This window comes from Bombina bombina, chromosome 6 (assembly GCF_027579735.1).
Source record: "Bombina bombina isolate aBomBom1 chromosome 6, aBomBom1.pri, whole genome shotgun sequence".
Classification (NCBI taxonomy): Eukaryota; Metazoa; Chordata; class Amphibia; order Anura; family Bombinatoridae; genus Bombina; species Bombina bombina.
This window is the reverse complement of record NC_069504.1, coordinates 991,776,034-992,929,466: the sequence shown is the minus strand read 5'-3', so window position 1 is coordinate 992,929,466 and position 1,153,433 is coordinate 991,776,034. Positions and strand designations below refer to the sequence as shown.

At 39.3% G+C, this 1,153,433-nt stretch overlaps 3 protein-coding genes across 3 annotated transcripts; 2 read left to right on the top strand and 1 right to left on the bottom strand.

Annotated features, from left to right (window-relative positions):
* Window positions 1–286,143: 286,143 nt before the first annotated feature.
* Window positions 286,144–452,333, top strand: FAT2 (FAT atypical cadherin 2). Its single transcript, XM_053718687.1, has 24 exons — window positions 286,144–286,303; window positions 334,929–338,194; window positions 338,554–338,868; window positions 370,147–370,208; window positions 372,783–373,094; window positions 373,219–373,429; window positions 379,473–379,612; window positions 382,393–382,668; window positions 387,538–387,748; window positions 394,734–398,780; window positions 399,390–399,586; window positions 403,542–403,695; window positions 405,583–405,816; window positions 406,306–406,695; window positions 415,433–415,647; window positions 416,541–416,678; window positions 418,175–418,318; window positions 419,473–419,670; window positions 420,816–421,623; window positions 421,882–422,027; window positions 440,344–440,764; window positions 440,873–441,026; window positions 442,081–442,640; window positions 451,045–452,333. Exons 2-24 carry the CDS (start codon window positions 334,942–334,944, stop codon window positions 451,521–451,523), a joined length of 13,065 nt encoding a protein of 4,354 aa, XP_053574662.1. The 5' UTR covers window positions 286,144–286,303; window positions 334,929–334,941; the 3' UTR covers window positions 451,524–452,333.
* A 44,483-nt stretch (window positions 452,334–496,816) lies between these two features.
* LOC128662408 (melatonin receptor type 1A-like) lies at window positions 496,817–537,120 on the top strand. Its single transcript, XM_053716197.1, has 2 exons — window positions 496,817–497,087; window positions 536,282–537,120. Exons 1-2 carry the CDS (start codon window positions 496,907–496,909, stop codon window positions 537,052–537,054), a joined length of 954 nt encoding a protein of 317 aa, XP_053572172.1. The 5' UTR covers window positions 496,817–496,906; the 3' UTR covers window positions 537,055–537,120.
* Window positions 537,121–626,935: 89,815 nt separating this feature from the next.
* Window positions 626,936–1,122,648, bottom strand: LOC128664034 (proton-coupled amino acid transporter 1). The gene is made up of 11 exons (XM_053718686.1): window positions 1,122,566–1,122,648; window positions 1,037,878–1,038,037; window positions 1,009,518–1,009,608; window positions 1,005,431–1,005,519; window positions 976,583–976,678; window positions 924,677–924,761; window positions 861,011–861,229; window positions 806,489–806,587; window positions 757,138–757,304; window positions 756,794–756,963; window positions 626,936–632,142 (listed from the first exon to the last, which is right to left on the bottom strand). Exons 2-11 carry the CDS (start codon window positions 1,038,033–1,038,035, stop codon window positions 631,874–631,876), a joined length of 1,443 nt encoding a protein of 480 aa, XP_053574661.1. The 5' UTR covers window positions 1,038,036–1,038,037; window positions 1,122,566–1,122,648; the 3' UTR covers window positions 626,936–631,873.
* Between the last annotated feature and the right edge of the window lie 30,785 nt (window positions 1,122,649–1,153,433).

The following is a 1,153,433-nucleotide window of genomic DNA, read 5'->3' as shown; positions in this document are numbered from 1 at the left end:
AAATCCAAGCAGAAAAGTTTAAAAGTCTATAATCACACCACCAATGTTAAAAACAAAGATCAGAACAACTGTGTAGGTTAAGCTTACACGTTTCAGCTAAAGAGCTGTAGTCATAGCTTAAATTGGATGTGAGAACACTCACTACTTATTTCCTACCCTAGACAGCTATTGGATAAAACACTAAACAATCACAGCTGAATAATAATTGTTAAATTAGCCCGAATATGCAACCCCCCAAATCAGAATACAAAGCAAATATTTCAAACCAATGTACAGATACATATATATATAAAGAGAGTAATTCCTGTTCTGTATGCCTCGTAATGTTAACAAAAGGACTCATGACAAATTAGAGATACCAAGAAGAGGAATATTCAATACGTGTAATCCATATAATATAACAGTGATTTACCAAGAAATACTGTATATACATATTGCCATCCCATAAATACCTCAAAAACATAGGAAAATATATTGGCATTAAAAATGTACCTTATGTTATCGGTACTAGAGCAGAATACCTGGATAACTATTATAGACTCTCAGAGGAATAAACTATCTACAAACCCCAGCAAGATGACATAAGGTCCATCCCCTAAACTCTTGAATGGAACACACTTAGATAAGGGACACCCGTTGGTTGTAAAACTGTAATACTTAAATAGTCAAAAAGTGTACATCAAAGACCATCAAATATACATGAAAAAATCACCAAAAAAGATGATTTGGGGCCTGAGGGGTATCACCCAAGTCTCCTGTGTGTATCCTCAGCAGAGAGGTCCCGCTCTGACTGCACTACAGTACTTGAATTCCCGGTATCACTGGCACGCCCATGACTTGGCAAACAACATAAGGATTACCGGGTCACCACGGGGTAAGCACTTTTCTACAGCAGCTCTGTCAAGCAAAGCTTGTATATCATCTTGTATCGTAGGTACGCCTACGCTTATGCACTTGAAACAGTTGTCGGAAGGGGTATAAATACTGACTGGAGTAACAGCAATATTATCGTTCAGTGGAGAAGACTAATCAGGTGAGACATGACCCAGTGAGATAAATGGGGGTTCTGAAGCAAGCCTAGATACATTTTTGGATGTGCTCTTCAGCTTAACACATACATACGCCTATACATATATGCACCTTATCTGAGGTCTAGATCTCAATTAAGACTTTATCTATGTTTTTATATATGTTTTTCAACCATTAAGCACAAGTATATGTGGGTTCTCCTCTTGAACCTTATGTGTGTATCATAACTAGTGTTGAATTAATTATCCTTCAGTTTAAGCTACACTAGAAGGATTACCCTGACTCAAAACTTTCTCTGAACTGCTATATATTAATGTGCAAGCTGGCAGCATCATTTGAATCTAGGGATACCATGCAAGTTTTTCCACTTGCCCAGCTTCAACCCACAGGGGGGGGGGGGGTCCTACACAGGATACCCAGAACAGATATAGACTCAGGGGCAACAGGCCACAGACAAAGTACAAACCCATAATGTAATAAATTTATCTAACAAGGTTTTATCTCCTATCCAAATCAAAGTATTAGGTTACGGTTTAAATTTTGTACAATAATAAAAATAATAATCATAATAATAATAATTTAATAATTTCAATATGTTTCAAACCATTTTGGATGTAAATAGGTTAATTAGGAACATCAACTTGCGTAGACATTTTTGTGATAATGAAACACCTCCTGCCCCTGCTCCGACTCGTTCCAACATGGATAAACCTGATTGTTCTTTTGAATAGGCATGTGACGTTGTCACACTTGAAAGCATCCTGTGGGATGATAGCGGAGCAGTTAGGGAGGAGGGTGTTTCAAAACCCCCTCTAATTTTTACCCCATACATAGTAGGGGTACTATTTTGGAAACCTTCTATAAGAGGGTTGAAAGTGACTTGAAATCCTTGCACTCACGCATTTCAAGTGAGGTTAATTTACTCAATTTGAATTTTGTGGAGATAAAAACAATAAATTAACTGAAACAATGTAAGGATATTGTGATAAAATCTTCGGATAAGGGAGGATCAGTTGTAATCCTGAATAAGGACACCTATATTCAGGAAGCTAGACGTCAACTGCAGGACGTACATAACTATGGAATCTTGCCCTCCTACCCCACCAAGATTTTCCAAAGACAATTATCTAAACTCTTTAATGATGCCAGAGAAAAAGGTTTTATTGACAAAGAGACAGCAGATTTTTTGAATGTGCCCAACCCAGTAGTGCCCATCTTTCATCACCTCCCTAAGGTGCACAAATCCTTAAGGGTCAACCGATAGTGAGTGGCATCGGCTAACTATTGGAGCACCTGTCCCAGTGGCTGGATGCAAATTTCCACCCTTTGGTGGTCTCATTAAACAGCTACTTAAGAGACACAAAACACATCCTGAAATTGGTGAGTGAAATTGATTGGGTTCCTGCAGTACATTCCTGACTCTCTATCGATGTAATTGCTTTATATTCATCTATTCCTCATCATAGAGGTTTGGAAGCTATACGTTTCATCCTGAAGGAATATTCAGACTACACCTCAGAGTTTCAGGAATTTATCATTGAGGTTACTAACTTTTTGCTCATACATAATTTTTTCAAGTTTGATATGTGGGACAGCTATGGGGGAGAAATTCGCCCCCTCCTACACCAACCCACATATTTGGCGATAGTAAACCCTATAGAGATTGTATATTATTTTATAAGAGATACATTGATGATCTCATCTTTATCTTCAAGGGGGATCATCAAATGGCTAACTCCTTTGAAAATTGGCTTAATATGAAAGATCTTAATCTGAAATTTACCTTTGACTTTCAAAGGGAATCCATCAATTACCTTGATGTGACACTTAGGGCAGGAGAGGATGGCAAGGTAATTACAGATGTATACAGGAAGCCTATAGCAGGTAATACCCTGCTGCAAGTGAAATCTTGCCACCCAGACTTTGTACCCTATGAGGTTGCAAAGGGACAGTATGTCCATCTTAAAAGAAACTGTAGTAGCATGAACCTTTACCAGAATAGGCGGATGAACTCAGTTCACGCCTGAGGCAAAGAGGGTATTCAAACAGAGCTATCAATCGAGCCTGCAATGAAGTGGCTGGGATTGAGCGTGATCACCTCTTACAAGACAATACTGAGGGAGGGTCCCTCCAAAGAGACCACTAGTCAATTCAGAGGTGTGACTTTTGTGACAGGACAAAGTAGTCAATTTAGACAAATATATGGGATAGTGAAGAAACACTTTAAACTTCTCGTTGCCGATGATAAATTGACAACTTGTGTAGACAGAGGTATTAGCTGTTCTTTTAGATGAGGGAAGACCATTGGCAATATGATCTCTCCATCTGACCTACCACCATTACAAACAAATAAAGGCTCATGGCTGACACATATTGGTATGTTCAGGTGTGGTAGGAACAAATGCAAACCTTGTGATTATGCCATATTGTCAAAAACATTTAAATCTGAGGTAACACAATCATTCTTTAATATCAAACATTGCCTTAACTGTAATACCACTTATGTCACTTATGCCATTACTTGTATTTTGTGCAGGCGACATTATGCTGGTCAAACGACACGTGACGTGGGGTCTAGAATTAGAGAGCATTTGTCTACTATTTCAATTGGTAAATCTACTACACCCCTTGTCCAGCACTTTGCCCTCTGTCACAATAAAAGCCTAGATTTTTTTCAGTTGGCAAGTAATAGATAAAACTGTACTTCGCAAAAGAGGGAGTGATAAGACTAAAATCTTAAGTAAAAATGAAATGTATTGGATCTTTAGGCTTGAGACCCGAGTTCCGTTAGGAATTAATTCACAATATGATCTGATTAATCACTGGCAGACCTGATGTTAAGATGTATCTTATTGAGTTAAAAGTTTGTCACTGTAAAGGGATGGTAAGCAAACAAGGAAGTGAGCGGTGCGCTCTTCCTTACCCTCAGCGTGTCTGTGTCTGTGTATCCGGTTACGGCACATGGGAGTGTGGGGATGACATCTACATCACGTGGTCCTGTGTAGGAAAAACGGCATATTCATCCTCAATGCCAGAATACGAGATTCAAGTACAAAAAGAGTCCCATCACAGGCAAAAAATGAAAATGAATTGGATCTTTAGGCTTGAGACCCGAGTTCCGTTAGGAATTAATTCACAATATCATATGATTAATCACTGGCAGACCTGATGTTAAGATGTATCTTATTGAGTTAAAAGTTTGTCACTGTAAAGGGATTGTAAGCAAACAAGGAAGTTAGCGGTGCGCTCTTCCTTACCCTCAGCGTGTCTGTGTCTGTGTCTGTGTATCCGGTTACGGCACATGGGAGTGTGGGGATGACATCTACATCACGTGGTCCTGTGTAGGAAAAACGGCATATTCATCCTCAATGCCAGAATACGAGATTCAAGTACAAAAAGAGTCCCATCACAGGCAAATGTAGTTAAAAGTTCCAGGCTTTAATCCAACGCTTGCTAAAAACATATATAAGTAAAGTACAGTCAACTACTGCATAGCAATGACTGACAATGACTGTCATATAAAAGCATTCATGTCAAGAAGGGAAAACTGAGCTCCTCACACAGTAAAGGAATGGTAGTTCTGTTTAGCCCCTGTGCACCGACACTTGCCATAGTATTACAGAACTATTTCCCTATTTATACTGTTTTTCTACCAGCACTGCTGTAGCACAGTGGTAAAGAGTTCTGTCTATGATGGAGGAGACCTGGGTTTCATACTCCTCAGGCACTAAACTAACTTTTACGGTGGAATTTCTGTATATAAATATTAATGGTCTCTAGTGTATATTTTGACTATTTTATCATCATGAGCTTTACATCTTATGGGCTGCTCACTCTGTAGCTTACTAGTCAAAAGTTCTGCCTACGACGGAGGAGACTTGGGTGATACCCCTCTTGCACCAAATCATCTTTTTTGGTGATTTTTTTCATGTATATTTGATGGTCTTTGATGCACACTTTTTGACTATTTAAGTATTACAGTTTTACAACCTACAGGTGTCCCTTATCTAAGTGTGTTCCATTCAAGAGTTTAGGGGACGGATCTTATGTCATCTTGCTGGGGTTTATAGATAGTTTATTCCCCTGAGAGTCTATAATAGTTATCCAGGTATTCAGCTCTATTACCGATAACATAAGGTACATTTTTTAATGTCAATATGTTTTTCCTAGGTTTTTGAGGTGTTTATTGGATTGCGATATATATATATTTCTTGGTAAATCACTGTTATATTATATGGATTACACATATTGAATATTACGCTTCTTGGTATCTCTAATTTGTCATGAGTCCTTTTGTTAACATTGCTAGCCATACAGAGTAGAAATTACTGTATCTGTACTCTGTACATATATATATATATATATATATATATATATATATATATATATATATATATATATATATATATATATATATATATATATATGTATTCTAACAATTATCATTCAGCTGTGATTGTTTAGTGTTTTATCCAATATCTGTCTAGGTTAGGAAATTAGTAGTGAGTGTTCTCACTTCCAAGTTAAGCTATGACTATGGCTCTTTAGCTGAAACGCGTAAGCTTAACCTACACAGCTGTTCTGATCTTTGTTTTTAACACTGGTGGTGTGATTATGGACTTTAAACTTTTCTGCTTGGATTTAATAAAAGCTACGTTTTATACATACGGATATTGCTCTGCTTTTCCTTTTCCATTATGTGTATATACACATACTAACACATAAAAATATATGTATATAAGCATATACATACATATATTTATTTATTGGGAACACACAGTTCCCATAGACCGCAATGTAAAGGCACTTTTCAGGACCTTTTTTTTTTCTAACACCCCACAATTGGCAACTTTAAAGCCCTAAAACTGCCTAGTGCAGTTTTTGTTTATTAAAAAAAATGCTGCATTTTAATACCAACTATTTTAAGGGCATTTGGTGCACTTTTAGAAAATGAACCAGAAATCTAACCACTTGTTAATTTTCGGAGTGCAAATTACTACGGTGAACTTGCGGTAGCAATAACCAGCAACTTGTAATGGCTGGTTATTTATCAAGTGGCCGCAAACGTGCACATTTGCCCTTTTGCCGGCACGCGATAATTTAGCACTTCACTTGTAATCTAGCCCTAAAAGTTTAAGAAACATCATTGATCAAACATGCGGATCATGTCCGCCCGACATCATGTGAAATGCTTGTGCAATACCGCCCCTCTGCACATTCGCTAGCAGGGGGTGCCAATCCTCCTGATCGCATCCGATCGGGAAGATTGCTGTCCGCCACCTCAGACGTCTTAAGACCGCTGTTTCTTAATTTATGTTTCCGGCAAGCCTGAAGGCTTGCATGGAAACTGCTGCATTCGCAGCATCATAAATCGGCCCCATGGACTCCATTAACCACTTAAACCCATTTGATATTTCAGAGATTTATCTGCAGTTCTTAAATCTGTTGAGGGAAAATAGAGATCAAATCTCATGTAAATTAACAATGTTGGTTGTTTTTGACTCAGAAGAAAAAAAGATTAGAATAGACCCGATGTGTTTTATATCCCTTTATGTGACATGTTAAGGATTTATATGTTCATGTACCTATAGCTCAACTATATACTTTTACAATACAGTAATTAATTATAGCTTGGTTTAAGTTATACTGTTTATTTCCAAATAAGAGCAGGCCCATTTAAGAAGATAACTAATCACAAATAATAAACAATTTGTGTTTATCCTTCCAATTTTCACTGCTTTTCTCTTCAGCTGCTTGTCACCAGAAGACAAACATCTGGATTCAAGGAACGCGCCCTTACAGATATTCTATGTATTCAAATCTGCCTTTGGGGAGAGAAAACATGCATTCAAAAGAAGTACCATCCTATCCAACTCTGATTAATGAATCCCACAAAACACACACGATTAAGGGTTATTTAATTGGTATCCTCTATCACACAAAAACAATATCAAAATCACTTAAACAATAGTAATGCCAGGGAAAGCCCATTTTTAATCTATTATAGTTAAAGTCTGCCCCAAAACATCCTCCTAACAGGCCATAACTTTTTGGAATTTCCTTGCTAAGCACAGGGAGGTCCCAATTACTGTCCAGCTGGACAAGACAAGCAAGGAAATCACTAATATCAGGATATTTATATGAATATTAGCGCTGCGGAATCTGTTGGCGCTCTACAAATAACCGATAATAATAATATGAAAGTTAAAATTAAATTGTCCATATATGTTTAATTATATATAAAAATAATATTTAGTAAGCAATAAATAGTATTAAGATTTGTGCAATGCTCTTAGCAGAATTTAACCTACAGTCTATGGGGCCGAATGATCAAGCACCATAACCTATCCGCCTGCTCTGAGGTGGCAGACCGACATTGCGGGAAATCAATCCGATCGAATGATTGACACCCCCTGTTAGCGGCCGCGAATCTGCAGGGGGCAGCATTGTACCAGTAGTCCACAAGAGCTGCTGGTGCAATGATAATTGCCGACAGCATACGCTGTCTGCATTTATCGATGTGCGGCAGACATGATCCGCAATATCGGATCAAGTCCATCCGCACAATGCTAAATGGGCCCCTATGTGACGATCATAAAACAAGCACAGTTTGCAGTCATATTTTACAGGAAAAGCAGCCAAAATTAATAATTTTTTTACTTCAAAGGGACAGTAAAACAGTAATTTTAATTCATTGACACCTTGTATGCTGCAACTGTTTTCAGTGGTCAAACTCCACTCACCAGCTGCCTTATATGGAGGAGTCAATCACGACTTATTATTACAGAAGACAAGGTTTGACACTGTCATTTTGTTAGCAAAATATCAATTGTTTTGCAGTTCATTATCTCTACTCAGGGCAATTAGGGACAGATAAGAAGGAGGAATAGGCTTGTGAAATCTGCAGTGTGCACTTTCAATTCTCAGAATTGGAAAACCCACAGTCTTCAGAGTTAAAGGGACACTCAACATTAGAATTTTTGTTGTTGTAAAAGATAGATAATCCCTTTATTACCCATTCCCCAGTTTTGCACAGCCAACACAGTTATATTAAGTTACTTTTTAGCTCTGTGATTACCTTGTATCTAAGCATCTACTGACAGCCCCCTGATCCCATGACTTTTTATTTATTATCTATTGCCTTTTATTTTAGCCAATTAGTGCAGTGTCTTCCACAATCCAAGGGCGTGATCACAACGTTATCTATATGGTTTACCTGAACTAGCTCTCCCCTGTTGTGAAAAGCAAACACAAAAGCATGTGATTAGAGGGCTTAGAAATTATCATATGAGCCTTCCTAGGTTTAGCTTTCAACTAAGAATACCAAGAGAACAAAGAAAAATTGAAGAAAAAATTAAATTGGAAAGTTGCTTAAAATAGCATGCCCTATTTGAAACATAAAAGTTGACTGTCCCTTTAAGTACAAGACAACTGGACAAAAGTAATAAAAACTTATTGCAAAGTTGTTTTACTGCACATATTTAAACATTTTTACAATCTCAAAGTGTTTGATGTCCATTTAATGTTCCTAAACCTAATCTAAAGTTAAAAGCAGAGTTTTGGCAGTGAACGGGGTTAAAGGGACAATGTACTATAAAATAGTTTTCACATTAATCTGTTTCCAATGACTTCTTATACCAGCTGCAGAATATAAAATGTATGATACATTGGCACTTTATGTTTATTTCTGTATTTGAAATAGCTGTTTTTATTCTTTGATACCACAGCCCATCAAAATATTAAGATATCCTTAGTTTATCACTTTCCATACGCACATATGCTTCTTTATATTATCTCTGTGAACTAAAGTCCAATAATTTTGAACAATTGAAAATGAACATGTTATTGCTAATTTCTTCTACCTCCTAATGGGGGTGTCAATTGTTTTGCTGGCTATATTTACACAGGTTTTCTTTAACCTATACTTAAAGGGACAGTCAACAACAAAATTCTTATTGTTTAAAAAGATAGACAACGCCTTTACTACCCATTCCCCAGCTTTGCACAGCCAATATTGTTATAATAATATACTTTATAACATTTAAACCTTTTAAATTTCTGCCTGTTTGTAAGCCACTACGGACAGCCTCTTATCACATGTTTTTTTTATTAGCTTTTCACAACAGGAGACTGCTATTTCAGGTGGACCATATAGATAACATTGTGCTCTCTTCTGTTGAGTTGTGGCTGACACTGCACTAATCGGCTAAAATGCAAGTCAATCGATAATAAATAAATAGCAATGTAATCAGGGGACTGTTAAAAGAGGCTTAGATACATGGTTATCACAGAGATTAAACGTATATTAATATAACCATGTTGGCTGGGGAATGGGTAATAAAGGGATTATCTATCTTTTTAAACAATAAAAAATTTGGAGTTGACTGTCCCTTTAAGTATAGAACTTTTAGAATAGCTAGGGATACCACAGGAAAAAAATCAACTATTTCAAATACCAAAATATAGTAAAATTAGCTATTTGTAAAAATGTATTACACTCCAGCAGGTAAAATGGATAATTGGAAACAAATTAAAGTGGATAAAAATTTAGGGTAAACCATCCCTTTAAGATGATCAGTAAGTTTCAGTATGCAATGCCGATGTCCTGTAAGACTGTGCATGTGCTGAGATGCTATTGTGCATGAGCTAAATATGTTTGAAGAACAATTTTAAGCTTCTACAGCCCCTTAATTCATTTTACTGTGACTCACGCATGCCTTGTTCTTCCAAAGAATTAGTTAAGGGCTGCCTCTTCTGTGTCAAATATTTATCAAAAGACAGAACTAAGCCTCACACTTCAGTGAGTTTGCTTTGTGTAGTTTCACCTGTGTTTGTGCATGTGACAGTCATTTCGGAACATGGTGTGTGTGTCTTTTAAGTGCTCTCCTGCAGAGAGAGCCTGAACACCTGGAGTTATATTCACTGAGTAGTTTCAGCATTTTCAAGTCATTTTTCAGTAGGAAAAAAATCTTTCTGTGATAATGTTGCGCAATATTCAGCTTAAACAAGTTTGACAAATCCTGATGGACATATTCCCTCTGTTTCTTTTCTACATGACTTGCACACACTTCTGCAATGAAGCACCTGAGATTCTACCCTACACTTCATAACCTCACCACCTACATATTCCATCTCAGGGTTTTTTCATCTTCCTTTGTTCCTAGATTTTTTTGTAACATGCCCAAGCAATTTTTTGTATCCAGGGCAGGCAATATGTAAAGAATATTAGGAATATTTATCAACTTACTCAAGCTGTCATAGATCATATTAGGGGAAGAATGAAAGCATTGTAGAAAGTATATAAACACGTGTTACTAATTTAGTATCCCATTATACTTAGTTGCCATACAAAGTATAAAAGACTGTATCTTCTATGATTCTTTTGAAGTACATTTTGTTAACGAACTTTAAAGGGACTAGTTATACACTGCAACCTATTCATTGAACGGGATGGTATTTTTGCATTAAAACAAATGTGCAAAAACATGTTGCCAGATTAATTAAATACCGTAGCTCTAACCTGTTAAAACCCTGGGGAAATCACACTGAAAGCAAGATTTTATTCTTTCTTTTGCAAACCAACACATTTTAAAGCAAATGTATCATTCTTTGGGAAATATGATATACCATGTTTACAGGCAGGGAGAGACATTTTTTTCAAGCACTAAAAAATTCTATATTCTTCTAGAATTGCTTAATATAACAGATGAAACATGTACAGCTAGCCTGGGGGATGTGATAAAGATGTTGCTTTAAACAGAATGTATGTGATGAATGCATATTAAGTGGATGTTATTATAACAGTATTGCTGTGTAGCAGAAATAGAATCAATTAAAGGGATACTAATCCCAATTTTTAATTTTTCTTTCAGAAAGAGCAGGCCATTTTAAACAACTTTCTAATGTACTCCTATTATAAAGTTTTCTTCGTTCTCTTGCTATCTTTATTTAAAAAGCAGGAATGTCAAGCTTAGGAGCCGGCAAATTTTAGGTTCAGCACCCTGGCTACATTTAGCCACCAATAAGCAAGCGTAACGCATGCCAACATTTGTCTTATCAGAATATATGGTTAAGAAATTTGTTCTTGATTAAATTTGTTCAATGCTATTTCCTTTGGGACACTAATAGAAAACTAATTTTACTGAAAATGTACATTATGTAATGCTAGTCATCTTTCAATGCTAACAGAGACTGGAGAACATAGAATAATTTCTATAAAAAGAATTCAAAGAATACATTTAAAGCATGTGATATGTACATTAATATTAACTGATCATTCACAATCACTACTACCTTTTTCAACCTCTTCTAATCTTTTACTTCCCACCCATACAACCTTTCCATATGATCTTATTCTGTACTCCGTCATTCATCCTTTCACACTCTGTACTGTCATATTCTTTATTTGCACACCATGAGGCCAATTTATTAAAGGTCTTGCGGACCTGATCCGACAGTGTGGATCAGGTCCGCAAGACCTCGCTGAATGTGGAGAGCAATATGCTCTCTCTGTATTCAGCATTGCACCAGCAGCTCACAAGAGCTGCTGGTGCAACGCCACCCCCTGCAGACTCGCAGCCAATGGGCTGCCAGCAGGGAGGTGTCAATGAACCCGATCATACTTGATCGGGTTGAATTGTGGTGATTCCTGTCTGCCTCATCAGAACAGGCGGACAGGGTTATGGAGCAGCAGTCTTTACACCGCTGCTTCATAACTGCTGTTTCTGGCGAGTCTGAAGACTCGCCAGAAACATGGCTCTTCAAGCTCCATTCGGAGCTTGATAGATAGGCCTCCATATGTCAGCAGGGAGGTAGCTGCCAAGGCACTACATTAGAGTGTGTAGCTGAGCAAAGCAAGGTATAGACGTGGAATGAAAATAATATGAGTAAAAGGAAATAAAGTTCCCACCATTCCTCACCTTCCCACACACCTGTTCCATAACAAGTTTAAAGTTATCCTTTGAGACTCAATTCAGACATCATTTTGCAAAGACCTTGTGAAATTCCTTCAATGTGAGCAAGAGTAGTATTTCTCAAAATAACAACCTAAATGGAAGGGAGAGATCTCATTTGAAAATGATGCTTTGGTGGATGGGCGGAACTTCAAAAAGATTTACAACAGTGTGGAATGTGCATCTATACCCCATCACTAACTACTGATTCTCGGACATCAATAGGTATAGCCTGAAACAAATGGAAGAATACAAGACCAAGTGAATAAAGAGATGTGCCAAAGCTCTGCTAGATACTGCTGGTAGCATTGATTTTGCATTGACTGATGAACACCAGAGAAGAGGATGGGCAGGAGCAGCAGCAGGCAGAAGCATTACTGAAATAGGCCTGGTATTGTAGTACATGAAACCTCAACAATACACCTTCAAGGAAGGCAAGCAAAGACAAACCAAGACAACCTTGGACATAGCACCTAGTCGTTACCTAAGGATTCGGCACTGACTGATGACCACCACAAAGGAGGAAGGGTAAGAGCAGGAGCAGCAGCAGTATGGAAGCCGAGTTACTGAAGTAGGCCTCTGATTATAGCACAAACTTAAAAAACACCTCAAAGGAAGGTGCACAAAGACGTGCCTAGACTCTTTTTGACACAGCGGCTAACTTATCCCTAAAGATTTGACATTAACTGATGACAACCATAGAGCAGGAAGGGCAGGAGTGGCAGCAGCAGACAACAGCATTAATGAAGTAGGACTCTAAATGATAGTACAGAAACCCCAAAAATCTAGTAAATTTAAAGGAAGAGAACAGACATGTGCCAAAACTCTGCTGGACACAGCAGTTAGCTGTTTCCTAAAGATTTGTCATTGACTGATGATTACCACAGAGCAAGAAAATGTTGAAGCACTAAAAAAGTGATGCAGCATAGCTGTAAAAAGCTGACTAGAAAATATCACCTGAACATCTCTATGTAAAAAAGGAAGATATTTTCCTCAAACTTTCCTAAGTATTCACACCCCATTGTAAAGAGACTTTAGTCCCAGGACTTCCAAGGGAGTGTGCATCTAGCATGTGCAGGCATAGTCATGTTATTTTCCTATTCAGTTTAAGGAAGTTTACTGTGAAATCTCATGAGATTAAAGTGAAATCTCATGAGATCAAAGCAAAGCAATGCAACACCTCCTCACTGCTGATGCTAAATGGCTATTGTGTTTGTTTGTTTTTTCAAATTGCAGCTTTACATCAGCTCTAACTGTTCACAGAGCACTTACTTTGTTGAGCTGAAGAAATTTTGAGGTAAAATATCTTCCCTTTTTACATACAGATTGTTCAGTTGATATTTTCATGTCAGCTTTTTACAGTTATGCTGCATAACTTTCAAGTGATTTAGCATATGAGTATTATGTCCCTTTAATATTATTGTGTAAGGAATAAACTTGGTTTTAAACAGACTAACAGTAAAGCCCTTGTCGAGTACAACCCACAATCCTGTGCCTTGGGAAAAACAGAGTGTCTTTGAATGTGGAGTCCCGAGTTTGATTCTCAGTGGGATGTACCCGATGGGCATTCATTTATTAACCAATGATTGATTATTTACTGTTTTATATATTTTATATTGTGTTTCCTTGAATTTATGATTATTGTGTTTCTCTACTTATTTATACTGTGCTGCACTTTATGATTTCACACTTACACTAAATGTGTACTGATGAGTTTTCTGTTCAGGCATTACTATTGCTTTTGCATGAATTTTTTGGAACTTTAAATAAACAGCTTTGTTATTGTTATTAACCAATGGAAAATCAGTAGGTGTTTTAAAAAGATCTGCACATCTATTTGTGATAAGCTATGATTAAGGCTCTCCAGCTGAAACGCATACATTTGATACAATAAATGTTATGTTTTATCCATATTTTTGTACAGTTCATTGTATTATTTTAAACATAAATATATAATTTAAAATATATATTTATGTTTAAAATAATAAAATGAAAAAGCAAAAATAACTACATTTTAAATAATATACAATACTTAAAATAATATGCATTATACATAACAAGGCATATCGTTTTAACTTTGTATATAAATGTAATGCTACACTAAAATATTAACCCCTTATGAGCCCTAACCCCCAGCACATCCTACACTATTAAAAGGGATACTAAACCCAATATTTTTATTTCATGAATCAGATAAAGCAAGCAATTTTTCCCAACTTGCTAATTTACTCCTTAGGAGCCGGACCATTTTTGGTTCAGAACCTGGGTTACACGTGCTTATTGGTTAGCCAAATGTAGCCACAAATAAGCAAGCGCTATCCAGGGTGCTGAACCTAAAATGGGCCTGCTCCTACTCTTTACATTCCTGCTTTTTAAATAAAGATAACAAGAGAATGAAGAAAATTTGATAATAGGAGTAAATTAGAAAGTTGCTTAAAATTGCATGCTCTATATGAATCATGAAAGAAAAATATGGGGTTTAGTATCCCTTTAACCCCTAATCTGCCATAACCTAAAGACCTAACCACCCCTGTTGTTTAGGGGAGATAAAGTTTAAAGCACTAAACCATGGTTTACACATATAAACACATAAATATATATTTGCATATTCATATACATATATATTTAAACTTTGCTGCCCATCGCTGTGTAACTTATCCTCTTTGCTGCACTAGGTTCTCTGCCGTGACTATCAACACGCGAACGGTGCTTCCATTGATGCCTATAGAAGTGCGCTCTTGTGAGCGCAAAGCTTCCATGCAATGTGAACGTGAGGTCTCGTTCGCATTGCACTCAACTACTAATACCAGCAGACATTTGCATGTGTTTGTATTACGAGTGGAGCGCAAATATCACTCTTGGGAAAACACAATTTTGCGTTCCCCTCTTAATCTGATTCATAATGGGTACCTTTTCTTTATTTCAAAGATATGTTTAACTCATTGAAATTTAGACATTTTTTTAATTTTGAACCATACCAGTATTTTATTTAACTCACACATTAGCATTTTGAAACATAGATACCATCATCAAAAACCTGTCAACATGGAGAGATATGAAGGAAAATCTTTGGGGGCTTTTTTGGGCATTATATGGCAATGTATGTGTCTCCCCGTCACACCCAGAACCTGTGTAGCAAGATAAACTGCTCTCAAGCTAAAAAAAGGACCTCAAAGAACTGATAAGATTTCTTTGAGAACTTTAGCTCATTTGGCCCATATACTTTTTTCTTCATTTTCCAGATTGTGTGATTTATACTCAAATGGGACATAATCAAAATAGTAATGAATAATCTAATTTCTTCAAAGACTTGCTTGCATGCTCAATACCGATTTGGTTTGAGGTCTAATCACCACTGTCAATGTTTATGAAATGCACTCTAACTTAAAAGTCACATGGCAGCCACTGTTTCTTTTAACTTAATTCATACAAAATACAGTAATTTCAACTTTAAACAGTCATACAAAACTATTGTGCAGCGATGACACAATCCAATTATCCATGTTTGATCTTTTAAAAATAAACTTTAAAGCAAAATTATCACACTGCTTTTAAGGCTATCTCTGAAGTTTTAAAAGTAAAGAAAACTGGAAACTATGTGTATGACACTGTTGCAAATTCTTCTTACTACGGGGTTTCTTTGATATTAGGGTTTTTTGCTTATAATTGTATGAGTATATAATAGGGGACAAGTTAGTCATAAAACCACATGGGTACTTGTAGGTCATTTACAAAAGGTAAAGGATGATTATTACTTAATTGTGATTACTTAGATTTCCAAGAAAGCAGGATACATGTAGTACTGGAAACCAGACAGAAGCAATTCTAAGGCAGATGCAAGAGTATCAGTCATCAGACTCTTAGAAGGTTATGTCCCTAGTTGCTAGTAATAGAAAAAGGTCAGCAGATTTGGGACAACAATAGCTAATAGCCAACAGGTATGGGGACCATTTGTTGCCTTGTATGTACAAATACAGTAATAGAAAGAACACAAAGCAGTAATGGTCAACAGTTACACAGGATAAAACTGGCCAGGAGGTAGAGAGGATATTAGTGACAGGAATACAGCATCAGCATGTTGATATGTCAGCAATAGTCATCAGGACCACATGGCAGTAATGGTTCTCTAGAACACAAGCCAGTAATGGTCAGCAGGTACACAAAACAGTAATGCTCAACAGGAACAGAGACCAGCAAGAGTCAGCAGGAACACAGAGCAGTCTGGTGCACAGGTAATGATGATCAACATCAGTGTTCCCTCTAAAGCCAAATTTGTGAGCACCCCAGCAGTAGAACAGTTAATAAGTGAACTGCATCTTAGAGCCTACATTGTGTAGTGTTTGCTAATTGCTCTTATTAACTGTTTCACTTCTGGGCAGCTCAAAACTGGACTTAGAGGGAACAGTGGTCAACATGTATACATATGAGTAATGGCCATCAGGAACAGAGATAAGCAAGAGTCAGCAGGAACACAGAGCAGTCAGGGCCAGCTGATACACAGGTAATGATAGTCAACATGTATACATAGGAGTAATGGCCATCAGGAAAAGTTACCAGCAAAAGTCAGCAGGAACACAGAGAAGTCAGGGCCAGCTGATACATAGGTAATGATGGTCAACATGTATACATAGGAGTAATGGCCATCAGAAACAGAGACCAACAAGAGTCAGCAGGAACACAGAGCAGTCAGGGCCAGCTGATACACAGGTAATGATGTTCATCGTGTATACATAGGAGTAATGGCCATCAGGAACAGAGGATAGCATTGGTCAGCAGGAAAACAGACAGTAATATTAAGTAGGTACACAGGCTGGCCAGCAGAAACACAGAGTAGTAATGGCCAGCAGCTACCTAGGGTCAGCAGGTATGCTGGGCAGTATGGGTCACAGGAACAGACTTTGTCAGCAGGAAACGGAATGGTCAATGGACACACAGGATGAAAATATTGGAATGCACAAATGGAAGAAGTAGCCATTAGAACACAGACCACTAATAGTTAGAAGGAATTATTTTTTGTTTTTGGTTTTTTAGTCATATAATTTATAATCTCATGATTAAAGCAAATAAAATATCTCAGCCTGCAATAGCATGTACTTTTTAATGTAAACTTGCTAATTCATAGAGGTGTGTACAGGGGAAAAATTCAGTTTGTCAGAATCTTTTAAAACTAATATTTGGATAATATAGTATTATGCATATTTATTTACCATGCTATTCGGTATTCTTTTGTTTTAAACTAAACGAATACTGAATATTAGGTTGAACATTTAAATCAATTTTTGTTAAACAAATGTAAATGTTCCTTTGCTGCCGGTGAAAAATATCACCTCTAGTGCTATATACTTCGATCTAGCATGCTGGAGAGCCACTTTAATCCCGACCCTTCTTCACAGAGCCCCAACGCACACTAACAGGAGGCTTAGCACAGCAGATCCAAGGGCCTGCCTTAAAGGATCTTCCAATATTTCTGATATTTGCTCCCGATAACTGGGTTTTTGTTTTGACTGACATGAGAAGTATGTTTTTCGAGTGATTAAAATCCAAAATAGATGTAGCAGCTAAAAACCTATAGCCACAAACAAGATTTCACTAGAAAAATTCCCTAAAAAGGGCTAGATTACAAGTGGAGCGCCAAATTATTGCACGCCCGCAAATGGGCAAATTTGCCATTGCAAGTGGCTGGTTATTGCTACCACGAGCTTGCAGTAGCAATTAGCGCTTAAAAAATTAACCAGATCTCTAGTTAATTTTTTAAATGTGCCCCAAATACCCCCAAAATACTCATCTTCTAAAATGAGATTTTAATAGTTCTCACACAGTAAACTGTGAAACTGCTATGTGACAAGGTTTCCTCCATTGCAATAATATAGTCACCAAATCTAGAAAAGGTTTGGTCTTCGTGCATTTCTATAACTGTAACTTGATTGTAACACGCGGTTCTGGATATTGTACGTTTTATTAAGAAAAGCCTTTGCTGTGTTTTTGGGGTTTTTTTGTTTGTTTTTTAAAAATAAATTGTCAACTCAGATGCAAACAAGCAAGACTGAATAGCAAAAAGGGGAATCCTGGTAACAAAGATGAGATCCCATTTGAAATACCGACCATGAAGATGCAGTTCTGTTTAAATCCCAGTAATCAAGATGCCCCCCATCATTTGAAAATCTATTTATGAAGATGACTGCACTGAAACTGACAATCAAGACAATATAAGCATGAATTAGAATCAATTAAACAACGTGATTCATACACACAATTTTTAGCTGTTGTGGTTGTTTTGATTTCTGTTTTCTCACTTTTGTTGCTGATCCAGTTAGCTGTACGGAAAAACACATATTAAATACAAGTACATATGTAAATTTATAAAATGTCATCTGTGCCCATTTCAGTGTCTTGCCCATGTACAACATAATGTAGTTATTCTAAATTGTCTTGGAATATTTGCAAATATGTAAAAAAAAAAATAGAGCCATTCTGGATTTCATCAACTGCCTTTTGCTATTAAGTTTGATAAGTGTAAAATGGTCTCAAAACCTGTTAAAAAGTAACAAGAAAATGAATTGTAATAACCAAGAAGTTTTTGGCTCCATGTAAAAAATAGGTCTTTTTTTGTGAGTCGAAAATTCGTTATTGTCTCTGACAAACAGCTGAAAACCTGTGATTGTATTGAAATTAAAAGCTCACTTTTTTTTCTGAAAAACCACCAAAAACAAATTAGCCAATAGAATGGAATTGACCACTTGATTTCTAACATATTGCTTAGAGCTTTCTTTCAACTACTTGCAACTCTTCCTATGATTAGATGCCATTAAAACGCTTTTCTACTCACTTATTGCATCCTCACTTATGACAACCATCTCTAACTGACCCCCCAATTTCTCCATGAGTCCATTTTAAACAATTCTGCCAGACTTGCCTATTATATATTGACTACTCAGCTTTGCAAATCCTTCCATGGATTCACATAGATCTGCCAGATGTATCCTCCTTATCTAACATGTATTGGCTACTCTGCTTGGCCTATTCCTTCATAAATTTCAATACAAGAAAAAAAATTTTTAAATCCAAAATAAAAGCTTTCACTTTTCCCCCTATTATACAGTATCTCTGCTCTAGCTTTAAAATGATGTCACCCATTATGCTGGTAGCTTGCTGGCTAAAAGAAACTTTACAATACAAAATATCACTTCTGTTGAACTTTCAGAAAAAAATAATAACAAAATAACAAATAACCAATGTTAGTGCTTGACAATTTGAATAATAGGAATAAATAATAAAGTTTATTAAAATGTCATGCTCTATCTGAATCATAAAAGAAAATGTTTGGGCTCAGTGTCCCTTTAAGTGTGCACCACCTATGTGCTAAAATGATGTAAAAGGATATAGTCCCAAAAATTGTGTAAGATCATCCAATTTTCAATGCAACTTGATATAGTAAAGTTGCATTAAAATAAAACACAAACAGGGAGAAGATGGATTTTGCTCATGTATTCTAGAGCTAAAGGGGCATATTTATCAAAGATCTGGCGGACCTGATACGACAGTGCAGATCAGGTCCGCCAGACCTCGCTGAATGCGGAGAGCAATACGCTCTCCGTATTCAGCATTGCACCAGCAGCTCACAAGAGCTGCTGGTGCAACGCCGCCCCCTGCAGATTTGTGGCCAGCAGAGAAGTGTCAATCATCCCGATCGTACTCGATCGGGTTGAATTGCAGCGATGTCTGTCCGCCTGCTAAGAGCAGGCAGACAGTTTATGGAGCAGTGGTCTTTAGACCGCTGCTTCATAACTGCTGTTTCTGGCGAGTCTGCAGGCTCGCCAGAAGCACAGCCCTTAAAGGACCAGTCAACACAGTTGATTTGCATAATCAACAAATGCAAGATAACAAGACAATGCAATAGCACTTAGTCTGAACTTCAAATGAGTAGTAGATTTTTTTCTGACAATTTTAAAAGTTATGTCTTTTTCCACTCCCCCTGTACCATGTGACAGCCATCAGCCAATCAGAAATGCATACACGTACCATGTGACAGCCATCAGCCATTCACAAATGCATACACACTTATTCTTGCACATGCTCAGTAGGAGCTGGTGACTCAAAAATTTAAATATAAAAAGACTGCGCACATTTAGTTAATGGAAGTAAATTGGAATGTTGTTTAAAATAGCATGCTCTATCTGAATAATGAAAGTTTAATTTTGATTGAGTATCCCTTTAAGCTCCATTCGGAGCTTGATAAATGGGCCCCAAAATGAGCTCTCAGGTTAAGTAGTGTGTGGTTAAAACCAACCCCCAAAGGCAAACAGCATAAATTGCAGTAAATAAAACAGTGTAACAGGACATATAGCACAAAGGCAATGTATGACCAGTCCCTTTTTAGCCAGTTTTTCATAGAAGAAATGCCAGTAACAACTTAGGGCCAGTTTACAAGTGGAGAGCTAATTAAAAATCCCATTTGAGCATTAATTGCGCTAGAAGTAAACTTTTTGTGTGCGTTGGTTACGCTCGTTTAAGGATTTGAAAGAAAATAGTTATCGCTCTTGCGCTAACCTGACGCATGCAAAAAGCCAAACTTATAATATTGTGCCTATTCCCCTATAGGAGTCAATAGAGAGAAAAAAAAGGAAAAAACCTAACAACCAACTCGCTTGCAAACCTAATCACATGTTCTCATGTGCGCTAACCTGACATGAAAATTTGAATATTTTACATTCCAATGTTGTGCACATAACAGAATATGTTTTATTTATTAAAAAATACTTATTTCTATATATATTCCTATATTATCTATACGTATAGATATATACAGATATATATAGAAATATCTATTTATAAATACATAGAACATATTATGCTATGTGCAGAACATTGGAATGAGAAATATTTACAGTAAAAATGCACTATAACAATTTATTAAATATGAATATTGCATAAATATGCTTTTACATGTTTTCATCTACTTAACTGATAAAATCTCCTATGCTCTTATATATATATATATGTGTATATATGTGTACATAGGTATTTATGTGTTTATATGTGTATATATCTCTGTAAATACATAAATACATATGTAAACACATATAAACACACACATATACATACACATACATATACATCTTTAGACATGTATATGTATGTAGCTTAATTTTAAAGCTCTTTGCCTGCATTTTTTCTAACACCTGAGACCTTGGGGTAGATTTATTAACTGTCAGACAGACATGATCCTCTGTAGTGGATCATGTCCGCTCAACATCGCTAAATGCAGACAGCATATGCTGTCGGCATTTTACATTGCACAAGCATTTCTGGTGAAATGCATGTGCAATGCTGCCCCCTGCACATTCACAGCCAATCGGACGCTAGCTGGGGATGTCAATCATCCCGATCGTATCTGATCGGGATGATTGCAGTCCGCCACCTCAGAGGTGGTGGACGAGTTAAGGAGCAGCGGTCTTAACTTAAATTTCCAGCCCTTGCGTGGAAACAGCTGCATTCGCAGCATGTTAAATCGGCTCCCTTGTATCTTTGAGCCCTTATAACTTTTATGTGCAATACTTTTTAATAATTTTTATTAGATAGTGTTATTATGAGTGTAACTGTTCTTTGAAATGTATTTTTGATGTGTTTTGTGCAACTTTTTTATTTCATGAAACAGTTAACCGCAGCTCTGAGAACACGCTAACCCGACAAGCGTTAACTTGAATTGCACTCAAATTATCGCGTTTACTTGCAATTTAGCCTGCACACAAACTAATGCGAAAACCCGATATCACAATAGCACTAATATTTTTTTGCTCCAATTTAGTCCTAACTTTTTTATTCTGCTCATTCATTATGGAATGACTTACATGGAAAATAGCTTTCAATAAATGAATGCAAAATGAATTATGTATTGTATATTATAGTGACTGTTGTACTCATACTATATGTTTCCAAACCACTTGTCTCAACACATTATAATTGAGTTACAAACTGAGAATGCCAACATTATTAACCAGATAAGCTTTTAAATCCCCTGAGTTTTTGGAAGTTTGTACTAATTCATAGAAGAGATGTATGATTTAAAGAGGTTATTTATAGGGTAAACATTTTTCAAATGCAACCACAAGAATGAAGTGTTTGTACAGCGTAATTAACTCTATTGGTACTGCTTTTAGCTAATACACTATTGTAGAAACTGCTGAATATTATTATAGAAGTCTTGGATATGGTTTAAATTTAAAGGGATATTAAACCCAAAAAAATTATTTTGTGATTCAGACAGAGCAATTTAAAAAAAGTTTCCAACATAACAAATCTGCTTTGTTCCCATTGTATTCTTTGTTAAAGAGATACCTAGGTAGGTGTCTGAAGCACTACATGGCGATAAATAGTGATGCCATCTGCTCATGTAATTGGGTAAAATTCTTGCAAAACTGCTGCAATATAGTGCTACAAACACATGCACACTCCTGAACTTACGTCCATGATTTTCAACAAAAGATACCAAAGGAAATTTAAAAATAGAAGTAAATTAGAAAGTTCTTTAAAATTGCATGCTCTACCTTAATCATGAAATAAAAAATTTGGTTTTCATTTCTCTTGATACAGATATTCATCTTGAATTGGAACAGGAAATGTATACGGGCCTTAAGGACTGATCACTTGCTGGCTGATAACCAAACCTCCTATTGCTATATTAGTGGACAGTGACACACTCTACAAGTGTAAAAACAAAACATTTCTCAGTACAGGAACATCCCTTTTTACAAAAACAAAAACTATTTTACATTTGTAAAAACCCTCTTTTAGATGCAACAAAGTAAAACATGATTGTTTGTGCTTTTAAGATCAAAACTTAGATTACAGGCAAGTACACTGTAACATTCAAACACTAAAAACATTCTTTATGTGTGTCACTGTTTTGTTTTGTTTTCTTAAACATATTGTTCATTATTTTAAAAATCTATAATTGTGCATTGAGACAAAAGAATACACAATCTGCAGCCTGATTATAATTCAGAGTAAAATTGAAAAGGTTGGCCTGTCGTTATCCAAGCTCTCATGTGGTTAAATGCCCTGGTGTCTTTATGCATGTTGTATCCTGCTGACATGAGTCTATGATTATTATTAATCAGAACTATTTATATGAAGGGGATTTGATAAATGCATGAGGATAAAAATGTCTGTGATAATCCATTATTAAAGATTCTCCACAGAGGATGATGTTTGATATTGTAAACCCATTTGGTTTATCCCTCCATCACTAATTTTCTCCTGTGCGCTTTCTTTATCTTGTATTGCACTTTATCAAGCTCTTTTTATAATTGTTTTTATATCTTCTGGTGCATTCTGTACTGAACCTTACCCTTAAATATGCCTTTCTTTATCCATAAAATGTAACCCTTTGGCTGCAAGAGAGTTAGAATGCTCTACAATTCAATGAGTTGTCAAACTTGCTGGACGACAAGAGGTTAATAATATATTTTATTACCAGTGCACTTATTGTTTACTTATTCTACTCTCTGCATTTTTCTTAATACATTTTTAAATACAACCCGCATTTATATCATTATTTTCCCTCCCTCAACATGCAGACTTTGTTCTTTTATGTTCCCTCCAGTTGTGCAGAAATACAATCTTTATCATTCTCTCAGACGAGTTCTGCTTTGTTAGAAAAGTTTGGGGGTTAGCTGACATGAATGATCCTTTTTTAATAGGGTAAAGTAAATTCTGCACAGACATGTTGGGTTCAATTAACTAATGCGGCACACAGCCATGCTTAGCCAAACAGATTAACACTGCCAACTTTCCTCAGTAACTATATTTTAAATTGTCTAGAGGACAACAGGTTGACAAGCCTGTTCAATTTTTTTTTTTTTTAATACAAAAACTTATTATTTATCTTTCTTACTCACTACTCCTGTAACATGTCCCACAGGTGATCTCAAAGTACAATTTGCTACAAACTAGTTTTCTTTCCAATGGCATGGAGAGTCCAGAAATCCATTCAATTACTAGTGGGAATTCAACTCCTAGCCACCAGGTGGAGGCAAAGAACACCCCAGCAAAGTTTCAAGTATCCTCCCACTACCCACAATCCCCAGTCATTCTTTGCATGCTTTACATTGTAGGTGATGTTGCGAAGAAGGTGTCTGAAGAAATTAAGTTGTTAATCCGTTATTGGGTACTTTTCCCTGCAAGCAAGGATTAGGGTTAGGCTGTGTCCATGTAATTCTCTTTAGTAAGAGTAATGGTGGCTTTTAGCAGTTGGAAGATGGCGAGGTGGTCTTTGCTTGTCTTTCAACATTTTTGCTACTCCTATATAGAAAACCAGGGTTGGTTACTCTATTTATTTCTTTATCTACAGGTCTATGTCAGTGAGGATTCTGTCACACCTGTTTGCTGTACCTGCCCTACAGCGGATACACAGGTAAGTGTTTTTATCTTTTAGGTGAGAAGGATTCAGCACTTTTTTTTAAATAAATAAAAAAGAGCATACTAAGAGAACAAGATTGATCCTTATGGGACTGAATATCCCTTTTAAAGGTTGGGGATTTATTGGGCAGCAGTTCAGGGCACTGTTCTGTCATGTGAAGGCTTTTTTGATTTTGGCTATGGGGATCTGTTTGCACAAGTTTATTTTTTATTTAGTTTGGGTAATAGCTCTTTAAGAAAGTTGTTGGACCACACCTTACTTTTGAATTTGCAATCATGTGACCGCTCAGTTACTTCCTGAGTGCTGAACAGTTTGTTTCTAGCCGGCTGTTTGGAAGCCGGATTTTCAAGGAGACAGACCACTTCTCTCTAAAGTTTGCTGCTTTCTAGGATCTACAGTTTGAACAGGATTTATCTGCTGGTGTGGATTGGATTTCTGGTTACCGGTCGGATGAGTCTCTCCAGCATGGCTGGGGTGTAGAGGTGCCGGTTTTAATAATTATTTATCTATGCTTAGAATTTTATTCAAATTTTTTATATTTAAATTAGAGTATAAGGGAAGTAAAGGGCTATTTTATTTACTATAGAAGCCGATCCCAAGCTTTCTCTGTCATTTGATAAATGTTTTTATTGTGCAGATGCCCAGGTTATACCTCCTGTGCAATTTGTGTTCCCCTTGCCTTAATAAGGTTTTATTATCTAAGGATAAGGATTTCTTATCTGAGCCTTCTTTTTCTCTGGATAATGCTGTTCAGGGGTTTTCTCAGCATGCTAACATGTTCCAGTCTTTGATAGATTCACATGCAGTGCCCTGCGGTTCCTGTCAGTCAGTCATAAGTGTTTGTCTAAAGATTTTGCTGCACAGTTGAGTTCTGAAGTTTCTGCAGCCCTTAGTGCTTTACCTAGTTCTGGTAAAAGGAAGAGGAAATCTAAGAACATTTCTATGGGTTCTAATTCCGCCAAGACTGATTTGGTTTGGATCATTCCTCTGCAACTTCTGAGGGCGAGATCTCTGATTCAGAATCTGCAGTTCCTAGTACAGTAGATTCTGAGTAGGTTAATTTTAGATTTAAACTGGATCATCTCCATTCACTTTTGAAGGAAGTTTTAGCTACTTTGGATGACTCTGAAACAGTTGCAGAGGCTCCTAAAAAGGCTAAAAAACTTAATAGAGTTTTTGATTTCAAACCTAAATCTGTGGAGGTTTTTCCTGTTCCAGATCGCATGTGTGACATTATATCTCAGGAATGGGAGAAGCTGGGTTTTCCTTTTAACCCATCTCCTGTGTTTAAAAGGATGTTTCCTGTGGCTGATTCAGTGCGAGATCTCTGGAGCATTGTTCCTAGAGTAGAGGGCACTATATCTACCTTAGCCAAGAGAACTATCTTGATGATAGTTACTCTTTTAGAGTCCCCATGGATAAGAAACTGGGGGGTTATTTAAGAAGGATGTTTCTTCATCAGGGTTTGCAGTGGCAACCAGTTGCTAGTATTGAGACAGTTGCTAGTGCAGCCTCTTATTGGTGTGACTCATTGTCTGATCTAATTTCAGAGGAGACTACTATAGAGGATATCCAGGATAGGATCAAGGCTCTAAAGATGGCTAATACTTTTATCTGTGATGCCAGTATGCAAGTTGTTATGCTGGGAGCCAAGATTTCTAGTTTGCGATACTAGCCTGCAGAACCCTTTGGTTAAAGTCTTGGTTTACGGATGTGACTTCTAAATTCATTTAGCCCTGTCTTTCGGCCTTGCCACTGCTCCTTCAATCTTTACTAAGGTTCTAGGGGCTCTTTTGGCTGTGGCCAGATCTTTAGGGATTGCGGAATTGGTCTCATGGTTGCATCCATGGACATTATTCAGTTGGCTTGCTTCCATCTGAGACCTCTACAGTTATGTATGCTCAATCAATGGAACATAGATCACTCGGATCTCTCTCAGAGTATAGTTTTAAACTCTCAGACAAGGATTTCTCTGTCTTGATGGATCTCCCAGGACCATTTGTCTCAGGGCACTTGTTTCCAGAGACCTTCTTGGGAGATTGTGACCACAGATACCAGCCTGTTAGGCTGGAGAGCAGTTTGGGGGTCCCTAAGAGCTCAGGGACTTTGGATTCAGGAGGTGTCTGCCTTCCCTATAAATATTCTAGAATTGAGAGCATTTCTCAATGCTCTAACAGCTTGGCCCCAACTGAGTTCAGTCCGGTTTATCAGATTTCAATCGGACAACAACACTTTGGTGGCGTATATCAACCACCAAGGAGGAACTCAGAGCTTGTTAGCTATGAAGGAGGTGACTCGCATTCTAAGCAGGCAGACGTTTCCTTCAAGGGAATGGGCTCCTCATCCGGAAGTTTTCTCGATGTTAACCCTCAAATGGGGGGTTCCAGAGCTGGATCTGATGGCATCTCATCTAAACACCAAGCTTCCAAGATACGGTGAAAGATCAAGAGATCCTCAAGCAGTTCTGGTAGACGCCCTGTCAGTGCCATGGGATTTCGGTCTAATTTATCTGTTTCCTCGAGTGATAGCTCGTATCAAACAGGAGCAGGCTTCGGTGATTCTAATAGCTCCAGTGTGGCTTAGCAGAACTTGGTTTGTGGACCTAGTGAGGATGTTGTCATTGCCCCCATGGAAATTGCCTCTGAGGAAGGATCTTCTACTTCAGGGTCCCTTCCTCCATCCAAACTTAGTCTCTCTGAAGCTGACTGCTTAGTCTTGACCAGATGAGGTTTTTCTGTGAAGGTTATTGAGACTATGATTCAGACTCTTAAGCCTGTTACTCACAAGATTTATTATAAGGTATAGCATAAAGACCTTCATTGGTGCGGATCTAGAGGTTTTTCTTGGAGTCAGGTGAGAATTCCCCGTATTCTATCCTTTCTTCAGGAGGGCCTGGAGAAGGGTTTATCAGTCAGTACCCTAAAGGGTCAGATTTCGGCTCTGTCGATTCTTCTGCAGAAGAGTCTGGCAATTTTGCCAGCTGTTCAATCTTTTGTCCAGGCTTTGGTTAGAATCAGGCCTGTGTTTAGGTCCATGGCTCCTCTTGGAATCTTAATCTGGTTCTTAAAGTTCTGCAGCAGGCTCAATTTGAGCTTATGCATTCTGTTGATTTCAAGTTATTGTCCTGGAAGGTTTTATATCTGCTGGCAATTTCCTCTGCCCTTAGAGTTTCAGAGCTTTCAGCTCTACAGTGTGATTCTCTTTATCTTATTTTTCATGTGGATAAGGCAGTTCTCCGTACTAAATGGGGTTTTCTATCTAAGGTGGTTTCTGAACGCAATATTAACAAAGAAATTGTTGTTCCTTCATTTTGTCCAAAACCATCCTCTGGATGTTGTGCATGCTTTAAAGTTCTATTTACTGACTACAAAAGATTTTCGTCAATCTTCTGCTCTTTTTGTTTTCTTTTCTGGTAAATGGAGGGGTCAGAAGGCCTCTTCTTCTAATCTCTCCTTCTGGTTGGGAAGTTTTATTCAATTGGCTTATGAGACAGCTGGACAGCAGCCTCCAGAGAAAATGATGGCTCACTCCACTAGGGCTGTTGCTTTCTTTTGGGCCTTAAAAAATTATGTATCTATGGAACAGATTTGCAAGGCATCCACCAGGTCATCATTGCATACTTTATCCAAATTTTCCAAATTTGATGTTTTTGCCTCAGCTGAGGCTTCTTTTGGGAGGAAAGTTCTTCAAGCCATGGTACCATCTGTTTAGGTTTGCCTGTCTTGTGTATCCCTCCCTTCCATTCTGTTGACTCTAGCTTTGGTATTGGTTCTCCATGCCATTGGACTCCATGCCATTGGAAAGAAAACATAATTTATACTTACCTGATAAATTATCTTCTTTCCTGGCATGGAGAGTCCACAACCCGCCCTTATTTTTAAAACGGCTTTTTGTATACCCTTTGTGTCTTCTTCTCTTTCTAAAATTCCTCGGCTGAATGACTGGGGATTGTGGGTAGTGGGAGGATACTTGAAGCTTTGCTGGAGTGTTCTATGCCTCCACCTGGTGGCCAGGAGTTGAATTCCCACCAGTAATTGAATGGATTCTTGGACTCTCCATGCCAGGAAAGAAAATAATTTATCAGGTAAGTATAAACTATGTTATTTAAATTCATCCTGACTCTTCTTTGATTTACACAAATATGTTAGCGTTCTTGCAGGAATAATGAGCAGGGAGAGAAGAGGTATATAGTATAAAACTTCGATTTATTTCTTCATTTTAAAAGCATATTATAGAACACAGCGGATCAAGGATTACAGCTGACGCGTTTCCCGCCTCTACGGCAGTTCATCAGAGCTCTGATGAACTGCCGTAGAGGCGGGAAACGCGTCAGCTGTAATCCTTGATCCGCTGTGTTCTATAATATGCTTTTAAAATGAAGAAATAAATCGAAGTTTTATACTATATACCTCTTCTCTCCCTGCTCATTATTCCTGCAAGAACGCTAACATATTTGTGGAAGTCTGTATTTGCCTTGTTCTTGGGGGTGTGGAGGATCCCCGCGTTCTTACAGGCTCAGCTGTGCTGGATGACGTATACCGGCTTTTGGGAACGAGGCTGCCCACTTCATTGAGGAATCTGGCGATACACGCCACTACAGAGGAGCTCACAAAATTCGTACCAACAGAGGGGGATTTCATTGCGGTACAGTCCGTACTCCCAGAGATGAGCTAAGGAAAGGGTAAGCCTCTAGTACCTATTTATCTACTAATGAACTTGGGACTATTATTACTTCAATTTCTGCTTTCACCCTGTATATGTGAACCCGCGATTGTGGGGCTCTAATGAGAGTGATATTTTCAAAAGGAAAAGGTGCAAGTAGAAAACTGTGTGTTACCGCGTATGTGGAGCTCTAAATAGAGTGATACACACTGGATAATCTTACTTTATACATATAACGCTATGAATGTATAACATATCTGAAAATTCTTCTTTGATTTAGCCCAAAGGCTTAGATTCACTAAGAGCCCAATAATCTAAAGCTCTCTGGTGAAATTATCTTCAAACTATTGTCAGTACTGTGAGGGCCTCAAAGGATTTTAGAAAGGCAAATTTGACCTAAAAACGATATGAAACCCCAATTTTTTCTTTCATGTTTCAGATAGAACATTGAATTTTAAAAACCAAACAATGTTGCTGCGCCAAGCATAGGTGATTAATCTGGGCTAAAGTGAACGGGGACTGGATACCCAATGCTGAGAAGTGCTGAGCTGCATAATGACTAAAACCATCCGGAAAAAAAGTGAAGGAATAGCAGCGGCACAAAGTCCCTATCCTAAAAATAAATCCCACCCAATAAACCCTTAAAAAAAAAATAACACTAACCCCCTGAAGATCAACTTACCGGGAGATGTTTTCATTCAAGCTGGGCAAAGTGGTCCTCCAGACGGGCAGAAGTCTTCATCCAGAAGGTATATTCTATCTTCATCCATCCGGCACGGAGCGAGTCCATCTTCAAGACATCCGACGTGGAGCATCCTCTTCATCCAACGACTGAAGCTGAATGAAGGTACCTTGAAGTGACATCATCCAAGATGGCATCCCTTAGATTCCAATTGGCTGATAGAATTCTGTCAGCCAATCAGAATTAAGGTATAAAAAATCCTATTGGCTGATGCAATCAGCCAATAGGATTGAACTTCAATAATATTGGCTGATCCAATCAGCCAATAGGATTGAGCTTGCATTCTATTGGCTGATTGGAACAGTCAATAGAATGCAAGCTCAATCCTATTGGCTGATTGGATCAGCCAATAGGATTGAAGTTTATTTTTAGGTTAGGGACTTTGGGCCTGCAAAAGAGCTAACTGCCCTTTTAAGGGCAATGCCCATCCAAATGCCCTTTTCAGGGCAATGGGGAGCTTAGGTTTTTTTAAATAGTATTTTATTTGGGGGGTTGGTTGTGTGGGTGGTGGGTTTTACTGTTGAGGGGTTGTTTGTATTTTGTTTTGCAGGTAAAAGAGCTGATTACTTTGGGGCAATGCCCTGCAAAAGGCTCTTTTAAGGGTTATTGGTAGTTTAGGCTAGGGTTTTTTTTATTTTGGGGGGGGGCTTTTTTATTTTAATAGGGCTATTAGATTAGGTTTAATTAGTTTAAATATCTGTAATGTGTTTATTATTTTCTGTAATTTAGTGTTTGTTTGTTTTTGTACTTTAGCTAATTTAATTTAGGTAATTGTATTTAATTTAGTTAATTTATTTAATTATAGTGTAGTGTTAGGTGTTAGCGTAATTTAGGTTAGGTTTTATTTTACAGGTAAATTTGTATTTATTTTAGCTAGGTAGTTATTAAATAGTTGATAACTATTTAATAACTATTCTACCTAGATAAAATAAATACAAACTTTCCTATAAAATAAAAATAAACCCTAAGCTAGCTACATTGTAACTATTAGTTATTTTGTAGCCACCTTACGGTTTATTTTATAGGTAAGTATTTAGTTTTAAATAGGAATAATTTAGTTAATGATAGTAATATTTATTTCGATTTATAGTAATTATATTTAAGTTAAGGGGTGTTAGGGTTAGGGTTAGACTTAGGTTTAGGGGTTAATAACTTTAATATAGTGGCGGCGACGTTGGGGGCAGCAGATTAGGGGTTAATAAATGTAGGTAGGTTGCGGCGACATTGGGGGCAGCAGATTAGGGGTTAATAAATAGTATGTAGGTGTCAGTGATGTTGGGGGCAGCAGATTAGGGGTTCATAAATATAATGTAGGTGTCGGCGGTGTCCTGAGCGGCAGATTAGGGGTTAATTTTTTTATTTTAGTATTTGCGATGCGGGAGGGCCTCGGTTTAGGGGTTAATAGGTAGTTTATTGGTGTTAGTGTACTTTTTAGCACTTTAGTTATGAGTTTTATGCTAGGGCGTTGTACCATAAAACTCATAACTACTGACTTTTAAATGCGTTAGGACTCTTGACAGGGTAGGGTGTACCGCTCACTTTTTGGCCTCCCAGGACAGACTCGTAATACCGGCGCTATGGAAGTCCCATAGAAAAAGACTTTACGAAGTTTACGTAAGTTGTTTTGCGGTAAGGCCAAACAAGTGTGCGGTCACCCTAAACCTTCAAGACTCGTAATAGCAGCGGGCGTAAAAAATAGCGTTAGGACCTCTTAACGCTGCTTTTTTACCCTAACGCACAACTCATAATCTAGCCATATATTAGAATAATTGGAAACATATATGTATGAATATTCATTTAAATTCATATTAAAAAAAGCAAAAAAGGTTTCATAGAGACATTACTGTGAAAAATCGCCTAGCGCTGCATAGCATATTATTTTGAGAAACATTGCAATGCACATTGTATTAAAAATGGCACCTTATGCATGCAAATTTTGCTGATACTGACACATAGGAAGCTTCTGATTGTTGCACATCCACTGTGCATGCATGTATGAGGTGTATGCCCCAACCAGAGGGTGATTCCAACATCTGCATTGCAACATTCGAACATTGACAACCTCAGAGTTTAAAAAGGCAAAATTTGACTTTTTAACTTAGAATGTCTATTACAATTTCCCTTTAATTCATTACTATACACAAGTCTATAATTGGTTCTATTCATGACAATCTGCAGAGTTGTACACAAGGTTTGTCCACTGGGCTACAGCAATGATGCTGCCATCCAATGCTTTTCTGACCCTCTGCTTCCCTGCAATTCTATTCTGCCTCAACCAATTTTCTCTACACAGTGCTCAACTCATGTGACTTTTCCATGAAACTGAAGCTGACTCTGTGAATAGTTTTCTCTCCTTTTGTGTAATTCAGAGCTCCTAACTGGCCTCCGTTTTGCAGTATGGACAACGTTTGTGCTCTGTCTCTCTTCCCTACAAATGTCACTTTCTATGAATGTCACTGTCTATTCTCTATAAATGTCCCAGTTTCACAAATTAAAAATATGCATCCCCTTAAATCCACACAGAGTCATAGCCCTAAACTGTCAGCCATGCCTCCTAGATTATTTTGACTCTGCCACAGCATGCCATGACTCCATCTATTAACCGTCTTAAAGGGACATTCCGGTCAAAATTTAAATGCACTTAGATGAATTACATCTTTGAATAGAAACAAATTTGCAATATAGATGTATTGGCAAAAATTATTCTAGTAAAAGTTATCACTGTTTTAGTGTTAACATTTTTCTCTGCATGTGCACGTGAAGTATAAATAGATATTCTCACAGCTCCGGCAATTTAAAATACTGCAGCTGTTTAGATCATCAGTGGGGCTTGTATCATGTCAGCACTTAACAAATTGAGTCATTACCAGATGTTAAAAGCACCGTAGGCTCTCTCAGCAAGTGCTGTGTTTAAAATGCTGGTGCACGGTGCATACTTAAATACACTTTTGAAACAGCTATAGCTTTTATTAGAAGCATTTTTGCTAATGCATGTATATTAAAAAAATGCTTCTATTCAAAACTACAATAAATCCATGTAAAGTAAATTTTTGGCTGGAATGTCCCTTTAACTCTGTCTTGTGCACCTCAACATTCCACTCTCAACTTGCAGACCCCATGTACTAGACAAAAAATGTTGGAAGATACAATATGTGTTTTACTCACAACCACTCGGGTAAGATTTAATGTGAGGGGTAGGTGACTTTATGTAAAGGGTCTATGAGAGTATGTCAATCTGTAGACCTTGCAAGCATTGTAGTCATTTTGATACAGCATCAGGTTATGAAGTTTGCTTTTATTTGAGTATATATTTTGTTTCAGTTAGTAGCATTTCCAAAATGTGTTCATTGGCCTAATGTTACTCTTGGGAATCATGATGGCTTGAAATAGCAGTCTATATTTTCTTATAGTATACTGTTTAGGTTAAAAGGTAATCATGAAATACAGCTCAGTTTAGTAACGACTATAATTTCCCAAGATAACTTTTCTCATAGTATAAAAGAACATTTATTATTTTGAATGACATCATACAATGCGTAATATGTATACTCAAGATATACTAGTAACATTGTTTACAAAATCACACCTGTGCACTCAACAGGGGGCTTTACGGTTGTCTTGTGCATTAATGTGACATTTGGAGGTATTTTAATTTAAAATCATACTACTATTTGCTTGTAAAACCTCAGAAAGATTTCTTTTATTTATAAAAAAATATTGCAAAGTAATCAGGTGAAATATAGTTTAGATAATAAAAATTACAAGATACTCAGCCACTCCTGCATGATTCATGCAGAACAATCTCAGCCACAGCGTGTTCAAGTCTTTGGCAGAGGATATCTATGTTGGCTAAGCCAAGAGTTGAGAATTGATATCAGAGCTTTCTCAGCAATATTCAAAGTTTTCATGTACGGACACAGCATAAAATAAGGTCACTAGCAGGTTACGCCCACACTCAGGACATTCTGCATCACCACTAGGTATTATAGTTTGTCATAATGTTTCTCAAGACAACTCTTAACAATTACAATTTTTAAATTAAACAATTATTTCCATTCTTAAAGTCAATAAGGTGGGAAAAAAACATTAAATCAAACTCTTCTCATCTTATATAGCTTTCAGAAAGCTTAGTCATTTGACACAACAAAACAGCAAGAAAGTTGTACATTTTGTGATTAGAGTACTAATCTCTTACCCAAGTGACGTTAGATTCAGTGTCAGACACAACATGACCAAAGTAATTATTGAGTAATAATTACCTGAGGTTCAACAACGCAGGAGGCTGCTACTTTGAATCTTCACTTTAATTATTGGACCAGCTTGATATCTACCCATTAGTTATCAAAGTAAGTTGATCACCTTCTTACAAATGGTACAACCCCTTTCATTAATATACAATATTATTAACAGTCTACGACTCAACAATGCAAAGTAAGGTCACAATTTCTGGAATGGCATCTCATAGTACTACTATTGCTAGACAAATTGTGGACTCAGCAATGTAGTGTATCCAGATATTCATCTGTATACCCAGATATTCATTATAGTACACAAGCGTAGAGGACATTGTACTTGAAAATTGCTATCATGTGTAAAGTGCAGCCTTTGCAGATTTTTTTTTTTATTTTTTTTTACTTAAAGGATTACTTTCTGTTATAATTTGTAAGCTAAACAACTAACATATTAAAGATAATAAACATTAATTAAAACCTACTGACCTATATTTTCTCCAAAACGAAGTTTCATAACGTTCTAAAAGTTATATCTTTTATTTGCCGATGATGTCACGTTATCCTGCCCACTTTTTTCAGCACTGAGTGTTCAAAATACTTAAACCAATAACTTTGTGTTTAAAGCGCCATTTTGAAACCTAGGTATTGTAAACGGATTGGTACAGAGCAAAGGATACCCACGGAGTGGGTTTGGAAAACAATTAAATTTGCAGACAAGATTTCTGATATACGGTAGAGATATGTTAATGAAATGCTATTGATAAAAAGCGTATTTGGGGTAGTTAGTTAGTAACAAGCATAGAAAATATTTACTTACAGTGGCCCTTTAAAAATGTTAAATAACATCTATTTAAATTATTGTTTTTAAACATGTTAGTAATCCTGACTGGCAAATAAAGAAAACTGCCCCTGATATACTGGCGGAGAGGGACAAGAAACAGTGTTCAGCTCAGGAACAAATTATTATTCATGACAAGAAATTTGAAGAAAGTGTTTTAGATGAAACAAAGAAAATAATTGTCTTTAAAGTGTGGAGAGAAACAGATAATGAGAGCACCTTCTCTTGTGCATGTAAATAGTTCCACATCACACTCAAACATATTCTTCCACTTACAAGCCCATCTCACACACAGATATACTTTACATAAATCATTCATACACGTTCACAATTACGCTTACACACACACTCACAAACCAACTCACATGCACACCAGCATACAGGCTCACACACATGCTAGCATTCACATACACAAACACAGTCGCATGCACACACAAACATGATCACAGACACTCTCACACACACAAACACGCTCGACTGCAAACACATAAACATGCTTGCATGCACAAACATGCACACACAAACAAGTTTACACTCACACAGACATTTGCGCACACACAGAAACACACTCAAATGCAAACACATAAACCCGCTTGCGTGCACAAACATGCACACACAAACAAGCTCATACACACAAACATGCACACACAAACAAGTTTACACTCACACAGACATTCGCACACAAACACGCTTGAATGCAAACACATAAACATGCTTGCATGCACAAACATGCACGCACAAACAAGCTCATACACACAAACATGCTAGCGCCCCCAAATATTTACATTATTCCAAACAAAGAGTAATATTTTAACCTTTAATACATTCTACCATAGTTTATGCTAAGTTAAAATGTTTGTCTACCTCTCACACTCTTTCATTGTACAGTCACTATTTATTGACTCAATAAATATGATATTTATAGTTTTTTAAACATATGTATTGTACAACATTGTCTAACATATTGTAAAGAGTCAGTGGCACAAAGCAATGTTTTATTTAACAAAATAAAACTTTATACTTTCATGGAAAATCCCATTTTAACTCCTTGCTGCCTTTACACTGTACATGAAATTACTGAACAGTGTTAAAAATCAGTTAGACGTTCTACAGACCAGAGAGTATTCATTGAACCACTGACATCTGACATCAGTATAGTGTATTAAGAGTTAACAATTTTTTTCCTGCTGTAAAACAATAAGACTTTAGTTTAAGAGTATTAAAAAAACGCTGCTATAATTCCTTCCCTACCTGGAGCTATCAGAGCCTGTCCTAGCCCGTTTTCATGGAAAAGCTTTTCTGGATTTGTATCTGGGACATATCTTCCCTGGGGTTGCAATTGTGGGTATTTATGTGTGCGTACAGGGGATATGTAATGACGATCTGTCTTCTATCAAACCCTGCATCTAGACGCTATACCCATCTTACATACATGTAGCTCTCTTCAGTAATACAACTATTTAATAAGCAGATGCACTCTGATATGCACATTAATTTAATGAGAACAAATTTAATGAAAACATACTGTATATTAGTGATTTATTATGTATACAAAATGAGGTTTTGTAGTGACTGCTTGTTTCTTTGTCAAAATAAATAGTTCTACAATAGAAGAAATGCAATACTGATAATGTTGTAACTCAATAGTGAACTAAAATAACTTGGCACTAGAGATGTCCCGAATAGTTCGCTGGCGAATAGTTCCCGGCGAACATAGTTTGTTCGCGTTTGCCGCGGCGGGGGCGAACATATGCGATGTTCGGTCCGCCCCCTATGCGTCATCATTGAGTAAAATTTGACCCTGTACCTCACAGTCAGCAGACACATTCCCACCAATCAGCAGCAGACCCTCCCTCCCAGACCCTCCCACCTCCTGGACAGCATCCATTTTAGATTCATTCGGAAGCTGCATTCTTAGTGAGAGGAGGGACAGTGTAGCTGCTGCTGATTTAATAGGGAAATCGATAGCTAGGCTAGTGTATTCAGTGTCCACTACAGTCCTGAAGGACTCATCTGATCTCTGCTGTAAGGATATCACCCCAAAAAGCCCTTTTTTGGGCTAGAACATCAGTCTGCTTTTTTTTTTTCCTGTGTAATCTAATTGCAGTTGCTTGCCTGCCTGCCTGCCTGTGTGTGTGTCAGGCTCACAGCGTTTACTGAGCCCACTTGCCCAACTCATATCTGGTTTAACAGTAGTGTACATTAAAAAAAAAAAACTAGAAATTTGACTGTGAAATAATAGCAGTCAGTTTCCTTCACACGTGTGCGTTTCAGGGCCTGCCAGGGCACAGTGTCACACCAGTGCAACTCATATCTGGTGTAACAGTAGTGTACATTTAAAAAAAAACAACACTTTTTTGACTGTGAAATAATAGCAGTCAGTTTCCTTCACACGTGTGTGTTTCAGGTCCTGCCAGGACACAGTGTCACACCAGTGCAACTCATATCTGGTGTAACAGTAGTGTACATTAAAAAAAAAAACTAGAAATTTGACTGTGAAATAATAGCAGTCAGTTTCCTTCACACGTGTGCGTTTCAGGGCCTGCCAGGGCACAGTGTCACACCAGTGCAACTCATATCTGGTGTAACAGTAGTGTACATTTAAAAAAAAAAAAAACTTTTTTGACTGTGAAATAATAGCAGTCAGTTTCCTTCACACGTGTGCGTTTCAGGGCCTGCCAGGGCACAGTGTCACACCAGTGCAACTCATACCTGGTGTAACAGTAGTGTACATTTAAAAAAACAACAACACTTTTTTGACTGTGAAATAATAGCAGTCAGTTTCCTTCACACGTGCGCGTTTCAGGGCCTGCCAGGGCACAGTGGCACACCAGTGCTACTCATATCTGGTGTAACAGTAGTGTACATAAAAAAAAAAAAACTAGAAATTTGACTGTGAAATAATAGGAGTCAGTTTCCTTTACACGTGTGCATTTCAGGGCCTGTGAGGGCACAGTGTCACACCAGTGCAACTCATATCTGGTGTAACAGTAGTGTACATCTAAAAAAACAACACTTTTTTGACTGTGAAATAGTCAGTTTCCTTCATGCGTGTGCGTTTCAGGGCCTGCCAGGGCACAGTGTCACACCAGTGCAACTCATATCAGGTGTAACAGTAGTGACCATTTAAAAAAAAAATACAATTTTGACTGTAATAGATTGAATAGCAGTTAGTTGTCTGCAAGCATGTGTCAGGCCTACAGCGTCTACTCTGCCAACTTCTGCCAGTGCACAGTGCCACTCATATCTGTTGTCATAGTAGCTTGCAAGCATAGTACCACTAATCAAAAAGTGAAGTGGTTGATGATGACGATGCGTCCGTGGATGTCACGTGGGTGCCCGCTAGAAGAGAAGAAGAACAGGGGGAAAGGTCAGATGGGGAGACAGAGAGGAGGAGGAGACGAGTTGGAAGCAGGGGGAGGTTGTCGCAAGGAGCTAGTGGCACAGTCAGACAGCATGCATCGGCACCTGGGGTCAGCGAGACAGCACGCCAATCAACGCATGCTGTTGCCACCACCAGAATGCCGTCATTGCAGAGCTCAGCAGTGTGTCATTTTTTGTGTGTGTCTGCCTCTGACAACAGAGATGCCATTTGCAACCTGTGCCAAAAGAAACTGAGTCGTGGGAAGTCCAACACCCACCTAGGTACAACTGCTTTGCGAAGGCACATGATCACACATCACAAACGCCTATGGGATCAACACATAAGTAAAAGCAGCACACAAACTCAAAGCCGCCATCCTCCTCCTGGTCCAGCATCTTCAGCCACGTCAACCACTGCTGTCCTCCTTGCCCCCTCTCAACCATCCGTCTCTCGCCTTGAGCAGTTCCTGCTCATCTGCCCACAGTCAGGTGTCTGTCAAGGACATGTTTGAGCGTAAGAAGCCAATGTCACAAAGTCACCCCCTTGCCCGGCATCTGACAGCTGGCTTGTCTGATCTCTTAGCCCGCCAGCTTTTACCATACAAGCTGGTGGAGTCTGAGGCGTTCCAAAAATTTGTAGCTATTGGGACACCACAGTGGAAGGCACCCGGACGAAATTTCTTTGCACAAAAGGCAATCCCCAACCTGTACTCGATTGTGCAAAAGGAAGCAATGGCATGTCTGGCACACAGTGTTGGGGCAAGGGTCCATCTTACCACCGATACCTGGTCTGCAAAGTATGGTCAGTGCAGGTATATCCCCTACACTGCACATTAGGTAAACCTGCTGATGGCTGCCAAGCATGGAATGTGTGGCTCTGCAGAGGATTTAGTGACACCGCCACGACTTGCAGGAAGGCCTGCTGCCACCTCCTCTACTCCTCCTACTCCATCCTCTTCCATAACCTCCTCGGCTGAGTACTCTTCTGCTGCTGCATCTTGCTCCACATCAACGGCACCCCCCAGCTCCCCAGGTACTATTCGACATCCCGGATACGGCAGTGTAACGCCGTCTTGGGGTTGACTTGCCTGAAAGCAGAGAGTCACACCGGACCAGCACTCCTGTACGCCCTGAATGCACAGGTGGATCAGTGGCTGACTCCACACCAACTGGAGATCGGCAAAGTGGTTTGTGACAACGGAAGAAATTTGTTGGCGGCATTGAATTTGGGCAAGTTGACACATGTGCATGGCACATGTGTGTAATCTATTCGTACAACGCTTTGTGCATAAGTACCCAGGCTTACAGGACGTCCTGAAGCAGGCCAGGAAGGTGTGTGTCCATTTCAGGCATTCCTACATGGCCATGGCGCACTTTTCAGATATCCAGTGGCGAAACAACATGCCAGTGAGGCGCTTGATTTGCGACAGCCCGACACATTGGAATTCAACACTCCTAATGTTTGACCACCTGCTCCAACAAGAAAAAGCCTTTAACGACTATTTGTATGACTGGGGTGCTAGGACAGCCTCTGCGGAGCTGGGAATTTTTTTGCCACGTTACTGGACGCTCATGCGCAATGCCTGCAGGCTCATGCGTCCTTTTGAGGAGGTGACAAACCTAGTCAGTCGCACCGAAGGCACCATCAGCGGCATCATACCATTTGTTTTCTTCCTGGAACGTGCCCTGCGAAGAGTGCTGGATCAGGCCATAGATGAGCGTGAAGAGGAAGAGTTGTGGTCACCATCACCACCAGAAATAGACTTATTAGCATCGCTTGCTGGACCTGTGGCAACGCTGGAAGAGGATTATGAGGAAGAGGAGTCAGAGGAGGAATGTGGCTTTGAGGAGGAGGAGGAGGAAGACCAACCACAACAGGCATCCCAGGGTGCTCCTTGTCACTTATCTGGTACCCGTGGTGTTGTACGTGGCTGGGGGGAAGAACATACCTTCAGTGAGATCACTGAGGACGAGGAACGGGACATGAGTAGCTCGGCATCCAACCTTGTGCAAATGGGGTCTTTCATGCTGTCGTGCCTGTTGAGGGACCCTCGTATAAGAAGGCTGAAGGAGAATGACCTGTACTGGGTGTCCATGCTACTAGACCCCCGGTATAAGCAGAAAGTGCCTGAAATGTTACCGAATTACCGCAAGTCAGAAAGGATGCAGCAGTTCCAAAATAAATTAAAAAGTATGCTTTACACAGCATATAAGGGTGATGTCACAGCACAATGGGAATCTAACAGGGGAAGAGGTGAAAGTAATCCTCCTCCTCCCACGACCACGCCGGCAAGACAGGACGCTTTACAGACGTGTTGTTGATGGAGGACATGCGGAGCTTTTTAAGTCCTACGCATCGCCACAGCCCTTCGGGGTCCACCCTCAGAGAACGACTCGACCGACAGGTAGCAGACTACCTCGCCTTCACTGCAGATATCGACACTCTGAGGAGCGATGAACCCCTTGACTACTGGGTGTGCAGGCTTGACCTGTGGCCTGAGCTATCCCAATTTGCGATAGAACTTCTGGCCTGCCCCGCTTCAAGTGTCCTGTCAGAAAGGACCTTCAGTGCAGCAGGAGGTATTGTCACTGAGAAGAGAAGTCGCAGTCGCCTAGGTCAAAAAAGTCTAGATTACCTCACCTTTATTAAGATGAATGAGGGATGGATCCTGAAGGGACTGACAGTGGGCGAAGACCAACCACAACAGGCATCCCAGGGTGCTCCTTGTCACCTATCTGGTACCCGTGGTGTTGTACGTGGCTGGGGGGAAGAACATACCTTCAGTGAGATCACTGAGGACGAGGAACGGGACATGAATAGCTCGGCATCCAACCTTGTGCAAATGGGGTCTTTCATGCTGTCGTGCCTGTTGAGGGACCCTCGTATAAAAAGGCTGAAGGAGAATGATCTGTACTGGGTGTCCATGCTACTAGACCCCCGCTATAAGCAGAAAGTGCCTGAAATGTTACCGAATTACCGCAAGTCAGAAAGGATGCAGCAGTTCCAAAATAAATTAAAAAGTATGCTTTACACAGCATATAAGGGTGATGTCACAGCACAATGGGAATCTAACAGGGGAAGAGGTGAAAGTAATCCTCCTCCTCCCATGACCACGCCGGCAAGGACAGGACGCTTTATAGACGTGTTGTTGATGGAGGACATGCAGAGCTTTTTAGTCCTACGCATCGCCACAGCCCTTCGGGGTCCCCCCTCAGAGAATTACTCGACCGACAGGTAGCAGACTACCTTGCCTTCACTGCAGATATCGACACTCTGAGGAGCGATGAACCCCTTGACTACTGGGTGTGCAGGCTTGACCTGTGGCCTGAGCTATCCCAATTTGCGATAGAACTTCTGGCCTGCCCCGCTTCAAGTGTCCTGTCAGAAAGGACCTTCAGTGCAGCAGAAGGTATTGTCACTGAGAAGAGAAGTCGCAGTCGCCTAGGTCAAAAAAGTCTAGATTACCTCACCTTTATTAAGATGAATGAGGGATGGATCCTGAAGGGACTGACAGTGGGCGATACATTCGACTAAAAAAGGCCTGAAGATGAGCTGCCTTGGGCTAAAAATGGTCCACACGCTGCTGTATTTTATCTCTGAATGCCGGATGACTTGCGTGACTTATCCGCCACCAACTAGGGTTCAAGCCACAATGTTTTAGGGCACTTTCTGCCTGGGAAACAAACATCTATTTTTCTGGCCGCTGCTACAGCAGCAGCTGCAACAATACCTAATTTTTCAGGCATGTGTACATGCCTAATTTTTCTGGCCTCTGGTGCTGCACTGTGGCTTCAAAAACCAAACCAAAAAAAAGGCACATAACATGGATTAAACTGATAGGAATAGTACCACTTAACACACCACTCCTATCTGGTGGCACATTAGATTGCACGCGCAGTGCCCCAAATTTGAAGTAGGAGGTCCGACCAAGCATCTTTTTCCATCTCCCGGTTCCTAAAATCGATGCCATATACATGTCCCCTGATAGGGGACGTAACAGGGATTAACTGAGAAGAATAGTACTACTTAACATACCTTATAATAATGCAGAGAGAGGAGTCTGAAGAAGAGGAGTCAGAGGAGGAAGGTGGCTTTGAGGAGGTGGAAGACCAAACACAGCAGGCATCCCAGGGGGCTTGTTGTCACCTTTCGGGGACCCTTGGTGTTGTACATGGCTGGGTGGAGGAAGAGACCTTCAATGACATCAGTGAGGACAAGGAAAGGGACATAGCTAGCTTGGTATCCAACCTTGTGCAAATGGGGAGTTTGCGGTTGTGCAAATGGACTGTTTGCGGTTGTTTGCGGTGCGTTAAACTGGGAGTTTGGTCTATCACTGTGAAGCGGGCTTAACCCTTACACTACCTGATTGATACAACATCATACCTGATGTTTTAAAGCACGTTATGCCAAACAGTTTAGGAATGTTAGGTGATTTACGCCCTTTATAGATTAAAACCAGACTCTGCATCAACTATGTAATTTTCCTTGGGAGTTTTGCCATGGATCCCCCTCCGGCATGCCACAGTCCAGGTGTTAGTACCCTTGAAACAACTTTTCCATCACTATTGTGGCCAGAAAGAGTCCCTGTGGGTTTTAAAATCCACCTGCCTATTGAAGTCTATGGCGGTTCGCCCCCGGTTAGCCCGTTCGCAAACATTTGTGGAAATTTGCGTTCGCCGTTCGTGAACAGAAGATTTTATGTTCGCGACATCTCTACTTGGCACATAAAAATAGGGGCTATGACAAAAACATGGATACTAATGTTAAATCATACTCACTTTCTCTTAATTACTATTTAAGAAAATAAAACTGATATATCGTAAAACCAAACATGATCACAATTTACAGAGTGCAATAAATGTACTGGTTCTAAAAACAAATATTAGCTTTAGATCCAAAATCATCTTTAGAAGTTACACAATGTTAGAAATTTGCAATCTTGCATGTATTTCTCAAGAAAAAAACACAGATATATGTCATTTTGATGAGATGTTCAGTAAAACTAATAAAATCTTCAGACATAGGGGAAGAATTATCAAAGCGTCAATTTTGTCGCATTCGCTGGCATCAATATGTCAATGCCAGACATCGCTGCCACAAGTCTAAATTCAAGAACCTTATTTATCAAAAAGTCTGTCAAAAACATGCGTGTCAAGTCTGAAGCGATGAGCATCAGACTGCTGATAAATAAGAGTCATCGATGTGGCGAATATCCTTATGTATCAAATTATTTTCCCGTAATGTCTATCAAATGAAGACATTTTAGTCTTCTTATTGCAACTTTATTCATACCATTGTACATATATCTTCTAATATATTTAATCGTACAGTAATGGTACATTACTGACTGTAACTAAAGAAGAAAGGAACTTGGGAATTATTATTTCAGATGATTTAAAATTTGGTACACAATGTAGCAGTGCAGCCAGTAAGGCAAGTTGAATATTTGGTTGCATTGGAAGAGGTATTAGTAGAAGAAATAGCAAGGTTCTTATGCCACTTTACAGATCATTAGTTAGACCAAATCTGGAATACTGTGCACAGTTCTGGAGACCATATCTTCAGAAAGATATAAATAAACTAGAAGCTGTCCAAAGGAGGGCTGCTAAAATGGTACATGGTATAAAATATAAAATTTACTAAGAAAGAATCTATGATCTAAATATGTATAGTTTAGAGACTAGAATGGAAAGAGGTGACATGATAGAAACCTTCAAATATAAAAAGGGACTTAATAAAATAGAAGCTGAATGCATTTTTCACAAAAAAATAAATGCCAAAACAAGAGGTCACAATTTAAAGTTAGATGGTAGCAGATTCAGGAGAAATTTGAGGACGCATTTTTTTAAAGAAAGGGTTGTGGATTCATGGAATAAACTTCCATTTGAGGTGGTAAACACAAAGACTGTAAAGGAATTCAAAAATGCAAGGGACATGCATTAGGCTATACTATGGAAAAAGTAACATGTAATATGGGTAGACTTGATGGGCCTTTTTGGTTCTTATCTACTAATGAAATTCTATGGCCTAGATTTGGAGTTTGGCGTTAGCCGTGAAAACCAGCGTTAGAGGCTCCTAACGCTGGTTTTAGGCTAACTCCGGTATTTGGAGTCACTCAAAAAAGGTCTAACGCTCACTTTTCAGCCGCGACTTTTCCATATCGCAGATCCCCTTACGTCATTTGCGTATCCTATCTTTTCAATGGGATTTTTCTAACTCCGGTATTTAGAGTCGTGTCTGAAGTGAGCGTTAGAAATCTAACGACAAAACTCCAGTCGCAGAAAAAAGTCAGTAGTTAAGAGCTTTCTGGGCTAACGCCGGTTTATAAAGCTCCTAACTACTGTACTCTAAAGTACACTAACACCCATAAACTACCTATGTACCCCTAAACCAAGGTCCCCCCACATCGCCGCCACTCAATTAAAAATTTTTAACCCCTAATCTGCCGACCGCCACCTACGTTATACTTATGTACCCCTAATCTGCTGCCCCTAACACCAACGACCCCTGTATTATATTTATTAACCCCTAATCTGCCCCCCACAACGTCGCCGCCAGCTACCTACAATAATTAACCCCTAATCTGCCGACCGCAAAGCGCCGCCACCTACATTATAGCTATGTACCCCTAATCTGCTGCCCCTAACACCGCCGACCCCTATATTATATTTATTAACCCCTAATCTGCCCCCCTCAACGTCGCCTCCCCCTGCCTACACTTATTAACCCCTAATCTGCCAAGCGGACCTGAGCGCTACTATAATAAAGTTATTAACCCCTAATCCGCCTCACTAACCCTATAATAAATAGTATTAACCCCTAATCTGCCCTCCCTAACATCGCCGACACCTAACTTCAATTATTAACCCTTAATCTGCCGACCGGAGCTCACCACTATTCTAATAAATGTATTAACCCCTAAAGCTAAGTCTAACCCTAACACTAACACCCCCCTAAGTTAAATATAATTTTAATCTAACGAAATTAATTAACTCTTATTAAATAAATGATTCCTATTTAAAGCTAAATACTTACCTGTAAAATAAACCCTAATATAGCTACAATATAAATTATAATTACATTGTAGCTATTTTAGGATTAATATTTATTTTACAGGCAACTTTGTAATTATTTTAACCAGGTACAATAGCTATTAAATAGTTAAGAACTATTTAATAGTTACCTAGTTAAAATAATTACAAAATTACCTGTAAAATAAATCCTAACCTAAGTTACAATTAAACCTAACACTGCACTATCATTAAATTAATTAAATAAAATACCTACAATTACCTACAATTAAACCTAATACTACACTATCAACACATTAATTAAATACAATATCTACAAACAACTACAATGAAATAAACTAACTAAAGTACAAAAAATAAAAAAGAACTAAGTTACAAAAAATAAAAAAATATTTACAAACATAAGAAAAATATTACAACAATTTTAAACTAATTACACCTACTCTAAGCCCCCTAATAAAATAACAAAGCCCCCCAAAATAAAAAATGCCCTACCCTATTCTAAATTACTAAAGTTAAAAGCTCTTTTACCTTACCAGCCCCGAACAGGGCCCTTTGCGGGGCATGCCCCAAGAAGTTCAGCTCTTTTGCCTGTAAAAAAAAAACATACAATACCCCCCCAAACATTACAACCCACCACCCACATACCCCTAATCTAACCCAAACCCCCCTTAAATAAACCTAATACTAAGCCCCTGAAGATCTTCCTACCTTGTCTTCACCATACCAGGTTCACCGATCGGTCCAGAAGAGCTCCTCCGATGTCCTGATCCAAGCCCAAGCGGGGGGCTGAAGATGTCCATGATCCGGTAGAAGTCTTCATCCAAGCGGGGCAGAAGAGGTCTTCCATCCGATTGAAGTCTTCATCCAAGCGGGGCAGAAGAGGTCTTCCATCCGATTGAAGTCTTCATCCAGGCGGCATCTTCTATCGACATCCATCTGGAGCGGAGCGGCAGCATCCTGAAGACCTCCGACGCGAAACATCCATCCTGGCCGACGACTGAACGACGAATGACAGTTCCTTTAAATAACGTAATACAAGATGGCTTCTAGGATTAGGATTCTATCAGCCACTTGGAATTTTATTTTGTTTTACAATTGATTCATCAATGAAAATCCCATTGGCTCCTGAATCAAGTATGGCTTTGCTCTGGACCTGGTAACGATCCCACTGTAAAGATAATTGTAGTGAAATGTGAGTGTCTTTTTTGATTGATGTTGGCAGTGGCACACTTGTTTTAACTTACCCTTTCTTTGACGTGTAAGTATAGGACAGTTTGCAACATCATGCTCTTTATTAGCGTAGTATAAACATAAATTAGCTTGACGCCTCCTCAATTTTTCTTCTTGGCTCAAGGGTCCTCGTATAGTACCAATTTCCATTGGGACAGGATGGGAGGATCCTTTTTCCTGTGAAGTATGGTACTATTTCCGGGTAGGAACTTCGTATTATTGTCTTTCATTTTTTCTCTCTCTATAACGTCTGTCCATTGAAATGCATAACTTTATTAGGGCATCCAATGAATCCGGGAATTCGACTCGAGAGAGCTTGTCTTTCAAATGTTCAGAGAGTCGTAGGTGGAACTGATTATTCAGACTTATAGTATTCCATTGGGAATCAGTAGCCCAGAGCTGGAAGTCCGCAATATACAGGGAGTGCAGAATTATTAGGCAAATGAGTATTTTGACCACATCATCCTCTTTATGCATGTTGTCTTACTCCAAGCTGTATAGGCTCGAAAGCCTACTACCAATTAAGCATATTAGGTGATGTGCATCTCTGTAATGAGAAGGGGTGTGGTCTAATGACATCAACACCCTATATCAGGTGTGCATAATTATTAGGCAACTTCCTTTCCTTTGGCAAAATGGGTCAAAAGAAGGACTTGACAGGCTCAGAAAAGTAAAAAATAGTGAGATATCTTGCAGAGGGATGCAGCACTCTTAAAATTGCAAAGCTTCTGAAGCGTGATCATCGAACAATCAAGCGTTTCATTAAAAATAGTCAACAGGGTCACAAGAAGCGTGTGGAAAAACCAAGGCGCAAAATAACTGCCCATGAACTGAGAAAAGTCAAGCGTGCAGCTGCCAAGATGCCACTTGCCACCAGTTTGGCCATATTTCAGAGCTGCAACATCACTGGAGTGCCCAAAAGCATAAGGTGTGCAATACTCAGAGACATGGCCAAGGTAAGAAAGGCTGAAAGACGACCACCAATGAACAAGACACACAAGCTGAAACGTCAAGACTGGGCCAAGAAATATCTCAAGACTGATTTTTCTAAGGTTTTATGGACTGATGAAATGAGAGTGAGTCTTGATGGGCCAGATGGATGGGCCCGTGGCTGGATTGGTAAAGGGCAGAGAGCTCCAGTCCGACTCCGACGCCAGCAAGGTGGAGGTGGAGTACTGGTTTGGGCTGGTATCATCAAAGATGAGCTTGTGGGGCCTTTTCGGGTTGAGGATGGAGTCAAGCTCAACTCCCAGTCCTACTGCCAGTTTCTGGAAGACACCTTCTTCAAGCAGTGGTACAGGAAGAAGTCTGCATCCTTCAAGAAAAACATGATTTTCATGCAGGACAATGCTCCATCACACGCGTCCAAGTACTCCACAGCGTGGCTGGCAAGAAAGGGTATAAAAGAAGAAAATCTAATGACATGGCCTCCTTGTTCACCTGATCTGAACCCCATTGAGAACCTGTGGTCCATCATCAAATGTGAGATTTACAAGGAGGGAAAACAGTACACCTCTCTGAACAGTGTCTGGGAGGCTGTGGTTGCTGCTGCACGCAATGTTGATGGTGAACAGATAAAAACACTGACAGAATCCATGGATGGCAGGCTTTTGAGTGTCCTTGCAAAGAAAGGTGGCTATATTGGTCACTGATTTGTTTTTGTTTTGTTTTTGAATGTCAGAAATGTATATTTGTGAATGTTGAGATGTTATATTGGTTTCACTGGTAAAAATAAATAATTGAAATGGGTATATATTTGTTTTTTGTTAAGTTGCCTAATAATTATGCACAGTAATAGTCACCTGCACACACAGATATCCCCCTAAAATAGCTATAACTAAAAACAAACTAAAAACTACTTCCAAAACTATTCAGCTTTGATATTAATGAGTTTTTTGGGTTCATTGAGAACATGGTTGTTGTTCAATAATAAAATTAATCCTCAAAAATACAACTTGCCTAATAATTCTGCACTCCCTGTAGTCCTCGACAGTCCTCTTACCCTGTTTTAGGGATCTTAATTTTTGTTCAGCAGTGTATTGCTTATTTATGTCCTCATATAGTATAGACATAGTATGGAAAAAGTTTTCAACAGAATTTAAGATGGGGTCATCTGTCTCGAAGAACCTGTTTGCCCATGCCCTGGGTTCTCCTGAAAGAAATTATATAGCTGTACATACTTTTATTTTGTCAGTGTGGTAAGTTCTAGGTTTTAATGAGAACATCAACAACATACAAGCATTTTTATATTCTCGGAATTTGGTGCGATCTCCACTAAATGAGGTAGGAGGATTTACTTGTGGTTCTGGGAACTCACTAGTCTTTTGTGTGACAAAATCATTAAGTAATCTTTTTTAGAGTGGTATTCTCATTTGTCAGTTCTGTAAAACCTTGTGCCAGGATATCCACTTTCTGATTCAGAGATGTTATCTGATTGGACATTTCTAGTGGGTCCATGCTGAACAAAAAGTAATATTTTACTGGCTTGATTATTCTGTGACAATCTCACGTTAATGTTAAGGATGTTCTGTAGTTAATAGAAGAAAAACCAAGAGCGCATCCGGATTCAAGTGAGTTTTATTCACAAATACATGTATGACACACAAACAGTATTGCACTTACTAGAAGTCAAAGATAAAAGAGCATGTAGTTGGTGAGGAGTACAGTTCACTGCTGACCGGAACAATCACCACAAACCCACCAGATGATGTCAGGAACCCAACAGCAGATGTACAGTACAAATACACTCAAAATTCACCAGTGAGGTGTATCAGATACCCCAACGCATTTCCCCCGTTTAATGAACGGGCTTTATCAAGAGGACAGTTGGGGTATCTGCTACACCTCACTGGTGAATTTTGAGTGTATTTGTACTGTACATCTGCTGTTGGGTTCCTGACATCACCTGGTGGGTTTGTGGTGATTGTTCCGGTCAGCAGTGAACTGTACTCCTCACCAACTACATGCTCTTTTATCTTTGACTTCTAGTAAGTGCAATACTGTTTGTGTGTCATACATGTATTTGTGAATAAAACTCACTTGAATCCGGATGCGCTCTTTGTTTTTCTTCTATTTTCATATTTCCGTGGGTGGAGTGCCTAAGATCTCCACATCTATAGAGCTGCATTGGAGCATCTCGCTTACAGCGTGGCCATGACGTCATCATCAGGCGTCCTAGAGGAATACACCGGGTGACAACGCCAACACTGTGCAGGACTATCATGGTGGCTTTGAGCTAGGACAGATCGTGCTGTATAACGGTTATCTGTTACACACTCACTTGAGATCAACGGTCATCATTTCAGGGACCTGTGGCTGTGTATGGAGGTATTTATAACCACATAACGATACATGTACCGGCCGACCCTGAGACTACTCTGAGACGTTTATTGCAACTTGAGACTATTTTCCTTTTGTTTAGGAACACATGAGGAGTGTTTGGGGTGTAATACCTTTTTAGCGCGGACTGTTTCTCTGGTTTGGTTCTGTAGTTAGGTTAGTTTTGTATGCTTTTAACTTTGCCTAACATAAATGTTTGAATGATGAGGCACCTCTGTTAAAGGCAAGTACTTCAATATGAAAAGAAGAAATATATATGCACAATGTTAACAAACAGTTAATTTGAGCTATCCTTATCAGCCTGGGTCTTATGAAGCTGGAAAAGAGAAGACAACTATATATACTTGAACAGTCCCTCCAGTTATTGCTGTTTAGAAAGCTTTGGTTTTCCTTAGTTCCCTTTAACAACTTTGAAACTCACTGACTGGTAATACTTAGCAGTATTGCAATTCGAACTCCAATTTAATAATACACAACAGATACTTGATATAATAGTATCACAATAAGTTCAGTCTTGGATTGTAATAAAGAATACTTGCTGTTTTTCCAGCACAGGTTTGGAGCGGTATTGTAACAAATTAACAACTGTATGTTACTCTACATCCGGTTCTTTCAATTAGTTGCGGGTCTTCCGATAGAGGATTCTGTTTAGGAATAATTGTCACCCGGTGTCCGTGAGGCTGAGCGTCTCAGTGTATTGTGACATCACTCGGCAGCAATTCAGATCTGTGAAGCGTCTCACAGTGTATCAAGCAGCTGGCTGTGTCTTGGGTGAATAATTAGAATCAACAGAGAGAATTTTACTAGGATTTAGTTTCCAATAACTTTAAATCAATAATAAAGGTTAGCATACAAGTGTATATGCTTAATGCATTAAATAAGGCTTTTAGAACTGTAAAGTTTAGAGAACCAGTTAACAGGGGATTCCCTAACATACTACAATAATCAAGCAATGAAGCTTGAGAAAGGGTGTGCCTTTATAGAGGTGCATAGGGGTGGAGTTTTCAGATTAAAGTGACAGATTCATGGCAGGACATGACACTTGCCTACAGTCAAGCATGGTGGTGGGAGTGTCATGGTCTGGGCCTACATGAGTGCTGCCGGCACTGGGGAGCTTCAGTTCATTGAGGGAACCATGAATGACAACATGTATTGTGACATACTGAAGCAGAGCATGATCCCCTCCCTTCGGAAGACTGGGCCGCATGGCAGTATTCCAACATGATAACAACCCCAAACATACCTCCAAGATGACCACTGCCTTGCTAAAGAAGCTGAGGGTAAAGGTGATGGACTGGTCAAGCATATCTCCAGTCCTAAACCCTATTGAGCATCTGTGGGGCATCTTCAAACAGAATGTGGTGGAGCGCAAGGTCTCTAACATACACCAGCTCCATGATGTCATCATGGAGGAGTGGAAGAGGACTCAAGCGGCAACCTGTGAAGCTCTGGTGAACTCCATGCCCAAGAGGGTTAAGGCAGTGCTGGAAAATAATGGTGGCCACACAAAATATTGACACTTTGGGCCCAATTTGCACATTTCCACTTATGGGGTGTACTCACTTTTGTTGCCAATGGTTTAGACATTAATGGCTGTGTGTTTGTGTGTTGAGTTATTTTGAGGGGGCAGCACTTTTGCTCAGTTATACAGGCTGTTCACTCACTACTTTACATTGAGGCAAAGTGTTATTTCTTTAGTGTTGTCACATGAAAAATGTGAGGGGTGTACTCACTTTTGTGAGATACTGTATATATATATATATATATATATATATATATATATATATATATATATATATACATATATATATATATATATATATATATATATATATATATATATATATATATATATATATATAAAAAGTTCATAGGTACATGCACTCTCACCAACCGTTCAACTGCCAGGGTGCTCTCAGGGAATCAATAGAAATATGCAATAAAGTAATAAAGCACTCTCTGGACTTCAGACTTCAAAGGTGATGAAATTTAATACATATATGTGACGTTTCAGGACACACACGTCCCTTCCTCTGACAATTGAAAACTATAACCAAACAGACTTATAAAGGCATACAAAACCCTCCCCAATTGAACCTCCAATCACTGGAGAACGTGTGCAAAATCTAGGTCAAAACCAATACGTGTAAATGTATATTCAAAATATTCTTATGTGTGCATTCTTAAAAGAGTGATAATAAACTGTTTATCAAACAGCAAAATCCTAAGTGAAATATCAATGTGTAAATTTAAAATTAAAACGCTTAAAAACATTTAATGCTAACTTGCAAACTGCATGACACCCCTATTAGGAGAAATGGACAGTCCCACACAAAACAACCAAAACGTCACAAAGGGTAACTCCCCTATACAGTACCAGTTTAATAACCATAGTGAGAAGATCGAGTCAATGAATTCCATAAAACAAAAAACATACAGCCAGTCACTAAACACACTGTTCACATATCTAAACACCAAGGGATAAAAATCATCGGCCGCAAAAGCTGGTGACACCAATATTTGCGCTGGTTTGGTATCACATATACGGCGTAACCTAGAAGTTACGCGCGTATATTTCTGCCGTCGCCCGTAGTTTTTTGGGCCATAGGCAGGTATACCAAACTAGCGCAGTTTGGCATCCAATATACAGCGTAAGGACGTGGCGAAAATGGAGAAATCTTACTCCATTTTCACCTCGCCACAAAAAGCAGCCGTAAGAAGCCTTACGCTGACTATTGGAGCCCCGTAACTCCCTAAACTAGCTACAAAATAAACCTAACACCTAACGCATGCGCAATGTCTATCTACCTGTCAACCGCGATCTGCTAAATAAAACCTAACACCTTACGCATGCGCAATGTCTATCTACCTGTCAACCGCGATCACCTGCCGCAATCCCTAATAAAGTATTTAACCCCTAAACCGCCGCCATCTACATAAACTAACCCCCTACTGTGAGCCCCTAAAACCGCCACCATCTAACTGATCTATCCCCTAATGTGAGCCCCTAAAACCGCCGCCATCTACCTGATCTATCCCCTAATCTGACCCCTTACACTGCCGCCAGCTATATTAATATTATTAACCCCTAATCTAATATCCATAAAGTAATAAGCTCTATTACCAGCCCTTAAAAGGGCCTTTTGCGGGGCTTTGCCCCAAAGTTAACAGCTCTTTTGCCCTATAACCTGCCCTCCCTACACCGCCGCCACCTATATTAATGGTATTAACCCCTAATGTAAGCCCCTTACACCGCCGCCATCTATATTAAAATTATTAACCCCTAATTTAATCTACCTACCCCGCCGCCAGCTATATTATCTATATTAACCCTAAGTATATTATAGTTAATATAGTTATTACATTATATATATTAACTATATTAACCCTAATTATATTAGGGTTAATATAGTTAATATAGTTACTATAGTATTTATATTAACTATATTAACCCTATCTAACCCTAACACCCCTAACTAAATTCTTATTAAATAAATATAATTCATATTATAAACTAAAATATTCCTATTTAAATCTAAATACTTACCTATAAAATAAACCCTAAGATAGCTACAATATAATTAATAATTACATTGTAGCTATGTTAGGGTTTATATTTATTTTACAGGTAAATTGTTAATTATTTTAACTAGGTATAATAGCTATTAAATTAAATAAACTACAAATATCTATCTAAAAATACAATTAAATAAACTAAACTAAATTGCAAAAACACCTATTCTAAGCCCCCTATTTTTTTGTAATTTAGTGTTTGTTTTTTTGTAATTTAGTTTAGTTTATTTAATTGTATTTTTAGATAGATATTTGTAGTTTATTTAATTTATTGATAGTGTAGGTGTATTTGTAACTTAGGTTAGGATTTATTTTACAGGTAATTGGGTAATTATTTTAACTAGGTAGCTATTAAATAGTTAATAACTATTTAATAGCTATTACACCTAGTTAAAATAATTAACAATTTACCTGTAAAATAAATATAAACCCTAACATAGCTACAATGTAATTATTAATTATACTGTAGCTATCTTAGGGTTTATTTTATAGGTAAGTATTTAGATTTAAATAGGAATATTTTAATTAATAATATTAATATTAGCTTTATCTTAATAAGAGTTTAGTTAGGGATGTTAGAGTTAGATAGGGTTATTATACTTAATATATATATATATATATATATATATATATATATATATATATATATATATATATATATATATATATATATAATAACGATATTAACTATATTAACCCTAATATAATTAGGGTTAATATAGTTAATATAGCTGGCGGCGGTGTAGGGGGATTAGATTAGGGGTTAATACATTTATTATAGGTGGCCGCGGTGTAGGGGATGTAGATTGTAGGCAAAAGAGCTGTTTACTTTGTGCCAAAAGCCCTTTTAAGGGCTGGTAAAAGAGCTGAATTCTTTGGGGCATGCCCCGCAAAAAGCCCTTTTAAGAGCTGGCAAAAGAGCTGTTACTTTGGGGCAATGCCACGCAAAAAGCCCTTTTCAGGGCTATTTGTAGGGTTAGACTTAGGTTTAGTGGTAGGGATAGTTTAGTATTTTAGGGGTTAAATAATTTAATATAGATGGCGGCGGGGTAGGGGGATTAAATTAGGGGTTAATAATTTTAAAATAGATGGCGGCGGGGTAGAGGCTCACTTTAGGGGGTAGGTAAGGTAGATGTCGGCAGGGTAGGGGCTCACTTTAGGGGGTTATAGATTTAATATAGCTGGCGGGGGTCCGGGAGCGGCGGTTTAGGGGTTAATAACTTTATTAGGTTGCGGCGGGGTTTGGGAGCTGCAGTTTAGGGGTTAATAACTTTTTTTATTGTTAGGATAGTGAGGGGGGATAGCGGATAGAGGGTTAGAAGTGTCGGGCTATGTTAGGGAGGCGTGTTAGACGTGTCGGGCTATGTTAGGGAGGCGTGTTAGACAGTGCGGGTGATTTCATACTTTAGTCAGGTTTTGTAGGCGCCGGCAGTTTCTAACGTGCCGTAAGTCACTGGCGACGCCAGAAATTTGTACTTGCGCAGATTTCTGGACATCGCTGGTTTATCCGACTTACGGCACGTTAGCATCTGACGGCGCCGTATATTGGATAGCTCGAGATTCAAGCTGAAACTGCGGGCGACGCGGGTTCCCTCGATTGCGCCGCAAAATACGCCGTATATCGGATCGCGCCCCATATCTTATGCCTGGATATTGGCACGTATAATAAGCTATATCTCAATAAATGCTTATATCGCTCATATCGCTCATACCCGCCTCCTAAGGTTAAAAGCTCATCTATTGGATAATCCTTGTTTTGTTTCCCCTGTCACCTTGGCTACGGGAAGGATTATCTAATAGATGAGCTTTTAACCTTAGGAGGCGGGTATGAGCGATATGAGCGATATAAGCATTTATTGAGATATAGCTTATTATACGTACCAATATCCAGGCATAAGATTTGGTGTTTAGATATGTGAACAGTGTGTTTAGTGACTGGCTGTATGTTTTTTGTTTTATGGGATTCAGTGACTCGATCTTCTCACTATGGTTATTAAACTTGTATAGGGGAGTTACCCTTTGTGACGTTTTGGTTGTTTTGTGTGGGACTGTCCATTTCTCCTAATAGGGGTGTGATGCAGTTTGCAAGTTAGCATTATATGTTATCATTGGGGCAATTTTTAAGCGTTTTAATTTTAAATTTACACATTGATATTTCACTTAGGATTTTGCTGTTTGATAAACAGTTTATTATCACTCTTTTAAGAATGCACACATAAGAATATTTTGAATATACATTTACACGTATTGGTTTTGACCTAGATTTTGCACACGTTCTCCAGTGATTGGAGGTTCAATTGGGGAGGGTTTTGTATGCCTTTATAAGTCTGTTTGGTTATAGTTTTCAATTGTCAGAGGAAGGGACGCGTGTGTCCCGAAACGTCACATATATTTATTAAATTTCATCACCTTTGAAGTCTGAAGTCCAGAGAGTGCTTTATTACTTTTTTTGCATATATATATATATATATATATATATATATAGATAGATAGATAGATAGATAGATAGATAGATAGATAGATAAAACAAGGTAGTATAGTGTATGCACTCCCACCATCAAACAATATCTGCCAGGGTGCTGTAATAGTAGTAAATATAAATAGTAGAATAAAGCACTAGCTGGTCTTCAGACATTAGTGACAATAAATTTATTTAGTGACATTTCGGGATCAAATGGTCAGAGGAAGGGACATCAATTGGTCCCGAAACGTCACTAAATAAATATATTGTCACTGATGTCTGAGGACCTGCGAGTGCTATATTCTACTATATATATATATATATATATATATACAGTGGGGCAAAAAAGTATTTAGTTAGCCACCAATTGTGCAAGTTCTCCCACTTAAGAAGATGAGAAGGGCCTGTAATTTTCATCATAGGTATACCTCAACTATCGGAGACAAAATCTGGAAACAAATCCAGACAATCACATTGTCTGATTTTGAAAGAATTTATTTGCAAATTATAGTGGAAAATAAGTATTTGGTCAATATCAAAAGTTAATCTCAATACTTTGTTTATATCCTTTGTTGGCAATGACAGAGGTCAAACGTTTTCTGTAAGTCTTCACAAGGTTGTCACACACTGTTGCATGTATGTTGGCCCATTCTTGCATGCAGATCTCCTCTAGAGCAGTGATGTTTTGGGGCTGTCACTGGGCAACACAGACTTTCAACTCCCTCCAAAGGTTTTCTATGGGGTTGAGATCTGGAGACTGGCTAGGCCCCTCCAGGACCTTGAAATGCTTCTTACGAAGCCACTCCTTTGTTGCCCGGGCGGTGTGTTTGGGATCATTGTCATGCTGAAAGACCCAGCCTCATTTCATCTTCAATGCCCTTGCTGATGGAATGAGGTTTGCACTCAAAATCTCACGATACATGGCCCCATTCATTCTTTCATGTTCACGGATTAGTCGTCCTGTTCCCTTTGCAGAGAAACAGCCCCAAAGCATGATGTTTCCTCCCCCATGCTTCATAGTAGGTATGGTGTTCTTTGGTTGCAACTAAGCATTCTCTCTCCTCCAAACACGACGAGTTGTGTTTCTACCAAACTGTTCTACTTTGGTTTCATCTGACCATATGACATTCTCCAAATCCGCTTCTGGATCATCCAAATGCTCTCAAACATACTTCAGATGGGCCGGACATATACTGGTTTAAGCAGGGGGACACGTCTGGCACTGAAGAATCTGAGTCCCTGGTGGTAGTGTGTTACTGATGGTAGCCTTTGTTAGGTTGGTCCCAGCTCTCTGCAGGTCATTCACTGATCCCCCCTGGGATGTTTGCTCACCATCTTGTGATCATTTTGACCCCACAAGGTGAGATCTTGCGTGGAGCCCCAGATTAAGGGAGATTATCAGTGGTCTTGTATGTCTTCCATTTTCTAATTATTGCTCCCACAGTTGATTTCTTCACACTAAGCTGCTTTCCTATTGCAGATTCAGTCTTCCCAGCCTGGTGCAGGTCTACAATTTTGTTTCTGGTGTCCTTCAACAGCTCTTTGGTCTTCACCATAGTGGAGTTTGGAGTTTTACTGTTTGAGGTTGTGGACAGGTGTCTTTTATACTGATAACAAGTTCAAACAGGTGCCATTAATACAGGTAATGAGTGAAGGACAGAAGAGCCTCTTAAAGAAGAAGATACAGGTCTGTGAGAGCCAGAAATCTTGCTTGTTTGTAGGTGACCAAATACTTATTTTCCACCATAATATGCAAATATATTCATTCCAAATCAGACAATGTGATTGTCTGGATTTGTTTCCACATTTTGTCTCTAATAGTTGAGGTATACCTATGATGAAAATTACAGGCCTCTCTCATCTTCTTAAGTGGGAGAACCTGCACAATTGGTGGCTGACTAAATACTTTTTTGCCCCACTGTATATATATAAATATATATATATAAAAAAAAAAATCTATATATATATATATATATATATATATATAAAAAGATATATATATATATTTATAATATATGTATATATATATATATATATATATATATATATATAAATATATGTATATATATATATATATATATATTTCAAAATATATATATATATTTATGTAAATTTTTTAAAAATGTTTACATGTCCCTCAATATTGTAATGTATAAATAAAGCAATGTTGTCTTTCATATCTCTGTATTTATTCATACGACTATTTGTAGATATTGTAAATATATTATTATTCAGATCAATAATAATTGAAAATATAACATGTAATGTGACGCATTAGTCAATTAATTGTTAAATTAAAGACAATCTCAAGCAACATTAATCCTTTTCACTTCTACAGGGAGTGCAGAATTATTAGGCAAGTTGTATTTTTGAGGATTAATTTTATTATTGAACAACAACCATGTTCTCAATGAACCCAAAAAACTCATTAATATCAAAGCTGAATAGTTTTGGAAGTAGTTTTTAGTTTGTTTTTAGTTATAGCTATTTTAGGGGGATATCTGTGTGTGCAGGTGACTATTACTGTGCATAATTATTAGGCAACTTAACAAAAAACAAATATATACCCATTTCAATTATTTATTTTTACCAGTGAAACCAATATAACATCTCAACATTCACAAATATACATTTCTGACATTCAAAAACAAAACAAAAACAAATCAGTGACCAATATAGCCACCTTTCTTTGCAAGGACACTCAAAAGCCTGCCATCCATGGATTCTGTCAGTGTTTTGATCTGTTCACCATCAACATTGCGTGCAGCAGCAACCACAGCCTCCCAGACACTGTTCAGAGAGGTGTACTGTTTTCCCTCCTTGTAAATCTCACATTTGATGATGGATCACAGGTTCTCAATGGGGTTGAGATCAGGTGAACAAGGAGGCCATGTCATTAGATTTTCTTCTTTTATACCCTTTCTTGCCAGCCACGCTGTGGAGTACTTGGACGCGTGTGATGGAGCATTGTCCTGCATGAAAATCATGTTTTTCTTGAAGGATGCAGACTTCTTCCTGTACCACTGCTTGAAGAAGGTGTCTTCCAGAAACTGGCAGTAGGACTGGGAGTTGAGCTTGACTCCATCCTCAACCCGAAAAGGCCCCACAAGCTCATCTTTGATGATACCAGCCCAAACCAGTACTCCACCTCCACCTTGCTGGCGTCTGAGTCGGACTGGAGCTCTCTGCCCTTTACCAATCCAGCCACGGGCCCATCCATCTGGCCCATCAAGACTCACTCTCATTTCATCAGTCCATAAAACCTTAGAAAAATCAGTCTTGAGATATTTCTTGGCCCAGTCTTGACGTTTCAGCTTGTGTGTCTTGTTCAGTGGTGGTCGTCTTTCAGCCTTTCTTACCTTGGCCATGTCTCTGAGTATTGCACACCTTGTGCTTTTGGGCACTCCAATGATGTTGCAGCTCTGAAATATGGCCAAACTGGTGGCAAGTGGCATCTTGGCAGCTGCACGCTTGACTTTTCTCAGTTCATGGGCAGTTATTTTGCGCCTTGGTTTTTCCACACGCTTCTTGCGACCCTGTTGACTATTTTTAATGAAACGCTTGATTGTTCGATGATCACGCTTCAGAAGCTTTGAAATTTTAAGAGTGCTGCATCCCTCTGCAAGATATCTCACTATTTTTTACTTTTCTGAGCCTGTCAAGTCCTTCTTTTGACCCATTTTGCCAAAGGAAAGGAAGTTACCTAATAATTATGCACACCTGATATAGGGTGTTGATGTCATTAGACCACACCCCTTCTCATTACAGAGATGCACATCACCTAATATGCTTAATTGGTAGTAGGCTTTCGAGCCTATACAGCTTGGAGTAAGACAACATGCATAAAGAGGATGATGTGGTCAAAATACTCATTTGCCTAATAATTCTGCACTCCCTGTATTACTCCTCAGATATTCCATTTATTATAAATAGCAATGCATATATGCAAGCCAATCACATGAGTCATCTATGTGCAGCCATCAATCAGCAGCTACATAGTTTATTTACATATGCTCTTCATCAAATGATAGCAAAATAATGAATAGCAATCAAATATATATCAACCAATTCAACATATATATTGCTTTTCATGTCGCTTCAAGAGAATACTTAAAGGAATACTGCAACATTATTATTTAGATAAAAAAAATTTTTAAATAGAAACATCAATTATAATAATGATTTAAAATATTTCAACAAAAAAGGTATAAAATAAAATAACACAAATCAAAAAAAGACCCGTAGTGCCGCCTGTATCTCATTTATGCTGGCAACAATATTTTGCAGGCTCTCAGCCAGTCAGGCAAATAAGTGTGGCATAATAGGCTCTGTTTGTGTCCTTCGATCTTCATCTATAAAAATGTTTAAAAAAAGATATGTTGTACCAATTCATTATCCAGATAGACGCGTTATTTATGTAGATATATATATATAAATTTGCATACGAAAATGGTAGAGAGAAAAGATAAGACGTCTATAATATGCATATATATCTCATTAATAAGAATCATATCAATACCAATATAGAACCTATGTAAAACATAATTCCTCTGTTACAAAACAGACATAGGTCATTACAGTAGATAGATCTTATAAAATTAGATTCATGGTTCCAAATAGCAAACATGCATGTCAAAAGCAGGCGTCAGAATTTAGGGCAGTCCTGCAATGTTCAGCAGTTAGTACACATACATATTTCAGATGGAGCGACAAAAAGCTCTTATGATTAGCCGTGAACTGCAGGTTAATGAAGTTATATAGTGAGCATTTTATGCAAGTTAGTCACAGTCATATATAGCAGTATAGAAAAGCGGAATTACAGTCCAATGGTATAATCATGAGTAAAGGGAAGGCAATACGTCTAGCACCAATCTGTGCAAATTGTGTCATTAATTCAGGGAAACTCCTACTGAGAGCTATACTCTCGCCTAAGGGTCCCTTGTTAGGTCTCACCACTTCCCAAATATGCTGTAATCCAACGTCTAATGCCAATGTGCTGTTTGTAATCTCAATCCTGCAAATGTTGTCTTCATGCAACCTGAAATGCGGGCTGTCCTTGCCTTCTCTCTAGGCAGTTTGTAACACAGCAGATTCCATTCTTACTCGGGTGGTCCACCCCGAGTCATGTTAAACACGCAACACGTGTTTTGTCGCTAGGAACTTTTGGTGTGGCTTCTTCACGACGTATCAGTGCTGATTATATATATATACTGTAATTCTGAGCCGGCTATCTTCCTGGAACAGTTAGACATCATGTGCCTGAAATTATAGGCTAGAGGATATGCCACGATGGACATTGACACAGCAAGAACCCGGGTGGATGGTCACTATCAAGCTACGTTGCTGGAACGAACCAAGGTTCATACACAGGCCCTGACTCCAACTCTGAACTTTGTAACGACTTTCACACCTGAGCACAGCCGCATCACTGGAGCAGTCCGTAAATGATGGGACATTGTACAGACCGATAAGAGTCTATCAAATTGGAGACTGAATCCACCTCATATGGCTTATAGACGAGCTAGGAACTTGCGGGATATATTGGTCAAAACCGACCCAAAGGAATCCTATCAAAAGGACACATGGCTCAAGTCTGCGAAGAAGGGATGTTTCAGGTGTGGGGACTGCATCACATGTAATGGCATGCAGATGGGCCCTACATTCCAGCACCCACACTCCAACAAACGCTACAAAATACAACACATGTTGACATTTAGCAGCACCTATGTTGTTTGCATCTTGCTTTGTCTGTGTTCTCTCTTTTACGTGGGGAAAACCATCACAATCTTTCGTGAAAGGATGGCCAACCATAGACATGCTATTAGGGAGGCAATCAAAAAGGGGCATTCAGACCAGCCAGTGAAACACGTCACTTTGCTCAGCAGAAACATAGTGTATCCAGTCTAAGAACTATGATCATAGATCATATACCACTTCTGGCTAGGGGAGGTGACCGCGGTAGAATTCTGCTACAATGCTAGATTAAGTGAATATACACCCTAGACATGGTGGAACTGAAAGGTCTCAATATACAATTGGATTATGGCCCCTTCATTGGATGAACATCACTGTCATCTGTCTGCAGCTTACTGATTGACATGTGAGTGTTTGAAACCATTGTGCTTATCTATTGCCATTTACCTCTTGATGTATCATCCTTTTAATTGAACTGGCCTAGGTGATCGAATCCCCTCACAACTTTCTCCTGTGCTGATTTACACCGGTCACGGCTCACTAACATCTGACTGCACATTTTTTGATCCAATTGGATCGTGCCCATTGCATACAGTGGTTTTTAACATCATGAGTATTATAACATTGCAGTCCGCTACATAGACACTTTTGCTACCTCCTATATGTCACACACAGCATCAGATATGCAAATTAGCCATGTGCTAAGTCTTAGTTCGGATGTGGATGTTTACATTCATTATGGTTCCGGTTGCACCAATGACAGATCACAACATGTAGCGGAAGGGGCGTGTCTTATGTGACGCGTGCACGGACTTGCAAACAGGCATTTCCTTCAACAGGCATTTAAAACTTATGGAGGGTATTTAAGGCTGCAGCATTTTCATGTTTCTAACCATTTTTTCCGGATGTCGGACTATGCCATCTGCCTGATAAACTACTGATCCATTTGATAAAGGTGCCAGTCAGGCACCGAAACGTCATGGGACCTTTTTTCTACTGAATTTCTACAATAAAAGCTGTTTTAATATAACTCCAGTAAGTGGTGTCTCATTGTGGCACTATATATATATATATATATATATATATATATATATATATATATATATTTATACAGTATATATATATATATATATATATATATATATATATTACTGGGGTGATTACATAAGCACCCTTCCCTTGTTCCCAGTTTGTTTGGATTTCCATTTTTGCTTTTAAATCTTAGCTGGGACAACCTCCGACCTCTTTAATCTCCTCCACAGGTAACAAAAACAATTAAAAACATTAATGTTATAAGTGTGCTCACTTGAAAGGGACAGTTTATTCCATAATGTTTAAACATCACTGTTAAATTATATTGATCTGTGATATGATTTGTGATTGAATAGTAGCTTAAAGAATAGTCTTGTCAAAAAAACATTCAGGATTTTTTATAAAAAATCATAATCTTTCTCTTGTTTTTTGAAATATCAAGAATGTAAGCTTCGAAGGAAGTACATGTTTGGATCATCACCTGTGTAGTGCTTGATGATTGTTTGGCGACATTTAAACACTAATCAGCAAGTGCTACGACTCTTAAGCATACATTTAAAATAATATACCAAGAGAAAAAAGCAATATAGATAATACACAATTTTTTCAAAAGTGTATCAAGACACTTTCACCTAGATTACGAGTTTTGCGTTAGAGGCTGTGCTGTGCTAACGAGCAGTTTATGCTCACCGCTCACAGCGATGGTATTACGCGTTTTTACAGACCTGACATTAGCCGCAAAAAAGTGAGCGTAGAGCAAAATTTTGCTCCACATCTCACCTCAATACCAGCGCTGCTTACGTTAGCGGTGAACTGGTAAAACGTGCTTGTGCGTGATTTCCCCATAGGAATCAATGGGGGAGAGCCGGCTGAAAAAAAACCTAACACCTGAAAAAAAGCAGCGTAAAGCTCCTAACGCAGCCCCATTGATTCCTATGGGGAAAATATATTTATGTCTACACCTAACACCCTAACATGAACCCAGAGTCTAAACAAGCCCTAATCTTACACTTATTAACCCCTAATCTGCCGCACCCGACATCACAGACACCTGCATTATATTATTAATCCCTAATCTGCTGCTCCGGACACCGCCGCCAACTACATTTTATTTATTAACCCCTACTCTGCCGCCCCCAACGTCGCCGCCACTATATTAAAGTTATTAACCCTTAAACCTAAGCCTAACCCTAACCCCCCTAACTTAAATATAATTAAAATAAATCTAAATAAAATTACTGCAATTAACTAAATAATTCCTATTTAAAACCTATAAAATAAACCCTAAGCTAGCTACAATATAACTAATAGTTACATTGTATCTAGCTTAGGGTTTATTTTTTATTTCACAGGCAACTTTGTATTTATTTTAACTAGGTAGAATAGTTATTAAATAGTTATTAACTATTTAATAACTACCTAGTTAAAAGAAAGACAAATTTACCTGTAAAATAAAACCTAACCCAAGTTACAATTACACCTAACACTACAATACAATTAAATTAATTACCTACATTAAATACAATTAATTACAATTAAATAAAATTATCTAAAGTACAAAAAACAAACACAAAATTACAGAAAATAATAAAGAAATTACAAGATTTTTAAACTAATTACACCGAATCTAATCCCCCTAACAAAATAAAAAAGCCCCCCCCCAAAGTAATCAGCTCTTTTACCTGTAAAAAAAAATTACAAATCCCCCCCAACATTAAAACCCACCACCCACACAACCAACCCTACTCTAAAACCCACCCAATCCCCCCTAAAAAAAAAACCTAACACTAACCCCCTGAAGATCACCCTACTGTGAGACGTCTTTACCCAACTGGGCCGAAGTCCTAAACGAAGCTGGGAGAAGTCTTCATCCAACCGGGCAGAAGTGGTCCTCCAGATGGGCAGAAGTCTTCATCCAGATGGCACTTTCTATCTTTATCCATCCGGGGCTGAGCGGGTCCATCTTTAAGACATCTGACGTGGAGCATCCTCTTCTGTCCACGGCTGATGAATGAATGAAGGTTCCTTTAAATGACGTCAGCCAATCAGATTCAAGTTCAATCCAATTGGCTGATCCAATCAGCCAATCAGATTGAGCTTGCATTCTATTGGCTGATCGGAACAGCCAATAGAATGCAAGCTCAATCTGATTGGCTGATTGGATCAGCCAATCGGATTGAACTTGAATCTGATTGGCTAATTCAATCAGCCAATCAGATTTTTCCTACCTTAATTGCCAATCGGAATTCGAGGGACGCCATCTTGGATGACGTCACTTAAAGGAACCTTCATTCGTCGGTAGTCGTCGGAAGGCAGAGGATGTTCCGCGCCGGAGGTCTTGAAGATGGAGCCGCTCCTCGTCGGATGGATGAAGATAGAAGATGACGCTTCGATGAAGATGTCTGCCGGTCCGGATGTCCTCTTCTGCCCGGATAGGATGAAGACTTCTGCCGCTACGGATGTCCTCTTTTGGTCCATCTGTGCCTGGTTACGTGAAGACGACTCAAGGTAGGGAGATCTTCAGGAGGGTAGTATTAGGTTTATTTAAGGGGGGTTTGGGTTAGAGTAGGGGTATGTGGGTGGTGGGTTGTAATGTTGGGGGGTTGTATTGTGTCTTTTTTTACAGGCAAAAGAGCTGATTACTTTGGGGCATGCCTCCAAAAAGCCCTTTTAAGGGCTGGTAAGGTAATAGAGCTGTTAACTTTTGTAATTTAGATTAGGGTAGGGAATTTTTTTTATTTTGGGGGGCTTTGTTATTTTATTAGGGGGCTTAGAGTAGGTGTAATTAGTTTAAAAATCTTGTAATCTTTTTCTGTTAGGTTTAATTGTAACTTAGGTTAGGATTTATTTTGCAGGTAATTTTGTAATTATTTTATTTAGGTAGCTATTAAATAGTAAATAACTATTTAATAGCTATTGTACCTAGTTAAAATAGATACAAAGTTGCCTGTAAAATAAATATAAATCCTAAAATAGCTACAATATAATTATTCGTTATATTGTAGCTATATTCGGGTTTATTTTACAGGTAAGTATTTAGTTTTAAATAGGAAGACTTTAGTTAATAATATTTAATTTATTTTGTTAGATTAAAATTATATTTAATTTAGGGGTTGTTAGAGTTAGGGTTAGACTTAGCTTTAAGGGTTAATACATTTATTAGAGTAGCGGCGAGGTCTGGTCGGCAGATTAGGGGTTAATACTTGAAGTTAGGTGGCGGCGATGTTAGGGAGGGCAGATTAGGGGTTAATACTATTTATTATAGGGTTTGTGAGGCGGGAGTGCGGTGGTTTAGGGGTTAATAACTTTATTAGAGTAACGGCAAGGTCCGGTCTGCAGATTAAGGGTTAATAAGTGTAGGTAGGTAGCAGTGACGTTGGGGGGGCAGATTAGGGGTTAATAAATATTATGTAGGGGTTGGCGATGTTAGGGGCAGCAGATTAGCGGTACATAGGTATAATGTAGGTTGCGGTGGTGTACGGAGCGGAAGATTAGGGGTTAATTGTGTAATGCAGGGGTCAGCGATAGCGGGGGCGGCAGATTAGGGGTTGATAAGTGTAAGGTTATCGGTGTTTAGACTCGGGGTACATGTTAGGGTGTTAGGTGCAGACTTAGAAAATGTTTCCCCATAGGAAACAATGGGGCTGCGCTGGGAGCTTAACGCTGCTTTTTTGCAGGTGTTAGGTTTTTTTTCAGCCCAAACTGCCCCATTGTTTACTATGGGGGAATCGTGCACGAGCACGTTTTTCCTGCTAGCCGCTACCATAAGCAATGCTGGTATTGAGGGTTGAAGTGGCGGTAAATATGCCTTTACGCTCCCTTTTTGGAGCCTAACTCTAATTCTAGGCGTTTGTGTTTTTTTTAGATCTTTTTTGTCCTCATCAATATTTGTTTTTTGTTTTTTGTTATATTGCATTAAAAAATGCTTGTATTTATTTATTCTTATTATTTTAAGAATTTCATAGAATAAATGATTTTCTAAATTTCTTTCTTTGTTTTTATCTGATTTACATAATACTTTTTAAACCTTGTTGATAAAAATCAATGCATGGGCAAGATATACTTGGCTCAGTTTAGTATATGGATAGTCTAGTCAAAAATAAAATTTCATGATTTAAATAGGGCCTGTAATTTTTAAAAAATAATTACATTTTAGCAACTATTCTTCTTTGTTTTCTTGGTATTCTTAGTTGAAAGCTAAACCTAGGAGGTTCATAGGCTAATTTCTATGCCCTTGAAAGCTGCCACCTCTCTCAGGGCAATTTGACAGTTTTTCAGCACTAGAGGTTGTTAGTTAATGTGTGTCATATAGATAATACTGCGCTCACACACGTGGAGTTACTTAGGAGCCAGCACTGATTGGCTAAAATGCAAGTCTGTCAAAATAACTGAAATAAGGGGGCAGTTTGCAGAGGCCTACATACAAGATAATCACATATGTAAAAAGTGTTTTTATCTAACTGTTTGGGTTAAGCAAAACTAGGGAATGGGTAATAAAGGGATAACATATATTTTAAAACAATAAATAATTGGGTTTACACTGTCCCTTTAAAGGGTCAATCTACACCTGAGGTTTTATTGTTAAACAGAATAGATAATCCCTTTCTTAGCCATTCACCAGTTTTGCATAAAAAACACACTTCGATTTAAGGGACATGAATCACTAATATTTTCTTTCAGGCTTCATAAATAGCATATGATTGTAAAGAACTTTCTAATTTACTTCTAGTTTTAAATTTCCTTCTCTTGTTATCCTTTGATGAAGAAGATATGTAAGTAATCTCTGGAGCAGAAAAGAATATAGGTTTCATCTGCTGATTGTTATCTGCATATATATATATACACCGATTGTCATTTTCTTACACATATGTTCAGTTATAAACCAGTAGTGCATTGCTGCTCCTTCAACAAATGCTAACAAGATAATGAAACAAACTTTATAGTAGAAGTTAACTGAAAACTTATTTCTTAAATATTTTATGTTCTACCTAAATCATGAAAGAAAACTTTCAGACAGATTACGAGTTTTGCGTTATGGCTGGCTCGCTAATAACTTGCAAGTTATTTTCACTGCTCACCTTTAATAGAACTGCTATTACAGGTTTGCAAAAAAACGGCTTGTGCGGGCAATATGGTTGCGTTGAGCTCCATACTGCACCCAAATACAAGCGGTGTTTTGACGTGCTCGTGCACGATTTCCTCATAGACATCAATGGGGAGAGCCGGCTAAAAAAAAGCCTAACACCTGCAATCGCGGATCGTAAAGCTCTGTAACGCAGCCCCATTAATGTCTATGGGGGAAAAAAATGTATGTTTAAACCTAACACCCTAACATAAACCCCGAGTCTAAACACCCCTAATCTGCCGCCCGACATCGCCGACACCTACATTACACTTATCAACCCCTAATCTGCCGCCCCCAATGTTGCCGCCACCTACCTACACTTATTAACCCCTAATCTGCCGCCCCCAATGTTGCTGCCACCTACATAAATTTATTCACCCCTAATCTGCCTTCCCCAATGTCTCCGCCACCTACATAAATGTATTAACTCCTAATCTGCCGCCCCCAATGTCACCGCTGCCACTATACTAAAGTTATTAACCACTAAACCTCTCGCCTCCCACATCACTAACACTAAATAAATATATTAACCCCTAACATAACCCTAAATCTGACCCTAACCCTAACGTAACCCTAACTTTAATATAATTAAAATAATTGGCTGTTTGGAATAGCCAATAGAATGCGGGCTCAAACCTATTGGCTGATTGGATCAGTCAATAGGATGAAAGCTCAATCCTATTGGCTGATTGCAACAGCCTATAGGATTTTTTCCCCCTTAATTATTATTGGCTGATAGAATTCTATCAGCCAATCGGAATGTAAGGGACGCCATCTTGGATGACGTCATTTAAAGGGTTTATTGGGTGGGTTTTAGTTTTAGCTTAGGGTTTTGGGCAATGTAAAAGAGCTAAAAGAGCTTTTTTTTACAGGTAAAAGAGCTGATTTCTTTGGGGCTATGCCCCGCAAAAGGTCCTTTTAAGGGCTATTGGCAGTTTAGTGTAGGCTAGGGTTTTTTTATTTTGGGGGACTTTTTTTATTTTGATAGGGCTATTAGATTAGGAGTAATTCATTTTTATTTTTGATAATTTCTTTTTTTATTTTGTTTAATTTAGTGTTTATTTTTTTTTTTGTACTTTAGATAAATGAATTTTGGTAATTTTATTTATTTAATTTTATTGTAATGTTAGGTCTTAGTGTAAGGCAGGTTAGGTTTTATTTTACAGGTAAATTTGTATTTTTTTAACTAGGTAGCTAGTAAATAGTTAATAACTATTTACTAACTAGTCTACCTAGTTAAAATAAATACACACTTAGCTGTGAAATTAAAATAAAACCTAAGATAGCTACAATGTAACTATTAGTTATATTGTAGCTAGCTTAGGTTTTATTTATAGGTGGGTATTAAGTTTTAAATATGAATTATTTAGTTATTAATAGTAGGTTTTATTTAGATTTATTTTAATTATATTTAAGTTAGGGGGTGTTAGGGTTACGTTAGGGTTAGGTGGGCGGACGGCAGATTTGGGGTTAATTATATTTAAATAGTGTTTTTTATGTGGGAGGGTGGCGGTTTAGGGCTTAATAATTTTATTATAGTGGCGACGATGTCGGGGAGTGGAGGAATAGGAGTTAATACATTTTTTAAGTGGCGGCGATGTCCGGAGCGGCAGATTATCGGTTAATCATTTTATTTTAGTGTTGCAATGCGGGAGGGCCTTGGTTTAGGGGTTAATAGGTAGTTTATGGGTGTTAGTGCACTTTTTAACACTTTAGTTATGAGTTTTATGCTACAGCTTTGTAACGTAAAACTCATAACTACTGACTTTAGATGGTGGTACCAATCTTGTCGGCATTGGCTGTACTGCTCAGTTTTTGGCCTCCCAGGCAAAACTTGTAATACCGGCACTATGGGAGTCCCATTGAAAAAGGACTTTTCTTAAGGTGCGGTACTGACGTTGCGTGACGGCCAAAAAAGTGTGCGGTACACCTATACCTACAAGCAGCAGTAAGGAAAAAGCAGCGTTATACTCATAACGCAAAACTCATAATCTAGTTGTTAGTGTTTCATGTCCCGTTACTATACTTTATACCTCTTATTACATTCTATCTAAGCATCTCATGACAGCCCTCTGAGTGCAGGATATATAATTATCAATTGACTTGCATATTAGCCAATTAGTGCATTGTCTGCTAAAAGCAGCGTGCGTGATTACAATATTATCTATAAGCCTCACATGAAATAGCACTCCCTGTTGTAGCTAAGAGGCACCCTTCAAGTACTTAGATATTAGCATATGAGGCTACCTAGGTGTATCTTTCAAATAATAATCCAGAAAGAACAAAACACATTTGAAGAAAAAGCCAAATAGTTGTTTTTTTTATTACATGCCCTATCTGAATCATGAAGGTGTAATTTTGACTTTGCTGCCACCTTAACATTCACAAAGATGAGAGATGAAAACCATGTTACTAATACATCTTGGAGATTTATGTCTGCACAAATATATTTAGACAATCCAGGAAACTATCTTGAATGAAAAACAGAGTCAAGTGTACTATAAATATTTTCAAGATATTTATTGACAAACTTTCAAAGTCAATTATTGCAAGATAACCAAAATTAACATCTTTTGGAAATAAAAGCAATATTGAAAAATAATATAACAAAAATAAAACTACTGTATGTTACACAGTCAATCCTGACAACATTATTGGCCAAAAACGGCCTGAATATAGTCTGATCAAGCTTGGACTCCCTTTGCATCATTAAGCTGTAATGGAGCTAAATGATTATCATACTCGGGGACATCCAAGCTCTCCAGATCTATATCAGCCACGTTAATGGCAATGTTGTGTAACATACAGCAGATAAGGAAAATAAAAGATACTTTGGAGGGGGGGGTACTGAAGAACCCCGCCGGAGGTGTCCAAGCATCAGAAATGGCTCTTCAGTAAGCCAAAGGTGCGCTCAATAACCGATCGTGTAGTAATGTGGGCCTCATTGTAGCTCACCTCTTCCACTCTGTTGGGGTTTTTAACGGGTGTGAACAGCCACGGTAGACAAGAATATCCAGAATCACCTGTGTAAAAGAAATAGAGCATTTATATTAGCAATCTGAATGAATAAAATCTATAATATGCATATGTGAACATTTATAAGAGATATTATCCTATTAGGATTCCCTCTGGCATGTGTCCCTCCTGGAAACGATCATAGATGGCAGAATTCCGGAGGACAAAGGAATCGTGACTAGAACCAGGCATTCCAGAGCGGACGCTCATAATTCTTAACCTAGCATCACAGATGACCTGGATATTCAGCGAGTGGTTGTGCTTCCTGTCCTGGTATGGCTCCTCCTTTTCCCTGGGAGGCTGCACCAATACATGAGTGCAGTCTATGGCCCCCAATACTCTTGGCAACCCAGATAGATTATAGAACTGGAGCTTGACATCATGCTACTCCTCCAGTGTTTTTAGGAAGTTGACATGAAGGACTAGGCATTGGTGCAAGGCATTCAGGATAGCCTTCAGACGACGGGAGAAGGTTGCCTGGCTCATAGCTATGCCTAGACTTGTCACAGCCTGGAAAGATACAGTTGCCAAAAATAGAGGACCAATAGTAACTTTATCATCCCAGGGATAGTTAGTGGTTCCAGAGAATCCTTGATTTTGACATAGAGCCTCTTAATAGAAGACCTCTTGATCACTGAGGGCATGGAGACCAATCCTAGGCAGGAAAACATTCGACACCCTCTGGCGTCTTCTTTGACGCTCCGCAGCTATCATCACCCATCTTGCTCTGCGTCTCTGTAATAGTAAAGCAATTCCTAACATGCTCATCAACTCCATTTTAAATAAATCAGCATATGAAGTGTGTGTCGATTGAAACACCTTTTTATAATGCCAAGTTCTCCAGCTGTAAATGATTGCAGTAATTGATTGAATAATTTATCTGGCACACATTACATCACAGACAAATTAATGACGGGTTTTCTGAATTTTTGCATCATTTCCGAGCACAAAGTGGTTTTTAAAAAGGTAAGATGTATGGAAGCACCTCCCAGATGACAAGTTCACCAGCTAAAAATGTATGGAAGCACCTCCCACATGACAAGTTAAATTGCTGAAAACCAGCTGTGGACTTGATATTGATTGATGAAATTAGCTAAATTCCTTCTGCGACACACACTACATAACATGGCAGGTTTCTGTTTTTTTCATGGATGCTTCATTATACAAGCATAAAGTTGTTGTTTTAAAGGTAATATGTATGGAAGCACCTCCCAGATGACAAGTTCACCAGCTGTAAATGCAGGTGTATGCTTGATATTGATTGTGCAATTAACTGAATTACTTATGCCCCACACATGATTATTTAAATATAGCTAAATTCATGACTCTGGTTTTCTGTTTTTAGATGGCAGTGTCGTGGAGGGTTAAAAGGTTAGTCATTGATTATGTTGTTTTTAGACTCCAATATTAAAGAACTATCAGCTAGATTACGAGATATGCGTGCTATAGGGATATTAACGAACGCAACAAAAGTTGAGTTATTTAACCCCCTATAGTGCAGCCATTACAAGTTTTCAAACAGCCGTCTTGTGCGTGCGATATGGTTGCGTTGAGCTCCATACCGCACAAAATACAAGTGCTGTTTTTTTTACATGCTCGTGCACGCTTTCCCCCTAGGCATCAATAGGGAGAGCGGGTCAGAAAAAAGCCTAACACCTGCAATCGTGGAATGAAAAGCTTCATAATGAAGCCCTATTGATGTCTATGGGAAAAATAAAAGTTATGTTTAAACCTAACACCCTAACATAAATCCTGAGTCTAAACACCCCTAATCTGCGCCTTGACATTGCCGCCACCTACCTACAGTTATTAACCCCTAATCTGCCACTCCCGATATCGCAGCCACCTAAATAAAGATATTAACCCCTAATCTGCTTCTGCCAATATCGCTGCCACTATATTAAAGTTATTAACCCCTATTTTGCTGCTCCGCCAACATCGCCGCCAAGGTGTTAACCCCTAAACCTCTGGCCTCCCACATCACTACCACTAAATAAACCCATTAACCCCTAAACCGCCAGCCCCCCACATCGCAACAACATAAATTAAACTATATTAATCCCTAAACCTAACCCTAACCCTAAAGTAACCCTAACCCTAAACCTAACACCCCCTAACTTAAACATAATTAAAATAGAGCTAAGTTACAGTTATTAACTAAATAATACCTATTTAAAACTAAAAACATACTTACCTCTGAAAAAAAAACTAAGCTAGCTAAAATATAACTAATAGTTATATTGTAGCTAGCTTAGGTTTTATTTTTATTTCACAGGTAAGTTTGTAATTATTTTAACTAGGTAGACTAGTTAATAAATAGTTATTAACTATTTACTAACTACCTAGTTAAAATAAATACAAACTTACCTGTTAAATAAAACCTAAGATACCTTACACTAAATATATACACAGAAAGTCCCCCTTAACAGACCAAACAAGTACACGTATAATCCGGAAATGTCAGTATACTGAGATGCAGGAAATTACTCACCCAGCACTATGTCTCCAAGTGACTATGGGCTTCAAAGTGCGGCTATCGAATCGTTCACCACGATAATTTGTAGCGGTTCTCCACTACAATGTGGGTCCTCGTGCCAGCAAATCACTTAGCGCCACACTGTCAAGTGCTCCTAACAGGGTTGAGCTTTCATCCATTGGTTGTTACAGCTCCAGCTGAGTGGAGGATTGTCGGGTCTTGCAGAGGCGTGTACTGTGACGTGAGTGCCTGTAGTGACCTTTATGAGGTCTGTGGGTCCGGGAGATGCCGAGGTTTTAAGCTGGAGCAATAATGGATTAACAAACGGCAGAAGAAACTAGCAAACCTTCCAGGCGTTTTACATAAAAGTAGATTTATTATTAGGAGAAATCGGATAAACAATTTAAAAGAACAAAAGTCCTACGCGTTTCGGCATTATGCTGCCGTAGTCATGGACACAACTAGTAATGGATACAACAGCTCCTTAAATACACCTGGGTCCTCAGGTGCAGCTAATCCTAGGTGGTGAACTTAAAGGGACAGACCGTAGTTATTAAATACTCACTGATAAACATACACTGAGGTATAATACAAAAAACATAATACAAAAAACATAAAAATAAAGTTGAAAGGGTATTACATTAATAATAGTAATCTCGCCATCAGAAAATGAGAAAGGTATTAAACTAGATGGTCAGTGCATATCCTCAGCATGTTAACTGTACATGTTAAATAATATATAAATCATATTTAGAGCAGAGGATACAGAAAGATGATGGATATGCATATCAAGAGTAAGGTAGGTATACAATCTAGCATAATAGGGTAACAGTGAAAAAAACAACATCTAGATTAGGTGGAGATGTAACCATTAAACAATAAAATAGAACAATACTCATATCACCATAATATTTAATAAGGATATGTAAATACTATATGGGGGAACATGTCATCTAAAGAAAAACTTTTACCTAACTAGATGTATATATAAATACAGTATATTAAAGTAACCTATATAGCTATTATAAGTATTGATGTGTATAAACCTAACATAGAATTATAATCCATAGAGACTGTCTCGATCTAGCAGTGGAAGCAGATCATGCTATACCTAACTGTGAATAGACTAGGATATGTAAGGACATGCAAAAAAAATCACAGTTGGCGACTCCAAAAGTTAATAATGTCGCCATCAATATTGAATCCTTTGGGTGTCCTAGTCTGCATATTAAAAATACAGAAGGCTTCTTAATAGAAAAGTTTAGCTAATCTGTCACCTTCACGTATAGAGAGTCTAATGTGGTTGATCACTTGCCATTTAAAAGTGGTCACTACCTTATCATGGACATAAATAAAATGTCTAGCAAGTTCGGAGCACTCAATACCATTTTCTATATTTTTAAGGTGCTCCCTGATCCTGCTTCTACCTTCGCAAGTCGTACATCCAATATATTGTTTTTTGCATTGGGTGCAATCTACTAGGTAGATTACAAAGGTAGAGCGACAATTGGTGTAAGAATCGATAAATAGACTTTTTGGGTGACATATGATTGAAAATTACGTGAAATACGGGTAAACCCACACGAGATACAATTGCTAAAGTGGCATTTAAAGTGCCCTTTAACTTCAAGCCAAATGCTTCTGGTGGGGGGATTTTGACGTAAGAGACTGGGAGACAGTGTATTGCCTAATGTACATCCTCTCCTTGAGACAAAATTGCAACCATTAGCTACAAAGTCTTTGAGGCTGTCCTCAGCTGTCAAAATAGGGAGCTGTTTATTCACAATATCACAAATGTTGTTGAATGGTGCACAACAAGATAGTGGTGAATCATGCACTCTTTGAGGTGAGTCGATTGGATAGAAAGTGTTTGCTTATGGAACAAGAACTTTGATGCATCCAAGCCCACTTTTTTAACCACCTACAGTGCACAATTCCATTACTAGCTGTGTCCATGACTAAGGCAGCATAATGCCGAAACGCATAGGACGTATTTTTTCTCAATCCTAGGTTGCTGGAACTTCTGTTCTTTTAAATTGTTTATCCGATTTCTCCTAATAATAAATCTACTTTGATGTAAAACGCCTGGAAGGTTTGCTGGTTTCTTCTGCTGTTTGTTAATGCTTTACACTAAAACCTAACATTACAAAAAATAACAAACACTAAAATTACAAAAAATAAAAAAACCTACCATTACAAAAAAATAACAAACGAAATTATACAAAAAAAATAAAAATTATTACTATTCTAATACCATTAAAAAAGTTAAAAAAAACACCCCAAAATAAAAAAAAACTAATTTATAATAAACTACCAAGGGCCCTTAAAAAGGCCTTTTGGGGTCCCTAAAGGGGACCTTTTGTAGAGCATTGCCCTAAAGTTAACAGCTCTTTTGCTACAAAACAAAACAAACACACCCTAACAGTATACAAACCCCCACCCCTCAAACCCACAAAATAAAAATAAAGTAAAACCTAATCTACCCATTGCGCTGAAAAGGCCATTTGTATGGGCATTGCCCTTAAAAGGGCATTTAGCTCTTTTGCTGCCCAAGCCCTAATCTAAAAATAAAAACCCACCCCAAAACGAAAAAAATACATTACACAAAAGAACAAACAAATTATCAATAATAATAAAAATTATTCCTATTATAATACCCATTTAAAAAAACAAACCACCCTAACCCTAACCCTAAGTTAAACAGCTCTTTTACCTGAAAGGGCATTTAGCTTGTTTAGGAAAAGCCTAAACCCTAATCTAAAAAAAAAAAAACACCCAAAAAACCCCCCAAAAAACCCTAAAAAACCTAACACTAACCCCCGATGATCCACTTACAGTTTTTGAAGTCCCGCTTGAACGATCTTCATCCAGGCGGTGAGAAGTCTTCATCCAGGTGCCCTCTTCTATCTTCATCCAGGCGGCGAAGTCCTCATCCAGACGGCGAGAAATCTTCATACAGGCAGCATCTTCTATCTTGATTCCGGTGGCACGGAGCGCGTCCATCCTGAAGACATCCGGCGTGGAACATCCTCTTCATACGGTCGCCGCCGTACACTTAATCTTCAATGCAAGGGAGCCGTTTCAAAATGGCGTCCCTTGCATTCCTATTGGCTGAAAAATTTGAATAAGAGACCAGAGCGCAGACAGAAGGGGGCCGCCTCATAGGATTTAAGCAGCTCTCATTCTATTGGATGATTGGATGTGGGGGGCTTTTGGTTTAGGGGTTAATAGTTTACTGTAGTATATTTTGTTGTGGGGGGCTTTAGGGTTTAATAGGTGTATTTTAGGGGGGGCGGTGTAGGGCTTAATAACTTTAGTACAGTGGGGGCGATCTGGGCGGACAGCAGATTAGGGGTTAATAATATTTAAATAGTGTTTGTGATGCGGGAGGGCGGCGGTTTAGGGGTTAATAACTTTATTATAGTTGTGACGATGTCGGGGAGCGGCGGAATAGGGGTTAATAATTATTTTTAGAGGTGGTGATGTCAGGAGCAGCAGATTAGGGGTTAATAAATTTAATATAGTATTTGGAATGCAGGAGGGCCTCGGTTTAGGGGTTAATAGGTAGTTTATGGGTGTTTAGCGTACTTTGTAGCAGTTTAGTTATGAGTTTTATGTAAAAATTTTGTAGCGTAAAACTCATAACTACTGCTTTTAGATTGTGGAATGGATCTTGACGGTATAGGCTGCAATGCTAGCTTTTTATCCTGACCGCAAAACTCATAATGGCAGTGCCAGGGACGAAACTACAGGGGGTGCAGAGGTCGCAATTGCGACTGGGCCCCCATGGATTGGGGCCCAGCTTAAAAAAAAATAAAAAATGTTTTAATAAAAAAACGTTGATCTGCCACTGCCTGCACTGATATCATTTGAGTGTGACATGATGCTTCACTAGTGTCTCTGACTACAGACCCATTGGCTTTTATGTGTGTGTGTGTATGTATGTATGTATGTATGTGGCTGTGTGTGTATTTATGCATGTATGTGTGTGTGTGTGTGTGTATGTATGTGGCTGTGTGTGTATTTATGCATGTATGTGTGTGTGTGTATGTATGTATGTGTCTGTGTGAGTATTTATGCATGTATATGTGTGTGTGTATGTTTGTGGAACCAGCAAATTACAGACCTTGTTACTACAGCATGGGGGGAGGGGGTAAACAGTGTCATTATACAGTACCACTATATACAGTACGGGGGGGGCTGGACTATGTCACAGATTACTGTGGTCACTTTATAAAGTACCGGGGCGGGTAGGGACAGGCCAGCCATCTCACCGGCAGATTACAAACTGTGTCACTGACTCACCATATACAGTACTGGTGGGTTAAGCAGTGTCACTATATACAGTAATAGGGGGTCAGACAATCTCACAGACTGTGGGCACAGGGTACCTCCTTTTGCAGACATGTAATCTGATTCACATTTTTTTTTCTGGGTTAAATGTTTAAAAAAAAAAAGATATGTATCAAATTCACTTTTTTTTTTGTGGGGTGGGGGGGGGGCCTTCTTAGATTCTTGCACCTGGGCCCTGTGGTTTCTAGTTACGCCTCTGGGCAGCGCTATGGAAGTCCCATGAAAAAAACGTAATTTTTACGTGTGCGGGACTGACGTTGCGGTACAGGCTAAAAGGCTTGCGGTACAGCTATACTGACAAGACTTGTAATGGCTGTGGTGCTGTTTTAACGCTGAAATGGCCATTTTTTCATCGTTAAAACACGAATGCACTACTCGTAATCTAGATGAATGTGGTGTATTAACATTGCCAAACAGGGCTTATAACAAAATGCAATTTTAAACACATTTGCATGTATTTTTGTATGGAATGGTTTTCATTCTCTTGTTATCCTTTTTGTGAAGTAAGATGCAATTTTAAAAACATTTGCATGTATTTTTGTTTGGAATAGTTGTCATTCTCTTGCTATCCTTTGTGGGAAAATATTTGCTGAGTGTATTGAAGATTAATGTGGTGTATTAACATTATCAAACATGACTTAGAAAGAGAATGCGATTTAAAACATTTGTATCGGTTTTATTTGTATCAACGTCTACAAAGTATCACAAACGTTTCTGTGTTTTCGGAATCCTGTTGATTTCTATGGCAGAAGTGGCAGTTTGAACAATAGGTAAACTGCATCGGAATAAACACAAGCGTGCCTGTTTAATATTTGATAACTTGGTAATAGGTTCAAATAGAGTCGAGTATGACGGCGAATGATCAGTATTCCGCTTGAATAACTCAAGCATCGATCTGCGCCGGATTAATCTCGCAGGAGAGTATATTACGTCACATATTTCAACATTTGACGATGTTGGTGCTTTGATAATTACGGCGGATTCAATTTGCATCGAATTTGATGCGGACATCCAGCACATTATCAGTTGAAGCTTTGATAAATCTGCCCCATAATGCCTTCCCTGTAGAAGATTATCATACTAAAAGGATACTTTGCTTGCTGATTCCTTTCAGTTAAATTTTATAGAGGAAAAAGCTGCCACAGAAGATTGAAGATGAAAATAATTAAAACAAGTATCCCAACTATAAGTTATCACTTTGCTGTTTGTCAATCATAGCCCATTTCAGGATCAGGTGGGATTTAGTTGCAAATAGTAAGACATCAATAAGAATTATGATTTAAAAAGTATGTTATTGAAACACTTTGGGGTCGATTTATTATGCTGTGAATGCAGCAGTTTCCGCGCGAGCCTTCAGGCTCACCGGAAACATAACTTAAGAAGCAGCGGTCTTAAGACCACTGTTCCTTAACTCGTCCACTACCTCTGAGGCAGCGGACCGCAATCATCCCGATCGGATACGATCAGGATGATTGACACGCCCTGCTAGCAGCCGATTGGCCATGAATATGCAGGGGGCAGCATTGCACAAGCATTTCACTAGAAATGCTTGTGCAATGATAAATGCTGACAGCATATGCTGTTGGCATTTATCGATGTACGGCGGGCATGATCTGCTACAGCGGATCATATCTGCCCGCACAATGTTAAATCAGCCCCTAAATGTCATCTTTGTTGCTTTCTATCCACATCACAAAATAAATATGCAGTAAGAGCTAAATTATGCTATTTATCGCTCCCACTCGCTTGCTAACTGCGCACGACTTCAGTTTTTTGCACACTTTGTGTACCTCTTGTATTACAAATTAAAAATATAAAGTTTTGCTCGCGCACTAAAAGCCAAAGTTACAATATCGAGACTGCATTAACATATTTTCTCATAAACTTAAAAGGAGCGTGAAAGACCATACAAGTTGCGCAAACACGATCATATTTTCTCAAGTGTTCTAACCTAACATGAAATATTAATAGTTTACATTCCAATGTTCTTCACATGTAAGAATATGTTCTATTTATTAATCTATACATATTAATATTATAGGTGACACGTTGTGGTCTATGAGTCCTGGCAGACGCAGCTTGGATTATCATTTATCTATTGGCATTTTTTATTTGTTAGTATATATCTTGTATTATCTTCACTTGTTGCTAAGTGCTGTGTGTATCTGTTTATACCTTGACTTACCTCATATTGATTGAGGTTTAAAATTGTAAAGCCTTTTATTTTGTTCGTGGTAGGTCACTGTAATAAACGTTTTTACACTATCTGGGGCTCTTTTCTTGTTTTATCCCTTGTATATGTGATGAGCTGCCAGTGACATGTGACGTGGAACGTGACGATATCAATGAACGTATTCGTGTCCTGACAATCACCATCCTCGATACCTCTCCCAGGACCAAACGGTTTACTTACCTCATATGATTGAGGGGAAGTTCGGTGAGTACCCCCTTCACCCATACAGACGGGAACTGAATGTGGAACCCATAGCCGGTGTGAACTGTCTCCTGCTATTAACCGGCAAATTTATTTAACTCATTAAATGGGACTTTTTCTACTTAATTTTACTTGAACTATATACATATATTTTTGACATAATAAATTTTTGTCCCTGTGCGCTAAAACATATGTTTTTTTCCTTGGTAATGATTCACTTTCCATTGATAGCGTTTTAGAGATTCCGCTTTCTGTTAAACATAAGCTGCACGGTTAAACTGTATATCTATACTTACAATGCTATATATTTCGGCTCTTATTTTGTTCCATGTGTACATGATTTTCTCTGCCTGTCCTGATATACACATGAACGTGGTACAGCACCAGACAAAGGCTAACATTTTGAGTGCTTTACACTAGTTATGGCTTTTCCATAACACCCTCTTTTTTATTTTATATATATATATATTTATTTTTATATATATATATATATATATATATATATATATATATATATATATATATATATATATATATATATATATATATATATATATATATATGATTTTTTTGGGCACAATATATGTCTATATATTTATACACTGTGTGCAGAATTATTAGGCAAATGAGTATTTTGACCACATCATCCTCTTTATGCATGTTGTCTTACTCCAAGCTGTATAGTCTCGAAAGCCTACTACCAATTAAGCATATTAGGTGATGTGCATCTCTGTAATGAGAAGGGGTGTGGTCTAATGACATCAACACCCTATATCAGGTGTGCATAATTATTAGGCAACTTCCTTTCCTTTGGCAAAATGGGTCAAAAGAAGGACTTGACAGGCTCAGAAAAGTAAAAAATAGTGAGATATCTTGCAGAGGGATGCAGCACTCTTAAAATTGCAAAGCTTCTGAAGCGTGATCATCGAACAATCAAGCGTTTCATTCAAAATAGTCAACAGGGTCGCAAGAAGCGTGTGGAAAAACCAAGGCGCAAAATAACTGCCCATGAACTGAGAAAAGTCAAGCGTGCAGCTGCCAAGATGCCACTTGCCACCAGTTTGGCCATATTTCAGAGCTGCAACATCACTGGAGTGCCCAAAAGCACAAGGTGTGCAATACTCAGAGACATGGCCAAGGTAAGAAAGGCTGAAAGACGACCACCACTGAACAAGACACACAAGCTGAAACGTCAAGACTGGGCCAAGAAATATCTCAAGACTGATTTTTCTAAGGTTTTATGGACTGATGAAATGAGAGTGAGTCTTGATGGGCCAGATGGATGGGCCCGTGGCTGGATTGGTAAAGGGCAGAGAGCTCCAGTCCGACTCAGATGCCAGCAAGGTGGAGGTGGAGTACTGGTTTGGGCTGGTATCATCAAAGATAAGCTTGTGGGGCTTTTTCGGGTTGAGGGTGGAGTCAAGCTCAACTCCCAGTCCTACTGCCAGTTTCTGGAAGACACCTTCTTCAAGCAGTGGTACAGGAAGAAGTCTGCATCCTTCAAGAAAAACATGATTTTCATGCAGGACAATGCTCCATCACACACGTCCAAGTACTCCACAGTGTGGCTGGCAAGAAAGGGTATAAAAGAAGAAAATCTAATGACATGGCCTCCTTGTTCACCTGATCTGAACCCCATTGAGAACCTGTGGTCCATCATCAAATGTGAGATTTACAAGGAGGGAAAACAGTACACCTCTCTGAACAGTGTCTGGGAGGCTGTGGTTGCTGCTGCATGCAATGTTGATGGAGAACAGATCAAAACACTGACAGAATCCATGGATGGCAGGCTTTTGAGTGTCCTTGCAAAGAAAGGTGGCTATATTGGTCACTGATTTGTTTTTGTTTTGTTTTTGAATGTCAGAAATGTATATTTGTGAATGTTGAGATGTTATATTGGTTTCACTGGTAAAAATAAATAATTGAAATGGGTATATATTTGTTTTTTGTTAAGTTGCCTAATAATTATGCACAGTAATAGTCACCTGCACACACAGATATCCCCCTAAAATAGCTATAACTAAAAACAAACTAAAAACTACTTCCAAAACTATTCAGCTTTGATATTAATGAGTTTTTTGAGTTCATTGAGAACATGGTTGTTGTTCAATAATAAAAATGAATCCTCAAAAATACAACTTGCCTAATAATTCTGCACTCCCTGTACATATGTATAGTGCTCAGCATAAATGAGTACACCCCAACAGATTTATCAGAAAACCTGTACTTATCTTTCAGAAACAACATATTCTATGGGACACTATACTACAAAATACTCCCACAAATGCGGGCTATTGATTGCAACCAAGATTTGTTAATTTGCACCTACAACAAAGTATTTTTCCTAACAAATTCATTCAAGACCATGTTGCAAAAATGAATACACCCCAATGAAAGTCATAGGAGCAAATGTCTGACAACAAATTCCTAATAAACAAGAATTCAACTACAGGTGAGTCTAATTATTCATTAAACAGGTTACTTACCAAAGAAAACCCTTTCCTATGTCATGCTGTTAGCAATGGCACCACATGGAAGAGAAATGTCACAAGGCCTGAGAAAGAAAATAATTTTCAGGTGAAGGCTACAAGAAAATCTGCAAAGTTTTACTTATCAGTCAGAATACTGTTGCAAAGGTGACGCAAAAATGGAACTGTAACCATCGCACAGACATGTCCAGGCCATCCACGGAAGTTAACACCTCGACAGGTGCATCTTCTGATGAGAAGGGTTGAAGAAAATTGCCAAAAAAGCCTGTCTAGAATTTGCCAGGACCCATGCTGAAAAAGAAGACTACTGGTACTCTGTACTCTGGAGTGATGAGACCAAGATAAATGTTTTTGGAACTTATGGCTTCAAAACTGTATGGCGTCGCAAAAGTGAGGAGTACAATGAAAAATGCATGGTGCCTACAATGAAACATGGTGGTGGCAGTGTACTTCTGTGGGGCTACATGAGTGCTGCTGGTGTCAGGGAGCTGCATTTCATTGATAGTATCATGAATTCACAGATGTACTGCTCCATATTACAGGAGAAGATGCTACCATCACTCCGTGCTCTTAGTCGTCGAACAATTTTCCAACGTCACAATGATCCAAAACACAGATCTAAGGCCACTGTTGCATTTCTAAAGAAGAACATGGTGAAACTGATGCAGTGGCCAAGTATGTCTCCTGATCTGAGCCCAATCGAACACCTTTGGGGAATTGAGAAGAGACAAGATGAGCATCACTCTCCATTCAGCATCCAGTCTCTAAAAGAGGTTGTTCTTGAAGAATGGAAAAAGATAGATGTTTTAATATGTCGCCAACTTGTTCCAATTCCATGCCTAGAAGACTTGGTGCTGTTCTTACAAATCATGGAGGTCTCATAAAATACTAGATGTAGTAGTTTTTGTTGTGGGGTGTATTCATTTGTGCATCACCTACTGTGAGTAAACCTGAAGATTTTGTAATCTTAGTTATGTTATTAAACTTACTTTCATGTACATAAATGTCCTATAAAACTCTATTTTGTCAAAATTCTGGAAATTGTTCTTCTGTTCATTGAGATATTGATTAAAATCTTACTTTTTAAAAGGGGTGTACTCATTTATGCTGAGCACTGTATTTATGTGATTACATGTACAGTATATACAGGTATAGGTCTGTATACATATATACACATATAAATTCATATGTGCAATTTGTTTCAATAATTTTTATTAGATGGTGTTATTATGAGTGTAACTGTACTTTTTAATGTGTTTTGTGTAACAGTTCCATCAATCTATTTTATTACATTTTATTAGATCACCGTATTCTTTTATCACACAAACCACTACTGATGTATTATTATTATATTTACTGAATTATACCTAACTAAATTCTGACTAACAACCTCCTCTCTAATTTTCTATACTACCCACAAGTCCAATCTGGATTTAATTAAAAATAGGGAATTCACATGAGAGAGATAGTGGGTTTCTCAGAAAAAAAGGTATTCATTAAATATATAATACCATACTAGTTTTGTGTAATAATTAACAAATTTGAAGGTGTATAATGGCCGCCCATAGCACTTCCTATACCTTTAACCTATTCCTCTCCATATTCTAATAACGTTATATGCAATTTACATACTCTCTATACACAGAAAAATGTATAATATATGAATAACAATAGCCTAATATTCCATAAAACTAATATGTGTTTTCACACTAAGAAAGTATGGTGTTATTACAGGCTATGTAATGTTAGAAAGACTGTACACTCTATGTGTTTTGCTATATTCAATATTAGAAGTTTCTCATATAGATATACACTCCTATATTTACATCTGAGACACCTCTCATAACTGTGATACTAAATTCAATAACAAGCATTTGAAGAGCATACAGATCAGCATTATTTGTGGAGAATTAAGTTGGAACCCACATAGATTGTCACCCTATGGTAGTAATCCAACCATCATTATCAGAGGAAGACAACACATAAAAATAGTGGAACATGTCACTTTAATATGGACCACTCACTGCAGTAAGGGATTTTGGATTTCTAGGACCACTTTTTTGACTAAACTAACACACGTCTTAAAACGTCCTCTATATATATTATTATTATTTTTTAATCAAGAAATAACATCAGAATATAAAACGAATACATGTAACACATGAATTGGAAGGCAACTTACTTCCTATATGTATAACAAACACAGTACTCTGAGTGTGGGGTATTTAGGACGGAAGTGGAAATCGAATCAATGAAAATTCCCTAACCACGAGTTACACTAGGATAGATCTGTACTGCCCCTGACATTAGCGTTACTTGCACAGGGGTTGGACTAGCATCAATGTCCCTGATGTTTGGTAACATGGTGGTTAATGACGGAAAAGGGGTTTGTCTGCTCTATTACACAGTAATGTTCCAATGCGATACTGCTTTGTTTTCACACGGAGAAACGGTTGTCTGATTGGATGACGCCAAATAAGGGTATGTCCTTGTGGACCAATGAAAATGGCTCTTTTACGTGCTGTTCTTAATTACATAGTCACATTGAGAAAAACAAGAGAAAATACTGCCGCCTTATCCTAATTGTATTGTACGGAGGGGACTAGACGCACACTTTACAAGTTTGCATATGCTTTAATTGTTATAAGTGATCCAAACCACATGTGGACAAATACACAAACACGTATCCCAAGTGCAACGATCGATAACATATAACGGGGAAAACGCAAAACAAAATAAAATAAAATCGAATTACATATAGCATATTGGATTGCATTTGCAACTATTCTAACATATGAATATTTGTTGGGCTATTGTTTGTACACGTCACAATACCGCAATACACAGGGATTGGATTAAAAGTAGGAGTATCCACACAGGAAACATTGATTGGTTGATAGGTTAAAATTAGTGCTATATAAAGGGGTGGCACCCGGACCTCGGTTTGTCCATAGCATTGAGAAAGGCTGATAGCACAGCCGAAAATAGTTTGCTGCTAAATATTTTGTGCATTCATTTGCACGTTGGTGATTGTTGCTTTTAAATTTATAGTCCATTTGTCCCTGTCACCTGAAGCCGAGGGAGCTGCTATCGGCCAGGAAACAGGGGGACATTTGTGACTTAGTTTTAAATATTTGGTACACTAGGTATTTAGGCCGGTATTAATTATACTTATTAAAAGTTATTTTTTAATTTTAATTATGTTAGACAGGAATGAGTGCTAGTTTAAACCACCTGCTTTCCTTGAGGTTCTCTCACCTCTGTCTCTCTTTACTGTTATATTTTAGGTGGGTAAGCACCGGAACATTCACTAGTTCCATATATTCCTGTGTACACTAAACTAGTGCCAGTACTCTAAACTTTCTCTTATTGTGTAACAGTTCACCAGCGCTCTGAGGTTGCGCTATCCCGACGTGCATTAAAATTTAATTGCGCTTGAGCAAATGTGTTTAGTTTTAACTTGTGATACGTGCGCTATTTCTGACGCACGCAAATAGCAGTGATAAACCAACATTACGGGGGCTACTTATCAAGCCGTCTACTTTTCTGGCTTCGCCGGCCCAATACGTCCGCCTAAGCTCGCCTACCTTCGCCGCCGCGGACCTTGAATACGTTCGCCTAAGTTATCAAATAAAGCTGTCAAAAAGCCGCGGGGCGATGAGCAGCGGACTGTGACAGTTATCACTCATCCGATCTCGCTGCCCTTCGGCTTTTTCCCAGCTTTATTGCTAGCCTGTCACTAAGCACTCACACTAAACTACACTGTTCTACCCCCTATACCGGCGCCCCCGGAGGCCCCCGCAACTAAATAAAGTTACTAACCCCTAAACCGCCGCTCCTAGACCCCGCCGCAAGTCTTATAAATGTATTAACCCCTAAACCGCCGCTCCTAGACCCCGCCGCAAGTCTTATAAATGTATTAACCCCTAAACCGCCGCTCCCGGACACCGCTGCCACCTACATTATACCTAGTAACCCCTATCCTGCCCCCCTATACCGTCGCCCTCTATTATAAAATTATTAACCCCTATCCTGCTGATCCCGCACCTCTCCGCAACTAAATAAATAGTTTAACCCCTAAACCGCCGCTCCATGAACCCGCCGCAACCTATAATAAATTTATTAACCCCTATCCTGCCCCCCACTACGCCGCCGCCACTGTAATAAAATGATTAACCCCTAAACCTAAGTCTAACCCTAACCATAACGCCCCCCTAACTTAAATATTAATTAAATAAATCTAAATAAATTAACTCTTATTAACTAAATGAATCATATTTAAAACTAAATACTTACCTTTAAAATAAACCCTAATATAGCTACAATATAAATAATAATTATATTCTAGCTATCTTAGGATTTCTTTTTATTTTACAGGTACCTTTCAATTTATTTTAACCATGTACAATAACTATTAAATAGTTATTAACTATTTAATAGCTTACCTAGCTAAAATAAAGAGAAATGTACCTGTGAAATAAATCCTAACCTAAGTTACAATTACACCTAACACTACACTATACTTTAATAAATTATTCCTATTTAAAAATAAATACTTACCTGTAAAATAAACCCTAAGATAGCTACAATGTAATTAATAATTATATTATAGCTATCTTAGGATTTATATTTATTTTACAGGTAACTTTGTATTTATTTTAGCTAGTTAGAATAGTTATTAAATAGTTATTAACTATTTAATAACTACCTAGCTAAAAGAAATACAAAATTACCTGTAAAATAAATCCTAACTTAAGTTACAATTAAACCTAATACTACACTATCATTAAATTAACTAAATAAACTACCTACAAAGAACTACAATGAAATACAATTACATAAACTAACTAAAGTACAAAAAATAAAAAAAGCTAAGTTACAAAAAATAAAAAATTAAGTTACAAACATGTTAAAAATATTACAACAATTTTAAGCTACTTACACCTAATCTAAGCCCCCTAATAAAATAACAAACCCCCCCAAAATAAAAAAATCCCTACCCTATTCTAAATTACATAAATTTCAAAGCTCTTTTACCTTACCAGCCCTTAAAAGGGCCATTTGTGGGGGCATGCCCCAAAAAGTTCAGCTCTTTTGCCTGTAAAAGAAAAATACAACCCCCCCCCCCAACATTAAAACCCACCACCCACATACCCCTAATCTAACCCAAACCCCCCTTACAAAAACCTAACACTAATCCCCTGAAGATCATCCTACCTTGAGTCGTCTTCACTCAGCCGAGCCACCGATGGAACTGAAGAGGACATCCGGAGCAGAAGAAGTTAATCCTCCAAGCGGCGCTGAAGAAGTCTTCGATCCGGCCGATGTCATCTTCAAAGAGGCGCTGAAGAGGTCTTCTATCCGGGCGAAGTCATCTTCCAAGCCGGGTCTTCAATCTTCCTTCCGCCGACGCGGAACCACCTTCTTCACCGACGGACTACGACGAATGACGGCTCCTTTAAGGGACGTCATCCAAGATGGCGTCCCCTCAATTCCGATTGGCTGATAGGATTCTATCAGCCAATCGGAATTAAGGTAGGAAAATCTGATTGGCTGATGGAATCAGCCAATCAGATTGAGCTCGCATTCTATTGGCTGTTCCGATCAGCCAATAGAATGCGAGCTCAATCTGATTGGCTGATTGGATCAGCCAATCGGATTGAACTTGAATCTGATTGGCTGATTCCATCAGCCAATCAGATTTTCCTACCTTAATTCCGATTGGCTGATAGAATCCTATCAGCCAATCGGAATTGAGGGGACGCCATCTTGGATGACGTCCCTTAAAGGAGCCGTCATTCGTCGTAGTCCGTCGGTGAAGAAGGTGGTTCCGCGTCGGCGGAAGGAAGATTGAAGACCCGGCTTGGAAGATGACTTCGCCCGGATAGAAGACCTCTTCAGCGCCTCTTTGAAGATGACATCGGCCGGATCGAAGACTTCTTCAGCGCCGCTTGGAGGATTAACTTCTTCCGCTCCGGATGTCCTCTTCAGTTCCATCGGTGGCTCGGCTGAGTGAAGACGACTCAAGGTAGGATGATCTTCAGGGGATTAGTGTTAGGTTTTTGTAAGGGGGGTTTGGGTTAGATTAGGGGTATGTGGGTGGTGGGTTTTAATGTTGGGGGGGGGGTTGTATTTTTCTTTTACAGGCAAAAGAGCTGAACTTTTTGGGGCATGCCCCCACAAATGGCCCTTTTAAGGGCTGGTAAGGTAAAAGAGCTTTGAAATTTATGTAATTTAGAATAGGGTAGGGATTTTTTTTATTTTGGGGGGGTTTGTTATTTTATTAGGGGGCTTAGATTAGGTGTAAGTAGCTTAAAATTGTTGTAATATTTTTAACATGTTTGTAACTTAATTTTTTATTTTTTGTAACTTAGCTTTTTTTATTTTTTGTACTTTAGTTAGTTTATGTAATTGTATTTCATTGTAGTTCTTTGTAGGTAGTTTATTTAGTTAATTTAATGATAGTGTAGTATTAGGTTTAATTGTAACTTAAGTTAGGATTTATTTTACAGGTAATTTTGTATTTCTTTTAGCTAGGTAGTTATTAAATAGTTAATAACTATTTAATAACTATTCTAACTAGCTAAAATAAATACAAAGTTACCTGTAAAATAAATATAAATCCTAAGATAGCTACAATGTAATTATTAATTACATTGTAGCTATCTTAGGGTTTATTTTACAGGTAAGTATTTATTTTTAAATAGGAATAATTTATTAAAGTATAGTGTAGTGTTAGGTGTAATTGTAACTTAGGTTAGGATTTATTTCACAGGTACATTTCTCTTTATTTTAGCTAGGTAAGCTATTAAATAGTTAATAACTATTTAATAGCTATTGTACCTAGTTAAAATAAATTGAAAGGTACCTGTAAAATAAAAAGAAATCCTAAGATAGCTAGAATATAATTATTATTTATATTGTAGCTATATTAGGGTTTATTTTAAAGGTAAGTATTTAGTTTTAAATAGGATTCATTTAGTTAATAAGAGTTAATTTATTTAGATTTATTTAATTAATATTTAAGTTAGGGGGCGTTAGGGTTAGACTTAGGTTTAGGGGTTAATCATTTTATTACAGTGGCGGCGGCGTAGTGGGGGGCAGGATAGGGGTTAATAAATTTATTATAGGTGGCGACGGTGTAGGGGGGGCAGGATAGGGGTTAATAAATTTATTATAGGTGGCGACGGTGTAGGGGGGGCAGGATAGGGGTTAATACATTTAATATAGGTTGCGGCGGGTTCAGGGAGCGGCGGGTTAGGGGTTAATACATTTATTATAGTTGCGGTGGGCTCCGGGAGCGGCGGTTTAGGGGGTAATAACTTTATTTAGTTGCGGCGGTGTAGGGGGGGTCAGATTAGTGGTGTTTAGACTCGGGGTACATGTTAGGGTGTTAGGTGTAGACAGCTCCCATAGGAATCAATGGGATGTCTGTCAGCAGCGAACTTGTACTTTCGCTATGGTCAGACTCCCATTGATTCCTATGGGATCCGCCGCCTCCAGGCTGGCGCTTTGAAAACCAGGTACGCTGGGCCGTAAAAGTGCCGAGCGTACCTGCTAGTTTTTTGATAGCTAGCAAAAGTAGTGAGAATGTGCCGCACTTGTGTGCGGAACATCTGGAGTGACGTAAGAATCGATCTGTGTCGGACTGAGTCCGGCGGATCGAAGCTGACGTCACAAAATTCTACTTTTGCCGGTCTCGAGCCTTTGATAACTAAGGCGTATCAGCCTCGCCACAAATACGCTGCGGAATACGCAGCGTATTTGAGGTTGACGGCTTGATAACTACCCCCCATAGTGATCCAATCGTTATCTAGCCCTTAGTGGGAGCTCTTAAACTATGTTCATAATATGTAAATATGACTGTCCTATCATAAATGGCTTACAATATAGTTGTCACATTGTAGTTAAACCTCTGTGTGTTCCTTTACATTATGAAATTATGGATATTCCTGATATTATATAAAATAATAATTGTATTTGTGAAAAAAAAAAAGCTAACTCTGCTTCTATTCCATGCATCTGTGCCCCTGCTCTTGCGCAACCAATAGCACAAAAGCAGGGTTTGTTAAAGGGAACGTCTACACCAAAATTGGTATTGTTTAAAAAGATAGGCAATCCCTTTATTACCTATTCCCTAGTTTTGCATAACCAACACTTTTATATTAATACACTTTTTACCTCTGTGATTACCTTGTATCTAAGCCTCTGCAGACTGCCCCCTTAACTTAGTTCTTTTGACAGATATGGATTTTAGCCAATCAGTGCTGACTCATAAATAACTCCATGGGAGTGAGCACACTAATACCTATATGACACATGAACTAACAATGTCTAACTGGAAAAAAACTGTCAAAATTATTCAGATAGAGCTTGTAGTTTTAAGAGACTTTTCAATTTACTTCCATTATCAAACTGTGCACAGTCTTTTTAAAAGTATATTTTATGAGGCACCAGCTCCTACTGAGCATGTGCAAGAGTTCACAAATCACAATGTATAAATATATAAGTTTGTGATTGGCTGATGGCTGTTACATTATATAGAGACCAGCTAATCAAAGGACATTTTTTTTTTAAATTTGTTAGACAAAATATCTACAGCTCATTTAAAATTCATAGAAAGTGGTATTGCATTGTGTTTTTATTATGCACTCACTGGTTATGCAATTCTACTGTCTTTAAAGGTCCTTTCATATGGTGGTCAGATATCAGGTAGTCATATCTAATGTCATTGCTAAGTTAAAATTGAGAGTTATTCCACCGTACATTCCGGCTCACTGAAAATTTAAGTTAAAGGGACTTGAAACCCAACATTTTTCTTTCATGATTCAGATATAGAATACAATTTTAAACAACTTTCCAATTTACTAGTAATATCTAATTTGCTTCATTCTTTAGCTAGCCTTTGTTTAAGAAATAGCAATGCACATGGGTGAGCCAATCACACGAGGCATCTATGTGCAGCAACCAATCAGCAGCTACTGAGCATATTTAGATATGCTTTAAAACAAAGGATATCAAGAAAATAAAGCAAATTAGATAAACTAACTAAATTGGAAAGTTGTTTAAAATTGCATGCTCTTTATAAATCATGAAAGAAAAAATGTGGGTTTCATGTCCCTTTAAGAAGCAGCGGTCATAAGACAACAGCTCCTTAACTCGTCCTCCACCTCTGAGGTGGTGGACAGCAATCAGCTCAATCAGATACGATTGGGTTGATTGACACCCCTTGATAGCGGCCAACTGGCAGCGAATGTGCAGGGGGCAGCATTGCACAAGCATTTCACTAGAAATGCTTGTGCAATGATAAATGCCAACAGCATATGCTGTCTGCATTTATCGATGTGCGGCGGACATGATCCACCACAGCGTATCATGTCGGCCCGAACATTGATAAATATTCCCCATTGTTTTAAAGAGGGCTTCTTACAGTGTTGGAAAAAAGGTTAACCCACAACTTTGTGCACAGACCTATGTGGGTTGATAATTACTCATGATAGCATTACAACCAACAAGACAGAGTTGTATTACCCTATTGTGGTCTTTTGAACGTATGGATCAAGGACTTTTTTTTATTAAGGCATTAGTTTTAAAACTATAAATTGCTGTTTTGTGTTTGTTTTGTGTCGTTGGCAGAAGCAAAAGTTTACCCTTATGAAATAATATTTTTATATTTTTTTATTATTTTGTTGGTTAGTCACTGCTCATCAAACAGACAGAGAGTTGCCAGGCTGATTGAACGGTGAGAGGGGGATGTATTGTGTATATTCATTCAGAAAATAATGATTAGGAAAGTTTAAAGTGATTGTAAAGTATAGCAAATTAAAGCCCAGTATTAAAAAATACCCTTAAAGGGACAGTATACACCAATTTTCATATAACTACATGTACTAGACACTACTATATATAATAATATGCACAAATACTGATATAAAAATCCAGTATAAAACCATTTAATAACTTACTTAGAAGCTCCAAGTTTAGCTCTGTTCAAAAGGTTAGCTGTAAAACCCACTAAAAGTGGGTGTATAGAAAAAAAAAAGATACTCCCCCGCTCCCCCTTCCTTTGCATATGAAAATACTCTTTGCACAAACAGAAGCCAGCTGAAGTAGGTATACATCAGTATACTTTAAAACTTTGGGGCTTGGTTAGGAGTCTTAAAATCAGCACAATGTTATTTAAAAATAAGCAAAACAATACATATTTTTTTTAAAAAACTGTATAGGCTATATAAATGGATCATCTACAAAACATTTATGCAAAGAAAAATCAAGTGTATAATGTCCCTTTAAAACATTGGCACTTTAATTCATTAAACTTCACAAACACGCTTTTAAAAAAAAAAAATACCTTTTTGTTACGGTAAACAGACCGCTGTTCCTCCACCCGCTTCTTCTTCTGTATTTTGCATAGCGATGACGAATCCGGCTTGCTCCAATTGTTGCGTGCCCCACAAGCTGGACGCCAATTAATTCTGGTCAGAATTGTGATAAATAAACCACCAAGAGCTGTGCTTCCTAATCCCATGATGACCCCAGGGACTCTGCGACCAGGATAAGAAAGTGACAGTTTTAGAAGAAAGTGATTATAGCCAGTTACCGCAAGCATCAGACAAGACCAATGCTGGAGTAAAACAAGAACTGCTTTATTGAAACAATGTGATGCCTTTTCTACACAATATAATCAGATAGCAAGTATAATCCCATTAACACACAATACCCTGTCCAGAAAGCCCGGCGTCACAATCTTGTCACCATAGTCAGTGGTAGCCACATATCATAATGTCTCTGATTTGGGGATATCCCAAGTAAGCGGCAGCAATCCCTGGGTACCATTGAATAGCTCTGGGTCCCCTGATGATACAGTCCAAAAAGTGCTCTTATCCATAGTCAGGGGCCCGAGCAACAGGGAGGTAAAGGTCCCAGTTGCAGTGCATCATGGAGCTGGTGAGGAGATCCATAGCAGTGATTACTAAACCCCTGATTAGATGGTTTGGGAATAGTGGGTTCCCCGCGGGGCTTCATCACAATAACTGCCCCAGTCCATAGCCCAGCAAGGGTTTAACATAATTCCAAAACAGCACTACTAAAGATCAATGGATTTCCACAGCGGCAGAGCTTCAGGGAAGCGGTTCGTCCCGCTGGTCTCAGCCACCACCCAGTTCCAGGGAACTGCGGGTAAGACCCAGGTTGGGCATAAGGATCACAGGGAAGGGTAACTTGGGTAATCCGAGTAAGCGGTGGCTCTTTTAGGGACAAAATATATATAATAACCAAAGGAATCCAATGTCAGTCTCTGCAGTCCTATTTCCATAACCCCATTTCCATTAAACTTTATAAACACCCTTTTCTTTAAAAATACTTACCTTTATGTTACGGTAAACAGACCACTGATCCTCCACCCGCTTCTCCTTCTGTATTTTGCATATAGATGATGAATCCGGCTTCCTCCAATTGTTGCTTGCCCCACAACACAAGCTGGACGCCAATAGGGGCACGCAACAATTGGAGGTAGCCGGATTTGTCATTGATCTTCAAAATACAGAAGAAGATGAGGGCGGAGGATTGGCAGTATGTTTACCGTAACAAAAAGGTAAGTATTTAAAAAACAAAAGTGTGTTTGTAAAGTTTAATTAATTAAAGTGCCCCTGTTTTAAGAGTATTTTTAATGCTGGGCTTTAATTAGTTATACTTTACAATCACTTTATTGCCTTGTGTCTGAAACAATGTTACACACAGAATTTAAGACACATGCATATTTTTGAGGCAATCTAAATTCTTTCTCTGAGAAAAAAGTTAATTCAACATAGGATAGTATAGGATACCAAGATAATGAACTAAATTTGATAAAAGGGTTAAATTGGATATTTTTTTGTTTTGTACATTTCATTTGAATAATTAAAGTTTAATTTTCACTTCCATTATCCTTTATTGTGAAAATCTTGAAATTATTTAAAAACCACAAGTAGAGTTGGAGAAATCGCAATTAGAAAATTAATCTAGTTGAGGATAATAATTCTTACACTTTACTAAAATAATACTTTTAACAATATGGCATCTTATAACCTAATTGATTTGTAATAGAGCCAATGATAGCTGACTCTGGATTTCCTCCATTTATTCTTAAGCAAGTGTAATTGGAAGCATCTTTATTTTTTTTTCTGGTTATTCAATTAAAAAAAATTGGGTACATTGCTTTACAGCTAAAAATGTGAGAACTTATAGTATCAAAACCTTCATAATGGATATTTTTGCTGTAACTACTGGTTACAATTGTAGTCTAATTAAAATATAAGTGGGCATGTCACTGATGAGCATCAATTTGTCAATAGGATCTAGATTGTGGATATAACGATTGAAAGGTTAACTAATAATGCTCAGTGATATATTAGGACTTAAGCCCCTTAAGTCATAAATATGTAGCACAGATAAGCAATTATAGTGATAAAGCAACATGTTAAATGTTTTAACAAGAAAGCTTTTTTTTTTTTTTCTTGACTTCTTTCTTTTTATTTATTGCTGTAATTAGTAATGCTGTTCATTGGATTAATAATGCAGCTTTTGTGGGAAATTTTCTAGAATTTCTTCTGGTCAGAATCAATATATAAACCTAAAAAGTCCAAAATCGTGCTTTATTATTATTAAAGTAGCATAAATGGGAAATATTATGCTTACCTATGGTGTCGATTTATCAAACCCCCTCGCCAGGCTTCGCCTGCAATGCTGAATTCCGGCAGCGGAATTCAGCCCACCAGAGGCAAGCTACGATGGACAGGGGTGCGTATGTGCGCTCCTGTCCCAACAGCTTCATAAATCAACCCCTATATAGCTACAGCATATCAGTTTAACATTTTTTGCAAGCTAAAAATAAAAAAATGTAAAAAATGAAAGAAAAAATAAAAGATTTGAAAGAGCATGAGATTTTCCAGTTAACTTCTGTTTTAAAATTTGCTTAGTTCTCTGAATATTCTTAATACCATAACTTCTAACTCATGGAGTCCTGTGCACCATGGGATATGTTATTAGGCCTCCCTATGTGGTTGATGACAACTGGGCCAACAACTTTAAAGAGTACATGTCCATTTTTTGCTTTAAATCTTAGATGAGAGCTTATAAGTGAGTGCTGGACTTTCTCTGTGTGTTGTATTAATTTGTTTTGTAATTTCCCCTATGGTTCTTGCACCCAGACCTGTTTGGGGTTAACTGCCTGTGACTCTGGGGACAGCACAGTGCCAGTGAGCACCCAGGGCTGAGCTGCATGTTGCAGGGTCATAGGATGTGTACCCAGTCCAGTCTGAGAGTGCAGTCCCCTTCTGTGTTTTTATATATATATATATATATATATATATATATATATATATATATATACAGGTGGCCCTCGTTTTACAACGGTTCAATTTACACCATTTCAGAATAACAACCTTTTTTTCCAGTCATGTGACTGCTATTGAAAAGCATTGAGAAGCAGTGCATTTATTAAAGTAGCCAGTAGGTGGAGCTGTCCGCTTGTGTTGCAGCAAAGCCAAGCAAGCTAAATTAATCAGTTTAACCAGACCTGAGCTATCGAGCAGATTTCAAAGGGACAAGATCTTCCTGTCCATAAATCAGTCCAGATGGGAATGCATATAAAGAACTATTTGCAGAAAAATGCAAGTGAAGTCTGTGTTGTGTGATTATTTTATTAGGTTTATAATGCAGTTTAGCAAATGTTTTTGTTCATTTAACTTAGTTTAATTATATATTCTGTGTTGTGTGATTATTTTATTAGGTTTATAATGCTGTTTATCATTTAAAGTCTTCATTTCAAAGCTTTAAAAATAATGTATTAGGTGTTACTTATGACAATTTTGAGAGGGGCCTGGAACCTAACTCCCTCACTTCCCATTGACTTACATTATAAACTGGGTTTCAATTTACAACGGTTTCGATTTACAACCATTCCTTCTGGAACCTAACCCCGGCGTAAACTAAGGGCTACCTATATATATATATATATATATATATATATATATATATATATATATATATACTGTGTATATAGATAGATAGATAGATAGATAGATAGATAGATAGATAGATAGATAGATAGATACTGTGTATATATATATATATATATATATATATATATATATATAATCATTTACTGTAAACAATTGTCGTTTCGGGGACAAAGTATCTCTTTCCTCAGACACAGTGTGTATACATTGCAAACAATATATACAGCACTAACGTCAAAACGTCACTTTTCACAGTAAATTATTGTTTCTAAAAGACCAGAGAGTGCAAGTTTTTTGTTCTGCTGTATTCATACCCTGGAGTGTTCTCCTTAGCTACTATATATATATATATATATATATATATATATATATATATATATATATATATATATATATATAAAAATATATATATATATATATATATATATATGTATATATAAATATAGGTATATATATATATATATATATATATATATATAGTAGCTAAGGAGAACACTCCAGGGTATGAATACAGCAGAACAAAAAACTTGCACTCTCTGGTCTTTTAGAAACAATAATTTACTGTGAAAAGTGACGTTTTGACGGGCCAGCTTACAATTTGCACGCTATTTAGTGCTTTTGCTCGACCGTTGACACCAGCAGAAGTAAAGATTTTGCGTGCACGGGTTAGCACACGTATTACAAGTTGAAAGTAAAAGTTTTGCACAGGAGCGAAACCTGGCGCACACTAACTACAGGACTTCGGATATCATAACAGTACTAACTTATTCTCCCCTAATGCTTTAATGGAGAGCAAGGAAGAAAAAGACCTAACACTTATCACTCTATTATTTATTATACATTAACATTATCAGATATATGTAGAAATATATTTTTAAAAATAAAAATAAACAAAAAAGAACATTGGAATGTAAAATATGCGTAACTTGCTTCAGATTTTGCGCTTTAGGTATAATACGGTGTCGCATTAGCGCACATTAAACATTTGTTATCTTAAGGCTCATTATATAAAAATTATAAATAATAAATTGAAATAAATATTAATAATAATTATTAATAATAATTATTATAGATACTGTAAAATATACATATACAGTATATTCTATGTATTTTTTTAGAATATATTAGTACATTTATAATAATTATTTAAATGTATTATTAATTGTGACAGAGACCCCGGATAACCCGACTGGGTATCTCCGCCAAAAGATCCTGCTTCCTCCCCGGAACCTGTAGCTGTATAGCGCGAAAAGTGATTATAGCAAGTACCCCACCTTAATAACCAGACAAGACCAGTATTAAGGTGAAACACAAACAGCCTTTATTGGGACAAACATACAGCATATATACACATCTGCCATCTGATAAGAGCCATATCTGATCAAGAGATCACCGCCCCTCCAGACAGGCTGGCGCCTCCATAGAAGCCCTAGTCACACAGAGATCCCACATTAGCTAGGTTGCATTATCTTGTTGATCCAGAGTAAGCAGCAGATATTCCTGGGTGCCATTGGAGAGCTCCGGCCCCCTAGATGTCCCAGTCCAAAAAGTGACATGGTCCATCGCTGGGGTCCAAAGCAGCAGCCGGGCAAAGGGTCCAAACTCCAGGTTCCAGAGGGAGCTCCCTCTTAGCAATCACCCAAACCCAGGCTCATCAAAGGAATAACAAGTCCCCAAGAGAGCGGAGATCTGGGACAAAGGGCCTTTGGAGTGACCTAGGTTAAAGTTCAGAGGAGATTTCTAGTGAGCCCAGCTGGCAATAGTTCTACAAGATTCTAGTTGGGCCTCGGCAAGACAGGAAGGGGCCAGCGGGGTAGCAATCAGCTCTTTCAGGGCAAAGTTCAATCATTGTAACAAACATAAGGGGAACTGGTTGGAAACAAGTTCCAAATTGGAGAGGGGGTGGCCTTGGCACAGGGATATACACATAAAGCCAAGTCCAAATATCCCACAGGGTGTCTGGTATATAAAACTCCATAGGTCTCTCGGTGTCCCTCTGCCCCTGTAGTCCCAGAGCAGGATAGGTTCTGTCACATTACTACCCCTACTAACGGAGACTAACGGGTTGACTCCGGAGTTAGTCCAGTCACTCAGTTCCCACGAAATAGGTTTCCGAATCAGGTCCCAGAACATGTGCCCACCCACAAACAACACTCACATAGTGGACTCCTGACTCTCCCATGAAAGGTATCTTCCACTGGCAGGGCCGCCATCAAGGGGTGACAGGGGTGACTCCTGTCAGGGGCCCGATGGGCCAGGGGGGGCCCATGAGGCAAGAACTAAAAAAAATTTTTTTTTTATTTTTTTTTAACATTTTATCAGCCACCAGTGTGTACTAAAGCATAAAGCAGAGTGCTAATTGAGCATGGGAAATGTTATTACAAGGGGTAAAGTATTAGAATTTGAGAGGATTTCTGAGTGTGCACTAAACCACTATGCACAGTGTGAGACAGACTTGGCACTTTGTTTGTACAGTGTGTGCCTGAGTCAGACAGCAGATCACTTTCATTTGCAGAGGAGATAGGACTTACTTAGCTAATGTTTTTTTATTTCTTTGTGCAATTTCAGATTGTAATTTAAGTGTTGTAGTAGTTGTATGGTGGGGCCAGGGGTCCATAAAAACACTTTTTTTTTAGCAGCAGTGTATTTATGTCTCTATGAGTGTGTATGTATTTTTTATGTGGGTCTCTCTGTGAGGGTGGGTGTGTATGTCTTTGTGCATTTTCTGTGAGGGTGTGTGCATATGTTTTTGCGCTTTTTCTATGGGTGTCTCTGTGAGGGTGTGTGTATGTTTGTCTTTGTGTATTTTCTATGGATGCCTCTGTGAGGGTGGGTGTGTATGTCTGTGTTTTCTGTGGATGTCTCTGTGAGGGTGTGTGTATGTATGTATGTATGTCTGTGTTTTCTGTGGTTGTCTCTGTGAGGGTGTGTGTTTTCTGTGGGTGTCTCTGTGAGGGTGTGTGTATGTCTGTGTGTTTTCTGTGGTTGTCTCTGTGAGGGTGTGTGTATGTATGTGTTTCTGTGTTTTGTGGTTGTCTCTCTGTGTGTGTATGTCTTTGTGTGTTTTCTGTGGGTGTCTCTGTGTGTATGTCTTTGTGTGTTTACTGAGGCAGTCTCTGTCTGTGTTTCCTTGGGTGTATATGCAAGTTTGAGTTTGTGTGTGTCCATTGTCTGTTCCTTTTTAGGACATTTTGACATTACTACTGATTTTTCACATCTTTCTACAGACTTTGAAACTAACGAGACCTTTCCGGAAGTCACCAATCCACCATTTAACCTTTAAATTATTGTTTAGGCAGTTCAGGGCCCTTCCTTTCAGCCACTGCATGCTGCTGTCATCATTTAGTTGGCATCTTCCTTTACAAAAAGATAATCAGAACTCCATATTTTGTTTTCTAAATCTCCTTTGTTTTACAAAACTGTAGTTTACCTCATTACTTGTTAGGTCAATGTAAACAAGTACTGAGTGTCTGTTTGGTTGTCTGAGTCTGAGTGTGTTTGTGTGTTTTTTTGCATGTCTGCTAGAGTGTCTATATGTGAATCCTTATGTGTGAGTGTCTGTGTTTGTTTCAGTGTGTGAGTGTGTCTGTGTATGTAACTACATATACAACATTTCCAAGTTTAAATAGACACTTAAGAATAAAGTGCATATATGTTTTAGTCACTTGGTCAAAAGTTGCACATGTCAAGAGGGGGGGGGGGGGGCCTGATCAATGGTTCAGTCAGGGGCCCCAAAATTTCTAGTGGCGGCCCTGCCCACTGGAGAGAGTGGCCGATTGCCCCTTTTCTCTGCAATCCGGTCAGCCACTGGGGAGGAGGCAGGGTAGCTGGGGCTGCTGTAGCACAAGGTTAGGGACTTGGGCCCACTGCCCAGCATTCCCAGGATTCACAGGTGGAGGCTGTAGTCTCAATCACCACCACTGGAAAATCCATCAGGACAGGGAAAGGGCAGTGATCAACATCCACCTGCCTGGTTGCCAGCTCCACTGCTGGATGGACCACAGCTGCTATTCCAGGGTTGTCCCTCTCTGGCTGTGAGATGCATAATAGGGGTGGGGAGAGGCCAGCGGCGCTCTGACCTGCTGCAAGCTCTTCTGCTGGGAGGATATAGGGGACCATCTCAGCCTCCTCCAGGACCATAGGAGCATACTCCAGCTTGTTTTGAGGGCAAATATCCGCCTGGCTCTGCCCTGTGAACATCCCCTCGGATGGACCCTCACTCAGCTTTACAGTTTCCACCTACTCTGCAGTAGAATCCACTGGGGTGGGTGGAGGGCAGCGACCAATCTCCCTTTCAGGGCTCAGCTCCTGCTCCTCTGCTGTGGTGATGTCAGGGACACCATCGATCGCCTCCATAGCCACAGGAACCCCAACTCTGCACCAGGGTCCTCCATCTCCCAGAGTCCCTGGGAACTCGGGGAAATGTGGCAAACCTTAATCCAGGGCAAAAGCCCTCCACATGTCCCCTGGGCACCCACCTCCCAAAACACAGATTCCTCTCAAGTTCCAGGGTCCATATTCGGTGGGGAGGAGCATGACGTCCTCTCCAAGTGCAAAAGTAATGGAGGCTCCAACTGGCATAGACCTGAGTTAGTCGAACGGTCCAACCCCAAACTTTCCTCCATTTTTGTTGTTGGCCACTGCCACGGGGGGTGAGGATGCTGACATCCTCTCCCTGGAACAAGCTAAGCTGCTGGGGCGAGAGGTTGGCTACCTCCTCTCCCTGGAAATGGCTCTGCCACTGTGGAGAGAGGTTGGCTACCTCCTCTCCCTGGAAACGTATCTGCCGCTGGGGAGAGAGGTCGGCTACCTCCTCTCCCTGGAAACCGATCTGCCACTGGGGAGAGAGGTTGGCTACCTCCTCTCCCTGGGGACCTCTCTGCCACTGGGGAGAGAGGTTGGCTACCTCCTCTCCCTGGGACTGGCTCTGTCACTGCAGAGACAGATCAGTTATCTCCTCGATGTGGAGAGAGGTCGGCTACCTCCTCTCCCTGGGGACTGATCTGTCACTGGGGAGAGAGGTTGTCTAGCCTCCTCTCCCTGGGACTGCAGAGATATTGCAGGTGCTGGGCAGAGGCCAGAGGCGCTCTGCACTGATGCCAGCAATTCCGCTGGTACTGTGACAGAGTTCCAATCCAAAAGCTTTAAAGCAGCTTTTTGTAGGCTACTTCCAGCTCCCATTCCTGGACACTTATAAAATATAGATCGGCTTGAAGCCAGTGTACCCTGAGAGATTCAGCAGTCCCCCTCGGTACTCTTTAATTTCCTCCGGTCTCCACTCCGCTTCGCTCCCAAAGTCTGGGTCCTCTGTCAGCTTCTTAAATAGCAATCCAGGGCTGCTGAAGCCAAAGCCCTCTGTGGGGATGCCATCCTCCAGCCATGGTTGCACTTGTATAGCATACCATTGGAGGACCCTGTAGACATCATCCAGCATCATCTCAGTCTGGACCAGTCCATCTAATTCAGATAGCCATTTCTCCCTGGGCTGCTCTCTCCCAGGAAAAGCACTCGTAATTGCAGTTAGAGCCAGTACCTTTCCTCAGCAGTGGGGAGGACCTTTCCACAATAGTCCTGCTCCTGTTGAAGAGCCTCCCTCCAGAGTTCCTGGTGAATAAAGTCCCTTCATCCCAGCTCACCCTGTCTAGAACCAGGACCGTCCAGCTGGGCCAGCGCCTCTTGCATTCTCCATTGGAACTTGGCTTCCATGGTTGCAGGCCACTGTGGCGCTTCTCCTCTGTCAGCAGGAAACTTGGTCCCTGTGGTGGTTTCAACTATCCGTGTGAAGGAAGCAGTCCCACCGCTGCCAGTCAATGTGATGGACCCCAGATACCCCAACTGGGTATCTCCGCCAAAAGATCCTGCTTCCTCCCCGGAACCTGTAGCTGTATAGCGGGAAAAGTGATTATAGCAAGTACCCCACCCTAATAACCAGACAAGACCAGTATAAAGGGGAAAGATGAACAGCCTTTATTGGAACAAACACACAGCTTATATACACATCTGCCATCTGATAAGAACCTTATCTAATCAAGAGATCACTGCCCCTCCAGACAGGCTGTACTGTATGCAAGCCACAGGAGCACCACAAAAACTCCCAAAATAACATACAAAGAGTCCAAAAGTGGCAGCAAAGAGGAGTTTAATTTTAACCCACACAGAAAACAGCAGAGAAACGTTTCGGGAGGGATCACTCCCGAAACGTTGCTCTGCTGTTCCCTGTGTGTGTTTAAATTAAACTCCTTTTTGCTGCCACTTTTGGACTCTTTGACTCCATAGAAGCCCTATTCACATAGAGATCCCACAATAGCTAGGTCGCATTTTCGGAATGATCCCAAACAAGTGGCAGCTATTCCTCGGTACCATTAGAGAGCTCTGGGCCCCTAGATGTCCCAGTCCAAAAAGCAAAATGATCATTTGCTGGGTCCCGGAGCGGCATCCGGGCAAAGGGTCCTCCTGACCAGCTTGAGGTAGAGAGGTGTCCAAACCCCAGGTTCCTGAGGGAGCTCCCTCTTAGCAATCACCCAAACCGAGGCCCATCAAAGGTATAACAAGTCCCCAAGAGAGCAGAGGTCTGGGGCAAAGGGCGTCTGGTGTGACCTAGTTTAAAGTTCAGCGGAGATCTCTAGCAAGCCCAGCCAAAGAGTAGTTCCATAAGATTCCGGCTGGGCCTCGGCAAGGCAGGAAGTGGCCAGCAGGGTAGCGATCAGCTCTTTCAGGGTAAAGTTCAATCATTGTAACAAACATAAGGGGAACTGGTGGGAAACACAATAGTCCAAATAGGAGAGGGGGTGGCCTTGGCAGCCTGGTGTCAGTAACATTATTATTTTTCAATATTTTATATTTAATAAATTAGTGTACTCCTGTAAGGTTTGTGCTCTCCAATGAAGTCTATGGGGAGAAGAAGTTAGCACATGTCGACTTTCGTTTGTGCTCAAACATTTTACTTTCAAGCTTACATTTGGCATTGTTTGCACACTTACGAAAGCGCTAAATAGCATGCCACTCATTATACTATTATTTAGTAGAAAGTCCAGTGTGTTCTAGCACCAAAGTAACCCCTAATGTGGGGCTGCAAATATGCAGGTGTGCAAGCTATTCAAGACTGGCACCACAGTCCCAGATGCAATGTAGATCCAAAAAAAGGAGGATAGCAGCACCACCAAAAGTTGTAGTAAAATTATTTATTCACCAACATAATAAAAAAGACAATGTTTCGGATTCACATCCTTAGTCATGTCTATTGTACAAACAATTAAAATCAGCCTTAAATTGGCTCAAGGCCCCATCCACCCACCCACCCACACACACCTGGGTTAACCATTCCTTTACAAATTAACATTATTACATTTTTGTATAGGAATAGCTCCAGCTAGTAGTCATATCGTATAATGTCCTAGCTCAATCAATCAATTTTATGGAAATAAATTGGCACAAATGTTGATACAAATGTTGATAGAGTAACAGCACCTCCTAGCAGTTTAATAACAGCATTCACTATATACAATAAAAAAAAACTAATTTAAAGGCATACACCCCAATCCATTTCCCTATTCATCCCACCAGGGGCCATAGTCCCTAACTCATGGATCCAATATAATTCTCTGCCCAATAGGATTTTTGCCCTGTCACCACCCCTCCTTGGCATTTTTACTTGTTCCAAAATCTGAAACCTAAGTTGGTTCATTTGGTGGCCAGCAGAAACAAAATGGTTGGAGACCGGTGCTTCTAAATTTCCTGTCTTAATATTGCTTTTGTGTTGGGTGATACACCCGCGGACCTAACGGGTGGTCTCGCCAATGTACCCCAACCCACAGGGACATTTAATCAGATACACAGCATAGCTTGTATTACATGTATAGTAATCCCTTAGTCTATACTGTGCGTGGATGAGTACAGATTGGGCCTTTAATGATACTGTTACAATTCTGGCACCCTAAACAGGGAAAACATTCAAAATTCTTACCATCAATAAACCTCTGACTAATAACTTTCTTAGGGCCAACATCTGCCTTCACCAATGTGTCTTTCAAATTTCTCCCCCTCCTGAAAACAGCCATAAGTAAATTTTTGAACTCTTTTACATCAGGGTTGGAGATTGGCAAAATATGCCAGTGCTTGCGTAATATCTTTTGTATTTGGCTGCTCCAAGGAGAATACTCATTTATAAAAATTATTCTAGGAATTTTCTTCACCTTTATTTTTTCTTTTAACAAGGAGGCCCTGGGAATTTGTAATATAGCTGCTTTTTCCTTATCAATCAAATCAACAGGGTATCCCCTCTGTTTGAAGCGTTCATCAATTTCAGTTAGCCTTTCTCCAATTAAATTTTCATCTGAGACAAAATGTCTCACCCGCATAAACTAACTTATGGGTAAACTCCTCACCAGAGCAGGAGTATGTGCAGTTTTAAAATGTAGCAAATTGTTACAGTCTGTTTCTTTCTTAAATAGATCCACAGCATATATGTCATCTTTCTTATATACTGTGGTGTCAAGGAAATCAATCCTTTCCTCATTCACATTAATTTTAAATTGTATATGTTGTGTGGCACCATTTAGATTTTTAACAAACTCCTCCAGTGTTCCAATGTCGCCCAACCATATACCAAAAATATTGTCTATATAGCGCCACCAAGTGGTGCCATATGGAAGAAATAAAGGGTGATCATCAATAAAATATTCTTCAAAGGTATTCATAAAGATATTGGCATAGGTTGGGGTGACATTGGAATCCATAGAAGTGCTCTGGAGCTGTAAATAGAACTGGTCCTGGAACAGAAAATAAGAGATCCAAAATAAATTCCCTTTGTTCATTACAGTATACAGGCTTGTGACGTCTAGGCTATACAAAATGCTCTTGTTGTTTTCCAATGTTACATTCTGAACTTTGTTCACAAAATCCCCTGTGTCTTTGATAAAGGAGGTAGAGCTGACAAATGGTCTTAATATTTTATCAAGGTATATAGATATTTTGGATAATATGGAACCAATCCCTGCCACAATCGGACGGCCCGGGGGCCTTATTATGTCTTTGTGGACCTTAGGGAGTGTATATAAAACATGTATAATGTCCTCTGTTTCTAAAATAAATTTAACCACTTTGCTATCAATCAACCCATTTTTTTGGGCTTTCTTAACACAAGCCTCAGAGGCTGAATTATCAAATGTCTGTCGGACCTGATCTGACAGCATGGATCAGGTCTGAAAGACATCGCTGAATGCGGAGAGCAATATGCTCTCCGTATTCAGCATTGCACCAGCAGCTCACAAGAGCTGCTGGTGCAACGCCGCCCCCTGCAGACTCACGGCCAATGGGCCTACAGCAGGGAGGTTTTAATCAACCTGATTGTACTCGATCGTTTTGAATTGTGGCGATTCCTGTCCGCCTGCTCAGAGCAGGCGGACAGGGTTATGGAGCAGCTGTCTTTATAACTGCTGTTTCTGGCAAGTCTGAAGACTCGCTAAAAACACGGGCCCACAAGCTCCATATGGAGCTTGATAAATGGGCCTCTCAATCTCTTTTTTAATCTTATGTGTTGGGTTGTTTGGTAGCAATTTATACACATCCTTATCAGCAAGTTGGCTCTCTATTTCCTTGACATAATACTCTTTTTCCAAAACCACCAAAGCCCCACCCTTATCAGCTTCTTTAAAGATGAGATTATTTTTCTCCTTTAAGTTTTTTAATGCAGGCCTATTCTATCTATTAAAGTTGTTAATGTTTGGGGTAGCCTTTTTCCATTTTTTTAAACAACTATTAACATCATGTTCCACTAGCTGAATACATGTACAGTACTGACCCCGGGGTTCATCTGTTGCAGTGTAAAATTACTTTTATTATTTAAACCCAGTGCTTTCAATTTTAACTTTTCCTGCACACTCAAATTATGCATAGATTCTTTCTCAATACCGCATTCAAAACCAAAAAAGTGACTTTTTTAACTTTAATGTTCTGTAGAACTGGTGTAAGTCCCTTCGTAAGTCAAAGGTTTTAACCTTTTGCTATATTGGGCAGTCCCTTTGAGAGAACCCGTTGTTCTTCTGATGTTAACGGTTCAGTACTCAAATTCAAGACTACTGACCGTGTTTGATGCAGGTCATTACCCAATAGGCATCTCTGCCCCTGCCCCTCTGATGGTTCCTGCCTCTGCCACCTCTTCCGGTGCCTTTTGCCACCCTGCCGGTGCTGCTGCCTCCTTCTTGGTTGGAGTCCCTGGACCCTGATTCCAATGTTTGAATGGAGGTTCCGTACTCCATGCCGTCTGTAACCGGAAGTGGAAAACTCCGTACTTCCGGTCCGGTCATTCAACCACCGGTAAACAGTTCCGGATGCATAGTCGTTTTCATGTCTACTGAATTTGTTTTTCTTACGCTCTTGGATCTCACTTCTCAACTCCAGAATTTGTTTATCCACTGTATCCATATACTGTTGCAAGACATCCGGTGATAGATTAGACTGCAATTCCTGCTTGAACACTTCCAGCTGGAGCTTCTGTTTATCAAGCTCTTGTTGTAGGCAGTCAACTGTGAGTACAATTAAATCGAAGGAACATTTGTTCAAAATTCTTTCAAATGTACTATTATTTAGTATTTAGTATTTACTTAAAATGGCTCAAATACCTTCAACTTCAAGATTTCTTAGACCATCACCCACAAAAAGTTAATTTTCTCAGGCCCCTAACATTATTTGAAAATATGTATTGGTCTGATATTGCTACCAAGAGCTACATATTGCTTGTTATAAACTCCTCTCCACATTATATGACACCAACCGCCTAGCTTATCTTAATTGTTGGTAAAAAGAGTCTAGCTCCCACTTGGAGAGCTTTAATTGGGTCTGTATCTTTCACTCTACATCTTTATCAAGGGCCTGATGATCTCTGGCAAGATTATCAACACAGTCTTGTCAGTACTGCAGACTCCCTCAAACACAATAGACCAAATCTTGTCAGTACTGCAGACTCCCTCAAATTTCAGCTTGAAAACTGATATTCTAGCTTTGCAGAGTTCTGGATATAAAGTATAGACATATATGCTGCAATATAATACTCATATAAAGCCCCCAAATATTTTGTGTGTTTTCTCTCCATATCAGCTATTTAGATGATATTGTCGTGACTGCGGAGGAATAGTCACATTGTTTCATATTTTGTGGGATAGCTCTAGAATGAAAATCTGGGGTTTTACAAGTATTAAAATAATACATGAGTGATTTTCTGCTTGATGTTTATACAGTGCTCATTAACAAACTAATAAAGCACCCTTGCAAATGTCCCCATTGATAGAAATTATGCTTAATAGCACAATATCCTTTATAGTGAAATATCGAAAAAAACATAGACGTTCCCACAGAGAAAATTGACCAGAAACTCTAACTTATTGACCCTAGACGAATTTTGCTTCTCTTGAGATCAAAAACTATTCTCAGATTACATATGGTCGAATTCTATTGGCATGAGTTCATAAACCGAGCTAAACATTAAACGGCTCAATTATCATAACAAAGATGAAGCTTTACTCCCCCCCCCCCCCCTTTTCGTGGAGAGGGACAGGAGAGGAGGATTTTTTATAATTTATTTTATTTTATTTAATTTTCCTCTACTTCAATTCAAGGAACAGTATACACCAATTTTCATATAACTGCATGTAATAGACACTACTATAAAGAAGAATATGCACAGATACTGATATTAAAATCCAGTATAAAACCTTTTAAAAGCTTACTTAGAAGCTCTCAGTTTAGCACTGTTGATGGAGTTAGGCTTTGACACCCACTGAAAGGGGCTGGGAAAGCAGAAACAGGCAGACACCCCCCTTCCCTTGCATATGAAAAGACCCATTACACAACCAGGGGTCTGTACATCAGTATACATCTAAAACTTTGGGGCTTGTTAAGGAGTCTGAAAATAAGCATAATGTTGATAAAAATACATTTTTACAAAACCACTCCCAGATGGGCTATATAAATTATTATGTACAAAACATTTATGCAAAGAACAATCTAGTGTACAATGTCCATTTAAGATCAATGTTTCTCACTCTTGGTTTAGTTATTTGTTTACATTAAAGAGTAGTACTTTCTAAATATTGTAAATGGACAACCTGTAAATCAGGGGGTTTTCAAACCTGACCTCAATCCTCCCTAAAAGGCCAGATTTTTAGGATATCGGAACTGGACAGGTGAAATAATCAGATGATTAATAATACATATTGTTATAAACCTGTTCTTACCCAAGGTTATTCTGAAAATTTTGCCTATTAGGAAGGCCTGAGGGCATGTTTGAAAACCCCTGCTATATAAACCATAGTATTATCTTTTTCTATTTAATTACTTTTTATTCAAAAAATAAAGAAGTGATCTAATTTATCAATAAATTAGGAGCAGCAGTTGCATATAGCCCCCAATTAACAGCTGTTTAAACAAAGGACAATAGAGTCAGTAAGGCAAAAAAATATATGCTCTAGCAAATTAGTCATTTTTGCATTAAAATGTTCATTTAAAATTGTTTCCCATTTTTTTTTTATGTGTCCCATTTTGAGGAAATCAAACAGAGAAACCCAACAACAGAACTCAGCCACACCGGGCTGAAGTAAATATAAGGACCAATGCAGAGTCTCCGGTAATGAGTGAAATTTCTTATAGCACTTGCAAAGTTAGATAACTCACCCCACTCAGGCCTGTCCGGTTAACCACTTGACAGCGTCGCTGCCTAATGTGCAGCCGCCTCTGTGCCGCTTCCGAAGATCCAGGCTTCAATTGAGCGGCTCACAGGGCCTCCGCTGTGTTCCGTGTACTCGTCGGCTTGTGTGTGGGTGTTGGCTATACGTCATTAGTGTTCCTCCAATAGCGGGAGTTCTTTTCCGGAGGTACTGCAAACTTGGATCCGCTCCAGACTAAGGTATCAGCTGATGGGTCGGCAAGGACTGGAATAATCAAATTCAAAAGGAAACACCGACATCCATCTTTATAGGTAAAATCTTGAAACTTTATTCGGCAATGTTTAAAAGTAAAGACAGCACAGCAAAATGGACTTAGAGTCAGACGTGGGCGCAGCACACAGGCATACGCGTTTTGGAAAAGATTCCGTAGTCACAGAGGCTGTGACTACGGAATCTTTTCCGAAACGCGTATGCCTGTGTGCTGCGCCCACGTCTGACTCTAAGTCCATTTTGCTGTGCTGTCTTTACTTTTAAACATTGCCGAATAAAGTTTCAAGATTTTACCTCGAAAGATGGATGTCGGTTTTTCCTTTTGAATCCCATTTTGAGGATCTTATGGTATGGAATAATAATCCTTATCGACCCAATATAATTAAATATCTGAGATACATTGATGATATTATTATAATATGGCGAGGAGACATAAAGATGGCAGATGAGTTTATTAAACACATGAACAACAACCAATTCAATTTGACATTTACCAGCAAAATGTCCAAAGAAAAAATTGAATTCCTAGATGTTGAGTTCTTTGTTGAACATGAGTTAAATACAGTAAAAGTACAGGAACTATAGGAAACCAATGGATAGCAATGGATTCTTAAATGCTAGGAATGGTCATATGAGTAGCTGGAAGCAAAACATACTGTATGGGCAGTTCCGTAGAATACGTAGAAACTGCACCAATTTAGAGGATTATAATAGGGAAGCAAACATCTTGGAGAAGAAATTTATGGAGAAAGAATATGATAGGGAAATTAAAAAATCAATCATAATGAAGGAGACAATAAAGGGAGGTTTATTACAACATTTAATGAAGGGGCAGGATTCATTAAAAAAGTACTACACAGACATTGGGGTATTTTAAAGTCAGACCCTTTCCTAACAGACAATTTGGACAATAAACCAAATGTAGTGTTCAAAAAGAACAGGAACCTTAAGAACCTTCTTGCACCATCAAAGCTTATAGATACAAAAGAAAAGACTGATACTAGAACAGGCACCTTAGATAGATGGGTCTCAGGGAAACCAGGAACATATAAATGCGGGAGAAAAAATTGCTGTATGTGTCCTATTATTTGGAACAAAGATTCAATTGCAAATTGGAACAATACCAAAACAGTACCCATTAAGTCTAGGGGTACTTGCCAGTCTACATATAGCTTAACTTAAGTATATAGCTTAACATGCAAATGTGGGAGTACATAGGAAGGATGAAAAGGAAAGTAAAACGAAGGTGTTATGAACACATTAACAATATCGAGTTAGGTTTGAAGACACACAGTGTGTCAGAACATTTTAGAATTCATCACAAAAAAGACCCCAGTAGTTTACGTATTAGTACCTTTGAGACTGTACCAGCAGGCTCAAATCCTCAGGCTTATCTCTCTAAGAAAAAAAGAAACTAAATGGATTCAGCAGTTGGAAAGTCTGACCCCTAAAGGGTTAAATATAGACATTGACCTCCAAGCATTTATGCTCTAGAACACCATATGTGTAAGGTATCTAGGGTATTTAATTGCGTATAGGGAAATACAAATATAGGTAATTAAATAAAATTATATCGAATATTTTGGTTAAGGGCTATGATTTTAAATTAGAGGTTGAGAATAGGGATATTATTATTATTATTATTATTTTTAAAATAGAGATGTACCTAAAGAATATGTATTTATATATTTAATAATATATTAGCTTTTATATTGTCAACCCATTTTCAATTGATTTTAAACATGTTAATAGTTTGTTTAAGCAATAAATGTTTAATGTATATTAAAGTATTGTGTATTAAAGTTTTAGGAATTATTTTGAAAGTTGCTGTAAGCATAGAAATAATTTTTAACTAATGTATATCAATTATAATACTAATTCCTGTAATACGAAATGTTTTATTATGCATATTATTTTGATCAGAGAACTGCACTTGAGAATACAAAGTTTCAAATAGACGAAATAACTTAGTACTTTGCTTTTTTCCTCTAACTAATGTAACATACGGTGGAAGAGGGCGTGAAAACTGCCCAGTAGTTGATTGGAGTGTGACAGAGAAAGAGGAGGAGTAAGCAAGTTTTTAAACAGAGGATCCCCGCGAAAAGTAAACACTGTTCAGAAGTCTTGAAAAAGTCTGCAGAAGCCGGACGAAAAGCGTAGACGTCAACTGATCCAGTCTAATAACAGTATTGGGATAGGAAGGCTTGAACTAATTCCTGCACTGTGAAAAGGAACAACAACTAAGTCCACACGCCGGAAATAGAGAGGAGCGAGGAAACAGCTACAGCTGACGGAGACCGGAAAGCCGGGGACTGTGTGAGATTTTAGAGACGCTTGTGATTATTGAATTCTTGTAAGTGCAGTATGTACATATGCGCAAAGTGGAATTAAATACTTTTACCGTGAGTCGTGGTTGCGCTCTCTCTTCTTTTTGTCTTATAGTACTCTCGTTGTCTGAAATACTCTGCAAGGTTCAGTGAACTGTGAAGCGGCACCACACTCACAAGGAAGTCGGGGAGATTCCGATATAAAGAAAGAAAAAACTAGAGAATACTAGCTTTCTACCATACTCCCTGAGACATTAAGGTGAGCATAAAATCAGTACATTTATAAGAGATTATTTTTTTCATTTATATTGAAGATAGCATATAACATTTAATATTTAAGTAGTATTTTTAAGAAATCTCAAGGCTGTGTATAAAGCAAACTGGTGATAACAGATCAAATACCAGATCAAATACCAAACAAATTTATATACAACGATTGTATTGGTAAAGATTACTAAAAGGATAAATCACTGAATAAAATAAAAAAGCACTGAAGATCGATAATATTTGTTTTAATTACATTGTTGTTATATATACTGTATTTTTAGTGCTTTTAGAAGCCTATCATTGAATCATTAAGTTAGCGCAGTTTTTAGGAGTAAGTGTTTAAAATTGTTTCATAATTCACTTTTTTCCCCTTTCAATAAGCCAAGAAATTTAGAACACAAAAAGATTTAAGCGCCTAGTTATAATGAACGCTGGTAAGGTTGGATAATTGGTCTGACAAGCAATTTACATGTTTGACATTCCTTGTATGATGTCTGTCAATCTTATAAGTAGAAAATAATCTAAAGACAAAGGTCAAGTATCTGCTTTTTGTACAACTATCAAGTTGTTTGCTAAAGTAATATTTTAATGTTTTTGTAATCCATTAAAAATATTGTGTTCAAATTAGTTAAAGGAGTATGATGCTCAAAAAAAAATTCTGTTTTGTACTTTATTTGAAAGAGCAACAGTGTTACAATAGTTTGCATGGGATAATGTTAAACTAAAAGCTGTTTAAATTTAAAGGGACAGTCAAGTAAAAATTAAATTTTCATGATTCAGATAGGGCATGTCATTTTAAACAACTTTCCAATTTACTTTTAGCATGACATTTGCTTTGTTTTCTTGATATTCTTTGTTGAAAGTTAAGCCTAGGAAGGCCACCTCTTATCTCAGTGCATGTCTACAGTTTTTTCATAGCTAAACAGTGCTACTTCATCTGTGCCATAAAAATAACACTGTGCTCACTCCCGTGGAGTTGTTTATGAGTCAGGACTGATTGGCTATAATGCATGTCTGTCAAAAGAACTGAAATAAGGGCCTACAGAGGCTTAGATACAAGGTAATCACAGGGGTAAAAAGGTATATTAATATAACAGTGTTGTTTATACCACTAATCTAACCACTAATCTAACTGAAATAAATTGTGTACAACTTGGTTTCGTGACTTTACTGCTTATAGGCTGAAGAAATAAAAAACAAATATTTTATATAGCACAGGCTCATTTTTTTGAATCGCACGTCTCTTAAAAACTTACATATTGAAAATCAGAAAGCATTGACTACCTACCTGATAAGTATTACATGTAGGCAGCAAAACGTTAGCACAGTCTTCTTTCTAGAACATTTAACGTAGAAGTCAGAAGGTACTTCAAGATAAATTTAAGTTGAAATGATGTCCCTATTCAGATAGATCTCTAAATGTAGTTTCTGTATTTAATTATATTTTAAAGGGGAAGGAAAATCAAAATTAAATATGCATGATTCAGCTAGAACCAGGGGCGTATTTAGGTTTGTGCTGCCCTAGGCACTCAAAATTCTGCTGCCCCCCCCACCCCAGGTTTAAGGCCTTTTTTTTAGACATAATATTTTTGGGGCAGGGTGTAATAAATAAATAAAATAATGTCTTTTTAAGTAGATGTTCACCAGGACTTGCATTCACACACACACACACACACACACACACACACACACACATATATATATATATATATATACACACACATATTAAGACATTATTTTGCAAGTCAGATGATTAAAGTGTTTATATCAGAAAAATATATCCTTCACTATATGATAGTTTGTCAGTAGGTAGTTGTTTAACCTTAAACATCTTCTTTGGTGATTGACAGTTATTTAAGCAAAATATCTGCTTGGATAAATATGTAATGAATATACAAATTGGCCTTTAGAAGTACTTAAAAAATACAACAGTAGTTATGATAGGTTTAGGAATTGTATCCTAGGGGATAAAGTCACATGATACAATCATAATAAAGTATATACTTGTATTGTTTCTGAATGTATTAAATGCATACAACATATTTTCAGTTGTGTTTTAAGTCACATAGTTGTATAGATTCAACAATAAATACTTATTCTTTGCATGTATGACAGATAGACAAACAGTAAATGTACAAGTATTTAGTGACTAATCCGTTTAAGTATTTTAATGCCTAATGAAGATGTATTGAAGGGAGAAAGGCATATGCTGTTTCACAGTGGTCACAGTGTAGTGCACACTGCACTGTGTAGTCTGTGTGAGTCTCAATCACGCGGTGGAGCCAGGAAGAACCGCATTCCCCCTCAATCCAGGCCAGGCTGTGCAAGTGAGCTCCGCCTCCACTGTCACCACGTCATGCGCACCCACATACAATACCATAGGATAGCAATAGCCTGGCCAGCCATTTAAGTCATTAGTAATTGGTTTATTTAGCCACCCGGTCCTGAGTTCAGTAGAGTGGCCCTAGGGACTCAAAATTCTGCTGCCCCTTAAAAATCTGCTGCCCTAGGCACTGGCCTCGTTGGCCTATGCCTTAATACGCCCCTGGCTAGAACGTGTCATTTTAAGACACTTTTAAATTAACTTCTGTTTTCAAATGTACTGTGTTCTTTTGGTATCCTTTGCTAAAAATAATATAATCTGCCAGTAGTGCATTTAAAGGGACAGTAAAGTAAAAATTAAACTTTCATGATTCGAATAGATCATGCCATTTTAAACAACTTTCTAATTTACTTATTTTATCAATTTGCTTTGTTCTCTTGGTATCTTTTATTGAAGAATAAAACTAGGTAGGCTCGTAAGAGCTCATGAGTGTGCACTTGTCTTTAGTATTCTATGGCAGCAGCAACTTCCAATGTTGTACAACAAAGCTACAAATAATGTTGCAAAACACTGCTGCCATAGAATACTAAAGACAAGTGCACACTCCTGAGCTCTTATAAACCTACCTAGTTTTACTCTTCAATAAAAGATACCAAGAGTACAAAGCAAATTTGATAACTGAAGTAAATTGGAAAGTTGTTTAAAAATGCATGCTGTAGGTTCCGGTGGAGGAGGAGCTAGGCAGGTGTTGCTGAGCTCGCAGCTCCAGTCCCACAGCTCCTGGCGGAGAAACCCCTTGCGCCTTGCCTCAGCAGTGAGGCTGCTTTTTCTGGACAGTCAGCCAAATCTGTCTCTGGAACCCATACTAGTGGTTTGCCATCCCACTGGTTTATGGTTGCTGTTTATTGCCCGGACTCACTGTAATTTTCTTTCACACGCTAAACTCACCTGTACAAATTGTGGGTTTAGATATATGCTTTGTGCCTACACTGAACACCTCTCTACCCCATTTTTGAAAGGACCCGCCAGTTGGTCTGACTCCCCCTGCCTGTCACTGCCACCCGCAGTCCTAGCTTTTCTTTCAAAATTCAACGTTGGAGAGACCTTCAACAGCCTTGCCTCCCTCATTACCTAGGAGCGCTGCTCCTCCGGTCCGTTGAATCGGCTGCTTGGCAGCTGCCCCGCCCCCTCCCCCACCGGTGCTGCGTGGGAGGGAGCCGGGTTTGACTACAGACCGCAGACCGGCTTCTGTGAATTTCCTCTGTGTACCTGTGAACCTGCATTGCAGCGCCCTCCTCTCCCACCGGTGCTGCGTGAGGGGAGTTGAGCTTGGGTCTGCATCCAGCATCGTGGAACAGTAGCTTCAGAGGACGCTGTCCCTGAGATTCTTCCCCCGGCGGGGATTCGGATACAGACAAGGAGAGATGCGGGTGGTCTGATGACGGGAGGAGGGGTGAGTTGAGATAATTCAGCAAATATCACAGCTGTTTTTCGGCAGGGGTGTAAAACATATATCCGTATCATTGAGAGACAGTATAGAAAGTCCAGGGCATAAATGCTGCTATTGAACGTTTTTGGGCTCCAACGTTAAAGTGTTATAAAAAAACCTGCACTTAACAAGCCGCTTTTTGCTGGGAGACTTTTTAAGCAAAATAAACATTTGTTTCTTTTTTGACATATCTATATTCTACGACTGAAAAAAGTGTCAATTAGGCCTGGAGAAGTGTTCAAAAGTATCCTGTATAAATACAAAATATCTTTCAGAGACCTGGGGCCTTTGATTCAACTAATTAAGAGACTCTTACTTAACGAAAAGAGAAGGGGATCAAGCTATAGGAAAGAAATATAACAGAAGGAAGGGAAATAAGAGAAACATTATTTGCACTTGATTACAAAGTATTTATTGATGTTATACCTTATGTCGAAACCTTGAGATCTCCATTTTCTCTTTGTTTCCTTTTCTTTTTTTTTTTTCCTCTGTTGTTTGTTTTTTCTCCCTCCTCTATCCAACTGGTGAGAGGGTCTGGTATTTATCCCTGATATTTAAAAACGTTACTGAGTGCTGTAGCTTTATTGTCACAGATACGGAGAAAAAAAATACTCTTGGCCTACACTTTACTGTTGTATGTTTGTTGACTTTCACCTTAATGTGGTGTCTGAAGGAGGGGTATAAATTGTTCTTGCAAAGTTTGCTACAACCTGAGTGTCTGCAAAAAAAAATATATATATATATATATTTATATATCTGCTTTAAACTGAAATACATAGGTGATTCACCCCTTTTCGTGTGCCCTGACAATGAATCTAGGGTTTTGTTGAAGTCTCTTTAAAGTTACTCTTGGGGGGTTCCTTCTTTTTCCTTTTTCTATCTTAAAATAGGGAAAAAGGGTAAATTATAACTTATCTTCTTTACCCCCCCCCCCCAACGGGGAAACGAAAAAAAAGAAAAAATAATAATTTTATGGTAAAGGCTGCTCAGCGGCCGGTCTGAGCAGACGTACATTTTTAGAGCTCCTGACCAAATTCATATATTATCCTGATTAAAACTTACATTCTGGATGCAAATCTTATTCCTCTCAAACAAGCTAGTCACCCTGCAGTCGAGAATTCTAAAGTTTTTGAACTGGTCGCCAGCACCAGGACACCGGAGCTCATACAGAGGCTGCGGCCTCCTATCTACCCCCCGGCAGAGTGCTCTGCTACCTCTGTCGTAACACAACGCCAAGGGTGTGTTGAACCACTTACCAGAAATGGAGGATATATATTTGACTCTACAGACCCTTTTGAAGGCACAGGAGCTCAAGGTTGTCGCCAGATTTGACCGTCTTCAACACATGGTGGAAATTGCGAGGAGAGTGAGGGACGCTCCCGTAGCCTCATCGGCGGAGGAGGCAGATATTACAGACCCGCGAAAGCCCAACTTAGTAATAGCTGAGCAGCCTTACATAGCAGATCAGGAGTGCCCACCACAAAAATCCACAAGAGCTAGCGGGGCGATAATGCAGAGCCTACCTAATGATGATCCCTTCCTTCAGACCTTACCGCGAAAGCCCAACTTAGTAACAGCTGAGCAGCCTTGCATAGCAGATCAGGAGTGCCCGCCACAAAAATCCGCAAGAGCGAGCGGGGCGATAATGCAGAGCCTACCTAATGATGATCCCTTCCTCCAGGCCTTGGATGTTCACAGCCCAGAGTTTCTGGAACACACCCGGACTGATCGCAGTCCCGCCAAGGCCCCCTGACAGCGTGCAGATGTGTGCTGCATACGAGATTCTTCACCAGATGGGCGATCACAACACATTGCTCTGCTGGGGGCTCAGTCGACCGCTACAGCTGGCTTTCCTTGGTGGAAGATGAGGTCCGTTCACACAGGTACCTTTGGGGGACTTGGACTCAAAAACCGGGACGCTCACAGCCAACATGACGGTATGAGCTGGTCAGGGGGAAACCCCATCTTTGCTCTTGGCTGCCCTTTCTCTTCAGGGACATTGGATCTCTTTGACAATGGCACTTATGCTAGTGCTGTGAGTATGGATGCCCGTTCTGGCATTGGTTAACTTTAGACACCCTGCTTGACCCTAAACAAGAGCTACAGCTCCGTGTTTACTGTGACTCTCTTCTTGGGGCTAACTAAGGACGACCTTTTGGTCTGATGTGCTCCCTACAACTTTGTTGTAATATTTATCAGAGACTGTTCACCAGTGCACCCTATGATATTATATTTGTATGATAGATTATTTAATTGCGAGGATATGTGTGTAGGAATACATGTAGTTGCATGTTTATACCACAAGCAATATTCATAAGGTACGTTATACTAGACATGATGTTTAACGCAATATGCAGAGCCCTATAGAGTATCCTGTTAACATAATTTTAATATAAGAGTTAAATGTATACTGTGTGTTATTTAATGGTTGTAGTGGTTTTTCAGGTTATCTGTCGCGAAAATGCTGTACTGGACTTGTTGTTCCACACATTATGCAAAGCCCTACAGAGAAACCTGTTAACATAATCTCAATATAAGAATTTAAAATGTATTATATGTTATTTAATGGTAGTAGGGGTTTTTCCAGGAGTTCTATCACGAAACAACATTGCAGATCCCATAAGATTTTTTTTCTATTACTTTTTTATTTTTTTATGATAAAACCTGTTTTTAAAGATGTAGTAACTAGTTGAAGCAGCTTTCAGCGTATCAGCCCTATGCCACCTACCCAAATCTTTCTTAGGCCTAGATTTGGAGTTCGGCGGTAGCCGTCAAAACCAGCGTTAGAGGCTCCTAACGCTGGTTTTAGGCTACCGCCGGTATTTGGAGTCAGTGATTAAAGGGTCTAACGCTCACTTTTCAGCCGCGACTTTTCCATACCGCAGATCCCCCTACGCCATTTGCGTATCCTATCTTTTCAATGGGATCTTTCTAACGCTGGTATTTAGAGTCGTTTCTGAAGTGAGCGTTAGAGCTCTAACGACAAAACTCCAGCCGCCTGAAAATAGCAGGAGTTAAGAGCTTTCTGGCTAACGCCGGTTTATAAAGCTCTTAACTACTGTACCCTAAAGTACACTAACACCCATAAACTACCTATGTACCCCTAAACCGAGCTCCCCCCACATCGCCGCCACTCGATTAAAATTTTTAACCCCTAATCTGCCGACCGCCACCTACGTTATACTTATGTACCCCTAATCTGCTGCCCCTAACCCCGCCGACCCCTATATTATATTTATTAACCCCTAACTTGCCCCCCACAATGTCGCCGCCAGCTACTTAAAATAATTAACCCCTAATCTTCCGACCGCAAATCGCCGCCACCTACGTTATCCCTATGTACCCCTAATCTGCTGCCCTAACATCGCCGACCCCTATATTATATTTATTAACCCCTAATCTGCCCCCCTCAACGTCGCCGACACCTGCCTACATTTATTAACCCCTAATCTGCCGAGCGGACCTGAGCGCTACTATAATAAAGTTATGAACCCCTAATCCGCCTCACTAACCCTATCATAAATAGTATTAACCCCTAATCTGCCCTCCCTAACATCGCCGACACCTACCTTCAATTATTAACCCCTAATCTGCCGAGCGGAGCTCACCGCTATTCTAATAAATTGATTAACCCCTAAAGCTAAGTCTAACCCTAACACTAACACCCCCCTAAGTTAAATATAATTTTTATCTAACGAAATAAATTAACTCTTATTAAATAAATGATTCCTATTTAAAGCTAAATACTTACCTGTAAAATAAATCCTAATATAGCTACAATATAAATTATAATTATATTATAGCTATTTTAGGATTTATATTTATTTTACAGGCAACTTTGTAATTATTTTAACCAGGTACAATAGCTATTAAATAGTTAAGAACTATTTAATAGTTACCTAGTTAAAATAATAACAAATTTACCTGTAAAATAAATCCTAACCTAAGATATAATTAAACCTAACACTACCCTATCAATAAAATAATTAAATAAACTACCTACAATTACCTACAATTAACCTAACACTACACTATCAATAAATTAATTAAACACAATTCCTACAAATAAATACAATTAAATAAACTAGCTAAAGTACAAAAAATAAAAAAGAACTAAGTTACAGAAAATAAAAAAATATTTACAAACATAAGAAAAATATTACAACAATTTTAAACTAATTACACCTACTCTAAGCCCCCTAATAAAATAACAAAGCCCCCCAAAATAAAAAATTCCCTACCCTATTCTAAATTAAAAAAATTACAAGCTCTTTTACCTTACCAGCCCTGAACAGGGCCCTTTGCGGGGCATGCCCCAAGAATTTCAGCTCTTTTGCCTGTAAAAGAATAAATACAATACCCCCCCCCCAACATTACAACCCACCACCCACATACCCCTAATCTAACCCAAACCCCCCTTAAATAAACCTAACACTAAGCCCCTGAAGATCTTCCTACCTTGTCTTCACCATCCAGGTTCACCGATCCGTCCTGAAGAGCTCCTCCGATGTCCTGATCCAAGCCCAAGCGGGGGCTGAAGAGGTCCATGATCCGGTCAAAGTCTTCATCCAAGCGGGGCAGAAGAGGATCTTCCATCCGATTGAAGTCATCATCCAGGCAGCATCTTCTATGGTCTTCCATCCGGAGCGAAGCGGCAGGATCCAGAAGACCTCCAGCGCGGAACATCCATCCGGACCGACGACTGAACGACGAATGACTGTTCCTTTAAGGGACGTCATCCAAGATGGCGTCCCTCGAATTCCGATTGGCTGATAGGATTCTATCAGCCAATCGGAATTAAGGTAGGAATTTTCTGATTGGCTGATGGAACAGCCAATAGAATGCGAGCTCAATCTGATTGGCTGATTGGATCAGCCAATCGGATTGAACTTGATTCTGATTGGCTGATTCCATCAGCCAATCAGAAAATTCCTACCTTAATTCCGATTGGCTGATAGAATCCTATCAGCCAATCGGAATTCGAGGGACGCCATCTTGGATGACGTCCCTTAAAGGAACAGTCATTCGTCGTTCAGTCGTCGGTCCGGATGGATGTTCCGCGCTGGAGGTCTTCTGGATCCTGCCGCTTCGCTCCGGATGGAAGACCATAGAAGATGCCGCCTGGATGATGACTTCAATCGGATGGAAGATCCTCTTCTGCCCCGCTTGGATGAAGACTTTGACCGGATCATGGACCTCTTCAGCCCCCGCTTGGGCTTGGATCAGGACATCGGAGGAGCTCTTCAGGACGGATCGGTGAACCTGGTATGGTGAAGACAAGGTAGGAAGATCTTCAGGGGCTTAGTGTTAGGTTTATTTAAGGGGGGTTTGGGTTAGATTAGGGGTATGTGGGTGGTGGGTTGTAATGTTGGGGGGGGGGGGGTATTGTATTTATTCTTTTACAGGCAAAAGAGCTGAAATTCTTGGGGCATGCCCCGCAAAGGGCCCTGTTCAGGGCTGGTAAGGTAAAAGAGCTTGTAACTTTTTTAATTTAGAATAGGGTAGGGAATTTTTTATTTTGGGGGGCTTTGTTATTTTATTAGGGGGCTTAGAGTAGGTGTAATTAGTTTAAAATTGTTGTAATATTTTTCTTATGTTTGTAAATATTTTTTTATTTTCTGTAACTTAGTTCTTTTTTATTTTTTTGTACTTTAGCTAGTTTATTTAATTGTATTTATTTGTAGGAATTGTGTTTAATTAATTTATTGATAGTGTAGTGTTAGGTTAATTGTAGGTAATTGTAGGTAGTTTATTTAATTATTTTATTGATAGGGTAGTGTTAGGTTTAATTATATCTTAGGTTAGGATTTATTTTACAGGTAAATTTGTTATTATTTTAACTAGGTAACTATTAAATAGTTCTTAACTATTTAATAGCTATTGTACCTGGTTAAAATAATTACAAAGTTGCCTGTAAAATAAATATTAATCCTAAAATAGCTATAATATAATTATAATTTATATTGTAGCTATATTAGGATTTATTTTACAGGTAAGTATTTAGCTTTAAATAGGAATCATTTATTTAATAAGAGTTAATTTATTTCGTTAGATAAAAATTATATTTAACTTAGGGGGGTGTTAGTGTTAGGGTTAGACTTAGCTTTAGGGGTTAATCAATTTATTAGAATAGCGGTGAGCTCCGGTCGGCAGATTAGGGGTTAATAATTGAAGTTAGGTGTCGGCGATGTTAGGGAGGGCAGATTAGGGGTTAATACTATTTATTATAGGGTTAGTGAGGCAGATTAGGGGTTAATAACTTTATTATAGTAGCGCTCAGGTCCGCTCGGCAGATTAGGGGTTAATAAGTGTAGGCAGGTGTCGGCGACGTTGAGGGGGCAGATTAGGGGTTAATAAATATAATATAGGGGTCGGCGGGGTTAGGGCAGCAGATTAGGGGTACATAGGGATAACGTAGGTGGCGGCGGTTTACGGAGCGGCAGATTAGGGGTTAAAAAAAATATGCAGGGGTCAGCGATAGCGGGGACAGCAGAATAGGGGTTAATAAGTGTAAGGTTAGGGGTGTTTAGACTCGGGGTACATGTTAGAGTGTTAGGTGCAGACGTAGGAAGTGTTTCCCCATAGGAAACAATGGGGCTGCGTTAGGAGCTGAACGCTGCTTTTTTGCAGGTGTTAGGTTTTTTTCCAGCTCAAACAGTCCCATTGTTTCCTATGGGAGAATCGTGCACGAGCACGTTTTTGAGGCCGGCCGCGTCCGTAAGCAACTCTGGTATCGAGAGTTGCATTTGCGGTAAAAATGCTCTACGCTCCTTTTTTGGAGCCTAACACAGCATTTGTTTGAACTCTCGATACCAGAGTTAATTTTATGGTGCGGCCAGAAAAAAGCCCGCGGAGCGTTAACAGCCCTTTTACCGCCAAACTCCAAATCTAGGCCTTAGAGTTTGCTAACGCCTGCAGTTCCAGTCCTAGCCTGATAATGTTTCAAATTGTGACTGAACTGTTCAAATACATGCAACTTATAGTATTCCAAAAGTAGAGTATGTCATGTTAGTATACTACTCTGTTAGATACTTTTGCTAGGGTTGTAGCACAAATAAAGTAAGATTACCCCTATTAAGGAAGGGGATGACATCACCAGCTTTGGTGCCGCCCGCCCCCCTCCCCCCCCGTATGTAAGGGGGGTAAAGGATGAATAATCCTTCTATATGCCCTTTTGGCAGAGTTTGGTAGCCTCTGCCCTGTCCGTAGAACCTTTGTCAAAAGCTTGTACTTATAATACGGTAAAAATGGTTCTCCGGATCCTAACAACGTCCTGTCTTCATGTAGTGATTTCTTTTTGTTTTTCTTTCTCTGTTTCTATTATCTATATGAGTGTGCTTTCAGAGTGTTATGGTTATTATTACATTCCCTTTCAATGTTTATTTTAGTCTAAATAAATGTCTTCAACTGTGTGCTAGTTTTCAGATCCCCTAAGGGGATCTCCGTAATGGCGAAGACACTGGAGAATATAAATATTAAATACGAGGTATTGGTGAGGGGTGATGGACTGTCCGAGTGAAGACTTTACTAAGTGTTATGGTGATGTTCATGACTGTAAAACGGTATTATTCCTTGTGAGATATTGCCCTTCATAGTGCATATGCTGTAACTGTTTTTCTTGCCTCAATAAAAATATTAAAAAAAAAAACTTTTACATACCTGCATACGCAGGGCGTTCTGCACGAGTTCATATATACCCTAGTCCTAAAAAAGGATCAGATTCAAAAGCTTGTTGCCTATTTTTTTAGGACACTACAATTAATAATAAAACTAACTTAGAGCTGTTATTGGGCTGTTTGTGGGGACTGGGATTATTACTCCTTCCCTAGTAAAGGTTTAACTAAGTTCCTTATGGCATGTGGTTGCAACTATTTAATAATTGTCGCAACTTAGACGCGGGCTTGTATAGCTTATTGCATCTCAAAACCTTTGGGTAAACTAATAATTTCTGGCTGAAGTAGCTCAGTAAAATCCTTAATTTTCCCTGATATAAGCTAAATATAGCTGTTGGTTTGTTTTTTTGTTGTTGTTTTTTTACACTTGCACACTCCTTACTGAGCAGTATACACACCACTCACTTTTTTTTTTTTCTTAGAATTCAGCACCAGAGTGACAATTTTCCACACAATTAAATGCCAATGGGCACCACATCACAAAGCCCATCCTTTTAGTGTAGGTAATTGTTAGATTTCGCACGTTTACCCTATAACCCCACAAATTCCTTCCCTTGGCACCACTGCTAAAGCAACCTCTCCAGCTATGACAGCAAGACAAAGAGATAGGAAGCCCAAAGGTTCACAAGAGCCAGGTGCTGACTCCCAATCAGCTTCAGGAATTACAGCTATGCTGAGGTACTAAATATCCAGAGCTTGGTAGTCAGCATCTCTGAAGCCCTTTCACCTAAGTTTGAGGCTTTGAGGATGGAAATCAAACAAGACATAACCTCTTTAACACATGAATTCAGACAATTCTCCTCTAGGCTTCAGGAAGCCGAGCAGAGAGTGTCTGATTTGGAAGACCTCACAGTTTCACACAGCTCTAAGCTGGAAACCATCAGTAGTAGTATTCAAAAGACTCTCTTCCGACTGGAGGATTTAGAAAACCGTAGCAGAAGGAATAATATTAGAATAATTGGTCTCCCTGAGGAGAAACAATATGAAAACCTGTCTCTCTTTATTTCAGATACTCTAACAGCAGCTCTTAACTTTCCATCCTCGAACTCTCGCATAGTGGTAGAAAGGGCACACAGAATGGGGGCACTGCGCACACTGAATAAAACTGTTACTAGACCTAGGCCGGTTATTGCAAAGCTACTTAACTACCAGGATAAAGTTGCCCTCCTACAACAATTTCGTAAATCCCAACCACTCATCATTAATGGTGCCAAGATCCTTATCTTTCAGGATTTCTCGGCTGAGACGGCCTCCAAGAGGAGAGATCTAGCACCCATTTGTACCAAATTTATAAATAACGGAGTTGACGCCACTATAATGTATCCTGCTAAACTTAAAGTTACAGTTAATGAAACAATACACTTCTTCTCGGAGGCCGTCGCAGCTGAGAAACTTTTTGTATCTTTGAATCTTTCAACTTTGGAAAGGTTAAGTCCTTCTTAGCTAGAAGTGTATCAGCAACTGAAGTTATCCCCAGGGTAGGGGGTTATGGGAATACTGGGCTGCCCACAACTGAGATCTTTTTTTTTTGTTTTTGTTTTGTGTGTTTGGGGTTTTTTTTCTTTTTTTTCTCGTTGTTGTTGTTGTTGCTGTTGTTGCTGTTTTGTTTTGTTTTAGTCCCTCCCCTCCTCCCCCCTGTCCTTCTCTCGCTCCTACTCTCTATATCTGCCTATTGGTCAACTGAGATTAATTGAAGATGGAAAAACTTAAGATTATCTCATGGAACATGGGAGGGATTTCTACCCCTATTAAATGAAAAGCTATACTAACTCAACTGAGAAAATCTCAAGCAGACATAGGATTTATTCAAGAAACACACCTTAGCGCAGAAGAATCTTGTAAACTTAGAGCGTCTTGGGTTAAAGAGGTATTCTATTCACCTAGTCTGGGGAAAAAAAGAGGTGTAGCGATCTTAATAGGGAAAAGGACCCAGCTAGAAGTTGTGCACTGTGAGCCTGATCCGGGAGGAAGGTATGTGTTATTAAAAGTAAGAATTGCCAAAGTAATCTATACTTTATGTAATATATACGGGCCAAACACCTTTGATTCAGATTTTTGGAACAAAATACAATCTAAATTACTTCTCTATACCGAAGGACACTTGATTGTAGGAGGGGACTTCAACATGGCGCCGCAATGCCCGCTGGACAGACTCTGAGAAAACAAAAAGCAGAAAAGACAGAAGAAGGATAATTTAGAAAGTAAAATGTTTCATAAACTTAAACAAAATTTAGTACTTCGTGACATCTGGAGAAGTCAGAATCCAGATGTTCCCGAATTTACTTGTCTCTCGAAAGCGCATAAGACGCTTTCTCGTATTGATCTATTCATGATAGACGAGCGTCTAGGCACAACAATGGTCCAGGCAGGGATTGCTCCTATCCTACTATCAGACCATGCCCCCATCACTCTGACTATCCAGCTCAAACAACCGAATTGTAAATATCTTCGCTTTCACTTTCCATATTTCTTAGCCCTTGACATGAAGTTCAAATCATGTCTTAAAACTAAATATGAGGAATTTTTGCACTTTAACTCTGATTATGTAGATCACCCTGCTACGTTCTGGGAGACCGCGAAAGCAGTCCTCAGAGGTGAAATTCTTTCTTATAATATAAACTTAACTAAGAAACTGAGATCAAGGGAAAAAGAAATGCAAAAAACACTCTCCAACTCGTACAATAAATTTCTGTTGCAGAGGAATACTTTAAATTGGGCTAAATATATTCAGGCTAAGGAAGCTAGAGATACGTTCATTTTGACACAACAAACACAAAAAGATCTTAAAACTCAAGCCAAACTATATAGATTTGGTAACAAATCTGGGAAAATGCTGGCCAGACTAGTCAAGAGTGATAAAAAGCAAATATATATTGAGGAAATTGTAAATAGGGATAGGCGAATCTCGAATCCTGACGAAATTGCATCTGCTTTTTCGGAGTATTATAAGGGCATTTATTCATGCAAAGGTTATGATAATGATAAAGCCGCAGAATTTTGGAAAAAAATTGTGACTCCCTCACTAACAGAGGAGTGCATTAGCGGGCTTAATTCCCCTATCTCTATTCAGGAAGTAGTCAATGTAATCTCTAAACTTCCTAATAATAAAGCGGCTGGCCCAGACGGGTTACCAAATGAACTTTACAAGATCTTATCAGCAGAAATCTCCCCCTATTTAACAAACTTATATAACGATATATATATCAATGGCAATTCGGTTACACCCTCTTTTTCTTCCTCTTTTACCACGCTAATACTTAAAGGAGGGAAAGACCCATCAAAAATGGAATCATACAGGCCAATCGCCTTACTTAATTCTGACTATAAGATTTTAACTTCTATCTTAGCCAGATTACAGCTTATCCTTCCAAAAATTATTCACTTGGATCAAGCTGGCTTCCTCAATAATCGAAATTCTTCGGCTAAAATCAGAGAAGTGTTAACCACTTTGGAATATTTCGAAAAAGTCTTGCAGTTTAAAAAGGATAGAGAGAATCCACAGGATAAGGCTATTCTTTCCATCGACGCAGAAAAAGCGTTTGACTCTGTCACTTTTAAACATCTGATTACTTCTCTCCTTAAGTTTGGGATTAAAGGCAAATTTCCAGAATTTATTCAGAACCTATATAAGCAGTCAGCCACAAGTCTGATAGTCAATGGATCGGTCTCTTCCCCAATATTATTGGAAAGAGGAACACGTCAGGGCTGTCCTCTTTCCCCACTTCTTTTTGATGTTGCTATCGAGCCCTTGGCAATATCAATAAGACAAAACCTAGAAGGCATAAAAATCTCGAAATATGAGATCAAAATTGGCCTTTATGCTGATGATATACTGCTGTACATATCTAATACTAATACCAACATTCCCAAGCTCATGCAGATAATCGAGCAGTATGGTACATTCTCGGGATATAAGATAAACGCATCCAAATCGGAAATCTTATGGATTCAGAAAAATAATGATTAATATTTAGACAACCCATTTAAAGAAGTAATAGATGCCTTTAAATATCTAGGGATAAATATTCCGGTAAAATCCGGGGACCTTTATGAATATAATATACCCCCAATTATAAAACAAATTAGAGAGAAACTTAGAATGTGGCAAAGTTTACCATTGTCACTTTCAGGGCGAATCGCAATATGGAAAATGGTTCTTCTCCCGAAACTGCTATATGTACTCCAGAATGTCCCGGTAATTCTCTATGAAAAAGATGTACGGTTGTTGAACAGCATAATAGGTCAATTTCTTTGGCAGAGGAAAAGAGCACGGATTTCACATACTAAACTCTCTCTTCCACGTGAATATGGAGGTTTGGCACTCCCAGATATTAGAGCTTACAATCTCAGTTTCTTGGCTCGGATAGTAACAGGTTGGATCCTATCTAAGGACTATGTCCTAAATAATGGCCTTGAATCAAGTATATGTGACCCATATCTTCCTTTAGCCCTTCTCCACTCTTCACCCAAAGAGTTACCATCAGAGATAAAGGGATTTAAAACAATTATAAATCCAATCAAGGCGTGGTGGAAGATATCAAAACTTCTTTCAGTTAACCCTAGGATATCTAATTATTTACCTCTGATAGGTAATCCAAGATTCCAACCTGGGCTGCACTCCGAGGTCTTTTCCCGTTGGCATAAGAACGGTCTAAACAAAATATCCATCCTGATCGATGGAGGTAGTAAACAGATCAAAACCTTTCAAGAGTTGAAATTGGCATTTAACTTGTCTAACAAAGATTTCTTTGCCTACCTACAGCTAAGACATTTTTCTTCTGAAATAACTAGAGAGGTAGGATGGTCTTGGACACTAGGCCAATTAGAAAAATGGCTTACACTTATTAGAGCTGGTCTGATGTCCATATCCATATGTTACCATCTCCTGGCTATCAATAGGGGAACCCAATATTGGCAAAGCTTGCTCTAAAATGGACGGTAATCTTAGATCAGAATTTAGTGGACTCAAAAGTTATACAGCTCTCCATAAGCAAAGTAGCAAAGACAACTTTATCTGCTACATGGCGGGAAGCACACATCAAACTACTACATGGAGCATACTTCACCCCGGAGAAGGGTCACAGGTTGCACAATCTGGAATTCAACAGATGTCCAAAATGTTCATTTCCAGCAGCTGATCTTGAACACATGTTCTGGAGGTGTCCAAAAATTAGAAAAGTATGGTCTAAACTAGAATATTGGCTTAACAACGTGTTGAAAATACCCTCAGTGACCTTTTCCTTATATCAGATAATACTTTGCCTGGACAATTTAAACAGGTTTCATCCACAGGATAAGCTGATCTCCACTTCTATCTTAGCCACTAGGTATCTGATAAGTAAAAAATGGAAAATGTGTTCTGTACCTAGTATTTCTGAAATTCAGAACTGCTTAAAAAAACAATGTGTCTTAGAACAAAAGGACACAGAGATAGATAATGAAGAGGTCATAAAGAATTTCTTTAATAAATGTGCAGCTTATATTAAATCACTTTCCGTAAATGAAATTGACTATCTGATTTTCCCTTTTCAAAACTCAGAATTAGTTCTGTTAGGAGTGTGGTAGGGGGGGAGGAGCGGGAGAGAGATGGACAACTTATTTTTTTTTTATTTTTTTTTTCTTTCTGGATATATGAGTTGTGTGATGGCTCCCAGGTCTTTCATGACTTCATTTTTTCTTAGTTTTTATTTCAACCAAGAAAGATTCGGTTTAGGGGAGTTAGAACTTAAGGGTTAGGTTGTCTAATACTGCTTTAATTTATAAGTAAGTCAACCCGCTACGAACTAGAAAGAGTCTTATTTTACTCTTTATTTGTTTTTTTTATTTTATTATTAATTCTTTTTTAATATGATACCCTGTGAGGTGAACTGGAAATGTTTAATTTGTATATTTTCAAATGTATATACTGTTGGAAAAAATAAAAAATAGAAATTGAAAAAAAAAATGCATGCTGTAGAGATCCGGGGGAGGAGCCAGAGTGCAAGTCATGCAGTTCCTGTCTCGTGGACATCCAGCAATGTTCCATAGGCGGAGGACTTGGTTCTTCATGCCAGGAAGCCTGAGCGTTTCAGACTAACAGAAGATAGAGCAATAGTTGCCACCTGGACCTCCGACAAGCGCAACTCAACCACGCTGCACGCTGCAGGGAACAGACCTGGCAGCGGTTTTAGGGACCGAACAAAGCACAACCCAGCCGCGCTGCAAGTTGTAGGGACCAGACCGGCAGCAGTTCAAGAAACTAAATAAAGCACAACCCAACCCAGACCGGAGACAGTTGATTTCCCATTCCCACCGGTGATGCGCAAGGGGGCTCTACATAGCCTGTTCTTGTCTGAAGCTGTCTACTGGGAAGGTACAGCACAATCCGGACCGACTACAATCTATTCTCACCTCACGGTGCTGCGTGAGGGGGATTCAAACTTCTGTTCCATACCTGAAATCATACTTGGAGGAAGGATAAGCTAACTAGCATACTGGTTGTCTTGGGTCATCAGCAACTTTTTCACCGAGCTGGAACTCTTTATTAGGTGCCAAGAGCCCTAGTTTTATAATTGTGGTGGATGTCCTCTCTATAATGTCACCCCCTGACTGAGTACAAAGGTTTGCTTGCTGAGCCCAGTACACACAGAGCATGTATTCTTAACAGAACTGCATGCCATTACTAGGCTAAAACTCACCCAATAGCAGAAGGGCTAAAATACTTCAGGTATAAAGTTTTAGATTGAAGCTTTCTTCCACCTGTCTGCAACCAGCCATGTTGTCCACCTAGGCCTAGCTGTCTCTTCATCAAGGGGTTAACAGTTAGATCTAAGCTCTGACTTTGGCCTATAAATTGTTTACCTGCTCTCCCATTTGTGTTTAAAAAGCTATTATTTTTGTTATATTGCCCTGAGAGAGCTTGTAAGGCTTTATTTGATTGGGCTATATTATACTACACTGATAAACGTCAAGTAATTCAGAGCACAACACTTTAAAGTTATCAGAAATTATATACAATCGTGCCTGCTTTTTGCTAGTTAGGCAAATGAGTATGAACACTTTGTCAGATCATTAACCTGTCTTCAAGCTAACAGAAGATATCTCTCATAACTTATATATGTACACACCAGGCGTTTCAAGACCTATTTTTTTTATTCAAGCTTATTGGACTCTTTGTTTAGATAACTTTTCAGAGAAGTGTATTAATGTGTATGTACTAAAATAACGCTGTTTGTTATATATAGACGCTAAATTTGTCTTTTGTAGTAGCAAAGAACAGGTTGTTTTGCTGGTAACATTATTGTGATATAAAATTTGTAGCAGTTATGTATTGGGCCGGTTAATCTTAGGTTACCCAAGTTCTAAAAAAGTCTGTTTTGTGGCTTGTATATATACACAAATGGTTAATAAGAGCAACTGATGGTTATCTACGCAAAGAAGCTTTTAGTGGATACCGTTAAGTTTATTTATCTCAAGGGGAACAAAAATTACATTCTCTACACCTGTAGATAAAGCCTATATTCCTAAACATTTATTAAAGTGATATACCTTTATATTCTATTTGCCCTTAAAGGGCTAGTAGTTGGTTTTAAACAAGATACACTGCACATTGAGCCCACTTAAAGTAATAAAGGAGTTTTGTACTGTGCATAAGGGGTTTAGTTTATATATACAAATTACCGAATGGTATGACTCACTAGGTGGATCAGAATATAACTCTGGTTAAACCGGCCCCTACCAAAGTACAAGGCTCACAGAGTTTAAAGTGTGATCAGCTACTAAAGGGTAAATACACTTGAGAGGGGAGGAGGAGGAGCAGGTTAGGCAGCAGGTGGGCAAGGTGAAAAAAGAAGGGCAGTCTGTTTGTAGACAAATGAGCTCAATGAGGGATAGCAAAGTACATATACTACCAGCTAGGTCTTACTAAAAAGGTAAAAAAAAGGAAGGGGAGGAAGAAAAAAAAAAAAGTAAAGTGACGAAGAAGATAGATATTGTCAAGTGAGAATAACTATTATAAAAAAAACATTGTATAAGAGTAATACAGCTCATTGAAAACATAAATCTTATCACAGTATACAGAAATCCTCACCAAACAACAATTTTTCAGTTTAAGCATTAAGTAAAAGTAAATTTTAAGCTAAAGGGTAGTTAGATGCAAAGAGGCTATTTAGAACATAACAACTTGCTTAAAGGGACAATTTATACACTCATTTTTTCTTTGCGTAAATGTTTTGTAGATGATCTATTTATATAGCCCATAAAGTTTTTTTTTTTTAAATGTATAGTTTTGCTTATTTTTAACTAACATTGCTCTGATTTTCAGACTCCTAACTAAGCCCCAAAGTTTTATGAGAATACCGTCAGCTACCGTCTCCAGCTTGCTCCTGTTTGTGTAAAGGGTCTTTTCAAATGCAAAAGAAGGGGGAGGGGTGTCTTATTTCCCTCTTGCAGTGGGCTTTACTGCTACATTTTCAACAGAGCTAAACTGAGAGCTTCTAAGTAAGTTTTTAAACAGTTTTATACTGGATTTTTATATCAGTATCTGTGCATCTTTTTCTTTATAGTAGTGTCTATTACATGCAGTTATATGAAAATGAGTGTATACTGTCCCTTTAAATGCCATAACTGGGGGGCGGAGCCTGGATGAGCATGGTGGCAGACATGTAAAGTGTGAGCTCCTGCTGCAGTTTCAAGAGAAAGTGGGATTATAATTCTCAAAAGCTTGCAGGTCTGTTATAGCACATTACAATAGCAGACAGCAACCAAAAATGTGATCACAAAACTGCAGATAAAGGAATTCAAGCTGGAAAAAGATTTTGCAAGCTGCAGGGAAACAAGAAAAAGGAGCTACTCAGAAATGGAGACAGAAAAATCATCTCAGCATCAACAATAACCTGATACATCTCCACTAGAAGTCTGGTAAGCCTATAAACAATATACGTGCTTAAGGATTATAAGAATATAAGAGTTATAAAACTTTATATAGCCATGTGGGAATAAACAAAGATGGCCGCCAGACAGGACTCCTAGCTAGCTGCTGAATATAACACAATGCCTAACAATCTATTTTAAACAGTGCAAAGGGAAATCGATACACAAATAAACCAGGGAGGTTTTAGCACTACATATAGTGATACTTAAGACTGAGGGAAATAAATATTAAGATAAAGCAAGTTTGGAGAAGTCAGTTCATAATCTTAACACAGCAGAGAAATGAAACAGTGACAGTTTGCACTTCTCCCTCATAACTTTTCCCAAGCTACAATATAAGCTAAAGGCAACAGAGATTACAACAGGTCTATGTATAAACTTTTTTTTAAAAAAGGAGGGAAAAAAAAAGCTGCAGCATTTAAATTTTAATGAAGATACAGTTTGTGATAACAGCTGCATTTGCCCTCATTAACTAAAGACTTTAAAGTCTGCTTTCTGCATTGTTTGAACTCTGATGACTCTGCATTAACATACAAAAGCAAAGGCAGCACAGTTTCTCTAGCACTAGCAATATTTATTGCAACATGGCAACTAAAACACAAAATAAATTAACTACACCAGGTAAATCTGCTGCAGCAAATCTTTTCTTCAAATCATCTAAAAGTGATAAAATAAAGGAAATGGAACCTAACACACAAGATGAGGAGTTAGAACATGAATTGGAACCTCAGCAACATGATGGTGACATTCCTGCTACCAAAGGGGACTTAAGGAACCTAGTCTTCAAAAAAGATATCAATGGAAACTATAATAAGATGTGGGAAAAAATTGATTCATTTCAAAATACAATAATAAGCAGTCTTGCAGAAATTAAACAAGATATATTGGAGCTTGGAACAAGAGTGGAACACTAGAAGAAAATGATGAATCCATAGAAGAAGATATCACTAACATTACACATCAACTGACAGATCAACAACAGGATATAGAAGATATTCTTGAAAAGATGGAAGACTTAGAAAATAGAAGCAGGAGGTGCAACATACACCTAAAGGGTATTCCAGAATCAATAACTGCAACAGAACTAAATGAGTATTTAAAACATCTATTTCAAGCCATCACAGGGACATCTGAAGACGGAAAATTTCAAATGGAAAGAGCTCATAGAGCTCTTAGAGCGAAACCAAAGGAGGGGGAACCTCCAAGAGATATAATATATAAATTATCCCGCTTTCAAGAAAAGGAGAAGATAATGGCGGCAGCTAGGAAGAATCCGACTTTTAAATTCAAAGGATCTGTAATACAATTCTACCAAGACTTATGTCTCAGAACTTTACAGAAATGCTCAGCACTACGTCCCCTAACACAATTGCTACGGAAGAATCAAATAGCGTATCGATGGGGATTCCCCTTCGAGCTTCATATATTCCAGGATGGTAAAACAACCACAGTGAAAGTTAAAGAGGATATCTCAGAGGCCTGCCAATTTCTCAAATTAGAATGTCCAGAAATGTGGGAAAGTCAGCCAGACACCAGAAGAAGACCATGTGGACAACAACAAAGCATCTCTCAAACAGAGAAGTGGTCTAAAGTTCCAAAGAAGAAACAAAGACCCTGAATCATGGAGTAGACAGTGACCGAGGCTGGGATTTTTTTTATTTGCCTTCTTTTGGCGCATCCTTAGAAGAGCGCTACTCCCTGATCTCTTGGACTATACCCTACATGTGTCCCTCATAATATTGGCAGAGGATACTGGATACAGATGAGTATATAAATGTCAATCTACAAAACTAACTTTGCTTGGTATATATTGATGGACATAAAGATGTAAAATGTATGTTATATATAGTCATTGGTTACTTGTGATGGAGGATAAGCAGACTAAGTCCAACATTCACATAAGATCTGGGCAATATCTTTGCCGTACGCCACTACAACCCGCTCCTTAGACCATATATATAATTCCCACTTTCAATAAATTTAAGTTGTTAGTAACTCTATATATTAAGAAACTACTATCCCGACATTATGGTTAGAACTATGCAAATATGCTACAGGGAAAAACAATGTTATAAGATTTAAATGTTTATTGTTGTTTGTTTTTTGTTTATTTCAATTTATTTTATGTACCGTCGAGCAGGTGAGACGAAAGTTTCTCCATCAGGAAAAGTTATACAGGAGAGCAGAGGATTTCATAACATTGCAAGTGGAGATATTTGTCAGCTACAGGTAGAGAAGGGGAGGGGAACTGACTCATGACTCCCAAGATAAGAATAATCTCACATAATGTAAGGGGGTTAAATACGGATAATAAAAGAAAAACAGCAATTACACAGTATCACAACCTAAATGCTAATATTATATTCTTGCAAGAAACCCATTTTACAAATAATCAAATTCCCAAATATTGGAGTAGATATTTCACGCAACAATACCACTCCATGACTGACAAAAAAAAGAGAGGAGTGTCAATACTTATACATGATGCACTTAACTTTATCAAAGAAGAAGTGCTGACAGATAAAGGGGGCAGGTATCTTATAGTGAGAGGACATATGCTAGACACCTTGCTTACACTTTGCAATATATACGCACCCAATGAACAACAGCATGACTTTTTTCACCACTTGTCACACCTACTGACACAATGGTCACAATCAAAAATCATATTAGCCGGACTTCAATATTAATCTGAAAACACACAAAGTAGATATGCCCCACAAACTCACTAATAAACAAACCAGACATAATTCCATCTCTAAAAATATTAAGAATATCTTAGAATCTCATAATGTGATAGATACCTGGGTAACGTTATATGGGCAGACGAATGACCATACTTACTACTCCCCAGCACACAAAATTTATACCAAATTAGATTATGTATTTATAAGTCAGATTCTACTCCCCAGTTTACACAGCTCCACAATTCATGCATGTGTCTGGTCAGACCATTCTATTATCCAGATACAATTAGAGGGACTGTTCAATGTGGACAGACAAAGGTCATGGACTTATGATCCAAATTTATTGAAAAAACTCGAATTATATGACAAAATTATGCATAACTTGACAGAATACTGGAAGATAAACACAACCCCAGAAACCACCCCAACGATCACGTGGGCTGCTCACAAACCATTCATAAGAGGTTTATTGATAAAGGAAAAAGCTCTATACACAAAAAAAGTTAAGGCTCACATAGAGATACTCCAACAGGAAATAGAAATGCTTGAAATCCAACATAGAAGCACACTAACCTCAGATATTTTCAATAAACTAACACATAAGCGACAAACACTAGCTAAGATTTTAAATGAGAACTCCCTCAGAGCTATGCATAAGTTGAAGGCACATTACTTTATATATGCTAATAAGCCAGGTAGATTTCTAGCTCACAAACTAAGGAAAAGGATGAAAAATCTAACTATATAACAACTACAAAAAGAAGACGGGATGCTAATATCTCACCCTCAACGGACTGCTTTGCACAATATTATGAATCTCTTTATGACGGGAAAAAAGTTCAACTTAGACACCATTTTCTGCAAAAGGCTAAATTCCCGAAACTTAAAGGGCCATTATACACTCATTTTTTCTTTGCATAAATGTTTTGTAGATGATCTATTTATAAAGCCCAAAAAGTTTTTTTTTTTTTTTTAAATGTATAATTTTGCTTATTTTTAAATAACATTGCTCTGATTTTCAGACTCCTAACCAAGCCCCAAAGTTGTATTTGAATACCGTCAGCTACCTTCTCCAGCTTGCTCCTGTTTGTGTAAAGGGTCTTTTCATATGCAAAAGAAGGGGGAGGGGGGAGTGTCTTATTTCCCACTTGCAGTGGGCTTTCCAACTGTCTTTTCAACAGAACTAAACTGAAAGCTTCTAAGTACATTTTTAAACAGTTTTATACTGGTTTTTTATATCAGTATCTGTGCATCTTATTCTTTATAGTAGTGTCTATTACATGCAGTTATATGAAAATGAGTGTATATTGTCCCTTTAAGCTTATGGCTCAAAGGGATAGCCCACCTAACATTAAACTGTCATGATTCAGATACATCAGAAATTAAAATCACCTCTTTACTGTCATGATATTTTAAGTGTTTTTCTTCCTTCTCTTGATTTTCTTTTTCAGTAAGAAATGTCATCTTATATGCCAGCCCATTTTATAACACCTGTGTAGGGGTGGTTTTTAAAACTAGATTGCAATCAGGAGGGGTTATACAGGTACAGAGAAAAAAAACTGACCCAGCTCTTAAAATATACATTGATTGCAAATAAATACATATGATACCCTGATGACATGTTATATTCGCAATTATTCCTGCTCAGAATAATAATAAATTTACAATATATACATATAGTGGTATAAATAAACACAGAGATATGACAGACAGCATTGTTTAGAACAAAAAAAAGGAATTTAGGGACATGTAAATAAGTTTGCAAAAGATTTCTGACATAACACACACACATATATGTATATATATATATATATATATATATATATATATATATATATATATATATATATATATACACACACACAAGTATGTGCAAAATATATATGTACAAATTCTAGCATTAATAATCATTTTTTTTTAAAAAAACATGAGATAAAAGCATATTATGACTTCTAGAAATACAAATACACATTCATTTATGTGAAAGTATCATATAACAGATTTTTTTGGCATAACAAATAAATATAAAAATTACTTTTTATGAGATATTGTTTGTTCAGGTATAAATCTAGCTATTTATTGGACATTAACAGATGAAAAATAAAAAATTAGCTTTAGAGAAATGTGCTTGTTCATGGACAGTAATGAAATGGTATAAATAAAGTTGGGGAAAACCCAAATAACTGAGATATCGATGACTGTTAGTTAACAACAGTCCGATGCTCATCGCACCGTAATTGACGCGTGTGTTTTTGACATTTTTTTTATAAATAAGGGCATCGTATGTGGATCTGCGTTGTCTGGCGAGCGTTTTGACGCGACGGCGAATGCACCAAAATTGACGCTTTGATAAATATCCCCCTATGGCTCTTTTTTAGTACCAGGATTTCACTGAAATATTTAGCGCAGTGCCTGCAGTCAGTCTTTTTGTGTAGGTGTAAGATAATGTGTTAACACTTCCATCTGACGTCGGACTTCTTGAAAATTGCACCTTAACAAGTTCATTGCTATGATAACCAGACCTAACACTATAAAAGTTACATTTAATGCCTGCGCTCATGTGATTGCTTTCAGAGAGAAAGACACAGGATTTATGTAGGTCACAAAACAAAGATGATTTTAAATGTGATTATTTAACTTTGAACGCAGCTAAAGCCCCCATTATGAAAGGGTGTGCAGCCTTGTGCAATCAGTGTGTTGTAGATTTATTTAAAATGTTCCAAATAATTAATTATTTGTTTTTTTTCTATGGATTTTTGTGTTTTTTGGGAAGATCTCATTAAAGATGATAAAAGTCTGACATTAACATCATTGTTCTTTCTGTCTTTACATTTAAAAAACTTGCAATTTCATAAGGGTGTGTAGACGTTTTTATATCTACTGTAAACTATACTTAAATACACCACTAATGACAGTCTCATTCATTCAGAATGTTAAAATGCTGTGATAGTGGTTTTATTTACAACAGGTTCTTCATTACACCTTTAAGGATCATTGTAATCCGCTAAAGGGCACTGATGGTTAATAGCCTCAGGAGATATGATTTGCCTTGTGCAATCAAACAATATGCCCAGTATAGCTGTGAACTGAGCCTGCAATAGCCCTGAAGAGATGTATTGTCTTCTAGTTCAATTTATATTGTAATTCTGGGTTGATATGAAGTCCGTCTGATAAGACCACGAGCAACAGATGTGTAGCAGACGGACACGAATAGAAGATACAGTAGAGCTACAGAGACAACATCAAAACCATTTATTCGTAGCAGTTTACAATCATTGGTTGTAGAGTTAAAGTTTAAAATGTCCAGATCTGAAAATGTTTATTGTGTGTGGATTGAATTAAAGAAGATAATATGTAGCATTGTCTCTGGCTACACAATATACAGAAGGTTTAAGTAATTTTAAGTTCTTTGAATAGTCGAATGTATGCAAAACCATTGATTAACTGATTGTATACTCTGTCAGAAATGTTTTCAAGCCAATGCGGCTCACACATTTTGCATAATGTCTATAACCCTGTTGTGCTCACAGTAAATACCGTAGATTTGCATAGTCAACAAAAGCACGATAGCAAGAAAATGCAATAGCACTAAGTCTGACCTTCAAATGAGTAGTAGATTTTTTCTGACTAATTTCAGTTATGTCTATTTCCATTCCTCATGTACCATGTGATAGCAATCAGCCAATCACAAATGCATATTAGTATAGTCTGTGAATTCTTGCACATGCTCAGTAGGAGCTGGTGACTCAAAAAGTGTAAATATAAAATGACTGGACATTTTGTTAAAGGAAGTAAATTGGAAAGATGTTTAAACTTTCCTGATTCATATAGAGCATGCAATTTTAAGTTTGACTTGAGTGTCCCTTTAATGACATGGCGGTAAAGTTGTTCTAGTCAACATATTCTTCTTCTTTTTATTATTGACTGGTTCAGCAACTTTCAAATCGCTTGTTTCTTTTCTTTAAAAAAGAAAAAAGAAAACTACAACACTGAATTCTACATGTTATTGTTGATTGTGAGTTTAAATTTTTTAATGTACCACTTAAATTGACAAATTACATTAACTACTGATAGGCCACATTAATGTGCATTTGTTTTCCGTGTACGCTGATGGCGATGTGTCATGTGTCATTACCAGTGTGTGATGCAATTGCCTTCCATATAAACTATTGCAGATTTCTTATGTGACATTACCAGTAACTAGAGCATGTGCAGTAAGCAAATACATACGTACTATGTGGCATACTGCAGTGTCAGCAGAACATTGTGTATGTATTTAAACAGATTTAAAAAAAAAACCTTTTTCACTCTTAATTATATTATAAAAAATATGTCCAATAGTATTTCAATTCAAATATTGTTTTTATTCATTTTACTTTTTTTTACTTGAGCAATTGTTCTTTCTTTGGAGGTTTTTTCATATTACTCATCTGATCCCTTGCAATTAAAATCCCTTTCCACTGCATACCCCCCACCACTAAGTTAATTTGCTGTTATTTTACATAAACCTCAGTTCTAATCCCTTAATTGGGGTATTTGAGTTTGTAGTACAGAGATGAGTCGTTGCAGAGAAAACTATATTATCATTTCAGGCATCTTAGCACTTATTTGCTGGGGATGGGGGAGGAGCAGGAAAACAATTGACTCCAAAATAAAATGTGTACATTAAAATACTGAAGTGTATCAACAGGTATTTGATTTAAAACAATGACTATGTATGTTTATTTATTTATAACTGAGATGTACTACAATCATAAACTTACAAAAAAAATATTATTAGTCCCAAGTGGCGCGCTGTTTAAATTACCACAAATTAATTGGCGTTGAGCAGCAATGTCCGCTCGTATTACAAGTTGAAAGTAAATGCAATCACTCAAACACAATCGCATTTAATGCTCAAACTTTTTATGCAACCTGAAATTGCCCTGAATTGAATGGTACTCACCAAGTTAAATCTGGGCGATGGCGCTCCATCTTTATCCCAGCATTTTGCTTTTTTTTAGTGTTTTTTGTTTTATTTTGGGCAAAAGAAGAGCTAAATGCCCTAATTTTTTTTTAGATAGCCTTGTGTGTGTGTGTGGGGGGGGGTTACTTTTAGATTGGTGTTCAGGGTTTTTTGTATTGAAAAAGAGCTAAGTCACTTAGTTTAGGGCAATGATCTACAAATCAATTTTATTGTGTTTTTCTTTTCTTTTTTAAGTTTTTAGAAAGGGCATAACTGTTTTTTTTGTATTTTTGGAAATTTGTTTGTTCTGTAATGGTAGGTTTTTTTTCTGATGAGGGGGTTTAGTTGTTAGTGGGTATTTTTTGGTGGGGTTTTCGGGGGTTCATAGAGCAGGTGTGTATTTTGTTATGTGGTGGTGTGGCGTCTAGGGGTTAATAGAGTTGAGGGGTATTTTGCGATGCGGGGGTGTAGCCTTTTAGGGTTTAATAGAATAGAGAGGACTTTGTGGTGGGCTATGCGATGGGTCCGGGGTCAATTGAGTTCAAGGGACTTTGTGGTGGGCTATGTGGTGGATTAGGGGTTAACAGTGTAGTGGGGACTGTATAGTTATAGCAAACTTATAATGTAACAACATTTGTATGAACATAAACTACCAGCCAATAATAATATTATCATACATACACATATATTAATATACTGTATATATATATATATATATATATATATATATATATATATATATATACTGTATATATATGTATGTATACATATTAATACATATTTCAAAACTGTACTACAAATCCAAATGACTACTTTTGCATAATTTGGCAACCTGAATCTACAATCAAGCTGCTATCAAGAAACTGAACAGTAAAGTGGCACAGATTCACAACAAATGAGTCTTAGTCAAGGAAACACAAGCAAAAAAGGGACATAAAACCCAGCATTTTTGCTTCTGTGTGAGTGCGTCTCAGTGTGTGGGGGATATTTAACAAGCCGTCAACCGATGGAATTCCGCAGCGTAATTGTGGCAAGCTTGATGCGACCTAGTTATCAAAGCCTACAGACCGGCAAAAGTTTAAATCTGTGACGTAACATACGATTCGCCGGTCTCAATCAGACACAGATCAATGCTTACGTCATTACAAATGTTCCGAATACACATTCGTCACTATTTGACACTTTTTCAAAGTTATCAAATAGTTAACCAGTACGCTCGCGGCTATTCTGGCCCAGCGTACCTGGGTTTCAATCCGCCACCCTGGAGGCCACGGATGTCATAGGAATCAATGGGAGTCTGAAAGCAGCGAAAGCTCATGTTCGATGCTGCCAGATATCCCATTGATTTCTATGGTAGAAAACCAGTTACATTTACACCTAACACCCTAACAAAAGCCAAGAGTCTAAACACCCCTAATCTGCTGCCCCGACACCGCCGCCACCAAATAAAGTTATTAACCCCTATTCCGCCGCTCCCGGACCCCGCCGCAACTAAACACATCACTACCACTAACTAAACCTATTAACCACTAAACCGCCAGCCCCCCACATCGCCATAAGCTAAATTAAGCTATTAACCCCTAAACCTAACAACCTGCTAACTTTACCTTAAAATTACAACATTCATATCGTATAATAAATTAAAACTTTCCTGTAGAATTAAATTAAACTATATTAAACTATTAATTAACCTACCATAACTAGTATACTAAAATTACATTAATTAAATTAACTATATTACATATTAAAAAAAAACTAACCCTATTCAAATTATTTAAATCTTCTATTAAAAATTACTTAATTACAAAAAACAAACACTAAGTTACAAAAAAAACCACTAAGTTACAAAAACAAACAAACCACAGTATCAAAAATAATAACAAATTACACCTAATCTAATAGTCCTATCAAAATAAAAATGCCCCCCAAAATCAAAAAACCTAGCCTACATTAAACTACCAATGGCCCTTAAAAGGGCCTTTTGCAGGGCATTGCCCCAAAGAAATCAGCTCTTTTACCTGTAAAAAAAAATACAAACACCCCCCAACAGTAAAACCCACCACCTAACCAACCAACCCCCCAAATAAAAAGCCTATCTAAAAAAACTAAGTTCCCCACTGCCCTGAAAAGGGCATTTGTATGGGCATTTAGCTCTTTTACATGCCCAGACCCTACTCTAAAAATAAAACCCACCCAAAGAACCCTTAAATAAACCTAACACTAACCCCCGACGATCCACGTACAGTTTTTGAAGTTCTGCTTGAAGGATCCATCTAGCCGGCAAGAAGTCTTCATCTAGACAGCCTCTTCCATCTTCATCCAGCCAGCGAAGTCTTCATCCATGCGGCCTCTTCTATCTGAAGGATGGTAGCTGCTCTAATCCTATTGGCTGATTGGAGCCTTTCAGCCAATAGGAATGCAAGGGACGCCATCTTGGATGACATCACTTGCATTCAAGATCCAGTTGACGGCGGAGACCGTATTGAAGAAGAGGAGCTCCTTGCCATATTTCTTCAGGATGGACCCTTTCATTGCACTGTTTTTTTAGTCAAAAAGGTCACTATGATGTACAGAAAGGAAGAGTAGTAGGGGGGAAGGAACAAGATGTGAATAGCAGGCTAAACAGGGCGCACTGTATAAGCGCCCAGCTATATTACCTTTTTAATTGAAAAAATGTGTGCAGAATGTGTAGTAGCAGAATAAAACTTTCTTGAGACGGGCTTATCATTAGACCCGCCCGGTGGCATTCTGTTTCCTTTTTAGTTTCCGCCATGTGTAGCAAACCACGTTGCTCCTAATCCCACAAGCAACTGAAGCCAGCAATTTGCACTATGTTACCTATCTTTAATAGAATGTGATTTTTGGAAAGGCAGTAATAGCTAAAGCTAAAATACTAGTTAAATATTTTAACAACTGCTTGTTACAGGTTTGAAAAAAATATTTAGGGACTCAAACAGCTATTGGCTCGGCATATTTTTCCTTGAGCACCACATTTGTCATCATTTATATTTATATACTGTATCTTTTTATCGTTTTATATTATTCCATTGTATGTTTTAAAATTCATCAAAATTGTAGGTGGTCAGACCACCATTAAAAAATAAAACTACTATCTTTCCTTTCTATTATTTTGACAGCTGTTTTCGTGATTTCAATCCTCTTGTATAGATGAATAGATGCAGATCAAACTTATCTTTATCAATAGAAATTGTGTACAACCACGACATACAATTGTACATAATGTAATGTACTGTTTGCTTTCAACAATAGTACAACTTCCTACATCTGGCAATGTTAACATATCCTTCATCAGACTGTATAGTTTAGATTATCATAGTTTCATATTTCACTGTTTCTTTCTTGGCACCTCATACTGTCATTTTTCAGAAGCTTAGATAATTTATTAAGATGCATCTATTATAACTATATGATGAAAGATTCTACAAAAAGGAACTGATCAAAAATAAATATCAATCTTCTTAAATCTAGTCTTTCTACTAAACTATTAACATGAGTAATTACCAGAGTGAATACATAAATTTGTATTCATACAGAATATGCATGTTACAAATAAATTATAAGAAATTATGAGAAATGTATTAATAAATGGCTATAATATCTAACTGCGGCAGAACAAAACTTTTTGCATGCATCAGGTTGCGCTGGTATTACAAGTTGCAAGTTAAAATTTATCACTCCAGCACTAACCCAATGTGTGCAAAAAGCCAAACTTACAATATCACATGCACGATAACCTATTCCCCAATAGAAGTCAATGGATAAAAAAAAGTTGGACAAAACCCTATCACCCTTCTCGAGCCTTAACCAGAATTGCCATAAGACCCCCTACTCTAATAAGATAGAGCGCCGCAGCCCAGATTCATCTTTGGTAAGTACAATTTTCTGGGTTTAGTTTTATTTATTTTTTCTGGGCGTTTTTTTTTTTTTTTTTAGATTAGTTTTTTTTGTTATGGGCAGCAAAAGAGGGCAATGCTCAGCCAAATGCCCTTTTCTGGGTACTTTTTAGTGTAGTTTTTTTAAGATAGATTTTTTTGTTTGGGGGGTAGGGGTTAATGTTAGAAGGTTACATGGGGGGTTTTCAATGAAAAAGAGCTGATTAACTTTAGGGCAATGCCCTACAAAAGGCCCTTTTAAGGGCTATATTTGTACTTTAGTGTTAGAATAGTTATTTTATTTTGGGGTGGTTTTGGGGGGTTTAGATTAGGCATAACTTGTTATTTTTGCTAATTTGTTTGTTATTTTTTGTAATGTTAGGTTGTTTTCTTTTTTTTTTGTAATGTTAGGTTGTTTTCTTTTTTTTTAGTAATGTTAGGTTGATTTTTTTTGGTAATGTTAGGTTTGTTTGTTTGTTTTTTAAAGGTAAGGTTAGATTTTTTTAAATTTTTCAGGTAAGTTTTTATTTTTTTAAAGGTAGTTAGTTGTTTTTTTTAGTAAAGGTAGGGATAGTCTATTTTGGGTTAACTTAGGGGGTTTTAGTTTAGGGGGTTTAGGATGATAGTGGGTTACTTTGCTTTGGGGGTCTGGCAGTTTAGGGGTTAATAGTGCAGATTACTTTGCAATGTGGGGAGCTGGCGGTTTAGGGGTTAATAGTGTAGAAAGGTAGTTTGCAAAGTGGGGGGCTGGCCATTAAGGGGTTAAGAGTGTAGTGTGGACTTTGGGGTGGGCTATGTAGCGGTTTAGGGGTTATTAGAGTAGGGGTCTTACGTTGATTTGGGATAGCACATGAGTAGGGTGTTAGGTTTTTTCCAACTTTTTTCTACTTGACTTCTATACAGGAATAGGTTATGGCTTGCACAATATTGTAAGCTCAGCTTTTTGCACGCGTCGGGTTTGCACTGGAGCTATAACTTTTTACTTTCAACTCGTAAAATACCAGCGCAACTCAATGTGCGGAATTAGTTTACTTCTAGCGCAGTTAGTGCTCTAGCGACTAGCCTTGTGAGTTTGACTTCAGTAGATGGAAAAAAATAATAAAGTATACTCTTTATAATTAAAAGAATTGCATACCTCCTAACTGTCCGGAATACTGTCACAGGTTGAGAGATCTGCCCACTGTCCCTCCCCCAACTTCCATCTTCAATGAAAATGGCATGGCTCAATCCATGACACTCCCAGTTCTGGCAATCCAAAACACAACCCATCCCTCCTTGACACTCCCACATCCATGTCACCTCATGCCATGGCTCTGCCCACTAAACACTGATGTTCCACTGCCTACAAGTCTCTCTTACCTCCTTATCCCGGAAAGCCTCCAGCTAATGTTGGCAGATTGCAATTGTGTATCTTACATAAAGGCATCTACTTATCAAGCCGTCAACTTACTTGCATTCGACAGCACCAATACGCTCGCCTAAGATCGCCTAACATCACTGCCGCAGACCTGAATACTTTCTCCAAAATGATCAAAAAAGCTGTCAAAAAACACGCGCACCAAGTACGGGGCGATGAGCAGCGGACTGTTGTTAGCTAACAGTCATCGATCTCACTGCTCTTCAGTTTTTTCACAGCTTTATTGGTACCCTGTCACTAAACACCCACACTATACTATACTGTTTTACCCCCTATAACGCCGCTCCTAGAGCCCACCGCAACTCTAATAAATGTATTGACCCCTAAACTGCCACTCACGGACCCCACCGCAACTAAATAAAGTTTTTAACCACTAAACCGCCGCTCCCGGAGCCCACCGCCACCTACATTATATTTATTAACCCCTAATCTTCCGCCCCCCTACACCGCCGCTACCTACATTATACTTATTAACCCCTAATCTGCCGCCCCCTACACCGCCACCACCTACATTATACTTATTAACCCCTAATCTGCCCCCTACATCGCCACCATCTACCTACATTTATTAACCCCTAATCTGCCGCCCCCAACGTCGCAGATACTATATTAAATTTATTAAACCCCTAAACCTAAGTCTAACCCTAACCCTAGCACCCCCTAACTTAAATATAATTTAAATAAATCTAAATAAATATTCTTAGCATTAAATAAATTATTCATATTTAAAACTAAATACTTACCTGTAAAATAAACCATAAACTAGCTACAATATAACAAATAGCTAAATTGTATCTAGCTTAGGGTTTATTTTTATTTTACAGGCAAGTTTGCATTTATTTTAACTAGGTAGAAAAGTTATTAAATAGTTATTAACTATTTAATAACTACCTAGTTAAAATAAATACAAATTGGCCTGTAAAATAAAACCTAACCTAAGTTACAATTACACCTAACACTATAATTAAATGAATTCCCTAAATTAAATACAATTAAATACAATTAAATAAAATGATCTAAAATACAAAAAAACAAACACTAAATTACAGAAAATAATAAACAAATTACAAGATTTTTAAACTAATTACACCTAATCTAATCCCCCTAACAAAATAAAAAAGCCCCCCCAAAATAAAAAAAGCCCTACCCTACACTAAATTACAAATAGCCCTTAAAAGGGCATTTTGCGGGGCATTGCCCCAAAGTAATCAGCTCTTTTACCTGTAAAAAAAAGTACAAATGCCCCCCCCAACATTAAAACCCACCACCCACACAACCAACCCTACTCTAAAACCCACACAATCCCCCCTTAAAAAACCTAACACTAACCCCTTAAAGATCACCTTACCGTGAGAAGTCTTCACCCAACCGGGCCGAAGTCCTCAACGAAGCCGGCAGAAGTGATCCTCCAGATGGGCAGAAGTGGTCCTCCAGATGGGCAGAAGTCTTCATCCAGACGGCATCTTCTATCTTTATCCATCCGGTGCAGAGCGGCTCCATCTTCTAGACATCCGACGCGGAGCATTCTCTTCATCCAATGTCTTCTTGAACAATGACGGTTCCTTTAAGTGACGTCATCCAAGATGGCGTCCCTTCAATTCCGATTGGCTGATAGAATTCTATCAGCCAATCGGAATTAAGGCAGGAAAAATCCTATTGGCTGATGCAATCAGCCAATAGGATTGAGCTCACATGCTATTGGCTGATTGGAACAGCCAATAGAATGCAAGCTCAATCCTATTGGCTGATTGGATCAGCCAATAGGATTGAACTTCAATCCTATTGGCTGATTGCATCAGCCAATAGGATTTTTCCTACCTTAATTCTGATTGGCTGATAGAATTCTATCAGCCAATCGGAATTGAAGGGACACCATCTTGGATGACGTCACTTAAAGGAACCGTCATTGTTCAAAAAGACGTCGGATGAAGAGGATGCTCTGCGTCGGATGTCTTGAAGATGGACCCGCTCTGCAACGGATGGATGAAGATAGAAGATGCTGTCTGGATGAAGACTTCTGCCTGTCTGGAGGACCACGTCTGCTGGATTAGTTGAGGACTTCGGCCCGGTTGGGTTAGTGTTTATTTAAGGGAGGATTGGGTGTAATTAGGTGTAATTGTAACTTAGGTTAAGTTTTATTTTACAGGTATATTTGTATTTATTTTAACTAGGAAGTTATTAAATAGTTAATAACTATTTAATAACTATTGTACCTATTTAAAATAAATACAAACTTGCCTGTAAAATAAAAACAAACCCTAAGCTAGCTACAATGTAACTAATAGTTATATTGTAGCTATTTTAGGGTTTATTTTATATGTAAGTATTTAGTTTTAAATAGGAATAATTTATTTAATGCTAGGAATATTTATTTAGATTTATGTAAATTATATTTAAGTTAGGGGGTGTTAGGGTTAGGGTTAGACTTAGGTTTAGGGGTTAATAAATTTAATATAGTGGCAGCGGTGTAGGGGGTGGCAGATTAGGGGTTAATAAGTATAATGTAGGTGGCGGCGGTGTAGCGGGGCAGATTAGGGGTTAATAAGTATAATGTAGGTGGCGGTGGTGTCGGGGCAGCAGATTACGGGTTAATACGTATAATGTAGGTGGCGGCGGTGTATGGGGGGGCAGATTAGGGGTTAATAAGTATAATTTAGGTGGCGGCGGTGTAGGGGGGACAGATTAGAGGTTAATAAGTATAATGTAGGTGGCGGCAGTGTCGGGGCAGCAGATTAGGGGTTAATAAGTATAATGTAGGTGGCGGCAGTGTAGGGGGGGCAGATTAGGGGTGTTTAGACTCGTGGTACATGTTCGGGTGTTAGGTGTAAACGTTACCATAGGAATCAATGGGATATCGGGCAGCAGCGAAAATGAGCTTTCGCTGCTTTCAGACTCCCATTGATTCCTATGGCATCCGTGGCCTCCAGGGCGGCGGATTGAAAACCAGGTACGCTGGGCTGGAATAGTGGCGAGCGTACCTGGTAAAAATTTGATAACTAGCAAAAGTAGTCAGATTGTGCCGAATTTGCATTCGGAACATCTGTAATGACGTAAGCATCGATCTGTGTCGGACTGAGACCGGCGGATCGTATGTTACGTCACAAAATTCTACTTTTTACGGTTTGTAGGGTTTGATAACTAAGGGGAATCAGGCTCGTCACAAATACGCTGTGGAATTCCAGCATATTTGCGGTTGACAGCTTGATAAGTAGATGCCAATGTCTTAACTTTGTTTCCGGCGAGCCGGTAGTTACGGGGGTAGATAGCAGCATCCGCTGCTTATTAAAGCTACCTATAGAATCAGCTTTACTAGTAAAGTATTTACACCACATGAATTATTATATTGCCTTGGACTAGACTTAAAGGGACATTGTACACAATTTTTTTTTCTTTACATAAAAGTTTTGTAGATTATCCTTTTATATAGCCCATACATTTTTTGGGGGGGGGAAAATGTATAGTTTTCCTTATTTCTAAATAACATTCACCTAGATTATGAGTTTTGCGCTAAACAGGGTGCAAAACGAATGCAACAAAAGTTGCGTTATTTCACCCCCATAGCGCTACCATTACAAGTTTCAGAAAAGCCTCCTTGTGTGTGCGATATGGTGATGTTAAGCTCCATACCGCACAAAAGCCAAGGGCTGCTTTGACATGCTCGTGCACTCTTTCCCCCATAGACATCAATGGGGAGAGAGTGTTAGAAAGAAACCTAACACCTGAAGTGCGTAATGGCGAACGCTGTGACGCAACCCCATTGATGTCTATGGGGAAAAAAAGTTACGTTTAAACACCCTAACATAAACCCTAAGTCTAAACACCCCTAATCCACTGCCCCCGACATTGGAACAGCCAATAGAATGCAAGTTCAATCCGATTGGCTGATTGGATCAGTCAATAGGATTGAGCTTCAATCCTATTGGCTGATTGCATCAGCCAATAGGATTTTTCCTACCTTAATTCCGATTGGCTGATAGAATTCTATCAGCCAATTGGAATTGAAGGGACGCCATCTTGGATGACATCACTTAAAGGAACCGTCATTGTTCAAGAAGACGTCGGATGAAGAGGATGCTCCGCATCGGATGTCTTGAAGATGGACCCGCTCCGCGCCGGATGGATGAAGATAGCAGATGCCGTCTGGATGAAGACTTCTGTCCGTCTGCGATATGGGGAGAGAGTGTTAGAAAGAAACCTAACATCTGAAGTGCGGAATGACGATCACCCTAACGCAACCACATTGATGTCTATGGGGAAAAAAAGTTAAGTTTAAACACCCTAACATAAACCCTAAGTCTAAACACCCCTAATCCGCTGTCCTCTACATCGCCGACTCCTAAATAAAGTTATTAACCCCTAATCTGCCACTCCCGACATCGCCGCCACTATAATAAAGTAATCAACCCCTATACCGCTGCTCCCCAACATCGCCGCCACTATAATAAAGTTATTAACCCCTAATTTGCCGCCCCCGATATAATCACCACTAATAAAAGCTATTAACCCCTATTCTGCTGCTCCCTGACATCGCCGCCACTAAATAAAGTTATTAACACCTAAACCTCCGGCCACCCACATCTCCACCATTAAATAAATCTATTAACCCCTAATCCATCAAATCAGCCAATAGGATTTCAGTAGCTCTCATCCTATTGGCTGTTTTAAAAAGCCAATGGGATTTCAGTAGTTTTCATCCTATTGGCTGATTTGAATTTGAAGAATCAAATCAGCCAATAGGAATGCAAGGGACGCCAATTTGAAATGGCTACCTTGCATGGCTACCCAACATCGCCGCCACTATAATAAAGTTATTAACCCCTAATTTGCCGCCCCCGATATAATCACCACTAATAAAAGCTATTAACCCCTATTCTGCTGCTCCCTGACATCGCTGCCACTAAATAAAGTTATTAACACCTAAACCTCCGGCCACCCACATCTCCACCATTAAATAAATCTATTAACCCCTAATCCATCAAATCAGCCAATAGGATTTCAGTAGCTCTCATCCTATTGGCTGTTTTAAAAAGCCAATGGGATTTCAGTAGTTTTCATCCTATTGGCTGATTTGAATTTGAAGAATCAAATCAGCCAATAGGAATGCAAGGGACGCCAATTTGAAATGGCTACCTTGCATTCAACTTCAGTGTACTGCGGCGACCGTATGAAGAGGATGCTCCGTGCAGGATGGGATCAGCTTCCAGGATGGCTCTGCGCCGTCAGGATGAAGATAGAACACGCCCCCGGGATGGGTGAAGACCACACCGCCTGGATGAAGAGTTCTCGCCGCCTGTATGTCCGGACTTCAGAAACCGTGAGTAGATATTCTGGGGTTAGTATTAGTTTTTTTTGTTTTTTTGGGGTGGGTTTTTTTTTAGATTAGGTATGGGCAATTTGAAAAAGAGCTAAATGCCCTTTTAATGGCAATGCAAAAGAGCTGAATGCCCTGTTAAGGGCAATGTCCATACAAATGCCCCTTTAGGAGCAATGGGTAACTTAGATTTTTTTAGAGTTAGGTTTTTTATTTTGTTGGGTGGTGGGTTTTATTGTTGGGGGGACTTTGTATTTTTTACAGGTAAAAGAGCTGATTTCTTTAGGGCAATGCCCTACAAAAGGCACTTTTAAGGGCTATTGGTAGTTTATTGTAGGCTAGGGGGTGTTTTTATTTTTAGGGGGGCTTTTTTATTTTTATAGGGCTATTAAATTAGGTATAATTGTTTTTATTTTTGATAATTTTGTTTATTTTTTGTAATCTTAGTGTTTTTTATTTTTCGTGATTTTAGTGTTTATTATTTTTGGTAAACTTAGATTTTTTAAATTTTTCGTAGACTTTTTTTTAGTTGTAATTTAGATTTTTTTCGTAGTGTTAGGTTGCTTGTAATTTAGTATTTTTAATTGGTAGTTTTTAAAATTTATTATAATAGTAAGGTTAGGTTAATTTATAGCTTAATGTTAGGTTTATATTTATTTCACAGGTAAGTTTTTATTTATTTAAATAGAGTTATATTGTAATTTTAATTTAAAGTTAGGGGCCCAGGGGGTGTTAGGTTTAGGGGTTAATAGTTTAATTTAGTGTTTTGCGGTGTGGGGGGCTGGCAGTTTAGGGGTTAATAGGTTTATTTAGTGGCGGAGATGTGGGAGGCCAGAGGTTTAGGGGTTAATAACTTTATTTAGTGGGTCCGATGTTGGGGAGCGGCGCAATAGGGGTTAATAGCTTTTATTAGTGGTGGCGATGTCAGGGGCAGCAGATTAGGGGTTAAAGGGACAGTACACTGTAAAATAGTTTTTTCATTAATGTATTTTAAATGACTTGTTATACCACCTGCAGAGTATAAAATATGTGAGAAATTGCATTTTCGGGTTTATTTGTGTATATGAAGTAGCTGGTTTTGTGCTTTGAAACCACAGCCTATTACAATGGGTTGAACTTAAAGGTGATATCAGATCTCATTATGTTATAACTTTGTGTACACAGACTTGCTTCCTTATCTTATAATTGTCTGGAACACCATAGCTCAATACAAAGAGAGAACAATGGAAAATTATCATTTTATTACTTAACTATCCTGCATCCCACTGAGAGTGTAACTTCTTCTGCTGACTTTGTTTACTTAGGCTTGTTAATAGCATATACTCCAGTATTAAAACTTTCAGTATAGGTTGGGAAACCACAAGCTAAATCAGCTATTTCAAATGCTGAAATAGGAGTAAAGGAGCTACTTTCAACCAATCTAATACACTCTAGCAGGTAAAAAGGATCATTGGGAATAATTTAAAGGGGAGAAAGTTTTTGGGTGAACTGTCCCTTTAATAACTTTATTATAGTGGCGACGATGTCGGGGGCGGCGGAATAGGGTTAATAATTTTATTATAGTGTCGGGGATGTTGGGAGCGGCAGATTAGGGGTTAATAGGTTTAATATAGTGTTTGCGATGCAGGAGGGGTTTGTAGGGGTGTTTCTGTAATTTGTAACAGTTTAGTTGTTAGTTTTGGGAAACATTTTTGTTACGCAATATCCATAACTACTGCTCTTAGATGGCAGTATGGATCATATCAGTATAGGCTATAACGCAAGCATTTTAGCTTCACCGCACAACCTGTAATACCGGTGCTATGGAAATTCCCCACAAAAACGTCATTTTTTTTGAGTGCGGGATTGACATTGCATTAAAGGCTACAATGCTTGCGGTATAGCTATGCCGACATGACTCCCAATAGTGCGTTCCTGCCCCAAAGTGTCTGCTTTTTTTGCTTTTCAGCCCATTTCAGTGGGTGTCCTAGCCTAACCTTTTCAACAGTGCTAAACTGGGATCTTCTACGAAAGTTTTTAAAAGGTTTTATACTGGATTTTTAGATCAGTTTCTCTGCATATTATTCTTTATAGTAGTGTCTTTTACATGCAGTTATATTGGTGTATACTGTCCTTTTAAGGATGTCTATTCGAAATCATTAGTAGTCATGAAGTGGGAATTTCATTTTTATGCTATTCCTTTCCATTAAAAACCACAGTTGTTGCCTAATCTTGACTACACCTTTACTTGCATGCTCTATCTGAATTATGAAAGTTTAATTTTGACTTTAAAGAAGCATCATATTGGACTGATTTTAGATGCTGAATATAAATGTGTATTATAAACAAATTAGATTTTGTTAAAATATTTTTGGCCTACGTTGGATCATTTGCATTTAATTTTCCCATGGCCATTGTTTCCATTGTACTCTTACTTGAGGTATAAATGGTAGTTTGCCACATTGCCAATTTATTTCTTGATGTAACAATTATGGAAAACTGTGGTAAAGTTTCCCCGACTTATAATTCACTCATTGCTTTGTGAGGTTTGAAAAGGTAATACAATTGTGCAAAGAAAAATGTTACATTGCTTACTGTATTAAAACAATGTTCATTCTTTATTTTTATTAACAAAATTTAGACAGCTTGTTCTTTTAAATCACCATGTATTCAGCTGCCCTTATTTCATTAATAGTTCAAATGTTCAAATAGTTCAAATACAAACAAACAAACAAAATCCTGCAGTGAATGAAGCAATAAAATACATTTTGCCCATGCCGTCATCTAACACCAGACTGACTCTGCTATCGCTGGCTGTCCTCCTGCTGCCATATCCACAGGAAATGAGCAGTGATTGGCTGAGAGTGAGGTCATACTCTTGCTATGCCAGCATTTGCTTTACAAGCTGCCAGCACATATATCTTAACATCTTCTCTACCACTGAGCTGCACAATATGTAGCAAATCACAAATGTAAGATCTTCCAAGGCTAGAGGTGTAGATAGATTTATTTTTTTTATTAAAGGTGAAATCCCTGTACATTTTTATATTTTGATTTGTTTAATAATTAGAAATATAGGGGTACATTTATCATGGTGCGGGCAGACATGATCCACTATAGCGAATCATGTCCGTCGCACATCGATAAATATCGACAGCATACACTGTCGGCATTTATCATTGCACCAGCAGTTCTTGTGAACTGCTGGTGCAATACCGCCCCCTGTAGATTCACGGCCAATCGGCCGCTAGCAGGAGGTGTCAATCAACCCGATTGTATTCGATCAGGCTGACTGCTGTCCCCCACTGCAAAGGCAGAACTGAAGCGGAGTGTGTCGGAAGCAGCATCCGCTGCTACATAAATCGACCCCATAATGTAAGATCCTCAGGTACAGAATATTGTCTTTTATTTCTATGTATATTTGAATAAAGATCACGCAAGATTTTTATTCCAGTGTTGACAAATGAATGTTTTAAAATATGGGCTCAATATATCAATCTGTGGCGGATACGGTCTGACATATTCGTCCCTGTCCACCCAACCTCTCCTCTGTCGGGCAGCCTTCATTTAACATTGCACACAAGTGCTCCTTTGCACTCTGGTGCAACCCCACCCCCTGCCCACGCACAGTCAATCACGCGTGGGCAGGAGCTGTCAATCTCCCCAGTCGGAAGAGACCTGGGAGATTGAAATTCTACACCTAAGAGGTGGAGATCAGGGAAGTGAAGCAGTGGTCTGATGACCACTGCGTGATAAAAGGACCCAAGTAGAATACAAAGTGTTCAGTCAGCAAACAGTAATGGATTAGAATATGAAGTATTATAGATGAGAGCCTGATTGCCTTGGTTCAAGTGATGTGTTGAAGAACAGGATGCATGCCTAAACTTTCAGTATCTATAGATGAGCTGAAGTAGTGAGGTTGGAATAAAATAAGAGTGGTTCATGAGATACATGTTAATAAACAAGTGTAATGTGTGCATTTCTATAACAAAAAGAGAAACTGCCAATGATAAGAGAAGGGTGGACAAAATATGTTAGAATCAGTTTTAGGTTAATAGAAAGAGAAGGACTAAGCAGCAAAGTGAATAGGGACAAGGAAATGAGTTGTAAGATATAAAGGCCAGAGGAGTTCAGAACATCCTTCACCTGTGTAACAAGGGGAAGGGGGATATTTATCAAAGGTCTGGCGGACCTGATCCAACAGTGCGGATCAGGTCCGCCAAACCTCGCTGAATGCCGAGAGCAATACGCTTTCCATATTCAGCATTACACCAGCAGCTCTTGTGAGCTGCTGGTGCAACGCCGACCCCCTTCAGATTCGCAGTCAATCGGCCGCCAGCAGGGAAGTGTCAATCAACCTGATCGTACTCGAGCAGGCGGACAGGGTTGTGGAGCAGCGGTCTTTAGATGCTGCTTCATAATTGCTGTTTCTGGCGAGCCTGCAGGCTCGCCAGAAACACGGTCCCTCAAGCTCCATTCGGAGCTTGATAAATGGGCCCCTAAATATTTATGTGTGGTACATTTAAATAAACTATAGGATAGGCTATTATGGCATTCATGACTGATTTTAAATACTATACACTTATAAAAGTGACATATCAAATAAAGACATGGTTATTAATATGTGTTACCTAGACAAAGTGTGATACATGAACTAATATGTAGACTAGACCTTTGTCAATCCAAAGGCTCCTGTCAATAAAAACACAATCTCACCAGAGAATAGCTAATATCAATAATAATTAACAATGCTCAAACCACTCTTATTTATTGAATGTGCAATAGACGTGCCATTAAATAACAGAAGCTCCTAATGCTCAAACCACTATTATTTAATGAATGTGCAATACACGTGCCACTAAATAACAGTAGCTCTTTTTTACTACATGCAAAGGCCAGCACTAATTACAATCTGATCCTGTTTACTACTATAGCACTATATATAACCTTAACTACAACCTTTCCCTACCGCAATTAACCATAACTACACCCTGTTCCAAATTATTATGCCAATGATATCTTTCTCATTTACCTAAATACTTGATGTAAACAACAGTCAGCATAATTCTCATTCTTCAAATTTTATTGAACAAACATCCAAATGATAACAGTATTTTTTTTTCAAAATAAAAAACAACAATGCACTGTTCCAAATTATTACGCACAGTAAGTTTCAAAACACTTTATAGGTTGTAAAGAACTGAAAATTGTCATTTGTTGTGTCTGAAATCAAAAGCTATTTCAATCAAACTTTTAACAACATTTTAACTTTTTAAACATTTTAACAGGTCACGTTACATTTTAACATAGGACCCCTTATTTGATAGCAGCTTCACAAGTCTTGCATCCATTGAACTTGTGAGTTTTTGGACAGTTTCTGCTTGAATTTGTTTGCAAGATGTCAGAATAGCCTCCCAGAGCTGCTGTTTGGATGTAAACTGCCTCCCACCCTCATAGATCCTTTGCTTGAGGATGCTCCAAAAGTTCTCATTAGGATTGAGGTTAGGGGAGGATGGAGGCCACACCATGACTTTCTCTCCTTTTATCCCTATAGCAGCCATTGATGCAGAGGTATTCTTTACAGCATGAGATGGTGCATTGTCATGCATGAAGATTATTTTATTACGGAAAGCATAGTTCTTCCTTCTGTACCAGGGAAGGAAGTGGTCAGTCAGGAACTCCACATACTTTGCAGAGGTCATCTTTACACCTTCGGGGACCCTAAAGGGGCCGACCAGCTCTCATCTCATGATTCTGGCCCAAAACATGACTCCACCACCGCTTTGCTGATGTCGCAACCTTGTCCACCAACCATCCACTACTCCATCCATCTGGACTATCCAGGGTTGCACAGCACTTATCAGTGAACAGGACTGTTTGAAAATTAGTCTTCATGTATTTTTCTGCCCAATGTAGCCGTTTCTGCTTGTGAGCATTGGTTAGTGGTGGCCGAATGGAAGGTTTATGCACAGTTGCAAGACTCTGGAGGACTCTACACCTTGATGTCCGTAGGACTCCAGAGGCACCAGCAGCTTCAATTATCTGTTTGCTGCTATGTAATGGTATTTTAGCAGCTGCTCTCTTGATCCGATGCATGGATCTGGCAGAAATCTTGCTCAATGTGCCTTTATCTGCACAAACCCATCTGTGCTCTGAATCAGCCACAAATCTCTTAATAGTGCAATGATCACGCTTAAGTTTTCGTGAAATATCTAATGTTTTCATACCTCGTCCAAGGCATTGAACTATTTCACTCTTTTCAGCAGCAGAGAGATCCTTTTTCTTCCCCATATTGCTTGAAAATAGTGCTCTGCTTAATAATGTTAAACACCCACCTTTAGTAGTTTTTCCTTTAATTGGGCTCACCTGGCAATCTCAGGTGTCCAAGATTGTTTTCAGTGATCAAATGAGCCCTGAGACACAATGCCATCCATGAGTTAAACTGAAAAAAAATAAAATATTTGTGACACTGAAATAGAATTTGCATAATAATTTGGAACAGCGTGTATAACAATCCACCACCAGAATAGAAATGAATTACTTATCCAGCCTGCAAATGCTTCTATTCCTAATCTCCTTATTGCCTCACCTCAACTGTTCTACACAATCCAGTCTCTCATTTAACTCCCAAAACCTACCAATTAAACTGACAGACCAATATCTTTAAGATCTGGCAGAAGAGTCTTCAACTTCTTCTGACTATACTGAAACTATATTGCAACTGGTTCCCTTGCATCTTCACCCTGACAAGCACCTTACAAGTAGCAAGTCAAAGGTAGGATGAAGCTGCACAGGGATTTGCTGCCGGATAGCTGGAAGAGCCTGAAGACTCTTTTACCAGACTTTAAAGGGACATCAAATTAAAATAAAAAACATTATTCATTGAGATAGAGCATGCTATTTAAAAAAACAATCGGCTAGAGTTTTTGTCGGTAATGGTGTGCGGTGCTAACGAGCCTTTTTTTCTCACCGCTCACTTAAGACAACTTTGGTATTACGAGTTTTCTGCAAGCCGGCGTTAGCCTCAGAAAAGTGAGCTTAGAGCAGAATTTATCTCCACATCTCACCTTAATACCAGCGTTACTTAAGTCAGCGGTAAGTTGGCTGAACTTGCTCGTGCACGATTTCCCCATAGGAAACAATGGGGCAGAATCGGCTTGAAAAAAACCTAACACCTGCAAAAAAGCAGCGTTCAGCTCCTAACGCAGCCCCATTGTTTCCTATGGGGAAAGGAATTTTATGTCTACACCTAACATGAACCCCGAGTCTAAACACCCCTAATCTTACACTTATTAACCCCTAATCTGCCGCCCCCGACATCGCCAACACCTGCATTACATTATTAACCCCTAATCTGCCGCTCCGGATACCGCCGCCACTTACATTATACTTATGAACCCCTAATCTGATGCCCCAAACATCGCCGAACCCTACATTTTATTTATTAAGCCCTAATCTGCCCCCCCAACATCGCCGCAACTATATTAAATATATTAACCCCTAATCTGCCACCGCCAACGTCGCCGCCACTATAAACCAAAGTCTAACCCTAACCCTAACACCCCCATAACTTAAATATAATTTAAATACATCTAAATAAATTTACTATAATTAACTAAATTATTCCTATTTCAACTAAATACTTACCTGTAAAATAAACCCTAAGCTAGCTACAATATAACTAATAGTTACATTGTAGCCATTTTAGGATTTATTTTTATTTTACAGGCAACTTTGTATTTATTTTAACTAGGTAGAATAGTTATTAAATAGTTATTAACTATTTAATAGCTACCTAGTTAAAATAAGTACAAATTTACATGTAAAATAAATCCTAACCTAAATTACAATTACACCTAACACTACACTATCATTAAATTAATTACATAAATTACCTACAATTAAATACAATTAAATTAAATAAACTAAAGTACGAAAAACAACAAACACTAAATTACAGAAAATAAAAAAATAATTACAAGAATTTTAAACTAATTACACCTACTCTAATCCCCCTAATAAAATAAAAAAGCCCCCCAAAATAATAAAATTCCCTACCCTATACTAAATTACATATAGCCCTTAAAAGGGCCTTTTGCGGGGCATTGCCCCAAAGTAATCAGCTCTTTTACCTGTAAAAAAAAACAATACCCCACCCAACATTAAAACCCACCACTCGCAAACCCAACCCTACTGTAAAACCCACCTAATCCCCCCTTAATAAAACCTAACACTACCCCCTTGAAGATCTCCCTACCTTGAGCCGTCTTCACCGAGCCGGGCACAAGTGGACCTCCAGAGGGGCAGAAGTCTTCATCCGATCCAGCCAGAAGAGGACATCCAGACTGGCAGAAGTCTTCATCCAGACGGCATCTTCTATCTTCTTCCATCCGGAGCGGGTCCATCTTGAAGACATCCGACGCGGAGCATCCTCTTCCATCCGACGGCGACTGAAGAATGAAGGTTCCTTTAAGTGACGTCATCCAAGATAGCGTCCCTTCAATTCCGATTGGCTGATAGAATCCTATCAGCCAATCGGAATTAAAGTAGGAAAAATCCTATTGGCTGATTTAATCAGCCAATAGAATTGAAGTTCAATCCTATTGGCTGATCCAATCAGCCAATAGGATTGAGCTCACATTCTATTGGCTGTTCCAATCAGCCAATAGAATGCGAGCTCAATTCTATTGGCTTATTGCATCATCCAATAGGATTTTTCCTACCTTAATTCCGATTGGCTGATAGGATTCTATCAGCAAATCGGAATTGAAGGGACACCATCTTGGATGACGTCACTTAAAGGAACCTTCATTCTTCAGTCGCCGTCGGATCGAAGATGATGCTCCGCGTCGGATGTCTTCAAGATGGACCTGCTCCGCTCCGGATGGAAGAAGATAGAAGATGCCGCCTGGATGAAGACTTCTGCCAGTCTGGATGTCCTCTTCTGGCCGGATCGGATGAAGACTTCTGCCCCTCTGGAGGTCCACTTGTGCCCGGCTGGGTGAAGACGTCTCAAGGTAGGGAGATCTTCAAGGGGGTAGTGTTAGGTTTTATTAAGGGGGGATTGGGTGGGTTTTAGAGTAGGGTTGGGTGTGTGAGTGGTGGGTTTTGATGTTAGGTGGGGTATTTTTTTTTTTTTACAGGTAAAAGAGCGGATTGCTTTGGGGCAATGCCCCGCAAAAGGCCCTTTTAAGGGCTATTTGTAATTTAGTATAGGGTAGGGAATTTTATTATTTTGGGGGGCTTTTTTATTTTATTAGGAGGATTAGAGTAGGTGTAATTAGCTTAAAAAACTTGTAATTTTCTGTAATTTAGTGTTTGCTGTTTTTTGTACTTTAGTTTATTTATTTTAATTGTATTTAATTGTAGGTAGTTTAGGTAATTAATTTAATGATAGTGTAGTGTTAGGTATAATTTTAATTTAGGTTAGGATTTATTGTACAGGTAAATTTGTTTTTATTTTAACTAGGTAGCTATTAAATAGTTAATAACTATTTAATAACTATTGTACCTAGTTAAAATAAAAACAAAGTTGCCTGTAAAATAAAAATAAATCCTAAGATGGCTACAATGTAACTATTATATTATTATATTGTAACTAGCTTAGGGTTTATTTTACAGGTAAGTATTTAGTTTTAAATAGGAATAATTTAATTAATTATAGTAAATTTATTTAGATGTATTTAAATTAAATTTAAGTTAGGGGGGTGTTAGACTTAGGGTTAGATTTAGGGGTTAATAAATTTAATATAGTAGCGGCGACGTTGGGGACGGCAGATTAGGGGTTAATAAATGTAGGTAGGTGGCGGCGATGTTAGGGCCGGCAGATTAGGGGTTAATAAAATTTAACTAGCGTTTGCGAAGTGGGAGTGCGGTGGTTTAGGGGTTAATATATTTATTAAAGTGGCGGCGATCTCCGGTCAGCAGATTAGGGGTTAAAACATTTATTTAAGTGTTTGAGATGTGCGGGGGGCCTCGGTTCAGGGGTTAATAGGGAGTTTATGGGTATTAGTGTACTTTTAGCACTTTAGTTAAGAGTTTTATGTTACGGCGTTAGCCCATAAAACTCTTAACTACTGAATTTTAAATGCGGTAGGAATCTGGACAGGAGAGGCTGTACCGCTCACTTTTTCCTGCAATCGTAATACCGGCGTTAGGCAAATCCCATTAAAAAGATAGGATACGCAATTGACATAAGGGGATTTGGGGTATGCGAAAATCATGGAAAAAAAGTGAGTGGTACACCTGTACCTGCCAGACTCGTAATACCAGCGGGCGTTAAAAAGCAGCGTTGGGACCCCACAACACTGCTTTTTAAGGCTAACGCAAGACTCGTAATCTAGGCGAATACCTTTTCAATTTACATCTATTATCAAATGTACTTTGATAATACAAGCCTCCCAACATTAGTGACCCGGAGGAAACTCAACTACTTATCCAAATAGGTAAGGCTGCTAATAACAGTGCTGCAATTATGGGAGATTTTAACTACCCTGATATAAACTGGGCCAATGAAACTAGTAATTCAGCTAAGGGGGATAGATTTTTAAATGTTCTCAGGGATAACTTCTTGTCACAATTAATAGAGGAGCCAACTAGGAGTAAAGCTATATTGGATTTAGTGCTATCAAACAATACAGATATAATATCAAACATAGAAGTTAAAGAACATTTGGGTAACAGTGATCATAACATGGTCACATTTGAAATCTATTTTCAAATGCAGTGTTTTAAAGGCTTAACTAAGACTTTTAATTTCAAGAAAGCAAAATTCAACGATTTAAGGAAATCATTAAATAATATAAATTGGGACAATGTATTTTCTAATAAAAATACAGAGAATAAATGGATAATATTTAAAAATGTGTTAAATAAATATACATATCAACACATACCATATGGTTATAAAAGTAAAAATAAAAAAACAAAGCCATTATGGCTAAATAAAAATGTGTTAAGAGAAATTAGGAAAAAACGTAGGGCATTTAAATTATTAAAAGAAAATAGTACAGACTCAGCATACAATATTTATAAGGAATGTAACAAAGCATGCAAAAAAGCAATCAAATTAGCCAAAATTGAAAATGAAAAATTAATTGCTAAGGATTCTAAGTCTAACCCTAAAAGGTTCTTTAAGTACATAAATAGCAAAAAATCTAAGAAGGATAATATAGGTACATTAAAATGTGTGGAGGGTAGCATGATAAATAATGACAGGGAGAAGGCTGAGGTACTAAACCAGTTTTTTTCTTCAGTATACACAAGAGAAGAACCATTGAATGATACTTTTGAACATAATAGAACATGCCAGTCCATACCACTAACTGGGTTTTGTTTAGAGGATATCAGGAAAAAACTGGAAAATATTAAGGTAAATAAAACTCCAGGCCCAGATGGAATACACCCAAGGGTGTTGAGGGAACTTAGCACTGTTATAGACAAACCTTTACTCTTAATTTTTCAAGACTCATTATCCTCAGGCATGGTACCCCAGGATTGGCGTAAAGCTGATGTGGTGCCACTCTTCAAAAAGGGAAGCAGGGATGATCCAGGAAGCTATAGACCAGTTAGTCTGACATCAATAGTGGGGAAGATATTTGAAGGGATTATAAGGGATTATATTGATGAGCATATTCGTGTAAACAAGATTATGAGTTCTAATCAGCATGGCTTTAGGAGAAATAGATCATGTCAAACTAATCTGATTAGATTCTACGAGGAAGTAAGTCAAAATATAGATAAAGGGGAATCAGTGGATGTGATATACTTAGATTTTGCAAAGGCATTTGATACAGTGCCACATGAGAGATTAATGCACAAAATTAAGGGACTGGGAATAGCTGAAAATGTTAGCTCATGGATAAATAACTGGATAAAAGATAGGGAGCAACGAGTAGTAGTAAATGGATCATACTCAGATTGGACAAAGGTAATCAGTGGCGTCCCCCAGGGATCAGTACTGGGCCCTGTTCTTTTTAATATTTTTATAAATGACTTGGAGCAAGGATTAAATAGCGACATCTCTATTTTTGCAGATGATACTAAGTTAAGTAAGGTCATAAGGTCAGAGCAGGACGAACTGTCTTTACAAAGGGATTTGCTAAAATTAGAACTATGGGCAAGTGAATGGAAAATGAGATTTAATACGGAAAAATGCAAGGTTCTACATTTTGGAAGTAAAAATAAGCAGGCTACGTATTTTTTAAATGGGACAAGACTTAGCCAAACACAGGAGGAAAGGGATTTGGGAGTAGTAATAGATAACAAGCTAAAGATGGGTGCACAATGCAGGGCAGCGGCTTCAAAGGCTAATAAGATACTAGCATGTATTAAAAGAGGTATTGATTCAAGGGAGGAAAGCATAATTCTGTCATTATATAAAGCCCTGGTAAGACCTCACCTTGAGTTTGGAGTGCAGTTCTGGGGACCAATTGCTAAAAAAGATATTGCAGAACTAGAAAAAGTTCAGAGAAGGGCCACAAAGCTAATAAGGGGATTGGAGAAATTAACCTATGAGGAGAGGCTAGCCAAACTGGGTCTGTTTTCTTTAGAAAAAAGGCGCTTGAGAGGTGACATGATTACTTTATATAAATATATTCAAGGCCCATATACAGAGATGGCAGAAGCTCTGTTTATTCCAAGAAAATTGTTTCTGACAAGAGGTCATAATTTAAGGTTGGAGGAAAGGAGATTTAATCTCCTGCAACGGAAACGTTTTTTCACTGTGAGAGCAATAAAATTGTGGAACTCATTACCAAAGGAGGTAGTGAATGCCAATACCATAGATACATTTAAAAATAGTCTGGATAAGTTTCTGTATACTAACAAAATTCATGGATATGATTGCTAGTATTAAATGGGTCACATTTTAATGGGGTTATTTAAGCTTAACTGGAGCTTTTTGTAAGTATTTTAGATTTGTATAGGTTGAACTCGATGGACTTCAGTCTTTTTTTCAACCTTATCTACTATGTTACTATGTTATGTTACTTAATTATTTGAATATCCTTTGTTGAAAAGCAAACAGCTTTCAACTCATATATGTATATGAGTCTGTAATTGGCTGAGCTTGTCATGTGATACAGGAGATAAGGAAATAAAAAAATTAGACAATACAAAACACCTACTTCTTATTTAAAATTCAGAGTAATTATTGCACCATCTTTATATTATGGATTTGTTGATTATTCAAATCTGTTGTATTTAATGGCCCTCATGCCTTCTTGACTCCTGATTATCATAATTTACTGAGGAGATTAAGGAAACTATACAAATATTGCAACATGATATAAATCCAGATTAGTCAGTTATTTATTATAAAAAATTGCTCATATCTTTGATTTATATCCACAGATTATTTATAAGAGGTTTATTTAATGGTGATGTTCCTTCTAAAATATTTTTACAGGGAATCAGGCATTTGTGGGTTGTTTTCTCTGTCCTCTGTACATATGAAGCATTACCCGCTAAAGCCGGTGACGCCGGTGTTTAGTCCAGGTTTGCAATCACATATAGGGTGCTGCATATAAATGCGGCGCGTATATTTCACCTGTCAACAGCTAATTTTACTCCCATAAGCTAAAATAGAACCTGCGTCACAAGTTGGTATCACATATTCAGCGCAAAGACTTACGCGGCGAAAATTGAGAAATTTTACTTCATTTTCATCTCGCCACACATAGGCAGGCACAGCAAGCCTTGCGCTGAAAATGTGAGCACCGTAACTCCCATAATTCCCTGAAAATTTAAACTATCACCTAACGCATGCGCAATATTTAGCTACCTGTCAACCGCAAACCTCCATTGCAATAACTAATAAAATATATTAACCCCTAATCCGCCGGACTCCCACATCGCAATATGCCTAATTAAACTATTAACCCCTAATCCACCATTCACCCACATCGCAATTAACCTAAAAAATATATTAACCCCTAAACCGTCAAACCCCCACAACGCAATTAACCTAATTAAATTACTAAGCCCCCTAATCAAACACCCCCTAAATTAACCCCAATTACCTAAATTAAAAAATATTAAGTTCTTCAAATTGAACAGCCAATAGGATTTCAGTAGCTCTCATCCTATTGGCTGATTTGAATTTGCAGCTTCAAATCAGCTAATAGAAATGCAAGGTACGCCATATTTAAACAAGTAACTTGCATTCAATATTCAGTGTACGGCGGTGATTGTACAAAGAGGTTCCTCAGTTCCGCGGGTCATCAGTTCTGCGGTCCTGAGTCAAGATAGAAGAGGTCACCGCGATGAAAGAAAATGTCGCCGCTTGGAAGAAGACTTCACCGCCGGACTTCAGGAACCGTGAGTACCTATCTGGGGGTTAGACTTAGGCTTTTTTTTTTTTTTTTTTTAGATTAGGGATTTAATGTGCGGTAAAAGAGCTGAATGTGTCACGCCGCATCCTGCGCCACCCTGGCTGTTGCGTGGCGGTTGCTGCTCTGGCTGTTGCCAGGGATACAGCAGTTCCTGTGAGCGTGTGGCGATGACGTCATCGCTGCACGTCTGTTCCTCTGAAGCCGGATCCTTTGAGCTGTTTGGCGCGAATCAGCGCCTATGTAAGTACCTGCAGTGCTTACATACACTGCCCAAGTATAGGTGTTGCTTTGTGTGCTCCTGGGTGCTGTGTTACTGAATTGCTGGATTACCATACTGTTACTGAACTCTGCTGTGTGACCACTCTGCTTGCTTAACCCCTGAATTGCTGGATTGCTATACTGTTATTGAACTCTGCCTGTCTGACCACTCTGCTTGCTTAACCCCTGAACTGCTGGATTGCCATACTGATATTGAACTCTGCCTGTCTGACCATTCTGCTTGCTTAACCCTGAAAAACTGGATTGCCATATTGTTGCCGAACTCTGCCTGTCTGATCATTCTGTTGGTTTACCCCTGAACTGTTACACTGCTGGATTTCCTTTGATGCTGATATCCGCCTGTTCCTGATCTTTCTATTGGTTCAACCCTGAACTGCTTTACTGCTGTATTACCTTCCTCTTGCTGGACTCAGCCTGACTTGACCATTCTCTATCTTCTCCTTATTGCCCTGAAGGACTACCCTGTCTACCGTGAGTACTGCTTACCTCATTTCACTAACTTACTCTACTCTAGGATATTTCCTATCATTCCACTTGATGCCGGTATAAGAAGACTACTGGCCAAGTTTGGTCTGATATAGAGATATCCCATGAGCATTACATTATACTTGGGCCATGGACCCAAATGAGGTAGCAAGAGCAGTCACTCTTCAGGGACATATGCTGGGAACCCATACCATACACTTGCAGAGTGTGGATTCTAAACTAGAGGCTATAACCACTATACTCTCCTCACTGGTTGCAGAGAAGAACGCTGCTCCTGTTGTTACACAGTCGGTCCCTGCTGCTAGTGCTGCTGCTTCTTACCCTGCTTCTGGAAGTATACCCCGGATACCATTACCTGACAAGTAGGATGGTACTACTGACTGTGGGGGGTTTCTCAACCAGTGTAGGCTGCACTTTCGCAATGATCCTCACACCTTCCAGTCTCATCAGTCAAAGGTCACTTTTATCATTTCTTTATTGAAAGACAAGGCCCTAGCCTGGGTCTCTCCCCTTTTGGAACAGAGCGCTCAACTCCTGAACGATGCTGATGGCTTCATTTCTGCTTTATCTTCTGTGCTTTGGACCTCTGGCCGCGCTTCTGTTTCAGAGTACTCTCTCTTGGATCTCCGCCAGAGCAATAGATCTGTGGCACAATACGCCATCGAGTTTCGCACCTTGGCACTTGAGACCAGTTGGGATGGCAGTGCTCTCAAGGTGGCCTTTAAGAGAAGTTTGCATGAGCGCATCAAGGACAAGCTTACTTATCGTGATGTTTCTTCTTCCCTGGATGAATTCATAACACTTTGTATCAGTCTAGATTCTCAATTTTAGAAGTGACAAGCAGAGAGAGACAGAACTTGTAGAACCCTTCCCTCTCGTCCTCCTACTCATCCGGTCTCTAGACTATCTTCTTCCCCTTCAGCACCTCCAGTTACCTCTATAGAGGAACCCACAGAGAAGAAGGAGATTGAGACTGTGTTTCTACTGTGTTTTCTAACTCACACCAACTAAAGAACTGTGATATTCTGCCGGGAAAAGCCAGTGCTTAGAGGATAAAACTGGGGTACCTTTAAGCATGGTCTTTACTAAATCCCCTCACTCCTCTCGGGTCCTGGTACCTGTTACCCTTACCTTCCTTCAGAATTCTGTGCACACTCAAGCCTTCATTGATTCAGGGGCAGCTGGAAATTTTTCTTGATCACCGTTTTATGATTCAGGCAGGGTTGCCTCTTCTGCAGAAAAAACTATGTCTCAAAATAACTACTCTGGATGGCACTCCCCTTGGATCAGGGTTAATCCATTATTCGAATCAGCACCCCTAACCCTGACTGTGGGAGTCCTTCATACCGAACTGTTGCAGTTAGATGTAATTCATTCCCCAGCACAGCCTGTCATCCTTGGTATTCCTTGGCTTCGTATACACAACCCCCAATTCAACTGGACTGAGGGACAGTTGGCCTCTTGGGGTACATCCTGCTACCACTCCTGCCTGGCTAAGGTTAATCCTCTGTACCACATCCCCATAGCCAGTCTACTGACCCCCTCAAGTCTTCCCTCAGTATATGCAGATTTTACAGATGTGTTTGAAAAGAAAGCAGCTGATGTGCTACCACCCCACCGTCCTTACGACTGCAAAATTGACCTCTTTCCTGGAGCCCCACTTCCTAAAGGGAGGACTTATCCTCTCTCCAAAGCTGAAACCAAGGCCATGGAGGATTATATACAAGAGAACGAAGCTAAAGGTTTTATTCGCCCTTCCTCTTCTCCTGTCGGGGCTGGCTTCTTTTTCGTCAGTAAGAAGGATGGTGGACTCAGACCCTCTATTGACTACAGAGCCCTAAACAACATTACTATCAAGAATCAATATCCTATTCCTTTAATTACTGACCTCTATGATTCGCTACAAAATGCTTGCTACTTCACTAAGTTGGCTCTACGTGGGGCGTAAAATTATTATTATTATATACTTTATTTATGAAGCACCAACATATTCCGCAGGCAATTCTCCTCTGAACAAGGAACATGAAAACCCCAGATGATCGTTACGGCCTCCTATGGGCCTTGTCAGTGAGGTGCAGCCACATTCCTCTAAGCACACTGGGCAAGGAGTCTGTGTCTGGTTTCCCCCATCACCCATAGGGAGACTTCCCCAGGGTCATATTAATTTGCATACGAAGAGAGAAGCGCTCTACCAGGAACGAACAACAGCTCATCAGCTAGTTCTATGGCGATTTACCACCAAGAAGCAGCCTCTTTTAGACCAGTGTGCTTTTCACAGAGGAAAACTTTCCTGAAGTATATCAGTCTGATCCCGCCAAGTAAGGTCAGTCAAGCCCCGAAATACCAGGCAATTCTCCTCTGAACAAGGAACATGACAACCTCAGATGATCATTTCGGCCTACTATGGGCCTCGTCAGTGAGGTGCAGTCACATTCCTCTAAGCACACTGGGTAAGGAGTCAACGTCTGGTTTCCCCCATCACCCATAGGGAGACTTCCCCAGGGTCTAACCATTTTCCATTCCAAAACGACCTTGGACACACATAACAATGGATTTCATTGTAGACCTCCCTCCTTCTGAATATCATACAGCCATCTGGGTTGTGGTGGATCGATTCTCCAGACTTGCTCATTTTATACCCTTAAAGAAACTACCATCTGCCCAAGAATTATCAACTCTTTTTCTGTTACATGTGGTATGACTTCATGGCATTCCCGTGAATATTGTTTTCAACAGAGGTCCTCAATTTATCTCTACCGCCGCCACTATAACAAACATATTAACCCCTAAACCGCCGCACTCCCACCTCGCAAACACTAGTTAAATATTATTAACCCCTAATCTGCTGTCCCTAACATCGCTGCCACCTACATTATACCTATTAACCCCTAATATTCCGCTCCAGACATCGCCGCCACATACATTATATTTATTAACCCCTAATCTGCTGCCCCCAACATCGCCGACACCTACCTACATTTATTAACCCCTAATCTGCCTTCCCCAACGTCGATGCCACTATATGAAATGTATTAACCCCTAAATCTAACCCTAACACCCCCTAACTTAAATATAATTGAAATAAATCTAAATAAAATTCCTATCATTACCTAAATTATTCCTATTTAAAACTAAATACTTACCTATAAAATAAACCCTAAGCTAGCTACAATATAACTAATAGTTACATTGTAGCTAGCTTAGGGTTTATTTTTATTTTACAGGTAAGTTTGTATTTATTTTAACTAGGTAGAATAGTTATTAAATAGTTATTAACTATTTAATAACTACCTAGCTAAAGTAAATACAAATTTACCTGTAAAATAAAACCTAACCTAAGTTACACTAACACCTAACACTACAATTAAATAAATTCCCTACATTAAATACAATTAAATAAATTTAATAAAATTAGCTAAATTACAAAAAAACAACAACACTAAATTACAGAAAATAAAAAACAAATTACAGATCTTTAAACTAATTACACCTAATCTAATAGACCTATCAAAATAAAAAGCCCCCCCCCCCCCAAAATAAAAAAAAACCCTAGCCTAAACTAAACTACCTATAGCCCTTAAAAGGGCCTTTTGCGGGGCATTGCCCCAAATAAATCAGCTCTTTTACCTGTAAAAAAAAATACAATACAATAGCTTTTTATTTGGGGGGTTGGTTGTGTGGGTGGTGGGTTTTACTGTTGGGGGGGTGTTTGTATTTTTTTTTACAGGTAAAAGAGCTGATTTCTTTGGGGCAATGTCCCGCAAAAGGCCCTTTTAAGGGCTATTGGTAGTTTAGTTTAGGCTAGGGATTTTTTTATTTTGGGGGGCCTTTTTTCATTTTGATAGGGCTATTAAATTAGGTGTAATTAGTTTAAAGATCTGTAATTAGTTTTTTTATTTTTTGTAATTTAGTGGGGGGGGGTTTTGCCGGCTCTCCCCATTGATGTTTATGGGGAAATCGTGCACGAGCATGTACAACCAGCTCACCGCTGACTTAAGCAGCGCTGGTATTGGAGTGAGGTATGGAGCTCAATTTTGCTCTACGCTCACTTCTTGCATTTTAACCGGGTTTAAACTGCACAGTAGCAACGCACAGCTCATAACGCAAAACTCGTAATGTAGCCGAAAGATAGCAAGAGAACGAAAAAAAAAATATAATAGGAGTAAATTAGAAAGTTGCTTTAAATCGCATGCTCTGCCTGAATCATGAAAGAAAAAAATTGGGTTCAGTGTCTCTTTAAGGGCTATTGGTAGTTTAGTATTAGATTAGGGGGTGTTTTTATTTGGTGGTGGGGCTTTTTTATTTTCATAGGGATTAGGTTTAATTTTTTTATTTTTGATAATTTGGTTTATTATTTTATGTTAGACTTTTTCATTTTTTGTCATTTTAGATTCATTTAAACTTAGGTTATTTATTTTAATTGTAATTTAGTATTTTTTAATATAGGTAATTGGGGTTAATTTAGGGGGTGTTAGGTTAGGGGGCTTAGTAATTTAATTAGGTTTATTGTGATGTGGGTGAATGGCGGGTTAGGGGTTAATAGTTTTATTAGGTAGATTACAATGTGGGGGTTTGGCGGTTTAGGGTTTTAATACATTTATCAATGGCGGCGATTGTACGGGCGGAGGAACATTGGTAATATTGAACGATATAAAGATTAAATATTTCACAATAATTACAGATTTCAGTGGGTTCATGAATGAAAGTCTATTTATTTTTTTCATTTCTATCGGATCGCATGTTTCACTTTATCATAGTTTACCATCACTTTAAGTACATAAAAATAAATCTACAAATGTTATCTACCAATTTAGATGAAATTTAAAATATGTCTCTTCCTGTTTAATTCAATGGTGGCAGGGAACTGGGTACAGCTGGCATATGGTTCCTTCAAAAGTTCAGCTTTCTTGGAAATTAAAGTATATCTATGATTGGTTCTTATTCATTACACTCAGTGATTCATGAATTATCTTGTAGAAGTATGAATTCTCTTCAGAAGAACCATATATTTATATACAAATAAATATACAGGCATATATACAAATGTATTCTTTACTTTTTAAATGTCAGTTGTAGTTTTTGTGTACAGTAAGCTTTTTTAATCCACAATAGCCATTTGTAAATGATGTAATACACAGTAAAATTATGCAACACACAGTAAAAGTGTGTGTAGGCTATGCCATACTTCAGTTCAGAAATCATTATTTGAAGCAAACAAGTCTAGAAATCTGTAACAATATGAAGATTATTGATATCTTCATTTGGAAACCTTTGCACAAATATAAAAGCTTGATCCAAAAATGTTTTAATCCTATATTTTAAGGCCTAACATTTATGGAATTCATTTTCAATTGACAATGGGTATATAAAGATTGTATGAGCTTTCTACGATATGCCAGCAAACACCTGGTGGTCTATTTATATATGTGCGGACAGACATGATCCGCTATAGCGAACCATGTCCGCCGCCCATCGATAAATGCCGACAGCATACGCTGTCGGCATCTATCATTGCACCAGCAGTTCTTGTGAAAATCATCAAAATCAACACTTTTTTATCCTTGTTCTTTCATTAGCGGTTGTTGAAAGATATAACTGCTCATCCTCGCAAAAGGATTGTTTGGGCTCCTGGTCTATTAAGGTACTGTTTATGGTTATTTAACCACCGTTCTAAGAGACATTATTTTAGACTTGCATTGTACTCCTATCAAGAAATGCACTTCTAATTTTATAGATTTTTTAGATATTGTTGTTGTTTTAATTGTTTGCACATATTGTTCTTAAAATATTGTTCCTGACATATTGCATCTCACTCAATGCCATTTTAGTTGTTAGCTAATACCTTGCAAGGTTTAGTGTTTTTAATGTTTATTTGACTTTATTCACCTGCATTTTAAAGTGTTTACATTTTTAAACAGAGCTTTAGGTCTCTTTTAGTCCTTTATATAGTATAACAGTTATTACATTTTATACTATCTAATTTAGTGCTCACCTTATATATTACGTATCATAAACATTTTTATACATTATTACATATTTTATTTTCTCTAACGGCTAGATTTAGAGTTTTGTCGGTAACGACCCGCGTAGCTAACGCTGGCTTTTTTCTGGCCGCACCTTTAAAATAACTCTGGTATTGAGAGTCCACAGAATGTCTGTGTTAGGCTCCAAAAAGGGAGCGTAGAGGCATATTAAACGCCACTCCAACTCTCGATACCAGAGTTGCTTACGTACGCGGCCAGCCTCAAAAACGTGCTCGTGCATGATTCCCCCATAGGAAACAATGGGGCTGTTTGAGCTGAAAAAAAACCTAACACCTGCAAAAAAGCCGCGTTCAGCTCCTAACGCAGCCCCATTGTTGTCTATGGGGAAACACTTCCTACGTCTGCACCTAACACTCTAACATGTACCCCGAGTCTAAACACCCCTAACCTTACACTTATTAACCCCTATTCTGCCGCCCCCGCTATCGCTGACCCCTGCATATTATTATTAACCCCTAATCTGCCACTCCGTAAACCGCCGCTACTTACATTATCCCTATGTACCCCTAATCTGCTGCCCCAAACACCGCCAACCCCTATGTTATATTTATTAACCCCTAATCTGCCCCCCACAACGTCGCCTCCACCTGCCTACACTTATTAACCCCTAATCTGCCGAGCGAACCGCACCGCTGCTATAATAAAGTTATTAACCCCTAATCCGCCTCACTAACCCTATAATAAATAGTATTAACCCCTAATCTGCCCTCCCTAACATCGCCGACACCTAACTTCAAACATTAACCCCTAATCTGCCGACTGGAGCTCACCGCTATTCTAATAAATGTATTAACCCCTAAAGCTAAGTCTAACACTAACACCCCCCTAAATTAAATATAATTTAAATCTAACGAAATTAATTAACTCTTATTAAATAACTTATTCCTATTTAAAGCTAAATACTTACCTGTAAAATAAACCCTAATATAGCTACAATATAAATTATAATTACATTGTAGCTATTTTAGGATTAATATTTATTTTACAGGCAACTTTGTAATTATTTTAACCAGGTACAATAGCTATTAAATAGTTAAGAACTATTTAATAGCTAAAATAGTTAAAATAATTACAAATTTACCTGTAAAATAAATCCTAACCTAAGTTACAATTAAACCTAACACTACACTATCAATAAATAAATAAAATAAAATACCTATAATTATCTACAATTAAACCTAACACTACACTATCAATAAATAAATTAAATACAATTCCTACAAATAAATACAATGAAATAAACTAACTAAAGTACAAAAAATAAAAAAGAACTAAGTTACAAAAAATTAAAAAATATTTACAAACATTAGAAATATATTACAACAATTTTAAACTAATTACACCTACTCTAAGCCCCCTAATAAAATAACAAAGCCCCCCAAAATAAAAAAATGCCCTACCCTATTCTAAATTACTAAAGTTCAAAGCTCTTTTACCTTACCAGCCCTGAAAAGGGCCCTTTGCGGGGCATGCCCCAAGAAGTTCAGCTCTTTTGCCTGTAAAAAAAAACATACAATACCCCCCCCAACATTATAACCCACCACCCACAAACCCCTAATCTAACCCAAACCCCCCTTAAATAAACCTAACACTAAGCCCCTGAAGATCTCCCTACCTTGAGTCGTCTTCACCCAGCCAAGCCAAATTCTTCATCCAAGCGGAGCAAGAAGAGGTCCTCCATCCGGTAGAAGTCTTCATCCAAGCGGTGCAGAAGAGGTCTTCCATCCGATTGAAGTCTTCATCCAAGCGGCATCTTCTATCGTCATCCATCCTGAGCGGAGCGGCAGCATCCTGAAGACCTCCGACGCGGAACAGCCAATAGAATGCGAGCTCAATCTGATTGGCTGATTGGATCAGCCAATCGGATTGAACTTGATTCTGATTGGCTGATTCCATCAGCCAATCAGAATATTCCTACCTTAATTCCGATTGGCTGATAGAATCCTATCAGCCAATCGGAATTCGAGGGACGCCATCTTGGATGACGTCATTTAAAGGAACCGTCATTCGTCGTTCAGTCGTCGGCCAGGATGGATGTTCCGCGTCGGAGGTCTTCAGGATGCTGCCGCTCCGCTCCGGATGGATGACGATAGAAGATGCCGCTTGGATGAACACTTCAATCGGATGGAAGACCTCTTCTGCACCGCTTGGATGAAGACTTCTACCGGATGGAGGACCTCTTCTTGCTCTGCTTGGATGAAGAATTTGGCTCGGCTGGGTGAAGACGACTCAAGGTAGGGAGATCTTCAGGGGCTTAGTGTTAGGTTTATTTAAGGGGGGTTTGGGTTAGATTAGGGGTATGTGGGTGGTGGGTTGTAATGTTGGGGGGGGGTATTGTATGTTTTTTTTTACAGGCAAAAGAGCTGAACTTCTTGGGGCATGCCCCGCAAAGGGCCCTTTTCAGGGCTGGTAAGGTAAAAGAGCTTTGAACTTTAGTAATTTAGAATAGGGTAGGGCATTTTTTTATTTTGGGGGGCTTTGTTATTTTATTAGGGGGCTTAGAGTAGGTGTAATTAGTTTAAAATTGTTGTAATATATTTCTAATGTTTGTAAATATTTTTTAATTTTTTGTAACTTAGTTCTTTTTTATTTTTTGTACTTTAGTTAGTTTATTTCATTGTATTTATTTGTAGGAATTGTATTTAATTTATTTATTGATAGTGTAGTGTTAGGTTTAATTGTAGATAATTATAGGTATTTTATTTAATTTATTTATTGATAGTGTAGTGTTAGGTTTAATTGTAACTTAGGTTAGGATTTATTTTACAGGTAAATTTGTAATTATTTTAACTATTTTAGCTATTAAATAGTTCTTAACTATTTAATAGCTATTGTACCTGGTTAAAATAATTACAAAGTTGCCTGTAAAATAAATATTAATCCTAAAATAGCTACAATGTAATTATAATTTATATTGTAGCTATATTAGGGTTTATTTTACAGGTAAGTATTTAGCTTTAAATAGGAATAAGTTATTTAATAAGAGTTAATTAATTTCGTTAGATTTAAATTATATTTAATTTAGGGGGGTGTTAGTGTTAGGGTTAGACTTAGCTTTAGAGGTTAATACATTTATTAGAATAGCGGTGAGCTCCTGTCGGCAGATTAGGGGTTAATGTTTGAAGTTAGGTGTCGGCGATGTTAGGGGGGGCAGATTAGGGGTTAATACTATTTATTATAAGGTTAGTGAGGCGGATTAGGGGTTAATAACTTTATTATAGTAGCGGTGCGGTCCGCTCGGCAGATTAGGGGTTAATAAGTGTAGGCAGGTGGAGGCGACGTTGAGGGGGGCAGATTAGGGGTTAATAAATATAATATAGGGGTCGGCGGTGTTAGGGGCAGCAGATTAGGGGTACATAGCTATAATGTAGGTGGCGGCTCTTTGCGGTCGGCAGATTAGGGGTTAATTATTGTAGGTAGCTGGCGGCGACGTTGTGGGGGGCAGGTTAGGGGTTAATAAATATAATATAGGGGTCGGCGGTGTTAGGGGCAGCAGATTAGGGGTACATAAGTATAACGTAGGTGGCGGTCGGCAGATTAGGGGTTAAAAAAAATTTAATCGAGTGTCGGCGATGTGGGGGGGCCTCGGTTTAGGGGTACATAGGTAGTTTATGGGTGTTAGTGTACTTTAGGGCACAGTAGTTAAGAGCTTTATGAACCGGCGTTAGCCCAGAAAGCTCTTAACTACTGACTTTTTTCTGCGGCTGGAGTTTTGTCGTTAGATTTCTAACGCTCACTTCAGACACGACTCTAAATACCGGAGTTAGAAAGATCCCATTGAAAAGATAGGATACGCAATTGACGTAAGGGGATCTGCGGTATGGAAAAGTCGCGGCTGAAAAGTGAGCGTTAGTCCCTTTTTTGACTGACTCCAAATACCGGCGGTAGCCTAAAACCAGCGTTAGGAGCCTCTAACCCTGGTTTTCACGGCTACCGCCAAACTCCAAATCTAGGCCTCAATTTGCTATTAATTTAGCGCTCAACTTATTGTCTGTTTTCATTATTATTATTTACATCTTGAGGAAGGTTGTAATTTTTAGGTGTAGCTTATATTGAGTCTTAAAAGTGTATCCCTCATATTGTTGTTTTCTCTGCTGGTGCAATACCGCCTCCTGCAGATTCGCAGCCAATCAGCCGCTAGCAGGGGGTGTCAATCAGCCCGATCGTACATGATCGGGCGGACTGCTATACGCCGCCTCAGGTGTGGCATATGAGTTTAGGAGCAGCGGTCTTAAGACCGCTACTTCTTATCTCCTGTTTCTGGCGATCCTGAGGGCTGGCGCGGAAATAAAGGGAACAGGGGCCATTCGGCCCTTGTTAAATAGACCCCCTGAACTGCATCATATTTCTTGAGCTTTTAATAAATTGACATCACTTTTGTAAAGAGTGGGGTTTTTTTTTTACAAAGAACGAAAACATTTTTGCGCTGCCATATGTATTTTTTTAAGTGCATGTTTATAGATTTTTTTGCGGAGATTCAGGAATATCAAGTTAAAATTAAAGAATACTTTTTGGGTATGGTTAATTAACAGTGACCTAGATTACAAGTTGTGTGGTATGGCTATACTGCTGAAAAATTGGCCTTTGCGCGCAGAATAGTCAGCTCACCTGTATTACAAGTCACAGCGGTACGGCTATACCACTAGCGTTTTAGCCTATACCGCAGCGGTCCACTCCTTACTCAAAAAATGGCCTTTGAGTGTGGAATATTCAGATCACCTGTATAACAGGTGTGCAGTCCGGCTATTCCGCTAGTGTTATATCTTATACGGTAACAATCCACTCCGCAATTAAAGACCAGTAGTTATGGATTTTGCACAACTTGAAATCTCGGTCAGTGTGAGATATTAAATAACTAGCATATAAGAAATAAAAATCTAGAACTAAATATATACTGGATCCTTAACACCTATAGACCAGAATCTGGCTGGTTGCACACTAAGATTTAATGGTTTTATTTTTTTAAAAGAAAATAGCAACAAAAAAACAAATATTTAACAATGTACAACAATGCTGTAGCACTTAGTCTGAACTTCAAATTAATAGTAGATTTTTTTCTGCTCCTCCTGCATCATGTGACAGCCATGAGCCAATCACAAATGCATATATGTATATTCAGTGACTGTGCACATGCTCAGGGGCTGGTGACTCAAAAACTGTAAATATAAAAAGACAGTGCACATTTTGTTAATGGAAGTAAATTGAAAATTGTTTAAAATTGTATGCTCTATCTGTATCATGAAAGTTTAATTTTGACTTAAGTTTCTCCTTAAAGAGACATACAAATCTCAATAGTTTTGGAGCACAAAATTATAATTGCATACATGCCGCCTATTAGCATCACTACACACTATTAAAAGGTATCAATTGACATACAGGCCCTTCAACATATTATTTAGTCACTAGATTTTGTTTTTCGCTAATCATCATGCACATTTGTTGCACATTTGTTTTTACGATTACGAAATCAGGACATTTCCAATTCATTTGCAAAATTTCCTATAGTTTTTAGGAGGTAACAATTTCGAGCAAACCTATTTTGGTATTGTAATCTCTGGAGAAACGCGCTGACAAAGTAAGGTGCTAATGCTAGCATGGAGCCTGAGATGAATTTCACTGGACCACATCAATAGCCCACATATTTATATTACAAGTGCATGTTAAAACAGATTTACCAGAGGTTTAGCATGGCTAGCATCGCTTTAGCACACCCTATACTTTCAATTAATATAATGTCCACGCTACATATTGTTAATTTTACAAGTTGAAAGGGTTGTGCTCTAGCTAAAGCCAAAATAGTACTAGAAGAATTAGCGCAACCTGAGACCTGAAGTAAAGTGTAAAGGTTGAAATAAAAGTTATGTAGGGATGTTCTGCTCACGGCTGTGTGATATGACATTAAAGAAACTGTGTTAACAGACATGTAAAATGACACAGGTAAAACTATACTTACATGTGTGTGACATAATACAGAGGAAACTATATTCAAAGGTGCACTACATGATACACAAGAAACTGTATATACATGTGTGTATCATGACACAGTGGAAACATTAGGTACAGGTGTGTGACATGATACATGTGAGGCTGTATGTACAGAGGTTTGACAAGATACATGCAAGACTGTATGTACAGGTGTTTGACAAGATACACACAAGGCTGTATGTACAGGTATGTGACAAGATGCATGTGAGGCTGTATGTTCATGTATGTAACAAGATGCATGTGAGGCTGTATGTACGGTATGTGACATGATGCATGTGAGGCTGTATGTTCATGTATGTGACAAGATGCATGTGAGGCTGTATGTACAGGTGTGTGACATGATGCATGTGAGGCTGTATGTACAGGTATGTGACATGATGCATGTGAGGCTGTATGTTCATGTATGTGACAAGATGCATGTGAAGCTGTATGTACAGGTATGTGACATGATGCATGTGAGGCTGATACAGTTGTATGACATGCTACAATTTGTAATAGTTTAGTGTTTCACTAGCTGAGAATCTCTACAGTCCACATACACAATTATTTCCTTTTTTCTGCATCTTCAGAGTTTCCATATACATCTCCCCTATCTTTCCATTATATAGTAAATAGTCATATATTCTCATGTAGAGAAAATCATACTTACTACTCATGAATGAAACTGATTAAAATATAGTCTGGACATTAAAATCAATCTTCTGCTCATTCATGTGCATGACTTGTGTTTCACTTTGAAAAATAATATACCTAAATACTTTCTCTTTACACCAACTTTTCAAATATTGTATAATATACCCAAACTGAGTAGAAGATAGGGGCGCTATCACAAAAAAAGATACACTATATAGATAACCCACTAAGGTATCACAAGATAAGTGTATAAATTTAAGTGTATATGTATACAAGAATGATTCGCCACCAATTTGTATATGGGCTATATCGATATCAATTATATAAATCACCTGTAAACATAAACAAAAATATTTTATATATATATATATATATATATATATATATATATATATATATATATATATATATATATATATAGGTACAAAAGTCCCAATGAACCAAATTGTCCAAAGAATATCCAGGGTACAGTTTAAAGCGATGTCAGGCAGCTCTCCTCGAGGTATAAGGCCATCCACATCAAGAAAATTCTATAAAGAAGCAGAGTGGCGCCTTCTCTGCTTCTTTATAGAATTTTCAAATATTGTGATGTTTTATGCGCTGAGTTATGTTTCTACAATAAAATTATTTATTTTTCTATTTAAAAGTTCCAGAAGTGTCAACAATGGATACATTTTTAAACAAATGCATTATTTTGATAACCATATATTAAAACTGGAAATTGCTTACCGCTTTATAAGTGAAGGTATTTTATTAAATATACTTTTTGTTAAGTAAAGGTATTTATGATATATAATTTGGAATTTGAATTATCTGCCAAGTTGCAGCTCCTGGGCACCTAGCTGGTCAGCCTAAATTATTTATTGTAAGATAAGTCCATTTCTATATATTTTATAAAGAGCTTTGCTATAAGATCATAGACCTTCAGAATGAATTATTGTTTTCATTTGATCAAATAAAGCCCTTGGGGGCTTGTTTAGGTGTCAAAGCCTTGAATCAGAATACTTTACATACCATTGCCCTTAGCTTTTTATCTGGAGGCCAGTATTATCAAATATCTCTAATTGGAAAGGGATACAACCAACACTACTCATGTACTTTGTCTCACATTGTGAACGGAACTGGTGATTACTTGATGTAAATTTAGCCAAGTGTTTGATATGTTCAGTTGCTCCTACCCTTATCAGATTTAATTTATCTGGTCTAGACATGTGAAGGTATAAGTCTTTGGGAGAAAAACTTGATAGTGAGGCATTGTAAAGTAATGTTGGGTCAAGATAGAAAAATGACTTCTACTGTTCTTGGAGGTTTCCAAGTGTTTGCTACATTAAAATGCCACAATGCATAATATAGCTGGAAGGAATATGTACGGGGAGAACATATGTATGTGCTCCTACCTTTGAACCTAAGGACCATTAAAAACAGAATAATTAAATAATCAACAAGTGCATAATAAAAACAATGCAAAAGTACTTAATCTGAATTGTAAAAAAAAAATTTCTGAAAATTTTCAAAATGTACTTACATTTTCCAGCCCAATGTGTCATGTGATAGCCGTCAGCCAATCAAAGACTCATACATGTATACATTGTGCAGTTTTGCACATGCTCAGTAGCAGTAGTGGCACAGAAAATAAGCATATAAAAAGACTGTGCCGAATTTGATAATGTAAATAAATTGGAAAGTCTCTTAAAATTGGATATTCTAGCTGAATCATAAAATGTTTACTTTTGACTTTAGTGTCCTTTTAAATCCTTCAGTGCAAAATGATATACTCTAAGGGAAGTATGATACTTACAATGCATTTCTAATGTATAATATATAATGTAATGCCTTATAGAATTATTAGGAACGTTTCGACACTCCAGTGGCAACAAGCTAAAAACTGTTTTCCTGTTTTTTTTAAATAGTAAGTATGGGCCAGAACCATATCTTTTTAATGGAGAATTTAGGACAAAGTATGCCCCTTTGTTCTCTAATGCTATGCACATGGCTTAATTGTTCTTGTTTTTGGGGTATGGAAAATTATGAAAAAATAAATGTTTGACATGTACAATCCCTAGCTGACTAAATATCTGTTTTAGGATTCTTAATAATTTATGTTGCATATTATAGATGTTAATACTCCATGTGCTCTTTCAAACAAGATAGGTACTAAGAAGAATATATTGCATGTCTGTGGTCCATTCTGCTTTACAATTTATACTTTCTCTTTTTATGAATATTCAGATTGGAAAAAAAAATTTGGATCATGAGATATCAAAATAATTTCTAATTTCTTTTAGTCAATAGTAGAAATGCAATTGTTTCTCTAGACTGTGAAGTGGCACAGTAGTGCTTAACTAACAATGATTTCATAGGAAAAATTATGTTTTGTTGTAGGCAGAGGTTGGTTCTCAGTATTCTGCCATATGTACGATGATATCACTTCTAAAACCTGCCTAGCATTTAATAGACAATAGATGTCCAATGCCAGAAGTGAGACTGGTCAACACTGTGTGCCCATCTGTCCCTATGGCTCTCTCACATCCCATGCTGTGCCTGCTCTGTGCCAGATAATGACAGAATGCAAACACGTACGATTATGAGAAAAAACTCAACCAGTATAATTTAAAAGATACTATTCTGCCCATTAACTTCAACTTTTAAGGTATGACTGTGTGCAATAATGTAATTTATTAATCTGGCAGATATATAAGGTACTATGTTAACTAAATATTATTTTTGCATGGACAATACATGTTATATGCATAATATATATCAACAACTAATCAATCATTTAAAATTCCTTTGTCACAACAATGTGTCTGATGGCTGGAATAAAACAACTGAAAACCCTGACAGTAGGTTTGCTTTATCTCTCTTGGACCTTGATAACATAAATAAGTTTGTGCACTGCTGCAATCAGCTGCTGTATAGTATGTAGCCAGGTCATGTAAATTGCAGCATCTGAACCTTTCTGTAAAGAAGTGGAACAAACACAAAACTATGTTTATGACAAAAGCAAAATTGATGGATATACAATGCAAAGTTGTTATATTAGTATTACATTTTTAGTTTAATGTCCTTTTAGATACAAGATATTACTATTAAAAGGATAGGAAGGTCAACATTGAAATGTACATGGGTGCATTTAAATTTTAAATGGAAACATCTTTGTAATATCCTTCTATTAGCAAATATGCTTCTAGTAAATTATATTAGTGTTTTTCAGTGGCATACACACATAGGCTGTGACCTTTTATGTAAATTAATGTCCTGCAGTGTTCTTTTTGATTTTCAATGAAAATTTCACCAAATCATAACATGAGGTTTGGGTTTCCCAATGATTAAAAAAAAAAGTAAAAAAAAAAAAAAAAAATATATATATATATATATATATATATATATATATATATATATATATATATATATATATATATATATATATATATATATATATATATATATACAATATCTCACAAAAGTGAGTACACCCCTCACATTTTTGTAAATATTTTATCATTTATTTTCGTGTGATAACACTGAAGAAATGACACTTTGCTATAATGTAAAGTAGTAAGTGTACAGCCTGTATAACAGTGTAAATTTGCTGTCCCCTCAAAATAACTCAACACACAGCCATTAATGTCTAAACCATTGGCAACAGAAGTGAGTACACCCCTAAGTGAAAATGTCCACATTGGGCCCAAAGTGTCAATATTTTGTGTGGCCACCATTATTTTCCAGCACTGCCTTAACCCTCTTGGGCATGGAGTTCACCAGAGCTTCATAGGTTGCCACTGGAGTCCTCTTCCACTCCTCCATGACAACATCACGGAGCTGGTGGATGTTAGAGACCTTGCACTCCCCCACCTTCTGTTTGAGGATGCCCCACAGATGCTTAATAGGGTGTAGGTCTGGAGACATGCTTGGAAATTCCATCACCTTTACCCTCAGCTTCTTTAGCAAGCCAGTGGTCGCCTTGGAGGTGTGTTTGGGGTCATTATCATGTTGGAATACTGCTCTGCGGGCCCAGTCTCCAAAGGGAGGGGATCATGCTCTGCTTCAGTATGTTGCAGTACATGGTGGCATTCATGGTTCCCTCAATGAACTGTAGATCACCATTGCTGACAGCACTCATGAAGGCCTAGACCATGACACTCCCACCGCCATGCTTGACTGTAGGCAAGACACATTTGTCTTTGTACTCCTCACCTGGTTGCCGCCACATACGCTTGACACCATCTTAACCAAATAAGTTTATCTTGGTCTCATCGAACCACAGGACATGGTTCCAGTAATCCATGTCCTTAGTCTGCTTGTCTTCAGCAAACTGTTTGTGGGCTTTCTTGTGCATCATCTATAGAAGAGGATTCCTTCTAGGACAACAGCCATGCAGACCAATTTGATGCAGTGTGCGGCATATGGTCTGAACACTGACAGGAAGACCCCCCACCCCTTCAACCTCTGCAGCAATGCTGGCAGCACTCATACGTCTGTTTCTCAAAGAAAACCTCTGGATATGACGCTGAGCACGTGCACTCAACTTCTTTGGTCGACCATGGCGAGGCCTGTTCTGAGTGGAACCTGTTCTATGAAACCGCTGTATGGTCTTGCCCACCGTGCTGCAGCTCAGTTTCAGGGTCTTGGCAATCTTCTTATAGCCTAGGCCATCTTTATGTAGAGTAACAATTCTTTTTTTCAGATCCTCAGAGAGTTATTTGCCATGAGGTGCCATGTTGAACTACAAGTGACCAGTATGAGAGAGTGTGAGAGCGATAACACCAAATTTAACCAACTGTACCTGCTCCCCATTCACACCTGAGACCTTGTTACACTGAGTCACATGACACCGGGGAGGGAAAATTGCTAAATTGGCCCAATTTGGACATTTCCACTTAGGGGTATACTCACTTTTGTTGCCAACGGTTTAAACATTAATGGCTGTGTGTTGAGTTATTTTGAGGGGACAGCAAGTTTACACTGTTATACAGGCTGTACACTCACTACTATACATTGTAGCAAAGTGTAATTTCTTCAATGTTGTCACAAGAAAATATATAATAAAATATTTACAAAAATGTGAGGGGTGTACTCACTTTTGTGAGATACTGTATATATATATATATATATATATATATATATATACCATAGACCCATAATGCCCATATACAAATGTCTTTAATATTAAATAGAAATAGAACCATTTGCAACAAACACTCCATTAATCCCATTAAAGGGATATTAAACTCCAAAATTGTAATTTGTGATTCAAATAGAGCATACAATTTACAAAAGTTTCCAATTCATTACTATTGTAAAATTTGCCATGTTCCAATGTTATTTTTTTGCTGGCGATACCTAGGTAGGTGTTTGGAGCATTACATGGCAGGAAAACAGTGCTTCAATCTAGTGCTCTTGCATATGGATAACATTCTTGCAAAATGGCACATAGTGCTCCAGACATGCACACTCATTGGCTAGCATCCTTGCTTTTCATCAAAAGATACCAAGAGAATGAAGAACTTTGATCATGTCCCTTTAACCTATTCCGGTTTGCGACTGTCATCGACAACCATTATCGGTTGTTAACATTGCCATTATGGGAAAATAGAGATTGAATGTTGTGGAAAATATCAACCTCAAAGATTGTGATTGCCCTGATAAAAAAAATAATAACCAATCCTGTTTTTCCAATATGAAACAAAAAAATTCACAAATATTGGAAATGATCCAATAGTTATTAAAAACTATTTGAAGTCTGTTATAAAAGATAAAATAAAAAGGTAAATTGAAACAATAATTCATTAGTAACTCAATGCATTGTATGCAACAGCTTGCTAGTTCTCTTGAACCTCTCCTCTCATCCATCTTCTCCTTGTCTTGCCCTGACCAATCTATCTGCCACTATAATTCCACCCTTACATCGGTCCTTGACAATATAGCCCCTCCTACCATAGCTCAGAAATCACACACTCACCCTGGCATACTCCTCTGACACGGTACCTACACAGATTTTCCCGTCTTGCTGAGCGTCACTGGCGAACATCTTTGGAGTTCGGCTGACTTTCTTCACTACAAGTTCATCTTCAACACCTACTACTCTGCCCTTTATCTTTATAAGCAATATTACTTCTCTACTCTTATCTCCACACTTTCTTCAAACCCGAAACATCTGTTCTCCGCTTTCAACACTCTTCTCTGCACACCCCCACCTCATACAACTTCTCTGTCAGCTCACGATTTTGTCAGCCACTTCAATAACAAAATCGATTCCATCAGAAACTAAATCAGCTCTCAACACACTTCCATTCTCTCACCCCCTCAAAAGCTTGCAATAAACCAAAACCCATATAGCCATATATTTAGCTCTTTTGCCCGTTACTGAGGAAGAAGTTTCTGCACTTACACTAGCTCTCACCTCACTATATGTCCCCTTGACCCCATCCATTTACAGCTTCTCCCCTCCCTCTATTCTACCCTTACCCCTATACTCACACACATTTTCAACCTCTCCCTCAGCCCTGGTATATTTCCCTCATCTTTTAAACATGTACTGGTCACACCTATCCTCAAAAAACCTTCTCTCGACCCATTCTGCCCATCCAACTACTGCCCTATTTCCCTACTATTCTTGCCTCAAAGCTTCTTGAAAAGATAGTACATGCACACCTATCAAATTTCTTTACATTACACTCCCTTCTTTACCCACTGCAATCTGGATTTCGCCCCATCACTCCACAGAGTCACCAATCGTTAAGGTTACCAACGACCTACTTACAGCAAAATCCAAAGGCCACTTCTCTCTGCTTATCCTCCTTGATCTATCTGTAGCCTTTGATACTGTTGACCACCCTCTTTTGCTCCAAACCATCCAATCCTTTGGCATTTGTGACACAGCCTTCTTGTGGTTCTCTTCCTACCTGTGTAACCGTACCGTTGGTGTAGCCTTCTCTGGGGCTTCCTCTGCCCCGTTACCACTTTCTGTTGGGGTACCACAAGGCTCTGTCCTCGGCCCCCTTCTCTTCTTAATCTACATGTCATCATTAGGTTCCCTAATAAAGTCCCACGGGTTTCAATATAATTTGTATGCCGGTGACACCAAAATCTACATCTCTGCTCCAGACCTATCTCCTTCCTTGCTAACCCGTGTCACTAACTGTCTTCACATATCTTCATGAATGTCCTCTCACTACCTAAAGCTAAATCTCTCCAAAACTGAGCTTCTTATTTTTTCCCCTTCTTCTAAAATCTTCACCCCCATCTCTCTATAACTGTCAAGAACTCCATCATTACCGCTACCCCACATGCCCGATGTCTTGGAGTCACACTTGACTCAGATCTTTCTTTCACTTCTCACATTCAGGCCTTGGCTAAATCCTGCCGCTTCCACCATAAAAACGTCTCTAAAATTCAACATTTCCTTAAACAAGACACAACTAAGATTTTAATCCACTCTCTCATCCTTTCCCGCCTTGACTACTGCAACTCCTTCCTCTCTGGTCTCCTTAGCTGCCACCTAGCTCCTTTACAATCCAAAAATGAATGCCTCTGCCAGGCTCATCTTCCTTATACATCACAGGCTCATCTTCCTTACACATCACTCTTCATCTGCTGCACTTTTCTGCCAATTCCTTCACTGGCTTCATCTTGCCTCCAGGATTAAACACAAAATTCTGACTCTGACATAAAAAGCCCTCAACTGCACTGCTCCCCCCTATATCTCAGACCTTGTCTCCAGATACTCTTCCTCCCGCCCCCTTTGCTCTGCTCACGACCTCCTACTTTACGCCTCTTTTGTTACCTCCTCGCATTCTGGTTTACAGGACTTCTCCAGACTGGTTCCCATCTTGTGGAACTCTCTGCCTCGCTCCACAAGACTCTCCCCTAGTTTTGAAAGCATCAAGCGCTCCCAAAAGACTCTACTGTTCAGAGCCCAACTGTTTGCAGATCACCTTCATAAGAACTGACTACAACTGTGTGACTCTCGGCAGGGCCCTCTACCCATTTGATCCCTATAAATGCTACCTTGTATACCGCCTATGTTTATAGCGCTGCAGAATCTGTTGGCGCTCTACAATTAACCGATAATAATAATAATAATAATATACTAATAAAAATACCTAAAAATTCAATTATGAATAACATTTTGGATTAGATTACAAGTAGATCACTACTTTGTCGCTTGCCCGCAAATGGGCAAATGAGCACGATAAATAATTAGCTATTACAAGTGGCTGGTTATTGCTACTGTGAGCTTGCGGTAGCAATTAGCGTTTATAAAATTAAACAAAGATCAGATCTCTGGCTAATTTTATAAATGTGCCCCAATTGCCCCCAAAATCAAGTGTAGAATTTAAAAAAAGAAAAGAAAACTGCACTTAGCAGTTTTTGGGGGTATATATATATGTATCTATATATATATATATATATATATATATATATATATATATATATATATATATATATATATATATATATATGTATGTATTAATGTGTGTATATACACATATTAACACATAGATATATATATATATTATATATATATATAATCATATACATATATATATTTACACTTTACTGCCATCGCTACGCTACTTACCCCCCCCTTCGCTGCATGTGGTTCTCATACCATGTCTCACGGCATGAGAACGAGGCTCCCATAGGAGCCTATGGAAGCTCACTCTCATGAGCACAATTCTTCCCTGCAATGCGAATGTAAGCTCGCATTTGCATTGCTATCAACTTGTAATACCAGCGCACATCAGTAGCTCCACTTGTAATCTTGCCCTTTGTGTTTAATTATTTTGAAGGGTATGAGCTGTAATGTTGGACTTTTACCCTAGTGAAATAGAGCAACATGTTAGAATAAATATTGTTAAAAGTATTCATCTTTCTGTGACAACACTAACAAGGATGAATATCCAAATTAGAGCGCACTGTGAAATATCTTTGGAGATGGAAGATCTGATACAGGTAGAAAATTTGGATTTTAGAATTGTTTAGATTATGGAATATTTTCATCTGTAAAATGGGCAGTTTTGAGAGGGGTTGAAACAAGTGTAAACTACAATTTCTTATGTCCTTTAAGCAGTATTTACATGTCACAATACAGCTTATACATGCAACGTAAAGGTAGTTTTATAGCATGTTTAATAGCTTTGTATACATAAAGATAATACTGAACTGTAATCAGAAAGGTAATATTTGTTGTTTTAAATAAATAAATAAAGACTATTATTTACCTGTTAGAACACAAAGATCCCACAAAAGACACAGGCAGAGAAGATTGGGAATTACAGGTAGGGGGAAAAAAAATATTTTGATAATTTTATTTAAAAAAAATATTGATTAAAAGTCTGGATTTCAGAATAAATTTAGCATTTTGGGTTTTCGGATTTGGGCATTTGCACCTGTAATTACATTTGAATGTCTTGGAATATTAACTCTTAAATTATTGACATTTAAACATACATTTCATTAAAGGGATAGTAAACACCAAAAATGTTATTGTTTAAAAAGATAGATAATCCCTTTATTTACCATTCCCCAGTTTTGCATAACCAACATTGTTATAGAAATATACTTTTTACCTCTGTAATTACCTTGTATCTAAGCTTCTGCTGTCTGCCTCCTTATCTCAGATCTTTTGACAGACTTGCATTTCAGGCAATCAGTGCTCTTTTAAATAACTCCACGTGCATGAGCACAATGTTATTTATATGAAACACAATAACTAATGCCCTCTAGCTGTGAAAAACTGTCAAATACATTCAGATAGGAGGCTGCCTTCAAGGGCTTAGAAATTAGCATATGAGCCTTCCTAGGTTTAGCTATCAACTAAGAATACCAAAAGAATAAAGCAAAATTGATGATAAAAGTAAATTAGAACATTGTTTAAAATCGCATGCCCTATCTGAATCATGAAAGTTTAATTTGGATTTACTATACCTTTAAAGGGGCACACAATCAAAATTAAACTTTCATTATTCAGATAGAGCATGCCATTTTAAACAACTTTCCAATTTACTTCCATTAACAAAATGTGCATAGTCATTTTATATTTAAACTTTTTGGGTCACCAGCTCCTACTGAGCATGTGCAAGAATTAGTGTGTATGCATTTGTGAATGGCTGATGGATGTCACATGGTACGTGTATGCATTTGTAATTGGCTGATGGCTGTCACATGGTACAGGGAGAGTGGAAAAAAGACATAACTTTGTCAGAAAAAAAATCTACTACTCATTTGAAGTTCAGACTAAGTGCTTTTGCATTGTCTTGTTATCTTGCATTTGTTGATTATGCAAATCTACTGTGTTGACTGGTCCTTTAAAGGGACAGTATACTGTAAAATAGTTTTCCCTTAATGTGTTTACAATTGCTTTTTTTACCAACTGCAGAGTAAAAAAATGTATGAAAATTAGCTTTTTAAGGTTTATTTGTGAATATTAAAGCTCTGATTTTGTGTTTTGAAGCCACAACCTTATAAAATGGGTTGATCTTGTAGGTATAATCCGATCTAATTACTGTATCACATTGTGCAAATATACCTGCTTCTTTATCTTACATCTGTCCTTAAAACAATCACCAGTACTTGGAGAGAACAATGGAAAATCAACATTTTATTACCTTATCTCTGCTATATCCTACTGGGAGTATAATTTCTTCTGCTGGCTGTGTTTACAAAGCTTATCTATAGCTGGGACCTGTGGCCACAAACTTTCAGAATAGGTGGGGATACCACATGCTAAATCAACTATTTCAAATGACAATATAAGGGTAAAGGATCTACTTGTAAACAATTTAATACACTCCAGCAGGTAAAGTGGATCATTGGGAACAAATTAAAGGGGAGAAAAATTTTGAGTAAACTGTCCCTTTAAGTCCTAAAAGCAATAAAAAGAACCTAGGAGAAGCCTTAATCATACAAACAGTATATACATTATCTAATAAAAAGTATTCATATATATTTAAAAAATAGATTTATAACGGTTAAAAGGTATATGGCATATGACAAGGTATTTGAATGAAAAGGGCTATAATGGATATATACATACATATACATGTGTATGTATAAATGTGTATACATGTGTATTTATGTTTATATGTGTACATACATATATACACATGTATACACATATACATATGCATATATACTTTAGAGCCTTTTCCACTCAAATACCTGAAAATAAGAAAAATATTTTTTTATATTTAATAATGTGTTTTAGTGTGTAAGTACTGTAGATATTTTACATCAGTGCCTGCTCCCAAATAACTTCACATGCACGAGCACAGTGCTATCTATATAAAATACGTGAACTAACACCCTCTAGTGGTGAAGAACTGTTAAAATGCATTCTGAAAAGAGGTGGCCTTCAAGGTCTAAGAAATTAGCATATGAACCTCCTAGGTTAAGCTTTTAACTAAGAATACCAAGAGAGCAAAGCAAAATTGGTGATAAAAGTAAATTGGAAAATTGTTTAAAATGACATGCTCTATCTGAATCATGAAAGTTTATTTTGGCCTAGACTGTCCCTTTAATGTGTGTTTGGAATTTTCTGAGATCTACAGTGTGAGAGTAGATTTAGATCAAAAAGTAGTTGTTGTCCGTAGAGGTGTTTTATCTGGATTAACACCAATCAGGCGTTTACCTAGATATAATGCCTTGGTGCACAGATTGTAGTGTTTACCCAGATAAAACACGTTGGGGCAAAGATTGTAGTGTTTCTCATGCACTAGTATTAAAATAAAGCACAAGTATTTATAAACTGCCAACTGGTTTAATCTATATTAAAGGGACACTGAACCCAAATTTTTTCTTTCGTGATTCAGATAGAAGATGAAATTTTAAGCAACTTTCTAATTTACTCCTATTATCAAATTTTCTTCATTCTCTTGGTATCTTTATTTATTTGAAATGCAAGAATGTAAGTTTAGATGCCGGCCCATTTTTGGTGAACAACCTGGGTTGTTCTTGCTGATTGGTGGATAAATTAATCCACCAATAAAAAAGTGCTATCCAGACTTCTGAGCCAAAAAAAGAAGCTTAGATGCCTTCTTTTTCAAATAAAGATAGGAAGAGAATGAAGAAAAATTGATAATAGGAGTAAATTAGAAAGTTGCTTAAAATTGCACGCTCTATCTGAATCACAAAATAGAAATTTTGGGTTCAGTGTCCCTTTAATACCTTTTATAGACAAATGCGTTTTCACCATACAGCTGGTTCTGAGATTAGGCTTTAATGGAAACTTACATTTGTGCTGTCAGAGGTAAGTCACACTCTGGACTACATTGCTTAGGGCCAGAAGAATAATGGTATTACATAGAGTAGTAATTTTTTTTCAAGGTTAGAAAATTGGTTTAGCTCATCCATCTAGTATATCTGTATATCTTGCATTCGGGTTAAATGATGACCTTTACAATGATCCAGAATGACTTTGTGAAACAAAAGCACGAGACCCATTAGTCACTATCAACTGCATTAATGTCTGTATGTCTCCTTGAGCCTTAAAGGGATACTAAACCCATTTTTTTTCTTTCATAATTCAGATAGAGCATGCAATTTTAAGCAACTTTCTAATTTACTCCTACTATCAATTTTTCTTCATTCTCTTGCTATCTTTATTTTAAAAGCAGGAATGTAAAGCTTAGGAGCCAGCCCATTTTAGGTTCAACACCCTGGATAGCGCTTGCTTATTGGAAGCTACATTTAGCAAACCAATAAGCAAGAATAACCCAGGTTCTGCACAAAAAAACGGGCCGGCTCTTAATCTTTACATTCCTGCTTTTTAAATAAAGATAGCAAGAGAATGAAGAACAATTAATAATAGGAGTAAATTAGAAAGTTTCTTAAAATTGTATGCTCTATCTGAATCATTAAAGAAACAACTTGGGTTCAGTGTCCCTTTAAAACAGTTGAATAAGTCTAGTGGTTAGTTTGTGTGCTTGTGTCTATTTCACAGGTATGTATGTGTGTCTTTGTATCATGTTTTCCTCTTTCATAGTATGTATGTGTGTCTTTGTATCATGTTTTCCTTTTTCATAGTATGTATATGTGTCTTTGTATCACGTGTGTACATGTATTTAGAAAATGTTTCCAGGCCCACATTGAGGTCTGATGTAAGGTTTGAACACATACCTCTTCCCCCAATCATCTGCTCATTCTCCAGTGTCCAGTATTATTGGGATTATCAGCTTGCAACCTTATGGGTTAGAATGGTGTTTAATGAAACATCCATGAATCTCCTACACAGGTTTATATAATTTTAGATCAACATAGAAATTAAGAGAAATTGTGTGCTGGGATTACTAAACGCTTGTTTCAAATTCACATATATTCAGGTTTCTATACAATATTGGGAAGATTAGTATGAGGTAAGAACAACAGGCTTTAACAACGTATTTTTTGTTTACTCTAGCCAAGTAAATTACTTACATACAAAGATGTAGGAATTAATCCAGTGCACCCATTTGCAAGTTTAATTACATCACCAAAAATTTCCTTATCTATAAATTACTGAAAAAAGAAGACACTATTTCCAGTTTTTATACTGACAGTATGCTAGATTACAAGTGGTGCGGTAATTACCCCTCCCACTTGAGCATTAACCTCGGGTAGCGCTTGCATGAAATCCGATGCCTGCAAAAGTTAACCAGAGGATATTGCGTTTGTGATATCACAGTAACCCCAATAAATTCAATGGAGCACTAAAACTTAACACCTACACTTGCACGTTAACCCCCATTGCAATAAGCTCCAAACTCTAATAACTACTAAACCAGCACAACCACCCCTGCTAAAAACCTAGTCTTTTTTTTGGTTACTAGCATAGGGAGTTTATAGCACTGGGCTATGTGGCTGTTTAGGGGTTACTAGTGTAGAGAGATTATAGTGGTGGGCTATGTGGCAGTTTAGGTGTTAATAGTGTAAGTGGAAACCCTTTTGCTTTCTTTATTTATTGCAACATTTTTCTCAGCCTAAACTCTTTCTACTAAATTTTAAGTTGCGTATAAAGTTTGAAAATGAAATGCAATTGAGTTTGAGTGATTGCATTTACTTTCGACCTGAAATATGAGTGCACTTTTGTGCTTGACTACGCCCATTAAAAGTACATGGGGCGCAAATGATCGTGAATTTGTGAGAACAAACTTGCGATAATTTAAACTCCACTCCATTAGTAATACGAAGTGGAGCGCAAAAAATACCTAGATCTCGCAATTGCAATTGTGTTTCTCACTCAAACAATTGTTCTCCATACCTAATCTAGCCCAGTAGAGTGCCCTATTTCTCAACTATGTCAACAACCATAATAGGGAGGAAAATAGGCATTTAAATGAAGAAGTGCAGAAACAAGTATTGGATAGCCATATTAGAAACTGACTACATTCTGCAGACAAACATGCCTCTAGTAGCACCATGTAGTAACTTTAGTCAACTTTTGTTAACATCCCCCAAATTATCAAGGTTTAGAACCACTCCTGGAATACTGTGCGCATAACTCTTCACATTTCCTGTTTTTATCTTGGTTTAAATAACCAAGATAAATGTTAGTATTAATGATAGCCATTGTGCACATTTTAAATTGAAATAGAAAGTTTAATCTTATAATAAGTTGTGTTGATCATAGAGATCAAATAAAGTTTATTTAAGAGCTAATTTCCTTAGGGCAGCTTTGAGCATCTTTATTCACAAATCACAGAAGCACAAATGGTCATAAATCACTAAGAAGTGCCTAGGTGGAGTCTAAGAATCTTCACTCTAAGACAGTTAAGACAATTACTACTCTAGAGGCAGAGATTACAAATTATATGTTCCCATGATGTTCTTGTGTTTAATGTAAGCTGTCATTTAAATTGCCTTGTAAGCTTTACTGTCAATAGTCTGAAAATAATTTCCTGATTTGATCCACTACTGTCTAAAAACTTCACTGTAACATATATTTTGTGTATTTGAAACATTTGCAATAATCAAAATCTTTCAGCAATACAGAATATGCTGAATTGGATAAAGACCATAATAATATGTCTGAAATATTTAGGGAGTCCTCAAAAGCAGGCCTGAGAGAAGAGATAAAAACATAATTTATGCTTAACTGATAAGTTAAGTTCTTTCATGGAGGTAAGAGTCCACAGGCCATTACTCCTGGGATTCAACTCCTTGGGGTCAATTTATTAATGGCCGAATTGGGCCAATTCACACTGTTTCCGCGCGAGCCTTTAGGCTCACCAGAAACAGGAGTTAAGAAGCAGCGGTCTATAGACTGCTGCTCCTTAACTTGTACGCCACCTAGAGGCTGCGTACATCAATCTGCCCGATCCTATATGATCGGGCTGATTGATTCACTAGAATTGCTTGTGCAATGCTGAATATGGACAGTGTTTGCTGCCCACATTCAGTGATGTCTGGCGGACATGATACGCTACAGCGTATTATGTCCGCTAGACTTTAATAAATTGACCCCCTTGCCACTAGAAGGAGCCAAGGTTTCCAAAAACTCTAACAGTACTTAAAGGGGCAGTCAACTGTTATTGTATAAAAAGATAGATAATGCCTTTACTACCCATTCCCCAGCTTTGCACAATCAACATTGGGCTTGTTTCCATTGAGCCGTAATTAGGTTTGTATGTACTCGCAAAACGATAAATATGTTGTCAGAAGCAATATCGTTCACCGACTGCTTCTAGCAGCCCGTTATACCTAGGGTGACGATATTGCCGCTTTAAAAAGGGAAACATATGAAAAATACATATGTCAGGGTTCTGGTACAAAACATTTATTTAACCCTTTGAGTGCTAAGCACTTTCCCACCTGGGTGCTAAGCTGAATTGAGGGTTTTAAATATTTTTTTTAACTCTTTATTTTTTTCAGATCCCCAAGACTTATACCATTGAAATGGTTAGGTGATTGCCTTTTCAACGGTGGGTCTTGGGGGTCTGTAGCTGCTTAAATGCCTGAGATACAGGCTTCTAAGCAGCATGTTCCCTTTCCCTATACTGTCCATTGTTTTTTTTAATAAAGTTGCGCTGTGACATCATTACATCATTGTGCGTGATGTCATCACACAAAACGTGAAGCCCCGGCGATACCTGTCACTATACAGGCCCGATCACCGGGGTAGGAGCGGGTGGGAGCCCCCAGATCTCCCTCAAGGTGGGAGAGTGCTAGCGATGGATCTGAGCCATCGTTAGCACCTGAGTGGGAAACTCTGCGACGGCTCACGGGGTTAAACAGCCATGACATATGTATTTTTTATATGTGTCCCTTTTTAAAGCGGCAATATGGTCACCCTAGTTAGACCTCAATTTCAGCAACTGGACTCCAGCTGCCGAAAACATTTTTGTGTCCATTGAAAGTATTAGAAGCTGCTAATCTATAAATAGTACCAGGTTTCCAATGACAGCGCAAACTGTTAATACACTGTCGGAGGCTGTTGATACATTATCAAAAATTACACTCAGCTCAACTAGGTGTAAAACAGGAAAAAGGAGCTTTTTGAGACCTATTTCTCACTAAAATGTTAAAACCTGTCTCCCAAAAATAAACCCGACATGTCAAAACCCCTCTATCTGCCATCATCCACATCCCAACTAATAATAAATGTATTAACCACTAAACCGCCATCCCCCACATCACAACAAACAATAAAATGTATTAACCACTAAACCCCCACCCCCCACATCGCAACTAATAATAAATGTATTAACCACTAAACCACCATCCCCCACATCGCAACAAATAATAAATGTATTAACCACTAAACCGCCATCCCCCACATCCCAACTAATAATAAATGTATTAACCACTAAACCGCCAACCCCCACATCGCAACAAATAATAAATGTATTAACCACTAAACCACCACCCCCCACATCGCAACAAATAATAAATGTATTAACCACTAAACCGCCATCCCCCACATCCCAACTAATAATAAATGTACTAACCACTAAACCGCCAACCCCCACATTGCAACAAAAAATAAATGTATTAACCACTAAACCGCCACCCCCCACATCGCAACTAACAATAAAATGTATTAAACCCCTCTATCTGCCATCCTCCACATCCCAACTAATAATAAATGTACTAACCACTAAACCGCCATTCCCCACATCGCAACAGATAATAAATGTATTAACCACTAAACCGCCATCCCCCACATCACAACAAACAATAAAATGTATTAACCACTAAACCCCCACCCCCCACATCGCAACTAATGATAAATGTATTAACCACTAAACCACCATCCCCCACATCGCAACAAATAATAAATGTATTAACCACTAAACCGCCATCCCCCACATCCCAACTAATAATAAATGTACTAACCACTAAACCGCCAACCCCCACATTGCAACAAATAATAAATGTATTAACCACTAAACCGCCACCCCCCACATCGCAACTAACAATACAATGTATTAACCACTAAACCGTCATCCCCCCACATCGCAACTATAAAATGTATTAACCACTAAACCGCCATCCCCCACATCAAACTAACGATAAAATGTATTAAACACTAAACCGCCATACCCCACATCGCAACTAACAATAAAATGTATTAACTATTAAACCACCAACCCCCACATCACAACTAACAATAAAATGTATTAACCACTAAACCGCCATCCCCCCACATCATAAAGTACATATTTAAACTATTAACCCCTAATCCGCCATCCCCCCACAACACAATCTACTTATTTAAATGAATAAATCCTAATCTGCCATCCCCCCACAATGCAATCTACCTATTTAAACTATTAACAAATAAACCGCCATCCCCTAACAACACATCCGCCTAGATTTAGAGTTTGGCGTTAGCCGTCAAAAGCAGCATTAAGGGGTCCAAACGCTGCTTTTTACCGCCCACTGGTATTTAGAGTCAGACAGGAAAGGGTCTACCGCTCACTTTCTTTCCGCGACTCGAGGCTACCGCAGATCCCCTTACGTCAATTGCGTATCCTATCTTTTCTATGGGATTTGCCTAACTCTGGTATTACGAGTCTTGGAAGAAGTGAGCGGTAGAGCCTCTACCGACAAGACTCCTACCGTCAAAAAAAGTCTGTAGTTAAGAGCTTTATGGGCTAACGCGGGAACATAAAGCTCTTAACTACTGTGCTATAAAGTACACTAACACCCATAAACTACCTATGAACCCCTAAACCGAGGCCCCCCCACATCACCAACCCTATAATACATTTTTTTAACCCCTAATCTGCCGCTCCGGACACCGCCACAACCTACATTATCCCTATGAACCACTAATCTGCTGCCCCTAACATCGCCGACACCTATATTATATTTATTAAGCCCTAATCTGCCCCCCCAACGTCGCCGCCACCTACCTACACTTATTAACCCCTAATCTGCCGACCGACCTCGCCGCCACTATAATAAATGTATTAACCCCTAAACCGCCGTACTCCTGCCTTGCAAACACTATAATACATTTTATTAACCCCTAATCTGCCCTCCTTAACATCGCCGCCACCTACCTACAAATATTAACCCCTAATCTGCCGCCCCCACCATCGCCGCAACTATAATAAAGTTATTAACCCCTAAGTCTAACCCTAACACCCCCCTAAGTTAAATATAATTTAAATTAATCTAAATAAATTTACTATCATTAAATAAATTATTCCTATTTAAAACTAAATACTTACCTATAAAATAAACCCTAATATAGCTACAATATAACTAATAGTTACATTGTAGCTATTTTAGGAATTATATTTCTTTTGCAGGCAACTTTGTATTTATTTTAACTAGGTACAATAGCTATTAAATAGTTAATAACTATTTAATAGCTACCTAGTTAAAATAATTACAAAATTACCTGTAAAATAAATCCTAACCTAAGTTACAAATACACCTAACACTACACTATCAATAATTAATTAAATAAATTACCTACAATTGCTAAACTAAAATACAATTAAATAAACTAATCTATAATACAAAAAAAACAATAAATTACAGAAAATAAAAAAAATTACAAGAAGTTTAAACTAATTACACCTAATCTAAGCTCCCTAAAAAAATAAAAAGCCCCCCAAAATAATAAAATGCCCTACCCTATTCTAAATTACAAAGTAATCAGCTCTTTTACCAGCCCTTGAAAGGGCCTTTTGCGGGGCATTACCCCAAAGTAATCAGCTCTTTTACCTGTAAAAAAAAATACAACCCCCCCAACATTAAAACCCACCACCCACCTACCCCTACTCTAACCCACCCAAACCCCCCTTAAATAAACCTAACACTAACCCCCTGAAGATCTCCCTACCTTGAGTTGTCTTCACCCAGTCAAGCCGAATTCTTCATCCAAGAGGAGCAACAAGAGGTCCTCCATCCAGTAGAAGTCTTCATCCAAGCAGGGTCTTCTATCTTCATCCATCCGGAGCGGAGCGGAGCCATCTTCCATACAGCCGACGCGGAGCCATCCTCTTCAACCGACGGACTAACTACGAATGACGGTTCCTTTAAGGGACGTCATCCAAGATGGCGTCCCTCGATTTCCGATTGGCTGATAGGATTCTATCAGCCAATCGGAATAAAGGTAAGAAAAATCTGATTGGCTGATTCAATCAGCCAATCAGATTGAAGTTCAATCCGATTGGCTGATCCAATCAGCCAATCGGATTGACCTTGCATTCTATTGGCTGTTCAGATCAGCCAATAAAATGCAAGGTCAATCTGATTCACTGATTGGATCAGCCGATCAGATTGAACTTCAATCTGATTGGCTGATTGAATCAGCCAATCAGATTTTTCTTACCTGTATGGAAGATGGCTCCGCTACGCTACGGATGGATGAAGATAGAAGATAAGGGCTGGTAAAAGAGCTGATTACTTTGTAATTTAGAATAGGGTAGGGCATTTTATTATTTTGGGGGGCTTTTTTATTTTATTAGGGGGCTTAGATTAGGTGTAATTAGTTTAAACTTCTTATAAAAAAATTTATTTTCTGTAATTTAGTGTTTGTTTTTGTATTATAGATTAGTTTATTTAATTGTATTTTAGTTGAGCTAATTGTAGGTAATTTATTTAATTAATTTATTGATAGTGTAGTGTTAGGTGTATTTGTAACTTAGGTTAGGATTTATTTTACAGGTAATTTTGTAATTATTTTAACTAGGTAGCTATTAAATGAGGGTTGAAGTGGAGCTAAATTATGTTTAACGCTCCCTTTTCTGAGGCTAACGCAGCCATTCAGACTACTCTAAATACCAGCGTTGTCTTAAGGGTGCGCTGGAAAAAAAAGCAGCATTAGCACCGCTGGTCTTTACCGACAAAACTCTAAATCTAGGCGATCGTATCTATTTAACCTATTAACCCCTAAACCGCCATCCCCCCACAACACAAATTATTAATCTAATCACTAAGACCCTAACCTAACACCCGCTAAATTAACCCCATTACATAAAATAAAAAAGACTATTAAATTAATAAATTAATTAAAATACCAAAATTAAAAATCCTAACCTAAAATTAAAATTGAAAATCCTAAAATTACATAAAATAAAAATATCTAAGATCACAATAAATAAAAAATATATGAAATTATCCAAATAACAAAATTTAAACCTAATCTAATACCCCTATAAAAAACAAAAAAGCCACCACAAAATAAAAACACCCCCTAATCTAAGACTAAAATACTAATAGCCCTTAAAAGGGCCTTTTGTAGGGCATTGTCCTGAAGCAATCAGCTCTTTTACCGAAAAAAAAAAATACAAATTAACCCCTAACAGTAAAAACCCTCACCCACCCCCCAAAATAATAAATGCCTAACTCTATAAAAATCTATCCATTGCCCTAAAGGGGCATTTGTAAAAAAAAAACTAAAAACAAACTAACACTAACGCCAAAAAATTTACTCACTGTTCCTGAAGTTTGGACATCCATCTTCATCCAGACGGCGACAAGTCTTCATCCAGGTGGCAGAATCTTCATTTAGTGCGGGGACATCTTATTCCTAGAGGTGAGGAGTGGTCTTCAGATGTGTGGAGCGGTCTTCGGCGGCGGAGCGGTCATCCAATGATGAGAACTGCTTAAATCCTATTGGCTGATTTGAACAGGTATGCATCATTTTTCTTTTCATAAGGTGATGAGAGTCCACGGGCCATTACTCCTGGGAACTAATACCCAAGCTGTGGAGTCCACAAGTATTTTGGTAGGCAAGCACCTACATTTTCGAAAAGCTTCAGAAGAAGCAAAAAGATCAAGGTGGCTGAATTTAGTAATGGTATGTATGTATAACAATGTCCCTGCCTTGCAAATTTAATCAACCCAGAAAATGGAAACTGATTTAGTTGAATAGACTGTAATTCATTTTGAGTGAGATATTCCCGCCTCCAAGTAAGCCTTGAGAATCAAGAGTTTTAGCTAAAAAAATAATGTAGCAGAAATGGCTATTCGGCATTTATATGGATCTGAGTAAAGAATAAAGAAAATAGAGGATTGTCTAAGATCCCTAATAGCTTGTAAGCAGTAATTCATGGATTGGGACAAAGAAAAAGAACTACAATTACAACTACAAGAGACCACCCTTGAAAAGAAAGTGAAAATTGTGTCTTTACACCTGCGTTAACCTGATGAAAAACAAGAAAGAAGAGACTATGTAGAAAACTCTTCTGGCAGAAGAAATTGGGAAAAAGAAAGAATCTTCCAAGACAGAAGGAAAATGTCCAAACTGTGCTTAGGCTCAAAAGGAGAGACCTGCAAAACTCTAAAACAAAATTAAGGTTCCAAAAAGAGGAGAGATTGGATCATCACTGGCCTTATCCTGACTAAAACCCGAACCAAGCTGTAAATGATAGGATGCTTAGCAATTTTCTTGAAAATAACACTGACAGACTGTAAATCCTTATATAAGCCCTCTTGTAAAAATTGCAGAATTCTAGGAACTCTAAAGAAATGCCAGCTAAAACCTTCTTTTTCACAACAGAAAAGAAAAACTTTCCAAAACTTGTGATAGATTTTTCTTGTGACAGGATTTCTGGCCTGAAATAAGGTTACAACTACAGCATTAGAAAACTGTCTTTGTTTTAAACATAGGCTTTCAATTTCCAAGCCTTTCATTTGAGAGACTGGAGAACTCGAAGATAGAAGGAATCTTGAATCTTTGTGGAAGACACCATAGAGGACAACTGGAAATCTGAGCCAAACTGGCAAAGCAAGTTCTGCGTGGTCAGGTTAGAGCTATGGTGAAAGCCCTAGTAACAAATTTGAACAATCTAATGACTGACAAATTCAACCAACTTTTAACTGGCATACGATCCCCAGATGCAAGTAAGGATAACACTGTTGTGCCTTTAACACAAAAAGTTAGACCAGCTGTACAGACGCAAGAACCACTGCTGGCAACTGTTCCACTAGTCTTGCTGAGCGCTGCTTACAGTGGCATAACAGAAATATGTGAAATTGAGGGCCCTTTAAGCTCTTCACCTTCTCGAGTTCCAGAGGGTACGGCCGGCCCACTCGACTAGAGGGTGATTTGCTTGCTATCCCAGACAGAGGACCCAGACGGATATGCTAATATGTGTCGGCGGCTCCTCGCTCTCACAAGTGCAGAAGTCTGCTAGCAGCGGTGATGGCAAAATCCACCATATCATACCTCAAAGTAAGAGTCTCAGCCCATCTAATTATAGCTCTGTTGCTCCTGATTGAATATACCACCATGATGGAGAGCTCAATTTACCCAGTAGTGGACACGCAACATATTTCCAGCTGGATGAAGGCGCCTTCACAACAGAACAAACCCGATAAAAGCGACGTGGGTTAGTAGAAGACTTCCTCTCTATACCATGGAGGATGGATTAATATTACTCCCAAAGACACTGAATGATTGCAGCTTATTACATTAGAGAGTTGGCCCTTTAGTTTTGCGGTTACTTATTTTCAGTTAATGACAGGAAATGAAGTTTTTCTCCATATTTATGTTACCTAGTTCTTATATCACACTGTGCTCCCTAAACTTAAGCCATTGCTCATATTACGATACTTCAGAGGGCAGAAGGTAACATTTATAGACTTGGTTCACTACTGTAATAATATGCTCCCTACCTAGATGCCTAATATCCTGACTACGGAGATTGCTCCATTAATCTGCCTTCCTCCCACAGAATAGTATTACTTTAATGCGTAGTGATTTATGTGTAATTCAGTAGGCGTGTATAATAATCCACTTCTCTCAATGATACATGCTCTTGCAAACATACAAGGGGGCTCTATAACTTTAAACCTATGCAGTTGTCCTGGAGTAAGAGGACCTATATAAAATTTGTTGTAGCTTATCACTACAATTCACTTTGTCTAGTTATCCTTTAGACGTATGTATACTAATAACAGTAGGGTTTAGCTCTCATACTCACCTGTTTATATTTTCTCTTGTTTATAGGACTGTTAATAATTCTTATAATGTTGTCATACTGGGAATAGATAGTTCACCACTTAGACTTTAGATCCATCTAGCACACCCTAGCTATCAGCAAGAAGAAAACATATGAGTAGGGGGGTTAATCTCTCCCTTATGTACTATTTTTACTTCATACAAATAGAACTATTCCTGGCAACACACTCAGATTGGGCGATATGTAATTGCTCCATACATGACCAGCCACCTTTAGCCCAGAGGTTACCTTATAAATTTCTTGTAGAACAGGACTGTTACCCTATAGCCTCCTTGTTCTCTTTATTTCTTTACCTTATAACATCTACAAACATTAAATCACTTAGCTGATATGCTAACTATATCATGCTAGTATCATATTGAAGTATTTATTTGCTTTACCAAATAAATTCTAGGTCCTTGATTACTTTTACATAATCCACACATGTTGTATTATATCACGCTATTGAGTAATATGTCAGATCATGGTTCAAAAGAGACCATCAAGTGGTTAACAAAAGAGATGTGTTACACACAACCAAATGGCCCATACATGGTCAGTATAGTAGCCACTCATAAGATATCAATATATATATAAAACTGAGGTTTCTGATGTTTGTCACATCACAAGTTGCATAATTTACTTATCCCAGTGTATCTTGTATTGTTGTAATGTAACTTGATATTCTGTTATATGACTCCCATTGCTTGTTGGAATTTTTGAAAAATATTAATAAAAGAAATAAAAAACATGACTAAGGAGCTGCTAGAGCATCTGCAAACTATGTCTGTGGGTCCATGGATCTTACAAAATATCATGGAAGTTTGATGATTAAACAAGAAGCCATTGGGTCTCTCTCTGATAGACCCCGCAGATCTACAGTCTAATTGAAAACTTCCAGATGTAGAAACTGATCCCCAGGATGAAGGGAATGATGACTGAGAAAATCTGCTTTCCAGTTATACACACCTGGGATATAAATTGCAGAAATAGCACAGATATTGTTCTCTGTCCAAGATAAAATTTGAGAAACTTTCATTGCTAAAGAACTGTGAGTTTCCCCTTGATGATTGATATAAGCCACTGCTGTGACATTGTCTTTGTCAGGTTGAAAATGCAGATAAATCTCTTCTTTTAGAAGAAGCCAGCTATGAAGACTCCTGAAGACAGAACAGAGTTCTAAAAACTTTATGGATAATCTCGACCCTTGAGGAGACCCAGCATGTGCTGTTCTGGACCCTTATACTGCACTCCTACTTTAGAGACTTGCGTCTGTCAAGATTATTGTGCAAGTGGGACTGACAAAGATGCCTCCAGAGAAAAGGAATAGTGATCTAGCTACCAGGATAGAGGCTTCTTTATTGTTAAATTGAAAAGGATCTTTTGTGTGCAGTCCTTGCACTATTGACTTGTTGAAGAGATCTCATTTTAAACCGAGCAAATAAAATATCATCTGATGTTGCAATCATCAGACCTTACCCTTCCATACATTGGGCTGCTGTAAGGCTAGAAAATGACTAAAGTCTAGCACATGTCTGTACCTTTGTTCTCCTTTGTACTGTTGAAGAATGTATCATAGATATTGAGCTTACTATGACTCAATAGAACTCTTTGGAACATTGAATCTCTGAACAACAAAAAACTATTGGTATGAAATTCTGATAAAAGCAAAGATGGAGCTTGTACCAAGAAGTTGCTTTGGTATGGCACCTCTGAAATACCTTGAACTCATATTACACACAAGAAAGTTTTAAGAAAACCTTGTAAAGATTCTGGGAGCAGTAGCCAGGCTAAGATTTAGAACAACAAATGGAGAATGTGTGTCCTGGATATCAAATCTCAGGAACTGGAGATGGATTCTGAGGATAAGCTTTCTTCAATTCTATGCAGAATTATATTATCCCTCCTAAACTAGTTGCAGACTAGTTCTAATTGTTTTAATATGAAATGAAGGATCCCTGGGAAACTGACCTGAAAGGTCCCTTTTAGGAACAATGCAACCAGTTGGAATAAAAACCCTGGCCTTGAGCTGAGAAAAGACACACCCATAAGCTCTAGATCTTGAACTTGGAGCTTGTAAAATAGGACCCCTTGGGAGGCCTTTATCTAAAAACCCATCGGGTATCCTTGAAAAAACATGATTAGATATCAAGGGTTAATCCAACAGACTGAGACCAGGCCTTCCAAAAAGAGGGCAATCTGCGCCAACCAGATAAGAATTTGAAATTGGGGGCCACATCTTCATGCTGACTCTGTTTGGCCTTGTTCCAGTTCTGAATGGACTTCCAGAAAGACTTGGAAGAATCCTGTTTCTGCTAAGAGGAGGACAACATTTGGTTCCTAGATTGACAAAATGAAAAAGCAAATAGTAGCTCTGATCTTTCCCATAGACATTTTGCCCAGAGGGAGAAAAGCTCCTTTACCTCCAGTCACAGTAGAGATTATGGTGTCTAGACCAATTCCAAAGAAAATGTTTCCTTGAAAGTAAATAAAGACTAGACTTTTAAATCAAGTCAGCTGAGCATTATTTGAGCCGTCAAGCTCTTCTGGTAAAAAATAAAAAGGCTATATTGTTTACATTAAATAATTATGTCCACTATAGCATTAACAATAAAATAATTTCCTGACCTTAGATGCTTCAAATGCCTTTGAAAATCTTCCTCTAAAGAATCTTCTGAAACCTAATTAGAAAGATTGTCACGTCCAACAGTAGAAGCCACTTCAACACAAGCTATACTAATAGCTGGTTCAAAAATAAAAACATGATTGTAAAAATGCTATTAAGAGAAAAGACTCAAAACTATCCATAGGGTCTTTAAAAGATGTACTGTCAGGTACTTATCCACTCCAGCCTCCCCAGCACCCAATCTTGGTAAACATTGAGGGTTAAGATGTCAGTCTCAGCGAACCCACGTGGAGGGACGCTGAGACAAAACAATAACAGCTGCTGCTGCAGCTCTTGATTTAAATGGACCAAGTTCTAAATACAGGAACTCCCACCTGGAGCCAGTAGGGCAGGAGTTCCTGTAAAAGATTACTCAGCCCATCTCTCTGGGCTGAGTTATTGTTGCTTACCTTGATCCTGAAGCCGGTGCTTCTAATTTATACCTGCATATGCTCTTCTGATTTCTGAAAGCCAAAACATACTTACCTGTTAACTGTGTATGCTCACCTTGTTCCAGAGACAAAGCATACCTACTGTGTACTTTCAAATGCTCTCCTGGTTCCTGAAAATCAAGCATACTTACCCGATAACTGTGTATGCTCACTTTGTTCCAGAGACCAAGCATATGGACCTTGGACCTGCATATGATCTCCAGGTTCCTGAAAGCCAAGCATATTTACCTGATACCTGTGTATGCTCAACTTGTTCTAGAAACCAAGCATACCTATCTTGTACCTGCATATGCTCAACTTGTTCCTAAAGTTGTACCTATCTGGTATCCTGTGACAGTCTTACCAACAGCACCCACTTGGTATCCTGTTCCTGCTGAGTATCCTGTGTCTACTATACCAGGGACAGCTTTCCTCAAAACAGTATCCACTGGACTTTGTTACTGCAATCTACTAAAGTATTCTGAAACTTGAATAGCACTTTACAGGGAGTGCAGAATTATTAGGCAAGTTGTATTTTTGAGGATTAATTTTATTATTGAACAACAACCATGTTCTCAATTAACCCAAAAAACTAATTAATATCAAAGCTGAATAGTTTTGGAAGTAGTTTTTAGTTTGTTTTTAGTTATAGCTATTTTAGGGGGATATCTGTGTGTGCAGGTGACTATTACCGTGCATAATTATTAGGCAACTTAACAAAAAGCAAATATATACCCATTTCAATTATTTATTTTTACCAGTGAAACCAATATAACATCTCAACATTCACAAATATACATTTCTGACATTCAAAAACAAAACAAAAACAAATCAGTGACCAATATAGCCACCTTTCTTTGCAAGGACACTCAAAAGCCTGCCATCCATGGATTCTGTCAGTGTTTTGATCTGTTCACCATCAACATTGCGTGCAGCAGCAACCACAGCCTCCCAGACACTGTTCAGAGAGGTGTACTGTTTTCCCTCCTTGTAAATCTCACATTTGATGATGGACCACAGGTTCTCAATGGGGTTCAGATCAGGTGAACAAGGAGGCCATGTCATTAGATTTTCTTCTTTTATACCCTTTCTTGCCAGCCACGCTGTGGAGTACTTGGACGCGTGTGATGGAGCATTGTCCTGCATGAAAATCATGTTTTTCTTGAAGGATGCAGACTTCTTCCTGTACCACTGCTTGAAGAAGGTGTCTTCCAGAAACTGGCAGTAGGACTGGGAGTTGAGCTTGACTCCATCCTCAACCCGAAAAGGCCCAACAAGCTCATCTTTGATGATACCAGCCCAAACCAGTACTCCACCTCCACCTTGCTGGCGTCTGAGTCGGACTGGAGCTCTCTGCCCTTTACCAATCCAGCCACGGGCCCATCCATCTGGCCCATCAAGACTCACTCTCATTTCATCAGTCCATAAAACCTTAGAAAAATCAGTCTTGAGATATTTCTTGGCCCAGTCTTGACGTTTCAGCTTGTGTGTCTTATTCAGTGGTGGTCGTCTTTCAGCCTTTCTTACCTTGGCCATGTCTCTGAGTATTGCACACCTTGTGCTTTTGGGCACTCCAGTGATGTTCCAGCTCTGAAATATGGCCAAACTGGTGGCAAGTGGCATCTTGGCAGCTGCACGCTTGATTTTTCTCAGTTCATGGGCAGTTATTTTGCGCCTTGGTTTTTCCACACGCTTCTTGCGACCCTGTTGACTATTTTGAATGAAACGCTTGATTGTTCGATGATGACGCTTCAGAAGCTTTGCAATTTTAAGAGTGCTGCATCCCTCTGCAAGATATCTCACTATTTTTTACTTTTCTGAGCCTGTCAAGTCCTTCTTTTGACCCATTTTGCCAAAGGAAAGGAAGTTGCCTAATAATTATGCACACCTGATATAGGGTGTTGATGTCATTAGACCACACCCCTTCTAACTACAGAGATGCACATCACCTAATATGCTTAATTGGTAGTAGGCTTTCGAGGCTATACAGCTTGGAGTAAGACAACATGCATAAAGAGGATGATGTGGTCAAAATACTCATTTGCCTAATAATTCTGCACTCCCTGTAGTGTTCTGCCTTGGGCCTATGTTCAAACCTACTGTTTCTGTGATCTTCAATTAACACTGCCAATTATTCTGTTTCTGTAATCTTCAATATACACTGCCAACTAATCTTTTACATTCAGTAAAGCTTTCAAAAGACTTTTGATGTTCAGTGTATCTGTTCTTGCATTCTGAGTTCCACACACCTTAACCCCCTCACATGTGCTATCTTTTGAAGTTATAGTAGTGCACCATCTACCCTTGGAATAGTTTCCCAAAACTCTATACTAAAAGCCGGTAAGGGAAACCTCTTTTTAAACACTGAAGATTTATTAAAAGGATGACCAGGCTTAGACCACTCTTTGGTAATTATCTCAGTAATAGTCTCTGGAACAGGAAAAACTGGAGCTTTTACAGAAGGTTTAAAAATTAAATCCACTTGTCAGAAGGCTTTGAGTTTTGTACTCCTAAAGTACATAAAAACACCTTAAGTAGAGTGCAAAGATGTTCCAGGAGAAAAAGGTGTTTTTTGTAGGAGCGCCTCATGGGGGGCTACAGTACTCTAAAAGATTTAGATGGACAATTCCAATATATATATCTAAAAAGACAAATTTTATATGAGATAACTATCATCCAGTTATACTGGTTATCGAATATTAATGACAAAGCAAAATAGAGCTGTATAATATTATGATGACCTGTGTACAGTTGTTTGTTTGGTCAATATCAGCAATGATTGGTAATAGGTCACAGTATTTTGTATGAATATAGGCCACCAAGAGATCTTTTAGTTCAATAAATAAAAACTATTTAAAATTACATACAATTTTATAGCTATTTAAGATTAAAAAGAAGCTATCGGCTAGATTTAGAGTTTTGTCGGTAACGACCCGCGTAGCTAACGCTGGCTTTTTTCTGGCCGCACCTTTTAAATAACTCTGGTATTGAGAGTTCACAGAATGGCTGCGTTAGGCTCCAAAAAAGGAGTGTAGAGCATATTTAACGCAACTTCAACTCTCGATACCAGAGTTGCTTACGGACGCGGCCAGCTTCAAAAACGTGCTCGTGCACGATTCCCCCATAGAAAACAATGGGGCTGTTTGAGCTGAAAAAAAACCTAACACCTGCAAAAACGCAGCCCCATTGTTTATTATGGGGAAACACTTCCTACGTCTGCACCTAACACTCTAACATGTACCCCGAGTCTAAACACCCCTAACCTTACACTTATTAACCCCTAATCTGCCGCCCCCGCTATCGCTGACACCTGCATATTTTTTTAACCCCTAATATGCCGCTCCGTAAACCGCCGCTACTTACATTATCCCTATGTACCCCTAATCTGCTGCCCCTAACACCGCCGACCCCTATATTATATTTATTAACCCCTAATCTGCCCCCCACAACGTTGCCTCCACCTGCCTACACTTATTAACCCCTAATCTGCCGACCGGACCGCACCGCTATTATAATAAAGTTATTAACCCCTAATCCGCCTCACTCCCGCCTCAATAACCCTATAATAAATAGTTTTAACCCCTAATCTGCCCTCCCTAACATCGCCGACACCTAACTTCAAACATTAACCCCTAATCTGCCGACTGGAGCTCACCGCTATTCTAATAAATGTATTAACCCCTAAAGCTAAGTCTAACCCTAACACTAACACCCCCCTAAGTTAAATATAATTTAAATCTAACGAAATAAATTAACTCTTATTAAATAAATTATTCCTATTTAAAGCTAAATACTTACCTGTAAAATAAATCCTAATATAGCTACAATATAAATTATAATTATATTATAGCTATTTTAGGATTTATATTTATTTTACAGGTAACTTTGTATTTATTTTAACCAGGTACAATAGCTATTAAATAGTTAAGAACTATTTAATAGCTAAAATAGTTAAAATAATTACAAAATTACCTGTAAAATAAATCCTAACCTAAGTTACAATTAAACCTAACACTACACTATCAATAAATTAATTAAATTAAATACCAACAATTATCTACAATTAAACCTAACACTACACTATCAATAAATTAATTAAATACAATATCTACAAATAAATACAATGAAATAAACTAACTAAAGTACAAAAAATAAAAAAGAACTAAGTTACAAAAAATAAAAAAATATTTACAAACATTAGAAAAATATTACAACAATTTTAAACTAATTACACCTACTCTAAGCCCCCTAATAAAATAACAAAGACCTCCAAAATGCCCTACCCTATTCTAAATTAAAAAAGTTCAAAGCTCTTTTACCTTACCAGCCCTGAACAGGGCCCTTTGCGGGGCATGCCCCAAAGAATTCAGCTCTTTTGCCTGTAAAAAAAAACATACAATACCCCCCCCCAACATTACAACCCACCACCCACATACCCCTAATCTAACCCAAACCCCCCTTAAATAAACCTAACACTAAGCCCCTGAAGATCTTCCTACCTTATCTTCACCCTGCCAGGTTCACCGATCCGTCCTCGGAAGTCTTGATCCAAGCCTCGGAAGTGTTGATCCAAGCCCAAGCGGGGGGCTGAAGAGTGATGTCCATCCTCGGGCTGAAGTCTGGATCCAAGCGGCGACTGAAGAAATCCATCATCGGGCTGAAGTCGGAAGTCCATCATCGGGATGAAGTCTTCTATCAAGCCGCATCTTCAATCTTCTTTCTTCTGGAGCGGAGCGGAACCATCTTCTTCCAAGCTGACGCGGAACATCCTCTTCATCCGACGACTAGACGACGAATGACGGTTCCTTTAAATGACGTCATCCAAGATGGCGTCCCTCGAATTCTGATTGGCTGATAGGATTCTATCAGCCAATCGGAATTAAGGTAGGAATATTCTGATTGGCTGATGGAATCAGCCAATCAGAATCAAGTTCAATCCGATTGGCTGATCCAATCAGCCAATCAGATTGAGCTCGCATTCTATTGGCTGTTTTTCGGATCAGCCAATAGAATGCGAGCTCAATCTGATTGGCTGATTGGATCAGCCAATCGGATTGAACTTGATTCTGATTGGCTGATTCCATCAGCCAATCAGAATATTCCTACCTTAATTCCGATTGGCTGATAGAATCCTATCAGCCAATCGGAATTCGAGGGACGCCATCTTGGATGACGTCGTTTAAAGGAACCGTCATTCGTCGTCTAGTCGTCGGTTGAAGAGGATGTTCCGCGTCGGCTTGGAAAAAGATGGTTCCGCTCCGCTCCAGAAGAAAGAAGATTGAAGATGCGGCTTGATAGAAGACTTCATCCCGATGATGGACTTCCGACTTCAGCCCGATGATGGATTTCTTCAGTCACCTTGGATCCAGACTTCAGCCCGAGGATGGACGTCACTCTTCAGCCCCCCGCTTGGGCTTGGATCAACACTTCCGAGGACCGATCCGTGAACCTGGTATGGTGAAGATAAGGTAGGAAGATCTTCAGGGGCTTAGTGTTAGGTTTATTTAAGGGGGGTTTGGGTTAGATTAGGGGTATGTGGGTGGTGGGTTGTAATGTCGGGGGGGGGGTATTGTATGTTTTTTTTTACAGGCAAAAGAGCTGAATTTCTTGGGACATGCCCCGCAAAGGGCCCTGTTCAGGGCTGGTAAGGTAAAAGAGCTTTGAACTTTTTTAATTTAGAATAGGGTAGGGCATTTTTTATTTTGGGGGGCTTTGTTATTTTATTAGGGGGCTTAGAGTAGGTGTAATTAGTTTAAAATTGTTGTAATATTTTTCTTATGTTTGTAAATATTTTTTTATTTTTTGTAACTTAGTTCTTTTTTATTTTTTGTACTTTAGTTAGTTTATTTCATTGTAGTTATTTGTAGATATTTTATTTAAATAATTTATTGATAGTGTAGTGTTAGGTTTAATTGTAGATAATTGTAGGTATTGTATTTAATTAATGTATTGATAGTGTAGTGTTAGGTTTAATTGTAGATAATTGTAGGTAGTTTACTTAATTAATTTATTGATAGTGTAGTGTTAGGTTTAATTGTAACTTAGGTTAGGATTTATTTTACAGGTAATTTTGTAATTATTTTAACTATTTTAGCTATTAAATAGTTCTTAACTATTTAATAGCTATTGTACCTGGTTAAAATAAATACAAAGTTACCTGTAAAATAAATATAAATCCTAAAATAGCTATAATATAATTATAATTTATATTGTAGCTATATTAGGATTTATTTTACAGGTAAGTATTTAGCTTTAAATAGGAATAATTTATTTAATAAGAGTTAATTAATTTCGTTAGAATAAAATTATATTTAACTTAGGGGGGTGTTAGGGTTAGGGTTAAAATTAGCTTTAGGGGTTAAAAAATTTATTAGAGTAGCGGTGAGTTTCGATCGGCAGATTAGGGGTTAATACTTGACGTTAGGTGTCGGCGATGTTAGGGAGGGCAGATTAGGGGTTAATACTATTTATTATAGGGTTATTGAGGCGGGAGTGAGGCGGATTAGGGGTTAATAACTTTATTATAGTAGCGGTGAGATCCGCTCGGCAGATTAGGGGTTAATAAGTGTAGGCAGGTGGAGGCGACGTTGAGGGGGGCAGGTTAGGGGTTAATAAATATAATATAGGGGTCGGCGATGTTAGGGGCAGCAGATTAGGGGTACATAAGGATAACGTAAGTAGCGGCGCTTTGCGTTCGGCAGATTAGGGGTTAATAAGTGTAGGCAGGTGGAGGCGACGTTGTGGGGGGCAGGTTAGGGGTTAATAAATATAATATAGGGGTCGGCGGTGTTAGGGGCAGCAGATTAGGGGTACATAAGTATAACGTAGGTGGCGTTCGGCAGATTAGGGGTTAAAAAAATTTAATCGAGTGGCGGCGATGTGGGGGGACCTCGGTTTAGGGGTACATAGGTAGTTTATGGGTGTTAGTGTACTTTAGAGCACAGTAGTTAAGAGCTTTATGAACCGGCGTTAGCCCAGAAAGCTCTTAACTACTGACTTTTTTCTGCGGCTGGAGTTTTGTCGTTAGATTTCTAAAGCTCACTTCAGCCACGACTCTAAATACCGGAGTTAGAAAGATCCCATTGAAAATATAGGATACGCAATTGACGTAAGGGGATCTGCGGTATGGAAAAGTCGCAGCTGAAAAGTGAGGGTTAGACCCTTTCCTGACTGACTCCAAATACCGGCGGTAGCCTAAAACCAGCGTTAGGAGCCTCTAACGCTGGTTTTCACGGCTACCGCCAAACTCTAAATCTAGGCCTATATGTTTTATATAGCTCAAATAAATGAATCTAAGATTATTTTGATACCAGTTATATTTCAATATGTTTTTCCGGAAGGTATATATATACCGGAATGAGAAAAAACTGAAAGACTATAGTCTTGAGAAAGGCCGCATTTGAAGGCTGAAACGCGTAGACGTGCTTCCAACATACCAGCCCGAGTTCTCTGCTTCGAAAGGTGAACATGTTTTCTATATTTGCTCAGATCAGTTACACAGTTTGCTATAGGTTTGTTCTGTTTTCTATTTTCACAGGTTTTTCACATATATCTGTTTGTTTATCCAAATAAATTTGGATAAAGAACACACATTTTTTAACTCTTGTATGTACCAGATATTTCACTCATCTTCAAACATCAAAGTGAGATTTCACTCTTTCATCCAAGGACACTTTTTTAAGGACACATTTTTGAAGGACTTACATACTCCAACCGGGTATCATCCTTGTACCCTCATTAGAATTATTTTCATTTTTTATTCTCGGTATATTATTGTATAATGCATCTCATATATTTTTTTCACTGTATGTAAACATGGATTGGTGAATTTGTCTCTACTATTAGGACACTTTGTAGCATATTCAACACCACAATTAGGTTCTTTATCATAACTGAAACAGTGTTTTTTTTCTATAGAAATACAAGAATTCCACTTAGTAACATTTGTATCTACTCTAAAGTATCCACTTTAATTCCACAGAGCTTCATTTAGCATCTACTGTCCGATCGTTAGTTAGCTTTCATTGCTAGACAGATATTATCTTTCTCACTAGATGCAGAGTATAACTGTTCTGTTTTCGCTCTAGCCTTGAGATAACTATTGCAAATCTCACGTTAACATTTTGGTTTTATATCTTGTGTTTTATAAAATTGTGTATATTCTTTTTTAACTAGATGCTATTCTAATATTCCCTATACACCATTTTTTCATTTTTTTCTCATTCCGGTATATATACCTTCCGTAAAACATATTGAAATATAACTGGCATCAAAATAATGTTTTAAATGAATTAATGGGGGAAGGTGATACATCCAATAGTGATATTTCTAAAGAATTAGAGGTCAGATGTGATCATGCAAAGAAGAAAAGCTCTTTCTACCCTGTACATGCCCGTCCAAAAGCTTTGGACATCTTTCAAAAAACAATTGAGGAGAAACTCACTATACTTAGTGAGAAAAATTTAAAGAAATCAAATAACTCCTCTAATTTAACAGCCAGTGAAAAAAATGCATTAAAAAGTTTGTCCGATAATGAAACAATCCTCATTAGACCATCTGACAAAGGGGGTAATGTCGTTGTTTTGAACAAAAAAGACTATATAGTGGAGGCTAGGAGGCAACTGGATGATAAAGAGGTATATAGCAAACTACAGAACAATCCCACAAAAGTTATACAAACATGAATTGGTGGGTATTGTTTTGTTTGCAAAACTTAACAATATAATAAGTGCTGCTACTAAAGATGCACTTATACCCTCTCATCCAGTTGCCCCTATCTTCCATTATTTTCCCAAAATACATAAGGACCCTGTATGTCCTCCAGGGCGTCCCATCATCGCAGGGATTGGTTCCCTCAATGAACCTCTTAGTGATCTGATAGACACCTTTTTACAACCCCTAGTCAAAGGACTTTTAACCCATATACAAGACACAACTGCTATCTTGACAAAATTAGATAAAGTAAGATGGGAATCCAGTTTCAGATTTTTAGTGGTGGATGTCACCTCTCTTTATACCTGTATTCAGAACAATAAAGGCATGGTTGCAATAGAATTTTTTCTTGACTCATACAGTGAATATGACTCAGCCACTAAGACTTTTATTTTAAGAGCTATTGAGTATCTCCTAACGCATAATTTTTTTATGTTTGGTACTGAATTCTTTCTCCAGAGACGTGGTACAGCTATGGGGGCAAAGTTTGCCCCCTCCTATGCCAACCTCTTTATGGGGTGGTGGGAGCTGCGCCACGTCTTTGGAGAAAGAAATCCATTCAGGAATAAAATAAAGCACTTTTATAGGTATATTGATGACCTGTTTTTTATATTTGAGGGCAGTAAATCTGAAGCAGATTCCTTTTGTGAATTCATGAATCACAATGACGATGGAATCAGATTTGTAGGAGAAAACAATGCAGAAACTATTAATTTCCTAGACTTAAAAATCTCTGCCAATATGACAGAGAATAAAATTGAAACCAGTCTTTACAGAAAGCCCACTGCAGGCAACACACTGCTGTCATTTAAATCTTGCCATCCCAAACATGTACTTAAGGGCATCCCTAAGGGGGAGTACATTAGGGCTAGAAGAAATTGTACCAATGAAGAACAATATGAGGAAAACAGTAATTTAATCACCAATAGATTAAGACAAAGAGGCTACACTGATGATATTCTAGATGAAGCAAAAGAGAGTATAAAAGACATCCCTAGAGAACATTTTCTCAAATATAAAAAGAGAGAAAAGCAAGTCATGACTACTGCACCTAAATTTATAACCACCTACAGTACAGATTACTACAAAATCTGTGATATAATAAGGGAAAGTGTTCCCATTCTGTACACAGATCCCATTCTGAAGGAGATAGTGCAGCATGGAATAAACTTTATACCTAGGAGAGGTAAAACCTTAGCCAATCATCTATCACCATCTGATGTAATGAATAAAAATAAAACTAACACTAATTGGCTCCAAGGAAAGAAAGGCTTTTATAAATGCAGAAGAAAGGATTGCACAACCTGTGAACATACTTTAGAGGGTAATACTTTTCACTCTAGTACAACAAAAAATGATCACAAGATAAATTTTTTTATCAACTGTAACACCACACATGTGGTTTATCTTTTGACATGCACAATTTGCAATTGTCAGTATGTTGGTAAAACGAAGCGCCCCATCAAAGACAGGTTCCTAGAACACTTACGTTCTGGGAAAGATGAGAAATCTGACACTCCAATTTCAAGACACTTTAAGAGTCTTCATGATTCAGACATGTCTAGTTTAATTTTACAGGGAATTGATCATGTACCCCATTGGAGAAGAGGAGGCAACAGGGAGGATAAACTAAATAAACGAGAGGTCTATTGGATTTTTTCCCTTAAGACAAGTAACCCCTTAGGTTTAAATATGAGGAGGGACCTTGATTTATTCACTTAATAATTGCATCTCTTCTTATGCATGTAATCACAGACCTTTATAAAATATCCCCTTATAGGATTTATATATTCCTCTTATTGACAATAAATTCCAAAGGTTTAAAGTAGGACTAATTTTCTTTTTGATATGTGTTAAAACTATTCATACAGAGGGAGAGGTATACATAAATTTTATAATTGCAGACAGAAATAAACATCCTCTCTAGAAACATTTAACAGAAGTATTTAACTATCATGAATAACAGGTTTACATTTTTGCTTGATTTACATCTGTTTGATTTATAGTATTTATAAACTCTTGTATACTGTTTAGGGTCCTTAGTTAATTATACCATGACATAAATTACTCTAAATCATACTGTGTCTTTAAAATCGTGGTATAAGTAAAGGTGTGTCAGACTAGCCTAACATGCAGTGAACAAGTGAGCATGCTCACGAAACATGTCTGCTTGACTATCTGACACACCTGTGTTATGTTTTTACCTGTGAGCCTGCTGGGCCTGTGTGCCTAACTTTATGCTTTTACACTTGTGCCGAAATAAAGATAAGTAACTTTTAAATTGGACTAAGTGTCTCTGTGGTGCGCCCTTACACTGGATATCTTTATATTTGCTTTGTAAGTTGGCAGACTTACTTTTTGGGCTGCATAACAGGACAAACTGAAATTACACCCACTCTCCATTGAGCCGTTTGGAGGATTGATTACTCCACCCCCTGCAGTCATCGCGTAGGGAGCGGTGAGTTGTGCGCTACTCACACAGAACAACTGTGTACATCAAAATAATGTTAGATTCATTTATTTGAGCTATATAAAACATATAGCTTCTTTTTAATCTTGTTAACACAATCTGTATTTTTATTCTCTATGTATCTTTTATAGTAAAACATATTTGAGCTATATATAGCCTTTTCAGTCTTTATTATATCCAGCTGCGGCGTGCCTCAACAGCCTCACAGCTAACCAGCTTCCTGCAGCTTTCCAGCTTACTCAGTATCCTACGGAGGTTCCGTTCTACAACATACTCACTACCAGTTTACAGCTCAGCCTATATGTTCCGGCCTGACAAGTGGAGTTGTACCTGAACCGCAAGAGGATAGCAATCTGGGCAGCTATTAAGAGTCCAGTATGCTTTTTTGACACTTCTCAAGTGCCTTACATCTAGTAAGTACAATTTGTATATGTGCGTGTTTGATCTAACACCATGGATTTTGCACTATTGTGGCGCCTTCTTCATCATTTCGTCCATACTACTACAGAGCCTTGCTTATTGCCAATAAGCCTTGGGAGGAGTACAGCAGCCTCACAACACCCAATGTTTGGGACCTTGAATATCCAAATCTGGAACGAACAGTTTCTGGGACTCTTTGGGCATCACTTATCAAGTTTATATCACTAATATCATTTAGTGATCACGTTTGTTTTGATTTGTTTATACATTATTATTACACTGATTTTTACACTGCATGTTGATTAATATTATTTGTTGCATTTGTATTGCTCACATCCCCATTATTTCTTATGGGATGTGATTTTATTGCTATATTTATTCTTTATTAGCAACACTGTTGTATGGTGAATACACAATCACTACTTAGAAGCACTTTTTAGATTTATCAGCTAGTTTTATCGGCTGATTGTTTGTGATTACCACACACATTGCACTATTACTTATTATTCTAAATTATATCTAAGAGCAGGCGCCTCTAACAATTTTTAAATATTATATATCACACTGCTTAACCCCTTAACTGCCATTTCCCCCACCGCAATAACCCCTACACTGCTTAACTTAAGTAGTGAAGGGGTTATTTCGGTTAAGGGGTTAATAGTGTAGCCGGGTAGTTTGCAATGGGGATGTGGCAGATTAGGGTTTTATAGTGTTGCGAGGTAAAAAGAGTAGGGGAGGGGGGTGTAGCAGTTTAGGGGTTATTTGAGTAGGGCATTATTGTGATGGTGGTTAATGCGCAAGTACAGATGTTAGTTTTCTTAACTGCTTCATTGAAGTCAAAAGGGGTTATTGTGATATCGCAAACGTGATATCCTGTGGTTAACATTTTGCATGCAGTGTGTTTCGCTCAAGTTAAACATTTTTACCTTCAACTTGTAATAGCAGTGCTTTCAGACGCGCAAAATGTTTACGTCTAACGATATTAATGTTCAAACCGGATTGGTAATTACCGCTCTACTTGTAATCTAGCCCAAATGTATAAAATATAGACGCTTATATAAAATTTCTGTAAGAAATTATGCGTAATGGAGCTGCAGCAAAGATGCCTCAGAAGCTTTGAGCTAAGAGGCAGGCATGTTATAGCATGGCGGGAAATCTTTAACTACCATACTGCCATATCAAAAGCTGTCAACTGAGAAGCGTATTAAAGAATCACACTATCCCAAGTCATGAGCGTGGTTTGGTAGTGCAAATGAGAATAAATGCTATGCAATTAAAACAGGAGCGCGCTAATTCAGACACTGCTGTCCCCGGGGAACGCTAACTTACAGAAAGGCCCCTATTGTAATAGCATAATGTAAACAGTGCCATGCTGATTTATATGCTGCTGCCTCCAGGAGCATGCTAACTGATAGAAAACTATGGACAGTTATAGTACCCAATAGTGATAAAAAATAAATATATTTGGTGTACTTAAAAAAGTATAATAATAATAAAAAACTAAATTAAACTAAAAAGGGACCCTATAGCCCCAGGTATTAATCATACCAGACATCTGAACAGTGCAGGGGCCTATTATGGCCTAGGCCAACAAGGCCGGTGCCTAGAGCGTCAGATTTGGGAGGGGCAGCACATCTGTCCTATCCTCTCTCTAAAAGCCAGCACACAGTACAGTGAGTGATAAAGTGCAGGCTTTTAAAGAGAAGACAAGGCACATGGTCGCTCTTCACCGGCAGAGCTCCTTTAAACCGTTGCTTCATTTAGAGCTGCAGGCATTTTTGCAGTGGAAGCGTTCTTGGTCAGAAACTTGCCCGGGGTTATGCGTTCAAGGTGAGGCTGGAGGAGAAGACCTTGTGCCGATATGCTGCCTCCTCTTATCAGCTGTGGTGGGTCTGTGAGCGCAGTGCTTATTGCAGGTCTTAGTAACTAACAGACTGGATGCGTGTGTGCACGGCTTAGATCAGCTTGGTATGTCTAATCATAAAACTATCAGCGCTAATGTATGTTAGCTAATAATAGATAGCTTTCTCTGCATTCATGGAGTAAATAGTAAACGGACACTAAAAAAGTTGTTGTTGCATGTGAATGGGAGTGATTATTTCAAAGTGTATTCTTTTTTCCCTCCCTTCCCCTCTCCTTTCTTTCCCTTTCTCCCTCACTTCTTTCCTCAACTCCATCCCTCCCTCCCTTATTTCTTTCCCTCCCTTTCTCTCAACTCCCTCCCTTGCTCCCTTCTTTCACTCCTTTCTTTCCTTCCCTTCTTTCCCTCCCACTTTTTTTCTCTCCCTTCCCACTTTTCTCTCTCTCTCTCTCTCTCTCTCTCTCTCTCTCTCTCTCTCCCTTCTTTCTTTCCTTTCCCTCCCATTTCTCCCCTCCCCTTCTTTTCTCTCCCTTCTCTCAGGGAGAAAATGGTATGAGATGCATGCAGTACAACTCACCTGTATGCAAGTGTTTTGTTATTAAAATAAAAGGGGGAAAAAGGCCTAAAACCTTTTTTTTTTTGGGGGGGGTCAGCAGGATTTTGAGTGCCTAGGGCAGCACAAAACCTAAATATACCACTGGAACAGTGGGTATATTAAGTCTAGTATGAAGTGGTTATGTCTGTAACATTAAATGTCCCCTGGCAATGATGTAACAGGACAAATATACCTGCTAATAGCCTGTGAGCTATGTGAGTGTCAATATTGATTAGACTTACCTGACCAGCACCCACTCCACTGTGCTTATCAGCCAAAGAAATTACTACTTCCAGTAGATAGCCCATACAGTGCTAAGCACATTACAGCAGATGATTTAAGTATATTAGCAACAAAACAGGAAGAGGCTGTCTCTGCAACACTTGTGGCAGGTTTGTGACTAACTCCTTCACCGGGATTAATTGTGTCACTGCCCCATTCTGTAATCTCCCATCTGTCTCTAGGTAGCAGCTCTCTGAGGGGAAAAATTGGCCTCAAATCAGTCTGAGGACCCCTCTCGATGAAGAATCTGGAGCACCTCAATTACTCACCTACCTCCTGAGAGGCAAATATTAGACTGGCATACCAGAGAGGTGGAAGGGATTAAGTGTTCTTAGAGTTTTGAGAATTTTTTACTCCTCCTAGTGGCCAGGAGTTGGGTTGGATCCCAGGAGGAGCAATGGCTTGTGGATCTTCACCACCTTATGAAAGAAAGCTTACTTGTGTAAAATTAAGAAAAACAAAATTGGAATTCATTGTTTAGTTAAGACTTGGAATTTATGCCTAGGTGATCCATCTAGAAGGAATTGGTAGAAATATGAGGGTGCAAAAAAAGAAAGATAGATATTAATGGGACAGTACACCCAACATTTTTCTCATACATTTTACACTCTGCAGCTGGTATAACAAGTCATTGAAAATATATTCATATAAAAACAATTTTACAGTGTACTGTCTCTTTAAGTGTACAGCTAAATTCTATAGATAATGAAACAAGACAGGTAAATTATTTGGTAGATTAGTGAAGGAGTATACTAAAATCTTATTAGATAACATCACTCCATTTCTGAAGAGTCTATTTAATTTATATTTTACTAAAGGGAAAGAAATGTATTTGAACTTTACAGATTAAACACTTAGAGACCCATCTTCGTACTCAGTGTAGATTATAATTTATTGACAAGTATATTTGCTGGGATATATACTAAGAAGAAGAAAAGGATCTCTATTTTTAAGTATCCTATATAAAGACAGAGATTACAGCACACTTTTATTTATTCAAAACAACATTCAATTTATTCTTAAACAGAATGTAAGATTTAGGATCACATGTGCCGCAATAACTAACACCCGTTCATACATGATACAATATTCAAAACAGTTTGATCAAATTGCTAGGATAATACAACTATTTCTTGCCTAATTAATCCATACAGACGAGACAGCTTTCATTAAAAGGAAGGAACTGAAGAAACAGTTTTACGGCTAGATTTAGAGTTTTGTCGGTAACGACCAGCGTATCTAACGCTGGCTTTTTTCTGGCCGCACCTTTAAAATAACTCTGGTATTGAAAGTCCACAGAATGGCTGCGTTAGGCTCCAAAAAAGGAGCGTAGAGCATATTTAACGCAACTTCAACTCTCGATACCAGAGTTGCTTACGGACGCGGCCAGCCTCAAAAACGTGCTCGTGCACGATTCCCCCATAGGAAACAATGGGGCTGTTTGAGCTGAAAAAAAGCCTAACACCTGCAAAAAAGCCGCGTTCAGCTCCAAACGCAGCCCCATTGTTTGCTATGGGGAAACACTTCCTACGTCTGCACCTAACACTCTAACATGTACCCCGAGTCTAAACACCCCTAACCTTACACTTATTAACCCCTATTCTGCCGCCCCCGCTATCGCTGACCCCTGCATATTTTTTTTAACCCCTAATCTGCCGCTCCGTAAACCGCCACTACTTACATTATCCCTATGTACCCCTAATCTGCTGCCCCTAACACCGCCGACCCCTATATTATATTTATTAACCCCTAATCTGCCCCCCACAACGTCGCCTCCACCTGCCTACACTTATTAACCCCTAATCTGCCGAGCGGACCGCACCGCATTATAAAGTTATTAACCCCTAATCCGCCTCACTAACCCTATAATAAATAGTATTAACCCCTAATCTGCCCTCCCTAACATTGCCGACACCTAACTTCAATTATTAACCCCTAATCTGCCGACTGGAGCTCACCGCTATTCTAATAAATGTATTAACCCCTAAAGCTAAGTCTAACCCTAACACTAACACCCCCCTAAATTAAATATAATTTTAATCTAACGAAATTAATTAACTCTTATTAAATAAATTATTCCTATTTAAAGCTAAATACTTACCTGTAAAATAAATCCTAATATAGCTACAATATAAATTATATTTATATTATAGCTATTTTAGGATTAATTTTTATTTTACAGGTAACTTTGTATTTATTTTAACCAGGTACAATAGCTATTAAATAGTTAAGAACTATTTAATAGCTAAATTAGTTAAAATAATTACAAATTTACCTGTAAAATAAATCCTAACCTAAATTACAATTAAACCTAACACTACACTATCAATAAATAAATTAAATAAAATACCTATAATTATCTACAATGAAACCTAACACTACACTATCAATAAATAAATTAAATACAATTCCTACAAATAAATACAATGAAATAAACTAACTAAAGTACAAAAAATAAAAAAGAACTAAGTTACAAAAAATAAAAAAATATTTACAAACATTAGAAATATATTACAACAATTTTAAACTAATTACACCTACTCTAAGCCCCCTAATAAAATAACAAAGCCCCCAAAATAAAAAAATGCCCTACCCTATTCTAAATTACTAAAGTTCAAAGCTCTTTTACCTTACCAGCCATGAACAGGGCCCTTTGCGGGGCATGCCCCAAGAAGTTCAGCTCTTTTGCCTGTAAAATAAAACATACAATACCCCCCCAACATTACAACCCACCACCCACATACCCCTAATCTAACCCAAACCCCCCTTAAATAAACCTAACACTAAGCCCCTGAAGATCTCCCTACCTTGAGTCGTCTTCACCCAGCCGAGCCAAATTCTTCATCCAAGCGGAGCAAGAAGAGGTCCTCCATCATGATACAATCAGCCAATCAGATTGAGCTCGCATTCTATTGGCTGATCGGAACAGCCAATAGAATGCGAGCTCAATCTGATTGGCTGATTGGATCAGCCAATCGGATTGAACTTGATTCTGATTGGCTGATTCCATCAGCCAATCAGAATATTCCTACCTTAATTCCGATTGGCTGATAGAATCCTATCAGCCAATCGGAATTCGAGGGACGCCATCTTGGATGATGTCATTTAAAGGAACCGTCATTCGTCGTTCAGTCGTCGGCCAGGATGGATGTTCCGCGTCGGAGGTCTTCAGGATGCTGCCGCTCCACTCCGGATGGATGACGATAGAAGATGCCGCTTGGATGAACACTTCAATCGGATGGAAGACCTCTTCTGCCCCGCTTGGATGAAGACTTCTACCGGATGGAGGACCTCTTCTTGCTCCGCTTGGATGAAGAATTTGGCTCGGCTGGGTGAAGACGACTCAAGGTAGGGAGATCTTCAGGGGCTTAGTGTTAGGTTTATTTAAGGGGGGTTTGGGTTAGATTAGGGGTATGTGGGTGGTGGGTTGTAATGTTGGGGGGGGGGTATTGTATGGTTTTTTTTTACAGGCAAAAGAGCTGAACTTCTTGGGGCATGCCCCGCAAAGGGCCCTGTTCAGGGCTGGTAAGGTAAAAGAGCTTTGAACTTTAGTAATTTAGAATAGGGTAGGGCATTTTTTTATTTTGGGGGGCTTTGTTATTTTATTAGGGGGCTTAGAGTAGGTGCAATTAGTTTAAAATTGTTGTAATATATTTCTAATGTTTGTAAATATTTTTTTATTTTTGTAACTTAGTTCTTTTTTATTTTTTGTACTTTAGTTAGTTTATTTCATTGTATTTATTTGTAGGAATTGTATTTAATTTATTTATTGATAGTGTAGTGTTAGGTTTCATTGTAGATACTTATAGGTATTTTATTTAATTTATTGATTGATAGTGTAGTGTTAGGTTTAATTGTAACTTAGTGTAGGATTTATTTTACAGGTAAATTTGTAATTATTTTAACTATTTTAGCTATTAAATAGTTCTTAACTATTTAATAGCTATTGTACCTGGTTAAAATAAATACAAAGTTACCTGTAAAATAAATATTAATCCTAAAATAGCTATAATATAAATATAATTTATATTGTAGCTATATTAGGATTTATTTTACAGGTAAGTATTTAGCTTTAAATAGGAATAATTTATTTAATAAGAGTTAATTAATTTCGTTAGATTAAAATTAAATTTAATTTAGGGGGGTGTTAGTGTTAGGGTTAGACTTAGCTTTAGGGGTTAATACATTTATTAGAATAGCGGTGAGCTCCAGTCGGCAGATTAGGGGTTAATGTTTGAAGTTAGGTGTCGGCGATGTTAGGGATGGCAGATTAGGGGTTAATACTATTTATTATAGGGTTAGTGAGGCGGATTAGGGGTTAATACTATTTATTATAGGGTTAGTGAGGCGGATTAGGGGTTAATAACTTTATTATAGTAGCGGTGTGGTCCGCTCGGCAGATTAGGGGTTAATAAGTGTAGGCAGGTGGAGGCGACGTTGAGGGGGGCAGATTAGGGGTTAATAAATATAATATAGGGGTGGGCGGTGTTAGGGGCAGCAGATTAGGGGTACATAAGGATAACGTAGGTGGCGGCCCTTTGCGGTCGGCAGATTAGGGGTTAATTATTGTAGGTAGCTGGCTGCGACGTTGTGGGGGGCAGGTTAGGGGTTAATAAATATAATATAGGGGTTGGCGGTGTTAGGGGCAGCAGATTAGGGGTACATAAGTATAACGTAGGTGGCGGTCGGCAGATTAGGGGTTAAAAAATTTAATCGAGTGGCGACGATGTGGGGGGGGGGGCTCGGTTTAGGGGTACATAGGTAGTTTATGGGTGTTAGTGTACTTTAGAGCACAGTAGTTAAGAGCTTTATGATCCGGCGTTAGCCCAGAAAGCTCTTAACTACTGACTTTTTTCTGCGGCTGGAGATTTGTTGTTAGAATTCTAACGCTCACTTCAGCCACGACTCTAAATACCGGAGTTAGAAAGATCCCATTGAAAAGATAGGATACGCAATTGACGTAAGGGGATCTGCGGTATGGAAAAGTCGCGGCTGAAAAGTGAGCGTTAGACCCTTTTTTGACTGACTCCAAATACCGGCGGTAGCCTAAAACCAGCGTTAGGAGCCTCTAACGCTGGTTTTCACGGCTGCCGCCAAACTCCAAATCTAGGCCTTAGAAAGATTTTTCTGCTGATTGAATACTATTGGAATAAAAAAAAACAGGATTAACAATTTAGATCTGATGTAGATATTGGGGTTAGCTAAAAAGGAAGTCATTTCGGTTCTCTGGGTCCATCTGTTTGATTCCCTAAATCATTTTGATTTGCAAAGTAATGATCTTTATAAAACAGACATATAAGAACATTACTACTTCTCTTATATCAAATGGACAGCTTTCAAAAGGCAGTCAATTAGAAAGAGGCACACATCAGGGATGTCCCCTTTCCCAATCATTGTAGCTATTGAACCGCTAGCAAGTTTACTTGAGAGAGAAAGGACAAGCCATTGTTTTAGGTAATAAAGAGCTTATAATATCACTCTATGGGGATGATTTATTAATATATGTAAGGCACACAAGAGAAAATATCCATCTTATGTTAGATATATTTACCAAATGTGATATAAAGTAAACCCCTTCTAAATCCAAAATTCTCTTGATTAATATAGCCGATGGTTCTGCTTTAAAGCAACAATCAAGTAAGTCCCAATTTAGATATTAATATATCTAGCCAGAAACAAATTACAGAATAATCAATAAATGGTCTAAGCTTCCTATTTGGTAGGATTAATCAGGTGAATATGATATTTCCCTTATTGTTATTATTTTTTTATTATTATTGCAAAATATTTCAATTCTTATGATGACATTTTAATTATTTACTGTTGCACTTTTTGTGGTCAAAGAGAAAAGCAAGAATAGCTTTAAGAAAATTGTTCACAGATATAATTCATCTTAATTGGGAATGTGTCAAAATTAAACAGCTATGGAGTTACATAAATTATTGGCTAAGTAATATTTTGCGAAAACACTCCAACTTAAATCAGATATTGTATTCTTCTTATTGGTAGGAAGGAAGATGGAACAAATTTGAAATGTGTAAACAGAACAATACTAGTGGCTAGAAATGTGATATTTAAAAACTGGAAGAATATGCATGAACCTACACTGGGAGAATAGATCAATAACATGTTATGAATAGATCATAACAAGTCACAGATGATTATAGAGCAATTTGATATCAAAGAACAAATGAAGGACACCAGGCAGTTGTAGTGGAAAGATAAAACTTAGCTTTTATTCCGCTCCAAGCAGTTTGCAACAAGTTTGCAATAAAACATATAAATCTGATATTAGCATAGCATTGTATATCAGAGGTAGTGTTCCAGCTTACGCTTTTCGGCAATAGCCGTAATCATAGCTTGTAGGAACTCTGCTTGTGATCCATATTTAAAATGTGTACAAATTTTCAATTGAATTCAGAATATGACATAATAAATTTCTGGCAATAAAGGGTTAATTCTAGTAATTCTATTAAATAGAATAAAAAATGGACATGTTCCGAGAAATAAATACACATAGGGGGGTAGTTATCAAGCCGTCAACCTCAAATACGCTGGAATTCCGCAGCGTATTTGTGGCGAGGCTGATTCGCCTTAGTTATCAAAGGCTAGAGACTGGCAAAAGTAGAATTTTGTGACGTAAGCTTCGATCCGCCGGACTCAGTCCAACACAGATCGATTCTTACATCACTCCAGATGTTCCGCACACAAGTGCGGCACAATCTGACTACTTTTGGGAGTTATCAAATGACTACCAGGTACGCTCGGCACTTTTCCGGCCCAGCGTACCTGGTTTTCAATCCGCCGCCCTGGAGGCGGCGGATCCCATAGGAATCAATGGGAGTCTGACCATAGCGAAAGTACAAGTTCGCTGCTGCCAGACATCCCATTGATTCCTATGGGAGCTGTCTGCACCTAACACCATAACATGTACCCCGAGTCTAAACACCACTAATCTGTCCCCCCCTACACCGCCGCAACTAAATAAAGTGTTTTCCCCCTAAACCGCCGCTCCCGGAGCCCCTCGCAAGCTACTCTATACATATTAACCCCTAAACCGCCGCTCCCGGAGCCCACCGCAAGCTACTCTATACATATTAACCCCTAAACCGCCGCTCCCGGAGCCCGCCGCAACTATAATAAATGTATTAACCCCTAAACCGCCGCTCCCAGACACCGCCGCAACCTACATTATACCTAGTAACCCCTATCCTGCCCCCCCTATACCGCCACCCTCTATAATAAAGTTATTAACCCCTATCCTGCCGATCCCGCACCTCGCCGCAACTTATATTAAAGTTATTAACCCCTAATCTGCCCCCCTACACCGTCGCCACCTATAATAAATTTATTAACCCCTATCCTGCCCCCCACTACACCGCCGCCACTGTAATAAATTTATTAACCCCTAAACCTAAGTCTAACACTAACCCTAACACCCCCCTAACAAATATTAATTAAATAAATCTAAATAATATTTCTATTATTAACTAAATTAATCCTATTTAAAAATAAATACTTACCTTTAAAATAAACCCTTAGATAGCTACAATGTAATTAATAATTACATTGTAGCTATTTTAGGATTTATATTTATTTTACAGGTAACTTTGTATTTATTTTAGCTAGTTAGAATAGTTATTAAATAGTTATTAACAAAAAAATAAAAAAATAAGTTACAAACATTTAAAAAATATTACAACAATTTTAAGCTACTTACACCTAATCTAAGCCCCCTAATAAAATAACAACCCCCCCCAAAATAAAAAAATTCCCTACCCTATTCTAAATTAAAAAGTTCAAAGCTCTTTTACCTTACCAGCCCTTAAAAGGGCCTTTTGCTGGGCATGCCCCAAAGAAAACAGCTCTTTTGCCTGTAAAAGAAAAATACAACCCCCCCAACATTAAAACCCACCACCCACATACCCCTAATCTAACCCAAACCCCCCTTAAAAAAACCTAACACTACCCCCCTGAAGATCATCCTACCTTGAGTCGTCTTCACTCAGCCGAGCCACCGATGGAACTGAAGAGGAGATCCGGAGTGGCAGAAGTGATCCTCCAAGGGGCGCTGAAGAAATCTTCCATCCGATGAAGTGATCCTCCAGGCGGCACTGAAGAAGTGTTCCATCCGGGCGATGTCATCTTCCAAGCGGTGCTGAAGAAGTCTTCTATCCGGGCGATGTCATCTTCCAAGCTGGGTCTTCAATCTTCTTTCTTTAGGATCCATCTTCATCCAGCCGACGCGGAACATCCTTCTTTCCCGACGGACTACCGACGAATGAAGGCTCCTTTAAGGGACGTCATCCAAGATGGCGTCCCTTCAATTCCGATTGGCTGATAGGATTCTATCAGCCAATCGGAATTAAGGTAGGAAAAATCTGATTGGCTGATTGAATCAGCCAATCAGATTGAAGTTCAATCCGATTGGCTGATCCAATCAGCCAATCAGATTGAGCTCGCATTCTGATTGGCTGATTGGATCAGCCAATCGGATTGAACTTCAATCTGATTGGCTGATTCAATCAGCCAATCAGATTTTTCCTACCTTAATTCCGATTGGCTGATAGAATCCTATCAGCCAATCGGAATTGAAGGGACACCATATAGGATGACGTCCCTTAAAGGAGCCTTCATTCGTCGGTAGTCCGTCGGGAAAGAAGGATGTTCCGCGTCGGCGGGATGAAGATGGATCCTGAAGAAAGAAGATTGAAGACCCCGCTTGGAAGATGACATCGCCCGGATAGAAGACTTCTTCAGCGCCGCTTGGAAGATGACATCGCCCGGATGGAAGACTTCTTCAGCGCCGCCTGGGGGATCACTTCATCGGATGGAAGACTTCTTCAGCGCCCCTTGGAGGATCACTTCTGCCGCTCCGGATCTCCTCTTCAGTTCCATCGGTGGCTCGGCTGAGTGAAGACGACTCAAGGTAGCATGATCTTCAGGGGATTAGTGTTAGGTTATTTTAAGAGGGGTTTGGGTTAGATTAGGGGTATGTGGGTGGTGGGTTTTAATGTTGGGGGGGTTGTATTTTTCTTTGAGCAGTTTTCTTTGGGGCATGCCCCACAAAAGGCCTTTTAAGGGCTGGTAAGGTAAAAGAGCTTTGAACTTTTTTAATGTAGAATAGGGTAGGGATTTTTTTTATTTTGGGGGGCTTTGTTATTTTATTAGGGGGCTTAGATTAGGTGTAATTATCTTAAAATTGTTGTAATATTTTTTTAAATGTTTGTAACTTATTTTATTTATTTTTTGTAACTTAGCTTTTTTTTGTACTTTAGTTAGTTTATGTAATTGTATTTAATTGTAGTTATTTGTATTTAATTTATTTAATTAATTTAATGATAGTGTAGTGTTAGGTTTAATTGTAACTTAGGTTAGGATTTATTTTACAGGTAATTTTGTATTTCTTTTAGCTAGGTAGTTATTAAATAGTTAATAACTATTTAATAACTATTCTAACTAGCTAAAATAAATACAAAGTTACCTGTAAAATAAATATAAATCCTAAAATAGCTACAATGTAATTATTAATTACATTGTAGCTATCTTAGGGTTTATTTTACAGGTAAGTATTTAGTTTTAAATAGGAATAATTTATTAAAGTATAGTGTAGTGTTAGGTGTAATTGTAACTTAGGTTAGTTTTTATTTTACAGGTAAATTTCTCTTTATTTTAGCTAGGTAGCTATTACATAGTTAATAACTATTTAATAGCTATTGTACCTAGTTAAAATAAATTGAAAGTTACCTATAAAATAAAAATAAATCCTAAGATAGCTACAATATAATTATTATTTATATTGTAGCTATATTAGGGTTTATTTTAAAGGTAAGTATTTAGTTTTAAATAGGTTTCATTTAGTTAATAAGAGAAATATTATTTAGATTTATTTAATTAATATTTAAGTTAGGGGGGTGTTAGGGTTAGTGTTAGACTTAGGTTTAGGGGTTAATAAATTTATTATAGGTGGCGACGGTGTAGGGGGGGCAGATTATGGGTTAATAAGTTTAATATAGGTTGCGGCAGGGTCCGGGAGCGGCGGTTTAGGGGTTAAACTATGTATTTAGTTGCGGCGAGGTGCGGGATCAGCAGGATAGGGGTTAATAACTTTATTATAGAGGGCGGCGGTATAGGGGGGGCAGGATAGGGGTTAATAGGTATCATGTAGGTGGCGGCGGGGTCTGGGAGCGGCGGTTTAGGGGTTAATACATTTATTATAGTTGCGGCGTGCACCGGGAGCGGCGGTTTAGGGGTTAATACATTTATAAGAGTTGCGGCGGGGTCTAGGAGCGGCGGTTTAGGGGTTAGTAACTTTATTGAGTTGCGGAGGGCTCCGGGGGCGCCGGGATAGGGGGTAGAACAGTGTAGTTTAGTGTGGGTGCTTAGTGACAGGCTAGCAATAAAGCTGTCAAAAAGTCGAAGAGCAGCGAGATCGGATGAGTGATAACTCTCACAGTCCGCTGCTCAGCGCCCCATACTTGTTGCGCGGCTTTTTGACAGATTTATTGATAACTTAGGCGAATTTTTTCAGGTCCGCTGCGGCGATGGTAGGCGAGCTTAGGCGGGCGTACTGGGCCGGCGAAGGCAGGAAAGTTGACACGTTGATAACTACCCCCCATAATCTTGACAGGGATTATATGAGAAAAAGATAACGCAGAAGTGTTTTAAAACCCACACCATCAAAGGTGAATAAAGAATTGATAATATATATAAAAAAATAATAAAAATGAAAAAGTCACTATGCAAAAAGATTGATAGAGCAATTATGAAGGAAGATTAAAACAACAACAAATATAAATTCAAATAGTAAAATCATATTATAGGTAAATTAATACTATCAGCAGCAAGACAACAATATCTAAGATAGCTCATATTCTAGAAAAGGAAATAAAACGTTTAAGGATATACCAAACCTTAGAAATAATACAATTATGTGAAATGAACAGAATACAATATTGAAACATATTAATTATAAGAATTATGTCAATATGATAGAATATGGGGTATCAAACTCAACAGCATGAAAAGCTAGAGATCCTTTATTTTTTAGTAAAAAACAGAACCGCTACTGAGTGATTACAACAGAATATTTAAATATATTGGCATTAGTGAAGATACACATTAGTCAGAGTAGGTTGTAAGGGGTGTGAGCAAGCAAGCATTTAGCAAGGTATTGATAGGGTAGTCTAAGAGGTGTGTGATATCGCAATTAACCAATTTAAAATTGGATCACAGGTAGAGTTCCTACAAGCTATGATTACGGCTATTTCCGAAACGCGTAAGCTGGAACACTACCTCTGATATACAATGCTATGCTAATATCAGAGTTATATGTTTTATTGCAAACTTGTTGCAAACTGCTTGGAGCGGAATAAAAGCTAAGTTTTATCTTTCCACTACAACTGCCTGGTGCTCCTTCATTTGTTCTTTGATATACATTGATTGGGGACAGTGAGCACAGACATCGGAAGTGGAGCCAGACCTAAGCAAAGAACTACGTTATAGCCTTTTGCCTAAGTGACAGTCAAGTGTATTGCGAGAGAGAGAGAGGGAGACAAAAACGTACGGACCGAGTGTGACATCATCAGCTGCAGCCCGTGGTCGAAGCGAGGGAGCGGATAGAGGTCGGAAGAGGCTGGTATCCGGTAACACAGAAGTGTCAGTAAGTGGATCGCCTTCCAGACGGCTCCTGAGGACCGACCAAGAGGGATAAAGGTATCGTACCGCATTTTCAGTCAGCTGACCGGTAAGACCGGGTACTCTGTCAAACATTTCATACAAAGAACTTTGTCTCCGTATAGTGACTTTACACACTGTCTAAAAAGTTAAAAGTGCTTATGAATTAAATGAGAGGTATACCAAACCGGAAGAAAAAGGCGGTTTGTGTAACTAGTAGTCTAAATATCTGCAGTTTTTTTAAACGAAGATTCATTGCTTTTCTTGTTAAGAAGCTATACAAATATTCGTGTTTAAAGCTGGTTCATTTGGTGCTGAGACTCTTTTTGTGTATATGAAGAGCAATTTGATACCCCAATTAATAATGAACATGAACTATAAAAATTGATACATTTTATTAAATCATATCCAGAGAATGTGCAAAACCATATCTCTAATATGTATATGTCACTATATAGCTTGTGTATAATTTGTACTGAAAAGTGTAAATGAAGACGTTTCTAACTTTTCTTTTTTCTTGTTCGCTTGTAAAGATTTTTGTTTTCAAACCTCAATCAAGAAAAGAATGTTTTCAAAAGAAGGTCAATCGTATGTTTTAATAACAAGTGACATTAGAGGGAATATAATTAAAGTGGAATACATGAGTGGGGGAGCTGAGCCGAGCCTTGCGTGTAGATTCCTGCACATTAGTGTAGCTCCGAGATCTCTAGTCACCAGCCGCATTAATCATGGAGACCATAACCAAAATCAGAGATGTGCAGTCACTAGAGGCAGGTGAGGCAGGGCTTCACCTCTCATATGGGCAAAAATATATATTGTTTTATTGGCTTTAAAAAAAAATTGCAATTTTAGTCCCCCCAGTATTTTTTTCACAGCTACATGTTGTGCAATGGAGAGGCACAAGCAGGTCTGCCCACGATTACACAACATGCTGCGCCACCTACTGGATGAAAGTGGTTGTGATCATTGCATGGCCCATAACTGCTTATTTGAGGCAGTCCTATTTGGGCTGACCCAATCCAGTGAGAGGCATTAGTAAGTTGTACTTAGGGTTGCGGCTGGATGTTTAATCATATTAACCTCTTAAGGACATATGACGAAATTTTTCCGTCGTGAAACAATTGAGCAAACTGAAAGCTGTGTCCTTAAAGGGTTAAACAAAACAAAAACAGAAAAAAACTACTTTCATTTATTTTGCTGATGTCCTGTGAAGCTTCCAGCTTTGATAAAGTGAAAAAGAGAGTTCAGTACTTCCCCTCCAAGTACTAACCCTCTGTGTGTTATTGTGTCTCTCTCTCTCTCTCTTTCTCTCTCTCTCTCTCTCTAACCCTCTGTGTATAATTGTGTCTCTCTCTCTCTCTAACCCTCTGTGTGTGATTGTCTCTCTCTCTCTCTCTCTCTCTCTCTCTAACCCTCTGTGTGTGATTGTGTCTCTCTTGCTCTAACCCTCTGTGTGTGATTGTGTCTCTCTCTCTTTCTCTCTCTCTCTAACCCTCTGTGTGTGATTGTGTATCTCTCTCTCTCTCTCTAACCCTCTGTGTGTGATTGTGTCTCTCTTTCTCTCTCTCTCTCTCTCTCTCTCTCTCTCTCTCTAACCCTCTGTGTGTGATTGTGTCTCTCTCTCTCTTTCTCTCTCTAACCCTCTGTGTGTGATTGTGTCTCTCTTTCTCTCTCTCTCTAACCCTCTGTGTGTGATTGTGTCTCTCTCTCTAACCCTCTGTGTGTGATTGTGTCTCTCTATTTCTCTCCAACCCTCTGTGTCTCTCTCCCTCTCCCCCGTCTCTCTCTCCCTTTCCCCCTGAGTGCTTTTCTGTGTTTCTGTCTACCTTTTATTTATTTAATTAATGAATTGGTAGTGCCATCTGATGGTGTGACTTTATTTAAAGGGGTGGGGTCAAGCGCCCCACCATCTTAAAATTTCACCAGCCACCACTGGATCAATACATTTTTATATTTACTGAATTTCTCTCTCTCTAACCCTCTGTGTATGATTGTGTCTCTCTCTCTAACCCTCTGTGTGTGATTGTGTCTCTCTCTCTCTCTCTCTCTCTCTTTCTCTCTCTCTCTCTCTAACCCTCTGTGTATGATTGTGTGTGTGTCTCTCTCTCTCTAACCCTCTGTGTGTGATTGTCTCTCTTTCTCTCTCTCTCTCTCTCTCTCTCTCTAACCCTCTGTGTGTGATTGTGTCTCTCTTTCTCTAACCCTCTGTGTGTGATTGTGTGTGTCTCTCTCTCTAACCCTCTGTGTGTGTTTGTGGCTCTCTCTCTTTCTCTCTCTCTCTAACCCTCTGTGTATGATTGTGTTTCTCTTACTCTCTTTCTATCCCTCTGTGTGTGGTTGTGTCTCTCTCTCTTTCTCTCTCTCTCTAACCATCTGTATGTGATTGTTTCTCTCTCTCTCTCTCTTTCTCTCTAACCATCTGTGTGTGATTGTCTCTCTCTCTCTCTCTAACCCTCTGTGTGTGATTGTGTCTCTCTCTCTCTCTCTCTAACCCTCTGTGTGTGATTGTGTCTCTCTTTCTCTAACCCTCTGTGTGTGATTGTGTCTCTCTCTCTTTCTCTCTCTCTAACCCTCTGTGTGTGATTGTGTATCTCTCTCTTTCTCTCTCTCTAACCCTCTGTGTGTAATTGTGTCTCCCTTTCTCTCTCTCTCTCTCTCTCTCTCTCTCTCTCACCCTCTGTGTGTGATTGCGTCTCTCTTTCTCTCTCTCTAACCCCCTGTGTGTGATTGTGTCTCTCTCTCTAACCCTCTGTGTGTGATTGTGTCTCTCTCTATTTCTCTCCAACCCTCTGTGTCTCTCTCCCTCTCCCCCGTCTCTCTCTCCCTTTCCCCCTGAGTGCTTTTCTGTGTTTCTGTCTACCTTTTATTTATTTAATTAATGAATTGGTAGTGCCATCTGATGGTGTGGCTTTATTTAAAGGGGTGGGGTCAAGTGCCCCACCATCTTTAAATTTCACCAGCCGCCACTGGATCAGTACATTTTTATATTTACTGAATTTCTCTCTCTCTAACCCTCTGTGTATGATTGTGTGTGTGTCTCTCTCTCTCTCTCTCTCTCTCTCTCTCTCTCTCTAACCCTCTGTGTGTGATTGTGTCTCTCTCTCTTTCTCTCTCTCTCTCTCTAACCCTCTGTGTATGATTGTGTCTTTCTCTCTCTCTAACCCTCTGTGTGTGATTGTCTCTCTCTCTCTCTCTCTCACCCTCTGTGTGTGATTGTCTCTCTCTCTCTAACCATCTGTGTGTGATTGTGTCTCTCTCTCTTTCTCTCTCTAACCCTCTGTGTGTGTTTGTGTCTCTCTCTCTTTCTCTCTCTCTAACCCTCTGTGTGTGATTGTGTCTCTCTTTCTCTAACCATCTGTGTGTGATTGTGTCTCTCTCTCTTTCTTTCTCTCTAACCCTCTGTGTGTGATTGTGTCTCTCTTTCTCTCTCTCTAACCCTCTGTGTGTGATTGTGTCTCTCTTTCTCTCTCTCTAACCCTCTGTGTGTGATTGTGTCCCTCTCTCTCTCTTTCTCTCTCTCTAACCCTCTGTGTGTGATTGTGTCTCTCTCTCTTTCTCTCTCTTTCTAACCCTCTGTGTATGATTGTGCCTCTCTCTCTCGCTACCCCTCTGTGTGTGATTGTGTCTCTCTCTCTCTCTTACCCTCTGTGTGTGATTGTGTCTCTCTCTCTCTCTAACCCTCTGTGTGTGATTGTGTCTCTCTCTCTCTAACCCTCTGTGTGTGATTGTGTCTCTCTTTCTCTAACCCTCTGTGTGTGATTGTGTGTCTCTCTCTTTCTCTCTCTCTAACCCTCTGTGTGTGTTTGTGTCTCTCTCTCTCTGTCTCTAACCCTCTGTGTGTGATTGTGTCTCTCTTTCTCTAACCCTCTGTGTGTGATTGTGTCTCTCTCTCTTTCTTTCTCTCTAACCCTCTGTGTGTGATTGTGTCTCTCTCTCTCTCTCTCTCTCTAACCCTCTGTGTGTGATTGTGTCTCTCTTTCTCTCTCTCTAACCCTCTGTGTGTGATTGTGTCCCTCTCTCTCTCTTTCTCTCTCTCTAACCCTCTGTGTGTGATTGTATCTCTCTCTCTTTCTCTCTTTTTCTAACCCTCTGTGTATGATTGTGTCTCTCTCTCTCTCGCTACCCCTCTGTGTGTGATTGTGTCTCTCTCTCTCTCTCTTACCCTCTGTGTGTGATTTTGTGTGTCTCTCTCTCTCTAACCCTCTGTGTGTGATTGTGTCTCTCTTTCTCTAACCCTCTGTGTGTGATTGTGTCTCTCTCTCTCTCTCTAACCCTCTGTGTGTGATTGTGTCTCTCTCTCTTTCTCTCTCTCTAACCCTCTGTGTGTGATTGTGTCTTTCTTTCTCTCTCTCTCTCTCTCTCTCTCTCTCTCTCTCTCTATCCCTCTGTGTGTGGTTGTGTCTCTCTCTCTTTCTCTCTCTCTCTAACCCTCTGTGTGTGATTGTGTATCTCTCTCTCTCTCTTACCCTCTGTGTGTGATTTTGTGTGTCTCTCTCTCTCTAACCCTCTGTGTGTGATTGTGTCTCTCTTTCTCTAACCCTCTGTGTGTGATTGTGTCTCTCTCTCTCTCTCTAACCCTCTGTGTGTGATTGTGTCTCTCTCTCTTTCTCTCTCTCTAACCCTCTGTGTGTGATTGTGTCTTTCTTTCTCTCTCTCTCTCTCTCTCTCTCTCTATCCCTCTGTGTGTGGTTGTGTCTCTCTCTCTTTCTCTCTCTCTCTAACCCTCTGTGTGTGATTGTGTCTCTCTTTCTCTAACCCTCTGTATGTGATTGTGTGTCTCTCTCTCTCTCTAACCCTCTGTGTGTGTTTGTGGCTCTCTCTCTCTTTCTCTCTCTCTAACCCTCTGTGTGTGATTGTGTCTCTCTTACTCTCTTTCTATCCCTCTGTGTGTGCTTGTGTCTCTCTCTCTTTCTCTCTCTCTCTAACCATCTGTATGTGATTGTTTCTCTCTCTCTCTTTTTCTCTCTCTCTAACCATCTGTGTGTGATTGTATCTCTCTCTCTCTCTCTAACCCTCTGTGTGTGATTATGTGTGTCTCTCTCTCTCTCTAACCCTCTGTGTGTGATTGTGTCTCTCTTTCTCTAACCCTCTGTGTGTGATTGTGTCTCTCTCTCTTTCTCTCTCTCTAACCCTCTGTGTGTGATTGTGTATCTCTCTCTTTCTCTCTCTCTAACCCTCTGTGTGTAATTGTGTCTCCCTTTCTCTCTCTCTCTCTCTCTCTCTAACCCTCTGTGTGTGATTGTGTCTCTCTTTCTCTCTCTCTAACCCTCTGTGTGTGATTGTGTCTCTCTCTCTAACCCTCTGTGTGTGATTGTGTCTCTCTCTATTTCTCTCCAACCCTCTGTGTCTCTCTCCCTCTCCCCCGTCTCTCTCTCCCTTTCCCCCTGAGTGCTTTTCTGTGTTTCTGTCTACCTTTTATTTATTTAATTAATGAATTGGTAGTGCCATCTGATGGTGTGGCTTTATTTAAAGGGGTGGGGTCAAGCGCCCCACCATCTTTAAATTTCACCAGCCGCCACTGGATCAGTACATTTTTATATTTACTGAATTTCTCTCTCTCTAACCCTCTGCGTATGATTGTGTCTCTCTCTCTCTCTCTCTCTCTCTAACCCTCTGTGTGTGATTGTGTCTCTCTCTCTTTCTCTCTCTCTCTAACCATCTGTATGTGATTGTTTCTCTCTCTCTCTTTTTCTCTCTCTCTAACCATCTGTGTGTGATTGTATCTCTCTCTCTCTCTCTAACCCTCTGTGTGTGATTATGTGTGTCTCTCTCTCTAACCCTCTGTGTGTGATTGTGTCTCTCTTTCTCTAACCCTCTGTGTGTGATTGTGTCTCTCTCTCTTTCTCTCTCTCTAACCCTCTGTGTGTGATTGTGTATCTCTCTCTTTCTCTCTCTCTAACCCTCTGTGTGTAATTGTGTCTCCCTTTCTCTCTCTCTCTCTCTCTCTCTCTCTCTCTCTCTAACCCTCTGTGTGTGATTGTGTCTCTCTTTCTCTCTCTCTAACCCTCTGTGTGTGATTGTGTCTCTCTCTCTAACCCTCTGTGTGTGATTGTGTCTCTCTCTATTTCTCTCCAACCCTCTGTGTCTCTCTCCCTCTCCCCCGTCTCTCTCTCCCTTTCCCCCTGAGTGCTTTTCTGTGTTTCTGTCTACCTTTTATTTATTTAATTAATGAATTGGTAGTGCCATCTGATGGTGTGGCTTTATTTAAAGGGGTGGGGTCAAGCGCCCCACCATCTTTAAATTTCACCAGCCGCCACTGGATCAGTACATTTTTATATTTACTGAATTTCTCTCTCTCTAACCCTCTGCGTATGATTGTGTCTCTCTCTCTCTCTCTCTCTAACCCTCTGTGTGTGATTGTGTCTCTCTCTCTTTCTCTCTCTCTCTCTAACCCTCTGTGTATGATTGTGTCTCTCTCTCTCTAACCCTCTGTGCGTGATTGTCTCTCTCTCTCTCTCTCTCTCTCTCTCTCTAACCCTCTGTGTGTGATTGTGTCTCTCTTTCTCTAACCCTCTGTGTGTGATTGTGTCTCTCTCTATTTCTCTCTCTCTAACCCTCTGTGTGTGTTTGTGTCTCTCTCTCTCTTTCTCTCTCTCTAACCCTCTTTGTGTGATTGTGTCTCTCTTTCTCTAACCCTCTGTGTGTGATTGTGTCTCTCTCTCTTTCTTTCTTTCTTTCTTTCTTTCTCTCTAACCCTCTGTGTGTGATTGTGTCTCTCTCTCTTTCTCTCTCTCTAACCCTCTGTGTGTGATTGTGTTTCTCTTTCTCTCTCTCTAACCCTCTGTGTGTGATTGTGTCCCTCTCTCTCTCTTTCTCTTTCTCTCTCTCTAACCCTCTGTGTGTGATTGTGTCTCTCTCTCTTTCTCTCTCTCTCTAACCCTCTGTGTATGATTGTGTCTCTCTCTCTCGCTACCCCTCTGTGTGTGATTGTGTCTCTCTCTCTCTCTTACCCTCTGTGTGTGATTGTGTGTCTCTCTCTCTCTAACCCTCTGTGTGTGATTGTGTCTCTCTTTCTCTAACCTTCTGTGTGTGATTGTGTCTCTCTCTCTTTCTCTCTCTCTAACCCTCTGTGTGTGATTGTGTCTCTCTTTCTCTCTCTCTCTAACCCTCTGTGTGTGATTGTGTCTCTCTTTCTCTCTCTCTCTAACCCTCTGTGTGTGATTGTGTGTCTCTCTCTCTCTCTCTCTAACCCTCTGTGTATGATTGTGTCTCTCTCTCTCGCTACCCCTCTGTGTGTGATTGTGTCTCTCTCTCTCTCTTACCCTCTGTGTGTGATTGTGTGTCTCTCTCTCTCTAACCCTCTGTGTGTGATTGTGTCTCTCTTTCTCTAACCTTCTGTGTGTGATTGTGTCTCTCTCTCTTTCTCTCTCTCTAACCCTCTGTGTGTGATTGTGTCTCTCTTTCTCTCTCTCTCTCTATCCCTCTGTGTGTGGTTGTGTCTCTCTTTCTCTCTCTCTCTAACCCTCTGTGTGTGATTGTGTCTCTCTTTCTCTCTCTCTCTAACCCTCTGTGTGTGATTGTGTGTCTCTCTCTCTCTCTCTAACCCTCTGTGTGTGATTGTGTCTCTCTCTCTTTCTCTCCAAACCTCTGTGTCTCTCTCCCTCTCCCCCGTCTCTCTCTCCCTCTCCCCCAAGTGCTTTCTGTGTTTCTGTCTACCTTTTATTTATTTAATTAATGAAGTGGTAGTGCCATCTGATGGTGTGGCTTTATTTAAAGGGGTGGGGTCAAGTGCCCCACCATCTTTAAATTTCACCAGCCGCCACTGCATCAAGACATTTTTATATTTACTGAATAATGAAGGAATCTATAAGCATAATTTGCAGCATTAAAGTAAAAAGTATGTTTTAAACATATGTTTTAATGGGCCTTGATTTCTAGATCTCATAATCAGAGCAAGCATTTTGTTATCTGGCAACAGTTTCTGTTACAATCCTTTAGACTAAAATCAGATGTTTACTAAGTTGACCAGTTTTCCAAGACACCATTTAAAGGGACATGAAACCCATATGTTTTATTTCATTATTTAGAAAGAGCATGCAATTTTAAATAACTTTCCAGTTTACATCTATTATCTAATTTTCTTCATTCTTTTTATATCCTTTGTTGGAAATCATATCTAAATATGCTCAATAGCTGCTGATTGGTGGCTGCACATAGATACCTCATGTGAGTGGCTCACCCATGTGCATTGATATTTCTTTAACAAAGGATATCTAAAGAATGAAGGTGTATCCTAGCCACTGCCTCACCAGCCTCTGACGTCACCACACATCACTGACCAAAATGAAGGGGAAGGATACCCTCAGTGTGGAGGGCAGCCTGTCCATGACATCATATTAGCAGCACTGTGTGGCATGTGGTGAGAAAGACTCACAGAGTGGCGCTCCATATCTAGCCAAGGATGCTTCTGTGACCCCATCCTTCTCACCATCAGAGACTGGGAGAAATTGCTAACCTCCTTCAAAGATTTCCAGCAGTGACGGACATCGCCACAGAAGGCCTGCAATAAAAACCGCAGGTTATGTTTTTAACAAAGCTAAGCCAAATGGCTTCTTCATATTCCTGCATTATTGTTACTGGATGGCATAGTTTTTCAGATAAGGGATATGATGTAATAGTCACCTTTTATATGTTCATACTTAACATTTATATAAATTCCTAGCTACACTCCATCAGTCTGTAACTTTTATTTATTCTTGCTTTTTGTGGTCCAAGTGATGTATGTACTCTGGTGTGTTTTGGCAAGAGGGATTCTACAATTACATACTGATCAAACTTCCCACAATTCTAGAATCACATACAGACCAAACAGTCCTCAAAGAATCAAATATATGAGTACTAACCTGCCTGTGACCCCTTTTCCATTTAAAATTGTCTGCCTCCAAATATCTAAGAGATTGAATCCCCTAATATCTAAGCAAGTTGCAGAGGTTATCTGGTTTACTTTCCTATATGCTGTTTTGACAGTTGTACTATAGGCCAGCATTATTAGTTCATATTCCAAGGTAATCCTTGCCTACTAGCACATCAAAGGGAACTTTTCCTTATAATATTCTATATGTGACTTAGTTTGCATTATTGCACCATTATATAGAAGCCTGGTTCTCAGACTGATGGAATACTGAGTAGAAAGATTAGAGAGGCCCTCATGGTATCTAAGAAACATCCTAAATCTGATAAAAACAACCAAGGCCACCCCAGTTAGCTATTTCTCTCAGATCCTAGGATCCTCTCAGACGCCTGTTAAGAGTTACCCATAGACACTGACACCATGTCTTCTGAAACATCATGTACAGAAGCGGAAGCTTGCCAGCCCAACTTTCAATCATTCAACCTCATATTGCCAACCTTCTGTCTAAATCCAATATAGAATCGCTAAAACTCTTTATTAAATGCAAACTCCCTGAACTTGAAAAGGACCTAAATGAGTTAGACTCTAGAATAGAGAACCTGGAGGAAGAGCAAGAATCATTAAACTCTATTGTTAGCTTATCTTCACAACTACTCCACAACACTCAGATCACATCACTACAAGACAAAATTGAGGATCTTGACAGCAGAGGAAGACAAAATGATTTACGAGGAATTCCTGAAACAGTAACTCAAGAACAACTGAGGCCTTATCTTATCACCTGCCATTCAGGAATATCAATTAACGTAGGATCAAAGAGGGAATTTGGATAATCCCATTCCATAGAAGAATTGATAGAGGCTATAAAACAATTACCCAATGGTAAATCACCTGGACCAGATGGGTTTGGAAACTTATATCATTCTAAATTCAAAGAAATCCTGGCCCCTCAATTACTATCATATTTCCAAAGACAAGATGAGATTACAACCTTCTCCCCATTGGCACTTCAGGCCAGTGATGTGCAGTCACTAGAGGCAGGTGAGGCAGTGCTTCACCTCTCATATATTTTCCCCAGCATTTTTTTTTTCACAGCTACATGTTGTGCAATGGAGAGGCACAAGCAAGTCTGCCCACTATTACACAACATGCTGCGCCATCTACTGGATTAAAGTGGTTAAGCTCATTGCATGGCCCATTATCTGCTTATTTGAGGCAGTCCCATTTGGGCTGACCCAATCCAGTGAGAGGCATTAGTAAGTGGAATTTAGGGTTGGGGCTGGATGTTAAATCATATAAAACAAAACAAAAACGGAAAAAAAACAACTTTCATTTATTTTGTTGCTGTCCTGTGAAGCTGACAGCTTTGCTAAAGTGAAAAAGAGAGTTCTGTTCTTCCCCTCTAAGTGCAGTGGAATGTTCCACTGTCACTTCCTGAATCCTTACAGAGCAGGAAAGGGAGAGAGGCAGAGAGATCAGTGTTTCACCCCCATTTTATTGTAGTAAGTGCTGCAGCTGTAGATTTTACTGAAATTGATTCTGTTAGTGAAAATGATAATTTAATGAATGTGGTTTAGTGTTTTTGTTGAATTGTGTTCAGATACAGCTCATTAACAGGGGGACAGTAAGTGAGCATAACACAATACTTACAGGAAGTCAAAGGGTCAATTCAGATTTAAATCCATCATTTAAAACCCAGAGTTTGAAGTTAAGTGTGCAGTGTCCACATTATTTAAATTAAAGTTTTTGACATTGAATATTGCTAAGCCTCCCTTTTTCATGGTTATTTTATTTAATTAGGTACAAACTCCATATATGTTATGTCTGTTCAGTCAGATGATGCAGTATCTATTTTTATTTTTCTCTGTGTCTCCATTTATTTAAAGACTGCTGTTAACTTGTAATTCACAAATCAATTGAAAGCTGTTGCATTGTGTTTTTAATATGTGCTGCTTTTATACAAGTTTATATTAATAAAAAGGAGATAATGAGTCATTTATAAAATATATGTAATTATTGCAGTTAAATGTTTTTAGAAATAATGCCACTGTAAAGTAACTGGTTAAACACATAGTCAAAGGGAGACATTTAAAATTAAACTTTCATGATTGAGGTAGAGCATGCTATTTTAATAGACTTTTCTAGTTATTTATATTTTGGGAATTAGCATCAACTGTTACTGGCCCCATTTCAGCAAATCAAATTAGTTTTTGAAAGGAACATGAAAGTCATAATTACATTTCCATCATTCAGATATAAATATATAAATAAACTTTCTATTTTACTTTTATTATGTACTTCATTCTTTTGGTATCCTTTGGTGTCCTTTGTTGAAGAGCATACATAAGTGGGATGTGCACGTGCATATGAACACCATATTGCAGCAGCTGTGTTGGCAGTATTGATAACTTTGTGTAAAACTTGTATGGTAAATTATTTCTATTTTTACAATACAGTAGTGAGTACAGAAAAGATTGTGTATCATTCTAATTGCTTAGTAACTGGCACTGTGCCACAGAATTGTGTGAGTGTGTGTGTGAGCAGAGTGTGTGTGGGTGTCAGTGAGCAGAGTATGTGTGCTTTATTCTCCAGCTAATCAATACATTTCCGATGAGCTGGTGCTTTAGTGCAGTGTTTCTCAACAATGGTCCTCAAGTACCCCCAACAGGCCAGGTTTTCATTATAGCCAAATCAGTGCACAGGTGAAGTAATCAGCTGATCAGTAACTCAGTGGTTACTAACTTGCTCTCACCCATCGCCTGATTATGTCACCTGTGCACTGGTTCAGCTATCATTTAAACCTGCCCTGTTGGGGGTACTTGCGGCCCTCTGTACATGTGTTTCTCCGGCGTATCATATCTAGTGCCTCACCAGCCTCTGACCTCACTGCACATCACTGCTTCAGGCCCATGTGGTGGTTCTGCCAAAGCCCAATAAGTGCTAGATTACAAGTGAAGCGCTAATTTATTGGGCACCTGCAAATGGGAAAATTTTCCCATTTGCGGTCGCACAATAAATAACCAGCCAAGTGGCTGGTTACTGCTACCACAAGCTCGCAGTGGCAAGTAGCACTCCAAAAATTTAGAGATCAGATCTATGGATAATTTTCTAAAAGTGCCCCAAATTCCCTCAAAATATTGGGTATTATAGTTTTTTATTTAATTTTAGCTTTTTAATAAAAAACAACTTCACTAGGCAGTTTTTAGGGCTAAAAGTTGGCAGGTGTGGGGTGTTAGAATAAAAGTGCTTTTACATTGTGATCTATAGGAACTGTGTGTTCTCTTTAAATATATTATATACACATATTAGCGCATAAACATATATGTATATAGCATGAGGTTCTCATACTGTGTCTGACGGCATGAGAACGAGGCTCCTATTGGAGCTTATGGAAGCACACTCTCTAGAATGCAATGCTTCCCAGCAATGCGAACGCAAGCTCGCATTCACATTGTGATCAACTTGTAATACTAACGCACATTAGCGCGCGCTTGTATTATTCAGTGGAACGCATTTGTAATCTGGCCCTAAATTGGCTGAATCTAATTACAATTAGCGTCCAATATCATTTCTGAATTTGGATATAAAAAACTTTGCTAAAATTATAGGCAATCGTTTAAGCAAACTTCTCCCAATTCTCATCCATAACGACTAGACAGGCTTTGTTTACCCATTGCAAAGCCAGAGACAATACCATTAAGGCTCAACATCTAATATCATTTGCACAAGATAATCATATACCAATGCTACTTTTAACGGATGCTGAAAAAGCCTTTGATATGGTTAGCTGGCAATTGTTGCAGGAAACCCTTCAGCGCACGGGCTTTGGCAAAGCGACCATTAAAGGGACACTGAACCCAATTTTTTTCTTTTGTAATTCAGAAAGAGCATGCAATTTTAAGCAACTTTTTGGACAGCACTTTTTTTATTGGTGATGAATTTATCCACCAATCAGCAAGGACAACCCAGGTTGTTCACCAAAAATGGGCCGGCATCTAAATTTACATTCTTGCATTTCAAATAAAGATACCAAGAGAATGAAGACAATTTGATAATAGGAGTAAATTAGAAAGTTGCTTAACATTTCATGCTCAATCTGAATCACGAAAGTAAAATTTTGGGTACAGTGTCCCTTTAATATAATATTTGTTTTATACTCCTCACCAAGTGCTTGATTGACGTACTATCGAACCCTTTCACAATCACCAATTGAACCAGACAAGGGAGTCCCCTACCCCCCTTCTATTTGTCTCCTTGATTGAGACCTTAGCAATTAAAATAAAACAAACCCCATATATATCAAGATAAAAAATTGGGAACTCAAAAATAAAGCTTGCGCTATTTGTGTATCATATACTCTTTCCATAATTAATCTATCAGAATAAATTCATTTTCTGTTAACTGAACTAATAGAATTTCATGAGCTAACAAATTTTCTTATCAATGACAATAAATCAGAGATATTAAATACAGGGAGTGCAGAATTATTAGGCAAATGAGTATTTTGACCACATCATCCTCTTTATGCATGTTGTCTTACTCCAAGCTGTATAGGCTCGAAAGCCTACTACCAATTAAGCATATTAGGTGATGTGCATCTCTGTAATGAGAAGGGGTGTGGTCTAATGACATCAACACCCTATATCAGGTGTGCATAATTATTAGGCAACTTCCTTTCCTTTGGCAAAATGGGTCAAAAGAAGGACTTGACAGGCTCAGAAAAGTCAAAAATAGTGAGATATCTTGCAGAGGGATGCAGCACTCTTAAAATTGCAAAGCTTCTGAAGCGTGATCATCGAACAATCAAGCGTTTCATTGAAAATAGTCAACAGGGTCGCAAGAAGCATGTGGAAAAACCAAGGCGCAAAATAACTGCCCATGAACTGAGAAAAGTCAAGCGTGCAGCTGCCAAGATGCCACTTGCCACCAGTTTGGCCATATTTCAGAGCTGCAACATCACTGGAGTGCCCAAAAGCACAAGGTGTGCAATACTCAGAGACATGGCCAAGGTAAGAAAGGCTGAAAGACGACCACCACTGAACAAGACACACAAGCTGAAACATCAAGACTGGGCCAAGAAATATCTCAAGACTGATTTTTCTAAGGTTTTATGGACTGATGAAATGAGAGTGAGTCTTGATGGGCCAGATGGATGGGCCCGTGGCTGGATTGGTAAAGGGCAGAGAGCTCCAGTCCGACTCAGACGCCAGCAAGGTGGAGGTGGAGTACTGGTTTGGGCTGGTATCATCAAAGATGAGCTTGTGGGGCCTTTTCGGGTTGAGGATGGAGTCAAGCTCAACTCCCAGTCCTACTGCCAGTTTCTGGAAGACACCTTCTTCAAGCAGTGGTACAGGAAGAGGTCTGCATCCTTCAAGAAAAACATGATTTTCATGCAGGACAATGCTCCATCACACACGTCCAAGTACTCCACAGCGTGGCTGGCAAGAAAGGGTATAAAAGAAGAAAATCTAATGACATGGCCTCCTTGTTCATCTGATCTGAACCCCATTGAGAACCTGTGGTCCATCATCAAATGTGAGATTTACAAGGAGGGAAAACAGTACACCTCTCTGAACAGTGTCTGGGAGGCAGTGGTTGCTGCTGCACGCAATGTTGATGGTGAACAGATCAAAACACTGACAGAATCCATGGATGGCAGGCTTTTGAGTGTCCTTGCAAAGAAATATTGGTCACTGATTTGTTTTTGTTTTGTTTTTGAATGTCAGAAATGTATATTTGTGAATGTTGAGATGTTATATTGGTTTCACTGGTAAAAATAAATAATTGAAATGGGTATATATTTGTTTTTTGTTAAGTTGCCTAATAATTATGCACAGTAATAGTCACCTGCACATACAGATATCCCCCTAAAATAGCTATAACTAAAAACAAACTAAAAACTACTTCCAAAACTATTCAGCTTTGATATTAATGAGTTTTTTGGCTTCATTGAGAACATGGATGTTGTTCAATAATAAAATTAATCCTCAAAAATACAACTTGCCTAATTATTCTGCACTCCCTGTATAACTATACCCATACAAGAGATATCTTCAATTTAAATCTATATGCCCCTACCGCTGCTGCACTGATTCATTGAGGTACCTGAGAATTTACTTTTCAGCTTCCCTGAAAAGTAAGGGGAAAAATAATTATCTTTCCTTCAAAGATACAATCATCTGTGATCTTTCCTCTTGGCGCGCCAAAACATTATCAGGGATGGGTTGCATAAATGTCCTTAAAATTTATATTTTTTCTTGGCTACTATATATCATTCAGTCCCTTCCTTTTGCAATACCCAACAATTATATACCTAACTTTCAAAAAGATTTCAGGGACTTCATCTGAGATAAAAAAAAAAAAAAACAACAAGAATAAATAAACGGATAATGTTACTTCCTAAATCTCAAGGGGGTTTAGGAGTCCCTGATATAGCTCTATACAGAACCACAATTTTTCTTTGCAGGATAGTGAATTGAAGAATTCACCAATATGTTAAAGTGTGGGTCCAAATGGAACAAAAACTCAATAACTGTCCCTCCCTAGGTAGAATATGCTGGACCCCTCATTTAAATTCAACTCTTTCAAATATTCCTAATCATATAACTAGAGAAACTTAGAAAATATGGGTGAAAATTAACAAAGCTAATCCAAATCTATCTTCTATGCCTTCCCCATTAACTTCCCTTAATGATAATGTTGAATTCCCATAGGTAAATTTAATGTTCCCTTTAGAAAGCTCGCAATTGCCTGATGTGGGCATCTACTAATTAGTTGACAGCGTTACCCCAGATGGAGCTGGTAAATAGAGGTTTCCTCAAGCTTCATAACTGGTTTAACTACCGTCAAGTTTATAATTATACCTATACTCGGAAGTCAGCTCAGAATATGCTAAGATCCCTTACTAAATTTGAAATAGTTTGTGTGTCTGCCCCTTCTGTTATCAGAGACCATTTCAATAATTTATATGATCGTGACCAAGGCCCCTACTAGATATCTACCAGATTGCATGGAAAGATAGAAAAATTACCTAGGGTTAGTAATACTGCCTCAACAAGGTAACCACACCATCCTTTCCATAATATCTTCTTCGGTATCCTTAGATTTAGTCGAGATTAATTATAAAATATTACATAGGTGATATTACACTCCAAGCAAACTACATCGACTTTTCAATCACAGAAGAAAACAAATGTTGGAGGTGCGATCATGTTAACAGCAACCAGGGGCATATATGGTGGTGGTGTTTAACCATTAATACTTACTGGAGACAAATTATTGCAGCAATAGAAACAGTTTCCCCTTGACCCTCTAGTGTGGCTATTAAACAAAGTACCAACTACCTTCCCACTCTCACTAGAAATTATTTCAAATAATGGTAAATGGTGCAAGGTTCCTTATAGCTAAAAATTGATTGGAAGAGTAAAGAATTCCCTTCATTACTAATGTGGAGACAAGGTTTCAGAAATTTTAGACAGAGGAGTTTCACTTTCACCAGCTGCATAATATAGAAACGTGTAGCTCAATGCAAATTGTCTGGGAAATTGTTTAGGGAACTGATTAACAAACTATATTTACATTTTGAATGGTCTATGTGGAGTAGACACATAGAAGTTAATGTATTCCACCTGTATTACTTGCAAATATAGCATCTTACATGGTTGCACACTAGCTGTGTTTATTTTGATTGTTAAAATGATTCAGCGTTTCTTGTCGCATTGCATACAATGTACAATGATAACTTTCAATAAGGATGAATAACTTAAAAAAAGTGAAACAGAGGAATAGTTTACTTCCTTGCTCTAGCATATACTGTAACTCAGACAGTGCAGGAAGTACAATGAACACATTACACATAAAAGCCAAACATGCCATTAGTATACAAGTCGGTACAGAAAAATGTGATGGATCTAGACTTGTCAAATCTTATAATCTAACTTCTTCTGTTTTGTTATATGTGAGTTTGCACAGTCAGTTAACTGGCAGAACCTGACTGAACATCAGGGTTGCAGGTCCTAATCTGGCTAGGACTGGTTCAGACTGTCATCCTTTTGAGGTTTATGTGTAACAAGAGCAGTTATATATCAGCTATTGCTAACAGAGGCCATATACTTAAGATCTATATAATTATTATTAATTAATTAATTAATTAATTAATTAATTAGAAAACATATTGCTGTAAGTTATGTCATCAGGTCACTGCTAGGTTTCAAATATTTCTGTGTCTGGAAAACATGACAAAAATTTATATATTTAAGCAAAAATCAGCCATATATCAAGTAATCCAATGTAAAAAGGGTAGTTAGATAGCACAAATGTTATATACTTTATTACAGTATTACACTCTGATGTTACATAAGGGCAAAAACATTCAGAGTTTAGTGAGTCCCCAAAAATAAGAGTGGCTGTATGAATAAATTAAATTGTTTTTTAAACTTCAAACTCCTCCCACAGCTTGATCTATTTGGAGGATTGTGAAAGCAGCCATGTTGTGCACTACCATTACTCAGAATTGGAAAACTATTTTTTCCGGATAACCAGAAAGGGGTGGGGTTGGGGCAAACAAAAAAGTAATAATTAAAGTATAATACAAAGTTATTTGCTACAGATCATTAAACATTTTATTTTACAATGCAAAACTGTTTACTGTCCCTTTCACTATAAATAAACATCGCCATCTCAGAATTACTTGCTTTACTATGATCTGTAGCTCCGACAACATCGGGCTTGTTTCCATTGACCTGTAAATGTGTTTTTGTGAAGGGGCAAAACTAAAAAAATGCTGTTGGAAGACATTACACTTTTTGACAGTTTCCAATGTTGCGTTTTCCACCATTACTGGCTGCCGAAAATAATTATGTGTCCTATAGAAAAAAATAGAATCCTAAATTTACACCCAGTTTCTATTAAATGCGCAAACTGATAAAACACTGTCAGAAGCTGTTGGTAAGGTCTCAAACATTACAGCATACTGAACTAGGTGTAAAATAGGAAAAATAAGCTTTTAAGGCCTCTTTTCCCTTGAGATCTTAAAGTTTGCAAACAATGCAAACTTTGCTCTTTTAAAATAATTTTTTATATGTAATATTTAGTGCTGCCCCAGGCAGGTTGGAGATATGTTCTTAAAGGGACAGCCTACTTAAGAATTGTTTTTGTTTAAAAAGATAGCTAAACCCTTTAATACTCATTCCCCAGTTTTGCATAACCAACACGGTTATATTAATACACTTTTTACCTCTGTGATTACCGTATATTTTGACAGATTTCCATTTTAGCCCATCAATGCTGACTCATAAATAACTCCACGAGAGTGAGCACAATGTTATCTATATGGAACACATGAACTAGCTCTGTCTAGATGTGAAAAGCTAATAAAATGCACTAAGATAAGAGGTGGCCTTCAAGGGCTTAGAAATTAGAATATGATCCTACCTAGGTTTAGCCTCTAACAAAGAATACCAAGAGAAAAAAGCAAATGTGATGATAAAATAACTACTGTGCCTTTCCCTCTCCAGCCGATCACAGATAAGGAGTGCAGGCGCTAAACATAATTTTTATAATCTATGGTTGTGTTACCATAGCAACAAACTTGTTATGGTGCAATTTTCAAGAATTCCGATGCTGGATGGAATCGTTAACACAAAGTTAACATACACATATAAGAAAAGACTGACTGCACGCATTGCACAAAATATTTCAATGGAAACTTGGCACTAAAATAGAGCAGTAAACTACTTCACTTTCAGCAACTTCGGTAGCTTACGACTCCATTTTTAGCAACTCAATAAAAACGAGCCCATAATATGAGACTCAAATCATGATCTTCCCAAAGAAATTGTTAGGCTGTTCCGTAAACCACCCATACCCCTCTCTGATGTGATGCTTAATCAATTCAGGGATCAGAATGTATAGACACTGCATTTACAATTTGTAATGTTATTAAAGAGCATTATGGCTCAATGTGTCTGTTATTTTCACAATCACACAGTTACAAGGTGCAATATTTAACCCTTTGAGTCCTAACGACGGCTCTGAGCCGTCTCAAATTGTCCCAGTCAGGTGCTGACGACGGTTCAGAGCCATCACTAGCACTCACCCACCTTGAGGGCAATCTGGGGGTTCCCACCTACTCCCACCCTGGGCTTCACGATTTGCACGGTGACGTCACGTGCAATGATGTGATGATGTCAACGCTCAACTTTATTTTAAATTAACAATGGACAATATAGGGAAATGGGGGTATGCTGCTTAGAAGCCTGTATCGCCTTACCTTTCCAACGGTATATGTCTTGGGGATCTGGAAAAAAAGTAAAAAAATAAATATATTTAAAAAAGAAAAAAAGCTCAAATCCAGCTCAGCACCCAGTTGGGAAATGGCTTAGCAGCCAAGGAACACTAAAGTCAAAATTTAAATTTCATGGTTCAGAAAGAGCACACAATTTTTTATTTATTTTTAAATACATTTTTATTGATTTCCAACAGATTTATACATGCAAGAAAAACAGGAATGAGCAATTACAAGACATAAAAAGTCAATACAAAATCAGAAAAACGTTATATATCTAGTTTGCTCCTAGACAAATTTAAATAGAGACAGAAAAGAAATCTTTCTCAACTAATATTTCGTATTCTTTGGAATTTTCTGTTGAAAACATTTTTTTCTCTTTTTTTTCTTCTCCCTTTCCCCTCTCTGCTTCTACTTTTCTTCTGTGTGTCTTTTTCCCCTCTCTCCGAAGAGCACACAATTTTAAACAACTTTCCATTTCACTTTGAGAAGTCGCAAACGCAAAATCACATTCCCCCATCGATTTCAAAAAGTCACGCAAACGTTATCGCAGTTATTTAAAAGTGCAACATAAGAAGATAATATTGCATATGTCATAATCTATTATTCTGCACATAGCAGAATATGTTCTTTTTATTCTTAAATATATATTTAGATATATATCTGATGAATTTTTGCACAAATAAATATTTATACCAATATATATACATTATTATATATAGTTATAGATATATACAAATCATAAATAGGAATATCTATTTAAAAATACTTATATATTCTGCTATGTGCAGAACATTGGAATATATAATATTTACAGTAAATACATAGTATAACACTTTATTAAATATGAATATTGCAGAAATATGATTTTTCATCTACTTGACTGCAAAGGGCTCCAATACACTTAAATATATATATATATATATATATATATATATATATATATATATATATATATATATATATATATATATATATATATATATATATATATATATATACAGGGAGTGCAGAATTATTAGGCAAGTTGTATTTTTGAGGATTAATTTTATTATTGAACAACAACCATGTTCTCAATGAACCCAAAAAACTCATTAATATCAAAGCTGAATATTTTTGGAAGTAGTTTTTAGTTTGTTTTTAGTTTTAGCTATTTTAGGGGGGTATCTGTGTGTGCAGGTGACTATTACTGTGCATAATTATTAGGCAACTTAACAAAAAACAAATATATACCCATTTCAATTATTTATTTTTACCAGTGAAACCAATATAACATCTCAACATTCACAAATATACATTTCTGACATTCAAAAACTAAACAAAAACAAATCAGTGACCAATATAGCTACCTTTCTTTGCAAGGACACTCAAAAGCCTGCCATTCATGGATTCTGTCAGTGTTTTGATCTGTTCACCATCAACATTGCGTGCAGCAGCAACCACGGCCTCCCAGACACTGTTCAGAGAGGTGTACTGTTTTCCCTCCTTGTAAATCTCACATTTGATGATGGACCACAGGTTCTCAATGGGGTTCAGATCAGGTGAACAAGGAGGCCATGTCATTAAATTTTCTTCTTTTATACCCTTTCTTGCCAGCCACGCTGTGGAGTACTTGGACGCGTGTGATGGAGCATTGTCCTGCATGAAAATCTTGTTTTTCTTGAAGGATGCAGACTTCTTCCTGTACCACTGCTTGAAGAAGGTGTCTTCCAGAAACTGGCAGTAGGACTGGGAGTTGAGCTTGACTCCATCCTCAACCCGAAAAGGCCCCACAAGCTCATCTTTGATGATACCAGCCCAAACCAGTACTCCATCTCCACCTTGCTGGCGTCTGAGTCGGACTGGAGCTCTCTGCCCTTTACCAATCCAGCCACGGGCCCATCCATCTGGCCCATCAAGACTCACTCTCATTTCATCAGTCCAAAAAACCTTAGAAAAATCAGTCTTGAGATATTTCTTGGCCCAGTCTTGACGTTTCAGCTTGTGTGTCTTGTTCAGTGGTGGTCGTCTTTCAGCCTTTCTTACCTTGGCCATGTCTCTGAGTATTGCACACCTTGTGCTTTTGGGCACTCCAGTGATGTTGCAGCTCTGAAATATGGCCAAACTGGTGGCAAGTGGCATCTTGGCAGCTGCACGCTTGACTTTTCTCAGTTCATGGGCAGTTATTTTGCGCCTTGGTTTTTCCACACGCTTCTTGCGACCCTGTTGACTATTTTGAATGAAACGCTTGATTGTTTGATGATCACACTTCAGAAGCTTTGCAATTTTAAGAGTGCTAAATCCCTCTGCAAGATATCTCACTATTTTTGACTTTTCTGAGCCTGTCAAGTCCTTCTTTTGACCCATTTTGCCAAAGGAAAGGAAGTTGCCTAATAATTATGCACACCTGATATAGGGTGTTGATATCATTAGACCACACCCCTTCTCATTACAGAGATGCACATCACCTAATATGCTTAATTGGTAGTAGGCTTTCGAGCCTATACAGCTTGGAGTAAGACAACATGCATAAAGAGGATGATGTGGTCAAAATACTAATTTGCCTAATAATTCTGCACTCCCTGTATATATATATATATATATATATATATATATATATATATATATATATATATATATATATATATATATATATATATAGTCATGGCAAAAAAAATTGACACCACTGTATTTCTGTCAGATAATGCACCCTTTCACCCAGAAAATTGTTGCAATTACCAATGTTTAGGCATTCTTATGTTTATTTCTTTTGCTTGTATTGGTATAACACAAAAAAGTGGAGGAAAAAAAGCCAAATATTGCACATTCCACGCAAAACTCCAAAAATGGACTGGACAAAATTATTGGCACCGTCTCAAAATTGTAAGAAATAATTGCATTCCACGTTTGTGATGCTCCTGTAGTTTGTAATTAAACTCACCTGTATCAATTAACAGGTGCTGACAATATAGAAATCACACTGGCAACCAATTAAAATGGTGAAACATTGACTCAACCTTTCTGTTGTGTGTCTATGTGCTACACTGGGCATGGAGAAATGAAAGAGCAGCAAAGATTTGTGTTAGGATTTGAGATAAAAAAAATTGTTGAAAAGCAGGCACAATCTCAAGGTTACTACTCCATCTCTAGAGATCTTAATGTTCCTGTGTCCACTGTGCGCAACATTGTCAAGACATATACAGCCCATGGCACTGTAGCTAATCACTCTGGACGTGGACGAAAGAGAAAAGTTGATCAAAGATTGCAATGAAGGTTTGTTCGAATGGTGGACCTTGATCAACTTCCAGACAAATTCAAGCTGAATGTAACCTGGGAAGAGGAGCATCCCCAAAAGCAGGTCTGAAACCCAATGGCAGGAGATAAAAGAAAAGATAATAAATAAAAGTTCCAAGACGTCAAACCATAATATAAGAGACTTGGTCAGTATATCAGTGGTCAGGGCAGGCAGCAAAGAAGCAAGGTCAATTGAGTAGCCAAAGGTCAAAAGCCAGGAAGTCGGTAGCTGGAAAAGGACTCAGGAACAAGTAAAAGGAAAAAGATTGGTCTCTGAAAAAACAAGCAGAATAACCTAGCCCTGAGCTAGAGGACTGGCCAGGCTTTATAGGCCCATAAGAACCAGGAACGCCCTGCTGCCATGAAAACATGGAAGCTAAAACCCTAGGAGCTAATAGGAGATTTAGATGACAGGGAAGTAACCTCTGATCTCTTTCCATGATGCCGTGACATCAGAGGAGTGTGTGCGCGCCCCCGGTGCATGCACATGACCCGGCACCCACGCCAATGCCTCTACGAATACCGAGTTCCGCAACGACAGCCGTGCGGGGAAGCTGCGAGGACACCGGCTGCTGGATTCAATGACCCCCATGTAAGGAAACACCTCCCGGTTCCGTGACAGTGCCCCCTACCATGGCGCGATCTCCAGGCACGAACAGGGGAAGGCCTGTCAGGATGTCTCAGATGAAAAGCTTGTACTTTGGCATTAGCGTGGAGATTACCAACAGGCTCCCAAGAACGCTCCTCAGGACCGTAACCTTTCCAGTGCACTAGATACTCTAGTCTGCCATGTCTCCTCCTGGAATCCAGGATCTCCTGTACTTCATATTCATCATTGTCCTGGACTTGGATAGGTGGAGGAGGAGAGGGGTCACAATTAGGGAAGTGATTCTCATGCCATGGTTTGAGTAAAGAGACGTGAAAGACTGGATGTATCTTATATTGAGGAGGCAGTGGAAGCCAGACAGCAACAGGACTAATTATTTTGGATATAATATATGGACCAATAAAACGAGGACCAAATTTCTTTGTGGGACAGGAAAGACGAAGGTGTGCCGTAGAAAGCCAAACTTTCAACCCCAATATGGTATGTAGGAGCAGGAGTCCTCCGTTTATCAGCTTTTGTTGCGTGTTGGGATGGTATCCATAATTGGTAAAGAAGGGAGAGAAACCACTGGAAGCACTTTGGTTGTTGTTATAAGCATATTCTGCCAAAGGCAGACGATCCATCCAATCATCTTGTAGGTATGAAGAAAGACAGCATAGATACTGTTCAAGAGTTTGGTATGTCCTCTCTGTTTGCCCATTAGATTGGGGATGATAAGCTGAAGATAGTCTTCAGGTTATGTGCAAGCAGCGACAGAAATGAGTCCAGAATCGTGAGGTGAATTGAGATCCTCGATCAAAGACTATGGAACGAGGTATCCCGTGAAGACGAAAAACATGTTGTAGAAATAGGACAGATGTTTGTGCTGTAGGTAAATCAGGAACAGGAACAAAGTGTGCTACCTTGGTATATCTGTCAACAACTACCATTATAGTAGTATAACCTTGAGGAGGTAAGTCCACAATGAAATCCATAGATAAGTCTCTTCATGGTTGAGTGGACACAGAAATAGGTTGTATTTCTCTCTCCTTCAGCTTGATTTGAAACATATCCTCTCCCAGAACTCACAGAAAATACAAAGATTTTTACACTCAGCTGTTTCAACTGCCCTCTGCTAACTTACAACAGCTTGATTTGAAACATATCCTCTCCCAGAACTCACAGAAAATACAAAGATTTTTACACTCAGCTGTTTCAACTGCCCTCTGCTAACTTACAACAGCTTGATTTGAAACATATCCTCTCCCAGAACTCACAGAAAATACAAAGGTTTTTACACTCAGCTGTTTCAACTGCCCTCTGCTAACTTACAACAGCTTGATTTGAAACATATCCTCTCCCAGAACTCACAGAAAATACAAAGATTTTTACACTCAGCTGTTTCAACTGCCCTCTGCTAACTTACAACAGGTAGCCTTCTGGAAAACAGTTTCTTCATTATATTTTACCTACCAAGTTGTTTTTTATTGTATGTGTTTGCATATTTAGTGATAATTCCTTTTGTTTTGTTTTTATTTTAAATGTATATATTACCATGACTTTGTAATTACAGGCTGTGCTAGTCATAATTTGCATACCTCTAGCTCATTGCATATTTTATCAACTTTATGTCTGCCATTATGTTAAGTTAGTTGAAGCAGCTCTGGCCCATATATCTGTCTATTTGTTTAATGGTTTTATTTCACCCCTTGTATACCTCAGTCTCAATCTTATCTCTGTAATATTTTGATGTTTTGTTTCTGCATGAATGACCCTTAGCTCAAATGTCCATAAATGCACCCTTCCACTCCTTTAAAACACTTTTGCTGGCCCATCATTAACCTAATATATCTCTCTCCTTCAGCTAGATTTGAATCATATCCTCTCCCAGAACTCACAGAAAATACAAAGATTTTTACACTCAGCTGTTTCAACTGCCCTCTGCAAACTTACAACAGGTAGCCTTCTGGAAAACAGCTTCCCTCCCACCCTACCCATCACACTACCCACCCCAAGCCCATTTCCTCATTTATAAATAGTCTCCCACACAACTTTCACTCTCCTGAAATGACAAGTGCAAACACTAATCAGCACATCCTTCCATTCCCTTAACCCTATAGAATACACATTACTTTTGTAATATTATGTTTCATATACCTTTTGTTCCCTTATGCAATTGTTACAGTAATTCTGTGTCTTATGTTTTTAACTGGTTCCCAATTTTGTAAAAATGCTCAATATATTCATATTCCTTTTTGCTACCCTTTGTCTCCATAACAAACTACACTATTCAATTACTCCTTCTCCCTCTCCACCTGCACTGTTCATTAGCCCATCTCTCTTAAACTCACCTTACTTTTGTACTCATGAACTTTACCTATTCCTAAACACCCTCTTTTCCCCCCTGCAGCTCATCTCAAAAGCAGTCTCACTACTGCAAATCTGTATCTCATCTCATGTCACTCTCCCTCTTGCTTTTACTTACTGCTGGTGACATCTCCCCTAATCCTGGTCCCCAACCACTGACAAGCCGTGCACATCCATGTGTACCATCCCATAGACTTCGAAAACAAAACTCTGCACACCTTACTCACATTCCTCTTGCATCAAAAGCCAATACCCCTTTCACTTGTGCACTCTGGAACTCTCGCTCTGTTTGCAACAAGCTCACTTCTATACATGACCTCTTCATTTCCTGCTCCCTCAACCTTCTGACCCTAACAGAAACCTGGCTCTCTCCCCTAGACACAGCATCCACTGCTGCTCTGTCACACGGGGGTCTCCACTTCAGCCACACTCCAAGGTCTGGTAATAGACAAGGAGGTGGTGTAGGTATTTTACTTTCCTCTCGTTGCACCTTTCAACAAATACATCCCATCTCTTCCCTCACTTTTCCCTCATTCGAAACCCACATGATTCGCTTATTCTCCCCTCTCTCTGTACGTGTTGCAGTCATATACCGACCCCCTGGCTCCTCAACTCAATTTCTAGATCACTTGGCTGCCTAGCTACCCTATTTCCTTTCCTCGGACACCCCTGCCCTCATTCTTGGCGACTTCAACATTCCCCTTAACAATCCCACTGCCTCATCTGCTAAACAACTTCTGCAACTCACTTCCTCTTTCGGTCTGTCCCAATGGATTGATTCTCCCACTCACAAAGACGGTCACTCTCTTGACCTGATCTTTAGCTATCAATGCACTCTCTCAAACTTCTCAAGCTCCCCTTTTCCTCTTTCTGACCACCATCTCCTTACTTGCAACATATCATCCCTTCCTACAACTCTCCCTCCTTCTACTCCTCACACCAAACTTCACAGAAGCATTATGTCTTTAGATCAGCAACAACTTGCTAATTCCCTTAAACCACTCCTCTCATCCTTCTCCTCCTTTTCCTGCCCTGAACAATCTATCTGCCACTATAATTCCACCCTTATATCCGTCCTTGACAATCTCGCCCCTCTTACCATTGCTCGGAATTCACACACTCATCCTCAGCCCTGGCATACTCCTCTGACACAGTACCTACGCAGATGTTCCCGTACTGCTGAACGGCACTGGAGAAAATCACAGAGTTCAGCTGATTTTCTTCATTACAAATTCATCTTGAACTCCTACTATTCTGCCCTTAATCTCCACAAGCAACACTACTTCTCTACTCTTATCTCTAATCTTTCTTCAAACCCAAAACATCTGTTCTCCACTTTCAATACTCTCCTCCGCCCTCCCCCACTTCCTAATACAACTTCTCTGTCAGCTTAAGACTTTGCCAGTCACTTCATTAACAAAATTGACTCCATCAGAAATGAAATCAGCTCTCAACATAATTCCATTCTCTCCCCCCCTCAAATGCTCATACTCAACCACAGCCCTCATAACCTGAAACTTAGTTAATTCTCCCCTGTTACTGAGGAAGAAGTTTCAGAACTTATACTGCGCTCTCACCTCACTACCTGTCCCCTTGACCCTATCCCCTCACAGCTACTCCCCTCCCTCTCTGATACCCTTACCCCTATACTAACACACATTTTCAACCTCTCCCTCAGCACTGGTACATTTCCCTCATTGATGAAATATGCACTGGTCACACCTATCCTCAAAAAACCTTCCCTTGATCCTACCTCCCCATCCAACTACTGCCCTATTTCCCTCCTCCCTCTTGCTTCAATGCTTCTTGAAAAACTAGTATATGCATGCCTATCCCATTTCCTTACGTTAAACTCCCTTCTTGACCCGCTGCAATCTGGATTTCATCCCTATCACTCCACAGAGACAGCTATTGTTAAGGTCACCAACGACCTACTTACAGCAAAATCAAAAGGCCACTTCTCTCTGCTTATCCTCCTTGATCTGTCCACAGCCTTTTACACTGTCGACCACCCTCTTTTGCTCCAAACCATCCAATCCTTCGGCATCTGTGACACAGCCCTTTTATTGCTCTCTTTCTACCTGTCAAATAGTACCTTTAGTGTAGCCTTCTCTGGGGCCTCCTCTGCCCCGTCACAACTTTCTGTCGAAGTACCACAAGGCTCTGTCCTTGGTCCCCTTCTCTTCTCAATCTACACGTCACCACTAGGTTCCCTAATTAAGTCCCATGGTTTCCAATATCATTTGTATGCCGATGACACCCAAATCTGCAACTCTGTCCTCTCTGGTCTCCCCACCTGCCGCCTAGCTCCTTTACAATCCGTAATGAATGCCTCTGCCAGACTCATCTTCCTTACACGTCGCTCTTCATCTGCTGCTCCTCTCTGCCAATCCCTTCACTGGCTTCCTCTTGCCTCTAGGATCAAACACAAAATTCTCACTCTGACATACAAAGCCCTCAACTGCACTGCTCCCCCCTATATCTCAGACCTTGTCTCCAGATACTCTCCCTCCCGTCCCCTTCGCTCTGCTCATTACCTCCTACTCTCCTCCTCTCTGGTTACCTCATCGCACTCCCGTTTACAGGACTTCTCCAGACTGGCTCCCATCTTGTGGAACTCTCTGCCTCGCCCCACAAGACTCTCCCCTAGTTTTGAAAGCTTCAAACGCTCCCTAAAGACTCTACTGTTCAGGGATGCATACAACCTATGCTAACCTTACTTTATACCAGTTCCACTCCTCCATTGCTATCCCCTGAACCCCCTTAAGTCCAGCTGTTTGTAGATCACCTTCTTAAGAGCTGATTACAACAGTGCAACTCTTGGCAGGGCCCTCTACCCATTTGATCCCTTTAATTGTTTTGTTGTACTACCCTCTGTTTATAGTGCTGCGGAATATGTTGGCACTCTACAAATAACCGATAATAATAATAATAATAGTAAACCAACAGGCTTCTTAGTAGGGTGTTTATTGCGTGCACATGTTTGACAAAAGAGCGGACATCGGTAGAAATTATGTTGTATTACTTCTGACGTATTTTGAACTCCACTATGTCCAGTCATGGGGTTGTTGTGATGGTGTTGCATCACTTTTAGACGCTGAGCAGGAGGAACATATATCTGTTGTTGATGGTATCGCAGACCCTGAATAACTGGGAGATGTATTGCTTCCCTCTGAACATTTCTACTAGCTCCCTTGATAACATCTATGAAAAAACTTTGAGTAGCCAGGAAATAGGAAGGTTTTAGGATTGTTTCAGTGGTCTGTAACTCAGTAGGCCCTTCTACAACATACATACAAGATAAGGCATCAGCTTTGCCATTCTTGGAACCAGGATGGTAGGTGAATTGTAGACCGAAGCGGGCAAAAAATAATGCCCAAGAAGCTTGACGTGGTCATAGTCGTCTTGCGGAATGGAGATATTCCCGGTTGCGATGATCTGTATTAACTATTATGGGATGTACAGCTTTTTCGAGCCAGTGTCTCCACTCCTCCAGGGCGGATTTGATAGCCAGTAGTTCTTTTTTACCAACATCATAATTCTCTGCATTAGATCGTTTACGTGAATAGAAGGCTACCAGGTGAAGAAGGTCCTTATCTCCTTTTTCTGGAATAGGATAGCACCCAAGGCATACTCAGAAGCTTCAGTTACTAAATAGAAAGGGCATTGTGTGTCAGGTTGTATCAATACTGGAGCTTGAGTAAAAAGATGTTTAAGAGTAAGGAAAGCCTGCGAGCAGATGACGTCCATGTAAAGGATGTTATATTTCTTGTTAGAGCTGTTATGGGTGCATAAATAACGGAGAAGTTCTGTATAAACCGTCGATAGAAATTGATAAATCCCATAAATTGTTGAACCATCTTTATAATCTTAGGAGTAGGCCAGTCAATGATGGTTTGAATCTTCTTACGGCCCATCTCAATATGACCTGGAGATAGAACATAACCAAGAAACTCAATACTGTCATCCTCAAATATGCTTTTTTCCAGTTTCCCATAAAGTTGATGTTGTCTCAGACATGTTAACACAATCTTGACATGTTGTTCATGTTCAGGAAGTGACTAAGAAAAAATGAGGATGTCATCCAAATAATAAGAAATGTATCCAGTAGATCACGAAAAATATCATTAATAAAAATGTTGGAAGGTAGCAGGAGCATTACACAACCCATAGGCATAACCGTGTACTCATAATGACCAAAGCAGGAGAGGAAGGCGATCTTACACTCTTGTCCTTTTCTTACTCTGATGAGATTATTGGCTCCCCTGAGATAATTTTTTGTGAAAACCTTGGCATCTTTGACTCTTTCAAGGAGTTCAGGAATTAAAGGTAAAGGGTATTTATTTTTGATAGTGATAGCATTAAAGTGAATGTCAATTTTGAAGCTAAAGTGCCCGTTTTTAAAAATTTGATTAAAAACAGGGGCACTTTAATTCATCAAAATTTACATTTCACTCCTGTTGAGAAAAAAACTTACCTTTTAAACTTGACAGCCGTTCCAGCTTCCTCCACCTGTCGCAAAGCCTCGCCTTGGTCTAAAATGAGGAATCCGGCTGCCTCCAATCATGGCGTTGAATCAGACACTGATTCCCCCGGGGGGGAGCTGTGATTGGAGGATGACCTATCCATCATTTCTGACATCAGAAATGGCTTGCAACGACCAGAGGAAGCTGGAGCTGCTGTCAAGATTAAAAGGTAAGTTTTTTTTCACAACAGGAGTGAAATGTAAATTTTGATGAATTAAAGTGCCCCTGTTTTTAATAGAATTTAAAAAAAACGGGCACTTTAGCATCAAAATTGACATTCACTTTAAGGGCTCGATAATCCACACAGGGTCGTAACCCTCCATCCTTTTTACATACAAAGAAAATTCAGGCACCGACTGGTGAAGTGGATGGTCTTATGAATCCCTTAGCAAGATTTTCTTCAATATATTCTTTTAAATATTTTGATTCAGGTTCAGATAGAGAAAAAATGTGTCCATGGCAATAGATCGATTGGATAGTCATAAGACTTTTGAGGTGGTACATCTCAATATTTCAGGGGTAATAAGGATGGTTCTGTAGTGGTTACCATGAGATTGGAAGCAGAAGATGTTTGTAGACAAGTGACGGTACAAAAAAGATGAAGTAAAGAATAAGCTGCCCATTACCCAATCAATGGTAGGATTGTGGGTTTTTAACCATTTAATTCCTAGAAAGACAGGAAACAGCGGGGAAGAAACTAGATCCCAGATGATTTCTTCTTGATGTTTATCCCCTATCCAGAGGACTGTTGAATGTGACTCCATGGAAACAGGACCCATCTTAAGAGTGCTACCATCAACCATATGGAGCAATGAGGGATGATCTTTCATGCGAGTTGGTACTTGTAGTTGAGTAGCGAGTTTGGCATTGAAAAAAAACTACTAGCTCCAGAATGGCAGTAAAGTTGATGAAATTATTTCTCAGCTGCAGGGTGATAGGAGTATGGGTGGGTCTAGGATACAAAAGAAGATTAAGACAAACATTATAAAAACATACCAGACTGGGGTCTCGATGGACAATCATTTAGGATATGATCAGATTTGGCACAATAAAGACATAAACGAAGGGTCCTTCTTCTGGTCTTTTCTGTAGCAGACAATGGCCCATGAACCAGACCAATCTGCATGGGCTCACCTTGATCTGTGGAAGCAACTGAGGGAGAAGCATTAAAGATAGGGGCTCTAGAGGAGTCAGTGTATCTAGGCATTGGTGCAATAGTATTTTGTTTTTCTTGCCTTCTCTCATGATAGCGTCTACCTAATTGGGTAACTGAAAGAATGAATCCTTCGAGAGTGTCCTATTCATGCTAGTTCATCTTTTAAATAATCAGTAATACCGATACGGAACTGATCGATTAAGGCCACATCATTTAGAGCAATATCGGGAGCCAATTCACGAAATTCAGCAATATAGTCCACTACTGGATGCATTCCCTGGTGTAAAGAACAAAGGGCATTGATGAACGGAGAGGGTCATCATACAAGGGGTTCATGGCAGCCATGAATGACTCCCATGTAGACAGCACTGGGCTTTTTTATGGAGCAACCTGCTGGGACCATGTTTGTAGAGGTCCAGTGAGCAAGGATATTGCAGTGCGTACTTTAATTAATTCAGATGGGTAAGTATGGGGTTTTAAAGAAAATAGTAACTCACAGGAGGTAATAATGGTACGGTATTCCTCCATTGTACTGGAAAATTTCTCAGGCATAGCAATAGAAGGTTCAGAGGCAGCAGCTTCATGAAAATGTGGGGTCTGTGTTGGTGGAGATGGAGGCAATGCTGGGTAAGCGCAGTTATAGGGTCACTAGCTCCTGCGGCTTCCATGATCATGGCTAAGTTCATATGTAACCTGGGAAGAGGGTCTTCCCCAAAAGCAGGGCTGAAACCCAATGGCAGGAGATAAAAGAAAACATAATAAATAAAAGTTCCAAGACAACAGGGAGAATATAAGAGACTTGGTCAGTATATCCGTGGTCAGGGCAGGCAGCAAAGAAGCAAGGTCAATTGAGTAGCCAAAGGTCAAAAGCCGGGAAGTCAGTAGCTGGAAAAGGACTCAGGAACAAGTAAAAGGAAAAAGCTTGGTCACTGGAAAAACAGGCAGAATAACCTAGCACTGAGCTAGAGGACTGTCCAGGGCTTATAGGCCCATAAGAATCAGGAACGCCCCTGCTGCCATGGAAACATGGAAGCTAAAACCCTAGGAGCCAATAGGAGATTCAGCTGACAGGGAAGTAATCTCTGAACTATTCCCACGCTGCCATGATGTCAGGAGAGTGTGTGCGCACCCCTGGTGCTCGCGCTCGTGCACAACCGGCACCCGCACCAACGCCTGCATGAATACCGAGCCGTGCATGCGCACACATGTAGGCGCGCACGCATCCACCACCACGGCCATGTGGGGAAGCCGCAAGGACACCCACCACTGGATTCAGTGATCCCTGGGTAAAGGAACCCCTCCCGGTTCTGTGACACTGATCTTCAGGCATAGGGTACAAATGTGTCAGCTCGCACTATACGTCGCCATCTGAATGAAAATGGACGCTATGGCAGGAGACCCAGGAGGACCCCGCTACTGACACAGAAGCATAAAAAAGCCAGATTGGAGTTTGCCAAAACTTACCTGAGGAAGCCAAAATCCTTTTGGGAGAATGTGCTGTGGACAGACAACACAAAATTATAGCTTTCTGGTGAAGCCCATCATTCTACTGTTTTCAGAAAAAGAAATTATGCTTTTGAAGAAAGAATACAGTCCCTACAGTCAAACATGTTGGAGGTTCACTGATGTTTTGAGGTTGCTTTGCTGCTTCAGGCACTGCATGTCTTGACTGTGTGCATGGCATTATGATATCTGAAGACTACCAAAGAATACTGTGGTGCAATGTAGGACCCAGTGTCAGAAAGTTGGGTCTCTGTCAGAGGTCATGGGTCTTACAGCAGGACAATGACCCAAAGCACACGTCAAAAAGTACCCAGAAATAATTTAAGACAAAGTGCTGTAAAGTACTGTACTAGCCAGCAATGAGTCCAGATCTCAATCCCATAGAGCACCTGTGGAGAAATCAGCAGTTGGAAAAAGCAACCCTTCCAATCTGAGAGACCTGAAACAGTTGGCGAAAGAAGAGTGATCCATTCAAGTAGAGAGCTGTAAGAAACTCATTTCTATGGTTACAGGACACGATTGATTTCAGTTATTTTTTCCCAGGGGTGTGCTACCAAATATTAAATTGAGGCTGCCAATAATTTTGTCCAGTCTATTTTTGGAGTTTTGCGTGGAATGTGTCAGATTTGGCTTTTTTTTCTCCACTTTTTTGTGTCATAACAATACAAACAAAAGAAACAAACATGAGAATGTCTAAACATTTGTAAAATTGCAACAATTTTTCTGGTCGAAATGGTGTATTATCTGACAGAAATGAAGAGGTGCCATTATTTTTTACTATGACTGTATGTATGTATGTATGCATGCATGCATGCATGCATGCATGCATGTATGTATGTATGTATGTATGTATATGTATATATATAATACTGTATATACAGTGGGGCAAAAAAGTATTTAGTCAGCCACCAATTATGCAAGTTCTCCCACTTAAGAAGATAAGAGAGGCCTGTCATTTTCATCATAGGTATAACTCAACTATGAGAGACAAAATGTGGAAACAAATCCAGACAATCACATTGTCTGATTTGGAAAGAATTTATTTGCAAATTATGGTGGAAAATAAGTATTTGGTCAATATCAAAAGTTCATCTCAATACTTTGTTGTATATCCTTTGTTGGCAATGACAGAGGTCAAAAGTTTCCTGTAAGTCTTCACAAGGTTGTCACACACTGTTGCTGGTATGTTGGCCCATTCCTGCTTGCCGATCTTCTCTAGAGCAGTGATGTTTTAGGGCTGTCGCTGGGCAACATGGACTTTCAACTCCCTCCAAAGGTTTTCTTTGGGGTTGAGATCTGGAGACTGGCTAGGCCACTCCAGGACCTTGAAATGCTTCTTACAAAGCCAATCCTTCGTTGCCCGGGCGGTGTGTTTGGGATCATTGCCATTCTGAAAGACCCAGCCACATTTCATCTTCAATGCCCTTGCTGATGGAAGGAGGTTTGCACTCAAAATCTCACGATACAAACATGGCCCCATTCATTCTTTCATGTACATGGATCAGTCGTCCTGTTCCCTTTGCAGAGAAACAGCCCCAAAGCATTATGTTGCCACCCCCATGCTTCACAGTAGGTATGGTGTTCTTTGGTTGCAATTCAACATTCTCTCTCCTCCAAACACGACGAGTTGTGTTTCTACCAAACATTTCTTCTTTGGTTTCATCTGACCATATGACATTCTCCCAATCCACTTCTGGATCAACCAAATGCTCTCTAGCATACTTCAGATGGGCCTGGACATGTACTGGCTTAAGCAGGGGGACACGTCTGGCACTGCAGGATCTGAGTCCCTGGTGGCGTAGTGTGTTACTGATGGTAGCCTTTGTTACATTGGTCCCAGCTCTCTGCAGGTCATTCACTAGGTCCCCCCATGTGGTTCTGGTAAGTTTGCTCACCGTTCTTGAGATCATTTTGAACCCACGGGGTGAGACTTTGCGTGGAGCCCCAGATCGAGGGAGATTATCAGTGGTCTTGTATGTCTTCCATTTTCTAATTATTGCTGCCACAGTTGATTTCTTCACACCAAGCTGCTTGCCTATTGCAGATTCAGTCTTCCCAGCCTGGTGCAGGTCTGCAATTTCGACAGCTCTTTGGTCTTCACCATAGTGGAGTTTGGAGTGTGACTGTTTGAGGTTGTGGACAGGTGTCTTTTATACTGATAACAAGTTCAAACAGGTGCCATTAATACAGGTAATGAGTGGAGGACAGAGTAGCCTCTTAAAGAAGAAGATACAGGTCTGTGAGAGCCAGAAATCTTGCTTGTTTGTAGGTGACCAAATACTTATTTTCCACCATAATATGCAAATAAATTATTTCCAAATCAGACAATGTGATTGTCTGGATTTGTTTCCACATTTTGTCTCTCATAGTTGAGGTATAGCTATGATGAAAATTACAGGCCTCTCTCATCTTCTTAAGTGGGAGAACTTGCACAATTGGTGGCTGACTAAATACTTTTTTGCCCCACTGTATATATATATATATATATATATATATATATATACTGTATATATATATATATATATATATATATGTATATATATGTGTGTGTGTTTATATGTGTACATATGTATTATGTGTATATATGTCTATAAATACATATATACACATATAAATACATGTCAACACAAATATAAGCACACATACATATACTGTACATATATATATATAAGCAAAAACCAGGAAGGCACTCGCAGTTATATCAAAATTACTTTAATAACATGATAAACGTTTTCGGGGTCTCCCCAGAAGTTGGCTTTGAGTGCTGGATCTCTACTATTTGTGTATATATATATATATATATATATATATATATATATATATATATATATATATATATATATATATATATATATATATATATATATATATATATTATATATATATATATATATATATATATATATATATATATATATATATATATATATATATATATATATATATATATAGCAGAAGGAAAAAACGGCACTCTCTGGATTTATCACATATTGGCATTTGACAAATGGATTGTAAGAATCCCAAAACGTTATGCCGTCTTTTAATTTGGCTTATGAAAGGTTACATTTTTATGCAAGTCCAGAGAGTGCCGTTTTTTCCTTCTGCTACATTTCTGGGGGGGGGGGGGGTTATGTGCACCCTGGCAGCTATTTTGATATGAGGACAGTGCTTATCCTGCTGGGACTTTGATGTTTATATATATATATATATATATATATATATTGTGATGGATACCCAGGCTACCCCGACTGGGTAGCTCCGCCAAACGGGTCCTGCTTCCTCCCTGCCGACTGCAGCTATGTAGCTGGCAAGTGACCACAGCCTGTAGCCACCCCTGATGCCCCACAGCACCAGTACTCAGGGTCCCACCCTGTGGCAGACTCCAGCTACCCAGACTAGGTAGCTCTGCCAGAGGGTCCTTCCTCTGCCTGGAACAGGCTGCTATGTAGCCCAGGAAAGTGATTTTAGCAGGAGCCCACCCAAATAACTAGACATACTAGTATTCATGTGAAACAGGAACTGATTTTATTGAAAACACACACTTCTTTTATACACCATCTCATCTTGATAAGACAAAGGACAATCCCACAATTTTCCTGCCATTCCCGCCCCTCCAGACACCCCGGCACCTCCATAGGAGCAACAGTCCAACATAATCCCAGTAGCTAGGGGTGGCGGTTTCGGGGTGATCCCGGTGGAGCAACGGCACTTCCAGGGAGTCATTTTAAAGCTCTTAGTCCCCAGCGTGATTCGTTACTGGGGACCGGAGTTATAGTCCATTGAAGTTATGGAGGGTAGGGGTGTCCAAAACCCCTGGTTTCAAAAGGAGCTCCCCTCCAATAATTCCCCCAGCTCTTGCCCTCCCTAGGGGCTACCAATCCCCAAAGAGCGGAGCTCTGGGGCAAAGGGCTGCTGGAGCGACCAGGTGTAAATTTAGCTGGTGTCCTGCTGTCATGTAGCCGACTGGGAGTTCCAGGAGCCCGGCCAGCCTGAGAGGAGTTTGGCAGGTGTCCGTTGTGAAGCGGTTTTGCCGGTGGTGTTGTGTGCGGCTGCTAGTCGCCGTTGTGAGTTGTTCATCTGTCTTGATGAAGGCTTCTATGTAAGCCGAAACGTCGACCTATCCTTATGACTTTCTAACGTTGTTGTTATAAACAATAAACTAACTTTGATGTATATAAATCCTGAGAGTGCCCTCCCTTTTCTAGCTCTTATATATATATATATATATATATATATATATATACTGTATATACATACATATTTAAAAAATGATATGTTTGTCTGTATATGTTAAAGTCCTTTGTAGTCCTTTTTTTCTAATACCTGCGACCTCATATCTTTGACCACTTATAACTTTTGCAATTTTTAAAAAATATTTTTTAAGATAGTGTTAATGTGAGCGTAACTGTACTTTTAAATGTATTTTCAATGTGTTTCGTGATAAGCGGAATTTAACTTGTGCACAAGCTGCAGCGAAAACCCGATAACGTTTGCGAAAAACAATAGTGCGTCACTCGTAATCTAGCCAAATATGTTTTCTGCCATTTTTTGCCAAAAGACCCTTTGGGATAAATAGTGTTTTAGAAGTATATGCATACATATATACATATAAATAATATGTATATATATACAGGACTTGACATTTCTATAGACTAGTAAGAAATTGGAGTGAACGAGTAAGCTATTTTTTAGTAATTTCCTTTTATATTGAGTATGGCCACACACATGTATGCACGTACGTACGCACACACAAACACATATAAACACACACACATATAAACACACACAGACAAACACATATAAACACACACACATATGCACGTACACACACAAACACATATAAACACACACATGTATGCACGTACACAAACACATAAAAAAAAAACACACATATATATATATATATATAAACTAGGGTGGAAGCAAGGCCACAATATGTATTCAACAGCTGAATCATCAGGTTGTATACTTTATTTCACAATTCCCACAGCTGGCATGGTCACCTCTGCAGAAAACTTTATATGACAGCAAACACAGAAGTGGCAGTGGGGGATCGTGTCCAGACAGGTATAGTAGCTGCAGGCTAGGTTACTGCCTGTCCCAATCTCAGCACAAAACACCTCCTCTCCCAAGCCTAACATTCCAGTACTTCTGTGGCTTATAGCTGCTCGCAGACATTCAGACACCAGCCTGCTATATCTTTAGAGATATCAGCTGTTAACAATGTATTGTCCTATAAAACTGTGATTTGTTGAAACATACTGATAAGAGACATCTCTAGTTTTACAACATGGATGTTCCTATATAAATCTAATTTATTTTGGAGGGGAAATTGTTGCAAAAATATGTTTTTGTCCTGTGATCATAAACTTTGCGTGTTATTTATCAAGATTCTAAAACTGGGTTTAAAACTAGAGTTAAATAACATTTACATTTATCCCATGGAGCATTTCATTTACTGAGGGACGGTAAACACCCTGTAATTACAATACTGCAGTCTTGCAATAAATTAACATAGTGGGTTAGTTAGTTTGAAAATGTTTTGAATGCATTTTGCTGCAGTTGATTTCTAAAAGCCAAACTTCACCCACCTAATAATGAGGTGCCAATCCGGACTTGTTACTGGAAGAGATGCAGCTAGCCAGGATCATTATGTTAGCAAACACTTTTGTTTGGCAGTGCCTTATTTGTTAAATTGCCACTAAAGTCAAAATGAATGTTTCAGAATTCAGATAAAGCAGGCAAATTAAAAAACAAACAAACGGCTTTCCAATATACTTCTTTTACCAATGTGTGCACATTCTTTTTAAATGCACACTTTCTGAGGCTCCAATTACTACTGAGCATGTGCAAAAGTGAATAGTATATACATACACGCATTTTGTGATTGGCTGATGGCTGTCACATGATACAAGGGGAGGAAAAATCTGACTAACTTTGAAATTTGACAGAAAATATTATTTCAAATTCAAACTAAGTGCTATCTCATTTGTCAATTATTCAATTCTATTGTATTTAGTGGTCACTAAATCTCTGCTGAAGCCAATTAGGGACATATGTGTCAGGGTTAGTCTTGTGATGTGTGTGCTCTCAGTTCTCAGAAATAGAACATTTTTACTTTTCAGATTTAAATTACAGGAAACATATATTGCAATATTGTTTTACTACACATATTTAAAGATTTTAAATTAAAATCTCAAATGTTTACTGTCCCTTTAACTGACATTACAAATCAGCCAATAGGATGAGAGCTACTGAAATCCTATTGGCTGTCCAAATCAGCCAATAGGATGAGAGCTACTGCAATTATATTGGCTATTCAAATCAGCCAATAGAATTTCAGTAGCTCTCATCCTATTGGCTGATTTGAATTTCAAAAATCAAATCAGCCAATAGGAATGCAATGGACGCCATTTTGAAAAGGCTCCCTTGCATGGAAAAATCATTGTACGGTGGCGACCGTATGAAGAGGACGCTCCACGCCGGATGTCTTGAAGGATGGACCCGCTCCATCCCACCGGGATGAAGATAGAAGACGACGCCTGGATGGATGAAGACCTCGCCGACTGGATGAAGACTTCTCGCCGCCTGGATGTCCGCCGGACTTCAGAAACTGTAAGTGGATCGTCGGGGGTTAGTGTTAGGTTTTGTTTAACTTTTTTTTGGGTGGGTTTTTTTTAGATTAGGGTTTGGGCTTTTTTAAAAGAGCTAAATGCCCTTTTAATGGCAATGCAAAAGAGCTGAATGCCCTTTTAAGGGCAATGCCCATACAAATGCCCCTTTCAGGGCAATGGGTAGCTTAGGTTTTTGTTAGAGTTAGGATTTATATTTTGGGGGGTTGGTTGGGTGGTGGGTTTTACTGTTGGGGGGTCTTTGTATTTTTTTCAGGTAAAAGAGCTGATTTCTTGTAGGCTAGGGTTTTTTTTATTTTGGGGGCTTTTTTATTTTTATAGGGCTATTAGATTAGGTGTAATTGTTTTTATTTTGGATAATTTCGTTTGTTATTTTTTGTAATTTAGTGTTTGTTTGTTTTTGTAATTTAGTGTTTGCTATTTTTTGTAATTTAATTTTTTTTTTGTAATTTTAGATTTGTTAGTTTTAACTTAGGTTTTTTAATTTCACAGGTAAGTTTTTATTTATTTTAAGATAGGAATAATGTCATTTTAATTGAAAGTTAGGGGGTTGTTAGGTTTAGGGGTTAATAGTTTCATTTAGTTTTTTATGATGTGGGGGGCAGGCGGTTTAGGGGTTAATAGGTTTATTTAGTGGCGGTGATGTGGGAGGCCAGAGGTTTAGGGGTTAATAACTTTATTTAGTGGTGGCGATGTCAGGGAGCAGCAGAATAGTGGTTAATAGCTTTTTTTAGTGGGGGCAATTTCGGGAGCGGCAGATTAGGGGTTAATATCTTTATTATAATGTTTGCGATGCGGGAGGGCCTCTGTTTAGGGGTTAATAGGTAGTTTATGGGTGTTAGTGTACTTTGTAACACTTTAGTTATGAGTTTTGTGTAACAGTTTTGTTGCGCAAAACTCATAACTACTGGTCTCGGATAGCGGAACGGATCGTGTCAGTATAGGCTGGAATGCAAGCATTTTAGCCTCACCGCACAACTTGTAATACCGGCGCTATGGAAATCCCTTTTTTTAGTGCGGGATTGATGTTGCGTTACAGGCTAAAATGCTTGCAGTGTAGCTATACCGACAAGACTCGTAATGGCTGTGTTACGGTTTTTACACTAAAGTGGCCATTTTTTCAGTGTTAAAACCGTAACGCAGGGTAGTCAGTTCTTGTAGCCCTGCAGGTCTGACAATGTCTAGCTTTTATATATATGTTTTCAATAAAACTATTTGTTTTTAAATCGTCTCACCTTCAGAGTGTCAGGACTGTTTCTTCTATGTTGGCTATATATCGGATTGTTTCATTCTATTACCTGATGCATCAGCTGCCCTTGGGAGTTGTAGCCAAGTTCTCCTGTTTTCAAATAAAATCATGGGTCTAGTAGCGGTGATTATCGATGACATCACAAAGTTGGAAGCACCCAGTTGTCGAAAAGGTCTTTGTATTCTGTGTCACTTTTTAGTCCAGTGGCAGCATGCTTTACACCACTGCAGACAATGGCATTTCACATGTTGATGTGAGGATTGTGTACAGTTGCTCAACCATTTCATTAAGCTTCCGACATACAATTATTGTGCTGATGTTGCTTCTAGAGGAAGTTTGGAACTCTATAGTGAGTGTTGTGCTTCAGCGGTCAGCAGCCCTGCTCTGTGAGTTTGCATTGTCTACCACTTTGTAGCTGGGTTCTTGTTGCTCCTAGATGCACGCATTTTACAGTAGTAGCAGACAAGATTTACCCCAGTCTGCTACTACTGTCAGATGGAAATTTTACAAACTGACTTGTGGCAGAGGTGACATCCAATGACAGTGCCACGTTTAAAGTCACTAAGCTCTTTTTTACACCCTATTGTACTGCCAGTTTTCTGTTGACCGCAGTGGAATTTCTTTTAACACATAATTATTTTCTTTTTGAGGGAAGTTGCTATCTGCAGAGACGTGGGACGGCCATGGGGCAAAATTTGCCCCCTCCTACACTAACCTCTATATGGGGTGGTGGGAGGCCGCCCACGTCTATGGAGAAGGCAACCCTCACAAGGAACATATAATTTACTATGGCAGATATATTGACGACCTGCTGGTGGTGTGGGATGGAGATATGGAACTTGCAAAAGATTTTGTCAGTAATATTAACAACAATAATATGAATCTCAAATTCACATCACAGCTCAGCCTTGATCATATAGAGTTCCTAGATGTAGACATTACAGTGAATACAGTACAAAAAACTATTAATACCTCTGTGTATAGAAAACCTACAGGGGGTAATACTATACTAAACTATAAATCTAGTCACCCACAACATGTTAAGAAAGCTATCCCTAAGGGACAGTATATCATAACTAAGAGACTCTGTTCATATAAACAAACCTTTGAAACACAGTGTCAAATATTGGAAGATAGGCTCCTACAAAGAGACTATCCCTTACCATTGCTGAGAAAAACAAAAGAAGATGTGGAAAAAAATTCCCAGGGAGAATCTGTTGGTGTACAAACACAAAACCAATAAACAAAGTTTTACTAGACAAAACAAACAAAAGGAGAGTAAAATTGTGTTTAGTACACCATACAGTTTGGAATATCACAAAATCTGTGATATTATCAAACAATCCCTACCAATACTTGCAACAGACACAAATTTAGAACACATAGCAGCAGAAGGTTGCAGGTGTGTAGCAAGAAAAAGTAAGACTATTGGCAACATAATAGCACCCTCTGATTTAGCTAATGTAAGTACCCGTACCTGGCTCCCACAAAGATTTGGCTTTTTTAAATGCACGGCACAAAGATGTAAAACCTGCAGCCATGTAGTGGAAGGAGTGAATTTTACCTCCACAGCAACAAATCATACATATAATATTAGATACAATTTAAATTGCAAATCTAATCATGTGATTTACTTATTGACCTGTAGGGGGTGTAACATCCAATATATCGGGAAGACTAAACGACTTGTCAGGGATAGGGCTCAGGAACATGTCAGGGACATTGAAGACCCAGACACATTTACACCGGTAGCAAGACATTTTAAATCAGAACATTCAGGTAATGCTGCCCTAATGTCTATACAGGCAATTGATCATGTACCACCACACAAAAGCGGTGGTGACAGAATTCAAAGGCTGGACTATAAGGAAGCCCAATGGATTTTTCTACTTAACACAAGACATCCACAAGGCATTAATAAAGAGAGTGATGTTAATCTTTTTATTTAATATCAACTAATCCAGACTCACACTTTCTGTATGTAATGCCAACCATAGTGTCTATATCATATAAAAGCAGGATAGCCAAGTAATAGGGAGGTATATATACACTAAACAATAAACAAATTAACAACAGAGTACATTACACCAATTCAGGATAGCCTAGTAAAGGGGATAACACATCCAGCAATTTAAGAATAAGTGTACTTGTATATGTATGAGTAATAACTAATATAACCATTCCTTTTTTCTAATCTCTATATGGTAAATTTCCAGGAAAGGGTGAACTGGGGAAAATATATATATATTTTTTAAGTATATCCCAACTTAGAATAAAGTTTAGGTTTTTATTGAACATTACTGACACTTTTCATATCAATATTCCTAAAACATAGCTATTTGTGTCCCCTTAATTGTGCCCTCTTTTTCTGTCATCGTCTCAGTATAACACTCAACTCAATATGTCAACAAGGGGTTAACTTTTGTTTTTACTTTTAATTAGAGTGTATTGTTCATTTAAATAGGAGTAACAGTGGCGGCAAGAACATAGCAGTGAACAAGTGTGCTGGAGACACACGAAACATGTCTGCTGTGCTGCACTGTTACCCCTTTTTGCCAGTGTATGCTTTTGTGTACAGCTACGGCTCTTTCTGTTTTTAAGTGCACACAATAAAGCCTTTTTTTACTTTTACCTACTTGTACTGTCCCCTGCTTTGTTACTTGGGAACTAGTAGGTTCGTAGCCCTGTAGCCGCAACAAACCTTCGCATCTTTTTACTGCCAGTAATTGTCTACAGAGATTGCATGGCTACGTAATTGCCAATGATTGTCTAGGGAGATTTCATTACTAAATACTAAATTTTGTGCAACTGTTAGCAATGGGTGTGGTAGAAACACCCGAACTCAATAATTAGTAGGGATGTTCATATACTTTTGGATATTTTGTGCTACATTACAAGTGGTGTGCGATATTTGATTTTTACATCTTTTTGCTAATGACAGAAATAAGCGTGCCTATTACCAGTTGAAAGTAAACGCGTTTGCTTGAGCGCCATCAAATCTAACGCGTGTCAAGTTACCGTGACTTCATAGCTCTGGTTAACTGTTACAAAAGACAAAAAAGTTGCAGAAAACATATCAAAATTACATTTACAGTACAGTTACACTCATAATTACACTGTCTGATAAAAATTATTTTTCTTTAAAATTGCATTAAAAATCTATAAGGGCTCAAAGATTTAGGGGCCGATTTATCAAAGTCTGGTGGACATGATACACTGTAGCGTATCATGTCCGCCAGACATCGCTGAATGCCGACAGCATACGATGTCAGCATTTAAAATTGCACAAGCAGTAATGCCGCCCCCTGCAGATTCCGCTAGCAGGGGGTGTCAATCAACCCAATTGTATAGGATCGGGCGGATTGATGTCCGCAGCCTCAGAGGGAGCAGACCAGTTAAGGAGCAGCGGACTTAAGACCGCTGCTTCATAACTGCTATTTCCGGCGAGCCTGAAGGCTCCTGCGGAAACAGGGGCATCAGGGGCCTTTAGGGCCTTGATAAATCAGCCCCATAGTCTCAGGTGTATGAAATAAAAAGTAAGCAAAGGGTTTTAACATATATACATAGAACATATTCTGATATGTGCAAAACATTGGAATGTGAAATATTTACAGTAAATACATAGTATAACACTTTATTAAAAATGAATATTTTATAAATATGCTTTTACACGTTTGCATCTACTTAAAGGAACAGTCAAGTCCAAAATAAACTTTCATGATTTAAATAGGGCATGTAATTTGAAACAACTTTCCAATTTAATTTAATCACCAATTTTGCTTTGTTCTTTTGGTATTCTTAGTTGAAAGCTAATTTCTTAGACCTTGAAGGCCGCCTCTTATGTAAATGCAATTTGACAGTTTTTTTACCAGGGTGGTGTTAGTTCATGTGTGTCATATAGCTAACATTAAGCTCACGCACGTGAAGCTACCTAGGAGTAAGCACTGATTGGCTAAACTGCAAGTCTGTCAAAATAACTGAAATAAGGGGGCAGTCTGCAAAATGTAATTACAGAGGTAAAACGTATTATTATAACTGTGTAGGTTATGCGAAACTGGAGAATAGGTAATAAAGGGATTATCTATCTTTTAAAACAACAAACATTCTGGTGTTGATTTTCCCTTTAACTGCAACACCTGAGATTTTATATCTTTGAACCCTTATATTCAACTTGTAATACGAAAAATTTGATGCGCATAAACACCCGCCATAAACCCCTTATTGCTTGCGTGTAACTGTTTGCGCTCCAATAGTAATCTGGCCCTAAATTAGTAAAGCCTATGGAATTTGTGATTACATAACAGCAAAGTATAATTAAAAGAATGAATTAAATTAAGAATTAAAAGAATGAAAATAAAAAAATAAAACATTTAAAAAAAAAAAAAAAAAAAAAACGGCTCTGCAAGTCTCATAGGCTATGCAAATGTATGCAAGTGAAAGTAAACCATGTCAGCTAATACATGCAGTATTAATGATGACTAATATGTCTGAATGCAAATTTCTCTCTTAACCATTAATATCAACTGATGACATATGCAGTTAATCATTTCAGGATTTTTTTAATTAACATATTTTACTTCCAGAATTATCATTACAATCGGGAATTAAGGAACATTTATCAATCCTGGGCCAAGTGAAGGGACATTTGGGTATTAAGACATAGGGGTAGATTTAGGGGTAGATTTATTATGCAGCGGATGCCATCGTTTCAGACTCGCCTCGTAAGACCGCTGCTCAACTTCACTACCTTTTAGGTGGCGGATTGAAATCATACCGGGATGATTGACACCCCCTGCTAGTGGCCAATTGGCCACGAGTGTGCAGGGGGAAGCACTGCACAAGCATTTCACTAGAAATGCTTGTGCAATGTTAAATTTAGGGAGGTCAAGCGGACATGAATCGATAAAGCGAATCATGTCCACTCGACCCGTGATAAATCTACCCCATATTGGTTTTGTCCTCAAAGTATTTTTGGGGATTGTGACACAATATACAGTATGTACCATTTGTTACCTGATATGTCTGTAATGGAATTGCTGTTATTTTAACAAAATAAATATATTTGAAGATACACCGAAGATGTGGCTGGTTTTGCGCCTAACATAACATGGCCCCAATACGATACCGCTCGGTAAAAGCTCAGAACCACGTTAGTAATGAAAAACTGAATTTTGCAGCTGTTTCTTCTTTCTGAGGTATTTTGTAGGAAACATAAGAAGAACTGGGGGAGAAATCTGGGACAGTGTATCCATTTACTGTACATATAAATATTTTCACTAAATTCACTTTTTATTTTATTTTTATCACGTTTTTAATGTTTTGTATTGAATTGTGATTTATTATTTTTTTATTTATTACACTGATATCACAATCAGAAATTAACAGTACCATAATTGTCTTTAACTTTTCTTAATTTAAAAGTGTGATATGAGCAACATTTTGCATTTTTATACCACAACACAATACTATTCATGAAAAGGACAACTTACTCATTTTTCTATAATTTACATGAAAGAGCATCAGTTTAACAATTTAAAAAAATAACTAAAATCTACCAATTTGCTTCATTCTGTTAGTAGCCTTAGTTGAAAAGCATTCCTTGGTAGGCTCAGGGGCAACAATGCATTACTGGGAGCTAGCTGTTGATTGGTGGCTGCCCATAAATGCCTCTTTTCATTGGTTTACCAGATGTGTTCAGCTAGCTACTAATTGGTGCCTGCACACATTTGTTTCTTGTGATTGGATAACTAGATGTGTCCAGTTAGCTGCCAGTAGTGCAATGCTGTCCCTTCAGCAATGGATAAAAAGAGAATGAAGCAAATATGATAATAAAAGTAATTTGCAAATTTGTTTAAAATTGTATGTTCTATCTGAATCATAAAAGAAAATTATTGTGGTTTACTATCCTTTTAAGATCCCCAGTACAAGATATTTTGCACAGCAAACAATAACTGCTGACAATGCAAATAAGCTATAATTATACAACAAAGCTCTTGCAAAATAGGTTTGTAAAATATCACGCTGTACTTTTGCTGGAACCATCTCCGAAACCTCATACACTCAAGAAATGTATGCAGGTTACTACTACCCTGAGCCAATACAAAAATAAAATAAGTAGGTACTCCGAAACTAAAATAAATTCCCTTTATTAGACAAATTGGGAATCCATCAAAAAAGTATGGTCAACATAATCAGTGAGATTGTCCCCAATAATGATTATTTTTTCATGGATCCCCAGCATGCCTAATAATGGGAATTGATTTTAATATTGGAGCAGCTACTTATTTTATTTTCATATCAAAAACCTTGGAGAAGTGAATAAGGATCTGGCATTGTTTGTTCTGGGATGTTCTGGAGGTGTGGTCGCGATTCTTTATTCAAGCATGCAGAATTCATAAGGACTCTATTGCCCATGTGAGTTTCGCTACTTTAAAGCTGACAAGGTTGTATGTATATTTTTTTACATTTAATCTTATATTTTTTTCTTTAGGCTGTATTACATGGTGTTCTCGCTTATGCCTCAAGGTAAACTTAGATTATATCACATTTACCTTTTTAATTACATTGAATTAGAAATTACTATTAATGATTTTTTTAACAGTATATAATACTCAAATTTACATAATTTTGTACAATACACTTATTTCATTACCTAATAATAATTATTATTATTATTTTTCAATAACAGATTACTGTTGTCTGTTTGTTGCTTAGTAGTGCAGAGGGCACCCAAAAAAATCTTTGCTGACTGAATATGGCCTGTGGGAGCTAGCTGCTGAGGCTTGTACATACATGCCTCTTGTTATTGGCTCACCCGATGTGTTTAGTTGCTTCTTTAACAAAGGATACCAAGTGAATGAAGATAATTTGATAATAGAAGGACATTGGAAAGTTGTTTAAAATTGTATGCTATATATGAATTGTGAAAGAAAACATTTGTGCTTCATGTCCCTTTAGCTTGGGAACAACCTAGGCAGTTTCTTACATTACCTAAAGAGAAATGTATCCCTGTTTGCTAATCATGTAATGTTCTCGCTGGTATCAAACTCAATGACTTAGATTCAATAAAACCCATTTATGAAACTAATATATTGTGGGGGGGGGGGGGGCAACAAAATTGCAAATCTAAAATTGAACAAACATTTGTGCCCACATCACAGTCACAGGTTGTGAGTTAAGCTAAATTATAATCAATAGAACCACATCTATTCTGAAACCGTTCACTTCTTAGTGCATAAAACAAATTGACATATGAAGGAAACCAGCAAAAATGCCTTCAATATATTACAGAACTAACTGATTTAAATGAAAACAATTTCCCTCTATAAAACTGTCCACTCCAACATAAGCAAAAAAAGAAACGCTAAAAACCAGACTTCATTGCCAGCTTTGAAATAGTGAGACATGACCATCAGATGGATCTGGTGTGCTGCCCCGAGATGTAAGTGAAAATCCCAACCATAGCTTTATTATTCTCAAGAATAACGACGGCTAAGAGACACCTTTTTTTTTTAATGCAACTAATTTACTATGAAAAAAACATAAATTATTCTTACCTGATAATTTCATTTCCATCTGTGGGAGGAAAGTCCACTGCTTCATTCATTACTTGTGGGTATTAAGAACCTGGCTACCAGGAGGAAGCAAAAGACACCCCAGCCAAAGGCTTAAACACCTCCCCCATTCCCCTCATCCCCCAGTCATTCTGCCAAGGGAACAACGAACAGTAGGAGAAATATCAGGGTATAAATGCTGCCAGAAGAATAAAATTAAATTTAGGTCTGCACACCAGAGAAATGGGTGGGGGCAGTGGACTCTCCTCCCACAAATGGAAATGAAATTATCAGGTAAGCATAATTTATGTTTTCCATCTTAATGGGAGGAGAGTCCAATGCTTCATTCATTACTTGTGGGAACAAATACCCAAGTTTTAGAGGACACTGAATGAAAAAAGCGGGAGGGCAAAAAGATGCGGACCCTAAACTGAGGTTCACCACAGCCTGCAGAACCTTTCTCCCAAAAGCTGCTTCCGCTGAAGCAAAAACATCAAATTTATAACATTTTGCAAAAGTATGTAAGGAAGACCAAGTAGCCACCTTACAAATCTGCTCCATAGAAGCCTCATTCTTAAAGGCCCAAGAAGAGGCCACAGCTCTAGTTGAGTGAGCCATAATCCTCTGAGGAGGCTTGTGTCCCACTGTCTCATATGCCAGACGGATTATACTCCTCAACCAAAATGATAAGAGAAGAGGCAGAGGCCCTTTGCCCCCTGTGCTAACCTGAGTACACAGCAAATAAGGATGAGGTCTGTCTGAACTCCTTTGTGGCCTGAAGATAAAACTTCAAAGCCCGAACCACGTCCAAATTATGAAGTAATCTCTCCTTCGAAGAAGGGTTAGGACACAAAGAAGGAACTACTATTTCCTAATTGATGTTACAACTCAACACCACCTTGGGAAGGAATTCCAATCCAGTGCGTAGAACAGCCTTATCAGCATGAAAAAATAAGTAGGGTGGCTCGCATTGCAAGGCCGCCAACTCAGAGACTCTGCGTGCCAATTCAATAGCCAGTAGTAACAGGACTTTCCATGAAAGAACCTTAATGTGAAGAACATGCATAGGCTCAAATGGAGCCCTCTGCAAAACTTTAAAGGGACACGGTACCCAAATTTTGTCTTTCATGATTCAGATAGAGCATGCAATTTTAAGCAACTGGCGGCAAGACCTTTATCCAGACCGTCCTGGAGAAAAGCCAAAATCCTGGATACCCTAACCTTATGCCAGGGATATCCTTGTACCTCACACCAGGACAAGTAGGTCCTCCACACCTTGTGGTAGATGCGTCGAGTGACCAGCTTCCTGGCCTGAACGAGAGTGTCAATCACTCTTTCTGAAAATCCTCTCTTGGCTAACACTAGCCGTTCAATCTCCACACAGTCAGCCTCAGAGAATCGATATTTTGATGTAGAAAAGGACCTTGAACCAGCAGATCCCTGCGACAAGGTAACCTCCATGGTGGAGATGATGACATCCCCACCAGATCCGCAAACCACATCCTCCTCGGCCACGACGGAGCAATCAGAATAGCCGAAGCTTGCTCCTGCTTGATGCGGGCCACTACACGAGGTGGAAGAGGCAACAGTGGAAATATGTAAATTAGATTGAAGTCCCAGGGAACCATCAAGATATCTATCAGTTCCGCATGGGGATCCCTGGATCGCGATCCATATCTGAATAGCTTACAATTGAGTCTGGACGATATGAGGTCTATCTCCGGCGTCCCCCATCTGCTGCAGATCTCTGCGAACATCTTGGGATGGAGAGACCATTCCCCTGGATGAAACGTCTGTCTGCTCAGAAAATCCGCTTCCCATTTGTCCACACCCAGAATGTGGATCACTGAGAGTGAACAATTGTGAGTCTCTGCCCATTCCAGAATCCAAAATACTTCACTCATGGCTAGAGAGCTACTCGTCCCCCCTGGTGGTTTATGTAAGCCACCGAGTTAATGTTGTCCGATTGGAATCTGATGAATCTGGATGCCCCCAGAAGGGGCCAAGCCCTCAGAGCATTGAATATCGCCCAAAGTTCCAAAATATTTATAGGTAGACTCGACTCCTCTCAAGTCCATCTGCCCTGTGCCCTTCTGGCACCCCAAACAGCTCCCCATCCTGATAGACTTGCATCTGTGGTCACAATCTCCTAGGATGGTCTCAAAAATTATGTCCCCTGTGACAACTGCCCCGGTTGGGTCCACCAAGATAGGGACTCCCTCACCGGTCTGTCCAGAGATATCTGTTGGGACAGATCTGAATGATCGCCATTCCATTGTCTCAACATGCATAGCTGAAGAGGTCTGAGATGGAACCTGGTGAATGGAATGACATCTATGCTGGATACCATGAGCCCGATCATCTCCATACGCCTGGCCATAGATGTCCTGGAAGATGTCTGAAGAGCTAGACAGGTGGACTCAAGCTTGCAATGTCTCTGATCTGTCAAGAATATCTTCATGGCTGAATAATCTATTATCGTACCCAGGAATTCCCATGGGACCGAAGGAGAAGGAAAAGAGCTCTCGAGTGATCCTACGCAAGACTGTAGGACGGAGCCTGGACCAGGATATCATCCAGATAAGGTGCCACTGCAATCCCTCTGGCTCTCACTACTGCGAGAAGAGCTCCCAGAACCTTTGTAAAGACTCTTGAGGCAGTCGCCAGACCAAACGGAAGGGCCACAAACTGGAAATGATGGTCTAGGATGGCGAATCCTAGAAACCTGAAGTGATCCTTGTGGATTGGAACATGAAGGTAAGCATCCTTCAGTTCTATAGTCATCATGAATTGCCCCTCTTGAACCAGGGGCAAAATTGACCTGATTGTCTCCATCTTGAACGATGGAACTGACAAAAAATAGTTTAGGGCCTTTAGGTCCAGAATTGGACGAAACATGCCCTTCTTCTTTGGGACCATGAAAAGTAGACACCCTAGGATTAGCCTTCTTATCCTGACCGTAGATATGATAGAATCCAGGCCCGGGCCAAACAAAACTTTCCCTTTGAATGGGAGGGAAAGCAAGCAAGACTTGGAAGTCATGTCAGTAGACCACGACTTTAGCGGGCTAAAACCGAAAAACCTGATGTCTTAGCATTCAGGCGAATAATCTGCATGTTAACATCACAAATGAACAAATGCGCTACTCTTAAGGCCTTGATTCGTTCTAGAATCTCATTGAGGGGAGTTTCCACCTCAACCATTGCTGATAAAGCGTCACACCAGTAGGTAGCCGCACCAGCCACCGCAGGTTGGAAAATGAACCCTGTGAGTTGCAACATCTTTCGCAACATGGACTCCATCTTTTTATCCATGGGTTCCTTGAAAGAGGAGTTATACTCTAGCGGAATCGTCGTTCTCTTAGCGACTGTGGAGATAGCACCATCCACCTTAGGGACGGTTCTCCACAGTTCAAGCTGCGCATCCGGAACGGGGAAAAGCTTTTTAAAAGAAGAAGAGGGGGAAAAGGACGAACCCAGTTTCTCCCATTCATTCTTAATAATGTTAGCCATCTTGACTGGAACCGGGAAGGCCTGGGGCACTACCCTGTCCTCGTAAACCCTATCCAGTTTAGGGATTGAAGGTTCCACTTGTAGCTTTGGTTCCTGAAACCTCCAATGTAGCAAGCACCTCCTTCAGCAGAAAGCACAAATGCTCCATCTTAAATTTAAAATCTGGTTCCTCCGTGGATGGAGGCCTAGAAGTAGCCGATTCCAAGCCAGAAGCGACATCCCCCGAAAATGCGGAGTTATACTCCTCAGTGGATAATCTGTCTGAGACATCCAGCGGAGTCGAAGACCCCTGAGACAGATAGCAGTGCAGTACCTTCCGCTTGCGCTTAGTAGTGCGAGGCATTGCATTAATGGCCGCAGAAACCGCCATCTGTAACTGATCGGTGAAGTCTGGAGGCCAAAGGGCCCCTCCCGCAGGAGGATTAGTAGTGCCCTGGGAACTGCTTGTGTAAACGGAGATGATTGTAGGGAACGCACCTTGCGGGCGGAGAACCCTTAGAGGTGGACGGCTCAGTCATACTTAATACTTCACTCTTTTTGGATATAGCAATACTGTCAAAGCATGTGGAACAGAGTTGCGCAGACGGCTCGACTGGAACCTCCCCACAATATACACAGTTAATAGGTTTAGAAAAAGAAGGATTATCCTCTAACATATCAGAGTCCTCCATTGCTTGTGCCTTTATTACGGACTTGATCAAAAAAATAAATGGCTCCTTTATATCCCAATGGCCTGGTCACTCACCACCTCCTATGACCCGGACTACAAGAAACAGCTTTCGTCTCCTCCGAACGCAGCTCGAGAAAGAGGAAGTTAAAGAGGCCACACCCGGTCACATGGAGTGCCATGCAGGACCGCCCCTGCACTCGAGAGAGAGACACGCCAAAAAAACCTGCCTCATCTCTCACTAATGAACTGACTGTTCCACACTGACAGAGCCTCATCTCACACAAATGCAGTAGAACATAATAAACAATATTATGCATAATAAAATCCCCTTTGTTCAATAACCCTGTGACCCTGTCTTCTTGCGTTATCAAATATATGTAAATGAAACAATCTTACCAGAATCAATGCCGTGGAACAGGAACACGGCCCTTCAAGTGTGACAGGGTAGTAGCATTGCTCCTGACATGGACTTGAGAGAAGAAAAGCAGGCATCGAAATTCATCAATGCTGATTGCTAATGGAGCTGTTAAACTGAGTCAGGATGGGTTCACAGAAAGACTCTCCCTGCATCTCCGGACTCTAACATTCACCCATGCTCTCACTGAGAGGCTGACAGGACTACTTAAAACTCCAGTCCCATTTTGAAGAGTACTACCATCCCTAAGAGACTACTCTGAATCTTCCAACACTTCTCTGCCAACCTTCTGTGACAAAAGGCAAAGAATGACTGGGGGATGAGGGGAGTGGGGGAGGTATTTAAGCCTTTGGCTGGGGTTTATTTGCCTCCTCCTGGTGGCCAGGTTCTTAATTCCCACAAGTAATGAATGAAGCAGTGGACTCTCCTCCCATTAAGATGAAAAGTGTAATTATTCTACTATAACAAACATTTCCATAAACCATTTTACAAGCGTGTTTTGTAAGTGTTCTGGTTGTAATTAATGATCTTTTTTTCTATGTCGTTAGCCATTCTCGTTTGATTTGCAAGATATCACTTATTGGGCATCCACAGTGGCAGCTCCAGAAACCTTATTACGGGGGGAAAACACTCCTTGGTGGAGTCACAGGTTTTCAACAGGTGGGGACAGGGTGGGTGGAGGCGTAGTTACGGATGTTCCATGTAGAGGGTTAGGGCAATCAAGTGAACGCGTTTACTACTCCATTGCATTGTGTGCAAAAAGAGAAATACCTTACATTACTCACATGCTACAGTTAGCGCGCCACTCCTAATCTACAAGATATTTTGCACAGCAAAATGATCTCGCAAATTATCTCGCCATTACCCCAAGCTTTGCTTTTTTTTATCGAATTCATTTAAACAAGATTTTTTATTTTTTTTTAAATCCTCAAATCATGCTTTCATAACAAATGTTTTTATCCAATGAATAAATTAACTTCTGCATATTATTATCATATTTTGTGTAAATACAGAATCAACAACCTTTACCATGCACAATATGCACACAGTTGTTGCATACATTGGGCTAGATAAGGAGTTGCACGCTTACTGTAGCATGCGAGTGATGTTTCTCTTTTTGCACACAAAGGGAGTAGCAAGCATATTATGTATTAGTAAACGCGTTCACTTGAGCTCAATCAAATTTAATACACGTTGGTTTAGCGAAACTTCAGAGCTCTGGTTAACTGTTATGCGAGACAAAAAAGTTGCACAAAACACATCAAAAATGCATTTAACATCTATTACATGAAAAAAATATTGCATAAAAAATAGAAATAAATTGAAACGTTATTTAAAATTGCATGCTCTCTCTGAATCATTAAAGAAAAATATTGTGTTTAATGTCCCTTTAATAAAGTGTTTAACTGAATGTACTGTGAATATTTCACATTCCAATGTTCTTCACATAGGGGAATATGTTCTAAATATTTATATATCTATATAATGAAAGAGTAGTGTTTAAACATGCTAAATTATTTTTGCATAAAAAGTTAGACATAAAACCCTGCTATTTAATATTGAAGCCATCAGAAAGTGCATGTTTGTTCACAACTCCGTCCATCAGGGGCAAATTGCTCACTGGCTGATAAAGACAATTCACACCATACTTCTACTGATGGGCAAGGACAACCCCCACAAGCATAAAAATTAAACATATATTTTTAGTACTTACAAATCTATGATACATTTTAAAATGGCATCTTTGATTACAACAAATACTTTAAATTCCTTTGAAAGTGCAAAAAACACAATTGATTTCTGAGACTATTTAGTCCCAGCATAATGTATCTTTTCACTTAACTTTTTAACTACTGATGAAAGACCTTTTCACACTGCAGCTTAAATAGACATGAAAGAAAATTAAACTTTCATGGTTCAGATAGAACATGCATTTTTCAATTTTCTTCTGTTATCAAATGTATTTTGTTCTTTTAATATCCTTTGATGAAAAGCAGACATAGGTACATTAATGCACTACAGTGGGCTAGCTGGTGATTGGTGGCTGCACACATATGCCTCTAGTCATTGGTTCACCTGATGTGTTCAGCTAGGTCCCAGTAGTGAATGGCTGCTCTGGAGCTGAGTTTAACTATGTGTTTATACCCTTGTATATGCAAGCAATAGTGCAATAATATAATTATAACATTTTCTTTTCGCCATTTGAAGTCCCTTTAAACAAGAAGCTGATTGGACTGTATCTCAGCTGTGAAAGGTGCCAGGGGAATTGCAGGTGGCTTCGCATTCAAGAATAAAATTATTTATCAAAACAGTAACATTTTTAATGCAAGAATACAATTGATTTTTTTATATCTGGTGCTGCTACCAAAAAGCTCCAGAAGTGCACATCCCTTTAATGAATTGCTAGATTTGGGATGATTAAGAAAGCAGGACATAATGCAAAAAATATATTCTATTTTACCAGAGGTAGCAGTTCTCGTGCATGTAATTACAGCAGTGAATATGACTATCAGCACACAAATCTAGGATTTGGCTCTGTCACAATTGCTCACCTTGGGGAGGGGGAGCACTCCCTCCTTCCTCCTCTACCCTAGCCTGTCTGACAGGAGCTGTGCTCACAAGACACACCTCTCTGTTTCTGCACGCCTCTTGCTTTTACCTGTGCAGTTACCACTGTGGAAAGTTCACTCGTGCCATCAAATCTAACTCCAGTCAGCAGAGATATGGAGCACAGGACTTTCCTACGACTTAGGGGCGTCAAGAACCCCCAACCACAAAGGTTTAACTAAGCTAAGGATCTCAATAGAACCAGTACCCCTTTAGAAAGGTAGGTTGTGTTCCTTATTTACTTGTACAGAAAAATAATTTGTAGAAGTCAATGTGGAGTATAGGATGAAAAAGTTACAGGTTAAGTATAGAAGTTTAAAAAGGAACACTTAAGAGATGTTATAGTGTGAAAATATGGAATAGCAAAAGATACAAAAGAACAAAGCGAAAACAAAACAAAAAAAAAGTAAAAAAACAAAAGAACAATGCCACAAGGCATTAGTGGGGGAAGGAAGTTAAAATACATTGAATGGCATTCAAATGAGGTATGTGGTCTTCTAATGCTAATTAAGTGCAAGGAAATTCAGTTTGATATGAACCCAGCCTTTGAATGAATTTGTTTTGAGTGTTTTGTTTTTTGTTTTTTAATGAAAATTGTCCCAAAATGTTTCTGCCGTGGAAACTGATGCACAGGATGTGAGAAGGAGGGAACTATAGTTTTTAAGTTTTGGGGGGTAGCAGTTATGGGGGGTTTAGTTTTGGAAAGAAGTATACTTCTAACTGTGATGGGCGCATTTCCAGGTTTTGGCAAAGAGTTATGTTTTCATTTTGGAGGTCCTGTGTTTTCTTAAAGCTTTACATAAGAGTTATATGTGTTAATACATTTGGGGAAAATACTTTAATCATTATAATCATTTATTTGTAGAGTTCCAATTGATTCTGCAGCAATCAGGACAATTTTATTTGTTGATTCTTTAGTTTCTCACTTTATGGATATAAATTTGACTGGGGTTACTGAGCAGTTTCTTCTAGTGTACCAGTTAATATTAAGGGAGGGGTGTGAGTATCCACACTGAGTGACAAAAAGATGTGGTTTAGAAAACAAGCTGTGAAGCCTGTTGGGTCACATAAAGAGAGATCATTTCGATGATTTAGAGGAAGCAGAACTGAGTTTGACAGCTGGAACCAAATACCATCTGGTCTCACATTTCCAAGGACAGTCACTGATAAGCCTTGGGTTGTATTTTTATGTTTATTCTTACTATGATGAACTTTAGGAAATGATAATTAAGAAACATAAACTGGTTGGAATGTTAGGTTGAAGTAGTCATTTGGATAATTACATCTATGTGTTGTGCATTTTGTGTAAAGCAATATCTGTTGGAATTTCTGAGACAGCCCTTGAATATTTTAAGCAGTTTGGAGGAACGAGTCAATAATATAAAAAATACGTCTCACATTTTTTTATGTACTACTATGTAAAGAGACGTGTATAGCAACAATACTCATTAAAAATACAACTAGGATTTAAATCCCTTTTTTAAGGGATATGGAGCTCAATAGGTGCTGGGTCTGTACTATAGCTAAAAAAACAAAAGAAAAATAAAATGTATTAGCATCTTTCATCCAGTAAGCACAGTGAGGTGCTAATTGGTAGGTATGCTCTGTGCCAAGTCAAAAAAGCATATTTACTTAACAACTAATGCCTTTCTAAGTTATTCTGTAGCACCTCATACACATGAGTGTATATCTTGAGTGACAGTAGCGATAGTGCATCACATGGCAAAATGTAATATTGCACAAGAGTTATCTTGTGCAATACCATTCCCTGCACTCAAGCAACCAATTGCTTGTGTCAATCACCCCAAACAAGTGAATGTTAGGGTTATTTTATGTGCATTTTAAGAAAAGAAAAATCAGAAACTCTTGAGTGACAGATGGGGCATAATGTTAATACAATCTATGTATACAATAAGATATAGATGAAGCTAAAATACATATTTAGAAAAAGGAATTGCAAGATTATAAATAATAATTAAAAAGATAGGTAGAGATTTTATGGATATATTTTCCATGCTGCTGTGTTTTGACATAGCTTGACCGTGTCTTTCATTTACTAGGTCTACAGCTAATTTCTGTCATTACCTCATATTAATTTAGAGCTGAGTAATGGTTATTCATAAAGCAAAATTTATCGTGATGCAAGCAGAGAGGTTTGCAAGTAGTAAACCTGTCAGCCTGCAATCGCCACTTGCGATACTGCATCACATGGCAAAATGTAATATCGCACATGAGTTGTCTTGTGCAATGCTATTCCCTGCTCTCAAGCAACCACTTGTGCAAGACCAGGGTATGTCAATCACCACAAACAAGCGAATGTTGGGCTGATTGATCTTGCCACCTTTAAGATAGCAGAGAGGCAAAAGAAACAGTTTCTCTGTAGCTCAATAAATGTATCCCATAATGCTCCCAAAACAAACCAGGCTAATATAAGGTGCCATGGTAAACAGAAATACCACTATATGGGGACAGATAGATGTTCCGGAAAACACACTGAGAAATTAACAGTAAGCTACAAGCAAACTTGTTTCTTGGCCAGAATGTGCATTATTTCTAATCCCCAGATTTAGCAGACAGTAATGGTACTGAGAAAAATGCCATAGGACTGATTAGACAATAAGTAATTATTCTCATATTGTTAAAAAAAAAAAAAAAAAAGATATCAATTGTAATATTTGTGTTCTGTGTGTTTAGTAAATGAATGTGTGTTGAAATGATGAATATTTAGTAAAATGTTTATAACTGAGGTAAAATAACAAGTAAAATGTAGGCCTGAGAATAATTGTGGCATTGATGATGCGCACAGATGTTATTAAAAAGAAAAGAGAAAAAAAATACAAAATCCCAGAAACATATTCACTTAATGAAAGACAGAGAAATTAGGGGACACGTCATGGCCTAACTTGTCTCGGAAAAGATTTGGTTTAGGTGATATTTTTTGTCTCTCCTTTTATTTGCTCTAAAAGAGTTGAACCTTGACTACAAGAAGTAAAGGGGGTGGTGTGAATATATAGTCAATGAAAAACCAATATATATTCAAAGAGAAAAAATCCTTGAGTTTTGGGGGTGGAGCTTAACGGACAAGATAAAAAGACATCATGATCAGCTTTCTGCTGTTTGCCATGTGCAAGGATCTGACTGAACTACAACCCCTTGGACTGTGTCAATACAGCACTACAGATAATCCCCTCATTAGCAATTGTATTGTCTCATAGTTTAGCCATCAAGAACACACTTATCTGTAGGTAACTCAGCTAGTAGGGTGCCTGATTTGAAATGCATAGAAATAGAAGTCTTTTTCCTCCTCAATAGTCACTACATAAAAGAATTGAATATTTTACTTTTTGATGTAAGAATTACCCAACTTGATTCATGATGCATTGTTGCCCTGCTGAAAGCACTATCCCATCTTATTAGTCCAAATACGCAACATATCATGATATAGCTAAGTATTTGTTTCTTCAATAGACTCTATTTATCACAAGGCAAAAATATACAAACAGATTAGTAAAATAATAAATCACAACAAATTATATTACATTCTGCTGAAAAATGTTCCAACCTACCACTATACCTGCTGCTTACTGTATGTGGTTACCTGTATATATTATATTTTGTGACATAGATAATTATAATAGCAAACATTTTACTGTCTAGTCTGTGGATATTATTGGTGTTGCAAGTCATTTGTTCCTCTAAATTTAGTTTCCTATAAAAATAAGCACTGATTTTTGCATTTTGAAGAAGTGTTTCAATGTAATTGTATTTATGGTACTGTATACTTCTTTAAAAATAATATTCAAGCTCTTCAAAATTGCAGAAATTTGTGGTGCTGTATGGTCTATTATATAGGAAATAGAAGTTAAGGTTTTTATATATATATATATATATATATATATATATATATATATATATATATATATAAATATATATATATATATATATACACACACACACATATATATATATATATATATATATATATATATATATATATATATATATATATATATATATATATATATATATATATATATATATATAAAACAGTATTTTGCATTAGTGGTGCTTTATTGCTAAAAGTATTTAAATATGATTAAATATTTCCCTTAAATTCCATAGGTATTTAGAAAAGAGGATGAATGTAAACCCAAAGGCTATGCAGTAATCTGATTCCCTCTTAAATCCCTATATTGGTATTTTTTGTTGAATACCCCAACACTCAGTGTCATTTTATGTGCCCCAAGGCCACTGGCTGTTTGTATGTTGCAGTGAAGTTAATTCCAGTGTTGTTCTACATAAGTATGGCATCCAAATAAGGAAAACATTTTCAAAAGAGTAGTAGATCAAAGCAAACCAACAAAACAGTGCAAGAAGATATGGTGAGGTTAGGAAATGCACAGGACAATACAGTTGGGTTTAAGAGTAATGCCGTTTTGCATTTGCGTGGGGTGTAGGAGTACAAACAGATGCTGCAGGACAGAGAAGCGTCCATGGAGAAATGTTGAGTGAAACAGAAAAGACAGGAATGACAGGTAACATATATGAATGACATGGAGGCAACTGAAGCATTCAGGAATGATGCGTGCTACTTGATACTATATGGTAGGGAATGACAAGGTGATTGCTTAAATAGCAGAGGGTATGTAAGATTAGCACAAGCCAAACCTAATGATATATACGGTGTACAACAAAAACAAAGCTCACTCATTTGGGCTCCACTCATAACACCAGTGCACGCAATTAACACATAAATATATAAGTATTTAAGCATATACATATATATATTTATAGAGACCACACAGTTCCTTATAGACCATAATATAAAGGCACTTTTTAGTGGCGTTTTTTTTTTTTTTTTCAAACACCCCACACCTGCACACTTTAACCCCTAAAAACAGCTTCATGCAGTGTTTAAAAAATAAATAAAAAATAATGCTACACTAACCAGTCACGTGTAATCTCTGGTTATTTATCACGCACCCGTAAACAGGCAAATTTGAGAGTTTACGGGAGCGCAATAAATTAGCGCTCCTCATGTAAAGTGGACAAAGAAATGGCAACATAAATCAATAATAGAAGAATAAAGGTGTTGGAAAAACTAGGACCATGCAGGTGTCACTGGGTATATACGGAAATGTTAGTAGAAATGGCATGTGTTCAAATGGAAGTGGCATTTTTGGGAAAGAACTGTACACCTGTGATAAAGAATTGCATGAATATCATGGTTACACATAGATTACTGTGCATACAATACAGGAATGAGAAGAGAGGGTGCAAGGTGAGTAGTAAATGTATAGTACTCCCTAGGCATATAGAAATGACCTGGGATCCTAATGTGAATGTTATAATTAGCGCCAATGGGAGAAAGGTACACAAGTATGTGAGGGAAAAGTTATGTGCATGTGCCATGCAGGAACTAAAGAAGAATGATCTGATGGTGCACACAGAAATAACATGCAGGGAGTAAATGGTGCAAAAACAAACTGAGTTGTTTCCACTGGAAGAAATAAATAAAGTTACAAAATAAATTAACATGTTTCAGCCCTGTATTATAAGGAGACACCCAAACATGTTGATCTAGGGGAAGCTTTACTTTTGTAAATGCTTAAAGGGTCATTTAAAGGGGCAGTCTAAACCAGAATTGTTATTGTTTTAAAATATAGATAATCCCTTTATTACCCATTCTCCAGTTTTGCACAGCCAACACAGTTATATTAATATACTTTTTTCCTTTGTGATTACCTTGTATCTAAGCATCTTCTGACAGCCCCCTGATCACATGACTTTTTATTTATTAACTATTGACTTGCATTTTAGCCAATTAGTGCTGTGTTGTGCTGACTCTCAAAGCATGAGCACAATGTTATCTATATGGCCAACATGAAAAGCAAATAAAAAAGCATGTGATAAGAGGCTGTCTGTAGTGGCTTTGAAACAGACAGAAATTCAGAGGTTTAAATGTTATAAAGTATATTAATATAACAATGTTGGTTGTGCAAAGCTGGGGAATGGGTACTAAAGGCGTTGTCTATCTTTTTAAACAATAACAGTTTTAGTGTTGACTAAAAAAGTTAAAAAAGAACAGCATTTGATATTGAAACACGTTTGTGCCTAACTGATTCTACTGGACAGCTCCATTGCGGATAAGCTGATAAATGCAGCTCCTGCAACTTGGAGACACACCCCACAAGCATGAAAAAATAGCTCTTATTTCAGCAGCGGAACATTCTTTAGGGAAAAAAAGAAACACAAATTTAATATATTTCAATTTACCTTTTCAACTGCAAGAAAGAAAACAAAAATACTGCAATGCTCATTTTAATGGAGATGAAACACGTTGATATTGCAACATAGAATGTTAAATTATGTGTAGTAAATACACACACACACATATATGTATAATATATATATATTTACACACACTTTTATTGTGAAATATCTTACCTTCATTTAAAAATTGTGCTTGCCCCACACTTCCTACAGAGGCCAAAAAATGCTTTAACCAGTTGCCAAAATTGCTGCGACTTACCAAAACCATCCAAAACTGTAAAAAGTTTGTGTGTGTTCATATATATATATATATATATATATATATATATATATATATATATATATATATATATATATATATATATATATATAAATGCAGAGCCACAAAGAGAGTTAATTGTGTGTATGGGGTCAATTTATTAAAGTCTGGCGGACATGATAAGTGTAGCTTATCATGTCCGCCAGACATCACTGAATGTGGACAGCATACACTATCCGTATTCAGCATTGCACAAGCAGTTCTAGTGAACTGCTTGTGCAATACCGTCCCCTGCAGAATCGCGACCAATCAGCCGCTAGCAGGGGGTGTCAATCAGCCCGATCGTATAGGATCGGGTGGATTGCTGTACGCAGCCTATGAGTGTATGAGCGTATGAGTTATGAGTTAAGGAGCAGCGGTCTATAGACCGCTGCTTCTTAACTCCTGTTTCCAGCGAGCCTCAAGGCTCGCGCGGAAACATGGTGCATTGGCCCAATTCGGCCAATAATAAATTGACCCCTATGTATCATGCTTCTCAGTAATAAATACAGCATTCATGCAACATGTGCGTAAATGTTAAAGACAAATGCAAACTGGTCACTTTCACTATTACCATATTTAAAGCTAACCCACCCCTTACTGCTGAAAGAATAATAGGCTGTCACTCACTTGCCAACGGTATTCCATCTCTTGAGCAATAATGATACATTAACCCTATAAATGATTAGCAAGAGTTATGTGGATAACAGTTGTATGACAGTTTGCTCCTTACTAAACTTAGACTATGTTAATAGCTGAACCCAATAGTGCTACAATTCAATTTACCGTTTTATGTTGACTGGTGAGAGTTGGTTTCACATTGGTGATAGACAGTTATTGGCTGGTGTGGACAAAGTTCCCGACTTGGGAACCTGTGCGTCTTGCTTTGCACCAAATGAGAAGCAGACACTGTACATCCACTGCCTGGATTTATCATATCCCCCTCTGTTGCACAACATGCAAGAGAAGGGCCTGTCAATCACCCTGAACAAACATGTTTAGGGTGATTCATATCTGCAAACTCAGAGGTGGCAGAGAGGGTAAGAAGCCAAGGTCTGGTGTCTGCTGCTTCTTACATTGCCCCGCAAGGGCTCAAAAGCAGCATGTGTTGATTAGTACATTAAGCCCAAAGTGTCATGGTTTTTCCCTTATTTAGTAGAGTTGCACACTCTTTTTGTGAATATACAATTATATATATAGCTTGGTACAGTCCTGTATTTCATATCTCTTTGAACTGTGCATACTGTTTCAGAAACCCCTCCATTCATTATTGGCTGTATTTGTGTGTTTATATTAAATCAAATACACCCAATAAATAATAGATGATAGCAATGATATTTTATATAGGAGCAATCCATAATTACAATGTACTGAATACCTTGTTTGTATTATCACTTAGAGTCAAAATTAAACTTTCCTTATTCAGATAGAGCATGTCATTTTTGTGACACTTAAAGAGACAGTCTGTTTTTAAAAATTAATATTGTTTAAAAAGATAGATAATCCCATTTCCCATTCCCCAGTTTTGCATAATCAACACTATTATTAAAATACTTTTTACCTCTGTGATTACCTTGTATCTAAGTCTCGGCAGGCTGTCCTCTTATTTCAGCTCTTTTGACAGACTTGCATTTTAGCCAATCAGTGCTAACTCACAAATAAATCTACGGGAGTGAGCACAATGTTATCTATAACGCACACATGAACTAGCAATGGCTAACTGTTAAAAACGGTCAAATGCAGTGGAATAAAAGGCAGCTTTCAACATCTTAGAAGTATAGCATATGAGCCTACCTAGTTTCAGCTTTCAACAAAGAATACCAAGAGAACAAAGCAAATTTGATGATAAAAGTAAATTGGAAAGTTGTTTAAAGGGACAGTCCAGTCAAAAGTAAATATTTATTATTCAGATAGGGCATGTCATTTTAAACAACTTTCCAATTTACTTTTATCATCAAATTTGCTTTGTTCTCTTGATATTATTTGTAAAAAAGCTAAACCTAGGTAGGCTCATATTATAATTTCTAAGCCCTTGAAAAAATCCTCTTATCCTAGATAGTGCTAATTCATGTGTGACATAAAGATAACATTGTGCTCAATCCCGTGGCGTTATTTATGAGTTAGCACTGAATGGCTAAATTGAAAGTCTGTCAAAAGCACTGAAATAAGGGGGCAGTCTGCAGAGACTTAGATACAAGGTAACCACACAGGTAAAAACTTGGTTATAGAAACTGGGTAATGGGTAATAAAGGAATTATCTATCTTTTTAAAACAATACAAATTTGGGAGTAGACTGTCCCTTTAATATTGCATGCCCTATCTAACCTATACAAGTTTAATTTTGACTTGCTTGTCCCTTTAAATTGACTTCTATTATCAAATTCAATGTTTCCTCTTGGTATCCTTTGCTAACAAGCATATGCACATATGATAAACAGCAGCAATGAACTACTGGGATTGCACCAGATGGTGATTGCTCCAATTATTGCATTGCTGCTCTGGTGCAGACTTTAACTATGTGTTTAATCCCGTTGCAGGGTTTTAATACAGTTATTTTAAAGCAACAGCACAATAATACAATGTTTATTTACATATTAGAGCATTTTGTTTTTGAACTTTGATGTCCATTTTAAGATAAATTGTATTCTTATTTTTCAGATATATGTAATTTATACCAGTTATTGATACTTTTTAATAAAATGTTCTAAAAGAGCATTTTCTTTTTGTACTTTATGTCTGAATAAGTTATTGATACTTTTTTGCAGTTAGGGCGTGTTATCAGCACATTTAAAAAAAAGTCAAATAAGTGAGCAAAGATTCTCAAAGGTGAGGTAAATATATTTGATATTTTACTTAGTGTTTTTACCTCTACAGTTATAAAGGTTTATTGTTTTCAGACATATGTATGTGCGTGTTTGTATTATTAATACAGATGTTGTTAAATTATGCAAACATACAACTTTAAAATGATACAATAATTTTTTTTATTCTGCCCCAGATGTTCGTATGCTGCATAAACATACTTTTCAGTTTTTTGTAGAAGTGTTGTGATCCTGCCCACTAACACATTCATGGATGTTGTCCAAATCAGGCATTGAGCATTGTGGGAACATTAAAATCGAAATTAAATTCCCCATAAAATATTAAATTATTTATAATTATTTATTTATTTATATAAAACAGTGCTGTGTAAACCTGTTAATTTTTTCCTTTGTGACAATTACCTCTGGAAATGTTGTTTTCCACAGAGAGACTTAAAGGGACACTAAACCCAATTTTTATTCTTTAATGATTTATATACAGCTTGCAATCTTAAGCAATTTTCTAATTTACTCCTATTACCAAATTTTATTTGTTCTCTTGCTATCTTTATTTAAAAAGCAGGAATGTAAAGCTTAAGAGCCGGCCCATTTTTGGTTGAGAACCTAAGTTATGCTTGCTTATTGGTTTGCTAAATGTATCCACCAATCAGCAAGCATTATCCAGAGTGCTGAAGCTAAAATGGGCTGACTTCTAAGCTTTAAATTCCTGCTTTTTTTAAATAAAGATAGCAAGAGAACAAATGCAAATTGATAGTAGGTGTAAATTAGATAGTTGCTTAAAATTGCATGCTCTATCTGAATCATTAAAGAAAAAAATTGGCTTTAGTATCCCTTTAAATGCATACTTGCCACAGAAAGGAAGATATCATAATGTATCTTTTCCTTTAATGCTAAACTATAAGGGCTAGATTATTTGCCCATGAGTAATATCTGAGTTTTGCAGCCGTTTGCATGCAAGTTAAAGTCTGCTCATATTATAAGTTGAAAGTAAATGCAAATGCGTAAGCGCAATCTCCATTTACGTTAGAACGATTACCCCAACCTGAGAGCTCTGGTTAACTGTTTTGCAAACAAAAAAGTGTCACAAAATACATTTAAAAGTAGAGTTACACTCTTACACTAATAACACTATGTACTAAAAAAAATAATTTAAAAAAAAAATTGCACAAAAAAGTTATAAGGATTTAAAGATATGAGGTCTCAGCTATTAGAAAAAATACTGCAAAGGGCTTTAAAATAGAGATAAATACATAAACATGTCTAAAGATGTATAAATGTGTGTATATATATATATATATATATATATATATATATATATATATATATATATATATATATATATACACGTCTGTATGTGTATACATGTGTATTTATGTGTTTATATATGTATTTACAGACACATATACACATATAAACACATAAATACATATGTATACACATATGGACAAAGTGCAGTCAAGTAGATGAAAATATGTAAAATCATATTTATGCAATACTTATATTTAAGAAAGGTCTATAAGTATGAATTTACTGCAAATATTATACATTCCAATGTTCTTCACATAGGGGAATATGTTCTATGTATTTTTAAATAGATATTCATATATATATATATATATATATATATATATATATATATATATATATATATATATATATATATATATATATATATATATATATATATGTGTGTGTGTGTGTGTGTGTGTGTGTGTGTGTGTGTGTGTGTGTGTGTGTGTGTGTGTACTGAGCATGTGCACAAGCTCATTGGGTATACGTATACTAGTCTTTGATTGGCTGATGTCTGTCACATGATACAGGGGGCCGGAAAATGGGAGAAAAAAATAATTTGTCAGAAAAAAATCTATTGCTTATTTGAAATTCTGAGTAGATGTTAAATCATTGACTTTTTTATTATGCACTTGTTATTTATGCAATTCTACTGCATTGAGTGGTCCTTTAACTATACAAGTGGAAAAAAGACAGGGACACCAGAATTGTTATTGTCTTAAAAGATAGATAATCCCTTTATTGCCCATTCCCTAGTTTTGTATAACCAAAAACGTTATATTAATATACTTTTTTACCTCTGTGATTACCTTGTATCTAAGCATCTTCTGACAGCCCCCTGATCACATGACTTTTTATTTATTATCTATTGACTTGCATATTAGGACTCTTAAATAACTCTACAGGTGTTATCTACTAACAGTCTCCTGTTGTGAAAAGCAAATAAAAGAAGCATGTGATAGGCTGACTGTAGTGGCTTAGAAATAGGCAGACATTTAGAGGTTTACATGTTATAAAGTATATTAATATAACAATGTTGGTTGTGCAAAGCTGGAGAATGAGTAGTAAAGGCATTATCTATCTTTTTAAACAATAACAATTTTAGTGTTGACCGTCCCTTTAAATAATGCATTTTCTTGTAATCAGTGCCCTAAAACAGCTTACAATGAGCTCATAACCTCTGAATAGAACCTTGCATTTAACCCATTGGTTTTTAAAAAATAAAGGCATAGAACAACATCTATCCACATAACCCTAAAACTTTCCAACAATGCTTCATATCTTCTTGTTATTTCTACATCAGAACAAGAAACCTGTAGGCAGCATTTCCTATTTACAAAAAATATATAAAACTAAGGTGCCACTGAATATAGCCTGGCAAACACTGGCCTAAAAGTTACCCATTCCTAAACACAACTTGCTTAAACTTCAAAGTAATCCATTTTTTTCTTTCTAAATAGTTCCACCCAACCCCCTTGCTTTAGTTACCCTATAATAAGGGCTTGGCCCTACCTTGCGTTCTTTATTGACCTGAGGCAGAGTATATGCAATGAAAGACATTGTAACCAGAGCCTGTGTTCCTAGCTTCAGTCTCCCTATGTAGAAGGCGTGTGCTTACAGGTCTCTCCTGGATATCTGCTGTGTGGTTTGAGGTGTGAGTGATATCACCATAATTGCAAGAGAATTCAGAGCAGAGAGACAACGTCAAACCAGCCTAGTTTATGGTTATAATTACTATATAATGTGCATACAAATTATTTGATACAGTACCTAGTGAGTTAATTGGATGTCTATACAAAATTACAGTCACTTTCACATCAGCCAGAATCACATTTTATTGCTTTGTTCCCAAGACACAGATTTAGTATCTTGTTCAAGGTTGCAGTTGGTACTTGGTATCAAACTGGTTTTCCAGCTTCATGTCCTGTATCATTACCATCAAGTAACTAAACTTGCTACACTGTGTCACCCCTATAGATTTACATATATGACTTGCCTACTAGAAAGATATCACTGCTTACAATTTTAAAAGACATAAAAAAAAGAGCAAACGTTGCATTGTTCCCAGGGGTATACTTCATGAAAAGTATTGAAGGAACACTAAACACTTCATGCACCTCCCACTAAATATATTAATGCTGCCATTTTGGAACTTAGGTTGTACTGCAGTTTTCTGCAATTCTGCAAACACATCAGCCCTGGAATGCATTGAAAGCCAGATTTCAACACGGCGGCACTCGTGGCTAGGGGAATGCGGGGATTAACTTTAATATTATGCTTCTAAAAAAATATTTAGGACTAGATTAAGGGGTCCATTTATCAAGCTCCGAACGGAGCTTGTGGGTCTGTGTTTCTAAAGACCGCTGCTCCATAACCATGTCTGCCTGCTCTGAGCAGGCGGACAGGAATCGCTGGAAATCAACCCGATCATACTTGAACGGGTTGATTGACACCCCTGCTGGCGGCCCATTGGCAGGGGGCGGCGTTGCACCAGCTACTCTTGTGAGCTGCTGTGCAATGCTGAATACAGAGAGCGTATTGCTCTCCGCATTCAGCGATGTCTTGCAGACCAGATCCGCACTGTCGGATCAGGTCAGAAAGACATTTGATGAATAGGTCCCCATGAGTAGAGTGCGATATTTGTGCTCAACTCAGTAATATCAGCGCACGCAAATGTGCATTGATATTACAAGTTGAGTGCAATGCAAACGCAACCTCGCGTTCACATTGCCTGGAAGCTTTGCGCTCAAGAGAGTGTGCTTCCATAGGCTCCAATGAGAGCCTCGTTCTGATGCAGTATCTGATGACCTAGCGCAGTGCAGCAGGTAATTCGTGCAGCGTTGGGCAGAAAATTTAAAATATATATGTATATGAATATATACATATATATTTATGTGTTTATATGTGTATATACACATATTAACTCATAAATATATATCTACATAATCATATACAGGTGCATATATACTTGCAATATAAAACACAGTCCCCTTAGACCGATATGTAAAGGTACCTTCAGTGCCATTTTTTTTCTAACAACCCACCTCCCCTCACTTTAACCCTTTATTACTGCGTCCTGCAGTTATTTTAAATAATAAATAAAGATGATCATATTTTTTTAATAATAAATGAACCTTACACTTTATTTTGGGGGGGACATTATTTTCAAGATCTGATCTCTAGTTAATGAATTACAGCACTAAGTGCTACTGCGAGGTCACGGTAGCATTAACCAGCCACTTGTAATGGCTGGTTATTTAATGTGCAAATTTGCCCCTTTATGGGCACATGTTAAGTTAGCGCTTTACTTGTAATCTACCCCTTAGTGTTTAATGTCCTATTAAAGACAGATTTAAATGAGCTCCTACACGGATCATGCAACCACTGTGCAGCATGTTGTAGAGTCAATACTGCAGGATACACTCCAGCCTCTCTGGAGGGGGGGGGGGGGGGGGCACAGTAAACAAAACATTTTTCAGTGTTAAATTACATGAAAGACACCAAAACTAAAGAATGAGAGTATGATGCAATTTTTTACCAGGAAATAAATGTATAATTTGTGTCCTTTAAATAGGAGTTGCGAATGCAGATATTACATTTTACCACTTTGTGTACTGATATTTTTTCATTGTTAATGACATTGATTCAGGGATCTGTGTTCAGGAGTACACAAGTACAATTCAATATAAACAGCTAAATATATACTCAATCAAACATGTGAGACAAAGTAAAACATTTCCATATATGTCATATATGTTATGATTATATATGTATACTTAAGTGTCAGGTGATTTACTTTTTATGTGGATGTACATGTTTATATCTGGTACTTACTAGACCTCATTGGGCCCAGAACAAAAACTTTTGTAAGGTCCACCATTTCAACAGCGCCCTTTCCAAAGCACCACAAACTCACAATACCTGATTCATAAAAGACACCAATATGCACAGAATTGGAGATGCTTTTCTGAGTGGATATACACTAGTAGTTTCTTTCTGTACAGCAACACAGTAGTGGCCATCTTGGAGACAGGGATAGGCATGAACCAAAGCTGTGGCGGAAATTTTCCAAAGTACAGACCTGAGTGAAGAACACCAAGGTCTACATTTAGCTACCAATCAGCAAGCTCTACCCAGGTGCTCAATAAAAAATGGGCCAGCTACTAAGCTTACATTCCTGCTTTTTTAAATAAAGATACCAAGAGAACAAAGATAAATTGATAATAGGAATAAATTAGAAAGTTGCTTAAAATTGCATGCTCTATCTGAATCATGAAAAAAATGGTTTTAGTGTCCCTTTAAATTGAAACAAAATTTCCATCAATCTAACTGGATCATACATTATATTGTGTGTGGTGCACGAAAGGTTAAAAAAGGAAATATCACCATTTTGTTGGCTTTAGGGCATAAAGAATACAGTAACAAAAATTAAAAAGTGTCATAGAATGCTGGCCTCTTTGTGACCTGTTAGTTTGTGAAACCCCACACGTTTCTTAAATTTCCTTATTATTAATAGTTCAAAATCTAACCCTTCAGAGAGAAATAAATAAATAAAAAAATAAAAACCAGACAGAACTGTGACTTGTATGTGATAAAAACATGAAACAACATTTTAAAAAATTTGTATAGTCGTTTTCCATATTTTTTTTTTCTTCAAATCAGAATATGATTTTCTTAGTTATTCTCCTGAATTTATAAATATTAAAGGGACACTGAACCCAAATTCTTCTTTCGTGATTCAGATAGAGCATGCAATTTTAAGCAATTTTCTAATTTACTCCTATTATCAATTGTTCTTCGTTCTCTTGCTTTCTTTATTTGAAAAAGAATGCATCTAAGCTTTTTTTTGGTTCAGAACTCTGGGCAGCACTTCTTTATTGGTGATGAATTTATCCACCAATCAGCAAGAACAACCAAGGTTGTTCACCAAAAATGGGCCGGCATCTAAACTTACATTCTTGCATTTCAAATAAAGATACCAAGAGAATGAAGAAAATTTGATATCAGGAGTAAATTAGAAAGTTACTTAAAATGTCATGCTCTATCTGAATCACAAAAGAAAAAAAATGGGTTCAGTGTCTCTTTAAGCATTTTAAATTAAAATGTGCATTGCCAAAATTAAAAAATAGTATTGAGCATTTATATATCATGACAGTCTGGGATATCAGAATAGCTATTGTCTTCAACTGAAGAAATTAAAATTGTAATAAATTATAACAACAGAGGTTAACTAAAGATGTGCAAAAGCAGGACACAAGTTAAAATTACCACTATGGCTTCCTTATAATCAGCACTAGATCCCAGGTCGGTGCACTGCTTTTTTATGCTTTACCTTTGCATATAAAGAAACAGTGCAATGGCAGCTTGCTTCTTGATTCGTCCCTCTCTCACCTCACTCAGAGTCACTTTACCGCTACTGAGTGGCGTTCTCACACGGGCGCTGCCTCAACCCTGCAAAACATGGCGCCACATGTGTCAAGGAGGATTCTACTCATCCCGAGTCCCTCCCCACCGCAAAAAGGGCGGAGGACACTGCAAAGGCCATTCACGGACACCGTGTACGAACACCTTGCCTATCCCTGCTTGGAGACTCTGTCACTATATTTGTAAAGGCAATTTAATACATTTTCCTTACATTGTGAGCCTTGTTTTGCAAGATGGGTCCCCTAGTGCTGTGAGTCAGGGACTTGGACAGCTTCTAGAATTTTACTTCAGGTACTTTACTCATAGAGGCAAAGCATTTCAGTTGCTTTTGCATAATAACAATTGGAACAAGTAGAATTGTCATTTTCAAAAAATCAGAAAAATCAGAAGTGAAAAATAAGTATGAAGAATATGATGTGAGTAATAATTATTGCAAGTGCACATAAACATTAGGTAATTGTGAGGGAAAAAAACATTTCCTTACTTTTTTTTTTGTTGAAAAATCCATTTCTGCAACTTGCACTGTTGCTTCTCATACCAGTACAAAAATCTACAAGTGTCAAGCAGTTAAAGGAATGAGAATAGGCAGTAATGATGCAGTGTCACTTAGCGTTGTTAGTAGACTTTCCAATAAATGTAAAATGTGGAAATTGGCATTTGCCTAGGGGGCACATTTTCTCATATGGCGCCTTCCTGTCTTGTCAAGTGATAAAACATTGTAAAACAATGCCTGTCGTCTTACATTCTGTATTCAGCATACTTGGCTGCTCATTACATAGGATTTTGTTAAGGGGACTTTAAACAATAAATGAGAAGAGTATGTATGTGTATATATATATATATATATATATATATAATTATATTAGTTGTTAACATATTAAAAAATAAGTGTAAAGTTGTATGTTCTATAAAGTAATTGGTGCTGCCATGATGTAACCTAGGTTTATCTTCACAAATCTCTTCTGCTGAGGACAAATTTTGGAAAATCAATAAAGTGTGCAAGCAGTGGCTGTGTTGAATATAGCAATGTTAAACTAATCTATTTACTTAATCATTTCAATTATAACTGTCACTAACTAGCCTCAGCTGGGCATACAAAGTAAGAAGAACAGGCTTTTAAATCTTGCATAGGTATGTTACAATATGGCAACACCCATTACTTAGAAAGTATAGGAACTGGAAAGCCCACAATTTTCATATTTAAATTACAGAAAATAATTAAAGTATTTTGCAATTATCTTTTTTTTTTTTAAGTACAGATGGTTAAACATTTTATATTACGATCTCAAAATAGAGCAGACAATTTTAAACAACTTTCCATTTTACTTCAATTAACAAAATGTGCACAGTCTTTATATTTACACTTTTTGAGTCACCAGCACCTACTGAGCATGTGCAAGAATTCACAGACTATACGTATATGCATTTGTGATTGGCTGATGGCTGTCACATGATACAGGTGGAGTGGAAACAGACATAACTGAAATTTGTCAGAAAAAAATCTACTAGCCATTTGACGTTCAGACGTTGGGGTAGATTTATCATAGTGTGAGCAGACATGATACAATGTAGCGTATCATGTCCGCTGCACATCGATAAATGCTGTCAGCATTTATCATTGCACCAGCAGTTCTTGTGAACTGCTGGTGCAATGCCGATCGTATTCAATTGGGTTGATTTCTGTCCGCGGCCTCAGAGCAGGCGGAAACGTTATGGGGCAGCGGTCTTTAGATCACTGCTTCATAACTACTGTTTCCGGTGAGCCTGAAGGCTCGCGCGGAAACAGGGGCATCAAGCTCCATACAGAGCTTGATAAATCGGCCCCTAAGTGCTACTGCATTGTCTTGTTATCATGGATTTGTTGATTTTGCAAACCTACTGGTCCTTTAATGCCCCTTTAAATAGTTATATGGCCAGGATCCCAATTCATCATAATTTTAGCAAGAAAACATCATTTACCAGCTTGGGTCATTTTTATTTATTTCATTATTTATCTACAATATTCTTCATTTTAATCTAAAAGAAGAGACACATTTTGAATGAGAAAAAAAGAAATACATTTGCATTAGTAAATAATGTAATAGCAGAATCTATTTAAACTCACGATTATTATTATTATTATCAGTTACTTGTAGAGCGCCAACAGATTCCTCAGCGCTAATATATATAAGAAACAGATACAATACAGGCCTTTCTCCGGACCTTTATAAAAGCAGAAGATGCACAGCACTACTTAAAAGATTTTGACTAATTGATTCAGTATTGATGATGAATTGCTAATGTGTTTGAATTCATATTTTTCACATTATCATTTCATGCAATTGTCTTTAATTTTATAATTAGGATGTTTAAACGTATGCACGTTTTCCCTTTTTGCTCGTGCATAACTGTTAGCGTTCCACTAGTAATCTGGCCCATAATTGGTTATATAGGGCTCTATTTATCAATCATTTGGGGAATTCTCCTTTCTGTTCTCCTATCAATTCTCCACAGCTCTCCTTAGGAGAGGAGTACATGTGCGCCCATATTTATCATAAAAAAGTATTTTTTTCTCCATGGGAGAGCTGAGGAGAGCTGGGGAGAACTAATGATAAATTTCTCCAGTCGGATTAGTATCTTCTCCTTATTTATCACTAAAAATAAGCAACTATTCTCCATGTCAATCATATATAAACCAATAGAAATCTTTATACAGCCTTCCTAGTAGCTTTGTTAACGCCCCTCTTCAGCAAACATTCATATATGAAATAGATCTACATTTTCATTGTTTTTGTGCATCAATTTTAACGCTTTTTTATATCTTATTTTTATGCCCCAATAGATATCATTTTTGTGCTCTGTTATATATTATTTTGGTGCTCCATTATATTTTATTTTTTTTACTCCATCATAAATTATTATTGCACTCCAATAACCATTATTATTGTGCTTTGTTACAGATAATTTTTGCACCTTGTAGAGCCCTTTTTGTGTGTGTAACTGCTTCTACAACTAGTAGAGAATAGATTTCTAATGCTGTTCTCCACTGTAGCTATGGAGAACTTTAAGGTAGGAACTTGCAGGAGAACTGTCAGTCCTCCACAGGAGAATATAAATGATAAATTTGTAACTAGGAGAATTATTAGGAGAACTATATGAAATACGACTAAAAAGATCTATTTTAACCCTTTTTTTGGAGAACATGTTCTCCAAGGAGAGTTAGAACAGAGTAGGAGAATATTACAGTCAAACTTGCCCAATTTTAGGAGTATTATTGAATAATAAATAGGAGAATTATTTCTCATGAGAACTTTTAGGAGAAAATATAGGAGAATTGGAATGATAAATAGAGCCCATAGTAGTAATGTAGCAAGTGAATAATAATATCAACTTCATTGCATGGCTTATAGTTAATATAGATTTTTATACATTTTATATATATTTTTTTTAACTTTCATTGAAAATCCTGTCGTTCTATCAATTTATTGTGCGGTGCAAGTTTTCTCTAGTCCAATCAGCATATCTGGCATCTTTTATTTATTTACTATTAAAGGACCATTCAATGCATTATAATTGCATAATTAACAAGTGCATAATAGAAAGACAATGATTTAACACCTACTCTAAATTTCAAAAAAGCAGTAGATTTTTTTCCTGACAAATTTATTTTGTCTCCCATTTTCCGGCCCCTGCATCATGTGACAGACATCAGCCAATCACAGACTAGTGTGCACATGCTCCCCTGAAAGTGTATATATAAAAAGACTGTGCAAAATTTGATAATGGAAGTACATTGGAAAGTGTCTTAAAACTATATACTCTGCCTGTATCATAAAAGTTTATTTTGACTTGAGTGTCCCCTTAGCCTCAATAGGCAAAAAAATCCCATAAATATTTTTCTACTCTGGACTTATACCCTCATGTCAAATAGTATAAAGGATCTGTCTACACCATAGAGGTCACATAGGAAGAGAAACAGTATTGCAAAAAAATAGGTGCTGCCTGTTCGGGCATGTTGGCTGTTTAATGTTCACGTGCATCTTTCCCCGCAGCACACATAATGCTTGTTCATATCACCTTCACACATTTAAACAGTGCACAGCTAAGCAAATCCTTCATTGTCATTTGGGCACTCAGAGGCTGCACTTTCATTTGCTAAAAATGTCTTTCAGGGCTTGAACTAATTGCAGAGCTGATACGAGAAGTGTTGAAAGGAAATCTGACACCTTAAAAGACCATTTCATTGTGAGGTTTTGTTAATGGAGCAAGAAACTAAATGTAAAATGCATACTGTGAATGTGATTCTCATTTAGGGCCCGATTATATAAACTTCGCCAGATCAGACATGGTTTTTCACATCGACCTTCACAGAGGCTGCCCTGGTGGAATTATCGTTAAAAGGGGCGAGATGTTTCATTTATTTGGGAGCGAAGTTAACAGCGTATAGCATCTTACAATAGCCTATATTTTCATATGCATGCGTTTTTCTATTAGGGTCATAAGTTTTTTAAATATTTTGAGAAAAGCTTCCTTTTAGTTTGCAAGAAAAAACTGTGAGATCTGTAGTGCAAAAAAATATTTACAGAATTATGCTGGGATTAGAGACGATTTTATATACGCCCATGGAACGCCCATGCTCAGCCCATTTTACAAAAACAACAATTATGCTTTGTATTTTGTACTTATAAGTAAACATTTCTATGTGATTTTGTGCACATCCAGTGTACTTAAATTATGTTTTACACTGTGCATATTTAATGCAATTTATTCCTGTGTAATTTACATACAAATTTTACGTTTTTGATTCAATTTTTGGTGAAGAATTTTGTTAGAATTTTTAATGCACCAAAATACAATTTTTTCTGCGTATTTTTGTGTGAATGGTTCGATAATTAATTTTGTAAGATTTTTAAAATACAAATTTTATCTTTGACTTTTGTAATGTGTGCATCTCCTCCCCATACGCCTTTTAGCAAGACACCATGTTTTCATGGTAAAAAAAAGGCTTTAGATCATCCCACCAGGTGAATAGTACTGGCAGCCACTCTTTAAAAATCTCACCAGCCTAGAGACCTTTAGATCATTGGAGCCCATGTGTGCTGAGAACCCTTGGTTTCAAAGCTCAAAGTGTCACACATGTTTTTTCAGGCTGTTGGTTTGGGACAAACATGCCTTAAAAAGGTATATATATATATATATATATATATATATATATATATATATATATATATATATATATATATATATATATATATATATATATATATATATATTATTCGACTATCTCACTAACCCCTATTTAATAAGAAATTAATAAGAAATTGCAGTGAATGGGTAATACATTTAGCTTTTTTTCCCTAAATCAAGCATTGAGTAACCTAGTTGCTATTAATGATATTTTAGCGATATAAATATATATAATACACACTATTTGGCCAAAAGTATGTTACAGCTGTCACTCTTCTGGGAAGGCTTTCTAAAAGATTTTAGTGTGCGTTTGTGGGAATTTGTACAGCAAAGAATTTTCTATTGAGATTTCATGAATGTGCTGAATTTGATGCACCTGTTAGCAATGGGTGTGGCTAAAAACACCTAAACTCATTAATTATTAGGGTTGTGTACATACTTTCTGGACACATAGCGTGTGTATATATATTTATATATATAAATATCTTTAAAAAAAGGCACTCTCCGTTAAAAGTAAATAATTTTGGGGGCGGAGCTAACTACTAAACAGAGCGGTCACACTACACAGAAGCTCCGTGTGTAAAACCTAAAAAAAAAAGGGAATAAAGGCTGAATTTCACCCGAATTTATTTGCTAAAAGTAGACTCTGAAAGCCTACAACATACTGAGACTGATTGCCACACATATTGGCAGACGATTTGAGATTTCAGCAGTTGCCCGCGATATCTGACACAAAGGCCTAGCACTGGACACCGCAATGCAGCATCGGACACAACGGAGACCTTAAAACCGCTGCCCTGCAGATCCTCTGCCTCACATCCCGGAGGGCCGGGGCTCCGCTCTGGAGGCATATATTTCCATCTCAGCACTAAGACACTATCTGGCATATGGCGCAGAAAGCCAAAAGAAAAGACACGGTTAGAACGGGCCCTTCTGAGGTAAATTACTACCTCAAGCTACCGGAGACTCCTGAATCCTGCCCTACACTTGCAAGAGTGCACCCTGATTGAGGACGGAAGCCTCGGTGAACAGATTGCTAGAGAAGATACCAGGGTACAGCCATTGGGCCTTTGTGCTGTGTGGTAGCCATTTATGTCGCACTTACACTGCATGCACGATACGGAGCAGCGCGGAGCAGACCCTGTGTGTTTGCCTGCTAAGACCTTCCAGATCACGTACTGCCAGAGTTTTGAGGACCTAAGGAATGCCTGGTAAATGTCACAGACCGCAGTCATCGTAATTATTAATATAATGGCACGGTTATAGGCTCAGATCTACACTCTGTTCCTGAACACTACGCCATAACTGTATGGCGGTAGCCCACATGGTACTTACCTACGTATCTAATCAGAGTCACAAAACATGGGACAGTCTCCTAATCTAGATGAGGATCTTTCCCTGCCACTTCAGGGAACTCGGGACTGACAGAGTATTAGTGAGTACCCCTCAATAACGATCACTGCAAAGTCACTTACACATATAGCTAATGTACCACTCCTATTCCAACCATCAGTAACAATCATAAGGACTATATAAAGAACCTCCTTACATTGGAAGGCTCCAGTTTATGTCTAATGAGACATCTTGTATAAGTCATGACACCCCCACTCAATATGGAGGCTTATGTCAACAACATGCTAAGCAAGTTACTGGCCAAGTTAGATTACCAGCAAGATGATCTTATCCAGGTTCTAAGAACTACCCCCAATACAACCCAGAATGGATTTGACAAGTATGGCGACAATCCTAAGGGTTCTTTATTTTCTGTAGAGGCACCTGATGGCCCATACGCTGAGCACCAGCTTGAGGGAGACTATGCTACAAGTGATCATTTGGAGACGAGAGAGGATCTTTCTGTACCTGTTCCTGAATACTCTAAGCAAGTTACCAACGTCACACCTATCCGAAGCCTTCAATGTAGTTTTGATCCCTTATTCTCTGATGAGATCATGCCCCAATCAGCTTCCCCTCTTGAAAGTGGGGACTTAATCCAGAGAGTAAATTGTTCTACAGGAGGCACTACATCCTACAGCATGGGGTCCCCCTATATGCTAGTGCAACATGATCTGTCTTCTGTGGGAGGTCTTCCAACTTTGAAACCATCAGAATGCATCACTCTCCTGAGAGTCAAGATTTGCAGAGCTGGGGTTGGCTAACCTTATACCATCAACTACCCCATTTCACTTTCATTTAGTCTGAGAGACTGGTATGGGACCTAATGTTGACGGGTGATTTGTGTTCCTCAGAATGATGTTGCTTTTTCACTACTGTTATAGTACTTATTTTGGGGGAAATATCTATATGATGCCAATCAGCTGAACTTAAGATATAGCTCCCTGTTTTATACTAGAGCGCCCTTTGTCATTGAGATTACCTGAGGGTCCAGTTCAGTTAACGTGTTATGTTTTAGTTTCTCACTGCACCTAAAATTGTTAATTAGGCTAAAATGTACAACAGGATATAACCATCACCATATACCCTTTTGTGACAGCTTTCTCCTCAAGCGTAATAGAGTTTGGGTTCTAGATGGCCTCCCCTCACTTGCAGGGTAGCTTTATTCACTGCATACCACATTCTTGAGTGCTCCTTGTCACAATAGCTAGTATCTCACATATATAAGATTGTTAGTTTGAGAATTGGGGAATCATAGCATTATAATATAACATATAACTCTTTATATTTCCCTTATCAATGCTTGCATACACTCAGCCCCACCTCAAAATATATCTTTGTGCATGACAGACTATGAGAGATAGTACTTATTAACACAACCCTAGCGAGACGTAACCACATACTATAACGCTATTCAGTATGCACAGACGTAGCCCGTTACAGTACCTCTCCCTCTGACACTTAGTATTATAGACCCCCGCTCCCTTAATGTCTGAAACTCTACCTAATTTAGGGGGTATTAGCATTAAGCTACATTCTGTAATGCCAAGGGGTTTCTACATTAAGCCTCATACTATCTCATTACATAATATATACCTCTTTTATAGCATGGATAGTTTTACATCTCAATATACTTGTAGTGAGAGCTTGCTCCAGGTTTCATGACTTCACTCCTTTCTGGTTACCCTTTACTATTAAGATAGAAGTTGCTTACACCTATACGCCACACATGCCACTAAAAATTGTTTCTAGCTCCTACATTAATTCTTACATCTGAAGGTAGAAGATCATCCACCAGAACATCATTCTGAAACATAGCCTTTAAATTAGGTTGGTATAACTTATGTGTTTTAAGAACCCACCAGTTTACTATTTTTGATGCCTTTAGGCTCGGTATTTTATAGATCTCCTTATATTGCACTGACCAGCACATACTCCAGGATTACTCTCTACCATTGAGGAATACTACACAGTACTACTTCTGTTTAAAACCATCCTGATGGGCTTTTTATTAATGATTCAACATATTACTATATATATGCATATCATACCCTTATACCTTAATTGTATGCTTATATGAACACAATCTTGAACCTACTACACGAGTGACCAAAGATGTATAGCAACACCTTTTCCCTATGGAATTGTACTGACGATGACCTTTAGGCTTGATTACTACACCATGGGTAGATGGTACAAGGAGAGTTATTCTGTGTGTGCACTGACTAGCATGTACCCCATAATTACTTTCCCTCATTGAGGAATACTCTTAGTCTTTTTATACATATCTGTTTAAAACTGACCTGTTGGGCTTATTATTATTAATCAATTTAACATATTGCTATATATAGGCATATCATACCTATGTACCTTCAAAATATGCTTATATGCGCACAATCTTGATCCAGCTACATGAGCGGCCAAAGATATATAGTGACACATTTTCCCTATGGAATTATATTGATGATGACCTTTAGGTCTGACTATTGCACCATGGGTAAATAATACCGGGAGAATCATCTTGTGGGATGGCTAGCATTCACTCATTTTACATCATAACTTGCTGTAGATGTATTTATTTTGTTGCCTCTTATTCACCCATGCCACTCATACCATATGTTTCCATATCGCTCCCCTTATTCTTTTACTAACATACCTTAATAGGCTCCGCCCCCTCCCCTTCCCCCTCTTTAATATGAGCCCGCTAAACTTCCCCCCTCCCCCACATACTATGGGCCAGGAGTGACCAAAACATAAGCCATATCCCCTCATTCAGATATCATTAACTTGGATAATGCAGAAGTTCTCTTCTGTCGTTATGGAGAACATACTGTATGTCACATATTATATTATAACAATGAAGTTCAATTGTAATTCGTCCACGCCTTCTCTCACACTCCAATCGAACATGATATGCTATTGTAATATGTACCTAGCTTGGATGTCATACCTGTCTTTGGACGAATTATGTATGTTATTTTTCTTCTGTTTATCACTCTCACAACTTCAATAAAAAAATATTTTTTAAAAAAAAAAAGTCAGTAATTTTGTAGTACTACAGTAAAATTATTTACTTTTAATAACGGAGAGTGCCTTTCTTTTTGAGATATTTATATGAATGGTTTAAAGTGCACCCGGTGGCTGAAACAAGATAAGGGAGTGTTGGATTCATGTGGGATTCTTTTATATATATATATATATATAAATATATATATAAATATTGATAGATAGATAGATAGATAGATAGATAGATAGATAGATAGATAGATAGATAGATAGATAGATATATAGAGAGAGAGAGATCATCGGAAATTGTTCTTATTGTTTGTAATGGGATGCCCATTTTGTTCATTTTAAATTTAGCATTTAAGTCCATGCACATGAAAGGAGAAAGGGCTATCGGTAAAAACAAAACATTTTTTACTGTGGATAAAAATAATGTATTTGCATATGAAAGACCACTATTTAAATATGTGTGTTTGTTTCATAAAAGGGAATAAGTTAAATGTGTTACATTGATTTTAAAAACTAACAGGAGGCTTGTCTATGGGATAGATATTAAAGGACAAGTAAATACAGTATATTTGCATGATAAAAAGACAATGCAATAGCACTAAGTAAAGTCTGAACTTCAAATGAGTTTCCACTCCTCCTGTATCATGTGACAGCCATCAACCAATATACGTATATTCTGTGAATTTTTGCACATGCTCAGTAGGAGCTGGTGACTCAAAAAATGTAAATATAAAACGACTGTGCACATTTTGATAATGGAAGTAAATTGGAAAGTTGATTTAACTTTCATGCTCTATCTGAACCATGAAAGTTTAATTTTGACTTGAGTGTCCCTTTAAGTGGTTGATAAGGAAGACCTCTATTGTTGGATATCAGCAACATCTCTATTGTTGGAGAGCATAAAAAGGATATCTATTTTTAAGCACAGTAACAACCATCATAATAAAAAAAACCTGTAAGATATATTGCAATATTTTCTTTTAGATGGAACATATACAAATAATGCTTAAATATCCCTTTAAGGTGACATTGTTTTATTTTTTTTAGCATAAGATGATGTGATCTCATGTCTAAAGATGTGAAAATGTGTTTATCAAATTAAAAGCTGCGTGGTAGAAACAATCCATACTTTAGCTCCATCAGCACTAGATTTATAGATAATAATTAAATAAATGTAATTAAAATCTACTACTGAGAAAAAAGGAAACCTATCATTTTAATAGGCTTTTAATTAGCCTATGAAAATGCTTGCCATTGCAGGAAGTGACAAATCTAGAATACATATTACATTTTGTATCAAACTGTTGTAAATGCAGACACAAAACAAAAAACTACACAACATTGTAAGCATATTTAACCGTCTTGTTTACTTTATGTGTATTTGTTATATAAAAGCATTTAAACCTATAAGTATTCTAACCACTGAACAGAGAAATGACATACTGTTTACAAATAAATAGTGATATTTAAACCCATAAATAATACATTTAAATAAATGAATAAAAATCTGTAGGGCTGAAAGCATTCCGCAGTTGTAAATGAGAGAATAATTATAATTATTGTATGACTAAAGTAAAAGTTGATAAAGTTAAATAAAAAAATTCAGAGACAGAATTATGCAGACTTCTGAAAAGTGCTGAAACATTTAGACAGACAAACAGAGATAGATCGATCGATAGATAGATAGATAGATAGATAGATAGATAGATAGATAGATAGATAGATTATAGATAAATAGATTATAGATAGATAGATACATATATTATATATAGATTGATTAATATATAGATAGATAGATAGATTATATATAGATTGATTAATATATAGATAGATAGATAGTTTATAGATAGATAGATAAAAAGATAGATAGATTATAGATAGATAGATAGATAGATAGATAGATAGATAGATAGATAGATAGATAGATAGATAGATAGATAGATAGATAGATAGATAGATAGATAGATAGATAGATAGATAGATTATAGATAGATAGATAGATAGATAGATAGATAGATAGATAGATAGATAGGCATGCAGATGGACAGAAAAACAGAGAGATAGATAAAATAAAGCAATAACCTAGGAGCCCAAAAACATAATTTTCAGTGTAAGAATGTTGCACTAACAATGCAATAATATGGGAAATGTCAATACACGGTTGCCATATTTTCACATTGATAACAATTATAAGTACCATTATTATTTGCACTTATTTGTATAGTGGCACAACATTTTGTAGCGCTGGTTATTTCCCTTGTACTATGTTAGACATTGAGGCTAATTAGGGAGTTTATGTTTTAGAATGTTATTAAAGGAACATGAAACCTAAAAAAAATATTTTGTGATTGAGATAGATATCAGATAGATTCAGATAGTTTTTAACAACATTCCAATTTACTTCTTTTATCAAATTTGCTTCATTCTCTTGGTATCCTTGGCTGATGGAGTAACAATGTACTATTAGAAACTAGGTGAACACATCAGTAAGAGGTATATATGCACAGCCTCTAATCATAAGCTAGCTCTCAGCTCCTGAGCTTACCTAGGTATGCTTTTCAACAAATGATACTTATAGAACGAAGCAAATTTGATAATAGAAGTAAATTGGTATGTTGTTTAAAATTGTGTGCTCTATCTGAATCGTGAAATACATTTTTTGGGTGCCATGCATCTTTAATTATGTTTGAATCAAATCCTAATCTTCTACTTAACGTAAGGTTGATATGACTGAACATCAACCTAATACAAATTTTAATCTCCTCATGATGAAAATTTATGACTATGACATTCCAAGTGTAAGTGTAAAATATAGGTTACGTTATCATGTCAAATTACAAGCAATGGGGCTGACTTAGTTGTGCATAGCTTTTAACAGAAGATCAGAAAGCCCTCACTTAAAGTGCTTCTAGGGCTTTTTGTTCAACAAAATGGTAGGTTGTAAAATGTGACATCTTATGTGAGAATGGGTATCAATGAAGAATGAAGTCAGAACTATTTTACTTACCCACTAATCAGTGAGCTTAACTACTAATTAAAGGTTACTGGACTTTAAAAGAAAACTGTAGATGCTGAAATGCTCATGTAGCTGAATTTTATCACAACCCCTAGGTTATCTACTAAGTTATACAACTGACATATGTTTTAGTATCATAGAAGTCATGAAGTATTCTTTCCAAGAGTGAATGAAGCAAGTTTAATCTGCTTTGAACTGGGACACATGAAGCACTTGTGCCAAGACATGGACATGAAATCAGGATTGGTCCTAAGGCAAAATAGTTTATCCTGCCACAGAATCTGCTATATAAAACGAGGTCATGTGACCTATACTAGTAAGAAGCTGTCATAGAGTATACCAATATTTGGGAGGTGGCTAAGTCAAACACACTCTTGGTGTCATTAACCCAGTATTTGCTTCATCATTCTAATTTAAAATTATAAGGAAGCATAAATTGGGTTATCACATTTAAAAAGACACAAAAATGTCCACCCTACATATTAAAGAGTAACAGTTAATACAAGCTATGTTTTTGCATCAAAACTGGTTAAGGCTGTTTGCATTATTCATAATATTTTTTTATGTAAAATTAGTTCTCAACTCATACTGAAGTATCACTGGCTCATAAAGACAAAACCTTCAGTTCTATTGGTAGTCAAGGGCAAACCCCCATAAGCTTAAATCAAAACTACCAAAAATGTATACACGCAGATATATATCTGTCAAGACTAGTCAATTTTCTTCCAAGTGATATAATATCTATGTTAAAAAGTTATTATTGTTCATAATGATCTTAGAAATGTATTTTATTAATCCATTGATGCAATAGCAAGAGTCCAAACTATCATGTCAATTTAATTAGTCAGGTTTTCCTTACACCTTAGCTAGAATATTAGTACTGTGCATGCACACTGTGTTGCTGCAGTAATCTCTTTAATTCACCCTGTCAAACTAGAAAAACTTTACTGGTTTCACAATAAGAATTGCAGAACCCTCCTCTTTTATTATGAGACACTCCCTAAACATCTGATTCAGGCATAAAAATAAAGCTCAACTAGAACTGCAGCGCTTGTATTTCAGCTCCTTATTGCTACAGTATTGCCAATACAGAGCAGCACAGAAGTACATCAACAGCTTCAGTACAGAATAATTTATTGAGCATCACAAAGACAAAAGCAGACAATATTTCTGGCTAATGGCCCTAATGATAAATTGCTTAAATGTGGATTTATTTTTGCATATGAAATAGCAGTTTTGTTCTTGAAACCACAACCTATTACAATGATTTAAGCTTGCAGGGAAATCAGATATCTTTATTTTATCACTTTCTGGACTCACACATGCTTCGTTATTATCTCAGCCCAATACTTAGAAAGAACAATTTAACATTAACATTGTATTACTTATCTCTCCTACCTCCCACTGGGAGTGTATTTTTTCTGCTGGCTATGCTTTCACAGCTTATCTTTAGCCTATACTAAAGTATAAAAACTTTTAGTATTGGTACAGATACCACAGGTAATATCAGCTATTTTAAATGGCAAAATATAGGTCAAGGAGCTATTTGTAAACAGTTTAATACACTCCAACAGGTGAAATGGATCATTGGGAAAAACTTAAAGGGGAGAAAAAAATAGCTGTAAAAAATACAGTTTACAGAGCAGTGAGATGTTCCTAAGTATGTTTATCTTATCTCCTCTGCTATGGCCAGATATAAACAGAAATATTGATTAACTAATAATTGTTTAAAAAGTTATATGCTTGTGAATACAAGGGAAGATCTACCATTGGTCTAGTAGGTGCAGTGGCACTAGGGCCCAAGCGCTGGGGGGCATAGTAGCCAGTCTATACATGAGCTTATGTGGTCATAATCTGTGTACAGATACTCATCATTATTATACTGTGCAGCATACTCACATTATACAGTTAAGCAGTAGTGTATAGATGTTCCATCATTATAAAGCACAGCATATTAATCAGAGTATACATACTCACTTTAATACAAAGCATTGTACTCCTCATGGTATAGTGTAAAGAAACTCACATCATTATACAGCACAGTGTGCTCACTGCCAGTGTAAAAGTACTCAGTATCATTATAAAGTGCAGCATGTTCATTATCAGTGTGTAGGTGTGTGTGTTTATATATATATATATATATATATTTTGTTATATATATATATATATATATATATATATATATATATATATATATATATATATATATATATATATTAAAAAAAGAATGTTTAAGTTATCAACATATCTGCACATAATATTTTATAAAATGTATACCATGTTTCTTTAGCAAATTCCATAGGGTTTTGATCCTTCAGATCAGTTCAGTGACACTCCCCTTGAAAGGCATTTTGAGCATTGTAGACCTAGATTTAAAAGGACATTGTACACTAGATTATTCTTTGCATAAATGTTTTGTAGATGACGTTTATATAGCCCATCTGGTGGTGTTTTTGTAAAAATGTATAGTTTTGCTTATTTTTAAATATCATTGTGCTGATTGTCAGACTCCTTACCAAGCCTATCAGTTATAGATGTATACTAATGTCTACAGACGCCAGCTTCTGTAATGGGTCTCTTCATATACAGATTAGGATGAGGGGGAAGTGTATGCTGTTCTTGCTTTCTCAGATCATTTCAGTGGGTGTCCCAGCTTAACCTCATTAACAGTGCTAGATTGTGAGTTTCTAATTAATTTTTTAAGGTTTTATACAGGATTTTTATATTAGTATCTGTGCATATTCTTCTTTATAGTGGTGTCTATTACATGCAGTTATATGAAAATTGACGTATACTGTCCCTTTAAAATAGCTCATGCACATATCTAGGCAATTTGTTTGGGTAGCATGTTGTAGGATCATTAAAAGTGCATAATACATAACTATGCTCAAGCCATACTGGATGAGTGAGAAAAGTGTTTTTCAGAGGTAAAAACAAACATTGGAGGTAAAATAGTTCATGAAATCAGTGCAATTTTTTATTTATCTTTGTAATAATAAATTAAACAATTTTGATTTTAAAGGGACATCATTCTGTAACATGTTCTCCCCTTAATGTGTTTATACTGATCCACTTTACCTGCTGGACAATATGACAATGTTTATGAATATAATATTTACCTTTATTTTTTATTTGAAATAGCTGTTTTTACCTCTTGAAATCATCATATATGCTCAAAATTCCAATACTGCAATATTGGCTATAGAAAAGCTATAAACAAGATACTGAAGAAATCCAACTACTAGTGTGAGGGATAGCAAAAATCAAGCCGCTTTGACAGGGTGTCTCTGCAGACTCTTATCTGTTGGTGCCTGAGTACATTGTCCCTTTAATAACCATTTATTAAGTAAAAGCTGTTTAATTTTACAATAAAACTTTCAACTTTGCACACATAACAATTAATTTCTCTCTGGCTGATAGGAACAACTTACATTTGCACAGGGACAAACCTCCACCTGTCATGAAAACATGTATTTATTTTGTACAGCAACATCTATTTCAACAAATAATACAATTTACATATCCTTATTATATGACCATAATACACTATGAAAGCCTTAGAGACTGCTTATAAAAATCATATTGGTCCTAAAATTTCACTTGGCTCCTATACATATCAATTTATACAACTGATCACTGGCTTCTAAAAATGTTGTAGTCTCCTAAATATTCTAGCTGACTACTAATACAAAATTATTAATGCCTCACAGTGTACTTTATATAACAGTTTTTTTTTCTTTCTTTTCAATTACTTATATTGGTGTTATATGTAACATCACAAGGTACGTTGATGATATATATTACATTTTTGTGCTTTTAAATGTTTATAATCTATAAAGGGCATTTGAAAAGAAAAAAACTTAATACAAAGGTAAATATGGTTATAGTTAATTGTATTCCGGATAACTAATCAATTGAGGTACAAGAAAAAGCCCTAAACTTGCCTACACCCAGTTGTTAACACTTGACTCAAATGTAGAAAGTGTACTTATAGGGGTAGTTCAAAGCATCAGTGGTGTATTCATGTAATGTTATGCATGTTATAGTGGCAAAGTAATGATACTAAATTGTATTACATCATTAGATGGCCACTGGATCATTAGCTTTCTGGCATCACTTACTACAAAGTAAACTTGTTGACAGTTTTTGAGAACAACATCTTCCTCTTTATGTTATGTTTACTGATTACAAAGCTTCTTCTAGCTGTGATTGGATAAATTGCTTTGATGTTGGTTGCTACCTTTCAAATTGTGTTGTTTATCTACTTTGTTCTCAGGAATCCGGAGCATAGTTTGCTCAGAATTATATAGTGATACTATGCTGTCCAGTACACATGACTATATATATATATATATATATATATATATATATATATATATATATATATATATATATATATATATATATATATATATATATATATATATATACTGTATATATATATATATATATATATATATATATATATATACACACACACACACACATATATACAGAATAAACAAATGAAATAAATCAGCTTTTTGCGTGCATCGTGTTGGCACTCTGGTTCAAAACTTTTTACTTTCAACTAGTAATACGTGTGCTACCCATTGCGTGAAAAAGCTTACTTCTAGTGGAACTAACACGCGAGCGGGAACAGAAAATACAGATACACTTGTAATCTAGCCAAGTGTAAGCGCAATTGTTGTATGAAATGTAAGACAGTCTCCTCAAAATTAAACTTTTATGATTCAGATAGAGCAGGCTATTTTAACAACTTTCCAATTTATTTTTATCATCAAATTTGCTTTGTTCACTTGGTATTCTTTGCTGAAAGCTAAACCTAGGTAGGCTCAAACTGATTTCTAAGCGATTGAAGGCCACCTCTTATCTCAGTGGATTTTGACAGTTTTTCACAGCTATACAGCGCTAGATCATATGTACCATATAGATAACATTGTGCTCACTCCCGTAATCACTGATTGGCTAAAATGCAAGTCTGTCAAAAGAACTGAGAAAAAGGGGCAGTCTGCAGAGGCTTAGATACAAGGTAATCACGGAGGTAAAAACTGTATTAATATAGCAGAGTTGGTTATGCAAATCTGGGGAATGAGTAATAAAGGGATTATCTATATTTTTTAAACAAAAAAAATCTGGAGTAGACTGTCCCTTTAAAGGAACTATTTAACATGGTTTTAAGTCGTTTTAAAAACTCTATGTTCCGTACAGCATTTGTTTGCATATTTATATGTTTCTAATTGAGTTCTGCAGAAGAGATTAGATGACGGCATCCATTACTCGAGGAATTAGAAACCCCTAACTTTCAGAGTTAATTAGAGGGAGAGAAAAAAAAATGAAACCATATTGCAAAGTTTTTAATATTCCTTTAAATAAATTGCCCATTACCTAGTTCAATCAGGGTCTAGTATATGACAAAAATGATTTCGCTCACGTCATGCAGGGGCTACTGGTTGGCTAATATGTACTTTTAGGGAGGAGGCACAAGGTTGTGTTGAACATGATACTTTTATTTTGACCTTTGGACATTTTTTTATTAATTCAAATCTATTAATAATGGCAATTTTATTTATACGTGTATGTCCCTTTAATGTTGTTGTTTTTTTCTCAAAATTATGGGGGTTTTTTTACCTATAATGTTCCCTATCATAAAGAGAAACATTAAAAGTGATGTGTTTATATGTTGTCTGATCTTTTTTTAGCTGTATAATTGTTTCATTATGATTGCATTCGTGTTAGCATTATTTACAGCTGATTCATTGACAACAATGGAAAACTAATTGAACAAATCTTAAATGCAGCGGCTATATTTAGATTTTCCATTCCCAATCATTATTGAATTACTGTAATCACTTTAGGAAGCGATATTCACTATTTAATGACACATTACAATTAAAAGGAAGAAAAACAAATACAAATATTAACATATATGTCATTTAATGTATATATTTTAATTTTTGGTACTTCTCTTGCAGTGTAGAAATATATATTCTACTTTCAATTAACAGAATTTCTACAAAGTGTTCACTGGCAGTTGGACACCTTTTTTACCCCATATCTAGGGCAACTTTTGTTGACAGTAATCATGTCATTGGTTGAAACAATTTAAATATTTTAAAACTGATTTATATAATAAGCTTTAAAGGGACGGTAGAGTCAAAATTAAACTTTCATGATTTAGATAAAGCATGCAATTTTTTAATTCTATTTTGTAGTTTGCTTTGTTCTTTCAGTGTCCCTTGTTGAAAAGCATACCTAGGTAGGTACAGAATCAGTAATGCACTTCTGGGAGCTTGTTAGTGATTGGTGGCTGCACATAAATGCCTCTTGCCATTGGCTTACATGATGTGTTCAGTTGCTGCTCCTTCAACAAAGGATACCAAGATAACAGAAGCAGAAGCAGATTGGAAAGTTGTTTTCAGTTGTATGTTCTATCGAAATCATGAAAAAAAGAGTTTGGGCTTCATGTCCCCTTAAATGTCTTTACCTGATATTGTACAACTGATGAAGTGATGTCATCAGGAAATTTAGTATATAATCAGATATAAGATCCTTTTTTTTTTCTATTAACTGCAATGAAGAGAATTTTAAGCACCAGACTGTGTTTTGTTTTCTTTATTTGTGGGTCACAAAGTATATTGTCCATCCTTGATAGTTGTCAACTACTGTATGTTATGAATCATATTGGAACCCTGTGAAGAATGTTAAAGGGACACTGAACCCAATTTTTTTTTTTCTTTCTTGATTCAGATAGAGCATGCAATTTTAAGCAACTTTCCAATTTACTCCTATTATCAAATTTTCTTCATTCTCTTGGTATCGTTATTTGAAAAGCAAGAATGTAAGTTTAGATGCCGGCCCATTTTTGGTGAACAACCTGGGTTGTTCTTGCTGATTGGTGGATAAATCCAATAAACAATAAACAAGTGCTGTCCAGGGTTTCTAAACAAAAAAAAATGCTTAGATGCCTAATTTTTCAAATAAAGATAGCAAGAGAAAGAAGAAAAAATGATAATAGGAGTAAATTAGAAAGTTGCTTAAAATTGCATGCTCTATCTGAATCACAAAATAAAAAATTTGGGTTCAGTGTCCCTTTAATCTGTAGGTTACTGACTAGATTTTTTTAATGTTTTTTTTTTTTTTTTAAATCTTTATTTTCCATATTGCAGTTTCAAAAAAATTACAGAAATCAAAAATTAACAGTTAGTGTGGCTAAATGCCCTCAGGAATATACAGCAAAAATAAAACAATCTTGATTTCTATTTAAATTACAACTTCATTGTCGTTACTTTGATTATAAACTTGATATACTCTTATAACTATAAAAAGGGGAACTGGTTGGGTGAAAACAAAACAAAACAGAACAAATAAAAAAAAATAAAAAAAAAAAACAAGAAGGGAAAAACAACATATAACATACAAATCTGCATAATTTTCCTCCAACCCCATCTCGCCCACTATATCTCTTCATTATTATTTGCCAGCCAGGCCCTAGGAAAGGTGCCCCCCAGCACTTGCAACTGAAAAAAAACTGATTTAACAAATGGTTTGACTATAATATTTTGAGTCCCGGATGGTAGGGATAATATAAACACTTTCCAGTGCTTAAAAAACAATTCTATTCGGTCATCGGACATTCCTTGAAGATTATATTGTTCAGACAGGCAGTACGCTAACAAGGCCTGTTTGAGTTCTCTCAAGGTAGGAGCCCTTTTTGCCTTCCATTTTCTCAATATCAAATTTCTACACAGAAATATAATTATATTAATCAGTTTCAAATTCCAAACTACTCCTTGAAATTTAGCTAGAAAAAAAATCTCCAAGGGCTGAACAACATAGTCAAGTTTAAGAATGGCATTCATCCAATACACTATCTTGGCCCAAAACTGCCCGATTACTGGACAGGTCCAAAAACAGTGTCTGATGTCTGCCGCGGTAGCACTACATCTAGCACAAACAATACTAGCCCCATACCATCTCGCTAGCATTGCAGGAGTCAAATATGTCATTAGGGCTATTTTAATTTGAGATTCTCTCCATGCCGTCAGAACCCAGCTCTTTTCTGTTAACTTAAAAGTATCTAATATTACCTGTCTATCAATATGCGGGAACGCAAAGCGCCATTTAGTTACTATATAGTCTAATTGTTCTAGAGAGGGCTTCTGATTAAGGAGAGAGTAGAGAGGCGAGATAGAGTAGCAACCAGTTAAGTAAGTATTAATCTTGGTTTGTAACTCTTGGAGCGACCAATCTAAACCATATCTTTGTTTTAGTTCACCTATATAATTCCTTACCTGCAGGAATGCATAAAAATCGCGCTTTGTAAGTCCGTATTGGTTACATAGATCCCCAAAAGTTAGTGGGTTTAAGTTTACGTCTAGCAATTGCATGATGTAAATCAGGCCTTTCGTAAACCATTGTGTAAATGGTCCATCTCCTTGTCCTGGCAAAAAATTTGGGTTCCCAACAATAGGGAGAAATTTGGAGACATGTGGAGAACATCCGTTTCATTACATATTTCCTGCCAAGCTATAATAATATTCTTGAAAGTTATAAGTTGAAAAGGATCTGAAGGGAGCTCTGTAATTGTACAATGTAACAACGCATTTAATCAAAATGGGGCAACCAGCGCGGATTCCCAGGCTATTGAGGAAATTTGTTCTTGCTCTAGTAACCAGTCTATCGCGACCTTACTGCGAGCAGCTAGGCTATATAATTGCATATTCGGAAGTGCCAAACCTGCCGCTGTTTTGTTATTCATAACCCGAGCTATCGCTATACGTGGTTTAGTGCCTTTCCAGAGAAATTTTGAACAGGCCTTGTTGTATTCTATTAAGTCAGTTTTATGTAAAGGGATTGGGATATTTTGTATGTAATAAAATAATTTGGGAAATAGTACTGTTTTTATTAGCATGACCCTTGCAGTTAGAGAGATTGGGAGATTGATCCAATCCTCCATTTTCCGTTTACAAGCAGTAAAACATTTATGGAAGTTCATATTGTACAATTCTTCCGGATTAGGGCTTAACATAATACCTAGATACGATATTGTTCGTGCTTCAACGAAAGTATGTATAATATCATGATCTTTTTTTTTGTCCAACCACATCAATTCAGACTTTGTCAGATTAATCTTATATCCCGATATTTTCCCAAAAATACCAATTTTTTTAAAGAAATTTGGGTAAATTATCCTTGATGTTACTCATAAATAGGAGCAGATCATCCGCATATAACAATAATACTAATTTTTGTCCCGCGATATTAATGCCATCCAATTGTTGGCGAAGTAAAATCGCCAGAGGTTCTAAAGAGATATTGAATAATAGGGGCGAAAGCGGGCAACCTTGACGGGTACCCCTTTGTAGAAGGAAACGCTCTGTAGTCTCGCCATTAATAATTAAGGCCGACCTCGGGTCTGAGTAAATTACTTGAATAAATTGGTTAAAATTTCCCGTGACCCCGAATTGTTCCAGTGAAAAAAACAAGTGTTCCCAAGAAATACGATCAAATGCCTTTTCCGCATCAACCGATAATAGGGCTAGATCTTCAGTGCTCCCATGTATATCTTTTTTAAATTTATTACAGCAAAAATCCAATAATGTCAAAACTTTACACATATTTTTAGTAGGATTCCTCTCAGACATAAAGCCTGATTGGTTTTCATGAATTATTGAACCAAGATGCGGCTTTAATCTGTTTGCCAAGATATTCATTAATAGTTTATAATCCGTATTTAGAATTGATATCGGTCTATATGAGGCTGTTAATTCTGGATCTCTATTTTTCTTAGCGATTAAGGTAATGTTAGCGGCCGTAAAATATGGGGAACACTTATTATTTTCAGTGAAATAGAAATTAAATAATTTCTGGAGAACTGGTACAATGTGCTCTTGCAGGATCCTATAAAATTCAGTCGGTAGACAGTCAGGTCCAGCTGCCTTATTAGTCTTGGCAATTTTAATTGCAGTTTGTATTTCAGTCTCTGATATAGGCAAGTTAATCTCCGCTAGCGTTTCTACCGAGACTCCGAGAGCTTAGGTATCTTAATCTTTTCCCAAAACAATTTCCTTTTATCTATATTACATTCTTCTAATTTATATAGGTCTTTAAAGTAATCCAATAAAATTTTACCGATATCTGTATTACTTGTTACTCTCGTAGTACCTTTCTTAATTGCTGTTATAATATTCTTATTCACTCTTTTCGTTATTCTGGCTAGGAATTTGGCCGATCTACCTCCAAACCCCCCATATAGGGCCTTTTGTCTTTGTATTTCTTGAATAGAGTTTTGTTTTAGAAACACATCTCTAGCTTCTTTAGCATTTATGTATTTATTCCAGTAAAAATTTGTACAGTTCCCCAAATATGTTATGTAGGAATTCTTAACCTGGTTAGCCAACTGGGTTTCGAGGGCCCTAAATTTCCTCTTACGCTGACACATATAGGCCTTAATTTTTCCACTCAGAACTACTTTGGCAGCCTCCCAAAATATCTCCGGTTTATTTATGTATGCCCTATTATAATTAACATATTCTCTCCATTGATTACTTAACCAGCTTTGAAAATCTATATTATTCATCAAATGTTTGGGGAAAAAAAGAGGCTGATTAGACGCAGATCGCTTATTTAAAGCATTTATTGCTAATGTAATGATAGCATGATCTGAGATTGCTATCTCTCCAATCTCTGCTCTCCACTCTAATCCAATCAGAGAATCAGAAATAAAAAATAGATCAATCCTCGACAATGCCTGATGTCCTTTTGACATACAGGTATACGATCTTACATCTGGATTTTGTACCCGCCAAATGTCGGTCAGTCCTAATTGTGAACAGAATTTCTGCAGGATACGTACTTTTCTATCACGTTTAAACTGTAGTTTTTTATTCTGCCTATCTAATAGCGGATCCCCTATTAGATTAAAATCACCTGCGACTATAAGGTCCTGACCTATATATTTGTGCAGACGAAGTGTCATATTATTCCAAAATTCCTTGTCCACTTTGTTCGGACCATAGATGTTACAAAGGATAAGTCGTTTCTCATTATAAAGTATTTCTAAGATTTGGAACTGTCCTTCTATATCTAATATCGAGGACTCAATTTTGTAGTTCAAAGCCTTATTAAATAATATAGCCACTCCTCTTTTACGTGAATTATATGGGGCTGCTATCACTTCACCCACCCACTTAGTCTGTAATTTAGGAATTTCTGTATCTTTCAAGTGGATCTCCTGCAAGAAAGCTATATCTGGCTTACCCTTGGCCAGATACTTAATTACGGATTTCCTCTTTATTGGCGAGTTTATGCCACCCACATTCCAGGAAGCAATTTTAAGAGGCAGAACCATTTTTTATTCTAAAAAAATAAAAGCTATCCCAAAAGGAATATTTTATCTAGAGATAGTACCAAAGATAAATATGGCCAAAAAGAGTCGGGGAGATGGGGGAGGAGGGAAAGCAAGACAAAATGATACAAAAACAAACAAAACAAGAAAAAAAAAAAAAAAAGGAAAAAAAACCCAACCGAGCACAGCAGGAGAAATTAAAACTTGCGCAATGTAATCCATTGCAAGCACTAAACAACACAAAAAATATATATATAATCACATTCCATCTTTGATTTAACAGCATCAACAAGTAACAAGTATAAACCTATCCCCAGTTCAAGTTATAAGTAGATCTTTACATAGAGAGAATGCTTCATCTGTATTATTTACTGTGTACGACTTCCCTTCTTTCATTAGTATGAGTTTGGCTGGGTAAACTAGTCTAACATTATACCCTGCCTTCATAAATTTTGTGAAAAACGGTGACATTTCCCTTCTTTTAGCCATTGTCTCAGCAGAAAAATCTTGAAAGATTAAGATCTTATATGAGTCAATACAGAGAGAGTCCAGTTTTCTGTAATACTTTAAATACAAAAGCTTATCTTGGTAATTAACAAATTTAAAGATAACTGTTCTAGGTTTAGCATCTATGTTACCGCTTTCTTTCATAAATCCAATTCGATGGACTCTCTCTATTTGAAAAGCCACTGAGGGGGGCGGTATCAAGAGTGCCTGAGGAAGAGTGACAGTAACAAAGGCCATCAAGTCCTGCGGACCCACCGACTCTGGTAGTCCAACAACCCTCAGGTTATTGCGCCTTGACCTATCCTCAAGGTCTTCGATCCTTGCACGCAGTGACGCGATGGCCTTATCTTGTTTGATCGTAATAGGCGTGATACTATTAACTCTGTCCTCTAGCCCAGACACTCTAGTCTCTACCTCCTCTATTCTGGTATTAAATTGTCGAATTTCACAAGATAGGTTGGAAATTTCAGCTTTGATCTCTTTTTTAACAGCATCTAAATGGGGAGTGAATATTTTCGCTATCTCTGCCCCCAATTCTGCCATATCGCTGCTGCCAATACCAGACAGTCTTCGCTCCTGTGAGATATCTAACGTGGGGTCCGCAGATTTTAAACTGCCTTTTTTATCTCTTTTGGGTGGCATGTTTGGTGAGGAGCTTTTCTGAAGTGAAATAAACCTATCCATTCACCTGTGTCAATATGTTGACGTGTATTGTGTGTATGTATATTAATTATCTTTTACAATTCAAAGTGTTTCAGTTAATCTGAAAAAATTGTGTGTATGTGCCTAGCCTATGGCAAAAAGAAAAACAAAAAAAAACAGGAATATACTAATATAGAGACAAAAAGAAAAACGAGCGCAGCCACGACTCAAGGTAAAAGTTTTAATGCTTCCAAATTGCGCTTACATACATATTGCACTTACAAGAGCTTAGATAAAAACAGGCGCCTCAATGTGGCAGATCATATAGGATTATTCTGTCCCGGTTCAGCTATGACTTTTGCGTCTTCCCTGTGATCGAGCTGTCTCCGGTATACACAGTCAGTTATTGATCATCCAACAGACGGGCTTTGTATTCCCTTGTTCTTTTAGTGACTGCTGCCTTGTGCCTTTTTCTTCTACGCGTTTCGTCCGACCTCTGCGAACTTTCTCAAGGTATGAAGTTTTTCGCGGGGGTCCGTAGTTTAAAAGCAGATAGCTCCACCCTATTCCTATCTTGTAGGCCAATCACATGTCCACATTTATCACACACACCTCTGACCAAATACAGATTGGTATTCTATGCGTTTCTGGGTCACGCCCCTTCATTAGGAATATACTAATGTCTCTTAATCTCTATTTAACCTAGCCGTGAGATTTAGCCTCTTATAGGCGTGCTCAGTTGGTTATTAAAGGTACACTTTTGCCCTAATTATCGGTGCGTTCACTAAAGGTGTGTCACATCTAAAGTGAAATACAAAAAAAACACAAAAAAAACCCCAAAAAAAACACAGAGAACAAGTGGGAACTAAGAAGAGAAAGAAAGAAAAAAAAAAAAGAAAAAAAAAAAGAAACCCACAAAAAAGAAAAAAAAGTGACAAAAAGTTTTTTAAATGGCTCCTGTTTACGACCTGTCTGTCAGGTAGACCCCAATAGTTAAGTCAAAAAAAGAGAGAAAAAAAATGTAAAGAAAAAAGGCCAGCAAGCAGGACAAGCAATACATTCAAATCACGAAAACTGTCATATAACTAGGTCTTACATCAGCAACTTTTATAAGCTGAACTTTTTTTTTTTTTCCCACTAAATGTTGCTAGTTTTGCTTGTTACTTTTTGTTACCAAGTATCTTTATCTATACATACCACAATTAATTAATGTTTTTTTCATATTTTTAATTTTAGGCTACAGTTTTATATTCCAGAGTTACATAAAGCTTTTGATTTGTACTCATATTATATTTTTACATTTACTGATGTTATCTCTTTTTAATATTTTGGATCCTAGGGATAAATACAATTACTACACACATTTGTGAAAATAAAGTATATGTTTATTTTAATAATAAATGGCCATTGCCATTACTGCATAAACTTAATCCACAAAACAATCTGTTTGTATTTTTTTTTTATTATCATTACTCTGCAATAAGAAATAAGATTAAGAAAAATGAAAAGGTCAATATGCATTAAGCAGAGGTAAAAATACCATGAACTTTTTGCAACTTAAAAACTCATATGATAATAAAAATCTCATAAAAACATAAAAAAACAGAAAATATAAATAATTACAAAACATATATATAGTATAGTATGTTGTGTATAACTATATATAGTATATATTAAATTCTACTAGTTTGTAAACACAAATTTAAAGGGATATGAATAACTGATCATTTAGTAAAAATATGTTTAATTAAACACAACAAGAAACAGTTTTCAGTTTTGATTTCTTGATAAATGAGAGCTTAGAAATTCTCAGTGTTGCTACTGTCTGCAGCTAGATAAGAGAGCCACCATTACATTACTATTATAATTTTACAGCAAAAGGACTTTACTGATCATAGCCAATAAATTAAATGGACAGTATACACCAATTTTCATATGCATGTAATAGACACTACTATAAAGAAGACTATGCACAGATACTGATCTAAAAATCCAGTATAAAACCTTTTAAAAACTTACTTAGAAGCTCCCACTTTAGCACTGGTGACGAGGTTAGACTGGGACACCCACTGAAAAGGGAAAGCAGGAAAAGGCAGATACTCTAGGGTTGCCACCTGTCCCTTAAAATACAGAACACTTATAAGTTACACATGCTGCAGGGTGTGCAGGGAGGAATATGAATAGTGCTGTCCAGAAACACAATACATGTTCCTCCCTGCACACCCTGCAGCATGTGTAACTCATAAGTGTCCAGGAAAGCATGGCTGAGGTGGCAACCCTAGATACTCCCCACCTCCCCTGCATATGAAAAGACCCATTACACAACTAGGAGTCTGTCAACATCAGTTTACATCTAAAACTTTGGGGCTTGGTTTGGAGTCTGAAAATCAGAACAATCACCTAGATTACGAGTTATGCGCGCTATAGGGTTTTTAACTAACGCAACAAAAGTTGCGTTATTTCACCCTCCATAGTGCTGCCATTACAAGTTTTGAAACAGCCGGCTTGTGCGTGCAATATGGTTGCGTTGAGCTCCATACCGCACAAAATATAGGCGCTGTTTTCACGTGCTCGTGCACGCTTTCCCCATAGACATCAATGGGGAGAGCGGGTTAGAAAAAAACCTAACACCTGAAGCACGGAATGAAAAGCTCCGTAACGCAGCCAAAATTGATATCTATGGGAAAAAAAGTAACGTTTAAACCTAACACCCTAACATCAACTTTAAGTCTAAACACCTCTAATCTGCTGCCCCCGACATCGTTGACACCTACATAAAGTTATTAACCACTAATCTGCCGCTCCCGATATCTCCCCCACTATACTAAAGTAATTAACCCTAATCCCTCGCACCCCATAATCGCCCACACTATAATAAATCTATTAACCCCTATTCCGCCGCCTCCCAACATCGCAGCAACTAAATAAAGCTATTAACCCCTAAACCTATGGCCTCTCACATCACTATTACTAAATAAACCTATTAACCTCTAAACTGCCAGCCCCCCCCCCCCCACATCGCAACAACCTAAATTAACCCCTTAATGACCACATCACTTTTCCATTTTCTGTCCGTTTGGGACCAAGGCTATTTTTACATTTTTGCTGATTGTGTTTAGCTGTAATTTTCCTCTTACTCATTTACTGTACCCACACATATTATATACTGTTTTGCCATTAAATGGACTTTCTAAAGATACCATTATTTTCATCATATCTTATAATTTACTATAAAAAATTATAAAATATGAGGAAAAAATGGAAAAAAACACACTTTTTTTAACTTTGACCCCCAAAATCTGTTACACATCTATAACCACCAGAAAACACCCATGCTAAATAGTTTCTAAATTTTGTCCTGAGTTTAGAAATACCCAATTTTAACATGTTCTTTGCTTTTTTTGCAAGTTATAGGGCAATAAATACAAGTAGCACTTTGCCATTTCCAAACCACTTTTTTCAAAATTAGCACTAGTTACATTGGGACACTGATATCTTTCAGGAATCCCTGAATATCCCTTGACATGTATATATTTTTTTTTTAGAAGACATCCCAAAGTATTGATCTAGGCCCATTTTGGTATATTTCATGCCACCATTTCACCACCAAATGCGATCAAATAAAAAAAATTGTTCACTTTTTCACAAATTTTTTCACAAACTTTAGGTTTCTCACTGAAATTATTTACAAACAACTTGTGCAATTATGGCATAAATGGTTGTAAATGCTTCTCTGGGATCCCCTTTGATCAGAAATAGCAGACATATATGACTTTGGCGTTGCTTTTTGGTAATTAGAAGGCTGCTAAATGCCACTGCGCAACACACATGTATTATGCCCAGCAGTGAAGGGGTTAATAAGGGAGCTTGTAGGGTTAATTTTAGCTTTAGTGTAGCGTAGTAGACAACCCAAGGTATTGATCTAGGCACATTTTGGTATATTTCATGCCACCATTTTACCACCAAATGCGTTCAAATAAAAAAAAGTTCACTTTTTCACAATTTTAGGTTTCTCACTGAAATTATTTACAAACAGCTTGTGCAATTATGGCACAAATGGTTGTAAATGCTTCTCTGGGATCCCCTTTGTTTAGAAATAGCAGACATATATAGCTTTGGCATTGGTTTTTGGTAATTAGAAGGCCGCTAAATGCTGATGCGCATCACACGTGTATTATGCCCAGCAGTGAAGGGGTTAATTAGGTAGCTTGTAGGGAGCTTGCCGGGTTAATTTTAGCTTTAGTGTAGCGTTCAGCCTCCCACCTGACACATCAGACCCCCTGATCCCTCCCAAACAGCTCTCTTTCCTCCCCCACCCCACAATTGTCCCCGCCATCTTAAGCACTAAAATAAAAGGTATCTTCATTTTTTTAGCATATTTACATATGCTGCTGTGTAGGATCCCCCCTTAGCCCCCAACCTCTCTGACCCCCCCCCCCTCTGCCTTATTGTGCGCCATCTTGGGTACTGGCAGCTGTCTGCCAGTACCCAGTTTACTAAAAAATTATTTTCTTTTTTCTGTAGTGTAGCATTCCCCCCAAAGACCAATCCCTCACCCCCTCCCGGATCCCTTAGATCCTTTTTTTAAATTAAATTTTTACCCCACTCTAGCCCACTTTTGTATAATAAATTTGCTATAGTGTAGCCATTCGCCCGCGCCCACCCCCGCTCCCCCTGTGCATGCGCGCGCATCTGTGCGTGCCCCCAGCGATCCCGCCCATGATCCGGCCTCCCTCTTGCATCATCAGATGCACGCCTCCCAGACCGGCTCCCACCCACCAATGATACTGGCCATCGATGTCCGGTGCAGAGAGGGCCACAGAGTGTCTCTCTCTGCATCGGATGGCCAAGGAAGGTTATTGCAGGGATGCCTCGATATCGAGGCATCCCTGCAATAACCGGAAAGTGGCTGGAAGCAAGCAGGATCACTTCCACCACTTTCCAGACCGACCACGTACAGGGTACGTCCTCGGTCGTTAACTGTATTTTTTAGAGGACGTACCCTGCACATCGTCGGTCGTTAAGTGGTTAAACTATTAACTCCTAAACCCAACACACCCTAATTTTAACATAATTAAAATAGAGCAAAATTAAAGTTATAATTATTAACTAAATAATACCAAAGCAAGCTACACTATAACTAATATTATATTGTATATATTGTCCGGACTTCAGGAACTGTAAGTTGATCTTCAGTGGTTAGTGTTAGGATTTCTTAAACTTTTTTGGGTGTTTTTTTTTATAGTTTAGGGTTTGGGCTTTTCTTAAAAAAACTAAATGCCCATTTCAGGGCAAAGCAAAAGAGCTAAATGCCCTTTTAAGGGCAATGCCCATACAAATGCCCTTTTCAAGTCTATGGGTAGCTTAGGTTTAGGTTAGAGTTAGTTTTTATTTTTATTTTGGGGGGTTGGTTGGCTGGTGGGTTTTACTGTTGGGGGGTCTTTGTGGGGGGGGTTTTACAGGTAAAAGAGCTGTTTAACAATGCCCTACAAAAGGCCCTTTTAAGGGTTATTGGTAGTTTATTGTAGGCTAGGGTTTTTTTTATTTTGGGTGGGCTTTTTTATTTTTATAGGGCTATTAGATTAGGTATAATTCTTTTTTATTTTTGATAATGTCGTTTGTTATTTTTCGTAATTTAGTGTTTGTTATTTTTTGTAATTTTGTATTTTTTATATTTTGTATGTGTGTTTTAATTTTCTTTAATTGGTAGTTAGTTTAATTTTAGTTTAAACTTAGTTTTTTTTAATTTGACAGGTAAGTTTTAATTTAATTTAAGATAGGGAAATTGTAATTTTAATATACATTTAGGGGGGCATTAGGTTTAGGGGTTACTAGTTTAATTTAGTTTATTGCGATGTGGATGGCTTTTGGTTTAGGGGTTAATAGTTCAATTTAGTATATTTCGTTGAGGGGTGCTTGCAGTGTAGGGGTTAATAGGTTTATTATAGTGGCGGCGGTGTCGGGGAGTGGCAGTATATGGTTAACAGATTTATTATAGTGTGGGCGATGTTGGGGTGCAGGGGAATAGGGGTTAATAACTTGAGTATAGTGGTGGCAATGACGGTGAGCGGTGGAATAGGGGTTAATACATTTTATTATTAGGGGTGATGTCGGGAGCAGCAGATTAGGGGTTAATAACTTTAATATAGTGTCTGCGATGCAGGAGGGCCTCGGTTTAGGGGTTAATAGGAAGTTTATGGGTGTTAGTGTACTTTGTGACAGTTTAGTTATACATTTTTTGTAACAGTTTGGTAGCGCAAAACTCATAACTACTAGTCTTAGACTAGTAGCCTCACCACAAAACTCGAATGGAAGTTCCATGAAAAAACATAATTTTTAAGTGTACGAGATTGACGTTACGTTACAGGCTAAAAGGCTTGCGGTACAGCTATACCGACATGACTTGTAATGGCTGTGGTGCTGTTTTAACGCTGAAAATACAATTTTTTTCACCGTTAAAACACAGACGCAAAACTTGTAATCTAGGTGAATGTTATTTAAAAAAAAAGCAAAACTATACATTGTTGCACAAACACTACCAGATGGGCTATATTAATGGATCATCTACAAAACATTTATGTAAACTGAAATCTAGTGTACAATGTCCCTTTAACTGCAGCTAGAACAGGTCTTTCAAAAAGAAAAGCTGATACTTTGCATTCCTGCAGAGACCTCTCTTCTGCAGTAGCCTGTGTGGCCCATTGGGAAATATCCCAGTATCCAGGTAGGCCAATCTGGCCCTGACTCCAGAACAGTAGATTAAATTAAAACATGTATTTTTTTTTTTTTTACTATAATGGCCCTTTAATTTTTTTATTGTTTTCCCCCCAAAAAATCTTTATTAAGATATATTCAAATATACAAACTTGGCCGAAGATACAGGATAAACTTCAAAAGTTATACATAAGGAGGTAGGTCATATTTTACACCTGACACATACCAACTACAAAGTCTTTCTTAGCTCATTTCTCTCGTTTTGCTGATGTGCATTTGCTGTCCATGCCCATACGGGACTAAAATGGCCTCTCTTGGACCATTGAGTAAGTTATAATGAGGCTAGAACAGGCAGATGGTAGTAGGATAGCTGAAATATCTAACATACAGTTTGTTTGCATAGTAGTAATTAGTTGATACAGAACATGTCTAGTCCTAAACTACCAGTTATCGTTGAAGCATAACAGTTATATAGTGCAATACTTTTCAAATTAATACAATCAATTCTATATAAACAAAAGTAACTAATTAAGCAGTGTAAACAATGGGAAAACTTGTAGGATATAGTGTTTGTAATATATTTAACTTCAGTGGTCTTTATGTAGGCTAGTTGTGACAGTGTGTCATCTGCTTACAGAGAGGTCAATTTTCCTTGAGTTAGTGAGGACATGGGTGGGCTAAAAAGTGTAACCATCAGTTGTCTTTACTTGCATTCCATCGCATTGTCATTATTATTAGAATAAAATTATTTGTGTTATTTTTTTTGGTTTATTTTGGGTCAAAATTTACTTTATTTTTTAATGTTTTGTTTTTGTTATTCTAAATTTTTTTGAGGATTAAGATTTATCATTGCCGTCATTGGATTTATTATGTTATTATATTGTGATTTCTTGTATTGGAATATTTTTTATAATATTTTCTTTTACTTCTTTCTAGGGAGGATCACACAATGGGCATCTTTACCAAGAATGGAATGATCAGCCTTGTCATATTGTTTCTGCACTCCACGACTTGCCAAGAAATTTTATACAATACAGACTCTTCCCCTTTTAACTTCACTCAGAGTGCGTACCATGCAACAATCTACGAGAACTCTGCCCCAAAAACCTATGTAGTTAGTCAGGTTAAGATGGGTATTTATCTTAAGGACCCTCAATGGACAATAAAATATCGCATTGTATCTGGTGACAGCACTGGCCTATTTAAGACAGAGGAGATGGTAGTTGGGGACTTCTGCTTTTTACGTATACGAATACGGAGTGGTAACACAGCTCTTTTGAACAGAGAAGTAAAAGACAATTATCAGCTTATCATTTATGCTTCAGAAAAGAACATAGAGTATGAGGTACGGACTAAAGTTATTATTCAAGTTTTAGATATCAATGACTTGAGGCCACTTTTCCTTAAAACATCATATATGTTCAAAATAAAAGAAGATGCTCCTTTAAAAACAGTTCTCGGCAAAATAAGTGCTACTGATGCAGATTTAGGCCAGAATGCTATGTTTTATTATAAGCTAAACACCCAGTCATCATTCTTCTGCATTCACCCAACAAGTGGTATTGTCATGTTAGTTGGAAAGCTAAATGCTACAGAGAGAGCTATTCACAAGCTTGAAATTCTAGCAGTTGACCGTATGAGAAAAATTTCAGAAGGTAATGGATTTGGCAATGTGGCATATCTTGAAGTCCTAGTGGAGCAATCAATAAAAAAGCCTCCTTTTATTTCTTCAGTAACTACAACCTTACCAGACTCATCTGATAGACTCCTGTATGCAACTTTGATCATGGATTCAGCAGACCAAGACTGCAACATAGATCTTGTAGAGATTGTATCTGGAGACCCAATAGGTTATTTTAAAGTGGTAAGGTCTTATGTGGGTAAAAATGAATTTACAATTGTATCTACTGCCCAAATTAACTGGTTAGAAAACCCACATGGCTTCAATATCACTCTTAGAGCCAAAGACAAAAGCAGACCACCTACATATTCCCCACTAAAAACAATTTACATACCACCATGGAAATATGCCTTAGCAAGATTCGAACAGGAGATTTACAAAGTACAGATTAGTGAATGTGCTCCTCCTGGAAGTCGTGTCACACTAGTCAAAATTATTCCAGAAATTCCCAGTGGGGGTTATCACTTTAAAACGCCAACAGACAAATTTAAAATTATCCCTCACACTGGCTTGATTTTTACCAACAGATTTATGGATGTGAAAGACCAATCTCAATTGGAAGTCATAGCACTTAATGGGCAGATTTCATCTACGGTTATTGTTGATATTTTAGATTGTAATAATCATGCGCCAGTTTTCATGCAAGCTTCATACCAAGGAACCTTTAATGAAAATGTCCCCATAGGAACCAAAATTGTACAGGTTAGTGCTAGGGATGGTGACCTGGGAAATAATGGTGTTGTAACTTACAATATAGCAAGCCCTAAAAATGCACCTTTCATCATAGATAAATTTACAGGTGTTATTAGGACATCTAGGGTTTTGGATTATGAATTAACACAAAGGCTGTATCACCTAACTGTTTGGGCATCTGACTGGGGTTCACCATTTCGTAGACAGAGCTCTGTACATGTCTCCCTCATACTTAACAATTTAAATGATAATGCACCCGTGTTTGAGAATGTGAACTGCAATATAAGTATTCCAAGAGACTTGCCTATTGGGGAGAAAGTCATAGCTCTATCAGCAGTGGATATAGATGAGCTCCAAAATATCCAGTATGAGATCCTGGCTGGCAATGAGCTGCAGAAGTTTAAATTAGATTCTACATCAGGGGTGATAACAATTAGAAATGATTTTTACGGTCTACCAGATTCCCAGCCTTCCTTTTACTCACTTTTTATTACTGCAAATGATGGAGACAATAATGCAGTGCCCAATATAGTTAATATCACATTATTAAATGAAGGTTCTCCAGTGTCAGCACAATGTGAGGAAACTGGAGTGCTAAAAAAAATAGCTGCCAGTATTATAGACTCGCTTGGATCTCACTCTCAAGATCATGGATATGAGGATGACACTTCTTTCAACATACATCTTTTAAACAGTCACATTCCTAAATTTGATGACAATTTCCCAATATCAATTGATGTGCCTGAAGACACGCCAGTCAACTCTGTCATCACTCAGCTATCTGCCACTGATCTTGATATGGGTTTTAATGGCCAACTGGTCTATGCAATCTCTGATGGAGCTGATGATGGTTGTTTTGCTATTGATATGGAGTCAGGAAAGTTGATTGTCTTGTTGCCATTAGATCGTGAAACTGCAAGTTCATATATTTTGAATATTACAGTGTATGACCTTGGAACACCTCAAAGGTCATCCTGGAAGATTTTAGCAGTCAATTTGATTGATGCAAATGATAATGCTCCCTGTTTTCCATCATCTGGATATTGTGTTACATTACCAGAAGATTCCAAAATCGGTACCACTGTCCTTAAGGTTAAAGCAGAGGATAATGACATGGAGGACAATGGAAAAGTAAAGTACTCACTTCTGACACCCACAGATACGTTTGCAATTGATAGTATTACTGGAGAGTTAACTGTAAAGGGGAGATTGGATAGAGAGCTGTTAGCAAAGTATAGGCTCAAAATAGAGGCCAGAGATCAACCTAAAAATGACAAACAGCAGCTTTCCATCACCGATGTTGTTGTGACTTTGGAAGACGTCAATGACAATACTCCACACTGCACACCTTTAACAGCTAATGTCAAAGTGCCAGAAGATCTTCCTTTAGGAACTGTTGTTTACTTTGTTGAAGCTCTGGACACGGACATTGGTGCCAACGGAGAAGTTTCTTATGCCCTTATCAATGATGAACTTGGTATTTTTCAGGTGGATAAATTAACTGGAGCTGTGATTCTTGAAAAAGAGCTTGATTTTGAGAAAAGATCATTATATAATTTGACAGTGAGAGCTACAGATGCTGGTCATCCATTCCCTCATTCATCAATTTGTCATATGGAAGTAGAAGTGCTGGATGTCAATGAGAACCTACAGTCCCCTTATTTCCAGTCTTTTGTGTTCCAAGCATCAGTGCCAGAAAATTCACCACCTGGAACCACTGTCCGTTCAATTACAGCACAAGATGAAGATAAAGGGAAAGATGGGGAAATACGATATTCAATTCGGGATGGAACTGATCTTTCTGCCTTCAGCATTGATGAGGAATCAGGTAATTAGTTGTTACATACACATACATATACACATCATTAACCCCTTACCTATGCCAGGGGTTGCAGTCATCAGTGCCTTCTGGCTGGCAAGTGGGTAAAGTCAACCAAATTCACAAGTTTTTCAAATATTCACATATTTTTCTAATTTCTCAATAAAGATTGTTATAAGAAGATAAAGACCTAAATATTAATTTTGTAGTTTTGTTGGGAAAGATTAACTGCAGTCATGGTGTAATTTAGTCACATTTTTGTTATCTGTCTATTAATCTTGCTTTTAAAAAAATGGTATATATGTCAATCGTATATCAATTATGGTGTATAAACAGATAATAAAATTAACAATAAGCATTTTTTTTAGGTGCAATCCGGACTGAGGTCCCTTTAGACCGAGAATCTGTTTCTCATTACTGGTTGACAATTTATGCCACCGACATGGGCACTGTCCCTCTGTTTTCTGTTGCTGAGGTTTACATTGAAGTTACTGATATCAATGATAACATTCCACAGTTGTCCCACGCTGTGTTCTATGCTTCAGTTCCTGAGAATTCACCAGCTGATCTTTCTATCCTTCAACTGGAAGCTTCAGATGCTGACTCCATATCTGCCAACCAGCTCTCCTACCAATTCTCTGCTGGGAACAGCCAGGGATTTTTCAGGTTGAACCCAAACACTGGTAAGTAGCAGAATAGATCCCAACACACTGAGTAAACTTTATGTATGTATTTATATGTAACAGTAGATGTCCTCTGTATTATCCAAATATCAAATATAACAAAATGTATTCCAGGACTTTTTAAATCATTACAATATAGACCATACTATTCTGTGGATAAACTAAATCAGTGTTCTGTTTCAAAATAAATGACGAAATAAATAAGAAATAAATAAAAAAAAAAAATAGTTTCTCAATAATAATATATTCTGTATTATACAATTCAAGAGAACATCCTTTTCTCTTGAATAGAACATTTGGGGGGGGGGGGGGTTGTGAAATAGTTGGGCCAGAAACAGTTTGAGGAATTGGGCTATGGGACTCTTGTTATCTCTCCCCGTGCCTGCTTTATGCATAATAGCAGAGATGTTTACAGATCCCCATAATTTGGAGTGCTAATAAAGGATACCATAAGGTTCCATATCAAGAACTTGGTTTTGGTGGGAGTAATGATTTTCCATATAAAGTGATTGAAACTGCTTCTCAAGCAGCCTTAATTCGGGACCAGAATTAAAAGGGAAAGTACAACACACATACTGAGGTGGAGTAGCAGAACAAGCCATAAGCACAATAATATTGTTAAAGCTATATAAACTTTGCATTTGAAGTTTTCATAATATTAAATGAAATAATGAATGTAGGTGAACTGTTATTAGCTCACCTTTGAATTTCCCTTATTTAGTTTGAAATTGTCATTTATTAAGTTTAACAGCCCCACCGGCCACCTCCATGCTGAACATTTATTTTCTACTTTTGAAAGACGAGTGTTGATGACTGTACAGATCATTGCAGTAATATCTGATCAGAATAGTCAGCAGCAGCACTTAAGGACAGTAGAGTCAAAATCAAACTTTCACAATTCAAAACTATTGTGCAATTTTAAACAACTTTGCAATTTACTTCTATTACTTAACTTGTTTTGTTCTCTTGATATCCAATGTTGAAAAGTATACATAGGTAGGCTCAGGAGCAGCAATGCTTCTTATGTAATTTACTCAGCAAAAGCACTTAGCTAGCTCCCAGTTGTTTAGAACTCCTTGTTTATTCTGAATAATGAAAGAAAAAAAAAATGGGTTTCATGCTCCCTTAATGGCTAATATATACTCTGCATGTATGAAAAAATACTTAAAGGACTAGTAAATACTGTAGATTTGCATAATCAACAAAAGCATGATAAAAAGACAACACAATAGCACTTTGAACTTGAAATGAGTAGTAGATTTTAAAGTTATGTCTATTTTCACTCCTACTGTATCATGTGACAGCCATCAACCAATCACTAATGCATAAACGTATATTCTGTGAGTTCTTGCACATGCTCAGTAGGAGCTGATGACTCAAACCGTGTACATATAAAAAGACTGCACATTTTCTTTATGGAAGTAAATTGGAAAGTTGTTTAAAATTGCATGCTCTATCTGAATCATGAAAGTTTAATTTTGGCTTGTGTGTCCCTTTAAATCTCTCTCCAAATTATCTGACAGCTTCATACAGTGCCTCAATCATCTCACTAATGTATATAATCCAATATATCCTAGGTAAATAGTGGAAATGATTATGCTAGTTTCAAGGTTTCCCTAAATTAGTGTTGCGGTTTCTATTCCTTTTTTCCATTAAAGTATTATTTAAACAAAAGGCCTATTTAAAAATGTATTGATGCCTTGACATTCTCATAATAGAATATCCTTTTCTGGGAACTGAACACAGGGCTTGTGAGAACAGGTGCTTGATGTAAATGTTCCTTACAGTTCAGCCTATGGAAACTGTGTTCTGTAACCAGTAATGTAATAGAGCAATAAAGTTATATTGCTCCGGTGATATACTGTAAGCAGTAACACCCCTACTACCCTTACTTTATATGGTCTCTTGCTTCAGAGAATGTTCAGCAGGCTGGGACTGTGTACTGCTATCTGTAACCTCTAAAATGAACAAGACCCAGCCTGTCAGAGTGCTATCCTCCTGAAACAATCTTTTGTTCTTGAGACATACATTTCTGTGGCCGACTCCCAGGATTATGTTGTATGAAAGGAAATACAATGATTCCAGTAGTTTGCAAGACTTTATTAATTTAATATACTTTTATTTGCATTCCTTTATTACAATCATGCATGTTCTCATTTGAGACTACTGAAAAGATAGGTGAGTGTATGTATATGTGTATATATATTATTTATATATATATATATATATATATATATATATACACACACATATACTTATACATACATATATACACACACACACAGGTGCAAGAATAGAATCTCTATATAGTATATGTTTTCCAGGGCAACAATCAATGTTCTTCTAGGTTAAAATATGTGAAGATATAAACAAAGTAAAAGAGTCCCAGTGGTTTATGCTAAAATATCACGCACATGGGTGCCCATTGGAATTTGTCTAGAGGGTGTATACGAAATTTAATTTATGATGATCTATGGCAGTATTCCTCAACCGTGGTCCTCAAATATCCCCAACAGGCCGGTTTTAATTATAGCTGAACCAGTGCACAGGTGAAGTAATCAGCTGATCAGTTATACCATTGTTACTAACCTGCTCTCACTCATAAGCTGATTATTTCACCTGTGCACTGGTTCAGCTATAATGAAAACTGGCCTGTTGGGGATATTTGAGGACCACAGTTGAGGAATACTGCTATAGATTATCATAAATTAAATTTCGTATGCACCCTCTAGACAAATTCCAATGGGCGCCCATGTGCGTGATATATAAGCGTGATATATTTCACCTGTGCACTGGTTCAGCTATAATGAAAACCTGGCCTGTTGGGGGTACTTAAGGACCACGGTTGAGAAACAATCATCTATAGCACTAGATGTACTCTAGTGCAATGTATATATCATTAATTGAAAGCTACATTTGTTTTTATACACAATTCAAGTTTTAAATATGCACAGTATATATTGGCAATAAAGTGCTGCATTCAAAAAAGTCAGCACACACAATAAAGGTTTTAAAAATGCACAGTATATATTAGCAGTTAATTATTGCATAAGTTCTGCATACACAAAGTTATATATATGCACAGTAATATATATCAGCAATTCAGCACTGCGCTGCAAAAGATCTGCAACTGTGCATACAATAATATGCCAAATAATAGACTCATGCATGAAGAGCAAGTGTTGTGAGGGCTTGATCTCACATGAAACAGCCAAAACTGAAATACATTTCAGGCTGGTGGTATAAATGAATCTAGTACACAAACGTACAGAAGAACAGAAAGGAGCAGAACTAAATAAATTAATATACAATGGTATGGCGAATGGGTATTCTATCTCCTACTTTCTTCACCTGCTCCATAGTATTGTGGTTATAATTATCATTGTTCTAAATTGCTTGCAGTTTTGTTTGATATGTGAGAAATCATGTACCTAGCACAACTATAGAATATAATGGCAGGAACACTCAGTAACAAAACTGTGGAAAATATAGGTAAATTGATGCTCAATGAATTATAAACACTATCTCATCTTTAAAATGAGACCCCTTGATAAATAAAAGGAGCATCAAGGAATCTATAACAATGTGTTTCACCCCTGAATCTAGCACTATATGTGCGCTGCCAGTCCTGATCTGAAAATTGCTACTGAATCAAACTGGGTCAGTAAATATGCTTATAATTGTATAGCTCAGCAGTAATTCTGCCCTGGAGCAGATTTAGCTGTTTTCTAGCCCTTTGCAGGGATTAAACGCATATGGACCAATTATCAAAATGTCTCTGGGCTTGAAATTCTCTAAGAAATCTTACCAGTACTATGAAGCTCCTCTTGTACCTTGAGAAGAGTTTGCCTGCAAGGGATTTTCCCTGCATTAAAAGGACCGTTATAGTGCAAAACTTGTATGCTTTTGTTAGAACATGTTATTTTAGCACTAGCAACCCATCAATTCTATGGGGCCTATTTATCAAATGTCTTGCGGACCTGATCCGACAGTGCGGATCAGGTCCGCAAGACATCACTGAATGTGGAGAGCAATACGCTCTCTGTATTCAGCATTGCACCAGCAGCTCACAAGAGCTGCTAGTGCAACGCCGCCCCCTACAGACTCGCGGCCAATGGGCTGCCAGCAGGGGGTGTCAATCAACCCGATCGTACTCGATCGGGTTGAATTCCGGCAGGCGGACAGGGTTATGGAGCAGCGGTCTTTGTGTGTCAACTTGTGTTTCTGGCAATTCTGAAGACTCGCCAGAAACACGGGCCGTCAAGCTCCGTTCGGAGCTTGATAGATAGGCCCCTATGTATTAACACCGCAAAGTGTTAAACACATAGTTAAATTACTACTTAAAGGGACACTGAACCCACATTTTTTCTTTCGTGATTCAGATAGAGCATGCAATTTTAAGCAACTTTCTAATTTACTCCTAGCTTAGATGCCTTATTTTTAAAATAAAGATAGCAAGAGAATGAAGAAATATTGATAATAGGAGTAAATTAGAAAGTTGCTTAAAATTGCATGCTCTATATGAATCACGAAAGAAAAACATTGGGTTCAGTGTCCCTTTAAGAACAGAAGAAAACTACTGTTCCCAAAAGGATATAGCCACTGAACCAATCAGCAGTAGCTGTTAAAGCAACAGTCTACTCCAGAATTTTTATTGTTTAAAAAGATAGATAACCCCTTTATTACCCATTCCCCAGTTTTGCGTAACCAACACAGTTATACTTTTTACCTCTTTGATTACCTTGTATCTAAGCCTCTGCACATTGCCCCCTTATATTAGTTCTTTTGACAGACTTGCATTTTAGCCAATCAGTGCTAACTAATAAATAACTCCATGGGAGTGAGCACAAGTTTAACATGAACTAGCACTGTCTAGGCTTTGAAGTTAGCATATGAACCTACCTAAGTTTAGTTTCAATAAAGAATAGTAAGAGAACAAATCAAATTTGATGATAAAAGGAAATCAGAAAGTTGTTTAAAATGACATGCCCTATCGGAATCATGAACGTTTAATTTTGCCTAGACTGTCCCTTTAAACAGTTGGGTCATGTAACTACTGCTGTTGAATTGCTTGCCAGCTGTATGGGCTCAGGACCAGCATTTCTGTGCATCTCCCAAGTGGTAATTTAACTGTGTATTCAACCCTTTGTGGGGGTTAACCACGTAGCATTAAAGGAGAGTTGGTAGTGCTAAAATGACAAGCCCTTTAAGTATGTGAAGCAGACACATACTCAATAGGGCTCACAACAAAATCTTAATATAAAATATTCTGAAATGAATAAATGAAATAATGAGATAAAAAGACAGTCAAAATGTATTACTAAAACACATTCAAATATTTTCAAAATTGTTCTGCAAATTGTTAACGGAAAAATGAAAATGCATATTGAAATGACATTGTAAATAACCTATTTAATGCACAAAGTTGTAATAAAACTTAAATAAAAGCCATGTTCTTGTACCCTCTCCTTTTCTCCTACAAGCAATTCAGCTCTTTTTTTATTGGAGACCATGGGCAATTTAGCAGAGATTATTAGACTGTTCATGTTTTATTCATGTCCTTCCAGAGATGTGGGAGGAAACGCCCTAAATTCGTATCAAGTGCTGACATCAAGAGTTCTAAGTTATTTTGTAAATAAGTCATTTTGTTTTCAGACAACTCAAAATAACAGATTTGTTTTGCAAGCTGATTTATTGCTTCTGCTTTAGATTTACTTTAGGTGCCACAGGACATTCTAGTTTAATTTTATAATGCTTTTAAACATGTCATGTAAGCAGTATTAAAGGGATACTTAAAGGGACACTGAACCCAATTTTTTATATTGTGATTCAGACAGAGCATGCAATTTTAAGCAACTTTCTAATTTACTCCTATTATCAAATTCTTTTCATTCTCTTGGTATCTTTATTTGAAATGCAAGAATGTAAGTTTAGATGCCGGCCCATTTTTGGTGAACACACTGTGTTGTTCTTGCTGATTGGTGTTTAAATTCACCTACCAATAAACAAGTGTTTTCCATGGTTCTAAACCAAAAAAATAGCTTAGATGCCTTCTTTTTCAAATAAAGAAAGCAAGAGAACAAACAAAAATTGATAATAGGAGTAAATTAGAAAGTTTTTTAAAATTGCATGCTCTATCTGAATCACAAAAGAAAAAATTTGGGTTCAGTGTCCCTTTAAATAAATTCTGTCATCCACATGAAAGAACAGCTTTTTAAACATGTAGCCATTTATGCTTGAAAACAAAAATATTAAAGGGATAGAAAGATTACAATTGAAATGTGCATGAGTGCATTTTAATTTGAAATAAGCATTGTTTGCAATCTATTTCCAGTATCAATACTTCTAGTAAAAGTTATTACTGAGTGTTTTTCGGTGGCATATGCGCATATCCTGTGAGGGCTTGTGCACAAGTATTCAGACACAATGCTTACTCAGAGAGATGGTTGTAGTGTCTATTGCTTTGGAAGATGTCATTTGTTTCATACAAGCTACTGCTGACCCTCTGAAATGTGGTGTTTGAATACTGGTGCACGGCCTCTCGCGGGATATATGCGTATGCCACAGAAAAACAGTAATATATTTTATTAGAAGCATTTTTGCGAATGAAAGTATAATGCAAAAATGCTTCTATTTCAAATTCACCTATGCACATTTCATTGTTGACCTGTGTATCCCTTTAATTAAAAAAAATATTTAAACTAATACAGCAATATCAGTTGTGCACTTTCTACTGGCTTATAGGAAAGTCCTACCAAAGCTTAGCAGGTTTAACCAGTGTGCATTATAACAGGAAGTGCTTATCAGACAATTAACCTTAGCAGGAAAGGTTAATGAGGATTAGTAGGAAGTGCACAACGGATACAGCTGAATTAGTTTCAATTTTTTTTTAATTTATTTAACTTTGATGTCATGTTTTTTTTACATGCAAAAATATGTTTAGATGTTGCCCTTTCATGTGAATAATATAGTTCAGTGTCAGGGGCAGAACTATCATCGGTGCAGCAGGTGTGGTGGCACCAGGGCTTAAAGGAATAGGAAAGTCAAAATTTAACTTGCATGATTCAGATAGAGCAGTATGTAATTTTAGGATATACTTTTACATTCATTTCTATTTTGAAATGTGCTTTGTTCCCTTGGTATCCGTTGTTGAAAAAGAATATGCACATATCCTACATTAGTGGGAGCTAGCTGCTAATTGGTGCCTGCACACATTTGTCTCTTGTGATTGGCTACACTACATGTGTTCAGCTAGCTGCCAATAAATCCTTCACAAGAAAATGAAGCAAATTTAATAATAGAAGTAAATTGAAAAGTTGTTTAAAACTGTATGTGCTATCTGAAGCACAAAAGAATATTTAGGGGCTCCTGTCCCTTTAAGTGCTGGGGGGCCCATAGCAGCCAGTCTATACATAGGCATGTGCAGAATGTATACAATCCTAATGCAGGGGTGCCTTTTTTAAAGGGACACTGAACCCAAATGTTTTATTTTGTAATTCAGAAAGAGCATGCAATTTTAAGCAACTTTCTAATTTACTCCTATTATCAATTTTTCTTCGTTCCCTTGCTATCATTATTTGAAAAAGAAGGCATCTAAGCTTTTTTTTTGTTTCAGTACTCTGGACAGCACTTTTTTATTTGTGGATGAATTTAGCCACCAATCAGCAAGGACAACCCAGGTTATTCACAAAAATGGGCCGGCATCTAAACTTACATTCTTGCATTTCAAATAAAAATACCAAGAGAATGAAGAAAATTTGATAATAGGAGTAAATTAGAAAGTTGCTTAAAATTTCATGCTCAATCTGAATCACGAAAGAAAAATTTTGGGTACAGTGTCCCTTTAAGTGCAGTTTTCAGGTCCATTTATCTATACTCAAAATCATTATACAGAGCAGCATGTATATTACTAACTACTGAGTTACCATTGGAGGGGAGGGGAATATTGCACCAGGACCCCCTGTTGAGTAGGTTCGCTACTGTTCAGTGTCCCTTTAGTCCCACATTCTCTAGAATTTTAAGTCACATCTGAGCAGTGACCAGAAATAGATTTCCCAAAACTCAATTGGATCATCCTATACAAAATTACATTAGCATTATCATGGCTTATGAAATTTAAAGGGACATTAAATACAGTTCAATTACATAACTGAAAAATGCATAATAAAAACACAATAACACTTTCAAATGAGCAGTAGCTGTTTTGCTTACACATTTTTAAATTTCCTCCCATTTCCCTGCCTTCTCTATCACGTGACAGCGATCAACAAATCACAGACTCATGTATGCATATACTGTGACCTCTTGCGCATACTCATAGGAGATGGTGCCTCAGAACATATAAAAAAGAAGAAAAAAAAACTACATCATTTGATAATTAGCGGAAACTGGAAATCTTAATCATGAAAGTTTAATTTTTATTTTAGTTTTCCTTTAAAAAAAAATCCCAATTTCCATTCATAATCTTAGTGATATATGTTCACTTCATTTTTAAATATTTTTTTTATTGAAAAGTTTACATTATAAACAGGGAGCCACATGAAAAAATAAATACAAAATACATAACAGAGCTCATATAGAGCAAAATATAGCTGTGCACACAAGACTTCCAGATAGATCAAGAATAAGACTGAGCTTTATAGATAGATCGATATCGGATCCTTTGTCTATCTGGTGATATATGACGGGAATGAAATGGCAAGGCATTCTGTAAGAAGTTTGTATGTTTGTTACTAGTGATAGTGCAATGAATCATACTGCATTAATACTCTGAAGCTTTTCCTATCCATTTGTATGAATGCTACAGAGGGTAAATATTGCTATCCTCTCAATGATTTAATAAATGCAAAAAATATGTGTATGGCATTTTATGTCTGTTTGCAAATAAGACAAAGCATGCCATTGTATGATAAACTGAAAGGAAGAAATAGTGATCACTAGTCTTCAAATGCAGCAAATAGATTAGGATTTAGAGACTAATAGTTACCAAAGCATTATTCCCAAACTTAAATGAAAAGGGATTTGGTGTATTATTACCATATTTTGGCCAAATCCTGAAAACTCAACTAGCAGTGTCAAGGCAAACCAAATAGGTGAGTCTTACACTAATACATTTCAATAGATAATTGATTTAAAATCAGTTATACTGTGCACCAATACCAGATTAGGTTTCACTGACCAAAATGCATAGATCAGCACCTGAATTGCTGAACATGATGAAGACTATTAGCAATAAAGTATTTTTTGAAGGGGGGGGCTGTTCTATTACCATAAAAGTATACAAAAAACAAAAGCACATGATCTAATTTATTAAAAGAAACAGTACAACTTTATATAATAGATTATTGTCAAATATATTCTTTATTATTCAATTCTAATTTCCATTAAAGGAATACTGAACCCAAGTTTTTTTTCTTTCATGTTTAAGATAGAGCATGCAATTATAAGCAACTTTCTAATTTACTCCTATTATCAAATTGTCTTCATTCTCTGGATATCTTTATTTGAAAAATGTAAGTTTACGAGCCGGCCCACCTTTGGTCTGAATCATAAAAGATCATAATAATGTTAACTTTTTATTGCAAAATAATGTTATAAAGTTTTTTTTATTGAAAATGTGTCTGAAGCACACCTAAATAAAATTAAAGGGACATGAAACCCAAAAATGTTCTTTCATAATTCAGATAGGGCATTCCATTTTTAATAACTTATCAATTGACTTCTAGTATAAAAATGTTCTTCATTCTCTTGCTATCCTTTGTTGAATGGGCATCAATATACTACTTGTTGCTAGATGAGCACATTGGGGTAGACATTGAAGAGAGGCATATATGCACAACCCCCAATCAGCAGCTACCACCCAGTAGTGCATTGCTGCTCCTGAGCCTATCTAGGTATGCTTTGCAACAAAGGATACCAAGAGAATAAAGCACATTACATAACAGAAAAAAATTGTAAAGTTATTTAAAATTGTAAGCTGTGTCTAAATGACAAAAGATAACATGTTGGGGTTCATGTCTCTTTAAAAGGGCTATCCTGTTTCTCTTCCCCTAGAACTAGTGGTTTACTTCACCATTTTCATTAGGTAGATGCATTCATTTTTTTAGCTTTTTTTTTTCTAAGCACTGGTGAAACTAATGCTCCTTAAAGGGACAGTCAACACCGGAATTTTTGTTGTTTTAAAAGATAGATAATCCCTTAATTACCAATTGCCCAGTTTTTCATAACCAACACAGTTATAATTATACACGTTTTACCTCTGTAATTACCTTGTATCTAAGCCTCAGCAGACAGCCCCCTTATTTCAGTTCTTTTGACAGAGTTGCATTTTAGCCAATCAGAGCTGACTCCATGGTAAATTCACGTGCATGAGCTCAATGTTATCTATATGAAACATGTGAACTAATGCCCTCTAGTGGTGCAAAACTATTAAAATGCATTTACAGTGCAGTGTATAGAGCACATGCAGAACAAATGCAACTAGGTTTATACATAGAAAAAGTTCTACCATAGAGGGCTTCAAAAATTCTATGGCAGCAGAGTCTCAACTGTGTATAATATAACTATAATAACAATTGTTGCAAACACAGCTGCCAGAGGGCTAATGGCACGTGCACGCCCCTGAGATCACCTAGAATTACTCTTTAACAAAGAATACCAAGATAACTAAGCAAAACTGATAATAGAAGTGAAGTGCAAAGTGGATTAAAATTGCATGCGCTACCCGAATCAGGAACATTTCCTTTTGGCTTTACTGTCCTGTAATTACTGGCACAGAATAGAGTTGTATGTCCCTTTAAATGTACATGCTTTTTTAGGGAAATATGTCCCTGATTTAAAAGTGTATATTAGGGTAATAACAAAATACTCTGTAAAAAGGTTAAATACATATTAAAAAGACAGCTTGTGATTTGCAGCTACACACCTGTGCCTCACCAGCCAATCGCTCCATGTCAGTCTCAAACACTGCAGCGTATTGCACCACCTGAGTATAACTTTAAATGCTTTTTATCCACTTGTAGGAGATAAACACATAGGAATCTAGATTCACAGCCCTTTAGAAAAATGATTCTACAAAAATTATCATTATAGTCTAATGTATTTTTGTAGATATATCATTTGATACATTTTTCTACAGGATTGTAACCCACCCCATACAAGTAATCATTAGTGCAACAATACATGTTACTATAGCATTTTAGTGTGGCACTACTATGTATTTTTCTCAGGCTTTTTTGTCTAATAACTGCTACAGCTAAGGAGATCTTCCTATAAACCATTATGTATTGTATTCATCCATCAATATGAGCACTGCACATACCTGCATTTCTTGTTAGTTGTTTAAACAGCTTAAGTTTATCTTTTTAATTGCCAGCTTCTGATAAACCTAACAGAAAAAGCAATGTTAAACTCCAAATATTTCTACTGTTCTTTAGAAAGAGATACAAACATGTTAAAGTATGTTTTATGTGAAAACACTGTTACTAAAAATAAAAAAAAATGCATGTTTGTCCCTAGGGACAGAGTGCTTACTGGCCGATGAAGACAATGCTCATTGCTGAATCAGGAGGATTTATTATGGCTTCCACAGCATGAAAAAAATAGTTTTATTCAGGAAAAAACACCCTTTAAAGGACCATTAAAGGGACATTAAACTCCATTTTTTTCTTTCATGATTCAGATAGAAAATGCAATTTTAAACAACATTCCAATTTACTTGTATTATCTAATTTGCTTCATTCTTTAGATATCTTTTGTTGAAGAAATATCAATGCACAAAGGTGAGCTAATCACATGCGGCATCTATGTGCAACCACCAATCAGCAGCTACTGAGCCTATCTAGATATGCTTTTCAGCAAAGAGAAAAGAGAATAGAAGTAAATTAGAAAGTTGTTAAATTTATTGTTCTATCTGAATCATGAAAGAAAAAATGTGGGTTTCATGTCCTTTTAAAGCAGAAACATACACAAAATAAAACCAATTCAGATAGAGCATACATTAAAAAAATGATTTTTTATCAAAAATCATTTTACTGGAATATCCTTTCTGTTGCATCTCGTTTAAATATTTCCACATATGTACAACTAACCTCACTTATGTCATGAGTATTCAATCTCTCTCAAAGCAAAAATTCAGCCTATGCGGCGGCACTTGATGTCAGATACATGCATGCAGTATTCTTGGCAGTTGTAGCTTACCCATATCTGTTTCTTTTATGCTAGAGCGTGTTTTGATTTTACATTAGTTAGTAAATGTAAACCTACTGTCAATTTTGCTTTATTCTCATTGCATCTTTTGTTGAAGAGTTGACTCAGGAGCAGCAATGCACTACTTGGAGCTAGCTGAACACTTCTGGTAAGCCAATGACAAAAGGCACATATGTGCAGCCACCAATCAGCAACTAGTTCCCAGTAGTGCACTGCTGCTGCTCATGACACACTCTTCAGCAGAGAATATGCAGAGAATAGAGCAAATTTGACAATAGAAATACATTGGAAAGTTGTTTAAAATTGCATGCTCTATATCCAAATCATGAAAGTTTAAACTGTCCCTTTTATCTTCATCACAGTAGAAATTACTTCTGTTTTTGCTGCCTGCTCCTTACCAAACACCCTTTTTTCCCCTGTCTCATGCAGTAGCCAGCGTGGCCAATATTAAATTTAGAGTGTGCAGTTCAGAGTCTCATGGAATCCGTATGACCAATTACGCATGCTGGCTAAGCTCCAAGTAAATAGTTAATCCACTGTTAACATCAATGTTACACTCTAGATCATTGTTTCTCAATCTTGGTCCTTAATTACCCCCAACAGGCCAGGTTTTCATTATAGCTGAAGCAGCGCACAGGTGAAATAATAAGCTTATGGGTGAGAGCAGGTTAGTAACCATGGTGTTACTGGTCAGCTGATTACTTCACCTGTGCACTGGTTCAGCTATAATGAAAACCTGGCCTGTTGGGGGTACTTGAGTACCGCAGTTGAGAACCATTGCTCTAGAGCACTGGTTTTAAAATCTGTCCTCAGGCCTCTCTAATAGGCCAGGTTTTGAGAAAATCTGAACTAGAGCACACAAATAGTGACACTGAACAGCACTATTCATGTTCCTCTCTGCACACCCTGCAGCATGTTTAATTCATGTGTCCAGAAAAACATGGCCGAGGTGACAACTAGGGTTGCCACCTGTCCCTTAAAATACAGAACCCTTATAAGTTACACATGCTGCAGGGTGTGCAGGGAGGAATATGAATAGAGCTAGCCAGAAACACAATACATGTTCCTCCCTGCACACCCTGCAGCATGTGTAACTCATAAGTGTCTAGGAAAACATGGCTGAGGTGGCAACCCTAGTGACAACCCTATTCTGGCTACTCCTGTACCAAATTGCACCGGGGTAATTTTATCAAAACAAATTTTACACAACTGTCAACTTTCCTGTTCCAAAAAGTCTCAATATATTACTTTAAAAAAAGGCTAACGTGCAGAGAAAGTGCTGAACTTAATTATAAAGATTACTTCATTTAGTTGCCCTCTTGTCAACCTGGACATGAGTAAATGTTCTTTGTTCTATGACAAACATATTTTAGGCAGAGCAGATGTATGCTCTCCTGACACACTCCTTATATTAACATGGAATGGTAAATAATATACCATGAAGGAATTATATTTAGCTGGCGGTGGTAGCCACTCCTCATTGAAATAGGTTAAGCCCTGAGATTCCTGGCTCTCTTTCACACAAATAAACTGAACAACAACCTTTGGTGAAAGGTTCTACTCAACAAATAACAATACACAGCTGATCCTTCTTCTGCCTGTTCCAACAAGTGCCCAGATCTAACAATGCGCAGCAACTATTCTATATTGCTGTAGGCTGAATGCTCCCTTCCCACACAGCTGGCTCCTTTCAAGGCTATTTGGTGTTAACAGGAAAAAAGAACTGTCTACATATCACTTTTGCAAATAAATGTCTCATCCTTTACTAGTTGTACAAAAAACTGTAAATTGTGACAAGCAGAAAACGATGAAAGAAAAGGTCTTGCTCTATAACTTAAAGGGACAATATCCTGTATTTTTTTTCTTGCCTTAATGTTTCCAATTACTTTTCTTACCAACTGCAGAGTATAAAATGTATCAGAATTTGCTTTTTAAGGTTTATTTGTGTATATTAAATAGATGATTTTGTGTGTTGAAGCCACAACCTAATAAAATGGGTAGAGCTTGTAGGTATAATAAGATCTCATTACTTTATCACATTGGGGGCAATTTGTCAAGCCCTTTTGGAAGGCTTTGTCTGCCTACGCCGTATTTAACAAGCAGCGGTTTTAGACCGCTGCTTCCCTACCCTTACGCCACCTCTTAGGTGGCGAATTTCAATTTCCATGGTCTAGTCCGACCAGGGAGATTGACAGCTCCTGCCCACATGTGATTGGCTTTGCGCAAAATAGCACTTGTGTGCAATGCTGAATTGCTCCAGGGGAATTCAGCCCGCCAGAGGCGAGCTGCTGCGGACAGGGGCGAGTATATGCGCCCCTGTCCGCCTCAGCTTGATAAATCGCCCCCTAATTGTGTACATATACATGTTTCTTTATCTTATATCTGTCCGTAAACCAAAGACCAATACTTTTATAACATTATCTCTTCTTTACCCACTGGGAGTGTAATTTCTTCTGCTGGCTGTGTTTACACAGCTTATCTATAGCTTGGACCTAAGGCCTAAAAATTTTCAGAATAGGTGGGGATACTACAGGCTAAATTATGTATTTCAAATGCCAATATAAGGGTAAAGGAAATACTTGTAAACAATTTCATACACTCCAGCAGGTAAAGTGGATAATTTGGAACAAAATAAAGGGGAGGACATTTTTGAGTAAACTGTCCCTTTAATATTTTCAATGTTTTGATGTCCGACACCAGTGTTTCTCAACCGCAGTCCTCAAAAGCCCCCAACAGTCCAGGTTTTTATTATAGCTGAACTAGAGCACAGGTGAACAAAATAATTAGCTGATCGGTAACCATGGTAACCAACCTGATCTCACCCATCAGCTGATTATTTCACCTGTGCTCTAGTTCAGCTATAATAGAAACCTGGACTGTTGGGGGTACTTGAGGACTGTGGTTGAGAAACACTGGCCCTACACATCAAATTGATATGCAATGGAGTTGAATATAATTTGTAAATTTCTCCTTTAGTGCATTAAAAAAATTATATTATAAACCTTTAATAAACATTAGTTCTTCAAATATCCAAAAATACTTTTGATTCTTAAAAATGTATTTTGTAAAGGGGTTTAAATTAAGAAGAATACTGTACACAGATGGCCACAAGAGCCAAACAGGTACCTGTAAGAGGCGCCAAGTGGTTGGTGGAAAGGTCACAGAGTCACAAAAATAGATTCCTTAATAAGGTGTGCAAAGAGCTACAAAAGACAATCTGCTCAAAATTCCACAGTTAAATTGGCACATATATCCAAAAACAGTAATGAATGTAAATCAGATATAATTCTTAGTCATATATAAATATATGATGTATAACTAGACACATATATTAATAAACACAAATATATATATATAAGATGTATAACCAAACACATATGTCGAATTCTATACAGTCTCAAGCACACAAATGTACAAAATATGAAAAGTCCAAATATAAACCAAAATGGTATAGTCCTGGTAAAATAACCTTGTTGAAACTCAAAAAAAAATCCAAGACTAGAGGCAGCTTCTCTGGGGTGTCACGCCACAACACAAGAGATGATGATCTAGAATGGAAAAAGTAGAGGGCGCCACATAGTGCAAATCTGCCTGTATCATATAAAATATATAGGAGAGCAGTAATAAATCCTACTTATGTGGTAAAAGCACTAATGTGCAGTGTAAGCAGTCCGAAACCACCCTGTCATCCGGTAGACCCAAAGGTATTGCAGGAGCAAATGGTATCCTCGTCCCACCAAGGGGAGTCCAGAGATCCTAGGAGTACTGGCCATAGGTGTACGGAGCAAGTGCAGCAGTTTGTGATGGAGCCTTAATTCAGCTCAGGTAGGAGGAATACAGCTGGAAAATGCAGGGTGGTAACCTCAATAAGATAGGTGTTGCCAATAAAGGGTGCAGCAGCAAAAATGAGAGATGAAGATGTTTAAAAAAAAACAATTAAATTTATTGATATAATAAAAACATCAGCAACGCGTTTCTCAGTGTCCCAGCACTGTTTCATCAGGTCGAATGACCGCGAATGTGCAGGGGGCGGCATTGCACAAGCATTTCACCAGAAATGCTTGTGCAATGATAAATGTCGGCATTTAACGATGTCGGGCGGACATGTTTCGCTGCCACAGATCATGTCCGCCCGACATTTGATAAATCTACCCCATATTGTGCTGTGCATGGCGCATGAGTGTTTGGGTTTGGCCTGAACTAAAGGTGGCAGCCCTACCGTGGAGCTACTTATAAGTCAACACTTATTGGGTAAAATGCAAGTCTGTCAAAAGAACTGAGATAAGGGGGCAGTCTGCAGGTGCTTAGATACAAGGTAATCACAGAAGTAATACGTTTATTAATATAACAATGTTGTTTATGCAAAACTGAGGAATGGGTAATACAAAACTGAGGAATAGGTAATACAAAACTGAGGAATAGGTAATTATCTATATTTTTAAACAATTACAATTTTCAAGTACACTCTTCCTTTAACTATGTGTTAAACCCCTTTGAGGAAGCGCTCATCACATGGTTAAATTCCAGCAATATTGCAGAAGGAAAGCACTCTAGTGCAACTTTATGTCCTTTTAAAATGAAAACAGGGGTTTTTGATTTGCATATCCTGATTTGGAACAAAAAGCAGTATATTATTAAGATTACACAATGCCCACACATGGACATTACAAGTTAAAACAAGGTTTGGGTTTTATGGGGTGGAGCTTAACTTTGGAAAGGGAAGGGTCCCTGGGTGGTGTGTGGTTAAATAGGTCATGACTTGCGATAAAAATAAATTAAAAAAACGGAGCAGTGTCTACACACAAAAGAAGTTGAAATATGGAGCTGAGCTATTCCGCCAGACCGCTACATTGATTACTGATGCAGGGTATGCAGTAGTCATTTCATTCCCTTTAATCCCAATTACACTCATGGGGGCATCAAGCATGAACAACCAATGGAAATTCTGCTGTGATGATCTCTGTAGTGACTAGAATATTTGGAAGGTGAGACATATAGGGAATAGAGAAGACTTGTTGGACTGAGATCCTAATTAGAAATGATCCTGTTAAATGAAAGAATTGAGACCTTTAATAGACCCCAGCTCTCTAACGTTAGAGGGCTCCTATGGTTCTGCATATCACTGTAATCTGATGTTGAGCATGCCATGTTCTTTATTGTAATAAGTGCACAGTCATCATTACCATAATTACTGCTTTGAAAGAAATATACTTTCGAATATATTGTAAATATACACAAAACCTCCACCTCCTATCATGACTTTACATGTCACCCTCTTAAACTCCTTATCTCAAGCACCTCTTGAACTATCATTTTTGTATCTCACACATTCTTTCTTTACACGCACATTCAAACTCATGTTTAAAGCTAAGCAAGATAAATAGATGGAGTGGCTGAAATAGTCATAAAATCAACTAGTCCATAAAGTACATGCAATGAATCTCTGGAATACATGGGAACATAAAGGCCTAGGTAGCTTTTCTTCAAGTGAAAAAGAAGAGGGGTTCTTTCTCTTGTTTGAGGGGGCAGGTTATTTGTGTGTTTATGGGAGACAGGAATTGTGTTGTTCCCCTTACATTCTTTATTGCTTAAGTATGGTAACTCTCAGTAAGGACGTTAAACAACATTGCTTTTGTGTAAAAAAAAATCGGTCTCCTAGGTTTTCAAAATCCTGCAGATTCCTTAAACCAGCTATTTGATTTGCGTCACTTTAAAATCCTTGGTTAAAGACTTTGCTTTTTAGTCTCTCAAGGGAGCATGTGCCTTTAACAAATAGACTAAAAATATAATTCATGCTTACCTGATAAATTCCTTTCTTTCATGGTGGTGGAAGTTCACAATCCTTTGTTCATGGGAATTACTTCTCTACCGATAGGAGGAGGCATATATTCCCAAACCCCAAGAGCTCTATAAAACCCCTCCCACCTCACATATACCTCAGTCTAACGTATAGCCAAGTAAGTGAGGTAAAAAAAGGAATAAAAGCTATAAATGGAGCAGGGAAAAAATATGTGCTCAAAACAAAACAACCCTATCAAAAGGGTGGGGGCTCATGGACTCTCACCACCATGAAAGAAAGGAATTTATAAGTTAAGCATAAATTATGTTTTCTTTCATACAGGTGGTGAGAATCCACAATCCTTTACTCATGAGAAGTAAATAGCAGAAAAGGAGGGATTGAAAAAACATTTTTTCACTGAGAAAATAAATCCACAAACCCACAAAATTCTTGCCCATAGACACTCGTCCACTAACAAACCAGTAGTAGACAGCCAAACCAGTACTGAAATATATCAGCTGAGATAATGGAAATAGGAGTATAATGTAGATCTGTAAAGGGAGACAGAAGACGAGTCTCTGCAACCGAATTTACAGAGGGCATATGAAGGATTTCACATGAGGCAAAACCATTGTATCACAAACCATACTCCAATATATCCCTCTGACAAGCACTGTACTCTGAGGTGAACCGGGCTTTAAAGGGACATTATACACTCGTTTTTTTTCTTTGCATAAATGTTTTGTAGCTGGCCTATTTATATAGCCCATAAAGATTTTTTGTTTGTTTTACAAATGGATAGTTTTGCTTATTTTAAAATAAAATTGCTCTGATTTTCAGACTCCTAACCAAGCCCCAAAGTTTTAGGAGAATACTGACGTATACCTACTCCAGCTTGCTTCTGTTTGTTTAAAGGGTCTTTTCATATGCAAAGGAAGGGGGAGCGGGAGTGTCTTATAGTTCCCACTTGCAGTGGGTATTCCAGTAACCTCATAAACAGAGCTAAACATGAAGCTTTTAAATAAGTTTTTAAACAGTTTTATACTGGATTTTTATATCAGTATCTGTGCATATTATTCTTTATAGTAGTGTATATTACATGCAGTTAAATGAAAATTGGTGTATACTGTCCCTTTAATATAGACTGAAAAGCCCCTTTCACTGAAAAACTACACATCTTCAATCTTTGACCACCTCCAACAGAGGCAAAGTGAAGACTCAGATATGTGTGAGGGGTTTTATAGAACTCTTGGGGTTTGGGAATCTTTGCTTCCTCCTAGTGGTAGAGAAGTAATTCCTGTGAGTAAAGGATTGTGGACTCTCCCCACCTCTATGAAAGAAATTGACTTTTTGTTTAGTGGGAAGTGAATATAGAGTGACTCACTTTTGGTGCCTCTAGGCTATTCCTTATCTAAAGTGAAAGGAAAGGGTGTGAAATATAAAAGGGAGAGGGCTGATGTGGGACTAAATTCTCGCTAGATAAACTAACTGAACAGCCATGCAGGTCCTTTTTCATGCACCCACTTAAAAGGACATTAAAGCATTTTGTTTTGTTTTATATATATATATATATATATATATATATATATATATATATATATATATATATATATATATATATATATATATATATATATATATATATATATATATATATATATATATATGCAATTCAGCACAACATTACAAAAGATCTACATGCAAAATTAATATTTTAAAAGCATTAAAACTGTAATTGTATTTGCAGTGATTTGCAAGGCAAGACAATACCCATTGAAAAGCCATTCTTGATTATATTTCTTATATTTCTTATTTCTACTCTGGCTGATTAGGAACAGACATGTATGAGCTCCTGAACCTACTACAAAAAATGTTGCAAGCCAACTGCCAGCAAGCCAACAAAGTTACGTACACAAAGCAGAAGGCCGGCACTCACTGGTCTTCCAAAAACAGCTACTTTATTACAGTGACATTTTGGGTAAACACAGGTCTGAGGAAGGGGGGTGTTTACCCAAAACCTCACTGTAATAAAGTAGCTGTTTTTGGAAGACCAGTAAGTGCCTATCTTCTGCTTTGTGTGTGTGAGTGTGTTTAAATATATATATATATATATATATATATATATATATATATATATATATATATATATATATATATATATATATATATATATATATATATCAGGGATGTGCAGTCATAGGAGGCAGGGGAGGCACTGCTTCCCCTGCCATATGGGGCCAAAGTTTAGTTCAATTTTAATTAAGAAAAAATTGTAAAAAAAAACAAAAAAAATTATTTTTTTCCACCCATGTAATGCTATGGAGAGGCATCATACAGGATTGAATCTCTCCATACCAAAACATGGTAACATTTCTTCAATAGCAGCAGTGCCACCCACTGGTGGTAACTTAAAACTACCTGAAGCAAAAATAATGACCAATAGGAGGCATCCCTCATGATGCCTCTTAGGGAGAGAGCCAGTCAGAGAAGTAAAACTCTTCTTGGCATTATTAGTTATGCAGGATGCAGGGCTGGCCCTGTCTGATGTTCACTGACTTCCTGTTACTGTGATCCAGTCTGGGACCCTCCCACTAGCACAGGCTTCACTAGAAACAAGAGGGGAGAATAAGGACTGCAGGAAGAAGTGCACAGTAAGGGATAAGGTTTATAGCTTTCCTCATTCTGTTAAATGATATTGTTAATATTAATGCTTTTATTGTGATCTGTAAGCTTTCTACTTATTAACAATGTTGACTGTTGTGACTGAAGAGTGCTGGTAATGATAATAGCTTCCCACATTTTGCTGGCAGTTTATTTTAACTTTTTTATTGTGAATATTTGTTTTTAATGTGATCTGGCAATTTGCTGCTTTTTAACCAGTTAACAACATTGACTGCAGAGCCTGCTTTATTACTACAGCTCTCAGTATTGTGTTGTCACTAGCTGGTGCCCGTGTGCAAAAAAGGAAAAGCTAGTGCCTTTTTTTATGCAGGAACCTCTTCTGGTCTGTATAATACATAGTTGCCAACATTTGAAATTTTTTTCCAGGGACACTTTGCAGCTATCAATTACCTGCATGAAAAATTTTACCAAACTCCCTGTCCTAAAGCCCCGCCCACTTTGCCAAACCCACATAATTAGCATAATGTAGCTCCGTCTATTTGCTCTGCCCATTGTAATTTTACCTATGTGTTTAACCCACTGTGGCCATTAAACAGAGTCCTACAGCAAGTAGTGCAAACAGGGCACACGTTTATTATATTTAATTTGAATACTACTCTACACTATATATCACTAGATAACATTCTAGCTGTAAAACTGGAAGTAACAAGTCTCTAAGAATGTTACTAGCAGTTGTCAAGCAAGACATAATTAGCAAAATACTTCTTGCTTCTATCCCATAAACTATAGGTGCATGTGACTTCCAAATAGCTTCAAAATAAATAGCTTTACCTTTAAAGGGACAGTAAAGCATGTGAGGCTTATCACATCATGAGTGTCTCTAACTGGAGAGAAAGCATTTAAACCTAGGTTACAACAGTCATGGCAGTGCCCATTAAACTAAAACTTTACACCTATATCTTCAGTTAAACTGCAAATAATTAAAAAAACAAACAAACATGTGAGCCCATTATCCTCAGGCTTTTCTTTAGTGTGAATACATTATTACAATTTAGTAAATGGTGTTTAATGCTTGAAGCATAAATGATGTGATAAGCCTCACATGCTTTACTGTCCCTTTAAAAGTAAAGCTATTTATTTTGAAGCTATTTGGAAGTCACATGCATCTATAGTTTATGGTTGATAAGATAGAAGCAATAAGTATTTTGTTAATTAGAAATGCTTCTCACACTAGCAGCAAAAAAGTCAAGAAAGTCACAGTTTTTTTTTTTCTTTAAAAAAAATAAATAAATGATGCGATTCATTCCTTCGGTCACCTGAGCAGCACATATTTTGCAGCAGAGCCGGTTCAGTAATATTGAAAGATTAGAACAACCAATGATTGTCCTACCTTGCCTCCTGGATGGAAACACCCGCATCTGACTCTCACCTCTGGCTTGTCCACTGATCGGCTCTGCAGAGTTAGTTTAGGGTGTGTGTCCTCCTGTCGCACTTGCAGCGTGTGAGAAGGGCCTGAGCGGCAACGCGGGGTCACGTGATGGTGACGTCCGTGCTGACGTCACTGCCTGACCGTGCGACCGGATCGCAAGATAGAGGTTGTTAGATAGGGAGGAGGACTCAGTGACACATAATCGCGCTAACCTAGCTAGTGGCAGTGCAACCTCTAAAGCTACTAGCATGTTCATTGTCAGATTGGGAGGAGGAGTGACACATGAACACGCTAGCAGCGCAGCTATCTTAACTCAGTGCAGCCTCTACTTCTAGTACTTCCCGGGACAGCCCGGGACATTTAAATGGCCGGGACTGGGTCTCAAATTCCGGGACTGTCCCGGCAAAAACGGGACAGTTGGCAAGTATGATAATAAATGATGCTTTATTACTACAGCTCTCAGTAATTATTGTGTTGTCACTAGCTGGTGCCCTTGTGCAAAAAAGGAAAAGCTAGTGCCTTTTTTTATGCAGGAACCTCTTCTGGTCTGTATAATAAATGATGATTTAATACTACAGCTCTCAGTAAGTATTGTGTTGTCACTAGCTGGTGCCCTTGTGCAAAAAAGGAAAAGCTAGTGCCTTTTTTATGCAGGAACTTCTTCTGGTCTGTATAATAAATGATGCTTTAATACTACAGCTCTCAGTAAGTATTGTGTTGTCACTAGCTGGTGCCCTTGTGCAAAAAAGGAAAAGCTAGTGCCTTTTTTATGCAGGAACCTCTCCTGGTCTGTATAATAAATGATGCTTTATTACTACAGCTCTCAGTAAGTATTGTGTTGTCACTAGCTAGTGCCCTTGTGCAAAAAAGGAAATGCTAGTGCCTTTTTTATGCAGGAACCTCTCCTGGTCTGTATAATAAATGATGCTTTATTACTACAGCTCTCAGTAAGTATTGTGTTGTCACTAGCTGGTGCCATTGTGCAAAAAAGTAAATGATAGTGCCTTTTTTATGCTGGAACCTCTTCTGGTCTGTATAATAAATGATGCTTTATTACTACAGCTCTCAGTAAGTATTGTGTTGTCACTAGCTGGTGCCCTTGTGCAAAAAAGGAAAAGCTAGTGCCTTTTTTATGCAGGAACCTCTTCTGGTCTGTATAATAAACAATGTACTTTCCCTCCTGTAAAACAGTCAATGCTGAGTAAACTCCTATGTCACCCAAGATATAAGGTGAGATCTACTGGGTCCAGACACTTCTGAGTATCTTAGTTATGTGCACTGAAAACTAAAGAGAACAAAACTGTGCTGAGTACACTCCTATGTCACCCAAGATATAAGGTGAGATCTACTGGGTCCAGACACTTCTGAGTATCTTAGTTATGTGCACTGAAAACTAAAGAGAACAAAACTGTGCTGATTTTGTTTCTATGTATGTGGATTAGATAGACTGATTGATTTATGGTCAGTACTTCACTCTGTCATCCTAATGTTGTTTTCCTTCAATAAATACACTTTTTTTTTACTGTAGTTTCCCATGCTTTTGGGTTTTCCTGTTTATAACACCTCACTTTTTATTGTCTTTCTGTAATATGATGATCTGTCTGTCATTTATTAAAAAGCATAGTTTTTATATTTTTAGTATTAAAAAATTATTTTATATGATATATTATTCTTAGTGGTTTTCATATTAAATCCACAAGTGAGCTGTGATATCTCTCAGTGAATGTATGGGGACAGGGAGTCTTGCATCTTGCCTGGTATATTGTGGCATTTAGCTGGCATTCATGTGAGTAGGGGAACTGATTGGCAGATTTAATATGGTATATGATGATGAGTGGCATAAATGAGGGAAGGGAGTCATGTGGCAGAAAACTGTAATAAGTGGTTGTAAAAGGCCCTTAATCTTAAACAAGTGTAGTGTATTACTGGCCCACAGTAAGTAGGAGCAGGGGGGCACTCCATCTTGTCAAGTACAACTGGCATATAATATTAATAAAACATTTTATTAAACTATTATATATTTAACTCATGTAAAAGTCACGTGGAAGTGTGTATGTGTGTGTATCTGAGTGTGTGTGTGCTTGTCTTTATATATTTGTGGATTAGCCAGCCTCTTAGTGTGTATTCCTGTGGGTGCTTGTGTATGTGTGAGTGATGATGTATGTGGCTTCTTGTCTGTGCTTTTTGGGTGCCTGTTTGTGTGCATGTGGTGCCTGGTTTTGTGTATGTTGGTTCCTATGTGTATATGATATCTGATGGTGCTTGCGTGTCTGTGCGTGTGTCTGTGTCTGTCTGTGTGAGTCTTCTTGTAAATCTGAGTGTATATTTCTGTGTGTGATTCTGTATGTGTCTGTTTCTGTGTGTGTCACTGTGTGTGTCTGTATGTGTTAGTGCCTCTGTATGTCCTAGTGTGTTTCTGTGTGTATGTGAATCTATGTTTGTGAGTGTGTTTCTATGTATGTGTGGGGGCCCTGATTAATGGTTTTGTAAGGGCTGCACAAGGATGTCAGTAGTATGTTAGGACTGTACATGGATGTCAGCAGTTTTCTGGAAATGTACATGATGTCAGCAGTATGCTAGGGTTATACATTGATGTTAAAAAAAAAAATATATATGTTTTTTTCCATTGAAATTCTGTTTTTAGAGCCTTATTTCTATCATTTCTTAGGTGCTTTACTTCCCTTGTAATTTAACTATTAGATATAGAATTTCATAGTGGGCAGGGTTTTAGTACTTGGGCCACTGAATTGTACTTGCCCACTGGTTCCAAAATTGCCAGTCATCCCCTGCATTTTTATGCATTAGTTGCATTAGGGAGTTTCTGGTTTTAACATGTGGTCAGATTGTTTGGAAGCCTTGTTTGTGTGCTTGCAAGTATTATATCCTGCCTGGGTCAGAATTCAGTCTACACCAAAATCGCTATTATTTAAAAAGATAGATAACGCCTTTATTACCCATTCCCCAGCTTTGCACAATTAACATTGTTATATTAATATACTTTATAACCGTTTAATCTCTAAATTTCTGACTGTTTAAGCCACTACAGACAGCCTCTTATCACATGCTTTTTTTATTAGCTTTTTTACAACAAGAGACTGCTAATTTATGTGTGTCATATAGATAACATTGTGCTCTCTCCTGTGGGGTTGTGCAGGACACAGCACTAACTGGCTAAAATGCAAGTCAATAGATAATAAATAAATAGCCCTGAGATAAGGGGACTGTCTGCAGAGGCTTAAATACAAGATATTAGATACTATTCTAATCGTCATTGTGTAACCGGCTAATTTAATCGTAAATTTAAGTTACCTCTATTAGGTTCATATATGTGCTTCTCAGGCCTATCATAGCCACTGCCTCACTAGCCTCTGAGCTCACTGCACGTCACTGATATATATACATATATATATATATATATATATATATATATATATATATATATATATATATATATATATATATTTATATAATAAGTAATGAAAGCAATCATGACACATAATTAAACATTTATGGGAAGTTTAACAATAACCATACATTTATTGTTTGAGAGAATACTAACAGCGCTACTGTTTGCAATTGGAGGCACACGTCTATAGTGACCCTGGGTATTATCCAGATAGAGTAATTTAAGGTATTTTCAAGTATTAATTTGCAATAGGGTTAATATAAATGCAAATACCAAGAGAAAATATTATACACAGCAATTATCGTCAGAAAAATTAATAGAAAACATGGAAATAAAAATTGCTGTTAAAATGTCATACACGTCTCCTAATATAAGCGTGTAGCCACAAACAAAGTTACAATTAGTCCTTTACCGCTCCGTATTTGTACCACAATTGTTCTTTTATAGTTTTTTGGCAGTGGTTCCCAAGGCAAACAAGATACAAAAAAATGATTACAGACCGCACTTGGTTCAGTTCAGGTTGAAGCTGTTTTGCTGATGTCCACAGCGAGTACAAGGAAGGAGCGGGTGTCTCCTTACAGAAACTCCACAGATCTTGCTTGAATCTGATCAGGTGCTGCTGGTATATCACGGGGCTTCCACTGTGTGCGTCCCGTAGAGGCAAAAACTATGTATAGGAGAAACAAGAAAACAGCGCATCCACGATTCACAGTAGAGTTTATTCAGGAGACACACCTACATATATAAAATTGCACTTACAAGATAATGATGATAAAAATGCCTGTAGCTCAAAATTTAGCTTGATGGTTATAATCCTGAGCAGTCCATACAGAAGTTTCCTCTTTATGCCGACCAGCAGCTTCCAATTCGACCTCCCTGCTCCGGCTTAAATACAGCAACTTATACAAATACAAAAATTTAAAACACAATATTCCTCATATCAGGGAAATATTGAACACCCAACGCGTTTCCTCTGCTCACAGGCAGACTTTCTCAAGGGACATGTATTGTATGACTGATTCTATTCTCAGACCAAACTTAAACTTTCAAATTTTCCCGCACTCATTACCTGTTTGTGGGAGGGTAACTAGTATACCATATTACCCTTAATACATAGGCACTAGTACCACAAACAGTCACAGAGATGTGCATTCTATGTCTTCACCTATTCCCTAACATAAATAAAAGAGAGAATCACCAGTATGTAAAATATTTTGAAATTATAAAACCTATTACTAAACCTATTAAAAGTACTTTTTTTAAAAAACTAACTTAATCTCACTTATGGTATTTGACCCCCATTTCATATTGCACTTAATTCATACATTTATGCTTCATGAAAATATAAACTTAATAGTCGTAGCAGATGGTAAAAAATAATAATGGAAAAATTAATGTAAGATAAAAGAACCTAATAAAAGATTATACACACTTCCGTATACTTCTCTATTATTGCACCTATTTATGAACATTTGAGAAGTATTTATTTAATTCATGATGCCCTAATTCATAAATGCCTGCAAATCAATATCAATATTCAGGCCTTTTGGTTCCAGGCAATCTAGGCGATGTATCCATTTTGTCTCACATTTCCTAAGTAATAGTAACCTTCTATTTGGACATGGTCCTGGTTTTATCTGCTCTAATACTCTTATAGACAAGTCTTTGTGATTACTGTTATGCACATTATTAAAGTGACTGGATACACTATGCTTGTCAAATCCTGCCTTTATATTTTCAATATGTTCGTACCATCTTCTTTTTATGGTTCTTTTCGTACGCCCTACATATATTTTCCCACATTTACATAGGAGTTGATAAACCACATACGTGGATTGGCATGTTGTTCTACAATTAATGTTGAACTTTTTACTATTATCATAGTTGTTAACCTCTGTTCCTTTAATAATATTGTCACACATACTGCAATTTTTTCTGCCACATCTATATGTGCCTGCTTTCAATTGTAGCCAATTAGATAGAGTTGTGGGCCCATTTGTATTTATATTCCTTCCTTTTATATTTTTCAATTTTGAAGGAGCTATCAGGCTTTTTAGATTTCTATTCTTTTTGAATATTACGTGTGGATTGTTCCCTATGTGATTTCTTAGAATAGGGTCACCTGTTAGTATTCCCCAATGCTTTTTTAGTATATTCTTAGCCATTTTTGATCCTTCGTTATATGTTGTAATAAACTTCACTTGTGTATTAATATCTTCTTTCTGTTTATGAACTGAGCTTATGACACCCTGTTCCCTTGGAATTACTAAACATTTTTCTTTTCCTCTTTCTACCAGTTCTTTATTATAACCTTTTTGGATTAGTTTATCCTCTAAAATTTTGGCTTCTTTTAAATAGTCCTCGTCATATGTGCAGTTACGTCTTATACGTCTGAACTGTCCATATGGAATATTGTCCTTCCAGCTTTTGAGATGCCCGCTTTTGGCGTTTAGGAAGCCATTTCTATCTGTCAGTTTCCTGAAATTTTTTGTCGCTACTTTATTATCTTTAATGAAAAAAGTGACATCTAAAAAATCAATAGATTCTTTGTTACTATTGTTTGTAAAATTCAGATTACATTGGTTATTATTCATAAATTTTAAGAACTCTATTGATTCCTCACTGGTTCCTTGCCATATCATTATTATATCATCTATATATCTATAGAAACGGTAAATGTTCTTTTTAAAGGGATTATTGTTCCAGATATATAGGTGTTCATAGTGTGCCATATATATATTTGCATATGAGGGGGCCATGGTAGTACCCATGGCCGTACCCCGAATTTGTTTATAGAAATTTCCCTCAAATTGGAAATAGTTGTACTGTAATACAAATTTCATGGCCTCTGTTAAAAATTCCATATGGATATCAGGGATGTTCCAACCCTCACACATGTGTCTAAAGGCCGATATCCCTAAATCATGTGGGATGTTTGTGTAGAGGGCAGAAACATCACATGATATCCATATGTAGTCAGACCTCCATTCCATTCCTTCTAATTTCTGAATTATATCAGATGTGTCTTTGATATATGATTTGATCGTTTTGACTATTGGCTGTAAATACCAGTCTATATATACTGACAAATTACTACTTATAGAGTCTATTCCAGAAATTATAGGCCTCCCTGGGGGCCTATTTCGATCTTTGTGGATTTTTGGTATATGGTAGAAGGTTGGGATCTTTGGGCAGCAATTATAAATAAATCCAAATTCATCACTATTTATTATTTCATTTTCTTTGGCCTTTATCAATTTGTTTTTTAGATGTCACTTTTTTCATTAAAGATAATAAAGTAGCGACAAAAAATTTCAGGAAACTGACAGATAGAAATGGCTTCCTAAACGCCAAAAGCGGGCATCTCAAAAGCTGGAAGGACAATATTCCATATGGACAGTTCAGACGTATAAGACGTAACTGCACATATGACGAGGACTATTTAAAAGAAGCCAAAATTTTAGAGGATAAACTAATCCAAAAAGGTTATAATAAAGAACTGGTAGAAAGAGGAAAAGAAAAATGTTTAGTAATTCCAAGGGAACAGGGTGTCATAAGCTCAGTTCATAAACAGAAAGAAGATATTAATACACAAGTGAAGTTTATTACAACATATAACGAAGGATCAAAAATGGCTAAGAATATACTAAAAAAGCATTGGGGAATACTAACAGGTGACCCTATTCTAAGAAATCACATAGGGAACAATCCACACGTAATATTCAAAAAGAATAGAAATCTAAAAAGCCTGATAGCTCCTTCAAAATTGAAAAATATAAAAGGAAGGAATATAAATACAAATGGGCCCACAACTCTATCTAATTGGCTACAATTGAAAGCAGGCACATATAGATGTGGCAGAAAAAATTGCAGTATGTGTGACAATATTATTAAAGGAACAGAGGTTAACAACTATGATAATAGTAAAAAGTTCAACATTAATTGTAGAACAACATGCCAATCCACGTATGTGGTTTATCAACTCCTATGTAAATGTGGGAAAATATATGTAGGGCGTACGAAAAGAACCATAAAAAGAAGATGGTACGAACATATTGAAAATATAAAGGCAGGATTTGACAAGCATAGTGTATCCAGTCACTTTAATAATGTGCATAACAGTAATCACAAAGACTTGTCTATAAGAGTATTAGAGCAGATAAAACCAGGACCATGTCCAAATAGAAGGTTACTATTACTTAGGAAATGTGAGACAAAATGGATACATCGCCTAGATTGCCTGGAACCAAAAGGCCTGAATATTGATATTGATTTGCAGGCATTTATGAATTAGGGCATCATGAATTAAATAAATACTTCTCAAATGTTCATAAATAGGTGCAATAATAGAGAAGTATACGGAAGTGTGTATAATCTTTTATTAGGTTCTTTTATCTTACATTAATTTTTCCATTATTATTTTTTACCATCTGCTACGACTATTAAGTTTATATTTTCATGAAGCATAAATGTATGAATTAAGTGCAATATGAAATGGGGGTCAAATACCATAAGTGAGATTAAGTCAGTTTTTTAAAAAAAGTACTTTTAATAGGTTTAGTAATAGGTTTTATAATTTCAAAATATTTTACATACTGGTGATTCTCTCTTTTATTTATGTTAGGGAATAGGTGAAGACATAGAATGCACATCTCTGTGACTGTTTGTGGTACTAGTGCCTATGTATTAAGGGTAATATGGTATACTAGTTACCCTCCCACAAACAGGTAATGAGTGCGGGAAAATTTGAAAGTTTAAGTTTGGTCTGAGAATAGAATCAGTCATACAATACATGTCCCTTGAGAAAGTCTGCCTGTGAGCAGAGGAAACGCGTTGGGTGTTCAATATTTCCCTGATATGAGGAATATTGTGTTTTAAATTTTTGTATTTGTATAAGTTGCTGTATTTAAGCCGGAGCAGGGAGGTCGAATTGGAAGCTGCTGGTCGGCATAAAGAGGAAACTTCTGTATGGACTGCTCAGGATTATAATCATCAAGCTAAATTTTGAGCTACAGGCATTTTTATCATCATTATCTTGTAAGTGCAATTTTATATATGTAGGTGTGTCTCCTGAATAAACTCTACTGTGAATCGTGGATGCGCTGTTTTCTTGTTTCTCCTATACATACATTTATTGTACTTCTTAATAAAATTACAGAGAAACCCCATTGTATGGAGTTACGTAAGCATGTGTCAATTTAGGATTCTTGCTTGGCCATCTATGCTGGTGTCTATGAGTACTTTGTTTCGAAGGTGCTTGACTTACACACACACACACACACAATATATAAATGCACTAACAAAATCTTTGAGGTTTTACTGCCTTCTAACAGGATGCCCAGAAGCTTTGGATTCCAGTGTAGGAAAATAAAAACAATCTTGATAATACTTTTTATAGTGTAAGACCCTAAGGCCATTTGTGGAAGCTAAATACTAGACAACACTATACTCTTTCTTATCTTGCTGAAGAAATCATGTCCTTCTTTGCCCCTCAGGTCTTGATAGTGTAACTAACATTTTGAAAGAGAAATATGCATTAGCTTTGAAAATTGCTGCTAGAATTGTTTGGCTTTTTTTCGACTCTGTAATAAAATTACCACTTTAGGTTATATTTTTGGGGATATTAATTTTTGAAAATACTTTGCAAAATTGTATTCATAAAGGACCAAAAAAATCATACCACAATTTTCTGAGGTAAATTGCAGGGAATGTATTATCTTAAAATTCATATTAAAACATTTTACGAAGAATTACAATTTAACTTAATGTTCATTTAAATGCAATTGAACATAAATATTTAATAATTGAAGGTATGTTTCTTATTTGTCCATCTAGGCTTGATCTCTACAACAAATCAACAATTAGATCGTGAAACCAAAGAAGAGCACATTCTTGAGGTGAGTGACCAAAGCCTTTGTCATTGGCCAATGTATTACTTCTAATAAACTGGTATTAACAAGATACTGTATATCTGTTCAAATGGACATTCTAATGTAAAAATTACATAACTTATTTTCATGCTCTAAATCATTTGAATGATTCATCTACACAACTCCCCATAGACTTTAATGGTGATTAACTAAACTTTTCTAAAGGATTGGGATTTATATAATCAGTAATGCAAAAAAGAACATATTCTAATGATTTATAGCATATCATTTATACTTAGGAATGTCCCTTTTATATATTTGAAAAAGTAATTAATAAATAATATCTGCAGGTATATTAATGGATATTAAACATATGAAAACAATATTTTGATTATAAAATTTCTGTTGAAAAAACTGATTTATAACTTATATACTCTGATTTTACTACCAGTGATACAGAGTCAATACATCTCAATATATTTTGTGCATATGCTATAGTGTTGTCACAGGGACATAAATATATGATAGACCTTGGGTTTTACTATTGCTTTTGTATAAGATTCATTTCTGTATACCTAATTCATTTCAATAAAAATAGGAACAATGTAGTGTAACATTTCAAATATCCTAATCGGTTTAGTGATTAAAAGATAATAGATGTGACTGTCAATATTTCTTGACATAGTGAGCAATACTATTGTATCCTTTAAGCTCTTGTTACTTAGGATCAAAGCACATGAAATCTGGTCTTGTGACTCATACTTCAACCAATAAGATTTATTTTCTTCTGAGTACAGGACACTACGTCGTCGTCTAGAATGATTCTATCCTTTAAAGGGCCATAAAACAATAAAGGAAAACAAAAATAGTGTTAAACTAACTGTACATTGTATTTGTTGTATATGCAGAGCCAGTAAAAAAATTAAATTGAAAAGTCAAGGATACTGCTAGTAAAGCAACACTATGCTTTTTTTAAAAAAATAGAATTAATGTTTGGGCTAAATCTGCATATAGAAGTGTAACAATGAAAGTATAACAAATACCTAACTGCTATTGTTGCTTTTCTTTATTGTTTTATGTCCCTTTAAACATAAATATCCTACTTCTGAGAAAACAGCAATTACACATTTTGGTGTCCAACAGTTCAATAACTGGACAATAATCCCTTATATGTAGATGTAGCTGAGTCCATAAGGACTCGTATTGTCAGGATCACATGTAAACTATTGAAAATGGAAAGCACCTATGTTTAATTAGAATGGTGTAGAAAACACACTATTTTCTAAGCCTATTTTGCTTTAATTACAATACTGAATTACTGAATCTGAGTCAGAAGTAAAATATCGTATTTCCTGTACTAACGACAATGCCAGGTAATGAGATAATCCTCATTGTATATTTTAATCATATTTGATTAACTATGTGCCATACACTTGTTATAAGAACACTGTAAAATGTGTTATGTTGTGAGGACTATGTGAGCATCACTAGCCAACCTACTCAACAGAGGGTCCAGGTGCAAAAAAAATGTTTTGCCTCCCGAAAAGTAACTTAGTACTAAACAATAGTAATAATACACATGCTGCTCTGTGTAATGATTTTGAGGATAGATGATAGATGATAGATAGATAGATAGATAGATAGATAGATAGATAGATAGATAGATAGATAGATAGGATGTACCTGCACTAATAAAAGGCTTTCCTGCATTAGGATTGTGCACATGCATATGTATTATAGACTGGCTGCTATGGGGCCCCCAACATTTGGTCCATGGTGCAACTGCAACTGCTGCACCAACGGTAGTTCCGCCCCTGGTGAGCGTTATATACACTATGAAGTTGGCTGTAGTTGCTAAAGGGATTGCTTATATACTATCCTGTAGAGATATTGCAAACTGAAAATCACAAATTAACATGTCAGCATGGAATCTAATACATTAGAGTGTAGAGTCGTTAAGTTAATTTAAGAGGACAGAAAAGTGAATTAAAATTGCAAATCAGTGCATGAATCCATATATGACACATGCATTGAGAGCCTGTGGGGATACACAAAGCATTGGTGAGTGCATATGCATTGCTATACATGCTTTACCTTTGTATGATTGGGCGACATGCACAAGAAAATTTATTACAAACTGATAATTGATTCAGAAGCATTATTGTAAATAGCAATGTATTGTAAAAAATGATTTGAAATGCACTGCTAGGCAAAGGTTGGATAGGGGTTACTTTAATTAATGAGAAATGTTATATGGTCTGCATTTAAGTTATAACTGACACTATGCACCTTTTAATTACAAGATATTTCTGAGAATAACATATCAACAAATTTGTTTTACTATGCTTAATGAAAGATATAATTGTATCTCATGGTGTTCATTTCCCTTTATGCTCTATATTAAGAAATACTTATGAAGGTATTTCATATGTTAATAATTTTTTTATATAATATTTTAAACAACACTTATTGCATTTTCTGTTCAAAATACCACGGTAGAAGAAATAGACAATATAAATATCAGTGAAAACAAATGCACAACCTACGGCTATGCTTATGAGATTGCACTGTCCTGATAAATTAACATATTATTCCTTGTAGGTCATGGTGTCTGATAATGGTGCACCCCCTTTGCAGTCCATGTCTCGGGTAGTCATACAGGTGCTGGATATGAACGACAATGCTCCAACTTTCCCTCAGAAACTCTTTACAGTTCAGCTACCTGAGCTTGAAGCCTCCTCTGGTCCTTCTCCAATCTACAGACTTATAGCTCTAGACCGGGACAAAGGAATTAATGGCCAAGTGAAATACAGCATCACTGAGCCTCCTGGAGACACGTTTATAATCAATCCCATAACAGGGATCATCTCCTCTAAAGGACCATTTTCAGCTGGGGAGTACCATATTCTGACGGTAAATATGAACAAAAACACTTAGTAGGCCCTAAAAATGGTTTTCAAGGGGAGTACAAAAAAATCAGCTATACTGTAATTAAATTTTTTTTTCTAATTGCATCCTTTTAAAATGTTACATACAGGTTAAAGCAGCAGATAATGGAAGTCCTCCTCGATCTTCCACAGTGAGACTCCATATCCAGTGGATCAATAATCCGGCCCCTTCAGAAGAACCTCTGGCATTTGATGAGCCTCAATTTACTTTCGAAGTTATGGAAACAGATCCTGTAAATCAAATGATAGGTTTAATCAGCACAGAGTTTACCAATGGTCAGACTTGGTTTCAAATTATAGGTAAGGTCAACAAATTGTCTAGTAACATTAAATTACCATGTATTCCTTAAATGACGAACTAAACATAGTAGAATTTAAAGGTACAGTCTACACCAGAATTTTCATTGCTTAAAAAGATAGATAATCCCTTAGCTGGAGCCTCAGAAATTGTGCATATAAACAGGACGTGCACATTTTAAAAATGGAAGTATATTAGCAATTTTTTTGTAATTGCATGCTTTATATGAATCATGAAACTTTAATTTTAACAGACAGATAGACAGACAGACAAATTAATAGGGCATTGAAGCCAAAATGAAACTTTAATGATTTAGATAGAACATAAAATAATAATAAAAAAAACTACTTTTACAATTTACCTCTGTTACCAAATTTACCTTGTTTTTGTACCGTTAGTGCATCGTAATTCCTGTACATAAGTGCATACCAAGGTATGTCCAGGTGTGTGCACAGTGGGCTCGATTTATTAAGCCCTTTGCCTCCCTACTCACAAGAGAATTTCAATCTCCCCGGTCTCGTCCGACTGGGGAGATTGAAAGCTCCTGCCCGCGTGTGATTGGAAAAATATTTCTCTTGTGCAATCTTAAATTCCGGCAGCAGATTGTTGCCCGCTGGAGGCGAGCTTGGGTGGACAGGGACGCATATGTATGCCCCTGCCCGCCCCATCTTGATAAATCGAGCCCTATATGTATAGCATTGTTACAATCACACCAAGTATACAGTGCTTGAGACACGTACAAGATCCTAAACATAATCTCACTATGCTCTCAAGTAAATGACACCAAGAAAAATAAGTCAATCTGATAACAGAAGTATATTGGAAAGGTTTTCAAACTGTTTGCTTTATATGAATCATGAAAGTTTCATTTTTACTTCAATGACCCTTTAATCGTAATAAAGAAGGAAGAGAATGCTTAGAACAACAATGTAAACATAATCTCTAATAATTACAGAGAAACAGAAAATAGAAAGACAAAGCAGGATATGTGTCAAAGTTATAGTGCAGAACAGGGAGAAGGGTGGGGTGTGCTGGAAATATCTAAAAAATAAATATAATATTGTCTGAATATGATATGTTGTGGTTTTGGTGCCTTCAAAAGCTGATGTCTTATACTTTTGGACAAGGCCTTTTGAAGAGGTATTGAAAGGGAATCATGCAATAGGATAGTCCTTAAAGACCCATTACATACCGTAGAATTGCATAATCAACAAGAGCATAATGAAAATACTAAACAATAACACTCAGCCAAACACAGACTCATGTACATATACACTGTGAACTCTTGCACATGCTTAGTAGGAGCTGGTGTCTCAGAAAGCGTGCATATAAAAATACTGAGCACATTTTCATAATGGAAAGAAACTGGAAAGTCTCTCAAAACTATTTTGTCTATCTGAATCATGAAAGTTTAATTGTGACTTTAGTGTCCCTTTAATCAAAAATGGTTGGAAAGCATGTTTACGAATATCTGAAGAGTCACAAAAGTGGTTTGTTAGTTAGTTGTCATGTTTATTGGCTCAATTGTTCAATCACATAGATGAGGAAACTGAGTATATATAGAGCCTGTTTCTAGTTTTACAGTAGCTGCAGATCTACCAAAACAAAGCTTTCTGACCAGTTGCTGGGGATAGTTCTTGAGGGCATTAGATGTGATGTACAATTTTGTGAGATTGATTTTAAATATTTAAAATGGTTGATGACTAAATCAAGTATTTGTTTTTAGGGCTTATTGGGGGGGGTACATTTTGCGGGGTAGTTCTGGGGCATAATGCCTTCCCTCTCCAAATGTTTATTAAATAAAGGACCATTAAACGGACAGTCTACAATATAATTTGTATTGTTTTGAAAGATAGATAATCCCTTTATTACCCATTCCCCAGTTTTGCATAACCAACACAGTTATATTAATATACTTTTTAACTCTGTGATTACCTTGTATCTGAGCATCTTCTGACAGCCCCCTGATCACATGACTTTTTATTTATTATCTATTGACTTGCATTTAGTACTCTGTAGTGCTAAATCTTAAATAACTCCTTGGGCATGAACACAATGTTATCTATATGGCCCACATGAAATAGTAGTCTCCAGTTATGAAAAGCAAATAAAAAAGCATGTGATAAAAGGCTGTCTGTAGTGGCTTAGAAACAGGCAGCAATTTAGAGGTTTAAATGTCATAAAGTATATTAATATAACAATTTTGGTTGTGCAAAGCTGAGGAATGGGTAGTAAAGGCATTATCTATCGTTTTAAACAATAACAATTTTAGTACTGTAGAGTGTCCCTTTAAATCATTAAATACCTTAGAATTCCCTTATCAACAAATGCATACAACAAAAGCAATGCAATATCATATAGTTTGACTTTCAAATGAGTATGCAATATTTTTTCCTTATAAATTTCAGTTACCTCCATTCTTCCCTCCCTCTGTGTCATATGATAGCCATCAGCCAATCACAAACACATATATGTTTATATATTTAATTCTTGCACATGCTCAGTAGAAGCTGGTGCCTCATAAAGGTTGCATAAAAATAATGGAAGTAAATTTGAATCATGAAATTTTAATTTTGACTTTAGTGTTCCTTTAATTTTATTACAAATCAATTATCCTCAGTTGTCTTGGGGGGGGGGGCATGATCCCTCCATGCATCCCTCTCATTTAGTGAGAAATATATGACCTATTTTTTACCCTTCAAAAACTGCTCTGCTAGACACATTCCTAGTTGGCTTAGGCTAAAATACACCATGTAGGTTGTTTAGACCATTGATATTTTACAACATATATACTATACCCACCCTAGCTAATGGAATAATTATTTGTAGATAATTATCAGAACCAAGTAATATAAAGTTTGCACTGTAACAGGAAAATGAAGAATCAAATTACCCCAAATTGTAAGATCTACTAGGATAATGTTAGCTAAATGGGTTGTTAAATCTTAATCCACAGCTACTATACTGAACAAGAATGAACGGGAATGAATGAGATCAAGAATGAAGAGTGAATGGGTAATGTGTGTGTGAAGAGATAAGGAATGTGCCAGTACATACCCTTGGAGCAAAACAAAGAGTTTGGCTGATACTTGAATGTTAAGAGAAGTAAATTGTTTTATGGATAGATCACATGAAAACAAACACTCAGTCAAAGTGATTAATGATTAGTTACATGTAATATCCCACCAAACAAACCTGTACTCAGACATCTGCACTAAAATCAGATGATTTATTAGCTCTGTTCTTTATGCACATGCACGAATAATAAAAAAAAATCACATTATGTAAACAAAACACTATTAATAGACTTGAAAAGTGACTGACAAAGTAATAGAGACAAAACAATAGCTGGGCTTTTGCTTATTCCTAGGTATTTATGGTCCTGTAATCAGTTCTAATGAGAGTTATAAATGTATATAAAAGTGTAATAAAAAAGGTTTATAAAAGGCATTCCTGATAAATTATAGAAAAGTATCCCTTATTACAAATGGACACTCGAGTGAAATAAAACTTTTATGATTCAGATAGAACATGCAGTTTTAAGACACTTTCCAATTTACTTCTATTATCAAATTTTGCACATTTTTATATGCACACTTTCTGGGGAACAAGCACCTACTGAGCATGTGCACAAGCTCACAGGGTATACATATACTAGTCAGTGATTGGCTGATGTCACATGACACAGGGGGTTGAAAAATGTGAGAAAATAAAAATTTGCAAGAAAAAAAATAATCTATTGTTTATTTAAAATTCAGAGTAAATGTCATTGCCTTGTCTTTGTATTATGCATGTGTTAATTATGCAACTGTATTTAGTGGTCCTTTAATAGTGAAAAACAGTAATACAGACTACTAATAACAGGGCTGATAAAGGACACTGTAAATTATTAAGGCTTGTGCTTTTTGCACTAGAAAGGCTATTGTTGCAAGTACAGTACCTTGATAAAGTAGAATACACAGTCTAGGTGAGGTCTATGTTACAGTACCCTATTTTTTTTATCTCAAAAAGTTATAAAATGAATGTTCCATATGTTGTTGTTTGAAATAAACCCACAGGATGAATAAAATGACTTTAAAAAAAGTTTTTATGAGATTTTGGGTTACCCAAATCTAAAATGGGAATCACAAAGTGTGTAAATTTGCAATCCATCACAAAAACTGGATGTAGGGCACAGGTGGTGAAACTACAGCACATGTGCCCAAGGTGGCATACAAAAAAAATACTGGCACTCCATTCCTGGGCTAATATAACATCTGCCTCTTGGTTTTATTCAGTGTTTAATAATACTAATGAAATACACTGCAAAACTAAACATAAAGGCCCCAATTTATCAAAGTCTGGCGGATCTGATCCGACAGTGCGGATCAGGTCCGCCAGACCTCACTGAATATGGCGAGCAATACGCTCGCCGTATTCAGCATTGCACCAGCAGCTCACAAGAGCCGCCCCCTGCTGACTCGCGCCCTGCTGACTCTGGCGATTCCTGTCCGCCTGCTCAGAGCAGGCAGACAGGGTTATGGTTCATAACTTATGCTTCATAACTTGTGTTTCTGGTGAGTCTTCCGACTCGCCAGAAACACGGCCCTTCAAGCTCCGTACGGAGCTTGATAAATATGGGCCATTGGCTGATGTTCTGCAGGGAATAAAGAGCACTAAGGCACCATGGCTTGTTAGAGAATGTGCTTTGCAATATTGTCATCTGTTTAGGTATATGCTCTCAAAAAAGGTTCACTACCCTTAACCTAGGTAGATGCAGGGATGATGCAGTGATTTGGAATAATATGTTAATGAAGAGTGATAAACGTGATTTGCTAGTGATGCGCCCAGGGTGTGTGTTTCAGTTTATATGCAGTGGCATCAGTCTATTCTCCAGGTATGATCTATTATTATTAGCATTGCTGTTTTTTTTATTTACTTCCCATACACAAAGAACTGCAGTGCAATTCTGTTGCTCTATGTTGCCTAACTCAATTAATGCCATCAATTGTGTATAAACATAAGACCAAATGGCAATACTGCGTTCAAGGCCTATTTAAAGGGACTGCCAAGTCAAAATTAAACTTTCATGTTTCAGATAGAGCACATACTTTTAAACAACTTTACAATTCACTTCCATTACCCAAATGTGCACAATCTTTTTAGATGCACACGCTCTGAGGCACCAGCTTCTACTGAGCATGTGCAAGATTCACAAGTTATCTATGCATTTTTTTGATTGGCTGATGGCTGCCACATGATGCATTAGGATGTGAAATGTAACTTTTAACACTTTTCAGAGAAAAATCTACTACTATTATGCATTTATTGATTATACTTTCCTGCTGTGAACTAATCAGCTGTCAGACAGTCTTTGTAAAAAGTCCTGTGAAATATGCTTATAATGTTGCTACATGGATAGTTACCAAGAGGGACTGCAAAACATAGGAGGCAGCATTTTTCAGCATAAACCTTTTAATTTTATGTATCTCTATGTTAAAGCCCTTTGCCTGCTTTTTTTCTAACACCTGAGACCTAATATTTTTGAGCCTTTGTAACTTTTTTGTGCATTTTTTTAAAACAATTTTTATTCGATGTGTTATTGTGAGTCTAACTGTACTTTGTAATGTACTTTTGATGTGTTTTGTTTGACATTTTTGTTTTGCGAAACAGTTAACCAGAGCTCTGAGGTCGCTCTAACCTGACTTCAATTGCAATCACGGGATCACGTTTACTTTCAACTTGTAATACGAGCGAAAAAAAAAAAAGCCGCGATCAACCCCTTTTCGTGTGTTTGTAACTGTTAACGTGACATCAATAATCTGGCCCAAAATGTATAGAAACACATGAAATGTGAGCAATGTGTTGGTCTTTAAAAAGGGGATCTGGGAAAGTCAGAGAAATTATGATTTTGAACATTTCTAGAGCATATTCTGGTAGTGCTAGCTGCTGTGAAATGATTGTTTACTTTCTGTGTAATTTAGTGATTCCTAAATTTCTACATATTTTTCACAAGAAAACTGTTATTAGTGAAAGTATTAGCAGTATCTCCTCTTTCTCATAAAGGTGGGGACGACGACCTTGATTTTGACATTGATAAGAGCACTGGCGGATTGGTCATTGCCCGACCTTTGCAGGCAAACAAGAAATCTAGTTACAACCTCACTGTGCAAGTCACAGATGGATCCAGTACTATTAGCACCCAGGTAAGCTTTTCAAATATAACATAGTAACATAGTAGATGAGGATGAAAAAAAGACTGAGTTCAACCTATACAAATCTAATATACTTACAAAAAATCTCCAGTTGAGTTTACATTAATCCCATTAAAAGGTGACCCATTTAACCCAAGCAATCATATTCCTGAATTCTGTATATAGCCAGAAATGTATCCAAACCATTTTTAAATGTATCTAAGGTATTGGCATTCACTACCTCCTTTGGTAATGAGTTCCACAATTTTATTGGTCTTACAGTGAAAAAAATTTCAGTTTCAGGATAAAATACCTCCATTATGTCACTATTTAGTGAGTCTACCTTGAAACAGAAGTACGATAGTTCTTTAAAAATACTACAATCATCTCAAAAACAAAATAGATGCACCATGTTTCTTCTGACCCATCTAGTATATAGAAAACGTTGGGCCATATTAAGCACAAATATGGGAATCATATGCTGTTTGGGCGACAATAAGGATGAAATCTTTCAGTAAGTTACATGTTCTAAAATAATGCTGAATGTATATTATGATTTTTAAATGAAAGAGACATAAAAGCAAAACTGAAATGCAGAGTAGCTGAATCTAGATCTGGCGAGTGTCAGATGTGAGTGCACAGCATACCTATGTAGGCTAAAAGAGTTTTGAACACAATAAGTTATCATTGAAGTTGTAATAACTTTTCCTAGAATCAATTTTGCAAGTGAAAGTGGACTACAAAATGTTTCTAATTAAATTTGGAATGCACTAATGTGTATTTCACTTTTTTACTTGTTTGCCCCTTTAAATGGACATTGTACTGCAAAAATCACATACTCTGATTGGCTAGAGCATGCTATTTTTGAACTACTGACAGTCCATCTCTGTGTATTTAACCCCTGCAAGAGAGTACCAGCTGTGTTCAGCTCAAGAGTAAAATGCTTGCCCCTTCAGCGGGGGACTTTAACTATGGTTTTAACACCTTTGAGAAAAGTAACAAATGGGCCTAGTTTCCATTGTTGTTGTAAACGGTTTAAAGTGGTGGTAATGAGTATCTCTATTACAGTCTAATGAGATGTTTTACGCTATACAGCAATTCAGTTTACAACAGCAATGGAAAATAGGCCATAGAATTAGGGTCAGTCTTGCAATAATCAAATAATCTAACAAATTAGCGCATGCAGTTTGTTTGCACTGTACAGATCATTTAAATGAATTATCAAGAGGGTTGAAAATAATAATTCCCCTACAATGAGGAATAATGAAAAGATGATGTAGCCAAATTCATATCATTTCATCTATTGAGATGTTTCTGTATCTAGCTGCAACATCTGTAAATTTGTGAGCAAAAATGGTTTACAGAAAGGCTACATGATATCTTTTAGCATTAAAATCCTCAATTGAGAAACAAAAACAGTACATTAGGCATATTCTGTATTAATTATAATGAGTTTATTAAACTGTTGAAATATTCCTTTTTTGCCATCTTTGTTATGAGCACAGTACAATATTTACAGGTATTAACCAATGGTTTTTAAGTTTTGGAACTCCATATGAGGCACTTTAGAATGCACTGGCAGTCAATTCATTTCCAATGCTTTTTTTCCATGAGTTTTTCCTCTAGTTTTGTATCCTTAATGACTATCCTATTATATTGTGTTCAATATGCAAAAATAAGCAGGTCTTAAATCAGAGATCAATGCATTCAACCATAGCAAACACAGACCTGGCTATACATGATAGATTTGAAAGTTTAGCCAGAAGTCTTAGCTCTAAGAACACTATTTATATCCAGATATTGGAAGTATTTAAGCCATTGTCCACACATAGGGGTCAATTTATTAAAGTCTGGCGGACATGACACACTGCAGCATATCATGTCAGCCAGACATTGCTGTATGCGGACAGCATACGCTGTCCGTATTTAGCATTGCACAAGCAGTTCTATTGAACTGTTTGTGCAATACCTCCCCCTGCAGATTGGCCGCTAGCAGGGGTGTCATTCAGCCCGATCGTATAGGATCAGGCGGATTGCTGTACGAAGCCTCAGAGGTGGAGTATGAGTTAAGGAGTATCAGTCTAGAGACCGCTGCTTCTTAACTCCTGTTTCCAGGCGAGCCTGAAGGCTCGCGCGGAAACAGTGTGAATTGGTCCAATTCGGCCAATAATAAATTGACCCCTTAATGTAACAACTCAAAAAAATTTGCATTTCTATTTATTAAGCTATGGAGAAACATTTATTTCACAATTTATATTGGTCTCTACATGTCGTTAATATTCTGTAAATAAATAGATAAAACATTCATGAAACCACTTACACTTATTCCTAACTCCTGCTTTTTCATGTATTTCAAATAGTTATTCTGTATATAATTCTATATTTTATTTTTAATACATGATTTATTTTCCTTTCACTAATAATAACCCAATCTATTGTTTACTCATTTTTTTTCCTTTTTATCTTTTTTCTGGTTATACCTCCTCACTTCCTCACCATAAGTCAAGCTAATAAAGTCTAATTTTTTTACTGTTGCGACCAAACCCTAGATATGAATGATACTTCAAAGACATTGTTAAGTCCACCAAATCATTATTACCAATTGCTGCTACTACTAACATTATTATATTTATGAGTCACTAAAGAAATAAACATATTTACATTAACTTAGTATTATTACTATTATTCTTTGATTACAGTAGTTAAAGGAATTATCTATCTTTAATGTTGGAGTTCCTCTCTAAAAATAGGGTTATATTATTTTTTTTACTCATTACTGTTTGATATTACAGGTTTTTATAAAAGTAATACCCTTTAATCGTCATCGTCCAGAATTCCTGCAAAGCCATTATGAGATTCAGGTATCTGAAGATGTAAAACTTGGAACTGAAGTGCTTAAAGTCCGTGCCACGGACAAGAACAGTGGAAGCCGAGTAATTTATACCATCCATGGAAGTGCGGACCCAAGAAGTGCCAAAATGTTCCGTCTTGACCCAAACAGTGGTGCCCTGGTTGTCACAGAGACACTGGATTTTGAGTCTATGCCTCTTCACATTCTGAATGTGATGGTAGGTTATTAATATGTTGTTAAAATATTATTGACATAAAGGATCTAAATGCAAAATAAACATTTAAAATAATTTAACATTGGCATTTGTTAGCACAAGATATAGGGTTTTGCTTATTAATAGCATTTCAGGGATATACTATACTGAATAGCTGAAGATAATTCATGCTCCTAGGTTAATTTGCTGTGGCTAATTAGAAATGGAAGTAAATGACCTTGGGCTCTTATCTAACTAGTCACTATGTAGAAGGCTGCAGAGTCAACTACATTTCGCCAATGGAAGAAGCACTCCAGCCGACCTATTGGGAACAGAACAAGTATAATCTTCAGATATATTTTACAGATTATAGTGTTTTTTTATTTTAAAAAATTAAACTTTTTATGGGCAGTGAAATAGTAAACAGACATGGACAAAAACAATATGCCTTAGATATTGATATTGTGAAGCTGTAGTGTATTTGTACCCAACCATTCTCTATATCACTGAGAGGAAGCTTTCTGCTTAAATTTAAAGGGACAACTTACCCCAAAAAAAATCCCCTTTAATTTGTTCCCAATGATCCATTTTACCTGCTGGATTGTATTAAATTGTTTACAAGTAGCCTGTTTACACTTATTTCAGCATTTGAAATAGATGATTTAGTCTGTGGTTTCCACACCTATACTGAAAGTTTCTATACTTAAAGGGACAGTCTACACAAAAATGGTTATTGTTTAAAAAGATAGATAATGCCTTTACTACCCATTCCCCAGCTTTGCACAAACAATATTGTTAGATTAATATACTTTATAACATTTAAACCTCTAAATGTCTGCCTGTTTCAAAGGCTCTATTGACAGCCTCTTAATCACATGCTTTTGTATTTGCTTTTCACAACAGGAGACTGTTCATGTGGGCCATATAGATAACAATGTTTTCATGCCTGGGAAGTTATTTAAAGGGACAGTCATGCAAGTCCAAAAAAAAAACTTTAATGATTCAGATAGGGCATGCCATTTTAAACAACTTTCCAATTTACTTTTATCACCCATTTTGCTTTGTTCTCTTGTGATAATTTCTAAGCTCTTGGAGGCCGCCTCTTATCACATGCTTTTTTATTTGCTTTTCCCAACAGGGGAGAGCTAGTTCATGTGAGCCATATAGATAACATTGTGATCACGCCCCGTGGCTTGTGGCAGACACTGCACTAATTGGCTAAAATGAAAGGCAAAAAGATAATAAATAACATGTCATGTGATCAGGGGGCTGTCAGAAGATGCTTAGATACAAGTTAATCACAGAGTTAAAACGTATATTAATATAACAGTGTTGGTTATGCAAAACTGGGGAATAGGTAATAAAGGGATTATCTATATTTTAAAAAACAAAAATTCAAATATTCTGGAGTTGACTGTCCCTTTAAGAGTTAGCACAACACAATACAAAATGCAACTCAATAGATTTTAAATAGTCACAGTCATGTGATATCAGAAGAGGCTTAGATACAAGGTAATCACAGAGGTTAAAAGTATAATAATATAATTGTGTTGGTTGTGCAAAACTGGGAAATGGGTAATAAAGGGATTATCTATCTTTTAAAACAATAACAATTCTATTGTAGACTGTCCCTTTAAGTCCAGGCTATTGACAGGCAATGTAAACACAGCCAGCAGCAGAAATTACACTTAAATAATAATGTTCTATTGTTCTTTCTAAGGCCCTGATATTCAAAGGTTCTCCAGCTTGGAGAGAAATTGCTGTTCAGACCTCACAGGGGCTGAACTCACTGAATATTCAAAAGAAAAATAGCAGAACTCTCCAACACTGTGAAATCTCTTTCATTTCTATATATGAAGGAGAGACAAGCCCAGCACTGCGTGATATGACAGTTTTGTTACACGTCTGTGTTACTTTGACAAATTAAGATCATACTTTGTATATTTCTGTTTATATATACAAATTACATTGCACTTAAAATTTGCTGCATTGCAAACTAAAACTGACACTTTCAGAAAGTGGGAGGGAGAGGGCAGTTCCCTGGGCTGAACAGGGGAGTTCCCAGGGTGTCTGAAGCTCTCTCACCAGTCTTGTGAGATTTTCTAAGAGTTTTAAATAAGCTGGTCTCTCTAATTTGTCTCGCCAGCTATATGCAAGTGAAGTTTGCTTAAAATTCACAATATACTTATTTTAACTAACAGAAGAGTAATATATACTAAAATATAGATATAAGCAAGTTAAATTGTAGTGAAAACATTTCAGTTTAATTAGTAATTGATGCAAACCAAGCCTTAATATCAGCCTCAGGGGTTCTCCAGTTACCTTCTCTCTCCCATGTGAAATTTTGTATCCCAGAGAGCTATATTACTTTCTTTGGAAGGTATATCTCATTTCTCTGGGAGTTCCAGGTTCCTTTCCTTTTCTTAGAAAATTCAGTGAGTTTTGTGAAGTCTGCTCTATAATCATAATTTGTAAAATCACTAAATATACTCCTGTACACAAAATAAAATACAAAATAGAAAGTGCAAAATTTGAATGTAATAAAATTTAAACTGAGTAAAATAGAAAGCAACAAAGTGTAAATGCAGCAGAACCGTCATGTCATGCAATGCTATAATGCACTGGGCTTGTCTCTACTCCACATACAGGAATGCAGGGAACACTCCTTGGAGAAATAAAGCAAAATCTGCCTTTTGAAAATTTCACTAGAGATCTCACAGTACTGGAGCATCATTTTAGAATATCTCACCTGAGAGGAGAGGTTTTCAATATCAGGGCCTAAGTATTGAGCTTTGGTTTACAAACAAATATAAGATAAGGAAGAATGTCTTTGTACACAAAATGATAGCATAATGAGATCCAATTTTACCTGCAAGCTCAACAACTTGTAATAGGACAGGCTGTATCTTCAAAGCACAGCTATTTCATATACACAAATAAAAATGAAAATGCAATTTCTCATACATTCTATACTCTGCAGCTGGTATAACAAATAATCAGAAACACATTAACGGAAAAAAACACTTTTACAGTATACTGTCCCTTTAATCCTCTACTCCACTCTCCCACACACATAAAGAGGATTCAAATTTTGTTTCAGGTTCAATAAAACAATCAAAACCATAGCATGCTCCTCTTAAGAATTTGAAGATCATTTGTGTTTTTATGAGTGTTACTGGTTGTCCATCACTGAGTTATATCTATCGCTCCTAGACACTGTGGCATTTATCATTAAAAAAAACACTGTTCTACTTAGCAAGGTGCAATAAATCTTCTGGTGCATCCTCATATGAAGTATACTGAGGTAGCTAACTAATAGCTTCCCAAATGTTAGACAACACAAAGTGGATTGGAAGGCTGGATAACTTTGACCAATTATGGATGAAGGCAGTATTACATTATTAAATGATATACAGGTATTATAATAAAATAATAATATATTGTATTATTAGACTAATAATTTGCCAGAAAAAAAAATACTGCTTATATGAAATTCAGAGTAGGTGCTATTGCATTGTCTTTTATTATGCACTTGTAAATTATGCAATTCTATTGCATTTTGTGGTTCTTTAACTTGATACTTTGGGGCCGATTTATCACGGCCAAAATGGGGCCGTATACCCCTGTTTCCGTGCGAGCTTTCAGGCTCACCGGAAACAGGAGTTAAGAAGCAGTGCCTTAACTCATACGCCTCTTCTGAGGCGCGGACATCAGTCCGCCAGATATCATACGATCGGGTTGATTGACACCCCTGCTAGCGGCCGATTGGAACTGCTTGTGCAATGATAAATTCTGACAGCGTATACAGATCATGGTGCCCATTTATCAAGCTCTGTATGGAGCTTGAGGGCCTGCGTTTCTGGTGAGGCTCACCAGAAACACCAGTTATGAAGCAGCGGTCTAAAGACTGCTGCTCCATAACCTGTCCGCCTGCTCTGAGCAGACGGACAGACATTGCTGCAATTCAACCCGATCGAGTATGATCGGGTTGATTGACACCCCAAGCTGGCGGCCTTCAGGGGTGGCGTTGCAAAAGCAGCTCACAAAAACTGCTGGTGCAATGCTGAATACGGAGAGCGTATTGCTCTCCGCATTCAGCAAGGTCTGTCGGACCTGATCCGCACTGTCGGATCAGATCCGACAGAACTTTGTTAAATAGGCCCCCATGTCCACCAGAAATTTGATAAATCGGCCCCTATGCCTGAGTCTGTTTTCTGAACTGGATTATCTCGTTAGGAAATGTTAGCCAAGTCCTAGGAGTACATGTGTTTCTGGATGATTAAGTGATTAACTTTTAAACACTTATAATATATAAAACAATACTGAGAGATGTTAGTTGGTACATCACCAGGCACAAATGGGCTACAAAGTCAGGGTGTGTCTCTAATTTACCCTCTCCCTATCACTTTTTTCCCAATGGTACAAGTAGGTTTCTAAAACTCTTTATAATGTTGCTACATTTTGCATAATTGTTCGTTCAAAACAAAAAGCTGTTAATGTGACAAGCTTATTATCAGTGTCTAAAGAATACTACAGGTTTCCACTCCTTTATGTATGGACAGTAATTGGATATTGTTCTCACTCCAATTGCATATATTTTTGTAACCTTTAAATTTTGCTGAATAAAGCTTGTTGAAAAAAAAAAAAATCAGGGTGTGTCTAATGTACCTTACAACGTGGTGCCACCAGTTTAAATATGTCCCTGCCTGTATCTAGCAGGCTTAGTAATGTCTTCAAAAATGTTAACACTTCATTATAGATTCACAATTTTTACTTTAAATTGTGTTAATAAACTTCTGTAGTTATTAGAAGCTACAACCTGGATACACCCAGAGCTTTTTGTCAGTAGATTTCTCAAAAAAGACTTGACACTGATTATTTTCTACTTTCCAGGTGAGGGACCAGAAAGTTACCATTAAACGTAACTTTGCAAGAGTTACCATCCAGGTACAGGATTACAATGATCACTCTCCTCACTTTATCCGTTCATTGCATGAAGTATCACTGCCAGAATCAGCTCCCCCTGGTACAGAAATTGTACAAGTCAGAGCAACTGATAAGGATCAAGGGGACAATGCAAAGATCAAATATTCTATACAAGCAGGTAAGATTATTACAGAATCAAAAGGGATGAGACACATAGGAATCCTCAAAAAGACTATAGTAAATATTTAACAAAGTATGAAAAAGAGTGCAGTACACCCCCTTAAATAATGTTTTTATTGTGTTATTACCACCTTATTAAGGAGTGTCCAATTTATATGAACTATTGACTGATCCAGTTGAATAAGTCAAATTGTTTCTTATCTCCATGATAATTTAGTATGAACTTTTACAATGTTTCATATATTTTAAGTATTTTACAGGTTTGATTTTTATACTTGAGTTATTTAAGCTGGGTCACGACTTCCTCATTTGAGTATTAAGAGAAAAATTGATTTATTTCATATGGAGGTTCTAAAATGTATTAATAACAATGAAATGGTCTAGTCTAAGAGTCAATCAAATATTTGACCCTAGGCTATAAACTTCAACATCCACTCTTAAAATGCTATAATTTATCAATTCTAATAGTACTGCAATTCCGCCACTGTAATATTGTTGTCACAGCAGTATCGCATTTTCATCAGTACCACATACGACATTGCAGCCAGGAGTGCAAACTGGAATCCAAGGGATTAACTCTAATCATAATCCTAGCCCAAGATTTAAAGGGACACACTGAACCCAAATGTTTTCTTTTGTGATTCTGAAAGAGCATGCATTTTTAAGCAACTTTCTAAATTACTCCTATTATCAAATTTTCTTCATTCTTTTGGTATCTTTATTTGAAAAGCAAGAATGTAAGTTTAGATGCCGGCCCATTTTTGGTGAACAACCTGGGTTGTTCTTGCTGATTGATGGATAAATTCACCGACCAATAAACAAGTGCTGTCCAGCGTCTAACCCAAAAAACAGATTAGATGTCTTCGTTTTCAAATGTTGAATGAATACCAAAGCGCCAATAGAGGTTGGGTCTGAATAAATTTTGGAACTACCCAATATGTATAAAATACAATTACAATTTATTATTAATACATATAGACAAACATGGATCCATGTGAAATACAAACACAAACCATAAAAATGGTTAAAAATACAATACAATGTATTACAAGCTTAAAAATTACAATACAGTTTAAAAACAATGGATGTCCTTTAACAGATGACCGGTGAAGTGGGCGTTTGAGAAACTCTGATTTTGTAGTGACTGCAACTGGATGTAGTATTGCAACTATGTGTTTAATAACAAATGTATTTTGAAAAAATAATAATAATTAATAACTATTTACAATAAATAAGTAAGTTGGAGTAGTTAACTAACAATTCAATAGAGATGATAATTCACTTGTGTGACGTTGTGTAAAGTGACGAACTACAAATTAAAAATCAGTAACAATTCATTCCAAATGTAAACTCATTTAAGTGGTGATGGTGTAAAAAACAATTGATAATTACAAATCCAAAATCAATAATTTGTGATCCAAATAAATCAATAGTGTGTTTTCAAATAAAAATCAAAATCCATCAATAATATACTGAATCTGTGAACACTGTGTTAAAAAATGGCAAAAAGTGGGATCAAATTGCAGAAAGTCAAAATCACAGCACAAACTGAATCCTAAGGTGTAAAAGTCTCTTAGCCGAAAAATAGAGGTGTTGGCATCCAAAACAAGGGGGTGGCGTGCTCTTCTTAAATACCAGACATTCCCAGGTTATTCCTATCATAATACAGAAACATACAATAGTGCAGAGAGTTTTAAAAAGTGGACAATAATAGGAATTAGGCTTAATGCATATTCCATATGTATGAATATAGCTTACTTCATATATGTAACTTAAATTCTTTATGCATGTATTATATTGGCATTCTATAAAACTGCTTGCCGATCGTAAAATCGTGAACCGTCAACCGGATCCCAATAAATACAAAGAACTAAAGTAAGCTATATTCATATATATGGAATATGCACTATATTAGATGTAAGCACTAAACAAAAAAATAAATAAAATTTCTCCAAACCGAATAGTACCATACAAACACTTCTGGTTCGGAAATGTTTAGACCGGTAAAGAGTCCGGTATAAAAGGCTACCATACACTATTCAAACCAGTCTTGATAAAGGTCTAGAATAGACCGAAACGCGTCAACTGGTAAGCCTAATTCCTATTATTATTTGAATCACCATTATTGATTTTGGATTTGTAATTATCAATAGTTTTTTTACACCATCACCACTTACATGAGTTTACATTTGGAATGAATTGTTATTGATTTTTAATTTGTAGTTCATCACTTTACACAACGTCACACAAGTGAATTATCACCTCTATTGAATTGTTAGCTAACTACTCCAACTTACTTATTTATTGTAAATAGTTATTAATTATTATTTTTTTAAAATACATTTGTTATTAAACACATAGTTGCAATACTACATCCAGTTGCAGTCACTACAAAATCAGAGTTTCTCAAACGCCCACTTCACCGGTCATCTGTTAAAGGACATCCATTATTTTTAATTGTATTGTAATTTTTAAACTTGTAATACATTGTATTGTATTTTTAACCATTTCTATGGTTTGTGTTTGTTTTTCACATGGATCCATGTTTGTCTATATGTATTAATAATAAATTGTAATTGTATTTTATACATATTGGGTAGTTCCAAAATTTATTCAGACCCAGCCTCTATTGGCGCTTTGGTATTTATTCAACATTTCCACAATTTCATATTTTGACTACTAGGATTTTCCAGAGCTAAAGGTCCTTTCTTAGGCAGGCGCTCAGTGTACTCTCCCCTTCTTTTTCAAATAAAGATAGCAAGAGAACGAAGAAAACTTACTGCTAGATTTGGAGTTTTGTCGGTAACGACCCGAAAAACTAACGCCGGCTTTTTTTTGGCCGCACCATAAAAATAACTCTGGTATTGAGAGTCCACATAAAGGCTGCGTTAGGCTCCAAAAAAGGAGCGTAGAGCATTTTTAACGCAGCTTCAACTCTCGATACCAGAGTTGCTTACGGACGCGGCCAGCCTCAAAAACGTGCTCGTGCACGATTCTCCCATAGGAAACAATGGGGCTGTTTGAGCTGAAAAAAAACCTAACACCTGCAAAAAAGCCGCGTTCAGCTCCTAACGCAGCCCCATTGTTTGCTATGCGGTAACACTTCCTACGTCTGCACCTAACACTCTAACATGTACCCCGAGTCTAAACACCCCTAACCTTACACTTATTAACCCCTAATCTGCCGCCCCCGCTATCGCCGACCCCTGCATATTATTATTAACCCCTAATCTGCCGCTCCGTAAACGCCCGCTACTTACATTATCCCTATGTACCCCTAATCTGCTGCCCTAACATCGCCGACCCCTATATTATATTTATTAACCCCTAATCTGCCCCCCACAACGTCGCCTCCACCTGCCTACACTTATTAACCCCTAATCTGCCGACCGGACCTGAGCGCTACTATAATAAAGTTATTAACCCCTAATCCGCCTCACTAACCCTATAATAAATAGTATTAACCCCTAATCTGCCCTCCCTAACATCGCCGACACCTAACTTCAATTATTAACCCCTAATCTGCCGACTGGAGCTCACCGCTATTCTAATAAATGTATTAACCCCTAAAGCTAAGTCTAACCCTAACACTAACACCCCCCTAAGTTAAATATAATTGTAATCTAACGAAATTAATTAACTCTTATTAAATAAATTATTCCTAATTAAAGCTAAATACTTACCTGTAAAATAAATCCTAATATAGCTACAATATAAATTATAATTATATTATAGCTATTTTAGGATTAATATTTATTTCACAGGTAACTTTGTATTTATTTTAACCAGGTACAATAGCTAAAATAGTTAAAATAATTACAAATTTACCTGTAAAAGAAATCCTAACCTAAGTTACAATTAAACCTAACACTATACTATCAATAAATTAATTAAATAAACTACCTACAATTACCTACAATTAACCTAACACTACACTATCAATAAATTAATTAAATACAATTCCTACAAATAAATACAATTAAATAAACTTGCTAAAGTACAAAAAATAAAAAAGAACTAAGTTACAAAAAATAAAAAAATATTTACAAACATAAGAAAAATATTACAACAATTTTAAACTAATTACACCTACTCTAAGCCCCCTAATAAAATAACAAAGCCCCCAAAATAAAAAAAATGCCCTACCCTATTCTAAATAACTAAAGTTCAAAGCTCTTTTACCTTACCAGCCCTGAACAGGGCCCTTTGCGGGGCATGCCCCAAGAAGTTCAGCTCTTTTGCCTGTAAAAAAAAACATACAATACCCAAGCCCCCCAACATTACAACCCACCACCCACATACCCCTAATCTAACCCAAACCCCCCTTAAGTAAACCTAACACTAAGCCCCTGAAGATCTTCCTACCTTATCTTCACCATACCAGGTTCACCGATCCGTCCTGAAGAGCTCCTCCGATGTCCTGATCCAAGCCCAAGCGGGGGGCTGAAGAGGTCCATGATCCGGATGAAGTCTTCATCCAAGCGGGAGCTGAAGAGGTCCATGATCCGGATGAAGTCTTCTATCAACGGCATCTTCAATCTCCTTTCTTCCGGATCCATCTTGCAGACCATCAGCCAATCAGATTCAAGTTCAATCCGATTGGCTGATTCAATCAGCCAATCAGATTGAGCTCGCAATCTATTGGCTGTTCCGATCAGCCAATAGAATGCGAGCTCAATCTGATTGGCTGATTGGATCAGCCAATCGGATTGAACTTGATTCTGATTGGCTGATTCCATCAGCCAATCAGAATATTCCTACCTTAATTCCGATTGGCTGATAGAATCCTATCAGCCAATCGGAATTCGAGGGACGCCATCTTGGATGACGTCCCTTAAAGGAACCGTCATTCGTCGTTAGTCCGTCGGGCCAGCAGGATGTTCCGCGTCGGAGGTCTGCAAGATGGATCCGGAAGAAAGAAGATTGAAGATTGAAAATTATTCGAGTGTCGGCGATGTGGGGGGACCTCGGTTTAGGGGTACATAGGTAGTTTATGGGTGTTAGTGTACTTTAGAGCACAGTAGTTAAGAGCTTTATAAACCGGCATTAGCCAGAAAGCTCTTAACTACTGACTTTTTTCCTGCGGCTGGAGTTTTGTCGTTAGATGTCTAACGCTCACTTCAGAAACGACTCTAAATACCGGAGTTAGAAAAATCCCATTGAAAAGATAGGATACGCAATTGACGTAAGGGGATTTGCGGTATGGAAAAGTTGCGGCTGAAAAGTGAGCGTTAGACCCTATTTTGAGTGACTCCAAATACCGGCGGTAGCCTAAAACCAGCGTTAGGAGCCTCTAACGCTGGTGTTCACGGCTAACGCCAAACTCCAAATCTAGGCCTTAATAAATTAGAAAGTTGCTTAAAATTGCATGCTCTATCTGAATCACTAAAGAAAAAAATCTGGGTTCAGTGTTCCTTTAATCATTTTAAAACTCATTTTAGATCAAGATCAGGACAAAATCTTGGATTCATTGATATATCCATCCCAAATATTTCAGCACCATGTTGTGGTTGGTGATCTCATGATCTCATAACCATGGAAATGTGCTTGGCTATCATCCCTAATTAGTTTAATTTACAAAACATTTCCTATGCAACACTTACTGTGCAGAACTTCCTGCCTTCTGCTATAATCTCCCATATGGTACCCTGTCTTTTTTTCTAATTATTACATTGTGTAGTCTTTACTGTATCATGAATGCTGAACCTTCTACTCTACAAGCAATCAGCCCGATTGAATATGATCGGGCTGATTGACACCCTTGCTAGCGCGCAAATCTGCAGGGGGCGGTATTGCACCAGAACTGCTGGTGCAATGATAAATGCTGACAGCGTATGCTTTTAATAGATAAAACAGGAACAGTTTTACATCTTAAGGATGCATTAAATTCAGTTTTTAATTGTTATGTCTACAAAGGTGTTTGAATGCATTAAAGGGACATAATACTCATATGCTAAATCACTTGAAACTGATGCAGTATAACTGTAAAAAGCTGACAGGAAAATATCAACTGAGCATCTCTATGTAAAAAAGGAAGATATTTTACCTCACAATCTCCTCAGCTCAGCAGAGTAAGTTCTGTGTAAAAAAATATACTTCAGCTATTGCTCAGCTGCAGGTAAAAAAAAATAATGAAGAAATGAACAGCAGCCAATCAGCATCAGCAGTGCTGATGTCATGAACTCTTTTACTTTGATCTCATGAGATTTCACTTAACTCTCATGAGATTTCATAATAAACTTCCTTAAACTGAATAGGGAAATAAGATGAGTGTGCACGTAAGCTAACTCCCTTAGCTGTCCCGGGACAGATATACTGATTTGCTGCTTAGAAGTCCTTTACAATGGGATGTGGCTACTGAGGAATTTTTGAAGTAAAATATCTTTCTTTTTTACATAGAGATGTTCAGGTGATATTTTCTAGTCAGCATTTTACAGCTATGCTGCATCACTTTCAAGTGTTTCAGCATTTGAGTATCATTGCCCTTTAAAGTTTATTTTACTAGCATGCATTCAATTGTATGTCGCTTTCCACCAATAGAACTGCTATCTTTGAAAAAAGCTGTTGAAGTTGTCTTTATCAGAAAAAGCCATTGTGTACTTAGTTTCTGTTTCACAGGCTAAGCTGATGACACCTTTTCTGAACAATTATATTTACTGGGGGAAGTAAGTTGGTAACATTAGTATTCATTTTTTTATTTCTTCATAAAGAGGGTAGTTTACCAGAAAATAAACTGCTCTCTCATTATATAGAAGTGAATTTTCTGAGCATACATTTTTAGTACTGTGGTAGTGTGTATATATGTCAATATTGTCATCAGTTGGCAATATTAGAAAGTAGGGTGAGGGGATGCTGGGTCACCTTTGCCTAGTGGGATCACCAGTATAAATCAACCGTACTTATGCGGCAATGATTCATAGAGTCAAATTATGCAAAATGTTATGATTGTTATTTGCTATACTTATCTTTTTTTTTTGTAACAGGTAACAGTGAAGGATTTTTTAACATCAATGCTGTCTCAGGTGTGATTACCGTAGCAAATAAACTGGAAAAACCTATGAAGAGCACATTTACTTTGACCATCTCTGCAGCTGACCAAGGGACACCACAACTTCACGATTTAGCCAATGTTAATGTGCAGATTAAGTCAGCTGATACTTCACCTCCAAAATTTACCTCTTCAGAACATTTTGTAGAAATAAGTGAATTATTACCCATTGGATCTTTTGTAACTATTGTGTCAGCAACTGGAAGTTCCTCCATTAACTATGAAATTAAAGGAGGTGATGCAGAAAGTGTATTTTATATCAACTGCTATTCAGGCATCATTTCTACCCAGAAGAAGCTTGATTATGAGGTAACCTCTTACTACCAACTGAAAGTTCATGGCAAAAATGCCTTTGGATATTACAGTGACACAACAATTTTTATCTACATCATTGATGAGAATGACAATGCTCCTTTCTTCACCCAGACAATGTATTTTGGCCAGATTAGTGAAGATGCAATTAGAGGTAGTATGGTTACTAATCTGGACCTCACTCCTTTGATTATTCAGGCTACTGACAATGACACAGAGGCAAATGCCTTGCTTACCTATGAGATCCTGGATCCAGAAGTGCTCAGGTTCTTTCAAATAAACCCAAGCATGGGCACTCTCTTCACTGTGACTGACCTAGATTATGAGATGACCCCCGTTTTTCATTTTGATATTTATGTCCATGATGAAGGAAGTCCATGTTTGTATACCTTGAAGCCTGCAAAAGTCATCATACATGTGATTGATATTAATGACACTCCACCTAAATTTTTAAAGAATACCTATGAAACTAGCATGTACCTACCTGCCTACAACTACATGCAGATTCTTAATGTATCCGCTATAGATGTCGATTCAGAAGTTACATATGGGATTTCAACAGGCAACACAGACAAAGCTTTTTCTATTAATCCAAAAACTGGACAACTGACTTTGAATAATCCTTCCATTTTGCCATCAAACCGTTTACTAACTGTAACAGCATGGGACGGTGTGCTTGAAGATAGCGCAGTGGTTAAAATCAACGTGTCAGAAATCAGTAAAACTTCCCTAAAATTTCTTCAAGAGTTCTACACAGTGGAGGTAGCTGAAAATGTTGCTGATATCAAGGTTTTAAATACATTAGACGTGATAGGTAACCAGCTGAATGAACCTCTTTATTTTTCAGTCCTTACATGTATAGAACACTTTAAAATAAGTACATCTTCTGGGGTGTTGCAAACTACGGGACTTCCAATGGACAGAGAAAAACAATCTAAATATGATGTTATGATTGAAGTAAGAGACATCAGAAAACCACAACGTGTAGCTCGGAGTAAGGTAGAAGTCTACATAACAGATGTTAATGATAATGTGCCAGAATTCATAAATACTCCATATTTCTCATCTATAGAAGATGGGATGGAGCCAGGTGATGTTATATTCCAAGTGTCAGCCATAGACAAGGACAGTGGAAAGAACAGTGTTTTAACATACTGGCTTGTAGAAGATTATAAGTACTTTAGGATTGACCCATTCCAGGGAGATATTGTCCTCAAAAAGCCTTTTGATTTTGAAGCATTAAATCAGTATGTGCTTAGAGTAGGAGTAAAAGACAACGGAGAGCCTTCTTTGCAGGCAGAAGAAGATGTGGTGATCATTGTTAGAAATAAATCCAATCCAATATTCCAAAGTTTTTACTATACAGTGACAGTACCAGAAAATGTACCAATCAACACTCCCATTTTGCACATCCAGGCTCGCAGCCCAGAGGGGTTTCGTGTGATCTATAATATTGTAGAAAATGAAGCTCTTGGTCTGTTTAGTGTTGACTTTAGGACAGGTGCTCTTAGCATTTCTGGACAATTAGATTATGAAATAAAAACAAGACATACAATAACAGTGAGAGCAACTGACACAGCTCTTGGATTTTTTTCTGAGGTAAAGGTTGCAATAGAAGTGGAGGATATTAATGACCATGCACCAAGATTCTCGCAGTTGGTATACATCAGTCAAGTTATAGAAGGATTGCCTCCTCATAGACCAGTAATCAGTGTCTTTGTTTCAGACAAAGATTCTGGACAAAACCAGGAAGTGTCATACCACATTTTAGGAAATAATACAGATAATGTGCATGATTACTTCCATATCAATGTGAAAACAGGGTTAATCACAACTGCCCAAGAACTGGATTACGAAGCAAGACGTAATTTTCTTTTCAAAGTTAGAGCAATTGATAATGGATTACCACCACTGCACACTGATGCTCTGGTAATTGTGAACATATCTGATATTAATGACAATCCTCCAGTGTTTAGGGAAAAGCAATATGAAGCCAACATAAGTGAACTTGCAAACTATGGTCACATTGTCATTAAAGTTCAAGCACTCGATCAAGATACTGTGGATGCTGGAAAGTTAGAATATCTGATTATTTCAGGAAACAGTCATCGACACTTCATTATAAATAGAACTTCTGGAATTATTTCTTTGTCTAACCTATGTAGGAACAATTTAGATTTATCTTACCACCTACAGGTTTCTGCTTCAGATGGTGTCTACAGGGCCACTGCACCAGTGTATATCAATGTAACCTATGCCAATAAACATAGCCCTTCCTTCCAGCAAGATATGTATGAGAAGGAACTTGCAGAAAATGCAGATATAGGTACTTCAGTAATTGATGTAATAGCTACTGACCCTGATGATGGGCCTTATGGCTCAATTAATTATATCATAATTAACAAGCTGGCATCTGAAAAGTTTTCAATTGATGGCACAGGGCATATAACTACTTTGATGAAACTAGACAGAGAGAATGCAACAGAGAGAGTTATATCAATCAAAGTTATGGCCAGGGATGGAGGAGGTAGAGCTGCTTTCTGTACGGTTAAAATAATCCTCACTGATGAGAATGATAATGCTCCTCAGTTTAAAGCCACTGAGTACACACTATCTGTCCAGTCTAGTCTCAGTAAGGGAATTCCCATCATTCAAGTTGTTGCATTTGATGCTGATGAAGGATTGAATGCAGATGTCACATACTCAGTAGAGGCATCTGATGAAGAACTTTTGCAGATAAATCCATCTAACGGTATCATCACAGCTAAGAAAAGCCTTTTCGGATTAGAAAACCAAGCAATTAGTTTTACAGTTATTGCAAAGGATGGAGCCCCTCCACATTGGAGCTCATTTGTCCCAGTTCATATTGAGATTGTGCCAATAGAGGTCCATTTGCCAAGATTTTCTGAGCCACTATATAGTTTCTCAGCTTCTGAAGACCTGCCAACAGGGTCTGAAGTTGGACTGGTTAAAGCAATGGCTGTAGAGCCAATCATCTATAGTCTAGTAGAAGGAACAATTCCAGAGAGCAATAAAGATGGGGTGTTTACACTCAATGAGCACACAGGAGCTTTAATCATGAGAAAGGGTGTAGACCATGAGAAAACAAAATGGTACCTCATTGATGTTCAAGCTAACTGTACTCACTTAGGGAAGGAACTAGTATCCTTAGTATCAGTAAGCATACAAGTAAAAGACATCAATGATAATCAACCTATTTTTGAGGCAGATGTATACAGAGCATCACTTACAGAAAACATGCCTGCTGGTACCACAGTTATACAAGTCACTGCCAATGACCAGGATACAGGCAGAGACGGTATGGTGTCTTATAGTCTTAAATCAGATTCTGAAGAGATTGAGCAATTCTTTAACATTGACAGTGACAATGGATGGATCACAACCTTAAAGGAGCTTGACTGTGAGACACAACAGATTTATCGTTTCTACGTGGTGGCTTCAGACCAAGGCAGGAAGGTACGTCTCTCTTCTGAGACAATTGTAGAAGTGGCTGTGGTCGATGATAATGACAACCCACCTTGGTTCACCTCTAAAATAAACAGAGGATCTGTTGTAGAAAATAGTCCAGCAGGCCAGATCTTAGTTACCCTCAAAACTCAGGACAAGGACATGACCGAAAGCAACAGAAAAGTAACCTGTTACATCACAGGTAAGAAAATGTTTATTTAATAATAAGTGAGAATGTGTTTATTAAAAGGATAGTAAACACCAAAAATGTTATTGTTTAAAAAGATAGATAATCTCGTTATTTACCATTCCCCAGTTTTGCATAACCAACATTGTTATAGAAATATACCTTTTACCTCTGTAATTACCTTGTATCTAAGCCTCTGCTGACTGCCTCCTTATCTCAGATCTTTTGACAGACTTGCATTTCAGGCAATTAGGACTGACTCTTAAATAACTCCACGTGCGGGAGCACCATGTTATTTATATGAAACACATGAACTAACGCCCTCTTGCTGTGAAAAACTGTCAACTGCATTCAGATAAGAGGCGGCCTTCAAGGGCATAGAAATTACCATATGCACCTACCTAGGTTTAGTTTTCAAGTAAGAATTTCAACAAAGCAAAGTTGATGATAAAAGTAAATTGGAAAGTTGTTTAGAATTACATGCCTTATGTGAATCATGAAAGTTTAATTTTGACTTTACTATCCCTTTAAAGTTAATTTTAATCTCACCCCACAAATATCGATAAAAAAATTACTTTATTAAAATATTAGATGCATATAATAAAATAATATTTTTTCTTATAGATGGAGACTCTCTTGGTCAGTTCAGCATTAATGAAGTTGGAGATCAGTGGGTTGTCTCCTCAAAAAAGCCAATGGACAGAGAGGAAGAAGAGAAACATCTTCTGAAAGTCACAGCATCTGATGGTAAATTTCAGGCTACAACAGAGGTTGAAATTATTGTTCTTGACATCAACGATAACAGCCCAGAATGCCAGCAGGTTAGTTGGTAGAGATGTGCTTAATGGGGGCCATTGATTTTAAGGGTAATGGTTGATATTGTTTGGTTGATGCCACTGAAAGTTTATTATTCCTGTATGTTCCTGATTATTTATAGCCAGCACTCTGCCTCTAAATAAGGGCATGCAGTCTTAATTGACTACATATACACAGAATTGCTTGTGTTAAGCATTAGTATGCTCTCAGAACACTCGCATCTATATACTGGACAAGATGCTATGTAAAATATGCTATAATGTGTACCCTATCATAAACCTATTGATGAAAAAATACCCCTGTCGGTCTAATGTTATTGTAAACTCTCCCCTTTTTAAAATCAGATCCGGAATGTTAGTGATATTTTTTTATGGAGTTTAATTCATCAGTTGTAATGAAGATGTGTTATAACTTACTTTTTAATATAGATATAAAAATCAAATACCCCGCGCTCTGCCACCCATTTCAAAAGTCAATTTTTCTGTGAGCTAATAGTTTGAATTGTTCTCCAATCAGTGCTCTAACTACAACAAAAGTGCGATATGGGGAGAGCTGAAACTAATAAGGTATACCAAAGCGCCTACTACACGAAGGCTGGGTCTGGACCAAATGCAATATTATCAAACAATTACAAAAAACAATTTATTGAGTACACAAATAAGTTAAAAACATGGATCCATGTATAAACAATCAAATTTATACAACAATAATAGCTAAATGAATAGTTAAAACAAATAGTTATGTTACAGATATAGCATTTAAAATTTTGCAAACATTGCTCTTAAAAATATTCCTAAAAAATTCCAAATCTAGTATAAGGCTCACAACAGAAATTCAACTTTGTGTTTACCACATACACATACACAAATTTATACAGCAATAATAGCTAAATTAATAGTTAAAACAAATAGTTATATAGTAGATATGGCATTTAGAATTGTGCAAACATTGTTCTTAAAAAAATATTCATAAAAAATTCCAAATTAAGTATAAGGCTCACAACAAAAATTCAACTTTGTGTTTACCACATACACATAATAGGTGAAATATATTAGTCAGTTATATAATATTATCTAACCAATAATGTTCTTGATTCTATGCAATGCTCCTAAATATTGCCAATAGTAACTGTGTAAGGCTCTGAGTAAGACCTTTAACTCTGTGTTTAACACATACGCATTGTCAAGTAAAAAATATTGTGACAGCAATATGCCAATGTAAAAAATGTGTATCAAAAAAGTTGTGTGCAAAAATTAGTATACAAGACTTATTAATGGTCAAAAAAAATAGGTTGATCTTCAAAAAACGTGAATTAAGAACAAAGATTGTGAAAAATGAAAAACCAAAAATTTACAAAAACATTGTGGTGTGTTCAAATAGTGACTTATATAAATGTAAATAATAGTCCAAAAAATAGTCCAACAGTGAAAACTTAATAGAAAAAAATAATCCAACAATAAATTATAATAAGTAGTGTGTCTCTTTAAGAAAAAAACAATAATCCTTAAAGTGTTGTGAATCCTAACAGCAATAGTTATGGTGATTTTCCAAGTGTTTTATACTGAATAGCAGTGTCAGTACTTGCTAGCCGTTTTCCAACCCAAAATTCTATCTTCTTGGCAAATATTTTGCTATAATCCCTGGATGATCCTTTTGTAAAAGAAAGATATGATGGTGTAGATTGTTTTTAGATCAATAGAAAATGAAATTGTGCTTTTCGGTCACAAAGAGACCTTACCTGCAAAAAGTATTGATCCAGCATATTTCAGAAATTAAAGCTACTTGAATGGATAATAGATTTAAAAAAAAAATCAAATTAGATTTTTTGTTTTAAACTCTATTTTAAGCTCTTAAAACAAGTTCTGCTTGGGTAAATTATTATTGTTAAGAAGAGACATCCTATATTATAAAAGGCCAAGTTTTTGTCTGAAGCCGTCATGCGCAGTAGAGACAAACACTTGGCCTTGAGATAGGGAGCGCGAGGTACACAAACAGCTGTGAGGTCTGGGGAGCGCGAGGTAAGCTGATTGAAACAGCCTGTAGCAAGAGATATGGAGCGTGAGCTACTCAACAGCTGTGAGGTGTGCTGCGTGAGAAGCGGCCACACGCTCCCCAGACCTCACAGCTGTTTGTGGCCGACGAGAGCGTTGCGATGGGGGCGTGGCCGGGCGTCGCGATGGGCGTGGCCGGGCGGGTGCCGTCGCGATAGGGCGTGACCGGGCATCGAGATGGGCGTGGCCGGGCGGGTGCCACCGCGATGGGGCGTGGCCGGGCGGGGTCCCACGATGTGAAGACTTCAAGACAGAGCCAGAGAGGGAGCAGGAGAGGGGGGGAGAGAGAGCCAAAGGGGGGAGAGAGAGCCAAAGAGAAGGGGGGAGAGAGAGCCAAAGAGAAGGGGGGGGAGAGCCAAAGAGAAGGGGGGGAGAGCCAAAGAGAAGGGGGGGGGAGAGCCAAAGAGAAGGGGGGGGGGAGAGCCAAAGAGAAGGGGGGGGGGGGGAGAGCCAAAGAGAAGGGGGGGGGGGGAGAGCCAAAGAGAAGGGGGGGGGGGAGAGCCAAAGAGAAGGGGGGGGGGGGAGAGCCAAAGAGAAGGGGGGGGGGGAGAGCCAAAGAGGAAAAAGAGCCAAAAAGGAGAGAGAGACAAAGAGGGGGGAGAGAGAGCCAAAGAGGGGGGAGAGAGAGCCAAAGAGGGGGGAGAGAGAGACAAAGAGGGGGGAGAGAGAGCCAAAGAGGGGGGGCAGAGCCAAAGAGGGGGGGGGGGAGAGCCAAAGAGGGGGGAGAGAGAGCCAAAGAGAGGGGGGGGCAGAGCCAAAGAGGGGGGCAGAGCCAAAGAGGGGGAGGGGGAGCCAAAGAGGGGGGGAGAGAGCCAAAGAGGGGGGAGAGAACAAAAGAGGGGGGAGAGAGCCAAAGAGGGGAGAGAGAGAGCAAAAGAGGGGGGGAGAGCCAAAGAGGGGGGGCAAAGGGGAGGGGAGAGCCAAAGAGGGGGGAGAGAGAGAGCCAAAGAGGAAAGAGAGCCAAAGAGGAGAGAGAGCAAAAGAGGGGAGAGAGCCAAAGAGGGGGGAGAGAGAGCCAAAGGGGGGGGAGAGCCAAAGGGGGGGGGAGAGAGCCAAAGGGGGGGAGAGAGCCAAAGGGGGGGAGAGAGCCAAAGGGGGGGGAGAGCCAAAGAGGGGGGAGAGAGAGAGCCAAAGAGGAGAGAGAGCAAAAGAGGGGAGAGAGCCAAAGAGGGGAGGGGGGAGCCAAAGAGGGGGGGAGAGAGCCAAAGAGGGGGGAGGAGAGCCAAAGAGGGGGGGGAGCCAAAGAGGGGGGAGAGAACAAAAGAGGGGGGAGAGAGAGCAAAAGAAAGGAGGGAGAGAGCAAAAGAGGGGAGAGAGAGCAAAGGAGAGGGGGGAGAGAAAGCAAAAGAGAGGGGGGAGAGAAAGCAAAAGAAATGGGGGAAGAGAGAGCAAAATAGAGGGGGGAGAGAGCAAGGGGTGGGACCGCTGTACTGCAAAAAATGGCCCGTGTACACGGGCTTTAGTACTAGTTACTAATAAAAGGCTAATATAAAATATGACAAATTTGTGATTTTTAAATAAAGCTTATATACTGTAACTCTCTATTACAGTTTGCTAGAGCTAATAACCTTTATATTATTTTACAAGGCAAACACGTGCAAGCTATAAAGTTTATTCATTAAATAGAAACATTAGTAGGATTTTTTGGTCTCAGACATGCCTCTATCAACAAACACAATATAAAAAGAAGTTCTAGATGTAACAGATAAACTGTATTTTTGCTACTTTTCTTTGTTTTTTCACTGTAAGAGAATATTTTTTGCTTGTGTTACTATTCCTGACAGGGAGTTACAGATTCTGTTTACATAGCACCAGCATTTCTCAAGCACCATTATCCTCTTCTGGTTTGAAATGTTACATTCTTGTTATGGATGAATTCCCAGTTACTGAGATATATTTCTTTTATTAGATGTTTTACACAGCAACTGTTCCAGAGAATGCACTTCCAGGCATTTTTATCCTTAAGGTATCAGCGAAAGACCCTGATATCGGCAATAATGCTCAAATAGCATACACACTTCATGGACTTGGAGATAACCATTTCAGACTGGATCCACATACTGGTGAGGTCTTCTGTCCTTTCTTAATTATTCAATCTCTATTAAACACTATTTAAAGTTAGCTGAACTGTTGACATATTTGTGTTACTAGAAGATATATTTCCTCTATCTTTCCTTCAATACTGACAGTCAGTGGCTTCTTTTAATTCATGTAGCTGTCACTGCTGCAGATTGTTGCTGCCACTCATGACAATGTAAGTATAGTATATGCACAGGACTTATACCCTAGCACCCCAGATGTTTTGGAACTACATTTCCCATGATGCTCAGACACACTTTAGGCTGGCTGAGTATCATTGGAAATGTAGTTCCAAAAACATCTGGGGTACCCGAGGTTGCTGACCCCTGCCCTAACAGCTTGGCTAAGGATGGATGTGAAAAATGCAGAGATTTTAAGGAAAATATTAAAATATTGTACAATATAATTAGGTATTTATTCACTATAATGTCTTTTAAATGTATATTACAATGTGCCTCTACAAAACACTTGGCTTCAGTGCCAGACTGGCAATAACAAGCAGCCCTGGAAAATTTGGAGACCAGCCTGATTTTCTGTTGACTAAGTATAACGCGCACACTCAATTTTTCTCAAAGGGGATTACTGGGATACTCCCTCCCCCAATATTTTGTTTCAGAATTATATTATATTAGTTTGTATTAAAAAAAGTTCTAGATTGTTGTTATATGCACTCTAAAGCCCAATTGCATCCATTAATCACCCCTTTAAATTGTAGCTTTCAAGCCCCAGCTGCTGCAGCCCACTGGGAAATCTCCTGGTTTCCTGGTAGGCCAATCCAGCATTGCTTGGCTTTAATGTAGAGCTTCAAGTCATAAAAAAATGTCTTGGCTTCAAGGATGTAGTAATTCGATAAGTATTAAAGGACATTAAACAGTGCTACTTTAGTAAAACAAATAAATCAGTAAATCAAAGAAAATACAAAAATAAATGGATTGTCTAATAAATAGTAAACAACTTACTTGTTTTCTTCCAAAAGGAAAACTTAAAAATTATCTTAGGTTGCATTCTGCCTCTTCTGAGCATGGGCCAATTTGACTCAATGTTTATTTAGTATTCACTTAATATTAAACCAGTTCATGTGACTCTAAAGATTTTATGTCATCACGCTAGATAACACTTCCTGTAGAGACCTTAGCCTCTTTGTAGGGCTGTGACAGGGAGTAATGGACACTGCACAAATTATGTAAAAAAATAAAATAAAAGGTAAAATCAATTTAAACTGATAAAAAATAAATACTGCACTGATTTCTATTAGGATAACCCACTGCTTAGTGCTTTTTATTACAATAATAAAACAGACTGTTTCATATCTATTTAATATACTTTCATTTGTCAAAACATAACATGGAATGATTCAAGTACAAGATACCCTTGAAACTGGTATAATTTAAAAAAATTATTTTAGAATGTCAAATTCTGTTCATGAAATAGAGGGAATTTCTTATTAGCAATATTTCTATTCAAGGTTGTTAAGTATTGTCCTAAATGTACACAACATATCATTCCTTATACATGATTAACCACACACTCCCCATGCCCAGGACATAGACACACCAAAAACACATGAAACAATGAAGTTTTAACTAGTCTAATATACAGTGTACTACATGCACTAACATTCTCTCCAATCTCTATAGTCCCTAGGCTATTTTGCTTAGCCTTTCGCTAATGCTTCCACGTGTCTCTACTTCTAATTGATCGGGCAACATAACAATTGGTTGAGATGACGCACTGTCTGTCTGTGCGTGTTTAATCAGTTTCTTATTGTTGTCTGTTCTTATACATATTATCAAATGGAATGTCTCTTTACTTATGTCCATTCTTGTCCACATATTTGATAAATACATTAATTGGCAACCTATTTTGTACAGGTGAACTAACAACATTGGCAACATTAGACCGGGAGCAAAAGGCCTCATACAATCTTGTTGCTAAGGCCACAGATGGAGGAGGGCTGTCCTGCCAGACGGAAATTTTCCTACAACTAGAAGATGTAAATGATAATGCACCATTATTCTCTATGGGGCACTACACTGTTACTGTGTTTGACAACACTACTATAAGGACACCAATAGCAGTGGTTCTTGCAAGGGACTCTGATGAAGGTAATTCAGAGCAGTATGATTATGTATTTGCTGTTTTTTTTATAGATATGCTATAGTTTAAAGGGGCATAGAAGTTCCTTTACTCAATTTTAAGATACTTTCCAGTTTACTTTCATTAACAAATTGAACTCTTTAACTTGGTTTTATTATTTTACAAACCTATCTCATTTCCATAAGAGCATACTTAGGTAGACTCAGTAACGTGCAGTTGTTTTGAGTTCCTGCCAAATACTGTTCGACACACGGAAGCTCCTTAGTCTACTTTGAAAGAAAGGAGCTAAAGTTGATATAGGATAGAAAGAGAAAGTGGTAATATAATAATAGCACTAAATTGGAAAGTTCTTTTTTTAAAATGTTTTTATTGCACTTGCTATCTTAAATAAAAAAGTTTAATTTTGATTTCCATGTCTCTTAAGTTATTAATTTCTATTGGCCATATGTTCACTAAATTTGTATAACCAATCACTAAATCCAGTCTATTTCCATTAGGTTTAAATTCAGAGATCTACTACTCTATCCCAGATTCAGTCAATGAACTTTTTTCAGTTGAAGAATCCACAGGGGTCATTCATTTAGAGAATCCCTTGGAGGACATGGAAGATGCGGTCATTGAACTTCCTGTGTGTGCTACAGATAGGGGCTCCCCACACTCACTTTCAACATGTACCACAATAACAGTTTCTGTGGTAGCTTTGAGTTACTATCGTTCAATATTTGGAAGCCCTGAGAGAGTAATCTTGGTTCCAGAAGACAAAGCTGTGGGATCGGAGCTCTTAAATCTGTCAGATCTTACCAAAGACAGCGATGAAAAAATTCAAATCAGATATGAAATTTTGAATGGGAATGATAATCAGATGTTCCGCCTCACACCAGAGACAGGTAAAATAGCTTGGATATTAAAAGTTTTTTAAAGCATTCATTATAAAATAATTACAGATTTGTTTTTGTTTTTTTTTGTCAAATTAATATTCCACTACTGTTTTTTTTTTAATTTTTGTGATGTTTCTCTGTCCACCAATAAAGTGGGCATAAAGGGGAATGTTCACTGGAAAATAGTTTTTTCCCTGAATGTGTCCCAATGACAATGGGGAGTGGAGTGCAATAATTTAGCGCTCCACTTGTTATCTAGCCCAAAGATGCTCATATTTTTTATTATATGTTACTCTACAGTCCTCTTTATTTTGGGGGCAATTGGGGTAACTTTTTTTCATTAACTGGAGATCTGATCTCTGGTTAATTATTTCTAGAAATAAGTGTAAAAGTGAGCTTGAGGTAGCATTAACCAGCCACTTGTAATAGCATTTAACATTTGCTGGTAAAGGGACAAATTTGCCTCTTTACCAGCGAATGTTAAAGGGACAGTCAAGGCCAAAAAAAACTTTTATTTTTCAAATAGGACATGTAATTTTAAACAACTTTCCAATTTACTTTTATCAACAATTTTGCTTTGTTCTCTTGGTATTCTAGTTGAGAGCAAACCTAGGAAGGCTCATATGATAATTTCTAAGCCCTTGAAGGCCGCCTCTAATCACATGCTTTTGTATTTGCTTTTCACAACAGGGGAGAGTAGTTCAGGTAAACCATATAGATAACATTGTAATCATGCCCGTGGGTTGTGGCAGACACTGCACTAATTGGCTAAACTGCAAGTCAATAGATAATAACTAAAAGTCATGTGATTAGGGGTGGTCAGAAGGTGCTTAGATACAAGATAGTCACAGCAGTAAAAAGTGTATTAATATAACAGTGTTGGTTATGCAAAACTGGGGAATGGGTAATAAAGGGATTATCTATCTTTTTAAGCAACAAAAATTCTGGTGTTGACTGTCCCTTTAAGAATGTCTTGCAGGGAAACAGGGGCATCAAGTTCCATACGGAGCTTGATAAACCAGCCCCTTAGAAAGAACAATTCAAAATGAAAATTTTAGAGCTTTATCTATTCCACCTCCCACTGTGAGAGTCATTTCTTCTGCTGTCAGTGTTAACATTGTTTGTCAATAGGCTATAACTAGGTATAGAAACTTTCAGTATAGGTTTGGATACCACAGGCTAAATCAACTATTTCAAATGTCGATACAAAGGCTAAGGATCTATTTGTAAACAATTTAATACACTCCAACAGGTAAAATAGATCATTGGGAACAAATTTAAAGAGGGAAAGTGTTAGGGTAAACTATCCCTTTAAATTGGGCCTTAAAGGGTTAGAAAGGTATTAGTGTTTTTCAGCAAAGTATACAAATATGCTGTGAGGGCCCATGCACCAGTTTTCAAGCTCAGAGATCTGGTGGTGGGGCGTATTGTAAAGACCAAATATGAGTCTTACAAGACACTGCTGACTGAGAATATTTGGTGTTTATATATTGGTGCACAGGCTCTAACAGGACAAGTGTGTATGTAGCTGTAAAACAGAAATAACTTACTAGAAATATTTATGCTAATGTAAGTTTATTGCAAAAATAATTGCATTTAAAAATTTAAATGCGCTCATGTTCATTTCACCTTTAACCTTTCTATTCCTTTAAGGTCCAGCTGCACTTCCTGCTTCAAAATCAAAATAAACAGCTTTAATATAAGCTTTTTCCATGCAGAAACAAATAAAATAAAATATATATATTAACATGTTTAAATAGTGCCCTTTCATATACATGAGCTTTTGTTAGTCCTTTCAGGAATTTAATTGTTTTTGATATTAGAAGGACAGTAAAGTCAAAATTAAACTTTCATGAGTCAGATAGGGCATACAATATTAAACAACGTTCCAATTTACTTTTATCATCAAATTTGCATTGTTCTCTTTGTATTCTTTGTTGAAAGCTAAACTTAGCTAGGCTTATGCTAATTTCTAAGGCCGCCTCTTATCTCATTGCATTTGGACAGTTTTTACACAGCTAGACACCGCTAGTCCATGTGTGCCATATAAATAACATAGTGCTCACTCCTGTGGATTTACATATGAATCAGCACTGATTGGCTAAAATGCAAGTCTGTCAATAGAACTGTAATAAGGGGACAGACTGCAGGGCTTAGATACAAGGTAATCACAGAGGTAAAAAGTATATTAATATAACCGTTGTGGTTATGCAAAACTGGGGAAAGGGTAATAAAGGGATTATCTATCTTTTTAAACAATAACAATTCTGGAGTAGACTGTCCCTTTAAGTAAAACAACTTGTTTTGAACATTAGCAGAATTTAAATTTATTGTTGTTGTTTTTTGTAGGGATTTTACAATGGTGTAAAATCCCATTTCATTTTTAGTTACTGAACTCAGAATCAGCTGAAATACATTAGTACAGGGTAAATATACTAAATAGTGGAAGCGACAGCACTACACGTAATCCAATATCTATACTGCAGGTGCACGAGAGGTATTGCGAAATTACCACATTTAATAAAAAAAAAATTCTCAGCACTCATATAATGAAGAAACTAGTGTTTATTTGTCATATGTTTCAAAAGTGAAATGATGATATAGGCCCTACATACTCTCCATTCACACAGACCATGCTCACCAGAAAAGAAAGAGAAAAGGAAAGAAAAGAAAAAACCCTAGGGAATAAAATTGATGCTGTCAGTGTCACAAAAAAATCCACAAAAATCGATAACAAAACAATGTCCATAAGGATAAGACAGGAGTGACCCAAAAGAAAAATTATATTTAAATATGTCTTGGTCCCATGTATATAGGTATTTACAATCCTTATGTGTATATCCCTTTAAGAGTATATGTAAAACTCAAATGTCATATAGGGAATGTCCCTAATCAACAACCAATCACTAAATAGATGTATAGGAGGTCCTTGTTAAAGTTGGTCATATATTATTGTTGAGCACAGTGTAGTAAAACGATCCTTTATCACCCATACACCCTATAAAAAATGGTCTGTATCGCCCTTATACGTTCATCGGTATCGCTAATAGTGTTTTCATCTGTAAACGTTTTAACAAGAATTGTCATGTTTCAACACTGTTAGACTCACAGGTAGATATATATAGCCTTGTGTATACGTCTCCATGTACAGGGTCGATAAACAAGTGCAGCAAGACTTTGCAACAACCCACATGAATGTGTTACTCAACAGGTGCATCGAGACTTTGTAACAACCAACATAAATGTATTACTCATGATCACCTCGGTACCATTTTCCTCAAAGTGCCTGGACCGACAGTATCACAGGCAAGTTTTCGTATGGTTTTCAGCGAAAACAGACCCTATAGGGTATGATGACGGTATCGTACAGCAAACAGTCCGATGACTGAACTCCGTAACCTCTGGACCTCGTGACCACGTGACTACCTGACGCATTAATGACAGCCTCCGACGCACGTTTCGGGACCCCGCCCTTTGTCAAGGAGTACAAGAAGCATAAGGATAGCCCTCTATAACTAGTGAAATTCCCTGATTGGACCAATCAAACATCCGTCACTATACACACAATGAATCATATTGTTACATATCTGCAAAACGGAATATTGATAGAAACTACGTTACTATTTATAACTAAATGAATAAATATACAAAGGAAACAGTGTACGGGAGACACAGAAACCCCTAATTTAGTTGCCAATAGATAATTTATTAATGAGTTATAACTCATAACATTTATTGTTCTCGATCAAAAGGATTATATTTATCAATATTCATATTGACTATTTTTAATATATACTTATAAACTGGATAAATATAAGACACTACACATCGGATCAAGACTCCCAATAATAAAGCACAGTGGATGACTTCTGTTTTAGACAAAATGTCCTCAAGGAATATCACGATTCAAAACCCTAGGTGACATAGTGTCCAATTTCTTTGCTGATCTCCTCCCTGTCTAAGTGGAGGAACCCCATCTACAGTTTGGAAACTTATTCACTTTTATTGTGTGATGCTAGGGTGAAAAGGTGTGAGACAGGAGCATCTTCATCCAATTTACCTATAGCTGATTTATGTTGATGTACTCTGTCCCTTACAGACTGGGTGGTCTCACCTACATATGCCCACCCACATGGACATTTGATCACATATATGACATATGTAGAATTACATGTATATGTGCCCCTAAGGTTTTTTTAACGTCCTGTGTGAGGATGTGTAACATATTCTCCTTGAATGAGGGAATTAAATTGGGCACAATTGTAACATGGAAAAAAAACTTTTTTCTGTAGGGGGTTTGACGGATGTGCAGACCCAACATCCGCCCTCACTAATCCATCACTAATGTTCTGATTCCTTTTGTAGGAAAGCAAAGGTGGGTCTCTTAGATAATTGTGGATCATCTTTAAGTAAGTGCCAATGTTTAAAAATGATCTTCCTTAATTTCTGACTATGAAAAACATAATGTATAATAAATGGAACTGAAAATTTCTTATCCTTACTTGATTGTTTCGATAACAATGTAGATCTATCAATTGATTTTACCTTATCCATGTTTGTTTTTAAGATATCCTCAGGGTTTCCTCTAGCCCTAAATATATTGATCATTTCTTCCAATCTTAATTGAATCTTCATAGGATCAGATACTATTCTCTTAGATCTAAGGAGCTGACTGAAAGGCAAACTTTTTATCATTGCAGGGGGATGAAAACTATCAAATGTAAGCAAATTGTTACGATCTGTTTTCTTTGAAAAAATGTCACATATTAATTTATCATCTCTAATAGATACTAATGTGTCTAAGAAACTAATACTATTTCTATTACATTCCATGGTAAATTTTAAATGAATAGACATCTCATTTAATCCTGATATGAATTAATTGAGTTTCTCCATACCACCAGTCCAGACAAAGAAGATGTCATCTATGTAGCGATAACAAGATAAAACATATTTCTTAAAGGGTTCGCTTCCATAGATGTTTTGTTCTTCAAATTCACCGACAAATAAATTTGCATACATCGGTGCAACATTCGAAACCATGGCTGTTCCTTTTGTTTAGATATAGAAGGAGTCTTGAAACATAAAATAATTATCATATCAAATGATTTTCAACAGATCTTTAATGAATCTTCTCTCTGAAGGAGTATATAAATCATCCTTCATAATGTAATAAAAGACACCCACTATACCCAGATCATGTGGAATTAGCAATATCTATTGTCACTAGAATACTATTTGATGGTCAGTGATCCCTCTAAGACCAGTTTTGTGAGCATCCCAGCAGTGAAACTGTTAATAAGGGAAATACACCCTGTAGTTTGCATTGTGTAGTGTTTACTAATTGCTCTAATTAACTGTTTCACTGCTGGGCCGCTCACAAAACTGGCCTTAGAGGGAACGCTGTTGATGGTATATTTAAATTTGAAATTTTGTTTAAGAAGTCAGTGGTATCCTGAAGATAGGAATCCACTCCCCCCAACAGAGGTCTTATTAGTTTATCTATGAATACTGCTACCGGTTATAATATTGAATCCGTACCTGCACGATTGGACGGCTAGGGGGATCTAACAGGTTTTTGTGATTTTTTTGTAAAATGTATATCACAGGAATAATTTGATGCATATTAATTACAAATTTAGACTGTTGTACAGTAATCATATCCATTTCAAGAGCTTGTTCTACACGGGGAGGAGACCGGCAAAAAAAAATATTTAAAAAGGAAGCCCAGTGGATTAGAATGTTGGACACTATGTCACCTAGGGGTTTGAATCATGATATCCCTTGGGGACATTTTGTCTAAAGCAGAAGTCATCCACTGTGCTTTATTATTGGGAGTCTTGATCCGATGTGTAGTGTCTTATATTTATCCAGTTTATATGTATATATTAAAAATAGTCAATATGAATATTGATAAATATAATCCTTATGATCGAGAACAGTTCATGCTATGAGTTATAACTCATTAATACATTGTCTATTGGCAACTAAATTAGGAGTTTCTGTGTCTCCCATACACTGTTTCCTTTGTAAATATTAATTTATTTAGTTATAAGTAGTAACGTAGTTTCTATCAATATTCCGTTTTGCAGATTTGTAACAATGTGATTCATTTTGTGCATATTGACTGAGGTTTGATTGGTCCAATCAGGGAATTTCTTTTCACTACTTATAGAGGGCTATCCCTATACTTCTTTGTACTCCTTGACAAAGGGTGGGGTCCAAAAATGCATGTCGGAGGCTGTCATTGATGTGTCAGGTAGTCACGTGGTCACGAGGTCCAGAGGTCACGGAGTTCAGTCATCGGACTGTTTGCTGCACGATACCATCACCATCCCCTATAGGGTCTGTAGACGCTGAAAACCAGACTGTTGGTCAAGGTACTTTGAGGAAAATGGTACCGAGGTAATCGTGAGCAATACATTCATGTTGGTGGTTACAAAGTCTTGCTGCACCTGTTGAGTAACACATTCATGTGGGTTGTTGCAATGTCTCGCTGCACCTGTTGTTTATCGACCCTGTACATGGAGACGTATACACAAGGATATATATATATCTACCTGTGAGTCTAACAGTGTTGAAACATGACAATTCTTGTTAAAACGTTTACAGATGAAAACACTATTAGCGATATGGATGAACGTATAAGGGCAATACAGACCATATTTTTATAGGGTGTATGGGTGATAAAGGATCATTTTACTATACTGTGCTGAGCAATAATATATGAACAACTTTAACAAGGACCTCCTATACATCTATTTAGTGACCGGTTGTTGATTAAGGACATTCCCTATATGACATTTGAGTTTTACATATAATCTTAAAGGGATATACACATAAGGATCGTGAATACCTATATACATGGGACCAAGACATATTTAAATATAATTTTTCTTTTGGGACACTCCTGTGTTATCCTTATGGACATTATTTTGTTATCTATTTTTGTGGATTTTTTTTGTGACACTGACAGCATCAATTTTTTTCCCTAGGGATGCCTAGGGTTTTTTTCTTTCCTTTTCTCTTTCTTTTCTGGTGAGCATGGTCTGTGTGAATGGGGAGTACGTAGGGCCTATATCATCATTTCACTTTTGAATCATATGACAAATAATCACTAGTTTCTTCATTATATGAGTGCTGAGAATTTATTTTTTTACATTAGTACAGGGGTTCACGGAGTTATTTTAAAGTTTAAGGCCCAGAAAATATAGAGGATACAGACACACACCAGATTAAAATGTTTGTATATGGATAAGGAACATTCATCTTTTTGTTCTTTCAAAAAATAACAATGATTTCCTTTTCATTACCATTCAAATGTTTACGCCATAGGGATAAATAAATGTACTTGGAATACATATACAATTATATTTTTCAAATATAGTATTCAAACATTAAATATTCATTGGTTAACATTTTATATTTCAATAAGTATATGCATAATGCATAATATGCATAATAATCCTGAAAGTTAGGATCTAGAAGTGAAATATGACGTTATGGTTCCTTAGCTCAAGCCTTGTGTTAATGCCTTTAGAACATTTGCATTCTCAATATATTGATTTAATAAGTGATACAATAAGTAATGTTATGATGGTGTAATTAATGTCATATCTAATGTCATGAGAGGTGTCATTGATGATGTTACGTACAATATAATAAAATTCTAAAAACATGGGTGATGAGAGCTTAAAGGGACACTCAGGTCAAATTAAATTTTCATGATTCAGATACAGCATGTAATTTAAAACAACTTTCCAATTTACTTCCATTAAAAAACATGTGCACAGTCTTTTTATATTTACACTTTTTGAGCCACCAGCTCCTACTGAGCATGTGCAAGAATTCACAGACTATACGTATATGCATTTGTGATTGGCTGATTGCTATCACATGGAACAGGGGGAGTGGAAATATACATAACTTTTAAATTTGTTAGAAAAAAATCTACTACTCATTTGAAATTCATAGTAAATGCTATTGTATTGTCTTGTTATCTTGCGTTTGTTGATTATGCAAATCTACTGTGTTTACTGGTCCTTTAAAAGGACATGAAACCCAAAAAAAAAATATTTCATGATTTAGGAAGAACATACAATTTTAAAAAACTTTCAAATTTACTTCTATTATTTAATTTGCTTCCTTCTCTTGTTATCCTATGCTGAAATGGTTATCTAGGTAAGTTCAGGAGCAGCAAAGAACCTAGGTTCTAGCTGCTGATTGGTGGCTGCATATATATACACCGATTGTCATTGGCTCACCCATGTGTTCAGTTAGAAAATTTTAGTGCATTGTTGCTCCTTCAACAAATGATACCAAGAGAATAAGGGTAATGTGACAATAGAAGTAAATTAGAAAGTTGTTTAAAATGGCATGTTCTACCTAAATCATGAAAGAAAAAAAATGGGTTTCATGTCCCTTTAAGTTCTAAATTACTTGTGTGCATTTGGGTGGGTGGTGGGGACATATTTTTTGTATTTTGTAAACTTAATTACATTTTATGCATTTTAATATCTATTATTTTTCAAAATTGCCTTTTTTATATCATTTGTAAACCCTCTCCCTGATCTCCTCTGCTGTAGCCAATAAAATGCTAGACATGAAAATTGAGATCTGCTGTAAAAAAAAATGTGAGACCCACAATCATGCTTAGTCAATCTAAATATATTTACAGAAGATTTTACCAGGGGGTGGAGAAGACTTTTAAATTGCAGTAACAATAGCTTGTTGTTTCATTTTTCAGGAGCATTGTACTTGAACAGAAATCTAGATTTTGAAGTGCACCATCAATACTATCTGTCAATAGAAGGTACTAAGGCCAGTTCCCCTCCTCTAAGTGATGTCACTGTTGTGGTAATTAATGTCACTGATGTAAATGACCACAAGCCGGTATTCACCCAGGAGGAGTATGAAGGAGAAATCAGTGAAAATGCAATGCCAGGAGATCTTGTTCTTGAGGTAAGCATTTGCATAGGAGCTTAATATATTTATGTTTACAACTACAGATGATACATTTTACATGAAGTGCACCAAGTGAGATGGAAGGATAGATAGAAATGATCAAAAATATAATAGTTGTTATAATAAATATATCAGATGACAACTATTTGCTAATATATGTAACTTTAGACATATTTGCAGGAAAACTAAGCAGGGTTTGCCATCTGTCTATCTGTGATATATATATATATATATATATATATATATATATACTGTATATATATATATATGTATATAGGATACAAGAAGAAAGGCGAGGACTCAGGAACTTGAAGCCAGGTGACTTTTATTAGATATACAGAGGTGGTTAGCACAAACACAGGTGTGCAAGGGGTGCTAGATCTGACGCGTTTCGCGCATGCTCACATGCGCTTCATCAGAGATCTCAGAGATATATGTATATATGTATATATAAACACAGTGTTCTCCACAGAATATTTTGCCAGACTGGTGGTATTATGAAATAGCCGGGTGGGGGCAGTGTAATATTTTCTAATAGTATATCATTTTCAGCTATCCAAAGTACAAATTTATTGCATAATTTAACATAAATGTATTTAATAATAATTTGTGCAATAAAAATTTAACATTTTTAATATTAGCTAATTTTAGCTTAATACTGGCTAAAATGTTAGCCGGGTGGTGCACCAGCTATATATATATATATATATATATATATATATATATATATATATATATATATATATATATATATATATATATATATATATATATATATATATATATATATATAAAAAATGAAGGCTGGTAAATTTATTGGATGCAATCTGTTCAACTGTTATACAGGTTTCCATTACATAATCTTATTTTTTTTTATATAATTTTCACAGGTATCAGCAGAAGATAAGGATGGGCCAAATAACAATAAAGTTTTATATACCATAGTTAAGGGAGACCCACTAGGACACTTCTCAGTTCACCCAGAACGTGGAGACGTTAGAGTTTTGACTCGTCTGGACAGAGAGAAAGTGAGTTGTCTAGACTGTGTATAGTACAATTATTGTCCTCAAACTGACTGTGGTGTATTTGTGGTTTAACAGAAGGTTGCAAAATAAATATTACTTGACACTTTGGTAGCAAAAGGGGTTATTTTATTGCACTAATCTTAACCTATGTAAGACAAAATATTTCCTTTTCAAGTTTTGCATAGTATACTAATGCATAGTATTGTGATGCATATACTTAGTCACTGCTTGTGCACAAACCTGATCAGCAGGTAGTACACCTGTTCTATGCACCCCCTCATCACCTAAGCTATGAGATTGATGCTGGGTCCGTGCACAAGGTGCCTAATTTGGAAATAACATTAAAGCTGTTTTTTTATGTTCTTAATATAACATAGTGACTTTTATGTCCCATTTTAAGCTTATATATGAACATTAAGATAATATTCAATGATAGCATTGCAATTAAGAATGTAAATAAAAAAAAGCTAATGCAAAACAAAAAGGATCTACTGGTGTGTAATCATTACGTACACAATGATGTTGTCATTTTGTTCAGTATGACCATATATACAACAGTTTAAGGGTCATTCTAGTGTTAAAATGTTATTTCTTTAGAGCATTGTCTTGTAGCTCTAGTGCCCCCTGCATGCCATGTCTTTAACCTTTTGAGTGCTATCTCATTTAATACCTGGGTGCTAAGCTGGATTTGAGCTTTTATTCTCTTTAAATATATTCATTTTTTTTACTTTTTTTCCCCCAATGGTGGGTCTTGGGGGTCTGTAGCTGCTTAAATGCCTGAGATACAGATAGAGGTTGTGCACATAGGGGCCAATTTATGACTGTGCGGGCAGACATGATCCGCATACGCTGTCGGCATTTATCATTGCCTAAGCATTTCTAGTGAAATGCTTGTGCAATGCCGCCCCATGCACATTCGCGGCTAATCCGCCGCTAGCAGGGGTTGTCAATCATCCCGATTGTATCAGATCGGGATGATTGCTGTCCGCTGCCTCAGAGGTGGTTGGTGAGTTAAGGAGCAGCGGTCTTATGACTGCTGCTTCTTAGCTATTGTTTCCGGCAAGCTTGAAGGCTCGCGCAGAAACTCCAGCATACTCTGCATGATAAATTGGCCCCAAAGTTTCAATCAAGAGCTCAAACACTTTGAAGTTTTTGAGCAGGATATGGCCTGTGAGCCAATTAGGAGTAGCATACACACATAGCAGGCAATCACTGGCAGTATCCTGCTCGGGAGCTACAACCTGTTACAACTCCTGAGTGGGACTTTAACTCTTGCAAAAAAGTTTAAACACATAGATCAACCCATAGATGTATAGTTTTTTTTTTTTTTTTTTTATAACATTCAACATTTATTAGACTTTTCATATATACCATTGTTTGCAAGTAACACTAGAGCTAAAATAAAGAGGTGATAGATAATACAGTTGTTCTTTTTTAGCAGTATAAGCACTATATATACATAGCTCAGTAATTTCTTCTTGTAACTTTTTGTGTTTTAGAGGTCGAGTTTTTCTTTGGTACTTCGAGCCATTGATAATGGTTTGCCTGCTCATTTCAGTGAAGTAGTAGCAAGAATACAAGTTACCGATGAGAATGATAACCCTCCCATGTTCTTAGAGTCTAATTATAGTCTAGTACTTCTGGTAAGCAAATATTCTGTGGGATCTTACAGGTTTGTAGCACTGAAAAACAAATAAGCCTTTTTCTAAAGTTTGAACATTTGATATGACTAACGATAAATGTATCTAGCTAAACCTACAAAGGAAAACGAAGAGGGGCCGAATTATCAAGCTACATTGTATCATGTCCGCTCGCGCTTTCATAAATCGGCCCCCTGGGGTTCACTTGAAGGGACACTGAACCCAAATATTTTATTTCATAATTCAGATAGAGCATGACATTTTAAGCAACTTTCTAATTTACTCCTATTATCAAATGTTCTTCATTCTCTTGGTATCTTTATTTGAAATGCAAGAATGTAAGTTTAGATGCCGGCCCATTTTTGGTGAACAACCTGGGTTGTTTTTGCTGATTGGTGGTTAAAATTATCCACCAATTAAAAAGTGCTGTCCAGAGTCCTGAACCAAAAAAAGAGCTTAGAATCCTTCTTTTTCAAATAAAGATAGCAAGAGAACAAAGAAAAAATGATAATAGGAGTAAATTAGAAAGTTGCTAAAAATTGCATGCTCTATCTGAATCACAAAAGAAAAATTTGGGTTCAGTGTCCCTTTAACACCAAGATGCAGATGAGCTTCAATCTATTCTTTGAAGGGACACCAAATGAAAATGAAACCTTCATGATTCAGAAAGAACATTCAGTTTTAAGAGACTTTCAAATTTACTTCCATTATAAAAATTTGCACAGTCTTTTATATGCACACTTTGTGAGGCACCAGCTCCTACTGAGCATGTGCAAAAGTTTGCAGTGCATACGTGTACTTGTCTGTTATTGGCTGATGGCTGTCACATGATATAGAATGCCAGAAAAAAAGATCCACTGCTTATTTGATATTCAGAGTAAGTGCTATTGAGTTCTCTTTTTTATGAAGCACTTGCTAATTACACAATTCTGCTGTATTTAATGTTCTTTTAGGTAGTTAAAGCTGTAAAAAATATTTCAGTGACACACACAAATATATCTTTATTACCAAAATCTCCCTCTTTATTGTCATAGTATAATATTTCCCCTTCAGCTTGTTTTGCCTTAAATCTCTACCCCAAACAAGAAAGGTCATATGCAAGAGATTTAGGAAAAATTTGATTGTAAGCCTGCCTTAATTGTTATTTTTTTGAATAGGATGGTTCTTCTGTGGGTACCAGTGTCATCAAGCTTCTTGTGACTGATAATGACTCTTCAAGGAATGGGCCACCTTTCTATTTCAGTATTTTGGATGGAAATTATGACAGTATGTTTCAGATCAGCACAGATGGTCTTTTGTCTACAACGTCTGCTCCAAACCGTTTTGCAAAAGATAAATATCTCCTACACATTCAGGTAAACCCCAAACATTTATCTTTCTGAAAATTGGTTTCTGGTCCACTTTGGGACGCTGCGTGACATGGTGGCAGTGATGCCCAAACCTCCAACCGTAATTCCATAATCCTAAACCTTAAAACGTTTCTCTAGAACACAAGTCAGTTTAGTTGCAGCCCTCACCACAACAACTGTGCAGCAATATTGTGACTAATTACTTTAAAATTATATATTTTGAACTGGAAAAAATGAATGTCATTATTTTTACAGCTAGTGACCATCTTATTTTTGTTGGATAAAGGTGATTGAATATCACCAAATATATAATGTTGGCATATTGGCATATGTTAAATGTAAAATATAATAAAACATTTTTAATAAATTGGAAAAGTTACAAAAAGACAATAACTAGTTTTAAAAAGGAAGTGGGAAATATATCATCTAATTGTAGCTTAAAGGGACACTGAACCCAAATTTTTTCTTTTGTGATTCCGATAGAGCATGAAATTTTAAGCAACTTTCTAATTTTCTCCTATTATCAAATTTTCTTCATTCTCTTGGTATCTTTATTTTAAATGCAAGAATGCAAGTTTAGATGCAGGCCCATTTTTGGTGAACAACCTGGGTTGTTCTTGCTGATTGGTGGATAAATTCATCCACCAATAAAAATATGCTGTCCAGAGGTTTGAACCAAAAAAAAGCTCTGATGCCTTCTTTTTCAAATAAAGATAGCAAGAGAACAAAGAAAAATTGATTATAGGGGTAAATTAGAAAGTTACTTAAAATTGCATGCTTTATCTGAATCACAAAAGAAAAAAATTGGGTTCAGTGTCCCTTTAATAATATATGAAAGAAATCTTCAACAGCAAAAAAAATTAATATAAAATCTAGTGGCCTACATTTTAACCCTCTCTTTAACTCATATGAATAATAAAATGTATGAAAAATCACAATAAATGTATAAACTAAAACACTACTGATAAATCCTACTAGAACCCTGATGAAATGTTAGCAAACTTTTTTTTTCTTATGAGAAGATAGAATAAGAAAAAAAAAAGTTTTTTTTATATATTTGCAAGAAGTTTGTAAATATATCAAACAGTTATTTATTTACTCTGGACAGAAAGTATGACTTCTCTAAAATTCTCTAAATTCTGTATTTTAAGGTTAAAGATAGTGGCGTTCCACACCTTTCTTCTTCCACATTTGTCAAGATTCAAATAATTGATCGAAGTCGATACTCTCCATCTGTTTTGCCACTGGAAATATTCATCACCACAAATGAGTTAGCTTTCCGTGGTAGTGTACTTGGAAAGCTCCATGCTACAGACCAAGATCCACATGATACACTGATGTACACATTGGCTGCTGAAGATCTGAACAGAGGCCTTTTTTCTGTTGGATTTAGTGATGGAAAAGTTATTGCTCTTGAAAGTCTCCAACAAGGTCATTACGTTTTCAACATCACAGTCAGTGATGGAACATTCTACTCTTTGGCTTCTGTCAACATCTATGTGTGGTGCTTTAGTCAGGAGGCTCTTGATCAGTCTCTGATCCTCCAGTTCAAAGGGTTGTCTCCAGAAGAGTTTATAGCAGATCACTGGAGAAGCTTGCAAAGATTTCTTGGAAACTTATTTAAAACTGATCGACAACAGATTCAGATGGCTGGCCTTCAGAAAAATGAAGATTCTTCCACTTTAGATCTTCTTTTGGTGCCTGGAAAATACACAAGCTCTATCAAAATGCCAGATGATTTAGTTATTGAGATCACTAGGTCAGCATATGAGTTAGGGCAGTCTGTTGGACTTCAGATTGCTAAGATATTTCATTTACCCTGCCAAGGACCACAGTGCATGCATCGTACATGCCAAGAGATTATACAACTGGACCCTTCAGTATTATCATCCTACAGCACTGCCAGGCTCAGCGTCATTACTCCAAGATACACTCTGCAACAAGTCTGCTCTTGCAATAGTATGTTATTATTGTTATAACAGTTTAATTTTAAATTGATAGTTAAAAACATGAATCAATTTACAGGCTATAATCTCAAGTACAATGTTTTCTGTATTGATATTCAATTAAATATAAATAATTCAATGTAAAAAAATAATATTTCTCATTGGGAAAAAAACAAGAAAAATAATTAACATACTAGATTTAGCTTAATATGTACATCTGTATTTCTATATGTTAGTTTGGTCCACTCATAGGCATTTTGTTTCCATACAGACACAGCAGTAAGGTTCAGTGGACAAAGCTTTCTGAGTTATCGTCAAGAGGGAGACTTGGACCTGAAGTTGCAATTCCATATTAAAACACACCAGTCCCATTCTGCTCTCATGTTCACTAATGGGTCAGTGATCATGATGCTAGAGGTAAGAGGTCAGAACTTGGAATCATAAAGTATCATGTAAGTGCATAAGAGAAATTCAAAGACAATTGTGGGGGAAATTATTTATGCTCCCGCTAGCTGTATTAAAAGTGCTCTTTGCTAGCAGAAACCAAAAGAGAGGAGAAGATGAAATATGTTAAAGGCCAGATTATAAGTGGAGAGCAAAATTGCGCTTTTGCAAGCGCGATATTTGCGCTACACTAATAATACCAGCACATGTGAATGTGCATCGGTATTAATAGTTGAGTGAAATGCTAACGCAACCTCGCTTTCGCATTGCAGGGAAGCTTGGTGCTCACGAGAGCGAGCTTCCATAGGCTCCAACGGGAGCCTTGTTCTCATGCCGTGAAACACGGCAGAGAACCTAGCGCAGCGAAGGGGGTAAGTCATACAGCGATGGGCAGCAAATTTTAAATATACTAAAACAAACCAATTGAAGGGGCGTCCAAGTGGTAATATTGAAATAAATATTTAAACAGATATAACAGATCTTATCTCAATGAGGAATACAAACAATAAATCTCTTACCAAACAGTTATGCAATAATAGTCCCAAAAGAATCCGTGCTCTGCACTATTCAAAAGTCCTCGATGGATATCAAGGTATAGGTGGCTGCTCTCCTCTTCACAGATGAATCCAAACCAAACTATGAAGTAAAACACAAAACAGAGGGGCGCCTCATGTGCAGATCAACCAAAAGTGAGCATGAAATGATGCAACCAAAATCCAAAAATGGGTACTCACAATTAGCAATAGCACACCAATGTGCTGGTAGTGACGTGGTGATATCTCAGGGTGTATCAGCTCACCCTCTCTCCAGGTGTTGTTCAGCCAGTTGAATCACAAGAAAGATCCAAGGATATGAAGCTCAACTCAGTGTAGCATTCAAATGGAAAAAACAAAGGTGCTAGAACTGTGCTTAAGTTTAAAACATTGTTTATTTAAAAACAACACATTAAAAACAAAAGTAATGAGTTAAAATAGGGGTGTCCAAGTTTTACCCCCTATCTGCAATACGTTTCTCTGCAACTGCCGTTTCATCAGGGCTGATGAAACGGAAGTTGCAGAGAAATGCGTTGCAGAAAGGGGGTAAAACTTGGACACCCCTATTTTAACTCACTGCTTTTGTTTTTAATGTGTTGTTTTTAAATAAACAACCTTTGTTTTTCCCATTTAAATGCTACACGGAGTTGAGCTTCATATCCTTAGATCTTGTGATTCAACTGGCTGAACAACACCTGGAGAGAGGGTGAGCTGTACACCCTGAGATATCAGCACGTCACTACCAGCACATTGGTGTGCTATTGCCAAATGTGAGTACCCATTTTTGGATTTTGGTTGCATCATTTCATGCTCACTTTTGGTTGATCTGCACATGAGGCGTCCCTCTGTTTTGTGTTTCACTTCAAAATTTTAAATATATATGTATATGAATATATACATATATATTTATGTGTTTATATGTGTATACATATATTAAAGTGAATGTAAATTTTGATGCTAAAGTGCCCGGTTTTTAAAACTTTGATTAAAAACAGGGGCACTTTAATTCATCAAAATTTACATTTCACTCCTGTTGTGACAAAAAACTTACCTTTTAATCTTCACAGCAGTTCCAGCTTCCTCCGGCCTCACAAGCCATTTCTGATGTCAGAAATGATTGATAGGTCATCCTCCAATCACAGCTTCCCCCCCCCCGGGGGATTCAGTGTCTGATTCACTGCTGTGATTGGAGGAAGCCGGATGCCTCATTTTAGACCCAGGAAGAGGCTTTGAAACGGGTGGAGGAAGCTGGAGCTGCTGTGAAGAATAAAAGGTAAGTTTTTTTTTCACAACAGGAGTGAAATGAAAATTTTGATGAATTAAAGTGCCCCTGTTTTTAATCAAAGTTTTAAAAACCGGGCACTTTAGCATCAAAATTTACATTCACTTTAATATATGTATACACATATAAACACATAAATATATACAGGGAGTGCAGAATTATTAGGCAAATGAGTATTTTGACCACATCATCCTCTTTATGCATGTTGTCTTACTCCAAGCTGTATAGGCTTGAAAGCCTACTACCAATTAAGCATATTAGGTGATGTGCATCTCTGTAATGAGAAGGGGTGTGGTCTAATAACATCAACACCCTCTATCAGGTGTGCATAATTATTAGGCAACTTCCTTTCCTTTGGCAAAATGGGTCAAAAGAAGGACTTGACAGGCTCAGAAAAGTCAAAAATAGTGAGATATCTTGCAGAGGGATGCAGCACTTTTAAAATTGCAAAGCTTCTGAAGCGTGATCATCGAACAATCAAGCGTTTCATTCAAAATAGTCAAGAGGGTTGCAAGAAGCGTGTGGAGAAACCAAGGCGCAAAATAACTGCCCATGAACTGAGAAAAGTCAAGCGTGCAGCTGCCAAGATGCCACTTGCCACCAGTTTGGCCATATTTCAGAGCTGCAACATCACTGGAGTGCCCAAAAGCACAAGGTGTGCAATACTCAGAGACATGGCCAAGGTAAGAAAGGCTGAAAGACGACCACCACTGAACAAGACACACAAGCTGAAACGTCAAGACTGGGCCAAGAAATATCTCAAGACTGATTTTTCTAAGGTTTTATGGACTGATGAAATGAGAGTGAGTCTTGATGGGCCAGATGGATGGGCCCGTGGCTGGATTGGTAAAGGGCAGAGAGCTCCAGTCCGACTCAGACGCCAGCAAGGTGGAGGTGGAGTACTGGTTTGGGCTGGTATCATCAAAGATGAGCTTGTGGGGCCTTTTCGGGTTGAGGATGGAGTCAAGCTCAACTCCCAGTCCTACTGCCAGTTTCTGGAAGACACCTTCTTCAAGCAGTGGTACAGGAAGAAGTCTGCATCCTTCAAGAAAAACATGATTTTCATGCAGGACAATGCTCCATCACACGCGTCCAAGTACTCCACAGCGTGGCTGGCAAGAAAGGGTATAAAAGAAGAAAATCTAATGACATGGCCTCCTTTTTCACCTGATCTGAACCCCATTGAGAACCTGTGGTCCATCATCAAATGTGAGATTTACAAGGAGGGAAAACAGTACACCTCTCTGAACAGTGTCTGGGAGGCTGTGGTTGCTGCTGCACGCAATGTTGATGGTGAACAGATTAAAACACTGACAGAATCCATGAATGGCAGGCTTTTGAGTGTCCTTGCAAAGAAAGGTGGCTATATTGGTCACTGATTTGTTTTTGTTTTGTTTTTGAATGTCAGAAATGTATATTTGTGAATGTTGAGATGTTATATTGGTTTCACTGGTAAAAATAAATAATTGAAATGGGTATATATTTGTTTTTTGTTAAGTTGCCTAATAATTATGCACAGTAATAGTCAACTGCACACACAGATATCCCCCTAAAATAGCTATAACTAAAAACAAACTAAAAACTACTTCCAAAACTATTCAGCTTTGATATTAATGAGTTTTTTGGGTTCATTGAGAACATGGTTGTTGTTCAATAATAAAATTAATCCTCAAAGATACAACTTGCCTAATAATTCTGCACTCCCTCTATGTATATATTCATATATATAGATATTTAAAATTTTGAAGTGAAACACAAAACAGAGGGGCGCCTCATGTGCAGATCAACCAAAAGTGAGCATGAAATGATGCAACCAAAATCCAAAAAATTTCCCAACAATTTACCACCCGACAACAAGCGGGGCCATCCAGCAGGGCTTTATTTGCCTTAATATCTGATGGACCCACCTGACACATGTCCCTTTAGAATGCTCAAACCTACAACAAAATATGAAACTCCAAAACATAATGCAGTAATCCTGGTCCTAGGTTTGTCTTTGTCTATCTACAGCCTTTTCCAGGCTCTGGAAATTGGTCAGAATCCAGTCCAGCTTTCCCTGCACTTTTTTTCAGTTTTAAAGCAGTTTTGATTAATTATCATATTAACAAAACAATATTGTTTTGGGGATCTTGTTATCTAAACTGTCACAATTTTCTGATTGGTTAATGTGTTAACATTGTTCCATTTGCTATTTAAAGGGACATTGTAAACTAGATGTTCCTTTGCATAATTGTTTTGTAGCTGATCCATTTATATAGTCCATCTGGGGGTGTTTTTGTAAAACTGTATAGTTTTGCTTATTTTTAAATAAAATTGTGCTGATTTTCAAACTCCTAACCAAGCCCCAACGTTTTAGATGTATACTGATGTATACAGACTTCAGATTGCTTCTGTTTGTATAATGGGTCTTTCATATGCAGGGGAGGGGGGATGGGGGGAAGGGGAGGTCTGCTCTCTCTCAGCCCCTTTCAGTGGTTGTCCCAGCCTAACCTAATTAACAGAGCTAAATTGGGAGCATCTAAGTAAGTTTTTAAAACGTTTTATACTGGATTTCTATATCAGTATCTGTGCATATTCTTCTTTATAGTAGTGTCTATTACATGAAGTTAAATGAAACTTGGTGTATACTGTCCCTTTAAGTAGGTGCACATCATAGGTGAATTGAAGAGCTCTCCTATGATAATACCTTTACTAGAATAATTAATTATACTTTTTTTTTATTAATATACATTGAATACACGTGGTATGAGTTCATAGATACTTAGGAAAAACTATATTTAGTGTATTGCTTTATAGAAGTATTTCTGTGTGGCTTATAGATATGAGTTAGGAGTTTTCATTGTCTGCATTATTTGTTTATGCGTAGGTCAGTCTCTGCATCTCATTGTCTACTATTTTCATGATAGCTTATTTACATGAGTATTTCATTTCATTCCCACATCATTGTGATAATAGTGAAAACTAATTCTACTTATCTAAAACAAGGACAATGCAGCATATTTTGGCACGTTTTTACTGAACTTTTAAGCTTCAGTTGTGCCTGCTGGACACTAAAGAACAAAAGCTTCCATTGATGTGAATGGGACTATTTTGGCAGTAGCACACAATTAATTATCTGGTAATTGAATAAATAATTTCCCATGAGATAAAGTATAAAATGAGGAATGCTTACTCTAAATCACTCAAATGCACAGTTGGAAGAGCTGACATTGTCCTACAAAAATAACTTCCAACAGTTTGAGCGTAATACTTGTATAAGGGCTGTCCTACAACAATGCTCACAGAATCCTATAATGCAAGGTCCCCTCTTACTTCTTTTCATTCCCTTTGCCAAATTCCTGTTTCAGGAGTGATTGCCAAGTCTGTGGAACTCATCTGTTATCTTTTTTTTTTCTTTTTTCCTCCAGCTGCATTTCTGGAATTTGTTCAGCGCTTAACACGTTGCATTATGACCTTGTTTCTTATTAATCATGTAAAAGCTGATGCTTTGATATTTTAGTTGAATTTTGCTTCTAGAGGTCCTTCAAAAGCCTCTGCCCGAGAGAAAAATGATGTATATAATTTGGTCAAGCTGTGTTAACCATTAACTGCCAAAGATGACTCTGTGGCCCTCTATGGAATCCATAGAGTAATAACAGACCTTGTAAATTACTGTAATTTATTTGTATACATGTATGCATGTGTGTGTCCTCTTCAGAACACTGTATATATACACAATAAATATTGATATTTACTCCACATAATCATTTTATGGAGAATTATAGTTTGAGATAAACCTCTTTAAAAGGTAGATTAAGAGCTCAATCTCCTATATTTATCTAGCATGTACTGTATTTAAAGGGACATAAAATTTCATAAAGAAGTTAAAGGGACAATATACACCAATTTTCATATAACTGCATGTAGTAGACACTACTATAAAGAAGACTATGCACAGATACTAATCTAAAAATCCAGTAAAAAAACTTTTAAAAACTTAGAAGTTCTCAGTTTAGCACTGTCGATGAGGTTAGGCTGTGACTAGGGATGGGCGAATGTTTCTAAAAATGCGAAATTTAAAACAAATTTTGATACATTCGTTCGTTCAAATCGAATTTGGAATGTTTATATAACATTCTAACATTCTATTTTAAAATTTTCGTTTACCAAATTTTCAATAAAATTCAAAAATATTTGTTTGAATAAAAGAATGTTTAGCTATGTATTCATTTAATTTCGAAATGTAATATTCGAATTCGAATGTGACATTCAAATTCGAATGTGACATTCAAATTTGAAATAGTATTTCTAGTCTACAACTGTGTTTAATAAATGTAATTTTGAAATTCGAATGCTACATTCGAATTCGAATGTCACATTCAAATTTGAAATAGTATTTCTAGTCTAATACTGTGTTTTATAAATGTAATATTCGAATTTGAATGTGATATTCGAATGTAACATTCGAATTCGAATGTGAAATTCGAATTCGAATGTGACATTCGAAAACTGTAAACAACATTCGAAAATCAAATTTTTAAGAATATTCGTTCTTATCAACATTCTATTATGTAAATCGAATTTCTACAATAACATTTGTTCTTTTTTTTTTTTATATTTTTTATTGAGGTTTTATGAAATAACATACAGGCAGGGTATACAGAAATAAATTCAAAATCATAATACATAAAGAATTGCCAGCAAAGTTATGGACCTTCTCCTCTACTCCAGGGGCCACTTTTGGACCCCACAGCAAGCAAAATAAAACAGTGGAAGGTACAATGAAACTAATGAGACCACTCATGGGTCTCAAATGAACCTCAGATTTTATAATATTTTTAAAGCTATAAAACATGTTTGAGGAAATGCAATATTTTCATATCTATAGAACATACTTGGATACATGAATAACATGGGAGAGATAAATAGTAAAACATGCTTGAGTAAATAAAGGGTCTGTATTATCTGTAACACTAGAAACATGCTTGGGTATAGCAATATAGTAAGATAGCTAATATGCAGGTGTGATAGGATTATCCAACAATGATATAGGGTGGTATGAACGCCCTCACTTATAATAACCAAAGCCGCAAGTAATTATGCAATTAGGACCTCATATGTATTTTGCTCTGTACTCCCTGCACAGCCTGAGAAAAAACAGATATATAAGCTGAAAGAGCTTAAAGAGGTACCCTAGGAAGCTCTTTAAATATACTAAATCACAGTACAAGTAGATCTTGGCTTCACAAATATATAGTACAATATGATAGACACTAAGGGATAAATATTAAAATATATAATTAGAAGGAGGTGGACATATTTGCTGATACATGTCTAAGCTGCAAACTGCAAAGAACTAAAAGTTTAGGAGACACAAAAAAAAAAAAAAAAACTAAGCTAATGAGTTCCTGACACAGGCCAGGCCATAGTGAGACTAAGTTTTGGCCTCGTAGCTGGGAGAATAGGCATAGTTATGACAGGAGTCATTTTGCAAGTTGAGTGACTACAGCACATATTAGATAGTACAAAATCATAGTAATAGGTGCGCTCTGAGTATAAGCAGCAAATAATAGGAATTCAACGGCAACAGTGCATGAGAAAAATCATATTAGTGCATAGGCTAGGCTTAGACAGACATGAGCTCTTAAGAATTATATTTGGGATGTAATAGCCCTATAGGCAGAGATAGCCTATAGTAATGCAGGAGACTAGGGTCAAAGGGTTGACTGTTAAAGCGTGACTTGTAGTTTCTGCCTCGGCCGCTGGCAAAAACACAGCCGCTAGTTGTCATGGTGTACTACCCTAGTAGCAGCTTTATGAGGGAGTCATAAATTTAACTAGTCTTAGGTAGCCATGGTGGATATATCAACTATAGGTATGCAAACTGCTAATAACATATAAACTGTTCAATATATTAACTAAATAGCTAAGCAAAATTAGGAAAACTTAACCCAGGTTATAAGGGTGTATTAACTTTGTTGAGCAAATATACCAAGGTGACCCCCTCAAACAGGACAGTTAACCCATGCATCAATACATCTTGACTATAAATGCAAAGAAAAAACAGAAATAAATCAAACTTCTTGTTAGAGTTGCTAAGTCACTCTGTCCTCAACAGTACAGCAATCTATATACATGATGTCCGTTCAGGATTGGGACAGCATTTACCCCACTCCAACTTTCTCTAAAAAGAGGCGATATTTAAGGGAAATGCAGTCGGTCAGGGTCTCACAGTGTGGGCTAGCTGGTCGCCCCTGCTCTGTAGCTACAGACCTTTGCGCTGGTGCTAAAATAGAAGGTCCCAGAAAGTGGCAGTCCAGCTGTGGGGAGTCTAATTCTGAAGAGGGTAATGACGGTACCAGTTTAAGCTGAATGCCGCTAAGATAGGCTCCGTTGAAGATGCTTGTAGGGGTAGGCGTAATGGTTTCCTTTGGAAGCACGAGGGGGGGGGGAGCAGCCCGCAGGTGTAGTTTGTATCACTCTTGCTAACGGTACAGAGAGACCCGTTAGGATGTCCACATGTTCAGAGGCTGCCCCGCCGCCCCTCGCCCCCGACTCAAATCCAGCCTCAGCAGCTATCGGTAATTTCATGCAAACGAGTGAGGGGCACTCGGGCCCTGAAGCGCCCCCACTCCCTCCGCACAAAGATGATGGGCTTGTAGTGGAAACCTGATCCATACCGTCGCGGCAGCCATTAGATGCATCAAAGGCTGTTAGATATGATTTAAGTAGGCAGCCAAGACCTTCCAGAACGGCTTTTACTTCAGCGGCCTCCATAGTGGGTTTTGGAGGGCGGCGTGAGAGATGTAAAGTTGGGCAATCTTAGATGATCTTAGTGTTTGACAGGCTGTGTCACTTAACGACAAGGCACGGGAGTGCCTCGCCGGGGGGTATATAAAAAAAAGGCCTTAACCTTCCAAGCTGATCCGAGTGCTCAGGACTGCAGTTGTTTAGTCGATAATAGGCTCGTTAGATGCAGATTCTCAATCTGATTGTAGGTATGCATAGTTGGCCATTATTCGAGCTGTTTAGAGGGTCATTGCAGTTATAGACAGGTAGGATGCAGGAGCAGTGTGTAAAAAAAGCAGCCTATCATGGCCGCCACCCGGAAGTTCCCCAATAACATTTGTTCTAACATTCGAATTCGTATATAAACACATTCGCCCATCCCTAGCTGTGACACCCACTGAAAGAGGCTGAGAAAGCAGGAAGAACAGACACTACTCCCCTCCCCTGCATATGAAAAGACAGATTACACAAACAGGGGCAATCAGGAATCCATAGACTTCAGTCTACATCTGATACTTTGGGGCTTGGTTAGGAGTCTGAAAATCAGCACAAAGTGATTTGAAAAATAAGCAAAACTATACATTGTTACAAAAACACTCCCAGATGGACTATATAAATGGATCATATGCAACACATTTATGCAAGTAGTGCAATGCTGCTCCTGAGCTTACATATATACACCTTCAACAAAGAATACCAAGAGAATGAAGTAAATTTGATAATAGAAATAAATTTAAAATTCTCCTAAATCGCTGTTTGACGCATGAAAGTTTAATTTTGGCTTTCATGTCTGTTTAAAGGGATGTGACGCTCACAATTTTTTTTCATGATGCAGGAAGAGCATGTGATTTTAAAAAACTTTCTAATTTACTTCTATTATCAAATCTTCTACGTTCTCTTGGTATCTTTTATTAAAAAAAAGGGACATGTATATGGCAGCAGTTTTCCAAGCATGTTACCATTTGCAAGAACACTAGAGGGCAGCACTATTTCCTGCTATGTAGTGCTCCAGATGCCAACTTAGGTTTCTCTTCAATGCAGAAGATCATGGGGGAGAAAGCAAATCTGATAATAGATGTAAATTGGAATTTATTTTTTAATGGTATGTTCTGTCTGAATCACAAAAGAACATTTTGGGTTCCATATTCCTTTAAGTTTAGCATAACCTTTTTTTCCTTTATTATTTTTTTGCATTATAACCATCTCCAAAGTTATTTTAAAGAGAAATCCCAATTAATCTTTCATGATTCCGATATTTTTTTTTAAAAAAAACCTCCCCACTTTACTTTTATTATCATATTTACTTCTTTCTCTTGGTATCTTTTCTTGAAATTTAGCTCCTGTCCACGAGAGCATACTGAGGTAGGCCCAGAAGTGTGCACTATAACAGTCCTACATACATTGTTGCAAACATTGCTGCCATATAATGTTTAAGACGATTGCATATTCCAGAGCCTAAGATTCAATAAAGAAAAGAAAACAGAGAAATAAGTACATTTGATAACAGGAGTAATTTTTTTTTTCAGTTGTATCATGAAAATTTTACATCCATGTCCATTCAACTAATTCTCTATATATACAGGGAGTGCAGAATTATTAGGCAAGTTGTATTTTTGAGGATTAATTTTATTATTGAACAACAACCATGTTCTCAATGAACCCAAAAAACTCATTAATATCAAAGCTGAATAGTTTTGGAAGTAGTTTTTAGTTTGTTTTCAGTTATAGCTATTTTAGGGGGATATCTGTGTGTGCAGGTGACTATTACTGTGCATAATTATTAGGCAACTTAACAAAAAACAAATATATACCCATTTCAATTATTTATTTTTACCAGTGAAACCAATATAACATCTCAACATTCACAAATATACATTTCTGACATTCAAAAACAAAACAAAAACAAATCAGTGACCAATATAGCCACCTTTCTTTGCAAGGACACTCAAAAGCCTGCCATCCATGGATTCTGTCAGTGTTTTGATCTGTTCACCATCAACATTGCGTGCAGCAGCAACCACAGCCTCCCAGACACTGTTCAGAGAGGTGTACTGTTTTCCCTCCTTGTAAATCTCACATTTGATGATGGACCACAGGTTCTCAATGGGGTTCAGATCAGGTGAACAAGGAGGCCATGTCATTAGATTTTCTTCTTTTATACCCTTTCTTGCCAGCCACGCTGTGGAGTACTTGGACGCGTGTGATGGAGCATTGTCCTGCATGAAAATCATGTTTTTCTTGAAGGATGCAGACTTCTTCCTGTACCACTGCTTGAAGAAGGTGTGTTCCAGAAACTGGCAGTAGGACTGGGAGTTGAGCTTGACTCCATCCTCAACCCGAAAAGGCCCCACAAGCTCATCTTTGATGATACCAGCCCAAACCAGTACTCCACCTCCACCTTGCTGGCGTCTGAGTCGGACTGGAGCTCTCTGCCCTTTACCAATCCAGCCACGGGCCCATCCATCTGGCCCATCAAGACTCACTCTCATTTCATCAGTCCATAAAACCTTAAAAAAATCAGTCTTGAGATATTTCTTGGCCCAGTCTTGACGTTTCAGCTTGTGTGTCTTGTTCAGTGGTGGTCGTCTTTCAGCCTTTCTTACCTTGGCCATGTCTCTGAGTATTGCACACCTTGTGCTTTTGGGCACTCCAGTGATGTTGCAGCTCTGAAATATGGCCAAACTGGTGGCAAGTGGCATCTTGGCAGCTGCACGCTTGACTTTTCTCAGTTCATGGGCAGTTATTTTGCGCCTTGGTTTTTCCACACGCTTCTTGCGACCCTGTTGACTATTTTGAATGAAACGCTTGATTGTTCGATGATCACGCTTCAGAAGCTTTGCAATTTTAAGAGTGCTGCATCCCTCTGCAAGATATCTCACTATTTTTTACTTTTCTGAGCCTGTCAAGTCCTTCTTTTGACCCATTTTGCCAAAGGAAAGGAAGTTGCCTAATAATTATGCACACCTGATATAGGGTGTTGATGTCATTAGACCACACCCCTTCTCATTACAGAGATGCACATCACCTAATATGCTTAATTGGTAGTAGGCTTTCGAGCCTATACTGTACAGCTTGGAGTAAGACAACATGCATAAAGAGGATGATGTGGTCAAAATACTAATTTGCCTAATAATTCTGCACTCCCTGTAAGCTTCAATTAATTCTATATTGTCAGCTATAAAGGTCTGTGCTTCCATCTAGTAATAACCATAACACAGGTACATCAACACACTTAAAAGTACAATTAAAATAGACCTTCAATGGGATATAAATCCCAGAGTCAATAAATTTTTACAGTGTCACAAGGAATGGTAGAAAAACGGATACTGGTAGAAAAACGGATACTGAGTGCTGAACACTACATTTAGGGTCATTTAAAGGGACAGTCTAGTCCAAAATAAACTTTCATGATTCAGATATGGCATGTCATTTTAAACAATTTTCCAGTTTACTTTTATCACCAATTTTGCTTTGTTCTCTTGGTATTCTTAGTTGAAAGCTAAACCTAGGAGGTTCATATGCTAATTTCTAAGCCCTTGAAGGCCGGCTTTTCTCTCAGGACATTTTGACAGTTTTTCACTTCTAGAGGGTGTTAGTTCATGTGTGTCATATAGAAAACACCGTGCTCACGCACGTGAAGCTTCTGGGAGCCAGCACTGATTGGCTAAAATGCAAGTCTGTCAAAAGAACTGAAATAAGGGGGCAGTCTGCAGAGGCTTAGATACAAGGTAATCACAGAGGTAAAAAGTGTACTTATATAACTGTGTTGGTTATGTAAAACTAGGGAATGGGTAATAAAGGGATTATCTATCTTTTAAAACAATACAATTCTGGTGTAGATTGTCCCTTTAATTCACTTTCTATCTAATGAGATAATGGTTAGAAGATATTGGGATAATAATTACCAATGATTATATATTGCACCAAGAATATAATCTCAACACCATTCATTCATAGGGGGCTACTTATCAAGCCGTCTACTTTTCTGGCTTCGCCGGCCCAATACGTCCGCCTAAGCTCGCCTACCTTCGCCGCCGCGGACCTTGAATACGTTCGCCTAAGTTATCAAATAAAGCTGTCAAAAAGCCGCGGGGCGATGAGCAGCGGACTGTGACAGTTATCACTCATCCGATCTCGCTGCCCTTCGGCTTTTTCCCAGCTTTATTGCTAGCCTGTCACTAAGCACTCACACTAAACTACACTGTTCTACCCCCTATACCGGCGCCCCCGGAGGCCCCCGCAACTAAATAAAGTTACTAACCCCTAAACCGCCGCTCCTAGACCCCGCCGCAAGTCTTATAAATGTATTAACCCCTAAACCGCCGCTCCCGGACACCGCTGCCACCTACATTATACCTAGTAACCCCTATCCTGCCCCCCTATACCGTCGCCCTCTATTATAAAATTATTAACCCCTATCCTGCTGATCCCGCACCTCTCCGCAACTAAATAAATAGTTTAACCCCTAAACCGCCGCTCCATGAACCCGCCGCAACCTATAATAAATTTATTAACCCCTATCCTGCCCCCCACTACGCCGCCGCCACTGTAATAAAATGATTAACCCCTAAACCTAAGTCTAACCCTAACCATAACGCCCCCCTAACTTAAATATTAATTAAATAAATCTAAATAAATTAACTCTTATTAACTAAATGAATCCTATTTAAAACTAAATACTTACCTTTAAAATAAACCCTAATATAGCTACAATATAAATAATAATTATATTCTAGCTATCTTAGGATTTATTTTTATTTTACAGGTACCTTTCAATTTATTTTAACCATGTACAATAACTATTAAATAGTTATTAACTATTTAATAGCTTACCTAGCTAAAATAAAGAGAAATGTACCTGTGAAATAAATCCTAACCTAAGTTACAATTACACCTAACACTACACTATACTTTAATAAATTATTCCTATTTAAAAATAAATACTTACCTGTAAAATAAACCCTAAGATAGCTACAATGTAATTAATAATTATATTCTAGCTATCTTAGGATTTATATTTATTTTACAGGTAACTTTGTATTTATTTTAGCTAGTTAGAATAGTTATTAAATAGTTATTAACTATTTAATAACTACCTAGCTAAAAGAAATACAAAATTACCTGTAAAATAAATCCTAACTTAAGTTACAATTTAACCTAATACTACACTATCATTAAATTAACTAAATAAACTACCTACAAAGAACTACAATGAAATACAATTACATAAACTAACTAAAGTACAAAAAATAAAAAAAGCTAAGTTACAAAAAATAAAAAATTAAGTTACAAACATGTTAAAAATATTACAACAATTTTAAGCTACTTACACCTAATCTAAGCCCCCTAATAAAATAACAAACCCCCCCAAAATAAAAAAAATCCCTACCCTATTCTAAATTACATAAATTTCAAAGCTCTTTTACCTTACCAGCCCTTAAAAGGGCCATTTGTGGGGGCATGCCCCAAAAAGTTCAGCTCTTTTGCCTGTAAAATAAAAATACAACCCCCCCCCAACATTAAAACCCACCACCCACATACCCCTAATCTAACCCAAACCCCCCTTACAAAAACCTAACACTAATCCCCTGAAGATCATCCTACCTTGAGTCGTCTTCACTCAGCCGAGCCACCGATGGAACTGAAGAGGACATCCGGAGCGGAAGAAGTTAATCCTCCAAGCGGCGCTGAAGAAATCTTCCATCCGATGAAGTCATCATCCAGGCGGCGCTGAAGAAGTCTTCGATCCGGCCGATGTCATCTTCAAAGAGGCGCTGAAGAGGTCTTCTATCCGGGCGAAGTCATCTTCCAAGCCGGGTCTTCAATCTTCCTTCCGCCGACGCGGAACCACCTTCTTCACCGATGGACTACGACGAATGACGGCTCCTTTAAGGGACGTCATCCAAGATGGCGTCCCCTCAATTCCGATTGGCTGATAGGATTCTATCAGCCAATCGGAATTAAGGTAGGAAAATCTGATTGGCTGATGGAATCAGCCAATCAGATTGAGCTCGCATTCTATTGGCTGTTCCGATCAGCCAATAGAATGCGAGCTCAATCTGATTGGCTGATTGGATCAGCCAATCGGATTGAACTTGAATCTGATTGGCTGATTCCATCAGCCAATCAGATTTTCCTACCTTAATTCCGATTGGCTGATAGAATCCTATCAGCCAATCGGAATTGAGGGGACGCCATCTTGGATGACGTCCCTTAAAGGAGCCGTCATTCGTCGTAGTCCATCGGTGAAGAAGGTGGTTCCGCGTCGGCGGAAGGAAGATTGAAGACCCGGCTTGGAAGATGACTTCGCCCGGATAGAAGACCTCTTCAGCGCCGCCTGGATGATGACTTCATCGGATGGAAGATTTCTTCAGCGCCGCTTGGAGGATTAACTTCTTCCGCTCCGGATGTCCTCTTCAGTTCCATCGGTGGCTCGGCTGAGTGAAGACGACTCAAGGTAGGATGATCTTCAGGGGATTAGTGTTAGGTTTTTGTAAGGGGGGTTTGGGTTAGATTAGGGGTATGTGGGTGGTGGGTTTTAATGTTGGGGGGGGGGTTGTATTTTTATTTTACAGGCAAAAGAGCTGAACTTTTTGGGGCATGCCCCCACAAATGGCCCTTTTAAGGGCTGGTAAGGTAAAAGAGCTTTGAAATTTATGTAATTTAGAATAGGGTAGGGATTTTTTTTATTTTGGGGGGGTTTGTTATTTTATTAGGGGGCTTAGATTAGGTGTAAGTAGCTTAAAATTGTTGTAATATTTTTAACATGTTTGTAACTTAATTTTTTATTTTTTGTAACTTAGCTTTTTTTATTTTTTGTACTTTAGTTAGTTTATGTAATTGTATTTCATTGTAGTTCTTTGTAGGTAGTTTATTTAGTTAATTTAATGATAGTGTAGTATTAGGTTTAATTGTAACTTAAGTTAGGATTTATTTTACAGGTAATTTTGTATTTCTTTTAGCTAGGTAGTTATTAAATAGTTAATAACTATTTAATAACTATTCTAACTAGCTAAAATAAATACAAAGTTACCTGTAAAATAAATATAAATCCTAAGATAGCTAGAATATAATTATTAATTACATTGTAGCTATCTTAGGGTTTATTTTACAGGTAAGTATTTATTTTTAAATAGGAATAATTTATTAAAGTATAGTGTAGTGTTAGGTGTAATTGTAACTTAGGTTAGGATTTATTTCACAGGTACATTTCTCTTTATTTTAGCTAGGTAAGCTATTAAATAGTTAATAACTATTTAATAGCTATTGTACATGGTTAAAATAAATTGAAAGGTACCAGTAAAATAAAAATAAATCCTAAGATAGCTAAAATATAATTATTATTTATATTGTAGCTATATTAGGGTTTATTTTAAAGGTAAGTATTTAGTTTTAAATAGGATTCATTTAGTTAATAAGAGTTAATTTATTTAGATTGATTTAATTAATATTTAAGTTAGGGGGCGTTAGGGTTAGGGTTAGGTTTAGGGGTTAATCATTTTATTACAGTGGCGGCGGTGTAGTGGGGGGCAGGATAGGGGTTAATAAATTTATTATAGGTGGCGACGGTGTAGGGGGGGCAGATTAGGGGTTAATAAATGTATTATAGGTGGCGACGGTGTAGGGGGGGCAGGATAGGGGTTAATACATTTAATATAGGTTGCGGCGGGTTCAGGGAGCGGCGGGTTAGGGGTTAATACATTTATTATAGTTGCGGTGGGCTCCGGGAGCGGCGGTTTAGGGGTTAATATGTATAGAGTAGCTTGCGGTGGGCTCCGGGAGCGGCGGTTTAGGGGGTAATAACTTTATTTAGTTGCGGCGGTGTAGGGGGGGTCAGATTAGTGGTGTTTAGACTCGGGGTACATGTTAGGGTGTTAGGTGTAGACAGCTCCCATAGAAATCAATGGGATGTCTGTCAGCAGCGAACTTGTACTTTCGCTATGGTCAGACTCCCATTGATTCCTATGGGATCCGCCGCCTCCAGGCTGGCGCTTTGAAAACCAGGTACGCTGGGCCGTAAAAGTGCCGAGCGTACCTGCTAGTTTTTTGATAGCTAGCAAAAGTAGTGAGAATGTGCCGCACTTGTGTGCGGAACATCTGGAGTGACGTAAGAATCGATCTGTGTCGGACTGAGTCCGGCGGATCGAAGCTGACGTCACAAAATTCTACTTTTGCCGGTCTCGAGCCTTTGATAACTAAGGCGTATCAGCCTCACCACAAATACGCTGCGGAATACGCAGCGTATTTGAGGTTGACGGCTTGATAACTACCCCCCATAGTGCACATTATCTGTTTTTTTATATTTGACTGCTATTTTGGCATGAATTTCCAATAAACAAATAACTGTAGTCACTTGCTTCTCTTGGGTATATTATAGAATAACTGGCACGATCAGTGTATAAATTCCCGCCAGCCCTGTTAGAAATACAAACTTTTCTATTTATACTTCCCCTGAAATCCATGTAATGAAAATCCATGTACTGTGCTAAGTTCCTATTAGAAATAGACAGGCAAGTCATGACTTCCCCTGTTGGAAAGCCATTGGGCACATCTATCTGACACAGTCTGCATATCCATGCATACTACCTTTAGCATAATAAACGTTTGGAGCTTGAAAGACAGTCTGAATACTCACAAACATCCTAAAGCACTAGACAAATCTCTAACATATGAGTAGGAAATTAATCATACAGTCCAAGCTGCACTTCAGGACAGATAATAAAGAGTTACTTGTTACTGGAAATCCATGCAACACCAGTGCAAATTTATTATAGCGTATCAGACCTGTTAATGCCAAAAAGTGGTGTAGGACCCCTACAGAATATACATCTATGGTGCAAGTTATGAATAAAGTACAACATTATTAATTTATTGAAAAATCATAATTAAAAGTGTCTGGCATACCTTTCTGCAAATTAAATCATGCACGGTTACTAATTGGTTGCATATTAGTTTTAGGAACATATTAGGTTAAGTATTTTCAGTGCATTTCAAGTTCACTTTTATATCCAGTTAATATGAAATATTAATCCATTAAAAATAGGTCATTACATATAATTCTTTATATTAAATGACTAAGACTGCTCTGTAATCAGTATACATTGTGTATATGCAGTGTTCATGTGTAAACAAATAAATGCATATGCAAAGAGCACCTGATAAATAGATAGGCAGAAAGATTAAGAGACAGATAGCTAGACAGACAGACAAGACAGACATACAGGACAGACAGATAGATAGATAGTAGATAGATAGATAGATAGATAGATAGATAGATAGATAGATAGATAGATAGATAGATAGATAGATGATAGATGGATAGATAGATAGAAAGATAGATAGAGATATGATAGATAGATGATAGATAGATAGATAGATAGATAGATAGATAGATAGATAGATAGATAGATAGATAGATAGATAGATAGAGATATGATAGATAGATAGATAGATAGATAGATAGATAAATAGATAGATAGATATAGATATGATAGATAGGAAGATCAATAGATAGATATAGCATTTTTAAATATCTATAGATATTTGATGAATAACTGCCTTACAAAAAAATGTAACATTTTGTTTTGATGCCTTTGTATGTAAATAAACCATATAATAATATAGTTCCTCTATAATGTCTTAAAATAACTTTTTGCCTTGCTGCATTGGTATAATTGTAAAATACATATATATTTTGTTATTTTAGCTGGTTAATGGAGCTCTGCAGTTTAGACTACAATGCGGTGGACATATCATATATGACCTGACTTCAGATGTCTTAGTAAATAATGGCAACTGGCACCAAGTTATTCTGGAGGTGTCTGGATCATTAATACGGCTTCTAGTAAACGGTGTTGAATCAGCTCAGCATGATCATCTTTCTCAGCCATGTCCCTCTCAGTACATACAGCAACATGTGTTTATTGGGGCAGTGGTACAAGAGGAAAATCATTTGTCACTGGGATTCCAAGGATGTCTACATAACATCACCATTAATGGGCAGACCTTTGCCAGTCTAGGAGACTCCCTCCAAAAAATGGGCACAACACCATGCTGTGATCAGCTCAATGCCTGTAGCCAGGATCCATGCCCAAGCAATAGACTATGTGCAGAGATGCCCTATGGAGGTAAGATCAAATTTTAGGACTTTTCGGAATGTTTTAGCTAATGCAGTTTGGTTACCTAAAAATGTCTTGATATGGAGATAACAATAAATTGTGCCATATCTTCTTCAGGTTATTCATGCCTTTGCCATTATCCATTCATGGGATCTGGATGTGATCTGGGGACAAATCCATGTGCCCCTTCCCTCTGCCATCATGGGAGAACCTGTTCACCCATGTCTAATGGTTACACGTGTAGTTGCCCACAAGGCTATGAAGGAGACAGGTAAGAGAGATAAAATGTAAAGCTACATACTACATGACTTGCAGTAAGGATACCAGAACCTCTTAAGGTGTTATCATAAGCTCGGGCAGTAAATTACTTCTACAAATAGGTAATGGATAAAATATATGCATTAAATTAGCAAGTATTTTTATGCAAGGTAATTGGCAAATATTCTGTCAAATTATTGGTTTAATTTCACAAATATATGTGAATAAACAAACTACCAAATGTCACTTTACATATTGGCCCCTGTTAATTCATATTCATTCATACGCGACATTTAGTAAATTCTGTAACCCTTCAAGGGTCATGAAACCCAGATTTTTCTTTCATGATTTAGATAGAGCATATCATTTTAAACAACTTTCTAATTTACTTATACTATCAATTTTTCTTTGTTCACTTAGTATCTTTTGTTTAAAATCACGGACGTTAGCTTATAAGCGTGCATGTGACTGGAGCACTAGATAGCAGCGGTTTTGTAAGAATGTTATCCATATGCAAATACACTAGATGGCAGCAGTCGCAGCACTATTTCTTGCCGTGTTCCATACCTAGGTATCTCTTCAACTAAAAATACCATGGGAACAAAGAAATTGTAATAACAGAAGAAAATTTTAAAGTTTTTTTTTAAATTGTATGCTCAGTCTTTGAATCGCAAAAGAAAATTTTGGGGTTGATATCCCTTTAAATTACAGATGTCAAATCTTCTCAAAGAAAATGATATGAACAAGCACAAGACCTTGTATTATATGATAAACTAGGAAGTTTTTGTGCTACTCTCAATACATATATACCTTCAGGGAATCAATGCTGCAGAGAAGGCAGTAAAAAGACAGGATTTACTCACTTGGTGCGTTGGTGAACAAGACCCTTTGGACAAAGTTATGTGCATTTATTTTTGCTATACCTCTAATGTATATATAATCAAAAAGAGATTAAACATTTTCTTATTCAGTTCATTAATTGTTGTACAGGGCAGTTCAAGGGCCTATTTTAAAGTGCCTCTATGCTGAGACATGCAGTCCTAATTTATTGTATCTTTTTCTTGCAGTTGTCAGTTTGGAGTAAGATCCTGTCTACAAAGCTCTTGCCTGGACCATGGCATTTGCATATCCAGTAGTACCTGTAACTGCAGTGAAGTGAACCAGGCACAACTTTGTGCAGAGGTGATAACACCTGACATGAAAGATAAGTCCTATTTGGTGTCTGGACCACAAGAAATTGTAGAGATCCTTGGTGGAGTTCTTGCTGTTATTATTCTAGTTGGGCTTTTTGTGGTCTTTAGAAAGCGTGTATGCCAAGGACGTGCCAGCCATAAGCCAGCCCCACAGGAAGACCCAGACCTAAAACATCACTTGTCTAGGGACATTGGAATAGGTACCCAGGGGCCATCCATGGAACTCAACATCCTCAGTCCTACATCTCGCAATCAACTGGATGCAGAAGGTCAGCCTAGGAGACTTCCTGTCCCAGAGCTCCTTACATTCTGCAAACCTCAAGTAGCACGAGGACCTGCTATTTGCAGCGTAGCCCCCAATCTACCTCCAGCACCTCCATCCAGCTCTGATAATGAATCTATTGCTAAAAACAACTGGGATTGTGAAGAAAATAGTAAGTCTGTTTCCTATATTATTTCTTTATATAAGTCTATATCTTAAAGGGACAGTCAAGTCCAAAAAAACTTTCATGATTTAAATAGGGAATGTAATTTTAAACAACTTTCCAATTTACTTTTATCACCAATTTTGCTTTGTTCTCTTGGTATTCTTAGTTGAATGCTAAACCTAGGAGATTCATATGCTAATTTCTTAGACCTTGAAGGCCGCCTCTAATCTAAATGCATTTTGATAGTTTTTCACTACTAGAGGGCATTAGTTCACATGTTTCATATAGATAACATTGAGCTCATGCACGTGAATTTACCATGGAGACAGCTGTGATTGGCTTAAAATGCAAGTCTGTCAAAAGAACTGAAATAAGGGGGCAGTCTGCTGAGGCTTAGATACAAGGTAATTACAGAGGTAAAACGTGTATAATTATAACTGTGTTGGTTATGCAAAACTGGGTAATTGGTAATTAAGGGATTATCTATCTTTTAAAACAACAAAAATTATGGTGTTGACTGTCCCTTTAAGGCAAACAACCACTATACTAATTCACAGCACATGGTAACACTTTTTTTTTAATATGACTTAAAATATAGTATAATAAACAATGTGTAATTGCAATATATTTATATTTTCTTGCAATAAAATAAAATACCAGGTGAGTGGGAGAGCTTTTCAGGACAAATCAACACCCCCAATTAGTTAATAGTCAAACACATTGTAAAAAAGGGATTGTGTTTATAAATATAATATATTAATGAAGCACAGCATTTTATTTTTAAGCTAGGATGTCCCTATAAACTTGAATTCTTCTGTGTTCCTTTCATTGTGCACAGCAACCACATACCCCCCAACTGTACCGATTTTCGCGGGACAGTCCCGATTTTAGGGGTCTGTCCCTCTGTCCCGAGTTGCTAGCCATATGTCCCAATTTGCCCCAGGCATTTTTAAAAAAAAATTTTTTTTTTTTTATTTTTTTTTTAATTCTATTGGGCCCATACTCAGAAGCAGCTGGCTTTACTCTGACAGGGTTAGATACCTGTTATATTCCCTGTGGAAAAGGAATGGTGTGTGGGTTAAGCAGGAGTAAGAAGGCTGTATACACTCTGGCCACAGGTAATTGTGACCTCTCTAACCTACCTCTGGTAATGATGATATCTAACCCCTGGTGATAATACTAGCATGCCTTCAGTTTTATACAATGAGCAGTGCTAATACCAGGGTAACCAACAGTGTAATGAACAGTGGCAGCCGCAGACTGCCAGCTAATGTGCTTGCCAACCCCAGGACCCCATACAATGAATTACAGATACCCATATATGATGTAGTGTGTGTGTCTATCTGTATCCATAACTGTGTGTGTGTATCTGTATGTATAAGTTTGTGCTATGTAGTGTGTGTGTCTGCATGTATACATGTAAGCTATGTAGTGTGTGTATGTGTATCTGCATGTATAAGTGTGTATCTGCATGTATAAGTGTATGCTATGTAGTGTGTGTGTGTGTCTGCATGTATAAGTGTATACTATGTAGTGTCTGTGTAGCTGCATGTATAAGTGTATGCTGCATGTATAAGTGTATGCTTTGTAATGTGTGTGTATCTGCATGTATAAGTGTATACTATGTAGTGTGTATGTCTGCATGTATAAGTGTATACTATGTAGTGTCTGTGTATCTTCATGTGTAAGTGTATGCTATGTAGTGTGTGTATCTTCATGTGTAAGTGTATGCTATGTAGTGTGTGTGTATCTGCATGTGTAAGTGTATGCTATGTAGTGTGTATGTATCTGCATGTATAAGTGTATGCTATGTAATGTGTGTGTATCTGCATGTATAAGTGTATGCTATGTAGTGTGTGTGTATCTGCATGTATAAGTGTATGCTATGTAGTGTGTGTGTATCTTCATGTGTAAGTGTATGCTATGTAGTGTGTGTATCTTCATGTGTAAGTGTATGCTATGTAGTGTGTGTGTATCTGCATGTGTAAGTGTATGCTATGTAGTGTGTGTGCATCTGCATGTGTAAGTGTATGCTATGTAGTGTGTGTGTGTGTATCTGCATGTGTAAGTGTAAGCTATGTAGTGTGTGCATCTGCATGTATAAGTGTATGCTATGTAGTGTGTGTGTGTATCTGCATGTGTAAGTGTATGTTATGTAGTGTGTGTGTATCTGCATGTATAAGTGTATGCTATGTAGCGTGTGTGTGTGTATCTGCATGTGTAAGTGTATGCTATGTAGTGTGTGTGTATCTGCATGTATAAGTGTATGCTATATAGTGTGTGTGTATCTGCATGTATAAGTGTATACTATGTAGTGTGTGTGTATCTGCATGTATAAGTGTATGCTATATAGTGTGTGTGTATCTGCATGTGTAAGTGTATGCTATGTAGCTTGCTACTGTGCATTTTTGCTGACTTTAAAGGCCAGAATCTAGAATATTAATGGGGAATGCAGAGAGCATTTTTAAAGAATTTATTAATAAATGTGCAATTAAGATAAAAATATTTAGCAATGTCTTTGCAAAGGCTAATTAAATACAGCGCTCACATAGCCATACCAATGGTTTGAGCTTGTGTTTGATTTGCTGCCTAAGTGTATTAAAATATATGACTTTATTTAGAATTTTATTTTTATTACTTTGGTCTTATGATTTTTTAAGCCCTCCCACCACATTTAAATTTTTTTGCGGGGGGGGGGGGGGCTCCCTCTTTTGAATTTTGAAATGTTGGGAGGTATGCAACCATGTCACGCTTACTGCTGACTCCTACTGGTGACTCCATGTAAAGATGCCTAGCATCTACTTGTTTTCACATGTTTCTCAGGAAAAGCTTTGGAATGCCTTGCAATGTCTTTACATGTTCTGCCAAGATATCTATTGCTTACAAGTAATTGGAATGTGTAGGGTGATAGCAATCGTTCTCTTATAAAAATAAAAAAAAGTGTTCACATATGTTATCCACATTTAAAGCCTTTGAGTTTTGGAATCTAAATATAGTCATTTGAACAAAATGTTTAAATATGGCAGAAATGCCAATCATAGGAAGTCACAAGATTACCACTGTGATCATGTGACTCGAAAAGGTGCTCATTAGCTCCTCCAATTAGATCCAGCACCATTTACTTTAGGAGGGTAGTAGCAGAATACCAAAATAGTTAGGATGTTCCATGCCAACCTAAGGGCGTTTAAGCCCAGTGCTTTTAGAATGGCATGGAATATCCTAATCGTATTAAGGGGTTAAAATTGCATGTTCTAACTGAATCATGAAAAAAAATGGGGTGTCATATCACTTTAAGATTTATAATTAAAAAGTTATCTCAAGGAACTGAAGCAGTAAGTAAATTGTGTAGAGGTTTATTCATTGCCTGCCGTGTCCATTTAAATCAACACTGCAATTATGTTCTGTGTGGTGTTTCAACAAACCATGGGATAGATAAGACACTTTCATAAATCATTCTTGGAGACCTGTCTTATTTATCTCATGCAAGAAAATATATTTTGTAAGTTCACTAGTTAGATTAGGTGTTGTTGTTGAAACAGACGACAACTGATATTTTGGTTTGCTGTTTAAAAACCCCACAAAATAATTATTTTAAAATAATGTTCATGTACAAACCAGAAATTTTCTGTTTTCCTGTGTATTTGATTGTGATATATACATTTTTTTAAATGTTCAAATAGTTATACATTTTGAATGGATGAGCAAATCTTTATGACATATGAAAGTTTTATTTCTCTCCTAAAAGGTTTGATCTAGATATGGTATGCAGGAGTCAGTCTCAAATCAAATCCCTGGCCCTGCAGCCTTTGTCAGCTACATGACCACTTAAGGTCTCAAATCCTATCCCTGGCCCTGCAGCCTTTGTCAGCTACATGACTACATAAGGTCTCAAATCATATTGGCACTGCAGCCTTTGTCAACTACATGACTATAAGGTCTCAAATCTTCTCCTTGGCCCTGCAGCCTTTGTCAGCTACATATACATAAGGTCTCAAATCATATCCCTGGCCCTGCAGCCTTTGTCAGCTACATGGCTACATAAGGGGGCATATTTATCAAGCTCCGATTGGAGCTTGATGCCCCGTGCCAGAAACAGCAGTTATGAAGCAGCGGTCACAAAGACCGCTGCTCCATAAGCTGTCCGCCTGCTCAGAGCAGGCGGACAGACATCGCCGGAAATCAACCCGATCGAGTACGATCTGGTTGATTGACACCCCCCTGCTGGCGGCCTATTGGCCGCGAGTATGCAGGGGGCGGCGTTGCACCAGCAGCTCTTGTGAGCTGCTGGTGCCATGCTGAATACGGCGAGCGTCTGGCAGGCCTGATCCGCAGTGTCGGATCAGGTCCGCCAGACCTTAATAACTAGAGGCCACTGTCTCAAATCATATGCCATACATAAGGTCTCAAATCTTCTCCCTGGCTCTGAAGCCTTTGTCAGCTACATAACAATATAAGGTATCACATCCTATCCCTGGCCCTGCAGCCTTTGTCAGCTACATGACTACATAAGGTCTTAAATCATATGACTGGCCCTGCAGCCTTTGTCAGCTACATGACTACATAAGGTCTCACTATCAAATCCTATCCCGGGCCCTGCAGCCCTTGTCAGCTACATGACTACATAAGGTCTTAAATCATATGACTGGCCCTGCAGCCTTTGTCAGCTACATGACTACATAAGGTCTCAAATCATCTCCCTGGATCTGCAGCCTTTGTCAGCTACATGACTACATAAGGTCTAAAATCATATTTCTGGCCCTGAAGCCTTTGTCAGCTACATGACTACATAAGGTCTCAAATCATATCCCTGGCCCTGCATCCTTTGTCAGCTACATGACTACATAAGGTCTCACTATCAAATCCTATCCCGGACCCTGCAGCCTTTGTCAGCTACATGATAACATAAGGTCTTAAATCATATCCCTGGCCCTGCAGCCTTTGTCAGCTACATGACTACATAAAGTCTCAAATCTTCTCCCTGGCCCTGCAGCCTTTGTCAGCTACATGACTACATAAGGTCTCAAATCATATCCCTGGCCCTGCAGCCTTTGTCAGCTACATGACAATATAAGGTATCAAATCCTATCCCTGGACCTGCAGCCTTTGTCAGCTACATGACAACATAAGGTCTCACTCTCAAATCTTATCCCAGGCCCCGCAGCCTTTGTCAGCTACATGACTACATAAGGTCTCAAATCAAACCCCTGGCCCTGCAGCCTACATGAAAGCTCAGATCTGACCCCATGAGCTTGCAGACTTTATGACAGCTGCCTGCTGAATTCTGATATTTGAGATAGGGGTTACTGTTCCATTCGTTTTTGCTGAATGTGTCCATCCTATTACAATTTTTCTAGTGTATACTGAAGGCATAAAAGAAAAGATTTAAGGCATAGGCAAAATGTCAGTATTCAGGCAGCAGCACCAGATATATCAGTGTTAAAGTGCACACACAAACATCGCTGTGTGTTACATGTTCACACTAATATATCTGGTGCCAAAACAAAACAAATGCTGCCTACAGCCATATTTGCATTTGTTTCGCAAAGGAATGCTGAATCCCGAAATTTTGCTCATGCCTAATTTAAAGGAACATTGTACTGTAAAATGTTCTCCCCTTTAATGTGTTCCAACTATTTATTTTACCTGCTGGAGTGTATTAAATTGTTTATGAATAGATCCAAATCCAATACATTTATTTTGGCATTTGGAATATTTGCTTTTGCCTGATGAAACCGCCACCTATACTGAAAATATGAATACTGCTGAATTATCTGCAGCAAAGCTATGTAAACAAGAGGAAACAGTAAGGAATGGGAGATATATGTATTAAAATGTTAATTTAAAACCGCTTTTCTAAGAAGTGGTATTTGTGTATACAGAAAGAGAGTAATAAGAGCAGGGCTGCCATTAGAAATTGTGCGGCCCCTTACTTAACAATTGATCAGCCCCCCCCCTTGACATGTGCAAGTGACATAAACATATATGCACTTTATTCTTTAGTGTAGTCAAACTTGGAAATGTTGTAAAGGTAGTAACACACAAACACACTCAAACATAAGGATTCACATATAGACACTCTAGCAGACACGTAAAGATATACACAAACAAACAGACACACACACAGACACTCAGCACTTGTTTACATTGACCTGACAAGTAATGAGGTAGACTACAGTTTTGTCAAAAAGGAGATTTACAAAACAAAGTATGGAGTTCTGATTATCTGTTTTTCAAGGAAGATGCCAACTATATGATGACAACATCATGCAGTGGCTGAAAGGAAGGGCCCTGAACTGCCTAAACAATAATTTAAAGGTAAAGTGGTGGATTGGTGACTTCCAGAAAGGTCTCATTAGTCTCAAAGTCTGTAGAAAGATGTGAATAATCAGTAGAATGGTCAAAATGTCCTAAAAAGGAACAGACAATGGACACACTCACACACACAAACTTGCACATACACCCAAGGAAATACCCACAGAGACAGCCTCAGAAAACACACAAAGACATGCACACTCACAGACAGCCACAGAAAACACACAAAGACATACACACACAGTGACACCCACAGAAAACACACAAAGTCATACATACACACACACCCTCACTGAGACATCCACAGAAAACACACAAAGACATACACACACACAAACCCTCACAGTGACACCCACAGAAAATGCACAGACATATGCACACACCCTCCTAGAGACACCCACAGAAAATACACAGACATATGCACACACCATCACAGAGACATCCACAGAAAATGCACAAAGACAGACACACACACCCTCACAGAGATACCAACAAAAAAAATAATACATACACATTCAAAGAGACACCAACAAAAGCACAAAGACAAAAACACAGACACCCACAGAAACACTCACAGGAGATACCATTTCTGCACATTGCCATCCTCTAAATCAACAATATCAATTGCGCTAACACAATCAATCACCCTTTATGCATTAATCCTTACCGCAATTTTAGAGCTGTGGTTAACAAAACACTTAAAAGATACATTACAAAGTACAGTTACACTCATATTAACACTGTCTAATAAAAATTATTTTAAAAAAAATATTGCACACAAAAGTTATAAGGGCTCAAAGATTGGAGATCTCAGGTGTTAGAAGAAAAAAGGCTTTAACATTGAGACAAATACATATACATTGCTAAAGATGTATTTGTATGTGTATATGTATGTATGTATATATATATTTATATATGTGTACATATATATTAATGTATTTATATGTGTATATATGCATTACAGTCATGTGTACACATATAAAAACATTAATATATATGTACACATATATAAACATATATAAGTGCTTTATAGCCCTTTGCCATTAAGCAGATAAAACATGATAAAATATATTTATGCAATATTCATATTTAATAAAGATTTTAACTGTATTTACTGTAAAGATTTCACATATGGTAATGCGAATATGTTATGTTATTTGGGCGATGGATGTTTTTTTTTTTTTTACTTTTTTTCCCTTGACTTCTATGGTGGGGAATGCGAAAAAGCGATGGTGTTTGTGCAATCTCTGCTCCACCTATCACTTATTAGGATGAGCTGATCCAAGCCCCTGTGATTTTGTTAACATTATCTCCTTTGTTTGGCTTCAGCAGAAATGTGATAGTGTTAGGTTTGTGATGCCTGCCATGTGCACTTGTAATTTTCAGGACAATAAAATGAATACCAAGAGATCAAAGCTGATGTAAATTGTTGTTTACAATTGCAAATCATGATAGTTTACCTGACATGTCTGTCCCTTTAATTAATAGCTCTATTGAAATGTAATATTTAAAGGGATAGTCTAGTCCAAAACAAACTTTCATTATTCTGATAGGGCATGTAATTTTAAACAATTTACATCTATTACCAATTTTGTTCTCTTGGTATTCTTAGTTGAAAGCTAAACCTAGTAGGTTCATATGCTAATTGCTAAGCCCTTAAAGGCCACCTCTCATCTAAGATCATTTTGACAGTTTTTTACCACTAGAGGGTGAAAGTTCATGTGTTTCATATAGATAAAACTGTGCTCACGCACATGGAGTTCCTAGGAGCCAGCACTGATTGACTAAAATGCAAGTCTGTCAAAAGAACTTAAATAAGGGGCAGTCTGCAGATGCTTAGATACAAGGTAATCACAGAGGTAAAAAGTGTATTAATATAACTGTGTTGGCTATGCAAAACTAGGGAATGGGTAATAAAGGGATTATGTATCTTTTAAAACAATAAATATTCTGATGTAGACTGTCCCTTTAAAGAAGATAATGTAGATCTTGAGTTCAGAGAATTCTTCACATAAATAACACAATAATATTTTTATCTTATTTCATCATTGTTTTTTTTTTTTGCATAAAATAATATCCTGTTTATTTGTGTTTACAGCTGAAACACCTTACTGGCCACCTAGTTACATCCGTGCAGAAATGGAAGAATACCCAGCATATGAGTCCATTCAGAGCTCACCACCTTCACCATCATGCTCAGCACCTCCTATACCACCTTTGCCAAAAGAAACAGAGACAGATGCCCTCTTTGGAGGATTTCCATTCCCACTAGCATCCAGTAACAAGAGAGCCCCCTTACCCCCATGTTACAGCAACCGTAGCTTGGAGGACCTTCTTCCACAGCCTTCCCACTGCCAGGATCAATACACTGCCATTAGCTATTATCCCTCCCAACTCCTGCAACCTGAGGGGTTCTCTTACCAACCAGAAGAGGGCTATAGACATCTTAGTGTGCGTTTGAGTGTTGCGCAACCTTCATATGCAGATTGTGGTCGTCCACTGATGGCACCACCAAGTTATTTGGCACCTAATAGGGCAGGAAGTGACTATGGAAGCTGCGAAGAAGTAATGTTTTAGAAGGTGCCAACTCCAATTTTCACAGGGTCAAGATAGAAAGATAAAGAAACAGACCACACAATATTATATAAAGAAAATCAAATACAAAGTCTGTACATCAGCATTGAAATATTATGTTGATAGTGCAGATAAGAAAGTAAAACTTAGAAAGAGGAACACAAACTTGCAAGAAAGTGCCAAGAAAGAGCCAGCGTTTTCCGCTTTCTTCTACCATTTTCATGGTGTTTATGCTGCTGTGAACTTCAAATCATTCTTTCAGCTCTAAGCTCTTATATTTGAGGATGGTCATACAGAGAAATAGTTTTCTTTTCAAATTGCTGCTGGACAGTCAAGTTAAAAAGTGCTCTTACAGTGAAATATTCTTGGAATAGAAGATCTAATGTAGAGAACTTGGGACAAGTACCTAAGCTGGTGAAAGATGATAAAGATCCAGCATATACCATACCATACATAGCAGAATATGTTTGAATGTCTGGTCTCTTTGACTAATGTGACCCTAAAGAACTGTAGATTATTCAGTATTACCATATCAGCTCTGAAGTGTTACTGTGTAATCCTTTAGCACTTTAGCAGTGGACTGCTCAATAAACATGACTGGTTATATGTTGGACAATTAATATGCATCCCAGAATTAATAAAAATGCAGTTATAACACTGCATGTGTGTTGTCTTCTACTGATGCATGTGCTGCTGTCTAAAGAATTTAAAAGTAAAGGACACATCTCTTTCCTCCAAAACTGTTTAATACTCTTTATGTACATATGTCTATTTTTTAAAACAAAAAATACATTAAAGTATAATTTTTATAAATGATTGTATTTATTTCACCAACAATATAAGGTAATATAACTATGGTTTAGTAATTTGGTAGCCAATATGTTGTTTAGATCAAGAGTATAGGAAATCAAATTGATCTGTTAGACTGCATTTTCAAAAACGCTGTGGAAGTAGATGACATCAAAATATGCATTTGGAAGTGCATATCACACTATTTTAAAATAAGGAGGTGTCCCATGAGGATGTGAGTGGTCATAGTCCAATGAAACTGCATCTCTATGTATGGACTGGATAACACCTGGATACAGGTAAGACAGGGTCTCAAGAAGGTCATCAAATATATATGACCATCAAGGTAATATCAGTATGGGAGGAATTTCGGAGCTACATATGGCATTGCCACAATCCTATTGTACTCTGTACCTCGTACATTCCTTACACAGCAGTAATAAACAATAGCAAAACCAGTCAGCGCTGCGGAATCTGTTGGCGCTCTACAAATAACCGATGATAATAATAATAAGATGATCAGACCATGACATATTTATGTAATATAGGATATTAATGCCCTCAAAAATATATAGCATTTAAGTAGCAATGAACTGATATGCTAAATATTAATAACTCATTCATTAACTATACACACATTTCTTAATGTACAAAACTATCATTTAATGAGAGTAGTATTAAACCAGAAAGATAGAAAGGATCAGCAGCATTACTACTAAATCTAAATTGAAGGTAAACTTAAGGATGATATCTAAAAAATCCGATACAGAGCTTCCTGGATATACCTGCCTGTGGATACAGTCAATCAAATTAATAAATAGTGAGCACAAGTCAACAGGTAGACACCAACTACAAAATTTTCAACACTCTGGACTTTATCCAGATCCTCTATCAGTTCTACCTCAGCAAAGTCAGCAGTACTATATAATTCAGGCAACCCCATTCTGAAATTGTCCATGTTCCTGATCAGGTATATTGTCTAGGTAGCAGAGAGGTCCAGAGAACTCCCTTAGCTTCATACATGCATACCTTCTTCTCAACTGTAAACTAACCTCAAATAGCAATTTATTTAGTCTGCTTCTCACTGACCTTAAAGGTATATGAAACTCAAAATTTGTTTTTCATGCAATAGACAGAGCATGCAATTTTTAACAGCTTTCTAACTTACTTCTATTATCATTTTTTTCTTCAATCCATTAGTGTCTTTTGTTTAAAAGCAGGGATGTATGTTTTGGAGCTGGCCCATTTCTGGAGAACTATATGGAAGGAGTTTTGCAAGAATGTTATACATTTGCAAGATCACTAGATGGCAGCACTATTTCCTGCCATGTTGTTTTCTAGATGCATACCTAGGTATCTCTTCAACACAAAATATCATGGGAACAAAGCAAATTTGATAATAGAAGTACATTGAAAACTTTTTTTAATGATATGCTCTGTCTGAATCACAAAATTATTTTTTAGGGATTTCATATCCCGTTAACCTTGGCACTGTTTCTCTTCTATGCTTCTTATGTTGGACTGCAGGACTCACTGCCTGTGGTTCAAAAACCTTCTTCAGTGTCCACCTTGATGGCTTTGACAAAGTCAAGGCAATAGGCCTAGCTACATCTGGACAGGTTTCACCTGACGCAATCTTGTAGACCTCTTGTAGAGCCAGCAAACTTCCTGGGATCAGCCATGTCTTGTTCATGCTTGAACAGCTGTCCCTCCTGGGTCAACCAGGAACAGCATGTCAGAGTCTCCATTAGACCCCTGCACCGGCTTACAACTGACCTCAAGTGACACGGACAAAATAGCGCGGCAGTCAACTTCTCTGAGCTGTTCACATGCTAGACTCTGTGCAGCTCCCCAGGATGATTATCAAGGGATTGAAGCACCAGAGAAATGTCGGGGGGGTTGGTTAATTCTGTGTATAACAGGGCTTGTGAGAGATACTTGATGTTTCTGCAGAGATTGTTACCCCCCACATCCATTGTCCTTCTGATTGAAATACAGGCTATGAAGAATGTTCTGTGTCTGTGAAGCAAGGAATGAAGAATAGCTTGATTATTAGATGTAACACAAAGTCATGGGGCGCGATCCGATATACGGCGCAGGTTTCAGCGCAAGCGTGGAAACCTGCGCCGCCCGTAGTTTCAGCTCGCAACTCGAGCCATCCCATATACGGCGCCGTCAGAGGCTAAAGTGCCGTAAGTCTCACAAACCAGCAATATCCAGAAATCTGTGTAAATACAAATTTCTTGAGTCGCCAGTGACTTACGGCACTTTAGAAACTGCCGCCGCATAAAAAACCTGACTAAGTTATTAAATCACCCGTACTGTCTAACACGCCTAACCCTCTATCCGCTATCCCCCCTCACTCTCCTAATAATAATACATTTATTAACCCCTAAACCGCCACTCCCGGACCCCGCCGCCACCTACATTATCTATATTACGAATGGTGTAATATCTCACAAGGAGATGAGAAGGCGCGCTGTTATAAATATATAAGATATGCAAATGCAAATTGTGATATGAACCCTAAAAAATAATAAAAGGTCCCACAGATAGTTACTCCGTCCTTGTCGAGTGTGTCTTACTCGGTTATCGGCTCTGGAATGAATAATGGCAGTCCTGTATTGGTCCGGTGATCTTGTTCGTTAAAGGTTCCTGTGTAGGCAGCTCCTCTTGTTCCCAGAGAGCAGGGATATAACTGTTTAGAAAAAGAGATGGAGAGGGCGCCACATAGCGTAATATTGTTTCAAAAGGGATAATACAACAAGCAGAGTGGTAATGCGCTTACCGGAGACTGTGGTACTGTGCTGTGACCAGTACTAAATCGCCTGCTAGCACTTTAGTCAGTGGCTAGTACACTGTCAGATATGATTCCTCCCGGGGCTTTCTCCTGGGGACAGGGAATTGTGCTGTAGGCATTTCTAGGTTCAGCAACTATAGTATATTGCTCAATTGGGTTTGTTCCATAAAAAAGGTGCACAACTTCCAAAGTTTAAAAGAATTTCAAATAGGCTTTTTTATAACGCGTTTCTCAACCGCCAAGGGTCGTTTCTTCAGATACCAAAGCGAATATTACCCCCTAATGTGAGACCCCTACACTGCCGCTACCTATTTTATCTATATTAACCCCTAATGTGAGCCCCCTACACTGCCGCTACCTATTTTATCTATATTACCCCCTAATGTGAGCCCCCTAAACCGCAGCTACCTATTTTATCTATATTACCCCCTAATGTGAGCTCCTACACCGCCGCCATCTATATTACCTACCCCCTAATGTGAGCCCCTTACACCGCCGCCATCTATATTACCTACCCCCTAATGTGAGCCCCTTACACCGCCGCCATCTATATTACCTACCCCCTAATGTGAGCCCCTTACACCGCCGCCATCTATATTACCTACCCCCTAATGTGAGCCCCTTACACCGCTGCCATCTATATTACCTACCCCCTAATGTGAGCTCCTACCCCGTCGCCAGCTATATTAAAATTATTAACCCCTAATTTAATCCCCCTACACCGCCGCCAGCTATATTAAATTAATTAACCCCTAATTTAATCCCCCTACACCGCCGCCAGCTATATTAAATACATTAACCCCTAATCTAATCCCCCTAAAGTAATCACCTCTATTACCAGCCCTTAAAAGGGCCTTTTGCGTGACATTGCCCCAAAGTAACAGCTCTATTGCCAGCCCTTAAAAGGGCTTTTTGCGGGGCATGCCCCAAAGAAATCAGCTCTTTTACCAGCCCTTAAAAGGTCTTTTTGCGGGGCATTGTCACAAAGAAATCAGCTCTTTTGCATCTAATCTAAATCCCCCTACAGCGCCGCCACCTATAATAAATGTATTACCCCCTAATCTAATCCCCCTACACCGCCGCCACCTATATTAAATAGATTAACCCCTAATCTAATCCCCCTACACCGCCACCACCTATATTAAATAGATTAAACCCTAATATAATCCCCCTACACCACCGCCACCTATATTAAATAGATTAACCCCTAATCTAATCCCCCTACACCGCCGCCAGCTATATTAACTATATTAACCCTAATTATATTAGGGTTAATATAGTTAATATCGTTATTATATTATATATATATTAAGTATAATAACCCTATCTAACACTAACATCCCTAACTAAATTCATATTAAAATAAATCTAATTAATATTAATATTATTAATTAAAATATTCCTATTTAAATCTAAATACTTACCTATAAAATAAACCCTAAGATAGCTACAATGTAATTAATAATTACATTGTAGCTATTTTAGGGTTTATATTTATTTTACAGGTAACTTGGTATTTATTTTAACTTGGTACAATAGCTATTAAATAGTTAATAACTATTTAATAGCTACCTAGTTAAAATAATTACCAATTTACCTGTATAATAAATCCTAACCTATGTTACAAATACACCTACACTATCAATAAATTAAATAAACTACAAATATCTAAACTAAACTACAATTAAATACACTAAACTAAATTACAAAAAAAACAAACACTAAATTACAAAAAATAAAAAAAGATTACAAGAATGTTAAGCTAATTACACCTATTCTAAGCCCCCTAATAAAATAACAAATCCCCCCAAAATAAAAAAAATTCCCTACCCTAATCTAAATTACAAAAGTTAACAGCTCTATTACCAGCCCTTAAAAGGGCCTTTTGTGGGGCATGCCCCAAAGAAATCAGCTATTTTGCCTGTAAAAAAAACAACACCCCCCCATTACAACCCACCACCCACATACCCCTATTCTAACCCACCCAATCCCCCCTTAAAAAAACCTAAGTCTAACCCCCAAGTGCTCCTTACCTGTCCTGAAGCCCGGCGGAGAAGGTCCTGTTCCAGGCGGCGACCTCTTCTTCTTCCAGGATCCAGCCGGCACGGAGAGCAACTGTAATTCTATTGGCTATTCTAATCAGCCAATAGAATTACAGTAGCTCTTATTCTATTGGCTATTCAAATCAGCCAATAGAATTAAAGTAGCTCACATCCGATTGGCTGATTTGAATTTGAAGGCTCAAATCAGCCAATAGGAATTCAAGGGACACCATTTCTAATCGCGTACCTTGAATTCCTATTCAGTGTATCGTATGAAGAGGATCCTCCACGTTCTGGCTCCGGTCTTCAGTTCCAGAGGTCTTCGGTTCCAGAGTCGCCGATCTTCAGTTCCAGCATCGCCGGTCTTCAGTTCCAGATGGACAGTCTTCAGCTCCGCGGTCATCGGTCTTCAACTCCTCCGCGCCGGCTGGATCCTGGAAGAAGAAGAGGTCGCCGCCTGGAAGTAGACATCTCCGCCTGGAACAGGACCTTCTCCAATGGTCTTCAGGACAGGTAAGGAGCACTTGGGGGTTAGACTTAGGTTTTTTTAAAGGGGGATTGGGTGGGTTAGAATAGGGGTATGTGGGTGGTGGGTTGTAATGGGGGGTTGTATTTTTACAGGCAAAAGAGCTGATTTCTTTGGGGCATGCCCCACAAAAGGCCCTTTTAAGGGTTGGTTATAGAGTTGTTTACTTTTGTAATTTAGATTAGGGTAGGGAAATTTTTTCATTTTGGGGGGCTTTGTTATTTTATTAGGGGGCTTAGAATAGGTGTAATTAGCTTAACATTCTTGTAATCTTTTTTTATTTTTTGAAATTTAGTGTTTTTTTTTTTTTTTGTAATTTAGTTTAGTGTATTTAATTGTAGTTTAGTTTAGATATTTGTAGTTTATTTAATTTATTGATAGTGTAGGTGTATTTGTAACTTAGGTTAGGATTTATTTTAAAGGTAAATGGGTAATTATTTTAACTAGGTAGCTATTAAATAGTTATTAACTATTTAATAGCTATTGTACCTAGTTAAAATAAATACCAAGTTACCTGTAAAATAAATATAAATCCTAAGATAGCTACAATGTAATTATTAATTACATTGTAGCTATCTTAGGGTTTATTTTATAGGTAAGTATTTAGATTTAAATAGGAATATTTTAATTAATAATATTAATATTAATTAGATTTATTTTAATAAGAATTTAGTTAGGGATGTTAGAGTTAGATACTGTTATTATACTTAATATATATATAATATAATAACGATATTAACTATATTAACCCTAATATAATTAGGGTTAATATAGTTAATATATATAATATAATATCTATATTAACTATATTAACCCTAATATAATTAGGGTTAATATAGTTAATATAGCTGGCGGCGGTGTAGGGGGATTAGATTAGGGGTTAATCTATTTAATATAGGTGGCGGCAGGGTAGGGGGATTAGATTAGGGGGTAATACATTTATTATAGGTGGCGGCGGTGTAGGGGGATTTAGATTAGATGCAAAAGAGCTGATTACTTTGTGACAAAGCCCCGCAAAAAGCCCTTTTAAGGGCTGGCAATAGAGCTGTTACTTTGTGGCAATGTCACGCAAAAGGCCCTTTTAAGGGCTGGTAATAGAGATGATTACTTTAGGGGGATTAGATTAGGGGTTAATGTATTTAATATAGCTGGCGGCGGTGTAGGGGGATTAGATTAGGGGTTAATTAATTTAATATAGCTGGCGGTGGTGTAGGGGGATTAGATTAGGGGTTAATTAATTTAATATAGCTGGTGGCGGTGTAGGGGGATTAGATTAGGGGTTAATACATTTAATGTAGCTGGCGGCGGGGTAGGAGCTCACATTAGGGGGTAGTTTAATGTATCTGGCGGCGGCGGTGTAAGGGGCTCACATTAGGGGGTAGTTTAATGTAGCTGGCGGCGGTGTAAGGGGCTCACATTAGGGGGTAGTTTAATGTAGCTGGCGGAGGTGTAAGGGGCTCACATTAGGGGGTAGTTTAATGTAGCTGGCGGCTGTGTAAGGGGCTCACATTAGGGGGTAGTTTAATATAGCTGGCGGCGGGGTAGGAGCTCACATTAGGGGGTATGTAATGTAGCTGGGGACGGTGTAGGGGGATCACATTAGGGGGTTATACTTTTAATGTAGGTGGCGGTGGGGTCCGGGAGCGGCGGTTTAGGGGTTAAATACTTTATTAGGGATTGCGGCGGGGGATCGTGGTTGACAGGTAGATAGACATTGCGCATGCTGTTAGCTGTTAGGTTTTATTTGGCAGGTAGTTTAGGGAGTTACAGGGCTCCAATAGACATCGTAAGGCTTACTACGGCTGCATTTTGTGGCGAGGTGAAAATGGAGTAAGATTTCTCCATTTTCGCCACGTAAGTCCTTACGCTGTATATTGGATACCAAACTGCGCGGGTTTGGTATACCTGTCTATGGCCCAAAAAACTACGGGCGAAGGCAGACATATACGAGCATAACTTCTAGGTTACGCCGTATATAGGATACCAAACCCGCGCAAATTGTGGCGTCGCCGGCTTCTGCGGGCGACGCTGTATATCGGATCGAGGTCATGATGTGTCTCTTACCCAGTCTATTTGTAACCAGGGTGGATATTACAGGCCCATCAACTATGTTACCACAGTCCAGATTCTGAAAAACTGGTCAAATTCACAAAAGAGAAAATATCTAGTTGTGCAGGAGAAAAGATTGAGACAGACTATGTAAAATTTGGAGTTAAATGGACACTGAACCCAAATTTTTTTCTTTTGTGATTCAGATAGAGCAGTGATTTGCAACCTTTTTTTTGCCGTGGCACACTTTTTTACGTTAAAAAATCCTGCGGCACACCACCATCCCAAAATTTTACTTGACACATTGTAGCCTAATACAGGATATATATACAGTATATATATATATATATATATATATATATATATATATATATATATATATATATATATATATATATATATATATATATATATATATATATATATATATATATATATATATATATATATATATATACCATCAAAGAAAGACCTTGCACTCACTGGATTTTTCAACAAAATTTTTTTACTTGGCAAAATTAGTGACGTTTCGGGGACAGTGTATCCCCTTCCTCAGACAGTGAATGCTTCAAACATAAGTGAATTTATACAAACAAACAAATAAACCCCTCCCCCCAATTAGCAAAAAAAACGCCAAATGTGTTGCTAAGGTGACCATATGTCACAAAGTAAACATAGTATGAACATAATACATAAAATGCAGTATAAGTCATCATTGCTCCTATACAAACTGTGACAGTGCAAGCGTTCATATTAAAAGACCTGTAGCAATACTGGGCATGGTAAACAAACTTATATTCCACAATTCTAGTAATCACAACATACCCCTTATATCCATTATGTTAGGGGAGCCAACTAATATTGAAAGCGTCTTGTGTTATTAAATGAGCTGTCGGATACTAAATTAATAAATAAGCTGACTCGCAACCTACCATGCACAAAAATTATAGAAGTTCTGATACCGATCGCCGTGTATCACGCTATCGCAACCGCATCCGCAGCAGTAAAGGAAAACAGACCCGGAACTGCATCAGCCGCTCACGTGTGTGGCGATGCACCAATCACCCGGGTTGCGGTTGTCATGGCGATGAGGCACAACGATCCTAAGCTGAAACAGAAGGAAAAAGCCAACAATACTATTTAACAGATTAAATGCAAAGCGTTATATTGTCTGCACTAAAACACTGTATCCTATCTATGATAAAGCGTGTATCTATCCACACTCATAGTGGGCGCTGCTGCAATGACTATAACCCTGCTGTAAAATTCATGCTGTATACCAATCCTGCCGTAATATGGTGAAGGGTATATAAATCTCATACATGATAGCACCCTCCGCCAATTAGAGGAGGGCCACAATCATAGATAGGTGACACAACAACCAATAGACCTTCCCAAGAGAGAGTACCCAAAACACCACAAAGAACGAAAAATTGATAGATCGAGAGAACCCAGCAAGAGTAGTCCCCAAAAAGAAAATAGTGCAAAAAAAAAAAATATATATACACTGTACTGTGCTGTCATGCCATGCCTCCTACAAACTATACATGACATATTGACATTCATTCACAAACAATCATAATGATTGTCTGTGAATGAATGTCAATGTCATGGTTGTAAATGATGCCTGATGAGCCTGTCACATACCTACCAATATTTCAAAATTTGAAAGAGGGACACCCCTGCACTGTTGTCAGTCTGCCGCGGCACACCTGAGGATCTCTCACGGCACACTAGCGTGCCACGGCACACCTGAGGATCTCTCACGGCACACATAGAGCATGCAATTTTAAGCAACTTTCTAATTTACTCCTATTAGCAATTTTTCTTTGTTCTCTTGCTTTCTTTATTTGAAAAAGAAGGCATCTAAACTATTTTTTTTTTGGTTCAGAGGCATGGAAAGCACTTGTTTATTGGTGGGTGAATTTATCCACCAATCAGCAAGAACAACCAAGTGTGTTCACCAAAAATGGCCGGCATCTAAACTTACATTCTTGCATTTCAAATAAAGATACCAAAAGACTGAAGAGAATTTGATAATAGGAGTAAATTAGAAAGTTGCTTAAGCTGAATCACAAAAGAAAAAAAATGGGTTCAGTGTCCCTTTAAAGGGACATAAAACCCATTTTTTTTTCTTTCATGATTCAGATAGCGTATACAATTTTAAAGAATTTTTCAATTTACTTGTACTATCAAATTGTTTTCCTTTTCTTTTTATCCTTTGTTGAAAAGCAGTGATGTAAGCTCAGGAGCATGCATGTGTCTGCAGCACTATATGGCAGCAGTTTTGCAACAAGGTTTTACATTAGCAATAGCACTAGATGGCTGCACTATTTCCTGTCACATAGTGCTGCATTCATGTACATGCAACCTATCTGGATATCTCTTTAACAAACAACAAAATTAGAACAATGCAAATCTGGTCATAGAAATACATTAGAAAGTTTTTTTAAGTTGTATTCTCTAACTTAATCATGAAAGAAAAATTTTGGGTTTTATGTCCCTTTAATTTCCACTGCTGCTGCTACTAAGCAACTGATTTAGCAGCCTCCTTTGACAGCTCTCACTGGGCGCGATCCGATATAGATCGCAGTTTGCGGCGCAAGCGAGGGAACCGGCGTCGCCCGCAGTTTCAGCTCGCAACTCGAGCTATCCCATATAAGTCGCCGTCAGATGCTAACGTGCCGTAAGTCTGACAAACCAGCGATGTCCAGAAATCTGCGCAAGTACAAATTTCTGGCGTCGCCAGTGACTTGCGGCACGTTAGAAACTGCCGGCGCCTATAAAACCTGACTAAAGTCTAAAACACCCGCACTGTCTAACACGCCTCCCTAACATAGCCCGACAAGTCTAACACGCCTCCCTAACATAGCTCGACACGTATAACCCTCTATCCGCTATCCCCCCTCACTATCCTAACAATAAAAAAGCTATTAACCCCTAAACCGCCATTCCCGTACCCCGCCGCAACCTAATAAAGTTATTAACCCCTAAACCGTCGCTCCCGTACCCCGCCGCCAGCTATATTATATCTATAACCCCCTAAAGTGAGCCCCTAACACCGCCGCCATCTATATTAAAATTATTAACCCCTAATGTAAGCCCCTTACACCGCCGCCATCTCTATTAAAATGATTAACCCCTAATTTAATCTACCTACCCCGCCGCCAGCTATATTATCTATGTTAACCCTAAGTATATTATAGTTAATATAGGTATTACATTATATATATTAACTATATTAACCCTAATTATATTAGGGTTAATATAGTTAATATAGTTACTATAGTATTTATATTAACTATATTAACTCTATCTAACCCTAACACCCCTAACTAAATTTATATTAAATTAATCTAATTCATTTATAAACTAAAATATTCCTATTTAAATCTAAATACTTACCTATAAAATAAACCCTAAGATAGCTACAATATATAATAATATTGTATATAATAATAATATACAATTATTTTAACTAGGTATAATAGCTATTAAATAGTTATTAACTATTTAATATCTACCTAGTTAAAATAATTACCCAATTACCTGTAAAATAAATCCTAACCTAAGTTACAAATACACCTACACTATCAATAAATTAAATAAACTACAAACATCTATCTAAAAATACAATTAAATTAACTAAACTAAATTACAAAAAAAAACAAACACTAAATTACAAAAAATAAAAAAAGATTACAAGATTTTTAAGCTAATAACACCTATTCTAAGCCCCCTAATAAAATAATAAACCCCCAAAATAAAAAAAATTCCCTGCCCTATTCTAAATTAAACAAATTTCAAAGCTCTTTACCTTACCAGCCCTTAAAAGGGCCTTTTGTGGGGCATGCCCCAAAGAATTCAGCTCTTTTGCATACAAATACAATACCCCCCCCCCATTACAACCCACCACCCACATACCCCTATTCTAAAACCACCCAAACCCCCCTTAAAAAAGCCTACCACTACCCCCCTGAAGATCTCCCGACCTTGTCTTCACCACACCGGGCCGAACTCCTGATCCGATCCGGGCGATGTCTTCCTCCAAGCGGCAAAGAAGAATTCTTCCTCCGGCGATGTCTTCCTCCAAGCGGCAAAGAAGAATTCTTCCTCCGGCGACGTCTTCCTCCAAGCGGCAGCAAAGTCTTCATTCTTCCGGCGGCATCTTCAATCTTCTTTCTTCGCTCCGCCGCTGCGGAGCATCCATCCCGGCCGACTACTGAACTTGGAATGAGGTACCTTTAAATGACGTCATCCAAGATGGCGTCCGCCGAATTCCGATTGGCTGATAGGATTCTATCAGCCAATCGGAATTAAGTTAAAAAAATCTGATTGGCTGATTGAATCAGCCAATCAGATTCAAGTTCAATCCGATTGGCTGATCCAATCATCCAATCACATTGAGCTCGCATTCTATTGGCTGATCGGAACAGGAGTTCGGCCCGGTGTAGTGAAGACAAGGTAGGGAGATCTTCAGGGGGGTAGTGTTAGGCTTTTTTAAGGGGGGTTTGGGTGGTTTTAGAATAGGGGTATGTGGGTGGTGGGTTGTAATGGGGGGGGTATTGTATTTGTATGCAAAAGAGCTGAATTCTTTGGGGCATGCCCCACAAAAGGCCCTTTTAAGGGCTGGTAAGGTAAAGAGCTTTGAAATTTGTTTAATTTAGAATAGGGCAGGGAATTTTTTTTATTTTGGGGGTTTATTATTTTATTAGGGGGCTTAGAATAGGTGTAATTAGCTTAAAAATCTTGTAATCTTTTTTTATTTTTTGTAATTTAGTGTTTGTTTTTTTTTGTAATTTAGTTTAGTTAATTTAATTGTATTTTTAGATAGATGTTTGTAGTTTATTTAATTTATTGATAGTGTAGGTGTATTTGTAACTTAGGTTAGGATTTATTTTACAGGTAATTGGGTAATTATTTTAACTAGGTAGATATTAAATAGTTAATAACTATTTAATAGCTATTATACCTAGTTAAAATAATTAACAATTTACCTGTAAAATAAATATTAACCCTAACATAGCTACAATGTAATTATTAATTATATTGTAGCTATCTTAGGGTTTATTTTATAGGTAAGTATTTAGATTTAAATAGGAATATTTTAGTTTATAATATGAATTAGATTAATTTAATATAAATGTAGTTAGGGGTGTTAGGGTTAGATAGAGTTAATATAGTTAATATAAATACTATAGTAACTATATTAACTATATTAACCCTAATATAATTAGGGTTAATATAGTTAATATATATAATGTAATACCTATATTAACTATAATATACTTAGGGTTAATATAGATAATATAGCTGGCGGCGGGGTAGGTAGATTAAATAAGGGGTTAATCATTTTAATAGAGATGGCGGCGGTGTAAGGGGCTTACATTAGGGGTTAATAATATTAATATAGCTGGCGGCGGTATAGGGGGATTAGATTAGGGGTTAATAATTTTTATATAGGTGGCGGCGGTGTAAGGGGTCAGATTAGGGGATAGATAAGGTAGATGACAGCGGTGTAAGGGGTTCTAATTAGGGGATAGATAAGGTAGATGGCGGCGGTTTTAGGGGCTCACAGTAGGGGGTTAGTTTATGTAGATGGCGGCGGGGTCCGGGAGCGGTGGTTTAGGGGTTAATAACTTTATTAGGGATTTCGGGGGGGGGGGGGGGATCGCGGTTGACAGGTAGATAGACATTGCGCATGCATTAGGTGTTAGGTTTATTTTAGCAGATCGCGGTTGACAGGTAGATAGACATTGCGCATGCGTTAGGTGTTAGGTTTATTTTAGCAGATCGCGGTTGACAGGTAGATAGACATTGCGCATGCGTTAGGTGTTAGGTTTATTTTAGCAGATCGCGGTTGACAGGGAGATAGACATTGCGCATGCGTTAGGTGTTAGGTTTATTTTAGCAGCCAGTTTAGGGAGTTACGGGGCTCCAATAGTCAGCGTAAGGCTTCTTACGGCTGCTTTTTGTGGCGAGGTGAAAATGGAGTAAGTTTTCTCCATTTTCGCCACGTAAGTCCTTACGCTGCATATTGGATACCAAACTGCGCGGGTTTGGTATACCTGTCTATAGCCCAAAAAACTACGGGCGACGGCAGAAATATACGCGCGTAACTTCTAGGTTACGCCGTGTATGTGATACCAAACCCGCGCAAATATTGGCGTCGCCGGCTTTTGCGGGCGATGATTTTTATCGGATGGACCCCAATATTGCTACCAGACAAGGTGGATTTTAAATCAATTTAAATCATGGTTTTCATTTTAGAATAATAATTTATCAGATTATTCTTCCAGTTATAACAGACCATTACTGCTTTAGGTATAAATCATTAGATATGCATAGATAGAGCTTTGACATAAATTAAATTATTGGGTGTAGATTAATCATTCAAATTTGTTCAGCTCTTTAGCGTTACTTTATTAGAAGGGAGTAAAAAAGATTACCTCAATAATAACAATTTAAATAATTTTATTTAACTAAAGAAAAATAACCATTACCTTAATAATACCAATTTAACTAAAACAATTAAAACAATAACATTATATTACATTTTTAATGCTTGCCCCTCCCTCCTCACACTTAGGTCCTTGTGCAGATCTATTCCACTCCAAACAATCTTCTATTGATTGAGTCTCTTGAAACTTAGTAAAGGGTTGTTTCTATGTACACAGATTTACAGTGGAACACTGGCATTAAAGGGACAGTAAAGTCAAAAGAACGTGCAGTTTTGAACAATTTACTAATATACTAATTTCCTTTGCTCTCTTGGTATCAAGTGTTGAAAAGCATACATAGGTATGCACAGAAGAAATGAACTACTGTGAGCTGACTGCTTGTCACTGTCTCATCCAATGTGCTCAACTAGGCCCCAGTTGAGGATTATTCTCCTTCTTCAACCATTGATACAGCAAGAATGAAGCAAATTTGATAAAAGAAGTAAATCTGAAAATGATATTCTCTATCTGAAACCCAAAAGTTGTCTTTTAATATTATGCCCTTTTCATGCTTGCTGTGAAGAAAGGGCATGTTATTGCTGCAGAGACAAATTCACAGTTTTGAGAACTACAAAACCAAGAATATGTGATAATATCTTCTAGATAGCCAAAATGCCCACAATAATCTGATAGAAACCTCTGGGAGAGCATGAAATTGCAAATGGATTAATGGAAATAATTTACCAAAAAATTACAGCCATGAATATACAGCATCTTGCTATATAATTAAAAACTAATCAATATTTAAATTTATATTATAAGGTATCTTAAATATAAACTATCTTTAGATTTTTTTCCTCAAAAAGCATTTTATTTAAAAAAAAATCTTATTTAAATAAAACAAATCTGATTTATTTTTTTAAAACCGCTGATTATCGTGTACTCTGCGGCCAGCCATGACAGCCGGTTATACATGACCCCAGCTTCTAACATATTGATCTGTGACTCCCATGTGTTGAGAAGTTAGCTATCACTGAGTTATATTAATGCAGCTATATCAGAGGGAAAACTTTCAAATATCATTACAGTAAGCTACTCCCAGTGTAGAAGCTAAAAAATTAATAACATTGGTGAATTTAAGTAAAACCTTCTTAAACCTGAGAAGGTTTTAGCTAAGTACCTTGAGACTTTGAGATTGTAGATAAAATCCTAAGACTTATGGGGAAATCTAAAAGTTCCCGTTCACTGAGAATTTTATAATTATTAGAAATGACTAATGAGTGATCACTTAATATGCACGAGCAATGCAATTTCTCTGACTTGGTTGGGGATTTAAACAGTTTGATCTTGATCTTTGCTAATATATGTAAAGATCTGTGGTTTTATAAATAACATGCACACACACATATTCATATACTATAGACACACACAATCATACACACCTATACTGTATAACCATGCAGACATACCGTCATATACAAATGCACACATACAAACATACAATCACCCGATCATGCATGCACACACAGACACATACACACAATCACACTCACATATACAATCATGCATGCAGACATACAGTCATGTACAAATGCACACATACAAACATACAGTCATGTACACATGCACACATACAAACATACAGTCATGTACACATGCACACATACATACAAACATACAGTCATGTACACATGCACACATACAAACATACAGTCATGTACACATGCACACATACATACAAACATACAATCACCCGATCATGCATGCACACACAGACACATACACACAATCACACTCACATATACAATCATGCATGCAGACATACAGTCATGTACAAATGCACACATACAAACATACAATCACCCGATCATGCATGCACACACAGACACATACACACAATCACACTCACATATACAATCATGCATGCAGACATACCGTCATGTACAAATGCACACATACAAACATACAGTCATGTACACATGCACACATACAAACATACAGTCATGTACACATGCACACATACAAACATACAGTCATGTACAAATGCACACATACAAACATACAGTCATGTACACATGCACACATACAAACATACAGTCATGTACACATGCACACATACATACAAACATACAGTCATGTACACATGCACACATACAAACATACAGTCATGTACACATGCACACATACATACAAACATACAGTCATGTACACATGCACACATACAAACATACAGTCATGTACACATGCACACATACAAACATACAGTCATGTACACATGCACACATACAAACATACAGTCATGTACACATGCACACATACATACAAACATACAGTCATGTACACATGCACACATACAAACATACAGTCATGTACACATGCACACATACATACAAACATACAGTCATGTACACATGCAAACATACAAACATACAGTCATGTACACATGCACACATACAAACATACTCACAATCATACAAAAACACAATGAGGCAGATCTATCAAGCTCCGAATGGAGCTTGAAGGGCCGTGTTTCTGGCAAGTCTTCAGACTCGCCAGAAACACAAGTTATGGAGCAGCGGTCTAAAGACCACTGCTCCATAACCCTGTCCTCCTGCTCTGAGCAGGCGGACAAGAATCGCTGCAATTCAACCCAATTGAGTACGATCGGGTTGAATACGGAGAGCTTATTGCTTATTGCTCTCCGCATTCAGCGAGGTCTTGCAGACCTGATCCGCACTGTCGGATCAGGTTCACAAGACCTTTGTTAAATTGGCCTCTATATCATGCATACACACAGACACATATACACAATCACACTCACATATACAATCATGCATGCAGACACACATTCATGTACACATGCACACAAACATACATAGTATACTCTCAATCATACAAACACTCTATCATGCATGCACACAGACACATACACGCAATCGCAGACATACAGTCATGTACACATGCACACATACAAACATACAATCACCCAATCATGCATGCACCCACAGACACGCACACAAAGTCAATCACACACACACTCACAATAATACACACATATACAATCATGCAGACATACAGTCATGTCCACATGCACACAAACTCACAATCATTCAAACACCCTATTATGCATGCACATGTAAACACTAACACATATGCAATCACACACAATCATACGCATACAATTATACAGACATACATTCATGTACAGTACACATGCACACATACAAACATAGTATACTCACAATCATACAAACACTCTATTATGCATGCACACAGACATACACACACAATCACGCATACAGACATATAGTCTTGTATACATGCACACATACAAACATACAATCACCCGATCATGCATGCACCCACAGACACACACACACAAAGTCAGACACACACACACTCACAATAATACACACATATATAATCATGCACACATACAGTTATGTCCACATACATATATACAATCAAGCAAGCAAAGATACAGTCATGTACACATCATGCACACATACTAACAATCATTCAAACACCCTATTATGCATGCACACTAACACATATGCAATCACACACAGTCATACACACACACACACACACCATCATACACATACAATTATACAGACATAGGCCTCTATTTATCAAGCCGTCGACTTTCTTGCATTCAACGGCCCCAATAAGCTCGCCTAAGATCGCCTAACATCGCCGCCGCTGACCTGAATACGTTCTCCAAAATTATCAAGACAGCTGTGAAAAAGACGCGCACCAAGTAAGGAGCGATGAGCAGCGGAGTGTTGTTAACTAACAGTCATCGATCTCGCTGCTTTTTGGCTTTTTTACAGCTTTCTTGCTATACTGTCATTAAGCACCCACACTATACTAAACTGTTTACCCCCTGCCCTAAACCGCCGCTCCCGGAGCCCACCGCAACTCTAATAAAGTTATTAACCCCTAAACCGCTGCTCCCTGAAAATCCTATATCGGGCTTGACAAGATATTCCCTCTGACGACCAATTGGCATATTAACTCCTAATCTGCCGCCCCCTATACCGCCGCCACCTAAAGTTATTAACCCCTATCCTGCTGCTCCCGGACCCCGCCGCAACTAAATAAAATGTTTAACCCCTATCTAAACCGCCGCTCCCGGAGCCCACCGCAACCTACATTATACATATAAACCCCTAATATATATATAGGGGGCTTAAATTTGGTGTAATTAGTTTAAAATTCTTGTAATTATTATTTTTTTTTTCTGTAATTTAGTGGGGGGGTTTTTATACTTTAGTTAATTTTATTTAATTGTATTTAATTGTAGGTAATTGTAGTTAATCCATTTAATTAATTTAATTGTAGTGTAGTGTTAGGTGTAATTGTAACTTAGGTTAGGATTTATTTTACAGGTACTTTTGTCTTTATTTTAGCTAGGTAGTTATTAAATAGTTAATAACTATTTAGTAACTATTCTACCTAGTTAAAATAAATACAAACTTGCCTGTAAAATAAAAATAAAACATAAGATAGATGCAATGTAACTATTAGTTATATTGTAGCTATCTTAGGGTTTATTTTATAGGTAAGTATTTAGTTTTAAATAGGAATAGTTTAGTTAATAATAATAATTTTATTTATATTTATTTAAATAATATTTAAGTTAGGGGGGTGTTAGGGTTAGACTTAGGTTTAGGGGTTAATTCATTTAATATAGTGGCGACGATGTAGGGGGGGCAGATTAGGGGTTAATAAATGTAATGTAGGTGGCGATGGGCTCCGGAAGCTGCGGTTTAGGGGTTAAACAATTTATTTAGTTGCGGCGGGGTCTGGGAGTGGCGATTTAGAGGTTAAACAATTTATTTAGTTGTGGCGGGGTCCAGGAGTGGCGGTTTAGGGGTTAAACAATTTATTTCGTTGCGGCGGGGTCCGGAAGCAGCGGTTTAGCGGTTAATACGTTTATTAGAGTGGCGGTGGGCTCCGGGAGTGGCGGTTTAGGGGTTAATAAGTATAATGTAGGTGGCGGCGGTGTAGGGGGGGCAGATTAGAGGTATTTAGACTCGGGGTACATGTTAGGGTGTTAGGTGTAAACGTTCCCATAGGAATCAATAGGATATCGGGCAGCAGCGAACATAAGCTTTCGCTGCTGTCAGACTCCCATTGATTCCTATGGCATCTGCCACCTCCAGGGTGGCGGATTTAAAACCAGGTACGCTGGGCCGGAATAGTGCAGAGCGTATCTGGTAGTTCTTTGATAACTTCCAAAAGTAGTCAGATTGTGCCGAACTTGGTTCGGAACATCTGTAGTGACGTAAGCATCGATCTGTGTCGGACTGAGACCGGCGGATCGTATGTTATGTCACTAAATTCTACTTTTGCCGGTCTGTAGCCTTTGATAACTAAGGCGAATCAGGCTCGCCACAAATACGCTGCGGAATTCCAGCCTATTTGCGATTGACAGCTTGACAAATAGAGGCCATACAGTCATGTAAACATGCACAGATACACTCTATTATGCACATACACACACACACATGCACAATCATGTACACACACACAATTATACACATACACAGTCATGTACTCACACACATACACAATCATACAAACATACGATCATGCAGGCATACACGTATATACACATTTATTATTATTATGATCAGTTATTTGTAGAGCGCCAACAGATTCCGCAGCACTATCAACAATATGCATAGGCAGGCAGCATTTATAGGGAAAAAATGGATAGAGAACCCAGCCAAGAGTTGCATTCTTGTAAATCATCTCATGAAGGTGATCTATAAAACAGCTTGGTGCGTAGGCTTACATGCTAAGGAGGTTCAAGGGGATGACAAAAGGAGGAGAGGAACTGAGGTAAGAAAATGTTAGTGTACATTGTATGCATCCCTGATCAGTAGAGTCTTTAAAGTGATTGTAAACTTTACTACTTTAATCCACATAATACAACATTATTTATAAAACCAGGGGCACTTTAATTCATTAAAATATTTAATGACGCTTCTTTTGTAAAATATTTACTATATAGTGATGGTAAACATTGCACTGTTCCTCCGCCCGTGGGTTTAGAAAGGTGTATTGGTTACTGCGCTGTGAAACTCTATTAAACCTATGAAAAAAAGAGTACTCTCACACCCTCTAAGTGAACACAGTGAATCAAAAGAATGATTTGGTCTCTAAAAGAAGCCAAAAAATTTGGGATCATAGACTCTAAAAAAGCTTAAAATAGTGTGATAAATAAACTAACTTGATTAAGTTTAAATAGTTTGCAAACATAAGATGCAACCAATAATTGTGATTGTGACACAAATTAAAAAGTGTGCAAACTCTGCATAAATTTAATAACAATATCTTAAGTGAACATAATAAAATAAAATATTTGAATTACAAAGTGGCGAATACAAAGTAACAGATGCGTTGATCAGACACAATTATAAGTGTAGTATACAATTTGCAACAATAGCTAGAAAAACAAACATCTCATTTCAATCTTTCTGAAGAAATGGGAAGTTGCATAAATTCAATTGGTCGTCAGAGGGAATATCTTGTCAAGCCCGATATAGGATTTTCAGGTCAAGCTGGAACGAGATAAGGAACCAATGAAACGGCAGAAAAGGCACCAATTAAAGGTCAACACTTTTACTTACACCGGAGTCGGTGATACGGCGAATCAACCCCTCTATCTGGCTCAATTTACGAAGCTGACGGCACCCGCTTGAACACAGCGTTTGAAAATGGCGATGAGTGGGAGCGAGGTAATATTCCGAAATCACCTTTGCAAGCAGGTAGCCAAAATCAGAACCTACAGAAGCATTGGAGGGACACAACACTCAGGAAGAACAGAGCAACGCGTTTCAACCCGCTAAGGGTCTTTTTCAAGCTCACAACCTATTCCAAAGTATACTATATATAGCCGATAAAACAATCCTATAGGCTAGAAATAATGGACGTGAATGATTATTAACAAATAAGACACATATGGTATTCATATTTTTTGGCAGGGAAGTAGTCTTTCCTTTGAAGAATTTTTAAAAGATATGAATACCAATGAAGTTAATCTTAAATTCACATGTGTTAGTCATAGATCCACTATCAACTTTTTAGATTTAGAAATTTTTGTAAAAGAAAATAGACTCAATGCTAGAACCTTTTTTAAACAAGTTGACGCTAACAGCTATATACATTTTACATCATCGCAAAAACTGTACAAACTTAATAGATTTTGATAACCAGTCAGAATTACTTAAACAAAATTTTTAACCAGGGGCTATAATGAATTTGATATTGATAAAACATTAAAAGAGGTTAGATCAGTAGATAGAAACTCCCTGTTGGTCACTAAAGGTAAAAAGACCACTATGACATCTCAAATAGATATAGACAAAAAGGAGTGTGTATTCATTCCATTTATTACAAATTATAGCCAAAATAAATTCTTGATTGAAAGAATTCTTAATAAGCATTGGAAATTGTTAAAAAATGATGAAATATTGGGACCTATCCGACCGTCAAAACCACAAGTGGTATATAAAAAAAGCCCGAAATCTAAAATCCATTTGGCTCCCACAGAGAATAAAAAGAAAATTATAAATAAATTAAAATTTAATCAACCTGACATTAGGGGTAATCACATACAAGGCTTCTATCCATGTGTCACTTGCAAATCTTGTGAACATTCGATTAAAAGCAAAGAGTTTAAATCAAATGTGACAGGGAAAACATATAAAATTAAAGATCTAATTAGGTGTTCAGATAGTTGTATAATTTACATTATTCAGTGCAAATGTGGGTTACGGTATACTGGAGAGACCTCAAGACCCTTACGTACCCGCATTAGGCAACATATGTGGTCTATAGAAAATTATGACCACAAGAGAAATAAGGACCTTTCCATTGCAACACATTTTGGTTCATGTAATAAAGGCAATTTGGATCATTTCTATTTTTTAGGAATAGAAAAGGTTAAAAGAAAATGGAGGGGAGGGAATATTCAAAATGATCTTTTAAAAAGGGAGAGTAAATGGATCTTTGATTTGAAGACATTACAACCCCATGGCTTAAATGTGGATTTTGAAATTGGTTGCTATTTGAATGATTAACTCTAGATATAATTTAAGATTAATTTTAGTTATACAATCTGTATGAATTAGCATCGATTTTAAGGCTATTGGTATTTCGGTGGTCATAGATTAGCCTATATATTGAGTTATATTATATATACATTTATTTCAATAAATCAAATCTATTTTTAATCTAATTTTCAGCACTAACGTACATATTTTTTAAATATATTTTTATTATACTTATACATTTTTAAAGTTTAAATTTTATGCTTATATGATTTTCCCAATAAAATATGTTTCAGATGATCTGCAAAGATTTAATACATTTGAGCTAGCTGTAGGTATCAAAAGATTTGCATAAATCGACTTTTGTAAAATATCCCTTTAAGTGTCCGTTATCATATAGTACAATTTGCGGAATAGTATTTCCAATATTAATGTTTATGATGTTGTTCCGTTTTATATGTGTCTTATTTGTTAATAATCATTCACGCCCATTATTTCTAGCCTATAGGATTGTTTTATCGGCTATATATAGTATACTTTGGAATAGGTTGTGAGCTTGAAAAAGACCCTTAGCGGGTTGAAACGCGTTGCTCTGTTCTTCCTGAGTTTTGTGTCCCTCCAATGCTTCCGTAGGTTCTGATTTTGGCTACCTGCTTGCAAAGGTGATTTCGGAGTATTACCTCGCTCCCACTCATCGCCATTTTCAAATGCTGTGTTCAAGCGGGTGCCGTCAGCTTCGGAAATTGAGCCAGATAGAGGGGTTGATTCGCCAAATCACCGACTCCGGTGTAAGTAAAAGTGTTGACCTTTAATTGGTGCCTTTTCTGCCGTTTCATCGGTTCCTTATCTTGTTCCAGCTTGACCTGAAAATCCTATCTCAGGCTTGACAAGATATTCCCTCTGACGACCAATTGTATTTATGCAACTTCCCATTTCTTCAGAAAGATTGATATGAGATGTTTGTTTTTCTAGCTATTGTTGCAAATGATATACTACACTTATAATTGTGTCTGATCAACGCATCTGTTACTTTGTATTCGCTACTTTGTTATTCAAATATTTTATTTTATTATGTTCACTTAAGATATTGTTATTAAATTTATGCAGAGTTTGCACACTTTTTAATTTGTGTCACAATCACAATTATTGGTTGCATCTTATGTTTGCACACTATTTAAACTTAATCAAGTTAGTTTATTTATCACACTATTTTAAGCTTTTTTAGCACCTATGATCCCGAATTTTTTGGCTTCTTTTAGAGACCAAATCATTCTTTTGATTCACTGTTCCTCCGCCCACATCTCATACTGGATTTCTGTCTTAGATGACGAATCCGGCTTCATCCAATCATTGCGTGTCCCACGAGCTGGACGCCATGATTAGATGAAGGTGTGAATACTTAGGTACAATGTCCCTTTAAGGGAAACCAATGCTACAGCACACCTTCCCTTTAAAGGTCTATAATAAATGGGTCAAGCTATATATGAAAAAATCCTTATGATCATATAATATGATTGCAGATTTTTTAAGTGATTTTTTTAATTAATTTGAATTTTACTGCTTTTATTTGAAAATAGTCCATGCCCAGACATCTCTAAAAGTTTTTTCTTTCTATTTCCATGTCTAATCAGCTTTACCTTGCACTGCTACTACACAAATAGGAGAGCTTACTTGCATGCTATCAGAGGAATGGGTATACCTTAGCGCGTGTCAGTGAAGGGAATCTTGCAAACTTGGGACCATTTTTAAAACTGATTTTATTTACCAGGATTTATTAAATGTTTTACTATGATTTGGCAAAGTTAGTAAAAAAAAATTTCTCTCAGCTTACATTAAAATGTTTAAAATCCAAACTGATTGATGCCCATAATCACTGTATCAAAGATTGCATATGTGTTATTTAGATGTATTAATCAATCTATCATCAATCAATCTATCTGTCTAATATCTATAAGTGACATATATACAGCATACCTTTAAAATCTATGAATATTATGTTCCAGTCAGCAGTTAGAACCAGAAAACCAGAGTAAGCGTTGAACATTTCTATATGAAAACAGTAGTAAAACTACAATCCTAAAAAGTAATAACAATGGAGATGTAACTGTTGGCTAAATAAAACAACACACACAGGCTGTGTTACCAATTTGCTTTTAATTAATTTGGTTATGTGAATTTCCTTTTATACAGAGCGTTAATCAGCTTGAGGATGCTTCAAAGGTTGCTATAGCAACCATTGATTGTGCAATCACTCATGCATGCGCGCAGAGGGGCAGGATCAGCTTTGGAGTTACAGATTGCTCTAACGCTGCAGCCGGAGCTGGCTAGAAGGGGGCCAGTAGAGATGAATAAACTATGAATGCACACACTACGACCTACAGGTCGGTTGTGCGACTCAATGAGTAATTGGGGCTGACGTGTTTATTTTTATGAGCTGTAGAAGCAATAAATATATTGTTGGGGAAATATCTTAAACAGCACAAATAATTTTTATTGCATGTACTATATATTGATAACATTCCTGCCAGTTGTGAAAAGGGATGAGCTTGAAAATTACTATAATGTCACTTTAAAGCCCATGGATGTTTTGTAGATAATTTGATAAGCTTTTATCAAGTATTACAACAACATTTTTACATAACAACCAAGATAGATTGCAATGGTTGCTACAGTGCCAAGCAGCCTATTTAGTTATAATGGCTTCAAAGTATTTTTACATGTGTCATGCAGTAAGAGTACAATGTATTTAAAGTGAAGATAAAGCAAAATGGCATCATTATTTTTTTATAAAGTGTATATGCATTTTATAATAAAATATTTATAATCCTACTTTTTATCTTCTGTTCCTCCACCCCCCCCCTTTATTTCCTCTTTTGGCTGGGCTGTGACATGGAGAGCAGTCCCACCAACTCTCTCCATAGGCTTCCTAAGAGCTTTCAAAGGGCTGGACTTCAAGAGTGTCCCATGACATACATACTGATATGCGTGTTCATTGGAATTGTCATAAAAAAAAGAGTTAATCTCAGTGGACCGGCATAGCATTGTAATAGAAGCATTACTATAGGCAGGGTTTAACCCTTTTCACAGATAGATTAAAGAAACAAAGAACATATACCTTTTTAATTGCAAAGATTACATATATGGCATTTGATTAGATAAAGTTTACCATTACTTTAAGTATATTGAAAGTCATCATTTGGTTTCTCTTAAATTTCTGCACGGTTAGCCAGAATTTCTGCCATTCAACAGTATGGTCCCACATACACTGTTTTTGTGACATGATAAAGAATGGAATTGACGAATATTTGTCTCATTGAGGAACAAAATTCTTCACAAATGATGTAGTAGGTTTAAAGGAGCTGACTTTAACTAAGCGCTTTGGGGAGGTTTGAACATTTAGGAGTTGATGATAACCTTACACTTATGTTTCTGAACTTTGGACATTATTGTCATTGTGTTTTTTTAGTGATCACAATGCTTCCATTATTAATACCCCTAAATGCAAAAATATTTACCTCCTGAAAACAACACAAAATTGTTATCTTCATCATTAATCTCCGGATATTGTAATCCAAAAACCAAATATACAGGATTAAGGACAAACAAAATGGTGATGGGGCAGTAGCAATTACATGACAAGTTGAAGGGCCTGTACATTGATCGATCCCTTTTAATAGTGTGTAGTAATCCTAATAGGTGAGGTGTGGAATTAACCTGCTTTGCTCTACAACATGGAGTATTTATGAATGTCTCTTAAAGGGATTTGAACAGGTGCATTGTCAGTATAAATGATATGTTGGGTTATAAATATCACTATATTTTCTTATTGTATTACAGGTACACTCCCTTTATCCGAACTGTTTGAGACCGGAAAAGGTTTTGATTTCAGAATAGTTTGGGTTTTAATATATTTGTATCTGTCAAAATAGAGAGTAGACAGGACCACGTGTAAACTTACAATATCTTATGTTATTTAGTCAATATTTGCATAATACAGTTATACATGTAACCTAAAGGTAGTTTTATATAACTCTTTACCATCAGAACAATAGTACAGTACTGTAATCAGAAAGCTAATAGTTGCTGTATTTAATAGACTAGTATTTGTAATTTAAAACACAAAAAAAAATGGCAGGTAATGGTAATGTTTAATCATTTTATTTTTGAAAATAAATATTAATGTAAAAAATGGATTTTGGAATAATTCTAGATCTTGGAATTTCAGATTGGTCATTGTACCTGTATTTTTTTTTAATTGAATTGATTGAGCAGATAGCATTTGTATCTGTTTGTGATGTTGCCTCCTAATGTCATCCATTATGGGGTTTGATTATAAGTGGAGATGTGCAATTAGTGCTTCCCCTCGAGCGTAAACTACGCTAGACAGAGACTCCAATCTCCTTCTAAGAATGTATACACAGGCCTTGAAGCATTGAAATAATACTGCAAAGGGCTCCAATGTACATATATTATATATATATATATATATATATATATATATATATATATATATATATATACACTCACCGGCCACTCTATTAGGTACACCTGTTCAATTGATTAGTAACACAAATTACTAATCAGCCAATCACATGGCAGCAACTCGATGCATTTAGGTATCTAGACATGATGAAGACGACTTGCTGAAGTTCAAACCGAGTATCAGAATGGGGAAGAAAGGGGATTTAAGTGACTTTGAACATGACATGGTGGTTGGTGCCAGACAGCTGGTCTGAGTATTTAAAAAACAGCTGATCTACTGGGATTTTCACGCAAATCATTTCTAGGGTTTACAGAGATTTAGAAATAGGGGAACAGTTTGGGTGTGTGCACTATCCTTATAGGAAAATAAACAAAGACATTAGAAGTTTCTTGTGAAAAATATCTTGTAAACAGCTGCTGCTCAAAATAGACTGTTGTAAATATATATATATACAGTATGGCGGTGTTCCCCCAACACCCCCACAATTCAAAACTCAAGGGAAGCAATTACAGTCATCTGTAGATCAAAAGTGCATTTGTAAAAATGACTCACCACTCACTGGCTCCTTGGCAAGGTGCTTCCTTAGTTACAGGTGCTGTATCCAATATGCTAGGGACATCAACCCTATTTTTGTCACCTCCGGCTGCTTGTTGTTCAGTTATCCAATTCCTCTATCTGGACAGGTAATGCTTTCTCTCCTTTGTAGCGCCCTTGGTTCCACAAAAGTCCCTTGGAAAGAAACGTCTATTGCAGCATGCTGTGGCTAACCTCTCGCAGTGAATATCCTTTACCTGTGCTCACTGTCTTGCCAGTATGTGAATAGACTTCAAAAAATGTGTAACAGGAGCACCAGGTATAGTGATAAAATAATAAACTTTATTGAAATACAAAGGGTATATTAACCCCGGGTAAGAAACACACACAAAAAAAAATAATTTAAACCATCAAACAGATGAACAAAGGCTGACCGGTTTCGGCTACTGCCTTACTCCTAGCCTGCTTAAAACTGCTTAACAGTTCACAACTTTAAAACCCTCATCTGTGTTTCTATTGGTTCAGGGACTCACACCCCTTTTCTTCCAGCTTCATTCAATTAAACACTCATTTAGTTACACCAGAGTATCTACGGTTCACTATTATAGCTTATAAACTGAAAAATCCATTCTGCATATCAATATTCAAACTAAAAATTCCACACATAAACTCATAGATTCATTAATAAGCTCTTATTTGTTAAATGTTAAATGTAAGATGGCGTGTATACATGTTTAAAATCACTTCGGAGATTATACTATTGTAACATTGGTTGACGTGTCCTCTGGCAAAACCCAAATCGCTATATAGAGTTTTAATGACCATCTGCGATATGCGCTAATAAAGTGAGAATATCCTACTTCTTAGTAAGTAGGGCTTACCTTTTAACTCTGCATAGATTAACTGCATTGAGCTGCGAGGCTTGCATTTGATCGGCATAGGTAACTGTTCAAAAGTGTTCCTATTGGACGAATATCGTTTGTTATAGCCTATCAACATGCAAGTCTCAGCGCTAAGCTCTGGATGAATTTTACACTCTGTCCAATTGGACCGCTATGCTTGCTGTACCCTCCCATATATTACGTGGGATGTTTGTAAACAAAGTAAGTGTGGGGAGTATCTGCACAATACAGATTAGTGTTTTACCACCTCATATATGTTGGTTAGATAAACCTACGGGATTACCTGATTAACTAGTAAAGAGCTACTAATTGCAAAACCGCAACCTAGGGTCTATGAACCTCTGCACTCCAAATCATGCCAACTCAGGGTAAATAGCATTCAATAAAATTAACCCTTATTATTAACTGGTTGTGTACTGGAATAGTCACAGGTGTTGGGGTCCTAGTAAGGGATTGGTCACTCTTAGCCTATGGGAAATAATATCAACTTATCTATATATCTACTTATATCCATTAACTAGGCTAGTCCCGAGCTCTAACTATGTTTTTAAATAAACAAAGAAGTTTTGAAATATTAAAGTATTGAAATATTAAGTTATTGAGGTATTGAATTATTAATGAAATGGGGGGCGAAAGAGAGGCCTTCTGGATATTTCGTTTAAAAACGAGGATTCCAGATGGCCTCAATTCGGAATTCGATTTAATAAACTTTTGGTAATTCATATAATATCATTGTCAGGCGTCTACTGACTTACCAATTACATTTTTGTTCACCAAGCCCCACATTAAGCTCCCCCCCAACCCCCCCATTTCATTAATAATTCAATGTGTGGACGAAAATGCCTTGTTGATGTCAGAGGAGAAAGGGCAAACTGGTTCGAGATGATAAAAAAAGCAACAGTAACTCAAAAAAACACTTGTTACAACCAAGGTACGCAGAATACCATCTCTGAATGATAACATGTCAAACTTTGAAGCAGATGGGCTACGCAGCAGAGACCACACCGGTTGGCCACTCCTGTCAGCTAAGAACAGGAAACTGAGGCTTAATTTACACAGGCTCACCAAAATTGGACAATAGAAGATAGGAAAACGTTGCATGTAGTGATTTCAGCTGTAACATTAAGATGGTTGGGTCAGAATTTGGCATAAACAACACGAAAGCATGGATCCATCCTGCCTTGTATCAATGGTTCAGGCTGGTGGTGGTGTAATGGTGTGGGGGAAATTTTCTTGGTACACTTTGGGCCCTTAGTACCAACTGAACATCGTTTAAACACCACGACCTACCTGAGTTGTTGCTGACCATGTCCATCCCTTTATGACACAGTGTACCCATATTCTGATGGCTACTTCCAGCAGGATAATGCACCATGTCACAAAGCTCAAATCGTCTCAAGCTGGTTTCTTGAACATGACAATGAGTTCAGTGTATTCAAATGGCCTCCACAGTCACCAGATCTCAATCCAATAGAGCACCTTTGGGATGTGGTGGAATGGGTGATTTGCATCATGGATGTGCAGCCGACAAATCTGCAGCAACTGCGCAATGCTATCATGTCAATATGGACCAGAATGTTTCCAACACCTTGTTGAATCTATGCCATGAAGAAATTAAGTCAGTTCTAAAGGCAAAAGGGGGTCCAAGTCGGTACTAGCCATGTGTACCTAATAAAGTGGCCGGTGAGTGTATCTATTATATATATATATATATATATATATATATACACTCACCGGCCACTTTATTAGGTACACATGGCTAGTACCGACTTGGACCCCCTTTTGCCTTTAGAACTGACTTAATTCTTCATGGCATAGATTCAACAAGGTGTTGGAAACATTCTGGTCCATATTGACATGATAGCATTGCGCAGTTGCTGCAGATTTGTCGGCTGCACATCCATGATGCAAATCACCCATTCCACCACATCCCAAAGGTGCTCTATTGGATTGAGATCTGGTGACTGTGGAGGCCATTTGAATACACTGAACTCATTGTCATGTTCAAGAAACCAGCTTGAGACGATTTGAGCTTTGTGACATGGTGCATTATCCTGCTGGAAGTAGCCATCAGAAGATGGGTACACTGTGTCATAAAGGGATGGACATGGTCAGCAACAATACTCAGGTAGGTCGTGGTGTTTTAAACGATGTTCAGTTGGTACTAAGGGGCCCAAAGTGTACCAAGAAAATTTCCCCCACACCATTACACCACCACCAGCCTGAACCATTGATACAAGGCAGGATGGATCCATGCTTTCGTGTTGTTTATGCCAAATTCTGACCCAACCATCTTAATGTTACAGCTGAAATCACTACATGCAACGTTTTTCCTATCTTCTATTGTCCAATTTTGGTGAGCCTGTGTAAATTGTAGCCTCAGTTTCCTGTTCTTAGCTGACAGGAGTGGCAACCGGTGTGGTCTTCTGCTGCTGTAGCCCATCTGCTTCAAAGTTTGACATGTTATGCATTCAGAGATGGTATTCTGCGTACCTTGGTTGTAACAAGTGTTTTTTTGAGTTACTGTTGCTTTTTTTATCATCTCGAACCAGTTTGCCCTTTCTCCTCTGACATCAACAAGGCATTTTCGTCCACACATTGAATTATTAATGAAATGGGGGGGTTGGGGGGGAGCTTAATGTGGGGCTTGGTGGGAACAAAAATGTAATTGGTAAGTCAGTAGACGCCTGACAATGATATTATATGAATTACCAAAAGTTTATTAAATCGAATTCCGAATTGAGGCCATCTGGAATCCTCGTTTTTAAACGAAATATCCAGAAGGCCTCTCTTTCGCCCCCCCATTTCATTAATAATTCAATACCTCAATAACTTAATATTTCAATACTTTAATATTTCAAAACTTCTTTGTTTATTTAAAAACATAGTTAGAGCTCGGGACTAGCCTAGTTAATGGGATAGTAAGTAGATATATAGATAAGTTGATATTATTTCCCAATAGGCTAAGAGTGACCAATCCCTTACTAGGACCCCAACACCTGTGACTATTCCAGTACACAACCAGTTAATAATAAGGGTTAATTTTATTGAATGCTATTTACCCTGAGTTGGCATGATTTGGAGTGCAGAGGTTCATAGACCCTAGGTTGCGGTTTTGCAATTAGTAGCTCTTTACTAGTTAATCAGGTAATCCCTGTAGGTTTATCTAACCAACATATATGAGGTGGTAAATCACTAGATCTGTATTGTGCAGATACTCCCCACACGTTACTTTGTTTACAAACATCCCACGTAATATATGGGAGGGTACAGCAAGCATAGCGGTCCAATTGGACAGAGTGTAAAATTCATCCAGAGCTTAGCGCTGTGAGACTTGCATGTTGATAGGCTATAACAAACGATATTCGTCCAATAGGAACACTTTTGAACAGTTACCTATGCCGATCAAATGCAAGCCTCGCAGCTCAATGCAGTTAATCTATGCAGAGTTAAAAGGTAAGCCCTACTTACTAAGAAGTAGGATATTCTCACTTTATTAGCGCATATCGCAGATGGTCATTATAACTCTATATAGCGATTTGGGTTTTGCCAGAGGACACGGCAACCAATGTTACAATAGTATAATCTGCCGAAGTGATTTTAAACATGTATACACGCCATCTTACATTTAACATTTAACAAATAAGAGCTTATTAATGAATCTATAGAGTTTATGTGTGGAATTTTTAGTTTGAATATTGATATGCAGAATGGATTTTTCAGTTTATAAGCTATAATAGTGAACCGTAGATACTCTGGTGTAACTAAATGAGTGTTTAATTGAATGAAGCTGGAAGAAAAGGGGTGTGAGTCCCTGAACCAATAGAAACACAGATGAGGGTTTTTAAAGTTGTGAACTGTTAAGCAGTTTTAAGCAGGCTAGGAGTAAGGCAGTAGCCGAAACCGGTCAGCCTTTGTTCATCTGTTTGATGGTTTAAATTATTTTTTTTTGTGTGTGTTCTTACCCGGGGTTAATATACCCTTTGTATTTCAATAAAGTTTATTATTTTATCACTATACCTGGTGCTCCTGTTACACATTTTTTGAAGTCTATTCACATACTGGCAAGACAGTGAGCACAGGTAAAGGATATTCACTGCGAGAGGTTAGCCACTAGCATGCTGCAATAGACTGTTTCTTTCCAAGGGACTTTTGTGGAACCAAGGGCGCTACAAAGGAGAGAAAGCATTACCTGTCCAGATAGAGGAATTGGATAAACTGAACAACAAGCAGCCGGAGGTGACAAAAATAGGGTTGATGTCCCTAGCATATTGGATACAGCACCTGTAACTAAGGAAGCACCTTGCCAAGGAGCCAGTGAGTGGTGAGTCATTTTTACAAATGCACTTTTGATCTACAGATGACTGTAATTGCTTCCCTTGAGTTTTGAATTGTGGGGGGTGTTGGGGGAACACCGCCACTACTGTATATATATATATTTACAACAGTCTATTTTGAGCAGCAGCTGTTTACAAGATATTTTTCACAAGAAACTTCTAATGTCTTTGTTTATTTTCCTATAAGGATAGTGCACACACCCAAACTGTTCCCCTATTTCTAAATTCTCTGTAAACCCTAGAAATGATTGTGCGTGAAAATCCCAGTAGATCAGCTGTTTTTTTAAATACTCAGACCAGCTGTCTGGCACCAACCACCATGTCATGTTCAAAGTCACTTAAATCCCCTTTCTTCCCCATTCTGATACTCGGTTTGAACTTCAGCAAGTCGTCTTCATCATGTCTAGATACCTAAATGCATCGAGTTGCTGCCATGTGATTGGCTGATTAGTAATTTGTGTTACTAATCAATTGAACAGGTGTACCTAATAGAGTGGCCGGTGAGTGTATATATATATATATATATATATATATATATATATATATATATATATATATATATGTACATTGGAGCCCTTTGCAGTATTATTTCAATGCTTCAAGGCCTGTGTATACATTCTTAGAAGGAGATTGGAGTCTCTGTCTAGCGTAGTTTACGCTCGAGGGGAAGCACTAATTGCACATCTCCACTTATAATCAAACCCCATAATGGATGACATTAGGAGGCAACATCACAAACAGATACAAATGCTATCTGCTCAATCAATTCAAGTTAAAAAAAAATACAGGTACAATGACCAAATCTGAAATTCCAAGATCTAGAATTATTCCAAAATCCATTTTTTACATTAATATTTATTTTCAAAAATAAAATGATTAAACATTACCATTACCTGCCATTTTTTTTTGTGTTTTAAATTACAAATACTAGTCTATTAAATACAGCAACTATTAGCTTTCTGATTACAGTACTGTACTATTGTTCTGATGGTAAAGAGTTATATAAAACTACCTTTAGGTTACATGTATAAGCTGTATTATGCAAATATTGACTAAATAACATAAGATATTGTAAGTTACACGTGGTCCTGTCTACTCTCTATTTTGACAGATACAAATATATTAAAACCCAAACTATTCTGAAATCAAAACCTTTTCCGGTCTCAAACAGTTCGGATAAAGGGAGTGTACCTGTAATACAATAAGAAAATATAGTGATATTTATAACCCAACATATACATTTATACTGACAATGCACCTGTTCAAATCCCTTTAAGAGACATTCATAAATATCTCCATGGTTGTAGAGCAAAGCAGGTTAATTCCACACCTCACCTATTAGGATTACTACACACTATTAAAAGGGATCGATCAATGTACAGGCCCTTCAACTTGTCATGTAATTGCTACTGCCCCATCACCATTTTGTTTGTCCTTAATCCTGTATATTTGGTTTTTGGATTACAATATCCGGAGATTAATGATGAAGATAACAATTTTGTGTTGTTTTCAGGAGGTAAATATTTTTGCATTTAGGGGTATTAATAATGGAAGCATTGTGATCACTAAAAAAACACAATGACAATAATGTCCAAAGTTCAGAAACATAAGTGTAAGGTTATCATCAACTCCTAAATGTTCAACCTCCCCAAAGCGCTTAGTTAAAGTCAGCTCCTTTAAACCTACTACATCATTGTGAAGAATTTTGTTCCTCAATGAGACAAATATTCGTCAATTCCATTCTTTATCATGTCACAAAAACAGTGTATGTGGGACCATACTGTTGAATGGCAGAAATTCTGGCTAACCGTGCAGAAATTTAAGAGAAACCAAATGATGACTTTCAATATACTTAAAGTAATGGTAAACTTTATCTAATCAAATGCCATATATGTAATCTTTGCAATTAAAAAGGTATATGTGTTCTTTGTTTCTTTAATCTATCTGTGAAAAGGGTTAAACCCGTGCCTATAGTAATGCTTCTATTACAATGCTATGCCGGTCCACTGAGATTAACTCTTTTTTTTATGACAATTCCAATGAACACGCATATCAGTATGTATGTCATGGGACACTCTTGAAGTCCAGCCCTTTGAAAGCTCTTAGGAAGCCTATGGAGAGAGTTGGTGGGACTGCTCTCCATGTCACAGCCCAGCCAAAAGAGGAAATAAAGGGGGGGGGGTGGAGGAACAGAAGATAAAAAGTAGGATTATAAATATTTTATTATAAAATGCATATACACTTTATAAAAAAATAATGATGCCATTTTGCTTTATCTTCACTTTAAATACATTGTACTCTTACTGCATGACACATGTAAAAATACTTTGAAGCCATTATAACTAAATAGGCTGCTTGGCACTGTAGCAACCATTGCAATCTATCTTGGTTGTTATGTAAAAATGTTGTTGTAATACTTGATAAAAGCTTATCAAATTATCTACAAAACATCCCATGGGCTTTAAAGTGACATTATAGTAATTTTCAAGCTCATCCCTTTTCACAACTGGCAGGAATGTTATCAATATATAGTACATGCAATAAAAATTATTTGTGCTGTTTAAGATATTTCCCCAACAATATATTTATTGCTTCTACAGCTCATAAAAATAAACACGTCAGCCTCCAATTACTCATTGAGTCGCACAACCGACCTGTAGGTCGTAGTGTGTGCAATTCATAGTTTATTCATCTCTACTGGCCCCCTTCTAGCCAGCTCCGGCTGCAGCGTTAGAGCAATCTGTAACTCCAAAGCTGATCCTGCCCCTCTGCGCGCATGCATGAGTGATTGCACAATCAATGGTTGCTATAGCAACCTTTGAAGCATCCTCAGAGCTGATTAACGCTCTGTATAAAAGGAAATTCACATAACCAAATTAATTAAAAGCAAATTGGTAACACAGCCTGTGTGTGTTGTTTTATTTAGCCAACAGTTACATCTCCATTGTTATATTACTTTTTAGGATTGTAGTTTTACTACTGTTTTCATATAGAAATGTTCAACGCTTTACTCTGGTTTTCTGGTTCTACTGCTGACTGGAACATAATATTCATAGATTTTAAAGGTATGCTGTATATATGTCACTTATAGATATTAGACAGATAGATTGATTGATTGATAGATTGATTAATACATCTAAATATACACATATGCAATCTTTGATACAGTGATTATGGGCATCAATCAGTTTGGATTTTAAACATTTTAATGTAAGCTGAGGGAGAATTTTTTTTTACTAACTTTGCCAGAATCATATGTAAAACATTTAATAAATCCTGGTAAATAAAATCAGTTTTAAAAATGGTCCCAAGTTTGCAAGATTCCCTTCACTGACACGCGCTAAGGTATACCAGTTCCTCTGATAGCATGCAAGTAAGCTCTCCTATTTTGTAGTAGCAGTGCAAGGTAAAGCTGATTAGACATGGAAATAGAAAGAAAAAACTTTTAGAGATGTCTGGGCATGGGACTATTTTCAAATAAAAGCAGTAAAATTCAAATTAATTAAAAAAATCACTTAAAAAATCTGCAATCATATTATATGGATCATAAGGATTTTTTCATATATAGCTTGACCACATTTATTATAGACCTTTAAAGGGAAGGTGTGCTGTAGCATTGGTTTCCCCTTAAAGGGACATTGTACCCTAAGTATTCACACCCCACTGTAAAGAGACTTTTGTCCCAGGACTTCCAAGGGACTGTGCATCTAGCCATGTGCAGGCACAGTCATGTTATTTTCCTATTCAGTTTAAGGAAGTTTACTGTGAAATCTCATGAGATTTAAGTGAAATCTTATGAGATTGCAACAAAGCAATGCATGAGCTCAGCACTGCTGAAGCTGATTGGCAATTTTTTGTTGTTTTTTTCCAACTTGTAGCTCTACAGCAGCTCCAACTGTTCACAGAACACTTACTCTGGTGAGCTGATTTTTTTTAGGTATAATATCTTCCCTTTTTACATAGACATGTTCAGTTAATATTTTCATGTCAGCTTTTTACAGTTATGCTGCATCACTTTCAAGTGTTTTAGCATATAAGCATTATGTCCCTTTAATGTGTTTCCAATTACTTGTTATACCAGCAACAGAGTATAACATGTTTGAAATGTTTTTTTGTTGTTGCTCCTTTAGGTTTATTGTGTATATGAAATAGCTGGTTTTGATGTTTGGCCATACAACCCATTACAATGGACTGAGCTTACAGGAAAATGAGATCTCCTTATTTTATAATTTTCTATACACACACTTGCTTCCTTAGCTTATATCTGTCAGTATACTAAAGCCCAATTGAAACTTAACATTTTATTAATATCTCTCTTACCTAACACTGGAAGTGTAATTTATTCTTTTGGCTGTGTTTTCTATAGCCAATACTTAAGTTGAATGTCAATTTTGATGAATTAGTGCCCGGTTTTTAATAATCCTATTAAAAACAAGAGTACTTTAATTAATCAAAATTGACATTTCACTTGTTTTTTTTCAAAAACTTACCTTTTAACCCTGGCAGCCACTCCAGCGATTCCCCCGGCCGTTAGAAGCCTCTGCAGACGTCAGAAATGAAGAATCCAGATTCCTCCAATCACGGCTTCCCCCCTGGGGGAATCTTGACCTGATGCAACGCCGTGATTGGAGGAAGCCGAATTAGTCATTTTGGACCCGCAAAGACGGCATGTGACGGGTGGAGGAAGTGCTGGAGCAGCTGCCAGGATTAAAAGGTAAGTTTTTGAAGAAAACAAGTGAAATGTCAATTTTGATGAATTAAAGTGCCCTTGTTTTTAATAGGATAATTAACAACCGGGCACTAATTAATCAAAATTGACCTTCACTTAAAGTCTTGAGAATCATTTGTAAAAGATTGGTATATAACTAATTTCATTGCATCTCAGGTTAATTAACTCACATAAAAAAGTTAAAAGAAGTATGCCCCAGTTGTGAAGCACAACTCATTGAGGAAGAAGACATCTGCCAAGAGCATTGGGATGAATATACAGTCACACATCATCTCCAGCCTTATCATTGGAAGCAGTGATGTAGAGTTGATCAAAGGCAGATCTATGCTATTGCTGTGGAGAGTGAAGAGTCTTCCCCATGTCTCTGAAATTTCTGGTTAGATAAGCGAGTCAGAGTTTTTTAAAATAATTGTTAAAGCAGGATCTTTTAAATGAAAGGATGGAATAAAATGATGATTAAGAAGACAGTAGGCTTGCTACTGTGGTTATTATAAGCAACTTCTGTGAAAATGTAGCAACTTTGATAATAATCTTGAAGAAATAGTACATTGTAAGTTCTATTTCAAAGATTAATTTCTTTTAGTTTGGCTGTTGGTCTGGGTGTTGAAAGTCTAATTTCCAGAAACTTACTAAATTATTTACATGAAAGTGAATTAGGCACCGCTTATATAAAGTAGAAACAGTTTTAGAAGCAGATCGGACAGAAGCATTTTTCTAATACAGAGAAACCCATAAATCCATGATTAATTCATGAAAGTTTATTCCAGTGGTCAGGTAAGCAGGACATCAAGATGTAGAATTCACCTGCGTTCCCATTCCTTGACCAAGCACAGTAAGAAATATGAAATCAAATAACACAAGGGTACCATATAGCCAAGCTTAAAGGGACAGTCTAGTCCAAAATAAACTCTCATGATTCAGATAGAGCATGTAATTTTAAACAATTTTCCAATTTACTTTTATCACCAATTTTGCTTTGTTCTCTTGGTATTCTTAGTTGAAAGCTTAACCTAGGAGGTTCATATGCTAATTTCTTAGACCTTGAAGACCGCCTCTTAAGAATGCATTTTAACAGGTTTTTCACCACTAGAGGGTGTTAGTTCATGAATTTCATATAGATAACACTGTGCTCATGCACGTGAAGTTACCTGGGAGCTATCAATGATTGGCTAAACTGCAAGTCTGTCAAAAGAACAAAAAAAAGGGGCAGTTTGCAGAGGCTCAGATACAAGATAATCACAGAGGTAAAAAAAATATAAATATAACTGTGTTGGTTATGCAAAACTGGGAAATGGGTAAAAAAGGGATTATCTATCTTTTAAAACAATAACAATTCTGGTGTAGACTGTCCCTTTAATACCCTAAACAGCCAATATCACGGCTGAGAAACGCGCAGCTGATTTTAATAAATTATTGATTTTATATCATATCTCGCATAGCATTACTTGCTCTACATTATTTTATAAATATTGTCTGCACTTATGAGTTCCTGCCTCTGCCTGCTGCAATGAGAGTGTAAATTTCTGTTTCCTGTATTGACTTGGAGTGCAGTTATTTGAGAGACTGAGAGGTCCTAAATTGCTTATACAGCACCTGCAGGTGCTCAACACCTATACTTTTTTTGTAACTGTACTAGGCCATGTGACGTCCTTGTGTTATTTGATTTCAGATATAAATTGTGGACGAGGTGGACTAACATCTATATATCTTTTGAAATGTAGTTTTATAGAGACTTTTGTTCTGTTCTTAGAAAGACTTTTTTTTAGTTGGTTTGATTAGCTTTGTATATTTTTAGCTGAAGGGCGCCCCTATGATGGTTTACAGTAAGAAATATGGAAGTTGAACTTGGCAAAGAAAAGTGCCCTGTACACCTTCCTAGGCCACAAGCACTTTGCAGATCAAAGATATTCCAGGTTATAATGAACTTTGAAAACAGTAAAAATGGACCTTAATTGCGATAATAACCATTTCCCTTAATTTGACTGGTAAAGAGAATATTTATGAGCTATTATCCATTCATTTTATCCAGAAGGGGCCATCAAATTTATCATGCATCAAAATACTGCGGGCTAATAAAAATGTTATTTGTAACATCATTGTCACGTTACAGGTTTCCTTAACACCTTGAATGTGAAAGACAGCACATTTGTCTGTTTGTCTTATGAAATGTATAATGACGGCAACATGCTGTCCTTCTAGGGGGCCACTTTTTACCAGTAATTTTTCGAATAGCAAATTTTAATGGCTATCACACCCAGTTGGACACCCCACCAACGGTGTGTGATGTAACCACACTGCGTGCTTATATCACATAGAAAGATTTCTGCTTGTTAGTGGTCTGAGTGAAGGGAGAAGTGTTTTGTAGACTGGATCTCATCTCCCACCGACAGGGAAATGTGATGCCTTATTTAAAAAAAGGAACTGCATGTCCCTCTACATTTCAGGTAAAATATGGTCATCATCTGCATAAAACAAAGTGCCTGCCGTTTTGGCAGAATGGAATTTTCATGTTATATTTGGCTTTTTTAAACCTATTTTATCATTATGCTGAGTTTGGACAGATGTAAGAACATGCATATGTTAAAATAAGTCAACTCCCCCCTCTGGGACATTTGTTAGTTTAAAAACGAAGTTTATTTTAATCCTACTAATTTTGCATAAATTGCAAGATGGTGGAATTGACAATATTTTTTTTTATTACTGTTGTAACTTCCCATTAGCATTTTTTTATTCAATAACACAAACATACGGTCAGATTACGAGTTTTGCGTTATGAGCTGTGCGGTGCTAACAAGCATTTCTTTCTCACCGCTCACTTACCTGCAGCGCTGGTATTACAAGTTTTTCTAAACCTGGCGTTAAAAGGCAAGAAGTGAGCATAGAGCAAAATTGTGCTCCTTACCGCACTCCAATACCAGCGCTGCTTAAGTCAGCGGTGAGCTGGTCCTACGTGCTCGTGCACGATTTCCCATAGACATCAATGGGGAAAGCCAGCTGAGAAAAAGTCTAACACCTGCCAAAAAGCAGCGTAAAACTCAGTAATGCAGCCACATTGATTCCTATGGGGAAATAAAAGTTATGTTTACACCTAACATCCTAACATGAAACCCAAGTCTAAACACCCATAATCTTACACTTATTAACCCCAAATCTGCTGCCCCCGACATCGCCGACACCTGCATTATACTTATTAACCCCTAATCTGCCACTACGGACACCGCTGCCACCTACATTACATTTATTAACCCCTAATCTGCTGCCCCCAATGTCGCCGCAACCTACCTACACTTATTAACCCCTAATCTGCCGACCCCAACGTCGCCGCCACTATATTAAATTTATTAACCCCTAAATCTAAGTCTAACCCTAACCATAAGACCCCCTAACTGAAATATAATTTAAATAAATATAAATAAAATTTATATCATTAACTACATTATTCCTATTTAAAATTAAATGCTTACCTATAAAATAAACCCTAAGCTAGCTACAATATAACTAAAAGTTACATTGTAGCTAGCTTAGGGTTTATTTTTATTTTACAGGCAAGTTTGTATTTATTTTAACTAGGTAGAATAGTTATTAAATAGCTATTAACTATTTAATGACTACCTAGCTAAAATAAATATAAATTTACCTGTAAAATAAAACCTAACCTAAGTTACACTAACACCTAACACTACACTACAATTAAATAAATTACCTACATTAAATGCAATTAAATAAATTAAATTAAATTAGCTAAATCTAAAAAAAAAAACCACTAAATTACAGAAAATAAAAAACAAATTACAGATCTTTAAACTAATTACACCTAATCTAAGAGCCCTATCAAAATTAAAAAAGCTCCCCCAAAATAAAAAACCCTAGCGTAAACTAAACTATCAATAGCCCTTTAAAGTGGTCCTCCAGACGGGCAGAAGTCTTCATCCAGACGGCATCTTCTATCTTCATCCTTCCGGCGCGGAGCGTGTCCATCTTCAAGAGAGCATCCTCTTCCAACAAAGTCTTCTTGCTGAATGAATATCTCTTTAAGTGATGTCATCCAAGATGGCGTCCCTTAGATTTCGATTGGCTGATAGAATTCTATCAGCCAATCGGAATTAAGGTAGAAAAAATCCTATTGGCTGTTTTGATCAGCCAATAGGATTGAACTTCAATCCTATTGGCTGATTGGATCAGCCAATAGGATTGAGCTTGCATTCTATTGGCTGTTCCAATCAGCCAATTGAATGTAAGCTCAATCCTATTGGCTGATCCAATCAGCCAATAGGATTTTTTCTACCTTAATTCCAATTGCCTGATAGAATTCTATCAGCCAATCGGAATCTAAGGGACACCATCTTGGATGACGTCACTTAAAGAGATATTAATTCAGCAAGAAGACTTTGTTGGAAGAGGATGCCCCGCGTCGGATGTCTTGAAGATGGACCCGCTCCGCGCCGGAAGGATGAAGATAGAAGATGCCATCTGGAGGAAGACTTCTGCCCGTCTGGAGGACCCCTTCTGCCGGCTTCTTTGAAGACATCTTGCCGCTTGGATGAAGACTTCTCCCGGTAAGTGAATCTTCGGGGGTTAGTGTTAGGATTTTTTTAAGGGTGTATTGGGTGGGTTTATTTTTTAGGTTAGGGCTTTGGGTCTGCAATAGAGCTAAATGCCCTTTTAAGGGCAATGCCCATCCAATTGCCCTTTTCAGGGCAATGGGGAGCTTAGGTTTTTTTAGTTAGTATTTTTTTTGGGGGGGCTGGTTGTATGGGTGGTGGGTTTTACTGTTGGGGGGTGTTTGTATTTTTTTTTACAGGTAAAAGAGCTAATTTCGTTGGGGCAATGCCCCACAAAAGGTCCTTTCAAGGGCTATTGATAGTTTAGTTTAGGCTAGGGTTTTTTTTTTATTTTGGGGGGCTTTTTTTATTTTGATAGGGCTCTTAGATTAGGTGTAATTAGTTTAAAGATCTGTCATTTGTTTTTTATTTTCTGTAATTTAGTGTTTTTTTGTGATTTAGCTAATTTAATTTATTTAATTGTATTTAATGTAGGTAATTTATTTAATTGTAGTGTAGTGTTAGGTGTTAGTGTAACTTAGGTTAGGTTTTATTTTACAGGTAAATTTGTATTTATTTTAGCTAGGTAGTTATTAAATAGTTAATAACTATTTAATAAATATTCTACCTAGTTAAAATAAATACAAACTTGCCTGTAAAATAAAAATAAACCCTAAGCAAGCTACTACTATTGTAGCTATAGTAGCTTAGGGTTTATTTTATAGGTATGTGTTTAGTTTTAAATAGGAATAATGTAGTTAATGATAAACATTTTATTTAGATTTAGTTAAATTATATTTCAATTAGGGGGGGTTAGGGTTAGACTTTAGGGGTTAATAAGTTTAGGTTAGGTTGTGGCGACATTGGGGGCGGCAGAATAGGGGTTAATAAATATAATGAAGGTGGTGGAGATGTTAGGGGCGGCAGATTAGGGGTTAATAATATTTAACTAATGTTTGCAAGGCGGGAGTGCGGCGGTTTAGGGGTTAATATGTTTATTCTAGTGGTGGCGATGTCGGGAGCAGCAGATTAGGGGTTAAAAATGTTATTATAGTGTTTGAGATGCGGGAGGGCCTTGGTTTAGGGGTTAATAGGTAGTTTATGGGTGTTAGTGTACTTTTTAGCACTTTAGTTATGAGTTTTATGCTACGGCGTTGTAGTGTAAAACTCATAACTACTGACTTTAGAATGTGTTATGGATCTTGTCGGTAGAGGCTGAACCGCTCACTTTTTGGCCTCCCAGGACAGAGTCGTAATACCGGCGCTATGGAAGTCCCATAGAAAAAAGGGTTTATGAAGTTTACGTAAGTCGGTTTGCGTTAAGGCCAAACAAGTGTGCAGTGACCCTAAACCTGTAAGACTTGTAATAGCAGCGGTAGAGAAAAAGCAGCGTTAGGACGCTGCTTTTTCAGCTTAACGCAAAACTCGTAATCTAGCTGATAGAATCTTAACTAAATTTGGGTGCTCTGGAAATTATTATTATTTTTTTATTTTTTTTGACATTGGTCGGTATTTCTGCATAATAAAATTATATTTGAAAAGTACTTAGTCCGCTGAAAATATATGGTATAATTTGCGTGGATACATTTCCGGGACAAGCACTGAAAATTATCATTAAAGGGACATGACACCCACATTTTTTCTTTCATGATTTAGAAAGAGAATGCAATTTTAAACATCTTTCTAATTTACTTATATTATCTAATTTGTTTTATTCTCTTGATATTCTTTGCTGAAAAGCATATCTAGATATGCTCAGCAGCTGCTGATTGGTTGCTGCACATAGAAGCCTCGTGTGATTGGCTCACCATTTGCATTGCTTTTTCTTCAACTAAGGATATCTAAAAAATTAAGCAAAATAAATAATAGAAGTAAATTGTAATGTTGTTTAAATTTCTATTCTCTATCTGAATCATGAAAGAAAGATTTTGGGTTTAGTGGCCCTTTAAATACAAATAAAGCAAATGGGTAAACAAAACCACATTATCACAAGGTGTGCAATTGCTCACATCTACACCATAAGTAGCAATGCAATAGTTTGGTTTCATGTCATTATGCTATATAGAGGATTGCTTTTGTTATTTTTTTTTTTTTTTTTAATTAAATACATTTTACAGCATTGGATCTAGTATGGATTTGACATCAAAATACTAATTATTCATATTTGTTTCATTTGATTGTTAATTTAAAATTGAGAACAAGACCAAGAATAAAAAGAATATATTACAGCCCAAAGTTGTTTTATTTTCCATTAGGCACATAAATATTAAAGAAAGTGTGTGTGTACATACATTTTATAAATTATTACTGCCCTAAGAGTGTACATAATAAGATTTAAGGGATAGGCATTTAAAGGAAGATATTCAATATGTATTGCAATTATTATTATTATTATTATTATTATTATTATTATTATTATTATTATGATTTTATAAAGCAAATGTTCATGTGCTGAACATTTTTTGTTCCTGTCTGTAGGGCATGTTACTGTTTATCAACAGAGGTGTGGGACTCTTATTTTAATCAGCCATTGAGGTTCTATTCCACTGACCTCTTGCTGTCAGTTTAAAAACAGAATAAACAGCTTTAACATTTTTTTGAATGTTTAAATAGTACTTCTTCATATGTTTGATAACAATTAGTTGTGTTTAACACCCCTTGGATATTTAAAAAAAAAAAAGAGACAAAATTTGCTTTTTTTTATACTGCTTGATCTTTTAGCAACCAAAGTATGCATCTACTTAGCTTCTATCTGCTGAAACATATTCTGAACTTGTCTAGAAAGCATTACTCCAGCGTAATTGAATTTCTGGTTTTGCATTAAGAACATTGAGGCAGGAGGGATGTACTGGCTCTCAGCAATGTTATAGGGGAATATTCCCACAATGATGTAAGATATTACCAGCTTCCATAAAAATGAATGGAATAGGGATGTTGGCTACTCCCACCCATAATGTGATGCAAAAGAAAGGAGAGGGTAGTTCTACCTTGTAAAACAGATGTGTATATGTGTTGCACAGCTGCACTGAAGCATCAGTTCTGATTAAATAGAGGGCTTGTCTCTAGATGCTTAGATATCATCCAAAATGGTCCAAGCCCCTTTAACAAAAGGATTTAGAATAGCTAAGATGAAGAGTATTCTTTGACTACAATGGATCAAATCACTACAAAACAGACAATCCTGGGAGATTTGGAAGAGGAACACAATGAATACCCTATTTTTGTGGTTAGCACCATGACTACTGTCTTGATTATCACTATCAGTGGGGACATTGTGGGAAACCTTCTGGTCATCACTTCAGTTTTTAGAAATAAAAAACTTCGGAAAGCAGGTAAGAGGGTTGGCTTAAATGATATCATTTACTCATAATTATCTGCAACTTTTGTGCTTATTCAGCTCTTAAAGCTTATGCACTGAACTTTTTGTGTATTGCTATGGACTTTCAAACAATAATGATTTGATAGTGTTTTGTTTTGTTTTTTTGTTTTTTTTTGTATGAAACTATTGACAACTATCAGTGAATAACAATAATGTAAACTGTCTTAAAGTGATGGAAATTGTAGTAAGTTAAGATGAGAAAGTTTTATTTTACAGGGAACATAGTAAATATGAGTGTTAGCCTTACTTTAGAATCTATGTCACACACTTAAGATATATATATTTATGTATTTATTTATATACACACACAAATATACACTTGTGTGTTAACTTTTTTTTTTTTCACTAATTTATTTTAACTTTTTTTTGGTCAGAGTTTAGTGATAGTGTAGCCATATTATTATTTTGGCTTTTTAAAAATATTTTAATTATGTATATAACACCCAAATTAGTAATGTAACACACAGATATACCAATGGAAACATGAAAAGAATAATACATAAAGCATTTAAAAACGAATCAAAGTTGACTCCTTAAATGGACATTTTATACCAGATTTTTCATTGCATGTATGTTTTGTAGATTATCCATTTATATAACCCACCTTGGTGTGTTTTTGTAACAATGTATAGTTTTGCTTACTTTCTAATAACATTTTGCTGATTTTCAGGCTCCTAACCAAGCCCTAAAGTATGAGATGTAGACTGAAGTCTACAAATTTCTGCTTACTCCTGTTTATTTAATCTGTGTTTTTATATGCAGTGAAGGGGGGTGTCTGCTCTTCCTGCTTTCCCAGCCTCTTTCACTGGGTGTCCCAGCCTAACAGTGCTAAACCAACAGTGCTAAACTGGGAGCTTCTAAGTAATATTTTTTCATGTTTTATACTGCATTTTTAGATCAGTATCTGTGCATATTCTGCTTTATAGTAGTGTCTATTACATGCAGTTATAAGACAATTGGTGTACACTGTCCCTTTAAAGGCTAGGCACATTGCTTTGGAATTTATTGCAAAGCTCACTTGCATCCAAGAGATTTATAAAGTTTATACTTTAAAAAATAAAAAATAAATAATCCCCAATCACCTTAACTGGGTATCACATCATCATCTAAAAAAGTGTTGCCATTCCACCAGACACCTTGCATAGGTCTGAAATTTTTAAAAATAGCCCTTTTAAAGGGATTATATTGAATCTTTGAGATTGAAGAGTCTAGACCAGCGATGGCTAACCTTGGAACCACAGATGTCAGACTATATTTCCCATGATGCTTAGGTACTCTGCTGTTTAGTTGGGCATCATGGAAAAATGTAGTTCCGAAAGATCAGGGGTGCGAAGGTTAGCTATAACTGGTCTAGACAGATCCCCTGAAAGACAAACAAGTTCATTTATCTAGAAAATAAAACGGACAGTAAATTCAAAATTAAACTCAGTTTTTTTGTTTTTTATACTTCTGTTATCAAGCATACTTTGTTCTCTTGGTATCGTTTATTGAAAAGTAATCATAGGCAGGTTCAGGAGAAACAGCGCACTACTGAGATCCTGCTGAAACACATCTGATAAACCAGTGCTATACGTGCAGCTACCACACACTAGCTAGCTTGCTCTTAGTAGGGCATTGCTGCTCCTTACCATACCTAGATATGCTTAAAAACAAAAAACAAGACTAGTTGTTTAATATTGCATGCTCTATTTTAATCATACATGCTTAAAGGGATAGAAAAAACAATAATAAAACTTATTTAATTCAGATAGAGCATGTCATTTTAAGACACTTTTAAATTCACTTCTATTTTCAAATGTGCTTTGTTCTCTTGGTATCCATTGTTGAAAAACAATATGTACATGTCCTACACTACTGGGTGCTAGCAGGTGACTGTACACATTTGCCTCTTGGGATTGGCTCACAAGATGTGCTCAGTTAGCTCTCAGTAGTGTATTACTGCTCATTCAGCAAATGATACTAAGAGAATGAAGCAAATTTGATAATAGAAGTACATTGGAAAGTTGTTTAAAATTGTATGCTCTATTTGAATCACAAAAGACAAAAATGGGCTTTCATGTCAATTTAAATTTGACTTTATTATTACACATACTTAAAGGGACATGGAAATCAATAGTCAATAGGTTTATCAGTGTTGCATACATGTACTGAGTGAATGTACACAGGCACTGATTGATAGGTATGCTTACCAATAGTCACTTGTGTCCCAGTTGTGATCAACACCTTGCATGTGCACGTGGTGCTGACTTCTGTGTTAAATAAACAAGCCATAATCATTGCTAAAGCTGCTTTACAATCACAGCATACTACAAACTTTTTATGTCCCTTTAAGAAATTGACTTCTTATCATTGAGGCCTATCTATCAAGCTCTGAACGGAGCTTGAAGGGCCATGTTTCTGGCGAGTCTTCAGACTCTCCAGAAACAGCCAGAAACCGCTGCTCCATAATTCCTGTCCTGATGAGGCAGACAGGAATCGCTGGAATTCAACCCGATCGACTACGATAGGGTTGATTGAATACGGAGAGCGTATTGCTCTCTGTATTCAGCAAGGTCTTGCAGACCTGATCCGCACTGTCGGATCAGGTCCGCAAGACCTTTAATAAATTGGCTTCTATGTATCAAGATAAAACTAACAAGCTTCTGTGCATTACATACCATGTCAGAAATAATTTCATAAGCACAAGGAGGTTCTAAGGGGTTCTAACTACAAAGATTTGCCAATTTTTTGTAGCCTCATAGCTATTTTCTTTAGAGGACCCATTTCAAGAAATTAATATCATCATCGCTTATAGAATTGAGTGACCTATGAAGATAGAAGTTACCCTTCATCAGCTGGAGAGATGCAAAACACCAATTCATTTTTATAACAGCTTCTTATAATATTTAAATGTGTCTAATAAAATGCATCCTTAAAGGGACACTGAACCCACATTTTTTCTTTCATAAATCAGACAGAGCATGCAATTTTTTTTTTTAAACTTTTATTTATGATCCAAGTCATTGAACAAGACAAAATCAACCATAATGAAAGCATAACATAAAAGATACAATAGATTCGACAATATAATACTATATTCAATTATGCATATAGTTAAATTTAAATTAATCATCATGTTGGTGAAAACATGAACATTTTAATTTCCAACAATGCTTGGGATTTTAATTTTCGAACCTCCCCCCCCCCCCATGCGAAGAAAAGGAAAAAAAAAAAAAAAAAAAGGAAGGGGGGAAAATTTCCCTTTTCCCTTCCCTCTTCCTCCCTCTCCCCCCCCCCCCCTCTCCTCTGCCATCACCCTCCTCCTCCAGAGATTTTACCAGTTACCTAGCAAAACAATTTCTGTGTTTCTGAAGGGAAAGATTAAATAATCTATTTCTGCAGCAGGGAATATTTTTAAAAAAGCGGCCCATTTATCAAAGAACCTTTTAATATCTTGTTCGTTATTTATATCTGCATTTTTCTGATCCAAAATATATTGCTTTTTCATGCAGTTTTTTATTTCAGTAATGCTTGGCATTGCATGACTTTTCCACTTCTTGCAAATTAAATATCTTGTCGCAAGGATAGCGGAGATTATTATTTTTTCCTCGATTTGTTTACCAGGCTCTTCCTTAAGGCATAATATTATTTGATATATTGTCAAGGAGACATGTTCTATCTTAAGAACCTTTTTTAACCAATATTCAACCCTAGCCCAAAGATTTCTAATCCTTGGGCAGTGCCAAAACATGTGCGTTAAGTCAGCTGCCTGATACGAACATTTAGGACATTTGTTATATCCTGCATTTGCACATTTAAAGCCTCTCTCGGGGGTAAAATACGCCCCATGAAGGAGCTTAACATGAGCCTCTCTCCAAGTTGCAGAGAGCGTTACTTGTGCAATTTTTTTAATTGACATTTGAATGTTTTTAGGCTCAATATTACTCTGAGGAATTACTGCATTCCAGTAGGAGGCAATCCTTGCCAAAACCGGCTCACCTTTATTTGTACCCAGAAGATGATAACATGGTGCAATTGACATATGGCCATTTCTGGTTAAAACAAGCCAGTCATCGAGTTTACCTAATCCCCATTCCCAGCCTGCTTTCTTGACTAGATCTTGTGCATAATGCCTTAATTGCAAGTACGCAAAGAAATCTTTGTTAGATATATCAAAATCTCTTTTTAGTTCCTGAAATGTTTTAATATATTTTCTCTCTTTGTCAATTATTTGATATACCTTTGTTAACCCCTGCGTATGCCATTTCCTAAAGACTTCGGAAGATATTCCTGATTGAAAGTTAGGGTTACCTATTATGGGCAGAAGGCTAGTAGCGCTGTTATTAATTGAGAGAAGAGTTACTATTTTGTGCCAGGCTTTAAGTGGATTGAGAATTGTTTTGAGTCGTTTAATTTCTAAGAGGATTTCCTTAGGTGCTAAGTGTAGTAATGCAGATAAGGAGTACGGATGGCAGACACTGGCCTCAAGATGGTTGTTCAAAACATAGTTATTAGATGAGATCCAATCTACTACAACACGGGCCAGGAAAGAGAGATTATATAACCTTATATCTGGTAAAGCAAGACCACCATCATTTTTTTATATTGAAAGTTTCAAAAGAGATATCTTTGACCTCTTATTCTGCCATAGGAACTGGATGAGTGAGGTATTAATTGAACGTATATCTTTTCCTAATAGAATTATTGGTGTGTTTTGAAGTATATATAAGAGTTTTGGGAGAAGAGCCATTTTAAAAAGGGCAACCCTTCCAGAGAGTGATATTGGAAGATTTTGCCATGTCGTAAGCTTTTCTTTGATCAATTTAACTATTGGGGGTACATTCAAAGTGTAGAGATCTGCAGATCTTATCGGGATATGAATTCCTAAATATTTGAAGGAGTCTTTTACTTGGCGAAAAGGAATGTTTAATATTGAGGTTATATTTTTCCTAAGTCATAACATCTCTGATTTTGCCATGTTTACTTTGTATCCAGAGAATGAGCCAAATTGCTCCAAGATCTGGAAAAGTTTTGGTAAATTTAGTTTGGTATTAGCCAGATAAAGCAGCAGATCATCAGCATAGAGACCAATTTTTATTTCACAGTGGCGAATTTTTATACCATCAAGATGGTGACGAATTTTAATTGCCAGAGGTTCGATAGAGATATTAAATAAAAGTGGGGAGAGAGGACAACCCTGCCTTGTTCCTCTACCTAAAAGAATAGGAGGAGAAATATTATTATTCACTATCAGTCTTGTAGATGGTTGTTTATATAGATTCTTGATAAATTCAAGAAAATTACCTCCGATCCCAAATTGCCTTAACGATGTTTTGATATGTTCATAGAATATTGAATCGAAGGCTTTTTCAGCATCTAAGGAAATAATAGAAAGATCAGGTAAGTCCTCCCCCCCATTAGTTAAGCTAGGTAAAACCTCAAAGTATTCTGTCACCATTAGGGCTTCCCTGATTTTTGAAGCTGAATTGCGATTATTTAGAAAACCTGCTTGGTCAGTATGAATAATTTCTGAGAGCGGCCCCTGAAGTCTAGATGCAAGAATTGCAGTAAGGATTTTGTAATCTGAGTTTAGCAAAGCGATTGGTCTATAAGATTCCTTATATTCAGGATCTTTTCCGCCTTTTAATATTAAAGTTGTAAAAGAATTGGTAAACGAAGAGGGAATCAATTTACCACCAATGAAAAAACTATTGAAGAGCGTACAGAGATGTGAGGTGACTTCGCCGGTAAGAATTTTATAAAATTCGTTAGGGAGGCCATCTGGGCCTGCTGCTTTATTTGGGGCAAGTTTAGATATTACTTTCTCTATTTCTTCTATAGAAATAGGAGCGTTGAGGCTGTCAAGCATTTCTGATGTGACAGTAGGATATGTAATATCCCTCCAGAAGTCATCAGATGCATGTAAATTACTTGTTTTAAATGAATAAAGTTCCTGATAATATTCATTAAATGCAGCCAATATGTCTTCGGCTTTGGAGAGCTGAAGCCCTTTATTGTGCAATTTGTCTATGAATGATTGTTTTTTCTCATTTTTTATTAGTTTGGCCAACATCTTACCTGATTTGTTACCATATTTATGTAGTTTAGCCTGCAATTTTAATTCCTTTTGAGTTTCTTGCAATAAAACAAAAGTGTCCCTTTCATTTTTTGCTCTAACATATTTTGCCCAGTTTAAAGGGGTCTTATCGAGCAGATAGTGATTATATGCGTTAGTTAAACGTTGGCATGACTCCTTTTATCTAGTTCGAATTTTCTTATGCAGAGCTGCACTGTATGAAATTATCTCCCCTCTCATCACTGCTTTTGCAGTATCCCAAAATATTTCAGGGCGATTTAGATAATCTCTATTAAAATGTGCGAATTCCTTGTATCTATTTATGAGCCAATTCTTGAATTTTAACTCAGTGATTAAATAATAGGGAAAAAAAAAACGTGCTGGAGTAGAATGGGAACGTGCGAGCTGAAATTCGAGTACAATTGGTGCATGGTCTGAGAGGAAGATTGGTCCTATATCTGAATTTACCCCTTGCAATACCATACATTCATCAATTAAAAATATGTCGATTCTAGAGAGTGTCTTATGCGCCTTGGAGAGGCATGTAAAGTTTTGAATGGAAGGATTTTGCTGTCTCCAAATATCCCGCAGCGCTAAATTCTGCATGATTTTTTTAAACATCTTACCCTCTAGGTTGTCTTTTTTTTGTTTTAATTGTTTAACATTGTGCCTAAGCCTATCGATCGGGCACTGTGGTGCCATGTTATAGTCTCCTCCTACAATTAAGGAACCTTCCGCATAAGATAATAATTTAGTCTGCAGAGTATTCCAGAATTTTGGATCAAACTCGTTAGGGCCATATGAATTGCAAAATGTATACATCTTCTGGGCAATCTTTATTTTCAATAAGACATATCTCCCCCCGATATCAGCCTCAAAATGTACAACTTCTGTATTAATTTTCTTTCCTATTAAAATTGCTACCCCCCTTTTCCTCTTAACACTGGGTGCAAAGTAGATTTCTTTTACCCATGTTGATTTAAGTTTTAGAGATTCTTCAGCTGATAAGTGGGTTTCTTGAATGAACCCTATATCAGTCTGAAGCTTTCGTAAATGATTAAGAATTGCCTTTCTCTTTATAGGGGTGGTTATACCACCAACATTCCACGAAACTATTTTACAATTACTATTCCGCATAGTCGATTATGTATTTAGGAGGAAGGAGGAGAGAGAGAGAGAGAAAAAAAAAAAAAAAAAATTAAGAAAAAGGGGAAGAATATTTTTTGAACAATTACATATTCTCCGCATAGGTGGGGGTAGGACCCTAAGACACGTGTCTAGAAGAGACACAGTCTTCCCCATAAGCAAAAACCTGTAAATTACACTCAGTCTAACAATTGATTACTTAAAATTGTTATTATTAAACTAAGAGCCCAGTGTGTTATAGAAGCTCTCAGCCAATTGGGGTTCTTCAAAGAAATGTGTGACTTCTCCAACTTTAACCTTTAATTTGTAAGGATACATTATGGTTGCCTGATACCCTTTTTGTATCAATTTGGAGCAAATAGGAGCAAGCTCCCTTCTCCTTGCTGCAGTGTCAGCAGAGAAATCTTGAAACATGAGGATTGTAGCGTCACCAGCCTTAACAGGCTGTTGTTTGCGATAATACTGGAATAAAGTGTATTTATCTTGAAAATTTAATATTCTAGCGATAACCGGCCTAGGCCTAGTTCTTTCTTTGTTGCCTGATCGAGAGATACCAAGTCTGTGTGCTCTCTCCACTGGGATAGGATATAAAGTAGATGGCATTTTTAAAATTGTAGGCAAGGTTTCTGATATAAAATTAACGAGGTTGTCATATTGCTGCTCTTCCGGAAGACCTATGATTCTTATGTTATTTCTTCTAGAACGGTTTTCAAGATCTTCTAATCTATTTTGAATTTTCTGCACGCTATTGTTTATACCTTCTAGATTGGAGCTGTGTACTATTGTTAAGTCTTCCAGGTCCGAAACTCTTTGTTCGGCTTCTTGTAACCTATTTGAAAATTGACGAACCTCTTGTGTGAGGGAGAGAAAATCTTGCTTAATTTCAGCTCTAAGAGCCTCAAATTTAGGGGAGAGCGCATCTGATATATTGGCAACTAAACTGTGAATATTGGTTAACTCCTGTATGGCTGACAGATTAAGAATTGTTGATTGTGCTTCTGTGGTGGTCTCTTGATTGCCCTTCAATTTTCTGTCTCTCTGTCTTGCTGCCATGACTGGTGAAGGGTTCCGGGGTGAAGTGTGAAGGAATTTATCCATGTGCCAGTGAGAAGAAAAAAGAAAATAAAAAAATAAAGTGAAGCGAGTTATCTCAGTGAGGGTCAATACAGGGGGTGAATTATTTCGAATTAAGTTTGAGAGGGTAAACCGTTCTCAATTGGACAAGTGAGGATGGGTATGTGCAGTGTGGTGGCTAAGTGAGGGAAAGGGGAGGAGAAGAAAAAAAAAAAAAAAAAAGGTGAGTTAAATCGTGTTATTTAAGTCCAGTCAAGGGTGCAATGATCAGGGACGTTATTACTATGGGCAAACTTGTGACGAATTATGGACTATAAAGAGAATAATATCTCTAGAAGCACCAATAGCAGTTCCTCAGTTAACTTTATAGCCAAAAGAGTGTTATTCCAGCAATTGTATACAATGTATCTTGCAGATTGCGAGTTATATGTGCAGTGACCTATTTATAACCAGGTTCCCTCAGCTACATTTATGTATATTTTCAGTGAAAATAGAATCCTTTTTTCCCTTTTTTTCCTTTGAAAATGGGTGTTAAGTAAATTTACTAATAATCTCTGTATTTCTATACCGGCTTTCCCCCCTGCCAAATAGATAGAGATGATATTTTATTTTCAGGGAAAACAGGAGATTTATTCTTAATAAAGGCTAATTAAATAGTGTAGTTAGGGATCTTTTATATTTCTATATAACCTTATCCTTTTAGCAGTGATAAGAAATGATAAATCTTGTAGTGATTATAAAAAACTCCTTTGATTTTAAGACATTGATTCTCCAAATACATTTAATAACCTTGCATTCCCTTCCCTGAATAAACTTCGCTTCTTAGAGGAGAAAAATACAATGAACTTTTACATGTTATACACAGCTTACAATTTTCTAAGCTTAACTCTTGCCTTCAATACATTGATATGGCGATATTGTAACAAAATATAGGACTTACATTTTAACTAAGCCAAGAAAAAAAAAAAAAAAAAAAAAACAGAAAGAGAAAAAAACAAAAAAAAGTTCCTTTGTATAATTAAAGAAATACAGCCAGTCTCTTTATATGTAGAGCTCTCCGCCTTACCTGGAATGTTCCTGTGTTAGTATTCAACTAATGTCAAGGTAGGCAGGCGGAGAGAGCCTGCAATTATGGTAGTACTGAGTTACAATACCTGTTTGTGGGGTTTGTTTAGTGTCCAGCTATCAAGCGTTATTACCAGCACCAGCGCAGCGTTCCCCAGGACAGGCAGACTCGGATAGTACCTCTGTGAAGAAAAAGAAAATCGAAACAGAGAAAACCTGATCCAGGAATATTCGCCTCTTATTCTGACATTTGGCCCCAGCGTCTAAGGAGACCAGGATGAAGACACTTGAAGGCGCCAAGCAAGAAGATCCTCAGCAGCTGTCCCAAGACCGGTCACACTCAGTCCCAACCTCCCACGCAGCACCGGTGGGGGAGGGGGGAAGTCTCCGGCAGACCTTCAGCTAGTCACCTGACAGAACCGCCTCGGATATCCAGCGACCCCTGCTTGAAAGTGTATTTCGCCACCACACTTCGGGCCAGCTCCGCAGTTGCTCTCTATCTCCCTCACAACTTCGGTGGGGGAGGGGAAGGTATGTGAGAGGTTCGCCGGATCACTGTAGACACTCGGGGCAGGAGCCAGGGGGGAAAAACAGCAGGTCCTCTGTAGATACAGCTATGCTGAGATGTGTGGACGGCCTTAACCTCCCACGCAGCACCGGTGGGGGAGAGAAGGGTGTGGGAAAAGACTGCTGTTTATGCTGTAGATAGGATTCAGGACAGTTTGTCAGTGTGGCAAAAGAGATGAAATGAAATCAACCTCGGCCTCCCACGCAGCACCGGTGGGGGAGGGAGGGCATATAAAGAAACTGCTGTTTATATTGCAGGTAGGACTCAGGGCAGTTTTGTCAATATGGTAAGAAAAAGTGAATAGAGTCAGCCTCGACCTCCCACGCAGCACCGGTGGGGGAGGGGAGCACCCAGGTCCTCCTTAAATTTAGATTGAGAGTTCGGCTTGTACATAAAGAAAAAAGGGAAAAGTAAAAAGAGTCCAATTATACAGGCTTTTGCAAGCTGACTAACAGTGTCAGCACAGTGGGATGTCTATCCACTGTCAGGTTCCAGGAGCGATGAAATAAGCTATCCAAATAGCTACCCAGTTCTCTGGGTTAGGCACGAGAGGCTCCGCCAGCAGCTGCAGGACTGGAAGGTAATCTCACACACAGGTGTGTGCAGTTAGCTCCTCCTCCGGAACCCCAGAGCATGCAATTTTAAGCAACTTTCTAATTTATTCCTATTATCAAATTTTCTTTGTTCTCTTGCTATCTCTACTTGAAAAGAAAGAATGTAAGTTTAGAAGCCAGCCCATTTTTGGTTCACACCTGGGTTGTGCTTGCTGATTGGTGGCTAAATGCACTCACCAATACACAAGTGCTGTCCAGGGTTTTGAACCAAAAATTGGTTGGCTCCTTATCTTAGATGCCTTCTTATTCAAATAAAGATAGCAAGAGAACAAAGAAAAATTGATAATAGGAGTAAATTAGAAAGTTGCTTAAAATTGCATGCTCTGTCTGAATCATTAAAGAAAAAAAATGTATTTAGTGTCCCTTTAATGAATATTTGCCACAGGTAATACGTACATATAATAAACATACACTAATTTGTTCACAATAATTTTCAACAATAATTTGTACATAAGGTTTAACAAATTCCCACACATTTATCAAAATATAAATTTTCAACATGTATTATTATATTATTTAATCTATGAATAATTATTAGGTGAAAATTGCACTAACAATTCCATAAGCACTTTTTTAAAAAAAATTGGAAACGTAATAATGTTATTCCTCGCCTTCTAGCCTTTACATTCGTAATGAACTGTATATTTTTTAATGAAAACAAAAGATTTTGCTATATTCATAGTGCAAGATTACAAGTCACGCGTTATGGCTTTTTCGCATTTGGGTTTGCCCAGCTATTAGAAGTTGCAAAATAACGCGTGCGTGCATGCGTGTTCAAGTATTCCCTATTGAAGTCAATGGAGAAGACAAATAGAAAAAAAACCACACAGAAACCCTAACATGTTGCATAAAGCCCTTAACGTATTCTCCTTGAAAAGTGTGCCTGAAAATGTGAATAATTCATATTGCTATGTTTTCGTAACGGAATACGTTCTGTTTTTATTTATAAATAAATATTTCTCTAAATATGTGATGATTTTTGGACTGATATATCTATTTATATTCGAGATATGTATATGATTATATATATATATGTCTAGATATCTCGAGATCTATATGCGAATATCGCTTTGAAAATCCCTCTGAGATATTGTTTAATGTGCATAAGATCTTTTAATTATCTCCATTGTTAAACATATGTCTATACATATAAATCCATGTTTCTCTATGTATGTGTATGTATGGCAATGTAAAATCCGTTTGTCTGCTTTTTTTGAGCCCTTATAACTTTTGTGTGCAATATTTTTTTTTAAATAATTTTTATTAGACTATACTTTGTAATGTATTTTTTCGAGAAACTTTTATGTTGCGCAAAACTGTTAACTACAGCTCCTCAAGCGTGGAAAACATAAATTATGTAAGAACTTACCTGATAAATTTATTTCTTTCATATTGGCAAGAGTCCATGAGCTAGTGCCGTATGGGATATACAATCCAACCAGGAGGGACAAAGTTTCCCAAACCTCAAAATGCCTATAAATACACCCCTCGCCACACCCACAATTCAGTTTAATGAATAGCCAAGTAGTGGGGTGATAGAAAAAGGAGTAGAAAGCATCAAAAAGGAACTGGAAATATAATTGTGCTTTATAGAAAAAATCATAACCACCATAAAAAGGGTGGGTCTCATAGACTTGCAAATATGAAAGAAATTAATTTATCAGGTAATTTCTTATATAAATTATGTTTTCTTTCATGTAATTGGCAAGAGTCCATGAGCTAGTGACGTATGGGGTAGCAATACCCAAGATGTGGAACTCCACAGAAGAGTCACTTTCCGCTGAAAAAATTAAATCCACACCCAAAAGAATAAAGTTTTTCTCATAAATGCAAAGAAAAAGCTTAAAACATAAGCAGAGGAATCAAACTGAAACAGCTGCCTGAAGAACTTTTCTACCAAAAAACTGCTTCCGAAGAGGCAAATATATCAAAACGGTAGAATTTAGTAAATGTATGCAAAGAAGACCAAGTTGCTACTTTGCAAATCTGATCAATTGAAGCTTCATTCTTAAAAGCCCACGAAGTGGAGAATGATCTAGTAGAATAAGCTGTGATTCTCTTAAGGCGGAACCTGACCCGACTCCAAATAAGCCTGATGAAACAAAAGCTTTAACCAAGATGCCAAGGAAATGGAAGTGGAGGGCCCTCTAGTGGGCCTGTAGCAAAATTAAGGGGCAAGGGACTTGAAGTCTGGATGTTTCTAGGTAAAACAATGTTGCAATTGTGGGGGCGGGGGTTTCTACTCACCTTTAAAGGTTCTTGTTGCAGTAGATCCGGCCTCTTTGTTCCAGTGCACAGACTTCAAGAAGAACTTTTGTTGCTGTAGCAAGATGAGGCGAGCAAAGAGAACATCTGTTCCTCCAAGGAGATATGCTGAAGTGGTGAAGGAGGTCCCAGGGATGAGAGGCCCTGCAAGAGCAAGAGAAGAATCAGGTTCTGAGGGAGTTATACCTCCCACCCCCAGGGCTCAGCCAGTTAGTGGGAAAGCGGCCGGAGCTAGGCCAGGGGCTAGGAGAGGCCTTGGGATACAGGGTGGGGTGGTGAGGCAAGGGGCTCAGCAGGGAATGGGAGCTCAAGAAATGAATGCCCCAGGTTTGCTAGGGGTCCCCTCTGGGATGACAGAAATGGAAGGGCCGTCGGGTAGTGGGGCAGTTGAAAGGCCCTCAACAAGCAGCGGGCAGCGAGTGCAGCGGCCTGCAGTGGACTCTGCGGTCGCTCAAATGCCCCCGGTAATTCAGGATGGCGCAGCGGTACCCCACGTGGCGAGGCCGGACACGGCAGTTGAGGCTTGGCTGGCCACATGTCAGCATTTACGCGGCTTACCTACGGAGGCCTTGGCTTCCGTTGCCTCCTTGGCCCAGTCCCTAGCGGCGTGCATAGCCCCTGGTGTGGCTGGGGCGAGCGGTGACGGCGAAGTCCCGGGTGGCAGTGGTGCGGCCTGCAGGCCTCAGATGGCTACTAGGCCACGTCGCGCGTCCCCGGCTGGCTCCGCCTCCTTGTTCACGTCATGCGCGTCCTCCCCATGTGACTCATCGAGCGGGGAGGAGCGCGGGCGTCCAAGGAGGAGACGCAGGGTGCGCAGCAGGAGCGGATCCTCTTCCGGAGAGGCCCCCAGTAAGTTGGGGAGACTCCGGGTGGAGGATGCGGCCCCTGATGGGAGGGGGGACAGGCGGTCTGGCGGAAAGGCAGCATTTAAGACCCCAGGAGGGGGTAGAAGCAGACTGTCCGGTGTTGAGGCACATGCAAGGGGAGAGAACGTTGCAGTGGTGAGGTCTTCTGAGGGAATGAATGCAGGGGATATGCCTGACACTGGAACGTTGCATGAGCAGGCCAGACAGGGTATAATGCGTGACAGGCTGGATGCAGCGGCTACGCATGAGACCGGAAGGTCTGCAGAACAGGGCAGACAAGGAGTGTTGGGAGACATGCCGAATGCAGTGATTATGCAGGAGACAGGAAGGTGTAATGCTCAGGGCAGACAGGGTACATTTGAGGTCAGGCCCGGAGCTGAAAAGGGGGTTACTGGTCACTATCAGGAGACTTTGGTGGCGGCTATTGCACAAACAGGGTGTGTGAATGAAGAAGTGATAAGGAAGGCTGTTGCTTCTGCGCTTGGGATGTCTGTTGGGGTTGATAGTAGGGGGAATAGGTGCATGGGGGGGAGGCTGGGGGCCCCTCGGGGGCCTCATCCTACGCACAGAGTACTCCCCATGTTCCTTTATTTCCCCAGGTTAGCAGTGATTTGACAGCAGCGCAGATGGATTCCTCGGCTGGGCAAGCCTCTTCTGGATCTCAGATTGTCCCTCCAGTGGCTGCAGCGGCAGCTGCACAAAGCGGAACGGGAGCGGCCCCTCCTTTGGCCCCGAGCGGTGAGTACTTACTTGGCACTTCCACACACACTGAACACATGGTACCCTCTAGTGAGTCAGGTTCAGATAGTGATGGGGACCTAGGGTTAGTGGGTAAGGGCCAGAAGGAGATGTTTAAAATGATTAAGAAGCTGGTAGCAGCGCAGGTGAAGAACCAGGCAGGGCAAGCGTCGGGTTCGGCGTTGGTCCCGTTTGTCCCCGGGGTGGGTGCGGTTTTGCAGCCCCCCTTGGGGGTGCCAGTGACAAGGAGAGTGGCCTCGCAGGGTGATACTTACCCGTGCTTGGTTCACTCCCTTTATGGGCACCTCAAGGCGAAAGTGGTGAAAAGGATTCAAGATGGTCGCTACGTGAACATCTTTGAACTTTCACCTGAGGCATGTCGCGCTAAAGAGCGGGCAGCAGATGGCACGGGCCCTAAGAAGGTCCAAAGGCCGGAAACATACGAAGAATGGCAGAGGTGCTTCAGAGTCCTTGCAACCTGCTATTTGGATAAGTGGCAGACGCAAGGGCATAACCTCTTTAAATATAAAGACACTATCGATGATGTCCATGCCAGATTCAGGGAAGGGGCGTGGCGCAAATATGACATGGCCTTTCATAGGAAGATGGTAGGGAACCCTATGCTCCACTTTGGGACGCAGGATTTATACCTGTGGTCCAAATTGGGGTTGGAAGGTCAAGCGGGCTAGACACCAGGCCCGCGGACTGGTCCTGCGCGGCCTGGCACCTCGCGTCCGAAGAGACGCGGACGGGAATGCTGGAAGTTTCAGGACAAGCAGTGTGACAGGGGGGCAAGTTGCTCATTTCGTCACATCTGCAAGTTCTGCAGCGTCCCACACCCAGGTGTTGATTGCAAGAAGAGAGAGGCTGGCGGAGACAAGCAGTTCCAAAAAGGGGCCCCTGGGAACAAGGGCCCCAACGCCTCTTAGGCTTGAGGCCATGGCCGTGTGGCTGGCACAGTACCCAGACAGGGGAGTAGCCGAACTCCTCCGCCGGGGTTTGGCGGAGGGGTTTAGGATACCTGTGTCGGGCCGGGTGGTGGGTTCCTCGTTGCATAGGAATCTGAAATCAGCCTATGAGTTTCCTGGTGTGGTTAGGGAAAAGTTAGCTAAAGAATTGTCCTTGGGGAGAGTTGCGGGCCCGTTCAGGGCTAAGCCTCTTCCGGACCTGGTGGTGTCTCCGTTGGGGGTTGTCCCAAAAAAGGATTCAGGCAAGTTTAGGCTTATACACCACTTGTCTTGTCTGTGAATGATGCCATTGACTCCGAGCTTAGTTCGGTGCACTACCAGTCTTTTGACGAGGCATTGGCACTGGTCAGAGACAGGGGACATGCGGCTTTGATGTCTAAGCTGGACATTGAGTCAGCGTTTAGGCTTCTCCCTTTGCACCCGTCGGCCTTTAGGCTGATGTGCATGAAATTTGAAGGGGAATTTTATGTTGATCGTTGCTTGCCCATGGGTTGCTCGTTGTCATGTGCCCTATTTGAAAGTTTCAGTACGTTTCTTCACTGGGTTATACGGAAGGCGCCGGGTGGTGGGGCCGTGGCCCACTACTTGGATGACTTTCTTCTGGTAGGGCGTGCGGACACATCGGAATGTAGGGTCCTAATGGATGTTATGCATGACATGATGGGCAGGTTTGGTGTCCCTTTGGCGTCAGATAAGACGCAGGGGCCGTGCACTTGTCTCACATTTCTAGGTATAGAAATTGATACGGTGGCTGAGGTATGCCGGCTGCCAGGCAACAAAGTGGTGCGCTTGTTGGAGGCCGTAGAGGCTGTAAAAAGGGCAACTTGGGTGTCCAAAAAAGATCTGCAATCCTTACTTGGAATGCTGAATTTTGCCGGTAGGGCTATTCCCATGGGCAGAGTTTTCAACAGACGATTGGAAGAACAATTAAGGGGGCCACGTGACGGGGCACAGCGTTTTAAAGTGTCGCAAGCCATGAGGGATGACTTAGAGGTCTGGGAAGAATTTTTGAGTCAGTTTAATGGCGTCTGTATTTGGCAGGAAGAGCCCAAGTCAGATCAGGCGTTGCATCTGTTTACAGACGCAGCTGGCAGCCACGGCTACGGGGCTTACTTGAATGGGTCGTGGAGCGCCGCTCCTTGGCCTAGGGAGTGGGTTACAGCTGGCCTTAACAGGAATCTGACGCTGTTGGAGCTGTTTCCTATTGTGGTAGCAATTGAACTGTGGGGTCCAATGCTGGCCAACAAATCGGTAGTCTTTTGGTCTGATAACATGAGCGTTGTATACGCCATCAACAGGCTATCAGCTTCTTCCCCGAGGGTAGTCACCTACCTTCGGCACTTGGTGTTGCGCTGCTTGCAGCTTAACATTTGCTTTGTGGCCCGTCACGTCCCAGGCGTCCATAATGTGGTTGCGGATGCATTGTCTAGGTTTAATTGGGAATTATTTAGGCAGGTTGCCCCTCAGGCAGAGCAGAATGGCTTGACATGCCCTCCTTTTCTTTGGCAGATGGCAGAGGCTGGGAAACTATTATCCCTTTGATTCAGGCTTCAGTGGCGCCTAAGACATGGACAACCTATGTGAGTCACTGGAGGGTGTGGGAACGTTTTGCTGTTAATCAAGGGTTTGAGGTGCACAAGGCATCACAGGTACAGGTCCTAGAGTGGCTGGCGAGCTTGCGGAAGGAGGGAACCTCTAGATTGGCTGCTCAAAGTAGGTTGGCTGCCATGGCGTTCTTTAATAGAACGTTTGGTATTCCAGATTTTTCGGGGTCATTCCTTGTTAGGCAGGTACTGAAGGGATGGGGTCGTGTCGACCCTCGCCCTCCTGACCACAGGGAGCCCATCACGCCTTCTCGTCTACAGGCGTTGATGGGATGCTTGGGGGAGGTATGCTCCTCTGAGTTCGAAGTTTTGTTGTTCCGCACGGCATTTGCATTGGCGTTTGCGGGGGCACTTAGGATTGGGGAGTTAGTGGCGTCGTCGTGCTCTGGGGGCGCTGGCAGTATTCTGTGGAAAAATGTACGGCCGGCTGAGAATGGCCTTATGTTGCTCATTCCTAGGTCGAAAACGGGCCAAGCAGGAAAAGGAGCATGGTTATGCTTGGGCAGGTCAGCGGTGGAGGATTGTTGCCCAGTGTGGAACTTCGAGAAGTTTTGCGCAGTGCGCCCGGCGGGTCCTCTGCAGCTACTCGTACATGAGGATGGGTCATCCTTATCTGCCTTCCAGTTCCGCAGGGTTCTGGCGAGAGCAGCGAAGGTGGCTGGGTTGGATCCTGCTAATATAGGGTCTCACTCATTTAGAATCGGGGCTGCGACGTCGGCTGCTGCGTGCGGGTCTTCAGGCACGGAAATTCAGTGACTGGGGCGCTGGAAGTCGGGCAGGTATAAGTTGTATATTCGGCCGGTGAAGATTTCACGGGGGTCGGAGCAAAAAACAGGAGGACAGGTCACTCAACGCTAGTCAGAAGGGCCTCCGGGGAGTGGGAGGGGTGAGAAGGGAGCTCTCTCGGGCTTCTTAGGTCTGAAGGGGGGGGCAATCTGTATGAGTGTTGCTCAGCATTTATGTCATGTCCTTTCAGGCAGGAATACCCCTTCATCACGCGTGTGGATAGTGGGCCACTCATTTATTCATTGGGCGGCCATCAGGGCGTTGAGGTTACCAGAAGGGCAGCAGCTGGGAATTCCATGGTCAAGGGCCATTGTGCGTTGGTTGGGTCGCAGGGGATTGGCTTGGGATGATTTTCCAGCACTCCTCCAGGATGCTCACAGGAGGTGGGGGAAGCCTCAGATTGTAATTTTGCATGTGGGAGGCAATGACTTGGGTGCTGTCCCAGTGTTGGATTTGATCAGAAAGATGGTGTCTGATATACGATGGGTGTATGCTTGGCTCCAAGGTGTGCAAGTAGTGTGGTCCAACGTGGTTGCACGGCTGCGCTGGAGACATATTGTGACACAAAGGGCGGCATATAATGTCAAGAAAAAAGTCAACCGCGAAGTAGGGAGAGCGGTCACGGCATTGGGCGGCTTTGTAATTCTGCATGACTCAATTACAGCCGACAAGAAGGATTTATACCATCCAGACGGTGTTCACCTGGCGGATGCTGGGATGGACATTTTTCTGGCAGACATTAGAAGGAGTTTGCTATCAGTTTTATAAAGTTTCTCAGTAAGTTTTGTTCTATGGACAGTGTTACATGTTAATTTAAGTTATTGAGTTAATGCTGGTTGTGTTATGTGTGGTGGCGGGAAGAGGGCAGGGAGCTGTTCTCTTGTGGCGGTCGGCTCGGTCCCCCGAAGCGGGTAGAGAGAGATTTGAGTGACACCCTTGGATGGGGGAGGGATGCCTGCCGGGTGCCGGCCTGGGGGGTCCTCCCCCTTACTAATCTTTGGTTGAAGATCTCTACAGTTCTGCAACTATCTCTCTCTGCCATTTTGGGCGCAAGCAACCCGTGCTGCGCTGCAGTCCCCCGATTGGGGGGTCCGGGCCGGCTGTCAGTAGGGGTTAGGATAAGGATTAGATGCCGCCACCAATTTTTGCTGAACTTGTTACAAGTTATAAAATTGAAAGTTGCCTGATGCGGCATTTAGCCGTGATAAAGGTTAGGTTAATAAATGCGACCGTGACCGGTCTTTTCCCACATACATATGTGTTGTGTATTTATTTTGGGTGAGTCTAGATTAATTTAAGACAGAATAGGAGGTTTGCCTCTTATGGAAGTGGAGGGCCCTCTAGTGGGCCTGTAGCAAAATTAAGGGGCAAGGGACTTGAAGTCTGGATGGTTCTAGGTAAAACAATGTTGCAATTGTGGGGGCGGGGGTTTCTACTCACCTTTAAAGGTTCTTGTTGCAGTAGATCCGGCCTCTTTGTTCCAGTGCACAGACTTCAAGAAGAACTTTCCCACCCGCCCAGCTCGGAAAGAGGAGATGCGGCATATTAGCGTAATGTGAGGGCTTAGTCAGACTCGGCCCGGGTAGGTTTATGTGAGCCAGCCCGGTAAGTCCAAGTCTTGTAATTTTAGTTTCCACCACGGATTGGCGTGTTTTACGACTCGCCAGGCGTGGGTGCCTTCTCGGGCTGGAATTGAATACCCTAGCTAGCGGTCGGCTCGGTCCCCCGAAGCGGGTAGAGAGCGATTTGAGTGACACCCTTGGATGGAGGAGGGATGCCTGCCGGGTGCCGGCCTGGGGGGTCCTCCCCCTTACTAATCTTTGGTTGAAGATCTCTACAGTTCTGCAACTATCTCTCTCTGCCATTTTGGGCGCAAGCAACCCGTGCTGCGCTGCAGTCCCCCGATTGGGGGGTCCGGGCCGGCTGTCAGTAGGGGTTAGGATAAGGATTAGATGCCGCCACCAATTTTTGCTGAACTTGTTACAAGTTATAAAATTGAAAGTTGCCTGATGCGGCATTTAGCCGTGATAAAGGTTAGGTTAATAAATGCGACCGTGACCGGTCTTTTCCCACATACATATGTGTTGTGTATTTATTTTGGGTGAGTCTAGATTAATTTAAGACGGAATAGGAGGTTTGCCCCTTATGGCAGAAGCTTTCTGACCTTTCCAAGAACCAGAAAAGACAAAAAGTAGACTAGAAGTCTTTCTGAAATCTTTAGTAGCTTCAACATAATATTTCAAAGCTCTTACAACATCCAGAGAATGTAAGGATCTCTCCAAAGAATTCTTAGGATTAGGACACAAAGAGGGGACAAGAATTTCCTATTAGGTAGGAATTTAAATGAAGTCCGCAAAACTGCCTTATCCTGATGAAAAATCAGAAAAGGAGACTCACAAAAAAGAGCAGATAATTCGGAAACTCTTCAGCAGAAGAGATAGCCAAAAGGAACAACACTTTCCAAGAAAGTAGTTTAATATCCAAGGAATACATAGGCTCAAATGAAGGGGCATGTAAAGCCTTCAAAACCAAATTAAGACTCCAAGGAGGAGAAATTGATTTAATGAAAGGATTGATACAGACCAAAGCCTGTACAAAACAGTGAATATTAGGAAGCTTAGCAATCTTTCTTTGAAACAACACAGACAGAGCAGAGATTTGTCCCTTCAAGGAACTTGCAGACAAACCTTTCTCTAAACCATCCTGAAGAACTGTAAAATTCTAGGAATTCTAAAAGAATGCCAGGAGAATTTATGAGAAGAACACCATGAAATATAAGTCTTCCAAACTCGATAATAAATCTTCCTAGAGTCAGATTTACGAGCCTGTAAAATTGTATCAATCACTGAGTCAGAGAAACTGCTATGACTAAGCACTAAGCGTTCAATTTCCATACCTTCAAATTTAATGATTTAAGATCCTGATGGAAAAACGGCCCTTGAGACCGAAGGTCTGGTCTTAAAGGAAGTCGCCAAAGTTGGCAATTGGACATTCGGACAAGATCCGCATACCAGAACCTGTGAGGCCATGCTCGTGCTACCAGAAACACAAACAATTGTTCCATGATGATCTTGAAAATCACTCTTGGAAGAATAACTAGAGGCGGAAAGATATAAGCAGGTTGGTAAAACCAAGGAACTGCTAAAGCATCCACCGACTCCACCTGAGAATCCCCGGACCTGGATAGGTACCTGGGAAGTCTCTTGTTTAGATGAAAAAACACATCTGGATGGAGCGACCACTCCCCCGGATGTATAGTCTAACAGCTGAGATAATCCACTTCCTAATTGTCTACACCTGGGATATGTACCACAGGAATTAGACAAGAGCTGGATTTCGCCCACGGAAGTATACACAATACTTCTTTCATAGCTAGGGGACTGTGAGTCCAACCTTGATGATTGACATATGCCACAGTTGTGATATTGTCTGTCTGAAAACAAATGAACGGTTCTCTCTTCAACAGAGGCCAAACCCTGAAGAGCCCTGAAAATAGCACAGAGTTCTAAAATATTGATTGGTAATCTTGCCTCTTGAGATTTCCAAACCCCTTGTGCTGTCAGAGATCCCCAGACAGCTCCCCAACCTGAAAGACCTGCATCTGTTGTGAATACAGTCCAGGTTGGACGAAAAAAGGAAGCCCCTTGAACTATACGATGGTGATCTAACCACCAGGACAGAGAGAGTCGAACATTGGGATTTAAGGATATTAATTATGATATCTTTATATAATGCCTGCAACATTGAATCAGCATACAAAGCCGGAGAGGTCTCATATGAAGACGAGCAAAGGAGATCACGTCCAATGCTGCAGACATGAGACCTAAAACTTCCATGCACATAGCTACTGAAGGGAAAAATTGAGACTGAAGGTTCCGACAAGCTGAAACCAATTTAATTTGTCTCTTGTCTGTTACAGAGTCATAGACACTGAATATATCTGGAAACCTAAAAAGGTGACCCTTGTCTGAGGAATCAAGAACATTTTTAGTAAATTGATCCTCTAACCATGTCTTTGAAGAAACAACACTAGTTGATTTGTGAGAGATTCAAAATCTTCAGATCCAGAACTGGCCTGAATGAATTCTTTCTTTGGGACAATAAATAGATTTGAATAAAACCCCAAACCCTGTTCCTGAACGGAACTGGTGGGATTACCCTTGAAAGCTCTAGATCTGAAATACACTTCAGAAAAACCTGAACCTTCACTGGATTTGCTGGGACACGTGACAGAAAGAATCTTCTCTCAGGAGGTCTTACTCTAAATCCAATTCGATACCCTTGAGAGACAAAACTCTGAAACAATTGATTTTGGACAAAATATGCCCAAATGTTTTGGAAAAAAGTTTAATCTGCCCCCACCAGCTGAGCTGGAATGAGGCTTGCACCTTCCTGTTGTTCTAAGCTTTTCAACCAAAAAGTTGATTCTGCTGCAACATCAGACATAGAAATGTCAGGCCTAAGAAGATAGCCATGATATAAATAAGCTTTCCTTAGATAAGATTCAAGTTTCCTATCTAAAGGATCCTAAAAGGAAGTACTATCTTCCATAGGGATAGTAGTACGTTAGGTAAGAGTAGAAATAACCCCATCAACTTTGGGGATTTTCTCCCAAAACTCCAATCTAACTGTTAGCAAAGGCTACAACTTTTTAAACCTAGAAGAAGGGAAAAAAAGTACCAGGCCTATTTCATTCCTTTGAAATCATATCAGAAATAACATCAGGGACTGGAAAAACCTCTGGGGTAACCACAGGATGTTTATAAACAGAATTTAAATGTTTACTAGTTTAAGTATTAAGAGGACTAGTTTACTCAATATCCAAAGTAATCAACACCTCTTTAACAAGGAACAAATATACTCCAACTTAAAGAGAAAAGTAGATTTGTTAGTGTCAATATCTGAGGTAGGATCTTCTGAATCAGATTCTCATCAGAGGAGGATAATACAGAAGGTGAAATAGCAGACAAAGCCTTCTAAATTGCAATAAAAATGTTTATATTCACAGGGATGTACATTAGATGTCGAAGGAACAACAGGCATTGTACTAGTACTGATGGATACACTCTCTGCATGTAAAAGCTTATCATGACAACTGTTACATACCAAACAGATACAACAGATACACGTATCTTTGGTTGAACAGTTATTAGGCAGCAGGGTTCCAACAGTGGTTTCTGAGACAGGATCAGATTGAGAAAAAAACAACATATAAAGCAAAATTTATCAATTTCCTTATATGGCAGTTTCAGGAATGGGAAAAAAATGCAAACAGCACAGCCCTCTGAGCATAGAATAAAATCAAGAGGCATATAGGAAGAGGGGTTAAAATAATTAAATTATTTGGCGCCAAGTATGACGCACAACGCAAAATTAAAGTTTTTGGCGCTAACAACATTCGGAAATGAAGCAACTCGCGTCATGGCAGACGCAACCTTGTGCAAGGAAACCTGGCGTGAACTAAGATGGAAATGGCGAATTTGCGTCACCGAACGTAACTTCGCGCCAAAAAAATTCTCGCGCTAAGAATGACGCAATAAATATCAGCATTTTGTGGCCTTGCAAGCCTAAATTTTGCCTGCGAAAATTAATGAAAACAGTCAATATTGAAGAAAAGACTATACCCCAGGTAAGAAAAAATAACTTCCTAAATATGTTTTCCCAATTTTGAAACTTATAGTCTGCAAAGGGAAATATACATAAACCTGACTCATGGCAAATATAAGTACAATACATATATTTAGAACTTTACATTAATACATAAAGTGCCAAACCATAGCTGAGAGTGTCTTTAAGAAATAAAAACATACTTACTGAAAGACACCCATCCACATATAGCAGATAGCCAAACCAGTACTGAAATAGTTATCAATAGAGGTAATGGAATATGAGAGTATATCGTCGATCTGAAAAGGAAGGTAGGAGATGAATCTCTACGACCGATAGCAGAGAACCTATGAAAAGATTTCACGCAAGGAAAACCATAGAATTCAATAGGTGATACTCCCTTCACTCCCCTCTGACATTCACTGTACTCTGAGAGGAATCGAGCTTCAAAATGCGCATATCACAGAAGAAAATCAAGCACAAACTTACTTCACCACCTCCATAGGAGGCAAAGTTTGTATAACTGAATTGTGGGTGTGGTGAGGGGTGTATTTATAGGCATTTTAAGGTTTGGGAAACTTTGCCCCTCCTGGTAGGATTGTATATCCCAATACGTCACTAGCTCATGGACTCTTGCCAATTACATGAAAGAAAGGATTGTTGCGTAAAAGGCGAATGCAAATTTTTCAAAACTTGTAATAGTTACGCAATGGAAATTGATTACGAAAAGACCACATTGCGTGGAAAAATAATAACGCGCGACTTGTAATCTTGCCCAAAGAAAACATTTTATAGTACTGAGCTTATGTGTATACTATGCACAGTTTATAAATACACACATATTTAGCTCAAGTATAAGCAAAAGTAAAAGTTGAGTATTTCATTATTTTGGCATTGCTATTTTTAATTTAACTCTTATATTGCAGTTCATAATGTCTAGTTGGTTTAATAGGATTCAATACTTTTGCATGTTGTCATTATGCTTCAAAGCAAATAGATTTACTAGAGTCCAATACCTTTATATTGTGATTAAACTTGAAAGAGCTGTCTTCCTATGCGTACTGGCAGTGATGTGATTTATCAAGGTCACTGCTCTGCACATACAAATGGACTAACAAGCCGTCATTCTCCACCTGCAAAAAAACAAAACAAGCTTTTTTTGTGTTCTACTAAGAAGTGCCTTATTCCCCAGTCAATACAAACTTGATGTTTTTCACCAATTTTAAAGGCATAGTAAAGTCAAAAGTAAACTTTAATGATTCAGATAGAGCAACTTTCAAATGTACTTTTATTATCACATTTGCTTTATTCTCTTTTTATCCTTTGTTAAAGAGCATGTTCAGGAGCAGCAAAGAGCTACTGGGAACTAGCTAAAAACACCTGGGGAGCCTATGATTAGAGGCATATACGTATGTGCAGCTACCAGTCACAAGCTAGCAAGGTATACTCTGTAACAAAGGATACCAAGATTACAAAGCAAATTTGGTAATAGAAATACATTTGCAAGCTGTTTAAAATTGCATGGGCTACCCAAATCATGAACGTTTAATTCTTTAATTGTCTAATACAAGACACTGACACAATCGACACCATTGCATTGCAAAGTCAAATCCAAGGGCACAATAATGAAAAACGCGCCAGCATTGAGAAAAATCCTGCAAACCCTCTGGGATTTATTTTTGCATTATTTTGTAATACAGGTGTTTTCCCTTCACATTCAGGGCTAGATTACGAGTGGCCCGCTAACTGTTGCGCACACGCAATAAGGGGAATATTGTGCTTTGTGCGCGTCGGAAGTGTGTAGTTGTGCGATTAGGGTATTGCTTTGTGCATGTCGGAAGTAGCGTGCATATTACGTGTTAAAGTAAATGCGTTCACTTGAATTTAAAGCACGTCAGGTTGAACGACTTCAGAGCTCTGGCTGTTGCGTGAGCCAAAAAAGTTGGAAAAAAACACATCAAAAATACATTGTACAGTTCAGTTACACTCATAATAACACTAATAGAATTGTAGTACAATTACACTCATAATAACACTAATAGAATTGTAGTACAATTACACTCATAATAACACTAATAGAATTGTAGTACAATTGTACTCATAATAACACTAATAGAATTGCAGTACAGTTACACTCATAATAACACTAATAGAATTGCAGTACAGTTACACTCATAATAACACTAATAGAATTGTAGTACAGTTACACTCATAATAACACTAATAGAATTGTAGTACAGTTACACTCATAATAACACTAATAGAATTGTAGTACAGTTACACTCATAATAACACTAATAGAATTGTTTTTTTAAAATGCATTAAAAAGTTATAAGGGCTCAAAGATATGAGGTCTCAAATGTTAGGGAAACAAAATATATAGTTTCATGTCCCTTTAACCCCCATAATGGTTTATAACTATAGGCAAGTAATATGTCCCTTTAATGCAAACGGCTAAAACAATATGTAGTAGCAATGTACTTACTAATATGTTTAAAAACTAGCTCTTGATAAACTGAACATAAGGGGCCCACAAAGGGCACCTCCTGAAGACTGGAAACTCATTTTCAGAGGCACCTTTCTTGATGAAAGTATTATTCTGTGTGTAAGCTCCCAGTAGCATTTGCAACTTGTTTGGAGATAACATAATTTATGTAAGAACTTACCTGATAAATTCATTTCTTTCATATTAGCAAGAGTCCATGAGCTAGTGACGTATGGGATATACATTCCTACCAGGAGGGGCAAAGTTTCCCAAACCTCAAAATGCCTATAAATACACCCCTCACCACACCCACAAATCAGTTTAACGAATAGCCAAGAAGTGGGGTGATAAGAAAAAAGTGCGAAAGCATAAAAAATAAGGAATTGGAATAATTGTGCTTTATACAAAAAAATCATAACCACCGTAAAAAAGGGTGGGCCTCATGGACTCTTGCTAATATGAAAGAAATGAATTTATCTGGTAAGTTCTTACATAAATTATGTTTTCTTTCATGTAATTAGCAAGAGTCCATGAGCTAGTGACGTATGGGATAATGAATACCCAAGATGTGGAACTTCCACGCAAGAGTCACTAGAGAGGGAGGGATAAAAATAAAGACAGCCAATTCCGCTGAAAAACCATCCACACCCCAAAATAAAGTTTCCATCTTATAATGAAAATAAAAGCAGAAGAATCAAACTGAAACAGCTGCCTGAAGTACTTTTCTACCAAAAACTGCTTCAGAAGAAGAAAACACATCAAAATGGTAGAATTTAGTAAAAGTATGCAAAGAAGACCAAGTTGCTGCTTTGCAAATCTGATCAACTGAAGCTTCATTCTTAAACGCCCAGGAAGTAGAAACTGACCTAGTAGAATGAGCTGTAATCCTTTGAGGCGAAGTTTTACCCGACTCAACATAAGCATGATGAATCAAAGACTTTAACCAAGATGCCAAAGAAATGGCAGAAGCCTTCTGGCCTTTCCTGGAACCGGAAAAGATAACAAATAGACTAGAAGTCTTTCGGAAATCTTTAGTAGCTTCAACATAATATTTCAAAGCTCTGACTACATCAAAGAATGCAATGATCTTTCCTTAGAATTCTTAGGATTAGGACATAATGAAGGAACCACAATTTCTCTACTAATGTTGTTAGAATTCACAACCTTAGGTAAAAATTTAAATGAAGTTCGCAATACCGCCTTATCCTGATGAAAAATCAGAAAAGGAGACTCACAAGAAAGAGCAGATAATTCCGAAACTCTTCTAGCAGAAGAGATGGCCAAAAGAAACAAAACTTTCCAAGAAAGTAATTTAATATCCAGCGAATGCATAGGTTCAAACGGAGGAGCTTGAAGAGCCCCCAAAACCAAATTCAAACTCCAAGGAGGAGAAATTGACTTAATGACAGGTTTTATACGAACCAAAGCCTGTACAAAACAATGAATATCAGGAAGATTAGCAATCTTTCTGTGAAACAACACAGAAAGAGCAGAAATTTGTCCTTTCAAGGAATTTGCAGACAAACCTTTATCCAGACCATCCTGAAGAAACTGTAAAATTCTAGGAATTCTAGAAGAATGCCAAGAAAAATGATGAGAAGAACACCAAGAAATGTAAGTCTTCCAGACTCAATTATATATCTTCCTAGACACAGATTTACGAGCCTGTAACATAGTATTAATTACCTCTATGACTGAGAATCAAGCGTTCAGTCTCCAAACCTTCAAATTTAATGATTTGAGATCCTGATGGAAAAAAGGACCTTGCGATAGAAGGTCTGGTCTTAACGGAAGAGTCCACGGTTGACAAGTAGCCATCCGAACAAGATCTGCATACCAAAACCTGTGAGGCCATGCTGGAGCCACCAGCAGAACAAACGAACGCTCCTTTAGAATCTTTGAAATCACTCTTGGAAGAAGAACTAGAGACAGAAAGATATAGGCAGGATTATACTTCCAAGGAAGTGACAATGCATCCACTGCTTCCGCCTGAGGATCCCTGGATCTGGACAGATACCTGGGAAGCTTCTTGTTTAGATGAGAAGCCATCAGATCTATTTCTGGAAGTCCCCAGATTTGAACAATCTGAAGAAATACCTCTGGGTGAAGAGACCATTCGCCCGGATGTAAAGTCTGGCGACTGAGATAATCCGCTTCCCAATTGTCTATACCTGGGATGTGAACCTCAGAAATTAGACAGGAGCTGGATTCCGCCCATGCAAGTATTCGAGATACTTCTAATTTATTACCTTGGAAAGAAAGGGAAAGTAAAGTTGACTTAGAAGACATATCAGCATTCCAAGTTTTAAGCCATAAAGCTCTTCTAGCTAAAATAGCTAAAGACATATACCTGATATCAACCCTAATGATATCAAAGATGGCATCACAAATAAAGTTATTAGCATGTTGAAGAAGATTAACAATGCTATGAGAATTATGATCTGTTACTTGTTGAGCTAAAGCCTCCAACCAGAAAGTTGAAGCTGCAGCAACATCCGCCAAAGATATAGCAGGTCTAAGAAGATTACCTGAACATAAATAAGCTTTCCTTAGAAAAGATTCAATTTTCCTATCTAAAGGATCCTTAAAAGAAGTACTATCTGCCGTAGGAATAGTAGTACGTTTAGCAAGAGTAGAGATAGCCCCATCAACTTTAGGGATTTTGTCCCAAAACTCTAATCTGTCAGATGGCACAGGATACAACTTTTTAAACCTTTTAGAAGGAGTAAAAGAATTACCCAGATTATTCCATTCCCTGGAAATTACTTCAGAAATAGCATCAGGGACGGGAAAAACTTCCAGAATAACTACAGGAGGTTTAAAAACTGTATTTAAACGTTTAGATTTAGTATCAAGAGGACCAGATTCCTCTATTTCTAATGCAATTAAGACTTCTTTAAGTAAAGAACGAATAAATTCCATTTTAAATAAATATGAAGATTTATCAGTGTCAATTTCTGAAACAGAATCCTCTGGACCAGAGAAATCATCATCAGAAACAGAATCAGAATGATGATGTTCATTTAAAAATTCATCTGATAAATGAGAAGTTTTAAAAGACTTTTTACGTTTACTGGAAGGGGGAATAACAGACATAGCCTTCCTAATAGATTTAGAAACAAAATCTCTTATGTTAACAGGAACACCCTGAGTATTAGATGTTGATGGAACAGCAACAGGTAATGGAACATTACTAAAGGAAATATTATTTGCATTAGCAAGTTTATCATGACATTCATCACAAACAACAGCCGGAGGGACAGTTACCACAAGTTTACAACAAATGCACTTAACTTTGGTAGATCCAGCATCAGGCAGCAAATTTCCAGAAGTAGCTTCTGATCCAGGGTCAATCTGAGACATCTTGCAATATGTAATACAGGGAGTGCAGAATTATTAGGCAAATGAGTATTTTGACCACATCATCCTCTTTATGCATGTTGTCTTACTCCAAGCTGTATAGGCTCGAAAGCCTACTACCAATTAAGCATATTAGGTGATGTGCATCTCTGTAATGAGAAGGGGTGTGGTCTAATGACATCAACACCCTATATCAGGTGTGCATAATTATTAGGCAACTTCCTTTCCTTTGGCAAAATGGGTCAAAAGAAGGACTTGACAGGCTCAGAAAAGTAAAAAATAGTGAGATATCTTGCAGAGGGATGCAGCACTCTTAAAATTGCAAAGCTTCTGAAGCGTGATCATCGAACAATCAAGCGTTTCATTCAAAATAGTCAACAGGGTCGCAAGAAGCGTGTGGAAAAACCAAGGCGCAAAATAACTGCCCATGAACTAAGAAAAGTCAAGCGTGCAGCTGCCAAGATGCCACTTGCCACCAGTTTGGCCATATTTCAGAGCTGCAACATCACTGGAGTGCCCAAAAGTACAAGGTGTACAATACTCACAGACATGGCCAAGGTAAGAAAGGCTGAAAGACGACCACCACTGAACAAGACACACAAGCTGAAACGTCAAGACTGGGCCAAGAAATATCTCAAGACTGATTTTTCTAAGGTTTTATGGACTGATGAAATGAGAGTGAGTCTTGATGGGCCAGATGGATGGGCCCGTGGCTGGATTGGTAAAGGGCAGAGAGCTCCAGTCCGACTCAGACGCCAGCAAGGTGGAGGTGGAGTACTGGTCTGGGCTGGTATCATCAAAGATGAGCTTGTGGGGCCTTTTTGGGTTGAGGATAGAGTCAAGCTCAACTCCCAGTCCTACTGCCAGTTTCTGGAAGACACCTTCTTCAAGCAGTGGTACAGGAAGAAGTCTGCATCCTTCAAGAAAAACATGATTTTCATGCAGGACAATGCTCCATCACACGCGTCCAAGTACTCCACAGCGTGGCTGGCAAGAAAGGGTATAAAAGAAGAAAATCTAATGACATGGCCTCCTTGTTCACCTGATCTGAACCCCATTGAGAATCTGTGGTCCATCATCAAATGTGAGATTTACAAGGAGGGAAAACAGTACACCTCTCTGAACAGTGTCTGGGAGGCTGTGGTTGCTGCTGCACGCAATGTTGATGGTGAACAGATCAAAACACTGACAGAATCCATGGATGGCAGGCTTTTGAGTGTCCTTGCAAAGAAAGGTGGCTATATTGGTCACTGATTTGTTTTTGTTTTGTTTTTGAATGTCAGAAATGTATATTTGTGAATGTTGAGATGTTATATTGGTTTCACTGGTAAAAATAAATAATTGAAATGGGTATATATTTGTTTTTTGTTAAGTTGCCTAATAATTATGCACAGTAATAGTCACCTGCACACACAGATATCCCCCTAAAATAGCTATAACTAAAAACAAACTAAAAACTACTTCCAAAACTATTCAGCTTTGATATTAATGAGTTTTTTGGGTTCATTGAGAACATGGTTGTTGTTCAATAATAAAATTAATCCTCAAAAATACAACTTGCCTAATAATTCTGCACTCCCTGTAGAACTTTATATAAAAGTGCCCAACCATAGCTTAGAGTGTCACAGAAAATAAGACTTACTTACCCCAGGACACTCATCTACATGTAGTAGAAAGCCAAACCAGTACTGAAACGAGAATCAGTAGAGGTAATGGTATATATAAGAGTATATCGTCGATCTGAAAAGGGAGGTAAGAGATGAATCTCTACGACCGATAACAGAGAACCTATGAAATAGACCCCGTAGAAGGAGATCATTGAATTCAAATAAGCAATACTCTCTTCACATCCCTCTGACATTCACTGCACTCTGAGAGGAAAAGCGGGCTCCAGCCTGCTGCGAAGTGCATATCAACGTAGAATCTAGCACAAACTTACTTCACCACCTCCATGGGAGGCAATGTTTGTAAAACTGATTTGTGGGTGTGGTGAGGGGTGTATTTATAGGCATTTTGAGGTTTGGGAAACTTTGCCCCTCCTGGTAGGAATGTATATCCCATACGTCACTAGCTCATGGACTCTTGCTAATTACATGAAAGAAATCACATTTAGATATGGCAGAGAGGGCCTTTATTAAATGCACAACTTATGTAATCACAGCAGTAGCAGACCTACTCAACAGAGGGCCCCGGTGCAAAATTTTATTTTGGGCCCCAAAAGGTAACTCAGTAGTTAACAATAGCAATACTATACATTCTGCTCTGTAAATATATTTTGAGGATAGATAGATAGATCTGCAAACTTCACTAATAAAAGGCTCCTCTGTATTAGGATTGTACACATTCTGCACACACCTACAGTATGTATACTGGCTCTTTTGCCCCCCCCCAGCACTTGGGCCCTAGTGCCACTGCACCTGCTGCCCCAATGGTAGTACTGCCCCTGTATCAGAGTTGACATAGTAGGGCTAGATTACAAGTGGATCGCTAATTTATTGCGCACCGGCAGACTGGCAGACCTCTTTTTAATTTTCTAAATGTCCCCCAATTGCCCCCAAAATTTAACGTGTAGTTGTATTTTAAAAGTATTAGCATTTTTTTTATTTATTAAGAAAAACTTCACTAAGCAGTTATAAGGGTTAAAAGTGGCGGGTATGGGGTGTTAGAGAAAAGCGGCACTCAATTGTGACTTTACATTGCGGTCTATGGGGACTGTGTGTTCCCAGTAAATATATATGTACATAAGCATATACATATATATTTACATTTGTTGGCCATTGCTGCGCAACTTACCCCCTTTGCTGTGCTAGTTCTCATGGTCTCACGGTATGAGAACGAAGCTCCCATTTGAGCCTAAGGAAGTGCGCTCTATTGAGCACATAGATTCCTAGCAATTCACGTTCGCATTGGGCCACACTTCAAATAGAAGAACACAATTGCGTGCGCTGGTATTACGAGTGTAATGCTCCACTGGTAATCTGGCCCTAAATTGTTTACAAATATCTCCTTAGTCTTTAGATTGACATTTGAAATAGCTGATTTAGCCTGTAGTATCCCTATCTATACTAAAAGTTTCTATACTTGGAACTATGTAAACACAGACAGCAGGAGAAATGACACTAACAGAGATAAAGCTCTAAAATGTTAGTTTTAAATAGTTTTTTCTAAGTATTTTATAGACGGAGATAAGAAAGGGAAGCATTTGAGTGAGAAGATAACGAGATCTGATTGCACTGTAAGCTTAACCTATTTTGATAGGCTGTGGTTTCAAAGAGCAAATCCAGCTATTTAGTTTGCAAAAAGAAGCATAAATGAGCAATTTGTCATACATTTTATATGGTGCAGCTGGTATAACAAGTCATGGGGAACACATTCAGGGAAAAACTATTTTACAGTGAACTGTCACTTTAAATAAATGTTAAGGGGCCAATTAATCAAATGGCGGGTGGATATGATTCGCAGTGGCAAATATTGTTTGCCCGACATTGCTAAATATACGCTGTTGACATTTATCATTACACAAGCATTTTACAAGAACTGCTCGTGCAATGCCGCCCCCTGCACATTCATGGCCAAACATCCGCTAGCAGGGGGTGTCAATCATCCCGATCGGATCAGGATGATTGCAGTAAGCCACTTAAAAGGTGGTGGCCAAGTTAAGGAGCAGTATATATTATAAATATGTTTATATGTGTATATATATTTACAGACATACATATACATATAAACACATAAATACATGTGTACACATATAAACACATATATACAAGTGCATTAGAGCCCTTTACATTCCAGTGAAAAAAAGGATTAAGCTGCTTTTGCACCCATTGCCCACCCCCTAGAACCACCACTGGTTTATGTATTGAAGAAATAAATGTTACGTTTTACTTTTTATACAGTGATGAGTGCCACAATGTAACTTAGGTTTCCCTAGTTTTAAAAACATTCTCTGTTGAGGCCAGTTTGAAACAATTATGAGCTGATAATGTAACCATCTCACATCCCTTTAAATCAATCTGAGCTTGAAGACTTATGGTTAAAGTAGGGTGACCTGATGCCACGTTTTTATGGGGATTGTGTCATTTTTTTTTTTTTATGTATTCATATTTTTATACATTTACACACATAGGTATTGCACCGTATGTGAGGAAATACAAAAGAAGAATCATAAAACTGAGCATTTTCTCTTCATGGTATATAGGTATTAGAGAACATTGTTCTAACAATAATGAATAATGAGTGTCATTAAATTATTATCAAACATATATAACAAACAAGATGTAAAATAAGGAGACAAGAAGTTACAGGGAGGTAAGAAAGTGGTATAGCGCAGAAACAGCAGGCCCATATTAGGAGCCTTAAAGGGACATTAAACACTAAATAAATAATTGCTTGAGTGAAGTGATGCATTCAGAGCAAAGATTAGCCTGAAGATAATCTGTACATATATTTTTTAAAATAGTTGTTTAAATATTGAAAAAAATAATAAGGGTAAAGCAGTGAGTGCCACCATATTGTAACTTAGGTTACCTTTTCTGCTGAGGCCAATTAGGAATAGTTATAAATGGCTTACTAGAGTGTGCAACCAATGGCTGTAGAGAATATAGCTGTGTCTACACTTCTATGTTTAACATGAATTGTAAAACAAAATAAATAATGAAAGAATATTTCAAAGTTGTTTTTACTGCATGTAGTTAAACAATTTATATTAATATCATGAGGTGTTTAATGTCCCTTTAAGTGATATAGAGTGGTTTAAAGTTAAGTGAAATATGAGGAGAGGAAGAGGGGAGGACAGGAGAGACCCCAGGTCTCCAGCCCTCTTCTCATGTAGTTAGGGTTGCCACCTCAGCCATGTTTTCCTGGACACTTATGAGTTACACATGCTGCAGGGTATGCAGAGAGAAACATGAATAGTGCTGTTCATCAGCACTATTCATGTAATGTCCCCCACAAGCCTAATATCCTTTAAGAGATCCCTCTCTACATATCTCAAAACAATGCACCTGTCATGGTTGATTATATATTTAAGTGTCCTATGTAAAAATTTTGCATCTATTGTGTATTATTATTGTTTTTGAATTTTATTGTACCCTATTGTATCAATGTAATGTTTTGTGGACCCAGGACATACTTGAAAACAAGAGAAATCTCAATGTATCCTTCCTGGTAAAATATTTTATAAATAAATAAATAAATGTCCAGAGACACAATACATGTTCCGTCTTGCTTACCCTGCAGCATGTGTAACTCATAAGTGTCCAGGAAAATATAGCTGAGGTGGCAACCCTACATGTAGTGGGATTGTGCCTAACTCATTACCCACAGAACTTTTTAAAGGGGCACCAAAATAAAACCTAATGTTTATTTTTTAATAAGTTTTCTGTATGACCAAAGCATACGCTACAGTGCTAAAGCCCACACAATTAGAATTGATTTACCAACACTTGCCCTAAACTTGCTATACTTCAGTTAGGTCTGCAGCTGGGGAACTACATTTCCCTTCATGCTGTGTAGAGGGAGCATGCTGTGCATGTGTAAAAAAAAGTGTGAGACATCTGAGTGTCTTGCTGCTGTACTGCAAGGTGAGCAAAGGAGATATTGTGAGTCAAATTAAAATGGCAAAATCAAAGTATTAGAGCTATTTATAAACAATTGAATACATTCCAGCAGATAAAATGGATCATTGCTAACACATTAAAAGAAAGAGAATGTTATTGTACAATGCTCCTTTAACTCCATTGGCTGCACTGATGCACACAAAAGCCAAAAGCAAACAAAAGACTCAGATACAATATGAAAAAGTTTACATACATTTAAAGAGCAAGGAGACAGACAAAGAAGCAGGATGCAGAGACAGAAATAGATAAGGCAGAAAAAAATGAGGGTTGTAGAACACAAAATAGAGAAAAAGCCAACACTACTGTTTAAATGTCAATGCTATATGCTAGACACAAATATTTCCGTTTAGTCCTCAAGGGAATACATGAAAGATCCTGATCTGTGCATATAATAAGGGCCAGATTTCAGTTACCCGCGAGCGATATCGGGTTTATTGCGGCTGTTTGCGCTCATCAGAAGGAGCGTTCTTTTTAGTTGAAAGTAGATGCGATCGCGTGAGTGGAATCACTATTTACATTGGAATGATTACCGTGACCTCAGGTTAACTGTTATGCAAAACAAAAAAGTGTCACAATACCCATCAAAAATACATTTAAAAGTACAGTTAGACTCATAATAACACCATCTAATAAAAATAAAAATAAAAAATAAAAAGTGCATTGGAGGCCAATGCAGTCAAGTTTATGAAAATACTTAAAAGCATTTGTATGCAATATTCATATTTAAGTGTTTAACTATGTATATACTGCAAATATTTCACATTCCAATGTTTTGCACCTAGGGTAATATGTTCTAAGTATTTATAAATATATATTCCGATATATATATCTGTATATATCTATACCTATATATAATTGTACCAAAATACCATTATATATATGTAGAAATATCTATTAATGACTAAATAGAACATATTCTGTTATGTGAAGAACATTGGAATGTGAAATGATCATATTTGATGAGAATATATGCGATTGGGTTTGCGGGTAAGTTGGGTGTTAGGTTTTTTCCCACTTTTTTTGCTCCATTGACTTCTATGGGGGAATCCTTTAACGCACGCAATATTCAAAGTTCAGCTTTTTACATGCGTCAGGTTAGCGCACAAACGAAAACCATTTACTTTCAACTTGTAAAACGAGCGCTACCCGATGCACTCTAAAAACTTACTACTAGTGGAGTTAGTGCGCGAGCAAGAGCGTTAAAGGACCAGTCAACACATTAGATTTGCATAATCAACAAATGCAAGATAACAAGACAATGCAATAGCACTTAGTCTGAACTTCAAATGAGTAGTAGATTTTTTTTTATAACAAATTTCTAAGTTATGTATATTTCCACTCCCCTTGTACAATCAGCCAATCACAAATGCATATAAGTATAGTCTGTGAATTCTTGCACATGCTCAGTAGGATCTGGTGACTCAAAAATTGTAAATATAAAAGACTGTGCACATTTTTTTTAATGGAAGTAAAGTGGAAAGTTGTTTAAAATTACATGCTGTATCTGAATCATGAAAATTTAATTTAACCTTAGTGTCCCTTTAAATACCTCTCCACTTGTAATCTGTGCATCAGTATTCACAGGGTATACAGAGGTTGTGTAAGTAAAAGTTGAATTTAACAATGATTTTATTTTAAACAATTTTGTGGATTTATATACATTTCTGATTTTATCACTTTAAAGTGAATGTAAATTTTGATGCTAAAGTGTCTGTTTTTAAAAAATTTGATTAAAAACAGGGGCACTTTAATTCATCAAAATTTACATTTCACTTGTGTTGTGAAAAAATACCTTTTAATCGTGACAGCCGCTCCAGCTTCCTCCACCCGTCATAAAGCCTCTTCCTGGGTCTAAAATGAGGAATCCGGCTTCCTCCAATCACGGTGTTGAATCAGACACTGATTCCCCGGGGGGGAAGCCGTGATTGGAGGATGACCGATCCATCATTTCTGACATCAGAAATGGCTTGCAACGAACGGGGGAAGCTGGAGCGGCTGTCAAGTTTTAAAGGTAAGTATTTTTTCACAACAGGAGTGAAATGTAAATTTTTATGAATTAAAGTGCCCCTGTTTTTAATCAAATTTTTAAAAACTGGGCACTTTAGCATCAAAATTTACATTCACTTTAAAATGCTAGATGACTGGGAAATGGTGAGTTTTTGAATACATGACTGATTCTGGGCTGAACACTGCGGCTGAGCCAGTCAGAGGCGGCATATGTACATAGCCACCAGACGTATGTAGAATATTCTGTGCCCCGTGCTATTCTGTATTCGTCTTGTTTAAAACTAAACGAATACCGACCAATCATGGAACATTTACATTTGTTTTAGCTTTATATTGTAGCTTTATGCTTAGCTTTAGCGACCTGGAGATCAGTGCTAACCCGCTCCTCCGCTTATAGGAGCTTGCACTAAAGGACCACGCTAATAAGAGGCTTAGTGCAGCTGGGGCTCTGTGAACAAGCGGAGTGGGTTAGTGCAGCTCTACAGCATGCTAAAGGTATTTTAACAATTTAAAGGGACATTCCAGATGAAATTGGAATGCACATGATGCATTTAAGTTTTGAATAGAAGCATTATTGTAATATACATGTATAAGTAAAAATGCTTCTAGCAAAAGCTATAGCTGTTTTAAAAGTGTATTTAAGTATGCACCGTGCACCAGCATTTTAAACACAGCACTTGCTCAGAGAGCCTAAGGTGCTTGTATCATCTGGTAATGACTGACATGATACATGCCCCACTGGTGCTCTTAGCAGCTGCAATATTTAAATGCTGGTTCCCTTAGAATATCTAGCTATGCTTCACAAACACGAGAGGAAAAATATTAACACTAAACAGTGATACATTTTACTAGAAGCAATAATGTTTTTATTCAAAGATGTAATTCATCTATGTGCATTTAACTTTTGACCATAAATTTCCTTTAGAGGAAACAAATAAATACTGATGAATTAGTCATTATTCCTTTGTTTTCTTTAAATTTCATGTTGCATTAATTTGGATATTTGTTTTGTGAAAATTAGATGAATATCCGTGTTTCGTTAGCGAATGTGCATTCACAACGAAATAAATGCACATGTCTAATAACCATTAATCAATGGCTGTGTTCTGCTCAGGATCAGTAGGGCAATGCTGGTCTGGAACTTAGATTAAAGGGACAGTCTAGACCCAATACATGATTTTAATTACTTATTGTTACATACTAGAGAAGCATCCTGCAAATGGTCCCACATCTATAAGCTTGTAAGAAGTACAGGAAACATTTAAATATTCATCGATTGCTAGGAGTCAAAAATGGCCACCAAGCTCCGCCCACCTATTGATTGTATAGTTTGATATGTTAAGTTTTTTAATCACGATCGACTCTTAAATAGGTTTTCACACTCTCACATTCTGATTTGTGCATGTGCAATTTTAATAGCTAACTGAAAAATATTAAACGTGCACTGCTAAACTGTCATACAAGAAAGCAGCTTGCTGGACAAGAAGACAGCTGTGGGTGGAGCTTGGGGTTATTTCAAGTTGCTAATACATGAGTATTATTTAAAATTATAATGTACTTCTTACAAGCTTATAGATGTGGAACCAATCGCAAATGCTTGTCTGGTATGTAAATATAAGTAATAAAGAAGTATTGGGTACAGACTGTCCGTTTAAATATGTGTATAACCTTTTTGCTGGGGTTCAACACATTTTTTTTGCAAGCAATAGTGCAATAATTAGATATGTGCAATTCATTTTGGATCAATTCAGAAATTCGGAAAATTCGGAGATTCGGATCGAACCGAATTTTCGAATTAAAATACTGCCGAATTTACCGAATAAATCCGAATTAGTTCGGATTTATTCGGTAAATTCGGATGGCCATGGATTACCCTAGTATTGTACAGTATATGAGGTTATATCACTCTGCTATGGGTTACACCTAATACAGTACATAATACTAGTCTAATCACACCTAACACTTACCGAAATTCCGAATTTCCGAACCGAACCGAATCCAGGCGAATTTCTTCAAATCCGAAACAAATCCGAACCGAATCGATTCAAAATTTTCCGAATTAGAATCGATCCGAAATTCGAAAAATTCCGAACCGAATTTTTTTGCCATGCACATATCTAGCAATAATAAAATACTCTAATGCATTATTTTATGTCCCTTTAAAGGGCATTTATATCTAGCCCATATATGAAAATAAATAAGCTAAAACTTACACAGGTAGTACGAGAGCAAGATATAGTTTGTTTCTATTCCATATTGTTATTTTTTTCTCATGTTTTCAAGCTAATATGCTAATCTTACCTTTTTGTTCTCCACAGGTAATGCTTTTGTCGTCAGTTTAGCAGTGGCGGACTTGCTGGTGGCCTGTTACCCATACCCCTTGATTCTGCTGGCAGTCTTCAATCAAGGTTGGAATATGGGCCCCTTGCACTGCCAGTTGAGTGGCTTTTTCATGGGACTCAGTGTAATGGGCTCTGTTTTTAATATCACCGGCATTGCGGTCAACCGTTACTGCTATATCTGTCACAGTACTTTGTATCATCGGATTTTCTCCAATACCAGCACTGTTTGCTATGTGGGGCTGGTCTGGGCCTTAGCTTTGGCAGCCATTGTGCCAAACCTTTTTGTGGGATCCCTTCGTTATGACCCTCGTGTTTTCTCCTGCACTTTCTCCCAGTCTGTCAGCTCATTTTACACCATTGTTGTTGTGATCTTCCATTTCTTTTTGCCAATTAGTGTAGTAAGTTACTGTTATCTACGTATTTGGGTATTGGTGCTCAACATCCGTCATAGAGTCAGATCTGATAGAAGCCTCCGATCTCAAACCTGGCCTTACAATATACATAGTTTTATTACCATGTTTGTGGTGTTTGTGCTCTTCGCAGTATGCTGGGGACCCCTGAACATCATTGGATTAACAGTTGCTATACACCCATCTTTAGGAGATTCTGTCCCAAGTTGGCTGTTTGTAGCTAGCTACTTTATGGCTTATTTTAACAGCTGCCTCAACGCTGTAGTCTATGGAGCATTAAACAAAAATTTCCGCAGAGAGTACAAGAAAATCATGTTGAACATTTTCCAGATGGCTTAAGGCATTGTCAAACATTTTAGTCTTTAAATTATATACAAAAATAAATATTTCATTACATATAATAAATACCTGTTTTGTCGTTTGTACAGATAAAGTTACTCAGTTAAGAAAAATGATACATTTGTTCATGTAGCACAGTTCAACCTAAGGTCTAAGGGTCTTAGTGAGTTTAATGTTCTCCCCAGGACCTTTTAGTGTGTACAAGCACAAAAAAAGTAAATCTCAAAACTGACAATTACTAGTAACCACTGCGCCCCTAAAAGGTTTAAGGTGATAAACCAAAGAAGAAAACGTATAAATAAACAAAAACATGTATTCTCTACACATAGTATCTATATAAAATACAAGCAAAGTGAATACACAATGTAACTATTGGTTAAAAATACAACCAGCAGAGGCTCACAATAGCAATTAGTCTAAAATAAGACAACAATGGTGTCCTTCCAAATTGAAGTCCGTATCCCAGCTGTAGAAAATAGAAAAAAAAATCCTCTGGTGAAGTAAATACAGACAACGGACAGGATACACAAATGGAACAACTCACAAGATAAAGTAAATTGACTGATGATAATATCATAGACCTCTGTATGAGATGTCCTGCTGTGAAACAGAGATGCTCCCCATATATTTCTCAAAGACAGCCATTCTGAGCGCCAGTTGGTAACGTCACGTGATTTAGAGTCCTAGATTTCAGCGTGTATATACCAAACACTAAAATAATGATGTTAAAAGTACAGCAAAGCCCCCCTGTAAAGCAATCACAAACACTAACAAAAGCCAAATGCAATTACAAGGTACAGACTTGATGACTTAATTAAACAAAAAATAAAATATAGAGCAATGCATTTCACCCCCCTAGTGGCCTTTCTCAAGCTCTTGAGAACAACGCTCTATATATTTTAAATTTTCTGCCCAACACTGTGCAAATTACCCCTTGTGCTGCGCTAGGTTCTTTGCCGTGTCTATCGGCATCAGAACAAGGCTCCCATTGGAGCCTATGGAAGCATTATTCTACTTTTATGTTTATTAATGTTTCACTGTGTCGAGTTTTGCTTACTCTTTACTTTCAACTTGTAATATTTGAGCTAACTCGGCTGCGTTTACTTTGAGCGTAGTGTGGCCCTGTGTCATTTTTAGCATCTTTCTGCTTGCAATTGCAAGAATAAATAAAGGAATTCAAGTTTTTAGTCATCCCCGAAGAACAAAAATGTTGTGTTACATTTAAAAATGGATCAGTTCCAAAATCCAAATAGTCCCTTTATGACACTTTCATGAGGATCTTAATACGTGCGCAAAATGTATTGATAGTGCGTAGTTAACCTGCTAGCACTAATGACTGAATAAATCTATATTACATGTATCTATATTTTTTTTTATAATATAAATCTGCACAATGAAGTTATCATCTGACAGAGGTGGTTAGCTAGAGGCAAACAACTGGTGCAGTAAATATGTTATATGAGAAATAAAGTGCTCTGAATTATCATACAGTAGATAACAACTTCACCAAACTAGCTGTAAGCAAATGGCCAGAAAGCTATGCAATGATTTAACTTGTTTTGATGTGTATGCTAGGTAACATTGGCAACAGAAATGATATTCAAATACTGGTTTAAAATCTAATTTTCAAATATTATTATAAATTATTATATGCATTGATTAGTGATTGTATAGTTTTTAAAGATTTTTTATCTCTTGTACACTTAAATATCAGGGTAATACGAAGGATTAAATTAGTTTTTCATACTATGCTACACTATTTTCTTTAGTGCCTAACCTACCACACCCTATGCATTTTGTGCTTACATTGTCGTCCTATTATCACCAAGATCAGAGCTCGAAAGGAAACATTAGCAATACACTTTAAAAATATAAGGGTTACTTACAATCTATTGGTGATTTTCACCAGAGTGGTTTTTGACTTTCCAAACAAACTAATCATCGAGCTTCTCAGGTGATCACAATACAAAATTGTTTCATTTGTTAAAAGCCTGCAGTCTTGGACAACTTTTGAACAGAAAAGTTCCTGAAAAGGCCTTTTCGTGTTTTCAAAATAGAAACTGGGAGGTCACCCAAAACTGGTAAAATAGCCAATTCACACAAGGTTACATTAAAGGGTTATGATGCAGCATAGCTGTAAAAAGCTGACTAGAAAATATCCCCTGAACATCTCTATGTAAAAATGAAAGATATTTTACCTGAAAATGTCCTAAGTATTCATACCCCATTGTAAAGGACTTTAAGCAGCAAATCAGTATGCCTGTCCCTGGACCGGCAAGGGAGTGAGCCTCATGCACACTCATATTATTTCCCTATTCAGTTTGTTTACTATGAAATCTCATGAGAGTTAAAGGGCCAGTAAACCCACAAAATAATGTTATATAATTCTGCACATAGTGTAGAATTATATAACATCAGCTTAGCGCCAGCTTTCTACCTGAAAGGATTTCAGAGAAATCTTCCTACAAAAATTACTTTTACAGTACGCCGCTGTTTGTTTTCCCTAAGCGCATTGGGCACGCTGTCTATTCACAGCCGGCCCGATCGTGCCATTAAACTCAATGTAGCTCGCTCCTGCTACATGACCAGAGCGGGAGCGAGCTACATTGAGTTTAATGGCGCAATCGGGCCAGCTGTGAATAGACAGTGTGCCCGATGTGCTTAGGGAAAACAAACAGACCCGCTCAGTAGAGCCAAGAGCGGTGAACTGTAAAAGTAATTTTCGTAGGAAAATTTCTCTGAAATCCTTTCAGGTAGAAAGCTGGCGCTAAGCTGATATATAATTCTGCACTATGTACAGAATTATATAACATTATTTTGTGGGTTGACTGGCCCTTTAAGTGAAATCATATGAGATTACAGTAAAAGAGTTCATGACTTCAGCACTGCTGATGCTGATTGGCTGCATTTCATTTCTTCATTTTTTTTACCTGCAGCTGGGCAGTAACTGAAAGATAACTTTTTCCACAGGACTGACTCTGGTGAGCTGAGGAAATTGTGAGGTAAAATATCTTCCTTTTTTACATAGAGATGCTCAGGTGATATTTTTCCTGTCAGCTTTTTACAGTTATACTGCGTCAGTTTCCAATGATTTAGCATATGAGTATTATGTTCCTTTAAAAGTCTATTCGTATAACCCTTTTGTTATTGTGTAAGAAAAATATTCATCTACATACTGTAGATACTAACCTACTGTAATCAAAATATGCCCTCAACACTGATTAACCAAATGAATGAAATAGGTATCTCGGCATGATGGGTATACTTTATTAGTCACTTCAAGACCCCAACATCTACAAATGCTGTGTTTTTAATTTTCATGTTTTATATCTGATTCTAAATCACACTTACACTGTTGTAATTGTCACTAAAAGTACTGAAGTCTTTAAAATTGTGTTTTAAAGGAATAGTTTAGTCAAAATTAAACTTTCATGATTCAGATAGAGCAATTTCAACCAATTTTCTAATTTACTCCTATTATCAATTGTTCTTTGTTCTCTTGCTATCTTTATTTGAAAAAGTAGCAAGAGAAGGAAGAAACATTGACAAAAGGAGTTCATTAGAAAGTTGCTTAAAATTGCATGCTCTATCTGAATCATGAAAGTTTTATTTTGACTAGACTATCCCTTTAAAAGTGGATTGGACAATTGCAAGTTATATACTCTGTTTCCATCCACACTACTGCTAAACCATTTGAATGCGTCTTTTATATTGTCAGGATGAACAGACTGTGCAGTTTAGTATTAGATTAGGGGGTGTTTTTATTTTGGGGGGGCTTTTTAATTTCATAGGGATTAGGTTTAATTTTTTTATTTTTGATAATTAGTTTATTATTTTCTGTAATGTTAGACTTTTTAATTTTTTGTAATTTTAGATTATTTTAATTTAATCTTATTTTTTTTTTTTAAGTACAGTACTGTTAGGATTTTTAATTTTAATTGTAATTTAGTATTTTATTTATTTATGTAATTTGGGGTTAGGTTAGGGGGCTTAGTAATTAAATTAGGTTTATTGTGATGTAGGTGAATGGCGGATTAGGGGTTAAAAATTTTATTAGGTAGATTGCGATGTGGGTGAATGGTGGATTAGGAGTTAATAGTTTTATTAGGTGAATTGCGATGTGGGTGAATAGCAGATTGGGCTTAATAATTTTATTATGTAGATTGCGATGTGGGTGAAAGGCGGATTAGGGGTTAATAGTTTTATTAGGTAGATTGTGATGTGGGTGAATGGCGGATTAGGGGTTATTAGTTTAATTAGTTATTGTGGTGGGAGTTGGCGGTTGACAGGTAGATATTGCGCACGCGTTAGGTGTTAGTTAATATTTTCAGGAAGTTACAGGAGTTACGGTGCTCACATTTTCAGTGCAAGGCTTGCTGCGCCTTCCTTTGTGTGGTGAGATGAAAATGGAGTAAAATTTCTCCATTTTCGCTGCGTAAGTCCTTGCGCTGAATATGTGATACCGATTTGCGATGCAGTTCTATTTTAGCTTATGGGAGTAAGAATTGCAGACAACGGGTGAAATATGCGTGCTGCATTTCTATGCGGCGCCGTATATGTGATAGCAATCGGAATGTAAGGGACACCATCTTGGATGATGTCACTTAACCCCTTAATGACCACATCACTTTTCCATTTTCTGTCCGTTTGGGACCAAGGCTATTTTTACATTTTTGCGGTGTTTGTGTTTAGCTGTAATTTTCTTCTTACTCATTTACTGTACCCACACATATTATATACCGTTTTTCTCGCCATTAAATGGACTTTCTAAAGATACCATTATTTTCATCATATCTTATAATTTACTATAAAAAAAATTATAAAATATGAGGAAAAAATGGAAAAAAACACACTTTTTCTAACTTTGACCCCCAAAATCTGTTACACATCTACAACCACCAAAAAACACCCGTGCTAAATAGTTTCTAAATGTTGTCCTGAGTTTAGAAATACCCAATGTTTGCACGTTCTTTGCTTTTTTTGTAAACTATAGGGCCATAAATACAAGTAGCACTTTGCTATTTGCAAACCATTTCTTTTCAAAATTAGCGATAGTTACATTAGAGCACTGATATCTTTCAGGAATCCCTGAATATCCCTTGACATGTATATATTTTTTTTTAGTAGACAACCCAAAGTATTGATCTAGGCCCATTTTGGTATATTTCATGCCACCATTTCACCGCCAAATGCAATCAAATAGAAAAAATCGTTCACTTTTCACAAATTTTTTCACAAACTTTTGGTTTCTAACTTAAATTATTTACAAACAGCTTGTGCAATTATGGCACAAATGGCTGTAAATTCTTCTCTGGGATCCCCTTTGTTCAGAAATAGCAGACATATATGACTTTGGTGTTGCTTTTTGGTAATTAGAAGGCCGCTAAATGCCACTGCGCACCACACGTGTATTATGCCCAGCAGTGAAGGGGTTAATTAGGGAGCATGTAGGGAGCTTTTTGGGGTAGTTTTAGCTTTAGTGTAGTGTAGTAGACAACCCCAAGTATTGATCTAGGCCAATTTTGGTATATTTCATGCCACCATTTCACCGCTAAATGCGATCAAATAAAAAAAAACGTAAATTTTTTCTCAATTTTAGGTTTCTCACTGAAATTATTTACAAACACCTTCTGCAATTATGGCACAAATGGTTGTAAATGCTTCTCTGGGATCCCCTTTGTTCAGAAATAGCAGACATATATGGCTTTGGCATTGCTTTTTGGTAATTAGAAGGCCTCTAAATGCCGCTGCGCATCACACGTGTATTATGGCTAGCAGTGAAGGGGTTAATTATGTAGCTTGTAGGGAGCTTGCAGGGTTAATTTTAGCTTTAGTGTAGAGCTCAGCCTCCCACCTGAAACATCAGACCCCCTGATCCCTCCCAAACAGCTCTCTTCCCTCCCCCACCCCACAATTGTCCCCGCCATCTTAAGTACTGGCAGAAACTCTGCCAGTACTAAAATAAAAGGTATTTGGCCCTTTTTTTTTTAAAAAAAAAAAAGCATATTTACATATGCTGATGTGTAGGATCCCCCCTTAGACCCCAACCTCACTGATCCCCCACCAAACTGCTCTCTAACCCTTCCCCTCTGCAATAATGGGCGCCATCTTGGGTACTGGCAGCTGTCTGCCAGTACCCAGTTTTGTAACAAAATGTGCCTTTTTTTTTTTTTTATTCCCTTTTCTGTAGTGTAGCTTTCCCCCCCCACCGAGACCAACCCCCAACCCCTTCCAGGACCCTTAGATTGCATTTTGGTGGGGTTTTATTTCAACTTTTTAACTTTTTTTTTTCTGTAGTGTAGCGGTTCCCACCCGCTCCCGCCCCGTGCACGCGCCCGCCCACCACCCCCGTGCACGCGCGCGCTCCCGTGCGCGCCCCCGTAGCTCCCGCCCCCGATCCCGCCCCCCTCCACTCCACATAGCGCACCGATGGCCGCCACCCGCCTCCCACGTAAGCTCCCACCCACCAACGATACCGGCCATCGATGTCCGGTGCAGAGAGGGCCACAGAGTGGCTCTCTCTGCATCGGATGGCCAAGGGGGGTTATTGCAGGATGCCTCCATATCGAGGCATCACTGCAATAACCGGAAAGCAGCTGGAAGCGAGCAGGATCGCTTCCAGCTGCTTTCCAGACCAAGGACGTACGCCACACGTCCTCGGTCATTAACTGACTTTTTTTTGAGGACGTGTGGCGTACGTCCTTGATCGTTAAGGGGTTAAAGGGGAACTTCAGTTTACAGCAGCGACCATAAGAAGAGGATGCTCCGCGCTGGATGTCTTGAAGATGGACCCGCTCCCCGCCGGATGGATGAAGATAGAAGATGCCGTCTGGATGAAGACTTCTGCCCGCTTCGATGAGGATTTCTGCCCGCTTGTATGAAGATTTCTGCCGCTTCGATGAGGACTTCTGCCCGCTGGATAAGGATGGATGTTTGGACTTCGAAAACTGTAAGGGGATTTTCAGGTGTTAGTTTTTTTAAAGGGTTTTTTGGGTGGGTTTTATTTTTAGCTTAGGGTTTGGGCACTTCGTAAAATAGCTGATTGCCCTTTTCAGGGCATGGCAAAAGAGCTAAATGCTCGTTTAAGGGAAATGCCCTTTTCAGGGCAATGGTTAGCTTAGGTTTATTTAGATAGAATTTTATTTGGGGGGTTTGGTTGTGTGGGTGGTGGGTTTTACTGTGGGGGTGTTTGTATTTTTAATTGCTATGTAAAAGATCTTTGGGGCAATACCCGCAAAAGGCCCATTTAAGGGCTATTGGCAGTTTAGTGTAGGCTAGGGTTTTTTTTATTTTGGGGGGCTTTTTTATTTTGATAGGGCTATTAGATTAGGAGTAATTTGTTTTTATTTTTGATAATTTCATTTTTTATTTTGTGTAATTTAGTGTTTATTTATTTTTTGTAATTTAGTACATAGTATTTTATTAATTTAATTTAATTTATTTTATTGTAATGGTAGGTGTTTATTGTAAGTCAGCTTAGGTTTGATTTCACAGGTAAATTTGTATTTATTTTAACTAGGTAGTTAATAAATAGTTAATAACTATTTACTAACTAGTCTACCTAGTTAAAATAAATACAAACTTACCTGTGAAATAAAAATAAAACCTAAACTAGCTACAATATAACCATTAGTTATATTGTAGCTAGCTTAGGTTTTATTTCACAGGTAAGTATGTATTTAGTTTTAAAGGTATTATTTAGTTAATAATTGTAAGGTTTAATTTAGATTTTTTTTAATTATATTTAAGTTAGGGGTGTTAAGTTTGGGTTAGGTTTAGTGGTTAATATATTTATGTAGTGTTAGTGATGTGGGATGCCAGAGGTTTAGGGGTTAATAACTTTAGTATAGTGGAGGCAACATTGTGGACAGAAGATTAGGGGCTAATAAGTGTAGGTAGGTGGCGGCGATGTTAGGGTCAGCAGATTAAGGGTTAATAAATATATGTAGGTGGCGGCGATGTTGGGGGCAGCAGATTAAGGGTTAATAAAATTATGTAGGTGGTGGCGATGTTGGGGGCGGCAGATTAGGGGTTAATAACTGTAATGTAGGTGGCAGCGATGTTAGGGCCAGCAGATTAGGGGTTAATAACATTATGTAGGTGGCGGCGATGACGTGGGCGGCAGAATAGGGGTGTTAAGATGTGGTTTTTATGTTAGGGTGTTAGGTTTAAACGTAACTTTTTCTTTCCTCATAGACATCAATGGGGCTGCGTTACGGAGCTTTTCATTCCGCAATCGCAGGTGTTAGGCTTTTTTTTGCCGGCTTTCCCCATTGATGTCTATGGGGAAATCGTGCACATCAAAGCAGCGCTTGTATTTGGGTGAGGTATGGAGCTTAACGCCACCATATCGGCCACACAAACTAGGTTTTTTAAAACCTGCAATTGCAGCGCTATAGGGAGGTGAAATGGCGGTCATTAATTTCCCTATAGCACTCAAAACTCGTAATCTGGCTGAATCTTTGTTTGTCTCAACAATAAAGGTCAATTTGTTAAAGAGTCAATCAGGGGATTGCCCATTAAAATAAATATTTTGTTTGTATGCAGTTCATTATCAGTAATCTGTCATTAAGTATAGCTACTTATAAGTAGGTCATTGCAATATGGTTTCCAGAATACTGGAAAATTAAAATACAGTAAAACAGGGAAGTACAACCCTTTTCATCTAACAGCATCAACTGACGCCCTCTAATAAAACAAATAACCCATAGAAAATAAATATTCTCACTCCAAAAAATATACATGTCCAACCTAAAAGGTGATATACCAGTTCAAGCAAAAATATACATCCTCCTAAACAAAACATAACGCCCTTTATACATAAGCTCTCTTTGTGTTGGTTATAATACACAAAAAAAAGAAAAGCAAGTAAGAATACAACTGGCATATTTCTCCTTTTTAAAGGCAATATCAAAGTCCTGAAAAATAGTAAAGTAAATATAGTGAAACATTAGAGTGCAAAGATGACAAGCTGTCGCCCTTTTATTTCAAGGAGGGAAGTCTGCATCTTACTACCCTATGAGTGGTTGCAGTAAAAGCCGCAATAACCTGCAGCAGCATTTAAAGTGCTGGTTCCCCCGAGGGGTTTGGGAGCTCTAATGAAGCCCCTATTTTCCCAGTTTGTACTAAAGGGACAAGTGACCCCTCTCATGGGGAGAATTCCCTCTTTCAAATAAGGTTCCCTTGTACACCTGTCATGTAGATGATCACCTTTATCAATTGTGAAATCATATCCTACTGAAAATTATGCAAGTTTTTGTGTTGTTGGATAGAAACTATTATAGAGTCTCATTCTTTTCCTTTATCCCCCTTTAATTATCAGGTGGTCATTGCCATAATGGTGTCCACTTGCCCCAATACGCACAAGTGCAGTGTTTGATGAGCGGGAGGCAGTACTTTTAGAGACATATAACCCCCATAAATTAAAGAAGGGAATGAGACCCTTGTGTTTTATCATTCCCTTTTTCAATGTGGTGTCTCATACCATCATTAGTGGATGATTGCCATATTTATTATAGCAGTGGCTCCAAAGCCTATCCCATAAAGACAGCAAACCACACCCGTGTGAAAGAGTGTATTAACAATTTTTAAATTAGAGGTTACATGCTCCTTTAAGTAGCAGGGGATAGCCATAGAAATTGTAATCACCTATCTACTAAGATGCCTTTTACAGCGCTCTAGGTTTTAAAAGTTAACCTGGCATTCCAAAATGAACACTATTCTTTCAAAGTAAGGGACACATTCTAACCATGACAGTAAAAGGGTATTCCTATGTCACCCCACTCAAATTAAAAACTTAAGCCCACTTATTTAAAAGCAGAAATTCTTTAAGATAATTTAAAAGCAGAAATTCTTTAAGATAATTTAAAAGCAGAAATTCTTTAAGATAATTTAAAAGCAGAAATTCTTTAAGATAATTTAGAAGCAGAAATTCTGTATAGGATAATTTAAATGTAAGTAATATTTGTGTTGTTCGATATTTTAGGCCTACTAACTTTATGCATAAATTGAAAGATGGCACAAAGTGACAAAAATAATAAGGAATGTGTATATAAGTGTGGGAGAGAACAGAAAGTCTATGAATAAGAGTTCTTGGGATTTGTGCATACGTGTGGGGTAGCATGTGTTGTGTGCATACAGTAAGAATGAGTGAGAAGAACCTTGCAGTTGCAAACTGATCTCTCAGTAATCAGACTTGTTGGTGGGATGGTAAAGAAATGAGACATGATTTCCAGGGCATGGCTGTCTCAACTAATAGGATTGTTTTTAATGCTTTTTAAAGATGTGTATATAGTGAGCATTTATGGCTATGACTACGGCTCTGTGCTGAAACGCATAAGCCTGTCTGTACTGCGCCTCATGAGTTGTTTGTATCTTTGCTGGTTGTGCTTGTTTCTTCTGGATATTTTTACTTTTGAAAATAAAGGCTATGTTTTAACAAGAGCGGGATTCCCTTTTGATTCCTTGATCTGTTATACCAGCTTTTGATCCTGCTCTGATTCTCACACACCGGTGGAGCACAGGCCGGGTGTACCCTTTGTGATGTCATCAACCCTGCTTCGGCAGCAGTGGACTCATGTCGGAGGAGAACACTGAGGAAGCCATGGGCCAAGAAGTCTGTTTGAAATATACAGCGGTCCAGAGGGCTGTCTTCCGGATCCCCCTACCAAGGAGATTGTAAGTAGGCTGAGCAAAGCTCCAGGGATTTTGGGTGTTTGTGATTGTACTCCCCATTGGGACGTTTCACTCTGGGACCTTGTTATAGTATTTAGTTGTTACACCTGGTCTGTATACAATTAAAGGCAATATTCTGCCTTACTGACATTTACTTTCATACGATAAACACGCTTGCACTGATTTCTTGTGAAGTTATTCTGATATCCCCAGGTGACATCAGTGTTTTTCATTGGACATTGATCCTTAGGCCTCTATTTATCAAGCCGTCAACCACAAATACGCTGGAATTCCACAGCGTATTTGTGGCGAGGCTGATTCGCCATAGTTATCAAGCCCTACAGACCGGCAAAAGTAGAATATAGTGACGTAACATACGATCCGCCGGACTCAGTCCGACACAGATCGATGCTTACATCACTCCAGATGTTCTGAACGCAAGTTCGGCACAATCTGACTACTTTTGCTAGTTATCAAGGAACAACCAGGTACGCTCGCCACTATTCCGGCCCAGCGTACCTGGTTTTCAATCCGCCGCCCTGGAGGTGGCGGATCCCATAGGAATCAATGGGAGTCTGAAAGCAGCGAAAGCTTATGTTCGCTGCTGCCCGATATCCCATTGATTCCTATGGGAAGTGTCTGCACCTAACACCCTAACATGTACCCCGAGTCTGCCCCCCTACACTGCCGCCATCTACTTTATACTTATTAACCCCTAAACCGCCGCTCCCGGAGCCCGCCGTAACTAAATAAAATGTTTAACCCCTAAACCGCCGCTCCCGGAGCCTGCCGCAACTAAATAAAATGTTTAACCCCTAAACCGCAGCTCCCGGACCCCGCAGCAACTAAATAAAATGTTTAACCCCTAAACTGCCGCTCCCGGACCCCGCCCCTACATTAAACTTATTAACCCCTATCCTGCCCCCCCTACACCGCCGCCACTATAGTAAAGTTATTAACCCCTAAACCTAAGTCTAACCCTAACTTAAATATTATTTAAATTAATCTAAATAAAATTACAATTATTAACTAAATTATTCCTATTTAAAACGAAATACTTACCTATATAATAAACCCTAAGATAGCTACAATATAACTAATAATTACATTGTAGCTATTTTAGGGTTTATTTTTATTTTACAGGCAACTTTGTATTTATTTTAGCTAGGTACAATAGTTATTAAATAGTTATTAACTATTTAATAACTATCTAGCTAAAATAAAGACAAATTTACCTGTAAAATAAATCCTAACCTAAGTTACAATTACACCTAACACTATACTACAATTAAATAAATTAAATTAATTAAATACAATTACCTACAATTAAATAAAATTAACTAAAATACAAAAAAAAACACACTAAATTACAGAAAATAAAAAAAATTACAAGAATTTTAAACTAATTACACCTAATCTAAGCCCCCTAATAAAATAAAAAATCCCCCCAAAATAATAAAATTCCCTACCCTATACTAAATTACAAATAGCCCTTAAAAGAGCTTTTTGCAGGGCATTGTCCCAAAGTAATCAGCTCTTTTACCTGTAAAAAAAAGAAATACAACACCCCAACATTAAAACCCACCACCCACACACCCATGCCTACTCTAAAACCCACCCAAACCCCCCTTAAAAAAACCTAACACTAACCCCCTGAAGATCACCCAGCCGGGCCTAAGTCCTCAACAAATCCGGGCGAAGTGGTCCTCCAGATGGGCAGAAGTCTTTATCCAATCCGGCCAGAAGAGGTCCTCCAGATGGGCAGAAGTCTGAATCCAGGCGGCATCTTCTATCTTCTTCCATGCGACGAGGAGCTGCTCCATCTTGAAGACATCCGACACAGAGCATCCATCGATCCCGACGACTAAACGATGAATGACGGTTCCTTTAAATGACGTCATCCAAGATGGCGTCCCTTTAATTCCGATTGACTGATAGGATTCTATCAGCCAATCGGAATTAAGGTGGGAGAAATCTGATTGGCTGATGCAATCAGTCAATCGGATTTAAGTTCAATCCGATTGGCTGATCCAATCGGAATTCAAGGGACACCATCTTGGATGACGTCATTTAAAGGAACCGTCAATCGTCGTTTAGTCGTCGGGAACAATTGATCCTTGTCGGATGTCTTCAAGATGGAGCCGCTCCTCGTCGGATGGAAGAAGATACAAGATGCCGTCTGGATGAAGACTTCTGCTCATCTGGAGGACCTCTTCTGGTCGGATTGGATGAAGACTTCTGCCTATCTGGAGGACCACTTTGCCCAGATTCGTTGAGGACTTAGGCCCGGCTGGGTGAAGACGGCTCAAGGAAGGGTGATCTTCAGGGGTTAGTGTTAGGTTTCTTAAGGGGGGTTTGGGTGGATTTTAGAGTAGGGTTGGGTGTGTGGGTGGTGGGTTTTAATGTTGGGGGGGGTTGTATTTCTTTTTTTACAGGTAAAAGAGCTGATTAATTTGTAATTTAGTATAGGGTAGGGAATTATATTATTTTGGGGGGATTTTTTATTTTATTAGGGGGCTTAGATTAGGTGTAATTAGTTTAAAATTCTTGTAATTTTTTTATTTTCTGTAATTTAGTGTTTGTTTTTTTGGACTTTAGTTATTTTTAGTTAATTTTATTTAATTGTAGGTAATTGTATTTAATTAATTTAATTTATTTAATTGTACTATAGTGTTAGGTGTAATTGTAACTTAGGTTAGGATTTTTTTTTAGGTAAATTTGTTTTTATTTTAGCTAGGTAGTTATTAAATAGTTAATAACTATTTAATAACTATTGTACCAAGTTAAAATAAATACAAACTTGCCCGTAAAATAAAAATAAACCCTAAGACGCTACAATGTAATTATTAGTTATATTGTAGCTATCTAATGGTTTATTTTATAGGTAAGTATTTCGTTTTAAATAGGAATAATTTATTTAATTATAGGAATATTGATTTAGATTAATTTAAATAATATTTAAGTTAGGGAGGGTGTTAGGGTTAGACTTAGGTTTAGGGGTTAATAGATATAATGTAGGTGGCGGTGGTGTAGGGGGGCAGATTAGGGGTTAATAAATGTAATGTAGGTGGCGGTGGGCTCTGGGAGCGGCGGTTTAGTGGTAAATAAGTTTATTTAGTTGCGGCGGGGTCCGGGATCGGCAGGACAGGGGTTAATAACTATATGTAGGTGGCGGCGGTGTAGGGGGGCAGATTAGGGGTTAATATGTATAATGTAGGTGGCGGTGGGGTCCGGGAGCGGCGGTTTAGGGCTTAATATATTTATTATAATTGCGGTGGGGTCCGGTAGCGGCGGTTTAGGGGTTAATATATTTATTATAGTTGCGGCGGGGTCCGGAAGCGGTGGTTTAGGGGTTAATAACTTGATTTAGTTGCGGGGGGCTCCGTAAGCGGCGGTATAGGGGGTAAACAGTATAGTACATTGTGGGTGCTTAGTGACAGGCTAGCAAGAAAGCTGCGAATAAGCCGATGAGCAGCGAGATCGATGACTGTTAGTTATCAACAGTCCGCTGCTCATCGCACCGTACTTGGTGCGTGGCTTTTTGACAGCTTCCTTGATAAATTTGGCGAATGTATTCAGGTCTGTGGCGGCGAGCTTAGGCGAGCGTATTGGTGCCGGCGAATGCTAGAAAGTAGACAGCTTGATAAATAGAGGCCTTAGTGTGTGATATGGAGAACGTACAACCACAATTTTATTCATTAATGCCATTAATTTGTACCTTGAGCACTCTATTCGAAAATATGGAATATTTCTTACTCAAGGAAGTCAAGGTCCAATGGTATGTCTGGACGTTTGACAGATACATTAAGCCCGGTATGATCCCAAGAGGACTACGAGTTTACAAATTTCCCACGTTTAAAGTGGATGATAGTGGCAAAGATTTTGTTAATGCCTGAAACAAAATATTGTCTGAGTGTTCATCACCCTTGATGTTGTTACTGATTAATTATAAAAATGCATCTCTTGTACAAATTAGAAATGAAATAGATGATTTGCAAGGTGAACTGAACAAGAGAAGTTGCGAAACTGATTTTGCCAAGTTTGATAGCATACTTCAAGAATCAGTGGCGCTAGGCAAATCATCTATTATGGAAAACAAACAGGCTAAGTACTTAAGGGATAAGGCGGACTATACATCAAACACAATATATATATATATATATATGGAATAGGAGGCAACAAGGTCAATTTAGACGCAACCAAACACCACATTTTAGTAACAATAGGAAAAGAAACTGCAGACGAAGGGGCAGTCAATCTATGTCCAAATCAGTAACCTTTTCAAATTAAACTAGAATATTCATCAGATGACAGGGTCTCTGGTAACAATGAGTCTAGTCACAAACAAGGAGGTATTTTAAAAAAACTGACAAACCACAAGCTGTGTCTAATATAGAACTAGCTCCATCAGTCAGACCCAAGGAGAGATCATATTTCACTGTTCACAACAAGGTCATGTAATATAATATGTCAGCATCTCCAGCATCAGTAAGTTCACATAGCCTGACATAATCAGTAGTTGATCAAGCAACCCTGGATCAGGTTTTCCCCTGGAACAAAGAATTCCAGGGGGGAACAAACTGACACAAAATACACAGGGAAGATATCAGCTAAGGGGGAGTCGACCCCAGAGCAGATACAAGTAAACAATGTGATTAACTTGTCCACTACACAACTTTCAGTAGACCAATGTAGAGTTTTAAGCTATGTTCTAACATTTTATCCTACTACTAACTTTGACTTATTCCAGACTATTATTGATTTGAATAAATTGATCAGAAATATCACTTGAAAAAACATGTCTCTTGTTCTGATGGTGGGACTTGGCCAAATAAAAGAAGAACAATTGATAACTCTGTTTTGGTGCCAGATGTATATGTCTTTGAAGAGTCATGTGACTTAATTTCACTATATGAATTAAAAATTGAAGCTAAGGATACCACTGGCACCATAAACATAGGAAAATCTTTTAAAGACAAATCCAGGTTCTATTCAACACAGAGCAGAGGCACCATTATAGAATAATTTTTTAATAGAGAAGAGTCGGATTTAAAGGCACTTAAAGATAATATTGGAAGGGTTCAACATAATCTGACCTCTTCTGAGAGGACTGCTCTAAAATCTTTATAAGAAAACATAGAACTGGTTATAAGACCTGCCGATAAGGGAGACACCATTGTTGTTATAGGCAGGGAAAAATACATTGGAGAACATTAAGGCAGCTGACTAATGAGAAAGATTATTTAGTATTGAACAGAGATCCAACTAGCTTGTTTAAGAGGGAACTCTGCCAGATTTTGGACGATGGTCTGGAGCAAGGTTTTCTTGATACCTGTACAGTTGATTATTTGAATGTTGAAAATCCAAAGGTACCCCTGTTCCACCATCTTCCAATGGTCTATAAATCTACTACAAACATACAGGGCCGTCCAATTGTTAGTGCAATTGATTCCCTGTAGGAACACTTTTCACAATGGTTGGATTCTCTCCTCCAATCTATGGTTACATCCTTGCCATCCTATGTTAGGAACACCAAACATATTTTGGAAATTGCACAGAACATTGAATGTAAAAAAAGTATTTCTGGCTCACAGTTGATGTGGTGTCTTTATACTCCTCCATACCTCATAACAAAGGCATTAAAGCCATCTGTTTCTTTCTAAACAATTTCACAGACTTTACAGAGGACTTTCAAACGTATATTATCAGGGTTACTATTTTCCTTCTCACTCTTTTTCTTCTCACTCATATTTTTTTCCATTTTCAGAGGATGTTCTATCTCCAGAGATGTGGGACTGCGATGGGTGCTTAATTTGCCCCATCATACACCAATCTATTTTTAGGTTGGTGGGAATTTGTCCACATGGATAAAGAAACCCCTATAGATCCCATATTCAAGTTTTCAGGAGGTACATTGACGATCTGTTGTTGGTGTGGAGTGGTCCAGAAGAACTTATACAACCTTTCATTGATTGGTTGAATTGCAATCATTTAGGTCTTCATTTTACTTTCGAGTACCACCCCTCACAAATCAACTATTTAGATCTAACTCTGATGAGGTCAAACAGTGGTAGAATAATATCTAAGGTTTTCTGTAAGCCAATCTCAGGAAATTAACTTCTGCACGCATCCAGCTGTCATTCCAAACATACTCCTTATGCCGTCACAAAGGGACAATTCACATGTCTTAGACGAAATTATATGGAACTAACAGACTTTTGTTGTGCGGCAGATTTATTGGAAGGCAGACTTAGAGAGGGAAATATTCACATAGGGACATTAGAAGGACCAGGCAGGCTGTTGAAGCTCACTCAAGAGAATATTTTCTACAGGAGGAAGAAAAGTATACACCCGACAGGGAGTTTAAAGGATTGACTTTTGTCACAGGATACAGTGCCCCATATCAAAAAATTACTGCAATAGTACTGAAACATTTTCTCCTACTAGCCCCTAATGATAAATTAACAGATACGGTGAGGGAAGGCTTAAGATGTTCCTTTAGGAGGCGTGCGACTTTGGGGTCGATCTTATCCTCTACGTAATTGAGAGACAAAGACACCACATCAAGCTTGTGGCTAACCTGTTCTGGAATGTACAGATGTGGCTATAGGAAATGCAGACCATGAGAGTATGTTAATGTAACTAAGACCTTCACTTCATTTGTTACAAAATAATATTTTGATATTAAGAACTGTCTAAATTCTACATCTACATATGTCATTTACCTCACATGTTGTCAGCAAAGTAGGGTACATTATGTAGTGCTCACAACCCGAGACATCATGGCAGATCATTCACTCCCTTGGTCCAACACTGTCGATTTTCATCAGAGCAGCTTAAGCACGGTTAGTGTGCAATTGAATAAGTTACCAGACCTAAGAGAGGTGGAGATCTTGACCAGTTGATAGCAAAAATAGAGATTTTCTGGATTTTTAGACTCAAAACCAGAACTTCAGAGGGTTTAAACTCGAGATACGATCTTATTAATTACTGGGAGTAGATATTTTTGTCTACACATATATACACTTTAGGGATGTTTAGGGTCAATTTCTATAGAAACATGGAGTTTAATATACATGCTGGGATTCACCTTATTCTGTCTCCAGAACTAGTATAGCATAGTATAGTAATTAGTTTTTTGTTTCTTCAGACTAACCATATAAATAAATACGGTCTTAAACGACCTTTGAAACCCTTTGTTGAAAATCGTCCCAACACAACACTCTATCTTCTACCTACACATTGCTGCAGCAAGTTAGCCCCAGATGCATTCCATACTATATTGACAGATGGTGTACAGAACTAAAATTGGATTTATCTTATATTTATTCATGTCATATTTTTGTGGGAGTCACAGGCTGCTAGAGCTAAACCTAAAAATCCTACAAAGATGGTACTTAACTCTTGCTAGATGTAAAACAATATATAAGCTTTCTTCCAAAAAGTTCTGGAGATGCAGCGGACATGTATGGAATATATTTGGTGGCAATGCCCAAAGCTAACACAGTCAACAGAGATTTCCAAACTTGTTGGGATCCCTTTACCTTTAAATCCTTGCATATGATTATTCAAAAGTGCAAAAAAAACTTTCTGTCTCAAAAAATGCTTAAAGTGAATGTAAATTTTGCCCGGTTTTGAAAAATCCGATTAAAAACAGGGGCACTTCAATTCATTAAAATTTACATTTCACTTGTGTTGTGAAAATGCTTACCTTTTAATGTTGGCAGCCGCTCCAGCTTCCCCTGGTCGTCTCAAGCCTCTTCCTATGTCAGAAATAACAGATCGGTCATCCTCCAATCATGGCTTTCCCCCCCCCCCCCGGGGGAATCAGTGTCTGATTCAACTCTGTGATTGGAGGAAGCTGTTGTCCTCATTTTAGACCCAGGAAGAGGCTTTTGCAACGGGCGGAGGTAGCGATGCAGCTGCTGTCAAGATTAAAACACGAGTGAAAATGTAGATTTTGATGAATTAAAGTGCCCCTGTTTTTAATATTTTTTTTTAAAACCGGGCACTTTATCATCAAAATTTACATTCACTTTAGTATAGTGTGCAATAGTGTAAAAATACTTATTACAAGAAATTGGAGAAGTAATAATGTTCCAACCATAACACAATGGATTCAAAAATGTAATCACACCTGTCATGAATACCTCATGATTTAGACATTAAGGGGTTAATTTACGTTAGCCTATGTGCTAAAAACATTTGTTTTTTCAAGAAGAACTGTGTTGCTGTGTTTTTGTGTTAATGAGTTTTCCCTTTGATCAGCCAGAACCCCTAATAAATAAGCATGTGAGATGCATAAAAGAACTTTATTGCCCCAACCTGTCAGCAAAGGGATTGATGAAACACAGGGTCTTTTTCAAAGAACTAACATGGGGTCATTGACAAGACAGCCAGCCTTGCAAATTAGTGCTTTTATAAGTAATAATGCCTCAGAAACATAAAGAATGCAACATATATAGTGTTTGGTATCAAAATACTCCTCATACCATCACTAAAAGATTGCCTTTCTGTGTATATGAAATAGATGTACATAGCAGGTCATGTCCGCCGCACATTGATAAATGCCGACAGCATGAAATGATTGTGCAATGCTGCCCCCTGCACATTCGTGGCCAATCAGCCGCTAGCAGGGGGTGTCAATCAACCCGATCATATCCGATCGGGCTGATTGCTGTCCACCGCCTCAGAGGTGGCGGATGAGTTAAGGAGCAGCGCTTCTTAACTTCCGCGATGAGGGTCAGAAGCAGAATCCGCTGCTTCATAAATCTACACCACGGTGTGGTAAATATTACATTTTTTATAAATATGTTGCTCCCAGAGAACTTTCATTAGATCATACGTAGGAGAACATTTAAATGTAATATAAAAATATTCCTCTAGTTGTAAGGTGTTGTGACAACCAGGGTTAACCAACCCTGCTCCAGTCACTTGTTTGGCACAGAAATGGTTAACTGACCCTTCCTACTTTCATAAATCTGCCACAGTCTAGCCACTCCAGGCAAGCCTGTGACTTAGTTCAATGGGTGCAAGGGTTAAGAACACTCTCTAGTCTGTCCTAGACTTTAAATAATGCCCAAAACTCCCCTTTACTGCCACTCAAACTAAATAAGCTGCCACCACTTATGATTTATTTATGGTAAAAACCAAGACTAACAACTTAACTCCCAGAATACAATTGAGCAAAAAATAACCTAAAATCCCAGTACTAATATTACTAGTCTCTTTCAGTAACGTGGTTTAAATATTAGAGAAAGGCAAAAACTTAATAATTGAATGTTTATTATGCGAAAAATTATGCACAGTGCATTATTAAAAAAAGATGTTAGCAAATAGAATTATACACAAGCAAACAGTTTTAAAAATAAAAAGGAGAAAAAACAGAAACCATATACTTTACTAACTTTTAGTTGTCCGTGCCAGGGAGATGGCAGGAAAAGTTGGACACTCACTCTGTAGTATACAGCCTCTCATAAAGAATGAACCACTTCAATTGTTAAAACACAACATTTTATACTTTTTTCCCATTATATCAAATTGCTTGACCCACCCTCTTTCCAGAGGGCTAGGAAACCCCTCTCTTTTACGACAGTCAATAAAGTCCTGAGTCTTTGCCTGAAATTACAGAAAATGTTATGATCCGATACAGCGGATCATGTCTGCTTGCACTTTGATTATTCGACCCCCTAGAGTGAGCTTCATAAGAATACCACAATGTATGGGTGGTCAGATTCACTTTCTATAGTCCGCTACAGGCTGCAATCTGTTTAACTACAGGGAGTGCAGAATTATTAGGCAAATGAGTATTTTGACCACATCATCCTCTTTATGCATGTTGTCTTACTCCAAGCTGTATAGGCTCGAAAGCCTACTACCAATTAAGCATATTAGGTTATGTGCATCTCTGTAATGAGAAGGGGTGTGGTCTAATGACATCAACACCCTATATCAGGTGTGCATAATTATTAGGCAACTTCCTTTCCTTTGGCAAAATGGGTCAAAAGAAGGACTTGACAGGCTCAGAAAAGTCAAAAATAGTGAGATATCTTGCAGAGGGATGCAGCACGCTTAAAATTGCAAAGCTTCTGAAGCGTGATCATCGAACAATCAAGCGTTTCATTCAAAATAGTCAACAGGGTCGCAAGAAGCGAGTGGAAAAACCAAGGCGCAAAATAACTGCCCATGAACTGAGAAAAGTCAAGCGTGCAGCTGCCAGGATGCCACTTGCCACCAGTTTGGCCATATTTCAGAGCTGCAACATCACTGGAGTGCCCAAAAGCACAAGGTGTGCAATACTCAGAGACATGGCCAAGGTAAGAAAGGCTGAAAGACAACCACCACTGAACAAGACACACAAGCTGAAACGTCAAGACTGGGCCAAGAAATATCTCAAGACTGATTTTTCTAAGGTTTTATGGACTGATGAAATGAGAGTGAGTCTTGATGGGCCAGATGGATGGGCCCGTGGCTGGATTGGTAAAGGGCAGAGAGCTCCAGTCCGACTCAGACGCCAGCAAGGTGGAGGTGGAGTACTGGTTTGGGCTGGTATCATTAAAGATGAGCTTGTGGGGCCTTTTCGGGTTGAGGATGGAGTCAAGCTCAACTCCCAGTCCTACTGCCAGTTTCTGGAAGACACCTTCTTCAAGCAGTGGTACAGGAAGAAGTCTGCATGCAGGACAATGCTCCATCACATGCGTCCAAGTACTCCACAGCGTGGCTGGCAAGAAAGGGTATAAAAGAAGAAAATCTAATGACATGGCCTCCTTGTTCACCTGATCTGAACCCCATTGAGAACCTGTGGTCCATCATCAAATGTGAGATTTACAAGGAGAGAAAACAGTACACCTCTCTGAACAGTGTCTGGGAGGCTTTGGTTGCTGCTGCACACAATGTTGATGGTGAACAGATCAAAACACTGACAGAATCCATGGATGGCAGGCTTTTGAGTGTCCTTGCAAAGAAAGGTGGCTATATTGGTCACTGATTTGTTTTTGTTTTGTTTTTGAATGTCAGAAATGTATATTTGTGAATGTTGAGATGTTATATTGGTTTCACTGGTAAAAATAAATAATTGAAATGTTTTTTGTTAAGTTGCCTAATAATTATGCACAGTAATAGTCACCTGCACACACAGATATCCCCCTAAAATAGCTATAACTAAAAACAAACTAAAAACTACTTCCAAAACTATTCAGCTTTGATATTAATGAGTTTTTTGGGTTAATAGAGAACATGGTTGTTGTTCAATAATAATTGTTGTTCAATAATAAAATTAATCCTCAAAAATACAACTTGCCTAATAATTCTGCACTCCCTGTATAACTATGTCATATATAGGAGTTCAGGGTCTTATTCACACAATTGTCTTTATTACTTAACTACAGAACATCATTTTAGAAAATAACAAGGGTCTTGTATATTTATATATTGTGAATTTATGTTTAGTATAATTCTTAATTAATGAAAATGTGGGTAAAATTCCATATCAGATGTCTTAATTGCCATTTGCAATCTGCTGGTTTCAATAAAAAAAATTAATAATAAAAAAAGCACTAAGCAGGGGCTTATATTTCATATCATTCAATGCAATATGAGGGACATGCCTGGGCTACAGTTATGAGAGCACACAGTCAGGAGTTCCTATTAGGAAGTAGCTAAGCTGCCATTTATTGCAAAATTTTTACACCATCCATGGGGATATTTGACAAACTTTGCAGTTTTACATATTTATTAACAGATTGCCATTAATATTGGTGTATTTATCAATAAGGGACCCTGATCCAGACCACTAAGGCATATGGTGGTGGCCTAACTTGGGACCTCAGCCCCACCCCCTGGCACTCTGGGTATAGCAGTTACTTGGGGACTGTCCTAACTTACTTGTTCAAAGCCCCTCTTAAAAGTGTATGCTGCTGCTTTTGGAGATCTGTCTATTTGTAATTTAGCCCTGTTATGACCGCACCATATTATGGAAATTCAAGATCACTTAACTTCTGGAGGATCATTTCAGAAAAATTGAAAGAAGACTTTGTACAGTTTTGGACACTTCACTGCAGCTCTCCCAAAATGCAATTCCTGCTGATGATCAAAGGGACCTCCATCTAAGCCTTTGTAGACTGCCCCCTTATTTCAGTTCTTTTGGCAGACTTGCATTTAGCCAATCAGTGGTCTGTGATGCCCTTAGATGTCTGGGGCCAAGGATTTAATGTGTGCTTATTCCAATTACAGGGTCTTGGAAGAGTCCAGTTGTGTTATGTTTCTTCACTTACCTTTTCTGGCCACTAGGCGTGGTCGCAATGTTATCAGTATGTCACACATCAACTTATGCCCTCTAGCTGTGAAAAACTGCCAAATGCATTGAAATAAGAGGCGGCCCTCAAGGTTTTAAAAAACATAATTTATGTAAGAACTTACCTGATAAATTAATTTCTTTCATATTAGCAAGAGTCCATGAGCTAGTGACGTATGGGATATACATTCCTACCAGGAGGGGCAAAGTTTCCCAAACCTCAAAATGCCTATAAATACACCCCTCACCACACCCACAATTCAGTTTAACGAATAGCCAAGAAGTGGGGTGATAAGAAAAAGTGCGAAAGCATATAAAATAAGGAATTGGAATAATTGTGCTTTATACAAAAAAATCATAACCACCCCAAAAAAAGGGCGGGCCTCATGGACTCTTGCTAATATGAAAGAAATGAATTTATCAGGTAAGTTCTTACATAAATTATGTTTTCTTTCATGTAATTAGCAAGAGTCCATGAGCTAGTGACGTATGGGATAATGATTACCCAAGATGTGGATCTTTCCACACAAGAGTCACTAGAGAGGGAGGGATAAAATAAAGACAGCCAATTCCTGCTGAAAATAATCCACACCCAAAATAAAGTTTAACGAAAAACATAAGCAGAAGATTCAAACTGAAACCGCTGCCTGAAGTACTTTTCTACCAAAAACTGCTTCAGAAGAAGAAAATACATCAAAATGGTAGAATTTAGTAAAAGTATGCAAAGAGGACCAAGTTGCTGCTTTGCAAATCTGATCAACCGAAGCTTCATTCCTAAACGCCCAGGAAGTAGAAACTGACCTAGTAGAATGAGCTGTAATTCTCTGAGGCGGAGTTTTACCCGACTCAACATAGGCAAGATGAATTAAAGATTTCAACCAAGATGCCAAAGAAATGGCAGAAGCTTTCTGGCCTTTTCTAGAACCGGAAAAGATAACAAATAGACTAGAAGTCTTTCTGAAAGATTTAGTAGCTTCAACATAATATTTCAAAGCTCTAACAACATCCAAAGAATGCAACGATTGCTCCTTAGAATTCTTAGGATTAGGACATAATGAAGGAACCACAATTTCTCTACTAATGTTGTTGGAATTCACAACTTTAGGTAAAAATTCAAAAGAAGTTCGCAACACCGCCTTATCCTGATGAAAAATCAGAAAAGGAGACTCACAAGAAAGAGCAGATAATTCAGAAACTCTTCTGGCAGAAGAGATGGCCAAAAGGAACAAAACTTTCCAAGAAAGTAATTTAATGTCCAATGAATGCATAGGTTCAAACGGAGGAGCTTGAAGAGCCCCCAGAACCAAATTCAAACTCCAAGGAGGAGAAATTGACTTAATGACAGGTTTTATACGAACCAAAGCTTGTACAAAACAATGAATATCAGGAAGAATAGCAATCTTTCTGTGAAAAAGAACAGAAAGAGCAGAGATTTGTCCTTTCAAGGAACTTGCGGACAAACCTTTATCTAAACCATCCTGAAGAAACTGTAAAATTCTCGGAATTCTAAAAGAATGCCAAGAAAAATGATGAGAAATACACCAAGAAATATAAGTCTTCCAGACTCTATAATATATCTCTCTAGATACAGATTTACGAGCCTGTAACATAGTATTAATCACAGCGTCAGAGAAACCTCTTTGACGAAGAATCAAGCGTTCAATCTCCATACCTTTAAATTTAAGGATTTCAGATCCTGATGGAAAAAAGGACCTTGTGACAGAAGGTCTGGTCTTAACGGAAGAGTCCACGGTTGGCAAGAGGCCATCCGGACAAGATCCGCATACCAAAACCTGTGAGGCCATGCCGGAGCTACCAGCAGAACAAACAAGCATTCCTTCAGAATCTTGGAGATTACTCTTGGAAGAAGAACTAGAGGCGGAAAGATATAGGCAGGATGATACTTCCAAGGAAGTGATAATGCATCCACTGCCTCCGCCTGAGGATCCCGGGATCTGGACAGCTACCTGGGAAGTTTCTTGTTTAGATGGGATGCCATCAAATCTATTTCTGGAAGTTCCCACATTTGAACGATCTGAAGAAATACCTCTGGGTGAAGAGACCATTCGCCCGGATGCAACGTTTGGCGACTGAGATAATCCGCTTCCCAATTGTCTACACCTGGGATATGAACCGCAGAGATTAGACAGGAGCTGGATTCCGCCCAAACCAAAATTCGAGATACTTCTTTCATAGCCAGAGGACTGTGAGTTCCTCCTTGATGATTGATGTATGCCACAGTTGTGACATTGTCTGTCTGAAAACAAATGAACGATTCTCTCTTCAGAAGAGGCCAAAACTGAAGAGCTCTGAAAATTGCACGGAGTTCCAAAATATTGATCGGTAATCTCACCTCCTGAGATTCCCAAACTCCTTGTGCCGTCAGAGATCCCCACACAGCTCCCCAACCTGTGAGACTTGCATCTGTTGAAATTACAGTCCAGGTCGGAAGCACAAAAGAAGCCCCCTGAATTAAACGATGGTGATCTGTCCACCACGTTAGAGAGTGTCGAACAATCGGTTTTAAAGATATTAATTGAGATATCTTTGTGTAATCCTTGCACCATTGATTCAGCATACAAAGCTGAAGAGGTCGCATGTGAAAACGAGCAAAGGGGATCGCGTCCGATGCAGCAGTCATAAGACCTAGAATTTCCATGCATAAGGCTACCGAAGGGAATGATTGTGACTGAAGGTTTCGACAAGCTGCCATCAGTTTTAGACGCCTCTTGTCTGTTAAAGACAGAGTCATGGACACTGAATCTATTTGGAAACCCAGAAAGGTTACCCTTGTCTGAGGAATCGATGAACTTTTTGGTAAATTGATCCTCCAACCATGATCTTGAAGAAACAACACAAGTCGATTCGTATGAAATTCTGCTAAATGTAAAGACTGAGCAAGTACCAAGATATCGTCCAAATAAGGAAATACCACAATACCCTGTTCTCTGATTACAGACAGAAGGGCACCGAGAACCTTTGTAAAAATTCTTGGAGCTGTAGCAAGGCCAAACGGCAGAGCCACAAACTGGTAATGCTTGTCCAGAAAAGAGAATCTCAGGAACCGATAATGATCCGGATGAATCGGAATATGCAGATATGCATCCTGTAAATCTATTGTGGACATATAATTCCCTTGCTGAACAAAAGGCAAGATAGTCCTTACAGTTACCATCTTGAACGTTGGTATCCTTACATAACGATTCAATATTTTTAGATCCAGAACTGGTCTGAAGGAATTCTCCTTCTTTGGTACAATGAATAGATTTGAATAAAACCCCATCCCCTGTTCCTGAACTGGAACTGGCATAATTACTCCAGTCAACTCTAGATCTGAAACACAATTCAGAAATGCTTGAGCTTTTACTGGATTTACTGGGACACGGGAAAGAAAAAATCTCTTTGCAGGAGGTCTCATCTTGAAACCAATTCTGTACCCTTCTGAAACAATGTTCTGAATCCAAAGATTGTGAACAGAATTGATCCAAATTTCTTTGAAAAAACGTAACCTGCCCCCTACCAGCTGAGCTGGAATGAGGGCCGCACCTTCATGTGGACTTAGAAGCAGGCTTTGCCTTTCTGGCTGGCTTGGATTTATTCCAGATTGGAGATGGTTTCCAAACTGAAACTGCTCCTGAGGATGAAGGATCAGGTTTTTGTTCTTTGTTGAAACGAAAGGAACGAAAACGATTATTAGCTCTGTTTTTACCCTTAGATTTTTTATCCTGTGGTAAAAAAGTTCCTTTCCCACCAGTAACAGTTGAAATAATAGAATCCAACTGAGAACCAAATAATTTGTTACCCTGGAAAGAAATGGAAAGTAGAGTTGATTTAGAAGCCATATCAGCATTCCAAGTCTTAAGCCATAAAGCTCTTCTAGCTAAAATAGCTAGAGACATAAACCTGACATCAACCCTGATAATATCAAAGATGGCATCACAGATAAAATTATTAGCATGCTGAAGAAGAAGAATAATATCATGAGAATCATGATGTGTTACTTGTTGCGCTAAGCTTTCCAACCAAAAAGTTGAAGCTGCAGCAACATCAGCCAAAGATATAGCAGGTCTAAGAAGATTACCTGAACACAGATAAGCTTTTCTTAGAAAGGATTCAATTTTCCTATCTAAAGGATCCTTAAACGAAGTACCATCTGACGTAGGAATAGTAGTACGTTTAGCAAGGGTAGAAATAGCCCCATCAACTTTAGGGATTTTGTCCCAAAATTCTAATCTGTCAGACGGCACAGGATATAATTGCTTAAAACGTTTAGAAGGAGTAAATGAATTACCCAATTTATCCCATTCTTTGGAAATTACTGCAGAAATAGCATTAGGAACAGGAAAAACTTCTGGAATAACCACAGGAGATTTAAATACCTTATCCAAACGTTTAGAATTAGTATCAAGAGGACCAGAATCCTCTATTTCTAAAGCAATTAGAACTTCTTTAAGTAAAGAACGAATAAATTCCATTTTAAATAAATATGAAGATTTATCAGCATCAACCTCTGAGACAGAATCCTCTGAACCAGAAGAGTCATCAGAATCAGAATGATGATGTTCATTTAAAAATTCATCTGTAGGGAGAGAAGTTTTAAAAGATTTTTTACGTTTACTAGAAGGAGAAATAACAGACATAGCCTTCTTTATGGATTCAGAAACAAAATCTCTTATGTCATCAGGAACATTCTGCACCTTAGATGTTGAAGGAACTGCAACAGGCAATGGTACTTTACTAAAGGAAATATTATCTGCATTAACAAGTTTGTCATGACAATCAATACAAACAACAGCTGGAGGAATAGCTACCAAAAGTTTACAGCAGATACACTTAGCTTTGGTAGATCCAGCACTAGACAGCGATTTTCCTGTAGTATCTTCTGACTCAGATGCAACGTGAGACATCTTGCAATATGTAAGAGAAAAAACAACAACATATAAAGCAAAATTGATCAAATTCCTTAAATGACAGTTTCAGGAATGGGAAAAAATGCCAAAGAACAAGCTTCTAGCAACCAGAAGCAAATGAAAAATGAGACTTAAATAATGTGGAGACAAAAGCGACGCCCATATTTTTTAGCGCCAAATAAGACGCCCACATTATTTGGCGCCTAAATGCTTTTTGGCGCCAAAAATGACGCCACATCCGGAACGCCGACATCTTTGGCGCAAAATAACGTCAAAAAATGACGCAACTTCCGGCGACACGTATGACGCCGGAAACGGAAAAGAATTTTTGCGCCAAAAAAGTCTGCGCCAAGAATGACGCAATAAAATGAAGCATTTTCAGCCCCCGCGAGCCTAACAGCCCACAGGGAAAAAAGTCAAATTTTTGAAGGTAAGAAAAAATTATTAAATCAAATGCATTATCCCAAATATGAAACTGACTGTCTGAAAAATAAGGAAAGTTGAACATTCTGAGTCAAGGCAAATAAATGTTTGAATACATATATTTAGAACTTTATAAACAAAGTGCCCAACCATAGCTTAGAGTGTCACAGAAAATAAGATTTACTTACCACAGGACACTCATCTACATGTTTGTAGAAAGCCAAACCAGTACTGAAACGAGAATCAGCAGAGGTAATGGTATATATAAGAGTATATCGTCGATCTGAAAAGGGAGGTAAGAGATGAATCTCTACGACCGATAACAGAGAACCTATGAAATAGACCCCTTAGAAGGAGATCACTGCATTCAAATAGGCAATACTCTCCTCACATCCCTCTGACATTCACTGCACGCTGAGAGGAAAACCGGGCTCCAACTTGCTGCGGAGCGCATATCAACGTAGAATCTAGCACAAACTTACTTCACCACCTCCATCGGAGGCAAAGTTTGTAAAACTGAATTGTGGGTGTGGTGAGGGGTGTATTTATAGGCATTTTGAGGTTTGGGAAACTTTGCCCCTCCTGGTAGGAATGTATATCCCATACGTCACTAGCTCATGGACTCTTGCTAATTACATGAAAGAAATTAACATATGAGCTTACCTAGGTTTAGCTTTCAACAAAGATTACCGAGAGAACAAAACAAATTTGATGATAAAAGTGGAAAGTTGTTTAAAATTGCATTCCCTATCTGAATCTTGAAAGTTTAATTTTGACTAGACTGTCCCTTTAACGGAGAGAGAGAAAGGTCTCTGGTAAAATAAAGCAGGTAGAGTGTAAGATTAATGGAGAGAGAGAGGTCTCCCATAAAATAAACCAGGTAGAGTGCAAGATTAATGGAGAAAGAGAGAGGTCTCCGGTAAAATAAACCAGGAACTTTATAAACAAAGTGCCCAACCATAGCTTAGAGTGTCACAGAAAATAAGATTTACTCACCCCAGGACACTCATCTACATGTTTGTAGAAAAAAAGCCAAACCAGTACTGAAACGAGAATCAGCAGAGGTAATGGTATATATAAGAGTATATCGTCGATCTGAAAAGGGAGGTAAGAGATGAATCTCTACGACCGATAACAGAGAACCTATGAAATAGACCCCGTAGAAGGAGATCACTGCATTCAAATAGGCAATACTCTCCTCACATCCCTCTGACATTCACTGCACGCTGAGAGGAAAACCGGGCTCCAACTTGCTGCGGAGCGCATATCAACGTAGAATCTAGCACAAACTTACTTCACCACCTCCATCGGAGGCAAAGTTTGTAAAACTGAATTGTGGGTGTGGTGAGGGGTGTATTTATAGGCATTTTGAGGTTTGGGAAACTTTGCCCCTCCTGGTAGGAATGTATATCCCATACGTCACTAGCTCATGGACTCTTGCTAATTACATGAAAGAAATTAACATATGAGCTTACCTAGGTTTAGCTTTCAACAAAGATTACCGAGAGAACAAAACAAATTTGATGATAAAAGTGGAAAGTTGTTTAAAATTGCATTCCCTATCTGAATCTTGAAAGTTTAATTTTGACTAGACTGTCCCTTTAACGGAGAGAGAGAAAGGTCTCTGGTAAAATAAAGCAGGTAGAGTGTAAGATTAATGGAGAGAGAGAGGTCTCCCATAAAATAAACCAGGTAGAGTGCAAGATTAATGGAGAAAGAGAGAGGTCTCCGGTAAAATAAACCAGGTAGAGTGCAAGATTAATGGAGAGAGAGGTATCCGGTAAAATAAACCAGGTAGAGTGCAAGATTAATGGAGAAAGAGAGATGTATCCAGTAAAATAAACCAGGTAGAGTGCAAGCATTATGGAGAAAATCAGAGATGCCCTGTAGCGAGTTCAACTGAAAATTCATTGCTTATAATCTTTGAATCTATGCATTTATCTGAAATTTGTGTATGGTATTCAGATCACTGCACATTTATAAGTAAGTTAATTCAGTATTTTAAGTTATTCATCTGAAAAATATTTAAACTAAATTTGCTTCACCAGACCATGTAATTTGTCAGGGATTCAGATAGATTATGTCCATCTTATTTTGGAAAAAATAAGATGCTTGGTAGTACCAAAGCTATAAATCTTTAAAGAGATATGAAACCCAAAAAAAAAATATTCCTGGCTAGATTTAGAGTTCTGCGGCCAAAGGGGTGCGTTAGCTACGCATGCTTTTTTCCCCCCGCACCTTTTAAATACCGCTGGTATTTAGAGTTCACAGAATGGCTGCGTTAGGCTCCAAAAAAGGAGCGTAGAGCATAATTTAACGCCACTGCAACTCTCGATACCAGCGGTGCTTACGGACGCGGCCAGCTTCAAAAACGTGCTCATGCACGATTCCTCCATAGAAAACAATGGGGCTGTTTGAGCTGAAAAAAAAACCTAACACCTGCAAAAAAGCAGCGTTTAGCTCCTAACGCAGCCCCATTGTTTACTATGCGGAAACACTTCCTAAGTCTGCACCTAACACCCTAACATGAACCCCGAGTCTAAACACCCCTAACCTTACACTTATTAACCCCTAATCTGCCGCCCCCGCTATCGCTGACACCTGCATATTTTTTTTAACCCCTAATCTGCCGCTCCGTATACCGCCGCAACCTACATTATACCTATGTACCCCTAATCTGCTGCCCCTAACACCGCTGATCCCTATATTATATTTATTAACCCCCAATCTGCCCCCACAACGTCGCCGCCAGCTACCTACAATAATTAACCCCTAATCTGCCGATCGGATCTCGCCGCTAGTCTAATAAATGGTTTAACCCCTAAAGCTAAGTCTAACCCTAACACTAACACCCCCCTAAGTTAAATATAATTTAAATCGAACGAAATAAATTAACTCTTATTATATAAATTATTCCTATTTAAAGCTAAATACTTACCTGTAAAATAAAACCTTATATAGCTACAACATAAATTATAATTATATTGTAGCTATTTTAGGATTAATATTTATTTTACAGGCAACTTTGTAATTATTTTAAACAGGTACAATAGCTATTAAATAGTTAATAACTATTTAATAGCTAAAATAGTTAAAATAATTACAAAATTACCTGTAAAAATAAATCCTAACCTAAGTTACAATTAAACCTAGCACTACACTATCAATAAATTAATTAAATAAACTACCTACAATTAAACCTAACACTACACTATCAATAAATTAATTAAATACAATACCTACAAATAACTACAATGAAATAAACTAACTAAAGTACAAAAAATAAAAAAGAACTAAGTTACAAAAAATAAAAAAATATTTACAAACATTAGAAAAATATTACAACAATTTTAAACTAATTACACCTACTCTAAGCCCCCTAATAAAATAACAAAGACCCCCAAAATAAAAAAATGCCCTACCCTATTCTAAATTAAAACAGTTCAAAGCTCTTTTACCTTACCAGCCCTGAAAAGGGCCCTTTGTGGGGCATGCCCCAAAGAATTCAGCTCTTTTGCCTGTAAAAAAAAAACATACAATACCCCCCCCAACATTACAACCCACCACCCACATACCCCTAATCTAACCCAAACCCCCCTTAAATAAACCTAACACTAAGCCCCTGAAGATCTCCCTACCTTGTCTTCACCTCACCGGGTTCAGCGATCGGTCCAGAAGAGGGTCCGAAGTCTTGAGCCAAGCGGCGGCTGAAGAACTCCATCATCGGGCTGAAGTCCGAAGTCCATCATCGGGATGAAGTCTTCTATGAAGCCGCATCTTCAATCTTCTTTCTTCCGGAGTGGAGCGGAGCCATCTTCTTCCCAGCCGATGCGGATCCAACCTCTTCAAGCGACGCCTACTCGCCGAATGACGGTTCCTTTAAATGACGTCATCCAAGATGGCATCCCTCGAATTCCGATTGGCTGATAGGATTCTATCAGCCAATCGGAATTAAGGTAGGAATATTCTGATTGGCTGATGGAATCAGCCAATCAGATTGAGCTCGCATTCTATTGGCTGATTGGAACAGCCAATCGGATCAGCCAATCGGATTGAACTTGAATCTGATTGGCTGATTCCATCAGCCAATCAGAATTTTCCTACCTTAATTCCGATTGGCTGATAGAATCCTATCAGCCAATCGGAATTCGACGGACGCCATCTCGGATGACGTCATTTAAAGGAACCGTCATTCGGCGAGTAGGCGTCGGTAGAAGAGGATGTTCCGCGTCGGCTGGAAGATGATGGCTCCAGAAGAAAGAAGATTGAAGATGCTGCTTCATAGAAGACTTCATCCCGATTATGGACTTCTTCAGCGCCCACTTGGATCAAGACTTCAGCCCGATGATGGATTTCTTCAGCCGCCGCTTGGATCAAGACTTCAGCCCGAGGATGGACGTCACTCTTCAGCCCCCCGCTTGGGCTTGGATCAAGACATCGGAGGCTCTTCTGGACAGATCGAGACCCGGTGTGGTGAAGATAAGGTAGGGAGATCTTCAGGGGCTTAGTGTTAGGTTTATTTAAGGGGGGTTTGGGTTAGATTAGGGGTATGTGGGTGGTGGGTTGTAATGTTGGGGAGGGTATTGTATGTTTTTTTTTTTTTGCAGGCAAAAGAGCTGAATTCTTTGGGGCATGCCCCGCAAAGGGCCCTTTTCAGGGCTGGTAAGGTAAAAGAGCTTTTCTATTTTAATTTTAGAATAGGGTAGGGCATTTTTTTATTTTGGGGGGCTTTGTTATTTTATTAGGGGGCTTAGAGTAGGTGTAATTAGTTTAAAATTGTTGTAATATTTTTCTAATGTTTGTAAATATTTTTTTATTTTTTGTAACTTAGTTCTTTTTTATTTTTGTACTTTAGTTAGTTTATTTAATTGTATTTATTTGTGGGTATTTTATTTAATTAATTTATTGATAGTGTAGTGTTAGGTTTAATTGTAGATAATTGTAGGTAGTTTATTTAATTTATTGATAGTGTAGTGTTAGGTTTAATTGTAACTTAGGTTAGGATTTATTTTACAGGTAATTTTGTAATTATTTTAACTAGGTAACTATTAAATAGTTATTAACTATTTAATAGCTATTGTACCTGGTTAAAATAATTACAAAGTTGCCTGTAAAATAAATATTAATCCTAAAATAGCTACAATATAATTATAATTTATATTGTAGCTATATTAGGGTTTATTTTACAGGTAAGTATTTAGATTTAAATAGGAATAATTTATTTAATAAGAGTTAATTTATTTAGTTAGAATAAAATTATATTTAACTTAGGGGGGGTGTTAGAGTTAGGGTTAGAATTAGCTTTAGGGGTTAAAAAATTAGTAGCGGTGAGCTCCGATCGGCAGATTAGGGGTTAATACTTGAAATTAGGTGTCGGCGATGTTAGGGAGGGCAGATTAGGGGTTAATACTATTTATTATAGGGTTATTGAGGCGGGAGTGAGGCGCATTAGGGGTTAATAACTTTATTATAATAGCGGCGCGGTCCAGTTGGCAGATTAGGGGTTAATAAGTGTAGGTAGGTAGCGGAGACGTTGGGGGCAGCATATTAGGGGTTAATAAATATAATATAGGGGTCGGCGGTGTTAGGGGCAGCAGATTAGGGGTTCATAGGGATAACGTAGGTGGCAGCGGTGTGCGGTCGGCAGTTTAGGGGTTAAAATTTTTTAATAGAGTGGCGGTGATGTGGGGGGACCTCGGTTTAGGGGTACATAGGTAGTTTATGGGTGTTAGTGTACTTTAGAGCACAGTAGTTAAGAGCTTTATAAACTGGCGTTAGCCCAGAAAGCTCTTAACTACTGACTTTTTTCTGCGGCTGGAGTTTTGTCGTTAGATTTCTAGCGCTCACTTCAGCCATGACTCTAAATACCAGCGTTAGAAAGATCCCATTGAAAAGATAGGATACGCAAATGGCGTAGGGGGATCTGCGGTATGGAAAAGTTGCGGCTGCAAAGTGAGCGATAGACCCTTTCCTGACTGACTCCAAATACCAGAGGGCGGTAAAAACCAGCGTTAGGAGCCTCTAACGCTGGTTTTGACGGCTACCGCCCAACCCTAAATCTAGCCGTCTGTGATTTAGACAGAGCATACAATAAAAAAAAACTTCCAATTTACTTCTATCAGATTTGCTTAGTTCCCATGATATTCTTTGTTGAAGAGATATTGTACCTAGGTAGGCATCTGGAACACTACATGGCATACATCCCTGCTTTTCAACAAAAGGTACCAAGAGAATAAAGAAAATTTGACAATAGAAGTAAATTAGAAAGTTGCTTACAATTGCATGCTCTACCTGAATAAAGAAATTCAATTTTTGGGTTTCATATCCCTTTAAAGTCATGTTATGTTTTATTAAAAAAAAAAAAAAGAAAATTTGGCCAGAAAATTTCCTGCAATAAGTGTAATACATTTCTACTCTCTTACTATAAACTTTGAATTTGCATAAACATTTACATAAAAAACAAAATTTATGCTTACCTGATAAATTATTTTCTTTCCTGGCATGAAGAGTCCACAAATCTATTCTAATTACTAGTGGGAATTCCACTCCTGGCCACCAGGAGGAGGCAAAGAACACCCCAGCAAAGCTGATAAGTATCACTCCCACTTCTCATAAACCCCCAGTCATTCAGCCGAAGGAATATGGAAAGAGAAGATGACACAAGGTTATAGGTGTGCATGAGGTTTGAAATTAGACAAAAAGCTGTCTTAAAAGTAAATTAAGGGCAGGTCGTAGACTCTCCATGACAGGAAAGAAAATAATTTATCAGGTAAGCATACATTTTGTTTTCTTTCCAATGGCATGGAGAGTTCACAAATGCATTCTAATTACTAGTGGGAACCAATACCCAATCTAGAGGACACAGAATGGAAGGGAGGGAGAACACAGGTGTACCTAAACAGAAGGCACCACCGCTTGAAGAACTTTCCTCACAAAAGAAGCCTCAGCAAAGGCAAAAGTATTGAATTTGGAAAATTTGGAAAAAAGTATGCAATGAGGACCAAGTGGCCCCCTTGCAGATTTGTTACACAGAAGCTTCATTTTTGAATCCTTGTTCCAAAGCTAGCTAGATCTTCATGAGGTCTTGACTTGCTCAGGTTTAGAAGATGAGGAGGATTTCTGTCCTTTGAAGTTGCAAAAGGAACGAAAATTAGAATTTGGGCGACCCTTGGGTCTACCCTTCTTGTCCTGGGGCAGGAAGGCTCCCTTTCCACCAGTAACCGTAGAAATGATTTCAGCCAGACCAGGACCAAATAATCACCTAGATTACGAGTTTTGCGTTAGAGGCTGTGCGGTGCTAATGAGCAGTTTATGCTCACCGCTCACTTACAAACAGCGCTGGTATTACGAGTTTTTACAAACCAGACAGGAAGTGAGCATTGAGCAAAATTTTGCTCATTACCACACTTTAATACCAGCACTGCTTAAGTCAGCGGTGAGCTGGTGTAACATGCTCGTGTACGATTTCCCCATAGGAATCAACGGGGAGAGCCGGCTGAGAAAAAGTCTAACACCTGCAAAAAAGCAGCGTAAAACTCATTAACGCAGCCCCATTGATTCCTATCGGGAAATACATTTTATGTCTACACCTAACACCCTAACATGAAACCAGAGTCTAAACACCCCTAATCTTACACTTATTAACCCCTAATCTGCCGTCCCCGACATTGCCGACAATAACAGAATTTATGCTTACCTGATAAATTACTTTCTCCAACGGTGTGTCCGGTCCACGGCGTCATCCTTACTTGTGGGATATTCTCTTCCCCAACAGGAAATGGCAAAGAGTCCCAGCAAAGCTGGCCATATAGTCCCTCCTAGGCTCCGCCCACCCCAGTCATTCGACCGACGGACAGGAGGAAATATATATAGGAGAAACCATATGGTACCGTGGTGACTGTAGTTAGAGAAAATAATTCATCAGACCTGATTAAAAAAACATAATTTATGTAAGAACTTACCTGATAAATTCATTTCTTTCATATTAGCAAGAGTCCATGAGCTAGTGACGTATGGGATATACATTCCTACCAGGAGGGGCAAAGTTTCCCAAACCTCAAAATGCCTATAAATACACCCCTCACCACACCCACAATTCAGTTTAACGAATAGCCAAGAAGTGGGGTGATAAAAAAGTGCAAAAGCATATAAAATAAGGAATTGGAATAATTGTGCTTTATACAAAAATCATAACCACCACAAAAAAAGGGCGGGCCTCATGGACTCTTGCTAATATGAAAGAAATGAATTTATCAGGTAAGTTCTTACATAAATTATGTTTTCTTTCATGTAATTAGCAAGAGTCCATGAGCTAGTGACGTATGGGATAATGATTACCCAAGATGTGGATCTTTCCACACAAGAGTCACTAGAGAGTGAGGGATAAAATAAAGACAGCCAATTCCTGCTGAAAATAATCCACACCCAAAATAAAGTTTAATGAAAAACATAAGCAGAAGATTCAAACTGAAACCGCTGCCTGAAGTACTTTTCTACCAAAAACTGCTTCAGAAGAAGAAAATACATCAAAATGGTAGAATTTAGTAAAAGTATGCAAAGAGGACCAAGTTGCTGCTTTGCAAATCTGATCAATCGAAGCTTCATTCCTAAACGCCCAGGAAGTAGAAACTGACCTAGTAGAATGAGCTGTAATCCTCTGAGGCGGAGTTTTACCCGACTCAACATAGGCAAGATGAATTAAAGATTTCAACCAAGATGCCAAAGAAATGGCAGAAGCTTTCTGGCCTTTTCTAGAACCGGAAAAGATAACAAATAGACTAGAAGTCTTACGGAAAGACTTAGTAGCTTCAACATAATATTTCAAAGCTCTAACAACATCCAAAGAATGCAACGATTTCTCCTTAGAATTCTTAGGATTAGGACATAATGAAGGAACCACAATTTCTCTACTAATGTTGTTGGAATTCACAACTTTAGGTAAAAAATCAAAAGAAGTTCTCAACACCGCCTTATCCTGATGAAAAATCAGAAAAGGAGACTCACAAGAAAGAGCAGATAATTCAGAAACTCTTCTGGCAGAAGAGATTGCCAAAAGGAACAAAACTTTCCAAGAAAGTAATTTAATGTCCAATGAATGCATAGGTTCAAACGGAGGAGCTTGAAGAGCCCCCAGAACCAAATTCAAACTCCAAGGAGGAGAAATTGACTTAATGACAGGTTTTATACGAACCAAAGCTTGTACAAAACAATGAATATCAGGAAGAATAGCAATCTTTCTGTGAAAAAGAACAGAAAGAGCAGAGATTTGACCTTTCAAGGAACTTGCGGACAAACCCTTATCTAAACCATCCTGAAGAAACTGTAAAATTCTCGGTATTCTAAAAGAATGCCAAGAAAACTGATGAGAAAGACACCAAGAAATATAAGTCTTCCAGACTCTATAATATATCTCTCTAGATACAGATTTACGCGCCTGTAACACAGTATTAATCACAGAGTCAGAGAAACCTCTTTGACCAAGAATCAAGCGTTCAATCTCCATACCTTTAAATTTAAGGATTTCAGATCCTGATGGAAAAAAGGACCTTGCGACAGAAGGTCTGGTCTTAACGGAAGAGTCCACGGTTGGCAAGAGGCCATCCGGACCAGATCCGCATACCAAAACCTGTGAGGCCATGCCGGAGCTACCAGCAGAACAAACGAGCATTCCTTCAGAATCTTGGAGATTATTCTTGGAAGAAGAACTAGAGGCGGAAAGATATAGGCAGGATGATACTTCCAAGGAAGTGATAATGCATCCACTGCCTCCGCCTGAGGATCCCGGGATCTGGACAGATACCTGGGAAGTTTTCTTGTTTAGATGAGACGCCATCAGATCTATTTCTGGAAGTTCCCACATTTGAATAATCTGAAGAAATACCTCTGGGTGAAGAGACCATTCGCCCGGATGCAACGTTTGGTGACTGAGATAATCCGCTTCCCAATTGTCTATACCTGGGATATGAACCGCAGAGATTAGACAGGAGCTGGATTCCGCCCAAACCAGAACTCGAGATACTTCTTTCATAGCCAGAGGACTGTGAGTCCCTCCTTGATGATTGATGTATGCCACAGTTGTGACATTGTCTGTCTGAAAACAAATGAACGATTCTCTCTTCAGAAGAGGCCAAAACTGAAGAGCTCTGAAAATTGCACGAAGTTCCAAAATATTGATCGGTAATCTCACCTCCTGAGATTCCCAAACTCCTTGTGCCGTCAGAGATCCCCACACAGCTCCCCAACCCGTGAGACTTGCATCTGTTGAAATTACAGTCCAGGTCGGAAGCACAAAAGAAGCCCCCTGAATTAAACGATGGTGATCTGTCCACCACGTTAGAGAGTGTCGTACAATCGGTTTTAAAGATATTATTTGAGATATCTTTGTGTAATCCTTGCACCATTGATTCAGCATACAGAGCTGAAGAGGTCGCATGTGAAAACTAACAAAGGGAATGATTGTGACTGAAGGTTTCGACAAGCTGAAATCAATTTTAGACGTCTCTTGTCTGTTAAAGACAGAGTCATGGACACTGAATCTATCTGGAAACCCAGAAAGGTCACCCTTGTCTGAGGAATCAATGAACTTTTTGGTAAATTGATCCTCCAACCATGATCTTGAAGAAATAACACAAGTCGATTCGTATGAGATTCTGCTAAATGTAAAGACTGAGCAAGTACCAAGATATCGTCCAAATAAGGAAATACCACAATACCCTGTTCTCTGATTACAGACAGAAGGGCACCGAGAACCTTTGTAAAAATTCTTGGAGCTGTAGCTAGGCCAAACGGCAGAGCCACAAACTGGTAATGCTTGTCCAGAAAAGAGAATCTCAGGAACTGATAATGATCTGGATGAATCGGAATATGCAGATATGCATCCTGTAAATCTATTGTGGACATATAATGCCCTTGCTGAACAAAAGGCAAGATAGTCCTTACAGTTACCATTTTGAACGTAGGTATCCTTACATAACGATTCAATATTTTTAGATCCAGAACTGGTCTGAAGGAATTCTCCTTCTTTGGTACAATGAAGAGATTTGAATAAAACCCCATCCCCTGTTCCGGAACTGGAACTGGCATAATTACTCCAGCCAACTCTAGATCTGAAACACAATTCAGAAATGCTTGAGCTTTCACTGGATTTACTGGGACACGGGAAAGAAAAAATCTCTTTGCAGGAGGTCTCATCTTGAAACCAATTCTGTACCCTTCTGAAACAATGTTCTGAATCCAAAGATTGTGAACAGAATTGAACCAAATTTCTTTGAAAAAACGTAACCTGCCCCCTACCAGCTGAGCTGGAATGAGGGCCGCACCTTCATGTGGACTTAGAAGCAGGCTTTGCCTTTCTAGCAGGCTTGGATTTATTCCAGACTGGAGATGGTTTCCAAACTGAAACTGCTCCTGAGGATGAAGGATCAGGCTTTTGTTCTTTGTTGAAACGAAAGGAACGAAAACGATTATTAGCCCTGTTTTTACCCTTAGATTTTTTATCCTGTGGTAAAAAAGTTCCTTTCCCACCAGTAACAGTTGAGATAATAGAATCCAACTGAGAACCAAATAATTTGTTACCCTGGAAAGAAATGGAAAGTAGAGTTGATTTAGAAGCCATATCAGCATTCCAAGTCTTAAGCCATAAAGCTCTTCTAGCTAAAATAGCTAGAGACATAAACCTGACATCAACTCTAATAATATAAAAAATGGCATCACAGATAAAATTATTAGCATGCTGAAGAAGAATAATAATATTATGAGAATCATGATCTGTTACTTGTTGCGCTAAAGTTTCCAACCAAAAAGTTGAAGCTGCAGCAACATCAGCCAATGATATAGCAGGTCTAAGAAGATTACCTGAACACAGATAAGCTTTTCTTAGAAAGGATTCAATTTTCCTATCTAAAGGATCCTTAAACGAAGTACCATCTGACGTAGGAATAGTAGTACGTTTAGCAAGGGTAGAAATAGCCCCATCAACTCTAGGGATTTTGTCCCAAAATTCTAATCTGTCAGACGGCACAGGATATAATTGCTTAAAACGTTTAGAAGGAGTAAATGAATTACCCAATTTATCCCATTCTTTGAAAATTACTTCAGAAATAGCATTAGGAACAGGAAAAACTTCTGGAATAACCACAGGAGATTTAAATACCTTATCTAAACGTTTAGAATTAGTATCAAGAGGACCAGAATCCTCTATTTCTAAAGCAATTAGTACTTTTTTAAGTAAAGAACGAATAAATTCCATTTTAAATAAATATGAAGATTTATCAGCATCAATCTCTGAGACAGAATCCTCTGAACCAGAAGAAACATCAGAATCAGAATGATGATGTTCATTTAAAAATTCATCTGTAGGGAGAGAAGTTTTAAAAGATTTTTTACGTTTACTAGAAGGAGAAATAACAGACATAGCCTTCTTTATGGATTCAGAAACAAAATCTCTTATGTCATCAGGAACATTCTGCACCTTAGATGTTGAAGGAACTGCAACAGGCAATGGTACTTTACTAAAGGAAATATTATCTGCATTAACAAGTTTGTCATGACAATCAATACAAACAACAGCTGGAGGAATAGCTACCAAAAGTTTACAGCAGATACACTTAGCTTTGGTAGATCCAGCACTAGACAGCGATTTTCCTGTAGTATCTTCTGACTCAGATGCAACGTGAGACATCTTGCAATATGTAAGAGAAAAAACAACAACATATAAAGCAAAATTGATCAAATTCCTTAAATGACAGTTTCAGGAATGGGAAAAAATGCCAAAGAACAAGCTTCTAGCAACCAGAAGCAATGAAAAATGAGACTTAAATAATGTGGAGACAAAAGCGACGCCCATATTTTTTTAGCGCCAAATAAGACACCCACATTATTTGGCGCCTAAATGCTTTTGGCGCCAAAAATGACGCCACTTCCGGAACGCCGACACTTTTGGCGCAAAATAACGTCAAAAAATGACGCAACTTCCGGCGACACGTATGACACCGGAAACGGAAAAGATTTTTTGCGCCAAAAAAGTCTGCGCCAAGAATGACGCAATAAAATGAAGCATTTCCAGCCCCCGCGAGCCTAACAGCCCACAGGGAAAAAAGAGTCAAATTTTTGAAGGTAAGAAAAAATGATTAATTCAAATGCATTATCCCAAATATGAAACTGACTGTCTGAAAATAAGGAATGTTGAACATTCTGAGTCAAGGCAAATAAATGTTTGAATACATATATTTAGAACTTTATAAACAAAGTGCCCAACCATAGCTTAGAGTGTCACAGAAAATAAGATTTACTTACCCCAGGACACTCATCTACATGTTTGTAGAAAGCCAAACCAGTACTGAAACGAGAATCAGCAGAGGTAGTGGTATATAAATAAGAGTATATCGTCGATCTGAAAAGGGAGGTAAGAGATGAATCTCTACGACCGATAACAGAGAACCTATGAAATAGACCCCGTAGAAGGAGATCACTGCATTCAAATAGGCAATACTCTCCTCACATCCCTCTGACATTCACTGCACGCTGAGAGGAAAACCGGGCTCCAACTTGCTGCGGAGCGCATATCAACGTAGAATCTAGCACAAACTTACTTCACCACCTCCATAGGAGGCAAAGTTTGTAAAACTGAATTGTGGGTGTGGTGAGGGGTGTATTTATAGGCATTTTGAGGTTTGGGAAACTTTGCCCCTCCTGGTAGGAATGTATATCCCATACGTCACTAGCTCATGGACTCTTGCTAATTACATGAAAGAAACCAGGGCGGGCCGTGGACCGGACACACCGTTGGAGAAAGTAATTTATCAGGTAAGCATAAATTCTGTTTTCTCCAACATTGGTGTGTCCGGTCCACGGCGTCATCCTTACTTGTGGGAACCAATACCAAAGCTTTAGGACACGGATGAAGGGAGGGAGCAAATCAGGTTACCTAAATGGAAGGCACCACAGCTTGCAAAACCTTTCTCCCAAAAATAGCCTCCGAAGAAGCAAAAGTATCAAATTTGTAAAATTTGGCAAAAGTGTGCAGTGAAGACCAAGTCGCTGCCTTACATATCTGGTCAACAGAAGCCTCGTTCTTGAAGGCCCATGTGGAAGCCACAGCCCTAGTGGAGTGAGCTGTGATTCTTTCAGGAGGCTGCCGTCCGGCAGTCTCATAAGCCAATCGGATAATGCTTTTAAGCCAAAAGGAAAGAGAGGTAGAAGTCGCTTTTGACCTCTCCTTTTACCAGAATAAACAACAAACAAGGAAGATGTTTGTCTGAAATCTTTAGTAGCCTCTAAATAGAACTTTAGAGCACGGACAACGTCCAAATTGTGTAACAAACGTTCCTTCTTTGAAACTGTATTCGGACACAAAGAAGGTACAAATATCTCCTGGTTAATATTTTTGTTAGAAACAACTTTAGGAAGAAAACCAGGCTTAGTACGCAAAACCACCTTATCTGCATGGAACACCAGATAGGGCAGAGAACACTGCAGAGCAGATAACTCTGAAACTCTTCTAGCAGAAGAAATTGCAACTAAAAACAAAACTTTCCAAGATAGTAACTTAATATCTATGGAATGTAAAGGTTCAAACGGAACCCCTTGAAGAACTGAAAGAACTAGATTTAGACTCCAGGGAGGAGTCAAAGGTCTGTAAACAGGCTTGATCCTAACCAGAGTCTGAACAAATGCTTGAACATCTGGCACAGCTGCCAGTCTTTTGTGTAGTAAGACAGATAAAGCAGAGATCTGTCCCTTTAGAGAACTTGCAGATAATCCTTTCTCCAAACCTTCTTGTAGAAAGGAGAGAATCTTAGGAATTTTTATCTTATTCCATGGGAATCCTTTGGATTGACACCAACAGATATATTTTTTCCATATTTTGTGGTAAATTTTTCTAGTTACAGGTTTTCTGGCCTGAACCAGAGTATCTATAACAGAATCTGAAAACCCACGCTTTGATAGAATCAAGCGTTCAATCTCCAAGCCGTCAGTTGGAGGGAGACCAGATTTGGATGTTCGAATGGACCCTGAACAAGAAGGTCCTGTCTCAAAGGTAGCTTCCATGGTGGAGCCGATGACATATTCACCAGGTCTGCATACCAAGTCATGCGTGGCCACGCAGGAGCTATCAAGATCACCGAGGCCCTCTCCTGATTGATCCTGGCTACCAGCCTGGGAATGAGAGGAAACGGTGGGAATACATAAGCTAGGTTGAAGGTCCAAGGTGCTACTAGTGCATCTACTAGAGTCGCCTTGGGATCCCTGGATCTGGACCCGTAGCAAGGAACCATGAAGTTCTGACGAGACGCCATCAGATCCATGTCTGGAATGCCCCATAATTGAGTTATTTGGGCAAAGATTTCCGGATGGAGTTCCCACTCCCCCGGATAAAATGTCTGACGACTCAGAAAATCCGCTTCCCAATTTTCCACTCCTGGGATGTGGATCGCAGACAAGTGGCAGGAGTGCTCCTCCGCCCATTGAATTATTTTGGTCACTTCTTTCATCGCCAGGGAACTCCTTGTTCCCCCCTGATGATTGATATATGCAACGGTCGTCATGTTGTCTGATTGGAACCTTATGAATTTGGCCTTTGCTAGTTGAGGCCAAGCTCTGAGAGCATTGAATATCGCTCTCAGTTCCAGAATGTTTATCGGGAGAAGAGACTCTTCACGAGACCATAGACCCTGAGCTTTCAGGGATTCCCAGACCGTGCCCCAGCCCACTAGACTGGCGTCGGTTGTGACAATGACCCACTCTGGTCTGCGGAAGCTCATTCCCTGGGACAGATGGTCCAGGGTCAGCCACCAACGGAGTGAATCTCTGGTCTTTTGATCTACTTGAATCATTGGAGACAAGTCTGTATAATCCCCATTCCACTGTTTGAGCATGCACAGTTGTAATGGTCTTAGATGAATTTGTGCAGAAGGAACTATGTCCATTGTTGCAACCATCAATCCTACTACTTCCATGCACTGCGCTATGGAAGGACGAGGAACAGAATGAAGCACTTGACAAGAGCTTAGAAGTTTTGATTTTCTGACCTCTGTCAGAAAAAACATAATTTATGTAAGAACTTACCTGATAAATTCATTTCTTTCATATTAGCAAGAGTCCATGAGCTAGTGACGTATGGGATATACATTCCTACCAGGAGGGGCAAAGTTTCCCAAACCTCAAAATGCCTATAAATACACCCCTCACCACACCCACAATTCAGTTTAATGAATAGCCAAGAAGTGGGGTGATAAGAAAAAAAGTGCGAAAGCATATAAAATAAGGAATTGGAATAATTGTGCTTTATACAAAAATCATAACCACCACAGAAAAGGGCGGGCCTCATGGACTCTTGCTAATATGAAAGAAATGAATTTATCAGGTAAGTTCTTACATAAATTATGTTTTCTTTCATGTAATTAGCAAGAGTCCATGAGCTAGTGACGTATGGGATAATGATTACCCAAGATGTGGATCTTTCCACGCAAGAGTCACTAGAGAGGGAGGGATAAAATAAAGACAGCCAATTCCTGCTGAAAATAATCCACACCCAAAATAAAGTTTAATGAAAAACATAAACAGAAGATTCAAACTGAAACCGCTGCCTGAAGTACTTTTCTACCAAAAACTGCTTCAGAAGAAGAAAATACATCAAAATGGTAGAATTTAGTAAAAGTATGCAAAGAGGACCAAGTTGCTGCTTTGCAAATCTGATCAATCGAAGCTTCATTCCTAAACACCCAGGAAGTAGAAACTGACCTAGTAGAATGAGCTGTAATCCTTTGAGGTGGAGTTTTACCCGACTCGACATAGGCATGATGAATTAAAGATTTCAACCAAGATGCCAAAGAAATGGCAGAAGCTTTCTGGCCTTTTCTAGAACCGGAAAAGATAACAAATAGACTAGAAGTCTTTCGGAAAGACTTAGTAGCTTCAACATAATATTTCAAAGCTCTAACAACATCCAAAGAATGCAACGATTTCTCCTTAGGACATAATGAAGGAACCACAATTTCCCTACTAATGTTGTTGGAATTCACAACTTTAGGTAAAAATTCAAAAGAAGTTCGCAACACCGCCTTATCCTGATGAAAAATCAGAAAAGGAGACGCACAAGAAAGAGCAGATAATTCAGAGACTCTTCTGGCAGAAGAGATCGCCAAAAGGAACAAAACTTTCCAAGAAAGTAATTTAATGTCCAATGAATGCATAGGTTCAAACGGAGGAGCTTGAAGAGCCCTCAGAACCAAATTCAAACTCCAAGGAGGAGAAATTGATTTAATGACAGGTTTTATACGAACCAAAGCTTGTACAAAACAATGAATATCAGGAAGATTAGCAATCTTTCTGTGAAAAAGAACAGAAAGAGCAGAGATTTGTCCTTTCAAAGAACTTGCGGATAAACCTTTATCTAAACCATCCTGAAGAAACTGTAAAATTCACAGAATTCTAAAAGAATGCCAAGAAAAATGATGAGAAAGACACCAAGAAATATAAGTCTTCCAGACTCTATAATATATCTCTCTGGATACAGATTTACGAGCCTGTAACATAGTAGTAATCACAGAGTCAGAGAAACCTCTCTGACCAAGAATCAAGCGTTCAATCTCCATACCTTTAAATTTAAGGATTTGAGATCCTGATGGAAAAAAGGACCTTGCGACAGAAGGTCTGGTCTTAGCGGAAGAGTCCACGGATGGCAAGAGGCCATCCGGACAAGATCCACATACCAAAACCTGTGAGGCCATGCCGGAGCTACCAGCAGAACAAACGAGCATTCCTTCAGAATCTTGGAGATTACTCTTGGAAGAAGAACTAGAGGCGGAAAGATATAGGCAGGATGATACTTCCAAGGAAGTGATAATGCATCCACTGCTTCCGCCTGAGGATCCCGGGATCTGGACAGATACCTGGGAAGTTTCTTGTTTAGATGAGACGCCATCAGATCTATTTCTGGAAGCTCCCACATTTGAACAATCTGAAGAAATACCTCTGGGTGAAGAGACCATTCGCCCGGATGCAACGTTTGGCGACTGAGATAATCCGCTTCCCAATTGTCTATACCTGGGATATGAACCGCAGAGATTAGACAGGAGCTGGATTCCGCCCAAACCAAAATTCGAGATACTTCTTTCATAGCCAGAGGACTGTGAGTCCCTCCTTGATGATTGATGTATGCCACAGTTGTGACATTGTCTGTCTGAAAACAAATGAACGATTCTCTCTTCAGAAGAGGCCAAGACTGAAGAGCTCTGAAAATTGCACGGAGTTCCAAAATATTGATCGGTAATCTCACCTCCTGAGATTCCCAAACTCCTTGTGCCGTCAGAGATCCCCACACAGCTCCCCAACCTGTGAGACTTGCATCTGTTGAAATTACAGTCCAGGTCGGAAGCACAAAAGAAGCCCCCTGAATTAAACAATGGTGATCTGTCCACCACGTTAGAGAGTGTCGTACAATCGGTTTTAAAGATATTAATTGAGATATCTTTGTGTAATCCCTGCACCATTGATTCAGCATACAGAGCTGAAGAGGTCGCATGTGAAAATGAGCAAAGGGGATCGCGTCCGATGCAGCAGTCATAAGACCTAGAATTTCCATGCATAAGGCTACCGAAGGGAATGATTGTGACTGAAGGTTTCGACAAGCTGAAATCAATTTTAGACGTCTCTTGTCTGTCAAAGACAGAGTCATGGACACTGAATCTATCTGGAAACCCAGAAAAGTTACCCTTGTCTGAGGAATCAATGAACTTTTTGGTGAATTGATCCTCCAACCATGATCTTGAAGAAACAACACAAGTCGATTCGTATGAGATTCTGCTAAATGTAAAGACTGAGCAAGTACCAAGATATCGTCCAAATAAGGAAATACCACAATACCCTGTTCTCTGATTACAGACAGAAGGGCACCGAGAACCTTTGTAAAAATTCTTGGAGCTGTAGCTAGGCCAAACGGCAGAGCCACAAACTGGTAATGCTTGTCCAGAAAAGAGAATCTCAGGAACTGATAATGATCTGGATGAATCGGAATATGCAGATATGCATCCTGTAAATCTATCGTGGACATATAATGCCCTTGCTGAACAAAAGGCAAGATAGTCCTTACAGTTACCATTTTGAACGTTGGTATCCTTACATAACGATTCAATATTTTTAGATCCAGAACTGGTCTGAAGGAATTCTCCTTCTTTGGTACAATGAAGAGATTTGAATAAAACCCCATCCCCTGTTCCAGAACTGGAACTGGCATAATTACTCCAGCCAACTCTAGATCTGAAACACAATTCAGAAATGCTTGAGCTTTCACTGGATTTACTGGGACACGGGAAAGAAAAAATCTATTTGCAGGAGGTCTCATCTTGAAACCAATTCTGTACCCTTCTGAAACAATGTTCTGAATCCAAAGATTGTGAACAGAATTGATCCAAATTTCTTTGAAAAAACGAAACCTGCCCCCTACCAGCTGAGCTGGAATGAGGGCCGCACCTTCATGTGGACTTAGAAGCTGGCTTTGCTTTTCTAGAAGGCTTGGATTTATTCCAGACTGGAGATGGTTTCCAAACTGAAACTGCTCCTGAGGATGAAGGATCAGGCTTTTGTTCTTTGTTGAAACGAAAGGAACGAAAACGATTATTAGCCCTGTTTTTACCCTTAGATTTTTTATCCTGTGGTAAAAAAGTTCCTTTCCCACCAGTAACAGTTGAGATAATAGAATCCAACTGAGAACCAAATAATTTGTTACCCTGGAAAGAAATGGAAAGTAGAGTTGATTTAGAAGCCATATCAGCATTCCAAGTTTTAAGCCATAAAGCTCTTCTAGCTAAAATAGCTAGAGACATAAACCTGACATCAACTCTGATAATATCAAAAATGGCATCACAGATAAAATTATTAGCATGTTGAAGAAGAATAATAATATTATGAGAATCATGATCTGTTACTTGTTGCGCTAAAGTTTCCAACCAAAAAGTTGAAGCTGCAGCAACATCAGCCAATGATATAGCAGGTCTAAGAAGATTACCTGAACACAGATAAGCTTTTCTTAGAAAGGATTCAATTTTCCTATCTAAAGGATCCTTAAACGAAGTACCATCTGACGTAGGAATAGTAGTACGTTTAGCAAGGGTAGAAATAGCCCCATCAACTCTAGGGATTTTGTCCCAAAAATCTAATCTGTCAGACGGCACAGGATATAATTGCTTAAAACGTTTAGAAGGAGTAAATGAATTACCCAATTTATCCCATTCTCTGGAAATTACTTCAGAAATAGCATTAGGAACAGGAAAAACTTCTGGAATAACCACAGGAGATTTAAAGACCTTATCTAAACATTTAGAATTAGTATCAAGAGGACCAGAATCCTCAATTTCTAAAGCAATTAGTACTTCTTTAAGTAAAGAACGAATAAATTCCATTTTAAATAAATATGAAGATTTATCAGCATCAATCTCTGAGACAGAATCCTCTGAACCAGAAGAGTCATCAGAATCAGAATGATGATGTTCATTTAAAAATTCATCTGTATAAAGAGAAGTTTTAAAAGATTTTTTTATGTTTACTAGAAGGAGGAATAACAGACATAGCCTTCTTGATGGATTCAGAAACAAAATCTCTTATGTTATCAGGAACATTCTGAACCTTAGATGTTGATGGAACTGCAACAGGTAAAGGTACATTACTAAAGGAAATATTATCTGCATTAACAAGTTTGTCATGACAATTAATACAAACAACAGCTGGAGGAATAGCTACCAAAAGTTTACAGCAGATACACTTAGCTTTGGTAGTTCCAGCACTAGACAGCGATTTCCCTGAAGTATCTTCTGACTCGGATGCAACGTGAGACATCTTGCAATATGTAAGAGAAAAAACAACATATAAAGCAAAATAGATCAAATTCCTTAAATGACAGTTTCAGGAATGGGAAAAAAATGCCAATGAACAAGCTTCTAGCAACCAGAAGCAAAGAAAAAATGAACTTAAATAATGTGGAGACAAAAGCGACGCCCATATTTTTTAGCGCCAAATAAGACGCCCACATTATTTGGCGCCTAAAAGCTTTTTGGCGCCAAAAATGAAGCCACATCCGGAACGCCGACATCTTTGGCGCAAAAGAACGTCAAAAATGACGCAACTTCCGGCGACACGTATGACGCCGGAAACAGAAAAGATTTTTTGCGCCAAAAAAGTCCGCGCCAAGAATGACGCAATAAAATGAAGCATTTTCAGCCCCCACGAGCCTAACAGCCCACAGGGAAAAAGTCAAATTTTTAAGGTAAGAAAAAATAATTGATTCAAGTGCATTATCCCAAATATGAAACTGACTGTCTGAAAATAAGGAATGTTGAACATCCTGAGTCAAGGCAAATAAATGTTTGAATACATATATTTAGAACTTTATAAACAAAGTGCCCAACCATAGCTTAGAGTATCACAGAAAATAAGACTTACTTACCCCAGGACACTCATCTACATGTTTGTAGAAAGCCAAACCAGTACTGAAACGAAAATCAGCAGAGGTAATGGTATATAAATAAGAGTATATCGTCGATCTGAAAAGGGAGGTAAGAGATGAATCTCTACGACCGATAACAGAGAACCTATGAAATAGACCCCGTAGAAGGAGATCACTGCATTCAAAATAGGCAATACTCTCCTCACATCCCTCTGACATTCACACATTCACTGCACGCTGAGAGGAAAACCGGGCTCCAACCTGCTGCGGAGCGCATATCAACGTAGAATCTAGCACAAACTTACTTCACCACCTCCATAGGAGGCAAAGTTTGTAAAACTGAATTGTGGGTGTGGTGAGGGGTGTATTTATAGGCATTTTGAGGTTTGGGAAACTTTGCCCCTCCTGGTAGGAATGTATATCCCATACGTCACTAGCTCATGGACTCTTGCTAATTACATGAAAGAAATCCTCATTTCTAAGGAATCTATTATTGTTCCCAAGAAGGGAACTCTTGTCGACGGGGACAGATAACTTTTTTCTTTGTTCACCTTCCATCCGTGAGATCTGAGAAATGCTAGAACGATGTCCGTATGAGCCTTTGCTTTTGACAGGGACGACGCTTGTATTAGAATGTCGTCCAAGTAAGGTACTACTGCAATGCCCCTTGGTCTTAGAACCGCTAGAAGGGACCCTAGCACCTTTGTGAAAATCCTTGGAGCAGTGGCTAATCCGAATGGGAGGGCCACAAACTGGTAATGCTTGTCCAGAAAAGCAAACCTTAGGAACTGATGATGTTCTTTGTGGATAGGAATATGTAGGTACGCATCCTTTAGATCCACGGTAGTCATAAATTGACTTTCCTGGATGGTGGGTAGAATCGTTCGAATAGTTTCCATTTTGAACGATGGTACCCTGAGAAATTTGTTTAGGATCTTCAAATCCAAAATTGGTCTGAACGTTCCCTCTGTTTTGGGAACTACGAACAGATTGGAATAAAATCTTATTCCTTGTTCCTTTATTGGAACTGGGTGTATCACTCCCATCTTTAACAGGTCTTCTACACAATGTAAGAATGCCTGTCTCTTTATTTGGTTTGAGGATAAGTGAGACCTGTGGAACCTTCCCCTTGGGGGTAGTTCCTTGAATTCCAGGAGATAACCTTGAGAAACTATTTCTAGCGCCCAAGGATCCTGAACATCTCTTGCCCAAGCCTGAGCAAAGAGAGAGAGTCTGCCCCCCACTAGATCCGGCCCCGGATCGGGGGCTACTCCTTCATGCTGTTTTGTTAGCAGTGGCAGGCTTCTTGGCCTGCTTACCCTTGTTCCAGCCTTGTATTGGTTTCCAGGCTGGTTTGGGTTGTGAGGCATTACCCTCTTGCTTAGAGGATGCAGAATTAGAGGGCGGTCCGTTTCTGCGAAAGGGACGAAAATTAGGCTTATTTTTAGCCTTAAAAGACCTATCCTGTGGAAGGGCGTGGCCCTTTCCCCCAGTGATGTCTGAAATAATCTCTTTCAAATCTGGTCCAAATAAAGTTTTACCTTTGAAAGGGATGTTAAGCAATTTTGTCTTGGATGACACATCCGCTGACCAAGACTTTAGCCAAAGCGCTCTGCGCGCCACGATAGCAAACCCTGAATTTTTCGCCGCTAATCTAGCTAATTGCAAAGCGGCATCTAAAATAAAAGAGTTAGCCAATTTAAGTGCGTGAACTCTGTCCATAACCTCCTCATATGGAGTTTCTCTACTGAGCGACTTTTCTAGTTCCTCGAACCAGAACCACGCTGCCGTAGTGACAGGAACAATGCATGAAATTGGTTGTAGAAGGTAGCCTTGCTGTACAAAAATCTTTTTAAGCAAACCTTCCAATTTTTTATCCATAGGATCTTTGAAAGCACAACTATCTTCGATAGGAATAGTAGTGCGTTTGTTTAGAGTAGAAACTGCCCCCTCGACCTTGGGGACTGTCTGCCATAAGTCCTTTCTGGGGTCGACCATAGGAAATAATTTCTTAAATATAGGGGGGGGGGACAAAAGGTATGCCGGGCTTTTCCCACTCCTTATTTACTATGTCCGCCACCCGCTTGGGTATAGGAAAAGCGTTGGGGGGCACCGGAACCTCTAGGAACTTGTCCATCTTTCATAATTTCTCTGGAATGACCAAGTTGTCACAATCATCCAGAGTAGATAACACCTCCTTAAGCAGTGCGCGGAGATGTTCTAATTTAAATTTAAATGTCACAACATCAGGTTCAGCTTGATGAGAAATTTTTCCTGAATCTGAGATTTCTCCATCAGACAAAACCTCCCTCATGGCCCCTTCAGATTGGTGTGAGGGTATGACAGAACAATTATCATCAGCGCCCTCTTGCTCTTCAGTGTTTAAAACAGAGCAATCACGCTTTCTCTGATAAGTAGGCATTTTGGATAAAAGATTTGCTATGGAGTTATCCATTACAGCCGTTAATTGTTGCATGGTAATAAGTATTGGCGCACTAGATGTACTAGGGGCCTCCTGCATGGGCAAAACTGGTGTAGACACAGTAGGAGATGATGTAGTATCATGTTTACTCCCCTCATTTGAGGAATCATCTTGGGCAATATCATTATCTGTGGCAGTACTGTCCTTACTTTGTTTGGACGCTATGGCACAATTATCACATAAATTTAAATGGGGAGACACATTGGCTTTCATACATATAGAACATAGCTTATCTGAAGGTACAGACATGTTAAACAGGCTTAAACTTGTCAACAAAGCACAAAAAACGTTTTAAAATAAAACCGTTACTGTCTCTTTAAATTTCAAACAGAAAACACTTTATTACTGAATATGTGAAAAAGTATGAAGGAATCGTTCAAAAATTACCAAAATTTCACCACAGTGTCTTAAAGCATTAAAAGTATTGCACACCAAATTTCAGAGCTTTAACCCTTAAAATAACGGAACCGGAGCCGTTTTTAAATTTAACCCCTATACAGTCCCAGCTATAGTCTTTGCTGAGACCCAACCAAGCCCAGAGGGGAATACGATACCAAATGACGCCTTCTAGAAGCTTTTTCAGTGATTTTTAGATCCTCACACATGCATCTGCATGCCCTGCTCTCAAAAAACAACTGCGCAGTAATGGCGCGAAAATGAGGCTCAGTCTATAACTAGAAGGCCCCCTGACTGAAAAAGGTGTCTAACACAGTGCCTGCCGTTTATAAACGTTCCCCAAGATTATAAATGCCAATTGTTAGCCTAAATCTGAATAATATGCCCAAATAAAGCAATCGATTTAGCCCATAAAAATGTCTACCAGTTTTTTAGCCCATATTAAGCCCTTTATTCTGTTTGTTTGACTAAGAAAATGGCTTACCGGTCCCCATGAGGGGAAATGACAGCCTTCCAGCATTACACAGTCTTGTTAGAAATATGGCTAGTCATACCTTAAGCAGAAAAGTCTGCTAACTGTTTCCCCCAACTGAAGTTACTTCATCTCAACAGTCCTATGTGGAAACAGCAATCGATTTTAGTTACTGTCTGCTAAAATCATCTTCCTCTCACAAACAGAAATCTTCATCCTTTTCTGTTTCAGAGTAAATAGTACATACCAGCACTATTTTAAAATAACAAACACTTGATAGAAGAATAAAAACTACATTTAAACACCAAAAAAACTCTTAACCATCTCCGTGGAGATGTTGCCTGTGCAACGGCAAAGAGAATGACTGGGGTGGGCGGAGCCTAGGAGGGACTATATGGTCAGCTTTGCTGGGACTCTTTGCCATTTCCTGTTGGGGAAGAGAATATCCCACAAGTAAGGATGACACCGTGGACCGGACACACCAATGTTGGAGAAAACATAATTATTAACCCCTAATCTGCGGCTCCTGCCACAGCTGCCACCTACATTATACTTATGAACCCCTAATCTGCTGCCCCCAACATCGCCGCCACCTACATTATATTTATTAACCCCTAATCTGCCGCCCCCAATGTCGCTGCCACCTACCTACACTTATTAACCCCTAATCTGCCTCTCCCAACGTCGCTGCCACTATAATAAACATATTAACCCCTTACCCGCCACACTCCCGCATCGCAAACATTAGTTAAATATGATTAAACCCTAATCTGCCGGCCCTAACATTGCCTCCACCTACCTACATTTATTAACCCCTAATCTGCTGCCCCCAACGTTGCTGCCACTATATTAAAGTTATTAACCCCTAAACCTAAGTCTAACCCTAAACCTAACACTCCCTACCTTAAATATAATTAAAAGAAATCTAAATAAAATTACTATCATTAACTAAATTATTCCTATTTAAAACTAAATACTTACCTATAAAATAAACCCTAAGATAGCTACAATATAACTAATAGTTACATTGTAGCTAGCTTAGGGTTTATTTTTATTTTACAGGTAAGTTTGTATTTATTTTAACTAGGTAGAATAGTTAATAACTATTTACTAGCTAACTAGCTAAAATAAATACAAAAGTTCCTTTAAAATAAAACCTAACCTAAGTTACACTACACTATAATTAAATTAATTCCCTAAATTAAATACAATTAAATAAAATTAGCTAAAGTACAAAAAAAAACACTAAATTACAGAAAATAATAAACAAATTACAAGATTTTTAAACTAATTACACCTAATCTAATCCCCCTAACAAAATAAAAAAAGCCCCCCAAAATAAAAAAAGCCCTACCCTACACTAAATTACAAATAGCCTTTAAAAGGACCTTTTATGGGCATTGCCCCAAAGTAATCAGCTTTTACCTGTAAAAAAAATTACAAATCCCCCAACATTAAAACCCACCACCCACACAACCAACCCTACTCCCTAGCATCCTCTGCATCTGACGGCTAACACTGAATGAAGGTTCCTTTAAAAGATCAAAAAAGGTGTTTGATACAAAATAGGGGATTAATGGTGCATTGGTATCAAGTATTGTAGACAGATACGTTATTTATCTAGAAGAGTGGTTGATATGTATACCATCACCGACATACTTTGCAATAAATCCCCAGGAATTATATATTATAGCTCAGCTTCAAAGCACATAGCCCCACAGGATTCCTCTACCCCTGGAGACTATCGAAAGATGCAGGAAAAACGAATCTTAAAGTCACAAGCCAAATGGTTTACTATTAACATCAATACGGCAAAGTAACAGGACTCCCCTCATATGACAGTAGGCAAATACCTTATGAATTGTAGTTGCTCCAGCGGTATTCCACGTATCTCACCGGACCGCAACAATGGATTCCACACTGTAGAGAGGAGGCTATTTGTCGATCCCTGGTCCTGCAAAACTGCTGGCTGCTTTCCAAGTCCGCCAGATCCACAGCTCACAGCCGTATGTTCAGTGCTCACTTTGGCCCAAACATGTAAAACAGCACAAACACAAGAAATAGGAGCACCTGACACCAGCCGTTAGTAGTGAATTCAAATTCAAATTTAATGAACAGGGTATTTCACCGCAACATACGGTATACACGAAACAAAGTATACACAGGGACAGTGTCCCTTGTTAAAAGTCAGTTGATACAGAGGAGCTTAAAGTGTTGAGTGTAAACAAAGCTGGTTACCAGAAAAAGGGCTAACGCGTTTCGGCGTGAGCCTTACTCATAGCCTCATAAAACACACATTCACAGTGAAAGTTTAAAACACCTAGCACCCAGCCTGATTGGTTGGTGTGAAACACACCCTACATACATAAGGACCAATCCGTAACTAAAGTACAACAATATATGTACACACACACACCCCCCTATTACCCACCCCCTTAACACTTGCACTAGAGAACACTGGATAATGAAACTTCTCATGATATTCACGATATTCACTGTAAACATAATGAATAGAGCCCTATTCCCTTGATCACTGAGTACTCCAAAGCCACGGATCCTGTCAGGAAACGATCCCGTAGCGAACAGTGCACAAACCATGTCAACCTGTCACGGAGATTCTCCGTTCAGCAGATTATCAGAATCTGAGTTGAGAGCTCAAAGTGGGAGGGAACAAGTCCAGTACACCTCCCTTATAGGATAACACAAGACCCCGGCCAATAACTGAGCCGGGGCACGCCTCCCAAACATACGTCAGTGTTGTTGATCAACAACAGCAACGGACTAAGCGCTAAAGCGCATATATATACACCACATAGTCCCACTCCAAGGGACCGGATGGGGGTCAAATCCTATAAACTTCGGGTAAGGTGACTGCACAGATCGAGATCTCAAAGGGACACATAAAAAGGTCAATATAAGCACAAAGGTGCAGCCAAAAACCGATCCTAGACAGTGACCTACGTCCCTCTCAAAAGCTCCTACTAATGGAAAAAATTATATAAGTTTAACCACCAATCTCTCATCAAAATGCATACAGAAAAGGTTAATAGATGTGAAATATATATGAAATATATAATATAATATAAAGACTGATCAGATAATGAACATAATAAGGCCAAATAAATATGAATATAAAATATAAATAACAATTCTTTGTTGTGTGTGTGATCACCTCATCACCACCAATAGTGGTATGGATGGGGAGTACATGCAAGGCACAAAGGTAAATTGCTCACACACTAGAGCCCATGCTAAAAAGTGAGATGAGTCCAGTCCAATGTCCCGGCCCTCAAATCTGCCTAAGAGCACCACAGATTCCAAGAACAGCCTATAATCATCTAAATACAATTGCAAAGATAGATGCATTTAAGAGGAATTGTACATTCTACATTATTTGATTATTTTAATTCTTCAAAATTGTAGTTGCATATATAGCACTACCGGATAAAGAAGGTAACAAACCTAATGGGACCAAAAATTGATTAAATCAAACTCCGAGTTTAGGCCCCCTGGAATCCTAGTCTTTAGCTTAAAGATCCAGAAGGCCTCCTTCTCTCCAAGTTTGTTGACTCTATTTCCCTGTCCCCTTTTCAAGGGAACCTTGTCAATAATAGTCCAAACAAAAGACCTTAGTGATTTGTTATGAATCTCCACAAAATGTTTCACTAGGGGGGTCGTTTTGGAACCAGTTCTAATGTCTGACATGTGTTCCTTTATGCGTGTTCTTGCCTCCCACGTCGAAAGTCCCACATATTGCAGTGAACACAGGCTGCAGGTGATGAGATACACAATATAGGTTTGTCTACAGTTTAGACAATACTTAATATTAAATCTCTCTCCACTCATTGTGGAGACAAAAGTGTCTCCCACAATAAGTTTTTCACAAGCCACACAAGTGTGATGGTGGCACTTAAAGGCCCCCAATGATGTCAGCCATGAGGAGGTCCGATTCGGAACATCACTCCAAATTTTCGTGGGAGCAACCATATTCCCTATCGTCTTGTTTCTCCTATAGGCAAATCTTATTCCTCTTTCCACTGTGTCTATCAACCCATCGTCCGCCAATAGGAGGTTGAAATGTTTATCCACTATTCGGCAGATCTCATCATATTGTCTAGAGTACTCAGTGATGAAGGACACCCTATTACCAAAACTGTTAGTGTCTGAACCACCCTCCTTACTCTTATGTCTCTTCCCCATGGTGAGAAGTTTCTCCCTGGGGATCCTTTCTACATCTTTCCTAGCCTTCATGATCACAGTAGAATCATAGCCTCTTTCCTTTAGTCTCAGAGCCAGGTCATCCGCCTGTTTCTCATAAGCAGTTCCAAACGTGCAGTTCCTCTTGAGGCGGATGAACTGGCTCTTAGCCACACCCCTGAATACTCTTCTGGGGTGACAGCTAGAGGCGTGTAGTAATGAATTCCCCGCTATGGGTTTGCGGAAAACCTCCGTTGTGATCCCCTGGCCCTGCACACCTTCCAGTGTGATATCTAGAAAGTCAACACGACTTTCCTGTATCTCAGAGGTGAAGCTCAGTCCACAATCATTGATCTCCAAGCTGGCCACAAACTCAGTTAGCCGATGCTCGGTTCCTCCCCATACAAACAACAGATCATCAATAAATCGGCCATACCAAATGATGTCCGATCTGAACAAGTTCTGATCTCCAAAGACGTGGGACAGCTCCCACCATCGCATGAAGATATTAGCATAGGATGGGGCAAATTTTGCTCCCATAGCTGTCCCACGCCTCTGGAGATAGAACTGTCCCATGAACTCAAAATAGTTATGAGTGAGGAGGAACCGAGTTACCTCCACCACAAAATCCACAAACAGGGGATCCCCCCCATAGTATCTATTCAGGAAGAACCGTACAGCCTCCAACCCTTTGTCATGAGGTATGGACGTATAAAGGGACTTAACATCCACAGTGAGCCATCTGTAATTTGTCCCCCATGTTATTTGACTCAAGAGATTCAAAACATGTTTTGTGTCCGCCAGGTGACTCCACAGAGTGCTCACTAGTGGCTGCAAGATATCATCGAGCCATTCCGAGAGGTGTTCAAGTAGCGAACCAATGCCACTCACGATTGGCCTCCCCTGTACATTTACCAAGGATTTATGAACCTTGGGTAAATGGTTGAAAGTAGCGATAGTGGGGTTCGATACAAGGAGATATTCCTTCGTATCTGGATCAATAAACCCACCCTCTACCCCATCGTCCACCAGGGAGGCCAATCGTGACCGGTAAGCCCAAGTAGGGTCCCCTGGCAATACCGTGTAGTCCTCTGTGTTAGTAAGTTGTCTTAGGGCCTCCGAAATGAAGTCCCTCCTATTCTGCAAAACTATGGTGCCACCCTTATCAGCAGCCCTGATTATAATCGCCTCATTTTTGCTAAGCTTGTCCAATGATTTTCTCTGTTTCCTCGTGATATTACTCTGTTCCCCCCTCACTGACTTGTAATACAAACTAGTGAGGTCTTCTTCAATTCTGCTCTGGAATTTCTCCAAGAGGTTACCCCTGCACTGGATAGGGTAAAAATTAGACCTTTGCTTAAATGTAGGTAGTCCAATGCAGGTGGTTGAGTTGAATTCTCCACCCTCTGAGAGAGATTCCAAAGTCCCTATGTCACAGAACTCTTGGAAATTGAGGGAATTGTCCCTCAGGGCTGTTGCATGCGTAGGTCTCAACCCCTTCTGAATGGCAACGTGACTCTCATCTTCCTCCCTTACGGGATACATCTTAAAAAATTTCTTTAAAGAAAGGTCACGTATAAGCTTATTTACATTAAGCAATGTCCTAAACAAGTCGAAATCTGCTGTTGGCACAAAAGTCAATCCTAAGCTGAGAACCTCAAGTTCATGTGGATCAGGACTGTATTCGGACAGGTTGATAATATTCAAAACCTGTAATTCCCTCTTCCTCTTCCCCTTCTCTGGGGGTACCTCCGTTGTTCTTTGTACTGGTGGTCTGCACCTTGGTTCGTGTTTGGGTTTCCTCCTCCCCCCCCTTCTGGTACTTTTTGGGGGATGGAAAAAACCTGTTCAAGCTGTGCTTGATCCCGGGTGCGGTTATCACCCCTTGTTTCAGTGTCTATAATCGATTCCTCTCTATAGTTCGACTGAGAGAAAAATTGCTTGGTGGGTGCTTTGAGGATGGGAGGGGTTTCCTTAGGTCTCACACTCTGGACAGGGGGATAGTCCTCTCCTCCTGATCCTGACCCCTCAGATTCACCCTCACTCTCATAAAAGTTCACCCTCCTTCCTCTGTTCCTTCTGCGCCTGTAGCCACCTCGCTGTTGGTTGGGATGGAAGGTACTTTTGTTTTGTTCCCTTCTGAGTAGTGATCTATCCCTTTTTTTCCATATATACACCCTATTGAGATCGTAGTCCTGTTGATCTCGTAGGTATTTATTGTGTTTAATTTGAAGGAGTAAAGTTTTCGCCTCTGCCACCACCCGTTGTAGCGTGTCATTAAACTTGAGGAAATTTGTGTCCTCACATCGGGTGTTGAGCTCCTTCTGTATCTCCCTGATTTTTAGGGCTGTGTCCTCTAACTCCTTTCGTTTATAATCACAAATTAATTTCATCAGTTGAAGAGAACATTCCGATAATTTGCTGTTCCACAATTCAATAAAAGTCTTATCATCCGTTAGGAAGGTTGGATATTTGTTCAATCTTAGCCCCCTGGGTATGATTCCCAGCTCTTGATATTTGTCTAGGGTATTAATGTCCCAAAATAGTTTGTCCTCCTTTAATAGTAGGAATTCCAATTCCTCAAAAAGTGTTATGAGATTGTAGTTTCTTTTGTTGGTTGAGAAAATCTTATAACAATCCTTAGTATTGAGATCTCTCTCTTCCACAGACCTCAGTGCAAATAAGGTGGGGGCTCCCTCTGTATTGGTTATACCCTCATTGTCCATACTGGCTGTGGATCTGGTCGGTAATGTACAAACACCTGGAGTCTTTCTTTAAAGAAATTTTTTAAGATGTATCCCGTAAGGGAGGAAGATGAGAGTCACGTTGCCATTCAGAAGGGGTTGAGACCTACGCATGCAACAGCCCTGAGGGACAATTCCCTCAATTTCCAAGAGTTCTGTGACATAGGGACTTTGGAATCTCTCTCAGAGGGTGGAGAATTCAACTCAACCACCTGCATTGGACTACCTACATTTAAGGAAAGGTCTAATTTTTACCCTATCCAGTGCAGGGGTAACCTCTTGGAGAAATTCCAGAGCAGAATTGAAGAAGACCTCACTAGTTTGTATTACAAGTCAGTGAGGGGGGAACAGAGTAATATCACGAGGAAACAGAGAAAATCATTGGAGAAGCTTAGCAAAAATGAGGCGATTATAATCAGGGCTGCTGATAAGGGTGGCACCATAGTTTTGCAGAATAGGAGGGACTTCATTTCGGAGGCCCTAAGACAACTTACTAACACAGAGGACTACACGGTATTGCCAGGGGACCCTACTTGGGCTTACCGGTCACGATTGGCCTCCCTGGTGGACGATGGGGTAGAGGGTGGGTTTATTGATCCAGATACGAAGGAATATCTCCTTGTATCGAACCCCACTATCGCTACTTTCAACCATTTACCCAAGGTTCATAAATCCTTGGTAAATGTACAGGGGAGGCCAATCGTGAGTGGCATTGGTTCGCTACTTGAACACCTCTCGGAATGGCTCGATGATATCTTGCAGCCACTAGTGAGCACTCTGTGGAGTCACCTGGCGGACACAAAACATGTTTTGAATCTCTTGAGTCAAATAACATGGGGGACAAATTACAGATGGCTCACTGTGGATGTTAAGTCCCTTTATACGTCCATACCTCATGACAAAGGGTTGGAGGCTGTACGGTTCTTCCTGAATAGATACTATGGGGGGGATCCCCTGTTTGTGGATTTTGTGGTGGAGGTAACTCGGTTCCTCCTCACTCATAACTATTTTGAGTTCATGGGACAGTTCTATCTCCAGAGGCGTGGGACAGCTATGGGAGCAAAATTTGCCCCATCCTATGCTAATATCTTCATGGGATGGTGGGAGCTGTCCCACGTCTTTGGAGATCAGAACTTGTTCAGATCGGACATCATTTGGTATGGCCGATTTATTGATGATCTGTTGTTTGTATGGGGAGGAACCGAGCATCGGCTAACTGAGTTTGTGGCTAGCTTGGAGATCAATGATTGTGGACTGAGCTTCACCTCTGAGATACAGGAAAGTCGTGTTGACTTTCTAGATATCACACTGGAAGGTGTGCAGGGCCAGGGGATCACAACGGAGGTTTTCCGCAAACCCATAGCGGGGAATTCATTACTACACGCCTCTAGCTGTCACCCCAGAAGAGTATTCAGGGGTGTGGCTAAGAGCCAGTTCATCCGCCTCAAGAGGAACTGCACGTTTGGAACTGCTTATGAGAAACAGGCGGATGACCTGGCTCTGAGACTAAAGGAAAGAGGCTATGATTCTACTGTGATCATGAAGGCTAGGAAAGATGTAGAAAGGATCCCCAGGGAGAAACTTCTCACCATGGGGAAGAGACATAAGAGTAAGGAGGGTGGTTCAGACACTAACAGTTTTGGTAATAGGGTGTCCTTCATCACTGAGTACTCTAGACAATATGATGAGATCTGCCGAATAGTGGATAAACATTTCAACCTCCTATTGGCGGACGATGGGTTGATAGACACAGTGGAAAGAGGAATAAGATTTGCCTATAGGAGAAACAAGACGATAGGGAATATGGTTGCTCCCACGAAAATTTGGAGTGATGTTCCAAATCGGACCTCCTCATGGCTGACATCATTGGGGGCCTTTAAGTGCCACCATCACACTTGTGTGGCTTGTGAAAAACTTATTGTGGGAGACACTTTTGTCTCCACAATGAGTGGAGAGAGATTTAATATTAAGTATTGTCTAAACTGTAGACAAACCTATATTGTGTATCTCATCACCTGCAGCCTGTGTTCACTGCAATATGTGGGACTTTCGACGCGGGAGGCAAGAACACGCATAAAGGAACACATGTCAGACATTAGAACTGGTTCCAAAACGACCCCCCTAGTGAAACATTTTGTGGAGATTCATAACAAATCACTAAGGTCTTTTGTTTGGACTATTATTGACAAGGTTCCCTTGAAAAGGGGACAGGGAAATAGAGTCAACAAACTTGGAGAGAAGGAGGCCTTCTGGATCTTTAAGCTAAAGACTAGGATTCCAGGGGGCCTAAACTCGGAGTTTGATTTAATCAATTTTTGGTCCCATTAGGTTTGTTACCTTCTTTATCCGGTAGTGCTATATATGCAACTACAATTTTGAAGAATTAAAATAATCAAATAATGTAGAATGTACAATTCCTCTTAAATGCATCTATCTTTGCAATTGTATTTAGATGATTATAGGCTGTTCTTGGAATCTGTGGTGCTCTTAGGCAGATTTGAGGGCCGGGACATTGGACTGGACTCATCTCACTTTTTAGCATGGGCTCTAGTGTGTGAGCAATTTACCTTTGTGCCTTGCATGTACTCCCCATCCATACCACTATTGGTGGTGATGAGGTGATCACACACACAACAAAGAATTGTTATTTATATTTTATATTCATATTTATTTGGCCTTATTATGTTCATTATCTGATCAGTCTTTATATTATATTATATATTTCATATATATTTCACATCTATTAACCTTTTCTGTATGCATTTTGATGAGAGATTGGTGGTTAAACTTATATAATTTTTTCCATTAGTAGGAGCTTTTGAGAGGGACGTAGGTCACTGTCTAGGATCGGTTTTTGGCTGCACCTTTGTGCTTATATTGACCTTTTTATGTGTCCCTTTGAGATCTCGATCTGTGCAGTCACCTTACCCGAAGTTTATAGGATTTGACCCCCATCCGGTCCCTTGGAGTGGGACTATGTGGTGTATATATATGCGCTTTAGCGCTTAGTCCGTTGCTGTTGTTGATCAACAACACTGACGTATGTTTGGGAGGCGTGCCCCGGCTCAGTTATTGGCCGGGGTCTTGTGTTATCCTATCAGGGAGGTGTACTGGACTTGTTCCCTCCCACTTTGAGCTCTCAACTCAGATTCTGATAATCTGCTGAACGGAGAATCTCCGTGACAGGTTGACATGGTTTGTGCACTGTTCGCTACGGGATCGTTTCCTGACAGGATCCGTGGCTTTGGAGTACTCAGTGATCAAGGGAATAGGGCTCTATTCATTATGTTTACAGTGAATATCGTGAATATCATGAGAAGTTTCATTATCCAGTGTTCTCTAGTGCAAGTGTTAAGGGGGTGGGTAATAGGGGGGTGTGTGTGTGTACATATATTGTTGTACTTTAGTTACGGATTGGTCCTTATGTATGTAGGGTGTGTTTCACACCAACCAATCAGGCTGGGTGCTAGGTGTTTTAAACTTTCACGGTGAATGTGTGTTTTATGAGGCTATGAGTAAGGCTCACGCCGAAACGCGTTAGCCCTTTTTCTGGTAACCAGCTTTGTTTACACTCAACACTTTAAGCTCCTCTGTATCAACTGACTTTTAACAAGGGACACTGTCCCTGTGTATACTTTGTTTCGTGTATACCGTATGTTGCGGTGAAATACCCTGTTCATTAAATTTGAATTTGAATTCACTACTAACGGCTGGTGTCAGGTGCTCCTATTTCTTGTGTTTGTGCTCCTTTAAAAGATGTCATCCAAGATGGAGTCCCTTCAATTTCGATTGGCTGATAGAATTCTATCAGCCAATCGGAATTAAGGTAGAAAAAATCCTATTGGCTGACGCAATCAGCCAATAGGATTGAACTGGCATTCTATTGGCTGATTGGAACAGCCAATAGAATGCCAGCTCAATCCTATTGGCTGATTGTATCATTTAAAGGAACCTTTATTCAGTGTTAGCCGTCGGATGAAGAGGATGCTCCGCGTCGTATGTCTTAAAGATGGACCCGCTCCGTGCCAGATGGATGAAGATGCCGTCTGGATGAAGACTTCTGCCCGTCTGGAGGACCACTTCACCCGGCTTGGATGAAGACTTCTCCCGGCTTCGTTGAGGACTTCGGCCCGGTTGGATGAAGACTTCTCCCGGTAAGGTGATCTTCAAGGGGTTAGTGTGTTTTTTTTTAAGGGGGTATTGGGTAGGTTTTAGAGTAGGGTTGGTTGCGTGGGTAGTGGGTTTTAATTTTGGAGGGGATTTGTAATTTTTTTTACAGGTAAAAGAGCTGATTACTTTGGGGCAATGCCCCGCAAAAGGCCCTTTTAAGGGCTATTTGTAATTTAGTGTATGGTATGGCTTTTTTATTTTGGGGGGCTTTTTTATTTTGTTAGGGGGATTAGATTAGGTGTAATTAGTTTTAAAATCTTGTAATTTGATTATTGTTTCTGTAATTTAATGGGTTTTTTTTTGTACTTTCGCTAATTTTATTTAATTGTATTTAATTGTATTTAATTTAGGGAATTAATTTAATTATAGTGTAGTGTTAGGTGTAATTGTAACTTAGGTTATGTTTTATTTTACAGGTACTTTTGTATTTATTTTAGCTAGGTAGTTAATAAATAGTTAATAACTATTTAATAACTATTCTACCTAGTTAAAATAAATACAAACTTACCTGTAAAATAAAAATAAACCCTAAGCTAGCTACACTGTAACTATTAGTTATATTGTAACTAGCTTAGGGTTTATTTTATAGGTATTTAGTTTTAAATAGGAATAATTTAGTTAATGATAGTAATTTTAATTAGATTTCTTTTAATTATATTTAAGTTAGGGAGTGTTAGGTTTAGGGTTAGACTTAGGTTTAGGGGTTAATAACTTTAATATAGTGGCGGCGACGTTGGAGGCGGCAGATTAGGGGTTAATAAATGTAGGTAGGTGGCGGCGATGCCAGGGCCGGTAAATTAGGGGTTAATAATATTTAACTAATGTTTGCGAGGCGGAAGTGCGGCGGTTTAGGGGTTAATATATTTATTATAGTGGCGGCGATGTCCGGTTCGGCAGATTAGTGGTTAATTTTTTTTGTTGTGTGTTTGCGATGCGGGAGGGCCTCGGTTTAGGGGTTAATAGGTAGTTTATTGGTGTTAGTGTACTTTTTAGCACTTTAGTTAAAGGGACACTGAACCCAACTTTTTTCTTTTGTGATTCAGAAGCAACCTTCTAATTTACTCCTATTATCAATTTTTCTTCATTCTCTTGCTATCTTTATTTGAAAAAGAATGTATCTAAGCTTTTTTTTGGTTTAGTACTCTGGACAGCACTTTTTTAATTGGTGGATGAGTTTATCCACCAATCAACAAGAGCAACCCAGGTTGTTCACCAAAAATGGGCCGGCATCTAAACTTACATTCTTGCATTTCAAATAAAGATACCAAGAGAATGAAGAAAATTTGATAATAGGAGTAAATTAGAAAGTTGCTTAAAATCACGAAAAATTTTTTTGGGGTTTAGTGTCCCTTTAAGAGTTGTATGCTATGGCGTTGTAGTGTAAAACTCTTAACTACTGACTTTAAAAAGAGGTACCAGTCTTGACAGGAGAGGGTATACCGCTCACTGTTTGGCAGACTCTTAATACCGGCGCTATGCAAGTCCCATTGAAAAAAGAGGATACGCAATTTACGTAAGTGGATTTGCGGTATTTCCAAGTCTGCCCAAAAAAGTGAGCGGTACACCTGTACCTGCAAGACTCGTAATACCAGCGGGCGTTAAAAAGCAGCGTTAGGACCGGCCAGCGCTGCTTTTTAAGCCTAACACACAACTCGTAATCTATCTGAAAGTTTTGCCCTTAAAGGAGTTTAGACTTAGATGTCACATCAGTGGACCAAGACTTTAGCCACAGGGCTCTGCGAGAAAGTACAGCAAAGCTAGATATCTTTGCAACAAAACGAACTACTTGCATGCTGGCATCACATACACAGGTATTAGCCAGCTTCAAAGCCTTGATCCTATCCTGGATCTCCTCTATAGTAGTCTCCTCCAAAATCAACTCATACAAGGAGTCACACCAATAAGAGGCCGCACCAGCAACCGTCGCAATACTAGCAACCGGTTGCCATTGTAAACCCTGGTGTAGGAACATCTTTCTTAAGTAACCCTCCAGTTTCCTGTCCATAGGGTTCTTAAAGGAGGAACTATCCTAAAGAGGAATAGTGGTTCTCTTGGCTAAAGTGGATATAGCGCCCTCTACTTTAGGAAAAGTGCGCCAAAGATCCAGCACCAAGAGTCAGCAACAGGAAACATCTTTTTAAAAACAGGAGATGGGGGAAAAAGGAACACCCTGCTTCTCCCATTCCTGAGCTATAAAGTCAGACATGCAATCTGGAATAGGAAATACTTCCACAGATGTAGGTTTGACATCAAAAACTCTGTTAAGTTTATTAGCCCTTTTAGGAGTCTCAGCAACTGTAGTTTCGGAGTCCTCCAAGATAGCTAGAACCTCTTTCAAAAATAAACAGAGGTGTTCAAACTTAAATCTAAAATTGACCTCCTCTGAGTCCGCTGTACTGGCAACTGCAGATTCAGAAACAGAGATCTCACCCTCAGAAGCCACGGAGGAATGCTCATCCTCCGATAACTGAGACAGACTGACTAATGCAGCCTTGGGGGAGTCTGAACTTTTAGGTATAGATATGTGCTTATATTTTCTCTCTCTCTTACCTGCAATAGGTAAGGTTCTCAAAGCTGCAGAGACTGCAGAAGTAAGTTGCGCAGCAAAATCACCTGGTAAATACACGCCCCTAGGAGCTGTTTGAGAGGAACCGCAGGGCACTGCTTGTGAAACTGCTAAGGCTTGGGACGTTTGAGGGTATATCTGAGGCATGGTACGGACAACATTATCCTGAGAGACAGATGGCTCTGAGAGAGTATCTTTATTTTTAGACAGAAACATTTTATTTAAACATGTGAAGCAAAACTGCACAGGAGGAATATAAGCACTTATCAAAAGATACAGCTAAATTTGTGCAGAAATTGATTCCCAAGAAAATATAGGAGATCTAAAAAACTGCAGAAAGATCTCTTAAATAAATCTTTTAAATTTCAAAATAAAAGTACTTTAATGATTTGAAAAACTCAGCAACAGATTGCTACAATCATAAAAAAGAAATGGCACCGCTATAGCTCAGCCTTGCTGAGGACTTACCACTCCGGTGACCAGAAGAGGAATCCCCCAAAGACAGAGATATGTCTAGAGTCTGCAGTTGAAACGTCTTAAGGACCCCTCCCCCCGAGAGGGTATGCTTTTTCTCTCCATAAAACTTAATAGCACAGAAGCCCAGGCCAGTATAAGCTCTATAATGCTCCCTAGAATGCTCCGCTCTTCAAGTCGGCTGTGAGGAAAGTTGTAGAACAGAAGAGCGGAGGGTGGGGTCACGTGACCGCAATAGAAAAATAAAATCTGCGCAACAGGAAAAAAAAGCTTGAGTTACTTTGCGCTGAAGCGATCAGCAAACAAATAAATAAATTAATGTGCGAATGGCAAAACGAGTCACCAAACATACTCCACATAATAAACTTAAGATGGCAAACAAATAATTAGCCCTTATAAAGTCCACTCTCATTGTCAGCCTCATGTAACTATTATCTTACTGTTATTAAGCCAAATACTAGGCCATTAACCCCTTCATAACCGTGACAGTGCCCTGTCTAATGCTGCCCTTAAAAGTATCCCCCAAATAGGGAGATAGCTAAGCTCCATATTATGTCCACTGAGGAATTAACCTCCAAAGTGCTGAAGCCTTCTCACCTAAAAGGGAAAACACTTGCCTGTGGATCCAGCTGCAGGGCAGGCGACAGCTTCTCAGGTATGGCAGACTCAACTGACCTCTGACAGGGACCTGTAGAAAAAGAAGAGCAGAATAACCAACCCTGGTTTTCTATTGAGGGGTAGCAAAAATGTTAGAAGGTGAGCAATGACTACCTTGCCATCTTCTAACTGCTAAAGGCCAACATTACTCTTACTAAAGAGGATTAATTGGACACAGCATATCCCCAATCCTTGTTGCAGGGGAAAGTACCCATTAAAGGATAATATCTTCAGACACCATCTTTGCACATCTTCCTGATGTACAAAGCAAAAAATGGATGGGGGTTTATGGGAAGTGGGAGTGATACTTAGCAGCTTTGCTGGGGTGTTTTTTGCCTCCTCCTGGTGACCAGGAGTTGAATTCCCACTAATAATTAGAATGGATTTGTGGACTCTCCATGCCATTTGAAAGAAAATGTATTTGCTTCCCTCTACTAGCCCTCTAACTGCCACCCACCATGCTATACACTAAGGGTCAGATTCTCAAAAACTAAAGCTTCTAGTAAAATTATATTGCAGACCTCACTGAATTCTCTAAGAAAAGTATTGCAGCTTTGTGGAATACAAAATCTCACAAAGCTAAGTGAGGTTAGCAGGGGAGTGCCTAGCATTGATACAAACTCTCACTTTAAAAATTGAAAAAATTCACTACGGTTTAACATTTCTTTTAGTTAAATTAGTGTATTGTAAATTTTGAGAAAACTTCCCCAGCATACAACTGGCAAGATAAATCACTGAGACCTAAAGGTTGAATAAATGCCTAAATCACAATATATCGGTTAAGGCCTTTTCGGCTTTTTCCCAGAAACTGCAAAAGTGTTTTTGGATCCTTGCACAAAGCCCTTTTTCTACTATGGGGCCAACAAGTTGGCAATCCCAATTATGCCCATGGCACTTAATACATTTATATGGTTAATCAGTGATGAGGATGGATTCGGACAACAATAGGTTAATATCACATATGTAAATGAGTATTTCCTGTATTATTTGAATAGAGGGACACCAATATCAAATTAAAATTCTCATAATTCAGCTAGAGCATGCAGTTTTAAAAAAAAAAAAAGTTCCAATCCACTTCCACTATAATAATGTGCACAATTGTTTTATATGCACACTTTCTTTGGCACCAGCTCCTACTGAGCATGTGCAAGAATTCACAGAATATACGTATATGCATTTTGTGATTAGCTGATGGCTGCCATATGATACAGGGGGAAGAAAAGTGAACTAACCAATATTTATCTGAAGAAAATCTATTGTTTATTTTAAATTTAGATTAAGTGCTATTGCATTGTATTATTAGTATTCATTTGTTGATAATGAAATGCTACTGTATTGATTGGTCCTTTAAAGGGCCATAATACCCAAATGTTTAAACACTTGAAAGTGATGCGGCATAGCTGTAAAAAGCTGATTAGAAAATATCACCTGAACATCTCTATGTAAAAAAGAAAGAAATTTTACCTCAAAAGGTCCTCAGTAGCCACCTGCCATTGTAAAGGATTTCTAAGCAGCATTTTTGTGTGTTTGTCCTGGGACATCTGAAGGGACTAGCATCGTGCACTCTCATATTATTTCACCAATCAGGTAAAGGAAGCTTACTATGAAATATCATGAGAGTTAAGTCAAATCTCATGAGATCACAGTAAGAGTTCATGACTTCAGCACTGCTGATGCTGATTGGCTGCTGTTCATTTCTTCATTTTTTTAATTTTTTTTACCTGCAGCTGGGAGCAGCTGAGTATAACTTTTTACACAGAACTTACTCTGCTGAGCTGAGGAGATTGTGAGGTAAAATATCTTCCTTTTTTACATAGAGATGCTCAGGTGATATTTTCCTGTCAGCTTTTTACAGTTATACTGCATCAGTTTCAAGTGATTTAGCATATGAGTATTATGTCCCTTTAAGAAGTGTGAGTAGACTATTGCATCAGTCAGTTTCATGTGACCTTCCAGTTTCTATTTCGAGAACAGGCACCAAAAGGCCTTTTCGGTATCTTTTCTGTTGAAAAGGTGTTTAACAAACAAATCAATTTTGCATTCTGATCACACGAGAAACTTGACAACCAATTTGGGCAGAAAGCAAAAAGCCATTCTGGAGCAAATTGCTTATAGATTGTAGTTGACCCCAAAATGAGAACTTCAGAAACACCCAGAGAATGCCCGTGTCCAGCCCAAGTAACTCTGTACAATCAGAATTTGATAAAATTACAACATTTACATGTAATACAACTTAATGGAGAATAGGTGAATTAAAACACCAAGTGCAAAGTGTAAATGCAAAAACACAATTTATGCTTACCTGATAAATTTATTTCTCTTGTGGTGTATCCAGTCCACGGATCATCCATTACTTGTGGGATATTCTCATTCCCAACAGGAAGTTGCAAGAGGACACCCACAGCAGAGCTGTAATATAGCTCCTCCCCTAACTGCCATAGCCAGTCATTCGACCAAAAACAAGCCGAGAAAGGAGGAACCATAGGGTGCAGTGGTTACTGTAGTTTAAATTTAAAAATTACCTGCCTTAAAATGACAGGGCGGGCCGTGGACTGGATACACCACAAGAGAAATAAATTTATCAGGTAAGCATAAATTGTGTTTTCTCTTGTAAGGTGTATCCAGTCCACGGATCATCCATTACTTGTGGGATACCAATACCAAAGCTAAAGTACACGGATGAAGGGAGGGACAAGGCAGGAACTTAAATGGAAGGAACCACTGCCCGTAAAACCTTTCTCCCAAATATAGCCTCCGAAGAAGCAAAAGTATCAAATTTGTAAAATTTTGAAAAAATATGAAGCGAAGACCAAGTCGTCGCCTTGCAAATCTGATCAAAAGAAGCCTCATTTTTAAAGGCCAAGTGGAAGCCACAGCTCTAGTGGAATGAGCTGTAATCCTTTCAGGAGGTTGCTGTCCAGCAGTCTCATAGGCTAAGCGGATTAAGCTTCTTAGTCAAAAAGAAAAAGAGGTTGCCGAAGCCTTTTGACCTCTCCTCTGTCCAGAGTAGACAACAAACAAAGCAGATGTTTGACGAAAATCTTTAGTAGCTTGTAAGTAAAACTTTAAAGCACGGACCACGTCCAAATTGTGTAACACAAGGATGGAACAACAATCTCTTGATTGATATTCTTGTTAGATACCACCTTAGGTAAGAACCCAGGTTTGGTACGCAGGACTACCTTATCCGTATGAAAAATCAGATAAGGAGAATCACATTGTAAGGCAGATAGCTCAGAGACTCTACGAGCCGAGGAAATAGCTACCAAAAAAAGAACTTTCCAAGATAAAAGCTTGATATCTATGGAATGAAGAGGTTCAAACGGAACTCCTTGAAGAACCTTAAGAACCAAGTTTAAGCTCCATGGTGGAGCAACAGGTTTAAACACAGGCTTGATTCTAACTAAAGCCTGACAAAATGCCTGAACGTCTGGAACATCTGCCAGACGCTTAACTAGCTGACAATCCTTTTTCCAAACCTTCTTGGAGAAAAGATAATATCCTAGCAATCCTGACCTTACTCCATGAGTAACCCTTGGATTCACACCAATAAAGATATCTACGCCATACCTTATGGTAAATTTTCCTGGTGACAGGCTTTCGTGCCTGTCTTAAGGTATCAATAACTGACTCGGAGAAGCCACGCTTTGATAAAATCAAGCGTTCAATCTCCAGGCAGTCAGCCTCAGAGAAATTAGATTTGGATGGTTGAAAGGACCCTGAAGTAGAAGGTCCTGTTTCAGAGGCAGAGACCATGGTGGAAAGGATGACATGTCCACTAGATCTGCATACCAGGTCCTGCGTGGCCACGCAGGTGCTATCAGAATCACAGATGCTCTCTCCTGCTTGATCTTGGCAATCAGTCGAGGGAGCAGAGGAAACGGTGGAAACACATAAGCCAGGTTGAAAGACCAGGGCGCTGCTAGAGCATCTATCAGTGTCGCCTTGGGATCCCTGGACCTGGATCCGTAACACGGAAGCTTGGCGTTCTGGCGAGATGCCATGAGATCCAGTTCTGGTTTGCCCCAACGATGAATCAGTTGTGCAAATGCCTCCGGATGGAGTTCCCACTCTCCCGGATGAAAAGTCTGACGAAAATCCGCCTCCCAGTGCTCTACAGTGCTCTACACCTGGGATATGGATAGCTGATAGGTGGCAAGAGTGAATCTCTGCCCAGCGAATTATTTTTTAAACTTCTAACATCTCTAGGGAAATTCTCGTTCCCCCTTGATGGTTGATGTAAGCTACAGTCGTGATGTTGTCCGACTGAAATCTGATGTACCTCAGAGTTGCTAACTGAGGCCAAGCCTGAAGAGCCTTGAATATCGCTCTTAGTTCCAGAATATTTAATGGAAGGAGAGACTCCTCCTGAGTCCACGATCCCTGAGCCTTCAGGGAGTTCCAGACTGCACCCCAACCTAGAAGGCTGGCATCTGTCGTAACAATTGTCCAATCTGGCCTGCGAAAGGTCATACCTTTGGACAGATGGACCCGAGATAGCCACCAGAGAAGAGAATCCCTGGTCTCTTGGTCCAGATTCAGTTGAGGGGACAAATCTGTGTAATCCCCGCTCCACTGACTGAGCATGCATAGTTGCAGCGGTCTGAGATGTAAGCGTGCAAACGGCACTATGTCCATTGCCGCTACCATTAAGCCGATTATTTCCATACACTGAACCACCGAAGGGCGCGGAATGGAATGAAGAACCCGGCAGGAATTTAGAAGCTTTGATAACCTGGACTCCATCAGGTGAATTTTCATTTCTACAGAATCTATCAGAGTCCCTAGAAAGGAAACTCTTGTGAGTGGGGATAGAGAACTCTTTTCCTCATTCACTTTCCACCCATGCGACCACAGAAATGCCAGTACTACGTCCGTATGAGACTTGGCAATTTGGAAGTTTGACGCCTGTATCAGGATGTTGTATAAATAAGGGGCTACTGCTATGCCCCGTGGCCTTAGGACCGCCATAAGTGACCAAAGAACCTTTGTAAAGATTCTTGGGGCTGTAGCTAATCCCAAGGGAAGAGCTACAACTGGTAATGCCTGTCTTAAAAGGCAAACCTGAGAAACCGATGATGATCTTTGTGTATCGGAATGTGAAGATAAGCATCCTTTAGATCCACTGTAGTCATATATTGACCCTCCTGGATCAATGGTAGGATGGTACGAATAGTTTCCATCTTGAACGACGGAACTTTGAGGAATTTGTTTAAGATCTTTAGATCCAAAATTGGTCTGAAGGTTCCCTCTTTTTTGGGAACCACAAACAGATTTGAGTAAAAACCCTGTCCCTGTTCCTCCTTTGGAACTGGATGGATCACTCCCATAACTAGGAGGACTCGTACACAGTGTGGGAATGCCTCTCTCTTTATCTGGTGTGCAGATAATTGTGAAAGGTGAAATCTCCCTTTTGGGGGGGAAGCTTTGAAGTCCAGAAGATATCCCTGGGATATAATTTCCAACGCCCAGGGATCCTGAACATCTCTTACCCACGCCTGGGCAAAGAGTGAAAGTCTGCCCCCTACTAGAACCGTTCCCGGATAGGGGGCCGTTCCTTCATGCTGTCTTAGAGGCAGCAGCAGGCTTTTTTACCTGCTTACCTTTTTTCCATGTCAGGTTTCGTCTCCAGACCGTCTTGGATTGAGCAAAAGTTCCCTCTTGTTTATTATTAGAGGAAGTTGATGCCGCACCTGCCTTGAAGTTTTGAAAGGCACAAAAATTAGACTGTTTGGCCCTAGATTTGGACCTGTCCTGAGGAAGGGCATGACCTTTTCCTCCAGTGATATCAGCAATAATCTCCTTCAACCAGGCCCGAATAGGGTCTGCCCCTTGAAGGGAATGTTAAGTAGCTTAGATTTTGAAGTCACGTCAGCTGACCATGATCTAAGCCATAGCGCTCTGCGCGCCTGTATAGCAAAACCAGAATTCTTAGCTGTTAGTTTAGTCAAATGAACAATGGCATCAGAATAAAAGAATTGGCTAGCTTAAGTGCTCTAAGTTTGCCAAGTATGTCATCCAATGGAGTCTCTACCTGTAAAGCCTCTTCCAGAGACTCAAACCAGTACGCCGCAGCAGCAGTGACAGGGGCAATGCATGCAAGGGGCTGTAGGATAAAACCTTGTTGAATAAATATTTTCTTAAGGTAACCTCTAATTTTTTATCCATTGGATCTAAAAAATAAAAGCACAACTGTCCTCGACAGGGATAGTAGTATGATTTACTAGAGTAGAAACTGCTCCCTCCACCTTAGGGACTGTCTGCCATAAGTCCCATGTGGTGGCGTCTATTGGAAACATTTTTCTAAAAATAGGAGGGGAAGAGAACGGCACACCTGGTCTATCCCATTCCTTATTAATAATTTCTGTAAACCTTTTAGGTATTTGGAAAAACATCAGTACACACCGGCACTGCAAAGTATTTATCCAGTCGACACAATTTCTCTGGCACTGTAATGGTATCACAGTCATTCAGAGCAGCTAAAACCTCCCTAAGCAACACGCGGAGGTGTTCAAGCTTAAATTTAAATGTAGAAATATTAGAATCAGGTATCTTTCCTGAGTCATTAACATCACCCACTGACTGAAGCTCTCTTTCCTCAGCTTCTGCATATTGTGAGGCAGTATCAGACATGGTTCTTAAAGCGTCAGTATGCTCTGCATTTTGTCTCACCCCAGAGCTATCTCGCTTACCTCTAAGTTCAGGTAGTCTGGCTAATACCGCTGACAGTGTATTATCCATGACTGCTGCCATGTCTTGTAAAGTAAACGCTATGGGCGCCCTAGATGTACTTGGCGCCATTTGAGCGTGAGTCCCTTAAGCGGGAGTCAAAGGGTCTGACACGTGGGGAAAGTTAGTCGGCATAACTTCCCCCTCGTCAGATTCCTCTGGTGATACATTTTTTAAAGACAGAAAATGATCTTTATTGCATAAAATGAAATCAGTACATTTGGTACACATTCTAAGAGGGGGTTCCACCATGGCTTTTAAACATAATAAACAAGGAGTTTCTTCTATGTCAGACATGTTTATACAGAATAGCAATGAGACTAGCAAGCTTGGAAAACACTTTAAATCAAGTTAACAAGCAAATATAAAAAACGGTACTGTGCCTTTAAGAGAAACAAATTTTGTCAGAATTTGAAAAACAGTGAAAAAATGCAGTAAATCAAACGAAATTTTTACAGTGTGTAAAATAGGCTAACAGAGCATTGCACCCACTTGCAAATGGATGATTAACCCCTTAGTTCAAAAAACGGATAAAAAAAAACGAAATAGACGTTTTTTTAACAGTCACAACCAACTGCCACAGCAAGCTGTGGCCCTATCTTCCCCAATAAACGACTTTGGAAAGCCTTTGGGCCCTTTAGAGATGTCCTATAGCATTCAGAGGGCCTTTGAGGGAAGCTGGATGTCACAGTTTGTAATTTTAACTGCACCAACTGTAACTTTTATACTACAACAGTGGAAATTGTTTCTAGTCAAAATTTAAGCCAGCCATGTGGAAACAACTAGGCCCCAATAAAGTTTTATCACCAAAGTATATATAAAAACGATTAAACATGCCAGCAAACGTTTTATATTGTAAATATCATAAGGGTATTACCCCTGGGAGTAAGCATGATACCAGTCGTTATTAAATCACTGTATTCAGGCTTAACTTACATTAATCCGGTATCAGCAGCATTTTCTAGTGTTTTCCATCTCTAGAAAAAATTATAACTGCACATACCTGATAGCAGAATAAACTGCACGCCATTCTCTCGCTGAAGTTACCTAATCTGTGTAATCCCCTCAGACATATGTGAGAATAGCAATGGATCTTAGTTACAACCTGCTAAGATCATAGAAACCTCAGGCAGATTCTTCTTCTATTTACTGCCTGAGATAAAATAGCACAACTCCGGTACTATTTAAAAATAACAAACTTTTGATTGAAGAAAATAAACTAGCTATATTTAACCACTCTCTCCTACAACGTCCTTGCTTGTTGAGAGTTGCAAGAGAATGACTGGCTATGACAGTTAGGGGAGGAGCTATATTACAGCTCTGCTGTGGGTGTCCTCTTGCAACTTCCTGTTGGGAATGAGAAAATCCCACAAGTAATGGATGATCCGTGGACTGGATACACCTTACAAGAGAAATATATATCATGCAGTGCTATATTGTGCCACGTTTGTTTCTCTCAGAAATGCAGATAACACTGCTTAAAAAAATAGAGCAGAGGTTACCTTTTGAGAGTCTTGTTAGAGATCTTACAGTGTTGATCTTTTTAGATAATCTTGACTGAGCAGAGAGCTTTAAGAGAGTCAGGCCCTAAGAGAGAATCAATGCACTGCATGCCGACAGGCAAAGATGGTGTTTATATGGAAGTTTGTGATATATCAATTTAATCTATTCAGGATAAACATAAGATTTAGATTGATTGTTGTATTAAATTCAGCATTTAGTATGATCTATGTTAGCTAAATTCATTGCAGTCTATTTGATATCATTATGATATATAAAGTTACTAAAAGAATTACCAAAAGTCTTATATAGCTTATGAATGAGAATATCTCAGTTATATTAAAGTTTATAGGTTTAAATCACACTCATGGTAGTTAATATTTTTATAGTCAAGTATTGCCAGCCATTTGCTCAAAAGCTCCAAAATTAAGATGATTCATCCATGAATGTAGTCTTCATGCAACACCATGTTTTCTAGATTACCAGCACTGCCCCTGTGGCCTCTATTTATCAAGCTCTCAACCGCAAATACGCTGGAATTCCGCAGAGTATTTGTGGCGAGCCTGATTCGCTGTAGTTATCAAACCCTACAGACCGGCAAAAGTAGAATATAGTGATGTAACATACGATCCGCCGGACTCAGTCCGACACAGATCGATGGTTACGTCACTCCAGATGTTCCTAATGCAAGTTCGGCACAATCTGACTACTTTTGGAAGTTATCAAAGAACTACCAGGTACGCTCGCCACTTTTCCTGCCCAGCGTACCTGATTGGAACAGCCAATAGAATGCAAGCTCAATCCTATTGGCTGATTGGATTTTCCTACCTTAATTCCGATTGGCTGATAGAATCCTATAAGCCAATCGGAATTCAAGGGACGCCATCTTGGATGACGTCATTTAAAGGAACCTTCATTCGTCGGAAGAATAGGATGCTCCGCGTCGGCTGGCTTCAAGATGGACCCACTCCGCATGGATGAAGATAGAAGATGCCGCCTGGATGAAGTCGGGGTGTTGGGGGGGTATTGTATTTTTTTTTACAGGTAAAAACAGAATTTATGTTTACCTGATAAATTACTTTCTCCAACGGTGTGTCCGGTCCACGGCGTCATCCTTACTTGTGGGATATTCTCCTCCCCAACAGGAAATGGCAAAGAGCCCAGCAAAGCTGGTCACATGATCCCTCCTAGGCTCCGCCTACCCCAGTCATTCGACCGACGTTAAGGAGGAATATTTGCATAGGAGAAACCATATGATACCGTGGTGACTGTAGTTAAAGAAAATAAATTATCAGACCTGATTAAAAAAAACCAGGGCGGGCCGTGGACCGGACACACCGTTGGAGAAAGTAATTTATCAGGTAAACATAAATTCTGTTTTCTCCAACATAGGTGTGTCCGGTCCACGGCGTCATCCTTACTTGTGGGAACCAATACCAAAGCTTTAGGACACGGATGAAGGGAGGGAGCAAATCAGGTCACCTAAATGGAAGGCACCACGGCTTGCAAAACCTTTCTCCCAAAAATAGCCTCAGAAGAAGCAAAAGTATCAAACTTGTAAAATTTGGTAAAAGTGTGCAGTGAAGACCAAGTCGCTGCCCTACATATCTGATCAACAGAAGCCTCGTTCTTAAAGGCCCATGTGGAAGCCACAGCCCTAGTGGAATGAGCTGTGATTCTTTCGGGAGGCTGCCGTCCGGCAGTCTCGTAAGCCAATCTGATGATGCTTTTAATCCAAAAAGAGAGAGAGGTAGAAGTTGCTTTTTGACCTCTCCTTTTACCAGAATAAACAACAAACAAGGAAGATGTTTGTCTAAAATCCTTTGTAGCATCTAAATAGAATTTTAGAGCGCGAACAACATCCAAATTGTGCAACAAACGTTCCTTCTTTGAAACTGGTTTCGGACACAGAGAAGGTACGATAATCTCCTGGTTAATGTTTTTGTTAGAAACAACTTTTGGAAGAAAACCAGGCTTAGTACGTAAAACCACCTTATCTGCATGGAACACCAGATAAGGAGGAGAACACTGCAGAGCAGATAATTCTGAAACTCTTCTAGCAGAAGAGATTGCAACTAAAAACAAAACTTTCCAAGATAATAACTTAATATCAACGGAATGTAAGGGTTCAAACGGAACCCCCTGAAGAACTGAAAGAACTAAATTGAGACTCCAAGGAGGAGTCAAAGGTTTGTAAACAGGCTTAATTCTAACCAGAGCCTGAACAAAGGCTTGAACATCTGGCACAGCTGCCAGCTTTTTGTGAAGTAACACAGACAAGGCAGAAATCTGTCCCTTCAGGGAACTTGCAGATAATCCTTTTTCCAATCCTTCTTGAAGGAAGGATAGAATCTTAGGAATCTTAACCTTGTCCCAAGGGAATCCTTTAGATTCACACCAACAGATATATTTTTTCCAAATTTTGTGGTAAATTTTTCTAGTTACAGGCTTTCTGGCCTGAACAAGAGTATCGATAACAGAATCTGAGAACCCTCGCTTCGATAAGATCAAGCGTTCAATCTCCAAGCAGTCAGCTGGAGTGAAACCAGGTTCGGATGTTCGAACGGACCCTGAACAAGAAGGTCTCGTCTCAAAGGTAGCTTCCAAGGTGGAGCCGATGACATATTCACCAGATCTGCATACCAAGTCCTGCGTGGCCACGCAGGAGCTATCAAGATCACCGACGCCCTCTCCTGATTGATCCTGGCTACCAGCCTGGGGATGAGAGGAAACGGCGGGAACACATAAGCTAGTTTGAAGGTCCAAGGTGCTACTAGTGCATCCACTAGAGCCGCCTTGGGATCCCTGGATCTGGACCCGTAGCAAGGAACTTTGAAGTTCTGACGAGAGGCCATCAGATCCATGTCTGGAATGCCCCACAGCTGAGTGACTTGGGCAAAGATTTCCGGATGGAGTTCCCACTCCCCCGGATGCAATGTCTGACGACTCAGAAAATCCGCTTCCCAATTTTCCACTCCTGGGATGTGGATAGCGGACAGGTGGCAGGAGTGAGACTCCGCCCATAGAACGATTTTGGTCACTTCTTCCATCGCTAGAGAACTCCTTGTTCCCCCCTGATGGTTGATGTACGCAACAGTTGTCATGTTGTCTGATTGAAACCGTATGAACTTGGCCCTCGCTAGCTGAGGCCAAGCCTTGAGAGTATTGAATATCGCTCTCAGTTCCAGAATATTTATCGGTAGAAGAGATTCTTCCCGAGACCAAAGACCCTGAGCTTTCAGGGCTCCCCAGACCGCGCCCCAGCCCATCAGACTGGCGTCGGTCGTGACAATGACCCACTCTGGTCTGCGGAATGTCATCCCTTGTGACAGGTTGTCCAGGGACAGCCACCAACGGAGTGAGTCTCTGGTCCTCTGATTTACTTGTATCTTCGGAGACAAGTCTGTATAATCCCCATTCCACTGACTGAGCATGCACAGTTGTAATGGTCTTAGATGAATGCGCGCAAAAGGAACTATGTCCATTGCCGCTACCATCAACCCGATCACTTCCATGCACTGAGCTATGGAAGGAAGAGGAACGGAATGAAGTATCCGACAAGAGTCTAGAAGCTTTGTTTTTCTGGCCTCTGTCAGAAAAATCCTCATTTCTAAGGAGTCTATTATTGTTCCCAAGAAGGGAACCCTTGTTGACGGGGATAGAGAACTCTTTTCCACGTTCACTTTCCATCCGTGAGATCTGAGAAAGGCCAGGACAATGTCCGTGTGAGCCTTTGCTTGAGGAAGGGACGACGCTTGAATCAGAATGTCGTCCAAGTAAGGTACTACAGCAATGCCCCTTGGTCTTAGTACAGCTAGAAGGGACCCTAGTACCTTTGTGAAAATCCTTGGAGCAGTGGCTAATCCGAAAGGAAGCGCCACGAACTGGTAATGTTTGTCCAGGAATGCGAACCTTAGGAACCGATGATGTTCCTTGTGGATAGGAATATGTAGATACGCATCCTTTAAATCCACCGTGGTCATGAATTGACCTTCCTGGATGGAAGGAAGAATAGTTCGAATGGTTTCCATCTTGAACGATGGAACCTTGAGAAACTTGTTTAAGATCTTGAGATCTAAGATTGGTCTGAACGTTCCCTCTTTTTTGGGAACTATGAACAGATTGGAGTAGAACCCCATCCCTTGTTCTCTTAATGGAACAGGATGAATCACTCCCATTTTTAACAGGTCTTCTACACAATGTAAGAATGCCTGTCCTTTTATGTGGTCTGAAGACAACTGAGACCTGTGGAACCTCCCCCTTGGGGGAAGTCCCTTGAATTCCAGAAGATAACCTTGGGAGACTATTTCTAGCGCCCAAGGATCCAGAACATCTCTTGCCCAAGCCTGAGCGAAGAGAGAGAGTCTGCCCCCCACCAGATCCGGTCCCGGATCGGGGGCCAACTTTTCATGCAGTCTTGGTAGCAGTGGCAGGTTTCTTGGCCTGCTTTCCCTTGTTCCAGCCTTGCATTGGTCTCCAAGCTGGCTTGGCTTGAGAAGTATTACCCTCTTGCTTAGAGGACGTAGCACCTCGGGCTGGTCCGTTTCTACGAAAGGGACGAAAAGTAGGTTTATTTTTTGCCTTGAAAGGCCGATCCTGAGGAAGGGCGTGGCCCTTACCCCCAGTGATATCAGAGATAATCTCTTTCAAGTCAGGGCCAAACAGCGTTTTCCCCTTGAAAGGAATGTTAAGTAGCTTGTTCTTGGAAGACGCATCAGCCGACCAAGATTTCAACCAAAGCGCTCTGCGCGCCACAATAGCAAACCCAGAATTCTTAGCCGCTAACCTAGCCAATTGTAAAGTGGCGTCTAGGGTGAAAGAATTAGCCAATTTGAGAGCATTGATTCTGTCCATAATCTCCTCATAAGGAGGAGAATCACTATCGACCGCCTTTATCAGCTCATCGAACCAGAAACATGCGGCTGTAGCGATAGGGACAATGCATGCAATTGGTTGTAGAAGGTAACCCTGCTGAACAAACATCTTTTTAAGCAAACCTTCTAATTTTTTATCCATAGGATCTTTGAAAGCACAACTATCCTCTATGGGTATAGTGGTGCGTTTGTTTAAAGTGGAAACCGCCCCCTCGACCTTGGGGACTGTCTGCCATAAGTCCCTTCTAGGGTCGACCAAAGGAAACAATTTTTTAAATATGGGGGGAGGGACGAAAGGAATACCGGGCCTTTCCCATTCTTTATTAACAATGTCCGCCACCCGCTTGGGTATAGGAAAAGCTTCTGGGAGCCCCGGCACCTCTAGGAACTTGTCCATTTTACATAGTTTCTCTGGGATGACCAACTTGTCACAATCATCCAGAGTGGATAATACCTCCTTAAGCAGAATGCGGAGATGTTCCAACTTAAATTTAAATGCAATCACATCAGGTTCAGCCTGTTGAGAAATGTTCCCTGAATCAGTAATTTCTCCCTCAGACAAAACTTCCCTGGCCCCATCAGACTGGGTTAGGGGCCCTTCAGAGATATTAGTATCAGCGTTGCCATGCTCTTCAGTATCTAAAACAGAGCAGCCGCGCTTACGCTGACAAGTGTTCATTTGGGCTAAAATGTTTTTGACAGAATTATCCATTACAGCCGTTAATTGTTGCATAGTAAGGAGTATTGGCGCGCTAGATGTACTAGGGGCCTCCTGAGTGGGCAAGACTCGTGTAGACGAAGGAGGGAATGATGCAGTACCATGCTTACTCCCCTCACTTGAGGAATCATCTTGGGCATCATTGTCATTATCACATAAATCACATTTATTTAAATGAATAGGAATTCTGGCTTCCCCACATTCAGAACACAGTCTATCTGGTAGTTCAGACATGTTAAACAGGCATAAACTTGATAACAAAGTACAAAAAACGTTTTAAAATAAAACCGTTACTGTCACTTTAAATTTTAAACTGAACACACTTTATTACTGCAATTGTGAAAAAACATGAAGGAATTGTGCAAAATTCACCAAATTTTCACCACAGTGTCTTAAAGCCTTAAAAGTATTGCACACCAAATTTGGAAGCTTTAACCCTTAAAATAACGGAACCGGAGCCGTTTTAAACTTTAACCCCTTTACAGTCCCTGGTATCTGCTTTGCTGAGACCCAACCAAGCCCAAAGGGGAATACGATACCAAATGACGCCTTCAGAAAGTCTTTTCTAAGTGTCAGAGCTCCTCTCACATGCGACTGCATGCCATGCCTCTCAAAAACAAGTGCGCCACACCGGCGCGAAAATGAGGCTCTGCTTATGCTTTGGGAAAGCCCCTAAGGTATAAGGTGTCTAATACAGTGCCTGCCGATATTATTATATCAAAATACCCAGATAAAATGATTCCTCAAGGCTAAATATGTGTTAATAATGAATCGATTTAGCCCCAAAAAAAGTCTACAGTCTTAATAAGCCCTTGTGAAGCCCTTATTTACGATCGTAATAAACATGGCTTACCGGATCCCATAGGGAAAATGACAGCTTCCAGCATTACATCGTCTTGTTAGAATGTGTCATACCTCAAGCAGCAAGAGACTGCATACTGTTCCCCCAACTGAAGTTAATTGCTCTCAACAGTCCTGTGTGGAACAGCCATGGATTTTAGTTACGGTTGCTAAAATCATTTTCCTCATACAAACAGAAATCTTCATCTCTTTTCTGTTTCTGAGTAAATAGTACATACCAGCACTATTTCAAAATAACAAACTCTTGATTGAATAATAAAAACTACAGTTAAACACTAAAAAACTCTAAGCCATCTCCGTGGAGATGTTGCCTGTACAACGGCAAAGAGAATGACTGGGGTAGGCGGAGCCTAGGAGGGATCATGTGACCAGCTTTGCTGGGCTCTTTGCCATTTCCTGTTGGGGAGGAGAATATCCCACAAGTAAGGATGACGCCGTGGACCGGACACACCTATGTTGGAGAAAGAGCTGATTACTTTGGGGCAATGCCCCGCAAAAAGTCCTTTTAAGGGCTATTTGTAATTTAGTATAGGGTAGGGATTTTTTTATTATTTTGGGGGCTTTTTTATTTTATTAGGGGGATTAGATTAGGTGTAATTAGTTTAAAATTCTTGTAATTATTTTTTTATTTTGTGTAATTTAGTGTTTTTTTTTTGTACTTTAGTTTATTTTATTTTATTGTATTTAATTGTAGTTAATTTATTTAATTATTTTAATTATAGTGTAGTGTTAGGTGTAATTGTAACTTAGGTTAGATTTTATTTTACAGGTACTTTTGTATTTATTTTAGCTAGGTAGTTATTAAATAGTTAATAACTATGCAATAACTATTCTACCTAGTTAAAATAAATACAAAGTTGCCTGTAGAATAAAAATAAAACCTAAGCTAGCTACAATGTAACTATTAGTTATATTGTAGCTATCTCAGGGTTTATTTTATAGGTAAGTATTTAGTTTTAAATAGGAATTATTTAGTTAATTATAGTAATATTTATTTAGATTATTTTAATTATATTTAAGTTAGTGGGTGTTGGGGTTAGACTTAGGTTTAGGGGTTAATATGTTTATTATAGTGGCGGCGGTGTAGGGGGGGCAGATTAGGGGTTAATAAATATAATGTAGGTGGCGGTGGGCTCCGGGAGTGGCAGTTTAGGGGGTTAAACAATTTATTTAGTTGCGGCAGGGTCCGGGATCGGCAGGATAGGGGTTAATAACTTTATGTAGGTGGCGGCGGTATAGGGGGCGGCAGATTAGGGGTTAATAGGTATAATGTAGGTGGCGGCGGTGTCCGGGAGCGGTGGTTTAGGGGTTAATACATTTATTAGAGTTGCGGCGGGGTCCGGGAGTGGCGGTTTAGGGGTTAATAACTTTATTTAGTTGCGGGGGGCTCCGGGAGCGGCGGTTTAGGGGGTAAAACAGTATAGTATAGTGTGGGTGCTTAGTGACAGTATAGCAAGAAAGCTGTGAAAAAGCTGAAGAGCAGCGAGATCGATGACTGTTAGTTAACAGTCCGCTGCTCATCGCCCCGTACTTGGTGCGCGGCTTTCTGAACGCTTTCTTGATAAATTTGGCGAACGTATTCAGGTCCGCAGCGGCGATGTTAGGCGAGCGTATTGGTGCTGTCAAATGCAAGAAAGCCGACGGCTTGATAACTAGAGGCCTGTGAATCTACAGTTCTTGTGTATGACCTTGATGTTTTTCTAGAATGTTTATTGGAACTGCTAAACCTTAATTCCCCCCTGCTTAAAAACCTTTGTATTATCCTTATTTGATTGCTGAACTGTGCTCATAGCAATCTACAACAGTTTGTGCCAGCCTTGCAGTACCTTTTTTCCAGCTACCTTTTCTAGAATATACTAGATTGGTCTTGTGTAACCAGAATGCCACAGCCCAACAGTACCTCCTTGTTACAGTTACCTTGTTATTTACTGTACTCAAGTTACACAGCCAATTGCTGCTTCATCTGCTACAATATACTTAGACCTACTGGTATCCAGTCTTTACCTGGAGTGTGTTCTATTATATGCTGAATTATTTGCTACATGTACGGTGCACTTTCTTAGTTCTATAGACCTTCCAAGATTGCATTGACATGGAATAATCAAGAAGATTTTTGAACGTGCATATTTGTGCTCTTTCAGTAAGATTCTTCTCTACTCATATGTTTTGACATTCTTCCAGGTACTAGTAAGAATATGTTTTTTCCCCATAGGCAACTCATATTTTTAATGATCTTTATTTATTTATTTATTGAAATGCTAGGATTTACCAAACCTATAAAAAAGGGGACTTTCAGTTATGAACTACAAAAAACTTCATGCTGAAAGCTCCTTTATTTGCAGCGAGTTTAAACTGAGCTGAGTACCTTCGGCCGCCCATGGCAAAACGCTATTTTGTCAATGAGGTGACGTTCCCACCTCTTAGCCAATAGCCGTGTTTGCCCTTTGGCATTATGCCAGATGGCTAGCACACTATTGGTTAACAAGTGGAAACCCCCAACTCATTGAGAAGAGAAAATGCAAAATAGGAGGAACTATATTAATTATAATAATAAGAACAAGCATGACAAAGTGGGGGTAATTCAAAATCACTCAAAAAATATCCAGGCTAATAATAGGAAGAGAATTCCCTCAAATAGGGTACCTAATAAACAAATGAGCCATATTAAACATGGGGGCACTGATTTAAGAATACAGGGCCATATTAATACGCAAAAACTAAAAAGACAACAAAATTTTGAACAAAATAGAAATAATAAATCAAATAAACAGACTTTTTTGGAACAACGCTTCAGGGACCAACATTTGAGTCCACAGCAACAACCTCGGAACAGACCACCTACTCCGCAATGGAGAAGGCAAAGTCAAAAAAGGGGTCTAGAAAGAAATTTAGAGGATGTAGAGCAGGGAAATTGGTACGAGGCCGGAAATCCAAAAAGGAACAGAACAAATATAGAATGGGATTATTAAAAAGTGTAAAAATATTTAATCTGACTGATAAAACCTTTCCTGAGAATACTTTAAATTTATTTAGGAAGGGTTTATCTTTTGCCCCCACCAGAGGACCCAATCCATTCTCTCTATATATTGATCTACAGAAATTTGTGAGGAAACTCACATTAGATAGGCATTTTGCCAAAAATCAGAAAGATCAATCAAATAAAGTAGAAAACAATACTATTCTTGAAAAGGAGGATTTAGATACTTTGTGCATCCTGGAAGAATTAGAGACCAGTGGGGGTCAGAATGTGGGGGAATCTGAATTGGAGGAAAATAACAAAATAATTTACAAACAATTTTCGACATTGAAGTTACCCTCCAATTTCTATCCACTAAACTCTAAGGGTCATTATATTTCGGTTTTCGAAACCCTTGTTGGTCAGGAATTTGATGAATACTGCAAGAACTATAGAATTAGACATGACAACCTCAATAAAAAGGAAAAGGAGGAAATTAAAATTCTTTCTGAAAATGCTGGGATTGTGATAAGAGAAGCCGATAAGGGCGGTGGAGTGGTGATTCAAAACAGGGAGATATATGTAAGAGAGGCTAAAAGACTTCTTGATGATCATACTACCTATAGGAAACTCCAAAAAAATCCCACTAGTACCTTTGTACAACAATACTCTCATTTACTTGACAATGCCAAACATGAGGGGATTTTAAACAACGATGAATTCATGTTTCTGGATAGAAGGGAGCCTAAAACGGCAATATTCTATCATTTACCTAAGGTCCACAAAGACATACAGAACCCTCCGGGTCGACCAATTATTGCTGGAATTGACTCTTTAACTTCCCCACTATCTGAATATGTGGACCATTATTTACAACCCATAGTATCAAAAGTGAAATCCTATATTAAAGACACCCCTGATACTATATCTAAGATAACCAAGATTAAATGGGAAGCAGACTACATTTGGGCTACAATCGATGTAACAGCCCTGTACACAAATATCCCACATAAATTGGGGATTGAAGCAGTAGGATACTGGCTAGATACTTCCACAAATCTGGCATTAAATAAACAGACATTTTTGAAAGAAGCAATCGAATTTATTTTGGAAAAAAACTATTTCCTATTTGAAAATGACTATTATGTACAGGTTGGCGGAACAGCTATGGGCACTAAATTTGCCCCTAGCTACGCCAACCTGTACATGGGATTTTGGGAGGAAAAATATGTATGGCATAATAACCCATTCTATGATAATGTTGTAATCTGGCTAAGATTCATTGATGATATAGTTTTGATATGGAAGGGAGGGGAAGATTCCCTGACCCAATTCTTTAAACATCTCAATGTTAATGACATGAATCTTAAGTTCACTGAAAAACATAGCAAGGAGGAAATAGAATTTTTGGACCTTACCTTATTTCATCAAGATAGTACCATAAAAACAAGACTATTTACAAAAGAAACAGATAGTAATGGGTACATTCATGCTTCCAGTGGCCACCATGTGTCCTGGATAAAGAATATCCCGGTGGGACAAATGGAAAGAATAAGAAGGAACTGTACAGACTATGATGATTATACAATAGAAGCAGATAAATTGACTAAAAAATTCCTGGAAAAAAGATACAAAAAGAAATGGATTGAAAAGGCGTATAATAAGGTAGAAGAGAAATTCAGGCCTAAAAGCATATCTGGCCCTTTAATACCAGATAGAGAAAAAGAATCTGGTGAAAATAAAACCTGTTTTATCTCTACCTACAATGAAGGATCAGAAGGTATTAAACAGATCCTGAAAAAGCATTGGTACATCCTTCAGAAGGATGATTTATTGAGGGATAAGATAGGGATTAAACCAACCTGTATCTTTAGAAGGAATAGAAACCTAAAAACCATTATAGCCCCAAGTTTATTGAAAGATACAAAAAGAAAGGAGAATTGGCTAAGTAAGGAATCTATAGGATTTTATAGATGCAATAGATTGAATTGTGTATCATGTGAGAGAATGTACCATGGAAAAAAACCTACGAAGAGTATTACCTCTACTTCAAATGGCAAGGAATGTAGGATTAAAAACCTTGTCAACTGTAAAACCACATATGTAGTATATCTACTACAATGTAGTTGTAATCTCCAGTACATAGGGAGAACTACCAGACCATATAAAAAACGACTCTATGAGCATGTGACCAACATTAAAGAAGGTCTGAAATCCCATAACCTGTCCGAACATTATAGACGGATACACAATGAAAATCCTGAGTGCCTGAGAGGTACGATCTTAGAACATGTCAATACTGGAATTAGGGGTGGTAATAGGGAAACTCTCCTTAGACAAAGAGAGACGTATTGGATCCATGCATTCAACACTAGGGTCCCAGCTGGACTAAATGTGGATATAGATATTGCTGCTTTCCTATAGATCCACTTTTAACTGCTTTCTAACTGTTAATATCGATATATATATATTTATACACTTTTTATTATTATGTATTTCATATTTTGACCCCATTTTTAGGTTGAGGTTTATTTAATTGATATCTATCTATATTTTATAGTATCTTTTTAGAAATATTAAGTATTATAAAACTTAATTAATTAATATATGTCTATTAATAGACATATATTTATATTTTACATTTTTATTATTCTTAATCTACACCTAAAAACTGATATTTCCATTATTTCTATATGATGTCCTTTAATCGATATATATCCCTTTTAATACATGCTGTGTTATGAAATTTCCCTTTTTATAAATGTAATTATTTATGGAGTCTTTTATGTATTTTATGTGATTTTATTCTGATGAATAGTGTTTAGGTGTAAAATAATATTTGTATGAAAGATTTATTTATCTTGCTATATACAAGTACTTTCATTTTGTTACTATAGCATGTGTGTATATAATATATTACATAGTTTAAAGATGCCAATGTTTTTATACAGATTCTAGCGTAGTCTTAGTATGGTCTGCCCCGCTTGGTATTGACTCGCATATACAGGCATAACCGCTGTCTCGATTTTTAAGGGATCTATGTTGTCTGTATCTATGACAACAGTTTACCCTGAGCCAGAGGTCCTGGTATATGCGCATGTCCGGAAGTACGCCTTGCGTGTCACGGACCCAGAAAATGCCGGCGTGCGTTTCAAACCTCGCGCGGTGGATCTCAAGAAGAATGTAGCTACTTTTGGGGTTACTATTTATAGGTGAGTCCTGTAATAGCCTGTATCTCTGATGAAGAAGGGAACTTAATTTATTTAACCCTTCGAAACGCGTAAGATTTTTTAAGGAAGGTACATCACCTGTTGTATGAATTGTTTGATACTTCTGTAACTGTGGAGCCTGCATTTGCCTTTGAACTAAGATTCCCACTGCGGATACCTATTGAATTCTTGGGCTGCAGCTTTTTTACATCTATGTGCTCTCTTCATACCTCATTAGTTGAGGTTTTTTATGTGAGTGTACCTTATTGTGTGTTATTTATGTTCCATTAAAGCAGTTTTACACTATGTTTGCTTTTCTGGTTCTCTTTATATGACACCAACACTGGAATTGGAAGTTACTACTTACTAAAGAGAGCACGAGGACATTTGGAGGATTCTACTATCCATATTCCAAGATACAGAAGCCTGCACTCTGGGAGATCCAGTGGATCATTCTATTTTTTCTACAGGGAGTGCCTCATTCTTTTATGAAAGTGCTACATTCTTACCTCATGTGATTGAGGTTCATTCAAGTAAGTGCACATCTAATAGGGGACTAACACCTGAAGACTTTGCTCTCCGTATTTGATGTGCTCCTGATTACCTCTGATCGTTTAGGATTTTCAATAGCTTATGGACATTTGTAAAATTATACACTATATATTATATTATTTATTTTATATATATTTTTTTTTTATAACTTTATATTGCTATAATATTTTACTATAAACTGTATCATATTTTATTTATTTATTCATTATATATATTTTTTAGTTTGAGTTTTCTGCGCCACCCTGCCCCTTTCTTTTTATGTTCTCTATTGAGGAGTGATAGGTCTCCTCTGTTATTTTGGGTTTTGGCAGCTGGATACTTCTTACTGAAAATATATATACTTTTATTAGGTGCTGGGTATAGAGTATATACCTTGTGGCATAGCTTTTATTTGACTGTGAGCGCCCAGGAGTGATTCAGTGGATTCTTTCTACTGGTTCATTCATCTTTTGTCTTTATATATATATATATAAAAATCTAATGTCAAATATTTCTATTTTAATTCTGAACATGACCAATTTTTTGTATTGGCAAAAATCCACAAAGCGTAAATGTTAATAAATTCAAATGAATGAATACATAAATCCACAATTAAGTTTTTTTATTGTAGTAATTTAGAATGACCATATACCATACATTCTGAAACTGTTTTGGGCAACATTTTTAAAGGCACTAGTTACAAAACTCATAGAAAGTTAAACAATACAGTATTCTTATTCATTTTGTTTATCATCATCAACGACCATAGATCTTTGTATTAAATATTCCTTTAATGTTAGTATAAGGTACATGCCTGTCTATTATTGGGTGATAAGTTGCTTGTGTTCTCTAACAAGTACTCAATATTTTTACAAATCCTCAGTAAAAGCTATTGGCAGATGAGAGTATTTGACAAGAAGATAACACAGTATTACTTTAAGCTACATCAGTTTAGCAGATTCAGTATTTCAACACGTTATTATATGGGACCAATCATTTCTAAGAGCTAGAAATCACAAAATAATTGAAACCAAAAAGCACAAAATATTGTGATTATATGAAGTATAACCCTTCCAAAATATACTATGTATGCATGTATACTTGACATTTTTATTCAACTCCAGCTTGAATAATTTTTGCATATTTAAAATCAATCAAAATGGAAATTTCATGGCTCTACTTCTGAAAATACCCACCTTTCCATATTTTGACTATTACTTTTTATGCAAAGTGTTATTTTTTTCCAGAGATGGTGGAAATAAATAGCTGTGCAACTGTAATATATCCTCTTAATTTTAACATCTGCAAAAATGATAGTTGTCAGTATAGCGTAGATTAATAGTTGTCACAGATTATTCCACTGGCATCTAATAGAAATCAATTTTCAAGGAAAGTCTTCAACCACTTTTTCATTGATGAAATTATGGTGGAAGTGCGCATCACATATTCCTATTAATAACTTGAGAAATACTTCGCCCTTCATACATTTCTTTAAACCTAATGGAAAACCAACAACCATATTGTAAATAAGCAGCTTCCAAGAGAATTCTGTTTGTACACAATCTATAAGTCGTATTACACACTTTGTAGTTGTAAACTTTTACTTTTAATATTCAGGCCAAAGCCTTTGTCGATTTACTTTACATTTATGGCTTATATATTTATTTATTTAAAAATAATGTATTTACAGTTTAGAAGATCATTTTCTATCATGAAAAAATGCTAAATATCTGTAAGACATTCTTGTCATAATATTTTTATATTGTGTAATTAATATGGGTTAAAACATTGTGAAAAACATTTCTATAATTCTAACATATACGAACACATCACATCATTTACTAGATACAAACATGACTTATAAATATGGAACCTTTTCCAGTAAACAGCAGTAGGCAGTAGTATATTATATATCAGTTACATTTAAATTGTCATAGGCAACAAAGACTCTCTTGACCATGTTTTTGCCAAGTGGTTACAGTACAAAAATCTTCAAGAATACAGTCAAAGATTTGTGCAAATGTGACTAAAATGCAGCTAAGTTCAAGACCCTTATAAAGACCTTTAGAGATGGTAAAACTAATACTTTGCCAAGCCAGTATTATTTTTAGTCTATAAAACTGTTATTGTGCATATGAAAGAGCAGAAATTATGTCTATTAAAATATATCCGCGTGGTAAACATTATGTAATGTCTGTTTACCTATAACTGATTTTGCTGTAGTAATGCTCACTGGTTGATTAGGGCAACTTCCAAAACACTACTGATGAGAAAAGTCTCCACAAGTCTAGAAAGAAAATGCTAGCTTACTAAGCAGATGAGCACACATAACAAATATATATATAATAGATTTTGAAATATCCTCCCATATATGAAATAAAAAAATAAATAAATACGTATTGTTGGATGATTAGTTAAATCCAACAATTACGTATTCTGTATTTGGCTCCTATTATATAAAGGCAGTGTTAATCTAAAATGTTTGTAAAGAAACATACCACAATATTTTATTTTTAAAAGCGATATGAAACCCAATTTTTTTCTTTCATGATTCAGATAGAGCATGAAATTTTAAGCAACTTTCTAATTTACTCCTATTATCAAATTGTCTTCGTTCTCTTGGTATCTTTATTTGAAAAAGCAAGATTGTAAGCTTAGGAGCTGGCACATTTTTGGAAAAAATTGGGCTTCATATCCCTTTAAGATTCAGTACAAACAAAAAAAAACAAACAAAATTGTCCGGTCTATAAAAAGGTGACTGTGTTCTTAGAAATGATAAAAGTTTCTAATAAATAATTTACCATACATGTAAAAAGATATCCATACACTTCAATGTACAAAGATTTTTGAGGGGGGGGGGGGAGTTCAATCCCCACTCAATGTTAAAACATGAAGGGAAACTTGTTTTTAGTTTAAACATTCAATATAATTTTACTTATTTGTAATGGATCACTTTCCTTATTACATTTTTATTAGAGTTGGAATATAAACCATTTGTGCCTGGGCTAAAATATTTAATGTAGTTTTTTTCTGTCATGAACTGTAGTTTTAAATGTAAATTTAAAACTATTTTTAAGGAACATTATAATATACAGTATGGGCTGTACATACCAGTAAATATTAGTGTGTACTACATGTGTTTAACTAAAGCACTTAAAGGTACTACCCTTGATATCAAAGCATAGAGAGAAGTTAATCAGGTACCCACCTTGAATGTGCACAGTGCGTACACACCAGTCACAAAGTAGTGTATGGTCTGAAATCTCAGAGGTTTCTTTTTCAAAATTTTTTAAAAAAAATTTACAGTTGAAAGTTTCTTAAAACTGATGTTATCAATAGTCTCTTAAATTAAGTATTCAATTTAATATGGGTCTTCCATATTCATAAAACTTCATAGAAAAATAAAAAATAAATATTTTGTATTGACTAATAAACTCAGGATGCCAGATGTCTAAGACATCCCCGGGTATTAGACTACATGGTAACATTTCCAAACCTCTATAGTGCGTTTAGTTAATTTCAACCAATCCAATTTTGTTGTGCGTCCCAATCTTTTTGCTTATCACTTGTAGAGTAGCAAAACCAGTTAATTATTTATATTTAAAAATAATAAATTAAAATCTATTTATTATTTAGGCAGGCTGGTGCAGTAAGTCTGTGGATCACATATATATGGGATCAGCAGTGCCACTAACCCTTTGGGAAGTAAAGGTATAAAGTAACCACCTACTAATATATCTCACATTGACTTTAAAAGTAGTGTAGTCCACAACTGAGAACCTAATGCAATTATGATAAATATCTGTTTTAAGCTGCATGAAATATGAAACTGCTATGCCACAAAAGCCAATGTATAAAGCTAAGCTCACACCCTGGAGTCTTGTCAGTGTCCTTTATGGTCTGTGTAAGGAGTCTTATTTATGTGTGGCATGAATTCTTGCAAATACAATTTAACATAAAATTACAATCAATTCTTGGGAACCAAATTCATAAATAACATGACAATGGTTTATGGGGTTTTGGCACCTAATGTAACTTGATACTTACAACTCTCAACTATTTCACTGCTGCGAGAGTAATTTAATACTTTATGGAATTAGATCCAAGAGGCGGCTGAAAGAAGAAGAAAGGGACTTTCTCTGGCAAAATCCCTTTTAAAACCGAAATACTTTATACTGAAACTATTTCATAACATCACAATGGTCAACCAAATTCATAAATAACATCACAATGGTTTATGGGGTTTTGGCACCTAATGTAACTTGACACTGCCACTCTCGACTATTTCACTGCTGCAAGAGTAATTCAATACTTTATGGACTTAGATCCCATTTGCTGCGCAAGATATCTGGGTCTCCGCCAAAGATCAAAACATGCATACATTTTCTAAACAACATTCAAAAAATGTTCATGTACCAACTTATTTCAGTGTTTTGGTTCAAGACGTGAAAAGTACAACCCTACTTTGTTTTTTAATTCTACTAGAAAACTAAAAATACCAAAATGATAAACAGAAAATCAAGATCTATTTGATGTTCCCAAACAATACTCTAATAATTTAATTTGTAGAGATTATAAATTATATTTTTTACATTTTCTAAAATTTTAAAATAAAAATAGAGACATAAAAGCTAAGCTGACCAAAAAAATAAAATATAGTAAACTACTATTGTTTCCCTTATAAGATTATTGAGGTCTCAGTGATTTTTTTTTAATAAGCCTTCAGAACAAAGATTATCTGCTGTGTTATCCAAGAGGCTGCTGTAAGAAGAATTTCTCTGCCAAAACCCCCTTAAAAGCCAAAATACTTTATACTAAAACTGCTTCACTTTAAAGAACAACATAGGGAACTTTGAAGGCAAAGAAGCCAGTCCAATGAAATGCATAACAAACAATGGGGTAGATTTAATAAGCAGTGGAGCTGCTGTCTAAGTCAGTAGTTTCCATCTCGGCGTAAACATAAGTTAAGAAGCAGCGGTCCACCACCTTTTAGTACTGCAATCAACCCGAACCAATTGGGATGATTGACACCCCCTGCAGGGGGCGTCATTGCACAAGCATTTCACCAGAAATGCTTGTGCAATGTTAAATGCCAACAGCGTATGCATCTTTAGCAATGTCGGACGAACATGATTCACTACAGCGATTCATGTCTGCTCGACATATAATAAATTGACCCCAATCTATTAAGTAATGAGCCAATTACATTGTAGGAAGGCTATTAAAGAGGGTTGTAGCCACTGACTAAATCCCCTGTGCTTTATCAAAGTAAACCCTAACTCAGTAAACAATTTGTGCAAAGTAAACATAGGTAGAACCGTACAATTTACATCTGTCAACAATTAATACCTGTTGTCACTGGCAGCTATAGTATTACATACATTCACTGACGTAAGTAAAGAAGCTATATGAGTAACACAGGGCCATCAAGAGAACAATTTAATAAATGCTTGTGTCCACTCAACTCTTTTAGAATCACAATGAAAAGAAAAAAAATAGCTGCAGGTGGACAATGTTGATTGTAATAGCTTCATATAGCCTAAACTCACTGGACTGCATACGTGTAATTGAGACTTGGAAGGGCATTTGGTGTAAACAATTCCCATAAGGTTACATATGTTCCCAACAAAAACCCCAAAAACCCCACAATGCTGATAAGAATGTCCTTTGCAATGACCCAGCGACTGAGGCCTTCTGAGTAAAAAGTGAGAATCTCCAACACTGGAGGAATGATAAGAGCCAGGGCACTGCTGCTTATTGACCCCACCAGAGAGATGACCAGGTCCAACCGGGGAATAAGGATGGCGAGGACACCTAAGAACAGAGAGAAATTAGTTGTTAGATTAAGATCAAAATCAAATTTAACAAAAAATATTTATCATTTGTTCAGTAAGAGAGACACTGTAAAGATTTAATATGCTTGTGTGAGATGCAATAGTTAATATCAGCAATAAAAGCCACAAAAACCTTCCGATACTTTACATAGATATTTAGTGTATTGCAAAACTATTTGAGCCTCTGATCATTTTCCCCATATTACTAAATTATAAATGGAATGATGAAATATTTGTTTTCAAAAAAGCTTTATGTTGGGAAATATTATTCAGAAAAACAAAAACTAGAAAATAAAGCTAAGTGAGACCAATCATCCTCAAGGAAAAATTGCTAAAATTTGACTACTCCCCATTCTACCACCTTAAAGGTAAATTATCTTAGTAAATGTCTATCACTGGATAATTAGGAATGGGATCCCGGTGAATATTAGGTAGGATATGTGTCAAAATATAGACATTTCTGTAAGTTGGCATATTAGTTTTTGAATAATGTCTAGATATCTTGACTCAACTAGCTAGAGAGCCATCAATTCCACCCCAGGTGTTGCACAACCAGTCATGCAAGAGCAATGCCTTTGAGTCACCACAAAGAAGTAAGTTTAGAGTGATTTTTTTTCCGCCACCTCTGAGGATAAGAAGCAGGAACTGCTTCTTAAGTTTGTGGTTGTAGGCTTGCTCATGAACCTTTAGTTTCAAAGTCAAACCAAAGATCCATTAAAAGTGTGGCTATTATCTTGAGTTTGGAACAGCAACTTGATTATGGTTTACAGCTGCATTTTCTTTCATTAATGTAAACTGGAAGCATCAGGAGCACAGAGATTGAATATATTTGCAAGTAACTTTTTTTCTAATTTTTTTTTTATTATTACAAGCTTTCAAATGCGTTTGTGCAATAGCGCAATGCAATAGCTTCATTCCAATCCATTAAGACAGCACATTTTTTTTGGAAGATTTATTTAAACTTTTCTAATTCTACACTGTGTACATGTGGAATTTCTATTCACTTTGCAATATACTTTTTTATTTATTTTGTCCCTTCAAATTTAATATGGTTACACACAGTCATTGACTACACACCATAGTGACCCATTCATAACTGTTCCTAAGTGGCCTCAGCTGAGAAGGAAACTTAGACAACAACATGGTGGTGTCCAATTGTTTATGGGAGCTAAAATTTCACACTTATTTTTTTAAAATATTTAAAGGGACATTCTAGTCTAATTTGTTAGAGCATGTCATTTATAAACTAAGAGAGTCCAGAGTGTAGTCTTCCAATAGGCAGACCCTTCCCACAGTGGATTGAGAAGTAATGAGGCAGCACTCCCAAAGATGGTGAATGATAATAAAAAGTCCTGGAAGACAAGAAAGAGATGCCTAATGGTGTAATAATGTTAATCCCAAGCACATAGATTGGCAGACAAATGGCAACTCACAGGTTTGGAGAGCACACACAGTGCTATAAAGTCACATGAGGAAGCATTAACAAATCACTTTGGATCTCGCTAGCTACATCAGAAGAGGTATCGGGTACAGTGAATCAATCCCAGCATATAGTGAGAGCACAGTTTGGGGTCCGGGAAATTGCCCAAATCAAATATTGGAGAGGAAGCTAATTAATAATAAAAGTAGTTTTATTAAAAATAAAAAAACAATGTGAACAGCAACATGTTTCTCTGCTACATGGGCCGTTTAATCAGGCTGTTTATAGCACTGTGTGTGCTCTCGAAACCTGTGAGTTGCCATTTGTCTGTCCATCTATGTGCTTGGGATTAAGGTTATTACACTATAAGGCGCCTCTTTCTTGTCTTCCAGGACTTTTCATTAGTTAAAGTACTGCTGGGCAGCCACAGAGGTATGCTAGTCCAAAGCAAAAAACTGCCTCTGACCCAATCAGCAGTGCTAGTTGCACAGCTGGGTCACAAAGGGTTAAAAATAATATGTTAATGTTATATTAGCTGTATAAAGGACCCCCTTTATACAGCTTATATAACATTAACATTATTTTTAGGGCAATCTTTGTTTTGAATACATAATTGTAGTATGTATTTAGTGTGCAAACATCAACGCTGAATTAATTAGCTATTATGTTTGTGTCTTTCGTTTCTGTTGCTTATTGTTTGCTTATTAGATGTTAGTGAGCATTTATGAATGACAAGCAATGAGCCTGTTTCTGCTTCAAAATCTGTATTTCCTACTGCAGTCTCCAAAAATAGCATTTGCTGGTGATAATGCAGGGGTTGATTACAGTCATTTAGAAAATCTTATCTAATCATTTTCAACAGAAAAACACCATTTAAGTCTATGGAGATTTGTGAAGTTTACTCATTTGATAAGCTTTTCTAAAGGCACCATAGTTATAACTAATGAATTAGAGCATATTCTTTAAGTCTTATGTTGCTTTATGTGTGACAGAGTAACCACAGCCTCCCTGTATATAATAATGTTCTATTTTCCTAAGTTACATTTTTTACGGCGGATTAAACTTTAAGCGTTGAAGGTTCCTTTAAGCAGAGATAAAGTATGGACTGAAGTATTACTAGACAAGTGTATTCAGTTTTGGTAAAATTAAAAAAAAAAATTTTTTTTTGAATGTGTTGCATTCATACAAATATATTAAACAAGTAGTCCGTTTAAATTAAACACTATTGAATTACAGTCCAGCAATGGATTGATTAATGTGTCAGACAATAAGTAAATCATTATTATTATCAGTTATTTGTAGAGTGTCAGCAGATTTCGCAGTGCTACATAATCATCATTTCTGTTCTTGGTTAATCCTGACCACAAACTTTTTTTGTGCTGCTGGCTTGTAGCAGTTACACTTGCACCGGCTACCAATTTACCTTTATTTAAGTTTAAACTGCTGTTCAGCTGCTCCTCTGCTGCCCAGAATATGTTCCCTATATGAAATAGCAGGTGAATGGATTTTCGTTAAACAAATTCTGATAGACCATAGCCATAGAACAAGCTATTATGGTATTGTTTGTTCAAAGGCTGAACCCTTCTTTTTTTTTATTTATGCAAATTATGACCCTGAGAAAAGTCTCAAGCAAAGTGTGTGCATGGCATCAACATGGAAATAATGATAATAATGCTGCCTGATCATTCCTAAAACATTTTATATTGCAGGAAAACCATTCCATCCTATTACTGCTGTAAATTGATCATCTGATTACAGTTTCTCCCTAAGGGTGATGCAGGAAACTAGACGTGATCAAGTGCGCAACCGCACGAAACATGTCTGCGTGTGGTCCAGATCACTGACACTGTGTTTTTATACTTAGTGCTTTATTACAGCTGTGTGTAGGCTGTCATGCTTTTACTTTTGTAATTATAATAAAGGAAGTTTTATTTTATCCTGGAGATCTTTGCGCTTTATGTGGGGACAATCTAGTGGAATACATATATATATATATATATATATATATATATATATATATATATATATATATATATATATATATATATATATATATATATATATATACTGTATTTATTTATATATATATATATATATATATATATATATACACACACACATATATATATATATACATATATATATACACACATATATATATATATATATATATATATATATATATATATATATATATATATATATATATATATATATATACACATACATACATACATACACAGTTGTATGCAAAAGTTTAGGCACCCCTGACAATTTCCATGATTTTCAGTTATAAATAATTGGGGTGTTTGGATCAGCAATTTCATTTTGATCTATCAAATAACCAAAGAACACAGTAATATTCCAGTAGTGAAATGAGGTTTATTGGATTAACAGAAAATGTGCAATATGCAAACGAAATGATTGCATAAATTTGGGCACCCTTGTCATTTTGTTGAGTTGAATACCTGTAACTACCTAGCACTGATTAATTGGAACACACAATTGGTTTGGTGAGCCCATTAAGCCTTGAACTTCATAGAAAGGTATTTACGGTGGCCAATTGCAAGTTGTTGTTCTCTTTGACTCTCCTCTGGAGAGTGGCAACATGGGGGCCTCAAAACAACTCTCAAATGACCTGAAAAACTTAAATTATACTTATCCAATTATTTTCTTTTCTTCTCACGGGGAGAGTCCACAGCTGCATTCATTACTTTTGGGAAATACAGAACCTGGCCACCAGGAGGAGGTAAAGACACCCCAGCCAAAGGCTTAAATACCTCCCCCACTTCCCTCATCCCCCATTCATTCTGACAAGGGAACAAGGAACAGTAGGAGAAATATCAGGGTGAAAAAAGGTGCCAGAAGAACAAAAAATTAAGGGCTGCCCCATGAAAAAACACGGATGGGGAGCTGTGGACTCTCCCCGTCAGAATAATAGAAAATTATCAGGTAAGCATAATTTAAGTTTTTCTTCTTAAACAGGGAGAGTCCACAGCTGCATTCATTACTTTTGAGAAATGAATACCAAAGCTATAGAGGACACTGAATGCAAAACGGGCGGGAACCAAAAAAGGCGGCCCATTCTGAGGGCACCACAGCCTGATACCCCCCAAACTCCCGATAAAAAAACTGCGTCAACAGACACATAAAGGCTAAAAAGGAAAGATGAGGCCCAGTAACCGCCCATCAGTTACAACTATAAAGAGCCTTGCTAGAGACTACTCAGATCCCTAGACTCCACTGAGCACAAAACCTCTGAGAAGACAAAAATCCCGCTGACTCAAAGACCGCCAAGGAAAATCCTCTCCCTGACATTCCCCCACAATCTTCCAGAAGAAGATCAGAAAAGGAATTCCAAAAAGACTACCAAAACAAACCCCCAAAAATCAAGGGCAAACCAATGAAGAAGCCCCTAGCATAACTCAAAAGGAGTGAACTACAGGCTGTATTAGGACAAAAATTGCGTATAAAATACTCTACCGACAGAGGAGAGCAACAGAAGGAAAGCCCAGACCACCTCCTACATGGATCCCAAGGAACCAATGCATAGTCCTAACCAGAACATAGTCCTAAAATGACAAAAGGTAGAACCCTCTACCTTACCACAGAGCGCTCTCCAGCCTAAGAAACTGAACACCCTAGGGACAAAAAACCCCCCAGAAGCAGAACAGACAAAACAGATATGAAAATCTGTGTACGCCCCAGTCAAAATCCAACTGATAGGTGGTCCAACTAAGCGTCAAGCTTACAAAAAACTGGACAACAAGGTAGATAGGAAAACCATACCAGAACCATCCAGAACACAGGGAAGGGAGGACAGCACCTTGACCAGAATGAAAAACCAGCAACTCGCAGAGGGAAGGAACCCCCGCGAGGCCTCCCACATAAGAAAGGAACCCTCAATAGCGCCTCCTGATACGCGGTCAATGCTCAATAGAACAGTCAGAATTTCTGACCCCTACTCCGAGCAAACAGTCCCATCGCCGATGCAACTGGAAAAGTCCAAAGGACCAGGGGGAACAAAAAGTCCCCGTAATGACCAGGCCCAGAGATCAGCAACTAATCTCTAGCAACGAGATCCCCCGGAAAGGAAAGAGGCACGAACCCCTAGAGAGACTAGCTCGGATTCCAAAAGACCTTTCCACATTTCCCTTCAGATTCGGAGGGGAAGGTACAGGTATACCCCGCTCATACAGGGACCGGAGCCCCGCTGTAAAGTGAAAACCGACAAAGTGAGTCAAGGCATTTTTTACTTGTTTTTCACTTGCCAATGTGTTTACAAGCTTAAAAACATGTTTGAAATAACATATATAGGTGTGCAATAGTGATAAGTTTAGTTTAACACTAGCGCAAGACAGTACACTACTGTATTCAGTTATGCAGTCAGTAGAAAGGGATACATATACTGTATACAGGTACTGTACAGTACAACATGTAGTACAATACAGTGGTATGTGCTTTATTGCTTACCTTTGCTTATGATTCATCATCTGAGTCTTCAATGCAAATCAGTTTTGAAGGTGGAGAACTTGACAAAGATTCATCAGGTCTTGATGTTGAAGGTGATGATGATGGCTGGGGGACTTTATTAAAATATGATAGCAAAGAAGTTTGCTTCATGGACTGACGCTTCCTTTCTCGAAGTATTTCTTTATAACATGCAATTCCATTTGACACAATTTTATTAACTGAAGAACTTCTTTCAAAATTGCCATCAATCTGCTCCAAACCTGCCAAACCCTTTTCAATTAAACTGACATATTCCTCTAATTCTTTTGTTGGCATTTCCCTAATGCAAACTGGGTCTTCATCAGTAGAACCATCAGTTTCAAGAAACAGTCTTCTTTGATCTTCAATCATAATCAAATCTTCATCTGTCAATGGCTGGTCATGAGATGCAAGTAATTCTGTAACATCTTCAGGCTCCACTTCTAGTTCCAGTTGTCTAGCCATGTCCACAACGCTAGCATTGACTTCCTCTACCGAAGTCTCAAGGCCGGGAACATCATCCATAAAGGTGGGGATTAGCTTTATCCACACACGTCTCAATGCTGATTCTGAAACTTCATTCCAGGAATCTCTAATTGCTTTAATAGCATCTAGAATTGTAAATCCTTTCCAGAAGGCTTTTAATTTGTTCTGTGTAGCACCATCAGATGCATCGCTATCTAAGGCAGTTATAGCAGCAGTAAATGTCTTCTTCAAATAATATGCTTTGAAGGTTGCAATCACTCCCTGATCCATAGGCTGAAGAATAGATGTGGTGTTTGCAGGCAAGAAAACAACTTGAATCTCATTGTACATTTCCATTAATGCTCGTGGGTGAGAAGGTGCATTGTCAGTAAGCATTAACATTTTAAAATGAATTTTTTTTTCCTTGCAGTAGGCTTCAACTGTGGGTTTAAAATAATCTGTAAACCATGTTGTAAATAGACTTGCAGTCATCCAGGCTTTAGTGTTTGATTTGTAGTAAACAGGCAGGCTAGATTTAGCATAGTTTTTCAGAGCCCTGGGATTCTCAGAATGGTAGATCATCATAGGCTTCAGCTTCAAATCACCATCTGCATTAGCACCTAAAAGCAGTGTTAGTCAATCCTTTGCAGCTTTGAATCCTGGCATTTTTTTTTCCTCCTTTGCAATGAATGTCCTAGATGGCATTTTTTCCAGAAAAGGCCGGTTTCATCAACATTAAATATTTGCTGTGTGGTGTAACCACCATCTTCTATAATTTTAGCAAGCTCTTCTGGAAAAGCCTCTGCAGATTCAACATCTGCACTAGCTGCTTCCCCTTGCACTTTAATGTTGTACAGATGACTTCTTTCCTTAAACCTGTTAAACCAACCTCTGCTAGCTTCAAAATTTTCATCTTTAGCACTCTCACCTCTATCAGTCTTCATTGCATTAAACAAGGATAGTGCCTTGCTTTGAATAATGGCTTGGCTTAAAGGAACATTGTGGCTGGTTTGATCTATCCAAACCACTAGCAGCTTCTCCATTTCAGCAATAAGGTTGTCTCTCTTGCGAATCACTTTTGTGTGCACTGGAGTAGCACTTTTTACTTCTTTTAAGTATTTTTCTTTAGCGTTCACCACTGTGCTAACTGTTGTGCGAGCCAAACCTAACTTGCGGCCTATATCTGAGTTGGACATGCCTTGCTCACTCATCTTTATCATTTCCAACTTTTGATTCAATGTAAGAGGCTTACGGATCCTCTTTTTTTCCATCACCTGGAGCCAGGGCCATTGTAGAAATGTAGAAATAAAATAAAGACTAAAATACAAAACAGAGATGATACTGGGAGTGAATTTTTAAATTACTGTATGAAAAAAAAACATGAAAAAAAAAAGATTGTCTGCTCCTATTGCAATGATTGGTTTTACCTTTGTGCTTACCTTGAATAGTACAGATAATAATCTCATATGCCTCCTTCATCTCATACAGTATGTCTATACAGTACCATACCATAAACCATAACCTAATGTACAGTACTCTACTGTACCTGTACTGTATGCCAGATCCTTATTTTATGTGGAGATCTCAAACCATGCCAAACAATACTGTACAGTACTAAAGTAGGTTATGTTTTATGGTATGGTACTGTATATGAGATGGAGGCATATGAAATGCTTACCTGTACTATTCAAGGTAAGCACAAAGGTATTATGACAATAAAACTGTATACAGTACAGTACATACAGTAACACTGCATATACTGGTACTTGTACTGTACCTTTATTGGCCAAAAAAACATAATTTATGCTTACCTGATAAATTTATTTCTCTTGTAGTGTATCCAGTCCATGGATCATCCATTACTTGTGGGATATTCTCCTTCCCAACAGGAAGTTGCAAGAGGATCACCCACAGCAGAGCTGCTATATAGCTCCTCCCCTCACTGCCATATCCAGTCATTTGACCGAAACAAGACGAGAAAGGAAAAACCACATGGGGCAGTGGTGACTGTAGTTTAATAAAAATTTAGACCTGCCTAAAAGGACAGGGCGGGCCGTGGACTGGATACACTACAAGAGAAATAAATTTATCAGATAAGCATAAATTATGTTTTCTCTTGTTAAGTGTATCCAGTCCACGGATCATCCATTACTTGTGGGATACCAATACCAAAGCTAAAGTACACGGATGATGGGAGGGACAAGGCAGGAACTTAAACGGAAGGAACCACTGCCTGTAGAACCTTTCTCCCAAAAACAGCCTCCGAAGAAGCAAGTGTGTCAAATTTGTAAAATTTTGAAAAGGTGTGAAGCGAAGACCAAGTCGCAGCCTTGCAAATCTGTTCAACAGAGGCCTCATTTTTAAAGGCCCAGGTGGAAGCCACAGCTCTAGTAGAATGAGCTGTAATCCTTTCAGGGGGCTGCTGTCCAGCAGTCTCATAGGCTAAGCGTATTATGCTCCGAAGCCAAAAGGAGAGAGAGGATGCCGAAGCTTTTTGACCTCTCCTCTGTCCAGAGTAAACGACAAACAGGGCAGATGTTTGACGAAAATCTTTAGTAGCCTGTAAGTAAAACTTCAAGGCACGGACTACGTCCAGATTATGCAAAAGACGTTCCTTCTTTGAAGAAGGATTAGGACACAATGATGGAACAACAATCTCTTGATTGATATTCCTGTTAGAAACCACCTCAGGTAAAAACCCAGGTTTGGTACGCAGAACTACCTTGTCTGAATGAAAAATCAGATAAGGAGAATCACAATGTAAGGCAGATAACTCAGAGACTCTTCGAGCCGAGGAAATAGCCATCAAAAACAGAACTTTCCAAGATAAAAGTTTAATATCAATGGAATGAAGGGGTTCAAACGGAACTCCCTGAAGAACTTTAAGAACCAAGTTTAAGCTCCACGGGGGAGCAACAGTTTTAAACACAGGCTTAATCCTAACCAAAGCCTGACAAAATGCCTGGACGTCTGGAACTTCTGCCAGACGCTTGTGCAAAAGAATAGACAGAGCAGAGATCTGTCCTTTTAAAGAACTAGCTGATAAGCCTTTGTCCAAACCCTCTTGGAGAAAGGACAATATCCTAGGAATCCTAACCTTACTCCATGAGTAACTCTTGGATTCACATCAATAAAGATATTTACGCCATATCTTATGGTAGATTTTCCTGGTGACAGGCTTCCGAGCCTGTATTAAGGTATCAATGACTGACTCGGAGAAGCCACGCCTTGATAGAATCAAGCGTTCAATCTCCATGCAGTCAGTCTCAGAGAAAGTAGATTTGGATGATTGAAAGGACCTTGTATTAGAAGGTCCTGCCTCAGAGGCAGAGTCCATGGTGGAAGAGATGACATGTCCACTAGATCTGCATACCAGGTCCTGCGTGGCCACGCAGGTGCTATCAGAATCACTGATGCTCTCTCCTGTTTGATTTTGTCAATCAGTCGAGGGAGCAGAGGAAACGGTGGAAACACATAGGCCAGGTTGAAGAACCAAGGAGCTGCTAGAGCATCTATCAGCGTTGCTCCCGGGTCCCTGGACCTGGATCCGTAACAAGGAAGCATGGCGTTCTGGCGAGACGTCATGAGATCCAGTTCTGGTTTGCCCCAACGATGGACCAGTTGAGCAAACACCTCCGGATGGAGTTCCCACTCCCCCGGATGAAAAGTCTGACGACTTAGAAAATCCGCCTCCCAGTTCTCTACGCCTGGGATGTGGATCGCTGACAGGTGGCAAGAATTATCTTTGAGACTTCTAACATCGCTAGGGAACTCCTGGTTCCCCCTTGATGGTTGATGTAAGCCACAGTCGTTATGTTGTCCGACTGAAATCTGATGAACCTCAGTGTTGCTAACTGAGGCCAAGCTAGAAGAGCATTGAATATTGCTCTTAACTCCAGAATATTTATTGGGAGGTGTTTCTCCTCCTGAGTCCACGATCCCTGAGCCTTCAGGGAGTTCCAGACTGCGCCCCAACCTAGAAGGCTGGCATCTGTTGTTACAATCGTCCAATCTGGCCTGCGAAAGGTCATACCCTTGGACAGATGGACCCGAGAAAGCCACCAGAGAAGAGAATCTCTGGTCTCTTGATCCAGATTTAGTAGAGGGGACAAATCTGAGTAATCCCCATTCCACTGACTTAGCATGCATAATTGCAGCGGTCTGAGATGCAGGCGCGCAAATGGCACTATGTCCATTGCCGCTACCATTAAGCCGATTACTTCCATGCACTGAGCCACTGACGGGCGTGGAATGGAATGAAGGACACGGCAAGCATTTAGAAGTTTTGATAACCTGGACTCCGTCAGGTAAATTTTCATCTCTACAGAATCTATAAGAGTCCCTAGGAAGGAGACTCTTGTGAGTGGTGATAGAGAACTCTTTTCCACGTTCACTTTCCACCCATGCGACCTCAGAAATGCCAGAACTATCTCTGTATGAGACTTGGCAATTTGAAAGCTTGACGCCTGTATCAGGATGTCGTCTAGATACGGAGCCACCGCTATGCCTCGCGGTCTTAGAACCGGCAGAAGTGAGCCCAGAACCTTTGTAAAAATTCTCGGGGCAGTGGCCAACCCGAAGGGAAGAGCTACAAATTGGTAATGCCTGTCTAGAAAGGCAAACCTTAGGAACCAATGATGATCTTTGTGAATCGGTATGTGAAGGTAGGCATCCTTTAAGTCCACTGTGGTCATGTACTGAGCCTCTTGGATCATGGGTAGGATGGTCCGAATAGTTTCCATTTTGAATGATGAAACTCTGAGGAATTTGTTTAAGATCTTTAGATCCAAGATTGGTCTGAAGGTTCCCTCTTTCTTGGAAACCACAAACAGATTTGAATAAAATCCCTGTCCTTGTTCCGTCCGCGGAACTGGATGGATCACTCCCATTACTAGGAGGTCTTGCACACAGCTTAGGAATGCCTCTTTCTTTATCTGGTTTGATGATAACCTTGAAAGATGAAATCTCCCTTGTGGAGGAGAAGCTTTGAAGTCCAGAAGATATCCCTGAGATATGATCTCCAACGCCCAGGGATCCTGAACATCTCTTGCCCACGCCTGGGCGAAGAGAGAAAGTCTGCCCCCCACTAGATCCGTTTCCGGATAGGGGGCCGTTCCTTCATGCTATCTTGGGGGCAGCAGCAGGCTTCCTGGCCTGCTTGCCCTTGTTCCAGGACTGGTTAGGTTTCCAGGCCTGTCTGGAATGAGCAACAGTTCCCTCTTGTTTTGAAGCGGAGGAAGTTGATGCTGCTCCTGCCTTGAAATTTCGAAAAGGCACGGAAATTAGACTGTTTGGCCTTTGATTTGGTCTGTCCTGAGGAAGGGTATGACCCTTGCCTCCAGTAATGTCAGCAATAATTTCCTTCAAGCCAGGCCCGAATAAGGTCTGCCCCTTGAAAGGAATGTTGAGTAATTTAGACTTTGAAGTCACGTCAGCTGACCAGGATTTAAGCCATAGCGCCCTACGCGCCTGGATGGCGAATCCGGAATTCTTAGCCGTTAGTTTAGTCAAATGAACAATGGCATCAGAAACAAATGAGTTAGCTAGCTTAAGCGTTCTAAGCTTGTCAATAATTTCATTCAATGGAGCTGTCTGGATGGCCTCTTCCAGGGCCTCAAACCAGAATGCCGCCGCAGCAGTGACAGGCGCAATGCATGCAAGGGGCTGTAAAATAAAACCTTGTTGAATAAACATTTTCTTAAGGTAACCCTCCAATTTTTTATCCATTGGATCTAAAAAAAGCACAACTGTCCTCAACCGGGATAGTGGTATGCTTTGCTAAAGTAGAAACTGCTCCCTCTACCTTAGGGACCGTCTGCCATAAGTCCCATGTAGTGGCGTCTATTGGAAACATTTTTCTAAATATAGGAGGTGGGGAAAAGGGCACACCGGGTCTATCCCACTCCTTGCTAATAATTTCTGTAAGCCTTTTAGGTATAGGAAAAACGTCAGTACACACCGGCACCGCATAGTATCTATCCAGCCTACACAATTTCTCTGGAATTGCAACTGTGTTACAGTCATTCAGAGCAGCTAATACCTCCCCAAGCAGTACACGGAGGTTCTCAAGCTTAAATTTAAAATTAGAAATCTCTGAATCAGGTTTCCCCGAGTCAGAGATGTCACCCACAGACTGAAGCTCTCCGTCCTCATGTTCTGCATACTGTGACGCAGTATCAGACATGGCTCTAACAGCATTTGCGCGCTCTGTATCTCTCCTAACCCCAGAGCTATCTCGCTTGCCTCTTAATTCAGGCAATCTAGATAATACCTCTGACAGGGTATTATTCATGATTACAGCCATGTCCTGCAAGGTAATCGCTATGGGCATCCCTGATGTATAATTGGCGCCATATTAGCGTGCGTCCCCTGAGCGGGAGGCGAAGGGTCTGACACGTGGGGAGAGTTAGTCGGCATAACTTCCCCCTCGCCAGAACCCTCTGGTGATAATTCTTTTATAGATAAAGACTGATCTTTACTGTTTAAGGTGAAATCAATACATTTAGTAAACATTCTCCTATGGGGCTCCACCATGGCTTTCAAACATAATGAACAAGTAAGTTCCTCTGTGTCAGACATGTTTAAACAGACTAGCAATGAGACTAGTAAGCTTGGAAAACACTTTAAAACAAGTTTACAAGCAATATAAAAAACGTTACTGCGCCTTTAAGAAACACAAATTTTCCCAAATTTTGAAATAACAGTGAAAAAATGCAGTTACACTAAATTTTTACAGTGTATGTAATAAGTTAGCAGAGCATTGCACCCACTTGCAAATGGATGATTAACCCCTTAATACCAAAAACGGAATAACAAATGACAAAAACGTGTTTTAAACAGTCACAACTGCTACAGCTCTACTGTGGCTTTTTACCTCCCCCAATACGACTTTTGAAGCCTTTTGAGCCCTTCAGAGAAGTCCTGGATCATGCAGGAAGAAGCTGGATGTCTGTGTCTGTAATTTTTGCTGTGCAAAAAAACGCCAAAATAGGCCCCTCCCACTCATATTACAACAGTGGGAAGCCTCAGGGAACTGTTTCTAGGCAAAATTCAAGCCAGCCATGTGGAAAAAACTAGGCCCCAAAAAGTTTTATCACCAAATATATGTAAAAACGATTAAACATGCCAGCAAACGTTTTAAAATACACTTTTATAAGAGTATGTATCTCTATTAATAAGCCTGATACCAGTCACTATCACTGCATTTAAGGCTTTACTTACATTACTTCGGTATCAGCAGCATTTTCTAGCAAATTCCATCCCTAGAAAAATATTTTAACTGCACATACCTTATTGCAGGAAAACCTGCACGCTATTCCCCCTCTGAAGTTACCTCACTCCTCAGAATATGTGAGAACAGCAAAGGATCTTAGTTACTTCTGCTAAGATCATAGAAAACGCAGGCAGATTCTTCTTCTTAATAATGCCTGAGATAAACAGTACACTCCGGTACCATTTAAAAATAACAAACTTTGGGAGTTCCGGAGGAGGAGCCTGCGTACAGGTTGTGCAGCGCGGGCTCCTGTGTCCTGCAGGTAACCCATTGGCGGTGGTTTTCCACGCGCTGGAGACTCCTACAACCGGAGGAAACCTGCAATCGGCTTGTGCAGTGGATCAAGCCCAGAGGGACTCTGTTAGCGCTTGTTACCTTCGCTTTTTCAGTACATCTATTCTCTGAGCTCCACGCAGGACATCGCGTGTAGGAGCTATTCAGAGCTTAAACATCTTTAGCGGCAGTCCCCCCCTCCCATCAGAACTGCGAGAGGGGGGTAGATAGCCCAAAGTCATCTGTTTTAATAATAATCTGTGAATACCTACTGCTGCCCTCCCCCCCCACCGGTGCTGAGCGGGGGGAGAAGAGACAGCTGACCAGGCTGAAAACAGGTATTCTAAAGGGAGCACGGCATTGGCCGCCAATATCGCGCAGAGCACCTTACTCTGACGGTGGTCTAGCTTAGAGGGAACAGCTGTCTCTCAGGTGGTGGAGGCCCTGCTTATACTCTGTTCTTCTCTGTCTGGGAAGGCGGTTAGGATACCGCTAAAGTTTGGCTACATACTGTAACTCTCCCCCCCCACCGATGTTGCGCGGGGGGTGAAGGAACAAGTGACCAGATCGAACAAGACCGGCAGCTGACCAGACCGAACAAGTGTATTGAAGGACCACAACAGCGGCTACAGATTTCATCTGGAGGCGGCAGAAGTCCAACCCAGGGCGACCGGCTATACTGCAGAGCACAGGGGCCCCGGTGGTGTGCTGGTTCCCCTGTTTGGAGAGGCTATTGAAGAGCGGGGCTGTCGCTGTGTTTTGTTCACTTGGGGGTTACAGATTGTCGGCACCGGTCCGGTAAATAAAGAGGCTGAGCATGGAAGCACGGATTCCTTTTTCTTTATACAAGGGCATTTAGGAGAAGCTTCATAGGCACCTGGGACTGTACAACCTCCAACGTATAGCACTCAGAGAAATAGAACTTACCATAAAATGGTCGATATAAGAAGAGGGGTGAGTGCAGGACTCCTGCGAGTTTGGTAAAATTGTCTTTCTTTTCTCCCATCCATTTGTCACGCAAGTTATATTTTGCCTTTGAGGATACTTATTTTTTGGGAGAACTTTTTCTTAAACTTTTTTGTCTTTTTGGGCACCCCCAAGAAAAGTCTGTACTGTTTAAAATGATGCCACAAGCAAGTAACTAACTGAATTTCAGCTTCCTCTCAGGGGTTGTGTAAGCTATGTAATTATTTGGGTCAAAGTACTCTAATATTGGCAAAACCTCTGGAGAAAGTTTAAAACTTCCTTTTCTTAATTATAAGGCACTTTCTTTATTTCCTAGGGGGATACAACAGGCAGTCCTGGCCTGACTCCATTTTTCTGCCTTGTTGCGGAGAAAAAGCTGTGAATTATTACTTGTTAAAATTACAATGGATGGTAATAACTGTATTATATTTTGTCTATGCACCCTGATGTTATCTGAGATGTAATTAACCTGTGGCTATCAATTTATTTGATGTATTAGTAGCCTCATACTGTAGGAGGAATCTGTGACTCAGAGGGGCTTTGTTACTATACAAGTGTTTATTCTTTTTCCACATTGGCCTGAATTGAAGTACAAGTGAGGGTAGTTCCCCCAGGGCCTTACAGAGGGAGAAGGGAGGCGAGTTGACACAGGTTTAAAAGTAATTTTTACATAATTATCTTAACATATCGTAACCCAATAGGGATACTCCAGTTAAGAAGGTTCATTAGGCGAAAATTTTGCTTAGTTTAATTTACATTGAACTTTTAGAGAGTTTTGTGGCTGCTGAGGTGTTACAACTTTGCGTGATACTCTGTGGGAGTGAGAACCCCTGGTCGGCCTAGATCACCTCTTTCTCACAGTCACTATTAGAAGAATTTAATTGCACCTTCATCACTTCCCCTAGACCCCGCACTTTCTTCTTCCCCCCCCCCCCCCTTTTTTTTTTTTTTTTTTCTCTTTCTCTTCTTTCTTTTTCTTCCTTTGGCTAAATAATGCCTAAAAAGGAAAAAGTTATTTTAACATCCTGGAATGTCGGGGGTATTTCTTCTCCAATAAAACGCAAGGCAATAGTCTCACAACTGAGGAAATATAATTCTGATATAGCCTTTATTCAGGAGACTCACCTTAATCTGGAAGAATCATTAAAGTTGAGAACTTCCTAGGTAAAGGAGGTATTCTTTACACCCAGTGTTGGCAGGAAAAGGGGAGTGGCCATCTTAATGGGGAAGAGGTCAACGTATGAAGTGTTATCAAAATACTCTGACCCAAATGGTAGAAGTCTGATCATGAAAATTAAATTGGCAAATCTTGTCCTTATACTTTGTAATATTTATGCTCCCAATAATTTTGATTCTAATTTTTGGGACTCTGTACAAACCAATATCTTACGTATGGGTGAAGGGATTGTCATATTAGCCGGGGATTTCAATATGGCACCACAAACACCTATTAATAGACTTAGGCAAACAAATATTACTTTTCAATCTAAGAGAGATAAATCAGAGGCCAAAATGTTTAAAACTATATCGAGCAACCTGGCTCTTAAAGACATCTGGAGGTTACAACACCCTGATGAAAGGGAATTTACTTGTAAAGCCAAGAATGCCAATTCTCTTTCAAGAATTGATTTATTTATGGTTAGTGATGAATTAGTTAAGATTGGCTCCACTACCAAAATCTTACAAATAACTATTTCAGATCATGCCCCAATCTTATTAGAGATCCCAATTTTTGGTAAAAGATACCTTTCACGACGGTTCTTCTTCCCTAAGTTTCTATTTAAAAATCTAAAGTTTAAAAATTGGTTAACAAATAAAACAAATGAATTTTTTTCGTTAAACTTGGGTTCAGTTAATAATCCGAACTTACTATGGGAAGCAGGTAAAGCTGTAATGAGGGGGGAGATTATTGCGTATATGGTTAACTTCAGAAGGAAAGCTAATCATAGAGAAAACCAAGCATTGAAAGCCTTGACTAATTCCTATAATAGGTATTTATCTCGCCCCACTACTGTAAATTGGAGACGATATTCTGCTGCCAAGAGAGAGAGAGATACTTTACTGACTTATATCTCAGCCCAAGCTGATCTAAAAATTAAAGCAAAATTCTATCGCCATGGGGACAAAGCGGGCAAATTTCTGGCCAAGCTATGTAAAAACTTGCAAGGGAATCCCTCTATTGATTCACTATTAGAACATAATTCTTTGATTATTGACCCGAAAGAAATATTGGAAATTTTTTCGACATATTATAAAGGGATTTATTCCTTTAAAGAGTCGGACATGGAGGTCTCAAGTAGCTTTTGGGAGGGTTTGGAATATTCAGTTTTAAGTGAGGATGCAGTAAATAAACTTAATGCTCCCATATCTGACCAAGAGATTCTTCAAGCTATTAAAGAGTTGCGGTTGGACAAAGCTCCTGGGCCGGATTTCTTGCCTAATGAGTTTTATAAGATATTGGCCCCGGTTATTACTCCCCATCTGAAGAATCTTTTTAACTACTTCTATGTAGAAAGAAATTCTATTCCTATATCTTTCATTGCATCTACTACGGCATTAATCTTAAAACAGGGTAAGGATCCTTTAAAAAAGGAAGCCTATCGTCCAATAGCACTACTTAATTCCGATTACAAATTGCTATCATCGATCCTAGCTAAAAGACTACAGAGTGAGATTGGGGTCCTTATCAATAAGGATCAAGCGGGGTTTTTAAATAAACGTAATCTAGCAGCCAAAGTTAGAGAACTCTTTCTGGTCCTTGACTATTTCTATAGTTCTCGGGAAATACCCTTACAAGATCAACTAGACTTAGCGGTGATAGCTCTGGACGCAGAAAAGGCGTTTGACTCAGTACATCATCAGCATATCTTGACCTCTCTCTCTCGATTTGGTTTTAAAGATAATTTTGTATTCTTCGTCAAAAATCTTTGTGAAAATTCTTCCACAAAATTGATCATTAATCAATTAGAATCCAATTCAATTAAACTTCAAAGGGGAACTAGACAAGGATGCCCTTTATCGCCTCTGTTGTTTGACTTAGCCATAGAGCCACTAGCCCTTAAAATAAGAAAAGACCTTCAGGGTATAAAAATTGGCTCTATTGAACAAAAAGTCGCTCTCTATGCTGATGATGTGCTGGTCTATGTCTCCAATACTAGAGTTAATATTCCTAGGTTAATTTCGATCACGAACTCTTTTGGAACCTTCACAGGTTATAAAATTAACGCCGCTAAGTCAGAGTTAATGTGGAGTAGGAAAAACCAGATTTCTATATCTGAGACACCGTTTAAGGAGGTCACTTCTCATTTTAGATACTTAGGTATTAATGTATCAGCAAACCCACGAAATTGGTATGACCTTAATATCTCTCCAATCCTACTTAAGGTAAAAGAATATATGAAGAACTGGCAAAATTTTCCGCTCTCATTAACAGGTCGTATTGCACTCTTTAAGATGGTTCTTCTCCCCAAGATTCTTTTCCCTCTGCAAAATGTACCAGTCCTGCTGAAAACCAAGGATTGGAAGAGTCTATGTAGGGCCCTTCGATATTTTATTTGGAAGTACAAAAGACCTCGAATTTCGATCAACAGACTTTTTCTTCCTAAGAGGTTTGGTGGCATGGCTCTACCAGACCTTAGCAGTTATAGTATGGTCTTTTTGGCACGGATCGTGATAGATTGGATATTAAACAAGGACTATTTTACAAATAATACTCTTGAAATTAACATAGTATACCCTTATAACCCTATAGCCTTAATCCATTGTCCAATGCATTTGATGCCAAAAGAAGTGAAACATCTTAGTTCTGTATATACGGTAATTCAGGCTTGGAAAAAACTAGGTGGTAAATTAAGTATAGATCTTTCCATTCCGAAATTTCAGGGATTATGTGGCAATCCGGAGTTCCAAAGAGGTACTCAATCTCAGGTTTTTCAGAAGTGGCATAAAGCAGGTTTGATTTACCTCACACAATTCATAGATCAAGAGACCCAACTAATTAAGACTTTTGAGGGACTTAAGCAGGAATTCAAATTAAGCAATAAGGATTTTTTTGCCTACTTGCAGGCCAGACACTATCTCTCTTCACTCATTGATAAATATGGTTGGACCTGGTCCTGGGGGAAGCTAGACAGCTGGCCGATCCTTGCTAAGAGCAACCTATTCTCTATATCAACCTGGTACGAGTTGCTGGTCAGTCAAAAGGGGGAACTTAATTTACAATCTATATCACAAAAATGGAATCTTATGTCTCAGGAGTTAGAAAGTGGGGCAGACCAAGTAGAAAAATCTATAGCCACAGTAACACAAACTACTTTATCTGCTAGTTGGAGAGAATCACACATAAAGCACATACATACAGGACTTACTACACTCCACTGAAAGGATTCAAATGGCATAATCTCAATTTTAACGCCTGCCCAAAATGTTCATATCCAGCGGTGGACCTAGTCCATATGATATGGTCTTGCCCTCGGTTAGCACAGTTCTGGCGGAAGATAGAATTTTGGCTTATTAGGGTATTAAGGTTACCACCTTACTCTCTCTCCTTGGCAGAAGTTGTCTTCTTTGTTGAACCCTCTTCCCCATATGAATTTAAGAAAATATTGAATATGACAATCCTGGCCGCAAGGAATTTAATCTTTAATAAATTGCGAGACACAACAGTACCGAGTATATCAGAAGTTAAAAACTACATGAAAAAACAGTGTATTATTGAACAATTGGATACAACATTAACATCTGAGAGGGAAATAACTGTTTTTTTTTCAGAAATGGGCTAGATTTATTAAAAATTTTCCCCCGGATGAAATAAATAATTTAATTTACCCCTTCAGACATTCTGAAATAGTTTTATTGGATAGATGGTAGAGGAGGGGGAGGTTTCCCCCCCTCCTCCCCCCTTTTCCTTTCTTCCTCCTTCCCCCCTTTCCTTTTTTTTTTTTTTTTTCTTCTCTCTCTTCTTTTCTCCTCCCCCCCCCCATCCCCCTAGACATGTTATTTTTTTTGTACATTGTCTAAAAATGAGATTTTCTTATCATGTATACCCATTGCGGTTGGACCAAACGACCACCTGTTTGTGTTAAGAGTTAAAACTTTATAAATAGCTTTAACTATAAGTGTACTTTCATAACTATTGATTTGTACTGTATGCTCATAAGATATCAATCATTTTTTTATTTTGTACATTGTTTAAGATGAGATTTTCTTTTTATGTATACCTATTGCTGTCGGACCCGACGACTACCTGTTTATGTTGTTAATTTAACCAAAATCTGAATAAAAATTATAAATATAAAAAAAAAAAAATAACAAACTTTTGATTGAAGAAATAAACTAAGTATAAAACACCACAGTCCTCTTACGACCTACATCTTAGTTGACAGTTGCAAGAGAATGACTGGATATGGTAGTGAGGGGAGGAGCTATATAGCAGCTCTGCTGTGGGTGATCCTCTTGCAACTTCCTGTTGGGAAGGAGAATATCCCACAAGTAATGGATGATCCGTGGACTGGATACACTTAACAAGAGAAATACTGCTTATGAAGAACTAGACTTGTGTGTACGGTACAATTACTGTATGGATTTAACAAATAATCCTGTACAGTACTGTACCTTTAATGGACAAAAAATACTGTAATGCTTATGAAGACCGGTATACTGGACTTACCAAATTATCTGGTACAGTACAATACTGTACTGCACAGTTTTAGCAACCCTAAAGTCTTTCCAACGTACTCTGTAAAACCGCATGCAATTTTTCTCCTTACTTGCGATGTCTAAGTCCTGCGCTGTGCTGCGCTGAGAAACTACTTCCGGGTTTGCGGCGGCGACGTTTTAGCAAATCGACGTAAAGCGAATCGACGTAAAGCGGGGTATACCTGTACACTCAACCAAGAGAGACCCTCAACTAAAAACTATCAGAATGGTATGCAACATGAAAATCCAACCTTCCAGGTGGACACAACTCATGACATCCAGTGAGCGAAGCAGGAAGGCAAATCCCACTGAACTCCGGGATCAGAGGAGGAAAACAACCTCCAGAGTAGCCAACAGGATAAATGCAGTAGATCAGATCCTCCCAATAGAAGGAAATCGAAGACCCAACAACTTGCTAGCCCACATGCAAGGCGCAAAAAGCTGCAACTGGACTTCAAACTTCAAATCTGCTTGCTAGGCAGCTAAGGAAACCCTCTGTCCACTACAGCCAGCTCAGTAGAGAAATTCCCATTTCTCCGGAAGGAATAAAAAGAAGCCGCCAGTAGGAACAAGGAGATATTCCCACAAACGGGAAACCAAACCTGCTACTCAACCGACCAGATCCCACATCTATGAGATCTGGAAACAGAGTAACCAAAATGCCCAGTTGAAGACCAGGACTAGGTTAAAAGACCGGACACCCAAAACCCGGAAACAAACAAATAACCCTTGAGGAACAACCACAAGAGTACTCCATCTGAAGATGACCTTGCACTAAATCTTGATTTCCTCTATCAGATGACAGTAAGACTGACCCCAAGGAAAGGGGAAGCTAAGTACACAACCAACCTCGACCAGAAGGAAGAAGCCCTGTCGAAAGAGATTGGGACTAAACAGGACAAAGCTTTCCGGATGAAGTACCATAGAGGGAAAGTAACCCCCCCCCCCCCCAAACCAGGTAGAGAAGATCTCTATGGAGTCCTCTGAACCCCCTAGTCTATCGAAGGGGAGAACCAAAGGACCTCAGGAACCTCAAGCATACTGTCATAGTAGAATTTGTAATTCCACTAACCCTGCTAGCTATGCAGGAACAGGACACCTAGGACTGAGTACATCAAACATCGGATGCCTCACCTGGATGAATAAACTCATAACTTGTAAAACAAGAAAACAACTCTTTAACAAGAAGTAAGCAAACTCAGTACCCAAACAGGACCAGCCCGTTGTCAAAGGCACAACTTGTCTCACATGGTCCCCAAAGAACAGATATAACTAGTACCTAATCAGGACCAGCCTAATATACAGGGCATGATAGAACTGTTCAAGGCCAATGAAAAGTCTGGGACCAATAAACAGACAAACAGGAGACATGTAGGCCCTGAGGCATGTCTCAACTTTTATTATCTTTTTTTTAATTATTATAAATCAATTTTATAACTTCCGCGGAAGTATAGCTGTCGTGACTACAAAATCCCCAGTGTCAAATCCCAGAGAAGAAAAAGTTTTCCAAGGGGAAAAACTATAACAGATAGTAGTAGTAGATGGCGCTGGTCTATTGAGTGATTTTCTCTAGTAAGTGAAGAGAAAAAAGGCTTGATGCATATATTGAAGCCAATTAATATGGGTGCAGTATACTCACTCCATAAGATGAATCTTTACAGCTGAAAGGGAACGTAGCGTCAGATGGCAAGAGTCCACAGGTTCCTGGAGTCAAATACTGAATTTTCAGGTTTATCCAAAAGTGGACTATAAATGAATATAATATTTATAGTCCACTTTTGGATAAACCTGAAAATTCAGTATTTGACTCCAGGAACCTGTGGACTCTTGCCATCTGACGCTACGTTCCCTTTCAGCTGTAAAGATTCATCTTATGGAGTGAGTATACTGCACCCATATTAATTGGCTTCAATATATGCATCAAGCCTTTTTTCTCTTCACTTACTAGAGAAAATCACTCAATAGACCAGCGCCATCTACTACTACTATCTATCTATACACAGTCACAATGGAGAGACTGCAAGAAGGCTGCGGTCTGACCTAAAGGAGAGTATCAGTTCTTAGTTCATTTGTACAGAATATTGTGTGTTTTTTTCATCTTGCACCTCTGTATATTGTTTTCCTTTTTGAAAAACTATAACAGTCTTGAGCCTACAAAAGGAAATAAAATATATCCTAATTGGATAAAATAAAGGAAGGTAGCACCCGCAGGTGAATGCCCAGGAAGAATGGACACACTAACACTACCAGCCAGTCAGAGACCCGATTCCTCCAAAAGCTCAGAACTAGGAATGAGATACACAAAAAAAAATATTGACGACAAGGAGAAAGATCTACATCCCTCCACTCGTCTAACACTGCTTGCCATCTGGAGCAGAAGACTGAGGAACCAACGAATCGTCCGAATTGAGCTCCTCTAATGCTGCCAACACATGCCTCCGCAGGACACGAAGGCGCGCCAGTCTAAATCAGAAAGCAAAACTCACCTCCGTTGGGGCATCAGACGACCCCGCCCCAAAGGCTGTACACCTGAGGCCTCAGGGGACACTACTTCCCCAGAGGGCTGAACCGATACAGACGATCCTACGCCTGACGGGCCCTGGTTAAAAGAACACAGACAAGATCTTCCCGGAAGATGTAAATGCGCCAACGCCACAGATATGGCAAGCGGAACCGTGCAGTAACCTCTGGAGGAAACAAGCCACCTTTCGGAGAAGGGGTAACGGCATTTAGGACACCTGCCCGTGTAGCAACCGAAGGTTCTAGGGAACGCGCCTCACGGGATACCGAATCCCCAGAGGCGGAAGGCTCAGCGGACTCTAAGCTCTCCAAGTTGGGAGAAAAGAGCAGTCTAAAATGGCATACGGAACATAACTGGGGCTGAATCACCCAGGCCCTCACATATTCTTTGAAAGAAGCAGAATCTGAATCACAGACATCCGTCTCCAAAAAATCAGAATCCTCCATAACTGGAATATTTGAAATTATGGACAAAAAATAAAACAAACGGCACCTTACACCCCCAAATGGCTGGGGCACTCACTCCTCACTCGCCGCCACAAGGTCAGGAATACGGAAATGGAAAACAAAAAGGTGACCACGCCTGGTCACAAGGTGCACCATGTAGACCAAAAGTGCGCCAATCCACAAGAACTGCGCAACTCAAAAAAGGCTGATATGTTCCCTAATAGCCACAAGCCCAAGCATCGCTACACATAAGTAGACATTATCACATAACAAACATGATTAAAGTCCCCCACTGGTCTATAACCCCCATCAGGAGATATTAACCCTTGATTCCATAAAGATGAAGGAGTCCCACTGAGGGCCCTGTCTTATTACATTTACATACATTTCAACATTGAAAAGGAAAAGGGAACGATCTTACTGGAAACTACGCCATGGAACAGTAACATTGCCCTTCAAGTGTGACAGATAGTAGCGTTGCTTCTGACATGGACTTGAGTGAAGAAAGCAGGCAGCGAAACTCGTCAACCATGATTGCTTATGGAGCTGTTAATATGATTTGGGATGGTTTCGCAGAAAGACTCTCCCTGCATCTCCAGACTCTAACCTTCATCCATGCTCTCACCGAGAGGCTGACAGGACTACTTAAAACTTCAGTCCCATTTTGAAGGGGAGGTCTCTGCCAACCTCCTGTGATGAAAGGCAAAAAATGACTGAGGGATGAGGGAAGTGGGGGAGGTATTTAAGCCTTTGGCTGGGGTGTCTTTGCCTCCTCCTGGTGGCCAGGTTCTGTATTTCCCAAAAGTAATGAATGCAGCTGTGGACTCTCCCCATTTAAGAAGAAAACAAAGATTGTTCAACATTATGGTTTAGAGGAAGGCTACAAAAAGCTATCGCAGAGGTTTAAGCTGTCAGTATCCACTGTGAAGAACATAAAGAGGAAATGGAAGACCACAGGCACAGTTCTTGTTAAGGCCAGAAGTGGCAGGACAAGTAAACTATCGGAGAGGCAAAGGATGGTGAGAATGGTCAAAAACAGCCCACAGACCACCTTCAAAGACCTACAACATCACCTTGCTGCAGATGGTGTCAATGTGCATCGTTCAACAATTCAGCGCACTGTGCACAAGGAGAAGCTGTATGGGAGTGATGCAGAAGAAGCCATTTCTGCACACACGCCTCGCTTGAGGTATGCAAATGCACATTTAGACAAGCCAGCTTCATTTTGGAAAAAGATGCTGTGGACTGATGAAACAAAGATTGAGTTATTTGGTCATAACAAGGGGCGTTATGCATGGCGGTAAAAGAACACAGCGTTTCAAGACAAACACTTGCTACCCACAGTAAAATTTGGTGGATGTTCCATCATGCTGTGGGGCTGTGTGGCCAGTGCCGGTACTGGGAATCTTGTTAAAGTTGAGGGTCGCATGGATTCCACTCAATATCAGTAGATACGTGAGAATAATGTTGAAGAATCAGTCACAAAGTTGAAGTTACCCCGGGGCTGGAAATTTCAACAAGATAACGACCCAAAACACTGCTCAAAATCTACTCTGGCATTTATGCAGAGGAACAAGTACAATGTTCTGGAATGGCCACCCCAGTCCCCAGACCTGAATATCATTGAAAACCTGTGAGGTGATTTGAAGCGGGCTGTCCATGCTCGACAACTATCAACCCTAACTGAACTGGATATGTTTTGCAAGGAGGAATGGTCCAAAATACCTTTATCCAGACACTCATTACAGGCTATAGGAAGAGTCTAGAGGCTGTTATTTCTGCTAAAGGAGGTTCTACTAAATATTGATGCAATATTTCTGTTGGGGTGCCCAAATTTATGCACCTGTCTAATTTCGATTGGATGCATATTGCACATTTTCTGTTAACCCAATAAACCTCATTTCACTACTGAAATATTACTGTGTCCTTCAGTTATTTGCTAGATCAAAATGAAATTGCTGATCCAAACACCCAATTATTTATAAATCAAAATCATGGAAATTGTCAGGGGTGCCTAAACTTTTGCATACAAATATTTTATTATATTTTTCATGTGACAACACTGAAGAAATGACACTTTGCTACAATGTAAAGTAGCGCATGTACAGCCTGTATAACAGTGTAAATTTGCTGTCCCCCTCAAAATAACTCAACACACAACCATTGATGTCTAAATCGTTGGCAACAAAAGTGAGTACATCCCTTAGTGGAAATGTCCAAATTGGGCCCAAAGTGTTAATATTTTGTGTGGCCACAATTATTTCCAGCATTGCCTTAACCCTCTTGGGCATGGAGTTCACCAGAGCTTCCCAAGTTGCCACTGGAGTCCTCTTCCACTTCTCCACAACAACATCATGCGCTCCCCCACCTTCTGTTTGAGGATGCCCCATAGATGCTCAATAGGATTTAGGTCTGGAGACATGCTTAGCTAGTCCATCACCTTTACCCTCAGCTTCTTTAGCAAGGCAGTGGTCATCTTGGAGGTGTGTTTGGGTTTTTATCATGTTGGAATGCTGCCCTGCGGCCCAGTCTCCGAAGGGAGGGGATCATGCTCTGCTTCAGTATGTCACAGTACATGTTGGCATTCATGGTTCCCTCATTGAACTGTAGCTCCCCAGTTCCGGCAGCACTCATGCAGGCCCAGACCATGACACTCCCACCACTATGCTTGACTGTGGGCAAGACACATTTGTCTTTGTACTCCTCACCTGGTTGCCGCCACACACGCTTGACACCATCTGAACCAAATAAGTTTATCTTGGTCTCATCAGACCACAGGACATGGTTCCAGTAATCCATGTCCTTAAGTCTGATTGTCTTCAGCAAACTGTTTGCGGGCTTTCTTGTGCATCATCTTTAGAAGAGGTTTTTTCTGGGATGACAGCCATGCAGACCAATTTGATGCAGTGGGGGGCATATTGTCTGAGCACTGACAGGCTGACCCGACCCCTCCAACCTCTGCAGCAATGCTGGCAGCACTCATACATTTATTTACCAAAGACAACCTCTGTATATAACGCTGAGCACGTGCACTCAACTTCTTTGGTCGACAATGACAAGACCTGTTCTGAGTGGAACCTGTCCTGTGAAATCGCTGTATGGTCTTGACCACCGTGCTGCAGCTCAATTTCAGGGTCTTGGCAATCTTCGTATAGCCTAGGCCATCTTTATGTAGAGCAACAATTCATTTTTTCAGATCCTCAGAGAGTTCTTTGCCATGAGGTGCCATGTTGAACTTCCAGTGACCAGTGTGAGAGTTTGTGAGAGTGATAACACCAAATTTAACACAGCTGCTCCCCATTCACACCCGAGACCTTGTAACACTAACGAGTCACATGACACCGGGGAGGGAAAATAACTAATCAGCCAATAGGATGAGAGCAACTGAAATAGAATTGGAATGTAGGGTATGCCATATTTAAACGCATAACTTGCATTCAATATTCAGTGTACAGCGGTGATCGTACAAAGAGGATCCTCCACGCTCCTTGGCTCCACGGTCGCCGGTCTTCAGTTCCGAGGTCCTGGATGAAGATAGGAGAGGTCGCTGCTTGGAAGAAGACTTCACCGCAGGACTTCAGGAACCGTGAGTACCTATCTGGGGGTTTGACTTAGGCTTTTTTTTTTTTTTAAAAAGGGGGGCTTAGTGATTAGTTATTTGCATTGTGGGGGCATGGCGGATTAGGGGTTAATAGTTTAAGTAGCTAGCTTGTGTTGTAGGGGCATGGCAGATTAGGGGTTAATAGTTTAAATAGATACTTTACAATATGGGGGTTGGCGGATTAGGGGGTTAATAGTTTAAATAGATACTTTGCGATATGGGGGTTGGCGGAATAGGGGTTAATAAATTAGTTACTCCTGTGGGCGGGTTGCGGCTGAGAGGTAGATACTGCGCATGCGTTAGGTACTTGATTTTATTTTAACAGCGAGCGACGGGTAAAATATATGCACCGCACTTGTGTGCGATCAAGTGTAGTGTAAGGTCAGGTTACCATAGTAACCTATTAATGTTTTAGAAATCTGGCATAGGGTTGAAGCGTTATCAGAACGCTAACTTACACCTACACGAAAAGAGCGACCACACGCAAAGCAGAAACTTTTTCAATGGAAACCTGGTACTAAAATGGAGCCGTAATTTACTTTTAGCTGTCGGACGTTTCGGTAGCTTACAGCTATTTTTAACGGCTCAATGGAAACCAGCCCATTATTTCTTATAGCGGTTTCCTGGGAGTTACAAGGTTTTCTGTATTTATATTAAACGTACACTAAAGTCAAAATTAAGTTTTCATCATTCAGATAGAGAATGCACTTTTAAGAGACTTTCCAATTTACTTCCATTATCAAATTGTGTACAGTATTTTTATATGCACACTTTGAGGCACCACCTATTACTGAGGATGTGCAAGAGTTCACAGTTTATGTATGAGTTTATGATTGGCTAATGGCTTTTATATGATACGTGTGGGTAATAGTCTTTTAATCTATTAAGCTTAGCACTATACAGCAACAGTTTATAAACCCCAAAAAGTAGTGCCACCTTGGTTTGTAATAGAGTTTGTGATACAGAAACAAGATGTAATTCCATAGACAAGAGTACCAAGTGTGTAGAGCAAAAGTACAAGATTTCACTAAATACTAGACAATTGCTTAGGTTGTCTAGTATTTAAAAGGACATGGATTTCACATTTTTCTTCCAAGATTCAGATAGAGAGAACAATTAAAAAAAATGTTTTCCCAAAATTACTTTTCTCTTGGTATCAACTGGTGAGAGCATACCTTGGTCGAATCATAAGCATGCACACATCTGGATAATTAAAGGACAGCAGTTACAAGGATAACAAGAGAACAAAGAATATTTGATAATAACATAAGTAAATAGTATTTTTTTTTATTGTATGTAATTGAAAAAAATAAAAAAACAGTTCAATATCCCTATAATTGAGCTCTTCTCCTATTCTTTGCCAGGAGTTGTAATCAACTCATTTTAGCCCATCACAATAATGGATAGCAAGACCTGCAAAAGCAAAATATCTATGGAGATCATAGTATGAAATCTCGTCCTCTAGCAAAAGAATTCTCGTAAAGTAAATTCCCAAAACGAACTGTAATCAAATAAAGTGTATAAGAAAAAGTCAGCATTTGTAGACAATGATCAGTAGCACTATATTGTGCTGAGCCATCAGCTTATTAACAGGTAAGAAGTGCGGGGATCACTAGAAAGTGCAAGTCAGTAATGAAATATATGGATTTATGTACTGAAGTCATACTGTTGTAATTAGTTAATGCATCACTATTATACAGAAAGAAAATGACACGATTCCAGACATTTTCATCAAGAATCTGTTTTTTTCTTCAATGTTATTATAGCGAAGACATATATATATATACATACATACATATATATATATATATATATATATATATATATATATATACATACATATATATATATATATATATATATACATACATATATATACATACAACCATATATATATACATACATACATATATATACATACAGTATATATAAATAAATACATACATACATATATATACATACAACCATATATATACATACATACATATATATATATACATACATACATATATATACATACAGTATATATAAATAAATACATACATACATATACATACAACCATATATACATACATACATATATATATATACATACATACATATATATACATACAGTATATATAAATACATACATACATATACATACATATACATACATATATATACATACATATACATACATACATACATATATATACATACATATACATACATACATATATATACATACATATACATACATACATACATATATATACATACATACACACACACAGTGTTAAGAAGCTTGCTAGAGTAACTAAAGCTTAAAGGGATAGAAAGGTCAATATAATTCCATTAGAAAACAAATCTTCTAGTGAAAGTTATTGCTGGTTTCCCACAGAATACACACATATTCTGTGAGGGTCTGTGCACCAGCATTTAAGCTCTGGCGGTGGTGTGTATTATGCCTGTGAAGACTTAACTGGTGTCATACAAGCCACTGCTGACTCTAGGAGAATGTGCAGTATTTTAATACTGGTACAAAGGCCCTCTTAACCATTAAGGGCCAGATTACAAGTGGAGTGGTATTTGCGCGTTAACCAGATGCGTGCAAAAAAGCCAGAACTTCAAATATCGCGATCAGGTTAACGAATTTCCCCATAGAAGTCAATGGAGCAAAAAAAGTGGAAAAAACGCAACACCCTACTTGCTCTCTAACTCGAACGCAAAAACACTAGTTCAATATACAAAGTCCTTACTGGAAGTTATTTCAAAAACAATTAAAACATTTTTAAATATTGCTTCTTATGGTCAGTTACATTTAGTTTTCTCTTTGAAATCTAAGCAGTCAGGGGGTTAAAACGAGGCTATGTTACTTGCCTGGTTATAGAAGAGACATAAAAGAAGCCAGACCTTAGACCTTGCTATAAGAAGAAAGTGTGGTAGACACAAGCCTGACCAGCTAAGAGAAATGCTTATTCTTGACAGAATGAAAGCCCCAGAGAGCTACTGTTTGTGTGTGCATCTAATTTACACATCAGCCTTGACAGGCTAATAATGGGATTAACTTAAACCCTGACATCTGGGAAAGGTTAAACGTGGCAGGCCACTGTACTATGGAATCCAGTAAATTGCTCTCCACACCCAATACACTTACAAGAGTTCTGTTAGAATCAGCATGAGAACGTGCTCAGACAGTAAAGTATAATATCATGTATTAAAGAAGAGATCATGCATTTATCTATATATACAAGCCAGACACAGAATGCAAAGTTAGGTGATATACACAATATTATACTTATAATAGCATATCTTTTCTTTGAACAATAAGAAATATACAATTTGTAAAAATAAATTCTAAACTTAAATTACAATCACCTAGATTACGAGTTTTGCGTTAGTGTTTTAACACTGAAAAAATTGTAATTTCAGCGTTAAAACAGCAACGCAGCCATTACGAGTCTTGTTGCAAGCCTTTTAGCCTGTAACGCAACGTCAGTCCCGCACTGAGATTCCCATAGCGCTGCCATTTTGAGTTTTGCGTGAGGCTAAAAAACTTGCATTCCAGCCTATACCTACACGATCCGTTCCGCAATCTGAGACCAGTAACAAAACTGTTACATAAAACTCATAACTAGTGTTACAAAGTACACTAACAGCCATAAACTACCTATTAACCCCTAAACCGAGGCCCTCCCGCATCACAAATACTATATTAAAGTTATTAACCCCTAATCTGCTGCTCCCAACATCGCCGCCACTAATAAAATGTATTAACCAATATTTTGCTGCTCCCCGACATCGTCTCCACTATACTAAAGTTATTAACCCCTATTCCCCCACATCCCAACATCGCCTACACTATAATAAATATATTAACCACTATTCCGCCGCTCCCCAACATTGCCGCCACTTAATGAAGTTATTAACCCCTAAACCTCTGGCCTCCCACATCTCTACATCTAAATAAACCTATTAACCCCTAAACCACCAGACCCCCACATCGCCAAAAACTAAATTAAACTATTAACCCCTAAATCTAACAACTTTAAACTATAAATTAAACTAACATTACTATTAGACTCAAATTAAAATAACTATCAATTAAATAAATTAAATTACTCATTAAAAAAAAACTAACACTACAATAAACTACCTTAAAAGGGCCTTTTGTAGGGCATTGCCTTAAAGAAATCAGCTCTTTTACCTGTAAAAAATACGAAGACCCCCCCAACAGTAAAACCGACCACCCAACCAACCCCCCCAAAATAAAAAACTCTAAAAAAAACTAATCTGGAGGCGGAGTTAGCTGCCGAGCTGAGTGGAAGCAACAGTGGAGAGCTCCGCTTTCAATATAATAAAAAAAAGCCTATAAAACTAGTAAGGAGGTTTTCAGTTGTAACTCTCCTCACTACTATCTGTATACCTGGACTTCTGGTATTTCATTTTGGCTCCATGGTTGCCTTACACAGGATGCTGACTTAGAGCCACTACAGTGGGTGTACTTGGGGCCTACACTTCAATTGCAGCCTCGCAACTGAGTCTACCTGCAGAACCACCTGACATCAGCTCCGGAGGGCCGGGGCTCCGCTACGGAGCAATAGTTGCTACTGAGGAGGCAAGCGTTGGGATCAAGAGCATGCAGAAGCTTCGCCACAAGATCGCCAGCGGTTTGAGACCTAGCGCTTCAAAACAGCCTGAGTGGCTCTGACCGGCGACTGCAACAAACTCACGTTTCCTATCAGTCTCCCGGAACCAGGCCAGGGAGCATCGACGTGTACACGGACTTTACTTCTCTCCTACCTAAGGGTCCTGTGTGAGCAGGCTGCAGCGGACTGGTGCGAACGGCCGCCATTTTGAATTCCTCTTCTACTCTGGAGGCCCGATTGTCTGTGGAATCCCGGACGGGGAGCCTGCTCTGCGTCTAGAGACACGGGGATCTGACTTGCTCCGGCAGACCCTCTTCGAGATCCGCTCCTCTTTGGTGAGATTAGAGGTCACAAGCTTAGTCCTGCAACTGAATCACAAGCGGAGTACCAACGCAGCCTTATTACTTGTTGAGATCCAACTTCTTCAACACACACGCAGTGTTAGGGAGTCCCTTGAGCCCCTCAGTCAATACCCTCAGTTCAATACAAACTTAAGCCCATAGGTTGGAGCCTTGGCCAGCACTGATACACCTCGCCCAAGCCTTTCTAGTAAGACCAACACATTTGCACCAGGCGCCTACTCATTTTATTAGGGGCATCTGCCTATTATATAATTATTCAGCCTTCCTCTATGCATCTCTGAATATAAAGAGTGCAATAGGGTTCTTCCTTAGACCCTGTGTGACAGGGAAAGATTACCCTTCTGATACTGCACCTCACCAAAAGCACAACTCTCAAGAAGCCCCTACTGCACAGAGGACTCCACAATATATGCCATAAGGAACTGGACTCTAGTTATATAAAGTTAGCCTCTTATTTCTAGACATAGGGGACTCTCCAAGTGCTTATTGCCTTATGATATTAACAGTGTAGTGCTCAACGTTGTGCGGGGACTTCCTGAGAGGAGGAGCTAGATGGAACACGCGAATACAGCGTGTTACCTGCAGGAGCTCAATGGAGATCTGACACCTGTTATAGTCCGTTGTCGGAGTATGCAATATACCTCCTAGGATACTACCCTACTGCCACTAGGGTAAGACGTGGAAGTTCCCCAAAAGCCGACTAAGGCTCACTCGCTAGAGCCGCAGCCGAAACGACTGGTTAATACAGCTCAAGAACATCTGAGAGCAGAGAGCGAAGCCGTTGTGTTTAAAAGAAATTAAACAGCATCAAACTCAGCATAGGAAATTTCCATCTCTCTTTAAACTGAGGTGAGAGGGATTTTACCCGGTAAGCTTGATCGTCCGACGAGGACACCATTAACCAAAAGACCCTGAACGTTCCAGTTTGACTCACCTGGTTGAGATCCGGATCGTACCAGAGGCTGATTACACTTCAACAGACCAGCCTGATTACAGAGGTTACGGATACCTGCGGGAGTGGGAGTGATTCACTCACCCGGTTGTCTGGAGGAGAGGAGGTTCCCTGTCGCGAGGAGTGAGGCGGGAGCAGTTCCGACAGAGAGGAGAGAAGCTCTGGTCGGCGTTGTTGCTGCCGCTGTGGGAACAGGAGACAAGACGCTATCCAGCTGAATACGAGAGGGCAACCGGCCCCAGGATACAACGGAGCAGGGTCCTAGAGTATTAACCTTCATGTGAAGTACAGGGTTACAGGCTCAGTCCCTGGATTGAGGAAACTGTTTAATATCAAGAACACCGCACAAGGGCAATAATCGGTTTCAAAAGGTCAAGCTACTAAACACCAGCCAGGATATTCTCAGATGAAAGAAACTATAACGTGTCCTGTTAAAAGCTCCAAACGTGCAAGTACTTTTTCATTTTTTGTTTTTTTTGCTTGAGGCCATATTGTTTTCCATGCAGCCGTCTAGAGTTGGTTATCGCCTCTATACCTATATAGAGACTGTAATGATTTACAATTGCTGAGGAGTTATTAAGTTATACACGGATACACTCTGGCTACAACATTTAGTATCCTTCTTTGTTAACTGCCACTATTTGAATTTACAACAGTTAAGTGGAATCTAAGCCGGCTTATACACATTGTAGCAAATTGTTGCTAAGGATTGTAGAAGTTGCTCCTTGATCTTTGGATATCCTAGTGTGAAATTGTATATATATTCTTTTATTTTATTTTTGTCTGGCATATAATGTATTATGTGATACAAAGTACAGGTGTCTAAAGCTGGAATTGTATTGGGATTTTAAGCTTTACCTTCCTAAGCTGCTGTCCTAAAACATTGTGATAGACGGAGTATATATATTGAATTACTAGATTACATCCGTAATAGATAACAATAGAAAATTGAAGCCCCTACAGGTTTATCTTAAGGAAACAGGATTAAATTAACACTATGTAGACTTCTACATTAAATTGTTAAACTGTAAACAGGGGTTATATATTCAAGGCCACAAAATATCTCCTATACCCAGAAATAGTTTTCTCCTCATTTACTCCTTCTGTTTTTATAGTATCAGGAGTGGAAGGGGAAATTCTTTAAACTGACAGATAGTCATTTTTGCTTAAACTTTTTTTTCTTTAGAAGATGTACCTTTAAGTTCTTAAAGGCATGATCATTTAAACTCAAGTAGAATATCGCACATTATTTTTTACTATTCCTTTTTTTTTTTCTTTTTTTTTTGTGTTGTTTGTTCTCTCTTCCTCACGGAATTATATACCTGCACAACTGGGGTTTATCCCCTCTAATCACTTAGTGCTTCTCTCAATTTTTAAGGGACTGCTGTTTCCCTTCCTCACAAACACGAGAAATATATGGAAAGATTTCTCCTCCCACACAGCACACCTCCTCAGATCATGCCTCCTAAAATCAAAGACAGAAAGCCACGTACATCGGATATTATTCCGGAAAACACTAGTGAAGGAATAAATGTGAAAGCAGATTTACAACCACTAATTACTCAACTTAGTGATATTTTTCTACCCCAATTTGAATCTCTTAAAACTCAAATATCTAGCTTATCATCAGAACTAAAATTATTTGCTAAAAGACTCACAGAAGCGGAAGATAGAATATCAGTAATAGAAGATACATTTAATAATCAGTCACAAAAAGTTGTAGAGCTAGAAAAGAAAAACATGATTCTGACTGCTAGGGTAGATGACCTGGAAGACCGCTCAAGGCGGAACAATCTAAAAATAATAGGTTTGCCTGAGAAAGACCAGTATAAAGATTTATTACAATTTGCAAGGATAACATTCCCCCAAGCTTTATGCACAGAATATCTGCAGCCGCCTTTAGCGGTAGAAAGAGCACATAGATTGGGACCCCCTAGAAGCAGAGCCAACGGGAAAAATATACACAGACCAATCCTGGTAAAATTATTAAACTTCCAAGACAAAATAAATATTCTTCGATCATATAGAAAAGTTGACAACTTTTATATAGGAGAAAATAAAATCCTACTATTTCAAGATTATTCCTCTGACACTGCTTCTAGGAGGAAAGAGATGGCACCGTTTTGCTCTAAGCCGATTCAAGAGGGCTTTGTGGCAAAATTATTGTACCCTGCAAAAATTCTTATAGAAGAGAAGGAGGGCACATCTAGATTAGACAATATAGAAGAAGCTAAAGCCTACTTCAAAAAACACAAGATAGTACTTACATAAGAATTATGAAATTTACATAATGTAAGTCAAATGAGAATGTTTTTTTTTGCTTCTGGGAGTGTCCCAAAATAATACAGTTCTGGAGCAAAGTGGAATTTTGGCTCAACAAGGTTTTAGACAACAGAGTAAAAATTAAGCCTAAACATATCTTCTTCCTTCTCACCACAGAGACTAACAGAGACAATGCTAACCTTATTAACACCGCAATCATGCTGGGGCGTAATCTAATATTAAAAAAATGGAAAAGCAAAAAGGCACCTTCAATGCCATGCTTCATAAACTTTATATACTCTCAGATAATTTTCGAACAAATGAATATATTATCTTCTGATAAGAAAAAGATCAAAGCCTTTTTTCTGAAGTGGTTAAGAGTTATATTATCATATCCACGCGATATCCAATTGTCCCTCATACGTAACTTTCGTAGAACAGAATAATTTGAATCACTGATAGTGTCAGGAGTTTTCCCAACGGAATGGTATTGATCGCTGAAGAGCCTCGAGGTGGAGAGGAAGAAGAGGAAACTATAAACAAAGAGAAAGGCATTGGGAAGGGCGGGGGAAGGGAATAGAGAAGAGAGGAGGAGGGGGGAAAGTTATCCCCTCCCCCTTTTTTTTTCTTCTCTCTTTTGTTTGTGTGTATGAATGGAGTTTGTCCCCCCCCCTCATGGTAGAGGGGAAGGGATAAGGGAAAAGTTCTTGGAAAAGTCAATAAGGGTTCCACAATATGTGATTCCTATTTTTTTTTTTTTCTGTTAGAACAAGATGGATTGGTAATCATAGATATTATTGTATAAACTTAATATGATTCTTTGTTTCTATCTAAATGTACCCAATATTGTTTCAATAAAGAAGATATTTAAAAAAAACAAAAAAAAACAGTGTAGTGCTTTGTACAAGCCCATACCCCTCACCTTTCCGCTCTTGCCCAGCTGGTAAGTGCTGTTTCTTTATATCATTGCCTGCGTAGATGGTATGTATAACCTCTTCCTCACCTCCTGCTCCTGCCCAGCTTGTCTGGGTAGGTCACCTCCCATCTCCTTTTTCCCTTCCTTCGGGTCGTATCCCCTATTTCCCTGAGGTGGGGATCTGGTTCTATGAATATGTGTAGCTGTATATGTTATTGTTTGATTCCTAACTGCTAATTGATCCTCAAACTGTAATTTTGTGCTTTTTTTATTGTCAGCCTAATCTCAGGGCGTTCCCCTTATTTAAATTTGTGTGTTTTATTTTATCGCTTGGTTGCTTCCACATCAGCTCTTGCAAGATAATTAGCCTGCTTTGGCTCACAGAGAGGTTTTTATTTACCTCACCAGATGTGGTAAGCAGGTAAGCGTGATAGCCGGAGTGGTTGTCCCGGCCTAACAGCATACGTATACTTGAGCTCAACTTTTGATATGCTCTGTAACATGTAATTTAACACCTTAATTCTCTAACTCCTGTTCATTCTGAACCCTTGCTTACTCGCTTCTAAAACGTGTGTCCTTGTCTTCTATCTGTCTGAGCTGGAAACCCTATACTAAAAATGCCTCATACCGCCAGGAGACAAAACAAAATGATGACAGTTCTAGATCACTATTCTCCCCCTATACACCAAGGGCCTACTCAGTCGGCCTTTAGTCAAGTCGACCAAGACTCACAAGATGAAGACTCTCAGTCAAGTATTAATTCCAGTGGAGACTCACCAAAGTATATAACGGAATCTACTATGCAGAAGATGCTTGCTGCTCAAACCCTATCTATAACAAAGGAAATCCAGCGCAATTCAGCTGAGCTGCGTAAGGATATATCAGAAATAGGTGAGCGTGTGGATGCTCTAGAGTGCAAACAGGATGACTTGTCCACTGATCACATCAGTCTTTTATCATATTCTGAATCTCTATCTGGTCAGATTTCACAGCTTGAATTCAAACTACCCGATTTTGAGAACAGGTCTTGTAGAAGCAATATCCGATTTAGAGGTATCTCTGAATCGGTGTTGCCCTCTGATCTCTGGGACTACCTTTCAGATGTTTTCAAGGAACTACTTGGATCTTTTGAGATGCCGCCTAATACTTTGGAGAGATGCCACCGCGCCCTCAGACCTAGAACAATTTCTTCAGATAAACCTAAGAACGTTATAGTCTGTTTTCACAACTACACTCTCAAGGACCGGATCCTACAGGCAGCTTTTCGCAAACCTCCCCTCTCTGAGAGATTTCAAGCCATCCAATTGCTACAGGATCTCTCCCAACACACTCTTCAACAAAGGAGATTGTTCTCCCCAATAACTGAAGTTTTGAGGCGAGAGACTATCAAATATAGATGGGGTTTCCCAACCAAAATAGTTGTTACAAAAGACAACCAGACGCACATAATCACCAATCTAAGTCAAGGTTTTTCGTTATTGGAATCTTGGGGCCTACGCCCAACCGCGAGTAACCCTCAGTCGCTTCCACAAGCACGTCTTAGAGCTTCAGCTCCAGAATGGCAGGTCAAAGACCAGAAACCAGAGACAAAAACAAATTTCTACTCAGGAAAAAGTTCCTTAAACGTCTAAATCCTTCCACAGGAAAAACTCCTACGATCGTTTTTTTTTCTTTGAACTTTGCTATTATAACACCTTATGACTCAAGAGACAGTAGAGTCTATTTATTTTTATACCTGCTCTCTATGTCTCTGTTAATTGTCATTTGCTCCCAAAAGTTGTGCTTATTGATTGTTATGTATGTAGCTTAGATGCTGTTATTTATCTATATTATATTTCAGATTGTCCTCTTTCAATGCTGGGTCATACCACTCGAGCCCCCTAGTTAGATTTTTGGCAATCCTCCCCATATTGCCGTGTTTCGGGCCCACTTGGTGGACTATTTCCACCACAACAATTTTGTTTATTTTGTAATTGTTGATTCTTACAATTTGATACAAGTGTTATCCCTATGTCCTTCTCTTTCCCTCTCTCCTCCCTGTAAACTCTTGCTACGTTTTTACCATAAATCTTAGGTAAATGACGAACGAGAACACTATAAAGTTTCTCACACACAATGTCAGAGGGCTAAATTCACCAGGTAAAAGGAGTATATTCCTCAGATCACTCTCGCATTTAAACCCTGATGTAGTCCTCTTACAGGAGACGCGTTGGAAAGAAGGGGATATTCCTAAACATTTCATTAAAAACTATACTAATGTTATAGTTGCCCCATTTACTTCTAAATCTAGAGGGGTAGCCATTCTTATCCATAAACGCCTGGCGTATGAGTCCATATTTGTAGAAAAAGACCCCCAAGCCAGATACATAATCCTAAAAAGCAAACTCAATCAAACCATGTACACATTAGTTTTTATCTACGTCCCCAATACAGGCCAATGTAAATGTCTGCATAAAATCTGGCGCATCCTCCAAATGCTTATGCAATAAAATAGACAACACAGAGTACTAGCTGACAAACTCTTCTCCAGACCCTCATGGAGAAAAGACAAAAACTAGGAATCCTGACTCTACTCACACCAATTCTGGATTCACACCAATACAGATATTTACGCCATATCTTATAGTAAATCTTTCTTGTCACAGGCTTACGAGCCTGAATCATGGTCTCAATGACCGATTCTGAAAACCCACGCTTAGATAAAATCAAGCGTTCAATCTCCAAGCAGTCAGTTTCAGAGAAACAAGATTTGGATGAAGAAAAGGACCATGAAGTAGAAGGTCCTACCTCATAGGGAGTCTCCACTGAGGTAGAGACGACATTTCCACTATATCTGCATACCAGATCCTGCGAGGAAACTCCGGCGGTATAAGAATCACCGACATCCTCTCCTGCTTGATCCGAGCAATGACTCTTGGCAGGAGAGCGAACGGAGGAAATATGTAAGCTAGACTGAAATTCCAAGGGACCGCCAGAGACGTATCTCAGAAGCTTGGCATTCTGCCAAGAACTCATGAGATCCAGTTCTGGCTGCCCCAAATTGAGGATTAAACTGGAAAATACTTGCGGATGGAGTTCCCACTCCCTCGGATGAAAGGTCTGTCAGCTCAGAAAATCCGCATTCCAATTGTCCACTCCTGGGATGTGGATCGCAGAAAGACAACAGTTGTGAGACTCCCGTCACTAAATTATCCGGGCCACCTCTGTCATGGCCAAGGAACTCTGAGTTCCCCCCTGGTGGTTGATGTACGCCACCGATGTTATGTTGTCTGACTGAAACCTGATAAACCGAGCTAAGGCTAACTGACACCAGGCCAGTAGAGCATAGAAAAACGCTCTCAGTTCTAGAATCTTTATAGGGAGAACTGACTCCTCTCGGGTCCAAAGACTCTGACTCTTCAATGACCCCCAAATTGCTCCCCAACCTAGAAAGCTGGCATCCATGGTTACGATCACCCAGGAAGGTCTGCAAAACCAAGTTCCCAGGGAGAGGTGTTCCTGAGACAACCACCACAGAAGAGAGTCACTTGTCGCCTTATCCAGAACTATTTGCGGAGACAGATCCGCATAGTCCCTGTTCCATTGCCTTAACATGCATAACTGTAGAGGTCTGAGATGGAACCGAGCAAACGGAATGATGTTAATAGAAGCTACCATCAGACCAATTACCTCCATACATAGAACCACTGACGGCCAAGGAGAGGACTGAAGAACAAGACAAGAGCCGAAGATCTTTGTTTTTCTGACCTCTGTCAGAAATGTCTTCATTAGTAGGGAGTCTATTATGGTCCATAAAAACACTACTCTTGTGGCAGGAATCAGAGAACTCTTTCCCAGATTCACCTTCCAACCGTGGGAGTGAAGAAAAGACAACAAGATCTCCGTATGAGAGTTTGCTTGATGAAAAGACGACGCCTGAACCAGAATGTCGTCCAGATAAGGCGCTACTGCAATGCCCCGAGACCGGATCACTGCCAAAAAGAGCCCCCAGGACCTTTGAGAAAATCCTGGGAGCTGTGGCAAGGCCGAATGGAAGAGCCACAAACTGAAAGTGCTTGTCTAGAAAAGCGAATCTCAGAAACTTGTGATGATCCCTGTGGATGGGAACATGAAGGTATGCATACTTTAGGTCTATGGTTGTCATGAACTGACCCACTTGAACCAAAGGAAGAATGGAACATATAGTCTCCATCTTGAAGGAAGGTACTCTGAGGAACTTGTTTAAACACTTTAGGTCTAAAATAGGTCTGAAAGTGCCCTCTTTCTAGGGAACCACAAAAAGATTTGAATAAAATCCCAGACCCTGTTCCCGCTGAGGAACTGGAACTAGAACTATAACCTCCCAGGGCAAAAAGATCCTTGAACGCCTCTCTCTTTATCTGGTCTACAGATAATCTTGAGAGAAGAAACCTGCCTCTGGGAGTAAACGTCTTGAATACTATCTTGTACCGCTGAGATACAATTTCCATGGCCCACAGATCTGGGACATCTCATATCCAAGCCTGATCAAATTGAGAAAGCCTGCCCCCTGGATCAGGAGCCGACCCTTCATGCTGACTTGGAGTTAACCGCAGGTTTCTTAGACTGTCTCCTCTTGTTCCAAGACTGACCAGAAAGACTTGGATAGTTCCTGCTTGGAAGAGGAAGTGGAGGGTTTACCTCTAAAGTTATGAAAGGAACAAAAATTACTCTGACGCCCTGTCTGCTTATTCTTCTAATCCTGAGGAAGAAAAGATCCCTTTCCTCCTGTGATATCTGAAATAATTTCAGCCAAACCAGGCCCAAACAAGGTCTTATCCTTGTAGGGAATAGCTAATAACTTAGATTTAGAAGAAACATTCGCAGACCAGGATTTTAACCAAAGGGCTCTGCGAGCTAAGACTGCAAAACCAGGCATTTTTGCTCCTAGTTTAATGACCTGTAAGGAAGTATCCGTAATAAAGGAATTGGCTAACTTAAGAGCCTTAATCCTGTCCTGGATCTCCTCAAGAGCAGTATCTGTCTGACAAGGCATCAAACCAGTAAGCTGCAGCACTGGTAACAGTAGCAATACACACCGCAGGCTGCCATTGAAGACCTTGGTGAACATACATTTTCTTTAATAATGCCTCCAATTTCTTATCCATTGGATCCTTAAAGGAACAACTATCCTCGATGGGAATAGTGGTCCTCTTAGCCAAAGTGGAAATAGCTCCTTCAACCTTAGGAACTGTTTGCCACGACCCTTTAATAGAGTCAGCTATAGGAAACATTTTCTTAGAAAAGGAATACCAAGTCTCTCCCATTCTCATGCAATAATCTCAGAAGCATGATCTGGAACAGGAAATACCTCCACTGCAGAGGGAACATTAAAATGCTTGTTCAGCTTACTAGACTTCTTAGGGTTAACAATGATAGTAGTGTTGGAGTCATCCGAGGTATCCAAAACCTCCTTAAGTAACAAGCAGAGGTTTTCCAGCTTAAATCTGAAGGACACAACTTCAGAATCAGCAGAAGGAATTATACTGCCTGATTCCGAGATTTCACCCTCAGATGCACCCGAAGAATCTTCATTCTCAGACTTCTGAGAGGAAAAACTTTGATTAGCCACTTCAGGATCAGAAACCTTAGTTAATGTATCTTTAAATTTCCTTGTGTGTTTTCTCTGCAGCATAGGAAAAGCAGACAGCGCCTCCAATACCGCAGAGGATACCTGGGCAGCAATATATTGCAAAGTAACCCCAGACGGAGCATGAGAGGAAATGCTGGGCACTGCATGTGCAGATGAATAGGATTGGGACGCTTGAGGAGACAGCTGCAGCAAATCTGAAACAGGAGGCTCCTGAACAGCATCCGCCTTAGCTAATGATGCCTCAGGGTCAAAAAGTTTATTTCTATAATCTAAAGTTCTTTCAATACATGAAGAACAAAAAAGTACTGGGGGTTCCACCTGGGCATCAATACATAAGCTACAGGTAACATCCTGCACAGCCTCTTGATCCATAATACAAAAAAAAAGGAATCAAATAAAAAAAATCAAATTTTTTTTTTTAAACTTTTTTTTTTAACCTTTTAACAAACGATATAATACAGAACAAAAAACTTTCATAAATAAATGTTCCTTTTAAATTTACCAAATCAATTAAACATACCCCAGGCAACACTCTACACAGCAGAAATCCCACAGAAATCCTGTTTACAATCCGGATTCCAGAGAAGCAAAAACAGCAAGAAGCCTTCTAAACAGCCATCTGAAATATGCGCACCTCACTCTACAGGAAGTGAAGAAAAGCACCAAAAAAAACATAATTTATGTAAGAACTTACCTGATAAATTCATTTCTTTCATATTAGCAAGAGTCCATGAGCTAGTGACGTATGGGATATACATTCCCACCAGGAGGGGCAAAGTTTCCCAAACCTCAAAATGCCTATAAATACACCCCTCACCACACCCACAATTCAGTTTAACGAATAGCCAAGAAGTGGGGTGATAAAAAAGTGCGAAAGCATATAAAATAAGGAATTGGAATAATTGTGCTTTATACAAAATCATAACCACCACAAAAAAAAGGGCGGGCCTCATGGACTCTTGCTAATATGAAAGAAATGAATTTATCAGGTAAGTTCTTACATAAATTATGTTTTCTTTCATGTAATTAGCAAGAGTCCATGAGCTAGTGACGTATGGGATAATGACTACCCAAGATGTGGATCTTTCCACACAAGAGTCACTAGAGAGGGAGGGATAAAATAAAGACAGCCAATTCCTGCTGAAAATAATCCACACCCAAAATAAAGTTTAACGAAAAACATAAGCAGAAGATTCAAACTGAAACCGCTGCCTGAAGTACTTTTCTACCAAAAACTGCTTCAGAAGAAGAAAATACATCAAAATGGTAGAATTTAGTAAAAGTATGCAAAGAGGACCAAGTTGCTGCTTTGCAGATCTGGTCAACCGAAGCTTCATTCCTAAACGCCCAGGAAGTAGATACTGACCTAGTAGAATGAGCTGTAATTCTCTGAGGCGGAATTTTACCCGACTCAACATAGGCAAGATGAATTAAAGATTTCAACCAAGATGCCAAAGAAATGGCAGAAGCTTTCTGGCCTTTCCTAGAACCGGAAAAGATAACAAATAGACTAGAAGTCTTACGGAAAGATTTCGTAGCTTCAACATAATATTTCAAAGCTCTAACAACATCCAAAGAATGCAACGATTTCTCCTTAGAATTCTTAGGATTAGGACATAATGAAGGAACCACAATTTCTCTACTAATGTTGTTGGAAATCACAACTTTAGGTAAAAATTCAAAAGAAGTTCGCAACACCGCCTTATCCTGATGAAAAATCAGAAAAGGAGACTCACAAGAAAGAGCAGATAATTCAGAAACTCTTCTAGCAGAAGAGATGGCCAAAAGGAACAAAACTTTCCAAGAAAGTAATTTAATGTCCAATGAATGCATAGGTTCAAACGGAGGAGCTTGAAGAGCTCCCAGAACCAAATTCAAACTCCAAGGAGGAGAAATTGACTTAATGACAGGTTTTATACGAACCAAAGCTTGTACAAAACAATGAATATCAGGAAGAATAGCAATCTTTCTGTGAAAAAGAACAGAAAGAGCAGAGATTTGTCCTTTCAAAGAACTTGCGGACAAACCCTTATCTAAACCATCCTGAAGAAACTGTAAAATTCTCGGTATTCTAAAAGAATGCCAAGAAAAATGATGAGAAAGACACCAAGAAATATAAGTCTTCCAGACTCTATAATATATCTCTCGAGATACAGATTTACGAGCCTGTAACATAGTATTAATCACGGAGTCAGAGAAACCTCTTTGACCAAGAATCAAGCGTTCAATCTCCATACCTTTAAATTTAAGGATTTCAGATCCTGATGGAAAAAAGGACCTTGTGATAGAAGGTCTGGTCTTAACGGAAGAGTCCACGGTTGGCAAGAGGCCATCCGGACAAGATCCGCATACCAAAACCTGTGAGGCCATGCTGGAGCTACCAGCAGAACAAACGAGCATTCCTTCAGAATCTTGGAGATCACTCTTGGAAGAAGAACTAGAGGCGGAAAGATATAGGCAGGATGATACTTCCAAGGAAGTGATAATGCATCCACTGCCTCCGCCTGAGGATCCCGGGATCTGGACAGATACCTGGGAAGTTTCTTGTTTAGATGGGACGCCATCAGATCTATTTCTGGAAGTTCCCACATTTGAACAATCTGAAGAAATACCTCTGGGTGAAGAGACCATTCGCCCGGATGCAACATTTGGCGACTTAGATAATCCGCTTCCCAATTGTCTACACCTGGGATATGAACCGCAGAGATTAGACAGGAGCTGGATTCCGCCCAAACCAAAATTCGAGATACTTCTTTCATAGCCAGAGGACTGTGAGTCCCTCCTTGATGATTGATGTATGCCACAGTTGTGACATTGTCTGTCTGAAAACAAATGAACGATTCTCTCTTCAGAAGAGGCCAAAACTGAAGAGCTCTGAAAATTGCACGGAGTTCCAAGATATTGATAGGTAATCTCACCTCCTGAGATTCCCAAACTCCCTGTGCCGTCAGAGATCCCCACACAGCTCCCCAACCCGTGAGACTTGCATCTGTTGAAATTACAGTCCAGGTCGGAAGCACAAAAGAAGCCCCCTGAATTAAACGATGGTGATCTGTCCACCATGTTAGAGAGTGCCGAACAATCGCTTTTAAAGATATTGTTTGAGATATCTTCGTGTAATCCTTGCACCATTGCTTCAGCATACAGAGCTGAAGAGGTTGCATGTGAAAACGAGCAAAGGGGATCGCGTCCGATGCAGCAGTCATAAGACCTAGAATTTCCATGCATAAGGCTACCGAAGGGAATGATTGTGACTGAAGGTTTCGACAAGCAGCAATCAATTTTAGACGTCTCTTGTCTGTTAAAGACAGAGTCATGGACACTGAATCCATCTGGAAACCCAGAAAGGTTACCCTTGTCTGAGGAATCAAAGAACTTTTTGGTAAATTGATCCTCCAACCATGATCTTGAAGAAACAACACAAGTCGATTCGTATGAGATTCTGCTAAATGTAAAGACTGAGCAAGTACCAAGATATCGTCCAAATAAGGAAATACCACAATACCCTGTTCTCTGATTACAGACAGAAGGGCACCGAGAACCTTTGTAAAAATTCTTGGAGCTGTAGCTAGGCCAAACGGCAGAGCCACAAACTGGTAATGCTTGTCCAGAAAAGAGAATCTCAGGAACTGAAAATGATCTGGATGAATCGGAATATGCAGATATGCATCCTGTAAATCTATTGTGGACATATAATTCCCTTGCAGAACAAAAGGCAAGATAGTCCTTATAGTTACCATTTTGAACGTTGGTATCCTTACATAACGATTCAATATTTTTAGATCCAGAACTGGTCTGAAGGAATTCTCCTTCTTTGGTACAATGAAGAGATTTGAATAAAACCCCATCCCCTGTTCCTGAACTGGAACTGGCATAATTACTCCAGTCAACTCTAGATCTGAAACACATTTCAGAAATGCTTGAGCTTTTACTGGATTTACTGGGACACGGGAAAGAAAAAATCTCTTTGCAGGAGGTCTTATCTTGAAACCAATTCTGTACCCTTCTGAAACAATGTTCTGAATCCAAAGATTGTGAACAGAATTGATCCAAATTTCCTTGAAAAACGTAACCTGCCCCCTACCAGCTGAGCTGGAATGAGGGCCGCACCTTCATGTGGACTTAGAAGCAGGCTTTGCCTTTCTAGCTGGCTTGGATTTATTCCAGACTGGAGATGGTTTCCAAACTGAAACTGCTCCTGAGGATGAAGGATCAGGCTTTTGTTCTTTGTTGAAACGAAAGGAACGAAAACGATTATTAGCTCTACTTTTACCTTTAGATTTTTTATCCTGTGGTAAAAAAGTTCCTTTCCCACCAGTAACAGTTGAAATGATGGAATCCAACTGAGAACCAAATAATTTGTTACCCTGGAAAGAAATAGAAAGTAAAGTTGATTTAGAAGCCATATCAGCATTCCAAGTTTTAAGCCATAAAGCTCTTCTAGCTAAAATAGCTAGAGACATAAACCTGACATCAACTCTGATAATATCAAAAATGGCATCACAGATAAAATTATTAGCATGCTGAAGAAGAATAATAATGTCATGAGAATCACGATGTGTTACTTGTTGCACTAAAGTTTCCAACCAAAAAAGTTGAAGCTGCAGCAACATCAGCCAAAGATATAGCAGGTCTAAGAAGATTACCTGAACACAGATAAGCTTTTCTTAGAAAGGACTCAATTTTCCTATCTAGAGGATCCTTAAACGAAGTACCATCTGACGTAGGAATAGTAGTACGTTTAGCAAGGGTAGAAATAGCCCCATCAACTTTAGGGATTTTGTCCCAAAATTCTAATCTGTCAGACGGCACAGGATATAAATGCTTAAAACGTTTAGAAGGAGTAAATGAATTACCCAATTTATCCCATTCTTTGGAAATTACTGCAGAAATAGCATTAGGAACAGGAAAAACTTCTGGAATAACCACAGGAGCTTTAAATACCTTATCTAAACGTTTAGAATTAGTATCAAGAGGACTAGAATCCTCTATTTCTAAAGCAATTAGAACTTCTTTAAGTAAAGAACGAATAAATTCCATTTTCAATAAATATGAAGATTTATCAGCATCAACCTCAGAGACAGAATCCTCTGAACCAGAGGAGTCATCAGAATCAGAATGATGATGTTCATTTAAAAATTCATCTGTAGGGAGAGAAGTTTTAAAAGATTTTTTACGTTTACTAGAAGGAGAAATAACAGACATAGCCTTCTTTATGGATTCAGAAACAAAATCTCTTATATTATCAGGAACATTCTGCACCTTAGATGTTGAGGGAACTGCAACAGGCAATGGTACTTTACTAAAGGAAATATTATCTGCTTTAACAAGTTTGTCATGACAATCAATACAAACAACAGCTGGAGAAATAGCTACCAAAAGTTTACAGCAGATACACTTAGCTTTGGTAGATTCAGCACTTGACAGCGATTTTCCTGTAGTATCTTCTTGCTCAGATGCAACGTGAGACATCTTGCAATATGTAAGAGAAAAAACAACATATAAAGCAAAATTGATCAAATTCCTTAAATGACAGTTTCAGGAATGGGAAAGAATGCCAAAGAACAAGCTTCTAGCAACCAGAAGCAATAAAAAATGAGACTTAAATAATGTGGAGACAAAAGTGACGCCCATATTTTTTCGCGCCAAATAAGACGCCCACATTATTTGGCGCCTAAATGCTTTTTGGCGCCAAAAATGACGCCACATCCGGAACGCCGACATTTTTGGCGCGAAATAACGTCAAAGAATGACGCAACTTCCGGCGACACGTATGACGCCGGAAACGGAAATAGAATTTTTGCGCCAAAAAAGTCCGCGCCAAGAATGACGCAATAAAATGAAGCATTTTCAGCCCCCGCGAGCCTAACAGCCCACAGGGAAAAAGTCAAATTTTAAGGTAAGAAAAAATGGTCAAATCAAAATGCATTATCCCAAATATGAAACTGACTGTCTGAAAATAAGGAAAGTTGAACATTCTGAGTCAAGGCAAATAAATGTTTGAATACATATATTTAGAACTTTATAAACAAAGTGCCCAACCATAGCTTGGAGTGTCACAGAAAATAAGACTTACTTACCCCAGGACACTCATCTACATATAGCAGATAGCCAAACCAGTACTGAAACGAGAATCAGCAGAGGTAATGGTATATATAAGAGTATATCGTCGATCTGAAAAGGGAGGTAAGAGATGAATCTCTACGACCGATAACAGAGAACCTATGAAATAGACCCCTTAGAAGGAGATCACTGCATTCAAATAGGCAATACTCTCCTCACATCCCTCTGACATTCACTGCACGCTGAGAGGAAAACCGGGCTCCAACTTGCTGCGGAGCGCATATCAACGTAGAATCTAGCACAAACTTACTTCACCACCTCCATCGGAGGCAAAGTTTGTAAAACTGAATTGTGGGTGTGGTGAGGGGTGTATTTATAGGCATTTTGAGGTTTGGGAAACTTTGCCCCTCCTGGTGGGAATGTATATCCCATACGTCACTAGCTCATGGACTCTTGCTAATTACATGAAAGAAAGCTCTGACATCAAAGAATCGTCTATATTTTTATAGGGTGTCGGGTAATTTCAGGCTGTGGTTCCTTTCGAAGGGGCCGCCTTTTGTACCCACCCGTTGTTTGCATTCAGTGTCCTCTAGCTTGGGTATTGTTTTCCCAAAAGTAATGAATGCAGCTGTGGACTCTTCCCGTTTAAGAAGAAAAACATAAATTATGCTTGCCTGATAAAAAAAATGTTTTCTGACGGGAGTCCAGCTGAGTCCACAGCTCCCGCCCGTGTTTTTGTCTATGAGGCGGCTGTAATTTTTGTTCTTCTGGCACCTTTTTTCACCCTGATATTTCTCCTACTGTTCCTTGTTCCCTTGGCAGAATGACTGGGGGATGAGGGAAGTGGGGGAAGTATTTAAGCCTTTAGCTGGGGTGTCTTTGCCTCCTCCTAGTGGCCAGGTTCTGTATTTCCCAAAAGTAATGAATGCAGCTGTGGACTCTTCCCATCAGAAGAAAAGAAAATGATCAGGTAAGCATAATTTATGTTTTCATAGCATGTGGTCTATGTTCATTTTCTCTATTCCGGCTAGGTCTTCAACCTGAGGAGAGCGTTTCCTCTGTTAACTGTCTGGGTCTAGGAGGTGGTAAGTGCTCCAGCCATTGTAGCAAGGGTAGTAATCTCACGGGACACCGAGTCCTGAGCGGTAGACCACTCAGAGGGACTAATAGCCTTAGCAGGCTTGTCACCCTTCTTAGACTTTATAACGGTGTTAAGGTATGTGGAACATAATTGAGTGGGCGGGAAAACCAAGGCCACCTCACAATATAAACAGGTATGATTTAGTACAGAAGAAGTACCTTCTAACATGTCAGAGTCCTCCATAGCTCAGGTTATCCCCACAAAATATTGTCCAAGTTTTTTTTTATATACTCCCAATGGCTGGAGCACTTACCACCTCCTAGACCCAGACAGTTAACAGAGGAAACGCTCTCCTCAGGTTGAAGACCTAGCCGGAATAGAGAAAATGAACATAGACCACATGCTATGAAAACATAAATTATGCTTACCTGATCATTTTCTTTTCTTCTGATGGGAAGAGTCCACAGCTGCATTCATTACTTTTGGGAAATACAGAACCTGGCCACTAGGAGGAGGCAAAGACACCCCAGCTAAAGGCTTAATTACTTCCCCCACTTCCCTCATCCCCCAGTCATTCTGCCAAGGGAACAAGGAACAGTAGGAGAAATATCAGGGTGAAAAAAGGTGCCAGAAGAACAAAAATTACAGCCGCCTCTTAGACAAAAACACGGGCGGGAGCTGTGGACTCTTCCCGTCAGAAAACATTTTTTTTATCAGGCAAGCATAATTTATGTTTTTCTTCTTAAACGGGAAGAGTCCACAGCTGCATTCATTACTTTTGGGAAAACAATACCCAAGCTATAGGACACTGAATGCAAACAACGGGTGGGTACAAAAGGCGGCCCCTTCGAAAGGAACCACAGCCTGAAATTACCCGACAGCCTATAAAAATATAGACGACATGGGTGAAAACCCGAAGCCCAGGTAACTGCACATTAGTTACACCGCCAGCAAAGCCGAACTAGAGACCACTCAGTCCCAGAGTCCGTCAAGCCCAAACAGCCTCAGAGGAGTCAGCCCCGCGTTTCACGACTCCATAAAGGTACCCGGCAAGAAGACAAGGACCACTATCTGCCCCCAAAAGAGAGAACAGATTCCCAGGAAAAAAATTAAAAGGATCATTTCACATGGCTCAACAAACATAGAACAACCCCTGGTTGTCTTATGGTAGTAGCGCCCAGTGAACTCCCTAGAAACACAAGGACCTAACAAAAAAGAGATCAATAAACAGGGAAACAAGTCCAAAAAGGACTCGAGGGACACCCTCATATCCCTGACTCAGTATCATACCATAAGGTGCTCCAGAAAAACATGAGTTCCCTGTTGCCTCGTATCAGATCGAAACCTGCAGGCTAGGCAAGCAGAGACAGCAGAAATAGGATAACTATCCCAGCAGTTAGAAAAGAGCTCTCCAAGAGAACACTAAACCGTCTGAACAGGAACTCTCAATGACCAGCTTCCAGGTAGGAAAGCTGACTCAACCATCGTGAAACCCAAACCACCGAGAGGCGTTTAAAGGCCTGCTAGCACACATTCAAAGTGAAATAGCTGTAGCCGGTTTTAAACCGCAAACCTTCCAAGGGTTCCACAACAGCCCTCCGCATACCAGGCACCAGGGTAATTTTCCCAACCCAAAGGCTAGTCAAAGCCCAAAAACAAGAGTCCCAGACCTCTGGAAGAGAAGAGTAAGGGTCAACAAGGAACAAAGCCCCCGGGTAGACCTCTGACCGCTACTACAAATGGCATGCTACCGTGAGTCAGGATAGACATTGTGCTCGGGTACAAGACCCCCTACACTGCTGTCTTCCCAAAAAAGGAACACTTCCCAAGGGAAAAGGGCTCTCAGAACCCCAGCATCTATATATCAGAATCCAACATTTAGCAGGAGCCCTAACAGGGTTCAAACCCTCAGCCTCCCGCTGCAGGAACGGTGGAACCAGTTACTAATCCACATTTCTCCTTCCAGGATTCTGAAAATGCAAGAAGGGAAAAAACCCTTACAAGGCAAGAAAACAAGGACTCACAGGTCGCCACAGATACTAAGGTAACTCTGAACCAGGAGAACCCATCCCCCGCTCTAGAAGAGAAGGGAACTAAAGCAACGGAAAACCACCCTGCCATAGAGGCGAGACCCCTCAGCCATATCGCCAACCCAGTTGAAAGACACCTGGAGTCTATAGGAACATCAAATGCGCCAGAAGACCAGTAGGGACCCGTTAGATAGACCTAGAGACTAAGCCACAGGCAGATAAGCATCTCCCACGAAAAAAGAGCCCCTCCCCCTCTGAGAGAGGTACACAGGACCACAAATGCCTAAGGTGAGACCGAACTGTCCACACCCATCTAGGGAGAGACATGGACCTAGGCCAGGGTCCTCGAAAAACAGAATCGATCAAAAGATCTAACTTCCAGAGGAATCCTAAGCTGCCTCCTACAATTAGGAGCGCACCATCTAAAGTCCGTAGACTTGGGTTTGAGGCTGTTGCTAGATCGCCAAGAGTCTGAAAGAGCTCCTGAACAGTATAATTCATCACTCAGTGCACTTGGATCGCAAGGAAATCTCATAGACAAGCGTAAACACGTGTTACACACACTGGCAAGGTAGCACCAACACCCGAAGGTGAATGAGAACCCTGGACCTTGCTTGCCATCCCAGAGAGTAAGACGTAAGGCACCCTCCATGAAGCCGCAACGGAACATTGCATCTACCTGACCCCAGAAGGTTGATATTCTGTAAGCAACCTCGACTCTTCACTGTTAAGCCCCAAGGCTAGATTTGCAACAAGGATGCAGAAAAAACCCGAAAGTCAAAGACCATTGTCAGACCAAGGGTATAATATGGAAGAGACAACAGCCAGAGATCCTTGTAGGATCGATCTTCAAAAAAAAACCTCTTTAACAGGGTAAAAGCTGGAAGCCTCACTGCTCCCCACAGAAGGCAGGAAGAAGGACATGCCCGCACTTCCGGACCAGATGATCCACCCAAGGTGGGAAGGAAGGAGACTCCGCCATCGCAAGAAAACGTTTAATAGGCTAAAGAATCAGCATCTGGAAGAACTACAAGTGAAGACGCAAATCGTTCCCCACTCAGAACACCAGACCACATAGGTCACTTACAACTCCCAACTCCAAAGGAATGGAAATTACGGTTCTGAGTCCCCAGGGACCTGAAAGAAGCATGACGACGTCTGCAAAAAACAGATCCGTATCCCAGACGAGTAGTCCGAAACAGCCAACCTTAGATCAGCACTCACAACCCTCTATTAAGAGGGGTTCAGTGACGTGCAGTGATAGGAGGCAGGGGAGGCTCCGCCTCCCCTGTCAAATCAGAGAAAAGAAAGTTTTTATTTCTGATTATTAATTTTAAAAAAATATAAATTTTACTTTTTTTTTTTGTCAAGCCCTCCCCAGGTATCCCCCCCTGGCCCCCCCGCTGGTGCCACCCGATGCTGATATTCCTTCCAACACAACACAGAACATCTGACTATTCTGACATCCATGTTGCGCAATAAGGAGGCAGTGAGCCATACCGCTGCCCTCCATGATTGCGCAACCTGGATGCTTAAATATCTTCTTAGCTCACTTTGAGCTAAGCACCACCCAGTGGTGGCTTACCGGGCCCCATACAAGCTCAAATAGAGGCGGTTTTAAAAAACCGCCTCTATAATGGAGCAGCTAGATCTCAACCAATCAGCAGCATCAGCGCTGCAGGGGAGGTGTGCCTTTCTGCTGGTCTTGGGCTGACTGCTTGAATCGGGCATGATGTCACACGCGCGGGAAGAGAAGGCTTTAAAGGCTGTAAGGAGGGTTGTATTTAAACAGTAGGCCTCATATTTTGAATAGGATCCAATCCCAGAGTCCATAGCAATAGGCCAAGTGACATTCAGAATCCAACAGGATTAAATCAGCCCCACAAGGGTGACATGAACCCAGGAAACAGCAGAAAGGCGTCCGACCAGTACCTGCCTGGTATAAGGACACTCCAAAACTGTCCAAAGTCCAAGAAAATTCGACCCAAAGGATAGATAAATGAACTAGAAAACATAATTCTATTATTCAAAAAGTGTGCAACTTCCGAGGAAGTGCCCATGCGATTACAAAATCGCAAGTATCGGTTCCAGGGAAAACGTTTTCAAAAAGGAAAATCTAACAGACATGAGCTTAAGAAAACAAATTAAACAGATCCATCTGGATCAAAAATAAAATGAAGGCAGCACCCACCGGGTGAACGCCCAAGGTGAATGAGAACGCCAATGGGGCCAGCCGATCAGAGGCCCAATTCACCCAAGCTCAGAACTGGAATCAAAACATAAATAAAAAATAAAACAGAGACACTAAGGAGATTGGCTTTATCCCCAAACGTCATATCCACTTTGCCATCCAGCATCTAAGGCCTCGGATCCCTTGGCCCACTAGGACTGGGATCCTCAAACATCACCAAAACATGTCTTAAAAGAACACGAAGACGTGCTAGCCTATAACAGAAGGCAAAATCATCCCACGCCGGATCAACAACGGACCCTGGCCCCGAGGTTGGGGCTCCTGAAGCCTCAGAGGCCAAAGTTTCCCCAGAAGGCCGACCTGAATCAGGCAATCCCACGCCCGACGGGCCCTGGTTAAAAGAACACGGACAGTATCTTAGAAATATTTCACTTGGGAGATATAAATGAGTCAACGACATAGAAATGGCCATGCGGAACCGTGCTGTAACCTCTGGAAACAAGCCACCCTCCGGAGGAGTAAAGGCCATAGGGACACCTGCTTGTGTAGCAGAGAAAGGGTCTGGGGCATGCGCCTCACGGGACATGGAAACCTCGGAGGCGGATAGCTCAACACACTCTAAGCTCCCTGATTCGGGAGAAGAGAGTACTCTAGAACGGCAATCGGAACATAACTGATGGGTATTGATTACCCGGGCCATTTCATATTTATCACAAGACACATTCTTCGTATCGGAGACATCCGTGTCTAGTATATCAGAATCCTCCATAATCTTGGGATTACAAAAACTGGCACTGTTTTTACACCCCCATTGGCTGGGGCACACCACCTCCTGTGAACCAGACAACTCACGAGCCAGACTCTCTCTGTCACACACAGTCAGTATACGGAAGTGAGAAACAACGTAACTGCAAACGTCACAAGGTGCACCGTGCCAGTCACCAAAAGGGAGCGCAATCTCGAGAGATTGCATCATTAAGATACCGTGAGCCTAGGTATTGCTACACATTAGTAGATAGAATCATATAACAAACATGATTAAAGCCCCCCCTGTTCAATAACCTCCCTCAGGAGATATTAACCCATGATTCCTTATTAAGATAAAAGGAGTCCCACTGGGACCCTACCTTGTTTCGTTAACAATACATTCACATATTGAAATAAAATGAAACGATCTTACCGGAATCCACACCGTGGACCAGGAACACTGGCCCTTCAAGTGTGACAGATAGTAGCCTCGCTTCTGACATGGACTTGAGTGAATAAAGGTAGGCAGCGAAACTCGTCAACGCTGATTACCAAGGAGCTGTTATTATGAGTCGGGATGGGATTGCAGGAAAACTCTCCCTGCATCTCCGGACTCTAACTTTCATCCATGCTCTCACTGAGAGGCTGACAGGATTACTTAAAACTCCAGTCCCATTATGAAGAGTACTACCCTCCATAAGAGACTATCTTAAACTTCTGACACTTCTCTGCCAACCTCCTGCGACGAAAGGCATAGAATAACTGGGGGATGAGGGAAGTAGGGGAGGTATTGTCAGGGTGCCAGGAATCAGACTGAGATGAGAAGTGCAAAAATAATCACACCTTTATTAATAGCAAAAAATAATAAAAAGTCCAAGTCAAATAACAAGCCAGGAATCAAAACCAGAGCTGGTAGTCAGACGAGCCGAGTCAGGAGCCAAAGCGAGTAGTCAGACGAGCCAGAATTAGGAACATGGAGAAGAGCAGAGTCAGGAACAAGCCAGGGATCAGGAACCAGGAGGGACATCAGACAGCCAGATAATACACAGGAGCTCTCACAAACAGGTCTGAGACAACGCAAGGGCAAAGCATACTGAACAGAGGCCCTTTAAATAATAAGTGATGACATCACAATTCTGAGACTGCATCCTGTCTCACATGGATGATGTAAACCAGTCTGGCCATAAAAGGAAGTGCAGGAAGTGAGCAGCATCACACAGTATGCACCAGAGTCAGCAAGAGAGGTGAGTAAAATGGCTGCCAGCAGCACATGGCAAACAAAGCAGGGAAATAACCCTGACAGGTATTTAAGCCTTTGGCTGGGGTGTATTTGCCTCCTCCTGGTGGTCAGGTTCTATATTTCCCAAAAGTAATGAATGCAGCTGTGGACTCTTCCCGTTTAAGAAGAAAAAGTACAGCAAGTTAATAGGAGCTGTGCAACACTTACAAAAACGAAAGTGAAACCTGTTTGTTCCACCCAAAAACACAATCTATGAGACCAGAAAATAAAATCACACAATGCAGCATGTAAATAATTAATACACTGATTAATTACCCCAACTGTTCAATAAACCCCCCCTCAGAGGATACTAACCCTGGATCCTATCAAGGTATAAAGGAGCCAAACTGTGACCCTGTTATAGCATTTTATGTGTAAAAAATTGAAACAATCTTACTGTCAGGGTGCCAGGAATCAGACTGAGACGAGAAGTGCAAAAATAATCACACCTTTATTAATAGCAAAAAATAATAAAAAGTCCACAAGTCAAATAACAAGCCAGGAGTCAAAACCAGAGCTGGTAGTCAGACGAGCCGAGTCAGGAGCCAAAGCGAATAGTCAGACGAGCCGGAATCAGGAACAAGGAAAACAGCAGAGTCAGGAACAAGCCAAGGATCAGGAACCAGGAAGGACGACAGGCAGCCAGGTAATACACAGGAACTCTCACAAACAGGTCTGAGACAACGCAAAGGCGACGCATACTGAACAGAGGCCCTTTAAATAATAAGTGATGACATCACAATTCTGAGACTGCATCCTGTCTCACACGGATGATGCACACCAGTCTGGCCATAAAAGGAAGTGCAGGAAATGAGCAGCATCCCCCACAATGCACCATAGTCAGCAAGAGAGGTGAGTAAAATGGCTGCCAGCAGCACATGGAAAACAAAACATGGAAAAAACCCTGACACTTACCTCCAGGATCCATGGTGTGGATCAGAACACAGCCTCTCAAGTGTGACAGTCTTATAGCAGCGCTCCTGACATGGACTTAAGTGAGAGAAAGCAGGCAGTGGAACTCGTCAACACTGATTGCTAAGGAGCGGTTAGCAGTAGTCTGGATGGTTTTGCAGAAAAACTTTCCCTGCATCTCTAGACTCTAACTTTCATCAATACTCTCACTGAGAGGTTGACATGACTACAGTACTTAAAACTCCAGTCCTGGTGGCCAGGTGTTTTATTTCCTAACAGTAAGGAATGAAGCCGTGGACTCTCCCTATCTTAGGAAGGAAATGCGTATGAGCACAAATTGAAAATAAATTTAAAAAAAATGATACACTTGGATACTTAAAATTTAACTTTTATTGATACTAATTTTAAAACAGCTTCAGGAATTGCTGCCCTGCAACAATTTAAAAACACTGCAGTACTGGTCATGAAAGTTAAATAAAGTAATATTCAACTGATTTGTTTATAGTCAGTCTTAACTATGATGGCAAACTATACAGGAATATATATGAGCCAGAAGTAAGATACGTTTATTCCATAGATAAGTTGGAAAGCAAAGGTCAATACTACGAGGGATAATACTATGCAGGCGTTATATACGCAAATTGATCACTGCTATTGATCCCTTTTTAGCTTGTGAACCTTTCTAACAAAATTGAATAACAATGAAGCTACAATATAACTAAAGCCCTTAAAGGGACAGTCTACACCATAATTTTTATTGTTTAAAAAGATAGATATTCCCTTTATTACCCATTACCTAGTTTTGCATAACCAACACTTTTATATTAAAATATGGTTTTACCTCTGTGATTACCTTGTATCTAAGACTCTGCAGACTGCCCCCTTATCTCAGAGCTTTTGCCAGACATGCAGTTTAGCCTATCAGCGCAGACTCCTAAATAACTCCACGGGAGTGAGCACAATGTTATCTATATGACACACATGAACTAGTACTGTCTTAACTGTGAAAAACTTTCAAAATGCTCTGAGCTAAGAGGCGGTTTTCAACGGTTTAGAAATCAGTTTGAGCCTACCTAGGTTTAGCTTTTCATAAATCCCACTAAGGGAACAAAGCAAATTTGATGATAAAAGTAAATTGGCAAGTTTTTTTTAAATGACATGCCCTATCTGAATCATAAAAGTTTAATTTTGACTAGACTGTCCCTTTAAGGATTGCTGAGACTACAAATAATATTCGGGTTTGTGTTAGAACTGTATTCGAGTGTCAATAAATTTACCAACAAGTTAAACTGCAAGGTCTAACTGCCGCCCTGGCTTTGCGCCAGGAATGCGGCAGTATAAGTTATCAAAAAATAAAGTTGAATTAAGTCAATTGTATTGTTAACCAGTAAAGAGCAAATTAAAAATAAACTGAGGTACCCTGACGCGGTCACGTTTCACTTGCGCTTCCTCAGAGGGGTGCGCGGGACTGCAAACTCTGAGATTATATTGCTAATAAGAGCCCTCCTTTAACCCTGGATAGGCTGTATTGCAGATACGTAAGGACTCTGTATTGGGCAGAGAATATGTCAATTATTGATATGATGCTACAAATTGGGTAAGCACATCGTGTGGAAGTTGTAATTGGGTTGTCATTCTATAGCTGTTGGATAGGTCAGGTTGTGAATACCTAAAAACTAGGTATTGGACAAAGAGTATGTCAATCATTATTACCATGCTGAGAATGCTATTGGTTGAGCGCTATATGTGGAAGTTACGATTGACCAGTATATTTAACATGTTATTCTACAGCTAAATAAATGTGTTCATCAGTGGATTATACACATTTTCTGTAACAGACATCTGAGACGGAAAATGTTAGAAATAAAGCTAAGATATCTTCACGCTTTCTAACTGCTAAGAGCCACCATTACTCTTACTAAACAGATTGATATGGACACAGCATAGCCCCAATCCTTGCTTGCAGGGAAAAGTACCTATAAAAGGATTAAATATCTTTAGACCATCTCTTCACATTCTCCATTGACAAAGACAAAGAGAATGACTGGGGATTATGGGTAAGGGAAGTTACACTTAACAGCTTTGCTGGGGTGCTCTTTGCCTCCTCCTGCTGGCCAGGAGTTGAATTTCCACTAGTAATTGGAATGACGTTGTTAACTCTCCATGCCATAGGAAATATATATATACACACACACACACACACACACACACACAGAGACATACATTTAATAATAACTTCCCAAAAAAACATAATTTATGTAAGAACTTACCTGATAAATTCATTTCTTTCATATTAGCAAGAGTCCATGAGCTAGTGACGTATGGGATATACATTCCTACCAGGAGGGGCAAAGTTTCCCAAACCTCAAAATGCCTATAAATACACCCCTCACCACACCCACAAATCAGTTTAACGTATAGCCAAGAAGTGGGGTGATAAGAAAAAAGTGCGAAAGCATAAAAAATAAGGAATTGGAATAATTGTGCTTTATACAAAAAAATCATAACCACCACAAAAGGGTGGGCCTCATGGACTCTTGCTAATATGAAAGAAATGAATTTATCAGGTAAGTTCTTACATAAATTATGTTTTCTTTCATGTAATTAGCAAGAGTCCATGAGCTAGTGACGTATGGGATAATGACTACCCAAGATGTGGATCTTCCACGCAAGAGTCACTAGAGAGGGAGGGATAAAATAAAGACAGCCAATTCCGCTGAAAATAATCCACACCCAAAATAAAGTTTAAATCTTATAATGAAAAAAAATGAAATTATAAGCAGAAGAATCAAACTGAAACAGCTGCCTGAAGTACTTTTCTACCAAAAACTGCTTCAGAAGAAGAAAACACATCAAAATGGTAGAATTTAGTAAAAGTATGCAAAGAAGACCAAGTTGCTGCTTTGCAAATCTGATCAACCGAAGCTTCATTCCTAAACGCCCAGGAAGTAGAAACTGACCTAGTAGAATGAGCTGTAATCCTTTGAGGCGGAGTTTTACCCGACTCGACATAGGCATGATGAAACAAAGATTTTAACCAAGATGCCAAAGAAATGGCAGAAGCCTTCTGACCTTTCCTAGATCCGGAAAAGATAACAAATAGACTAGAAGTCTTTCGGAAATCCTTAGTAGCTTCAACATAATATTTCAAAGCTCTAACTACATCCAAAGAATTCAACGAGTTTTCCTTAGAATTCTTAGGATTAGGACACAATGAAGGAACCACAATTTCTCTACTAATGTTGTTAGAATTCACAACCTTAGGTAAAAATTTAAAAGAAGTTCGCAACACCGCCTTAACCTGATGAAAAATCAGAAAAGGAGACTCACAAGAAAGAGCAGATAATTCAGAAACTCTTCTAGCAGAAGAGATGGCCAAAAGAAACAAAACTTTCCAAGAAAGTAATTTAATGTCCAGCGAATGCATAGGATCAAACGGAGGAGCTTGAAGAGCCCCCAGAACCAAATTCAAACTCCAAGGAGGAGAGATTGACTTAATAACAGGTTTTATACGAGCCAAAGCTTGTACAAAACAATGAATATCAGGAAGACTAGCAATCTTTCTGTGAAAAAGAACAGAAAGAGCAGAGATTTGACCTTTCAAGGAACTTGCAGACAAACCTTATCCAAACCATCCTGAAGAAAACTATAAAATTCTAGGAATTCTAAAAGAATGCCAAGAAAAATGATGAGAAAAACACCAAGAAATGAAAATCTTCCAGACTCGATAATATATCTTCCTAGATACAGTTTTACAAACCTGTAACATAGTATTAATCACAGAGTCAGAGAAACCTCTATGATTGAGAATCAAGCGTTCAATCTCCATACCTTCAAATTTAAGGATTTGAGAACCTGATGGAAAAAAGGACCTTGCGATAGAAGGTCTGGTCTTAACGGAAGAGTCCACGGTTGGCAAGTGGCCATCCGGACAAGATCCGCATACCAAAACCTGTGAGGCCATGCTGGAGCAACCAGCAGAATAAACGAACGTTCCTTTAGAATCTTGGAAAAAGAACTATAGGCGGAAAGATATAAGCAGGATGATACTTCCAAGGAAGTGACAATGCATCCACTGCTTCCGCCTGAGGATCCCTGGATCTGGACAGATACCTGGGAAGCTTCTTGTTTAGATGAGAAGCCATCAGATCTATTTCTGGAAGTCCCCATATTCTAACAATCTGAAGAAATACCTCTGGGTGAAGAAACCATTCGCCCGGATGTAGTGTTTGGCGACTGAGATAATCCGCTTCCCAATTGTCTATACCTGGGATATGAACCGCAGAAATTAGACAGGAGCTGGATTCCGCCCATACAAGTATTCGAGAGACTTCTTTCATAGCCAGAGGACTGTGAGTTCCTCCTTGATGATTGACATATGCCACGGTTGTGACATCGTCCGTCTAGAAACAAATGAACGACTCTCTCTTTAGAAGAGGCCACGACTGAAGAGCTCTGAAAATTGCATGGAGTTCCAAAAATGTTGATTGGTAATCTCACCTCCTGAGATTCCCAAACCCCTTGTGCTGTCAGAAACCCCCATACAGCTCCCCAACCTGTCAGATTTGCATCTGTTGAGATCACAGTCTAGGTTGGAGGAACAAAAAGAAGCCCCCTGAACTAAACGATGGTGATCTGTCCACCACGTCAGAGAGTGTCGAACAATCGGTTTTAAAGATATTAATTGAGATATCTTTGTATACTCCCTGCACCACTGGTTCAGCATACAGAGCTGAAGAGGTCGCATGTGAAAACGAGCAAAGGGAATCGCGTCCAATGCAGCAGTCATAAGACCTAGAATTTCCATGCATAAGGCTACCGAAGGGAATGATTGAGACTGAAGGTTTCGATAAGCTGAAACCAATTTCAGACGCCTCTTGTCCGTCAGAGACAGAATCAAGAACACTGAATCTATCAGGAAACCTAAAAAGGTTACCCTTGTCTGAGGAATCAAACAAACTTTTTGGTAAATTGATCCTCCAACCATGTTCTTGAAGAAACAACACTTATAAAAGACTGGAAAGGTTCTTTCTAGAGAAAATGAGCAAAGGGAATTGAATCCAATGCTGTGGCCATAAGACCTAAAACTTCTATGCATATATAGCAACTGAAGGAAATAATAGAGACTAAAGGCACCGATAGACGGAACCCAATAACATTATCCCTTGTCTGATAGATACAAGGACAGTGACACAAACTATCTGGAAACCTAAAAAAGGTGACCCTTGTGTGAGGAATCAAGAGCTTTAGAAAAGAAGATCCTCTAACTATGTCCTGAAGAGTAAGTGAATCATATGAGATTCTGCATCCTCAGAAAATAATCTGATGAAAAACAGAAAAATGAAAATATGCATTTATTGTATCTAATGAAAACAAATAATGCTATCAAAGACCATAAAAAGGCAAAATAGTTTGAATAAAACTCCAAAACCCGGTTCCTCAAAAGAAACTGGAAGAAATACCCCAGAAGATTCCAGGTCTGAGCAGCGCTTGAACCCCATGGGTGCCAAGCCATGCTTCAACAGTACCCAAAATATATAGGACAGAAACACAGTTAAAGAAAGTGTTAGCCTTGCTGGAATAAAATCAAAGAAATTTGGACAAAATAAATTTCAAAGAAGCCTTAACCTGCCCCTTACCAGCCACGCTGGAATACGGCACGTACATCGCAAAATTAGGGAGCTGATTTCGAACTCCAATTATAGACATGTTACTTGGGAAAGAACTCAGGAATTCGTTCCTTAATAAGAACAACCAAACTAGTATAAGCTTAAAGTTTTAGTCTTAGAACTCAACCTTGAAGCCCAGAGTAACAGTTAAGAATTGAATCCAATTATAAAACAAATAATTGATTATCTTAGAACAAAGGAAATATGGATTTTTTTTTTTTATTTAAAAATCACAAAATTCTTCTAGCTAAAAAAGCTAAAGACATAGATTAACCCTCATTTGCGAAAATATTCAATAAAATGAAGACACAAATGAAATTATTAGCATGATAGTTCAGTTTAAAGGACCAGCCAATACAGTGGACTTGCATAATCAATAAATGCAAAACAACAAGACAAATGCAACAGCACCTAGTCTAGTAAATGTTGTCCCTTTAACAATGCTAAAATAAATCATAATCTGATACTTGATCTTAAAGTAAACAGAGAAAATGAAGCAATTGCAATATCCAAATAAATCACAGGACCAAGAAAAGTACCTGAAACTAAATAATTTTCCATAAATAAGATACAACTATCTAAAGGAAAATAAATACTATTTTGCTATAGAAACAATAGCATAATTAGTAGAATTAGAGATAGCCCCAATAAATTGGAGAACCCTCCAAATTGAGTTTAACTGCTGGCAAAGAATATAGTTTAAAACCTTTGAAGAAGGAATAAAAGAAAATTCTCAGCCTATTCCATTCCCTAGTATAGGGAATTGGAAAGAAAACCTCTAAAGAAATAAATAGGCAGAAATAATGTCAGCTAGTCTTAAAGAACTAGTTACCTTAATATCCAAAATAATCAACACCTTTTCAACAAAGAACAAATGTACTTCAATAATTGAAAAATAATAAAAAAGTAGATTTGTTAGTGTCAATATCTGATGAAGAAAATTTCTGAAAAAAAAACAAAACACATCATCAGAGAAGGATAAATCAGTATGTTGTTGGTCATTTGAAACTTCAATAATTAAAAAAGAAGTGAAAAAGACCTAAAAATTTTATTAGAAGGCACAAAGTCAGACAAAGCCTTTAACATAGAATCAGAAAAATATTTCTTATAAGTCTTCTAAATATTTCTTGTAAGAAAAGAAAATATATAAAGCATAAATACTAATGGATTCCGCATGTAAAAGTATAACATAATATCTTATTACAAACCATAGCTAAAGATAAACATTTATAACATTTAAAATAAATGAACTTAGCTTTGGTAGAACTGAAACTCAGTTAAGCGTTTTTCCAAAAGTGGCTTCTGATTCAGAGTCCATTTGAGACATCTTGCAATATGTAATAGAAAAAACAACATATAAAGCAAAATTGATCAAATTCCTTAAATGACAGTTTCAGGAATGGGAAAAAAATGCCAATGAACAAGCTTCTAGCAACCAGAAGCAATAAATAATGAGACTTAAATATTGTGGAGACAACAATGACGCTCGAATTTTTTAGCGCCAAAAAAGCCGCCCACATTATTTGGCGCCTAAATGCTTTTGGCGCCAAAAATGGCGCCATATCCGGTAACGCCAACATTTTTTGGCGCAAAAACGTCAAAAAAATGACGCAACTTCCGGCGACACGTATGACCCTGGAAATGACAAGAACATTTTTGCGCCAAGAAAGTCCGCGCCAAGAATGACGCAATAAAATGAAGCATTTTCAGCCCCCGCGAGCCTAACAGCCTACAGGAAAAAAAATCAAATTTTAAGGTAAGAAAAAATTGAATTATTCATATGCATTATCCCAAATATGAAACTGACTGTCTGAAATAAGGAATGTTGAACATCCTGAATCAAGGCAAATAAATGTTTAAACACATATATTTAGAACTTTATATAAAAGTGCCCAACCATAGCTTAGAGTGTCACAGAAAATAAGACTTACTTACCCCAGGACACTCATCTACATGTAGTAGAAAGCCAAACCAGTACGGAAACGAGAATCAGTAGAGGTAATGGTATATATAAGAGTATATCGTCGATCTGAAAAGGGAGGTAAGAGATGAATCTCTACGACCGATAACAGAGAACCTATGAAATAGACCCCGTAGAAGGAGATCATTGAATTCAAATAGGCAATACTCTCCTCACATCCCTCTGACATTCACTGCACGCTGAGAGGAAAACCGGGCTCCAACCTGCTGCGGAGCGCATATCAACGTAGAATCAAGCACAAACTTACTTCACCACCTCCACAGGAGGTAAAGTTTGTAAAACTGATTTGTGGGTGTGGTGAGGGGTGTATTTGTAGGCATTTTGAGGTTTGGGAAACTTTGCCCCTCCTGGTAGGAATGTATATCCCATACGTCACTAGCTCATGGACTCTTGCTAATTACATGAAAGAAAGTTTACTTTTTCATGACAGCTGAGAGGCCTAGAAAGGCTTCAGACTTGCAACGCTAAATTTTAGGTGCAGCTGATTTAGAGGCTGCACTTCTTCACTGCTGTGTTTTGGTGCTGTAGGTTCCACAGTTAATGCCAAACCCCAACACAAACATACAAAAATATACATACAACATACAAAAATATAGATGTGGAACAAATGAAAGCAAAGCACGAGGCACTGGGCGGTTTTCCTTATCAGTCGGTGTGCAACAATGCTTTTATACATTAATACTAATATGTGCCCTCCATTAGCCTTTTCAAGATAACAACCGATTGGAGGCAATAGGCTGTTTACCTTCTCAGTCTATGTGTAGTTCCTGGAACAATGCTTTTTTTATACATTGATAAGGATCACTGAGACTCCAGACAGGATTTATTTCCACATAGACATTCTAGTATATTTTTTGTTGCATATCTTTATCAATTATAGACAACTGCAACAAATGTGTAAAATGTATACCTTTTTTTTTTTTTTTTACATTGTTCCTTATCTAAATACTGAATGCTTATTAAGCAGACAATACAGGCTGAAGCAGAATTCAGAACCTAAAATTACAGTATATTAGACTGGTCAACACACAGCAAATACCATAGTAAGATGCAGAGCAATTATAAAAACATTACGATAAAAAAACAAAAACAGCAGAGACTGTGCATTAAATTCATTCAGGCAAACACGAGCTTATAGTTTCCTAGAAAGAGCTTCCCATGGGAAGCGCAGCACCAGTGCATCAATATTAAAAGCTCTTTAGATCATCCTAGCATATTACTTCAGCATGAGCAATGCGACTCCACAAATAAAGGAGCAGTGAGAAGCTAAGTAAGGAAGGGTAAGGCATCGGTAGCACGAGATGGTTATTTAGGTCAGGTTAACCATTTGAAGGACAAGTAGAAGTTTTCTAAAGCTATTGATTTAGCAAAATGCTATATTCCTAGACTGAGGATTGGATTGCTAATAATACAACACAATAAGAGAAATGCATGGTAATATTGTTAGCATTGCAGCTTAGGTTTTATCTCGCATTACAAAAATTAAAATGGGATCAGAGACACAGTAAAAAAAATATATTCTAAAGAGATAAAGCAATTTATTATTTTTGCTACAATGACATAATACAGTATTTTCTAATGCTCTGGCTTCCAGAATTTTACTTCTGTCAGCTATTTTTTTTTATTATTCTAAACATAGTTATATATAAATACCCTTATATGGCTTCCATTGCATGTTTTAAAGGGACCAATTATCTTAATTATACAAATATCTTATTAATAATAATAAAATTATTATTATTGCACAAATGGTTGTTGCTAACTACGGGTCAGATTACAAGCGGCTTGGTAACTAATATTTTCTTTTGTGCACTAACTGTGCTCAAAGTAAAATTTTAACGCAGGCGAGTTAGTAAGCGTATTACAAGTAGAAAGCAAAACGTTAGCACACAAGTGAAAGTCTAATGCATGCTATTTTCAGTTTTTTTAAATACTTAGACTGCGTTAACTTCCCTCAGACCTCAATGGGGTACTCTGTTAAAACAAAAAAATCCAACACTTATTGCCAACTGTGCTAAAGCTGAAGGTAGTTATGTTTACATTCCAATGTTTTTCACATAGAAGAAAATGTTCTTTTTAGTTTTATATATTGTCTATCTATCTCTATATACTCATATATAGCAATATATATTTAAAAATAGAAAGAACATTTTCTTTCAAGTGAAGAACATTGGAATGTAAAGTATTTATATTCCAAACATAATACAACACCATCAAATATAATAAAATTGAATACATATTATAGTTCATGTTTCAAGGTATTGAACTGTAAAAGGATCAAAGGTGTATATATATATGTATACAGTATATATATATATATATATATATATATATATATATATATATATATATATATATATATATATATATATATATATATATATACAGTATGTGTGTGTATACATACCCCTTTGAGCCCCTTGTCAAGCAGACTTCACAGGAACTGAACTTACTGAATTTTAAGGGCAGAACCTGGAAGTCCCAGAGAGATAAGAAATGCCTTCCATAGAAAGTAATGAAGCTCTCTGGGATATAAAATGTCACATAGGAGAGAAAATGTAACTGGAGAACACCTGGGGCTGTTATAAATGCAAAGTTTGCTTTCAAATTACAAATTAAACTGAAATGTTTTCACTACAAATGTAACTTGCTTATTTTTTTTTATTTTAGTACATATTACTTTTATGTTAGTTAAAATAAGTGCATTGTAGATTTTGAGCAAACTTCACCTGCATACAGTTGGTGAGATAAATCAGCAAGTCCAGATTGTTTAAAATCATTTACAGGAATGAATTGTGAGAGAGCTCCAGAAATACCCTGTGAACTCCCCTGTTCAGAGCCCAGGTAACTGCCATGTCCCTCCCACTTTCTGAAACTGTCAACAATAGAAACGATACACAGAAATATACAAAATATGATCCTAATTTGTTTAAGTAACACAGCAACTTTTAAAAATAAATCAGCATTTGTAAAATCACAGCTGGATCTAAATCTAAATGTATTAAAATAGAAAATAGAAAGTGCAAAGCTGAAATGTAATAATAATCACTCCAACTCACATATTAAACCTATCCCTTTCTACCGGTTCATTCCATCTTCTTTAGAATATGCAAGGGTCACTCAAATATTCAAAAAAACTCCTGTGACCCTAATTCTCCTGCAAACTACCGCCCCAAATCACTGCTTCCACTTACATCAAAACTCCTGGAAAATCTAGTTTACAACCACCTAGCCCACTTCCTGTCCTCCAACTCCTTGCTTGACCCCCTGCAATCTTGCTTTTGTCCTTAACACTTAACTGAAACTGCCCTCACCAAAGTTATTAACCATCTTCTTTCTACAAAACATAATGGCCACTACTATATACTTATCTTGCTTGACCTCTCAGCTGCTTTTGACACAACTGACCACCCCCTCCTCATACAGACCCTTAGTTCTCTTGGTCTTTGTGACACTTCTCTCTCTTGGATCCACTCTTATCTTTTTCACAGGTCCTTTTCTGTGTCATTTGCTGGCGACTCCTTCTCCTTAATGGCTCTGTTTGCTGGAGTACCGCAAGGCTCTATACTGTGACCTATATTCTTCACAATTTATACTTATTCACTGGGTAAATTTACCAACAGATATGGCTTCAAATATCACCTCTATGCAGATGACACTCAGCTCTACCTCTCCACCCCTGCTCTCTCTCCCTCCCTCTGTCCTTTCTCACGTCAAGCAACTGCTTAAATGGCATTTCTTCCTTTCTTTGCTAGGAAGCTTCTTGTTCTCCCCTGATGGTTGATGTAAGCCACAAGGTTATATTATCTGATTGTAATCTGATAAACTGGGACAAACCCAGAAGAGGCCAAGCCTTCAGAGCATTGTAGATTGCATGAAGTTCCAGAATGTTGGGGGGAGTGTTCCTGCTGAGACTAATGCTCTTAGAAAAGATGTCCCTCGGGACAGATGATCTGGACAGAGTCACCAAGAGAGCGATTCTCTCGACTGGCTGTTCAGGGAAATCTGTTGAGACAGATCAGAATGATCGCTGTTCCACTGTCTCAGCATGCACAGCTGTAATGGCCTGAGATGGAATCTGGCAAAGGGAATTATGCCCATGCTGGACACCATGAGACCAATCACCTCCATACACTGGCCATAATGAGATCCGGATGGCAAGACATGGTGAAGCTAGCTTGCAACATCTCTGGTCGGTTAGAAGTATCGTCATGGATATTGAGTCTATTATAGTACCCAGGAATTCTACCCAGGTGCTTGGAATAAGATAACTCTTCTTTAAGTTTATCTTCCATCCATATGATCGAAGAAGGGAGAGAAGAGATACCGAATGGTCCTCCACCAGACGAAAGTATGGTGCATGAACCAGAATGTCGTCCAAGTAGGGAGCTACTGCTATACCTTGAGTTCTGGTGACGGCCAGGAAAGCCCCTAGAACCTTTGTAAAGATTCTTGGAGCAGTAGCTAGACCAAACGGAAGTGCAATGAACTGGAAGTGCTGATCCAGGAACGCAAACTTTAGGAACTGGAAGTGGTCCCTGTGGATTGGAAAGTGAAGGCAGACATCCTTCAGATCTACAGTGGTCATGAACTGTCCTTTTTAAACGAGAGGAAGGATGGACCTTATTGTATCCATCTTAAATGAGGGGACATTTAGAAACTTTTTTAAGTACTTTAGGTCCAGATTTGGACGGAAAGTTCCCTCCCTCTTTGGGACCACGAATAGGTTTGAATAGTATCCCAAACCTCTTTCTGCGATAGGAAGCATGACCCCTAAGGAGGACAGATCCCGCACGCACCCCAGAAAGGCTTCCCTCTTTTCAGGTTTTGAAGACAGGCTTGAGAGGAGAAATCTGCCCTTGGGTGAATGAGATTTGAAACCTATTTTGTATCCCTGAGCTATGACCTCCAGGACCCACGGATCCTGCACGTCCCTGAACCAAGCGTCTGAAAACAGCGACAGTCTGCCCCTACATGATCCAGTCCTGGATCGGTGTCCGCCCTTCATGCTGTCTTATTCTCGGCGGCTTCTTCTGCTTGGATTTATTCCAGGATTGAACCGGCTTTCAAGTGCTCTTGCTTTGCTCAGGCTTAGAGGACTGCTGACATTGGGACTTTTCAGAACAAAAGGAACGGAAATTAGATCCTTGTCCTTTAGATTTGTTCTTTTTATCCTGCGGTAGGAAGGCACCCTTGCCCCCTGTAACCATAGAGATAATGGAGTCCAGGCCTGGACCAAATAAAATATTTCCCTTAAAGGGGAGGGAAAGTAGTCTAGACTTAGAAGTCATGTCCGCAGACCAGGACTTCAGCCAAAGCGAACGACGGGTCTGTACTGAGAAACCAGAAATTTTAATATGCAGGCAAATAATCTGCATGTTTGCATCACAGATAAAAGAATTAGAAAATCTCAAAGCGGTAATTCTTTCCTGGATAACCTCAAGGGGACCTTCCACCTCGATCAAATCCGCTAAGGAGTCGTACCAGTATACGGCAGTTCCAGCAACTGAGGCAACAGCCGCTGCCAGTTGAAATAAATATCCTGTATGCTGAAACATTTTCCTGAGAAAAGTTTCCATCTTCTTATCAATCGGCTATCTGAATCACGAGCTATCCTCAAGAGTGATAGTAGTACGCTTAGCTAACTTGGAGATAGCGTCATCCACCTTAGGGACGGAACCCCACAACTCCAGCTGAGAGTCTGGGACCGGGAATAGTTTTTTAAAGGCAGACGAAGGGGAAAAGGAAGATCCAATTGTCAGGGTTTTTTCCCTGTTGTGTTTGCCATGTGCTGCTGGCAGCCATTTTACTCACCTCTCATCCTGACTATGGTGCATTGTGGGGGATGCTGAACACTTCCTGCACTTCCTTTTATGGCCAGACTGGTGTGCATCATCCATGTGAGACAGGATGCAGTCTCAGAATTGTGATGTCATCACTTATTATTTAAAGGGCCTCTGTTCAGTATGCTTTGCCTTTGCGTTGTCTCAGACCTGTTTGTGAGAGTTCCTGTGTATTACCTGGCTGCCTGACGTCCTTCCTGGTTCCTGATCCCTGGCTTGTTCCTGTCTCTGCTGTTTTCCTTGTTCCTGATTACGGCTCGTCTGAATATTCGCTTTGGCTCCTGACTTGGCTCGTCTGACTACCAGCTCTGGTTTTGACTCCTGGCTTGTTATTTGACTTGTGGACTTTTTATTATTTTTTGTTATTAATAAAGGTGTGATTATTTTTGCACTTCTCGTCTCAGTCCGATTCCTGGCACCATGACATTACGCAAAGGCCATGAATCCTGATGGTGCTAATAATCCATCTTTACCTGCCATCATTTCCAGGATGGATGAACAGGATCACCGCTTGGATCAATTTGCACTAGCCCTGCAAACCCTGCTGACTCGCACTGCTCATTTGGATCAAAGTGTTCCGCAAGTTATGGCTGCTCCTGTTTCCGCTGATGCACCTATGCCTACCAGGAGCATGTCTGTTTCTGCACCTCTACCTCAGCGATATGGAGGCGATCCTATTCAGTGCAGAGGGTTTTTGAACCAGGTGGGCATTTACTTTGAGATGTTACCTCAGGAGTTTCCCTCTGACAGAGCTAAGGTGGGATTTCTCATCTCGTTACTCTCTGACACAGCTCTTGCCTGGGCTAATCCCTTGTGGGAGACTAATAAACCTGTGATTTCAAATAACCCTGAATATGTGGCCTCCTTTAGAAAGGGTATTTGATGTTCCGGCTCGCTCCTCCTCTGCTGCTAAATGACTAATGTCCATTCTGCAAGGTACAAGATCAGTTTCTCAGTATGCTATTGAGATTCGTACGCTTGCCGCAGAGGTAGGTTGGAGCAATGAAGCCCTTGTTGCCGCCTTCTTTCATAGGCTCTCTGATGCGATTAAAGACGAAGTTGCTGCCAGATATTTACCAGAGGATCTCGAGGCATTGGTGTCTTTTTTGATCCTAATTGACATCAGACTCAGAGAGAGGCCCTCTTTCAAGGAGCGCTTGCGGAAGCCTCCTGTTCAGTTGTCTCCTACGTGTTCATTCCTACCCATGCCTCCCTCTCCACCCATGCCTCCTGGTCCCGAGTCACCAGGTACTGCTGAGCCGATGCAGCTGGGATTCACGCGTCTCTCCGCTTATCCTCGTCCCCGGAACCGCTTAAGGAGAAACCTTTGGTCAAGGTTGTCCTTTCCTGGGTGGACTCCTCCGTAGTCACTCAGGCTCTTGTTGACTCCGGTGCTGGGGGATATTTCATTGACAGTGCTTTTGTATCAAAGCACTCCATTCCTGTTTTGCCTCGGTCTGTACCGCTTGCTATTGAGGCCATTGATGCAGGCCCCTTCAGCCCGCACTCGTTACTTACGAAACTGCTCCGTTGTCCATGGCTGTTGGGGCTCTCCATTTTGAAACCCTCCAGTTCCAGGTGATAAACTCTCCGCATTTTCCGGTTGTTCTAGGTTATCCCTGGCTCCAAAAGCACAATCCCAGTCTCGACTGGCGCAGCTCCGAAATTTTGTTGTGGGCCCCCAAAATGTATTTCCACTTGTCTTCGGAAACCAGTTAAAGTCTTGTGCACTTCTTCGGTATCTCAATTGCCAGAGGAGTACCGAGAATTCCTAGACGTGTTTGACAAGGTGCGTGCCGGTACGTTACCTCCTTACCGGTCTTACGTTTGTGCCATAGACCTGCAACCCGGAGCCATTCCTCCTCGGGGCCGGGTGTACCCTCTGTCTGTTGCAGAGAATTGTGTTATGGAGGTGTATGTTGCAGATGCTCTGTCGCGGGGGATCATCTGCAAATCCTGCTCTCCTGCAGGGGCTGGCTTCTTCGTTGTGAAGAAAAAGGGTGGCGAGTTAAGACCATGTATCGATTATAGGGGTCTTAATCGTCTTACCATTAAGAATGCTTACCCTATTCCGCTTATTACGGAACTCTTTGACCGCCACAAGGGAGCTACGGTCTTTACTAAACTTGATTTGAGAGGAGCGTACAATCTTGTTAGGATTAAGGAGGGCCACGAATGGAAAAACATAATTTATGTAAGAATTTACCTGATAAATTCATTTCTTTCATATTGGCAAGAGTCCATGAGCTAGTGACGTATAGGATATACATTCCTACCAGGACGGGCAAAGTTTCCCAAACCTCAAAATGCCTATAAATACACCCCCCCCACCACACCCACAATTCAGTTTAACGAATAGCCAAGAAGTGGGGTGATAAGAAAGGAGCGAAAGCATCAACAAGGAATTGGATTAATTGTGCTTGATACAAAAAACATAACCACCATAAAAAGGGTGTGTCTCATGGACTCTTGCCAATATGAAAGAAATTAATTTATCAGGTAAATTCTTACATAAATTATGTTTTCTTTCATGTAATTGGCAAGAGTCCATGAGTTAGTGACGTATGGGATAGCAAATACCCAAGATGTGGCACTCCACGAAAGAGTCACTTGAGAGGGAGGGATAAAAATAAGGACAGCCAATTCCGCTGAAAAATTAATCCACAACCCAAATCAAAAGTTTTAATCTTATAATGAAAAAAACTGAAATTATAAGCAGAAGAATCAAACTGAAACAGCTGCCTGAAGTAATTTTCTACCAAAAACTGCTTCTGAAGAAGAAAAAAACATCAAAATGGTAGAAGTATGCAAAGAAGACCAAGTTGCTGCTTTGTAAATCTGATCAACAGAAGCTTCATTCTTAAAAGCCCAGGAAGTAGAAACTGACCTAGTAGAATGAGCCGTAATCCTCTGAGGCGGGGAATTACCCAACTCCAAATAAGCATGATGAATCAAAAGCTTTAACCAAGATGCAAAAGAAATGGCAGAAGTCTTCTGGTCTTTCCTAGAACCAGAAAAGATAACAAATAGACTAGAAGTCTTTCTGAAATCGTTAGTAGCTTCAACATAATATTTCAAAGCTCTTACCACATCCAAAGAATGTAAAGATCGCTCCAGAGAATTCTTATGATTAGGACACAATGAAGGGACAACAATTTCCCTACTAATGTTGTTGGAATTCACAACCTTAGGTAAAAATTTAAATGAAGACTGCCTTATCCTGATGAAAAATCAGAAAAGGAGATTCACAAGAAAGAGCAGATAATTCAGAAACTCTTTTAGCAGAAGAGATGGCCAAAAGAAACAATACTTTCCAAGAAAGTAATTTAATGTCCAGAGAATGCATAGGCTCAAACGGAGGAGCCTGTAAAGCTTTCAAAACCAAATTAAGACTCCAAGGAGGAGAGATTGGGGCATATGTATCAAGCTCCAAAAGGAGCTTGATGCCCCGTGTTTCTGGCGAGTCATGAGACTCGCCATAAACAGCAGTTATGAAGCAGCGGTCACAAAGCTCTGAGCAGGCGGACAGACATCGCAACAATACAACCCGATCGTGTACGATCGGGTTGATTGACACCCTCCTGCAGGGGGCGGCGTTGCACCAGCAGCTCTTGTGAGCTGCTGGTAAAATGATGAATACGGCGAGCGTATTGCTCGCCGTATTAAGCGAAGTGTGGCGGACCTGATACGCACTGGCGGATCAGGTCCGCCAGACTTTCATAACTAGAAGCCATTGATTTAATGACAGGCTTAAAGGGACACTGTACCCAAAAATTTTCTTTCATGATTCAGATTGAGCATGAAATTTTAAGCAACTTTCTAATTTACTCCTATTATCAAATTTTCTTCATTCTCTTGGTATCTTTATTTGAAATGCAAGAATGTAAGTTTAGATGCCGGCCCATTTTTGGTGAACAACCTGGGTTGTCCTTGCTGATTGGTGGATAAATTCATCCACCAATAAAAAAGTGCTGTCCAGAGTACTGAAACCAAAAAAAAGCTTAGATGCCTTCCTTTTCAAATAAAGATAGCAAGAGAACGAAGATAAAATGATAATAGGAGTAAATTAGAAAGTTGCTTAAAATTGCATGCTCTTTCTGAATTACAAAATAAAAAATTTGGGTAGAGTGTCCCTTTAATGCGAACCAAAGCCTGTACAAAACAATGAATATCAGGAAGATTAGCAATTTTTCTGTGAAACAGAACAGAAAGAGCAGAGATTTGTCCTTTCAAGGAACTTGCGGACAAACCCTTATCTAAACCATCCTGAAGAAACTGTAAAATTCTAGGAATTCTAAAAGAATGCCAAGAGAATTTATGAGAAGAACACCATGAAATGTAAGACTTCCAAACTCGATAATAAATCTTTCTAGACATAGATTTACGAGCCTGCAACATAACATTAATCAGAGAAACCTCTATGACTAAGCACTAAGCGTTCAAGCTCCATACCTTCGAATCTAATGATTTGAGATCCTGATGGAAAAAAGGGCCTTGAGACAGAAGGTCTGGTCTTAACGGAAGTGGCCAAGGTTGGCAACTGGACATCCGAACAAGATCCGCATACCAAAACCTGTGTGGCCATGCTGGAGCCACCAGCAGTACAAACGAACGCTCCATTATGATTTTGGAAATCATTTTTGGAAGACGAACTAGAGGCGGAAAGATATAAGCAGGTTGATAACTCCAAGGAAGTGTCAACGCATCCACTGCTTCCGCCTGAGACCTGGACAGATAACTGGGAAGTTTCCTGTTTAGATGAGAAGCCATCAGATCTATTTCTGGAAGCCCCCACATCTGAACAATCTGAATAAACACATCTGGGTGAAGAGACCACTCTCCCGGATGTAAAGTCTGGCGACTGAGATAATTCGGTTCCCAATTGTCTATACCTGGGATATGGACCGCAGAAATTAGACAGGAGCTGGATTCCGCCCAAGCAAGTATCCGAGATACCTCTTTCATAGCTTGAAGACTGTGAGTCCCACCTTGATGATTGACATATGCCACGGTTGTGACATTGTCTGTCTGAAAACAAATGAACGGTTCTCTCTTCAGAAGAGGCCAAAACTGAAGAGCTCTGAGAATCGCAAAAAGTTCCAAAATATTGATTGGTAATCTCACCTCTTGAGATTTCCAAACCCCCTGCGCTGTCAGAGATCCCCAGACAGCTCCCCAACCTGAAAGACTCGCATCTGTTGTGATCACAGTCCAGGTTGGACGAACAAAAGAGGCCCCCTGAACTAAAATATGGTGATCTAACCACCAAGTCAGAGATAGTCGAACATTGGGATTTAAGGATATTAATTGTGATATCCTTGTATAATCCCTGCCCCATTCATTCAGCATAAAAAGAAGAGGTCTCATGTGAAAACGAGCAAAAGGGATCGCGTCCGATGCTGCAGTCATGAGACCTAAAACCTCCATGCACATAGCTACTGAAGGGAATGATTGAAACTGAAGATTCCGACAAGCTGCAACCAATTTCAGACGTCTCTTGTCTGTTAGAGACAAAGTCATGGATACTGAATCTATTTGGAAACCTAAAAAGGTTACCCTTGTCTGAGGAGTCAAAGAACTTTTTAGTAAATTAATCCTCCAACCATGTTTTTGAAGAAACAACACTAGTTGATTCGTGTGAGATTCTGCAGAACGTAAAGACTGAGCAAGTACCAAGATATCGTCTAAATAAGGAAACACCGCAATACCCCGCTCTCTTATTAGAGAGTAGGGCACCGAGAACCTTTGAAAAGATCCTTGGAGCTGTCACTAGGCCAAAAGGAAGAGCAACAAATTGGTAATGCTTGTCTAGAAAAGAGAATCTCAGGAACTGATGGTGATCTGGATGAATCGGAATATGAAGATATGCATCCTGTAAGTCTAGTGTAGACATATAATGCCCTTGCTGAACAAAAGGTAGAATAGTCCTTATAGTCACCATTTTGAATGTTGGAATTCTCACATAACGGTTCAAAATTTTTAGATCCAGAACTGGTCTGAAAGAATTCTCCTTCTTTGGGACAATGAACAGATTTGAATAAAACTCCAGACCCCGTTCCTGATTACCCCAGATACCTCAAGGTCTGAAACACACTTCAGGAAAGCCTGAGCCTTTTCTGGGTTCAATGGAATGCGTGAGAGAAAGAAACTTCTCACAGGCGGTCTTACTTTGAAACCTATTCTGTACCCTTGAGAAACAATGTTCTGAATCCAATGATTTTGGATTGAATTGATCCAAACATCCTTGAAGAATTTTAGTCTGCCCCCTACCAGCTGAGCTGGAATGAGGGCCGCACCTTCATGCGGACTTGGGGGCTGATTTAGACCTTTTAAATGGCTTGGATTTATTCCAGACTGAAGAAGGCTTCCAATTGGAAACAGTTCCCTTAGGGGAAGGATCAGGTTTCTGTTCCTTATTTTGTCGAAAGGAACGAAAACGGTTAGCAGCCTTAAATTTACCCTTAGATTTTTTATCCTGAGGCAAAAAAGCTCCCTTCCCCCCAGTGACAGTTGAAATAATTTAATCCAACTGAGAACCAAATAATTTATTACCTTGGAAAGAGAGAGATAGCAACGTTGATTTAGTAGTCATATCAGCATTCCAAGATTTAAGCCATAAAGCTCTTCTAGCTAATATAGCTAAAGACATATATCTGACATCAATTCTGATGATAACAAAAATGGCATCACAAATGAAATTATTAGCATGTTGAATTAACTTAACAATGCTATACACATTATGATCTGATACTTGTTGCGCTAGGGTTTCCAACCAAAAAGTTGAAGCAGCTGCAACATCAGCCAAAGAAATAGCAGGCCTAAGAAGATGACCTGAACATAAATAAGCTTTCCTTCGATAAGATTCAAGTTTCCTATCTAAAGGATCTTTAAAAGAAGTACTATCTGCCATAGGAATAGTAGTACGTTTAGCAAGAGTAGAGATGGCCCCATCAACTTTGGGGATTTTTTCCCAAAACTCCAATCTATCAGACGGCAAAGGGAACAGTTTCTTAAACCTTGAAGAAGGAGTAAAAGAGGTACCCAGTCTGTTCCATTCCCTAGAAATTACATCTGAAATAGCATCAGGAACTGGAAAAATCTCTGGAATAACTACATGAGGTTTAAAAACTGAATTTAAACGTTTACTAATTTTAATATCAAGAGGACTAGTCTCCTCCATATCTAACGCAATCAACACCTCTTTCCATAAGGAACGAATATACTCCATTTTAAATAAGTATGAAGATTTGTCAGTGTCAGTGTCAATATCTGAGGCAGAATCTTCTGAACCAGATAGATCCTCATCAGGTATAGATAAATCAGAATGTTGTTGGTCATTTAAAAATTCATCAATTTTATGAGAAGGTTTAAAAGACCTTTTACGTTTATTAGAAGGTGGTATGACAGACAAAGCCTTCTGAATAGAATTAGAAACAAATTCTCTCACATTAACAGGGATATCCTGAGCATTAGATGTTGAAGGAATAACAACAGGTAATGTATTACTACTATCTATGGAAATATTTTCTGCATGTAAAAGTTTGTCATGACAACTATCACAAACTACAGCCGGAGGAACAGTTACCACAAGTTTACAACAAATGCACTTAGCTTTGGTAGAACTGACATCAGGAAGCAGCATTCCAGAAGTAGATTCTGATACAGGGTCAGATTGAGACATCTTGCAATATGTAAAAGAAAAAACAACATATAAAGCAAAATTATCAATTTCCTTATATGACAGTTTCAGGAATGGGGAAAAATGCAAACAGAATAAGCCTCTGGAAACCAGAAGCAAAAATACATGAAGACTAAAATATTGTTAAAAGTCTGGCGCCAAGTATGACGCCCACAACTGACAAAATATTTTTTGCGCCAAAAACGTCTGCAACAAACACGAGCGTCAGATGACGCAACTACGTGAAAATTCTCTGCACCAACTAAGACGCAGGAAATGCCCTCTCTCGACAATTTTCGCCTCTGTCCAAGGAGGAGTCTGTACCTACTCCTGTTATACCTCCTGACCATATTTTGGCTACCATACGTACTAATTTGACTTCTCCCTTGGGGGAGGAGATCCTGGCTGCACAAACCAATGCACCTCCTGAGAAACCTAGTGGTAAGTGTTTTGTTCCTGAGAATCTTCTAACTAAACTTTTGCACACTTACCACTATCCTAAAGCCACAGGTCACCCAGGCAAGAACCAAATGATTTGGTCTGTCACTTGACAATTCTGGTGGCCAGGTCTTCGTTCTGATGTTGCTGCGTATGTTGCTTCCTGCTCAGTTTATGCACAGAATAAGACTCCTCGACGTCTTCCTGTGGATCTTCTTCAACCTATTGCTAATGGTGAGCCTCCTTGGACACATCTTTCCATGGACTTCATTGTCGAGCTCCCTTTTTCCAGTGGCAATACTTATGGTGGTTGACCGTTTTTCTAAAATGTCACATTGCATTCCCTTGATGAAGTTGCCTACCGCTCAGGAGCTTGCTTCAATTTTTGCCCGGGAGGTCTTAAGTTTACATGGGTTACCCAAGGAGATAGTGTCGGACCGGGGTAGCCAGTTTGTCTCCAGATTTTGGCGTTCCTTTTGTGCTCAAATGGGGATCCAGCTTACCTTCTCCTTGGCATATCACCCTCAATCCAATGGGGCTGCGGAACGGTCTAATTAAGCTCTGGAACAGTTCCTCCGTTGCTATGTCTCAGATAACCACAATAATTGGTCTGAACTGAACCTTGGGCAGAGTTTGCTCGTAATAGTGCTATTAATGCTTCCTCCAAGTTATCCCCGTTCATGGCGAATTATGGGTTTCAACCATACTTGTTGCCCGATTCATTCATGTCTCAGGGTATTCCGGCTTTGGAGGAGCATCTCCGGCAACTCCATTCCACGTGGGTGCAGATTCAGGATTGCCTTCATCATCTATGCAGCGCCAAAAGTTAGTAGGCGTCTGCCCGCACCTTCCTACCAGGTTGGTGAGAGAGTTTGGCTGTCCTCCCGCAACTTGAACCTTCTTGTGCCTTCCAATAAATTGGCTCCCCGTTATGTTGGTCCTTTTCAAATACTCCGACGGGTTAATCCTGTGGCCTACACTCTTGACCTTCCTCCTGCTATGCGCAGCTCCAATGTTTTTCATGTCTCCCTCTTGAAACCATTGGTTTGTAATCGGTTTACCCCTGTGTTGCCTCGTCCCCGTCCTATCTTTGTTGACAACCATGAGGAGTATGAGGTCAGCAGCATTATTCACTCTCGTATGTCCAGGGGCCGTGTACAGTATTTGGTTCACTGGAGGGGCTACGGTCCGGAGGAGCGTTCTTGGGTTCTCTCCTCTGATGTTCATGCTCCCGCCCTCCTCCGTGCCTTCCATGCCCGTTTCCCCAATAAGCAGGGGTCATTGAGGGGAGGGTACTGTCAGTGTTTTTTCCCTGTTGTGTTTTCCATGTGCTGCTGGCAGCCATTTTACTCACCTCTCTTCCTGACTATGGTGCATTATGGGGGATGCTGCTCACTTCCTGCACTTCCTTTTATGGCCAGACTGGTGTGCATCATCCATGTGAGACAGGATGCAGTCTCAGAATTGTGATGTCATCACTTATTATTTAAAGGGCCTCTGTTCAGTATGCTTTGCCTTTGCGTTGTCTCAGACCTGTTTGTAAGAGTTCCTGTGTATTACCTGGCTGCCTGACGTCCTTCCTGGTTCCTGATCCCTGGCTTGTTCCTGACACTGCTGTTTTCCTTGTTCCTGATTCCGGCTCGTCTGACTATTCACTTTGGCTCCTGACTCGGCTCGTCTGACTACAAGCTCTGGTTTTGACTCCTGGCTTGTTATTTGACTTGTGGACTTTTTATTATTTTTTGTTATTAATAAAGGTGTGATTATTTTTGCACTTCTCATCTCAGTCTGATTCCTGGCACTCTGACACTAATTCTATCCCACTCGTTCTTAATAATGTTTGCCATTTTTACAGGTACAGAAAAAGTTAGCGGCGCTACCATGTCCTTGTACACGCTGTCTAATTTAGGGATCAAAGGTTCATCAGGCAACTTGGCCCCTGGAACCTCTAATGTCGACAGAACCTCCTTTAGAAGAAAACGTAAGTGTTCAATTTTAAATCTAAAGGCTGGCTCCTCCGCAGCCGGAGGCCTAGAGGTAGCAGACTCCAATCCAGAAATTTCACCCTCTGAAGACTCAGAGTGTGACCCATCCTGAGATACTTGAAAGGCAGACAAATCTAATAATTCACTGGATGTCCCCTGGACCGGAGAGCTATGTTTAACCTTTCACTTGCGCTTGGCAGGGCGTGGTAAAGCACTAAGAGCCTCAGACACTGCCGTTTTTAACTGCGCAGTAAAGTCCGATGGTAAAAGGCTCCCTCCAGACGGAGGATCAGGCGTGCTATGGGAAGCTGCATGTGAGAATGGAGATGACTGATGGGTATGCACCTCACGCAACAGCGAGTCCTCAGAGGTGGACGGCTCAGTAGTACTAAAGGGGTTAACCTTCTTAGACATAATAACCTTGTTGATGCATATGGAACATAGTTGAGAGGGCGGGCACACCAAGGCCTCCTCACAATATAGACAGGGATTACTATAAGGAATAGAGGAAGTACCCTCAAGCATATCAGAATCCTCCATAGCTTGCGCTAACAACAGTAGGACACAGAATACATTCTCTCAAAACGGCACCTTTATACTCCCAATGACTGGGACACTCACCACCTCCTAGACCCAGGCAAACAGAGAAACAAGAGTCTTCTCCGTCAGCTAGCTAGGTCAGGAAAGAGAAAATGAAAGTGTGACCACACCCGGGTCATGTGGTGCGCAAGGCAGGACCACCCCTGCTATGAGAAAAAGCATGCCAAGCTACAAGCTGCGCAGCGTTCAAAGTGAAAGTAAAAAACCTGTATGTTCCATACAGTCTATGAACCCAAACAATCTCACACATAAAGCAGCATAAAATCAAAGTATCACATTTGATTAATCCCCACTGTTCAATAACCTCCCTCAGGAGATATTAACCCATGATTCTATTAAGATAAAAGGAGCCACACTGTGACCCTGTCTTTAGTTTTTTCAACATAAGTAAAAATTGAAACGATCTTACCAGAATCAGAAACACAGCCTCTCAAGTGTGACAGTCTTGTAGCATCGCTCCTGACATGGACTTGAGTGAAGAAAAAGCAGACAGTGAAACTCGTCAAAACTGGTTGCTTAAGGAGCTGTTAGCAGGCAGTCTGGATGGGTTCGCAGGAAGACTCTCCCTGCATTTCCAGACTCTAACTGCTCTCACTGAGAGGCTGACAAGACTATTTAAAACTCCAGTCCCAGATCGAAGGGCAAATACCCCTCCTAAGGAACAACTCCAAAATCTTCTGACACTTCTCTGCCATCCTCCTGTGACGAAAAGCAAAGAATGACTGGGAGACAGGGGAAGTGTTTGAAGAGGAATATATCTGCACAAAGACCTAAGTGTGAGGAGGGAGGGGCAGTAAAAATGAAATCAAAACCTATAATGTTATTGTTTTAATTAAATCAAACAATTACAATTTTATTAAGGTAATCATTATTTTTCTTTAGCTAAATACAATTATTTAAATTGTTAAATGGTTTTCAAAAGTTTTTAAATATGAATGATGAACCTATTAAAAGGGACAGGAAACCCCCAAACTTGCTTTTATGATTCAGATAGAACATACAATTTCAAACAACTTCACAGTTTACTTTTATTATTAAATTTGCTTCATTCACTTGCTATCCTTTGCTGAAGGAACAACATTGCACTACTGAGATCTAGCTGAACACATGTAGTTAGCCAATGACAAGAGACAAATGTGTGCAGGCACCAATCCGCAGCCTGCTTCCACTAGTTAGGATATGTGCATTTCTTTTTAAACAAGGGATACCAAGAGGATGAAGCACATCTGAAAATAGAATTGAATTTAAGTGCATGCTCTATATGAATCATGCAAGTTTAATTTTGATTTTCCTATCACTTACTTTATAATCATTTTACAATTATTTCTAATGGTATATAACTAAATATAATTTCTTTCTAATGGTATATAACTAAATCAATAATTTTCTGATATAACTGGAAAATAAATTAAAAATGATGTAGAAAAGCGTGATTTAAATGAAGGCTTACTGACTTGTGACTTAAATCATGATTTAAATTGTGATTAAAATCGATCTGATTTAAATCAAATCCACCCTGACAGAAAATAAACAGCTATAGCAAATAATGGTTTATTTTCATATTCATTTAAAACAGACTTTTTATCAACACCCAAAAATGTTCTTTCATGATTTAGGTAGAACATACAATTTAAAAACAACTTTCCAGTTGACTTCTATTATCAAATTGGTTTAATTCTCTTTGTAACATTTGTTGAAGGAGCAGCAATGCACTACAGGTTTCTAAATGAACACATGGGTGAGCCAATGACAAGCAGTATATATATGCAGCCACCAATTAGCAACTAAAATCTAGGTTCTTTGCTGCTCCTGATCTTACCAAGATAAACCTTTCAGTAAATGATAACAAGCCAATAGTAGTAAATTGGAAAGTTGTTTAAAATTGTACCCTATGGGCCCGATTTAAGAAGCTGCGAATGCAGCTGTTTCCGTGCGAGCCTTCTGGCTCGCCAGAAACAAAAGGGGCCGACACTTGATAAATCGGCCCCTATGTCTAAAAAGGGGCGGACACTTGATAAATCGGCCCCTATGTCTAAATTATGACTTTACAGTCCCTTTAAGCTGTAGGGTAAAATATATATAAAGTTTCTTACACAAAACTAAAGTGACTATATTCAGAATAGAAAAAGACTATTAAAATATAAGTATATGTCATTAATATTCTTCTATATTCCTATACTCCGAAGCCCAGATATTAATATTTAATGAATCAATCTGAAAGAAAAGGCTGCTATGTACTGCAAACACATATGTACTGCCTGAGATTCTACAAACTGTCTAAAATGCTGCAAAGTGACCTGTAAAATAATTCAGAAGGCGATAAAATGCAGTAAGAGCAGAAACATGATGACAATCTATTTCATTATGTGTCATTAGAGTAGAACTGATCATTTATTTATATCTTAAGGGAGCATAAAATGACATGCCTTAGCTGCAAAAAAACCCCCCAAAATACCCCATAACTTTAAAACAATTTATACAGACTATTGTTGGAAACCTGCACAAAAGTGGGAAAAAAAACATTTAACATCAGCTAGCATTTTATTAGATATCATACAAACTTAATTTAGCTTTGGATATAAATATATATTTCCCCTGAAACCCTGTATAGCGCATCTTAAGACCACTGCTTCATAACTGCTGTTTCCAGAAACACGGGCATCAGGGGCCGTTCGGCCCTTGATAAATCGGCCACTAGGCCTTGTGCACATAGATAATGTTTAAGTGTTAACATTGGCTAAGTAAGAAAATCATAATTTATTCTTATTTGATAAATTTCTTTCTTTCTTGGTTTTGAGAGTCCACGACTTAAAAGGACAGTCTACTCCAGAATTGTTATTATTTAAAAAGATAGATAATACCTTTATTACCCATTCCCCAGTTTTGCATAACCTACACAGTTATATTAATATACTTTTTACTTCTGTAATCTGTAACCCTTGTATCTAAGCTTCTGCAGACTGCCCCCTTATGTCAGTTATTTTGACAGACTTGAATTTTAGCCAATCAGTGCCCTCTCATAAATAACTCTACGGCGTGAGCACAATGTTATTTATATGGCACACATGAACTAACACCCTCTAGCTGTGAAAAACTGTCAAATGCTTTGAGATTAGAGTCGGCCTTCAAGGGCTTAGAAATTAGCATATAAGCCTACCAAGATTTAGCTTTCAACGAAGAATACCAAGAGAAAAAAAAGCAATTTAATTTTGACTAGACTGTCCCTTTAACTCTTTAAATTTGGGAATTATATCACTTGGCCACCAGCAGGAAGCAAAGAACCCCACACCAAAGCTTTAGTATCCCTTCCACTTTATTCTCTCTCCTAGTATTTTAAAAGCTGAAACAAAGAAAGGAGAAATGAGGAAAAAGAAAGGAAAACAAGGTAAAGAGGTGCAAACCAAAACTGTCAGCAGAAGAATTAACAACAACAAAACTGTAACAATAACAAACTGTGGTTTGTGGTCTCTCACGGCCAAGAAAGGAAGAAATTTATCAAGTAAGAATACATTTTGATTTCTTTCTAATGTTTGTGAGAATCCTCTACTTAATTCTTTACACTTGGGAACCAAATACCCAAGCTGAGAAGTCCACATAAAAAAATGTGTGGGTTAAACACAGCAGAAATTTCAGAAATCCTAAGGGCAGATGCAATTGCCAATAAAAAGAGAACCTTCCAAGACAGGGTCTTTAGATCCAGATAATGCATAGGCTCGAATGGAGGGAGTTGTAAAACCCTCAACACTAGATTTAAATTCCAAGGAGCAGAAACCGGTCTAACCCCCGGGTGAATCCTCGCCAGTGCTTGAACAAAAGACTGGATATTGGATGGGCCAACTCCCTATGAACTAGTACAGAAAGAGACAAAATCAGTCCCTTGATTGAGCTAGTAGATAGACCCTTGACCAGGCCATCCTAAAGAAATTGCAGAATATGAGTTAGTCTTACAGAATGCCAAGAAAAACCCTTACTTGAACACCAAGACAAGTACACTTTCCAGACCTTATAGTAGATCTTTCTTGTGATCGGTTTATGAGCCTGGATCAAAGTATTGATGTTTGGGGTCCTTTTTGTGACTGGATACACCTTATCAACAAAAAGTATTCTGAATCTCAGCTGGAGCAAAGTTTTGCACCTGTACAAGATCTTGAACTATAACAACTGTTCTGTTTATTGACCGCCTACAATGTGGTTATATAGTATACATCCCAGACATTGTAAATAAACCCCTCTGAGATATGGTCAACTGTTCTAGTTCCAAGCAGTAACGTTGAGAGATTATAGATTTTCATAATCAAACAGACCTTGAGTCAGAAGATCCATTTGCTGTGAAAGTTGCCATGGAGGGGAACCAGATCTGCATACCAAGTCTTTCAAGGCCACTCTGGATCTATCAGAATGGTTCGTACTCACATGATTAGGGGAAAATGGCCATTAGAGCATCTATTAACTCTGCCTGAGGATCCCTGGCCCTTGAGCCGTACCAAGACAGTTTGTGATTGAATCAGGAAACCATTAAGTCGATTTCCGGCATGCTCCAACACTCTGTCAGACTGATGAAAAAAATCCTGATTGAGGGACAATTCCCCCGAGTGAAGAGTCTGCCTCCCATTTGTCCACATTAGAATGTGTATTGCCAAGATTGTGCATTGATGAAGTTCTGCCTAAGACATGCTACCTTCTGCATTGCTAGGGTGCTGCAGGTACCCCTTGATGGTTGGTATACGCTACCATTGTGATATTTTCGACTGGAAGCAAATGAATGGCACTGATCTGAGTTAGTGCCAGAATTGTAGAGCCTTGAAAATAGCCCTGAGTTCCAACACATTGATCGGTAATGAAACTTTCTGAGGGGACCAAGTTCTCCGACAGGCTGGCATCCGTGGTGATAATCTGCCACTCCAGGCAGCTGAAGCTCATTTCCCAAGAACAGAAATGTTATCGTGGGTTTGTCTAACTGTATGCACTGTGATAGGTCTGAAAGATCTCTATTCAACTGGCAAAGCAAGCAAAACTGAAGTGGCTAAAGGTGAAACCTGGTGAATGGTGCAGCGTCCGATGCTGCCACCATCAGTTCCACAACTTCAATACACTGACCCACTGAAGTAGACTCCTTGAAGAGACCTGCAACTTTGCAATGCACTGATTGGTGAGAACAGCTTCATTGTCACCAAATTTATAATAAGCCTTAAGAAACAGACTCTCGTCTGAGGAGACAGAGAGCTTTTGGGAAAATTTACCTTCCATTCATGCATCCGAAGAAACCAAAGAAGTTTCTCCGTATAAGCTATTGATAATTGTAAAGAGGGTGCCTGAACAAAGATATCGACCAAGCAAGGTGCGACGGACACCCCCTGGGAATGAATCACAGCTAGAAGGGCCCCAAGGACCTTGGTGAATATCCATGGAGCAGTAGCTAGCCCGAGAGGTAACACTACAAACAGAAAATGTCTGTCTAGAAAGATGAAACTGAGAAAGCAATGATGATCCGGAAAGATCGGAATATGCAGATAGGAGTCTTTTAAGTCCACAATTGTCACAAACTGCCCCTGTTGGACTAAAGGTAGAATAGATCTAATTGTTTCCATCTTGAATGACGGAAATCTCAGAAACCTGTTAAGGATTTTTTGAGTCTAGAATATGATGAAAAGTTCCTTCCTTCTTTGGTACAATGAAAAGATCGGAGTAAAAACCTGTGCCTTGATCTTCCGCACCTTCATTCCGACTTATTCTCAGAGGTAGGCTTCTTAAAAACCTTTGCCTTGTTCCGAGATGCGTTAAGTCTACAAGTCTTCTTTGGAGAATCTGGTTTCTGGGAAGAGGATGAACTTTGAGACTTGTTCTGTCAAAAGGAACAAAACCGTGAACCAGACTTGCTTCTGGGTCTGGATTTTTTGTCCTGAGGTAAGATGGCCCCCTTACCTCCAAGTACAGTGAAGATAATTGAATCCAGGCCTCGTCCAAATAAGTTCTTTTCATTAAAGGCGAGACATAAAAGGAGAGATTTTGACAACATGATGACCAGGATTTTAACCAGAAGATTCTTCCAGGACTGAATTTTATCCTGAATCTTCTCCAGAGAAAATTCTTCAGAAACCAATTTGTTAAGAGAGTCACATCAGAAAGCTGCAGCCCTTGCTATAGCCACTATACTAACTGTGGGTTGAAAAAGCAGACCTCCTTGTAAAAAGGCCATATGTAAGTAGCCCTACAGCTTACTAACCATAGGGTCCTTAAAGGAAGTGCTATTCTGTAATGGAATTGCTCTTTTAACTAGAGTGGAGGTTGCACCATCCACTTTAGGAACAGTTCCCTAGAGTTCCAGATTTGCCTCTGGCACTGGGAATCATTTTTAAAAAAGTAGAAGATGTGAAAGGAACTCCTGGTTTCTCCCATTCTTTAAGTACAATCTCAGATACAAAGGTTGGAACCCGAAAAGTATTTTGAACTTTGGACTAAAAATCATATCTAGTTTCTGTACAGGCTTACTTTTTGCAAGTTTAGGATCTTGGACACTGATAGTCTTTAAGACCTCTTTCAGCAAAGCCCTAAGGTGCTCAAACTTAGACTGGAACGTAAAATCCTCAATTTCCGTAGTGCAGATCCACTGGAGGGATCTTCATAGTTTATCTCGCTGTCAGAGGCCGAATAAGAATCCTCAGACTTTCTAGCAGTCTGTGCTCGAGTAATGTCCCTGGAAGAGTCAGAAGTAACATAGTAGATGAGGTTGAAAAAAGACAGAAGTCCATTGAGTTCAACCTGTACAAATCTTAATATACTTACTTACTATACTTACAAAAAAGCGCCAGTTGATCTTAAAATAAAAGCATTTAAAAGGTGACCCATTTAACACAAGAAATAATATCCACAAAATCTGTTTCTAGCCAGAAATGTATCCAAACCATTTTTTAAATGTATATAAGGTATTGGCATTTACTACCTTCTCAGGTAATGAGTTCCACAATTTGATTGCTCTTACAGTGAAAAAACTTTTCTGTTGCAGGAGACTAAATCTCCTTTCCTCCAGCCTTAAACTGTGACCTCTTGTCACAAACAATTTTCTTGGAATAAACAGAGCTTTTGCCATCTCTGTATATGGGCCTTGAATATATTTATATAAAGTAATCATGTCACCTCTAAAGTGCCTTTTTTCTAAAGAAAACAGACACAGTTTGGCTAACCTCTCCTCAATGGTTAAATTCTCCATTCCCCTTATTAGCCTTGTGGCCCTTCTCTGAACTTTTTTTTAAGTCTGCAATGTCTTTTTTTGAGATTGGTCTCCAGAACTGCACTTCATACTCAAGGTGAGGTCTTACCAGGGTTTATACAGTGACATAATTATGCTTTCCCCCCTTGCATCAATGCCTCTTTTAATACATGCTAGTATCTTATTAGCCTTAGAAGCCACTGTCCTGCATTGTGCACCAATCTTTAGCTTGTTATCTATTACTACTCCCAAATCCCTTTCTTCCTCTGTTTGGCTAAGTCTAGTCGCATTTAAATAATAGATTGCCTGCTTATTTTTACTTCCAAAATATAGAACCTTCCATTTTCCATTTTTCATTATTAAGTTATCCTAATTTGATTTATGAGATAGCAACTACTAAACAATGCACTCTATCTATACTATCATTATAGCCGGGGGTAGCCTTTTAATCTGCAGACTAAAACCCAGATTGACTCCTCCAAATAACGCAAATGGTGGGTGAAGTTTGGCTATTGATAAATAACTGCTTCTTGCTCTGCTTACACTTGTTCCAAGATTGAGCAGGCTTCCAAGATCCCCTGGACTGGTCTGCTTTTGCTGCAGGATGTTGGCGGTGGGCCTTGTCCGCACGAAAGGGACGAAAAGTAGATCCTTTAGGCTTAGCCTTCTTATCCTACGGTAGGAAAGCTCCCTTGCCTCCCGTAACCGTGGATATAATCGAATCCAATCCTGGACCAAACAGGGATGTTTCCTTGAAAAGGCAGGGACAACAGCCTCGCCTTAGAGGTCATGTCCGCAGACCAAGATTTTAGCCACAGAGGCCTGCACGCTAAAACAGAAAAACCTAACACCTTAGCATTCAGGCGAATAATTTGCATATTGGCATCACAGATGAAAGAATTGACGATCTTCAGCGCCTTAATCTTCTCTTGTATCTCGTCGATGGATGTCTCCCCCTCGAACATTTCACACAGAGATACACACCAATATGTTGCAGCTTCAACAACCGCCGCAACAGCCGCTGCTGGCTGAAAAACAAACCCTGTGTGCTGAAACATCTTTCTCAACATGTTTTCCATCTTTTTATCCATGGGCTAATTAATCGACAAACTATCCTCGAGGGGAATAGTCATCCGCTTCGCGAGCGTAGAGATAGCCCCATCCACCTTAGAGATGGTCCCCCACAGCTCAAGCTGAGAGTCTGGAATGGGGAACAGTTTTTTAAAAGAAGAAGAGGAAAAGGAAGAACCTACTCGCTCCCATTCGTTCTTAATAATATTAGCCATCTTAACGGGAACCAGGAAAGACTGAGGTACTACCCGTTCCTCGTATACCTTGTCAAGCTTGGGAATCGCAGGTTCCTCCGGTATCTTAGGTTTCGGAACCTCCAGAGTAGCAAGCACCTGCCGAAGCAGAAAGCACAAATTTTCCATCCTAAACCTATAACCAGGCTCCTCCGCCGCTGGAGGTTTAGATGACACGGACTCCGACCCAGAAGGGGCCTCCTCTGAAGAGTCGGAGTGGGCCTCGTCATCGTATAGAGCTTCTGGATCTTCCATCGGCGAGGACAAACCCTGGGCCGGGCCACTATGATAAACCCTACGCTTGCGCTTAGCAGAACGTGGTAAGGCATGGATCACTTTTGAAACTGCCAATTCCAGATGGCCTGCAAAGTCTGACGGCCAAGGAATCTCTCCCAAAGGAGTAACGGTTGGATCCCGGGGTGCTGCATGTGCAATCGGAGATGAATGTAGGGAACGCACCTCCCAGGACGAAGAACCCTCAGAGGTGGACGGCTCAGTAGTACTAGACATCCAATTACATTTAGATGTAACTTTATCGAGGCATGTGGAACATTGTTGAGCAGGCTGATCTACCAAAACCTCCTCACAATAAACACAGGAATGAGACTTTATAAAGGAAGGAGAGCCTTCCAACGTGTCAGAGTCCTCCATCACTTGCACGTTTGGTTAGACTAACTTTATTTATTAAATGGCACCTTTATACCACCAGTGGCCGGGGCACTCACCACCTCCTAGGACCTGGACTACAGAAACCACTACGTCTCCTGCACCACAGATCAACAGGAAGGATAGATAGCCACACCCAGTCACATGGATGCCTGGCAGGACTGCCACTGCACTAGGGAAAAACACGCCACAAAATGGCCGTGCAAAGTTTCCGCAAGTAACCTGAAAGTTGCACACATTGCCAGAGCCTCATCTCGCACCTAACGCAGCTATGACACAATAAACAATATCATGTATAACCCCCCTCCCCTTTTCAATAATCCCCCTTCCAGGCATATTAACCCTTGATTCTGTAAAGATAAAAAGGCGCCACACTGTGACCCGGTCTTCTATGTTATCATTATTAATAAGAAATGAAACGAACGATCTTACCAGAATCTACGCTGTGGAACAGGAACAAGGCCCTTTAAGTGTGACAGGTTAGTAGCCTCGCTCCTGACATGGATTTGAGTGAAGAAAGCAGGAAGCCAAACTCGTCAACGCTGATTGCTTATGGAGCTGTTAATATGAGTCGGGATGGTTTTGCAGAAAGACTCTCCCTGCATCTCCGGACTCTAACTTTTCCCAGGCTCTCACTGAGAGACTGACAGGACTACTTAAAACTCCAGTCCCACTGCAAAGAGTACTACCCTCCTTAAGAGACTACTCCGAAACTCCTGTGATGAAAGGCAAAAAATGACTGGGGGATGAGGGAAGTGGGGGAGGTATTTAAGCCTTTGGCTGGGGTGTCTTTGCCTCCTCCTGGTGGCAAGGTTCGTAATTACCACAAGTAATGAATGAAGCCATGGACTCTCCTCCCCATTAGATGGAAAATTGAGAAAATCAGAGGATTTACCCTCTAAAGGATCTAAAGTAGTGGGGCTAGATCCAGTAAACTCCATTACAGGTAGAATGCAGACACAGTAGAAAATAAATAATTAGAACAGTTAGAAAATATATATTGATTACAATATAAATGGAGATGATAAATACAGAGAAAAACCTCAGGGACTTATACCATTAACGTCCGAGAGAGAAGAGATAATAATTATATCCACCAAAAAAAGTCTCTTGTCCTTACAGAAGAAACCACTGGAAAAGTAGATAACTCTGAAGCAGTAAATGTAGGCAGTTATCCTCAAAGGTCAGCTGTGAAGTATAGGTGGGAAGATAGCGCAGTGGGACAAATATAAACCCAGCAGCGCCTAAAGCCAAAAAAAAATACTACTCAATAATCCACAGCGAGCAAAAGAAAACTCAACAAGAGCATGCTACAGCAATATGCATAAAGATACTAAAATACAAGCAGCTTAGAGGTACAGGAGCGTGCTACAGCTCTAAACTGATTAACTAAAAGTCTGTAGACTGACAGCATATAGAGGTGGGAGCGCCCTACAGCGATACCTGACAGAAATAAAAAGCTAAATGCTTGAAAAGCAAAATCATCTAAACAATAAATCAATATAAAGTCTAGAGAATATTGTGGTATGAATGACAATGTCTGACTATGATGTGCAAATATGTAAGTGTACCTGCTAATAGCTTGTGGGCTATGTGAGTGCCTATTTATTGTGTCTGTACTTACCTTACTACACACTCTACTGTGCTTACCAGCTGCAGAATGAGCCCATCCAGTGATGAGTACTTCAGAGCAGAGGATCTTAATAGGGAGTATATTGATGACCTAACAGTAGGAGGCTAAGGGACTGGTCCTTGCAACACCTGTGTTATGCTTGTGACTAACTCCTAACTTGGAGTAACTGTGTCAATACCCAATACTCCAATGTCTCCTCTGTCTCTCAGCAGCAGCTCTCTAAGGGGGGTATATTGATGACCTAACAGTAGGAGGCTAAGGGACTGGTCCTTGCAACACCTGTGTTATGCTTGTGACTAACTCCTAACTTGGAGTAACTGTGTCAATACCCAATACTCCAATGTCCCCTCTGTCTCTCAGCAGCAGCTCTCTAAGGGGGAAAATGGGTCTCACATCAGTCTGAGGACCACTCTCAACAAAGAAACTGGAGCACCTCAATAATTAATCTTCCTCCTGGGAGGCAAAGATAAGGCTAATATACCAGAGAGGTGGGAGGGATTAAGCATTTTTTGAGTTTTGGGAATTTTTGCCTCCTCCTAGTGGCCAGGAGTTGAATCCCAGGAGTAATGGTTAATGGACTCTCACCATCTTATGAAAGAAATGTAGTTTTCCAATACCTGAGAGAGGATGGTGATCATTAAGCTAAATTCAGAACTCTGACCTACAACATGCACTATGTCGGTGTGATCTGTGTTTCTGCTAATCTAGTGCTCTCCACAAAAAATTCTGCCAGCTGGGTATCATCATGGCATTATAAAATAGCCAGTTGGGGAAAGTGAGATACTTTGCAATATTATAACATTTTCTTTTATTTATAAATGTTACTTAAGCTATCTAAAGCACAAATGAATTGAATAATTTCACATACATTGTATTTAATAATAATTTGTACATTAAATATTGAAAAAAAAAACAAAATTTATGCTTACCTGATAAATTTCTTTCTCTTGTGGTGTATCCAGTCCACGGGTTCATCCATTACTTGTGGGATATTCTCCTTCCCAACAGGAAGTTGCAAGAGGACACCCACAGCAGAGCTGTCTATATAGCTCCTCCCCTAACTGCCACCCCCAGTCATTCGACCGAAGACAAGCAAGAAAAAGGAGAAACTATAGGGTGCAGTGGTGACTATAGTTTAAAAATAAAAAACACCTGCTTTAAAGTGACAGGGCGGGCCGTGGACTGGATACACCACAAGAGAAAGAAATTTATCAGGTAAGCATAAAACATAATTTATGTAAGAACTTACCTGATAAATTCATTTCTTTCATATTAGCAAGAGTCCATGAGCTAGTGACGTATGGGATATACATTCCTACCAGGAGGGGCAAAGTTTCCCAAACCTTAAAATGCCTATAAATACACCCCTCACCACACCCACAATTCAGTTTAACGAATAGCCAAGAAGTGGGGTGATAAGAAAAAAGTGCGAAAGCATATAAAATAAGGAATTGGAATAATTGTGCTTTATACAAAAAAATCAAAACCACCACAAAAAAGGGCGGGCCTCATGGACTCTTGCTAATATGAAAGAAATGAATTTATCAGGTAAGTTCTTACATAAATTATGTTTTCTTTCATGTAATTAGCAAGAGTCCATGAGCTAGTGACGTATGGGATAATGATTACCCAAGATGTGGATCTTTCCACGCAAGAGTCACTAGAGAGGGAGGGATAAAATAAAGACAGCCAATTCCTGCTGAAAATAATCCACACCCAGAATAAAATTATAATGAAAAAACATAAGCAGAAGATTCAAACTGAAACCACTGCCTGAAGTACGTTTCTACCAAAAACTGCTTCAGAAGAAGAAAACATATCAAAATGGTAGAATTTAGTAAAAATATGCAAAGAGGACCAAGGTGCTGCTTTGCAAATCTGATCAACCGAAGCTTCATTCCTAAACGCCCAGGAAGTAGAAACTGACCTAGTAGAATGAGCTGTAATCCTTTGAGGCGGAGTGTTACCCGACTCAACATAGGCATGAAGAAATAAAGATTTCAACCAAGATGCCAAAGAAATGGCAGAAGCTTTCTGGCCTTTTCTAGAACCGGAAAAGATGACAAATAGACTAGAAGTCTTTCGGAAAGACTTAGTAGCTTCAACATAATATTACAAAGCTCTAACAGCATCCAAAGAATGCAATGATTTCTCCTTAGAATTCATAGGATTAGGACATAATGAAGGAACCACAATTTCTCTACTAATGTTGTTAGAATTCACAACCTTAGGTAAAAAATTCAAAAGAAGTTCGCAGCACCGCCTTATCCTGATGCAAAATCAGAAAAGGAGACTCACAAAAAAGAGTAGATAATTCAAAGACTCTTCTGGCAGAAGAGATGGCCAAAAGAAACAAAACTTTCCAAGAAAGTAATATAACGACCAAAGAATGCATGGGTTCAAAAGGAGGAGCTTGAAGAGCCCCCAGAACCAAATTCAAACTCCAAGGAGGAGAAATTGACTTAATGACAGGTTTTATACGAACCAAAGGTTGTACAAAACAATGAATATCAGGAAGATTAGCAATCCTTCTGTGAAAAAGAACAGAAAGAGCAGAGATTTGTCTTTCAAGGAACTTGCGGACAAACCTTTATCTAAACCATCCTGAAGAAACTGTAAAATTCTCGGTATTCAAAAAGAATGCCAAGAAAAAAGATGAGAAAGACAATAAGAAATATAAGTCTTCCAGACTCTATAATATATCTCTCTAGATACAGATTTACGAGCCTGTCACATAGTATCAATCACAGAGTCAGAGAAACCTCTTTGACCAAGAATCAAGCGTTCAAACGCCATACCTTAAAATTAAGGTTTTGAGATCCTGATGGAAAAAAGAACCTTGAGACAGAAAGACTGGTCTTAACGGAAGAGTCCACAGCTGGCAAGAGGCCATCTGGACAAGATCCGCATACCAAAATCTGTGAGGCCATGCTGAAGCTACCAGCAGGACAAACGAGCATTCCTTTAGAATATTGGAGAATACCCTTGGAAGAAGAACTAGAGGCGGAAAGATATAGGCAGGATGACACTTGTAAGGAAGAGATAATGCATCCACTGCCTCCGCCCGAGGATCCCGGGATCCGGACAGATACCAGGGAAGTTTCTTGTTTAGATGAGAAGCCATCAGATCTATTTCTGGGAGTTCCCACATTTGAACAATCTGAGAAAATACCTCTGGGTGAAGAGACCATTCGCCCAGGTGCAACGTTTGGCGACTGAGATAATCCGCTTTCCAATTGTCCATACCTGGGATATGAACCGCAGAGATTAGACAGGAGCTGGATTCCGCCCAAACCAAAATTCCAGATACTTCTTTCATAGCCAGAGGACTGTGAGTCCCTCCTTGATGATTGATGTATGCCACAGTTGTGACATTGTGTATCTGAAAACAAATAAACAACTCTCTCTTCAGAAGAGGCCAAGACTGAAGAGCTCTGAAAATTGCACGGAGTTCCAAAATATTGATCGGAAATCTCACCTCCTGAGATTCCCAAACCCCTTGTGCCGTCAGATACCCCCACACAGCTCCCCAACCTGTAAGACTTGCATCTGTTGAGATTATAGTCCAGGTCGGAAGAACAAAGAAGCCCCCTGAACTAAACGATGGTGATCTGTCCACCATGTCAGAGAGTGTCGTATAATCGGTTTAAAGATATTAATTGAGATATCTTTGAGTAATCCCTGCACCATTGGTTCAGCATACAGAGCTGAAGAGGTCGCATGTGAAAACGAGCAAAGGAGATCGCATCTGATGCGGCAGTCCTAAGACCTAAAATTTCCATGCATAAGGCTACCAAAGGGAATGAATGTGACTGAAGGTTTTGACAAGCTGATATCAATGTTAAACTTCTCTTGTCTGACAAGGACAGAGTCATAGACAATGAATCTATCTAGAAACCTAAAAAGGTTACCCTTGTCTGAGGAATCAATGAACTGATTGGTAAATTGATCCTCCAACCATGAACTTGAAGAAACAACACAAGTCGATTCGTATGAGATTCTTCGAAAATGAGAAGACTGAGCAAGTACCAAGATATCGTCCAAATAAGGAAATACCAAAACCCTGTTCTCTGATTACAGAAAGAAGGGCACCGAGAACCTTTGAAAAAAATTCTTGGAACTGAGGCTAGGCCAAACGGTAAAGCCACAAAACTGGTAATGCTTGTCTAAAAAGAGAATCTCAGACACTAAAAGTGATCTGGATGAATCGGAATATGCAGATACGCATCCTGTAAATATATTGTAGACATATAATGCCCTTGCTAAACAAAAGGCAGGATAGTCCTACAGTAACCATCTTGAATGTTGGTATCCTTACATAACGATTCAATATTGACAGATCCGGAACTGGTCTGAAGGAATTGACCTTCTTTGGTACAATGAAGAGATAAAATAAAACCCCAGCCCCTGTTCCAGAACTGGAACTGGCATAATTACTCCAGCCAACTCTAGATCTGAAACACATTTCAGAAATGCTGAGCCTTTGCTGTGTTAACTGGGACACAGGAAAGAAAAAAATCTCTTAGCAGGAGGCCTTAACTTGAAGCCAATTCTGTACCTTTCTGAAACAATGTTCTGAAACCAGAGATTAAGAACGGAATTGATACAAATTTCTTTGAAGAAAACGTAATCTGCCCCATACCAGCTGAGCTGGAACAAGGGCCGCACCTTCATGGGTACTTAGGAGCTGGCTATAGGTTTCTATAAGGCTTGGATATATTCCAAACTGGAAATAGTTTCCAAACTGATACCGCTCCTGAGGATGAAGGATCAGGCTTTTGTTCCTTGTTGTGAGGAAAGGAACGAAAATGATTATTAGACCTAAATTTACCTTAGATTTTTTATCCTTTGGTAAAAAAGTTCCCTTCCTTCCAGAAACAGTTGAGATAATAATTTATTACCCTGGAAAGAAAGGGAAAACAAAGTTGACTTAGAAGACATATCAGCATTCCAAGTTTAATCCATAAAAGCTTTTCTAGCTAAAATAGCTAGAGACATATACCTGACATCAACTCTAATGATATCAAAAGATGGTATCACCAATAAAATTATTAGCATGTTATAGAATAATAATAATGCTATAAAATTATGATCTGTTACTTGTTGCGCTAAAGCTTCTAACCCAAAAAGTTGAAGCTGCAGCAACATCCGCTAAAAATATAGCAGGTCTAAGAAGATTACCTGAACATAAGTAAGCTTTTCTTAGAAAGGATTCAATTTTCCTATCTAAAGGATCCTTAAATGAAGTACTATCTGGCGTAGGAATAGTAGCACATTTAGCAGGAGTAGAGACAGCCCCATAACCTTAGGGATTTTGACCCAAAAAACTCTAATCTGTCAGATGGCACAGGATATAATTGCTTAAACGTTTAGAAGGAGTAAAAGAATTACCCAAATTATTCCATTCCCTGGAAATTACTTTCAGAAATAGCATCAGGGAGATTAAACACTTCTGGAATAACTACAGGAGAATTAAAAAACCTTATTTAAACGTTTAGATTTAGTATCAAGAGGACTAGAATCCTCTATTTCTAATGCAATTAATACTTCTTTAAATAAAGAACGAATAAATTCCATCTTGAACAAATACAAAGATTTATCAGCATCAACCTCTGAGATAGAAACCTCTGAACCAGAAGAACCATTATCAGTATCAGAATGATGATGTTCATTTAAAAATTCATCTGAAAAAAGAGAAGTTTTAAAAGACTTTTATGTAAACTAGAAGGAGAAATAACAGACATAGCCTTCTTAATGGATTTAAAAAATAAAATCTCTTATGTTATCAGGAACACTCTGAAAATTAGATGTTGACAGAACAGCAACAGGTAATGTAACAGTACTAAAGGAAATTTTATCTGCATTAATAAGTTTGTCATGACATGCAATACAAACAACAGCTGGAGAAACAGATACCAAAAAATTTATACCAAATACACTTAGCTTGGTAGCTCCAGCACCGGGCAGTGATTTTCCTGAAGTATCTTCTGACTCAGTTGCAACGTGGAACATCTTGCAATATGTAATAGAAAAAACAACATATAAAGCAAAATTTATCAAATTCCTTAAATGACAGTTTCAGGAATGGGAAAAAAATGCCCGTGAACAAGCTTCTAGCAACCAGAAGCAATAAATAAAGAGACTTAAATAATGTGGAGACAAAAGCGACGCCCATATTTTTTTAGCGCCAAATAAGACGCCCACATTATTTGGCGCCTAAATGCTTTTGGCGCCAAAAATGACGCCATATCCGGAACGCCGACATTTTTGGCGCAAAAGAACGTCAAAAAAATGACGCAACTTCCGGTGACACGTATGACGCCGGAAACAGAAAAGATTTTTTTGCGCCAAAAAAGTCCGCGCCAAGAATGACGCAATAAAATGAAGCATTTTCAGCCCCCGCGAGCCTAACAGCCCACAGGGAAAAAGTCAAATTTTTTAAGGTAAGAAAAAATGATTGATTCAAATGCATTATCCCAAATATGAAACTGACTGTCTGAAAATAAGGAATGTTGAACATCCTGAGTCAAGGCAAATAAATGTTTGAATACATATATTTAGAACTTTATATAAAAGTGCCCAACCATAGCTTTAGAGTGTCACAGAAAATAAGACTTACTTACCCCAGGACACTCATCTACATGTTTGTAGAAAGCCAAACCAGTACTGAAACGAAAATCAGCAGAGGTAATGGTATATATATAAGAGTATATCGTCGATCTGAAAAGGGAGGTAAGAGATGAATCTCCACGACCGATAACAGAGAACCTATGAAATAGACCCCGTAGAAGGAGATCATTGAATTCAAATAGGCAATACTCTCCTCACATCCCTCTGACATTCACTGCACGCTGAGAGGAAAACCGGGCCCCAACTTGCTGCGGAGCGCATATCAACGTAGAATCTAGCACAAACTTACTTCACCACCTCCATAGGAGGCAAAATTTGTAAAACTGAATTGTGGGTGTGGTGAGGGGTGTATTTATATGCATTTTAAGGTTTGGGAAACTTTGCCCCTCCTGGTAGGAATGTATATCCCATACGTCACTAGCTCATGGACTCTTGCTAATTACATGAAAGAAATATTGTTTTCTCTTGTAAGGTGTATCCAGTCCACGGGTTCATCCATTACTTGTGGGATACCAATACCAAAGCTTTAGGACACGGATGAAGGGAGGGACAAGGCAGGAACTTAAACGGAAGGCACCACTGCCTGCAAGACCTTTCTCCCAAAAATAGCCTCCGAGGAAGCAAAAGTATCAAATTTGTAGAATTTAGAAAAAGTATGAAGCGAAGACCAAGTCGCCGTCTTACAAATCTGTTCAACAGAAGCCTCATTTTTAAAAGCCCATGTGGAAGCTACCACTCTAGTGGAATGAGCTGTAATTCTTTCAGGAGGCTGCTGGCCAGCAGTCTCATAAGCTAAACGGATTATACTTCTCAGCCAAAAAGAAAGAGAAGATGCCGAAGCCTTATTGGCCTCTCCTCTGTCCAGAGTAGACAACAAACAATGCAGATGTTTGACGAAAATCCTTAGTAGCTTGTAAATATAACTTTAAAGCACGAACCACGTCAAGATTGTGTAATAGACGTTCCTTCTTTGAAGAAGGATTAGGACACAGTGACGGAACTACAATCTCCTGATTGATATTCTTATTAGATACCACCTTAGGAAGAAATCCAGGTTTGGTACGCAACACTACCTTATCTGTATGGAATATCAGATAAGGGGAATCACACTGTAAGGCAGATAACTCTGAAACTCTTCGAGCCGAAGAGATAGCTACCAAAAACAGAACTTTCCAAGATAAAAGCTTGATATCTATGGAATGCAGAGGTTCAAACGGAACCCCTTGAAGAACTTAAAGAACTAAATTTAAACTCCATGGCGGAGCAACAGGTTTAAACACAGGCTTGATTCTAACTAAAGCCTGACAAAATGCCTGAACGTCTGGAACATCTGCCAGACGCTTGTGCAGAAGAATAGACAGAGCAGAAATCTGTCCCTTTAAGGAACTAGCTGACAATCCCTTCTCCAATCCTTCTTGGAGAAAGGATAATATCCTAGGAATCCTGACATTACTCCAGGAGTAGCGATTGGATTCACACCAATGAAGATATTTACACCATATCTTATGATAGATTTTCCTGGTGACAGGCTTTCGAGCCTGAATTAAGGTATCAATGACCGACTCGGAGAAACCACGTTTTGATAAAATCAAGCGTTCAAACTCCAAGCAGTCAGCCGCAGAGAAATTAGATTTGGATGTTTGAATGGACCTTGGAGTAGAAGGTCCTGCCTCAGCGGCAGAGTCCATGGTAGAAGGGATAACATGTCCACCAGATCTGCATACGAAGTCCTGCATGGCCACGCAGGTGCTATCAAAATCACTGAAGCTCTCTCCTGCTTGATCTTGGCAATCAGACGAGGGAGGAGAGGGAATGGTGGGAACACATAAGCCAGGCTGAAGGACCAGGGCACTGCTAGAGACTCTATCAGCGCTGCCTGGGGATCCCTTGACCTGGACTCTTAACAGGGAAGCTTGGCGTTCTGACGAGACGCCATCAGATCCACTTCTGGTTTGCCCCATAGTTGAATCAGCTGGGCAAATACCTCCGGATGGAGCTCCCACTCCCCCGGATGAAAATCCGCCTCCCAGTTCTCTACTCCTGGGATATGGATAGCTGAGAGATGGCAAGAGTGAACCTCTGCCCATAGAATTATCTTTGAAACCTCCAACATTGCCAGGGGGCTTCTTGTCCCCCCCCCCTGATGGTTGATATAGGCTACAGTCGTGATATTGTCCGACTGAAATCTGATGAACCTGACCGCAGCTAGTTGATGCCAAGCCTGAAGAGCATTGAATATCGCTCTCAGTTCCAGAATGTTTATCGGAAGGAGGGCTTCCTCCTGAGTCCACGAACCCTGAGCCTTCAGGGAGTTCCAGACTGCGCCCCAGCCCAGAAGGCTGGCATCTGTCGTGACTATAGTCCACTCTGGCCTGCGAAAACTCATTCCCCTGGACAGATGGACCCGAGAGAACCACCAGAGAAGAGAATCCCTGGTCTCTTGATCCAGATTTAGCAGAGGGGACAAATCTGTGTAATCCCCATTCCACTGATTGAGCATTCAAAGTTGCAGTGGTCTGAGATGTAGGCGGGCAAATGGAACTATGTCTATTGCCGCTACCATTAGGCCGATTACTTCCATACACTGAGCCACTGACGGCTGAGAAGTGGAATGAAGAGCACGGCAGGAAGTTAGAAGCTTTGATAACCTGACCTCTGTCAGAAAAATTTTCATTTCTACTGAATCTATCAGTGTTCATAGGAAGGAAACTCTTGTGAGAGGGGAGAGAGAACTCTTTTCTTCGTTCACCTTCCACCCGTGAGACCTCAGAAAAGCCAGAACAATGTCCATATGGGATTTGGCGATTTGAAAAGTCGACGCCTGTATCAGAATGTCGTCTAGGTAAGGAGCCACCGCTATGCCCCATGGCCTTAGAACCGCCAGTATGAACCCTAGAACTTTCGTAAAGATTCTTGGTGCCGTGGCTAACCCGAAGGGAAGAGCCACAAACTGGTAATGCCTGTCTAAGAAGGCGAACCTGAGGAACTGATGATGATCTCTGTGAATCGGAATGTGGAGATAAGCATCCTTTTAGTCCACGGTAGTCATATATTGACCCTCATGGATCATAGGGAGGATGGTTCGGATAGTCTCCATCTTGAAGGATGGGACCCTGAGAAATTTGTTTAGGATCTTGAGATCCAAGATTGGTCTGAAAGTTCCCTCTTTTTTGGGAACTATAAACAGATTTGAATAGAAGCCCTGCCCCTGTTCCTCCCTTGGAACTGGGTGGATCACTACCATAACCAGCAGGTCTTGAACACAATGTAAGAATGCCTCTCTCTTTATCTGGTTTACAGATAATTGTGAGAGATGAAATCTCCCCTTTGGAGATGAAGCTTTGAAGTCCAGAAGATATCCCTGGGAAACAATCTCTAATGCCCAGGGATCCTGGACGTCTCTTGCCCAAGCCTGGGCAAAGAGAGAGAGTCTGCTCCCCACTAGATCCGGTCCCGGATCGGGAGCTACTCCTTCATGCTGTCTTAGAGGCAGCCGCAGGTTTCTTGGCCTGCTTCCCCTTATTCCAAGCCTGGTTAGGTCTCCAGACTGGTTTGGACTGGGCGAAATTTCCCTCTTGTTTTGCATTAGAGGAAACTGAAGCTGCGCCACTCTTGAAGTTTCGAAAGGAACGAAAATTATTCTGTTTGGTCCTTAACTTATTGGACCTATCCTGAGGAAGGGCGTGACCTTTTCCTCCAGTAATATCAGAAATGATCTCCTTCAGACCGGGCCCGAATAGGGTCTGTCCCTTGAAGGGGATGTTAAGAAGGTTAGACTTTGAAGTAACGTCTGCTGACCAGGACTTTAGCCATAGCGCCCTACGCGCCAAAATGGCAAAACCTGAATTCTTAGCCGTTAGCTTGGCTAAATGAAAAATGGCGTCAGAAATAAAGGAGTTAGCTAACTTAAGAGCTTTAATCCTGTCTAGAATATCGTCTAACGGGGTCTCCACCTGTAGAGCCTCCTCAAGAGACTCAAACCAAAAAGCCGCTGCAGCAGTAACTGGGGCAATGCATGCAAGAGGCTGGAGAAAAAAACCTTGATGTATAAAAATTTTCTTAAGGAGACCCTCCAATTTTTTATCCATAGGATCTAGGAAAGCACAACTGTCCTTGACGGGGATAGTTGTATGCTTAGGTAGGGTGGAGACTGCTCACTCCACCTTAGGAACCGTCTGCCACGAGTCCCGTATGGTGGCATCCATGGGAAACATCTTTTTAAAAGCAGGAGGGGGAGAGAACGGCACACCTGGTCTATCCCATTCCTTAGTAATAATTTCCGAAAACCTCTTAGGGACTGGAAAAACATTGGTGTAAACAGGTACTGCAAAGTATTTGTCCATTTTACACAATTTCTCTGGAACCACAATGGGGTCACAGTCATCCAGAGTCGCTAAAACCTCCCTAAGCAATAAGCGGAGGTGTTCAAGCTTAAATTTAAACTCTGTCATCTCAGAATCAGACTGAAGTAACGCCTTCCCTGAGTCTGAAATGTCACCCACAGATAGAAGCTCACCTGCCTCGGCTTCTGAGCATTGTGAGGGTATATCGGACACAGGCAATAAAGCGTCAGAAAGCTCTGTATTAATTCTAGCCCCAGAGCTGTCTCGCTTTCCTTGTAGCCCTGGCAGTTTGGAGAATACCTCTGTGAGGGTAGCATTCATAACTGCCACCATGTCCTGTAAGGTAAAAGAATTAGACGCGCTAGATGTACTTGGCGTCACTTGAGTGGGAGTTATAGGTTCTGACACATGGGGAGAGTTAGATGGCATAATCTCCCTCTTTTTAGTCAGAGAATCCCCTAGAGATAAATCTTTAAGCGCCATAATATGGTCTTTATAGTTTATAGAAATTTCAGTATATTTGGTACACATTCTAAGAGGGGGTTCCACAATGGCTTCCAAACATATTGAACAAGGAGTTTCCTCTATGTCAGACATGTTTAACAGACTAGTAATGAGACAAGCAAGCTTGGAAAACACTTTAATAAAGGTGAAACAGCAATTAAACAAAAACGTTACTGTGCCTTTAAGAGAAAAAAACTAGCACAAACTGCAAAACAGTGAAAAAATACAGTAAAATCTTTGAAATTTTTACAGTATGTGTAAGGGACTAAAGCAACATTGCACCCACTTGCAAATGGATGATTAACCCCTTAGGCCCCAAACCAGATTGAAAAACGTTAAAAAAAACTTTAAAAATCAATTGAGCACCATGCCACAGCTCTGCTGAGGCTCCTACCTGCCCTTAAATACGATTTTGTGCAGAAATAACCCCTTTGAAATGGTTCTCAGATGCCAGAGGACTCTTCTAGGGAAGCTGGATGTCTCAGTCTGTATTAAAACTGCACAGTTAGAGTGCTAAAATAGGCCCCTCCCACCATGTACTGGCTGTCAGAGGGGCCTTAAGAAAATACTCCTGGGAGTATCTGACTAGCCATGTGGAAACTAGGCCCCAAATAAAGACTGATCTCCCTCAGAGAAAAAACGTCCTATTTATGAAATCATGTAAACGTTTTGTCACTAAGCAATATGAATATTAACATGAGTATTACCCTGTTATGTAAGCATGATCCCAGTCGCTGTTAAATCACTGCATCAGGCTTACCTCAAATACACAAGGCTCTGTCAGCATTTTCTAGAAGTTATTCCTCTCTCTAGAAATAAAAATACTGAACATACCTCAAAGCAGGTAATCTGCAGGCCGTTCCCCCAACTGAAGTTTTCCCATATTCATCAGTTATGTGTGAGAACAGCAATGGACCGCTAAGATCATCAAATCTCCAGGCAGAATTCTTCTTCTAATTTCTGCCTGAGAGAAAAACAGTACAACGCCGGTACCGTTTAAAAATAACAAACTCTTGATTGAAGGTAAAACTACACTAAGTCACCACATATACCACATATCTCTTGATACTTCCTTTCTTGTCAAGAGTTGCAAGAGAATGACTGGGGTGGCAGTTAGGGGAGGAGCTATATAGACAGCTCTGCTGTGGGTGTCCTCTTGCAACTTCCTGTTGGGAAGGAGAATATCCCACAAGTAATGGTTGAACCCGTGGACTGGATACACCTTACAAGAGAAAATATTTCAGCTAATTTAAGCATAAAGGGACATTGTCAAAATTTAAATGCACATAGATGAATTACATGTTTGAATAGAAACATATTTGGAGTATACATGTATTAGCTTCTAGTAAATGATTCTAGTAAAAGTTATTACTGTTCTAGTGTTAGCATTTTTCTCTGCATGTGCATGTGAAGCATAACTAGATATTCTCAGTGCAACAGCAGTTTAAATACTGCAGTTGCTCAGAGTGCCAGTGGGGCTTGTTTCATGTCAGCAATTAACAAATTGAGTCATTGGCAGATAGTACAAGCACTTTAGGCTCTCTGAGCAAGTGCTGTGTTTAAAAAGCTGGTGCACGGTGCATACTTAAATACAATTTTGAAACAGCTATAGCTTTTATTAGAAGCATTTTTGCTAATACATTTACAGTATATTACAAACATGCTTCAATTCAAAACTGAAATGCATCCATGTGGATTCCAATTTTGGCTGGAATGATCCTTTAATGTTGACTTTTTGTACCTGGGTGGTCAGTAATATACGCTGGGTGGTGTGTCCATTAAATTGGTCCTGGGAAGAACCCTATAAATCATTTCTGGACTGCCAAGTAATTCAAATGTTTACTAAAACAAATTACAATTTTAGATAATTTAAAAACATTTCTATTTTTTGCAGAAATGAAATTCTGATTTATGCTATCTTAGTGTAAAAGCTCATTAACTACTGTATGTAGCAAGTGAAGGGGAGACTGTCAATATCATTATTTCTTTCTACACTCTTAGCTCTCCTGGTACATCTGTCAATAAAGTATTGCACTGCAATAATGACAGCTTGCAAGAGAAATCATAGCATGAGGCTGGTGTTCACACATCTGGAAAATCTCATGAGGTACGGAGTTATGTTAACAAGCTTCAATGAACAGCAAGAGCTAAAAGATGGAAGATGATATAAAGCTGTGCACTACAGTTCTTTTTAATGCAGGTTAAAGTGCATGTGGCTCCAGGTCTCTCTGTAAAAAAATACTAAAAATCTAATCCTAGAGGCCGGACCAATACAGTGACTTACTTTAACCCTTTTGTGTCGGGTTAAATTTTTCTACATCGGAACAACATGGATGATTACGAGATTTCAATGATGGGATTGGGTCAGGGGGGCGAGCCTACAACGCTAGGCACGCCCACCATAACCTGATCCCATGCAGTAAGCGTCCTTGGCTTCAGGACAGCCTAACGGCTAGGACGTTCCATGCCGTCCTAACGACCCTAAAGCACAGCAAAGTTTGGATGGCATGGAACGTCCTAAAGTCTTTAAAAGGTTAAGCTGCTGAAACCATCTAACAATGTTTCTCTGTAGTAAAAAGTGTCTGTCATAACTGATTCTGACCAATGTCTCGTTCCACTATTAAATCTTTGCGAGTTTCTTTCTATTGCACAATTTAAAAGGCTTAACACATTTGTGCAATATTATTTAGAAAGTATGATTTGCTATTGAATGTCACTGTCAAAACGGAGACAAATATCATCTGTGGAAGACTGCAAAAGATGTAGCACCAGGGGAAAAATGGCCCAGAAATGACAACTGCAGAACTGAAGGATACCAAAGATTTCCAAGTATCCCACTTTATTATCAGTATAACTTCACAATTATTACTTTGCTTTTTTAAAAAATTTGAATGCAATATAGAACCAGTACCATTACAGTTAGCATTTGTATTTGTTTTGGCTTTAACTAAAAAGCCATTGTATTTTTTATTGAGATTTATCTTTAAATGTGTAAAATAAAGTTCCCTTGTTTCTCTAAAAGCACCATAACCGAAGAGAAAAGTGCCAAGCATGTCTCAAACATGTACTTGATAAACAAAAGGACACAAATTTATAATAATTTTTAAACAGTGGCTACTTTTGCAATTGAGTCAGATTTAAATTTGACATAAAATATTGTGATTGATATACTGCCTGTATAAATCATGTTGAGAAGTGGATTAACCCCTTCACTCACGGAATTTTAGAGAAAAACTTGTTCAATGTACCAGAGCATTTGTACTATTTTTTCTATCACTCCTTTAAACAGAAATAAAGCCTTTGTTTTTTTTATTTACCTATGAAACTACAAAAAAATTTGGAACATAAAAAGAGCTTTCAGTGGATAACAGTTTCAACAAGCTATTTATTCACAGAATTAAGAAATTATTGTCAATTTACCAAAATAAATAATATGTAAAAAATAATCACATTCTCCAAAAACATGTAGCTTTCTAACTGTAGAAAAAAAATCTCTAAATCTACTATGATTCAGCTGAGATCACGCATATATATTTTATCTGCAGCTATGTATACAAAGTTCTAAAATAATACAGAGCAAGATTACGAGTGGCCCGCTAACAGGTACGCACGAGCGAAAAAAGGTTTATCTCAGGTGTTTACGTGCATCGGTTGTAGCCTTCAGATTACAAGTTGAAAGTAAACGCAAAAATAACCGCAATCGCCATTTACACTATAATGATTACTGTGTCCTAAGAGCTCTGGTTAACAAAAAAGTACCAATAAACAAATGAAATATAAATTAAAAAGTACAATTATTGCACTCATTAATAATATCTAATACAAATTATTTAAAAAAAATATTGCTCCAAAAAGATATAAGGGCTCAAAGAAAAAAAAAAGGCGTGCATGTCTAAAGATGTGCATATATATATGTTAAGTAGATGAATACATATAAAAGCATATTTATGCAATATTCATTTTTAATAACGTGTTATACTGTGTATTTACTGTAAATATTTCACATTCCAATGTTCTGAATGTAGCAGAATATGTTCTGCGTATTTTTTAAATAGATATTCCTATATGTATCTGTACATACAATAGATATATGTTGTATATAGATATATATTGTACCAAAATACCATCAGATATATGTAGAAATATGTATTGATGAATAAACAGAACATATTGGGGCCTATTTATTAACCTCTTAAGGACATATGACAGAATTTTTCCGTCATAAAACAATTGAGCAAACTGAAAAATGTGTCCTTAAAGGTTTAAAGGCCTGTCTTTAGACCGCTGCTTCATAACTGGTGTTTCTGGCGAGTCCGAAGGCTCGCCAGAAACACGGGCCCTCAAGCTCCATACGGAGCTTTATAGATAGGCCCAATTATGTCTATGTGAAGAACACTGGAATATGAAATATTCATATTTTTGTAATTGGATTGTCAATCTGTCTACTTAGTATATAGAATTTTGGTTGCCAACAGATAGAAGGTAAGTTAATGTTAAGGTTTAGATTTTCCTCTAACACAATCCATCTTTTATGGTCCCTATGTATTCTCCAATCGAGAATTCTCTGAAGACATATGGACCTCCTATATGAATCAATATCTGGCACACCTTGGCCTCCCTGTGATGTAATATTCATATTTTTTTATGTCGGTTTGGCGCACTTGAGAATATGCATTTGGGTTTGCACGCAAGTATGGTGTTCGTTTTTTTTTTCACTTTTCAAGTTCCATTGAAGTCTATGGGAAAGTAAGTTAACAAGATTGCAATATTCCAAGTTAGGCTTTTTGTGCACATCAGGTTAGCGCACAAGCGAACATTTTTAATTTCAACTTGTAATACGAGCGCTGCCCGACGTGTGCAAAAAGCTTTCTTCTAGCGGAGTTAGCGCGTGGGAGCATAACCCCTAAACGACCGACGACGTGCAGGGTACATCCTCCAAATAAATACAGTTAACGACAGAGGACGTACCCTGTACGTCGTCGGTCTTGGAAAGTGGTGGAAGCGATCCTGATCGCTTCCAGCCTCTTTCTGGTTATTGCAGTGATGCCTCGATATCGAGGCATCCTGCAATAACCATCCTTGGCCATCCAATGCAGAGAGAGCCACTCTGTGGCCCTCTCTGCACCGGACATCGATGGCCGCAATAGTTGGTGTGTGGGAGCCGATGTGGGAGGCCGGTGGGTGGCCATCGATGGCTTCTGGTAAGAAGAGGGGGCGGGATCGTGGGCAGGATCGCCGGGGCCGAGCACAGATACGCGCACGGGGGCGTTGGGCGGGCGCATGCACGGGACAGGAGCAGGTGGGAACCGCTACACTACAGAAAAAAATATTGCTACGAAGTGGGAGAAAGGGGGGGGGGGATTGGCAATAAATGAGATCCAAGGGTTCTTGGAGGAGGTGGGGGTTGGTCTTTGGGGGGGGGGGAAGCTACACTACAGAAAAAGCAAAAAAAAAACAAAAACAATTTTTTTGTAAACTGGGTACTGGCAGACAGCTGCCAGTACCCAAGATGGCTTTCTGCCAGTACCTAAGATGGCTTTCTGCCAGTACTTAAGATGGCGGGGACAATTGTTGGGTGGGGGAGGGAAGAGAGCTGTTTAGGAGGGATCAGGGTGTGTGATGTGTCAGGTGGGAGGCTGATCTCTACACTAAAGCTAAAATAAACCCTGCAAGCTCCCTACAAGCTACCTAATTAACCCTTTCACTGCTAGCCATAATACATGTGATGCGCAGCGGCATTTAGCGGCCTTCTAATTACCAAAAAGCAACGCCAAAGCCATATATCTCTGCTATTTCTGAACAAAGGGGATCTCAGAGAAGCATTTACAACCATTTGTGCCATAATTGCACAAGCTGTTTGTAAATGATTTCAGTGAGAAACCCAAAGTTTGTAAAAAAGTTTTTGAAAAAGTTGACTTTTTTTTATTTGATCGCATTTGGCTGTGAAATGGTGACATGGAATATACCACAATGGGCCTAGATCAATACTTTGGGTTGTCTACTACACTACACTAAATCTAAAATTAACCCTACAAGCTCCCTAATTAACCCCTTCACTGCTGGGCATAATACACGTGTGGTGCGCAGCGGCATTTAGCGGCCTTCCAATTATCAAAAAGCAACGCCAAAGCCCTATAGGTCTGCTATTTCTGAACAAAGGGGATCCCAGAGAAGAATTTACAACCATTTGTGCCATAATTGCACAAGCTGTTTGTAAATAATTTCAGTGAGAAACCTAAAATTGTGAAAAATGAAATGTACCAAAATGGGCCTAAATCATTACTTTGGGTTGTCTGCTACACTAAAGCTAAAATTACCCCAAAAAGCTCCCTACATGCTCCCTAATTAACCCCTTCACTGCTGGGCATAACACACGTGTGGTGCGCAGTGGCATTTAGCAGCCTTCAAAATTACCATAAAGCAATAGCAAAGCAATATATGTCTGCTATTTCTGAACAAAAGGGGTCCCAGAGAAGCATTTACAACCACTTATGCCATAATTGCACAAGTTGTTTGTAAATAATTTCAGTGAGAAACCTAAAGTTTGTGAAAAAAATTGTGTAAAAGTGAACAATTTTTTTTATTTGATTGCATTTGGCGGTGAAATGGTGGCATGAAATATACCAAAATGGGCCTAGATCAATACTTTGGTTTGTCTTCTAAAAAAAAATATATACATGTGACGGGTTATTCGGGAATGCCTGACAGATATCAGTGTTACAATGTAACTATCACTAATTTTCAAAAAAAGTGGTTTGGAAATAGCAAAGTGCTACTTGTACTTATTGACCTATAACTTGCAAAAAAAGCAAAGAACATGTAAACATTGAGTATTTGTAAAGTCAGGACAAAATTTAGAAACTTTTTAGCATGGGTGTTTTTTGGTGGTTGTAGATGTGTAAGATTTTGGGGGTCAAAGTTAGAAAACATAATTTATGCTTACCTGATAAATTTATTTCTCTTGTGGTGTATCCAGTCCACGGATCATCCATTACTTGTGGGATATTCTCATTCCCAACAGGAAGTTGCAAGAGGACACCCACCGCAGAGCTGTCTATATAGCTCCTCCCCTAACTGCCATATCCAGTCATTCGACCGAAAACAAGCAGACAAAGGAGAAACCATAGGGTGCAGTGGTGACTGTAGTTTAAAGTTAAAAAATACCTGCCTTAAAATGACAGGGCGGGCCGTGGACTGGATACACCACAAGAGAAATAAATTTATCAGGTAAGCATAAATTATGTTTTCTCTTGTAAGGTGTATCCAGTCCACGGATCATCCATTACTTGTGGGATACCAATACCAAAGCTAAAGTACACGGATGAAGGGAGGGACAAGGCAGGTACTTAAACTGAAGGTACCACTGCCTGTAAAACCTCTCTCAAAAAAATAGCCTCCGAAGAAGCAAAAGTATCAAATTTGTAGAATTTTGAAAAAGTATGAAGCGAAGACCAAGTCGCCGCCTTGCAAATCTGTTCAACAGAAGCCTCATTTTTAAAGGCCCATGTGGAAGCCACAGCTCTAGTAGAATGAGCTGTAATCCTTTCTGGAGGCTGCTGGCCAGCGGTCTCATAGGCTAAGCGGATTATGTTTCTTAGCCAAAAAGAAAGAGAGGTTGCCGAAGCCTTTTGACCTCTCCTCTGTCCAGAGTAGACAACAAACAAAGCAGATGTTTGACGAAAATCTTTAGTAGCTTGTAAGTAAAACTTTAAAGCACGAACCACGTCCAGATTGTGTAATAGACGTTCCTTCTTTGAAGAAGGATTAGGACACAAAGATGGAAAAACAATCTCTTGATTGATATTCTTATTAGATACCACCTTAGGTAAAAACCCAGGTTTGGTACGCAGGACTACCTTATCCGCATGGAAGATCAGATAAGGAGAATCACATTGTAAAGCAGATAACTCGGAGACTCTACGAGCCGAGGAAATAGCTACCAAAAACAGAACTTTCCAAGATAAAAGTTTGATATCTATGGAATGAAGAGGTTCAAACGGAACTCCTTGAAGAACCTTAAGAACCAGATTTAAGCTCCATGGCGGAGCAACAGGTTTAAACACAGGTTTGATTCTAACTAAAGCCTGACAAAATGCCTGAACGTCTGGAACATCTGCCAGACGCTTGTGCAAAAGAATAGACAGGGCAGAAATCTGTCCCTTTAAGGAACTAGCTGACAGTCCTTTTTCCAAACCTTCTTGGAGAAAGGATAATATCCTGGGAATCCTGACCTTACTCCATGAGTAACCCTTGAATTCACACCAATAAAGATATTTACGCCATATCTTATGGTAAATTTTCCTGGTGACAAGCTTTCGTGCCTGTATTAAGGTATCAATGACTAACTCGGAGAAGCCACGCTTTGATAACATCAAGCGTTCAATCTCCAGGCAGTCAGTCTCAGAGAAATTAGATTTGGATGATTGAAAGGACCTTGTAGTAGAAGGTCTTGTCTTAACGGCAGAGTCCAAGGTGGAAAGGATGACATGTCCACTAGATCTGCATACCAGGTCCTGCGTGGCCACGCAGGCGCTATGAAGATCACTGATGCTCTCTCCTGCTTGATCTTGGCAATCAGACGAGGGAGCAGAGGAAAGAGTGGAAACACATAAGCCAGGTTGAAAGACCAGGGCGCTGCTAGGGCATCGATCAGCGTCGTCCTGGGATCCCTGGACCTGGATCCGTGACAAGGAAGCTTGGCGTTCTGGCGAGACGCCATGAGATCCAGTTCTGGTTTGCCCCAACGATGAATCAATTGTGCAAACACCTCCGGATGGAGTTCCCACTCCCCCGGATGAAAAACAGAATTTATGCTTACCTGATAAATTACTTTCTCCAACGGTGTGTCCGGTCCACGGCGTCATCCATAACTTGTGGGAATATTCTCTTCCCCAACAGGAAATGGCAAAGAGCACAGCAAAAGCTGTCCATATAGTCCCTCCTAGGCTCCGCCCACCCCAGTCATTCGACCGACGGACAGGAGAAAAAAAAGGAGAAACCATAGGGTGCCGTGGTGACTGTAGTTAAAGAAAGAAATTTATCAAACCTGATTAAAAAACCAGGGCGGGCAGTGGACCGGACACACCGTTGGAGAAAGTAATTTATCAGGTAAGCATAAATTCTGTTTTCTCCAACATTGGTGTGTCCGGTCCACGGCGTCATCCATAACTTGTGGGAACCAATACCAAAGCCTTAGGACACGGATGAAGGGAGGGAGCAATCAGGTTACCTAAACAGAAGGCACCACGGCTTGCAAAACCTTTCTCCCAAAAACAGCCTCCGAAGAAGCAAAAGTATCAAATTTGTAGAATTTGGCAAAAGTGTGCAGAGAAGACCAAGTCGCTGCCTTACATATCTGATCAACAGAAGCCTCGTTCTTGAAGGCCCAAGTGGAAGCCACAGCCCTAGTAGAGTGAGCTGTGATTCGTTCAGGAGGCTGCCGTCCGGCAGTCTCGTAAGCCAATCGGATGATGCTTTTCAGCCAAAAGGAAAGAGAGGTAGCAGTAGCTTTTTGACCTCTCCTCTTGCCAGAATAAACGACAAACAGAGAAGACGTTTGTCTGAAATCCTTTGTTGCTTCTAAATAGAACTTTAAAGCACGTACTACATCTAAATTATGTAACAAACGTTCCTTCTTTGAAACTGGATTCGGACACAAAGAAGGCACAACTATTTCCTGGTTAATATTCTTGTTGGAAACAACCTTTGGAAGGAAACCAGGTTTAGTACGCAAAACAACCTTATCTGTATGGAACACCAGATAGGGCGGATTACACTGCAGAGCAGATAACTCAGAAACTCTTCTAGCAGAAGAAATAGCAACCAAAAACAGAACTTTCCAAGATAACATCTTGATATCTATGGAATGTAGAGGTTCAAACGGAACCCCTTGAAGAACTGAACGAACTAAATTCAGACTCCAGGGAGGAGTCAAAGGTCTGTAAACAGGCTTGATCCTGACCAAAGCCTGATCAAAAGCTTGAACATCTGGCACAGCTGCCAGTCATTTGTGTAACAAGACAGATAAAGCAGAAATCTGTCCTTTTAGAGAACTCGCTGATAATCCCTTATCCAAACCTTCTTGGAGAAAGGAAAGGATCCTAGGAATTTTAATCTTACTCCATGAGAATCCCTTGGATTCACACCAACAGATATATCTTTTCCATATTTTATGGTAAATTTTTCTAGTTACAGGTTTTCTGGCTTGTACCAGAGTATCTATCACAGAATCCGAAAACCCACGCTTGGATAAAATCAAGCGTTCAATTTCCAAGCCGTCAGCTGGAGAGAAACTAGATTTGGATGTTCGAATGGACCCTGTAGTAGAAGATCCTGTCTCAAAGGTAGCTTCCATGGTGGAGCCGATGACATATTCACCAGGTCTGCATACCAAGTCCTGCGTGGCCACGCAGGAGCTATCAAAATCACTGAGGCCCTCTCCTGTTTGATCCTGGCTACCAGCCTGGGAATGAGAGGAAACGGTGGAAACACATAAGCTAGGTTGAAGGTCCAAGGCGCTACTAATGCATCCACTAGAGTCGCCTTGGGATCCCTGGATCTGGACCCGTAGCAAGGAACCTTGAAGTTCTGACGAGACGCCATCAGATCCATGTCTGGAATGCCCCATAATTGGGTCAACAGGGCAAATATCTCCGGGTGGAGTTCCCACTCCCCCGGATGGAATGTCTGACGACTCAGATAATCCGCCTCCCAGTTTTCCACTCCTGGGATGTGGATCGCAGATAGGTGGCAGGAGTGATCCTCCGCCCATCTTATGATTTTGGTCACTTCTCTCATCGCCAGGGAACTCCTTGTTCCCCCCTGATGGTTGATGTAAGCAACAGTCGTCATGTTGTCTGATTGGAATCTTATGAATCTGGCCTTTGCTAGTTGAGGCCAAGCCCTGAGAGTATTGAATATCGCTCTCAGTTCCAGAATGTTTATCGGGAGAAGAGACTCTTCCCGAGACCATAGACCCTGAGCTTTCAGGGATTCCCAGACCGCGCCCCAGCCCACTAGACTGGAGTCGGTTGTGACGATGACCCACTCTGGTCTGCGGAAGCTCATTCCCTGGGACAGGTGATCCTGGGTTAGCCACCAACGGAGTGAGTCTCTGGTCTTCTGATCTACTTGAATCACTGGAGACAAGTCTGTATAGTCCCCATTCCACTGTTTCAGCATGCACAGTTGTAATGGTCTTAGATGAATTCGCGCAAAAGGAACTATGTCCATTGCTGCAACCATCAACCCTACTACTTCCATGCACTGAGCTATGGAAGGTTGTGGAACAGAGTGAAGAACTTGACAAGCGTTTAGAAGTTTTGACTTTTCTGTCAGGAAAATCTTCATTTCTAAAGAATCTATTATTGTCCCCAAGAAAGGAACTCTTGTCGACGGAGACAGGGAACTTTTTTCTATGTTCACCTTCCACCCGTGAGATCTGAGAAAGGCCATGTCTGTGTGAGCCTTTGCCTTTGAAAGAGACGACGCTTGTATCAGAATGTCGTCCAAGTAAGGTGCCACTGCAATGCCCCTTGGTCTTAGAACCGCTAGAAGGGACCCGAGTACCTTTGTGAAAATCCTTGGAGCAGTGGCTAGCCCGAATGGGAGAGCCACAAACTGGTAATGTTTGTCCAGGAAGGCGAACCTTAGGAACTGATGATGATCTTTGTGGATAGGAATATGTAGATATGCATCCTTTAGATCCACGGTAGTCATAAATTGACCCTCCTGGATTGTAGGTAAAATCGTTCGAATAGTTTCCATTTTGAACAATGGCACTCTGAGAAATTTGTTTAGAATCTTTAAATCCAGAATTGGTCTGAAGGTTCCCTCTTTTTTGGGAACTACAAACAGATTTGAGTAAAACCCCAGTCCTTGTTCCACAGTTGGAACTGGGTGTATCACTCCCATTTTTAACAGGTCTTCTACACAGTGTAAGAATGCCTGTCTCTTTATTTGGTTTGAAGATAAGTGAGACATGTGGAACCTTCCCCTTGGGGGTAGTTCCTTGAATTCCAGAAGATAACCCTGAGAAACTATTTCTAGTGCCCAGGGATCCTGAACATCTCTTGCCCAAGCCTGAGCGAAGAGAGAGAGAGTCTGCCCCCTACTAGATCCGGTCCCGGATCGGGGGCTACTCCTTCATGCTGTTTTGGTAGCAGCAGCAGGCTTCTTGGCCTGCTTACCCTTGTTCCAGCCTTGCATCGGTTTCCAAGCTGGTTTGGTTTGCGAAGCATTACCCTCTTGTCTAGAGGCTGCAGAGTTGGAGGCCGGTCCGTTCCTGAAATTGCGAAAGGAACGAAAATTAGACTTATTCTTGGCCTTGAAAGGCCTATCTTGTGGGAGGGCATGGCCCTTACCCCCAGTGATGTCTGAGATAATCTCTTTCAATTCTGGCCCAAAAAGGGTTTTACCCTTGAAAGGGATATTAAGCAATTTTGTCTTGGAAGATACATCCGCTGACCAAGACTTTAGCCAGAGCGCTCTGCGCGCCACAATTGCAAACCCTGAATTTTTCGCCGCTAATCTAGCTAACTGCAAAGCGGCATCTAAAATAAAGGAATTAGCTAACTTAAGTGCGTGAATTCTGTCCATAACCTCCTCATACGGAGTCTCTCTACTGAGCGACTTTTCTAGTTCTTCGAACCAGAACCACGCTGCTGTAGTGACAGGAATAATGCACAAAATAGGTTGCAGGAGGTAACCTTGCTGTACAAAAATCTTTTTAAGCAAACCCTCCAATTTTTTATCCATAGGATCTTTGAAAGCACAATTATCCTCGATAGGAATAGTAGTGCGCTTGGCTAGTGTAGAAACTGCCCCCTCGACCTTAGGGACTGTCTGCCATAAGTCCTTTCTGGGGTCGACCATAGGAAATAATTTCTTAAATATAGAAGGGGGACAAAAGGTATGCCGGGCTTCTCCCACTCCTTATTCACTATGTCCGCCACCCGCTTGGGTATAGGAAAAGCGTCGGGGTACACCGGAACCTCTAGGAACTTGTCCATCTTGCACAATTTTTCTGGAATGACCAAGTTGTCACAATCATCCAGAGTAAATAGCACCTCCTTAAGCAGTGCGCGGAGATGCTCTAATTTAAATTTAAATGTCACAACATCAGGTTCTGCCTGTTGAGAAATTTTACCTGAATTAGAAATTTCCCCATCTGACAAAACCTCCCTCATGGCCACTTCAGATTGGTGTGAGGGTATGACAGAGCAATTATCATCAGCGCCCTCCTGCTCTATGGTGTTTAAAACAGAGCAATCGTGCTTTCTCTGAAATGCAGGCATTTTGGATAAAATATTTGCTATGGAGTTATCCATTACTGCCGTCAATTGTTGCATTGTAACAAGCATTGGCGCGCTAGAAGTACTAGGGGTCTCCTGCGTGGGCAAAACTGGTGTAGACACAGAAGGAGATGATGTAGAACTATGTCTACTCCCTTCATCTGATGAATCATCTTGGGCAACTTTACTATCTGTGGCAGTACTGTCCTTACTTTGTTTGGACGCTATGGCACAATTATCACACATATTTGAAGGGGGAGACACATTGGCTTCCATACATACAGAACATAGTCTATCTGAAGGCACAGACATGTTAAACAGGCTTAAACTTGTCAATAAAGTACAAAAACCGTTTTAAAACAAAACCGTTACAGTCTCTTTAAATTTTAAACAGGGCACACTTTTTTACTGAATATGTGAAAAACTATGAAGGAATTGTTCAATTTTAACCAAATTTTCACCACAGTGTCTTAAAGCATTCAAAGCATTGCACCCCAAATTTCAGACCTTTAACCCATAAAATGAGGAAACCGGAGCCGTTTACAGTTTTAAACCCTCTACAGTCCCAGCTCCAGCCTTTGCTGCGACTTTACCAAACCCAGGGGGGTATACGATACCAAATGAAGCCTTCTAGGAACCTTTTCAACTATTTCCAGACCCACACACATGTAGCTGCATGTACTGCTCTCAAAAGTAACTGCGCAGTAATGGCGCGAAAATGAGGCTCTGCCTACTACAGAGAAGGCTCTTCCTGACTGGGAAGGTGTCTAAACCAGTGCCTGACATAAAAAAACGTTCCCCAAAGATATAAAGTGTGAATTTCAACATCAAACTGTATAAAATGCCCAAATAAAGCAATCGATCTAGCCCATAAAAAGTGTCTACCAGTTTTATAGCCCATATTAAGCCCTTTATTCTGTTTGAGACTAAGAAAATGGCTTACCGGTTCCCATGAGGGGAAAATGACAGCCTTCCAGCATTACACAGTCTTGTTAGAAATATGGCTAGTCATACCTTAAGCAGAAAAGTCTGCCAACTGTTCCCCCCAACTGAAGTTATCTCATCTCAACAGTCCTGTGTGGGAACAGAAACCGATTTTAGTTACTGCTGCTAAAATCATACTCCTCTCACAAACAGAACTCTTCATCCTTTTCTGTTTCAGAGTAAATAGTACATACCAGCACTATTTTAAAATAACAAACTCTTGATAGTAGAATAAAAAAACTACAACTAAACACCACATACTCTTCACCATCTCCGTGGAGATGCTGCTTGTTCAGCGGCAAAGAGAATGACTGGGGTGGGCGGAGTCTAGGAGGGACTATATGGACAGCTTTTGCTGTGCTCTTTGCCATTTCCTGTTGGGGAAGAGAATATTCCCACAAGTTATGGATGACGCCGTGGACCGGACACACCAATGTTGGAGAAAGTCTGACGACTTAGAAAATCCGCCTCCCAGTTCTCTACACCCGGGATATGGATAGCTGATAGGTGGCAAGAGTGAATCTCTGCCCAGCGAATTATCTTTGAGACTTCTAACATCGCTAGGGAACTCCTTGTTCCCCCTTGATGGTTGATGTAAGCCACAGTCGTGATGTTGTCCGACTGAAATCTGATGAACCTCAGAGTTGCTAACTGAGGCCAAGCCTGAAGAGCATTGAATATCGCTCTCAGTTCCAGAATATTTATTGGAAGGAGTGACTCCTCCTGAGTCCACGATCCCTGAGCCTTCAGGGAGTTCCAGACTGCACCCTAACCTAGAAGGCTGGCATCTGTTGTTACAATTGTCCAATCTGGCCTGCGAAAGGTCATACCTTTGGACAGATGGACCCGAGATAGCCACCAGAGAAGAGAATCCCTGGTCTCTTGATCCAGATTTAGTAGAGGGGACAAATCTGTGTAATCCCCATTCCACTGACTGAGCATGCAGAGTTGCAGCGGTCTGAGATGTAGGCGTGCAAACGGCACTATGTCCATTGCCGCTACCATTAAGCCAATTACTTCCATGCACTGAGCCACCGAAGGGCGAGGAATGGAATAAAGAACACGGCAGGAATTTAGAAGTTTTGATAACCTGGACTCCGTCAGGTAAATTTTCATTTCTACAGAATCTATCAGAGTCCCTAGGAAGGAAACTCTTGTGAGGGGGGATAGAGAACTCTTTTCCTCGTTCACCTTCCACCCATGCGACCTCAGAAACACTATGTCCGTATGAGACTTGGCAATTTGGAAGTTTGACGCCTGAATCAGGATGTCGTCTAAATAAGGGGCTACTGCTATGCCCCGCGGCCTTAGGACCGCCAGAAGCGACCCCAGAACCTTCGTAAAAATTCTTGGGGCTGTAGCTAACCCAAAGGGAAGAGCTACAAACTGGTAATGCCTGTCTAGGAAGGCAAACCTGAGAAACCGATGATGATCTTTGTGTATCGGAATGTGAAGATAAGCATCCTTTAAATCCACTGTAGTCATGTATTGACCCTCCTGGATCATAGGTAGGATGGTACGAATAGTCTCCATCTTGAATGATGGAACTCTGAGGAATTTGTTTAAGATCTTTAGATCCAAAATTGGTCTGAAGGTTCCCTCTTTTTTGGGAACTACAAACAGATTTGAGTAAAATCCCTGTCCCTGTTCCTCCTTTGGAACTGGATGGATCACTCCCATAACTAGGAGGTCTTGTACACAGTGTAAGAATGCCTCTCTCTTTATCTGGTTTGCAGATAATTGTGAAAGGTGAAATCTCCCTTTTGGGGGGAAGCTTTGAAGTCCAGAAGATATCCCTGGGATATAATTTCCAACACCCAGGGATCCTGGACATCTCTTGCCCACGCCTGGGCGAAGAGCGAAAGTCTGCCCCCTACTAGATCCGTTACCGGATAGGGGGCCGTTCCTTCATGCTGTCTTAGAGGCAGCAGCAGGCTTTTTGGCCTGCTTACCTTTGTTCCAGGTCTGGTTAGGTCTCCAGACCGTCTTGGACTGAGCAAAAGTTCCCTATTGTTTTGCATTAGAGGAAGTTGATGCCGCACTTGCCTTGAAGTTTCGAAAGGCACGAAAATTAGACTGTTTGGCCCTTGATTCGGACCTATCCTGAGGAAGGGCATGACCTTTTCCTCCAGTGATATCAGCAATAATCTCCTTCAAACCAGGCCCGAATAGGGTCTGCCCCTTGAAGGGAATGTTAAGCAGCTTAGACTTTGAAGTAACGTCAGCTGACCATGATTTAAGCCATAGCGCTCTGCGCTCCTGGATAGCAAAACCAGAATTCTTAGCCGTTAGTTTAGTCAAATGAACAATGGCATCAGAAACAAAAGAATTGGCTAGCTTAAGTGCTCTAAGCTTGTCACGTATGTCATCCAATGGAGTCGCTACCTGTAAAGCCTCTTCCAGAGACTCAAACCAGAACGCCGCAGCAGCAGTGACAGGAGCAATGCATGCAAGGGGCTGTAGGATAAAGCCTTGTTGAATAAACATTTTCTTAAGGTAACCCTCTAACTTTTTATCCATTGGATCTAAGAAAGCACAACTGTCCTCGACAGGGATAGTAGTACGCGTTGCTAGAGTAGAAACTGCTCCCTCCACCTTAGGAACTGTCTGCCATAAGTCCCGTGTGGTGGCGTCTATTGGAAACATTTTTCTAAAAATAGGAGGGGGAGAGAACGGCACACCTGGTCTATCCCATTCCTTAGTAATAATTTCTGTAAACCTTTTCGGTATTGGAAAAACATCAGTGCACACCGGCACTGCATAGTATTTATCCAGTCTACACAATTTCTCTGGCACTGCAATTGTATCACAGTCATTCAGAGCAGCTAAAACCTCCCTGAGTAACACGCGGAGGTGTTCAAGCTTAAATTTAAATGTAGAGATATCAGAATCAGGTTGCATCATCTTCCCTGAGTCAGAAACATCACCCACAGAAAGAAGCTCTGCTTCTTCAGCTTCTGCATATTGTGAGGCAGTATCAGACATAGCTCTTAAAGCGTCAGTATGCTCTGTATTTCGTCTAACTCCAGAGCTATCTCGCTTTCCTCTAAATTCAGGTAGTCTGGCTAATACCGCTGACAGTGTATTATCCATGACCGCCGCCATGTCTTGTAAAGTAAACGCTATGGGCGCCCTAGATGTACTTGGCGCCATTTGAGCGTGAGTCCCTTGAGCGGGAGTCAAAGGATCTGACACGTGGGGAGAGTTAGTCGGCATAACTTCCCCCTCGTCAGATTCCTCTGGTGATAAATTTTTTAAAGACAGAATATGATCTTTATTGCTTAAAGTGAAATCAGTACATTTGGTACACATTCTAAGAGGGGGTTCCACCATGGCTTTTAAACATAATGAACAAGGAGTTTCCTCTATGTCAGACATGTTTGTACAGACTAGCAATGAGACTAGCAAGCTTGGAAAACACTTTAAATCAAGTTAACAAGCAAATATAAGAAACGGTACTGTGCCTTTAAGAGAAACAAATTTTGTCAGAATTTGAAAAACAGTGAAAAAAGGCAGTAAATCAAATGAAATTTTTACAGTGTGTATAATAAGCTAACAGAGCATTGCACCCACTTGCAAATGGATGATTAACCCCTTAGTTCAAAAAACGGATAAAAAAAATGATATAGACGTTTTTTAACAGTCACACCAAACTGCCACAGCCTTGCTGTGGGCCTACCTTACCCAACAAACGATTTTGGAAAGCCTAAGAGCCCTTTAGAGATGTCCTATAGCATTCAGGGGACTCCTGGAGGAAGCTGGATGTCTCAGTCTGTAAAAGTTACTGTGCAAAAAAGCGCTAAATTAGGCCCCTCCCACTCATAGTAACACAGTGAAAAGCCTCAGGAAACTGTTTCTAGGCAAATTTAAGCCAGCCATGTGGAAAAAACTAGGCCCCAATAAAGTTTTATCACCAAAGTATATATAAAAACGTTTAAACATGCCAGCAAATGTTTTATATTGCAAATATAAAAGAGTATTACCTCAGAAAGTAAGCATAGTACCAGTCGCTATTAAATCACTGTATTCAGGCTTACCTTACATAAATTTGGTATCAACAGCATTTTCTAGCATTCACATCTTCTAGAAAAATATTAACTGCACATACCTCATAGCAGGATAACCTGCACGCCATTCCCCCGCTGAAGTTATCTCTCTCTTCAGTCATGTGTGAGAACAGCAATGGATCTTAGTTACAACCTGCTAAGATCATAGAAATAACAGGCAGATTCTTCTATTTTTCTGCCTGGAACAAAATAGTACAACTCCGGTACCATTTAAAAATAACAAACTTTTGATTGAAGCAAGTTAACAGCTACATTTCACCACTTTCCTCTTACTACCTCCATGCTTGTTGAGAGTTGCAAGAGAATGACTGGATATGGCAGTTAGGGGAGGAGCTATATAGCAGCTCTGCTGTGGGTGATCCTCTTGCAACTTCCTGTTGGGAAGGAGAATATCCCACAAGTAATGGATGATCCGTGGACTGGATACACCTTACAAGAGAAAAAACCTTTTTCTCAAATCTATCAAAAACGTCTGTTTAAAACCTATAAGTGTCAACCAGCAGTAACTTAGGCCTTATGCAAGCTTATAATACTACCCTAAGTGTCTGATTAAAGCTTACCCTTCCCCTCATGGGGATAATGTCAGCCCTTTTCTTGAAATATCCTGTCTTTCTAGAAAAATTGACTGAACATACCTCAGTGCAGTAGAGACTGCAAAACCGTTCCTCAGCTGAAGTTTCCTGTACTCTTCAGCCTCAGTGGGAACAGCAATGGATCTTAGTTACCAAATGCTAAGATCATCATCCTCCTTGCAGAAATCTTCATCCCTTTTCTGCCAGAGAGTAAATAGTACACACCGGTACCATTTAAAATAACAAACTTTTGCTTGAGAAAATAAAAACTAACATTTTTGTCACCACACTCACTCTGCCCTTGCTAGTACTTAGAGTAGGCAAAGAGAATGACTGGGGGGTGGAGCTAAGGGAGGAGCTATATAGACAGCTCTGCTGTGGGTGCTCTCTTTGCCACTTCCTGTAGGGAAGGAGAATATCCCACAAGTATGGAAGAATCAGTGGGCTCGATACATCTTACAAGAGAAATATACATAACTTTGAAATCTGTTAGAAAAAAATCTACTCCTCATTTAAAATTCAGAGTAAATGCTATTGTGTTGTCTTGTTATCTTGCATTTGTTGATTATGCAAATCTACTGTGTTTACAGGTCCTTTAAACAAATTTACAACTGACTTCTATTATCTAATTTGCTTCATTCTCTTAGTATATTTGTTGAAAAGCATACCTAGGCAGGCTTAAGAGCAGCAATGCACTACTGGGAGCTAGCTTCTGATTGGTGGCTGCACATATAGGCCTCTTGTCATTGGCTCACCCAATGTGTTCAGCTAGCTCCGAGTAGTGCATTACTGTTCCTGAGCCAACAAAGAATACCAGGAGAATGAAGCAATTGATAATAGAAGCAAATCAGAAAGTCGTTGATAATTGTAGGCTCTTTGTATGTTTATTTGATAAAATGTTTGCTCTGAAAGAGAGACGTTAAATGAAAAGACTCTTAACACAAACAGAAGCAAGCTGGAGTGGGTATACGTCGGTTTTCTCCTAAAACTTTGGGGCTTGGTAAGGAGTATGAAAATCAGAGCAATGTTATTTAAAGGGACACTGAACCCACATTTTTTATTTTGTGATTCAGATAGAGCATGTAATTTTAAGCAACTTTATAATTTACACCTATTATCAATTTTTCTTCATTCTCTTGCTTTCTTTATTTGAAAAAGAAGGCATCTAAGCTATTTTTTAAGTTCAGAACCATGGAAAGCACTTGTTTACTAGTGGGTGAATTTATCCACCAATCAGCAAGAACAACCCAGTTTGTTCACCAAAAATGGGCCGGCATCTAAACTTACATTCTTGCATTTCAAATAAAGATACCAAGAGAATGAAGACAATTTGATAATAGGAGTCAATTAGAAAGTTCCTTAAAATTGCATGCTTTTTCTGAATCACAAAAGAAAAGATTTGGGTTCTGTGTCCCTTTAAAAATAAGCAAACTATCCATTTTTGTAAAAAAACCTTTATGGGCTATATAAATAAATCATCTACAAAACATTTACAAGACACACACATATATACATACATATAAATAAATAGATATACTTAAAGGGACAGTCAACACCAGAATTTTTGTTGTTTTAAAAGATAGATAATCCCTTAATTACCAATTCCCCAGTTTTGCATAACCAACACAGTTATAATTATACACTTTTTACCTCTGTAATTACCTTGTATCTAAGCCTCAGCAGACTGCCCCCTTATTTCAGTTCTTTTGACAGACTTGAATTTTAGACCAATCAGAGCTGTCTCCATGGTAAATTCACGAGCATGAGCTCAATGTTATCTATATGAAACACATGAACTAATGCCCTCTAGTGGTGAAACACTTTCAAAATGCATTTAGATTAGAGGCGGCCTTCAAGATCTAAGAAATTAGCATATGACTCTCCTAGGTTTAGCTTCCAACTAAGAATACAAAGAGAACAAAGCAAAATTGGTGATAAAAGTAAATTGGAAAGTTGTTTAAAATTAAAACAATGCTCTATCTGAATCATGAAAGTTTTTTTTGGACTTGACTGTCCCTTTAATTTGATGTAGTGTAGAGATTATCCTCCCTGATACCTCCCAAATAGTTCTCTTCCCTTCCCCCTCCAACTGCTGAACGCCATGTTAAGCACATTCAGAAGTTTTGTTCACTGCCAAATGCGGAAATAGGAGGCTATTTTTAGTATTCTGCTGTTTTCGGAGCTGAATATCCTCTTGTGCAAGTGAAACACACTAAGATCTGGTTTTGCAGAAGTAGGAGCCTCCTAGTTATGCATTCTGCAGTGAACAAAACAGCAGAATGCACACATCTATTAATTGCTGGAAGCTAATCTGCCAGTATGTAGTAAGGGCAGATTTGTATTTATTTTTTTATTTATCACCATTTTCTGTAGTGTAGGAATTCATCCCCCCTCTCCATAGTTTTTTAAAAAAATTGTTCTGTAGTGTGTTGATCCCTGCCCACCCTCCTCACCTCCCTCCAGTCCTCGTTTCCATTTTTTTTTGTAGTGGAGGAAACTGACCCTCCCTCTCTCCTGCTAAACCTTATTCTCCCTTAATCTTGGCAAAGGGGTATTCTCTAGTGCAGAGGCCCTTCCTATACCATCACCCACAATTACCATAGATTTTTATAATTATTTTCTGTAGTGTAGGGAATCCCTGTCCACCCTCTCCATGGTGAAGCGATTTTTCAGCAGTGTAGGAAATTTCCCTCATTCTCAACAGCAAAGACTCTACCAGTGACATTGCCAGATACATTATGCACTCCGTTTGCGGCTCCAGCTGTCAAAGCTGACAGTGGGACCACAACTGGCACCAGAGTGTTGGTTATAGGTACACTGGGCAAAGTACTGTGTGATATAGTACCTACGTCCATTAAGTGCAAGGGGTTAGGAACTAATTGCATGGAAAATTTAAAAAGATTAATTACAAATATTTGCTAAAAAACCCCACTTTTCCCATAGGTGTGAATGAAAATAAAAAGGTGTGAATGAAAATAAAATACGACTAAAAGCATCAGTAAAAAAAAAAAAAAAAAAAAGAGTAAAAACATCAGGCACACTTACACGTGACACAAACCAATGATGCCCTTGTGGTAAAATCTACAGCTAGGACCCAACGATCCGGAACTCTCATCGTTGCAGTAGGGACAATGATTTCTGCAGCAACATAGAATTGCAGGGCAAAGGTGATAAATATCCCAAAGGAGTAGAGCAACTTCACAGACTGGTACAGCCTACAAGATATTATGAACTGCATTAATGGGAAATGTCAGGAATCAGAAACAATTAATTACTATTTCAGAGTAACATGCACATAAAACAAGAGAAAAGTGGTTAGCTGGAAGGTTCATACATCTTATATCCACATACATATTTGTATTCTATAAGTAAAGCTTAATGCAACTTACCAACAATTAGGTAGGTTCAGGGTAATGCTAGCCTGAATACTGGATCCAAAACGCAGGTAACCCAAAGTGCCCATGCTGATGTACAGAGCTGTTACAATGCCCATCCCAACGTACAGCACAACAGGAAACTGACGTGGAATTTTCATCTTGTTCTCCAAAGGTAGGACCTGGAAGAAATGATAAAGAGAAGGGATTTGTTTTGATTTTTTATAGAAATTGTTAGGTTTAAAAGGTTGTGGAAATATATATAACATATACTGTATAGACGTATATATAAATGCATTCAATATCCTTAGCAATCAGTCAGGTTTTGTCCTAATGAAATTCTTATTTTCTTCATTTAGTACAGTAAAGAGTTCCTAATCCTTTATTTTCAAATAATGCAATCAAACACTTTGGCCTAGATTTGGAGTTTGGCGGTAGATGGGCTGTTAACGCTCCGCAGGCTTTTTTCTGGCCGCACCATAAAATTAACTCTGGTATCGAGAGTTCAAAAAAATGCTGCGTTAGGCTCCAAAAAAGGAGCGTAGAGCATTTTTACTGCAAATGCAACTCTCGATACCAGAGTTGCTTACGGACGCGGCCAGCCTCAAAAACGTGCTTGTGCACGATTCTCCCATAGGAAACAATGGGGCTGTTTGAGCTGTAAAAAAACCTAACACCTGAAAAAAAGCAGCGTTCAGCTCCTAACGCAGCCCCATTGTTTCCTATGGGGAAACACTTCCTACGTCTGCACCTAACACCCTAACATGTACCCCGAGTCTAAACACCCCTAACCTTACACTTATTAACCCCTAATCTGCCGCCCCCGCTATCACTGACCCCTGCATATTATTTTTAACCCCTAATCTTCCGCTCCGTACACCGCCGCAACCTACGTTATCCCTATGTACCCCTAATCTGCTGCCCCTAACACCGCCGACCCCTATATTATATTTATTAACCCCTAATCTGCCCCCCTCAACGTCGCCAACACCTGCCTACACTTATTAACCCCTAATCTGCCGAGCGGACCTGAGCGTTACTATAATAAAGTTATTAACCCCTAACCCGCCTCACTAACCCTATCATAAATAGTATTAACCCCTAATCTGCCCTCCCTAACATCGCCGACACCTAACTTCAATTATTAACCCCTAATCTGACGACCGGAGCTCACCGCTACTATAATAAATGGATTAACCCCTAAAGCTAAGTCTAACCCTAACACTAACACCCCCCTAACTTAAATATAATTTACATCTAACGAAATTAATTAACTCTTATTAAATAAATTATTCATATTTAAAGCTAAATACTTACCTGTAAAATAAATCCTAATATAGCTACAATATAAATTATAATTACATTGTAGCTATTTTAGGATTAATATTTATTTTACAGGCAACTTTGTAATTATTTTAACCAGGTACAATAGCTATTAAATAGTTAAGAACTATTTAATAGTTACCTAGTTAAAATAATAACAAAATTACCTGTAAAATAAGTCCTAACCTAAGTTATAATTAAACCTAACACTACCCTATCAATAAATTAATTAAATAAAATACCTACAATTACCTACAATAAAACCTAACACTACACTATCAATAAATAAATTAAATACAATTTCTACAAATAACTACAATTACATAAACTAACTAAAGTACAAAAAATAAAAAAATATTTACAAACATAAGAAAAATATTACAACAATTTTAAACTAATTACACCTACTCTAAGCCCCCTAATAAAATAACAAAGACCCCCAAAATAAAAAATTCCCTACCCTATTCTAAATTAATAAATGTAAAAGCTCTTTTACCTTACCAGCCCTGAACAGGGCCCTTTGCGGGGCATGCCCCAAGAAAATCAGCTCTTTTGCCTGTAAAAAAAAACATACAATACCCCCCCCCAACATTACAACCCACCACCCACATACCCCTAATCTAACCCAAACCCCCCTTAAATAAACCTAACACTAAGCCCCTGAAGATTTTCCTACCTTGTCTTCACCATCCAGGTATCACCGATCCGTCCTGGCATCCGGTGCTGAAGAGGTCCAGAAGAGGCTCCAAAGTCTTCCTCCTATCCGGCAAGAAGAGGACATCCGGACCGGCAAACATCTTCTCCAAGCGGCATCTTCGATCTTCTTCCATCCGGTGCGGAGCGGGTCCATCTTGAATCAGCCGACGCGGATCCATCCTCTTCTTCCGGCGTCTCCCGACGAATGACGGTTCCTTTAAGGGACGTCATCCAAGATGGCGTCCCTCGAATTCCGATTGGCTGATAGGATTCTATCAGCCAATCGGAATTAAGGTAGGAATATTCTGATTGGCTGATGGAATCAGCCAATCAGAATCAAGTTCAATCCGATTGGCTGATCCAATCAGCCAATCAGATTGAGCTCGCATTCTATTGGCTGTTCCGATCAGCCAATAGAATGCGAGCTCAATCTGATTGGCTGATTGGATCAGCCAATCGGATTGAACTTGATTCTGATTGGCTGATTCCATCAGCCAATCAGAATATTCCTACCTTAATTCCGATTGGCTGATAGAATCCTATCAGCCAATCGGAATTCGAGGGACGCCATCTTGGATGACGTCCCTTAAAGGAACCGTCATTCGTCGGGAGACGCCGGAAGAAGAGGATGGATCCGCGTCGGCTGATTCAAGATGGATCCGCTCCGCACCGGATGGAAGAAGATCGAAGATGCCGCTTGGAGAAGATGTTTGCCGGTCCGGATGTCCTCTTCTTGCCGGATAGGAGGAAGACTTTGGAGCCTCTTCTGGACCTCTTCAGCACCGGATGCCAGGACGGATCGGTGATACCTGGATGGTGAAGACAAGGTAGGAAGATCTTCAGGGGCTTAGTGTTAGGTTTATTTAAGGGGGGTTTGGGTTAGATTAGGGGTATGTGGGTGGTGGGTTGTAATGTTTGGGGGGGGGGGTATTGTATGTTTTTTTTTACAGGCAAAAGAGCTGATTTTCTTGGGGCATGCCCCGCAAAGGGCCCTGTTCAGGGCTGGTAAGGTAAAAGAGCTTTTACATTTATTAATTTAGAATAGGGTAGGGAATTTTTTATTTTGGGGGTCTTTGTTATTTTATTAGGGGGCTTAGAGTAGGTGTAATTAGTTTAAAATTGTTGTAATATTTTTCTTATGTTTGTAAATATTTTTTTATTTTTTGTACTTTAGTTAGTTTATGTAATTGTAGTTATTTGTAGAAATTGTATTTAATTTATTTATTGATAGTGTAGTGTTAGGTTTTATTGTAGGTAATTGTAGGTATTTTATTTAATTAATTTATTGATAGGGTAGTGTTAGGTTTAATTATAACTTAGGTTAGGACTTATTTTACAGGTAATTTTGTTATTATTTTAACTAGGTAACTATTAAATAGTTCTTAACTATTTAATAGCTATTGTACCTGGTTAAAATAATTACCAAGTTGCCTGTAAAATAAATATTAATCCTAAAATAGCTACAATGTAATTATAATTTATATTGTAGCTATATTAGGATGTATTTTACAGGTAAGTATTTAGCTTTAAATAGGAATAATTTATTTAATAAGAGTTAATTAATTTCGTTAGATTTAAATTATATTTAACTTAGGGGGGTGTTAGTGTTAGGGTTAGACTTAGCTTTAGGGGTTAATCCATTTATTATAGTAGCGGTGAGCTCCGGTCGTCAGATTAGGGGTTAATAATTGAAGTTAGGTGTCGGCGATGTTAGGGAGGGCAGATTAGGGGTTAATACTATTTATGATAGGGTTAGTGAGGCGGATTAGGGGTTAATAACTTTATTATAGTAGCGCTCAGGTCCGCTCGGCAGATTAGGGGTTAATAAGTGTAGGCAGGTGTTGGCGACGTTGAGGGGGGCAGATTAGGGGTTAATAAATATAATATAGGGGTCGGCGGTGTTAGGGGCAGCAGATTAGGGTACATAAGGATAACGTAGGTGGCGGCGCTTTGCGGTCGGCAGATTAGGGGTTAATTATTGTAAGTAGCTGGCGGCGACGTTGTGGGGGGCAGGTTAGGGGTTAATAAATGTAATACAGGGGTCGGCGGGGTTAGGGGCAGCAGATTAGGGGTACATAAGTATAACGTAGGTGGCGGTCGGCAGATTAGGGGTTAAAAAATTTTAATCGAGTGGCGGCGATGTGGGGGGACCTCGGTTTAGGGGTACATAGGTAGTTTATGGGTGTTAGTGTACTTTAGGGTACAGTAGTTAAGAGCTTTATGAACCGGCGTTAGCCCAGAAAGCTCTTAACTCCTGCTTTTTTCCGGCGGCTGGAGTTTTGTCGTTAGAGCTCTAACGCTCACTTCAGAAACGACTCTAAATAACGGCGTTAGAAAGATCCCATTGAAAAGATAGGATACGCAATTGACGTAAGGGGATCTGCGGTATGGAAAAGTCGCAGCTGAAAAGTGAGCGTTAGAGCCTTTAATCACTGACTCCAAATACCGGCGGTAGCCTAAAACCAGCGTTAGGAGCCTCTAACGCTGGTTTTCACGGCTAACGCCAAACTCCAAATCTAGGCCCACATATTTATTTATCATAATTTTTATCTTCCCAAAATGCCAACATTTAGAATTCTGCACCTGTGACTCCCATTAAAATTAAGAAATGAAAACTAAACAACTTAGTTCTCTAATTTGACATATTTGTCAGAAAATAATGAACAGCATTACATCTAAACAAACAGCATGTTATATTTTTAGAAAGAACACACATTTCTTATTTGGAAAAGTTAATGCACAGAGTTAGGTTCATTGACCCTACTTGATATTTGGTGTTCTTCCCAGTACCTTTTTAATGGGTTTTTTACTGACCACCCGGGTAAAATGAGTTAATATTAAATTTATTCAATGTTTATTGCACAAATTATCATTAAATACATTTCTGTTAAATTATGTAATTAATTGTGCTTTGGATAGCAGAAGATGTTATCCAATCCTTATGGTTCTTGCACCCAGACCTGCCTGGGGTTAACTGTTTGTGGCTCTGGGGACAGCACAGCTTCCTGTGAGTGCCAGTGGCACCCAGGGCTGAGCATGTTGCAGGGTCATGGGATGTGTACCTGGTCCGGTATGAGAGTGCAGTTCCCTTCCGTGTTTTGTATATGTCTAGGGTGGTTACATATTCCTGTGCACCCTTCCCTTGTTTTCAGTTTGTTTGGATTTGAAAGCTTGCATTGTGTGGCTGTTTTAGGGTCTCAGGTATTGGAAAGGACCTTGACGTGGTACCTGAGCTTGTCCCATTTGGCCAGATGCGGTGACTAACCTTTCCATTTTTGCTTTTAAATCTTAGCTGAGAGCTTGTGAGTGAGTGCTGGGTTTTCTCTGTGTGTTGTATTAATTTGTTTTGTAATTTTCCCTATGGTTCTTGCACCCAGACCTGTCTGGGGTTAACTGCTTGTGGCTCTGGGGACAGCACAGCTTCCTGTGAGTGCCAGTGGCACCCAGGGCTGAGCATGTTGCAGGGTCATGGGATGTGTACCCGGTCCGGTATGAGAGTGCAGTTCCCTTCCGTGTTTTGTATATGTCTAGGGTGGTTACATATTCCTGTGCACCCTTCCCTTGTTTTCAGTTTGTTTGGATTTGAAAGCTTGCATTGTGTGGCTGTTTTAGGGTCTCAGGTATTGGAAAGGACCTTGACGTGGTACCTGAGCTTGTCCCATTTGGCCAGATGCGGTGACTAACCTTTCCATTTTTGCTTTTAAATCTTAGCTGAGAGCTTGTAAGTGAGTGCTGGGTTTTCTCTGTGTGTTGTATTAATTTGTTTTGTAATTTTCCCTATGGTTCTTGCACCCAGACCTGTCTGGGGTTAACTGCTTGTGGCTCTGGGGACAGCACAGCTTCCTGTGAGTGCAAGTGGCACCCAGGGCTGAGCATGTTGCAGGGTCATGGGATGTGTACCCGGTCCGGTATGAGAGTGCAGTTCCCTTCCGTGTTTTGTATATGTCTAGGGTGGTTACATATTCCTGTGCACCCTTCCCTTGTTTTCAGTTTGTTTGGATTTGAAAGCTTGCATTGTGTGGCTGTTTTAGGGTCTCAGGTATTGGAAAGGACCTTGACGTGGTACCTGAGCTTGTCCCATTTGGCCAGATGCGGTGACTAACCTTTCCATTTTTGCTTTTAAATCTTAGCTGAGAGCTTGTAAGTGAGTGCTGGGTGTTCTCTGTGTGTTATATATATATATATATATATATATATATATATATATATATATATATATATATATATAAATGCTACGCTACTTACCTCCTTCGCTGCGCAAGGTTCTAATGTGCCCACTCATAAGCGCAATGCTTCCTAGCAATGTGAACGCACGTTCACATTACGATTATCTTGTAATACCAGTGCACATTGTTGTGTGCTGGTATTAAAAAGTGGAGCGCTAATATGGTTTGCATGCAAGCAATATTTATCGCTCCACTAGTAATCAGGCCTTATCTTTATTCAAAAAATGTTGTGTACAAATACCATTACACATTATTCCCATTTGTGGGACTTTTACCCTGACATTCCCAAGATAGTATTTTTTGTGGATATTAACAACCTAGACAACAGATCACTACAATCTGACAACTCATACCTCTTTTGTTGGAATAGAAACATAGGACAAGATTTATCAAAGGTTCGGCTGCAGGCTCCGACATAAAGGGTGTTGATTTGAAATGACCACAGTCTATTTGGTAGAAATTTAAAGGGACAGTCTACTCCAGAATTGGTATTGTTTAAAAAGATAGATAATCCCTTTATTACCCATTCCCCAGTTTTGCATAACCAACACTGTTATATTAAAAACATAATTTATGCTTACCTGATAAATTCCTTTCTCCTGTAGTGTAGTCAGTCCACGGGTCATCTATTACTTATGGAATATATCTCTTCCTAACAGGAAACTGCAAGAGAATTACCCAGCAGAGCTGCTATATAGCTCCTCCCCTCACCTATCATACTCAGTCATTCGACCAAAGCAGACGAGAAAGGAGGAACCATAGGGTACAGTGGTGACTGGAGCTTGCATTGTGTGGCTGTTTTAGGGTCTCAGGTATTGGAAAGGACCTTGACGTGGTACCTGAGCTTGTCCCATTTGGCCAGATGCGGTGACTAACCTTTCCATTTTTGCTTTTAAATCTTAGCTGAGAGCTTGTAAGTGAGTGCTGGGTTTTCTCTGTGTGTTGTATTAATTTGTTTTGTAATTTTCCCTATGGTTCTTGCACCCAGACCTGTCTGGGGTTAACTGCTTGTGGCTCTGGGGACAGCACAGCTTCCTGTGAGTGCCAGTGGCACCCAGGGCTGAGCATGTTGCAGGGTCATGGGATGTGTACCCGGTCCGGTATGAGAGTGCAGTTCCCTTCCGTGTTTTGTATATGTCTAGGGTGGTTACATATTCCTGTGCACCCTTCCCTTGTTTTCAGTTTGTTTGGATTTGAAAGCTTGCATTGTGTGGCTGTTTTAGGGTCTCAGGTATTGGAAAGGACCTTGACGTGGTACCTGAGCTTGTCCCATTTGGCCAGATGCGGTGACTAACCTTTCCATTTTTGCTTTTAAATCTTAGCTGAGAGCTTGTAAGTGAGTGCTGGGTGTTCTCTGTGTGTTATATATATATATACATATATATATATATAAATGCTACGCTACTTACCTCCTTCGCTGCGCAAGGTTCTAATGTGCCCACTCATAAGCGCAATGCTTCCTAGCAATGTGAACGCACGTTCACATTACGATTATCTTGTAATACCAGTGCACATTGTTGTGTGCTGGTATTAAAAAGTGGAGCGCTAATATGGTTTGCATGCAAGCAATATTTATCGCTCCACTAGTAATCAGGCCTTATCTTTATTCAAAAAATGTTGTGTACAAATACCATTACACATTATTCCCATTTGTGGGACTTTTACCCTGACATTCCCAAGATAGTATTTTTTGTGGATATTAACAACCTAGACAACAGATCACTACAATCTGACAACTCATACCTCTTTTGTTGGAATAGAAGCATAGGAAAAGATTTATCAAAGGTTCGGCTGCAGGCTCCGACATAAAGGGTGTTGATTTGAAATGACCACAGTCTATTTGGTAGAAATTTAAAGGGACAGTCTACTCCAGAATTGGTATTGTTTAAAAAGATAGATAATCCCTTTATTACCCATTCCCCAGTTTTGCATAACCAACACTGTTATATTAAAAACATAATTTATGCTTACCTGATAAATTCCTTTCTCCTGTAGTGTAGTCAGTCCACGGGTCATCTATTACTTATGGAATATATCTCTTCCTAACAGGAAACTGCAAGAGAATTACCCAGCAGAGCTGCTATATAGCTCCTCCCCTCACCTATCATACTCAGTCATTCGACCAAAGCAGACGAGAAAGGAGGAACCATAGGGTACAGTGGTGACTGGAGTTTAAATAAAATTTAGACCTGCCGTAAAAACAGGGCGGGCCGTGGACTGACTACACTACAGGAGAAAGGAATTTATCAGGTAAGCATAAATTATGTTTTCTCCTGTTAAGTGTAGTCAGTCCACGGGTCATCCATTACTTATGGAATACCAATACCAAAGCTAAAGTACACGGATGAAGGGAGGGACAAGGCAGGAACATTAAACAGAAGAAACCACTGCCTGAAGTACCTTTCTCCCAAAAATAGCCTCCGACGAAGCAAAAGTGTCAAATTTGTAAAATTTTGAAAAAGTGTGAAGCGAAGACCAAGTCGCAGCCTTGCAAATCTGTTCAACAGAGGCCTCATTTTTAAAGGCCCAGGTGGAAGCCACAGCTCTAGTAGAATGAGCTGTAATCCTTTCAGGAGGCTGCTGTCCAGCAGTCTCATAGGCTAAGCGTATTATGCTACGAAGCCAAAAAGAGAGAGAGGTAGCCGAAGCCTTTTGACCTCTCCTCTGTCCAGAGTAAACGACAAACAGGGAAGAAGTTTGACGAAAATCCTTAGTTGCCTGCAAATAGAATTTCAGGGCATGGACTACGTCCAGATTATGCAAAACTCATTCCTTCTTTGAAGAAGGGTTAGGACACAGAGATGGAACAACAATCTCTTGATTGATATTCCTGTTAGTAACTACCTTAGGTAAGAACCCAGGTTTAGTACGCAGGACTACCTTGTCTGAATGAAAAATCAGATAAGGAGAATCACAATGTAAGGCAGAAAACTCAGAGACTCTTCGAGCCGAGGAAATAGCCATCAAAAACAGAACTTTCCAAGATAACAGCTTGATATCAATGGAATGAAGGGGTTCAAATGGAACGCCTTGAAGAACATTAAGAACTAAGTTTAAGCTCCACGGCGGAGCAACAGACTTAAACACAGGCTTAATCCTAGTTAAAGCCTGACAGAAAGCCTGAACGTCTGGAACTTCAGCCAGACGTTTGTGTAGAAGAATAGACAGAGCAGAAATCTGTCCATTTAACGAACTAGTAGATAAGCCCTTTTCTAAACCCTCTTGTAGAAAGGACAATATCCTAGGAATCCTAACCTTACTCCATGAGTAACTCTTGGATTCGCACCAATGTAAATATTTACGCCATATCTTATGGTAAATTTTTCTGGTAACAGGCTTCCTAGCCTGTATTAAGGTATCAATAACCGACTCCGAGAAGCCACGCTTTGATAGAATCAAGCGTTCAATCTCCATGCAGTCAGCCTCAGAGAAATTAGATTTGGATGTTTGAAAGGACCCTGAATTAGAAGGTCCTGTCTCAGAGGCAGAGACCACGGTGGACAGGACGACATGTCCACTAGGTCTGCATACCAGGTCCTGCGTGGCCACGCAGGCGCTATCAGAATCACTGAAGCTCTCTCTTGTTTGATCTTGGCAATCAAACGAGGAAGCATCGGGAATGGTGGAAACACATAAGCCATGTTGAAGACCCAAGGGGCTGTCAGAGCATCTATCAGCACCGCTCCCGGGTCCCTGGACCTGGATCCGTAACAAGGAAGCTTGGCGTTCTGATGAGACGCCATGAGATCCAGATCTGGTTTGCCCCAACGACGAATCAGTTGAGCAAAGACCTCCGGATGAAGCTCCCACTCCCCCGGATGAAAAGTCTGGCGACTTAGAAAATCCGCCTCCCAGTTCTCCACGCCTGGGATGTAGATCGCTGACAGGTGGCAAGAGTGAGACTCTGCCCAGCGAATTATCTTTGAGACTTCCAACATCGCTAGGGAACTTCTGGTTCCCCCTTGATGGTTGATGTAAGCCACAGTCGTGATGTTGTCCGACTGAAATCTGATGAACCTCGGAGTTGCTAACTGAGGCCAAGCTAGGAGAGCATTGAATATTGCTCTTAACTCCAGAATATTTATTGGGAGGAGTTTCTCCTCCTGAGTCCATAATCCCTGAGCTTTCAGGGAATTCCAGACTGCTCCCCAGCCTAGAAGGCTGGCGTCTGTTGTTACAATCGTCCAATCTGGCCTTCGAAAGGTCATCCCCTTGGACAGATGTGGCCGAGAAAGCCACCATAGGAGAGAATCTCTGGTCTCTTGATCCAGATTTAGTAGGGGGGACAAATCTGAGTAATCCCTGTTCCACTGACTTAGCATGCACAATTGCAGCGGTCTGAGATGCAGGCGCGCAAATGGTACTATGTCCATTGCCGCTACCATTAAGCCGATTACTTCCATGCACTGAGCTACTGACGGGTGTGGAATGGAGTGAAGGACACGGCAAGCATTTAGAAGTTTTAATAACCTGGCCTCTGTCAGGTAAATTTTCATCTCTACAGAATCTATAAGAGTCCCTAGAAAGGGAACTCTTGTAAGTGGTAATAGAGAACTCTTTTCCACGTTCACCTTCCACCCATGCGACCTCAGAAATGCCAGAACTATCTCTGTATGAGACTTGGCAGTTTGAAAACTTGACGCTTGTATCAGAATGTCGTCTAGGTACGGAGTCACCGCTATGCCTCGCGGTCTTAGTACCGCCAGAAGTGATCCTAGAATTTTTGTAAAGATTCTTGGAGCCGTAGCTAATCCGAAGGGAAGAGCTACAAACTGGTAATGCCTGTCTAGGAAGGCAAATCTCAGATACCGGTAATGGTCCTTGTGAATCGGTATGTGAAGGTAGGCATCCTTTAGATCCACTGTGGTCATGTACTGACCCTCTTGGATCATGGGAAGGATGGTTCGAATAGTTTCCATTTTGAATGATGGAACTCTTAGAAATTTGTTTAGGATCTTTAAGTCCAAGATTGGCCTGAAGGTTCCCTCTTTCATGGGAACCACAAATAGGTTTGAATAGAATCCCTGCCTGTGTTCCGTCCGCGGAACTGGGTGGATTACCCCCATTAGTAAGAGGTCTTGTACACAGCGTAGAAACGCCTCTTTCTTTATTTGGTTTGCTGATAACCTTGAAAGATGAAATCTCCCCCGTGGAGGAGAAGTTTTGAAGTCCAGGAGATATCCCTGAGATATGATCTCCAACGCCCAGGGATCCTGGACATCTCTTGCCCAAGCCTGGGCGAAGAGAGAAAGTCTGCCCCCCACTAGATCCGTTTCCGGATAGGGGGCCCTCTCTTCATGCTGTTTTGGGGGCAGCAGCAGGTTTCTTGGCCTGCTTGCCCCTGTTCCAGGACTGGTTAACTTTCCAGCCCTGTCTGTAACGAGCAACAGCTCCTTCCTGTTTTGGAGCGGAGGAAGTTGATGCTGCTCCTGCCTTGAAGTTACGAAAGGCACGAAAATTAGACTGTTTGGCCTTTGATTTGGCCCTGTCCTGAGGTAGAGCATGGCCCTTACCTCCCGTAATGTCAGCAATAATTTCTTTCAAGCCGGGCCCGAATAAGGTCTGCCCTTTGAAAGGAATATTAAGCAATTTAGATTTAGAAGTCACGTCAGCTGACCAGGATTTAAGCCATAGCGCTCTGCGCGCTTGGATGGCGAATCCGGAGTTCTTAGCCGTAAGTTTGGTTAAATGCACAACGGCATCAGAAACAAATGCGTTAGCTAGCTTAAGTGTCTTAAGCTTGTTGATTATTTCATCCAATGGAGCTGAGCGAATGGCCTCTTCCAGAGACTCAAACCAGAATGCTGCCGCAGCAGTGACAGGCGCAATGCATGCAAGGGGCTGTAAAATAAAACCTTGTTGAACAAACATTTTCTTAAGGTAACCCTCTAATTTTTTATCCATTGGATCTGAAAAGGCACAACTATCCTCCACCGGGATAGTGGTACGCTTAGCTAAAGTAGAAACTGCTCCCTCCACCTTAGGGACCGTCTGCCATAAGTCTCGTGTGGTGGCGTCAATAGGAAACATTTTCCTAAATATGGGAGGAGGGGTAAAAGGCACACCCGGTCTATCCCACTCCTTGCTAATAATCTCTGTAAGTCTTTTTGGTATAGGAAATACGTCAGCACACACCGGTACCGCATAGTATCTATCCAACCTACATAATTTCTCTGGAATTGCAACCGTGTTACAATCATTCAGAGCCGCTAATACCTCCCCTAGCAATGTGCGGAGGTTCTCTAGCTTAAATTTAAAATTGGAAATCTCTGAATCCAGTCTCCCTGGATCAGATCCGTCACCCACAGAATGAAGCTCTCCGTCCTCACGTTCTGCAAACTGTGACGCAGTATCTGACATGGCTCTCATCTCATCCGCGCGCTCTATCCTTAACCCAGAGCTATCGCGCTTGCCTCTTAATTCTGGCAACTTAGATAATACTTCTGTCATAACAGTAGCCATGTCTTGCAAAGTGATTTGTAAGGGCCTCCCTGATGTACTTGGCGCCACAAAATCACGCACCTCCTGAGCGGGAGGCGAAGGTACTGACACGTGAGGAGAGTTAGTCGGCATAACTTCCCCCTCGTCGTCTGGTGATAATTTCTTTACATGTAAAGATTGACTTTTATTTAAAGTAGCATCAATGCAATTAGTACACAAATTTCTATTGGGCTCCACATTGGCCTTTAAACATAGTGAACAAAGAGATTCATCTAAGTCAGACATGTTTAAACAAACTAGCAATGAGACTAGCAAACTTGGAAATACTTTTCAAAATTAATTTACAAGCAATATAAAAAAACGTTACTGTGCCTTTAAGAAGCACAGAAAAACTGACACAGTTGAAATAACAATGACCAAAATAGTTATAGCAACCACATTTTCACAGTAAATGTATTAAGTTAGCAAAGGATTGCACCCACCAGCAAATGGATGATTAACCCCTTAGTACCCAAAAACGGATAACAATTATATAATTAACGTTTTTCTCACAGTCAAATACACTGTCACAGGACTGCTGTGCCTGATTACCTCCCTCAAAATGGATTTTGAAGACCCCTGAGCTCTCTAGAGACGATCTGGATCATGGAGGATGAAGTAGACAGATTGTGACTGAATTTTTACTGCGCAAAAAAGCGCTAAAATAGGCCCCTCCCACTCATATTACAACAGTGGGGAAGCTCAGAAACTGTTTCTATGCAGAAAACAAAAATGGCCATGTGGTAAAAATCATGCCCTAATAAGTTTTATCACCAAGTACCTCACAAAAACGATTAACAAGCCAGTAAACGTTTTAAACATACATTTGAAAAGTTATGAATTGTTATTAATAAGCCTGCTACCAGTCGTTTTTACTGCAGTTAAGGCTCATACATTATTTCAGTATTAACAGTATTTTCAGAGTCAATTCCATTCCTTAGAAAAATACATTCAGTGTACACACACACACACATCAGCCTGATACCAGTCGCTATCACTGCATTTAAGGCTGAACTTACTTTACAATGGTATCAGCAGTATTTTCTCAGTCAATTCCATTCCTCAGAAAATAAATTACTGCACATACCTCATTTGTTGCAGGGGAGCCCTGCATGCTATTCCCCTTCTCTGAAGTTACCTCACTCCTCAGATGAGAACAGCCAGTGGATCTTAGTTACGTCTGCTAAGACCATAGAAAAAAACCCAGGCAGATTCTTCTTCTAATGCTGCCTGAGAATAAACAGCACACTCCGGTGCCATTTAAAAATAACAAACTTTTGATTGTAGAAATAAACTAAGTTAAAAAACACCACAGATCTCTCACAGCTTCCTTTTTAGTTAGGCTGCAAGAGAATGACTGAGTATGATAGGTGAGGGGAGGAGCTATATAGCAGCTCTGCTGGGTAATTCTCTTGCAGTTTCCTGTTAGGAAGAGATATATTCCATAAGTAATGGATGACCCGTGGACTGACTACACTTAACAGGAGAAACACTTTTTACCTCTGTGATAACCTTGTCTCTGCAGGCTGCCCTCTTATTTCAGTTCATTTGACAGTCTTGCATTTTAGCCAATCAGTACTGACTCATAAATAACTCCACGAGAGTGAGCACAATGTTATCTATGGCACACATGAACTACTGCTGTCTAGCTGTGCAAACCTGTCAAAATGCACTGAGATAATCTGTGGCCTTCAGGGGCTTAGAAATTAGTAAATAAAGCCTACCTAAGTTTAGCTTGCAACAAAGAATACCAGGAAAACAAAGCAAATTTGATGGTAAAAGTAAATTGGATAGTAGTTTAAAATTGCATGCCCTATATAGCTTAATTTTGACAACACTGTCCTTTTAACCTAAAGTTCTGCTCAGTTCTATTTCATCCCGCCATAAAATTCTAAGTATCAATCCCATTGAATCTCAGAATAGAATGGTTAGAAACAAATTACAAGACTAAGTATATCTGTTTTTTATGCCTGCAAACAAGCAATACTGAAAGGGCCAGTGAATGTTCTTTTCTTTTTCATTGAGGTCTTCAAAATAACTTTGCATGAAACCGTTCTTGGGCTTGGTAACTCTTCTTCCATACAGATGCTGAGAGTTTGCGAACGTTACTCCTGAAAACTACCTTTCCTGACCACTAGGAGGAGGAAAAGATTATCAAATTCCAAGAGCCCTATAAAACTCCTCCCATCTCTATGATAACTAGTTTTGTCTTTTCCCCGGCTGGAGGTAGGTGAAGAATGAAGGTGCTCCAGATGTTTTACTATGAAAGGGGTTCTCACACTTGATGCATTAATGGGAGTTGATGCCCATTTTCCCCTCTGAGTGCTGCTGTTTGAAAGGATATATTGGGAATATTTGGTAGTGGCACATTTTGGGAGTTACTTACGAGGCTGCCACAGGTGTCACAGGGACATGTCCTTTGCCTCATCCTTTTGGAACGTCAGTATACTCCTCTTGCATTTCCTCTGCTGATATGTTTCAGCACTAGTTTGGCATTCTACTGGATACCATTTTATCTTAGAGTAGTTGGGTGCCTATGGGTAAGTACTTTTTTGTTTATTATTCTGACACTCGTATAAGCCTTAGGGCTATTGAGAATGTCTATGATTATACTATGTAGCCTAGGGACATAATTATTTATATATTTATTTGTATAGCTCCTTTAAATTTTAATGCTCTATTCATTCCCCTTTAAAAAAAATTGCTCATGCTATTGTTGAGTTAAAGCGTGTAGGTTTAGAGTTTTCGCAAGTTAGATTTTTTGATTCGGACACACCCATTAGTTGGGAAAGCACATGTCAGCTGATTGGTTTAGCATGCTTCAGGTTTTTTTGCATGCAGTTTTTTGGCGACGTTTACCTTTTGTTTTTACTCATGTTATTTGTCTGTGCGTTCCCTCTTTTAATTCTGAAAGGGCTGTTAGATGTATCGTGTTCTCAGTTCTCCTGCGTGCTATTTTAAAGGGACAGTCTAGGCCAAAATAAACTTTCATGATTCAGATAGAGCATGTAATTTTAAACAATTTTCCAATTTACTTTTATCACCAATTCTGCTTTGTTCTCTTGGTATTCTTAGTTGAAAGCTTAACCTAGGAGGTTCATATGCTAATTTCTTAGACCTTGAAGCCCACCTCTTTTCAGATTGTATTTTAACAGTTTTTCACCACTAGAGGGTGTTAGTTCACGTATTTCATATAGATAACACTGTGCTCGTGCACGTGAAGTTATCAGGGAGCGGGCACTGATTGGCTAGACTGCAAGTCTGTCAAAATAACTGGAAAAAAAGGGGCAGTTTGCAGAGGCTTAGATACAAGATAATCACATAGGTTAAAAGTATATTATTATAACTGTGTTGGTTATGCAAAACTGGGGAATGGGTAATAAAGGGATTATCTATCTTTTAAAACAATAAAAATTCTGGTGTAGACTGTCCCTTTAAATTTTTGGATGTCGGGTTAACGCTCTGAGGCCTAGCTGTCCCTATTTAATACTTTGTTTAGAGAGAGTACGTTTTTTCCCTTACTTTAAGAGCTCTTGGCGAATATAGCCTTATGAATGTATATTTCTTCTTTACTGTAGCTTCTGATCTATCGTGGAGCTTTCTGTGTCTGTCCCTTAAACCCCTTTAGAAGCTAACTCCTCAATACTTTCCTATCAATGTAAAATGTGTACATTGTAAAAATGCTGATTTATTGCCTCCAGCTCAGCAGTGCAATCCTTTTTTAAATGTTTTGATGCATTCCGATCAGACTAAGGCTCTTCTTGCTTCTAAAGGTGACTGCCCACCTGCTGTTTGTTCTACATGGATGAGTTCTACAGAATTCAAGGATTTTGTAGGCTCTACAATTTCTGAAGAGATGATGGCTATGCCCCTTTCAAGTAAACATAAAAGGTTGGTGCATGACTTACCTTCTACTAGTTCTAAGCCAGTATTAAAAACTGTTCTGGATCCTGGTTAAGCTGATTCATCCTCGGAGGGCGGATATTTTCTGATGATCAGGGGTCTGTTTCTAAATTTATTCTATTTTTTTTTTTTTTTTAAGATGGACCATATTCGTTCCCTTTTAAAAGAGGTTTTGTCTTCTTTAGACATTCAGGATTCTTAGGTGTAGAAAATTTGAATTTGAAAACTTCTGCTAAGTTCCCAGCTTTTTCCTGTGCCCGATTTTGTTTCTGAGATAGTATCTAAGTATTGGTCTAAACCTGGCAGCCCTTTTAATCCTTCTACTAGATTTAGGATGTATATTTTGCCAGCATCTAATCTTGAGCTTTGGGAAAAAGTTCCTAAGGTAGATGGGGTTGTTTCTACTTTTCCTAGGCATACTACTATCTCCTTGGAGGATAGTTCTTCTTTCAAGAATCCTATGGATAGGAAATTAGAATCCTTTCATAGGATGGCTTTTCAGCAAACTGTCTTTCTTTATAGGCCCGCAGTTAGCCTGTTCTGTTCAGATGCAGCATCTTTTATTTTGCTGAATAATCTATATAATCAGTTTTCGGAATGATAATTCGGATTATAAGGATAATCTTAAGATTTTAGGATTGATGAACTCTACTAATGCTTTTATTTGTGGTGCAATTATGGACATAATTAAGATTAATTCTAAGAGTATGTCTTTAGCAGTCCTTTCCAGAAGGGTTTTATAGCTTTAATCCTGGTTAGCTGACATGGTGTCTAAGTCCAGACTATTATCTCTTCCATTTCAAGGAAAGATGTGGTGTGGTTCTAAGGGAGCTTTTCTTCCCCAGGACAAGAAGTCTAAAGATAGATTCAAAGCTCCTAATCATTTTTGTTCCTTTTTTCAGAACAAGGAACAAAAATGTTCTTTCTCTTCTTAGAAACAAGGAGCTTTCAGTTCTGCATGGAAGCCAAGTTCAAACAGGAACAGATGTAAGCAGTCTAAAAATCCTGCTCCCTTTACCAAGTCAGCATGAAGGTGCTGCCCCCAATCTAGATACTCTGGTAGGGTGGTAGATTACTCCTTTTTCAGGAGGTTTAGTTTCGGTCTGTTCAAGATCCCTGAGTTCAGAGAATTGTTTCAAGGTGTGACTCAGAGGAAGGCTCCTTTGGTCTCATGTTTAAAAAGCTTTCTTTCAGTCTGTCTCGGATCTGGAATCTATGGGAGTCATAGTTCAAGCTCCAATTTTGGAACAAAATTTTATTCAAACCTCTTCATTGTTCCAAAGAAGGAAGGAACTTTCAGACCAGTTCTGAATTTGAAGCCTTGAACAAGTTTCTCAGGGTTACAACTTAAAAGAATAAAACGACAGACTATTCTGCCCTTACATGATTAAGGGGTAACATCCACTACTGCATCATATTCCTATTCCAAGGGATCATTACCAGTTTCCAAGGTAGCGGTAATAGTCCAGGGTATTTAAGTTTTTCCTTACCGGGACAATAACTTTGTTCAAGCTCCATCTTTTCATTTAGTAGTATCTCACACCCACAGACATGTGTTGTTTTTTCAGCAGCACGGTTGGAAGATCAATGTTCCAATGTGTTCTCTTATTCCCCAGGCAAGAGTCCCTTTTCTCAGTTGACTGAACTAAAAAGGTTGAAGCTTGTTCAAATCTTCAGTCTGTTCAATGTCCTTCAGTAGCCCTTTGTATGAAAGTTTTAGGCCAAATCATGCCACATTGGATGCTATTCCGTTTGCTAGGTTTCACATGAGGCCTCTTCAGCTTTGCTTGTTTCGGCAATGGTGCAAGGTTCTTGGTGGCTGGATAATCATGTTATTTGACAGGGGTTTTTTTTCGCCCGTCCTATCTGGACTGTAATCACAACGGATGTAAATCTTTCAGGCTGGGGTACACTCTAGGGGTCTCAGAGAGAACAGGGAGTTTGGTCTCCACAGGAAGCGAGTTTACCAATACATAGTTTGGAACTCTGCACAATTTTCAAGACCCTCCAGAGTTGGCCCCTGTATGAAACGGAGTCTCATCTGCGCTTTCAGTCAGACAATGCTACAGCAGTAACATACATCAATCATCAGGGGGAACTCACAGTTCTCTAGCCATGTATTTCAAAATCTTTCCTGGGCAGAGGGCCATTGTTGACAAATATCTGCAGTTTATATTCCAGGGGTAAGCAATTGGGAAGCAGACTGCCTCAGTCGTCAATCCCTGCATCCAGGGGAGTGGTCTCTCCATCAGCATGTTTATAGTAAGATTTTGGATATTTGGAGTCTCCCAGAGATAGATCTAATAGCCTCTCAGTTAACAAACTTCTCAGGTACTTTGCGAGGTCCAGGAAACCTCAGGCAGATTAGCTTCTTGATCTTTTCAATAAGCATATGTTTTTCATATGGCTTCTCCATAATTTGGATGTGGTCATAGCTTTGAAGTACTATTTGCAGGCAACCTTCTAGTATGTTTGCTAATTTTTTGGGCTCTATGAAACGTCAGAAAGCTATTACTGTTTCCTTGACATCTTGGCTTAAGGTTTTGAACCAGAAGGCTTATTTGGAGGTGGGTCAGCCTACTCCTAAATTAATTACTGCCCATTCTACTAGATCAGTTACCATATATTGGGCCTTTAAGAATGAGGAATCTGTAGATCATATTTGCAAGGCAGATACTTGGTCTTCTTTGCCTACTTTCCCTAAATTCTTAAATTTTATGTTTTTGATTTTTCCCTGCTCCTTTTTTGGCTATATTTTCCTTTTTCTATTTCTTTTTTATCATAGAGGTGGGAGGGGTTTATAGAGCTCTTGGAGTTTGGGAATCTTTGCCTCCTCCTAGTTGTCAAAAATGTAATTCCAAGGAGCAATGGATCACAAACTCTCACCACCATGAAAGAAATTTAATTTATCAGGTAAGCATAAATTAGTTTTTTTTATGAAACTTTGAAACAAGCCAGAAAAACTGAGAATCCAGTCATACATTTTGATGAGCCTGGAAAACAATTTGAACATGGAAAGCATTTTGAACATAGTTATATGTAGATTAACCCAAATAAAGGAGCCAGAGCTAAAAATTTAAATAATTACCTCAGGTTCCCAAGATATGCCATCCCTTTATTTCACTTAAAGGGACACATAACCCAAATTGTTTCTTTTGTGATTCAGATAGAGCATGACATTTTAAGCAACTTTCTAATATACTCCTATTATCAAATTTTCTTTATTCACTTGGTATCTTTATTTGAAATGCAAGAATGTAAGTTTAGATGAAGGTCCATCTTTTGTGAACAACCTGGGTTGTTCTTGCTGATTGGTGGATAAATTCATCCACCAATAAAAAAGTGCTGTCCAGAGAGCAAGAGAACGAAGAAAAATTGATAATAGGAGTAAATTAGAAAGTTGCTAAAAATTGCATGCTCTATCTGAATCACAAAAGAAACAATGTGGGTTCAGTGTCCCTTTAATATTAATTCTTCACACAAGCATTAATAAACTAATTGTTCGGTATATTTCCTAAAATGAACTAAGGTGATACCAAGGACTATTAAATGGGAATATCCACTTAGTAGAAAAATCATTGAACTTAAATTAGCTGTGGCTGTCCTTCATAGAGGTTTCTAAATTAAAAATCTTGGAAAACATTATATAATCATTGCTTGTACATGTGATTTAGTAATTGGAGGGTTTGTATCAGTATACTAATACTAAGCTTAATCACTTTATGTACCATGCAGCCATCCTGGTTAGCGCAGTGACTCAATAAACAAGATGGAGGCCTATTAATGATAGAGAATGGCTGCTTTGGAGGCAGAATCAGGGTGGTCACTGGTTTTACTTATGGACAAGTGCATAAGTTGGAGAAGGAGGACGATGGGACAAAGCACCCAAAACGCAAGAAAGATGTAAACTCTGCATTACACTTTCATGCAACATATTAAACTAATATTCAAAATGTTGTTAAAAATTCTTCTGATGATACTGAATCTATGAGGGAGCACTGGCTAACAAAGGTAACTTTCAAAGTTCTATTGTTGGACAGGGACAGTTTTCCAGAAGCAAAAATACAAAAATTATTTTCTTTTGACACAGAAACAATGTTTTTTTGTTGTTTTATATTTGATTTTAAAATAATACATTCTTTAGATGAAATATTAAAAATTGGCTTTGAATGGTCCTTTAAAAGTGAACACACACACACATAAAGTTTCTATCCATTTTACATGTACCCATGCAGGTATATACCTGCTAGCATACCACAAATTGTAAGCACATAATCAACCTAAAGATATTTTCCTCTATATATTCCCATAATTATGCAACCAATTACTGAGATGTGTATTAAAGGGATATGAAACTCGCATATTTTCTTTCATGATTTAGATAGAGCATGCAATTTTAAGCAACTTTCTAATTTACTCCTATTATCAATTTTATTATTAATTTTTCTTCGTTCTCTTGGTATCTTTATTTGAAAAAAAAAACAGGAATGTAAGCTTAGGAGCAGGCCCATTTTTGGTTCAGAACCTGGGTAGTGCTTGCTGATTGGTGGCTAAATGTAGAAACATTGATAATAGGAGAAAACTAGAAAGTTGCTTTAAATGGCATGCTCTGTCTCAATCTAGAAAGAAAAAAATGTGGGTTTCATATCCTTTAATGTTTGCACACATGATTTGGTAGACTGTGTATTAAAGGAATATAAAACACAAAATTGAAAATGCATTTCAACTATGCATAGAAAAAATTGTTCCAAAAATAAATGTAAAAAAAGTTATGACTATTTTGGAGACCACTTTTAATGCGTACAGAGCATATGTATGTATGCCCATGTGCACCTTCTCAGAAAACATATACTGTTTGCATCATCGCTGACAAATACATACCGCCAGATCTCTAAGATGATGGATGGGGCATATGTACATATGCTACGTACACATTAAAACCTATCACTGTAATAGTCATAACTTTTACTACATGTCTGCACATATCATCTAAAGCCAGTCAAAAAACCTGCTTCTCCACAAAATGAGAAATGCATGTACAGCATTTCCATGTAAAAAAAAAAAACATACAACCACATACAGACATATCCATTAATGTCAATTACCATATCAAAGAGAGGATGACTTTGAAGTTAGACTATAACCTGTCACACCAGCCAGTAGAGGCAATTTAAATCTCATATTGTATTGACCTATAAAGGCTAATTTCAAACAAAAGGTTAACAAAAATGAAGCACACAATAAAGTCCTGCAATGTGCAGAGTGAAAAGTACAGATTTCATTATTCCTTTCCCTGCAGGTATGCCATGTAATTAACTGCTAGGCCTACTGGAAATTAGCAGACAGCATTTTACATACTGACAGGATTAGTATAAGACATCTGCAATATTAGTTGTCTTGCTGACAGCCTCTGTTCAGAAAAGTCTTCTGTAGTGCTGCATGTCTAACCTAATTCAGCTAAAAACCCTTTGGAGCTTTTGGTAGTACTGTCAATATCCTAGGAACCCAAAGCAAAAAACAAAATATATGCTTACCCGATACATTTATTTCTTTCCGTACATGGAGAGTCCACTACGTCATTCCAATTACTAGTGGGATATTCACTCCTGGCCAGCAGGAGGAGGCAATGAGCACCCCAGCAAAGCTGTTAAAGGTACACTAAACCCAAATATTTTCTTTCATGATTCAGGTAGAGAATACAATTTTAAACAACATTCCAAATTACTTCTATTATCTAATTTGCTTCATTTTTTAGATATCCTTTGTTAAAGAAATAGCAATGCACATGGGTGAGCCAATCACATGAGGTATCTATGTACAGCAACCAATCAGCAGCTACTGAGCCTATCTAGATATGCTTTTCAGCAAAGAATATCAAGAGAATGAAGCAAATTAGATAACAGAAGTAAATTAGAAAGTTGTTTCAAATTGTATTTTCTATCTGAATCATGAAAGAATAAAAGAAAAAAATTTGGGTTTTATGTCCCTTTAAGTGTCCCTTACCCACAACCCCAGTCATTCAGCTGAAGGGAAATGGAAAAAGAAGATAACACAAAGGTGTAAAGCTGCCTGAGGTTTAACAAAAAAATACTGTCTTAATTGCTAATTGTAAGCATATATTTTATTTTCTTTCCTAAGACATGGAGAGTCCACAACGTCATTCCAATTACTAGTGGAGACCAATACCCAAGCTAGAGGACACGGAATGAACAGTAAGGGAGAACAAGACAGCAGGCCTAAACCGAAGGCACCACCGCTTGAAGAACCTTTCTCCCAAAGGAAGCCTCAGCTGAGGCAACTATCAAATTTGTAAAATTTATAAAAAGTATGCATAGAGGTCCATGTAGCCGCCTTGCAAATCTGTTCCACAGAAGCTTCATTTTTGAAAGCCCAAGATGAGGAGACAGCCCAAGTAGTATGAGCCGTAATTCTCTCAGGAGGCTGCAGTCCAGCAGTCTCATAAGCAAAACGAATCATACTTCTCAACCAGAGGGAAAGAGAAGTAGAAGAGGCCTTCTTGCCCTTCCACTTTCCAGTGAAACAAACAAAAAGTGCAGAAGATTGGCGAAAATCCTTAGTCGCCTGTAGGTAAAAATTAAGAGCATGCACAACATCTAAGTTATGCAAAAGACGTTCCTTATGAGTAGGAGGATTAGGACAAAGAGAAGGAACAACAATTTCCTAATTAATGTTTCAGTCTGAAACCACTTTAGGGAGAAATCCTAACTTAGTACGATGGACCGCCTTATCCGCATGAAACTCTGCGAGCAGAGGAAATAGCAATAAGAAACAGAACTTTACAAGATAAACAACTTAATGTCTACGGAATGCATTGGCTCAAACGGAGCCTGCTGCAAAACCTTAAGTACAAGGTTCAAGCTCCAGGGAGGAGCAACAGGTTTAAACACCGGCCTGATTCTGACCAGGGCCTGACAAAAAGATTGAACGTCTCGCATATCTGCCAGACGCTTGTGTAAAAGGATAGATAGAGCAGAAATCTGACCCTTCAGAGAACTGACTGACAACCCCTTCTCCAGACCTTCCTGGAGAAAATACAAAATTCTAGGAATCCTGACCCTACTCCAAGAGAAGTCCTTCCATTCACACCAATAAAGGTATTTCCGCCAAACCTTATGGTAAATCCGAGTAACTGGTTTGCGGGCCTGAAGCATTGTATCAATGACTGACTCAGAAAATCCACGTTTAGCCAAAACTAAGTGTTCAATCTCCATGCAATCAGCTTCAGAGAAACCAGATTTGGATGAAGGAAAGGATCCTGAGTTAGAAGGTCTTTCCTCAGAGGTAAGCTCCAAGGTGGAAGAGAAGACATCCTCACCAGGTCTGCAAACCAGATCCTGCGAGGGCATGCAGGAGCTATCAGAATTACAGACGCTCTCTCCTGTTTGATACCAGCCATGACTTTTTGGAAGGAGAGCAAACGGAGGACACAGGTATGCTAGACCGAAAACTCAAGGAACCGCAAGAGCCTTTATCAGGACGGCCTGAGGATCTCTTGACCTTGAACTGTACCTTGGAAGCTTGGCGTTCTGCCGAGATGCCATCAGATCAAACTCCGGCACCCCTCACTTGACGGTTAACTTGGAGAACACCTCCGGATGGAGAGCCTGATCAAAAGTTTACATACCCCAGTTCTTAATACCGTGTATTGCCCCCTTTAACATCAATGACAGCTTGAAGTCTTTTGTGGTATTTGTGGATGAGGCTCTTTATCTTCTCAGATGGTAAAGCTGCCAATTCTTCCTGGCAAAAAGCCTTCAGTTCTGTAAATTCTTGGGCTGTCTTGCATGAACTGCATGTTTGAGATCTCCCCAGAGTGGCTCGGTCAGGAGACTGAGATGGCCACTCCAGAACCTTCACTTTATTCTGCTGTAGCCAATGACAGGTCGACTTGGCCTTGTGTTTAGGATCATTGTCATGTTGGAATGTCCAAGTACGTCCAATGCGCAGCTTCCAGGCTGATGAATGCAAATTTTCCTCCAGTATTTTTTGATAACATACTGCATTCATCTTGCCATCAATTCTGACCAAATTTCATGTGCCTTTATAGCTCACACATCCCCAAAACATCAGTGATCCACCCCCGTGTTTCACAGTAGGAATGGTGTACTTTTCATTATAGGTCTTTTTGACTCCTCTCCAAATGTAGAGTTTATGGTTGTGGCCGAAAAGCTCAATTTTGGTCTCATCACTCAAATGACTTTGTGCTAGAAGGTTTGAGGCTTGTCTCTGTGCTGTTTGGCGTACTGTACGTGGGATACTTTGTGGCATTTGCGTAGTAATGGCTTTCTTCTGGCGACTCGACCATGCAGCCCATCTTTTTTGAAGTGCCTCCTTATTGTGCATCTTGAAACAGCCACACCACATGTTTTCAGAGAGTCCTGTATTTCACCTGAAACTATTTGTGGGGTTTTCTTTGCATCCCGAACAAGTTTCCTGGCAGTTGTGGCTGAAATTTTAGTTGGTCTACCTGACCGTGGTTTGGTTTCAACAGAACCCCTCATTTTCCACTGGACAACCTCACCACTTTCTAAACTGCTTAAAAGCCACCACTACTCCTACTCAAGAGATTGACGTGGACACAGCTAAACCCCAATCCTTGCTTGCAGGGAAAAGTACCCATTAAAAGAATTAAAACCTTCAGAAACCAACTTCACGTCCTCCATTGACAGAGGCAAAGAGAATGACTGGGGATTATGGGTAAGGGAAGTGACAGCTTTGCTGGGGTGCTCTTTGTCTCCTCCTGCTGGCCAGGAGTGAATATCCCACTAGTAATTGGAATGACGTCGTAGACTCTCCATGTCTTAGAAAAGAAAATGCACCTTCACAGTTAAAGGGATGTTAAACTAATTAAATGCTAGATAGAACCATGTATTCAAAACAAAGATTAACCTGAGTATATAATGCTGATATTTTATTTTTTTATAGGGGTTGTTTAAATATTGAGGTGTAAAGTTTTATGGTCCATAAAGCAACAAGCGCCTCCATGCTGTAACATAGTTTTTTTTTCTCTGCTGAGGTCAATGGGTCACTAGAGTGTGCAACCAATGACTGTGTGGAATATAGCTGTGTTAGGTCTGGAGCCTACAATTTCACTTCTAACAGGAATTGAAAATTCCACAATTCTTAGTTTCATTACTTCTATTGGTGGATTTCTAGATATTTCAGAAAGCTGTGTTTTCTACTGCAATGCAGTTTTTACAATGATATGCATATATAGAAAAATATATTTAAACATTTAAAACAAAAACTCCTCTTTTATTTGATTGTCCCCTGATAATTAATTTGCGAAACTCAAGACAAGTTTTTTAAACAATAAATGGGTTTAAAAATACATAATTTTACCAATCTTTTTAAATCCGCAGACTCTTCTATATGCTTCACTTTTTTCTGCTAACATTCGGCTAAATTATTGGCCTTTGCATGGGGAATGGCATGTCTCCCGTATTACAAGTTGCGGAGATATGGCTATACCGCAATTCTTCATTCCGCACTCAAAAAAGTAAATTTATGCTTACCTGATAAATTAATTTCTTCTATGGTACGACGAGTCCACGGATTCATCCTTTACTTGTGGGATATTATCCTCCTGCTAACAGGAAGTGGCAAAGAGCACCACAGCAGAGCTCTCTATATAGCTCCTCCCTTAGCTCCACCCCCCAGTCATTCGACTGAAGGTACAGGAAGAAAAAGGAGAAACTACAAGGTGCAGAGGTGACTGATGTTTAAAATCAAAAAATATAATCTGACTTAAAATGACAGGGCGGGCCGTGGACTCGTCGTACCATAGAAGAAATTAATTTATCAGGTAAGCATAAATTTACTTTTCTTCTATAAGGTACGACGAGTCCACGGATTCTTCCTTTACTTGTGGGATACAATACCAAAGCTACAGGACACGGATGAATGGGAGGGACAAGACAGATGGTTAAACAGAAGGCACCACTGCTTGAAGAACTTTTCTCCCAAAAATAGCCTCCGAAGAAGCAAAAGTATCAAATTTGTAAAATTTGGAAAAGGTATGAAGCGAAGACCGAGTCGCAGCCTTACAAATTTGTTCAACAGAAGCCTCATTTTTAAAAGCCCATGTGGAAGCCACCGCTCTAGTAGAGTGAGCTGTAATCCTTTCAGGAGGTTGCTGTCCAGCAGTCTCGTATGCCAAACAGATGATGCTTTTCAGCCACAAAGAAAGAGAGGTAGCCGTAGCTTTTTGACCTCTACGTTTTCCAGAATAGACAACAAACAAAGAAGATGTTTGAAGAAAATCCTTGGTTGCTTGCAAGTAAAACTTCAAAGCACGAACCACGTCCAAGTTGTGCAACAGACGCTCCTTCTTAGAGGAAGGATTAGGACACAGAGAAGGAACAACAATTTCCTGATTGATATTCCTATTAGTAACAACCTTAGGAAGGAGTCCAGGTTTGGTACGCAAAACCACCTTATCAGCATGGAAAACAAGATAAGGCGAGTCGCATTGCAATGCAGATTGTTCAGAAACTATTCGAGCCGAAAAGATAGCAACTAAAAACAGAACTTTCCAAAATAGAAGCTTAATATCTATGGAATGCATAGGTTCAAACATAACCCCTTGAAGAACATTTAGAACTAAATTCAAACTCCATGGCGGAGCAACAGGTTTAAACGGCTTGATTCTAACTAAAGCCTGACAGAACGACTGAACGTCTGGAACATGTGCCAGACGCTTGTGCAGTAGAACTGATAAAGCAGATATCTGTCCCTTTAAGGAACTAGCTGATAGCCCCTTCTCCAATCCTTCTTGGAGAAAGGACAAAATCCTAGGAATCCTGATCTTACTCCATGAGTAGCCTTTGGATTCGCACCAATAAAGATATTTACGCCATATCTTATGATAAATTTTCCTGGTGAAAGGCTTTCGAGTCTGAATCAATGTATCTATGACCGACTCAGAGAACGCCCGCTTGGATAAGATCAAGCGTTCAATCTCCAAGCAGTCAATCGCAGAGAAACTAGATTTGGATGCTGGAACGGACCTTGAATCAGAAGGTCCTGTCTCAGTGGCAGAGTCCATCGTGGAAGAGATGACATGTCCACCAGGTCTGCATACCAAGTCCTGTATGGCCACGCAGGTGCTATCAAAATCACCGAAGCTCTCTCCTGTTTGATTCTGGCAATCAAACGAGGAAGGAGAGGAAATGGTGGAAACACATAAGCCAGGTTGAACGACCAGGGTACTGCTAGAACATCTATCAGTACTGCCTTAGGATCCCTTGACCTGGACCCGTAACGAGGAAGTTTGGCGTTCTGACGAGACACCATCAGATCCAATTCTGGTGTGCCCCATTGCTGAATTAATTGTGCAAACACCTCCGGATGGAGTTCCCACTCCCCTGGATGAAAAGTCTGACGACTTAGAAAATCTGCTTCCCAGTCCTCCACTCCTGGGATATAGATTGCTGATAGATGGCAAGAGTGAGTCTCTGCCCATCGAATTATTTTGGTAACCTCTATCATCGCTAGAGAACTTTTTGTTCCCCCTTGATGATTGATATATGCTACAGTCGTGATATTGACCGACAGGAAACTTATGAATCTGGCCGACGCCAGCTGAGGCCACGCCTGAAGCGCGTTGAATATCGCTCTCAGTTCTAGAATATTTATCGGGAGGAGAGCCTCCTCCTGAGTCCACAAACCCTGTGCTTTTCGGGAAATCCAGACTGCACCCCAGCCCAATAGGCTGGCGTCCGTCGTCACTATGACCCACGCTGGCCTACGGAAACACATTCCCTTGGACAGATGATCCTGTGACAACCACCAAAGAAGAGAGTCTCTGGTCTCTTGGTCCAGATTTATCTGAGGAGATAAATCTGCATAATCCCCATTCCACTGTTTGAGCATGCAAAGTTGCAGTGGTCTGAGATGCAAGCGAGCAAACGGAACTATGTCCATTGCCGCTACCATTAAGCCGATTACCTCCATACACTGAGCCACTGACGGCCGAGGAATGGAATGAAGAGCTTGGCAGATGTATACAATTTTTGATTTCCTGACCTCCGTCAGAAAAATTTTCATGTCCACCGAATCTATCAGAGTTCCCAGGAATGGAACTCTTGTGAGAGGGATAAGTGAACTCTTTTTACGTTCACCTTCCACCCGTGAGATCTTAGAAAAGCAAACACGATGTCCGTGTGAGACTTGGCTAGTTGGTAAGTCGACGTCTGGATTAAGATATCGCCCAGATAAGGGGCCACAGCTATGCCCCGCGGCCTGCCTTAGAACCGCCAGAAGGGACCCTAGTACCTTTGTGAAAATTCTGGGAGCCGTGGCCAACCCGAAGGGAAGAGCCACAAACTGGTAATGCTTGTCCAGAAAGGCGAACCTGAGGAACTGGTGATGATCTTTGTGGATAGGAATGTGTAGATACGCATCCTTTAAGTCCACGGTGGTCATATATTGACCCTCCTGGATCATCGGCAAAATAGTCCGAATGGTCTCCATCTTGAAGGATGGGACTCAGAGAAATTTGTTTAGGATCTTGAGATCCAAAATTGGTCTGAAGGTTCCCTCTTTTTTGGGAACCACAAACAGATTGGAGTAGAACCCTTGCCCCTGTTCTGTTTTCGGAACTGGGCAGATCACTCCCATGGTATATAGGTCTTCTACACAGCGTAAGAACGCCTCTCTTTTTGTCTGGTTTACAGACAATTGAGAAAGATGGAATCTTCCCCTTGGGGGAGAATCTTTGAAATCTAGACGATACCCCTGGGTTACAATTTCTAAAGCCCAGGAGTCCTGAACGTCTCTTGCCCAAGCCTGAGCGAAGAGAGAAAGTCTGCCCCCTACTAGATCCGGACCCGGATCGGGGGCTACCCCTTCATGCTGTCTTGGTGGCAGCAGCGGGCTTCTTGGCCTGTTCACCCTTGTTCCAAGTCTGGTTAGGTCTCCAGACTGACTTGGATTGAGTAAAATTCCCCTCTTGCTTTGCGGCAGGGGAAGAGGTAGAGGGACCACCCTTGAAGTTTTGAAAGGAACGAAAATTATTTTGTTTGGTCCTCATCTTATTTGTCTTATCCTGGGGAAGGGCATGGCCTTTCCCTCCAGTGATGTCTGAAATGATCTCTTTCAATTCAAGCCCGAATAGGGTCTTACCCTTGAAAGGGATGGCTAAAAGCTTAGCTTTTGATGACACATCAGCAGACCAGGACTTAAGCCATAACGCTCTACACACTAAAATGTCAAAACCTGAATTCTTCGCCGCTAATTTAGCCAGTTGAAAAGTGGCATCTGTAATGAAAGAATTAGCTAGCTTGAGAGCCCTAATTCTATCCAGAATATCATCTAATGGGGTCTCAACCTGAAGAGCCTCTTCCAGAGCCTCGAACCAAAAGGACGCTGCAGTAGTTACAAGAACAATGCACGCTATAGTTTGGAGAAGAAAACCTTGATGAACAAATATTTTCTTCAGGAGACCCTCTAATTTTTTATCCATAGGATCTTTGAAAGCACAACTTTCCTCAATAGGTATAGTTGTACACTTAGCCAGGGTAGAAATAGCTCCCTCCACCTTAGGGACCGTCTGCCACGAGTCCCGCACGGTGTCTAATATGGGAAACATTTTCTTAAAAGTAGGAGGGGAAGCGAACGGAATACCTGGTCTATCCCACTCCTTAGTAACAATGTCCAAAATCCTCTTAGGGACCGGAAAAACATCAGTGTAAGCAGGAACCTCTAGGAATCTGTCCATTTTACACAATTTCTCTGGAACTACAATAGGGTCACAATCATCCAGAGTCGCTAAAACCTCCCTGAGCAATAAGCGGAGGTGTTCTAGTTTAAATTTAAAAGCCATCATATCTGAGTCTGTCTGAGGGAACATATTTCCTGAATCAGAAATCTCTCCCTCAGCCAGCAAATCCCTCAACCCCAACTCAGAACATTGTGAGGGTACATTGGATATGGCTAATAAAGCGTCAGAGGGCTCAGCGTTTGTTCTCACACCAGACCTACTGCACTTCCCCTGCAACCCAGGCAGCTTAGATAAAACCTCTGTGAGGGTAGTATTCATAACTGCGGCAATTAGACGCACTAGAAGTACTTGGCGTCGCTTGTGCGGGCGTTAATGGTTGTGACACTTGGGGAGAATTAGATGGCATAACCTGATTCCCTTCTGACTGAGAATCATCCTGCGACATACTTTTAGTAGCTAAAATATGTTCTTTGCAATTTATTGACCTTTCAGTGCATGAGGGACACATTCTAAGTGGAGGTTCCACAATGGCTTCTAAACATATTGAACATTGACTTTCCTCAATGTCAGACATGTTGAACAGGCTAGAACAAGCATGAAAACACTTTATTTAGTGAAAAAAATAAGAATCTTAAAAAACGGTACTGCACCTTTAAGAGAAAAAAAGCATACACGTTCTGCAAAACAGCCTTAAAATGCACCCAATTTTTCAAAATTTTGCAAGCAGACACAATATATGTAGTTAAGGTTGCCCCACAAGGAATTATAAAATTTAACCCTTTAATGTGCAAACCGGATTGAAATTAGGCCTAAATCCGAAAAAAACACCCTCAGCACCTTGCCACAGCCCTGCTGTGGCCCTACCTGCCCTCAGGGATAGCAAATGTGGGGTTAAAATTAAGATTTGGCCCAAAACATCCACCAGGGCCCTCAGGAGTTAGAGCTTGCTGCGAGAAAATAACTGCGCATCTGAGGCGCGAAAAAAGGCTTATTAGCTCTTAGGATTACTGCTTACCCTTACCCTCATGGGTATACTGTCAGCCTTTCTGAAATACACAGTCTCTCCAGAAAAATATGACTGAACATACCTCACTGCTGTATAGCATGAAAACGTTCCTCACACTGAAGTTTCCTATACTCCTCAGCCTCTGTGGGAACAGCACTGGATCTTAGTTACAAATGCTAAGATCATCATCCTCCAGGCAGAAGTCTTCATCCATCTGCTGCCTGAGAGTAAATAGTACACACCGGTACAATTTAAAATAACAAACTCTTGCTTGAAGAAATTAAAAACTAATATTTTATCACCTCTTTCACTTTACCATTCCAAGTACTTAGAGTAGGCAAAGAGAATGACTGGGGGGTGGAGCTAAGGGAGGAGCTATATAGACAGCTCTGCTGTGGTGCTCTTTGCCACTTCCTGTTAGCAGGAGGATAATATCCCACAAGTAAAGGATGAATCCGTGGACTCGTCGTACCGAATTTTCAGGTCTCCCGTATTACAAGTTGTTTGGTCAGGCTATTACGCTAGCGTTATAGCTTATACCGCAAGGATCCATTACCCGATCAAAACCAGTAGTTATGGATTTTGCGAAACAAAAATGTTTCACAAAACTCATAAAAAAAATGTTACAAAGTACACTAACACCCATAAACTACACTGTGAACCCCTAAACTGCCATCCCCTGCATCTCAAATACTTTATTAAACTTATTAACCCCTAATCTGCCGCCCACATTGCCAAAACTAAATTAAATTATTAACCCCTAAACTACAGACCCCCCACAACGCAAACACTAAATAAAGCTGTTAACCCCTAAACCGCCGGCCCCCCACATAGCAAATACTAAAATAACATAATTTATGTAAGAACTTACCTGATAAATTCATTTCTTTCATATTAGCAAGAGTCCATGAGCTAGTGACGTATGGGATATACATTCCTACCAGGAGGGGCAAAGTTTCCCAAACCTCAAAATGCCTATAAATACACCCCTCACCACACCCACAAATCAGTTTAACGAATAGCCAAGAAGTGGGGTGATAAGAAAAAAGTGCGAAAGCATAAAAAACAAGGAATTGGAATAATTGTGCTTTATACAAAAAAAACATAATTTATGCTTACCTGATAAATTCCTTTCTTCTGTTGTGTGATCAGTCCACGGGTCATCATTACTTCTGGGATATTATCTGCTCCCCTACAGGAAGTGCAAGAGGATTCACCCAGCAGAGTTGCTATATAGCTCCTCCCCTCTACGTCACCTCCAGTCATTCGACCAAAGACCAACGAGAAAGGAGAAGCCAAGGGTGTAGTGGTGACTGGAATATAATTTAAAAAATATTTACCTGCCTTAAAGAACAGGGCGGGCCGTGGACTGATCACACAACAGAAGAAAGGAATTTATCAGGTAAGCATAAATTATGTTTTCTTCTGTTATGTGTGATCAGTCCACGGGTCATCATTACTTCTGGGATACCAATACCAAAGCAAAAGTACACGGATGACGGGAGGGATAGGCAGGCTCATTATACAGAAGGAACCACTGCCTGAAGAACCTTTCTCCCAAAAATAGCCTCCGAAGAAGCAAAAGTGTCAAATTTGTAAAATTTGGAAAAAGTATGAAGCGAAGACCAAGTTGCAGCCTTGCAAATCTGTTCAACAGAGGCCTCATTCTTAAAGGCCCAAGTGGAAGCCACAGCTCTAGTAGAATGAGCTGTAATTCTTTCAGGAGGCTGCTGTCCAGCAGTCTCATAGGCTAAACGAATTATGCTACGAAGCCAGAAGGAGAGAGAGGTAGCCGAAGCCTTATGACCTCTCCTCTGACCAGAGTACACGACAAACAGGGAAGACGTTTGTCGAAAATCCTTAGTTGCCTGCAAGTAGAACTTGAGGGCACGAACTACATCCAGATTGTGTAGAAGACGTTCCTTCTTTGAAGAAGGATTTGGACACAAGGATGGAACAACAATCTCTTGATTGATATTCCTGTTAGTGACTACCTTAGGTAAGAACCCAGGTTTAGTACGCAGAACTACCTTGTCTGAGTGAAAGATCAGATAAGGAGAATCACAATGTAAGGCTGATAACTCAGACTCTTCGAGCCGAGGAAATAGCCATCAAAAACAGAACTTTCCAAGATAACAATTTTATATCAATGGAATGAAGGGGTTCAAACGGAACACCCTGTAAAACGTTAAGAACTAAGTTTAAACTCCATGGCGGAGCAACAGTTTTAAACACAGGCTTGATCCTAGCTAAAGCCTGACAAAAGGCCTGGACGTCTGGATTTTCTGACAGACGCCTGTGTAACAAGATGGACAGAGCTGAGATCTGTCCCTTTAATGAACTAGCCGATAAACCCTTTTCTAAACCTTCTTGTAGAAAGGACAATATCCTAGGAATCCTAACCTTACTCCAGGAGTAATCTTTGGATTCACACCAGTATAGGTATTTACGCCATATCTTATGGTAAATCTTTCTGGTAACAGGCTTCCTAGCCTGTATCAGGGTATCAATAACCGACTCCGAAAAACCACGTTTTGATAAAATCAAGCGTTCAATTTCCAAGCAGTCAGCTTCAGAGAAGTTAGATTTTGGTGTTTGAATGGACCCTGTATCAGAAGGTCCTGTCTTAGAGGTAGAGACCAAGGCGGACAGGATGACATGTCCACTAGATCTGCATACCAAGTCCTGCGTGGCCATGCAGGTGCTATTAGAATCACTGATGCTCTCTCCTGTTTGATTTTGGCAATCAATCGAGGAAGCAGCGGGAAGGGTGGAAACACATAAGCCATCCCGAAGTTCCAAGGTGCTGTCAAAGCATCTATCAGAACCGCTCCCGGATCCCTGGATCTGGACCCGTAGCGAGGAAGTTTGGCGTTCTGGCGAGACGCCATGAGATCTATCTCTGGTTTGCCCCAACGTCGAAGTATTTGGGCAAAGACCTCCGGATGAAGTTCCCACTCCCCCGGATGAAAAGTCTGGCGACTCAAGAAATCCGCCTCCCAGTTCTCCACTCCCGGGATGTGGATTGCTGACAGGTGGCAAGAGTGAGACTCTGCCCAGCGAATTATCTTTGATACTTCCATCATTGCTAGGGAGCTTCTTGTCCCTCCTTGATGGTTGATGTACGCTACAGTCGTGATGTTGTCCGACTGAAACCTGATGAATCCCCGAGTTTTTAACTGGGGCCAAGTCAGAAGGGCATTGAGAACTGCTCTCAATTCCAGAATGTTTATTGGTAGGAGACTTTCCTCCTGATTCCATTGTCCCTGAGCCTTCAGAGAATTCCAGACAGCGCCCCAACCTAGTAGGCTGGCGTCTGTTGTTACAATTGTCCAGTCCGGCCTGCTGAATGGCATCCCCCTGGACAGATGTGGCCGAGAAAGCCACCATAGAAGAGAGTTTCTGGTCTCTTGATCCAGATACAGAGTAGGGGACAAGTCTGAGTAATCCCCATTCCACTGACTTAGCATGCACAATTGCAGCGGTCTGAGATGTAGACGTGCAAAGGGAACTATGTCCATTGCTGCTACCATTAAGCCGATCACCTCCATGCATTGAGCTACTGACGGGAGTTGAATGGAATGAAGGACACGGCATGCATTTAGAAGCTTTGTTAATCTGTCTTCTGTCAGATAAATCTTCATTTCCACAGAATCTATAAGAGTCCCTAAGAATGGAACTCTTGTGAGAGGAAAAAGAGAACTCTTCTTTTCGTTCACTTTCCATCCATGCGACCTTAGAAATGCCAGAACTAACTCTGTATGAGACTTGGCAGTTTGAAAGCTTGAAGCTTGTATCAGAATGTCGTCTAGGTACGGAGCTACCGAAATTCCTTGCGGTCTTAGTACCGCCAGAAGGGCACCCAGAACCTTTGTGAAGATTCTTGGAGCCGTAGCCAATCCGAATGGAAGAGCTACAAACTGGTAATGCCTGTCTAAGAAGGCAAACCTTAGATACCGGTAATGATCTTTGTGAATCGGTATGTGAAGGTAAGCATCCTTTAAATCCACTGTGGTCATGTACTGACCCCTTTGGATCATGGGTAAGATTGTCCGAATAGTTTCCATTTTGAACGATGGAACTCTTAGGAATTTGTTTAGGATCTTTAAATCCAAGATTGGCCTGAAAGTTCCCTCTTTTTTGGGAACCACAAACAGGTTTGAGTAAAACCCTTGTCCTTGTTCCGACCGCGGAACCGGATGGATCACTCCCATTAATAACAGATCTTGTACACAGCGTAGAAACGCTTCTTTCTTTATCTGGTTTGTTGACAACCTTGACAGATGAAATCTCCCTCTTGGGGGAGAGAATTTGAAGTCTAGAAGGTATCCCTGAGATATGATCTCTAGCGCCCAGGGATCCTGAACATCTCTTGACCAAGCCTGGGCGAAGAAAGAGAGTCTGCCCCCCACTAGATCCGGTCCCGGATCGGGGGCCCTCGGTTCATGCTGTCTTTGGGGCAGCAGCAGGTTTCCTGGCCTGCTTGCCCTTGTTCCAGGACTGGTTAGGTTTCCAGCCTTGTCTGTAACGAGCAACAGTTCCTTCCTGTTTTGGTGCAGTGGAAGTTGGTGCTGCTCCTGCTTTGAAATTCCGAAAAGGACGAAAATTAGACTGTCTAGCCTTAGCTTTGGCTGTGTCTTGAGGCAGGGCGTGACCCTTACCTCCTGTAATGTCAGCGATAATTTCTTTCAAACCGGGCCCAAATAAAGTTTGCCCCTTGAAAGGTATATTAAGTAATTTGGACTTAGAAGTTACATCAGCTGACCAGGATTTTAGCCACAGCGCCCTACGTGCCTGAATGGCGAATCCTGAGTTCTTAGCCGTAAGTTTGGTTAAATGTACTACGGCCTCCGAAATGAATGAATTAGCTAGTTTAAGGACTCTAAGCCTGTCCGTAATGTCGTCCAGCGTAGCTGAACTAAGGTTCTCTTCCAGAGACTCAATCCAAAATGCTGCCGCAGCCGTAATCGGCGCGATGCATGCAAGGGGTTGTAATATAAAACCTTGTTGAACAAACATTTTCTTAAGGTAACCCTCTAATTTCTTATCCATAGGATCTGAAAAAGCACAGCTATCCTCCACCGGGATAGTGGTGCGCTTAGCTAAAGTAGAAACTGCTCCCTCCACCCTAGGGACCGTTTGCCATAAGTCCCGTGTGGTGGCGTCTATTTGGAAACATCTTTCTAAATATTGGAGGGGGTGAGAACGGCACACCGGGTCTATCCCACTCCTTAGTAACAATTTCAGTTAATCTCTTAGGTATAGGAAAAACGTCAGTACTCGCCGGTACCGCAAAGTATTTATCCAACCTACACAATTTCTCTGGTATTGCAACAGTGTTACAATCATTAAGAGCCGCTAAGACCTCCCCTAGTAATACACGGAGGTTTTCCAATTTAAATTTAAAATTTGAAATATCTGAATCTAATCTGCTTGGATCAGAACCGTCACCCACAGAATGAAGCTCTCCGTCCTCATGCTCTGCAAGCTGTGACGCAGTATCAGACATGGCCCTAGAATTATCAGCGCACTCTGTTCTCACCCCAGAGTGATCACGCTTGCCTCTTAGTTCTGGTAATTTAGCCAAAACTTCAGTCATAACAGTAGCCATATCTTGTAATGTTATCTGTAATGGCTGCCCAGATGTACTAGGTGCCATAATATCACGCACCTCCCGGGCGGGAGATGCAGGTACTGACACGTGAGGCGAGTTAGTCGCTCTCCCCTCGCTGTTAGGTGAAATTTGTTCAATTTGTACAGATTGGCTTTTATTTAAAGTAGCATCAATACAGTTAGTACATAAATTTCTATTGGGCTCCACCTTGGCATTGGAACAAATGACACAGATATCTTCCTCTGAATCAGACATGTTTAACACACTAGCAATAAACATGCAACTTGGTTACAATCTTATTTAACAAAAACGTATTGTGCCTCAAAGAAGCACTAAACGATTAAATGACAGTTGAAATAATGAACTGAAAAACAGTTAAAGCATCATCTTTAAAAACAACACAACCTTAAGCAAAGGTTTGTTCCCATTAGCAAAGTAACACTAATTAAATTTGCAACGTTTTAAATCACAGTCACTATATAAGTCTCACAGCTCTGCTGAGAGAATCTACCTCCCTTCAAAGAAGTTTGAAGACCCCTGAGTTCTGTTAGAGATGAACCGGATCATGCAGAAAATACAAGAGTAACTGACTGGAAATTTTTGATGCGTAGCAAAGAGCGCCAAAAACGGCCCCTCCCCCTCATACACAGCAGTGAGAGAGAAACGAAACTGTCATAATTAAAACAAGCAACCGCCAAGTGGAAAAATAATGCCCAAATATTTATTCACTCAGTACCTCAGAAATGCAAACGATTCTACATTCCAGCAAAAACGTTTAACATAAAAAATACCAATTAAAAGGTTTAATGTACTTTTACAGAGTAATTCCGGTGAAATACCATCCCCAGAATACTGAAGTGTAGAGTATACATACATGTCATTATAACGGTATGGCAGGTTTTTCTCATCAATTCCATTCAGAAAATAAAAACTGCTACATACCTCAATGCAGATTCAACTGCCCGCTGTCCCCTGATCTGAAGCTTTTACCTCCCTCAGATGGCCGAGAAACAGCAATATGATCTTAACTACTCCGGCTAAAATCATAATAAAAACTCTGGTAGATTCTTCTTCAAACTCTGCCAGAGAGGTAATAACACGCTCCGGTGCTATTGTAAAATAACAAACTTTTGATTGAAGTTATAAAAAACTAAGTATAATCACCATAGTCCTCTCACACCTCCTATCTAGTCTTTGGGTGCAAGAGAATGACTGGGGGTGACGTAGAGGGGAGGAGCTATATAGCAACTCTGCTGGGTGAATCCTCTTGCACTTCCTGTAGGGGAGCAGATAATATCCCAGAAGTAATGATGACCCGTGGACTGATCACACATAACAGAAGAAATCATAACCACCACAAAAAAAGGGTGGGCCTCATGGACTCTTGCTAATATGAAAGAAATGAATTTATCAGGTAAGTTCTTACATAAATTATGTTTTCTTTCATGTAATTAGCAAGAGTCCATGAGCTAGTGACGTATGGGATAATGACTACCCAAGATGTGGATCTTCCACGCAAGAGTCACTAGAGAGGGAGGGATAAAATAAAGACAGCCAATTCCGCTGAAAAATAATCCACACCCAAAATAAAGTTTAAATCTTATAATGAAGAAAACTGAAATTATAAGCAGAAGAATCAAACTGAAACAGCTGCCTGAAGTATTTTTTCTACCAAAAACTGCTTCAGAAGAAGAATACACATCAAAATGGTAGAATTTAGTAAAAATATGCAAAGAAGACCAAGTTGCCGCTTTGCAAATCTGAACAATCAAAGCTTCATTCCTAAACGCCCAGGAAGTAGAAACTGACCTAGTAGAATGAGCTGTAATCCTTTGAGGCGGAGATTTACCCGACTCGACATAAGCATGATGAATTAAAGATTTCAACCAAGATGCCAAAGAAATGGCAGAGGCCTTCTGACCTTTCCTAGAACCGGAAAAGATAACAAATAGACTAGAAGTCTTTCGGAAATTCTTAGTAGCTTCAACATAATATTTCAAAGCTCTAACAACATCCAAAGAATGCAATGATCTCTCCTTAGAATTCTTAGGATTAGGACATAATGAAGGAACCACAATTTCTCTACTAATGTTGTTAGAATTCACAACCTTAGGAAAAAAATTAAAAAGAAGTTCGCAACACCGCCTCATCCTGATGAAAAATCAGAAAAGGAGACTCACAAGAAAAGAGCAGATAATTCAGAAACTCTTCTAGCAGAAGAGATGGCCAAAAGAAACAAAACTTTCCAAGAAAGTAATTTAATGTCCAGTAAATGCATAGGTTCAAACAGAGGAGTTTGAAGAGCCCCCAGAACCAAATTCAAACTCCAAGGAGGAGAAAATTGACTTAATAACAGATTTTATACGAACCAAAGCTTGTATAAAACAATGAATATCAGGAAGAATAGCAATCCTTCCGTGAAAAAGAACAGAAAGAGCAGAGATTTGTCCTTTCAAGGAACTTGCAGACAAACCTTATCCAAACCATCCTGAAGAAACTGTAAAATTCTCGGAATTCTAAAAGAATGCCAGGAAAAATGATGAGAAAGACACCAAGAAATGTAAGTCTTCCAGACTCGATAATATATCATCCTAGATACAGATCTACGAGCCTGTAACATAGTATTAATCACAGAGTCAGAGAAACCTCTTTGACTAAGAATCAAACGTTCAATCTCCATACCTTTAAATTTAAGGATTTGAGATCCTGATGGTAAAAAAGGACCTTATGACAGAAGGTCTGGTCTTAACGGAAGAGTCCACGGATGACAAGAAGCCATGCGGACAAGATCCGCATACCAAAACCTGTGAGGCCATGCTGGAGCCACCAGCAGAAAAAACGAGCATTCCTTCAGAATCTTGGAGATTACTCTTGGAAGAAGAACTAGAGGCGGAAAGATATAGGCAGGATGATACTTCCAAGGAAGTGACAATGCATCCACTGCTTCCGCCTGAGGATCCCTGGATCTGGACAGATACCTGGGAAGTTTCTTGTGTAGATGAGAAACCATCAGATCTATTTCTGGAAGTCCCCACATTTGAACAATCTGAAGAAACACCTCTGTGTGAAGAGACCACTCGCCCGGATGTAACGCTTGGCGACTGAGATAATCCGCTTCCCAATTGTCTATACCTGGGATATGAACCGCAGAGATTAGACAGGAGCTGGATTCCGCCCATACCAGAATTCGAGATACTTCTTTCATAGCCAGAGGACTGTGAGTCCCTTCTTGATGATTGATATATGCCACAGTTGTGACATTGTCTGTCTGAAAACAAATGAACGATTCTCTCTTTAGAAGAGGCCATGACTGAAGAGCTCTGAAAATTGCACGGAGTTCCAAAATATTGATTGGAAATCTCACCTCCTGAGATTTCCCAAACCCCTTGTGCTGTCAGAAACCCCCATACAGCTCCCCAACCTGTCAGACTTGCATCTGTTGAGATCACAGTCCAGGTTGGAAGAAAAAAAGAAGAAAAAAAGAAGCCCCCTGAACTAAACGATGGTGGTCTGTACCACGTCAGAGGGTGTCGAACAATCGGTTTTAAAGATATTAAATGAGATATCTTTGTATAATCCCGGCACCACCGGTTCAGCATACAGAGCTGAAGAGGTCGCATGTGAAAATGAGCAAAGGGGAACACGTCCAATGCAGCAGTCATAAGAACCTAGAATTTCCATGCATAAGGCTACCGAAGGGAATGATTGAGACTGAAGGTTTCGATAAGCTGAAACCAATTTCAGACGTCTCTAATCCAACAGAAACAGAGACATGGACACTGAATCTATCCGGAAATCTAAAAAAGGTTACTCTTGTCTGAGGAATCAACAAACTTTTTGGTTAATTGATCCTCCAACCATGTTCTTGAAGAAACAACACTCATAAAAAGCTGGAAAGGATCTTTCCATTGAAAATGAGCAAAGGGAATTGAATCCAATGCTGTTAAAACTTCTATGCATATATAGCAACTGAAGGAAATAATAGAGACTAAAGGTACCGACAGACGGAACCCAAATCAAATTGTCCCTTGTCTGATAGAGACAAAGATAGTGACATAAACCATCTGGAAACCTAAAAAAGGTGACCCTTGCGTGAGGAATCAAGAGCTTTTGAAAAAAAGATCCTCTATGTCCTGAAGAGCAAGTGAAACATATGAGATTCCGCATCCACAGGAAATAATCTGAATGAAAACAGAAAAATGAAGAATATGCATTTATTGTATCTAATGAAAACAAATAATGCTATCAATGACCATAAAAAAGGCAGAATAGTTTGAATAAAACTCCAAAACCCAGTTCCTAGAAAAAGAACTGGAAGAAATACCCCAGAAAATTCCAGGTCTGAGCAGCGCTTGAGCCATGCTTCAACAGTATCCAGAATATATAGGACAGAAACACACTGAAAGAAAGTGTTAGCCTTACTGGAATAAAATCAAAGAAATTTGGACAGAATAGAACCAAATAAATTTCAAAGAAGTCTTAACCTGCCCCTTACCAGCCAAGCTGGAATACGGCACGTACATCGCAATATTAGGGAGCTGATTTCGAACCCCAATTATAAACATGTTACTTGGGAAAGAACTCAGGAATTTGTTCCTTAATAAGAACAACCAAACTAATATAAGCTTAAAGTTTAGTCTTAGAACTCATTCTTGAAGCCCATAGTAACAGTTAAGAATTGAATCCAATTATAATTGATTATCTTAGAACAAAAGAAATATGGATTTTCTTTTTGTTTTTTTTGTTCTTTGTTGTTTTTTTTTTTTTTTTTTTAAAAAACACAAAATTCTTCTAGCTAAAATAGCTAAAGACATAGATTAACCCTCATTTGCGAATATATTCAATAAAATGAAGACACAAATGAAGTCATTAGCATGATAGTCCAGTTTAACCCCTTAATGACCACAATGTACCCTGTATGTCACTGGTCATTAAGGGTTTTTTTCAGGACATAATAGCACAAGTCTAGCAAGAACATGCTATTAATGCCCTCCCTCCAGCAGGCTTTGTGGAATAGAGCAGTCTCAACGCTGGTGGCAAGACCGCGCGATAAAACAATCAAGTCCCAAAAAAAGGCCAGCGACATACAGGGTACGTCGCTGGTCCTTAAGGGGTTAAAGGACCAGTCAAAACAGAGGACTTGCAAAATGCAAAACAACAAGACAAATGCAACAGCACCTAGTCTAGTAAATGTTGTCCCTTTAACAATGCTAAAATAAATCATAATCTGATACTTAGAAAAGTACCTGAAACTAAATAATTTTCCATAAATAAGATATAACTATATAAAGGAAAATAAATACTATTTTGCTATAACAACAATAGCATAATTAGTAGGAGTAGAGATAGCTCCAATAAATTGGAGAACCTTCCAAATTAAATTTAACTGCTGACAAAGAATATAGTTTAAAAATAAAAGAAAATTCTCAGCCTATTCCATTCCCTAGTATGGGGAATTGGAAGGAAAACCTCTGAAATCACAGAAGAATAAAAAGGCAGAAATAGTGTCAGCTAGTTTTAAAGAACTAGTTACCTTAATATCCAAAATAATCAACACCTCTTCAACAAAGAACAAATGTACTTTAATAATAAAAAATTTATATAAAAAAGTAGATTTGTTAGTGTCAATATCTGATGAAGAGAATTTCTGAAAGAGAAAAAAACATCATCAGAGAAGGATAAATCAGTATGTTGTTGGTCATTTGAAACTTAAATAATTAAAAAAGAAGTGAAAAAGACCTAAAAATTGATATTAGAAGGCACAAAGTCAGACAAAGCCTTAATCAGAAAAAATATTTCTTAAAAATCTTCTAAACATTTCTTGTACTTAAGAATGGAAATGTATAAAGCATAAATACTAATGGAATCTGCATGTAAAAGTATATCATAATAACTTAATACAAACCATAGCTAAAGATAAACATTTATAACATTTAAAATAAATGAACTTAGCTTTGGTAGAACTGAAACTCAGTTAAGCATTTTTCCAGAAGTGGCTTTTGACTCAGGGACAAACGGAGACATCTTGCAATATGTAATAGAAAAAACAACATATAAAGCAAAATTGATCAAATTCCTTAAATGACAGTTTCAGGAATGGGGAAAAAAATGCCAGTGAACAAGCGTCTAGCAACCAGAAGCAATAAATAATGAGACTTAAATAATGTGGAGACAATAGAGACGCCCATATTTTTTAGCGCCAAAAAAGACGCCCACATTATTTGGCGCCTAAATGCTTTTGGCGCCAAAAATGACGCCACATCCGGAACGCCGACACTATTGGCGCAAAAAAGTCAAAAAAATGACGCAACTTCCGGCGACACCTATGACGCCGGAAACAAAAAAAAATTTGCGCCAAAAAAGTCAGCGCCAAGAATGACGCAATAAAATGAAGCATTTTCAGCCCCCGCGAGCCTAATAGCCCACAGGGAAAAAGTCAAATTTTAAGGTAAGAAAAAAATTGATTAATCCATATGCATTATCCCAAATATGAAACTGACTGTCTGAAATAAGGAACGTTGAACATCCTGAATCAAGGCAAATAAATGTTTGAACACATATATTTAGAACTTTATATAAAAGTGCCCAACCATAGCTTAGAGTGTCACAGAAAATAAGACTTACTTACCCCAGGACACTCATCTACAAGTAGTAGAAAGCCAAACCAGTACTGAAACGAGAATCAGTAGAGGTAATGGTATATATAAGAGTATATCGTCGATCTGAAAAGGGAGGTAAGAGATGAATCTCTACGACCGATAACAGAGAACCTATGAAATAGACCCCGTAGAAGGAGATCATTGAATTCAAATAGGCAATACTCTCCTCACATCCCTCTGACATTCACTGCACGCTGAGAGGAAAACCGGGCTCCAACCTGCTGCGGAACGCATATCAACGTAGAATCTAGCACAAACTTACTTCACCACCTCCATAGGAGGCAAAGTTTGTAAAACTGATTTGTGGGTGTGGTGAGGGGTGTATTTATAGGCATTTTGAGGTTTGGGAAACTTTGCCCCTCCTGGTAGGAATGTATATCCCATACGTCACTAGCTCATGGACTCTTGCTAATTACATGAAAGAAAAAACTATTAACCCTTAAACTGCTGTCCCCCATATTGCGACACACTAAATTAAAATATTAACCCCCTAACTTTAAATTAAAGTTACAACATAACTATCTTAAAATAAATAAAAACTTACCTGTAAAATAAAATAAACCTAAGCTTAAACTATAAATAAAGCTAACATAACTACTTTAAGAAAATAAACGAAAAATAAAAAAAACTAATTTACAAAATTAAAAAATCCTAACACTACAAAAAAACCACTAAAATTACAAAAAAATAAAATAAAATCTAAGATTACAAAAACGAATAAACAAAATTATCCAAAATAATAAAAATTAAACCTAATCTAATACCCCTATATAAAAAAAACCACCCCAAAATAAAAACACCCCCTAAATGTAACAATAAACTACCAATAGCCCTTAAAAGGGCCTTTTGAAGCGCATTGTCCTGAAGCAATCAGCTCTTTTACCTAAAAAAATTTAAAAGTATTAGGATGTCGCCGCCTGGATGAAGATGGATGTCCGGACTTCAAGAACTGTGAGTAAATTCTTTAGGGTTAGTTTTAGTCATTTTTTTTTTTGGGGTGTTTTTTTTTTTTTAGATTAGGGCTTTTTTTGTTGTTATGGGCAGTAAAAGAGCATATTGCCCTTTTAAGGGCAATGCCCATAAAAATACCCCTTTAGGGGCAATGGGTAGCTTGGGTTTTTTTTAGACTTAGTTTTTTTTTATTTTAGGGGGTTGCTTGGGTGGTGGGGGGTTACTGTTAGGGGGTAATTTGTAATTTCTTTATGTAAAAGAGTTGTTTAACTTAGGGCAATGTCCTACAAAAGGCCGTTTTAAGGGCTATTGGTAGTTTATTGTTAGATTAGGGGGTGATTTTATTTTGGGGTGGCTTTTTTGTTTTTATAGAGGTATTAAATTAGGTTTCATTTTTATTATTTTGGATAATTTAGTTTCTTATTTTTTGTGTTTGACTTTTTTGTAATCTTAGTTTTTAAAAAAATTTTCCGTAGTTTTAGGATTTTTTAATTTTGTAACTTAGTTTTTTTTTTTTTTTTTTTAAATAGTTATGTTAGGTTTATTTATAGTTTAAGCTTATTTTTTTTTATTTCACAGGAACGTTTTTATTTATTTTAAGATAGTTATATTGTATCTTTAATTTAAAGTTATGGGGGTGTTAGGTTTAGGGGTTAATAGTTTAATTTAGTGTGTCGTGATGTGGGGGGCTGGTGGTTTAGGGGTTAATAGGTTTAGTTTAGTAGTGATGTAGGGGGCCAGCAGTTTAGGGGTTAATCCCTTTATTTAGTGTCAGCGATGTCGGGGGAGGTGGATTAGGGGTTAATATCTTTATTTAGAGTTGGTGATGGTGGTGGGTTGCGGATTAGGGGTATTTAGACTAGGGGTTTAGGTTAGGGTGTTAGGTTTTTACATAACTTTCTTGTCCCCATCGACATCAATGGGGATAGCGTTATTGTGATTGCCATTCCGCAACCACAGGTGTTAGTTTTTTCTAACATTTTCTTTCCATTGATGTCTATGGGGGAAAACGTGCATGAGCACGTCAAGTCAGGCCTTGGCTTTTGTGCGGTATGGAGCTTAACGCACCATAACGCACAGCACAAGAAGGTTTTTTTGTAATTTGTAATGGCAGCGCTATGGAAAGTGCGATACTGCTAAATGTTTAGCGTTATTTACGCACCGGGTTTAGCGCATAACTTGAAATTTAGGTGATTGTAAACAATGCTATTACAAGCCATATGGGTGGGGAAATAGATTTGTAACAGAGCGTGCTCCTGGTTCTGCATATGCCACGATTATAAGTCAGTGAATGCAGAGGAATGTCACTGCTTCTATTGCTGTGTCCTGATTGACGATTTCAGAGCATGAGGGAAACCAGGAGCGACACAGCTGCATGATTACCACTGCTGACTGTATCACCGGCCATATCCACTAGGTACGGACCAGTAACATTGTTACACACATTTCTGGAAACCGTGCTGCCATTTAGAGGTCAAAGCCACGTGTGTGCTCCTAAGCCTATCTCTGTATAATCTCATGGAAAGGAAAGGTAAGAGGTAAATTTGGTAAAAGAAGTAAATTAGAAAGTTTTGTTTTGTAATTTTTCACTCTATATTAACCATGAAAGTTTAATTTTGACTTCCATGTTCCTTTAAAGGGATGAAAACATTTAAAAAAAATGTGTGTGTGTGTGTGTGTGTGTGAGGGAAAAAATTAAGTGAGGGAAAAAATGAATTGATCCCCTGCTGATTTTGTACGTTTGCCCACTGTCAAAGAAATGATCAGTCTATAATTTTAATTGTAGGTGTATTTGAACAGTGAGAGACAGAATAACAACAACAAAAATCCAGAAAAATGCATTTCAAAAAAGTTATAAATTGATTTGCATTTTAATGAGTGAAATAAGTATTTGACCCCTTTTCAAAAGGTGATTTAGTACTTGGTGGCAAAACCCTTGTTGGCAATCACAGAGGTCAGATGTTTCTTGTAGTTGGCCACCAGGTTTGCACACATCTCAGGAGAGATTTTGTCCCCATTTCTCTTTGCAGATCCTCTCCAAGTCATTAAGGTTTTGAGGCTGACGTTTGGCAACTCAAACCTTCAGCTCCCTCCACAGATTTTCTATGGGATTAAGGTCTGGAAACTGGCTTGGCCACTCCAGTACCTTAATGTGCTTCTTCTTAAACCACTCCTTTGTTGCCTTGGCCGTGTGTTTTGGGTCATTGTCATGCTGGAATACCCATCCACAACCCATTTTCAATGCCCTGGCTAAGGGAAGGAGGTTCTCACCCTAGATTTGACGGTACATGGCCCCGTCTATTGTCCCTTTGATGCAGTGAAGTTGTCGTGTGCACTTAGCAGAAAAAGACCCCCAGAGCATAATGTTTCCACCTCCATGTTTGACGTTGGGGATGGTGTTCTTGGGGTCATAGGCAGCATTCCTCCTCCTCCAAACACAGAGAGTTGAGTTGATGCCAAAGAGCTCCGTGTTGGTCTCATCTGACCACAACACTTTCACCCAGTTCTCCTCTAAATTATTCAGATGTTCCTTGGCAAGCTTCAGACGGGCCTGTACATGTGCTTTCTTGAGCAGGGGGACTTTGCGGGCGCTGCAGGATTTCAGTCTTTCACAGTGTAGTGTGTTACCAATTGTTTTCTTGGTGACTATGGTCCCAGCTGCCTTGAGATTATTGACAAGATCCTCCCGTGTAGTTCTGGGCCGATTCCTCCCCGTTCTTATGACCATTGAAACTCCATGGTGAGATTGTGCATGGAGCCCCAGACCGAAGGAGATTGACAGCTTTTTGTGTTTCTTCCATTTGCAAATAATTGCACCAACTGTTGTCACCTTCTCCCCAAGCTGCTTGACAATGGTCTTGTAGCCCATTCCAGCCTTGTGTAGGTCTACAATCTTGTCCCTGACAACCTTGGACAGCTCTTTGGTCTTGGTCATGGTGGAGAGTTTGGAATCTGATTGCTTCTGTGGACAGATGTCTTTTATACAGGTAACAAGCCTTTAAGAGAGTGCTCCTAATCTCTGCTCGTTACCTGTATAAAAGACACCTGGGAAATCTTGCTGATTGATAGGGGATCAAATACTTATTTCACTCATTAAAATGCAAATCAATTTATAACTTTTTTTAAATGTGTTTTTCTGGATTTTGGGGGTTTTATTCTGTCTCTCACTGTTCAAATAAACCTACCATTACAATTATAGACTGATCATTTCTTTGTCAGTGGGCAAATGTACAAAATCAGCAGGGGATCAAATCTTTTTTTCCCTCACTGTATATATGTATATATTTTTAATAGGTGCACTACCGGCTGATTTTACTGGCCACCCAGCTAAAATTGTAGCTAATATTAAAGGAGGATGAACATTGTTCTTTAATTATTCAGAAAGAGATTTTAAACAACTTTCTAATTTACTTCTAACATCAAATTTTCTTCTTTCTATTAGTTTTTTTTTTTTTGTTTAAAAGTAGGGAGGAAAGCTCAGGGGCGTGCACATGTCTGAAGCACTGTATGGCAGAGGTTTTACAAGAATGTTATCCATTTGTAAGAACACTATTTCCTGCCACATAATGTTCCAGACACCTACCTAGGTATCTATTGGATATCATGGAAACAAAGCAAATTAAATAATAGAAGTAAATTGGAAACTTTTTTCAAAATTGTATGCTCTGTCTGAATCACAAAATAATTTTTTTGGGTTTCACATCCCTTTAAGCTAAAATGAACAAATATTAGCATTTTCAATGTTTATTGCACAAAATTCTATACAATAAATGTATGTTAAATTATGCAATTGATTTGTGCTTTGGATAGCAGAAATTGTTAAAATGTTAGAAAGTATTATTCTGCCTCCACCCGGATTATTATTATTACTATTATTATTATAATTTATTTCTATAGATCCGCAACTTATGTGGATAAGTCTTGCTGAAACATTCATATACATTGAAGGGGGGAGAAGTAGTGTTTGGGAAGGCCATTTAGATGTAGATTGCAGTAGTCAATGTGTGACAAAATGAGGCAATTAATTATTATTTTTGTAGTTTCTTGAGTAAGGAAAAGTCAAATTCTGGAAGTGCTGCGTAGGTCAGTGTTTCTCAAATGAGGTCCTCAAGTACCCCCTAACAGGCCAGATTTTCCTCATAGCTGAATTAGAGGCAAAATAATCAGCTGATAGGTAAGAGCAGGTTAGCAACCATGTTTACTGATCAGGTGATTATTTCACATATACTCTAATTTAGCTATCATTAAAACCTAGCCTGTTGGAGGTACTCGAGGACCGCAGTTGAGAAACACTGGCGTACATGAGCACGGCAGGATTTGGTGAGCGCTTGTATATGTGCAGTGAATGTAAGTTCCGCGTAAAGTGTGACCCCAAGACAGACAACCTGAAGTGAGGTGTTGAGTCTCCAACTGTAAGTTGGAGGTATTGCGAAGATGTTCAAGAGGAAATTACAGAGAGACAGTTGGTAATCTGTTAAATAAAGAGCAAGAGACCAGGAGAGAAAAGATAGATTTGGGTACCATCAGCATATAAGTGGTACTGGAACCCAAAAGGAGACTTTTCCAAGGGAGGATGTATATAGGAAAAAAAACCATGGGACCCAGGACAAAGCCTTGCGGTACTCCAAATGAGAGAAACAAAGGATCAGAGTATATGTTGTTAAAGGAAACTGTAATCGAGCGGTTTGAGAGATATGAAGCAAAATCCTAAATTACACATAACCCACAGAACAAGGTACTAAAATAGCTGCATTATAGACTTACCACACCAATGCCTTCAAAAGCAAATATTGCGGTGCCAAAAAAGAGGGGGTAGGATCTCCAGGTGGATGCATAGGCCAGATGTGTGGGGTCTGGAATATCCTAAAAGGAGAAGTCACATTAAAGGATATTATTCAATTAATCTCTTTAAAGAAAAAATACAGATCTCACAATCTCTTAACATGTGAAACTTTACATTTGGCATTAAAAGCAGTTTTAAGAAAGTTAATTTAAGAAAAAGAGTTAAAGGAACAGTAAAATCAAAATTAAACTTTAGAATTCAGATAGACCATGCAATGTTAAACAACTTTACATTTTATTTCTATTATGTATTTTGCTTTGTTCTCTTGGTATTCTTTACTGTGCAAAAAGTTTAGGCAGGTGTGAAAAAATGGTCAGGTGAAAAATGTGAGTAATATCAAAATAGAATGTAGTCTTAAAAAATATTTTTTTTAGATCTACCCAAAATATTCTTTCATAGGAGAGGACTGTAGATGGTGTTGCAAACTCTTTATATGGAAGAGTCCTGAGAGAGAAAAACATAATTTATGTAAGAACTTACCTGATAAATTCATTTCTTTCATATTAACAAGAGTCCATGAGCTAGTGACGTATGGGATATACATTCCTACCAGGAGGGGCAAAGTTTCCCAAACCTTAAAATGCCTATAAATACACCCCTCACCACACCCACAAATCAGTTTAACGAATAGCCAAGAAGTGGGGTGATAAGAAAAAAAGTGCGAAGCATATAAAATAAGGAATTGGAATAATTGTGCTTTATACAAAAAAATCATAACCACCACAAAAAAGGGTGGGCCTCATGGACTCTTGTTAATATGAAAGAAATGAATTTATCAGGTAAGTTCTTACATAAATTATGTTTTCTTTCATGTAATTAACAAGAGTCCATGAGCTAGTGACGTATGGGATAATGACTACCCAAGATGTGGATCTTTCCACACAAGAGTCACTAGAGAGGGAGGGATAAAATAAAGACAGCCAATTCCTGCTGAAAATAATCCACACCCAAAATAAAGTTTAACAAAAAACATAAGCAGAAGATTCAAACTGAAACCGCTGCCTGAAGAACTTTTCTACCAAAAACTGCTTCAGAAGAAGAAAATACATCAAAATGGTAGAATTTAGTAAAAGTATGCAAAGAGGACCAAGTTGCTGCTTTGCAGATCTGGTCAACCGAAGCTTCATTCCTAAACGCCCAGGAAGTAGAAACTGACCTAGTAGAATGAGCTGTAATTCTTTGAGGCGGAATTTTACCCGACTCAACATAGGCAAGATGAATTAAAGATTTCAACCAAGATGCCAAAGAAATGGCAGAAGCTTTCTGGCCTTTCCTAGAACCGGAAAAGATAACAAATAAACTAGAAGTCTTACGGAAAGATTTCGTAGCTTCAACATAATATTTCAAAGCTCTAACAACATCCAAAGAATGCAATGATTTCTCCTTAGAATTCTTAGGATTAGGACATAATGAAGGAACCACAATTTCTCTACTAATGTTGTTGGAATTCACAACTTTAGGTAAAAATTCAAAAGAAGTTCGCAACACCGCCTTATCCTGATGAAAAATCAGAAAAGGAGACTCACACGAAAGAGCAGATAATTCAGAAACTCTTCTAGCAGAAGAGATGGCCAAAAGGAACAAAACTTTCCAAGAAAGTAATTTAATGTCCAATGAATGCATAGGTTCAAACGGAGGAGCTTGAAGAGCTCCCAAAACCAAATTCAAACTCCATGGAGGAGAAATTGACTTAATAACAGGTTTTATACGAACCAAAGCTTGTACAAAACAATGAATATCAGGAAGAATAGCAATCTTTCTGTGAAAAAGAACAGAAAGAGCGGAGATTTGTCCTTTCAAAGAACTCGCGGACAAACCCTTATCTAAACCATCCTGAAGAAACTGTAAAATTCTCGGTATTCTAAAAGAATGCCAAGAAAAATGATGAGAAAGACACCAAGAAATATAAGTCTTCCAGACTCTATAATATATCTCTCGAGATACAGATTTACGAGCCTGTAACATAGTATTAATCACGGAGTCAGAGAAACCTCTATGACCAAGAATCAAGCGTTCAATCTCCATACCTTTAAATTTAAGGATTTCAGATCCGGATGGAAAAAAGGACCTTGAGACAGAAGGTCTGGTCTTAACGGAAGAGTCCATGGTTGGCAAGATGCCATCCGGACAAGATCCGCATACCAAAACCTGTGAGGCCATGCCGGAGCTATTAGCAGAACAAACGAGCATTCCCTCAGAATCTTGGAGATTACTCTTGGAAGAAGAACTAGAGGCGGAAAGATATAGGCAGGATGATACTTCCAAGGAAGTGATAATGCATCCACTGCCTCCGCCTGAGGATCCCGGGATCTGGACAGATACCTGGGAAGTTTCTTGTTTAGATGAGAGGCCATCAGATCTATCTCTGGGAGCCCCCACATTTGAACAATCTGAAGAAATACCTCTGGGTGAAGAGACCATTCGCCCGGATGCAACGTTTGGCGACTGAGATAATCCGCTTCCCAATTGTCTACACCTGGGATATGAACCGCAGAGATTAGACAGGAGCTGGATTCCGCCCAAACCAAAATTCGAGATACTTCTTTCATAGCCAGAGGACTGTGAGTCCCTCCTTGATGATTGATGTATGCCACAGTTGTGACATTGTCTGTCTGAAAACAAATGAACGATTCTCTCTTCAGAAGAGGCCAAAACTGAAGAGCTCTGAAAACTGCACGGAGTTCCAAGATATTGATCGGTAATCTCACCTCCTGAGATTCCCAAACTCCTTGTGCCGTCAGAGATCCCCACACAGCTCCCCAACCTGTGAGACTTGCATCTGTTGAAATTACAGTCCAGGTCGGAAGAACAAAAGAAGCCCCCTGAATTAAACGATGGTGATCTGTCCACCACGTTAGAGAGTGCCGAACAATCGGTTTTAAAGATATTAATTGATATATCTTCGTGTAATCCCTGCACCATTGGTTCAGCATACAGAGCTGAAGAGGTCGCATGTGAAAACGAGCAAAGGGGATCGCGTCCGATGCAGCAGTCATAAGACCTAGAATTTCCATGCATAAGGCTACCGAAGGGAATGATTGAGACTGAAGATTTCGACAGGCTGTAATCAATTTTAGACGTCTCTTGTCTGTTAAAGACAAAGTCATGGACACTGAATCTATCTGGAAACCCAGAAAGGTTACCCTTGTTTGAGGAATCAAAGAACTGATTGGTAAATTGATCCTCCAACCATGATCTTGAAGAAACAACACAAGTCGATTCGTATGAGACTCTGCTAAATGTAAAGACGGAGCAAGTACCAAGATATCGTCCAAATAAGGAAATACCACAATACCCTGTTCTCTGATTACAGACAGAAGGGCACCGAGAATCTTTGTGAAAATTCTTGGAGCTGTAGCAAGGCCAAACGGTAGAGCCACAAATTGGTAATGCTTGTCTAGAAAAGAGAATCTCAGGAACTGATAATGATCTGTATGAATCGGAATATGCAGATATGCATCCTGTAAATCTATTGTGGACATATAATTCCCTTGCTGAACAAAAGGCAATATAGTCCTTACAGTTACCATCTTGAACGTTGGTATCCTTACATAACGATTCAATAATTTTAGATCCAGAACTGGTCTGAAGGAATTCTCCTTCTTTGGTACAATGAAGAGATTTGAATAAAACCCCATCCCCTGTTCCGGAACTGGAACTGGCATAATTACTCCAGCCAACTCTAGATCTGAAACACAATTCAGAAATGCTTGAGCTTTCACTGGATTTACTGGGACATGGGAAAGAAAAAATCTCTTTGCAGGAGGTCTCATCTTGAAACCAATTCTGTACCCTTCTGAAACAATGTTCTGAATCCAAAGATTGTGAACAGAACTGATCCAAATTTCTTTGAAAAAACGTAACCTGCCCCCTACCAGCTGAACTGGAATGAGGGCCGTACCTTCATGTGAACTTAGAAGCAGGCTTTGCCTTTCTAGCAGGCTTGGATTTATTCCAGACTGGAGATGGTTTCCAAACTGAAACTGCTCCTGAGGACGAAGGATCAGGCTTTTGTTCTTTGTTGAAACGAAAGGAACGAAAACGATTGTTAGCCCTGTTTTTACCTTTAGACTTTTTATCCTGTGGTAAAAAAGTTCCTTTCCCACCAGTAACAGTTGAAATAATAGAATCCAACTGAGAACCAAATAATTTATTTCCCTGGAAAGAAATGGAAAGTAGAGTTGATTTAGAAGCCATATCAGCATTCCAAGTCTTAAGCCATAAAGCTCTTCTGGCTAAGATAGCCAGAGACATAAATCTAACATCAACTCTAATAATATCAAAAATGGCATCACAGATGAAATTATTAGCATGCTGGAGAAGAATAATAATATCATGAGAATCACGATTTGTTACTTGTTGCGCTAGAGTTTCCAACCAAAAAGTTGAAGCTGCAGCAACATCAGCCAATGATATAGCAGGTCTAAGAAGATTACCTGAACATAGATAAGCTTTTCTTAGAAAAGATTCAATTTTTCTATCTAAAGGATCCTTAAACGAGGTACCATCTGATGTAGGAATGGTAGTACGTTTAGCAAGGGTAGAAATAGCCCCATCAACTTTAGGGATTTTGTCCCAAAATTCTAATCTGTCAGGCGGAACAGGATATAATTGCTTAAAACGTTTAGAAGGAGTAAATGAATTACCCAATCTATCCCATTCCTTAGCAATTACTGCAGAAATAGCATTAGGAACAGGAAAGACTTCTGGAATAACCGCAGGAGCTTTAAAAACCTTATCCAAACGTATAGAATTAGTATCAAGAGGACTAGAATCCTCTATTTCTAAAGCAATTAGTACTTCTTTAAGTAAAGAGCGAATAAATTCCATCTTAAATAAATATGAAGATTTATCAGCATCAATCTCTGACACAGAATCCTCTGAACCAGAAGAGTCCAAAGAATCAGAATGATGGTGTTCATTTAAAAATTCATCTGTAGAGAGAGAAGATTTAAAAGACTTTTTACGTTTACTAGAAGGAGAAATAACAGACAAAGCCTTCTTTATGGATTCAGAAACAAAATCTCTTATGTTATCAGGAACATTCTGCACCTTAGATGTTGAGGGAACTGCAACAGGCAATGGTACATCACTAAAGGAAATATTATCTGCATTAACAAGTTTGTCATGACATTTAATACAAACAACAGCTGGAGGAATAGCTACCAAAAGTTTACAGCAGATACACTTAGCTTTGGTAGATCCAGCAGGCAGAGGTTTTCCTGTAGTATCTTCTGGCTCAGATGCAACGTGAGACATCTTGCAATATGTAAGAGAAAAAACAACATATAAAGCAAAATAGATCAAATTCCTTATAAGACAGTTTCAGGAATGGGAAAAAAATGCCAAACATCAAGCTTCTAGCAACCAGAAGCAAATGAAAAATGAGACTGAAATAATGTGGAGACAAAAGCGACGCCCATATTTTTTGGCGCCAAATAAGACGCCCACATTATTTGGCGCCTAAATGCTTTTGGCGCCAAAAATGACGCCACATCCGGAACGCCGACATTTTTGGCGCAAAATAACGTCAAAAAATGACGCAACTTCCGGCGACACGTATGACGCCGGAAACGGAAATGAATTTTTGCGCCAAAAAAGTCCGCGCCAAGAATGACGCAATAAAATAAAGCATTTTCAGCCCCCGCGAGCCTAACAGCCCACAGGGAAAAAAGTCAAATTTTTGAGGTAAGAAAAATATGATAATTAAAGCATAATCCCAAATATGAAACTGACTGTCTGGAAATAAGGAAAGTTGAACATTCTGAGTCAAGGCAAATAAATGTTTGAATACATATATTTAGAACTTTATAAATAAAGTGCCCAACCATAGCTTAGAGTGTCACAGAAAATAAGACTTACTTACCCCAGGACACTCATCTACATGTTTGTAGAAAGCCAAACCAGTACTGAAACGAGAATCAGTAGAGGTAATGGTATATATAAGAGTATATCGTCGATCTGAAAAGGGAGGTAAGAGATGAATCTCTACGACCGATAACAGAGAACCTTATGAAATAGACCCCGTAGAAGGAGATCACTGCATTCAATAGGCAATACTCTCCTCACATCCCTCTGACATTCACTGCACGCTGAGAGGAAAACCGGGCTCCAACTTGCTGCGGAGCGCATATCAACGTAGAATCTAGCACAAACTTACTTCACCACCTCCCTTGGAGGCAAAGTTTGTAAAACTGATTTGTGGGTGTGGTGAGGGGTGTATTTATAGGCATTTTAAGGTTTGGGAAACTTTGCCCCTCCTGGTAGGAATGTATATCCCATACGTCACTAGCTCATGGACTCTTGTTAATTACATGAAAGAAAAGAATAATGAGATTTTGGAAAGTATTGTAAATTGATGAAGAAGAAGTTGAGTTTGGCTATTGCTAATAAAAATGACAAATCAAACCTACAGAATTGTTTATATCTTGATACAGTCTTAGGCCTGTATCTTTACTTCCTAATACATACATACCATGTTAAAAAAAATCTGTAACAAATAGGAGAGAAGCTAAGGAATTGAAACAAAATATAGAAATGTTGGTATGACTAAGTGCACTTTATTGACTTACCACCATAGTAGCATTTACCAACAAACATTTACCAAACGGTAAAGCATAACGGTAGGCAGAAAAGAGGAATCATGCACAAGGCAGTGATTAAGCTAACAAGTAGGCAAGCTTTATTATGAAGCCAACATAGCAAGGAGAACTTTCATTCCAAATATGGTCTTAGCAGAGCCTCAGAAATCCAATTCATAGTGTTTCAGAAAGAGAATGTCAACCTGCTGCTTTGGACAAATGCTTTGAATAGATGTTTGCTTCATGTACCCAAGAATTGGAATCTGTATTAAATAATGAGCTTTAAGCCCCAGTAGAAAAAGCTGCCTTCATTATTTGATAAGCTCAAATGATGCATTAAACAATCCATCTGGAAACTGCAAATGTTATGTGCCAGCAGAGACTACAATCACCAGAAATGTTTCAGTTTGCCTATATTCTTTTCTTGCTAATTAGTAATTATCACAGCATTGATTTGACCAAAGAATATTGCTGAATAATGGAGAAATCACATCAATCTAATTATGTACTACAGGATATACTGAAAATGGAGAATATGGCCAATTTTTTAGTCAAATTCTTTTTATTGAAGTGAATCAATACACATCCAACAACACATATGCACATTGTGGTATACATTACAGTATTAAATATGTTAAAGGAAGGCACAGATCCAAACATTTGTAGAACAAGTATAATACAAGGAGGAGAGAGAAAAGAAAAACTCGGTATAGCCATAAGTTTAGGGAAGGGAAGAGGGGGGAAAAGGGGGGGGGGACTGTCCAGCCTCGGGATCTTGTTGAAAAGCGGCATTCTGCTCTATTCAAAGTGGGACACCATTAACTTAGTTGGATATCGTTGTTCTAATGTATTCATCCCATATTGCTTGTATTGATATAAAGTTGTCTGTGCTACCTCTCTTGTAAACGGAATACTCCTCTAGCTCTAGTAACTCGGTCACTTTAGCCCTCCACATTCCCAGAGTGGGAACATCTTTTGCTTTCCAGTGTTTGGCAATCAGGATTTTCACGCTATTAGTAAATATTCGGAACAGAGGGAGAAGAGATTTAAAAGGAAGCTTGACGGACCTATTTAGCAGCCAAATAAGGGGATCAGCTGGCAGGGTCGCATGTAATATATTACCGATTTTATCTATTATTTTGTACCAGAAGTGGTTTCGCTGAGAGCACCACCACCACATGTGACCCATGCCACTCCCCACATGGCCACATCTCCAGCATTTATTACTGGTGTTGTGATATAGCCGGTGTAATTTCCTTGGGGTTAGATACCAACAGTGTAATATTTTATAATTGGTCTCTAGAATAGATGCTGAAGTGGATGACTTTTTGGTATTAATGAATATATTAGTAGCTGTTTGAGGTAGAATGATTATTCCTAGCTCCCTTTCCCACATTTCTATAGAGTAAGGGAGATTACCTGGTGAGGATTTTATATATAGCGGAAAGAGAGTGTTTGATTGGAGAGTTTAAGAGATAGAGTTTCTCGATATTAGTTGGAGGACGAGTCATGTTATTTTTATGTTTATGTGTGGTTATATAGTTATGGAGTCTTCTGTAAGAAAACCAGTTGTGTGCCCATTCGTAGCCCTTATCTATCAGTTGTGCTTGAGTATTTATGGAGTCGTTGGTGGTGACGTTATGTAGGAGAATATCATCTTCATTAGAGGTGTTAGGTAGTGATGTTTGTAAGAGATTTATAGAGAAGTCAGGGTTATTTCTGAGGGAAGTTAGAGGACCAGGATTAGAGGATAGACAAGGGTGATGGTAAGAAGCCCTTTTCCACTGTGTGAAAGTCTCTTTTGTGATGGGGTTAAGTAGTATTTTAATTTTCTCATGGAAGTTAAGGCTCCAACAGGTAGAAGCTAGTGATAAGTCGGGATTAAGGTGTCTCTCAAGTCGGACCCACCTCCTCTGATCATCTCCCACTCTCCAGTCCAGAATTCTTTGCAGGTAAATGGACATTCTATATTTTTCTAGGTCGCGTAGACCCAACCCACCATGTTCCCGCGGTAGCAGCATGGTCTTTTTATTTATTCTAGGTGTTTTTTTCTTCCACACAAAAGAGTTGATTAGGTTTTGTATTTGTGTGAGGTACTTAGGAGGTAGAGGCACCGGAACCGCACTCATAATATAAAGTAATCTTGGGAAGATATTCATTTTTATAGTGTGGATTCTGCCCCACCAGGAGAGCTTTTTTGAGCCCCACGAAGAAAGGTCTCGCATTATTGCTGTTTTGATATGTGTGTAGTTAGTGTGAAATAGGTTGTCGACTGACCGAGGGAGATAGATTCCTAGGTATTTGAGAGCTTTAGAACACCATTTCAAGGGGCAGCAATTTTTAATTACGTTAACAGAATGGACGGATAGGCCGAGGGCCAATATTTCAGATTTGTTTGGATTGATAAGGAAATCTGTGAGCTTATTAAAGAAGGATAATTCAGATAGAAGAGGAGGGATGGAGGTTTCGGGTTCGGTCAAAGAAAATAGGATGTCGTCAGCAAATAACGAGATCTTAAATTCATCATCCTCCACTGTGACACCTTGGATTTCTGGTGTATTCCTAATCTTCAGTGCAAAGGTTTCAATAAATAGGGCAAATAAAAGGGGGGAGAGGGGGCAACCCTGTCGTGTTCCATTTGTGATTTCGATCGGTGAGGATAGGGAGCCGTTTACTAAAATACGAGCACTGGGCGAGGAATATAGGGCGAATATACGTTGAAGGGTCGTTGGGCCAAGGCCGAAAGCATGTAGGGTAGCTCTTAAGTATGACCAGTTGACCCGGTCAAATGCTTTCTCAGCATCAGTGGATATGAACGTGGTTGGGATATTTTTGTTTGAGACATGCCAGATTAGGTGTATATTTCGTGTCGTGTTGTCCCTAGCCTCTCGCCCAGGGACAAATCCGACTTGATCGTTATGTATGAGGGAAGGGAGAAGTCTATTAAGGCGGGTAGTGATTAATTTAGCGAAAATCTTAAGGTCAGTATTAATGAGTGAGATAGGGCGGTAATTAGTTATTAAGTCTGGGGATTTGTTAGGTTTGGGGATTACAGTGATATGAGCTTGAAGCGAAAGTGGTGAGAAAGCACCTACTTCGTCTATGCTGTGGAAGTATTTTAATAAGTGTGGGGATAATATTTCCTTAAATAGTGTATAATAAGAGTTCCCAAAGCCATCGGGACCGGGAGCCTTCCCAGGGGGGAAGGAGGAAATAGCTTGCAGAAGCTCTTCATCCGAGAATGGGGTGTCTAGCTCGTCCCTTTGTTCTTCAGTCAGTTTAGGAAGGTTAATATCACTTAAGTAGTCTGTTATTTCTGTCTGGGGGGGATCAGAGAGACCTCTGCGGATGTTATAAAGGGTGTCATAGTAATCCCTAAAGGCCTGAATGATGTCTTTGGAGGTGGACAGTCTAGCACCTCCAGGGTTGCGTAATCCCATAATATTTTGTTTATTGGTACGTTTCCGGAGCTGCCGGGCCAACATCCTGCCTTGTTTATTTGCTCCTTCATAATAAACTTTTCTAAGATATAAGGCCTTGTTCTTGGCCTCTGTGCCTAAAAATATACGAAGTTGGTCTCTTTTGTGTGTGATGCTATCTGTCAAAGAAGCACTTGTGGGGTGTAATTTATGTAAGTCCTGTAGTTTATTAATGTCAGCTAAAAGAGAATTAAGGTACTCATTCTGTTGTTTCCGTTTCGCTGCTTTTAGGGCGATTAATTCCCCTCGGATAACGCATTTATGGGCATTCCATATGTTGTGTATGTGAACTTCAGGGGTGTCATTTGTTTGGAAATAGTCGATTAGTGCTTTCTGTATCTGAATAAATATCTGGGGGTCTCTAAGTAAGGAGTCGTCAAGTCTCCACCGAGAGGTGGACGGGTCAATGGGATGCCAATGAAGTTGGCAGCTGATGATGGCGTGGTCTGACCACGTTATGGGGTTAATATGAGTCTGAGCAATAGAAGATAAGCTAGAGACATCAACAAAGATGTAGTCTATTCTTGTGTATAATTGATGGGGGTTTGAAAAAAAGGTGAAATCTCTATCGTTTGGGTGGTGAAGGCGCCAAGTGTCATGTACAGCTAGACATGAGAGGGAGTGTTTAATTTGCCTTAAAGTTTTTTGTGGTATAGAAGATGTGCCAGACGAGCAGTCTAGTGTTGGGTCAAAAGCTATGTTGAAGTCGCCCCCCAATATGAGGCTACCCCTAGCTACTTCTAGGATTTTATTGCTAAGTTGGCGTAAAAAGGGAGCTGGGTTCACATTGGGGGCATATATATTAACCAGTGTCAGTGGTTTATGATAGAGATAACCGACCAGGATCAAGTATCTTCCCTCCCTATCTTTATAAGTGGAGGAAGCAACAAAGGGAAGTCCTCTGTGTATCAGAATTCCAACCCCGTTATGTTTCGTGGTATTAGAAGAGAAGAAACTCTGTCCAAATTTCCGAAAACTAGCTTTGGGTTCGCTACCCCTTTTAAAATGGGTCTCTTGAATAAAGAGAATGTCTCCCTTGTGTCTCTTGTAATCTCTTAGAGCCATAGACCGTTTATTAGGGCCATTAAGGCCTTTAGTATTGTGTGAGAGGATTTTTATTTTAGAAGTTGAGCTATTCATTGACAAAGGATTTAGTGGAATCTGCCAATGTAAGCAAAAGTATAGCGCCGTCTATTAGGGATGGGGATGAAGCTACCGAGGCTGGACAGGAGGGGAGGGAGGAAGGAGAGTTTAAAAGAAAAAGACAAAAATCACACATTGAAGATTGGGGAAAAGCATAATAGAAAGTCATGAGCATCATTTTAACAGTAACAATTATGCAAAGTGTAAAAAACAATCTATAATACACCTTGCAAATAGGGGGGAGAGTATCGCCTAACATACTCTTAGGTTATGTTACATGTATTAGGGATCAGGATTGGACAGTTAAGCGGGATAGCCTTGTCTTCAGAAGACATACATATCAATCGACCGGGGTCTGGGCCATCAGAGATTGACACTACCATAAGGTAAACAATATAACAATATGTATCGTAAAACATTTGATTCTTTAAACGAAATAACAGCAAAACATTATAATCATGGGTTGCCTAGATAAAAACTATACACACACAACCTAGCAAGTGAAATGATATAAGTATCGCTTAGGTCCCTAGACCGGTTTTATACACACAAATATAGTGTCAAATGCTGTTTAGTGTATAATAGGTCATAGTTAGTTGTGAGATGACCTCTAAGGGCACAGGGCAGTCAGCAAGATAGAATCTAAGGGAACCAGAAGACATACCTTAGAGGCGCCAATCTGGGAGGGTCAAGGTGATTAGATAAACACAGGGAAGTACCAACTTGTTGGTGACCAAAAGTAGAAACCTTAAACATTGTGGAGAGTAAGTTATGCATTGATGCCCTGGTCAGTGTAGGGATGAGAATGCAGACAAGAAAAATTCACATATTTAAGCTTTTTAACATATTAAACATATGCATAACTTGAATGATTGCTGCTACGGGCTAGAGAAGGGCAGCACAAAGTTTAGCTTATAACTTGCACAAGCCAGTACAAACATGTTACATGTGACCTTCACAACCCGGTGCAAAAATATGTAGTGACCACGAGGGAAATTAACTAAGGCCTAGATTTGGAGTTTGGCGGTAAAAGGGCTGTTAACGCTCCGCGGGCTTTTTTCTGGCCGCACCATAAAATTAACTCTGGTATCGAGAGTTCAAACAAATGCTGCGTTAGGCTCCAAAAAAGGAGCGTAGAGCATTTTTACCGCAAATGCAACTCTCGATACCAGAGTTGCTTACGGACGCGGCCGGCCTCAAAAACGTGCTCGTGCACGATTCCCCCATAGGAAACAATGGGGCTGTTTGAGCTGAAAAAAAACCTAACACCTGCAAAAAAGCAGCGTTCAGCTCCTAACGCAGCCCCATTGTTTCCTATGGGGAAACACTTCCTACGTCTGCACCTAACACTCTAACATGTACCCCGAGTCTAAACACCCCTAACCTTACACTTATTAACCCCTAATCTGCCGCCCCCGCTATCGCTGACCCCTGCATATTTTTTTAAACCCCTAATCTGCCGCTCCGTAAACCGCCGCCACCTACGTTATCCCTATGTACCCCTAATCTGCTGCCCTAACATCGCCGACCCCTATATTATATTTATTAACCCCTAATCTGCCCCCCTCAACGTCGCCGACACCTGCTTACACTTATTAACCCCTAATCTGCCGAGCGGACCTGAGCGCTACTATAATAAAGTTATTAACCCCTAATCCGCCTCACTAACCCTATCATAAATAGTATTAACCCCTAATCTGCCCTCCCTAACATCGCCGACACCTAACTTCAATTATTAACCCCTAATCTGCCGACCGGAGCTCACCGCTATTCTAATAAATGTATTAACCCCTAAAGCTAAGTCTAACCCTAACACTAACACCCCCCTAAGTTAAATATAATTTTTATCTAACGAAATAAATTAACTCTTATTAAATAAATTATTCCTATTTAAAGCTAAATACTTACCTGTAAAATAAATCCTAATATAGCTACAATATAAATTATAATTATATTATAGCTATTTTAGGATTAATATTTATTTTACAGGCAACTTTGTAATTATTTTAACCAGGTAAAATAGCTATTAAATAGTTAAGAACTATTTAATAGTTACCTAGTTAAAATAATAACAAATTTACCTGTAAAATAAATCCTAACCTAAGATATAATTAAACCTAACACTACCCTATCAATAAATTAATTAAATAAACTACCTACAATTACCTACAATTAACCTAACACTACACTATCAATAAATTAATTAAACACAATTCCTACAAATAAATACAATTAAATAAACTAGCTAAAGTACAAAAAATAAAAAAGAACTAAGTTACAGAAAATAAAAAAATATTTACAAACATAAGAAAAATATTACAACAATTTTAAACTAATTACACCTACTCTAAGCCCCCTAATAAAATAACAAAGCCCCCCAAAATAAAAAATTCCCTACCCTATTCTAAATTAAAAAAGCTACAAGCTCTTTTACCTTACCAGCCCTGAACAGGGCCCTTTGCGGGGCATGCCCCAAGAAGTTCAGCTCTTTTGCCTGTAAAAAAAAACATACAATACCCCCCCCCCAACATTACAACCCACCACCCACATACCCCTAATCTAACCCAAACCCCCCTTAAATAAACCTAACACTAATCCCCTGAAGATCTTCCTACCTTGTCTTCACCATCCAGGTATCACCGATCCGTCCTGGCTCCAAGATCTTCATCCAACCCAAGCGGGGGTTGGCGATCCATAATCCGGTGCTGAAGAGGTCCAGAAGAGGCTCCAAAGTCTTCCTCCTATCCGGCAAGAAGAGGACATCCGGACCGGCAAACATCTTCTCCAAGCGGCATCTTCGATCTTCTTCCATCCGGAGCGAAGCGGCAGGATCCTGAAGACCTCCAGCGCGGAACATCCATCCGGACCGACGACTGAACGACGAATGACTGTTCCTTTAAGGGACGTCATCCAAGATGGCGTCCCTCGAATTCCGATTGGCTGATAGGATTCTATCAGCCAATCGGAATTAAGGTAGGAATTTTCTGATTGGCTGATGGAATCAGCCAATCAGAATCAAGTTCAATCCGATTGGCTGATCCAATCAGCCAATCAGATTGAGCTCGCATTCTATTGGCTGTTCCGATCAGCCAATAGAATGCGAGCTCAATCTGATTGGCTGATTGGATCGGCCAATTGGATTGAACTAGATTCTGATTGGCTGATTCCATCAGCCAATCAGAAAATTCCTACCTTAATTCCGATTGGCTGATAGAATCCTATCAGCCAATCGGAATTCGAGGGACGCCATCTTGGATGACGTCCCTTAAAGGAACAGTCATTCGTCGTTCAGTCGTCGGTCCGGATGGATGTTCCGCGCTGGAGGTCTTCAGGATCCTGCCGCTTCGCTCCGGATGGAAGAAGATCGAAGATGCCGCTTGGAGAAGATGTTTGCCGGTCCGGATGTCCTCTTCTTGCCGGATAGGAGGAAGACTTTGGAGCCTCTTCTGGACCTCTTCAGCACCGGATTATGGATCGCCAACCCCCGCTTGGGTTGGATGAAGATCTTGGAGCCAGGACGGATCGGTGATACCTGGATGGTGAAGACAAGGTAGGAAGATCTTCAGGGGATTAGTGTTAGGTTTATTTAAGGGGGGTTTGGGTTAGATTAGGGGTATGTGGGTGGTGGGTTGTAATGTTGGGGGGGGGGTATTGTATGTTTTTTTTTACAGGCAAAAGAGCTGAAATTCTTGGGGCATGCCCCGCAAAGGGCCCTGTTCAGGGCTGGTAAGGTAAAAGAGCTTGTAACTTTTTTAATTTAGAATAGGGTAGGGAATTTTTTATTTTGGGGGGCTTTGTTATTTTATTAGGGGGCTTAGAGTAGGTGTAATTAGTTTAAAATTGTTGTAATATTTTTCTTATGTTTGTAAATATTTTTTTATTTTCTGTAACTTAGTTCTTTTTTATTTTTTGTACTTTAGCTAGTTTATTTAATTGTATTTATTTGTAGGAATTGTGTTTAATTAATTTATTGATAGTGTAGTGTTAGGTTAATTGTAGGTAATTGTAGGTAGTTTATTTAATTATTTTATTGATAGTGTAGTGTTAGGTTTAATTATATCTTAGGTTAGGATTTATTTTACAGGTAAATTTGTTATTATTTTAACTAGGTAACTATTAAATAGTTCTTAACTATTTAATAGCTATTTTACCTGGTTAAAATAATTACAAAGTTGCCTGTAAAATAAATATTAATCCTAAAATAGCTATAATATAATTATAATTTATATTGTAGCTATATTAGGATTTATTTTACAGGTAAGTATTTAGCTTTAAATAGGAATAATTTATTTAATAAGAGTTAATTTATTTCGTTAGATAAAAATTATATTTAACTTAGGGGGGTGTTAGTGTTAGACTTAGCTTTAGGGGTTAATACATTTATTAGAATAGCGGTGAGCTCCGGTCGGCAAATTAGGGGTTAATAATTGAAGTTAGGTGTCGGCGATGTTAGGGAGGGCAGATTAGGGGTTAATACTATTTATGATAGGGTTAGTGAGGCGGATTAGGGGTTAATAACTTTATTATAGTAGCGCTCAGGTCCGCTCGGCAGATTAGGGGTTAATAAGTGTAAGCAGGTGTCGGCGACATTGAGGGGGGCAGATTAGGGGTTAATAAATATAATATAGGGGTCGGCGATGTTAGGGCAGCAGATTAGGGGTACATAGGGATAAAGTAGGTGGCGGCGATTTGCGGTCGGAAGATTAGGGTTTAATTATTTTAAGTAGCTGGCGGCGACGTTGTGGGGGGCAAGTTAGGGGTTAATAAATGTAATACAGGGGTCGGCGGGGTTAGGGGCAGCAGATTAGGGGTACATAAGTATAACGTAGGTGGCGGTCGGCAGATTAGGGGTTAAAAATTTAAATTGAGTGGCGGCGGTGTGGGGGGACCTCGGTTTAGGGGTACATAGGTAGTTTATGGGTGTAAGTGTACTTTAGGGTACAGTAGTTAAGAGCTTTATGAACCGGCGTTAGCCAGAAAGCTCTTAACTCCTGCTATTTTCAGGCGGCTGGAATCTTGTCGTTAGAGCTCTAACGCTCACTTCAGAAACGACTCTAAATACCAGCGTTAGAAAGATCCCATTGAAAAGATAGGCTACGCAAATGGCGTAGGGGGATCTGCGGTATGGAAAAGTTGCGGCTGAAAAGTGAGCGTTAGACCCTTTAATCACTGACTCCAAATACCAGCGGTAGCCTAAAACCAGCGTTAGGAGCCTCTAACGCTGGTTTTGACGGCTACCGCCGAACTCCAAATCTAGGCCTAAGTTAATCCAAGAAAAGCTTACTGCCTCGTTTACTGGAGGGTCAATCAATACTATACATAACGTGTAGTAACAGATAATAACATTAGTGAGAATAACAAAACAAAACATTGATTAAGCTATAATGTCCAGGAACATCTAGTGTCCAATAGAGCAAAGTTCTTCATAGCCTAGGTTGTGTGACGGCCATCCTGGGAAGGGCCAGGAGGGATAGTCCACGGCATGGGTAATAGATATAATCAAAATTATAAATCAGGTATAAAACTAAGGATATAAGCATTTTTATACGTTACCAATAGGAAGTCAGGATTGTAGAAAGGCCATCCAATGCGGCCAGGTGGGTATCATGAGTTTAGATAGAGGTTTATGCATTGCGGGTTAGCCTATGTGGGAAGGCTTAGGATCCATCCATGGAGAAGGGCAGTCCATGAACACCGGATGGAAAGAAAGCAAGAGGAGATAATTGGGTAGTCCCTATATCAGGGCCTGGGAGTAGGTCATCCAGAGGGCGGAGAGTCACTTCTAGGCGGCAGGTTGTCCATTTTTCTTCTTTTGGGTTGAATTTTTTGCCATTGCGGTCTTTGTCCCAACGGGCGTGAAGGCCCTGGCTCCTCGGCTTGGGGTGGGCCCAAGACGGGTGGATCCAATGGATTGTTGAATGGAATGTTAAGAGCTCTGGATAGTTGGTCAAGGTCGTTAAAGTCTTTGTAAATAATTTGTGAACCATTGTGATTAATAATCAGACTAAAGGGAAAACCCCAACGGTATTTAATGTGGTGGTCTTGTAGAGCGCTAGTGATAAATTTAACCTCCTTGCGTCTCTGTACCATGTAAGGGCTGAGGTCTTGGTATATCTGGAGGGAGTGGCCCCTGAAGGATATGGACCGTTGGGACCTCGCTGCCTGCCATATGTCCTCTTTGGATGAGAATCTTAGGAATCGAACAATGATATCCCGTGGAGGAAGTGGGGGTTTAGGTAGAGGGCGTAATGCCCTATGTGCCCTGTCCAGATCTTCAGGTAATAGTGGCGGTGATCCAGGAGAAAGATGTTGCGCTAGGCCAATAATGTATCCTTTGAGGAGGTCAGGAGTCACCTCCTCCGGGACACCGCGGAACCTCAGGTTGTTCCTGCGTCCGCGGTTATCCAAGTCCTCTATTTTGTCCTGAAGAGATTGAACTTTAGAGTCCTGAATAGAGAGTTGTTGTGTGTTCAAGCTGACTAGGTTATTCAGGGTTTCCTGGCCCTCCTCAAGATAATCCATACGAGCGCCCATTTCATTAAGATCTCTTTTGAGGTCCCTCATCTCTTCCTTAATAAAAGATTTGAGAGAGTCCAGGTCAGATTTGGAAGGAAGCGTGTTCAGCCTCTCCTAGATAGCGTGTAGTGGGTCCTGTTGGCCATTCGGGTTTATGTTTAGGCTTGGAAGGCCCGGCTGTTCCAGTAGGGTGTCAGGTAGAGCTGGGTTTGAGTCTGAAGCTTGAAAAAAGGAAGATACCGATGAGGTTTGGGAGAGTGGTTTGTTTGGCTTATCAGGTTTCTGTCCCTTCCTAGAAGCCATCTTAGGTCTGGGCCCTCTAGCAGAGGGGGTACGGTATTCTGTATTAGTTTCTTCAAAAGTTAATATAAAAGTAGGGATAGGCAGGGAAGAGCTTGACGTAGCAGGCAGCAAGGGGTTGTATTAAGTAGTGAGGGAGACAAAGTTGTATTTAGCATCCCAACAGCATCAGTTAAGTGAGGATTAACAGCGTTGTACAAATGTCTTATACAGTCCCCTGTAAAGCCTTGAGATTGTGGCTGAAGCAATGTTGGGGCACAGGCAAATTTGTATTTATTTCTCTTCCTTAATAGGCTGTATTAATTCCTTTCAATATTTAGTGAATAAAAGGAATAGGAGGGGGGGGGATATGTAATGGCAGGGAGTAAGAAAGTGTATTAACCAGTTATGAAAAAACACAGGAGTTTTAGCACATCAGAAGCATCGGCAAGATGAAAAGTAAGGATATTGCACAGCTAACTTGAAAAGATCTCTGTCAGGCTTTGAAGCTGCAGATGGGGTAATGTTTAGTTCAGACAAACTTCAATGATCCTTGTTCCCCTTATCTTATAAAATTAAAGCTTGTAATTTTGCAGGTGTAAGAACCAGGTCTCACATCAACTGCCCAGCAACACACATTAGGATATGAGGCCACGTGGCTTATTCAAGTAATGGCCGCTATTTGTTGTTTAGGTTCCCAGTGGCGTTAATGTTCTGCTTACCCCCCCTGCTCCAGGGACATGCCCGGGGCCAACCGCAAACCCAGACCCAGAATATTGTAAGATACCTCAATGGGGGACCTCGGATGAAGACCGGGAGGTGTAAGTGGCCCTGCAGCAGGAGGTTAGAGTTCCGGTGTTCGCCCACAGACAGGCCCCAACGCCCCAGAGAGCGCAGTGGAATCCGGGCACAGCTAGGTAGAGAGCGGCTATGTCAACCGCATCTAAGGATCCCTCAAATGCTCGGGCGGCAGGCCGGAAGAATCCGGATAAACAGAGCAGATCCGGCTGTAAGTTTAGGTGCGGGGAAATGGCGCTGTGGTCCCGCGCCTGATGCAGTTAGAGAGGCGAGTGGTTCCGTCTGTAATCAGCCCTCTAGTAGCTTGGATCTGAAGGCAGGAAGGTTTAGGCAGATAAAGTATTGTCCAGCATAGAATAAGTATAGTCCTGATCAAGGTATTTCTTGCTAAGAGAGAAGGCAGACACGGAGCCTTACAGATTTGCGGCCATGTTCCTGCACGGCTTGGCTCCGCTCCCAGAATATGGCCAATTTTTTAATGACAAAGTCATTCTTAAAAAACAAGTTGGATAAGCTCAAATTTAAAAATGGGAGACCTGAAATAGGCATTGGTACTTTCCAATATATTTAGAACCTATTCTGTGAGCCTAAGAATTAGAAGGTTTCGGATTAGACTAATTTACCTAATTTTCAGGAAAGGTGGAACGTTTTCTCCATTTTGTTCACTGTTCTTTATGGAGTTTTTGAGTGAACAGAAAGTGTTTTTATGTACCCACATTTAAAAATAGGTGGCAATATGCAAGATTAAATTAAATTGCTAGAGTCACAAAGATTTTAAGTTCTATAATGGCAAGTTACAGGAGAATATGGAAAAGCTTTAAAATGATATATATGTAATAAACAAAGAAGAAGAAATGTATAGGTGAAAAGGGGACTATTATTGTGATGGGGCTTGTGATTGGTCTAGAAAGTAGTAGAAAAAAGTATCTGACACCTCTGTTGTGAGCAATAAAGGTTACAAAAAAAAAAAAAACCCAACAAAGTAGTCAGACTTATGTAGAATTTAAGCATTGAAGGAGGGGGAACAAATAGATAAGGCACAACAAAAGTAATGATACCCACAGAGAAAGAGAAGGGAGGAAAATAATGTGCATTTAGAGAGTGTTCTTAATTTGTCTTCAGAACCCCTCATGCAATATCAGATACGGTTACTTTCTAAAGGTTTAGGTTATTTGCCTAGCAATCCTTTCAGACTTTTTTTTATTGTTTTTTTAACTGAATTATGAAGAAAAATGGGTTTATTTAGAAATTAACTAACTATTTGCAACATTCTGAAGCAAGTGAGGTTTGAATATTTTCAAAATACGTATGCCTTGATTGATCTCTTATAATTACAACTAAAAGATAAGTACTCGCATAGTGCTGTAAGAAATTAATCTAGAATTAGACTAAAACTGTCAAGAACCATACAGTTGGATTTCAATGGACGTGACATCTATATATCAGCATACAACATGATCTTGCCTCTTCATGAGGTGGTGGGAACTGTGATCCATCTTTGGAGAGATGAAATGCTTTAGTGATTATATTTATTTCTTTTTTACATGATACATAGATGATATACAAGTACTACAGAGTGGGGTGTATGGAGTCTGCCTCCCAGTTTTGTGCTCATCTTTATCAAAACCAAATGGGTCTGAGGCTTGATGCTACTGCGGGTGAGAAGTCTGCCCAGTTATTGAATGTCACCATAAGTGGTGATAATGAGTGTCAAAAGATTAATAGATTAAATAATCAAATTTAAAAGTATTTAATATAGTTAAAAGAGCATAACCAAACAATTGATTAAGCAGTTATCTAGCTTAGTAAAAAAAAACACGGATGTATACACTGGTGGACAGGATAAGTTAAGCTGGTGAAGTAAATTAGGTTTAATGAGAGAGATGTGGAAGCAAGATTTTAACAGTGTATATGCATTGTTCGGTTCTATTTTGAGATACTGCAATACTATCAGATTAAGGGCCTAATTATCGAAAGGCTAAGTACTAAGAAGCCCCTGGTAGAATTTTCTAAAGGCAGTTTTTTTTACCTTGGAAATAGTGGGCATACATTATAATAGGGATCACAAAAAAAATGTAAAGAAAAAATTATGATGGAAAAAAATAATTTATGCTTACCTGATAAATTAATTTCTTTAATTGTGGTAAGAGTCCATGATCCCTTACTCCTGAGAATTACTGCAATTACTGCAAGAGCTCTATAAAACCCCTCACACCTTACTGGAAATTAGTCTGATGTATAGCCAAGCAAGAAAAAATAGGAAAAGTAATAAGAGCAAAATAATAGGAGCATGGGAAAAAAGATGTGCAAAAAATAAACCAACACCAGAAAAATAAGAGAGTGGGGTCTCATGGACTCTCACCACCATGAAATAAATTAATTTATCGGTTAAGCATAAATCATGTTTTCTTTTATACAGGTGGTGAGAATCCATAATCCATTACTCCTGGGAAACCAATACCCAAGCAGTGAAGTCCATGAGTAATGAAGGAAGGATTACAAGGAAATCCTTTTTCACAACAAAACTAAATCTACAACCCATACAAACCTGAATAAATTTTTTAAAAAATTAAATATGCAATTAAAATAACCGACAAGCAAAGCTGAAATTACCATGAGACAACTTCCTAAAGGACTTTTCTACCAAATGCCGCCTCAGAAGAAACTAAAACATCAAAATGGTAAAATTGTGTGAAAGTATACAAAGAAGACCAAGTAGCTGCCTTGAAAATATGATCAACAGAAGCCTTATTCTTAAAAGCCCAAGAAGTGGCAACTGATCTGTTAGATTGGGCAGTAATCTTATTAGGAGGAGACCTCTAAGTAAGTCTTATGAATCAAAAGCTTCAACCAAGAAAGTAGCTTTCTGCCTTTTCCTAAAAACATAAAAGTAAAAAACAAACTAAAAGTTTGTCTGAAATCCTTAGTTGCATCTACACAATACTTCAAAGCTCTAACAACATCCAAGCTATGGAGAAGCCTCTCCAAATAATTCTTCGGATTAGGACATAAAGAAGGGACAACAATTTCCCGACTTATACTGGGCTAGATTACGAGTGGAGTGCAAACTATATCTATGATTACGGCGTACAAGCCAAAATACGTAAGATCTGTTCTGTGACTAACCTTGTTTTTCATTTCTGTGAATGGACTTTTAATGTTGTTTACAATAAAGCATATGGATTTTTTATTATATATTTTTAAGATTCCATCATCTATTCCTTTTTTTGCATTCTTATAAAGGAGTAGGGTCTCCTTTTTCCAGATTGGAAAGCTCTGCTTTTCAGTGTACCCACACAGACTAGCTAAAGCTTCATTGAAGAGCCGGAGCGAGACGGAAAGATAACACCGTTCCCTCCTTGCCTGAATATAGCATTGAATTGGTCTACTGCATCACAGATGGCTGATGATGTGGAAAGCAGATACAGAAGAGCTTCCAGGCTGGGCCTGTAATGGATGGCATGCAGTGAGTGTTGCTAAAGCCCCTGAAACGTGCTGATCAAGCAGCTGAGTAGTGTTTGGATCAGATGATGAGAGCGGATATATTCTGCGGCTTGAAGAAAATAGAGCGGCGTGTCAAGAGGGGTGAGTGTGTTTATCTTCATATGAGCTCGGCAGAGTATTTACAGGCTAGTCCAATTTATGTAAGGTGATATAATTGAGAGAGATTTATTATAGTCAGATAAACCATTTGTGCATATATATGTAGAAAACATAATTTATGTAAGAACTTACCTGATAAATTCATTTCTTTCATATTAGCAAGAGTCCATGAGCTAGTGACGTATGGGATATACATTCCTACCAGGAGGGGCAAAGTTTCCCAAACCTCAAAATGCCTATAAATACACCCCTCACCACACCCACAAATCAGTTTAACGCATAGCCAAGAAGTGGGGTGATAAGAAAAAAGTGCGAAAGCATAAAAAATAAGGAATTGGAATAATTGTGCTTTATACAAAAAAATCATAACCACCACAAAAAAGGGTGGGCCTCATGGACTCTTGCTAATATGAAAGAAATGAATTTATCAGGTAAGTTCTTACATAAATTATGTTTTCTTTCATGTAATTAGCAAGAGTCCATGAGCTAGTGACGTATGGGATAATGAATACCCAAGATGTGTATCTTCCACGCAAGAGTCACTAGAGAGGGAGGGATAAAATAAAGACAGCCAATTCCGCTGAAAATAATCCACACCCAAACAAAGTTTAAATCTTATAATGAAAAAAACTGAAATAATAAGCAGAAGGATCAAACTGAAACAGCTGCCTGAAGTACTTTTCTACCAAAAACTGCTTCAGAAGAAGAAAACACATCAAAATGGTAGAATTTAGTAAAAGTATGCAAAGAAGACCAAGTTGCTGCTTGCAAATCTGATCAACCGAAGCTTCATTCCTAAACGCCCAGGAAGTAGAAACTGACCTAGTAGAATGAGCTGTAATCCTTTGAGGCGGAGTTTTACCCGACTCGACATAAGCATGATGAATCAAAGACTTTAACCAAGACGCCAAAGAAATGGCAGAGGCCTTCTGACCTTTCCTAGAACCGGAAAAGATAACAAATAGACTAGAAGTCTTTCGGAAATTTTTAGTAGCTTCAATATAATATTTCAAAGCTCTAACTACATCCAAAGAATGCAACGATCTTTCCTTAGAATTCTTAGGATTAGGACACAATGAAGGAACCACAATTTCTCTACTAATGTTGTTAGAATTCACAACCTTAGGTAAAAATTTAAAAGAAGTTCGCAACACCGCCTTATCCTGATGAAAAATCAGAAAAGGAGACTCACAAGAAAGAGCAGATAATTCAGAAACTCTTCTAGCAGAAGAGATGGCCAAAAGAAACAAAACTTTCCAAGAAAGTAATTTAATGTCCAGCGAATGCATAGGTTCAAACGGAGAAGCTTGAAGAGCCCCCAGAACCAAATTCAAACTCCAAGGAGGAGAAATTGACTTAATAACAGGTTTTATACGAACCAAAGCTTGTACAAAACAATGAATATCAGGAAGACTAGCAATCTTTCTGTGAAAAAGAACAGAAAGAGCAGAGATTTGTCCTTTCAAGGAACTTGCAGACAAACCTTTATCCAAACCATCCTGAAGAAACTGTAAAATTCTAGGAATTCTAAAAGAATGCCAAGAAAAATGATGAGAAAAACACCAAGAAATGTAAATCTTCCAGACTCGATAATATATCTTCCTAGATACAGATTTACGAGCCTGTAACATAGTATTAATCACAGAGTCAGAGAAACCTCTATGACTGAGAATCAAGCGTTCAATCTCCATACCTTCAAATTTAAGGATTTGAGATCCTGATGGAAAAAAGGACCTTGTGATAGAAGGTCTGGTCTTAACAGAAGAGTCCACGGTTGGCAAGTGGCCATCCGGACAAGATCCGCATACCAAAACCTGTGAGGCCATGCTGGAGCCACCAGCAGAACAAACGAGCACTCCTTTAGAATCTTGGAAATCACTCTTGGAAGAAGAACTAGAGGCGGAAAGATATAGGCAGGATGATACTTCCAAGGAAGTGACAATGCATCCACTGCCTCCGCCTGAGGATCCCTGGATCTGGACAGATACCTGGGAAGCTTCTTGTTTAGATGAGAAGCCATCAGATCTATTTCTGGAAGTCCCCACATTTGAACAATCTGAAGAAATACCTCTGGGTGAAGAGACCATTCGCCCGGATGTAACGTTTGGCGACTGAGATAATCCGCTTCCCAATTGTCTATACCTGGGATATGAACCGCAGAAATTAGACAGGAGCTGGATTCCGCCCATACCAGTATTCGAGATACTTCTTTCATAGCCAGAGGACTGTGAGTCCCTCCTTGATGATTGACATATGCCACGGTTGTGACATTGTCCGTCTGAAAACAAATGAACGACTCTCTCTTTAGAAGAGGCCATGACTGAAGAGCTCTGAAAATTGCACGGAGTTCCAAAATGTTGATTGGTAATCTCACCTCCTGAGATTCCCAAACCCCTTGTGCTGTCAGAGACCCCCAAACAGCTCCCCAACCTGTCAGACTTGCATCTGTTGAAATCACAGTCCAGGTCGGAAGAACAAAAGAAGCCCCCTGAACTAAACGATGGTGTTCTGTCCACCACGTCAGAGAGTGTCGTACAATCGGTTTTAAAGATATTAATTGAGATATCTTTGTATAATCCCTGCACCACTGGTTCAGCATACAGAGCTGAAGAGGTCGCATGTGAAAACGAGCAAAGGGGATCGCGTCCGATGCAGCAGTCATAAGACCTAGAATTTCCATGCATAAGGCTACCGAAGGGAATGATTGAGACTGAAGGTTTCGACAAGCTGAAACCAATTTTAGACGTCTCTTGTCTGTCAGAGACAGAGTCATGGACACTGAATCTATCTGAAAACCTAAAAAGGTTATCCTTGTCTGAGGAATCAATGAACTTTTTGGTAAATTGATCCTCCAACCATGTTCTCGAAGAAACAATACAAGTCGATTCGTATGAGATTCTGCTAAATGTGAAGACTGAGCAAGTACCAAGATATCGTCCAAATAAGGAAATACCACAATACCCTGTTCTCTGATTACAGACAGAAGGGCACAGAGAACCTTTGTAAAAATCCTTGGAGCTGTTACTAGGCCAAACGGCAGAGCCACAAACTGGTAATGCTTGTCTAGGAAAGAGATTCTCAGAAACTGATAGTGATCTGGATGAATCGGAATATGCAGATATGCATCCTGTAAATCTATTGTGGACATATAATGCCCTTGCTGAACAAAAGGCAGAATAGTCCTTATAGTTACCATTTTGAATGTTGGTATCCTTACATAATGATTCAATATTTTTAAATCCAGAACTGGTCTGAAGGAATTCTCCTTCTTTGGTACAATGAAGAGATTTTGAGTAAAACCCCAGCCCCTGTTCCAGAACTGGAACTGGCATAATTACTCCAGCCAACTCTAGATCTGAAACACATTTCAGAAATGCTTGAGCCTTCACTGGATTTACTGGGACATGGGAAAGAAAAAATCTTCTTGCAGGAGGCCTTATCTTGAAGCCTATTCTGTACCCTTGTGAAACAATGTTCTGAATCCAAAGATTGTGAATTGAATTGATCCAAATTTCTTTGAAAAATCGTAATCTGCCCCCTACCAGCTGGGCTGGAATGAGGGCCGCACCTTCATGTTGACTTGGGAGCTGGCTTTGGCTTTCTAAAAGGCTTGGATTTATTCCAGACTGGAGATGGTTTCCAAACTGATACCGCTCCTGTAGGGGAAGGATCAGGCTTTTGTTCCTTATTGTGACGAAAGGAACGAAAACGATTAGTAGACCTAAATTTACCTTTAGATTTTTTATCCTGTGGTAAAAAAGTTCCTTTCCCCCCAGTAACAGTTGAAATAATAGAATCCAACTGTGAACCAAATAATGTATTACCCTGGAAAGAAAGGGAAAGCAAAGTTGACTTAGAAGACATATCAGCATTCCAAGTTTTAAGCCATAAAGCTCTTCTAGCTAAAATAGCTAGAGACATATACCTGACATCAACCCTAATGATATCAAAGATGGCATCACAAATAAAATTATTAGCATGTTGAAGAAGATTAACAATGCTATGAGAATTATGATCTGTTACTTGTTGCGCTAAAGCTTCCAATCAAAAAGTTGAAGCTGCAGCAACATCCGCTAAAGATATAGCAGGTCTAAGAAGATTACCTGAACATAAGTAAGCTTTTCTTAGAAAGGATTCAATTTTCCTATCTAAAGGATCCTTAAAGGAAGTACTATCTGCCGTAGGAATAGTAGTACCTTTAGCAAGAGTAGAGATAGCCCCATCAACCTTAGGGATTTTGTCCCAAAACTCTAATCTGTCAGATGGCACAGGATATAATTGCTTAAAACGTTTAGAAGGAGTAAATGAATTACCCAAATTATTCTATTCCCTGGAAATTACTTCAGAAATAGCATCAGGGACAGGAAAAACTTCTGGAATAACTACAGGAGATTTAAAAACCTTATTTAAACGTTTAGATTTAGTATCAAGAGGACCAGATTCCTCTATTTCTAATGCAATTAAGACTTCTTTAAGTAAAGAACGAATAAATTCCATTTTGAATAAATATGAAGATTTATCAGCATCAACCTCTGAAACAGAATCCTCTGAACCAGAGGAATCATTATCAGAATCAGAATGATGATGTTCATTTAAAAATTCATCTGAAAAATGAGAAGTTTTAAAAGACCTTTTACGTTTACTAGAAGGAGGAATAACAGACATAGCCTTCTTAATGGATTTAGAAACAAAATCTCTTATGTTAACAGGAACACTCTGAGTATTAGATGTTGATGGAACAGCAACAGGTAATGTAACATTACTAAAGGAAATATTATCTGCATTAACAAGTTTGTCATGACATTCATTACAAACAACAGCTGGAGGAACAGATACCACAAGTTTACAGCAAATACACTTAACTTTGGTAGATCCAGCATCAGGCAGCGATTTTCCAGAAGTATCTTCTGATTCAGGGTCAATCTGAGACATCTTGCAATATGTAATAGAAAAAACAACATATAAAGCAAAATTGATCAAATTCCTTAAATGACAGTTTCAGGAATGGGAAAAAATGCCAGTGAACAAGCTTCTATCAACCAGAAGCAAATAAACAATGAGACTTAAATAATGTGGAGACAATAATGACGCCCATATTTTTTAGCGCCAAAAAAAACGCCCACATTATTTGGCGCCTAAATGCTTTTAGCGCCAAAAATGACGCCACATCCGGTAACGCCGACACTTTTGGCGCAAAAACGTCAAAAAACAGAATTTATGTTTACCTGATAAATTACTTTCTCCAACGGTGTGTCCGGTCCACGGCGTCATCCTTACTTGTGGGATATTCTCTTCCCCAACAGGAAATGGCAAAGAGCCCAGCAAAGCTGGTCACATGATCCCTCCTAGGCTCCGCCTACCCCAGTCATTCGACCGACGTTAAGGAGGAATATTTGCATAGGAGAAACCATATGGTACCGTGGTGACTGTAGTTAAAGAAAATAAATTATCAGACCTGATTAAAAAAACCAGGGCGGGCCGTGGACCGGACACACCGTTGGAGAAAGTAATTTATCAGGTAAACATAAATTCTGTTTTCTCCAACATAGGTGTGTCCGGTCCACGGCGTCATCCTTACTTGTGGGAACCAATACCAAAGCTTTAGGACACGGATGAAGGGAGGGAGCAAATCAGGTCACCTAAATGGAAGGCACCACGGCTTGCAAAACCTTTCTCCCAAAAATAGCCTCAGAAGAAGCAAAAGTATCAAACTTGTAAAATTTGGTAAAAGTGTGCAGTGAAGACCAAGTCGCTGCCCTACATATCTGATCAACAGAAGCCTCGTTCTTGAAGGCCCATGTGGAAGCCACAGCCCTAGTGGAATGAGCTGTGATTCTTTCGGGAGGCTGCCGTCCGGCAGTCTCGTAAGCCAATCTGATGATGCTTTTAATCCAAAAAGAGAGAGAGGTAGAAGTTGCTTTTTGACCTCTCCTTTTACCGGAATAAACAACAAACAAGGAAGATGTTTGTCTAAAATCCTTTGTAGCATCCAAATAGAATTTTAGAGCGCGAACAACATCCAAATTGTGCAACAAACGTTCCTTCTTTGAAACTGGTTTCGGACACAGAGAAGGTACGATAATCTCCTGGTTAATGTTTTTGTTAGAAACAACTTTTGGAAGAAAACCAGGTTTAGTACGTAAAACCACCTTATCTGCATGGAACACCAGATAAGGAGGAGAACACTGCAGAGCAGATAATTCTGAAACTCTTCTGGCAGAAGAAATTGCAACTAAAAACAAAACTTTCCAAGATAATAACTTAATATCAACGGAATGCAAGGGTTCAAACGGAACCCCCTGAAGAACTGAAAGAACTAAATTGAGACTCCAAGGAGGAGTCAAAGTTTTGTAAACAGGCTTAATTCTAACCAGAGCCTGAACAAAGGCTTGAACATCTGGCACAGCAGCCAGTTTTTTGTGAAGTAACACCGACAAGGCAGAAATCTGTCCCTTCAGGGAACTTGCAGATAATCCCTTTTCCAATCCTTCTTGAAGGAAGGATAGAATCCTAGGAATCTTAACCTTGTCCCAAGGGAATCCTTTAGATTCACACCAACAGATATATTTTTTCCAAATTTTGTGGTAAATCTTTCTAGTTACAGGCTTTCTGGCCTGAACAAGAGTATCGATAACAGAATCTGAGAACCCTCGCTTCGATAAAATCAAGCGTTCAATCTCCAAGCAGTCAGCTGGAGTGAAACCAGATTCGGATGTTCGAACGGACCCTGAACAAGAAGGTCTCGTCTCAAAGGTAGCTTCCAAGGTGGAGCCGATGACATATTCACCAGATCTGCATACCAAGTCCTGCGTGGCCACGCAGGAGCTATCAAGATCACCGACGCCCTCTCCTGATTGATCCTTGCTACCAGCCTGGGGATGAGAGGAAACGGCGGGAACACATAAGCTAGTTTGAAGGTCCAAGGTGCTACTAGTGCATCCACTAGAGCCGCCTTGGGATCCCTGGATCTGGACCCGTAGCAAGGAACTTTGAAGTTCTGACGAGAGGCCATCAGATCCATGTCTGGAATGCCCCACAGCTGAGTGACTTGGGCAAAGATTTCCGGATGGAGTTCCCACTCCCCCGGATGCAATGTCTGACGACTCAGAAAATCCGCTTCCCAATTTTCCACTCCTGGGATGTGGATAGCAGACAGGTGGCAGGAGTGAGACTCCGCCCATAGAATGATTTTGGTCACTTCTTCCATCGCTAGGGAACTCCTTGTTCCCCCCTGATGGTTGATGTACGCAACAGTTGTCATGTTGTCTGATTGAAACCGTATGAACTTGGCCCTCGCTAGCTGAGGCCAAGCCTTGAGAGCATTGAATATCGCTCTCAGTTCCAGAATATTTATCGGTAGAAGAGATTCTTCCCGAGACCAAAGACCCTGAGCTTTCAGGGATCCCCAGACCGCGCCCCAGCCCATCAGACTGGCGTCGGTCGTGACAATGACCCACTCTGGTCTGCGGAATGTCATCCCTTGTGACAGGTTGTCCAGGGACAGCCACCAACGGAGTGAGTCTCTGGTCCTCTGATTTACTTGTATCTTCGGAGACAAGTCTGTATAGTCCCCATTCCACTGACTGAGCATGCACAGTTGTAATGGTCTTAGATGAATGCGCGCAAAAGGAACTATGTCCATTGCCGCTACCATCAACCCGATCACTTCCATGCACTGAGCTATGGAAGGAAGAGGAACGGAATGAAGTATCCGACAAGAGTCTAGAAGTTTTGTTTTTCTGGCCTCTGTCAGAAAAATCCTCATTTCTAAGGAGTCTATTATTGTTCCCAAGAAGGGAACCCTTGTTGACGGGGATAGAGAACTCTTTTCCACGTTCACTTTCCATCCGTGAGATCTGAGAAAGGCCAGGACAATGTCCGTGTGAGCCTTTGCTTGAGGAAGGGACGACGCTTGAATCAGAATGTCGTCCAAGTAAGGTACTACAGCAATGCCCCTTGGTCTTAGCACAGCTAGAAGGGACCCTAGTACCTTTGTGAAAATCCTTGGAGCAGTGGCTAATCCGAAAGGAAGCGCCACGAACTGGTAATGTTTGTCCAGGAATGCGAACCTTAGGAACCGATGATGTTCCTTGTGGATAGGAATATGTAGATACGCATCCTTTAAATCCACCGTGGTCATGAATTGACCTTCCTGGATGGAAGGAAGAATAGTTCGAATGGTTTCCATCTTGAACGATGGAACCTTGAGAAACTTGTTTAAGATCTTGAGATCTAAGATTGGTCTGAACGTTCCCTCTTTTTTGGGAACTATGAACAGATTGGAGTAGAACCCCATCCCTTGTTCTCTTAATGGAACAGGATGAATCACTCCCATTTTTAACAGGTCTTCTACACAATGTAAGAATGCCTGTCTTTATATGTGGTCTGAAGACAACTGAGACCTGTGGAACCTCCCCCTTGGGGGAAGTCCCTTGAATTCCAGAAGATAACCTTGGGAGACTATTTCTAGCGCCCAAGGATCCAGAACATCTCTTGCCCAAGCCTGAGCGAAGAGAGAGAGTCTGCCCCCCACCAGATCCGGTCCCGGATCGGGGGCCAACATTTCATGCTGTCTTGGTAGCAGTGGCAGGTTTCTTGGCCTGCTTTCCCTTGTTCCAGCCTTGCATTGGTCTCCAAGCTGGCTTGGCTTGAGAAGTATTACCCTCTTGCTTAGAGGACGTAGCACCTTGGGCTGGTCCGTTTCTACGAAAGGGACGAAAATTAGGTTTATTTTTTGCCTTGAAAGGCCGATCCTGAGGAAGGGCGTGGCCCTTACCCCCAGTGATATCAGAGATAATCTCTTTCAAGTCAGGGCCAAACAGCGTTTTCCCCTTGAAAGGAATGTTAAGTAGCTTGTTCTTGGAAGACGCATCAGCCGACCAAGATTTCAACCAAAGCGCTCTGCGCGCCACAATAGCAAACCCAGAATTCTTAGCCGCTAACCTAGCCAATTGCAAAGTGGCGTCTAGGGTGAAAGAATTAGCCAATTTGAGAGCATTGATTCTGTCCATAATCTCCTCAAAAGGAGGAGAATCACTATCGACCGCCTTTATCAGATCATCGAACCAGAAACATGCGGCTGTAGCGACAGGGACAATGCATGAAATTGGTTGTAGAAGGTAACCTTGCTGAACAAACATCTTTTTAAGCAAACCTTCTAATTTTTTATCCATAGGATCTTTGAAAGCACAACTATCCTCTATGGGTATAGTGGTGCGTTTGTTTAAAGTGGAAACCGCTCCCTCGACCTTGGGGACTGTCTGCCATAAGTCCTTTCTGGGGTCGACCATAGGAAACAATTTTTTAAATATGGGGGGAGGGACGAAAGGAATACCGGGCCTTTCCCATTCCTTATTAACAATGTCCGCCACCCGCTTGGGTATAGGAAAAGCTTCTGGAAGCCCCGGCACCTCTAGGAACTTGTCCATTTTACATAGTTTCTCTGGGATGACCAACTTGTCACAATCATCCAAAGTGGATAATACCTCCTTAAGCAGAATGCGGAGATGTTCCAACTTAAATTTAAATGCAATCACATCAGGTTCAGCCTGTTGAGAAATGTTCCCTGAATCAGTAATTTCTCCCTCAGACAAAACCTCCCTGGCCCCATCAGACTGGGTTAGGGGCCCTTCGGAAATATTATTATCAGCGTCGTCATGCTCTTCAGTATCTAAAACAGAGCAGCCGCGCTTACGCTGATAAGTGTTCATTTTGGCTAAAATGTTTTTGACAGAATTATCCATTACAGCCGTTAATTGTTGCATAGTAAGGAGTATTGGCGCGCTAGATGTACTAGGGGCCTCCTGAGTGGGCAAGACTCGTGTAGACGAAGGAGGGAATGATGCAGTACCATGCTTACTCCCCTCACTTGAGGAATCATCTTGGGCATCATTGTCATTATCACATAAATCACATTTATTTAAATGAATAGGAATTCTGGCTTCCCCACATTCAGAACACAGTCTATCTGGTAGTTCAGACATGTTAAACAGGCATAAACTTGATAACAAAGTACAAAAAACGTTTTAAAATAAAACCGTTACTGTCACTTTAAATTTTAAACTGAACACACTTTATTACTGCAATTGCGAAAAAACATGAAGGAATTGTTCAAAATTCACCAAATTTTCACCACAGTGTCTTAAAGTCTTAAAAGTATTGCACACCAAATTTGGAAGCTTTAACCCTTAAAATAACGGAACCGGAGCCGTTTTGAACTTTAACCCCTTTACAGTCCCTGGTATCTGCTTTGCTGAGACCCAACCAAGCCCAAAGGGGAATACGATACCAAATGACGCCTTCAGAAAGACTTTTCTAAGTATCAGAGCTCCTCTCACATGCGACTGCATGCCATGCCTCTCAAAAACAAGTGCGCAACACCGGCGCGAAAATGAGGCTCTGCTTATGCTTTGGGAAAGCCCCTAAAGAATAAGGTGTCTAATACAGTGCCTGCCGATATTATTATATCAAAATACCCAGATAAAATGATTCCTCAAGGCTAAATATGTGTTAATAATGAATCGATTTAGCCCAGAAAAAGTCTACAGTCTTAATAAGCCCTTGTGAAGCCCTTATTTACTTGCTGAATAAACATGGCTTACCGGATCCCATAGGGAAAATGACAGCTTCCAGCATTACATCGTCTTGTTAGAATGTGTCATACCTCAAGCAGCAAGAGACTGCACACTGTTCCCCCAACTGAAGTTAATTGCTCTCAACAGTCCTGTGTGGAACAGCCATGGATTTTAGTGACGGTTGCTAAAATCATTTTCCTCATACAAACAGAAATCTTCATCTCTTTTCTGTTTCTGAGTAAATAGTACATACCAGCACTATTTCAAAATAACAAACTCTTGATTGAATAATAAAAACTACAGTTAAACACTAAAAAACTCTAAGCCATCTCCGTGGAGATGTTGCCTGTACAACGGCAAAGAGAATGACTGGGGTAGGCGGAGCCTAGGAGGGATCATGTGACCAGCTTTGCTGGGCTCTTTGCCATTTCCTGTTGGGGAAGAGAATATCCCACAAGTAAGGATGACGCCGTGGACCGGACACACCTATGTTGGAGAAAATGACGCAACTTCCGGTGACAAGTATGACGCCGGAAATAACAAAGAAATTTTTTTGCGCCAAAAAAGTCTGCGCCAAGAATGACGCAATAAAATGAAGCATTTTCAGCCCCCGCGAGCCTAACAGCCCACAGGAAAAAAAGTCAAATTTTAAGGTAAGAAAAAAATGATTATTCAAATGCATTATCCCAAATAATGAAACTGACTGTCTGAAATAAGGAATATTGAACATCCTGAATCAAGGCAAATAAATGTTTAAACACAAATATTTAGAACTTTTATATAAAAGTGCCCAACCATAGCTTAGAGTGTCACAAAAATAAGACTTACTTACCCCCGGACACTCATCTACATGTAGTAGAAAGCCAAACCAGTACTGAAACGAGAATCAGTAGAGGTAATGGTATATATAAGAGTATATCGTCGATCTGAAAAGGGAGGTAAGAGATGAATCTCTACGACCGATAACAGAGAACCTATGAAATAGACCCCGTAGAAGGAGATCATTGAATTCAAATAGGCAATACTCTCTTCACATCCCTCTGACATTCACTGCACGCTGAGAGGAAAACCGGGCTCCAACCTGCTGCGGAGCGCATATCAACGTAGAATCTAGCACAAACTTACTTCACCACCTCCACGGGAGGCAAAGTTTGTAAAACTGATTTGTGGGTGTGGTGAGGGGTGTATTTATAGGCATTTTGAGGTTTGGGAAACTTTGCCCCTCCTGGTAGGAATGTATATCCCATACGTCACTAGCTCATGGACTCTTGCTAATTACATGAAAGAAATATGTTTTTATGAATAAATATAACATATTCTGCTATATGCAGAACATTGGAATGTGAAATATTCATATTTTCATGTCGGGCTAGAGCAAATGAGTATATGCGATCGAGTTTGCGCGAGAGTGGGCTGTTTTTCCCCCACTTTTTTTCTCCTTTGACTTCTATGGGGGAATACGTAAACGCACATGCGATATTCTAAATTTGGCTTTTTGGGCTTGTTGGGTTAGCGCAAGAGCGAAAACAATTTATTTTCCACTCTTAATACGAGAGCAAAAAGTTTACTTCTAGCACAATTAAAGCTCAAGCAGAATCGTTAATTTGTGCTCCACTTGTAATCTGGCCCATTATCGGAAGACACCACCTTAGGTAAAAAGTCAAACTTGGTTCTCAAAAGTGCCTTATCCTGATGAAAAATAAGATAAGGAGTTTTACAAGAAAGGGCAGACAACTCAGGAACTCGTCTAGCATATGAGATTGCCAAAAAAATAAATAAATTCCAAGACAAAAGCTTAATAGCCACCTTATGCATAGGCTCAAATGGAGGAGCTTGCAAAACCTTCCTTCAACACCAAATTAAGATTCCAAGAAATTGGCTTAATAACAGGCTTATTGTATCCAAAGCCTGAACAAAACAAGGAATATCAGGAATATTAACAATCTTCGTATGGGACATAACTGAAAGAGCAGAAATCTGACTTTTCAATTAACTGGCAGATAAGCCCTTATCCAAGCCTTACTGACAAAACTGCAAAATCCTAGGAATTCTAAAAGAATGCCAGGAAAAATTGTGATCCACACACCACACCTACTCACAGGCTTGCGAGCCTGAATCAAAGTATCAACAACAGAATCAGAAAAATCTCTCTGAATAAGGACTAACCATTCAATCTCCATACTATCAAGCCTAGAGACGCAGAGGAAGAGGCCATGGTGCACAACTGGACATCTGAACAATATCTGCAAACCAAGACCTGCAAAGCCAAGCTGGAACAATCAGAAATACTGACGACCCATCTTGCCTGATCCTGGCAATCACTCTGAAGTAGAAGAGCCAAAGGAGGTAAAAAAGACCAAGGAGCTGCTAGAGCATCCACAAACTCTGCTCCACAAACTCCGCCTGAGGATCCCTGAATCTCGCAAAGTACCTTGGAAGTTTGTTGTTCAACCGAGTGGCCATCAGATCTATCTCTGGAAGACCCTTAAGATCCACAAGCTGATTGAAAACATACAGATGATGAGATCACTCCCCTGGATGTAGAGAAAACTGAGAAAAACTGCTTTCCAGTTGTTTAACCCTGGAATATGAACTGCAGGAAGCAGGCAACAACTGACTTCTGCCCAAGAGAGAATTCAAGATACTTCTCTCATGGCTAGGGAACTGTGAGTTCCCCCGATGAGTGATATATGCCACTGCTGTTACACTGTCTGACTGAAAACAGAGATGAGACTCCCTTTTCAAGAGGTCAACTACAAAGGGCCCTGATGATTGTAATGAGTTGCAAAACACTTATTGGCAACCTCACCTCCTGAAGAGACCAAACTTCTTGTGCCCTCTGAGACCCCCAGACAGCCCTCAACCTGAAAGACTTGCGTCTAGTGATCTAGTGATGATCATAGTCCAAATCTGACAAGCAAAAGAAGCTCCCTGCATAATAAGCTGATGATTTAGCCACCAAGACAGGGTCTGACTTGTTCTGTGATCCAGATAATTCCTTTAAGACTGCTAAGTATGATCCCATTGCTGAAGCATACAAAGCTGAAGAGGCCTCATATGGAAACAAACACAATTGCATCCAATTCAGCAATCATGAGGTCTAACACCTCTATACAAAGAGCAATTGAGGGAAAAGAAAGAGACTGAAGGTTAAAACAAGCTGAAACTAGCTTCAATCTTCTTTCATCGTTGAAAGAAAGTCTCATGGAAACTGAATCTATCTGAACCCCCCAAAAATAATCTTGTCTGAAGAACAAGGGAATGTTTTGGAAAATTGATTTTCCAACCATGTTCTTGAAGAAACAACAACAGTCTGTTGGTGGAGTCTGAACTAAAATATTGTCCAGGTTAAGTAAACACTGCAATACCCTGAGTTCTGATTACAGAAGAAAAGGTACAATAACCTTTGAAAATATTCTGGGAGCAGTAGCCTGAACCAACGGTAGAGCAACAAACTGAAAGTGCATGTCAAGAAAAGCAAACCTTAGAAGCTGATAATGATCCTTGTGAAACATTTAAACATGTTGCATAATTAGGCTGGGGGCAAAAACTCAGTAAGTTTGCTATTTTCACACTTAACATTGGCAGAAAATAGTTCATAGCACCCAGATTCTAAAGTAGTTTTAGGGAAAGAATAAGAAAGCTCCATAATAAGAAAAAAATACAAAAATAGATTACATAAATATAAGGCTAAACTCCAAAAACAGAGCTCTTGAAGCAAGGAAAAAAACTTACCCCCTCCAGACAGTAACTCTAAAAAACTTAGAAGGTCAAAGAGCTCTAATCCGGCATCTAAAAAGAGGATAACACACAAGGCAGAACAAACTTCACACCTGACATCTAGATAGCATACTAAATAAGGAGAGAGCACAAGCACGATAAAGGGAAAAAACATAATTTATGCTTACCTGATAAATTTATTTCTCTTGTAGTGTAGTCAGTCCACGGGTCATCCATTACTTATGGGATTATATCTCTCCCTAACAGGAAATTGCAAGAGGATCACCCAAGCAGAGCTGCTATATAGCTCCTCCCCTCACACGTCATATCCAGTCATTCGACCAAAACCAGACGAGAAAGGAGGAACCACAGGGTGCAGTGGTGACTGGAGTTTAATTAGAATTTAAATCTGCCTTAAGAGACAGGGCGGGCCGTGGACTGACTACACTACAAGAGAAATAAATTTATCAGGTAAGCATAAATTATGTTTTCTCTTGTTAAGTGTAGTCAGTCCACGGGTCATCCATTACTTATGGGATACCAATACCAAAGCTAAAGTACACGGATGATGGGAGGGACAAGGCAGGAACTTTAAACGGAAGGAACCACTGCCTGAAGCACCTTTCTCCCAAAAATAGCCTCCGAAGAAGCAAAAGTGTCAAATTTGTAAAATTTTGAAAAAGTGTGAAGTGAAGACCAAGTTGCAGCCTTGCAAATCTGTTCAACAGAGGCCTCATTTTTAAAGGCCCAAGTGGAAGCCACAGCTCTAGTGGAATGAGCTGTAATTCTTTCAGGAGGCTGCTGGCCAACAGTCTCATAGGCTAAACGTATTATGCTACGAAGCCAAAAAGAGAGAGAGGTAGCCGAAGCCTTTTGACCTCTCCTCTGTCCAGAGTAAACGACAAACAGGGAAGAAGTTTGACGAAAATCTTTAGTTGCTTGCAAATAAAACTTCAGGGCACGAACTACGTCCAGATTATGCAAAAGTCGTTCCTTCTTTGAAGAAGGATTAGGACACAATGATGGAACAACAATCTCTTGATTGATATTCTTGTTAGAAACCACCTTAGGTAAAAACCCAGGTTTGGTACGCAGAACTACCTTATCTGAATGAAAAATCAGATAAGGAGAATCACAGTGAAGGGCCGATAACTCAGAGACTCTTCGAGCCGAGGAAATAGCCATCAAAAACAGAACTTTCCAAGATAACAGCTTAATATCAATGGAATGAAGGGGTTCAAACGGAACACCTTGAAGAACATTAAGAACTAAGTTTAAGCTCCACGGTGGAGCAACAGTCTTAAACACAGGCTTAATCCTAGCCAAAGCCTGACAAAAAGCCTGAACATCTGGGACATCTGCCAGACGTTTGTGTAACAAAATAGACAGAGCAGAAATCTGTCCCTTTAAAGAACTAGCTGATAAACCCTTGTCAAAACCCTCTTGGAGGAAGGACAATATCCTAGGAATCCTAACCTTACTCCATGAGTAACTCTTGGATTCACACCAATATAAGTATTTACGCCATATTTTATGGTAAATTTTTCTGGTAACAGGTTTCCGAGCCTGTATTAAGGTATCAATGACCGACTCCAAGAAGCCACGCTTTGATAGAATCAAGCGTTCGATCTCCATGCAGTCAGCCTCAGAGAAATTAGATTTGGATGGTTGAAAGGACCCTGAATTAGAAGGTCCTGCCTCAGAGGTAGAGACCATGGTGGACAGGACGACATGTCCACTAGATCTGCATACCAGGTCCTGCGTGGCCACGCAGGTGCTATCAGAATCACCGATGCTCTCTCCTGTTTGATCTTGGCAATCAGCCGAGGAAGCAGCGGAAAAGGTGGAAACACATAAGCCATGTTGAAAACCCAAGGGGCTGCTAGAGCATCTATCAGCGCCGCTCCCGGGTCCCTGGACCTGGATCCGTAGTAAGGAAGTTTGGCGTTCTGTCGAGAAGCCATGAGATCCAGATCCGGTTTGCCCCAACGATGAATTAGTTGGGCGAAGACCTCCGGATGAAGATCCCACTCCCCCGGATGAAAAGTCTGGCGACTTAGGAAATCCGCCTCCCAGTTCTCCACGCCTGGGATATGGATTGCAGACAGGTGGCAAGAGTTGGACTCTGCCCAGCGAATTATCTTTGATACTTCCAACATCGCTAGGGAACTCCTGGTTCCCCCTTGATGGTTGATGTAAGCCACAGTCGTGATATTGTCCGACTGAAATCTGATGAACCTCAGTGTTGCTAACTGAGGCCAAGCTAGAAGGGCATTGAATATTGCTCTTAATTCCAGAATATTTATTGGGAGGAGTTTCTCCTCCTGAGTCCACGATCCCTGAGCCTTCAGGGAATTCCAGACTGCGCCCCAACCTAGAAGGCTGGCATCTGTTGTTACAATCGTCCAATCTGGCCTGCGAAAGGTCATCCCTTTGGACAGATGGAGTCAAGAAAGCCACCAGAAAAGAGAATCCCTGGTCTCTTGATCCAGATTTATCAGAGGGGACAAATCTGAGTAATCCCCATTCCACTGACTTAGCATGCATAATTGCAGCAGTCTGATGCAGGCGCGCAAATGGTACTATGTCCATTGCTGCTACCATTAAGCCGATTACTTCCATGCACTGGGCTACTGACGGGTGTGGAATGGAATGAAGGGCACGGCAAGTATTTAGAAGTCTTGATAACCTGGCCTCCGTCAGGTAAATCTTCATCTCTACAGAGTCTATAAGAGTCCCTAGAAAGGGGACCCTTGTGAGTGGTAATAGAGAACTCTTTTCCACGTTCACCTTCCACCCATGCGACCTCAAAAATGCCAGAACTATCTCTGTATGAGACTTGGCAATTTGAAAATTTGACGCTTGTATCAGAATGTCGTCTAGGTATGGAGCCACCGCTATGCCTTGCGGTCTCAGTACCGCCAGAAGTGAGCCCAGGACCTTTGTAAAGATTCTTGGGGCCGTAGCTAACCCGAAGGTAAGGGCTACAAACTGGTAATGCCTGTCTAGGAAGGCAAATCTTAGGTACCGATAATGCTCCTTGTGGATCGGTATGTGAAGGTACGCATCCTTTAAGTCCACAGTGGTCATGTACTGACCCTCTTGGATCAAGAGCAGGATGGTTCGAATAGTTTCCATTTTGAATGATGGAACTCTTAGGAATTTGTTTAGGATTTTTAAGTCCAGGATTGGTCTGAAGGTTCCCTCTTTCTTGGGAACCACAAACAGATTTGAATAAAATCCCTGCCCTTGTTCCGTCCGCGGAACAGGGTGGATCACCCCCATTAGTAAGAGGTCTTGTACACAGCGTAGAAACGCCTCTTTCTTTATTTGGTTTGCTGATAACCTTGAAAGATGAAATCTCCCTTGTGGAGGAGAAGCTTTGAAGTCCAGAAGATATCCCTGAGATATGATCTCCAACGCCCAGGGATCCTGGACATCTCTTGCCCAAGCCTGGGCGAAGAGAGAAAGTCTGCCCCCCACTAGATCCATTTCCGGATAGGGGGCCCTCTCTTCATGCTGTCTTAGGGACAGCAGCAGGTTTTCTGGCCTGCTTGCCCTTGTTCCAGGACTGGTTAGGTTTCCAGCCCTGTCTGTAACGAGCAACAGCTCCTTCCTGTTTTGGAGCGGAGGAAGTTGATGCTGCTCCAGCCTTGAAGTTACGAAAGGCACGAAAATTAGACTGTTTGGCCTTTGATTTGGCCCTGTCCTGAGGAAGAGCATGGCCCTCACCTCCCGTAATGTCAGCAATAATTTCCTTCAATCCGGGCCCGAATAGGGTCTGCCCTTTGAAAGGAATATTAAGCAATTTAGATTTAGAGGTCACGTCAGCTGACCAGGATTTAAGCCACAGCGCTCGACGCGCTTGAATGGCAAATCCAGAGTTCTTAGCCGTAGGTTTAGTTAAATGTACGACGGCGTCAGAAACAAATGCATTAGCTAGCTTAAGTGTTTTAAGCTTGTTCATAATTTCATCCAATGGAGCTGTGCGAATGGCCTCTTCCAGAGACTCAAACCAGAAAGCCGCAGCAGCAGTGACAGGTGCAATGCATGCAAGGGGCTGTAAGATAAAACCTTGTTGAACAAACATTTTCTTAAGGTAACCTTCTAATTTTTTATCCATTGGATCTGAAAAAGCACAACTATCCTCCACCGGGATAGTGGTACGCTTAGCTAAAGTAGAAACTGCTCCCTCCACCTTAGGGACTGTCTGCCATAAGTCCCGTGTGGTGGCGTCTATTGGAAACATTTTTCTAAATATCGGAGGAGGGGCAAAGGGCACACCGGGTCTATCCCACTCCTTGGAAATTATGTCTGTAAGCCTTTTAGGTATGGGAAAAACGTCAGTACACACCGGTACCGCATAGTATCTATCCAGCCTACATAATTTCTCTGGGATTGCAACCGTGTCGCAATCATTCAGAGCCGCTAAAACCTCCCCTAGCAATACTCGGAGGTTCTCAAGCTTAAATTTAAAATTTGAGATCTCTGAATCCGATCTCCCCGGATCAGATCCGTCACCCACAGAATGAAGCTCTCCGTCCTCATGTTCTGCAAATTGTGACGCAGTATCGGACATGGCTCTCGTGTCATCAGTGCGCTCTGTCCTTAACCCAGAGCTATCGCGCTTGCCTCTTAACTCAGGCAAATTAGATAATACTTCTTTCATAACATTAGCCATATCCTGTAAAGTGATTTGTAAGGGCCTTGATGTACTTGGCGCCACAACATCACGCATCTCCTGAGCGGGAGACGCCGGTACTGACACGTGAGGAGAGTTAGGTGGCATAACTTTCCCCTCGATGTCTGGTGATAATTTCTTTACCGTTAAAGATTGACCTTTATTTAAAGTAATATCAATACAATTGGTATACAAGTTTCTATTGGGCTCCACATTGGCTTTTAAACATAATGAACAAGCAGATTCATCTGTATCAGACATGTTCAAACAGACTAGCAATGAGGCTAGCAAACCTGGAAATAACTTTCAGAAATTTTTCCCAGCAATGTAAAAAACGCTGCTGCGCTTTTAATACAAGTACGGTTGAAAAAAACCATGACAATTCAGTAATATCAACCAAATTTTTACATTAAATGTACGAAAGCAGCAGAGTATTGCACCCACTAGCAACGGATGATTAACCCCTTAATACCCAAAAAACGGATAAACAAAAACTACAGTTTAGGTTTTTTATCACAGTCAAACACACTGTCACAGGTCTGCTGTTACTGATTACCTCCCTCAAATATAATTTTGAAGACCCCTGAGCTCTCCGGAGATGTCCTGGATCAAGGAGGAAGGAACAGGAAGACTATGATAGAATTTTAACTGCGCAACAAGGCGCGAACACAAAGCCCCTCCCAGACATACTACACAGTGGGAGATCAGCTCTAACTGTTTCTATGCAGAAATACAGGTATAGCCATGTGGAAAAAAATTCACGCCCAATAATAATTATCACCAAGTACCTCACAAAACGATTAACGTGCCAGTAAACGTTCTTTTCATAAAAAACAACCTTTCATATGTTGTGTAAAGTTATCACTAAGCCTGCTACCAGTCGCTTCTACTGCAGTTAAGGCTCATACATTATTAAAGTATTATCAGCAGTTTTTCAGTTAAAATCTATTCCATAGAAAATAACTCTACTGTGTATACATTTACCAGCCTGATACCAGTCGCTACTACTGCATTTAAGGCTGTACTTACATCATGTGGGTATCGGCAGTGTTTTCTTAGTCAATTCCATTCCTAGAAAATATTTTACTGCACATACCTCATTTGCAGGTGACCCCGCATGCTATTCCCTTTTCTGAAGTTACCCCGCTCCTCAGAATGTGCGAGAACAGCCAGTGGATCTTAGTTACGTCTGCTAAGATCATAAAAAACGCAGGCAGATTCTTCTTCTAATACTGCCTGAGAACAAACAGCACACTCCGGTGCCATTTAAAATAACAAACTTTTGATTGAAGAAATAAACTAAGTTTAAAAACACCAGAGACCTCTCACAACATCCTATCTTTAGTTAGGTTGCAAGAGAATGACTGGGTATGACGTGTGAGGGGAGGAGCTATATAGCAGCTCTGCTTGGGTGATCCTCTTGCAATTTCCTGTTAGGGAGAGATATAATCCCATAAGTAATGGATGACCCGTGGACTGACTACACTTAACAAGAGAAAAACGTTCTAAAAACCAGAGGAAAGCTATCACGACCGCCTGACGCGCATAAACATAAAATAAAAAAAATGTGCGCAGACCCAACCTAAAAAAAATTAAAAGGGAATATCTCCAAAATAAGAGCTAAAAACTTAAAAAATAACCCTAGAAAACACAAGGGTGGGGTCTCGTGGACTCTCACCGTCATGCAAAAATATTAAAATGTAAAAAAAAGTATGCAAAGAAGAGCAAGTAACTGCCTTGCAAATCTGGTCAACTGAAGCCTCATTATAAGGCCCAAGAAGTGGCAACTGACCTAGTAGTATGAACAATAATCCACTTTGGTGGAGGCTGACATGCCTCCAAATAAGCTTTGCGAGTCAAACGTTTCAACCAAGAGGCCAAAGAAACAGCAGAAACTTTGTGACCTTTCCAAGGACCAGAAAAGTCAATGAACAAACTAAAAAATTGTCTAAGGTACTTAGTAACATCAATTTAATATTTCAATGCCCTAACAAAGCCAAAATTACGCAAAGATCTCTCTGAAGCATTCTTGGGATTAGGACACAAAGATGGAACAACAATCTCTCTACTAATATTGTCAGCAGAAACAACCTTAGGCAAAAAGTCAAAAGAAGTCCACAAAACTGCCTTATACTGATGAAAAATCAGATAAGGAGAATGCCTAAGGACTCAACATTCAATTCCCATGCCATAATGTTTAGAGACTTGAAATCCAGATGAAAAAATGGTCCTTGATTCAGAAGGTCTGGCCGCAAAGTCCAATGGTGACAGCTGGACATTTGAACCAGATCTGCATACCAAATCCTGCGAGGCCAAGCTGGGGCAATCGGGATTACTGAATATTTCTCTAAGCTTATCTTGGAAATAACTCTGGGTAGACGTACCAGAGGAGGAAACAGAAAAGCAAACTGAAATAACCAAGGAGCTACCAGAACATCCACTAGCTCTGCCAAATGGTAGAGCAACAAACTGAAAATGCCTATCCAGAAAGGCAAACCTCCAAAACTGGAAATGTTCTCTGTGAATTGGAGCATGAAGGTAAGCATCCTTTAAATCTATTGTGGACATAAACTGACCTTTCTGAACAAAAGGTAGAAAACTCTGAATAGTTTCTATTTTGAAAGATGGAATCCTTACAAACTTGTTCAAGGCTTTCTAATTCAGAACTGGTCTGAAAGTACCTTCCCTCTTTGGAACAATGGAGAGATTTGAATAACATCTGATCCCCTGTTTCTGCAAAGGAACTGGAACAATCACTCCTATAGCTTCCAGATCTGAGATAGACTGGAAAAAAGCAACCTTCCTCTTGGAGGCCTTGTTCTGAATCCTAATTGATATCCCTGAGAAACTATATTCAGAATCCAGGGATCTGGAACAGACTGAAACCAAGCCTCCTGAAAGAGGCTTAATCTGCCCCTTACCAGAACTTCTGGATCGGGGGCTGCAGTTTTCTTACCCTGTTTTGACTTGTTCCAGTTAGCACTAGGTCTCCAGACTCCAAAAGCTTTAGATTTCCCTCTGGACTTTCTGTCCCGAGGAAGAAAAGCCCCTTTAAATCCAGTAACAGTAGATAGAATCTAAATCAGAATCAAAAAACTTCTTTACCTGAAAGCAAAGAGATAATAATCTGGATTTTGACATCATATCAACTGACCAGAATTAAAGTCATAAGGCTATTCTAGCAAGGACTGCCAAAGACATGCTTTTGACATTAATTTTCATAATATCAAAAACAGTATCACAAATAAAAGAACTGGCATGTTTAAAGGGACAGTCTAGTTAAAATTAAACTTTCATGATTCAGACAGGGCATGCAATTTTAAACAACTTTCCCATTTATTTTTATCATCACATTTGCTTTGTTCCCTTGGGATTCTTTTTGAAAAGCTAGGCTCAAACTGATTTCTAAACTATTGAAAACCGCCTCTTAGCTCAGAGCATTTTGAAAGTTCTTCACAGTTAGACAGTACTAGTTCATGTGTGTCATATTGATAACATTTTGCTCCCTCCAGTGGAGTTATTTAGGAGTCTTCACTGACTGGCAAAACTGTATGCCTGTCAAAAGCTAAGGGAGCAGTCTGTAGAGGATTAGATACAAGGTAATTACAGAGGTAATGTGTGTATTAATATAACTGTACAGGCCAAAAAGTAATTGCTAGAACGGCTGTAGCAAAGATCCTTTATTGAACTTCAAATGTAAAAGTGACAAGGTTTCACCAACGTTGGTGAAACCTTGTCACTTTTACATTTGAAGTTCAATAAAGGATCTTTGCTACAGCCGTTCTAGCAATTACTTTTTGGCCTGTATGATTGAATTGAGACAGCTACTGGGCTATAGGAGATCCGCCAGGACTGGATCAGGTTTGCTGTGTCCGTGAACCGGAAGTTCACTGAAGAATTGGCACCTATGTATGATCGAAGTCTAACAGACGGTTCAGCGGATGGAGTAAAACACAGGCGGTGTAATCCAATCAGGTTTCCAGGCTGACGAAAGGAGCGAAAGTCGCTACATTGTTTCAAGACCAGTGAGTTGTTTTTTATTACTTGCATTGCCTTTGACAAATTTGCAACCATTATTGGGGTACTGGTTTCGTCCATGTTATGGGCATAGGTTATTACATTAGTGCTACCGCTCTGACCTAGTGATTGATTAATATAACTGTGTTGGCTATGCAAAACTGGGGAATGGGTAATACAGGGATTATTTATCTTTTTAAACAATAACAATTCTGGTGTAGACTGTCACTTTAAATAAACCCAAAAGATTAGCACTAGCAGAGTCACCAGAACACTGTTCTGAAAGACTAAACAACCAGTAAGTTGAAGCAGCAGCCACATCAGCAATAGAAATAGCTGGCTTGAGCAAATACCCTGCTTGTAAAAAGGCCCGTCTATAAAATGAAACTCTTTAAAAAAAAGTACTGTCTTGCAAAGGAATAGTAGTATGTTTAGCCAGAGTAGAAATGGCCCCATACACCTTGGGAACAATTTCCCATAAATCAATATTAGCAGCAGGTAAAGGATATATCTTTTTAAACCTTGCAGAAGGAGTAAATGAATTACCTGGCTTAGACCATTACCTAGAAATCATGTCAGAGACAGCATCAAGAATAGGGAAAACCTCAGGAATGTTAACAACAGTCTTAAAAATGGAATTTAAAAGATTACAATGCTTATCATCAGAAACTTTAGGATCTTTAACCCCTAAAGTAATTAAAACGTCTTTTAAAAGACAACAAATATGTTCAACTTTAAACAAAAAAGAAGAAATATCAAGTTCAACATTAGTTAAAGATTCCTCATCACCAGAGGACACTTCTCCATCTGAAGGCATAACAGTATCCCTAGTCTTAGAGCACATAGTACTAGTAGGTAAATTCTGATCTGAGGTTTTATGCTTGTTTGAAGGCGGAAGAGCAGCCAGCTAAGATACTGCAGGCTTGATAAAAGTTTTCACAGTAGGTGAAACAATATTAATATTCTGTTGTAATAAAAAAAACAAGGTGCATTTATGACCAATTACACAGCATTAGGTTGGTCTGATTGCATTAATAATTCTAAACATGAGTGACATGAATGAGCTGGAGAAGGCACCTAAGCTTTTTAACAATAAGCACACCCAATAATGGCAGAAATGTGTTCAGGGGATTCAATTCCTTGGGTAGATTTAGGGACAGAATCAGACTGCTCCATTATAGCATCTGAAAAAGCAATGCAATAAACACTATAAACCCCTAAAAAGCTCTTGAGGAATAGAAATCACTTACCCCCTCCTAAGTAGCTTTTTAAATAAACTCACAGGAACAATGCATGCTATGCCAAACTAAAAACAAAGCAGGAGACATTAACATTACACCCGAAGGGCAGATAACGTTCATGAGAATGAGGAAAATGCGTATGAAAAAAAATCAGAAATAAGGGATTTAGCACATCAAAATCCGATGTGCGCATATCCAAGGACTAACAATCTCTGACCCGACGTAAGTAAACCAGCCAAAGCTCTAAAGTAACTTTCATAAAACTAAAGGGACGTGCGCTAACCCGATGTGTGTAGACCGAAAGTCTGACACACAAAATACAAACTAAGGACGCCAAAAAAGCTGACGCGCAAAACAAGGGGAATAATGTAAAGGATTCTGTCCCAGGGCCATATATATTAGCAAACATATAAAAACTTAAAAAGTGCCCATAACATAGCTATAGAGTGTCTAAAATAAACGATACTTACCAATAGACATTGGTCCACTAGCAAACAAGCTGCAGACAGCCAAACCAGTACTGAAACATATCAGCAAAGGTTATAGAATAGGAGTACTTTATAGATCCATAGAGGGAGGCAAAAGACAAGTCTCTGCAACCAATTATTGAAGGTTTATGAAAAATTTCCCATGAATGTGACAAAAGATTCACAAACCATACCCCATATACATCCCTCTGACAAAAAACACTGTACTCTGAGGGAAAACAGGGCCTCTATATAGACTGAAAACCCTTCTCTCAGAAGAATTAAATGCACATGTTCATTCTTCAACCACTTCCAGAAAAGGCAAAGTAAAGATTGAGGTATGTGTGAGCTGGGAGGGGTTTTATAGGGCTATTGGGGTTTGCACATTTTTGACTCCTCCTAGTGGTAGAGAAGAGTAATTCCCAGGAGTAATGTATTGTGGACTCTCACCACCTGTGTGAAAGAAAAAACAAATTGAATGCATACAGTATAGATTGTGATAAAACTACAGTGCACATGCAAAAGAGTGAAATGTTTTAGTTATAATATGAAGTTCAAAGCATATTGTTTTCCATATAAAAAGAGGTTGTTTTTTTTGGGGATTTTTTTTTAGATTTTAGGATTTAATACTTTGGGTCTCCATCCAGCTGCTTGTAAAAAGGACCAGTCTTTGTTGGTAAGTGCTACAAGGGTGAGCTAAGATAATGGTATTTACATTTGAACAGTATTTTTCGATATACAGCAGACATATTAATTTAATGGGATGCACCTATTTAAAAATGTTTTAAAATATTTCTAGTAGAACTTAGAGCTTTCAATTCAGTGCAAACCAGCACCACCATCTGGTGGTAAAAGTACAATATTGAAAATTAAATAGTGTGCAACACAGAAATTTAATGCAGATTGAGTTTCCATCTTCCAGTCTCTCATTAAGAGTAGGACTAAAACAAAGAGTAATCCAGTTCATATATATTCTACTTACAGCAAAGGTGAATATTTTAAGCCCTGGAATAAGGTTGGTTATTACAGATTATATCTAGGGGTTAATATAGGATGATACAGAGTTAGTATTGTTGGGGACAACAGAAATGTCAATTCATATCCTTAAATTTGAGTTGCAATAATTTATCAGAATATGAAATGAGTTAAGGATTTTTTTGAGGGAGGAATTGGAGAAGATAAAAAAACATAATTTATGTAAGAACTTACCTGATAAATTCATTTCTTTCATATTAGCAAGAGTCCATGAGCTAGTGACGTATGGGATATACATTCCGACCAGGAGGGGCAAAGTTTCCCAAACCTCAAAATGCCTATAAATACACCCCTCACCACACCCACAAATCAGTTTAACGAAAAGCCAAGAAGTGGGGTGATAAGAAAAAAGTGCGAAGCATAAATATAAGGAATTGGAATAATTGTGCTTTATACAAAAAAATCATAACCACCACAAAAAAGGGTGGGCCTCATGGACTCTTGCTAATATGAAAGAAATGAATTTATCAGGTAAGTTCTTACATAAATTATGTTTTCTTTCATGTAATTAGCAAGAGTCCATGAGCTAGTGACGTATGGGATAATGACTACCCAAGATGTGGATCTTCACTAGAGAGGGAGGGATAAAATAAAGACAGCCAATTCCGCTGAAAAAAATCCACACCCAAAAATAAAGTTTAAATCTTATAAAGAAAAAAACTGAAATATAAGCAGAAGATTCAAACTGAAACAGCTGCCTGAAGTACTTTTCTACCAAAAACAGCTTCAGAAGAAGAAAACACATCAAAATGGTAGAATTTAGTAAAAGTATGCAAAGAAGACCAAGTTGCTGCTTTGCAAATCTGATCAACCGAAGCTTCATTCCTAAACGCCCAGGAAGTAGAAACTGACCTAGTAGAATGAGCTGTAATCCTTTGAGGCGGAGATTTACCCGACTCGACATAAGCATGATGAATTAAAGATTTCAACCAAGATGCCAAAGAAATGGCAGAGGCCTTCTGACCTTTCCTAGAACCGGAAAAGATAACAAATAGACTAGAAGTCTTTCGGAAATTCTTAGTAGCTTCAAAATAATATTTCAAAGCTCTAACTACATCCAAAGAATGCAATGATTTCTCCTTAGAATTCTTAGGATTAGGACATAATGAAGGAACCACAATTTCTCTACTAATGTTGTTAGAATTCACAACCTTAGGTAAAAATTTAAAAGAAGTTCGCAACACCACCTTATCCTGGTGAAAAATCAGAAAAGGAGACTCACAAGAAAGAGCAGATAATTCAGAAACTCTTCTGGCAGAAGAGATGGCCAAAAGGAACAAAACTTTCCAAGAAAGTAATTTAATGTCCAATGAATGCATAGGTTCAAACGGAGGAGCTTGAAGAGCCCCCAGAACCAAATTCAAACTCCAAGGAGGAGAAATTGACTTAATGACAGGTTTTATACGAACCAAAGCTTGTACAAAACAATGAATATCAGGAAGATTAGCAATCTTTCTGTGAAAAAGAACAGAAAGAGCAGAGATTTGTCCTTTCAAGGAACTTGCAGACAAACCTTTATCCAAACCATCCTGAAGAAACTGTAAAATTCTCGGAATTCTAAAAGAATGCCAGGAAAAATGATGAGAAAGACACCAAGAAATATAAGTCTTCCAGACTCTATAATATATCTCCCTAGATACGGATTTACGAGCCTGTAACATAGTATTAATCACAGAGTCAGAGAAACCTCTTTGACTAAGAATCAAGCGTTCAATCTCCATACCTTTAAATTTAAGGATTTGAGATCCTGATGGAAAAAAGGACCTTGCGACAGAGGGTCTGGTCTTAACGGAAGAGTCCACGGTTGGCAAGAGGCCATCAGGACGAGATCCGCATACCAAAACCTGTGAGGCCATGCTGGAGCTACCAGCAGAACAAACGAGCATTCCTTCAGAATCTTGGAGATTACCCTTGGAAGAAGAACTAGAGGCGGAAAGATATAGGCAGGATGATACTTCCAAGGAAGTGACAATGCATCCACTGCTTCCGCTTGAGGATCCCTGGATCTGGACAGATACCTGGGAAGTTTCTTGTTTAGATGAGAGGCCATCAGATCTATTTCTGGAAGTCCCAACATTTGAACAATCTGAAGAAATACCTCTGGGTGAAGAGACCATTCGCCCGGATGTAACGTTTGGCGACTGAGATAATCCGCTTCCCAATTGTCTATACCTGGGATATGAACCACAGAAACTAGACAGGAGCTGGATTCCGCCCATACCAGAATTCGAGATACTTCTTTCATAGCCAGAGGACTGTGAGTCCCTCCTTGATGATTGATGTATGCCACAGTTGTGACATTGTCTGTCTGAAAACAAATGAACGATTCTCTCTTTAGAAGAGGCCATGACTGAAGAGCTCTGAAAATTGCACGGAGTTCCAAAATATTGATCGGTAATCTCACCTCCTGAGATTCCCAAACCCCTTGTGCTGTCAGAGACCCCCCACAGCTCCCCAACCTGTAAGACTTGCATCTGTTGAAATTACAGTCCAGGTCGGAAGAACAAAAGAAGCCCCCTGAACTAAACAATGGTGATCTGTCCACCACATCAGAGAGTGTCGTACAATCGGTTTTAAAGATATTAATTGAGATATCTTTGTGTAATCCCTGCACCACTGGTTCAGAATACAGAGCTGAAGAGGTCGCATGTGAAAACGAGCAAAGGGGATCGCGTCCGATGCAGCAGTCATAAGACCTAGAATTTCCATGCATAAGGCTACCGAAGGGAATGATTGTGACTGAAGGTTTCGACAAGCTGATATCAATTTTAGACGTGTCTTGTCTGTCAAAGACAGAGTTATGGACACTGAATCTATCTGGAAACCTAAAAAGGTTACCCTTGTTTGAGGAATCAATGAACTTTTTGGTAAATTGATCCTCCAACCATGATCTTGAAGAAACAACACAAGTCGATTTGTATGAGATTCTGCTAAATGTGAAGACTGAGCAAGTACCAAGATATCGTCCAAATAAGGAAATACCACAATACCCTGTTCTCTGATTACAGACAGAAGGGCACCGAGAACCTTTGTAAAAATTCTTGGAGCTGTTGCTAGGCCAAACGGTAGAGCCACAAACTGGTAATGCTTGTCTAGGAAAGAGAATCTCAGAAACTGATAGTGATCTGGATGAATCGGAATATGCAGATATGCATCCTGTAAATCTATTGTAGACATATAATGCCCTTGCTGAACAAAAGGCAGGATAGTCCTTACAGTTACCATTTTGAATGTTGGTATCCTTACATAACGATTCAATATTTTTAGATCCAGAACTGGTCTGAAGGAATTCTCCTTCTTTGGTACAATGAAGAGATTTGAATAAAACCCCAGCCCCTGTTCCAGAACTGGAACTGGCATAATTACTCCAGCCAACTCTAGATCTGAAACACATTTCAGAAATGCTTGAGCCTTCGCTGGGTTTACTGGGACACGGGAAAGAAAAAATCTCTTTGCAGGAGGCCTTAACTTGAAGCCAATTCTGTACCCTTCTGAAACAATGTTCTGAATCCAAAGATTGTGAATGGAATTGATCCAAATTTCTTTGAAAAAACGTAATCTGCCCCCTACCAGCTGAGCTGGAATGAGGGCCGCACCTTCATGTGGACTTGGGAGCTGGCTTTGATTTTCTAAAAGGCTTGGATTTATTCCAGACTGGAGATGGTTTCCAAACTGATACCGCTCCTGAGGATGAAGGATCAGGCTTTTGTTCCTTGTTGTGACGAAAGGAACGAAAACGATTATTAGACCTAAATTTACCTTTAGATTTTTTATCCTGTGGTAAAAAAGTTCCTTTCCCTCCAGTAACAGTTGAGATAATAGAATCCAACTGAGAACCAAATAATTTATTACCCTGGAAAGAAAGGGAAAGCAGAGTAGACTTAGAAGACATATCAGCATTCCAAGTTTTAAGCCATAAAGCTCTTCTAGCTAAAATAGCTAGAGACATATACCTGACATCAACTCTAATGATATCAAAGATGGCATCACAAATAAAATTATTAGCATGTTGAAGAAGATTAATAATGCTATGAGAATTATGATCTGTTACTTGTTGCGCTAAAGCTTCTAACCAAAAAGTTGAAGCTGCAGCAACATCCGCTAAAGATATAGCAGGTCTAAGAAGATTACCTGAACACAAGTAAGCTTTTCTTAGAAAGGATTCAATTTTCCTATCTAAAGGATCCTTAAAGGAAGTACCATCTGCCGTAGGAATAGTAGTACGCTTAGCAAGAGTAGAGACAGCCCCATCAACCTTAGGGATTTTGTCCCAAAACTCTAGTCTGTCAGATGGCACAGGATATAATTGCTTAAAACGTTTGGAAGGAGTAAATGAATTACCCAAATTATTCCATTCCCTGGAAATTACTTCAGAAATAGCATCAGGGACAGGAAAAACTTCTGGAATAACTACAGGAGATTTAAAAACCTTATCTAAACGTTTAGATTTAGTATCAAGAGGACTAGAATCCTCTATTTCTAACGCAATTAAGACTTCTTTAAGTAAAGAACGAATAAATTCCATTTTGAATAAATATGAAGATTTATCAGCATCAACCTCTGAGACAGAATCCTCTGAACCAGAAGAACCAGAATGATGATGTTCATTTAAAAATTCATCTGAAAAATGAGAAGTTTTAAAAGACTTTTTATGTTTACTAGAAGGAGGAAAAACAGACATAGCCTTCTTAATGGATTTAGAAACAAAATCTCTTATGTTATCAGGAACACTCTGAGTATTAGACGTTGACGGAACAGCAACAGGTAATGTAACAGTAACAGTACTAAAGGAAATATTATCTGCATTAACAAGTTTGTCATGACAATCAGTACAAACAACAGCTGGAGGAACAGATACCATAAGTTTACAGCAGATACACTTAGCTTTGGTAGCTCCAGCACCAGGCAGCGATTTTCCAGAAGTATCTTCTGACTCAGTTCCAACGTGGGACATCTTGCAATATGTAATAGAAAAAACAACATATAAAGCAAAATTGATCAAATTCCTTAAATGACAGTTTCAGGAATGGGAAAAAAATGCCAGTGAACAAGCTTCTAGCAACCAGAATCAATAATAAATGAGACTTAAATAATGTGGAGACAATAGTGACGCCCATATTTTTTAAGCGCCAAAAAAGACGCCCACATTATTTGGCGCCTAAATGCTTTTGGCGCCAAAAATGACGCCACATCCGGAACGCCGACACTTTTGGCGCAAAAGAACATCAAAAATGACACGTATGACGCCGGAAACAGAAATAATTTTTGCGCCAAAAAAGTCTGCGCCAAGAATGACGCAATAAAATGAAGCATTTTCAGCCCCCGCGAGCCTAACAGCCCACAGGGAAAAAGTCAAATTTGAAGGTAAGAAAAAATTGATTTAATCATATGCATTATCCCAAATATGAAACTGACTGTCTGAAATAAGGAAAGTTGAACATCCTGAGTCAAGGCAAATAAATGTTTGAATACATATATTTAGAACTTTATAAAAAAGTGCCCAACCATAGCTTAGAGTGTCACAGAAAATAAGACTTACTTACCCCAGGACACTCATCTACATATTGTAGAAAGCCAAACCAGTACTGAAACGAAAATCAGTAGAGGTAATGGTATATATATAAGAGTATATCGTTGATCTGAAAAGGGAGGTAAGAGATGAATCTCTACGACCGATAACAGAGAACCTATGAAATAGACCCCGTAGAAGGAGATCATTGAATTCAAATAGGCAATACTCTCCTCACATCCCTCTGACATTCACTGCACGCTGAGAGGAAAACCGGGCTCCAACCTGCTGCGGAGCGCATATCAACGTAGAATCTAGCACAAACTTACTTCACCACCTCCATAGGAGGCAAAGTTTGTAAAACTGATTTGTGGGTGTGGTGAGGGGTGTATTTATAGGCATTTTGAGGTTTGGGAAACTTTGCCCCTCCTGGTAGGAATGTATATCCCATACGTCACTAGCTCATGGACTCTTGCTAATTACATGAAAGAAATAATAATTTAAAAGGTCAATAGAGCCTTTTACAAATGTGCAGGATAATTTAGGCAGAATGATTTTACATTAAGCTAAAGTCCTGTGTAATACTTTTTAGGGCAGATGATGTATTTTCTTAGATAAAGATCTCCAATAGATGTAAACTGAAGACAAAAAGAAAATAACCTAGGTATAACTCTATACTCATATTTACTGAAACAAAAATACATGATACCCTTGGCTATATGTGCATTACAATAAAGCACATGGTACTGAGGAAATTCAAACAAATTCCATAAACATAATAAAGTTTGCTCTCATCTTACCCTGCCAATATATTGGTAAATTAAGATTACACTCCCCAGCATGGCCACGTTAGCAAAAAGTGAGAAGAAGGACAAGTAGCGCAGGTTTCTTATGAAGACAATGAGTATTAGAAACGGGAGAAATGACAAGATGTAAAGCCTGGAATCCATGCTGTTGGTGAGAATTATGGTTTTGTTGCTGCTGCAGTCATTGGTGGTAGCATTGGAAGCTTCAACTACCTATAAATACAAAAGGAGAGTTTGTTTCAGTGTAGTGAAGTAAAAGGTATAACACAACATATAGAAAGGGCTGTGATTGTCCCCACTTGTGTCAGCAATATACTAAATGTACATGTAAGGGCGGGTGGAGCAGTCAGTTGTCTTGCTGTTGCGCAAAATAAACAGACTCAGCTCATACATTTAGTATACGGTACATGCACAAACTAGACAGAGTACCACTTAACTTCTATATCAACACCAAGGGTGCTGATTGGTAGGAAACTCCATGCCCAGTGCAGTGAGTTCATATACAAATCGGCACCCCTGTTAGCACAAAGATCACAACTGTGCACATTTCAAGGGTTTTAAAAAAAACTAAACTAAAAAGGAGACAATTTTACGGCTCCTTTGAAGTAGCTACTGCTCAGTCGTATGAATATGTTGTACATACCCAGCATATTACCAATATTTATTTCCCTCTCATTGGTTGCTCAGAATACAACGCCAAATGTTATGAGCCAATAACATAATTTCTGGCTTTTGTCAAGGTGACTTAAAGGGACATTAAATTATTACCATTTGTATCTATGCATAGTATATATCAGACATTTAGATTAAATAAAATATGTTTTAAAAGCATTTAAAACTGTCATTGCTATAGCAAAATTTGCTCAGTTTTGCAATTCAGTGATATACTCTTTAAAATGTTCTTATCTCCTCTGTTGTGTCCAATTAGGACAGATGTAAATAAGTATCTGCACAGATCAAACAAACAATCTCTGTATTGAATAATGCATGCTCTGGGCTCTGAATCCGCAGGAACCACTTAAATGGACATGAAACCCACAATTTTTAAACAACATTCCAATTTAATTATATTATCTAATTTGCTTCATTTTTCAGATATCCTTTGTTGAAGAAATAGCAATGCACATGGGTGAGACAATCACACAAGGCATCTATGTGCCTATTTATATATGCATTTCAACAAAGGATATCAAGAGAATTAAGCATATTATATAATAGAAATTAATTGGAAAGTTGTTTAAAATTGTATTTTCTATCAGAATAATGAAAGACTAAATGTGATATGAAAAAACTCACTTTCTTTAAGAAACCTACAAATATCATTTTTTGATGGACAATATAAACCAGAAGAATCAGCCAGTCTGACAATATACATCTCTGAAATATATGGTTAATTTATCCTGAGGATAGTGCTATGCATCTCATGCATTCAAGAATTAATTTACTGCATTCGTCACAAACATGCCTGCTGGAAGACGAACCCATGCATAAAATGATCCTTCTTCTAAGAAGTGCTTTTGTAAATTACTCCTTAACCCGCTATGATTTGACTTCAAATCACAATTCTTTATTCTGGTGTGTTTTGATGAAACAAAAATTGATTTGCTTCAAAATAAATCATTAAAATATTCAAAGGGTTATGCTCAAAGTGAGGAAAAATCAGCAATATAAGAGCGATAGCTTTTCATTCTATATTCAAAGAGAGATCTACTTGCTGCTCTGCATGTTACACAGAATTTATATGAACCGTTTTGTTATACCAAAATATTTTTTAAATGTTTCATTGTTTTTCGTTCATATTTGTAAAAGAAGTTTTGGGATTCTGATAAAATGAAAATCTCACTTTAAAATGGCAAAATTAAATTACTGAAATGTCACATTTTCAAATGTTGTGTTTAAAGGGACATTCTAGTGAAAACAATTAAATGCTCTAGAGCAAGGTTCTTCAAACCATGGGTTGGGACTCATTACTGGGTCGCAACACCATGTTTACTGGGTCACTGTGTGTTGTAGCAGTGTGTGTGTGGTGTGTGTTGTAGAAGACTGTGTGTGTGTTGTACTAGTGTATGAATGCTGTAGGAGAGTTTGTGTGTGTTTTAGAGGAGTGTGTGTGTTGTAAGAGAGTGTCTGTGGTGTGTGTGTTGTAGTGGAGTGTGTGTGTTGTAAGAGAGTGTCTGTGGTGTGTGTGTTGTAGTGGAGTGTGTGTGTCGTAGTAGAGTGTTTTTGATGTGTGTTTGCTGTAGAGGAGTGTGTTTGTTTTAGGAGAGAGTGTGTGTGTCATAGGAGTGTGTGTTGTAGGAGAGTGTGTGTGTGTTGTACTAGTGTATGAGTGCTGTAGGAAAGTGTGTGTGTGTGTGTGTTTTAGGAGAGTGTCTGTGGTATGTGTGTTGTAGTGGAGTGTGTGTGTTGTAGAAGTGTGTGTTTGTTGTAAGGAAGTGTGTGTGTGTGTTTTAGGAGAGTGAGTGTGTGGTGTGTGTGTTGGTGGAGTGTTTGTGTGTTGTAGGAGAGTGTGTGTGGTGTGTGTGTTGAAAGATGAGTGTGTGTAGTGTTTGTGTTGTAGGAGAGTGTGTGTGGTATGTGTGTGTGTGTGGTATGAGTGTGTGTGTTTTATGAGAGTGCATGTGATGTGTGTATGTTGAATTTGAGTGTGTGTGTTGTATTAGAGTGTGTGTATGAGAACCTTTTACAACACTTTCAAGCTTGACTACAATCAGGACTAAAGTACACACACATTTTAGTCACTTTGCCAATAATTGCATCTATCCTGTCGTATATTACTTTTTTGAAAATTTCAAACCAAGAATGAAAATATGGTCGTGAAGGTATGTGATATCATGGCACTGGGTCTTGAGAAATAAAGTTTGAAGAACCCTGCCCTAGAACATTAGACAATTTTATGTTGAAACAAACTCTTCTTTTTACTATGCATCTTCAAAAGGATTAAACATATAGACAATGTTGCACACCTGTAAAGCCCCCTTTGTGCCACACTTGAGGATACATACAGTGATTGGAGAATACACACATATGCCTGCTCCTGAATAGCTCACCAGTTGTATAGAGAGGCACAGGAGTTGACTGTGTACTTAGCCCGTCTGTAGGGGTTGAAACACAGTAAAAGGGAGCAATTTATTTAAAAATAAAATAATATAAAAATATTTTTTTCCCGATATTACAACAATTATATCCCTTTATCTGATACCTTTGAACTTGTTTTTTGATATATAAAAATAAATTTGCTGTATTTCTCTTAAACCCTAAATCACTTAAGTTAAGTCACATGAGAGATATTATTAATTGGTATCTTATATTAACATAATGATATAACATTATTTCTATAAAATTGGTTGTCACTTAATGTGTGTTTCCAATGACTTGTGATCCATGCTGTAGAATATAAAATGTATGGGAAATTGCATCTTATATGAAATAGCTCTTTGAAACTACAACCCATTAAAATGGACTGAACTTGTAGGGAGACCAAAACTCCTTATCTTATCACTTTATACATACAGAATGCTTCCTTATCGTATCTCTGTATACCAAATCCCAAAACTTAAAAAGAAATTTTATGCTTACTTGATAAATGTATTTATTTCCGGATATGGTGAGTCCGCGGCTTTATCAAATACTGTTGGGAATATCACTCCAGGCCAGCAGGAGGAAGCAAAGAGCACCACAGTCAAACTGTTAAGTATCATTTCCCTTCCCACAATCCCCAGTCATCCGACCGAAGGAAAATGGAGAAAAAAAGAAATAACAAAAGGTGTAGAGGTGCCTGAGATTTTAAAAAACAACTGTCTTGAAATAAATTGCGGGGACGTGTACTCACCATTCCTGGAAATAAATACATTTATCAGGTAAGCATACATTTTCTTTTCTTTCCTAAGATATGGTGAGTCCATGGCTTCATCAATTACTGTTGGAAACCAATACCCAAGCTAGAGGACACAGATAATTAGTGAAGGACAAGATAGGAAGACCGAAACAGAAGGCACCACCGCTTGAATAACCTTACTCCCAAAAGAATCCTCAGCCGAAGCAAAAATATAAAATGTATAAAATTTGGAAAAAGTATATAAAGAGAATCAAGTTGCAGCTTTGCAAATCTGTTACACAGAAGCTTCATTTTTGGAAGCCCAAGAAGAAGAGACAGCCCTCGAGAAAACATAAATTATGCTTACCTGATAATTTCATTTCCTTCTGTATGAGGTCCACAACATTATTCCTTACTGTTGGGAAATACTGAACCTGGCCACCAGGAGGAGGCAAAGACACCCCAGCCAAAGGCTTAAATACTCCCCACTTCCCTCATATCCCAGTCATTCTGCCAAGGGAACAAGGAACAGTAGGAGAAATATCAGGGTATAAATGGTGCCGGAAAAGAAAAACTAATTTTGGTCCACTCATCGGAGTATATGGGTGTGGGCCATGGACTCTCCTCATACAGAAGGAATTAAAATTATCAGGTAAGCATAATTTATGTTTTCCTTCTTAATATGAGGAGAGTCCATGGCATCATTCCTTACTGTTGGGAAAACTATACCCAAGCTCTAGAGGACACTGAATGATAACGAGAGGGGTAAAGGAAAGGTGGACCCTAATCTGAGGGCACCACAGCCTGTAAAACCTTTCTCCTAAAAGCTGCTTCAGCCAAAGCAAAAACGTCAAATTTGTAGTACTTTGAAAAAGTATGTAAAGAGGACCAGGTAGCCGGCTTACCAATCTGATCCATAGAAGCCTCGTTTTGAAAAGGCCCAAGAGGAAGCCACCACTCTAGTGGAATGAGCCATAACCCTCTGAGGAGGTTTAAGACCCGCTGACTTGTAAGCTAAGCGTATAACACTCCTCAACCAAAAAGAAGCCTTCAGACCCTTACGCTTCCCAGAATAGATAACAAACAAGGAAGAAGTTTGCCTAAAATCCTTAGTAGCTTGAAGATAAAACTTCAAAGCTTGAACCACATCCAGATTATGAAGTAAACGTTCCTTCGAAGAAGTATTAGGACATAAGGAAGGAACCACAATCTCCTGATTGATGTTACGATCAGACACCACCTTAGGTAGAAAACCCAAGCGGGTATGTAGGACAGCCTTATCAGTGTGGAACACCATATAAGGAGGCTCACATTGCTAGGCAGCCATTTCAGAAACTCTGCGTGCAGAAGCAATAGCCAAAAGAAAAAGAACCTTCCAGGACAACAATGTGATGTCAACCGAATGTATAGGCTCACACGGAGCCAGTTGTAAAAACTTAAGGACAAGATTCAAACTCCAAGGTGGAGCGTTAGATCTAAACACAGGTCTGATCCTAATCAGAGCCTTAACGAAAGATTGCACATCAGGGAGCTCTGCGAGCCTCTTGTGCAGCAATACAGAAAGGGACGAAATTTGCCCCTTCAGGGAGCTGGCAGAAAGTCCCTTCTCCAGACCCTCCTGGAGAAAGGAAAGAATCCTGGCAGCCTTAACCTTATGCCAGGCTAAACCACGCTCTTGACACCAGAATAGTTAAGCTCTCCACACCTTATGATAGATGCGACGAGCAACAGGCTTACGAGCCTGAATAAGAGTGTCAATAACACTCTTAGAGAAATCTCTTGGCTAAGACTAAGCGTTCAATCTCCTCAGAGAATCTAGATTTTGATTAACAAAAGGACCCTGTTCCAGCAGATCCCTGTGACAAGGTAACTTCCACGGAGGAGATGAGGACATCCCCTCCAGGTCTGCGAACCACATCCTTCGCGGCCACGATGGAGCAATCAGTATCACTGATGCCTGCTCCTGCTCGATGCGGGCCACTACACGGGAAAGAAGGGGTAACGGCTGAAAAATGCAAAATAGATTGAACCTCCAAGGCACTGCTAATGCATCTATTAGCTCCGCCTGAGGATCCCTGGACCGTGACCCATATCTGGGTAGCTTGGAATTTAGCCGGGTCGTCATGAGATCTATCTCCAGCGTCCCCCACCAGTTGCAAATCTCCGCAAACACCTCGGGATGGAGAGACCATTCCTCCGGATGAAAGGCTTGTCTGCTGAGGAAATCCGCTTCCCAGTTGTCCACACCCAGAATGTGGATCGCTGACAGCGAGCAGTTGTGGACCTCTGCCCACTCCAGAATCCGAGACACTTCCCTGATTGCTAGGGAGCTCCTCGTTTCCCCCTGATGGTTGATGTAAGCCACCAAGGTTATGTTGTCTGATTGGAATCTGATAAATTGGGACGAACCTAGAAGAGGCCAAGCCTTTAGAGCTTTGAAGATTGCTCGAAGTTCCAAAATGTTGATCGGGAGGAGGGATTCTACTCGAGTCCACAGGCCCTGTGCCTTCCTGGCACCCCAAACAGCTCCCCATCCTGATAGACTTGCTTCTGTAGTCACAATCTCCCAGGATGGTATCAAGAAGGATGTCCCTTGGGAAAGGTGATTTGGACAGAGCCATCAGGAGAGCGATCCTCTCGACCGGTTGTCCAGAGAAATCTGTTGAGACAGATCCGAATGATCACCGTTTCACTGTCTCAGCATGCACAGCTGAAGTGGTCTGAGATGGAATCTGGCAAAGGGAATTATGTCCATGCTAAACACCATGAGACCAATCACCTCCATACACCGAGCCACAGAGGGCCTTAAGGAGGTCTGGAGGGCAAGACAAGCAGAAGTTAGCTTGTAACGTCTCTGGTCTGTAAGGAACATCCTCATAGATATGGAGTCTATTATAGTACCAGGAATTCCACCCTGGTACTGGGAATAAGAGAACTCATTTCTAAGTGTATCTTCCACCCATGAGTTCGAAGAAGAAACAGAAGAGATCTTAAATTGTCTTCTGCCAGACGACAGGATGGTGCTTGAACCAGAATATTGTCCAAATATGGCCTACTGCTATACCTCTGGTTCTGGCCACTGCAAGCAGTCCAGGAACACAAACCTTAGGAACTTGAAGTGTTCCTTGTGTATTGGAACATGAAGGTAAGCATCCTTCAGATCTATAGTGGTCATGAACTGTCCCTCCTGAACTAAGAGAAGGAAGAACCTTATCGTCTCCATCTTGAACGAGGGGACAGATAGGAATGTGTTTAAGCACTTTAGGTCCAAAGTCGGGCGGAAAGTTTCCTCCTTCTTTGGGACCACAAAGAGGTTTAAATAGTACCCCAGACCTCTTTCTGCAAGTGGTACCGGGACAATGACTCCTAGGGAGGATCCATCACGCAACCCAGAAAGGCTTCTCTCTTTTCTTGCCTTGAAGACATGTTTGATAGGAGGAATCAGCCCCTGGGTGGATGAGACTTGAAACGTATCTTGTATCCCTGAGCGATGACCTCCAGGACCCACGGGTCTTGCACGTCCCCAAACCAAGTATCTAAAAAGAGTGACAGTCTGCCCCTAAAAGATTCAGAGCCGGATCGGGGGCTGCCCCTTAATGCCGACTTTGTGTTGGCGGGCTTCTTGCTCTGCTTTGATATATTCCAGGACTGAGCCAGCTTCCAAGTCCCCTTGGATTGCTCAGGCTTTGCGAAGGGCTACTGACGTTTGGATTTATCCAAACAAAAGGAACGAAAATTAGGGCCTTGTCCCTTAGGCGTGTTCTTATCCTGCAATAAAAAGGCACCTTTGCCTCCAGTAACCATGGAGATAATTGAGTCCAGGCTTGGACCAAATAAAATCTTTCCCTTAAATTGGAGGGAAAGAAGTCTTCAGCCAGAGTGCCCTACAGGCTTGAACAGAAAAACCTGAAGCCTTGGCATTCAGGTGAATAATATGCATATTTGCATCACAAATAAAATAATTAGCCACCCTTAAGGCCTTAATTCTTTCCTGGATTACGTAGAGGGGACCCTCCACCTCGATCAAGTCAGATAAGATGAGTCACACCAGTAGGTAACCTCTCCAGCAACCGCAGCAGCAGCCACTGCCGGTTGAAACAAATATCCCGATGTTGAAACATCTTTCTTAACAGAGTTTCCGTCTTCTTATCCATGGGCTCTTTAAACGACGAACTATCCTCAAGCAGAATAGTAGTGCGTTTAGCAAGCGTGGGGATAGCGCCATCAACCTTCGGGATGGAACCCCACAACTCCAATTGAGAGTCCAGGACCGAGAACAATTTTTTAAAGGAAGAAGGGGAAAATGAAGAACCAATTCTTTCCCATTCATTCTTAATAATTCTTGATAATGTTCGCCATCTTCTTACGGGAATCGGGAAAGTTTGTGGCACAACCCTGTCCTCGTAGATCTTATCTAATTTAGGAATCAAAGGTCCCTCAGGAGCAGAAAGCGTAAATGCTCAATCCTAAATCTAAAGTCTGGTTCCTCCACAGTTGAAGGCTTAGAGGCAGCAGATTCCGACCCAGAAAGAGCACCCTCTGAAATATCAGAGGCGCCTTCATCATCGGATAATCTTGTATCAGATAAATCCAATAAGCTAGTAGATGACCCCTGGGAAGGATAGCAATATTTGACCTTTCGCTTGCACTTAGCAGGGCGAGATAAAGCACTAAAGGCTGCAGACACTGCCGTTTGTAACTGTTCAATAAAGTCTGGCGGTAAAAGGGCCCCTCCAGATGGAGGATTAAGAGTGCTATGGAAAGCTGCATGTGTATTAGAAGATGACTGTAGGGTGCACATCTCACGGGACAGAGACTCCTCAGAGGTGGACGGCTCAGTGGTATCAAACATATTAACTTTCTTTGACATGGTTACTTTATCGAGGCATGTGGAACATAATATAGACAGGTATTAGATTTAGGTAAAGAGGGAGTACCCTCTAACGCATCAAAATCTTCCATAGCTTGCGCAAACAAAGCAGACTATTGATTAATAAGAAAAAACAGCACCTTTATAGCCCCAATGGCTGGGGCACTCACCACCTCCTATGACCCAGGCCAAATAGAGAAACTGCTTCTCCGGTAAACCGCACGGTCAGGAAAGAGGAAATAAGTGTGACCACATCTGGTTACGTGGAGCACAATGCAGGACCGCCCCTGCTATACTAGTAAAAAAGCGTGCCAAGTCTTTCAGGCTGAGCAGCTCCCAAAACGAAAGTGAAAAACCCTGTATGTTCCATCTGCCTGAGCCTCATCTCACACATGTCAAAGCATAATCAAATAACCTTATGTGATTCATCCCCACTGTTCAATAATCCTCCTCTGGAGATATTAACCCTTGATTCCATACAGATAAAAGGAGCCACACTGTGACCCTGTCTTCTTGCGTTATATGTTTAAAAAAAAAATAAAAAAAATGAAACAATCTTACTGGAATCTATGCCATGGAACAGAAACACAGATTCACAAATTTGACAGTCTTGTAGCATCGCTCCTGACATTGACTTGAGTGATGGAAGCCGGCAGTGAAACTCGTCAACACGGATTGCTTAGGAGCTGTTAATATGAGTCTGGATGCGTTCGCAAAAAGACTCTCCCTGCCTCTCTAGACTTTAACATTTGTCAATGCTCTTACTGAGAGGCTGACAAGACTACTTAAAACTCCAGTCCCATTTCAAAGGGCAGATACCCTCCATAAGGAACCAACAGTAAGGAATGATGCCGTGGACTCTCCTCATATTAAGAAGGAAATGGGGCATAACTCTCTCAGGAGACTGCAGCCCCGCAGTCTGAAAAGCAAATGAATTAAACTTCTCAACCAGAGAAAAGAGAAGTAATAGTAGCTTTCTGTTACAGAGAAAACAAACAAAAACAGAAGAAAAATATTAAGCATGCACAACATCCAATTGTGCACACACATTCCTCAAGAGATACGAATGAGGACACAGAGAAGGAATAACAAATTCCTAAACAATATTTCCACTTAGGATAAATAACTGCCTTATCCGAAATAAGATAAAGTGAATCACACTGCAAAACCGAGAGCACCTATACTCTCTGAGCAGAAGATATAACAAAAAAGACAACTTCCAAAATAAAAATTTAAAATCTATGGAATGCTATGGCTCAAACTGAGCCTGCTACAAAACCTCAAAACAAGGTTAAAAGCTCCAAGAAGAGCAACAGCCTAAAACACAGGCCTGATAATAACCAGGGTCTGAAAAAAGATTACACGTCTGGTACATCCACCAGATACTTGTGTAAAAAAAAAGGGTAACGCAGAAATCTGACCCTTCAGAGAACTGACTGAAAAACTGTCCTCCAAACCTTACCAGAGAAAGGGTAAAACCCCTAGGAATCCTGACCCTACTTCCAAGAGTAGTCCTGGGATTCACACCAATCAGGGAATTTACGCCATACCTTATGGTAAAAGTTACCAGTAACAGGCTTGCAAGCCTGAATCATGGTCTCAATGACCGACTCAGAAAAACCACGCTTAGACAGAACTAAGCATACAATCTCCAAGCAGAAAGTTTCAGAGAAACGAAAGTTGGATGAAAGAATGGACCCTGATTAGAAGGTCCTTCCTCAAGAATAACCACCAAGGTGGAAGAAATAAATACCCACTAGGTCTGTATACCAGATCCTGCGAGACTATGCAGGAACTATTAAAATACACATGCTCACTCCCATTTGATACCAGCAATGACTCGTGGAAGGAGAGTAAACTGAAGAACAGGAATGTCAGACCGAAATCCCAAGGAACCACCAAGGTATTTAACAGAGCAGCCTGCTGATCTCTTGACCATTAACATAACTTGGAAGCTTGGCGTACTGCCATTTCCAACTCTAGCATCCCCAATTTGAGGGTTAATCTGGACACACCTCCGGCAGAAGCGCCCACTCCCCGGGATGAAAAATCTTACTGCTCAAGAAGTTCTCTCCCGGTATTCACTCCTTAAATGTAAATAGTGGATAAACAATGAATGTGAGCGTCCGTCCACTGAACAATCCACGCCAATCATAGCAAAGGAACTCCAGGTTCCTCCCAGGTGGTTAATGTAAACCACTGAGATGAAATTGTTTCACTAGAATCTGAAAAAACCTGGAGACAACTGAGGTCAAGCCATCAGAGCATTGTAAATCGCTCTCCACCCCAAGATGGTTATGGGGAGAGCAGACTCCTCCCAAGTCCCTAGTCACAAACCCAACAGGCTAGTGACCGTGATCACTATTACTCAAGAAGGTCTCCGGAAGCATGTGCCCCGAGACAGCTCCTGAGAAAAAAGATTCTGGAAGATGTGGGCAACGATCTTGCAAGCAAAGCTAGCGCTCTACCACTAATTCCCCTCTCTGATCCACAGGGAAGAATCTCATGTCGACAGATCTAGATCTATCCTCCGAGACAGAGCCACAAGATCCCTTCCACAGGGAAGAATCTCATGTCAACAGATCTAGATCAATCCTCCGAGACAGAGCCACAAGATCCCCGGTCCGCTATCTGAACATGCATAACAGCAGACCCTCAGATGGAATCGAGCAAAGGGATAATGTCCAATGAAAATAATACCGGGATCGGCGCTTCAGTTGTGAAGAGTGAGGAGACCTGAGAGTTTGTAGAGATTGAAGCAGGTTATCCTTTATTAGGTGACAGACGTTAATCCACAGAGTTGCTAATAAATCGAATCAGCTGGTATTACCGGAACCTCTGTGTTAGCATCCGGATGGTCTGCTGCCCCTGATGGTGGGTGTGTACTTCCAAGTTACACCCAATCAGGAACAAGAGCTATGAGGAAATAGGAAAACAGGCGCAGCCCGATTCAAGTGCAGGGTATTTATTACAGAGTGAGTGTTAGCACACAATACATACTCACAAACGTTTAGAAGTATAAACAGCAGGTTCAAACATAAAAACGATCCCTCCAGTGTAGTACTTAAATTCTCAGCCCAAATACAAACATCTCGGTCGGCATATACCAAGTCTGGGTGCAGAATGCTATAGTCTGTTAAGAAACTACTGGTGGTGCAGTGAAACTCTACGTACGTTTCGTCTGAGTCCGCTCAGACTTTTTCAAGAGAAAAAATGAATGAATACTGACACAAGGCTCAAACCGGCTTTATAAAAGAGCCTATGTGATTGGAACCTTCCATTCAGCCAATAGCATATCATGCTTAATGCACATGATTATGCTATGGCTGAGTGAATTACAAACTTAGAGTTGTAAAACATATCACTAATATAGTACAATTGGGCTATCAATTAAAATCACATAACAATAAAAACCACAAAGATGCATTAAACATACATGTTGGTCACTCATTATGCAGCAAAAGAGCAATAATAAAATCAGCAATAATAAAAAAAACCACCAAAAAAGCAGCAATATAAAATCCATATGAAATCCATATAAATGTATATTCTAAATATCAAAAAATTTAAAAAATAGGGGGGCGGAGCCAACTGCCGACATAGCTGGCTGCATTTAGCTAGTGCTCTGTGCGGAGTTCTATAAGAAGATAGAATCAAAGGGTATAAAAGTGCCCAAAAAACATACCTAACAACATCTATACCTAGCTAAGTGGTTGGTGCAACGGTCCGCCATAGCAGCGGAGCTTAGTGCGGGAGAAGGAGGCGATATTAGGTGCGGGAGTGCCTACATGTTATAAGACTTCAGGCCCTGAGCTTCTTTTTTTTTTACCTACACCTGTCGACTGAAAGAAGGAGTAAGCCTGATTAAGGCAAGTAATCAGCAGACGCTGGGACCAGGACCGCACGGTCAGTGAGATTTGCGAGTGACCGGCTGGTCTGAAGACTAGGCGCTGACATGTGACTCTGTCCTTGTTGCCGAGCCCTACGCTAACACACTTGGGTCTTACTACTGTTCCAGCTCCGGAGGGTCGGGGATCCGCTCCGGAGCCCTGCTAACTTCAACAATTTGGAGACCGGTACATGACACAGCGCATTACAGGTGAACAAACAAGGGAAGCCTCACTGGACACACAAAGCTTAACGGCTCACAGTAAGTGGCAGCAGATCTATTACAGCTGCAAGACAGTAACACTATATTGTTCATACTGATTTCCCATCATAAAATGTTGCTTGAAAATATCTAAAAGAGACGTTAATACACGAACTGTTATTTTGGCTTGCAGCCAAACATTATCTAAGTTGTGGCGCGAATCCACCATCTTAACTGTTTACATTCATGAGTGTTGCTGTGAGAAGCGCAGATTTACCGTAAGAGCAGTACCCCCTATCATATTATTCTACACAACTAGAGAGTCAGAGAGAGTGGCTTTTCCCCTCTTCGATATATCAGAGTATTGTATGTGAGACAGTGTATCATCTAAATACATATTTCTATGTCATTAAACGAGCTACTGATGCTTTACTGACCACGTGGAAGATTGCACAGAATATGATCACTTTTCCATTGCTACAGCAATTAGCTACAAGTCAACAGTAAATGCTAGCAAGCTTCTTATTTGTACTGGCCAGTATCTAAGCCTTAAGAAACATCTACAAAATCTTTGACACTCACACTCTATAGGTGGCAATATTAATGCATTTTTGCCTTGACATAACTCCTATTCAGCAGAGGGAATAAACTTTATATGAAACAGTTTGAATTTAATATCTGTACTGCCTGCCAATCTATAGACACAGCTTTTGCTTTGGTCTCCAGCATCCTTTCACTTTTTGTTTATGGAGTTAGAGATCTATCTTCAGCAAGTATAATTGAAACCCTGTATCACGGAACAACCCTATTGCTTCTACAGTACACGAGCTCACTCTAGGGGAACAACCCAGAGCACATAATAATAAGAGGTCCTCTTCTTGGATAGTAACCTGTCATAACTGCAGTACTGTCTATTCAAGCCATATACGCTTCTAGAGGAATCTATAAATCTACTCAGTGCTTAGCAGTAGCAGTTTCAAAGCAGACTTATATATAAGAACTAGCAATATCTGGTCTCACTGCCACAAATCCAGTAACCATAGGCTGCTGCGTCAGTCTTATTGTCCTCAGAATCACGAGCTGAGGTGGAGTGTAATTTTTTGCCTTAACCTGTCATTGCTTCCCCAGGGCTCCAGAGACGTGTTTTGCAGTTGCTCAGTCTGAAATCAGACAAATTATATATAGTATTGGATTGGTATTTACTGTTTATCTTGAATATTTGTATATATTACTAATGTCCAGTTAAGTTGATACAGGTCCTACTTCACTATTTTTCTTCCAAGTACATGTGTTCCCACCCTGACTTTGATACAGTGAAAATGTGCTAAACTATTAAATAGAAGGCAGTCTGGGACCCCAATTTAAACACGACACGGGAGGGTTCCTGGTCTAGTAGCTTATATAAATACTAATACACCTGTTCTCACCTACCATAATGTCCCACTCCAACAGGAAAAAACACAGACAAGCTGATGCTCCCAAGAGAACGGTAGCAGACCACTTTCATAGTAAACTTACTACTGAGAGAGATCTATCAGATGATGACTCAAGGGACTCCCCCTCGAGACAAGAAGAGGAAAATATGACACATCCTGCTAGATCTAGAACCTCGGATAACAATGAAACCTCCTCTCTTAGGGAACTTATCAACTCTCTATCAGCCAAAATGTATACCCATCATACCTCTATGAAACTGGAACTCAAGTCATCAGTGGCTGAACTTAAAAGGGACATAGCCACACTCGGAGAGAGATCAGATATCTTAGAGCGTAAACATGAGGATCTTGCTACAGATCATTCAAATCTTCTATCATACACTCAAACTCTAGCGGAGCTAATATCTGACCTGGAAGGTAAATTAGCGGATCTTGAGGATAGATCCCGGCGCAACAATGTCCGTATCAGGGGAATACCCGAAAGTATTACAGCGACTGAACTCCCACAATATCTGATGACTATGTTTGCTGCTCTACTGAACAGTCCTCAAGATACCGACTACAGGATCGATAGGGCTCACAGAGCCTTGAGAGTACGTAATGCTAACCAGGCACAACCGAGAGATGTAATTGTCCGACTTCACTATTACGACTTTAAAGAAAAAATTCTCAAAGCGGCCTTCCTCAACAAAGAACTACCTGAGCCATACAAAGAGATTTTGTTTTTTCCGGACCTTTCCACGCATACGCTAGCTAAAAGAAGATCTTTTTTTCCAGTTACTCAGTGTTTACGCAAACACTCCATAAAATACAGGTGGGGTTTTCCAGTAAAACTCTTTTTTCAATTTAATGGCAATACATATACTATTTTTTTTACTTAAACAAGGAATGGAGGTAATGGGGAAACTAGACCTCCTTCAGAAATCTCCCACAGTTCAGTCTCCTAATTCCGACCCACAGTTGGGACCACAAAAAGATCCTGCACAAGGTTCCTCTTATCAAGCTCATCCTCCTCTGCTAAGAGCCTCAGCCCTGGAGTGGGCTCCAAAACCTAGACGCTCACCTCCCCCTCCTAAAAGGAGAACTCTATCTGACCAGGAACCCTCTTGAAGTGGTGGACGGGCCCAACCTTAGTTTGTCCTCCATATAATTGAGAATGTTAATGATGATGTTTCTCTCCCTTTGATGCCCTCCAGGATGTTATTCACTAGAAATAGTGGTTTAGCATCAATTGGTTGTAATAGATACATTTGATTTTCAGCAATCTATCTGAGGGATGGAAGGCCGACAAGTCTTCTTGATTGCATTGATAAAGCTGTACTATCGTTGTTTCATCCCAAATGTTTACAGTGTTAAAGTATTGCCATGTTAAAATTGTTTAATGTTTATCTAATTTTTTAAGATATGTCTAGGTAAGGACCTAGGAGGTTTAGTTAAATGTTTGGTATGTAACCCCTTCCTCTTAGTCTCACCCTAGAAGTAGACATACTAGCTATAAACACACACCTAATGAGAGTTTTTGTTAGGTTCTGAGAAGCCTATTTATAATAGGTGAAACGCTTAATATCTCTATCTTCTCATTTAGTCTAACACTACCTGCAGACATACGAAAAAGTGAATATTTGTAACATGTGTGAGATATGTCTAGGTGAGATGCCTAATTTGAAGACTCAGATACATGGATATTGCTTGACTTCTCTTCTCTCAGAAACACTGGAGCCTGCCTTAGACTCCGTATCAGGTAGATAGGCGAAACTTCCTAGTACATACAGGTAATTCTCCTTGCTCTACAATATATTTCAGTCTCTTTACCTGTGAGATATAGCGAGTTCCGTAATACACATACCAGAGGGGATAAGTTTATCTCAAATAGTTATCTAATTCTCAATCCTTTAGAGTTGGGGTCCCACCCCCTCCCCCTTCTTCTATCTTCTTTTTTGTAATATTCCAATATAACGCTCAAGTCATACACTCCGTAGTATATTACATGCCACTTAGTCGACAGTGTCTATTATCATTTTATTGTCATTTTCTATGGTCTCCCGCCCCCCACTGGCTGTATTTAGTAGACCATAACAGTTAATACTACTACTTCTACTGCTCACTTATACACTCTTAGCATTTCATCACCTTTGCTACATAGCTATATTATATATCTTTAAAGCGGTGCTCATCCGCTGACATATCCCTAAATTCCCCCCCTTTTTGTTACATATTAAGTTCTTTGTACCAGGACCTTCTGTTTGGGTCATTGAGTAGCTACAATGTTCTTTTAGAATGTGTCAAGACACGAGAGCCTGGAATAATAGCTACAGTCATTGTGTTGCTAATAAAAATATATAAAATGTTGGTTTTCAGTAATATATAGATGGCTACAAACATGTGAAACTGTCTTGAATCATTTTGCTGTTCAGTTATTCTTTGTCATGTAATGTACTATTATTATAAGTTGTGGCCACAACTTTTAACTTTTATATTTTACGCTGAACTATAATCATCATATCCTTTCAAGGACTTACTTTGTCTAAGAGTGTCTATTAACTTATCAACCAATCCCAGTACTTTTGTCTATGCTGATAAGTCAGTTTTACCGACACCACTTTTCACAAACTCAGTGAATTAGTTGTTATATTCCATAGCAATGATATGATCATTTTATTTGTTATTATTTGTTTTTATTTGCTTATATCTATAAACTGATTAATAATTCAATTGTACATTTGTTTTGTTTCAATTAAGAAGTATCTGTTTTTATACACCACATATTGTTGGTTGTTTTCACCATATATATTGCACATATTGCACTTTAAGCATTGTTCCTTGCAACATATTGTATCACAATTTGTAACAAATCATTGCACACACACCTTATACCTTATCCTATTAAGGATTCACATTTAATATCCTCCCACCATAAAATCATATGCTACCATGGGTAAAATATATAAATAAATAGAAATATCACAATCATATGTTATCACGATAATATATGTTCCTTAACTAGGTTGCCAAAATATATATTAGTCATACACAATAGATAAAGTCCCACTCACAGCTCTGTAGTTGAGCGCACCCCTCCCCCCACATGTTATGTACTATTATTATGCCATATTTTTTTTGAATGTTATTGCAAAGAACCTTCAATAAAAATTTATTTAAAAAAAAAAATGTTAAAGTATTTTGGACACATATATAAATTTAAAAAAAAAAAAAAAAATTTAAAAATATAAAGAACATATATATGGACACTAATTTAAATTAATGGTACATAAATAAACAGACAATATAACTTATGTGCATATACACTATTGATACATAATCCATAACCTCCATTATAATGTATTCTATATCCCATACCAACAAGATAATGATTCTAATAATCAAAACATAATATAGTATATATAAGATAAATACTTAAAAATTGTTAATTTTTTTTAAATTTAAAAAAAAAAAAAATCTTTTAAAAAATTGGATTGGCTAGATAATATATCATTTATAAAACTCACTATAAAGGCGATAATCTAAACCTCATCATAGCTGTGTTTTTTCACTATCCTAACTGTCATTTACATAAAAGCTTGTAAGTCCAATTCTATATTCAGACCCTGAGGATGCATGCAGTCAAGCTGATAAATCCAATAGGACTCCCTGCGTCTCAGGGTGAGTAGTCTATTTGGATATCTATTTGCTGGGATACAATCTATTATCTGTATTTTTAAACAATTTGGATCTTTATTGCGTTTTAACCTGAAATGTTCAGACACACTATGAGTTGTTAAACCTGCTTTAATATTGTTTCTATGCTCACTCAACCTGGTACGTACATTCCTTTTCGTTCTACCAATGTAGATAAAGTTGCAGCTACAGCTGAGAAGATACACAACATAGTTGGTGCCACAATTGCTTTTATACTTCATTTTAAAGGATTTAGATCCACATCTATATGTACCTGGTTTTTGTTCTAACCATGGAGTTTTGTCTTTATTGGTATTGCGTAACTTAGTAGGAGCTAGTATGTTTTTAAAATCCCTATTCTTCCTAAACGTCACTAGTGGTTGTTCTTGTAAACTGGCTCCTAATATTGGATCTGCTTTCAAAATTCCCCAATGTTTCCTAAGGATATTTTGAATGTCTTTACTACCCTGATTGTATGTAGTAATAAATCTAGCCTCATAGTTTAACATATAATTTTTGCTTATAATTCTACTCTTAGGTTTTAGAATATTTTTTCTATCCATTGCTCTAACCCTATCTTTAGCCTTTTGTAAAACTTTCGGGTCATAACCCTTTTCTTTGAACCTTCTATCTAAAATAGCCTCTTCTCTATAATAATCTATGTCTCTGGTACGGTTCCTTTTAATCCGTTGGTACTGCCCCAGTGGGATATTTGTTTTCCACCTAGATAAGTGGCCACTTTTAGCGTTCAAAAACCCATTTTTGTCTGTAGGTTTACGATAATTTGATACTGCTATCTTTCTATTCTCATCAACAAAGCGCAGGAGATCTAAAAATTCCACTTGTTGCTTATCTACTTTTGAAGTAAATTTGAGATTGTAATTATTGTTATTCATATGGTTCAATAACTCCCCACAATCAGTCTCCGACCCTCTCCAAATCATGACGATATCATCAATATACCGATAATATTTGATCAGATTACTGATGTGGGGATTATTAGCTCATATGTGTTTAACTTCAAAATTATGCATAAAAATGTTAGCATACAATGGGGCAAACGCAGTCCCCATCGTAGTCCCTTGTATCTACCGAAAAAACTGCTTTTCAAAAATAAAATAATTGTGATATAATATAAATGTGATACCCATTAAAATAAAATCCAAATGTCTTCCAGTAATGTCAGTGCTTTTTAATGACTCCTGTACAGCCTTAACACCTAAATCATCAGGGATACAGGTGTACAGGGAAGACACATCACATGTAATCCAAAGATAATCATCTTGCCACTCTAACCCCTCAAATATATTAATAGTGTGTAGGGTGTCTCTAAGATAGGCCCTAGCAGATTTAACTACTGGCTGTAAGTAATGATCTATATACACTGAAAGATTATTAGTAAGGGACCCTATCCTCCCTGATATAATTGGTCTACCTGGAGGTGCTATTAGTGTCTTATGCACCTTGGGCAAGTGATAAAAAGTGGGTATAGTTGGATATGATTCCATCAAAAATTGAAATTTATCGTTATACAGAATAGCATTATTTTTAGCATCCTTTAGGATACTAAATAATTCTTTCTTATATGTTTGAGTGGGGTCAAAGTGTAGTTTTTTTTTTTAGGTACAAACATGTAATTCTGACATATCCACGCAGGGAAGTACTTGTACATGAACAATCACATTTTCTGCGTAACTTAAGACCAACAAAATAGTCAGCTATGTACAGATAATGAAGAACAATAAATTAACCTTAAACAGAGAGAAATTAAACATCCAAAATCCTTGGGTATATACATTCGTTAGAGCAGAGCAAATGAGATGGCGTTATCGCTGACTAGAAAATTGTTAACCAAGAGTTTCTAAAGTTACATAATTATTTCTCAGTTTCTAATATTATACCATATATTCCTATGCTTCTCGTAGATTGATATAGACTTAAGTAGAGAGAGAAAAAAAAAGGGGGGAGGGGGAGAGGGGGAGGTGGCTGTGGTTTCTCAACGTGTCTCAGTGGGGGAATATCTCCATCCAGTGCATCCAAATCTCAAGATAAGTGTCAGTCCTATTTAGGGCTGAGTAGGCGTATGATTCCATCCTATGTAAGTAGGTTGCAGTGGCAATGACTTGTGCAATTGATGGAGGGGATTTCTGTTTCCGAGCTTTCGCAATTTCGAGTTTGGTAGACATTAGTAAGTAAATGGTTAAAGATTTTTGTGCAGTAGTTAATGCAGGACAATCTAAATGGAGAAGGCACGTCTGAGGGCCTAGCGGGAGGGTAATGTTAAGTCGACTGAGAATGTCAAAGAGTTGTGTCCATAGGGGTGCGATTATTGGGCAAGACTACCAAATATGACTCTGCGTACCTACTAAGCCACAACCTCTCCAACAAGTAGGAGGGTGAGTATTATATATTTTATGTAAAGTATTAGGGACTAAGTGCCAGCGCACAATAATCTTAAAATTTAACTCCCATAATGTTGCACAGTGTAATAGTTTTTTAGTGAATAGTATCTCTTTATGCCAGGAGTCTATATCAGTGGTAAAGTTTAATTCTCTTTCCCATGCCACATGCTGCGATATCTTATGGTGAGAATGTGGGTCAAGGAGCAAGTCATAATGATATGAGAGAGCTCCCTTAATCATAAGGGCTTGCGACCATCTTCGTTCCCAATTGGTAGCTTCTCTAAGATCAGTTCCAGGGAATCCCCAAGATCTGATGATAGAGCATAGACGAAATGCCTCAAATCTCATAGAATGTGGTATTTGTAGGTCCGCACAAAGTCCATTATGTGATAGTGTGTTTGTATGGTTATAGAGGTCCAAAATATACGTTACATTGAAATTGTTCCATGTGAGAATGTGGGAGTCAGAAAGACAAATAAGTGAGCTAGCAATTGTCTGTCGTGGTGAGGGATGAGGTGCAATAGTGGGAAGATGTCTGGATTGGTCCCAAAATTATAAAGTGTCAAGAATCACAGGTTGGGTTAATTTGAGATCTCACCTACGGTGTGTGGGTACCCAGGGTAAGTCTTGCAAATGCAAACCGGATGGCAGTAAAGACTGCTCAATCTCCCTCCAAGAGGCCATGTTAGTCATATAGCTCCAACTCAGTAGGTGAGTTAGGCGAGCAGCCTGGTAGTAGAGAATGATGTTTGGGAGGCTTAAACCACCTTTAGTAGTGTTTCTCTGTAGTGTCTGTGTGGCAGTCCTAGGTTTTTTACCTTTCCAAATATAGGAGGTGATGAGGCTCTGCAGTCTATTGAGAATGGGTCTAGGGACATTAATCGGGAGGGAGCGGAACAGGTAGGTGATCTTAGGAATAAAGGACATCTTGATGGCTGCTATCCTACCTGTCCAAGAGATCTCTCGATATTCCCAGGAGTCTAGGAGTTTTTGCCATTCAGGGAGTCTGTCCAAGAAATTTTTGGAAATGACTGTGGTGGTAGCCATGCTAAGGTAGATCCCTAGTAATTTGATGGATTGTGCAGACCATTGAAATTGATATTGTTTCTGTAGTCGGGTCAAGTCTGCAAGTGTAATATTTAGATGTAGGGCTTCAGTCTTAGAGACGTTCAATTTGTAGTGACTCAGAGTGGTAAATATATTGAGTAGTTTAAAGACGGCTGGGAGAGACATGAGCGGGTGTGTCAGAAGTAGGGTAATATTGTCTGCGTAAAGTGTGATTTTGTGTTGGGTCTCTATAGTGGGGAAGCCTGAAATATCTGGATCCAATCTGATAGCTTGTGCAATGGGTTCTATTGAAAGCACAAATAACAATGGTGAGAGGGGGCAGCCCTGCCTAATCCCGTTGGAGATTTAAAAAAGGCAGACTTAAAACCTACCCCTTTAACTTTAGCAGATGGGTTAGAATATAGCGCTTTTACAGCTGTAATGAATATGGTCGGGAACTTAAACGCACCCAGGGTCTCCCATAAATATTCCCATCTCACCCTGTCAAAGGGCTTTTCGGCATCTAACGACAGGGCGAGCAGGGGTATTCTTACTTTGGCTGCCCTAATTAGGACGTCTAATACCCGTCTTGTGGCATCTGGTCCCTCTCTCAGAGGAATGAAGCCCACTTGATCTGAGTGGACCAAAGTAGAAATTATTTTAGACAGACGGTTGGCAATAATTTTGGCATACAGTTTAGTGTCTAGGTTTAGTAATGAAATAGGGCGGTAACTACCGCAATCTATAGGATCTTTACCTGGCTTAAGAATAGTAGTGATAGTAGCTTCCAAATATTCTCTACAAAAGGAGCCTCTTTTCATAACTTCGTTAAAGGTTCTACATAGGATAGGAGCGACTGTAAGGTCAAAAGTCTTATAAAATTGGCCAGTAAAGCCATCTGGCCCTGGGGACTTATTTATTTTAAGTTCTTTAATGCTAGTTCTAACTTCCTCAAGCAAAATCGGGCAATGCGGTCTTGGGAGGCTTCTTGGGCAAGTTGAGGGAGGTTTAGTGACTCTAGAAACAAGCGAATTTCCTTTGTGGAGAGAAGGGGAGTAGGGTCAGTATCCTCTAGATTATACAAGTTCGAGTAATATTCCCGAAAGGTTTCACCGATCTCTTTTGGCGAGGTCACCACACCTCGTTGTGAATTAAGACAAAGTATTTTAGATTGTGCCGTTCGATTTCGTAGTTTTGTTGCTAAGAATGAGGAGGCCTTGTTGCTTTTATAATAGTATATTTGTTTGAGCTTCTCCAAGTTGGCCTGCGTTCTCTGAAATTCCAGTGTTCTAAGCTGTCGCGTGAGATCTGAGATTTGGGTATTCAAGTCAATGGTATAGGATGTGGAGAGTCGGCTTTTAAGGGATCTAAGTTGGCAGATCAATGCAGCTAGGGAGGCGCTCTGAGCTTTATGGATCTGTGTTGCTTTGGAGATATAATGTAAGAAAAGCCTTAAGGGAAGCCCATAAGACCTCTGCTGTAACGCAGATAGTATCGTTTACTTATAAAAAGTAAGTGATTATGTCTTGGGTTTCAAGTCTGAGAGTCGGATAAGTGATTAGGAAATCTCTAAGACGCCATGTAGGGGGGGGGTGAGTGGGTGAAATGCGGGCCTATTGTGAGGAGGAGTCATGGTCCAACCAAGTCACAGGGGAAATCTTTGCAAGTGTAACGTGGTCTAAAGCATGCAAACTCATAAAAAAGAAGTCAATACAAGTATAGGATTTGTGCGGTGGGGAGTAAAATGTGAACTCTTTGTCTGAAGGAGGCAGAGCCCTCCAGACATCATATAAGTCATATTGGTTAAATAATTTTTGAAACACCACTGAGAGAGGGTGGGCTGATCTCTCTGCTGAGGAGATCCTTGGGCCTAATCTAACTAGGATGGGGTCCCATATTAAATTTAAGTCACCCCCTAAAATCAACTCGCCTTGTTTGACTGCCGATACTGAACTTAGCAGATGTCTAAGAAACTTAATTTGCTTCGTATTAGGAGCATAAGTGTTCACTATAGTGGTTAGTTTGTCGTTTAATCTACTTACTAGGATGACATATCAGGCTTGTGGGTCTTGCTCTATGTAAATAGGTTCATATGTGACAAGGGAGCTAATAAGAATCGCCACTCCTCTGGATTTAAAATTGTATGACGCAGTGATGATAACTGTGTTTTTCTTATAGTTTCGGGAAGTGTCAGTGTTCGTGAGCCAATGTGTCTCCTGAAGCAGAGCAACATCTATTCTGGAGTGTTGGAGCATATTCAACATAAGATTACGCTTAGTGGGGGAATTAAGGCTCTGCAAGTTAAGTGTCAGGATGCGCATTTGTGCCATGGTTAGGGAAGAGGTGTATGGGGAAAAAGGAGGGTGGTAGGGAAGAGAAAAAAAAAAAAGAAAGGCTTTTGAATCTACGAGAATAGAGAGTCATAATATGTGCTTAATATCGTCATGTAAACGAGGTGTAGGGGAGGGAAATTCAGCGGGCGAGAGCCGCTCAAAAAACAGAATTTATGTTTACCTGATAAATTTCTTTCTCCAACGGTGTGTCCGGTCCACGGCGTCATCCTTACTTGTGGGATATTCTCTTCCCCAACAGGAAATGGCAAAGAGCCCAGCAAAGCTGGTCACATGATCCCTCCTAGGCTCCGCCTACCCCAGTCATTCGACCGACGTTAAGGAGGAATAATAGCATAGGAGAAACCATATGGTACCGTGGTGACTGTAGTTAAAGAAAATAAATTATCAGACCTGATTAAAAAACCAGGGCGGGCCGTGGACCGGACACACCGTTGGAGAAAGAAATTTATCAGGTAAACATAAATTCTGTTTTCTCCAACATAGGTGTGTCCGGTCCACGGCGTCATCCTTACTTGTGGGAACCAATACCAAAGCTTTAGGACACGGATGAAGGGAGGGAGCAAATCAGGTCACCTAAATGGAAGGCACCACGGCTTGCAAAACCTTTCTCCCAAAAATAGCCTCAGAAGAAGCAAAAGTATCAAACTTGTAAAATTTGGTAAAAGTGTGCAGTGAAGACCAAGTCGCTGCCCTACATATCTGATCAACAGAAGCCTCGTTCTTGAAGGCCCATGTGGAAGCCACAGCCCTAGTGGAATGAGCCGTGATTCTTTCGGGAGGCTGCCGTCCGGCAGTCTCGTAAGCCAATCTGATGATGCTTTTAATCCAAAAAGAGAGAGAGGTAGAAGTTGCTTTTTGACCTCTCCTTTTACCTGAATAAACAACAAACAGGGAAGATGTTTGTCTAAAATCCTTTGTAGCATCTAAATAGAATTTTAGAGCGCGAACAACATCCAAATTGTGCAACAAGCGTTCCTTCTTTGAAACTGGTTTCGGACACAGAGAAGGTACGATAATCTCCTGGTTAATGTTTTTGTTAGAAACAACTTTTGGAAGAAAACCAGGTTTAGTACGTAAAACCACCTTATCTGCATGGAACACCAGATAAGGAGGAGAACACTGCAGAGCAGATAATTCTGAAACTCTTCTAGCAGAAGAAATTGCAACTAAAAACAAAACTTTCCAAGATAATAACTTAATATCAACGGAATGTAAGGGTTCAAACGGAACCCCCTGAAGAACTGAAAGAACTAAATTGAGACTCCAAGGAGGAGTCAAAGGTTTGTAAACAGGCTTGATTCTAACCAGAGCCTGCACAAAGGCTTGAACATCTGGCACAGCTGCCAGTTTTTTGTGAAGTAACACCGACAAGGCAGAAATCTGTCCCTTCAGGGAACTTGCCGATAATCCTTTTTCCAATCCTTCTTGAAGGAAGGATAGAATCCTAGGAATCTTAACCTTGTCCCAAGGGAATCCTTTAGATTCACACCAACAGATATATTTTTTCCAAATTTTGTGGTAAATCTTTCTAGTTACAGGCTTTCTGGCCTGAACAAGAGTATCGATAACAGAATCTGAGAAACCTCGCTTCGATAAAATCAAGCGTTCAATCTCCAAGCAGTCAGCTGGAGTGAAACCAGATTCGGATGTTCGAACGGACCCTGAACAAGAAGGTCTCGTCTCAAAGGTAGCTTCCAAGGTGGAGCCGATGACATATTCACCAGATCTGCATACCAAGTCCTGCGTGGCCACGCAGGAGCTATCAAGATCACCGACGCCCTCTCCTGATTGATCCTGGCTACCAGCCTGGGGATGAGAGGAAACGGCGGGAACACATAAGCTAGTTTGAAGGTCCAAGGTGCTACTAGTGCATCCACTAGAGCCGCCTTGGGATCCCTGGATCTGGACCCGTAGCAAGGAACTTTGAAGTTCTGACGAGAGGCCATCAGATCCATGTCTGGAATGCCCCAAAGTTGAGAGACTTGGGCAAAGATTTCCGGATGGAGTTCCCACTCCCCCGGATGCAATGTCTGACGACTCAGAAAATCCGCTTCCCAATTTTCCACTCCCGGGATGTGGATAGCAGACAGGTGGCAGGAGTGAGACTCCGCCCATAGAATAATCTTGGTCACTTCTTCCATCGCTAGGGAACTCCTTGTTCCCCCCTGATGGTTGATGTACGCAACAGTCGTCATGTTGTCTGATTGAAACCGTATGAACTTGGTCCTCGCTAGCTGAGGCCAAGCCTTGAGAGCATTGAATATCGCTCTCAGTTCCAGAATATTTATCGGTAGAAGAGATTCTTCCCGAGACCAAAGACCCTGAGCTTTCAGGGATCCCCAGACCGCGCCCCAGCCCATCAGACTGGCGTCGATCGTGACAATGACCCACTCTGGTCTGTGGAATGTCATCCCTCGTGACAGGTTGTCCAGGGACAGCCACCAACGGAGTGAGTCTCTGGTCCTCTGATTTACTTGTATCTTTGGAGACAAGTCTGTGTAGTCCCCATTCCACTGACTGAGCATGCACAGTTGTAATGGTCTTAGATGAATGCGCGCAAAAGGAACTATGTCCATTGCCGCTACCATCAACCCGATCACTTCCATGCACTGAGCTACGGAAGGAAGAGGAACGGAATGAAGTATTCGACAAGAGTCCAGAAGCTTTGTCTTTCTGGCCTCTGTTAGAAAAATCCTCATTTCTGAGGAGTCTATAATTGTTCCCAAGAAGGGAACCCTTGTTGACGGGGATAGAGAACTCTTTTCCACGTTCACTTTCCAGCCGTGCGATCTGAGAAAGGCCAGGACGATGTCCGTGTGAGCCTTTGCTCGAGGGAGGGACGACGCTTGAATCAGAATGTCGTCCAGGTAAGGTACTACTGCAATGCCCCTTGGTCTTAGCACAGCTAGAAGGGACCCTAGTACCTTTGTGAAAATCCTTGGAGCAGTGGCTAATCCGAAAGGAAGCGCCACGAACTGGTAATGTTTGTCCAGGAATGCAAACCTTAGGAACCGATGATGTTCCTTGTGGATAGGAATATGTAGATACGCATCCTTTAAATCCACCGTGGTCATGAATTGACCTTCCTGGATGGAAGGAAGGATAGTTCGAATGGTTTCCATCTTGAAAGATGGGACCTTGAGAAATTTGTTTAAGATCTTGAGATCTAGGATTGGTCTGAATGTTCCCTCTTTTTTGGGAACTATGAACAGATTGGAGTAGAACCCCATCCCTTGTTCTCTCAATGGAACAGGATGAATCACTCCCATTTTTAACAGGTCTTCTACACAATGTAAGAACGCCTGTCTTTTTATGTGGTCTGAAGACAACTGAGACCTGTGGAACCTTCCCCTTGGGGGAAGTCCCTTGAATTCCAGAAGATAACCCTGGGAGACTATTTCTAGCGCCCAAGGATCCAGAACATCTCTTGCCCAAGCCTGAGCGAAGAGAGAGAGTCTGCCCCCCACCAGATCCGGTCCCGGATCGGGGGCCGATATTTCATGCTGTCTTGGTAGCAGTGGCAGGTTTCTTTGCCTGCTTTCCCTTGTTCCAGCCTTGCATTGGTCTCCAAGCTGGCTTGGCCTGAGAAGTATTACCCTCTTGCTTAGAGGACGTAGCACCTTGGGCTGGTCCGTTTTTACGAAAGGGACGAAAATTAGGTCTATTTTTTGCCTTGAAAGGCCGATCCTGAGGAAGGGCATGGCCCTTACCCCCAGTGATATCAGAGATAATCTCTTTCAAGTCAGGGCCAAACAGCGTTTTCCCCTTGAAAGGAATGTTTAGTAGCTTGTTCTTGGAAGACGCATCAGCCGACCAAGATTTCAACCAAAGCGCTCTGCGCGCCACAATAGCAAACCCAGAATTCTTAGCCGCTAACTTAGCCAATTGCAAAGAGGCGTCTAGAGTGAAAGAATTAGCCAATTTGAGAGCATTGACTCTGTCCATAATCTCCTCATAAGGAGGAGAGTCACTATCGAGCACCTTAAGCAGTTCATCAAACCAGAAATATGCGGCTGTAGTGACAGGGACAATGCATGAAATGGGTTGTAGAAGGTAACCCTGCTGAACAAACATCTTTTTAAGCAAACCTTCTAATTTTTTATCCATAGGATCTTTGAAAGCACAACTATCCTCTATGGGAATAGTGGTGCGTTTGTTTAAAGTAGAAACCGCTCCCTCGACCTTGGGGACTGACTGCCATAAGTCCTTTCTGGGGTCGACCATAGGAAACAATTTTTTAAATATGGGGGGAGGGACGAAAGGAATACCGGGCCTTTCCCATTCTTTATTAACAATGTCCGCCACCCGCTTGGGTATAGGAAAAGCTTCTGGGAGCCCCGGCACCTCTAGGAACTTGTCCATTTTACATAGTTTCTCTGGGATGACCAAATTTTCACAATCATCCAGAGTGGATAATACCTCCTTAAGCAAAATGCGGAGATGTTCCAATTTAAATTTAAAAGTAATCACATCAGATTCAGCCTGCTGAGAAATGTTCCCTAAATCAGTAATTTCTCCCTCAGACAAAACTTCCCTGGCTCCCTCAGATTGGGTTAGGGGCCCTTCAGAGATATTAATATCAGCGTCGTCATGCTCTTCGGTAACTAAAACAGAGCATCCACGCTTACGCTGGCAAGGGTTCATTTTGGCTAAAATGTTTTTGACAGAATTATCCATTACAGCCGTTAATTGTTGCATAGTAAGGAGTATTGGCGCGCTAGATGTACTAGGGGCCTCCTGAGTGGGCAAGACTCGTGTAAAACACTAAAAAACTCTAAGCCATCTCCGTGGAGATGTTGCCTGTACAACGGCAAAGAGAATGACTGGGGTAGGCGGAGCCTAGGAGGGATCATGTGACCAGCTTTGCTGGGCTCTTTGCCATTTCCTGTTGGGGAAGAGAATATCCCACAAGTAAGGATGACGCCGTGGACCGGACACACCTATGTTGGAGAAATAGTAGGGTGTGAAATGGGGGGGGTAGGAGTTGCGTGTATATGTGATAGGAAAACAGAATTTATGCTTACCTGATAAATTACTTTCTCCAACGGTGTGTCCGGTCCACGGTGTCATCCATTACTTGTGGGATATTCTCCTCCCCCACAGGGAAAGGCAAGGAGAGCACACAGCAAGAGCTGTCCATATAGTCCCTCCCAGGCTCCGCCCCCGCAGTCATTCGACCGACGGTTAGGAGAAAAAAAGGAGAAACTATAGTGTGCCGTGGTGACTGTAGTGTATAGAGAAAGAAATTCTTCAAACCTGATTAAAAAACCAGGGCGGGCCGTGGACCGGACACACCGTTGGAGAAAGTAATTTATCAGGTAAGCATAAATTCTGTTTTCTCCAACATTGGTGTGTCCGGTCCACGGTGTCATCCATTACTTGTGGGAACCAATACCAAAGCTTTAGGACACGGATGAAGGGAGGGAGCAAATCAGGTTACCTAAACAGAAGGCACCACGGCTTGCAAAACCTTTCTCCCAAAAATAGCCTCTGAAGAAGCAAAAGTATCAAATTTGTAGAATTTGGACAAAGTGTGCAGAGAAGACCAGGTCGCTGCCTTACATATCTGATCAACAGAAGCCTCGTTCTTGAAGGCCCATGTGGAAGCCACAGCCCTAGTAGAGTGAGCTGTGATTCGTTCAGGAGGCTGCCGTCCGGCAGTCTCGTAAGCCAATCGTATGATGCTTTTCAGCCAAAAGGAAAGAGAGGTAGCAGTAGCTTTTTTGACCTCTCCTCTTGCCAGAATAAACTACAAACAGAGAAGACGTTTGTCTGAAATCCTTTGTTGCTTCTATATAGAACTTTAAAGCACGGACTACATCTAAATTGTGTAACAAGCGTTCCTTCTTTGAAACTGGATTCGGACACAAAGAAGGCACAACTATTTCCTGGTTAATATTCTTGTTGGAAACAACCTTTGGAAGGAAACCAGGTTTAGTACGCAAAACAACCTTATCTGAATGGAACACCAGATAGGGCGGATTACAATGCAGAGCAGATAATTCAGAAACTCTTCTAGCAGAAGAATAGCAACCAAAAACAGAACTTTCCAAGATAACAACTTGATATCTATGGAATGCAAGGGTTCAAACGGAACCCCTTGAAGAACTGAAAGAACCAAATTTAGACTCCAGGGAGGAGTCAAGGGTCTGTAAACAGGCTTGATCCTGACCAAAGCCTGAACAAAAGCTTGAACATCTGGCACAGCTGCCAGTCGTTTGTGTAACAAGACAGATAAAGCAGAAATCTGTCCTTTTAGAGAACTCGCTGATAATCCCTTATCCAAACCTTCTTGGAGAAAGGAAAGGATCCTAGGAATTTTAATCTTACTCCATGAGAATCCCTTGGATTCACACCAACAGATATATATTTTCCATATTTTATGGTAATCTTTCTAGTCACAGGTTTTCTGGCTTGTACCAGAGTATCTATCACAGAATCCGAAAACCCACGCTTAGACAAAATCAAGCATTCAATTTCCAAGCAGTCAGCTGGAGAGAAACTAGATTTGGATGTTCGAATGGACCTTGTACTAGAAGATCCTGTCTCAAAGGTAGCTTCCATGGTGGAGCCGATGACATATTCACCAGGTCTGCATACCAAGTCCTGCGTGGCCACGCAGGAGCTATCAAAATCACAGAGGCCTTCTCCTGTTTGATCCTGGCTACCAGCCTGGGAATGAGAAGGAACGGTGGAAACGCATAAGCTAGGTTGAAAGTCCAAGGCGCCACTAATGCATCCACTAGAGTCGCCTTGGGATCCCTGGATCTGGACCCGTAGCAAGGAACCTTGAAGTTCTGACGAGACGCCATCAGATCCATGTCTGGAATGCCCCATAATTGGGTCAACTGGGCAAACACCTCCGAGTGGAGTTCCCACTCCCCCGGATGAAAGGTCTGACGACTCAGATAATCCGCCTCCCAGTTTTCCACTCCTGGGATGTGGATAGCAGACAGGTGGTAGGAGTGATCCTCCGCCCATTTGATGATCTTGGTCACCTCTCTCATCGCCAGGGAACTCCTTGTTCCCCCCTGATGGTTGAAGTAAGCAACAGTCGTCATGTTGTCTGATTGGAATCTTATGAATCTGGCCTTTGCTAGTTGAGGCCAAGCCCGGAGAGCATTGAATATCACTCTCAGTTCCAGGACGTTTATCGGGAGAAGAGACTCTTCCCGAGACCATAGATCCTGAGCTTTCAGGGAATCCCAGACCGCGCCCCAGCCTAATAGACTGGCGTCGGTCGTGACAATGACCCACTCTGGTCTGCGGAAGCTCATTCCCTGGGACAGGTGATCCTGAGTCAGCCACCAATGGAGTGAGTCTCTGGTCTTCTGATCTACTTGAATCACTGGAGACAAGTCTGTATAGTCCCCATTCCACTGTTTGAGCATGCACAGTTGTAATGGTCTTAGATGAATTCGCGCAAAAGGAACTATGTCCATTGCTGCAACCATCAACCCTACTACTTCCATGCACTGAGCTATGGAAGGCCGTAGAACAGAGTGAAGAACTTGAAAAGCGTTTAAAAGCTTTGACTCTCTGACATCTGTCAGGAAAATCTTCATTTCTAAAGAATCTATTATTGTTCCCAAGAAAGGGACTCTTGTTGACGGAGACGGGGAACTTTTTTTCTATGTTCACCTACCACCCGTGAGATCTGAGAAAGGCTAGAACAATGTCTGTGTGAGCCTTTGTCTTTGAAAGAGACGACGCTTGAATTAGGATGTCGTCCAAGTAAGGTGCCACTGCAATGCCCCTGGGTCTTAGAACCGCTAGAAGGGACCCGAGCACCTTTGTGAAAATCCTTGGAGCAGTGGCTAGTCCGAATGGGAGAGCCACAATAGGTAATGTTTGTCCAGAAAGGCAAACCTTAGGAACTGATGATGATCTTTGTGGATAGGAATATGCAGATACGCATCCTTTAGATCCACAGTAGTCATAAATTGACCCTCCTGGATTGTAGGTAAAATCGTTCGAATAGTTTCCATTTTGAACGATGGCACTCTGAGAAATTTGTTTAGAATTTTTAAATCCAGAATTGGTCTGAAAGTTCCCTCTTTTTTTGGGAACTACAAACAGATTTGAGTAAAACCCCTGACCTTTTTCCACAGTTGGAACTGGGAGTATCACTCCCATCTTTAACAGGTCTTCTACACAATGTAAGAATGCCTGTCTCTTTACTTGGTTTGAAGATAAGTGAGACATGTGGAACCTTCCCCTTGGGGGTAGTTCCTTGAATTCTAGAAGATAACCCTGAGAGACTATTTCTAGTGCCCAGGGATCCTGAACATCTCTTGCCCAAGCCTGAGCAAAGAGAGAGAGTCTGCCCCCTACTAGATCCGGTTCCGGATCGGGGGCTACCTCTTCATGCTGTCTTGGTAGCAGCAGCAGGTTTATTGGCCTGTTTACCCTTGTTCCAGCCTTGCATTGATTTCCAAGCTGGTTTAGTCTGGGAAGCGTTACCCTCTTGTCTAGAGGCTGCCGAGTTGGAAGCCGGTCCGTTCCTGAAATTGCGACAGGAACGAAAATTGGACTTATTCTTAGCCTTGAAAGGTTTATCTTGTGGGAGGGCATGGCCCTTTCCCCCAGTGATGACTGAAATAATCTCTTTCAATTCTGGCCCAAAAGGGGTCTTACCTTTGAAAGGGGTATTAAGCAATTTTGTCTTGGAAGATACATCCGCCGACCAAGACTTTAGCCAGAGCACTCTGCGCACCACAATTGTAAACCCTGAATTTTTTGCCGCTAACCTCGCTAACTGCAAAGCGGCGTCTAAAATAAAGGAATTAGCTAACTTAAGTGCGTAAATTCTGTCCATGACTTCCTCATACGGAGTCTCCCTACTGAGCGACTTTTCCAGTTCCTCAAACCAGAACCACGCCGCTGTAGTGACAGGAATAATGCACGAAATAGGTTGAAGGAGGTAACCTTGTTGTACAAAAATCTTTTTAAGCAAACCCTCCAATTTTTTATCCATAGGATCTTTGAAAGCACAATTGTCCTCAATAGGAATGGTTGTGCGCTTGGCTAGAGTAGAAAACTCCCCCTCGACCTTAGGGACTGTTTGCCATGTGTCCTTCCTGGGGTCGACCATAGGGAACAATTTCTTAAATATAGGAGGAGGGACAAAAGGTATGCCTGGCTTCTCCCACTCCTTATTCACTATGTCCGCCACCCGTTTAGGTATCGTAAAAGTATCAGGGTGCACCGGGACCTCAAGGAACTGTCCATCTTGCACAATTTTTCTGGGTTGACCAGATTGTCACAATCATCCAGAGTAGATAGCACCTCCTTAAGTAATGCGCAGAGATGCTCTAATTTAAATTTAAATGTCACAACATCAGGTTCTGCCTGCTGAGAAATTCTTCCTGATTCAGAAATTTCCCCATCTGACAAACCCTCCCTCACTGCCACTTCAGATTGGTGTGAGGGTATGACAGAAAAATTATCATCAGCGCCCTCCTGCTCTACAGTGTTTAAAACAGAGCAATCACGCTTTCTCTGAAATGCTGGCATTTTGGATAAAATATTAGCTATGGAGTTATCCATTACTGCCGTCAATTACTGCATAGTAACAAGCATTGGCGCGCTAGAAGTACTAGGGGTCGCCTGCGCGGGCATAACTGGTATAGACACAGAAGGAGATGATGTAGAACTATGTCTACTTCCTTCATCTGAGGAATCATCCTGGGCAACTTTACAATTTGTGACAGTTCTGTCCTTACTTTGTTTGGACGCAATGGCACAATTATCACACTATATTTGAAGGGGGAACCACATTGGCTACCATACATACAGAACATGATCTATCTGAAGGTACAGACATGTTAAACAGGCTTAAACTGGTTAATAAAGCACAAAAACCGTTTTAAAACAAAACCGTTACTGTCTCTTTAAATGTTAAACAGGGCACACTTTATTACTGAATATGTGAAAAACTATGAAGGAATTATCCAATCTTTACCAAATTTTCACCACAGTGTCTTAATACATTCAAAGTATTGCACCCCAATTTTCAAGCTGTTAACCCTTAAAATGTCGAAACCGGAGCCGTTTTTAATTTTAACCCCCTTACAGTCCCAGCCACAGCCTTTGCTGCAACTTCACCAATCCCAGGGGGGTATATGATACCAAATGAAGCCTTCTAGGAACGTTTTTAGTGGATTCCAGACCCTCACACATGCAGCTGCATGTACTGAACTCAAAATTAACTGCACAGTAATGGCGCGAAAATGAGGCTCTGCCTACTACAGAGAAAGGCCCTTCCTGACTGGGAAGGTGTCTTAACAAGTGCCTGGTGCTAAAAACGTTCCCCAATGTTATAAAAGTGTGAAATTCAACTTCAAACTGCATATAATACTTAAATAAGCAATCAATTTAGCCCCTAAAAGTGTCTACCAGTTTATAGACCATAATAAGCCCTTTATTCTGTTTGAGTCTAAGAAAATGGCTTACCAATCCCCATGAGGGGAAAATGACAGCCTTCCAGCATTACACAGTCTTGTTAGAAATATGGCTAGTCATACCTTGAGCAGAAGAGCCTGCTAACTGTTTCCCCCAACTGAAGTTATCTCATCTCAACAGTCCTATGTGGAAACAGCAAACGATTTTAGTAACTGCTGCTAAAATCATAATCCTCTCACAAACAGAAATCTTCATCTCTTTCTGTTTCAGAGTAAATAGTACATACCAGCACTATTTTAAAATAACAAACTCTTGATAGAAGAATAAAAAACTACAACTAAACACCACAAACTCCTCACCATCCCCGAGGAGATGCTACTTGTTCAGAGCGGCAAGGAGAATGACTAGGGGGGGCGGAGCCTGGGAGGGACTATATGGACAGCTCTTGCTGTGTGCTCTCCTTGCCTTTCCCTGTGGGGGAGGAGAATATCCCACAAGTAATGGATGACACCGTGGACCGGACACACCAATGTTGGAGAAATATAATTGGGAGTACACAAGAAATTATATCTATAGGGTGAACCAAGTGCTGTCAATGTTCAGCAGAATCTACGAATAGGTGTCTATAATGGGGAAGGGGCTGGTAAGTGAGATACTTGGGGAGTAAGTATTTAGGAAAATAAAATGAATAAGATGGATAGTGGCATGGGTGGGGGGGTGCCGGAGGTTAAAAGGAGAGGTGGGATTCTCCACTTATGGTAGGAATATAGAGGAATCTGTAGGATTACGAACTAACAGCCTTCAGGATTAGGATGCATCAGTAAGATTATACAATAAGTATGTCTATATCAGTACTGGAAGAGTGATAACAGTTTCAGAGATGGTGGATGTCCATCATGAAAAGCATACTAAATTTACTTTTGTGGCTAACATAGTGAAATAAAATGCAGGTGCTGTACATTTCAACAACTATAAAAATACATTCCAATAGATACAGTAATATAGCTAGAATTTATAGGAGGTCGATATACTGCCCAAATGGGGTTGTCCTATGGTGAATTGTAAGGTGAATGCAAGGTGACTGCAAGTCAGTAGGCTCTTCTGGAGTATGGGGTGTTATTCTATAATTGACATTGAGTACATAGCCTGGAAAATGAGATTATGATGTTGGTGTAATAGTAACATACATAGGACAGCTTTAATGGCTATCAACTGCATTAGTTGGGGTGAAGAGCTAACTATCAATATTCACCTCCTAGTGGTTCTAAAACCCTCGGGCTGGCAAGTGTTGCTATCTAATAGAAATATATAAAACTGAGAACAGACGTAGTTTGCAATCAATTACTTTAAGTGTGAAAGCCGGCGGTAGATTGGCTTACATATCTATGTAGTGAACAAGTATTACATCAAAGGGAGTATTACATCAAAGCAAAGGGGTCTTCATATAACCTAAAGAAGAGTGGCGTCTTGCCTACTGTAATCATTAAGCAAGGATGTAGTAACATGGCTATAAAGTACAGGTGGACCGAGGGTTACCGAAAAGGAGGCTGACCTATTGTGAAATGTAAGGTGATAGCGAACTAATGAAGTCCTCTAAAACATATGAGAGTTTAACAGAGCTGGTATAAAGCACCTGGACTGTGGGATAAAAACTTCAAAGTATCATAATAATAACATAACTAGAATAAATTTAGCAACCATCACCTATAAAAAGTAAAGTACATTACCAGCTATCTCAAGTCTCGCCAGTGTTGTCTCATATCCACAGGACTATCAAGTATCCCCATCCAAAACTATAAGAGACTGCAAACAAAGAGAATGGGAATACTGGATTATAATGTCTAAATGTTGTATGGTAGATTATTATTCCTTCAGAAGGAAGAATCAGGGATCGTCATTATTGGACGGGATTTCTTATCTTTTGGTTTGATAGTTGAATCTTTGTGGCAATGGACGCCACTCTGGAGCTGTAGCGTTGAGCTTCTCTGCTTTGTCTGTGGAATCCTTAGGTTGATTTTGGGGATGAAGTAGTCCTGCAGAAAGTAGGATTTTGATCCCCTGGTCTGGGGTGGAGACGGCGTAGGAGCGATCATCTATTTGGAAGAATAGCTTGACTGGGAAGCCCCATCTGAATTTTATATTGTTTAGGCGGAGGGATTGGGTTACTTGCTGAAAGGAACATCTCTTAGATAGTGTATGTGAGGATAAGTCTGGGAATATCTGGATAGTCTGAAATGGGTCCTTTAGATGCTTGTTCTGGAATGAGGCTCTGAGGATCTTTTCTTTGAATGTATAGTAGTGCATTGTGATGATTACATCTCTGGATGATCTAGAGGGTGCATTTCTCGGTCAAAGAGCTCGATGGGCTCCATCTATTAGGGCCTCTTGATTCTGCATGGGCCCCTGAAGTTCTTTGAATAGATCTAAAAGGTATTTGGTAAGGTTAGGTGTTCCCACTTCCTCTGGTATGCCACAGATTCTGATATTATTACGGCGGGACCTGTCTTCCAGGTCCGCCATTTTAGATTCTAAGTCCAAGATCATTTCCGTGAGAGACTGTGTATATGCGAGGAGATTGGAATGGTCCAGGTGGAGGTCTTCTTGTTTTCAATCTAGATTTTCAGTCCTTTCTCCCAAAGAGGAGATATCCCTTTTGAGTTCCAAGACTGACATTTTGAGCTCCTGTTTAAGAGATGAATAGTGTGAGTCCATCTTGTCAGAGAGCTCTTTAATGGAATCCAAAATAGAAGAATGGGTGTTCGAGGACCTCTCAGTTGTGTGAGAAGTGCGTCTATGGCATCCTTTAGCAGAAATTATTGATTCTCTAGAGTCCTTATCTGACATGTCTTGTTCATAAGGGGTCTTATTCAAAAAGTGATCTGAGAGAGTCCTTTTCGGGGCGTCAGTATGTTTCGACTTCTTCTTTTGTGAGTGAGACATATTATGACGCGTAAGGTCAGTGTAACTTCAAATGTTTCTGCAGAGCGTAATTGCGAAAACCTCCTATAACAGATGGTAAGTGGAGAATAGAGATTCGGCACCCCCCCTGGGTGGTAGACTCAGCACATCATGATATCTTAGAGGTATATATTAAGAAAGATGTTACTGTCAGGTATTGTGCTTCCAGAGGTGTATCTAGCTTGAATGTTGGTTGCTGCAGCCGCTAGTAGTCTGCCTCTCTCCCGGGGCGTGCGCTCTCCCTGAGCAGGTTAGGAAAAGGGAATGTGGGGTATGACCCATAGGCAAAAAGGGCCGATGGGAAAGGGAGGAGAGAGAGCAGAGAATACTAGTAATCAAAAGTTTTATTTCACTGGGATTTCAGGGCCTTATTTTATAGCTTTGTGGAATATTGCTTCAACAAAAAGTACCGATCTGGGAGTATGTGATTTGTCCCTCTAGGTATATAGTAGGTGTACACCAGACAAAAAGATTTAGAACTAGTGATAAGGAGTATTAAGCCTCTGTGAGTTACTGGACCTAACTGCTAGGATGCACCTAAGTAGTATCTGTTAGTTAACTGGTGCTTGGAGATATTCGAGATGGCAGAGAACAAGGTCTCTTTTAAATGGTATGAGTCACGTAGCAGAGCCCTATGAAGTGGTAAAAGGGCTATAATAGTGCAGTATGTCACAAAATGTACTCCCCATGTGATGAGGCCCAAAAGAGTAAAAGTTAGATCAGTATTGTTATATGGCTCAGAAGAGCTGAAAGCTCTTATGTCGTGGCTGCTGTATAATATGGAAAGATATAAATAAGATACTAGGAGGTGCCTCTGAGACCGTAGTAACCCCAGTGATATCCCAAAAGTTTAATAAGGCTGGCAGAGTATCGTGTGCTCCTTCAGAGCTGAGCGTGTAAGATGCGAGGGTTTACTTACTGCGTCACATAAAATAGAGGCCTCCTCCAGTCTCCACGCTGGAGTGCTCGAAAGAGAGTTCCACCTGTCGGGTAGTTGAGTGGTAGGAGAGTCAGGAGTGTAGAGATGAGTTTAGAGGCGGGTGGTCCGACTGTAGTTTAGTTACCGCTAGCACGGCCAGTCCGTGCACGAACCCCTCCAGGCACTATCACTGCAGCTTACTTGAGGTTAGGTAGAGAACCGCCTGTTGCAGTTGTAATGCGGTTAAGAGCTGTGTGGAAGTACTGATCAGCCACTATGATTAGAGAGGGCTGTGAGGGAGATCCTTCAGGTTGGTGCCAAACTGTGTCCTGTGTAGGCTCCAGGAGTTTGCTGTATACCACTGTAGAAGTGCAGGCACAGTCTGCTGCGTAGCTGATTCTGTGCAAGCCTCTTATTGCTATCTTTTCTCCTTCCTCCTCGTAGCAGTGAGGGTATAGCAATCCAGTAGGGAGAGGATATTTGGGTGTTAGAGGATAAAAAACATCTATAATATATGATAAATAACACTTGGTTCACAGAGCTAGCTGGTAGTGTGACTACCCGGTATCGTGGCAAGCTCCGTCGCCCAAGTGTAGTTTTTTTTTATGTTTGAGTATCACTAAGAATGTTGTTAGCTTCCTGGAGGTAGTCACTCCTATCTTGTATGACTACCCCCCCAATGAAGCAACCATCAGACCTATTACCTCCAAACATTGAGTCACTGAAGGGTCAAACAGTAGAGTGCCAAAAGAGACAAGACGAAAGAATGCTCTATTTCTGACCTCTGTCAAAAATATTATCAGAGATAGGGAAACTTTAGATTCACTTCCATCAGGGGAATTAAGAAAGACAACAAGACAACAGTATGAGAGTTTGCTTGTTGAAAGGATGGCGCCTGAACTATTATGACGTCCAGGATCTCTGAGAGCCATGGTAAGACCAAAGGGAAGAGCCACAAACTGAAAATGTTTGACAGAAAGGCAAACTCAGGAACTTGAAAATAAGCATCCTCCATGTCTATGGTCAACATGAACTGACCCTCCTAGATCAAAGGAATAATGGAACCATTGATTTCCATTTGAAGAACGGTACCCTGAGACAGCTTGCTGAGACACTTTAGGTCTACAATTGGACGAAAATTTCCCACATTTTCGGGAACCACAAAAAGGAATGATATAAAATCCTAGACCCTGTTTCCTTACAGGTACTGGAACTATCATTCACAGGGGAGAGAAGTCACAAACACACTACAAAACTGCCTCACTGTTATCTGGCCTGCAGATAAAATTGACAGAAGGAACCTGCCTCATGAAGGAAAGGAAAGACTACTATGTAGTAACCTTGAGATATTATGTCCACAGCCTATCTGGGACATCTCGTATCCATGTTTGAAGACAAACAGATACATTTAATCCCCCACTTGGAACGATCCCAGATTGGGGGCTCCTTTAGGTCTATTCTCATGTCCTGTGGTAGAAAAGACCCTTTCCTACCCGTAAATCAGAACTATTCCTGCCAGATCAGGACCAAACAAGGTCTTACCCTTGTACAGAAGCACCAGAAACTTGGACTCGGAGGACAAATCCACTGTCTACAATGTCCCGCGGACTAGCACAGCGAAGCCAGATATCTTGGCTCCGGGCTGAAAAACTTGTATGGCATCAGGAATAAAAGAATTGGCTAGCTCAAGAGCCTTAATTCTGTACTGGATCTCTCCAAATGAGTCTTTACTAAATTGGAATCAGAGAAGGCATTGCACCAATAAGATGCCGCACTTGATACAGTGGCAATACAAACTTCCATGTAAGCATCCAGCTTAGTCCATTGATCCTTAAAAGAACAGCTATCATCTCTAGGATTCGTAGTTCACTTAGCCAGAGTAGAAATGCCCTACTATTTAAGACACTGTGTGCCATGATCTAAAATGGAGACAGCAACAGAAACATCTTTCCAAAGACAGGAAAGGGGAAAAACAGAATTTATGCTTACCTGATAAATTACTTTCTCCAACGGTGTGTCCGGTCCACGGCATCATCCTTACTTGTGGGAATATCTCTTCCCCAACAGGAAATGGCAAAGAGTCCTAGCAAAAGCTGTCCATATAGTCCCTCCTAGGCTCCGCCCACCCCAGTCATTCGACCGACGGACAGGAGGAAAAAACAGGAGAAACCATAGGGTGCCGTGGTGACTGTAGTTAGAGAAAATAATTCATCAAACCTGATTAAAAAACCAGGGCGGGCCGTGGACCGGACACACCGTTGGAGAAAGTAATTTATCAGGTAAGCATAAATTCTGTTTTCTCCAACATTGGTGTGTCCGGTCCATGGCGTCATCCTTACTTGTGGGAACCAATACCAAAGCTTTAGGACACGGATGAAGGGAGGGAGCAAATCAGGTTACCTAAACAGAAGGCACCACGGCTTGCAAAACCTTTCTCCCAAAAATAGCCTCCAAAGAAGCAAAAGTATCAAATTTGTAAAATTTGGCAAAAGTGTGCAGTGAAGACCAAGTCGCTGCCTTACATATCTGATCAACAGAAGCCTCGTTCTTGAAGGCCCATGTGGAAGCCACAGCCCTAGTAGAGTGAGCTGTGATTCTTTCAGGAGGCTGCCGTCCGGCAGTCTCATAAGCCAATCGGATGATGCTTTTAAGCCAAAAGGAAAGAGAGGTAGAAGTCGCTTTTTGACCTCTCCTTTTACCAGAATAGACGACAAACAGAGAAGATGTTTGTCTGAACTCTTTTGTAGCTTCTAAATAGAATTTTAGAGCACGGACTACGTCTAAATTGTGTAACAAACGTTCCTTCTTTGAAACTGGATTCGGACACAAAGAAGGTACAACTATCTCCTGGTTAATATTCTTGTTGGAAACAACCTTTGGAAGAAAACCAGGCTTAGTACGCAAAACAACCTTATCTGAATGGAACACCAGATAGGGCGGAGAACACTGCAGAGCAGATAACTCTGAAACTCTTCTAGCAGAAGAAATAGCAACCAAAAACAAAACTTTCCAAGATAACAACTTAATATCTATGGAATGTAAAGGTTCAAACGGAACCCCTTGGAGAACTGAAATAACTAGATTTAAACTCCAGGGAGGAGTCAAAGGTCTGTAAACAGGCTTGATCCTAACCAGAGCCTGAACAAATGCTTGAACATCTGGCACAGCTGCCAGTCGTTTGTGTAACAAGACAGATAAAGCAGAAATCTGTGCCTTTAGAGAACTCGCTGATAATCCTTTATCCAAACCTTCTTGTAGAAAGGAAAGGATCTTAGGAATTTTGATCTTATTCCATAAGAATCCCTTGGATTCACACCAGCAGATATATCTTTTCCATATTTTATGGTAAATTTTTCTAGTTACCGGTTTTCTGGCTTGAACCAGAGTATCTATCACAGAATCTGAAAACCCACGCTTTGATAGAATCAAGCGTTCAATTTCCAAGCCGTCAGCTGGAGGGAGACCAGATTTGGATGTTCGAATGGACCCTGTACCAGAAGATCCTGTTTCAAAGGTAGCTTCCGTGGTGGAACCGCTGACATATTCACCAGGTCTGCATACCAAGTCCTGCGTGGCCACGCAGGAGCTATCAAGATCACCGAGGCCTTCTCCTGCTTGATCCTGGCTACCAGCCTGGGAATGAGAGGAAACGGTGGAAACACATAGGCTAGGTTGAAGGTCCAAGGCACTACTAGTGCATCCACTAGAGTCGCCTTGGGATCCCTGGATCTGGACCCGTAGCAAGGAACCTTGAAGTTCTGACGAGACGCCATCAGATCCATGTCTGGAATGCCCCATAATTGAGTTAATTGGGCAAAGATCTCCGGGTGAAGTTCCCACTCCCCCGGATGGAATGTCTGACGACTCAGATAATCCGCCTCCCAGTTTTCCACTCCTGGGATGTGGATCGCAGATAGGTGGCAGGAGTGATCCTCCGCCCATTCTATTATTTTGGTCACTTCTCTCATCGCCAGGGAACTCCTTGTTCCCCCTGATGATTGATATAAGAAACAGTCGTCATGTTGTCTGATTGGAATCTTATAAATCTGGCCTTTGCTAGTTGAGGCCAAGCCCTGAGAGCATTGAATATCGCTCTCAGTTCCAGAATGTTTATCGGGAGAAGAGACTCTTCCCGAGACCATAGTCCCTGAGCTTTCAGGGATTCCCAGACCGCGCCCCAGCCTGCTAGACTGGCGTCGGTCGTGACGATGACCCACTGCGGTCTGCGGAAGCTCATTCCCTGGGACAGGTGGTCCAAGGTTAGCCACCAACGGAGTGAGTCTCTGGTCTTCTGATCTACTTGAATCACTGGAGACAAGTCTGTATAGTCCCCATTCCACTGTTTCAGCATGCACAGTTGTAATGGTCTTAGATGAATTCGCGCAAAAGGAACTATGTCCATTGCTGCAACCATCAACCCTACCACTTCCATGCACTGAGCTACGGAAGGACGTGGAATAGAATGAAGAATTTGACAAGCGTTTAGAAGTTTTGACTTTCTGACTTCTGTCAGGAAAATCCTCATTTCTAAAGAATCTATTATTGTTCCCAAGAAAGGAACTCTTGTCGACGGAGACAGGGAACTTTTTTCTATGTTCACCTTCCATCCGTGAGATCTGAGAAAGGCTAGAACGATGTCTGTGTGAGCCTTTGCCTTTGAGAGAGACGACGCTTGTATCAGAATGTCGTCCAAGTAAGGTACTACTGCAATGCCCCTTGGTCTTAGGACCGCTAGAAGGGACCCGAGTACCTTTGTGAAAATCCTTGGAGCAGTGGCTAACCCGAATGGGAGGGCCACAAAATGGTAATGTTTGTCCAGAAAGGCGAACCTTAGGAACTGATGATGATCCTTGTGGATAGGAATATGTAGATACGCATCCTTTAGATCCACGGTAGTCATAAATTGACCTTCCTGGATTGTAGGTAGAATCGTTCGAATGGTTTCCATTTTGAACGATGGAACCCTGAGAAATTTGTTTAGGATCTTTAAGTCCAGAATTGGTCTGAAAGTTCCCTCTTTTTTGGGAACTACAAACAGATTTGAGTAAAATCCCATTCCCTGTTCCGCCGTTGGAACTGGGTGTATCACTCCCATTTTTAACAGGTCTTCTACACAATGTAAGAATGCCTGTCTCTTTATTTGGTTTGAGGATAAGTGAGACATGTGGAACCTTAACTTTGGGGGTAGTTCCTTGAATTCCAGAAGATAACCCTGAGAGACTATTTCTAGTGCCCAGGGATCCTGAACATCTCTTGCCCAAGCCTGAGCAAAGAGAGAGAGTCTGCCCCCTACTAGAGCCGGTCCCGGATCGGGGGCTACTCCTTCATGCTGTTTTGTTAGCAGCAGCAGGCTTCTTGGCCTGCTTACCCTTGTTCCAGCCTTGCATCGGTTTCCAGGCTGGTTTGGTTTGTGAAGCATTACCCTCTTGTTTAGAGGATGCGGAATTAGAGGCCGGTCCGTTCCTGAAATTGCGAAAGGAACAAAAATTAGACTTATTCTTGGCTTTGAAAGGCCTATCTTGTGGGAGGGCGTGGCCCTTTCCCCCAGTGATGTCTGAGATAATCTCTTTCAATTCTGGCCCAAAGAGAGTTTTACCCTTGAAGGGGATATTAAGCAATTTTGTCTTGGAAGATACATCCGCTGACCAAGACTTTAGCCAAAGCGCTCTGCGCGCCACAATTGCAAACCCTGAATTTTTCACCGCTAATCTAGCTAATTGCAAAGCGGCATCTAAAATAAAAGAATTAGCTAACTTGAGTGCGTGAACTCTGTCCATAACCTCCTCATACGGAGTCTCTCTACTGAGCGACTTTTCTAGTTCCTCAAACCAGAACCACGCTGCTGTAGTGACAGGAACAATGCACGAAATGGGTTGCAGGAGGCAACCTTGCTGTACAAAAATCTTTTTAAGCAAACCCTCCAATTTTTAATCCATAGGATCTTTGAAAGCACAATTATCCTCGATAGGGATAGTAGTACGCTTGTTTAGAGTAGAAACTGCCCCCTCGACCTTAGGGACTGTCTGCCATAAGTCCTTTCTGAGGTCGACCATAGGAAATAATTTCTTAAATATAGGAGGGGGGACAAAAGGTATGCCGGGCTTCTCCCACTCCTTATTCACTATGTCCGCCACCCGCTTGGGTATAGGAAAAGCGTCGGGGTGCACCGGAACCTCTAGGAACTTGTCCATCTTGCATAATTTTTCTGGAATGACCAGGTTGTCACAATCATCCAGAGTAGATAACACCTCCTTAAGCAGTGCGCGGAGATGCTCTAATTTAAATTTAAATGTCACAACATCAGGTTCAGCCTGTTGAGAAATTTTTCCTGAATCTGAAATTTCCCCATCTGACAAAACCTCCCTCATGGCCCCTTCAGATTGGTGTGAGGGTATGACAGAGCAATTATCATCAGCGCCCTCCTGCTCTTCAGTGTTTAAAACAGAGCAATCGTGCGTTCTCTGATATGCAGGCATTTTGGATAAAATATTTGCTATGGAGTTATCCATTACTGCCGTCAATTGTTGCATAGTAATAAGCATTGGCGCACTAGAAGTACTAGGGGCCTCCTGCGTGGGCAAAACTGGCATAGACACAGAAGGAGATGATGTAGAACTATGTCTACTCCCTTCATCTGATGAATCATCTTGGGCAACTTTACTATCTGTGGCAGTACTGTCCTTACTTTGTTTGGACGCTATGGCACAATTATCACACAATTTTGAAGGGGGAGACACATTGACTTTCATACATATAGAACATAGCTTATCTGAAGGTACAGACATGTTAAACAGGCTTAAACTTGTCAATAAAGCACAAAAAACGTTTTAAAACAAAAACGTTACTGTCTCTTTAAATTTTAAACAGTGCACACTTTATTACTGAATATGTGAAAAAGTATGAAGGAATTGTTCACCACAGTGTCTTAAAGCATTAAAAGTATTGCACACCAAATTTCAGAGCTTTAACCCTTAAAATAAAGAAACCGGAGCCGGTTACAGTTTTAACCCCACTACAGTCCCAGCTACAGCCTTTGCTGCGACTTTACCAAACCCAGGGGGGAATACGATACCAAATGAAGCCTTCTAGGAACCTTTCCAACTACTATCAGATCCACACACATGCATCTGCATGTCTTGCTCTCAAAAGTAACTGCGCAGTAATGGCGCGAAAATGAGGCTCAGCCTACAACTGGGAAGGCCCTTCCTGACTGGAAAGGTGTCTAACTCAGTGCCTGACGTTAAAAAACGTTCCCCAAGCTTATAAGTGTGAATTTCAAACATAAACATGTATAAAATGCTCAAATAAAGCAATCGATTTTGCCCATATAAGTGTCTACCAGTTTTATAGCCCATATTAAGCCCTTTATTCTGTTTGAGACTAAGAAAATGGCTTACCGGTCCCCATGAGGGGAAAATGACAGCCTTCCAGCATTACACAGTCTTGTTAGAAATATGGCTAGTCATACCTTAAGCAGAAAAGTCTGCTAACTGTTTCCCCCAACTGAAGTTACTTCATCTCAACAGTCCTATGTGGAAACAGCAAACGATTTTAGTTACTGCTGCTAAAATCATCTTCCTCTCACAAACAGAACTCTTCATCTTTTTCTGTTTCAGAGTAAATAGTACATACCAGCACTATTTTAAAATAACAAACTCTTGATAGTAGAATAAAAAACTACAACTAAAACACCACATACTCTTAACCATCTCCGTGGAGATGTTGCCTGTGCAACGGCAAAGAGAATGACTGGGGTGGGCGGAGCCTAGGAGGGACTATATGGACAGCTTTTGCTGGGACTCTTTGCCATTTCCTGTTGGGGAAGAGATATTCCCACAAGTAAGGATGACGCCATGGACCGGACACACCAATGTTGGAGAAAAGAAAATCCTGACTTCTCCCATTCCTGTGAAAAATCTCCTAGCACGGTCTGGAACAAGAAAAACTTTCACAGAAGAATTCCAGAACTTAGAATGTCTACTAGATTCTTTAGGGTTGACAACAACATACGTATCAGAGTCTTCAAATTAGCCAAAACCTCCTTTAACCAAACACAAAGGTGTACAATCTTAAATCTGAAGGATACTACTTCAGCATCAGATGAAGTAATTATACTGTCCAAATCTTGAGACATCACCCTCATAGGCCACTGACGTATCCTCCTCATCAGACCTATGAGAAAAGGAACCTGAGTAGCAGCAGGCGGACCAGAAACCTTACTATCTGAATCTGTAATGTTCCTCTTGTGATTTCCCTTTAGTATAGGAAAAGCAGATAAAGCCACAGATACCGCTGAAGATACCCGAGCAGCAATTTCTGCAGGCAAATTAACTCCTCCAGGAGATTAATAGGAACCGCAGGGCACTGCATGTGACGCCATAGAGGCTTGGGACATTGTAGAAGAACGCTGTGGCATTGCCTTAACAGCATTATCCTAGGAGACATGAGGCTCAGAAAGCAACAACCTATTAACTAGGGATCAAACTAGTAACCTTCAGTTTATAAACTGCTTACATAGCAAATATGCAATTCAAGCAGCACAGAATGAATATATGAATAGACTCTAAAATCTATTATAAGAGACATTCAAACAAAAAATATATCTTTATTATGAAAGGGTTCACACTAAATATCTTAGGAACAGACCCCTGTTGCAAAACTAAGTACATACTGTATGCCTCAACAACCATTTGTCCTTTCCTTTATTTATTTTTTTAAAAAACAAAAAGACTCAAGATGCTAGACCGGTTTTATTCACCACTAAACTACAGTGGTATACCCTTACTTGAGGACAGATAAAATAATCTTCAGAACCGTATACTATTTGTGAAGATTTACTAGTGTCATAGATGTTTGTCTCACAGTCACAATCTTCTCCTATAGAACTTCTCTACTTAAACAACACAAAGACAGTCATACCAGTAACGCTGCTCTGTTCTCAGCCGGAGAACGAGGGTTATAGACGCTGAATAAACATAAGATGGCACCTTTCCGCTACCTGAGAAGGAGGCGGGACATGAAGCGTGCATACATCGCGCTTCATCCTGCTGCAAAAAAACATTGCGTAACAGTTCTTACTGAGCAGTATACTCTAACTGGGAACTGACACAAATAAAAGTTGCACTGCTCCGCTTCCTCAAAGCGGAAGAAAAAACACCCCATACTCTCTTCATAGGAATGGCGCCATAATAGAAAAAGCGCACTCCCCTACTGGGCTTCACTATGTTTCAACAATAAGCGTAGGCTTAAACTAGATAAATACTTCCAATGTGTCCTGTCCCTTGTTAAACAAGCAAAAAACATAGTCAAGTGAGGGATACATAAAAACCTGAGCCCCAAAAGGGAGTTAACTCCTTCCCTGCCGTGAAAGAGATTAAGCCCTAAGTTTCCTCAATCACATACCAAATTGTGCCTGCCCACTGCCATAAAACATCCTTCATAAGGACTTTGTGTCCCAAACTAAGTACATAGAGTCCTTAACCCCTTCAGTGCCAGCCTCCTAGTCCCAGAAGACAAAAGGCCCTTACCTGTACATCTACCTGTCTGGCAGGAGGACAGCTCACCCGGTATGAGAGGATGCCACTCCTCACAGAGACCTGTGAAAAAAAGAAAGAACAGAGTAAACCTACTAAGGTTGTCTATACCTGGACAGCAACATGTTAGGAAAACGCAGCAAGGCCCACCTCACAAGTTCCTAACTGCTTTAAAGCCACCACTGCCCTACTGAAGAGACTAACGTGGAGAACGGCTAGATCCAACCTTGAAAGGAAAGATCAGAGCAAACCTACTCTGGCTTTCAAAATAATAAAATCTTGATTGAAGTGAAATAATCCAATCTTCTTCAGACACCAAAAACTTCACCTCATCCTTACACCGAAGGCAAAGAGAATGACTGAGGATTGTGGGAAGGGAAGTGATACTTAATAGTTTGACTGTGGTGCTCTTTGCCTCCTCCTGCTGGCCAGGAGTGATATTCCCAACAGTAATTAATGAAGCCGTGGACTCACCGTATCTAAGGAAAGAAAAGAACAATAGAAAATTAACATTTTAGTACACATCACTCCTAACCCCACTGGGTGCATAATTTCTTATGCAGGTTCTTGTTTACATAGTTTTTCTATAGTCAATACTTAAGTATTGCCATTTTTAGTACAAAAGGCAGATTAGAAAGGTACATTCAGCTATTTCAACTGCAAACTAAAAGGTAAAGAAGTGATTTGCAAACAATTGAATATACCCCAGTAAGTAAAATTGATCATTAAGAACCCATTCAAAGGGAGAACATTTTACAGAATGCTGTCCCTTTAACTGCAGGAAAGTGATTGGGATATAGTTACTACAATTGCATAGTGTTCTAAAATGCATTTTTTTAGAGACAATGCAGGACGCTTTTTCATATTAAAGTGTTAACTTCAATATAAATTCAGAAAATATTAGATTTCCATTATAAAAACAGACACTGCAAGAGGGGTCAGATCTAGTGCAATGTATTCTGCAAAAAAAAAAAGAAGATAAGATGTTACTAAAATTTATATAAAAAAAAAAACTTAAAGGGACAGTACACTGTAAAATTGTTTTTCCATAAATGTATTTTAAATGACTTGTTATACCAACTGCAGAGTATAAAATATTTGAGAAATTGCATTTTCGGGTTTATTTGTTTATCTGAAGTAGCTGATTTTGTGCTTTGAAACCACAGCCTATTACAATGGGTTGAGCTTCGAGTAATGTCAGATCTCATTTTGTTATCACTTTTATGTACACAGACTTGCTTCCTTATCTTATATTTGTCTGGAACACCAAAGCTCAATACATAGAGAGAACAATGGAAAATGATCATTTTATTACTTAACTATCCTGCCCCCCACTGTGAGTTTAATTCCTTCTGCTGATTGTGTTTACTTAGGCTTGTCAATAGCGTATACGCCAGTATCAAAACTTTCAGTATAGGTTGGGAAACCACAGGCTAAATCAGCTATTTCAAATGCCGAAATATGAGTAAAGGAGCTACTTGCAACCAATTTAATACACTCTGGCAGGTAAAAAGGATCATTGGGAATAATTTAAAGGGGAGAAAGTTTTTGGGTGAACTGTCCCTTTAAATTATGCTTACCTGATAATTTTATTTTCTTCATATGGAAAGAGTCCACATCTGCATTCATTACTTTTGGGAATGCAGAACCTGGCCACCAGGAGGAGGCAAAGACACCCCAGCCAAAGGCTTAAATACCTCTCCCACTTCCCTCATCCCCCAGTCATTCTGCCGAGGGAACAAGGAACAGTAAAAGAAATATCAGGGTGAAAAGGTGCCAGAAGAACAAAAATAACAGACGCCACACAGAAAAAATACGGGCGGGGAGCTGTGGACTCTATCTGAAGAAAATAAAATTATCAGGTAAGCATAATTTAAGCTTTTCTTCATAAATGGAAAGAGTCCACAGTTGGATTCATTACTTTTGGGAAAACAATACCCAAGCTATAGAGGACACTGAATACAAAAACGGGAGGGTACAAGAGGCAGCCCATTCTGAGGGTACCAGGCCTGAAAACCCCTACCCAACAAAATCCTGCTTCATCCAAAGCCAAGAACAACTTTGAAAAAAAGGAAAAAGCCCAAGGACACTGACCCGCAGATAGTCCACAAGCCTTGCTAGAGACAGCAAGAACTAGATTTGACTGAGTTAACAGCCTCCAAGAGACACCGTTGCCCATCAGTCGGTCTCCAAACAACACACCCCTTACTAAAGAAAGGGAACAAACTACGGTATTCTTCCACAAAGAAGAAAAGACACAGAGAAAACATGATTGTACATGTAAAGCGTGGCTTATCCCCCTTAAGAGACTCAAGGCGCTGCTCATTTTATCAACCTCGAAAGAAAGGCTGAGTAGACCTTGCCGGGGATCGAACTTACAACCCTTGGTTTGCTACAGTGCAGAGTAGCCACAATGCATTAATATGCTAATCTAGCTGTCCAGCTAGCATAAGGAACTCCATAAAAAAAAAAACAACTAAAAAGGGCACCAACACAGAGCAAAAAACACGAGAAACCAGGTCAGGCTAACAGAGACCCAACCAGTCTCATAGAAACAAGGGGAGGCAACGTCCAGACCCCAGAATACAGAAACCACGAGATAAGGCCGGGAGTCTGAAACAGAGAGAGGATCTTCCCCTAACACAGAGCAACTGCACTCTAGAAAGCAACTGAAGACGAAGGTCCCCAAGCCGCAAAAAGGTAGCTCAGAATACCAAAATATTCAGAAACTAAACCTTGTGCAGCAAGCTCAGATAGGTCTGACGAACAACCCCTGAAGCAAAAACACTGCACGCTGCAGTCATCTAAAAATGACTCTGAAACTTCAATAATTGCAGGGCAAGTAGAAAGCAGCTGAAGATAGGATCCTTCAGACTGCTAAGTATCCACTAACCAGCGGATAACGTCTCAGGCTATCTAAAAACCGCCAGTCCTTCCCACAAGTCTTGAACGTGGAGAAAGGAGAAACCTTAAAAAGGCTTACCTTACCTTGAATGCTCTGAGGATGAAATAGCAGAGCAACAGATCTCAGATCCTGCTCCAACACCGGACCAGCCCAAGCGACAGACATGTCTGATAGGGGGGACAGAAAGACCCCAACCACAAGCAGGGAATATTCCAGGGAATAGAATGAAAAAGGGGGACTCAACCACCCCAACAGAGCTCGGGTGCCAACCCAATCCGCTCCGCCAAAATAAGGCACTCCCAAGGAGAACCCCCTAGGACCTGGAACAGATAAAAGTGCAATAGATCTGTAGGAAGACCTGTCACAACTCTCTTAGACAGTCTCTACGTAGAGAGATCAATTTTCAACAGGCGGAACAGAGCCCACAGAGCAGCAGATGCTGCCCCTTACACAAATAAGCCACCTGATCCAACCTCCTACACACAGGATAGTACAATGACCCTCCAGAGAGAGGAAACCCCAGCTCATAAGGAAGACAAACTATCCCCTCAAAAGGGAAGGGCACAGATAAGAACAGTGTACATGTCCACAACACATGAAGCTATAGTATGATCAAAACACGGACCGAATAAAAAAATAATCCAGACACCACTGTTGACCCAACATAGAAAAAAACTCCCCATGAAGAGGAGCACACTCCGTCCGAAGGACAAGTCAGGCCATAAAGTTTATAACCAGTACCCGAAGGTGGATGTGAACTCTGGCCTTCCTGCTTGCAAGCCCAATGAGCTAACCCCTATGTCGCAACATAGGGTCCCTGAAAAAACTGGGTTGTCCCAAACCAGTCCCCCGGATCATAAGTCTCCAGACATCAAAGAAGAATCAAAGACAAGAACCCTGGACCCGGGACACAGAATCATCCTAGAATGAACGACACCCCCAGGGAACTCAAGATACCCCGTCCGAAGCAATCAGACCTCACAGGGGATGATAACCAGGGAACCCAAAGAACGGGTACAGGACTTACTCGTAATTCGAAGCCCACAGGGAAAAGAACACCCTTGGCCGGAGGTCAACACCCCCCAACAAGGTGCTTGGCCGCGACAAAGTCACACAATTTCTCTAGAGCCCAAAGGCCCCAAGTGCAACATCAAGGGAAATTAGAACGAGAACAGAGTCACCCGAAAGAGAGTAGAAAAGAAAGGCTAGTCTCCACAATCCTTTCAGATTAACGTTCCAGTGGACCACACCAAGGGAGAAGAATGCAAAGCATCCCAAACCCAGGCAGAAAAAAACACCCCTAAGCAAAAAGCTTGGAAAAAGAGACAACACCTCCTATTACCCCTGATATGGAGACGACTAACTCCCGAAGGAAGACAGAGCCTCAAGGCCTTCATATCCTAATTAAGCGGCCAAAGCCGCCATAAAAAACAGACAAAGTCCACAAAGTCTCAACCCAAAGGAAGAGAACCTCTAAAAGGAACAAGTCCTAAAAGGACACTTCCAAAGAGACCATAAAAGGCAAAATCCTAAGAACGGAGGTATGAAGTACCTAAATCCTCCAAGCCTCCAACCCATAACGGGAAGGAACACTTTAATTCCTGGAAAAATCAGAAAAGACTGAGCATGTCGCCGCGAATCTCAACGGAGTCCCGGCCCACTAGATTAAAAGGCGAATGAGGACTAAACCAATCCCCCATGCCCCTAAGCAACCACGGACCATCAAGTCCTCTCAGGATGCTAGCTGAAGCTTGCAAAATAACAAGTAAACCACACAATAATATTGTGATCACTAGGCGCCCTCACCGGACCGGCCGGACATAAAAAGGTGCCACATGTCTAAACTAGGCCTCAAAGACAGAAGGATTTGTACCCAGTCAGGACCAGCCTGAAACCAAGGGCCCCAGCACTGTCAAGGCCACAGAGTCTCCCCCGAGATGAAGGGATAAAGCTCTTGTAAAAGTAAACAGTGCAACCACAAAATTGCGAGTATCAATTCCAGAGAAGAAAGTTCCCCAAAGGAAACATCACACAACAACATAAGCTTTAGACCAAATAAAAATAAAAGATAAGGCAACCCGTAGGTTATCACCCAGGAAGAACAGACAGACCCGCAGGCCCAACCCAACAGGGGTCCGAGACTTCCAAGCTCAGAACTGGAAAAGGATACACAAATAACAAAGACTATAAGAAGATTACTTCATCCCCTTATGTCTATGTAAGCAAGCTAGTGGAAGATTAAGACTAAGAATCCCCAGACCCATTAAGAGTGGGATCCTTTAGCAACGCCAAAACGTCCCTCAGTAGAACACGAAGGAAACGCAGTCTATAACGAAAGGTGCAACATACCTCCGCTGGGACAAAAGAAAACACTGGCCCGAAGGTTGACCCACTGAGGCCTCAGGGGCAGTCACTCCCCTGGAGGGCTGAACTGGACCAGGCGATCCCACGCCTGACAAGCCCCGGTTAATGGAACACAGACAATATCGTAAACACACTCCAGGGAGGTGCAGATGCGCCGGCGCCACAAATATGGCCATATGGAACCTTGTCGTAACCTCCGGTGGGAATAGGCCACACTCCATAGAAGGATAAGTAGCGTTTGGGTTACCTGCATGCATAGTAAGAGTTGGTGGTAGGGAACTCACCTCGTGGGAAACTGAATCCCCAGAGGTGGATGGCTCAGTGGGCACCTGATTCCCCAATCCCGAGGAACAGAGCACTCTAAAACGGCATTCGGAACATAACTGATGGGCATGTATCACCCGGGCCAATTCATGTTCTTTGCAAGAAGTAGAGTCTGAATCAGAGACATCCGTCTCCAAAAAATCAGAATCCTCCCTTGAATAAAAAATGGACCAATAAGAAAAATCTAAACGGCACCTTACACCCCAAATGACTGGGGCACTCACCACCTCCAGGAACCAGACACCAGCAGACCAGGATTTCTCCGTCACCACACACGGTCAGGAATGCAGAAATGGAGAGCCAAAATGTGGCCATGCCCGGTCACAAGGTAAACCATGCAGTCCATGCAAAAGCGCACCCAACCGTAAAGGCACTAGACATAGGCTGTTATGTTCCAAAATAGCCATGAGCCGAAGCAACACTACACAGTAGCAGACAGAATCACATAACAAACATGATTATAAACCCGGACTAGAGGTTGTGGATAAAGATTATCCACAGAAGGAATGCATATAGCACTCTTATGCTCTCTTATGCTCTCTTTTTTCTCATGATTATAAACCCCCCTGTTCAATAACCCCCCAGTAGATATTAACCCTTGATTCCGAAGATACAAAAAGGAGCCTCACTGAGACCCTATGTTAAAGTTATCCCCGAAAAGTTGTAGCCCCTCTCAGACAAACAGTTGTAATAACAATACATCCATGATGAAAGTAAAATGAAACGATCTTACCGGAATCTACGCTGTGGAACAGGAACACGGCCCTTCAAATGTGACAGATGGTAGCATCGCTTCAGCCATAGACTTGAGAGAAAAAAGCAGGCAGCGAAACTCGTCAACACTGATTGCTTGTGGAGCTGTTAATATGAGTCGGGATTGTTTTGTAGAAAGACTCTCCCTGCATCTCCTGACAGGACTACTTAAAACTCCAGTCCCATGCCGAAGAGTACTACCCTCCATAAGAGACTATCGAAAACTTCTGACATTTCTCTGCCAACCTCCTAGGACGAAAGGCAAAGAATTAATGGGGAATGAGGGAAGTGGGGAAGGGTATTTAAGCCTTTAGCTGGGGTGTCTTTGCCTCCTCCTGGTGGCCAGGTTCTGAATTCCCAAAAGTAATGAATGCAGCTGTTGACTCTTTCCATTTATGAAGAAAAACAGAATTTATGCTTAACTGATAAATTACTTTCTCTTGCGGTGTATCCAGTCCACGGATTCATCCTTACTTGTGGGATATTCTCATTCCCTACAGGAAGTGGCAAAGAGAGCACACAGCAGAGCTGTCCATATAGCTCCCCCCCTAGCTCCACCCCCCAGTCATTCGACCGAAGGTTAGGAGAAAAGGAGAAACCATAGGGTGCAGGGGTGACTGTAGTTTAAACAAAAAATGTATTAACCTGACTTAATTGCCATGGCGGGCCGTGGACTGGATACACCGCAAGAGAAAGTAATTTATCAGGTAAGCATAAATTCTGTTTTCTCTTGCAAGGTGTATCCAGTCCACGGATTCATCCTTACTTGTGGGATACCAATACCAAAGCTTTAGGACACGGATGAAGGGAGGGAACAAGACAGGTAACCTAAACTGAAGGCACCACTGCTTGCAACACCTTTCTCCCCAAAAATAGCCTCCGAAGAAGCAAAAGTATCGAATTTGTAAAATTTGGCAAAAGTATGCAGTGAAGACCAAGTCGCTGCCTTACAAATCTGTTCAACAGAAGCCTCATTCTTGAAAACCCATGTAGAAGCCACAGCTCTGGTGGAATGGGCTGTAATTCGTTCAGGAGGCTGCTGTCCAGCAGTCTCATAAGCCAATCGGATGATGCTTTTCAGCCAGAAGGAAAGAGAGGTAAGCAGTCGCTTTCTGACCTCTCCTCTTACCAGAATAGACAACAAACAAGGATGATGTTTGTCTGAAATCCTTGGTTGCTTGCAAATAGAATTTCAAAGCACGAACCACATCAAGATTGTGTAATAGCCGTTCCTTCTTTGAAGCTGGATTAGGACACAGAGAAGGAACAATGATTTCCTGGTTAATATTCTTATTAGAAACAACTTTAGGAAGAATACCAGGTTTGGTACACAAAACTACCTTATCTGCATGGAACACCAGATAGGGTGAATTACACTGCAAAGCAGACAATTCTGAAACTCTTCGAGCAGAAGATATAGCTACAAAAAACAAAACTTTCCAAGATAATAACTTAATATCCATGGAATGTAAAGGTTCAAACGGAACCCCTTGAAGAACTGAAAGAACTAAATTTAGACTCCATGGCGGAGCCACAGGTTTATAGACAGGCTTGATTCTAACTAAAGCCTGAGCAAACGCTTGAACGTCTGGTACCTCTGCCAGACACTTGTGTAAAAGGATAGACAGAGCAGATATCTGTCCCTTTAAGGAACTAGCTGACAAGCCTTTCTCCAATCCTTCTTGGAGAAAAGACAATATCCTTGGAATCCTAATCTTACTCCACGAGTAACCCTTGGATTCACATCAACAAAGATATTTCCGCCATATCTTATGGTAAATTTTCCTGGTGACAGGCTTTCTAGCCTGGATCAGAGTATCTATAACTGATTCAGAGAAACCACGCTTAGATAGAATTAAGCGTTCAATCTCCAAGCATTCAGCTGCAGAGAAACTAGATTTGGATGCTTGAATGGACCCTGTATTAAAAGATCCTGCCTCATTGGCAGTGTCCAAGGTGGGACAGATGACATGTCCACTAGGTCTGCATACCAAGACCTGCGTTGCCACGCAGGCGCTATTAGAATTACCAAAGCCTTCTCCTGTTTGATTCTGGCTACCAGATGAGGGAGAAGAGGAAACGGTGGAAAGACATAAGCCAGACTACTAGAGCATCTATCAATGCCGCCTTGGGGTCCCTGGACCTGGATCCGTAGAGAGGAAATTTGGAGTTCTGACGGGACGCCATCAGATCCAATTCTGGAATGCCCCATAGCTGGGTCAGCTGAGCAAAAACCTCCAGGTGGAGTTCCCATTCCCCCGGGTGAAAAGTCTGACGACTTAGAAAATCCGCCTCCCAGTTGTCTACACCTGGGATGTGAATTGCAGATAGATGGCAGGAGTGATCCTCCTCCCACCTGATTATTTTGGTTACTTCCTTCATCGCTAAGGAACTCTTTTTTCCCCCTGATGATTGATGTACGCTACAGTCGTGATGTTGTCCGACTGAAATCTGATGAATTTGGCCGCCGCTAGTTGAGGCCATGCCTGAAGCGTGTTGAATATCGCTCTCAGTTCCAAAATGTTTATCGGGAGAAGAGACTCTTCCCGAGACCATAGGCCCTGAGCTTTCAGGGAGTCCCAGACCGCGCCCCAGCCTGACAGACTGGCGTCGGTCGTGACGATGATCCACTCCGGTCTGCGGAAGCACATTCCCTGAGACAGGTGATCCTGAGACAACCACCAGAGAAGAGAATCTCTGGTCTTCGGGTCCAGTTGTATTTGAGGAGACAAATCTGCATAATCTCCATTCCACTGTTTGAGCATGCACAGTTGCAGTGGTCTGAGATGTATTTGAGCAAAAGGGACTACGTCCATTGCCGCTACCATCAATCCGATTACCTCCATGCACTGAGCTACAGAGGGCCGAGGAATGGAATGAAGAACTCGGCAAGTAGTTAAAAGCTTTAACTTTCTGACCTCCGTCAGAAATATTTTCATTTCTACCGAGTCTATTAATGTTCCCAGAAAGGGAACCCTTGTGAGCGGGGACAAATAACTTTTTTCGATGTTCACCTTCCACCCGTGAGACTTTAGAAAGGTCAGAACAATCTCCGTATGAGCCTTGGCTCTGGGGAAAAGATGACGCCTGTATTAAGATGTCGTCCAGATAAGGTGCTACTGCAATGCCCCGCGGTCTTAGTACCGCCAGAAGGGACCCTAGCACTTTTGTTAAAATTCTGGGAGCGGTGGCCAACCCGAAGGGAAGGGCCACGAACTGGTAATGCTTGTCCAGAAAGGCGAACCTTAGGAACTGATGATGATCTTTGTGGATAGGAATATGTAGGTACGCATCCTTTAGATCCACGGTAGTCATATATTGACCTTCCTGGATCATAGGTAAGATTGTCCGGATGGTCTCCATCTTGAATGATGGAACTCTGAGGAATTTGTTTAGAATTTTTAGATCCAGGATTGGACTGAAAGTTCCTTCCTTTTTGGGAACCACAAACAGGTTTGAGTAAAAACCCAGTCCTTGTTCTGTAATTGGAACTGGATATATCACTCCCATCTTGAGTAGATCTTCTACACAGCGTAAGAACGCCTCTTTCTTTGTCTGGTCTGTAGACAGACGAGAAATGTGGAACCTTCCCCTTGGAGGGGAGTCCTTGAATTCTAGAAGATATCCCTGAGTAACAATCTCTAATGCCCAGGGATCGGGAACATCTCTTGCCCAAGCCTGAGCGAAGAGAGAGAGTCTGCCCCCTACCAGATCCGGTCCCGGATTGGGGGCTACCCCTTCATGCTGTCTTAGTAGCAGCTGCAGGCTTCTTGGCCTGTTTACCCTTGTTCCAGCCCTGCAAAGGCTTCCAGGTTGCCTTGGGCTGTGAAGAGTTACCCTCTTGCTTTGCGGTTGCAGAGGTTGAAGCAGGACCGCTCCTGAAGTTGCGAAAGGAACGAAAATTAGCCTTGTTTTTAGCCTTAAAAGGCCTATCTTGCGGGAGAGCATGGCCCTTTCCCCCGGTGATATCCGAAATAATCTCTTTCAACTCGGGCCCGAAAAGGGTCTTTCCTTTGAAAGGGATATTTAGTAATTTTGTCTTGGACGACACGTCAGCCGACCATGACTTGAGCCAAAGCGCTCTGCGCGCCATAATGGCGAAACCAGAATTTTTCGCCGATAACTTAGCTAATTGCAAAGCGGCATCTGTGATAAAAGAATTAGCCAGTTTTAGAACATTAATTCTATCCATGACCTCGTCATATGAAGTCTCCCTCTGGAGCGACTCCTCCCAGAGCCTCAAACCAAAAAGCAGCTGCAGTAGTTACAGGAATAATGCAGGCAATCGGTTGGAGAAGGAAACCTTGTTGAACAAATATTTTCTTTAGTAAACCTTCTAACTTTTTATCCATAGGATCTTTAAAAGCACAACTGTCTTCAATTGGGATGGTTGTGCGCTTGGCTAGTGTCGAAACTGCCCCCTCTACCTTAGGGACCGTCTGCCACGCGTCCCGCCTGGGATCAGTTATGGGGAACATTTTCTTAAAGATAGGGGGGGAACAAAGGGTACACCTGGTCTCTCCCACTCCCTAGCAACAATATCCGCCACCCTCTTAGGGATCGGAAACGCATCAGTGTATACAGGGACTTCTAGGTATTTGTCCATTTTACACAATTTCTCTGGGACCACCATAGGGTCACAATCATCCAGAGTTGATAAAACCTCCCTAAGCAGTACGCGGAGGTGTTCCAATTTAAATTTAAACGCTAGTGAATCTGATTCTGCCCGCTGAGAAACCTTTCCTGAGTCCGAAATTTCTCCCTCAGACATCACATCCCTCGCCCCTACTTCAGAGTGTTGTGAGGGTACATCAGATAAACCTCCCAAAGCTTCCGACTGCTCCTCATCTGTTCTTAAAACAGAGCTATCGCGCTTTTTAGGGAAAACTGGCAGTTTGGATAGAAAGGCCGCAAGGGAATTATCCATGACTGTCGCTAGTTGTTGCAATGTAATAGGGGCCAATGCACTAGAGGTACTAGGTATCGCTTGAGCGGGCGTAACTGGTGATGACACATGGGGAGAGGAAGGCGGACTATCCTCATTCCCCTCAGTCAAAGAATCATCTAGGGCTATATTTTTAAGTGACACAATATGATCTTTGAAGTGTATAGACACATTAGTGCACTTGGGACACATTTTGAGTGGGGGTTCCACCATGGCTTCTGAACACATAGAGCAAGGCTTTTCCTTAGTGTCAGACATGTTTAACAGATTAGTATTATACACAAGCAGGCTTGGAAAACACTTTAATCAATAAAAAACAGAATTTGAAATAAACTGTACTGTGCCTTTAAGAAATAAAAAGCGCACACAATTTTACAAAACGGTGAAAAATGAACCAAATCACTTGTATGTGCCTAATGCTTCGATATGATTGCACAACAAGTTTCCGTCTGATTAACCCTTTAATGCCCAAACCGGAGCAGTCTAAAGCCTACAACCGGTTATTAAACTACAGCACCTTGTCACAGCAGCCTGCTGTGGCCCTACCTGCCCTTAGGGATTAGTTTTGTGAAAAGCAAGCCTCTGGAAGTCCTCAAACAGTCTCTGAACCCTCCATGTGAAGCAGCATGAACAATCTGTCAGGATTAACTGCGCAACTGAGGCGCGAAATTAGGCCCCTTCCACTCCGGAGTTGTGAGGCCTTCAGATTCCCCATTTTAGGTGACTAAAATAATGCCATGTGGAATAAAAACCCCGTAATAAACACACCAAAAGTGTTTAAAAAGTGTCTATGATCAGTATTTTGTTAAATAAAATAATCGATTGCCCTGCAACAGTGTCAACCCCTCTTAAATAAGCCTTGAGTTCTATACTGAGTCTCAGAACATGGCTTACCCTTCCCACATGGGGATTCTTGTCAGTCTTCTAGCATTATCTTGTCTTGACTAGAAAAAAGATGACTGAAACATACCTTAATGCAGTTAAGCCTGCAAACTGTTCCCCCCAACTGAAGTTTTCTGGTACTCTTCAGTCCTGTGTGGTAACAGCAATGGATTTTAGTTACAACATGCTAAAATCATTTTCCTCTCAGCAGAATTCTTCATCACATTTCTGCCAGAGAGTAAATAGTATAAACCGGTACTATTTAAAAATAACAAACTTTTGATTGAAGATATAAAACTACAAATCTAACACCACATTCACTTTACCCTCCCGTAGAGAGGCCCTGCTGCCAGAGCCGGCAAAGAGAATGACTGGGGGGTGGAGCTAGGGGGGGAGCTATATGGACAGCTCTGCTGTGTGCTCTCTTTGCCACTTCCTGTAGGGAATGAGAATATCCCACAAGTAAGGATGAATCCGTGGACTGGATATACCTTGCAATAGACATGTATTATTTTTCTATATATGTTTAACAAGACAAGCTATATAGATGATCTATGAATGTGTCACTACTGGGCCCGACTGATAAAGGCTATCCCTATATAAAAGTTCTTGAAGGTGAAGAAAGAACATTTAAAGAAGGAGATATAAGGTTATATAAGGTTAATGCATGGAGAACTGTCAGGTTATATTATGATTGAGGAGTCTATACCCTAGATTAATTTATAATTTAAGTAGAGTGTTGAGAGTCACATACAAAAAAAAAGAGATTAAATTCATGGCCGTGAATCAGCAGAACAGTTTAAGTGCATGCAAGTGCAGCAATGTCACAAATGACAATGAGGAAACGCGTAAAAAGCAAACTATTAACTGAAAATGAAATTGTACTTCAAGAAATGCAAGAATGATAGTTGAATCAAATTCAGAACATTATATTCATTAGATACCTGCAAATGAAAACATGCACAGCACTCTCAAAAAGCGCTATCAGGGCTTACTTCACACATACAATGAATTCAGTCATCTACAATAACACTCTCATTTTGATTCAAGATGTAAAAAAAATAATTAAGAAAACTTGGGGGGGAAAAAATAAAAAAATCAGAAATAAAGACGGGGGCAAATGATCCGGGGCATTTCACCATGTAGCAGAATTAATCATTTCCTTTATATAAATATTAAACACAAATCCGTGTCCCACATAAAAAGGCTTGTGCACACTCTAATTGTAAAGTTAGCATTTTGTGCCACTGCTAGTTGCTAAGTTACAGGGACATGGAAGTAAAATTATATTTGATGTTTCATTTAGAGCCTGCAATTTTAAAACAAACATAATGAGCTATATATAATATATTCCGATTTAATTTTGTTATATTAAAGGGACCTGAAAGTGAAACATTTTCTTCCATGTCTAAGATAGCGCATTCAATTTTAAACAAATTTCCAATGCGCTTCTTTTACCTAAATTGTGCCATACTCTTGGTATCCTTTGTTGAAAAGTGCTACCTAGGTAGGCACAGGAGCTGGGAGCTAGCTACTGATTGGTGGCTGCACATATATGCCACTTGTGATTGGCTTACTATTGTGTTCAGCTAGTCCCCAATTGTGCACAGCTGCTCCTTCAAGAAAAGATAACAATAGAATAGAATTAAGCAAAATTGATAAAAGAAGTAAATTGGAAAGTTGATTACATATGTATGCTCTATCTGAATCATCAAATAAACATTTCATGTCCCTTTAACTTTGTTCTCTTTGTATCCTTTCTTGAAGAGCATACAAATTTATGTTGACGACCGTACATGTGTCTTTGAGCACTGACTGCAACAGTGTCTGTAACAATGTTATAACGTACAATTTTTGTTAAACATTGCTGCCATATATTGCTTGAGACACGAACATGCTCCCAGCATATCTAGATATGCTCTTCAACAAAAAAATACCAACAGAACAAAGCTTGATAATAGAAGTAAACAGATTTTATTTTAATGACATATTTATCCAAATCATGACATCATGGTCTTTTAGGTTTTCTGTTGTTAAGTTAAGCATTCATTTCTCTTCTTCAATTTCTATTTTATTTCTATGTTGGATGCCCTACTAAAATGTAAAATGTCATAGTCTAACTCATTATAGTGTTTATGCATTGGTGACATTAAACGGGTTACACAGGTAAGCTCCTGAGCAGAATACAGCCAATGATTGGTGGGTCATGTGACTGCTGTTCCCAATTGGCTTAAAGGGACATTAAACCCAAAAATTTTGTTTCATGATTCAGATAGAAAATGCAATTTTAAACAATATTCCTATTTACTTCTATTATCTAATTTGCTTCATTCTTTAGATATCTTTTGTTAAAGAAATAGCAACACACATGGGTGAGCCAATCACATGAGGCATCTATGTGCAGCCACCAATCAGAAGCTACTGAGCCTATCTAGATATGCTTTTCAGGAATGAATATCAAGAGAATGAAGCAAATTAGATAATAGAAGTAAATTAGAAAATTGTTTAAAATGGTATTCTCCATCTGAATCATGAAAGAAACAAATTGGGTTTAATGTCCCTTTAATGGCTCTACTTTAGGAGCATACACTCTCTAGTAGAACCAACTTGTAAGGGAAATTACTAATTTAGGTTTATTATTGTATATGAAATAGCTGGATTGTTGTTTGTTTGTGTTAATTTAAAGGGACAGTAAACCTACACAATAATGTTATATAATTCTGCACATAGTGCAGAATTTTATAACATGATCATAGCGCCAACTTTATATAACAAAGTATTTCAGAGATATTTTTTCACTAAGTAAAATTTTTCAGAATGCCGCTCCTGGCTCTACTGAGCAGGCATGTTTTTTTCCTAAGTACATCGTGGCACGGTGTCTAGTCACAGCCGGCCCAATTTCGCCATTAAACTGAATGTAGCTCGCTCTGGTCTGGTAGCGGGAGCAAGCTACATTCAGTTTAATGGTGCGATCGGGCCGGCTGTGACTAGACAGCGTGCCACAATGCGCTTAGGAAAAAAATGCGTTTAGGAAAAAAAATCATCAGCTTGTTTTATTGAGCAAAAAAAAAAAAAAAGGATATCTAATTTACTGAGCTAAAATTGCCTTGGAAATAAACATTACATTGTATAAGGCGATTCTAAAATAAATTAAATAACAATTAAAAGGGACATGAGAGTCAAAATTAAACTTTTATGTTTGAAAAAGTGTGTGCAATCTTAAGAGACTTTTACGTTTACTTCTATCATCAAATGCACTTCATTCTCTTTGTATCCTTTGTTGAAAATCATATGTAAACTTGTTCAGGAGCAGCAATGCACCACTGGGATATAGATGGTGATTGGTGGCTATGTACATATCTCTCTTGCCAATGGACCATCAGATGTGTTTATCTAGCTCCCAGTAATGCACTGCTGCTCTGGAGCTGATTATATGTGTTTAAAGGGACACTGAACCCACATTTTTTCTTTAGTGATTCAGATAGAGCAGGCAATTTTATGCAACTTTCTAATTTACTCCTATTATCAATATTTCTTTGTTCTCTTGCTATCTTTATTTGAAAAAGAATACATCTAAGCTTTTATTTTGTTTCAGTACTCTGGACAGCACTTTTTTTATTGGTGCATGAATTTATCCACCAATCAGCAAGAACAACCCAGGTTGTTCAGCAAAAATGGGCCGGCATCTAAACTTACATTCTTGCATTTCAAATAAAGATAGCAAGAGAACAAAGAAAAATTGATAATAGGAGTAAATTAGAAAGTTGCTTAAAATGTCATGCTCTATCTGAATCGGGAAATAAAAAGTTTGGGTTCAGTGTCCCTTTAACCAATTTGCAGGGGATAAAAAACTGTTATATGCAAGCAACAGGGCAACGATAAAATCCTCTTACAAAGATTATTTTCTTTGTCACAATTGTGTCCCTTTATGATAAGTACATATCAGTATAAGATAAACATTGGGGAATTTAATAATCAGTACCTGCTTTACATTGTCAGCCAGGAACACAAAGTAGACACAGCAAAAACCCAACTGTGTGAGGATCAGAAAGAATCCAACAAGACGCCTATGAAATGATCCAGAAGACAGATAAGGAGCGAGGAAAAACAAAAACAAATAACAAATTAGCAGAGGAATGTATATAAATTAAACAATGCATTCTGTATTGATGTGGTGACTCATATTTTTAACTAGAAGGCAAACATATATTATGGTACAGTATGAGCAAGATTTTAAATTAAATCTAAGTTTAGATCATCTTTAAACACACTATTGTAACTTCTAGCATGTAATAGGAAGTGTGGATACCTGGACTGCAGGCATGAGATTAATACTAAAAGTTACATAGCATGAAAAAAAAAAAATGTTTCATTAAAAAAAAAGTTGCCATCCAGTGCCACCTAGTGGCAAAAGTACAGATCTATAATTCTTCTCAAATGTATCAAAACAAATCATGTAAATCAATAGAAATAATAGCACCACCTTCTGGACCTCAATGATGGTAAACCAAACAGGCTGCAAGCAAAACTAAATAGTGTAATTATAATAAAATGCCTACCTAATATTCATTATTTATGATTTATGGCTTCTGGCAATAAGACTTGAAGTTACGTACTTTTATCATGGATATGAAAGAGCAGTTTTTACACAGGTTACAAATATGTTTGGGCTCAAAAGAATGTTAAAAGGGACACTGTACTACCCCATTATGTGTTCCAAATGGCTTGTTATACCCACAGCAGAGTATTAAATGTATGGGGAATTTTTTCTTCAAGTTTTTTTCTTTATTTGAAATAGTTGTTTTGTTTTCCATTAAAACGATCACCCATGACATGCCCATAACAATGGGCTGAGCCTGCAAGTATGTATGTTACGTACTGAAATGCTAATTAAGGCTGGGGACTGAATAAACACAAACAGCTATTTCACAAACAAAATATCTCTCGTCATACTCCCACTGGGAGATTAAACAGTGCTATTGTCTTCTATTTACATAGCTTTTCTACAGAGAACACATTTGTTACTCATATTTTCAGTGTAGGTGGGGATACAAAAGCCAAAAGTGGCTATTTCAAATAACAAATAAAAGTTAAGTGGTTGTTTACAAACAATTAAACACACTCCAGGAGGTAAAATGGCCCATTGGGAACAAATTAAAGGGGAGAAAATGTTTAGCGTACACTGTTCCTTTAAGTAAAAGCCATTTAATCTAATGCCTTAATATTGTTGTGTTTCTTTCTAATCACCATGACAATGTAGCTGCAATATGGCAATGCTGGTTTATTCAGAACAGGAACATGAGTTTTTCAAAAATGAAAAAAAATACAGTTCCAAATCCTCCATTTTTGAGGAAACAGAATAAGTTGATTACAATTGTTCCCTCAGTATTAGGCTTAGCTGAATATATAAGACTAGTCCTAAAGCCCGTTCACACGGGCCGTGTTGTGTTATATTTATTTAATCTCTCTCTCTCGATCAGCTGTGCTGCCCGGTTCTCCCCTGCGCGCGCGATCAGCTGTGCTGCCCGGTTCTCCCCTGCGCGCGCGATCAGCTGTGCTGCCCGGTTCTCCCCTGCACGCGCGATCAGCTGTGCTGCCCGGTTCTCCCCTGCGCGCGCGATCAGCTGTGCTGCCCGGTTCTCCCCTGCGCGCGCGATCAGCTGTGCTGCCCGGTTCTCCCCTGCGCGCGCGATCAGCTGTGCTGCCCGGTCCTCGCGCTGCTGTCGGGTGGGTGCGCGTGCGATCAGCTGCAAGTGTTTGTCTGAACTGCGCATGACGGCTTCAGACAAACTCTTGTCTTTTATAATATAGGATATAGGAGCATGGATTTCACTTCTTTAATTGGATAAAAAAAGTACTGTTCTGAGCATGATCACAGGTATAAACTGTGAATAAAGTTTTGTATACATGTTGTTAGAAACATAGAAGATTGGATAGTTATTTGCATGTAAACCTACAGCATTGTGACACACTTTGATCAGGCTGAATAACACCCTGCTATTTAGTAGGCATGTGCTTTCAACCTTTTGAATACAAGCAAAACACAAATACCACATTTTTTACATATTGTATATCAGGACCTTTTTTTTTCTTTGCAGAAACACAGTTTGAAGCAGATTTTTCTGTTTAGGCTGCATTGTTCTCCCTCATTATCTGGCACAATCACAGGCCCTTTTTTTAGGAATATTTATGGGTTAAGCTCAATAAGTAAGAGGTTTCTTACAATCCTTTAATGGAAATGGAAGATAAAATTATACTTCCATGATTCGGATAGAGCACATAATTAAAATCAAATGTACTGCTATTATCAGTTACCTCTCTGTCTAGGTATCCTTTGTTGAAGCATAGCTCTTTATGAAAAAATGTTTGTAACAACATTACATTTAGTGCTTAAGGCATGTGCACACTCTTGAGACTACCTCAGTATTCTCTCACTAAAAGGAGCTTAGTTTTAACAAAGGATATCAAGAGAAATAGGTAGATTTGGTTATAAAAGTAAACTGGACCTGAAAAACCTGATTGACAGTTTTGTTTTTCTATATCTCAGTTTTTATTTCTTTCCAATGTAAAAAACAAATACACAAAAAAGAAATTAAAATTGGAAAGCTTTTTAAAAACACACTATCTAAATTATTAGTTCAGACATCCATGTCCCTCTAATCTACTATATAGACTAAATTCACTAATGTGCATTAAAAGGACATTAAACACTTGGAGATGGTGATATAAAATGATAAATTGTATATAAAAAAAACTGCAATGTACTTTATTTTTTTATTTTTTCACCTTTCCGTGTAATTCCATTCTTAAATCGTGAGCTTCTCAATTCTTGTTAGAAATGAAAGTGCAGAACACTGTTATATTCTACACAGTCATCGGCTGCATACTCTAGTGACCTATTTATAACTGTCCTTAATTGGCCACAGCAAAAAAGGTAACATAAGTTACTACATGGCAGCTCCCAGTGTTTTATAGACACTAACACTGTACACTTATTTTATCAATATTTAAACAGATAATGAAACTTAAAAAAACATCTACATGTTATTCTCAGACTAATCTTATCTTTGAATGCATAATTCTATCTAGCATTTATTAGTGTTTAATGTCCCTTTAAGATTTGTCCACAGCTTCACAGAATGCCAAAGTAATTGAAGAAACCTTCCAACTCAAAAGGCCTCTTTATTCCAGCTAGCTGCTGTTTCATAGTTCTTGAGAATGACAAGATTGTTTGTTGGTTTTTTAATGTTAAGCACTAAGGAAATATAAGTAAAGAAACAAAAGGGATATTTGAGAGCAAACTACTTACAGTAGTTAATACATAAGTATGCAATAAACTTGCGGTTTAAAAAGGCCACTTAGCCATTTTTTTAAATCTGGATAGGTCCCTTTAAGACAAGTAAACATTGCAAGAAAGAGTTACAGTTTAGCTATGTATAAATCTGTTTTTTCAAAAAAGAAAAACTACATCACACCATGTCTGCACCTAGCATGTCCAATACTCACTAAACCTTTTAAATAGTCAGGTAGGTGTCCCCAACAGCTGCAAGATGCCAATGTCCAAACTGAATTCAAGGAACTTCCTTTTTCTCTATTTCAAATTAATTATCCATACACAGGTATCCCTAGGATATGCACCTCAAAGAAAACATACTCCTGAACTAAGAACAATTACCAAATAAGTAGACACAGTGGATTGTCACAAGAGCTCTGATTGAGAAACATATGTCCTACTAATTGTGGTCTTCAAAAGAGGAAAACAAAATGTATGCTTACCTGATAAATTTCTTTCTTTCCGGGCATGGACAGTCCAAGACGTCATTCCAATAACTAGTGGGATATTTACTCCAGGCAAGCAGGAGGAGGCAAAGAGCACCCCAGCAGAGCTGTTAAGTGCCACTTCCCTTACCCATAACCACCAGTCATTCGGTCGAAGGGAAATGGAAAAAGAATATAACACAAAGGTGTAGAGGTGCCTGAGGTTTAACAAAAAATACTGTCTTAATAAAGGGTAGGGTCGTGGACTTTCCATGTCCGGAAAGAAAGAAATTTATCAGGTAAGCATAATTTATGTTTTCTTTCCTAAGACATGGAGAGTCCACAACGTCATTCCAATTACTAGTGGGAACCAATACCCAAGCTAGAGGACACAGAATGAACAGGGAGGGAGAGCAAGACAGGCAGACCTAAACGGAAGGCACCACCGCTTGAAGAACCTTTCTCCCAAGAGTCCACAGCCGAAGCAGAAGTATCAAATTTGGAAAAAGTATGCAGAGAGGACTATGTTGCCGTCTTGCAAATCTGCTCCACAGAAGCATCATTTTTGAAAGCCCAAGAAGAGGAGACATCCCTAGTGGAATGAGCCATAATTCTCTCAGGAGGCTGCTGACTAGCAGTCTCATAAGCAAAACGAATCATACTTCTCAACCAGAAGTAGAAGTGGTCTTCTGATCCTTACGCTTTCCTGAGAAACAAACAAACAGGGCAGAAGACTGACTAAAATCTTTAGTAGCCGGTAGGTAAAGTTTTAGAGCACGCACAACATCCAAGTTATGCAAATGACGTCCCTTATGAGAAGAAGGATTAGGACAAAAGGAAGGCATAACAATTTCCTGATTAATGTTTTGATTTGAAACCACCTTAGGGATAAACCCCAATTTAGTAAGAAGGACCGTCTTATCTGCATGAAAAATAAGGTAAGGGGAATCTCACTGCAGAGCCGAGAGTTCAAAAACCCTGCGAGCAGAGGAAATAGAAATAAGAAACAAAACTTTCCAAGATAATAACTTAATATCTACAGAATGCATTGGCTCAAACGGAGTCTGCTGCACAACTCTAAGAACCAGGTTAAGGCTCCAAGGAAGAGCAAAAGGTTTAAACACAGGCCTGATTTTGAACAAGGCCTGACAAACAGATTGAACATCTGGCATATCCGCCAGTAGTTTGTGTAAATGAATAGTGCAGAAATCTGACCCGTCAGAGAACTGACTGACAAACCCTTCTCCAGACCGTCCTGGAGAAAAGACAAAATTCTAGGAATCCTGACTCTGCTCCAAGAGAAGCCCTTCGATTTACACCAAAAAAGGTATTTGCGCCATACCTTATGGTAAATCATGCGAGTAACCGGATTGCATTAAACATGGTATCAGCCTTCTGACCTTTCCTAGAACCAGAAAAGATAACAAATAGACTAGAAGTCTTCCTGAAATCTTTAGTAGCTTCAACATAATATTTCAAAGCTCTTGCCACATAGAAAGAATGTAAGGATCTCTCCAAACAATTCTTAAGATTAGGACACAAAGAAGGGACAACAATTTCTCTATTAATGTTGTTAGAAATCACAACCTTAGGTAGAAATTTAAATGAAGTCCCCAAAACTGCCTTATCCTGATGGAAAATCAGAAAAGGAGATCCACAAGAAAGAGCAGATAATTTAGAAACTCTTCTAGCAGAAGAGATGGCCAAAAGGAACAACACTTTCCAAGAAAATAGTTTAATGTCCAAAGAATGCATAGGCTCAAACGGAGAAGCCTGTAAAGCCTTCAAAACCAAATTAAGACTCCAAGGAGGAGAGATTGATTTAATGACAGGCTTGATACGGACCAAAGCCTGTACAAAACAGTGAATATCAGGAAGCTTAGCAATCTTTCTGTGAAATAAATCAGAAAGAGCAGAGATTTGTCCCTTCAATGAACTTGCAGACAAACCCTTATCCAAACCATCTTGAAGAAACTGTAAAATTCTAGGAATTCTAAAAGAATGCCAGGAGAATTTATGAGAAGAACACCATGAAATATAAGTCTTCCAAACTCAATAATAAATCATTCTAGAAACAGATTTACGAGCCTGTAACATATTATTAATCACTGAGTCAGAGAAACCTCTATGACTAAGCACTAGCCGTTCAATTTCCATACCTTGTATGTAATGATTTGAGATCCTGATGGAAAAACGGACCTTGAGACAGAAGGTCTGGCCTTAATGGAAGTGGCCAAGGTTGGCAACTAGACATCCGAACAAGATTCGCATACCAAAACCTGTGAGGCCATGCTGGTGCAATCAGCAACACAAATGATTGTTCCATGATGAACTTGGAAATCATTTTTAGAAGAAGAAGAAGAACCAGAGGTGGGAAGATATAAGCAGGTTGGTAACACCAAGAAAATGCTAACGCATCCACCGCTTCCGCCTCAGGATCCCTGGACCTAGACAGGTACCTGGGTAGTTGCTTGCTTAGATGGGAAGCCATCAGATATATTTCTGGAAGATCCCACATCTGAACAATCTGAGAAAACACATTTGGATGGAGCGACCACTCCCCCGGATGTAAAGTCTGACGGCTGAGATAATCCGCTTCCCAATTGTCTATACCTGGGATATGAACCGCAGAAATTAGACAGGAGCTGGATTCCGTCCAAGCAAGTATCCAAGATACTTCTTTCATAGCTTGGGGACTGTGAGTCCCACCCCGATTGACATATGCCACAGTTGTGATATTGTCTGTCTGAAAACAAATGAATGGTTCTCTCTTCAACAGAGGCCAAATCTGAAGAGCCCTGAAAAAAGCAGAGTTCTAAATTATTGATTGGTAACCTCGCCTCTTGAGATTTCCAAACCCCTTTTGCTGTCAGAGATCCCCAGACAGCTCCCAAACCTGAAAGACTTGCATATGTTGTGATCACAGTCCAGGTTGGATGAACAAAAGAGGCCCCTTGAACTATACGATGGTGATCTAACCACCAAGTCAGAGAGAGTCGAAGATCGGGATTTAAGGATATTAATTGTGATATCTTTGTATAATCCCTGCACCATTGGTTCAGCATACAAAGCTGGAGAGGTCTCATATGAAAGCGACCAAAGGGGATCACGTCCGATGCTGCAGTCATGAGACCTAAAACTTCCATGCACACAGCTACTGAAGGGAATGATTAAGACTGAAGGTTCCGACAAGCTGAAACCAATTGTAATCATCTCTTGTCTGTTAGAGACAGCGTCATGGACACTGAATCTATAAGGAAACCTAAAAAGGTGACCCTTGTCTGAGGAATGTAGCACCTTGTCTGAGGAATCAAATAACTTTTTGGTAAATTGATCCTCCAACCATGTCTTTGAAGAAACAACACTAGTTGATTCGTGTGAGATTCTGCAGCATGTAAAGACTGAGCTAGTACCAAGATATCGTCCAAATAAGGAAACACCGTAATACCCCGTTCTCTGATTACAGAGAGTAGGGCACCGAGAACCTTTGAAAAGATTCTTGGAGCTGTCGCTAGGCCAAATAGAAGAGCGACAAATTGGTAATGCATGTCTAGAAAAGAGAATCTCAGAAACTGATAGTGGTCTGGATGAATCTGAATATGAAGATATGCATCCTGTAAGTCTATTGTGGACATATAATGCCCTTGCTGAACAAAAGGCAGAATAGTCCTTATAGTCAACATTTTGAAAGTTGGCGCTCTTACATAACGATTCAAAATTTTCAGATCCAGAACTGGCCTGAAAGAATTTCCTTTCTTTGGGACAATGAATAGATTTGAATAAAACCCCAGACCCTGTTCATGAAACGGAACTGGTATGATTACCCCTGAAAGCTCCAGGTCTGAAACACACTTCAGAAAAGCCTTAGTCTTTACTGGATTTGCTGGGATGTGTGAGAGAAAAAATCTTCTCACAGGAGGTCTTACTCTGAAACCTATTTGGTACCGTTGAGAGACAATACTCTGAATCCATTGATTTTGGACAGAATCTGCCCATATGTTTTGGAAGAATCTTAATCTGCCCCCTACCAGCTGAGCTGGAATGAGGGCCGCACCTTCATGCAGACTTGGGGGCTGGCTTTGGTTTCTTAAACGGCTTGGATTTACTCCAACTTGAAGGTTTCCAATTAGAACCAGATTCTTTGGGGGAAGGATTAGGTTTCTGTTCCTTACTTTGTCGAAAGGAACGAAAATGGTTAGAAGCTTTAGATTTACCCTTAGGTCTTTTATCCTGAGGCAAAAAAACTCCCTTCCCCCCAGTGACAGTTGAAATAATTGAATCCAACTGAGAACCAAATAACTTATTACCTTGGAAAGAAAGAGATAGTAATCTAGACTTAGATACCATGTCAGCATTCCAATATTTGAGCCACAAAGCTCTTCTAGCTAAAATAGCTAAAGACATAGATTTAACATCAATTTTGAGGATATCAAAAATGGCATCACAGATAAAATGATTAGCGTGATGAAGCAAGCGAACAATGCTAAACAAATCAGGATCCATTTCCTGTTGCGCTAAACTTTCCAACCAAAAAGTTGATGCAGCTGCAACATCAGCCATAGAAATGGCAGGCCTGAGAAGATGGCCAGAATGTAAATAAGCTTTCCTTAGATAGGATTCAAGTTTCCAATCTAAAGGATCTTTAAAAGAAGTACTATCTTCCATAGGAATAGTAGTATGTTTAGCAAGAGTAGAAATAGCCCTATCAACTTTGGGGATCTTTTCCCAAAACTCCAATCTAACTGCTGGCAAAGGATACGATTTTTTAAACCTTTAAGAAGGAATAAAAGAAGTAGAAATTATTTGGTTCCAAGTATGACACATAACGCAAACTGAAATTTTTTTGGTGCTAACAACATCCGGAAATGACACATTCGGATCATTTTAGATGCAACTTTGTGCAAGGAAATTACGATTTTGTGTCATCGGACGTACCTTCGCGCCAAGAATGACGCAATAAACTTTGGCATTGCCAAACCAGTACTGAAACAGTTATCAGTAGAGGTAATGGAATATGAGAGTATATCGTCGATCTGAATAAGGGAGGTAGGAGATGAATCTCTACGACCGATAACAGAGAACCTATGAAATAGATCTCCCGCCAGGAAAACCATTGCATTCAATAGGTGATACTCTCTTCACAACCCTCTGACATTTACTATACTCTGAAAGGAATCGGGTTTCAAAATGCTGAGAAGCGCATATCAACGTAGAAATCTGAGCACAAACTTACTTCACCACCTCCATAGGAGGCAACGTTTGTAAACCTGAATTGTGGGTGTGGTGAGGGGTGTATTTATAGGCATTTTGAGGTTTGTATATCCCATACGTCACTAGCTCATGGACTCTTGCCAATAACATGAAAGAAAGCCGTCCAAAGTAGACAGTACCACCTTTAGAGTAAATGAAGGTGTTCAAGCTTAAATCTGAAGTTTACTTCTTCAGAATCAAAGGATTTATACTGTCAGAATCTGAGATTTCACCCTCAGAAGCTACCGAGGTATCCTCCTCATCAGATTTATGGGGGAGGTCCACCTTTGCAGCAGATGGAACAGACACCTTATTATCAGAAATATGCTTTGATTTTCTCTTGAGCTTCACCATCATGGGAAAAGCAGATAAAGCCGCAGACACCGCAGAAGGGACATTTGAGGAGAGAGCTGTGGCATATCCTGAACAGCATTAGTCTGAGAGGAAGGGAGTAAGTTATCCATAGATTTTAAGGTCCTATCTAAACAAGAGGAGCAAAATTGCATAGGCAAAACAATTTGGGCCTCTCAGCACAATAAACATTTATCAAAAGAATCAGAACCTTGTTCAGACTCCAAAGCAAAATTACATTGCAAAAATTGAGAAATAAAAAATAATTTGCAAAAAACAAGTACTGTCACTTTAAATTAGCACAAAAAAACGCTAAGACTATGGCCTAGATTTAGAGTTTGGCGTTAGCCGTGAAAACCAGCGTTAGAGGCTCCTAACGCTGGTTTTAGGCTACCTCCGGTATATGGAGTCACTCAAAAAAGGGTCTAACGCTCACTTTTCAGCCGCGACTTTTCCATACCGCAGATCCCCTTACGTAAATTGCGTATCCTATCTTTTGAATGGGATTTTTCTAACTCCAGTATTTAGAGTCGTGTCTGAAGTGAGCGTTAGAAATCTAACGACAAAACTCCAGCCGCAGGAAAAAAGTCAGTAGTTAAGAGCTTTCTGGGCTAACGCCGGTTTATAAAGCTCTTAACTACTGTACTCTAAAGCACACTAACACCCATAAACTACCTATGTACCCCTAAACCGAGGTCCCCCCACATCGCCGCAACTCGATTACATTTTTTTAACCCCTAATCTGCCGACCGCCAACTACGTTATCCTTATGTACCCCTAATCTGCTGCCCCTAACACCGCCGACCCCTATATTATATTTATTAACCCCTAATCTGCCCCCCACAACGTCGCCGCCAGCTACCTACAATAATTAACCCCTAATCTGCTGACCGCAAAGAGCCGCCACCTACATTATAGCTATGTACCCCTAATCTGCTGCCCCTAACACCACCGACCCCTATATTATATTTATTAACCCCTAATCTGCCCCCCTCAACGTCGCCTCCACCTGCCTACACTTATTAACCCCTAATCTGCCGAGTAGACCGCACCGCTATAATTATAAAGTTATTAACCCCTAATCCGCCTCACTAACCCTATAATAAATAGTATTAACCCCTAATCTGCCCTCCCTAACATCGCCAACACCTAACTTCAAACATTAACCCCTAATCTGCCGACTGGAGCTCACCGCTATTCTAATAAATGTATTAACCCCTAAAGCTAAGTCTAACCCTAACACTAACACCCCCTAAATTAAATATAATTTTAATCTAACGAAATTAATTAACTCTTATTAAATAAATTATTCCTATTTAAAGCTAAATACTTACCTGTAAAATAAATCCTAATATAGCTACAATATAAATTATAATTATATTATAGCTATTTTAGGATTAATATTTATTTTACAGGTAACTTTGAATTTATTTTAACCAGGTACAATAGCTATTAAATAGTTAAGAACTATTTAATAGCTAAAATAGTTAAAATAATTACAAATTTACCTGTAAAATAACCTAAGTTACAATTAAACCTAACACTACACTATCAATAAATTAATTAAATAAAATACCTACAATTAAACCTAACACTACACTATCAATAAATAAATTAAATACAATACCTACAAATAACTACAATGAAATAAACTAACTAAAGTACAAAAAATAAAAAAGAACTAAGTTACAAAAAATAAAAAAATATTTACAAACATAAGAAAAATATTACAACAATTTTAAACTAATTACACCTACTCTAAGCCCCCTAATAAAATAACAAAGCCCCCCAAAATAAAAAAATGCCCTACCCTATTCTAAATTACTAAAGTTCAAAGCTCTTTTACCTTACCAGCCCTGAACAGGGCCCTTTGCGGGGCATGCCCCAAGAAGTTCAGCTCTTTTGCCTGTAAAAAAAAAACATACAATACCCCCCCCAACATTACAACCCACCACCCACATACCCCTAATCTAACCCAAACCCCCCTTAAATAAACCTAACACTAAGCCCCTGAAGATCATCCTACCTTGTCTTCACCTCACCGGGTATCACACCGATCCGTCCTGGCTCCGATATCTTCATCCAACCCAAGTGGGGACTAGACATCCACTGAAGAAGTCCAGAAGAGGGTCCAAAGTCTTCATCCTATCCGGGAAGAAGAGTAGATCCGGACCGGCAACCATCATCTTCCAAGCGGCATCTTCTATCTTCATCCGATGAGGACCGGCTCCATCCTGAAGACCTCCACCGCGGACCCATCTTCATCCGGCGACGTCCAACTGAAGAATGACGGCTCCTTTAAGGGATGTCATCCAAGATGGCGTCCCTCGAATTCCGATTGGCTGATAGGATTCTATCAGCCAATCGGAATTAAGGTAGGAATATTCTGATTGGCTGATGGAATCAGCCAATCAGAATCAAGATCAATCCGATTGGCTGATCCAATCAGCCAATCAGATTGAGCTCGCATTCTATTGGCTGACTTAGCTTTAGGGGTTAATACATTTATTAGAATAGCGGTGAGCTCCAGTCGGCAGATTAGGGGTTAATAATTGAAGTTAGGTGTCAGCGATGTTAGGGAGGGCAGATTAGGGGTTAATACTATTTATTATAGGGTTAGTGAGGCGGATTAGGGGTTAATAACTTTATTATAGTAGCGCTCAGGTCCGCTCGGCAGATTAGGGGTTAATAAGTGTAGGCAGGTGGAGGCGACGTTGTGGGGGGCAGGTAAGGGGTTAATAAATATAATATAGGGGTCGGCGATGTTAGGGCAGCAGATTAGGGGTACATAGGGATAATGTAAGTAGCGGCGGTTTACGGAGCGGCAGATTAGGGGTTAATAATAATATGCAGGGGTCAGCGATAGCGGGGGCGGAAGATTAGGGGTTAATAAGTGTAAGGTTAGGGGTGTTTAGACTCGGGGTACATGTTAGGGTGTTAGGTGCAGACGTAGGAAGTGTTTCCGCATAGCAAACAATGGGGCTCCGTTAGGAGCTGAACGCGGCTTTTTTGCAGGTGTTATTTTCTATGGGGGAATCGTGCACGAGCACGTTTTTGAGGCTGGCCGCGTTCGTAAGCAACTCTGGTATCGAGAGTTGAAGCTGCGTTAAATATGCTCTACGCTCCTTTTTTGGAGCCTAACGCAGCCTTTATGTGGACTCTCAATACCAGAGTTATTTTTATGGTGCGGCCAGAAAAAAGCAGGCGTTAGCTTTTCGGGTCGTTACCGACAAAACTCTAAATCTAGCCGCTAATTAGGGAAAAAATACAAAATTTGCACAGACAGTCTAAGGTGCCCTACCTGAACCTGCAAAATGTATCCCCAAGCACAATAATCTTCTGTAGATTGAGCAAACAGCCACCACAGCAGAGAGCTCACTTAGGAATGACGCCGCTCTGCTCCGACTTGCAAGCAGAAGAGTGGGAGGTCACGTGAGTGGCAGTTAAAAGAACTGTGCAACAAAATAAAAGTGTGCGTTCCTGCCCTTAATAGTAAAAACGGAAAATAGCTGTTTATATAAATTGCATGTCTAGCTTACTCCCAATAAAAAGTTTTACCACAAGGCCAACAGTCCCATAAAACATAAGGGAAAGTATTAACCCCTTAGTCTCCACACATACACAAGTGCCTGTACACTGCCCCAAAGTAAATCCTATACAAAGGATTAAATATGACCCAAAATAATAGTGCAGAAATAATTATCCCAAGTGCAAGTCTCCCATACCTAGAAGACAAAAGCACTTACCTGCAAATCCAGCTGTCGGGCAGGAACAGCTCACAAGGCGTGAAAGAACACATACTCCTTACAGAGACCTGTAGAAAAAGAAAGAACAGAGTAACCAACTCTGGCTTTCGATAACAAGGGTAGCAATTATGTTAGAAAACAAAGCAAGGACAACCTCACCACTTTCTAACTGCTTAATATCCACCACTACTCTTACTCAAGAGATTGACGTAGACACAGCTAAACCCCAATCCTTGCTTGCAGGGAAAAGAACACATAAAAGGAATAAAAATCTTCAGACACCAACTTCATATCCTCCATTGACAGAGGCAAAGAGAATGAAAGGGGGTTATGGGTAAGGGAAGTTACACTTAACAGCTCTGCTGGGGTGCTATTTGCCTCCTCCTGCTGGCCAGGAGTGAATATCCCACTAGTAACTGGAATGACGTCATGGACTTTCCATGTCTTAAGAAAGAAAAACTTTATAAGGAAAATGGGATTGGGCCTTAAAAGACATAATAATGTCACATAGATATAGGATGTCACATATTAATGTTACATAGATAGGAAGACAGAGAGGGTTTTATTGTTTGTAATTTGAGCAATTAAATGAAGTAATTAAATGTAAGGCACCATTTATGGTTTGCTGCTCACTTCTGGTTTTGTACATGTATAGTATAGGAATATTAATTAGTACAAGCACCCTTCTGCTTTCAGGAGTTATACAAACAGTTTTCTTCAAAGACTTTAACATTCATGGAGACAACTCTAGGCATAAAAGAGAGAAGCTAGAGAGCCAGCTCATATAATATAGTGTTAGGAGCAGCATATGAGTCTAGTTTGCAGGCTTGTCATACTTTGGTCAAGGATGTAACTAAGACTTTTACTATTTAAATGATATTGCAGTAATGTTTAAATCTTGCACATGAGTTATTATATGTAACTAGTCCTAAAGCCCGTTCACACGGGCCATTTTTTTGCAGTACAGTGGTCCCACCCCTTGCGCTCTCTCCCTCCCCCTCTCTTTTGCTCACTCTCCCCCCTCTTTTGTGCGCTCTCCCCCTCTCTTTTGCGCTCTCTCTCGCTCCACCTCTTTTGCTCTCTCTACCCCCTCTCTTTGGCTCTCTCTATCCCCCCTCTCTTTTGCTCTCTCTCCTCACTTTTTTGCTCTTTCCCCTCTCTCCCCCCTCTCTTTTGCTCTCTCCCCACTCTCCTTTGCGCTCTCCCTCCCCCTCTCTTTTACTCTCTCTTCCCCCTCTCTTTTGCGCTCTCACTCCCCCTCTCTTTTGCGCTCTCTCTCCCCCTCTCTTTTGTGCTCTCTCTCTCCCCCCTCTCTTTTGCTCTCTCTCTCCCCCCTCTCTTTTGCGCGCTCTCTCTCCCCCTCTCATTTGCGTGCTCTCTCTTCCCCTCTCTTTTGCGCTCTCTCTCTCTCCCCCTCTCTTTTGCGCTCTCTCTCTCCCCCTCTCTTATGCGCTTTCTCTCTTCCCCCTCTCTTTTGCGCTCTCTCTTCCCATCCTTCTCTTTTGCTCTCTCTCTCCCCCATCCATCTCTTTTGCTCTGTCTATCTCCCCATCCCTCTCTTTTGCTCTTCCTTCCCTTCTCTTTTGCGCTCTCTCTAGCTCAACCTCTTTTGCTCTCTCTACACCCTCTCTTTGGCTCTCTCTATCCCCCCTCTCTTTTACTCTCTCTTCCCCCTCTCTTTTGCGCTCTCACTCCCCCTCTCCTTTGCGCTCTCTCTCCCCCTCTCTTTTGCGCTCTCTCTCTCCCCACCTCTCTTTTGCACGCTCTCTCTCCCCCTCTCTTTTGCACGCTCTCTCTTCCCCTCTCTTTTGCTCTCTCTCTCCCCCCTCTCTTTTGCGTGCTCTCTCTTCCCCTCTCTTTTGCGCTCTCTCTCCCCCTCTCTTTTGCGCTCTCTCTCTCTCCCCCTCTCTTATGCGCTTTCTCTCTTCCCCCTCTCTTTTGCGCTCTCTCTTCCCATCCTTCTCTTTTGCTCTCTCACTCCCCCATCCATCTCTTTTGCTCTGTCTATCTCCCCATCCCTCTCTTTTGCTCTTCCTTCCCTTCTCTTTTGCGCTCTCTCTAGCTCAACCTCTTTTGCTCTCTCTACACCCTCTCTTTGGCTCTCTCTATCCCCCCTCTCTTTTACTCTCTCTTCCCCCTCTCTTTTGCGCTCTCACTCCCCCTCTCTTTTGCGCTCTCTCTCCCCCTCTCTTTTGCGCTCTCTCTCTCTCCCCACCTCTCTTTTGCGCGCTCTCTCTCCCCCTCTCTTTTGCACGCTCTCTCTTCCCCTATCTTTTGCGCTCTCTCTCTCCCCCCTCTCTTTTGCGCTCTCTCTCCCCTCTCTTTTGCGCTCTCTCTCTCCCCCTCTCATTTGCGCTTTCTCTCTTCCCCCTCTCTTTTGCGCTCTCTCTTCCCATCCCTCTCTTTTGCTCTCTCTCTCCCCCATCCATCTCTTTTGCTCTTTCTTCCCCTCTCTTTTGCGCTCTCTCTCGCTCCACCTCTTTTGCTCTCTCTACCCCCTCTCTTTGGCTCTCTCTATCCCCCCTCTCTTTTGCTCTCTCTCCCCTCTCTTTTGCTCTTTCCCCTCTCTTTTTGCTCCCTCTCTCCCCCACCTCTCTTTTGCTTTCTCTCCCCCCTCTGTTTTGCACTCTCTCCCCCTCTCTTTTGCGCTCTCTCCCCCTCTCTTTTGCGCTCTCATGCCCCCTCTCTTTTGCGCTCTCTCTCTCCCCCTCTCTTATGCGCTTTCTCTCTTCCCCCTCTCTTTTGCGCTCTCTCTTCCCATCCTTCTCTTTTGCTCTCTCTCTCCCCCATCCATCTCTTTTGCTCTGTCTATCTCCCCATCCCTCTCTTTTGCTCTTCCTTCCCTTCTCTTTTGCGCTCTCTCTAGCTCAACCTCTTTTGCTCTCTCTACACCCTCTCTTTGGCTCTCTCTATCCCCCCTCTCTTTTACTCTCTCTTCCCCCTCTCTTTTGCGCTCTCACTCCCCCTCTCTTTTGCGCTCTCTCTCCCCCTCTCTTTTGCGCTCTCTCTCTCCCCACCTCTCTTTTGCGCGCTCTCTCTCCCCCTCTCTTTTGCACGCTCTCTCTTCCCCTCTCTTTTGCGCTCTCTCTCTCCCCCCTCTCTTTTGCGCTCTCTCTCTCTCCCCCTCTCTTTTGCGCTCTCTCTCTCCCCCTCTCATTTGCGCTTTCTCTCTTCCCCCTCTCTTTTGCGCTCTCTCTTCCCATCCCTCTCTTTTGCTCTCTCTCTCTCCCCCATCCATCTCTTTTGCTCTATCTCCCCCATCCCTCTCTTTTGCTCTTTCTTCCCCTCTCTTTTGCGCTCTCTCTCGCTCCACCTCTTTTGCTCTCTCTACCCCCTCTCTTTGGCTCTCTCTATCCCCCCTCTCTTTTGCTCTCTCTCCCCTCTCTTTTGCTCTTTCCCCTCTCTTTTTGCTCCCTCTCTCCCCCACCTCTCTTTTGCTTTCTCTCCCCCCTCTGTTTTGCACTCTCTCCCCCTCTCTTTTGCGCTCTCTCCCCCTCTCTTTTGCGCTCTCTCTCTCCTCCTCTCTTTTGCGCTCTCTCTCTCCCCCTCTCTTTTGCGCTCTCTCCCCCCTCTCTTTTGCGCTCTCCCCCTCTCTTTTGCGCTCTCTCTCCCCCTCTCTTTTGCGCTCTCTCTATCCCCCTCTCTTTTGCGCTCTCTCTCTCCCCCCTATCTTTACCCCTCTCTTTTACGCTCTCTCTGGCCCTCTCTTTTGTGCTCTCTCTCTCTCCCCCTCTCTTTTGCGCTCTCTCTCTCCCCCTCTCTTTTGCCCTCTCTCTCCCCCTCTCTTTTGCGCTCTCTCCCCTTCTCTTTTGCGCTCTCACGCCCCTCTCTTTTGCGCTCTCTCTCCCCCTCTCTTTTGCGCTCTCTCCCCTTCTCTTTTGCGCTCTCACGCCCCTCTCTTTTGCGCTCTCTCTCCCCCTCTCTTTTGCGCTCTCTCCCCCCTCTCTTTTGCGCTCTCTCCCCCCTCTCTTTTGCGTTCTCATTCTCTCCCCCTCTCTTTTGCGCTCTCTCTCCCCCCTCTCTTTTGCGCTCTCTCTCTCCCCCATCTCTTTTGTGCTCTCTCCCCATCTCTTTTGAACACTCCCCCCCTCTCTTTTGCACTCTTTCCCCCTCTCTTTTGCGCTCTCTCTCTCTCCCCCTCTCTTTTGCACTCTCTCCCACCTCTCTTTTACTCTCTCTCCATCCCTCTTTTGCTCTCTCTTTCCCCCTCTTATTTTCTCTCTCCCCCTCTCTTTTGCTCTCTCTCTCTTCCCTCTATTTTGCTCATTCCCATCTCTTTTGCTCTTTCCCCTCTATTTTGCTCTCTCCCCCTTCTCTTGCTCTTTCCCATCAATTTTTTTCTCTCCCCCTCTCTTTCTATCTCTCTCCCCTTCTCTTTCTATCTCGCTCCCCTCTATCCCTCTCGAGCGCGCTATCGCGCCTGGCCACGCCCTGTCACGCCCCCGCCATGCCCGGCTACACCCACTTTCGCCCGCACCGGCTTTTCAGGTAGGGACTCTAAGGCCAGGTGTGTTTGTCCTTGCGCGCAGTTTCTTTTGTTATATAGGATGTTGAAAATTAACTATAAAACTTTGTAGGTTAATCATTTGACACGTGTGTGTGTGTATCAATGATATTTGAGTCTGCCACAAAGTTAGATTGTCTTGAAGTCTTTAAAGGGATAGTAAACCACAAATTTTTCTTTTATGATTCAGCTAGAACATACAATTTTAAACAAATTTGCAATTTACTTCTATTTTAAAATTTGCTTCATTCTTGTTATCAATTGCTGAAGGGACAGCATTGCACTACTGGCAGCTGGCTGAACACATCTAGTTATCCAATCACAAGAGACAAATGTGTGCAGGCACCAATTAGCAGCAGCTCCCACTAGTGTATGATATGTGCTTATTCATTTTTTAACAAGGCATACTCAGGGGTCAATTTATCAAGCTCTGTACGGAGCTTGATGCCCCGTATTTCCGGCGAGCCTTCAGGCTTGTCACAAACAGAAGTTATGAAGCAGCAGTCTAAAGACCGCTGCTCCATAACCTGTCCACCTGCTCTGAAGCGGCGGACAGAAATCAACCCGATCGGATTGATTGACACCCCTGCTAGAGGGCCAATTGGCCGCAAATCTACAGGGGGTGGCATTGCACCAGCAGTTCACAAGAACTGCTGGTGCAATGATAAATGCCGACAGCGTATGCGTGCCAATGTAGCGTATGATGTGCGGCGGACATGATACGCTACATTGTATCAGGTCCGTCCACACTTTAATAAGTATACCCCTAAGAGAACAAAGCACATTTGAAAATAGAAGTGAATTTAAAAGTGTCTTTAAATGACATGCTCTATGTGAATCATGCAAGTTTAATTTTGACTTTCCTATTCCTTTAAGTCTATAGAAATCTTCTGAGATAGGACATTTGAAACGGCAAATGATGTAAGTGGAATCTGGCAAGAGGTAAGTCATCTGAAGCCACTTTCATGAGGCCAACTACTTCCATGCATTGAGATATTGTAGAAATATTCACTGTGTGGCTGAACTCTTGCCCACTCCTCTGCTCTGTTTGTAGGTACTCTAAGGAGAATAATGGATCTAAGATTGGTTAAAGAACCCCTTTCAAATGACATGTAGATCAGCCTTTAAATTTCACCATCAATCCTTACTGGAGGCACAAAAATGACTAAGGACTCATGGGAAAGTGGGACGAGTCAAATCTGTTATGTGGGGTATTTTTCCTGATGTAGGACTGGACTTTAATCCTACATATAATGGCTCATGGACTCTTGTCATCTTATGGGGAAATAAAATCTTTATTAAAACATAAGACATACACATATAAATAAAATTATTTTTCATAAAATCTAATAAGTAAACGTGTGTGCGAGTACTCCAAAGCCAGGTGCACTCTGCTTCCAGGTATTTAGCCATATCCGGGGTGAACGGAAAAAATAATAACCCAAAAGCACTGGTACTCACTGGTATCTTCTAACTCTATATGAAACAGATTTTATTAATCGCGTCACAAAAAGCAGCATTGATGTTTCAGTGCCTGCTGGCACCTTTATTAAATGCGCAACGGATTGGACCCAAGCTACGCTTTATAGAGTGCATTTTAGTGAGCCAGAGTGATCAAGCTAAATGCAGATAGATATACATGGAATCAGCATTGGTCCCCCTAATCCATCAGCTTTGCAGGAAGTAACATTCTTACTTGGTCACATCTGGTACAGTATATAAAAGAAATGACACCCATCTCTTTTTAGCAATTACACTCCTCCAAATATTTTTTTTTTTACATTTGTGAGCCACTGTTTCTAGAAACCACTGCAGGCTGTAGAAATCGGCCTCCTAATTCTGGCTTTAGGAATTTGTAGGATAATATGCGAAAACAGTCACTTGCTAAGTCAATATCTACCAATATTTCCTCTAAATAGAATAGTAGTCTTCCTGGCTACCTGAATAAACTCTAGCCATAAATTCTAAGGCACCTGTGGAGATCATACATTTATACCAGAATAGGAAATGCTGCTGGTCTACACAGCGTGTTGCACACTCTGCATTAATTGTTGGATTTAAATATATTCAATGCTATTTAGGGTGATCATTGTACAAGCTTTTAAGGTAACACTGTAACATTATTTGTGACACACCCAACATAGTGATCTTTCTTTATAAGTACACATGCTGAAGATCTGTGATAAAACAAAACATCCATGTTTACTGTAGATAGTAAATTAAAATAAAGTTGTGTTTCTGTTCTGTTTTGTGAATGTATTTTAATATGTATTAACATAAATCTCAAATAAACATACTAATGATTACATTTTAAAATGCTGACATTATACACTACCTAATAAAACAATAAAAGTCATAATAAAGTGATAATTAGAAAGGTAAAATGAGAACATCTAGTCAATAAAGTACCATAAAACCACATTATAAGTTACTTATCAGAAGAAAACATAATAAAACTGAAAAACGAAGATGTCTATATGAACTACAGTTAGAATTGAGCCTGTAAAGCTAACTTGCTGCACATGGAATGTAGGACGAAACAAAAGTACTCACGGGTATTTAAATTTATAATATACATAGATATTAAATCTTGACATAAGTTAGAACAATACCTTATCTTAGCTGCAGGAGCTTTAAAAAGGGCAGTAAAATAATAATAAAAAAAACCTTCATGATTCATACACAGCATGCAATTTTAAACCATTTTTCCATTTCACATCTATTATGAAAATTGCTTCATTCTCTGGGCATCCTTTGTTAAAGAGTAAACCGACGTAAGCTCATAAAAAGATTGTTGCATATACTGCTATCATAAAGTGCTAAAGACATGTGCACACTCATGAGGTCCCATCAGCCTAACTAACGGCTAGATTTGGAGTTTTGTCGGTAACGACCCGAAAAACTAACGCCGGCTTTTTTCTGGCCGCACCATAAAAAACATAATTTATGCTTACCTGATAAATTCCTTTCTTCTGTAGTGTGATCAGTCCACGGGTCATCATTACTTGTGGGATATTAACTGCTCCCCTACAGGAAGTGCAAGAGGATTCACCCAGCAGAGTTGCTATATAGCTCCTCCCCTCTACGTCACCTCCAGTCATTCGACCAAGGACCAACGAGAAAGGAGAAGCCAAGGGTGTAGTGGTGACTGGAGTATAATTTAAAAAATATTTACCTGCCTTAAAAAACAGGGCGGGCCGTGGACTGATCACACTACAGAAGAAAGGAATTTATCAGGTAAGCATAAATTATGTTTTCTTCTGTTAAGTGTGATCAGTCCACGGGTCATCATTACTTGTGGGATACCAATACCAAAGCAAAAGTACACGGATGACGGGAGGGATAGGCAGGCTCTTTATACAGAAGGAACCACTGCCTGAAGAACCTTTCTCCCAAAAATAGCCTCCGAGGAAGCAAAAGTGTCAAATTTGTAAAATTTGGAAAAAGTATGAAGCGAAGACCAAGTTGCAGCCTTGCAAATCTGTTCAACAGAGGCCTCATTCTTAAAGGCCCAAGTGGAAGCCACAGCTCTAGTGGAATGAGCTGTAATTCTTTCAGGAGGCTGCTGTCCAGCAGTCTCATAAGCTAAACGAATTATGCTACGAAGCCAAAAAGAGAGAGAGGTAGCAGAAGCTTTTTGACCTCTCCTCTGACCAGAGTAAACGACAAACAGGGAAGACGTTTGTCGAAAATCTTTAGTTGCCTGTAAATAAAATTTAAGGGCACGAACTACATCCAGATTGTGCAAAAGACGTTCCTTCCTCGAAGAAGGATTTGGGCACAAGGATGGAACAACAATCTCCTGATTGATATTCCTGTTAGTGACTACCTTAGGTAAGAACCCAGGCTTAGTACGCAGAACTACCTTATCCGAGTGAAAAATCAAATAAGGAGAATCACAATGTAAGGCTGATAACTCAGAGACTCTTCGAGCCGAGGAAATAGCCATTAAAAATAGAACTTTCCAAGATAACAACTTTATATCAATGGAATGAAGGGGTTCAAACGGAACACCCTGTAAAACGTTAAGAACAAGGTTTAAACTCCATGGTGGAGCCACAGCTTTAAACACAGGTTTAATCCTGGCCAAAGCCTGACAAAAAGCCTGAACGTCTGGAACTTCTGACAGACGCTTGTGTAACAGAATGGACAGAGCTGAGATCTGTCCCTTTAAGGAACTAGCGGATAACCCCTTTTCTAAACCTTCTTGTAGAAAAGACAATATCCTAGGAATCCTAACCTTACTCCAAGAGTAACCTTTGGATTCGCACCAATATAGGTATTTACGCCATATTTTATGGTAAATCTTTCTGGTGACAGGCTTCCTAGCCTGTATTAAGGTATCAATAACTGACTCAGAAAAACCACGCTTTGATAAGATCAAGCGTTCAATTTCCAAGCAGTCAGCTTCAGAGAAGTTAGATTTTGATGTTTGAAAGGACCCTGAATCAGAAGGTCCTGTTTCAGAGGTAACGACCAAGGTGGACAGAATGACATGTCCACCAGATCTGTATACCAAGTCCTGCGTGGCCATGCAGGCGCTATTAGAATCACTGATGCTTTCTCCTGTTTGATTCTGGCAATCAATCGAGGAAGCATCGGGAAGCATCGGGAAAGGTGGAAACACATAAGCCATCCTGAAGGTCCATGGTGCTGTCAAGGCATCTATCAGGACCGCTCCCGGATCCCTGGATCTGGACCCGTAGCGCGGAAGCTTGGCGTTCTGTCGAGACGCCATGAGATCTATCTCTGGTTTGCCCCAACGTGGAAGTATTTGGGCAAAGACCTCTGGATGAAGTTCCCACTCCCCCGGATGAAAAGTCTGACGACTTAAGAAATCCGCCTCCCAGTTCTCCACTCCCGGGATGTGGATTGCAGACAGGTGGCAAGAGTGAGACTCTGCCCAGCGAATTATCTTCGATACTTCCATCATTGCTAGGGAGCTTCTTGTCCCTCCCTGATGGTTGATATAAGCTACAGTCGTGATGTTGTCCGACTGGAACCTGATGAACCCCCGAGTTGCTAACTGGGGCCAAGCCAGAAGAGCATTGAGGACTGCTCTCAATTCCAGAATGTTTATTGGAAGAAGACTCTCCTCCTGATTCCATAGTCCCTGAGCCTTCAGAGAATTCCAGACAGCGCCCCAACCTAGTAGGCTGGCGTCTGTTGTTACAATTGACCATTAATAATGATATTTCTAAAGAATCAGGGGTCAGGTGTGATCATGTAAAGAAGAAAAGCACATTTTACCCTGTACATGCCCGTCCAAAAGCGTTGGATATTTTTCAGAAAACAATAGAGGAAAAACTAACAGTGCTCAGTGAAAAAAATTCAAAGAAAAGTAAAAATATGTCCAATCTAACAGCTAATGAAAAAACATAATTTATGCTTACCTGATAAATTCCTTTCTTCTGTTGTGTGATCAGTCCACGGGTCATCATTACTTCTGGGATATAACTCCTCCCCAACAGGAAATGCAAGAGGATTCACCCAGCAGAGCTGCATATAGCTCCTCCCCTCTACGTCAGTCCCAGTCATTCGACCAAGAATCAACGAGAAAGGAGTAACCAAGGGTGAAGTGGTGACTGGAGTATAATTTTAAAAAATATTTACCTGCCTTAAAAACAGGGCGGGCCGTGGACTGATCACACAACAGAAGAAAGGAATTTATCAGGTAAGCATAAATTATGTTTTCTTCTGTTATGTGTGATCAGTCCACGGGTCATCATTACTTCTGGGATATCAATACCAAAGCAAAAGTACACGGATGACGGGAGGGATAGGCAGGCTCATTATACAGAAGGAACCACTGCCTGAAGAACCTTTCTCCCAAAAATAGCCTCCGAAGAAGCAAAAGTATCAAATTTGTAAAATTTGGAAAAAGTATGAAGCGAAGACCAAGTTGCAGCCTTGCAAATCTGTTCAACAGAGGCCTCATTCTTAAAGGCCCAAGTGGAAGCCACAGCTCTAGTGGAGTGGGCTGTAATTCTTTCAGGAGGCTGCTGTCCAGCAGTCTCATAGGCTAACCGTATTATGCTACGAAGCCAAAAAGAGAGAGAGGTAGCAGAAGCTTTTTGACCTCTCCTCTGTCCAGAATAAACGACAAACAGGGAAGAAGTTTGACGAAAATCTTTAGTTGCCTGCAAGTAGAACTTGAGGGCACGAACTACATCCAGATTGTGTAGAAGACGTTCCTTCTTTGAAGAAGGATTTGGACACAAGGATGGAACAACAATCTCTTGATTGATATTCCTGTTAGTAACTACCTTAGGTAAGAACCCAGGTTTAGTACGCAGAACTACCTTGTCTGAGTGAAAAATCAGATAAGGAGAATCACAATGTAATGCTGATAACTCAGAGACTCTTCGAGCCGAGGAAATAGCCATTAAAAACAGAACTTTCCAAGATAACAATTTTATATCAATGGAATGAAGGGGTTCAAACGGAACACCCTGTAAAACGTTAAGAACTAAGTTTAAACTCCATGGTGGAGCAACAGCTTTAAACACAGGCTTGATCCTAGCTAAAGCCTGACAAAAGGCCTGGACGTCTGGATTTTCTGACAGACGCCTGTGTAACAAGATGGACAGAGCTGAAATCTGTCCCTTTAATGAACTAGCTGATAAACCCTTTTCTAAGCCTTCTTGTAGAAAGGACAAGATCCTAGAGATCCTAACCTTACTCCAGGAGTAACGTTTGGATTCACACCAGTATAGGTATTTACGCCATATTTTATGGTAAATCTTTCTGGTAACAGGCTTCCTAGCCTGTATCAGGGTATCAATAACCGACTCAGAAAAACCACGTTTTGATAAAATCAAGCGTTCAATTTCCAAGCAGTCAGCTTCAGAGAAGTTAGATTTTGATGTTTGAACGGACCCTGTATCAGAAGGTCCTGTCTTAGAGGTAGAGACCAAGGCGGACAGGATGACATGTCCACTAGATCTGCATACCAAGTCCTGCGTGGCCATGCAGGTGCTATTAGAATCACTGATGCTCTCTCCTGTTTGATTTTGGCAATCAATCGAGGAAGCAGCGGGAGGGGTGGAAACACATAAGCCATCCCGAAGTTCCAAGGTGCTGTCAAAGCATCTATCAGAACCGCTCCCGGATCCCTGGATCTGGACCCGTAGTGAGGAAGCTTGGCGTTCTGGCGAGACGCCATGAGATCTATCTGTGGTTTGCCCCAACGTCGAAGTATTTGGGCAAAGACCTCCGGATGAAGTTCCCACTCCCCCGGATGAAAAGTCTGGCGACTCAAGAAATCCGCCTCCCAGTTCTCCACTCCCGGGATGTGGATTGCTGACAGGTGGCAAGAGTGAGACTCTGCCCATCGAATTATCTTTGATACTTCCATCATTGCTAGGGAGCTTTTTGTCCCTCCCTGATGGTTGATGTAAGCTACAGTCGTGATATTGTCCGACTGAAACCTGATGAACCCCCGAGTTGTTAATTGGGGCCAAGCCAGAAGGGCATTGAGAACTGCTCTCAATTCCAGAATGTTTATTGGAAGGAGACTCTCCTCCTGATTCCATAATCCCTGAGCCTTCAGAGAATTCCAGACAGCGCCCCAACCTAGTAGGCTGGCGTCTGTTGTTACAATTGTCCAGTCTGGCCTGCTGAATGGCATCCCCCTGGACAGGTGTGGCCGATGAAGCCACCATAGAAGAGAATTTCTGGTCTCTTGATTCAGATTCAGAGTAGGGGACAAATCTGAGTAATCCCCATTCCACTGACTTAGCATGCATAATTGCAGCGGTCTGAGGTGTAGGCGTGCAAAAGGTACTATGTCCATTGCCGCTACCATTAAGCCGATCACCTCCATGCATTGAGCTACTGACGGGTGTTGAATGGAATGAAGGACACGGCATGCATCTTGAAGCTTTGTTAACCTGTCCTCTGTCAGGTAAATCTTCATTTCTACAGAATCTATAAGAGTCCCCAAGAATGGAACTCTTGTGAGAGGAAAAAGAGAACTCTTCTTTTCGTTCACTTTCCATCCATGCGACCTTAGAAATGCCAGAACTAACTCTGTATGAGACTTGGCAGTTTGAAAGCTTGAAGCTTGTATTAGAATGTTGTCTAGGTACGGAGCTACCGAAATCCCTCGCGGTCTTAGTACCGCCAGGAGGGCACCTAGAATCTTTGTGAAGATTCTTGGGGCCGTAGCTAATCCGAATGGAAGAGCTACAAACTGGTAGTGCCTGACTAGGAAGGCAAACCGTAGATACCGGTGATGATCTTTGTGGATCGGTATGTGAAGGTAAGCATCTTTTAAATCCACTGTGGTCATGTACTGACCCTTTTGGATCATGGGCAAGATTGTCCGAATAGTTTCCATTTTGAACGATGGAACTCTTAGGAATTTGTTTAGAATCTTTAAATCTAAGATTGGTCTGAAAGTTCCCTCTTTTTTGGGAACCACAAACAGGTTTGAGTAGAACCCTTGTCCTTGTTCCGACCGCGGAACCGGATGGATCACTCCCATTAATAACAGATCTTGTACACAGCGTAGAAACGCTTCTTTCTTTATCTGGTTTGTTGACAATCTTGACAGATGAAATCTCCCTCTTGGGGGAGATAATTTGAAGTCTAGAAGGTATCCCTGAGATATGATCTCTAGCGCCCAGGGATCCTGAACATCTCTTGCCCAGGCCTGGGCGAAGAGAGAAAGTCTGCCCCCCACTAGATCCGGTCCCGGATCGGGGGCTCTCGGTTCATGCTGTCTTTGGGGCAGCAGCAGGTTTCCTGGCCTGTTTGCCCTTGTTCCAGGACTGGTTGGGCTTCCAGCCTTGCCTGTAACGAGCAACAGCTCCTTCCTGTTTTGGTGCAGTGGAGGTTGATGCTGCTCCTGTTTTGAAATTCCGAAAGGGACGAAAATTAGACTGTCTAGCCTTAGCTTTGGCTTTGTCTTGAGGTAGGGCGTGGCCCTTACCTCCTGTAATGTCAGCGATAATTTCTTTCAAACCGGGCCCAAATAAGGACTGCCCCTTGAAAGGTATATTAAGTAATTTGGACTTAGAAGTAACATCAGCTGACCAGGATTTTAGCCACAGTGCCCTACGTGCCTGTATGGCGAATCCTGAGTTCTTAGCCGTAAGTTTGGTTAAATGTACTACGGCCTCCGAAATGAATGAATTAGCTAGTTTAAGGACTCTAAGCCTGTCCATAATGTCGTCTAGCGTAGACGAACTAAGGTTCTCTTCCAGAGACTCAATCCAAAATGCTGCCGCAGCCGTAATCGGCGCGATACATGCAAGGGGTTGCAAAATAAAACCTTGTTGAACAAACATTTTCTTAAGGTAACCCTCTAATTTTTTATCCATTGGATCTGAAAAGGCACAGCTATCCTCCACCGGGATAGTGGTACGCTTAGCTAGAGTAGAAACTGCTCCCTCCACCTTAGGGACCGTTTGCCATAAGTCCCGAGTGGTGGCGTCTATTGGAAACATCTTTCTAAATATTGGAGGGGGTGAGAACGGCACACCGGGTCTATCCCACTCCTTAGTAACAATTTCAGTTAATCTCTTAGGTATAGGAAAAACGTCAGTACTCGCCGGTACCGCAAAGTATTTATCCAACCTACATAGTTTCTCTGGTATTGCAACGGTGTTACAATCATTGAGAGCTGCTAAGACCTCCCCTAGTAATACACGGAGGTTCTCCAATTTAAATTTAAAATTTGAAATATCTGAATCCAATCTGTTTGGATCAGAACCGTCACCCACAGAATGAAGCTCTCCGTCCTCATGCTCTGCAAGCTGTGACGCAGTATCAGACATGGCCCTAGTATTGTCAGCGCACTCTGTTCTCACCCCAGAGTGATCACGCTTGCCTCTTAGTTCTGGTAATTTAGACAAAACTTCAGTCATAACAGTAGCCATATCTTGTAATGTTATCTGTAATGGCCGCCCAGATGTACTAGGCGCCATAATATCACGCACCTCCCGGGCGGGAGATGCAGGTACTGCCGCGTGAGGCGAGTTAGTCGGCATAACTCTCCCCTCGCAGATTGGTGAAATTTGTTCACATTGTACAGATTGACTTTTATTTAAAGTAGTATCAATACAGTTAGTACATAAATTTCTATTGGGCTCCACCTTGGCATTGGAACAAATGACACAGATATCTTCCTCTGAGTCAGACATGTTTAACACACTAGCAATAACTTGCAACCTGGTTATAATCTTTTTTAGCAAAAACGTACTGTGCCTCAAAGAGGTACTTAAACGATTAAATGACAGTTGAGATAATGAACTGAGAAACAGTTATAGCATCAACTTTAAAACAACACAACTTTTAGCAAAGGTTTTGTTCCCATTAGTAAGATAACATAACTAAATTTGACATAAAAATTATTGAGTAACGTCTTTATCCACAGTCAATATAAAAGATTCTCACAGCTCTGCTGAGAGAATGTACCTCCCTTCAAGAAGTTTGAAGACCCCTGAGATCTGTCAGAGATGAACCGGATCATGCAGGAAAAATAATAATAGCTGACTGGAATTGTTGATGCGTAGCAAAGAGCGCCAAAAACGGCCCCTCCCTCTCACACACAGCAGTGAAGAGAAACGAAACTGTCACAATTCAAAACAAACTACTGCCAAGTGGAAAATAAAGCCCAAACATTTATTTACTCAGTACCTCAGCAATGTAAACGATTCTACATTCCAGCAAAAACGTTTAACCTGATATAATACTTATTAAAAAGATTAGTGACCTTTAACAGAGTAGTTCCGGTGAAGTACCATTCCCAGAATACTGAAGTGTATACATACATGTCATTATAACGGTATAGCAGGATTTTCTCATCAATTCCATTCAGAAAATAAAAACTGCTACATACCTCAATGCAGATTCATCTGCCCCTGTCCCCTGATCTGAAGCTTTTACCTCCCTCAGATGGCCGAGAACAGCAATATGATCTTAACTACTCCGGTTAAAATCATAGTAAAAACTCTGGTAGATTCTTCCTCAAATTCTGCCAGAGAAGTAATAACACGCTCCGGTGTTATTATAAAATAACAAACTTTTGATTGAAGTCATAAAAACTAAGTATAATCACCATAGTCCTCTCACACATCCTATCTAGTCGTTGGGTGCAAGAGAATGACTGGGACTGACGTAGAGGGGAGGAGCTATATGCAGCTCTGCTGGGTGAATCCTCTTGCATTTCCTGTTGGGGAGGAGTTATATCCCAGAAGTAATGATGACCCGTGGACTGATCACACATAACAGAAGAAACAGGCATTAAAAAATTTATCTGAAAATGATTCAATCCTCATTAGACCCTCGGATAAAGGAGGAAATGTAGTTATTCTCAACAAAACAGATTACATAATGGAGGCTAAGAGGCAACTGGATGATAAAGAGGTATACAGCAAACTTCAGACTAATCCCACGAAGTTTTACAAAAACGAATTAGTGGGTATTGTTCTGTTTGCTAAACACAATAATATAATTAGTGCTTCAACTAAAGATGCACTCATACCCTCTCATCCGGTTGCCCCTATCTTCCATTATTTTCCAAAAATACACAAAGATCCTGTGTGTCCACCAGGACGTCCCATTATTGCAGGGATTGGTTCCCTAAATGAACCTCTGAGTGATCTGATTGACACTTTTTTACAACCTCTAGTTAGAGGACTCTTAACCTATATACAAGATACAACATCTATTCTAAATAAACTGGACAAAGTGAGATGGGAACCCAATTTCAGATTTTTAGTGGTGGATGTCACCTCCCTATACACATGTATACAAAACAATAAAGGTATGACTGCCATAGAATTTTTCCTTGACACATACAGTGATTATGACTCACCCACTAAAAGCTTTATTTTAAGAGCTATAGAGTATCTCCTTACGCATAATTTTTTTATGTTTGGCAACGAGTTCTTTCTCCAGAGACGTGGAACAGCTATGGGGGCAAAGTTTGCCCCTTCATACGCCAACCTCTTTATGGGGTGGTGGGAGCTGTTCCACATCTTTGGAGAAAGAAATCCTTTCAGAAATAAGATAAAACATTTCTATAGGTACATTGATGACCTGTTTTTTATATTTGAAGGAAGTGAATCGGAAGCAGTTTCCTTCTGTGAATTTATGAATCATAATGCTGATGGAATTAGATTTGTAGGAGAGAATAATGCAGAAACCATCAACTTTCTAGACTTAAAAATCTCTGCCAATGTGATTGAGAATAAAATAGAAACTAGCATTTACAGAAAGCCTACTGCAGGCAATACTCTTCTGTCATTTAAATCTTGCCATCCTACACATGTACTAAGGGGCATCCCAAAGGGAGAGTACATTAGGGCAAAAAGGAACTGTACAAATGAAGAACAATATGAGGAAAACAGCTCAATAATCACTAACAGATTAAAGCAGAGAGGCTACACTGATAACATACTAGATGCCGCCAAAGAGAGTATAAAGGATATACCCAGAGACAATTTCCTAAAGTATAGAGAGAAAGCAAACAAGCAATCTTTGTCTACCACACCAAAATTCATAACTACCTACAGTACTGACTATCATAAAGTCTGTGATATAATAAGGGAAAGTGTTCCCATTTTGTACACAGACCCTATTCTGAAAGAAATAGTACAGCAGGGAATTAGTTTCATACCCAAGAGAGGCAAAACCCTAGCCAATCATCTATCACCTTCTGACATGATGAACAAAAACAATACCAATTGGTTAAAAGGAAAGAAAGGTTTCTACAAATGCAGAAGAAAAGACTGCACAACTTGTGAACCGGTACAAGAGGGTGACACGTTTCACTCCAGTACAACACAGAATGAACATAAGATACATTTTTTCATTAATTGCAAGACCACTCACGTGGTCTATCTCTTGACATGCAGAATTTGCAATTGTCAATATGTAGGTAAAACGAAGCGTCCCATCAAAGATAGGTTTTTAGAACACCTACGGTCTGGGAAAGATGAAAAATCTGACACTCCTACCTCCAGACACTTTAAAAATCTACATGATTCTGATATGTCAAGTTTAACCTTGCAAGGGATTGATCATGTACCCCACTGGAGAAGAGGGGGCAACAGGGAAGACAAACTAAACAAACGAGAAGTCTATTGGATCTTCTCACTAAAGACAAGTAACCCCCTAGGTCTAAACATGAGAAGAGACCTAGATTTGTTTACTTAAACAACTGCATTTCTTCTTTGCATGTGATCACATATTTGCCAAAAAACTTGCCCTCCCCACATATCTATAGGATATATGCATATCTTCTGTTTCTATCTGTTTCTCATTTCTTAAAGCGTTAAAAATTAAAAATTGGGGAAAAAAAAGGGGAAAAGAAGGTTGTTTTTTCCATATGCACTATCTTAAGTGAAACAAAGTGAATATAGTCTTAATGACATATATAGTGCTTTATAGTTATAAATTTGTATTTTGTTGCAAATACTGCATTTTTAACATCCGATAGTATTAAAACAATACAAATGAAATGTTTATATACTTGTAATTGTTTATAATTGTTAAAATGCAACAATTGCAACCTAAGCACTATATGTCTTAACTTCAACAATTTATATGGTTAAAGGACAGCTACAAGACTATTTTTGATTTATTGATCTCTCCATTTATTTAAATTATTAAGAAATAAAAGTATACTATTTAAAGTCCAATGTTAACTTGTACCACTTTAACATCTACACTGTGTCTTTAAATCTGTGGTTTAAGTAAAGGTGTGTCAGATTAGTCCCATATGCAGTGAACAAGTGAGCATGCTCACGAAACATGTCTGCGTAACTATCTGACACACCTGTGTTGTGTTTTTACCTGTGAGCCTGTTGGGCCTGTGTGCCCTGTTATATGCTTTTAACGATGTGCCGAAATAAACTAACAGTTATTTTTACTTTGGAGTGATTGACTCTGTGGTGCGCCTCTCTACTGGATCTATTTGTATTTACTATTAAGTTGGCAGACTTAATTTGGGGCCGCATAACAGGACTTTCCATATTTGCACCCACTCTCCATTGAGCCGACAGGAGGATTTGTTTCTCCACCCCCTGCAGCAATTACGCTGGGAGTGAACCGAGCGCTACACACACAGAACCCCTTGTGTACGTTACAATTGACCAGTCTGGCCTGCTGAATGGCATTCCCCTGGACAGATGTGGCCGATAAAGCCACCATAGAAGAGAATTTCTGGTCTCTTGAATGGAATGAAGGACACGGCATGCATTTTGAAGTTTTGTTAACCTGTCCTCTGTCAGGTAAATCTTCATTTCTACAGAATCTATCAGAGTCCCCAGGAAGGGAACTCTTGTGAGTGGAAAGAGAGAACTTTTCTCTTCGTTCACTTTCCATCCATGCGACCTTAGAAATGCCAGTACTATCTCTGTATGAGATTTGGCAGTTTGAAAGCTTGAAGCTTGTATCAGTATGTCGTCTAAGTACGGAGCTACTGAAATTCCTCGCGGTCTTAGTACCGCCAGAAGAGTGCCCAGAACCTTTGTGAAGATTCTTGGAGCCGTAGCCAGTCCGAATGGAAGAGCTACAAACTGGTAATGCCTGTCTAAAAAGGCAAACCTTAGATACCGGTAATGACTTCTGTGAATCGGTATGTGAAGGTAAGCATCCTTTAAATCCACTGTGGTCAAGTACTGACCCTCTTGGATCATGGGCAAAATTGTTCGAATAGTTTCCATCTTGAACGATGGAACTGTTAGGAATTTGTTTAGGATCTTTAAATCCAAGATTGGCCTGAAGGTTCCCTCTTTTTGGGAACTACAAACAGATTTGAGTAAAACCCTTGTCCTTGTTCCAACCGCGGAACTGGATGGATCACTCCCATTAATAAAAGATCTTGTACGCAGCGTAGAAACGCTTCCTTCTTTGTTAGGTTTGTTGACAACCTTGACAGATGAAATCTCCCTCTTGGGGGAGAGGATTTGAAGTCCAGAAGGTATCCCTGAGATATGATCTCTAACGCCCAGGGATCCTGAACATCTCTTGCCCAAGCCTGGGCGAAGAGGGAAAGTCTGCCCCCCACTAGATCCGGTCCCGGATCGGGGGCCCTCAATTCATGCTGTCTTAGGGGCAGCAGCAGGTTTTCTGGCCTGTTTGCCCCTGTTCCAGGACTGGTTAGGTTTCCAGCCTTGTCTGTAGCGAGCAACAGCTCCTTCCTGTTTTGGTGCAGAGGAAGTTGATGCTGCTCCTGCTTTGAAATTACGAAAGGAACGAAAATTGGACTGTCTAGCCTTGGCTTTGGCCTTGTCCTGAGGCAGGGCATGACCTTTACCTCCTGTAATGTCATCAATAATCTCTTTCAAGCCGGGCCCGAATAAGGTCTGCCCTTTGAAAGGAATATTAAGCAATTTAGATTTAGACGTAACATCAGCTGACCAGGATTTTAGCCACAGAGCTCTGCGTGCCTGAATGGCAAATCCTGAATTTTTAGCCGCAAGTTTAGTTAAATGTACTACGGCATCTGAAATAAATGAATTAGCTAACTTAAGGAATTTAAGTTTGTGTGTGATGTCATCTAGTGTGGATGATTGAAGTGTCTCTTCCAGAGACTCAAACCAAAATGCTGCTGCAGCCGTGACAGGCGCAATACATGCAAGAGGTTGCAATATAAACCCTTGTTGAACAAACATTTTCTTAAGGTAACCCTCTAATTTTTTATCCATTGGATCTGAAAAAGCACAGCTATCCTCCACTGGGATAGTGGTACGCTTAGCTAAAGTAGAAACTGCTCCCTCCACCTTAGGGACCATTTGCCATAAGTCCCGTGTGGCGGCGTCTATTGGAAACATTTTTCTGAATATAGGAGGGGGTGAGAAAGGCACACCGGGTCTATCCCACTCCTTAGTAACAATGTCAGTAAGTCTCTTAGGTATAGGAAAAAAGTCAGTACTCGTCGGTACCGCAAAATATTTATCCAACCTACACATTTTTTCTGGGATTGCAACTGTGTTACAATCATTCAGAGCCGCTAATACCTCCCCTAGTAACACACGGAGGTTCTCAAGCTTAAATTTAAAATTTGAAATGTCTGAGTCCAGTTTATTTGGATCAGAACCGTCACCCACAGAATGAAGCTCTCCGTCTTCACGTTCTGCAAACTGTGACGCAGTATCAGACATGGCCCTTGCATTATCAGCGCACTCTGTTCTCATCCCAGAGTGATCACGTTTACCTCTTAGTTCTGGTAGTTTAGCCAAAACTTCAGTCATAACAGTAGCCATATCTTGTAATGTGATTTGTAATGGCCGCCCAGATGCACTCGGCGCTACAATATCACGCACCTCCTGAGCGGGAGATGCAGGTACTGACACGTGAGGCGAGTTAGTCGGCATAACTCTCCCCTCGTTGTTTGGTGAAATATGTTCAATTTGTACAGATTTACTATTTTTTAAAGTAGCATCAATACATTTAGTACATAAATTTCTATTGGGCTCCACTTTGGCATTAACACATATAGCACAGAGATATTCCTCTGAATCAGACATGTTTAACACACTAGCAAATAAACAGCAACTTGGAAATACTTTTCAAAGTAATTTACAAATAATATGAAAACGAACTGTGCCTTTAAGAAGCACAGAAAATATTATAACAGATAAAATAATTAAGTTATAGCATCAATCTTTGTCAGAATATACAGTTTTAGCAAAGGATTGTTCCCCTCAGCAAATGATAACTAAACCAGGCAGCAGAAAAAAAAAAAATACACAAATAAACGTTTTTTATATCACAGTCAATACAATCAGCACAGCTCTGCTGTGAATGATTACTTCCCTCAAAAAAGACTCTTGAGATCCCTGAACTCTGTAGAGATGAACCGGATCATGCAGGAAGAAAATGAACCTCTGACTGAGTTTTTCTGATGCATAGTGAAAGCACCAAAATGGCCCCTCCCCCACACACATAACAGTGAGAGGGATCAGTGAACTGCTCTAATTTAAATCAAAACTATTGCCAAGTGGAAAAAAAGTGCCCAAAACATTTTTTCACCCAGTACCTCAGAGAAAAAAACGTTTTTACATGCCAGCAAAAAAACGTTTTACCTCAATAATTAATTGTCATTTAAAACCTATTGCAAGTCCCTGCAAAATAGGTTAAGTCTATGTATACAGTTTAAAAGCCAGAGAAGTACCATTTCCCAGAAAACTGAAGTGTAAAATATACATACATGACAGCCTGATATCAGCTACATCTACTGCATTCAAGGCTGAGTTTACATTATAACGGTATGGCAGGATTTTCTCATCAATTCCATGTCAGAAAATAATAAACTGCTACATACCTCTTTGCAGATTAATCTGCCTGCTGTCCCCTGATCTGAAGTTTACCTCTCCTCAGATGGCCGAGAAACAGCAATATGATCTTAACTACTCCGGCTAAAATCATAGAAAAACTCAGGTAGATTCTTCTTCAAATTCTACCAGAGAAGGAATAACACACTCCGGTGCTATTATAAAATAACAAACTTTTGATTGAAGATATAAAAACTAAATATATCACCATAGTCCTCTCACACATCCTATCTAGTCGTTGGGTGCAAGAGAATGACTGGGGGTGACGTAGAGGGGAGGAGCTATATAGCAACTCTGCTGGGTGAATCCTCTTGCACTTCCTGTAGGGGAGCAGTTAATAGCCCACAAGTAATGATGACCCGTGGACTGATCACACTTAACAGAAGAAATAACTCTGGTATTGAGAGTCCACATAAAGGCTGCGTTAGGCTCCAAAAAAGGAGCGTAGAGCATTTTTAACGCAGCTTCAACTCTCAATACCAGAGTTGCTTACGGACGCGGCCAGCCTCAAAAACGTGCTTGTGCACGATTCCCCCATAGGAAACAATGGGGCTGTTTGAGCTGAAAAAAAACCTAACACCTGCAAAAAAGCCGCGTTCAGCTCTTAAAGCAGCCCCATTGTTTGCTATGGGGAAACACTTCCTACGTCTGCACCTAACACTCTAACATGTACCCCGAGTCTAAACACCCCTAACCTTACACTTATTAACCCCTAATCTGCCGCCCCCGCTATCGCTGACACCTGCATTTTATTTTTAACCCCTAATCTGCCGCTCCGTAAACCGCCGCAACCTACATTATACCTATGTACCCCTAATCTGCTGCCCCTAACACCGCCGACCCCTATATTATATTTATTAACCCCTAATCTGCCCCCCACAACGTTGCAGCCAGCTACCTACAATAATTAACCCCTAATCTGCCGACCGCAAAGCGCCGCCACCTACGTTATCCTTATGTACCCCTAATCTGCTGCCCCTAACACCGCCGACCCCTGTATTATATTTATTAACCCCTAATCTGCCCCCCACAACGTAGCCTTCACCTGCCTACACTTATTAACCCCTAATCTGCCGACCGGAGCTCACCGCTATTCTAATAAATGTATTAACCCCTAAAGCTAAGTCTAACCCTAACACTAACACCCCCCTAAGTTAAATAGAATTCACATCTAACGAAATTAATTAACTCTTATTAAATAAATTATTCCTATTTAAAGATAAATACTTACCTGTAAAATAAATCCTAATATAGCTACAATATAAATTATAATTATATTATAGCTATTTTAGGATTAATATTTATTTTACAGGTAACTTTGTATTTATTTTAACCAGGTACAATAGCTATTAAATAGTTAAGAACTATTTAATAGCTAAAATAGTTAAAATTACAAAATTACCTGTAAAATAAATACTAACCTAAGTTACAATTAAACCTAACACTACACTATCAATAAATTAATTAAATAAAATACCTACAATTACCTACAATTAACCTAACACTACACTATCAATAAATTAATTAAATACAATTCCTACAAATAAATACAATTAAATAAACTAGCTAAAGTACAAAAAATAAAAAAGAACGAAGTTACAAAAAATAAAAAAATATTTACAAACATAAGAAAAATATTACAACAATTTTAAACTAATTACACCTACTCTAAGCCCCCTAATAAAACAACAAAGCCCCCCAAAATAAAAAATGCCCTACCCTATTCTAAATTACTAAAGTTAAAAGCTCTTTTACCTTACCAGCCCTGAACAGGGCCCTTTGCGGGGCATGCCCCAAGAAGTTCAGCTCTTTTGCCTGTAAAAAAAAACATACAATACCCCCCCCCAACATTACAACCCACCACCCACATACCCCTAATCTAACCCAAACCCCCCTTAAATAAACCTAACACTAAGCCCCTGAAGATCATCCTACCTTGTCTTCACCTCACCAGGTATCACCGATCCGTCCTGGCTCCAAAATCTTCATCCAACCCAAGCGGGGGTTGGCGATCCATCATCCGGTGGCTGAAGAGGTCCAGAAGAGGCTCCAAAGTCTTCATCCTATCCGGGAAGAAGAGGTGATCCGGACCGGCAACCATCTTGATCCAAGCGGCATCTTCTATCTTCATCCGATGACGACCGGCTCCATCCTGAAGACCTCCACCGCGGACCCATCTTCTTCCGGCGACGTCCAACTGAAGAATGACGGTTCCTTTAAGGGACGTCATCCAAGATGGCGTCCCTCGAATTCCGATTGGCTGATAGGATTCTATCAGCCAATCGGAATTAAGGTAGGAATATTCTGATTGGCTGATGGAATCAGCCAATCAGAATCAAGTTCAATCCGATTGGCTGATCCAATCAGCCAATCAGATTGAGCTTGCATTCTATTGGCTGTTCCGATCAGCCAATAGAATGCTAGCTCAATCTGATTGGCTGATTGGATCAGCCAATCGGATTGAACTTGATTCTGATTGGCTGATTCCATCAGCCAATCAGAATATTACTACCTTAATTCCGATTGGCTGATAGAATCCTATCAGCCAATCGGAATTCGAGGGACGCCATCTTGGATGACGTCCCTTAAAGGAACCGTCATTCTTCAGTTGGACGTCGCCGGAAGAAGATGGGTCCGCGGTGAAGGTCTTCAGGAGCCGGTCGTCATCGGATGAAGATAGAAGATGCCGCTTGGATCAAGATGGTTGCCGGTCCGGATCGCCTCTTCTTCCCGGATAGGATGAAGACTTTGGAGCCTCTTCTGGACCTCTTCAGCCACCGGATGATGGATCGCCAACCCCCGCTTGGGTTGGATGAAGATTTTGGAGCCAGGACGGATCGGTGATACCTGGTGAGGTGAAGACAAGGTAGGATGATCTTCAGGGGCTTAGTGTTAGGTTTATTTAAGGGGGGTTTGGGTTAGATTAGGGGTATGTGGGTGGTGGGTTGTAATGTTGGGGGGGGTATTGAATGTTTTTTTTTACAGGCAAAAGAGCTGAACTTCTTGGGGCATGCCCCGCAAAGGGCCCTGTTCAGGGCTGGTAAGGTAAAAGAGCTTTTAACTTTAGTAATTTAGAATAGGGTAGGGCATTTTTTATTTTGGGGGGCTTTGTTGTTTTATTAGGGGGCTTAGAGTAGGTGTAATTAGTTTAAAATTGTTGTAATATTTTTCTTATGTTTGTAAATATTTTTTTATTTTTTGTAACTTAGTTCTTTTTTATTTTTTGTACTTTAGCTAGTTTATTTAATTGTATTTATTTGTAGGAATTGTATTTAATTAATTTATTGATAGTGTAGTGTTAGGTTAATTGTAGGTAGTTTATTTAATTAATTTATTGATAGTGTAGTGTTAGGTTTAATTGTAACTTAGGTTAGTATTTATTTTACAGGTAATTTTGTAATTATTTTAACTATTTTAGCTATTAAATAGTTCTTAACTATTTAATAGCTATTGTACCTGGTTAAAATAAATACAAAGTTACCTGTAAAATAAATATTAATCCTAAAATAGCTATAATATAATTATAATTTATATTGTAGCTATATTAGGATTTATTTTACAGGTAAGTATTTATCTTTAAATAGGAATAATTTATTTAATAAGAGTTAATTAATTTCGTTAGATGTAAATTATATTTAATTTAGGGGGGTGTTAGTGTTAGGGTTAGACTTAGCTTTAGGGGTTAATACATTTATTAGAGTAGCGGTGAGCTCCAGTCGGCAGATTAGGGGTTAATAATTGAAGTTAGGTGTCGGCGATGTTAGGGAGGGCAGATTAGGGGTTAATACTATTTATTATAGGGTTAGTGATGCGGATTAGGGGTTAATAACTTTATTATAGTAGCGCTCAGGTCCGCTCGGCAGATTAGGGGTTAATAAGTGTAGTCAGGTGGAGGCGACGTTGTGGGGGGCAGATTAGGGGTTAATAAATATAATATAGGGGTCGGCGGTGTTAGGGGCAGCAGATTAGGGGTACATAAGGATAACGTAGGTGGCGGCGCTTTGCGGTCGGCAGATTAGGGGTTAATAAGTGTAGGCAGATGGAGGCGACGTTGAGGGGGGAAGATTAGGGGTTAATAAATATAATACAGGGGTCGGCGGTGTTAGGGGGAGCAGATTAGGGGTACATAAGGATAACGTAGGTGGCGGTCGGCAGATTAGGGGTTAAAAATTTTTATTTGAGTGTCGGCGATGTGGGGGGACCTCGGTTTAGGGGTACATAGGTAGTTTATGGGTGTTAGTGTACTTTAGAGTACAGTAGTTAAGAGCTTTAGAAACCGGCGTTAGCCCAGAAAGCTCTTAACTACTGACTTTTTTCCTGCGGCTGGAGTTTTGTCGTTAGATGTCTAACGCTCACTTCAGAAACGACTCTAAATACCGGAGTTAGAAAAATCCCATTGAAAAGATAGGATATGTAATTGACGTAAGGGGATCTGCGGTATGGAAAAGTCGCGGCTGAAAAGTGAGCGTTAGACCCTATTTTGAGTGACTCCAAATACCGGCGGTAGCCTAAAACCAGCGTTAGGAGCCTCTAACGCTGGTTTTCACAGCTAACGCCAAACTCCAAATCTAGGTCTAAGTTTACTCTTTAACAAAAGGATATTGGGAGAATTAAGCAATTCTGATAATAGGTCTAAAATTGGAAAGCTATTAAATTTGCATGCTTTATTTACACTATGAAAGTTTAATTTTGACTTTACTGTCCTTTTAAAGAACGAGCATTGTATCCACAATTAATGCGCTGCCATCTAACTGTATTATATGATCTTTGTGGTAAAAACATAGTTTATGTAAGAACTTACCTGATAAATTCATTTCTTTCATATTAGCAAGAGTCCATGAGCTAGTGACGTATGGGATATACATTCCTACCAGGAGGGGCAAAGTTTCCCAAACCTTAAAATGCCTATAAATACACCCCTCACCACACCCACAATTCAGTTTAAAGGGACAGTATACACTCATTTTCATATAACTGCATGTAATATACACTACTATAAAGAATAAGATGCACAGATACTGATATAAAAATCCAGTATAAAACTGTTTAAAAACTTACTTAGAAGCTGTCAGTTTGGCTCTGTTGAAAAGGTAGCCGGAAAGCCCACTGCAAGTGACAAATAAGACACTCCCCCCCCCCCTCCCCCTTCTTTTGCATATGAAAAGACCTTTTACACAAACAGGAGCAAGCTGGAGTAGGTATACGTCAGTATTCTCATAAAACTTTGGGCCTTGGTTAGGAGTCTGAAAATCAGAGCAATGTTATTTAAAAATAAGCAAAACTATACATTTATTTAAAAAAAAACCTTTATGGGCTATATAAATAGATCATCTACAAAACATTTATGCAAAGAAAAAATGAGTGTATAATGTCCCTTTAACGAATAGCCAAGAAGTGGGGTGATAAAAAAAGGAGTGAAAGCATCAAAAAAATAAGGAATTGGAATAATTGTGCTTTATACAAAAAATCATAACCACCACAAAAAAGGGTGGGCCTCATGGACTCTTGCTAATATGAAAGAAATGAATTTATCAGGTAAGTTCTTACATAAATTATGTTTTCTTTCATTTAATTAGCAAGAGTCCATGAGCTAGTGACGTATGGGATAATAAATACCCTAGATGTGGAACTTCCACGCAAGAGTCACTAGAGAGGGAGGGATAAAATAAAGACAGCCAATTCCGCTGAAAAATGAATCCACTACCCAAATCAAAAAAGTTTCAATTTTTATAATGAAAAAAACTGAAAATATAAGCAGAAGAATCAAACTGAAACAGCTGCCTGAAGTACCATTCTACCAAAACTGCTTCTAAAGAAGAGAAAACATCAAAATGGTAGAACATGGTAAAAGTATGCAAAGAAGACCAAGTCATTGCTTTGCAAATCTGATCAACAGAAGCTTCATTCTTAAAAAGCCCAGGAAGTAGAAACTTACCTAGTAGAATGAGCCATAATCCTCAGAGGCGGGAATCCACCCGACTCCAAATAAGCATGATGAATCAAAAGTTTAAGCAAGATGCCAAATAAATGGCAGAAGCCTTTTGACCTTCCTAACACCAGAAAAGATAACAAATAGACTAGAAGACTATCTGAAATCTGAATAGCTTCAACATAAGATTTCAAAACTCTTACCATATCCAAAGAATGTAAGAATCTTACCAAAGAAGTCTTAGGAAAAGACAATAATTCCTCCCTAATGTTGATAGAAATCACAACTTTAGGTAAGAATTGAAATGAGGATAGCAAAAAACACCTTATTCTGATGAAAAAATCAGAAAAAGGAGACTCACAAGAAAGAACAGATAATTAAAAATTGTTCTAGCTGAAGAGATGTCTAAAAAGAACAATACTTTCCATGAAAGTAAATAATGTCTAGAGAAAACATATGCTCAAATAGAAGAGCCTGAAAAGCCTTTAGAACCAAATTAAAACTCCAAGGAGGAGAAATTGGCTTAATGACAGGTTTAATAAGAACCAAAGCCTGAACAAAATAATGAATAACAGGAAGGAACACTGCCTTACCCTGATGAAAAATCAGAAAAGGAGATCCACAAGAAAGAGCAGAAAACTCAGAAACTCTTCTAGCAGAAGAGATAAGCAACAGGAACAATACTTTCCAAGAAAGTAATTTTAATGTCCAGAGAACGCAAAGGTTCAAACGGAGGAGCCTGTAAAGCCCTCAGTACCAAATTGAGACTTCAAGGAGGAGATATTGACTTAATGACAGGCTTGATATAAACCAAAGCCTGTACAAAACAATGAATATCAGAATGAATAGCAATCTTTCTGTGAAAAAGAACAGAAAGAGTAGAGATTTGTCCTTTCAAAGAACTTGCAGACAAAACCTTATCTAAACCAACCTGAAAAATTGTAAAATTCTAGGAATTCTAAAAGAATGCCAAAAGAATTTATGAGAAGAACACTAAGAAATGAAAGTCTTCCAAACTCGATAATAAATCTTTCTAGAGACAGATTTATAAACCTGTAACATAGTATTAATCACTGAGTCAGAGAAACCTCTATGACTAAGAATCAAACGTTCAATCTCCATACCTTCAAATTAAATGATTTGAGATCCTGATGGAAAAATGGGCCTTGAGATAAAAGGTCTGGTCTTAACGGAAATGTCCAAGGTTGGCAACTGAACATCCGAATGAGATCTGCATACTAAAAGCTGTGAGGCCATGCTGGAACCACCAGCAGTACAAACGAACGATCCATTAGAATTTTGGAAGAACTAGAGGCGGAAGATATAGACAGAATGATAATTCCAAGGAAGTGTCAATGCATACGCTACTTCCGCCTGAGGATCCCCTGAAATAGGCCCCTGGGAAGTTCCTTGTTAAGACGAGAGGCCAACAGATCTATTTTTGGAAGCCCTCACATCTGAAAAATTGAAAAACATATCTGGGTAAAGACCATTCTCCCGGATGTAAAGCTTGATTAACAGAGATAATCCGCTTCCTAAACATCTATACCTGGGAAAAGGACCCCAGAATTTAGATAGGAGCTGGATTTAGCCCAAGCAAATATCCGAGATACTTTTGTCACAGTCTAAAGACTGATAGTCACACCCTGATGATTGACATACACCACAGATGTGATAATGTCTGAAAAAAACAATAAACGTCTCTTCTTCAAAAGAAACCAACTGAAGAACTCTGGGAATGCACAGAGTTCCAAAATATCAAATGGTAATCTCCCCTCCTGAGATTTCCAAACCCCTTGTGCTGACAGAGAACCTCAGACAGCCTCCCAACCTAAAAGACTCGCATCTATAGAGATCATGGTCCAGGTTGAAAGAATCGAAGAGACCTGTAGAACTAAATGATGGTGATCTTAACCACCTAATAAAAGATAGATAAACATAGAATTTGAAGATTTAAAAAGTGAAATCCTAGAATCCCTGCACCATTATGCAGCATAAAAAAACTGGAAAGGTTTTCTATGAAAATGAGCAAAGGGAAATGAATCCAATGCTGCAGCCATAAGACCTAAATTTCCATGCATATATAGCAACTGAAGGAAATAATAGAGACTGAAGGTACCGACAGACGGAACCCAATAAAATTGTCACTTGTCTGTTAGAGACAAAGACAGTGACACAATCTATCTGGAAACCTAAAAAAGGTGACCCTTGTGTGAGGAATCAAGAGCTTTTGATAAAAAGATCCTCTAACCATGTCTTGAAAAAACAAAGTTGAATCATATGAGATTCCGTAGTCTCAGAAAATAAAAATAATCTGAATGAAAACAGAAATGAAGATATGCATCTATTGTATCTAATGAAAACAAATAATGCTATCACTGACCAAAAAAAGTCAGAGTAGACCATATAAATAGCAATCTAAAAGATGGTACATTTATATAATAAAAAGATTTTCTATCTTTGGAACAATGAATAGTTTGAATAAAACCCCAAAACCCAGATCCTAAAAATGGAACTGGAATAAATACCCCAGAAGATTCCAGATCTGAGCAGCGCTTGATCCTCAACAGGTGATCAACCGCACTTCAACATTACCCAAAATATATGGGACTGAAACACATTAAGGAAAGTGTTAGCCTTACTGGAATAGCTGGAATATAATAGAGAGAAAAAGACTTCTCACAGACGGTTTTACTTCAAATTTTATTTTGTACCCAAAATCTAAGAATTTTGGACCGAATAGAACCAAAAAAAATTCTAAATAAAAACATGTTACTTGGGTAAGAATTTAGAATTTTGTTCTTTAGTAAGAACAACCAAACTAAAATAAGCTTAAAGTTTAAGTCTAAGAACTTAATCTTGAAGCCCAGAGTAACAGTTAAGAATTGAATCCAATATGAATCAAATAATTGATTATCTTGGAAAAAAAGAAATAAGGATTTTTTAGAAATCACAAAATTTCTTCTAGCTAAAAACAGCTAAAGACATAGATTAAACCTCATTTGTGAAAATATTCAATAAAAATGAAGAAACAAATAAAATTATTAGCATGTTAATCCAGTTAAGGGACCAGCCAACACACCGGACTTGCATAAACAAAAAATGCAAGACAACAAGACAAATGCAACAGCACCCAGTCTGAACCTCAAATGAGCAGTAGACTTTGTCCCTTAACAATGCTAAATAATACATAATCTGATACTTGATCTTTAAAGTAAACAGAAAAAATGGAGCAAAAGCAATATCATCCAAATAAATTACAGGTCCAAGAAAAGTACCTGAAAAACATAATTTATGCTTACCTGATAAATTCCTTTCTTCTGTTGTGTGATCAGTCCACGGGTCATCATTACTTCTAGGATATAACTCCTCCCCAACAGGAAATGCAAGAGGATTCACCCAGCAGAGCTGCATATAGCTCCTCCCCTCTACGTCACTCCCAGTCATTCGACCAAGAATCAACGAGAAAGGAAAAACCAAGGGTGAAGTGGTGACTGGAGTATAATTTAAAATATATTTACCTGCCTTAAAAAACAGGGCGGGCCGTGGACTGATCACACAACAGAAGAAAGGAATTTATCAGGTAAGCATAAATTATGTTTTCTTCTGTTATGTGTGATCAGTCCACGGGTCATCATTACTTCTGGGATACCAATACCAAAGCAAAAGTACACGGATGACGGGAGGGATAGGCAGGCTCATTATACAGAAGGAACCACTGCCTGAAGAACCTTTCTCCCAAAAATAGCCTCCGAAGAAGCAAAAGTGTCAAATTTGTAAAATTTGGAAAAAGTATGAAGCGAAGACCAAGTTGCAGCCTTGCAAATCTGTTCAACAGAGGCCTCATTCTTAAAGGCCCAAGTGGAAGCCACAGCTCTAGTAGAATGAGCTGTAATTCTTTCAGGAGGCTGCTGTCCAGCAGTCTCATAGGCTAAACGAATTATGCTACGAAGCCAGAAGGAGAGAGAGGTAGCCGAAGCCTTATGACCTCTCCTCTGACCAGAGTACACGACAAACAGGGAAGACGTTTGTCGAAAATCCTTAGTTGCCTGCAAGTAGAACTTGAGGGCACGAACTACATCCAGATTGTGTAGAAGACGTTCCTTCTTTGAAGAAGGATTCGGGCACAGAGAAGGCACCACGATCTCTTGATTGATGTTCCTGTTAGTGACTACCTTAGGTAAGAACCCAGGTTTTGTACGCAGAACTACCTTATCTGAATGAAAAATCAAATAAGGAGAATCACAATGTAAAGCTGATAACTCAGAGACTCTCCGAGCCGAAGAAATAGCCATTAAAAATAACACTTTCCAAGATAACAACTTTATATCAATGGAATGAAGGGGTTCAAACGGAACTCCTTGTAGAACGTTAAGAACAAGGTTTAAACTCCATGGCGGAGCAACAGTTTTAAACACAGGCTTGATCCTAGCTAAAGCCTGACAAAAGGCCTGGACGTCTGGATTTTCTGACAGACGCCTGTGTAACAAGATGGACAGAGCTGAGATCTGTCCCTTTAATGAGCTAGCCGATAAACCCTTTTCTAAACCTTCTTGTAGAAAGGACAATATCCTAGGAATCCTAACCTTACTCCAGGAGTAACCTTTGGATTCGCACCAGTATAGGTATTTACGCCATATCTTATGGTAAATCCTTCTGGTAACAGGCTTCCTAGCCTGTATCAGGGTATCAATAACCGACTCAGAAAACCCACGTTTTGATAAAATCAAGCGTTCAATTTCCAAGCAGTCAGCTTCAGAGAAGTTAGATTTTGATGTTTGAATGGACCCTGTATCAGAAGGTCCTGTCTTAGAGGTAGAGACCAAGGCGGACAGGATGACATGTCCACTAGATCTGCATACCAAGTCCTGCGTGGCCATGCAGGCGCTATTAGAATCACTGATGCTCTCTCCTGTTTGATTTTGGCAATCAATCGAGGAAGCAGCGGGAAGGGTGGAAACACATAAGCCATCCCGAAGTTCCAAGGTGCTGTCAAAGCATCTATCAGAACCGCTCCCGGATCCCTGGATCTGGACCCGTAGCGAGGAAGTTTGGCGTTCTGGCGAGACGCCATGAGATCTATCTCTGGTTTGCCCCAACGTCGAAGTATTTGGGCAAAGACCTCCGGATGAAGTTCCCACTCCCCCGGATGAAAAGTCTGGCGACTCAAGAAATCCGCCTCCCAGTTCTCCACTCCCGGGATGTGGATTGCTGACAGGTGGCAAGAGTGAGACTCTGCCCAGCGAATTATCTTTGATACTTCTATCATTGCTAGGGAGCTTCTTGTCCCTCCCTGATGGTTGATGTAAGCTACAGTCGTGATGTTGTCCGACTGAAACCTGATGAACCCCCGAGTTTTTAACTGGGGCCAAGCCAGAAGGGCATTGAGAACTGCTCTCAATTCCAGAATGTTTATTGGCAGGAGACTTTCCTCCTGACTCCATTGTCCCTGAGCCTTCAGAGAATTCCAGACAGCGCCCCAACCTAGTAGGCTGGCGTCTGTTGTTACAATTGTCCAGTCCGGCCTGCTGAATGGCATCCCCCTGGACAGATGTGGCCGAGAAAGCCACCATAGAAGAGAGTTTCTGGTCTCTTGATCCAGATTCAGAGTAGGGGACAAGTCTGAGTAATCCCCATTCCACTGACTCAGCATGCACAATTGCAGCGGTCTGAGATGTAGACGTGCAAAGGGTACTATGTCCATTGCTGCTACCATTAAGCCGATCACCTCCATGCATTGAGCTACTGACGGGAGTTGAATGGAATGAAGGACACGGCATGCATTTAGAAGCTTTGTTAATCTGTCTTCTGTCAGATAAATCTTCATTTCTACAGAATCTATAAGAGTCCCCAAGAATGGAACTCTTGTGAGAGGAAAGAGAGAACTCTTCTTTTCGTTCACTTCCCATCCATGCGACCTTAGAAATGCCAGAACTAACTCTGTATGAGACTTGGCAGTTTGAAAGCTTGAGGCTTGTATCAGAATGTCGTCTAGGTACGGAGCTACCGAAATTCCTCGCGGTCTTAGTACCGCCAGAAGGGCACCCAGAACCTTTGTGAAGATTCTTGGAGCCGTAGCCAATCCGAATGGAAGAGCTACAAACTGGTAATGCCTGTCTAAGAAGGCAAACCTTAGATACCGGTAATGATCTTTGTGAATCGGTATGTGAAGGTAAGCATCCTTTAAATCCACTGTGGTCATGTACTGACCCTTTTGGATCATGGGTAAGATTGTCCGAATAGTTTCCATTTTGAACGATGGAACTCTTAGGAATTTGTTTAGGATCTTTAAATCCAAGATTGGCCTGAAAGTTCCCTCTTTTTTGGGAACCACAAACAGGTTTGAGTAAAACCCTTGTCCTTGTTCCGACCGCGGAACCGGATGGATCACTCTCATTAATAACAGATCTTGTACACAGCGTAGAAACGCTTCTTTCTTTATCTGGTTTGTTGACAACCTTGACAGATGAAATCTCCCTCTTGGGGGAGAGAATTTGAAGTCTAGAAGGTATCCCTGAGATATGATCTCTAGCGCCCAGGGATACTGAACATCTCTTGCCCAAGCCTGGGCGAAGAGAGAGAGTCTGCCCCCCACTAGATCCGGTCCCGGATCGGGGGCCCTCGGTTCATGCTGTCTTTGGGGCAGCAGCAGGTTTCCTGGCCTGCTTGCCCTTGTTCCAGGACTGGTTAGGTTTCCAGCCTTGTCTGTAACGAGCAACAGCTCCTTCCTGTTTTGGTGCAGTGGAAGTTGGTGCTGCTCCTGCTTTGAAATTCCGAAAGGGACGAAAATTAGACTGTCTAGCCTTAGCTTTGGCTTTGTCTTGAGGCAGGGCGTGGCCCTTACCTCCTGTAATGTCAGCGATAATTTCTTTCAAACCGGGCCCAAATAAAGTTTGCCCCTTGAAAGGTATATTAAGTAATTTGGACTTAGAAGTTACATCAGCTGACCAGGATTTTAGCCACAGCGCCCTACGTGCCTGAATGGCGAATCCTGAGTTCTTAGCCGTAAGTTTGGTTAAATGTACTACGGCCTCCGAAATGAATGAATTAGCTAGTTTAAGGACTCTAAGCCTGTCCGTAATGTCGTCCAGCGTAGCTGAACTAAGGTTCTCTTCCAGAGACTCAATCCAAAATGCTGCCGCAGCCGAAATCGGCGCGATGCATGCAAGGGGTTGCAATATAAAACCTTGTTGAACAAACATTTTCTTAAGGTAACCCTCTAATTTTTTATCCATTGGATCTGAAAAAGCACAGCTATCCTCCACCGGGATAGTGGTACGCTTAGCTAAAGTAGAAACTGCTCCCTCCACCTTAGGGACCGTTTGCCATAAGTCCCGTGTGGTGGCGTCTATTGGAAACATCTTTCTAAATATTGGAGGGGGTGAGAACGGCACACCGGGTCTATCCCACTCCTTAGTAACAATTTCAGTTAGTCTCTTAGGTATAGGAAAAACGTCAGTACTCGCCGGTACCGCAAAGTATTTATCCAACCTACACAATTTCTCCAATTTAAATTTAAAATTTGAAATATCTGAATCCAATCTGTTTGGATCAGAACCGTCACCCACAGAATGAAGCTCTCCGTCCTCATGCTCTGCAAGCTGTGACGCAGTATCAGACATGGCCCTAGTATTATCAGCGCACTCTGTTCTCACCCCAGAGTGATCACGCTTGCCTCTTAGTTCTGGTAATTTAGCCAAAACTTCGGTCATAACAGTAGCCATATCTTGTAATGTTATCTGTAATGGCCGCCCAGATGTACTAGGCGCCACAATATCACGCACCTCCCGGGCGGGAGATGCAGGTACTGACACGTGAGGCGAGTTAGTCGGCATAACTCTCCCCTCGCTGTTTGGTGAAATTTGTTCAATTTGTACAGATTGGCTTTTATTTAAAGTAGCATCAATACAGTTAGTACATAAATTTCTATTGGGCTCCACCTTGGCATTGGAACAAATGACACAGGTATCTTCCTCTGAATCAGACATGTTTAACACACTAGCAATAAACTTGCAACTTGGTTACAATCTTATTTAACAAAAACGTACTGTGCCTCAAAGAAGCACTAAACGATTAAATGACAGTTGAAATAATGAACTGAAAAAACAGTTATAGCATCAATCCTTAAAAACAACACAACTTTTAGCAAAGGTTTGTTCCCATTAGTAAAGTAACAATAATTAAATTTGAAGCATAAAAATTACAGAGCAACGTTTTTAATCACAGTCAATATATAAGTCTCACAGCTCTGCTGAGAGAATCTACCTCCCTCCAAAGAAGTTTGAAGACCCCTGAGTTCTGTTAGAGATGAACCGGATCATGCAGGAAATACAAGAGTAACTGACTGGAAATTTTTGATGCGTAGCAAAGAGCGCCAAAAACGGCCCCTCCCCCTCACACACAGCAGTGAGAGAGAAACGAAACTGTCACAATTAAAACAAGCAACTGCCAAGTGGAAAAATAATGCCCAAACATTTATTCACTCAGTACCTCAGAAAATGCAAACGATTCTACATTCCAGCAAAAACGTTTAACATAATAAATACCTATTAAAAGGTTTAATGTACTTTTAACAGAGTAATTCCAGTGAAATACCATCCCCAGAATACTGAAGTGTAGAGTATACATACATGTCATTATAACGGTATGGCAGGATTTTCTCATCAATTCCATTCAGAAAATAAAAACTGCTACATACCTCAATGCAGATTCATCTGCCCGCTGTCCCCTGATCTGAAGCTTTTACCTCCCTCAGATGGCCGAGAAACAGCAATATGATCTTAACTACTCCGGTTAAAATCATAGTAAAAACTCTGGTAGATTCTTCTTCAAACTCTGCCAGAGAGGCAATAACACGCTCCGGTGCTATTGTAAAATAACAAACTTTTGATTGAAGTTATAAAAACTAAGTATAATCACCATAGTCCTCTCACACATCCTATCTAGTCGTTGGGTGCAAGAGAATGACTGGGAGTGACGTAGAGGGGAGGAGCTATATGCAGCTCTGCTGGGAGAATCCTCTTGCATTTCCTGTTGGGGAGGAGTTATATCCCAGAAGTAATGATGACCCGTGGACTGATCACACATAACAGAAGAAATAAAAAATTTTCCTTAAATAGGATACAACCATTTAAAAAGAAAATAAATACTATTTTGCTATAGAAACAATAGCAAAATTTAGCAGGAGTAGAGATAGCCCCATTAAATTGGAGAACCCTCAAAATTGAATTTAACTGCCGGCAAAGAATATAATTTAAAACCTTTGAAGAAAATTGTCAGCCTATTCCATTCCCTAGTATGAAGGAATGAAAAAAACCTCTGAAGACACAGAAGATAAAATAAGCAGAAATAAAATGTTAGCTAGTTTTGAAAAAGAACTAGTTACCTCAATATCCAAAATAATCAACACCTTTTCAACAAAAAACAAATGTACTCTAATAAAAAATAAAAAAGTAGATTTGTTAGTGTCAATATCTGATGAAGAAAAGTTCTGAAAGAGAAAAAATATCATCAGAGAAGGATAATTCAGTATGTTGTTGGTCATTTGAAACTTCATCAAAAAGAAGTTTGAAAAAGACCTAAAACATTTTTAATAGAAGGCGCAAAGTCAGACAAAGCCTTAACCTAGAATCAGAAAAATATTCTTATAAATTTTCTAAGTATATCTTGTACATAAGATGTAAAAAGAAAAACAATACATAAAGCATAAATACTAATGGATTCTGCATGTAAAAGTTTATCATGATAACTTATTACAAACCATAGCTAAAGATAAAGATTCATAACATTTAAAATAAATTAACTTAGCTTTGGTAGGACTTCTTAGTCAACAGGAATCCCTCAGTATGTTCTGATCCAGGAATAATTTATGGAAAATCTTGCAATATGTAATAGAAAAAAACAACATATAAAGCAAAATTATCAAATTCCTTAAATGACAGTTTCAGGAATAGGGAAAAATGCAAAACAAACAAGCCTCTAGCAACCAGAAGCAACAAAAAAAGTGAGACTTAAATAATGTGAAAAAAAGTGGCGCCAAGTATGACGCCCACATTTTTTGGCGCCAAGTATGACGCCCACATTTTTTGGTGCCAAGTATGACGCCCACACTTTTTGGCGCAAAAAAACGTCTGTAACACACATGCTTCAAAAATGACGCAACCACGTGTAAACTTCCGGCGTCAACTATGGCGCCGGAAATGACAAAAATTTGCGCCAAAAAGTTTGCGCCAAGAATGACGCAATGAATTGAAGCATTTTCTGCCCCCGCGAGCCTAACGGCCCGCAAGGAAAAAAGTCAATTAGAAAATTTCTTTAAGGTAAGAAAAAATATTTTATTCATATGCATTCTCCCAAATAATGAAACTGACAGTCTGAAAAAAGGAATACTGATTATCCTGAATCATGGCAAATATAAGTTTAAAGACATATATTTAGAACTTTACGTATAAAGTGTCCAACCATAGCTTAGAGTGTCACAAAAAATAAGACTTACTTACCCCAGGACACTCATCTACATATAGCAGATAGCCAAACCAGTACTGAAACGAGAATCAGTAGAGGTAATGGTATATAAGAGTATATCGTCGATCTGAAAAGGGAGGTAAGAGATGAATCTCTACGACCGATAACAGAGAACCTATGAAATAGATCCCGTAGAAGGAGACCATTGAATTCAAATAGGCAATACTCTCTTCACATCCCTCTGACATTCACTGCACTCTGAGAGGAAAACCAGGCTCCAGCCTGCTGTGAAGCGCATATCAACGTAGAATCTAGCACAAACTTACTTCACCACCTCCACGGGAGGCAAAGTTTGTAAAACTGAATTGTGGGTGTGGTGAGGGGTGTATTTATAGGCATTTTAAGGTTTGGGAAACTTTGCCCCTCCTGGTAGGAATGTATCATGGACTCTTGCTAATTACATGAAAGAAAAATACTTACCTCATAGCTTATTAAAAAAATGGGGACAAAAACAAAAACAACAAAAATAGATATAGTAAACTAGCAACCAACATAAAATCAGGTTTTAAAAGAATTGCAAAGATACACTGCGCACCTTCCCCAGATGGAATGCCTTTGTAGCCATTGGTTGGATGTGGACTCCATGCCATACATCACAGCATCTCCGTAGTCCACAAATGGTCGCTGGTCCCTAAAATAAGTAGACAAAGTTAAGTACAACCTGATGACAATATAAGATTTTGTATCAAGCAATTCTTTTCCAGTAGTTTGGCCTGTGAGCAAGGGTATTGCTGCTTAAAGGGACATTAAACACTTTGAGATGGTAATATAGCATGATAAATCATATATAAAACAAATCTGCAATATACTTTCATTATTATTTCGTCCCCTTTTTCTGTAATTTCATTCTGAAATTGTGAGCTTTTCAGTTTCTGTTAGAAATGGAAGTGCAGAACACTGTTATATTCCACACAGCCGTTGGCTGCACACTCTAGTGATCTATTTATAACTGTCCCTAATTGGCCACAGCAGAGAAAGTAACCTACGTTACAACATGGCTGCTTCCATTGTTTTATAGACATTAAGATTAACATTTATTTTGTCAATATTTAAACATCTAATGAAACGTTAAAAAATGCATCTGCATGTAATTCTTAAGCTAATCATTTCTTTGAATGCATCATTCTATCTAGCATTTATTTAGTAAATACAGTAGATTTGCATAATCAACAAATGCATGATACAAAGCTAATGCAATAGCACTTAGTCTGAACTTCAAATGAGCAGTAGAATTTTTCTGACAAATTTCAGTTATGTCTATTTCCAGCACTCCTGTATCATATGACAGCCATCAGCCAATAACAAATGCATATATGTATATTCTGTCAATTCTTGCACTTGCTCAATAGGAGCCTGTGATTTAAAAAGTATAAATATAAAAAGACTGAACAAATTTTGTTAATGGAAGTAAATTGGAAAGTTTTTTTTAAAAAATGCATGCTATATCTGAATCAATAAAGTTTAATTTTGACTTGTGTTTCTTTACTGGCTCTTTAAAGGGACGGAACACTGAATGTATTTTCAATGACTTGTTATACCAGCTGCAGAGTATGAAATATTTGGGAAATTGCATTCTTAGGTTTATTTGTGTATATGAAGTAGCTGGCTTTGTGCTTTTAAACCACAGCCTATTACAAAGTGTTGAGTTTCAGGTAATATCAGATATCATTATGTTATCATTTTGTGTACACATACAAGCTTCCTTATCTTATATTTGTCTGGAAAACCAAAGCTCAATACTTAGAGAGAACAATAAAAAATTATAATTTGATTACTTAACTATCCTGCACCCCACTGAGGGTGTAATTTCTTCAACTGGCTGTGTTTACATAGGCGTATCAATAGCATAGGCTCCAGTATAGAAACTTTCAGTATAAGTGGGAATACCACAGGCTACTTCCGCTATTTCAAAAGCTGAAATAGGAGTAAAGGAGCTACTTGTAAACAATTTAATACACTCTAGCAGCTAAAAACTTAAATTATGCTTAACTGATCATTTTCTTTTCTTCAGATGGAAAGAGTCTACAGCTGCATTCATTACTTTTGGGAAATTCAGAACCTGGCCACAAGGAGGAGGCAAAGACACGCCAGCCAAAGGCTTAAATACTCCTCCCACTTCCCTCATCCTCAGTCATTCTGCAGAGGAACAAGGAGCAGTAGAAGAAATACCAGGGTGAAAAGGTGCCAGAAGAATAAAAACTAAGAGACGCCCCACATAAAAAGTACGGGTGGGGAGCTGTGGACTCTTTTCATCTGAAGAAAAGAAAATTATCAGGTAAGCATAATTTAAGTTTTTCATCATAAATGGAAAGAGTCCACAGTTGCATTCATTACTTTTGGGAAAACAATACCCAAGCTATAGAGGACACTGAATGCAAAGAAGGGAGGATACAATAGGTGGCCCATTCTGAGGACACCAGGGCTGAATAAACCACAACCCAACCAAACCCCGCTTTGTCGGAGCCGGGCAAAATAACTAGAAGGAAAGAGCCCAAGGACACTGACCCACAGATAGTCCAAAGGCCTAACTAGAGACCATAAGTAGACTCACCGAGCCAACACTCATCAAGCAGAACCGTAGCCCAGCAGTCGGTCCGCATACTAGTACAGTATCAAAATCCCCCCAAAAAGAAGAGAACAAGGGTAAACCAAGGGATACCCAAAAAGGTACAGCAAAATCTATAAAGGAAAAAAAAAAAACCTCAAAGGACGGACAAGTCCACAGAGACCCGAATGGATCCCGAGAACAAGGGGAGACGACACCCAACCCACGAGGAGTAACCGGGCATCAGCAAAAGAAACATCCCCCAAACAGTACCTAAAAAGACAGCTGAAGACAAAGTCCTCAAAACGTCAGAACTCATAGACTGAGCAAACAGAAAATTACAAGCAGCAAACTCAGAAGAAAACATCTGAGACCAGTAAGTTGCTGCCATCCGTAGGAAGAAACGGATAAAACACTATCCGTAAGGAAGAAGCGGCCCAAGACAGAGATTGCCCAACCTCCAAGAAGAGGACACTCTCCAGGCAATCTAAGGCGCCAAGCCTACTCACAGATCGTAAAGGGGGAGGGGCACAGAACCTTTAAAAAAAGAAGGTCCACTGTCACCCTTAAGACCTGAAGATGAACATCAGATCTTAGATCCTACACCTAGCTGGACCAGCCCAAGCAAACGGAAGAACTGAAGTAAGGGAACCATAAAGGAACCCCAAGACCTGCCCCCCAAAACGGAGGAAGAATCCTCAATCTAAAGACAAACAAACAGGCGCTAGACACAATGAGATCTAGCAAGGCCACTTGACTAAGTCTCAATGCGGAGCCAGCAGCTCCCCAGATGGAAAGGAACAACTCAAAGAGCAGACCAATCCCCGAACCAGATAAACATCTATTCCAACCTCCCGAACACAGGAGAGTCCCCCAAAAAAGGGAACCACACCTCCATAAGGAGGACAAAGAGCCCCCTGAAGAGGAGAGCGTCACCTGCCCATAAAACAGGAAGACGTAGGAAGAACCGAGAGGACACAAGGCCACGTCACTGACAAACACAGAAGAAACCCTTAAAACACCATTGTGCTAGCACACATAACAGGCACAAAAGTGACAACTGAGCAACCGCAAACCTTCCGTTTGCTAGGCAGGAAACCCCACCATCAGGTCACATAAGTTGGCTGTCCCAGGGGAACCATATCATCCGCACGGCCCAAGGAGCCCCGGCACTCAATAAATCTGTCCAAGTTGTAAAACAGAACAACCAGAACAAGGGCGAAGCCCAAGTACCCCGGAAACTGGAACCCCCAGGCGAGTCCTACGATCATAAGGTCTGGTAACATCCCACGGCGGGATCCCGAAAGAGAAAACGTCGAGTAAAACCCTTGACAACCGGAAGATCAGGACAAGACACCTGGGCCCCACAAATGTTTGGATTAAACAAACTTCCAGGCAAATACATTCCCTGTCTGATATTAAAAAAAAAAGACTTCCCAGGGAAAAATCCAGAATAAACCGGATAACAAGAGCAAGAAGCCCTTGCAAGTCCCGACCCAAAGGGAAGAGACAACCCCTTACAGTAGCCCAGCACTCCAAAGAGCCAGGGCCATAAAAGGACACTAGAGCTAACAGGCATCCAAGCATTATTAACATGATTGTGCTTGAAAGGAGTGGCTAATCCCCCTAAGGGACACAAGGCACTGCTCATTTTATCAACCTCGAAAGGAGGAAAGGCTGAGTAAACCTAGCCAGGGATTGAACTAGCAACCCTCAATTTGCTACAGTACAGAGTAGCCACAAAGCATTAGAATGCTGAGCTAGCTGTCCAGCTAGCCCAGAGCGCCAAAAACCAGGGGAACAGAGAGGACAAGTCACCCGAATAGAGCAACATCAACCATCCACATCACCTCAGATTTGAAATCAGAGGACAGTAAAACATGGGTTTGGATGCCACCAGGATGGCAATACCTGAACTATATAAGTGGAAAACTACTAGGACCTCTTCTATCCCAAGAATGAGATCTAGAGCATTCCCAACACTGGGGAAGGACCCCTAACCAGAGCCCAAAAAGACCTCACTGTCTAAAGTCCTGAAAAAGGAACAACCAACTCCTGAAGGGAATCCAAGTCCTCCGAAGGCAAACCATCCACAAGGAGAAACCGACAATCCAAGAGGTCTCAATGAAGAAGAGAACCACTAAAGGAACAAGTCCAAAAAAGAAAATATCCTAAAGTAACACCGCCGCAACCGGCGGAAAAGAGGCGCTAAATCCTCTAATTTTCCCAACACGTGGGAAGTAATACTCTAGGTTCCAAGGGTATCGGAAGCAACAGAGAGTGACGCAGCAAAATTCACTGACCCAGTCACCAGAGAAACGGCTATTTAGGACTGAAACAATCCTGAGAACCGCACGGACCCGTAAGTCCTCTTGAGAATGCTTAGCTGAAACTTGTAAAGCAAATAACAAGAAACATAATAATGTTAAGAGCACTCGGCAACCCAACCTGACCAGCAAGGTATATTAGGCGCTATGTATCTGAATAAGCCGCGAGACAGAAGATCTGAACCCAAGCAGGACCAGCCTGCAACTAGGGTCATAACTGCCAAGCTGGCTAAATCTGCCCTCAGAGAGGGAGGAAGAAAAACAGACAAACATGGGACTAACGTGTCCCGAACAACTTCCGTAGAAGCAAACAGCGAGTATCGATCCCAGAGAAGTTCCCACAGGAAACATAGCATAGTATGAAAAATAAAAATAAAATGAATCCTAACCGGATAAAATAAAATGACAGGCAACCCGAGGGTTAAAGTGTCAGTAAACCTAAAAAATAATGTTTTATAATTCTGCACATAGTGCAGAATTATATAACATTATTTTAGTGCTATTGTTATTAAAGCTTTTTTTCCCCTTTGAATTTTTTAAAAATATGCCGCTTTTACAGACCCGCTCTCTGCTCTCTGCTGAGCGGGTCTGTTTTTTTTACTCAGCGCATCGGGCCAGCTGTATAGTCACAGCCTGGCCCGACCGCACCATAACATTAAGTGCAGCTCGCTCCTGCTGTCAGACAGAGCAGGAGTGAGCTGCACATAATGTTATGGCACGGTCGGGCCGGGCTGTGACTATACAGCTGGCCCGATGCGCTGAGTAAAAAAACAAAGACCCGCTCAGCAGAGAGCGGGTCTGTAAAAGCGGCATATTTTTAAAAAATTCAAAGGGAAAAAAAGCTTTAATAACAATAGCACTAAAATAATGTTATATAATTCTGCACTATGTGCAGAATTATATAACATTATTTTTTAGGTTTACTGTCCCTTTAATGCCCAAGAAGAAAAGAAAGATCCGCAGGACCAGCCTAAGGAAACCCTGTTCTTCCAACAAAACTGGGAAGGATCTCGATAACAAGACTTAAAGGAGATAACTTTATCCCCCCTGTCTAACGAGGTGAGCCATTCAAAGGAGGAGACTGATAAGTCTCGTAACCAAGAAGGATAGGGTCCCCCTGCAGCTCAAAAATGTGTCTGAGTAAAACACTAAGGCGAGCCTGCCTGTAATGAAAGGCACAACACTCAGGCACAGTTACACCCACAGGGAACTGTTCATACCCTCCAGAGGCCGAAGGACCTGGGGCAATCGGGAACGTGCACAATTGCGAACAAACATCTGGACTTTGCAGACGCGCTAGCACCAAAAGTATGTAAAAGCGAAGACGTGACACAACCTCCGGGGGAAACAATCCACCCACCGAGGAGGGAAACACATAACTTGGGTTACCCGCATGTGTAGTAGTAGAAAACGGTAGGGAACTCACCTCCCGGAGGACAGGGCCCCCCAAGGTGGATGGCTCAGCAGTCTCTTGAATCTCCGAGCCTGAGGAATAAGGCGCTCTATGACGGCCTAAAGAACATAACCGACTGACCTGAGTCAATGGGGCCAATTCGCATTCTTCACAGGACGAAGAATCTGAATCAGAATGTTGACCAATCTCAACATCAGTATTCTCCATAACTGGATCAAGGATACCCAAAACTAGACTACATATAAAACAATTTGAACGGCACCTGACACCCACAATGGCTGGGGCACTCACCACCTCCTATGTACCAGACACTAGCGGACTAAAATTTTCCTTTGCCACACAGTCAGGAATGCGGAAATAGAAGACAAGAATGTAACACGCTCGGTCACAAGGTGAACCGTACAGTCCAACAAAATGCGTGCCAAACATTAAGGTAGCGTCACTTCAACAGTTCTAAGCCACGAGCCCAGTAAACACTACACATAAGCAGATTGAATCACATAACAAACATGATTTAAAAAAAACCCTGTTCAATAGTCCCCCTCAGGAGATATTAACCCTTGATTCCAAGACACTTAAAGGAGTTTCACTGAGACCCTGTAGTTTCCATGGGAGTTCGCAGGAACAAATGAGTTACAGTACATTCATGTAGAAGTAAAATGAAATGATCTTACCGGAATCTACGCCGTGGAACAGGAACATGGGCCTTCAAGTGTGACAGACAGTAGCCTCGCCTCCGCCATGGACTTGAAAGAATAAAGCAGGCAGCAAAGCGAAGTTTGAAAACGCTGATTGCTTGAGGAGCTGTTAAAATGAGTCGGGATGGTTTCGCAGAAAGGCTCTTCCTGCATCTCCGGACTCCAACTTTCATCCAAGCCCTCACTGAGAGACTGACAGGATTACTTAAAACTCCCGTCCCATGTTGAAGAGTACTACCCTCCATAAGAGACAAATTAAATTCTGACACTTCTCTGCCAACCTCCTGGGACAAAAGGCAAAGAATGACTGGGTGATGAGGGAAGTGGGAGGAGTATTTAAGCCTTTGGTTGGAGTGTCTTTGCCTCCTCCTGGTGGCCAGGTTCTTATTTCCCAAAAGTAATGAATGCAGCTGTGGACTATTTCCATTTATGAATACAATGGAGCATTGGGGATAATGTAAACGGGGAGAACATTTTTTGGGTGAACTGTCCCTTTAAAGAGACATGAAATTCCAAATGAATTGATTCAGGTAGAGCATACAAAAAAAAAAAAAAGAAATCAATTCACATATCAAATTTCTCTTTGTTAAAACCTTGCTCATTTCCATTAGAGAATATCTACATAGGTTCAGGAGAATACTATATATGGCAGCAGTGTTTACAATAATGTTTGTAAAACTGTTATACATATAGTGCTAGGTGTGCATGTTCCTGAATATATCTCTAAGATTCTACAAAGGATACTAAGAGAAAGATGTAAGTTTGTTTATAGAACTAAACTGCAACATGTTTAAAATTGTACATTCAGGTTCAATAGGTGCTCTTTCATATGTATGATGGAAATAGGAGTTTAATATCCCTTTAATTTACAAGTACCCCAGAAAAAATGCTGGTTATAAACTGAATGAAAATTATCAAAATAGTCTAATAATACCAGATTTTACATGTTTATAATACTAAATCATACCATTTTGATATTCAAATTTCATGTTAAAAGTGACAGTAAACTTTACAATTTTAAACATACCCTATGTATTACTTATAAGTTTATACACTAAAAAAAAAATCTTTGTATTATATCCATAAAAATTGTATAAAACTTTACAACAGGGGAGTGTCAACAGACCACCCATGGGGTCGCTGCTTTTTTTTTTTTTTCTTTACTTTAAAATTACGGCACATCCAATTATAGCAATATCAATCACGCTATATAACTAGATGCTATAAGCGCACTTGTCAGTCTCCAGAGGTTTACAAAGAGCTGCAGAATGGACCTCTTGCGCATGCTCTGGGAATATGTTGTGCAATGGTACAGAAAAAAAGTGGACAGGCAGTCAAGCTTTCCAAGTGTGCAGGCTTAGCTGGGAGGTAATGGAAGCATGATTGCATCATCATGAGGGCCGCACAATAGTTCAGGAAACATAGTAACATAGTAGATGAGGTTGAAAAAGACCGAAGTCCATCGAGTTCAACCTATACAAATCTAATATACTTACAAAAAGCTCTAGTTGAGCATAAATTAATCCCACTAAAAGGTGACCCATGTAATACAAGCAATCATATCCATGAATTTTTTTTCTAGCCATACATGTATCTAACCAATTTTTAAATGTATCTAGGGTATTGGCATTTACTACCACCTTTGGTAATGAGTTCCAAAATGTTATTGCTCTTACAGTGAAAAAACGTTTCCGTTGCAGGAGATTAAATATCCTTTCCTCCAACCTTAAATTGTGACATCTTGTCACAAACAATTTTCTTGGAATAAACAGAGCTTCTGCCATCTCTGTATATGGGCCTTGAATACATTTATATATAGTACTCATGTCACCACTCAAGCGCCTTTTTTCTAGAGAAAACAGACCCAGTTTCGCTAGCCTCTCTTCTCTTCAAAGCTTAAATTCTCCATTCACCTTATTAGCTTTTTGCCCTTCCCTGAAATTTTTCTAGCTTGCAATATCTTTTTTGTGATCAGTCCCCAGAACTGACTATCACTCCATACTCAAGGTGAGGTTTTACTAGGGATTTATATAGTGACAGATTTATGCTTTCCTCCCTTGAATCAATGCCTCTTTTAATACATGCTAGTATCTTACTAGCCTTTAAAGCTGCTGCCCTGCATTGTGCACCCATCTTTAGATTATTATCTATTACCACTCCCCGTTCCCTTTCCTCCTCTGTTTGGCTAAGTCTTGTCCCATTTAAATAATACATTGACTGTTTATTTTTACTTCCAAAATGTAGAACCTTGCATTTTCCCAAATTAAATCTTATTTTGCATTTACCTGCCCATACTTCTAATACCTGCAGATCCCTTTGTAATGAAAGTTCATCCTGCTCTGACCTAATGACCTCACTTAACTTAGTATCATCTGCAAAAATAGAGATGTCACTATTTAATCCTTGCTCCAAGTCATTAATAAAAATATTGAAAAGAACAGGGCCCAGTACTGATCCCTGGGGAACTCCACGCCCTAATAAGGTACGGATTAGGGAGGAGGACTGATGCCAGATGCCCAACAACTCATACATAGTAATGTAATTAATAAAAAAATTACATAAGAAATTATTTTATTTTATTATAGCTTAAATAATGTAACTTAGTTAAATAAATTCGAAATATGAAATTTTATTTTTCACAAGTTTACTGGCTTTTTAACACAATCTGCAGGCAGATTTGATCATTTTATTTTTATTGAGGTTTATTGCAAGGCATACAAATAACTGGAGTGACACAAGGTTCAGCAGATACTCCACAATAACGTTAGAGAGTCTCCATTTATATTAACAAAAATCTTCTCCAAAACACATGTAGGTGGATTTATAATCTTAAAGCATTAACCCCTTATGGACTAAATGAAGAAATAAATTATGCGCCGTTTCTTTAAGAAATAACTATATTTCTAAGGGTTCCCAAATATCTTGCTAACAGAACTAATGGAGTTAATATAATGGTTAAAATAACATTTCAGTAACAATAACAAAAATAATGTAAAATAAACTCATGATAATGGTAGGACTGAATTCTGCCATATACATATACATATATATATATATATATACACAAAAAAGGATTGCTGAGATGTATCAAATAAAAAGGGAGTCACTATCAATGTGTTTTCACAAAATAGCAATCACAAAATAACACACAAATAATAAAAAACAAACTGTATCAATGTATAATACTTGAAATTGTAAGTATGTTGCAAGTTAATGTTTGATAAAGTTATTTTACCCTGAGGGCATTAACCTAAAATGGAAAGAAGAACTCAGCGGAAGACTGAGTGAACTACACGCCAGATGAAGCCCGATTAAAATAGAAGGTTTCGGGTGAAACGCGCGTAGCAGTTGAAGTTAACAAATGGAAACCAGGGGAATCAGCTGACCCCCTGAATGTTGTGCTACTCAAGTCAACGCAACAGACCGGTATCGTGAGGTAGAGCTATAGACACCGTAGGTTGGCCATCACGAATAAAGGAACACAACAATATACCTCCAAATGAGACTGAGCGGCTGTGGGAGATGCATGATATGAATACACAAAGCTAAGTTCAAGAGTATTCAAGATGAGGTAAAAGGTATCGGTATCGCTATACTTTTTCTCAATGATTTTTGTGATTGCCAGAAACCTGAGACCGATATGGAGTATGCAGGTATGATGAACTATGCTATAATTTGCTCCTAGAGGGGTCATAAGTATTCAACACCATCAGTTGGATGCCCTATAAAGTCTGATGAAGTGCCGGCATGCACATATATATATATGTTTCTTCGACTATTGGGCCTGGAACCTAGGTAGCCTCTGCAAGACATAGCTCCTTCTTTGTATTTAAGGACTCAGAGTAACTCTGTAGGAGTCTAATTATTCTTAGACACGCACCATTTGACTCTATGGAGATTAAACTTCTCTTTGAGAGCTTATAAGAGAGACTATCAGGGATGGAATAATTTACTATGACTTAATCCCGGGAGTTCCCTCAAATTGGTTCTGTGACCGGTCACTTTTGTAACATAGGATTATCTTGCCATGCATTTCATTTTTTTTGTTTATTGTGGTAGGCTTTAACTACTATATTTAATATTCTGATTGACTTTTGGCAAATAAATAATATGTTGCTTTATTTGTATTACATCTCAGTGTTTTAATTAATTTTTGTATTTTAATATGTGGCATCCTGGATAAGGGTATTATATATTTTTGCAATTATCAATGCTGACCAAGATAGACTTGGGTAGCTGTTTCAGAGGAATCAGTTTCCCCTATTTCTCTTTTTTAATGAATAATTTTCTATCTTCTGCACCACCATTCTATAAGATTTGTTTTAAACAGAATGGTGAGGATAACATAGGATACCTGTAGATTGGTGCTGTTAGTCTTTTCTAATCACATTTAATTATATATATATATATATATATATATATAGATAGATATATATATATATATATATATATATATATATATATATATATAGAGAGAGAGAGAGAGAGAGAGAGAGAGAGAGAGAGAGAGAGAGAGAGAGAGAGAGAGAGAGAGAGAGAGAGAGAGAGAGAGAGAGAGAGAGAGAGAGAGAGAGAGAGAGAGAGAGAGAGAGAGAGAGAGAGAGAGAGAGAGAGAGAGAGAGAGAGAGAGAGAGAGAGAGAGAGAGAGAGAGAGAGAGAGAGAGAGGGGGGGAGAGAGAGAGAGGGAGAGAGAGAGAAAGAGAGAGAGAGAGAGAGAGAGAGAGAGAGAGAGAGAGAGAGAGAGAGAGAGAGAGAGAGATACATATATACATATACATACATATATACATACACGGCTGGTATTTTTAAGGTTCATGTCAATGTAGAAAATAAAGAATAAATATTGTAAGAAAGCCTCTGTTTAAGTGAAACTTCTTCTGAGTGTGAAGAATACTAGTTATAAACAAATGAGCCTTTAAAATCAGTCCTAGCAGCTTTAGTTTTTGAGTTATGCTGTTTAATTATTTATTAAAATTTATGTTAATGAGCATAGCCATAGCCATACATAACCCTATGTGTATATATATATATATATATATATATATATATATATATATATATATATATATATATATATACACACACACACACACTTTACAACTGTACAATGGTAAATAGTATGGAAAAAGGTCTACAAAATGTTTATATTATCTGGATCCTAATGTCAGATTAAAGGAGTTTAAGTGTAAAATTGCACACAACATATATTTGAGCCCTTCCACACGTGCTGCAGGTATTTAAAAAGGAATCACCATTACCCCCTTACCCCATACAAAGGTGCTGTGCTAGACTGACTTATCTTTCGCCTAGATTACGAGTTCTGCGTTAACTATAAAAAGCAGCGTTAAGGGGTCCTAACGCTGCTTTTTAATGCCCGCTGGTACTACGAGTCAGGCAGGAAAGGGTCTACCGCTCACTTTTCTTCCGCGACTTTTGGCTACCGCAAATCCCCTTACGTCAATTGCGTATCCTATCTTTTTAATGGGATTTGCCTAACGCCGGTATTACGAGTCTTGGAAGAAGTGAGCGGTAGACCCTCTCCTGTCAAGACTCCTACCGCATAAAAATGTCAGTAGTTATGAGTTTTATGGGCTAACATAAAGCTCTTAACTACAGTGCTACAAAGTACACTAATACCCATAAACTACCTATGAACCCCTAAACCGAGGCCCCCCCACATCGCAAACAATATAATAAAATTATTTAACCCCTAATCTGCCGACCGGACATCCCCGCCACCTACATTATACCTATGAACCACTAATATGCTGTCCCTAACATCGCCGGCACCTATATTATATTTATTAACCCCTAATCTGCCCCCCCAACGTCGCCGCCACCTACCTACACTTATTAACCCCTAATCTGCCGACCGGACATCGCCACCACTATAATAAATGTATTAACCCCTAAACCGCTGCAATCCCGCCTCGCAAACACTATAATAAATTTTATTAACCCCTAATCTGCCCCCCCCAACGTCACCGCCACCTACCTACAATTATTAACCCCTAATCTCCCGCCCCCAACGTCGCCGCTACTATAATAAAGTTATTAACCCCTAAACCAAAGTCTAGGCAAGTGTAGCAACATTTGCTATCTGTATATGGCGATACAGTCTATATGTGCACTATATGCACATTTCTTTCCCTTTTTCTTTTGGTTGTAAATAGTGTGGTCTAAATGTCATGTATTTTAATGCTATTAGCGTTGTATTTGGTAATGTATCCATTTCCTTGGAGGGAAGTGTCTCAGGTTTATTTACGTGGCATAACATACATCTGCCATAAAGATGTTAAGACATCCGATAATCTAGTTGTTGAGAACAGATTTGCCACACACTGAAGACCCCAATGTAGTGCTGGTTTAAGGCATAGATCTAACCTAAAATAACATACCATCATGGAATTAGGGAGTCCAAGTGTTAACTCTGTGGTCCACTAGAATGTATGAACAAGCCTTTATGATAGCAATCTAAGCCCCGCATAAAAAATCTTGCCAATTGCATAAATACACATAAAGTTTTTGGAAATTTACTAGGTTACCATGACAACGCATAAGCGTATATGTAAATATACACGTGTGTTATGCTTATTTTTTACACATTTAAGGAAGATATTCTTTAGGCAATTGATATGCTACAACACTGTGTTTGAATAAGAATTTCATCACATGTTTATGAGTAAGTAGTCAAATTTCTCTGGTTAAACCTGTCTTTCTGTATATAAGTATCTATGACAACCGGGAGCTTGACAAGTTGCCATGACAACGTTTAAGCGTATGTTTAATTGCACACAATTTTCCACACTTAAATGAGGACATCACTGTTGTATTAAAGTTCCTCTATTGTTTAATATGTTTTTTTCACAATTATGTACATTTGACAAAGAGTGAAAGATTAATCACTATATTTTACATAGAAGTACGAAACCGGAAGTGACGTGTGCACTACATCCGGTCTAGCGAGTCAGTGGAACACAAGCAGCGTTCCATGGCGGAGGTTTGGCGCCACTGTTTGAGCTGGGTATGAGTTGATTAGTTGATTGTTTGTTATGCACACTATAAATGTTTGATATATTCACTGTTGTTTTATGCTGACGAAGGGGACAAGTTCCCCGAAAACGTTCCAAATAAAGTAATCTTGTTACTTCATTTCAAAAAGTCCTGAGAGTGCATCTTTTTTGATTGATATATATATATATATATATATATATATATATACACATACATACATACATACACTCACCGGCCACTTTATTAGTTTTAATTGCTTGGTAACACAAATTGCTAATCTGCCAAGCAAATGGCAGCAACTCAATGCATTTAGGCATCTATACGTGGTGAAGAAGATTTGCTGAAGTTCAAACTGAGCATCAGAATGGGGAAGAAAGGAAATTTAAGTGACTTTGACCATGGTATGGTTGTTGGTGCTAGACAGGCTGGTCTGAATATTTCAAAAACTGCTGATCTACTGGGATTTTCACGCACAACCATATCTAGGATTTAAAGAGAATGGTCAGAAAAAGAGAAAATATCCAGTGAGCGGCAGTTGTGTGGACTAAAATGCCTTGTTGATGTCAGAGGAGAATGGGCAGACTGGTTCGAGATAATAGAAAGGCAACAGTAAATCAAATAACCACTCATTACAACCATGGTAAGCAGAATACTATCTCTGAACATGCAACACGTCGAACCTTGAAGCAGATGGGCTACAGCAGCAGAAGACCACACCGGGTGCCACTCCTGTCAGTTAAGAACAGGAAACTGAGGCTACAATTCACACAGGCTCACCAAAATTGGACAAAAGAAGATTGGTAAAATATTGCCTGGTCTGATGAGTCTGCGACATTAAGATGGTAGGGTCAGAATTTGGCGTAAACAACATGAAAGCATAGATCCATCCTGCTTTGTATCAACGGTTCAGGCTAGTGGTTGTGGTGCAATGGTGTGAGGGATATTTTCTTGGCACACTTTGGGCCCCTTAGTACCAATTGAACATTGTTTAAACAACACGGCCTACCTGATTATTATTGCTGACCATGTCCACCCCTTTATGATTACAGTGTACCCATCTTCTGATGGCTACCTCCAGCAGAATAATGCACCATGTCACAAAGAGCAAATCATCTCAAACTGGTTTCTTGAACATGACAATGAGTTCACTATATTCCAATTGCCTCCATAGTCACCAGATCTCAATCCAATAGAGCACCTTTGGGATGTGGTAGAACGGGAGATTCGCATCATGGATGTACAGCCGACAAATCTGCAGCAACGGCGTGATGCTATCATGTCAATATGGACCCAAAATGTCTGAGGAATGTTTGCAACACCTTGTTGAATCTATGCCATGAAGAATTAAAGTAGTTCTGATTGCTAAAGGGGGTCCAACCCTGTACTACCAAGGTGTTCCTAATAAAGTGGCCGGTGGGTGTATACTTTTGTGCATGACTAGAACGATAATGATATTGCAATCTATATTAGACAGTGTAGAATGTTTCTAATATAGTCTATACACATTTGTATCCTATGTTTCCACTTAATTATCACAATATTTTCCTTGTCAGATGGAGCTTATGTAATAAGTAGCTCCTACTACCTTCAAATACTAGGCTTAGATGTATAATGTAGTCTTGATAGTATTACATATTACTACTCCATCACTAAATATGTGTTTAAAATATTATAGCTATAATTTTAGAGTTCGAAGTGAATTGCAAATGGTTGCTCCTTTCCATTACAGATTGTGATGATTACGGTTGCCTTTACATCTTAAACCCACCTTTATACGCCTTTAGGAATAGTGATATATCCAACAAGGTTTAAGATCATTGTATTTATGAACCTTGCTCCTTACTTTATTTTATGGGCTGTTTTTCCATTGCCAGATTTAAAAATATACATTGCAAAATAGTTTTATTGTAATTCACCAAGTGCATTTTTTCCTATTACTGTATGTTTAAGAAAAGGTTCTAAACTAACCTCAGAGGGGTTAACTGCTTTTAGGAGGTTGCCTCTACCAGCAGATGCTTAGTACTATCTGCTTTAAAAGCCCTGTATATGGGCGTTTTGGTCATTTTATTTATTTACTACTTTACTACTTTAATCTACTGCAAAGAAATACTTAAATTCTATTGTGTCTTATGTCACTTAAAGGGACAGTATACACTCATTTTCATATAACTGCATGTAATAGACACTACTATAAAGAATAAGATGCACAGATACTGATATAAAAATCCAGTATAAAATGGTTTAAAAACGTACTTAGAAGCTTTCAGTTTAACTCTGTTGAAAAGGTAGTTGGAAAGCCCAATGCAAGTGGGAAATAAGACACTCTCCCCTCCCCCTTCTTTTGCATATGATAAGACCCTTTACACAAACAGGAGCAAGCTGGAGAAGGTAGCTGACGGTATTCAAATAAAACTTTGGGGCTTGGTTAGGAGTCTGAAAATCAGAGCAATGTTATTTTAAAAAAAAAAAAACTATACATTTATAAAAAAAAAAAAAACTTTATGGGCTTTATAAATAGATCATCTACAAAACATGTATGCAAAGAAAAAATGAGTGTATAATGGCCCTTTAAGTACAAGAATCTCCCTCTCTAAATTGAGTGTCATATTTTCAGGCCCAAGAGTGGGCACAGCAATTACAAGTTACCCTCCAGCAAATATTATGCTTTTACACAGGTCCAAGTGTGGCCATTGCTTTACATAGGAGGACCTTAAATTCTAAAATAGAGGTTTTTAGTTTTGACTGCCTATTTCTCAATCTATCATGATAATGATGGCACTTTTTTGTTCTGAAAAGTGTTTGCGAGAAATGCTCTATGTAATGTTCTTTCTTTTTTTTTCTTCTTCTAAAAACTTCGATAAAAGATTATATAGTTATATATAGTTTTGATATGTAAATAAAATTAAAAATGCTCTATTTTTGAATTTTCAGTCTGAGTATTAGATTTTTTCTATGAAAAAATTTCACTTCCTTCCATTTTCCCTGCTCCATGTATCATGTGACCACCATCACCCAATCAAGTACATGTACTGGACACTCTTGCACAGGCTCTATAGGAGCTGGTGCCTCAAAAAGTGTGCATATAGGGGGCGGAGCTAGCCATCAAGCAGGAGAGACGTGTCCCTGTGGAGCTCTCTCTAAACTGATAGTTTTAAGCATATTTAAGACATCTTTATTGCATAAAATCTTGAGGTGCACCTTTATATTCCACCCAACACTACAGCTTCGTTAAGGGGGAGCCGAAAATCGGGAGCTATTTACCACAATTAGGTGAACTTTTAGCCGTGCTTCACATAAGCACCAACACACCACCATAACGATGTCACGCTACAGTAAGAAGATTCTGAAGACCCTGCCTGCAATAACCCTCTTTACTCAGAGCGCTCACTACCAGCTGCCCAGCTTGATCGCCACTGCTGCCCGGAGGGTCGGGGCTCCGCTCCGGTGCAGCAGCATCACATCACACAGGCATCTGATGAAAAGAGGTTTCCCCGTGCTGTCGGCAATAGAGCTCCTTCTCACCTTGGACCCCTGAGTCGCCCCTGAGAGGCGAGTGTTCCCGGAGCTGAGCCTGATCACTGTTTGACCCCTACTGAAGGCGATCCCTGCGGGTCTAACTACACCACTTGTGCTTTGGCGCGAATAGTCGCCATTTTGCGGCCTAAGTCTCTGCAGCGCCGTCGGGCTGTATGTGAAGCATCCTACTCCGGACCCCTTCAGAGATCACCGGAGGGTGAGGTAAGGGAGACTGTTTACACCTCACATTTCTACATGCCCTCTCACACTATGTTACTATCCCAGAGACCGGGAAAATCACTTAGCCAAAACTAACATACTCCTGCAAGTAGATCTGGCCCCTAAACGGCCGGCACTGTTAGTTCTTCTATCCGAACTGCCACCTATACACTAAGCACCACTCATTTGCTGTACTAAGGCTATCCTACATTCCACGGTGCCTGGAGGCAGGGGACCGACCTCTCACATACTGGACAGCCCACGGACACTTCATTGCTCACTCTGACCAAGCTAACATCCCTGAGGTCTTACCTGTAACAAGAGCAATTGCATTTGTTGGTCACCTAGCCTTCTCACCCTCCTCCTGCTAGCCCTGAAGATAAACATTGGGTGGACTACACCTCACTATCTAGCATGTGGGGTTCCGGGAGCTATCCAGCCTGACTCTCTCAGGCCTATTTACAGCTCCACAAGGCCCAGGGAGCCTGAATAGACTGCTGGTCCTTGGGACTTCTACTTACATGGGCACTTGCGTTGCCTTAGACCCTTTCTGATCACTCCTGGTCTCTCACTGGAAAGCAGGTCCTCATTTAACACAGTGCATAAAAGAAACTCTCTCTTCTAATTACCCTAAAGAATCAACACATTCTGTTTTACTGTATCACTGTGGTTTGACCACAAAACACAGCTATCAAGCTTCCATAGTCCCAGCATATTCCATCTGGGGACATTCCTCACCACTATACAGTATAACAGTTGTATGGACATTACTGGAACTGGTTTTCTAATTAATATCATAGCTGCTGCGCCAGCTCAGGTGTCCCTGCACTTCTTGTACAGGGTGTAGTGTTTTTGCTTTAACCTGCTTTTTCCTTTGTACAGGTTTACTCCCATGGTGCACACCCCACATACAGCTAACATAACAGCTTATAACACTGATAAATCAACTGCACTTTATTACTGACTCAGTTTAACTTTGATGCATAACTCATATCTCCACCATCACTGCAGAGAATACTGATCTGGCTGTGGAACTAGGCAAGAGATATCATAACCTACTTTAGTCTAGTATAGACCTGGGCCGCGATATCAGGCCTAATTAGATTTTATACACTCTCCTTACCACGCACTCACGTAGACAAGTCTCTCCAAGTTTACACCCACACATAATTCATTAACCCCTTAATGACCACAGCACTTTTCCATTTTCTGTCCGTTTGGGACCAAGGCTATTTTTACATTTCTGCGGTGTTTGTGTTTAGCTGTAATTTTCCTCATACTCATTTACTGTACTCACGCATATTATATACCGTTTTTCTCGCCATTAAATGGGCTTTCTAAGGATACCATTATTTTCATCATATCTTATAATTTACTATAAAAAAAATTATAAAATATGAGGAAAAAATGGAAAAAAAACGCAGTTTTTCTAACTTTGACCCCCAAAATCTGTTACACATCTACAACCACTAAAAAACACCCATGCTAAATAGTTTCTAAATTTTGTCCTGAGTTTAGAAATACCTAATGTTTACATGTTCTTTGCTTTTTTTGCAAGTTATAGGGCAATAAATACAAGTAGCACTTTGCTATTTCCAAACCACTTTTTTTCAAAATTAGCGCTAGTTACATTGGGACACTGATATCTGTCTGGAATCCCTGAATATCCCTTGACATGTATATATATTTTTTTAGAAGACATCCCAAAGTATTGATCTAGGCCCATTTTGGTATATTTCATGCCACCATTTCACTACAAAATGCGATCAAATAAAAAAAAATGTTCACTTTTTCACAAATGTTTTCACAAACTTTAGGTTTCTCATTGAAATTATTTACAAACAACTTGTGCAATTATGGCATACATGGTTGTAAATGTTTCTCTGGGATCCCCTTTGTTCAAAAATAGCAGACATATATGGCTTTGGCATCGCTTTTTGGTATTTAGAAGGCCGCTAAATGCCGCTGCGCACCACACGTGTATTATGCCCAGCAGTGAAGGGGTTAATTAGGGCGCATGTAGGGAGCTTGTAGTTTTAATTTTAGCTTTAGTATAGTGTAGTAGACAACCCAAAGTATTGATCTAGGCCCATTTTGGTATATTTCATGCTACCATTTCACCGCCAAATGCGAACAAATAAAAATAAAACGTAACATTTTCCCAATTTTAGGTTTCTCACTAAAATTATTTACAAACAGCTTGTGCAATTATGGCATAAATGGTTGTAAAAGCTTCTCTGGGATCCCCTTTGTTCAGAAATAGCAGACATATATGGCTTTGGCTTTGCTTTTTGGTAATTAGAAGGCAGCTAAATGCCGCTGCGCACCATACGTGTATAATGCCCAGCAGTGAAGGGGTTAATTAGGGAGCTTTTAGGGAGCTTGCAGGGTTAATTTTAGCTTTAGTGTAGGTATCAACCTCCCACATGACACATCACACCCCCAGATCCCTCCCAAACAGCTCTCTTCCCTCCCCCACCCCACAATTGTCCCCGCCATCTTAAGTACTGGCAATAAGTCTGCCAGTACTAAAATAAGAGTTTATTTGTTCTTTTTTGTTTTTTTTTAATAATAATTCTGTTCTGTAGTATCCTCCCTTAGCCCCCAACCTCCCTGATCCCCTCCAAACAGCTCTCTAACCCCCCTCTCTCTGCCTTATTGCGCCATATTGGGTACTGGCAGCTGTCTGCCAGTGCCCAGTTTGAAATCAAATATGTTTTTTTTTATTTTGTTTAAAAAAATACTATTTTCTGTAGTGTAGCTGCCCTCCCTCAACCCCCAACCCCCCAACCCCTGCCAGATCGCTAAACATTGTTTTGAGATGCCCACCCTCACTCCCACCAGAGTACCATCATTGTTCCTTAGTGTAGGGTTCCCACCCGCCCGCGCGCGCCCGCTCCCGTGCACGCGCGCGCAACCGCTCCAGTTCACGCGCGCGCAACCGCTCCAGTTCACGCGCGCGCAACCGCCCGCACTCGATCCCGCCCCCCTTCCCACCGATGGCCGCCCACCCGCCTCCCTTGGTAAGCTCCCACCCACCAACGAACATGGCCATCAATGGCCGATGCAGAGAGGGCCACAGGGTGGCTCTCTCTGCATCGGACGGCTAAAAAATGAAATGTTATAGCAGGATGCCTCAATATCGAGGCGTCACTGCTATAACATGAAAGCAGTTGGAAGTGATCAGGATCGCTTCCACTGCTTTCAAAGACCAACGACGTACAGGGTACGTCCTTGGTCGTTAACTGCATTTTTTTGCAGGACGTACCCCATACGTCGTTGGTCATTAAGGGGTTAAAAAGTTCCGCCAGCATAGCAAAATCCAGATCTAAATAACCTGCATTTAGACTTTAAAGAGCATACTTTATATCAGCCCTTTGCATTACTGGTTCAAGGCACTGGTTCTAATTAGACCTATAGGTCATTTCTTGAAGCACACTGGTGGAAATAATTTAATTCAAGGTCACGCCTAGGAATTAGGATACTATAGAGCTCATATTAACCTGCCTCCTAATCTTAACATTTTTCTTACAAGCACCGTATAGAAAATATATATATCCTAGGTGGCACATACTAAATACCACTCACCCCGTGTTGTCTTATAGAGGTGTATTTTTTGGTCTCACTATGCGAGATTGGCTGTCTTGGTCCCCCCCGCGCTTCTTCCTCTCCGGCCCAGCTTGTCTGGGCTGGTCACTTCCACTACCCCTTTCCCCTTCCGTATGGTCGTATCCTCCTTACCCGAGGCGCGTGGGGGCTCTTGGGAGCCGCAGCAATCACTGATACACAGTCCACTAGCTGGACTCCTTTTATCACTAAAGTAAAGGCTTAATACTATGTACTAGGTGTAATTTGGTACGAGGGCTGTGCTAGCCCCGCTCTTGCAGTGTAACATTTATCATTAATGTAACAATCAGGTGTTGAAGCTTAATCCTCCTTTATCTTTGTGTTTAGTCCAGGGGTTCAACGACTCGCCTGTGGGTGCATGGTCAGGGTGGGCCTCCTCTCCATCATTCTGCTGTACTCCTTGACCCCCTATCACCAACAATTATGTCACACTCAGCTAGGAAAAACACCAAGTCCCAAGCGGCTTCAAAGCAGACTGTCCTCAACCACTTTTCTCAACCACGCAAGAAACCCCCCTCAGTGAGCAAGGACATTAGCGATCCAGAATCTCAAGATGAGGGTTCCCAGTCAAGCTCTCAGTCTGTTGCACATCTCAACCACTACATCACTGAAAGCACTCTTCAGAAACTCCTCGCAGCTCAGACTAAATCTATCACTGCTGAGATCCAGAGAAGTTCGGCTGAACTTAAAAAGGAAATCCAAGAAATAGGGGATAGGGTCGATTCTCTCGAACGGCAACAAGACGATCTGGCTACTGACAATTCGAACCTCCTAGCCTACCCAGGAAATCTGGCCGAACAAATATCCCAACTGGAATTGAAGCTAGCAGATGTAGAGGACAGAGCCAGGAGGAACAATATCAGGTTCAGAGGCATCCCTGAGACGGTAAACACAGGTGGCTTGCAGGAGTTTCTCATATCTCTATTCACCGCATACTTGGGCCCACTGGAGGGCAACACACATGCTATGGAACGGGCCCACAGGGCTCTCCGGCCACGTTCAGTATCATCAGATAAGCCGAGAGATGTGGTCGTCTGCTTCCACCACTTTACCTTCAAAGACCGATTGATGCAGGCAGCCTACAACAAACCCACTTTACCCGATAATCTCAAAGACATCCAACTCCTACCGGATCTCTCCTCACATACTCTACAACAGCGAAAGCTCTATGCCCCAATTACTACTCAGCTGAGGAAAGCAGGGATGAAATACAGGTGGGGATTCCCCACTAAACTGATCGTGACCAAGGATAATCAAACCCACACAGTCTCCTCACCTTCTATGGGAGGCACTTTATTAGCTAACTGGGGCCTTCAAGCCGCCCCCAGCAACCAGCAGGAGCCTCACTCCAGACTGAGGGCCACAGCACCTGAATGGTCTGTTAAAGAACAGAGATCAAAGCGTTTAAAACCAAACCCCCCTGACCACACTCTAAGGCCACAGGCCTCACCCACCTGAGGTCGTTGAGTTACATTTCAATACCATTGTCATGTTCATTTTTTGTTATTTGTTTACATGTTTAATATTGCTGTAACTAACTCAGGTTAGAGTTTGAGTAGATATATACGGTTAACTAGTTACTTTGTGCTTTTCTTATAATTGAGCGGGGCTACTTGCACTAGTCCCTCCGCCTCTCAGGCAAGGCTAGCTCCCCCCCAATTTCTGGTGCCCATTCTAGGGCCCCACATAGGTGGACTACTTCCACTTGCTAACCCCTACCCCACACCCCCCCCTCCAACCAATTTTGACCCCTACTCCCACTTCCCCCCCCCTCCCAAGCTCGCTAGATGGCCTCCCTTAGATTCCTCACCCACAATGTTAGAGGCCTTAATACTGTGGGCAAGAGATGCCTTTTATCCCGATCTCTCCGCCACCATGGAGCGGATGTAGCCTTCCTTCAGGAGACACATCTGCTAGCGGACTCCCCCCCCCCCTCTACACATCCAAAGACTACCCAGTTTTTGAGGCGGCTTCTTTCACTAAGAAAGCTAGAGGGGTAGCCATCCTAATACACAAAATAGTAGCTTACGAACCTCTCTTTATTTTCAGAGACCCCCAGGCCAGATATCTTATCCTTATATGCAATCTGGACCATGTCACATACACCCTTGTATCGGTCTATCTTCCGAACTCACTTCAACCTAGATACCTCAGGAAGATCCTTCTCCATGTGGAGAAGGTCAAACAAGGCAGAGTTCTCCTCGCCGGTGACCTGAATATGGTATGGGATAGGAAGATGGATAGGAAAACCAGCTCCTCCAAAAGACTCCCCTCCAGCCCTGACCCTACCTGTCGTAGATTCCGGGAACGTATATGCCAGTTCACCTATTTTGATATTTGGAGGTCCCTCCACCCTCTAGACAAAGATTTTACCCACTTCTCTCACCCACACGCTACATACTCTAGGCTGGATTACTTTTTCTGCCACCCCACAGACCTAGACCTAGTCCGTTCTGTGAACATCCAACAAAGCTGATTCTCTACTAGCCCATAAAATCAGGCAGCGTGCAGGTGCCACCCGTATTCACGAAATCAAACAGGGTGAACGATCTGTCCGACTCCCTTCCCAGATATGCCAACAATTCCATAAGTTCTACTCTGAACTCTATAATATAGGAGAGGCCGCGACGATTGGGAAAGCCCCCTCGGAAACCATAGATTCCTTTCTTTCCCATTCTTTCCCTCAAGCTCCCCACTCTCGAAGAATCTCACAAAGAGTGCATTGACACTCCGATTACTACCCAAGAGATTAAATTGGTTATTAAAAAACTAAAGTCTCTTAAAGCTCCTGGGCCAGATGGCTTCACGGCCATCTTTTACAAGACATACCGAGACGAACTTGCCCCCATACTTACCAGATTCTTCAATAGGGCTATGGCCACAGGGAAATTCGATAAGGAATTCCTTGAGGCCTCTATCACCACCATTCCCAAACCCAACAAGGACCCTACCCTCTGCGCTAACTACCGACCTATTTCGCTCATCAATACCGACGTTAAGATTTATGCCAAAATTTTGGCTAATAGGCTAGCGAAATTACTCCCAGCACTTATTGACCCAGATCAAGTCGGGTTCATACCGGGGAGAGAGGGCCCAGATAACACCAGGAGGCTCCTTGACATTCTCCTAGAGGCCAAGAGAATGCACAAATCACTTGCAGTACTCTCTCTGGATGCTGAGAAGGCCTTTGTCCGCGTCAGATGGGAATATCTCTGGCGGGTCTTAGAGAACTTCCAGTTCCCTGCGCAAATTATATTGGCAATTCAGGCCCTATATTCCTCCCCGGTGGCCTCAGTGAGAAGTTTGGGGTTTGATCCCACTCCCTTCTCTATCTCCAATGGCACCCGACAGGGTTGCCCCTTATCTCTGATTCTGTTTGCACTAGCCATGGAGCCTCTGGCTGCGGCTATTAGGACAGATAAAGAGATCTCGGGAATTACCCTACACGGTACGGTGCACAAAGTGGCCCTATTTGCAGATGATACCACCTTGTTTTTCTCCAAACCCTCAAGAGAGATCCCAAGACTCTTGTCCCTCCTAGAGACGTTTAGTAAAATGTCGTACTATAAATTAAATCACTCGAAATCCGAATTATTCACCTCTGGGTTCCCCGAGGAGGTATCCAACAACTTATGTAGAAAATATAAGTTTATCCCTAGCCATAAGTACGTCTCTCATCTAGGGGTTAAACTATCCAATTCTATCCCCCAAATTATCGAAGACAATCTCAAACCCCTACTGACCGAACTTAGGTCATTGCCCACACGATGGAACTTCAAATGTGTATCCTGGTTGGGACGCATAGCGGCCTTAAAGATGAGTTACCTTCCTAAACTCACGTACGCCCTTCGTTGCTTGCCAATAAGAGTACCTAGGACTCTACTAGTACAGTTTCAGAGCACCTGTACTAAATACATTTGGCAGGGTAAACCCCCTAGAGTAGCTCATAACGCTCTGCAATACCCTAGAATCCACGGTGGGGTTGCTTCCCCCTCTATTTTTAGGTATGTGGATGCCGCTATGCTCACCCATATCTCCCAATGGGGTGTCAAAGATTCGGATAGTAAGTGGAGGTCTATTGAACAAGCCTCCCTACCACATAACCTTACTCTAAGGGACCTTGTATGGGCACCACCCCATTGCAGAAGGAATCTAGGCGTTTCTAATCCAATTATTAAGGAATGCCTGTCCACCTGGGACCGTCTGAGACATAACCCTAAGGTAGCCCCTCATCCCTCCCCAATTACTTCCGTAACCGGTCTTCTGACCGGTTTACCGGACTCCCATCCGAACGCTTGGGCTAAGCTGGGCGTCACGAAGGTGGGGGACCTTTGGTCTACCTCGCCTCATACAACTTTCTCCCCCTACACCCAACTCAATATCACTCCATCCACACCCTCGTATATGAAATTTGAATACTCCAGAGTTACTAGCTTCTTCTCTAGGTGGGGATTCAAACCCTCCTTACCCCGACAGCTCACCATCTGGGAAGCTAGATGGCAACAGGGGCTTAGACTGGGCAAGCCACTGTCCTTGCACTATTCCCTTATGGAAGGTGCTGCCCCAGCTGACAAAGCCCAGCATATTTTGAAATGGGAACGGAAGTTGGACTTCACGAAACCCCCCCTTGAGTGGCAACGCACGCTCCTACTTACAAAGAAAACCCTCCACTGCATTACAGTCCTTGAAACCTACATCAAGGTACTCACTCACTGGTACTACGTCCCAGCCAGACTCGCGAAAATCTTCCCTGGGGCCTCCCCCACTTGTTGGAGAGATTGCTCACATATAGGGGACACGATCCAAATTTGGTGTAGCTGCCCCAGACTCAAACCTACCTGGAACAAATGTTTTTCTACACTAACCAGCCTAGGTATCAACCTACCCAGAACCCCTGAGGCAGCTCTGTTCCACTTGGGCATATGTAAATTATCCAAGCATCATGGCTCACTTTGTATTTACCTACTCTCAGCTGTTAAACTTAATATAGCGAGATCTTGGAAAAAATCCCTTCCCCCAGCCTGGTCGGACATTGTCTCCACTATGGCATACATGTACTCTATGGAGAAGAGTATCTACTATGCCTCGGGTAGAACTGATTTCTTCGAACTGGTATGGTCCGATTGGAAAAACAGTTTTGATACTCTCTGGCTCCCCGCCTTTGACACCTAGATGTCAGTACACCCCTAACAACATAGACTGAAGAACTGACCTTATCCTTACTTATCTGAACTGGCTCCCCTCCTCCAAAGTCACCTCAGAATATTTCCCCCCCCCCCCTTTGATACTATTCTATGTCCTGTTTGGACATTGACACCCACCACTTAGATATTTTCGTTATGTCTATAATGCTTACATGTATTCTCTGATATTTTTGTATTTGATGTACGATTGCCTCGTACAGTTGTTGTATCTATTACTCTTTTATTTCAAAAATACCAATAAAAATTACAAATTTAAAAAAAAAAAAAAAAGTGTGCATATATAATTAAAAACTGTGCATAATTTGATAAATGGAAGTAAACTAGAGTTGCATGCTCTATCTGAATCATTAAAGTTTAATGTTGACTTTAATGTCCCTTTGAGCATCATTTTATCAGTTTTATATATTGTAACTAGTTTTTGACCTATAGTACGTTATAACCTTTATTGATTCAATCGATCACTGTTTTTACCTTGTACAGCAGCCCACGGCAAAAAAAAAAATTTGGTTAAGAGGTGACGTTTTCACATCTTAGCCAATAGCCGTGCGGTAAATCCGGCTCCCATAGGCGCCAAGCCGGATTTACCGCACGGCTATTGGCTAAGAGATGAAAACGCCACCTCTTAGCCAAATTTTTTTTTTCCGTGGGCTGCTGTACAAGGTAAAAACAGTGATCGATTGAATCAAATAAAGGAGCTTTCTACATGAAGTATCTTATACTTCATGAATGAAAGTCCCCTTTATTTGTTTCAATAGTAAATCCTAGCATTTGTAAAACGCTAGGATTTACTTTCACTTTAACCCCTAAGTGACCAGACCATTTTTCAATTTTCTTACCGCTAAGGACCAGGGCTATTTTTACATTTCTGCGGTGTTTGTGTTTATCTGTAATTTTCCTCTTACTCATTTACTGTACCTACATAAATTATATACTGTTTTATTTGCCATTAAATGGACTTCCTAAAGATTCCATTATTTTCATCATATAATATAATTTCCTATAAAAATGTTTATAAAATAGGGTGAAAAAATGGAAAACAACACACTTTTTCTAATTTTGACCCCCAAAATCTGTTACACATCTACAACCACCAAAAAACACCCATGCTAAATAGTTTATAAATGTTGTCCTGAGTTTAGAAATACCCAATGTTTACATGTTCTTTGTTTTTTTTAAAGTTATAGGGCAATAAGTACAAGTAGAACTTTGCTATTTACAAACAATTTTTTTCTTTTTTTAAATTAGCGATAGTTACATTGTAACACTGATATCTGTCAGGAATCCCTGAATAACCCTTCATATGTATATATATTCTTTTAGTAGACAACCCAAAGTATTGATCTAGGCCCATTTTGGTATATTTCATGCCACTATTTCACAGCCAAATGTGATCAAATAAAAAAAAGTTAACTTTTTTACTAACTTTTTCACAAACTTTAGGTTTCCCACTGAAATTATTTACAAACAGCTTCTGCAATAATGGCACAAACGGTTGTAAATGCTTTTCTGGGATCCACATTGTTCATAAATACTTTTTGGTAATTAGAACGCTGCTAAATACCGCTGCGCACTACACTTGTAGTATGCCCAGAAGTAAATGGGGTTAATTAGGGAGCTTGTAGGGTTAATTTTAGCTTTAGTGTAGAGATCAGCCTCCCACCTGACACATCCCACCCCCTGATCCCTCCCTGACCCCTCTCAAACAGCTCTCTTCCCTCCCCCACACCACAATTGTCACCGCCATCTTAAGTACTGGCAGAAAGGCTTTTTTTTCACTTTTTTTTTTATATATAGTTTTTTCAGTGTAGGATCCTCCTTTACCCCCCCCCCCCAACAGCTCTCTTACACTCCCCCCTCTACCTATTTGCCACCATCTTGGGTGCTGGCAACACCCAGTTTGCTAAACATTTTTTAGCTTTTTTTATAAAAAAAATATAAACACCCATTTTTCTGTAGTGTAGCTGCCCCCCCTTAATACCATACCCCCCTCCCCCTCCCGGATCCCTTTACCCAACACTTATTCCCCCTCCCTCTACCTCCTTCACATAGTACACTTAAGTGTAGCACGCGCACTCGTCCTCATCTGTGCACTACCGGAACTCTGATCCAGAGATGGGCCGCCCCCCCACCTCCCTCGTAGTTGCCTAAAGGATATTGCACGATGCCTCAATATCGAGGCATCGCTGCAATACCCTGAGAGCGTCTGGAAGCGATCACAATCGCTTCCAGCGCTCAGTTTAAATGAGGACGTGCTATGTACATCCTTGGTCCTTAACTGTCCTTTTTTAAAGATGTACATAGCATGTCCTTGGTTATTAAAGGGTTAATCTATATTACATCTGAGTTTTCAATACTGCACACGCTATACTTAAGGGATATGAACATTTATTTTGTGATTCAAACAGAGCATACCAATTTTTTTTTTTAAAAACTTTCCAATGTATTATTATCAAATTTGCTTTGTTCCCATGATATTGTGTTGAAGAGATAGCCACACCCCCCTGGCGGGAAATAGTGCTGCCTTCTAGTGTTCTTGCAAATGAATAACATTCTTGCCAAACTGCTGCCATATTGTGTTCCAGAAATGGGCCGTCTCCAAAGCGTACATCCTGCTTTTCAACAAAAAATACCAAGAGAAAGAAGAAAAATTGATAATAGAAGTAAATTAGAAAGTTGTTTAAAATCGAATGCTCTATCTGAAGCATGAAAGAAAAAATGTGGGTTTCATATCCCTTTAGTTTATGCTTACACACTGGGAACACTTTAGTCCTACAAAGCACCTTGTTTTACTCATCTGCAAGAATCTTTAATGCTCTTACCTTTGACAGAAGTGATGAGCACACTTAACTAAGAGGTCCATGCAGTGAACAGCAATGATGCCCATTATTACCAGACTTATGGGGCCCAACTGCAAGAGAAAGGAAAGAAACTTCATAAGGAACTGTCTGTTTCACTACTTAGCCCTGAGCGGAAGCAGTATTTAATCTTTTACACCCATTACATTTAAACTATGAGTTACCCACACACATCCCATGTTCTTTTGTTTCAATAGAATAAGCATTTGCAAAAATATCCAAAAATGACAAAAACCATCCACATGGAAAGCTAAAAGCAAGTTTTATTTTACTATCATTTTCTATAAAGTGCAAAGTAAACAGCAAAGAAGTCTGTACATTTCCTTAATATTTCAGCTAGTTAAACAGTTCACGGTTCCAGAGTTAGCATCTCGTTCCAACAACAGAAGAGTATGATTGTTTACCTACTTATTTCAGTAACAACTACTGACAATTAGATAACAATAAGTAACACAAAAAAAAATCACACTGTAAATTATAAACATTAATAAATGTGAGCCATGAAAATTAGACTTGCAACATTAAATGTGTGTGTGTGTGTGGGGGGGGGTCATTCCAATCTACCTAAGGGAAGTTCATGGTTGCTAAAGGAACATGATACTGAAAACATTTCTCTGTTCTGTCGAAAAGAAAATGTTACATATGTGTAATGGTGCTTTGTTTTTTTGCAAATTGAAGTTCCTGTAGTAAATAAATCAACATTTTTTTGTGTACATTGCCCCTGTGAGCCATTTAGTAGAGTCCCTGGACTTCCTGTTTCTTTACATTTAAATACCTTGAACTTTTTTTTATGCAAAAACTATTGTAACATGTTTAACTTCTGCTCTTTCACATATATAAGAAAATATTTGAGCAACATGTCCCTTTAACTTTTTTATCTATCTTCACAGAAAATCTGCTTGGTGTCAAGTTGTGCGGGAGATTATTGTGTCTCATGATGACCACCTGCATTATAGGAAGACAAGTGACTCTCAAAAGAAGGACTTCACTTTCAAATCGGGCCTCTTCCACCCCCCAAACAAAACTACTGTGGTGGTCTTTAAATAGGTGGTCAATATTCTGTACTCTCTCGCATGCCACCTAAACAATTATCAAATAAAAAATGAATTATTCAGAACAATTATTAGTGCCATCTACCTACAATCTAAAAGTACTCGTCTTTGTTTTTCATTGCATGATATGTGAAATTAAATGTTTCTTATTTTGTACCAACCCAGAGTGGTTTGCATTAATTTGGGACACAAATACAAATGGAGGTACATATTGCCATTTGCTAGCACATTAAAGGCACATTATGTATGCTATCCAGTGAATATAATTTGCTGCTGGATTCATATACTGAACAGAGATGTGTTTGGTCTTGTTTACTGCTTTCATCTTGCTTTTTATAAAATGGTTGCCAAGCAACACTTCAGAAATGCCTTTTGATGCTAGAAAACCTCAAACATCTATTATATCAAGAAAAAAAGATACAAGTGTAATTTTATATGAAAGTGATAAAAAGCAAAACAAAAAGCTGTATTTCCAGTGAAGCTGATAAAAAAGCTATGTGTAGAGTAATATAATAGCTAGCACGCAACCTTGTAATGACTTGTGGTCAGAACCCACACAATTCTTAATCTTAAATCCAATACCAGAGATGGAATAATTATTTACTAATAACTACTTCACTGCAAAAAGCTTCTCCTCCATTTCAGAAGAATGATCTTGCAAAAATGCAGGTTCCAGGAATGATTTTAAATCCTATCATTTGGAGTTCTAAAAATGACTTGTCATGCTTTTAAAGGGACATGAAACCCCAAATGTTACTGCTTTTATCAAATTCTTTGTTCTCTTGGTATATTTTATAAAAGCAGGGACGTAAGCTCAGAAGTTTGCAAATGTCTGATGTACTACATGGTAGCAGTTTTACAAGAATGTTATCCATATGCAAGAGCACTAGATGGCAGCACTATTTCCTGCCACCTACCTAGGTATCTCTTCAACAAAAAGTACCATGGGAACAAAGCAAATTTGATAATAAAAGTAAATTGGAAGCTTTTTTAAAATTGCATTCTCTGTCTGAATCACAAAAGAACATATTGGGATTTCAGATCCCTTTAAATAATTAGGTTGGTATATGGCACTGGTGCAGTTACTTTCATCTTTATATTTCCACTTTTTTTGTATCCCCGTTCTGGCCCATTTTTAGTGTCTCCTTGTCTTCTATTTTTCTTCTCCATATTTGCAGTATATAACAGCACATGGTTAATAAGTATATAACAGCACATGGTTAACTGCCTCTTTTCTTCATTCAGTAACTGATTTAAACACATCCTTACTGCTCTGAGGCTACAGACAGCTGCTGGTCTAAAGACTGAGGCTAAGCAACATTCAACGTAGGACAGATGCAGTTAGAGAACTGAGAGAAGCTCTAAACACGTAAATAGAGAGAGTGGTTCTTTGCTAAATTCAAATCTGTTGGCACAATTAATAGGTAAAGGGACATTAAAACTAGAATAAGAAAATATTCTTATGCATCAGAGCATTCTTTTACTAGAATTTGCTTTTACCTATGTGCCACGCAGTTTTTAAGGAACTCAGAAGGTCGGTTGTTACAAACATCTTGGAAAACTAAACAGAGTTCTTCTGAGGATTTAAGCAGCCTCAGTTGCTTCTGTCTCTTCATTTAATCACAGACAGACTAAATGATGTTGAGATCAGGGCTCTGTGGGGGCCATACCATAATTACCAGGCCTCCTTGTTCTTCTTTATGCTGAACATAGTTCTTGATGACTTTGGCTGTATGTTTGGGGTCTTTGTCATGTTGCAGGATACATTTTGGGCCAATCAGATGCCTCCCTGATGGTACTGCATGATGAATAAATATCTGCATTAATTTAGACCAAATCCCCAACTCCATTTGCAGAAATGCAGCCCCAAACTTGCAAGGAACCTCCATTAAGCTTCACTGTTGCCTGTAGATACTCATTCTTCTCCCACTCTCCAGCCCTTTGGCGAACAAACTATCTTCTGCTACAGCTAAATATTTCAAATTTCGACTCCTCAGTCCATTGTATCTGCTGCCATTTTTCTGCACCCCAGCTCCTCTGTTTTTGTGCATACTTAAGTCTCTTTGCCTTTTTTCCACATTCAAGTTTGACCAGACTTCTCAAAACAGTAGATTGGTGTACCAGGGCAACACTAAACCAACTCTGAGTTAATGGTTTGACTGCAAAGAGATGTAAGCATGATGTGACTTTCATCTGCTGCACAAAGTTTTTTTGGCGACCACTGTGCATCTATGGTCCCCAACTTCGCCAGATTCTTTGTGCTTCCTCAGAAGAGCTTGGATAGCACATCTGGAAAGCCCTGTATGCCTTGAATTTCCTGCCTGGGAGAAACCTTGCTGATGCAGTATAACTACCTTGTGTCTTTGTGCTTATTCAGAAGAGCGTGGATAGCACATCTGAAAACTCTTGCCAGCCTTGAAAATTTTTGCCTGTGAAAGATTTTGCTGACGCAGTATAACTACCCTGTGTCAAGTTGCTGTGTTCAGTCTTGCCATGGCGTATGACTGTTGGCATTAGACTGTCTTCAGCAACCTCACCTTGTTAGAAGAGTTTGGCTATTCCTCCTACAAAGTTTACATTAATTATTGTGTTTCCCAACCAAAATATTACATGGATAATTATTAGCACCTGTTTGGTATAATGGTTTAATCATGCACATAACTATATGCCTACCAAGCCCCTGACTTTGTGGATGTGTACCTAGAAGAATTGATGCTGTTTTGAAGGGAAAGGGTAGTCACATTAAATACTGATTTAATTTAGACTTTTCTTCTGACCACTCTGTATTTTGTTAATTGATAAAAATAAACTATTAACATTTCTATTTTTGAAAGCATTCTTACTTTACAGAATTTTTTCACACAGCAGTGTGAGTATATTATATATATGGTTATAACTGAGAATTATATGTTCATATCATTAGTTAGTGCCAAATCCAACAAACTTTACAAGCTCTACAGAATTATCCTGAATATAACCATATTGGGTTGTGTACATACCACAATTCCAGCATGCTTCACAGCTAGAGGTAGGCCCAGGAGGCCAGTTCCAATGTTCCCTTTAAACAAATGTATCAATGTCTGGAACCATCTATAGTGAAAAAATAAGGCAAGATAGGTGATTATGATGGGGAAAAACATAAGACAAAAGTTTATTCTTGCTGATCAAATGAAAAGAAAAAAAACCCTGTTCTTTAAGGAGGCAGTAAACATTTGAAAACAAAAATCTAAACTAACGCATATTTAAATAATACTACCTTTCTTAGGGCTCGGCAAACCAAGTATTAAGTTAATCTATTACCATATAACAAAAAAATGCTGTAAAATAGGGGAACATGTGCATATGACTTGGTAAACCCCAATTAAATCACTGGCCAAATGGCTGGAAATGTAATCCTTATATGTATGATGAAGAATGCATGTTACTCGGTTTGCTTAAATGATCCTACAAAACTGAAGGACTGTTTACGGTTTCTGAATTTCAAATTAATCCGGGACATGCTTCTCATATGTCTAGATCCCAAGCTGTGCGTGAGTAAATACACATAGCCTGTGCTGATTTAGGGAAACAGATCAAAAACAATTTTCTGTGGGCTTTTACACAAAATCATAGTTTAACTTCGGGTTTCATATTTCTTTTGATCAACTCTGTGATTTGAAAAGTTAGATCTTAGATCAGTGCAAATGCTATGGATATGGCAGTGATCACTTACAAAAAGCCTTATCAGATAAGATTTTTGTATTACACTACATGGAAGAGTTCTTTTAAATGGACATTGTACACTAGATTTTTATTTGCATAAATGTTTTGCAGGTGATCCATTTATATAGCCCATCTGGGAGTGTTTTTTAACAATGTATAGTTTTGCTTATTTTTAAATAACATTGTGCTGATTTTCAGACATCTAACCAAGCCCCAAAGTTTTAGATATATACTGATGTATACAGACTTCAGATTGCTTCTGTTTCTATAATGGGTCTTTTCATGTGCAGAGGAGGGTCTGCAGCTTTAATTTATTATTAAATAATAACAGTATCCTCTTACTAATCAGCAATGTGCTGACAATGAATAGGTAATGTTAAAAGTTAAAAAGCTTATATGTCAGATGTGTAATTCTTACTGATTTTGATTCCCCACTGTTACGTTTGGGTTAAACACATAAATATTATACAGCATCTTATTTTGGTGAGCTTGAAAACAGTATAAACTAATAACATAAACTTAGAACTGTGCAAACATTATTCTCTTAAATAGATTTAGCTGCAGCAATGTGTTTTTAAGATGTTGAATGTCTGCAAGGTTAATGTATCATAATATAATATAACACATTTTGGGCTAGATTACAAGTGGAGCGCTAATTTATCATGCTTGCGTAAACAGGCAAATTTTCCCGTTTATGGGCGCACAATAAATAACCAGCCATTACAAGTGGCTGGTTCATGCTACCGTGAACTTGCGGTAGCATTAACGCTCCAAAAATCAACCAGAGATCAGATCTCTGGTTAATTTTAAAAATGTCCCCCAATTGCTGCCCAAAATAAAATGTAGTGTTTTTTAAAATAATAACTGCACAAATCAATTTTACGGACTTAAAATTTTCAGAAACGGCACTGAAAAATGCCTTTACATTACAGCCTATGTGGAGTGTGTAATTATTAAAAATATATATGTATAGGCTTATAAAAATATACATTTATGTGTTAATATTTGTATAAACACATAAATATATATGTATATATTCATATACATATATATTTAGACTTTGCTGCCCATCGCTGCATGACTTACCCCCTTCACCGCACTAGGTTGTCTGCTGTGACTATTGGCATGAGAATGAGGCTCCCATTGGACATTAGAAGCGTGTTCTAGTGAGCGCAAAGCTTCCTTGCAATGTGAACGTAAGGACATTTTTTTTTTATTTAGCCCCTTTTTTTCCTTTCTATCTACCAATAACTAATCACAAATCTCCTGAGAATCTGGTACAACAAAGACATTTTCTCAAACAAAATTAAGAGCACTGATCTTTGAAGTAATTTCTTGGGTAAATGCTTCCTTGGATTGAGATGTATTCTGGGACTTTAGGTTCCTTTTTTTAAAAGAACTTTACATCAAACTTTATGCTTACCTGATACATTTCTTTCTCTTGTGGTGTATCCAGTCCACGGGTTCATCCATTACTTGTGGGATATTCTCCTTCCCAACAGGAAGTGGCAAGAGGACACCCACAGCAGAGCTGTCTATATAGCCCCTCCCCTAACTGCCACCCCCAGTCATTCGACCGAAGACAAGCAAGAAAAAGGAGAAACTATAGGGTGCAGTGGTGACTGTAGTTTAAAAATAAAAAACATCTGCCTTAAAGTGACAGGGCGGGCCATGGACTGGATACACCACAAGAGAAAGAAATGTATCAGGTAAGCATAAATTTTGTTTTAAAATCGAAAGAGAGAGAACAGCACTCCATGAGATAGAACAGAAGCTGGAATAACTTCCATGCATGTTCATTTTTATTGAATTCCTCAGGGTGCCAGTTCTTTTTGCACACTATGCCCCTTCACAGAGAAAAAATATCCTGAAGCATATCAGTCTGACCCTGCCCAATGACAGTCCAGCGCCGAAATACCAGGCAATTCTTCTCTGAACAAGGGAAGCAACAACTCCAGACGATCGTTTCAGCCTCTTATGGGCCTCGTCAGTGAGGTGCAGTTGTATCTCTCTAAGGGCAAGTGTGCATGGAGTCCACGTCTGGTTTCCCCATTACTCTTAGGGTGACCCAAGAATAATTTGCATAAAAATCGAAAGAGAGAGAGCAGCACTCCATGAGATAGAACAGAAGCTGGAATAACTTCCATGCATGTTCATTTTTATTGAATTCCTCAGGGTGCCAGTTCTTTTTGCACACTATGCCCCTTCACAGAGAAAAAATATCCTGAAGCATATCAGTCTGACCCTGCCCAATGACAGTCCAGCGCCGAAACACCAGGCAATTCTTCTCTGAACAAGGGAAGCAACAACCCCAGACGATCGTTTCCGCCTCTTATGGGCCTCGTCAGTGAGATGCAGTTGTATCTCTCTAAGGGCAAGTGTGCATGGAGTCCACGTCTGGTTTCCCCATTACTCTTAGGGTGACCCAAGAATAATTTGCATAAAAATCGAAAGAGAGAGAACAGCACTCCATGAGATAGAACAGAAGCTGGAATAACTTCCATGCATGTTCATTTTTATTGAATTCCTCAGGGTGCCAGTTCTTTTTGCACACTATGCCCCTTCACAGAGAAAAAATATCCTGAAGCATATCAGTCTGACCCTGCCCAATGACAGTCCAGCGCCGAAATACCAGGCAATTCTTCTCTGAACAAGGGAAGCAACAACCCCAGACGATCGTTTCAGCCTCTTATGGGCCTCGTCAGTGAGATGCAGTTGTATCTCTCTAAGGGCAAGTGTGCATGGAGTCCACGTCTGGTTTCCCCATTACTCTTAGGGTGACCCAAGAATAATTTGCATAAAAATCGAAAGAGAGAGAACAGCACTCCATGAGATAGAACAGAAGCTGGAATAACTTCCATGCATGTTCATTTTTATTGAATTCCTCAGGGTGCCAGTTCTTTTTGCACACTATGCCCCTTCACAGAGAAAAAATATCCTGAAGCATATCAGTCTGACCCTGCCCAATGACAGTCCAGCGCCGAAATACCAGGCAATTCTTCTCTGAACAAGGGAAGCAACAACTTCTCTTGTAAGGTGTATCCAGTCCACGGGTTCATCCATTACTTGTGGGATACCAATACCAAAGCTTTAGGACACGGATGAAGGGAGGGACAAGGCAGGAACTTAAACGGAAGGCACCAATGCCTGCAAGACCTTTCTCCCAAAAATAGCCTCCGAGGAAGCAAAAGTATCAAATTTGTAGAATTTAGAAAAAGTATGAAGCGAAAACCAAGTCGCCGCCTTACAAATCTGTTCAACAGAGGCCTCATTTTTAAAAGCCCATGTGGAAGCTACCGCTCTAGTGGAATGAGATGTAATTCTTTCAGGAGGCTGCTGGCCAGCAGTCTCATAAGCTAAACGGATTATACTTCTCAGCCAAAAATAAAGAGAAGATGCCGAAGCCTTTTGGCCTCTCCTCTGTCCAGAGTAGACAACAAACAATGCAGATGTTTGACGAAAATCCTTAGTAGCTTGTAAATAAAACTTTAAAGCACGAACCTTGTCAAGATTGTGTAATAGACGTTCCTTCTTTGAAGAAGGATTAGGACACAGATTGATATTCTTATTAGATACCACCTTAGGAAGAAATCCAGGTTTGGTACGCAACACTACCTTATCTGTATGGAATATCAGATAAGGGGAATCACACTGTAAGGCAGATAACTCTGAAACTCTTTGAGCCGAAGAGATAGCTACCAAAAACAGAACTTTCCAAGATAAAAGCTTATCTATGGAATGCAGAGGTTCAAACTGAACCCCTTGAAGAACTTTAAGAACTAAATTTAAACTCCATGGCGGAGCAACAGGTTTAAACCCAGGCTTGATTCTAACTAAAGCCTTACAAAACGCCTGAACATCTGGAACATCTGCCAGACGCTTGTGCAGAAGAATAGACAGAGCAGAAATCTGTCCCTTTAAGGAACTAGCTGACAATCCCTTCTCCAATCCTTCTTGGAGAAAGGATAATATCCTAGGAATCATGACTTTACTCCATGAGTAACCCTTGGATTCACACCAATGAAGATATTTACACCATATCTTATGATAGATTTTCCTGGTGACAGGCTTTCGAGTCTGAATTAAGGTATCAATGACCGACTCGGAGAAACCACGTTTTGATAAAATCAAGCATTCAATCTCCAAGACGTGGACTCCTTGCTCAGCGTGCTTAGAGAAATACTGCTACACCTCACTGACGAGGCCCAATGAAGGCCGAAACGATCGTCTGGGGTTGCTTTGTTCCTTGTTCAGAGAGGAATTGCCTGGTATTTCGGCGCTGGACTGACCGTAATAGGCGGGATCAGACTGATATACTACAGGAGAGTTCTACTCTGTGAAAAGCATTGCTGGGCTAAAAGAAGTTGCACCCAGGTGGTAAATCGCCATAGAACAGGCTAACAATGGTATTGAGCTGGTTGTTCGTTCCTGTGAGTGCATTTCTCTCTGTGTGTATTTAGTCTCCCTATGGGAAAAAGGGGAAACCTGACGTGGACTCCTTGCTCAGTGTGCTTAGAGGAATACTGCTACACCTCACTGACGAGGCCCAATGAAGGCCGAAACGATCGTCTGGGGTTGCTTTGTTCCTTGTTCAGAGAGGAATTGCCTGGTATTTCGGCGCTGGACTGACCGTAATAGGCGGGATCAGACTGATAGACTACATGAGAGTTCTACTCTGTGAAAAGCATTGCTGGGCTAAAAGAAGTTGCACCCAGGTGGTAAATCGCCATAGAACAGGCTAACAATGGTATTGAGCTGGTTGTTCGTTCCTGTGAGTGCATTTCTTTCTGTGTGTATTTATTCAATCTCCAAGCAGTCAGCCGCAGAGAAATTAGATTTGGATGTTTGAATGGACCTTGGAGTAGAAGGTCCTGCCTCAGCGGCAGAGTCCATGGTGGAAGGGATGACATGTCCACCAGATCTGCATACCAAGTCCTGCGTGGCCACGCAGGTGCTATCAAAATCACCAAAGCTCTCTCCTGCTTGATCTTGGCAATCAGACGAGGGAGGAGAGGAAATGGTGGGAACACATAAGCCAGGCTGAAGGACCAGGGCACTGCTAGAGCATCTATCAGCGCTGCCTGGGGATCCCTTGACCTGGACCCGTAACAGGGAAGCTTGGCGTTCTGACAAGACGCCATCAGATACACTTCTGGTTTGCCCCATAGTTGAATCAGCTGGGCAAATACCTCCGGATGGAGCTCCCACTCCCCCGGATGAAAAGTATGCCGACTTAGAAAATCCACCTCCCAGTTCTCTACTCCTGGGATATGGATAGCTGAGAGATGGCAAGAGTGAACCTCTGCCCATAGAATTATCTTTGAAACCTCCAACATTGCCAGGGGGCTTCTTGTCCCCCCCTAATGGTTGATATAGGCTACAGTCGTGATATTGTCCGACTGAAATCTGATGAACCTGACCACAGCTAGTTGAGGCCAAGCCTGAAGAGCATTGAATATCGCTCTCAGTTCCAGAATGTTTATCGGAAGGAGGGCTTCCTCCTGAGTCCACGAACCCTGAGCCTTCACCAGAAGAGAATCATCAGAAGAGAATCCCTGGTCTCTTGATCCAGATTTAGCAGAGGGGACAAATCTGTGTTATCCCCATTCCACTGATTGAGCATGCAAAGTTGCAGTGGTCTGAGATGTAGGCGGGCAAAGGGAACTATGTCCATTGTCGCTAGCATTAGGCCGATTACTTCCTTACACTGAGCCACTGACGGCCGAGAAGTGGAATGAAGAGCACGGCAGGAAGTTAGAAGCTTTGATAACCTGACCTCTGTCAGAAAAAATGTCATTTCTACTGAATCTATCAATGTTCCTAGGAAGGAAACTCTTGTGAGAGGGGAGAGAGAACTCTTTTCTTCGTTCACCTTCCACCCGTGAGACCTCAGAAAAGCCAGAACAATGTCCGTATGGGACTTGGCGATTTGAAAAGTCGACGCCTGTATCAGAATGTCGTCTAGGTAGGGAGCCACCGCTATGCCCTGTGGCCTTAGAACCGCCAGTAGGGACCCTAGAACCTTCGTAAAGATTCTTGGTGCCGTGGCTAACCCGAAGGGAAGAGCCACAAACTGGTAATGCCTGTCTAAGAAGGCGAACCTGAGGAACTGATGATGATCTCTGTGAATCGGAATGTGGAGATAAGCATCCTTTAAGTCCACGGTAGTCATATATTGACCCTCCTCGATCATAGGGAGGATGGTTAGGATAGTCTCCATCTTGAAGGATGGGACCCTGAGAAATTTGTTTAGGATCTTGAGATCCAAGATTGGTCTGAAAGTTCCCTCTTTTCAGGGAACTATAAACAGATTTGAATAGAAGCCCTGCCCCTGTTCCTCCCTTGGAACTGGGTGGATCACTCCCATAACCAGCAGGTCTTGAACACAACGTAAGAATGCCTTTCTCTTTATCTGGTTTACAGATAATTGTGAGAGATGAAATCTCCCCTTTGGAGATGAAGCTTTGAAGTCCAGAAGATATCCCTGGAAAACAATCTCTAATGCCCAGGGATCCTGGACGAAGAGAGAAAGTCTGCCCCCTACTAGATCCGGTCCCGGATCGGGGGCTACTCCTTCATGCTGTCTTAGAGACGGCAGCAGGTTTTTTGGCCTGCTTCCCCTTGTTCCAAGCCTGGTTCAGTCTCCAGACTGGTTTGGACTGGGCAAAATTTCCCTCTTGTTTTGAATTAGAGGGAGCTGAAGCTGCGCCACTCTTGAAGTTTCGAAATGAACGAAAATTATTCTGTTTGGTCCTTAATTTATTGGACCTATCCTGAGGAAGGGCGTTACCTTTTCCTCCAGTAATATCAGAAATGATCTCGAATAGGAAGCTTAGACTTTGAAGTAACGTCTGCTGACCATGACTTAAGCCATAGCGCCCTGCGCGCCAGAATGGCAAAACCTGAATTCTTAGCCGTTAGTTTGGTTAGATGAAAAACGGCGTCAGAAATAAAGGAATTAGCTAACTTGAGAGCTTTAATCCTGTCTAAAATATCATCTAACGGGGTCTCCATCTGTAGAGCCTCCTCAAGAGACTCGAACCAAAAAAGCTGCTGCAGCAGTAACTGGGGCAATGCATGCAAGAGGCTGGAGAATAAAACCTTGATGGATAAAAATTTTCTTAAGGAGACCCTCCAATTTTTTATCCATAGGATCTAAGAAAGCACAACTGTCCTCGACGGGGATAGTTGTACGCTTAGCTAGGGTAGAAACAGCACCCTCCACCTTAGGGACCACGAGTCCCGTATAGCGACATCTATGGGAAACATCTTTTTAAAAGCAGGAGGGGGAGAGAACGGAACACCTGGTCTATCCCATTCCTTAGTAATAATTTCTGAAAACCTCTTAGGGACTGGAGAAACATCAGTGTAAACAGGCACTGCAAAGTATTTGTCCATTTTACACAATTTCTCTGGAACTACAATGGGGTCACAGTCATCCAGAGTCGCTAAAACCTCCCTGAGCAATAAGCAGAGGTGTTCAAGCTTAAATTTAAAGGCTGTCATTTCAGAATCAGACTGAAGTAATGTCTTCCCTGAATCTGAAATCTCACCATCAGATAGCAACTCCCTTGCCACGGCTTCGGAGCATTGTGAGGGTATATCGGACATAGCTACTAAAGCGTCAGAAAGCTCTGTAGTTGTTCTAGCCCCAGAGCTGTCTCGCTTTCCTTGTAACCCTGGCAGTTTGGACAATACCTCTGTGAGGGTATTGGTCATAACTGCCGCCATGTCTTGTAAGGTAAACGCATTGGACGCGCTAGATGTACTTGGCGTCACTAGAGCGGGAGTTATAGGTTCTGACACGTGGGGAGAGCTAGATGGCATAACCTCCCTTTTGTCAGTCTGAGAAACCTCTGGTGATAAATCTTTAAATGCCATAATATGGTCTTTATAATTTATAGAAATTTCAGTACATTTGGTACACATTCTAAGAGGGGGTTCCACAATGGCTTCTAAACATATTGAACAAGGAGTTTCCTCTATGTCAGACATGTTTAACAGACTAGAAATGAGACCAGCAAGCTTGGAAAACACTTTAATAAATGTGAAACAGCAATTAAATAAAAACGGTACTGTGCCTTTAAGAGAAAAAAACTATCACATAAACTGCAAAACAGTGTTAAATAGTAGTAAACTCTTCGAAATTTTTACAGTGTGTATAAGGGACTAAAGCAGCATTGCACCCACTTGCAAATGGATGATTAACCCTTTAGGCCCCAAACCGGATTTGAAAAACGTTAAAAAACGTTAATAAACAGTTAAACACCTTGCCACAGCTCTGCTGTGGCTCCTACCTGCCCTCAAATACGATTTAGGAAATAATTAAGCCCTCTATAGTGGTCCTCATATGCCAGAGGACTCCTTTAGGGAAGCTGGATGTCTCAGTCTGAATATGAACTGTGCATCTAGAGCGCGAAAACAGGCCCCTCCCACCATGCACTCGATGTCAGAGGGCCTTAAGAAAATACTCCTAGGAGTATCTGTCTAGCCATGTGGAAACTAGGCCCCAAAAAAAACTATTTATCACCCTCAGAGAAAAAACGTTCTTTCTATATAACATGTAAACATTTTGTCACTAAGAAATATGAGTATTAACATGAATATTACCCTTTTTTATAAGCATGATCCCAGTCGTTGTTAAATCACTGCATCAGGCTTACCTCAATTATACAAGGCTCTGTCAGCATTTTCTAGATCTTATCATCTCTCTAGAAATAAATATACTCAAAGCAGGCAAACTGCAAACCGTTCCCCCAACTGAAGTCTTTCCCATACTCTTCAGTTATGCGTGAGAACAGCAATGGACCTTAGTTACAAACCACTAAGATCATCAACCTCCAGGCAGATTCTTCTTCTAATTTCTGCCTGAGAGTAAAACAGTACAACGCCGGTACCGTTTAAAAATAACAAACTTTTGATTGAAGGCAAAACTACACTAAGTCACCACATATCTCTTGATACTTCCTATCTTGTCGAGAGCTGCAAGAGAATGACTGGGGGTGGCAGTTAGGGGAGGAGCTATATAGACAGCTCTGCTGTGGGTGTCCTCTTGCAGCTTCCTGTTGGGAAGGAGAATATCCCACAAGTAATGGATGAACCCGTGAACTGGATACACCTTACAAGAGAAATATAGATTTACTAAACCTATAATAAATGTTCTTTAAAACAGACTTATAAGCCTGCAACATAGTGATTAAAAAACTGAGTCATAGAAACCTATATGACTAAACACTAAACAAATGTCCATACCTTCAAATTAGTCATTTGAAATCCTGATGGAAAAATAACCCCTAAAACAAAAGGGCTAGCCAAAGAAAAGCGGTCAAGGATGGTAACTGGACATCCAAACAAGATCCACATACCAAACCTAAGAGGCCATGCTGATGCTATCAGAAACATATGAGACTATTCCAAAACGATCTTGAAGAACACCTTTGGAAGAAAAAAACAGAGGTGGAAGGATGTAGCCAGGTTGCAAAAACCAAGAAACTGCAAATGTATCCACAATTTCCACCTGAAGAGCCCTAGACCTGAAAAGGTACCTGGGAAATTGAGAGAACACATCTGTATAGAGATAGCACTCTCCCAGATGTAAAGACTGACGGTTAAGATAATCCATCTCCCAAATGTCTAAACCTGAGATATAAATTGTAAAGATTAGACAGGAGATGAAAACCACCTAAGAACGTATTCAAGACACTTCTTAATTGCTAAGGAACTGTAAGTCACTATTAAATGATTGACATATGCCACAATTGTGATATTGTCTGTCTGAAAGTAAAATTCTCTCCTAAAAGAAGCCAAGCCTGAAAGAGCTCTGAAAATAGCACAGAGTTAAAAATATCGTTTGGAAACCTCACCAAGTTTCCAAACCCCTTGTGCTGTCAAAGACCCTCAGACTGCTCCCCAACCTGCAAGACTTGCAGTCATAAAGAATACAGTCCAGGAAGGACAAACAAAAGGAGACCCCCTGAATAAAACAATGATAGACTAATCATCAAAAACAGAGAGAGAGTAGAGTGTTTAGGATTTAAGAATATCAACTGTGATATCTTGAAAACAAACTCTGTATCATAGATTCAGTATGCAAAGTAAAAAGAGATCTCAGATGAAAAACGAGCAAAGGGAACCACTCCCGATGCTGCAGTTATGATACCTAAGACTTTCATGCACATAGCAACTGAAAGAAATGTTCCAGACTGTAAGTAAAACAGGCTAATGCCAAATACAATTGACTTTTGTCCGATAAAGACAAAGACATGAACACAGAATCCATCTAAAAACCCAAAAAGAAGTGACCCTTGTCTGAGGAATCACAAAACTCTTAGGTAAATTAAATCCTCTAACCATGTTTTGAAGAAACAAAACATAGTTGATTCATAAGAGATTCCAAAAAAGAAAGATCCATATATATGAATACTGCTCTTTCATATGTATGTATTGTCAAAACGCTGCTCATTTAATCAACCTCTGAGAATGAAAGACTGAATAGACCTCGCCAGGAATCTAATCTGAAACCCTCAGGTTGCTACAGGGCTCAGCCAGAGTGCATTAGTATGCTGAGCTATCTGTCCATCTTAATAAAAGAAAAGGTTAAGCTAATACCAAGATACCATCCAAATAAGGAAGCACCACCATACTTTACTGTCTGAAGACAGAAAGAAAGGCACCAAGAACCTATGAAAAGATTCATAAAGCTGATGCTAGACCAAATGGAAAAGTGACAAATTGGTAAAGCTTATTTAAAAAAGAAAATATCAGAATCCACAAGTGGACTGAATGACAATAACATATGAGGATAAACATCCTGAAAAATGAGTGGACATGAAATGACCTTTAAAAAAAAAAAAGGCATAATAGTCCTTATAATCGACAAAATAAAAGTTGAAACTAACAAAACAATATAAAAGTCTTCAGATCCAAAAAAAGGAACTGAATAAACCCTTCTTCTTTGGGACAAAGAATAGAATTGAATAGAAATCCAAACCCTGTTCCTTCAAAAAAAAAGAACTGGCATAATCATTCCTGAAACACAGAGCGTACTGCGAAAGATTCTTCCTATAGAAGGTCTCATTCTGAAAATCTCTTCAAACCCTAAAAAAAAAAACAGAATTTATGCTTACCTGATAAATTACTTTCTCTTGTGGTGTATCCAGTCCACGGATTCATCCTTTACTTGTAGGATATTCTCCTTCCCTACAGGAAGTGGCAAAGAGAGCACACAGCAGAGCTGTCCATATAGCTCCCCCTCTAGCTCCACCCCCCAGTCATTCGACCAAAGGTTAGGAAGAAAAAGCAGAACTATAGGGTGCAGTGGTGACTGTAGTTTAAACAAAAAAAAAATTTACCTGACTCAATTGCCAGGGCGGGCCGTGGACTGCATACACCACAAGAGAAAGTAATTTATCAGGTAAGCATAAATTCTGTTTTCTCTTGTAAGGTGTATCCAGTCCACGGATTCATCCTTTACTTGTGGGATACCAAAACCAAAGCTTTAGGACACGGATGAAGGGAGGGAACAAGGCAGGTACCTTAAACGGAAGGCACCACTGCTTGCAAAACCTTTCTCCCCAAAAATAGCCTCAGAAGAAGCAAAAGTATCGGATTTGTAAAATTTGGAAAAAGTATGCAGTGAAGACAAATCTGTTCAACAGAAGCCTCATTTTTAAAAGCCCATGTGGAAGCCACTGCTCTGGTAGAATGAGCAGTAACAGTTTTAGGGGGCTGCTGGCCAGCAGTCTCATAGGCCAAATGGATGATGCTTTTCAGTCAAAAGGAAAGAGAGGTAGCAGTCGCTTTCTGACCTCTCCTCTTACCAGAATAGATAACAAACAAGGAAGATGTTTGTCTGAAATCCTTAGTTGCTTGTAAATAGAACTTTAAAGCACGAACTACATCAAGATTGTGTAACAGACGTTCCTTCTTCGAAGAAGGATTAGGACACAGAGAAGGAACAACTATTTCCTGGTTAATATTCTTGTTAGAAACAACTTTAGGAAGAAAACCAGGTTTGGTACGCAAAACTACCTTATCTGCGTGGAACACTAGGTAAGGTGAATCACACTGCAAGGCAGATAATTCTGAGACTCTTCGAGCAGAAGAAATAGCTACCAAAAACAAAACTTTCCAAGATAACAACTTAATATCTATGGAATGTAAGGGTTCAAACGGAACCCCTTGAAGAACTGAAAGAACTAGATTTAGACTCCATGGCGGAGCACGGGTTTATAAACAGGCTTGATTCTGACTAAAGCCTGAGCAAACGCTTGAACGTCTGGTACCTCTGCCAGACGCTTGTGTAAAAGGATAGACAGAGCAGATATCTGTCCTTTTAAGGAACTAGCTGACAATCCTTTCTCCAATCCGTCTTGGAGGAAAGACAATATCCTGGGAATCCTAATCTTACTCCATGAGTAACCCTTGGATTCACACCAACAAAGATATTTCCGCCATATCTTATGGTAGATTTTCCTGGTGACAGGCTTTCTAGCCTGAATCAGAGTATCTATAACTGACTCAGAGAAACCACGCTTTGATAGAATTAAGAGTTCAATCTCCAAGCAGTCAGACGCAGAGAAATTAGATTTGGATGCTTGAACGGACCCTGTATTAGAAGATCCTGCCTCAATGGCAATGTCCATGGTGGGACAGATGACATGTCCACTAGGTCTGCATACCAAGTCCTGCGTGGCCACGCAGGCGCTATCAGAAACACCGAAGCCTTCTCCTGCCTTAGCACCTTTGTGAAAATTCTGGGAGCAGTGGCTAAGCCGAAGGGAAGAGCCACGAACTGGTAATGCTTGTCCAGAAAAGCGAACCTGGGAAACTGGTGATGATCTTTGTTGATAGGAATGTGTAAGTATGCATCCTTTAGATCCACGGTAGTCATATATTGACCTTCCTGGATCATTGGTAAGATTGTCTGAATGGTCTCCATCTTGAATGATGGGACTCTGAGGAATCTGTTTAGAATTTTTAGATCCAGGATGGGTCTGAAAGTTCCCTCTTTTTTGGGAACCACAAACAGGTTTGAGTAAAAACCCAACCCTTGTTCCGCAATTGGAACTGGGTGGATCACTCCCATTGGATGTAGATCTTCTACACAGCGTAAAAACGCCTCTTTCTTTCTGATCTGTAGACAGACGAGAAATGTGGAACCTTCCCCTTGGAGGAGAGTCCTTGAATTCCAGAAGATATCCTTGGGATACAATCTCTAATGCCCAAGGATCGTGTACATCTCTTGCCCAGGCCTGAGCGAAGAGAGAGAGTCTGCCCCCTACTAGATCCGGTCCCGGATCGGGGGCTACCCCTTCATGCTGTCTTGGTGGCAGCTGCAGGCTTTTTGGCCTGTTTACACTTATTCCAGCCCTGGTAAGGTTTCCAGGTTGCCTTGGGCTGTGAAGCGTTGCCCTCTTGCTTTGCAGCCAGAGAGGATGAAGCGGGGCCGTTCCTGAAAATTACGAAAGGAACGAAAATTAGCTTTGTTCTTTGTCTTAAAGGGCTTGTCCTGAGGGAGAACATGGCCTTTTCCCCCGGTGATTTCTGAAATAATCTCTTTCAATTCAGGCCCGAAGAGGGTCTTTCCTTTGAAAGGAATGTTCAAAAGCTTGGATTTAGACGACACATCGGCTGACCAGGACTTTAGCCATAGCGCCCTGCGCGCCACAACGGCGAAACCTGAATTTTCCGCCGCTAACTTAGCTATTTGGAAAGCGGCGTCAGTGATAAAAGAATTAGCTAGCTTTAGAGCCTTAATTCTATCCATAATTTCCTCATATGAGGTCTCCGTCTGGAGCGAGTCTTCCAGCGCCTCAAACCAGAAAGCAGCTGCAGTAGTTACAGGAATAATGCAGGCAATAGGTTGGAGAAGAAAACCTTGTTGAACAAAAAATTTCTTAAGTAAACCCTCTAATTTTTTATCCATAGGGTCTTTAAAAGCACAACTGTCTTCAATTGGTATGGTTGTGCGTTTAGCAAGTGTAGAAACAGCCCCCTCCACCTTAGGGACCGTCTGCCACGAATCCCGCATGGGGTCACATATGGGGAACATTTTCTTAAAAACAGGAGGGGGAACAAAAGGGACACCTGGTCTATCCCACTCCCTAGTAACGATATCCGCAATCCTCTTAGGGACCGGAAACGCATCAGTGTAAACAGGGACCTCTAAGTACTTGTCCATTTTACACAATTTCTCTGGGACCACCAAAGGGTCGCAGTCATCCAGAGTAGCTAATACCTCCCTGAGCAAAATGCGGAGGTGTTCTAGTTTAAATTTAAAAACCAATGTATCTGAGTCTGTCTGAGGAGGAACCCTTCCTGAATCAGAGACTTCTCCCTCAGACATCAAATCCCTCGCTCCCACTTCAGAGCGTTGAGAGGGTATATCAGATACAGCTACCAAAGTGTCAGAGTGCTCATAATCTGTTCTTAAAATGGAGCTATCACGCTTTGCAGGTAACACGGGCAGTTTAGATAAGAAAGCTGCAAGAGAATTATCCATGACTGCCGCTAAGTCTTGTAATGTAAAAGGGTTAGACGCACTAGAGGTACTAGGCGTCGCTTGAGCGGGCGTAACTGGTTGTGACACTTGGGGAGAGGCAGACGGGCTACCCTCGTTACCTTCAGTCTGGGAATCATCTTGGGCCACATTCTTAAGTGCAACAATATGATCTTTAAAGTGTATAGACATATCAGTACAAGTGGGACACATTCTGAGAGGGGGTTCCACCATGGCTTCTAAACACATAGAACAAGGATTTACCTTAGTGTCAGACATGTTTAACAGACTAGTAGTATACACAGACAGGCTTGGAAATCACTTTAATCAAATAAAAAACACAATTTGAAAAAACGTTACTGTGCCTTTAAGAGATAAAAAAGGCACACAATTTTGCAAAACAGTGAAAAATGCAGTAATTCTTTTGAAATTTTCACAGTATGTACCTAGAGCCTTAGCAAGATTGCACCACTAGTATCAAAACGATTAACCCCTTAATGCCCAAACCGGAGCAGCCTAAAGCCAACACCCGGGTTAAAATTACTACAGCACCTTGCCACAACACTGCTGTGGCCCTACCTGCCCTTAGGGACCAGATTTGGGGGGGATATAGCATCCTTTAGGCCCTCAAACAGCAGCAGGACCCTCCATATGAAGCAGCATGAACTTCTGTGTAATTCTAACTGCACATCTGAGGCGCGAAATTAGGCCCCTCCCACTCTACTCCGGAGCTGTGAGGCCTAAGAAATCACTCCAAAGTGAATAAAAAATAGCCATGTGGGTAATAACCCCAGAAAGAACCAAAAAGGACTTTCAAAGTGTCATTTTCCTAATAAAACATTCGATTGCCCAGAATTAGTGTCAACCAGCATAATTAGCCCTGTAATGTAAGCATTCAATTCCTTACTAAGTCTCTGAACATAGCTTACCCTCCCCTCATGGGGATATTGTCAGTCTCTTCTAGCATTATCTCAGTCTTGTCTATAAATAAATGACTGAACATACCTTATTGCAGTTCCCCTGCAAACTGTTCCCCCCAACTGAAGTTTTCTGGTACTCCTCAGTCCTGTGTGGGAACAGCAGTGGATTTTAGTTACAACATGCTAAAATAATTTTCCTCTCAGCAGAAATCTTCATCACTTTTCTGCTAGAGAGTAAATAGTACAAACCGGTACCATTTAAAATAACAAACTTTTGATTGAAGATAATAAAAACTACAATTCTAACACCACATTCACTTTACCCTCCCATAGAGAGACCCTAGTGCTTAGAGCCGGCAAAGAGAATGACTGGGGGGTGGAGCTAGAGGGGGAGCTATATGGACAGCTCTGCTGTGTGCTCTCTTTGCCACTTCCTGTAGGGAAGGAGAATATCCAACAAGTAAAGGATGAATCCGTGGACTGGATACACCTTACAAGAGAAATATAGATTTTGGACTGATCCAAAAACAATTTAATCTGCCCCCCACCAGAATGACTGGATAGAGAACCGCACCTTCATACAGTCTAACAACAAGAAAATATATAGCGTATTTCTCCCAAAAGATACAAAACGCTTTTTCAGTGCTTACACTCGGAATTAACCAAATTAGCAGCTGAACAAAACAGTTGTTATTATTACCCAAACCAATGGTATACAGTAAATTGACCTAAAAAAGGTCAAAGGGCTGTAATAACCCTGCCAGAATATGAATCTGAGACCCTTGGATCTAGAACAACATTTGTAGACAGGACATTCACCAACTGATCTACATCACCAAACTTAAAGTAGGGCAGAAAGAAATTCAAGACCTCCAACAATAGTGGAGAAAATAGAAATCAAACAAATTATTATTCTATCAAGATAGAGATAATAAAATATATACGAAATCATAATAATAGATATAGTAAACATAATTACATGATTACTTCTGAAGTAAATAAACAGAGTTATATACTTGAGAATCTGAAACTGCTTATACTAACTGTTCAACAAACGTTGATAAAACAGCAATGTCAGCCACAGATAAATCTGAGCTAAAGTATAAACAGTACATGAATATGCTCTACCAAAAATTCTAAAGAATCCTGAAAATAAGTACCATTCTCCATAGAAATAGTAGTACAGTCCCAAGAGGGATTCAGGATAAACAATCTCTAGAATATAATACAAATAGTATATTGCATAGGAAAAAAGAGCAAAAAAATCTTAAAATCTAGTTTGAAACGGATTAATAATATAGTTAATAGGAGGACTCCTAAAAGCTATAAATAACACATATTTCCTTAACAAAGAATATAAAAAATGTTCAAATGAAAAAATAAGGAGAATTTATAACAAACTGTCTGATACAGGATCTTTAAAACAAAGAAACCTTCATCAGTATAATAAACCTTAGTATGCTGTCAGTCAGAACAAAATTAATTAAATTTGAACAATTTTGAAAAGACCTTGTAACTTTATTTAAAAGGCATAATAGCAGTCATAACCTTTATGATATAAGCAACAACATGTAATGTTTGAAAATGAAATCAAGTACAAGAACTGAATATGTAAAAAACAGTAAATGTCATTATACATGTAGAAACATAAAACATAATAAACAAATGCCACATAATTGAACTGAAGAAATAACAACAGCTTAAAGTGAATGTAAATTTTGATGCTAAAGTATTTACACATTTGATTAACCCCTTAATGACCGGACCACTTTTCAATTTTCTTACCCTTAATGACAATGGCTATTTTTACATTTCTGCAGTGTTTGTGTTTAGCTGTAATTTTCCCCTTACTCATTTACTGTACCCACACATATTATATACTGTTTTTCTCGCCATTAAATGGACTTTCTAAAGATACCATTATTTTCATCATATCTTATAATTTACAAAAAATAAATTATAAAATATGAGGAAAAAATGGAAAAAAACACAATTTTTCTAACTTTGACCGCCAAAATATGTTACACATCTACAACCACCAAAAAACACCCATGCTAAATAGTTTCTAAATTTTGTCCTGAGTTTAGAAATACCCAATGTTTACATGTTCTTTGCTTTTTTTGCAATTTATGGGGCAATAAATACAAGTAGCACTTTGCTATTTCCAAACCACTTTTTTTCAAAATTAGCGCTAGTTACATTGGAACCCTGATATCTGTCAGGAATACCTGAATATCCCTTGACATGTATATATTTTTTTTTAGAAGACAACCCAAAGTATTGATCTAGGCCCATTTTGGTATATTTCATGCCACCATTTCACCGCCAAATGCGATAAAAAAAAAAAAGTTCACTTTTTCACAAATTTTGTCACAAACTTTAGGTTTCCCACTGAAATTATTTACAAACAGCTTCTGCAATTATGGCACAAATGGTTGTAAATGCTTCTCTGGGATCCCCTTTTTTCAGAAATAACAGACTTATATGGCTTTGGGGTTGCTTTTTGGTAATTAGAAGGCCGCTAAATGCCGCTGCGCACCACACGTGTTTTATGCCCAGGAGTGAAGGGGTTAATTAGGGAGCTTGTAGGGTTAATTTTAGCTTTAGTGTAGTGTAGTAGACAACCCCAAGTATTGATCTAGGCCCATTTTGGTATATTTTATGCCACCATTTTACCGCCAAATGCGAGCAAATAAAAAAAAAAAACTTTACATTTTTCACAATTTTAGGTTTCTCACTGAAATTATTTACAAACAGCTTGTGCTATTATGGCAGAAATTGTTGTAAAAGCTTCTCTGGGATCCCCTTTGTTCAGAAATAGCAGACTTATATGGCTTTGGTGTTGTTTTTTGGTAATTAGAAGGCCGCTAAATGCTTCTGCGCACCACACGTGAATTATGCCCAGCAGTGAAGGGGTTAAATTTGTTAGCTTGTAGGGAGCTTGCAGGGTTAATTTTAGAGATCAGCCTCCCACCTGACACATCCTACCCCCTGATCCCTCCCAAACAGCTCTCTTCCCTCCCCCACCCCACAATTGTTCCCGCCATCTTAAGTACTGGCAGAAAGTCTGCCAGTACTAAATAAAAGAGTTTAATTTTTTTTTAAATAAAAATAATAAAATATTTTAGCTGTGATAGACCCCTGCCTTAACCAAAACTTCCCTGATCTCCCCCTCCAGCTCTCTAACCCTCTCCCCTACCTAATTACCGCCATCTTGGGTACTGGCAGCTGTCTGCCAGTACCCAGTTTGGCCCCAAAAACCAAAGTATTTTTATTTTTGTTTTTAACTTAAAACTCTTTCTGTAGTGTAGCAGCCCCCCCACAATACCACCACCCCCCTCCCAGATCGTTTTAAATTTAATTTTTTTTTTTTACTTTATCTGCCTTTCAGCCCTAATTCATTGGTGTCAGTGTGGCTAATGCGCGCGCACCCCACGCATGCGCGCTATGTGCACGCTCACGCGCCTCGTGCATGCGCACGCACGCTCCCTCCCATCTGGACAACGGCACCATCGCTACCGGTGCAGAGAGGGCCAGAGTGGCTCTCTCTGCATCGGAGGCTTGTAAAGGGGTATTGCAGGATGCCTCCATATCGAGGCATCACTGCAATACCCTCAGAGCTGCTGGAAGCGATTGTGATCACTTCCAGCACTCTGTTAGACAACTGACGTACCAGGTACGTCTATTGTCATTAACTGTTAGTTTTTGCATGACGTACCTGGTACGTCAGTTGTCATTAAGGGGTTAAAAACAGGGGAACTTTAAATCATCAAAATTTACATTTCACTCATATTGTGAAAAAAAAACTTACCTTTTAAACTTGACAGCAGCTCCAGCTTCCTCCGGTCGTCGCAAGCCATTTCTGATGTGAGAAATGATGGATAGGTCATCCTCCAATCACGGCTTCCCCCCCCCCCGGGGCAATCAGTGCCTGATTCAACGCCGTGATTGGAGGAAGACAGATTCCTCATTTTAGACCCAGGAAGAGGCTTTGCAACGAGTGAAGGAAGCTGAAGCTGCTGTCAAGATTAAAAGGTAAGTTTGAAATGTACATTTTGATGAATTAAAATGCCCGTTTTTAATCGAATTTTTAAAAACTGGGCACTTTAGCATCAAAATTTGCATTCACTTTAATAATGAAAAGAACACACTTAGCTCTGTAGATTTGTGTTCCAGGGCATCATAGTTTCTACAGTAACATCAGAGTCAGGATCAGAATGAAACATCTCGCAAAATGTAACAAAAAAAAAGAAAAATAACATTTAGGCAAAATATTCAATTTCCACAATGTAACAGTTTCAGTAAAGAAAAACAAAAGCAGGCATAATAGCTTTCAAAAAAACTATGAAAACAGCGAGCAATAGAGGAAAAGGGGTAAAAACAGAATTTATGCTTACCTGATAAATTACTTTCTCCAACGGTGTGTCCGGTCCACGGCGTCATCCTTACTTGTGGGATATTCTCTTCCCCAACAGGAAATGGCAAAGAGCCCAGCAAAGCTGGTCATATGATCCCTCCTAGGCTCCGCCTACCCCAGTCATTCGACCGACGTACAGGAGGAAATATGCATAGGAGAAACCATATGATACCGTGGTGACTGTAGTTAGAGAAAATAATTAATCAGACCTGATTAAAAAAACCAGGGCGGGCCGTGGACCGGACACACCGTTGGAGAAAGTAATTTATCAGGTAAGCATAAATTCTGTTTTCTCCAACATAGGTGTGTCCGGTCCACGGCGTCATCCTTACTTGTGGGAACCAATACCAAAGCTTTAGGACACGGATGAAGGGAGGGAGCAAATCAGGTCACCTAAATGGAAGGCACCACGGCTTGCAAAACCTTTCTCCCAAAAATAGCCTCTGAAGAAGCAAAAGTATCGAATTTGTAAAATTTGGCAAAAGTGTGCAGTGAAGACCAAGTCGCTGCCTTACATATCTGGTCAACAGAAGCTTCGTTCTTGAAGGCCCATGTGGAAGCCACAGCCCTAGTGGAGTGAGCTGTGATTCTTTCAGGAGGCTGCCGTCCGGCAGTCTCATAAGCCAAACGGATAATGCTTCTAAGCCAAAAGGAAAGAGAGGTAGAAGTTGCTTTTTGACCTCTCCTTTTACCAGAATAAACAACAAACAAAGAAGAAGTTTGTCTGAAATCTTTAGTGGCCTCTAAATAGAATTTTAGAGCACGGACGACGTCCAAATTGTGTAACAAACGTTCCTTCTTTGAAACTGGATTCGGGCACAAAGAAGGTACAACTATCTCCTGGTTAATATTCTTGTTGGAAACTACTTTCGGAAGAAAACCAGGCTTAGTACGCAAAACCACCTTATCTGCATGGAACACCAGATAGGGTGGAGAACACTGCAGAGCAGATAACTCTGAAACTCTTCTAGCAGAAGAAATTGCAACCAAAAACAAAACTTTCCAAGATAATAACTTAATATCTACGGAATGTAAGGGTTCAAACGGAACCCCTTGAAGAACTGAAAGAACTAGATTTAGACTCCAGGGAGGAGTCAAAGGTCTGTAAACAGGCTTGATTCTAACCAGAGCCTGAACAAACGCCTGAACGTCTGGCACAGCTGCCAGCCTTTTGTGAAGTAAAACAGATAACGCAGAAATCTGTCCCTTCAGAGAACTTGCAGATAATCCCTTCTCCAAACCCTCTTGTAGAAAGGATAAAATCCTAGGAATTTTTATCTTGTTCCATGGGAATCCTTTAGATTCACACCAATAGATATATTTTTTCCATATCTTATGGTAAATCTTTCTAGTTACAGGCTTTCTAGCCTGAATAAGAGTATCTATTACAGAATCTGAAAACCCACGCTTTGATAAAATCAAGCGTTCAATCTCCAAGCAGTCAGTTGGAGAGAAACCAGATTCGGATGTTCGAATGGACCTTGAACAAGAAGGTCCTGTCTCAAAGGTAGCTTCCATGGTGGAGCCGATGACATATTCACCAGGTCTGCATACCAAGTCCTGCGTGGCCACGCAGGAGCTATCAAGATCACCGAAGCCCTCTCCTGATTGATCCTGGCTACCAGCCTGGGAATGAGAGGAAACGGTGGGAATACATAAGCTAGGTTGAAGGTCCAAGGTGCTACTAGTGCATCTACTAGAGTCGCCTTGGGATCCCTGGATCTGGACCCGTAACAAGGAACCTTGAAGTTCTGGCGAGACGCCATCAGATCCATGTCTGGAATGCCCCATAATTGAGTTATTTAGGCAAAGATTTCCGGATGGAGTTCCCACTCCCCCGGATGGAATGTCTGACGACTCAGAAAATCCGCTTCCCAATTTTCCACTCCTGGGATGTGGATTGCAGACAAGTGGCAGGAGTGATCCTCCACCCATTGAATTATCTTGGTCACTTCCTCCATCGCCAGGGAACTCCTTGTTCCCCCCTGATGGTTGATATAAGCAACTGTCGTCATGTTGTCTGATTGAAACCTTATGAATTTGGCCTTTGCTAGATGAGGCCAAGCTTTGAGAGCATTGAATATCGCTCTCAGTTCCAGAATGTTTATCGGGAGAAGAGATTCTTCCCGAGACCATAGACCCTGAGCTTTCAGGGGTTCCCAGACCGCGCCCCAGCCCACCAGACTGGCGTCGGTCGTGACAATGACCCACTCTGGTCTGCGGAAGCTCATTCCCTGTGACAGATTGTCCAGGATTAGCCACCAACGGAGTGAATCTCTGGTCCTTTGATCTACTTGAATCGTCGGAGACAAGTCTGTATAATCCCCATTCCACTGTCTGAGCATGCACAGTTGTAATGGTCTTAGATGAATTCGTGCAAAAGGAACTATGTCCATTGCCGCAACCATCAATCCTATTACTTCCATGCACTGTGCTATGGAAGGATGAAGAACAGAATGAAGAATTTGACAAGAGCTTAGAAGTTTTGATTTTCTGACCTCTGTCAGAAAAATTCTCATTTCTAAGGAGTCTATTATTGTTCCCAAGAATGGAACTCTTGTTGACGGGGAAAGAGAACTTTTTTCTATGTTTACTTTCCATCCGTGAGATCTGAGAAAGGCTAGGACGATGTCCGTATGAGCCTTTGCTTTTGACAGAGACGACGCTTGAATCAGGATGTCGTCCAAGTACGGTACTACTGCAATGCCCCTTGGTCTTAGAACCGCTAGAAGGGACCCTAGTACCTTTGTGAAAATTCTCGGAGCAGTGGCTAACCCGAATGGAAGTGCCACAAACTGGTAATGCTTGTCCAGAAAAGCGAACCTTAGGAACTGATGATGTTCCTTGTGGATAGGAATATGGAGGTACGCATCCTTTAAATCCACCGTGGTCATGAATTGACCTTTCTGGATGGTAGGAAGGATCGTTCGAATGGTTTCCATTTTGAACGATGGAACCCTGAGAAATTTGTTTAGGATCTTGAGATCTAGAATTGGTCTGAACGTTCCCTCTTTTTTGGGAACTATGAACAGGTTGGAGTAAAACCCCATCCCTTGTTCTCTTATTGGAACTGGATGAATTACTCCCATCCTTAACAGGTCTTCTACACAATGTAAGAATGCCTGTCTTTTTATTTGGTTTGAAGATAATTGAGACCTGTGGAACCCTCCCCTTGGGGGTAGTTCCTTGAATTCTAGGAGATAACCTTGAGAAACTATTTCTAGTGCCCAAGGATCCTGAACATCTCTTGCCCAGGCCTGAGCAAAGAGAGAAAGTCTGCCCCCCCACCAGATCCGGTCCCGGATCGGGGGCCATCCCTTCATGCTGTTTTGGTAGCAGTGGCAGGCTTCTTGGCCTGCTTACCCTTGTTCCAGCCTTGCATCGGTCTCCAGGCTGGTTTGGGTTGAGAAGTATTACCCTCTTGTTTAGAGGATGTAGAAGTAGAGGCTGGTCCGTTTCTGCGAAAGGGACGAAAATTAGGCTTATTTCTAGCCTTAAAAGACCTATCCTGAGGAAGGGCGTGGCCCTTTCCTCCTGTGATGTCTGAAATAATCTCTTTCAAATCAGGCCCAAACAGTGTTTTGCCCTTGAAAGGGATGTTAAGTAATTTTGTCTTGGAAGACACATCCGCTGACCAAGACTTCAGCCAGAGCGCTCTGCGCGCCACGATAGCAAACCCCGAATTTTTCGCCGCTAATCTCGCTAATTGCAAAGCGGCATCTAGAATAAAAGAGTTAGCCAATTTAAGTGCATGAACTCTGCCCATAACCTCCTCATACGAAGATTCTTTATCGAGCGACTTTTCTAGTTCTTCGAACCAGAAACACGCCGCCGTAGTGACAGGAACAATGCATGAAATTGGTTGAAGAAGGTAACCTTGCTGAACAAACATTTTTTTAAGCAAACCCTCTAATTTTTTATCCATAGGATCTTTAAAAGCACAACTATCTTCTATGGGAATAGTAGTGCGTTTGTTTAGAGTAGAGACCGCCCCCTCGACCTTAGGGACTGTCTGCCATAAGTCCTTTCTGGGGTCGACTATAGGAAATAATTTCTTAAATATAGGGGGAGGCACAAAAGGTATGCCGGGCCTTTCCCATTCCTTGTTTACTATATCCGCCACCCGCTTGGGTATAGGAAAAACATCAGGGGGCACCGGAACCTCTAGGAACTTATCCATCTTACATAATTTCTCTGGAATGACCAAATTGTCACAATCATCCAGAGTAGATAATACCTCCTTAAGCAGTGCGCGGAGATGTTCTAATTTAAATTTAAATGTTACAACATCAGGTTCAGCTTGTGGAGAAATTCTCCCTGAATCTGAAATTTCTCCCTCAGACAAAACCTCCCTCCTGGCCCCTTCAGATTGGTGTGAGGGTATGTCAGAAGCGTTATCATCAGCGTCCTCTTGCTCTACAGTGTTTAAAACAGAGCAATCGCGCTTTCTTTGATAAGTAGGCATTTTAGATAAAATATTTGCAATAGAATTATCCATAACAGCCGTTAATTGTTGCATAGTAATAAGTATTGGCGCACTAGATGTACTAGGGGCCTCTTGTGTGGGCAAAACTGGTGTAGACACAGAAGGGGGTGATGCAGTACCATGCTTACTCCCCTCATCTGAAGAATCATCTTGGGCACTATTATTATCTGTGGCATCATTGTCCCTACTTTGTTTGGACACCATGTCACAATTATCACATATATTTAAATGGGGAGACACATTGGCTTCCATACACATAGAACATCGTTTATCTGATGGTTCAGACATGTTAAACAGGCTTAAACTTGTCAACAAAGCACAAAAAACGTTTTAAAATAAAACCGTTACTGTCACTTTAAATTTTAAACAGAACACACTTTATTACTGAATATGCGAAAAAATATGAAGCAATTGTTCAAAATTCACCAAAATTTCACCACAGTGTCTTAAAGCCTTAAAAGTATTGCACACCAAATTAATTTGAAAGCTTTAACCCTTAAAATAACGGAACCGGAGCCGTTTTTACATTTAACCCCTATACAGTCCCAGGAATCTGCTTTGCTGAGACCCAACCAAGCCCAGAGGGGAATACGATACCAAATGATGCCTTCTGTAAGCTTTTTCAGAGTATCTTAGCACCTCACACATGCATCTGCATGCCTTGCCTTCCAAAAACAACTGCGCATTAGTGGCGCGAAAATGAGGCTCTGCCTATGACTAGAGAAAGGCCCCCATCTGAAAAAGGTGTCCATACAGTGCCTGCCGTTTTTTAACAACAATCCCCAAGATTATAATAATTATAAAGCACTATAATCTGTCAAATATGCTTAGCAAGTAATCGTTTCAGCCCAGAAAAATGTCTACCAGTTTTTTAAGCCCTTATAAAGCCTTTATTCTCATACTTAAACTAAGAAAATGGCTTACCGGTCCCCATAGGGAAAATGACAGCCTTCCAGCATTACCAAGTCGTGTTAGAAATGTGGCCATCATACCTCAAGCAGAAAAAGTCTGCCAACTGCTTCCCCCAACTGAAGTTACTTCATCTCAACAGTCCTGTGTGGAAACAGCAATCGATTTTAGTAACATTTGCTAAAATCATCTTCCTCTCACAAACAGAAATCTTCTTCTCTTTTCTGTTTCAGAGTAAATAGTACATACCAGCACTATTTTAAAATAACAAACACTTGATTGAAGAATAAAAACTACATTTAAACACCAAAAAACTCTTAGCCATCTCCGTGGAGATGTTGCCTGTGCAACGGCAAAGAGAATGACTGGGGTAGGCGGAGCCTAGGAGGGATCATATGACCAGCTTTGCTGGGCTCTTTGCCATTTCCTGTTGGGGAAGAGAATATCCCACAAGTAAGGATGACGCCGTGGACCGGACACACCTATGTTGGAGAAATGACTACATTTTTGCGCCAAGTATAACACATAACTCAAAAAAGGAATTAAAACTTTTTGGTGCAAAACTATCGCCAGGAAATGACACAATTTGCGTCATAATAAACGCAATCTTGCGCCAAAACAACTAGCGTCAACAATGACGCCGGAAATTAGGAAACTTGCACCATCAATGGCACAACTTCGTGCCCAAATTTTTTTGCGCCAAGAATGAAGCAATGAAAAACAGCATTTTGCACCCTTGCGAGCATAGATTTGCCCGCTAAAAAATGAGAGTCAAATTGAAAAGGACTGAACCCCAGGTAAGAAAAAAGTTTAAATAAACTTCCCAAACATGATTCCTATACTGAAACTGTTTAGACTGCAAACGGGAAATATACAAAGACCTGACTCATGGCAAATATAAGTAAATACATATATTTAAAACTTTATATTAATACATAAAGTGCCAAACCATAGCTGAGAGTGTCTTAAATAATAATACGTACTTACCGAAAGACACCCATCCAAATATAGCAGATAGCCAAACCAGTACTGAAAAGTATCAGTAATGGTATATAGGAGTATATCGTCGATCTGAAAAGGGAGGTAGGAGATGAATCTCTACGACCAATAACAGAGAACCCTTGAAAAGATTTCCCGCGAGGAAAGCCATAAAATCAATAGGCGATACTCCCTTCACATCCCTCTGACAAACACTGTACTCTGAGAGGAATTGGGCTTCAATATGCTGAGAAGCGCTAATCATAGAAGAAAAATCAAGCACATACTTACTTCACCACCTCCATAGGAGGCAAAGTTTGTAAAAACTGATTTGTGAGTGTGGTGAGGGGTGTATTTATAGGCATTTGAGGTTTGGGAAACTTTGCCCCTCCTGGTAGGATTGTATATCCCATGCGTCACTAGCTCATGGACTCTTGCCAATCACATGAAAGAAACTCAGACTTCTAGTTACTCACCAGCCTTTCACAGAAAGCTGCACAGTTTTCAGCAATGCAGGCAGTTAACCCCAGACATGCCCCTTGTTTGTATATCAGTTTGTTTGGTTGAAGGCATGTATTGTGTGGCTGTAGGTTAGGAACCAGGAAGGAAGAAACCTTAACGTGAGCCCACCACCATTTGGCTAAATGCTGTAACCAACTCTTCCAATAAGATTTTAATCTAGCTGTGTGCTTGCAAGAGCGTGCCAGACTTTCAATGTGTTGTGTTAATATTTTTGATTTGTAATTTTCCCTATGGGCTTTGCACCCAGGCTTGACTGGGTTAAAAATTAACATATTCCCCATCAGTAAGTCACAATCAAATCTGCCTCGGGTTTGTTTTTTGTGCTCTAAAATGCAAGTTATAAATAACATATTACCATACAGTGCAATACTGTACTGTCTTCTGGATGGTACTATGTATACAAAAGAATTAAAAATTATATAAAACTACCTTAAGTTGCATATATAGGCTGTATTATGACACACAAATTTTGCCGAAATTACATAATATGTTTTTTAAACTTGGTCCCACATCCCCTCTCTAAGCTGTCACATTTTATAAATGCAAATATACAAATATCCCAAAATCCAAACCTTTTCCAGTCCCAAACAGCTTGTATAAAGGATTTTGTACCTGTATATAGTTTCCCTTTGTACATATAAAGGAATGACATCTAAATAATTATATAGCAAAATTCTGAAAATATGTCTAGGCTAAAGAAAAAAATCTCAACCTCCTTGCACTGAAGGGGGTAAGACATACAACACTATACTTTTTCTTTTTCAGTAGTTTGTGCCTTCTGTACAGGAATGTCTGGAAGGAAAGCTGCAAAATAAGGACCAGAATTTTTAACATCAGGTATCATTGTACTTTTTATTTTAGTAAGAATTTGTATTTATGTTTAATGTTATGTTTTAATATTGTGGTTCTTAGTAATCACACTCACGTGGTACTGCTGCTGTTCTCCTCTCCCAGTCTCTCATACTGTCTGTGCCTTGGAAGAGTGCGGTTTATTGATCCAGGAGAGCTCTCTTCACTGGGGCTGACATCAGTGGAGCTGTAGTCAATATAGTTGTCATTCCTTAGCCGGGTGTTGTCCATCATTCCTAAGCGTAAAAAAAGATAGTAAAGCGCTAAAATTTCACCATTTTGTTTCAAAGAAATACAGTATATCTAAAAACTGATACATATTTTTAATTACCTAAATTATTTTTTTGCACTATTTATAGCTACAAACGTCTTTGATACTTTTTTTTTTTTTTTTTTTGGTCATAAACCTACTGAACAAATTATTATACTTCACTACCAATAATGAAACAGAGGTGACTGCACGCCTCTCAAACTTCCAAAATATGCAGATCCACAGCAACATATATTTTAAGATGTTTATTCACACATTTAAAAACAGGTACAAGTGAAAAGCAACGTTTCGGGAATCATTCCCTTAATCATGCTTTAATAATGAAATAAGGGAAAAAAGAACAATAAAGCCAAAATTAAACTTTAATGATTCAGATAGAAAGTGCAATTTTAAACCACTTTCCAGTATACTGTATTATCAAATTGTCTTTGAGAGGCATATGTACATATGCTCGGCAGAACAAAAGCTGCGGCTGATTGGTGGCTACACACATTCCCCACTTGTTATTGGTTCACTAGATATATTCAGATAGCTCCCAGTAGTGCATTGATTCTTCTTCAACAAAAGATACCAAAACGAATGAAGCAAATTTGATAATAGAAGTAATTTGGAAAAGTGTATTCAATTGCATGCTCTATCTGAATCATGAAAGATTAATTTTAAGTTTCATGTCCCTTAAAAAAAAAAAAAATCCAATTCACTTCCATTAAAGGGACACTGAACCTGATTTTTTTTATTTCGCGATTCAGATAGAGTATGACATTTTAAGCAACTTTCTAATTTACTCCTATTATCAAATTTTCTTTATTCTCATGTTATCTTTATTTGAAATGCAAGAATGTAAGTTTAGATGTCGGTCCATTTTTGGTGAACAACCTGGTTTGTTCTTGCTGATTGGTGGATAAATTCATCGACCAATAAAAAAAGTGCTGTCTAAAGTCTGAACCAAAAAAAGCTTAGAAGCATTCTTTTTCAAATAAAGATAGTAAGAGAACGAAGAAAAATTGATAATAGGAGTAAATTAGAAAGTTGCTTAAAATGGTATGCTCAATCTGAATCACGAAAGAACAAAATTTAGGTTCAGTGTCCCTTTAACTAAATCCGTACAATCTTTTTAATTTACACACTTTCTGAGGCACCAGCTCCTACAGAGCATGTGAAGAATTCACAAAATATACGTATATGCATATGGTGATTGGCTGATGGCTGTCACATGATGCAGTGGGAAGGAAAACTGAACTAACTTTCACATTTGTAAGAAAGAAATCTACTACTGTTTTGAAATTCAAACTAAGTGCTTTTGCATTGTGTTATGATTATGCATTTATTGATTATGTTATTTGACTGTGTTTAGTAGTCCTTTAAATGCACACTAACAGATGGCTCTCGATTACTATTTAGGTAAACAAATGTGTGAATATCAGTCGAACCATGAAACTATCCAAATACAAATATGTGACTGCAAAAGGATACATCTTAGATACAATAGTGTGTAGTATTTCTCCTGTTTCAGTTAGTGAGTTATTAAAAGTAGTGATGCACCGAAATGGAAATTCTGGACCGAAACCGAATCCGAAAATCCGGGATGCACTTGGCCGAAAACCGAAACTGATACCGAAAATGTATTTTTTCAAATTATTTTCAATTTTTTTTTTTTTGCATAATTAGAGCCAATAAAAAAAAAAAACACACTTTTATTGAAAGTAACACACTAAAATTGGACAAAAATATCTTAAAACAATAATATGCTACACAATTTTACCAAGAAAAAAAAAAAAAACAGGCAAAAAATAATGCCATTTTTGACCAAAATGTTTCTGCGACCAAAATTTTGGTGCATCCCTACTTAAAACAATTATAAATATCAATATACTGTATTATTCTTCATTTAGTTCTATGTAACAATCATATTTAACAGGTTTTTTTTTTACCAATTATCCAAATAAAGTATAATCCTAGAAAACTCATTATATGCAGAACAGTAAGTGAAGTAATAAACAGCAGCTCTAGGCTAGCATCAAATTTGAAATATGCTACACAATAATTTTACCGAAACTAACAGGCAAGAAAACCAAAAACCGAAATAGCCAAAAATGCAATTTTCGGCCGAAACTTTCTGCGGCCGAAATTTCGGTGCATCCCTAATTAAAAGGGCAATGTACTTTGGGAAGCAGTTGTGAAAATTGCATATTATACAAAGAAGCTGCAGGAACACTCTTTCAAATGTGCCGGGCTTTCACCACCAGTGGGAGGTTGATGTCTGCTGTTGCATCTTGTTTACATAGTTTTTCTATAGCCAGCACTAAAGGCATATGAAACCCCCCCAAAAATATTTTGCAATTCAAACAGAGCATACAATTTTTAAAAGTTTCATATTTGCTTATATTATCAAATTTGATTTGCTCCCATGGTATCCTGAAGAGATACCTAGGAAGGTGTCTGGAACACTACATGGCAGGAAATATGCGACTATATAGTGCTCAACACATATGTTCACACATCTGAGCTTACGTCCCTGCTTTTCAACAAAAGATAACAAAGAACCAAGAAAAGGAGAAACAACGATGGCACTACATATGTTGTTGCCTAAATTAGTATACATATAAGTCCAATATTACTATTGGTAGGACTATATCAAGGTAATATGTGAGGCGGGTGCTGTACACAAGGGGAAACTGTTTACACAAGGAAACTAGTGGGCTACTGGGAAGTGTGTACATATATAGCACTCAACAACATTCGACAAAAAATGGATATAATATCATCAATGGAGAAATACAATATTGAAAACATCCGGAGTGAGGAGGGTAAAACTTAACTTTTATTAATTGTACATAATAAAAAAAGAGAAGAATAATATACAAACACAAGGGCATGGACTCCTATACTTCTGAATCAAATGTTACTGTAACCAGGTGTGGTGTAAATAAAGGTCCCTGGTGATACATGTGCATAAAAGATAGCACTGACACATTCACTACTGAAATAAATGGACTGTCTGCGAGTACCAAATCACAGGGTAACTGGGACAAGGAAACCACACCTACTAATGGGTATTATACTATCTACTCCTGTTCCATTGGAAGACGTGAATACCAAGGATTATAAAGTGTAATATTAGTCTGGATAGGCTGTATTATTATTATAATGGGTATATATGTGTGGAGGAACTTCCTTATGGTATAGTAAATGTGCCCAATTTAGTTTAGTTCAAAAGTAGTTTTTCCGTTTTAGAATTGCCTAGCTATATCGGGGTACACAGAGTAATAAATTACCCCAAGGTGTAATAATTGTAGTCACCCACGGGTATAATACTGCAGTGAAAACGCTCAACAATACAGGCACGGAGGACAGAGTATAGCCGCCGGCTTTGAGATATTATGTTAGCGTAGTGAAATAAAACTACTGCAGTACAAATTATAGTACCATAATTAACTCCAAAGAGTTGCAAATATGGTGGCAGGCTAAAATACTAGGATCAATTAGGTATGGCACCTAAAACTGATTACTGAGCCTAAACAGTGACGACTGTCATCAACAGGGGACACGATGTAATCGTATGAATCTAATGACAATCATTTTATTGTTCCCCCTTAATATAAAAGTGTCAATGTGGTCCTGTGCCTTAGCCTGGTTTGTATTGAATAATAAAGAGCAATCAGGTATAAAACACACAGTAAACTATGTGCACCTTAAAAACTAGTACATAACGGTAGGGAATTGTTACGGCAGAGAATCCGGCTAGAGATTATTTGGTGACTGGACAATTCAGTACTGAGAACTATGACCCAGGAGGGCAGGCACTCCAAGCTACTATATACCTATTAGCATACTTGGATATTTAACTGAAGTAAAATAACATTGGATATGTACATCAAAGGATTACTGACTAATATGAATGTTGTCCATGGAAGCGACCATCAGACCAATTACCTCCATACATTGAGCTACTGATGGCCGAACAATAGACTGTAAAGAGAGGCAAGAAGAGAGAATTTGGGATTTTCTGACCTCTATCAGAAACATTTGCATAGATAGGGAATCTATTATGGTTCCTAAGAAAACAGCCCTTGTAGCTGGAACAAGGGAACTCTATTCCAGTTTCACTTTCCATCCGTGGGAACGTAGAAAAGACAAGATCTCTGTATAAGAGCTTGTTGAAAAGATGGACCAATATGTCGTCCAGGTATGGCGCTACTACAATTCCCCGAGACCTGATCACTGCCAAGAGAGCCCTCAGAACCTTTAAGAAAATTCTGGGGGCTGTGGCAAGGCCAAACGGAAGCACCACAAACTGAAAGCGTTTGTCTAGAAAAGCGAATCTCAGGAATTTGTGATGATCCCTCTGGATGGAAACATGAAGATATGCATCCCTCAGGTCTATGGTCGTCATGAACTGGACCAAAGGAAGAATGGAACGAATGGTTTCCATTTTGAAGGACGATACTCTGAGAAACTTTTTGAGACAATACAGGTCTAGAATGGGTCGAAAAGTGCCCACTTTTTTGGGAACCACAAACAGATTTGAATAGAATCCTAGGCCCTGTTCCCTTAGACAGTTTAAGAATGCCTCTCTTTTTATCTGGTTTACAGATAATCTTGAGAGGTGGAATCTCCCCCTGGGAGGAAAAGTTTTAAATTCTATTTTGTAACCCTGATATACTATGTCCACAGCCCAAGGATCTGGGACATCTTGTATCCAAGCTTGATAAAACAGGGAAAGTCTGCCCCCACTTGATCCGATCCCGGACCGGGGGCAAACCCTTCATGCTGACTTAGACTCAGCTGCGGGTTTCTTTGATTGCTTCCCCTTATTCCAAGACTGACTAGGTTTCCAAGAAGACTTGGACTGTTCCTGCTTGGAAGAGGGATTGAAGACTTTCCTTTGAAGTTACAAAAGGAACGAAAATTACTTTGACGTCCATTAGGTCTGTTCTTCTCGTCTTGTGGTAGAAAATACCCTTTTCCACCCGTAATATCAGAAATTATTTCTGCCAGACTTGTAAGGAAGCGCAAAAAGCTTGGACTTAGAGGTAACATCCGCTGACCAAGATTTTAGCCACAAAGCCCTGCGGGCTAGGACAGTGAAGCCAGAAATCTTGGCTCCCAATCTAATAACTTGTATGTTAGCATCAGAAATTAAGTAGTTGGCTAGTTTGATAGCTTTAATCCTATCTTGGATCACCTCCAAAGGAGTCTCAACTGAAATTGATTTAGACAAGGTATTACACCAATAAGATGCGGCACTTGTCACTGTGGCAATACAAACTGCAATTTGACATTGAAGACCCCGATGAACATACATCTTCTTCAAATAAGCCTCCAGCTTTTTGTCCATGGGATCCTTAAAGGAGCAACTATCCTCTATAGGGATCATAGTTCTAGTTAGCCAGAGTAGAAATAGCCCCTTCTACTTTAGGCACCATGCACCATGAATCTTTAATGGAGTCAGCAACAGGAAACATATTTTTAAAGACAGGAGATGGGGAGAAAGGTATCCTTGGCTTCTCCCATTCCTGTATAATAATCTCCATCACACGGTCTAGAAAAGGAAACACTTCCACAGAGGAAGGAACATCATATTATTTGTTAAGTTTACTAGATTTCTTAGGGTTGACAGCAACAGAAGTATCGGAGTCGTCCAAAGTAGACAATACCTCCTTTAACAGTACACAAAGGTGTTCAAGCTTAAATCTGAAGTTTACTTCTTCAGTATCAGATGAAGGAATTATACTATCCGAATCTGAAATTTCACCCACAAAAGCTACTGACATATCCTCCTCATCAGACTTATGAGGGAGAACAACCTTCGTAGCAGTAGGAGGAACAGAAACCTTACTATCTGAATGTCTAATTTTCCTCTTGCGTTTCCCTAGCAAAGAAATAGCAGATAATGCCGCAGATACCACAGAAGATACCTGTGCAGCAATTTCTGCAGGCAAATAAACTCCTCCAGGAGGCTAAGAGGAACTGCAGGGCACTATATGTGACACCATAGAGGCTTGGGACATTTGAGGAGAAAGCTATGGCACAGCCTAAACAGCATCTTCCTGAGAGACATTTCAAAGTCCTTTTTAAACATGAGGAACAAAATTGCATAGGAAACACAATTTGGGCCTCAAGACACAATAAACACCTATCCATGACTAAACCTGAGGAATTCCCAATAATAAAGGAATGACAAGATAATAAAAAATTTAAATTTAACACTGTCACCTTAAATTTAAAATTTTGCACTGTCACTTTTTAATGATACACTTTAAACACTATCGCTTTAAATTTATACAGAGCATATTAGCGTTCAAACAAATAATCCTCAATTAGCACCTCTGCACCTCAGCAGACTGAGGTGCCCTACTGAGGAAAAATTGACAGCCGTTTACAAGTCTTTGTCTTCTCACAGAAAAAGATGTCCTACAGCCAGCACTGTTCCGATACAGTCACAGAGCGGAAAGGAGGCTGGTCATGTGACTGGAGCAAACAGAAACTGCACAGAGAATGAAAATCGCGCAAAAGCAAACTGCTCAATAACTGCAGTTTTTGAAAAAAAAAAAAACATAATTTATGTAAGAACTTACCTGATAAATTAATTTCTTTCATATTGGCAAGAGTCCATGAGCTAGTGACGTATGGGATATACAATCCTACCAGGAGGGGCAAAGTTTCCCAAACCTCAAAATGACTATAAATACACCCCTCACCACACCCACAATTCAGTTTAACGAATAGCCAAGTAGTGGGGTGATAAAGAAAGGAGTAAAAAGCATCAACAAAGAAATTTGGAATAATTGTGTTTATACAAAAAATCATAACCACATAAAAAGTGTGGGTCTCATGGACTCTTGCCAATATTAAAGAAATTAATTTTTAAGGTAAGTTCTTACATAAATTATGGGGTTTTTTCATGTAATTGGCAAGAGTCCATGAGCTAGTGACATATGAAATAGCAATACCCAAGATGTGGAAATCCACAGAAGAGTCACTAGAGAGGGAGGGATAAAATAATAACAGCCATTTCCCGCTGAAAAAAAGAAATCCACAACCCAAAATATAAGTTTATTCTCATAATGAAAAAAAAAAACTCAAACATAAGCAGAGGAATCAAACTGAAACAGCTGCCTGAAAAACTTTTCTACCAAAAACTGCTTCCGAAGAAGCAAATACATAAAAACGGTAGAATTTAGTAAATGTATGCAAAGAAGACCAAGTTGCTGCTTTGCAAATCTGATCAATTTAAGCTTCATTCTTAAAAGCCCACAAAGTGGAGACTGATCTAGTAGAATGAGCTGTAATTCTCTGAGGCGGGGCCTGACCCAACTCCAAATAAGCCTGATGAATCAAAAGCGTTAACCAAGATGTCAAGGAAATGGCAGAAGCCTTCTGACCTTTCCTAGAATGAGAAAAGATAACAAATAGACTAGAAGTCTTCCTGAAATATTTAGTAGTTTCAACATATTTCAAAGCTCTTACCACATCCAAAGAATGTAAGGATCTCTCCAAAGAATTCTTAGGATTAGGACACAAAGAAGGGACAACAATTTCTCTATTAATGCTGTTAGAATTCACAACCTTAGGTAGAAATTTAAATGAAGTCCGCAAAACTGCCTTATCCTGATGGAAAATCAGAAAAGGAGATTCACACGAAAGAGCAGATAATTCAGAAACTCTTTTAACAGAAGAGATGGCCAAAAGGAACAACACTTTGCAAGAAAGTAATTTAATGTCCAAAGAATGCATAGGCTCAAACTGGAGGAGCCTGTAAAGCATTCAAAATCAAATTAAGACTCCAAGGAGGAGAGATTGATCTAATGACAGGCTTGATACAGACCAAAGCCTGTACAAAACAGTGAATATTAGGAAGCTTAGCAATCTTTCTGTGAAATAAAACAGAAAGAGCAGAGATTTGTCCCTTCAAGGAACTTTCAGACAAACCCTTATCTAAACCATCCTGAAGAAACTGTAAAATTCTAGGAATTCTAAAAGAATGCCAGGAGAATTTATGAGAAGAACACCATGAAATATGTCTTCCAAACTCGATAATTAATCTTCCTAGAAACAGATTTACGAGCCTGAATCATAGTATTAATCACTGAGTCAGAGAAACCTCTATGACTAAGCACTAGGCGTTCAATTTCCATACCTTCAAATATAATGATTTGAGATCCTGATGGAAAAACGGACCTCGAGACAGAAGGTCTGGCCTTAACGGAAGTGGCTAAGGCTGGCAACTGGACATCCGAACAAGATCCGCATACCAAAACCCGTGAGGCCATGCTGGAGCTACCAGCAACACAAACGATTGTTCCATGATGATTTTGGAGATCACTCTTGGAAGAAGAACTAGAAGCGGGAAAATATAAGCAGGTTGGAAACACCAAGGAACTGTTAACGCATCCACCGCTTCCGCCTGAGGATCCCTGGACCGGTACCATCAGATCTATTTCTGGAAGACCCCACATCTGGACAATCTGAGAAAATACATCTTGTTGGAGCAACCACTCCCTGTAATGTTAAGTCTGACGGCTGAGATAATCCCCTTCCCAATTGTCTATGGGATATGCACCGCAGAAATTAGACAGGAGCTGGATTCCGCCCCAGCAAGTATCAGAGATACTTCTTTCATAGCTTGGGGACTGTGAGTCCCACCCTGATGATTGACATATGACACAGTTGTGATATTTTCTATCTGAAAACAAATGAACGGTTCTCTCTTCAACAGAGGCCAAACCTGAAGAGCCCTGAAAATAGCACGGAGTTCTAAAATATTGATTGGTAACCTCGCCTCTTGAGATTTCCAAACCCCTTGTGCTGTCAGAGATCCCCAGACAGCTCCCCAACCTGAAAGACTTTGGACGAACAAAAGAGGCCCATTGAACTATACGATGGTAATCTAACCACTAAGTCAGAGAGAGTCGAACATTGGGATTTCAGGATATTAATTGGGATATCTTTGTATAATTCCTGCACCATTGGTTCAGCATACAAAGCTGGAGAGGTCTCATATGAAAACGAGCAAAGGGGATCACGTCCGATGCTGCGGTCATGAGACTTAAAACTTCCATGCCCATAGCTACTGAAGGGAATTATTGAGACTGAAGGTTCCGACAAGCTGAAACCAATTTTCGTCTCTTGTCTGTTAGAGACAGAGTCATGGACACTGAATCTATCTGGAAACCTAAAAAGGTGACCCTTGTCTGAGGAATCAAATAACTTTTTGGTAAATTGATCCTCCAACCATGTCGTTGAATAAACAACACTAGTTGATTTGTGTGAGATTCTGCAGAATGTAAAGACTGAGCTAGTACCAAGATATTGTTCAAATAAGGAAACATCGCAATACCCCGTTCTCTGATTACAGAGAGTAGGGCACTGAGAACCTTTGAAAAGATTATTGGAGCTGTCGTTAGGCCAAATGGAAAAGCGACAAATTGGTAATGCTTGTCTAGAAAAGAGAATCTCAGAAACTGATAGTGGTCTGGATGAATCAGAATATGAAGATATGCATCCTGTAAGTCTATTGTGGACATATAATGCCCTTGCTGAACAAAAGGCAGAATAGTCTTTATATTCACCATTTTAAAAGTTGACACTCTTACATAATGATTCAAAATTTTCAGATCCAGAACTGGCATGAATTTCTTTGGGACAATGAATAGATTTGAATAAAACCACAGACCCTGTTCCTGAAACGGAACTGGTATGATTACCCCTGAAAGCTCCAGGTCTGAAACACACTTCAGAAAAGCCTGAGCCTTTACTGGATTTGCTGGGATGCGTGAGAGTAAAACATCTTCTCACAGGAGGTCTTACTCTGAATCCTATTCGGTACCCTTGAGAGACAATACTCTGAATCCATTCATTTTCGACAGAATCTGCCCAAATGTTTTGGAAGAATCTTAATCTGCCCCCTACCAGCTGAGCTGGAATGAGGGCAGCACCTTCATGCAGACTTGAGAGCTGGCTTTGGTTTCTTAAACGTTTGGATTTACTCCAACTTGAAGAAGGTTTGCAATTGGAACCAGATTCTTTGGGGGAAGGATTAGGTTTCTGTTCCTTATTTTGTCGAAAGGAACGAAAACCGTTAGAAGCTTTGGATATACCCGTAGGTCTTTTATCCCGATGCAAAAAAACTCCCTTCCCCCCAGTGACAGTTGAAATAATCCAATCCAACTGAGAACCAAATAACTTATTACCTTGAAAAGAAAGTGATAGTAATCTAGACTTAGATACCATGTCAGTATTCCAAAATTTGAGCCACAAAGCTCTTCTAGCTAAAATAGCCAAAGACATAGATTTAACATCAATTTTGATTATATCAAAAATGGCATAACAGATAAAATGATTAGCATGTTGAAGCAAGCGAACAATGCTAGACAAATCAGGATCCATTTACTGTTGCGCTAAACTTTCCAAACAAAAAGTTGATGCAGCTGCAACATCAGCCATAGAAATGGCAGGCCTGAGAAGATAGCCAAAATATAAATAAGCTTTACTTAGATAAGATTCAAGTTTCCAATCTAAAGGGACTTTAAAAGAAGTACTATCTTCCAAAGGAATAGTAGTACGTTTAGCAAGAGTAGAAATAGCCCCGTCAACTTTGGGGATCTTTTCCCAAAACTCCAATCTAACTGCTGGCAAAGGATACGATTATTTAAACCTTGAAGAAGGAATAAAAGAAGTACCAGGCCTATTCCATTCCTTAGAAACCATATCAGAAATAGCATCAGGAACTTTATGAGAAGTTTTAAAAGACCTTTTACGTTTATTAGAAGGCGGGATGGCAGAAAAAGCCTTCTGAATCGCATCAGCAATAAAATCTTTTATATTCACAGGTATATCATGTACATTAGATGTTGAAGGAACAAAAGGCATTGTACTATTACTGATGGGCACATTCTCTGCATGTAAAACTTATCATGACAACTATTACATACCACAGCTGGAGATATAATCTCCACCAATGTACAACAAATGCACTTAGCTTTGGTAGAACTGTTATCAGGTAGCAGGATTCCAACAGTGGTTTTTGAGACAGGATCAGATTGAGACATCTTGCAAATGTAAGAGAAAAAACAATATATAAAGCAAAATTATCAATATCCTTATATGGCAGTTTCAGGAATGGGAAAAAAATGCAAACAGCATAGCCCTCTGATATTGAAAAATTCAAGAGGCATATAGGAATGGGGCTTTAAATTATGAAATTATTTGGCGCCAAGTATGACGCACAACGCAAACTAAAAATTGTTGGCGCTAACAACATCCGGAAATGACACACTCGCGTCATTGTAGACGCATCCTTGAGCAAGGAACTCTGCGTCAACTAAGACGCCGGAAATTACGAATTTGCGCCATCGGCCGTACCTTCGCACCAAAAAAATTCTTGCGCCAAAAATGATGCAATATACTTTAGCATTTTGCACCCTCGCGAACCTAATTTTGCCCGCGAAATGTTATGGAAAAAGCAGTCAATTGAAAAAAAAGACTATACCCCAGGTAAGAAAAATATTTTCCAAAATATGTTTTTACCAAAAATATGAAACCGATAGTCTGCAAAAACATAATTTATGCTTACCTGATAAATTCCTTTCTCCTGTAGTGTGGTCAGTCCACGGGTCATCATTACTTCTGGGATATTAACTCCTCCCCAACAGGAAGTGCAAGAGGATCACCCAGCAGAGCTGCCACATAGCTCCTCCCCTCTACGTCACACCCAGTCATTCGACCGAGAACCAACGAGAAAGGAGAAGCCAAAGGGTGCAGTGGTGACTGGAGTATAATTTAAAAATTTAGACCTGCCATAAAAAACAGGGCGGGCCGTGGACTGACCACACTACAGGAGAAAGGAATTTATCAGTTAAGCACAAATTATGTTTTCTCCTGTTAAGTGTGGTCAGTCCACGGGTCATCATTACTTCTGGGATACCAATACCAAAGCTAAAGTACACGGATGACGGGAGGGACAGGCAGGCTCTTTATACGGAAGGAACCACTGCCTGAAGAACCTTTCTCCCAAAAACAGCCTCCGAAGAAGCAAAAGTGTCAAATTTGTAAAATTTGGAAAAAGTATGAAAAGAAGACCAAGTTGCAGCCTTGCAAATCTGTTCAACAGAGGCCTCATTCTTAAAGGCCCAAGTGGAAGCCACAGCTCTAGTAGAATGAGCTGTAATTCTTTCAGGAGGCTGCTGCCCAGCAGTCTCATAAGCTAAACGTATTATGCTACGAAGCCAAAAAGAGAGAGAGGTAGCAGAAGCTTTTTGACCTCTCCTCTGACCAGAATAAACGACAAACAGGGAAGACGTTTGTCGAAAATCTTTAGTTGCCTGTAAATAAAATTTCAGGGCACGGACTACATCCAGATTGTGTAGAAGACGTTCCTTCTTCGAAGAAGGATTAGGACACAAGGATGGAACAACAATCTCTTGATTGATATTCCTGTTAGTGACCACCTTAGGTAAGAACCCAGGTTTAGTACGCAGAACTACCTTGTCTGAATGAAAAATCAGATAAGGAGAATCACAATGTAAGGCAGATAACTCAGAGACTCTTCGAGTCGAGGAAATAGCCATTAAAAACAGAACTTTCCAAGATAACAATTTGATATCAATGGAATGAAGGGGTTCAAACGGAACACCCTGTAAAACATTAAGAACTAAGTTCAAACTCCATGGTGGAGCAACAGTTTTAAACACAGGCTTAATCCTGGCCAAAGCCTGACAAAAAGCCTGAACGTCTGGAACCTCTGACAGACGTTTGTGTAAAAGAATGGACAGAGCTGAAATCTGTCCCTTTAAGGAACTAGCGGATAAACCCTTTTCTAAACCTTCTTGTAGAAAGGACAATATCCTAGGAATCCTAACCTTACTCCATGAGTAACTTTTGGATTCGCACCAATATAAGTATTTACGCCATATTTTATGGTAAATCTTTCTGGTAACAGGCTTCCTAGCCTGTATTAAGGTATCAATTACTGACTCAGAAAAACCACGTTTTGATAAAATCAAGCGTTCAATTTCCAAGCAGTCAGCTTCAGAGAAATTAGATTTTGATGTTTGAAGGGACCCTGGATCAGAAGGTCCTGTCTCAGAGGCAGAGACCAAGGTGGACAGGATGACATGTCCACTAGATCTGCATACCAAGTCCTGCGTGGCCACGCAGGCGCTATTAGAATCACCGATGCTCTCTCTTGTTTGATTGGCAAATCAATCGAGGAAGCATCGGGAAGGGTGGAAACACATAAGCCATCCCGAAGGTCCAAGGTGCTGTCAAAGCATCTATCAGAACCGCTCCCGGATCCCTGGATCTGGACCCGTAACAAGGAAGCTTGGCGTTCTGTCGAGACGCCATGAGATCTATCTCTGGTTTGCCCCAACGTCGAAGTATTTGGGCAAAGACCTCCGGATGAAGTTCCCACTCCCCCGGATGAAAAGTCTGACGACTTAGGAAATCCGCCTCCCAGTTCTCCACTCCCGGGATGTGGATTGCTGACAGGTGGCAAGAGTGAGACTCTGCCCAGCGAATTATCTTTGATACTTCCATCATTGCTAGGGAGCTTCTTGTCCCTCCTTGATGGTTGATGTAAGCTACAGTCGTGATGTTGTCCGACTGAAACCTGATGAACCCCCGAGTTGTTAACTGGGGCCAAGCCAGAAGGGCATTGAAAACTGCTCTCAATTCCAGAATGTTTATTGGCAGGAGACTCTCCTCCTGAGTCCATGGTCCCTGAGCCTTCAGAGAATTCCAGACAGCGCCCCAACCTAGTAGGCTGGCGTCTGTTGTTACAATTGTCCAATCTGGCCTGCTGAATGGCATCCCCCTGGACAGATGTGGCCAAGAAAGCCACCATAGAAGAGAATTTCTGGTCTCTTGATCCAGATTCAGAGTAGGGGACAAATCTGAGTAATCCCCATTCCACTGACTTAGCATGCACAATTGCAGCGGTCTGAGATGTAGGCGTGCAAAGGGTACTATGTCCATTGCCGCTACCATTAAGCCGATCACCTCCATGCATTGAGCCACTGACGGGTGTTGAATGGAATGAAGGACACGGCATGCATTTTGAAGCTTTGTTAACCTGTCTTCTGTCAGGTAGATCTTCATTTCTACAGAATCTATAAGAGTCCCCAAGAAGGGAACTCTTGTGAGTGGAAAGAGAGAACTCTTCTTTTCGTTCACCTTCCATCCATGCGACCTTAGAAATGCCAGTACTAACTCTGTATGAGACTTGGCAGTTTGAAAGCTTGAAGCTTGTATCAGAATGTCGTCTAGGTACGGAGCTACTGAAATTCCTCGCGGTCTTAGTACCGCCAGAAGAGCACCCAGAACCTTTGTGAAGATTCTTGGAGCCGTAGCCAATCCGAATGGAAGAGCTACAAACTGGTAATGCCTGTCTAGGAAAGCAAACCTTAGATACCGGTAATGATCCTTGTGAATCGGTATGTGAAGGTAAGCATCCTTTAAATCCACTGTGGTCATGTACTGACCCTTTTGGATCATGGGTAGGATTGTCCGAATAGTTTCCATTTTGAACGATGGAACTCTTAGGAATTTGTTTAGGATCTTTAAATCCAAGATTGGCCTGAAGGTTCCCTCTTTTTTGGGAACCACAAACAGATTTGAGTAAAACCCCTATCCGTGTTCCGACCGCGGAACCGGATGGATCACTCCCATTAGTAAAAGATCTTGTACACAGCGTAGAAACGCCTCTTTCTTTATTTGGTTTGTTGACAACCTTGACAGATGAAATCTCCCTTTTGGGGGAAGGATTTGAAGTCCAGAAGATATCCCTGAGATATGATCTCTAACGCCCAGGGATCCTGGACATCTCTTGCCCAAGCCTGGGCGAAGAGGGAAAGTCTGCCCCCCACTAGATCCGTTCCCGGATCGGGGGCCCTCAATTCATGCTGTCTTAGGGGCAGCAGCAGGTTTCCTGGCCTGCTTGCCCTTGTTCCAGGACTGGTTAGGTCTCCAGCCTTGTCTGTAGCGAGCAACAGCTCCTTCCTGTTTTGGTGCAGAGGAAGTTGATGCTGCTCCTGCCTTGAAATTACGAAAGGAACGAAAATTAGACTGTCTAGCCTTAGGTTTGGCTCTGTCTTGAGGCAGGGCATGGCCTTTACCTCCTGTAATGTCAGCGATAATTTCTTTCAACCCGGGCCCGAATAAGGTCTGCCCTTTGAAAGGTATGTTAAGTAATTTAGATTTAGAAGTAACGTCAGCTGACCAGGATTTTAGCCACAGTGCTCTGCGTGCCTGAATGGCGAATCCGGAATTCTTAGCCGTAAGTTTAGTTAAATGTACTACGGCATCCGAAATAAATGAATTAGCTAGCTTAAGTGTCTTAAGCTTGTTTGAAATCTCATCTATAGTTATTGAGTCAAGAGTCTCTTCCAGGGACTCGGACCAAAAAGCGGCCGCGGCCGTGACAGACGCAATACATGCAAGGGGTTGCAATATAAAACCTTGTTGAACAAACATTTTCTTAAGGTAACCCTCTAATTTTTTATCCATTGGATCTGAAAAGGCACAGCTATCCTCCACCGGGATAGTGGTACGCTTAGCCAGAGTAGAAACCGCTCCCTCCACCTTAGGGACCGTCTGCCATAAGTCCCGTGTGGTGGCGTCTATTGGAAACATTTTTCTAAATACAGGAGGGGGGGGAAAAGGGTACACCGGGCCTATCCCACTCCTTAGTAATTATCTCTGTAAGCCTCTTAGGTATAGGAAATACGTCAGTACTCGCCGGTACCGCATAGTATCTATCCAGCCTACATAATTTCTCTGGAATTGCAACGGTGTTACAATCATTCAGAGCTGCTAATACCTCCCCTAACAGTACACGGAGGTTTTCGAGCTTAAACTTAAAATTAGAAATGTCTGAATCCACTCTATTGGGATCAGAACCGTCACCTGCAGAATGAAGCTCTCCGTCCTCATGTTCTGCATACTGTGACGCAGTATCTGACATGGCCCTAATATTATCAGCGCACTCTGTTCTCACCCCAGAGTGATCACGCTTACCTCTAAGTTCTGGTAATTTAGACAAAACTTCAGTCATAACATTAGCCATGTCCTGTAATGTGATTTGTAATGGCCGCCCTGAAGTACTCGGCGCTACAATATCACGCACCTCCTGAGCGGGAGATGCAGGTACTGACACGTGAGGCGAGTTAGTCGGCATAACTCTCCCCTCGTTGTTTGGTGAATGATGTTCAATTTGTACAGATTGACTTTTATTTAAAGTAGCATCAATGCAATTAGTACATAAATTTCTATTGGGCTCCACTTTGGCTTTAGCATATATAGCACAGAGATATTCCTCTGAGTCAGACATGTTTAACACACTAGCAATTAAACTAGCAACTTGGAAATACTTTTCAAAGCAATTTACAAATAATATGAAAAACGTACTGTGCCTTTAAGAAGCACAGAAAAAAAGTTATGACAGTTGAGAAAACAATGAACCGGAGAAACTATAACATCAAATTCTTTCCGGTAAAAACACAATTTAGCAAAGGATTGCCCCCATTAGTAATGGATAACTAACCCTTAAATAGCAGAAAAAATGTACAGAATATAACGTTTTTTATCACAGTCAAGCACAATCTCACAGGTCTACTGTGAGTGATTACCTCCCTCAAAATAACTTTTGAAGACCCCTGAGCTCTGTAGAGACGAACCGGATCATGCAGGGAAGAAAACAGACTTGTGACTGAATTTTCTGATGCGTAGCAAAAGCGCCAAAATAGGCCCCTCCCCCTCACACACAACAGTGAGGAAGATCAGTAAACTGTCTTAAATTAAATAAAACGACCGCCAAGTGGAAAAAAACAGTGCCCAAAACAATTTTTCACCCAGTACCTCAGATAATTAAACGATTTAACATGCCAGCAAAACGTTTAACATCAAATAAATGAAATGTCATTAGAAAGCCTGTTGCTAGTCGTTCCCACTGCAAGTTAGGCTTAGAGTCTTATGCATACAGTATTATCCCAGTGAAGTGCCATTCCCCAGAATACTGAAGTGTAAATATACATACATGACAGCCTGATACCAGTTGCTACTACTGCATTTAAGGCTGAACTTACATTATATCGGTATTGGCAGTATTTTCTCAGTCAATTCCACTCCTCAGAAAATAATATGCTGCTACATACCTCTTTGCAGGTGAACCTGCCCGCTGTCCCCTGATCTGAAGTTTACCTCACTCCTCAGATGGCAGAGAACAGCAAGATGATCTTAACTACGCCGGCTAAAATCATACAAAAAAACTCAAGTAGATTCTTCTTCAAATTCTACCTGAGAGGGAACAACATACTCCGGTGCTGTTTTAAAATAACAAACTTTTGATTGAAGATATAAAAACTAAGTATAATCACCACAGTCCTCTCACACATCCTATCTATTAGTTGGGTGCAAGAGAATGACTGGGTGTGACGTAGAGGGGAGGAGCTATGTGGCAGCTCTGCTGGGTGATCCTCTTGCACTTCCTGTTGGGGAGGAGTTAATATCCCAGAAGTAATGATGACCCGTGGACTGACCACACTTAACAGGAGAAAGGAAATATACATAAACCTGACTCATGGCATATAAGTGCAATACATATATTTAGAACTTTATATTAATGCATAAAGTGCCAAACCATAGCTGAGAGTGTCTTAAGTAATGAAAACATACTTACTGAAAGACACCCATCCACATACAGCAGATAGCCAAACCAGTATTGAAACAGTTATCAGTAGAGGTAATGGAATATGAGAGTATATTGTCGATCTGAATAAGGGAGATAGGAGATGAATCTCTACGACCGATAACAGAGAACCTATGAAATAGATCTCCCGCAAGGAAAACCATTGCATTCAATAGGTGATACTCCCTTCACATCCCTCTGACATTCACTGTACTCTGAGAGGAAACGGGCTTCAAAATGCTGAGAAGCGCATATCAACGTAGAAATCTTAGCACAAACTTACTTCACCACCTCCATAGGAGGCAAAGTTTGTAAAACTGAATTGTGGGTGTGGTGAGGGGTGTATTTATAGGCATTTTGAGGTTTAGGAAACTTTGCCCCTCCTGGTAGGATTTTATATCCCATATGTCACTAGCTCATGGACTCTTGCCAATTACATGAAAGAAAAGCCTGTCTAAATGTTTAAAAACAAACAGCCACATTGTTTATAAACCCCTCAATAACTGCAGTTTTTGAAAATAAAACAAGAGCCATAAAAGAAAAATAGGTTAACTTCATCCATACAATAAAATAAATTAATCCTCAAGTCTCCAAATTACATAAATTAGTGCCTGCCCACTGCCATAATAAAATCCTACATTAAGGATTTAAAGTCCTAGATAATAATGCAGAGCGAAAAATTCTAAGTGCAAGTCCCCAATACCTAGAAGACAAAAGCACTTACCAGCAATCTAGCTGCTCGGCAGGGAGACCGCTCACAAGTTGTGAAAGGACACATACTCCTTACAGAGACCAGTAGCAAAAAGAAAGAACAGAGTAACTGTGGTGACATTTTATCACAGGAATATTGGAATATAGCTCACAGATTTTATACCTGGCAATTCACATAGCTGGTTTTAAAGTTGAATATTCAAGTAGTTCTTTTGTCTAGTCTGTCTTGGTGGGACACTCCCAATGGCCTTTGAGTGGCATTTGATAGGCCTCTCCCTTTTGAATTGGGGTATAAAATACTGTAACACCAGAACCTCTGCCCCTCTTTTTCTTATCTTACTTATCCTGGAAAGATGGCTGATGGTGGACACCTTGGAAAATGTGGCTAAGTATATTCCTATGATTATTTTAGCATTATTGGACAAATTGGGGTTATTGTAGTAAAGTTGCCCTGTCTTAAAGGTATATATATAACTGTAAATATTTATCTTATTATTAACATATATTGATTCCAAATAAACTGTTTGGGAAAAAATGGAGACCCTCTCATGGAGTTTATTTCACAACTTATTTGTATTGGTTTAGTGGTATTACCATAGAGATGACTAAATTAGAATTATATTTAGTATAAAGTAAAGATATTTTAAATTAATAAATAACCACATTTTGGCGGCCATGAAGTTGTAGACAAATCAATATGCAGGAATCAAATGAATGTTGATTTATTTCAGAATATTGCAGGCTATATATATATATATATATATATATATATATATATATATATATATATATATATATATATATATATATATATATATATATATATATATATATATATATTTAAAAAAACAAAACAAAAAAAAAAGTTTTCTGAAGAAAATGCATGGTTTGGAAAACCTCTATTTCAGGTGGAATTGTCTGTATAAATTTGCATTTCTATAGAGTTTCGTGGGTGATGGTAAATTAGTACCTCAGTCAAAGAAAATGTATCATTTTAGAGCAAATAATTTTTGTATGCAGTACTGTATTTAAATAGAGCAAATAATGGTTGGTTTCAGCAGGCCTGTTGTATAAGATATTAGTTTTTTTTTGGTAAACTTTGTTTATTTTCACTGCTGGGATTTATAGATTGTCTGTATCTTTACATTTGACCTGCATTTTATTTGAGAGTAAAATAGTTTAGTATTCTTGTTTTCTGTAAAAATCTAATGAATTTTAGAGACATGTGTTGTGTTGGTCCCATCTAAATATTTTTTTACAAACAAAAGCTTTACAGTACTATTTAATAGCTGCCATAGTAAGGTTAAAGTGAATGACTTCTGCTCCTTTATAAATGGAATATAATGTACATTTTATAAAGATAGTAATTTTCTTTTTTTCAAAGGATTCATTTCTGAGAATGTGTTACACCCAGAGCTGTAGCTTGCCCTATACGTGAATTTTATTCTGAATTGTTCTGGAATTTGTGTTTGCATTTATTTGCATGGGATTTGAACTTTAAATTTATAGTCTAGTAAAATTCAAATTTGTTTTGTTTTTTTGAATGTTCACTTTTGTGAGCAAATGTTTCAGATTGTATGGGAAATTGTGTAGAATTTAAAGTTAAGAAATTACAGTTTAACTTTGGGAATATGCTAAGCCATAAGCAGTTTAAAGCATATTTTGTTTTTCCCTCCCTCTTCTTCCATTTCTTTGTTTGTAAGTAGATAGTTCAGATTTTTAATTAAGTTTGTATGGAATACAAAAAGGTGTAACCTTTGTTTGGGTAACAAAGTTAAAAATTTGCATTTTCCTGTGTTTGGAGCAGATCCTGGAACCAAAACTACAGTTGAAATTAGCATTTCAAAAAGTTCTATAGAAACTTCCTGTACTTACCTGAAACTAAATAAAAGTGCAATTTGCTTACAAACTGGTTTATGAGGTTGTACGCCTTAATACATTTATTTGCCTTAAAGGGACAGTCTACCATAGAATTGTTATTGTTTTAAAAGATAGATAATCCCTTTATTACCCATTCCCCAGTTTTGCACAACCAACACCGTTATATTATTATACTTTTTTTATCACTGAAAAATGTACCTTGTATCTAAGAAAATTCTTCCAGCCCCTGATCACATGACTGTGACTGTTTATTATCTATTGTCTTGCAGTTAGCATTGTTTTGGACTAAATCTTAAATAACTCCCTGTGCCTGTACACAGTGTTATCTATATGGCCCACGTGTACTTTTAGTCTCTTTGTGTTGTTAAAAAGCCTGTGATAAGAGGCAGTCCTCAAAGGCTTAGAAATTAGTATATGAGCCTACCTATGTTTAGTTTAAACTAAGAATACCAAGAGAAAAAAAAATGCAAATTTGATGATAAAAGAAAATGTACATTAAGATTAATCTGATTCCCTCTTCTTCTAAACAATCAAATTTTAAAATATTTTTATAATTTTTCCTCATTTTAAAACTGTATATTCCATTGCTTTAGCTAATTGTTTTGGGGAAATATCAGTAAAAGGCTTCTTTGCTTTACTTTGTTCACTTATTTATGTATTGTTTCTCCCTTTTATCTCTTTCATTTATTAAACACCTTTTAAAAGAGAACTATATATATTTATTTTTTTATTTTTTAATAATAATAAAAGAAAATGTATGATAGCGCAGGCAGTAATTTCAACAATAAGGGGACTAACAAACATTATTGGTGACCTGACAGAGCAAAATAAAGACAATGGCCTATAGTTATCAAGGTCTGGCGGACCTGATCCGCAGTGTCGGATCAGGTCCGCCAGACCTTGCTGAATACGGCGAGCAATACGCTCGCCGTATTCAGCATTGCACCAGCAGCTCACAGGAGCTGCTGGTGCAACGCCGCCCCCTGCAGACCTGCGGCCAATGGGCCGCCAGCAGGGGGGTGTCAATCAACCCGATCGGGTTGATTTATGGCGATGTGTGTCCGCCTGCTCAGAGCAGGCGGACAGGTTATGGAGCAGCGGTCTTTGTGACCGCTGCTTCATAACTGCTGTTTCTGGCGAGTCTGATGACTCGCCAGAAACACAGGGTATCAAGCTCCATACGGAGCTTGATACATATGCCCCCTTAAATTAAAATTAGATAACACACAGACTGACAGAGAGTGTATTAAGCTTTCTGCTTTAACTAACACCATACAGATCAGTAAATTACAACGTCAATTAAAATTAACCGAACACAGCAGAAACGAATACTCAAATAAAATTACTGAGTTACAGATCAAAATTGAACAAAAAGAAAAAATAAATTAGTGATATTTCTGGGAACAATGCAGATAGTGATCACTTACTGCCACAAAGGAAAGAGCCAAAACAAGTAATAAAACGAGATATGGGCCCCACTAAAAAACTAAGTTCTGTTCCAATTGCCCCTGTCATAATATCTGAGAATTTTAACAACCTGAAAGTTCCTACAGGTTTTTCAAATCAGACTAGGCCGATGACTGTAGCAGATAAAGAAATTTTTAAGAAATGGTGGGGCACAATCCCCACAAACAGCTTTAATAACTTTTCACATTGGTTTCACAAGGGAACTGAAAAAGCCATAAAATTAGGTATGAGCATGCAGGAATTGACAGAATTGCTTCAAGATGCCATGGGCCCCTATGCCAACAGGTTATTAAGATTCAACTCCAGCATATGTGATCAGGCTGGGAGGATAGTTAAAACCTTTTTCAATTTTACTAGTCTAGAAAAAGAGGTTAGTGAAATTACCATGAGATCACTAGATGGGCCATTTGAAGTAGCAAAAAGAGTTTTATTCTGGTGTGTGCTGCGCCAGCCACAAACCCAAATGGCCTGGGGGTCACCAGCTCACATACAGAGGGTACTTGAAGCTCTCCCCAGAAAATGTCAGGACTTTGTATAGCTGTATGATCCAAACTCCACAAACTTAGATATGGTGCTCACTAGAGCTGAGAAGTGGTGGAATTATCACCCATACATCATTAAAGCAATTTCTGCAGTGAAGCAGTCAATGGAGAATAATCTGAATATTCACAGGAAGGAATCAGAGAGGGGTAACAGAAGGAATGTTTGTGGATATCAGAATAGTAGAGCATCAAATCCAGGAAACTGGAGAGGCAGGAATTTAAATGGTGATATTAACAGAGGAGAAAATAAGTATAAAAATTGGAGGCTGAGGGGGCGGAGCCAGCCATCGCACAGTATGGCTGCAAAAAGCTAGAGCTCCGTGATACCGGACGCTTCCAAGCAACATCTTTCCCATTACAAAGGTGTTAGCCGAATTCCAGTAACAGATATCTACACCGGAACTCACCCGGAGCACAATGATCATACCCTGAGTGAGCTAACTTAACGGAAAGCTACGCAACACAGTAAAAGTAAGAGGACAGCACATCAACTTCGGCCTAGCTCTGCGACACGCCACAAGCCTGCACAGATGCGGTAAAAATAAGACGACACCGGCAAAGGAAAAAGCCGAAGGTATGAAAACTTCAACACAAGCCTAAACACAATGGCATAATACCCCTCATAGAAACACACTAGATCCTAAGGGCCATGACATTGCCTTACAGATCAAAGGCACATTAGCACCCTGCTCAAGCCTAACATATTGCCACGTGGGAAGAAACTTTAGACAAATCTTACGCCACTGCTCCCTCCATCCCTGGCAATGCAACTTTACAAAATGTGCACTTATTGAGGAGAAGCACACTCGCCCAGTATACCGCAGCCCGTAGGGCACTAGACACCTTGCTATAGCGGAGCACCGCCATTATCACACGCGAGCAGGCCTGGGCCTATAACGCTGCATCACCACACGCAGCACAACATTCAGACACCAGACAACACGCTGAGCTACTCCTAGAGAAAACCACCCATCCCCTGAACAACATATAAAAATGACATCCAAAAGGATATCTAAGTCAGACAAGCCAGCGAAAACCCAGTCAGCTGCAACAACTAAACTTAACTTTTTCAAAGTGCTGGAAACACCGGATCCAGAATCTCCCACATCACAAGATTCAGATGACATGCCACCAGCTACTAGACCTAACGCTCAAGGCACCCTATCAGAAGAACCCCTCACAAGAGCAGACATTGACAATCTCCCTACTAAGGCAGACTTTGCAACTTTAATCTCACAAGTGGGTAAAATGATAAAAGATGGCCTCAGAGAGGTCAAAAAAGAACTATCAGAGTTAGGAGAAAGAGTTGTACACCTCGAGGAGGACATTGACCAAATTTACAATAATACTGACATTCAAAACAGATCTTTTGAATCCCATGACATTCTAATTCAACAAATGCAAATACAATTAGAAGATCTGGACAACCGAGGCCGTCGCAATAACATCAGAGTGAGAGGTGTAACAGAGAAAATTGTGCCCAACCAAATTACACAACATCTGCAAGGACTTTTCAAATTTCTGTTAAGAGATGAAGAATTGCCAGACATGCCCATAGAAAGAGCCCACAGGGCACTGAGACCGAAGCCGCAAGATAACAAACCTCCTAGAGACATTGTCTTAAAAATGCAGGCATTCACAGACAAAGAGAAAATCATGGAAGCCTCCAGGAAACTACGCCAGATCACATACGAAGGGGATAATATTCAAATCTACGCAGATCTAAGTAGCATCACCCTTAACAGAAGGCGAGAAGCCAGATACCTAACCCTACATCTACAAAACCTGAAGATTCCCTACAGATGGGGCTTTCCTTTTTGCATCAAAGTTCTACAAGGTACGAACATAGCAATATACAAATCACCTGACGACCTAGAAGAGTTCTGTAGCAAACTGAATATCCCACAACCCACACCACAGCTTCTGGGAAGACCAGCACCTGAGAAACCAACAACCTCTTCCAGCATGCCGAAACCCCAAAGGCCGACATGGAACAGAATAAACAGAAAAAGGACACAACCATCCAGCAGCCAATTTAACCCAGAAACTGATCCTACATGAACATGCATAGCCACTGTTACCTGTGGTAACTTGTATTACTCTTAATAATTGTTTGCCTTGCAGATATACCAACTCCAAGACTTTCCTCAGATACAGGTATAAGAACTTGACTCAGAATGTCTGCAGGTAAAGCAAGTGAGTGAGTACACCTAACTTTAATGTTGTTTAGAAATTCGAAGCCATTAATATAATTGAAACACCTTGTTTAACAATATAGGAAGTGATCTATACTCTCATGTTCATAAAATGTTGTGAACAGGGTAGTATACCCTTAAACACCTGGTATTGTATATGTATATATGCAATTGTTGTATATAAGTTATATGTTATGAAGTTTATTAATGTTTGTTATATTGGAACTGGAAATTTGATTCTAATAACTGCTATGTCTGAGTTGGCTTGGCAAGCGACACTTACTGACGACCAGAACCCATTGAGTGTATCACAGCACATACACCCCTTTACCACTAAACAGCTCAGAAGACAGCTAAAACCCAAACACATACTCTAATGAGCGCACCACAAATCAAGATCATGACACAAAACACGAAGGGCCTAAACTCTCCCACAAAAAGATCTTTAGCTCTTAATTGGTTTTCTAAATCTAAAAATGAAATTATCTTCTTACAAGAAACACATTTTAGACACAAAGAGGAACCGAAGTTCCATTCTAAAAACTTCCCAACCGGATACTTTTGTTCGCACACACAGAAAAAGATAAACGGTGTGGGAATCCTATTTCATAAATCCATGCATCTCCACAATGTTACCACTCACACTGACCCAGAAGGCAGATACTTGATATTGGTTGGAGACCTTTTCAACAAACCAATCACGCTAGCGAACATATATGCACCCAACACCGGCCAAGCGAAATTTTTCAAAAAAGTCACAGGGAAAATATTAGAACTAGCAAAAGGAACTACCATCATAGCAGGAGACTTTAATATAGCACTCAACCCCAGACTAGATTGTTCAATGACCAAAAGCTCCCAGACCATAAACACTATCAAAACAGTCACACAAAGCCTGAAATCCCTATCTCTTCTAGACGTCTGGAGAGTCCACCACCCGACACAGAAAACCTACACCTTCTACTCGAACCCCAAGAAATCTTACTCCAGATTAGATTACATTTGCATTGACCAATTAGGGCTGACACTTACTAGGGATTCAGACATCATCCCAACCCCATGGTCGGACCACTCGTCAGTATCACTGACCCTTGACTGGCCTGACAAACCCATCACAGATTTTAATTGGAGGTTAGACGATACTCTACTTCTACAGCCTCAAATCAAAAAGAAAATAGACAAAACACTTACTGAATTCTTTCATTTCAACAAACCCCCTCAATCCCACCCAATAACGATCTGGGAAGCACATAAAGCGGTAGTTAGGGGAGAACTTATTAAACAGAAAGCCATTCTCAAAAAAAAATACAACTCAGAATACAAACAATTACTGGACCAACTTAAAGTGGCAGAACTAAATCACATGCACAACCCCGAATCGAATGACACCCTTACTACTCTTACTAAGATAAGACACAACCTGAATAACTTACTAGCGACTGAAGTACATAGAAAAGCTTACTACCTAAAGAAACTCTATTTTGTTGAAAATAACAGAGCAGGGCCCATACTAGCCAAAGCACTGAAACGGAAAAGCTACGCCAACTATATAAATAAAATTCAAGACAGCACAAACAAAGAAACATACGACTGCAAAGGCATAGCAGACACTTTTAGCAGATATTATAGTCTTCTCTACAACATTCCCACAGATGATAGCCTCCATAAGAAGACCCTTATAGATAAATACCTAGAAGAAGCAAATCTACCTAAATTAGACGAACCACTTAGAGCAGCCCTAGATGACCCCTTCTCGGAGCAGGAAGTAGCTAAAGCTATTAATAGCCTACCTACCCATAAGAGCCCTGGCCCAGATGGACTGACGAACGCCTATTATAAACATTTTAAGCAAATACTAACCCCCCACTTAACAAATTTATTTAACTCCCTAGAAGATGATTCCCCCATATCCCCACAACTACTCGAAGCACATATCACCGTCATACACAAAGAGGGCAAACCGATAACAGAACCCAGCAGCTACCAACCAATCTGATTGTTAAACAGCGATATAAAAATTTATGCAAAAATTCTAGCCCTAAGAATCAACTCGGTCCTACCTGACTTAATCCACTTAGACCAGGCTGGGTTTATCCCATTCAGAGAAACAAGAGATAACACTATTAGAACTACCCAACTTATAGACTTTGCCAACACTCATAAAATCCCTATGATCACAGTAGCCACAGACGCAGAGAAGGCCTTCGATAGGGTGGCCTGGCCATTCCTTCGAAGTGCACTTCACAGTTATGGATTTGGAGATGGAATAATAGGTAAAATCTTCCAACTATATTCAGCTCCTTCAGCAAAAGTCAAGGTAAACGGAGTACTATCCCACCCATTCAAAATTGCAAATGGAACAAGACAGGGCTGCCCACTCTCCCCACTCCTATTTGTGCTTACCATGGAAGCTTTAGCGGCTCATATTCGAGCTAACCCAAACATAAAGGGAGTACATATTGGCCCAAATCAATACAAAATCTCAATGTTCGCCGATGACATTCTCCTCACATTGACTTCCCCCACAAGCTCATTAACAGCCCTAATGGAGGAATTTGACACCTTCAGCCACCTATCCAATTTCCTAATCAATAAACAGAAATCAGAGATCCTAAACATCTCCCTTCCCCAAAGAGAACTACAACACATTAAGAATATATGCCCATATAAAATAAAGAACTCCCAACTAAAGTACTTGGGGGTCCAGCTGACCCCAAAAATCTCACAACTATTTGACGCCAACTACAAAACTTTACTAACCGCTACCCAACACACCCTAAAAACTTGGAGTGACAAACCCCTATCTTGGTGGGGGAGAATACAGGCCATAAAAATGACGATTCTCCCAAGAATAATATATATTTTTCAAACCATACCCATATCCCTCCCAAAGCACTACATCCAACAGCTCCAAAGGAGCATCAACATGTTCATTTGGGGAAAACAAAAGCCTCGTGTAAACGCGACCACATTACACAGACCAACCAGAGGAGGGGGGCTAGGGGTACCGAAGTTAGAAATGTATTACCACTCAGTGACCCTGCAACGCATCCTTGACTGGCATAGCAAAAGTAAAGCTAAAGCATGGATTTCCCTAGACTCTCAAATATTAAAAGCACCCAAACCCGGCTCAGTGTGCTGGATTCCCAAAACCTTAAGACCTGTTGTTTGCCAGACCTCCCCAACCTTTAGACACATTTTTGATACCTGGGACTACCTAGTACGAAAATATCCAAAACTATCCTCACAACACTCCCCCCTTACACCGATATCACAGAACATGGAACTCTCCGGAGGGTATGAACCCCTAAGGAACACTAAAGCTACTTGGGAATTACAAGACTCTGTTCCCATAATAACACTTTTAGATAAACGATCACTTAAACCCAGAAATAACCTGTCAGATGTGCTGGGGGGAGCTTTCTCCTCATGGTTAAAATATTCCCAACTCAACAACTTTATATGCAATAATCAAGCTAAGGAGAACTTACTAAGGGCGCCCACTCCCTTTGAACAATGCTGCCTGTCAACAATCCCCACCAGAGGCACTTTATCACTTGCAAAAAAAATGCTAGAAAATGTAGAACTAACCCCCCTCCCACCATATACTGCTCACTGGCAACAAGACCTAAAAATAGAGCTAGATGAAAAAGACTGGAGGAAAATTTTTAACAACACACGAAAGTCATCAACCTCCACCAGATTTATAGAACTCAACTTTAAAATACTAACACGGTGGTATTTAACACCACATAGACTACATAGAATCTACCCCTCATCTTCAGCATCATGCTGGAGAGGATGCGGGGAACCAGGAACAATGGCACATATATGGTGGCATTGTAACAAGATAACACCTTATTGGAAGTCAATAGAACTTCACCTAAAAAACATCTTAGGTAACGAATTTACATTACCCCCCACACTAGCACTGTTTAACTTAAGACCAGGGATCCCATGCAAGATACGATCGACACTGTTGACAATATGCCTAAACAGTGCGAAAGCCTTAATAGCACAAAATTGGAAATCCCTCTCTGTCCCATCTAGCCAACAATGGCTATTAAAAGTATCAGAAACCATACAACTAGAACAGTATGGATATTACAGACGCAACCAACTAGATCTATTCCTCGATGTCAAGTTTTATTGGGAGACACTCCTACACACCCTTAACGCTCAATAACCCCCCCCCCCTCCCCCCCAAAAACATTGTGACACCTCCGACTAACACTAGGACCTAACATTAAGGTAAAACAGACATGCAGACCACTACCAAGACGCCAACTAAACTCCATATCCACAAAGACAAGACGAAAACTGACCACCTTATAGTCACAAAAGCCAGTTTCCAGTTGTTACCTTTATATTCATGTTATAGTTTGACAAGTTATATTTATGCTCTTAGCCGAAACCAACTGTATGGTTTCCCTCCCATTACTCCACAGTCCACATAAGAACTCTGCTCACCCAGTCTCAAAACGAGATTGCACAGGATACTAACTGAATGGACTGGAAAATACACACCTGTTGTACCTTTGTACGATATACTTTATAAACTTTGTGGAAACCCTCTGTACTATTGTATTATCTATATGGAAAATTAATAAAAATCATTTAAAAAAAAAAAAAAATTGGAGGCTGAGGTCAAATGAGATGAACAATAAGGCCAACTTAAGTTATTGGGAACTCAAACAAAAAAACATGAGAATGAGAGATGAAATTGGGTTTTGAAAGAAGCAACTGACAGAGCTGGAGGGCTCAAATTAAATCATTCATTTTTGTGTATAAACATATTTGTTTGCAGTACATTTGTATTGTGTAATGTGTACTTAAGTTTTAAGTTCAATTAATAATTTTAAGTGTTTTTCATTATTAAGTTTTAAATGCCAATATTTAGAATGTATAGTTAATTGATGCATTCTCTTTCTAAAAAACAATAACAGATACCTCCATTGTGATTAGTTTTGGGAGGCCACATGCAATAACATTTCTATGTAAACTGTCTGAAGTCTTATCTTGCAGAAAAAAAAACAATGAAGATAGAAGGCTTCTCACCTTTCCTTCCAGTTTTTCCCCAATAACACATATTATAGATTGTTGTTTTTCAGGTGTCTTCAGGACTGATCTTACCATGAAGCTATGATGGTGGCGTTGGACAAATTAAATAAGTATAACGTATCACAATGGAGATGTAAAATGGTGCATTAGGCCAAAATAATATATATAGCATAAAGGGGTAAATAACAATATAGGACAAGCAACATAAGTGTAAGTAAGGGTGCAAGTGGGATGATGCAATGATAGAGGCACATCCCAACTTGAAGTTAATAACTGTGAATGTGGTTTCTACTGCAGATGGAGTGTTTTACTACACGCATACCCATCTAGTGTACCCACACTCACGCACTCACACATGAATTTTTAATTTTTCCCAATTTTTAAGACCATTGTATAAATGTTGCTAATGGGGTTTAGGATAGGATTTTGTGTTTCTATGTATAATTTTAAATGCATTTTTTAAATTAATTGTATAAAGTTAGACTAGGAATTGACAGTCCTAGGAAAGTACAGAAGAGCTCATATCTCTGAGTCCTAAGGGATGGTGGGAGAATTTTTCCTGTAAGGGTTTCGCTCCCACTGTGTTCTTCTGTAATAGTGGGTATAACTAGAAAACGGGGCAACATAGGAGAAGAAAAAGTGAGGGAATGTGGTGACATTTTATCACAGGAATATAGCTCACAGATTTTATACCTGGCAATTCACATAGCTGGTTTTAAAGTTGAATATTCAAGTAGTTCTTTTGTCTAGTGTCTGTCTTGGTGGGACACTCCCAATGGCCTTTGAGTGGCATTTGATAGGCCACTCCCTTTTGAATTGGGGTATAAAATACTGTAACACCAGAACCTCTGCCCCTCTTTTTATCTTATCTTACTTATCCTGGAAAGATGGCTGATGGTGGACACCTTGGAAAATGTGGCTAAGTATATTCCTATGATTATTTTAGCATTATTGGACAAATTGGGGTTATTGTAGTAAAGTTGCCCTGTCTTAAAGGTAGACTGTGTTGCTGTATAATATATATATATATATATATATATATATATATATATATATATATATATATATATATATATATATATATATATATATATACAGGGAGTGCAGAATTATTAGGCAAATGAGTATTTTGACCACATCATCCTCTTTATGCATGTTGTCTTACTCCAAGCTGTATAGGCTCGAAAGCCTACTACCAATTAAGCATATTAGGTGATGTGCATCTCTGTAATGAGAAGGGGTGTGGTCTAATGACATCAACACCCTATATCAGGTGTGCATAATTATTAGGCAACTTCCTTTCCTTTGGCAAAATGGGTCAAAAGAAGGACGTGACAGGCTCAGAAAAGTCAAAAATAGTGAGATATCTTGCAGAGGGATGCAGCACTCTTAAAATTGCAAAGCTTCTGAAGCGTGATCATCGAACAATCAAGCGTTTCATTCAAAATAGTCAACAGGGTCGCAAGAAGCGTGTGGAAAAACCAAGGCGCCAAATAACTGCCCATGAACTGAGAAAAGTCAAGCGTGCAGCTGCCAAGATGCCACTTGCCACCAGTTTGGCCATATTTCAGAGCTGCAACATCACTGGAGTGCCCAAAAGCACAAGGTGTGCAATACTCAGAGACATGGCCAAGGTAAGAAAGGCTGAAAGACGACCACCACTGAACAAGACACACAAGCTGAAACGTCAAGACTGGGCCAAGAAATATCTCAAGACTGATTTTTCTAAGGTTTTATGGACTGATGAAATGAGAGTGAGTCTTGATGGGCCAGATGGATGGGCCCGTGACTGGATTGGTAAAGGGCAGAGAGCTCCAGTCCGACTCAGACGCCAGCAAGGTGGAGTTGGAGTACTGGTTTGGGCTGGTATCATCAAAGATGAGCTTGTGGGGCCTTTTCGGGTTGAGAATGGAGTCAAGCTCAACTCCCAGTCCCACTGGGAAGACACCTTCTTCAAGCAGTGGTACAGGAAGAAGTATGCATCCTTCAAGAAAAACTGTGCAAAGGTGTGTGTAGCAAACAAATAGATGTTGACAAAAAATATGCTCGACACAATGTACTAAAAACAATACTCTCCTTGTTAAATAAAGTGACCGCTGCCCTTCCTCAGTCTCTCCCCAAGGACTGTATAAGCAATAGACAAAACGAAATGGATGGCGCTGGTCTTGCAGAATAGTAAGTTTCTGATAATAGATAGAAATGGACTTGATGTGCAAGTTAAAATCTGTTGCAATAATGTGCAATATACTCACTCCTTAAGTAACGTGAGTCCTGCTTCTATGGTATATCCCTCTGTGATATGTCCCTCTCCAAAGGCAACAACAAGGTGGTTTTCAACAAGAGGCTGCAAAAGGATTGGAACCTCATCAGCAGTAAAGTGATAACTTTAAATTGAAGAAACAAGTAGTAACTTACTTATCCAAAATAGCAAGTCCGGCTCGTCACAGCGAAATAATTGCAAAATATGCAAGATGAAAAGTGGTTTATTTGCTTTTATTTGCTCTTGAAAAAGACGCTTAAGTGTTGAAACGCGTAGAGCTACAATAAACCACTTTTTATCTTGCATATTTTGCAATTATTTCGCTGTGACGAGCCGGACTTGCTATTTTGGATAAGTAAGTTACTACTTGTTTCTTCAATTTAAAGTTATCACTTTACTGCTGATGAGGTTCCAATCCTTTTGCAGCCTCTTGTTGAAAACCACCTTGTTGTTGCCTTTGGAGAGGGACATATCACAGAGGGATATACCATAGAAGCAGGACTCACGTTACTTAAGGAGTGAGTATATTGCACATTATTGCAACAGATTTTAACTTGCACATCAAGTCCATTTCTATCTATTATCAGAAACTTACTATTCTGCAAGACCAGCGCCATCCATTTCGTTTTGTTTATCCTTCAAGAAAAACATGATTTTCATGCAGGACAATGCAACATCACACACGTCCAAGTACTCCACAGCGTGGCTGTCAAGAAAGGGTATAAAAGAAGAAAATCTAATGACATGGCCTCCTTGTTCACCTGATCTGAACCCCATTGAGAACCTGTGGTCCATCATCAAATGTGAGATTTACAAGGAGGGAAAACAGTACACCTCTCTGCACAGTGTCTGGGAGGCTGTGGTTGCTGCTGCACGCAATGTTGATGGTGAACAGATCAAAACACTGACAGAATCCATGGATGGCAGGCTTTTGAGTGTCCTTGCAAAGAAAGGTGGCTATATTGGTCACTGATTTGTTTTTGTTTTGTTTTTGAATGTCAGAAATGTATATTTGTGAATGTTGAGATGTTATATTGGTTTCACTGGTAAAAATAAATAATTGAAATGGGTATATATTTGTTTTTTGTTAAGTTGCCTAATAATTATGCACAGTAATAGTCACCTGCACACACAGACATCCCCCTAAAATAGCTATAACTAAAAACAAACTAAAAACTACTTCCAAAACTATTCAGCTTTGATATTAATGAGTTTTTTGGGTTCATTGAGAACATGGTTGTTGTTCAATAATAAAATTAATCCTCAAAAATACAACTTGCCTAATAATTCTGCACTCCCTGTATGTATGTATGTATGTATATATATATATATATATATATATATATATATATATATATATATATATATATATATATATATATATATATATATATATATATATATATATATATATATATATATATATATATATATATATATATATATATATACCTGTAAATATTTCTCTTATTATTAACATATATTGATTCCTAAATAAACTGTTTGGAAATAATGGAGACCCTCTCATAGAGTTTATTTCACAACTTATTTGTATTGGTTTTAGTGGTATTACCATAGAGATGACTCAATTAGAATCATATTTAGTAGAAAGTAAAGATATTTTAAATGAATTAATAACCACAGTAACTAACTCTGGCTTTCTATAACCAGGGCAGCAATAGGTTAAGAAACAAAGTAAGGATCACCTCACAACTTCCTAACTGCTTAAAGTGATGGTAAACTCATTTACTTTACAATTTCATATTTACACTGCTATAGGTATATATGATCAAACAGCATTATTCTTTTTTTATATTTATATGTAATTTATCCTCAATTTTCCTAATGTTTTGCAACCCGTTTGCTCCGCATCTCCCCGCCTCGCTCCGCCCCTCTTATATGCCCGTAACAACACTATGTCCTTTGTCCTCTCTCCACCCTCTCCTCACGTAATACTGATTGCTCGTTCCCGATATTCTAATTTTTAACGCATGCGCATTCGTTTGCATGACGTTTTCATAAATAAAAACCTTACGCATACGCAATGTCTATTTACCTGTCAACCGCGATCTGCTAAATAAAACCTAACACCCAACGCATGTGCAATGTCTATCTACCTGTCAACCACAATCCCCCGCCGCAATCCCTAATAAAATATTTAACCCCTAAACCGCCGCTCCCGGACCCCGCCGCCACCTACATTAACTACCCCCTAATGTGATCCCCCTACACCGTCGCCAACTATATTAAACTACCCCCTAAAGTGAGTCCCTTACACCGCCGCTATCTACCTTACCTACCCACTAAAGTGAGCCCCTTACACCGCCGCCATCTACCTTACCTACCCCCTAAAGTGAGCTCCTACCCCGCCGCCATCTATTTTAAAATTATTAACCCCTAATTTAATCCCCCTACCCCGCCGCCACCTATATTAAATTAATTAACCCCTAATTTAATCCCCCTACCCCGCCGCCAGCTATATTAAATTATTTAACCCCTAAAATACTAAACTATCCCTACCACTAAACCTAAGTCTAACCCTACAAATAGCCCTGAAAAGGGCTTTTTGCGTGGCATTACCCCAAAGTAAACTGCTCTATTGCCAGCCCTTAAAAGGGCTTTTTGCGGGGCTTTGCCCCAAAGAAAACTGCTCTTTTACCAGCCCTTAAAAGGGCTTTTGGCGGGGCTTTGTCGCAAAGTAATCAGCTCTTTTGCCTCTAATCTAAATCCCCCTACACCGCCGCCACCTATATTAAATGTATTAACCCCTAATCTAATCCCCCTACACCGCAGCCACCTATATTAAAATTATTAACCCCTAATCTAATCCCCCTACACCGCCGCCAGCTATATTATCTATATTAACCCTAATTATATTAGGGTTAATATAGTTAATATATTATATATATTAACTATATTAACCCTAATTATATTAGGGTTAATATAGTTAATATCGTTATTATATTATATTATATATATATATATATATATATATATATATATATATATATATATATATATATATATATATTAAGTATAATAACCCTATCTAACTCTAACATCCCTAAGTAAACTCTTATTAAAATAAATCTAATATAATATTATTAATTGAAATATTCCTATTTAAATCTAAATACTTACCTATAAAATAAACCCTAAGATAGCTACAATGTAATTAATAATTACATTGTAGCTATTTTAGGGTTTATATTTATTTTACAGGTAACTTGGTATTTATTTTAACTAGGTACAATAGCTATTAAATAGTTAATAACTATTTAATAGCTACCTAGTTAAAATAATTACCAATTTACCTGTAAAATAAATCCTAACCTAAGTTACAAATACACCTACACTATCAATAAATTAAATAAACTTAACTAAATTACAAAAAAAAAACACTAAATTACAAAAAATAAAAAAAAGATTACAAGATTTTTAAGCTAATTACACCTATTCTAAGCCCCCTAATAAAATAATAAAGCCCCCCAAAATAAAAAAAAATCCCTACCCTATTCTAAATTAAAAAAAGTTAGCTCTTTTACCTAACCAGCCCTTAAAAGGGCCTTTTGCGGGGCATGCCCCAAAGAAAACTGCTCTTTTGCCTGAAAAAAAAAACACAATACCACCCCCCAACATTACAACCCACCACCCATATACCCCTAATCTAACCCAAACCCCCCTTAAATAAACCTAACACTACCCCCCTGAAGATCTCCCTACCTTGTATTCACCCAGCCGGGCAGAATCTGATCCGGGCGATGTCTTCAATCAAAGCGGCATCTTCAATCTTCTTTCTTCGCTCCTCCGCCGCGGAGCATCCATCCGGCACGAAGACTGAACGAGGAATGAGGTACCTTTAAATGACGTCATCCAAGATGGCATCCGTCGAATTCCGATTGGCTGATAGAATTCTATCAGCCAATCGGAATTAAGGTAGAAAAATCTGATTGGCTGATTGAATCAGCCAATCAGATTCAAGTTCAATCCGATTGGCTGAGCCAATCAGCCAATCGGAATTCAACGGACGCCATCTTGGATGACGTCATTTAAAAGGTACCTCATTCCTCGTTCAGTCTTCGTGCCGGATGGATGCTCCGCGGCGGAGGAGCGAAGAAAGAAGATTGAAGCTGCCGCTTTGCTTGAAGACATCGCACGGATGGAAGAAGACTTCTTTGCCGCTTGATTGAAGACATCGCCCGGATCGGATGAAGAGTTCTGCCCGGCTGGGTGAAGACAAGGTAGGGAGATCTTCAGGGGGGTAGTGTTAGGTTTATTTAAGGGGGGTTTGAGTTAGATTAGGGGTATGTGGGTGGTGGGTCGTAATGTTGGGGGGTGGTATTGTGGTTTTTTCAGGCCAATGAGCAGTTTTCTTTGGGGCATCCCCCGCAAAAGGCCCTTTTAAGGGCTGGTAAGGTAAAAGAGCTAACTTTTTTTAATTTAGAATAGGGTAGGGAATTTTTTTTATTTTGGGGGGCTTTATTATTTTATTAGGGGGCTTAGAATAGGTGTAATTAGCTTAAAAATCTTGTAATTTTTTTATTTTTTGTAATTTAGTGTTTGTTTGTTTTTGTAATTTAGTTTAGTTTATTTAATTGTATTTTAGTTTAGATATTTGTAGTTTATTTAATTTATTGATAGTGTAGGTGTATTTGTAACTTAGGTTAGGATTTATTTTACAGGTAAATTGGTCATTATTTTAACTAGGTAGCTATTAAATAGTTATTAACTATTTAATAGCTATTGTACCTAGTCAAAATAAATACCAAGTTACCTGTAAAATAAATATAAACCCTAAAATAGCTACAATGTAATTATTAATTACATTGTAGCTATCTTAGGGTTTATTTTATAGGTAAGTATTTAGATTTAAATAGGAATATTTCAATTAATAATATTAATATTAGATTTATTTTAATAAGAGTTTAGTTAGGGATGTTAGAGTTAGATAGGGTTATTATACTTAATATATATATATATATATATATATATAATATAATAACGATATTAACTATATTAACCCTAAAATAATTAGGGTTAATATAGTTAATATATATAATATAATAACTATATTAACTATATTAACCCTAATATAATTAGGGTTAATATAGTTAATATAGCTGGCGGCGGTGTAGGGGGATTAGATTAGGGGTTAATGTGTTTAATATAGGTGGCGGCGGTGTAGGGGGATTAAATTAGCGGTTAATACATTTATTATAGGTGGCGGCGGTGTAGGGGGATTTAGATTAGATGCAAAAGAGCTGATTACTTTGTGACAAAGCCCCGCCAAAAGCCCTTTTATGGGCTGGTAAAAGAGCAGCTTTCTTTGGGGCATGCCCCGCAAAAAGCCCTTTTAAGGGCTGGCAATAGAGCAGTTTACTTTGGGGCTATGCCACGTAAAAAGCCCTTTTCAGGGCTATTTGTAGGGTTAGACTTAGGTTTAGTGGTAGGGATAGTTTAGTATTTTAGGGGTTAAATTAGCGGTTAATACATTTATTATAGCTGGCGGCGGGGTAGGGGGATTAAATTAGGGGTTAATTAATTTAATATAGGTGGCGGCGGGGTAGGGGGATTAGATTAGGGGCTAAATAATTTAATATAGGTGGCGGCGGGGTAGGGGCTCACATTAGGGGGTTATAGATTTAATATAGCTGGCGGCGGGGTCCGGGAGCGGCGGTTTAGGGGTTAATAACTTTATTAGGTGGCGGCGGGGTCCGGGAGCGGCGGTTTAGGGGTTAATAACTTTTTTTATTGTTAGGATAGTGAAAAATAACCTAAGACGCATGCGTTAAATCGAACGTGCATGCGCAAATTCTTAGACGGATTGAGAGGATGTTGATTGGTTGTTAGGATTGTCGGAAGTGATCGTTAGGGCGCATGCGCAAATAAATTCTAGCGACTGGATAGATGATTGGATGTGACGTCACGGTGGGCTGGCGATTTTATGGAATGGATATATTGTTTAGTTGTAAATTGTAAGTAAATGGCTATTTCATGTTTTTAGTGAAATTTCATGAGAAAATTTAATAATATTTGATAATACCTATAACATATTCACCCTATACTGAGTTTACCATCCCTTTAAAAGCAAGTACTACTCTACTGAAGAGATTAAAGGGACTCTAAACCCAATTTTTTTCTTTCATGCTTCAGATAGAGCATGCAATTTTAACCAACTTTCAAATTTACTCCTATTATCATTTTTTCTTCATTCTCTTGCTATCTTTATTTAAAAAGCAGGAATGTGATGCATAGGAGCCGGCCCATTTTTGGTTGAGAACCTGGGTTATGCTTGCTTATTGGTGGGTAAATGTAATCCTCCAATAAGAAACCACTATCCATGGTGCTGAACCTAAAATGGGCTGGCTGCTAAGATTTACATTCCTGCTTTTAAAATAAAGATAGCAAGAGAATGAAGAAAAATTGATAATAGGAGTAAATTAGAAAGTTGCCTAAAATGTCATGCTTTATCTGAATCATGAAATATTTTTTTGGGGTTCAGTGTCCCTTTAACGTGGACTAAGCTAGACCCAAATTCTTGCTTGCAGGGAAAACTACCCGAAAAAGGATTCAATTCTTCAGACACCAAAACTTCACGTCCTCCATTGAAAGAGGCAAAGAGAATGACTGGGGAGTGACACTTAACAGCTTTGCTGTGGTGCTCTTTGCCTCCTCCTGCTGGCTAGGAGTGATATTCCCACTAGTAATTGAATGAAGTTGTGGACTCTCCATATCTGAGGAAAGAAAATACAATATATAGTTTGTATAGTTTATTCACACAAACTTTACTTCTAAAAGTGTTTAATCGTGAACTGCAACAAAAAGCTCAAAACCAGCTTAGCACACAGGTGGGAAATGGCTTAGCAGCCAAAGGATTAAAGTGTGTGAAACAGCTGTTAGACCTTTTCCTAGCTTGGACAAGTGCCAAAAGTACAGGCTCCCTTCAATTTTGTAACAAGGAGAAATTTAACACAGTATCTGTTGAATCTTCAGATGATTTTACAAATGTCCAAGATTTATCAAGGGGTCTCAAGGGCTGCAGGTTTGTACGAGCGAGCCAGCAGTCGAGATTTAAGAAGCAGAGGTCTGATCACTGCTGCTTCTCAACACTATACTCCACTTGTTTTGTGGAAAATATCCAACTTCCCGGACTTTTCCAACTGGGGAGATTGACAGCTCCTGAACGTGTGCGATTGACTGCGCGAGGACAGGGGGAGGGATTGCACACAAGCGCACTTTTGCAAAGATGAATGTGGGCAGCTAATTGCTACCTGCCAGAGGCAATGCTAGGCAGACAGGGGCGAGAACGTATGCCCCTGTCCGCCAGTAGTATGATAAATCGTGCCCTAATTATAGAAATGAACTGTGTATTTAGCAGCTGCTGAAAATCCTCTTAATATGTGCAGCCAGGAAGCATGAGAAAGTAAAGTTTTTCCACGGGCTCTGATGTAACAGAAAATAAGTGTGAGTTACACTGTGTCATCAAAAAGACTAAGGATATTTGACCCCTTAGTGACCAGACAATTTTCCAATTTACTTACCGTTAGGGACCAGGGCTATTTTTACATTTCTGCAGTGTTTCTGTTTAGCTGTAATTTTCCTCTTACTCATTTACTGTACCCACACATATTATATTGCATTTTTCTCACCATTAAATGGACTTTCTAAAGATACCATTCCATTATTTTCATCATATCTTATAAATTTACTATAAAAAATTTTTATAAAATATGATGAAAAAATATTTCTAACTTTGACCCCCAAAATCTGTTACACTTCTACAACCAAAAACACGCATGCTAAATAGTTTATAAATTTTGTCCTAAGTTTAGAAATACCCAATGTTTACATGTTCTTTGCTTTTTTTTATAAGTTATAGGGCAATAAATACAAGTAGAACTTCGCTATTTCCAAATCCTTTTTCCCCCCCAAAATTAGCGATAGTTACATTGTAACACTGAAATCTGTCAGGAATCCCTGAATATCCCTTGACATGTATATATATATATATATATATATATATATATATATATATATATATATATATATATATATATATATATATATATATATATATTCTTGTATTCAACCCAAAGTAATAATCTAGACCCATTTTGGTATATTTCATGCCACCAATTCACCACCAAATGCGATCAGATAAAAAAAAAACAGAATTTATGCTTACCTGATAAATTACTTTCTCCAACGGTGTGTCCGGTCCACGGCGTCATCCATAAATTGTGGGAATATTCTCTTCCCCAACAGGAAATGGCAAAGAGCACAGCAAAAGCTGTCCATATAGTCCCTCCTAGGCTCCACCCACCCCAGTCATTCGACCGACGGGAGAAAAAACAGGAGAAACTATAGGGTGCCGTGGTGACTGTAGTTAAAGAAAGAAATTCATCAAACCTGATTAAAAAAACCAGGGCGGGCCGTGGACCGGACACACCGTTGGAGAAAGTAATTTATCAGGTAAGCATAAATTCTGTTTTCTCCAACATTGGTGTGTCCGGTCCACAGCGTCATCCATAACTTGTGGGAGCCAATACCAAAGCTTTAGGACACGGATGAAGGGAGGGAGCCAATCAGGTTACCTAAACGGAAGGCACCACGGCTTGCAAAACCTTTCTCCCAAAAATAGTCTCCGAAGAAGCAAAAGTATCGAATTTGTAGAATTTGGCAAAAGTGTGCAGGAAAGATCAAGTCGCTGCCTTACATATCTGATCAACAGAAGCCTCGTTCTTGAAGGCCCATGTGGAAGCCACAGCCCTAGTAGAGTGAGCTGTGATGCGTTCGGGAGGCTGCCGTCCGGCAGTCTCATAAGCCAATCAGATGATGCTTTTCAGCCAAAAGGAAAGAGAGGTAGCAGTAGCTTTTTGACCTCTCCTCTTGCCAGAATAAACGACAAACAGAGAAGACGTTTGTCTGAAATCCTTTGTTGCTTCTAAATAGAACTTTAAAGCACGACCTACATCTAAATTGTGTAACAAACGTTCCTTCTTTGAAACTGGATTCGGACACAAAGAAGGCACAACTATTTCCTGGTTAATATTCTTGTTAGAAACAACCTTTGGAAGGAAACCAGGTTTAGTACGAAAAACAACCTTATCTGAATGGAACACCAGATAGGGCGGATTACACTGCAGAGCAGATAACTCAGAAACTCTTCTAGCAGAAGAAATAGCAACCAAAAACAGAACTTTCCAAAATAACATCTTGATATCTATGGAATGTAGAGGTTCAAACGGAACCCCTTGAAGAACTGAAAGAACTAAATTCAGACTCCAGGGAGGAGTCAAAGGTCTGTAAACAGGCTTGATCCTGACCAAAGCCTGAACAAAAGCTTGAACATCTGGCACAGCTGCCAGTCGTTTGTGTAACAAGACAGATAAAGCAGAAATCTGTCCCTTTAGAGAACTCGGTGATAATCCCTTATCCAAACCTTCTTGGAGAAAGGAAAGGATCCTAGGAATTTTGATCTTACTCCATGAGAATCCCTTGGATTCACACCAACAGATATATCTTTTCCACATTTTATGGTAAAATTTTCTAGTTACAGGTTTTCTGGCTTGTACCAGAGTATCTATCACAGAATCCGAAAACCCACGCTTAGATAAAATCAAGCGTTCAATTTCCAAGCCGTCAGCTGGAGGGAAACTAGATTTGGATGTTCGAATGGACCCTGTACTAGAAGATCCTGTCTCAAAGGTAGCTTCCATGGTGGAGCCGATGACATATTCACCAGGTCTGCATACCAAGTCCTGCGTGGCCACACAGGAGCTATCAAGATCACCGAGGCCCTCTCCTGTTTGATCCTGGCTACCAGCCTGGGAATGAGAGGAAACGGTGGAAACACATAAGCTAGGTTGAAGGCCCAAGGCGCTACTAATGCATCCTCTAGAGTCACCTTGGGATCCCTGGATCTGGACCCGTAGCAAGGAACCTTGAAGTTCTGACGAGACGCCATCAGATCCATGTCTGGAATGCCCCATAATTCAGTCAACTGGGCAAATATCTCCAGGTGGAGTTCCCACTCCCCCGGATGGAATGTCTGACGACGCAGATAATCCGCCTCCCAGTTTTCCACTCCTGGGATGTGGATCGCAGATAGGTGGCAGGAGTGATCCTCCGCCCATTTTATGATTTTGGTCACTTCTCTCATCGCCAGGGAACTCCTTGTTCCCCCCTGATGATTGATGTAAGCAACAGTCGTCATGTTGTCTGATTGGAATCTTATGAATCTGGCCTTTGCTAGTTGAGGCCAAGCCCTGAGAATATTGAATATCGCTCTCAGTTCCAGAATGTTTATCGGGAGAAGAGACTCTTCCCGAGACCATAGACCCTGAGCTTTCAGGGAGTCCCAGACCGCGCCCCAGCCCACTAGACTGGCGTCGGTCGCGACGATGACCCACTCTGGTCTGCGGAAGCTCATTCCCTGGGACAGGTGATCCTGGGTTAGCCACCAACGGAGTGAGTCTCTGGTCTTCTGATCTACTTGAATCACTGGAGACAAGTCTGTATAGTCCCCATTCCACTGTTTCAGCATGCACAGATGTAATGGTCTTAGATGAATTCGCGCAAAAGGAACTATGGCCATTGCTGCAACCATCAACCCTACTACTTCCATGCACTGAGCTATGGAAGGTCGTGGAACAGAGTGAAGAACTTGACAAGCATTTAGAAGTTTTGACTTTCTGACATCTGTCAGGAAAATCTTCATTTCTAAAGAATCTATTATTGTCCCCAAGAAAGGAACTCTTGTCGACGGAGACAGGGAACTCTTTTCTATGTTCACCTTCCACCCGTGAGATCTGAGAAAGGCCAGAACGATGTCTGTGTGAGCCTTTGCCTTTTAAAGAGACGACGCTTGTATCAGAATGTCGTCCAAGTAAGGTGCCACTGCAATGCCCCTTGGTCTTAGAACCGCTAGAAGGGACCCGAGTACCTTTGTGAAAATCCTTGGAGCAGTGGCTAGCCCGAATGGGAGAGCCACAAACTGGTAATGTTTGTCCAGAAAGGCGAACCTTAGGAACTGATGATGATCTTTGTGGATAAGAATATGTAGATACGCATCCTTTAGATCCACGGTAGTCATAAATTGACCCTCCTGGATTGTAGGTAAAATCGTTCGAATAGTTTCCATTTTGAACGATGGCACTCTGAGAAATTTGTTTAGAATCTTTAAATCCAGAATTGGTCTGAAAGTTCCCTCTTTTTTGGGAACTACAAACAGATTTGAGTAAAACCCCACTCCTTGTTCCACAGTTGGAACTGGGTGTATCAGTCCCATTTTAAACAGGTCTTCTACACAATGTAAGAATGCCTGTCTCTTTTTTTGGTTTGAAGATAAGTGAGATATGTGGAACCTTCCCTTTGGGGGTAGTTCCTTGAATTCCAGAAGATAACCCTGAGAAACTATTTCTATTGCCCAGGGATCCTGAACATCTCTTGCCCAAGCCTGAGCGAAGAGAGAGAGTCTGCCCCCTACTAGATCCAGTCCCGGATCGGGGGCTACTCCTTCATGCTGTTTTGGTAGCAGCAGTAGGCTTCTTGGCCTGCTTACCCTTGTTCCAGCCTTGCATCGGTTTCCAAGCTGGTTTGGTTTGCGAAGCATTACCCTCTTGTCTAGAGGCTGCAAAGTTGGAGGCCGGTCCGTTCCTGAAATTGCGAAAGGAACGAAAAACATAATTTATGCTTACCTGATAAATTCCTTTCTTCTGTTGTGTGATCAGTCCACGGGTCATCATTACTTCTGGGATATAACTCCTCCCCAACAGGAAATGCAAGAGGATTCACCCAGCAGAGCTGCATATAGCTCCTCCCCTCTACGTCAGTCCCAGTCATTCGACCAAGAATCAACGAGAAAGGAGTAACCAAGGGTGAAGTGGTGACTGGAGTATAATTTAAAAAATATTTACCTGCCTTAAAAACAGGGCGGGCCGTGGACTGATCACACAACAGAAGAAAGGAATTTATCAGGTAAGCATAAATTATGTTTTCTTCTGTTATGTGTGATCAGTCCACGGGTCATCATTACTTCTGGGATACCAATACCAAAGCAAAAGTACACGGATGACGGGAGGGATAGGCAGGCTCATTATACAGAAGGAACCACTGCCTGAAGAACCTTTCTCCCAAAAATAGCCTCCGAAGAAGCAAAAGTATCAAATTTGTAAAATTTGGAAAAAGTATGAAGCGAAGACCAAGTTGCAGCCTTGCAAATCTGTTCAACAGAGGCCTCATTCTTAAAGGCCCAAGTGGAAGCCACAGCTCTAGTGGAGTGGGCTGTAATTCTTTCAGGAGGCTGCTGTCCAGCAGTCTCATAGGCTAAACGTATTATGCTACGAAGCCAAAAAGAGAGAGAGGTAGCAGAAGCCTTTTGACCTCTCCTCTGTCCAGAATAAACGACAAACAGGGAAGAAGTTTGACGAAAATCTTTAGTTGCCTGCAAGTAGAACTTGAGGGCACGAACTACATCCAGATTGTGTAGAAGACGTTCCTTCTTTGAAGAAGGATTTGGACACAAGGATGGAACAACAATCTCTTGATTGATATTCCTGTTAGTAACTACCTTAGGTAAGAACCCAGGTTTAGTACGCAGAACTACCTTGTCTGAGAGAAAAATCAGATAAGGAGAATCACAATGTAATGCTGATAACTCAGAGACTCTTCGAGCCGAGGAAATAGCCATTAAAAACAGAACTTTCCAAGATAACAATTTTATATCAATGGAATGAAGGGGTTCAAACGGAACACCCTGTAAAACGTTAAGAACTAAGTTTAAACTCCATGGTGGAGCAACAGCTTTAAACACAGGCTTGATCCTAGCTAAAGCCTGACAAAAGGCCTGGACGTCTGGATTTTCTGACAGACGCCTGTGTAACAAGATGGACAGAGCTGAAATCTGTCCCTTTAATGAACTAGCCGATAAACCCTTTTCTAAGCCTTCTTGTAGAAAGGACAAGATCCTAGAGATCCTAACCTTACTCCAGGAGTAACGTTTGGATTCACACCAGTATAGGTATTTACGCCATATTTTATGGTAAATCTTTCTGGTAACAGGCTTCCTAGCCTGTATCAGGGTATCAATAACCGACTCAGAAAAACCACGTTTTGATAAAATCAAGCGTTCAATTTCCAAGCAGTCAGCTTCAGAGAAGTTAGATTTTGATGTTTGAACGGACCCTGTATCAGAAGGTCCTGTCTTAGAGGTAGAGACCAAGGCGGACAGGATGACATGTCCACTAGATCTGCATACCAAGTCCTGCGTGGCCATGCAGGTGCTATTAGAATCACTGATGCTCTCTCCTGTTGGATTTTGGCAATCAATCGAGGAAGTAGCGGGAAGGGTGGAAACACATAAGCCATCCCGAAGTTCCAAGGTGCTGTCAAAGCATCTATCAGAACCGCTCCCGGATCCCTGGATCTGGACCCGTAGTGAGGAAGCTTGGCGTTCTGGCGAGACGCCATGAGATCTATCTGTGGTTTGCCCCAACGTCGAAGTATTTGGGCAAAGACCTCCGGATGAAGTTCCCACTCCCCCGGATGAAAAGTCTGGCGACTCAAAAAATCCGCCTCCCAGTTCTCCACTCCCGGGATGTGGATTGCTGACAGGTGGCAAGAGTGAGACTCTGCCCATCGAATTATCTTTGATACTTCCATCATTGCTAGGGAGCTTCTTGTCCCTCCCTGATGGTTGATGTAAGCTACAGTCGTGATATTGTCCGACTGAAACCTGATGAACCCCCGAGTTGTTAATTGGGGCCAAGCCAGAAGGGCATTGAGAACTGCTCTCAATTCCAGAATGTTTATTGGAAGGAGACTCTCCTCCTGATTCCATAATCCCTGAGCCTTCAGAGAATTCCAGACAGCGCCCCAACCTAGTAGGCTGGCGTCTGTTGTTACAATTGTCCAGTCTGGCCTGCTGAATGGCATCCCCCTGGACAGGTGTGGCCGATGAAGCCACCATAGAAGAGAATTTCTGGTCTCTTGATTCAGATTCAGAGTAGGGGACAAATCTGAGTAATCCCCATTCCACTGACTTAGCATGCATAATTGCAGCGGTCTGAGGTGTAGGCGTGCAAAAGGTACTATGTCCATTGTCGCTACCATTAAGCCGATCACCTCCATGCATTGAGCTACTGACGGGTGTTGAATGGAATGAAGGACACGGCATGCATCTTGAAGCTTTGTTAACCTGTCCTCTGTCAGGTAAATCTTCATTTCTACAGAATCTATAAGAGTCCCCAAGAATGGAACTCTTGTGAGAGGAAAAAGAGAACTCTTCTTTTCGTTCACTTTCCATCCATGCGACCTTAGAAATGCCAGAACTAACTCTGTATGAGACTTGGCAGTTTGAAAGCTTGAAGCTTGTATTAGAATGTCGTCTAGGTACGGAGCTACCGAAATCCCTCGCGGTCTTAGTACCGCCAGGAGGGCACCTAGAATCTTTGTGAAGATTCTTGGGGCCGTAGCCAATCCGAATGGAAGAGCTACAAACTGGTAGTGCCTGTCTAGGAAGGCAAACCGTAGATACCGGTGATGATCTTTGTGGATCGGTATGTGAAGGTAAGCATCTTTTAAATCCACTGTGGTCATGTACTGACCCTTTTGGATCATGGGCAAGATTGTCCGAATAGTTTCCATTTTGAACGATGGAACTCTTAGGAATTTGTTTAGAATCTTTAAATCTAAGATTGGTCTGAAAGTTCCCTCTTTTTTGGGAACCACAAACAGGTTTGAGTAGAACCCTTGTCCTTGTTCCGACCGCGGAACCGGATGGATCACTCCCATTAATAACAGATCTTGTACACAGCGTAGAAACGCTTCTTTCTTTATCTGGTTTGTTGACAATCTTGACAGATGAAATCTCCCTCTTGGGGGAGATAATTTGAAGTCTAGAAGGTATCCCTGAGATATGATCTCTAGCGCCCAGGGATCCTGAACATCTCTTGCCCAGGCCTGGGCGAAGAGAGAAAGTCTGCCCCCCACTAGATCCGGTCCCGGATCGGGGGCTCTCGGTTCATGCTGTCTTTGGGGCAGCAGCAGGTTTCCTGGCCTGTTTGCCCTTGTTCCAGGACTGGTTGGGCTTCCAGCCTTGCCTGTAACGAGCAACAGCTCCTTCCTGTTTTGGTGCAGTGGAGGTTGATGCTGCTCCTGTTTTGAAATTCCGAAAGGGACGAAAAACAGAATTTATGTTTACCTGATAAATTTCTTTCTCCAACGGTGTGTCCGGTCCACGGCGTCATCCTTACTTGTGGGATATTCTCCTCCCCAACAGGAAATGGCAAAGAGCCCAGCAAAGCTGGTCACATGATCCCTCCTAGGCTCCGCCTACCCCAGTCATTCGACCGACGTTAAGGAGGAATAATAGCATAGGAGAAACCATATGGTACCGTGGTGACTGTAGTTAAAGAAAATAAATTATCAGACCTGATTAAAAAACCAGGGCGGGCCGTGGACCGGACACACCGTTGGAGAAAGAAATTTATCAGGTAAACATAAATTCTGTTTTCTCCAACATAGGTGTGTCCGGTCCACGGCGTCATCCTTACTTGTGGGAACCAATACCAAAGCTTTAGGACACGGATGAAGGGAGGGAGCAAATCAGGTCACCTAAATGGAAGGCACCACGGCTTGCAAAACCTTTCTCCCAAAAATAGCCTCAGAAGAAGCAAAAGTATCAAACTTGTAAAATTTGGTAAAAGTGTGCAGTGAAGACCAAGTCGCTGCCCTACATATCTGATCAACAGAAGCCTCGTTCTTGAAGGCCCATGTGGAAGCCACAGCCCTAGTGGAATGAGCCGTGATTCTTTCGGGAGGCTGCCGTCCGGCAGTCTCGTAAGCCAATCTGATGATGCTTTTAATCCAAAAAGAGAGAGAGGTAGAAGTTGCTTTTTGACCTCTCCTTTTACCTGAATAAACAACAAACAGGGAAGATGTTTGTCTAAAATCCTTTGTAGCATCTAAATAGAATTTTAGAGCGCGAACAACATCCAAATTGTGCAACAAGCGTTCCTTCTTTGAAACTGGTTTCGGACACAGAGAAGGTACGATAATCTCCTGGTTAATGTTTTTGTTAGAAACAACTTTTGGAAGAAAACCAGGTTTAGTACGTAAAACCACCTTATCTGCATGGAACACCAGATAAGGAGGAGAACACTGCAGAGCAGATAATTCTGAAACTCTTCTAGCAGAAGAAATTGCAACTAAAAACAAAACTTTCTAAGATAATAACTTAATATCAACGGAATGTAAGGGTTCAAACGGAACCCCCTGAAGAACTGAAAGAACTAAATTGAGACTCCAAGGAGGAGTCAAAGGTTTGTAAACAGGCTTGATTCTAACCAGAGCCTGAACAAAGGCTTGAACATCTGGCACAGCTGCCAGTTTTTTGTGAAGTAACACCAACAAGGCAGAAATCTGTCCCTTCAGGGAACTTGCCGATAATCCTTTTTCCAATCCTTCTTGAAGGAAGGATAGAATCCTAGGAATCTTAACCTTGTCCCAAGGGAATCCTTTAGATTCACACCAACAGATATATTTTTTCCAAATTTTGTGGTAAATCTTTCTAGTTACAGGCTTTCTGGCCTGAACAAGAGTATCGATAACAGAATCTGAGAAACCTCGCTTCGATAAAATCAAGCGTTCAATCTCCAAGCAGTCAGCTGGAGTGAAACCAGATTCGGATGTTCGAACGGACCCTGAACAAGAAGGTCTCGTCTCAAAGGTAGCTTCCAAGGTGGAGCCGATGACATATTCACCAGATCTGCATACCAAGTCCTGCGTGGCCACGCAGGAGCTATCAAGATCACCGACGCCCTCTCCTGATTGATCCTGGCTACCAGCCTGGGGATGAGAGGAAACGGCGGGAACACATAAGCTAGTTTGAAGGTCCAAGGTGCTACTAGTGCATCCACTAGAGCCGCCTTGGGATCCCTGGATCTGGACCCGTAGCAAGGAACTTTGAAGTTCTGACGAGAGGCCATCAGATCCATGTCTGGAATGCCCCAAAGTTGAGTGACTTGGGCAAAGATTTCCGGATGGAGTTCCCACTCCCCCGGATGCAATGTCTGACGACTCAGAAAATCCGCTTCCCAATTTTCCACTCCCGGGATGTGGATAGCAGACAGGTGGCAGGAGTGAGACTCCGCCCATAGAATGATCTTGGTCACTTCTTCCATCGCTAGGGAACTCCTTGTTCCCCCCTGATGGTTGATGTACGCAACAGTCGTCATGTTGTCTGATTGAAACCGTATGAACTTGGTCCTCGCTAGCTGAGGCCAAGCCTTGAGAGCATTGAATATCGCTCTCAGTTCCAGAATATTTATCGGTAGAAGAGATTCTTCCCGAGACCAAAGACCCTGAGCTTTCAGGGATCCCCAGACCGCGCCCCAGCCCATCAGACTGGCGTCGGTCGTGACAATGACCCACTCTGGTCTGTGGAATGTCATCCCTCGTGACAGGTTGTCCAGGGACAGCCACCAACGGAGTGAGTCTCTGGTCCTCTGATTTACTTGTATCTTTGGAGACAAGTCTGTATAGTCCCCATTCCACTGACTGAGCATGCACAGTTGTAATGGTCTTAGATGAATGCGCGCAAAAGGAACTATGTCCATTGCCGCTACCATCAACCCGATCACTTCCATGCACTGAGCTACGGAAGGAAGAGGAACGGAATGAAGTATTCGACAAGAGTCCAGAAGCTTTGTCTTTCTGGCCTCTGTTAGAAAAATCCTCATTTCTGAGGAGTCTATAATTGTTCCCAAGAAGGGAACCCTTGTTGACGGGGATAGAGAACTCTTTTCCACGTTCACTTTCCAGCCGTGCGATCTGAGAAAGGCCAGGACGATGTCCGTGTGAGCCTTTGCTCGAGGGAGGGACGACGCTTGAATCAGAATGTCGTCCAGGTAAGGTACTACTGCAATGCCCCTTGGTCTTAGCACAGCTAGAAGGGACCCTAGTACCTTTGTGAAAATCCTTGGAGCAGTGGCTAATCCGAAAGGAAGCGCCACGAACTGGTAATGTTTGTCCAGGAATGCAAACCTTAGGAACCGATGATGTTCCTTGTGGATAGGAATATGTAGATACGCATCCTTTAAATCCACCGTGGTCATGAATTGACCTTCCTGGATGGAAGGAAGGATAGTTCGAATGGTTTCCATCTTGAAAGATGGGACCTTGAGAAATTTGTTTAAGATCTTGAGATCTAGGATTGGTCTGAATGTTCCCTCTTTTTTGGGAACTATGAACAGATTGGAGTAGAACCCCATCCCTTGTTCTCTCAATGGAACAGGATGAATCACTCCCATTTTTAACAGGTCTTCTACGCAATGTAAGAACGCCTGTCTTTTTATGTGGTCTGAAGACAACTGAGACCTGTGGAACCTTCCCCTTGGGGGAAGTCCCTTGAATTCCAGAAGATAACCCTGGGAGACTATTTCTAGCGCCCAAGGATCCAGAACATCTCTTGCCCAAGCCTGAGCGAAGAGAGAGAGTCTGCCCCCCACCAGATCCGGTCCCGGATCGGGGGCCGATATTTCATGCTGTCTTGGTAGCAGTGGCAGGTTTCTTTGCCTGCTTTCCCTTGTTCCAGCCTTGCATTGGTCTCCAAGCTGGCTTGGCCTGAGAAGTATTACCTTCTTGCTTAGAGGACGTAGCACCTTGGGCTGGTCCGTTTTTACGAAAGGGACGAAAATTAGGTCTATTTTTTGCCTTGAAAGGCCGATCCTGAGGAAGGGCATGGCCCTTACCTCCAGTGATATCAGAGATAATCTCTTTCAAGTCAGGACCAAACAGCGTTTTCCCCTTGAAAGGAATGTTTAGTAGCTTGTTCTTGGAAGACGCATCAGCCGACCAAGATTTCAACCAAAGCGCTCTGCGCGCCACAATAGCAAACCCAGAATTCTTAGCCGCTAACTTAGCCAATTGCAAAGAGGCGTCTAGAGTGAAAGAATTAGCCAATTTGAGAGCATTGACTCTGTCCATAATCTCCTCATAAGGAGGAGAGTCACTATCGAGCACCTTAAGCAGTTCATCAAACCAGAAATATGCGGCTGTAGTGACAGGGACAATGCATGAAATGGGTTGTAGAAGGTAACCCTGCTGAACAAACATCTTTTTAAGCAAACCTTCTAATTTTTTATCCATAGGATCTTTGAAAGCACAACTATCCTCTATGGGAATAGTGGTGCGTTTGTTTAAAGTAGAAACCGCTCCCTCGACCTTGGGGACTGACTGCCATAAGTCCTTTCTGGGGTCGACCATAGGAAACAATTTTTTAAATATGGGGGGAGGGACGAAAGGAATACCGGGCCTTTCCCATTCTTTATTAACAATGTCCGCCACCCGCTTGGGTATAGGAAAAGCTTCTGGGAGCCCCGGCACCTCTAGGAACTTGTCCATTTTACATAGTTTCTCTGGGATGACCAAATTTTCACAATCATCCAGAGTGGATAATACCTCCTTAAGCAAAATGCGGAGATGTTCCAATTTAAATTTAAAAGTAATCACATCAGATTCAGCCTGCTGAGAAATGTTCCCTAAATCAGTAATTTCTCCCTCAGACAAAACCTCCCTGGCCCCCTCAGATTGGGTTAGGGGCCCTTCAGAGATATTAATATCAGCGTCGTCATGCTCTTCAGTAACTAAAACAGAGCATCCACGCTTACGCTGACAAGGGTTCATTTTGGCTAAAATGTTTTTGACAGAATTATCCATTACAGCCGTTAATTGTTGCATAGTAAGGAGTATTGGCGCGCTAGATGTACTAGGGGCCTCCTGAGTGGGCAAGACTCGTGTAGACGAAGGAGGGAATGATGCAGTACCATGCTTACTCCCCTCACTTGAGGAATCATCTTGGGCATCATTGTCATTATCACATAAATCACATTTATTTAAATGAATAGGAATTCTGGCTTCCCCACATTCAGAACACAGTCTATCTGGTAGTTCAGACATGTTAAACAGGCATAAACTTGATAAGAAAGTACAAAAAACGTTTTGAAATAAAACCGTTACTGTCACTTTAAATTTTAAACTGAGCACACTTTATTACTGCAATTGCGAAAAAACATGAAGGAATTGTTCAAAATTCACCAAACTTTCACCACAGTGTCTTAAAGCCTTGAAAATATTGCACACCAATTTTGGAAGCTTTAACCCTTAAAATAACGGAACCGGAGCCGTTTTAAGCTTTAACCCCTTTACAGTCCCTGGTATCTGCTTTGCTGAGACCCAACCAAACCCAAGGGGAATACGATACCAAATGATGCCTTCAGAAGTCTTTTATAAGTATCAGAGCTCCTCTCACATGCGACTGCATGCCATGCCTCTCAAAAACAAGTGCGCAACACCGGCGCGAAAATGAGACTCTGCCTATGCTTTGGGAAAGCCCCTAAAGAATAAGGTGTCTAAAACAGTGCCTGCCGATATTATTATATCAAAATACCCAGAATAAATGATTCCTCAAGGCTAAATAAGTGTTAATATCAATCGATTTAGCCCAAAAAATGTCTACAGTCTAAATAAGCCCTTGTGAAGCCCTTATTTACAATCGTAATAAACATGGCTTACCGGATCCCATAGGGAAAATGACAGCTTCCAGCATTACATCGTCTTGTTAGAATGTGTCATACCTCAAGCAGCAAGGACTGCAAACTGTTCCCCCAACTGAAGTTAATGCTCTCAACAGTCCTGTGTGGAACAGCCATGGATTTTAGTTACGGTTGCTAAAATCATTTTCCTCATACAAACAGAATTCTTCATCTCTTTTCTGTTTCTGAGTAAATAGTACGTACCAGCACTATTTGAAAATAACAAACTCTTGATTGAATAATGAAAAACTACAGTTAAACACTAAAAAACTCTAAGCCATCTCCGTGGAGATGTTGCCTGTACAACGGCAAAGAGAATGACTGGGGTAGGCGGAGCCTAGGAGGGATCATGTGACCAGCTTTGCTGGGCTCTTTGCCATTTCCTGTTGGGGAGGAGAATATCCCACAAGTAAGGATGACGCCGTGGACCGGACACACCTATGTTGGAGAAATTAGACTGTCTAGCCTTAGCTTTGGCCTTGTCTTGAGGTAGGGCGTGGCCCTTACCTCCTGTAATGTCAGCGATAATTTCTTTCAAACCGGGCCCAAATAAGGACTGCCCCTTGAAAGGTATATTAAGTAATTTGGACTTAGAAGTAACATCAGCTGACCAGGATTTTAGCCACAGTGCCCTACGTGCCTGTATGGCGAATCCTGAGTTCTTAGCCGTAAGTTTGGTTAAATGTACTACGGCCTCCGAAATGAATGAATTAGCTAGTTTAAGGACTCTAAGCCTGTCCATAATGTCGTCTAGCGTAGATGAACTAAGGTTCTCTTCCAGAGACTCAATCCAAAATGCTGCCGCAGCCGTAATCGGCGCGATACATGCAAGGGGTTGCAAAATAAAACCTTGTTGAACAAACATTTTCTTAAGGTAACCCTCTAATTTTTTATCCATTGGATCTGAAAAAGCACAGCTATCCTCCACCGGGATAGTGGTACGCTTAGCTAGAGTAGAAACTGCTCCCTCCACCTTAGGGACCGTTTGCCATAAGTCCCGAGTGGTGGCGTCTATTGGAAACATCTTTCTAAATATTGGAGGGGGTGAGAACGGCACACCGGGTCTATCCCACTCCTTAGTAACAATTTCAGTTAATCTCTTAGGTATAGGAAAAACGTCAGTACTCGCCGGTACCGCAAAGTATTTATCCAACCTACATAGTTTCTCTGGTATTGCAACGGTGTTACAATCATTGAGAGCTGCTAAGACCTCCCCTAGTAATACACGGAGGTTCTCCAACTTAAATTTAAAATTTGAAATATCTGAATCCAATCTGTTTGGATCAGAACCGTCACCCACAGAATGAAGCTCTCCGTCCTCATGCTCTGCAAGCTGTGACGCAGTATCAGACATGGCCCTAGTATTGTCAGCGCACTCTGTTCTCACCCCAGAGTGATCACGCTTGCCTCTTAGTTCTGGTAATTTAGACAAAACTTCAGTCATAACAGTAGCCATATCTTGTAATGTTATCTGTAATGGCCGCCCAGATGTACTAGGCACCATAATATCACGCACCTCCCGGGCGGGAGATGCAGGTACTGCCGCGTGAGGCGAGTTAGTCGGCATAACTCTCCCCTCGCAGATTGGTGAAATTTGTTCACATTGTACAGATTGACTTTTATTTAAAGTAGCATCAATACAGTTAGTACATAAATTTCTATTGGGCTCCACCTTGGCATTGGAACAAATGACACAGATATCTTCCTCTGAGTCAGACATGTTTAACACACTAGCAATAACTTGCAACCTGGTTATAATCTTTTTTAGCAAAAACGTACTGTGCCTCAAAGAGGTACTTAAACGATTAAATGACAGTTGAGATAATGAACTGAGAAACAGTTATAGCATCAACTTTAAAACAACACAACTTTTAGCAAAGGTTTTGTTCCCATTAGTAAGATAACATAACTAAATTTGACATAAAAATTATTGAGTAACGTCTTTATCCACAGTCAATATAAAAAATTCTCACAGCTCTGCTGAGAGAATGTACCTCCCTTCAAGAAGTTTGAAGACCCCTGAGGTCTGCCAGAGATGAACCGGATCATGCAGGAAAAATAATAATAGCTGACTGGAAATTGTTGATGCGTAGCAAAGAGCGCCAAAAACGGCCCCTCCCTCTCCCCCACAGCAGTGAGGAGAAACGAAACTGTCACAATTCAAAGCAAACTACTGCCAAGTGGAAAATAAAGCCCAAACATTTATTTACTCAGTACCTCAGCAATGTAAACGATTCTACATTCCAGCAAAAAACGTTTAACATGATATAATACTTATTAAAAAGATTAGTGACCTTTAACAGAGTAGTTCCGGTGAAGTACCATTCCCAGAATACTGAAGTGTATACATACATGTCATTATAACGGTATAGCAGGATTTTCTCATCAATTCCATTCAGAAAATAAAAACTGCTACATACCTCAATGCAGATTCATCTGCCCCTGTCCCCTGATCTGAAGCTTTTACCTCCCTCAGATGGCCGAGAACAGCAATATGATCTTAACTACTCCGGTTAAAATCATAGTAAAAACTCTGGTAGATTCTTCCTCAAAGTCTGCCAGAGAAGTAATAACACGCTCCGGTGCTATTATAAAATAACAAACTTTTGATTGAAGTCATAAAAACTAAGTATAATCACCATAGTCCTCTCACACATCCTATCTAGTCGTTGGGTGCAAGAGAATGACTGGGACTGACGTAGAGGGGAGGAGCTATATGCAGCTCTGCTGGGTGAATCCTCTTGCATTTCCTGTTGGGGAGGAGTTATATCCCAGAAGTAATGATGACCCGTGGACTGATCACACATAACAGAAGAAATTAGACTTATTCTTGGCCTTGAAAGGCCTATCTTGTGGGAGGGCGTGGCCCTTACCCCCAGTGATGTCTGAGATAATCTCTTTCAATTCTGGCCCAAAAAGGGTTTTACCCTTGAAAGGGATATTAAGCAATTTTGTCTTGGAAGATACATCCGCTGACCAAGACTTTAGCCAGAGCGCTCTGTGCGCCACAATTGCAAACCCTGAATTTTTCGCCGCTAATCTAGCTAACTGCAAAGCGGCATCTAAAATAAAGGAATTAGCTAACTTAAGTGCGTGAATTCTGTCCATAACCTCCTCATACGGAGTCTCTCTACTGAGCGACTTTTCTAGTTCCTCGAACCAGAACCACGCTGCTGTAGTGACAGGAATAATGCACGAAATAGGTTGCAGGAGGTAACCTTGCTGTACAAAAATCTTTTTAAGCAAACCCTCCAATTTTTTATCCATAGGATCTTTGAAAGCACAATTATCCTCGATAGGAATAGTAGTGCGCTTAGCTAGTGTAGAAACTGCCCCCTCGACCTTAGGGACTGTCTGCCATAAGTCCTTTCTGGGGTCGACCATAGGAAATAATTTCTTAAATATAGGAGGGGGGACAAAAGGTATGCCGGGCTTCTCCCACTCCTTATTCACTATGTCCGCCACCCGCTTGGGTATTGGAAAAGCGTCGGGGTGCACCGGAACCTCTAGGAACTTGTCCATCTTGCACAATTTTTCTGGAATGACCAGGTTGTCACAATCATCCAGAGTAGATAGCACCTCCTTAAGCAGTGCGCGGAGATGCTCTAATTTAAATTTAAATGTCACAACATCAGGTTCTGCCTGTTGAGAAATTCTACCTGAATCAGAAATTTCCCCATCTGACAAAACCTCCCTCATGGCCACTTCAGATTGGTGTGAGGGTATGACAGAGCAATTATCATCAGCGCCCTCCTGCTCTACAGTGTTTAAAACAGAGCAATCGCGCTTTCTCTGAAATGCAGGCATTTTGGATAAAATATTTGCTATGGAGTTATCCATTACTGCCGTCAATTGTTGCATAGTAACAAGCATTGGCGCGCTAGAAGTACTAGGGGTCTCCTGCGTGGGCAAAACTGGTGTAGACACAGAAGGAGATGATGTAGAACTATGTCTACTCCCTTCATCTGATGAATCATCTTGGGCAACTTTACTATCTGTGGCAGTACTGTCCTTACTTTGTTTGGACGCTATGGCACAATTATCACACAGTTTTGAAGGGGGAGACACATTGGCTTCCATACATACAGAACATAGTTTATCTGAAGGCACAGACATGTTAAACAGGCTTAAACTTGTCAATAAAGTACAAAAACCGTTTTAAAACAAAACCGTTACTGTCTCTTTAAATTTTAAACAGGGCACACTTTTTTACTGAATATGTGAAAAACTATGAAGGAATTGTTCAATTTTAACCAAATTTTCACCACAGTGTCTTAAAGCATTCAAAGCATTGCACCCCAAATTTCAGACCTTTAACACTTAAAATGACAAAACCGGAGCCGTTTATAGTTTTAACCCCTCTACAGTCCCAGCTACAGCCTTTGCTGCGACTTTACCAAACCCAGGGGGGTATACGATACCAAATGAAGCCTTCTAGGGACCTTTTCAACTACTTCCAGACCCATACACATGCAGCTGCATGTCCTGCTCTCAAAAGTAACTGCGCAGTAATGGCGCGAAAATGAGGCTCTGCCTACTACATAGAAGGCCCTTCCTGACTGGGAAGGTGTCTAAACCAGTGCCTGACGTAAAAAAACGTTCCCCAAAGTTATAAAGTGTGAATTTCAACATCAAGCTGTATAAAATGCCCAAATAAAGCAATCGATCTAGCCCATAAAAGTGTCTACCTGTTATATAGCCCATATTAAGCCCTTTATTCTGTTTGAGACTAAGAAAATGGCTTACCGGTCCCCATGAGGGGGAAATGACAGCCTTCCAGCATTACACAGTCTTGTTAGAAATATGGCTAGTCATACCTTAAGCAGAAAAGTCTGCTAACTGTTCCCCCAACTGAAGTTATCTCATCTCAACAGTCCTATGTGGGAACAGAAACCGATTTTAGTTACTGCTGCTAAAATCATACTCCTTTCACAAACAGAACTCTTCATCCTTTTCTGTTTCAGAGTAAATAGTACATACCAGCACTATTTTAAAATAACAAACTCTTGATAGTAGAATAAAAAACTACAACTAAACACCACATACTCTTCACCACCTCCGTGGAGATGCTGCTTGTTCAGCGGCAAAGAGAATGACTGGGGTGGGCGGAGCCTAGGAGGGACTATATGGACAGCTTTTGCTGTGCTCTTTGCCATTTCCTGTTGGGGAAGAGAATATTCCCACAAGTTATGGATGACGCCGTGGACCGGACACACCAATGTTGGAGAAATTATTCACTTTTTCACAAACTTTAGGTTTCTCACTGAAATTATTTACAAACAGCTTGTGCAATTATGGCACAAATGGTTGTAAATACTTCCCTGGGATCCCCTTTGTTATGGCTTTGGCATTGCTTTTTGGTAATTAGAAGGCCGCTGAATGCCACTGCGCACCACACGTGTATTATGCCCAGCAGTGAAGGGGTTCATTAGGAAACATGTAGGGAGCTTCTAGGGTTAATTTTAGCTTTAGTGTAGTGTAGTAGACAACCCCAAATATTGATCTAGGCCCATCTATATTTCATGCCACCATTTCATCGCCAAATGCAATGAAATTTAAAAAAAATCGCTCACTTTTTCACAAACTTTAGGTTTCTCACTGAAATATAGTGTAGAGATCAGCCTCCCACCTGACACATCCCACCCCCTGATCCCTCCAAAACAGCTCTCTTCCCTCCCCCACCCCACAATTGTCCCCGCCATCTTAAGTACTAGTAAAAGGTATTTTTTTATATATTTTTAGCATATTTACATATGCTGCTGTGTAGGATCCCCCCTAAAGCGCCCAACATCTCTAACCCTCTCTAACCCTCCCCCTCTACCTTATTGGGAGCCATCTTGGGTACTGGAAGCTATCTACCAGTACCCAGTTTACAAAAAAATAGTATTTTTTTTTTTTTTCCTGTAGTGTAGCTTCCCCCCACAAAGGCCAAACCCCCACCCCCTCCCAGATCCCTTAGATCTTTTATTTACCCATTCCCTCCCCCCTTTTTCCCACTTATTACAATTCAATTTTTCTGTAGTGTAGCGGTTCCCGCCCCGTGCACGCACCCGGCGACCCCGCCCACCTCTTACCGCAGGCACCCATCGATGGCCACCCACCCACGATTGCGGCCATCGATGTCCGGTGCAGAGAGGGCCAGAGAGTGGCTCTCTCTGCATCGGATGGCGGATATCGAGGCATTACCGCAATAACCGGAAAGCAGCTGGAAGCGATCAGGATCCCTTCCACCACTTTCCAAGACCGACGACGTACAGGGTACGTCCTCGGTCATTAACTGTATTTTTTTTTTAGAGGACGTACTCCAAACGTTGTCGGTCGTTAAGGGGTTAATGATTAAGTGCCTTTTTTTAAAAATACTCATAAAAACAGGGCCACTTTCATTCATTAAACTTTACCTTTAAGCATTTAAAAAAAAAAAAAAACACTTACCTCCGCCCGCAGCTCCTGTTGTACTTAGCAAAGCAATGATGAATCCGGTTTCCTCCAATCATTGCGTGGCCTCACGAGCTGGAAGCCTTGGGGTGCACGCAATAATTGAAGGAAGCCGGATTTGTCATTGCTTTGCCAAGTACAGCAGGAGCTGCGGGAGGAAGATCGCCGGTCTGCTGTCATATGGAAAAAGGTAAGTTTTTGGGGGTTTTTAAACGCTTAAAGGTAAAGTTTAATGAATGAAAGTGGCCCTGTTTTTATGAGTATTTTTTTTTAAAAACCGGGCACTTAATCATTAAACTTTACATTCACTTTAAGCATTAAAAATTTTGGAGTAGACCATCCCTTTAACTTATACTTTTCTGCTGAGGACAATAAGCAATATGACATAATTTATGTAAGAACTTACCTGATAAATTAATTTCTTTCATATTGGCAAGAGTCCATGAGCTAGTGACTTATGGGATATACAATCCTACCAGGAGGGGCAAAGTGCCTATAAATACACCCCTCACCACACCCACAATTCAGTTTAACGAATAGCCAAGTAGTGTAGTGAAAAAGAAAGGAGTAAAAAGCATCAACAAAGGAATTTGGAAATAATTGTGCTTTATACAAAAAAATCATAACCACCATAAAAAAAGGGTGGGCCTCATGGACTCTTGCCAATATGAAAGAAATTAATTTATCGGGTAAGTTCTTACATAAAACATAATTTATGCTTACCTGATAAATTCCTTTCTTCTGTAGTGTGATCAGTCCACGGGTCATCATTACTTCTGGGATATTACTCCTCCCCAACAGGAAGTGCAAGAGGATTCACCCAGCAGAGCTGCATATAGCTCCTCCCCTCTACGTCACTCCCAGTCATTCGACCAAGGACCAACGAGAAAGGAGAAGCCAAGGGTGTAGTGGTGACTGGAGTATAACTTAAAAAATATTTACCTGCCTTAAAAAACAGGGCAGGCCGTGGACTGATCACACTACAGAAGAAAGGAATTTATCAGGTAAGCATAAATTATGTTTTCTTCTGTTAAGTGTGATCAGTCCACGGGTCATCATTACTTCTGGGATACCAATACCAAAGCAAAAGTACACGGATGACGGGAGGGATAGGCAGGCTCTTTATACAGAAGGAACCACTGCCTGAAGAACCTTTCTCCCAAAAATAGCCTCCGAGGAAGCAAAAGTGTCAAATTTGTAAAATTTGGAAAAAGTATGAAGCGAAGACCAAGTTGCAGCCTTGCAAATCTGTTCAACAGAGGCCTCATTCTTGAAGGCCCAAGTGGAAGCCACAGCTCTAGTAGAATGAGCTGTAATTCTTTCAGGAGGCTGCTGTCCAGCAGTCTCATAAGCTAAACGAATTATGCTACGAAGCCAAAAAGAAAGAGAGAGGTAGCAGAAGCCTTCTGACCTCTCCTCTGACCAGAGTAAACGACAAACAGAGAAGACGTTTGTCGAAATTCCTTAGTTGCCTGTAAGTAAAATTTTAGGGCACGAACTACGTCCAGATTGTGCAGTAGACGTTCCTTCTTCGAAGAAGGATTTGGGCACAAAGAAGGAACAACAATCTCTTGATTGATATTCCTGTTAGTGACTACCTTAGGTAAGAACCCAGGTTTAGTACGCAGAACTACCTTATCCGAATGAAAAATCAAATAAGGAGAATCACAATGTAAGGCTGATAACTCAGAGACTCTTCGAGCCGAGGAAATAGCCATTAAAAATAGAACTTTCCAAGATAACAACTTTATATCAATGGAATGAAGGGGTTCAAACGGAACGCCCTGTAAAACATTAAGAACAAGGTTTAAACTCCATGGTGGAGCAACGGTTTTAAACACAGGCTTAATCCTGGCCAAAGCCTGACAAAAAGCCTGAACGTCTGGAACTTCTGACAGACGTTTGTGTAACAGAATGGACAGAGCTGAGATCTGTCCCTTTAATGAACTAGCAGATAAACCCTTTTCTAAACCTTCTTGTAGAAAAGACAATATCCTAGGAATCCTAACCTTACTCCAAGAGTAACCTTTGGATTCACACCAATATAGGTATTTACGCCATATCTTATGGTAAATCCTTCTGGTAACAGGCTTCCTAGCCTGTATTAAGGTATCAATAACTGACTCAGAAAACCCACGTCTTGATAAAATCAAGCGTTCAATTTCCAAGCAGTCAGCTTCAGAGAAGTTAGATTTTGATGTTTGAAAGGACCCTGTATCAGAAGGTCCTGTTTCAGAGGTAGAGACCAAGGTGGACAGAATGACATGTCCACCAGGTCTGCATACCAAGTCCTGCGTGGCCATGCAGGTGCAATTAGAATCACTGATGCTCTCTCCTGTTTGATTCTGGCAATCAATCGGGGAAGCATCGGGAAGGGTGGAAACACGTAAGCCATCCTGAAGTCCCAAGGTGCTGTCAGGGCATCTATCAGGACTGCTCCTGGATCCCTGGATCTGGACCCGTAACGAGGAAGCTTGGCGTTCTGTCGAGACGCCATGAGATCTATCTCTGGTTTGCCCCAACGTCGAAGTATTTGGGCAAAGACCTCCGGATGAAGTTCCCACTCCCCCAGATGAAAAGTCTGACGACTTAAGAAATCCGCCTCCCAGTTCTCCACTCCCGGGATGTGGATTGCTGACAGGTGGCAAGAGTGAGACTCTGCCCAGCGAATTATCTTTGATACTTCCATCATTGCTAGGGAGCTTCTTGTCCCTCCCTGATGGTTGATGTAAGCTACAGTCGTGATGTTGTCCGACTGAAACCTGATGAACCCCCGAGTTGTCAACTGGGGCCAAGCCAGGAGGGCATTGAGAACTGCTCTCAATTCCAGAATGTTTATTGGCAGGAGACTCTCCTCCTGACTCCATTGTCCCTGAGCCTTCAGAGAATTCCAGACGGCACCCCAACCTAGAAGGCTGGCGTCTGTTGTTACAATTGTCCAGTCTGGTCTGCTGAATGGCATCCCCCTGGACAGATGTGGCCGAGAAAGCCACCATAGAAGAGAATTTCTGGTCTCTTGATCCAGATTCAGAGAAGGGGACAAGTCTGAGTAATCCCCATTCCACTGACTTAGCATGCACAGTTGCAGTGGTCTGAGGTGTAAGCGTGCAAAGGGTACTATGTCCATTGCCGCTACCATTAAGCCGATTACCTCCATGCATTGAGCCACTGACGGGTGTTGAATGGAATGAAGGGTGCGGCAAGCACTTTGAAGTCTTGTTAACCTGTCCTCTGTCAGGTAAATCTTCATTTCTACAGAATCTATAAGAGTCCCCAGGAAGGGAACTCTTGTGAGTGGAACGAGTGAACTTTTCTTTTCGTTCACCTTCCATCCATGTGACCTTAGAAAAGCCAGTACTAACTCTGTATGAGATTTGGCAGTTTGAAAGCTTGAAGCTTGTATCAGAATGTCGTCTAGGTACGGAGCTACCGAGATTCCCCGCGGTCTTAGTACCGCCAGAAGAGCACCCAGAACCTTTGTGAAGATTCTTGGAGCCGTAGCCAATCCGAATGGAAGAGCTACAAACTGGTAATGCCTGTCTAGGAAAGCAAACCTTAGATACCGGTAATGATCCTTGTGAATCGGTATGTGAAGGTAAGCATCCTTTAAATCCACTGTGGTCATGTACTGACCCTTTTGGATCATGGGTAAAATTGTCCGAATAGTCTCCATTTTGAACGATGGAACTCTTAGGAATTTGTTTAGGATCTTTAAATCCAAGATTGGCCTGAAAGTTCCCTCTTTTTTGGGAACCACAAACAGATTTGAGTAAAACCCTTGTCCCTGTTCCGACCGTGGAACTGGATGGATTACTCCCATTAACAAAAGTTCTTGTACGCAGCGTAGAAACGCCTCTTTCTTTGTTTGGTTTGTTGACAACCTTGACAGATGAAATCTCTCTCTTGGAGGAGAGTATTTGAAGTCCAGAAGGTATCCCTGAGATATTATCTCTAGCGCCCAGGGGTCCTGGACATCTCTTGCCCAAGCCTGGGCGAAGAAAGTCTGCCCCCCACTAGATCCGATCCCGGATCGGGGGCCCTCAATTCATGCTGTTTTAGGGGCAGCAGCAGGTTTCCTGGCCTGCTTGCCCTTGTTCCAAGACTGGTTAGGTCTCCAGCCTTGTCTGTAGCGAGCAACAGATCCTTCTTGTTTTGGAGCAGTGGAAGTTGATGTTGCTCCTGCTTTGAAATTCCGAAAGGAACGAAAATTAGACTGTCTAGCCTTAGGTTTGGCTCTGTCTTGAGGCAGGGCGTGGCCTTTACCTCCTGTAATGTCAGCAATAATTTCTTTCAAACCGGGCCCAAATAAGGTCTGCCCTTTGAAAGGTATATTAAGTAATTTGGACTTAGAAGTTACATCAGCTGACCAGGATTTTAGCCACAGTGCTCTGCGCGCCTGAATGGCGAATCCGGAATTCTTAGCCGTAAGTTTAGTTAAATGTACTACGGCTTCCGAAATGAATGAATTAGCTAGCTTAAGGATTCTAAGCCTGTCCGTAATGTCGTCCAGAGTAGCTGAACTAATGTTCTCTTCCAGAGACTCAATCCAGAATGCCGCTGCAGCCGTGACCGGCGCAATGCATGCAAGGGGTTGCAATATAAAACCTTGTTGAACAAACATTTTCTTAAGGTAACCCTCTAACTTTTTATCCATTGGATCTGAAAAGGCACAGCTATCCTCCACCGGGATAGTGGTACGCTTAGCTAAAGTAGAAACTGCTCCCTCCACCTTAGGGACCGTTTGCCATAAGTCCCGTGTGGTGGTGTCTATTGGAAACATCTTTCTAAATATCGGAGGGGGTGAGAACGGCACACCGGGTCTATCCCACTCCTTAGTAATAATTTCAGTTAGTCTCTTAGGTATAGGAAAAACGTCAGTACTTGTTGGTACAGCAAAATATTTATCCAACCTACACATTTTCTCTGGTATTGCAACTGTGTTACAATCATTCAGAGCCGCTAACACCTCCCCTAGTAATACACGGAGGTTTTCCAGCTTAAATTTAAAATTTGAAATATCTGAATCCAATCTGTTTGGATCAGAACCGTCAGCCGCAGAATGAAGCTCTCCGTCCTCATGTTCTGCAAGTTGTGACGCAGTATCTGACATGGCCCTAGCATTATCAGCGCACTCTGTTCTCACCCCAGAGTGATCACGCTTGCCTCTTAGCTCTGGTAATTTAGCCAAAACCTCAGTCATAACAGTAGCCATATCTTGTAATGTTATTTGTAATGGCCGCCCAGATGTACTGGGCGCCACAATATCGCGCACCTCCCGAGCGGGAGATGCAGGTACTGTCACGTGAGGCGAGTTAGTCGGCATAACTCTCCCCTCGTTGTTTGGTGATATTTGTTCAATTTGTACAGATTGACTTTTATTTAAAGTAGCATCAATACAAAAAAACGGACCTTTAGATAAGATTCAAGTTTCCTATCTAAAGGATCTTAAAAAAGAAGTACTATCTTCCATAGGAATAGTAGTACACTAAGCAAGAGTAGAGATAGCCCCATCAACTTTGGGGATCTTTTCCCAAAACTCCAATGTAAATGCTGGCAAAGGATACAATTCTTTTTTAAAAAAAAACCTTTAAAGAAGGAATAAAAGAAGTACCAGGCCTATTCCATTCCTTAGAAATCATAACAGAAATAGCATCAGGAACTGGAAAAATCTCTGGAATAACCACAGGAGGTTTATAAACAGAATTGAAATGTTTACTAGTTTTAATATCAAGAGGACTAGTCTCCACAATATCCAATACAAACAACACTTCTTTAACAAAGAACAAATGTACTCCATTTTAAATAAATAAGTAGATTTGTCAGTGTCAATATCTGAGGAAGGATCTTCTGAATCAGATAGATCCTCATAAGAGGAGGATAATTCAGTATGTCGGTCATTTGAAATTTCATCAATATTATGAGAAGGTTTAAAAGACCTTTACCTTTATTAAAAGGCGGAATGACAGACAAAGCCTTCTGAATAGAATCAGCAATAAATTCTTATAAATTCACAGGTATATCTTGTACATTAGATGTCAAAAGAACAGCAACAGGCAATGTACTATTACTGATGGACACATTCTCTGCACGTAAAAGTTAATCATGACAACTTATTACAAACCACAGCTGGAGATATAATCTCCACAAGATTACAACAAATGTACTTAGCTTTGGTAGAACTGTTATCAGTCAGCAGGGTTCCAACAGTGATTTTTGAGACAGGATCAGAATGAGACATCTTGCAAATGTAAGAGAAAAAACAACATATAAAGCAAAATTATCAATTTCCTTATATGGCAGTTTCAGGAATGGGAAAAAAATGCAAACAGCATAGCCCTCTGATAGAGAAAAAAGGCAAGAAGCATACAGAAATGGGGTTAAAATAATGAAAATATTTGGCGCCAAGTATGACGCACAAACAGAGAAAAATGTTGGAGCTAACAACATCCGGAAATGATACACTTGCGTCATTGAAGACGCAACCTTGTGAAAGGACTCGGCGTCGACAAATACGCTGGAAATGACAAATTTGCGTCATTGAATGTAACTTTGCGCCAAAAAAATCTTGCGCCAAAAATGACGCAATATACTTTGGCATTTCGCGCCCTTGCAAGCCTAATTCTGCCCGCAAATTTAAAATGACTGTCAATGGAAAAAAGACTTTACCTAAAAAAAGCATTTCCCAGATATGAAACTGACAGTCTGCAAAAAGGAAATATACTGAAACCTGAATCATGGCAAATATATGTACAATACATATATTTAGAACTTTATATAAATACATAAAGTGCCAAACCATAGCTGACAGTGTCTTAAGTAATGAAAACATACTTACCAAAAGACACCCATCCACATATAACAGATAGCCAACCCAGTACTGAAACGGTTATCCGTAGAGGTAATGGAATATGAGAGTATATCGTCGATCTGAAAAAGGAGGTAGGAGATGAATCTCTATGACCGATAACAGAGAACCTATGAAATAGATCACCCGTGAGGAAAACCATTGCATTCAATAGGTGATACTCCCTTCACATCCGTCTGACATTCACTGTACTCTGAGAGGAATCAGGCTTAAAAATGCTGAGAAGCACATATCAACATAGAAATCTTAGCACAAACTTTACTTCACCACCTCCATAGGAGGCAAAGTTTGTAAAACTGAATTGTAGGTGTGGTGAGGGGTGTATTTATAGGCATTTCGAAGTTTGGGAAACTTTGCCCCTCCTGGTAGGATTGTATATCCCATACGTCACTAGCTCATGGACTCTTGCCAATTACATGAAAGAAATAATGTTCAAACAACTGCTGTGTGGAACATATGTTAAAGTAAAATGATGGGAGGGTTTTTTGTTTGTTTTTTAAAAAGAAGCAGCATGTTTTAATTTTGTTCTTTTTTATGCATGATAGCTATATTTACAGTTTAAAACCCTTTCTATGGCAACAAAATAATTGCAGATGTTTCACTTATGTTGTTTAATGGAAAGTTACTGGTTATAGTGACGATGCATTTTAACACTGTCATTTGCATGCATATTTTGGGTGTAGTGCAGAGTTTGGTATTCCATTAAAGGGACATGAAGCCCAGATTTTTTTATTTCATAATTCAGATAGAGCATACAACTTTAAAACAACTTTCCAATTTACTTGTATTCTCTTGGTATCCTTTGCTAAAAAGGATACCTAGATAGGCTTAGGAGCTGGAAACTAGTTGCTGATTGGTGTTTGACAATATATGTCTATTGTCATTGGCTTACTGATGTGATCAGATAGTTTCCAGTAGTGCATTGCTGCTCTTTCAATAAAGGTTACCAAGATAATGAAGCAAAATTAATAATAGAAGTAAATTATTATTATTATTATCATTTATTTGTATAGCGCCGCCAAATTCCGTAGCGCTGGGTACAATGATAGGGGTATACAATGACAAAGATTTGTGATAAAATACAAAACATAACAAAACGAAACAGATCTAGCACAGGAGGAAGAGGGCCCTGCTCCAGAGAGCTCACAGTCTATAGGTTTAGGGTGCGGAGACATAAGGTTGGGGTAGCTTGCTACATCGGTTGTATTTGCAGCAGTGAGTCAGGCAGTTCATGTATATGTAATAGTTTGGTTCGGATGCGGGATGGAGGAGAGATGGTAAGCCTCTCTGAATAGGTGGGTTTTCAAGGATCGTCTGAAGCTATACAAGGTTGGAGACAGTCTAATGGAGCGGGGTAGAGAGTTCCAGAGGACAGGAGCAGCACGTGCGAAGTCTTGGAGGCGGGAGTGGGATGTAGAGATAACAGGAGTGTAGAGACGTAGGTCAGAGGTTGATCGAAGAGGATGGGATGGGGAATATTTCACGATGAGAGAGGAAATATAGTTGGGAGTTAGACTGTTGATTGCGTTGTAGGTTAGGGCTAATACTTTAAATTGTATTCTGGAGTGTATGGGGAGCCAGTGTAGAGACTGGCAGAGCGGAGCAGCTGATGTAGATCGTCGACTTAGGTGGATGAGTCTAGTAGAAGCATTCATAATAGATTGGAGGGAGGAGAGGCGGTGTTTTGGAAGGCCATTTAAGAGTAGATTGCAATAATCAATGCGTGACAAAATGAGGGAATGAATAAGTATTTTTGTAGTTTTTTGAGTAAGAAAGGGACAAATTCTGGAAATGTTGCGTAGGTGTGAACGGCAGGATTTGGTAAGCGTTTGTATATGTGGGTTGAATGTGAGTTCTGAGTCTATTGTGACACCAAGGCAGCGGACCCCTAATTGGAACATTATTTAAAAATATTGTATGTTCTATCTGAATCATAAAAGAAAAATGTTGGCCTTCATGTCCCTTTAACAGGGAGATTAAACCAATTTACTTGTTTGTATGAGCCCTCTGAGTATTACCCCCATGGGGTATCAGTAACTTTAATACAAATAATGTAATATTGTCTAATATAAACAAAGCACTGTGCCACAACAACGCCATCGGAGTGCCTGGGATGGTAATCATACAATAGGATCAGCAAATAAAAAGCAGTCATTAGCAGGATCTCTCAGCTGACAAATAAAAAAAACATCAGAAATGCCAGAGCTATCAGATTAGAACTATCAGATTTGCTTTCTATTTAGGAAGAATCATGATGACAGCTAACAAAGAGTCAACCAAATCCATTTTTACGAGATTAAAAGTTTAATGTGGTGTAAACAATAAAATTCTCTATTGTGTTGAAGCATTTTATTTTTTTTAAAAATTCCTTCCTTTTCCAACAGGTCTCCATGATCACACATTCCAGGGTACCAGTGGCAACAAGAGAGTCAGACCAGCACTTTAACCTGTAAGCAGGGAATCACCCACCTCTTCATTTGTTTTATACCAGTTGCAACAAAACAATTGGACCTGGTGCCCATAAAAGTGCCCAGGCATCGCCCCATGAAAAAGGAGAGAGGTGCAGGACCTGTCCCCTCCCCAGCATGTACTTCTGGCACGGCTGTGCTTGAATTCCTGGTAGGTGCAGCATTGAGAACTAGCCTCACAATGCAGCTGTACAGTGTTCCAGTCACCTTACAGTGTCAGTCTGCTGAATACTCATGTTGTGTTGTATGTCCCTTTAAGCATCCTACTATTTCTTTCATGATTCTAATGCAGCATACAATTTTAAACCACTTTCCAATTTAATTCTATTATCAAATTGTCTTTGTTTTCTTGGTATCATTTGTTGAAAAGCAGGAAGGTAAGTTCAGGAGTGTGCACGTGTCTGCAGCACTATATGACAGCAATTTTGCAACAATGTTATACATTAGCATGAGCACTAGATCTTGTCATATGTAGTGCTCCAGACATGTGCACGCTACCTATCTAGATATCTCTTCAACAAAGAATAACATGAAAGCGTAGTATATTTGATAATAGAAGTACATCGGAAACTTTTTTTTATAATTGTATTCTCTATCTAAATCATGAAAAAAAAAATGGGTTTCATGTCCCTTTAAAGGGATAGTAAACACCTTCCAAGACATTTATTTTGTGTTGCTATAGAACATATCAGCCAAGTCCTAACATTTAAAAAAAAATTAACATCCTTTTAACTGCAACCATTTTTCAACAGCCAAACTCTGCCTACCATTTGCCTTATTTGGAGAAGCCAATCAGGGCTTTAGTCCACAAACAAGGGCGCATTTTCTGTCTGATAAAGCCAATTAGGGACAGATATGTAGCATAGTTATTCTTGAGAAGTCAGCAGGTGCATTTCAAGTTCTAAAATGAGAAATTGCTCAATTTTCACAGCCCAATATATTGTTGCACACATTATCATTATGTTACAGAAATTCTGCCTTCTAAATTGTTGGGCTGCCTCCTAGATTTGCAACACAATTGTGTTACTTCACGCCTTAAAAATGATTGAACACACTATCAAAGCTGCACTCTTGGAACATGCCCATACTTCACAACATGATATGCAGCATACACGTGTATGTCTGTTTCTGATTTGAAACAATTTTTAAAAGTGTATGAAACACAAAATGCAAAGCCCTATACAGTTTGATTGCATAATCATATTGAAAAAAAACTGTGTCCCTTGCTACATAAAGATTATTTGATCACAATGCAGGGGCTTATTTGCATGTGTCCCGTATTAGCCACAGTAGATAAGAAACATGATTAACAGGCTTTTCCGGCGATATCTTGCTGGACTACAAAGCAATGCAAATTTTGCTAACAAAAAGACAGTTTAAAATGCTTTTTAAAACATTTTATTTAGTATCATTTTATTTAGCGCTGCGGTATCTATTGGCGCTCTACAAATAACCGATAATAATAAATAATAATATGCAGGTCATTTAGAATTCAGTGCTTAAAGGGACAGTCTACACCAGAATTGTTATTGTTTAAAAAGATAGATAATCCCTTTATTACCCATTCCCCAGTTTTGCATAACCAACACCTCTGTGATTACCTTGTACCTAAGACTCTGCAGACTGCCCCCTTATCTCAGTGCTTTTGACAGACATGCAGTTTATCCAATCAGCGCAGACTCCTAGATAACTCCACGGGAGTGAGCACAATGGTATCTATATGACAAACATGAACTAGTACTGTCTAACTGTGAAAAACTTTCAAACTGCTCTGAGCAAAGAGGCGTTTTTTAACGGTTTAGAAATCAGTTTGAGCCTACCTAGGTTTAGCTTTTGAAAAATACCACCAAGGGAACAAAGCAAATTTAATGATAAAAGTCAAATGGAAAGTTGTTTAAAATGTCATGCCCTATCTGAATCATGAAAGTTTCATTTTGACTAGACTGTCCCTTTAAAGGGGACATTAAACACTAAATACTTTTAATAAACATAGTATAAGGTTATTCCCCGCCTCCCTCTAGTCATGGGCGTCGCCATTTTAAAATCTAATATTCACAATATTCCAGTGCTGACCTGTTTGCACATGTGCAGCAACTCTCCTTCAGAGCAAGTTCAGAGGGTTAGAAAAAAACACCTCATTTTGCAACAGCCTTTAACCCCTTAATGACCAGACCATTTTTCAATTTTCTTACCCTTAAGGACAAGGGCTATTTTTACATTTCTGCAGTGTTTGTGTTTAGCTATAATTTTCCTCTTACTCATTTACTGTACCCACACATATTATATACCGTTTTTCTCGCCATTAAATGGACTTTCTAAAGATACCATTATTTTCATCATATCTTATAATTTACTATATAAATGTTTATAAAATATGAGGAAAAAATGGAAAAAAACACACTTTTTCAAACTTTGACCCCCAAAATCTGTTACACATCTACAATCACTAAAAAACACCCATGCTAAATAGTTTCTAAATTTTGTCCTGAGTTTAGAAATACCCAATGTTTACATGTTCTTTGCAAGTTATAGGGCAATAAATACAAGTAGCACTTTGCTATTTCCAAACTACTTTCTTTTCAAAATTAGCGCTAGTTACATTGGAACCCTGATATCTGTCAGAAATCCCTGAATATCCCTTGACATGTATATATATATATTTTTTTAGAAGACATCCCAAAGTATTGATCTAGGCCCATTTTGGTATATTTCATGCCACCATTTCACCGCCAAATTAGATCAAATAAAAAAAATTATTCACGTTTTCACAAATTTTGTCACAAACTTTAGGTTTCTCACTGAAATTATTTATAAACAGCTTCTGCAATTATGGCACAAATTGTTGTAAATGCTTCTCTGGGATCCCCTTTGTTCAGAAATAGCAGACATATATGGCTTTGGCGTTGCTGTTTGGTAATTAGAAGGCCGCTAAATGCCGCTGCGCACCACGCGTGTATTATGCCCTGCAGTGAAGGGGTTAATAAGGGAGCTTGTAGGGTTAATTTTAGCTTTAGTGTAGTGTAGTAGACAACCCATAGTATTGATCTAGGCCCATTTTGGTATATTTCCTGCCACCATTTCACCGCCAAAAGCAATCAAATAAAAAACATGGTTTACTTTTTTACTAATTTTTTCACAAACTTTAGGTTTCTCACTAAAATTATTTACAAACAGCTTGTGCAATTATGGCACAAATTGTTGTAAATGCTTCTCTGAGATCCCCTTTGTTCAGAAATAGCAGACATATATGGCTTTGGCGTTGCTTTTTGGCAATTAGAAGGCCGCTAAATGCTGCTGCGCACCACATATGAATTATGCCCAGCAGTGGAGGGGTTAATTAGGTAGCTTGTAGGGAGATTACAGGGTTAATATCAGCTTTAGTGTAGAGATCAGCCTCCCACCTAACACATCTCACCCCCTGATCCCTCCCAAACAGCTCCCTTCCCTCCCCCACAATTGTCCTCGCCATCTTAAGTACTGGCGTAAAGTCTGCCAGTACTAAAATTAAAGGTATCTGATTTTTTTAAGAATATTTACATATGCTGCTGTTTAGGATCCCCCCTTAGCCCCCAACCTCGGTAAATCCCCCCCCCCCCCCCAACTGCTCTCTAATTCTCCCCGCTACCTATTTGCCCCCATCTTGGGTACTGGCAGCTGTCAGTAACAACGTTTTTTTTTTTGTTTGTTTGTTTTTTTAGAAAAAGCTTTTTCTGTAGTGTAGCTGCCCCCCTTCAATACCCCCTCCCCCTCCCAGATCCTTTTAGACATATTTATTTCCCCCCTCCCTCTCAATTTAAAGTTCATTGGTGGCATTGGTGGCAGTGGTGGCGGTGGTTCCCCCCCCCACACACACATGCTCCCGGCGTGCACATTGCAGTTACAAGAACCGGATGCCGGGTAGCGACGGGCCGCCCACCCACCTCCCTGGTAAGCTCCCACCAACAAACAACACCATCGCTACCGGTGCAGAGAGGGCCATAGAGTGGCTCTCTGTGCATCAGAGGCTTATAAAAGGGTATTGCAGGATGCCTCCATATCGAGGCATCACGGCAATACCCTGAGAGCTGCTGGTACCAGGTACGTCTATTGTCATTAACGGTCAGTTTTTGCATGACGTACCTGGTATGTCAGTTGTCATTAAGGGGTTAAAACCCATCTCGCCCTCTATTTGCCATAGGTATCTGTTAATAGTTAATACCTTTTGACTGTGTATGAAAATGTTTTGCTTCCTGTGTCTTAGGAACCTCCTCCCCAACATGTAATATATGTTCCATTATATGCTCCATCAGGGACTTAGTTGTACCCCTATGTATTGTTGGGAGCATAATTTACAGGTTACTAGGTAAGTGTATTCAGCAGAAATTAAATGATAACAAAGGCAAAACAATAAATACTTTTCTGAACTAATGATATTGTTTAACATTGTCTATGACAGTAACAAGTCCTGATTGGTTCCTCCAAATCAAGCAAGTGGTGGGTTGCTACAAGCAAGGTGATAATACATTCCAAAACATTTTAAAAATTTACCCAGTATGTTAATTATTGCAAGACTGCTAAAAAATAATTAATATGTGTTTACTGTCCATTTAATTGCTGATATATACTATGCATATATCAAATGTGACATACATGTCCCTTTATAGAGACAGTAAAGTCAAAATTAAACTTTAAAGTATTAGCTAGCATGACATTTTAAACAACTTTTCAATATACTATTATCAATTTTGCTTAGTTTAGTTGGTATTTTTTGTTACAGAGTAATCCTAGGTGAGTTTAGGAGTGTACACGTGTCTTTATCCTTCTGGCAGCAGTGTTTAAAAATTTTTTATAACAATGTTATACATTGTTGCAAATACTGTTGTCATAGTATGCTAAAAACACATGCACAGTGTTAAATGGACACTAAACCCATTTTTTTTTTTCTTTCATGATTCAGATAGAGCATGCAATTTTAAGCAACTTTCTAATTTACTCCTATTAGCAATTTTTATTCATTCTCTTGGTATCTTTATTTAAAAAGCAAGAATGTAAAGGTTACCAGCCGGCCCATTTTTGGTTGAGAACCTGGGTTATGCTTGCATATTGGTGGATTGAATATATCCACCAATAAGAAAGTGCTACCCAGGGTGCTAAACTTAAAATGGGCCGGCTGGTAAGCTTTACATTCCTGCTTTTTAAATAAAGATAGCAAGAGAACAAAGGAAAATTGAAAATAGGTGTAAATTAGAAAGTTGACAATACATAAAACAAGTTGGGATATAGACAAAATAATATAATATGTACTTTAATTACTTTACCTGCAAATTTATACTGCAGTGCCTCGCCATTAACCCTTTATTTTAAGTTTCTGAATTGTACAGCTCTAATTATGGCTGTATCTATATCCACCTTTGCGTTGGTATAATACAAGACTTTAACACTCATTATGTGCTGGAGCATGCCTAGAAGCAAATAAGCTGCTGTGAACTCAGTTGAAATACAATGCCTGTGTTTCTGATACTAAACACTGATAAGGGGGGTGGATCAGTCTAATCCAGACAGCATGGCTAGATAACTAATTTTGCTTATTTTTGAAAATTATTTTAAAATACTTGCCAGCAATTTTTTAAACAATTTTTTTATGCAAACTATTTTTTACTTAATTAGCCCTTTTAGGATATGCACAGATCTCAACCTGTTTTATTGCACTTTAAAATTGCATGCTCTATCTGAATTTAACAAATATACAGTAATGAGCCATAGCCGACCACTGATCTGATTATGCAATGCACTATATATCTTACTCATTACTTTTAAACTCACAAAGGAAGTTGATAGAAATAGCTACATTACAAGAACATGTAAAAAAATCCCTTATGTACAAAATCTCAACCGGTTTTATTGCACTTTAAAATTACATGCTCTATCTGAATCATGAAAGAAAAAAATTGGGTTTACTATTTAAGATCCTATCAGCACACTAGGTTAGAGACATTAGCAGACAGTTATGCTTAGAAGATTTCAGTGCTTTCAAATACAAATAAGTATGGCATGATTTAAAAATTAGAACAAAAAAGACAAGTCACTTACTTGATACTCATAAGTCTAAAGAAATGTAATAAAAAGCTAACTTTTACTTTGATAAGTAGAGTTGTTGTGACTGTTCCGATCAGGAAACAACAAAGCACTTCAACATTAGTGATTTAACAAATATACAGTAATGAGCCATAGCCGACCACTGATCTGATTATGCAATGCACTATATATCTTACTCATTACTTTTAAACTCACAAGGGAAGTTGATAGAAATAGCTACATTACAAAAAGAACATGTAAAAAAAGTCCCTTATGTACAAAATATTTTACCTACTTCCATATGTCAGCAACCTTCCACGTTAAAGGGCCATTCTAGTGACAAAAATGCTATCACTAGCGATTCTAGTTTATTTGTTTAACCACATAGGGGTTAAACACACAGTTAAAAGTACTGCTTGTGAGACGCATAAAACTATTAATCCTGAGAGAAAAGTGTAACGTGGCTCAGATGTTTGAGTCACTAGCTGTTTCTGCTTGGGAGCTGCAAAGAATTGCTGGTCCTGGTCGGTACTTTCACACTGTGTTTAGCCCATTTGTGGAGGGCCATTGAAAAACAAAATTTATGCTTACCTGATAAATTTCTTTCTCTTGCGATGTATCGAGTCCATGGATTCATCCAATACTTGTGGGATATACTCCTTCCCAACTGGAAGTGGCAAAGAGAGCACCCACAGCAGAGCTGTCTATATAGCTCCTCCCCTAACTCCACCCCCCAGTCATTCAACCGAAGGCTAGGAAGAAAAAGGAGAAACTATAGGGTGCAGAGGTGACTGAAATTTTTTAAATAAAATATACTACCTGTCTTAAATAGACAGGGCGGGCCGTGGACTCGATACATCGCAAGAGAAAGAAATTTATCAGGTAAGCATAAATTTTGTTTTCTCTTGCAAGATGTATCGAGTCCACGGATTCATCCAATACTTGTGGGATACCAATACCAAAGCTTTAGGACACGGATGAAGGGAGGGACAAGACAGGTACCTAAACGGAAGGCACCACTGCTTGTAGAACCTTTCTCCCAAAAGTAGCCTCAGAAGAAGCAAAAGTATCAAATTTGGAAAAAGTATGAAGCGAAGACCAAGTCGCCGCCTTACAAATTTGTTCAACAGAAGCCTCATTTTTAAAAGCCCATGTGGAAGCCACGGCTCTAGTAGAGTGAGCTGTATTCCATTTAGGATGCTGCTGGCCAGCAGTCTCATAAGCCAAATGGATGATGCTTTTCAGCCAAAAAGAAAGAGAGGTTGCCGTAGCTTTTTGACCTCTCCGCTTTCCAGAATAGACAACAAACAATGAAGATGTTTGACGGAAATCTTTAGTTGCTTGTAAGTAGAACTTTAAAGCACGAACCACATCTAGGTTGTGCAACAAATGTTCCTTCTTGGAAGAAGGATTAGGACACAGAGAAGGAACAACAATTTCCTGATTGATATTCCTATTAGAAAGAACCTTAGGCAGGAATCCAGGTTTGGTACGCAAAACCACCTTATCCGAATGAAAAACAAGATAAGGTGAGTCACACTGTAAAGTAGATCATTCAGAAACTCTTCGAGCCAAAGAGATAGCTACTAAAAACAGAACTTTCCAAGATAGAAGCTTAATATCTATGGAATGCATAGGTTCAAACGGAACCCGTTGAAGAACTTTAATAACTAAATTTAAACTCCATGGCAGAGCAACAGGTTTAAACACAGGCTTGATTCTAACTAAAGCCTGACAAAACGCCTGAATGTCTGGGACATCCGCCAGGCGCTTGTGTAAAAGGATAGACAAAGCAGATATTTGTCCCTTTAAGGAACTAGCTGATAATCCCTTTTCCAATCCTTATTGAAGAAAAGATAATAGCCTAGGAATCCTGATCTTACTCCATGAGTAACCCTTGGAATCACACCAGTAAAGATATTTACGCCATCTTATGATAGATTTTCCTGGTGACAGGCTTTCGAGCCTGAATCAAGGTATCAATGACCGACTCAGAGAAACCATGCTTTGCTAAAATCAAGCGTTCAATCTCCAAGCAGTCAGACGCAGAGAAATTAGATTTTGATGTTTGAATGGACCCTGAATCAGAAGGTCCTGCCTCAGCGGCAGAGTCCATGGTGGAACGGATGACATGTCCACCAGATCTGCATACCAAGTCCTGCGTGGCCACGCAGGTGCTATCAAAATCACTGAAGCTCTCTCCTGCTTGATTCTGGCAATCAGACGAGGAAGGAGAGGGAATGGTGGAAACAAATAGGCCAGGTTGAAGGACCAGGGCACTGCTAGAGCATCTATCAGTACTGCCTGGGGATGCCTTGACCTAGACCCGTAACAAGGAAGCTTGGCGTTCTGATGAGACGCCATCAGATCCAATTCTGGTGTGCCCCATAGCTGAATCAGTTGGGCAAATACCTCCGGATGGAGCTCCCACTCCCCTGGATGAAAAGTCTGACGACTTAGGAAATCCGCCTCCCAGTTCTCTACCCCTGGGATATGGATTGCTGAAAGATGGCAAGAGTGAGTCTCTGCCCATTGGATTATTTTGGAAACCTCTATCATCGCTAGAGAACTCTGTGTCCCCCCTTGATGATTGATATAAGCTACAGTCGTGATGTTGTCCAACTGAAATCTGATGAATTTGGCCGCAGCCAGTTGAGGCCACGCCTGAAGTGCATTGAATATCGCTCTCAGTTCTAGAATGTTTATCGGAGAAGAGTCTCCTCCTGAGACCATAAACCCTGTGCTTTCAGGGAGTTCCAGACTGCACCCCAGCCCAGTAGGCTGGCATCTGTCGTAACCATGACCCACTCTGGTCTGCGGAAACGCATTCCCAGAGACAGGTGAACCTGTGACAACCACCAGAGAAGAGAATCTCTGGTCTCCTGATCCAGATCTATCTGAGGAGATAAATCTGCATAATCCCCATTCCACTGTTCGAGCATGCATAGTTGCAGTGGTCTGAGGTGTAGGCGAGCAAACGGAACCATGTCCATTGCCGCTACCATTAGTCTGATTACCTCCATACACTGAGCCACTGACGGCCGAGGAATGGAATGAAGAGCTCGGCAAGTGGTTACAAGTTTTGATTTCCTGACCTCTGTCAGAAATACTTTAAATTTCTACCGAGTCTATCAGAGTTCCTAGGAAGGAAACTCTTGTGAGGGGGGAGAAAGAACTCTTTTTTTATGTTCACCTTCCACCCGTGAGATCTCAGAAAAGCCAACACAATGTCCATGTGAGACTTGGCTAATTGGAAAGTCGACGCTTGAATTAAGATGTCGTCTAGATAAGGCGGCACTGCTATGTCCCGCGGTCTTAGAACCGCCAGAAGGGACCCTAGAACCTTTGTGAAAATTCTGGGAGCCGTGGCCAACCCGAAGGGAAGGGCCACGAACTGGTAATGCCTGTCCAGAAAGGCGAACCTGAGAAATTGGTGATGATCTCTGTGAATAGGGATGTGCAGATACGCATCCTTTAAGTCCACGGTGGTCATATATTGACCCTCCTGGATCAGTGGCAGAATAGTTCGAATAGTCTCAAACTTGAAAGATGGGACTCTGAGGAATCTGTTTAGGATCTTGAGATCCAAGATTGGTCTGAAAGTTCGTTCATTTTTGGGAACCACAAACAGGTTGGAGTAAAACCCTTGCCCTTGTTCCGCTTTTGGAACTGGGTGAATCACTCCCATGGTATGTAGGTCTTCTACACAGCGTAAGAACGCCTCTCTTTTTGTCTGGTTTGCAGACAATTGAGAAAGGTGAAATCTCCCCCTTGGGGGGGAATCTTTGAAGTCCAGAAGATATCCCTGGGAAACAATTTCTAAAGCCCAGGAATCCTGAATATCTCTTGCCCAAGCCTGAGCGAAGAGAGTCTGCCCCCTACTAGATCCGGTCCCGGATCGGGGGCTACCCCTTCATGCTGTCTTGGAGGCAGCTGCAGGCTTCTTGGCCTGTTTACCCATGTTCCAAGCCTAGTTAGGTCTCCAGACTGATTTGGATTGAGCAAAGTTCCCCTCTTGCTTTGCAGCAGGGGAAGAGGAAGCGGGACCACCATTGAAGTTTCAAAAAGAACGAAAATTATTTTGTTTGGTCCTCATTTTATATGTTTTATCCTGAGGGAGCGCATGGCCTTTCCCTCCAGTGATGGCTGAAATAATCTCCTTCAGTTCAGGCCCGAATAGGTTCTTTCCTTTGAAAGGGATGGTCAAAAGCTTAGATTTTGATGACACATCAGCTGACCAGGACTTAAGCCATAACGCTCTACGCACTAAAATGGCAAAACCTGAATTCTTTGCCGCTAATTTAGCCAGTTGAAAAGCGGCATCTGTAATGAAAGAATTAGCCAGCTTAAGAGCCTTAATTCTATCCAGAATATCATCTAATGGGGTCTCCACCTGAAGAGCCTCTTCCAGAGCCTCGAACAAAAAAGCAGCTGCAGTAGTTACAGGAACAATGCACGCAATAGGTTGGAGAAGAAAACCTTGATGAACAAAAATTTTCTTTAGGAGACCCTCTGATTTTTTATCTATAGGATCTTTGAAAGCACAACTGTCTTCAATAGGTATAGTTGTATGCTTAGCCAGTGTAGAAATAGCTCCCTCCACTTTAGGGACCGTCTTCCACGAGTCCCGCATGGTGTCAGATATGGGAAACATTTTCTTAAAAGTAGGAGGGGGAGCGAACGGAATACCTGGTCTATCCCACTCCTTAGTAATAATGTCCGCAATCCTCTTAGGGACCGGAAAAACATCTGTGTAAACAGGAATCTCTAGGTATTTGTCCATTTTACACAATTTCTCTGGAACCAAAATAGGGTCACAAACATCCAGAGTCACTAACACCTCCCTGAGCAACAAGCGGAGGTGTTCTAGCTTAAATTTAAAGTCCGTCATATCAGAGTCTGTCTGAGAGAGCGTCTTTCCTGAATCAGAAATCTCTCCCTCAGACAGCAAATCCTGTACCCCTACTTCAGAACATTGTGAGGGTATATCGGGTACGGCTACTAAAGCATCAGAAGGCTCAGCATTTGTTCTTAACCCAGAGCTATTGCGCTTCCCTTGTAACCCAGGCAGTTTAGATAAAACCTCTGTGAGGGTAGAATTCATAACTGCGGCCATGTCTTGTAAGGTAAATGAAGTAGACGCACTAGAGGTACTTGGCGTCACTTGTGCGGGCGTTACTGGTTGTGACACTTGGGGAGAACTAGATGGCATAACCTCATTTCTTTCTGAGAATCCTCTATCGCTACATTCTTAAGGGCTACAATATGATTTATAGACATATCAGTACAAGTGGGACACATTCTAAGAGGGGGTTCCACAATGGCTTCTAAACATATTGAACAAGGAATTTCCTTGATGTCAGACATGTTTAACAGTCTAGTAATGAGACAAGCAAGCTTGGAAAACACTTTATTCAATGTAAAAACAACAATTTCAAAAAACGGTACTGTGCCTTTAAGAAAAAAAAAAGGTGCACACGTTCTGCAAAACTGCTTAAAAATGCAGCAAACTTTTCGATTTTTTACAGTATATTCAGTAAGCCTTAGTAAGGTTGCCCCACCAGTAAAAGAAGTAATTAACCCCTTAATAACGAAACCGGATTGACAAGTGTCAAAACCGGAAAATACACAGCCAGCACCTTGCCACAGCTCTGCTGCGGCGCCTACCTGCCCTTAGGGGTAGAATCTGAGGGAACAAGGCTTAGTTTTGGCCCCAAAATTCAGTCAGGACCCTCCTGTGTTGCAGCTTGCTGTCCAGTAGTGAAAAACAACTGTGCATCTAAGGCGCGAAAATAGGCCCCACCCACCTCACTCAATGTCTGTGGGGCCTTAAAGTAACACACTAATGCGTTTCAAACAGCCATGTGTTTTATAAAACCTTAATATGAGCCAAATGAACCCTCCAAATAAAAGTCCCCAAAAACGTTTTCCATATTTCTCACAATAAAAACGTTTGCTCTATTATAAATATAAGTGTCAACCAGAAAGTAACTTAGCCCTTATGCAAGCTTGTAATACCACAATAAGTCTCTGATTACAGCTTAGCCTTCCCCTCATGGGGATACTGTCAGCCTTTTCTTGAAATATCAGTTTTTCTAGAAATAAATGACTGAACATACCTCAGTGCAGCATAGCATGCAAACCGTTCCCCACACTGAAGTTTTCCTGTACTCATCAGCTTCTGTGGGAACAGCAGTGGATCTTAGTTACAAATGCTAAGATCATCCTCCTCCAGGCAGAAATCTTGATCTATTTTCTGCTTGAGAGTAAATAGTACACACCGGTACCATTTAAAATAACAAACTCTTGCTTGCAGAAAATAAAAACTAACATTTTGTCACCACAATCACTTTACCCTTCCTCTTGCTTAGAGCTGGCAAAGAGAATGACTGGGGGGTGGAGTTAGGGGGGGAGCTATATAGACAGCTCTGCTGTAGGTGCTCTCTTTGCCACTTCCTGTTGGGAAGGAGAATATCCCACAAGTATTGGATGAATCCGTGGACTCGATACATCTTGCAAGAGAAATGTAAGTTGCTTTAGAACACTGGTTTTCAAACCTGTATTGGGACCTCCCTAACAGGCCAGATATTCAGGATTACCTTGGGTGAGAGCAGGTTAATAACTATGTTTACTAATCAGTATTATTATTTCACCTGTGCTTTAGTTTACTTATATCCTCAAAATCTGGCCTGTTAGGGAGGCCTGAGGACAGGTTTGAAAACTAGTGTTATAGAACAGTGTTTCTCAACAGCGGTCCTCAAGTACCCCCAACAGGCCAGGTTTTCATTATAGTTGAACCAGTGCACAAGTGAAGTAATCAGCTGATCAGTAACCATGGTTACTAACCTGCTCTCACCCATTAGCTGATTATTTCACCTGGGCACTGGTTCAGCTATAATGAAAATCTGGCTTGTTGGGCGTACTTGAGGACCACAATGCTATAAAATTACATTAGCCAAGTGAAAACATTCTTTTAAAACAAATACCTTGTTTGCTGCAATTGTTTTTCAATAGCAAAACTGCCTTATTTGGAGGAGCAAATCTGAGTTTGAGTCTGCAGACAAGGCTAGTCACAGTCATTAAAGAAACATGAAACCTATTTTTTTTTCTCTTTCATGATTCAGATAGAGTGTGTGATTTTAAACAACTTTCTAATTAACTTCTATTATTAATGTGTCTTTGTTCTCTTTGTATCTTTTGTTGAAAAGCATAGACTTATGCTTAGGAGCTGGCCCATTTCTGGAGCATTATATGGCAGCAGTTTTGCAAGAATGGTATCCATTTGCTAGAGCACTAGATGGCAGCACTATTTCCTGCTATGTAGTACTGCAGATGCCTACCTAGGTATCTCTTCACACAGAAGATATGGGAACGAAGCAAATTTGATAATAGAAATAAACTGGAAACTTTTTTTAAAAAAATTGTATGCTCTGTCTGAATAACAATAGTAAATAGTTGAGTTTTCCTTTTAAGTTAATGTGGAGTAAATTGCTTTGCAGTTGTTATCTGTTTAAGCCATTTAGGTAAATACATGTAGCAAGGTTAGCCTTGAGAAGTCAGTAGGGTGTATTTCCAAATAATGAAAGTGTACTGCAAAGCTGTTAACATAAAATAGTTAATTATACATAATAAAACATCTCAAAGGTTTGACTGTCCCTTTAAACTGACTATTGATAATATTTATCCACAATTAACTTTATTAAAATGTTACAGTGTGCTGCATTTTATCTCCCCCCAGTACACCACAAAAGTATATCACATAAGCGCCCTCTACCAGTGCATCTGAGCCCCTAAATATACACAAAAATTGCACTTTCATCATACATTATTATTATAATATATATTATATTATTATTATTATTATTCTTTATTTATAAAATGCCAACAGATTCCGCAGCGCTGTTCATAGGTAACAAAGATAAAAGGACAGTACAATATGAGACACCAGACAAAATGTAACAAACAAATACAGGAGGAATTGGGAGCCCTGTTCCCGTGGGAACTTACAATCTAAATGGGTAGGAGGGTGAGAAACAGGAGGTGGGGACTGCAAAGGTGGGAATGATGTTAGTGTGGAGTTAGATGAGGGAACTATTAGGCAAGTGGAATTTATTAGTTACTGATTTGGTGATAAGCTTCCCTGAACAAGAAGGTTTTTAGGGACCGTTTAAAGGAGGAGAGGTTGGGGGAAAGTCTGACAGCTAGAGGAAGTGCGTTCCAGAGGGTTGGTGCCGCACGAGAGAAGTCCTGTAGTCTAGCATGGGAGGAGGTGATGGTAGAAGAGGCAAGGAGTAGATCGTTGTTGGATCTTAGGGGACGGGCTGGAGTATATTTGTTGATGAGTGAGGACAGGTGGGGGGGCTGCATTGTTAAGGGCTTTGTAGGTCATATATATATATATATATATATATATATATATATATATATATATACACACATATACATATATATATATATATATATATATATATATATACATACACACACACAAATAAAATAGCATCATCATATTAAAATTACAGCATTTTAAAGGGACATAATACCCATATGCTTCTTGAAAGTGATGCAGAATAACTGTAAAAAGCTGACTAGAAAATATCACCTGAACATCTCTATGTAAAAAAGGAAGATATTTTACCTTAAAAAGTCTTCAGCTCACAATAGTAAGTGTTCGACTAAAGTCAAAATTAAAATTTCATGATTCAGATAGAGCATGCAATTTTAAGCAACTTTCTATTTTTTTTTTCCATTCTCTTGGTTTCTTTATTTTAAAAAGTAGGAATGTAGGCTAAGGAGCCGGCCCATTTTTAGTTTTAGTATCCTGGCTAGCGCTTGTGGATTGGTGGCTACATTTAGCCAAAATTAGGAAGTGCAGCCTAGGTTCTAAACCAAAAATGGGCCGGCTCTTAAAAGGACACTGAACCCAAGTTTTTTTTATTTTGTGATTCAGATAGAGCATGACATTTTAAGCTACTTTCTAATTTACGCCTATTATCAAATTTCCTTCATTCTCTTGGTATCTTTATTTGAAATGCAAGAATGTAAGTTTAGATGCCGGCCCATTTTTGGTGAACAACCTGGGTTGTTCTTGCTGATTGGTGGATAAATTCACCCACCAATAAAAAAAACTGCTGTCCAGAGGTCTGAACCAAAAAAAAAAAAGCTTAAATGCATTATTTTTCAAATAAAGATAGCAAGAGAACAAAGAAAAATTGATAATAGGAGTAAATTAGAAAGTTGCTTAAAATTGCATGCTCTATCTGAATCATGAACGTTTAATTTTGACTAAGGAAATTGCGAGAAAAAAATATCTTCCTTTTTCAGATAGAGAGGTTTCAGCTTTTTACAGCTATGCTGCATTGCTTTCATATGATTTAACATTTGGGTATCATGTCCCTTTAACACACACTGAAAACAGTATGCTTTAATTAGTAATAATAATAATAATAATAATAATAATAATAATAATAATAATAATAATAATATAACAACAACTAGTATTTATATAGTGCCTTTCTCCCAGTGGGACTCAAAGCGCTTTTTTCAGCGCTTGCTCTCGGAATTAACCAAATCGGCAGCTGAATAGTAATAGTAAATATTAGCATCTAATAGTAAACCAAACTAAAACAATGTTGAAGATTTAAAAAAATATTAACAATAGCAAATATTTTACCCATAAATCCTCAATCCCATTACATAAAGAATAGATAATACACACCTTATTTAAATTATTATTATCATCATTATCAGTTATTTGGAGAGTGCCAACAGATTCCACATCTTCTTGTTACAGTCCGATACAGGATGCACAGTACCATTCTTACCACCCTAATGCTACCTCAAAAATGTTGCCCTATTAGGTACAGAACATCCCCTACCTTCTGTATCATCCCTAGACACACGATGCAACCTCCTCCTTATGACCATATTCATTATATGTCCCTTTAATGCATTTAGGGAATGATTACCCAAGTCTATCCTAACAAAGATACTCCATAACGCATACAATTCTTGTTTACGCTTTACCAACATTAAGCACCCCTAAAAATGATAAAGGATACTTTCTAATGTGGGTTCTGTGAGGTATCATATATTACACTGTGTGCATAACCGCTTCAATTATTCTTAAAATGATGAATGACAGTAAACCCAAATAATGATCCACATTAGTAAAATACATTATCATTAACCAACCCTCAGCCATATTCACAGAATAGTACCAAATATCCCTCCACGCTCACTCCCTTTCTCAAAACCCACATAAATCCACTCACTGTCCAGCAGCTGTAATGCCGATCCTGCTACTTCCTACTGACAGGTTCTCTACATAATCTTCAGCAGAAAACACCATCACGTGAGTCACAGGTCAGCTGACAGTTCCCCTAGTAACCAGCTGTTGCCTTTTTTTTTTTTTTGAATGTTTAAACTTTATTGGTTAGCAATACTGTGTTATATTATTCGATGTGTGCAAAAGTACATCGATCAAATATAAATGCATATACGTGTTTTTGCTATTATTCATATTGCAATGTGTGTGTATTTTAATGTTGCAGGAAATAACTTCAAATTCACTGTGAGAACGGCTTCATTTACAATATTCATGTTTCTCATGTTATATGTTAAATGTAACTTGCAATATTCACACAGCCTTTATCTAGTTCTTGCTACTTTTGTATTTAAAAATAGGCTAGGCCCAATAGGCTTATCAGTGGCCGAGGCATTCTTGCGTGCTTCTGGGTATTGAGAGACCCTGGACATGTGCTACCCTAAGCCCTGCGACCTTTTGTTTTATTTATAAAAATAGCTGCACGAGGTTGATTATATTTACAGCAATAAAGTAAGTTTCATTTAAACTATGCAAATGTATATGTATATTTTAAATTATTCCACGTGTAGTAGTCCTAGGGAATTTAAACACAATTTGTTTAAAAAAAAAAAAAAAAAGCATAACATTTTAAACAATTTTATATTTTACTTATTTTATCTTATTTGCTTTGTTCTCTTGATATCCTTTGCTGAAAAGCATACCTAGGTTACGTAGGCTTAGGAGAAAGCTGCTGATTGGTGCCTGCACATATATGCCACTTGTGATTGGCTTATGATGTGTTCAGTTCGCTCCCATTAGTGCATTGCTGCTTCTTCAATTATAACTAGGATACCCGGAGAATGAAGTAAAATTGATAATAGAAGAAAATTGGAAAGTCATTTACAAATATATGCCCTATCTGAATCATAAAATAAAAAATGTGAGTTTCATGTCCCTTTAAACACTTAGACACTAACACTCTCACACACACTCTATCACACACTAACAAAAAAACTTAAACAAATTCTCTCTCACACACACACACTCTCTCTTTCCCTCACACACACATAAATACAAACTCTTTCACACCCCTACACTCAGACACACTTCCACACAAGACACACAAGCAAAAGAGAAATAGCTGTAGGCTTGTGCAGTATGTTGCAAATGCACGGACACACAAATGAAAACCTGAACTGTCCGGGTTATTCAGAGACAGGTTGCAACATATATATATATATATATATATATATATATATATATATATATATATATATATATATATATATATATCTCATACCTCCCAACATTTCAAAATTCAAAAGAGTGTGTGTGTATATATATATATATATATATATATATATATATATATATAATATATATATATATATATCTCATACCTCCCAACATTTCAAAATTCAAAAGAGTGTGTGTGTATATATATATATATATATATATATATATATATATATATATATAATATATATATATATATATATCATACCTCCCAACATTTCAAAATTCAAAAGAGGGACACCCCCCCCCCCCGCAAAAAATTTGAATGTGGTGGGCGGGGCTTAAAAAATCATAAGACCAAGGTAATATAAATAAAATTCTAAATAAAGTCATATATTTCAAGGGCAGACAGAACAGTTCCACAAGACTTGGTTCTATTTAGTGATGTGAAGTTCGGTTCATGAACCGATTTATCAGTTCACCTACTCTAATTAACCGGGATCTAATAGCACCAGCTCGAAGGGGGCACCATGCAGGGTCACAGTAATGCGGTGGTATTCAGGGGTTCAAAGGGTTAACCTTGTAGTTATTTGGGAATCTGCCAGAAGGAATCGATAGTTTATTAAGAGAACACCGTATCGTTATAGTTAATGTAATTGGGACACTTTAATTCTGGGTTGTTGCTTTTCTATGACATGGGCAGTTTAGAATGAGCGGGTTAATATGGCTGGGAGCATAACAATGATGGATATATTATGTTGTAAATAGACGCGCGTTCTAATTGGAGGTGAAGTATAGCAGGGCTATTCCGTCTCCCCTATTCTAGCTGCATTGATCCTGTGCGCTCCCAGCCATATTAACCCGCTCATTCTAAACTGCCCATGTCATAGAAAAGCAACAACCCAGAATTAAAGTGTCCCAATTACGTTAACTATAACGATACGGTGTTCTCTTAATAAACCATTGAATCCTTGTGGCAGATTCCCAAATAACTACAAGGTTAACCCTTTGAACCCCTGAATACCACCGCATTACTGTGACCCTGCAGGGTGCCCCCTTCGAGCTAGTGCTATTAGATCCCGGTTAATTAGAGCTGTGAAAGGGGTGGAAAATGGACATTGTTTACAGGGTTAACAGGGGGTCCTTAGGGTTAATTTGCAATGCTCACTCTAGCCTAGGATCATATATATGAGTGCTGTGCTGTTGAATCAGTGTACTGTGTACTGTTAACTCAGTGATTCATTAGCAACTGAGTGATTCATAGCAGAACCAGAGTTATAACACAGTTGCTAATGAATCACTGAGTTAACAGTACACAGTACACTGATGCAGTACACTGATTCAACAGCATGTAGTATGATCCTAGAGTGAGTCTCAGTGTCTGAGCTGACTCAGGAACTGAACTGTTACAAACGAATCAGTTCAGTCTGGTGAACCGATTCATACAGTTCAGTAAAAAGAACCAGTTCAAATGAACGATTCGTTCATGAACTGCACATCACTAGTTCTATTGGGTACTAAGGTCTGGGGGTTAACTAAGAGGGATTGTAAGGAGAAAATAATTTATCAGATTAAAGTAAAGAAACCTGTGTCTTGACTAAGTGATTTACCTGTATATGAGGGAGTAGAGGAGGCAATTGGTCATAGTCACCACGAGAAGTTTACTAGGTTTAATAGTATAATAATGGCACCTCCTGGTAGGGAGCGGATGGGTTTGGGTGGGGGTAGTGAAGATAGTTAAGCTATAAGTACATGGGGGAGAGAGACTTAAAGGACCAGTCAACACAGTAGATTTGCATAATCAACAAATGCAAGATAACAAGACAATGCAATAGCACTTAGTCTGAACTTCAAATGAGTAGTAGATTTTATTTCTGACAATTTTAAAAGTTATGTCTTTTTCCACTCCCCCTGTACCATGTGAAAGCCATCAGCCAATCACAAATGCATACATGTACCATGTGACAGCCATCAGCCATTCACAAATGCATACACACTTATTCTTGCACATGCTCAGTAGGAACTGGTGACTCTAAAAGTTTAAATATAAAAAGACTGCGCACATTTAGTTAATGGAAGTAAATTGGAAAGTTGTTTAAAATGGCATGCCCTATCTGAATAATGAAAGTTTAATTTTGATTGAGTGTCCCTTTAAGTGGGCTGTTGGATTCATGAAGTCACAATGTTATGAGATCTATGTAACCTGCAATCTGATTAAGTCTCATATTGTAACGACCTTAATAAGAACCCTTATGTACAAAGAGGGCAAAGGGAAGATTATTGTATTGTTTTATTGCTGTTGTAACCAAATAACCAAATAAAAAATATTTCAACATAAAGTCATATATTTTAAGACACAGGCAGCAAATCAAACACAAGCTCAAACCACTGGTATGGCTATGTGAGCTATGTATTTAATAAGCCTTTGCAAAGACATTGCTAAATATTTTTATCTTAATTGGACATTTAATAAAACATTCTTTAAAACTGCTCTCTGCATTCCCCATTAATATTCTAGAGTCTGGCCTTTAAAGTCAGCAAAGTAGCACACTATATAGCATACACTTACACATGCAGATACACACACATTACATAGCATACACTTATACATGCAGCATACAATTAAACATGCAGATACACAGACACTACATATAATACACTTATACATGCAGACACACACTACATAGCATACACTTATACATGCAGATACACACTTATACATGCAGATACACATACACACACTACATAGCTTACATTTATACATGCAGACACACACACACTACATAGCATAAACTTATACATACAGATACACACACACAGTTATGGATACAGATAGACACAAACACTACATCATATATGGGTATCTGTAATTCATTGTATGGGGTCCTGAGGTTGGCAAGCACATTAGCTGGCAGTCTGCGGCTGCCACTGTTCGCTACACTGGTATTAGCACTGCTCATTGTATAAAACTGAAGGCATGCTAGTATTATCACCAGGGGTTAGATATCATCATTACCAGAGGTAGGTTAGAGAGGTCACCATTACCCGTGGTCAGAGTGTATACAGCCTTCTTACTCCTGCTTAACCCACACACCATTCCTTTTCCACAGGGAATCTAACAGGTATCTAACCCTGTCAGAGCAAAGCCAGCTGCTTCTGAGTATGGGCCCAACATAATTAAAAAAAAAAAAATAATAATATTTTTTTTTTTTTTTTGTAATGCCTGGGGCAAATCGGGACAGATGGCTAGCAACCCAGGACAGGGGGACAGACCCCGAAAATTGGGACTGTCCCGCGAAAATTGGGACAGTTGGGTGGTATGATTATATATATATATATATATATATATATATATATATATATATATATTTATTTATATATATATGTGTGTGTGTGTGTATGTATATATATATATATATATATATATATATATATATATATATATATATATATATATATATATATATATATATATAAAAGGTAGAGAGGCTCTCAAGCTTACAATCTAAAGGAGAGGGAATGGACATAGAAGGTAAGGGAGTAGGAAAATAAGTCTGATATAAGGCAGAGTGAACTGAGAGTGAGTGATGACACATATATTCACACACACACTGTATCGCATGTGGGATACTCCTCTATCAGACCAAACTCGGACAGTAGTCTTGTTATCCCGGCGTTGAGCCAGAATGATAGGGAATATCCCAGAGCAGAGAAAGAGATGAGGAAGGCGGCACTCACCACAGGCAGGACAGTCCCCAGCGGCAACAGCATGGCAGTCCAAGGATGAACCACTAGAATGGTCAGGCAGGCAGGGTTTGGCAACAGTAAAGCAGTCCAGAAGATTGAGGGTTAAGGCAGGTAGAGTAGTCAGACAGGCAGATTCAGCAATAGTAATAAATCCAGCAGTTAAGGGTTAAGGCAGGTAGAGTAGTCAGACAGGCAGGTTCAGCAACAGTAATCAATCCAGCAGTTTAAGTGTTAAGGTAGGAGAGTAGTCAGGCAGGCAGGTTCAGTAACGGTATTTAGGCACTTAGAAAGAAGATCTGTCACACCCAGGAGTACACAAAGTAACACCTATACTTGGGCAGTGACAGATTGTTTGTGGCAAGTTTAAATAGGAGCAGGATTCGCGCCACTGAGGTCTGACCGGCATCAGGAGCGTGCGGCGATGACGTCAGCGACGCACACATCTGAGCCGACACTGCCCCTGGCAACGAGCAGGGAAGGAGATGCCGTGCCCCTAGCAACGGCTAGAGCATTGCGGTGTGACACACACTGTGCAAAAAAAATGCTGTAAAGAAATAGAGATGTCAATATTTTATTTTTTATCAATTAAAGTGAATGTAAACTCAGCTATATACGTTTAAGCCATATTATCAATCAATACAATTTAGGGGCACTTTCATTCATTGTTTTTCCTTATTTTCTTTTTAAAATGTTATAAATATTTTTTTATCTTCTATTTTCTACGGCGCTTCCTCTGCCCACAATTTTGTCCCACTTTTAGAGAATGATTGACAACTACGATTGCCAATCCTTTTTTCCCCCCGGGCGTTCAACCCCTATTTTTAAACGTCATGCGCTTCTTCTGCGCATGCGTTAGAATATATTCTGCTGGTTCTAAATGATGCGCGTTCACGTGACGCGCATACTTTATAGGAATCAATTGGATGCGCAGGGTTAGTATATGCTAACGCAGGGTAACGCATGCGCAGTGTAAGTATCTAAAATGTTAAAGCTTGTGCATAGTAATTACATTGATTTTGAACGCATGCGCATATTAAGTGGAAAGGTTGCATACACATACAAAGAGCTCCACGGGTGCGCACTTCAGGACCGCTCTATATGTCATCCTCTGTATACCACGGAAGTGCAGGATAGGAGGAGTGTGATCTCAAAACGGACCCAAGTTAGTATTAAAAATATATAATAAATTGGGCGGAGCGGAGCCGTGCAAGAACATGGCTGCACTTTAACATAGCTCCGTAACATACTCTCACACACTAGCTCCATTATGGAGTTCTGAAGGGCAACCACAAGTTTAAAACTCTCATGCCATCTGCCTGATCGATAGGAGACCAAACCAGACTGCTGCCACATTTTAAAACTTCACTTGGTGGGGAGGCGCCGAATTCTAACAGCGCAATGCCACGTCTGAACTAGCCCAGCTAACTGTGCTTTGACTCACAAGAGGACTGCTTGTACCCCAGACCTACTCATACCTCGACGACGACGAGCTACTTTGCCGGTGGATTGGAGCAGTGAACACCGGAGCCAAGGTCAAAAAATTGGGCAAGGCGCCGCAAATAACCGCACGCCATCACGACTTCCACGTGGCATTTCCTCATCGGTCAAGTGAGACGATACGCATATGTACTCCTGGCTGTTTGTTACTGAACGTAGCCCACAAGGAGAGCTGATCGACCCACAAACATCAGGCTTCTAAAAGACATTCAAGACCGACATCAAGGTAACCTCACCAGAACAGTTGTGCATATAATCACAACCCGATATATACCAAGCCTGTAACTGAGGCCTGTAGGCCTAAGCAACTCTCCCCGGTCCAGATTTAATACAGATCCAAGTTTTTAGTAGAGGTGGGGAATTAAACTATTCAGTATTGATATACAGGTGTCACACTGTTTAAGGGACTTATAAGCTGATAAATACCGGTGAATACAATTTTAGCTGTGGAGGAAAGGGTAACCTTAATATCCCAATGGTAACTAGGCAGAAACCCAAAGCGGATAAGAAATCATCCACCACAACTACTGCCACAATGTCCTCCTTCTTTCACAAACAGGAGACTGACACTCTTGATACAGTTAAAGACCTGCAGCTAGCAGATGCACCTTTGTCACAGGAGCAGGACCCTATACCACAGTCACAACAACTTAATTTAATACAGAGAACCATCTCACAGCTGCCCTCCAAGTCTGGCCTAGCAGATTTAAAATCATTTATTAAAACAGAGATGTCCTCCCTAAAAAAAGAACATTAATGAACTTGGGGCAAGGATAGAATGCTTGGAAGAGGGTCAGGACACCCTAAACACTATGGTGTCTAGCTCCAACCACCAAATAGTGAGACAGGACATCACATTACAAGCACTTCAACTCAAAGTAGAAGACCTTGATAATAGAAGTCGCAGGAGCAATTTGAGGATAAGAGGGGTCCCTGAGGAAGCGACACAGGACTCCCTCACCTCTTACTTGCTACAACTTTTTGAGTATATTGTTCCTTCCCTCAAACTTACTGAATCCTCCATGGAACGCGCACACAGAGCACTGTGACCCATGCCAAAGCCCCCTAACCCACCAAGGGATATTATCATCAAATTTGCAAGTTATTCAGAGAAGGAGGCAATATGGAAACAAGTAAGACAGCAAAGAGAGATTAAGTTCCAGACCTACAGTATTCACATTTTTCAAGACATTAGTCCCTCAACAATCGAAAGAAGAAGAGGAATACGTTTCATCAACCAAGTTCTACAAGAAAAGCGAGTGAGATACAGATGGGGATTCCCCTTCAGCCTTATAGTACAGCAAGAAGGTAGGACACACATCTACAAAGAGGTTGATGACCTGGAAGCTTTCTCAAAGGGTTTAAATATCCCCTTCCCTCGACCAAGTTCCAAAGATCTAGACCCACCCTTCTCAAGCGACCACATAGATCCCAAACCACAAAGATCACAATGGATCCAAGCTAATAAGAAGAAAAAAATTAATCTAACAGTGCCCTAATTTCACATACCCGCTCACCATAGTGGGTACCCGAACACCATGCAGAATGTCAGATGAAGAACGAGATGGGTCTTCCTTCTTGGAACTGATAAGTATATTGCAATAATGTTACCTGATCCATTGGGAACTGAGTCTTGGGTCCCATGCTGGACTGGCTGAGTTTTGGGGTTGGTGGGAATTGTAAATGTCATTGTTTATGTGGTGTTTTCCTTCCCTCCCGTCGCTTATCCCTGTTTGGTGCTTGTTTAATGCTTTTAAAGATTTTATATTTTTATGGAATGTGGGTGTCCCGTTAAGCAGACACAACGCACGAGATATGAATTAGATGGTTGGGAGGTGGGAGTCGGGAGATTTGATGTTATCAAGGTCAATATGTTTTTGGTTTTTTTCCTTTTTTTGTTTGTAATGCAAGATATTTCATATACCCCCCTCTAATGGATGGAGTTGATACACCGTGGTGTTTGATGTGTACCCAAGTATGTCACTCCTAATAATCAACTAGCTGGAGTAGGTTAAATGTAGCTCCTGTACTTGACACACACTTCCAAGAATAAACAAACACACGAATACCACTTAAAGTTAAAATAGCCGCTTTGGAGGGCTGGCCCTCCCACCTCTCACTAAAGCGAATTACGTTCATATAACGAGACCCTTCCTTTATATCGATAAGGTGCAAGAACCTTAAGACACGTGAAATAGGAGTATTGACAAAAGCATTGTACTCTAGTTCAACTTGCGAGTAGAAGCAAACCCCATGGGTGAGGTTACATCCTTAACCCCTCCTACATTATTGGCGAATTCAGTACAGTGACATATCTCCTAAAATAATTAATTGCAAAAAGAGTTTAATTAATGCTAATAATTTATAAACCCACAATGTTCTATTTGAGGAGCTTAGTGGCAGTTGAGATATGCTACCCCCTTTATCCAACGACTGTTAATGTTGGTTTTTCTCAATTTTTTTGTTTTCTTGTTACATGTTCTTTATATTCATGTTTTGTGTATGTTTTTTGAAGTTAACTCAAACTTGCATGGTCAGTTGTTTAGGCTATGTATGAATGCTCCCGGTCCGTCCTGCGCCCAGGACACAACCACAGTACAAATAGAAACTTTATTAATCACACGATTTCCATCTTACATCCAAAATATAGATAATGGCTAATCATAGAACACAATCCCATGCTAGTAATGACATAAATATATACTCAGTTAATGCAAAAGGCCTGAATATACCCTGCAAGAGGTCGGTAGCCTCTAAAGATTTCCATGGATATGGGGCAGACCTTGTCTTCCTGTAGGAGACTCACTTCCGTAAAGGAAAATAACCCACCACCTTTACACGTACGTTTGGCACGTGCTTTTGGGCATCACACTGTCGTAATAAAAAACACAGGATGGGAATCTTAATTAGGAAAAATGTCCCCTTTACATCAATACAAACGATCAGAGATAGAGAGGGCAGATACCTCATCCTAACTGGCCTCCTCTATGAGAGACCTATAACCTTGGTATCAGTATATGCCCCTAACACGGCACAACATTCCTTTATGAAAAAAATAAAAAATCTAATCTTAGATCACCAAAAGGGAACACTCATAATGTGCGGGGACCTAAATGTAGCACTAAACCCTAGTCTAGATTGTTCATCTCAACACTCTTCCACACCATTTTCACAGATCTCAAAAGTTAAATCACACCTTGAGAAATTGTGGCTCAGGATGTCTGGAGAACTCTGCATCCACAGATTAGAGATTATACCTATTATTCATACCCACACGAGATTTACACCAGAATAGACTATGTGTTTGCAGATGTTGGAGGCTTATCATTGTTTAACTCAGCCACAATCTCCCCAATCACATGGTCTGACAATGCCTCCATGATATGTGCAATGACCTGACCCTCTAAACCCATAAGAGATTTTGTTTGGAGACTTGACAAACACCTACTGACAGAACCTGGGGTGACTACTAAATTGGCGACTTCCCTCACGGAGTACTTTGACCATAATTCTCAACCCGAGATAAAAATGCATACCCTATGGGAAGCACACAAGAGTGTTATTAGGGGAGAACTAATGGCCATTAAAGCACAATTAAATAAAGCAAAAAGAGAGCTCACAACCTCTCTAATCTTACAAATACAACATTTGGAAACCCTACACAAGAAAACCCCGACCGACAAAAATCTACTTGATGAAATTACAAGACACAGACAAACACTAGCCTCGCATCTTGACAAATCACATAAAAGACAAGCTCTATACTCTCAACAAAAATATTATGAAGGAAGAAACAAATCAGGCAGACTACTTGCTAGGTATCTCAAGCAGAAAACACACCAAAAATACATTATGCAGATTAAGGACAAAAAGGGCACCCCCCAATTTTCCACCCGAGACATATCCAACACTTTTAAAAAAAAAAAATCCAAAAGTTATATAATATACACCCCACTAACCCCAGAAACCCAAACCTAAATGCAACCAGGCCACAACTGATAGAGGAATACCTTAACAGACTTCAATTACCACATATTACCGAATCACAGAAGGAACATTTAGAAAATCCCATTTCCCTAGCTGAACTCCAATTAGCTATGAAACACTTGCCAACAGGGAAAGCGCCTGGCCCGGATGGCTTAAGCCATAAATATTACACTACCGTTCAAGATATTCTAAACCCACACATGGTACAATACTTCCAATCCATAGACGAGAGCAAGTCATTTCCTGCTACCGCACTAGAAGCCCACATAACACTAATCCCTAAACCTAACAAATTTCATGACCTACCCAACAATTATCGCCCCATATCGCTATTGAATACCGATATCAAAATATATGCATGTATACTAGCGCACAGACTAAACCAAATCCTTCCTGACTTGATCCACCTCGAACAGGTTGGCTTCGTACCTGGAAGAGAGTCGAGGGACAACACGGTCAGGGCCTTAAATTTGATTCATTATGCCAAATTTAAAAGCATTCCCTCTGTTCTTTTATCCACAGACGCGGAGAAGGCCTTTGACCGTGTTGCCTGGGATTTCATGCGAGCCACATTGACCCACATGGGTCTAGGCATAAAGATCCTCACAAGGATCTTCTCTTTATACTCCCACCCCACCGCCAGAATATCAGTTAACGGATCTCTTTCCTCCCCATTCCAGATCAAAAACGGGACGTGCCAGGGGTGTCCCTTATCCCCACTCCTTTTCGCCTGTGTCATTGAAACATTGGCAGTTAAGATTAGACAGAACCCCCTGATAACGGGAATTACTATCACAGATCATAAGTACATACTGTCTCTATTTGCGGACGATATGCTTCTTACACTCACTGATCCCGAACACTCAATACCTCACCTATTAAACGAATTTAACACCTTTAAATCCCTGTCCAACTTTGTAGTCAACATGTCCAAATCTGAAATATTAAATATTAATCTGACAGGCTCGTCACTAGAGGCCACACAAGAGGTTTCCCCATTCACCTGGTGCACTCATTCATTGAAATATTTGGGAATACACCTGACTCCCTTAAAGGATGATTTATTTCGTCTCAACTACACACCCATCAAACGCGACATAATACGAGATCTCTCATCATGGGATCCAAAAAATTATCATGGCTGGGCCGCATCGACACTATTAAAATGAACATATGACCACGTGTTTTATATCTCCTCCAGACCTTACCAATTCCCCTCCCCAAATCCTATCTCTCATCCCTTCAGAAAGCATTTAGCGACTTCATTTGGCGTCGAAGACCGACCAGAATAAATAAACACACCATGCAAACCTCCAAAACACAAGGGGGAATGGGAGTTCCAAGCCTTGCCGCCTACCGCCAGGCCATCTTCTTGCAGCGTCTGGTGGATTGGAATATTCATTTTAACCATAAAAGATGGGTCCCACTAGAACATCTGATAATGGGTAAGCCACATCTGGGAAGGCTGTGTTGGAGCAGCCCTCACCTATTCAAATCACTCAGAACAGATAACCCAATGATTTAGGAAACCTATCGGGTTTGGGAACACACGATAAATACAACACACTATATCTCATCGATACCCTCGCCCCTGACATCCCTGATAGAAAACGGGGAATTTACGGTGAGACCCTTCACCACGCAAACTACCACAAATACTCTGAATAGAGACCTTACAGCACACGCACTAACCAACAATGAATCCCTACTCTCACAAAATGAATTAGTGACAAAAGGACTTGACTGCTTTACCGACTGGTTCACTTATAGACAGACAACCCACTTCATTACCACACACCCGGGTCATGGGAACTTGGTCAGACCACTGACCACTTTTGAATCCCTGTGCACCCAAACCCCCCCCCCCAAGACATACACTGTCCACTATATACAAGATCCTAACTCATACACCCCCGGGACATATACCTCCTTATCTAGAGAGCTGGGAAAGAGACCTCAGAGTCATTATACTGCCTGAAATGGGTAGATCAATATTCCAAGCTACGAAAAAGTCCTCAATCTCATCCTCTATACTAGAGGTCAACTTTAAACTTTTACACAGGTGGTACCTCACTCCGAAAAAACTGCACTGCCTTTTTCGTACCCAAAGCAATAAATGTTGGCGCTGCGGCCATGTCAATAGTGACATTGCCCATATGTGGTGGTGGTGGTGCAATAGTATCCAGAACCTTTGGAGGAACGTTATCTCTGAAACAGAATTCATATTAGAAATATAACTACCACTTGACCCCTTGATATGGCTTTTACACAAACCCCCTTCTATAATCAAATATAAACCGTACATTCACTTGTTTAGAATCATGATTAATGGGGTTAAAGTCCTGATAGCTAAAAATTGGAGGAGTAGAGAAGTCCCGTCTGTGAACATGTGGATTAAAAAGGTTTCAGAAATCATAGAGTTAGAAGAGTACTCCTTTCTTAAATACGACAAAATGGACTCCTATGCGGAGTTCTCACAACTTTGGACCACTTACATCCAACACAAACACAAGGGGCCTGATTGAATAACAATGGCCAAATAAAATACCAAACATATAACATAAACACACAACCTACTGGTAATGGGATCCAACATATCTTGATATCTAGAACACCATCGTCTAGGGCGCCGGCGGACCGGGACCATTGATTTATCGCTGTTTGTAAATAAACATATAGTAACCCTTTTGTAAATAAACATTTAGTAACCCTTTAAATGGATGGTTATGTTAAAATGATCTATTAGCAAGTTTGCTCCCAGATTCTTGCGACCCACAACTGGACTCATTCATAGACCCTCAGAACACAACCGTAGTCACAAAACAACCTGAATGAATATTTAGGAGGAACTACTACCCCCCTTGCCGATATGCAATTTGCATCTCAATACCATCCTTAAAATTTACAGCTGTGATTGTAAATGGTGAACCGGAGCTGCGTCTCCACTTTCTTGTACCTTCATTTTTATAAACAATAAAGCTGTTCAAAAAAAAAAAAAATATATATATATATATATATATAATATTTTTTTTTTTTTTTTTTTTTTTTTTTTTAAAAGGTAGCGGTTTAAGTACAGATGTATTCAAGTATTAGGAGGCTTCAGCACTAGAAAAATTGACATTCACTTTAACAAAATGCAAAGTGAGTGAACAGAAGAAAAATTGAAATCAAATTAATATTTGGTGTGACAACCCTTTTGGCTTCAAAGCAGCATCAATTCTTTTAGGTACACTTGCACAAAGTTTTTTTTAAGGAACTTGTCAGGTAGGTTGTTCCATACATCTTGGAGAACTAACCACAGTTCTGTGGATTTAGGCAGCCTCAGTTGTTTCTGTCTCTTCATGCAATCCCAGATAGACTCAATGATGTTGAGATCAGGGCTCTGTGGGGGCCATACCATCACATTGTGGACTGTATGTTCTTCTTATGCTGAAGATAGTTTTTAATGACTTTGGCTTTCTGTTTGGGGTGCATGTAATACTGCATAATAAATTTGGGGCCAATCAGATGCCACCCTGATGGTACTGAATGATAGATAAGTATCTGGCCTGTACTTCTCAGCCATGAGGAGACCATTTATTCTGACCAAATCCACAACTCAGTTTGCAGAAAGGCAGCCAAAAACTTGCAAGTAACCTCCTCCATGCTTCACTGTTGCCTGCAGATACTTATTCTTGTACTGCTCTCCAGCCCTTCAGCGAACAAACTGCCTTCTGCTACAGACAAATATTTCAAATTTTAAATCATCAGTCCAAAGCACCTGCTGCCATTTTTCTGCACTCCAGTTCCTGTGTTTTCATGCATAGTTGAGTTGCTTAGCCTTGTTTCCATATCTGAGGTATGGCTTTTTGGCCATAAGTCTTCCATGAAGACCACGTCTGACGAGACTTCTCCAGGCAGTAGATAGGTGTACTAGGGTCCCACTGGTTTCTGCCAATTCTAAACTGATGGCACTGCTTAACATCTTCCGATTGTGAAGGCAAGTAAGCATGATGTATCTTTAATCTGTTGTACCAAGTTTCCTTGGCCTACTGCGTGTACGGTACTCAATCTTGCCCGTTTCTATGTGCTTCTTCAGTAGAGCTTGTATAACACATCTGGAAACCCCTATCTGCCTTGAAAGATTGAGACCTTGCTGGTGCAGTATAACGACCTTGTGTCTTTTTGTTGTGTTCAGTCTTTCCACGCTGTATGACTTGACATTAAACTGTTTTTAGCAACTCCACCTTAGCAGAGTTTCACTGTTCCTCACTTGGTTTTATTTCTCCTACACAATTTTTTCTGTTTCAGTTAAAGGGATAGTAAATCCAAAAAAATTTCTTTCATGATTCAGATAGAGCATGTATTTTTAAGCAACTTTCTAATTTACTCCTATTATAATTTTTTTTTCATTCTCTCTGTATCTTGATTTGAAAAGCAGGAATGTTTATCTTAAGAGCTGGCCCATTTTTGGTTCAGTACCTAGGTAGCTCTTGCTGATTGGTGATTAAATGTAGTCACCAATCACCAGGCGCTACCCAACGTGCTGAACCAAAAATGGACCGGCTCTTAAGCTTACATTCCTGCTTTTTCAAATAAAGATACCAAGAGAACGAAGAAAATTGATAATAGGAGTAAGTTAGAAAGTTGCTTAAAATTGCATGCCCTATCTGAATCATAAAGGAAAAAAATTGGGTTTACATTCCCTTTATTGATTCTGTTTAAACCTAGATATTAAATTGATGATCATTAACATCTGTTTGTTTAATTGTTTAATCATGCACCTGACTATGGGCTAGATTACGAATGGAGCGGTAGTTTGTGCTCACGCATTAACTCCACTAGAAGTAAGCTTTTTGCGTGTGTCAGGTAGTGTGCGTATTACAAGTTGAAGGTAAAAAAAATTTATTCCCCTATAGACTTCAATGGAGCAGGAAAAGTGGGGGGAAAAAGTAACATAAAACAAGTCATGCAAACTCGATCGCGTTTTCTCAAGTGTGCTAACCCGACATGAAAAATGAATATTTCACATAGAAGAATAGGTTCTTAGGAATGTGCATTTGTTTTCGGAAGAATGAAAGAGAATAACAACATTGGCATTTTTGTTACTTCCTTTGCATACCCAGAACGCAACCATCCGAAAGTAAAACTGAAACGATAACGAAAATAATTGCGCATTATTTTCTTTAGCTTTTTCGGATGCTGCTTTTTATGATGCAGGCAGGCTTTAGCAAATGAATGAAAAACAGGAAGAAGCAGTGAATAGATTGACAGGTTCACACATTTTGGCTGAATGGGCATATATTCCCACACAAATGCAATACGAAGTATAAGAGATATCACTGAAGTCAAATTGATAGTCCCGGCTCACATGGAAAGGAGGCTTATACCAATCCAACCCACCGAGATACAAGAAAGCGCAACTTCATAATAAAAGTAGCGTCTGTAGTATGTGTCAGTAAGCAGTCATCGATAGTGGCATAAAACTTAGCTCCGCATAAGGTCGATATAACCGGGTAGTAATCGTCACTTAAATAATCAGAAAAGCAATCACTTACCACTGGCCCAGTTGCAGGTACCTTCCTTCTTTCGGCACTCCACAGCTCAAAACACACTGACTGAATCCTGTGTCCGCATCCAGTAGGCGTGATAGATCAAAGTGGGTGGTGCGATGCAGTGACAGACCGTGTTCCTCCTATGGCATTAAAACCTGACTATCAGGTGCCACGCTGTGTCTGATTCTTGCAATCCTATAGGCGGTTCAATCCTCCCAGGAGGAGACCATGCGTTAGAGTACACGGTCATAGAACCCACAGTAGTCCACAATGTGGTGCTTGAGTATCTTGAATCCTTCCGTTAAATTCAGAACTTAGTGCAGGGTGCTGTGCTCAAACAGGCAATAGATAAGCAGTCAAAAACAGAATAAAAGAGCAACAGCACAAATAATATGCTGTAATCATAGCTGTAGGTAGCCAGTCACAGGTGAAGTATATATACACAAATTAGTACGTTATTGGCTAAAAACAAGGAGCCAATTAAAATCAACATACACAGAGTACACCCCTTAGTAGACATATACCTAATCCATTAATTGTTGTATGCTGCATTAACCTTACATAAAACAGTATTAAAGATAGCAATATTGGTAATAAAAATAATAGCATATTGATTATTATGCTGGAAAACATCTTATTCAAAGGCACATATAACCTTCATAGAGCCATACATAAACAAGAAGTGTGATCAAAAGATGATAAAGATGATGACAATAATTTAGAAACAAGAGAGAGAAACATGGATACAATTGCAGTTAAGAGTATAAATATAAATACAAATGCAAATACAAATGTGGTTACAAAAGGGAATTATGAGATAGAAAGTGTGTGACTGACACAGGATCTAAGGACTCAAAAATAGATAGTACTAATGCTACACAAAATGTTGGCCTTTATCAGAATTATTCCCAATAATTTATCAGGTCAAATTCAGAATTGAGTCCCAAAGGAACCCTAGTCTCCAATTTAAAGATCCATAGCATCTCTCTTTTATGCAAAAGAGTGTCCCTGCCTCCACCACGTTTTGGACGAGATATCATATCGATAGGTTGCCATGAGAAATAAGTCAAATCTTTATTATGGCATAGTGAGAAGTGCTGTACGAGGGGAGTGGTAGCTTTCCCTATACGGATAGTTGATAGATGTTCCCTGACTCTGGACCTGATATCGTATGTCGTGAGGCCTACATATTGCTTCCACATTTGGTGCATGCAATGCAATATATAACAAACAGAGGTGCAATTGAGGCAAACATTTATATTATAAGTCACTGTGGATTGAAATCCACCTGAGGTAGTAAGATATTCACAATGCAACTAAGCCAGGCACTACCTTGTGTTGCTATTTTTTTCAATACAGTAAGGGAAAGGTAATTACCTAATGTCTTGTTTCTACAGTAGGAACACCTGATTACTGCTTGGACATAATTTATCAATCCTATCATCAGCAACAAGCATATCGAAGTGTCATTTGAAAAATATCCTTATACTGAGTACTATAGTATGTTACCAATGTTACTCCTGTATGCTGGTTCTGTGGGCAATAATTATTATCAATAAGTAGGGATGATCTATGGATGTTACTTCTCTATTAGTTCTCTTAACAATCTTTTTCTTAATACCCCCTCTGTTTCAGACGCTCTCGTATATCTTGCATCTGGATATTACAGTCGCCAGTATCGGAGCAATTCCTTTTATCCCATTAGTTGCCCTTTCGCAATAGCGTAGGGTACATGTCTCGGATGGCAGCTCTTGGCATGAAGCAAGGAATTGCTCGATATTGGTTTTTGTAAAGATTATTTTTTATTTTGCTGCCTAGTGTCCCACTCAGTATCAAATCCAAGAAAATGATATCTTTGGAGTTTGTTTCATAGGTAAATTTTAAACCTAGATCATTGATGTTGATCCTACATATGAAGTCCTCTAGCTCTTCGATGCTACCTTGCCAAATTAGGATCAGGTCATCAATGAAGCGGCGGTAAAATACAATGTTTTCTTTATAGATGTTCTCATCTCCAAAGATGTGGGACAGCTCCCACCACCCCATAAAGAGGTTGGCATAGGAGGGGGCCCCCATTGCTGTCCAACATCTTTGAAGATAAAAAAAACAAAATGTATGCTTACCTGATAAATTTATTTATTTCCGTATATGGTGAGTCCACGGCTTGAGTAATTACTGTTGGGAATATCACTCCTGGCCAGCAGGAGGGCAGGAGGAGGCAAAGTGCACCACAGTTAAACTGTTAAGTATCACTCCCTTACCCACAACCCCCAGTCACTCGCCCGAAGGGAAATGGAGAAAAAGAAATTACACAAGGTGTAGAGGTGCCTAAGGTTATAGTCAAAAGAACAACTGTCTTAAAATAAGGTGTGGGACCATGGAATCACCATATCCGGAAAGAAATACATTTATCAGGTAAGCATAAATTTTGTTTTTCTTTTTTAAGATATGGTGAGTCCATGGCTTGAGCAATTACTGTCGGGAACCAATACCCAAGCTAGAGGACATGGATAAATAGGGAGGGATAAGACAGGCAGTCCTAAACAGAAGACACCACTGCTTGAAGAACCTTTCTCCCAAAAGAAGATTCAGCCGAGGCAAAAGTATCAAATTTGTAAAATTTTGAAAAAAGTATGTAGATAAGACCAAGTTGCAGCCTTGCAAATTTGTTCCACAGAAGCTTAATTTTTGAAAGCCTAAGAAAAGGAAACAGCTCTTGTGGAATAAGCCGTAATTCTCTCAGGAGGCTGCTGTCCAGCAGTCTCATAAGCCAAACGAATTATACTTTGTAACCAAAAAGAAAGAGTAGTAGCAGTAGCTTTCTGACCTTTACATTTCCCAGAGAAACAAACAAAGAGGGAAGAGCACTGGCGAAAATCCTTAGTCGCCTGTAAGTAGAATTTAAGAGAATTACAACATCCAAATTGTGTAACAAACGTTCTTTGGAAGAAGTGTCAGGGTTTTTTCCCTGCTTTGTTTGCCATGTGCTGCTGGCAGCCATTTTACTTACCTCTTACTGAATCTGGTGCAGAGTGTCTGATACTGCTCATTTCCTGCATGCCCTCTTATGGCCAGACTGGTGTACATCATCCGTGTGAGACAGGTTGCAGTCTCAGTATTGTGATGTCATCACTTATTATTTAAAGGGCCTCTGTTGAGTATGCTTTGCCCTTGTGTTGTCTCAGACCTGTTTGTGAGTTCCTGTGTATTACCTGGCTGTCTGACGTCCCTCCTGGTTCCTGACTCGGCTCGTCTGACTACTCGCTTTGGCTCCTGACTCGGCTCGTCTGATTACCAGCTCTGCCTTTGACTCCTGGCTTGTTATTTGACTTGTGGACTTTTTATTATTTCTTTGTTATTAATAAAAGTGTGATTGTTGTTCCCTCTCCCACAGAGAGGGAACAACAATTTTCTGATTGATATTTCTATTAGAAACAACCTTAGGAAGGAAACCTAACATAGAACAAAGAACCACCTTATTGACATGAAAAATAATATAAGGGGAATCACACTGCAGAGCTGAGAGTTCTGAGACTCTTTGAGCAGAAGAGATAGCAACAAGAAACAAAACCTTCCAAGATAACAACTTAATGTCAATGGAATGCAACGTCTCAAATGAGCAAGCTGTAAAACTTTAAGAACAAGGTTAAGGCTCCAAGGAGGAGCAACAGACCTAAAGACAGGCCTGATTTTGACCAAGGCCTGAGAAAAAGATTGCACATCTGGCACATCTGCCAAACGTTTATGTAGTAAAACTGATAAAGCAGGGTACTGACTGACAATCCCTTCTCCAGGGCTTCCTGAAGAAAAGATAAAATTCTAATTCTACTCAAAGAGTAGCCCTTGGATTCACACTAATAAAGATATTTACTCCATATCTTATGGTAAATCTTTCTAGTAAAAGGCTTGCAAGCCTGAATCATGGTTTTAATGACCGACTCAGAAAAACCATGCTTAGACACATTTAAGCGTTCAATCTCAGAGTAGTCAGTTTCAGAGAAACAAGATTTGGATGAAGGAATGGTACCTGAATCAGGGGGTCCTTCCTCAGAGGTAGTCTCCAAGGTGGGAGAGATGACATCTCCACTAGGTCTGCAAACCAGATCCTGCGAGGCCACACAGGGGCTATTAGAATCAACGACGCCCTCTCCTGTTTGATATGAGCAATGACTCATGGAAGGAGAACAAATGGAGGAAACAGGTATGCCAACTTGAAAACCCAAGGAACCGCCAGAGCATCTATCAGAATGGCCTGCAGATCTCTTGACCTTGAACCGTAACTTGGAAGCTTGGCGTTCTGACGGGACCCCATTAGATCTAACTCTGGCACCCCCCATTTATGGACTAAGCTGGAAAACATCTCCAGATGGAGTTCCCACTCCCTGGGATGAAAAGTCTGTCTGCTCAGAAAATCCGCTTCCCAGTTGCCTACTCCTGGAATGTGGATGGCAGATAGACAGCAATTGTGGTTCTCTGCCCACTGAAGAAACCGAGTAACCTCCTTCATGGCTAAGGAAGTCAGAGTTCCTCCCTGGTGATTGATGTAAGCCACAGAGGTTATGTTGTGTGACTGGAACCTGATAAACTGGGCTGAGGACAACTGAGGCCAAGCCAAAAGAGCATTGTAAATCGCCCTCAACTCCAAGATGTTGATGGGAAGAGCAGACTCCTCCCAAGTCCAAAGGCCCTGAGCTTTTAGCGAGTTTCAGACAGGCTGGCATCCGAGGTCACGATCACCCAAAAAGGTCTCTGAAAGCATGTGCCCTGAGACAGATGTTCCTGAGAAATCCACCACGGGAGAGAATCCCTTGACGACTGATCTAACTCTATTCTCTGAGATATATCCGCATGATTGCCATTCCCTTATCTGAGCATGTGCAACTTGAGAGCTCTCAAATGGAATTGAGCAAAAGGAATGATGTCCATGGAAGCCACCATCAGACCGATTACCTCCCATACATTAAGCCACTGAAGGATGAGCAGAAGCCTGAAGAGAGAGGCAAGAGGAAATGATTTTGTTTTTCCTGATCTCTGTCAGAAAAATCTTCATCAATAGAGAATCTATTATGGTCCCTAAGAACACTACTCTTGTAGCAGGGGAAAGGGAGCTGTTTTCCAGATTTGCATTCCATCCGTGGGAATGAAGAAAAGACAACAATATCTCTGTGTGAGATTTTGCTAGTTGAAAAGATGGCGCCTGAACCAATATGTTGTCCAGGTAGGGTGCCACAGCAATTCCACGAGAATGGATGACTGCCAAAAAAAAACCCAGTACCTTTGAAAAAATTCTGGGAGCCATGGCTAGACCAAATGGAAGGGCCAAGAACTGGAAATGTTTGTCCAGAAAGGCAAATCTCAGGAATCTGTGATGGTCCCTGTGAATAGGAATATAAAGATACACATCCTTTAGGTCTATAATCACACAAGAGAAGTGTAGAAGTATACATCAAGTAGCGCTAACCAGGGATATATAAACTACTAGAAAGAAAAAAGTATAAAATTATTAATATATCTGATCTCTACAGAGATCTAAGCAATATAACACAATTGAAAACAAGTGATATACCAAATCACACAGTCCCAAAATATATGTATGTGTTAAGATGGTGATATGTATAGGTAGAGCCAGTGCAGTCCAATACTCACTGCCCAATATGCATATAAAGATGATTAGTCCGACTGCTCCTCTTATTAGGGTGGTTCCACAAACCCCATAAAATGAAAATCTAACAATACAAAAGGAGAAGAGCCCAAACTCAAATGCAGAGTATAAGGTTCTTTAATACATGCACACACGGATAAAATAGCAACTCACAAGATAGACAAAATTAAAACAGCATAACACACAGTGTGTTCATATAAATGATAAAACTTATCCCAGATGCAGTGGTTCAACAAGTGGTAGCCCCAATAACTCCAGCAGTCCTGGGCTAATGTCAGCAAAGCCCGGTCTGGGCAGATGTTATAAAGTCGTCACCGGTGTCCGCTGAGTTCCGCTAATGGATAAACTGAGCTGGCTAAGGTTTACCAGTAATCCTTCATCAGACGATGAACAGAAACAAACAAATCCCTCGGCCCTAGCCGGTAGGTTCCCTACTGCAGACAAGGAACCACGGTGGCCTCACTGGATCAGAAAGGCGAGATTCTCTATGCATTTCATCCCAATCGACAGGACTTTCTCAAGAGTGGAGAGTTAAGGTGTTCCTGTGCTCCATATGTATGTTGTGAACCACACACACCCACTTAAAGGACCAGTAATGACAGTTATTGATGGGAGGCAATCAATAACGATTATGAAGGGCATAGCAACAATACGTATCTCCATGAATAACAAAACAATGTGTGGATTTACAAAAAACATCTCACAATATAAACATACACATTGTTTTGTTATTCATGGAGATACGTATTGTTGCTATGCCCTTCATAATCGTTATTGATTGCCTCCCATCAATAACTGTCATTACTGGTCCTTTAAGTGGGTGTGTATGGTTCACACCATACATATGGAGCACGGCAATACCTTAACTCTCAACTCTTTTGAAAGTCCCGTTGATCGAGACGAAACACATAGAGAACTTCCCCTTTCTGACCCAGTAAAACTGCCGTGGTTCCTTGTCTGCAGTAGGGAACCTACCCACTAGGGTCGAGAGATTTGTTTGTTTCTGTTCAACGTCTGATGTAGGATTACTTGTATACCTTAGCCAGTTCAGTTTATCCATTAGCGGAACTCAGCGGACACAGGTGACGACTTTATACCATCCGCCCAGACCAGGCTTTGCCAACATTAGCCCAGGACTGCTGGAGTTATTGGGACTACCGCTTGTTGAACCACTGCATCTGGGATAAGTTTTACCACTTATATGAACACACTGTGTGTTAAGCTGTTTTAATTTTGTCTATCTTGCGAGTTGCTATTTTATCCGTGTGCACATGTATTAACCCTTTGGCTGCTAAGCCATTTCCCACCTGCGTGCTAAGCTAGTGTTGAGATTTTTGTTGCAGTTCATGTTTAAACACTTTTAGAAGTAAAGTTTGTGTGAATAAACTATACAAACTATATATTGGGGTTTTTTCAGCAGACCTAGCAGATTCCAAATATACCATTATTATATGTGTATGTCTCAACAGGTTTTAAAAATAAAGCATAAAATATGAAAAAAGTGTATTTTTGTACTCCACAATCAATAAAAATTAGTTTGTAATTTTATTTTTCTAAATATTTGCAGTAGGTAACCTGTCTAAAATAAGCAGAAATTGAGAACATTTTACTGTGTTTTTCTACTGTTTTATTGCCGACGTGTCAATTTGATAAACCTTAACAAATAGCATCTTTAAATTTAATGTATTGTTGCCAGCAACTAAACAGCTTTAGCTGCCTGGGAAATTAAGATATGACAATAAAACTATATATTTTTAGAAACTACACCCCCAGCTGCATCAAATGAGGTCTTATTTGTATTTGTATCACATATCTGAAGTGTGCAACAAATAAGCGAATATCACATTTGTAAAAAAAAATTAAAAAAATTAAACAAAGCGGAATGTTCATTTATATCTTACACACTCCAAATTTGAGCTAGCAATACATGCAGCCTCTCATTTGATGAGCCAAGGGGTGTACTTTCCAAAACTGTGCACCTTGTATACTGTATCTTAAATTCCCAGGTGGCTACAGCTGTCTAATTATAGACATCACCCCAAATGATTAAAGACAATTTTTAAATTAGATTTTCAAGGTTGCCATATATGCAGTTAAACAGCTCTAGCTACCTGGGAAGTTAAATTAAGGTACATAAAGTACACCTTTGTAGAAAGTACACCCCCTGACGCATCAAATGAGGGGCTGTATGTCTTATGCACTCAAAATGTGTGCTAGCAATTCATGCAGCCCCTCATTTGATGCGCCAAGGGGTGTACTTTCCAAAACTGTGTACCTTGTATACTGTATCTTATATTCCCAGGTGGCTACAGCTGTTAATCTGCAGACATCGCCCCTAAATTTTTAAAGACAATTTTTAAATAAGATTTTCAAGGTTGCCATATCTGCACATAAATAGCTCTAGCCACCTGGGAAGTTAAATAAGGGTACATAAAGTACACATTTGTAGAAAGTACACCCCCTGACGCATCAAATGAGGGGCTATATGTACTTCTAGCACAAAAGTGGAGTGTGCAAATATTCATGGAATATGGTGTTTTGCTTAGAAAATATTTTTTTCTAAGCAAAGTGACATGTTCATATATGTCTTACACACTCCAAATTTGTGCTAGCAATACATGCAGCCTCTCATTATATGCTTCAAGGGGTGTACTTTCCAAAACTGTTACCTTGTATACTGTATTTCTAATTCCCAGGTGGCTACAGCTGTTAAACTGCAGACATGACTACCTTGAAACACTTGCACTTTATGCAATTAAACAGTTTTATCTACCTCATTAATTGACTAACTGTCAGGGTATCACTTAGCAACCTGCCTTTTCCTTGCTTGTATGTATATGTCATGCTGTACCTTTAAATCCTCTCTACACTCAATTCAGATTCCTATAAATTTCCCAGCAGCCCTTACTACTTTGCTTGGTATTGAACTGGTAAACTTCTCACTAAGCCTTGTGAATTTCTCACATTACCTAGGATACTTGCTATTCGTTATCTGAACTACCTTACAGTGACTTTTATTCTGTTGTCTCACTTCTTTATTTTGGATGACCTAAACGCTGCTTTATTTCCAACCTGAGACTCAGCAGCTGGATCTTCATTCCACTCTCAGCCGGATCTCCATTTCACTCTCAGCCAGATCTAGGATTACTCCGCAGTGACGTCACACGCCAGCTTCACGGATCTTACCGACTCTGTAATTCCTCCCACCGCTCCACTACTGAGACTGGTCACCGTCATTGCTTACCTGACTACCAAAGCTTGAACTGCCTCCCTGCTCTTATTCATTTCAAGGTACTAAAGCAATTAATATATATGGGGACTTGCTACAGTTATTCTATAAGAGTAGGGGGCGCCCTAAATTACAATTGTAACAATGGTAAGATGTAATACTATAAGGTATAATACTCTAGTATACAATTTTCTAGCAATCAGATCAAAATAATCAAATGTCAAATACAATAAAGGAGAAGAAAAAAAAAAAAAAAAAAAAAGGATTAAATAATAAATAAAGATTTATAATGCCACAACAAATCGTGTGACACTCTATTCAACAAGTGAGCGACACTTGATATTAATTGTAACAGTTCAGGTTACTTAGTAGAAAGTCACTGTGTGGAGAACAGATATTATAGAGGCAGCAATCTGTAAAGAATCCGGCCGGGATCCCAAGAAGATGATCTACAAAACATAAAAAAGACAGATGCGCCACATGGCCCAATATTGTATGTTCAGCGGGGTAGATATATTCTAGTGGTGTCAATATTAACTCACAATCTAGGGAGCACTTCAGTTAGTGCAGCAGGAGCAGTCTGGGATCAATCACAGTCACCCAGCAGACCGACCTCTAGGGCAAAATAGTATGGTTCTGTAGTGGAGATACAAGCAAAAACAAAAGTGCCTATATGGCCTAGTACTGTTTGAACCAGAGGATGGTGTTCTGTATATTTGAAAATATACTCACAATTTGTATAGCATCTTCATTGATGCTAATCAGGCAGGAAGGGATCAATGCAGTCACCCAACAGACTATGGCAGGTTTTCACAGCAGGCAGAGCCGCAGAGCTCTCAAGAATCAGGTTAGGTCCAAATGATACACAATAGCAAGTGTTTAAATAAAAAGTTGGTACTTTACTAGATAAAACCAATAAAAACAAGCGACGCGTTTCTCAGTCTCAGACTGTTTCCTCAGGCTTATTGGTTTTATCTAGTAAAGTACCAACTTTTTATTTAAACACTTGCTATTGTGTATCATTTGGACCTAACCTGATTCTTGAGAGCTCTGCGGCTCTGCCTGCTGTGAAAACCTGCCATAGTCTGTTGGGTGACTGCATTGATCCCTTCCTGCCTGATTAGCATCAATGAAGATGCTATACAAATTGTGAGTATATTTTCAAATATACAGAACACCATCCTCTGGTTCAAACAGTACTAGGTCATATAGGCACTTTTGTTTTTGCTTGTATCTCCACTACAGAACCATACTATTTTGCCCTAGAGGTCGGTCTGCTGGGTGACTGTGATTGATCCCAGACTGCTCCTGCTGCACTAACTGAAGTGCTCCCTAGATTGTGAGTTAATATTGACACCACTAGAATATATCTACCCCGCTGAACATACAATATTGGGCCATGTGGCGCATCTGTCTTTTTTATGACTTGCTACAGGATTACAGTAATATACCTCAAGCTATCACTGCTTCTCATGATAATAGTTGTTACTTCCAGTCTCAGACTTTTACCTATTATCTTTTGTTGGTAGAGAATTCTTGTAATATATTACCCTTATTAATTCCTTGCAACGTTCTATGTCTTATTGGTTTCTGAAGTAAAGGGGCTCTGTTTTAGTGTTAACATCACAGGTGGCAGCATTAGAGTTTCTTTCACTTTCTCAACCATTATATTATCTACTAAGTGGTTAATGAGGGTTGCAGATTACCATCTAGGGGCTCGCTTCCATTGAGTCGTTAAAAATGGAGCCGTAAGCTACCGAAGCAGCCGACAGCTAAAAGTAATTTACGGCTCCATTTTAGTACCAGGTTTCCATTGAAATATTTTGCGGATAGCGTGCAGTCGCTCTTTTCGTGTAGCTGTAAGTTAACGTTGTGTTAACGCTTCCATCTGATGTCGGATTTCTTGAAAATCAATTAGTTGCTAAGGTAACCCGACCTTACGCTATAGAATTTACGTTTAACGTCCGTGCTCCTTACCGGTGATCACCTCTCAAGAAAAAACATAATTTATGCTTACCTGATAAATTTATTTCTCTTGTGGTGTATCCAGTCCACGGATCATCCATTACTTGTGGGATATTCTCCTTCCGAACAGGAAGTTGCAAGAGGATCACCCACAGCAGAGCTGCTATATAGCTCTTCCCCTAACTGCCATATCCAGTCATTCGACCGAAGACAAGCAGAGAAAGGAGAAACCATAGGGTGCAGTGGTGACTGTAGTTTAAAATTAAAAAATACCTGCCTTAAAATGAAAGGGCGGGCCGTGGACTGGATACACCACAAGAGAAATAAATTTATCAGGTAAGCATAAATTATGTTTTCTCTTGTAAGGTGTATCCAGTCCACGGATCATCCATTACTTGTGGGATACCAATACCAAAGCTAAAGTAGACGGATGAAGGGAGGGACAAGGCAGGAACTTAAATGGACGGTACCACTGCCTGTAAAACCTTTCTCCCAAAAATAGCCTCCGAAGAAGCAAAAGTATCAAATTTATAGAATTTTGAAAAGGTATGAAGCGAAGACCAAGTCGCCGCCTTGCAAATCTGTTCAACAGAAGCCTAATTTTTAAAGGCCCATGTGGAAGCCACAGCTCTAGTACAACGAGCTGTAATCCTTTCAGGAGGCTGCTGGCCAGCAGTCTCATAAGCTAAGCGTATTATACTCCTTAGCCAAAAAGAAAGAGAAGTTGCCGAAGCCTTTTGGCCTCTCCTCTGTCCAGAGTAGACAACAAACAAAGCAGATGTTTGACGAAAAGTAGCTTGTAAATAATACTTTAAAGCACGAACCACGTCAAGATTGTGTAATAGACGTTCCTTCTTTGAAGAAAGATTAGGACACAATGATGGAACAACAATCTCCTGATTGATATTCTTATTAGATACCACCTTAGGTAAAAACCCAGGTTTGGTACGCAGAACTACCTTATCTGCATGGAAGATCAGATAAGGAGAATCACATTGTAAGGCAGATAACTCGGAAACTCTACGAGCCAAGGAAATAGCTACCAAAAAAAGAACTTTAAGAACCAAATTTAAGCTCCAAGGTGGAGCAACAGGTTTAAACACAGGCTTGATTCTAACTAAAGCCTGACAAAATGCCTGAACGTCTGGAACATCCGCCAGACGCTTGTGCAAAAGAATAGACAGAGCAGAAATCTGTCCCCTATCTTATGATAGATTTTCCTGGTGACAGGCTTTCGAGCCTGAATTAAGGTGTCAATGACTGACTCGGAGAAACCATGCTTTGATAAAATCAAGCGTTCAATCTCCAGGCAGTCAGCCTCAGAGAAATTAGATTTGGATGGTTGAAAGGACCTTGAAGTAGAATGTCCTGTCTCAGCGGCAGAGTCCATGGTTGAAAGGATGACATGTCCACCAGATCTGCATACCAAGTCCTGCGTTGCCACGCAGGCGCTATCAAGATCACCAATGCTCTCTCCTGCTTGATTTTGGCAATCAGACGAGGGAGCAGAGGAAACGGTGGAAACACATAAGCCAGGTTGAAGGACCAAGGCGCTGCTAGAGCATCTATCAGCGTTGCCTTAGGGTCCCTGGACCTGGATCCGTAACAAGGAAGTTTGGCGTTCTGGCGAGACGCCATGAGATCCAGTTTTGGTTTGCTCCAACGATGAATCAATTGTGCAAACACCTCCGGATGGAGTCCCACTCCCCCAGGTGAAAAGTCTGTCAACTTAGAAAATCCGCTTCCCAGTTCTCTACACCTGGGATATGGATAGCTGATAGGTGGCAAGAGTGAATCTCTGCCCAGCGAATTATCTTTGAGACTTCTAACATCGCTAGGGAATTCCTTGTTCCCCCTTGATGGTTGATGTAAGCCACAATCGTGATGTTGTCCGACTGAAATCTTATGAACCTCATTGTCGCTAGCTGAGGCCAAGCCTGAAGAGCATTGAATATCGCTCTTAGTTCCAGAATGTTTATCGGAAGGAGTGTCTCCTCCTGAGTCCACGATCCCTGAGCCTTCAGGGAGTTCCAGACTGCCCCCCAGCCTAGAAGGCTGGCATCTGTCGTTACAATTGTCCAATCTGGCCTGCGAAAGGTCATACCTTTGGACAGATGGACCCGAGATAGCCACCAAAGAAGAGAATCCCTGGTCTCTTGATCCAGATTTAGTAGAGGGGACAAATCTGTGTAATCCCCATTCCACTCGCTGAGCATGCAGAGTTGCAGCGGTCTGAGATATAGGCGGGCGAACAGCACTATGTCCATTGCCGCTACCATTAAGCCGATTACTTCCATACACTGAGCCACGGAAGGGCGAGGAGTGGAATAAAGAACATGGCAGGAATTTAGAAGTTTTGATAACCTGGTCTCTGTCAGGTAAATCCTCATTTCTACAGAATCTATTAGAGTTCCCAGAAAGGATACTCTTGTGAGAGGGGATAGAGAACGCTTTTCTTCGTTCACTTTCCATCCATGCGACCTCAGAAATGCCAGAACTATGTCCGTATGAGACTTGGCAATTTTGAAATTTGACGCCTGTATCAGAATGTCGTCTAAATAAGGGGCCACTGTTATGCCCTGCGGCCTTAGGACCGCCAGAAGTGACCCCAGAACCTTCGTAAAGATTCTTGGGGCTGTAGCTAACCCAAATGGAAGAGCTACAAACTGGTAATGACTGTCTAGGAAAGCAAACCTGAGAAACTGATGATGATCTTTGTGTATCGGAATGTGAAGATACGCATCCTTTAAATCCACTGTAGTCATGTATTGACCCTCCTGGATCATAGGCAGGATGATACGAATAGTCTCCATCTTGAATGATGGAACCCTGAGAAATTTGTTTAAGATCTTGAGATCTAAGATTGGTCTGAAGGTTCCCTCTTTTTTGGGAACCACAAACAGATTTGAATAGAATCCTTGTCCCTGTTCCTCCTTTGGAACTGGGTGGATCACTACCATAACTAGGAGGTCTTGAACACAGTGTAAACATTCCTCTCTCTTTATCTGGTTTGTAGATAATTGTGAAAGGTGAAATCTCCCTTTTGGAGGAGAAGCTTTGAAGTCCAGAAGATACCCCTGGGATACAATTTCCAACGCCCAGGGATCCTGGACATCTCTTGCCCAAGCCTGGGCGAAGAGCGAAAGTCTGCCCCCTACTAGATCCGTTACCGGATAGGGGGCTGATACTTACTGTCTTAGGGGCAGCAGCAGGCTTTTTGGCCTGCTTCCCTTTGTTCCAGGTCTGGTTAGGTCTCCAGACCGACTTGGACTGGGCAAAAGTTCCCTCTTGTATTGCATTAGAGGAAGTTGATGCCGCACTTGCCTTGAAGTTTCGAAAGGCACGAAAATTAGACTGTTTGGCCCTTGATTTGGACCTATCCTGAGGAAGGGCATGACCTTTTCCTCCAGTGATATCAGAAATGATCTCCTTCAAACCAGGCCCGAATAGGGTTTGCCCCTTGAAGGGAATGTTAAGCAGCTTAGACTTTGAAGTAACGTCAGCTGACCATGATTTAAGCCATAGCGCCCTGCGCGCTTGAATAGCAAAACCAGAATTCTTAGCCGTTAGTTTAGTCAAATGAACAATGGCATCAGAAACAAAAGAATTGGCTAGCTTAAGTGCTCTAAGCTTGTCAAGTATGTCATCCAATGGAGTCGCTACCTGTAAAGCCTCTTCCAGAGACTCAAACCAGAAAGCCGCAGCAGCAGTGACTGGGGCAAAGCATGCAAGGGGCTGTAGAATAATACCTTGTTGAATAAACATTTTCTTAAGGTAACCCTCTAACTTTTTATCCATTGGATCTGAGAAAGCACAACTGTCCTCGACAGGGTTAGTAGTACGCTTAGCTAGGGTAGAAACTGCTCCCTCCACCTTAGGGACTGTCTGCCATAAGTCCCGTGTGGTGGCATCTATTGGAAACATTTTCTTAAAAATAGGAGGGGGAGAGAACGGCACACCTGGTCTATCCCATTCCTTA

Coding starts and splice junctions, on each gene's coding strand:
- LOC128664034 (XM_053718686.1), bottom strand. CDS start 1,038,035: ATGATGGACAACACCCGGCTAAGGAATGACAACTATATTGACTACAGC. Junction 861,230..924,676: donor TGGCTGACAATGTAAAGCAG/GTACTGATTATT, acceptor TTGTATTTATAG/GTAGTTGAAGCTTCCAATGC. Junction 756,964..757,137: donor CTGAACCTACCTAATTGTTG/GTAAGTTGCATT, acceptor AATATCTTGTAG/GCTGTACCAGTCTGTGAAGT.
- FAT2 (XM_053718687.1), top strand. CDS start 334,942: ATGGGCATCTTTACCAAGAATGGAATGATCAGCCTTGTCATATTGTTT. Junction 373,095..373,218: donor GGGAGTACCATATTCTGACG/GTAAATATGAAC, acceptor TGTTACATACAG/GTTAAAGCAGCAGATAATGG. Junction 373,430..379,472: donor GACTTGGTTTCAAATTATAG/GTAAGGTCAACA, acceptor TTTCTCATAAAG/GTGGGGACGACGACCTTGAT.
- LOC128662408 (XM_053716197.1), top strand. CDS start 496,907: ATGGATCAAATCACTACAAAACAGACAATCCTGGGAGATTTGGAAGAG. Junction 497,088..536,281: donor TAAAAAACTTCGGAAAGCAG/GTAAGAGGGTTG, acceptor TGTTCTCCACAG/GTAATGCTTTTGTCGTCAGT.